At 37.5% G+C, this 1,153,433-nt stretch overlaps 1 protein-coding gene across 4 annotated transcripts; it reads right to left on the reverse strand.

The window, feature by feature from the left end:
- Positions 1-4,629: 4,629 nt before the first annotated feature.
- On the reverse strand, positions 4,630-971,268 carry ERBB4 (erb-b2 receptor tyrosine kinase 4). Of its 4 annotated transcripts, none has more exons than XM_080671023.1 (28): positions 970,436-971,268; positions 590,201-590,352; positions 429,732-429,918; positions 313,162-313,296; positions 287,933-287,998; positions 268,324-268,442; positions 265,392-265,533; positions 261,158-261,271; positions 259,676-259,802; positions 254,741-254,814; positions 253,727-253,817; positions 251,699-251,898; positions 243,483-243,615; positions 238,064-238,157; positions 232,183-232,337; positions 225,112-225,156; positions 200,042-200,174; positions 195,241-195,363; positions 191,096-191,194; positions 153,938-154,123; positions 52,153-52,308; positions 49,807-49,882; positions 48,508-48,654; positions 45,815-45,912; positions 43,004-43,174; positions 11,460-11,507; positions 10,350-10,647; positions 4,630-6,996 (listed from the first exon to the last, which is right to left on the reverse strand). In XM_080671023.1, exons 1-28 carry the CDS (start codon positions 970,515-970,517, stop codon positions 6,551-6,553), a joined length of 3,897 nt encoding a protein of 1,298 aa, XP_080527149.1. In that variant the 5' UTR covers positions 970,518-971,268; the 3' UTR covers positions 4,630-6,550. The 4 variants fall into 4 exon arrangements, with proteins under 4 accessions (XP_080527149.1, XP_080527148.1, XP_080527150.1 ...); XM_080671022.1 differs by lacking the exon at positions 225,112-225,156 and adding an exon at positions 224,917-224,991 and having other exon boundaries at positions 970,436-971,267; XM_080671024.1 differs by lacking the exons at positions 11,460-11,507; positions 225,112-225,156 and adding an exon at positions 224,917-224,991 and having other exon boundaries at positions 970,436-971,267.
- Between the last annotated feature and the right edge of the window lie 182,165 nt (positions 971,269-1,153,433).

Below are 1,153,433 nucleotides of genomic sequence, written 5' to 3' on the forward strand. Positions count from 1 at the left end.
CAAAGTACCTTACTTTAAAAGAACAGCTCACATATCTACATTTAGAAAATAACTTTCGTAGCTGATTACTGTAGTAATCCCAAAAGGGTTCTTGGAGTGCTATGGTGCAGTCCTTTCACTCCCTCCTCCCAGCCCCTGAGAGATCCAGAAATATACAGGAAAATGACTTCCACACGAGGGGAACAGTACAACCCTTCATTAACTGAAAAGTCTGGAAATGAGAGCCAAAAATTGGGTTATTTCAATATATAGGATTTGCTTTCCTTCAAAAGGCTACAGGCTGGGGCAAACTTTACACATCAGGGATAAAAATAGCAGTAAAGGCAAAGTGGCTTGGACCAGTTAGACTATTGCCTACAGGTATGAAACTTTGTTTTCTTATATTTGTATATTTGTACAAATATAACCATGCTCATGATATGGGTCAAACTCATTAGAGTCTTGAAAGAAAAATGTCCTTAGAGAGCATAAGCAGAGAAAGAATGGCAACCTCGCAGACAACATGAATTTCCATTACAGTGAAACTGCACTCATTACATATTTCTTAGATGGATGAATGAACTAACAAAAGATTACAGGAGATTCTCAAAGCTGAATAGCCTTTACCTTTTAGGATACTAAGACTCTTCATTTGTGGGGGGAAAAATATAGCAGCTATACAATATTTGCCATCAGGAATAAAATAAGATAAAGTAAATAAGTTAATGTGCTGGCAAAACTAACTTCTCAGTGATATGTAAGGTTTTCATGAAAAGATTAAATCTAAGACCCTACCAAGGGCATGTGCCCCTATGTGAGTTTCAAGATTCATCACGGGGGTCACTCATCTCAAATCCTACAGAGAAGGACATAGTAAAGGAATCAATCTTCATGGAAAAACATGAAGCAAAAATTAATATCACAAAGCATAGTATGTGCAGTAATTTATTTGTACATGGTTCAAATAATGTCCAAATTGCTGGGATCTTTTATGAAAAAGTCAGGCATGTGAGAGCAGAGGCTAAGTCTATTTCACAAAGCAGGTGTGGGACCTCAGAGATCCGCTATGGCTTAAGAGAGGTACAGCATCGAGAGGACCACTCCAAACTAGAGTGGGGGAGAAGTGAAGACAATGGAGGTGGTTGTGCCAATGGGAAAGGAAAGAGGATGGTATTTTCCTCTAAGGTCCAGAGAGAAATGAGCATTTCTGTAATACCCACCAAGACAATCACTTCTAAAACTGAGGGTCAAAGGGTACTTTCCAGGGAAAGCATGAGACCACCCATGAAATTGGGGCTTAGAGTCTTTTCAGCTCATGACCAGAGAAGCATTTTCTTCTGCCTAAAATATCACCTGGCTGGGAAGAGGTGAGGCAGGGGTCCGCCAACGTGGCACATCCTACATTTTTGCAAAATCAGGGGGATTTGAACAGAGTGTCTAAATTTTCTACTTTTTTTTTATGGGGACTTTTCTGTTAATGAACATAACAAAGCAGCCCATGGTGTTAAAAGCCACTTGTCCACACAAAGACAAGGTTTTCCTGACCCAACAAGGTGCCCACAACAGCTTCATGGTTGTAACAGTAGAGACAACTGCTCTGCAAAGGCATCCCTGGGATTAGAATATTGTATTAATTCTACCCAGAAATATAAAACCTGGCCCCACTGCAATATCTGTTATATTAAGGTCTCCACTGATCTCAGTATTTTAAATTATACACAATCTATCTCTCTAATGCTATTCTTTCTTAAGCAAATGGCAATTAGAAGACATGAGTCTGCCTTTATGTATCGACATGGGTACAAGGCTATTCTTCAAAATTCCATATACACCAGAGGCACAGCAGAATTCTCTGTCCATAGCATATACAGGAGTGAATTTATTTGATTTTTTTAAACAACTGGCAGCATACACACCTGGATTTCTTATTTGCTGTATTACAAATCATCAGTCTAATAACTGGAGTCCAAAATAATGGAGATACAGCAGTTTGAAATGCTGGTTTTAGCATTTCTTTATCAGAATATTGTTAACTAATTCCTGTTTGTTTTGGGAAACCGGAGGTATCAAGGAAAAAGAAAGGACATGTCACAAATTAAATGTTTTGTTTGCTTAGTAAATGGCACCACTCATTCTTTGTCTCTGCATAAGGTAATAGAACATTTACATTTCCCAGACTTCATTTGGAGACCTCTCACTTCAAGTCATAATCAGCATATTTGCCTGTTAAACACTTCAAGGTGGTGCTTGTAAAACAAATTCTAAAAATTTCTCTTTACACTTAGTATATTTTTAAAAAGGTAAAGAGTAAGAGTATGAGAAAAAAAATTAATTGTAGTTCTTTAAAGCAAAGTTTCACAAGCTCTCTACATGCCTACTTTCAGATATTCCTAACATATAGCAATTTTAAAGGGTAAACTTATTTTTTACTTTGCAAAATCCATCCTACACTCTCATATCCTGCGTTTTATTTTGTTACATTATATTTTGTGGTTAGTTTTCTATCTTAATTTATTTAATAATATTAAAATCATTTAATGTCTGATGACCTAACTAAATCTACACCTTACAGCATTTTCATGGTCTGCCCAGTTATATACATGCTTCCGTGATCACCCTTTCTAGTACCTTATGAACTACATACACTAGTTAAATAATCAACATTTATAGATGGATGGATAATTCAAGTTTTGAAATAAAGGTTAGATAGCTAGAAAAAACTTCTATTTACATCCTTCCCTGTCGGGCTTAAAGAATTAAATTTTTCTTTTCACTTTCGACACTTCTAGAAGCACACCGATAGTCCCTCTCACTTCATATATAGCAGCAGACCCTCACAGTCCTTTTAGGGTCTGTCCTTGGCATTGGGGATATTCCTGATCTTCATGCCATGTCCTGCCTTTAGAAGCTATTTGCACACATTATAACACGTCTTAGAAGAATACTCTTTCTTCTCCGAAGCTACAGATAATCATTTTTCTTGATATACTAAGAAAGAGTCCCATATTTTTACTTTGCATCTTTTAATATAATTTGAGTATTTCATTTTTTTATGCTATTTCAAAATTATTACTTGAGAAAGAGCTCTCATCCTAACCTGTGCCACTAACATTTGGAAAACCAACCGCTGCTCAGCAGCCCAAGCACCTCAGCATGGTGCAGGATGCTTTGTGGTTCTGGGTCTACCCTGGTTTACAGAACATCTTTCCTCACCTGTCTAAGAAGTACTTCTTTAAACAACCTTTCCATTATACCGTTTTCCATACTTGAAAATAGGATTCCCTAAAGTAGGTATAAACTACAAAATTTGGTGATTTAAAAAATATAGTTTGTGCAACTTTAATAGTAATTTTCTTCAAATTTACTGAATTGATTCTGCATATTAGCACGGATACATCTAGCCTCAGGAACATGATATTCCAATGCACCTTTCAGGCTTTGATTGGCATTTGAACATTATGCTCCACTGGGCTGACCAAGTTATTCTTTGGAACAAATGGAATTTTTTTTCTCCTTCTCATCCACTCTGAAATATGTTTTCCAAGGGGAACAAATATCTAACAAAAGGGAAACCCTAAAACAACTGAAATCAAGTATGTACTACAAAAAGCACTCAAAAGGAACAAGGACGTGGAGCCCTCGTGAAACATTTTGGGTCATTTTAGATTATACTCACATCTATCTCCAGTTATTAGTGGAAGATTACCTGATGTCCAAGGGTCTCATGTTCTTAGGATGAAGGAGATTACATTCACTGGATACATTTCTATCATCTTAAGAGTAAAAAAAATATTGTTCTATCCTTCTACAAAATAAATGATTGTGCTTTCCATATCACAAAAAAAATATGAATACTGTAAACCAAAAGAAAAAAAATCAAGCTCTAGTATTCAACAAGCGTGCTGTCAATGCTGAGTTGGTACAGATTTATCCAGAAGTTGGAGGCTTATATTTAAATGTTGATAAGTACTGAAGTGAGGTCCCCTTTTCCTGGAGGCTCCTCTGAATGGGTGAGAGTGCTCTAAGCTGTCAGGCTGTGGCACCTGAATTATTCTTGGGAAATTTATGGTTGAACTTTACTAGAAAGGATCTCAGAAATTCCTTCCTTGCTTTTCCTCACTCTTTTAGCTTACCACCCTTTTCAAAACCTAGAATGAAACTGATCTTAATGCCTCCAAGGTTCTTGGCCAAAGACCAACATCGACTGCTGATTTAATGGTCAAGTTAGAATCCAGGCAGGCCAATAGGCCAGTGATGCAACACCTTTCTAGACCGGTTTGTGCTTAGATGATAGCATTGAAACTATCCTATTTGTATATTTCAGTAACTTGTAGGATCTTTCATTTGTGTCTCAAATGAGTTCACTAGAGATCTTTTAACTAACAGCTGATTTTATGATGACTACTCACAAAAAGTTCATGCAATCTTATTCTTTAAATTTATGAAGAAATTCAAGTGTCATCCCAAATAAATCTAGACTAAAATGTTTAAGTTAGGAATAATATTACATTTATCTCAGTATTTCCCACATAACACAGTGCTTTTAATAGACTCTAAATAAATATTAATTGAAAAAAATAAGTTGAAGGTATTAATGGATTTACATTTTCAAAATAAGCAGAAACTTAGTTTTTTTTTTTTTTTTCTTTTGCATCCCCCACTCCCCTCCAAACTCTCTGTTTTACCATTTGGAGATTTTTAGTCTAATTGCTTCTTATAATAGAGTCAAATTTGATCCCACAATGTCAACATTAGAAAAAAAATTTTTAAATTCAAATGACTTGGGATGGATTTTCCTAGAAAAGAGAGACATATCCAATTCTCCTGATAACTGACCTGAGGTTCCCTTTTTTTGGAGACTCATTCCTACCAATTGTTCCCATTACTCATCTTAAGTCAGCAGGTATTCTCTTGAAACAATACATAATAAAGATGGTCCTAGAACTAGGATGCTGTGTTTGAGGAAAGGAGTTATTATATAAAGTATCAAAAGATTAGTATGTGGGATATTAAAATAATTACATGAGAATATTTTTCAGGTTTATTTACAAGTTTTGACCCAAGGACCTATCTATAAGCTGTGAATGCTTGTATTTCTTTTTTGTTATACCAACTTATGTGCAAAGTGTTACCTTCCCCTTATCATAAATAGAGTCTCCTACTAGAAATTCCATGGAATTCAAGCCCATCCTTGCTTGCATTTCTTAATTTTCAATATACAAACTGGACAATTTTCCTTGCGTAGCAAATGTGATATCACATGTACATAACGTGCTGTCCCTGTCATCATAATCCCTGGATACTGTTCCAAAGTCCTAATTTGCTTGGTTTGGTATTTCCAGTCTTTCTTTCTTTAAGCACTTTTAAAAAAATGTACTTAAATTCGCTATTTTGCTGGTTGCTTCCATATTGCTTCGTTCAAAATCCAAAATGGAGTTCAGAAAGAGAACAAATAAAATTATAGTTTAAGTGCAAACTACATTTCTGAGTATCTGCCAGGTAGACATACCCAATCCAGTGTGTTTCTTCCAGTTCAATGGATTCCCCATTGGATCACCCCTGAAAATATCAGTAGTTTTCATGAACCACACAGAACTGTCTCTTAGTTTCCCTTCTTTTTTTTTTTTTTTAACAATTACCAACTGCTTATCAAGTACTGTCATTTATAGAGGAGAAGAAAGCATTGAAAGATGAAAATGAATGGGGGTGGTGGTACATGTTCAATAGTGTAAAACTCAACAGTGAGATTTGATGCTATATTGGACTAACATCTTGGCCTCCCTTCCTAATTTTAAAGACAATATATTTTAAATAGTGGCCATTCCACTTCCTTTTTTAAATTCTGCCAATTTATAGCAATGCATAAAAAAATCTTTGCAATTAGAAATTAAAGCCAAAAATAGGGGAGAAAGTAGTAATATGAAGGACTAGAGCAAAGCATAAACAAAAAGGAAAATAATAAATAAAAGCACAAGAAAGCCCTCCAAACATAATTACGTTATAACTCTGATGTAGATTCAGAAATGAAAGCTGAGTTAGCCACTCTTGCTTGTCAGGATAGAAACAGTGGGAGAAAGAAATTTTGATTCTCCATCTGTTATATTCCATGTTATAGAAAAGGTTATCTTTTTTCTTATTCTAATGGAAAGGTTATTAGGGCTTTCAGGGATGCTGAAACTGTACACATCAGTTCCTGTAGACAGGAACAGATAGCATGGGTCTGTCAAGACTCTGCGTTTAAAAAAAAAAATAGAAAGAAATTTGAAAAAAGAAAAAATTGGAAAACTAGTTTGACAGCAGGCAGTATTGCCTTACATTTGCTGGTTCTGTCTCCTGACCAACCCATGCAGAGAAATGAAGAAACAGTGTGGTTTTTCCTGTCTTTCTCTTTCAGTCCTTCCTTCTCATGTTCAAGTTAAATAAGCATATAACTCTCATCGCATCTCTATAGCTTCCCCTGGGAAGTTTCCAAACTACTGGCCTTGGGGGCAGAAGGGAGACCGTAAGAGAAAGAGTGGTGGCAGGGAAATTGGAGTGGGCATGTCTTTCCACCTTAAAACCACTGTTGAGTCTACACCACAGTATTCCGGTGTCTGTAGGGTGGAGGAGGCAGCACAGTGCCTGGCTTCAACGAGAACTCAGAGAGGTATTCGGGATTCTCTGCCACGATAGGCCGGATCCGTCCATTTTGTTTATAAAAATATTTTGTGCTGTACTCCTGCAGGTAGTCTGGGTGCTGGAGGGTGCTCCGGGGGGGCAGGCTGTGGTTCCAGTAGTCAGGGTTGTCGAACGCTTTCTTGGCCTTCTCTGGCACACACAGTACGGTGTTCTTCAGGGACTCGGCATTCCCCAACGTGTTGGCAAAGGCGTTGAGGTACAGTGGCTCATTCACATACTCATCCTCCGCCTTGGGTGGGCCAGTGGAAGCATTGTGATATTCGGGATTATCCAAAGCTTGAAGGTCTCCGTTTTTTCTCCGAGAAACAAAAGGGTTCTCCTCTACAGGGTTCAGATATTCTGACGGAACACGAAAATATCAGTTAACATCTACTACCTGGGAAATGTTACTCAGAGCAAGGTTACACAGAACGGTTAGCTTCTTTGTTCAGAACAGTAAAGCCATGAATTCTCACAAAACTATTTTGTTGATTAGTACTGTCATTAAAAAAAAAAAAAAAAGAGTAAATGGATCAAAAAATGATAAGGACAAAACAAGACACCTGCAGGGCTGGTGTCAGTGTTTCTGGAGCCTAGATTGTTCTTTTTCTGTCTAATTGCATTTGTCTCTCCCACATATGGGGCCAGTTATCCAAACTTATGTTGGAAGATAAGACAACCTATAAGGGTTAAATAGCCTTTAATATGGAGAAATCAGAATTTTTTAAATGATATTGAAAAATCAAAATATCTATAGCCGAATTCTACTCCAAGATCAATAGATGAAGTGAACGAATAGTATTTTTAGCAAGTGAGGTTTACTGTGGTGCCTGTATAGTAACAAGGATTTGATTATAGATGTTCTCCAGAAAGCTTTATTCATAGGAAGAGAAACATCTAAGAAAAAAACCTCAACTCCTGAAACAAATCTGGTAGACATCAAACATGCTTTTAAAGCGACTTGCTTGCCAATACCTATGCTTAACAATAAAGTATAACATTTTCCTGTGGCTAACGATAATCACAAAATAGCATTAGTTTGAATCATATAAAATGTCTCTATTTTGTAGGTTGGAAATGATCCATTAGTGGCTATTTTGTGTGATTTAATCTAATAAATTGATCTAAAATAGGTACTGGCCCAGAATTTTTTTTAAATGCTGCTAATTAATGTTGTTCTCCTCAAGTTTAATTCCTCTATATTATGACTATATATATATATATATATATATATATATATATATATATAGAGAGAGAGAGAGAGAGAGAGAGACATGTATCCAAATCTACAGACCATATTTTTGTCTTATCTTTTAGTATATACATAAAATGACACTTTAGCTATTCTTACTTTGCTAAAATGTGAACATTCTGAAATAAACTTTCTATCCCCCATACTTAGTTTGACATGTAGAGAAAAAAGTCTCATCAACTCAGGGTTATTTTCCCCTGGATATAGGCCTACTGGATGTACTTAAGTATTTAGCATCATGTGCAAGTTAAAAGATGGTAATGAATATCTCATCATCATATACTACATGAATTACAGTTCAATAACGTACAAGGTACTCTCATTTCATCCTGCATCAACCCTGTGAAAAAGGAGGTGCAAGCTGTATTTTTCCAGCTTTATAGGCAGAAAACAGAGATTCAATAATGTATGAAGGGTACAATTAGCAATGAACTAGACTTCAGGTCTCCTAACTCCTGAGTAATCACCTTGTTCTTCTGCACTGTTTTCATTATTGCCCCTACAGGAGTGGGGCAAACTTTACCTTTGATAAAATGTTTTAATTTGAAAGGGGCTCAAAACTACTGTCATTTAAAGAAAAAAATATATGAATAAACTTAAAAGGGAGCCAGAAATTGTCCCCCTCCCGCCAGATTTCTGAACTTCTTCATTAAGAGTATAGGAATGTCTATACTAAAATGCTCTAGTTTTTGAGAACTACTAGTAAGCATTCCTTCTACAGAAACCTGGTCTCATAGTATTCAGAGGCAGAATCTGGGGATGCACTACAGTGAGTCTATACCTTTGCCTTTCTCTTTGAAGATTTTTGTTACCCTTTCTCCATACAAACTACTTATTATCCTAATGCAAGCCATGTAACTAACCGTGTGGTTATACATAGAGGAGTAACTCTGTGGCAGAGTTGAGAATCTTCCCAGAGAGTATTTTACTTTCAGGGGGATCTGCCAAAGCCTCCGAAAGCCTACATTTGTGTCACTACTGGGTTACTATAAACTTCATATATTACAACATCAACATTATGTAAAAGAAATACTTCTATAGATCTAGGTACATATATAATATATATATATATATATATATATATATATATATATATATGTATATATGTATATTTTAATAGGCTATTTACAACGTGTATTTCACATTTTATAAAAGTGAATATAGCCATATATTACAGGACATAATGGGCCTTCATGTAGAGTCTTAAAAGACAGTTTACTGTTGACACTGAAGATGCTGAGACAGGATCATCAGTTTCGAATAACAATCATCTATTTTCTTTTTGTGATGCTTCTAATGTAGAAGGAAAGAGGCTTTTGCAAAATGGAAATGTTGCTTGATTTGGGTGTTTAACATTTCCGCCACTAACACTGTATACTAGTCCCCCCTCATCCATGGGAGATACGTCAGTGGATGCCTGAAAGTGTGGGTAGTATAGATGAAAGTGTGAATAGTACGAAACCCTGTATGTACTGATTTTCACCTATAGATACATAACTTCTCACTTACAGAAAGCATTTTATGGCTTTTCGTTTGCATCCAAATTGCCAGCCTTCCTACTCTCGCACTTTGTAGAAATTATTAAGTAAATAAGGATTTACTTGAGCACCATCACTGTGATTCAGTTGATCCATCTGAAAACTTAGATGGCCACTAAGTGACCAAGGAGCCGAGGGTGTACACAACATGGACACACATCCTGGGTGGGTCAGAGCAGGGTGGCCTGAGACTTCATCACACTGCTCAGAACAGCACACACTTTAAAACATAAACTGTTTATTTCCGTCATTCTCCATTTGATCTTTTCAGACTGTGGTTCACCATGGGTAACTAAAAGCATGGAAAGCAAAATAGTAGATAAGAGGGAACCAGTACGGTGCTTTATGAAACCACAAAGTATGGATATTTTTAAGATGGAACGGTATATGTGTAAGTATATGCAGGGCTAGGACTTTAACTTTTGAAATGTGTCAGAAGAAATCATAATTTTCTGTAATAAACTGGGTCATTTAAATAGCACCATTTTAAAGAATCCACCAAATCTTTTACTGGTGCCATTAAAATCTTTGGACACCTTTGCCAACAATCCCAATCTTTACTATCTCCACAATAAGTCCAATAAAACAATGGTTCTGAAATCTCGTGATATGCTACCTCATTCAAATATTTCAATAACGGTATGTTTCGGTTAGTGTTTCCCAGGCTTGACCATGTTAAAAGATACCTTGGGATCTTGTTAAAATTCAGGCTCTTATCCAGGCAGGGCCTGAGACTCTGATTCCTAAAAAGCCATCACTGCCTCGGGTGCTGCTGGTTCAGACAATACAGCAGCAGCCAAGGTCTGTTTCTGGGTCACACACCTCGCACAGCCCAGTGCTTTGGCCACACCCCTTCCATACTTTGCTTATTTTGATGGATGTGAATGTAGAACGGCCATCATTTCCTAACAGCCTGTTTGTACCTTGTTTGGGTTTGTCTCGCATAGGGGTCATGTAGCCTTCTTCATCCAGCTCCCCTCGTGGGCTCCGTTCCAGGGCAAACACGGTGGGGTCGGCACTGTACCTCTGGGTGCTGCTCTCTTCTTGGACATGGGGTGCCGCTGGCTTGCGTAGGGTGCCATTGCAGCAGGCATCATCAAAAATCTCGGCTGTGGCCCCCTGAGCAACGGGAGCTTCTGGGATGGTGCTGGTCGTGGCTCTGTAGGGCACGGGCACTCCCTGTTCGGCAGCAAAACCCCCATCTCCGTACACAAATTGGTTCTGTTAACAGCAGAGACACATTTGGACAACAGTCATGGTTAGGAATAGTTGTAAAAAATGAATGTTAAAAGCTAAAGGATATGGAAGCCCATCTTTCAGAAAAATGTCAGGTTTTTTTGTTTGTTTGTTTGTTTTAATTTACCTTATATTTCCCCTAGTGGCTAATGGCTTTGAGTGACAGACTAATCACACCTAAAATTCCAATTTTCCTTACAACTTAAGTCATGGAAAACAATCTGGAACTATATACAGTCTTTTAATATGACTAAGCACCTACCACCACATGATCTAATAAAACATATTCCACATTTTCCCCCCACAATTGCCCATTTTTGATAGAAAATCCGAAGTGAATTTTCATGACATATAGCAACATAGTTAGTTATAGACAGTTGCCATTAAGAACAGAAGCACATTGGGGCCATTTGAATGGTGATGTTTCCTTACTGCATTCTACTCTGTGGTTACTGTGACTGTGAGTCTCCAGTACCTAACTGGAGAATCACCACTGAGATTCTGACTTTTTAGCACACAACCTAACATCGTGGTAGTCAAGATAAACTCCTCACTAGAGATATAACTTATGAGCCCAGCTAAAAATCAAAAGCTACTGTTGATGCATAATATCTCCATTTTGGGTTATCTACTGAAATAATAGATATCTAAAAAGGCTGCTTCACAAGCTATAGCAAATTCTTAACTTAGTGTTGGCAAAGGCAAAATGAGGAAATTATGGGGAGACAAGGGAGAGGAAACATAGTAAGCAAAGACCAAAAATCCTAAAAGATGAAGGTTGATTGTGAGATACTTACTCCTGACATGGGGGTGTAGGCGGGAGGAGGGCTGTGTCCAATTTCACTCTAATAGGAAAGAAAAATGGAATGATGGATATAATAAGAGGTGATATGAATGAAAAAAAAAAGAAAGAAAAAGAAAAGCCACACGAGTCGTATGAATCAGAGAGGAAACCACGCCCAACAGTGAAGTTTGCTAAAGGGTAAAATTCTACGCACTTTGACTACAAGCAAGTTTATTGATGTGTTTTGAGGAGATTAAATATTTTAACTCAGTCCCTAAATAGGAAAATTATGTAGAAAAAGTAAAATTTTTAAATGGATTAAAAATTAAGTGGACAATGATTACTCCTCTGATTAGGGCTAGGAGAAAGGGAAAAACAGAAAATGGTTAACTGTATTTTTAAACAAGGAAGATTTTCTTTACTAATGTTAAATAACTGTAATGGCCTCATAGCATAGCATTAACTTTTCTCTTATAAAAAGACAATTCTCTCAAAGAAGATAGAAGTGGATTTCGATTTGCCGGGAATATTGTTTTTTTCTAACAACTTACATATATTTTTCACCATTTCGGCAACGGGTTAATTTCTTTTTTTTTTTAAGTTACTGTTTAACTTTTATTTTATTTATTTATTTACTTTTAAAATACATTTTCATTGATATCAGAGAGGAAGGGAGAAGGAGAGAGAGATAGGAACATCAATGATGAGAGAGAATCATTAATCTGCTGCCCCCTGCACGCCCCCTACTGGGGATCTAGCCCACAACCGGGTCATGTGCCCTTGACTGGAATCGAACCTGGGACCCTTCAGTCCACAGGTTGATGCTCTATCCACTGAGCCAAAACGGCTAGGGCAAAGAGTTAATTTCTTAACCTCTCCTTATGAAAAGGTACATGATCTTTCTCTTCACTCTTATTTTTTGTTTTAATGTGAGACTTCGTTTTATTTTATTTTATTTTATTTTTTTCATTGATTTCAGCAAGGAAGGGAGAGAGATAGAAACATCAATGATGAGCGAGAATCATTGATTGGCTGCCTCCTGCACACTCCCTATGGGGAGGGGGATCGAGCCCGCAACTTGGGCATGTGCCCTTAGCTGGAATCGAACCTGGGACCCTTTAGTCCGCAGGCTGATGCTCTATCCACTGAGCCAAACCATCTAGGGCTCAGTCTTTTTTTTTTTTTTAATTTAGAATCAGTAAAATCACATTGCAATTAAAAAACAACAACATAAAACAAGCCCTGGCCAGTGGGGCTCAGTTGCCTAAGCATCCTCCCATGCACGCCCCAGGAGGTTGCTGGTTTGATTCCTGGTCAGAGCACAAGCCTGGGTTGTGAGCTCCATCCCCAGTAAGGGATGCAGGAGGCAACCAATCAATGTTTCTCTCTCATTGATGTTTCTATCTCTCTTTCCCTTCCTCTCTCTCTAAAATCAATAAAAACATTTTTAAAAGGAATAGCAAAAATATCTATTTTCTTATAGTTCAATACACCATCCAGACTATGGGCTAAGTAAAAGTAGATATAAAAATAAAATAAAACATTAAAGACAATGTTCCTTAGGGTAAATAGAGGGGGTTGTATAAACACCGACTCTGTTTCTTAACAAAAAATTACATATAGAAATGTATTCATTAAACACATTGTTGAGAACCTACTGTCTATGTGGCCAGGCATGTTTCTAGGCACTGGACTTAACCGAGAAAATAAAAATAGTTGATTGTTAAAACTTGTATTCTCTACAATTTGTCTTTGCATGAATAGAGACAACTAAACTAAACCTCAAAGACAAAAACATCTTGAAACATCAATGAAATATAGCTAACTATTATTCCAGGTCATTTTTTTTTGGTACCATTTAGAGATTCATAAAACAATCTAAAAAGAATATGGTCTCATGGAAGTGAACTGTTTAATGTAAATTAGTAACTACCGGATAGTAAAATTCCTTTAACTTAGTCCATTGGGCTAAAGGGGCAAGTTATAAACCTGTGAGATATGAACAGTGAGTTTACCTTTGAACTTCCCCACAACTGAGTCACTTACATGATGGCATAGAAAATATTTATTTCTTCCCTTCTCTGATAACAAAACTTAAGGACACATTAAAGATTCAGACATGGGAAGTTAGCGATATAATTAAAATGTAATGCCTAGAAGGTGGTGTTCCACATTAAATAGACAGATTGCCTTATGATTTGCTAGAAGCTCTGAGTTCTAGTCCCAATTACAGGTAATGTGGCCAGTCATGAAACACTTCAGATCCTCATTTTCATTCTTGGCCTTTCTACCTCATTCTTAGTGCAGACAAAGCAAGTTAATGTTTATAACTGAACTTTGAAAGCTCTGCATATATGTAGAGAATATATAAAATTTAAATATTCACATCTGCTAAATCGATTTTTAAAGTCAAGCAATTAAAATGCCAAAACTACTCATCAAAAAGGCATTTAAAAAATGCTTACCTGTTCTACATTACTTTAAATATAGGTATTTTTTGCTAACTTTTAGAAAGACATGAAATCAGATATATTGTTCACATAATTTGAGAAAGGAATTTTGTATATATTTCAGTGATACACAAAATAGATAGATGGTATGAGAAATACAACAATTGCCTGGTGGAACTTTATTGTATTACAACCCTTGGTTTTACCCTAACATGAAACCCTCATCATTTAGTAAGCATTTAACAAAAATTTATTAATTCTCTAAAATAAAAGCACAGGAATGGTGGGAGATGCTGGAGGTGTCACGATGCACTAAGGAACACATGGTCACTGGCCTTTTTCAATTTACACTGTACTATCAAACATTACCTGAGATGATTAGAAGAAAAGGCGAGAAGGAAATGAGGCAGCAGTGGATTTATTTCAATTACATGATTATATATTGGAAGATAAGGTATAACAAAATATTAGGAATTACCAGTGTCCCTTTCACCTCTTACTTTGCAAGAGTTGCTGTACTAGGCAATGTCTGATTGGAATCATGCTGAGGAAACAGCCTTGATTCTTCATCAGGAAATACTTTCATATCTATATTCATGATCTGGGCCTGACCATCTTCAGTTGTGAAGGCATCATATTAACAACTAGAGGCCTGTTGCATGAAGATTCGTGCAATAGGCCTTCCTTCCCCTGGTTGCCGGCTCTGGTTTTCCTCGGGCACCCAGGACCCAGGCCTTCGCTCTGGTTGCCGCCTTCCATCCTTGCTCCGGCAGAGTCTTCAGTGTTTGCTCTGGCCGGAGCACCGCTCCTGTAACTCCCTCCGCCGCCCGCCCTCCCCCTCATAGCAAGCATCCCACCCTGCCAGGCTGCTCCGAGCCTGCATATGCAAATTAACCTTCCATCTTTGTTGGGTTAATTTGCATACTCACTGCTGATTGGCTGTTGGGCATCACAGACGTACGGTCAAGTTGCATATTTCTCTTTTATTAGTGTAGATAAGTAGCCCTCATGCATAGTCTGTTCAGACACAGGAAGTGAGGTGCTGTCCTGTTAGAATGCACCCACTGTCCCTGCCCTGACAAGTCTTTCTGTGAGCAACTTGCCAACTCTATCTGGATAGACTGCCAGATACCATCACAGGAATAGGAGCGTCTTCACGCTTTTGCTACTTTTAAATGCTTTTTGTTACATTAAAATAGAAAAAATGCTAAGCAAAGCCACTTTAGCATTCATTGTTTATTAGGGTTATTGGCTGCTTTTTATGTTTGTGCTTCCATTTTTTCCCTTTTTTCTCTTTTCTCTTTACCATTATGAAAAGCACCTCATTCATTTCCCCCTGGAAGGGCAGTGCAGCTACAAGGGAACATCTGTGAGGCCAATTAGCTGGGCTGGGAATGTGATATAATTGTTGTTTAAATATATTTAAATTACATGTTAATCACTATGTCATAATTTATGGGCTTTGAAAATAACTTCTTGTATTTGAGAGCCAAGCCAGATTTTACTTGGTTTTTTTTTTTTTTTTTTTTTTTTTTTTTTTTTTTTTTTTTTTTTTTTTTTTGCTGTTTTTAGTTTTTGCAGCAAGCTCTTCTCATTGCCTGCCACCTCCCGCCCCCCAATTCCCCACACTTGAAGAGCTGAACTTTAATAGTGGAAAGAATGACAGCTGCAAGTAAATTGGTTGAGTAGAAATTAAGATCCCCCCAGTCAGAATGAGCTGAAGTGACCTTAACATTCTACCCAGAACAAAGCAGGGCCCTCCCTGAAAGGCTTTTGTTTTTCCATTGTGCCACTTTCCGCTGTCCGTCAAAGCCAGCCTTGCAGACCTTCAGGAAGCAGCCTGGGTGCATCTGTTCAATCAGCTGGTGAGGGGAGTTGCTGTCAGCAGTGTGGAGGTAGTGGAGGTGGGTTATAAGCTGGCAGGTGATAGGGAGAATTGTTTTCCTGGTGGGGCATTTGTAAGGGTGATGGAGAGAGTTAAATTTGATTTTGTTGCCATAACACTGGGACATTGTATGATGAACTTGGATTCAAATGCCAGAGGGTATAGAGAAGGCAAATGTCAGCATATATCAAATCCAGTGTGAAAAGCACTTTTACATACATCATGTCCTAAAATTTACTTTTTAGTTGAATGATCAAGATTTGAACCTGTCTTATTACATTCACTGTGTTTCTCATATTTATTGTTTTAATTAAAATGTTGTCTTATTTAATATTGTTCTTGGGAAACTTTGAATTGTTAACCAGATGAACTGTGTCTTATGATTTTTTAAAAAAATATCATACAAATCTATCTACTCATGAAACAAACAAAAACACAAGCTTAATGCCTGTCTTCCATCTAAATTAAGCATGTTCTTAATGAGAGCCAGTTTTTTTTTTAAATCTTCAGATAATTATTTCTATCTATATTAACCATAGGATTAAAGTTTCTAGGGCCAAGAAACACTCCAATCCTTTTAACTAAAATACAATGTGTCTCTGTAAGATGTTGCTAATGCATCACTACTAACTTATTACATAGACACTTCCCATATAGTAACTTTTAAGGGTTCTCTATTTTACCCTCTCCGACATATATTCTTAACACGTTGGTGGGCATTTTTTACATTTTCTTAGGCCAGGTAGCTGATGGATTTAATGTTTTTTGCATTATGTACAATTTCTGATTCTGGGCTCTATCTTTTTCCCTACTGAGTTCAACATATGAGTGTTTGAGACATCTAGATTTAGAATCTTCATTTTTCATAAAACAATCAGAAGAAAAAACCCCAAAATGTGGCCATATACAAAACACCAGTAAGGACTGGAGTAAGCTCATTGAATCTAGGCATCTGGCTTACACACACACACACACACATACACACACACACACACACACACACATACTATACAAACGCATATATTTCACAAATGTCTTTTATCTATTTGTGTTTATTTATTAATGTACTTATTTATCTATTTGGTTTAATTATGCAGAACACTGATTTTTTTTTACAGAAACTAGGTTTTACTCTATAGACAAAAATAAGTAAATTAATATTAATGATATATAAAATATAATAATGATATAATATTGCAAAAAATAAACAAGAGGATAATAATGACCTAATGATCCAGCTGAAGAAATATTAACTTGGGCTCTTATCTTTTTTCATTTTTCACTAACCCTAAAACATTTAATTTTTCTCAGATGTCTCATCCATCCTATTCCTGAAAATTATTTTTAATAAAGGAAAGGTATGAGAGGCATCAGTAAATATAAATGGGAGTCAATGGATTTTACAAGTTATGTTGACATGGTGCCTTTTATAAACATTAATAATTCCACTTTAAGTCTGTTCTTGAAGTTTCCTGAGTTATAATGTCCATTCTGTTTCATAGATGGATATATAACTTCTCTTAAGAAAACTGACAAGCAGGAAGGGAAACTAACACATATCATGTACCTACCATATGCTACAGACAATTTTAGGTTTTATTAATGTTTATAAAGTTTTAAGGGAACTATCATGATGAAAATGTATGACTCCCCTTTTACAGATGAGAAGAATGAGGATCAGGGAAGTTAAAAGTTCTTCCCATGTGCACACAGCTACAGGTGGCTAAGTGAATCTATTACCCTTTCATTATTTCCCATGTAGATTTTGACTTTTCTATTTTCTCCTTGCCTTCGCTTTGTCCCTGAATAGTACCTGAATTCTTCTGTCAGGTAAGTTGTCATGGTATTTTTTTTGGGGGAAAAATAATCTCAAGGAAAAATTTAAAAAACTCACTAGCCTTAACTATAATATACTGATAATGCTTTATAGCCTGGCCCCTCGAGCTTATATGTATTTTAACTAACTATAGGATTTAGGCTGAAAAGGAAATGATAAGTAGAATGTTAAGTGCTAAGAGGAGACATATATTAAAATTTATATATATGAAAAATATTCTTTCCTAATAGTTTTTACTTATTGATCTAAAATCATAGTGATATCTACACTAATAAAAGAGAAATATGCAAATTGACCATCCCTCCGCTACGCCCCACCAGCCAATCAGGAGTGAGTATGCAAATTAACCCAACAAAGATGGTGGTTAATTTGCATATGCAGACACGGAGCAAAGACTGAAGACAGCGTGGAAGGAAGCCAAGTGCTGCAGAAGGGAGCGAGGCAGCAGAGACGGGAGGGAGCGAGGCAGCGGAGACACAGGAAGCCCTATTCTTGCAGGAATCTTCCTGCAACAGGCCTCTAGTATATATATATTCCCAAAAAATGTACACACACACTTTGAATAATTACAAATGCAGTGTTTATTAAAATACATTTCATTTACAAAATTGAGCTATCAGCTATTAAAATGTATATACATTTTTTGGACACTCTGTATATATGTGTGTACACACACACACACACACACACACACACACACACATTTACCCACCTTGCCAGAGCAAAACTAACCCTGAAGCAGGAGGAAATTTTTTTTTTATCCTCATCCAAGGATATGTTTATTGATTTTAGAGAGAGGAAGGGACAGAGGGAGAAAGAGAGAGAGAGAGAGAGAAATTGCTGTTTAAGAGAAACATCGTGACAGGTTGCCTCCTGTATGTGCCCCAACTGGGGATCCAACCTGCAACCTAGGTATGTGCTCTGACCAGGAATTGAACCCGGAACCTTTTGGTGTAAGGAAAATGCTCCAACCTATTAAGCCACCCATCCAGAGAGGGAAATGGTTTGAAATAACTGGAGAGCACAAATATTTTCTATGGCAGCATTCTTGCTTATGAATTTATAGTTCCTAGTCCAGGGCTTAGTCAATAAATTCCTTTTCCTGCTTCACCAAAAATAAGTAAGCTATTGTGTCCCCAGGCAGCCATTCCTATACCCTTTCCTAATATTATAGAACAAGAGCATATTCCCTTTTAAAGCATTCATGGCTAAATGAGTCAACAAAATGAAGGCGAAAATTCCTCACTTTATACTTCTGCTTTAAATCCGTGCTCTTATTATTTGATGAATTTTAAAAAAAGCATAGTCAAAATAGAAAAGGTATAAAAATATGATTTCATATTAGTGCCAACATTCCTTAGCCTCATTCAAGATAAGCAATAAGAATTTTGTCACCATTCTTGAGATTAGTAACACATGGAATTTATATCTCTTAACCCTGGTGTGAGTTTGAAACATTTTTTGTTTGCTGGTTTCTGGCAACTTTCTTTTGCCTGTTACATTTCTTTTCACAGCCTGTTGTGATATTTGAACCTTTTCTTAATCATTGCTTACCTGCTAATTAACACATTCAGCTAGAACTTTAAGGAGGAATTATAAGCACTTCTGGAAGGTTTTCTTAAAGACCTCCCAGCAGTTCTTTTCAATTAAAGATAGAATGGCTTTTTTCCCTAAAATTTAAACTTATTCTTAAGAATGTCTAGTTCAATTGCAGTATCTTTTTTAAAAGTCAAAATAAAATTATTTAGCCTTTACTGTGTCCAAATTCTTGGGTAGGTTGGTTATGGCTTCAGTGAAGATTGAGGTTGTCTGTCATTCTGCTTGAGTGCTTTTTTTTTTTTTATCCAACATCATGAACATTATTTTTGCAGATTTCTTAGTACATGAATAATACATTGAGGTTGGGAAACTTTTGAAGACAAAAATTCCATAGACCTGGAACAAGTGATCACATGAGGTCCTTCTACTTCTAGGATTGTATTCTGAAACTTTTTGCCACGAAACTAAGTGGCCATTAACAAATTCCTTAATCTCTTGGGCCCTCGGTTTATTTAACTCTGCAAAGAGGAATGGGGCAATAGAAAAGGTAATGAGGAAATTCACTTCCAACTATCAAATTGTTTGTATGTAAAATGAATATTTTGCCTTAAGCCCACAAAACTGATTGTTAAATACTATAAAATGCTATTGGGATTAAAGCAAAGACATCTACATTTTTTTTTTTTGCATTAATGTACTTTCCAAAGTACAGTAATCACTCCCCCGCCTCTTTTTCTAAATGGAATATCTATAAAGTATCTTAGCCTATATGCAACATATAGTTGTATGTTTTGGAAGGCAAGATTATGTTCGGCTGGTGACTTGTAAAAATACAATTTTTAAATAAAATGATTGAATTTAAAGTTTTAATTTGAGAGATGGAAATACTGATGCTCTAAGAGGGCAGGTTAATTTTCAAGGCACAGGAATGACCATACTAGAGACAGGATTCCCTGAGTCCCCACCTTGTGTGCATCTCATTATACTTTACAGCCTCCAAATGGCATTTAATAAATGATAAAAAGTCAGTTTTGGAGTTTCTGAGGCACATTTTTTATGTTTTTAAGAAATTTTTTTTTTTACTATACCTGAAAGGATTGGCTTTAACCACTATGGTATTTGTTATTAATTAAAAAACACATTGATATATTTTTATAGTGAATTCAATGGAGCTTCTTTTTAAGACAGATATCACTTTTTCTTATTCAATAGGTTATAAGTTTATTAGATGAAAGTAATACCTTAATAATACTAAATATTATACATTAAATCTATCTATACACAGATTAATTAAAAGCAGAATTTGTTAAAATACTTTATTTATAAAACAGATTGCCTTCCATAGAGAGGGAGTATGTTATTTAAATATCTATATATATAAAAGCCTAAGCGACCGTTTTGACGGAACAACTGGGACGACCGGTCACTATGACCCACACTGAGCAGGTGAGTGGGTAGGAGTGAGCAGTCCCGATTGCGAGAGGGATGTCCGACTATCGGATGTCTGACTGCAGGGATCGGGCCTAAACTAGCAGTTGGATATCCCCTGAGGGGTCCCAGATTGCAGGGGGCACAAGCTGGGCTGAGGGACCTCCTCCTGTGCATGAATTTTGTGCACTGGGCCTCTAGTTCTACCTATAAAAGCCAGTTATTAAAAAAAATTAGATATATGCATTTTTACCTTAATGGTGAATGGTGTTTATGTCTATTTAAAACTATAAAATGAGAGGAGGTATGGGGATTACAGAAATAGTTTTAAAAATTAAGGAATTTATAGGGCAGGTTTAAAAAGAGAAACAGGAAAACAAAAACATTCTGAATTTGAATGACATTACTTTAGAATTTAAAATGCTATGCCTTGGCTTGAGTATAATACAGGGTGGGCAAAAATAGATTTATAGTTGTTCATATGGAAAATAATACAATGATTAATAAATAATTAACAGCTTAAAACCAGATAGCAAAGATATATTTAACCTACTCAAACTAAGACATTTTCTTTTATAGGCTGTTAGCTCATTTGTGAGCTTGTATTTGCTTTGTATTTCCATTCTTCACATGTGGATATTATTTATCAGCAAATGACTCTTGTTCACTAAAACACTATGTATAAGAGTGTTCAACTTGGAAGCATTTCTTTAGTGGTTATTTGTAGTCATTTTATTTACTTGCAAGTAATAAGGCAATAGTAAAATTGCCTTTTAAGGGGCAATTTTAAAAATTCCATATTTTAACCTCCCCCTTAGCAATAATCTAAGCTCGAGAAGTTTTATTGTATTTTCAAAATAACAATGACAGTTTTTATACTAACCTAAATTAAGAGAATGTAAAAATTATGAGAAGCATAGTTTGTGTAGTGAGAGATAGAAAACAAATAATATAGAAAATAGAATTGCAAATTTTATAAAACAAAATTTGGCATTTAAATTGATTCTGTGTCTTATATGATAGGTGTTGGCAACAAGCAAACAATTTAACATAATACAGATAAGGTTTTCAGTGTTCATGTCATTTCAGTATGGACCAGACTGGAAATATCTTCAGTTATGATAGTTTTATGCAAATTGTTTACTGGATAAAAAGTTAATTTATAACAATGGCTGATTCATCTAACTACTGCTCTTTAAGCTACCAGGTGGCACAGCTGTTGATGTAAGTAGCAAGACTTCTAACAGTCCACCTGGAATTAGGACAGCTGGTTGGAGTGAGCTGATCTGAATAATATACTGTGGATACTTGGGTACAGCTACTGACAGAGCAAACAGCACATGGCTGTCCCATCAGCCCAGAGCAAACACCAGTTACATTTCACAGAAACAGGCTGGTATTTACAACTGATTTGAGCCAAAATGAATATCGGATTGAAGGAAGCAGCCCAAGAGAAAAAAGCTCTTCCCAAAGCCCCCAAATATCATTCTGCTGCATATAAAAAGGAAAAAGAAAAGACACAAAGAACTCCTTCATCTATTTGTAAAACACTTCGGAATTTTCTAAAATAAAAAGTGACCAATACTTCCTTAGTTTTCTATTTATATTCTAGATTAGCCAAGACCACGGTCATAATAATTTCCCTTTAAGTTCTAAAATGGCTAAAACTTTAATAAAGAAATATAAAGGAGGCAACCTATAAAATAGACCTGAAACAAGAGAATCCAGTTTAAATCTAACATGGAGGCCAAAAATCATTGAATCACATTCTATTTTCAGCTAAGGTAGTAGAGATGACAAGTGGTGTTTTTCTCAAGATCACACAGAAATCAATAGGCTTAATTAGAAAAACATTTTATGGTTTATTATGGCTAGGGGAAAAAATCTACTTGATATAACTAGATTAGGTTTTCAACCCAGGTGAAACTCTAAAGCAGGTGAAGTCTGATCTCAACATTTCCTCTCCATGGTTGACTTCTCAGTGGCAGCCCCATGAGTCTTGACTTATCCCTAACAGACTCCAGAGCCCACTGATTGCTGCCATAGTTCTACAGGAAATGTGACTGTATCTATTATTGTCTTCCCACCAAAGATGGAACATTTTGAGTCAGTAACTCACTTCAAAACGGTCCTCGCTTACTACACTCTTATCCTTCAGGGATTTGCCTCTAGCTGGCCACAGGGCATCCATTTAGTCTGATTAATTTGGGAAATATTTCTCATATTGGTGTTAGTAGATCATAATGGCCCTGCATCAGGTAACGCTGAAAAACTGAATATCAGTTTTTACCCATGTAATTAACTGTTGGCCTGACTTCTCAATTGGAATGTTCCATAGCATTTCAAGTGTCACATTTCCAAAACTAACATGAACATCTCTTTTCCCTACACCAAATCTAATTCTCTTATCTTTCTTGGCTTGGTGAATGGTATCAACCACTTATCTACTTGTACTAGTCAAATATCTTAGTTTCATCTTTGACTCCTCCATTTCACTCTTCCTTTCTAAGCATCCAAGGTCTACCCCTTCAAACGTCTTAACACCTTGAGAACCCAGCCATTCTTCCCATCTACATTCACACTATCTCAGTTGTGGCTAAAGTGTTATATAATTTATTATTATAACAGTAATAATTTGGGTGTAAAAAAGTGCTATTAACGATTAAACCAGGATAATAGGAGCAAACCAGGACTCTCTAGCAACAACAAGCACATGTGATAAACTTAATTATGACATAATTTCTTAACTATAGTATTTTAATAGCTGCTCAACGGGTCTCCTCAACCTTGCTCTTTCTCTTCATTCTATTCTAATACTCACACTTCGTTCTCCTGCTTTAAAAACTGTAATCCTTTACTGCCTCAGGCTAAATCAGGTCTCAGTTTCTTATGGCATTGAAGGCATTTAGTAGCTAGTGTGTTCCTCAGTTTCTCCAGCCTCACCTTGGGCTCCTTCAATTTCCTCTATGGTCCATTACCTCTTTCACCTCCGGGCCTCTACCCAAGATGGTTTCCCCAATGCTTTTTCTAGCTTGTCTGCCTTCATTATAGGTTTATGCCACAGAAAATTATCATTGCAGTGATTACATTTCACTATTGCTTCAAAAATATTCATCAAGAACTTATGTGCCCCATATAAATAATGTATCAACTATATTTGAATTGTTCATTTACTTCATTAGTATGTCTTTTTTTCCTTAGACTCTAAACCTTCTTAGAAGAGGACTTTCTCTAATTTGTCATCATATCCTTCCTTGATACTTAGCACAGGCCAGAGACATGGGCATGGTGAATGTTCAGTAAAGGTCTCTGAATCAAAGGGTGGACACATAGGAAGATACATTAAACCCAAGAGTGTCTCTATTGATGTGAATCTCAGGGATTCAATTGAGCCATTCAGATATGTTTTAAAAAATATAGTATTTTAGCACTCCTTAAATTATATATTACACAGGTCTTACTCTTCAGACAATTCAGGGGAGTCCTAAGTTGAAATTGAACCCCAAAACAATGATCTGAATATTACATCTCATCTAGTATACTCACTCTTCCTATCAACTGGTATCTAAGCACTGTTTGAAATATTAATTCTAATAGCAAAAAAAATAAAAATAAAGTATTCCTACAAACAGTGAATTTTTCCAAATACAACGGACACTTCACATCCAGTTATAAAACTTCAGGATTCTATCACGAGCATGACAGTACTCCCTTGAGACATCTGTGTGTATTCTACTGCTTTGGAGGTCTAGAAAGCTCAGGCTTCAGCCCGAAGAACATAAATTGTTAACTACAGACAAAAGGAAAGACAGACCTTGAGGATAAATTGCCTGTAGGCAGATGGAAAATGTAGTTTGGGCTCATAAAATTAAACACAAATCCCTACAAGTATCTTTTTAAAGTGGTACATACCACCCACCTATATTTCTACACCAAGGAGAATTACACAGACACCTATAGGGAAGAATCACTTAAACTTTTTCAAAAAGCATTTTTAAGGTAATCGTGGCTAAAGAGTATGGTTATAAGTAATTGAAGTTCTAAATCAAAATTAGAGTGCGAGTCTCTAGAAAGAGAAGCAGCTGCGCTTGTGGGAAAAGCGCGGCCTCCCAACAGCTCTGCTGCTGTAGGTAAGTTTTCTCATCTGTAAAAAGCATAGTGTTCTCATCTGTAAAATGGGCACAATGTCTGTCCTGCCTGCTTTATGAGTGTCATAGGTTCATGTTCTTGTTAAATAACATAAAATAATGTATTATATGCATATGCCACGTGGTACTATTTCTAGTCAAAGAAAATACAGCTGGATGCTAACTTGTCCAACATTCAGACAAACCATACTGAATGCTGCAAACCAAATAAGCATACATTTTTTAAATACCAGAATAAAAGTGTTCATTCAGCTACATATTTATGTGTAATGATAGAGGTTTTTGAAAATTTAGAATCGCATTTCATTTGAAACAAATGTCAGAAGTGTTTGGTATTATGGAAGTAAATAAAATAATGGGAAATAATTTACAAGTTTTATTTGAACGTGTATTAATTACTACATCAAAAAGACATTGTAAAACATTCCTTTGAAAATGAAAAATAATGATATGCTTTTCTTTGTGCATCAGTAAATCAAAGCAAGACCCTTTAGAACTCTTTTTACACTTTGTCTCAGAAAGGTACATATTAAATGTCCAATGATAAAATCCTTAACCAACTAAAATAAATTAACTGAACAACCTAACAGCAGAGATTATGATAAACTGCAATGAAATCTTCATGACTTTTGTTTTCTTTAGAAGATGATGGTGAGGGTCAATGAAACACAAACATTAGAAATTCATATTTCTGCAGAGTATGTGTTGGCCTTGATTTTCTTGAATCACTTCTACTGAACACTTGAATGCATCCAGACAGACTCCTAATAAGAAATGTCTCAGAATTCATGCTGAGGCATTGTCAACAGGCTAAGGAGAAATCCTCAGTGCTGAACATGTGCTTAGATGAAATTTTTTCTTCTCTGGGATGGCTGATTTTTTTTTTTTTTTTTCAGGGAAAACTGGCACATTAAGAGAGACAAATAGTAATGCAGGAAATGTTTGAACTCTCTTACCCTGTTTGGTGGAAAGAGAATTTTTCTGTCACCTCTTTAATAAATTAATATTGGAAGCATTTTATATATTTTATGAGCATATTAAAGACTTGTAAGAAAAACCTGCCTCCAAAAGAAAGTAGCTAAGTTACAATAAAGTGCTTAGATTTGCAACCTGAAAAAAAACCACTTGATAAATGATTTGGAGTTGGGAAAAATAAAATAGATTAGACTTTCCTACATATTATAAATCCCAGGCTTTCTTCCAAGGACTACCCTACCAAACAAACAAAAAATGTACTAGATGGGTAAGACAGGCCTCTGGTATATTTCCTAGGCCACCTTGTCCTTTATTACACACTAGCACAGATTATTACTTATTATTTTAAAGGAAGGTTTTAAGCCAAGGTGAAGCTATGTTCTGACAACAGAAAATATTAATACTTGATCTTATTAATACAATCACAATGAAAATAATGGCTGTCTTTCTTGCCATATGTCTTTAATGTTAGGTTCCCCAGGCTTTGTTAGGAACCTTTACTGTTTTTATCATTTATACACATATCCAAGAGTTTTAGAAACTGTTTTTAATTCATCTGAAACATCTTTTAGGACAACAAGCTTCTGAAATATATAACCAACCAATTGTATTAGTGTCTTGTCTCTTATTTCTCCCAAATTTTCTTATCTAAGTATTTCAAATATAACCTAGTAGTCCAGTTTTGCAAAAAACAGCGAGAAGTGGACATTTTGATAAGTCCTAGGCTTGATCTCTTAAAGTCTTATTGAAAGGTCTGGCACTCAACAAAGTTCGGGTAAGAACCATTGATAGGGCAGAAATAGAATACTGGGAACAAGCTAGAATTGTAAGAAAAATTAATCATGCTCTGTTAACTGTTATTGTTTTATTCTAATTAAAAAAGGCACATTCTAACCAGGCTGGCAGTTGCCTCTGGGACCTGGGAACTCTCCTGGAAATGCAGCCCTTCCTCCCCATCTGGAGCTGCCTATTATCACAGAAAGATTAACAATCTTGTTGCCCTTTGAAGACCCCAGCTTTTGCATATCACTAAGCCCTCTGAAGACCCCAGCCCTTTTGCATATCTGTAAACTGTCCATTTGCCCTTTTTGCCTACTTCCATTGTAATCTTGTCCTTTTACCCAATATAAGCAGCTGGCTAATGGTGGAGTGCAGAGCAGATTTTTATTTTTTTTATTTTTTAAAAATATATTTCATTGATTTTTTACAGAGAGGAAGGGAGAGGGATAGAGAGCTAGAAACATCGATGAGAGAGAAACATCGATCAGCTGCCTCCTGCACACACTCTACTGGGGATGTGCCCGCAACCAAGGTACATGCCCTTCAGTCTGCAGGCCAACGCTCTATCCACTGAGCCAAACCAGCTAGGGCCAGAGCAGATTTTTAAAGATGATCTGGTGCTCTCCTGTACTGCCTGCAGTACTGGAATAAATGCTCATATATGATTCAACCCTGTCTCTGCTTAATTGCCTCAAGTAGTGACAAGCAGCACGAACCCATGGACTGTCCAGTTACATAATTAGAGGTAATATTTGCACACAGACAGCACTTATAGGATTTTTATCCAGTCGGTTGCCATACAAATGCATACTGCATGTGCATGATGCAGGAGGAGAAGATATTTCCAGCACAGCTTGATTCAAGCCCAAGTTGTGAATTCTTTGCTTTGAAATACCTTCACATTCTCCTGCTTGAAAATTCTGGTCAAGAGAAGAGCAAAAACAAGCGGTAAGCTCATCCTAAGCATATAGTCAGGTGGACATTCATGAAATGTTTACCAGCCCACAAATGAAATTTTAAAAAATGCTCGAATGCCCTCCTTCACAAGGGAGGAAGGAAGCACAATAAATAAAGGGTTCTTTGTTATATTAAATTTTGGCCTACACCATCATCTTGACTTTCTAAATAGAGAAGGCCCAAAGGAAGCTTTTCACTAACATGCTATTTGAAACCTAGAACAAGTTCATTCCCCTTAGCCATTTCATCTACACGTGTTCTCACCTCTACCAAGGGGGAATTTACCTTAAAGCACGAAGCTTAAAACTTTAGGCCCTCAATTGCATAGCCTGGAAAAAGCTCAATTCATAGGTTCATGTGATTTGGTAAATTTGCGAAGGTTTTTTATTTTTATATTCATTTTCTTGGAGGCTCCAACCCTACTCCCAATGATGTATCTGGCTCCACAAAAACCTCATTCCATCAATACTCTATCCCCCCATTTTAGGGAATGTTTCCTACAGTTTACCCTTGACCAGAAATCTGGCACTCACCAACAGCCATCCTGCCCATCCAGAGGCTTAATGTCCTTTCTTGTGGGGAATGTTCATTCCATGATTCAGTTTAGGCATTGGAGCCAGGGTTAATATGCTGTAAGCTTCCACAGCTTCAAATAACTTTTCGAAATTCATTCAAACCCCTCCTCTTCTTGAGGTTCATGCTGAGTAATTACTCTATAGGCCCTTATCCTTGTGGTTATTATTACAGGCACTTTCCCACACTCAGATTGATCATTGGTATCACTCAGATTGCTCAGCGATATCTGACTCATTTCTAACCCCTTTCGCCATGAATGACACTGGATATCTAAGCACCATAGTTTCCTTCTGGTCTATAATCTTATCTCTACTTCAGTTTATCTACCAGATAGCCATATCTTGACATCACCGGGAAAAACATCCTGTTGTAGAGTTTTAAAAAACAGCTTTTTCTCTGGCCATAACCACCTATTCATTCACTTAGTTGATTTTCTTTTTCTAATTCAATCATTTCTGCCTCCCCCCACCCCCCTTGAGGGCTCTTCAATTAATTCCTTGACACTTTTATTTTATTTTATGTACCCGCATGAGGTTTGAAGTAAGCTAAACATGGGTCTGAATCCTCATCTTTTTGTTAATGTTATACTTTATAAGAATGTATATACTCCTAGCTGGTTTAGTTCAGTGGATAGAGAGGCAGCCCGTGGACTGAAGGGTTCTGGTTTGCTTCTTGACAAGGGCATGCACCTGAGGTGTACCTCGGTTGCTGGCAAAATCCCCCGCCCTGACTGGCACGTGTGGGAGGCAACCAGTCGATGTGTCACTCTTACATCAATGTTTCTCTCTCTGCTTCTCCCCCTCCCTTCTACTCTCTCTAAAAACTCAATGGAAAAATATCATCAATTGAGGATTAACAACAACAACAAAAGGATGTATATAAAGGGAAGCCTATTTAACACTCAGTTCAGATTAGGGACATGATTATATGTAAGTATGTAGATAAGAAGGTAATTAGAAGGGTGGACAGATGAGAGATAGATTAAAAAAAAAAAACTTACCTATGCTATATGGTTAAGTACTTCATTGATCCTCAATACAATCTTCAATTAGTTCCTTCAATTTCTATATTGCTTGGTACAGCTGTCTTACCAGCTCTCAACTCTTGATATGTCAAATAATTTTTCTCTCCCTTGCTCATATTTCCCTTTGTACAATGAACAATGATGCATCAAAGCAGAGAGGTGCCTCTAAAAAGCTACATTTCTACCTTTAGTGAGTCTGAAGATTTACTGGCCCCTAATTAGTCTTTGTTCATATGCCTTACTACTGCATTTTCAAAACTATATATTTTTCTTGATTTCAGAGAGGAAGGGAGAGGGAGAGAGAGAGAGAGAGAAACATCAATGATGAGAGAGAATCATTGATCAGCTGCTTCTCGACTGCCCACACTGGGGATCCAGCCCGCAATCCGGGCATGTGCCCTGACCTGGAATCGAACTATGACCTCCTGTTCATAGTTTGATGCTCAACCACTGAGCCATGCTGGCTTGGATTACCACTGCATTTTTTTTTTTCTGCAAGCCTTCACCAATTTTTTTAAGCTTCAAAACGCATCTCTGTTCATCTCCCTCTCTGAAAACAACCTTGCTCTCTGTATAGTAGAATATAATCTAAACATTGCAATGTTTGGTGCCCCTCAGTTTAATCTCTAATTTATAACAAAATGGAAAAGTTATTACTTGTTATGACTTGTTACTACAACTGGTCTGAATATCTCATGGGAGACATCTACCTGAGTTTGTTAACAGTTACCAAAAAATGTTGAAGTGTTTGGTGTAGAAGGCAAATCAACCATGAGCTGAGTGTCGAGGCTTCTGATGGGAGGAAAAATTATACTATAAGACAAAGAAAAGAAAATGTGGGTCCCCATATCATTGTGGTAAAGTGTGCAGCCTCTTGGGACACTAGCACCAGGCTGCCTGGTTCTGTCACTCAATAGCTGTGCTTCAGTTTTCTTTTCTTTTCTTTTTTTTTTTTTAAATATATTTTATTGATTTCTTAAAGAGAGGAAGAGAGAGAGATAGAGAGTTAGAAACATCGATGAGAGAGAAACATTGATCAGCTGATTCCTGCACACCCCCCACTGGGGATGTGCCTGCAACCAAGGTACATGGCCCTGACTGGAATCGAACTTCAATATCTCTACTATGCTAAAGAATTTTAAAAATTATTATTTTCTTTCAGAGACAAAAAAACTATTAAGTATGGATGTTACTAAACAATGCATACGGTTATTGTTGAAAAAAGCAACCAAATTTGTTGTGAGTTAAACATCCAAATTCTTTCCCTCTCTGATTTACAGGACTTTTTTCATCACAATGTAGAAAACATTCTACAGCAAATATATATGAAAATTTTATCATGGTGGTCTACCTACCCCTTAATTCAGCCTTTGCTCAAGTGTAATGACAGGCTGGTCCACAGAGCACAATTTAGCCTCCCTTTAGAACATGCTGGTGTGCCAGAATTCCAAACAAAAAGAAGAACTTTTCATTTGGGCAGGTGAGGGAGGAAAGAAACCAAGACGCAAGATGCTTGTGATTAGGGGATGTTCAACAGCGGGGAGTGCACAAAGGAAAGCTGATGAGCAAGCCCAGCCCCCACTATGCACAACTATCTTCTCCATTCTGTTTCACGGAGTAATCACAGGATATTCTGAACCTCTCAAAATGCCATCAGTCCTTATTGAGAATGAAATAGAGCATCTCTCCCTCACATCTTTGCAGAAATAATCATGGTCGCAAGCTGGCCTGAACAGGGAGCTCTGGCAGACAAAGATGGATTTGTACAAATAAATAAATAAATACATAAATAAATACATAAATTAACTTCCTCACACTATGAATGGGAAGTTGATGATAATCTCCCACTTCTATTGTGTAAAGGCTAAAGAAACTCACAATTATCCTCTTCAGGTCTAGTGCAGTAAAGAATAGACTTCCTGATGAGATTGCTTCCAATAACGTACAGTCAGAGCTGGGAGTCCTGTGTCAATAATACTAAAAAATAACCATCTCAATGACTTAGATAAAACGTTCATTAACATTCGAAATCTAAGTATCATCTCTAGTTGCCCCTTCCTCCTCTTTGTTTCCTTTCCTAGATCTGATTTTTTTCATTTCCACTTTTGAAGAGAATAAAAGCCTCTTTTGGTTGTTCAAAAAAGCTTCTTATGCTAGCTGACAATTGCTCAAGAGTAAAATAATTTCATAAAGATCACTGAAAGACTTTCCTTAAACAAGCAGCATTTCTATGGTCGTGCTGTCTCAGTGTTTGTGGGAACCTGTTTGCAGTGTCTAACTCTAGTACTGATAAGAATCTACAGTGATGCCTGCAGGGTGTTCTTTAAGAGGAATCATTATTGGTAGGCCACTCAGTTTGCAGTTAGAAGACCTGACCCAGGTTTGGTTCTCGAGTTACCAACCTTTTAACCAAGTTACCAGTCATTTACTAGGTCAGGGATTTTGATTACTGTGTTATTGGGATTCTGGTGTGAAAATAAAATGCCACATGTATCAGAGTTCTTTGTAAACTTTGAAGCATTATTTAGCTCTTACCTATTTTTGCAAATGGTCCAAGAATGAAAATTTCTCTCTTATTTTATAACTAGTGGCCCAGTGCATGGATTCATGCACATTGAAAGAAAATTAATTAGAAGAAATATTTTAATATTGCTATTCACCATTTCTCTATAATAGAAGTGTTAACCAAATTCATGATTGACAATGACAGATCAAAACACACATGTGCGATTGGCACCAGCAAAAGCTTTATATGTATTGCGCATGTGCGAGTCAACTTAACCATTAATAGATATAAAATAAACTTGCTTAATTAGACCTGCTTTCTGATTTAGCAAAACTTTTTCCAGCCCAGCGAAGCACCCCAACTTCTCTTTCAGGTAATTGTCAGCAACACAGCAGTAAATATCAACACGAAACAGATTATTATTGTAGATCATGCAGGGAGAACAAAGGGTAAAATATTTAACTGCAGCAGTGTTTGACTATATTCTGCACAGTGAGAAAAACTGAAATTATTTTCAAGGTCCACCATTTCTTACTTCTTTTCAGTCAGGTCAAGTTTCTAAGCTTTCTAAATCTCTATTTTTTGACAAGTGAAAAGAAAATAGGATTCAACTAAGTCTCCTATCAGCCTACTCCAGGACTTATGTGAGGATCAAATGAGATGAGGCATGGAAAAACACTTCACAGACATTTGGTTAAAGTGTAAAATGATTGCACCTGGCTATAAAGCAAGTCATGTTCTTGGGCTGAAGAAACTCCAAAGAGGCTAGTCACTAGAACAGGTGTCCTCAAACTACGGCCCGCGGGCCACATGCGGCCCGCCGAGGACATTTATCCGGCCCGCCGGGGGCGATGCCTGTCCTGCTTAGCAGTCGACGCATCCGGGCCCGCAGTGTGCATAGGAATTTGTTCATAGTTTTTTTTTAAACTATAGTCCGGCCCTCCAATGGTCTGAGGGACAGTGAACTGGCCCCCTGTTTAAAAAGTTTTAGGACCCCTGCACTAGAAAGAGGAAGCCAGGCTTTGCTACATGACGTCATTACCTGGTGCCCGCAGCGACCCTTTCTGGACTGGGAGGGGCTGTGGGCTACATTTTGCACCATGGGGTCTCAGCAGCGTTGGCTGCAATTTGGTGGGCTGTCACTCAGGGGTGGTCGTGGGGCCTGTGTCCCACTTGGGGGAAGCCTAGTGTTGCTTTGTTGGTGCCAGGTTCACTGTGCTGTTTCTCTGTAAATGTCCAGTGGGCATCAGGGCAGCTCCTGCATTGAGCATCTGCCCCCTAGTGGTCAGTGCACATCATAGTGACCAGTCGGATGGACACTTAGCATATTAGCCTTTTATATATATACTAGAGGCCCGGTGCACGAAATTCGTGCACGGGGGGGGGGGGTCCCTCAGCCCAGCCTGCACCCTCTCCAATCTGGGACCCCTTGAAGGATGTCCGACTGCCCATTTAGGCCCGATCCCAGTGGGGTCGGGCCTAAATGGGAAGTTAAACATCCCTCTCACAATCCAGGACTGCTGGCTCCCAACTGCTCGCCTGTTTGCCTTCCTGATTGCCCCTAACCACTTCTGCCTGCCAGCCTGATCACCCCCTAACCACTCCCCTGCCAGCTTGATTGATGCCTAATTGCTCCCCTGCCAGCCTGTTTGCCCCTAACTGCCTTCACCTGCAGGCCTGGTCACTCCTAACTTCCCTCCCCTGCAGGTCTGGTCACCCCTAACTGCCCTCCCCTGCAGGCCTGGTATCCCCCAACTGCCCTCCCCTGCAGGCCTGGGTCCCCCCCAACTGCCCTTCCCTGTCACCCCCAACTTCCCTCCTCTGCCAGCTGGGTCACCCCTAACTGCCCTCCCCTGCAGGCCTGGTGGCCATCTTGTGTCCACATGGGGGCAGGATCTTTGACCACATGGGGGCAGCCATCTTGTGTGTTGGAGTGATGGTCAATCTTCATATTTCTCTTCTATTAGATAGGATAGCCTGGTGCAATGGGTGGGAGCTGGCTAGCTTGCCCTGAAGGGTGTCCTGGATCAGGGTGGGGGTTCCCTTGGGGCATGGGGCAGCCTGGGTGAGGGGCCTGTGGTGGTTTGCAGGCTGGCCATGCCCCCTGGTGACCCAAGTGGAGGCCCTGGGATTTGGGATTTATTTGCCTTCTACAATTGAAACTTTGTAGCCTAGAGTGGAGCCAAGCCTTCTGCTCGCTCCGTGTGGCAGCCATTTCTGTTGGGATTTATGTATCTTCTATAATTGAAACTTTGTAGCTTTAAGCAGAGGCCAAAGCAGGCCAGGGCTGCAGAAGCTTGGCTTCCTCCATCGCCACGGCAACCCTCCCCTCCTGCTCTCTCCAGCTCCATGGCTGCGTCCATTTCTGTTGGGATTTATTTATCTTCTATAATTGAAACTTTGCAGCATTGAGTGGAAGCCTGGGCCGGCAAGGGCAGGTTGAAAGCTTGGCTTCCTCCATTGCCAGGGAAACCCAAGCCTCCCTCCTGCTCTCTGTGGCTGCAGCCATCTTGGTTGGGTTTATTTGCATATTCCCTCCTGATTGGCTGGTAGGCGTGACTGGTGGGCATGGCTGGTGTGTGTAGCGGAGGTACAGTCAATTTGCATATTACTCTTTTATTAGATAGGAGGATAGATTATATTGCTTGTAGTGGACTTTGAATCCTCAAAGGATTCAAGGGAGAGTGAAGGTAATTTTCAAAATATTGCTTTGTAGGCTAGAATCAAAGAAGAAAATTTCATAAAGATTGTCCCAAATACTTTAAAAAGAAATTAAAGAAATTAGAAATCTGTACCACCTATTTTAATGAACTTCATTTGAATGATTATATAAGTTTATATTTATATTTTGTTTGATTATTATTTATTGAAGATGCTATATTGATTTGGCATGTTCTTTAACCAGATGAAAATTGAAATTTAAAAGCATAAATTTCAGACCAGACAGATCTGAGTTCAAATCTCACACAAGCTGGAAGTTTCAACAAAAGACGTTGGCTGTCAATGTTTCAGTTTTTATCTGTAAAATGAAAACAGTGATGTTTTCCACTCACCCAAATAAATGTAAAAGCTCAGAGCAGAACCTAATACATAAATACATGATCAATACATGGCAGCTATATTTAAGTTCATGTTTGAAGACTTTGAGACATTTGTGAAACTTACAAGGATCATTTTATTTTCAAGCATGTTATTACAGGGTCCCAAAGCAGAGATTCTTCTCTCTGTGTTTTTGTTTTGAATTTTTGGCTCTGTCAATTCCATTTGATCTTTCTACACCATTAACTCTTGGCTACAGGGAATCTCACAGAAGAATAAGCAGAGGAGGCAAAACAGGAGCAAGGTCTGTGGCTTCTCCTTGCACTCTCAGCAGGAGCCTTTTAAACCAATTGATGCTAAACCTCATTAGACTTGAAGTCAAAGTTAAGATTTCTATAGTTTTGACCAGAAAAACAAACAAACAAACAAACAAACAAACAAACAAACAAACAAAAAACAGACAGTACCAATAGAGAATTGGATTGATGCTAGACCTATGAATGCCAAACTTAGGAGAGATTGGAACATGGCTTCCCACCTTTTCTTTAGAAGCAAAGGACACTGAGTTTTATCTTCTGAAGCATTAGTTTACACATCTGTAAAATGAGAGCATTTGTACTAGAAGGTCTTTAGGATGCCCTCCAGTCCTGTAATTACTTACACACCCACTTCATACTACCATGGGACATCTCAGTCCCATTACTATATTTAGAGTTGATCTACATAGTTAGGCCAAGGACAAACCACATGCCATTCAGGGATAATCTAGTTGGAACAGTGTCCAGAGGACATAGATACTAGGGGAAAGGAAGGAAAAGGAAGCAGCAGATGAGAGGGAAAAGGTTATGCTGTTATTATGGTAAGGAGTGCCCAGTGTCTGTGCATAAATGGGAGTGTGGAAATTTATGTACAGGAAATAACTTTTTTGGGGGTGTATATTTCCTGCCAACCTCTCCTGCTTCCTCAGCTTTGAAGCTGGGAAGTTCTTAATATCTTGTTGCACTTTAGCCTGGGGCAGGTGGGTGGAAGGGGGTCACTGATTTACCATGCTGTAAGAAATATCCCGCCTCTATTACATGCACAAGCATGCATTTATAGGTATTAATATTTAGTTTTAAACATATGGTGGGCTAGAATTCGTTTATAGATAGAAGGGAGACAGGATAAGTAATATTTATTGTAAGGAAAAATGTTAAAAGGAATGTAGGCAGTCATTTTCCAACAGAAAAGGCAGACTCTCTAAAGAATAAAATAACTATAGAGGAAAGCATAAAATCCTATAATGAGGAGGTGCTTCCCAAAGTCCAAATCTGTTAGAAGTGATTTTTATGATACCTGGAGATACAATTTAAAAAAGAAGTCTAAAAATGGTCTCTCTATTACTTAAGAAATTAAAGAAAAGTTTAATTTTGTTTGTAATTCCTAAACACTTGGTTAAGTGAAGAATCCACTTGTACTGTAGAGGGTTTATCATTATCTTTAACAAGATGTTATGGCCAAAACTTAATGAAAATCCTTATAGAGTCAGAGTAAAATGAAAGGTAAGTACTGGGTAAAAAATATTTTGTTAAAGAAAAAAAAAAAGCTTAGGAAGAGTAGTATAACTAAAGCAATATAGGCAGATATTAAGATAGTCACTGGTAGAGAGAACATTATGCAAAAAGATACTGATATTTTGTTACATATAAAGTAATGATTCAAGAGGGTGAGGGATACTCTCAAATTAGTAGAAAATTAGAGAGATCAGTACTTTTTAAAAAATATCTTTGTAATTTTCAAGAACTTGGAATAATAAACAAATGCTATTTGACACTATGTTCTTATTTAGGAAATAAAAAGACAAATTCATAATGCAAAAGTATAGACAACTCTTTGTTAAAATAAATCAGCTACCACCCACACCTTCAATCTAAAACAGAAAGCACCAACATGATCTATATTTTGAAAGAGATCAATGTTGGAATAATGCTTACAGCTCTGGGTATTTGTGTGGTGTGAGCTAGAGAGTAGTAAAAAATAAATTGCAGGGGACTGGTCAACTGGAATGACCCAGGCATTTCCTGGGATAAATGTTCAAAAGTCCTTCAACTGTTTGCGATAATAGGATTATATATCATATAAAGAGAGATCTAATAAAATATATATCACTCAAATGTATCCCAGTGATGAAAATTATACTAGTAGGTGTATTCAAAATAGACAAGGATAAAAATATAAAAGGAAGCAGTGCTGATAAATGATCAGGTGCTTGAAATAGTCACTCATATTGTTCTTCATCTAGTAAAATGTAAACACTATATTTAGAAATTGAGTACATTTTTAAAAAAACTGGATGTCAGGGGGATATTGTAGTAATTCCTGTGAAGTGGTGAGGGCCTGAATTAGAGGCACTGTAGGAGAAAGAGAAGTTAGGAATTTCAGAGTTGTTTTTCAAGAAGGCCAAAATGCATTTTGTTTTTAATTGGGTGATTTTAATGAGAAGCAAGAGATTCCAAACCTTCATAACACTGACCAAAAATCAGAAAATTGGAAGAAGGCCCATTCTACTTCCTTAGATAACTTACAAGAATTTTCAAGCATGTACAGTATAGAAATATTTTCATTTTAATACTAGGTTTTCAAATAGATAATAGCCAGTATTAGCATAGCTTTAAGGCTTTGAATTAAAGACACACAAAACAAAACAAAATACTAGAATATTACATGTAAACTTAAAAATGCATTTTTTTGCCTTTGTTCCTCTTGGATTTTTGTTGTTGTTTGTTTGCCTTCCGACAAATTTCAGACCTGCTCTATCAAAACTCTACCTCTGTTTCAAGCTACATGTTTAGATTCATTCTGCAATAATAACACAGCTAAAATAACTTCCTATAGCCTCTTTAGTTGATTTGATTCCCTTTGTATTTTTCTTGTAATACCTGGCATACTGCTCTTAGAATATCATTTCCTCAACTAGAATATAAATTCTTTGCAGGCACAAACCTTTGTCTTGCAACTCTGCACCCTTATGTCCGACATAGTTCCTAGAAGGTCATGATAAACATTCAATATATAACTAATTTAATTCTTCATCATAATAAATTGGACAGTTTAAGGCATTACCACTTAAATGAGAAACATATTGTGACAAAAAATACCCAGTGATATAGAATGTCTTAATAGGAAGAGCTCCTTCTTCAGGCTTAATAGATAAGGTATGAAACAAAAACAATCCCAAGCATCATACTAAGGATATTTTGCAGGAATCCTTGACGTATTTTGGAAGAAATGTAAAACCAATATCCTGAGTCTACAATCATTTATCATCAAGTAGCATCTGCAGTTAGAACTGATATTGATCCTTGGTAAATTTCAACCAGAGTAACCTTGTAACATCATCACAAAGTTCTCCCACTACATCACTTAGCTACCTTAACGATGGGGTTTTTCTCTTCTATATTTAGCCACATAAGAAAAAAGGTTGTGTAGAGGAGCAGCGCAACATGCTTTCAGTCATTTTCCAAATAATACTCTTCACAAGTAAATCAATGCATAAATATAATCTTCATTTTGAAAAGTCATTCTATAGTAAGGTATTTTTAAAATTAGAAAAATCTTACAGGTGATTTATTTCCATTTTCTCATCATTGACATGAAAAAACTGAGTCTGATTAAATGATGCCACCGAGACTAAAGGATCAAAGCACTGGTTCTAGAATGTGAAATTCTTGACATCTAACCTTGTTACTGTTGGCCAGTTACCACTGAATGAAACAAAAGTGTTTGTTCCATAAACAGCAAGAAATTTAATAGTAAGTTGCTATGTCAAGAATAGGACTCCATGTGGGATTGTTGAAAGCTGGATGTTCTAGCTCTGCTTTTTATCATTTGTAAGTTACCTAAACTTTTCACAGCTCAATTTTCTTAACTCTTGAAATCAGACAAATATTAGCACCTACTTCATAGAGCTTTGTGAAATAGTTAATATTAAGCACCTAGCATAGTACCTGGGTTATAGTAAATACTCAGTAAGTTTTAGCTCATATCATTGTCATTATTTTTATTATTTCATAAAATAAAGGTCATGGTTTTGATTTATTGGACTGCAAAGACAAACTCAAATGAAATTCTCATATTTTCAAATGTCATTATTAAGAATAACGTCATTGTTTTTGCATCATCATTTTGCTTGAATTTCCACTAGTTTATTCATTACTAGAAACATCAATATTATAAATCTTACAAGGAGACCAATGTTTTATTTCTATTTTTTAAGTGATGAATTGGTAAGAACATCAAAGATAACTACAATGTGTGTGGTAACCTTACTAAAATATGTTTATCAAAGTTATGAAATCTTATCTGAAGGCAATGTGATAGTGGTACAAAATAAAGTATTACATAGAAGTCACATATTTTGAGATGTCAGATATTTAGCCTATACTCAATTATTGAGAAACTGATAAAAATTTGAGGTACCAAACTCTTATTTTACTCATCCTTTACTTCTTCTGACTACATTTAGCCACATTTCAACTCATTTATATACCCATCCTTGGGAGAGTGAGGGCAAACAGGAACGATAAAGTACAAATCTGTTAATACAGTTATTCCTTAACAAATCAAAAAGAAGTGGAGAATGTTTCAACTGTAACGATAAATCCACGGTGGGTCTTTGGCTTCACTGTGTGCAGCAGCTACGCCTCCCCTGTCTCCACTGGCCTGGGTAATTTGGAATTAGCTGATGTGTTTTCAAAGAGGTGGGGCACTTAATCTTTAAAGCTACTCATCACAAATGACTGAACGGTTCTGTAACAATTGAAATCATGTCATCCTCTATGAAAAATGCACTGAATCTTTTACACTAAACTTTCTACTATTATTAAAACTAAAATATATTTAGCCACATTCATTTATTACTTATCCATTGCTGTTGCATTTAATGTACAGTTCATTTTACCAAACAAACACAAATCTAGGTAACTTGAAAGACAAAAAATCTTCATTAACAGAAAATAAATGTACTCAGAAATTTCAAAACTGTACTGAACATTTAATTGAAATGTTGGGCAAAATGTATTTAAGTAAATATATCAAGAAAGAAAAAAAGGTAGCAATAGAACCTAAAACCTATTGATAGATTGATTATACAAACAGACAATGACCAGATCACCTATAAAAATAGAGATCTAACCCACAACTGACAGCAGCTTTCCCAGGAAACCGTATGTGCCATACATGGCCCAGAAAGCCAGTTGGCTATGTCAGATTTGTAAGAAGCCAGGTTACTATCTCTAAGAACAGTTCAGGAAGCTAAACGATAACTTGTGTAACAGTTGGTTCAAAATTACCAAGACTTAAAAAATATTTTTTAAAATATGTTTTTATTGATTTCCGAAAATAACAAGGGAGAGGGAGAGAGAGACAGAAACATCAATGACAGAGAAGCATTGATTGTCTGCCTCCTGCACTCCCCTGACTGAGGATTGAGCCCACAACCCGGGCATATGCCCTGACTGGAATCAAACTGTGACCTCCTGGTTCATGGGTCAACACTCAACCACTGAGTCACAATGGCCAGGCACCAAGACTTGTTTAATAACTAACAGCTTCCTTCATCTTTGTCCCCACTTTCAAATTAGGAACAATCAGAAAAAGCAAAATATGTACCCCTAATGAGTAACATAAGATGCCCTACTTCTACTCCGCTCACATTCAGCTTCCTCAGGACAACAGCCTCCAAGCAGAACATACCCAAAGCCTTTCTTTTTCTCCCTATAAAGTTTTCTCTCTCCTCTGTCTGCCTTAGAGTCTCTGCCAAAATATTAGCGATGGTGGCTGATGCCTTTGCTATAGCACTCTCTGAATAAATAGACTTTGCTTTTCTTATTTAGTTGGTTGGTCTTCAACCAAATATCTTTGGGTGATTCTAAAAAGAAGGTAAGAAGTGTTTACTTGCTGGGCACTTCAGATACTCTGCAATTTTTCAGTCATATGCCTAATAACCATCTTAGATAAATATTAATGTGTTTATTTTACAAATGAGGAAAAAAAAGTCATAAAGTTATTCAGAACATTACCTAAAGCTACTTGGCTAGTGAGCAGTCACTAGCCAAGAAAACTGAATTATCTTATGATTTCAAAGTCCAAAGACTATCCTTAAGAAACATCAGATTAAAATTCACTTAAAGATGTTTCTTTACCACCTAAGTTGTCCACAGATCCTAAAATTGAAGTAACCTATTTTTTAAGTATAACATAACTTAGCTTTATAGAAAAGAAGGGGGTGGGAGAATTTTCACATGTTAGAAATTACCGTAAATTTACATAAAGCCCTATTGGAAAAAAATAGAATAACAGATGAGTAGTAAAGCTTTTTAATGCCTGAAAATGAAAGTGATATTTAAGCATAATTCCTTTAACAATGACCAGAAAAAGTAAAAAAAAATACTACAGATAATACTGTTTAAATAATAATGTAGAATAAGAAATGATGGCTGAAGACCGAGTAATTCCTCCTGTGGGTTCTACTTTTTTCTCATTAATTCCATTTAGTTACCTCAAATCTTTATTAAACATTCCTTGCATTGAGCATAAATTAAAATGAACAGAAATTTGGAATTTGAGAATTCTTATGAGAAGAGAAAGATTTAAGCTTTTGGACTTTGTAGCATTTCATGTTAAGGAAGGAAAACAATTTCCTTGAAATTTCCCTATTTTAATAAAAAGCTATAAAGTTGTCATATAGAATTATAAGTACTGAAGGCATAATTTGGCCATTTTGCTAGATGTACAGAGGAAAAGAAAGGTGCCTCTTTCATACATCTAACGACTGTTCCTTCCCATTAGAGACTGATTGTCAATATCTATTAGTTGATTTAACTTTTAAATCTTTTAGTTATATCCCCTCCCCACTGGGATGCAAGACATATTTTTCATAGAAAAGAAAAATTAATTGAGGTCTCCACCACTGACTCTTTCTATATCAGACATTCTAGGCTGGGCAAAAGGTGTGGAGCAGGTTGGGGATGCATTTTATACAAAAATCACCTGGGAATTAGCAAATAACATGTTGAGGTTGATGTCAATAAGAACAACCATATCATGAAAATAACATTCTATTAACTGTGAAGCAATAGCTTGTGTAGTAGAGACAGACTGCATGCATTAGAAACCTGCTCTTCCAATGGCTAACTGTGTGACACTAGTCAAATAACATCACTTTGTGACAATTTTACGATGGGAACAATAATAATAGGATCTCATGGGACTGCTGGGAGGATTAGGAGACACTATATGTGTGTTGACACATAAGAAATACGAGACATTACTTTATTATTGCTGTCAACTTTATTTTAGAGAATGAGCAGCAAAGTGAACACTTTGTTATGCCCATGGTCAAGACAAATAGAATGCTCCTTGTTCCGCAAGTTCTAATGTTCTTAGATGGAGGAGGAGACTTAGAGAAAAGAATCGCTCTTTAGAAAAAAAAAACAAAAAACTAAGCATCATATTTATGCCTTTTCAATGAAAAAAAAAAAAGATTACAGGTATTATTTTATTGCTTCTCCTTGCTATAAAATGGCCAGTTCTTGGTAACAACACTTATACTGTTGTACTCTGTCTCTATAGTTGTGTGTCTCTTTCATTTACTGGGCACTGTTGAAGGCAGGAGGTATGTCAAAATTCTTTCCATCTCCAGTGTCTAATAATGCCTCACATGCAGAGATACTCAATACATGCTGAATGAATTATGAATAACATTTTAAAATAAACATATAAATGAATACATGGATTAACAGTTTTCAGAAAAAGAATGGTATTCATAGAGAATGAGCTTAATATGATAACTGAAATGCAAATTCTTTTCAGAAGTTTCTTTCAAAACTTAAATCTACATCTTCAAAATGAATAAGCAGTCTTCCTAATATTATTAATTTCATTCAAAGGATTGAACAATTTTCTCTTTCTGCTTCAACTTGACAAAATATTTAATGTCTCTGAGTGAAAGAGAATTGTATTGGTATTACCTCTTGACTAATAAGTTATATCATCTTACTAAGAAAGAAAAGTAGAAAGCCCATCTTGATAAAAAATTCATTTATTTATACATGTGCAGTTTTATTTATTTGAATTGGTTTTAGAATTTTAAAAATAATATTTGTTTTAACTTAAGATAAAGAAAACCTTTCTCATTCTGAAATCTTGAAGATATTTCAAAGAGCATATTGTATTGCTATACTTTTCTTCCAAAATTAACTACCTATGACAAGTTTACTGTAGCTGTTTTTGGTATGGTATATGGTATGTTTTTAAGCTAGCAATCACACTGACTTGGGGTATAAAATTGTTTTGTAATTTTAGCCTTTAAATATATTTACATAATTTCATTTCTCAGTAATAATATGATACTTGATATATAATTACTTCTTACCCTATTTGAGTCAATTCTTGCTCTGGACGTATAGATGGGAGGTGGGATGTTGAAAGCCTGAGGGACCAAGTATTCCTCAGCATCCATCATGTCTTCTAAATCTTCTTCATCCAAGAGATTCTGAAAGAACTTGCTGTCATTTGGACTGGGAAGCTTCATACGATCGTCACCCTAAAGGATTGCCCATGAGAAACACAAAAATTGATTCTTCCTTTTATCTTAAATACGTGGCCTTTGCAGTAAATTTATGTAATATCAAAACCAATGTTTGAAAATTCATGTACTCATGTAAAAAAATAGTTCTTTAGCATAATTGCCAGCCATAAAGGAGCCTGTAATATGCTCAGATATGACAAGGAAAACACATTTAATACAAAAAGAATACACAAAATGCCATTAGAGATAAATAAAGCAAAATGCTATGTTTTGAGGAAGGCAAAACACATTTCAGATCTGAGAGGAGTGGTCAGCTTTACTGCCAACATGGTGTCGAGGGTTTGACTTTAAGAATAAATAATAAAGGGCAATTGATTTATCAATCTTTGTTTTTAGGGTGGTTTGTTTAATAGTGTAGAGTTATCAGGATGCACAGGCTCCATATTTGTCCTACAGCACACAACATTGTTGAAGTGAGCGCATTCAAAATCACAGCCCACGTGGCATGTAACATAAATAGGAGTGGGAGAGACACCCAAACCCTTGTTAGACTCTTTCTTAGCTCATCTATTTCATAGATATATTCAAAGTTATGTGATTTTTCTTTTGGTAAGTAGTTTTCTTATGAAAGTTAATTTGAGATAGATAGTTGGAGATCATTATCTTGTAATACCTAGCTTTTATCTTCATGTCAGACTATATATATGAAGATAATCACTACCTTGTTTTATTGAGCGTAAGCCTGTGGCCAGCCGGCACGGCCATGGCATACTTAGCCCCAGGGGGCCTGATGTGCCACACCAGCTCAGCCAGGTTCAGTGACCCTGAGAGGGGGCAGTGAGGGATTGAGAAAAGACAGACAAGAGAATGAAAGCTGGGTCTGGGTGGGACGCTGCTTCTCTGATGGAGAGACAGCGCCACAGACTACAAGCTGTGTCTTTATTTTATAGCCAGATGCCACGAGGCAAAGTAAGGTCATGGTCAAGATGTTTACAACATTCTCGTGGGTTTCTATCCTACTCAATTACATGCACCTGATCAAGCTTTGTTTATTTGCAGCCTGTATCACTTAGGCATGTGGGGCCACATGTTCGGGCCATAGGTTCAAGCTTACAACTATAGCTGTTGGCTATAATTGTGCTGGGAGGGCTCTGCCCTCCAAGCTGGGACTTGCACGTGGCTGTGAGAGGACTGTGCCCTCTCATTAGTCCGAGGCTTGAACCTGTCCAAACACTGTAGCCACTCTCCACATAAGCCAAGGTCTATTTGTTTATGGTTTAGGTAAAAATTATCACAGAAAAATACTTTATACTTTTTTTAATTTACCCAATCCATTTCTTAAAATATATTTTATTGAATTCAGAGAGTAAGGGAGAGGGAGAGAGAGATAGAAACATCAATGATGAGAATCATTGATTGGCTACCTCCTGCACACCCCCTACTGGGGATTGAGCCCACAACCCAGGCATGTGCCCTTGTCCAGAATCGAACTCAGACCTTTCAGCCCATAGTCCAATGCTCTATCCACTGAGCCAAACCAGCTAATGCTCCCAATCCATTTTTTTTCCTAGTGTTAAACATGAAATCTTTTGGCTTGTTATTTAATTTACTAGAGTCCTGGTGCATGAAATTCATGCACGCGGGTGTGTGTCCCTCAGCCCAGTCTGCACCCTCTCCAATCTGGGACCTCTAGAGGGATGTCCGACTGCCCATTTAGGCCCGATCAGACATCTGTCTCACTGGCTCCCAACTGCTTGCCTGCCTGTCTTCCTGATTGCCCCTAACCGCTTATGCCTGCCAGCCTGATCACCCCCTAACCACTCCCCTGCCAGCCTGATTGATGCCTAACTGCTCCCCTGCCAGCCCAATTGCCCCTAACTGCCCTCCCTTGCCAGGCTGGTTACCCCTAACTGCTCTCCCCTGCTGGTCTGGTCCCCCCTCCAACTGCCCTCCCCTGCAGGCCCGGTTGCTCCCAAGTTCCCTCCTCTGCCAGCCTGGTCACCCCTAATAGCCCTCTGCTGCAGGCTTGATTGCCCCCAACTGCCCTCCCCTGCTGGCCATCTTGTGACAGTCATCTTGTGTCCACATGGGGGCAGCCATCTTGTGTGTTGGAGTGAGAGTCAATTTGCATATTACTCTTTTATTAGATAGGATATGTATATCAATTCATTTGAATCTGAGTTATGCTTAGATACTACATATCTCCCCAAACAAATTTAAAAATAGTTTTCTATGAAATGAAATATCAATATATTGAAGCTTTAATTCATTGTCTTCAATCATGGACAAGATTAAGATAAAAATCAATCCTTTTTTGATCTGAAAAGAGATTATAATGATGAACATGACACACATAATGCTAACAAAAAGCAGAGTGCTGGAAGGCTAGTCTGGGGATACAGGCTTTTTGTGTAGATGGATAATCATAATTATCTGGCTTTTCAATAGCAGAGGCACTTGAATACTAAGGGAAGGTGCTTAGAAGAATTCTGACATCAGGTAAAGCTTTTTTCCATAAGTCATTTCACATGATATTCTGCTTAGTTAATTTATTTGTGAGGGTGATTTCCACAGTTTCAAAGCCCAGATATCACTCATATTTGTAGTGAGTTTGCCATTGGGAAATTCTTAAAAATCTAAGACATATGTACTAACCTGAATAACTAAATATCTTTGAGGGTCCCGAGCCATCCTCGAAAATTCAGCAGCCAGTTCCTTAAATTTAGGTCTACTATCAGCATCAATCATCCAACCTAGAAATTCATATGCAATAAAAGTCATAATCAGGAAGAAATGGGACATGGAATTTATGAAAATATAGGCTAAAAATGTTTTCTTACAATAATGTTTTGAAAAACAAAGGAAGTTAATGAAAGAAACAACCCAAAAGGCAAGGGCTTTACTTCAATCAGTTTGTTGACACAACTAAATGTAATATATTGTAGAATAACATAAATTTTTATTTTCATGATCTAAATTAAAATTGTTTTCTTCCTAAAATATATATATATATAACCTAGTTTAACTATACTAAGTTACAGAGTTTCAGATCATTTTTTCTTAGGTATAGAGAGAATTCTCTTTTAAAACTTTCCTTTGGTGGTTATAGAAGAGGTGATTTGAATATAATTTATTATTCTGTATCAGGAGAGCCATGGAATAAAAGCTTTGGTTATAATGTGGTACAATAGCACAAAGGGTAAAAAAAAAAAAGGGGGAATAGAAAGCAACTTTTTAATGGTACCTTTTTCCTGGTTGGGGGAAATAAAAACCACAACAAACTACTGTACAGTGATTGGTAACGTTTGTTCAGCAATCACCATTGGCTTATTTTAGTGCTAGCCTTTTCAGAATAAAAATTCTCTCAGCAATTTTCAAGGTTTGCATTATTATTTAGCTGGGAGTCTAGCTAAAGTGGGTCTCATCTCCCCAGGCTCTGTGTAGCTGATGCGATGACGAAAATAAAAGTTCCAAGCTTTCCTTGATTTTCTTGCCAAATGACCCTTTTCTTAGGTATTACAACTCCTAAAAGCAAGGTAAAACTCCCTATTGGGCAAAGTTTTCTTAATTTTTCATTATTTTATTAGAGTATCTAAATGAAGTATCTAAATCATCCTGTATGCTAGGTATGAGATCAAATGATGTAATGAGTGCATGTTTTTAAACATTCTTCCATAGATGACTTCTGGTCAGTCTTGATCCAATAGAGCCACACAGCGCCTTTCTCTTTTGTCTAGGAGTTCAATTTTTATTCTTGTTCTGGAAAGTATTTGGGTGTCATTTTGTATATCATTAATTACACGTAAATTTTATTTCTTCTAACAAAGTTGAAATGCTCTGTATTCTACATGCAACCACTGGGGGAAAAAAAGTAGTACTTTTGATGCCAAGATGCTAATAAGAAGATAGTGTTTCTGGAACACATTGGAACAAAAAAAGGTTAACTTCACAGCAAGGTTTCAATTTCTTTCTAACTAAATATTGAGTAAATAGAACTATGCTTAGAGAAAAGGGCATGCTGACCTGCACTGGAAAGCACATTTTTTATTTCTTCCCTCACTGTCAGAATGTATCACACATGTCATGAATATAAATAGGGTAGACCTGGGTCCAAAGTCTCTTATTAATAAGATGCTTATTCACCTTCACCAGTTTGTTTCTTTGCTAATCCTGTGCAAATCAAAAGGGGAAAACCCCAGATTACAGAAGAAAGATTGCTGAATGTTAATCTCACTTAAATTAAGTCAAAAACTCCAGAGACTTTTCTAATTCTATTTAAATTAAGAGCCTCGGCTTCTAAAACACATGCCTAGGCATAGAAAGGAGAAAGAAAAATAAGAGTTAGACAAAAACAAATGATCAAATTGAAATAAGTAAACATGCGTAATCTTTTTAGTTCAATGTAGATTCATGTCTACCCACTTCCCCTCTGCCTGGCTCATTTCCTGTGGCCAAAAACCCATTTCCATGTCATTCATTTTTAAGCTATCAATTTCAAGCTTTCTTTCTTTATATTTAGACTAGAGGCCTGGTGCATGAAATTTGTGCATGGGGGGTGGGGTGAGGGGTCCCTCAGCCCAGCCTGCACCCTCTCCAATCTGGGACATCCCTCTCACAATCCAGGACTGCTGGCTCCCAACTGCTTGCCTGCCTGCCAGCCTGATCGCCCCCTAAACACTCCCTTGCCAGCCTGATCGATGCCTAACTGCTCCCCTGCTGGCTCAATTGCTCCTAACTGCCCTCCCCTACAGGCCTGGTCACCCCTAACTGCCCTCCCCTGCAGGCCATCTTATGGCCACCATCTTGTGTCCACATGGGGGTGGCCATCTTTGACCACATGGGGGCGGCCATCTTGTGTGTTGGAGTTATTGTCAATTTGCATATTACCTCTTTATCAGATAGGATCATTTATTTAGCCTGGTTTCTATAACAATAAACGCATAATATGCTAAATAGACTGGATGTCCTTCCAGGTGTTCTTCCTTCCAGACAAAGCTGCAGTCGGCACGGGCCCGGGCCAAGGCCCTTTCAGAATTTCGTGCATCGGCCCTCTAGTTTTCCTATAAAATTACTAATATTCTGACTTTTTACATCTCTTTATGTAAGACAATTTGATTGTCATGGAAATGATAAAAATCATATAATTTGACTTCATACCACAGAGGCATGATATAGCTTCATTTTAATAATAATCACAAAAAAACACAGGTGTTTACATGCTGCTTCCATAATTATTTTTGAACTTTTGTATTTATCAATATACAAAAACATTATGCAGGTAGATTAATCTGTGCTATCACTTTACTAAGAATGATGATGGTGGTGATGAAATTATTTTGCTGTCTTACATTTGACCATGACCATGTAAACGTCAATAGTGCAGATAGGAGGCTGGGGCAAACGTTCTCCTTTCTCTAATAAATCAGGGATTTCTCGGGTTGGAATTCCATCATAGGGTTTTCCTCCAAATGTCATCAGTTCCCATATGGTGACTCCTAAATTGGAGATCAAATTCTTATGTAAGCATATTAACAATGTATTTTGAACAATTGAGCAATACACAAGTGGCAAAGGAATGCTCCCCAGAGGGCAATCGAAAATAGATTTAAAAAAGGCTCTTCTGATTCCTCTACTCATTTTTAGACACCCAATGACAAAATCTTTGAAATTTAATTATTATTATCTTGAAATTTTTAATGGGTGGCAAAGACAATTCAGGATGGATATCAGAATAAAAAGTCTGCTCCCCATTTATTATAAGTAACGCTAATGTTTGCTGACCCACGTTAGGTTTCACTCTACCACATTAGAGCAGACAAAACAATCTATTTACTATATACATGTGTATTCAGCACCAAGTAAATATGATTGAAGGTAAAATCTGATATTGACTAAATTCAAGATTAACATATTTGCTATTAAAAGTTCTAAAGGCTAAGCTGGTGTTCCTGAATGATTAGCTTTTGTTAGGGTAAATAATTACGGCTCCCTTTTTAACTAACACAAAGATAACAAGTTGAATAAAAATAGATTCATTTCTTTAGGACATATGAGAACCTGAGTGAGGAATAATCCATATCTAAGATATTATACATGTGAAGAGGGGATTACAAAATTGAAAGAAATTAATAATCATTTTTCCTTTAGATAATAAAATCACATTCTTGAATCACCAGAACATTGATTTTCTTGGTAAAAGCAAACACCTAAAATATTAGCATGCAGATAGCCAGCTTTGATAATAATAATTATTTTGATTTGAGCAATAATACATACATTACAGATCTCTTCTTCATTATGATGTATAATTAAAATATATAGTTTTCCTGAGGATAAAGACTCTAAATTCAGAAATAGGTATCCAGGCACAATAGTATTACCAAGAGAAGTGTCACTGATGCATATATTCAGTATCTTTTCATGTAAAACCTATTAATTAAGGCTATGTTTTCTTTTCCACTGCCATCTGTAATAAATTATTTATTCAAACTGAAGTATTTTTTAAGCTCATAACACTTCTATGAATGAAAAAAGGTGTTCTATGGAAAGTAACCTCACAGGTAGATCTGATCATAAATTTCTAATTGGGCTGCTCATGGTGGGTAGTCATGTCCTAGGCATATAGATTTTTAGTATCATTTATTTACCATAGCTCCAAACATCACTCTGATGGGTGAATTTCCTATAGTGGATACATTCCAGAGCCATCCATTTAATTGGCATCTATAGAGAAATAGAAAAGTAAAAGTTTTATAGTTATATAAAATATTTTCTATATTGATTTCTTAAATGTGAGTCTTGAATTCAATTATATTTTTGACTGTGTGTATTGCAAATGTAAATATGTTGTTTTTCAATACAGAGAACAAATAAATTGACATTTATAAATTCTTAAAATGAGTTAAATTAAAGATACATTTATTTTTTTAAATCTTCATAAACAGAGAAAACTAAAATAACAAAATAAGCATCATTTTTTATAATTCTTAATTTATGTAGTAATTAAATTTAGCTAATATTGTTTTACAATTCTAAACACCAACACATGTACTTCTATAAAATGGGATCATATTATATCTCCTCCAAAATCAGATTCCTTGAATTCTCACTTATCCCTTCTCACCCTCAGACAAATGTCAGCCCACCAGTAAAAGAGACTCTCCACACTTGCCCCCCTCCCTCTCCTTTCATATAATTTGGTCACTAAAAGACCTAATAAAATAAAATCCAAAGTTAGTCTTGCTCTGGTCCTCAACCCCAAATGATCTCCCTCATCTTGATTAGCTAGTATTGAAAATTTGTACCATTTTCAGTACAGAAATTATATAAAAGAATGTGAGGGAATCAGTACAAACCCACCATCACTATAAGCAAAACAACTCAACTCACATACCCTGCTGCTGATGGGTCAGCAGAATCAGTTTCACTACGAAGAGCAGCATTATATAGCTGAAAATATAACCAGATTCTATGGAATAAAGATAAACACTGCTACTTGGCAGTTGAAAGCTTAAAACTAAATAGGCCTTTGAAAGCATGAGGTTGGCTGCTCACCAAGGTGATACCAAGGTAACTCCATGACAGAATCATGGCATTCAGTGAAAGGGAACAGAAGACACATTGAAAATAATTTCCCTATGGGCAAGGAGTTAGCTGACTTTATGGATTGCGGACATTGTGTTGAAGAAGTAAGTTTAAATCACAGGTGGCTTGATAAAGACTTAATGGTTACTAGGCATTTAAAGCTATAATGAATCTTGCTTTAGACGAATCTTACAGCTGTATGTTCTCAAGACAAGTGAAGTCATGTGATTTATAGACTTTTGCTTCTGTGCAATCTTGCAGTGAATTTCAAAGCTGTGGTCTCAAACTGCTGTGATTGGGTAATAAACAGGCAAAATAGGCTAATAAAATCAAGTAAAAAGCCAGATAATACTATAAAACTGCAGTTGTATTTTTAAAAATTAATTTTGTATTCTTGATAATATTTGAATACATATGGTTATGTAAGAACTGAATATAAAAATCAATGATAAACATTTGGAAGCCTATCACTTCAAAAATATTTATAAAATGTATTTGGAAGGTCTATGTTGAATAAAGCATATAATAAACATATTATTTATATAATATATGAATGGCAATATTTTTGTTAGTATTAGCTTTGGGTCACCAGAAGTTAAGAATGCATTTTTGTTTTTTCATTTGGCTTCTCCTTATCTAAGTTTCCCCAAGGCCAGCTAGAAGGACCTCCACAAGAAAACTATACTGGTTGGTTAGCCAAGAATGGAAAAAGACAAAACATAAGCCATGAACAGCTGGTGGATTAGAGAGGCAGGACCACAGGTGTCAGGCAGAGCCTGGGGATGGAGGGTCAGAAAAGTCAGGAGAAAGTGTAGCTATTCAGACCCCTTGGGATATAGCAAGTTACATTTTAGAGGAAAGAGTCAGGTAATAAATAAAGTAAATTGGTAACGCCTACACTATGATAAAAGCTAAAAACAAATAAGTCAGATAAGAGGAATCAGTTTTATCTGTTATAAGAGGATTAGAAGTTAAATAGGATGGTCAATCTTCCTATGGTTCTAGGTAAGCAGCCAAGCTTCTCGCCAGCCTATGAGAGAGAAATTGTATCCTCTGTAAGAGTCAGTTCTATGCTTTTAGGACCAATGCAACAATTTCTATAGCCCTGGATTAAAGCTTAATTTCTGGAGTCCCTAAGGACCCACCCACTTTCCCACACTGGACCTGACATAAGGACTGCCTGGGTCCAGACATGCATTGTTTTATTTGAGGTGCTTTTGAGAAAGAGAAGTTGGCAATATATTCTCTCTGTATGTTTTTACCCTGGCAAGAGAAAATATAAATGGTAGAATTGGGAATATGTAATCTCTTAAACCTCAGGCTTATTGGCTTCTTCCTATAAAATATAAGTAGATTAATGGATACCATAATATGCTTACAAGCAACATTACTCTCAAAAAGATACTCACCTTTCCTCCATCAGCATTATACTCCTTTTCATCTCCTTCCAAGAGTCTGGCTAGTCCAAAATCTGTGATTTTCACATGGTTTGGAGATTTCACTAAGACATTACGGGCTGCCAAATCGCGATGAACAAGCCGTCTTTCTTCCAGATACATCATTCCCTGAAAAACACCAAGTTCCCCAATGACAGTCAGTTAATGCCTCATCTTTTCTGTTTACTAAAAGGGAATTTTTAGCATTTAGTTTAAAATGCTTAACTTTTCTAAGTGAAGCAGATTCCTCGAATATTTTCAAAATTAGGGAAAACCTGGGATAAAAAAGTGAACAACAAATAGCTTTATGCCTTTTCTCCCTGGATTCCTTTAAAGAAGAATAAATTACCTGCACACAAGCTAAATGTTAGATCATTTTTCCCCTAGAGACTTGATGTTCTTTTGCAAACACTCTCATTACTGAGGTGTGCAGGTGTCTTCGTAGATAAGCTAACATATATTTGGAATGATCCACATATTCTTAATTGTTTTCTTCTCAATAACTCCTGTGTCATGTCATCATCCCCATACATGCCCGCTCCAAACAAATACAACTATCCATAATTTTGAAAGGTATTTCATATAAAGATTTGATGGTGCCAAAATCACCATCATAGATTCTATCAAGGTTGCAGAATTAGATTATTCTTATTAATTACACAAAAAGTGAATACCCTGCAGTCATTAAAAGCCTATAATTTAAAAAAGGCTTCAATGGCATTTGTAGTGTTTATAAGAACAAACGAATGAAATTACATAATTTTAATGACCCTCAAATTAGCTTTTAATATGTTGTCTTCATAAAACATATAGGGTAATTAAAAATAAAATGTATTGCTGATTGCCAACAAGAGATATAGCTGGCTCACCCTACAATATAACATGTATGTATGTGTATATATACATATGTATACAGATATGTATATATGTTATATCTATGTCACTTATGTATAGATAACATATATTAGTATTTACAGAGATGGTTAAAATTTCATAGAAGCAATAATTATTATTGGTTACCTTAGCAGCAGGGGAACTAAGAGTCATTATACACTAGCTTTAATGAAAAGGTTGCTATAAAGCCAAGGAAATGAATTCAGAGGCTTAGAGTGAATATATTTTGTTTAAGTAAATATATTTTTATTCAAGAGTTAGAGGGTATTCTTTATTGGAAGACTTCAGTGGTAAAAAGAAAAGGTTGTCATTCCAAAGCAAATCAGAATTTTTGTAAATGGTTAAAGCATACTCTCATGCCAATTGCAAATCAATGCTGTTGGCAGTTCACATTACAACTTCAGGACTTTGAAGGATTAATGGTTTCTGATATCAAAACAAAAGCTGTGGAAAACAGACACATAAATCACACAGGTCAGAAAATTATGAACTGTATGCCCAGTGTAGTGTAAAGAGAAGATTGCTTCAAACAACATCATGAGCCAAACTCTATATAAATGTCCATTAAACACAACCAGTGGAGATAGTGCCTGAGATGGTCCAATCAGTCAGCAGTTGGTGACACCACATGTATTAGTGTTTTCTGAAATCAATCCATGACTGGGATTTATGGGGGGTTTGCCCTCTTTTTTATACAGTGCTTCTATTTGATTATGCCAAATTGGACATTCCTAGAATAAAGTGAATCTGAAAACTTAGGTGACTTGAAAGATCAAAAACAATAACATCATATTGCCTAAGAGATAATCATCACTAATTTTTGTCATTCTAAGAAATGTCTACAATAATATTCATTATTTTCTTTCTTACCACACTCATATCAGATTATGAAAAGTGTGTAGGCAACTTAATATTCATATCCACACACAATTACAGGACACAAATACTATGTGCCTAGCACTGTGCTAGACACCAGAGAGACAAGGAGTCAAAGTCTTTGCATTAAAGGAGGACAGAGCTAAGTTAATAAAGTGGGCAGATGTGGAATACAAACTCCAGTGGATCGGCGTGATGCAAGTAAGGCATGTAAGCAGAGCTGTATCTTAAGGACTGTTTGTAGTACAGGCTAGCAAGCCTATATGAGAGAGAGGCTTTAAAGAGATACTGAGTGATAAGTAAGATTTGAATAATAGTTGGACAAGATGAAGGCAAAACTGCAGATAGAGAGAACAAGAACAGGGGAATCAATAACATGGCATACTAAGACAAAGGCATGTAATTCTGTATTTCTGATGAATAATATATAAGATAAAGGTGAGTGGTGAAACAGAAAAATTAAGGAGAAACTAGATCCAAGAAGGGTCCCTTCTATGTCATGGCAGAGAATTTGGCCTTGCATTTTGTGCAGCATTCAATGTAGTGATGCTGAAGTTGTTTGAAAAAGGAGAATGAGACAGTTATCGGTGTCCTGAGGATAGATTGGACACAAATATAGCTGAAGTCAGGAGCCACTGCCACAGCCCAGAAGAAAAGAGATGAGAGTGTAAAATAAAGGTTGCATACTGGCAGTCTATGTGCTACACCCATTTTTCATACATATTTTCAGTTCCCATACCAGGCAAGTTTCAAACATTCTCTTTAGCTAATTATTAGACGTAACCCATTGAGAGCATCTGGCCTTCTGTTTCAGGATCCCACTATTTTGCTAGTATCCTTTATGATACTCATCCAGCTTCTACATACATGAGTGGGTGAATCTTCAACTAAACTAGGCCAGAAAGAATATTAGGAAATAGATTTCAAGGTACATTTTAAAAATAAAATAATTATCCTTGTTAACTGACTGAATAATAAAGGATAATAACTTGAGAATAATTTTGGTTTTGTGTGCGTGTGTGCGTGCGTGTGTGTGTGTGTGTGTGTGTGTTCTATAATTTGGGTAGATAATGATTCCTTTAAGTAAATATCATCCTAATGGAAATGCCATGTATATATTTCTTAAACATGTGCAGGAATAATGATATATGCTATACCAATGGGGAACTAACATTCACCAAGGCTCTACTGACATATTCTACGTTACAAGCAAAATTTCAAAAACTCTAAAGGTCTTTGAAACTCCATACACAAAGCCTCAGCAGGTGACACAATATCTTGAACCTCAATAATATTTATCCAGAAAATGTATTTTCTTCAAAATAATGAAAAGTCAACTCAGGAAAACAGATGACAACCTGTATACGATTTTCAGCACCCACCCGACCACCATTAAAAGAAATAATGGAAGCATCTATGTTATCACCAAGCCATCAAAATACATTTGTATGGTTGCTTTGTAACTTGAAACATCATTGTACAGATGCACACTTTAAATCCTTAATTCTGAATGCCACCTTAGTTCTACCTTCACACCCTGAAGTAGAGTGTTGAATCGCCTATGGATTGCTAACAACAGGTTTCTGCACATCACAGCCATTAAGATAGGATTTCTTTACTTGAAGTTCTCATTAGAGTCATATTCTCTGCTAGATTCATTCAAAATGAAATCACTCCTTAAATCAGAACGTGATGCAATTATCGAGGTAAGTAGCTATCAGAAACAGACAAAAATAAACTGATATCCCTTAAAGTTCAAAGACGGTTAAAGAACAATCACTCATTGTGATAGAGGGATGCAGTATTGGTTGAAAAGAAACCTTTCACTCTGCCCTGTAGCAACTCTCATGTCCTTACCATGCCAGTTCAGGTGGAGTACATTATGGGAACAGTGACACAATCACAGTTAACACTGACTGAGTACCTAGAACATGGCACACATTAAACACGTCTACATCTGTAGGTTAACTTATCCCTATGAGATGCATACTGATTTCATCCCAATTTAAATAGGAGAAAACTGATGCCAAGAGGTCCAGGCACCTGGATTTTATCCCTTGCTGTGGCCCCTAAATCTGCACGTTTAAGCCTACTCCCTCTCTCCATAGGTCACAGGGTCATGTGGGCATACAAAAATCTATGTACACAGTGCAGTCATATAACTATAAAATATTCTAGTACTTTTGAGAAAAAAATTAGATATTTCTGTGAATTTCAGGGCATAATGCAGGCGATTGAGTTATTTGCATTTATATTTAAAATACAGCTAAATAATAGAACCTTTTATAATATAGCAGGGATATGAATTGTGTAAATTGGAAACTCAGTTCTTGCTTTGGCCCCAGGGCATGCAGGATGTGTTGTGGGTTTGAGTGCAGATTCTGGAGTCAACTGCCTGAATCAAACTTGAGCGCTGCCATGTTCCAGCTGTGTGACTCTGGCCAGTTAATTAAAATCTCTGTCACTCACCTTCCTCCTCTTGAAACAGCCATAATAGCACCTATCACACAGGTGGTGGTAAAGATTAGATAGATTAATATATGTAAAGCATTTAAATAGTAACTGGCATATAGTAAGTACAGAACAAGCATGTTTCTATTATTGTTCCATATTTAGATATAAATAGTTCTAGTGTGCATAAGAATCACCTACCCTCATTAACTTGAATTGCCTACTGCAGAAAATCTGTGAACCTCAACTAATATATGTCACAGTAGGTATTCAATACATGTTTGAAAATGATGATACATATACCCATAACCTACTTGTTATTAATGTGTAGATAGAAATTTGAGAACCATTATTGTTCAAAGTATTATTTTAATATAATTCACCTGAAGATGCTGTCATCTAAAGAGAACAAAATATTAGGGAATCTATTAAAAGATTTGGTGCCCTCCATAACTACATCACAAATTCAGGAATTTAGTGAAGATAAAGTTCAGAACAAGATAGGTCGAAATTTTCGATGCTAGAAAATATTATTTATGAGTAAATGACAATACCAAAGTCTCTGCCTTCTATCACTCAGCACTGAGGGGAGTTTTTTTGTAGACATGTTTTAGGGGCATTTAAAAAATATGTTTTTATTGATTTTAGAGAGAGATGAAGGAAGAGGGCGAAAGAGAGAGAGAGAGAGAGAGAGATGGGGAGAGAGAGAGAGAGAGACAGAGAGAGGAGAGGGAGAGAGAGACAGGGAGAGACAGGAGGGAGGGAGAGAAACAGGGAGAGGGAGAGAGAGAGACAGGGAGAGGGGGAGAGAGAGGGAAAAAGAGAGAGAGAGAGAGAGAGAGAGAGAGAGAGAGAGAGAGCTGAGAGAAACATGGATCGCATTTTGCATGCCCCCTAATGGGAATCAAGCTGGCAAACCAAGCATGTGCCCTGTTCAAAAACTGAACCAGTGACCTTTTGGTGCATGGGATGATGCTCAACCAACTGCGCCATATCAGCCAGTGGTTTGGGGGTATTTTGTCTATTTCTTTGGTGCTAAAAGTCTGATTTTATACAAACTATTCAGGATTTATCATTACCCAAACCATTAATAATTTTACCATTTTTCATACTTGCTCTGTATGCTATGAGTGTTCAAAGAATGCTTGTTTTCTTTTTTGCTCATACCTCTTAAAATGTGCATCAATAAATATGAACTAGCTAAGGAAAGACAATTTTTACTCTTGACTTTCAGAAACATACTTTCATACAAAATCCAAAGATAATTTTATTACAATTGAATTTAAAGTTTTCATCTCTGGTAAGAATTAACTCATATAAACTGTTCTATTAAAAAAAAGATCAATGACTTAATTTTAAAATATCAGTATTGAAGAGCACCTACCAATGACCTTCTTTTTAATCTTATGATATTTGAGTCAGAGCTGTCTAGCAAAACTGCATTATTATTGTTTCAATTCAATGTGAAAATGAATTCTGCCCAGCTGCAGGAAGCTAACGGAAGTCAAGAGAGACCAGACTATTTCTGACAATAAATATTTGCTTCCCATATATAGGCCATGCGACAATTTCATGAAACGTGTGGAGCTAAAAATCTCAAGCTGCAGTCAGCTCTCACAGGCATTAACCTCTGGAGTTAGCAAGAGTGCTTTTTTTTTTTCTTTTTAGTTTTCATTCTAATGACCCGAAGCTTTCTTAATAAAAGGAAGCTTCAGGAAAGGTAGCTTCAAATGAAAATAACCCCTCTTTTTTACCTTTCCTTCTGAAAGCAATTCTATCCCTGAGGGAAAAAAAAATCCAACTAGAATTCTCTCTACTGTTAGAGCTAAAGATATGAGCATGTTCCAGGGAAGAAAGGGACATCCTTTAATGAAGTAACTGACTTTATGCAAATAGTGAACAAGGGAAACTAAGGGGGCTCTGTAATTGAATCAACGGAGAAGTCTTTTCAATAAGCAAAAGCTGGCTCATGGAAGCGTAGAAAGAACACAGACCTGAATGTTATAAGATAGAAGTCCTGGCCATGTCGCTCGCTAGCTTTATGACCACAGATACTCATTTTACCTCTCCTATAAAAGTGACAGATTGGCCTAAATGATCTCTAACTTTAAATTTTTATTCCATGATAGAAGGGACTGTAAAATATACCCATCTAAAATATTAAATTGTGGTCTAATAATAGACACAGAGCGTAGTAAAGAATGGGGTAGACCAGATGCCTCCCCCTTTCAATGTTCAGTGAGAGCCATGAATATGTTTTAATAGGGGACAGTTCAGTGCATCCAATGTTTAAGGTGACAGACTAGAAATAAACCTGGCTACTTACTAGCTATATGACCTTGGTCAATTTATTTGTGGTTCACATTCCTTATCCATGAAATGGGGATAATGATAGCATCTACCCTGAGGATTTCCTTGTAGAGTCAATGCCATCATGTTTGTAAAAAACTTCGATATTCTAAGATACCATTGTTTTCTAAATAAACAAATAACCTCCACATTTCACCCCTCTTATTAAAAATACTATTTGACCACTATAAAGCAAAAGAACAGTCAGCCAACTAAAACAGCTACTGGTTACTCAGTAGATACACTGAACTAAACTAAACTAAACTAAACACTTGGATGTGATCTGTTTCTCATTATCTTTGTCCCTGAATGTTCTTCCTATCATTCTTCTCAGAGGAAGAATGCAGATTCACATGACTGTCCTAAACTGGCTTGGAGTTAACAATGCTTAATTCTCACATCTTCCAATTACACCTATGATCTTCAAGAGACTTAGCCAGGTTATAGTTCTTGAGATTTTGAAATATTGAAGACAACTGAATTTCTGTCATTTGAATAATGTACAATGAAAATATTTTTGTTGCAATTTGAAACATGTTTTTCACAGAGTCCCAATAATATTTTTGAATGTGTTCATGATGCTGTGGTGTGCCACCCAGAAACCTCTGCGGTACCAAACTATTGATAAGCTCAGCTCTCGAATGTGTTGGCTGCTGATGGCTCTCATTAAAGTTGCATTAGTTTTGAGATATTGAAACCCCCAACCCAACTGTAAAGGGAGCCATGATGCAGGGGTTTCACCCTTTCACAGGAGGTAGCTACATTCAGCAATCAGTTGACACAGACTTACAAAGGCCATGCCCTGTTGGACAATTATGACAGGCTATCTGGTTCCAGGGTACTATATAGGATCAGATGAGACCTCAGTTGTAATTTAATGATAGCCCAGAATTTCCCTCTATGTAATACTGCTTTTCACTGCCTTATAGATGTTGTTCCTGAGAACACTTGCCAGATGATATCCTGCATGCAAGTCAGTCTCAGAGACTGTTTTCTGGGAGCCAACCTAAGGCAATGTGTGTGAATTTCTTCTTTGTTTTCTTTTGTAATCTCAGGTACACATCATTTTGAGCTAACCCTACTCTATAATTCATGTGTGTTATTATTGCTGTTCCCTTCCATTCTCCACCCAAATCCCATTTTTCTATCCATTATAAACATCCACAGCATCATCCTTTTCCAATCCATCATCCATAATTTATTTATTTTGTCTATATATTTTTAAAAAGTGTATTTGCTATTTCTAATACATAAATAGTATTATGTCTTAAACTAGGGACCCAGTGCACGAATTCATGCACCTTAAAAGGAACTGTGGGCCATGAGGCTGTGGTAGGCAGAGGGGTGGGTCTCAGCCCATCCTCCGCACCCCTGCCCTGCCCCTTCCACCATGGCCCCCAGTCCTCTGTCTGCTTGCAGTTCTGCTCCCGCTGCCGCTCCCACATGCTGATGAAGCCGAGCAATTGGGGCCAGTGCCATCAGTGGGTGCGAGCAGCAGCTGCTGCCCTGATTGCCTCTCAGGAGTAAGGGGAAGCCTTCAGGGACAATCAGGACCAGCAGCCACTGCTCACATCTGCTTATGGCGTTGAGTGATCGGGACCAGTGCCAGCAACCAGCAGCAGGTATGAGTGGCGGCTCCGGTGCCAGCTGTGGGTGCAAATGGGACTGGTGCCGGCAGCAGGTGTGAGCACTGGGCGGGACTGCAGCGTGCCAGAGCAAAGAATTTTCAGTAACCACCAGAGGCTCACTCCGATGACAGCGACCGGCGCCCTGCCTTAGTCTGGCACCCCCTCTCACCTGCTCCACCATACCACCACGGCCAACGCCTGCCATGTTCCGCACATGCTCCCTGGAGGTCAGCACACATCATAGCGACCAGTTGTTTGGTTGTTCCGCCATTCTGTCTATTTGCACATTAGCCTTTTATTATATAGGATAGGTCATGTTTTGCTCATTATGCTTTCTTTAGATTCGAATATGTTGCTATATGCAATCCAGTTTATTGCTTATCATTGTTGCATTAAATTTTACACACAAACTCAGACATATACACATATATCACACAGGCATGCACTGTCAATTTATTGTCTATTTCCCTACTGATGGGCACCAAGCTTATCTCCAGGTCTTTGACACTAAACAAACTGAATTGAGCACTAACACTATTTGTGCAATCCTATAAATTTGCTTAACAATATAAATAATGTGCTATTTCGTACTAATTTTAGCATAGGAGAATCTGGACACATAATAATAGCAATGGTTACAATGGAAAATACTACATGGTGATGTTTATTATTTGTGAACACTGAAATCACATGGGGAGGACAAAATAGAATTATGTAGGGTATTATTATGAATGTTTGTATATATAAAAATTAATAGTTACTTAAGCACTTTGTGCCATAGCACTCTTTTAAGTGCTTTGTATATAGGAACTCAGAAGAACCCAAAGAGGTTTGTACTGCTGTTATTCCCATTTTAAGATATGGAAACTGAGGACCAGGGAACTAAGATACTTGACCAAGGGTCATAGCTAGTGGAGGACAAAGCTTAGAACAAATGAGACTTGACTGCAGGCAGCTTGACTCCAGAGGCAGTGATTTTTCCATTATAGCCCATAGACTATGAAATCATATATGAAACTATTAAAGGACAGCTTATGTAACTGAATGATTATTGTACAGACAAGGGGTGCTCTGAGAATTCAATGAAATAAAAACCCTTGTGCATAATAAACATTTGAGGCTTATAAACAGACCTGTTGAGTTTCGCTGGGTTCTCCTAGTATGGTGCCTCTGGAGGCACTTTACAAACTGTTTGTGAATTGAACGATGTATTTTTGACAATTTTTAGATTGCCTGTCATTTAACTACATGTTTGTAGTTGGATTAAATGAATGATAAAACCAAAATGTGTAAGGTTGTCTAAGCAGTAGCGACTTTTTTCTTTTAGTGCTGGTGGAGCAAATTTAAAAGTTTACAGTATTTGTGATGGGATGGAGAAAAGCAAACCCTGCAGCACTTAGGCCCAAACCCCGGAAGGCGATATTAGAATATCAGCATGAGTTCTGTGGACGTTGTTTACAGATTTCTGAAGCTGGCAGTGATAATAGTATTTTTTTTCCTTCTTGTCCCGACATTTCTCCAAATATTCCTCTAAAATTGTATGTGCTACCCTACCCAAACTTCTGAACATGTTCATTGGAAGAATTTGTAGGTCATCACCTTGGAACTCAAACTTCTCTTAAAGAACAAGAAAATAACAATAATAAAACAAACAAGTAAACAAAGGAAGATTAAAAAGCAGAGGTGAGAGGCCACTGCTTTCCTACTAAATAAATTGCAGGAAAAAGCTTACTGGCCTGGATCAAGGGAATATAAACACAGCACAGTTTTTCCCTCTCCCTGACCTCTTGCCAATATAATTACAATGGGAGGAGTGAATTGTAGAGTGTCCACACTCTCAGAGAAGTATACTTAAAATGGATTACTTCTGCTCCTTAGGCAGCTGATCAATAAAGACGTGGGTTGCATTGAGAACAAAGATATCTGTGGGATGCAGTAGTTACCCTCTGCGTCTCTTAAGAAATTAATTAGAAATCAATGAAGTGTGCAACCTATTAATACAGCAACCTCTAGATTAAGAGATAGAAGCCGAGCCTTTCTCTGAGCATACATATTGTGCAAATACATTCAAACGCTATAGGGAAGAGGTTGAGGATCTGACACCTTAGCTATAATTGAGCAGAAACAGATCATTCCTAATATTCTGTACTTCCACAGAATTGCATGCTGTGGATTGAAAGCCATGCAGTTCAATAAGTGGGAATATGTCTATACTATTTTCTTACAACAGTGGTATCAATTTTTCTGAAATATTCTTGTTACAAAGCAAAACTTCAGCCATCATGCAAAATTGAAGAGTTTCAATGAGTGTTTTCTTGAGTGTAGTTTACTCACTTATGAGTTCAGGCAGTTGAATTTCATTATAAGCACTGGATATTTTTAAATAAGTACCTTCTCCAGAAGAGAAAGTGGAATTCCTCGAACACGAAGTGCTCTCCTGGGCCTACTGTGCCAATGCTTACCCAGCACATGTAAAACTCACAGGGTGGTACCCACATACTTCCCACTGGAAGTCAACTAGCTACTTCCCGATCATCTGCTCTGACCCATGCTCCGCTGCAAAGTCCTCAAAAGGATCTGAACCTGAGCTTTCCGTTTTCCTCTCAATCCCTTACAGCTGATTTGGAAGCGCAGTGTGATGCATTTCCTTTGTTTTAATCTTGGCACGCTCCCTCTGACAGAATCCCAGGGCTTTCTCTCTAACCCCTGCAAAGGGACATAAGATAAAAAGATTCTTGCTTTATATTTTCACTCATTTTCTAGCTCAGCATCATCACAGGAGAATCAAATATCACATAATTACGAAAGGAGGACGGCCTATTCCTATTTTAACTGGTAAGAAGTTGTCTTCTGGGTTTCTGTTGTATTTATAGGCTTCAGGATACACACTGTGTCATAGGAATAACACAGATTTCACTTTTTCTTGGCTCAACCTGCTTGCCCCTTAGAAATATTTTCTAGGTATTTCTGGGGTTCCCCAGAGAGCCTCACAGATGTGCATAAATACTTTATTGATTCTTTATCTCAGGACTCTTTACTGACATCCGTAGTCATTAAACCCTCAGGTTGAACTCCCATGAAAATGCTGGTATCTTTGTCCCCATGTACTTTCTGTCATTTCATCATCTCCCACCCCCCTCTAACACATGTGTATACACATGCACACACACATGCACATGCACAAGCACTGAATCACCTCTTCTCTCCTGTAGCCAAAGAAAACCCTTAAGCAACGTGACTCTGCTTGTCACCCTAGCTTCTTTTCTTGAAACTCCTCAGCTAGAACTCTGCAGGCCCAAGCTAACCTGAAAATTATCGTGGCTTTCTTGTCTTTGATCCTATTCCCTTTACCTGAAACACCCCCTCACCGTACATTACTACACTCCTCCTACCATGCTTTAAACAGATGCTCTATCCACTGAGCGAAACTGGCTAGGGCTGTGTTCTTTTTTAATGTAAATGAATCAATAGTTACTGCTTTCTCTGAATCTATCCCCTACCCTAGTGCTGACCAATCAATAGAGATCATGACTTTGACAATGACCCTAGCTCCCTTAGTCACCAGGATTAATGACTTTTCCTCTGTATAACTCATCCCCTAGAAGCCATCAGGGAGCCAGGTCTCTGAGCATGAGCTACTTGTGACTCTGGCCATGGTTCTATCTCCTTAATAAATCCTTACTTTCTTTGTTGCAAACTCCTCTTTGTGTCTTATTGAGCCTTGATGCATGCAGGCAAATGAACCCCTCAATCCAGTAACACTAACTTTAAGAAACTCTAGACCCTTACAATGAAGTAACACACACAAGCCAAGGAACTAAATATATGGATTTAATGAAACTGGTGACCTTGGATTATAAAAATCAGTGGGTTTATTTTGCTGTCAGGGAGAATTTATTTGAATCATAACTTCTATATTTCTTTACAATTGTAATAATATTTGGCAAAGTTGGACTACCTTTATATGGCTTCACAGTATTCAGTTTCATTTTAAAAACATCTAATGCAAATTTAATACTTTTGTCTTTTATGAGAAGACTTAGCTCAGTCTGCAATAATCACTGTATTAACATTTTTACCCATTCAAATAGTCCAATTCATTATTACAAAACAGCAAGCTTCCCCAGCCTGTCATTAATTCCTACTGTTTTAATTACAAGAAAAAAAAATACTCCATGGAAGGCTTTTGTGGATAATGACACTGTAAACACAATCTTATGCAAGGAAATGAAAATAAAGTGAAATAGTATTTTTTTTTCTAGATCAGTATTCTGGTAGCAATACCATATTTTTGCCAAAATAATCTGTTAAAATACAATGGTACTTTCTTTAAATTTAGTCACAAAAGGGATCCTTGAAACTATATGTTAATTTTGACTATTTGTAAACCCATAAAAGCTACATTCAATACCAATATTTTTATAAAACAGTTTTGCATCCATTAGGATTAGACAGATTATTTTTCTTACTGTACTCCAACCAAACTTAATTTCTGCTCTGTATATTGTGACTGAATGTAAATGACTTCAGTATCAGGAGAGTCAAGCTATTCAAACCTTAAAATAAAGTGCTATCTTAGCTTTACCAAGGAACAAAATCCAATTTTTGACATCTGTGATAGTAGAATATTTAAATAAGAGTTTTTACAAAACTGAGTACTTCATTTAGAATGTATGTTTCAAGGACTCTGGCTGAGGTTTTGACAAGTGAGGAGAAACTCCATGGTATATATTTGTTTAGCCTTCTTATTTTCATTATTATGTTGAACTTAAATCAGAATATATCACTGAGGGAGACTCTTCTGAATTTTACATCCCAGAGAAGTTGAGTTTTAATCCAAGTACTCTTGGAGGATACATAATGGGCAAAATACTCTAGCAGACACGTAGAATATTCTAGAGCCAATGGGCAACTGTGCATGTGCACATCCTCTCAAATCTATGCAACAACACATACAGAGATAGAATGCATGGCAGATTGTGATAAATACTATAATGGAGGTACAAAGACGTATGCATACCTGGGGATGAAAAGTGAAATGTGAATGGAGCATTTAGCAATGTTTGCTAACAAAAGTGAGACTTAAAATACATTTTGAAAGACCAGTAAAGTTTAGGAAATTTTTTTTGTAGAGATATACTGCATTAAAAAATATACTTATATACTCTTTGAAGATTAAACACAAGAATAGGTAAAATATTTTTTGATAAAATGTTTAAAATATGTAGAATGAAAATACAAAAAATAAAATTGTAAAAAATAAAATATGTATGTAGATCTACAGTAGATGTCTGCTAGCACAGGGGTCATATATCATAGTAGAGGCCCAGTGCATGAAATTCTGCACTGGAAGGGTCCTTAGAGGCTGCCAGCTGCTAGCCAGGGCCTCCCTCCCTTCCCCCAGCCGGCCCTGCCCCCTGGTCAAACTCCCTGACGAACTCCCAGTCGAAGGCACAATTTGCAAACTACACTTTTATTATATAGGATATCTCCTTCTGAGAGCTTCACTAAAAGATATGCAGAACTAAGAATTGTGAGAGATTAAAATAACTAAAGGCACCTTTCCTATTCTTATAATATTCAAAATATCTTTGGGAAAGCTATAATATTCAAGGATACATATTTAATGTCTTTCAGTGTTCTCAGTTAAAAAGACCAATCACTAAATTTATTAACCACTCTTCTATTTACACATCTAGCATCAAATTTAGTTACCCATATGAACTAAAATTATTTAAGTCTAGATAATCATATCCACTAACACCTAATAGTGCACCTAACACATAGAGTTTGATAAATAATGTTTAAATAAATTATTGGTGATAGCATCTCTGAATTTCTATCAGAATCATCTGGCAGAACTAGACAGAATTTAACTTACAAAGAAGCTGCATTTTCATGTTATTACAGCATTTTCCTAAAATGCTTTAGGTGGTATAGTATTACTAGCAGAATATTGAAAAGTGTATGAAAATAAGATGTTTCCTCAGGGGTTTAACTATTTTATAAAATCTAATATTTTAAATTTGATAGCCCAAACTTCAACTACTATTTTCATCTATTAACATTTGCAGTTGAAGCATAGTTTATTAAATTATAAAGTGGTTATTCATTATAATGTAAACATAAATTGAGCTACTACTCATGAATGTGTTCATTGTTCTTTTCTGTTGAGGACAGGAGTTTATATCCCCTTATATTTCTATTTATTTATTTATTCATGCATTTATTTTGCTTATGCCCACTTTTTAAAATAAACAAATCATTCATGTGCAATCTAGAGTAAATCTAAGCATGAAACAGAAAGCTCAAATACCATCTGTGAAGAAATAGCTTCACCCCTAATTAATGTGTATCAGGTATTACAACCCATTTCGTTACTAAAGACAATATTGGGTTTAATAAAATAAAACTCATTTAATGGAAATGAGAAATTACCTACAGGAATATTGTACATATTGGCTACAATATTCTTGGGCTAAAGAAGGATAACTTGATTCCCATGCAAGTTGGAAGTCTAGATGTATTTGTCCTCAAAGATGATAGAAAGGAGCCCTAGGGAATCGTTTATGATTCTAGAAGTGTTTACAGAGAATCTACTATATTCTAAGCACTGTGACATATCAGCAAGAATTTCCATAATGATAAACTCCCTGTCGTACACACTACTATTATTTCCATCTTACAGATAATAAAACTGAGGCATGGCAATGTTAAGTGACTTTGCAAAAGACACACAGTAAACAATATAGTTGCATTTTAACTAGGCAATTTGGCTTTAGGTCTCGGGAATAGCATGTGCAAAACTGAGGTTAGAGGAATTATGAAATTTGGCAAGTCTATAAAAAATCCAATGTAGCTGGACAGAAATAATGAGATGGGATCTTGGTGTGAGATGAGGCCTATATGCAGCTCAGTAATCCACTTTAGGGATTTTGACTTTTATCTTAAGGGCAATAAAAGTCATGGTTTTAATTGGGAAGTCAGGGAAGCAAAACAACTAAATTTTATTTTGAGAAAATATCATTGGCTACAGTGTGTATTAGGACTGATTAAAGAGAGAAGATAAAAATGAAAATTAGAGCTAAGAGGCTATTTTATAGTTCAAATGAGAATTGATGACAGTCTGCACTGGGGTGGTGGTCATAATGGTGGTAGAGATGAAGAGAAGTGGTTTGATTTGTAAGATAATTTAAGAGCTAATATCAACAATAGTTAATATCACATAGAATATGAACATGAGAGGGAGGAAGTGCCAAAGATAACTTCATATTTTGAGTTAGTGCTACTGGCTAGATGATGATATATGCAGGACTAGCTTTGACATTATTCAGGTTTCTGCTTAAATTTCCTCAAGAAGCCTTCTCAAACGATTTGAACTAAAATATCACACTCCCCTCTGTAATTCTCTAAATCCTTATCCTCTTTATTTTTCTTCATAGTCCTTATGATTACCTGACAATAGATAAGCATATTATTTATTTACCTGTTTACTGTCTGTTCCACCAACTGTAATCAAAGTACCATGAGGTCACTCATATGTAAGTTTTACTCTCTACCCTTTAGAACAGTGCTTTACATATCACAGATGGGCAATCAATTTTTATTGAATAAACACATGAATGGAAGGAAGAGTCACCAGAATATGTAGAATGATTAAAGTTGTGGATATGGATGAGATTCCTCCAAAGAGAGGAAACATATATGAGCTGTAGGCAAAAAGAAGAAACACTGGGGAAGAATACTGAGATGACAAATTGGGGGATGGGAGAGGATATAACAAAGAGTAATGCTGGGAAATCTAACAAACAAAATAAATTGATGAGCAAAATAGATCCAGAGGCATAGATGTATGGAACAGAATGACAGATCTCAGTGGGGGTGGGGATGGAAGGGTCCGGAAGAAATTAAGCAAATAATATATATGCATATATGCACAACCCTGGACACAGATAATAGTGTGGGAAAGGCCCGGGTTGGGGAGGGGGGAGGATGGGTGACATCTGTAATACTGACAACAATAAATAAATTTTAAAAAATTAAATAATTGACAATGTCAAATCCAGAATGTCAATATAAGAGGAGTGAAGAAATGCTATTGGAATTGAAATAGGCACTTAGAAAGTTATTTGTAGTGTTGTTTTTTAAAAATATATTTTTATTGATTTCAGAGAGGAAGGGAGAGGGAGAGAGAGATAGAAACATCAATGATGAGAGAGAATCATTCATCAGCTGCCTCCTACACCCCACACTGGGGATCAAGCCTGCCACCCAGGCATGTGCCCTGACTAGGAATCGAACTGTGACCTCCTGGTTCATAGGTCGAAGCTCAACCACTGAGCCAAGCTGGCTGGTCATTAGTGTTATTGAAAAAAGTTTTGCTTAAGTGTAAGGAACAGAAGACAGACTAATGGTTTGAAGAGGGAACTAGAGATGAAAATGGGAAGATAGCAAGTTTAATCTATTCTTTCAAGAGGTGTGGCTGTGAGGAAATGAAGGGAGGCAGGGCACTAGAGAGAGGTGAAGAGAGAAGGGATGATGCAAGAAGGAACAGTAAGTATATAAAGTATATAGAAATTGATGCAAGCCTTAGAGAATGGTGGTCATGAGAATTTGATCGAAAGCATAGCCAAAGCATAACTATTCTTAGCCAGGTAAGAGGGTAGTAAGAGCAGAGCAAAGGTAGGTAGAGGGACATATAGAACCTAGCATATGGACTAAGCTATACTAAACTGGTTTAAGCAACAAAATCAAACTAAACTCCAACTCTTACAAAGCTTCTAGGTCAGCAAAATTATTCATTTCCCATAGCTATATAATAATATATTCTAGAATCATGCTACACAACTTAATGCTATATAAAAGTATCCTGTCTCAAAACAAGATTTAGAAAGAACTATTTTTTAATAGTTTCAAGTAGTAGTTGTTAGTGTCTAACTTAAGTGCTGGACATAGAGTTTGGACTCAAAAGTTATTAGATATTGGAAGTGTCAAGTTAGCAGGAGTAAACTTCTACTATCTGTAAACTTGGCTTGTTTTCTCATACTATAGTCATTATATTTCACTAGAAGCAGTACTCTTGGGAAATTTATTTTTTATTTGTACTTCTTTTAAGTGACATTCATCCCAAGAAACAGCTCTAATATTTGCCATCTATTCAGAACTCAAGCATACACAATTATATCTGAGTTAAAGATGAACACACATATTTTTGCTTAAGAAGAAATTAAATTTTTGGTTCGTGTTTCAGGTAATGACATTTTAAATCAAAATATATGAATAGATTTTATGTATTCCCATTTTTATGTATTGGAAAATAAGTATTGTCCCATATGATTTTAATGGATCAACTAAATATTAATACCCATGAAGAATAAAAACAATGAAGTAGCTCTGTAACCAACAACCTCAGTTTACAGCAAATTATCTATATAAATATGGCACTGGCCAAATTAAGTCATGTAGGTAAATATTACCAGATACTTCCTTCAAAACCATCTTCATGCACTATGTATTTCATAGTTTAAGACCCTAATTACATTTCTATGATATCAAAATGGTAGAAAATATTGACATCACTGAGCTTTATCTAAAATAATGTTATCAGTATTCACATTAAATAATTTGATATTCCTAATAGTTTATAAATAAAGCACAACCTATATAATAAAATTATATTGTGCAGCAAAATGTGTATAATACTAGCTGAAAAAAATAACAAATAATTAAATATGTCTGTCACTGTGTTTGAATGACAAGACACTGAAAATTTAATTTAAATCTTTTTCTTTTAAGCTTTTATGGTACATTAAATTCATGCAATACATCTTTAATTTCTTTTCCCCAATACTAAACTTTGAGGAGAAAATGTTTAGCCTAGCTTCCCAGTGATTTGCTATTGCTTTATTAATTGTCATATGTGTCTTTTCATTCGAGGTACTAGATGATGGTTTCAACAATGAGATGGTAACACTTCAAGAAATGGTCAAATTAACATTTGATTAAATAAAATAATTATACTCATCTCATTTTGTAGGAGTATAATTAAATTCATATCTTTAAAGTTTAAGGTCTCTGAAGTCCTGAGCTCATTTTAAAAGTGTGTTAAAGGTACCAAAAGTAGCTAATACTTGGGGCCATGGCACATTACAACTCTAAGGACTACTCACGTACCAGATTTTGGTTTATTTCATTTTACCATGTTTATTCTTTCTCTTGAAATTTCCCTCATGTTCCCTGTTTCATAGTCTGGTACTCTTTAATACTTTCACTAATGAATTATCATTTAGCAAAAAGAAGAAAACAAGCAAAATGGAAAAGCACAAGAGAATTAATAGTGTACAAGGTGTTTTTTACTACATTTACTAGACGTATTTTCAAATGAAAAGCTATAACGTTTTCTTAAATTCATGAAAATTGAAGCACACATTGCATTAGTATACTTTGGGTCTTAACTTCATAGACATATTATAAATCAAACTACTATCTCATCCACAAGGAAATAGCAGAAAAATAGACATGGATCCTGGTACAGTAACTGTTTTGTGTGGCATCGGACTAACTAACATTAAAAATGTATCTATGGCAACTAAACCATCTGTCTGCTTGCTGTTTTGTAGAGAGTTGTTTATCTGCTTTAATGTACCTGTACATCCCATTTTACAAAATGCACTAGCACTGCTTCAGAGAATTGTCTAGGAAAGGAACTCCTAACCTACTAAAGTTCAATATTAGTTGTAGGAACAGTAAACATATGAAAACTCCACATATCCTCACAAGAGGAGAAATTATCTACAATTGTACTGTGTAGTTTTTCCCACCATTTTTATCTAGTAAAATATACCCATTCACTTTTTTAAATAGGGTTAATACCATGGATTAATATTAGAGTAAATCTAGCCTTTTATTGTTGCATTAATATATTTTGTTTAAAATTATGTATTGATTACATATGTGCAATATCCTCCTTTAAGCATATTATAAGCTGAAAATATTTATGCAGAGAATATAAATTATGACCTATTAAGCTTTAAGAGCTTATGAATAAAAGCTTAGAAGGCATCAAAGAGTAGAATATTTTAGTTATATCTAAGACATTACAAAGTTGAAAATCCAGTTTATTGGAAATCCATGTATTTGCTCACTTCGTGTTTCACATGCTTAGGTCATATTTTGCATGTAGTAGATGTGGTACATATTTTGAAAATCAGGTACCCGATCCACTGATGCTAGAAGACCATTAAGATTCCTAGAGCAGATGCATTTGTACCCTGACTTATTTTAGCAATTTAAAGATTTTTAAGGTGATGTCAGTTAATGCAGGAAACCAGATTTTTAGAGTACATGTGACAAGAGAAACTTACAGAGGATGTCAGTCAAGGGGTTATTGTATTAATTTTGAACGTCACATCTCCTACTCCCTGTTTTAATTGGGATCATTGTAATTGATGTTACTTAGTGTCTGGAAAGAGACACCCATGATAGCTCCATTAGATAACAAGCAAAGGTAATAACTTTTCATTTTAAGCAAACAAAGACCATTACCAACTCTCATTCGGGTTGTCAGGGAGCCTTCCCGCCAGGATGGTTCTGCCCCCTCCCTTTTGTAAGGAGGTGGTTGGCTGATCAGTACACAGGATATGCTCTCCATATCACCTGGTGAGTTTTGAAACAATTTCCTAAATAAAACTCTAATAGTCTATGAACCATTCTTTTACTAATGTATCAGTCTTTGGTTCTTAGAATGCGTTTTATCCTTAATGATGCTCCTTCAGCGTCCTTTTTATTTCTGCCTCCACTAAACTTCCTTAGCGCAATGAAACAGAAATTACCCTGTCTAATATGACCATCTGTTTCAATAGAAAATACTCATACACACAGACAGCTTACATTTTTTGAGTGTGTGAAACATAATTCAGTGTTATATAATCTACTATTGACTGCAAGCTGAAATTTTTTAAAGGGATTATAATAATGATTTCCTACCAGATGATTTGAGAAATTATTTCTGAAGGTAATTCAATGGACTTGTCATTTGAATGCCATCATAGGCACTGCAGGGGACAATGGATTCACAGGAGTGCTTGACAGCTCTCTGAGCAGTAAGTAGGTGGCAGCACTGTTCAGCTGTCTTTTGCGTGTATGTTTTTGTTTGTTGATTGATTTGTTTGTTTGGTAAGTTCGTTGGTTGGATTTTTTGCCAAATGAAATCAGTTTATTTACCATCAGAACTAAAAAAAAAAAAAGGGGGGGGAAGATTCAAATGTCCATATGTGTACTTATAAAGCCCATATAGATTTCTCATAACTTGGGAGTACAAGTTAAAATGGTTACCTAAGGATCAAAATCACACACACACACACACACACACACACACACACACACACGTTCATATTATACTTTTTTTCTTAGGTTGTTCATATGTGATTGATTCCTTTTTTATTCTGCCCTATTTTACTATTTGGAGTAAAAAAAAATGACAATAGTGAAATCTGTCCCCAAGTGCAGTGCTCTGAAATTAGTGCTTCTGTAAGCTTTCATTTTTGCCAGTTTCAAGATAGATTTATTTTTTGTGTTTCCTCAGATTCTTCACAATTCACACACGCCTAACTTTACCAATTTCAATAGTAATGATCTGCCTTTGAGTGACTTTTAAAAGGGTAGCCGTAAGTTTCAGCCAGTTCACAGAATAAAGTTTCAATTTTTTGAAGGTTCAGGCATTTAAACATATGGTGGGTGATTTGCTAGTTTGTTTTACTCAGTATCACGCATCCACATATGTATACACTTAAACATGTGCAATTCAAGTGTACAAACTTATTGTTTATAAATTCATGAGGATTAGGCATTTGGGAAGCCACCTATGATAACTGAGGAATTTGAGGTCAGACACTTCTTTCAAATTTAATATTTTTCCATTTGTTAAGTGGGTGATAGCAACAGCCACCTCACAGGTTTGATGAGAGAACAGAATGACATACAGTATATAAAACATTCTGTAATTAGAATTACTCTGTTTTAAAAATCATTTTATGCCTGTCTTCTCATTAGGCAATAATCCAGTCAAACTATGTAAGAATATCAAATGTGATTTTGTATTATAAGGACTTAACACAGCACATAAGGACTTAACACAGCACATGCTTTAGGCACATAAAAAATAAATATATTTTGTATCAATAAATACTTGACTTTGTAATGTAAAAAAAGCTGACTTGGACTTAACTCCTAACCTTCTTAAATAGAGATTATAGCAACTACCATCACAGCCTTTCCTGCCATTGCTGGATACCAAATCACTGGTGAGAGTGGCCACTGGTCCAGGCTAGGTCTCCTGTTCATATACTAAATTTCACACCACTTATATGCTACTTCAGATCCTTTTGCCTTGTCTCCTGGCCCTTTGGCATTTTTTCATTTTGGCTGCCACTGAGTCACTAATTCTATGTGGATTCAAGTCAGGTTAATGTGGGACAATCATCAGCAGGTGCTTTGTTTCATTCTCACTCAAAATACCCCTCCCTTACTCATCACCCACCCGGTGATTGCCTGTTGACAGTGAGGCTGTGAGACTTGATCAGCTACCACACATGCACAGCCAGGAGAGTAGAGGAGCTAGCCGACTGGAGGGTGAGCCTTTGGCCAACGGGAGGCAGGACACTATACTAATAAATAAACTTCCCCTCAGGGGACTTTTCCTGCGATGGAATCATTCCCATGACAGCTTGCCCCAGGAAGTGAGCAGAGATTTGCCTGACTCCATCTTTTCTGAGACTGTGCTCCTGAAAAAGGAAATAGAACATAAGCTTTTGCTTCAAGCTTTACTTAAAGGAGAACCCAGGCTAGAATACACACTGCGAACAAAATAGAAAATCCAAATCAAACACACAAATGAAATCCCTCAACCATTACCGGTACTTGCAGAATCTCCTGCAAACATTGAAATGAGCAATATCACAGTTTTCTGCTGCTCTAAGAAAGGTGCACAGAGGTGTTATTGACTCAACCAAATGTTCTGGAATCTGACAGTTTTCTTTATTCTTTTCACCTACGTAGTGACAAAATGATCAAAATTAGAATCTTCTGAATTCAATTGAGAATTTGATTTCACTTACCATAAGTTTTATTCATAAAAGCACAAACTAGACTTTAGAGAAACACCTAAATTGTGTTTTTCTTAAAAAAAATACTAAGATTATTTGCCTCACATCATCCCAAATAATTAGTTATATCTTACATTCCAAGCCAACATTTGTCAGTGTTCAGAAAATCTTGAAATAAAAGCCATTTATTTCTTTAGTAACTTGTAGCACAAATTGTTTTAAGAAAAAAAGGAGGAGGAGGACAACTGGAATTGTGGAACAGGAACATGACATTGTGGTCAATGAATTATTTCTTTGGAGTGGGGATACTCTTTTTATCTGAACAGTCTGCTTTCCTTGATATTTTTTTTCCATCAAAGATGGTAATTCGCCAAAACCGGTTTGGCTCAGTGGATAGAGCATCAGCCTGCAGACTGAAAGGTCCCAGGTTCGATTCCGGTCAAGGGCACGTAACTTGGTTGCGGTCACATCCCCAGTGGGAGGTGTGCAAGAGGCAGCTGATCGATGTTTCTCTCTCATCGATGTTTCTAACTCTCTATCCCTCTTCCTTCCTCTCTGTAAAAAATCAATAAAATATATTAAAAAAATAAAAGTACATACCAAATTGAATTATTAAAAAAAAAAAAAAAAAGATGGTAATCCAACCATGCTCCTTCTGGGAAAATGGAACAACATCCAGGAAAAAATAACCCACACACATTTGTCCCTGAGAAGGAAAAAAATTATAATTTTAGATTATCTCATAGTTGTTCATCTTTAGAATGAACACTGACTTGAATCACTACAAGTCAGCCAACTTTTGAACCTTCCTGTGTACCCTCTGTAGTAACATCTTTATTGTACACACATGCACAGACTCTTGGTAAATGGTTAATAGGCAATATCAGGTCACTAAGGTTGGAAGAGAGGAACTAAAGAAATGTAAAGTTTAATTAGGGTCAGAATGGAAGCTGAGGGAAAGAAAATGAATATAAAGTAAAGATCTCCACCTATTTTTTTTTTCTTCAGAAGTCCTGTAGTTTCCAAAACCCCTGTAATAGCTAACTCTTCATTACCTCCTCACCCAATTCCAGATCAGAATTCTAGGACTGCTAGAAAATGTCAACACTACTATTATAAATAATCATTTTTCAAAATTTTGGATTAATTTTGTTATCAATAAAAATTGTAGTGTAAGCCCCACTGTCTCTTTCATCAGTCCGTATCCCTCTTAAGTCAAATACTTTCTCTATTGCTGATAATTATCTTCTAATTTCCATAGAACTGCAATTACCTCAAAAGACTTGTCTAACAGATTTATGTTTGTAAAACTTTAGTGTTCCACATAGTCCCTTGCACATAAGAGATCAATAACTATTTCCTGAATAAATGGATGCATTTTTGTTGAACCTTAACCAGTCTATGAATTACTAGAACATTAATTTCTTAGAGTGAGTTAATGACCATTGTTAACTCAAAGTTGCACATCTCCATAATATATTCACTATAATACAACTGCAAGTAGATCTTGCAAATTTTAAGCATAATCATTGTTTAAAAATCAGGTCAATTCAGTTTCCAAATCTGCATAATTTGTCCATAGAATCTTCTTTCTGGCAAAAATCTGATAAACCAAATTCTAGCCATGCACTTGTATTATGTATTATCAATAATTCATTATATTATTGAAGATTACTGCCAAGACCTGGGTTCCTATGTAATTGATGTAATCCAGATTCAAGGGAATTATTTCTGCCTCTTTTTTTTATATTTCCTGCTCTTTTTTTCATTTTAATATTATGTGAATCTTCAAATTTTTGGTATAAAATAAAAGTTTGTACCTAGATCACATTAGAGGCTGTCTAGTCTAGTCCCAATTTAAGAACTGCAAAACTTTCTTTCAAAAACTAAAGAAAACATGATTCTGAATTTATGTTATTGAAGTTCTGCACTGACTTCCTTGACCAGGTATCCTGTCATTCTCCTTGCTAACTCCTTCTCTTCTCTACGCCATCACAGAACATAGAAAATGAAGTACAGAAGGCTCTGATCTGATAATATGGCTTATATTAGAGAGCTGCTGGTATTCTTGTTGTCTCCTTGTATAATTCCTAGAGATTGCAGGACATCTTGCTCTTGATTATATCATCTTGCTTCACGGTTAATTTAAAAGGTATTTGGCTGCTCATATGTGTCATTTCAAGTGAAAAAAAATTGTATTATTCTATTTTTTTTTAAAAATCAATTTAAGACAAAATAAGTCACTTGTTTCTAAAAACAGAAAAATTTTATTAGATGAATAAAATCAAAGATGATCACAGTGTAGTAGAAATAAGGTGGAAGAAAACACAAATACACTTCAGTGTCATTTTTACTGGTTAAAGAAGTAGAGACAAGAAAAATTATCAGAGCAGTCAGAGGAACTCATTAGGGTAATTTCTTTTTCTTCACTTTTTCTTTTTTTGTAGTATCCAGTCTTCTCAATATCTGGCCTGTAGGAAAATATTTTTCCTAATGACTTTAAAATGAGCATAAAGACACATATACTGATCAAATAAACCACTGCTTATATTTGGCATGAAAAAATGTGTTTATGGTTGGGGAATGGGGAAAAGTGCAAGCAATAATAACCACAGACATGAAAGCATAGACAGAGAGAGAGATGCACAGTATGAAAATGTGGGCAGCCAGGCTGAAAAATAAAGACACCAACTAAGCAGAGGTTATCTAGAAGAATGTATTAAAAATAAAATAATAATAAAACCTTAAAGAGAAAAAGGAAAATGGTAATGTACTTTTAAGATACTCTGGGACAGCCATTTTCCAAATGATTACATATTATTTCTGACTTGCAAGTGGAAATACAAGTGTAGATACAAAGCAACTGGAGGTAAGGTATAATAAGTGAGCAAGAGCTTCCAATGATATTCACTAGGAAAACCCAGAAAGTGTCAGCTCACAGAAAGCAAGTTTCATATGGTCTAGAAGGTGGAAGAAGAAAAGGGTTGTTTTTATTTTTTAAGGAAATGATTGATGCATTGAGACTCAAAAAATAGAGTTTATTGTTTAATTTGGCTTGCTCCAATTTAAAAAAAAAAATATATATATATATATATATATTTGTTTTGTTGTTGTTATTGATTTTACAGAGAGGAAGGGAGAGGGATAAAAAGTTAGAAACATGATCAGCTGCCTCCTGTACCGCCCTCCCCCTTACCCCCCCCCCGCCCCGCCCTTACTGGGGATCGAGCTTGCAACCATGGTACATGCCTTTGACCAGAATCAAACCTGGGACCCTTCAGTCTCGGGCCAACACTCTATCCACTGAGCCAAAAATGGTTAGGGCTGGCTTGTTCCAATTTGTATTGGGATGTTAGGCTTCTTAGCATTCTTGGAAAAATCAGCTTTCCCAAAACATACAACTGATATCCCTTTCTAAAAGTCAAAACTTTGGAACAAACTATTAATTGAAGGGGAAAATATTTTATCAAATTTCCATACATTTCACTTTAGTCTATTTTTAAAAAGTTTGGATTTCTAACCTGAAATTATGCTTCTAAAGTTCAAAACCAATAATGATTTTTGTTTTTCTTCAATCCAATTCCAAATTATATTTTCTAGTTTCCCTTTTCTACTTAAATAGAAAAAAAAAAAATCTAAGAGCACACCAGAGTTACATCTGATAGAAAACAATTTGTTGCTCCTTAGGGATAAACTGCCATAGAAGTATCTTGTGACTGCATGGCTGGTTTCAGAGTAATTTGCCTAAAATTATCCTGGATCAAGGAGCTTCTGGGGACTCGAGGGCTCCGATGGAACATGCTCTTCCGCTGCCTGCTGCGATACCTCTGCTTCATAATGATTCCAGACCCGAGGAAGGAACTCAGAAGCTCTGTGCTTATCTGTGTACTTGGTAATTCTCCTTCATCTACAAAAAGCACAGCTATAGTTTCTAGTTCCAAGGTTCCTGGCTCAAATTCCAGCAGGGGTTGTTCATGTACAAATTGCAAAGCCACTCATTTAAGAAGGCTAATTTAATGCTGCTGCGTGGATTCTACACATGCACCTCAGAGATTTTGCAAATATCCCTTCCTGGGGACTCACAGGTGCTAGATCAGCTCTGATTTGCAGAAGCATGTAGTCCCTTGGAGCTAAGTGAGCCTCATTTAGCATTACCCAGATGGCAACATGGAGGTTGATTATCGGCTCTCTGGAAGCTGAAATGGGATAATGGGTCAGGCAGTACTTCACAAAGTTTAGTGGACATAGGATGCAGCTGAGAGCAATTTAAGATACAGATTATATAACCCTATGCCCAAACATTCTCACTCCCCAGATCCGAGTTAGAATCAACATTTTTACCAAGTATCCTCCAACCTCCTCTGGCAGGCCTTTTGTGGAAGTTGAAGAGTAGATCAAATGGCTCCTCAAATGGTGGCTTCCCATCTCATTCATAGCAATGGAGGGAGAGCCCCCCAATGACCTTCAGAACCCTACCTGATCTAGGCCTCTTGAGCACTCTGACCCCCTCTTTGTCTCCATGTTTCCCCATCACTCACTTTGCTCCAGCCACACTGACCTCCTTGCTGTTCCCCCAACACACCAGGCATGTCCCCTACTTCCTTCTGTTTTCAGTATTCTTTCCCAAATATCTGCATGTGTAGGCTCCTCATTTCCTTTGTCTTATCTCACATGTCAACACAATCTAAAACTGTAACCCCCTCCACACTTCTTTCCCCTTTCTTTGCTTTATTTTTTTCTTGGGCATATATGCTGTTATTTTCTGATTTCACTAATAGAAGATAGGATCCTCAAAAGCAGGACTTTTTGCTCTTTTTTTTTGTTGTTGTTCACGTCTGTAACCCCAGTGTCCAAGACAGTGCCTGGAACATATATAATAGGCACTTACTAAATACTGATTGAGCATATGAATTAAGAATGAGACACTGCATGGGGTTATGCAATATTGTAGCCTTACAAGCAACTGGAGGATATCTACATAAGCCTTTTGTCCAAAAAAAAAAAAAAAAAAAAAGATCTTTGCAGGTATAATGGCATTCTTAATTTTTGGCCATCTCAACAGGACCTAATCAAAAGCTCATAAGGCAGTATCTAAATGTCAGTATGCATTTTAGGGGACAGTTAGATCAGGGGAGACTGATACTTTGCCAGTTTGCTGGGGGATATATATATATTGTGATTCCTCCATCAGAGTAGAAACAAAACCATTGTTAAAGTCAGAAAGGCTTGGTCCCAGCTCCGTCATTTATTATCTATTTGGTCTTGGTCAAATTACTTAAAGGTTCGATTTAGATAATATATTACTAAAGTCACTGATGCATATTCTCTTATCTATAAAAAGACAACAATAACAAATGCTTCTCTTACCCTACAGAATCTTTCAAACTAATGTGAGAAAGGCATTTTTATGAAATAATGTGTTATATTGCATGAATATTTTATGCAATTGATGTGACAGTGGTGGCTCTTAATGAACCATGCCTCACTATCTATGAAGTCCCACACTGACTCATTCAAACCAATGAGATATTAGCATTAGGAAGCAGGAGGCAAAGAGACATGATCAGGACCTACACCTTGGAACTTATACTCCTGACAGTCAGCTGCCATGCTGTAAAGAGGTTTGTGTTAGCCTCTCCAAAAGGGATAAACTGCATGGAGGATATACTGCTGGTGAGAGGTTATCTTAGATATTTTGGCCCCAGATGAATTCCCAGTTGAAAGTGTGAGGGGCCTCAGACACTCCAGGGGAGCAGAGGCACTTCCCAACTGAGCCCAGCCAACCAAGGAGTCAATAAAAATGATAAACTATTGTTTGACTCCGTTAAGTTTGGGGATGGGTTATAATGCAGCAACATATCATTGAAATCCCTCGTTTTTTTTGAGAAAGACACAACAGCCCAAAAGAGTGACTTCAATGGCAGAAATTCTATACATGCTGGAAGCCAATTCCAGCATGTCATAATTGCAAGAGTTTCATCAAAAGGCTGATGGAACTTGGGGATTCATCAAGGGCTGAGTCACATATGTTATCGCCTGTTGGGAGTGGCTAAAGGCATTTCCCCAAACCTGAAAAAGATGCATTAAATTGATTGTTTGCTGCCAGACAGCTTAAGGCATCTCAATCTACATGTTTTTGTCTCCTGTTGGGCAAATACCTGAAAAGCCGAAGGCTATTCCCCAATCTGACAATGGATTCTGTAGGAAACCCTACCCTTTGATGTGTATATCTACCTTGCCTTAGGACAAATTGTGTTAATAAGGGGTCCTGAGACAAGAAGAACTTGGTTTCTTCAGCCAAGCTCTTCTGCCCACCCCCCAAATGCCTTTCAAAATTATGTTTCGTCTCTGGACTCTTATTTAATTTATGCACAGCCCCTTCTCCAGATTGCTGAACCCTTCTAGATGCCGGATCAAGACCACTGGCGTTATATACACTGTGTGAAGTAGGAAACAGGCCATGGGAGGAATCAGACATTGACCTATTTCACTTATGTTTGAAGTCTAAATGACAGCTAGTACTTAAGATATCACTTTTTCCTAGAAGAAAAGAAAATGGAGTCATTTATGCAAGTCCCTGTGAATTAAAATCCATATTGAGCAAAACAAAACAATAAAATATAGAACATAAAAACGTACTATCTGATTTTTCCAAGACTTGTCAATTGAGAGTAGCCAAGCCACTGCTGGGCCATGTTGAATTTTTCTACTGTAACTTAAGAGTAGTCCACCCTTTGGAGGGAGTCTATTGTCAATGATTAGCACTTCTCAAAGGGAGCAAAATCTCAGCCACTTCCAGATTTACCAGTGGGGATCTGCACCTTGATGAATAAGGCGCATTGCTGTAATTTCAACCTGGGTCTTAATCGGCTCTGAAGCTAAATTCAGGTAATCACAGGTCAACCCTTTTGGGCTGTGACTCTTGCTTTTATAAGTAAGGTCCTGTTTCAAAGCATTTTGTAGAGCAATTGGCAAAAGGGTAGAAGCCAGGAAGTGAAGTTGTTGTGAAAGTGCAGGCAGTCACAGGGCATTTTATTATCATTTTGTGAAAAGTATTATTAACTCAGAAAGAGCCCTGACATTTTACAAGAGACACTGCTAAGCCTTTACTTGAAACCTGTGTCCTCTGTGTTGGCATTGTTGTTCCGCACAATAGCTTTTCCTTTCTAAGCACCAAGGTTGGGGAACTTTTCAATGTGAGGTAAAAGGTGTCTTCCTACTACAAGTAACATGTTTTCATCTCTTTTGTAGCTTTCTTTTTTAACCAAGAAACACATTCATGATGCAGTGAAATATGGATGAGTTTCCTTTCTCAAATTTGTGGTTAACATCCTTGTTATTGTCGAGAAACTCAAGACTCAGAGGAGTAAATTTTTGTTGAATCTAGGACAGGCTGCCAAACTGGATTCTTTGGTTCTTACTTATATATGACAGCACTGATATTCAGCAAAATTTCAAATGTAACAGTAAACGGAGTGCGCTAATCCTGAAACATTTACTGGTTACAAAAAAAGGCACACCTATGACTAGCTAGTGCTTTTAATTTCTAATATAAGCACAATGAATTAAACAAATAGAAGAAAAAAGTGACAGCAACATGCTAGGTCTTAAAGGTTTTTGCAGTAATTTGAAGGGCAGCAGAATATGCCATGTCAATACATTGCACTTCGGCATATCGGTTATTTTGAGCTGTAGGCACTTGTAGAAAAGCAAATGCGGGTAGAAGCTTTCTCTGAATTCCCCTTATCTGCCTCTAAAAAGGAACCCAATAATCATAAATCCTCTCTCCAAGAGTTTCATCAAAAGCAGGGAAGATGAACTTCTTTCACAGGAGAGGAGAGAAGCCAACACCACACCCAGACAAATGTCACACATTGCCCTACATCACATTTATTCTTCCAAGGACCCTGCTATCTTTCCTAAAGGTCATTTACTCTCCCCTAAGAGTCCTACACCTCCCTACCCCTTTTCTTTCTAAGGTGGTATTTAATCCTGAATTCTAAGCCACCTCAGGGGAATTACTCATTTTCCCCTGGGTCTTTCTCACAAATCCATGAGGTTTACATGTGAATAAACTGCTGTTTTGTTATTGTTGTTGTCAATCTGTCTTTTATTTCAGGTGTCTCAGCTAATAACTCAGAAGGGTAGAGACACATTATATTACAGACTTATTCCACACAAAGTCATTGAAAGAAGATATGCCAATGATCTGAAATCCTGGAGCCTCCATATTAAAATGCTCCAATGTAAGTACCTTGCTGTATTGGGGAATCTCTTCACTTATAAATGAGAATACAGGCTGGGGCAAATGTTGGTTTACAGTTGTTCATATGGGAAATAATATAATAATTTATAAATAAATACAAGAAGAAACTCTTTCATAAACTCACAATTATAAACCTACTTATGCCCCACCCTGTATACCCCTTTCCCCATCTCTATCTTTCTCTCTCTCTCTCTCTCTCTCTCTCTCTCTCAACAGCATTTAACTATATATAGATTGCTTTCCCTTATGAAATATGTAATAAGTGGCAGTGTTGTAAAGTACTTCTTTCCTGATTTAAAAATATTTTTCAGGCGTGATATAGGTATGTTTTACTGGGATTTCACACGTGCCACTGACTGGACTCCAATGTCCATGTCAGCAATTATTCTAAGAATCCTTCCTTTAGAGTAACTGGGTTGTTGTGAGGCTTCAGTTACATGATGTTTATTAACACAATTTGAAAGAGTAGAATAACATATAGGCTTACAATTAGATGTGTTGCTTTTAGGACAAATCAATCTAATTCTTTTTATTCTCAATCTTAAACAATACCTTCTGGTCTGCATGCTCAGAATGCCTCTACCTGTTCAGGTAGTAACCTTTATCCGTGGGGAGACTTCTATGGAAAAACTGCCCATGGCAAATGGAAATCAACAAAAAGCACTCTGAATGCCTACCTGATAGGGACTCCTTGACGGCAGTGAATGCAGGCTAGCATGGAAGGATGCCTGTAATCAACCTTAAAGTCCTCCTGGCTTACAGGACTAGACACAGCAGGTAGAGGCTTGGCCATATTGGAGGAGAGAGGCTAAATTCCCATGGAACCCGGGCACTCACTCCTCCTTCACCCTGTATACCCAAAAAGGTGATTTCTAGATAAAACAAGTGATTTTAACCCTCGATCAGCAGTCAGGAGGTACAGCGATTCCCAAAATATCTCTGACACTGTGCTAATTGGGCTCTTAGCTTGAGTAGGAAAGTCATAAACTATACTGTACCTTTTTTGGGAAACCTGAAGGGGCAGTCTAAGGGCACTTTGACACCCAAATTTGAAGCAGTTGCTAACAGAGGCCCTAGAGAAGAGAGTTGGGTAAAGAATGCAGCTCTAAATGGATGCATTATAGCCAGCGCAAGGCATGTATTTATAGGCAAGAAGATTTTTTGGACACACACATAATTATCATCTATCGTCTTTATGCAAACATCATTTTGGGGATCCTAAAGAGGAGGGAAGAAGAGGAAAAAGAGAAGAAAAGAAAGAGCAAAGGTCCAGTAATGAAAAACTACCTATAGGCCACGATGTGCTAACACACAGAAACCAGAACGCGTTGGCAGAGAGAACAAAGGGAAGGGAAACACAACCCTGCCAGGGTATATTCTGCTAGGGAAGACCAGATCCAATGCTCACCTTTGTGAAAGTGAGGCGCACAGCAAAGGGGCTGCCCATGCCAAGGCATGTGGGGGATCGGGGTGAGATATGTGGGACAGACAAGAGCATGTTCGTTCCAAGGATGAGGGCAGTTGACAGAGAATGGCACTGTGCTTCTAGGAAACCTATATGAAACTCTTAAAGTTACAGCCATGGAGGAGTTTGGTTGCCAGAAAGTGTACTTCTTGTGACCTAGGGCGTGGGAGAAATGGCCACATACCAACTCAGACAAGCTCATTAGTCTTCGAACTTCAAGCACATGAGGGTGATGAAGAATAGCAGCCATATTTGATGATTAAGAAGAAGGATTTATAAACAGAAAAAATATTCAAGTGGCATTAATATTTTACATGCCCCAAATGTAAAATAGCAGAAGAATAACACAGCAGTGTTTTTATTATTAGCCTCAGGACAGAACTGTCCCTGGGTAATTCAGCTCCTGTACAAAAACAACAGCAAAACAACAACAAAAACACAGCATACGCTTTTAAAAATACAATATATGTACATTTTCTTCTGTAAAGAACAACAATAACAACGACCCTTAAAAGTGGTGAGTCCTATGTTCCATGTACAGTGTTGTCAGCTCATCGGACAGAAATGAGAGAGCTGACAGCCCTCTGGAGAGCTTGAGCCAGGGCTGCGTGCAGAAGGCTGGGAGAGCAGAGACCCCATTCTGCATGTAATGAGACCAAACAGAGCCGGGAGGGAAACTCTGCTTGCAAACCTCCTCAGACAAAGGATCAAGCGGCCAGCTGCCTGCCTGTCATGCTTCACCTTCCTCTTCAGTGGCCTTTTTTTTTTTTTTTTTTTTTTTTTTTTTTTTCAATCCTCCGGACAACATCAAAAGGCTGCAGTATCTTACAGTTCGGTCAACAGCCATGAGGGACACAGTGTAAACATATTCATTTATTTATCCACTTATCCAACATTTATCAAAAGTTTTCCAAATGCCTGGTGCTGGCAAAGTGTTTGGGATGCAGTGATAAATGAGATATGCTCTCTACTAGGGAACCTTCATATTTACAATATCACAAAGTAGAGGGGGGTAGTGGTGGGGGAAGTGGAGATGTAAACACGTGCCCGTGTACGTCAGATATGCATGTACATTTCAAGCCAGCAAAAACCTCTTTCCACAAGTATGTCAATGCAAACAATAAGCTATTCAATTAAAGAAACATATCTTTACTAACAAAGAAACATATCTTTACTAATAAAGAGACATATCTTTACTAAGGTTTTTTTATCCTTAAATCTCAAAAAAAAACCACAAACACTAATGGAAGGATTTTGATCTTATGCATACCATTGGTTAGGAACTAAAGTATTTTTAAATTAAAAAGTTGTAAAATTTGATTTGACTAGGTGTTAATTAGAATATTTATCATATCTAAACCACATCTTTGTCATATATAAGTTTTTGTCATGCAGTTATAACTAAGGCACCTAGCTATGTACCTGGGTCGGGAGTGTAAAGCTTACCTACTCCTTTCTTTTTAAGAATAGGAAAATGTTTACTAGAACAAAGATGTTGCTCTAGCAGCTTCCCAGTGGGAAACTGTCAACCTTAAGTATATTTAAGTGGACTTGGAGGGAGGCTCAAGTGTTAAATCATATAATTTTTTGAAGTCAGACACCTGAGGAACTGGGGAGTTCTAGCAATAATCTTACACTTGTAAACATGAGGAACAAAGCACAGCACTTCCCCTCCTTTTATTTAAAATAAAAAACATTTATAATTAACAATTAATCCCTCCTAAAAGCACTTAGTGATTTCTTAAAAAAAAAAAAACCCACTTCACTCATTGTGATATCCTGCAGCAATCAAAAAGTTCATGTTCAAATGGAAAGAAGTACTTATCTCACTACTGTAAATGGTAGTAGAGATGAAATTTGAAAATTGAGTTCCTAATTAACATTGCAGATTTTAAGAGGAATGAAGGAGAGAAGGTGGCATTAGCACTCTGGGCTGTGTCCAGACTGGACCCTCTTCTGTCTCTGACTCCCTACACATTATAGTATCAATTTGGACAATATTACAAAGTAGAGAGGGGTAGTTTTTCTTCATAAGCACATAAATAAAGAAGAAATGAATGAATTAGAATATCGCTATTTTCAACCCTTAAGGAATCAATTGATTTGATCACCAATGGTTGCTAATATCACTAAATGATAAGCAATAAGCTACTTTATTGAGCAATGGAAGAATACAATATCATCTATCAACTTGGCTTGGGGAAAAAAAAAGGAAACTAAATCTGATTGAGTTTTGAGACTAACACTACTTTAGAAGAACTACATAAAGCAAAACATGTTAAAATGCTCAATAATGAGTTAAACAATCTATAAATTAAACAACCCAGTTTCTTCAACAAATAAATTACATTGGCAGGAAAAGTATTGGAAGAGGTAAACCTATATGTAATGGTTAATTTTATTTGTCAATTTTCCTGGGCCATGGTTGATAGATATTGGTTAAACATTATTCTTGATGTCTTTGTACAATGTGTTTTTAGAATGAGATTAACATTTAGATTGTTGGACTTTGAATAAAGCAGATTACCCTCCATTATGTTGGTGGGCCTAATTCAATCAGTAGAAGTCCTTAATAGAACAAAGACTGACTTCCTCCAAGCAAGAAGGAATTCTGCCAGCAGACTGTGTTTGGACTTGAACTGAAACTTTTCTCTGCGTCTCCACCACGTTGGCTTACCCCACAGATTTAGAATATACCAAGCTGCCACAATTATGAGCCAAGTGAGCCAATTCTCTCTCTCTCTCTCTCTCTCTCTCCCCTTCCCTTTCTCCCTCCCTCTCTCCTATATAATAGAAATAAAAGCATGATATGCAAATCGACCAAATGGCTGAACAGCAGAATGACCATCTGGACAACCATCCTGAGAACCATCTGGAACCACCCTATGACACCCACTGGTGCCAGGCCAGCCAAGGTGGGTGCGATGCGATTGGTCGGGGGCCCAGCCATCGCCCCATGATTGCCCCGTAGAGGGAGGCCCAGGCCACCAGCCGGTGGGGTGATCAACCAGGGGGGCTCCACGATTGCCCCAAAGAGGGAGGCCCAGGCCAGCAGCCAGAGGGAAGCCCAGGTCCCAGGTGCTGGAGGGAAGCTGGTGCTGGCAGCCGGAGGAAGGAAGGCCTACCCTTGCACGAATTTCGTGCATTGAGCCTCTAATCTATAATAATAAAAGCATAATATGCTAATCAGACCAGTTGTCCTTCCAGACAACCTTCCAGATGAAGCGGGGCCTGCGAGGGAAGCCTGGTCCCGGGTGCCAGAGGAAGCTGGTGCTGGCAGCAGGGGGAAGGAAGGCCTACTTTTGCATGAATTTCATGCATTGGGCCCCTAGTGTGTGTGTGTGTGTGTATATATATATATATATATATATATATATATATATATATATACATACACACACACACTCACATAGTAGATAAAAAGAGATTTAAAATATATACCAAATGGAAAAAGCAAACCTAAAAACATAAATTATTCACTTGTGCTATAAAATTATAAAGGAAAACAAAGTGGTGATCATAAAAGTCAAGTGCGTGGTTGCCTATGGGATGAAGGACCCAGCTGTGACTGAGACAGGGCAACGGAAAAGGGCTTCTAGGGTGTGTGGAAAAATGTTGTTTCCTGATCTGGCTGAAGGTAACAGGGGTATCCTATCTAATAAAAGAGTAATATGCAAATTGACCATCACTCCAACACACAAGATGGCTGCCCCCATGTGGTCAAAGATGGCTGCCCCCATGTGGACACAAGATGGCCACCATAAGATGGCCAGCAGGGGAGGGCACTTGGGAGGGATCAGGCCTACAGGGGAGGGCAGTTGTGGGTGACCAGGCCAGCAGGGGAGGGCAGTTGGGAGGGACCAGGCCTGCAGGGGCGGGCAGTTAGGCATCAATCAGGCTGGCAGGGGAGTGGTTAGGGGGTGTTCAGGCTGGCAGGCAGAAGAGGTTAGGGGCAATCAGGAAGGCAGGCAGGTGAGCAGTTGGGAGCCAGCAGTCCTGGATTGTGAGAGGGATGCCCGACTGCCCATTTAGGCCTGATCCTACTGGGATCGGGCCTAAACGGGCAGTCAGTCATCCCTTGAGGGGTCCCAGATTGGAGAGAGTGCAGGCTGGGCTGAGGGATACACCCCACCCCGCCCCATGCACGAATTTCATGCACCGGGCCTCTAGTTTATACTATAAAAATATATTAATGTCTATATAGGTTTTATGTTATTTTTCTATATTTGTTTTAGATTTTATCTAAAAAGCATAAGAAACTATAGGAAAAGGATTATACTATAAATTTGCTATGGCCTTTAAGTATTAATGTTGATTATTAATGTTAAGTATTAACATTCTAAAGAAGAGATTTCCAATCTTTTTCATTTCATGGCACACATAAACTAATTACTAAGATTCTGCAGCACATGAAAATATATTTTTGGTCAATGTGACTAAAAAAATAAGTATGATTTTGATTCATTCACACTGAATGGCTATTGTTGTGTTGGCTGTTGTCACTTTTTAAAAAATTTGACAATCTAAGGGAAAAGAGGTCAGTGCTCCTGACCAGGTCAGGTATTACATGTTTCAAAAATTCTTGTGACACCCAGGTTGAAAACTGCTGTTCTAAAGCAATATTTATTGCATAACATTTCTCTTTGCCTCTGTGGAACAGCTGACTTATTATTTACTAGAATAAAAGAATGATACTATAACAGCCAAATAACATTTTGTATAGTAGTTGTAAATGAATAAATTCAAAAGACTATTTGGAAGTATGAGAAAGCAGCTCACCTTTTGTGAGTTAGAAGAAGTAAATGAGCTAAGAAGAGGTCCCTCTGAGCTGTTCATGCTGCAACACCTACAACACCCCTTGGCTCATGTATTCTTAGCACTTATGGCCAACAGGAAGCCAGATCTGCTGTCCAGTTTCTGCAGGTGCATACTCAGCCAAATAAATAGACGCCAATTCCATTCATGGGGTCATTAGAAAACAGTATACAAAGGATACAGGGTAAAAACTGGAGATGGAGTTGGGAAAATTACATTATCTATACCAGCATTAGCTAACAGCTTACAATGAAGAGAAATAACTTACTGAACCTCTAAGGATTCCTAAATTAATATTTGAATAGCTGGGAGGTTGGTATCAAGCAAAGATTAATAATATATCTTGGTGTTCTAATATTAAAGAAAAGAGGTGAATTTCCAGATGTATGTTGGCTATTTCTACTTGAATGATCATGACCACCTAAAAGTGTGGTTCAAAGACATCTAAGATTCCTCCAAAAACATCTCTTCCTAACATCCCTATTTTTATTCTTGGTACAATCTCATCTGAATTTCTGGAAACAAATTTATCTTCCTCCCTTCTCCCTCTTCATCTCCAAAAGAGACCAAATACTTTGGATTCTGAAGAACTTGAAACACCTCTTGCATCGTTTCATTTAACAGAGAAAACACCACTTGACTCTATTCACTGCTATTCATTTTTGCTTTCAACATCATAATTCAAGCTCTTATACTTCTTGTATGAACTACTATGAGTTTCCTAACACTTTACAACACAATTTTATCTTTTTAAATTCCTTGTGTAAAGTATTACATTAATATTTTTCATATGTACTAATGATAACATCTGTTTTTCACAAATAAAACCAAAACCAAGGGGAAAAAATCTTCATATGTACATTATGTATAGCATAATGTTAAAATTCCTCCATTTGTGAATTTAAGACTTTCTCATGCTTCCCCAACTGCGTGTCTGGTTTTGTCTAATTTCCTTTCCCTATTGTTCAGTTATTCACTTGGGCTTCCTTCCATACATATTTGTCATCTTGTCCTTTTGTTCCAATTGCCTCCTCTAACTCAGTGCTTCTCAAACTTGAGCCTGCATCACACTCACTTGGGGGACCCATTGAAGCATGATGGGTAGGCACCAGCCTTAGTTTCTGATTCAGGGCGTCTGGGGTGGGGTCGGGAAATGTACATTTCTAATACTTTTCCAGTGCTGCTGCTATTGGTCTGTGGATCACATTTTTAGAACCACAGCTGAATGAAATATGTTCTCTCTATTTCTGTAAGAAACCTATCACTTAAGTCTTCATTCGTTATCATCTCCTCCTATATCTGGGCAAATGCCCCTAGTCCAAAGGCATGGACACATTCTCTGAAAGCCTATAGTGTCATATTTCTATCTTTCTTGCAACACTTAAGAAGACCCATTTTTCAAACAGCAACATGGAAGAATTTAATTTTCCTTATAGACTGTAAACTTTTTGAGGCTAGTATCTATGTTTGAAAAGACTAAATCACAGATCCACGGTACACAGTACAATGTCTTATCAGTGAGACATAAAAGAAATGTTTTCCGAGTGGTAAGAACACATTTGAAAGAGGATATAATGAGGCTGCCACGAACATCGCCTGGCGGGTAAACTGGCTAAGGTAATATACTAGTAAAGCTGTCTTTTGGTGGAAAGCTTCCTTTTCACTTCAAATGTGTCCAATAAATCTGGGACTCCTGCTGTGCTCCCATCTGTTGGAACCAATTACAATGTTTTGGGGCAAAATATTGGGGGGAAATACTGAAGCAGTTCAAGTCAAGTATTTTGTCATCTGAAGACAAGAAAAAGAGAAGGCAGTATTTGCCACTCAAATATCATATATTTAACTCACTCTGTTTTCTCCTTTCCTTCAGAGGCAGGGTAAGTTTCAGAGCACAGTGATCTTGAATCAAAAGTCTCATGGCCTCACGGGAACAAGGTGGGAGGCAATGGCATGCTGACGTGTGGCATAAGGTGTCTCTGCCAAAAAACGCTTGAACAGCTATCTGATCGTCTGCCATCATTGGAGCTGATTTAATCCTTTATTTCTTTTTCCTTCCTTTTTTAAGTCATACTCAACGTAGCATTTTTAGTCTTTTGTTTTTCTTTTTGCTCTCTTCAGGGAGGTGACATGGTGTCCTAGATGGGTCCAGGAATGAGGAATCCTGTGTTCTAGTTTTGCTGCTGCCCCTAGGTAGCTGGTGAAATACTTTATCTCATTAGGCTTCACACTCTATCCGTTAAAGGATAGGGAAGGATATGTTCTGTTTATGTCTGGCATTTCATAAATCTATTTCTCTCTTGAGAGGAGAAACCTCTATGGTACTATAAGGTAATATATCATTGTCTTGAAAGCTTTAATGAAGCCTTTGGAACTAGTTTTTATTTGAGTTGGGAATAGCATGCTCATTATTTACATTATAACTTAGTATATTTAGTTCATAAACTGCCAGTTCTATTATTCAATCAATTCCATACATCAGCATGACATAACTGCTCAATATCGTTAAGTGGGACTCACAACCTCCAGTCAATTGACTTGCCAATTACACACCTACATCTACATCTACATCTCTTTTATTCTAAATAGCATTGCTTTCTTTGTCAGGATTCCATTAAGGGGTTATAGGAACCCGGGTGAAATGTAATTGAATAACACTTTGAACTTAGATCAAAGCACAGTGGCATATTTCAAAAGTACTACTGAAGTAATAAGAAAAAGAGAATTGATATGAAGTAATGAAACTACAAAGTGGAAAAAAGTTACATAGTGCATATACATGTGTGAATGGTAAGATATCAATGCTATTCTATTAGTTTCAACTTCTAATTGAAACTTCAGTATATCCTCCTGCTATCCTGCATTCATTTCTTAATCTTTTACAGCCTTCTGAGGGTAGGACAGAGTTAATATAGCACTTGTGCTTAAAATATTCTTAAACAATGCGACTGAAGTTCAGAAATGCTGAACGCTTTGTTTAAGATCACTCATAAGGTGACAGAACTGTGGCTGGAAATCACTTTTTTTTTCCTTACAAACCAACATTATATATATATATATATATGTGTGTGTGTGTGTGTGTGTGTGTGTGTGTGTGTGTATGTGTGTGTGTGTGAATATATACACATATATATTCATGGATACATATTTCATGGGGAAAGATGTTTATTAAGTAATTTTGTGTCTCTCACAATCTTCAATATAGCACCTATCATAATATATTTAGGAAAAAGATGTTGAATAAATGTTACTTCAGGGTTTCATTTGTTCTGAAAAATTGTCACATGATTGGTGATGGCCTTCTAACATAGTGGTGAAACCTAGGTATTATCAATATTTAAAATTCTTCTCAGTTTTTTTAAAATATATTTTTTATTGATATCAGAGAGGAAGAGACAGAAATATCAATGATACAGGGCATCACTGATTGGCTGCCTCCTGCATGCACCCTACTGTGGACCAAGCCCGCAACCCAGGCATGTGTCCTTGACCGGAACTGAACCAGGAAGCCTTCAGTCCGCAGGCCAACGCTCTTTCCACTGAGCCAAACCGGCTAGGGCTCACCGCAGTTTTATGTTTATGGTCAAGATGGACAAATAGGGACAGGATTTTTTTTTAAATATATTTTATTGATATTTTACAGAGAGGAAGGGAGAAGGATAGAGAGCTAGAAACATCGATGAGAGAGAAACATCGATCAGCTGCCTCCTGCACACCTCCCACTGGAGATGTGCCCGCAACCCAGGTACATGCCCTTGACCGGAATCGAACCCGGGACCCTTCAGTCCGCAGGCCGACGCTCTATCCACTGAGCCAAACCGGTTTCGGCTAGGGACAGGATTTTTCCTCTCACTTGAAACAAATAAAAAAATCAAACAAAATATTAAACAATGTTACTTAGGACTCTGAGTACCAGGCATTGAAGGAAAAATGATCCCCAAGAGATGGGTAACAAAGAAACTGAGCCCTCAGATTGCTCCAGCCTACTATTTGGAGTAAGTTTCCGGGTCATGGTGCAGGGGGAGGAAACCCAGATCCAGACTATTATTCTCCCTGGGGCGTGGAGATGATGCTGGGAGCTCCAGGATGACAAGGAGGCAAGAGTCCACAGGGCAGCATAGGCAGAGAGGCTAGAGCTGCATACAGAGAATCCCGTAGAACTGCAATATTCCTCCTTGAGGATTCACTGAATTCTTGATCAGGTCATGGGTGTGGAGAAACTACTCAAGGCCAGGTTAAGAATCTCCAAAATGATAACAGAGGACAGTGTTTGAATTTCACATCAACCCTCAATAGTTCTTGTTCCTTATAACTGGAGTAGAAAACTTTTCAATTCGGGAAACACTAAAGACCTATGAAGGATCATACCTCAGGAAATGGGAAAAATTAACCTGAGACTAAATGTAGTTTTAGTCTGACCTAACAAAGCTTAAAGCAAATCTGAATGGACCAAAGGTTGTCCAATAATTCAGCACCATTCCAGAACAAAGCCCAAGAATATTTACGTGAATAAAAATAATCTAGCTCTAAAAATATCTTAAAGTTTCTATTCTAGTTTGTGATCAAATATCACATTGTAGACATAAAAAGGCTGGAAAGATACATTTAGGCTGAGGGGAAAAATAATCAAAACTCACCCAGATATAATACAAATGATACTATGGCTGTATTCCATACATTTAAGAAGCAAGAGACATAGATATAAAAAAGAAACAAACAAACTCCTAGAGGGAAACCCAAAAGATCAGGGTTAGAACATCTATGGGATGAAACTAAAAGCAGATTAAAATTGCAGAAGAAAGAAATTAATGACTTGAAGACATAGAAATAAAAACTACTAAAATGAAGACTGAAAGAAAAATAAACATAGTGCCAGTATGATGAACAAATTTGAAGCAGTTAAATGATGTTTAATTGGAGTCCTTGAAGGAAAGTAAAAGGGGGAGGGGGCAACTGAAACCTTTTAAAGAAATAATGGCCAAAATTTTTTAAATTTGAGGAAAACTATAAGCCCATTGGTCTCATGATTATAATGAGTTCCTAGCCCCCCAAAACATGAATTAAACTATTCTAATAATAATTTAATTGCTTTAAATAAATCTTAAAGAGAAAAATCATAAAAACAGCCAGAGTAAAAACAAAACTTTATATATACATATATATATATATATATATATATATATATATATATATATGGATAACAGCACATTTCTTATTGTTAACAATGCAAGTGTGAAGACATAGGACAATATCTCTAAATTACTGAAAGAAAGAAAAATATGTCAACCTAGAATTCTTTACCCAGAGTAAATCTTTCAAAAATAAAGATGAGGCAGACTTTTTAAACAAATCAAAAGCTAAAAGAATTTTAAGCCAGCAGGCCTGCACTTCAATAAATATTAAAGAAAGTCCTATGAACAGATAGAAAATTACAGCAAACTATGGATCTACATAAGGGAATTAATAACACCAGCAATAGTTAACTACATGAGTAATACGCATGCTTGTTTTGCTCATTATTAATATTTCTTTCAAAGAAAATCAAGTATTCAAAGCAAAAATAATAGCTGTATTGTGCATTTTATATGGAATTAAAAATAACAATAGCACAAATGATTGGTAGGAGAAAGAACGTATATTCTTATAGGGTTCTCATACTGCATGTGAAGTAGTCAATGAACACTGAAGCTAAATATGATAAAGATATATACTGCAAACCCTAAAGATACCACTAAATTAAGGCAGCAAAGAATTATAGTTAATGATTAAACAAAGGAGATAAGTAGAGTTATAAAAATATTCAGTTAATTTTAAAAAGAGAATATAGGGACAAAAAAGAATAAAGAACAAATGGGGCAAATATAATTAAAATAGCAAGATAGTAGGTCTAAACTCAGTCATACCAATTATTACATTACATTGTCTAAACACCCTAATATATAGGCATTTTTTCAAATTTAATAACACCTCTATATCTTGCCTATAGAAAACCCAATTTAAATATTAAGCCACAAATAATTAGAAGTGAAAGGATGATAAATGTTATGCTTTACTAATAATAACTTTAGAAGCATGGAATGAAAACATCAATATGAGACAGAGTAAATTTCTGAGTAAAGAATATGACTATGGATAAATAGTATCATTTAATAATGACAAATGGGTCAATTCTTCAAGAAAACATAACAATCCTAAATATTTAATAACAAAGTTCTAAAATATTTAAAGTAAAAACCAATAGACTACAAGGACAAAAAATCTGCAAGCATACTTGGAGATTTCAATATCCACATTTCAATAATTGTTATAGAACAAGTAAAAGAAGTTAGCCCGTATTAACACTAATTGGACAAGTGATCAGTTCAGTAGTGGGTGCCATACCTTGCTCTAACCGATATAATGAGAATTTTCAAATATTTTGAAATCATGACTGAGAGAGAACAGGCTCTTTCACGGCTGAAGCTAAAACATTAAAGTCATGAGCAGTCAGCCCTCATCTTTTCTACCAAGACCAGAGTATGAGGGGGCGGCATTATGAAGAGATAAACAAACAAGGAGAGAGAAGAGACTGAATGTGATGCTCCATGGCACTCTCGTTGCTGGTTCTCTTCCTGTTACCTGCCTGCATCTCCTTTTCTGTGTATGTCCGACTTTTTCAACTCTTAACTGATTTTGTGAGATATCACAGAACCTATTTCTGCTTCAGCACAAAAAGACACGCATAATGGGAACACAAAATCTGAATTTATTTGTCTGGTATCGAAGATCCTGCCCTGCTTCCCTATTATTATTCTTGCCCACTCACTCCTCATCCATATGAAAACTGTAGACCAGCAGAGACTATTTTTACTCTCATACTTCATCCTACTTGGAATAGACTTCTGTTTCTTCTACTTCCTCTTTCTGATCCAGTTCAAATTCTATCTCTTCAAACACGACTTCCTAGATCAAATTAATTTCAGGGATCATGCCCCCCCCCCCCCCAATTCCTAGGCCATGTTGTCTTTGCCACTATTATGATACTTAGCCAATTTTCTCTTATTGTTATATAACATCTTATGTAAATGTCTTGTCCTCCAATTCACGCTGTAAATTTAGAAGGCGATTGGGCTTTGTCTTGAATATTAAGACAAAACATCCTTCTCGCCAATCTTAGGAAGGAGCTTTAAATAACAGGTAAGGTATTGCATAACTAGTCCAATGAAAATAAATTATCAGGGATTTCTAGGTTGCTATTGGGACTGAGAATCAGTTTGTAATTTATTGTTTTATGAGAAAATTTATTCTGATTTCAAACTGGTTTTATCAACTTTCCCAACTCAATTCATTCTTAGATGTGTTTTCTGTATTAATTTTTAAATTTATTTATACATTAGAAACTTGACTCTATAGTTTTATTTATAACAAGTTATCATAACTAGGCACATTCTGTAACTGATAAAAAGTTTACAGCTATTAGCAAAAATTAATTCATCTTTCTTGAAACTTTGTATCTGCTGATAACTGTAGATTCAAGGAAAGAGAATACCTTGCTTTTTTCCCCTCTTAATTAATGTTGCTTAATGCTGCTTCAATCCCAGGTGCAAAAAAAAGACAGTTAATGAATGCTATTAATAAATGGGGAACAATATTAAATATTAATTTTCCACTTTTTCATCTCAACAGCAGAGAAGGATTTCCCTAAAGCATTCCTTTTAGTGACCCTGTTGTAAATGGATTCTTTAACTTAAAAAAGTCATTATAAATATCCTTAGTTTTTGAGCAACCTCAGCCAGAGCTCATCTCAAACAGAAACAAATGATAGTTGCAAAGTACCTAAGATAGTTTTCTATTAAAAATGTGGAAATGAGTCTAACCATATTTAAGCCACCTTACATCCAATATGTGAGAGCTGTGTGTAGATTAGGAGCTCAGGTTTTGATTTTAAATGAATTTGTGATCAAATCCCATCTCTGCTGTCACCCTACCTGACCCTGTGTAAGTACCACAATTTCTTCAAACCTCAATTTTCCTCCTGTGAAAATTGTGGATAATGTTAGTACCAAATCACAGATGAAGTTTAAATAAATCAAAATAGGTTCAGTGCCCACCACACGGTAATTGCTTAATGAACTTTAGATTCAAATATTTGCAAAAAAAGGTAACAGTTGTATTTTATTTGAATTGATGAGTAGATTTAGTACAGATTATCTTTATAGAGTATATACTAGCTTTATTAAAGAATGTATTTGCAAAATAATTTATGTTGAAAATATATATGGAGAAACCTTATTTTTTATATTAAAAAAGGTAAAGTTTTATGTTATCCAACTTTGAGACTGCTTATATACTGTGATAGCATAACTGGTAATAAAATCCTACATAATAAAAGGCTAATATGCAAATTGTCCAGGCCCCTCCCCGGCTGGCCCCACCCTCGATTGCCCCCATCAGGTGCGGGGCCAGCCAGCCAACCTCCCACATCCCCTCCCTCCGAGGGCCCGGCATGATTGGCCCTGATCGGGGCAGGCCGACCAGACCCCACCCATGCACAAATTCATGCACTGGGCCTTTGGTTTATAAATAAAAACAAATATAATCACTATATCATTGTTTTATAACCACAATTCCAACCTATTTGGACTAACTTTCTCTTTATTTCTCTCTTTCTTTCTTTCTTTCTTTCTTTCTTTCTTTCTTTCTTTCTTCTTTCTTCCTTTTTTCTTTCTTTCTTGTAACTGAGTTGATTATATACTTTGGCATTATATGGACGTATACTCAAAATGTCTCTTTCAGCATAGCAATATGACATTTAAAAAACAACTCTTTTCTATTTCATTAGAAAGGTCAGAATTCCTGGGACCACAGGAACAAGTGGCATTGTAATGTGTCCACTAATCTAGAGCTTGGATATCGCCCATTGATTAGGCAATTCAGAAGTTAAATATGATAAAAGGAGGCTGTGTCTTTACATATAACTAGGAGGAAAGCACAGTAGCTACAGAATATTATGTTCTTCCTGTAAATTACACTGACAGCAGAGGGCCGTGGGGTTAACGAAAAGGAGAGGAGCTACACAATAACCAGTGGCTGGAGTAATTAACTGGGGTAATGAAGAGAGAGGAAAAGTGTGTTGGACACTCAAGCCCTGTCCTGTCAGCATTATTGTTCTCCAAGGCTTTGGACGAACAATGCTCTGCTGAGCCGCCAGTAATTGTTATACATGACTACTCATGAAGAGAGTAATTAAGAAATGTCAGTGCTTCTCTGGAAAAAAAATTAGCACTCATACCACACAGAGTGTTTTCCCTGGAAGAATGCCAATATCCCCCCCCCCTCTCTTTTGTTCTAAAAATAATTATGCACTTCAAAAGAGTGAGCTATGAATAGCTAAAGAAACCCAACAATGCAATTGTTCCCTCCCTACCTCCATGCCTACCTCCCAGACTCAAAGAAAAGGCTGGGCACACATGAGCTGGTTGGAAACTATTCTGAGCTTTGTATCCCAAGTATCCCTCATCTTCCAGCCCCTCAGCTGCTCTATGTCACATCGCCCCGTTTGCCATGGCACTCATCACTATTGGAAATTGTCTTTATTAGTCATTTATGAATTTATTACTTCATTTAATTTTAAGTGCCCTGAGAATATAGTCATTGTCCTTCTTGTTCACCATTGAATTTCCAGTGCCTGAAAGATTATGTGGCAGTAGTGCATGCTGAGTATTTATTAAATTAATTCAATAACAGCATATATTTCAGGAGAGTCTACTATGGAGTCTGACCCATGCGTTAGGAGGCCAAGTCCTCCATTAAAAGCAACCATTTTTACTTAAAAATAAAAACTCCCAGGATAAGCAACACATGAAGTCCTATACAAATCACAATTTTTTTTTTTTGCCTTTAAAAAAACAAACGTATTTTTATCGATTTCAGGAAGGAAGGGAGAGGAAGAGAGAGATAGAAACATCAATAATGAGAAAGAGTCATTGATCAGCTGCCTCCTGCATGCCCCTACACAGGGGATCGAGACTGCAAGCCCGGCATATGCCCTGACTGGGGATGGAACCATGACCTCCTGGTTCATGGGCTGACACTCAACCACTGAGCACACTGGCCCAGCTTTTTTTGCCTTTTTACTTAATAGGCTAACTTTAAGGTATAAAACTTATTTGATAGTTATTGCTAAGTCAGTTTATCTAAGTAATTCAAAATATCTACCCAACAAAAGTCCATCCTCATCTGGCAAATGATGAGATGGCAGTAATTTTTCAAACATAAGCAGATTAAGGAAATGAAACCAAACACTACAGAGCAGAAAGATGAGAGCACTAATCCTGTACTAATAAGGCTAATCAAGTCAAACAGTGTTCTATTCCATTCCAACTTATTTACTCTGCACTCTGAATTAAGCATTTGTGTCTATATTGCTAATTGTAGCTTTGATTCTCCAATTTGCTCTTTAATCAGATTGCATTAGAAGTAAATATTTATCTCCCCAAAGTAGTAGACTTTATGGTAGTTAAGAAACAAAAGTTAATGTTTTGCATTTTCCAGGTAAGACCACATTTTAATTCAGGAAGAAAATAAGTTGAGCTCCAAGAATGAACAAGATGGTACGTTAATTTGAGAGAACTTTATCTGAAAACAGAATTGATCATAATTTCTAAATTTTCATCAAAGCTGACTGTTTACTGTTTTCTTAATTCTGAAATAAATAAATAGATAATAGAAATGTTTTCTAGTGGCTACAGTTCATTATCACTACCATAACACAGTATAATGTGGTGGTAATGAACTCAATGGGGGGAGCCAGAATGTCTAAATTTGATTCCTAGCTCTTTTTCTAGTACTTAATAGCTACATGACTCTGGGCATTAAAACCCTGTGACTCATCTTCCTCAGATGCAAATTTGGAATAATAAAATAATACAACTTCAAAGCATTGCGAAGAGGATTATAATGATTAAACATGCGATCATTATGTGAACAATAACACTACATGTTGTCTATTGATACTATTATAAAAATACTCATTAACTGGAAAAATGAAGAGAAATGTGTATATGAATAATTATTGATTTATATTTCAACATGTATTCAGAGTATTGAATCTGTGCTGGTCATTGGAGATACAATGAATGGAATAGAAGCAGCCCCAGGGTTTGTGGAACATACTGGCTAAGCAATAAGAATTTAAAAATACATATGCACACATACTCTATGACAAATAGCATAGGAAAGAAAGCTACACAGTACTGATTTATTCATCCATTCATTCTTATTCAGTAAAAATATTTTAAGGACCAACTATATGTCACATTGAGAAGATACAAATTGTGATCATGATATATAAGGTCTAGGTTTTTAAAAATTGTGAATGGAAAAACCAGGTACTACTAAGAGGTCATCTGGTACACTTTCTTCGAGTGTCTTCTAGAAATCAAATTTGGTGTGGTCTTTTATATAATTTCTGTTTTATAACCTGGAAAACCAGCATTGTTTTTTTTTGTATAAATATTTAATTGCTGGAGTAAGCTCCTAGGCTAATAGTTTTTAAAGCTGTAGAGACTATCAGCTCTCAGTAAAAAATGTTGAAGTCACTTGATGACTTAAGACAGTGGCAGACCCAGAGCAGGTAGTCAAAATTTAGTAGTAGAAATGGTAGCTGTTATAATGCAAATTATTTAATATAATTATCTATAATAATAAAAACATAATATGCTAATTAGACCAGACATCCTTCTGGACCACCTTCCGGATAAAGCCTGGTCTTCGAGGGAAGCCCGGGTCCCGGGTGCTAGAGGGAAGCTGGTGCTGGCAGCCAGGGGAAGGAAGGCCTACTCTTGCATGAATTTTGTGCATCGGGTCTAGTTATCATTATAAAAGTCAATCTTGGATCACTAAAGGATAGACCATTGTTATGATTTTTTTCCTTTCCAAATATTATAGTTCCTAGAAATTTCCATTAAAGGAAGTTCACATTAATTATCTTATTTTCAAATATGCTTTTCACTAAAAGTGAAATTGTTATGCACTTACAATATCACCTAAGGAATGCCAAGTCACCCAGGCAAATGGAAAAATAATTTTCCTTGACTACTTCAATGAAAGAGGATATTCTTAACATCACTTAAATGTATTTTTCTTTTTATTTTAATTGGGGCAAAGTTTCTATTCTCTAGAGAACTGCTTCCTCTTACTTGAATTGTCAATATCATATAATATAAATGACCACAGCTTCCTTGAACACTTTCTTTTACTTTCCTGGCTTTCCTCTGGCTTTTTCATTCCGTTTTCTTTGTAGACTTTAACGCCTGTCCTTGATTTCTTACTAGAGTCACTGTAGGTCAGTACTAGCCCACTTTATAACCAACTCTATGTGAGCTCATCTAGTCCCACAGATGCCGCCTCTATGGTGACAGATCTTCTATGAACATGTCTGAAGCTTGGAATGGTGCTATAAGACTATATATATATATATATATATATATATATATATATATATATATAGTGCCAGTTTGACATCTACATGGATGCTTCACAGCCATCTCAAATTTAATGTGTCCACTAGTGACTTTATTATCTCCCCAAATCCACTCAACTAGGTTTTTTTTTTCTAATTTCTATAAATGACAACTCTATCCAGCCATGTCAGAAATATGATACATTCTCTGTCATGTCAGAAACAGGGAATTTATTCTTCATTCCTTTTTTTCCATTATCTTCACATCTAATTTTGTCAATTTTAACTCCATAATATAGTTCCTGGATCCCTTGCCACCAATTTAGTCTAAGCTGCCCTCATCTTGTGTGGAATTTTTACTCCTTCTAATCCATTTTCCATAGAGTTATCAGAATAACCTTTATTTTAAAAAGGTGACATTAATTAAATCCCACAGGATTTAAGTTTGGTCCTTCAGTTCAAGAAATGAGCTGGCTCCTTCTTCCTTGCCTTCTGCCCACTTCTTAATTGCTCACTAAGTTCCACTCATGCTGGGTTTTCATCTCTTCCTCAAATGTGCCCATTTCTGGAATTGATATTCTCCTCACATTTTTTTTCTAACTGATACTTGTCCTTCAGACCCATCCATCAGAGAAAGCATTCTGAACCATATATTTAGGTCTTTGTATTACACTCTCTCATGAAACTTATTATTTCTTCCTTCAGAGCTTTTAACATAAATAACAACTACATATGTACCCATTTATTCCTTCATAACCTATCTCTGCCACCAGACTATGAGTTCCATGAAGGCAGGGTGGTTATTAGTTCCTTGCTGAACCCAGCATCAGTGAAGGCATTTCACCTATAGTAGAACTTGGTAAATGAATGCTTAATAAATTAGCGGTTGAGTTAAAAGTAAATTGATAATTAACTATCTCACTAACCTTTTGTAAATCACGGGTAGCCCAGAGAAAGACCTTCAGGAGGTACAAAGGAATGAAAAGGTGCGCCTAGGTTGGAGAACTGACACCAACTCACAGAGGTGAATAATTGAGGTGCCTGTGGCTAGTGAGATGAGGGTGTATGGGAAAACTGAACAGGGACACGTATTGAAGGTAATGTGCTTTTTCTTGCTTTTGCCCCTATTGCCTTCCCGCTTTACCCCTCACTTACAATACAGCTTTATAAAGCACAGGGGAAGAAAGAGATTTTGATGTCAGTTGTTTGCTCTCCAGAAAGCCATTACATAACCCGCATTTATTTTCTGCTGCAGTTGTGCGTAGATTTAAAAATAAGAAACTGTAGGGTGTTTCAGTTATTGTTCATTTAATGTGTACTATCAGAAAGACCAAGCTCCTCATTGTTAAATCCATATTCCCCATACACCCTGCTTGGATTCTAATATGATGCTGACTATCTCGGGATCTCCTGTGGAATTTGTGAAGTCTCTGAAATCATCAGGTAATGATGTTTACACTTCTAGGGCATAAAGTGTTCACAGGAAAGGGAACAGTTATCAAAGACTGATTTAGCAGAAATGACTGTAACGGTATAGTAGCAATTTGTTGTGGAGGATATTTTTTTCTTTTAAATCTTTTAGAATAAAGCCAAATTTTAGAACTAGACCAAGCCTCAAAGAGGATTTAATTTGATTCTTTTATTTTATAGAAAAAGAAACGAGATCCAGAGAGAAAAATTGGCAGAATCAGGATGTGAATCAATATCTCCTGCCTAAAACTGATCATTGTTCAACCTTATAAAAGATACCAAAAGGGCATTACCACCATTTATTTAAATAAAACCAATATTCCTTGAAAATGCTCATAAGTGGTTAATAATTTTAATAAGTATCTAGGGTATTAATTTATTATGTCTTAGATCCCCACTCTAATTATAAATATATACATCATCAAATATTTATTGAACACCTACTATTCTTAAAAAATTGTGCTAGGTTTGGTAATTATGTCAGATTATAAATAATAAATCATAAAGGTCCTGGGAATGGTGATTATACTGTAAATTAATAATAGAATTAGAATATTTAAAAATAAACTGTTTTCAAATTGGAGTTTTAAAAATAAATCATGAAGGAGATCAATGAAAACATTTAAAATGTTAATTGGTTGCAGAAACATCTGTTTTGCTTTGTTTTGTTTTTATTCTGACACATTATTTCTAAATCTTTTAGTAATGCCTCATTTAGGTCATGTACACAGTAGGAACTTGATAAATATTTAATGATAATGATAATATTAAAGCCTGAGGAGTCAGGGCCTGAGGCATGGAGAATAGCAGACTATTTGTACTAATACATTGTTATTGCTGTGGGCACTTAGGGTCCTCCATCATGTGTCCAATCAAGAATATGAGGATGTCCATCATTCAGTGGCCAACTTAGGGCATAAGAAATCTTAGCAAGGATGGGAAAATGTGTCATAAGAAAGAAGAAAGACTTGTTTGTAACTGAAGACAATATATTGTAATAGCTAAAGAGTGTGTCATTCAGAAGGTTGAACTACTTTGAGAGCCTATAAAGAGAGTTCCAATAAAATATTGACAGTGTCCATTTAGGAAAAGAAGTCTTAGCTAATACATTCAGTTGACTCTACTGGGGCCACCCAATTTCAGAGTTATATAGAGCAAAGTTCAAATCCTGACTGGACAACTTCCAATAAAACCTTTGACAAAGTACCGCATTTGTGTTTTATTTCCTAAAATTAAGCTAATAATGGCTATAGTAATACAACTTATTGTGAAGATTAAATGAGATAATACAATAATAATAATAACCTACCTATCACTGAGGATTTATTGTGTGCCTGGCACTATTCTAAACACTTTACATGTATATTCTCATTTAATCCCTATAAAAAACCAAATGAGGTATATCCTACTGAAGTAGGGAAAAAAAATGGTGTTCAATAATTTTCTACACCAATCTAAGAAGTAGCAAACAAACAAACCCACATTGAAAAACAAATTATCAGACCTCAGACCTCAGAGCCCACTCTCTTTAAAAAAAAATGTTATTAATTTCAGAGGGGAAGGGAGAGGGAGAGAGAAATAGAAACATCAATGATGAGAGAGAATCATTGATCAGCTGCCTCCTGCATGGCCCCAATTGGGGATCCAGCCCACAACTGGGGCATGTGCCCTTGACTGGAATCAGGCTGCAGCTCTATCCACTGAGCCAAAACAGCCAGGACAGAACTCACTCTCTTAATCTCTATTCATACTGCCTATTTATAGCTTAAGTCACAGTAAGTGACATATGGGTAACATTTAATAACTAGTAACTAAGTACTCGTAATAATGATGATGTTATGATTAAAAAAAATACAAGCTATTTTAATTGGATCAACTATTTATTCAACACATCTAACTGGATTATTTGGTTCTGGCTCCTGCTCACCAAAGATGATTTAGTGACTAAAATTTAACTTTCCAAATAATGTATCTCCAGTGAGAGAAATGCTAATCATGACACACTAGCACTAAAGGCTGCTTGATATTATATTTTATAAATTAATAATTGGCATTCAAGCCTTATATATCATTAATGGCTTTGGTTAATTTAAGTCTTCCCAGAGAGGTGGAGTTCTGGGCTAGATTCGGAATAATAAATGTCAAACCATGAGGTTAATTGAGAGTTTATCAATCAACTTTCTCTTTTGGTCACTTTAAACATGTGGGTTTTTTTTTTCCCCTCCAATTTCCACAGTAATCAGAATTCCTCTTTCAATTATTTATAATACACTTTTCATATTTTTATACCTCCAACATCATTAAAGTAAATGCTAAATTTATTTTCTCTTTTAGATAGAAAGCTGATTGAAAGCAAATAATTTTCACAGTTTAATATATTGAATGAACACAATAATAAAATACATTCTTCCCATCATCATATTCCCTTGTTTAACTGAAAATCTCATTATATTCAAACTCTGAAGAAATAATTTTCCCACAGCATATAATAATAGAAAGTAATTTGGAATACTGGGTACCTAAAACAAAATGAGTAACCAAATGAAAAACAAACAAACATTATCTGACTTCAAAATAAAGAGGAACTGTTCTTAAAATTGTCTTTATTTACATGTGGCTGATTCCTTTTCTGACCCAGACTGTCTGGCCAGGCCCCTCCCGATTTTAGGAGCCTGAGCCTGCGCTTACTAAGGAACTCTCACCTATGAAATGGAGCCTCATTTGTAAATCTTTTTAAAAATATATTTTATCGATTTCAGAGCGGAAGGGAGAGGATGAGAGAGACAGAAACATCAATGATGAGAGAGAATCATTGATGGGCTGCCTCCTGCACACCCCTGACTGGGGATCCAGCCTGCAACCCGGGCATGTCCCCTGACCAGGAATCAAACTGTGACCTTTTGGTTCATAGGTCGAAGCTCAAACACTGAGCAACACTGGCTGGGCTGAAATATTACCTAGAACAGCAAATTTTCTTTAGATTAAATTTTAAGGCATTGTTGCTTGGAAAATATATAAAAATAATTTGTTAAAAATATACTAAATATAATCTAAAATATTGTTTCCTGTAATTACTTATATATGATAATGTAATAATCAGTCTTTTGTGAAGAATAACTACTTCTACTATGAAGGAGCTTTGAAAAATAAATGTGTGTGTATATATGTACATGGAAGAAAACTGTTTCATTTTTCTATTTGCAACACCAATGTTCCTTCACATACTCATTATTGTGACAACAGGTTGAATTTGCAATTCACCATCTGCCTAAATAGCATTAACCTTCCCGTAACCTCATAATATCATTGTTATGCTTTGTCTGATATTTGAATCTCTCTAATATAAGCTAGGAACAAAATATATTGTCCTGTCTATTAGGAACAAGTCAGTCCATTCTAGAAGCCAACAAAAACAAAGTATCACATGGAGATAGACATTAACAATCGAAATTCTTTCAATTAAAATGCATTAAAGAGTTCAAGAAATAATCAGAGAAAAATGAACTAGCTAGTAAATAATCTCAGCCAGAACGGATTTTAAATGATACACTGTAACAATGACAAATTTGTATAGCACCCTACAATTTACAAAATTATATTCACATGCTTCATTTATATCTCTGTTTAAAAAATATATTTTTATCAATTTCAGAGAGGAAAGGAGAGAGAGAGAGAGATAAAAACATCAATGATGCCAAAACCGGTTTGGCTCAGTGGATAGAGCGTCAGCCTGCGGACTGAAAGGTCCCAGGTTCGATTCCGGTCAAGGGCATGTACCTTGGTTGCGGGCACATCCCCAGTAGGAGGTGTGCAAGAGGCAGCTGATCGATGTTTCTCTCTCATCGATGTTTCTGACTATCTATCACTCTTCCTTCCTCTCTGTAAAAAATCAATAAAATATATATTTAAAAAAAAAGAATATTAAAAAAAAAAAACAACATCAATGATGAGAGAGAATCATTGATCGTCTGCCTCCTGCATACCCCACACTGAGGATCGAGCCTGCAACCCAGGCATGTGCCCTGACTGGGAATCGAACCATGACCTCCTGGTTCATAGGTTAATGCTCAGCCACTGAGCCACACTGGCCTGCCCTTCATTTATATCTTAAAGGGAAACCTATATAACATGCTAAAGATATAGCCTTATAATCTCCATACTGATACATTTATTGGTCACTTCTTAAGTCTCATTTTACTTGACTCATCAACAGCGCTCACAGAGTTGATCATTCTTTTCCTCCTGAAAAGTGTAATTAGCTGTTTTCTTCCTACCTTTCAGATGGCTCCTTCTTAGTCTCTTTAGCTGGTTCTTCTGTATCTCTCTTACCTCCTAATTTGGAGTTCTCTGGTGGTGAGAATTTGGATTTTTTTTTCTCTTTTCTACCTACTGACACTCCCTAGGTGATTTTATACTGTTTCATGATTTTAAATGCCACCTAAATACTGATGATTTCCAAATGTGTAGCCCCTGCTGGGATCACTCCCATTAACTCTATACCCCTATAGCCAACACCCTACTTGACATTTCTTACTTTGAAATGTATACATGTATCAAATGATATATGTCCAAATCGGGACTCCTCGTGATTTCCCTCAAACTGGGTTATGGACCACTCTTTTCCATCTGTTGCAGCAATACCCTTCTTCCAGTTGCTTGGTCATAATCATTGGTATCACACTTGAAAACTGTCTTTCTCTAACACTGTGCATCCTCTTGTTGAATTTGTCTTCAACAAATAATCAAATTATGATTACTTTTACATGCCTCTATTACTCCCACCATGACCCAAGGTATCATGTCACATCTCACCTAGATTATTTGTTTATCAGTGTTCCTATTTTAGTCTTATCATCTTCCTCTGTAGTCTGAACTCAACATAGATGCCAGACAAATCCTATTGAGATGATGGGCTATCTCATTTCCCTTCTCTGTATCAGACACTACAATAGCTGCTCCTCTAACTCAGAGTAAAATCCGAAGTTCTCGCTAATACCTAGAAAGTCCTAGATGAACAGGTCCCTTTTACCTTCTGACTTTATCTCTTGCTACTCAGTGCCTCATCATTCAGCACCTGCCACACAGGATTCTTTCGCTTTCTTCCAATCTGCCAGGAACATTTCTGCCTCAGGACCTTGGCTGGTATTTGTTGTTCCCTTGACCTGTGTTATCCTCCAATCACATGGTTAGCTCTGTCACTTCCTTCATGTTTTCTCTCAGGTATTCTCTTCAATGATGCCATCAGGGTTCCATTCAATCAAAAATTAGGCACACACATACACATATCCCTGACATGTCATATTCCTTTCTCCTGTTGTTTATGTTTTGACCTTCTGCCCTTGAACGCAAACTCCTAAAAGGCAGTATTTACCCTAATATGTCCCTAGCACCTAGAATAGTCCTAGTACATAGTAGGTACTTAACACATATTTATTGAACGCATACATGAGCAGAATTAGAGTTGTTTACATAATGTATATGTTGTTTCAAAAGTGCCAAAATCAGTTATAATGAAATATAATTGACCAATTTATTGGCATACAGTATTCTAATAATGTATCTTTATAGTTTAGTAATTCTTTAATAATACAGATACATTTTGGATGAGAAAAAAATGCAGGCCTGATTTAAAAAAAAAATGTTAAGAGATGAGCACAAGTGGTAAAGGGCAATTTTTTTTCTGGTATTTGCTTTTGCAGTCTCTCCCTTGATATTCTAAGTACTTTTGAGATGGCAATATGAACAGTATGGTCTCGGTGTCTCAGACTGTGTCTGACACATGGTAGATCTTCGATATTTGTTGAATTATGTATCGACTCATACTGGCATCCCATGAAAACATCACTGACAGGAAATGAGATTGTGAGAAGAAGTGAGGTCAGCACCTATTTCAACAGGGACACCCACAGGAATGAAGCCCATTATGGAAAAGTTTTCTAAGAGAGCACCACTATACGAAGGAAAGAGGGACATGTATTTAGTTGAAGGAAAGACAGGACTTGTGTTAAGTGATTGAATACAAGATAGGGAATAGAGATGAAAAATAGCATACTTAAAGGAGGGATGAGGCTCTTCTGAGAGAGATTACTTATTTCATGGAAAGTCCATATATTTGAAAAAGTAAATAAACTGTAACCTGCTACCTACGCTGCACAAATAGTCTGATTCTGAAAGGCAGAGGAGTGTAAAGGTATTTAATTTTTCACATGACATCTATTTTTGCCTACCCACCAAGAGGCAGTCAGGAAGAAACTTCAAACGCCAATATGTCCAAGTTGCTCAGCAGCAGGTGAAACAACCATGATGAAAGACATGTTATGGGCAAGGTTTTGCCGGGAGCTCACCCATGGGTGGCTGCATTGTGTCCCATCACCATGACGCCTGCATACTTTAACAAAGATGATGTTGGTACCCCATGTTGAGCACCATGTGAAACGCCCTCTTTCCCTTAGTGAGCAACGTGTGTGTGTCTGATTCCTCTCCACAGTTTGCCAAGGCTACCACGTCCTTCACAATATGGTCTGTTGCCTTCTGGCAACCTGGACACTCTTCATAGTGATGTGCGCTCTCATTGGTGGCAAAGTCTTCAGCATGCCTTTTCATCATGTGGAATTTGCAACCCATTCTTTGTATTTAAGTATCCCGAAGGACATCAGATTGGAAGTATTATACTCAAAGACATCCTTGTTTACTTTCTTTCTCTGTCATAAGACTAATTCTTAGTTCATTCAAATTTGGTACATTAATACCAACATATATGTGTGTGTATAATATTAAGATATACATATAATATGAATACATATGAATACGATTATCATTTGAACAGTGTGATTGTAATTATTTCTAAATACTACCACTGCTAGTATATTGTGCACATCTCACAATCACTAAAATCCTAAGACATTATTAAACACACATTATGTTACTTAAATGTTTTCCTAATAAACCATTATCTCAAGCATCATAAATGGTATCTGGTTGACTCCATAGAAGACATTTCAAATGTTTCATCAAATGGTTATTCACGTATTTTCTAACTTTTTCAGCAGGAGACTGAAAAAGTGATCTTTCCTGCAATAATCCTTCAGATGCCGTCATATTAAAATTACACTTGACAGAGAGACCTTCTGCATAGGACAGCCTTGAAAGAAGCTGGTCCTAAGCTGTTTATGAGTTCTGAGAGACGGAAGTTAGAAAGTTGTGTAAGATGAGCACAGGACAGTGGCTTTATCTGTGAGATTCTCCCTTGTAACTCCAGCACTGGCACAGAGCATGAGCAAGCATACAATCAGTTTACTCAATTGAGGAATGAATGAGCAAACACTTCTGCCTGTATCCTCATCATTTCTTCCATTTATTAATCCCCTATTATGTATTGGGCTCTGGGCCAGTTGCTTATGTACTTGAACTCATTTGGTATTTTTTTTTAATGAATGTAATACCCATTTCAGAGATGAGGAAACTGTGACTCAGAGCATAATTAACGTGCACAATCACTAAGCAGCAGAGCTGGGTGTGTTGGTTATTCCATGGATGGGAACAATGTCTCTGGGGCCTGGGGGTCACCTGAATGTGTAAATATAGAAGGGGAATCACGAAGATTTACTGACTGATTTCAGGGTACTTTTCTTTGATCTTTTTATGTAAACACATAAAAAATAGGTTCTGGTTTTGAGATGGTGCATAAACTCTCTCAAATTGAGGCAGGGCCATCATAAATTTGCAGTGGAGAAAAGTTTTATTGGTTTCAAACTCAGTATCTTATCTCAAGGACTATTGTAGAAACATGTGATATTTCTAAAGCATAGGCGCCTGGATGACAAGGGGACACTGAAATCATGCATAATGCTGTACCCTACAAGTACGTGGTGTGTAGAGAGCGCCTGGGAAGGCACATGGGCATTTCTTTAAATTGTCACTGAATCCAGGGCGGTCAGCAAAGCCACGCCCTGGAAACACGCTTTGCCAAAAGGCAGAAGTGTTCTCAGCTTAACCTTCAGACCAGGTGCCAGGGGGTGGGTTTTATTATGTAAATCCAGCCAAACACCAGGAATTAATACGACCCAGGCCCACCCCAGAATGATCTCCTTTGTCTTTACTTTTAGTAAAACTTCCTGGTATTTGGGGTATAAAATAAACACTCTGTATCTGCTCTGGGTCCCTGTCTCTCCATCAGGGGACAGTGGTCCCACCTGGTCCCAGCTTTCCCTACTGTATCTGTGTTTGTCTCTTTCTTTCATTTTTCTCAATCCCCCGTCACCCCTACTCAGGAACCGGATCGCCTTCTATCCGTGCTGGACGTGGAAAAGGGATCCCCCTCTACAGTGGTGTTAACTTCTACCTACTGTAGCTGGACAATGGCATCTTCACCACATGGAACTAGGAAACATATGAAAAGGTAAAGTGAGATTGATGGAAGTGAAGTGAGACTCTGAAAATATTTAGTGTTTATTTTCTGTCTGCTCATGGTACAGTCTGCCCTGACCTTTTTTAAGTTCTACTGGAGGCCCAGTGCACGAAATTTGTGCATGGGAGGGGGGTTCCTCAGCCCAGCCTGCACCCTCTTGAATCCAGGACATCCCTCTCACAATCTGGGACCGCTGGCTCCTAACCGCTCACCTGCCTGCCTGCCTGATCACCCCTAACCTCTCTGCCTGCCTCATAGCCCCTAACCACCTCTGCCTGCCTGCCTGATCACCCCTAACCTCCCTCCCCTGCTGGCCTGATTGCCCCTAACTGCCCTCCCCTGCTGGCCTGATCACCCCTAACTGCCCTCCCCTGACAGCATGATCACTCCTAACCGCCTCTGCCTCGGCCCCCGCCACCATGGTTTTGTCGGTAAGGAGGACCGGATGACCAGAAGATGTCCGGTTGAACCGGTCTAATTAGCATATTACTCTTTTATTAGTATAGATAATGACAGATTCATAATTCCATTCATAGTTTCTCTCTTACATACAGCCATTTAAAAGGGGAGAATTTAAAGCACGTTACTTAGTCAAATATTTGACACAATATTTCCACAGGTATATGAAGAGTAACAGATATTTTTAAAATTCTCACTGCTTTATACCTAGAATAGAAACTTAGCAGAACTCTAGATAATTGTCTGAAGCTTATTTACTAAAAAAACCCAAAACTTTAAAAATAAAGTATTTGATTGAAAACTGAGTTATTTACCACAATAAAGACAGTTTATTTAAATTTTAATCCATTAATAGGTCTGATTCTGTAAAAATATGAATCCAGTTCATTAAAAGTACCTCAATTCCCTTTTCATTCCAGCCAAAGGACCAAAGTGCTTCCTCACTATTATTAGCTTATCATTAAATTCCTAGAGGCCCAATGCATGAAATTCCTGCAAGGGGCTTGGCCTGCAGCCGCCCCAGTGGCTGCCTCTGACTCGGCCCCCACCCACTACAGTGGCTGCCCTGGCTCTCCCAGCCCCAGCTTCATCCAAAAGGTCATTCGGTCTAATTAGCATATTATGCTTTTATTATTATATATTGAGAATTTGCTCCTTGTAGGTCATATTAAAGAAATGGAAATAAACATCCAAAGAGTCACAGTTGCCAGGAATAATAAAAGAGAAGAATCTTTTTTGTTTTAATATTCTGTAAGCATATTATGGTTAACATTTCTAAATTAGCTTTGTGTGGTTTAGTGCTTTTTCCACGGTTTTTTGAAAGCTAACGTTTGGAAATGGTGTTTGTACACATCTCCCACTGTGAACACTGGTTTGTTAAGTCATTCTAATTATTTCATTTTTTAGAGACTGACTCCTGGTATAATAGGTTTGGCATTAATGAAATGAAAGGTTGAGACTAAACAACTTTAATGGTCTAACATTTAAAAAGTAAACATTTTTCTTTTGTCTCCAAGTTTATTTTCTCTCATTACTTTAGCTAAGGTTTGAAACACATATTTCACTGGAAGACCATTATCTGTTCATAATTTGCAATTCCATTAAGAACACTACCTAGTTAATTTATACAAGGCCACCTGTAAAATATAAATAAAAAGATAAGCATCTAATAGAAGCTAGAAGGGAAGGAAACATTTATGTATCACATTTGAAATAGAGTTTATTAAAAAATATTTCCTCAAAGAAAGATTTATTAAATAGCATGCCAAGACATTTGACTTGTTTCTTTTGCTTTTTAAAAAACATAATAAGATATTGTTTTATAATTCTCCCTTTACTTTCTGAGTGTATATACAGACATACTTGAGTACATATGTATATATGTAGCAATATTCTATTCATCTAATGATAACTGCCATGATAATTCACATAACCATAGTTCTCCTAAAAAGAATCATTCATTTCACTTGCTTCCATTTTAATCATGCTACTAACATTTTTCTAAAATGTGTTACACTCCTTTAATTATTAAATAGAATATACAAAATGTAACCTAAACATCCTATGTTGCTAATTCAGGGCCATCTTATGGACATCAATTACTTTCCACTGCTGTAGAGCAATGCCTTCAGAAGCTTGAGTGGTGTAGGGCCACATTGAGTGTCTCTGAGCATTCATTAACTATTTGTTTTCATTTCTTGTTCTTCCAGATTCTCCCGTTACGTGAAGCTATTATTTTTCAGTACAACTACCTTTAATATCTTTACAGAAATATTTAGGAATCAGAAGTACAAACTATTTCTACATGGTCAAACTCTATCAAATGAATTATCTGTGCTCAACAAAGGCACAAAATGTAAGTCCATATGGCAAAGAGATTGGGAGAATGACAATAAGTAATAAAGTTAATTCCAAACAATAGTTATGTAATTGTGTGTGTGCGCACACACACAATATGTAGATATATATCTACAACTGTAGCTATAGATTATATACTTATATTTAATTTTGAAATAAAATTTATTTTTATTTCAATGTGAATAATCCTATCTAATAAAAGAGTAATATGCAAATTAACCATCACTCCGCTATACCCACAAGCCACACCCACCAGCCAATCAAGAGCAAATATGCAAATAAACCCAACCAAGATGGCTATGGCCACAGAGAGCAGGAGGGAGGCTTGGTTTCCCCGGCGATGGAGGAAGCCCAGCTTTCCGCACACCCTGACTGGCCCAGGCCTCTGTTTAAGGATACAAAGTTTCAATTATAGAAGATACATAAATCCCCCCAAAATGGCTGCCGCCACAGAGCAAGCAGAAGGCTTGGCTCCGCTCCAGGCTACAAAGTTTCAATTGTAGAAGATAAATAAACCCCAGATACCAGGGCCTCCACTTGAGTCGCCAGGGGACATGGCCAGCCTGCAAACCACCACAGGCCCCTCGCCCAGGCCGCCTCACACCCCAAGGGAACCCCCACCCTGATCCGGGACATCCTTCAGGGCAAACCAGCTGGCCCTATCCCGTGCACCAGGCCTCTATCCTATCTAATAAAAGAGTAATAGCAGATTGACCATCATTCCAACACACAACATGGCTGCCCCCATGTGGTCAAAGATCCTGCCCCCATGTGGACACAAGATGGCCACCACAAGATGGCCAGCAGGGGAGGGCAGTTGGGAGGGACCAGGCCTGCAAGGAAGGGCAGTTGTGGGCGATCAGGCCAGCAGGGGAGGGCAGTTGGGAGGGACCAGGCCGCAAGGGAGGGTAGTTGGGGGTGATCAAGCCAGCAGAGGAGGGAAGTTGGGGGCGACCAGGCCTGCAGGGAAAGGCAGTTGGGAGGGACCCAGGCCTGCAGGGGAGAGCAGTTGGGGGGGACCAGGCCTGCAGGGGAGAGCAGTTGGGGGGGACCAGGCCTGCAGGGGAGGGCAGTTAGGGGTGACCAGGCCTGCAGGGGAGGGCAGTTAGGGGTGACCAGGCCTGCAGGGGAGGGCAGTTAGGGGCAAACAGGCTGTCAGGGGAGCAGTTAGGCATCAATCAGGCGTCAGGGGAATGGTTAGGGGTTGATTAGGCTGGCAGGCAGAAGCAGTTAGGGGCAATCAGGAAGGCAGGCAGGCGAGCAGTTGGGAGCCAGCAGTCCTGGATTGTGAGAGGGGTCCCAGATTGGAGAGGGTGCAGGCTGGGCTGAGGGATACCCCTCTCCCCCGTGCACAAATTTCGTGCACCGGGCCTCTAGTATTCTATAAGCCTTCTAGTCCTAACATAGATAACTATTTAAATATTTAAATACATATAAGGTAACTATATTCATATAATAGGTTTTTTAAGAAAACCAGGTTGTGAGAGAAATTGGAAAGCTGATATTATACTAATTTTCCCCCTTGACTAGAATGATTTAATTCTACCTTTTTTCATGTGAAGAGACAGTATTATTATATATTATATAAAATAAATGCATATGTATGTAAAAAAACATAGTATCACTTTTTAGAATTATGCAGAAAAACATCCCTGAAAAGCTGTTTTCCACATCTTTCTATGATTAACACCTTCACAGATTATACCAAACAATACCTCTTCTTCCTGCCTCAAAAAAAGAGCATTTTAGCTGAATTAGTGAAAAAACATTGTTTTCATCACTCCTGTATCATCAGTGCCTCAAAAATGTCCCTGTTCTTAATGAACACTCAAAAATCAATCTAAAAATGATAAAACCCCAATAACTATTGTTAGTAATGACAATAGCTAGATATTTTATTTGTTTTGGCTCCCTGCTTAAAGCCAAAGAAATTAGTTAATGGTGGAACTTTCAGATATTGTAGCAAGCTGATGAGAAAGATTTTTAGGGACAGTGGAGTCATTTCTATGCTCTTTATTTCAGCCATTATAGCTTCAAATTTTACCTGTGTATAAAGCCTACAATAGCAATAGCCTTGAGGGCTTGAATATCTCACAACACATTTGCATGGCTTCTTACAAAGAAATTTGTTTGCCAAAGGTTAAATAATTTTATAGTGCAGAGTAAAATTGCTTGATGTTTTGTATACTCAAATTAGGAGAATATAACAGAAAATGAATATGTTGAGTGGAAAATATGTTCTATTACTGTCTCCAGGTTATTAATCTCTATATACAAAAGGCAATATGCCAAGTGTCCCTCCAACCGGTCGCTGTGACATTCACTGACCACCAGGGGGCAGACACTCAATGGAGGAGCTGCTGTGATACACACAAGCCATTTACAGAGAAATTGCACCATGAACCTGGCACCCACAAAGCAACACTTGGCTTCCCCCAAGTGGGACACAGGCCCTGCCACCACCCCGGAGTGACAGCCCACCAAATCACAGCCACTGCTGCTGAGACACCATGGCACAAAATGCAAACCACAGCCCAGCCCAGCCTATAAATGGTCTTTGTGGGCACCAGGTAATGACTTCACATAGCAACACCTGGCTTCCTCTCCCTAGAGACGACTAGCCTCTTTGCAGTTTCGTCAGCCCAGGAACAGGACTTGCTTTATAGCCAGGTGCAATCATTTTACACTTTAACCAAATGTCTGTGAAATGTTTTCCCATGACTTATCTCATTTGATCCTCACAGAAGTCCTGGAGTAGGTAGATGAGAGACTCAGTGGAATTCTATTTTCTTTTCATTTGCCAGAAAATGGAGATTTAGAAAGCTTAGAAATTTGACCCGACTGAAAAGAAGTAAGAAATGGTGGACCTTCAAAATGACTTCAGGTTTTCTCACTGTGCAGAATATAGTCAAACACTGCTGCAGTTAAATATTTTACCCTTTGTTCTCCCTGCATGATCTACAATAATAATCTGCTTTGTGCTGATATTTACTGCTGTGTTGCTGACAATTATCTGAAAGAGAAGTTGGGGTGCTTCATTGGGCTGGAAAAAGTTTAGCTAAATCAGAAAGCAGGTCTAAAAAAGCAAGTTTATTCTATATCTATAAAAGGCTAAGTTGACTTGCACATGCACGATACATATAAACCTCTCACTGGCACCAATTGCACAAGAGTGTTTCAACCTGTCATTGTCAATTGTGAATTTGGTTGACACTTCTATTATAGAGAAAGGCTGAATAGTGATATTAAAATATTTCTTCTAATTAATTTCCTTTCACTGCACATGAATTTGTGCACTGGGCCACTAGTCCTATATAATAAAGAGGTAATATGCAAATTGACCCTCACACCCTCACAAGATGGCTGCCTATGACCAGGCCAGCAGGGTGGTTAGTGAGGGACGACCAAACGACTGAACAAGCAGGCTGTGTGGTGCAACCAGGCCAGCAGGGAGTGAGAGATGACACCAAACAACTGAACAAGCAGGCTGCATGGGGCAACCAGGCTGGCAGGGGTGTTAGTAAGGGATGACCAAATGACCTAACAGCAAGCTGCGTGGGGTGACCAGGCCAGCAGAGGGGGGCAGTTGGGGGTGACCAGGCCGGCAGGGGGGGCAGTAAGAGGCGACCAGGTCAGTTGAGGGGGCAGTTAGGGGCGACCAGGCCAGCAGGGGGAGTGCAGTTGGGGTGACCAGGCCAGCGGGGGGCGGGGCAATAAGGGATAGCCAGGCTGGCACACAGAGGCAGTGAGGGGCGATCAGGCTGGCAAGGGGGGGGCAGTTAGGGATAGCCAGGTAGGCAGGCAGGTGAGCAATTAGGAGCTAGCGGTCTAGGGTTGTGAGAGGGATGTCATACATCCCCCAAGGGGTCCCTGATTGGAGAGGGTACAGGCTGGGCTGAGGGGACCCCCCCATGCATGAATTTCATGCACCAGGCTTCTAGTCCTATCTAATAAAGAGGGAATATGCTAATTGACCATCACACCCTCACAAAGATGGTGCCCACAGCCAATAAGGAGGGAATGTGCTAATTTACTGCCACGCCCTCAAAGATGACGTGCCCACAGCCACAAAATATCGGCACCCAGTCCCCTCATCAGGCCTGGCCATTTCGCATGCCTGCCTCCAGAGTCCACAGTCCCCTTAGCCCCCCAGCTGCCCAGAGCTGGCCCGAGGGGCAGGCAAGCCTTGGATGGCAGCTGCCCAGCCGCCCAGCTGCCCAGGGCCACCTGAGGCTCAGTTAACCAGGAAAGGCTTGCACTGCTGGCAGTGGCAAAAGGAGAGGTGTGATGGGGGCGTCGCCTTCCCCTGATCTCCGGGTTGCCTCCAACCCCTGAGTGCTCCCAGACTGTGAGAGCAAGGCAGGCTGGGCTGAGGAACCACCCCCTCCAGTGCATGAATTTTCATGCACCGGGCCTCTAGTTTATAATAATTATCCTTTACTTCTTCTGAAGTACAGGGGCATTAGTTTGATATAAGCCCACCTAATTTATAAAACTACATCTAAGGCATTTCAAACTTTTAAGGTTGCATCACAATGGAATTAAGCAAGACCCTCATTTACATGAGTTTACTACAGAACTTGTACCTCTCACCGTAAAATGGAAAGTTGGAAGCCAGCAAACATAAAACAGAGTTCTACTGTATTATCTGATGATCCCTAATATAGGATCCACAATTATATTTTCATGAAATGGTAAAATATGATGTTGTGATGCTGATGGGAGCAATTTTTGATGGTTCATTTACAGATCTATAACGTATAAAGAATTTTTGGCTTCATAGATATCTTGCCTAGAATATCTTGAATTTTCTTAGGCATATTTTTCAGATTCTTAGTTATTAAGAGGTGCATAGCTATATCTATTGTGGCATTTGCTATTGACTTTAAATAGTTCATACCAAAATGTTGCTCTACAATGAACTCTGGCTCTATATTTATTTTTTTAAAATAATTCAAAATACCTAAGAAATTCTTGGATTTCTTTCATATCTTTTTAAAAATATATATTTTATTAATTTTTTACAGAGAGGAAGGGAGAGGGATAGAGAGTTAGAAACATCGATGAGAGAGAAACATCGATCAGCTTCCTCCTGCACATACTGGGGATGTGCCCGCAACCAGGGTACATGCCCTTGACTGGAATCGAATCTGGGACCCTTCAGTCTGTAGGCTGATGCTCTATCCACTGAGCCAAACCGGTTAGGGTAGATTTCTTTCATATCTTGAAATTGAAAAAGGTTTAACTATATCACAGCTCTGCTAGGCATTGTGACTATTAAAGGTAACCTCATGGTTATCTACTCACTTCATCATTTCAGTATCACGTTATTTGTTCAATAAATGTCTATTGCTTCAGTAGCTTATCATTTTTTTCTGAGAAATTTCCAAGATCAGAAATGTTAATAACATCTTCTTCTTTAAGTGAAAATGACAATCTATTTATCTTCCAATTTTATTCTGATATATTTTTATATATTGTATAATACATTTATATCTTGAACCAACATTCAAGAATTATTTTAATTAGCCTGGCCAGTGTGGCTCAGTAGTTGAGCATCAACCTATGAACCAGGAGGTCATGGTTTGATTCGTGATCAGGACACGAGCCTGGGTTTCAGGCTCAATCCCCAGTGTAGGGTGTGTAGGAGGCAGCCAATCAATGATCCTCTTTCATCATTGATGTTTCTATCTCTCTCCCTCTCCCTTCCTGTCTGAAATCAATCAAAACATATTTTTAAAAAAATAATTATTTTAATTATAAGGTAACACAGAATAAACTATATAAAACAATAAATAAAATTTATACTTTAAACTTTAAACCTTATGTTACAGCAATAAATTGTTATAAACAAAACAGAGGTGCAAGAATCTGAATGAATTAATTTCCATGAATTTAGTGAACTCAAAGATAATTATGAAATCAATGTTTTATTAGACTAAAAATGCCTAGTCTAGTTTTTTTAGACTAAAACATGCCAAAATAAAATACACGATAATTTACACAAGACATTTAAAAATATCTGAAATGCTGAGCATGTATATAATCCTTTTTATATTATCAGCATTGTTTTTTGCACATGCTAGGAGCTTGAAAAAATATATTAAGCTAATTATAGGTGATGGGATCTGCTAGCAATGTCAGAGTTTTTAGTTATTTTTATTGTGTTTTAGAGCATGAGAATGTGCATGTACTTGCATACAGAAAGAAATATTACACAATAGCAACAGTGATATTATAAGAAGTGACACTAAAATGAAAATGGACCATGAGTATTACTGAAAGAGAATAATTTAATGGAAAATTCCTGTGATGTTATACCCTGAAAAAGCCAAACTTGAGCCATATCGGCCATAATAAGAAATGACAAACCTTGAAAAGCTATCTATACATTTTCTTGAAAGCAGTATGCTTTTCAGATAAGCAAAACTGTTTTACATTGTTACCAACTTCTATAAATGCCAGTTCAATTTCAGAATCCATTGTTAAATTGTGATCATATCAAAGAAAAATCCTTTCTAGAGAGCAAAAGCAATAAAAAATGGAAAAAGATTATGTTAATAAAGCAATTTATCTTGTTACCATGGTAACTTTGAAATTAAAATATTCAGGAAAGTATTTTTCCCCCTTATGCTATTGTTTTTCTAGGGGCTAGTTAGTTGATTACCAGCTCATGGAACCATAATCCTTTTAAAATGTGTCATTTGAAAGGCAGAATATGAGACTTATATGGAACAATAAGATCATATTCCCATGCTTCTGGGGGAAAAAAATGAAGGAGACATAGCATGTCAGAGGGTACCATAACCTAAACTATTGGGTGGATGTGAACAGATTTTTTTAAAGTATTGGTTTAAATTTGAAATTACTCTATAAAAGCATTTTAATGATAAAGCATATTATAAACTTTAAATACAAAATTCAAAGATATCCTTTGAGGAAAAAAATCTGGAAACACCTAATTTGGAATGTTGGCTGACTCTGTGGTCTCCAACCCCAGGCACCAGAGTATACAAATGTGTCTTCTACTTTAAGGTATAAATTTTGGAACTCTGAGTATGAATTAAATGTCACATGCCCCATTTGGAAATTATAGACATACAGTTCTTCCTTCCACCATTAATGTCATCTTAAATCTTGTTTTATAATACTTGGAGATCTGTTGTAATATGAATAAATTTCAAAAGTAAGATCCTTTCAATAGAGCATTAATTTCAGATCTGAAGAGTTCTCTTGGTTTATTCTACGTAAAAAATGTTCAATACTTTTCTATAGAAGGAAATTTGATGACAACATTCAGACATTTGTAGGCCTATTAGAAGTCACTACTGCCTCTGAGAAGTGAACAAACCCAATGATATTTTTAAAAAGTAGTTTTTACTTTCAGAAATACCCCTAAACATACATACAATTTTTCCTTCTAATCAACAAAAATTTGCCATTTCCTTAACAGTAAGAAAAACACATTTGCTGTTTGTTTCCAAAGAATATTATGCCTTTACATGTTAACAAAAACAGTTCATCTCAAAGTACAATTCTTTAAAAAGGCATTTTGTTTGGGTAGGAACATTCTCAGCAGGTCACCCACTGCCATGTTTTGAGATTTGCATAATAACACAACTAAATACCTGACCCATCTCTGCATGTAGAAATTAATAACAAAGACCTTTCTTCCTTCTAGGTGTCCATTGCCATAGTTACCTCACAAGTTTCTGAAAATACGCTTAAATAAAGGAAGTCGTAGGCACTGGGGTAGAAATTAATCATGGACTAGAAAATAAGTTTTCATGATGAGGTCAGGCTTTTGTTTCTGGGTCAGACTGAAACCATTAGACAGTATTCTGATTTGAGCAGAACTGATTGCCTCTGGTTGGAGATCTGGTTCTTAGGGTCTCACACAAAACACTGGCCTACTGGAGTGGTCAGGGATGGTTGCTTTATGCAGTTATTCTCTCAAGCCCTATAAAAGACACTTTCAACCACTCCCCTTGGCATGGTGAGCCCTGACAGCAAATCTGTAGTGGGAGTGCAGTGAAAAGATCAAAACAAGGACCGGTCTCACGGGAACAATGACTGGTCTAGATTCTCTAGTGATGGGCCACCCCTTTGCAAGGCTCTTTCATGAATAAAGGAATTTGGAATATTTTTGTGGAGATGACAATGACTCAAGCTATGAAACTTAATATTAGGAAAAATCAGGAACAGGAGGAGCAAACTCAAAGCTATCCAATGAGAAGAAGAAAACCTTAGAGAAGAATAGGCATAGTTTAAATCCCATAGAGTGTGCAAAGGGATAGGCATTCCCATGTATGCGTGGCAGGAATGCAAAATGGTACAAACCTTCTGTTAAACAATTTTATGATGTCATCAAAAACTTTGAAATATTAAAATATGCTGATGCAACAATTTCATTACAAAGAATATTTCCCAAGGAAATGAGATGCTTGTCCCAGCATTATTCATGCTAGTAAAAAATTAAAAGGATGGTTCCTTAGTATGTTACACGTAAGTAATTATGCCATGTCCAAATGTGGAATGTTAAAATTATGATAATTATAATATTCAGTTAAGAAGCAGAAATATATGTAATATTTTATGATATAATATCTATTTAAGAATATTCTTGCTTTATATCAAGACAGGTTGTGGATCTTATTGAAGTTTCTTAGAAATTTCCTCTCAGGTATCTTGAATTTCCTGGACACCAATTATGTAGTATTTTCCATTCATGAAAGGAAAGTCTATTAGTGTCTTAATACTGTTCCTAGAAGAGATTATCTATAGGGTCACTAAATCTTTTTCATGTGAAGTTTTTGTAAATTCGATCCTAGATATTTTATTTAGGGGTTTTTCTCCCTCTCTCTATAAAAATCCTTAATTATTTATATATGTGAGTCAGGTACTTATGATTCAGGTGTATTAAGATTGCCTGGGGAGATCTCTGCCCTGTAAAGTCTAAAAGTATTTATATTGGAGATGGGAAGAAGAATGGGAAAATCTTTTTATTTTTTAATCAAAATTTTTCTTTTAAACCCTAGGAAAAGAAGCCTTGAAAGCCCTTTCAGTTGTTGAGCAATAGATCTTTGGCAGCTCCTTCCCTCTTCATCTTGTTTTTTTCACCCCAAAAGGACTGAGTACTACAAAATAGGCTCAGGGCTCAAGACCACTGAAACAAGTGATGATGCTAATGGCTGAGTGTTGCTTGGGCAGTGCATCTGAACATGAAACCTATCTCAGCTCCTTAGCGTCCCGAAACACACAGGTTTCATTACAATGGAGAAGATCAAAATGTGGTCAGTTGAGCAGAGCTGATCACCTCTAATTCTGCCTAAAGCCATCGTGCAATGAATGATTAGTGTTTCATGCCTTTCACCATTTCCAACATTTCTATATTGAGCACATAATAAAAAAAAAAATGAGTGAAAAAAAAGTTGAAAATTTCCCACATGACTCCATCAATGGCTTATGGAAACCATCACTACATGCTGACTAACCCAGTTGTTTATTTACTCATTCAGCAAACATTTACTTCCTATTTGAATTTTTCCCTCTCAGGCGCAGGTAGAAAAACTGGATTTGCTCATTCAATGAAGCCAACTGTCTTCCATCATCTAGTTGTAGATCGCACCACTTTCTTCACTGTGCTTTTGTGGACAAACATTTTAGGATGATGCTCCTACATTGGGAAAAGCCATTAACTTACAGATAAGAAAGCAGCAAATGAATCAGAATTTCTCTGCTTTACCCTTTTAAAATTCTGTTTACATTTTTCTTTAAGTTTTTGAAGATACAATGCATTAGAATGAAAGCCTGTTGTACAAGTAGCCAAAAAACTTGGGTTCTAGCAAGAAATCTATACTTTCCTATCATAAAAATGAGAGTAAATATCCTTATCGGTGAAATAGGGATAATAAAATCTTCTCAGCCAATTTTTATAAAATTATTAATGAAATAATAAGTGCTACTTTTAAAATATATATATATTTTTATTGATTTCAGAGAGGAAAGGAGAGGGAGAGAGAGATAGAAACATCAATGATGAGAGAGAATTATCTACTGACTGCCTCTAGCATGCCCCATACTGGGGATTGAGCCTGAAATCTGGGCATATACCCTGACCAGGAATCTAAACATGACACCCTGATTCATAGGTCAATGCTCAACCACTGAGCCATGCCAACTGGGCATAAGGGCTATCTTTTAATTTTGTGCCTTAAGGAAGTGGCTATAGTGAGATAGAAATTTGGTTACTTAGGGTTCCCATATTGCCATCTAAAAACAAAGGTTTTTTTTTTTTTTTTCAAGATTCTTATATCTTCAAAATCTGGCAATCTTCAATGTTACAAAATGGAAAGAGAACATTTTATGGGTGATTGCTGATGGTTAGATAGCTTCTTCTTTTTTTTTTTTTTTTTGCATTTTGTCCCCCTTTGCCTTTGGTCCTTGTAAAATGTAAGCACACCTTGCTTAAAGAGAGCTCTGCCTATGACATTTATGTCATTTCCTGCCTAGGAAAACATTAAATTTGTATAAATTACAAGAAAGCAAATCACTATCCTATATAATAAAAGCCTAAAATGCTAAGTGTCTGGTCGTCCAGTCATTCGTTCAACCAAAAAGTAATATGCTAATGATATGCTAAGGCCACTCAACCGCTCGCTATGATGTGCACTGACCACCAGAGGGCAGACAGTCGACTGGTCAACCAGTCACTATGACATGCACTGACCACCAGGGGGCAGACGCTCTGACCAGTAGGTTAGCTTGCTGCTGGGGTCTGGCCAATCAGGACTGAGCGAGAGGGGCCAGACACACCCTAGAGCCCTCCCACGGTCCCTCCCCAGCTGGCCAACCTCCCACATCCCTCCCCGGCCCCCATTGTGCACCAGTGGGGTCCCTTGGTCTGGCCTGCACCCTCTCACAATCTGGGCTAAGCCCCCCCCCCCGAGTGCACAAATTTCATGCACCAGGCCTGTAGTACTTACATAAATTAAATAAAAAGCCAAGACATGTGTTATAGAGCATTTGCAAGTTGTCTGTACTTTTGCCATGCAGAAAATTAATTGCCAGGCCCACCAAGATAAATAATGATACAAAATAGAGGAGGTGAATTTTATTTTTGATGTCTTCCCTGTTGATAATCATAAAAATAAGAAATTAGAGCTTTCTTTCATATTAAGCAGCCTCACAAGTCTGCCTTCTCCAAGTAGTATTATCTTAGCTACTCATCATTTCACCACCACACATTTCTTCATTTCTGCCTGGTCTGGTTGTACCTATCTAATTATTTGCCCTTGCTAGTAATTATACAATGGATGTATCTACTTGTATTGCCTGTGATTTTCTATGATTTGTGTGCTTCTCTTAAGACTTCTTTTATTGCATAGTATTTGAATCTGGGCTAAGGGCAAGGTCTAGAATGAAATTTAAAAAAAATTCTAGTTGTCTCAGTTTTACACATCTATAAAATGGGCATAAAATCCTACCTACCTCACAGGGCTGATAGAAGAATTAATTAAAATAGTCCATAGGAAGTGATGTATTCAGTGAGAGCTCCATAAGTGTTAACTAGTTATTAATCTATACCAGAGATAAGATTGATTCATTAAGTCTGTCATTGAATTTGCATTTTCTATGCATATTAATGCAAATATACATGTCTATAACATTGGTTGCTAGTTATTTTATACAAATGGGAATATATTATGTAGATCTTTTATTAGTAACTTACTTTTTTCATTTTGTATGTTATATTGTTCCAAGTTCTTACAGATTGGGAACATATAGGTATACTGCATTATTTCTAATTGATTTATAAATTTCCCTAGGCATGTACCATAATTAATTTCTTCTCTTTTAGATAGTACCTCTCTTTTAAACATATAGATAATTCACTACTTTTGTATTATGAACAATGTACACTCTTTTACCCATGTCTTATATACTTTAAAATTTTCCTCTCATTTTACTTCAGGCTCAGCTGTCAATTTCAAATGACTGTTTGCATATATAATTTTATCATTATTCTTAAGCACTTTTTCTAAAAGAGCTCTTATCTTTTTTAAAAAAATTATTATTATAATCCTTACATTATTTTAAAGTTGGACTTTGGAAAGAAAATAAAATTTGGCAAGTATTGAGTAACCTGTTTAAATATAGATATGGGTATTGATAAACAAAGATCCAGAATTTATCCAAGTACATGATCTTCTGCCAAAGAAAATGGTGATATCATTGTCACTAGAAATATCTAAATATGGACCAGATAACCTACTTTCAGAGTCATTTCAGAGGATAAAGAACTCCATGAGTGATAAGTCTAGATTACTTTTATAAACTTTCCAACTTTGAGATATTAAAAACTTTGTAAAGAAGTTGGGGCTAGCCCTGGCTTGTTTGGCTCAATGGATAGAGTGTCAGTTTGAGGACTGATGGGTCCTGGGTTCGATTTCAGCCAAGGGCAAGTACCTCTGTTGCAGGCCCTGGTCAGGGCATATAGAGAGGCAACCAATCAATGTGTCTCTCTCACATTGATGTTCCTTTCTCTGTCTCTCCCCCTCCCTTCCACTCCCTCTAAAAACAAAACAAACAAACAAAACACCAATGGAAAAAATATCCTTGGGTGAGAATTAACAACAAAATTTGGGGCTAATTATTTATAGCACATGACTTTGAACTTTATTTTAAATTCATTCATATGTGATAAAATGACAATGGGCTAAGTAAGAAACATGAGCTGACATCTTTGGTCAAATATGCGCTAATTTGACAAATGCTGTAAAATCTGGCTTAAACAACTTGGTGCTCATGAATAGCAAAAAGTAAAAATTTCTCAGATTTACTTTTCTGTGATTTCAGGTAAACTGAAATGAGATATCAATAGTATACTCCCATAACTATTGCCCCAACATGACTGATTGATTATTCATCATTATTGATGCAGCTGCAGAATTATTCACTATGATTTATTCTTATCTGTCCTTAGCAAATAATTCTTTTAGTTTTCAGTCCTTCTCAAAGTGGAATTCCTTGCTATTAGTTGCTGTCAAATAAATAATTATTTACCCTTAATCCTGTTGTGCAGTATAGGTGCTGGTGGAGTAATGTAGGCTAAGCCTCTTACCTTTCCTCGTAGCATAGAGACATAATTCATACATATACTTATGACTTTGAATAATAGAGAAGTGGGCATTCTGCATATTAATACGTGGCAGGGTCAACTCAGTAAAAAGCCACTTTTATTTTCGCTAAAAGGTCTTGCTATTTTAAAACTAGTAATAGCACTCTCTTCAATAATATCTTTTGGTTATTAACTTTGGAAATTACATAAACTCTCCATGCTCTTACAGGGCATCATTACATTTAGGCCTCTGATGATAATCGTGATTTGAAATGGCCATGGCAACTATGACTTTGACATTTATTATACTATCTTTCGTGGGCTTTTTACCATACTCACAAGGGATGCTGCTTTGTAACCGTCATAATATTAATTGCTACCATTATCTTGCCTCTCATGCTAACTTTTGGGTCAAGTGATTGGTATACGTCTAAATGAGCAGTCGGGGATGAAAAGGACAAAGGAGTAGGAGGAATGCGTGGCTAGTTTGAGTCCTGCTGCATACTGAGAGGTAATTTACACAAACAGGCTGGACGAAAACAGATGGGAAGAGGGAGAGGGGGAGAGAGTTGACTAATGACACCTGACTGCCAAATGACCCTGTGGGTTGGAATGCTGGCAGGACACCCAAAACCCTGCCAGCAGCCACTTGGAACTGCCCAGTGCTCACTCACATTTCATTTAACAGCTCACCTTGGTCTTTCTATTGTTTCCATGGCCAGGGAAATTCATAGAGTCTCTAATCACCATCCAGAAAATACACTTTCTAGCTGGGCTCTCTCTTCTCTCAGAAGCTGTGTGTTACTGAACTGTTAAGGCGTTTATTGTTATCATAGCCTTTGTTTCCAACAGGGAAAATGCGATGTATTTGTTCTTTTAAGAGCCTCTTTTGTAAACCAATAGAGTATGTGGCACTTTTTGTAGCTTAATAAGAGCTATGGTGAAAAAGAAGTAATTATTTATTCTGAGAACATGACTATATTATTAAAGACATGGTTCATGGTAAAATACCTTTCATTCTGACAAGTGAGAAGTTCCTAAAACTATACATTAGAGACTTCTACCCATCTCTTATTCTCTTTTTCACTTTTGACTCTCAATCTCTTTGAAACTACCAAATTAATGTCTTTGGATGTATACTGAAATGCACCCTGGGCTTGGATTAAGAATTTTAGGTAACAGTACATATTATACTACCAACTAGCTTAGTGAGCTAAAACTTAATTTGGCATTCTTGTGCTTAAGTTTTCCTGTATCCAAAAGAGAATAACATATTTTCTCTAGTGCTATTGTAAAAACCATAATAAGAAAAAAATACGTGTGTATATATAAAGTGTAAAATCTAGATTATTATGCTTACTGAATCTGTGTAGAATTTATTTCCTTTGAAAATATAGAACTTCATAGCCAACTGAAAAATTAATAGCAAAGAATGAAATTCTTCTATATTGGCTAAGAAACCTTAGAATGCAGATAGTAATTATGCTATTATATGCATTTATAAGCAGCATTTGTGGATCTTAAAAGAATTACACATATTCTTGAAGAAAAATCATCCTTTTTTTATCTTTAAGGAACAGCAAAGTTAAACAGGAAAGATAAACTGGGAATAAAGACTGAAGTCTAGGCCATATTTAATATTTCTAAATTACACCCTGTTAAATGATCATTACTATTGTAATTTGAAAAGGCATTCTGCTCGCCTACCCTCTTCTGACTTGAAAAAGGGATTACATTTGAACACCAAGAAAAAAATGAACTGCATTGTATAATTTTATAACTTTCAAGTTGAAAGGAAAATTTTAGGTACCAATTAGTTCAACATGATAATGAAATTATTTCCCTTTCCACAGCCCTATCATTTCCTATTCCTGCATCTAAAATGGACTCTAAGTTTAATATGTTATTTCATCTTAGCTGATGGATAGAGGCCACTGGGTATGGAAGCAAATAAAGTCTAGATTGGGACAACTGAGGCGCCATATAATCAGGCAGTGAACATTTCATGTGCTAGCAACTGAGAAAGAGGCAGATCTCAGACATGATGAACATGACCTGGAAGGTAAGCCTTGGCAAAGACTCACTCTCTGGGCCCTGGAGCCCAGAGATGCTTGAGGAAATGGTTGGGAAGTGTGGGAAGATGGAAAGACCCAGGGACAGTCAGAATGAGAATCCAGAAGAAAAGAGAGAAAAAAGATATATGATCAGTGAAGATGGTTGTAGAACAAACTGATGCTTGCAAGATGGTAGTTGGGTTGGAGGTAGGGTGAAAAAGGTAAAGGGATTAAGAAGTACAAGTTGGTAGTTACAGAATAGTCATGGGGATGTTAAGTACAGCATTGGGAATACAGTCAATAATATTGTAGTAACGTTGTATGGTGCCAAGTATCACTTTGTAAATTACATAAATGTCTAACCACTATGCTGCACACTTGAAGCTAATATAAAATAATATTGAATTTCAACTGTAATTAAAACTTCTAAAAAGGCACAGTTTTTCTTTATTCTTTGGTTTTAGCAATGCTAATTTCATAAATTCTAAAGATGGAATACTGTAAAAGGTACACACTTAAAGAGTAAAACATTTTACAGTTATTTTATAAAGTTACACTGAAAATAGTGTAAAATTAAAATTAAGGATATATCCACTTTCCTCATGATTGTACCTGCCACTGTTCATTAGGAGGCTGATATTCTCAAGGCTTCATCATTTTATCAATTAGCCCAATGGTATAGATTATATCTACTTTTCCAGTGAATACAATGGTTTATAATGATATTTATAAACAGAACAAAGGGTACGATATGTAATTTCAGTAAAATGCCAATTCAATTTTTCAGAAAGTTCTTTAATTTTTTGAAATTTCTCAAGAGTTAAAAGGCTTTTCTTTAAAAAAAAATGTAAAGAAGTGTATAGTTTTGCAATGAGTGAAGCAGGAATACAAGATAATTTGGAAAGCATTTCTCAGAGGTATAAAATGTTAAATTGTACCCTTTCTTAAGTCAGGCCCCTCATGTTAAAAGACATTTTCCTTTTAAAGGAAAGCTTTATATTTTTGGGTGCTTTTATGTTACTGTGACTGCTTGTCAGGGAAAAGAGATGGTGGCTGAAGAAAGTATGTTTTGTTAAAGTACATTCTTTTATATAAAGATAAATATAGCTTCCAAATATAACATTATGTCCAATTCAACATTAAAAATACTTTAGTGAATTTAAACTTTATACTTGTGTCACATAAAATCCAAGCTGAATTGAGTTTAAGTTCATAGTAAAAGTAATGAAACAAAAGTCAAAATTGAAGTTTATTTTGTATTTTATCAATTTGTAATGAGTTATGATACAAAGGCTGTGTAAATTTCTCTATTTTCTTTTTCTCCAATCATCTTAAGTACTATTTTCTTAAAATCTCCTTTAAAAATTTATTATTGTTATTTTTTTTAACCCTCACATGAGGATATTTTCCATTGATTTTTAGAGAGAGTGGAAGAGAGAGGGAAAGACAGAAGCATCAATGTGAGAGAAACACATCAGTTGGTTGCCTCCTGCATGCCCCTGCCAGCTCGGTTGCCCCCAACTGCCCTCCCCTGCAGGCCTGGTCACTCCCAACTACCCTCCCCTGCCAGCCTGGTCCCCCCAACTGCCCTCCCCTGCTGGCCCGGTCTCCCTTAACTGCCCTCCCCTACCAGTCTGGTCGCCCCCAACTGCCCTCCCCTGCAGGCCTGGTCCCCCCAACTGCCTTCCCCTGCCAGCCTGGTTGCCCCCAACTACCCTCCCCTGCAGGCCTGGTCTCTCCCAACTGCCCTCCCCTGCCAACCTGGTCGCCCATAACTGCCCTCCTCTGCAGGCCTGGTCTCCCCCAACTGCCCTCCCCTGCCAACCTGGTTGCCCACAACTGCCCTCCCCTGCCAGCCATCTTGTGGTGGCCATCTTTGACCACATGGGGGTGGCCATCTTGTGTGAGAGCTGAGGATCAATTTGCATATTACCTCTTTGTTATATAGGATAACACTACTAGTGTTATAATACAGTTAGCCTTGAATCCTGAATCTATTTCATCAAAGTATTTCTATATAACATCTTATATAAATTATAATTTTATCTTATAAAATTATATGTATATATATAAATTCTGATATATATATTTATTAGTTTCTGAAAGCAGAGGTCAATTTTCTCTTTTACTTTGTGATTATGTATAAGAAACGTTTCACCTGCATTTCCCTTTTTGGGGGGCAATGGGTGGGTATAATGTGCTATTGCTCTATTTCTCTAAAGGCTCTTTGATAGGATTCTCCAGTCAAATATATTTTTCTTGATTTGCAAGAGGTGTATGCTGTTTCCTCAGCAAGACCCCAGAATTTTGTTAAGCCGTGAAAGAAAAACAATAAAATTCTACTCTTGGATATCATCTACATTGTTAGTTGTTTGTTCACTTCTAAAGGCCTCCATTCTTTTCAAAGTAAACTAAGACGAAGAAATCAAACTGCCTCTTGTGTTTCTATAGACTATCTTTTCTTCCCTATTCGCAGCCGTCCAAGTTTTGGGATATAATTTTGCTATATTAATAGCATTGTTTGCTTCACCAGGATGTGCAACTAAATTTGGTTGGTTTGGGCGATCTCTTAGATTCCCAGAAAGACAGCCTGCCTCTGAATATTCTTGTCAGATCATGTCGCTGCCTCCCTTTTCTCTAGAAAGGGTTAGGTCATTACCAAAGCTCAATCTTGGGTAAGACGTCTTTGAAATTGGTTATGTGAGTTGTTTTATTTCTCTATGTCATAGAAGGTCTTCATCAGGCCTTTAGCCAATGGAATAAGTATAGATGCTTACATCTGTTACAATTTCCGATGGGTATTTTCTTCTTTTTCTTTATGGTACTAGTTTGCTTTAATTGTTAAATAGATCATTTTCATCACTACTATCATTTATGAAGCTCATCAAGTTTTCACTATGCATGAGGCATCATTAAACTCTTACTATCCAGCAGGCACTGTGCTAAATGATAATACTTAGTTACTTACATATGTTCACTGACATGTGAGTTATGTTAACACTCACAATTATAGTAGGTAAGTACTTCTATTATTACCATTTTCCAAAGGATGATCCTGAGTTTTAGGAAGATTAACCAGATCAAAGCCAAAGAAGTGATTCATGGTGGGGGAAGGCCCATATGTTTAATATTTATACTGATACTATTACTTAGGTTCTTTTGATTTTCTAGGTTTCTTATTGGATTATTATTTTCTTTCTACCGGGGAAGTCTTCATCCTCTTTAATAACCTGGAGCCTAGAAAGCATTCCGCAAGTCCTCTCCTTGCATCTCTGGAATGATGATCAGCTTACATTTCGAGCACACAGAACTGAGGAGTGCCTATGGCCTGCAGGTGCTAGAATACTTCCCTCAGTCCCACACTGCTTGGGCATCAGAACGAAGCAGTCTTTTGTGGCTTCCCTGGACATTCTTTCTCTAAAACAGTGAAGGAAAAATATATTTTTGTTGTGGGCTCCTGGCTGTAACACTATAGAATAAAAGAGAAGGAAAAGGAACCGGGATCCCTGACTTCACCCCAACCTTTCCATTCCCCACTCCTTCCCTGTTAGTCTGATCGCATCCCATGTAACTGTGGCTTGTAGGACTTATGAAGCTCTTTTCTATGGTTCTGTCATACTTCTGTGCCTTTGGGAACAAACAGTAGCTAGAAGCTTTGTACTAATTTGTGTGATAATACCTGTAAGTATTCAACATGATAAGTGAGCCAAGGTAGGAGGGCTGAATAAACTCTGAACTGGATGCCTCTAATGAGAGGGAGAGGGAGGGAAGGAGGGAGAGAGAGAAAGAGAGAGAGAGAGAGAGAGAGAGATGGAAAGAGAGAGAGAGAGATTATTATACCAAGGGATATAGTTTACCAAAAAGACCAAATCAAAACTGTATGGGAAAGAAAGGCCAAATAAATTTTGTCAGAGTCTTTTAATTTGGGAATCTGCTAAACTCAGAATGAGAGGTAGGCGAGCCTATTTGACATGTGTTTTAGGGGCAGTAGTGTACAAAGCATTTCACTAAACATAAGCATTCATCCATGACCACGTAACTGTAGGAGCCCCTTTTCCTCCTGTTCTTCTCGCCCTTTGTGAGATCATCATTTATCTCTCATGCAAACTGCTCGATAGCCTCCTCAGGGGTCTCCCTGCTCCCTGTATTTAGATGTTTGCAGTTTGGGCAACTGGTCAAAAAGAAACTAGTAAAAGATATTAGATGCCAATATCTCATGGGTAAGTGTCCTCTGATACCTGTGTGTATTTTGACTAATACCTTTCATCTGCTTTCATAATATCAAAATTTGTTCAGTAATTTGAAATCAGGTTTTAGGCCTACCAGTGATGCATATGTAAATTCACTTTATCAGGACCAGTGTAAGAAGTCTTAAGGATTCTACACCTTTCTTCCCTACCCCCAGGCCATGTTCATGCTAAGATATATATACAGCAGGTCCTAAGTAACCTTGTTCCATTCAACACGCCTTTGTTAAACACTGAAAAGATGCCTCAGGAACGTAACTCTTATTTACAGCAATTACTCTGTAGTAAAATTGATTTTATTCATGTGTCCTTTCACTTTAAGTCTCAGAGCCAATTGGCGATATTAAGTGAGGCCTTATTGTATAACTTTAATAAAATACCACTGCTGCTTTTATATACTGGGTGTCCCCAAAGATGTATACACATTTTAATAGCTGATAGCTCAATTTTGAAAATGAAATGTATTTTCATAAACACTGCCTTCATAGTTATTCAAAATGTGTGAACATATTTTTGGGGCACTCTTATATTTGTGAAAAGAGGAGGCAAGTCAGAGATTGTCTTAAAAATTTGTGTTTTAAATTTTATTCCACCCACTTTAGGGAATTAGGAATATTAGTTGATGGCTTTGACTAAGACTAGCTAAGGTAGTAAAACCTCTTCTTTCCAGTTTTCCCCCTCATTACAGTACTTACATACAGATCCCCCTTTCCTTACATAAGAATGTGTTTTCAAGTTTTCAAAATTACTAATGACCAGAACTCTATCAGGAGTGATTACTCTTAAGTCCTGAAATCACAATTCATTGAGAACATAAATGTAGCTTCTGCCTCATCTGACCCAAAACAGAGGTTTTTAAATTCATTCAATAACCAGGTAGTGTTTTCTTGTTAATTATTTTTAGTTAGAGAGGTACAAGAGTGAGCTGTCAGAATAAGGAATCCTATTTTCACTGCCTGTATAGTATGTGTTTGGGAGATAGGAAAACTGAGAACTTCCCACGCTGCAGTGTCTGTTGACAAGAAATTCAATTAGGTTGTAATGGCAGTTGCTTTGCTGATAAAACTCCTGATTTGAGTAGTCCATTCAATGTTGTAACCATTCATAAATTTTCTATCCGTCTTTCTTAGGCTTACCAGTAAGGAGGGGGGGTGGGTATACTATTTTGGATTGCACCAACATCAGTAGCTTTGAAGATACTATTTCTGTGGGTTGCATTTCCAGTCTTTATTTGTTATTCTCCCGTGCCTACAATCCAATTTCTTTTAGACTTTAGACCCACATGGTGCCAATTTCTTGAAAGCTTATGGTAGGAATATTAAAAATCTCAATCTCAATATCAAATTAGCCTCCAAATCATAAGAAAATAAATCCATGTGGGCTCACAAAATTTCCCCTCAGGCCTTGGGATTCTAGTTATTTGTTTCTTATGAGGAACGAATTGTTTTTAATGTTGCATTTTAAAAAGGACTTAAAATATGTTGCTGTCTCCCAAAGTATTTGACTTTAGTGACATTAAAAAAAAACAACAACAAAAAACCAACAACCATAACTTGGAAAATCTCAATATTTGAGCGATGATAATAAAAATTGCTTTGGGCTGCAATTCTGTATTCTTCATCACAGTCCACAGGAAAATTTTACAGCTAAGAAATAAGCCTGGAAAATATGGGTTTATAATGAAAATGTTGACAGACTCTAGCAGACATTGCTGTAATATCTTGAATCTGATTTAGAAGAAGTTTTCAATATTTTTCCAAGCCAGTCTTTTGGGGAATGCAAGTTTAAAGAAAAACAGTTTTCCACTACCTCAATGATTGATGAAAATGTGAGGAATTTGTGGCCAGACACCTCAGGACACCTGCGAATAAGATCATAGGCACTTGTAACAAGAGAGTAAGCATGGAGAGCTACTGTTCTCCAGGTTGAAGTTAAAGTCACCCATTTAAAGTTTTACTGCACAGGGACATTTTGACTTAATGTTAGTTCATACAGCCTATGGATGATACTGGTTTGTTCTCAGATAAAGGTAGTAATGGAATAACTATCAGTCCACTTAGCTATGTTTTTTTAAAAATATATATTGTTATTGATTTTAGAGAGGAAGAGAGAGATAGAAACATCAATGATGAGAGAGAATCATTGATTGGCTGCTTCCTGCATGCCCCCCACTGGGGATCGAGCCTGCAACCCAGTATATGCCCTTGACCAGAATTGAACTTGGGACCCTTCAGTCCGCAGGCCGCTTTATCCACTGAGCCAAACCGGCTAGGGCTACTGGTAGCTATGTTTTAATAAAGAATTATGTGAGGATCATAAAAGTGGCTGGGACTAGGTGATTCTAGAAGTAATCAAATTATTACATATGTGTGTGTGTGTGTGTGTGTGTGTGTATATATATATCTTACCTAATAATAGACAAACATGTAAATTGACTGTACCTCCACTATGCCCACAGCCAATCAGGAGTGAGTATGTAAATTAACCTGACAAAGATGGTGGGTTAATTTGCATATGCAGGCGCGGAGCAGCTGGGTGGGGTGCAATGCTGTTATGAGGGGGAGGGGGGACGGAGGGAGCTATAGGATCAGTTCTCCAGCCGGGAGCGAGGACTTGCAGGTTCCCAGGTGGCCCAGGAGTGAAACCAGGGGAAGGAAGGCCTATTCTTGCATGAATCTTCATGCAACGGGCCTCTAGTGTATATATATATACACTTTCCCACATTATGGTACAAGCTACTTGGGTAAACTTTTAAACTTTAAATTTTACTGATTATGGTAAGAAATATAAGATATATTTTCTTCAGTTATTTAATTAAGAGGGAAAGATAACTAGTTAGGCATGGGTACTATTAACTTGAGATTGCTACCTTGCCGTGTCCATAGACTTGTACAATATAAGGTCTTAAGAGAGGCAATGTGTGAAAATGCTTAGGTTAAGCTAAGGAGCAGATCATCTGTGACTGAATCACACCACCATGCTTATTAGCTATGTGCCTTTGGACAGTTTACATAACCTCTCTACGTCTCAGTGTTCTTCTCTGAAATGGGAATAATATGAACAATAATAAGAGGGATATTAAGAATAGCTAATGCTATTAAGTGCTGGTATATACCAGGCATTGTGCAAGGTACTCATTTAAATATACAATAGTATATATCTTATAGTTTGTTGTAAGAAGTAAAAGAGGTATCCCATGTAAAGCCCTTAGCCCAGTGACAAGCATAACCTCACGGCAAGTGTTAGCTGCTTTTGTTACTCCAGGATTGATCTTGTTTCATGAACACTTAGGGTAAAGAGACATAAGGTTCATTACCTTCTGTCATTTTTACTGGAATAAACTGTCACTGTCGGGCTGTATAAAACCAAACTATGACACAACAACTTATTCCATAAAAATCTTTGATTGACACCAGTCAAGATTAGCTGCATACCAGGGACTGGGAGGAATTCACAAAATTTTATCGAGCCATTATGAAGGACCACTGGTATACACACTTGGCATAAGGATTACCATACATTCTTCTACTCTACAGGAGAAACTGAGTCATTTCAGGCTGATGTTCTGACTTGATGTGCCAACGTTTAAAGAAATAACCATTTAAAAATGTAAAGTATACTACATACAACTAGACTCAAACTTTTTAAAACAATACTTTTTTTTTTCACAAGCTGAGTACCAGTACCCAGATTAAAAACAGTACTGTTATCACGGAAGATACTCTAACTCTTATTAGCTATATTTTATGGAATTCTTTAACCTTTAAGCTAAAGAAATTAGCTTAAGAATATGATTTTATTTAGCATTGAATGTATTCTTGGTGAAATCTTTATTAATTCCAGTTCATGTTGGCGCAATAACTTTGGCAATTCTTAATACATAGCAGAAAGAATATGAAAATATAGTCATTCATTTTATTTTTAAAATAAAATAATTTAAGTTTTTAAAGTTCAGCTCAGTCTGACATCTAACCTACAAGAGACTTTATAATAGAAGTCTTAAACCTTATATACTACAGATTCTAATCGAACAGCCCATTAATAAACTGGATTCATGCTAATGTGATAGCTTGGGGCAATGATCATCAGAGTCCTTCCTTCTAGTCCTTGCCAGTGAAAGTGCACTAGGAGTGGGTGATGTAGTGTTGTAATTATATAATTAGCCTTGTCAGGGCATGGGGCATTGGGAATAGAAGGATCCTGCAGCTTTAAATGTGGCTACCTGATAGATGACTGTCATTAAGCTCATCCTTGGTTCACTCTGTGATGGAATAGACACAGCTTAGGAAGAGGATTCGTAATGAAGAAAAAAATCTTTGACCCATAGCCACTCTTGTTCATGGGCTCATCACCACTCAGCTCTCCTTCCTTTCCACAGCTACATCTATATCCTGTTCATCTCTCACCTTAGCCTGATGAAAAAGAACATCTGCCAAAAACTCTTCATAATCAATCAAATTCAAATTATTGGAAGTGAAATTTTATACAGATATTGTCTAGCTGAGGACTTCCAATCATGACAACAATGGCTCTCCCCATCCTACACTTCTTTTCATAAATACTTCCTAGCTTGCTTGTTGTGTAATGTCAGCTGCATAGACTATTATATATTTAAGACATACATTTTCCTTAATAATTATATTAAAGATATATAAAAGCACTGATACAGATACATATATGTTAATGCATATATGGATGTTTGTATGCACAGGCATATATACATATCATGTAAGCCGTGTTTATTTTATTTCATCGTGCATGATACTTAATAAAATTATCCTAAAAGTTTGAACTTGCTGAGAAGATAGGAGATAGGTATACAGCCTTAACTGCTGCTTTCTCTCGTTCATTTTCACCTTGTCTTCATTATTAACCTAAATTTCCTCCCTGCTGGCTCCAGGCCCTCCTGGGTGTGGTTGGGCTCTCTCTCTTCCGCAGCAGTGACCTTTAAACCACTTCTCGATGATAATTAGAAGGTGCAGAAGTAGGCGTGCAGATGTTCCCATTAAGTAATTGCAAGAGGACCTGGTACTGCATTTGGATGTTGCATCCCTCCTATGTCACATAACTAGGCACAAGCAAGTTCCCCTTTTTCATAGCCACTGTTCTAAAACACGCTTGTGAAAATCTATAGGGGATGTCCCTTGGAATAAGACAATGTCAAATTAACTAATGCTAGAATAAAACAGAGTTCAGAATACTATATGTCCATTGTAATGTTTGAAACAAATTAAGTTCAGAAGTTATTACAAAATAGGTCGTTATTACAAATATTGATCATGGTAGGATCCAAGTACAATTAACAATAAAAAACTAGGAGGTGTGTGTGTGTGATTATAAAGGGATGGTACGAGCTCATAGAAATAGTTCTATATCTTGATTGTGGTGATAGTTGTATGAATCAACATATGATAAAATTGCATAGAACCACACACACACACACACAAACATGATTTTATGTTCTTGATGCACATATTTGCCTTCAAATGTACAATTGATTATTTATCCAATGCATTGAATGTCTAACCTCAAATGTTCTAGCCTGACAGTGACTGAGTGTAGACCTAGGAACCAGGAGATCACAGTTCAATTCCCGGTCAGGGCACTTGCTGGGGTTGTGAACTCAATCCCCAGTAGGGGGTGTACAGGAGGCAGCTAATCAAAGATTCTCTTTCATCATTGATGTTTCTATCTCTCTCTCCCTCTTTGAAATCAATAAAAATATATTTTAAAAATACTCGATATATGTATCTATGAATTATAAACAAACAAAAATATGCCAAGAAATAACCCTAAAGTATTTGAAAATCACTAGTTCATCTGAAGCGTATTGCAATTTAACAAAAACAGAGATGTTTCTTTTTGCAGTTACACCTCTATCAATGCCCAATGCCTGAGTGCAGTATTGTATTACAATTATTCAAGATGTTATCAGTGGAAAAAATGGGTGAAGGACAAGGAAATCTCTCTTTAAAATTTTTGTAAACTTCCTGCAAATCTACAATTATTTCAAAACCAAAAAGTTTTTAAAAAGAGCTATCTGGAGAAAGAATTGGGAAGATCTAAAATCTGTTTTGCCTTCAGTTCCACTTCCTATTTCCAGTCAAATCTCTTGATCTCCTTATCCTTTTTTTTTTCTCCTATGTGTAGCAAAATGCAAGTCCTATCTCTCTGAGTTACTGTAAACATTTTAAATCTGTGGGAAAATGACATTGCTCGCATACATCTGAAAGATCATGAATATATACCACAAGTGCCCGAGAGCAATACTGCAACACCCACCTACCTCTACAGTTTTAGAAACAAAAGCCATAAGGGAGCCATAAACTAGATGAGTCAGTCTTGAGACTTTGATTCTGCATTGCAGTAAATCACTGTGTTCCTAAAATCTGCTACAATACCAAGCTTCACATCGTCAGGACTAATAGATGTCATTGTGAGCACTTTACACACCTAAAGTACAATTTAGTCCATTTAGATTGGATGGCTCTCAGTTTTCTTTCAAAAAAGTACATTAAAAGTACTAGCTAAAGTATGAACTTACAGGGAAGAAATTAAGCTCTTTATTTTTTGAATGCGTGTGGTAGGTGAATGAAAACCTGCCATTTGTAAAGTAACTTCCTGAGTGAATTAGAGCTGCTCAGCATGCCAAAGTCACAAAGCAAAGCAAGAGGGAAGCTTGCTATTCTATAGGTTAGATGAGAAACCAACTAAATGACTTCTTCTCTGAGAGAGAGGCCTTCGTATTTCATGCAAACCCCAGGAAATAATTAAGGTTTCAGTGCAATTCTGGACCTATGCTCTAGAAACTGCCACAATAAACTTTATTCTCATCCGATGCAATTGAGATTCTCTTTTATCCCTCACTACCCCTTATATACTGTTCTCCTTTAAGGCAATGAGAACTCGGCACATGAATAAAAAAGCATGTGGTTGTTTCAGGGATGGGATAAACATGATTCAAATTCAGCCAGGTGCTTTACCACCAATTTGGGAGGACGCAACGTTATTAGACATTATGATATAAAGATGGAGAGGAAAAACTATTGGTGGAAATGCGATATCCTATATCATAAAAGCCTAATATGCTCAGTGTCCGGTCATCCAGTAGTCCGTTCAACCAATCAAAGCATAATATGCTAATAATATGCTAAGGCTGCTCAACCAGTTGCTATGACGAGCACTGACCACCAGGGGGCAGATGCTCTGACTGGTAGGTTAGCTTGCTGCTGGGGTCTGGCCTATTGGGACTGAGAGAGATGGGCCGGACATGCCCTGGAGCCCTCCTGCATCCCTCCCCAGCCCCAATCGTGCACCGGTGGGGTCCCTCAGGCTGGCCTGCACCCTCTTACAATCCGGGACCCCTTGGGGGATGTTGGAGAGCCAGTTTTGGCCCAATCCTGCTCAATGCAAGAGCTGCCCCCTGGGGGTCAGTGCGTTCCCACAGGGGGAATGCTGCTCAGCCAGAAGCCGGGCTCACAGATGGTGAGCACAGCGGCAGTGGTGGGAGCTTCTCCTGCCTCCACAGCAGTGCTAACCATGTCCAACTGCCGGCTTAGGCCTGCTCTCGCTGGGCAGCGGGCCTAAGCCAGCAGTCAGACATCCCCTGCGGGCTCCCAGACTAGGAGAGGGCACAGGCTGGGCAGAGGGCCCCAACCCCCTGCGAATACATGAATTTTGTGCACCAGGCCTTTAGTTCAAAAATAAAACACCTTGGAAGCTAAACCAAAAACACTAAAGTACTAACATAAGTTAGCTGCCTTTCACTTAATATTCTATAACTGAAAAAGTTCATTAGGTTATTTAAACATTATTACAAGAAGTATAGACTGATTCTCTCTTGTACTACAGCAGTCATTTCCTCTAATTTACAGATGAGGGACCCACAAATCTTGTGGAGTTGAGGTAGGAGATGTTGACTATCCTTCAGTTGATCTAGGCTGAGCACCTGGGTTGCCAGGGTCCTCTATGAATTCAGACCCTGGTTTTGTCACTGAGAACCAATGTGGTCTACATGGACTCTGTCACCCGTTAAGCTGTCATCAGTTTCTGGTCTCCAACTCTGGTACACCAAGTCGTAAAGCTGGTCTCTGGGAGAACCTAGGGAACTCTCAGATTCCATGAAGGCCTCTCAACACCCTCGTGCTGCTGCACTTCTGGCTCAGTTTTATTTATTGAGGTTTTCAAGTAAGATTTCACTTGACAAAACAATTTCATGCCTTCATTATTTTTTATTTTAAATCACAGAACTAGATAACCTCTTGGGGCTCTTTGCTTTGAAAAAATTTTAACAAGTGTGATATTTTTTTTCAAAGATTCCCCACCTCCAAAACACACACACACACACACACACACACACACAAAACAAACAAACAAACAAACAAAAAAACCTGCTCTGGACTGGGTTCTTCCCATGTGATTTTTCTATTGCTTTCCTTTCTTTTTATATACACAGCAACATATTTTTTTAAGATATCAATTTGTGTTTTGTGCTTGCCTCTTCAGAGTAAATAGGATAATCTGTGTGTTTCTGTCCCAGCTCTCTATCTTAAAAAGGTTTTTAAGGGTTTTTGTGCTTGTAAGGCCTAAAATTGTAATTCCAAGGCACAAGCCTCACTTGGGTTTTGTTTGATAAATTGCCTTATTTTTATCGAGAAGTAGAGGTGAGGGTGGGACATGAAAGAGGCTGAACTCAACGACCTGAAGAAAAAAGGCTAGGTTCTCCAAGATTAGAGATGGAAGGGGATCACTGGTCCCACAGGGGGCTGGCAGTGGGGAGGACCTCTGGCCCTACTCTCATTCTGTACCCACAAAGGTCCAAGCCCCCCATGGTGTGGTGTGTGGATCGCTGTGCAAGCCCTGAGGGACTGCATATCATGAGGCAGAGTTTGTGGGAACATTCTCAGGCTGGCTTGCAGGAGGAGGAGAGTTATGTGACTCAGAGCCCAATTCTCCAGTCATCCCAGTCAGCTCAGCCTAGATCAACTGACAGCCAGTGGTCTCCTGACGTGTGAATGAGCATAGCCAGGGTCCCAGAGCCACTCACTCGTGAGCAGTAAACTGCTATGTTATATGCCAACTACCAAAAGAGAGAGGGGTGATGATATGGAAGCTGTAATGATTGCCCATACCTGACAGATTACAGAGCTCTGCTTCCATGGAGCTGAATAGAAGCGCCTTTATGTGTCAATTCTAAAGGTCAGCAAGCTAGAGATCCTGCCCCTGTTCGCTAAGCCCCAAGTATTCCTCATCAGACTCTTCACATCCCTAGAAGAAACCTTGTAGGAACCTTCCAATAAATGATGAAAATAGAGTTTTTGACTTTTATAGGTTAGCCCTAAGCTGGAACACTCTTAATTTAGAAAAAAAAAAAAAAAAGTACTGTGATATTTCTCTAATCTAGTATATCAGACCATGAAGGAATTTAAAAGTTAGTTCAGATCAGTAAAGAAATATGCATATTCCTGTTTTGTAGAAACCTTTGTCTTACTTTTAAGATTGGTATCAGTTGCTCCTGTTTATTTATTAATTCCGATTTGATAAACATAGGTTATTCAAGCATAAGTATTCTCATTTGATGAAAGAGAAAAGGGCTCTCCAAGGTCTCAAAACTATGATTCAGAATTCAAACCAGGATTATATTTCCCTGTATTCATATTTCTTCTGCTACACTATGCTGTCTTTCTATAGAATTCTTCTCTGAATTAATTTTGATGATAATAAACATTAGATCACATATTATCATTTTACGTAATATTATATTACAATCTATTAGGCACTGCAGCTTTGGTAGTAAATGTGCAGAGCTGATGCATGATGTATTAAACCATCACCACAGATGGACCAGTGGAGGCTACTGGCCATTTTATAGGTAAAGAAATCGGTTCGGAGACAGTAAGTAATTTCCCTAAGCCATCCAGATGATAAGTGGTACAGCTGAAACTGGGACACTGTAGTGCTTCCGTCTCAATCCTGCTCTAAAAACTGTTAAACAGTACCATTTCATCTTCACCACATGAGGCAATATTTCTTTTTACTTGTTTTTTGTGTGTCTGTCTTCCCCAGTGGGACATAAAACAGTGATAGAGAGACTTCTTGTTGTTCTTTCTTGAATTCTCAGATCTTGGGATCATAAATGTTACATCATAACTTAATATTTTTTTAAGTTAATAAACAAACTGCTCCTGGTTAAAAAAAAAAAAAAGACCACAGATGTTCTCTTTGGTATTCAAATCTCAATTATTGAATTAAGGCATGGGTGTAAGACGAGATAGAGATTCTGAAAAATTCACCCACCAGATTGCCTCTTTAGAAAGAAATTGAAAGAAAGAAAAAGAAAGAAAGAAAGAAAGAAAGAAAGAAAGAAAGAAAGAAAGAAAGAAAGAAAGAAAAAAAAAAAAGAAAGAAAGAAAGAAAAGAAAGGAAGCATCTTCATGGAGTAATCAATGACCTGTCCATGATCCTGAGTTCAGTTCATTCTTGGACGAGTTCATATCATGGCTCTGGGAAAGTCACTGAAGATATTATTCTGAATATAATTTTACTACTGAGTCAGATTTATGGCACTGAATTTTCCTAAAGATATCATAGCAATTCATGAGAATATATAATGCATTCAAAGTTAAATAATAGAAGTAAAAATGTAAACATTAAGCAACCTTATGTCATTATCTCTCCCAAAAAGTAGTTATGATAAGAAAAATTAATCTCTCTATTTTAATTTAAATTAGTGAAATGTCATTAAATGGAGTTTAGCTATGTCACTAATACTATGGCTTGCAATTCCAATATTCTTCTTCTATTTCACCTTTATAAATTATAAAAATTTCTCTATGTCAAAACATAGAATGTATTCAGTATACTAATATTGGTATTCATAAACTCCTAAACATATTAAATATCATTATTATATTATTAAACTAGAGGCCAGGTGCACAATATTCGTGCATGGGGGTGTGTGTCCCTCAGCCCAGCCTGCACCCTCTCCAATCTGGGACCCCTCCAGGGATGTCTGACTGCCCATTTAGGCCCCATCCAGGTAGGAGCGGGCCTAAACGGGCAGTCGGATATCCCTCTCACAATCCAGGTCTGCTGGCTCCCAACTGCTCACCTGCCTGCCTTCCTGATTGCCCCTAACCGCTTCTGCCTGCCAGCCTGATCACCCCCTAACCACTCCCCTGCCAGCTTGATTGATGCCTAACTGCTCTCCTGCCAGCCTGATTGTCCCTAACTGCCCTCCCCTGCAGGCCTGATCACCCCAACTGCCCTCCCCTGCAGGCTTGATCACCCCCAACTGCCCTCCCTCGCAGGCCTGGTCCCTCCCAACTGCCCTCCCCTGCTGGCCATCTTGTTGTGGCCATCTTGTGTCCACATGGGGACAGCCATCTTGTGTGTTGGAGTGACAGTCAATTTGCATATTACTCTTTTATTAGATAGTAAAAAGCCTAGGGCGCGGGTGGGGGCCAGCTGGTTTGCCCTGAAGGGTGTCCCGGATCAGGGTGGGGGTTCCATTGGGGCATGGGGCAGACTGGGCGGGGACTATGGTCGTTTGCAGGCCGGCCACGCCCACTGGCAACCCAAGCGGAGGCCCTGGTATCTGGGGTTTATTTATCTTCTATAATTGAAACTTTGTAGCCTTGAGCAGAGGCCAGAGCAGGCCGGGGATGCGGAAGCTTGGCTTCCCCCATTGCTGGGGCCAACTCAAGCCTCCTACTCTCTCCAGCTTCATGGCTGTCACCATTTTTGTTGGGATTTATTTATCTTCTATAATTGAAACTTTGTAGCCTTTAGCGGAGGCCAGGGCAGGCCAGGTCGGGCGGAAAGCTTGGCTTCCTCCATTGCCGGGGAAACCCAAGCCTCCTGCTCACTCTGTGGCCACAGCCATCTTGGTTGGGTTAATTTGCATTCTTGCTCCTGATTGGCTGGTGGGCATGGCTTGTGGCCATAGCGAAGGTAAGGTCAATTTGCATGTTTCTCTTTTATTAGTGTAGATGTGATAAAGGCCAATTTTGTCTTTTTGAGAATGTTAGTACTGTTCTCCCTTTTCTCTAGAGTATGTATTATTTTAAAATTGGATACATTAATTTTACATATATCATAGACTTATATGAATATAACTGAGGTGACATCTACATATAGAGTCTGGTCTTGACCACAGACAATAATTCAGTGCTCAGTTCATGAGTTTAATTGGCATAAGATACTCAGATTTTAATTTAATTTTATTTGTGCAGAAAAGAATGGCTGGATCAAAAGGGAAATTACATTTTCCTGTCACTGAATAGCTGCTGCTAGAGAAAAATGGAAAAGAAGAACGAAGGTAAATGAAGCCTTTGCTCATGTTACACATTCAGGCCTTAAGGAAAACGCTGCATCTGTTCATAGAAGAATGCATTTTTTGACACAGGAATCTGCTCTTCTTCCAATCACTGAGAACTATAGTGCTGAACTGAGAAATCTTCTCTCTTCACCTCTCCACTAACTCCCACTGTTGCCAATAGTTAAAATAAAACAAGTTTCATAGACACCTCCCAATGGCCACAAAATATCAGGTTTCACAACAGAATTCTTATTAGTGCCAAAAGTAATTTGGGAACAAACATAGCAGAATGTAAAATTTAAAAAAAATAATAAAAGTTTGAGGAAATCTATTAAACTGACCTAAAAGTCACACTAACCTTTGAGTAATACTGTTTTTAGAAATCATAAATGCTATAATCAATCTATTAATAAAATTATGACTGAGAGTCTTTTATTTATAGGCAGAATCTAAATTATTCTAGTTAAACATATTAGACTAGTTTTTGTTCTTTAAAATATGGAATGGTTTTTATTTTCATTTCTTTTTGGAAGGATTTTAAGATTGGGTTAATTTATGACTTAATCAGGCAATGAATCATCTTGAAGTATACCATGGACCACTGACATATGTTTTTAGAATTATCTTTTTAACTAGTTTCAATGGTAAACTACTGAGAAAGAAAGCCATTGGGACCCTACATCTGAATTAAACTGCAAATCAATTAGAGCTCCCGAGGAAATCTGACAGTAAAGTAAAATAGGCCAGCAAAGCCCTCAGGAAGGTTGCAAGATTTTGAAAAATAGTAGCTTATATTCAGTATTCAGACTTTACAAATACAGTAACAACAGAAAAAAAAGGCTGCAAGTAATATTTTCCTTAGAAAGGAGTCAGGAGCTTATAGTACAGTAATAGGAAGTCAACCCAATATTAACTTTTTCTAGCTTGCTATTGAAAAGCTAGAATTTACTTTTTGCTCTCTTCAGTAATAGACTATCTTAGTCAAAGAATTACAACTGACCTCAGATCTTTGCCAGGTCACTGATGGTTTCACATATTTTTAATATTACAAATAATACAACAAGAAAATTAGAGGGCATGATAATGGCATCTGTAGAACAGCATCTTAAATAAATGTGTAGGAGATCACATGAGGATGGAAGGCTCAAGTCCTTTCTTCTAAAAATCAGAAATATTAAATATTAAACAGAAGATTATGTCCTCCTACCTCAAGTATGGTCTAAGAACAAATGCTTGATCTTTTATATTTGAGATTTAAAAATTGAGTATTTTTTAAATGATATCATTAGAGTGTTGCAACTATAAATGTGTATCTTTCCTGTTTTCATCTTAGATATTATCCAAAATAACACATAGTGTACATGCCTACTCTTTGCTAAGCAGTATTTTTACTAGGTTACAAATATTATCTTATTCTCATAATTACTCTATATAGTAAGTATTATTACTGTATCAATTTTTAGGGGGCACAGAGAGACTAACTAACTTGTCTAAGACCACACAGCTGATAAGTGGTGGAGGTGGGATTTGAACTTATTCAGTCTGGTTCTAGAGTCTGTATGCTTAATGGAAACTAGTGCCAAACTACAAATTTTAAATTCTTAATGTAGAGTGTCACTTGTTATCATATTTGTACTACATAATAATTCACAGAACACTTTTGAGCTTCCTTTATTATAATATTTTATTAAAAAAATCAGAGGTTGAAAAAATTCCCATATGAATGAATATCCAGCATGTTTTCTTTAAAATGTGACACAGATGCTAATAATAAGGCAGTGAAAATTTTCATGAAGACAAGTATTATTTATGATAGAATCTTTAATTTTATGAAATTAGTGCTGTCACAACTACAGGTAGGATCGGGCCTAAATGGGCAGTCGGACATCCCTCTCACATTCCAGGACTGCTAGCTCCCAACTGCTTGCCTGCTTGCCTTCCTGATTTCCCCTAACCGCTTCTGCCTGCCAGCCTGATCACCCCCTAACCACTCCCCTGCCAGCCTGATTGATGCCTAACTGCCCTCCCCTGCCAACCTGTTTGCCCCTAACTGCTCTCCCCTGCAGGCCTGGGTCCCCTCCAACTGCCCTTCTCTGAAGGCCCGGTTGCCCCCAACTTCCCTCCTCTGCCAGCCTGGTCACCCCTAACTGCCCTCCCGTGCAGGCTTGATTGCCCCCAACTGCCCTCCCTTGCAGGCGTGGTCCCTCCCAACTGCCTTCCCCTGCTGGCCATCTTGTGGAGCCATCTTGTGTCCACATGGGGGCAGCCATCTTTGACCACATGGGGGCAGCCATCTTGTGTGTTGGAGTGATGGTCAATTTGCATATTACTCTTTTATTAGATAGGATAGAGGTCTGGTGCACAGGTGGGGGCCAGCTGGTTTGCCCTGAAGGGTGTCCCAGATCAGGGTGGGGATTCCCTTGGGGCATGGGGCGGCCTGGGTGAGGGGCCTGTGGTGGTTTGCAGGCTGGCCACGCCCCCCGGTGACCCAAGTGGAGGCCCTGGTATCTGGGGTTTATTTATCTTCTACAATTGAAACTTTGTAGCCTTGAGCGGAGCCAAGCCTCCTGCTTGCTCCGTGGCCACAGCCATTTTTGTTGGGATTTATTTATCTTCTATAATTGAAACTTTGTAGCCTTGAGCAGAGGCCAAGGCAGGCCAGGGTTGCGGGAGCTTGGCTTTCTCCATCGCCGGGGGCAAGCCTAGCCTCCTGCTCTCTCCAGCTCCGTGGCTGCTGCCATTTTTGTTGGGATTTATTTATCTTCTATAATTGAAACTTTGTAGCCTTGAGTGTAGGCTGGGGAAATCCAAGCCTCCTGCTTGCTGCAGCTCTGTGGCTGCAGCCATGTTGGTTGGGTTAATTTGCATTCTTGCTTCTGATTGGCTGGTGGACATGGCTTTTTGGTGTAGTGGAGATACGGTCAATTTGCATATTACTCTTTTATTAGATAGGATAATTAGAGTTTCATTAAATATTATATAACAGAGTATATAGACAGTACTGAACAGATGCCATGAGTGAAAGACATGCTTTATCTACATGGATTCAATCAGTATCAGTGTTATTCACCATGAAGCTTTTCCACTGTAAACTCAAATATACTTTTCAGAATCTGTGAAGCTGTCTTGTAAAAAGCTGTTTGCACAACTTGTTAGCAATGACTGTGAAAGAAGGAATTGTCACTATTATATGTCTGGCTTCATAAAGCACTTGGAAGGCATTGTTAAATAATATGTTCTGCTCTGCTTACCAAGTTAAAGCAAGTTTCAAATGAAGCATGTGCAGAGAAAATTTGGCTGCATATAAGAAGCAAGCACAAAATGTTGGTGTTTAAATTTGTGATTTCTATTGCATAACCTTTTTTAAAAATTTATTTTCTATTGATTTCAGAGAGGAAGGGAGAGAGAGAGACAGAAACATCAAAGAGAGAATCATTGATCGGCTGCCTCCTGCATGCTCCACATTGGAGATTGAGCCTGCAACCCGGGCATGTGCCCTGATTGGGAATTGAACCATGACCTCCTGGTTCATAGGTCAATGTTCAACCACTGAGCAACACCAGCCAGGCTATTGCATAACCTTTTGTAGAATAATGAACCAAGGGAAGAATGGAAAAAGCCTTGAAATATGGATGATATATTTAAAATACTTTCTTAAATGTAAAAACAGATTGGTGATTCTACTGTTCATTTATTAGTGTGAATTTAATCAAGTTACTTAAATTCCCTGTGACTCTATCTGTGAAATAGACATAATGATCCCTAACCTGATAGATCTGTGATGAGACTAATTAATTAATAACATATACAGCTGTCCTCACAGAAAGTGCTTAATATTAGCTATAATTCATATTTCTTCCACAAACTGTTAAACTTTCCACTGGGAGGTTATAACACAAATATCAATTGGTTATTTCACAGCACCATCTCCCCTCCTCCCAGCTTTGTCAACCAAAAAAAAAAAGGGTGGGGTGGGGATGCAGCCCAAATGGAAGTGGGTATTGGAGTAAATAGGCTGATATTTCTCTTACTTTCATAGTGTCTCTTGGTGAGAATTGAAAGTAAAGAAAAAGAAGCCACTAAGTTATTGAAATAGCTATTTATAAAATACTCATCTTTACTCAGACTATGCTACTCATATTTTACAGACATTTCTAAAACAGCTCTCTGCTTCATGGTTTTCAGGCTATAACTAATACAGAGCATTGTTTTTAAACACTTTATGTTCTAGGAGTTGAGCCAGGGAGCTTCAGTAGGCTATTTTATTTAATCTTTGGAAATCATTATGAGGAAGCATATTTGTTTTTTATTGCTGTAAATAATAACCACAATTTTAGTGGCTTGAAACAAAACAAATTTATTTTCTTACAGCCCTGGAGATCAGAAGTCCAAAATCAGTTTCACTGAACTATAAAGAACGTGTTGGTAGGCCTGGGTTTCTTCTGAGGGTCTAGGGGTTAATTGGTTTCCTGTCTTTTTTGGCTTCTAGAAATAGAATAAATTCTTCCATTTGTGGCCCTGTCCTTCATCTTCAAACTCATCATCCAAAACTGTTTCCAATTCGATATCTTCTCTCTCTTACTCTGGCCCTTCTACCTCCCATGTACGTACAAGGTTCCCTGGATTACACTGGGCCCACCTGGAGACTCCAGGATAATCTCCCCATTTTAAAATCCTGATTTTAATCACATCTCTGCAGTCCCTTTTAACATGTCAAGAAACATTAATAGATTCTGGGATAGTGCATAACATCTTTGGGGATAAGGGGTTGATTTTCAGTCTACTGCAGGTAAACACTATTCTGCTTATTTTGCAGATGAGAAAAATATAATTATTAACTCCATTTGAGAAATACAATTCAAAGAGACTGAATAATTTACCCAAACTCACCAAACTAAAAGTGGTCATTGACATATTAATGTAGGTCCTTCTGACCCTAATGCTGTTTCTACTATACAATCTGTCCCCAAAGTAGAAAAAAAAAAAAGATCAAGGAAAGGTTCCTTCCTTAAGAGTATATTTTAAGTTGTTTTATTGGTTAAAATATTTGTTAAATATTTTTATTGAATGGCTACTATATACTAGTATAAAAGACTCAATTTTAGATGCCGAGAGGATATATGAATCAGATCTAGTTAGCCCTAGTAATCCCCTATTTTAGCCATTTATTTCAATGTCTATAACTCCTAATTCTACATCTACAGTCCTGGACAAATTCAACTACCTAACTGATAACTCCAGTTTTGTGTTCTATACAGTTTTTCAATTAGCCATGTCTGGAACTGAACTTCGGAATCCTTTCCCTGCAAATAAGTTTAATCTCTCAGCCTTCTCCACTTCAGGAAAGAGCATTGCCCTCCTTCTCTCCCTCATAGCCCACAGCTAACAAATAATCAAATGCCTGAAATTCGTCTTAAAAATATATCCTGATTCTATTTATCTCTCATTATTTTCATTACCCCCAGACTTCTATCTGGTATCTTCATTTCCATTCTTGTATTGCCTCAATCTATTTTCCATACATAAACTCCTCTGAACATAAATTGGATTATGTCAATTCCACAGTAAAATACTTCAATAACTACCTACTACATTTCAGGCATACCTTGTTCTGTTTAGGACATTTGTGTGCCTGTTGTCCTGGAGTAACTAGTAATAGAGCCTCCATTCACTTCTAACATTCTTCCATTTAGATAATAATCTACATAGCCACCATATATTAGGGCTTTGTGTAATCTTTTCTCTGCTTACAATTTCTTCCCAGAGCCAAAGCCTTTTTCCCTTAGGACTCATTGGGGCCTTCCCTGGATTCTCCCCCATAATTACTTTTCTTCAAAAGCTGAACCACAGTGTTTAATCCTATACTTAATTGTTCTGTTTGTTGAATGTCTGTTCATGCTATTAGGGTATACAGAGAGAAGCAGACCCATGCTGATGTTGTTTACCCCTAGACACTTCAGTCAGCATAGAACCTGGCACATGGTGGGTATCCACAAAATATGGATATTGAAGGATTAATGACTAAGTAAACTTGCCATACAGTCAGGGAGTTATGTAAACACACAGTATGCCATTTAAATAATAAAAATGTGTTCAAGACACCAATGACCAAAACTAATACAGAAGAAGAAGAATTACTTCTGTTTAAAGAGAGAAGTTGACTAGGGAAGGCACCATAAGGGGAGGAAGCCCAATCGGTGCTGATGAATGAAAAAGAAACTGTGAGAAAAGATTTCCAAGTAGAAGAGATGGCGTTTGCAAAGGCAAGAAGGTTTAAAACAGTGATTATTCAGGGAACTCAAAGCAGTTTCTTTTATTAGAGTATACAGTCTTGCATAAATGATATATTAATGCCATGTATCCCTAAGGACAAAACCTAAATTATGGAAAACACTGCAGGAAATATAGAGAAGCACTAAGAAATTTGAAACTTAGCTTTGTTTTCATGTACAGTGCTAGGATGCTTTGAGAATTCTTATTGTATATTTAGCCCACCTTATGAATTATAGACATTCTTAGATAAGCAAATCACTTTTTGAAGAGTTATATTTGAAACTTCATTACCATAAAGAATCCTCCCAGTAGTGAGTTTGTCATGCAATATTCACAAAATGATAATACATAATCCATAAGAAGATATATTGAGATTTATGGTATATAAAACTAAACTGGAATTTTCCTTCAAATAATTCTTTTAGTTTTCATTTTAAGAGTTATCTCAAATTTCTTCTTTGAGATATGTATTCCTATTCATTCTTTGATTGCAAAAAAAAACAGGCTAAGACTACTAAATTAACACTTTCACATTTATATTATACAATTGCAACGATGACTATAACTGTACAATTTATAGAATATTGGGTCATATTTTAAAATACATTTTTTTATTGATTTCAGAGAGGAAAGGAGAAGTAGAGAAAATCATTGATTGCTGTCTCCTGCATGCCCCACACTGGGGATGGAGCCTGCAACCCGGGCATGTGCCCTGACCAAGAATCAAACCATGACCTCCTGGTTCATAGGTAGATGCTCAACCACTGAGCCATATGGGAAATCAAGTCATATTTTGATGTAAGAGTTGAAACAGTGAATTAAAACTCAACTCAGGGGTATATATCTAGAAGGAGAAATTTCTCAAGAAATATCCTTGGTATAGATAACCATAAATGGTTTCCTAAACATAAAAAATATATACCAGAAATTGAATACTGGTGGACTGCAGGACATGAATGCTTTATTTGGCTCTCAGAGCAGTTCAAAGTTTGAGTCAAGATTTAAGTTTGGAGAAGTCACATAAACCATCTAATCCCTCTTTAAAAAATTGAAAACTGAGAATACTGGTGGGAAAACCAGTCTCCTACAGGGGAGTAGTTGTTCTTAAGTTCATCAGAATCACCTACCCCATCAGCCCAGGTTCTGAAATCCCGACCACTTCCCTCATGTATGTTACATACCTGAAACCTTGTGCCAGACCAATAAAACCCCCAACCATTAAAGACCGATTAGCATTATCAAAATGTCTAGGAAAGTCTTAAACATTTCACATTTTGTAATACTGAAAATAGCATGTACATGCTATTTTCAAAAATCATCTAAAGATGGGACAATTAAGACATTTAATCTCTTCTTCTTTGGGTTTTGTTTGTTCACTAAATGGCACCAAAACAAATAAAAAGCCAAACCATTTCAGGATATATCTTTAACACAGGATGTATCCTAAAGCCCATTTCTGTGAAGACCTAGGGACCATGAAGCCCTCTCAACGCCCGCCTGCAGCTGAACCTATGACTTGGTTTTATATTTTCAGATTTTCAAGAAAAATTTCACTTCACACAATAATTTCATGCCTTACATTTTTTATTTTTAAATCATGGAACTATATAATGTTCTGGAGCTTTTTAATGCACCAAAAATGTTAACAAGTTGCTATACTCATTTTTAAAAAAAGATTCACCACTCCACAAACAAACTTTTCTGGACTGGGTCCTTTCCATGTCATTTTTATATTGCTTTCCTTTCCTTTTATATGCACAGCAAAATGTTTTATTAAGATATCAATTTGTATTTTATGCTTGCCTCTTCAGAATAAATTGAAAAATCTGTGTGTTTCTGTCTGAGCTCTCTTTGAAAGGGTTTTTAAGGGCTTTTGTGCAGTAGGACCTGAAATTGCAATTCCAAGGCACAAGCCTCACTTAGGTTTTGTTTGAGAAATTCACATATTTCTCTGGCAGTGGAGGTGAGGGTGGAACGTGATTTCCTTTTCCTTTTCCTTATCAAACACAGGTATATGTATTTTCCTCCTCGCTGGTGAGCTATTTCTTTTGTCATCTGGTCACTATAACAATCCAAAAATATATAAGTATATCATGCCTTTGATCTGTGGTTTGAAATAAATAGTTCCCTATACTATATCTTTTAATTGCAAGCATAATATATTTAAATAGATCAAAAATTTGACACGTTTTCAATATTGAAACAGTTCAAGGTCATGAAATATAAAGCTAGAAAGGTCATTTCCACAGGAAGGGATGGGCACATACCTTAGCTATCTGGACACACCAGTTAAGCAGCAGCTGTGAACCAATGTTATCCTTGTGTTCATGGACGTAATCCAACAGGCAGCCATGAGGCATGAGCTGTGTCACCAGCTGAATGGTGGGGCTCAGACACACCCCCAATAACCGGACTAAATGTGGATGGTCCATACTTGCCATGATCAGAGCTTCCTGCAAGAGAACATATAACACCATCATTGCAATTCAAAGTTCTTTACAAATATAGTTAGTTGCACTGCACTAGTGGTGTTGATAAGGGTTTTGAAATGCATTCTCACTTAAGAAGTCAATTAAAAATGTTGCTGTTATATTCTTAGTGATTTAATTCAAGTAAAATTAAATAAAAAATAAACACTACACGTGTATCAAAGTAGAAAATATTTTAGAATAAGTGAATATGAATTGAATAGCAGTATTTTCTCTTTTGTAATACAAGTATATCAATTGTTATTTACTGCCAAATAAGTTGAAATGGAATCCTGCCTTATACCATGGATTTTTCACCTTTGGTCTTTGGTTCTAGAGTACAGTAATTTATACAAATACAGTTATTTACATTTATAATAAGGTGATCCAAACTTGTCACCCATTATTCATAAGCAATATACCTATTGTATATTTATGTGAAAGAATAAACATTTTAATAAACATTTTCTACTAAGTTTGCCTTAACTCAAATTTATTTTATTTTCAAAATTATGTGACATCTTATTCATAGAATTATAAAATTTGAGGGCTAGCTTGAGACTAAAAATATTGTCTATTCCAAATTCATTGAATAGGAAACATTTCTATTTTTTATCATAATTATCAAGGCACTTTTGCTTAATGGATATAGATTTTAGCGCATACTAAAGTGAGTTTCCAATGAAAAGTTATTGAAAATGTCTTTATATGAATTTGAAACAGATATGACATTTCACACACATACCACATACCACCCCACACACACGCAGGGGTGTGATACATATATGATAATTATTATCATCAGTTTACCTATATGAAGGTTTGTTCATTGTACTTGAACAATTTCTGTAGCTTTAAAATTTTTTCAAACCAAAAAAACGAGGACAGAAAGCTATATTGAACTTCTTTTTAAGATAGCATAGCATATTGAATACACACATTTACTTCCATTTGCTCTCAATTCCAATTTAGTAACAATAAATGAATTAATAAAAAGCCAGAAACCAAATATCATAGAGATGAAGCAATAAGGAAAGAATACTAGAAGTAGGAACTGGCTTGGCAAACATAAGAAATCTGAAGCCTAACTTGGCAAGGGGGAAACTGAGAAGAAATCCGATTTACATCACAGGTATACACAGGCGTACACCATCAAAGGCTCAAGGAGTGTTAGCACCATAAACCTCTGTAAGCCGAGCAGGGGGGTATGCATGACTTCTGCAAGATTGTGTCCAAGTATATTTAGGAACAACTTGGACTACAGATCTATTTTTTCCCTCCATCCTTAGGAGAGACTAACAAAAAGGACTGTGAACTGTACTATTAGGCACAACAGAAAGAGAAGGACTCTGACAAAAATACTAGACTTATGTAAATTAACACATGTTGAAAATTGGGAGCACTCTCTAGTTCCTTCTTCCAGATGGAGCTGTGGCTTCAAAATTTTGAGTTTTGTTTAAACCTTGAATTCTATACCCAGGAAAACGTTAACAAGGTGAGTGGATATACAGACATGTTCAGACATATCTGTTCTTAAAAAATGTTATCTAAGGTGCTTCATCTCTCTGTTAGATGTGTGTATGAAATAAAGAGTACATTAAATTGAGGAAACAAGGAAATAGCAGTGATGGAATATTTCAGAATAAAGGATGTGCAGCAGAATGAGATAACAATGTTCAGTCTGGAGTAGAACATTCACTCTGAAAAGGTGATCCTAGAAGATGGGATTGATAGAATACCTAATGAGATTAAAGTACATTAAGAGTGCCCGGCTGGTGTAGCCCAGTGGTTGAGCATAGACCTATGAACCAGGAGGTCATGGTTCAATTCCCAGTCAGGGCACATGCCTGGGTTGTAGCTCAATCTCCAATGTGGGCATGGAAGGCAGTCTATCAATTATTCATCATTGATGTTTCTATATATTTTTCCCTCTCCCTTCCTATCTGAAATCAATAAAATATATATATATTTAAAGTACATTAAAAGCATATCTACTTTTCTAGCAAAGAGGAAAATCAAAATCAAATTAATGATAGATATATAGAAAAATAAGCAAAAGTAAAAAAATAATTAATTTGATGTGAAACCAGAATTCCACAAGAAAATAATTTTATTTACTACAGAACACAGCTGGAAACAGTTATATAATCATAACATAAACAAAAATGCTGAAATAAGCAAACATCATATGACTAAATTGGAATATTAGGAGCAGGGAGGTACACTTTAGCAAGGTGGTGATGGAAAGCGTGTAAAAGGTATATTCCTATTGTTTTAGTGAAAAGTTAATACTAGATGATGCATAAAACCGAAAAAACAAGAGTTGATAGTATAAACATATTATTTAGATATATGGAGTTAAGCTATAGGAGAAATTGCCAAAAAGTTGAAAGTGATTGCTTTGGTCCATGGAAAATGGGGTCGGAGAAGGGAGAGGTAGGTAGCTAGAGACTGCTGTTTTTCATCTTTAGCCTTGAAGAAGTGCTTGGCTTTTACTGTTATTATCTTAAAGCTATTTCTGAGGCTATTATTCACTTTTAACCTCCACTACTATTTTAGTGGTATTGAGTTCAGTTGAGTTTAAAGGTTATTCACAGTTATGGGGTATGTCTGGTGGAGTATATATAAATTTACTGAATCTAGCCAGAGTCTTAGGTGAGGTGTAACATTTTATAGTTTTTGAGTAAGGGTGGGACAGTATGGGCACATGCCTGAAGAAAGGAGTGATTCAGGTCCACACAGAAGCAATAAGCTGGTAGGATGTCATCAGCTTTACTCAAAGAACTTTGTTTTAGAGTCAGTTTTGCAGAAGCTGAAATAGTCATTTCCCAGATGCTTCCAAGTACATTAGGTACTCCAATCCCCCTTCCCTGAGACACCCCATGAACCAGGTGAGTCATAGAACAGGGGAGAGCACCAGCTTCTATGTTTCCTGGCTGAGACCACCACCACCACAGCACCTTGAAGAGGGAAGCCCAGAGCGGCATCACCTCTGGCAAGGGCACTGGCATTCTCAGGTGGTGCCAGTCAACAGTATGAGGGGTAGGACCTCTCAGCGGCTCCACCTGGGGGCAAGAACTGGTAAGAAAGGACAAGGACTCTGTAGATACCACAGAGTGACTGAACTGGGAGACTGGTTTCTGAGTGTGTATGAGACCCCCAGGAACTTCCCACACTATTTGGGAAAGGTTCAGTGGGGACTGGAGTTTCTGCAGAATCAGCAAAGCCAGAAATTTGAGTTATTACTATTGATATGGCCCCATCTAGATCAACATTTTGGTTTTACTTACTGTATATTTCAGTAAACATGTGAAGTAAAGCAAATGACTACGGTTATAGGAGAGTACAAAGAAGAATGACAGCCGAGTTAAATGACCTGTTATGCAATCCAGTACTAAGATTAGTTGATTAATTCAACATTAATTAATATTAAAAGTGTAAGTCAGAGGGTTCCTGTGCTGAACTGTGATATGCACACATAGAAATATGCACACACACTAACAAATAAGCAAAACATGCCATGAAATGAATATCTAACTTAGTCAAGTACCAAATTAAATATTTAATTAGCCATTAAACATTAGCTATCTCGTTAACTTGAATGTATTCTGATTGTATTCTCTCTATTTTTCTTCCCTGGTAGCTCTCAGACTTTCGTGTGCATAAGGGTCATCTAAGTTTATTCCAAGTGTAGCTTTCTTGATCCCACTCCCAGAAAGTCAGGTGTAGAAATGGATCAGAAGTCTGCACTTATAACAAGCTCCCTAGATGAAGCCACTGTAGGAAATAGGAAACTCTAGAACACCTCCATTAAATCTGTGTCCCTGTAATCTATTTCAAAAACAGTAACATGCAACAGTGTTTTGATCCTTATTATAACCCTATAAAACAGTCAAAAAAGGTAGTAATTCTCTACTGTAAAATGAGGCACCGGGGTGAGTAGGATTGCTGCCTCAGGTCGGCTCCCAAGGCAGGATCAGTCTTAAGACTCCAGCATTCTGATTCTTAGCACAGTGCTATTTATTATGATAGTGAAAATATAATTATTTTTACTTCGGTTCTGTCAGCACTCCGCATTGTAGATGCTTGTCTTGTTCAGCCTCAGACGCCTGAATTAGCCAGACCTGTATAAATGGGGTCTACTTCTACTTTAGTTCCTGAGAAGCAACTAAAGTCAAACAACAAATTTGTGCTTACAGTTAAACTGCTATCACTTATAATATGCTTTCAGAAAAAGAAAAAAAAAATCTCTCTGATTTCCTAAGAGTGTTATCTGGTACAGACCACTTTTTAAGGTAAGGAAAATAATAAAATTCCAGATAAAAGAGAGATTTTGAGTTTATTTTTAGCATGAAACATATAAACAATAGGTGTGTTTTTTTCTTTCCAACTCAAGGAGTAATGATAATTCTATTCTAAATATGCATTTGAAAAGTTTACATCAGCAGAACGTGAAGAAATCACTTGAAAGTTCTCTCTTAAAAAATCTATTAGTAAGTCCTGGCAAGAAAGCTGGGTTGTATTAAGGAAAAGTGCTCATTACACCACAAAGAGTATTTGAAACAAAATTGCAGAGTATTTGCATAATAGTTCTCTCTCTCTTTTTTTTTTTTTTTGAGAAAGAAAAGATGAACAAGACACTAATTGTAGGTTTTATTTTTTCATAAAGAAAATAGCAGATGGCTTTTTTGAGGGATAGGGAAATAGATAAAGAAATGAGAATATGGATTCATTTAGAGTGACGAGTGTGATGAAAAAGAAAAAAAATCCAGTATTTTAATAATAGAGTGTTGGGTTTCAATAAATCAGTCTGTGTTAAAACTAATAATGTGTGCTGCTCCATATTTCATGTGGCCCATGGAAAGAATTTTGGAATCTTTGCTGCTGTCACTAAAAAAATATCACCAAGGCCACTGGAATAAGTACAATTTGACAGGCGCATTATCAATTTTTCCAGAAATAAAATTATTAACTGTCTTTGTTTTCCCTTTCATACATTTTCTTCTTGGAGGTGAATTAAAGGATTTTCTCATTGGAAAGGGGGGAAGATGTAACAGGTACTACACTGGAAACTAAAGCATGAACATTTTTCTTTATAATGAGGTCTGCTTTGTATAAGAACATTTTTTTTTAAAAAACCACCAAGGGACGACCAAAATCTCTGAAGCGTGTATACCATTTTTTCTCTAGCCTATGCTATTTGTTTCTCTATTTTGGTCTGAAGGGAAGACGTTTCTCTACAATAATAAAACTGAGCAATGCCATTTGTCACATTAAGGCATCATTTTGCCCAGCCTTCAGATGTTTATACCTTGCCACTTAAACGTGTTTTCTCACTCATGTTGGTTAACAGTTTCACAAAAAGAAAATAAACACACACATATGGCCAGTGAAAACTTATGGGCTATTCTGTTTGTTTGTTTTTAATGTTAACTTCAGCCAAACTTTTACTGTTTCATTATATCTATGGGCCATTAATTCAATACCCTCCAGCCAAAAACAAAGAAGAAATATCATTGTAGCAGGGAAAAGGAAGATAAAAAGGGAGATAAAGAAGAAAAGATACACAATTAATGTAGACATATCAAACTGGGCTTAATGCAAGAGTCAGCACTTATGAAGGCTCCCAAGGAATGTTCCTAAAGACAGTGATGGTGATGAAGAAAACAAAGAAGATAATGGTGATGGCACTGATGAAAATGAAATAAAATCATTGGTCCATAATAATGTTTTACAAACCTGTTTTGCTACAGATGCTACCCAGATAATAAAATAAATGAAATCTCCATTTCTTCCCTCATGTCTAGAATAAATAATAATTTACTTGTGCAAGTAGTGGACAAGTAGGCTGAATCAATGCCAACAATTTAAGTCTGTCCACATTGCTCAGTGGTCTTAGTATTCCTTCCAATCTTTGGTACATTTTTTTGTGGCTCGAACAATCCAGATTAGGATCTTCCCAACTTTTAGAACTATCCTTTTCTTCCATTTCCATTCCACATCACTCATCCATTGGGAGGTTGAAAATTAGATTTAGATAATTCTTAGACATGCTACATGATGAAGAATTCTGAGATAATTTCACACAAGGTATAATTCTACTTTCTCACTATGTTTTCTACATTTCTCTTACTCCTCATTAGACTGAATTTCCCCTCATTCTCGTTTTATTTTCTTATCCTTCTGTTACATAGTCATTCACTTAAAACATTTATTGAAGACCTGGCACTGATAAAAATTGGATCTAAAATATCATCTCTATCCTCATGAAGCTTTCTTTCAACCAAAAGAGCTGACAAATAAACAGAAAAACCAAATAAATATAAAATAGATGTGTAAATAATTATAAATTATATTAAGGATTGTGGAGAGAATAAAGAAGGCATTGTAATAAAGTAATAAAATGGTATTGAAGAGCTACTTTAGAAAGGGTTAGTCAGGAAATGTGTTCTGAGATCTGAATTATGAGAAGAAGCCAGATAGACAGATGCAAGGAATGAGCCTAAGAACTTGGCAAATTTTGGAGTCTGAGAAAGCTAATGTGCCTGGTGGGGGCCCGATCGTGAAAGGCCTCGCAGTCATGGGAAGAAGGCTGAAATTATTCGTAATTGTTAAATGCTCACTTTCTGTTATGCTTCTTTTCTCTCCATTATTAACGATTTCAATGAAAGCATTTACCATCATCATATGATCTTTTCCCATTGATTTTCCCATTTTGCCAGTTTTTGGCCAAAGGGTATTGCCACCACCTGAATATTCAAACTTTCAAATGTTGTTAGAGAAAGGTATAGATTCATGGGGATTTGTCCTAAATCTTCTGATCTGTTCCTCCTAAAATAGCCCTCTATTTCCATTTTTAATTTCTTATTGACTCTTTATCACATTGTTATCTGTATCGATGAACAGAAAAATAAAAAAAAAACCTTCCTACCTTTCTACCTTTCACAATATTTACTCTGTAAAATGTACTCCTGACATTCCATTTTGTTTTCTTTAATCATTTTACCAGTGTTTCCTTCTAGTACAAGTTCAAGCTCACTCTATATTGTCACCTTTAAGGTATATTTAGATGCTCCATATTCTAAAAATGAAATTTCCTTCAATTTTATCATTTCTCTACTTTGGGAATATTTGCTATTCTTACTTTGGCTATTTGTTTATTTTATAATCGTTCACTCCTTAGAGCTTTAGTTTTCTGCAACTTTGCTGCACTTTTACTATTCAAATTAGTCTTGAAAAAGTCACCAAAACCTCCTTTTCACTGGTCAACAGGTTTATTCTCTCATTCATACATTTTCCTGGCATTCTACACTACTTTAATTCATTGAACACCCTTCATTTTGAAACTCCCTCTCTGTCTGATGTTACTCTTTTGTTCTAAACTAATTTTTCAGTTTTTCTGGGTATTCTTATTATAATCATTGACACCTGCTTTTCCCTCTCATACCTTAAATGCAGAAATGCTACAATGGCTTTTAGGAAATATAATTAGCAAACACCTGGAATCAACTGAAAAAAATTGTAGTTTTTCAGAATTTGATTTTGTTTGAAGCTATTTAAATAACATTCTTATTTACAAAGTCAGAAAACAAAATCCATTAGCATTACATCCAAAATATCTGTCCAAAATATCCCAAATATAAGAATTATGCTGTGCCTTTATTCAAAGCATTTTTTGAGGGCCATTTGTTTGATTTCAACTTCATCTCTGAGCAGGAACTAACAGGTTTATTTATGTATACCTTCCATATTATAACACCTATCAGAGTCTTATTAGATTGTTAATGTAAGTGTCTGCCAACTCTAATGATTTTTCTGAAAGAAGTAGTATTAGTTGATCATTAGTCTATGACTAAATTCTTGTTGAGTATATGGTTCACAGTAAACAAAATCAATATTTTATTAATAAATGAACAGTATCTTTATTATATTCCCTACTTCCCATCCCACCTCATCTTTATTTCAAATGCCTCATATTGACATAGCTATCCTGTTGAACTTCAAATTTAAGATTCAAAATAAAATCCTCCATAAGAGATCGTCTGCTAACTCTATTAATTTTGTAAGTTTCAGAAACATTTTCTAATTTGGTTTTAAAATCTTAGATTCATATTTGGCACTCTCATTTTTATTGTTTTCCATTCCATCCCACATGCAATATTTTGCCAAGTCCTAATAAATGCTTATTCCAATGTGGCTCAAACATGTATCTAACTATGTATTTTGATTCTGATTTCTACTTAAGTTCAGACTCACATGAGTACGCTAAAAAGAATGCTGACTTTATCATTAACTCTAGTCTGTTTTTGCTATAACCTACAAAAGTATCTGGATTTTTTTGGAGTATTACACAGGGAGCCTTAACATTGCATACGCTCAATAAACATTGGTTCTATTAAACTGGATATGTTGAAAATTGCAATACATTTTGTAATGAAGAAGCTTAGACTGTGCTCCCAGCTATGACTCTAACGATCTGTGGGACTGACCTGCATATTTGTCCTTGTCCTGCCAGGTTCAGTCTCCATCCTCCTCTCCTCTGCCACGTGCCCAGTGAAACTGACCCAAATGCATGATCAGAGGCTAGCTGTCCCTGGCTTTCACTGGGTTCAGCCAATGAAAAGCAACAGCAGAAGATAAGATTGATGAGTTTGGTTTTACCCCTGAGCCTCCACTTTCCTGCAGACCACAGCTGCTGTCAGGTCAGGGTAAACTCCCCCTTGCTCAGTCAGGCCTGGTAATTCTGTGACGCATCTTGAGTTACTTCAACAATCCCAGTTGCTGCTCCTCAACCCTGCCCATACCTTTATAAAACCTCCTTTGCTAAACTCTCTTCCATTACTCTAACTTTGTACGCCATGCATTTCCTGCAGGGATTTTCCTGATACATTAATTTTGGACAAGTCATTTAACCTAATACTTACTTGTAAAATGATAAACTAGGTCACGGATGGCAAAACATAGCATGCATAATATGCCAACACCCCCTCAACTAATTGATCCATGGTGAATATTACTAAAAGCAATCGCTGCGGTAGGTCTATAATGAATCCCCAAAAGGACTGCATCCTAATCACAGGAACCCGTGAATGTTACTTTGTTTGGGAAAAGAGTCTGTAGAGGTATGATTAAGTTAGGGATTTTGAGGTGAGATCATACTGTATCCTGGTAACAGGGAGCAGAGGGAGATTAGTACAGACACAGAGAAGGCAGTGTGAAGGAGGAGGCAGAGATGGGAGTGATGCAGCCACAAGCCAAGGAACACCGGAAGCTGGAGGTGGCAAGGAACAGATTTTCCCTTAGAGCTTCTGGAAGGCAAGGGGCCATATCAACACCTTTATTTCAGAAATCTGGCCCCCAGAAATGTGACGTAATATATTTCTGTTGTTTTAAGTCACCAAGTTTGTGGTAATTTGTTACAACAACCTCAGGAAACTAATACCATCACTGTATTCTTTCCTGCCTGGACTGGATGAGGGATCAAAATCTTTCTCAACTTAATGCTTTAGGCAACAAAAACCAATTTACTAGGAGGTAAAGGTGAGGTTAAACATTGTTGCCCTGATTTTATACATATTTTAAAAATTAATATTGCTACCATACCTTATTTAGTTTGGATGTACTATATGAGTCTAACCTAAATGACCCAGGTACTATTTAATTCCTTAAAATATTAACATATAGATCTAACAGCTACATGATATAGTAGAGGCAAAGAGCTTATCACAGAGGCTAGTACACTCTTAAAATGGTATTTATTACTACGTTTGTATTAAACCGATTACATCTCAAGGGAATGAGATTGTTGAATACCAAAGGCATGGCCAAGAGTCCAGAAAAAAAGCTGCAACTGCAGGGTAAGTGGCCAATTCGACCTTTTACAGTCCAGTGGGGATATCTGGGATGCGAGGCAGGAAACCTTACCAAGAAAAACAGGCAAATAGGTTTTTGGTTTTTTGGTTTTTTTGTCAGCATTTTAGAAGCTATTCTTTTTCTATTTCAGTCCAAGGAGAGGTGCAGCTCTCTCCTCCCACATTCGATATAAAATAGTCATGAAGAGTTAGAAGATTATGGGGTTGCAAGAGAACGTTGAGGGCTACATAAGTAACAACAGTAATAACACTGGCTAGCAATCTGGGTTAAAGTAGATAACAGACACCAAAGGGTACTGGCGAATGCTTGTACAGTACTCCCCCCTATCTGTAGCTTTGCTTTCTGCAGTTTCTCTTACCCACGGCTAACCACAGTGCGTGGCATTTTGAGCAGTGTGATGAAATCTCAGGTCATCTCTCCTGCCCCACCCAGATAATACCTACTTAGTAGCCATCTCAGTTATCAGATTGACTCTTGGGGTATCATAGTGCTTGTGTTCAAGTCACCCTTATTTTACTTAATAATGGCCCCAAAGTGTTAAGAGTAGCGATGCTGGCAATTCAGGTATGCCAAAGAGAAGCCATAAAGTGTATGTATGCATAGGACAAAATAGTAAATATGTACACACATGTATCTATAATAATGAAAGCGTAATATGCTAATTAGACTGGACAGCCAAACGACCTTCCGGATGTCCTTCCAGACGAAGTCAGGGCTGTGAGGGCTGAGGCAAGGCTCCACGGCTGCGAGGGCCGAGCCCTTGCACACATTTCGTGCAAAGGGCTCTAGTGTATACATATGGTTCTGCACTATCTGCTGTTTTAGGTATCCACTGGGGTCCTTGGAAAGTATCTTCCATAGATAAGGGGGGACTGGGGGGGGGCTATTGTAACTATGTTTATAGCTTACTGAGTAATCATAGCAAAGCTCTAGAAAGAGAAACACAGAGGTGTCTGCTATGAACGTTTCAGGACTGATACAGAAGAACAAACTCAGCAAGGTCCAACATGAGTCTTTTCCAGAGGACACCACAGTATGCCATAAAGAATAAAGACTCAAACACACCAGAACTAGGATAATTCCTCTGAGACTATATTCTACCACCAAGGAGGAAGAAATAATTATTAACTTCCAAATAATGTCTTTTTTTCATTTTGTTCTCTCTCCATAAGTGTCAATTTCTTTAAGGGTTATTTAATCTGTTGGGTAATTCCTGTATTTAGTTCATCTATATAGTTTACCAGTTCTTAGTAAGCATATTTATGGTCCCTTTACAATCACCTATTAAATAATTTCTCCAGATCATAATACCTTTTGTTGAATTATGCCTGGCACAACACTACTTGTTTTACATACTAAAACTCAGTTTTCAGGCAATCTTGTCTTGTCTAACAGATATTATTCTATCAATTAAATGATAAGGAGACAAGTTTGAGAAGGATAAGCAATTTACCAATATCATCAAGTTAGTAAGTTGTCAACCTGGGATTTGAACCTGATTCTCATCGTGTCTCTGGCCAAGGCTCTTTCTAAAATGCTGCCTCCTCAGGAGTTACTGTCAGGAAGGTAACCAGGTGGACCCAGCTGATTATGTGGTAATTATCCTAGAGTCCTCACAGGAATGGTCACAGTAAAATTAACCCATTAATGGAATCTGAATAATATGACATTCTAACAAATACTGTCCTTTTTTAAAATATGTAAACCACAATTTATCCAAATTATGAGTACAATTTATCCTCAACTACTTAAAATTAATCCTCCAATAATAAATTGCTAAATTGCCTTGTGGAAGGGGACTAAGACTAATTTGTGTCTTTATTCTCATTTCTGCATAGGAGAACTTGATTCTAGGAGTACTTAATCAATAATTTTAAAAATTCAATTTGACTTAAGGTAGATAAGAATCTAGCAATTTTGGTAGTAGCTCTTATTTAATCACTTAGAACTGTATGATTTGCTGTTTTGTATATTTTATGGAAATAATTCTGTTTTGCTAGATACTACATCTTCTTTAAAGGAAGACAATTTACTGTGTTCTACTTGGCAAGAAAAATCTGTTAATTAATGACACTTATATCAAAGGCATGAAATGACAAACAAATAAAATTAGAGAAATCCTCCCTTAACATCTAATAAAATATCCCACATACACTGCTGGCAAAAGAGCAGTCTGAATGGTGTTTTTTTTATGATTCATTCAAGATTAAATAGTGAGTGACATTAATTACTTACCAGTCGCATGCTCACATGGGATAATTCATATAAAGAAATAATTTGTCCTATCATTTATTTTATTCTTATCTCCTCTACTTTTTATAATGAATTTAATTATTACCATCAGATATATTAAATTTGAAACCATGATTCATATGCAAGTTCTTATATTAAATATTCATGCCAATGTTATTTTAATATTCTACACCTACCCTGATGTCAAGGGCATACTGTTAGAGGCAATAACTAGTGAAAATCTACATTAATGTTATTTATGCTTTTATGTTTTTAATATAGGAGTAGTAAATATGATTACTACCCACAGAAGCCAAATAAGTTATGATAAACCCTTAATGAAAATTATATGATGTGACAAAGATCCCTACTGCTAAAATCTTTATTTCAGGCAGGTATGAGACAGAGGAGTGTGTGGATTTGTGGCTAGACACACACCATGAGGGGGTTAGAAAGTGACAGTGAAACAAAGAGTATCTCATAAAAAAAATATCTGCAAGAAGACATTGGATCCTGATCTGGCATTTGAAATGAGCCATTAAAAAATAACTAATAGTTTTATTTATTTACATATTTTTTAAATCCTACCTGAGAATATTTTCCCATTGATTTTAGAGAGAGTGGAAGAGAGAGGGAAAGACAGAGAGAAACATCAATGTGAAAGAAACACATCGATTGGTTGCCTCCTGCACACGCCCTGACTAGGGCCCAGGCCGGGGAGGAGCCCATAATGGAGGTATGTGCCCTTGACCAAAATTGAACCTGGGATCCTTTGGTCCACAGGCTGATGCTCTATCCACTGAGCAAAGCCAGCTAGGGCTTAACTATTATTTTAGAAATGAAATGGTATCTTAGATTTAATTAACCTAGGAACAGTTTATTCATCATAATTATATTCATCACCAGCAATCTCAAACATACTGCAGGGCACTATAGTGGTTTTTGTGTGATATATTACTTTATTAATAACTGTATAGAGTTAAGGAGTATTTATTAGGAATACCTAGTCATTTTTTTTTATTCATTCAAGCTCAATATTGACTGGAAGATTGTTCTATATATTTCCTGAGAGCCCCCAAATTAAAAAGATATTTATTTTAAATAGCTAATATTCTAGTAGAAGTCTTTTAAATACACTAAAAGTAGGTTATAAATATTAATAATGGTTGTGACAAATATTTATGATGCAACTTTTCTATAATAATTCACCAAAGACAGAGATTACCGTCTAACTGAATAAAAGAATAATCGGATACTGGGGTGTGGGGGGGGAAGTTTTGTTGAGCAGAAAAATCTGAGTGCAGATACTAGGATGTGGAAAGAACATTTTACAAAAGAATAACTGACATGGGTGGGTGGTGTGATGAGGAGAAAGAGAAATGGACACTGATTCACACCAGTTCTCTCCGGAGTCTGCTCTGTCTTTTACCGGCTATGTCATAAGAAGCAAGTCATTCTCACTGTCAAACCCTCAGGTTCCTTGTGTGCAGCAGAGGATCAATAATGCCCATCCTGTGAAATAACAATTTCACAAAATACACATGAAGGATCTAGGACAGGGATTCCACATTACAATTATCCCATATAATTAGTTTCCTTTTCTCCTAAAATTAAGAAATTGGAGAAGTGTCACATGCTTGGGGAATATGAATAGATCCACTAACGTATATGCAGCATCCACTACATGACAGAGCATGTAAGGGAAGATAGGTTGAGACTGGTGCTTGGAGGAGCGTAAATAATAGGCTGATATTTGAATTTTATTCTAAGCAAACTGGGGATCAACTGAATGTTCTTGACCAAAAAGTCACCTAATTTGGCAGCACTGGCCTGGTATAAATCATAGGGAAAGGGTCTGCTGTCCATGAATGAGGTAATGGGATCCCAGCACAGACAGTATATTCTGAAGAATCTGAAATGTATGTCTAGCTTGCTAAAGGCAGATACGTTTTTAAAGGGCCTTGTGTCATGTCTGGAGTTACCTACTTTGACTTCTTTTTAAAAATCCTTCAATATAGAACAGATACTTTTGAGAAATTTCTCTTGTGGGTGATGACACTACAAGTCAAGATAAAACTTTTTCCTGTTCTTTCTGGACAGGGATGCCCTCTTTGAATCTTTCTTCCATGCAGAGGGAAATGATGTGCATGTAATATAAGTAGAATTTTGCTTCTCAGAATCTTTCTTCCCATCATTCTTACAAATGGCTGAGCTTTCTTAAAACTAATGGGTGCATTTACTCCCTCCATCCAATTTCATGTATGTGCTGGTCAGTCAGACCTATTGCCTTGTTCACACATATCCTCTGCTTAATATGGGCATACAAATTACTCCTTGACCATTCTGCTAAGCAATTCTGAAAAGGGCAAAAGAAGTTACAGTATCCAAGCCCATGTAACATCTAATAATGTCTTGGTTCTTCATACATATATTCAGAGACAGCTCTTCCAAGTGCAGTACAGCGACTTCTGTCTGTGGTCTCTATTCATTGTTTCTGTTATTGTTCTATCCCTACAAGTGAGGATAGACCAAACTCTGAAGCTATCCCACTAACCTTTTACCCATATTTTACAGTATTATACCTTCCAGAATTTCTGACTTCCCTGTGTAAATATTATATAATGTTAAGGTTCTGATGATGGCCATGACAACAACAGTGTGGTGATGTCCAAACGGAAGGGGGTGCAAGGGTGGGGGAGGAGGGGTGGGTAAGGAGGGAGAGGATATGGACATCTGTAATAGTATAAACAATAGAAATAAAGTAAAAAAATAAAAGTAAAACAAACTTAACTAAGATGAAACGGTTCTAGAAGCCTAAATACTAGTATAAGATCATTTTGAGAGTTAAACATAAAAATTGTGAAGTTAGTATTTATGATTATGAAAATTTCGGACTATTAGGAAATGTTTCTGTGGCACTTCAACTCTCAAGATATTTTGCTTCATTTTGTTTCATCAAAGGAACCAGAAAAGTATTATTTATGATAACACATAATTTACTTAGATTAAAGGTAAAATAATTCATATATTCAGAGTAATTATTCATCAAATCTTCTAATGGTATGCAAAATCCACTCATAAGAAATAAATTCTTCACTTTTCAGGCATTTTAATTGTAATTTATATAAGTTAATATTCACGGATGTGTTAAAACATGTACTGGAACATCATAACCTAAAATTTATTTCTATTTTTAAAATCATAGTATAGAGAAAGCAAGTATTTGAAGGCTCTTCTAAACCAATTTCAGTGATTTTTAAGTGAAAACTATGCAATTAAATGTTAAGTGTGATTAAAGAAGCAATGAACTTGAGAATATTTGAATTATCAGTAGAGTTATGGTGCTCTTTAACATTAAGGCATTTTTGCAACTCTAATGTATTTCTTTTGAAAATGTGATTAATATTTCATTTAGTAGTTGTAACATGATATTAGATAGCTTTGAAAATAAATATCTACATATATTCTGTTTCTGAACTAAGAGTTTCTAATGGAATAGTGTACTTTTTAGAGAAAAACATAAACAATGGAATTAATCTGATCAATAAACATAAAGATTTACTTACATTTAATATATATCCAGCCATATTCTAAAAATGAGAATAAATTGCATATCACTTGATATTAATAAACAGTTTCATGTTATAATTTTCATGTTTTTAGTCTCAACACTGATTTAAAATTTGTTATTTAGTGATTATGATGTTACAAATATTTTCAAATAATACTAGTGGGTGGTGGAAGAGTTGAGAAAAATGAATTTTGATCCTTTTTTAAAATTTCAGAATAAGCATTGGTGAGTAAAAACTAGAGTTAAAGCCCTGACCGGTTTGGCTCAGTGGATAGAGCGTCGGCCTGCAGACTGAAAGGTCCGAGGTTCGATTCCGGTTAAGGGCATGTACCTTGGTTGCGGGCACATCCCCAGTAGGGGGTGTGCAGGAGGCAGCTGATCGATGTTTCTCTCTCATCGATGTTTCTGGCTCTCTATCCCTCTCCCTTCCTCTCTGTAAAAAATCAATAAAAAAAAATAAAAAAATAAAAAAAAACTAGAGGTAAAAACATAAAAAAATAATAAACATTAATTGAAATATTCTTTGGAAACTATTTCTAAACTTTATGTTTTCATGATTTTCAAAGTTGAGTACAATGAATTATCTTCCCTGGGTAAATTATGTTTTTATATTTTAAGAGTTATATTTTCTAAAACAAATTCAAAATAAACTATATTAAACAATGTACACATTTTAAAAAATTAGGATATAGTGATTACCTGTAATAAATAAATACTTGTATAATTGTATTTTATATCTTTTAAATAAAAAAAGAAAGAGGAATGAAATTTAGAAAAATATTCCTGTAGATATGACATGTTAATTAATACAAGCACTGCAATTGTTGAGCAGAAAAAATACAGAAGGGCCACAGAGGTTACTTCTTGTCAATTATACTAATTAACAGTATTTTCTATTTGTATGTTCTAAAAATGTCTACTGGAAATAAAAAATTATTCTTTGCCTTTGTCCCTCAGTTTCCTTTAATAATGCATTCCAAACAATTTAAAAGTCACCAAATACAGTGCTTGCCACTTATTTTTTGATGAGCTGAAAACTCCTAGAAGTAAGAATCAAATACTTTAGACCCTAGTGTGAATTCTTGAAATACATAAGCTGTGTAACTTCAGCTGGGTTGATGATTTAACTGAATCACCATTGCCCCACTTTTTTTTTCTTTTTTCTTAATCCTCACCTGAGGATATTTTTCCATTGATTTCTAGAGAGAGTGGAAGGGAAGGAGAAAGACAGAGAGAGTGAAACATTGATGTGAGAGAGACACATTGATTGATTGCCTTCTGCGCGTCCCCCAATGGGGGCCAGGGGTCGAGCCTGCAACTGGGGTATATGACCTTGGCTGGATTGAACCCAAGAACCTTCAGTCCATGGGCCGATGCTCTATCCACTGAGCCAAATTGGCTAAGGCACCATTGGTTCACTTTTAAGATGGGCACTATAATACCGACCTTGTTGAGGTTCTGTAGGATGTGAGTTCTTAGTAACCTGAAGCATAATGCCTGACATGTTGCAAGCACCCAGTGAATTACTTCTGTAAAAGGATGCATAGAGATTGGAAGTGAGAGATGAGGATGACTGCAGGCTTCTGAAACTTATAAAGGATTCAAAGAGGTCAACGTACATGGTGAGAAAGGGAACCTCACTGGAAGAAGCACAGGAGGAGGTTCAGAGCAGTTCCAGGGCTAGAAGACATGCAGGGATCCTAAGAGTGGAAAAAAGGTTTTTGGCACAATAATGAGGGCTTTCTCCATGTTGACACTAGTAGAGGGGAGAATCCCCCTTGTGTGGAGCCTGGATGGAAGCTGGCAAGGTGATTTTAACAGAAAGTCAAGAATGGTGGTGGTAAAAATCAGAGCTGTAACAGACCATATAGTGGGGATAAAAAGTAGGTGAAGAAGTTGAAGTGATGGATGATGGGTCGTGAATACAAGGCAGGCTTTGGCAGCTAACATACTTAAACGAGAGAGGATGCTTAGGGGCTCTGAGTAGGGCCAAGAAAATATTTAATGAAGTGTGGGAGCAAGATAAATGCTAGAAAAGGTCATTGTGGTCAAAAGCTGAAAGTCTAAGAGTTTGATTTCTCAGAGGTAGAACCGTTTTTATGAAATACAAGACAAATCTATCTTACCGAAGGGGAGTGCAGCATGTTCCCTGTCCCTACGCCTAGCCAAACCAAATTCAAATGAACTCACATCTTAGCCTTTCTGCTTCTCCCTAACGTTGAAAAATTTATTAAACTTTCTGTTCACTGAAGCACAAAATATAATACTTTATAGTATTTCATCTTGCATTCTTCCAAGCACATTAAAATCCCCCTTTACATATACTAGTAGAGTTCGATGGTCATGTTAAGTCAGATTTGTGTCTTATGTCATACAGAGATAATCTAGTACTTGACCCCCTGTTTGCAAACTTTATGCTGCCCAGAAATAGATTTATTCGTTCATATGTGGTGGTTCAAGAGGACCACTGTCCTGATCCCCCTTCAAGAAAGGACTGGTTTACCCAGCATCCGAGATTGCCACTGGCCAACTGCCTTCTACAGACATACCCTGCATAAAACCACTTCATACAAGTCTATACTCCTTCCCAGGGTGACCCACACCTAATAGCTACTGGACAACTTAGGTGGCTCATTTTACCTCCTAGCTACCAATGAGATCAGGTGAGACTGTTGTCAAGCCTGATTTATGTGTCCAATCCTACATCCCCCATCCCAGCTCCCTAAGAGCCCAAGGCACTTCCAAAGAATGCTTTGCATATTAAATTCTATCTTTCCTGGGGAATTCAACCTGAAACAAATCATTTAAAAGTGAACTAAACAATAGTTTTAGCAAAAATGTGTAGACATTTTAGAAATAGCTACTAGTATATGATATATAGATTGTCTACCAATGGAGCTAAGAAATTTTGTTTATTTATCTTCATTACGGTCTCCTCCTCGTTATGCCAGGAACTAAAGTCATGACCAAAACATACATGAAACCTTACATAAGAAATCTATTGTATTTATAGAAATAGCTAAAACCATGTAAAAATAAAGATAATGATAACGTAGGTAAAGGGTTTGTTACTTTTTAATGGGCAAATTACTTAAAGAAGGGGTTTCACTCCCACATAATCTCAAGCTTCATGAAGTGAGTGGAAGCAAAAACAATACAATCCAAGACTGAAATACAATAGGTATTATAACAAATGTGGCAGTCATCTAATCTGCTTAAACTTATCCAGTTTAAGAATAATTTATTGCCAAACAATTTGTAGTTTCTCTTACTGTTTTTTGTTTGTTTGTTTGTTTGTTTGTTTGTTTGTTTTTGAGGAGGATTTCCTTTTTTTTTATATATGTACCTAGAAAGTAGTTTAGGTTATAGCCTGAGGAAATCTAGTTTATCATAAATTTGTCTGAGAATAAGAATAATTCAAATAAAGTAGGCATTTAAAAAGCGTAATATATTTTCCGGTGGAACTTTTCATAAAATAAGGTAAAAACCTGTCTAAACGCTGTAGGCAATGGTGTGCCTAGAAAAGACAATTAATGGAACCACTTGGAGAATCTGCACTGAGAAGCTTGCTGACTGCTAAAGATTATTCAGTAAAACCATGGTAAATTGTAAAAGGTAAGATTACTGGCAAGCCTGTAAGTCTAAAATAAGTAGAGAAACAACCAAAGGCATATTAGAAAGAAAAAAGTCACTAAATTTTTAGAAATGAAAAATTACTTTAAAAAGTGTTAAATGAAAATAGAAAAAACTTAAACTATAGTCAAGATATCACAATAATAAAATCGGAATCCCTAATAAGGAATGGAAAATACAAATCTAAAACATTAAGAATAAGAAAAAAAGATAAAACTATAGGGGACATAGAAACAAGATAAAAACATAGTTACTAGAACGATTTGCAATAGTAGGAAAACACTACTATTGTTTAACATTTCTCTAAAGGCTCCAGACTTAGATATAATATAAGTATGCAAAATCAGAAATGTTCTTTTGTGTCAACAATATCCAATTAAAAATATAAATGAGAAATAATATTATAATTATAATGAGACCTAAAACTACAAAATACCTAAAAATAATCTCAGTAAGAAAAATACAATCATAATTTAAGAAAATTATAAAATATACCTGAAAGAAAAATTTTAATATTGTACAGATTCAACTTCCCTAAAATTAAACTACATATTTAATTCAATATTAAATAAGATACCACTTGGGAAAAAAGAGATATTAATGCATCAATTACAAATTTTATCAGAGAAGGGAAAATTGTCTTGATGCTTTCACTAGTAATGACAGCAAAGACAGTATGCTTACTGTTTCAAATATCGCAATAAAGAGAAAGTAAAACAAATGGTGTTTTATTTCATTTTATGAAATAGAAATAGACAAGTCAACAGAACAGGGGTTTCAAAATAAGATAAATATTTTCTGGTCCAGCCAGCGTGGCTCAGTGGTTGGGCATTGACCTATGAACCAGGAGGTCAGGGTTTGATTCCTGGTCAGGGCACATGCCCAGGGTTGTGGGCTCTATCCCCAGTGTGGGGTGGGCCGGAGGCAGCTGATCAATGATTCTCTCTCATCATTGATGTTTCTATCTCTCTCTCCCTCTCCTTACCTCTCTGAAATAAATAAAAATATACTAAAAGAAAGATAAATATTTTCTGATAATTTATACTGGTGGCTTGGATCTAAATTTTTTTCCTTCTAAGAAAAAAAATAGAAATATTTATATTAACTCTGACTTGTCTCAAAGTTTCAAATGGTGCCAATATGTAATGTGTAGAAACTCCTAATCAATTCCCATCTTCTCTTCTCTGTTCTAGCCCCTGGGGCCCCTGGAGTCTCTTGCCTACCTGTGAATAACTTTCTCTACTTCTAGTTTTGCATTCTTGCTCTTCTGATATTTGTTTGTCTCTAAGCTATCACCTCTTGAAAGCCCTTTCTCCTATACATGCAGTAACTAGAGGATGCATTTTTGAATACTTATTCATTTATAGTCAGAATATAGTAAAATAAATGATTTATTTGTATGGAATATGTTAATTTTCTTTTTCAATCCCCCTACATACAACTATTTGATGAGTGATGTTTTCCTTCATTGCAACTCAGCTACCCATTCCTGTATCAAGTAAATTTTAAGGGTTAAATAATTTTTGTAATATAGTAAAATGATTTCAAAGTAAAATAATTATAGAGTATGGCTAAATTCTCATTTTCAAAGCAAATTGACTGTATTATACAACATTTTAGAATAAATTCACAATTTAAATGTATCTTTTACATATTCATTTTCATTAGAGCTATACTTAAGAATTAAAGCATCAAAATGGTCATAACTTTGCAAATCATCATTTAAATTTTTATTTTTTTCAACTTTTGAGTCATAATAAAACTATCACTTAAAATGATCAGTTGCTAAATGAACTTCATCAATGGATTTTACAATTCAGAGGCCATTTTAGGATGAAATGGAATTTATCCAAATAATAGAAAATTTATGGCCGAAACCGGTTTGGCTCAGTGGATAGAGCGTCGGCCTGCGGACTGAAGGGTCCCGGGTTCGATTCCGGTCAAGGGCATGTACCTTGGTTGCGGGCACATCCCCAGTGGGGAGTGTGCAGGAGGCGGCTGATCGATGTTTCTCTCTCATCGATGTTTCTAACTCTCTATCCCTCTCCCTTCCTCTCTGTAAAAAATCAATAAAATATATTAAAAAAAAAAAAGAAAATTTATGTGTTCTTATAATGGTATTGTTTGATGAGAAGATCTTGTATTTCATTAATATTAGATCATAATCAGAATGTTGTGAAAACATGGGAAAGGATAATTCATCTAAAGTAGCAGTGTTGGATGCCTGTGGGGAATCGGAGGAAACATTAGCTAGGCGCTCTGATGGCTCTTGGCAGCCTCTCCCATTTGTAGGTACAAGGCATTAGAGCGGCTGGTATACTCTCTGTGAGCCTTTACATTATGCATACCAACTCTGAGAAAGACTAGAGAGTTCTGGGTCATGAATCTCTCAATGTTCCTCTCCTGCCACCACTTCCAAACCCTCCTTGTCCCCATCCCTGTCTCTGACACTAAGATTAATGTTTCTAAGCTCCCTCATACAAAAATTCTAAACAAATACTCTGCAGTTAAATCATTGGCATTTTGCTTCAAGGACCTTTGTGGCAGGCTTGCAAAGCTTGGACTAGAAAAGATTAAGCCTGGAAATATGAAGATCAGGGATAGTTCACATGGGAAGTTTCTTTACAATTTGGTGTTGGAGAGAAATACAAGAAAGCTGGAGGTGCTTGGCTCATGGCGTATGGCGTCCACATTCACTAGGGCAGGAGCACAGGAACAAGGAAAGTCAGGTCTAGGAGTGAAGAATAGGTCAGTTTGGGGCATGGTGAAATGAGGGCCTATGAATCCTCCGTGTTGTTTTAACGAGTAAGCAGTTACATGTTCAGATCTAAATTTCAGAAGTAAAGTCTGGGGCAAACATCTGGGAAATCTATTCTTCATCTTAGCCTGAAATATTTTTACCACTTAAATATCTAATTTATTTTCCTTGTGTAACCTCTACGTTATTTTACCTATTTCTTCAATTATTTTTAAAAAATCTCCTAGTCCAGGGAAAGTTCACACTTATATAAATAGAAAAATACATCATGTACTAGTAAAAAGAGAATTTGGACATTCTTTTCCACCCAGTTGGTGTTACTACTATTTTTTTTTTTTTTTAGGTTTCCCCATATTCTCCAAGGCTGAATGATATTCCCACTATCCAAATATCTTATGGTAACACATATAATATATTATAAGGCCCAAACTTTATTATTTCTCACAAAAGGTATTCAACAGCATGACATGATAACCTGGCTAAAGGAGATATTTTTTGATCCAAGTTATGAATTTGAATACAGCCTTCTCACTTACTAGTGAATATGTGAGCCAATTATCCACCCCTCTCAGAATTTCAGTTTCTTCATAGTAGAAATGTATTTTCCAAATTGTTGTGAGATTAAACAAGGTTAGATACACAAAGGCCCTGGCAATTTTCCTAATATGCTGTCATCGTTGAAACACCAATGACTTAGAATAGTTTCTTGGGCAGTCCAAGTACAGATATTGACCACTTAAACCTCCCTCTCATTGGCTCTAGGGATAAGCATGCTCCCCAGAGAGGCTGGTGAGAATTTTTTCCCCTAGATTATTATATGGAGGAAATTAGAGGGTACATATGGTATCCTCCTCTCTAAACTCAGAGCTAGTGGGGCACTTTACACAAGCTTCGTAGAAGCTGAGATGAGAGAATTATCTGTGGCTACTCGAAGCCTTTCATTTTCAATGTCCAGATCATTCCTGGGCCACAGCAGTATTTCTGTGTTCTACCAGATCACTATTATTGTTCAAGTGGGTGTATTTAATTTACTTTTCTGATCATAAAACCCCACATTTATAGAAAAACTCTTTCCATTCTCTCAAACTATCTGTTAGTTTATAACATTTTATGTTTTCTCGGTGACAAACTACAGACTGAGTTTTCATAGTCCAACACATAGGTCAACAGATGTTGCAATGGCAAATTGAAAATGCCAGTCATCAGGGATAAAATGGAAATATATTATTATTCTCTGGAAAGTGTTATATAGTAATCAACACCCTGAGAGAAAGAAACATGATTTGAAGAGTCAACATACATGCTCATGCGGGTCATGGTCTTTTTCTAAATCTTATTTGAGCTTCTACCTATTCTTTTGTTTCATATGACTTTTTAAATGGGGAGGCTAATTTTATTCTTACTTACAATTATTTCACCTTGGAATTCAGCCACTATTCCCTATCAAACACTGACATGTTCCCAAATTTAAGCACTTTCGAGAATGAGAAATCCAAATGATAAATATCACTTTGTAATCCTCCAGGGCCCCTTGTCCCTGAATATTTTATGCTCTAATGCTGATTTGTAAGTCAACGAGTTGAGGTGGATGCCAGTGTTCCCATTCAGTCTTATCAAACTCACAGCACAGAGACCTTGTCGTGTAATATCTCCTCACCAAAAGGACAGTGAGATAACACAGGATCATGCTTCAACAATGGCTTAGCTGGCAAGTACATATTCTCAAGCAGACTGCGTGGTTGACTTGCATATCAGAACTGTCTTTCATCAAGTTTTGATTGACTGGACTGTTAACCTTGAACTAACAGTGGCCTGTTTGGAATACATTTCATTTAAGGCGTTGAAAATAATATCTTCTATTATTAACAGAGATTCCTTAAAACCTTCATTTACTATCCACATAATAACAATCTGGCATCTACATTACCCTTTAGAAATTGAAACATCGCTGTATCTATTTGAATTGCTAATGGGAAAAGGAGACATGCAGAGAAAATTCTTAAGTAATAGGAAGTTCCTAAGCACAGGCTTTCATTTTCTTATTGTGAAGAGTTGGCATTAATAATTCAGGTCTCCGTGCTAAAGTATACTTTAAAGCCGGCTCGTCTTTGATGCTTTATTACCATTTTAAATGGGAGAAAACCTGGTCAACACACATGATCACAGTTAACAGATTTTACACCAATTGTTTCTTTTTTGCTTTTTGATATTGTTTTAAGAAGTTCAAAGTAGTTAGTGCCTAAAATCTAAAAGGGAGAAAATAATTTATTGATTCAAATGGCAATGACATGGGCCTTTTGATGAGATAAATATTAAATTTACATCATCTTCATTCAGACTAGGAAATGGCATATTGTTCTTCCTAGGAAAAAAGGACTTTGGAAAAAATACCTGGAGATGGAGTTCCTTTCAGGATTAACAGCAATATCTGCTGGACCACATTAGGGAAATATAAGCATTCTCAGCCACTGCCCATCTCACTATAACATATGCCCTGTTGTATTTCTAAGTTCCTGAAGTCAACCTAAGTCATGGAACATGACCTAGAATTGATTTCCTTTTAAGAGAGCTAAGCGTTATTGGAATTGATTTAGTCATTCCCAGCTTATTCTCAGTTCTAAAGTGTGCCATCTGAAGGGAATACCACTCAAAAGATTGGAAATGAATGGATGTTACTTTCCCATAAAGAAAAACACTATTTCATATTTATATCATACCTTATAGATGGTAAAATAATTTTAACATATTCAACAACACTTGATCATCTTTCTTTAGTTTGCTTTGCAAAATAAAAGAGATTATCTGAGTTGCCTATTAAGCTTCTACCTTATAGGAAGTAGAACTAGAATTTAGACAAAGATCTGGGCTTAATCACAAGGAACAACAACAGCCTGTAATTATTGGAATCGAGAGTCTAGGTCAGTGGTCCGCAGAGTGGCAAACTGTGGCTCGCGAGCCGCAGTTTGCCAACCACTGTTCTTAACCAAGAGTCTAAATTATGTAACCTCTTCATAAGAGTTCTCCTACTTCGTATTTACAACATTCTCATTTAAATATTAAAATAAAAAAATAGAATTGTTCTCTTTAAAAAAGTTTTAATAAAGTCACCTGTAAATTTACACAGATTAACTTTCGATGCAGCTGGTGGGTTCCTCTGGATACTAGATATGGCATTACTTGGACAACAGTTCTGTTTACTTCAGGAGCAGTGGAGAGACTTTATGCCTTATTAGGAAAGGGCTTTCATTTATTTTCAGTTAGAAAACTTTGCTAGCATAATTACATACAAACTATTTTTAAATATCTTAATCTCCATTGTAAATAGGAATGCTATTTCTCTAACAGCTACAAATGTATATGAAGTATTGAAGTACAGATTTTGGCATCTACATTTGTACACAAAAAAGATTACTAAAGAGATATGTAGATATTATAAGACAATATAACCCAGTTGAGGGAAAACAACTCTTATGAAATGGCACTATTTTTTTCTATAGGCAGCTACTTTCTCCTTTTTTTGTTTTGTTTTGTTTTGTTTTGTTAATCCTCACCTGAGCATATTTTTCCATTGATCTTTGGAGAGTAGAAGGAAGGGGGAGAGACAGAGAGAACCATGGATGTGAGAGATACACATCCATTGATTGCCTGCTGCATGCACCCCAACCAGGACTGGGAAACCAGCATCCAAGGTACTTGCCCTTGACTGGAATCACACCCAGGACCCTTCAGTCCATAGGTTGACACTCCATCCACCAAGCTAAACAGGCTAGGGCTGGGCAGCTACTTTCAATGACCATTAGCTTTCCAAGCAGAAAAGTTGATTTATCTTAATGAACCAGTTGATATTAATCATAGCTCTCAAAAATTAAAGATAAACAAAAAATACTGTCACAAACAGTATTTGAGAATTTTGTGTTTACAGTATATAAAAGGTTGTTCTTTACCTTTTCAAAATATGTTCATACCTACAACCCAATAATATGTCACTCCTTTGGGTGAGCATTTATGGCCAGCAATTTTTAATAGATTTTAATGCGTAATAATTACATTTAAATGGAAACCAACTAGTTTTTGCCTTTAAATAAAATAGAATATGTACTAAAATTTTAAAATAAACATGTTAAAACAATAAGTTTCAGCGTTTAAATTAAGAAATCAGCACCTATATCTTAGAACTGTATTAAACTTTAATATCATATGAGGATATTAGTGTTAAATGAGCTGCATAAAAATATTTGCATATTCCTTTATCCTCTCCTTACTTAAAGTGGTTTCCAAAAAATAAACCAATGAAAACCACACACACATAAGATGGTTAGAAAATACAGACAGTGTATGTGTATATATACACACACATATATGGCAAAAATAAAATCAGGATAAACAAATAAACTAAAACAAGTTTCTATTTATTTCATAAATGCATGCATTTTAGATAAATGCATCCAAATAAATTGGAAGGCCAAAAAATGTTGGCATTCCTGCACTGCTGAAGAGTTTAAAAGATCTCTAAAGCCAACATTAATGATACTATTCTCTCCTACTAATCTCCGATCTTACTTTCTCTGTACCAACCTGATGAAATATTCTCTTTTGTTATCAATTTAATGATACTAGACAAATTTCATTAAAGTTAAGCCTATGCATACTCCATCTTTACAATCTTTAGAGTACATAGATAGCATGGGTCTCTGCACATAGTAAGCACTCCATAAAAGTCTAATGAAAAATAAATAAAGTAAATATATCTTACCCATCCTTCCAAACTAAAAATAAATATGTACGGAACACTTACTATTCAGGATATGGAAATTGTGGGAGCTACAATGTATGAAGTAGCTATTAAGCAAAGACACTGATGACCTTGTTGGAGATGCAAAACAACACACAGGTTTTAGGCGTAGTTCTTTAGCACTTATATAACATATTTATAAAATATTAGAGGAAAGGGAGTAATGTAGGATGAAAGTCACTCTTTCACAATCAACATTAGGTGAACAACTAGTCAATTTGTATTTTAAAATATCTCTGCAAAAGAATGAAATACTTTCCTTTAATGAGAGTATAGTAACACTTTCCTTAAGTGAATTAGTGTTCCAGATTTTGAAATTAATTTGTTTTTAATTTTAAGGGAACTTAACTCATTGCTTTAAAGAAAAAAAAAAAAAAAAGATATTCTGGCTTTATAATCAAAGCTATTGTGCTTGGAATCCTCCCAAAAAGCTCACGTTTCCTATGGTTCATTTGCCACATGCTTGCTAGAGCTGACAATTTTTAATTAATTTTTTAATTAATAGGAGTATTGTTTATAGGCATTATACAAAATATAATCCTGATTCACTAAAATTTCATTGTGGAAAAACAAGGAAATTACAGTGACTATGACTGACATCAAGTGGGCCTTGGATCTTAATTATAAATTGTCAAAATATAATAATAATAACTGGCTCCCTTGGCTATTTTCTTACCAGGAAACAAATGAAAAAGGGAAATTTATTTCTGACCCCAAATCCCAAATGTTTCATTTTCATTTTCCCCAAGTTAACTTTCTCACCTAGCTAAGCAGCATTTCCCGCTATTATTAGCTGCTGGTCCAATATCACTGAAAGGCAGCCATCCACCCCCTCGCTTCAATGAGCTTAGGGACTCCCAAGGAAACCCCTGTATGCAGACTTCTGCTTACAGCTCCTAATTATTTTCTCAGAGATAATGGCGCATTTAGAGGTTAGATTAAATTTGTAAGTGGATCAAAACCCTAGATAAAATTGCAGTATCAAGTATCACTGTAGAAAATCCTAAGCTTTTTAGTTTTGAGATAAAGAGCCCTTGCTGATTGCCTATTTTCTCTGACAAACTGGTCCCATAAATTGACTACCTCAGAGGTGCTCATTCTTACGTCTAATCACACTGTGCCGAGCTATGGGTAAAGTTTAAGCTCTGAGCAACAAAAACGGCTTCTTAGGAGCTACAGCAGCAGTTACAAATGTTCCAAAGACTGTCTTGATATTTTTGTGGAAAAACAAACAAACCAACAATTGAGCTGTTTGTATAGCATGCATATTACAACTTATTGTCTTAACAGGCTAAAAGAAGTATGGATATGGTAATCCTGTTATGCAAACTGGTAATTATGAGCTTAACATGTTTATACAATACAATGCATTACAATTCTTTTTGTTTGTATAAATCAGAGGATTTGTCTGGAATTTTGTCTGGTAGAAAGTCAGACAGAGTCAGTTTGATTTCCTAGTCTGAGGGCAAGAATGAGTGACATAAAATGTCATATGAAGCCATAATAAATAAGAAGAAAATGATGAGGTCATCGACAGGGCTTCAAAGAGCAAGAAAACCTCTTGAGGCAACCTTCAATTCAATGAATGCGACAGGTCACCTCAGAAACTCAGAAGAAAAAACTCAGAAAAAATAAAAGTATAAAGGAACTGCTACTTGTTTTATCCTTGTGACAACTGTCTCTCACTTAGATACTGTGATTTTTGGAGAAGACAGAGTAATGTATGAGAAACCAATAGACTTTGGAGCTGGAAAGATTTCTGTTGAAATCCAGGTTCTGTCTTCCCTTACTGGCTTTGGAATGAGAAAAATGATTTAAATGCTATTTGTTCTCCTCACAAAAGAGACATATTAATATCCATCTTCAGACTTTGCTTTTGCTTAATCCAGATGTAAAAAATAATAATAATAATTTCCTTTGTCACTTTCTAATCTGTAATTTTGATCTCGATTTTACATATTCGATTCTAGAAAATATAGTTAAAAACCGCTGCTATTTATAGTTAATTCGTGGTAAACATGATCAAGGACACACTAGATAGATCTCTTCTCATTCAGATTTTGCTTCATCGAGTTGCAGTTTTCGTCCAAATCCACTGTAGCATATTGCACAGATCAGCTTCTGCAGCTTAATAAAGGGAGGGAGAACTGAGTGCAAACAAAACAGTACCCGGATTCATCCTTGCTTACATAGTATCTTAATCTAAATGGAAATCACTCCACGTGTGATCCACGATTACTGACTCGTTTTTCTAAATGTGGGCTTAAACTAAACATGAAGATCTCCAGCAATCTTAGTTGAATCTCTGTCCATGTCCATGTCAGAACATCCTTGTATTATAACTTAAGGATGATGATGACATGGAGGCAATGCTCACAGAGTTTCTATTTGCAAATATTTTGATGCAACCGGACTCTGTCAATTTGTTAAGTTCTGGACAGTCTATGCTTTGCAAATTGTACATACAAACCTATTACTAACATAGCATTGGTGAGAGGTTCAAATGTGAAATACATTTGATCATTTTGAGAAAACTATTATATGAAAAAGTTTGAGACATTCTTGTGAAGTAGTCACTTTTGTATTATCATTTTTAGCAATACCAACTATTTGCTAATTGTAATAGATGATTACCCAGTGGTGAAATTATATTTGCAAAGGCATATTAAAGTATGGTGGAGAGTATGTTTGCCATTTATCCCTGCACCACAGTGCAGTGAATATATATACATCATGGCTGCAGTGGTGGAGTTAAGAGACAATCCCTGTTATCAGGGATCCTGTAATCTCGTGGTGGAGAGTGGGACTCTACCATAAAAACTAGGATGCATAAACATATCACAACCTATCATGATAGATGCACTAAGGAAAATTTCTGAGCGCTGTTAGTAGGATACAATTTAAATTAAAGGGGTCAGCAGAGGGATCTTCGAGGAAGTACAGTTAGGCTGAGAAAATAAGGATAACAAAGAGCTCATCATGTGGCACTGGGAGAAGGACACTCCTGGCCAGGGGTGGGCAAACTTTTTGACTTGAGGGCCACAATGGGTTCTTAAACTGGACCGGAGGGCCGGAACAAAAGCATGGATGGAGTGTTTGTGTGAACTAATATAAATTCAAAGTAAGGAGCGGAGGGGAGAGCAAGAGAACCGGATAGAACAGCCAGATCCGGCCCGCGGGCCGTAGTTTGCCCAAGGCTGCTCCAGGCAAAATCATTGCTTGGCTTGGTTGGCTTGGAAGAGGAGTGGTAAGAAAGTCAGGGAAGAGAAAGAAGACGTGGAAAGTAAGTAGGAGCTTTAGGAGCCAAAGATCTAGTATTTTATTTTACTTCATAAAGACACTAAGAGGTTTTATTCATGCTTAGTATTGACAATTGGAAGCTATTCTCATAATTCAAACTGAAGACACTGGTGGCTTTGATTAAGGTGGTGCCAATGGAATATAAAAAAATAGAAGCTGCTCTCCCAATGTATTTTTGGCACAGAATCAAAGTGTTTGCTTTTGATTTGGAAGTGGATATTGAAAGTTTGAGAGGTCGTCACATTCAAGAATAAATCCTAAATTTCTGAAAGAGACAAACAGTGTGGATGGACATACATATTACATAAATAGGTAAAATTGGATGCAGAAGAGATTTAGAAGAGAAGATGAAGGGGTACATTCTGAACATGTTATACTTGAGATGCCCCTGAGATATCAACATGGCCATATCAAGGACAGAGATGAGGTTAGTTTTATAAAATACACTAGAGGTGGAATTTGATAATCTTGTGAGATGATCTAGGGAAATTGTATAGATTGAAAGGAGATATAGAACAAGGCACTGAGAAATAATATTTCTGGGATTGCGTACTGCCAGCTTAATACTGAAAAGTGAGAGAGTTGGAGATTTTTGTAAGAATGTCATTATAATGCTGGGCCATGAATGTAAGTTGGCTGTGGAGGGATGTGAGAATAGGTGGCAGCTGAGGGACAGTGAGAAACGGGAGAGAGTCAATGACTGGGAGATATCTAAGAGGATAAAGCATTCCTCACCTAAGTACCGTAGAAAATAACTAGAGGAGCTGGACAATGTGGTCAGGGAAGGGGGTGTTTGAAATAGTGATTTCAGCTGTGATATCATTTCCAGCCAAGTTCTATACACTAACAGGTTGGGTACAAAGGATAATGAAATAAACTATAACAGAAACAGTTTACTTTAGTCACTAGGAAATTTTTCTTTTCATTTTAGTAGAGCTTTGACTTTAAATTCTGTCTCTAATGGAGTTTATAGATTCTTTTCTGAAGATATTATTTTTACGAGTAAAGTAACTATCTAAAACTTTTAACTACTTTACCTTACTTTTTTTAAAGGAAAAAAGGATTTAACTAACTTTCATGATCATACAAGCAGTATAGAATCCTATGACATCCAAGTAATGGGCCTTAAAAAAAGAATTGTGCATTTCTTTTTACGTTTAAAATTGATGAATTGTATTCATATATGTAAATGAGAAAAATCTATCAGGTCTAAAAATATGATTGGATTAAATTATATGAATTTTTTTAGAATCCACTATTACTATGACATGGAGTCTAGCTAAGAATTAGAGTTAAATGCATGAAGCTATATGCATTTAATGTAGAAATAGGGTTGTAGAACAAAATATCTTTTCAAATCATTTTGTGATAGGTCTGCTATAATCTGAGAGGATATACAAATTCTGGCAACAAATTATATTTGTTCAACCCACTAATATGACATCCATTAGTGTTGGAACAATTCCCGTCAAGACATTGACTGTTATAAAGATGATATATAAAAGAGAAACGTATAAACAAAATTCACATTAAAATTTCTTCCAAAAAATAGCAACATGACAGTAGCATAATATAAACAGAATGTCCTATTGTATAGGGTAAGGGAAAGACATAAATCTTCTTTTAATAAGAAAATCACCATTTACAAAATAAGGTTGGGTGATTTGAAATGTATTTCCTGAGGCACCTGACTGTGAACTCTGTAGTTGATATGGTGGTGAAACTGAAGCCAAGGAGATTCAGCTAAATTTAACTATTATTGATAAGGCACTAGAATTTAGGATAATTATAGAACTTCTATTTATCCAAATATTAATTTTTAAGAAAACAAATTAATTTAAAATAATTAAAAATATATGCCCTTCCTAGGCAAATATAATTATGTCAAGTGATAGTGAATTTAAATATCAGGAAAAAAAGACAATAATGGTGGAAACTTAGGAAAACTTAAAAACCTGCTTGATTTAAATGGACCACGGACTCCAATTCCAAGAATCCTGTTCAACAGCCTCATTTTTAGGTATGTGTTCTACACCACATAAAATAAAAGACAAAACAAAACGAAGCGTTTCCCCAATGAAACAGTATTATTTGAAATAACAAGGAAAAGATGTAAGCATTCTTCTGATAAGGTGGACCTTTAGAATAATATTCCAAATGTTGCTCAATGTGATCTTCCTTTATGGGAATGAAGAATGTCCTGGCCATTCACTAGCAGTATGTTATTACTGTCATTATGAATCCATTAGACATATTCAGGTGAGCTGAGTAACAACAGCCTTGTGACCAAATTCTCCTTCTCTAGCTTTTAATGTAGCATTTAATAGAACACAAATTGCTTCTTATTTATTTTTTCCTATAGTAAATAGTCTAAGGAAATGTAAAAGTCCTCTCCTTTGCCCTCGGATAGCAATAGAAATGTTAAATGCAGTGAAGTTTCAGTATTAAGTTGCTGCATTTGTATTGTTTATTATAGTAACCAATAAAGCATAGCTAAAGCTGATAAAACTAGTAGCAGAGGCTATTAAATCTGGAATACTCGATCCTAAGTGTAAAGTTTTGGGAGTGGTGGGAGCGATGTCTAATGCTTAATAAGAGTATGCAGTTTCCATTGTTTTTGGAATCTTTATTTCCCTTCTATAAAAATGGTATAAAACACATGCACACATGTACAGATAATACAAATACACACGTGCATTTGTTTGTGAAAGAGACGGGTAGCATGGTTGCAGGAGACCTTATCTGAGTTTGAAAGTTATGCTTGGGACACTCTAGTCTAGTTCTGTACTAGCTGATTTCTACCTGCCTTTTCTTTGCCCAGTGGCTCTTTCTACGAAGCCTGTTTTACCACCCCTGGCAGGTAGGACATGCAAGAGCGTTCAGCCAGTGACTGGCAGCTGGAGCCTTTACATTAGCTTCCTTAACCCTCGAGTAGGATAACCCTGAAGTTTGTGTCCTGTACTGGCTGCCAGAGTCTCTCCACTGAAAAAAGGAAGGTCCAGTCACTCACCATGGCAGCTGGCGTTAATGACTCCCCTGTCTCTTTCCCATAGTCTGCTCCTGATAGTCCTTTACCTCCCAAATAAACTACTGTCCCTCAAATCCTTGTCTTACCTTCAGCGTCTGCTTCTAGAAGAATCTAGACCAGTGGTTCTCAACCTTCCTAATGCCGCGACCCTTTAATACAGTTCCTCATGTTGTGGTGACCCCCCAACCATAAAATTATTTTCGTTGCTACTTCATAACTATAATTTTGCTACTGTTAATGCATCGTAATGTAAATATCTGTGTTTTCCGATGGACTTAGGCAACCCTGCTAGCGGTACTCAACCTGTGTATCATGACCCACAGGTTGATAACTGCTGCTGTAGAGCCTAAGACCATCAGAAAACACAGGTATTTACATTATGATGCATTAACAGTAGCAAAATCATAGTTATAAAGTAGCAACGAAAATAATTTTATGGTTGGGGGGTCACCACACCTGAGGAACTGTATTAAAGGGTCGCAGCATTAGGACGGTTGAGAACCACTGATCTAGACTAAGACATATGCCTACCATATGAATTTTAATTTAATAACCCAGGAAATATTTGAAATTTCAACTTAATACTTAGGTACAAATTACAAATAATTTTGCTTACACAAACCTTTTTATTGTGATAATACATTGTTCAAGTTTTTATAATGATCTCCACACATAATAGATGAGCTGAAAATGTAGGTATGAGATGTAGGCATATGTTTGCCTTAAAATTATACCAGGCTATTTAAAATACTATTTTAAATTCACCATGAATTTTGCCAGTTCAGCTGTGTTTTACTAATCCTCATCTGAGGATATATTTTCCCCCAATATTTTTAGAGAGAGTGGAAGGGAGGGGGAAAGACAGAAAGAGAAACATTGATGTGAGAGAGATACATCCATTGGTTGCCTTCTACATGCCCTGACCAGGCCAGAGCCAGGGATTCCAGCCTGCAACTAAGGTATGTGCCCTAGACTGGAATCGCACCCAGGATCCTTCAGTCTACAGGCTGATGCTCTTTAAGTGGCTCGGGCTAAACTGTGTTTTAATCATTGTGTTAGCCTTATAATGTTCTTAAATGTCATAAAAATAGTAAGAAGTGTTTCTGCTTGTTATTTATTGATATTCTGCCAATAGCAATTGATCAATCTGTTAATCTTATAGCATTTATCCACAAGGAACAATGGGAACAGTTAAAATATTATCCTTAACTTTTAAAAAACTTAAAAAACAAAACAAAAAACAGATCACCATCCATCAACCATCTAGGAAAATTACTCACTTTCATCACTCCATCACAGCTTCATTTCAAATACAGCAGAAAGCTAAGACTTAAAGCTGCCACCTCACTCATGTTTCCAGGGTAATAGACCTCAGATCAGGGAAAAAGAAATGGATGGGGTTAGGAGCTCTCAAATAATCATTCAAAATCATGATGAGGGTTTTAGAGCTTCTTTCTTAGGTGATGATTTTGTAGCCTCTTAACCCCTTTTTGCCGGTCTGTTTCCATGGAAATATGACAAAAATGGCTGTACAAGCTTCCTGCAGAGACCATTAGTGTTCTTGTGAATTTCAGCTTCCGCTGCAGTCTAGGCTAGGCATGATCTTTTTTCTATCAGTTTTACATATTAACCTGCACCAGTGGTCGGCAAACTTTGGCTTGCAAGCCACATGCGGCTCTTTGGCCCCTTGAGTGTGGCTCTTCCACAAAATACCATGGCCTGGGCGAGTCTATTTTGAAGAAGTGGCATTAGAAGAAGTTTAAGTTTTAAAAATTTGACTCTCAAAAGAAATTTCAATCGTTGTACTGTTGATATTTGGCTCTGTTGACTAATGAGTTTGCCGACCACTGACCTACACTTTGGCATTTCCTTTCTAATTTCTGCTTTCTTTGAAAATTGTCTTCACAAAGTTATAGCAAGATCAAATTGATTTGTGATATCACTGAGAAAGGCTTCAGTTTTACATTTTAATATATGAACCAGGACATATAGCCACAGAGTGTCAGAACTTTTAGAGACCTACAGAAGGAAACATTATTCAGTTACTAGACTCAAAGTCTGATAGATAGGTTTGGTGTTATTATCATAATTAGCTAGTTAATGTTAATAATAGGAAGAAAGCAAAGGGGAGGCCAGACATTGTAAGCATGACCACCTGGCAGCTTCACTAGGAAGCTACAGCTTCACACTCCCCGGGGAACCACCAGTCCATTCCCTGCAGATCAATGGGGGAAGGAATCTGATCAAACAAAGGGATGGACATGCGCAGTGAAATCAGTGACAAAGGGGAGGTGCTTGTCTGTCAGTCTAGCCTGGAAAAAGGGATCATTGGCTAGGAGGGTGGGAGCCACTACAAGGTGGAAAATCTTGGAAGGGAAAAAATACTTAGATAAAGAGTCTTCTTACTCCTTTTTCCCTCTCGCCCTCTTGCTCTGTGACCCACACTCACCATGTGCTCACCTGTTCTCTCTCCATAGCCATATGGCCTTAAGCAGCTGCATGGCCCATGGCCATGAGGACCCCACACACAAAGGACTACAGCTGGAAACACAAGCTAAACTAGCCAGAGGCGGACTAGACTAGACTGTATTTTAATTTGGAGCAGATATTCTGAATAGTGGCCTTAATCCTGGCCCTGCTGAAGACAAGACTGAGCTTTTTCAATGGCAAAATGGGATTTTGGAGGGAAACCCCCTTTATTTTACATCATCAAGCTTTCTATGAAACCCTGTCCTCCCATGGGGGCCTCTGGAAATTACTTTCCTCATGGCACCCCAAGAATTCCAATTCCACTGATAACATTGATAGATATGTAACAGGGGTGCTTAACTTATTTAGTAATTGATAAGGCATGACACCAACTGATCAGAGCAGCAGGTTTGTATTAGCTCATTATCAGCCCCATTACTACCAACAATAATTTAAACTAAAAGTAGTTCTACATAAGATGGTTAGCATCGTACCCAGATAAAATTTCTAAGGTCACAAACTGAGTTCCTATAAAATTTACAAAAGAGTTTATAACAGAAATTGGGTAGAAATAACAGCATGCTATGTGTATAGCTTCATCTCTCCTACCTACTGAAATTTGCTGAACAGCTCAATCCACAATTTTTGCCAGGGGAAATCTTAAAAGTTCTGATTGACCTTATAAAGTACTTTTATTCTTCAGAACGCTCTTATTTTATAGTTACAGTTTCTACCTTTAAGATCTTGTCTTCTGAACTTGAATCGAATAAAAGTAAATTTCAATTGGGTAATTATCCGATTTAGCTAGATTCCTAATTTAAATTCAATACAAACTAAGTTACTACATTAATTACTCTCTATTGATGTTTTCAACTAAACAGGTCATAACAACAATAATATCCAGCAGTCTGAATAATTCTTCAAACCATCATCACTACTCCCAAATGCAGTTTGTCATACTAAACACATGGCCCCTGTGGCCAGGGTTTGGCCTGCAGGCCAAGTCTGTCCTTCAGATTGTCTGTGTAAATCAAGTTTCACTGGAACACAGTCACATCCACTTCTGTGTTTCCTCTCTCTGTGGCTGCATACTTACTGAAAAGACAGATTGAGTAGCTGCCGCAGAGACCATATTGCACAAACGCCTATTTATTCTCTGTGGTCTTTTAAGCAAAAGTTTGTGACCCCAGCACAAGCCTTTAATTTTAATAAGATTATAACAATTTTAGAGTCTTTTTCTTTATTCTAAAAGCAGTATCTTAAGAATAAACAAAAACGAGATTGCCTATGTCTGTACTTACATCCATGAATTCCACGTTGGCTTTGGGACCAGTTGTTTCATTAAGAATCTTAATAGCCACAGGAATCTTCACTGTTTCTCCTTCAGGTACCCAGATACCCTTCGAGGGAAAAAATTTTCACATTAAATCTTTATTAAGACATATACAATATTCAATCTAGGAACAAAATTTGATTTAACCCTCAACCTATTAATTCCTTAAACATAATTTGCAAGTTCTATATTCTTTCATGTAATCAACAAATATTTATCAAGCACCTGTTATATGTTACAAGTTACTCCGCAACTTTGTTTGTCTGCTTTTGTTATCTGAGGATGAACTGTACATGTGTTCTGCTTTCAGGGTGTTTACACTCATAAAATTCCATTTGTGTGCATAAAAAGGCGGTGAATAGTGAAAAATCATTGAAACAAGATATAATAATATATTTGATGTGAATTATATCATTAACTTTCCAAGACTTTGAGAAGACTGTTCCAATTTTTGAACTTCAGTTGTCTCCTTTGTAATTTAGAAGGTTGGACTAAGTAATATTGGAGGTTCTTTGCAGCTTTAATATTATCTAATTAATTCTGAAACCAGAAAAGGAAAAAAAAATGTTCTCATGTTCCTGAAGTTTGATTTACAAATTAACTTTCTAAGGTGATTATTTAAGAATTAGTTTTCAAAGGCAAATACTAGGGAGTATTAAGCACATATTAATTTGTCTATATTATTAAATAGTGTTGTGTATCAAGGATTTTTATCTCCAAAGTAATATAAAATATTTAGTTTGGCCATTGCCAGTTCTTTCTTCTTATGGAAATGTAATTATAATATCTGAGTAGGATCTGTATATTGGAAAAGTATACAGAGTTTAAGTAAAGTACAACATTAAACTAAATAACAGCATTTCTGCATAAACAAGTAACTCATTTGAATAAGGACCATGATTTTGGTAAGGCTTAGTTGGATGCATGTATTACACAAGAATTTTTTTTTCATTCTCAAGTTATATTGAAAGAATATTCAACTATCAGGTGTCAGACTGCTGGCTGAGGAAAAATTGATCATCCTTTAACAGGTGGCAAGGATTATAATAATTAATATTAATTGAGATCTTTTGTGTACCACGCAATTTATTGGATTTCTCACAATACTCTGAGGTGGGTGCTTTTTAAAAAATTATGTTTATTGTTTAAAGTATTACAGATGTCCCTTGCTTCCCCCATTGACCCGCTCCACGCTGCACCACTCCCCCCAGGCCTACCCTATTGTCTGTCTCCATGGGTTATGTATCTAAATTCTCTGGATAGTTTCTTCCCACCCCCTACTCCCCTTCCCTCTGAGATTCGTCCATGCTCTGGATCTATTTTGTTTGTCAGTTTATGTTGTTCATTAGATTCCACATATGAGTGAGATCATGTGATACTTGTCTTTCTCTGACTGGCTTCTTTCGCTTAGCATAATACTCTCCAGGTCCCTCCATCTGTCTCAAAGAGTAAGAGATGCTTCTTTTTACAGCTGCATAGTATTCCATGGTGTATATGTATATTTACACAATATACAAGAATATTTATGAAGTATATTGTCTCAAATGAACACATAAGCAAATATGAGGTTATATTTTAAAAATCTTAATTTTTTTTATTTGTTAGCCCTGAAATTGAAAGAATCTTCTTAGATCAGTTTTAACATTAAAATGAAAGAAAGAAAAAAACAGTCTGTGATTACTGAACAGATCATCTCTACTTAATGTCTTTCTTAAAGTTAGCAGGTTGTAGCCATAAAGAAGAGATTAAACTTTTTTCTACATTGTACTTTTTGCAAAATATGTATTTGTGATACCCAAAGTTGTAATAAGGTAAGGGGAGGTCTAAATAAGAATTATTAAAGAGTCAAAATAATAAAGAAAAAAATGGACATTAACCTTTAGAAGGTGAATATAAAGGTTATATTCTTTTTAGAATGAAAAGGGAAATCTGTATGTCAAGTGCAAAAAAACAAGTTCCCTGTTGTATAACAATTTTCAAAAATTATTAATGCTTAAATGGGAGCAGTGGGTGGGTGGGGGGGGCAAAAGCCCATTACCCATAGGCTACATTTTTCTCACTGATGGTACCTAGGGTAGAGAATAGACTTACCATTTTTCAATAAGGTAACATCAGAGAGATTAACCTATAAAGCTATGGCATCAATATTAAAATATTCCAAAAGCATACTTTGAAGTAAAAGTATGAATTCAGTGTTAACTAATTTGCAATGCTTTTTAAATAAGTATAGTCATTAATTTCTAGGTCCCACCAGACAAAGATTCTCATAATATTGGTTCAAATCTTTTATGTTTAAACAGAGAATATATCCAACCAGGAGAAATAATTAACCAAATAATTGCCTAAGTCAATTTGCACTTGTGTAGTCAAAAATAATTCTTTATAGTTTAAACAGTATGTCCTTGTAAGAATTAACATATTATTTGAGACATAGGATTAATGATAGACACACTACAGTTATGACTCAAACATACTTATGGAACATTCAATAACCTTTCAATGCAAGTAATTTTCGTAAAGGTACAATATCATGGTCAATAGAAAAATATTTGTTCTTAGTGAAAATAATAAAAAAGCTTTCTAAAAATCCCTAAATGGGTAATATTTTCCCTGTTGAGATCACAAGATCATATATAGTATTGAGTCATATGGTACTCATGATTTAAAATAATATTCAATTTCCAAATCATATCATTTTTGAAAAAAATATAAGGGTGATAGTCTGCTGGAAACAATTAATGATTGAGTTATCTTTAAAATGGAAGTTCATGTTTTTTCTACCATAATAAAAATAAACAGGATAAATTGTGTTTCTCTGAACATACAAAGAAATGATATGAAGAAGGCATCAAGTAAGCCTGGAGTGATTTCTATTCAATTACATGTTTAGTTAATAATTTCATTAACCAATGTTACCCCAATAATTCAATAAAAATCAAGGAAATGAAAATAATGATAATAATAGTAATTTTGAATTTAATTGAATAAAACATGTATACTAAAATATTAAGAAACTTAACCTTAGAATAAAATAATTTTATTTTAAAGAAATTCTATTGCTTTTGAAAAATTCAGTATGGAATATTAAAATTTATATTTTAATTGTTAAAATGTTCTGTTTAAAAATTTTGTCTTAAACAGAAAAAATTAAACATTTAAAAATGCAAAATTTCTAAGATCCCATCTACTTTAACAGTTAGGTTTATAAAAATGTAGGCTTGCATGTAGCTTTAAGAAATATATAAAACTGGCAAAGTAAATTTGGAAATTGGAAGAATGAATATTACAAGAACTATTTAGCACTGACCAAGCAGAATTTCTTCTTCTTGTTAATTACCATTAAAAATAAATTTCACCACTGTTAATCGTGGACCTGGACTCTGAATTGATTTTGTGATTAAGCTAAATAAGTAAATATGCAAATGCCACCATTTAAAGTCTCCCTTTCCAGAAATGCTTCTCCTATTGAAAATGCATGATGTCATCCTCTCCTTCTGTCTGACCTGAATTTCACAAATATACTCACTTTTTTAGTTTGCATACAATGGTGAGGACATCAAAACTGGACATTTTCCTATTAAATCATACATATTACCAGAAAGACAAAAAGTGGTTTAGGTACTAGTCCTGTCCTACTAAGGAGCCAGCACATTTTGTGGATTCTAAAGAGATTAGCTAAATGGAGAGACGTTTGAATGAAAGAGAAGAAAAGAAGAGGGAGCGATTGAAACACATACCTGGCCTGTCTGGGATTTTGTAGAGCTCTGTGTAGGGGAAAGAAAAATGGGTTGGGAGCTGGATATTTTGGATGAGGATAAAATTTGTCAGAGGGGAGATGATATCAAAAGGGGCTCCAAAGGGTGTTGAGAGAAAGAACTAAACTTAGGCTTTGTACCAATGTTTTCTGTTCTCTCACATTTGTACCCGTTCCCAACTTGATTAATAAAAACTAATGAATTCATTTGTGCATCAACATCTCCATACTATAAAGGTTCTCCTCTCTGGATATTAAAAGGGAATTAAGTTGATTAGATCAATAACCCTGGCTATTAATTAAAACACGTATGGGAAAAACTTAAAATAACTGATGGTATATACTAATTTTTTACTTACTTTATACACGGTTCCAAAAGCTCCTGAACCAAGTACTTTTACTCTTTTGAGTTCAGTTTCTTTCAGAATGCGAAGTTGAGCTTGATTGGGCGCTGTGCCACTTGGAGTTAAGGGTTCTACCAACTAAAAAATAAATAAATAAACAGTTACAACTTCCAGTCCAACAATCAGTGCTTCTCTTTCTTTCTCTATCCCTCGCTGGTTCCCATTCTCACACATACAAAAACACACAAGCACACTTTTTTCTTGAAACACGATATTTTTGTAATATGGATGTCAGCATTCCTTCAGACCCTATCCTTTCTCTTCTCATGCTCTTTGACTTGGTGAGCTCAAGTAACAAATGTGTATCTACCTGGAGTTATACTGGGCTAGGAGATTCCCATCCCCCATTTTTAGAAAAACTTAGAGACTAATTAGAGGCTGTTCATTCTACTTTTTCAAGCCCCTTTCTTTTTTGCATTTTCAGCTAAGACTTGGATGCCTGTGTAACTCTAGTGAAGTTTTATTTCTCATTTAAGATGGGTTAGCACAGAAAAACATGAAATGGTGCCTTCTTGACACTTAATAGCCAGGGTAAACATGTCAGAAGAGAAAAAAAAAAAAAAGCACAATGCCAATACTCCTGGACAGTGCTTCTAAAACTTCCATGTACATATCAATTACTTGAAGCCCTTGCTAAATGGCAGATTCTGGTTCAGTAGGTCTGCAGTTGGGGCTGAAATTTGCGTTTTACAGAACTCCCAAGTGATTCCTCTGTATGATGATGGTCCCTAAACATATTTTAAGTAGCAGGACCCAGATATCTTCTAGATCAAAAATTCTGTGAAACGATTCTAGATCATGAGTGAATGCTAGGAAATGCAAAGGAATAAAACTACACCAAGAAGTGAGATTCATGAGGTTTGGTTTCCTGAAGGAAGAACACTAAAACTGTTCTTGAGATGATAAAAAAGGTTGTCATGAAAGATGACACTGCCACCATGAACAGTTTAGACACAGCATCGAGGAGAAGGAAGATACCACAGGGAGTGGAACAGGTCTGAAGGGTGGGGACCACCAGAACATGATGTGGCCGAAGGAGGTAAAATTAGGCTAGTACTGCTAGATGTCATAGTTTAGGTGCCATTCAGTCAGAGAGGGTGAATAAGAAGGGGAAATGGATGTGAATGTGTGCCAATGTCTTGCTTATGTGAGAAAAAAAAATGTAGACAAGGAAGAGACCCTGGCACTACAACTTCTGTATCCTATGTTCAAATTTTAGGTGTTTAATTATGCTTAAGGAAAAGGCAAGTGAAATGGAAGTTGCTTTTTTTTTAAGTTAAATAAAGGAGCTAAATTTTAAACACAGACAAATAGCTTGTTCTTTATCAGCATAAGGGAGTAATTAAGGGCTACACCTACTCAAATTATCTTGAAAACCAGCACAATATTTCAAGATGTCTGTTTATAGGGGTAAGTACACCGTGGCCCTCCAGCGTAGTTATTATTATGCTTCTTGAACATCATGGTTCAGTGAACTAGCTGCACAGTGTTGGATGTAGGTAAGCTTAGCCATGGCAAGAATTTTGGGGAGAAGATGATAAGAATTATCAATAAACTTACATTGTTTCCTAACAGTCTGACAACTAATACACTTTTATTTCATCTTCAAATTTACATTGTTAAAACACATAACTGCATTTAAGTCACATAAAAGAAATCTTAGAAACAATCATAAAATTCTCTGTTAAATCTGAAAAAAGGGTCTCCTGAAGAGATTCCCCTTGATTTGAATTCACCTCTGTTGTGTAGCATTTGGTTGGTACATTTTGATAAACACACAATGAGTAAGTTTTATGAATTATTTTTAAAAACCCTGTACAAAAGTCAAATAAAATCATCTGCAAGATTAGAGACTAGATTTTCTACTTTAGGCTAGCTTTATTTAAATATATACACTGAGTGGCCAGATTATTATGATCTCTGAATCCATAATAATCTGGCCACTCAGTGTGTGTGTGTGTGTGTGTGTGTGTGTGTGTGTGTGTGTGTGTATGTGTGTGTATATATATATATATAGGGCCCGGTGCATGAATTCGTGCATGGGTGGGGTCCGACCAGCCTGGCCAGGGGGAGGGGACATGGGCAGTTGGCCAGCCTGCCTGCTGGTCAAGGGGACAATTTGCATATTAGCCTTTTATTATATAGGATATACACTGAGTGGCCAGATTATTATGTGTTCAGAGATCATAATAATCTGGCCACTCAGTGTATATTTAAAGGAATATTCTACACCATATTATTCCTAATTATGCTTAAGGAATAATTACAATTGTAATGTATATTGTATCTATGCTTTGGCATATACAATGCAATAATTTCGTATTTTGAAAGCTTCACAATTCTACCTGAAATGTTTAGTCTCTTATAATTTCCTGGGGTATCATTTAAAATTGTCTTAAAACATGTTGTTTTTTTCCCCCAGGAATTTGAGCATTATACCTTTAAATTAAGCACAGTTTCATTTTGTGAGCCAAAATGGTGGAAAGAGAATTAAGTTTACAGTCATAGGTTTGTATACCAGGGCTACCATTCACAGGCTTAGAAAGCAACTTACACTTCATGCCCCCTCATTCCACATCAATGAAACAGATATACCTTAGAAGATTGCTAAAGAAGGCAATGGTATATAATATAGAGTGAAAACCTTGGAACATTGCCTGTGATATGTAGGCACTGAAACTGTCACTCTTCCAGGGGTAGGATCAGCTGTCATTAATACATTACAGCATCTATCAAAGCGTCAAGCTTACTGTGCATCTCAGTAAGTATGTGTTGAAAAAATATACATTTTCTACTTTTATTTTGTAACAGAAGAAAGACAAAATCTAAAGCAAAAGTTTTGGAAAAGTATGTCAACTTGAAATACATTCTAATATACCATGCTTTAACAAACTGTTCACTGGCGAGTCAAATTTCCAGCTTCAATATTAAGGATTTAAGTCAATCCTCTTAAAATTCCTCTTCTATTGCCCAACCAGCATGGCTCAGTGGTTGAGCATCGACCTATGAACCAGAAGGTCATGGTTCAATACCTGATCAAGGCACATATCCAGGTTGCAGGCTTGATCCCTAATGTGAGGTGTGTAGGAGCAGCCGATCAATGATTCTCTTTCATTATTGATGTTTCTCTCTCTCTCTCTCTCTCTCTCTCTCTCTCTCTCTCTAAAGTAATAAAAATACATGTTTTTAAAAAGTCCCTCTTATATTTAGATGGTAAAAAATCATAGGTATTTACTTTTACTGAGAGAAAGATAGGAATGAATTCGACAATTATCTAATTTAGTCCACATAACTTTCTACATAAATAGAATTTGCTTTTGGAACCAATCAGTATGAGTTTATTTAATAATAAAAATTGCCCATTTGAAGGACATTCTTAGAAAGCACCATATTAACAAAACAAAACAACTCTTCATCACAATGAGTTTTTCTGCACCTGGTTAAGAGACATAATTTCTCTCCTATATATTCAATCACCTAAATGTCTACTGCTGTCCCATGCCTTCATTTCCCCTCCAAATCTTATTTATTCGCTTTCCAGAATTCTCTCATTGACTGCCCCAAGCTAAACACGAGGGAAATTCTATCTGCCTCCGGCATCCTACCTAAGCTGAAAATATACACAGCACATGCACTGTGCTCAAACTTATTCACATGTGTGAGCGTGAAACCAAGTTGCTCTGTAAACATCCAACTCAACTAGAAATCACTACTATGTTGTCCCATGTATACAACTAACTACCTTTTTAAAGTTTACACATGTCTATTGATGGGACAGCCCATTCTAATTTTAGGTAACTCTAATCCTTAGGAAGCATTTTAATATATGTAACTATAAAGCAGCTTCTTCTATCTAATTATGATTTCTTGAGAATAAAAGCTAAAATTTAATTCATTATCAGTGTGTAAAATTTATGAATGAATGAATATTTCCATTTCTGTTATTGTTAAGAGGAAAAATCAAGACTGGCACACTGACAATTAGAAAAAACAACAACAAAACCCAAGGAAGGCTGTGTCTCAGAACAGATTAGCTCTGAATAGCTCAGCCTGGCAGGAGTGTGTGTATCAGGAGGAAGCAACAGTATGCTAGTTAGGATGAATCTAGTAATACATATTCCTCTGTAATTGTTTTTTTCCCTATAACCAGTACAGTGAAAGCTATCAGCTTTCTTGCTAGGGAACTCAGTGTAGCAATATAAAAGAAATTGTAATAATATATGGTGATTTACATATTCACAATAACTAACATGCACAATATTAAATGCATCTCACAAACTGTGTGGTAAGGTCTGTGTGATTACAACACTAAGCTTTCTCCTGTAAGCTCAGCCGTTCACTGCTGGAATAACGACCCCAATAAAAGCATAAACTGCTTGCCTATACGGCTTTATTTTGAACCAGAAAAATTCTATCCCTAACATTTTTCTAGATCTGCTACCAAGATATCCTCTATCCAGATAATTTCTAGATATACTAGAGCTTGATAATGGGACCCCTCCCACAAAGAAACATCTGTCTTTTCCTCACTAAGGTCATTTCCTTGACCTCTGCTTTTTATCCTCTTTAAGCCATGAACATGCCTTGACTACTTTTGCTATATACTCCGATTTTTTCATCAATTTTATATAACATACTATAAAATATAAACCCTCTGAACAAAATTTTCGCTTGGATTAAAAATTGAGTATTTTATAAAACCTCCGAACCTACTGAAAATCCCTAAACACATGAAGAGAAGAAGTAAACAGGTCACCTCTGTTTCCAGGAATCTTCTCAAGGCTCTTTTCTTCTTGATGCTCTTTCTTCTCGCATAAACTGCAAACGTTAGGGCCACGATGACCAGGATAAAGAGCCCTCCAATGACTCCGGCTGCAATTAGAGGAGTTCTGCCAACCAGAATGGAGAAGAAGAAAAAAGTATGAAGAGAGAAAAGACAGAGGAAGAGCAAAGAACAGTTGTACATATCCACATATCACAAATCTAGTCAGTTAGATGTAATAAAAATAAAAATGCTTTAGGGCTATAACAAAACTTTTGTGGTAAAATAGGTAGCTGTTTTCTCAAGTAACGATTCATGCACGTACAACTAATCTTGGGATATGAGCAGGCACAACATGCGATTTCATAAAAGAAATATAAAACATGGTAACAATGAAAAACTCAGGCCAAAATGTTAATATAGGAGCATTCTAAATTATTTTAATGTAACTTCTATCTATAAGTGAATGGAAAATACTTCTTAATTCGGTTGTGGTATTCTGTAATATTACTTTCAACATTTTCTCTAACATAGGCTTTCTCAACAACAGTGGCACATTTGGCATTTTGGGCTTGATACTATATTTGTTGTGGGGGATTGCCTTGTGCTTTTTAGGATGGTTAGGCGCATCCTTGGCCTCCACCCACTAGATGTCAGTAGCACCTCTGTCTTCCAGTCATGACACTCTCTATTGTAAAATGTCTACACAAATCACCCCTTGTTGAACCCCACTCCTCCGAAATATGAGGGTACCAATAAGAGAGATGTATTGGCAGAAGTGCTATTTCAAACTCTAGCAAAGGCAACGCTGTTGACAGGAGAAAGATAAAAATTTGGATCAGACAGAGTTATGATGACGGGAGTACATATTATTATCAAAAGTGTGCCTAAGCATCATTTGGCCATAAAACAGGTTTACAAATTAGGTATTATATAAAAAGGTGTTAATAGAATCAAAAAGGGATTAGAAAGAGACTGAGAAGAGATTTTTACTCTTAACATAGTTAGCTAAGATATAGTTTTGTTTTGAAATATATTTTCATTGATTTCAGAGAGGGAGAGAGAGAGATAGAAATGTCAATGATGAAAGAGAATTATTGATTAGCCTCCTCCTGCATGCCCCACACTGGGTATGGAGCCCGCAACCTGGGCATGTGCCCTGACTGGGAATTAAACCGTGACCTCCTGGTTCATAGGTCAATGCTCAGAACTGAGCCATGCTGGCTGGCAAGATGTAGTTTTAAAGTGGATTTTTATTGTTTTTTAAGATAAAATATTAAAATATAATTTAAAAATATTTCTTTAAAAGTAATATTTGTGGTTTTAACTTCTTGTTCTAGAGTAGAGTAGTATCTAGTAGTATATATGTATTTCAGAAAATATTTTAAATTTTCAACTCAAGGCATAATTTTTAGTTCAAGTGCTTAGCATATCCCTGAAAAGCCACTATTCTAAAAAGGGGTGTATTTTTATTTTCTTGGCCCAATTTTTAATTGCAAAGGATTTAAGTATGATTTAGAATAATGCCCAACATTTTGTTAGGCACTCATCCTGTTTATTTTGCAAAGAATAAGTGATATGTATTTATAAAAATATATATCAATATCATTGTAAATGATAAGAAATTATCTATTTGGTATTTATTTTTTGTGTGTGTGTTAAGAAGGATCACAAACTATGGACCTGAAATTGGAAATATTGGGTTACAAAACAGTAGGATTACAAGTAAGAAAAATTGAGACTGTGTGTGTGTGTATGCACAGATGCATGTAAAAAGATCTGGAATAATCCTATATAATAAAGATGTAATATGCAAATGGTTGTTTTGCTGTGAAGTGCAACGACCGACCGCATAACAACCGGATCACAGATCAGCAGGAGGGTGGGGCAGAGAGCTACAAGTAGGCAGCAGAGAGCTACAGGAGGGGGCAGGGCAGCAAGCTATGAGGGGGAGTGGGGGGGAGGTGGGTGGGAGGAGCTACAGGAGGGTGGGGCAGTGGGAGGAGAGCTACTGGAGGGCAGTAGCAAGCTACTGGTGAGCTACTGGTGCATGGATTCGTGTGCAGGGCTACTAGTATACAATAAGACACTAATCAGTAGTTGTCTCTGAATAGTATGACTATGGTGCTCTTATTTTTGTGTATTCACTGGTGGGAATTTTCTAATTTTCTACAATGTATTTATTTCTTTTTTGAAATAAAAGTTTATTAAATTAAAAAAAAACACAAAAAACAAATAATTGTCTAAAACAAGCATGTCAAACTCGCGGCCCACGGGCCACATGTCTCGTTTATTTGGCCTGTGTTAGCCTTCGAGTTTGACAAGCTTGGTCTAAAAGTTTATTTTTATAATCCTGACTTTGGTTTCTTTTCTTTCTTGAATGTTTACTTGGTTATTTTATTTTTTAAATATGTTTTTATTGATTTCAGAGAGGAAGGGAGGAGAGAGGAACATCAATGATGAGAGAGAATCATTGATTGGCTGCTCCCACATGCCCCCTACTGGGGACTGAGCCCACAACCTGAACACTCCCCTAGGACTAATGCTGGCTATTGCCAACTAATCTATATTTCTGAAAGTGTTTCCTCTTATATATGTGAGCAATAAATGTTTATCCATCTAATTGTTAGTCCAATTTAGAAAATTAAAGAGAGCTCAAGCTAACAAGTCTTTATACAGTGTGTGTGTGTGTGAATGAATGGTTCATAAATTAAGGTCAGATGAGATGATCCTCTGTAATCTTATATATATTTTTAAAAGATATAATTAGGTAACATTGCTATCATTCTATACTTTAGCTTCCTTCTGACAAATTTATAGTGACCATCAGACAAAAGCATGAGTCTAGCATAAACCAGAGGTTAAATGTATTTTCAGCAATGTACTCCATGTTTCTTAATTTGCTCTTGCTATCAGAAAACATATAGTTAATCAAAAATATGTTGCTACTTTATTTAAAGAAAATTCTTTCAAGCACTTGTCAACTGAGATAGAAAACACAACTCTGAAAATAACATTTTCAATATTGTATTAACTATGTAAGCAATTTAAAAATAGCAAGTTTATATAAGAGAAACATAAGATTTGACTAACATCAAAGTCAAGGTACTGATGGGTTTTATAAAACATGTAGTGTCACTAACAATTGACTTCATTTTCAATGGGAAGTCATCTAATAGAAATGAAAATGTCAAAGACTTTCTACCCAGATATAGAAAACATTCACTTCCATAGAGGTAAACCAGACATTTATTTTGTCCTATACACTACCCTTAAATTCAAATAATTTACATAGATTAAATATAAACTTCCAAGTCTAATAATACTTGTATATTTTTCATGAATATTTCTTTTTATAAGCATTGTCTGCTTTTACAATAATATGTAATGTAGATCATATAACCTCCACACTTAATAAGAAATAGACTCTCACATAGTTACTATACCTAGATAAGTTCAAACATAAATAATAATGCTAACATTTTACATCTTAGAATCTCAAGTCCATTAATTTTTTTAGCTATGTCATGTTGTCTCTCTTTCTACATATGATTCAATAGAATTGTTTTTTAAAGTAACTAAATATGATTCAATCCCTATATTTGCTAGTAGAGAATAAAAATGCACTTGTGTTTATTTAGGGGTTCTAATAAACTCTTTGATTTTACATTTACTTACATCTTACTACTGTGATTCTCATCAGATTTTTGTTTCATCTGCATTGCTATGTTCATTGTGGTTTAAATTTAATAAATACTTTATGCTCTTATTGGAGTTGGTAAGTGACATTATTCTTTACTTAGATTCACTTCATTTGTTTTCTCAGTTAAGAGGGTGTTTTGGGGAAGGGGGGCTTTAAAAATTGCATTTCCTTTAAGGAAGGCAGCTACAAGCAGTGTCTATTACCCTCCTGACAGTGCCTCTGCATTGCTACTCTGTTCATCCTTCCCCAAAGTAGCTCGGATTTGAAACAGGAGACCTTGAAGCACTGCAATTCCACAGAAGACATTTTAAGGGTTACTGCCTAGGGCAAGGAGAGCCGCATTAACACGATTTTTTTTCCTCCTGCAAATTGTGCTTATTTTGACCCAGAATTCCACCTGCTCTATAAATATGACACATATTTTCATTTTGAGGAAATGAATGTGATCTTGGTCAGAATCTGATGTAGGCCACAGTTGACAGTTACAGTATTTGTGTGTCTCTATGCTTTGATTACAATTTGAGATTCCTCTGTTATGTCTTAAATATGACCAGGATATACGTTAAGTGCTGAAACAAATGACTTTCAGCATATTCTCCCTCTTCCTAAGCAGATTTGATTGTTTTGTGTTTTTTCTTCATGTGTTAAAATAATTTTTTTCAATAATATTTCAATATGTAAATATTACATATTATTTAATACAGAATTTCAAAGCATTTCATTGGAAATATCATCAATATGTAATATCATCTGGGTTTTTTATTTCTAGGATTAATAACAGAAAAATGTCTAACAGTTTCACAGTAATTCCTTCCTTCTTTTTATAGGCAATGTTTACACATATCCATAATTTTTTTTGTTTGTTTACAAGTCATAGGAAAGTATACAACTTGTACATTTGATTTTTGAAGCAATCATTCTATGATTAAAGACACCATCCTGAGAATATCTATAACTCACCTATGAATTTTACACCTCTGAATTTTTTCCAGATTAATTGAGGCATAATTGACAAATAATTGAATTGGTATAAATAAAACAGTGAATGGGAATTTGACCTGGTGAAATTCAACTATTTTTACCAACAAAATAAACATAATTTTATATGGTAAAACATAAAATAAAATAAAAGGTCTTTGTATGAGTTCAGATCAATTTTGGTAGAGCAGGTTTATCAATGTACACATAGTTCAAATATATAAATATGTTTAATGCCACAAACAAAACATTGTCAACTTTTAATTAAAAATATATTATCTACTAAGTACTACTCCATCCTATTATGTACTCATTACATAGACATGGTAATCTGAAGCAATTTGCCAAAAGATTAAAAAATTGAGGATAAAGCTCTTAACTTCAGTTGTATTATCTGCCAAAATGGTTCAACATGTTATGGAATCTATTAGTTTCACATAAGGCAATAAATATTTTTTCATAAACTCTGTTTTATGAAAGAAGTGGAGGAGGTTAAATCATTACAGGCACCATTCTTTGTTCTCATATGCTAAATTTTCTTTAACCTCAAAATTGTCATTCATTGTAAGGACTGTAATTTCAGATACCTGTGTTATCAACTGAGATTATATCCTATTGCAAAATGCATCTCTCTATATCTACCAAAGCATTAAGCCACACATCTGTGCAATGTTTACTGCGCACAATAAATTACAAAAGTAAGTAGTCTCATTTTCTGAGAATTTACAACCTAATTTTTAAAGTAATAGTTCCATTTCTCTTTAAATTCTGTATATAAACATCTTTGAATAGTTTAGTGTACTTTTTATACATCCCAATCTTCGCCTTAGAATAAAAACATTTTTTAAATAAAATGCTTTCACAAAAGTATTAAGGAAGTGTCATCCTTTAGAAGTATCATTCTTTTCACTCAGGTAAGTTTTCTACTTATTTTGCCTGCTGGTAGCCTCCTTTCCTTCTGAGAGGACCTCTGAGTGGTCACTGAGGAGTTGATAGCCTTTAAGAATTCTTAAGATTTGGAGGAAGTATGATGGGAGAAGAGTTTCAGAGGCAGGTAAATTGTGGGAGCAAATGCCAGGATTTTAGATATCCATGCAGGCTCACTGAACATTTCTTGCAAGATTAAAGAATGAAGCTACTTTTACTAGGTGTTTTATATATGTGATGCCAAGTAATTCTTCCAACATAATTAATTATGTATGATGAATCTGTGGTGGGTTACATACAACGTGCCCAAGGTCACAAGCATTCTATGTGAATGGGCAAGACTTGAATCTTGGCAGCTTTAGCTACAAAGCCTTCCACTTCCATTAAAATATGATTATAAGCTTATATGAGAAATATTATTCTGGTTGCAAGTCACAAAGAGAAGCCAGGAAACCAAGATATTTTTAAGAAGACTAGTTAGCTGACTATTTTAATAGTCCTCATCAGTGCCAATGAGGGACAGACTCGGGAAGTATAGGGGATGAGGCAGAAAAGCATTACAGTAACAGAAAAGATTTGTTTTTTTTTTAAAGTATAAACTCAAGGTGAGGACATATAAAAGAGTCATCAAAGATGGCTGAACCCCTCCCTATGCCTGGGTGAGTGGAAGGCTAATGAGGCCATTCATTCACTCTTACAAATAAATAAAGGAAACCTCATTTAAACCGGAGGGAAGCCCTGAAGAGGGCGCTCTCACACACTGCCATCCAAATCCCAAACAGGAAGACTACACAGCAGAAGAATTCCTCCTTGCCAGGCAAAACACCTACCTGAGCCTCTTTATTTGGATGCTTCAGGTTTGTGGTGGGATTTACAGCCCAGCCAATGAGAAACTGCCACACTCAGCCAATGAGAAGCCGTTACCACGCTCACTTTTCCAAATCTCCCAGCTTCCTCTTTTCCTTTGTGAAAGCAAGCCTTTTTCCTCTGTTCTCCAGACTTGCCTATGGTTTGCCATACTTTTTTTTTGTCCCAAATTGCTATTCCTCTACTATGCCCAAATAAACCCATTTTGCTGGTAAAATGCCTGGCTTTTTTTTTTTTTTAAGGGCAACAATGGACACAGGAAAATCAGAAGGAAGACAACATTTTGAAGGGAGAGGTTTTTAGTTATTTTGAATGTGTAATTTAGAGGCACTGAGGCATATATGGCTATCTCATTATTGTTTTTATCTGCTTTTAAATGTCTGTGTCCACTTGTTTCTCCTGTAATTTTGAAACTTGTGTTTATTTTACTAGTAGCACTACATTTTTAATTAAAGAGAGCTACAGATAACAATGTCTTTCCCTTTGAATTTTCCCCCTACTTTACCCCTCCACCCCACCCCAGTGCTAAAAATGCAGAGAGAAAGCATAGTTCAAGGGTGTGTTTTTGTTTTGTTTTGTTTTTTCTTACCTATTTCCTCCCCCAGCTTTTCCTTTTGTTTTCTGGATACACTGTTACTGTATGTGATTTGATTTCTCTCATTAAGGTGCATTCTGCTGTTTCAATCAGTTTTTGTTCTTATCTCTTACTGACCTTTTGAGAGCAATCACTTGCAAGCATAACACACTGTTAAAATACATATTGAATACATTCAAAATCCTGTTCATGCTGTTGTACGTGGAGCTGCTCTTCACCTCAGGTAGCACATGCTGGAGCCAGATGCCTTAGGAAACCTACATGGATTCCTGTTCATTTTGAGCGCTCATGGCAGCCCCTTTTTGGAGAATGTAAAGTTTGGCATTAAATACTAAAATTCATAAAGGAAGTTCTTTAATTGAAAAAGATAGTTAAACATATCTATTCTATAAAAGGCTGTTTCACTTTTTATTTTATTTTAATTTGGTAGTTTTAATAGGAACAACCTTATGTTCAAGATATAAACTACTAAAGGCTAATAAACAGCCTCAATTTTATTGCCATCCCTGTGACCCAATTCATTACATTTTGCTATCATATTACATGAAAATCTCTCCCTAGCACTCTGGGTCTTTCTTATATACTCTCAGACTAACGTTGATTTAGTTATTTGCAATTACTCTCCATGGATCCTTTTATTTCCAGGTAAATTATAAACACCATGAGATTAGTGACCATTATTTCCAACTTTTTATTGCTCTATACGTCTTAATAACATTCTCTAAGATTCTCAATAATTATCACTAAATAAATCAAATAGCAAATGGGATATTTTGGGTAATAATTTGTTTAAGAAAATACAATTACTCTATTTGATGAGATATTTTGGTATTTGGAACAATTGTGAAAATAGCAAAATATGTTCTTTGCATTTATCTTCTTAATAGTTGTCTGTAATTACTCACTTCACTTCCACTCTCTTGATTCTTGAATTAACTCCTATCACATTTTTAATCTCTGTCTCTCCACCACATCAGCTCTCGTCAAAGTCACCAGTGGTTTCCTTATTGTCTGTCAATTTAACAGTGGTTTCTTAGACATCATATTTTGTTTTTTAATCCTCAACGGAGGATATGCTTTCATTTATTTATTTTATTTTTTAGAGTGAGAGAAACATTTATTAGTTGCCTATATCCCCCAACCATGGATCAAACGGGAAACCCAGGTATGTGCCCTAACCAGGAATGGAACCTGCGATCTTTTGGTGCACAGGACGAAGCTCCAACCAACTTGAGCTACCCAGCCAGGGCATCTTAGAAATAACCTTAACCAATCAGGTAGCAACATTTCATAAGAGTGACTATTTTCCCTTTCTCAAAGCAGTGTCTTCCTTAGAAGTTCCATCAGAGCACTTCCTGTGTTTCTCCTCTACCTGGTCAGTCCTTTGTAGTACTTTTTGCAGCTTTCTCCTAATCTCCCTGACCTTTAAATGTAGGAGTTGCCAGGACTTGATCATTGCATTTCTCTTCTCTACTTACATTTTCTCTCTAGATATGACATCACCCAACTCTTTATCTATGTAATGATAAGCAAATATGTAGCTTCTGTCCAGACCTGTCTTCTGAATTCATATTCAGTTGCCTTCTTGATGTCTCTACTCAGATATTTATATATCATCCTTATTAATTCTAAAATAATCTTTAATTCCAACACTCCCTCTCTTCCCCAAAAGTATTGCCTGCTCCTCTCTAAATCTCTCCTATTTTGGTAAAGGGCAATTTTATCTTTCTGTTTTCTTTCACATGCCACATCTATTAAAGCTAGCCCAAAATTTATAAACATATAATCAAATGCTTGCCTCTTGTTAATCCTTTCCTCTTTCTATTTAGGTACAATCTATCCCTTTGAGGGCAAAAATTCTTTCAAATCTGTATCATTTACCTCTAACATATCTCATGGCATCTGCTGATTTCTAGTTTAATTTATCTCAACTAGAAGTTCTAGAATAAAATTGCCATTTAAGGGTTTTATTTTCATGAATTATGTTTAAATTTCAAATGATTTTAAATTTCAAATAATTTATTTTCATGAATTATGTTTAAATTTCAAATAATTTCAGTGCTAAAGGGTAAAATAATGGTGTTTCTATTTTTTAAAGTACACATGTAAGTCCTTTAAAGTGGTGGAGTTGTCACAGATATCTTTATATTTCTTTGAAGGCAAAGTTATTGTCTCATGAAAAGAGACGATAACTATTTAATAAAAATTAATATTATTAATAAATTTTTTTTTACAACAAAATTAATATTATTATTAAATAATCTATAATAATAAAAGCATAATATACTAATTAGACCAGATGTCCTTCCGGATGAAGTTGTGGTGGCAGGGGCCAAGGCAGTTGCCACGGGCGGTGGGGGCCGAGCTCCTTGCATAAATTTTATGCATCGGGCCTCTCGTTGTTACATAAATAAATAACCAAATGAATGGTTTTCTTCAATAATTATTTACATACTATTTATCTTAAATAAACCCTTAAAAGCACATATTTACTTCAACAGTTTCAGAACTTCCTATCTATTTTTAAACTTAAAAGCACAATTTTAAATATCTATAATGAAAAGACAACGGTATGAGTTATTTATTTAATACTTCTCTGAACATGTTTAATATTTGCTTATTCCTGATTTCATGCTGATTGGCAAAGTAATATATTCTTATAAAAGCACTGGACATAATCCTGAAACCAGTTATTATTTTGTTTGCTGCAGAAGCTAATTCCAGCAGGTCATAAATGCAAGAAGTTCATCAAAAGGTTGGTGGACCTTAAGCCTTCAGCAAGGGCTGGAAAATACATATTATTGCCTGTTGGAAATGGCTAAGGGCATTTCCCCAAACCTGAAAAGGATGCATAAATGATTGCTTGCTGCCAGACAGTTGAGGGCATTTCAATCTACATGTTATTGCCTCCTACTGGCCAAATACTTGAACAGCCATAGGCAGTTCCCCCAATCAGACAATTGATTCTGTATACTAAACCTTGCCTTTGATCTGTATATCTACTTTGCCTTAGGATAATTTGTGTTAATAAAAAGAAAGGGGTCCTGAGACAAGCAGAACTTGGTTCCTACAGCCAAGCTGCTCTGGCTGCCCAAAATGCCTTCCAAAATTATGTTTCATCTCTGGACTCTTTAATCATTTACAGCAGCCCCTTCTCCAGAGTCCTGAACCCTTCTAGATGCTGGACAAGACTCCCGGAAGTTTGCCTGTTGTAGTTTAGTTGATCTCTCACACCACCACACTGTGTCCAAGTCCCTGGTTGACTAAACCAACAGTCATTCCTATTCACCTGCTCCCTAATATCTTCTAATTTAGTAATTTTTAAAAAGTTAAGTAACTTTCCCAGTCTCTCTGCATCTTGGTGTGAACACATTTCTGACCAATGAGAGGAAAGCAAGAGTTGGAGAAAGGATTTCTGGGAAAGGACAGGTACAGCTGATGGAGCTTATCCTTCCACTCTGTCCTTACAGTTACAGCCATCTTCTTCTACCAAAACAGAAAGATAAGAAAATTACATAAATTCTGGCACAGATGTTAGTGATCCAGGAATCAATGGCAGCAATTCCCTTACTTCTAGCCTTTTATTATATTAAACGAACAACACAGAAAACTATTTATTGAAGTCAACTAATATCTGGCTTTATTTTACTTTTAGCCAACTAAGGTCCTAGCTGGAAAAAGAACTATATCCAGATTTTCCACCATTTTCTTCTTTCCTTGTATTTAAACTGCCAGATGAATTATCTCAAGATAATCAGATTTATAAAACTAAAACATGAAACCAATGGTCATTCCTTTCCAGATAACAGTTAATAACCCTGGTGCATCTTTATGTCTGCTTAATTTTCACACCCTCCTGGTCATTCATTAGGCTTTACCTACATCATTCTTGACTGAACACTTTTTTTGGGGGGGGTGGGAGAGGGTGCCCTATACTTTTACAAGTACACTAAATAGAAGCTTGTAAAGCTTCCTCCAGGATATAGTTTCTGTATTTTGGAATTCAAATATGTTGTAATGGAGAGCATGTTCATTGTCATCTGTTTTCAAGTTGTGATAAAATTCAAAAGTAATAAGATGCTTTCCTAACTTATGAACCTCAAGGAAATATTATACTAGCAGACCAATAAAAACAAACAAACAACAACAACAAAAGAGTTCTTAATTAGCATTTAACTTGGCTAACATGAATATCCAATTTTTCTAATTTCTGGTTCCCTAGTAAGTTGGAAGTAACTGAAGGAAAAAAAAATGAGAGGGTGAGGCTGTTTCTGTCTATCTCTTTTAAAATATTCCACAGAGGACTCAGGGAAAAGACAAACAAACCTTTTTTGCAAAGACTGTTGGTCAATGCATCTTGCTTTAAGTAATGATTTTAACATAGAATAGATTGCTTTATATACTAAGGGGAGGTTGACTGTGACCAAACTCATAGAAACACATTTAAAATCCTATATAATAAAAGCCTAATATGCTAAGTGTCTGGTCGTCTGATGGGCCATTCAAACAATCAGAGAGTAATATGCTAATGATATGCTAAGGCTGCTCAACTGCTCGCTATGATGTGCACTGACCACCAGGGGGCAGACACTCTGACCAGTAGGTTAGTTTGCTGCTGAAGTCTGGCTGATCGGGACTGAGATGGGCTGGACACACCCTGGAGCCCTCCCGTGGTCCCTCCCCAGCAGGCCAACCTCCCGTGTCCCTCCCCAGCTCCAACTGTGTACTGATGGGGCCCCTCGACCTGGCCTGCACCCTCTCGCAATCCAGGCTGAGGGACCCCCCCAACCCCTGAGTGCATGAATTTCGTGCACCAGGCCTCTAGTAATTTAATACTAATGGTTAGCCATATAACTCTTTTTTAAACTTAAATAAATGTCCAATCCCTAATTAAAACACATTTTAATTATGGATAAACACATTTTTTACTGAAGTGATTGCTTAGAAAACATTAGAATTCTGAAGATGTTCTGAATATAGACTTAGACCTACCAGATAATGTAAGCAAAGAAAAAAATGGAATCTATGTCAATTCAAACATTGAAATTATATAAATGGTTTCAGACAAAGGTCAAGACAACTTTACACTTTGCCTGAAACCATTTCATTTGTATGCAAAAGAAATCATTACTACTACAGTAAAAACATAACAAAATAAAACAAAAAACATCTATATGAACCAGATTCTCTTCCTAGCTGTAATATTATTTTTTCAATATGTTCTTTGCCTATTATTTTTCTATTATTGGAATTAGTTATACTATTTATATTAGGCCACATTTGATGGTATGAATTGCTTTGGACATCCAAGAGATAATATTTTAAAATCTCTTTGTTTTGTACAGGATCATTCAGTAAATAATCTAAAAGTAGTAAGGAATCTCTCAATAGGGGATTGGTAGTACAGCAATAGAAAATAAATGCAACTATAAAAAAAAAGTTATAGTGATCCAAAAGGTTGTCCATAATGTACTATTCAGTGAGTAAAGAAAGTTGCTGATAATGTGTGGAATATGTTTCCATATATTTTCCATAAACAAAATCCTTTATTATTGTATATATCTTAGTATACAAATACTGCTGGAAACCAAGATCAACAGCAATTAATATAAATGCGAGAAGTCCCTCAGAAGGCTGACCTGGGCTCCTGAGATATTCACAGGGTTAATTTGCATTTTATTACCTACTGCTGACTCAATGGCCTAAAGCAGTGGGCAGCAAACTCATTAGTCAACAGAGCCAAATATCAACAGTACAATGATTGAAATTTCTTTTGAGAGCCAAATTTTTTAAACTTAAACTTCTTCTAATGCCACTTCTTCAAAATAGACTCGCCCAGGCCATGGTATTTTGTGGAAGAGCCACACTCAAGGGGCCAAAGAGCCGCATGTGGCTCTCGAGCCGCAGTTTGCCGACCACTGGCCTAAAGTAAACTCCCCACTAACCTGATAATCTTACTGTTTACTAAACAATCACCATTGATATGTCTGTTTGCATTCCTAAAAGGCAATTGTGTATTCTAGTAAATAAAAGCAGATGGGAACAGAGACTCAGTGGAATTTGACTACTACAGTTAAGTTTTCCCTGGCTTGCCCCCATAATTTAAAAATTATTATTTCTTGTCTTGTGTTTTAATTTGTGTGTCAGTTCTTTCTCCAAGCCTCTGAACCCAAAAGCCACGCTGGCCATGGCCTTTCATAAGATATATGTGTGGAAGGAAAAACAAACATATAAACACATACATCCATATTTAAAACACTAAGTATGTATTACTTTTATCATTTTAAATTTTATTTTAAAATATATTAAAGAAAACAATATTTTAAAAAGGAAGAAAAGATACCTAATTTATGGCTGGTGAGCTTTACCCATCAGGGTAATGAAGTCTACCTTTACTTGCTTTAGATTTCAAAAGGAGGTGTATAGCACTAATTGCTAAGACAGTAATCATTGCTTGAGGATAAATTTGGTTACATCAGTACAATCAGAAGCCAAAGATACTTCATTTATGAGGTATTCTTCATCATATTTCCTTACTTAAGAGTATTTCCAAAAAACATTTCAGTATGATTTCCTGATATACTAATGCTCTATTCCTGCAAAATTACACAATTGTTGATGTTTGTAGTAATGGTGTAATTTGGAATCATTTTTATGTATCAGCATTTGCAATTATCATTACAGGTATTGAAATCTGTTACTTTCTCATAATGCATACAGGATGCTGTTAGATACTGATTAAATATTCAATGATCTTCTAATTTAATGAGTCCAGAACCACTGATAGCAAATCATAACCTGTCATTTTCCATTCAAAAATAAAATATGTTGACATTTGATTTGATACGTGTAAAGTAACACATTGAGAATTATTGATGATTTATGAATTAGTGACAGAATATTTTAAATGCGAAAATTAGCAGTTTCTATTGGAATTTAATATTCAAGACCATCACCTCTTTAACACATGCAGAGACACCAAAACCCTCCTTCTTTTTGGCAAGATAACTTCATCTACAACTTCAGAGAGAATGTAGAACATTCAACAGAAACTCCCTCAGCCTTTGTCAATTCATCTATCTACACCTTTCTGTATCCTCTACTTATTCTCTCCTGATGACCGGATGATGGTTGTTTTTTTAAAATTTCCAAATCTAATATCTAATCTTTTCACATTTCCTCTGGCTCTTAATCTAGGTTTTTTTTGTTTTGTTTTGTTTTTCAGGAGACTACCAAGATTGATAACCTCTTTTCTCCTCTGTATCTCCAACCTTTCATTCTCTAAAGATCTTCCAAATTAGACTCAAATTTCATACATCTTTCAATGTTTTTCTTTTGCTATAATTTACTATTTCCCTATGTCTCCTTTCCTTCATGTGCAAATTTCTCAAAATACATCAACACTCGATTCTCTGTATTTCCACATTTCATACTCATTTTTAATTCATGTGTGCATATAGAAAGACTTTCATATCTGTATATTAAAATTCCCATTTAACATTACTTGGATTTGTTCAAATCACCACAAATTCAACACATCATTTCATAATGAGTTTAGTACCCCTCTATGGTGCCAAATCTCAGTTATATTAACAATATCCATCTAATTTTGAAAGTTAGAAGCCCACGAGTAATTATTAACCATTTCTTCTCTTAATTATGTCATATACAGCTAATCATCAAGCTCAGGAATGAATATTAAATTCTAAATATTTCTTACATCTTCCCACTTCTCTCCATCTCCATTCAACTTTCTGGTTTCCAATTCCCTACTTATTCATTTCCAATAGTTTCAGCCACCCACTTCGATTCATTATCCCAAATATAGGGTGTCACCAAAAATGTATACATACCATAACAGCTGATAGCTCAATTTTGAAAATAAAAAGTATTTTAATAAACACTGCCTTTATAATTATTCAAAGTGTGTGTATAGATTTTTTGGGACAGCCTATATTTATATTCCCAGTAACTCCACCTCCTTCAGAATCTTTAGTTCAAGTACCCTACTCTAAGAGCAGCAGTTCTGTTCTTTTGAGTTCATCTGCTGTAGTATCTCCTTTGAAAAAGAATATGGTATGTTTAATTGTATCAATCATGGGAAGAATATTTCTTAGCATAAATAACTTTTCACCTTATCAAACACAAAGAACAAAATGATGCATAATCTGGGATTCATACTCTACCACCTGAACTCATTACTACTCTCAGTCAACTTCACCCCATCTCATAAATCCTACAGTAAGAACAGGGGAGAAAAATCATCAACAATCAGTTAGTATCAGGTCTTATGGAAGTGGTTCTCATACATAACACAGTAATTTTACCATATTTTTCCAGAATTTATAAATAAGTGACATTTTAGAAAAGAAAAAAAAAACTGAGCCAATTTTCTCATAAATGTTTTAGATTAGTCACAGATATATTAAGAATATATAAATATAAATATAAATATAAATATAAATATATATATACATATATATATATACATATATATATATATATATATTTACATTATGTTCCAATATACAGGAGTATATGCTTAGATCATGGGAAGTATTGCCAGATGTATTATTAGACTAAAAGATGTTGTGTGGAAACAAGCAAAATACTAGACATTGGAGGAAGGCTCAATAGGTAAAATAAGTTTAGGGCTAAGAGAAAGACAAAGAGTGACATTGTTTAAGTAGACTATAAAATATTCAGTCATCCTCATCATAGAAATAGCTCTTAACTGTTCTTCTAGTTGGGAATCAGTCTGTTAGGAAAAAAATAATAATATGCGGTCTTTAGAATCAGACACACTGGAACGCAGATCTTTGTTCTGCCTCATACTAGCTAAGTGATTATTATAAACTAGAGGCCCTATGCATGAAAATTTGTGCAAGAGGCCTTCCTTCCCCCGGCTGCCAGCACTGGCTTCCCTCCAGCACCCAGGACCCAGGCTTCACTCCTCCGGCCACCAGCAGGCACCCAGGACCCCGGCTTCCAGCCTCTGGGCCACCCAAAGTAATCTCCAGGAAGGACGTCCGGAATGACGCCTGGAAGACGTCCAGTCTAATTAACATATTACCCTCTTATTATTATAGATTGCTTAATTCTCTGAACCTCTTCCTCCATTAGTAAAATGGTAATGGTGATGACTATTTTCATATATTTTTCATAAAAATTAAGTATAATAATTTAGTGCAACTGAGATATATTAGGATATTTTTTAAAGAATGGTGAAAACAAGCCTCTAAATCTGAGAATGTTTTGGAAAAATGTTGAGATTTTCCCACTGGTCCTTTATTTCTTGGTTGTAGAATAATTTAGCTATCCATTCTGTGATTTGAACTGGGATCTGAAGTCTAGGATTTGGGATCTAGAGGTTCAAGGGGAAAAAGTAGCTTTGGGTGTAGATTTTGCTTTGTTCATTTAAAGAAAGAATTTATTTTCCCCTCTACAAGTAAACTTTTTATGGAAAGATATTTTTGTATTATTGTTTATTTTTACTCTACTAAAAGTAACTATAATTTTTCTATAAATGACTTAAGCATATGGAATTCTTTACTCTGGGCAAAGTAGCAAAATGCCATAAAAATTGCAATGGCTACAAGCATTTGGAGTTTATTAGAGGTGTATTTTGCTTCCCTTATTATTCATTCTTTACTACTGAGTTATTGTAAAATTACAATGAAATTATATCACTTTGGGTTTGAAGGTGGATGGTAGCAGAGAATGAAATCACTGAGAGGAATTTTGTTGGTAAATCAAAGTGCTCTCCATTAATTAGCTCCTGCCTACATGCATAGTATGTAAAAATAATTGTATGTTTATGAAAGAATGATTACTTAGGAAATGTGCTGTGGTAATAAGAAAAAAGCATGAAGAGAGCAATCTGAGTTAATATGTACACATCATTTTGTGTAACAACATCACAGAAGGGGCTCCAGTTAATTAGATTCCTGGAAATACGAAAAAAAGCTACTTAGGGTCTACTACAATGTATGTTTAAGATATGTGGGGAAATAACTTTGATTCTTTTATGAATATATATATGTAGAAAACTAACAAAAGAAACTTTGACCTATATTTAAGAAATATTGCTGTATAGTGTTTTTTATAACATATAAAAACTGAAACAATATTTTAATAGAAATATTGGCTACAAAATGCAATTTTAAGAGAGTCTGTACAATATAATTCCAAATCTTTAAGTAATTTTTAATTTAAACTGTAGACAAAGCCAGAAATTCTAAATGCAGACTCAAATTATTATATTTTAGTATTCTCTTGTGAAAAATCCATGTGGACATAAAAATGTACAGGTATAGACAATGAGTTTAGGCAAACAGATTTTTTTCCTTAGCTGCGTCTGACTCATTCCATCTGTCACCTATTGAAGATGCAAAATTAACACCCTTCTATGAATATGCAAAAAGCATTTCCTCCACCATTCTTGTGTGTAAAACCATTGCCAAAATATCATTCATAGGGAAAGGGCCTACTACCTCTCCATCCAGATATGACATTCTAGAATCAAAATCTGAGACCTCCTAGGTGGGGAAGCAAAAAAAAAAAAATAAGTATTGTAATTTATATTTACATTAAATTTGTATTTCATACTTTTAAATATCTATCATCAATTCTACTTATGTAATTACATAGATGTGTGTGATGAAAAGATTTTCATTAGAAAGAGTATTCAAAGTTCCATGATGACCACTCTAGAGCAATGCTGTTTAATAGAGACATGATGCAAACCAGTATGTTATTTAAGATATTCTAGTAGGTATATTTTAAAAAGATAAAATCATGAACATAAAATGTTACTTAACCTAATATTTCCATAATTTTGACATGTAATCAATACAACAAAAGTTTAATGACATATTTTGTATTCCCTTTTTCATACTATGTCTTCAAAATCCAGAGTACCTTTTACAATTACAGCACCTGTCAATTTGCTTTCACCAAGATAAAGTGCTCCATGATCACATGTGGCTAATGGTCACCACATTGAACAGGGCAGGTTTGGAGCACTCTTGGGGAAGACTCACTATACTGATAAATACATAGAAAGGCTATAAGTTTGGTGTTAACATTGGGGCAGTTTTATCATACTTGTCTATTTATAGCTTACTGCTCACAAGTAACTGCTTACTGAGTGAGCACCTTAAGTCACTGTGTATATTACGACCTTACCTTACATAGTTATATAAAACAAAGGGCTCCTGCCTGCCGGTTTGCTCAGGGGATAGAGCGTTGGCTCACACACTGAAGGGTCCCGGGATTGATTCCACACAAGGGCATGTACCTGGGTTGCAGTCTCAGTCCCCACTGGGGGGCGTGTGGGAGATAGCGGATCAATGATTCTCTCTCATCATTGATATCACTATAAGGACCACGTGCACAACTCTGTGCCACTAAATACTTTTGTTGAAAGTAACTACTTTAACTGTATGAAGAGTAATTAGCAACTGAGCTGAGATATTTTACTCTTGCCTTATAATTCTTTGATAATTTTGTATTTTATGAGTACTGAAAATGTGGAACACAAAACAGCTGAAAAGAAGAAACTCACACCTTCCTTTACCTCTTCAAACTCTAATTAAAAAGTGAATTTAATATACAGAATGTGGTGGGATGAGGATAGACTTATAATAAAAAGCCTGTGTGCTTTTATTTATTGGAGTTAGGGATCATAACACAACTGCCGCTCATCTAGGCTAACCATCTATAGGCCATTTTGGCCATTTGATTTGGACATAAGTTATGAGGCCAAAACAAACAAAGGAAACAGATTATGCCATTTGTCTCTCTCATATATCACACAAGGGTCACACTGCTAAAAGATAAACTGTTATATGACCTCTTAGGTAATAACCACTCTACCATAAAGTAAAAATGTCACAAAGGCATTAAAATGCGACAGGAATATAAAACGTTTCAAATATCTGCCCATGTGAGATTTAGAGAGTTAAACTGAATTCAGTGACCTCTTTCATATTGCAAAACATCTAGATTAATTGACTTGGAGCTGATAAGCCAGATAAAAATACTTGAACATATACCTAGTAGTTTTCATAATTTCTGTAATGAATTCAAAAAGTTATTAGTTTAAATTTTGGATTGCTAACAAAGAATAGTTTCCCAATAGAGCCTTTGCTTGTTGAGATAAATAAATTTAGGCCCTAATGAAATAAGAGATGAAGATTATAAAAATCTTTGGATATACACTGAGTGGCCAGATTATTATGATCTCTGAACGCATAACAATCTGGCCACTCAGTGTATATCCTATATAATAAAAGGCTAATATGCAAATTGTCCCCTAGACCAGGAGTTCGACCAGCAGGCAGGCCGGCCAACCACCCATGTCCCCTCGCACTGGCCAGGCTTGCCGGACCCCACCCATGCACAAATTCATGCACCAGGCTTCTAATATATATACATATATACACTGAGTGGCCAGATTATTATACATTCAGAGATCATAATAATCTGGCCACTCAGTGTATATTTGCCAAAGAAACTAAATTAGAATAGAATCTAATGTGTTTTTTTCTAAATGCTTTGTTCTATCAGAATCTATATGAAAAGAGCATTGTACAAGCTAAAATAGATGGCGCCTAAACATAATAAAAAGGACTTGTTGAACACATTTCTTCATAAGATTCTTGATGGAAAAGGAAGCACATCAAAGAAGCACATCAAATATAAATTCTATTTCTCAGGCTTATAATTCAGATAAGGAAAGCATGGAGAAGTTCTAAAATATCAAGTATTATTTTCACTGCAAGCAGTATATTCTTGGAGGCTACATGCAAAGAAACAACCACATTCTATTCTCTACTATCCAATCTTTCTGGAAGAAATTCCAGCAGCAGCCTGGAAAGTAAATGGAGTGTGGAAAACCAATTCACAAATTGCAAGCTTGGAAAAGAATAACACTGCTTAGAAAATGAAAGTCAATCAAGATTGGAAACATTTCACCTGTTTTCATTTAAATCTTCACTCTTTTTTTCCTGCTGGTTTAAGAAACAGCATCCAGCATAGAGTGGCAGGTGGGAGTATGAACTCAGTATTTCAAAACAGCCACATTGACACACTCAAGGATATTTCCTGTGACTAAAATTTTTATTTGACTAAGAAGACAACCAGGCATTTGGATAATCTCCCAGTCACAACATCGTTTATGACACTTAAAGCTATTATTTTCTATCATGCTTTTTGTCCTCCCTATATATAAGATCCACTTTAATTAATTAAGACAAAAGCTTTTAAAAAAAAAAACCATCATGGAATTTATAAAAAGTTAAATTACCTGAAATATTACTTGATTAGTCCCCTGCTTTCAATTAAATGTATACCCACCCCATTTCAGAGCAGTAAACATTTACTGCAATATTAAAGACCTGAAAAGGCGATGGTTGTTACTTTCACTTTTCATTCAACCTGTGCCAAAATTCCCCACGGTCATAAACACTCTACAAAGTGCACAATCCAAACCTTTCCTATAAATTCCAAAACTGCCTCTGACAAGTCAATGCTGACAAGTCAGTGGAATCAAAGAACAGAGTCACATTGCTTAAATTTAAGTCTAAACCAGGTATTACATTTTAAGACACGTATTAATTAAATATATCCAAAGTTTTCTAAAAGGAACTGTTGGTCCCCTATTATGAATTCTTTGAAATCATTATATTTAAAAGTCACATACAAAATTGAAATGCTTAAAATCTAAGAAATTTAACATGTCAATTCTGTAGCCACTAAACTATTGAATTAATGCCATACTGATATCCTATATAATAAGCCCTAATATGCATATCGACCAAACGGCGGAACGACCGGTCGCTATGATGCAGAAGCTGCCCCCTGGTGGTCAGTGTGCTCCCACAGGGGGCTCATGGCTGGTGAGCGCAGCGGAGGTGGCGGGAGCCTCTCCCGCCTCTGCTACAGGCGGGCGGTAAGGAGCAAGGGGTCCCGGACTGCAAGAACCCCAGACTGCAAGAGGGATATCTGCCTGCCGACAGGCGGACATTCCCTGAGGGGTCCTGGACTGCGAGAGGGTGCAGGCCGGGCTGAGGGACAACCTCCCCCCACCCCCGGGCATGAACATTGTGCACCAGGCCTCTAGTGTGTGTGTGTGTATATATATATATATATATATATATATATATATATATATATACACACATATACATATACATATATATATGTATATATATATATAAATTAATAGAACACAACTTCATAAAATTTTCAAAAATATTTATTTTTCCAGTATTTCAATTAGAGACTTAACTATCATGAGGGCCCATGTACTAGTTAATGGATCCTGTGCATCATCTCAAGTAATCTTCACACCAATCTTACTAGGTTTAACAATTCCCAATTTAAAAATTACCATTATCATCTAATTTTACAGATATAAACACGGCAGAGCCAATACTGGGACCCAGTCTTTCATGTTCAAGAACCCCTGCTCTTTATCTGCACAGAGGTGTACAGGTGATTTTTCACAGGAATGATAGATGAACTGTACTATCTAGTCTCTGTTGCTGGCCTCGATTATCTATTTTTGTCAAAGCTAATCTGAATTAATTGCATTAATCTGAGACTATAGGGAATGGCCTGGAATCCCAGGCAAGTAATAGGATTAAAAATTACCAAATCCATTTTGTTTAAATGTTGGAAATACTAAGTCAATAATAAGATATTTTGAAAAAAAATGTGGCTCTGTAATAATTCTGACCAAAAGTAACCTTACAAGTTGATTTGATCATAAATTCTTAATGGTGCAGGTCATGGGAGGTCGTGCCCCAAGCCTATACAAGTTTTATCTTAGCCTTAAGCAAGCCCTGACCATTGTGCTTGTGCATGTAGGGTAACTCACCACTGAAATGCCAGAGTAAACCTTTTTCAGACCCCTGGAAGGCTTAACCACCCTTAGGGGAACAGACAATCTTGTTAACTATCCTATAACTTGCTTTCTCCCATCTTCATGTAATCTTCCTTATGTTCCCTCCTTAAATCCAGATGTATAAGAGGGCATGAGAGGGGTGGGTGGGGGGCATTGGGGGGATAAGGACACATATATAATACCATAATCAATAAAGAAAAAAAGAAAAGAAAAGAAAAGGCACTGTAAAACTGTCATTCTCCAGAGCATTTGAGGTTTTGCTTCCTGACATGTCACCAGTTTGGCATAAATAAACCCAAGTACACTTTTATAAATATTCTCTAAAGATTTTATGTTTTGTATGTTGATAATACACAATGATTTTGAGTTATACAACCTCATATGATGTTGAAAACCACTAGTGATCAATCACTATGGTTTTAGACTTTCTCAGTCTCTGTAGATGCCTCTGCCTATGACCTACTGCCGTTGGTACCTGTAGCTCTCATGTCAGTGAGAAAGAAATCACTTCCCTTCCTTCAAAGGACTATTAGAGGCATAGAGGTACATAGGAAAGCTACCTGGTTTACTTTGAGTGACTTCCCTCCTCTCCCTAGGAGGTGTTTTCCCCATCCCCAAAATTAAAAATCCTTGATCTATAGAGAAATAATAAATAACACATATTGAGTGATTTATCTGAGCCAGGCACTCTTCTATGAACTTATTCAGTCTTCACAACCAATTTATGAACTATATTAATATTACCATTTTATATATGAAGAAAGTGAGGCTCAGATAAATTAAGGAACTTACCCAAGGTCATACATCTAAAAAATGGTGAGCCTGGCTTTGATCTCCAAAAGTCTGATCCCAAAGACACCACACTTAATCACCATACTACACTGCCTCTCACTAGATGGTTGAAATAATTATTTTAAAAAGAATTAAAACAAATATGAAAGAAATCACCCTTTAAAGGTACAGTAAAGAGACTCAAAGACTCAAGGAGGAAAAATTATTTCATGAATATAGGTCCATTCCAATCTAAAACAAACCTTGACTTATAAAACTTTAATTTGGACCTGGGGGTGGGAGGTTCTCTCTCTCTCTCTCTCTCTCTCTCTCTCTCTCTCTCTCTCTCTCTCTCTCTCTTCTCTCTCTCTCTCTCTCTCCCCCCTCTCTCTCTCCCTCTCCCTCCCTCTCTCTTTCTCTCTCTCATGTGTGTTGACTTTTGTTTCTTCATAATTTTGGCCTTGCTCTAAACAACTGTTACAAACTAGTCTTGATTGTGCCCAAGTGCCAAAGTGCCACTATTGTATAAATCGCCAAAGTCTACCATATACATTCTTTTTAGGACTTAATTGTCTATTTACTTCATTTAAAAATAACACTATTGACATATCACTTATTTGATTGTTTTAAAAATACTTAAAGGCAAATATCATATAAATCTAAACACTATGACTAAATTTAATGACAAATGAATCTCATGAATATAATATGTAGAAAAAGAAGCCAGATGTAAAGGGTACAAACAATGATTCAATTTATATAAGTTATATAAAGTACAGAAACAGGGAAACTGACCTACAGTGCTAATGTTCAGGAGAGCAGTTATCTTTGCAATGGGGCACAAAAGGGTTTCTGGTTCTGATACTATTGTGTTTTTTCTTGATCTGCCTGACGGTTATACCAATGTTGATTTGAAGAAATTCACTGAGATTTACACTGATCTTGTACTTTTACACTACATACGCTATATTTCAACACGATGGTTTGCATTAAAATCATTAAGTCATCCAAAACTCTCATTTTGCTACTTATAATTTAGCACTACTTTTTCTCTTCCAAAAAATACAATAAATGCTTCATAAAGAAAGCAAACAATATTTCTACATAACGTTGTAAAATTACTATTTTCCTATATATGAGTTTTAAATGTCAAACTTATCAAGTTATCATTTATATACAGTAAAAGTCATCCTTTTTAATGTACTGGACTATGACTTTTGACAAGCACATATATTCGTGCAACCATCACTGCTATCACGATGCAGAACAGTTTCATTATCCCCCCAGATTTCCTCATGCCCTTTTGTAGTCAACCTTATGCCTCGTTGCCCCAGCCTGCTGGCCGATTTTCTGTCCTACAATTTGCCTTTTTCAGAATGCCATATAAATAGAATCATACAATATGTATTCTTAAGTATAGCTTCTTTCACTTAGAGTAATGTTTTTGAGATCCATCCATGTTTGGTGTATGTCAGCAGTTACATCCTTTCTATTGCTGAGTAGAGTTACAATGTATGGATATACCATAACTGAAGAACATGTGAGTAATTTCCAGTTTGGGGCGATTCTGAATTAAGCAACTACATTCATACTTAGGTTTTTGTATGTGCGTGAGTGACACATTTCATTTTTAAATTCCAATTTGTACTTTTACCTTCACAAAATATTTTCTTTAGTGCCTTTAATCTGTGGTAATTCTGATACCAAGAGCATATACCAACCAGTTCAAAAAAATATAAAATCAGAAACTGACTCGAATAGCGAACATCTTATAAAACTACATCAACTTTTGCAAATTCCTCCCTTAAAATATTTCTTTTTTAAATCATCTACAGAATTTAAAATGAACTATTTTATAAAAGTGCTAGCTTAATTCAAAATTAGTTAATTTTGTTTAATTGTATAAAATTTAAAATAATTATATTACTAATTTGGATTTGAAGTCATAATCAATGAAGTGAGAAGAGGTAAGAAATGTGGCTTAAAAAGTAAAGTGTAATATGTCTTTCTAATTCCCTAATTTAACATATTATAAATTTCACCCAACTGGTTAGTACTTTTCATCCATGATAACTGGGATAATTTGAGTGACAAAATGGAAACATGGTAGATGTTACCTAGCATGTTGTGGTAAAGTGGAATGGCCCGTCCAAGGGTAGTAAATGCAGTCATGACTAGTGGGACCGCTACACCTGCAGGCAATTACAGAACAGAAAACATCATTCTCCATTCACAGTGACATGCACACACATGCACCAGTGCTCACACATGGAGCCTCCAGGAAGAACATGGGAAGCAAGCACACCAAGTACCTATCCATCAGGCCGATGCAGTCTTCAATACTTGAGCCTATGCACCTGCAGAAGATCCAAATTTTAAAAATACAAGGAAAAAATTAGTCATTTAAAAAAATCAATGAGATAAATACCAATTGTGTGAAATTCTTAATTATAGTTATTAGACAATTTTGGAACACCATGAACTTAAAGGCAATGAGGAGATTATTGCTGCATGAATACACAGGAATAAATTGCAAACACCACCCAAGTGGAATGCAAAGAAATATATCCACAGAAAAGGACATTTTGCTGTATTTTGTGGGTAGTTTCCAGACACATATTGTTCATTTCTAATACTTTCTATTCATTTGCATCATTCATGATTATATGACTTGATGAATAACTTGTTATTTCCATGGCTATAATTGGTTTTATGCATACCGTTTCTTCTAAAAGCTCTTCAATTTAAGTAAACACAAAATCAATAAAAAAAGGAAACATATACTATTGAATATAATATAATAACTTGATGCTTAATACCCATTAGAGATTGATTTTGGCAGAAAGTGAGTTAACATTCTTTAATGCTAGTCTCATAGATACTTTACATAATCACATTATTCCATTCCTTGGCTGTGACTGTCTTTATAACATACTTATCTTTAAACATGAATTCATTTAAAAAGCAAATTAACTGGTTTCACCATACTGCAGTTTATCTTGACACTCTTTTAAAAGAGCAGTGCCATAACAGGCAAACAAAAACTGGTTTTAAACTGCCAAAATATTTAACATAAACAATAACAAATAAATTAATCCTCTCCAAGGAAACGGATACGTTTAGACTCAGGTAACTAAAAGTCCACTGAGATTAACATTTACTAGTAAGTGAAATAATATAAGTACACAAAATTCAGATGTTCAGCCCTTATAATTTCATTTTGATGTATTCTAGCAATATTCTTTTTCCAACTTCCAATGTACTTGAATTGCTTTTCTTTCTGTTTTCCCACATCAAAGACATATAGCTCCAGTGCATCAAGATTCCTCATACAGCTATGATTTATAGAACTGTCTAATTCAGTGGTAATGAAAATGACTTTTTCCAAACTAAAGTTTCTTAAACAGAAAAAGAAGTTATATTAAAATCACTACATAATGAATAAAAATGTATCATGCATAAGGCCAGACTACCCATTATTTTTTAAACAATTAAACATTGGTGAACTATTATCACTATGCCCAAAAATAATTATGTCACTATGTTCCTGTTTCAAAACTATGTTATAACATTCAGACTAGGTAAAAATTGGAATTGGTTTGTTTTTGTTTTGAAGATTGTTTTTGAGAGGTCAGGCATTTTTTAACATACAGATATATGGGAAATACAGTATAAAAATTTTTTTAATATGCAAATAAATAACTAGAGCACATAGTTTTGAATTGATACCATAATCTGTAATTAAACCTTTTCTGAAAATGGAAAATTAACTACTTTAAAGTTTCCAAATTGTCTTATTATGGTTTCTTTTTATTCAATTCTGAAGAACTTATTTTTTCTAGGTACATTTTCTTCAAAATGTTATTTTTAAATATACACTATTGCCATTTGGGAAAATTAATAGCCTACTTATTTCCAAGTGAGAATTTGAAAGCTATGGTTAGTTTGTAATCCATGTCTTTTTTTTAAATCCTCATCCGAGGATATTTTTCATCGAATTTTTTTAGAGAGAGTGGGAGAGAGAGGGAAAGGCAGAGAAAAATATAAATGTGAGAGAAACACATTTATTGGTTGCCTCCTGCACATACCCTGGCCAGGGCCCAGGCCTGGGAGGAGCCTGCAACGGAGGTAGGTGTCCTTGACTGGAATTGAACCCAGGACCCTTTGATCCACAGGCCAGTGTTCTATCCACTGAGCCAAACCAGCTAGGGCTGTAATCTGTATCTTTATAATAATCTTTGGAAAATATTTCCAAGTGAAATTAAATTTGAGGAGAAAGTGTGAATATGAAAAATCATTCACTCATTAAAAACAAAACAAAATTGTGTTGCATGCCTACTCAGCATTCCTACCATTTTAGGACCTGGAGGTGAAACAAGAAAAGACATTTGTCTATTTTTAATGAGCTCACAATTTAATGAAGGAGACAGCTGAGGCAATAGGGACAGGGAAAAGTAGAACCTAGAGCATGAGACAGCAACCAGAATTTGAAGACTATTTGTTCAGGCACAAACATAATAAAAAACCACCAGAGGGTTTCACAGAGGTAGCGAAATTGCTGGCTTGTGTTTTTCATAGATCTCTTTGTGGAGACTGGTCAGCTGGGAGCCAGGAAGACATGTTTGTTACAGAGACTCTTTTAGTCTATTCAAAAGACGATGGACAGCCGAAACCGGTTTGGCTCAGTGGATAGAGCGTCGGCCTTCGGACTGAAGGGTCCCGGGTTCGATTCCGGTCAAGGGCATTTACCTTGGTTGCGGGCACATCCTCAGTGGGAGGTGTGCAGGAGGCAGCTGATCGATGTTTCTCTCTCATCAATGTTTCTAGCTTTCTATCCCTCTCCTTTCCTCTCTGTAAAATATCAATAAAATATATTAAAAAAAAAAAAAAAAAGACGATGGACTAAACTAGGAAAATGGTACCTAGGATAGAGGCAAAAGGACAGATTAAAAAAAATCTCAGAAGGTATGGGGGGAAAAAAGAGAAGTTAATGGCTGATTTGATGATGAGAGGGGAAGAAAGAGTTAAGAATGACTTATATTTCTAATTTTGAGACTAGTGTTACTGTTAGTGAGAGAATGCAAGAAGAGGATCATCGTTTTCTTGGGCGTGTTGGGGCAGGAGGAGTTGCTATTTTCAGTTTTGTGTATGAGCTTAGTGTGGCTCTTCCATAATCCAGCAGGAAACGTTCCTGAGCAGCTAGAAAATGAATCTGTCACTGGAGGGTGGGGGTAGAGGCAGACGGCACAGTGTAATAATCAATTTTGAAATAGCATACAGGAGAAAATTGAAATCATGTAAGTGAATGAGATGGCCGGAGAAGAACCTATAAAGTGAAAAAAGTATAGATTGAGACTGAAACCCAAGGAACTCCAATAACTAGTGAGTAAATGACATGCGATGAGCTCATGACACAAGCATGGGGGAAAATACTAAAGTATAATGAATTAATTACAGCATCCTTGAAGCCCAATCTGAAGTGAACTTCAGGAAACAGGGTGATCATCAGTGTCAAATGCAAGGAGAGGTCTAGTAAAATAAGAACCACTGAGAGTATTTCAGTTGTCATTGTTGAGCTCACTAGAATTTAGGTTGTTGTGAATTGAGAAGCTAATTGAAGATAGAGGCAAGGGAAAAGGAAGGAGAGGGAGAGAGGGGACAGGACATGTGCTAAAGAAAATTTGTTGAGAGACTTGTGTAGGATATTTGAGATTTAAACATATTTATGAGCTGAGGGTACAAGAAACAATGGAAGACAAAGAAGAATGAGGGTATGGCTGAAGTGGTACTATCCTTTCTCAATACAAGTCAAGGTGTATTTAAAGATGTATATTGTATTTCAACTCTGTACTTTATATAAACAATTATTTAGCACATACAATTTATATTGATTCAGAAAGATCACATAATAATGAAAACAAACTTTTGAAGAGTCAAAAATCTCAAGAGGCTGAATAAGGATATGGAATAATATGACTTTCAACAAAATTAGGGTTCTAAAGTAGAACATACATGGAAATATCAGAAAGAGAAATTATGATATATCAGTGTAACATTATAAAATATCTGGAATTTCAAATATTAAGCTGTTTAATATTTGCCAGTAACATAGTTGAGATTTTTTTAAAAAATCTTTATCAGTTAATATATTTTCACAAAATCTCCAAATTCTTAAATGAAAATGGAGGAATATTTAAAAATTAAAATAGTGTAGACAATAATTCCACAACAGCCTGTCTTTCCTCCTCTCTATCAACAGAAATTATTTCACTAAATAGATTTTAAACTATAAAAAAGAATTGACAATAAAGAGTAAGACAGAAGAAATTTAATAATATAAAATCATGTTTCTAATATTAACAGACATTTAATAAAGTTTTTAAAAAATGCCCTTATGAAAAATAAATATCCCAGTCCATGTCTAAAAACCAAATTAAATTGACATTTATCCTGGAATAGCGGCGCTAGTGAGGAAACTATAATCCCTGTCCTTATGGTCATTTAATTACATAGTAAATTTACAAGTCCTTCTTAAAGATCTCTATCTGGCTGATTTCAAATATGAAAATCGTCCCTAAGATTTAAATTCTTGCTCATCATTTCAAAATGTGGGCAAGGGTCTCTAAAAGACAGATTTAAATTGTTAAGAATAAAAATTCACTGCGCTGTGACTTCCTAGTGGTCCAGAGCTGTCTTGCCTATTTCTGAAGTTGGCTATCATTCACTATATCTGATGCCCAGCAGGTGTTCAATGAGAAAAGACTGCTAAACTACAGTCCTTTAGTCAAAACAAAAAGAGACAACATTATTATTTTCTTTTCTCTAGGAATATTAGTGAGAATCTCCTGACAGGTGCTAAATGGATAACCTACTTTTTAAAAAGTATCTAAAGAACTTATTAGAGCCAATTTATCTAATGCACTTTTAGAGTAGTAAATGTGCTTTCAAGGTATTAAACAGATAATTTCATTTTCAGAAAATCATTAAACAGTATTCAAATTCAGAAGTTTCCTTCTTAAAAAATAAGTGATTTGAAAGACTATGTCCATTAACTTCGTTCTTGAATGATCTAGCGGACATAATATTGGCAGATAAAAGAAAAGCTGTTTTCTAAAGTGGAGCTGGCCTGGTGAGCTCACACTTCCTAACAGGGTAGTAATTACATGTGTTTTGAAATAAAAATAGTCACTCGTCCCATCATGCCACACTGCCCTTGCAATCTATCAGGGCTGTGCAGAGCACTCCACTGCTTCAGCGACAGATCTCCAAGCACAGTGCTTCTCAGCAGTGCTGTACAGAGGGGGTTCAGGAAACAATGACATTTCTAAAGTCTGTTGTGTGGCCGGGGCCACAGAACTTGCATGAAGTGAGTGAACCCAGACCGTATGGAGGCTATCAGGAAAACAAACAAAAGGGAACTAAACCAAATAAAAGCAAAATCAGAAATCCTTCAGTCGCTCATTACAGAATCCATGTACCTTGGAAAATGCCAGGGAGTATACTATTCAAAATCTGTCTCCCCATCATTCTGTAGCCGTGAATTTAAAAACATCTTTCTATTTACTGGGCAGTCCTCAATGATCTGGTCAGATTTGTTCCCTATTACACCTGCCTACTCCCTTTTGGCTGACATCCACCTTTTGTTGTTGTAGTAAATTGATATCTTCATTGTCTCTCCTTCTACTTCCCCCCATGATATATGTTTTCTTTTACTGTGTAATCACGATTTAAAAGGGCTGAGGGGAAGACACACCAGTGACACATGCAGACTGGGGCTCTGTGATCTCACTTTCATTTCCCTAATGGCTTCCTTGTAATTAGATTCGCAAAAACAGCAAAAGGCCTCCTTTTGAATGGCAACAGCTGTTGACATCAACATTATATTAAATAATTTACTGGTTTAATTTTAGCCGCAAAACAATAAAACCCTCTTGTGGATGATTATTTTAGCAGCAAAGTTTTCCCTTTCAGTTGCTGGTGCTTCTGCTCCAGCAGTACCAGTAGTTTCTTCATGAAATACTCTTAACCCAAGCATGCCAGAAACTCACAAGGGAAGCTGTTTATTCCCTCTAGTTTCCCGGAAGTACAGGACTGTGTGACTGCTTCAGTGCCCTCAACCTGTGTGCTTATATCTAAACCAGTGAGTGGCATTAGCTCTTCCAAGCTGAATTTGAATTTGAATGGCACAATATGGCTTTACCTTTGAGGACCTGCCATTTCACAGAGCGACTTAAACTGATTTCTTGACCTGCAGGAAACTGTAGCAGCATCTGCAAATCGATGCCCTCTTGGCAGAAGATAATGTTGCTTGCTTCACTTCTCCAATATCCCCCAACAGCTAGCCCTTAATTTGGCAGAAAATCTCTTTACGGAATCTCCTGCTTTCCTGCCAGAAATAAAGTAACCAAGATGATTCTCAACAAGTGGATGTGTTTGTACATGTGTGTGCACATGGGTATGGGCACTCACAAGAGAGATGAGGTTTTATGGACCGAAAGGAGATAGACCCTGTGAAACTGCTCTTGATTCTAAAATTATCCACATTCTGGAGGAAAGAAAAAGAACAGAAAATACCTTACTAGCATAGATTTGTTGAAAAAAATAGTTGTTGGGATTTGTTAGGTAACTGACATTATTTCCATTATAGTGTAATACTTTTCTTCTTTCTGTAAAATGTCTTTGTTATTCAACTGTTATCAGTATCAAAGTTGAATCTACTTTTTACTTTATGACATCTTTTTGAAAAACAGAAAAATGTGTGTCCATCTTTGAATTGTCCTACATCAAACAAAAAATAATTTCTCAGTTATAGGTTAACCTGTAACAAAATTATTTTCAAAAAAAGCACTCATAATTCTATTAAAACACACATTACTAGGGTCCCCTCTTTTCTGCCACTACTGCTTTTGCTTATATTTTGTTGATGGGGTAATCCAAGGCAGTATTTACCAAAGAGGGCTAGCCTTACCTTAAACTGGTTGTAACAACAAAGACACAGAAACAGAAAACCTTTGCTAAAGATTTACTAAGCACACATCTTAAAAGTATGATTACTATCTTGTCTTTTCTGATAACTTCAATCTCCTGTAAGTGTGAAAGAATTTTCACACTCCATACCAAGTATACCCGACACCAGCTTCATGAAGACGGCAATAAAACAGTTCTGGTTAAATGGAAATATTTCAAAGGGTATACATTTGCTTCCCTAAACCATTCTCTTAGAAAGGACTTTTCTTAAAGTCAACATGTCAAATATTAAGATGAACAGAATTTTGTATGAGAACACTATACACTTTATAGCCTGTGTCAGGGATGCAGGCATGGGCGTGGGCCTTTGGATAAGCAATACACGCAAGCCTGAGACCCTGTCAGCCGATGCTCACCCTTGCGTGCAGTTTGGATGGCATGGGTGGCACTCCCGATCCTGATCAGCATACTTGAAAATGAAACTGTTCGCCCCCTGTAAGCCATCTGGACATTTTTCCACACAGTTTGGGCCATCCTTAAAATGGGAGCACTTTGTACAGTTGTCAGGTCCCTGAAACGTGAAAAACAAAATAAATTAAACAAAGAAAAATAGATGCCATGTGCACTGAAATGTATTTGGTTGGCTTAGATACCAAGACTTGAGTGAGTGGTCAATACACCTCGATGAAATTGGGGAACACTTTCAGTAATAAAAATGGGGATGTAGCTCTTGTAGCTTTTTGATCAATAACATTTTCCAAGGACTTTCCAGAACACCAGTATTTTATTTCTGTCATTTATTAATGGTGATATTAAAGATCAACCACATTTGATAACAACACGTTTCCCCCAGAAATATGAGAGATTTCTCACTAAGTAGTTAATTAGGAAAAGAAAATGGTAGGAATTACACAACACCGAATTTCATATAAAGGTAAGATGTTAACTCTCCTTTAGTTGTCCAGTGACAATTTGAACATTAAATATTAAAAATCAATGTGGCTGAATTATCAGAAATTAGGCAGTGTAGGCCAATAACAGTTCATTTCTAAGTTAAACCAGCTTGTGATAATGCTAAAAACCATATCATGATGATTTTTAGGGATTTTACTAAATCACACAACAGTACTAAGAGCCATAGAAAGATATACTCTGATGGTCAAATATCCAAAGCTTTATAATAATAAAATAAATACATACAAAAATTAATGGAGAAACGTATCTAAAAGTGAAATTAATATAAATATGAGCATGATAAATTTAAATACAACTAATGTTATACATTTATGTTTATAATATATAATAATTTTATAATATGTAGGATGTTAGTAAGCACTAATAATATGCATTAAATATATTACAAATACCTAAATATCATAGCAAAAGTAAAAATTTAAAACTATATTAAACTTCTAATGATTTTACAAAAATCTAATTTGCATTTGGTGCTGGAGGAAACCTGCAAGAAATAAAGTAATATATCCTCTCATCATTTTGAGAATATTTTGATTAAAAATGCTATTTTCTTAAAACAGGCCCATGTGTTCACGTTCAGCTCTTTGAAATAATGATATCATTTGCTTGAAATCCACTTTTAGGTGTTCTTTTTGAATAGCATATTGTCTTAGGATTCCTCTTCGCTGTGACCACCTCCCTGGAACTTCTTTCCCCTACCCATTTCTCCACAAAATCTGTCTATATCCATAGGACTCAACAATTAGGACAGATCACACTGAACATCATTTGGAGAAATAAGATACTGTAAGTAAAGAGGGAGAAAATTCATTTTATTAGGGTTATAATTACTGACAGTGTGAATTTGGGAGCCAAGAGCAAGCAGACTATACAGAGCTATGTGTTATGTAAGGGAGTGCGGGAATCAGTCCATTCACGAGAGTTATTTCATGTAAATGTTAACCCAAAAGCAGTAAGGCCTTGAAAACTGGTAACATAGGCATGCAGAAATCAAGAAATATGAAATTTTAAAATTTAAAGAGAGAGGCTGCTGATGAAGAATAGTAGTGCCAAGAAGTCAAAAGTGATCTGGAAGACTTTTCAGGAAATCATGACTGTTGAGGTTTAATCAAACACCTGTCTATATCTCTATTTTGATGTGAGACTTAGAACTTTGAAAAAAATAAATTATCCTATGATACCTAATCCCTATTCAACCTGAAGAGTTTGCTATTGGAAACTTCTTATTTCCTTCCAGAAAAGAATACTTCACATGCTTCCAATTTTAACACTTGCTCATGGGTACTTAGGCACGTAATGCCTTCTATTATACATAATCATTTACTGTGCAAGTATGCTCAGTGGCATGACTTATTGTACAAGACAAGATACATGCTGATGTCTGCTTGCAGAACACAAGAATATAACTTACTATGAGTAAATTAGGCAGCTACAAGTGGCAACTAGAAATTATTTTTCTATAAAATTGTAATGCAAAATAATGTCCAGGTAAATAAGAAGATATAAAAATTATGAAGCTAAAATTAAATTCACATTTAAACTTTAAGTACACTATAATAAAATAAATTGTTTTTGTTTGCTTATTTTTTTTCCAAGTATCTTAACTATTTCATTGTGTTATCATTATATAAAACTTGATATCCTAAGCTGAAATAACTAAAAAATGTCATGGCAAATCTCAAAAGAAATGAAATGTACTGTCTCTCCACCTCATTTCAATAATAAAGAGATATATGTGTGTCTAATGCTTATTCTTTTATTATTATACTAGAGGCCCAGTGCACAGTGGGATCAGGCCTAAATGGGCAGTCGGACATCCCTCTCACAATCCAGGACTGCTGGCTCCCAACTGCTCACCTGCTGCCTTCCTGATTGCCCCTAACCGCTTCTGCCTGCCAGCCTGATCACCCCCTAACCACTCCTCTGACAGCCTGATTGATGCCTAACTGCTCCCCTGCCAGCCTGTTTGCCCCTAACTGCCCTCCCCTGCAGGCCTGGTCACCCCTAACTGCCCTCCCCTGCAGGCCTGGTCACCCCTAACTGCCCTCCCCTGCAGGCCTGGTCACCCCTAACTTCCCTCCCTTGCAGGCCTAGTACCCCCCAACTGCTCTCCCCTGCAGGCCTGGGTCCCTCCCAACTGCCCTCCCCTGCTGGCCTGATCACCCACAACTGCCTGCCCTTGCAGGCCTGGTCCCTCCCAACTGCCCTCCCCTGCTGGCCATCTTGTGGTGGCCATCTGGTATCCACATAGGGGCAGCCATCTTTGACCACATGGGGGCAGCCATTTTGTGTGTTGGAGTGATGGTCAATCTGCATATTACTCTTTTATTAGATAGGATAGAGGCCTGGTGCACGGGTGGGGGCCAGCTGGTTTGCCCTGAAGGGTGTGCCGGATCAGGGTGGGGGTTCCCTTGGTGTGTGGGGCAGCCTGGGTGAGGGACCTGTGGTGGTTTGCAGGCTGGCCACGCCCCCCAGCGACCCAATCGGAGGCCCTGGGATCTGGGATTTATTTACCTTCTATAATAGAAACTTTGTAGCCAAGGCAAGCCAGGGCTGCAGAAGCTTGGCTTCCTTCATTGCTAGGGGCAACCCAAGCCTCCTGCTCTCTCCAGCTCTGTGGCTGCCACCATTTTTGTTAGGATATATTTATCTTCTATAATTGAAACTTTGTAGCCTTGAGTGGAGGCCTGGGCTGGTCAGGGTGTGCGGAAAGCATGGCTTCCTCCATTGCCAGGAAAACCCAAGCCTCCTGCTCACTCCATGGTCGCAGCCATCTTGGTTGTGTTCATTTGCATACTCGCTCCTGATTGGCTGGTGAGCGTGACTTGTGGGTGTAGGGGAGTGATGGTTAATTTGCATTACTCTTTTATTAGATAGGATTCCCAAAGCTTTTAAGAACCTAGGTTCAGTGAATAAACTAATAAATGCAATAATAGAAAACATAGGTGAAGGCAATATTCTTCCTTATCTCTGATTTTAAGCTACCCTTGGACTCAATAAATTAGACAGACAACTATTAGATAGACCACATTCTGATGGAAACAATGCATTTTTTTCTCAGTGACAATGTTTTTCCCAAGTAGCAATTGTAAGAGACAAAACTGCTTTTCACCAGTAACCAATTCTCTTCCACTTCCAATTACATGGAATCTTGAAATTCTCTTCTCACCAGAGGTGAGGCATATCTTGCTTTGGACAATGAAATTAAATAGCAGGCATTTATAGAACTGTCAATGCTAAACTGTTCAATCTTCTCTTTTCCTGCTTCTGTGATGCAGGGACACCATGTAATAAAATAAACTAATAAACTAATTATTTATTAGAATAATTTATGCCATAGGAGCCAGCATGAGGAATATAAAGAACATGGATTTCTCTAGCAGTCTGACATGGTCAGAGGAGATGGCAAATTCTTGATTATGCTAAATATACATTTCCAAAGTGTCAGTCTCTCTAAAAGAGATTTTATTATTCTATGACTTATGGTCAAGAAGGTGTCTAAATATGTTAGTTTTAAAAGAGGTTTTATATCAATATCTCTTTAATAATCCATTATGAAACTTTATTTCCCTATGTTGTTTCATGACATTCTTTACAAAATCTCTATTTCTCATGCTGTGGGTAAATTGTATTTTCCATTACTCTCCTTAGAGGCAAAAGAAAATGGCTGCATATGCCCTTTACATACATACTTGGAGATCATTAAGTATTAAACTGTCTTTTAGACTGGTTCTTCAGGCTAAATCACACCACTTCTTTTTCTCGGAGGTCTGATTTTCCAAATTTTCCACATCCTTCTTTAGATGAAGTTCCAGTACAGCTCACTGGGGCATAGTGGAAGTTTGGAGGGCTCAATGATTTTTTTTTCTATGTTAATTAAGTGCTGAATGATCACTGTGGCAGAAAAATTAAAAATATTTAATTTTAAAATAAATTCTTACGGAGAAATGTTGAGGCCTTGGCTACACCCAAATGTTGGTTCCTAAGTCATCTACTGAGAGATGACTCAATACATGAATGAACTGGAAATTTGTCTAAAAAAGGGTGAATATGACACTTTGAAATGACAAACACATACCAATTTCATTATTAAGAAAAAGCCTGAATGATGGTACTCAAAGGGAAGACTGAAAAATAATGATCATTTTCTCTGTAAGGCTAACTTCAAACTCTATAAATGTCAACTTATCCATGAAGACCTTCCTGATCCCACACCCTCTACCACACCCTCTCTTAAAATTTCCATAGCTCAGTTTTCCTCTTTGCCATAGTACTTATCACACTGCTCAAGACTTTAGTTTGTATTTGCCTTCCTCCTTCTTTAAATGGACCTTTATAACTACTATGTTAACAATGACATAATAGTTAAATAATTAAACACAGAATGTTATAGTTTACCTCAAAACAACACCAACTTTCACATTTTCATATCTTTGCATATTTCTGCATTTCAGATTCTTATTCAAAGCATAGCTCAAACATCACTTCTCTATGGCCTGCTTTGATGGCCTACTTTCCATCCCAAAGACAGATTTAGTTTCTCCCTCAACTATGTTCCTGTAACAATCCTATATAATAAAAAGCCTAATATGCTAAGTGTCCAGTCTACTGGTTAGCTGTTCAACCAATCAAAGCATAATATGCTAATGATATGCTAAGGCCACTCAACTGCTCACTATGATGTGCACTGACCACCGGGGGGCAGACACTCCAACTGGTAGGTTAGTTTGCTGTGGGGTCTGGCCAATTGGGACTGAGTGAGATGGGCCAGACACACCCTGGAGCCCTCCCGCGGTCCCTCCCCAGCAGGCTAACCTCCCCTGTCCCTCCCCAGCTCTGATTGTGCATTGGTGGGGTCCCTTGGCCTGGCCTGTGCCCTCTCGCAATCCAGGACCCCTCAGGGGATGCTGGAGAGCCAGTTTCAGCCCAATCCCGCAGGCCTGGCTGAGGGATCCCACTGGTGCACAAATTTGTGCACCAGGCCTCTAGTTTATACATATTTTAGTTTATCAATTATTTTGCTTCAAGTTAATTATTTGTTCATCTCTGTTTTCTTTTCAACACTGTGCAATCTTCAGGGTCAAATCCATATCTCCTTTTTAAATACATAATCTGGGACTTAAATATTTAAGAAATTAAATTTTTACATATTTTACCTCCATTACCAAACTTAAAAGTCTCTTGAGGGTGAAATATCAAACATGATCCCCCATTACATCCTATAAATACCTATAGAATGAATGGATAAGCAATACAGCAATGACAAACACTCATACATGAAACTCAATAAGGCAACACAAGCACAGATGTCCTCAGGCTTACCGGTCCATGGCACGTGAGGATGCCATCTTCCATCTTCTCACACTGGGGGTCACACTCCACACAGATGGAGCTGTTCGCAAACTCCCGAAATTCTCTGTGAAAACATCAGCTGCATGAGGTGGTGTAAGCAAACAAGCTGTCAACTTAACAAATGAAGTAACATCTGCTAAAAGTCCTATTGGCAGAGTAAATTCTAGAGTTTGTTTCTCTCGGTGCCAGGAGCATCAGAATCATTTCCCTGTACATTAAGGAGTAAGTTCTCCATTAGGAGAGAAGATAAACTGCAGCCAGATGGCTCTTCCTGCCCTCCACTGGGTTCAACTATAGACTCATTCAGGAAACCTCTCACTTGTGAGAGATACTGTAGCCCTCTCAAAAAAAAAAAAAAAAAAAAAGTATAACTCTTCTGATGACACAGCAGAACCGTTTTAACTTTCGAAGTAAGGCTATCTCTATAAAATTTTACTCTTGGTGGAAGCTTTGTTTTTTTAAACTCTGAAAGGACGATTGTATTTTTCTTGTTGCTAAGTTGCATAAATGTTCTCCATCCTTGTCCTTCAAATCCCAAGACTCTTTCATTTATTTTTGGTGAAACTTCAAAAAATGCTTTGATTTCTTTTCTTCTTTTAAAATATCTGCCTTAGAGAATTAGAGAAAAGATCTTTTTATGGTAGATTTTATTTTCTCAGATTATTGATCTAATAACATTTTTTCAGTTTAAATTCCTTTTGAAGTAATTCTATATGGCATACAATAAAAAATAGTTTAATGGTAACATTCTAAACTTTCTAATTAAAATCTGGAATGATGATCATACCTCCTCACACCATTACATATTGTGACTATTTGAATATTAAATGTTATCCATATAAGTTTGATAATCCATAGCTACTCTAAAATTTTCATTTTAATAATTGGTTGTCAGTCATGTCCAACATGTTTAAACGATTCCATTCCTACTACTGTGTGAGTGGGTGTGGTACTGGGCAAAGGTAACTTAAGATGTCATTAACAAAACTTGAGCCCTAGCCAGTTTGGCTCAGTGGATAGAGTGTCGGCCTGCGGACTCAAGGGTCCCAAGTTCGATTGCGGTCAAGGGCATGTACCTTGGTTGTGGGCACATCCCCAGTAGGGGGTGTGCAGGAGGCAGCTGATTGATGTTTCTCTCTCAATGATGTTTCTAACTCTCTCTCTCCCTCTCCTCTCTGTAAAAAAATCAATAAAATATATATTAAAAAAAACTTGACTAAATATTTATAGCTACTGTATTGTTTTGTGCCTTTGTACTATGAGCTACCATTCCAACCTAATAGCATTGCAAATATAGCAATTATGGATTAATTAGGTGATAAATTCAAATTTAATTTTCCCGTGAGTGAAATATTTCCTTTTTTTTTTTCATAGTAAACTATCTCATTTGGTTACTGTAAAGCCTTAAAAAATGACAGAATTCCAAAGCATGGGCTCTATTTCCTATTGGATAGATTAAGACAACAACTACTCCAAGGCAAAATAATTACATTTGGTTTTCAAAATGAATAGCATAAATCGATGGTTTAGTTATGTGTAAATGCGAATATTTAATTACATGGATTTAACATTTTCAAAGTGCTAGTTTGCTATGGATTAAGTGTTTTATGATTTTTCTTATGTTTAAAATTGCAATGAATCAAAACAGATTTTTTTCTTGCATGTTTCATCAATATGAGTGATATAAAATACTTAACTAGGAAATCTGCAGAATATAAAGGGGACAATGGCCTCCTATTGGGAGGAGTACCTAAATTGTAAAGAGAATCAGAAACATTATTTATTTAATGATAGTGCATGACCGTTACAACAAAGCTTGTGTCATCAGCAAATTATTTATTTTGCAAACAGGTTTCTGGTGTGACTAAAGGGTTATGGTACTAAATGAAGGTCATAATTTTTGTGATACTAGAACATAGGTCATGATTATCTCTCTCTTCTCTAAAATCTCCTTTCTGGCACACAGAGTTGACGTAAAGTGAATATATGATTAAAAATTACTACAGCCCTAGCCAGTTTGACTCAGTGGATAGAGTGTCAGCCTGAGGACCAAAGGGTTGCGGGTTCGATTCTGGTCAAGGGCATGTACCTCGGTTGCAGGCTCCTCTTGGCCTGAGCCCTGGTCAGGAGTGATGTGTTTCTCTCACATTGCTATTTCTGTCTTTCTTTCTCTCTCCCACTCTCTCTGAATCCAATGGAAAAATATCCTTGGGTGTGGATTTAAAAAAAAAAAAATTACTAGAGACAATCTAGCTGCCTTTTCTTCTATGGACTACATTTCCATTTGTAGGGCTCCTGGCTTTCTTCCTTTCTGTTCTCAGAACAGATACTTCTTACAGTTTCTATGACTCCTGCTCTATATTGTTACTGCCTCCATCAGTGTTCTTTTTCTTCCTGGTCCACCTTGCCAGAGATTCCCTTTCACTGGAATCCGACCTAAGAAATCAGTCTACTGAGCATGTGCACTGCATCCAGAGTGATTCATTCCTTGTTTTTGATGCTCTACATTTTTCAGTTTGTTGTGTGTCTGCTACCTTAGCCAATCCTATGATCAATAAAAAATACTTTGAAGTCACACCCTTCTCAAATTTAAATCCCAGGATCCAGGCTAATATTTCTAGGAGTTAAATCCCTCAACTTCTCAAAGCTTCCATTTTTAAGTATCCTCTGTAAAAGGGAAAAAAATGTTTCAATGAGAAGTTGTGATTATTAATGTAAAAATGCCTACAAAGAGCTTAGACAGGCACTCTTTTTGATGTTTCTACGTTCTTAAAGTTTCAGAAGTGTTTAATCACAGTGCCAGATAAGAAAAATGTAAGATTCCATTGCAATTAGCTTTCTCTTTCATTTTAAAAGCTTGTGCATTGTAGTTAAGGGTTGCCAAAATATAGTGACTCAAATGATTTGAATTTTGAGTGTTAATAGCCAGAAATTGGCTGATTTTCTTTTAACCTTTTTCAAAAGTCCTCTATTTAGGATTTCTTCTCTTATGATAATAAATCTCTTTTATAAATATTAATAAGATTTTGGTAAATGTCATACTGTATTTGTATTTATTTTTAGCAGTTTCTAAGGTGACTTTTCTACCTAACCATTTGATCAGCTCCTATTAATAGACACAGAAAGAAAATAATGAGTTTTAATGGTCAGAACGCTAATAAAATTTTATTATCTAGTTCTCATTTAATAATCACAACTATTTTATGAAGTTGGCACCGTTACTATTCCCACTGCCATATAAGAAAATAGAGTTTACAATGATTAGGTTATTTGTCCAAGGTTGGACATTCCAACTAGAAAGTGATGGTTAGCTTTGAATTCATTTTTCCTCAAATGCTGTTTTAACTATGAGGCAATGTTGGGAGAAATTATCCACTCCCACAAAACTGGAGATGGGGAAATATATCCTTGCTTGGGCAGACAAGAATTACATCCGATTCTTGTAAGATATTGTTATTTATTTTTCAAATTAACCCTGTGAGTATGATTTTCTAGGGCCCTATTACTTTTTCAAAGTACATAAAAAGTTTTATATTTCTTTAATACATTTCATTTAATAACATGGAAAATGGTAAGTTTTCAAAAACAATCTGGTAATCACTGTTTACTTAGGAAACTGGTAATTTTCCTTTACTTAGTTTTCATTGTTTTGCACAATTGAGAGAGAGGGTAATGTATACATCCACATATTTATCAATTTCATACTTCCGATAAGTTTAAAATGAAATATTTTTTTAAAAAGCTATGGCATCTGAAAAGGAAAGAGAATGAACATGATGCTCTGGGTTGTAGTAATGGCTTCGGCCCCCTACAGTGTTATGACCTTGGCCAGTACTAATTCTACCAGTTCTCAGTGATTATAAGATGCTGCTGTAAAAAACATGAATCCCAGAATTCATTACTTCTTTAGAACTGCACATATATATTCAATAAACTTTTACTGTAACATTCACTTAATGGAATTAAAGTCTATTAGTTTCATTTTAGGGGTATTGATTGCCACCCACAAACAAGCATATTTTAATCTAAGCTACTTTATGTACAGAAAATATATTACTTTCATAAAAATAAACAACCATGAATACATTTCACTGAGACAAACAGCACATAATTTGTTATTCATTATCAAATTTATGAGCTGATTGTACCTTGCAAAAATAAGCTGAAATTTTCCTGAAAAACTATTAAATTTTAATTTAAAAATTTTATACTTAATTTTCTAATTTGAATCCTTTTCCTCTAAATTGCATGGACAGAATTGAATTTGGTCATCTTTCAAAGAAGAGACATATCATTATTACTATGATTCAAAATAGTAGACTTGGGAGGGGTTTAGGGTAGAGGGGACCAATGGGGGAAAAAAGGGAAATCTCCGTAATACCTCCAACAATAAGATAAATTAAAAAATATATATTACTATGATTCAGACATTTTAATTTTTCTTTTATAAAATACAAAATTATAATGTTATCTGAGATCATGAAAACAGTTGCTAAAAATTGGACAATTCATGAGGCAGAAGAAGAAATGAAATAAAGAAATTCAAAACTTCAATTTTACAAAACTGTTGAAAGTACTCACTGTGAGCAATATAAAAAAATTTGACTCAGGGACATTACTAAAAAATGTGTTATCACACTAATGAAGGACAACTATGATGCATGAAATGGCATGTTATGATAAAGTGATTTTATGAGCATGTGAGATCTCATGCAGCAAGGTATATACTAGGTTTTATTATAGTAATAGAAGAAATGTGAAAATTTTAGTAATAGAAGAAATGTAAATTTTATTTAAATTATTGCTTAGGTTATCTTTAGAAAGTGGCAGAACACTTAGAAAAACCTATCCAACTAGAAATTATGAAGGTAGTTTTTCTATAAGGCTAAGCAGTTTTCAGAGACATAGAAATGTGTGTCATTCCTAAAATAAAATAAAATAGACATGCAACCTAATTGGACAACATAAATAAAAGTTATGTATAATTAAAGGTGAACATTAGTAGAAAGTATGAGAAAAAAGACTATTGGGACATATAAAAGGAAAGAGTTCTTGTAACAATCCTTTTTATAAGGAGAGTAGAAATATATTTTTCAATTTTACTTAAAATAAATTTCAATAATTTGTTAATAATTATCTATTTTGTTACATGTTTTAAAATGTGAATAATAGTCAATATATATTTGGACTTGATATTTCCAATAATATTATTTCCTCTTTAAATGATTCTTCTATAAGTTGTCTACTTTATGCAACTAAAGCTCTCCTTAGTAAAAATCTTGGCCTGTATACCCATACTAAAATTTTACAATAGTCTTATCATTTTTAAATCTGAATCAACCAGTACCTCAAAAGTCAAGAGGTAAAGGTGACATGTAAGATGCCTTACCCATCGTAGAGGTTACAAGAGTCTATGCAGGTCCTGCCCCTGCTGAAGCGACGGCAGGACAGGCACTGGTCTGGTCCGGGTCCCCAACAGCCATTGCTTGAGCACAGATGGTTACACACCATTCCTTCAGCAGCTGAAAAACACACCAAAATCAAGAGGAAATAAACAGAAGCTTGTGTCACAACTTACAATCCTATATAATAAAGAGGTAATATGCAAATTGACCCTCATGCCCTCACACAAGATGACCGCCCCCATGTGGTCAAAGATGGCTGCCACAAGATGGCTGGCAGGGGAGAGTAGTTGTGGGCGATCAGGCCAGCAGGGGGGGGGGGGGGAAGTTAGGGGTGGCCAGGCTGGCAGCGGAGGGCAGTTGGGGGTGACAGGGCCTGAAGGGGAGGGAGGGCAGTTGAGGGGGACCAGGCCTGCAGGGGCGGGCAGTTGGGGGTAACCAGGCCTGTAGGGGAGGGAGGAAAGTTGGGGGTGACCGGGCCTGTAGGGGAGGGAGGGAAGTTGGGGGCGACCAGGCCTGCAGGGGAGGATAGTTAGGGGTTGCCGAGCCAGCAGGGGAGGTCAGTTGGGGGCAATCAGGCCAGCAGGAAAGGGTAGTTGGGGGCAATCGGGCCGGCAGGGGAGCAGTTAGGCATTGATCAGGCTGGCAGGGGAGTGGTTATGGGGTGATCAGGCTGGCAGGCAGGCAAGCGGTTGGGAGCCAGCAGTCCCAGATTGTGAGAGGGACATCCCCCATGGGGTCCATGGGGTCCCAGATTGGAGAGGGTGCAGGCTGGGCTGAGGGACACCCCCCCCCCCAGTGCATGAATTTTGTGCACTGGGCCTCTAGTTTTAATATAAATCTTTCAAAGTAAAGCTATTTCTGTAGGAGTTTGTTTGAAAGAGATCTATGGCAGACCACTTTGGTGGCCTCTCTAGTCACCATTATTCACACTATCCCCAACTTTTTCCATATTGCAGAGCTCAGTCACTGTGGTTGTGTAGCGACATTGCGTTTTTAATAAAAATGAACAAATGCCAATTGTTTATAGCCTAACTGTAGGGAGAAGGTGTGATAGAAATTGACCTTCCAGTTAAGGTAAGGGAAAAAAACCACATCTTTCTCAAGCCAACCCTTTTTTCCACAATTACACCAAACTTTTGGCTTCAATTCCATAGGACAGCATCATTAAGATAACAAATGATACTTGTTATAAAACAAAAATAATATTAAAGGAGCAAATGAGCACAGCTGGTGTGGCTCAGTGGTTGAGAGTTGACCCATGAACAAGGAGGTTGCAGTTCGATTCCCGGTTAGGGTACATGCCTGGATTTCAGGTTCTACCCCCAGTAGGGGCGTGCAGGAGGTAGCAATCAATGATTCTCTCAACATAAATATTTGTCTCTCTCCCTCTCCCTTCTTCTCTGAAATCAATAAAAATATATATATATTTTAAAAAGAGCAAATGAAAGAAAAAAGAATATATGAAAGATAAGGGGAGAAAGGAATAGAAATAAGATACAAGTTTAAAGGTGTCTGCTGTAGTCTCAGTGTTTGGATTTGGATTTCCCAAATGATTAAAGATGTTGAGACTCTTTTAATGTGCTTATTCCATATCCATATGTCTTGTTTGGTGAAGTGTCAACAGCCTTATGTCCATTTTGTATTGGAATGGTTGTTTTCTTACTATGGATATTGAGAGTTTGTTATTAAATTCTGTAAGTATTTTCTCCCAAGTCCTAGCCTTGACTTTTCCTGCTTTAATATTGTCTTTTTAAAAGAACTTTTAACTTTGGTAAATCCAATTTATCAATTTGTTCTTTTGTGAATTGTGCTCTGGGTATCATATCTAAGAAGTCTTTGTCTAACCGAAAGTAACAAAGATTTGCTCTGATGTTTTCTTTTAGAAGCTTTTAGGAGTTGTGGTGTTACATTTATGTATACATCCATTTTGAGTCAGTTTGTGTGTATGGTATTGTATTAGTCAGGGTTCTAAGAGAAACAGAACATGATTCTAAAATACTGAATCAGCTTTGTATCCCTGGAATAAACCCCGTTTGATTATGCTGTATATTAGTTTTACATACTGTTGAGTGCTATTTGCTACTACTTTGTTAAGGATTTTTGCTTCCATATTTTTGAGAGCTATAATGGTTCATACTTTAAATTTTTTCATGGGTGTGGGGCACTTTTTGTTGATATATGTGTGCTAATCTTCAACTCTATCATGCAAAGTAGGAATGCTTATTCATTTGACAAATGGGCAGAGGTTCGGAGAGGCTAAACTGCTCAAGGCCACAGGTGTCAGATTAGGGGTTCAAACCCAGTCCTGCCTGGGCTCTTTACTGCCCAGGGGGGATGAAAGCCCCAGCTCCCTTCTCTGCCTTCTCTGACACCACCTTGTGGGGGTTGGGGCATTTTTGTACAGCCTGGTGAAGGTGGAAAGCCTGCACTCCTATTCTTTTGATGCACAGGTGAAGTTGGGGCTACAGATTTTTTCTGTGACGTTTGGCTGGGGCTGAACAGTTATTGTCTAAAAGGTTTTTGTCTTGCTCCTCTGCACCTTTCCAGGCCCTTTGGAAGAGAAAACAGACTTTTGTTGGGGGCTTTTTTGGTCTGCACCTGTTTATGTCTCTGAGTTGCCAGTTTCTACACCTCCAAATCTGGGATATACGAGATAAAGATAAAATCTAGGGAACTCACATCTGTGTGCTTCTTGGATTTCGGGGTGCCAAACCTGTCTTCCTTCTTCTCTCTTCCTTCCAAAAATGTTTATGTTTCTTTTATATATATAATACTCATTGTTCTTAGTTGTACTCAGCAAAAGGACTAGAGAAAAGTGTATCTACTTCATCTTCCCAGGAGCAGAAATGTAGTATATCTCTTTAAGTGACTGCAGTCTATCTTGAAGTTATATTTTCCTACTTCATGCAAACACTAAGGACCTGAAAATAGGATACTTCCATTTCTCCATTCCTAACCTTTGAGCTATTGTCATACAATTTACTTTTCCATATGCTATTCACTGCACACTCACAATTTTAAACATTAGGTTGTCTTTGGACATGATTTAAATAATAAGATAATCTATAATAATAAAAGCCTACATGACCATCGCAACCGAATGGATGACCGAACAGGCTGTGTGGGGCAACTAGGCCAGCAGAGGGGTTAGTAAGGGATGACCAAGTGACTGAGCAGCAGGCTATGTAGGGTGACCAGGCCCGCATGGGGCCAGTAAGGGGCAACCAGGCCGGCAGCAGGGGGGCAGTTAGGGGTGATCAGGCAGGCAGGCAGGTGAGCAGTTAGGAGCCAGTGGTCCTGGATTGTGAGAGGGATGTCTGACTGCCAGTTTAGGCCCAATCCTAACAGTCAGACATCCCCTGAGGGGTCCCAGATTGGAGAGGGTGCAGGCTAGGCTGAGGGGACCCCTCCCCCATGCACAAATTTAGTGCACCGAACCTCTAGCTTTATATATTTATCCATGGAGTGCTCTTAATCCCATGTATAGAATCATATATTCATCTGGCATTGTTTCCTCCTGACTACAACCTTCCTTTACTATTTCTAGGAGTGTGGTTTTCCCCCCTGTGCTGCTCTCTTCTGTCTGGCACTGTCTGCAGACTTGACCCTCTTTGGGCTATCAGCTCCGCCTCCTCAACTCAAGGAGTCTTTGGGATTCTACCTGGGTCTCTCCAGACTGTACTATGGCTCAAAAATTCTCTCAAGGTAGTTAGCCAGAGCAATCACAAGGCTCGCCTCATTTGTTTCCTCTCTCTGCTTCATTATCTGATAGCTACTCCCTTGCAAACTGTCATTTCATATATTTTGTCCATATTTTGGTTGTTTCATGAGGAACTGTAAATATAACCCCTTTTATTCTATTTTGTAGAAGTAGAATCTGATATTTATTTCTAAAAATCCAAAGTAAGATGACTTGCTGTTTCTTGCTCCTTGTGTATAAACACAATTTTTATATAGAATTTCTCCAAAATGCCCATAGCTTCTAAACATCCATAAACTTTATTGAAAATTATAGTTCCTTCTACTCTATTTTAACTTATTTAATTTTTAACATTATTATAAATAACATAAAGGTGAATTTAAAAAATAACCTGAAAGAACAGAGATCAAATAAAGTGTTTTCCTGTGTACATAGGATTGTCCCTCTTCTCAAATAGATTTTCACTTTTTAGGTAACTCATCAGTTTTGCAGACCAAAGCGGCACTCTCCATTTTTAAAGATTTATTAAATTGAAATAACATATATTATAACTATTTTTCTCTTCTTATGTGGAGACATTTCTTTTCAAAAGTTGAATGATTTGTTGTTCTACTTGGGAAATTCTGACAGTTTATCTCCTATATTGATTTTAAACTAATTGAAAGAATTCTTTCCTTCTGACTCATTCAGTTCTCTCACCGTGCAAAAGAAATGTCAGTAGAAATGGAATCTTAATATAGGTCTCATATCACTGATTCCCTAGGAGTATAAGTGACTTCCCACTGATTTATGAAGATGTAAGAAGTAAGAAAGTTCAATCAAGCTGATGGAATATAAATGTTTAAGAACAAAATCTATATAATAGCTTAAGAGTTAAAAAGGAGCAAAGATAAATTATATTAATGGATATAAAGCTATAATACCCATTTTTATAAACAGTCAGCCATTTTAAGGTGTTTTTTTTATGAACTATTTCATAGTCTGAAACATATGTGAATTTAAATATAATTCTCATATATCCTTGCTTATGGAATAAACATGATCATCAGAGGGACCCTTGAAGAGGGAAAACAAAAACACACCATAAATTACATTGCAAATGCATCTTGTGAAGACAAATAGAGTATATTCAAAATCATGTTGCTCAGTGTTATGAATCTCTGGCTCTTCGTATTAATCACCTTCATATTGGTATAGAAGATATAATCAATGCCTCAAATTCTTAGTTTCCCTACTTGTCTAAGGCCAAAAAATATATTTTAAGATTCTGCCTTCAGGCTGTTGATAAAGGTATCAGTACCTCTTTGTTACTGCCCATTTCCTGATAATCCATCAACTCCCTGATCTACTTATTTCTACATATTATTTTTTGGGGGAAAATGGACAAATGACTATTTTTGAAAGGAGGTAGGATAGTATAATATTGGGTTTTAGAATCTGCAAATAGTTAACTTAATGTGAAGCCTGGTTATTTTTCATGTTCTTCTTTGAATTTATCTATATTTTATAACACTTTTGGTAATAAACAAATATTCCTTTTATAATAAGAACAATAATATAGAGACTTATTACAAAACAAAATCGCTTTTTTTTTTTTTTTTTTTTTTTGTAGTTTGAAAACCTCTCACTCTTGTCCTTTCACCCTCTCTCTCCCTAAGCTGGTAGGACTCTATAACAAGTGGAACTGTTTTGTCATATGGTAGTATTTTTTAAATTTTTTGAGGATCCTCCATACTGTTTTCCATAGTGGCTGTACCAAATTACACCCCTTTTCCCCACATCTCACCAGCACTTTTCTCTTCTCTTTTGAAAACAGCCATTCTAACAGGTGTGAAATGATATCTCACTGTGGTTTCAATTTGAATTTCCCTGGTGATTGGTGATGTTGAGCACATTTTCATACATTTGTTAATCATTTGTATGTCTTCTTTGGAGAAATGTTCATTCAAATCCTCTGCCCATATTTATTCAGATTTGTTTTGTTGTTGTTGTTTTTGTTATTGAGTTGTATGAGTTCTTTATATCGTTTGGATATTAACACCTTATCAAATACATAATTTGCAAATATTTTATCCCATTCTGTAGGTTCCCTATTCACTTTGTTGATTGCTTCTTTTGCTTTGAAAAATGTTTTAGTTTTATATAGTTCCACTTGTTTATTTTTGCTTTGTTGTTTCTGCTTTTGGTATTGTGTCCATAAAATCATTGCCAAAACCAATATCAAGAGGCTTATCTCCTATGTTTTATTTTAGGAGTATTATGGTTTATGTCTTACATTTAAGTCCTTAATCCATTTTGAGTTAATTTTTCCAGCTTTCAGAGGCCACTTTGGCATTCCTCTGCTTGTAAATTCATCATTCCAACCTCCGTTTCCATGGTCACATCACCTTCACCTCTGTTAAAATCAAATCTCCCTTTTTCTCCTTCCTATAAGGTCACATGTGATTACATTTAGGGCCCACCCAGATCATCCAGATTCATCTTCCCATCTTAAAATACACAGCTTGATTACATATGCAAAGTCCCTTTTGCCATATAAAGTAGCATTCACAGATTCTGAGGATTAGGATGTGGGCGTCCTTGGGGTGGGGATTATAAAACTCTATTGCAATAAGCTCTTTATGTAGGGAAGGTTAGACATATATAAGTGGGAATGACTTATGGGTCTTTGGAAAATGTTAGAATAAGTTAAAGCCATAAAATTTAGGAAAAGGTAGGAGTGAAGAATAAGACATACCCATTCACCATACTGAATAGGTGAAACATATGTTACTGAAAGTTTGTTCACTCTTAACTGTTCGAGGTACTATATCTCTGACTTGAGTGGGACCTGGGGAGAAAATGCTGGTAGAGGGATATATGACAGGCAGCTGTGACAGCAGTGATAAAATATTGAAAAGTCCTTGCATATTCTTAGAACAATGAGCACATTATAAAGTACTTCTCAGAAGGCACATTAACTTAAAAAAAGTAAAATAAGTTCATAAGTGTGTTGTTGAAGTTCTGAAGTAAATAAAATATAATAGTAAAATATATATTGTACTATAATTAGTCAATGTGTAAATAAGCATTAAATATCCCCTTTATTGTCTTGAGTGTGTTAGATTAGTAAAAGGATAAAACAGAACACTATTGATAAAATGCTTTTTTGGTCCATTCTTTCTCTTTGTCTCCCAAAACTGTTATTAAATATTCAGTGTTAAGTCGCCCAACTGAAAATTTCCTACAATAGGGCCTTTTTGAGAGAACAAATCCTCAAAAGATGAAATGAGTTACCAGGACAACATGTTTTTAAAATATATTTCTGACTACAGAATAAAAGGGAGAATATTGGGGGGTATTATAAAGTACAATAGAGTTTCTAAAAGGATTTTCCTCAGAATTATCTGGTATCAAAAATGCAGAACCCTGGGTCCTTGCGATCTATGTTAGTTTTCACTGTTATACCACTGTCTGTATTAGTTTATCAGGTCTGGTATAACAAAATGCCACAAAATGATAGCTTAAAATGACAGAAATTCATTTTATCACAGTTCTGTATTTCAAAATCAAGGTGTTGGCTGGCTGGATCTTTCCTGTGGGCTCTCTCCTAGCTTCTGGTGGTTGCTGGCAATCCTTGGTTTTCCTGACTTATGGCTGCGTAACTCCATTCTCTGACCCTGTCTTCATTGGTTGTCTTTCCTTTACGTGTGTATGTCCTTACATTGTGTTCTCTTCTGTGTGCCTGTCTGTCTCTGTATCTCTTCTCCTATTCTCACAAGTTATAGTGGATTAAGGGCCCATTCTAATCTAGTATAAACTCATCTATGTTTTAATTACATTTACAAAGAATCTCTCTCTACATAAGATCACATTCATGGTGTCAGGAGTTAAAACTTCAACACACACACACACACACATATATATATTTTTAATCCTCACCCAAGGATATTTTTCCATTGAATTTTAGAGAGAGTGGAAGTGAGAGGGAAAGACAGAAAGAACTATCGATGTGAGAGAAACACATTGATTGGTTGCCTCCTGCATGAGCTCTGGGAGGAGCCTGCAATGGATGTACATGCCCTTGACCAGAATCTAACCTGGAACCTCAGGCTGACACTCTATCCACTGAGCCAAACTGGCTAGGGCTCAACACATGTGTGTGTGTGTGTGTGTGTGTGTGTGTGTGTGTGTGTGTGTGTGTGTGTGTTGGGGGTTGGCAACACAATACTATCTAAAAAACAATCATTGAAAATTGGAAACCAGACTTAAAAGTTTTTGCTTTAAAATATCTCAAAAACTGACCTACAGGCAAGTTATTAAAATGTTGCCCTTTGTAATAAAAACTGAAGCCTGCAGTAATCCTGGCTATTATTGTTGAGAGGCCCTTCATTCTTTTAGAGTTTCCAGATTACAAATGGAAGGGAGGCCATTTCTAAATTTGTAACTGCTTATTAACCTTTTGATAGGAACACTGGCTGGGCTAAAACTTCTGTTTTAATGTCTGAGTAATGTACTTACTACAGTTTTCAGCCTTCCTATTGTCCCGAATCACTATTCTTTGGTTGATGGTGCTGAAGAGCGTCGTCCAGTTGATGGTGTGATAGTAGCACAGGTTGCTGTTGTCAGTAATATAGATGTTTCCTGCACTGATTTCCTTCAGAGACTGGAACTGCAGGGAAGTGATGCCTTGTTGTTTGAGGATAAGCAAGGAGAGGCCACTAAGAAAGGGGAGAGGGAATATGAAACAATAATAAATATTTTTTGGCCAGGACATTCATTTCTGAAGTAAAATACCAGATGTCACATCTTACTCCAAAAGAAGATTAACAGACCACAGAGAGAGGTTGAGTCAATAAATCTGAGCTCAGAATATTAATCTTCACATGCTATATACTGGAGGTTTTAAAAGTAATACCCAAAAGAAACATGTTCACTTTTAGAAGTATGAATATTAATGTCTTTGTGTACTTATTTACCACTGACGTATCTACTCACTGACTTCACTCCTTCCCTCACATCTCCAGTTCCTCAAGGATGAAATCCTATGTTAAGACTAAATAATTAAATAAATGTATGTGGAATGACTTGCATATACCCTAAGTAAGATAGTAATTATATTCTATTTAATAGATGCAGAATGCTTTCCAAGGATAAATATTGCAGAGAATGTCTTTGATATTAGGCTTTAATTTATTTAGGAACAAAAGAATAATTGTAATAGCTGAGGAATGTATAAGCAATGGTAGGAGATATAAAAATCTACAGAGATGAATGAAATTAAACTTCAATTTTACAAAATACTCAGAAGGCTTGGACAACTGGGGAAAGAATCTCTAAATGTTAAGTAACAACTACACCATAGAAACAATCATTTCAAGGAAATTGTTTTTATTTCAAAATAGTCCACATTTTGTAATTAAGTTCCTTTTGCATTCTCTCAAGAATAACTGTGTTTCCCACATTTCAACTAATGGACATGATTTTACATTTTGGAGATCTAAACTGTCCCCTTTTATTTTACTTCTAAATCTAAAAATAGTTTGCTGACATATATATCAGCAAAATATGCATGTGTATGTGTGTATTCAACTGAGCTGTAATTCATTTTCTCAAATCCTGGCTCCCATTATAAATACTTTGATTTGTAGATTATAATATGAGTATAATGATGCCTTGATATATTTATAATATTTTATTCAGTAGATAGTAAAATTCGTTGCATATAACACTTGACTAAGTTGTATCTCTAAACTATCCTTTTATATTAATACTTTCCCATTTACCTTTTAAAACCTCTTATAGATATATCTGTTTTAATAGCAAAATTCAATGAATTTTCTGTGAAATACCATCATATAATATTTGACGACAATATTGATTTCAGGAAGCATTTAGATTTAAGCAATAAACATTAAAATATCCTTATGTACATCAGTTTTTAACTCTTCATAAACAAGATTTTCATAAAGATAAAAATCTGAAATAAAATAAAAGCAGTGGCTTAATAAATATTAACTCTACTTTTATTATATGAATAAAACTATTGACATCGGAACAGCATCCTTTTGAACCCTGATCGTTCTGTTTATTACAACTAGCACTGCACACAGGGAGGTGGACTAATTCCTGAAACATCAGCTCTATGATGCTTGGTTCAAATGAAAGCACCAGAGGCAAAACAAGAACTTCCAGTATGGCTCTTGTATCCCCTATGTCTGAGCCATTTCTAAGCCATCCAACTCTCTCTTTTAATTATAATAAAATATTACAAAAAGAGGGCTTAATTTTATGCTTCATATCATGAATTCCATAACTGCAAAACATTACTATTACTTTAATGATATGTGGTCGGAAAATACAGCTGTGTAGTCTGTATACTTTAAGCACAACTGGGGTATTTTTTGTTGAGCATACATTGGAATTAAAAGAAGAAACCCAATATTTATAGAATCAGTAAATTCATGAGGCTAATAGTTTTGATATAGTATACACATGATGCTACTCTTGAAATCTGAGAGACCTGCATCTTTGAACATATAAACCTACCTGTAGAGTACTCTTCCACCAATGGTCACCAGGTTAGAAAAAACACTGAAGTCAGTCATGTTTGGGGGCCATGACTGTATGTTCAAGAAACCTATAAAAGAAGAGGACAGCAGAAAAATTCATTACATCATTGTCTGAGCAATAGTGTTTAACACTGATTATTCTTGAAATATGATGAAAACGTGTTGAAAGATAAGAAAAGGGAAGTGAATATTCCTACTTTTGAACCATTCTGTCTCATATTTCTTCTTCCAAAATGGAGTGTCTTAGCCAAAGTTTCATGGATCCAACACTCCAAAGAATATCAAAGGAGGGGGATAAAGAGGGAGAAATGGGGGACATCTGTAATACTGTCAATAAATATAATGATAATAATAACAATGAGCACCAAAAATCCCTATACATATGGAATCATATAATTGTAAATGTTAAATTACATAAATCTTAATTTAATGTATTCTTCTAAAAGCAAAAATATTTAGTCTAATTAGATAAAGAGAAAAATTCAATTTTAATTTCTCTGAAATCCTTTACCACTATATCTATATACTTACTAGTAGACCTCAGGTGCCCATCTTGCATTTAAGACATAGACATATATATACTTACCCCTCCTCATTTGACTTTATACTCTTTAATAACAAATCATGTTTAATTCACGTCTATAAACCCATATCATCTAGTGTAACAGCACTAAATGTATTACATGTTCCATAAACATGTGCTAAATGAATGATATGCATTACCCACACTAAATAGTACTTCTTATGAAAGGTAAAAAACAGACAAACATGCTTTCAAAGATCAATTGACACTTGCAAAACAGTAACATCAAAATTTCAAGGATATTTTACTATTTAAATTCCATGGGCTTTCAAAATGTGCACACATGCTAAGGAGTAGATTTGAATTTACTTTGAAATTGAGTTTCTGGTTCCAATATTATGTAATATTTTAAAGAAAATGTTAAAATTCACATGGTTAATAACACAACAATTGTACTTGAAAAATTACCTGTTATCTCTCGAACTGTCCGAAATACATTCAGTTTCTCTGGGTCTATAGCTTCAATCGCATTGTAAGGGTCCCTAGAAAACCCAGGAGAGAAGCAGTCAGATTCAAAATTAAATAAAGGAATAAAAATATAAAAATGTGACATTATTTTATTTAAGTTGAATGGTCATTATCAAGAGGAAGGTTAACAATGTCTGTCCAAATTTTCCTGTCTTGGATATGGAGTAAAATTTAAATTTGCTTTGAGAACCATTTTGATGACAGAGAATCTGAGTTCATCAAAGGCAAGTCTAGATTTAGAGAAATGATTCAGTTTGATTATACTGAAGAAACCTCCAAATATAGCAAGTCCATTTATTAACCATGCTTTATATTTTGCTTTAAATGTTTATTCTTAACTGAGAAAATAAAACCTGCAAATAAATTATGTTATAGTAAGGACATTGCCTTCCAGGCTCCTCAGAGCACTCAAAATTGTGAATAACACTTGTAATTTCTTAAGAAGCATAAAAACAAACACATGAAGTCACCATTTTTGCTGTATCTCCACATTTATCTATTAGTGATTTTTCATAATATTTATAACATTATATAAAAGTTACTCTTCATATGAATTATTTAGAGCAATTCTGTTCCTAACTGGTATTTATATTCATTTTTATAACAGACCTATTTGCTTCCATCTATATAAATCATACTAATATTTAAACACACAATTTATAACAAATTTAATAACATTCAAAAGGTGTTATAAATTTGAAGATCTAATGCATACATATATTTTTGTTAAAAAAGTTTTTGATATATATATATATATATATATACAGAGTGAGATGCTCTGTCTTTTCAAAAAATGAACATAAATATCTTTTAAAATTAAATGTTTAATAGGGTTTTTTTTCAGAGGTTTTCATCTTAAGAACATTTTTTTAGGTATAATATACTGATCACATAAAATAATTGCACACTTGAATATTAAGCAAAACATAAAGATAATAATACCAAACATTTCTCAGTAATTCAAGGAAAATATTCAATGTTTAAGGAATACATAGTATTTTTTTAAATGTTTGATTACTTTAAAATTATTCTGTGCTATCCTGAGCAAGTAGAGACCCAATATTAATATGTACTCTTCAGAGAAAAACTGAATTCTCTTCATTGGCCACTTCTCCAAGAGAGATCAAACCTTCTAAGGACAATGAACGTAGACTTTTTTAGAAGCATACTCACTGGTAGTAATAAATTGAGTTTTATTCTTGCTGTGAACATCTGCCAATTTTTTGCACCTTATACATACATACAATCTTTATTTGTTTTTTTACATTGCTTCTTTTTATTTTTAATTAAATATATTGGTGTGACATTGGTTAATAAAATTATATAGGTGCAAATGTACAATTTTATGTTATATCACCTGTATATTGCACTGTGTTGCTCACCACCCAAAGTCAAATCTTCTTCTGTCACCATATATTTGACCCCCTTTACCTTTTACTACTCCCACCACCTCTCTTCTCTCTGGTAACCACCTACTGTTGTCTGTGTCTAAGTTAATACATCTGTTGTTTTACCAATCTTTAGGAACCTTCTTTAGTGTCCAGGGAATAAACATTAGGATACAGTGGTCCACTGGATGTAAGTTTAACAGGGTTATCAATCCAGGTGTTCCATAGTCCCCTGACAAATTGCATATGGCCTGTTTGGGGAGAATCTGAGTGTGAATATACTGGCATTTATTTATCTTAGAGCCTCTTATAGACTCTATTAGTTCCAGCAACCATGATATATGGAACTACCTTTAGTGTAGCTCTCTCCACGTGATTCATTGGCATATTCTTCTACATTGTGAATATCCCATATTGTCACAGTGAAAAAAAAAGCTTGATTAAATGACTGTTTCAAACTAAGAAGTGCGGTCCATTTACTGTACAACTAGTTTAACATGGAGAGTTATGGAGAGCTTGGAGAAACACTACAAATGAGTTTCCCTATAATTCACACATAAACAATGAATATTTTCCTCAGTGTGACATGAAGAGCCCTCAAAGGCTTCAAGACTAAATTAAATGTCCTGGCAAACTTGCTCTATTTATAACTGAAGATGCATAGAATGAATGACTATGCTTTGTGTGAAAAGAAAGCAAAAAAATTAAGCTCACTATGTGGTAAAATTCTTGTGGTTATCCTATTTTATGGGCAAAGACTTTTGTATGCAGAAGAAATGTCAGCACCACAGTAGCAGAATGAACTTTCAACATTTGATTTTTGATGAAAAGCAGTGTCTAGAAAAGCTCTGGTCATACAATAAAATATTCTGAATTTATTGAGAAACACTCAAAACCCAGGGCAAGTACACAATAATGGGGTCACTTCAGTCCTATATTGAGTACGTGTCCAGCTTGTGGGGGATTAAGTGAATTCTGGACTGTTCACATGAGGCCCAATGGACCACAGAAATTTCATATATTTAATTTTAGAGATCTGGGACTCTCATAAAATAAGTTGACAGAATCCCACTTACCAACTTCAGAGTACCTGTAGGGAGTTTCATTCTACAGGTACTTGAAATCCATAGAACTATAAAATTGAGAAATTTACTAGCTAAATTCAGAACTGTGAGTAAGAACATTACATCCACTCTGTCACTGTTGTTGGTGATCCAATGTAAAGCTCAGGATACAGACAGAGCAACATATTTTCACAATTGCATCACAATATATTTCTTCATTCAACCTATTATCACATGTCCATTGTCCTTCATCGGTGCAGTGTGTCATCTGAATACTTTGTCAGTGTCTCATTGTGACACAGCATGGACATGTTGATCTGGTGAGCATTTTGTTGCTTCAAGCACATGTGCATAAACCATGTCAAACATGACAAGATTAAAGTGGGATCATCCCCATGGATAACCCTAAACACTGAGTTTGGCCTGTGGTTCCCATTCTAAATAAGGACACAAGAGTACCTAGTCTATTTCTGGCAATGGCACTATTGTTCTGGAAACTAAACATTTTCTCTTATTTCTTCTCTAAATAGATCCAGAGACATAGAAGCATGGAACAGAGTGTCTAATCTCAGAGAAAAGGTAGAGGTGGGTGGGTGGGAAACGATTAACCAAAGAATGTATATGCATATATGCATAACCCATGGACACAGACAATAGAGTGGTGAAGGCCAGGGATGGGGGGGTGGGTGTGGCCTAGAAGGGGTCAATGGGGAAGAAAAGGGATTATCTGTAATACTTTCAACAATAAATATAAATTTAAAAAATAAATTACAACTGAAAAATTAAAATCACTTTATAAAATTATATATATATATATATATATATATATATATATATGGAAGCTTTCTTATCTATGACTTTTAATTCAGAATTGAAAAGGAAGTATTAAAATGCTGAATATATAAGAGATGGATATTGGACTGATTGAGATGAAAACCACTTGTGTCATGCAATTAATGTGTCTATTTTCCACATTGATGGACTTCATGCCAATTCATTTATTATATCCAGGTGAAATCAGGCACTATGAATCAAGTGGCTTATGTCTTATTTCTCAGAAGATACTGTTAACATGATACGATCTGTCATTCCTGGTGATATTTGGTATTCAGTATAGTTAAAATATGAATATGTTGTCTTACTAAGTGTCACATATGCATTGAATTATATGGAAGCATCTAAATATCAACACAGGTCTTCTACCCAAAGGCGAGGGAGGCATTGATAACAATGAAAAATGCATACAAAGAGCCAGTGGGGACTATAGTGAATTCGACTGAATGTGTCCCATCTAAAACAGCTAGTACTGCCTCGCTTGAAGCGATTGTTGCTATGTAAAAATGTGGGCTAAGAAGAGCCAAGTGCGTACATTTTTAAAAAAAACTTAGAAATCTTGACATTTAAAGAAAATACTTCATGGGCCAATATATCATACCTGGGGTAGAAAGTATATACATATTATTAGAGTATCTGGCATAGACCCATATTCAAAGTTACATTCTAAAGTAAAGAAATGCTTATGTAATAAGACCAAGAGTAATTTATTTAAATAGAAAAAACAAACTACTCTGTTCTATTTCTCTTGCTGTTTCTATTAGGCCATATTTATTCTAAATGTGTTAAATTATGTTCCTTCTAGAAATGATGTGATACATGTTTAGAGTAAGATTTTGAACTGAAATATTTTTTATCCATAGCCTGTAGCACTAATATTTAGGGGTTAGGTAGTAATGTAGACAAATAGGTAAAATATAAAGTAAGAATATTGACATTTTTATTGCAATTGAAAGACTACAAACTGGGTTGTTTTCCTAGTTAAAACCAGCAGGTGGTTCTGTAATGAAGGAGCCCAGAAAATGTTACGATCTTTACTGCTAAAATGAAATTCATTTTATAGATCTCTTAGAGCAGTACTAACTTTCCAGTCTTAGAAAAAAGAAAAATACACGTAAGGACAAAGAGATGTTCTGAAAGCTCAGGACAATTTTAATTTCCTCATTTGCTTTTTGTGAGATACTTTTTTAAAAAAGAAATATTAACTTATATTGCTTTAAACTAATTTTTTTAGAAATTTGAATGAAATTCCCCACTTCACCCATTGATATTGTTTTCCTAATCATATCTAAAGATATGCCAAGCTTGCTGAAATCTAAGCATTTAATGAGAATGTTCTGCAAATACATTTTAGCTTGTATATAAATTTATATTTTTAAATCCAACCAGTCATTAATCTCATAATCTGATGCATCCCAAACTTTGGTTTACTATCACTGCTGGTGACGCCTGGCATCCGATTTTGTTGGAGAAGAGCATTAACACGGGTAGAATTCTTCTGGTCAAAAGATCAAACAGACAAAGCAAAAGACTGTTTTAAGCTTTGTCTACACTTATACAATGATTTTCTGCAAACGTTTAATACTAACCCATGAATACCAGTGACAAGGAAGATCAAATTCCCATTGATTTTGGTGCAGTTTATGAATTTGTCGACGTTGCTGGAATCCACGGTCTGCGCTGACATCAGTGATCCCGTGCCAATGCCATCACAAGCTGGAGAAACAAGAGTCACAGTCGGGAAATTGAGAAACTCTTTCCAGTCAATAAATCATTGCATTTTCATGAAAAAAATAACAGTATGTTTTCATTATAAAATAAAAATATTTATCATAAGAAATACATTGCTTTCTAACAAATAAAATAATAATCCATTCATGCAACATTTACTACTTGGCCTGCTTATAAATATTATCCCAATTTTATGGTCTAGTGACCATGACTGATAAGAATTATATTTTATATCAAGACCCTGTATATATGCATAACAGATACAAAACTCAAACAAAGCTTCCCACAATAAGTACTTCCTCTTACTACAAAAAATCACCTCATTTCTAATCCATCCTAAAATATTTCTTTAAAATACTTTTTAAACGCTGGTCACTTAAATAATTTCATAGCCTAATGAGAGTCTACAATCTGCAGTTTTAAAAACACTGGCCCAGTTAAGAATATATATTAAACAGAGTACTAATGATGTGAGTTGAGTTAAATTAAGTATTACCTGTGGCTTCTGAAGGCTGTACCTAAAAAAAAAAAAGAAAAAACCAACACAAAACACTTGTATGTTTGTGTGTGTGTGTGTGTGTGTGTGTGTGTAAGAGAGAGAGAGAGAGAGAGAGAGAGAGAGAGAGAGAGAGAGAGAGAGAGAGAGAGAGAAAGAGAATGTAGTCTAATAGTAAGTCTTAAGCAGTTTGTCCTTTTAAGACTTTAAGGCATTCCTGCTACTTTGAAAAACTCAAAAATATTAGAAATTTTTGAACTGCACGTTTGTCCTGCTTAACTTAAGTTTAATTCTGGTGAGGAATTTGAGCATCATAGCTGGAAGGTATTTCTTTCTCCACTAAAATTATAGAACATAAATTATGTGTGTTTATTTAACACTTATGGTAAACATCTTTGTCATTTTATATATTTTATCTTTCAAAATATTTTTTAAGACCTGGAGAATAAATGTCACATTGCATTTCTCTTTGTGCCCCTTTTTATGCATAGCAGATCATTTTGCATACATTGGCAAGCAACTAATATGTGTTCATGATGCTAAAATAATTGTGTGAATACTTGTTTTGCTCCTAATTTCTAAGATTTGCTGCATATAGAAGAAAATGCAACTTTTTTTTCTGAGTTGCTATCAAACTTAACTCTGAGTTTTATCTGGACCATTTTGGCTTATATCATTCAAAATCAGTAATAGACACTGTTACAGTAATAGATACTTTGGGGAACTCTTCAAAGTTATGGAAAAGTGTGTGGGGCAAGGTTTGGTTGTGGGAGTGGTGTGTTGTGAGAGGCCCCATTAAAACGTAAATGAAAACTTTTTGTAGGCCCCCTCAGCTATCACTCACCTTTTGGGCAAATATCAGTGCAAGGTTTGCACATTTTAATCCCATTTTCTTCCACTTCCATCTTGGAACTAGGGCAGGCACGCACACAAGAACTGGAATCGACCACAAAGTTATCTGATAAAAAAGGTAAAATTAGCATAATGTGAATGGTCTGCAAACAAGTTTACAAGGAGCTATTTTTGTGTGAAAATAATTAGCATTTTTGATAGTTTAAATGTCTATTTCCCTAAAACGCCTGTTTAAATATCTCAACCTGAAATAGCATCCAGGACCATCCACATTCGAATCTGAGGCCCGTGTGTATTAGCAACACCTAGCACTTGCTTGACTGAGCTCCACAGCCCGAACTGCCCCTAAAATAGAGCACATTTCCTTTATAGACTTAGGAAACTACATGACATTTAGTTTGTGTTTTTCAATAGTTCCACTTCATTTCAGGTCATGATGCAAGTCTGAAGTCTAAAATACTTCAAGTCACAGGAAGCACAAATAAAGCTGAAGTTAAACTGCCTTGGATCAAGAGAGTGCACTTCACATCCAGGAAGAAATGTTTAAAATGTGTTTGATCTTTCAGTGGAGTGCCACAGAAACTGTCCCGTAGCTGGATATGATGAAACAAAATGAAAGCTAAAAGGGCTCGACTTAAGAAAGGTATACAAAATAGACCAAGAAGATCTAATGGCCTGAAACATGGATAAATTGTCTGGGGGTCCAGGGATATGGAATATGCCAGGACATTCTCCCTCAAGGAAAGGTCACAGTATTGCATTTTGAGTTTGTTGTTTTTAAATATATTTTTATTGATTTCAGAGAGGAAGGGAGAGGGAAAGGGAGAGAGAGATAGAAACATCAATGATGAAAGAGAATCATTGATTGGTTGCCTCTTGCAAGCACCCAGTGGGGATCGAGCCCGTAACCTGGTCATATGCCCTTGACCGGAATCGAACCTGGGACCCTTCAGTCCGCAAGCCGACACTCTATCCACTGAGCCAAACCAGCGAGGGCTTGAGTTTGGGTTTTAAAGGCAGCGTCCTTCCATGTCTATGAATACTGCTTCTGGCTCAGTGGTCAGTGATATGGAAGGTTTCTGGCCTTCAGGGGGACCCAGAGCACACAAGGCATATGGTGTAGGTCCAGGCTGGGGTGTAAGTAACACTGCTACTTGGGTAAAACCCAAGAGGAAGTATGATATTAGAAGTACCTATAGATGCCATGTGGAGTTATGGCAGTTCATAATTGGGAAATCACGAGAGACCTCTAGGATTCTAGAACTCAGGCACACCATCTACAGCGTAAAATTATATGCCACTTAACAAAGAGCACCTGGGTCAGGGTAGAGACAGAGTACCTAACCATGGATCACTAATTGACCTGGTAGCCAGACTTTCCCTTAATAAACTGAGTTTGTTAGAATCATGATGTCATCATGTTTGACAGGCCCCACAGAAATCCACGGGGAGATGGAGTCAGTAGACTTGGGATTGGATGTAACCTCCAGCAGACACACAAGTAAAGTACGTAAGCAGTTGGTCCAGACCTCCACATCGTCCCCCATTGTGCTGGCACTGCCCATTCCACTCACACCTACGACTGAGTGAGGAGGAAGACAGACTCCTACGACAAGCTTATGGAGGAGGACAAACACTAGCTTGGGATGCGTGTGCAAGCAGATGAAAATAGGTAGCAGCTGCCCTGTGGCCTCACTAAGGAGTGGACTTGAAAGGTAGTCAAATGATCATTTTCTTTATGTGGAAGCGACCTAAGCTTAGAATAAACATGAACTCATGAGTAGTGGCTTGCCCTGGGAAAAGAAATCCTGGAAATTTTGGAAGTGAAGGGAGTCTGGGGTAGATAGATATATATATATGAATCCATGAGAGTGGGCAGAATGCCGAAAGACACTTGTATTCCAAGTTACCACCCACTGGAGGGCACCCATCACAAAAGGAGGCACTCAGGTGGCTGCATCACAGCCTGATGACACTTGCCTTCCTTCCCCACAGGACTCGGTTCTGAGAACACGCCTTAACAACCTAAACTCTGTCTCAGGGCAACCCAACCTGCCGCCGGTGCATGTCCTGTATAATATGCACCCATCCTTACTGCAAGGTCTTTAGGAATATCCTTTATTCCACATTTTTGCATCAATTTATGCCACGAAGAATAAATAAAGATTATAAATAGCTTGGTGTCAAATTCAGGTTCAGGTTCTTCAGCCAAATGTGTTTGTTATTTGGAATTTTTGGGTTTCAGAACTCTGGATTAGGGATTGTAGAGCAGTATTTAGAAGCTATACATCGCTCCCTTCCCCGACCCCACCTTCTCCAGTTTAGCAACCATGCCTTATGAGCAAAGTCCACCAAAGATTTGAATTTTAAATAAATGCTGAAGTGTGTTTTTTTTAAATATATTTTTATTGACTTCAGAGAGGAAGGAAGAGGGAGAAAGAATCTTTGATTGGCTGCCTCCTGCATGCCCCCTACTGGGGATTGAGCCTGCAACCCCAGGCATGTACCCTTGACCAAAATCAAACCCGGGACCCTGCAGTCTGCAGGCCCACACTCTATCCACTGAGTCAAACCGGCTCGGGCTGAAGTGTTAAATTAGTCTGTAATTGGTAGATCTAAGCTAATCTGAAAAAGGAAGTGTCTGAGATACCGTATCTAAGGTAGCTGGGCATGTAATTCCACCAAATAGTTCTCAGCATTTAGCCACTTGCCAAAATTTATAAGTTAAGAGCCTTCAGATGAGCCTCTGTAAATGATATAAGTAAGGGAATTCCAGAGCCCAGATTTTCATTGTATTTCTACCACCCCAGCCCATCCCCTGGGCCTCAAACTCAGGATTGAATAAAAGGTAATGTATCAAAAATCACCCCAAAAGCATTAGTTTTGACTGTCTTTGGGCAAAGGCATTATCATTTGAAGGCAGTAGAATAGGAAAACATTTGTCTAAGAAAAGGAAAAAGTTCATCATCTAGCCCCATCATCTTATAATACTTTCAAGCCCCCTATTTTGCAGGGATACTAGATGGTGAGATACAGAGTAACTTTAAATAAGAGGTTATTAGATCAAGAACATAAGTTTGAATATTAAAGTACTTAAAATGGAAAAATCTCTACTGTCCTAGAGTTAGTGTGTCTGTTACTTTAAAATCCTAATTCAGAGGCATACTATATATATATATATATACACATATATATATATATATGTATATATATATATGCATAATGATTCATTTAATTAATATAAAATAGTTAATAATAACTAGAATTGTCATTGTATTCAAAACTAGTTTTTATATACTATCTCTCTGATCCTTATTCCCTCTCCTTTTGATACTTATAATGACTCTGAGAATGAGAGGGAAGATATGGTTATTACCATCAGCATCTTAGAGAGGAGGAACTAAAAAAAACACACACAAAAAACCTAAGTTCACTTAGAATCACATGGCGAAAAGTGGGCAAAGCCAGAAGCCATAGCCACTCTGACCCCATGTCACACTCCCTGTACCACCACATGCACAAAGCCAAGAAAACCATAATGTCTCAATGGTGTGGACTGTAAAGCCTTCTTCTAAATGAATGTGAACAAATGTGGTGATTTTTCAACTTTTCCATCAAATAAAACATTGGAGAAATATCCCATTTGTTCACTCCAAGCAAAGAAACATACTCAAGCAGATATCAGGACACGTTTTAGTGAATTATTGATGAAAGTTAAGTTGGTCACCTTACATCCCCAGAATGAATTATCTATTTGGTGAAGATCTCTTAGTGCGCCTTTCTTATCTTCTGTTATTGTTTACTATGATTTGATATTAAAACTATAATGCTATATATTCTATTGCAAATAAGTAATCAGAAATAATTTTAGGTAAAAAATCATTGGTATTAGAAGCATACTCCATTCATTACATAGCTTGCTGCCCTAAAACTAATCACGCCTCTGAGAAACAGCATCATGTGTAAAAGCAATGCTATACAGTGAAATTAATGAGTTTGGAGTCAATGAGACCGCACTCTTCTTACCTCAAACATACCACTTCTGTTCTGAGACTTTGGACCGATCACTTTAATTTAAATTTCTTTAGTTTTGAAATGGTAGCAATAGTCCCCATACCCAAGTAATTCATGATATGACAAATTTTAAGTTACAATAAATTTACATGAAATTATTTTGTTTTTAAATAATGATGTAATTGATTTGGCTATTCTTATCCTCTACTTACGTGGGCATTTCTTGACACAAAATGCTCCATATGTGTATTTTGCATTGAAGTTATGCTCCAGTTGAAAGGTGGTTGGATTGTAGACAAAAGTTTGGGGACACTGAGTCACACAAGCTCCACTGTCATTGAAATTCATGCAGGCCTGCAACATAGCAAGTATTAATTTCATTTAAAAATAATCTTAATTATACTTATTAAAGGAACAGTTTTTAGAGAAGTTTGTGTACTTTACTAAGTATATATCAATTTCATGAAAACTGTAAATTTTGAAAATGTCATAGTCATTAGTGCTTAATTTTAAGTTCAAATTTGCTTAGGACTTCTATAATTCCACAAAACTGTTTTCCCAATGTCAGTAAATATACCATCTATAGTTTATTGATGTTCAAATTGTTTATCATCTATCCACTAATTTATAAATTGTCATTTACTTTAAATTATTAAAATTAGCTAATAGTGAAAAATTATTAAGCTTGCACTGATTCAAAGGGTTTATGTTGAGTCTTAGAGTCTAGCACTAATAACAAAATTCCCAGTTCTACAAGGAATTTAGTTATTAGTGCTAGACTAAGTGCTAGACTCTTTTTAAAAAATAATTTTATTGTTTTCAGAGAGGAAGAGCGAGACAGAAACATCAATGATGAGAATCATTAATTGGCTGCCTCCCGCACTTCCCCTACTGGGGATCAAGCCCACAACCCAGGCATGTGCTCTTGGCCTGGTACCCTTCAGTCCGCAGTCTGACTCTCTATCCACTGAGTCAAACCAGCTAGGTCTAGGTTAGACTATTCTTAAAGCTAGTATTTGGAGAGTTCAGTGCCTTAAGTGACATTCATTTTCACTGTGTAGTAAGAAAACACATGATAGCTAATTACACTGAACTCAAAAAAGGCTCTCGCAGGTAACTGGTCAAAGAGTAAATGGAGGGGTATTTAATGCCAAATTAAATAATATGATGCTATTTCCTGCATGATCTTTTTCACAATGCCACACAACTTGGTACAAGCTACCAATTCAAGTAAAACAATTAATTTCCACTGGCATATATTTGTATTAAAATCTCAATTTGTTAAATTGTTCAAATGCCTTTAAGAATAATTAAAAATAAATTTACTACCCAAAAGTGAGGTATTTATTACAAAAATGGAATATAATGACATAAAAACATGTGATTAACAAAGAGTGGATGAACTAAATCTCTTAATTAAAATACATTAAATCTTCTTAGGGATAATTTAGGCCTTGCAAAGCAGGCTAATGTGAACTCAAATAGTATTTTACAGTCATCATAAATTGTATGTATGATTATTAATAAGCACTAATTTATTCTGTTTCCTCAAAACATTTTCTTCATCAATTGTTGTTCTAGCAAGCACTTTATCACCAACATGACAATTCCCTGATGATGGTCTACTAGATGCATAATCAGAACAAGAATCACTGATGATACATTATTCACTAAGCTGACACTTTCCAGGAAGAATCTATTAAAAACCAATCTAGAAAACTCAGTAAGTTTTAATTTATGGCTATAAAACTTCATGTGTCCTCATAATTGCTTTACTAACATACTTTATGAGATGTTGTGCACAGATTGCTTAGCAACAAAGGAACATAAGCCAGAGGAGCGCGAAAAACACAACAACATCGCTTACACCCAGGCCTTGATCTGGCATTCCTGAGCATTCTGTAGCCAATGCCAAAGTGGAATCACGGGGCCATTCCATAAAAAAATGCAATAAAAATTCCGAAGCTCTCTTGGCACTCTGCTTATCATGGCAATGGGACCATGAACAAAACAGAGTGAAAGCTATGACTATTGGTGTTTTACTGTCGTTACTGTTTTGGAATTGTGAACCCAATGCTTTTTTAGCGTCCTCCAGATCCCGTTTCCAGCCATGTCCGGAGACAAGCAAATGAAAAGGGTCTCAATGCAAGACCTGCTGAGGAGCTGATCTAAATTTTTACATTTTAATATTCTCTTCTTCCTCGTGTCTCACTTCCTCTGCAATACATACTTTTGTTCACTGTAGAATAAGGGTAGACAAGTTAAATTTTTTTGTGACATTAAAAAAAATTCACAAGTGACCATAGCATAAGAGCTGCAGTTTCTACTCTGCTTATTTTTCAGAATTAAGTGCCAATTTGAAAAAAAAAACACACACACACACAAAAAAAACTTATTTCTAAATATATATGTGTGTTCTCTGAATATTTGAGAAGGGGTAACAAGAAAATAAATTCCTGTGTTTATTTTTAACAACAAAAACAACTTATGAGTTAGCTTAAAGTGTTCTGTGAGTATATGAAATTGCATTAACTATAGCTCACAGAATTGCTTGTATGTATTCAAAAGAACAGAAAGAACTGTATCCGAGCTATCAAAATATAATTAAAAGTGTCCCCAACAAGTGGTACATGTTAATTTTAAGAATGTAAAAGTATCCTCTTCTAAAATAAAAATCACACAGATTAGCATGTAAATTGCTTCAAGTGTGTATTTGTAAATCTCATAAATTTTGAATAATATCCATTTGTAAACAACATAAACTAAAAATGCTTAAATTTATAAACGTATCTTCAACTCATATTTAAGAAATAAAATCCATGTGACCCCATTCAGAAACTCAATGATACAACATAAAGAGGTAATCACTGTAAATTTTGGAAAAATGCTATTAGTTTTTAAAAGATGTTTCAATATGCTTTCCTTCAATTCTCTAATAAATCTCACTGGTAATATAAATTGCAACAGAAAAACATAACGAACAATCCTAGTTCATCAACTGCCACCCAGTGAATGCATGACTTGTAGAAAGGTAGGTAATCTTTCTTAATCCTAAAGTGGTTAAATTAGATCTTTTTCAATAAGGCGTTATTCAATGTGCCTGAGTCAAACCAAGAAGGGAGGGGAAAGAGCACCCAGACTTACAAAGCAGTCGGTGTCCTTAGGACCTGAGCAGCCTCCGGCACACTCTCGATGACAGCAGTCACTGACATAGGGTCCGTAGCATCTGCCATCACATTGTTCTGCACACACGGTCCTTGTCACTGCAGAAGACAGATATGAAGCCTGGTCAAATCAGCCACCAAAGGAAGCGTCTAAGGGGACTTGGGGTAAGTAGCTGGGAAAAGCTGGCCTCTAGAATATCAATTGACCCACCATTGACTCAATTCAGCCAATGCGTGTTGAATGAAGTCTGCAACAGATCAAACTTACTGCACAAAAATCTTCAAAATTAACACATAAATTAATTTCTAAATTATTTCTTGTGCAAACAAATACTATTGTGATTTACTAAAACCATACAATTTAACAGGAGAGAATTGAGTTTGAAATAACTGAATGAGGCACTCTAGTAGGTTACGAAAGATGGAATCAATTCCCACTGGGCACAATTAGGTCCTGTTGGAAGCCACCCATTGCCTTCACTAGCAGAGAGGTGTGGACAAGGAACCCGGAAGGCTGGTCAACCTTGAAGCTCTGAAAGGTCAGAGCCAAGCACCCACTGTCTAGTTGAGACAATGGTAGCTGAAGCAACTTCCACCTTTTAGTTTTATGTAAATTCTTGCTGATTGGCTATTATTGGAATTGCCTGCCTAAAGGCTATGGGTGTATCCCATAGTCTTAATAAAAGGGATAGCAAGGCCAGAGAGGGGTGAAGTCCTTCCCCTTGAGTTGGGCTCCTGCCTGGTCCCCAATATTTCCAAATTAATATTTTCTAGTCTCTTTCATTTGTGTGCGGCCTCCTCCAGAGCCTGAACCCTGAACCTGAACCCTGAGCCATGCGGGACGTGGAGTGGGGAGGGACACTTGCAACTGGCAGCCCAACATAGGGTACTTGCAAGGTCCTATCGCAGGTGTCCCCAGAAATAAACCTAAGGTTTTTATCGGTCAGTGCAAAAAGAAAAATATAAATCTTTACATGATTCATATTATATCTTACATGATTCATATCAGATAGACAGATGGATATATAAATGAAATGAGAGAGGGAGAGAGAGAGCGGGGGAGAGAGAAACAGACAGGGAGGGAGAGGGAGAGAGAGAAAGAAAAAGAGAGAGAGAATTAAGCAGTAGTAGCACACCTCTTTCTATTCCTGAGATATCAGTGAAATTTCTACTGAGAGTCTTCAAAAAGAGGAACCCATGTAAGGAACAGAGCAATATTCTCGAGGAAGGGAAGGAGGGAAAGAAAGAAGGAGGAAAGAAAGAAAAATGGGAGTGAGGGAGTACAGGAGGAAGAAGACAGATTCACACTAAACACAACAAAAACTTCCACTGGTCTTTTCTTATAACACCCTTTAATACAAGCTGGCAGAATCCTATAGGTACACTTTAGTAGAATCAATGCTATAGACTGGGCTTCAACATTATGGTGTTGAGTAAAATAATTCTGCTTATCTCACTTATTAAAGAGATATTTTAAAGTATTTTGGAGAACTACATTTTATAGGATACTAGAGGCCCAGTGCATGAAATTAGTGCACGGGGCAGGGGTGTCCCTTAGCCCAGCCTGCACCCTCTCTAATCTGGGACCCCTTGAGGGATGTCCGACTGCCCGTATAGGCCCAATTCCACTATAGGCAGTCGTACATCCCTCTCACAATCCAGGACTGCTGGCTCCCAACCGATCACCTGCCTGCCTGCCTGATTGTCCCTAACTGCTTCTGCCTGCCAGCCTGATCACCCCCTAACCACTCCCCTGCCAGCCTGATAGATGCCTAACCACTTCCTTGCAAGCCATCTTGTGGTGGCCATCTTGTGTCCACATAGGGGTGGCCATCTTTGACCACATGGAGGCGGCCATCTTGTGTGTTGGAGTGATGGTCAATTTGCATATCACCTCTTTATTATACAGGATGTGTAGCATGTCACTTCTTGATTTCTGTATTTCCACTTCAGCCTTGTGTCTTCCTACCTCTTTGACTAGTTATTCAAAGCTTCCTTCACTGCTTCTATAGCAAAGCACAACTCATTAGTATTCCTCAGAATTGGTTGTGGTTGATCTTGGCAATTTTCTTGGGCTATGGGCTCATGCCTGAATGAAATCATTCATCTTTTACTTTTCATACTACCTGTAGGGAGATTACTTTCAGATTCAGATCTGAATTCTCTATTGAGCTACAGCATGCATCTCTCTCTTTTATTTCTCTTCCTCTCTCCATCCCTCCCCTCTGTCCCTTCCTTCTTTCCAGCATTTTTGTTATAGCATCATCACCATCTAATATATTTTACAACTCATTTGTTTGCTAGTGTATTCTAATGTCTACTTGGCATTCATGTACTTTTTATTTATATTTTATATACGTTATACACATACATGACTTCTACATTATACAGTATATGAAATATACACAAATAAATTATATTCACTTCATATTCATACATTATACATACATTAATGTTCCTACATTTTACCCAAGTGGTATATTTATTTAGATGTCCTAATTTGTAAACCATACCATATAAAGAAAACACTTATATTTCATATTACATTTAAATAACAGGTTTAAATATAATTCCTCTTTCTTATTTAAAAAGGTTTTTTTGATGTACCAAGAGCTGCTAATTAAAACAGCAGATAAATGTTAAGTAACAAAATTACTAGATTTGAAATGTTTTATCACAGGATTGTCTATTAATTTGCTTCTAGTGGAAAGGAATTGCTCAGCTGGAAAATAACATGAAGTGAGTCAGCAATCATATCCTATATTTTAATCCAAGTCATGTACATTGAAGTGTTAATCTTTATTTTTAACTCTATAGTGATTAAAGGCAACTTTACAAAATGTCTTTCTCTTTATTTATATGCTTTGCTTGGTCTCTCCCACAAAATGAGGAAATTAGTGTAGATAATATTTATAAAGATAATTAACCATAAATTTATTTTAAAGTTATTTATTAAATGTTTATATTAAGATTATTACATTGAGTACACTATTTAAATATGAAAATAATATGCTATGATTATAATCTAAGAGTACAATCTTATTTTCTATAATAATATTATACTGTGGAACTTTTAAAATATGTGTTTTAAATAATTACACCATATGTGTTGTTGAGTCAACTTTAAATTTTTCAAAACAGCTATTTATTTTATATAGTGGTCATATATCGCATATTTTTAGGACACTTTGATCTTAGATATGCCATTCCATTTGAGGGACATGCAAAGGAATATCTCTCTAAGTCATTACCTTTAAATGTGTGTGTTTTTTTTTAAATATATTTTATTGATTTTTTACAGAGAGGAAGGAAGAGGGATAGAGAGTTAGAAACATCGATGAGAGAGAAGCATCGATCAGCTGCCTCCTGCACACCTCCTACTGGGGATGTGCCCGCAACCAAGTTACGTGCCCTTGACCAGAATCGAACCTGGGACCTTTCAGTCCGCAGGCCGACGCTCTATCCACTGAGCCAAACCGGTTTTGGCACCTTTAAATGTTTTAACTTAAGCTATTAAAAGATAATTAAATTACAGGATTTGCTTCAAAACCAGTCTAGCATTGATTTTAAAAATGAAAGAGAGATACATTTAACATTAAAAATAGCACTTTTTGGCATCATGATTTTCACATGCCTTAATACCAATTGAAAATTCAGCCTGGCTAGTGTTGCTCAATGATTGAGCATAGATCTATGAACCAGGAAGGAGGTCACTATTTGATTTCAGGTCAGGGACATGCCCAAGTTGGGGGCTTGATTCCCAGTGTGGGATGTGCAGGAGGCAGCTGATATTTGAGTATCTTTCATCATTGTTGCTTCTATCTCTCTCTCCCTCTTCCTTCCTCTCTGAAATCAATAAAAATATATATATATTTTTAAAAGAAAGTTCAATAAACATGAAAGATATTTGGAAGTGTTTGCTTGACATATAATAATATAAATAAGCAAAAAGGACAAAATACGCTTAATCTCTAAACAGTGATGTGACATAGTTAAGAAACATTTCTTCACATTATGTGAGATTTGTTTTTAGAAAGAAAACATTCTCTCTGTAAAATCCATTTAAGGGCATTAGTTGATTAATAAACATTACTTACTATGAATTAAACACATCAAACTATACTCATATTTTATTATGACGGAAACAAAACAAAAATAGTTCCTGAAATCAATGAGATAACACACTTAGCCTCCGTGGGAACATTAACTTATAATTGCTTTGGTTATATTAATTTCTATTTTTGCTTGAATATTAATTCATTAGCGTTTTCCCTGTATTTACTAACATTTCAAAATGCTTCATCGGGTACATTAAAATATTTGGTCAAATATTAATGAGCTTATTCATTGGTGATACATCACTAACTATGATTGCTTACTACAAAGGATAAAACCTGGGAAGTTAAATGTTTATTATATTAGGGTGAGTGAACTTGAAATTGGGAATGGGGATTCATTCAAAATATCCATGAGAATCAGATGTGTAACATTTAAATACCAAATATCCCACAGTTAGGGGGTACTATTGAGAGACTATCATCTCAAACTGTTGCTACTTGTAGTCCCAAGGAGAATAACTGGACACCTCTGTGTATTCAGTGCCAAGGAGACACTAGGAAGATTTAAAGTAAAGATGCATGCCCTCCTCCTACATTCTGATTCAAGTCTGAGGAAGGGGCCAGAAAATTCAGTTTTTTTTTAAATTGGGAGCCCCATATTTTCAGAAGTAGACTTTATAAGCCAACATTTCAAAATCTTTAGTCTAAGACTCTTTCTTCTGATTCATGAGAAGACATCCATGAAGGGTAAAATATTTGTTTAGATGGAAATGGGTCTTGAACTGCATGGCTGCTTCCTATCTCAATTAGATTGCAGACTAACTAAACCAATAATTGTTGCCACACTCAGTAAGGTCTCAGGATATATAAGGCTATCTCCTGATTTGAATAAGAAAATAAATTTTTTACTGTAAGGATTTATCAATTATTTTAACCAGCAACATAAGGTCTAACATATTGGGGGGGGAAGGCTCTCAAAGAATTTATTTAATTCAAAATATTGAATTTAGCCAAGCAGAATTATAAAAAAAGTAATTGGGCCTTCCAAACTACCACAATCATACCTAGTTTCACACCGCAGAATAAAATATAGCTGCTTATCTTCTACACCTCATTCCTAATCAGTCTGGTGAAAGTGACATTAAAGAAATTGGCTACGGCATACCAGGAGGTATACACTTCCACAGGTAACATAAAGGTATGATCTCAAGAGCATTAACCACTATAGTTCAACTGAAAAAATGTGGCAAACATCTGCAAAGCCCTTATTGAAATTGACATTCAGAGTCAGTTAATAAAAGTATGCCCAGAATTTAGCAGCTACTAATCAGGTAAATTATTTGTCCCAGATAAATCCCTGACGATCTATGGGCTATGATATGATAATATTGTTAGTTGTGTCAAATAGGAAAGGAATCTTGCCTCATCTATTCCTCATTACCAGCTGCTTTATTCATCTATTTAATGAAGTTTTATTTAATATATTTTTTAAAGACATGTGAGTCAGGATTTTAAAAAAAATATTGCCTCTTATAATAACTTTAAAACTATTCTTGAATGTGAGTATACTTTTTTTACATGTCTCTCATAGGACCGTATATGCAGGTTTCTGGATAATAAAAGAAGTGCACAAATCTGAATAAGAAAATAGGGTGTTTTTAAAATATTTTTTACATGCGAATTGAAGACTACACCTTATAGTACACATATAAGTGATATGCTGGAGATAAAGTAATAAAAAAATGGAATCATCATATCATAGACCCATCACAAACCAAGAAATGAGAAAACATTGCATAGAAATGTTAACTTAGAGAGTAAAACTAATACCACTTCTAGGAATATATCCCAAGAAAACAGAAACACCAATCAGAAAGGATATATGCACCCCTATGTTCATAGCAGCACAATTTACAATAGCTAAGATGTGGAAAAAGCCTAAATGCCCATCAGCAGATAAGTGGATTAGAAAACTGTGGTACATCTAACACAATGGAATACTACACTGCTATAAAAAAGAAGGAATTCTTACCATTTGCAACAGCATGGATGGAACTGGAGAGCATTATGCTAAGTGAAATAAGCCAGTCAGTGAAAGAAAAATACCACATTATCTCACTCATTTATGGATAATAAAGGACATTATAAACTGATGAACAAAAATAGATACAGAGGCAGTAAAGCATCGAACAGACTGTCAAATGACAGCGTGGAGGCTGGGGAGGGTTGGGGGGCTGGAGGAGGTAAGAGATCAACCGAAGGACTTGTAATCTGATCTCCTTCTTTACTGAAGATTTCTTCACAGCCAAATTTCAAGACTCATTTTTTTAAAATTAAAAATGATTTCTCCCTTTATCTCATGCTCTTCATTACTTTCAGAGAGCCAAGCATTTTGTAAGAATTGTCTATACCAGTGGTCGGCAAACTCATTAGTCAACAGAGCGGCAAACCGCGGCTCACGAGCCACGGTTTGCCAACCACTGGCCTATACCATAGGTTTTCTGATATATCTCAAATATCTATCATCAGCCCCTTTCGGTATCCTTCAAAATTTCTCACCTTAGTTTCCAGTTAGTAACTGATTATTTACTGATTAGTTATACTTGGTTGAATGAGGGATATGTAAGACTCATTAGAGGCATAACTAAGCTCCCATATTACCATTCTCAATTCAGCCATAATACTATTCTCCTTCTATGTCCTGTTTCTGTGACAATATCTATCATTGATTTAATTGCTCCAACTTAAAACTTAGAATTCATCCCAAATTTCTCCTCTCTTTTTCTTCATAGCCAAATTAGTTGGTTACCAAGCCTTATTAAAAATTCCTTTGCCTATCTCCCTCTTATTCTGGTTCTTTATATGACACTAGAGGTCCAGTGATTCTTTCACCGGTGGGGTCCCTTGGCCTGGCCTGCGGGGATCAGGCCAAAACCGGCTATTTGACATCCCCCTAAGGGGTCCCGGCTTGTGAGAGAGCACAGGTTAGGCCAAGGGACCCCACCAGTGCAGGAGCAGGACTGGGGAGGGACTGCAGGAGGGCTCCAGGGCGTGTCTGGACTGTCTTGCCCAGTAACTATCAGCTGGACCCCAGCAGCAGGCTAACCTGCCTATCAGAGCATCTGTCCCCTGGTGGTTAGTGTGCATCATAGCGACTGGTTGAATGGTCGAACAGTCAGACACTTAGCATTTTAGGCTTTTATTACATAGGATTCTCTAGTCTAAACCCTTTCTCTGCATATCTAATGTCTATACATTCTTCAAGGGTCAACTCAATTAAAATCTCCTTTGTTAACCCTACACCAAATCACTTACTGGAACCCATTAGCCTGTATCTGCCTCCCACTGCCTTCTTTGTGATTTCACTTCATGTCATAGAGACATTTATTACAGTACTAGAGGCCTGGTGCACTAAGTTTGTATACGGGCGGGGGGGGGGGAGCCTGCACCCTCTCCAATCTGGGATCCCTCTCACAATCCAGGACTGCTGGCTCCCAATGGCTCGCTTGCCTGCCTTCCTGATTGCCCCTAACCACTTCTGCCTGCAAGCCTGATCACCCCCTAACCACTCCCCTGCCAGCCTGATTAATGCCTAACTGCTCCCTTGCCAGCCCAATTGCCCCTAACTGCCCTCCACTGCAGGCCTGGTCACCCCTAACTGCCCTCCCCTGCAGGCCTGGTCATCCCTAACTGCCCTCCCCTGCAGGCCTGGGCCCCCCCAATGGCTCTCCCCTGTAGGCCTGGGTCTCCCCCAATTGCCCTTCCCTGCAGGCCGGTTGCCCCCAAATTCCCTCCTCTGCCGGCCTGGTCACCCCTTACTGGCCTCCCCTGCTGGCTTGATTGCCCACAAATGCCCTCCCTTGCAGGCCCGGTCCCTCCCAACTGCCCTCCCCTGCTGGCCATCTTGTGTCCACATGGGGGCAGTCATCTTTGACCACATGGGGGCAGCCATCTTGTGTGTTGGAGTGATGGTCAATTGGCATATTACTCTTTTATTAGATAGGATAGAGGCCTGGTGCATGGGTGGGGGCCAGCTGGTTTGCCCTGAAGGGTTTCCCAGATCAGGGTGAGGGTTCCCTTGGGGCATGGGGTGGCCTGGGCGAGGGGCCTGTGGTGGTTTGCAGGCCAGCCACGCCCCCCAGCGACCCAAGCGGAGGCCCTGGTATCTGGGATTTATTTATCTTCTATAATTGAAACTTTGTAGCCTTGAGCAGAGGCCAGGGCAGGCCAGGCTGGGCAGGAAGTTTGGCTTCCTCCATCACCAGGGGCAATCCATTGCCAGAGAAACCCAAGCCTCCTGCTCGCTCTGTGGCCACAGCCATTTTGGTTAGGTTTATTTGCATACTCACTCCTGATTGGCTGGTGGGCATGGCTTGTGGGTGTAGCGGAGGTTGGTCAATTTGCATGTTTCTCTTTTATTAGTGTAGATGTACTCCATTGTATTGTAATTGAGTATTTCTATGACAGTCTATATATATGAAACCTTGAAGTCATAAACCCTTTGTATTCTTCTTTAATCTTTGAATCCTTACACAGTACCTGGCAATGTAATAACATTACTAAATGACGGAGAATAGTCACATACAAGCAAGTATGCCAATAAGCTATAATGAGGAAACATAGGAGTGTTTAAAAAACACTGTGCAGCCTTAGCCAGTTTGGCCCATTGGATAGAGCATCGGCATGTGGACTGAAGGGTCCCGAGTTTGATTCTGGTCAAGGGCGTGTACCTCAGTTGCAGGCTCCTGGCCCTGGTCAGGGGCATGAGGGAGGCAACCAATCAATTGATGTGTCTCTCTTACATCAGTGTTTCACTCTGTCTCTCCTTCTCCCTTCCACTGTCTCTAAAAAAACAATGGGAAAAAATCCTCAGGTAATGATTATAAAAAAAAAAAAAAAACACGCACAAAAAACATTGTGCATTGTTAACATTTACTAACACAATAATATAAAGCAACAACATACATACATATCCTATATCATAAAGGCCTAATATGCTGAGTGTCTGGTCATCTGTTCAACCAATCAAAGCATGATGTGCTAAGGCCGCTCAAATGCTCACTATGACATGCACTAACCAGGGCACACAGTCGACTGGTCAACCAGTCACTATGATGTGCACTGACCACCGGGGCAGATGTCCAGCCAGTAGGTTAGCTTGCTGCTGGGGTCCAGCTGATCGGGACTGAGCAGGAGAGATGCAGGAGGTTGGCCAACTGGGAAGGGACTATGGGAGGGCTCCAGAGTGTTCTGGCCCCACACAGGAGGGCTCCCTGGCCCCACACAGGAGCTGCCCCTGGTGGTCAGTGCTCTCCCCCAGAGGGAGCGCCACTTAGCCAGAAGCTGGGCTCATGGCTGATGAGCACAGCGAGCACAGTCAGTGCAGCGGTGGTGGTGGAAGCCTCTTCTGCCTCGGCTGCAGGCGGGTGGTAAGGAGCAAGGGATTTCAGGCTTTGACAGTCCCGGACTGCTAGAGGATTGTCTAACTGCTGGCTTAGGCCCAATTTGGGCCTAAGCCGGCAGGTGGACTCCCCCGAGAGGTTCCTGGACTGTGAGAGGGTGCAGGCCAGGTTGAGGGACCCACGACGGGTCGCCCCCGCAGAGGGAGGCCCAGGCTACCAGCTGCAGCGCTGCTGGCCGGGTAACCTGGGCCTCCCTCTTTGGGGTCATCCATTGCAGGGCTCTATAATCAATGACCCCAAAGAGGGAGGCCCTGCCCACCCGGCTGGGGCTCTGCGATGGATTGCCCCTACAGAGGGAGACCCCGCCTACCCGCCGCAGCCCGCTGGTTGGTGGCCTGGGCCTCCCACTGTGGGGTGATCATGGGACGATGTAGGGGCCCCAACCTATCACATAGTATCTGCCTTGGCTGGCCTGGTGCCAGTGGGTGTTATAATGTGGTCATCCAGATGGCCGTTCCACTATTCGGCCATTCAGTCAATTTGTATATTATGCTTTTATTGTTATACATAAGTATTTACAATGATTATGTCTAAAAAAAGTCTTACATAGCAAAATGCAGTAGAACAATTGAGCCAAGAATATGAATAGAAAATTTAAGAAAGATATTTAGAAAAGGTTAATGATTATGTAAAAAAACTTGTTGGACCTCAGTTATAATCCAGGAACTATGAATTAAAACAGGGAAATAAGGGTACTGTGTATATAATTCCTAAATACAAAAGAAATGATATCTAATTTTGATGTGGATAAAACATTGGGAAAACTACTGGTGTGTGTCTAAAAAGATACAAGATTTTTGAAGAGTAATTTGTCTCTATCAGATTCATGTATGTAAATTCATGTTGATCAAACACTTCTATTTCTAGGAACCTGACATAAAAAATGGGCACATATGGACAAATATCTCTCTCTATAAAAGGCTAATATGCTAAGTGTCCCTCCTACCATCCAATTGGTAGCTATGATGCACACTGACCACCAGAAGGCAGACATTCAATTCAGGAGCTGCTTAGCTGCAGTGATTCAGCAGGGGCAGTTCTCAGGTGACACACCACAAAACCATACAGGAGGGAGCCCGATTCCTTGTAGGGCCATGTGATTCCACCTTTGGCCGTGGGTTATGCTGTTGCTGGGGCACTGTTGGCCTCAAATCTGGTTTACTGCACACTTGCGTTTGCGTTCCACACCCTGTAAGACAGCAGCTTTGCAAGGTGCCCACTCACACTCTGGGACCCCTCAAGGGATGTCAGAGAGCTGCTTTCGGCCTGATCCCCACAGGCCAGGCCGAGGGGCCCCACCTGCTAGAGGGACCCCGCAGATGCCCTTGGAGCCATGGTGCCACCCCAGGTGCGGTCTGCCAGGGAGGGACTGCAGGAGGTTGGCTTCAGGGCATGTCCAGCCCTTCTTGCCCGCCCAGTCCCACCCCGCCGGCCACCTTCTAATTAGTTTCCTTTCAATGTGCACGAATCCATGCACTGGGTCACTAGTATATTTAAAATGTTCACTGGTTGTAACTAAGACTAATACAATGTAATCTAAATGTCCATTAATAAAGAACATTTATGTGAATAAATATACCCGTAAACACACACATAAATGCCAAACTTGTTACCATATAATAATCACTTTGTGGAAAAATACAGGGTGGGGTAAAGGTGTTCATTGATGGGAATACATTATTATATATCAAGTCTATATACTTGAGTTATATGGCCTTAAAAAATCTATAATATGAAATAAGCTATACACTTGACAGAGCAAATTAATTATCTCAGTGTTACAGATGAAGAAGTTAACATTTAAAAAATATTTAACTAGCTTATACTGGGTTGCATAACTTATCATAAAGTAGGGTTTTAAATTAATTTCCAGACTCCTATATATCTTCACTATTATGTTTACATTAAGAGCCACAAATAATAGGTATCTCAATTTAAAGACCAAATGGGGTGGGGGTGGGAGGAAGATAGTTTCAGAAACTATTTTAAATATAATATGGAAAAACTAAAATGATCTACACATCTCTGCTTTACATTCTTGAAACATAATTTGTTCTGGAGTATCTTTATGTACCAACACAATTATGAGTGATGAGTAATGAAAACTAAGATATTACTCAAACATACTTCAAATTAATGGTGAAAGCTACAAAAATAAGATTATATTATAATTAGCACTTTATCAAACCTCATATATGAGTGAGTTTAACCTATTGATTTTAGGGAGGACACTGAGACCCAGATGGGGCCAACATTCAAGTCCACAATCTCAGTAATAATAATCCTAAAGTGGAACCACCACAAACACACACTTCAAGTATTTGAGGAAGAATGATTTCAAACTATGACTTTTCTTCTCACAGAACAATTCCAATATTTCTGACAATTTTACTCATTGTCCTGTCAGTATTCTTTCCAATGTGCTGTATTCACTCTTCAATCTAGCTGATCAGGTAAGATTATCTCTCTGCACCAAACCACAGCTTGCATTTCTGTAGTTAAGTGCCTGATACTAAGCTTTTGAAAAAGCTAACCAAGGAGTTGTTTTTGAAGACATCTATCACAAATAAACATATGGTCAGCTATATGACACACTACAGTTAAAACACCTAGATAAGAAGCTAGGCCGCCACCACCGCCCCCCCCCCCCCCCCCCCCGCCACACACACACACACCAATACAATTCCCTTTTTAGAAAGCCCTGGTAACCTAGGTGACTGACAATTTAAGTGACCCTACCCCGTTCCACACACGAATTCCTGCTCTTATGTTTTAAATTGGCCAGGAAAGAGTGAACCCATGAAACTAGGCATCTAACCCTGGATTCCAATAGAAGCAGAGCCCCACGTTCACGTTCTCTCTCTCTCTCTCTCTCTCTCTCTCTCTCTCTCTCTCTCTCTCTCTCTCTCTCTCTCTCTCTCTCCCCGTCTTCGCCTCCCCAAGACCTTTTCGTGTGGCCATTGGGCTGTCCCCTCCGGGACCTGGGAATAATTAGCATTATCATTGTTTTATTGAAGTTCCCTGATGGTTGTTGCTGAGGTATGTCTTGCAATCATAATAAGAACCACAAAGTCTGGTCCAGCCACAATGTTGGCTCTGGTTCAAAAAAGTCTGTGGGGGTGGGCCACCAGTAGTACAGGCTGAGGGGAGGGCTCAGACATTCCCAGCGACTGTATCACTATCAGTAGGCTAAAAGGGACATAAATCAATCCCCCAAACTACCTGTATCTATGTCAGTGTCTACCTCTATGTGTATATGATTTATAGCTAATCAGTGAGTACTAATACAGGCACACAAAGGCAAATATCCTAACCATGTAAGAAGCAAGAACAGGTATCATTGTTTTCAATATTTTTATTGTGTTGATAAGGGAACTTGAGGAAACTGAGGGCCTTGACATTAAGTTTAGAGTTAGAACTACATCTCTAGTCTCCTGATGCCCTTAGTCCAGTATTGTTTTTTCTTTTTACCTTTTCAAACATTCCTCATCTTTGTCTTATACCTTAAGACATTTCCAGAGAACAGGCAAAACTTTATATATATATATTCTTTATATCCCTTGAGCCTTTAACATGGCATTAAGCAATCTCTCTTGAATTCAAATGTATTTTATAGAACTTTCAATATAACTATATATTTTGTAGTTAAAATGAAAAACATCCCATTCTTTTAAATCTTTAAAAAAGGTCACCAAATTACAACAAATATAATCAACTTATAGCAATATCAACAGCATAGTAGAAAAAAATATTTCTCTTATTTTCTACAAGCAAATTATTGGGTATCTTTTGGAAATGTTTTAGATGGGCATAATTTTAGAAATGTATGCAAGTAATCAGACCATTATAATGTTTCCATTAATTTTTACAATACCTCCAGAAACTACAAACACAAAAATGGAAATAGAAAATCGATAAGAAGGCTTATGGACATTTGAAGTTATTAGTAAAATACAAGAGTTTTAATTAAAGCTGTTGACTTTTCACAAAGGCTAGCTGTTATGCCGATTGATCGAGCCTGCTGGCTCAGCTCTTTCCTTTTCCCCATTGGTTCCCACTTGCCCTTTCTCTGCTCGGATTGGATATTTACCACACCAGCACCTTCTTTTTAAACAGCATTTGTCCCACTGAAAACAACTACATTTTAATTAAATTGTATGTGCATGCATTTATGTGGGTGTCATTTGTTTATTACTATATTTATAATTTCTCATTTTGGTATTACTACTAGTTTTGGAAATTTCATGAAGAAAAGTACATTTTCATTGTGAATTGCTACGTTTTCTTGCTTGCTGAAAATTTGAGGACCCAAAATATATAATTATCTTCTCAGATTTGTATCATTCTCTTCAAAGAAATTCCAGATATATTTAGAACAAGTAAAAGTATATATGTATCCTTCCTCTAAAGCTTGCCCTGGTAGTAAACAGTCTCCACAAGCCAGGCCATGGTGGTTTTGTTTTTGTTTTGTTCCTATTATTAAACTAAAAGTTTTCATATATTGCAACTACTGAAAGTAATTTTGTTTATACATAAATATAATTAATTATTGAGGAAAATGCTCAATACTTTTCTAAATTTGTCCTAGTGTGTTCTATAATATCTGCAGAGAAACAATAAATAACATGAAGTGTTGTTTGGCACTCGTTTCTATTTTGCCAATACAGTAAAGTGCTCCATTCACCATTATCTGCAACAGAATAAATACACTGCTTTTATTAATTTTAATGCTGTTCTATTTTTAATTTAAAAATGTTTTGAGATAATCTAGCTAGAAACAATATTGTAGAAGTAATGGGTGAATTTCACAATGTAGTTTTCCTTTGGTTAAAATGATGAATTAGCTTTAATCAATTTCATAGACATTTCAATGATCAGAGTATATCTATTCATTCCAGTAGTTGAAACATGCTATTGTCAAATGCACTTACATTTTTCAATTAGTTTCAAGGCAAGAAATATCATATGTAACACAACTTAGAAGACTGAAGTGTATAGCAAGTGGTAACCAGCAGAGAATATTTTAGTTAAATAACCTTCAGTTGAAGACAATTATAACTACTTTAATTCAAAATGTATGCAAAGATGAGGGGAATCGAACTCTAATGTTTTGATATATTCTCCTCCTTCTAAAAATAAAAATAAAATGCAGTGTCTTAAGGAGGTGACACCGGGTCTGGGAGGACAAAAGGAATGTATAAAATTATAATCCACACTGCCTACTAGGTGACTGGAGAGAACTGACCTGATACTGTGCTCAAAGAGAAAAAAGGGCTTGTGGTATCTACTTTAAGTGAGATAAGTGTGCCTTGTACATCTTGCCAGCACAGAGATAACATTGTTCTTTTCATCGTTATTATTTATTTCTTAAAGCTTAGTCTTTCTCACACCTAAACCTATGTAGCTCAGGACTCAGTTCTTATGACTAGAGAGTTGTCATTCTGACCAGTAAGCCTGCTAAATACAATTCTATAAGCTTCAGAATTGACATAGCAGATAACTTTGTCTCCCCTGACATGACTATATTAATCCACCAAATCAATTTACTTAAGGTTAAGCTGTGTTGTGGAGTAATGCGGCCACGGTTTAACTGAGCTTACAAGAACTTTCAAGTCTGAGTCACTTCTCCACATGTAATGCAGCTCTCAGTACTGAATCATGAGCTCTATGTTGACCTATTGCAACTATGTAAGAAACTATGTCTTGTTAGGTTTTTAGAGTCATGATGCTGTAACATCAGAAAGAATTTAAGGAGAATAAATTCAAGTCACTTTAGAAAATCATGAAGTAAAACAGTAACAACACTCGGCTAGATTCTATAAACACGATTTTCTTACTTTAATATTTATAAAACTCTTTCGATTGTCTAAAGTTTTTCCTTTAGGAATTTATTCATAAAAATAACATATTTTAGAGAAACGTTTAAAAATAGGTGCTGGCGCTGCAGTTAGTAGGCTGAGCATTATATAAAGCTATAGAACAATAACAGATTTAAATTATTCAACATGCAATGAAATCTAAATATAGCACACAAACCAGTATACAAAATAAGTCTCATAACGTTACTAAATTTAACAAAAACTTACAAAATTTTATTAAAATTTCTATAGGCATGTATAAGTTATTGTCCATAGTAAGTTGTCAATTTATTTATGCTCTCCTTCCATTTCACTAAATCTATTCTTTTTCATTCCTTCTTTTAAAACTTCTGGCCTTTTCACTATTTCACTTGGCATAATGCCCTCTAGATCCAGCCATATAATTTTACTTCTATGTGAAATGTAAAGAGCAAAACAAACAAACCAACAAATTCACAGACACAAAGAGCAGACAGACTGATGGTTGTCGAGGGGTGAGGTTTGGAAGACTTGCCGAAAAGGGTGAATGGATTAAAAAGTATAAATTGGTAGTCAAAAAATAGTCATGGGAATGTAAGGTACATTATGGGAAATATAGTCAATGGTATTGTAATGGCTATACCGGGTGCCAGTGGGTACTTGAGATATGGAAGGGGTGGAACTTTGTAACGTACATGATTGTCTATCCACTTTGCTGTACATTTTATTTTTTTTTAATTTCTTTATTGATTTCGGCATTACATGTGTCCTTATTCCCCCAAATCCCCCTCCTATACCCCTGCTCATGCCCTCACCCCTCTGTTGTCTGTGTCCCTTGGTTAGGCTTATATGCATGCATACAAGTCCTTTGGTTGATCTCTCCCCTTTACTCCCACCCTCCCCTACCTTCCCTTTGAGGTTTAATGATTTGATCGATGCTTCTCTGTCTCTGGATCTGTTTTTGTTCCTCAGTTTATGTTGTTCATTATATTCCATAAATGAGTGAGATCATGTGATATTTATCTTTCTCTGCCTGGCTTATTTCACTTAGCATAATGTTCTCCAATGCTGTACACTTTAAACTAATACACAGTAGTATTGAATATAAAGTGTAATTAAAAACTAACATTTAAACAAACTTCTGCCCCTTGCAGACTTTCCTTCAAGCTTACCATTGTTACCCACATTTTTACTTTCCCATATCTCTATTCAGAGATATCTCTTTCTGATCACCTCTCTTTGCTTTATTTCACCCTTATAAGCCATTCATTATCACAGATTAGTTCTTCCAGAGCCTGAATCATTCCTCTTTCCTCCCATTTCTCACTATTTAGTCTTACTGAGGATAATTCCTGGCACATTTGCTGTTTTAGGAGGAGACACCTGTGGGAAGATGTCAGCATTGATAAGATGTGGTCAATGAACACAATCCTTCACATTGGATTCCTTAGTGGAAGTGTGGAGATTTTAACTATCTTTATTGTTCTTTCCTAATGTATGAAGAATCTCAAAGAATACTTATCCATTAAAAAATAAGAAAATACTTGGCAAATCATGAAGTTGAATATCCCAGAGAAGCCCCTGAATGTATTTTGGTCATTAAGGAAAGAAATCATGCCCTAGCTGATTTGACTCAGTGGATAGAGCCTCGGCCTGCAGACCGAAGGGTCCCGGGTTCGATTCTGGATAAGGGCACGTACCTAGGTTGCAGGCTTCTCTCGGGCCTGGGCCCTGGTCAGGGCTCATGCAGGAGGCAACCAATTGTTGTGTTTCTCTCACATTGGTGTTTCTCTCTGTCTTTCCCTCTCTCTGAAAAATCAATGAAAAAAATATATATATCCTTGGGTGAGTATTAAAAAAAAGAAGAAAAGTCATTTTTGAATAATATAAGACTATGTCTTTCAGATCTTACAATGTACTTTTGTGTGGTCAATCAAGAAGAGCTCAATATTTCCAAAAATTATGTTTTCTAAGAGCATCTCCTTTAGTTTATGATAATATTAGCTATTCTTTATTAGGTCCTTAGCATATGCCAAAAATATTTAAGCATTTCAACTACATTACTGGATTGGATTTTATTCCAATAGAGCAAACTTCTTCTGAGCAAAGTGTAATTATTTCTATTTTATAGATTTGGTAACTGAGATATAAAAAGATTAAGTCACTTTTTCATGCTAGGAAGTGTAAACAACTGGGTTTTTTTTTCAACTGTTTGTCTTGAAATCTAATGTTCTCTCCCACTAACTTGTGCTATGCAATATGGTATACGGGAAACAGTGTTGTAAATTTAACATCTTGAATAATTTTTCTCAGCTTATATTTCCCCAATTGTTAAAAAGAGGTTAATGATAACTAAGCCTTTTTAGTTATAGAATGAGAATTTTTAGTTATAGTTTAAGAATATTGTGAAAACAAATTTTAGAATGAAAATGTTTTATAAGCTATACAGATTTATGTGAATGAAAACTAATCCAAAATTTAGACTTGCACATATCAAATACATGTAAATGTCTATTGAATTTAAATTTTATCAATTCTGCCTGGCTGGTGTGGCTCCATGGTTGAATGTTGACCTATGAACCAGGAGGTCACAGTTTTATTCCCAGTCTGGGCACATGCCCAGGTTGTAGGCTTCATCCCCAGTATGGGGCATGCAGGAGGCAGCCGATCAATGATTCTCTCTCATCATTAATGTTTCTATCTCTCTCTCCCTCTCTCGGTATGAAATCAATAAAAATATATTTAAATTTTTTTATTGATTCTGTGGAGTAGGCACAGTGACCATTAAACAAATTTTAGGTTATATAGTAAAGTTAATGTCTATGCTGAAAAAATAGGTGAATTAAATGACTTTTGGGCTGATGATTTAATATATGAGTTATGGTATGATGCTTTTCTTACAAGACTCATTCTCATCCCCACTTTGTGGAAAGTAACAAAACTCATTTAAATGTACTAGAAAAACACTGTTTCTTAAGGCATCAAGAATGGGGTGCAGCTGAACCACATGAAGGCCAGAGAAGTAGGAGGTAGGAACTGTCAAACTCTCCCTCTCTCTCTCTCTCCTCTCTCTCTGTCTCTCTTTCTCTCTCTCTCTCTCACACACACATCTCTGATTCCTGTTAGCTCCTGTATGGCTGATTTATTCTTCTGAGTCACTGAGGACTGGCCATTTCTGTTTCTCATTAACACATGGTTTAAGATGGAAACCTCTACTAGGTTTAACATCTATTCAAGTTCAAGTTTCTATGATTGTGCTACCAGCATCTGGATCCCAAGTCCAAATTCTCTAGGGAGAGAACCCTATTGGTCTAACCTGGGTCAATATCTACTCTTATTACAGGATCTCTTAACCTTCAGTTCTACTAACATTTTGTTCTGAATCATTACTCTTCGTTCTGTGAGAGTGGAACTCTCCTGTACCTTGGTAGGATGCTATTAAAACACTGCCTAAAATATTATAGCAAGTATACCTATTTCAAATAGTAATCTAATCAAAGTCCTGCTTAAAATTCTTGTCAACACTTTGCCCTAAAACAGTGGTCGGCAAACCGCAGCTCGCGAGCCACATGCGGCTCTTTGGCCCCTTGAGTGTGGCTCTTCCACAAAATTCCATGGCCTGGGAGAGTCTATTTTGAAGTGGCGTTAGAAGAAGTTTAAGTTTAAAAAATTTGGCTCTCAAAAGAAATTTCAATCATTGTACTGTTGATATTTGGCTCTGTTGACTAATGAGTTTGCCGACCACTGCCCTAAAACATTGTTTTTATGAAATAAGTTAATTTAAGTCTACTCTGATATACTATGATTCTTCTAACCTTTTTTCAAAGACCCAGATTTGATAATACACTCTTTTGCCCATGGAATAGAGAAACAAGCATGTACATGCATTGCTCTTGGCAGAGGAAATTGCTATAAACTTTATAGAGAACAACATCTCCATGTTGGTGATTTCTATCAAGCTTCTTATACACATATTCTTGACCCTGCAATGACCACTTCTAGGAATTATAACCACAAATAAATTCATGCACATATGCATGAAGTGAAAAAATCAAGTTGCATTGCAAAGCCTGCTAACCTTTGAGTGAAAGATGGGACAGATACATACTAGTACACCACAAGGAAGAAAAAACTCATTTTCATGTTTCTTATCCCCAGACATCTGAAAATCATCAATTATTAAAATGACGTCACCATTTCAAGCCTCTACTCTCTAATAGTTGAGCACTTACAAGTCTGGCAATGATTTTCTGTAGGTCCCCAGCATCGGCCAGTACAGGACTTATGGCAACGTCCACCTGCAGAAGAGGCAAAAACACATTCACATTATAAGCTTTCACTCTTTGACTTTATCTCCTCTAATGAAATATTCTTGCTCCTTTATGAGGATGTTTAAGTCATACTAGAGTTGAAGCATAGCTCATAAAATGCTTGCTTAAGTAACAAAACCTGAATGTCAAATGCATGTGATGTAAAAAACAATCTCTTCATATTCAGAATCTTCTCATCATTTTATAAAAAAAAGAAGGAGCCAAAACCGGTTTGGCTCAGTGGATAGAGCGTCGGCCTGCGGACTGAAAGGTCCCAGGTTCGATTCCGGTCAAGGGCATGTAACTTGGTTGCGGGCACATCCCCAGTGGGAGGTGTGCAAGAGGCAGCTGATCGATGTTTCTCTCTCATCGATGTTTCTGACTATCTATCACTCTTCCTTCCTCTCTGTAAAAAATCAATAAAATATATTTAAAAAAAAAAAAAAGAAGGAAATCAAGTTTGTGCATTTTACCAGCTAGTAAGAAGCAAATATTTACATTAAATACATTTTACTTTGATTACTGAACAGTTTTATGCTTATAACCTATTGTATTTGATATAATTTCTAAAGTGCATGGCTTACTGATACCAACAGTTATTAAGGATTAAGTCAACACTAAAGTTCAAGTCTATGAAAACAAGAATATGTTCCTATAAACACATAACAAACCATCAGAATAAAAGGTTTCATACATCATTTAGATTAACTTTAATTGTAGGAAATCATCAAGAGGACTTGACCATCACTTGAACCTTGAGCTGGACCTGGGCAATTGGAAGACCCTCACCTTGCCCTGTCCTTGGAATGTACATCCTGGTTGATGTTCCTAAACCAGCGGCTGTTTCAAGGGTATAGCCTAGAGAGAGTAGGTGTTGTTGAGACCATCTGGACTGAATACATGACTGAACCCATTAAGGCCTCTATATAAACTTTTAAGATTCTAGTGGGAGTGTGTGGACGTCTACTCATCTTGTGGCCATCAATGACAAGCTTCATATATCAATCCCCAGGCTTGCTAGTATTAAACCTGTCACCTACCAATCTGGAGTTGCCTGCCTCTTTCTTCCATCTCTCCTTGCCCTCAGTGTACAGGGTCAATGTGTGAACCAATATCTTAATATAAATTTTTAAAAATATATTTTTATTGATTTCAGAGAGGAAGGGAGAGGGAAAGAGAGATAGAAACATCAATGATGAGTGAGAATCATTGATCGGCTGCCTCCTGCATGCCCCCTACTAGGGATCAAGCCTGTGACCTGGATACATTCCCTGACTGGAAATCAAACTGGTGACCTCTTGGTTCTGGCTGGGCTTAATATAAAAATTTTAAGCATTTAAACAGCTATTTTTTTTTTTGGAAATCTTAATTTCATTATTTGATATCCTCCTCTAAAATTGTTATTGTTTCTACCTTCATTTTCAAATAGCAGCCTTTATCTCCTGCAGTGGCATCTGCCTCTTAAAGACTATGCTAGCATGGATATTTGCCTCAACAAATACAGTTGTCCCACAGAGAAAGTCCCATAAGGACTCAACAAAAGAACATTAGCTAAAGCAATTGTACATAATGACTTTCTTTGAAGTTTGTTTCTGAATTTTATAAGCTCACTCTACATTTTTGTTGGTACAAAGGTATGGAATGGGCTTATTTTTAGAATAAATAGTAGACATGAAAAATGATTAAAGATGAAAGCTTAAGCTCTGTTAATTTTCTAATATTGACTGCAAGTGGGTATATGACTAGTCAAGACACTAGAGGCCCAGTGCACGGATTCATGCACCAGTGGGGTCCCTTGGCCTGGCCTGCGGAATCAGGCTGAAACAGGCTCTCCGACATCCCCCAAGGGGTCCAGGATTGCGAAAGGGTGCAGCAGGCCAGGCTGACGGACCCCACTGGTGCACTATTGGGGCAGGGGAGGGACACGGGAGGTTGGCCAGCCGCAGGAGGGCTCCAGGGTGTGTCCGGCCTGTCTTACTCAATCCCAATCAGCTGGACCCCAGCAGCAAGCTAACTCACGGGACAGAGCATCTGCCCCCTGGTGGTCAGTGCACATCACAGCGACTGGTCAACCGGTGGACTGTCTGCCCCCTGGTGGTCAGTGCATGTCATAGCGAGTGGTTGAGCAACTTTAGCATATCATTAGCATATTACACTTTGATTGGTTGAACAGACGACCAGACAAACAGACACTTAGCATATTAGGCTTTTATTATATAGGATGCTGCAAAAATTATGGAATAGGGTTCTACCAAATGTTTCCATCTTTTCTTGATCCACAGTTTTTAATTCTTCAACTTGGAAGTTATTACACTTGGGCAGCGTCTCTCTCTTTCTCTCTCTCCTTATGGTACTGAGCATGTGTATTAAGTTAAATGCTTTTACAGTTAAGGAACAGGTTCAGCAGACACACTTTTTAGACTGAACCTCAGACCAGCCTCATGGTTGACCCTTCTGCAAGTAAACAGTACTAATCAAGTTAATACAACACGTAGGCTCAACTCCAGTCACCTTCTTAAAACTGTCAGGATCCAGAGTTTATTTAAAGCAATTCTGTTTGTGAAGCACTGCTGCTGACATCACCAGCGTATAATATCCTGTCACTGGGCCATCTGTTTATTTAGATCTAAACACATTATAACTACATAATCAAGCTCATTCTAGCTGACAGGAAAAGCACTCCATCTGGCTTGAACAATATAAGTTTAATCAGTGATAACGATAATTATTATTAAAAACCTACTGGAGTTCTTTTGTACAAAGCTAATAAATCCAAATAGATTTATACCAGCGGAAATTAGAAAGTTCTGTGAAATAAAATGGGAAGCAGTAAAAACTTTTTTTTTAAGTATAAACTTCTTTTATGAGAAAGCAGCTAATGTTAATGTATTTCTTCAGATGTGTTAAAATCCTTTGACCCATTAAGTGGTCTGTTAACCCATTCTTAAGCAGAGGATGATCTTCCATTTACTCTGTTACTTGACGAATTATATTTGGGGCTAACAAAATATATAACTTAATTCATTTTACCCAGAGTACTCTCTGTAGCTGGGGGGAAAAGCTTAGTAATATTAGACATTTTAATACTTTCAGTGTTCCTCTTTTATTAAATTACATATATTTAAAAATATTTTTTATTGATTTTGGAGAGGAAGAGAAAGATAGAAATATCAATTATGAGAGAGAATCATTGATCAGCTGCCTCCTGCACACTCCACACTGGGGATGGAGCCTGCAACCAGGGCATGTGCCCTGACTGGAAATCAAACTGTGACTCCTGGTTCATAGGTTGATATGCTCAACCCTTGAGCCATGCTGGCTGGGCAGGATTACATTTTTTTTAAAATTACTACCCCAAGACCTACTCCTAGATGCAAGAAGAAAAGGACTATGACTATACATTTTGAATTTGCTTATGATCCTTCAGAAAATATCATGCAATATCTACTTAATTGGAAACAAGTAATACAGTGTTTTTCCCCTGCCCCACCCCCCTCCCTCACTCCACCATCCACACACAAAGTTTAAATAGTGTAACCTTGACTGCCTACATGCCACTACACAATTTTGTTGGGCAGTTTTCATTTTTCATTCATATTTAAACATAAATATCTTTTACTGCTATAAAAGGAAGCTAACAATTGCTTCTCTTCTGTGATTTTACTCTATCTTATTTGTATTCTCTCCACCCCTTTGGCAAACCCAAAGGAGGTGATCACATCTCAGCATTCTATTTCCCCAAATGTGCTGCGGAACCATGAATTGAATATGCTTCTATAAATGGTTGCTCATTCTGCCCTGTCCTTCATGTCATTATCTCTAGAGCTTTGACCCTGTAGAATCTGCCCAGGCATTCAGTTCAGCATTCGTCTTCCAAACCGTGTGCTACATGGCACTTGTGCTAATACTATTTTCACTGAGCTTTTGCAATTAAGTAAATGTCAAAATATTTGATCAAAATCTCCAACTGGAAATATTTTTAAATTAATGCATTTGCCACACTTTCATGCCTGCAACCTTGGTTTGATTCTTGTATACAATTGGGTAGTGTAGTTTTATGGACTATTAAGTTTACTCTGTTTTAAATTCTGTTTGTAGCTTTTAGTTCCAAACATTTCTGCTACACGAAAGTGTCAAAAAATGAGGGGTTAAAAAAAAGCGTTTCCTTAGTAATTATCTAACATTAGGAAAAAACACCTATAAACTTTTTTTCTTACCTTCCTTCCATCCTTCTATCCATAAGTATTTCTTGAGTATTTTCCACATTTATATATTAAGAACTATGTTAAGAATTGAAATACTTAACATAGGCTGAAATGGTCATGGTTACTCCACTAATAGAGTTTAGAATTAATTCAGCATTAGTTTGAGGAGAAAAATTTTTGACTGCTCTGTATCCAATATTCACTATCTATGGGTTTAAGGAAAGAAGCCATTAAATCTGAATGCTTCACAGACCCCTAACTCTAAAAAGAAGAGAAGGACAAAGTCAGTTTGAGCCAGGGCATTTCCAATGTAATGTGTGGTGGCTCAGAAGTCTGGTACATTCCTTATACAATGATTTATCCATGTGGCATCTACAGTGACATCAGCTCAGAGCATTTCAGTGGAGAGGAAAGCACAGCCTCTGGAGCGTCCCTTGTGTGTCTCCTAACAAAAAGAGAAATACTTTCACCATTGCTGGATATCTTACGGATAGCTTGTCCTCTATTCTCAGATACACAGTGCTTCAGGAGGCCTGATTTCATGAGGGAAATAAATCATATACACCACTCATATTTTAATGTGAATCAGTTTTATAAACTACTTCTCCAATAATACTTTTTTTAAAAAAATATTTTTATTGATTTCAGAGAAAAAGGGAGAGGGAGAGAGAGAGACATCAATGACAGGAGAGAATCATTGATCAGGTGCCTTCAGTACCCTGACCGGGAATTGAATCGTGACCTCCTGATTCATAGGTCCATGCTCAACCACTGAGGTGCACTGGCCGGACTCTAGTAGTACATTTTTAAGATGAGGACAGCAAAAAAAGGGATTAGCCTCTGTAAATAGGAGAAATGCTTTGGGGCACTAACACTTTGCCAATGCTATACAAATCTGCCTACTTCAAGTCCACATCACATTATTTTCTATTGTTTATTGCAATGATTCCTTTAAAACTATGTGAGAAAATATGCCGATTAAAAATAAGAATCTGTCTAATACAGTTGTTAGTGATAGCAAACATTTAAATGAACATTTCCATATCCTGTGATTCTGGCTCAATTGGAGAGGTAAAATATAAAAGTTATAAACAAATATTTCTGCAACTTTAGCAAGCATTGAAATCTTTTAAAATAAGTGCTGTTTATTGCACATCAGCATTATTTTAATTCACAGCCAATCAGCTCTGCTTTGACAGTGCGTTATTCATCATAGAAGTTAGCAATATGACTAAAGTCATCTTTTATGCTTGTCCAGCAGATGTTACTAAAAATGTAGCCTTTGCATTCCTTTTTTAGGAACCAGAGTCCCTGAGCCACTTTGATATTTATAAGAGTCATAAACCCATGCTAGAAGTTTGGCTTGTTTGTGGAACTGACATCAGAGATGGGATTTAATTGTACCTCTGGATTGCTTTCTGCAAGTAATATGCCAGGACAGTTGAAGAGTTACAAAATATGAAGTCACTGGCCACCATAAAAGATTATAGCCTCCAACTGCCTCTAGCTAAAGACAATACAGTCACATCTCTGGATTCTTCCTTCAGTCCTTTTAAATTATGGCAAACTTGACCTCTTAAAACTACCTTTACTGGGGAATGAATGAGAGAATAATAATTTTTTTATGACCGTATAATTCAAAAGAGGGAAGCACAACATTTATTGAAAGTCTACACAAAACCAGTCCCTATCTTGGCCAGAGGCTAAAAAGGTGAATAGTTTTCTGTCTTACAGGAGCCTTTAAGGTGCAGCAAATAGACAGAAAAAAAATGGCAAATAATTTGGATAATAATTATATTTTCTATATGTATGGATAAAATAGACAGGAAGGATTTGAAAGAGGGGTGTACATTTCAACTGGGCTCGAATGTCTCCTTGGTCCGTTTTAAATAAATATGAGTTTATTGTGAGTTTTTATTTTTTTTGGAGGATTTACCTTCCATCATACAGACATACAATATTTTATTTAACCACTTTGTATTATGGAATACTTTGCTGGGGCATGTAGGAAATAAATAGATATTTTTAAATGGAAATACATATTAAATAGATATCACTAATTTTACATCCTATTTTTCTGAAGACTTGTAGCTCTTGGAGAAATGATTTGGATAGCAGAAATAAGTTCATCATGTCCTTTGTATACCCTTCTGTTAAGCAATAATGGGATCTGGAACAGGCGTGTGGATGACAGGCACATGTATCAGAACATTGATAGAAGAATTGATGTCAGTTCTGGCCTAGACTGATGCTCCGGTTCTAGCAGTGTGCCAAAGGCCTCCATCCTTATCTATCATATTTGGCCTTTTAATTACTAAGTTGGATCAAAAATATTGAAATAGGGATACAAGATTTGCAAAAGACACAGATTTAGAAGGGGTAGCAATTGCTCTACTTGAATAACTATTCAGAATTAAAAAGCAATTGGTAGATGAAGTTAATGAGCCAAAAAGTAATCCTATGAAATTTAATAGGATCATTGTAAGTTTCTGCAATTGTGATTTTTAAATCAGTATCTCATGTGCATATCAACACGCACACACACAAATACACAGAGTCTGTTTTGCAGGAGATGAATCAGAATTTCAGTGCTTATTCTGGTAATGGCTGGGTCTGTTTTTCATTTTGTATTTCAGTGTTTGTCTCATACATGGAAGTTCACACAATGCTCCATAATCCACTTTAGAAATCATCAACATCATTGACCTCACTACATCATCTATAGTTTATTGAGTGCTTTCTACATTCTAACTAGTAGACCAAGTGTTTTACACATAGTATGTCATTTAATTTACATAATAAATCATAGCATAAATACTATTATTTGTCTCATTTTATAGGTAAGAAAACAGAAACATCCTTAAAGTGGAACTAGAGACTTGTTCCATTGTATCATAGTAGCTCTTTTTTACATATCATATTTGCTTGTCAACATTTTTTGTACTTTTTTGTTTGTTTCTAAGTGACATTTACTTTGATTCTATTACTTGCTTATTAAGGTTCAGCAGTAATGGGGCTAAAATAAATGTCAGTTCAATAGAACACATTTTAGTAAATTGGCATTTATAATTATAGTAGGAAATTACAGCCCTAGTTTAGGGAAAATGAAATATTTGAAAATACTATTGAGTATGTAAGCAATTTATAATATTGCCATTTATTGGTCTAAGTATTCATTAAAGTGCTGGTAAAATGCAGAAAACACAACCTTTGAAATCATTTTAATCTGTATTCAGTTTCCAGTATTTTAGTTGGTGGGAGCTTAGGCAAGGAACTTTACCTTAGAGCTGACTTTCCTCATTATTAAAATATACATGATAATGTTTCCTGTATGTGTCAGAAATAACTAAGTGAAATAGCATGTGTAGTAAAATGCCTGGCATGTAATAAGCCTCAATTACTGTTAATGCCCTTCTCCTTCCCTCATAACATTGTATATAAAAATACTAGAGAACAACAAAGAGAGACAAAGAGTCAGAGAAAGTGATGTGGCAGACAAATCAAGTAATCTGAGACAGAAGTGTTTATGCAAATAGAGTTGACATTTTCAGTAGGTACCACAGTCAGGCAATAGGAAAGGGGTGTGTGTATGACACCTAGGCACTTTAACAGGCTTGGCAGACAGGGACAAGTGGGTTTCAGAGGTCTTTGCATGCCTTGGCAAAGTTTGAGACACCATAGCCTCAGCAGAAATGTTACTAACAATCCAAGCACAGTGACATCTCACTCTGCTCCTAGGATACCACACTCTTGTATATTTCAGACTAGTGTACATGGGAGGATGGAACGGGTGCTGATAATATTTCAAAGTATGTGTCAGAAACAGAGAGAAGAACCCAAGGGTGGAACTAATCTTTGGATAACTGCAGAGGATTAGATGTCATTGATGCTGGGATCTCTCCTGCTCCCTGATCCTCATCTGTGAGCTTGCTAATTAGAGGTGCAAATGGATCCCTTAGGAACTGCAACCACCCACATGTTCAGTTTGTGAGTGGTGTCATACTCGGGAAGCATGGTTCAACAACCAAAATTCAACCAAAAGAACTTCACTAAAAACAAACAAACAACAACAACAAAAACCTCGAAAACTTACTCCTCTCAAAGACCATTCATTGGATCCAAAGCATTGGCCACGGTTCTAAGTCTTTTCTCACGTTTCTCACTTGACTCTCACTTTCTGAGTCTTTCATTCCCCACAACCCCACCCCCAAGATCTCTCTCTTTTTGTGCCTTCTCCTTTCACAAAGCTTTCACTCTTCCATCCTCCTTCACTGAATCATCATGTCATTGGTCAACTTAGCCATCCTCCCTAAATACTTTATTCCATACAGCTTTATGGTTAAATAATTCTCTGTCCGTGTTTTATTATGTATCCTGAGTGTGCAACGTGATACTCTAGGAAGACTGCGTGTGTGTGTGTGTGTGTGTGTGTGTGTGTGTGGTGTGTGGAGGAGTGAGAAACATTTTGGTTTAGTGGGCTGGGAAGATCAGGCTTGCAGACACAGAATGTTTGACCAGGAGGGAAAGGAAAACCATGAACATTCCCATATTTGTCATTTTTATCCTGTCAGAGTAGATCTACTTGAGAAGCAACGTCCTGGACTCTTTCACCATAAAGAAGTTCCCATCATCTAGGTGTGGCATAGTTTCCATGAGCAGTCTGTCTCTGTTTTCATCTGTCTTCTACTTGACAGCTCTAAGAATAGATCTATCTCCTCTAGGAATTAATAAGAAGTGGGTATTGTCGTGGGAAAACGGAAATGGGTGAAATTATGACAAGCTCCTTAAGGAAAGATTCTAGCAGTACTCAAAGCACAGCAGGCTTCACAGATTGAATAACCCAACATTTCCTTTAGTAAGAGGCCAATATCTTCACGCTAGAGTGCTAACCCAGCTTCTTCCACCGTGAGTAAATAATGAAGGGTCTTATCATGTCTGTAGTTTGGGACTTTATAATTATAGCTGGAACCATTATTCTTGCAGCTTCTTTTTTTAAATTTTATCTGAGATTGAGACTGCTTTTTTGTTATAGATTGCTAGCCTGTAGCAGTCAGTTAGGAAGAAGAGACATCACTGAGACAGATAACAAAGAAAAATGGGTAACAAATTGAAAAAGATTATGTAGCTGCATGGCACTATATTAAACAAACTCCTCTGAGGTATAGCAGCCAGAAGTCTCAACTTGTGTTCCTACAATTCTTTTAGCTGCCAAAGGGACTTAACTATATGGGTAGATATATATTCACCCCTCCGAGTCCTCACACTTAAAATAAAAACTACCACATTAGCAAACAGGCACATTTCTAAAAGCCACCATAAGCCTAAGGAATGAAATGTGACTTTAAAATTGATGGAGGTTATAAGAAAGTGACCCAAAAGGCATTATAGGTAGTAATGAGCCTAAAATGTCTTGGTGTAAAATGTTTTCATTAATTTGCTTTGAAGTTCATACACAAAAATGAAAATTCAAGAATGGATTTATAATTTATTTTAAAAATAGGATTCCATCAACAGGCATTTCAATGGAGTTTCTTGTTGATGTACTAGTAGACAACGTGGAAACTGAGTTATTTACAAAAAAATCCTATATAATAAAGAGGTAATACGCAAATTGACCCTCACACCATAATGCTGTCACAAGATGGCGGCGCGCACAGTGGAGGCTGGGTTCCTGTAACACTAGATGGCTGTGCTCACAGCGGAGGCGGGGTTCCCATAACGAGCGATCAGCAGGGATCTGAGGTTGCATGGTGTCAGGCCAGGGTGGGGGACCTTAGGCTGCACCCCCCACCCACCCAGCAGGGCTTGATGGGGGGCCTCAGGCCGCGCCCCCCGCCCAGTGGGGCTTGACAGGGGACCTCAGGCCGCACCCCCTGCCTGGCAATGCTTGACAGGGAACCTGAGGCTGCACCCCCCACCCAGCACCGGGCCAGGGGATCTGAGGCTGTGCCCGCTGCGAGCCGGCCAGGGCCAGCCTGGTCTGGGTCTCACTCTATTTCGAGGTGTGCGCTGGTGGGTGGGGACTTGACTTTGGGTCCCACAGTGCACCCCAGACTCTGACAGGAGGAAGATTTCATATACATTTTACTAATTTTCTTTAATCTCTGACACTTCTATTATAGAGAAAGAGCAAATAGCGATATTAAAATATTTCCTCTAATTAATTCCCTTTTAATGTGCACGAATTTCATGCACCGAACCACTAGTATATATATAAATTACTTGCAAACCACTGCATATACACCGGTTGTATTCCATCACAATATGATTTAGGCCTAAATATCAGCCCTATTACCTATCATTCTGTCTTAGGGAACTGATTTCTGGAAAAAATAATATTGGTATTTATTGGTATTTAATAATATTTTATCTGAAATGCAAATCCTCCAGATAGAATCAAAGTCCCTATCAACTAGCACATTGAATATTTAGCAATAGCTTATATGTAATGTTATTTTATCACACAGCATGCATTGTTCTAGGTGATTTATTTCCTGTGACAACCTTAGGAGAAAAATAATACTACAGATGAGAAAACTGAAGCCAAGGGAAGTTTAATAATATGTCCAAACTCACACAGTAAGTGACAGACCTGAGGTTGCGTGGAAATTGGAGTGCAGAAATATTGGTTCCTGACTCCACATTCTTAATAAATACATAAGCAAGTATCTAATTTACATTAATATACACAATAATATAGAAAGTCATGCAGGACAAAGGAGGGTGGAGCACAGAAAATAGATTACTAACATCACTAGAGAGACAAACTTTAACTATATCACAATTGGCCTGGTTCTCATAGGATAAGTATAAATACCGAGCAAGTTCAATAATTTTAGGAGTTCAAAGAAACCATTAGACAAGCATGTTGCATGAGATCAATGATCCAGACATATTCAAAGTCACCTAAGGAATGACTGGCATGAAGTTAAAAATATGATTTTAGGTCACTTGCCAAGATCTTTGATTTGTATGTGGTGAATATAGAGCATTTAGAAGATGACTTCAAAGGGCACAGTGGAGGGCTCCATATGTGTATGTCAAGAGCTTTAAAAATGCTCTTCCCCACCCAACTTCCCATTCCCACAAAATTATAGCTGCATTAGGATTAAATTATGATGGGATGTCCCTGGTCACTGTGACTTAGTGGTTAGAACATCCACCTGTGCACTGAAGTGTCTCAGGTTCGATTCCCAGTCAAGGGCACATACCTGGGTTGTAGGTTCAATCTCTGGCAGGGAGGCAACCAATTGATGTGTCTCTCTCACATAGATGTTTCTCTCCCTCTCTCTCCCTTCCCCTCACTCCCTTCTAGAAATCGGTGGAAAAAATATCCTCCAGCCCGGCCAGCCTGGCTCAGTGGTTGAGTGTTGACCTATAAACCAGGAAGGTCACAGTTTCATTACCTGTCAGTGCACATGCTTGGGTTTCAGTCTTGATTCATAGTGGGGAGCGTGCAGGAGGCAGCCAATGGATGATTTTCTCTCATTGATGTTTCTATCCCTCTCCCTTTCTCTCTGAAATGAATAAAAATGTATTTAAAAAATATTCCCTGGAAAGAATTAACAACAAAAAATATTATGATGGGACACTAAGAGAAGGCTGATTACAATCCCAGCTTTAGCATAGGTTATAAGATACCAGGTGTCTCTATAGGAGGAGCAGATCTCTGCCTACAATCACTAGAAATGATGCCTAATATTTATGTACACTTAATGTGGAAGACACTGTTTTAAGAATTTTCATTCATTATCCCAATTCAGTTCAATGTGAAAAAATGAAGAATAAAGGGGCTAAATAATTAAGTTAGAAATTCCTGGATTCAAGATTGAAATTCTTATAGAAGCCTAGAGCTTGAGCTCAGTCGTTAGGCTACTCTTTAAGGCCAAGTGGTAGAAGAATAATTGTGCCAAAAGGATGAAGATTCGGTGGGGGAGATGGGATGCCCTAGAACAGGGCTAGGTAAAAGGTGTTAGTAGGGAGGAAAAGAAGAGGAGAGAAGAACAATGATGTAATTTTTCTTTCTTTATGATTATCCATTTAAATATTTTTAAAGTACCATGTATTACTCGCTTACTCTAAATGATTTTACTATTGATGAAACAATATTTTGGGTTTTTCCCCCCTCAGATAAAGTGCCCACAGTATGGATTAACAGAAATCATGTATGATTTCATAGGAGTCTTATGAAACTGTATAATATTTATTTACATTTCTCTACAAACTCAAACCAGGCAGGTATCTGTCAACTATACAAGATGCCCCGACACTTATTTGTTCCACTATAAATACACAGCAAATATTTTCATTAAAATATTTGATATATGAAATTATAAAACATAATGCAATTTAGAAATGAAGACGTGATGGTTACACAACATTCCATTGCTTTTAAAAACTTTTATAGTTTTATCATTGTAGTTTTCCTATAAAGCAAATTCTTTTACTCTGAAAAACACACTGGCTTATGGTAATTAGCAATAGCTAACTATTAACAAAGTAGCAACTGTGGCATATAGTTAACTAGTTTAATTTTGTATTCTACTTCTTGAGTACAGAGTTTGAATTGATTCTATAGAAAATATTTTTTAAAGGAACTACCCAGATCAAAATCTTTGTTTAATAAAGCATGAGGAAGTAGAAGAACAAAAGTGGCTGATCAAGGCACCTAATTTTGCGATGACTTTGCCTTTGCACATTTTTAAATCAGGCTCCCTCCCCCCTTTTATATATTTCTCTTACTTATTCTTAAAGGAGAACTTTAAAAGAAATGTCACTGCATAATTTCCATCCCATTTTTTCCTTCCCTGCTTAGAAAGAGCACCTACAATTGCCAAAAGAATCACCTCTAAATAGAACATAATTTGTTCTTGCCAGGCAGCAAAGAATTAAATAAAAGCTGCATAGGGTTGCTTGCAACAATCTAGGCTTGAAAGATTGTTAAGTGGGTTAGCAGCTTGATCTCCTTATTCATTTTTCTCCAGCTCCCTGGAGAGATGCCAGCCCCTCCTGCCCCAACCCTCCAGTGTAACTAGCAATCTCTCCTCTACTTCTGCTCCAAACTTGGAAATATAGTGAGAGGACACCAATAGAAGATGGACAGCACACGTATAACTTCATCTTGGTAAATGTTATGAAAAGAGGAACTTAAATGCACAATTTTCAGTTACTTGTAAACATCTTCCTTTTACTTCAAAGCTTTCTCTAAGTGATGGGAAATTAGAGAAGAAAAGGAAAATAGTAAGCTCTTTAAATTCTACTGAATTGTGCAACTGAGTTCCATGAAACCACTTTCATTAGTGAATGGGAATAGACATATGAGCAGTAATGAAATGTCTGAATGATGGTTGCAAAACAGGACCCAGGCAGACATAATCACTCTGAACCCATTACAGGGTAAACAGATCAGAGAGAAATAGAAGCTGGGTAATGCTGAATGGATTCAGTGTAATTTTCATTCAATTTTACAGTTGCTTTAAACTCCAACTACACAATTAGGGTTTTATGTTTTTAAAAACAAACTATGAAATTCTTTGTGAAACTTTGTTTAAGGCACTTGTTCCTGATCAATATAATTTTTTTTTGTTCTGGTGAGTATGTTTTTAAAAATTTAAGTCAGTTTTTTTTATCAATGTAGCATTTCAACCCCTATACCTAATTCCTTCAGGCTTAGAATTATTTGCAAATTCTCACATAGCAGGATGTCTTAAAACATTATATAGGGGTACATTTTTCAATTATAAAAAAGGAATTAAAATGTACCAGATGTGTCCTACTAATAATCCTTGATTTATATTTTTTTAAAATTGTTGTGAATAAATACACATAAAATTTACCATCTCAACCATTTCAGTGGTATTAAATGCATTCACATTGTTGTGCAACATATATGACCATGAGTCTTTTCACCTTACATAAATGAAATAATACACTGAACCATTCCCATCGTTACCTCCCCCCAGTCCCTCACAAGCAACAGTATATTTTCCGTCTTTATAATTTGGACTAGTCTAACTATTGTATGTAAGTGAAATCAGACAGTATTCATCATTTTTATAACTGGCTTACTTCACTTGGCATAATGTCCTCAAGGTTTACTCATGTTGTAGCATATGACAGAATTTGCTTTTTTAAGGCAAAATAATATCCCATTGTATGTAAATACCACATTTTGCTTATTCATCTATCGCTCCATAAACTTTGGAATGATTTATCATTTATTAAATTACTTTGATTAGATTTTTCTTGGTTGTCATAAAATTTAAACAGAGTGTGTAGTTCTTAATACTTTTTCCTTCCAATAAGATAAATGTCATTCGATTCCAAAAAACTTGAATTTTAAAAACTCACTATTTCAAGAAATGTTAGCAGTTACTAGTTAAAAAAAAAAACAAAACAAAACCTTGATAATTCTGATTGCTTCACCTTTATTCATCCTGTCTGAACAATGTAAAAGACTTTTTCACAATAACAGTGACTTTTAGTTAAGTAATGATGTTCTTTTTCAATCAATATTGAAAGGCTAAAATTTACTTTTAAGTAAATTTCCAAGAAACAATAAAATCTGAAGGCTGCCCCCCACTGGATAATTTGAATCTCAGAGATCTGTTATTTCATTAACTTTTCATCTTTTCAACCATTCACTGCAAGACAGCAAGTCCTTATTACTAAAAATTGAAAGTTGTCAAGGCTCTCAGCAACCACAAATGGGATTCTGAATACCTACCTTACAGAACTTCTATAAGATTTGGAAGTGGGGTTCTTTAAGTGCATGTGATACACCAGGCCCAGAAGGTCACAGGCACTTAAAACACTGTTATTGCTATGCTGAAATTAGTAACAGAAGTTTCATAAAACATCAGAGAGCTACATATTCTCAGAGGGGATTCATGTATTTGGTATTTGGCTCATTTGCAGCAAACCCATATTTTCTATGCCATTTTGAGTCAGCAGCAGGTCTGAAATATATTCATCATAATAAGCTTTGCTAATCATTTTAAGAGCATAGAAATCCTACACCAGGTCAAGGCTACTTATAGCTGTCATTAGAATCAATTGGAAAACTTGGTGATAAGTAGATTCCCATCCTTAAACCAAAATTACTCAGGGAGAAACTTGGGGAGTAGATTCTAATGCATGTCTAAGTTTGGAAACCATCAATCTACTTATCTCTAGACATAAATAACCTTGTCCTTTCACAATGTTAGACCATAATACACAACACCTCTGCTGTCACTTTACATAAAAATAATTTTCCTTCTAACAGGCCATGGTCATGGTGATTTATTTGAAGGTAGAAAATTTTAAGAGCTAGAACAGCATGCTTGTGGGGTACAGAGGAGTTTATATATTTGGGGCAGAAACTCAGTTTACTCTGAGAGGGAACACCTCTGTCATATTTTTATTCAAATAGAAGTAATGTCTAGCCGTTATTCTTGCAGAAATCATGTGTGCAAGAAGTCACATGAATGCAGAAGCTCAGTATACTGTTTAATATTTCAAATGAAAAATGTTAACAGAATATGACTCTGTAGAGTCAGATATTTTATGGCTGTAAATTTTTAGTTAACCTTCCCCATTCCTAAAGAGGTTATTTTTTCCTAAGTTGTTTGCCCATGTGTGTGTGTGTGTGTGTGTGTGTGTGTGTGTGTGTTGTGCCTTATTCAACATTTGCTCCACAGGAGACTAAGGACCACGATCTGTTCATATCATGCATGATGGGTAGGCTTAATTTTGTCTTTGCATCATCGCAGAGGTAAATGATAAACATTGGACAGGGTTTAGCCCCGCATTACCTCCCCATGGTAGTAGAGTATGCAGACTACCATCAGATTTTCTAAGTTTTGAGAGCTGGTTGTTAAGTACAGCTGTTATAAAATATTAAATTATATAATAACTAATTAAATTTTATTTAAACAAAGCAAATATATACTTAAAATTCATCATTTTCTGATTCATTTACTATTATTTTACTATATTATCTGTACAACTGAGTATATTTACATCTCTTGAATCTGTATGGTGGAAATACTATATAATGGCAAGCAAACCAGGCATATCTTCCAAAACCCACATTAGTTTCTAAAAAGGGACAATGATAGGAATGGTTAAACCATGGGAATAAGAAAGTTATAAAATTAGGGTGTTTCCCCCTAGTTTTGAAGAGTGCTATTTTACCAGCACACCGCTGACATGAGATATAATTTGCGACCGAAGAAAGAGTGCTTTGGGAAAAGCACTATTAAAACTTCTCTAAGGAGGCCATAATATATGCCATGCCTGCAAGGGGCATTTCCTTATGAAACAAATTGATTCCACTCATTCAGAAACAGAAGATGCAATGAGCCTTTACCTGGAGAAGAGGTAAAGAGCCCAGGAACAATAAAGGAGTTGGTGCTCCACGTTTGGAAATGATCAGAGGGTTATCCTCGCCTCAATTTTATGGAAATCCTCTTCTTATGATTCCAGTCTCACAGACTCTCATATATCAGTCAGGTTCAAGTTCTTACTCTCTCATTATGAATATTAAAAAGACAGCAGAGCTGCGGCCCATTTGACTCTGGTATCAGCATGTGGACTGAAGGGTTGCGGGTTCCATTGCTGGTCAAGAGCATGTACCTCCGCTGCAGGTTCAACCCCTGGCCCCTGTTGGGGGTGCTTACTGTGGGAGGTAATCAATAGTTAATCTCTCTCTCTCTCTCTCTCTCTCTCTCTCTCTCTCTCTCTCTCTCCCCCCCCCCTCTGGCCTCCCTTTCACACCACACTCTCTAAAAAAGAAAAAAAAGGGGAAAATATCCTCATGTGAGAATTCAAAAAAAAAAAAAATAATAACAGCAGAACTACACTTGAAATACATCCTAGATTCTATTAGTTTTATTTGCTAATATTTTGTTTAGAATAATTGCAACTCAATTCCTCCATAATCTTTTTTTAAATACATACATATATATATATATATATATATATATATATATATATATATATATATATATATATATTTCAGAGAGGAAGGGAGAGGAAGAGAATGATAGAAACATGATGAGAGAGAATCATTGATTGGCTGCCTCCTGCAGCGCCACACTAGGGATTGAGCCCATAACCTGGCCATGTGCCCTGACTGGAAATTGAACCGTGACCTCCTGGTTCATAGGAGGTCATGCTGGCCGGGCCCTATGTGATCTTTAGTTCATTTGTTTTTGTTTTATTATTGAGGCTCAAAAAGAATCTACTTCAATTTAATAGGTCTGTTCTAAAAGCTATTCTTTGAATTTATAAGGATTCATTTATTCTTTCTAATATATATATTTTATTTTTCTATTTCCTTAATTTAAGCTCTCATGTAAAAATCTTTTGAGAAGAGAATGCATGATTTGACTATGCTTGTATTTATGTGGAACTGGATATCTGCATATATAATACACTTAAATTTAAGCTGTATTGAAATACATTGTGGGCATATTTTCCTGCTACTTTTTTTTAAACTCTTCTACAAAAGTTCAAACTTAGAAGAGTGCTTCTATTTTATGTAAATATTTTAATGTTGAAGAAGTAACAATGTTGGTAAAAATATCAGTTTTAATTCTACTCTATTTTGAGACAATTATTTTCTAGTTCAAGAAAGTTATCTATATGGGATACAATATGCAATATTAGTAAAGAGTGAGCAATTATTAAGATATATATATGAGTCATTAAAAGAAAAATGTAGTTTTGCGTTTTCCTAATTAATTTAACTCAGACAGACCATCTGGTTTAAACAAATAATTACTCCAGGAATTATATTTGTGAACTTAATGCTCTTTTATGTATCTGCAATTCCCACACACTGTCATTTCTATCATTAGCTGGTTTGGGTTTTAGAAAGCAATTCAGAATTAGTGGTGCATGTATCTCGGCCTGGCCTGTGCCCTCTCACAATCCAGGACCCCTCAAGGGATGTCAGAGACCTGGTTTGGGTCAGATCCCTCAGGCCAGGCCGAGGGACCCCACTGGTGTATGAATTCGTGCATCAGGCCTCTAGTTGTGAATAAAGCTACTATGCATATATGTGTGTAAATACCTCTTTGAGACCCTGCTTTCAAAATTTTTGGATATATAAGAAGAAATGGGACTGGTAGATGATATGGTAGTTCTATTTTAAAATTTATAGGAACCACCATACTATTTTCCATAGCACTATTTAGCAATTTCATCAAAACTGCACAGGTGTGTAAATTTCTCCACATCTTCACCAAAACTTACTTTTTTCCTAGTATTTTGATAATAGTCATTCTAATAGGTGTGAAGTAATATTTCATGGTGTTCATTTGCATTTCTCTAATAACTAGTGATGTTGACTATCTTTTTGTATGCTTATTGCTATTTGTATGTCATCTTTGGAGAAATATCTATTGAGATCTTTTGCCAGTTCTTGCATCAGGTTATTTTATTTTATTTTTTTAAATGTATTTTATTGATATTTCACAGAGAGGAAGGGAGAGGGATAGAGAGCTAGAAACATCGATGAGAGAGAAACATCGATCAGCTGCCTCCTGCACACCTCCCACCGAGGATGTGCCCGCAACCAAGGTACATGCCCTTGACCGGAATCGAACCCGGGACCTTTCAGTCCGCAGGCCGACGCTCTATCCACTGAGCCAAACCGGTTTCGGCTGCATCAGGTTATTTTGTTGTTATTGTTGAGTTGTAGGATATTAACTCCTTATCAGATATATGATTTATAAATATCTCCCTCCCATTCTGTAAGTTGTATTTTCACTCTTTGATTGTATCCCTTGATGAACATAGTTTTAAGTTGAATGTAGACCCATTTTTCTATTTTTGCTTTTGTTGCCTAGGCTTTTAATGTCATCTTCTATAATCATTGGCAAATCTAATGTCATGAGCTTTTCCTCCATGTTTTCTTCTAAAAGTCTTATAGTTTGGGGTCTTATATTTAGGTCTTTAATCCATTTTGAGTTGTCTTTATATATAATGTAAGATAAAAGTCTAACATTAAACTTGTGGCTATCTAGTTTTCTCAACACTATTTGTTAAAGAAATTGTTTTTTAAAAATAGTATTTATTTCACTTAGCCAATTTAAATTAGTCTGAGAACTTGACTACTATTTTACTGTCAAATTTAATACTCTAACAACAATCTTATTTTACCCTGTAAATATTAGTGGAAAGAATTATTTGCCTTCTTGAGTAGGCCCTGAGCATTCCTGGTGCTAGGTTGGATGTAGATATCAAAAACCCACTTCCCCACACCATGGGTACAAGACAACTCAAACAAGTCTTGTTGCAGTGAGAGGGCAGCTGCTGTCGGCCAAGTCTCTGTCCGTTACCTGGGTCCTGATTTGAGCTGGGCATGGGAAGTGAAGCATCCATGGGGGCAGGAGACCTCCCTCAGAAGGGTTGAGGGTTCAGGCCCCTGAAAAGTTGGGGGGGAGAGGGTCTGTGCCCCACCTCTGTTGACCCCCAAGTTCTCTCCTGATGGCACTTCTGCTACTGTGCGTGTCTTAGGTTGTTCCTTCCCTGAGGAATCTTACCTGTCTCTGACTAACCAGCCATCCTCCGGGGCCAAGCAGCGTGATGTGAGGTTCAGTTCTGTCTCCTTGGTAGCCTATGCCCCATGGCCTCCACACCCAGCACCTGCCTTGGGATCCCCTCGCCTGCTGGCGGGACCCCGGCACTAATCACATATCTTGGGGAACCCAGGTTTCTTCTCCAGGGAGGGCCCAGCTCACCCCACTGGGCGGGAGACAGATCCATGGTACCAGCCACCACGAGCCTTCAACCTCAGCATGAACAGAAAGCTCAGGCAACAGCTGTGGGCAATTGGATTGTGAGAAGAGGGTCCCTCTTGGCCAAAAGGGCAAGAGGGGCCAAAATAGAATGCTCAGGTGCTTTCCCAGAGGGCCCTCTACACAGTGGAAGGGATTAAATCCTTTCATGTCCTTTTTAAATTGCTGCCAGACATTCAAAGAATTAGTTTGTATGTTTGTTTGGGATAATTGTACATTATGCTTCTAGAGAAATTAATGGTACTGGACAAAAAGCTGTTCCTAAAGTGTTAACTAAAATTTTTATTGGTAGTTCATCTCATGGTAAAACTGCATAACATGTAATGAACCTATAGCAGTCATATTTTAGTGCAAAAAATTAAAATTTAAAAGCTATCAAGACTACATTATAAAATTTCCAAAATACTCCTAATATTTAAATCAAAAAAAGGGGGATAGTAGAAGAATATCATGTAAGGAAAAATATCCTGTAAGTAAATTACATCTAGAAAGTGATTACTTTATAAAATTAACTTTCATTTGTAATGTTAACAGCAAGACACCCATGAAAAACACACATGGTGTCAAAACAAGCCAAAGGAAAATAATTTGGGCAAAAAATGAAAAAGGATCCCAAGTCAAATTTATAGAAAAGATTCCTTTATTAACTTTTGGTTGAGAATATGTTTGTATATTTTCAGAAAACAACTCCATGACCATGTGGATTCCTGCAACAGAGAGGAATTGACAGGACTGCTCCAGCCATGAAGACAGAAGAGAAACAGTCCAGAGATGGAAGACACTGACAACACCTTGCCATAGTAGCAGTCAGCAGCTGTGCGTCACTGCTGGTTGCCCAGGACCAAACCAGAGAAGGTCGGACCTGCATTACAACCATTTGTCCACCATCCAGAACTGAAATATCATTGCTGACATGTACACATAAGGAACTGTTTGACATTGAAATTGGGACTCAAAAGAACTGTTGGCCCAGAAAGAAACTCACTACAGACTGATTCAGTTGCCTCTCAGCATAACCATTATTGCTTGTCTCATTTTTGGTTCTTATAAGTGTATTTCTAGTATCACATGATCTCACTCATCTAGGGGAAATGATGAACAACATAAACAGATGAACAAGGACAGACCCGGAGACAGGGAAGCATCAATCAGACTGTCAAACCTCAGAGGGAAGGTAGGGGAGGGTGGGGGTAAGAGGGAGAGATCAACCAAAGGACTTGTATGCATGCATATAAGCCTAACCAGTGGACACGGACAACAGGGGGGTTGGGGCATGCGTGGGGAGGGGTTTGGGATGGGAATGGGGGGATGAGGACAAATATGTGATACCTTAATCAATAAAGAAATTAATTTTAAAAATAGTATTTATGCCTATCACCGCTTCAAAACTCTACTACATATTAATTATACTATTAGAATTTTTCATTTAATGTACAACTAAAGAAGCATTTACTATATCATATATTTATTTTTTAAGTATGATGATACATGTATTTAATATAATTTTTATTGCAATCCTTTGTAATATATTTCATAAATGTATTAATTTTTATGAATTTAAAATATAACATCTTTATTTTTGTGCTTTTTTATTTATTTAAAACATATTACGACAAGGGGACTATGGGTTTCACTATACTGCCACAGGGTCCGTGGTCTCAAAAATATTAAGAATTCAGAGAACTTTTTTTTTTTCAGTAACTCTGGCAACAGATGAAGTCTTGAGCTAGAGTAATGGAAATAAGAACTATCCTATCTAATAAAAGAGTAATATGCAAATTGATTGTACCTCCATTGCACCCACAAGCCACACCCACCAACCAATCAGGAGCAAGTATGCAAATTAACCCAACCAAGATGGCTGCGGCCACAGAGAGAGCAGGAAGCTTGGGTTTCCCCGGTAATGGAGGAATCCAAGCTTTCTGCACACCCTGGCGGGCCCAGGCCTCCACTCAAGGCTATAGTTTTAATTATAGAAGATAAATAAATCCCAACAAAAATGGCGGCAGCCACGGAGCTGGAGAGAGCAGGAGGCTTGAGTTGTCCCCGGCGATGGAGGAAGCCAAGCTCCCGCAACCCTGGCCTGCCTTGGCCTCTGCTTAAGGCTACAAAGTTTCAATTATAGAAGATACATAAATCCCAACAGAAATGGCTGCGGCCATGGAGCGAGCAGGAGGCTTGGCTCCGCTCAAGGCTACAAAGTTTCAATTATAGAAGATAAATAAATCCCAGATACCAGGCCCTCTGCTTGGGTCACCGGGGGGCATGGCCGGCCTGCAAATCACCACAGGCCCCTCGCCCAGAGTGCCCCACGCCCCAAGAGAACCCCCACCCTGATCCGGGACACCCTTCAGGGCAAACCAGCTGGCCCCCACCCATGAACTAGGCCTCTATCCTATCTAATCCTCCTATCTAATAAAAGAATAATATGCAAATTGACCGTCACTCCAACATACAAGATGGCTGCTCCCATGTGGTCAAAGATGACTGCCCCCATGTGGACACAAGATAGCCGCCACAAGATGGCCAGCAAGGGAGGACAGTTGGGAGGGACCAGGCCTGCAAGGGAGGGCAGTGGGGGGGATCAAGCCTGCAGGTGAGGGCAGTTTGGGGTGACCAGGCCGGCAGAGGAGGGAAGTTGGGGCGACCAGGCCTGCAGCGAAGAGCAGTTGTGGGGGGACCCAGGCCTGCAAGGGAGGGCAGTTGTGGGTGATCAGGCCAGCAGGGGAAGGCAGTTGGGAGGGACCAGGCCTGCAAGGGAGGGCAGTGGGGACGATCAAGCCTGCAGGTGAGGGCAGTTTGGGGTGACCAGGCCGGCAGAGGAGGGAAGTTGGGGGTGACCAGGCCTGCAGGGAAGAGCAATTGGGGTGGGGGGAGGATCCAGGCCTGCAGGGGAGAGCAGGTGGGGTGGGGGCCAGGCCTGCAGGGGAGGGCAGTTAGGGCTGACCAGGCCGGCAGGGGAGGGCAGTTAGGGGCAATCAGGCTGGCAGGGTAGTGGTTAGGGGGTGATCAGGCTGGCAGACAGAAGCAGTTAGGGGCAATCAGGAAGGCAGGCAGGCGAGCAGTTGGCAGCCAGAAGCCCTAGATTCTGAGAGGGATGTCCGACTGCCCGTTAAGGCCCGATCCTACTGGGATCGGGCCTAAACGGGCAGTCGGACATCCCTCGAGGGGTCCCAGATTGGAGAGGGTGCAGGCTGGGCTGAAGGACACTCCTGCCCCTGTACATGAATTTCGTGCACCGGGCCTCTAGTATAAAATAAAGAAATAAGCAAATTTACCATGATTTAATGGTTAAATAAATGCCAAGACTAAAGAAAACGTGAAGTCAATGATGACTATCCTGTTTTAAACTTAGGTGACTGAGTGGTTGGTGGTGTGTGGCTCTGGCCTAAGCAGTGTAAAAGCTGCATTTAAAACCATGAGAGTATCTGTGATCACTCATGGGAAGAAAGTCAAGGAAGAAACTAACTAAGGATAAGAACATAGGTGATCAATATTCAAAGACCAACCAATTCATTATCATCAATTATGGTGAAATGCACTACATGTAATGAGTCAGCAAATAGAACTAGTATATAAAGATTAAAACTTTGATAAGCAATTGGTGATTAATTAGCAAAGTACCATTCATTATGACACTATTTTGCATTTATAATTTTTGTGCTTGCAGTTACTTGCAGGCAAAAAGAAATGCAGCTCTAGTTGCCTAATTATAGGCACAACCATCCAAATTCACTCTGAAAAGAACAGCACAAAGAGATACCATCTGTGAAAGTGCAGCAAGCCCCTCAGACCTTTTTTCTTCCATATTCTATATGGCTGCTGGACACACTTCCTTCTGCCTTCTGTCTTGGCTTTATTCTTGTCTGATCTTATTCATGCATTACAGGCTAGTCCCTCTAACAAGCTGACAGTCAGTGGGCCATTCCTCTTATCAAGCCATTATGCATTTTCTATACATAATGTACCATAGTCTGAGCAGACTGAAAATGGAAGCCATTTCTGAAACACATCATTTGCCTTGTTAGTGTGAACGGATTCAATCTTTTATTCTCATATAATTTTATGAGGTAGGCAACTTGAACACTGTAAAAATGAAATTACATACAAATTTCTGCTCAAAAGCGAGAAGAAAATTATGTTACTCTACTTAAGAAAAAGTTGCCATCATTTATTGAAACACAGCTGTCAGTTTGAATCAAATATATTCATATTTCCCCATTAAAGTCTTAAAACTGTAATGAAACTTAATACTTGTCCCTTGGAGTTTGATTTCCTATAAAGCATCATAACACAATCAGTACAATTTCAAATAATTGTTGAACTGTGTGATGATAGTTATGATTTCAGGTGGGAAATATATAATAGATGAGAAATATAAAATCCAGGTTAACACTTAATAAAGATTCTATTCTCATACAAACATCAGTAATAATAAATATGGGGACAACATAGCCTCCTTTATGAAAATGACACTGATTCTTGACAGAATAATTTTCCAAGGTTTTAATGATTGAATATTACTAATAGCTAAAACTAATAATTATAATTTAATTAAATTGAACACTTTGAATATGATAAATCCTCTATGGTAGAAATAATACATTTTAAGATTGGTAAATTGGGTTGTTTATTTGCACACTAAAACCAGAATATAACATATATTTCTTCTATATAAAGTATATATTTTTACACTCTACTTATTGTGTTTGCGATTGTCATGAGGGTTTTAGGGGCAAATGAAGGCTTATGAATTTTAAAATGTTCAAGAGTTTTTAATTTTTTAAATTTATAATAAATAGGAAAGCACATTGTTGTTCTACTACCTTAATCTCAGTGGTGAAGCAGTCGTTAGACATCAGCCTTAAGTTTATGGACAACGGGGCACATATTTATAAGTTGAAAATATGGTAACATAATTTTGATTTATTGAAAAACTTCATGTTAAGAAAATAGTAATTTGTAAAGGGGAAGTATCATTCCAAAAAAATAGAGTAAATTTCAAGTAAAAAATTGTTCTGTTGTATAAAACAGCACAGTTCAAAGGATATGCAATCAAAATTCAAAATATTATCAGTGGCATGACAAACAAAAGCTGTTCATTTTCACAAGAAGTAGAAGAACATTTTCAGACATTAAAGAGGGTAATGCTACTCACATCCTGAGCTACCATTTGTTGACACCAGAGTCAAGTTGGAAGGCCATGGATTCCGAACAATATCTTGCCAATGAATTGTGTTTGCGTAACAAAGAAATTTGTTCTGGTCTACATAGACTCCACCATTTAGGATTTCTGTATTAAAACAAACAAACAGATTTGTTGTCAAAACTTTGGTTGATGAAAAAGTAGTCAATAAAAATGAATTACCCTTAAAATATTTTCAATGTTAGAATTACTTCGTTAATAGCCAGTATATCTTTAAACATATTTTTTCTGAGTCATATAAATTAAATGGCAGAAATTGAAAAGATAAAAAATACAAAAACAAACAAACAAACACTCATAACCTATATATTCAGAGAGAAAACATTCTTAACATTTTGGCATAGACGCTACTAATCTCTTTTCCTGTTCTTTTTTTTTTTTTTTCTGAAATTGGGGTAATATTACATATAATATTGCATAGCCTGCTAATTTTAATAGTAAATGGTGAGTAGTTATTGGTAATCAAATAACATTCTACATTATTCTAGTGAAAATACAATATGCCAAAGAATAAATTAAATAGTACTTATTTGACGAATGCCCTCTTTTTGGTCATTTAACTTGTTTATCTCAGATTAGTTCTTTAAAATAAATTTCCACAAATTACATTATAAAATCATACATTTTTAAGACTTTTGGTACAAGTTGTCAAATTTCCCTTACAAAAAAATTGTTTCAAGCAATGTGACATTGACTAGAGTCAGTGGGTAAATAATTAGTCCCGAATGGAAGCTAAAACTAATTAAGGCTCCAATCTTAAAAAAATGTTCTTTGTCTTGGTTGGAATCAATAGAACTGCCAATCATTCCTTGAGAACAACACAATGCAAGATAGAAGAAAAACACTATGGTTCATTGGAAGAATGGTATAACCATGGGATAAAATACACTAATGCCAATTTTTACTTGTTTCTCTTTTTCACACTTGCTTTGATCAGATAACTTGTCTCCCTGAACAATCGTTGATCATATACATCGATTCTCTTTAAGTTATCCAGAAATAAAGTTAATATTATTCTGCAAATACTATTGTTATTTTCTGAAGAAGTTGGTTAGAAATATACATAGCATCTTCCTGCTCAATATCTACCACATTTTCTCCTCTTTAATAAAAATAACAACTTGATAAAGTCATATATTAGTCTATAAAGCATTCAGTTACAAGTACAAAAACTGAACTAATAGTAGCTAAGGGATGGTTTTTCTCACATAATAATAAGAAACCTGTAGAAGGCAGTTGCAGAGATTATTAGTTTGGCTGCTCTACAGTACAAACAACCTGTTCTGTGTGTTGGCTTTCTTCTCTCCAGGCACAAGAGGGCTTCTGCATCTCAAGGTGTTAGTCTGAAGTCAAAGCATGTGAGGAAAGGAGAAGCAAGATACTTCCTCCTGGTAAGGCTCTAACTATCTCTTTGGGAAGAGATGCTCTCCTCAGGGATTAAATATGTATTCATTGGCCAGTACGATCTCCCATGGCCATTGTTCTGCAAGAGAGGCTGAGGAAGCAAATATTTAGGTGAACCTATTGCTACTTGAACAAAATCTAAACAAGCACTAGTGTTAATGAGGAAGAAGAGGATATTGGGAAGGCAAATGACTCTGTCTCCCATGGAAGCCCTGAGAGACTCATCTCTCCTGGACAGTACCACATGCTAAATTTTTATGAGTCAGCTAAAAAAAATGAGGGAGATAAAATACAAAAGGAATAAGTGACACCAGAAAAGGGGTATTTGTGAAAGTGAGACTGCTGGGCACATCTAAATTTCCATACTGTGTTGCATGTATAAAATCCTCCAGATTTATTTTGATACTGCATGGCTTTCCACATTTAAAATCACTCGTATTTCCATCATCAATCCTTTCACTGATGATGGGCTCCATTTTCTCAAGTGAGAAAAAATAAAGAAACAATAAGGAATTAGATAATCTTTCTACTTCTAAAACTCAGCTCATTATTTTTCACAACCTACCCATATAACCTTCATCAAAGCAGAAGGGAGATGTAAGATGCAAGAACGATTGTGAAAATGAATGTCTACATTAATGTTTGGCATTACGTTTCTATCTAAGAAATGTGACACTCTCATACTAATAGCTTTCTCATGAAACATAAGGGGATGCTCTTCTTCTACAGAAATAATTCTTCATTAGGTGACAAAGAAAGGAGATTTTGACTGCTATCCAAGAAATAAAGGTTATTTTTCAGTCTACATTTGGAAAGTTCTACTTAAAAAAAAAAAAAGTGAAGAGGAAAGTAATAGCTCACACATTGTAGAAAGAGCCTGCATTTTTCAGGAGTCACATTTTAATTCAAATAGTTTATACTGAAGGAACACAGTAACCATATCTAACTTCCTATCTAGAAATATTCAAATGGAATCAGATTACATTATATTGAATAATAATCTCATCAAATCCCTTTCTTCAACAATATTAATCTGCTACCAATGTTTACATTTATTTCTTAGGAATATTCTGTTGGAGAGCTTGGTTTATACTTTGAAAAGGATTTCGAAAGGAGGCAATAATAATGCCAGTATAATCTTACATGTTAAAATTTCAAATTAATACTACAATCATAAGTCTGAATACTTTTGTCATCCTAAATTCAAAACCCAGCATCTCCTAGCAGTTTTGACCAGGAGGATTTATTAATTTTTTGTATTTAATGATGGATAGTTTATTCATGTATGTGTGCATTTTCTCTGAAAATAGTTTTTTTCCTTTATGTTTGGCTTAGAACTATTCTTTGTTGAATGTCAAACCCCACAATCAGAAAATGTGCATTTTATTGATAATTACAGGATAATTTAAATGTATATTATATCTTACATTTTCTTTTTATCAACTTGATTAGCTAGTTATGTCAGGATATAATTTAAAAATTGCATTTATTTGTATAGTTTACAATGATTTCATAATGTTACATGATTTTAAATATTAATTAAATATGTTTTATGGGGAATATTTAGTTAGGTTTATTTCTGGAATAAGAAAATTCTAGGAAAGGTATTGACCTATAAGGGAGTTGTTAAGCTACTGATTATTAACTGGACAAAAGTTATAACTAATGTTTCTGCCTTGGTTAACTATAGAGACAAGATTACTTTTTTTTCTTTTATTAGAAAGAGGGATAAGAACTAGAAAAATAGAACAGCTTGATAAGATATTTGCCTAAGAAGATACAAAAAAAAAGTCTGGCTATACTTTAGATCTATCTTTGCTAACACAAGAACAGCAGAACTTTCCATCAGTATTATTAATGATTTATTGGAAGGTACCATCTCTGTTACACCAAGAGTTTCCTTCATGCTATCATGAAATAAAATGATAATTAAATTTTAAAACCATGACAAAAAAAGACAAATTCTAATTCTAAGCAGGATAAGCAAATGAGGTATAAATTTAATGGATATTCAAACAAAGATACATGCAGTCTAGAAGAGTTAAAAATCTCAAAAAATGATGAATAAGTAAATAAACTCAAGGCCATCTCATCCCATTGCAATTCACTTCCATTGTAGTTAATATATTGGAGTAAATTGAGTGGAACACAATTAGATTCTTGGCCATTGGAATAATTGGTAGAAAAAAGCTACTATGAATTTTCTTTTATTATATAAAAATATTTCCAGCAAGTTCAGAAAACAGTACTGTGTCTTCTTAATAAATGTCATGGTTAAATATAGTAAGATATATTAAATATGACATTCTATGAAAAAAGCATTTCATTACTGAAAAATTCCAGTAAATACTTAAATATGTTTGTGTCTCAAACATTTTCTACTAGATTAATACAAGTCAAGTAAAAATATTATGAATCATTTTGTATTTTAAGTAAATTGTAAACCACACTGTTTTTTAATATGTTGAATTTTTAATATATATATATATATATATATATATATATCACAATATTAACTGAAATATTAGATTAAACTCCATGAAGGCAGGGGATATTTTTCAGTGCAGCATCTACAGCATCAAACCTAGAACAATGAATATTTTTTAAATTGAGCTGAAAAATAAAAGTACCATGGAAGTTGCTACAAACATTGATAAGTTAACTTCCATTGTTTTTCTTAAGTTTAATTTATAGTCTGGTGAAAATAGATTAAGAATAAAAGTTGTCTTTTTTCATAAACACTTAATAGCTCATCTCATCTGGTTCTACATTTCATTAAGTCTGTTTTATTCAAAACTGTGTCTAATATGCAAGGCATAAGTAAGATACACAATAACTATTCCTTCATTAAAGAAAATCTAATATGTTGAATATAGGAAAAATTAAATATATATATATAATTTTGAGGTTAGATCTTTTATAAGCTGAAAGAGAAATATCATTGTAATAGAAAATTATTTTAATTGATAATGTACAAAATTATTGCAGGCAGGTGTTTGATATTTACAATGCACATTCAGACATGTTCTTTGTTATCCCTAAACCTATTTTGTGAACCAAATTCAATTATTTATCAAGTGAATAATAATGACTTTGTGCTACCCCCAGACATACCAAATTTTCCCATATCTTGCAAATTATTTAGCATATGCTACACAGACGTCTACAATCATGTTTTTATATTGAACCATATATCTACCATATATTGTTCCTTAGATTATCTTTTAGAAAGTTCTAAAGTGCCAATATGACATTTTAAAGAGGGTATATTGTACTAGTGTCATAGCCTTCTAATTCAAAAAGGTTGTCAATTTAACCATTTTCCCCCGTTGATTCAAATTCACCTAAGTCTAATGAAGAAAGAAATGTTTGCATTATTTGAATAAGTTCTTTTGTGCTCTTTATTTCTTTGCAAATGCTAGTTATTATAGTGAATTTGGGGATGAGTGACCATTAAGAGAATCATTGACATTTTGCAAATATATTCTCTGAAAAGAAAATGTGATAAAACACTGAATCATGGCTTTTTCTCCTGCTCTGTATGAAATAGCCTAATTGTGATGTAGATCCCTGCTGAAAATACAGATTAATCTGACCTCCTTACTACACTTCGGAAGTCAACAAAATTGCTTTGACCCCATGCACAATTGGTAACCATTTCATAAAGAAGATGGAATGTCCTTTCTTTTTTAGAAAATAAATATTATAATGTTAAAAGCAGTTAGCCATATTCCACTTCAGTCTATATGACTGGCATCAAGAGTAAACATTTTATTTCTGCTCACAAAGCTACCAACTACAATTATATAAGAAAGACCTAAGAAGCAAGAATTAAATACTTCACCTCAATTCCTGATAGTGTATCTAAATGTCTTGTTTTGCATGGGTGTATCTACAGGTCAACCTCACAATTATAATGATAATAAAAATAAAGAATAGAAATATTGCCCTTGTCTAATTACAGTGGGAATGTTTTAATAGTGCATATATCACAGTTACATTGCCTTTCCAAACCAAAGGTCAAGAAGTCAAAATCCAAAGTGGCAAAGCCCATTTTCAAGATGAAGATGCAGGAGGAAGCAGTTACTAGATTTTCTCAGACATAAAGAAATTCATTTTTCTCACTGTCATCACCGAAAGCCACACAAGTCTGTTGTCTGATAGGGATACAAAAATAATATAGCTGACATCACCTACCTGTGATACTTAATAGATCATCTCTGGAATGGACTTGGTCCAGAGATTCCTGCATCTTTCCCAAACCCAGACCTTTCAGCTGGGAGCACAATGAATAGTTGCTACCCCACTGGGTCAGCCCTCAAGGTTCATTATTAATAAGCTGAGACTCTAAAGGCTAATGAGAACCGGGTGCTTGAGGAGACAATGGCTCATTCATCATCAATCAAGCTTTGAAGTTTTTATACAGATGATTTAAGGAGAGTTGAAGTGTGCAAAATTGAAATGTCACATTTGTATTGCGAGTGGGGAGAGTGTGATAATGTAAATGAGTGATGTAACATTTTGTATTTCAGCTCAATGGTCAGAGTCAAAAGCTCATGGATGCAGATACCAAATGTTAGGAAATAAGAGTAGACAGTTTTTCGATCAGAGCAAGGCAATTTCTAGAGAAATTTTTAGATTCATTGGATAAAAATAAGTTTAAAATAGAAAATAATAGCAAAACTCTTGGTTTGAACTAATGGACCTCAATAATGTCCTCCATAATGTTTCCAAAGCATTAATATATACTTTAGGGTCCTCTACAATACTTAGCTTTCATTATGTTTTCAACTTGAGTCCCAGCTCCTCTGAGAAGTCTACCATGACCACCTACTTTTTAGAGGTTAACTGACTCTGACTCATACAACACATTATCTGAGGCACTCATCTAACAGAGCAAATGCTACATCACCTTCTTTACTCTTTTGTGTAATTGTCTCCCCTATAATATTGTAGGTCTCTAGAGGATAAAAACCATGACATACATCTTTTTGTGGCCCTAGTGACAAAGAAAGAGTCAAGCATATAATAGAAATTCAAATTTTTGAGTGATAACTATGGTAATAATATCTTCAGAACATGACTAACATTTGTAAAGAAGTTGTTAGTGGCTTAATTGACAACACAATGTTGTGTTCTTCTTATGCACTAGATAATGTTTACATTACAAATCACATAAATATTGATTAAAATTAGTGTGATGTTAATGTATTAATTATTTCTATAGATTAGGGGAGTCGTAATCCACTTAAATTCATTGATATTTTCTGGAAAACTTTAAAAATAAATTGCATCTTATAACTGTCTTTAAATGATAAAGACAGGATTTTCTTCCTCAAATTGTTCTCTAACCTCATTTATAATTCTATGTGTGTGTGTCAACATGTTTACTATTTTTCCTGTAATGCTTTACCCCAAACTTTTACTCTCCCTATACTTTCTATTTCAGGTAAAATAAGAATAATATGCTGAAAAAGTCAATTACAGTTGAACCTTAAACAACACAGGTTTGAACTGTGTGGGTCAAATTATACAGGTGTTGTTGTTGTTTTTTTTCCAATAAATACTGTGACTGTATTTTTCCTATGATTATCTTTACATGTTCCTTCTCTATCTTACATTATTATAAAAATATAGTATATAACACATAAACATACAAAATATGTGTTAATTTACCGTGTTATTGGTAAGGCTTTAAGTCAATAGTAGGTATATAAGTTTGGGGGGAGTCAAAAGTTATATGCAGATATTTGACTGTGCAGAGGTGTCATCACCCCTAACCTTCACGTTGTTTAAGGGTACACTGTAGAATCAAAACTCAAGATTTATCATGAATTCCTCCACCTCTAATCAATCACAACATCCTAAATAAAATTTCTCATGATGTCTATTTTAATTTATCCCATTCTTTTTATATCCATTACTATTCCTTAATTAAGGTTCTGTTATATCATACCAGATTCAACTCTTTGCTTTTTGATAGATAGATAGATGATGATAGATAGATAGATAGATAGATAGATAGATAGATAGATAGATAGATATAGATAGATGATAGATAGATAGATGATAGATGATAGATAGATATATAGATAGATAGAGAGATAGATAGATAGATGATAGATAGACAGATATAGAGACAGATCTGCTTTGAGTGTGAAGACTATAATACTGAATCTAGGCTACTGGGGAAAACTAAGTTTGAAATCTAATTTTCCACTTCCTAGATGTGTGACTTTGTATACCTTTATGAAATTCAATTGGTTAGCCTCTATGAGAGTATTGTGCTCACAGTATTTGTCACACAGTTGTTGATATTACATTTCATACTCACTAATTACTTAAGTAGTTGTGTACTAATTGGTATAAACAAGAGTAATGTTTTTTTTCCATGGATTCATTTAATTTTGTAATACTTAGATTACCATTTAAAAGATAGATTTTTATTTTTGTTTCATATAAAAGTTTGGTTAGGTGATTTCAAGCTATTATGGAAAATTCACAGTCATCAGGGTCAGAATTCCATTTCATCTTGTTTCTCCACCCTCTTCATTACAAGAGGAGATTTTATCTAGTAACATCAGTGCATAAGATAGAGGAAAGCAGGAAGAACAGCGGAGGAGTGCAGGTTGTCTCTTAATGAAGGTCCCTGAAAACAGCCACAGGAAATTATACTTACATCTCATTGGTCTGAATTCAGTTGAGGAGCCACAGCTAGATACAGAGAACAGAGGGAAACATGGCCTTTGCTTTGGGTGGCCATATGATTAGTTAAACTTTATATACTATTTAAAAGTTACACAGTAGTAATGGATATTGGGAGACAACAAGTTATCTCTGTCACACTAACTCTAAAGAAATCTTGCATCTCCTAGATATTTATAAAACATAAATCTTATGACTTAAACAAATGCAAATTTTTCTAACTTTTTCATTGAAGTATAATATCCATACATAGATGTGCATATATCATATGCAATGTATTTTTCCAAACTAAACACACTGATGTAACCAGCACCCTGACCAAGAAATAGAACACTCCATTACCACAGAAGCCTTTATCTCCCTATCAGAACCTTTCTCCTGATTTTGAACAAGATCACTTTTATCTATATTTGTATTTTACATACATGGAATGTTACCATATGCTTTCTTTCTTGTTTGGCTTCCTTTTGCCCAACGCTATGTTTGGGAATTCATTCATAGTGTTCATTTTCATTGCTGTATGGCATTCTTGTTTTGTTTGTCCATTCTACACTGATGGGCATTTGGGTACTTTCACATATGTGTTTTTACAAATAGTGCTACCACACGAAAACTTGAATATGTCTTTAAGTGACCAGATAGATATATAGATTTATGTTGCTTACATACCTAGAAGTAGAATTTCTGGTCCTTAGTGCAATCAGTTTTCCAAAGTGCCTTTACCAATTTATACTCCCATTTGTGTTGTATGAAAAATATACTTGCTTCTTAGCCTTGTTAACCCTGTTTTTTTCTCTATATATATTTAATTGTAGCCACTACGGTTGGTGTGACGTCGTATCATTTTATTTTGCACTTATCCAAGGATTAATAAAGTTGGGCCTCTTAAATACTATTTTTCAAGTATAATTTATAAAGTCAAGAGGTTTATTTCTGTTTACTTGAGGAAGAGTCTCCCTATGTGTGAAACAAAACACTGTGGAAAACCTAATCTCTATTTCAGGCTACTAGTAAACAACTTAATAAATTAATGTGCCAGGTATTACACTCCTGACTTTTAATTTTTTTGTGAGACACTAAGTCAATATTTTGAAAGTGACATTTTAAAATGTTGAAATATATTTAAACTATATCAACAATTATAAAAGTAAAGAGCAAAGAATTCATTCTGGAAGATAAATGAGAAATGCATATTAAGTAAATATGTCTCTAATAAGAAAGATGAGCAAAATTAAAGGTATATCAAAAGAAAAGAATGAGAAATTCAATATATTCTTGCTATTAAAGTAGAACACTCCTTTAAATAATGATCAAATATGTTTTATTCCCCTATCTACCAGAAAGCCCTCATTACAGACAACAATCCTCTTAGATAACTGCTCCAAGTTTCCAGAAAAATGTAATTGCTTCAGTAGAACAAATCAGTAGAGTATAATGTTTTCATTACCAATAAGGGGAATGTCATACATATACCCAGAAATGATTTGTCCCTTTAATCTACAATAAGCCTGGGATATACTGCAAGGTCACTTTCAAATATCTCACCTATGATATTAGTTTTTATAGTTTAATAACTAACTCTTCTCATAGTGTGATTTCTTTACTACTTCTTCCTTAGAGTAGATAGTTCAGAAAAGTATGATTTCTCCTGATGACATTAATAATAAATAATACTGCTATGTATGTCTGTTGCTGGCAAGCTAAGACTTGCAAATAAAAGATAAAGCAAATGAAAGAGAAATGATTTAATCTTGTAAGATGATTACAGTACAATTTCAAACATAATTTTTTAAAGTTTTGCTTGTGTATTAAGTTTATAGAAATGGAATGATACAGCATATATTCTCTTTTCTTGATTTTTCTTACTCAAAATAATGTGTTTGAGATTTTTTATGCTGTTGCCTGCATTAATAATTTGTTCACTTTTATTGTGTAAAATTCCATTATATGAATGTGATACAATTAGTGTACTGATTAGCTCAGATTTGAAGCACATCTTTGCTATTTTTTCTTGTGTGATTTCCAGAAAGTTAAAGTTTCTTTTCTATCTAGATGGCATGTAAACTTTCACCTATTTAAAATTTGCATGTGACTTCAGTGGTGGGAATGTGATATGTTGTAGGGATATTTCAGCAGCACACATTCCAAACCTCATTATATTACCAGAGGCTTATGCCACCTCCCTGACCACTAATGGGGATCATAAGAATGAAGCCAAAGTATAGAAGCCATGGCCTTCTAGAATCTGTTCTTCATGTAATTGTAGGAACTTCTGCACTATTCTTTACTATCTCATCCTATATAATAAAGAAGTAATATGCAAATTGACTGTCACACCCTTGCACAAGATGGCCGCCCCCATGTGGTCACAAGATGGCCGGCTCCATGTGGTCACAAGATGGCCACCACAAGATGGCCGACAGGGGAGGGCAGTTGTGGGCAATCTGGCTAGCAGAGGAGGGCAGTTAGGGGTGATCAGGCCTGCAGGAGAGGCCAGTTAGGGGTGACCTGGCTGGCAGGGGGAGGGCAGTTGGGGGGAACCAGGCTTGCAGGGAGGGCAGTTGGGGGGGGCAGGCCTGCATGGGAGGACAGTTGGGGGCAACCAGGCAGGTAGGGGAGGGCAGTTGAAGGCAATAGGGCTGGCAGGGGAGTGGTTAAGGAGTGATCAGGCTGGCAGGTAGAATGGTTAGGAGCAATCAGGAAGGCAGGCAGGCGAGTGGTTGGGAGCCAGCAGTCCTGGATGGTGAGGGGGATGTCCAACTGCTGGCAGTCTGACATCCCTTAAGGGGTCCCAGATTGGAGAGGGTGAAGGCTGGGCTGAGAGACTCCCCCCCCCACCCCGCAGTGCACGAATTTCATGCACCAGGCCTCTAGTTAATTATAATACTGCCTCAGCTTCCCTTACCACTTTCTATCAGTAGTTAGAGGAGCTGATAAGACTTGACCAATAAGATCCCATTTCAATGTGGTGATTGATGTAAAGACTGGTTAATTATTGAAGAATCCCCAGATTTAGTTATTTAATAAACCAGATGTGTTAGTCAAAGATCATAACTGTACCTTAGACATGCTTCTCACAGGCAGTATAGAAAAAATTTGGTTATTTACCAATAAATTATGGGTTTCTGGCCCCTGTGAACAAAACTGAATTCTGGCAACCCTGGGTCCGCACTGTCTTCTGGTAACACTTTTCTGGATCTGGGCAGTCACTGCACTTTTTTAATTGCAACACTTGCTCTCCAGTTTGTAATAGTTCACCCACTGCCTTAAATATCCCTTGTCTTACCCATTAAGGCCATGCTCCAGGAGACGTTTGAATTTAAAATAGGATATTGTTTTTATGTATGAGAGCCTTTAAAAGAGGAGGTGTTATAGAATTCATTATACTGCCTTTTCCATAATAACTTAATATGCACTATATAGATAAAATTATAGAAAGTTTATGAATTTTGTTTTTATGTTATCTAAACCCATTTATTTTATTAGAATGCAGTCCTTTTTTAAAAAAGCCATTCAAGTAATGATGCACTTTGGATTGACTTCTCTTTGATTACCTCTGAAAAGAAATGAAGGTTTAGATAAAAAATTGAACTTGATACATTGTCCTATAATTAATATGCTTTTGCTACCTATCAGCCAACTAGATTCAAAACTGCTTATTAGCAAAGCTGAGCGAATAAATGGATAAAATGTATAAATAAATGAACTTCTGCACTTTATCGCTTTAGGATGGAACTGTGTGAAAGGAGTTTCCTCGAAAACGTGCCAACTTTTTGTCAACTTTTGGATCACATCTTATTATCCCAGCTGTAATCAGAAATCTTGTGAAATTAAGAACGATTAAATTCAATGAATTTTCAGCATCAGAAATTTACCCAGAGGCATCCAACCGATGTGTCTGCCTAAAATTGGGTTTTCAGACTTCTCCCTCCTCTCCTCCCATTCACTCTAAAAGGGAGTTTCTTTTCCATGAGCTAATTAATTACACCTGCTGGCAAGCAGATGGGTCTGTAGGCTTTGAAGCAAGAAAATAGCTAGGTGCAGATCAGCTAGCTGGAGCTTTCTTCAGTTGCAATTTAGATTATAACTCTTGAAGCTCCGGACAAAAATAAAATATTAAATGATTACAAAGAAAACAACATCTTAAGATCATTTTTATTTCAAAAATGTATTTTAAGTTATAAGATGACATTCCTTTATTCTGATCTCAGCACGTTCTTTTAAATAATCTTATTTAGCACCTAGCTTGGAACAATCCTTGCCAGAATTCGCCATCTAATTGCTTTGAGTTCTGAAGTATGTTGAGAATGGAGGACCAGGGCCACTTAGAAAAATGTTAACAATTTTCAAAACATTATAGCTTTTTAGTAAATACTGTTATTGTGGTATTATTTGTTTCTTTGTTTGTTTTTAGCTATAAGGAAAGGTGTGTCACAATGGTGAAATTAGGAATGCTAACACCACCACTTCTATTGTAGAATTTTATGCTAATCTGGCTCTCCCTCCATCTCCTTCTCTCCCTTTCCTTCTCCCTCTCCTCCTCCTTCTTCTTAGATATTATCACTGGAGCTTAATTTTCTGAGTGAATTATTTAAATATGACATAGCTATATAAACACATGTCCTACAAAAGTAAATTAGACATAGACTATAAATGCATACAAGATAATCTATGTAATATTATCTTTAGCAAGGTCATATTAAATTATCTAGTTGAAATCTTTTTGAATTTATAACTAAATGTTTAATTTCATAAAATTTCTAAAAATACTGGTATATTTCCTAATTCTACTTTATATGTGAAAAAAATATAAGGACTTTATAATTTAAAACACAATGAAGTCTATCCTATCCTTTTGGTAGTAGAATAAAAATTCTTCTCCATATAATATATTATATACTTATCTGTGTTCTCAGTACATTTATGAAGTTAATATAAATAAAGTTAATGAAGTATCCTCACCTCCCATATAAAATCACTTCCCTCATTTACCACTCTTTTAAATAAAAGTTATCTGACAGGCATATCTAAAGATGAATATATTTAATTATATCAACCAAAGGTAGGAGGATCATTTTAAAGATTTATGCCCCAAGAAGGCACTTCTGTCTTCTAACAATATTGAGTGCTGTGTTATTCAATCCAATAAGTTTACCCGCAGAGAAGATGCTCTGGTAAAGCTATATTTAACCATGTGTTTCAATTTTGAATTCTTTTTCCTTCTATCTTATGAGCTTTACCTCATTTGACTTTAAAATGGTTGGAATATTAAGCTTCATATTAGAATAAACTTTCATTAATTTGATTTCACCAATTTGAATGCTTTGCTCTTTTGATCTCTTTGAATTAACTGCTCAACAGTAATTAATAGGAAAAAAACACACATTATAAGGAGAATGGCAACTTGACCAGGATCAGAACCAAATACCCTGCACATTTAAACTGCCCATCTTCGTGTTTTTAAAAACACAGTTGCAAAGAACATAGAGGCAGATTCTACCTAGGCTATGATTTGGGATAAGGTAATTACAAATCAGTTTACTCTAATCATTCAAAAGAGCTCCCACGGACTAAGCACCGAGTTCCCACAGCACTTGAATATAAAATTGCACTTTTCTTTTTTTAAAAATTTAGTCATTTTACTTAACTGAAGGGCATTTTTGTAATTAGGCTGAGTTTTTGAAGTTTTATTGTGCTTCATTTTCCTCTGTGTCGACTTTCAACAGAGGCAGAAGGAATAAACCTCCAATGAGGAGGTTGGGATACAGTCCAGACATCTAATGGAGCCAAGATTCTTGTTTCAGTGTACAGCTTTTCATGCAGAAAATTTACCTTAAAAGCATAATTTTACCTTTCAAATCAATAAAATATTTTCAAAAAGTGCTTCAGGGAAATTATGTGAGTTCTTAATTATACTTTGAAATAGATTACATAAATAGAATGGTGCCTCAGCTCTGCTTAAAGTTTTGTCATCCTTTAAATTTCTCAGTCTTTCCTTCTGTTAGGAAAGTAGTATAGAATTAAAAAGCTTAAAAGCAGGATTTCAATTCAGCAGTTACAATGAGTTGGAATCATAGTTCTCTAGAACTCTTACCAGCTATTTACCTCTTTAAACTTGTTTTCTCAACTGTAAAATAGGACAAGTAATGCTTATCACCCAGGACTTCAGTAAGAATTAAGAGAAATATTGCATTATAAATATGTTCAAATGGTGGCAGTGTGACCAAGAGCCAGTGTGACTGGCATGAGCCAGTCAACATGGACTTTGGAGCCTGATAAGCAGGCTTGTGACTCCTAGCTTGACCCCTGTGTATGTGTGAGGCATTTGGCACCTTACTTCATCATTCTGTGTCACATTTGTTATGCCTTTGAGGTACAGAAATTCCACCCAAAGAAAGACAATTCTGAATTTAAAGATCTTAAATAATTTTAAGGGCATCCAGAAACCATAATACACTCCTAAAAGGGTACCTGAAACTCATATATGTAAGTTAAAAACACTTTTTTTTTTTAATGAGCAAACATAAACCCACATATTCTAACTTGGCCTAATAATGTTGCCCCAGGTTCAGCTCTCCCAAAGGTGTATTTGAGAAGTAGCAGAGAAAATTGTTAAGCGAGATAGACAAAATCTGCTTACCAGAGAACTTTTAGCATCTTTCCTTTAATAAGAATAACAACAGTGCATCAGCTGAACATCTGCTGTATGGCAGACACTGGTGAGCATAAACATATATCAAACTCATTTTCTCCTTATAATTGCCCAGAGAAAGAGGCATTCATATTATCTGTATCCCATTTCATAGATAAAGAAACTGAGACTTGGAGAAGATAACGAATGTGGCTGTCTCTGTAGTAGAGTCATGGTTACCCGGTCTGACCCCATAGCATGTGAAGTTATTTACATTCCTACAGTTTCTGCTTCTTGAATATTGGTATCTTGAGTTGATTGAACCCTCTGACATTGGCAGGCATTGTAGTTTTGGGGTCATTTCTTCATGTCTAGCCTCAAACAGCAGCCAAATATCTCAAATTATTTTTAAAACATACTTATTGACCCTGGGAAAGTGGGATCATTCTAAGATAAAAGGGTATTTTCATATTGAAGACATGATAACATAGGTTACAGAACTATACCATTGAATAGTGAGTATATTCCATTATGACATCAAATTGTACAATATAAAAAAATAATTTTTAATAGAGAAAATGTGATTGGTAGTGGTAGGAGCCATAGAATATAATGATTCATTAAAAATAATGTAATTATTATAGATATTTAATGCCATTTTTCTTTTGAATACTTTAAATATATAGCTTTAACTATGAAAATCTCTGAGCAGCCTGGCTACTAATGGCTCAGTGGTTGAGCATCGACCTATGAACCAGGAGGTTGAGGTTTGATTCCTGGTCAGAACACATACCCTGGTTGCAGGCTTGGTTCCCAGTGGGGGACCTGCAGGAGACAGCCAATGATTTTCTCTCATATTTGATGTTCCTCTCTCTTCCTCCCTCTCCCTTCCTTTCTGAAATCTACAAAAAAAAAATATTTAATAATGTTTTAATGTCTAAAACTGACAAAACAATAAATATTCATATTCAAGACATAGATATAATATCCTGATAACCAAACAGCTTAATGAGCCAGAGTATAAGCAAAACAGGAGGTCGCTGATTTTCACTATGTTAATGTATTATTATTATTTGTTTAGTAAATAGAGAAATAACAAGCTGTCACAATTCAGTAATGGCTGTGTATACTGGAGATAGAGCTCCGAGGCCAGGGTTACACGCTGTCAAGTGTCTTGAGTTGCAATATTGTGTTGTTTTGAAACCCATGAAGCATTGAATCTTGAAAAAAAAAAATTCTTACAGGGATCATTTTTATGGCACATTCCATGCCTATGTCATAGTTTGTAACAGAAGATATCCAATGTTCTTTCTATATCATATATTGCCTTTCTTTACAGGAATTCTGTGTTCTTCCCTATGTATTCCATTTATCTTTTCATCCAGTGAATGTTTTTAGTAACAGCAAAATTTTCAGAAATATTTTTGGGATATTCCCACTTTGTCCTAAAACTGTGACTTCCAAAACAGGTAGATGCTTATTGACTTAGCTCTATGAGAAAGGACAGTACACTAGGTCTCCTGAATTCCTTCAACAAAACTTGCAACTTGAGTCTCCTATTTCTAAAAATCTGAATGTTAATGTTAAAACTACTCTCAAAATTAATCTATAATAATAAAAGTAATATGCTAATTAGACCAGACGTCCCTCCGGATAACCTTCCGGACGAAGCTGCGGCAGTGAGGACCGAGCCCCTTGCACGAATTTTGTGCATTGGGCCTCTAGTTTATTGATAAGCATGAAAAAAAAACTTAAGTTAGTAATTTCCTTCTAATCAGAGAATTAGATAAAATATCATAATAAATTAATACTTGTATTATATATAAATGAAACTATTAGAAACTTACCAAATGTCAATAAAATTTCTGGCAACCAAAAGCAACTTTTCTTTGAAAATTAGAATAATAGCAATCTCCATGAATTTGATTTAACATATAAGTTTAAAAATATAAACTGCTATAATTATTAAATTATTTTTACAACACCAAATATATTTTTCATAAAATAACTTTGTTATAGAAAGAAAAGTGTTTGACTTTTCTCAGGTGTTGTATTTTCCTGTTTTGGGAAAAAAATCAGCAATTTGCTTTTTCTCAAAGGAATGAGGTAAGGAAGCAATCTATCACATTTCTAGAGATTGTCAAAAATGTTAAGAACTAATAACAAAATAAGAGAAATATTTCCTTCAGGAATTTCAAATACTATTTTTAAGACTCCACTTTTGTGACAAATCCTATAAAAATATTTGATTCAGTGCATATAGCACACATCTATATTTCTATATTTTTGTTTATGGTGTGTAATGCTGAAAAAATGTAAAAATTCTATTTAATTCAATAAAATATTAGTTAATACATAATATATATTATGATGTTTTATTTATGAAGAAACATTGATAAACTTTTTTAAAACAAAAAGTTGAACATTTGTGATGGAAAAAACAGTCACATACCTCAGCAAGTTTTAAATAAAATAGTTAAATTACACTAAACAACCATCACCAACAAGCACCACCACCCTTAAAATACACAAACTCTCTGAACAAATAATCAATACATGAATTCACAGAAAAAAATATTGTGATCAGTACTTAATATTTACTTCCTCTACTTATAGAAACATTGTCAGTAGTTATTAAGCAATAGAACTTGAAATGCTATGCTACTGAGGTGTAGCTGTCATATCTATACTAATAAAAGCATAGGTGGCCCTTGCACCCTCGCATCATCACAAGATGGCTACCCCCACATCGTCACAAGAAGGCTGCCACAAGATGGCTGCCCCAACGTCATCACAAGATGGCTGCCACATGATGGCCAGCAGGGGAGGGCAGTTGTGGGTAATCAGGCCTGCAGGGGAGGGCACTTGGGGGCAACCAGGCCAGTAGGGGAGGGCAGTTGGGGGTGACCAGGATGGAGGGGAGGGCAGTTGGGGGAGACCAGGCCAGCAGGGGAGGGCAGTTGGGGGAGACCTGGCTGGCAAGGGAGGGCGGTTGGGGGCCATCAGGCCAGCAGAGGAGGGCAGTTGGAGGAAAGATCAGGCCAGCAGGGAGGGCAGGTGGGGGTGATTGGGCCAGCAGAGGAGGTCAGTTGGGGGCAATCAGGCTGGCAGGGGAGGGCAGCTGGGGGCAATCAGGCCAGCAGGGGAGAAGTTAGGCATCAGTTAGGCTGGCAGGGGAGTGGTTAGGTGGCGATCAGGCTGGCAGGCAGAAGCAGTTAGGGGCAATCAGGCAGGCAAGCAGGCAAGTGGTTGGGAGCCAGCAGTTCCGGATTGTGAGAGGGATGTCTGACTGCCGGTTTAGGCCCGATCCCAGAGCCAAATTCCAGGCTTGAACATAAGTGGCCATTAAACTGGCAGTCGGACAACCCCGAGGCGTCCCAGATTGGAGAGTGTGCAGGCTGGGCTGAGGGACAAATTTCATGCACCAGGCCTCTAGTCCTGTATAATAAAAGCTTAATATGCTAAGTGTTCCACTATTCCTCCCACCTTTCAACCAGTTGCTATAACATACACTGACCACCAGGGGGCAGACACTCCAACTGGTAGGTTAGTTTGCTGCTGGGTTCCAGCTGATCAGGCCAGGGTGAGATGAGCCAGACTCACCTTGGAGCCCTCCCGCAGTCCCTCCCGGCCCTGCTTGTGTACCAGTGGGGTCCCTTGGCCTGACCTGTGTCCTCTCACAATCTGGAACCCCTCAGAGAGCTGGTTTCAGCCTGATCCCTGCAGGCCAGGCCAAGGGACCCCACCAGTGCATGAACCTGTGCACTGGGCCTCTAGTATCATTATATTATTTTTACATGTATAACATAATGATTCAATATTAGCATACACTGCCAAATGATCACTACAGTAAATATAGTTACTATCTGATGATATATAAAGCTACATTTTCTTTGTGATGAGAACTTTTAAGATTTACTCTTTTATCAACTTTAACATATGCGACACAATATCATCGACTATAGTACCCATGCTGTACATTACATCTCCATGAGTTATTTATATTAAGGGGGCAGTTTGCCACTGGAATTTTGATACAGATTACAGTGAACCTATAGATCAGTTTGGGCAATATGAACATTGTAAGAATAATAATGCTATAATTTTATAGACAGTAAACCCTCAAGACTCCACAAAAAAAAACCTGTTAGAACTAAGAAACAAATTCAGTCAAGTTTCAAGGTAAAAAATCATCACTATATTAAAATTGGTTGCATTTCTAGACACTAACACTAAACTATCAGAAAGAGAAATTAGGAAAACAATGCTACTTACAATTGCATGAAAAAGAATAAAATTCCTCGGAGTAAATTTAACCAAGGAGATGAAAAGTCTGAACATTAAAAACTCTAAGACAGTGGTCGGCAAACTGCGGCTCATGAGCCACATGCGGCTCTTTGGCCCCTTGAGTGTGGCTCTTCCACAAAATACCACGTGCGGGTACGCACATACAGTGCGACTGAAACTTCATGGCCCATGCGCAGTAGTTTGTTTTCGGCTCTCAAAAGAAATTTCAATCATTGTATTGTTGATGTTTGGCTCTGTTGACTAATGGGTTTGCCAACCACTGTTCTAAGACATTGATGAAATAAACTGAAGGAGATACAAATAAATGGAAAGATATTCTGTGCTCATGGACCAGAGGTACAATTTTCTAGACAAGATGCAAAATTCCAGGCTTGAACGTAAGTGGCCATTAAAACTCTCAAGAGACCTTTCAGGGAAAGTGGAAGTGTTTGACTCAATGTACTGGCTTGATTTCAACTATTTACAACCAGCCCACATGGATAATTGTAGATTGTTTAATGTGAAAATGTTGTTTCTTTGTTTGGTTTTGGTGCCTGGGTCTTCCTCTGAAAAGTGCTTCTCACAAAGATAGAGGGGGATTTCTTATAGCTGATCATTCTTTTATTTGCATTTATTTTATTTTAAAAATCTTTATTGTTGAAATAATTACATACATCCCCCTTTTCCCCACTTCTAGCCCACTCCCCACCCCATCCCAGGCTTGATCATTTATTCACTCAACCACTGAGTCATGCCAGCTGGGCTTGATCATTTCTTTTAAATAAAAATGAAAACCTAAGCCTGCTTAGCACCAATCTCAAAGGCTTCAAATAATTAGAGTCCTGAAACTGAATCGATACTGAAATTTGAATATGCCTATATATTTAGATTTCGATAGAAGGAAAGCATGGAGAACCTCTCCAATTTGGAGCCTTAAAAGAGCAGAGTACCTACTTGTCAAAGGAGGTAGGGTGAATTTGGCAGAGGTGAGCAGTTCTAATGCCTTCATTGAATCTCTCTTAGGTATAATTGTGATATATCTGATTATTACTCTACCCAGTTACAAATAGCAAATATATACATATAGGGTTTCCCAAAAAATATACACACACTTTAACAGCTGATAACTCACTTAATTTTCACTCCTTTCCTAGTTTAACTGATTTGAAATAATGGGTGAAGCCAGATTAAGCTTTGAACACAGAAGCTAAAGTGCCACTATCCTTTTTTATGGGGATACATAAAAGATGACGTTCATGGAACAAAATCTGCAACAGCAGATTGTTTGAGGGCACACAAATACCGAATGAAATGATTCTTGATGTTTGTGATTCCATTGTTTCGTGTTATCAGCTGTGCCTGGACCAGAACAGTCATCAGTTTGACAATAGGCATTGAAAAAAGTTATTCATTCCTATAGATTCTTTTAAATTTTGAAAATGAACTGTATGTTAGTAAACACTGACTTTATAATCATTCCAAGTGTATATACATTTTTGGAGACACCTTGTATATATCAACCATGCAAAAAACACCCAGCTTTTATTTTCCAGAGCAAACATTGGACACTATCATAAACTTACTCTTTACCTCTGATGTTGTAGCAGAGATTGCTATTGTCACCCCAAATTCTTTCCTTTCCTTTCCTCCATAGTATTAAGAGATTTGCTGGTCATATTCCCCAAACTAAAAATGATCTTCCGCCGTGTTCCTGGCAGCTAAGTGTGGCCATATGATGAAGTCCTGACCAATGTAGTGATGTGGGCAGTAGTGAAGTGTGCCCCTTTTGGATCTAGCCTTTAAAGTTAAGGTGTGAGCACTTCTGCTCCCTTCTTCAACAGCACATACTTGAGAACCATTGTTTAATTGTACACATGAGAGCAACATCTAATGGATGGTGGTGCCATGAGGTAGCTAGAAAGGCTATGAGTCCTCAACAACGTGGAAACAACATATGAGCTTTCGACTCTTATAGAATTAATGTATTTAGGCTGCTGTAGGAGAGAGAGAAAAAAACTTGTATCTTGTCTAAGTTACCATTCTTAATGTGGTTCATTATTTCTTAGTTGAGTCTGTATCTTAACAAGTGAAGAACATTACACGATACCTCCCTCTTCCTATCTCTTCCATTAAAGAATGTTTTATAATGGCTTCTTTGCTGTGGAAAATTCTTTATGCCACAATCAAATGAAAACTGAGATCTTGATAAATATATACTATTTTAAGGATATGCCAGGTACTCTGTTAAGTACTTCTATTATGGTTATTCATTTAATCTACACAATCTTTCCATTAACAGAATGCTGTTGTTACCCCAATTTCATGGATGAAGAAATGGAGAAATCATGTGGGCCAAGGTCACAGTCTCTTAGTTGACAGAGCTCTTAATGGACAGGTCTGAGACACAGCCTCATGCAGTCTGTCTGTAGGAGCCTTGAATTCACATCATTTGGGGAGTCAGGTAATGCAAATGATAAACATATGTGCACAGGGACTGTGGCAAATTGGACACCACATGCCTAATTTCTAAGTCAAAGTTGTTTCTTAGTTCTAGCCACCTTATCAGAAGTGTAGAATGCGATGGAATGATCCTCAGATTCTATTTTCTTAAAAAAAAACCTGGAAATTTTTATGTCTAATTATTAGGGGGACAAATTGAGATGGTTAGCAGATACTGTGCAGAACAAAACAACTTTGGCTTATCAGTAGAGAAGTTGCAATGCATATGATATGATAAACACAGTCTCTACTAGGCATCTGTCTAATGGCGGAGTTCGATACAGCATGGTAAGAGCTAAAATAGGATACCCAGAGAACACAAAGAAGAGCCACCTTTTGTCGGAGAGTCTTCCTGAGCCAGGAGATGTCTCGGCTGAGTTCTGAATTACTAGTATTTGCCACTTAGATAAATATGGGGGTTTGGGCAGAAGGGTATTCCAATAAAAAAAAATACTGATTAACAATGGTCTCTACAGGAGGAAATGCTTATCTACTTATTTTTAACTACTTTGAATTGGGCATGAAATAAAGATAATCTTTCACTTTCAAAAAAGGATAATATATATATGTGACTTCTGAAAAAATGAAAATTACGGCATTAGTTCTTAGAATAAATATACTAAGGCTAAAATATATATATTTGCATTAACTTGAAGATTTCAGTATTGATGAAAAGAAACAGTGGATATATTTTTAAAAATATATTTCTCAGGCCCATAATGAACACAAATTATGTGAGGAAGTTATGTACTCAGTTCTCTTATAGGTCAGTGGGCGTGTCGGGCCACTAAGAAGAGAACACAAAAGTGGAGAATATAATTCTTGTTTTTAGTTAAATATTTTTCCACATGTATTTACAAAATGTCTGCTCTAAAATGTGGTACATTTTATATTTCTAAAAGTACTATTTAAGTATGATTTTTAAGTATGATTTTTCTCAGTTTTCTATCAAGTTTTAAAGATTCATTTTGGAAATCTAATTTTGAGTGTTATTTATTTCTAGATTCTAGATACAAGATAAAACTCAAATACTAGTAATATGATTTAAACCTTGCCTAAATTTTTCATTACAATGATTCACCTGTGGCCCAGAATACATATATGATTATTTAGAAAAAATAATTTTCACTCATGTATTCAATTATTACTTATTTATTTGCTAACTGGGGACATGCTTAATAATTACCACTGTGTGACAGACCTTGTGTTAAGAGCTAGAGACACAAAAATAGAATGACATAGTCTCTCATTACAAGGAAAACATTCTCTAGATAAAGAGAAAGACATAAAAGTAAATTGTCAATGAAAGAGGCCCATGCTATGATGAAGATAACTAGAGGCCCGGTGCCCAAAATTCATGCACGAGGGGGTGTGTCCTTCATCCCAGCCTGTACCCTCTCCAATCTGGGACCCCTCAAGGAATGTCTGACTGCCCATTTAGGCCCGATCCTGATAGGATCCTGATAGGATTGGGCCTAAATGGACAGTCGGGCATCCCTCTCACAATCCAGGACTGCTGGTTCCCAACTGCTCATCTGCCTGCCTTCCTGATTGCCCCTAACCACTTCTGCCTCCCAGACTGATCCCACTTAACCACTCCCCTGAAAGCCTGATTGATGCCTAACTGCCCCCCAGCCAGCCTGGTCACCCCTAACTGCCCTCCTCTGCCGACCTGGTCACCCCTAACTGCCCTCCCCTGCCAGCCTCATCGCCCCTAACTGCTCTCCTCTGCAGGCCTGGTCCCTCCAACGGCCCTCCCTTGCAGGCCTGGTCCCTCCCAACTGCCCTCCCCTGCTGTCCTGATCATCCACAACTGTCCTCCCTTGCAGGCCTGGTTCCTCCCAACTGCCCTCCCTGCTGGCATGATAACCCACAACTGTCCTCCCTTGCAGGCCTGGTCCCTCCCAACTGCCCTCCCTGCTGGCATGATAACCCACAACTGCCCTCCCTTGCAGGCCTGGTCCCCCCCAACTGCCCTCCCTTGGCAGGCCTGGTCCCTCCCAACTGCCCTCCCCTGCTGGCCTGATCGCCCACAACTGCCCTCCCTTGCAGGCCAGGTCCCTCCCAACTGCCCTCCCCTGCTGGCCATCTTGTGGCAGCCATCTTGTGTCCACATGGGGGCAGCCATCTTGTGTGTTGGAATGATAGTCAATTTTCAAATTACTCTTTTATTAGATAGATAGAGGCCTGGTGCATGGGTGGGGGCTAGCTGGTTTGCCCTGAAGGGTGTACCGGATCCGGGTGGGGGTTCCCTTGGGGCGTGGGGCAGCCTGGGTGAGGGGCCTGTGGTGGTTTGCAGGCCGGCCACGCCCCCGGGCAACCCAAGCAGAGGCCCTGGTATCTGGGATTTATTTATCTTCTACAATTGAAACTTTGTAGCCTGGAGCAGAGGCCAGGGCAGGCCAGAGGGCGGGCAGCTTGGCTTCCTCCATCGCCAGGGGCAACCCAAGCCTCCGGCTGGCTCCAGCTCTGTGGTCGCCGCCACCTTGGTTTGGGTTAATTTGTATACTCGCTCCTGATTGGCTGGTGGGAGTGGCTGATGGGTGTAGTGGAGGTACGGACAATTTGCATGTTTCTCTTTTATTAGATAGGATAAGCAGAATGCAGGAGGGAAAGAATCATGGAATCTTCCAGAGAGAGACTTTACTCTGAAGCTTATAGAATTAACAGGAATTTGGCACAGGGATTGCTGGAAAGTGAGTGTTCTAGGAAGATGCCCAATATCTGTAGGAAACAGAGATGTAAAAAGTGGTAATAACTAGTAACTGCTAAAGTAATTCTGTGAAATCATATGGTAAGAACCGCATTTTACTTCAGATGACCAGGGTCTTCATGTTGTTCTCTAGCTGCCCATAACCTTCCACTGAAACATTTTAAAATGGTTGCTAAAAAAATATTTTTTATTGATGGTTTCTTCCACTCCTCCTTTTAAAGTTTAAGCTGCCTTGATTCTCACTCTCTTTCAGCTAATTGATTTAGAAAAACAGCATCTGCTAAACTAGTGCCCTCAAAGGACTAGACTACTTTATGTGATATCTGGTCCAGGAATATTTATTATTTAGTAAAGGGTACCTACACAGGCTGCACGAATGAATGCAATTGTGCTGTTGAGACGCTCTGACAATATGAAGGCCGGGCAAGGAAATAATTTAGGTAAATAAAAGCTTTGTAGTATGTTTCAGATTGTAACATTTTTACAATTATCTGTTTCATTTATACATGATCTGCTCTGGGGTCAAATTACCTCTTGTTAAATTAAGTTTAACCCATAATACTAATTTCCTTGAAAAGATGAAATGCTTCTTCAAATAAATGCTCATATATTTATAAGTAGAATTAAGAAGTTCTTTAAATAAATTATACCAGAAAAACCTGTTTGTTTGTTTTTAAAGTGTTTTTATTGACTTTTTGGAAATAGAGGAGCATCAGTTGGCTAACTCCCACATGCTCAAAACCTGGGCATGTCCCCTGACCAGGGAATTGAACTGGTGACCTTTTGGTGCGCGCTCAACCAACTGAGTCACACTGGCCAGGGCCAGAAATACCTGATTTTGAAATATATGTTTCTATAGGAAATAAATAAAAATTTTAAAATAATTATTCGATGGTTAAACTTAAGATCTAAGAATAGAAAAGAAGGATCATGGAGTGCACATTATTACAAACTATTATTATGTATTATTTTTCCTACTTCCAAAGATTTCTGTAATAGTTAATTCATTTGCAAGACATGTATTTGACTTCACCTTCGTTAATATTGCTATATTCTACATCAGTGTATTGTAATACTTTCATATATTACCTTCTATGTCATAATACTGTTTTAAAGCTTATTATGATTGCATTAGAAATGACTGATTTAAATAAAGTTAATAAATCAAAAGAGAGGAACAAACGTATTGCAGCATGACAGAGCAGAAATAAATGTTGGCAAGGAAGGAAAAGGACAGGCTATACTTTCATATCACAGATCACTGTATGTTTTATTTAGCAGAAAAATCAAGCATGTTTTAAACTGTGAGGTTTACTGAATAGTTTGAATAAAATTAAAACATGTAGACTTATCATCATCATCATCATCGTAATGATACTAAGTGGATAACAGTGATGAACGTACTTGTGTTTATTTCCAAAGCTTTTATGAGGCTACACAATTGAGAGCATATACTTATGAGCCCTTATTATTTCCTTAATGGAGCAACTCTGAACAGGCTCCATGAAAAGATCCGCAGATGACACTGTATAAATAGCAAAATGAATGTGATCTTTTGTTTTGTCTCTCCTGTCTTCTGTAACTTTGCCACAACAGATTAAATATTATATCCTGATTTTCTGTAACACTATTATGAAATTTTCTACTTAACAAAATGGATTCTAGTCCCCAGCTTCTGATCTAATTGTTCTGAGCATTTAGAAATTCAGGCAACTTCATTAAATCCTGCAATGTGTTGTATGCTTTGAAGACACAGAGCTTAATGGGAGTCAGTCCCTGACCTCCAGGAGCCTGTAATATGTTGGGAAAAGAACATTTTAAAAAATATTGTCTAAAATAAAGCTGAATGTTTAAAGCAATCCAGGTAGAAATAGAACATATTTGTTATATATACTTATATTCATGCATCATAATTCATTTAATATTTATGAAATATTCCTGCTAATTTAGGAGCTTTGGCTTAGAGAAAGATCCCTAAGATCTTTCTTATTAGAATTCTCAAGTCAGACTAATGTTACGAATAGTAACTGCCTACATTTGAGTTTCCTAAAATGTACTTATTTGAAAGATAACATGGCGATAATTTGTGGTAAGCTTTTGGGCTTTCAATGAACACTAAGAAAATGGACTAAAATATATTCAACATAAACACACTCTGCACTTTAATATTTCAAATATATTTTATAATGTGCTAGTTTAATATAAGGAGAATTTCATAAATAATTATATAATCAAGAATCATGAAATACATAATATCCCCTCATTCATTTATTTTTTTTACCCAACACATATGAATGAATATCTACTGCATTTCAGCACTGTGCTATGGATTAGGGTTATAATTATAAGCACACATATATATATTTCTCCTGCCTTAATGGAATATAACTTACAAAAAGATTTTCAAAATGTTAACAATGAGTTTTGGGGGAAAAAAATCCCTGTTTTTTCATAGCTGTTATCAACCTCTCATAGTATTTACTTATTATGTTTATTACTGAATTTTTGTCTCCCCTTGAGAACAAATCAGCTCCACAAGGTCATGAATCTGTCTGCTTTATTCCATGGTGCAGGCGAAGCATTCAGAGCAGTGTCTGCCATTCGGTAAATATTTGTTAGATGAATGGATAAGCCTGACTTTGCTTAATAACAATATTATGTAGAATGAGAACTAGAAACTGAAATTTAGAAAACAGGCATTACTCTGAGACTATATGCCACCTTAGTCACCTATTCAGAACATTTACTATGAAAACCAGTGTATAGACCTTAGAGATTCTTCTAGCCCTTCAACTTTTGCTACTGATTTGTCAATATATCTCCCTGCAGCAATTTGCCAGCACATCAGTTTGCTCCAAGATGTCTTTGCTTAAGCTGCACATATTTATGATAGGACAATGGATGACACAAAGATATCAAATTACCATATAACATAATTGAAATAGGTTCATTGTAAGGAAAATGAAAAGCAAACCTAAACAAACAAAAAAAAAACCCAAAACAAAACAAAACAAAAAAAACAACAAAACAAAAGAAAACCACAACAAAATCATTGTAAGTTTACCCTAAAGTTAACACTGGAAGCAGATGGCCCTCAAGTTAACACTGCTCATTTCTTCTAATTCCCATCTCCAGAGGTATGATTTTTGAACTTGTACCTTTTAGAAGGTCCTGCTAAAGATAAAATTTTAAATAAGATGCATTTTAAGAAATATTCAGCATCTTGGAGCCGGTCTTGATCATATTAAAAGAGAATCCAAGCACATATTAACCCAGGCAACAATAAAGGTACAAAGACACTGGAAACTTGACCTGCAAGGAAGGTGAAAGTGTGTGTCTGAGGGACAGACAGCACTGAGTTCCTTGGAGTTGGTGAGGAAGCTCTCTAGAACTGAAATTGGGAAGAACACAAAAGACAAGAAAAAATTGTAATATTGCATATGTCTAGTCCTGCTTAAAAGAACAAAGAAATGTTAAATGCAAATAGAATAAGGTCAACACTTTCATGGATGATCTTTATGCCTATTTATTCATATAAAAAGTTGGTTGTTTGCTCTGGGTGGTTTTGCTCAGTGGTTAGAGAGTTGACCCTCGGAAAGAAGGGTCTAGGGTTTGATTCCTGGTCAAGGGCATGTCCCTTGGTTGCAGGCTCGATCCCTGGTTGACCAGAGGCAACCAATTGTCTCTCTCTCACATAGATATTTCTCTGTCTCTGCTTCCCTCCTCTCTCCTCTCCATTCTCTCTTAAAAAAAAATTCAGTGGGAAAAATATCCTCAGGCGAGGATTTAAAAAAAATTAAAAAGTTGGTTGTTAATAAATATTTAGCCTTCTTCGTGGGGATTTATGAAGAAGTTGGAAGAATCAAGTGAGTTCATGCAAATATACTTTGTAAATGATGGCTGTGTGGGAGATACCTAAGATTCCCTAATGGAGGAACTCATGAAACCCATATATAGTTGTATTTATTATTAAAATTGATTACAGGAAACATAGTAAGGATATATAGCCAGATAAAAAGGAAAACACAGGCAGAATCTGGAAGAATCCAGGTGCAGGCTTCTACACAGATAGCATTCTTCCTGCAGCAATAAACATACAGCAACATGTGTGCAATGTTTCTTCAAGAGAATCCCATTAGATTTTTGGTACCAAAGCTTTTATTGGAGGTTGATCACATAGTAGGTACCCTCTGCCTAGCATTTATTAAACTTCCAGACCCAAGTATGCAGCAAACCACATTGTTTGTACAGACAATGGAGGAAGAGTAAAGCATTCTTACAAATTGGGAAATGGTTGAAACACTCCAAAAACCCAAGTTCTCAAGGGCCAACCTAGCAAGTAGGACTCTCTATGAACATCATTTTCATGGCTGTTAGGCTTACTCTTTTCTGAATATTAGCAGTTACACAATAGCTTGCCATATACTATTATGTTATGCTAATCTATGTCTATCTTTATATCTATCTATCTACATAGATAGATAGATGATAAATAGATAGATAGATAGATAGATAGATAGATCGATGATAGATAGATAGATAGATAGATAGATAGATAGATAGATAGATAGATAAAGGTCTAAGCGACTGTTACAACTAGACAACCGGATGACCGGCCAGTAGCTATGATGCACACTGACCACCAGGGGGCAGACGCTCAACACAGGAGCTGCCCCTTGGTGGTCAGTGCACTCCCACAGCCAACTTCCCACTGTCAGCCAACCTTTCGCAGTCCCTCCCCCTGGCTGGCCAGTCCTCTTGGGCCCTGATCGCCAGCCAGGCTGAGGTACTCCACCCATGCACGATTTCATGCATCAGGCCTCTACTAAATTAATAAAATAGTAAATAATAAAACATTATAAAAAAGTTTTAGTAAAGAGTAATGTGTAAAATTGTTCTTTTTTCATTGCCTTTCCCATTTCGACCCTCAAAAATGAATAAAGGGGAACCAAAATGGCAGCATAGGTAAATGCCTGTATTCATTACCTCCCACAACCACATCAAAATTACCTCTAAAATACAGAACAACCATTATCCAGAACCACCGGAAAGCTGGCTGAATGGAAGTCCTACAACTGGACAAGTAAAGAAGAAAGCACAACGAGACTGATAGGAGGTGCAGAGGTGCGGAATGGGCTGGTCCAGCACCCACGTGGGCCACTTTTTTAATTGGGAGGGAGATTTCCTCTGCGGAAGCCACTTGGAGGAGCAAGGGGTCCCAGCCCCACACCAGATGCCCAGCCCAGGATCCCAGAGCTGGGAAAAGAAGTCCCTATGGGCAGCAAGAACGGGCTGTAAAAACCAGTGCGGATTGGGGCTGAGTGACACACAGGCTACTAGAGACCCAGCTGCTCTTCTTAAAAGGCCGGCACCATGAACTGAATTTACAAGCTCCCACTTCCTTTGAGCTCCAGCACCAGGGCGAGGCTCTGGGGGACCCAGACACAGATGAGCAGAAACTGGACTGTCTGGCATTGAGGCAGGAATTTGGGGGTGGCTTTCCCCAGATGGAGGTGCTTGCAGAGATCATTGTTCCCATGCTGGGACCTCCCCGGTCACAGGGCTGAATGGCAGCATCTCAGTTTGCTCTGCCTAGTGATTCCTTGACACCCTGCCCCACCTAATTTACAACCCCACCCAGGTTGTGTGCAGCAGCTTTTGCATATGAATGGCCTGTCCTTTCTCAGGCTAAAACCTGTCAAACAAACTGCACCTGGGTCAGGGAGCCCCAAACCTATCAATAAAAGGCCCAAGACCAGGCACCAGCACCAGCCTGCCTTGCTTCACAGCTGGGCCTCGTCTGGCCACTTCCAAAGCCAATACAAAGAGGAGGAATCTGCAGATCTCTCTGTAGCTCCTGCTGGATTGCCCCAATCAGTGGCTGACATTGCACTCCCTGGAGACCCAAGAGCCAGTATACCTAGTGGTCAGTGTGAGACCATACCAGATTATAACTCTTCATATCCATAAGCAACACACTCAAGGGGCAGACTGAGTGAGCCCCGAAACCCACTGAAGCAAGTCCTGATCCATAAAGGTGTCTCCTGCACAGCAGCTCTCCCACTATAGTCGCAGCTGGTCCCCAGGGCCAATTGTCCTGGAGGTCAATTCCTCCCAGTGACACCAACAGCAATCAAGGCTCAACTACAACAAGACTGTGCCCACAGCCCACAAAAAGGTGCACCAAAAGTGTCCACCTCATGTGATTGGGGAGGCTGAGCCACTGGGCCCTATAGGACACCTACTACACAAGGCCACTCTATCAACTCAAGGAGACTTAGCAACTCTACTCAATACATAGAAATAAACACAAGGAAGCAGTCAAAATGTGGAGACAAAGAAACATATCACAAATGAAAGAAATGGCAGAAAGCAAACTACTAGACATAGAGTTCAAAAGCACAGTTATAAGGTTACTCAAGAATCTTATAGAAACCTCCAAGGAACTTAGTGGGACTTTCAAGGATCTTAGGGAGAATGCCAAAAAAATGGAAAAGGACCAGTCAGAAATTCAGCATACACTGAGTAAAATAAAGAATAATATTTGAAATATGAGGAAGCAAAAAACACCCAACCAGAAGAGCAAAAAGAAAAAAGAATCCAAAAATATGAAGATAGTGTAAGAAGCCTCTGGGACAACCTCAAGCGTACCAACATCCAAATTATGGGGGTGCCAGAGGAAGAGAGAGAGCAAGATATTGAAAACCTATTTAAAGAAATAATGACAGAAAACTTCCCCTACCTGGTGAAAGAAATAGACTTACAAGTCCAGGAAGCTCAGAGAACCCCAACCAAGAGGAACCCAAAGAGGACCACACCAAGACACATCATAATTAAAATGCCAAGAGCAAAAGACAGAGAATCTTAAAAGCAGCAAGAGAAAAATAGTTAGTTACCTACAAGGGAGTGCCCATACGACTGTCAGCTGATTTCTCAACAGAAACTATGCAGGCCAGATGGGAATGGCAAGAAATATTCAAAGTGATGAATAGCAAGAACCTACAACCAAGACTACTCTACCCTGCAAAGCTATCATTTAGAATTGAAGGTCAGATAAAGAGCTTCACAGATAAGAACAAGCTAAAGGAGTTTCATCACCATCAAGCCAGTATTATATGAAATGCTGAAGGGTGTTCTTTAAGAAGAGGAAGAAGAAGAAAAAGGTAAAGATAAAATATATGAACAACAAAGTGGCAACAAATACATATCTATCAACAACTGAATCTAAAATTCAAATGAATAAAAAATCTGATGAACAGAATAAAGTGGTGAATGGAATATAACCAGGGGCACAGAAATGGAACAGACTCAGGATTCTCAGAGGGAAGGGGGTGTGGGGGGTGCGGGAAGAGATTAGACAAATATCTTATATGCATGTATGCATTACCTATGGACACAGACAATAGGGTGGCCAGGGCCTGGGGTGGGGTGAGAACTGGGTGGAGGGGATCTATGGGGGGAAAAAAGGGACATTTGTAATAATCTCAACAATAAAGATTAGTTTTAAAAAATGAATAAAAACCATACCCAAGCATTTTTTATTATGTACACAATTAGCATTGCATCACATGTAAATAATATTTAATAATGTTATAAAATTCCTTAGTTAAAAAATGTATTGTTTGAAAATATACTAGAAATAAAAAAGTAATTCCAGAAATACACCAGTGAGTCTGTGATTTGGAGATAACTGCACTGAAGATTATTTCCTGTTTTAAGGTACAGTGTAAACTATATCACCTTCAGAGATGTTGATAGAACTGAAACTAGTGAAATCTGATTTTTCGCCCAAGGAAAAGCTATTTTCTAAGCATTCTACTGTGAAATTTGCTTACAGCAAGGAAAAAGAAAAGCAAAAATGATTTACCAACTGAATAAGCCAAGGCAAATTTACTGTGTGTACATTCTTAGTGCTTAATACAACTATGGACCACCTCTTTGTACTGGAGTATAAGATGGCTTTTTACATAATGCATCACCACAATCAAAGGCAAGATATGGAAATATTTTTTTAAAAAGAAAATTTAATTGTTACCCTTTACTCTCATATATCTTCTCTATGCCTTGAGCTGTAGTTCACTTAAAAAGTAGCTTTTCGTAGAGAACAGATATGCAAGGTTTTATAAGAAATAAAACTCAACCTTTAGGGGGTATATAGCACTTATACGATGAATACAGAACAAACTGTATTGTAAGCATTAAGGTAACCAGATTCAAAATATAGTCTGGCTGCTTCCCAAAACAATTCTTAACTAGGTTTTTCCAGATGCTTCTATTTTCATAGTAGAATGTACATCCATACCACAAAACGAAAGTCATGGGTCATCATTCATCATCACCATCCTCATAACAATAAAAATAATAACTGTATGTCTCTGACTTTATTCTGCAACAGAATCATTGATATAAAGTTCCGATAATTCAAATCTCTCTCTAAATATATTGAGACATTTCTATGCATTGGTACAAAAAGTAAAATCCTTAAAACACTAGTGTAAATTAAAAACCTGTCTTGATCTAAGAATTACTGGACCCAATGCTAATGTTTTAATTTCATAGTCTATGTAGGTCTCTAGAGCAATGGTCTCAAAAAAAAAAGAGGGGGGTTATATGCACTCTTGAGTGTGCACACGGTATCCATTGAATTAAAGAAATAAAGTATTAGAAGTTCTATTTTTATTTATTATTTCAGCAAAAATAAGCAGAAATAAACCCAAGCTTTGCTAATAATACATAATGTGTGGACTGATGCTGGGCCCCTACTCATTAGCTGTGACAAAGTCCTGAGTCTACAGTTTGCAAAGGAATCCCAAGGGGAAAGTAGAAGCTGCAGAGAGTAGACGATGGCAATGAAGCTGTGCCGCACCCTCATTTGACATGTTTGCTTTCAGCATATTTCTGCTTGCTGTAGTTTTCATGCATGAGCCTGCCTAAGGAAGTTCATAAATTATATTACCCAGGTTTAATTACACTAACCCTCATGAAAAGTACAATGACTTTTCAAAGTTTCTTCAAAACTACGGAGGAAAAGAACGTAAGAGTGGCTTCCTCTTAATAAGGCAAGGAAAGAAAGACCATAAGAGTGGCTGAGCTGGTACTTCCCGTATGCAAGTTCTTAACCACATTATGCAGTAGAAACCATGATGATCTAATTAGATCTGACATGTAGTAGGCAAAAAATACAACAATATGAAGCAAACTATGCAATATGGATTTATGTCCACTATCATTAATGACAAACTGTCTCAGCAAGGTGTTGTGCTTGGAATTTTAATAAATAATAGAAGTGCACTTTTATGCAATTAAAAAAAAGAAAAAAAAAGAAAAAGAAAAAGAAGACCTTAACTTTTTAACAATGGTGAATCCTATTTAAAGTGTGGAGATCATTATTCAAGTGAGCAACTGGCCAACTGCCTTTGACTAAGTTAGACATTTTAACAATGTTAAGTAATACATTTTATTTTTTCTACTTTCCATACTGGCATACCCCAATATTTGCTTAGATTGGTCAATTCCATTATAATGAAAAATATGATTCAAATACACATGGTCAAATTTGATACAAATATGAGCATTAAGAAATTGAAATAATATGACATAATTTACTTTATGTGAAAAACTTCAGAAAATTCTATTCTCAAAAAGAAATAAGATTCAAAACAGGCAAACTAAATAAGTTGTTACTATGTTTAAGCAAATGACACTTGTATGGGTTTTGAGTGCACCAGCCTTTTGTTTACAGAAGAGGGCACTTCTCTGAGTGACTTTCATGACTATTAGGCTATTACAACGTTACCAGTTTTCATAATCAAAATGATGTTTACAACAATAACAATGGGATATGTTATTATTATAAAAGGATTCATATACATGAAAACACTATCATGGAGTAGGCAACATTACTCTTCTCTATGATGCAATTTTGAATATGTTTTTAATGATATAACTCTATTTTCATATTTTCTTCCTGACCTTCACTATCCTGCTTCCCCTAGAAATTTTAGATGCATTCCTAAATATATTAGTCTAAATAAATAGATTAGTACTATAACTCTCCTTAGCTATACTCTATCCTATCTAATAAAAGAGTAATATGCAAATTGACTGTCACTCCAACACACAAGATGGCTGCCCCTATGTGGTCAAAGATGGCTGCCCCCATGTGGACACAAGATGGCCACCACAAGATGGCCAGCAGGGGAGGGCAGTTGGGAGGGACCAGGCCTGCAGGGGAGGGCAGTTTGGGGGACCCAGGCCTGCAGGGGAGGGCAGTTAGGGGTGACCAGGCCTGCAGGGGAGGGCAGTTAGGGGCAATCAGGCTGGCAGGGGAGCAGTTAGGCATCAATCAGGCTGACAGGGGAGTGGTTAGGAGCAATCAAGAAGGCAGGCAGGCGAGCAGTTGTCAGCCAGCAGTCCTGGATTGTGAGAGGGATGTCCGACTGCCCGTTTAGGCCCGATCCCAGTAGGGGTGTGTGTGGCAGTCAGACATCCTTCAAGGGGTCCGAGATTGGAGAGGGTGCAGGCTTGGCTGAGGGACACACCCCCCACCCATGCACAAATTTCGTGCACCGGGCCTCTATTTAATATATAAACACACACACACACACACACACACAGAAAACCAGCTTCAAAGTATGACAGTTTTGCATAATGACGCCATACGCAATCCTATACCACCAATAGAGATCAGTATTTTTTTTTAAATTATTGTCTTACCTGGCTTGAGTGGCTCGGTGATTGAGTATCGAGCCATGAACCAGGCGGTCACCAGTTCCATTCTTGGTCAAGGCACATGCCTGGGTTGAAGGCTCAGTCCCTGATCAATGTTTCTTTCTCAGCAGTGTTTCTATCTCTCTATCCCTCTCCCTTCCCCTCTCTCTAAAAATCTCAATGAAAACATATTTTTTAAAATATTGCCTTATGAAACTTTAAAGGAAAAAATTTAAAAGATGGCTATGCTTCTAAATGTTATCAGATGGCAGCAAATAACATTTTTTAAAAAATGTTTTTCTCTGAGCTAGGTTGATGCCTGTTGTTTATTTAGTTTTATTCTACTTTTATTTTAATGCTATGTGAAGTCTTGACTATCATAAATATTATCTTTAATATGCTTCATTTTTTTTTACCTACTAAGAAAAAGGCTATTTGTTCTGTATAAATATCACAATTGAACATGCCCCATCTGTAACTCTATGGTGCATTTCCCTCATACTTGATAAATGTGGGACATGTAAAATCTAAGCAGGGTTGACAACATTTCTAAGGAAACATGTAAATGTCTTAATAATAGTATTTAAATTAATGGTGATGGTTTCACAAATGAAGAAAATGAGACTCATGAATTGCTAACTTTCCACAGAGAAAAGGAGTCTGAAGTGGGGTTTGAATCCAGTCTATCACCTAAGCCAATGTTTTGTTTATTTAAACTACAGTGCCTCACACTGAGTGTTGTATTTTGTCAAGTACAATCCCTGAACATAGCCCTGGCAGTTTCAAGTCCTATGTTAGCCTGACACATGGAAACACTACTGTTTTTATTACTAAATAGTATTTGGATAGTATTTACATAGTAGTACATATTTTTCTCATTTATCTTAATAACCATTCAAATATGTTGTTCATTTTAAAATAATATTAAATGAATAAAGTAATTTTAAGGGCAGTTAAGTGATTCCTTAATACTCCAAATCTAATAAGTATCAGAGCTTCATCTCTTGATCTAGAGCTTTATTTCTCTCCCATTGAAGAAGTAAGTTTTAATCCAAGAGTCTGAAATTGTGAGTATAATTCTGGGTGTATTGCTGAAGGATAGGCTTTATCACTCTACAAAATCTCAATAGGCTAGATACTTCAAAACTCTTAAGAACCTGATGGCTCTTTCATAAAGTAACAAATAATTTTTCACATTTCTGTTGTTGATTGTTCAGTTTGTTTACATTCACAATAATGACTGGTATATTACTGTAGTATTTTAATACTTCAGTATTCCTGATAGACACTGAACTCCAAATACAATCTATTGAAGTCGTAAGCCTCCATAGAACACGAATGAACCATGGATATAATGAACACCCCGCCCACTTTCACAGAGTGCCGTTACTGTTGGGGTCCTCCAGCAATGTGAGCTGAGGCATGGGATGGGCAAGGGCAGGCACTGCACTGGGAGAAAGGAGTGCTATTCTAGAGGCAATGATGCTGTTCTTGGGAAACACTCTGGGTGGCCTAGGTAGGCACTCTGCTCTGAACTGAATGAAACGCCATCAGCAGCCTCCTCACTGACAGTGGGCTCTGTTCTCATGTCCAGCCCATTCCCTACTTCTGAGCATCACGTGAAAATTTCCCCCAAAGCTTCTGCTGCACACCAGCTCCCGAGGAAGCTAAAGCATTTGTTCTCAAAAAGACCAACATCCCAGACAAATTAAATCAGAATCCTCCCCATATCTCTTTCTCCCTGACCCCATTACCTTCCCCCTCAAAAAATCCCTCCCATCAGAATCTGTGCAACTCTTCCCTAGGTTATTCTAATGAGGAGCCAAGGTTAAGAATCACAGGTATAGCACTTCTCTGTTCAGTAAAGCCTTCTTCGGTGAGTAAAACCCCACAGGAGGTCATTAACACAGAGAGAGAACACTGGCTGAGTATCATTCCCAAAAGGGAAATTTAAAAAGCCTTTGTCTCCCCCATCTCTGTTGTGGGTGCCAGCAGCCAGCTCACCTGGCTACCAGCGGCCCCCTCCCTCTCAGGGAATCTGTAACGCTCTCATCATTTCACTAGATTACCTTGATCACAGGTTGCAGGGCCTGTGTGGACCATGATTAGGGATTTAGGAAACATGTATCACTTTTAGCTCTTTGTGAGGGGGAACCCCCATTTGACTTTAGCCCATTCAACTTTGGTAAAAGATGGAGAAATACCTTTCTGAACAAAAAAGGAGACTCCCTATATTTTGTGCTGGGCCACTTGTTTAAAAAGTTAAGTACTGTACCGAACATACTGATCTATTGCAAACTTGTCTTATTTTACCGGAGTTTTGTCAAAGTGACATAAGCCTCTCCTCTTCCAAGGTAAAATAGCTGTGATGCTTTGTTATCCCTTTTGTTGTCTGGTTATCAAAGGACATGAATGACACTTAGAATTTGAGACCATGCAATTTATTTCTTAATCTTTATGCATTTCCTGACTTGTCAATTAGCCTAAGAGATGAAAAGGGAGGTAAAGTATTCCTAACAAATCAGCACTGGCAATAAACGCTTTTTCAATTACAACACTGTTTGGGGTCCCCCCCCCCTTTATAGTGACTATCATTCCTGCTGTCCACTATAGAAATGCCTTATCCCTAGGGCATGTCCCTCTAACTGCATAGTTTTAGCCATATCACTCACTAACGGCTGAGATTAGTGCAGCTTTCCGACCATCTCTAAGTAAGAATATTCAGATGCTTTAGCAGCTGCCCTGCTTCTTAAAAAACTCACTAATCCTTTAATCTCCAGACACTTTTTTTTTTCATGAAAGATTCACAAGCAAAACAAATGCAATATGGATCAAAAAATTTAATCAGAGTGCTTAAAATGCAATTACATTCATCAGGGTGTTCTGTTAGGCTGGGTATTAAATCTGGGCTTTATTCAATATCCTCCTTTTATTATAAAGCAATATTTTTCCACTCTGTAAACCATCTGATCCCTAGGCTAATGTCCTCTCTGCTAAATATTAAAAATAGAGAGCGCTATGAAAAATGAGCTGAAGAAATATTACTCTTATTTCAATGAAAAAAGTTCAAACCAGACTCTTCCTGAAATCCTGTTGTACAATTGACCAGATAATTTGATCACCTGGAATTCTAAAGTTACACTTTCAAACAGTAGGGACTGGATCCGCTATCCTGTTTTACATGTCTAGTGTATATCCTCCTCCACACCTCCTCAATGGTGTTAAACATGTCGACCATTTAAATGTGAAAATAATAGCCTATTCCGAATTCAGTATTTTCAAAGTGAAAAGGAAACGCTGGTTTCTTCACGCAATCAGAATAGCCCTACAAGTTTTCTTTTTAAAAAATCCATCTTGGTTATATTTCTCCTCTTCTCTATTTCACATCTAATGGCATTCAACTGTAACAATAGCTTTGAAATAAGGAGCCGTCCAGGACAGCATGCTTTGAAACAGCCGGGTGCTTCTGTTAAGGCTATACCCTTGCTGTAACACCATGGTGGCCGGAGTTTTGTAAGACATATGGAAGCTAAGTGAAGCAGTGAGAGTTCAGGGATTTCCCCTGACAAATGCCATCCTTGGAGTAAGGGAAATGTACTCAAAGATGCAGATGCTCTAAAACCTTAAGTTTTGGTTAATATTTAATGGACTGGTTGCACTTTTTTTAAAAAAATTCTCCCAATTATGTATTAAGCCAGTTTGCCCTATTTTTCTTCCAAAATGAGCTTCTGCAATGAAAAAACAAACCAAAACCTGTTTCAATTCCAATTTTCCCCCAGTAGATGAAAACAGAAACAATTGGTTGATGTATTATCGTAATCCTTTACATAGTAATCACGCACTTATTGGAATAATGCTAAAATCTATTATATATCATTAATTCCGTTTCCATTTATCATGCTCCCAACTGAGCCCATATGAAGACACTACATGGACCACCAAGGAGATCTGACTTTTCAGTTGGCTCAATGCCCAACAGCCTGTACATTCTGTACGAGCTAGGAAGCTGCCGCAGGCGAAGACACTGCCACACACTGTGTTTGCTAGTGATAGCTCTCCATTTCTGAGGCCATCCCATGCGCCAGGCCTAACATGTATTTCTTATTAAGTCTCCATGATAGCATGATGATTTTGTTCAGCGTGTATTATAAACTTGCCTCACCTAGGTCCCTTCAGTCTAACTTACATATACATGGTTATTACAATACTCATGTTATAGGGGAGAAAACGAAGAACTAGAGAGGTTATGTACCTTGAGCTGGGTTTCAAACCCAGTTTGTATGACTTAAGAGGCCATGCTCTTATTTTCCAGAGGAATGCTACCTTCCAATGTCAGCCTATACCCTGAATTTAAGTCTCTGTCTGGACCTATTGGTCACGAGGCATTTTGAACTTTGCGATGGTGTCTCCCTGATAATAGGAACAACAAGCAAAACATTTGAAAACCTGAGTCTGGCTAAAGTGGATCCATTTCTGTTTGTAGAGGGTGTATCCCTCTGTGTCATGTGCAGGATGGGCCAAGGCCTGCCATGGTGTAGCCAAGGTTAACAGGAAGACCTAGAATGGGATAGTCTGCAAGTAGCATGGTGGGACAAGAATTCTACTTTATATGGAGATTTAAATGGAACCGTGAATCTTGACATAGTCTTTAATCTAGCCACGGGGGTAGCATGCCATAAGTTCACTGCTTTCCCACCTCATGGGGTTCTCAAGTCTCTGCAGGCTGCATGGACCACCTAACCATGGGAGTGTCTCTTTAGAAACTGAAAAGCATTTAGGGAGCAATATCTATTAGTTAGTGTCCATGCTTGTCATTCCTCTGCTTCTAGGTCAGTCCAGAGGTGAATGAAAAGAGAGCAATCATGAAGCTGGTCTAAGCTGTAAGTCTTGCAATAATATGAACATGCATTGGTCTTTGTGGTCAGCCAGGCACAGAAAAGTTTGCAAGCAAGAATCCAAGTTATTCAGCAGAATGTAGTATAGTCTGTAAACTCTTTCTAGAGATTCCAAATAAGAGGGGCCGGAAAGACTACTACATAAGTAACAAATAGAAATGTGTTAAAGTAAACCAGTAATTTATCAGCTGGAATGCTACAAGTAGATGCTCAGCTGAACGTGACAATGTCAACCTTTAGTCTTTATAGCACTTAGATTGACTTCCAAAGAAATGATTGGTATGGTATTGAGCAAACCACATACAAAATGATTTTTCTCAGCAGATAATGGTTCCAATTTTCCGCTTAACCTAATAATTCTCACATTCATCTATTTCTAAACATTTCTGATCATTCTTAGACTGTGGAAAACTCACTGGTGATATGTAAGCAATAAGCATAGTTATCTTTTTCTCTGAAGAATATGGTCAACATATTTCCCCCTATACATTTCAGCATGGAAAATTTGTGACTAGTTATTTATGCTTTATAAATGTATATATATATATTTTTTTTTTATTACCCAGTCCAGGACAATTTTGATAGTGAAAGTACACATTAATAACTAACTTTGGGAAAACAGATGGGAGTATTCCAGGCAAACTGGAACATATGGTCACAATATTTATAACGTACTGCAGAGAAATTTGCACTATTATTGTGTATAATTCAAAGTTTGAAATAAAATTTGCACTTTTTTTATTACAATGGATGAAGACAATTTCAATGAAATAATGCAAGTATTGAATTATTATAGTTATAATAAAGAATAATTACATTTTTATCCAATGTGTAATTATCAAATTTGACATAGATCTTGAGCAATATTTCTTTAAAATAGGCATATGGTGCTAGCTACCTCTTCAAACATTTAAATATTCCTTTACAGACATATTTAAAGTTACTTATTGTTTTAAAAGTGTGCAGCAGCCAAGTCATTATTTTTATGTTCCCTTTAAAAAATAACAACATTTCATTTTAATTTTTATTATCAATATACAAAGTTACTAAGATTTTTTTAACAAATACAAAAACATACATAGTCTGAAATGACACTTTTATTAAGGTCATCATTCTACACTGGCATTCCAAAGTAAAGAACCCCAAATATACTGTCCTATGGCATAACAAAGTACAATTATAAAGAAGGTAAGAATAGCAGCTTATGTACAATAGCACATATTGTTTTTAAGAATGACTGTGAGGCAAAGCCATAAAACAGTCTAATAAAAGTTTCTCCATGGATCTCAGCCTATTCATTAAGCTCTTATTATGTTGTTCCATAATATATCCAGAGGTGACCAAATTGTCTCACAGGTCTTGCCTGCAGTCATGATATTCATGTTACTAACATTTCTATCTTTCACCTAAGCTTTAAGCTTCCATCACATTCTCATAGAATTATGTATTTATTTACCAATAGTTTCCAGTTTTAAATGACTTTCCTTCCCATTTAAGCTACAATGGAAAGCAGCAACTTGTTATATTAGCAACTATCCTATGGGAATTCTGAAAATGCTTTGTTTAACCCTGTGTGCTGAGATTTTGTTACATATCGAGGCTGTGTTTTTTAGCTCTTCCAGTGTAAATTCATGTTCACTTATTCTCCAACTAAGCGGTAATCAAAATATTTATTCAAAAAGGTGAGAAATTGCACCAAGGGTTACAGAGGACACCATCATGAATAAGGTTTAGTCATACTTTCAATTAACATATAAGCAAGCAGAAGAGAAAAATTATTAAAGATAACCACAGAAATTAAATAATATATGAAAGAAGTAGCACTTTCTACAGGCATTCAGAAATCAGAAAGGATATCTGCTTGGAGTAACTAGAGAAGACTTATCAATGAATTCATTGTCATTTTAGATTACAGAGTTGCCATGGATGAGTGGTAGAAAGAATACAGTGTTGGAAGAATGGCATGTCTTAATATTTATATGGGCCAGTTCATAGCTCTTTAATCAAGAATTCAATATTCTTCACAGATAGAAAGGACAGCACTACCTAAAATTATTTTTCTTTTTCTTAGAACTGCAGGATATCTAAAAATAAATAACAATAAGCAATTGCTAAGATCCTGAAGGATGCTGATTTGTTCACAATTATGTCTGTTATGTTTAAGGCAGGCCATTTGGACCTTGCCATCTGACTCAAAGGTTGATTTGACCCTGCTTTGCCTATTATTCACTACAGTTACAGAACTGCAGCTCATCTTAAATTGTTTCAGAGACTCCATATTTAAAATAAATTATTTCTTTTAGAATTAACATGCCTAAAGCAAAACTAATAACACATAAAATGGAATACAAAAGTTTTATTTTGAATAAAAATTAACAGAGCATGGCCCTGGCCACATAGCTCAGCTGGTTAGAGCATCATCCTGATACACCAAAGTTCTGGTTTGATTCTGGGTCAAGGGACATACAGGAATCAACCAAAGAATGCACAAAACAACAAATCTCTCTCTCTCTCTCTCTCTCTCTCTCTCTCTCTCTCTCTCTCTCTCTCTCTGTCTCTCCACCCCTGCCTTTCTTACTCAAATGAATAATAAATAAAAATTTAAAAATAAATTGACAGAGAATATATGGAATTTGACCCGAGAAAATGTAAATCAGTAAGAAATAAAGGCTGTAAAATTCACAAATGAGGAAATGCATCTGATAATATTAACTAATGGAGCAAATCATTACTTTAAGATCTACAAAGAAATTATTTAGCCAATAAAAATAAATTTGGTTAAAAAAATGAAAAAATATGTATGTCAAAAGTATGTTCAGAAATTAAATTGCCTTCATGCAGTTAAAATGAGAAAATAATTTAAAAAGCTGTACTAGGTCAAAATAGAAGGGGCAAAACATCTACTGGGTCAAAAAAAAATAGGGTCCAATTATTTGGAATCCATTATAGCTTTCTCCTTTGCTAAAGTAGTTCTTTTTTCATGTTTATATTCAAAAGATTTACCACATGTTCTAAAATATGATCAATAACAAATGCATATGAGTTGAATAACATGGTTACTGTAAAACTGAACCTTGTGCATGATCATATTTATCAGAATCACATAGTATAACCTGGGAATAAAAAGGGCATGAAATGGTCCTTGCTTTCAAGATGTTTTTGATCTTATTGTGATAACAGGATGGATGAAAAAGTAAACACGAGATACATGCACAAAATGATTAAAATATAGCAATTTCAAGACCAGTTTCTTAAAAAATCATTTCTCAAAAACTTTTATTTTTTATCAAAAGCAAAAATGAGATGACCAAAGGCTAAGCATTCTACATTTTACTGTTATGAAACACTGAAATATATCTACCTTGGTAGATGCTTGTGTTAAGCTCAATAAGGTCTGTGTTGATATTCTCTGCTATACGGATATTTTGCAAAATAGTCACACAAAAGAATTGAAAACATTAGTAAGCCTCAACATGCATTATTTTATCCCTCTCATTATTTATAACTTCCATTCAGTTTCCACTGCTTACACTCTAGTCTTGGCCCCCATCATTCTATGTCAGTTTCTTGTGGGTCTTGAATGCTTCCAATATCTCAGATTTTCATCCACTACTAGCAGATTAATCATCCAAAACCTTTCATTTCCATATATCACCTCATGCTCAAGCCACAGGGAACAAATCTGACTTTAGTCAAAGGACAGTAAATGAGAAATATATTTAAACTTTCTCTTAATGACCAAGGGACAGTATTATATATTTTAACAGAGAGAAGATGATAGCTATTATCCTGAATCCATACTGACACTGACCTACATAAAATCTTTAACATCACATCTGATGGGGAGAGTTCAGTGACAATGATCTCTAGCCCACACCAGCACATAGTGCAGAGCCAACCTTTCTGTCATTGCCATCACTAAGTGCTCTAGCTACACTTCAATGGGCATTTGTTTGTCTAAATAAATGAAAAAAAATGTATTTTACTCTTTTTTATGATCCTACTATTTCCTGCAAGAGGTTATGCTTTTCTTAGCTCAATGCTATCTAAGGAGAAGTGAGTTGCATGGTTCCCTCTCTGGTGCTGCTAATGGTGACTAGAATTTAGAGAGATGCCCCATAAAAAAATAAATAAACTAAAATAAAAAAAGAGACCACCCCACTTGCATACCATGTTAACTTCCTAAATTCTTAATGTCACTGCTGCTGGCCTCACAGTTCTGTCACCACACTTACTGTGGGTCTAGTAACACCACTTTCTGCTCCCCTTCTACTGACATGATTTCCTCCTCTTGGGGAGACAGTGATAGGAAGGGTAGTATTAACACATTGTGGACGGATCACGAGAATTCTCGTGTTTCCTGTTATTACACAGTGTTTTATGAAGTATCATACTTTAAAAAGATATTAGCTTGTAAGAATATGTAATAAATAACTTCAAAATGCAATGGGTATTTAGTTTTAAAGTGTATCTTCGACTTTTATGTAAAACGTTTTTTGTACTCGTTCAATAGAAACTTACCTGGCCACTGGGTAAAGTTGGCAATAAAACTACTGGTCTGCAATTTAAGTAGACCAGCCTCTGAGACTCCAGAACTTTCTAATATGTATATAGTTTGGGGCTGAAAATGCAAACTAGATCTTCACATAGTTGTTTGAAAAAAGACGGAATCACCAACACATTTTGCTCTCCCCCCACCCCCTATCTGTAATCTTGCAATAAGTTGATAGGTTCAGAGTGAGAAGTTTACATTGCCTTCCTTTTTAATTAGGAATCTATTATCTATCTATTTTAGGACAAGGGCTTTATTCTACAGTGACAACTTCAGTCATATAATTCTACTATATACATATTAGAAAGTTCTGGATTCTGGGAAGTGTTTCTATAAAGAACCCTTTTATGTTTATGATTTGTTGTTGTTGTTGTTAATACTTGTCCGAGGACATTTTTCCATTGATTTTTAGAGACAGTGGAAGGGAGGAGGAGAGATGCAGAGAGAGAAACATTGATGTGAGAGAGACACATCTATTATTGGTTGCTTCCTGCACATGCCCTGACCAGGGATGAGGATTGAGCCTGCAACCAAGGTATGTGCCCATGACCAGAATCGAACCCAGGATTCTTCAGTTCTTGGGCCGACTTTCTATCTACTTAGCCAAACTGGGTAGGGCTATTTTATTTTTTAAAATATATTTTTATTGATTTCAGAGAGGAAGGGGGAGGGAAAGAGAGAGAGATAGAATCCTCAATGATGAGAGGGAATCATTGATTGGCTGCCTCTTGCATGTTCTCCACTGGGGAGCCCATAATCTAGGGTATGCCAGTGACCTCCTAATTCCTAGGTCAATGCTCAACCACTTGAGCCCCACCGGCTGGGGCTAAAGAACCCTTTTAATCTATGTATGTAGCCTATGTTTCTGCTCCTAAAAACTTTATCACCCTATGATCTCCTCACAGCAGACTAAAAGTGGCAGCACTAAAATGCATTTTATATGGCATAACCTCCTGAGAGAATAACGTGAAACTTACTTTTCCCCCTCCTCTCCTCTAGCTTTTCTTTCACATAGTTTCTGAATTTTAATAAAAACATAAAAAAGAACAAAAAGAAAAACAGAAAATCTAACTTGGAATAAAAACAAAGGACAATTTTATAAGCCTCAGCATATTCTGAGAAATTAGATAAAATCATATTGTCAAATACATGAGTTACCAAATAGTAATACGATAAATCTACCTGAAACTGTTTTACTTGGGTAAAATCTTTTACAAAGGCATGTTTTACACATTATAAGTAGCTCAAGTGGCAAATTTATTATCTAAAAAGAGGGAATTTGAAGCTTCTGAACACTCCCCTAAGAGAAAATACATGTATTCATTACTGTAGGATTAAAGTGCGTGGGTAAGGAATCTGCCACCTGCCTATGGAAAAAGGTGAGTGCCTGGAGGATCTGCGAAGATGCAGTTAGTGAAGGGCATGGCCAACCTAAGTGTGCTGATAGTTCTGTAGTTTGAAAGCGTGCATGTGTTTCTCAATGTAACACACACACACACACACACACACACACACATAACTGCAATTAGGTTTGCGTACATATGCCTTGCTATTAGGGAAAAAAATGACTGAGAGGGGTAGGTGAAAGTGAGAAGAGAAAAGGAAAGAGAAAAAGAAACAAAACACACAGTCATATAGAGACCAACAGACTGAGGGATGGTCAGTGAAGATGAGTTGGCTGAAGTACACAGAGAGGAACAGCAAGAAGTCATTCCAAGGGTCAGGGGAGTAACCCCTCCCTCTTCCGGTATCATGACTAATTGCATAACTAAGGTTATCTGCTTTGATTATCCAAGGCTGTTATCATACGAGAGTATGTCCAATAAACCTACTTTCCTAAATGTGATATTCAGAGTTTATGAAATTAAAAGTCAAAACAAATTTTTAGAGACTAATAAAGAAAAGTCCTTAATAGAATTTGGTTTAGATCATTTTGTGTGAGCTTAGTAAGGTTCTACCCCATGTTAAATGAGTAACATAAAAAACAAAACTGGGAGTGAAGGGATAACACAATCATACTTCACAAAGGATATTTTTTTTTTCTACTGGCCACAAGAACCTTTGCTAGCATTTTCACTGTTAGCGATAACAAAAACCTAGCTGTATATAAGAAGTAAAATTCTGAGGTAGATGTTAGATAGACCATAGAAATAGACTTTCTATTATAACCTGGTATATTATGATTTTCTCATTCCAAATAGACAATGTATGTTTCAATGTGATCATGCTACCCACCACCTCTCTCACAGATGTATTGTTAAAAATCATTCAATTTTAATCATCAAAACTGTAAAGACATTGAGTTATTCAGCAAGAAATGAAATAAAAATGAACAGTCTTTGTTGTTACCTATTCCTCATTTCATCCCTTGAAATCTTTTGCTCTAGAAAAAGAAATCTTTTGATAGATGCAGTTCACAAATATATAGCAACCATTACTTTTATGAGATAACGCGATCACCATCCTGTCTGGTTCACATACATTATCTGACACTTGTCAAATTATAAAAATATTTTTATATGATTCAGGTAAATGCCTATTTTTATAACATCATGCTATGTGTGATTAAGTTTAATATTAAAATTTCCCAAAATTAATTTTAGATTCACTTTATAGTTATAGAGCAATGTCTTCTGGTTATATAAACAATTATATAACTTTATATGGGAATATTCCCTTTGTTTTGTTATAGAACTACTTTGGGTTGATGGCTCATTTTGTGAATTGAATTGCTCACATTGGATGTAAAAGCTGAAAGTAAGAATGGCAGACACGTGCAATTAGTAGTTTTTACATTCAGAAGTGATCAATTCTGTAAAACTCACTTCTATGTATAATATGCAGAAATAGTTAACAACAATGAGGAATGCGATATTTTTTTCTACCATCTTTTTGTCCTATCTGTAGTAGACATATCACAAATTAGTAATTTCCTTAAAACTTATAGTGGCAATGCTAAAATAAAATAAAGCTGCTGATGTGATGACTAAACTGTCACACATTCCTATAATTGCATAAAAACATAAATCTCTTGGCATTCATCCTAATTATCTGTCAAAAAGCAATTTGATTCTAGAAGCTTTTGTAAGTAGAACCACAAGCCCATTGCTACAGTAAGTCACGAAGTCTAAAGAGCTCAGTAATGAATGATAAGGAAAGTATACTGTGGTTGAATGATGTTGGACACAATTAAAAAATATATATTGCCTTTCACTCTTTATTATTTGACTCAAGTTGTGCTTTTGAATTACTCCAATTATTTCTTCATCGTTCAACATTATTCTGATTAATTTCCATCTAAAGGTTCTTCAAAAGATTGTTATAAACCCACCGCTCTTAAATTGCTGCTTTCTTTGTTTCGGCAAGCATCAAGAAACTCACAAAACAAGTTTATACATGTCAACTTTTAGATTAAAAAGAGATTGCTCCTTTTATGTGATAACAGATTGGAAGCAAGATGAAGTCACCTCAATTATCAGTGTCCCTGGGTTTTATTGTGCACTACCCATCTAGATAAAGAATTACCTAGGCTTTCTAACTTGCAAGCAATTCACACATTTTTAAAAAGTCTGTAATTTTCCTCATTTCTGTCCTTTGCTGGCACATGAAGTTTACTGAGAGTAAATATTATAAATGTCTATATTTTCATAGACATACTTGCTGCTATGTAACTGATATAGAAATCTTTCAAAATTATATTTAAATATCAAAAAAGAATAATACTCATGGCTACACAAACACTACCATGAAGTCAGGTTCCTTAAATAATCACTGTCTGGCCGGTGTTGCTCAGTGGTTGAGCACCAACCTATGACTCAGGAGGTTGAGGTTTGATTCCTGGTCAGGGCATAAATAAATAAACACTAAAAATACTTTGGTATACAAATAAATTATCCTTAAATATATTGTTTTGGAAATACAGGAAAAATTTTTCAAAAAGAATTAGGAAAAATCCAAAGACAACATTATGTATTTAAAAAAAATCTTACCTATATTAGCTAGAGACTGACAATGAAATGTTTTTATAATTTTCCTCATCTATCACAGGTAATATATGTGCTATACACATACACATACATACACACTCCTTGTGTGTAAATACACCATATTTTATATTCTAAATATTGCAGGAGGAAATTATATACAATCAAAATATACATTGAGAAGGAAGTATCTTTAGAAATACACTAAGCCATTCATATTAAATCCAGATATGTATGGCACATTTAAATGGTTAGCTTTATGACAGGTTCTGCAGAAGATATAAATTAATTCTCTATAAACCTGTTTGATGCAGGGTTCATTTTACCTCATTGATATCATAGTGTATCGATGTGATGCAACTTGCCATTATTTGACTAGAGCCATAATCAGTCAGTCAAAATAATTTGAGTTCTGAGAAGAAAGTTAATTAGAGAAAAATAAAGTAGGTTATCTTTTAGATTAAAATAGTTATAAAAAACAATGAAAAATCATATTATTTTAGAAGAGATGGGTTATGAGGATTGAAGACACAAGGAAAAAACTAAAACAATTCAGTAGGTGGGATAAGTGTTTGTGATCAATAAACAATAAGAAAACTAATAAACTAGAGCAGAGGATCTGTAATACTGACTAATGGGATAATAAAACTATCATATTAAATTTTTACTGCTCTCAAAGCCAATGAAAATATTTTTTAAAAATTTAAAGCATAAATAGATAATGTCATTTGATTAAAAAGAGCAATTCCTTTTCTATTTCTACCTTTAACATTTTACATTACATGTTATTTGTATTTTGGTCATTATAAAACATGAATAGCCAGTAAACTTTTAATTGTCCTTGTTGCTCCTCAAATATTTTAAGGCACTGATAAAAAGAAGAGCTGGCCCGGTAGGTGTGGGTCACTCGTTGAGTGTCCACCTATGATGAGGAGGCCAGGGTTCGATTCTTGGTTAGGTCACATGCCTGGGTTGCTGGCTTGATTCCTAGGGGGTATCAGGAGGCAGCTGATCAATGATTCTCTCTCATCATTGGTGTTTCAATCTCTCTCTCCCTCTCCTTTCCTCTCTGAAATTTAAAAAAAAAAGTATTTTAATAGAAAAAATAAATGTGTAAAAAAAATAAGAGCTATGTCTCACAGGAAAATTTCATTCAATATTCTGGTTACATGGCATATAGAACAATCATTAGATGTAGAAAGTGTTCATTTTAAGAGAGAACTTTGAACTTTTGGGGCAATAGATAATGAATGACCCAGAACTTAAGTTGAAATGTCTAAACATGAATATATCGAATCAAAATATTAAGATCTGTACCACAGAGAATCCATCTGAGACTAGATAAATAATTTTCCTTTGTCTTCACAAGTATTTAATTACATTTATTCAACAATTCACTTATTTTTAACATATTGACATTATTTTAATCTCTCTCTCTACCCTATATTTTTAATTTTCTTATTTTTATTCTTGAAATCATTATATTGTCAGTGGTTCTTTGCTCTCAACTCTATGTCATAGCGTTAAGTTATGATTGACTAAATATCTATACTAAAAAAGTTAAAATGTGGAGAGTTAAAAGTTGGAAGAGAGAGAATCTGAAGGACAAAGAAGGTAGAGAGGGAGAGAGGGAGAAGCAGACAGAGAAATAGAGTGTCAAAAAAAGGTTTTCTTTCATGTATTTTAAATAAAGCATTGGTTTTTCTTTGGCTCTTTAAGTAATCAGAATAGTCCTGAAACATAGAAATGCTCAGTATACATTTGTTAAAGAAAAAATATGGTAAGTATTTTAGGAAGATACATATTATAAAATAGTTTTAAATTAAAGAGGAGAAATACTAAAATCAAAATAACCAGGTAGAAAACCAGTGCCATGTTTCTGTATTTATACTTCAATGGCTTCAACTATGACAATAAATACAATAGACATTTCTGTCTAAGCATACCTAGGCAATGGAGACCTCAATAAACATTTTCTAGAACCTAGTATCACAAACCCAAGGGGTCATGCCTGAAGATTCCTAAATTGTTTCGTCGAAGCTCTATAATATTGTATTACTGTAGAAGTATAAGCACAGGCCTTCAGAGAGATTGCTAGGGTTTTACAATCAAAGCGAACATCCCTTCACAAGGTGAACACTGTTCTGATCAGAATTTGACACTTACAGACTGTAAATGATTTTCAATCCTATAAGTCAAGTGTGAATTATATAATGAAGGGCACATGTACAGACTTTCATAGGTATTTAAAAAGTAAGCCAGGAAAATAGTATTAGTTGACTCTGTGACTAATATGTACATTGATTTAAAAGTATTATATAAGCTTGTCTTCCTGGAAATTTCTTCAATCACTTGGTAATGAAAGCAAATATAAATTTAAAAAATATATCAGCAGAACTATGACAACAGACACACTGACCTAGATTACCCAAGGTTTTTATTTTGCTTTTCAAGTGTTCTGAAATTCTAATGTGATCTGAAGAATACAAGTAGCCAGAATTGTCACAAAGTATAAAATGTGTAAAATGGCAACTAAGTCTACACATTTTTTCAGATACTTGTTAATTCTGTCCTCTGTGGATGAAGAATGGCATAGTATAGTTAATGTTATTATATCTGCTTTTTAAATATATTCTTTAAGGATTTTGATTTACCTGTGCAAAAACAACCATCCAGGCACAAAATTGGCAAATGGGCCTGAAATTCATATTTTCTCTAGTGAAACCATCTTATAATAATTTGCAAGAATTGAAAATTTCTGTAAATACACAGATCTGCATAGGGAAGAATTTAAAATTATATAAATACATGCATCATCGAGGACTTAAGTGATAAAAAAAGATAACATTAATACAGAAAAATGGTAAAATAAGTTGTAAAAATTAAAGTTTAAAAACATATAAAAGAGGCATGATAACAGAAACAGTAAGACTTTTAACATAGCTTTAAAAATCACATGGAATGCCATTTATTATGAATATAGAATTCTTATAAAACACTCTCTTTTTATCAAATCAACTGTTAAATTAAATCTTTGTGAAACAAATGAACCCCTATGTTTGTTGTTTTGTATAATAAATGTTCAGATTAGAATTATGTTTTCCAGCTTTTGCACGTGTGCCCATTCCATCCCATAATAATTAATCCCTGTGACTGAGGACTTTAACAGCTCAGCTCTCAAAATCACTAGCACTCTTTTTCTAAGAAAAGTATTATTTACAATCATGGCATCTGCTCAGGAATGAGATAAAATGCACAAAACTCCTTCAAGTTATCAGACCTTACTATGACATTATAGTAGGGTTATCCTGGGTAGCAGCTGTCCTCTGACCGACACCCATCCTTTCAGATTTCAGGTCAGACTTTGTTAGAAAAGAGAGAACCTGGGATGTTTAGAGATGGGGGAAATGTGCCTATGGATAGCATTGGGGGTCTGTCCTGGAAAGCAGTGGAACAGTAAGTTACAGAGGGAGATAAATATAAATAAGTAGCTCTTAGTCTCATAAAAATGAAGCTCTGCTAACTTCTAACAATGTTTGTCTCTTTCGGTTTTGTGAACTCAAATCATTCTTGTTCCCTTAAGTGGATATTGCTAAATATAGTTTTATGGTTAATCTACAGGATTTTCCTAATGTCTGATCCTCTGAAATGAAACATAAATGGTTCATGCAAATCTTTTGACTATATGGCAGAGGGGAGATAAACATGTTGAACATGTTAAGTGTGAATAAAGAGTACAGGATTATCTTTGAAAACCAATTGTAGCATTCATAAGTGTTACTTTTTAATTGAATTTATATGTCCTGTTGCTCAGCTATTTGATTGTTCTTTGGTTAAAAAAGCTCTAATTTATTATTTTTATTTTCATTAACTGTGGTTATGTTGGTGCTTGCTAATCTAGGTTAAATATTGTAGAGTGTATTGAATGAATGAATGAATTAATTAATTCTTTTAAAATTACTATTTAGTGTCATGGTTGATGACTTTCCATGACATTTCTCTATGTTTTCTGACCAATTTCTGAAATAATGCCTCAAGTTCATAACCTTCACCATGTTTAAATTCCAAATTTCCTCACCTCTCATAAAGTCTATTGTAACAGCCTCTTTATAAGATCCTTGTCTTGTGTGTTTTTTTCCCTAAAATATAAATATCATTATGTTTCTCCCTACATGAAAATGTGTGATGCCTTACCATTTCCTCTAAGATAGTCTAAATATCACCAGCACAGCAGATAAGCCCCTTATAATCTTGTCTCTACAATTTTTCATTTGATTTTTAATCATTCCAAGACATGAACCCTTTGACCCAATCCAACAGAATGGCTTCAATTCTGCCAGAACACACTATATTATAATGAAACACAGTTTAGCACAGTGGTTAAGAGTATAAACATTGAAGCCAGATATTACACATATATAATCTTACAAGAATAGCTGGCACATGGTTGACTGTTCTAATAATATGAAAGCTACTCCTGTATAGATTCACTCTCTCCTCCCAATGTCTGCTTAACCTGCCTCTCTCCTGCTGTATGCCATGCCTTCTCATCCCTGTCAAATTTAGCATAAATCTCAGCCTATCTAGCATGGCTTCTCCTACTTCCCATTTGAATCCTATAATTATTACTGCATCTTTATTACAGCATTTTATCACCTAGGAACACTTTGGTCTATGTACATTCTTTCTCTACCACTGCATATTTGATTTATTGGACTATGGAGGCCAATTTGTTATTTTAGTAATCCTAGTACTTAGCATATTACTTAGCCCATAGGAGAATTTTCAATAAATGTTTGTTTATACTAAGTTAAGTAAAGTAATGCAAAACTTAAATCACATTGCTTAAAATGCAACATTGTACAAAAACTCAGCTCCAACATGTATCGAACGGGTATTTTCATATTCTGTTAGAGTATACTTATTGCATTTTTTCCTAGCAGAGTATTATCAATATGTCCATTATATTAATAAATTTAGTATTTTTCATGAAAACTTGCTTTATTGACCTTTAAATGTCCATGGAGGCAAATGACTTATCTAGATGGACTGTTTGTTATAATTCTCCTAAGAAGTGATATGACTTCTAACAGCATCGTGACTCAGAGTGAGTTGTATTCAGTGAGAGTCCACCACCCTCCGCTGTCCTCCGGGGTCCTCTCAGAGGTCTGACTTTTCTAGCATTCCTCTTGGTTCCCGTCATCTTGCTTTGCTTCCTCCAGCTTATTTCCTTCTTCTTCCTGTTTCTAACATTATTCTTTATAGTTATGTATACAGTTCTAATAAGATTTCTAAAATTTTAACTTAAAAATATATCACTCAGCATTCCATAGATTGGGGAATGCAACTTAATATATTTCATTGTTCCTGCCAATTATCTATAAAACATTGTTGCTGTTTTTACTTCCCAAGTACCAATGACCATAAAAATACCATTTTCCTTAGAGTTACATCAAATTTATAAACACTCATATGTTTTCTTTTTTTATATAATTGTGGCATTATATTGAAATACTTTGTTCCAATAATTCATATTACATATATTTGTTAATAATGGATTTCCATACTGAAATATTATAGACATTTTGCAAATGTTATGGCCTATATTTTGTAGCTTAGCTAGATGCCTTTTATAGAGTTATTTATATTATTTTGAAAATAGAATTATGAGATATATACAACTTCCATTTGCAAAGGGGTACTTCAAAATGGGTCACTAATTTTTATTACAAACAGTACTGCTTTATCCAGATAAACCAAAACAATTGAAACGTATTCTCAGTGCCCACTTTTGTGAACTTAGAGCCATCAATGAGAATCCCCACTTCTGTGGTTTATGAAATAAAGAATATTGGATTTTGATAAATGTTCTTCTTATGTTGATTTCTTATTATCTGGGGCAGTATTAGGGAGTTCAATTATCCACTCAATAAGCAACTATTACATTTCTGTCACCTAACAGACATGGTGCTCATTCCTGACATAAATGTACTTAAGACCTGAACTGACTTTTAAGAATTCACAGTTTAGTGTGGGAATATAATTCTAAATATCATGCCATAGTGTGATTAGTGCTGTATTCAATGTTGCATAATATTTTAATAGCATTGTCAGGAAGTGACTTCTCCTGAAAAAGTGGTGGAAAAGCAGACTACCAACAAGCATAAAGTCTGGAAAGAGAAAAAAAAACACACAAAAAAAACAACCTTGAATGGGGAGGTAGAAGGTGTCAGTTCAAAATCCTTTAACCTATTAAAAGATATTCACATTAACTCCACTAGGAACATGTTTTCTGGTAACTAATCAAATAATTTGATCTGTGCCAATAGATTAATTGATTATACAATACTTTACTATGTGCCTATAAAAGGCCTTTATTAAAAGCAGTATATTGACAGCAAGGATAAACTTTAATAATGGGTCATTCAGACTCTATTGTGGACAAATTTCAGAGCACAGAGCCATATATATATTAACGCAGTCGTACATTGCTGGGGTTGACCAGCAGACCCTGAGCCACGGATGAATGATTACTCCGACACACGTTTCTATGAAAGAGAGGGCTAAGGGACTGCCTAGCTAGAGAAACCAAACAGCCTGTTCGCCCAATTCCTTAGGTTTTTATTATAACAACAGCTCGAAGTAAAATGAACCATTAGACACTGTCAGCAGCGTAAACATCTTTGAGAAGACACGTGCGTCTGCAGTGTCCTTTAACCAAGGACGTCTGAAGACTAAGCATAAAGATTCAAGTCGAGACCCAGGGGCTCACACTTGTTTGGAAAAGTCAAGGCAGGGGTTGTTGCCTTCAGCCAACTCCCCCAGGAGGTTCCAACCTTTCAGAATTCCCTCTTTATAAACTTTCCAACGAAGTTCTGTGCTTCCCCACAGTACACCTATATATTTCTGAGCAATAAGTATAAGAATACACTTTAAACCTTATTTCAAAAATGAATAAAGGAAATTTAAATTCAGCAAAGTATGTCTAACCTGTGTTTTCAGTCATAAACAAAAGATAAAAATGTCTCTTAAAAATAACTTTTAAAATTATATCTAAAAAGTTTCATTATGGTGACGATAATGTCAATTAACAGCTATGGCTATTATGTTTCTTGCTAATTGCACAACACTAAAGAATACTAAATAGCCCCGCCAGTCTGGCTCAGTGGTTGAGCATCTACCTATGAACTAGGAGGTCACTGATAGATTCCCAATCAGAGCACATGCCTGGTTTGTGGGCTCAATCCCCAGCAGGGGCATATAGGAGGCAGCCAATGAATGGTTCTCTCTCATTGATGTTTTATCTCCCTCTCCCTCGCCCTTTCTCTATAAATCAATAAAATATATTAATAAAATAATATTAAATAACACTAAACAAAAAGAATACTAAAGACTAATAAAATACTAATATAATCCTATCTAATAAAAGAGTAATATGCAAATTAACAGTCACTCCACGACAAAAATGGCTGCCCCCATGTGGTCAAAAGATGGCCGCCACAAGATGGCTGGCAGGGGAGGGCAATTGGGGGCTATCAGGCTGGCAGGGAGCAGTTAGGTGTTGATCAGACTGGCAGGGGAGTGTTAGGGGGTGATCAGGCTGGCAACCAGAAGCAGTTAGGGGCAATCAGACAAGGCAGGTGAGCGGTTAGGAGCCAACAGTTCTGGATTGTGAGAGGGATGTCCGACTGCCAGTTTAGGCCCGATCCCACAGGCCTAAACCAGCAGTCAGACATCCCCCAAGGGGTCCCAGACTGGAGAGGGTGCAGGCTGGGCTGAGGGACACCCCTCCCCCTCACCCAGTGCACCAATTTCATGCACCAGGTCTCTAGTTACTATAATAATTATATTACAAATCATTAATATTAAATACTAAAGAATACTAAAGAATACTAAACCTAGTTAACACAGATTCATAAGACTATATGTGGTCACTGTAATATAAATGAATGGATAGAGAATAAGAAAAGAGATATCCAAAGCTGAAGGAATGTACAAAGAGAGGCAGAGGGTACAAGGAGCAGGACTGCAAATAAAAAACAGCAGGTTAAATAAGTATGCATTTTAATATTATGCCTGTGAAGTCAGACATACATGTTAATAATTTCCTTTAATGATTATTCATAAATTATTAATTCTCTGAATTAAAAATAACATTGCATACTTGCTAAATAACATTCCCTCAAATGAAAAACTATATATGAAAGGGCTAAAACCTTTTACATCAATAGTACTTTTGTAAAGTCTTAGTGTTTGATCTTGTTATAATTAGTGTTTGGTTTGTTAGAACATTTACATATGAGAAATTACAATATTCAGGTTCATATATGGATATAGTATGCACAGAAAAATATTGTCAATGAATTAATATTCAGTGAAGTTATAATAAAATTTTGTGTGTACTAATATATGACTCTGCATGGTAATCTCTGCAAATGTCAGGTAAAACATTTTTAAAAGACTTATTTTCAATATCTCTTGAGAATATTAATTATTTGAAAATCTAGGGCTTTGTTAACATGTTTTGCGTTAGGACTATAAAAATCCCCCAGTCTGTAGAGAAAATAGATTCTGAAATGATGGAAAAAATTCTTTCTTTTTCTGTTTTTACTTAGAAAATAATAGAAGTAGTCATGCTGGAAAATGTATAATTAAACAGCAGGTCAACATATTTAAAGGTTAATATGCTATAGTAATTTCCCACCAAAAAAAATTATCCAAACCCAGTTAGAAATAATTGTTGTGTGTTTATTTCTATAGTTTCCCCATAATAAATGTACTTATATACAAATAAATGTACAAATTTATCATGTGTGTGTTGCTTCACTAGACTTTACTGATTTTCCTGATAAACTTCTATTGTAAAGGGAAATTAGATCCACTGTGGTCATTGACCTACAATGTAGAAAATATTTCTTGATTAGTTAACAAGATGAAGTATACAATTTATTTTAATGATAGCATGTATTCTCATGCTTAAAATACAAATACAAATGAAAAGTAAATAAAATGTTTTTAATGTAAAGAGCATGCAGGTTATGTCTCTTCCAAAGCAGACAGATCTGCATTCATTGGGTTGTTGGTTATTAATATTTCATTAATTTCCAAGCTATTGCAAACTCCCACTGATATATAATTAAAAAATACATCTGAATCAGTAAGATTAGAGTCAAAGTAGCCAAACTATAGAGCCCATTTAATTACCTAGAAATTTTAAGAGTGCTGAGCTCTTGTTTTAATTTAAAGAACTGAATAATGCTATGCTCTTATGATTATAAAGAGCTTTAGCTTTCTCTCTTTGGTTGGTAATTATATTATTTCTCATATTTTCCCCACCTAAATGCACTCTTTTAGTTGCCATTTTAAAGTAATAATGAGTAAATTTTAAGGGAAATAGATGAGTACATATATTTCTGAAACAAAATGGAGAATTGACAAATATGCAAGCAGTTAGCATTTACAATATCAGTCTTTTTCTCCTCAGTTTCCAAAGTGATTCATAACATTTTTAATCAAGGAATATGCTCAACAAATTAATTGCATTAAAATCACCAAAATATTCAAATTTTCAGAATTGCTTTAATCTTGTACTAACTCTAAGGATACCAAATTTGCTGATTCTAAGTGAAATGAGTGACAAAAATGACTACTTAAAATCACAAATTTTTGTATGGAAATGGGACAGAATAAAAAGTGAAATTCCACCAAGAAAAAAATATTTGCAACATATATGATAGATTAATCTTAAGAAGCTTTTATAATTCCATAAAAAAATAATTAACAATAAATACCCTTTAGAATAGGCAAAAACATAAAAAGCAGTTCTCAATGAAAGCAATATAAATGAACAACAATCAGCCCTAGCTGGTTTGGCTCAGTGGATAGAGCATCGGCCTGCAGACTGAAGGGCCCCAGATTTGATTCTGGTCAAGGGCACATGCCCGGGTTGCAGGCTAGATCCCCATTAAGGGGTGTGCAGGAGGTAGCTGATCAATGTATCTCTCTCATCACTGACGTTTCTATCACTCTCTCCCTCTCCCTTCCTCTATGAAATCAATAAAATATATTTTTAAAAATAAATAAATGAACAATAACCAAATAAAATCATGTTTAACTTAACTGATAATCAAATATTCCCAAGGTTGACCATATTAAGTTACGCTACTTTTCATATATTATATTGGTAAGTGTTCAAATGGTTGTTATTGCTATTTTGGCCAGGGTGTGGCAACGCAGGCATACTCATGTACTGTGTTAGAAGAACTTATTTATGAAAGTTTTTAAAATGTAAGATATGTACCCATGTTTAGAATGTGCAATAACCCTTTTGTGGTGAGACCACCCATTTAATAATTTAGCCTAATGAAATAAAAAGGAAATGTAGTTGATATAGTCATATCTGTAAAAGTGAAAAATTAGAAACTAGTAAAATGTGTATCTATTAGAGATTGGTTAATCAAATGATAGTACATTTCCACAATTGAATATCACCTGATAATATAAAAGTGAACATATAAACAAATAATCCTAATATGTGAAGATGTCCCTGGTAAACTATTAAACAAAACAAAAAATTGTTACACAATGCAATAAATTGAAGGGCACTATTTATGTTAATAAATATATTTCACATGTACTTTTTAAAGCCAGGAAGACTTTACAAAAAAATCTTATCACTGATTGGCTTAGAGTGGGTTAGAATGGGAGGGGATGGGTATGAGAGTGGGAAGAAAGATTCCAGAGAAGAGTTATATTTCTGCTTACTAATGACTATATGGTTTTATATTAACATAATTATTTAAATACTAGAGGCCCGGTGCATGAAATTCGTGCATGGGGGTGTGTGTGTCCCTCAGCCCAGCCTGCACCCTCTCCAATATGGGACCCCTCGAGGGATGTCCGACTGCCCGTTTAGGCCCGATACCACTGGGCCTCAGAATCCAGGACGGCTGGCTCCCAACTGCTCGCCGGCATACCTTCCTGATTGCTCCTAACCGCTTCTGCCTGCCAGCCTGATCACCCCCTAACCACTCCCCTGCCAGCCTGATTGATGCTTAACTGCTCCCCTGCCAGCCTGGTCACCTCTAACTGCCCTCCCCTGCAGGCCTGGTCACCCCTAACTGCCCTCCCCTGCAGGCCTGGTCACCCCTAACTGCCCTCCCCTGCAGGCCTGGTCACCCCTAACTGCTCTCCCCTGCAGGCCTGGGTCCCTCCTAACTGCCTTTCCCTGCAGGCTTGATCACCCCCAACTACCCTCCCTTGCAGGCTTGGTCCCTCCCAACTTCCCTCCCCTGCTGGCCTGATCACCCACAACTGCCCTCCCTTTAAGGCCTGGTCCCTCGCAACTGCCCTCCCTTGCTGGCCATCTTGTGGTGGCCATCTTGTATCCACATGGGGGCAGGATCTTTGACCACATGGGGGCAGCCATCTTGTGTGTTGGAGTGATGGTCAATCTGCATATTACTCTTTTATTAGATAGGATAGAGGCCTGGTGCATGGGTGGGAGCCAGCTGGTTTGCCCTGAAGGGTGTCCCGGATCAGGGTGAGGGTTCCCTTGGGGCGTGGGGCGGCCTGGGCGAGGGGCCTGTGGTGGTTTGCAGGCCGGCCACGCCCCCCGGCGACCCAATCGAAGGCCCTGGTATCTGGGGTTTATTTATCTTCTACAATTGAAACTTTGTAGCCTTAAGCGGAGGCCTGGGCCGGCCAGGGCTGCAGAAGCTTGGCTTCCTCCATCGCCGGGGGCAACCCTAGCCTCCTGCTCTTTCCAGCTCCGTGGCTGCCGCCATTTCTGTTTGGGTTTATGTATCTTCTATCATTGAAACTTTGTAGCCTTGAGTGGAGGCCTGGGCCGACAAGGGCAGGCGGAAAGCTTGGCTTCCTCCATTGCCGGGGAAACCCAAGCCTCCCTCCTGCTCTCTGCGGCCGTAGCCATCTTGGTTGGGATTATTTGCATATTCTCTCTGATTGGCTGGTGGGCGTGGCTGGTGGGCATGGCTTGTGGGTGTAGTGGAGTGAGGGTTAATTTGCATATTACTCCTTTATTATATAGGATTTTACAAAAGACAGTAAAGAATATTTATATCTTGAAATAAAATCCTTTGCATTCTATAATACTCTATCTGCCTCCTGTCTTCCAATCATTACACTCAGCAGCTAAATCTGATTCTTAGGAAGGTTCTCACCAGAATGAATGCCCTTTTTTTTTGGATCACGACTTTATTCTCATACCCAAGACAATGCTTGTTTTCTTCTCTTCCTAGAATGTTCTCCTCTTTCCATTTCTACCTGTCAATAACTCTTTAATAGTAGGTACTTTTCAAAATGCTACTTACACCTTGGAACTTTCTGTGCTATATCTTCTCTCCTGTTTTTTATTAAAAACAACAGAAATAACAATTCTTAGAGGACTTACCACAATATGGTGTTTATTATGTAACCTGTGTATGTTTCTCTTCTCTAGGAACCTGTAGGCTCCTCAGTGCCAGTGCCTTCTATATGTTTTGGCCTTCTACCATGCCTAGCCCTCAAGCATGTAGATGCCCCTAAACGTTCACTGAATTGCTTAATTAAATCTATATTTAATTACATATAGAGAACTTAAAAATATAATGTGATTGTGTTGTCAATTGCTGAAATAAGGGATTTGCAGGGGTGGGCAAACTTTTTGACTCGAGGGCCACAATGGGTTCTTAAACTGGACCAGAGGGCCGGAACAAAAGCATGGATGGAGTGTTTGTGTGAACTAATATAAATTCAAAGTAAAGGAGCGGAGGGGAGAGCAAGAGAACCGGATAGAACAGCCGGATCCGGCCCGCGGGCCGTCGTTTGCCCAAGGCTGAAGTGAGGCTGGCTTTCACTGCCTTGAGAAAATGGATATTAAAATTATTCACATAACAACAAGAGGCGCAGCAATGTTCTTAATACGTAAGGGATTTTAAGATAAGTGATGCCCGGGGGAAACTTTTCCAGTGTTAATGCAGGAGCATGATGGTCTTTATTAAAATTGTAGTATAAGTAAAATCCTTGTCATGCTAACAAGGTTGAGAATCTGAAGTTCTTAAAACTCTTCAAGTGAAGTCACCTGACTCCAGGTAAGGGCCTGTAATTCCTACACTCGGTACCAGTTCTAACAATTGAGGGGACTGGCAGAAAACTGTGAATCAGCATTAAGCCAATCCTTGTGCAATTTACCTTCATTTCACTTAAATCACATCTATTACCTTCTACCTTTTCTCGGTGTTGGGTTGTAATAGCTGCTGTTTTCTCACCTTGTTCTGTCTGAGCCCCCTCGCCCCCCCCCCCAAAAAAAAAACAAAAAACACAAACAACAAAACACTACAGTTTTTTTTTACAACTTGGAAATTTTTGAGATATAATTGCCTTGTACCTTCTATACAGTACAGAAAATCTCAAATGCTGCTCTCCACCTAGCAAATGATATTTCAGACAATTCACATAATTCTATGGATGGGGGATTTACTCCATAGTAAAGTCTCTAATTTAAACTGTCTTAGTATTAAAGGAAATCAGTTTGAAATTAAAATGAAAATATATCTCCTTATAATTTCTATCTATTGGTTCTATATTCTGCCTTTGAAACAGCAAAATAGAAAATAAACATGGTTGCTTTTCAGTATTCAACCTGAGTGTTTTTCAAGTTTCTCAGTTCCCTTCCACTCTATCTTTATACTAAGCACTCATACCCAATAGCAGCAACTCTGGATACTTGATCCCAGTAACCTTCCTTTTCATTTCCTGTGCTCTCACATTCTTCCTATTTTACCCTCTGTCCAAGACATTAAGACAGTCTTATTGTCCCTATTTTTCAAGTCCCTTCATTTTCTCTCAGGCTTTAATATTGTACTAGTAAGCTACCCTGCACTCTGAAACTTGACATGTTGAGTTGTCCCTCCAAAATCTAGTACTCCTGCCTACCTTTCCTGGAACTCTGTGAAAGTCTGTCCTGAGACTCTATTTTCTACTTTTACTCTGTCATCATATATGAATTTCCTATTTTTTATTCCTTGTCCAATCTGTTTCTGAAAGCTAAATCTAGATTGTATATACAGAAGGGTCATCTTGCACCGATGGAACCCCAGATATTAGTAAAGTCTTCCTAACTAAAATTTTCTAAATGTGTCCATTTTCAACATGCATAATATATAAAGGAATATTATATTTTTCTACCAGTCACACCTGCAGATCATGGAGTTTTACCATGCCACATTCAAAATTCATTGAGATAATAGCTCCTATTCATTTTTAATATATATATTTTAATGATTTCAGAGAGAAAGGGAGAAGGACAGAGAGATACAAACATCAATGATGAGAGAGAATCATTGATCAGCTGCCTCTTGCACACCCCACACCAGGCAATGAGCCTGCAAACCCTGTATGTGCCCTGACCGTGACCTTCTGGTTCATAGATCTATGCTCAACCACTGAACTATGCTGGCCCGGCATAATAGCGCCTACCTTTAATCTAAGTCCATCAACACAGACTTGCAACCAACAATTAATACCTACATATCTTATAGTGAAGGCTGTAATTTTCCAATTAGATTAAGCTCAAAAAAAATTTGACCATAGCACTATATCTCACTTTTTTCTGCTATGTAGAGCCAACTCTGAGAAAAAAATTATACAAAATTATAATAAAATTAGAATAAGAAAAATAATGCTATCCTATTACCCATTTTATTCTGAATAATAAAACAACAGTGCTATCTTATTTATCCTTTTATTCTGATAAATAAAAATATTTTATTTCTAGAAACAATATAAGAAAAATAGATTAATTCTACTTAAGATATATGTATCAATTCAGATAATGGGTTGAATATATACATATATATTTAAATGTATTTACTTCCCTTTAATTAACCATTTAAAAATGATGACTATATATATAGCTTTTTTATCAAAGAGATATTTAAAGTTAAAATGCTTTAAAAGGTAATGACACCTTCACCATCTCTTCAATTTCAATCTGGCTGAAACCTTCCAATGAAGCCTTACCACAAATTACAATTTGTTGTGACAAATCAAAGAAAAACAATAAGCACGTATTATAACAGAGAGAGGCCAAACGGTTAACCTTTTCTCTCCCAGGCCTGAAAGAAAATCAATACATGCATCTCTGAAGCTTTTGCCAGAAAAGCTGCACCTTTAGTGATAGTGAAGAAAATCTACTCAGAAATTGTACCTTTTAGAGAAAAGAGATGGAACAAAGAATAAAAAGTTCTCTAGAGAAAATAAAGAAACAGTTGCTACGGTCTTTTAAAAGTTCAAGTGAGTGTCATCATCTTCAGTCAACCTCACACAGGATTCAACATTAGTTCAAATGGATCTCTTTTTTTTTTAATAGATTTTTATTGATTTCAGAAAGGAAGGGAGAGGGACATAGAGAAACATCAATGATGAGAGAAAATCACTGAATGGCTGCCTCCTGCACGCCCCACACTGGGGATCCAGCTCGAAACCCAAGCATATGCCCTGACTAGGAATTGAACTGTGACCTCCTGGTTCATAGGGTGACGCTCAACCACTCAGCCATGCCAGTTGGGCTCAAAATGGTTCTTGATGAAATATATCTTTAAAGTTAATGTCATTATTTTAATGTTGAAATTTATCTTTCAGTATTTCAGAGAAAGGTAAATTAGAGAACAAATCATGTGCCAGGTTGAAGAAACAAATGATGGTGAAAATTAAATATGATTAATAAAATTTCTTTCATTTTTTATTAGTTCAAGTTACATAAAGCATAGAAGGCAAACAGGTGAAAACATGTTTCTAATTTTATTGCAAAAGATGACGATTTTTTTTTTGGATTGTGTATTATTGGGCATTTGTACTTTCTGTTCCCTCAGCCTGGATCTTACTGCTCACATGTATCTGTATGTCCTCTCTCTTGCTGTTTTAGGTATTAATTCAAATACACCCTTTTAATCACACTTTCCTTGTCCATTCTATCCAAAATTGTAAATCCCACACAACCAGTTCCTATTCTTTCCTTGGCATTTTCCTCAGCTTTGATATATATCTTCCCACTAAAATGCTCCACAAGAGCAGAAAATTTTAAACATTTATTAATATATTGATATTTATTAAAAATTTATTAATATATTCTCAGCAACAAGCATAATGTGCAGCACATGGAAGGCCCGCAATAGGCATTGGTTGAAATAAAAATGAATGAGGAAGGAAACCTAGAAAATACTCATATAGTAAGCCTATTAATTTTTAACTAGGAATTCAAAAAAGTTCAGAAGAAAAAATAAACATATAATCATTGATTTAAAGGGCTAAAAGAAATGTGTAAGGCAGAAAAAAACAGAAGTCATAGAAATAGAAAAAAAATAGTAAGCACCTTTCATGTTTCACATAGCATCTTGGGGAAGGCTCTACTATAATTTAATTTTATCAGAGCATGTACACAAATAAAATAAGCACTTTTCATGTTAAATTAAGAAGTCTCAATTTAACCCATATTCTTATCTTAATCTCATATCAGCTATTCAGTCAGACCATCTCATTATTTTTATGGGCTCAACACCTGCCAACACTTATGCTTAGCCTGCCTAGCCTCTGCACTAGAAAGGCCATTGAACTGTCGTTCAGTTACAACTGACATACTTGAAATGGAGATTCAGTGAAATTGGTTCAGACACAATTGTTGAAGACTTTAATTTGTTCCATACAATTTCCAACTTCATTACCATCATTGTGCATCTTTACATGCTGAATTCTTGGCTTTTATTCTTTAAGTTATTCTTTGGACATAGTTTTTTGGTTTCAAGACATCAATATTTCTTAATAGGTTCAGACATAATGTATCATTTTCTTCTTCCTTGTAATGGGACCACTCTCCTAAGTCAAGATCTGTGTACCACTTAGAACTCTACTGCAATGGCAATAAAGATATAATGTATAGGTTGGCCGCTGTGGCTCAGTGCTTGAGCATCAACCCATGAACCAGGAGATCACAGTTCAATGCCCAGTCAGGGCACATTCCCAGGGTTGTGGGCTTGATCCCCAGTAGAGGGCACGAAGGAGGTAGCCAACAATGATTCTCTCTCATCATTGATCTTTCTATCCCTCTCTTTCTCTCACTTCTTCTCTCTGAAATCAATAAAAATATGTATAGTAAAAAAAAAAGATAAGAGTAAAAAAGAAAGGAGATAATGTACAGCATTCTACTCTAGAATTAGTGAACATTGTAACTGGAAAATTATAGGGGGTTCTTCCATACACACCCACACACAAATGGAAAACAAAGGAAAGAAAGTAGGTTTACTGAATGATTCCTTTAAACCTAGATAATTACATAGAAAGGCTATATTATGTGTTGGAATCAAGATTTCATGGACTTAACCTACACTATGCTGTTCAGCACCTGTATCTCTCAAATGCCAGATTTATCATTTTATTTATATAATTAAAATGCAGCAGGATTCTAATTACCTCAAAAAGATAATGCGATTCATAGTCCTCTTTGATATTATTCTAATTCATCCTTTCAATATTTTTCCTAGCATTACTTGGTAAACAAATCTACCTAATCATGTCTCTTCAGATGCCTACACTTTCCCTCCTAAATTGTTCATAGTCTGATATTTAATAATTTTATCATATTCCTCCAATGTTGTTTTTCTATTTAATTATTTCTTAATTATCACACAAATTTGTTGATCCATCAATGCCGGTCCATTTTGTTCACTGATATATCCCAAGCACTTGGAATATTGCTCTATAAATTATTTTAAAATATTTTCTATTTCCAAAATGACCCTGAATCATTGTTTCCTCTTTGTATGTCTTATTTAAATTATGCTCTCATGAACACTTTCCAGGAAAATTATAACTCTTCTAGCTAAATGCATTCCCAATATTTCTCCGGGCCAATGAATCCTCTCCTCAGAAATGTCTACTAAAACAAAAATCTGATCAGATCATTTTTCTCTTAAAAATTAGTCATTTGTAAGAAACTTTGTTTTATAGTCTTACCTAAGTCTACTTATTCAATTTCTTCAACTACCATTCCACAACCAGACAACTTCTCCTTGAGTAACTCTACTGAAGAAAATATATTTTTTTTTATAATTACAAAACACAGACCAGTGAGGTTTTATTGGAAATAATGGAAACTCAAGGTTAGTGAAAATATGGCAAAAGATGGTGACAGAACATAAAGCCCTCTCAAACAATTTTGGTTTATTCACCATTACTTTGCCTCTTAGGTATATACTACATAAGAAAGTATGTGTATATCTAAATTTATATATGCATTACCAAGTTCAATGGGATATTTGTCATTACTAAATGCAATCCCTATTTTTCTTTTTATCCTATTACTAGAGGCCCAGTGCATGAAATCTGTGCACTGGTAGTGTCCCTAGTGGCTGCTGGCCGGTGCCTCCCTTCCCCTGGCTTCCTGCCACCTCCTCTGGCCAGGGCAGGGCCGGTCAGGGGGAGGGGCCACAGGCAATTGGCCAGCCAGCCCTACCCCCTGGCCAAACTCCTGGTTGAGGGGACAATTTACATATTAGGCTTTTATTACATAGGATGTTCAATTTTTGCAGGTACAATTCACTAAAATAATTTTATAAACCACTACTGAGCTGTGATGCACATTTTGAAGACAGACAAATCTGCTAAAGGAGTTTGAATCTTTTCACATGGTTGAATTATAGCCCAGGTTACAGAAAGCATTATTCAATGAAACAGAGCTTCTGTTGCTGATTCTGCAACAGTCATAGAAAATTGCATTGATCTGTAATACTGAGTGAGTAAATGCTACTTCAATTTTCAAAAAGAACAGGGAAAAGTCATAGTTCATAAACTACATCAATGGTAATAGTCTAAGATGGATAATTTAAGAACCATTTGAGAACATAAAGAAAAAGAATTTGTAATCACTAGTGCCCAACATAACTTCTGTAAAAATTAATCAGACTAAACTCAGCTGCCTAGTTGCTATGCTAGTATATTAAATAAAGGTAGTTTAATTTTCAAAAGCATAACATAATAAAGGTTCCTTTCATTACTATGATAGAGATAACATGGTATGGTCACTATCCCTGTTTCCTTCTTCGACTGTATGTACAACTAGACTTCATTTCCCAGTCTCCCTTAGGTTAGAAGGAACCATTGACTGAGTTCTGGCCAACTGATTGTGAGCTGGGAGTGATACACACTGCTCTCAGGTGGAATCCTCTTCCATGTTATGGCAACACTTCCTGTCTCATTCCCCTCACACCTATCCTACTAGTCAATAATTTTGATTCCTTTAATGTTCACACCTCATTTCTCCACTCTTGGCATGTCCAAGATCAGTCATTAAATTCCTTCTCTCTGCCTAAACTCATTTACTTAGAGAAGCTTTCACAAGTTTCATGCCTTTAAATACCAATTACACACAGATGACTGACATAATATATGTCTAGCTCAGACCTTTTTCTTATTGATTTTTTTTTTTACAGAGAGGAAGGGAGAAGGATAGAGAGCTAGAAGCATCGATGAGAGAGAAACATCGCTCAGCCACCTCTTGCACACCTCCTACTGGGGATGTGCCCGCAACCAAGGTACATGCCCTTGACCGGAATCGAACCTGGGACCTTCCAGTCAGAAGGCCAATGCTCTATCCACTGTAGCTCAGACCTTTTAATTGAACATTAGACCTGCATATCCAACTGCTTTCTGAGTAATTTTATCTAATGAGCATTTCAGAGTTAACAAGTCCAAAACTAAACTCCTCTCCAAACCTAGACGTCACCAATCTTCCTTATTTGGTAATTGATAAATCCATTCTTCTACCTTTAAGCAAAAAAAAAAAAAAGCCTCAAAATCATTCTTGAGTACTGTCTTCTATACTCCACACTCAGTCCATCAGTAAATCCTTTCCCTTTAAAATCTAGCACAAGCAGAACAATTTTCATCAGTGTTCCCACTGCTATTATCCTGGTCCAAGTTTTCCTCACCTCCTATATCTTGTTATTACAATATTTTTCTAACTTGTGTCCTATTTTTACCCTTTTTTCAACCTAAAGTCTGTCATCCGTACAGAAGGCTGGGTGATCTATTTAAAAAATTTATAGTCTTAAGAATATTGGTATAATAACAATATCCAGGATGATCCTTTTATTTATTTATTTTTAAAAATATTTTTATTTATTTCAGAAAGGAAAGGAGAGGGAGGGAGAGAGATAGAAAATCAATGATGAAAGAAAACCATTGATTGGCAGCCTCCTGCATACCCACTACTGAGGATTGAGCCTGCAACCTGGGCATGTGCTCTGACTGGGAATCAAACGGTGACCTTCTGGTTCATAGGTCAATGTTCAACCACTGAACCATGCTGGCATGGCCAGAATGATCCTTTTAAAATGACAGTTGGATCATATCACTTTTCTGAACTTCATACATATGTTTACAATCCTACTTATTTGGCCTTGTGAACAAAATATATAGAATTAATTTGCTTAACCTAATCTGCCAACCTGCTAGAGCACTACTTGGGGGATTTAGCATTAATTTAAATGGTCATCATTCTTCAGTAATATGCATCACATGCACTGTAATTATATTCTCTTAATATTCTATATGTTAATATATATAGAATATATACATACAAAATATACTTGAAATTATACAAACATTATCTAAGTTTGAAGCTCTTGATTATGCTAATAAATATCAGTAAGACTGTATTAATAAAATGAAGAATATATATAAGAGAAAAATTACGTAAGCACACACTCTAACTGTATACCTTATTTTACTATAGTCTTACATACATACATAACATAACTTTTTAATCAAGTATAGACATAACTTTATGAAAGTATGTGCATATTAGCTCATGTTAAACAGGTCTGAAATGAATTTTTGCTAGTTGCTACTAGAGGTTTATAGATATTTAGCTAAGTAGGAATATAAATAAATTAAGCAATAGCACTTTACCTTTATAATGATGCATAGGAAGGGCTGTTTTCATCTGGTATAATATCACAAAGCATAATTTGTTTTAAATTTATAATTGCAGTCCTCCACACAAATTGAAAAATCAAGAATATGGAATCAGACCTTTACAATTTGGCTCATAAATCCTCCCCCATCCCCCCGCTGCGCTAGCTCTTCTGAATTAGACTCAGAAGGATTCCTTTCCTTGCCTCCGCCAACCTGAAGATAATCGATGCTAAGGAATCCTTTTTACTTGTCTGATCCAACTCTGTTCCTTAAAAAGAACTTTTATCTATGAGTCTTCTTTCTAACAATAGTAAACTTTAAAATGGAAAGGTCATATTAACACCTTTGAATATATAATATCTTTCAAAAGAGAAAAGAATAATACTGTAAAGTTAACATATATTTTCCTTTAAACTAAATTATTTATTTATATTTTAAATGTAATATTGCCAGTGTGCATTATCCCAAGCCTCTGGAAGAAGGTTTTTATCTAGTTGTTTTAATCATTTTGACATAAACACTATATAAAGAGGATGTCTCATGACTGGATTAAACATGTTATTTCATTGTCATTTCTTTTAAACTTAATTGGTGCCTTTAGCACAGAAGAATTAGAACATTACCTAGAGTTCACTGCCACAAGTGATATTATGGAGGCGTAATAGATTTTCTTCGAGTGCCTATCCATTATACATGTAAGTTACTACGTATCTGACAAAAGTAATTTGTAAAAGAGTGTTTCTAAACTATATTACATCTATTTATAAAGCATCTTCTGCATTTAAATTAGAATGACTATAGAAATTTGCTAACCTTTTAGGACACAGTGATTTAAAAATCCATTAAATGTTTAAGAAATGTACTACTTGACTCCTTTGTAATTCTAAGAGCAAATAGCTATTTAACATTTTCAGGGTCATTAAATGAAAAATGATAAGGAGAGAAAATCATTACCTAATTTGTATTTCTCTTCTAATGGGAACAGAATTAGTAATTACCTTTGCTGACGAAACTTCCTATAGTCAGTCACTTGTGTCGACATCATATGCCTATCATTCAAGGTATGGGACCTACTGACCTTCAATTTCAAAAGCTCACAGTTGTATTTATAGACCATATCAAAATAAGTGAAATGGAATCTTCAAGCTTATGCATCTCATCTGTTATCCTAAAATTTCCTTTTCCTATAATGCATTTACTTTTTTATTTTTTGTAGACTTTAATCATGTTTGTCCCAGTACCTTACTTATTGTAACATTGAATAAATATCTACTAAATTAATGTGTTGGTCAGCTGGGCATTTAGGAAGAAAAAAGAGAGAGAGAGAGAAGTTGCCCTGCCCAACTGTTGCTCAGTTGGTTGAGTGTTGTCCAATGTACTGACAGGTCACAGGTTCAATTCTGATCAGGACATATGCCTGGTGCTGGCTCAATCCCCAGTAGGGGCTGTGCAGGAGGCAGCTGATCAATGCTTCTCTCTCACTGAGGTCTCTCTCTCTCCCTGACCCTCTCTAAAATCAATAAAAACATGTATATTTTTAAAAAAGATTACAAGCAAGGCAAAAATTGTATATTCAAGACTTTCTTTCAAATATTATAAAATTCACAGAAGTTATAATGATTAGCCATCACAACTTCAAGTTTTACTTACTTCATAGAATAACTTGTAAGCACACAAGGAATTAATTCCTTTTGCTTTTCACCTGCTGTCCTTGCTAAAATGATTATAGAATCTCTGGTTTGAAATTTTTGAAGCTATCTTCACTTTGTCCACCTATTTCCTTGACAGCTTAAGTGATCTAACTGGTCATATTTTATTTCAGTTCTAAAACCCTATTTTATATTCAGACAGTGCATCTATCAGTAGCATTTGATATATTTTTTTTTCAAAAAAATTAAAATGAAGGGCAAGTTAATAGGTTGTCACTCTTAAATAAAAATTATGAAACCAACAATAAAACATTTTACAAAATTTTTGAAATGATATACCCTTGCCAAAACAATAAATGTGATTTAAATATTGTATCTCCACTGGTATGAGTTGTTGTAATTTAAATGTCTTAAAATACATTTTTATTTTTTTGGTTTTGTTTTTTTTAATTTCTTTATTGATTAAGGTGTTACATATGTGTCCTTATTCCCCCATTACCCCCACCCCCCCAACTCATGCCCTCACCCCCCTGTTGTCTATGTCCATTGGTTAGGCTTATATGCATGTATGCAAGGCCTTTGGTTGATCTCTCCCCCTTACCCTCACCCTCCCCTACCTTAGCACTGAGGTTTGATGGTCTGATCGATGTTTCTCTGTCTCTGGATCTGTTTTTGTTAGGGTCTTATATTAAAACTCCATAGAAGTCCTATAGGATTCCTTAATGAAACAAGGCCATATCTCTGGTAACTTGAGTTTAGCACTAATAATCTTATATTTTCTTAATTATAGATTGCTATAACGCTAGGGATAATAATATCATACAATGAAAATGGTATGATATATAACATTGTCAAGCTGATGTCTTTTCCTTGTTTTGGCAATCAATCAAATGCTATATTATTGGCAAAAAAAATACTCTCTAGAATTAGGCAAAGAGAAATGTGAACTTAACCAAACTTATAGACTTATATTGTAATCCTCAAATAAATTTAATAGGTCCTCCTGTTGCAAACAGTATAATTTTAATACCTCTTTCAATCAGCAGACAAGGTGTCCTACGCCCAGTCTTACAGAAGGGGCTGCTCTGCACACACTAACCGAGGTCTCAGCCTCCCATTGCAGGCAGCACTCCAAATATACACACCCAGAAACTCCCTGAACTATAACATGATCCCTACACACAAGGCTTGTTTAACAAGGAGAACTTCAAAAAAGTTAGTGGCTCTTGGATGCTCAATTAGAAATTCTCCTCATACTAACCGGGATTTCAGGGTACATCAACACAGAGAAAGCAGTTGTTCCCACATCTTAAAATAGCACAGACTGAACATTTAACCTTTCTGTTGTCCAGTCAGGGTCTAATTGCTATTTTATGTTTAAAAACATACACACACGATTTCCATTTTGCATTTCTCATAATGGACTAGGACATAGATGGAAGTAAAACAAACTCATTGATCTTTAAAAGTTGGAAATTGGAAACAGTTATTTGCAAGAATTTTAAAAAATGATGTCACACAAATTTTCTATTACAACGTTGGTCCTTCAAAATAACTCTATTTTAAGTAATTAGCCTTTAACTGAAGGATTGGGTGACTCTTTAGATTATTCATGATGACGGGTAATTATATTTTCTAATCCTGGTGTTATATTTAGCAACTTACTAAGGCTTTATAGAGGACATGAACTCTCAGGGCACTTAGAAGAAACTGTGTCTGCCCAAGATTTGTCACATGTTCACTGTTTATAAGTAACCTAGTTTATTTATTAGATACTGTCAATGCCTCCTCCTAGCAACCTAGATTCCCGTTACTGACTTTTAGTCAGCAGGATTGCCCTAAATGTATTGCCATTTTCTATTTTCCTTAGGAATATTTATAGGCCTACTTTTTTCTTCCATTTTAAAGTTATATATTAAATTTAAGAACATCTCCTAAGCCAACATCTCAAATCTGAATCAGAATGGCTAAACAATAAATTTTCAAGTTTTTATGTTTAATGTAATCATATTGAAGAAACAATTGGGTATTAAAATCAATTAAATGACTGTTTGGTTTTATAGATATATACTATATAATATTTTTATCTTGAAATACATTTGAATTTATTTCCTATTTTTCTTTCATTAGCTCAAGCAAATGGGTGGTAACATGGACGATATAGTAATTGCTCCAACAAAATAGAAGCAACAAAATTTTTATGACAAAACCCAGAGTATGTGCCTTAGCTCTTCTCCTTCCTGCGCCTTGTGCTTGGGTAAGTCACTTAGCTACTCGGAAACCCACCTTCTTCACATCTACTAGTTTTTGCTCTCTTAACCCATTTTCTTCACATCTACTAGTTTTTGCTCTCTTAACCCACCTTCTTCACATCTACTAGTTTTTGCTCTCTCACTTTATAGAGATTAAAGCAGCAAATGGGAATTTTTCTGTGACAGAGAAAAGATTGTCTGGTAATAGATACATCCGATCCCTTCTGGGAGTGTGACAGGTACATGGCGCTACTCTGTGTGCGGGCACTGATCCTGGCAGGAATAGTGACTGACTTGCTGTCCGAGCCCACGGAGGTAATTAGAAGGACTGCTCCAAATGTCCTTCTAAAAGCATTATCTACCTGGGGAAATTCCTCATCCAATGACTGCTGTGAGATAGCTCTGTCATAGCTGTACTTTTCGCTGTGGCCTCCTCACCCCTTGCACAATGTCTACCCCGTTTGAAGATGACATCTGTGGTGTTTTCCCACATCATCACCCCAGAGGCTGAAGGCATCACGCATAACGGGGATAATTATTACTATGAACACATCTGGCACTTTTGGAATTGTCAAAGAAAACTGACAGATCTTCTGGCCTAATAACTTTTTTCTACATTGCATCATCCTTGATATTAAAACTCTCAGTTGATGTCCTCACTTGTGAGTTGGATAAAGGATGCTGTATCTGCAAGTATAATTTGAAAAAAGCAAAGAGAATGGGAAATTTGGCTTTTACATAATCATGATAGTAAGAGTACTTAGTTTGTAATGCTTTCTTTCTTTATAGAAATGCAGTTCTTCAGATATGCATGTATAGGTACAGAATATTGGGTGGCTCTGCTAGAAATCATGCCCCACTTTTGTTTGATTTATTTTTATTATGACTTTTGTCCGTTTTTTGGATTTACAAAATATATTTTTTTTAGTTATAAAGCTTCATAACTCTACCAGTTCATATGCACTCAACTCCCTCACTCCTTTCCAGTATTGTTTTACTCATTTATGGGATTGGTTTAAATCTGTGATTTCCTTGTGGGATGATATATGCTTTTTTTGAGGGCAGAGGTCACTATGCATTCATCTCTGCGCTCCCACAGTGACTTCTCCCTTGTTTGCAAAAAAGAGTCAATTAAAATTTTAGTAAATTATAAAGAAGTAGAAATTGTTTGTAATGAAGAAGTCTAATAACATTTTAAGAGGAATATTTTTTTCCTTTTTTAAAATCAAATTTATTGGAGTGACATTGGTTGACATAATCATACAGGTTTCAGGTGTGGATTTCTATGTTACAAGATCTGTATATTGCATTGTGTGCCCACCACCCAAAGTCAGATCTTCAGTCACCATATATTAGGGCACCCTTCTCCCCCAACCCCCTTCCCTCTGGAAACCACCACACTGCTGTTTGTGTTCCTACATATGAGTGAAATCATATGGTTCTTAGCTTTTTCTGACTGACTTATTTCACTTAGCATAATATTCTCAAGGTTAAAAGTAGTCAATGAAATTTTTATTAAATTATAAAGAAGTAGAAATTATTTGTAATGAAGAGGTCTAATGACATTTTAAGAGATATTTTTTTCCAACACTAAACATTTAAACAAAACAACAAACATTTCTAACATCTGTAACATGTAATGGTGGAAGATTTTTAGTCCTATTTCACACCAGATAATATGCACAGAGTATTTATTGACATCTAAGAGCTGACATATAATAAAGTGACTAAAATAAAACTAAAACAACTGTTTTATCTATATTTATAAAAGCCTAAGCGACTGTTCAACCATTCGACTGGTAGCTATGACACACACTGACCACCAGGGGTCAGACACTCCAACCAGTAGGTTAGCTTGCTGCTGTGGTCCAGCCGATCGGGACTGGGTGAGACGGGCTGGACATGCCCTGGAGCCCTCCCATGGTTCCTTCCTGGCCCGATTGTTCACCAATGGGGTCCCTTAGCCTGGCCTGTGCCCTCTCGCAATCCGGGACCCCTCAGAGGATGTCAGAGAGCCAATTTCAGCCCGATCCCCATAGGCCAGGCTGAGGGACCGCACCGGTGCGCAGGCCTCTAGTTTATACATAAGAGAGACAAAAGCTATTCAAAACTAATCAAATTTCTAGAAAGAGTTTGAGTACTTCTTTCCCTTTGTTTCAGCAAATATTTTTTTTAATACCTGTTGCAAAGCAGATTTAGTGAACTAATAAATAGTCTCAAAATTTAATAAATTTCCTTCTATATATTATTAAACTATTGTGGACTATTAAAATCATACATTACTGAGTTAGATATTTTAATCAATGTTATTACAACTACAAAAAGAACAAGAAAGAGAAATAACTCTAAAAATAATTCAGAAAGTTTGATTTTAAACTTTATTTAAAACCAATTATTTTTTTATTATTTAAAATACTAAAGGCCCGGTACACGGATTCGTGCACTCATGGGATCCCTAGGCCTGGCCTTCAGGGATCGGGCCAGAACTGGCTCTCCGATATCCCCTGAGGGGTCCAGGATTGCGAGTCCCCTCCTGCAGGCCCAGCTCCCAGGACCTGGATGCCCACCAGCTCCCTCCTCCCTCCTCTCTGGGTCCAGGGTGTGGGTGAAGCAGATTCGGGGCCAACAGTGCCCCAGCAGCAACCTAACCCACAGCTGATTCGGCGAGGAATTGGACTCCCTCCTCTACCGGTCAGAGCATCTGCCCCCTGGTGGTTATTGTGCATCAAAGCTACCGGGCGAATGGTCGTATGGTCACTTAGGTTTTTATATATATAGATACAGTAAGTAATTTTTTTTAAACTACTATATTTTAGAAAACTAAGAGAATTCATTCAGTGATACTAATTATCTCTATAACCTCAATCTGTGTACTGTATTTCATTGAAATATATTAAAACTTAATTCTGTTGCACTTTTCTCCAGAATATCTCATATATAGCCCTGATATTGCATTTTTCTTCTCTCCTCTTTCACTACTTATTACAATAATTTACAAGTATGTTTCCTTCCAAATCCCCCACAATTTCCCTTTCTCTCATTTTAATCAATCAGAACTTGAGAACAATATAAATGTTATCACTCATAGTTCCACAAGTATTGTTTAAAAAGACTCTTGTTAATCAATAATTATGTGATTAATGAAAAAAAACTTTGTATTTACACCTTTATTTTAGAATAAAAATAAACACCATATAGAATAAAGGTATACCTTAATGTCCCATAGTGTTTTACCAAATTTGGTCAGCTTGACTTAATCCCTGAAATGTGATCTAAAGATAAAAAAAATACAGAAAAGAAATCTAAACAAAATGTAAAAAATCCAAATAAACAAGTTGCAATGGAAATCTCACTTTGAGTTTAAGTGTGATTCCCATTGCAACTTGTTTATTTGGATTTTCTGACCAATTAATTGGAGTTAGGTTCATGAAATTTCAAATCCTGTATCATCATTCCTGTATGGAAACATGGTTGCTTTTGTAAGTTGCCTTTATATATTTGAATAAACAATTTAAATTTCATACATGGTTCCTATTGAAAAAGGTACTAAATAAATATGTAGGTGACTGACCATCTTTCAATGGAGAAATTCAGCAAGGAACCATAATATTTAATTCCTTTGTTTAATTTTTCTCCTAGACAATATACTAATCAGATAAAAAAAGATTCGTGTTAAATGCTTTTCTTTTGCTCTGCAGTATTGATTGCACAAAATGAAAAAAAGAAAATGCCATCTATACTTTAAGCTCATCTTCTTGCTTGTAGGATGAATGGCCAAGTTTCACAAGAAAGAAACACAACTTCAAAATATATGCTAGAAACGTGTCCTTACATGTTTTTCCCATTATATCAAACAGATTTTAAATTGCTAAAACTCAAAACTAGTTAAAGAAGAAAGTAATAACACATCAAATTATTAACTAAATATAGTGCTATAGAAAGAATATTCTGAAAGGAATATTGGCTGTTTAAAGATAAAGGAACATTAGGGTCAGCCATTAATGTCAAAGGCAAGCAAATACCATTCAAAGTATCCCAGATAATATGCACTAATAGTGGGTTTTAGCTGGATTCAGGCTGTGGCAGGTGCATGATTAGCAGCTGCAGAGGCAACACACACACACACACACACACACACACAGACATGCAAACAGAGCATAATATAAACAGGCTCTCTTGAAATGCAGAAACAAGAAAACTGTAAACAGAGAAACCTCAAAAAGTAATGAGCTCATATAAATGCATAAACACTAGCTCTCCATCTCCTTTTGATAGTTTAACCCATAACAGTCCAAGATTGTACTAGCTTTTTAAAAAATTTATTTTATTTATATTTATTTGTTTTGAGAGAATGAGAGAGAGAGAGAGAGAGAGAGAGAGAGAGAGAGAGAGAGAGAGAGATCTGTTCTTCCACTTATTTATGCATTCATTGATTGATACTTTTATATGCCCTGACCTGGGATTAAGCCTACAGCATTGGTGTTATCAGGATGATGCTCTAATCAATTGATACCTGGCCCCTGCCAGTCCACGATTTTAAAGCACACAATGGACACATACTTAGGAGAAAATTCTTTCTCCAAAATACTTACTTGCTGGTGGACCCAGAGCAATTCATCTAATTTTCCTTTACCCCAGTTTTCTCATTCTATAAAATACCTTAACAGTTGAATTTATAATGAAGTCTCATTTATAGGATTATGTATAGGCATAGTATCTCCATATAAAGTAGTGCAATGCCTGGTTCATAGTGCTAAATAAGTTTTAATTATTACTTCATTAATATTATTCACTAGTCAATTAATAGTTGGGTGAAGTAATAAACAAAATTATCTGTTTTATTATCAGACCATGTTACTTGAATTCATAAACGCATTCTTTTCTACTAATTTTCCAGTTATTCAATATATGTGTTTTACTAGACTTTTAAATAACGCTAAATACAATGGTTATTAATTTGTAAAAGAATGGTGGCTCTCAATCCTACTTTTTCTATGTTAGACCAAAAAGAGACTTGGTAGTCACTGACAAACTTAAAACAATTACACTCCCTCACAAATACACAATTAGCATTTCTGAAAACACGGGTACTATTTTAGGTTAGACAGAAAGAAAAGGAGGCAATATTTTTGGTTTCCTGTTTTTGTTTATTATCAGAAGTAAACAAAGGTATCCTCATAGATGTTGTAAAAAATCGCCACCTTAAGCACATACCTTGCCTTAGTTAAGAGAATACCCAAATTATATTAACAGCATCACGGTTGCGGGGCATAAATAGACTGTGGCAAGGCAAGGTTGGAGGCAGAAAGACCAGCTTGCAGGCTTTTCTAACAATCCAGGTGAGAAATAACATATATTGGACCAGGATGAAAGCCAAGAAGGTAAAGAAACATGCAGTATTTGGGTATATTTAGAATGAAGGGGTGACACATTTTCATGGTGAATAGAAAGTAAATTTTTTAAAAAAGAAAAGTATCCTGTACAGCCCCCAAATTTCTATCCTGAGCCAATGGAAGAATATAGGTAATTTATAGAATTGGGCCAAACTATAGGGAAAGCATGTTTACAAAGAGCAAGCAAGAGCTCTGTTTGGACACATTAAGCTCATAGATACCAATGGGATTCTGCTGTCGGATACTAATAGTAATCCATACATATTCATCCTTGCCTCTTTAATAACAGAACTCTGGAGATGAAGACAGGCACATTTCTTAGACTCTCTTCAAGCTTGCTGTGGCTATGTGACTTAATAATGGCCACTAGCATATAAGATAAAGTGATGTGTGCCAACTCTGGGCTGTGCCTGTAAAAGAATTCTATGTGTATTTCCCTGACTTTCTCCATTCCTGCTACTAAATGTTGGAAAATCACAGAGTTGTCCTACCAACCTTGGTCTTCTGCATGAGAGACGCATTGCTAAAGTCAATTATTTGGAGTGTTTTACAGCATCTTAGCTAGTGCTTGATTAAATATAACATATAAGTAAAGATATTGATTAGAATGCTGACTCCTGCACTATATGACTTCCCTGCTCAGGGGACAGTTCAAGGACAGAAAAATGCAAGTGGGACTCTTTAGCATCCAGATGATATCTGAAGCTGGGGATTGGACAAACTGCTCATGTCCAGCATTTTCTTTAGACAAAAAATCAATATTATCCACATTCATGGATCCAATCTACTGGGATGAAATAGGCACTGGATAGTATGGCTTTTGCCTTTATTTTTTCCCTCCATTTGATTACCACTCCACAGACTCATAGTACTACAGACTAGACATCCATCCATCAAGCCCATAGTAGAAAAGTGGCATTTTGTCTTGGAATAAGAGCACATTGTCTTATTCATTATTTTACTACACAGACTCAAGACTTTTTATATCTTCTACTTGGATATTTAAGATTATGTTCTTGGTCCTAAATAATATGGGTTTCTTCCTATCAGAGGTCATATACTGAAGAATACAGAGGGCAGAGATGTGCTGTTTGATCAAGCAATACCTACTTTTTAAATTAAATCTAAGTGCCTTAGGTAAAACTTTATCTTTCTAGAACCCATCAAACCCCACAACTGTCCATGGTAATCATCATCTGATCCACACAATAATACAAATTGTTACTGCTAAGGATATAAGTTTGGGAGTTCAAGCTAAAACTCATTCTTCTTGAGGGATTGAATCCTTATGCAAAAGTAATACAACATGTTTTATCTTGCAAACTTATTTACCTTGTACACATCAGCTACTGAAACATCATAGTGAAACATTATAGCCTAAATCCATATATCTTCCATTCTCTCTCATAGAAATTTTACTGAAGAGCTGGAAAAACATACTCCGGTATCTCCTTCACATTCATGGCATATTGCTTTATACAGATAGCACAAGACAGGGAAGAGATTAGAGTTTCATCAGACTGGGAGCCAGGACTTGAGCTCTGAAAGTCTCAATGGACCATGAAGGGTTAAGGACGATAGGCGTAAACATTTCAGAATATCACAGTGATAGCCACACTTTTGCCTTCAAATTTGTGTTATGCAATAAGCTAAATTTTCCTGACATTAATGTACTTTCAAAAAAACTTATTTTAAGTTGGAATTGCAAACAGAGCATAAGACTGGTTCCTTTTTCTCCTATAGTAATGAACTCTAGAAATAAGAACCTTTAAATAGATTTTCTTATTATTATACTCTTGATTTCAAATCTATGAGCAATTTTGGCTCACAAAATCTTACTTAATAAAGTTCTTCAATGGGAAAAAAATCTTTATAACTAAATAAAATCACAGACATAACTGAATATATATAAATGTGTGTATAACAATTGTATATGAATAAATTTAATTGGGCCACGAATCTGAACATGAAGTGAATCAGTTTGTTCCCGGATTCAGCCAGCATTTTATGAAACCTATTATTCTTATCTGGCATTACCGCACAATAATAGAGCATAGTGACATTTGATTACACTCTGTTTTATTATTGCTTTGTAGCAAATTGTTCTCACCAATAAGTGATAAAAATACAGAGGCGATTATAGTACACTGTGAAGACATCTATTAACCTTTTTGCGTAGTGTGTCCAGAAGTACATGAACAGCATGTACCTGGCCTCTTTATTTAGCCCATCTTGAAATAATTGTGTCACAGATAGAGAATTCATATACTTCTAAGCCAATAAAAATAAAAACAATGCATAGGTTTAAATATTTTATCTATAACTTAAAACTGACCCAAAATGTAAGATATTAGCTACAAATATATGTTTATATCCATGAAACGTATTAGAATATTGTAAAAGAATAAGCAATTCACTCTAAATGCTTATAGCCTATTTGTTACAATACCAATCAGTCTTTTTATAGTGGAGGAATATTTGCTGCAATAAACATCCTCAAGTTATTTGAATACCATACATTTTCCCACTATTCTTTTTGACAAATATCTCCTGGGAATGAGGAAGTGCAACAGTGTAGATTTGATTTATGTGTCCAATTCCTTTAATATCTTTATTTTTCCAGATTGTCATAAGGTTATGATTATATATCCATATATAACTCTGTGTGTGTCTGTATTGATTACTTTTCCATTTAATACCAGATATGAGGACAAGATAACCAATCTAAACTAACAAGAAAGTCTTAATTTAACTTAATACAATTCCCAAAGTCTAAACATTTTTATACAAATTAACTTTAATAAATGTAAATGGTCATATCTTATCAATGATTGGCTTATATTTTCAACATGATTTTCCATTCAGTGATAACATTTTTACCCCTTTGCCATGCCACAAAACGTTATATTGATTTGCATTATTCTCTTCAAGCTTATTTCCCATTGTCTATATGGTAACAGCATTGGACACAAATAAACTGCATTTAAAATTATAAGGTAGGTAACCACAGGTCTAGATGATCACATCTCATGTCCTTCTAAAAGAAAACTCTTTTACTAAGAATTAAAAGACTATGTTATTTTAGTCATACTAGACAAAACCAAGCACAAGTGCCAACCAAATTGAACCATTTCTAAGTAATAACCAATATCCCTGCTTGGGAACATCATGGCCTGCAGCACCAGTGTGTATGAGAACAAAATACACTTATTTTGTTACAGATTTCCCACTATTTTCACTAGAAAATGACTCCACAATTTATGTAAGTAAGAAATATGTGCAGCTTGCTGCATGCATTTTGGAAACATGTGTATAAGATGAAAATAAAGGTCAATTTGAAGAACCCCATAGATATTTATTTTTTCCTTTCATCACCTAAACATAAGAGCTGAAACAATAAATTACATAGAAGAAAATATAGGTGCTAAACTCATGGACGTTGGTCTTAGACAGGATTTTATGAATTTGACCCCAAAGGCAAGAGAAGTAAAAGCAAAAATAAATGAATGGGTCAATATTAAACTAAAAAGCTCTGCCCAGCAAAAGAAACCAGCAACGGAACAAAAAGGCAACCAATCAAATGGGAGAAGATATTTGCAAAAAACAACTCTTACAAGGCATCTACACTAATAAAAGAGAAATATGCAAATTGACTGTACCTCCACGACACCCACAAACCAATCAGGAGTGTGTATGCAAATTAACCCAACAAAGACTGTGGGTTAATTTGCATATGCAGGCACTGCTATGAGGGGGCGGGGGGGGCGAAGAAGACTGAAGGCTCTGGCCAGAGCGAAGATGGAAGGTGGCAGCCAGAGTGAAGGCCTGGGTCCCGGGTGCTGGAGGAAAACCCGTGCTGGCAGCCAAGGGAAGGAAGGCCTATTGCACGAATCTTCGTGCAACAGGCCTCTAGTTAATATACAAAATATATAAAGAACTTACAAAACTTAACAACAACAAAAACAACTCATAGTCATTGCTTAAGGTAGTTAATTTCTCTGATAAAAGAATGGACATCTTCATTTAGCCATTATTAATAAATTTAGCATGCCAGCATTTTATTAACTATTTTAATGTTACTATCTGCTTAAATAGATTGCAAAAGCCTATGTAAAATCAAAACAAGAAATAAGGTGGAAAATAAAATGGACCTAAACGTTTGCAGTAATAACAAACAAACAAAAAAAGAAACTAGAAATCACTTTGTAATATTGTTTCATCCACTGACTCCAGCTTTCCCTTTTGCATTCACAAAATCGAGATACAATATGATCTCATAAGGCTGTCGTGAGGAATAAAGAAGGAAATCTATGTAAAATATACAACTTAGGATGGGACCTTCTGTAAATAATAGATGCTTTTAAAAATATCTAAATGCAATAAAATATTGCATGGTATAATAAAAGTGGAATAAAAATGGGTAACTACTTGTTACCCATTTCAACTAGCTATTTGGTAAAGTGCCTATCACAAATGGACCTTTTCTCTTATTTAGTCTCTGGAAGTGTGCTGATTACTTTTAAAATAATAAGATTCTTGAATGTTTAGAAGGTGTTTTTGTGCATGTTTGTTTGTTTGTTTTTAAAGCAAGAGCCTGAACAAATTATATACAAGACTAGAGGCCCAGCGCATGACATTCTATGTGGGTAGGGTACCTAGGCCTAGCCTGTGATCAGGGCCATCTTCTGCCTGCTCGCCAGTCCCCAGTCCCACCCTGCCTCCACCCCCCAGTTTGCTGTGGTTCCAATCGCAGCATGGCTCCGTTCCCCAGAGCCTGCAGACCAGTGGGGAGGGACCAAGAGGCCAGTCCGATGGCAGCGTGGCTCCGTTCCCCAGAGCCTGCGGGCCCGGGGGGGAGGGACCAAGAGGCCAGTCCAATCGCAGCATGGCTCCGTTCCCCAGAGTCTGCGGGCAGTGGGGAGGGACCAAGAGGCCAGTCCGATGGCAGCATGGCTCCGTTCCCCAGAGCCTGCAGGCCAGAGGGGAGGGACCAAGAGGCCAGTCCGATGGCAGCATGGCTCCGTTCCCCAGAGCCTGCAGGCCAGAGGGGAGGGACCAATAGGCCAGTCCGATGGCAGCATGGCTCCGTTCCCCAGAGCCTGCGGGCAGTGGGGAGGGACCAAGAGGCCAGTCCGATGGCAGCATGAGCCTGTGGGCCAGGGAAGGGACCAAGAGGCTCGGTCTGCCGTGGTTCCCCTTTCACCATGCTGTGAACAGAGCCTATAGGCTGAGGCAGAGAGACCGAGAGGTGGTCAATGCACCGCATGGCGACTAGTCGAGCGGTTGTTCCGATCCTTATGCTTATGGTTCCTGGCCTTTTATTATATAGGATATTTAGTAGTAAACTACATTTATACTGTATGACTTGCTTTTATTTATTTTATATTCTTTTATTGATTTGACATTGAGAAAGAGAGAGAAACATCATTGTGACAGTGAATATCTATCAGTTGCCTCCATCACGCACCCTGACTGGGGACGGGAACGTAATCTGGGTATGTGCTGTAGGAACCCCTTTCACGTCCCACGTGGTTCAGGGTTCCGGTTCAGGGCTCAGGTTCTGGAGAAGGCCACACACAAATGAAAAAAGACTAGAAAAGTATTAATTTGGGAATATTGGGGGCCAGGCGGGAGCCCATCTCTAGTGGGAGGACTACACCCTGCTCTGGCCTTGCTATCCCTTTTATTGAGACTATGGGATACGCCCATAGCCTTTAGGCAGGAAATTCCAATAACAGAAATTTACATAAGACAAATAGCGGTGGAGGCTGCTTCAGCTAACAATGTCTCAGCTAAACAGTGAGCGATTAGCTCTGACCTTTCAGAGCAATGAAGGTTGTTGACCAGCCTTCCGGGTTTCCTGCCTCATCTTTCTATTAGTGAGACAATGGTCGGTTTCCGGCAATGCGCCCTGACAGGGAATAAAACCTGCCACATTTTGGTGTACGGGACAACACTCTCACCCACTGAGCCACACTGGGCAGGGCTTATTTGCTTTTATAATTTTATGTATTAAAATATTCAAATATAATCAAATTTAAATATTATTTTATATAATTTATACTAAATTAAAATACCTAAGGTGCTAGGCAATTCAATTAGTGAAAATAAGGAAATTTATGCCATTAGATGAAATTCTTTTTAAATAGTGAGGTTCAAGAAAATACGTATTAATCTACAGGTTTTATATAAGCAGACAAAATAATGCAAAAGTGTTGTACTATGTTATATAAAATTATAATCATGGATTTAAAAACAAAAACAAGCCTGGCTGGCATGGCTCAGTGGTTGAGTGTCTACCTATGAAATAGTTCAATTCCCGGTCAGGGCCCATGCCAGGGTTGCAGGCCTTATCCCCAATATGGGGGTTTGCAAGAGGCAGCCAATCAATGATTCTCATAATTGACATTTCTATCTTTCTCTCCCTCTATGTTCCTCTCTCAAACCAATACAAATACTTTTTTAAAAAGCCAAAAACAAAACAAAAACAAGATGTTATATTTTCACTCAACCAATTGGATAAAAGTGTTGAGGTTTGATCTAAATTAAATATTAGAAAAGTAAGTAAATGAATGGATATAAAAGACCTTGGAATAAAAAGAAACAGAAAATTATATGATGAGGAAATGTGTTATCGCATTCATTTTGTGTTTGTATGTAAATTTGTTTATCCATTTTGCAAGACAGTTTGAAAATAGCTATTAAAATTTAAAATGCCTATATACCAATTTTTACTGGTATTACAGAGAAATATCCACATATGTGCATAAGGAGGCATGTTTAATAATGTTTAAGAAATGACATTGAAAATAAATATTTTGTTGATGAGAATATTAATAATATACTCATACCCTGGCATATAAATACTATGAAATATAGACTAGTACCAGGTATAGTAAATCTATATGTGTTAAGAGTTAAGAATTCTTAAGACTTATTTATGAAAATGAAAAAGAAAACCATATAGATATTGATAATGGATGATACCTTGGGGTTGGGTGAGGGGTAGTCAAGGTTGGCATGAGGATCATAAAGCCAACATCCTCTGCAAGCCCATTGGGGACACATCAGGATATAAGAAAAATAAACTGAGTTGAAATGTTCTCAGAGGGTTTGGTGCTTATGGATGGCTCATCTCCTTAGACTGGCCCTACATTTTTATATATTTTTCTGAATGTAATTTTAATGCTTCTCCCCCCACATCCCATGGAGAGCCATCTTATTTCCTAGTTCTTCCCAAAGCTGTTCTTTCCCCAACCATGAATCCACAAGTAGGAAGGGCTCTGGCTAGTTCTGTGAATTACTGTTTTTAAGAACTGGTTTTTCATATGGCAATTTCCAAAGTAATAAAAATGTTTACCTGTCTATCAACAATAGGAAATTATAAATTCCCCCTGAAGATTTCCAAGCTCCTTCCAAATGAGGTAAAGGTTAAACTTGGGAGCAAGTGGCTAATAGGATCACCCAAGCTGAGAATCCAGCTGATCCACTATCTAAAATCACCTCCCACTCTTTGAAGGAAGAGAGAAAAATAAAAGAAATTCCCCCATGTCCACTTGCCCATGCCATTCATCTTCCATTCTCACTCTTCTATTGAACAACCACTAGATATGAAATACTAAGATAAAAAACTAATTACTTACAAACATTTTTTATTCAGATACTCTTACACTAGGAGCCTAAGCATCTACTCATTCTGGAGCCAGACTGCAGGGGTGTGAAATCTGAATGAACCACTAAGAGCCATGGTGGGCATGCCACTTAACCTCTGTACGTAGACTGTGACTGCTTGAAATGTCCTAATGTTTTTATCAGTTTTATTTAAACCTCCCCTGAGGATATTTTTTTCATTGATTTTTAGAGAGAGTGGAAGGGATGGGGAGAAACAGAGAAACATGGAGGTGAGAGAGACACATCGATTGATTGCCTTCCGCAGAAGCCCCATCCAGGGCTGGGGGTTGAGCCTGCAACCTAGGTACATGCCCTTGACTGGAATTGAACCTGGGACCCTTCAGTACTTGGGCCAATGCTTTATCCACTGAGCCAAACTGGTTTGGGCTTTATCAGTTTTATTTAAATTGAATAAAATTTCTAATATTCTTGGCCCAATGGCTGGCTATTTAGACTAAATTAAGTCTTAAAAATAAACTTCTGCCCTAGCCGGTTTGGCTCAGTGGTTAGCAGGGGTCCTCAAACTTTTTAAACAGGGGGCCAGTTCACTGTCCCTCAGACCGTTGGAGGGCCGGACTATAGTTTAAAAAAAAAAAAAAAAAAAAAAAAAAAAAAACTATGAACAAATTCCTATGTGCACTGCGGGCCAGGGACGAGTCGGCAGCTAAGAAGGACAGGCAGCGGCACCCGGTGGGCCGGATAAATGTCCTCGGCGGGCCGCATGTGGCCCGCGGGCCGTAGTTTAAGGACGCCTGGTAGAGCATCAGCCTGCGGACCAAAGGGTCCCAGGTTCGATTCCGGTTAAGAGCATGTATCGTAGTTGCAGGGTCCTGCCCGGCCTAAGCCCGGGTCCAGGCATGTACAGGAGGCAACCAGTCCATGTGTTTCTCTCAGATGGATGCTTCTCTCTGTCTTTCCCTCTCTCTTCCTCTTTCTCTAAAAATCAACGGAAAAATATCCTCAGATAAGGATTAAAATAAATAAATAAATAAATAAATAAATAAATAAATAAATAACACACTTCTAAGACCATTAGCCTTTTAAATGGAGTCATGTTATTTTATAAAGCTTCATAAACTACATGTAATATTCAATATAAATAGTATCTGAAAATTATAGAGTTACATGCTATCCTTACAGGGATAAACCCAAAATTGGCCAGGAAAATGGACATTTATGTCATTTAATGGCACCATAGTCATGTAAATAAAAATTAAATGTAATAAAAAGTGAGTAGAGCAAATAAAAAATAACAATAAACTGCATAAACAAGATCTTATTTAATCTCATAAGGTCTCGTGGTATTTATTCTTTGGAGATTTTGAAATGGGACAGTTTAAAATGGTCACTGACCACTGGAAGGGTTAGCACTTTTTAATGTCTTTAATTCACAACATTTAATGTTCAGATGTTATCAGGCGTTGATATAAAAGTGATTACATAGTGTTAAAAGTGTTCTAGTCCTCAGAAGTGAGAAGTTGTTTATGGCTCCATTTCCATGCATGGTCTGTGATAAACAGACCCCAGAGAATTGCGGAAATAGTGCCAAGGCAGGCAGTTCAATATGCAGACATACCTTCATATGATGCAAAGAAAAATTCCATTCCATGAACTCTGCCAAATCTATTGATCAAAATGATGAAAAATACTCTCTATTCTGCAAAATCATCATATCAAATATATAACATTATGAACAACCACTAGTCTTTTTGGATTGTACAGAGAATAATTCCATTTCACTTAAGGACGTACGTGTGTGTGTGTGTGTGTGTGTGTGTGTGTGTGTGTGTGTAATAAATCATAATTTGTCTTAAACTTCATTTTAAATTAATTCAAAGTGAATTAATTTAAAATGAAAAAATCTGGTAAAAATTACTATGATTTTAAAAATGCAATTGACTGCCCTGGCCGGTGTGACTCAGTTGGTTGGAATGTCAACCTGTGCCCCAAAAGGTGGCTGGTTTGATTCCAGTCAAGGCCCATACCTAGGTTGCAGGTTTCATCTCTGGGTGGGGCATGTGTGGGAGGAAAACAATCAGTGTTTTTCTCTCTCTTTTTCTCTATCCCTCGCCCTTCCTCTCTCTCCAAAAACATCAATAAAAACATATTTTAAAAATACAGTAAAAAATGCAACTGACATAAGCACAGACATGAAAACATCGTTTGATTTAATGTACAGGCAATTATAAAATGAAGAATGTAGTCAAACATGTCCAGTTTCAAAACAGCCCTTTATTCTTATTGCAATTCAGAAAGGGTAATGGATTTGTCACTAAACTCTTACATTATACTACAGCTTTCACCTTTAATAGATATGCAAGTCAAGCTTATCTTTATTGAATATTTTTATTTTCATTCCTAAAATTGAACAAATGTGCATCATCCTTCCTCCTACCATACATGATAGATCTCATGAGTCTTAACAATAGTATCTACTCATGCAGAGAAATGATGAAAGGTGGTACATTTCACTCTGAACTGTTTATTACTCTCAGCATACAGTCAAGTATTTATTGTAATCAAAAAATTAAAAAATGTCTAACTCCAACATGAATGCTTTAGCTTGGCACATTTCAACCTTGACCACAGCACTACAAGATGAGGGTGCCAATATCCAACACAAAATCCCTCATCTGTACATGGAAAACACTTTTAAATCACCTCCAAAACAAAAACTCCAGTAGCTGCTATTAGCAAGCTGTTGATATTCTTGGAGCTATGACTTCCTTTAGAGTGCTCTGGCTATAATTTTGAACTGTCTCAAGACTATGAGCTTTTATATGCCTACAGATCGTGTTTTCTTTCCTACTTATAGGGTGATAAGTAATTAAAGAGTCTTTTTATCACCTCTTTTAGGGATCCCTTTCAATAACAGAGTATGATGCAGTACAGAGTTACTGAAGCACACCTATTTTAACTAGTTTCTTAATATTGAAATCGTTTTATATGACACATTACATTCAACCCAAATATATATTTTAAGCACAAATGAATAAGACATTCAAATACAAGTATGTTTTTAAGGTAACCAATATTTTTGCCTATGTGAGAAATAAGTGAAACTTGGTGTCAAACTTGTTGAATCACCTTGCTGCATCTGTTGTCGTATTTATTTCCTGATAAATATTATCATTTCTCATACACCTTACTAGAATTGGTTCTTTTCCTTCTATCATAACAAGCACATCTTTAGATTGAATTTCAGTTGAATCTCAAATTCCTTTTATTCAGAGATTTCTTTTTTCCCTCCCTTTCTTGTCATTAATCCTCTTAATATATCTGAGAAAATAGCCTCTCTTACCAGCTAGTATGATCCCTTCATTCCACGAAAGTAACAGCTTGTACCCTAGACCCCAGGTACACAAAGAATATGAGCTGATTGTAAAGATAGCGTAAGATTTGTTTTTGAGATAGAAAGTAAATAAAAAGGATCAAACTAAAAAACAAAAGCAAACAGACTGCCCAATTGTGTGAATCTAAAAATCAAGTTAGAAAACCATCCATCTCACTATTCAACAAAGTTATATTATATCAGTGGATGAGAGGGAAAGATTCCTGTTCTCTTCAAACAAATATTCTAGAAGGAAGAGACAATAGGTTAAAACAATAAATGTTACTCCTTAATTTAAAAATAAATAAATCCATAAATAAACATACAAGAAAGCATAAGATGCAGTTAAGGGCAATGAAGAAAAATCAAACAGATAATTTTATAGAGTGACTGGTATAGGGCAGGGGAAGAAATGCTGGATTACACTGGGTAAGACAATGGGCAATGGAAACAAAAGAGAAAATAAACAAGTGGGACTACATCAAATCAAAAGCTTTTGCACAGCAAAAGAAACCATCAACAAAACAAGAAAGCCCACTGCATGGGAGATCATATTTGCCAATGTTATCACCGATAAGGGTTTAATCTCCAACATTTACAGGGAACTCATATAACTTAACAAAAAGAAGATAAAAAACTCATTCAAAAAATGGGCAACAGACCTAAATAAATACTTTTTGAAAGAATACAGAAGGCCAAGAGACATATGAAAACATGGTCAAAGTCACTAATTATCTGAGAGATGCAAATCAAAACGACAATGCGGTACCATCTCACACCTGTCAGAATGGCAATCATCAAAAAATTAACAAATGGCAAGTGCTGGCGAGGATGCAGAGAAAAAGGAACCCTCGTGCACTGCTGGTGGGAATGCAGACTGGTGCAGCCACTGTGGAGAACAGTATGGAGTTTCCTCCAAAAACTAAAAATGGAACTCCCATTTGACCCAATGATCCCACTTCTAGGAATATATCCCAAGAAACTAGAAACACCAATCAGAAAGGATATATGCACCCCTATGTTCATAGCACCACAATTCACCATAGCTAAGATTTGGAAACAGCCTAAATGCCCATCAGCAGATGAGTGGATTAGAAAACTGTGGTACATCTACACAATGGAATACTACGCTGCTATAAAAAAGAAGGCATTCTTACCATTTGCAACAGCATGGATGGAACTGGAGAGCATTATGCTAAGCGAAATAAGCCAGTCAGAGAAAGATAAATATCACATGATCTCATTCATTATGGAATATAATGAACAACATTAACTGATGAACAAAAACAGATCCAGAGACAGAGAAGCATCGATCAGACTGTCAAACCTCAGAGGGAAGGTAGGGGAGGGTGCGGGTAAAGGGGAGAGATCAACCAAAGGACTTGTATGCATGCATATAAGCCTAACCAATGGACACAGACAACAGGGGCAGGGGTGAGGGCATGCATAAGAGTGCAGGGGGAGCTGTGGGGGGATAAGGACACATATGTAATATCTTAATAAAGAAATTAAAAAAAAGACTGTCAGGGAAAGCTTCTGTGGGTTCATAACTTTTGAAATGAAAATTGAATGATGAGAAGGAACCAGCCATGGGAAGAGTTGGGGGAAGACAGAAGTAGAAAAAAACCCATTGTGGACAGTAGTGAGAGATACAAGCAGGAATATGTTAGTGATATCTCTTCGGTCATGATCATATAGAGAAGAGTGACATATTTATAGCAATAAAAATAACATAACTGATATCTAGCTCTTTTAATGTAAAGAAAGTGAAACAATCATGATCTTAACAAAGGTGGTAAAAGAGCCAAGATAAGGACTCACCTTTATCCCCCATTCATCCATTTCCCTCTCCAAACTGCCATTACTTCTAAATATTTTCTTTCATGGCAATAGTGTCTGAGCTTAAGAAGGTGGTTAAAGAAAACTGATAAGTAATAACAGCTTAGAGACAGAACTTTGTGAAAAGTTTCTTTTAATCGTCTAATCAATGAGTTTCCAAGTCAGAGGCAGTAATAAAGCTTCAAAATTCAAGTCTAGTTGGAGACAATTTGCTATACACACAGTGAGAAAATACTGACTGTAGTTAAGAGCCATCTAGTTGGTAGAATATTTCATAGAAACTTCCATACTAAAATGATACTGAGTTTCATGAGATTTTATCAACACATAAACTTTCAGAAGATTAATTTATTATAAAAATAACAAATGTAGTCATATATAAAGTCAGAGATGCAAATACTGCCAACTTATCCCCACTCCTATCATTTTTGAAAGATGGAATAAGACCACATCAGAATCAAAGTAAGGCTGCTTCTTAAAATTATATATATAAGTCCATAGTGATATTTAGTATTATGTGAGATTATAATATTTTTTTATTTTAGTAATATGTATAATCTTTATACATATCCTAACAAATAGAGAAGGGTGAAGTAGGAAGGCATTTCTATTCATACATCTTTTTCTCTTTTTCTTTTGCACTCTTTTGAGTGTAGAACATAATAACCTTATTTTTAATTGGAGGAAGTGACCTTGCAATATTCTGCATTTAACCTTAAACTCCACTCCTCCCCTCAGTGAAGTAGAACTAGATAAAATTGAAATAAGCACTAAGGAATTTCAAGCTTCACAGCCAGCTGAGAAGGCAAAGGCCAAAGAAAACTGTGATCTATTGTGGAGAGAAAGACAAAGGATTGCTGAAGGGAGGCAGTTAAAAGTCACTCAGCTATGAGGAGGAATGGCTGAAGGCCGCATAAGTGCATGCCTTGACAAGACCAATATCATGGCTGTATAGTCAGCAGGACATACAACTACACACACACACACACACACCCCTTGTTTCTTTCTCCATCTTGCTATGCATTAGATAACTACTCAGTTCTTCATTAAGTTCTACCATTAGCTGCTGGACATTATTTAAAATATTGTATCAGCTGAAACTAAGTACTTATAAAATAAGACCCATTTTCACAAAGCGTAAATATTTACAGAGAAAAATACTAGAGTTTGAATTTCAAATCACTGACATACAGATTAGAAAACCATTTTTGCTTTACTGAACAATATATTGCTTTGTATATGATAAGTTCTGGGGTTTTTTAACTATCATGATCTTAAATAATCCTAATAATTCAAATATATATATAATTAAATTAATGTTTTTAAACTGCAATAAGATATCACCTCACACCTGTCAGAACGGCTATCATCAATACATCAACAAACAAGTGCTGGAAAGGATACTATCTATCTATCTACCTATCTATCTACAAATATATATTTTTTTTCATTAATTAGGAAAAATAAGCTCTAAACTTTTTGGAAGATCAAGCTATAATACCATGATCAAAGCAATGGAAAGGACATTTGTTTTTACTTCTGGCTTCTGAAATAATAAAAATGATTCATTTACTGTTCTATTTATGTAAATAGTGAGAACTTCAAATAAATAGAGATAATTATCAGGCTCCACACCAACAGAAGCCCTTCAAGCAAAAGAGCATGATGACCATATAGGCTTTAGATTCTGGGAAACACCAACGTAGAATGAGGAAAATAAAACCATTACACAAAGTTCAAAATAAGTGGGTTCTACACACAACACTAGCTAACTCAGTATCTTCTGGAAAGTCATTTTTCCTCTCTATGTCTCATTTTATTGGTTGTTTGACTGGTTACTAATTTGTAAATTATGGGAGTTAGTCCCCTTCATCACTAGAATATTATACTTACAAGGAGTATAAATACTATTTAACCAGCATAACTATTGGCAAAATACAATAATATTTTATTGTGCATTCATAAGTATTTGCACAGTAAATATGCATTTTCTAGCAGTATTACTATTTTTAATACTTACTATGTAGTATTTTCTATTAAAGTAGTTCAATCTTCTTTTATGATGCATATGGTAGTAAATCTCTGATAACTACCTATCATATAATTCAAAGACACTCAGAGAGAGAAGGGAATATTTAAGCATTTTCTCTCCTTCTGAAATTCAGGAACAGTTCTGCCCCAAAACAACACCATTTAACACCTAGGTATTCACAGGATCCCTGTAACAGCAAGAACTGTTCCCTAAGGACAGAGGTAGGCCCTGATGATTTGTTCAATCTCAGTGAGACCTTTGTGGGAGTGAAAAGGTCTTGTCAAATGTCACGTCTTGAATTTCATCTGTATGTAGAATTTTATTTTTGACTTCTTCCTAAGAATAATAATTGCAACCTTTCATCAAGAGTGGGCTTGTTCTCAGCACAGCCAGCCCTTCCACCACCCACTCCAGAGAACAAAACTACCATTGTCCTGTGGAGAAGCCAGCAATGTGAAAAATGGGAGGATGGCACCTGTTAGTTCACTGTTATCAAATGCCAGCCCAGGGGCCACCCCTGGGAAGAGAGCTCTGACTTCTAAACCACAGAGCAACATAAACTCTTCTGAAAAAAATCTTTTGTGTGCAAACAGAAGTTTAGATGCATGCTTTCTTCCTGGGAGGAAAAGAACATGCCTCTTATCATCAAGCCCTGAAAATATATTCATTCTGTGTAAGCTCAGTCTTATACTGAGTATAAGTAAAGTTATGTTAAGCTTCCCAATGATTGTCAAGCTTTAACGTAAGAGATAAAAGTAAAGGACTCAGGATCAGAAATTGATATTAGTATATCACCAAGCTTATGTTTGTCTTCTAAAAAATGTAACTACTTGAAATACTCATAAAAATCTTGAATTTTGGGTCATGTTTTTAAAATAAAAATTAGCTTCACGTGGCATATTTAAAAAGACATTTACCAGGACACTTTCTTCTAATTTATAGCTTCCTAAACAATGTCCTATGTGTACATGACTAGAAGCATGGTTTCAACCTGTGATCACTTAGGTTAAGAGTACATTAAAATATGTTTTTAATTGTCCCCTTTAGTGGGAGAAGTATAAAGCAAATAGTTTTAAAGAAATAAATATACAGCCCTAACCAGTTTGGCTCAGTAGATAGAGCGTCGGCTTGTGAACTCAAGGGTCCCAGGTTCGATTCCAGTCGAGGGCATATGACTTGGTTGCGGGCACATCCCCAGTGAGGGGTGTGCAGGAGGCAGCTGATCGATGTTTCTCTCTCATCGATGGTTCTAACCCTCTATCCCTCTCCCTTCCTCTCTGTAAAAAATCAATAAAATATATTTTAAAAATACATTTAAATAAATAAATAAATATACAAACCAATAAGCAAACAGAAAGAAAACTTAGGTACCTGTAATAGGTATTCCCTTCATTGCCATCTTTCTTGATTCTGTACTCAGTTAATACTGTTTGTGATCTCAAGTTCTGGAAATGCTATTTCACAAATCCTGACTGTTGACTCTGGCAGCTATCTCTGTAGAGACACCGACACAGGTTGAATGCTTATCTTGGGAGTGTGTGTGTGTGTGTGTGTGTGTGTGTGTGTGTGTGTGTGTGTGAGAGAGAGAGAGAGAGAGAGAGAGAGAGAGAGAGAGAGAGAGAGAATATGAACACACAGTTCATTTGTAATTTACTCTTCTTCTTGGCAGTATGTTTCAAAAGAAACCCATGCGTTTTTAAAACATAAAAAAGAAAAGAAAACCAAAAGGGTTCTTGCAAGACAGACCCTAGAGCAGTCTGACAACATCAAATAAAACCCCTCCAGCATGTTCTTCCCATGTGATGCCTTTGTACATTCTTTTCAGCCTACGGGCACATTTCCCCTGACACTCCAAAGGTTTTGGTGCCATGTGGGTAGATATAGACACATATGGATTACTCATTTCCCATGCTGTCTGGTAAGTTCCATACTGCTTTCTATAAAAATAATTTTATATGAAAATGAGTCCTCGGAAGCCCATAACATTTCACGTGATTAGAAAAATAGGCTTATACTTAGTTGGTTATGCTGATTTTCAGATATGTGTCAAAGAAAATTTGCATAGATATGCATCATAGTCAGAAACTATATAAACACATCAACATATGCATATATCTGAATACGTGTGTATATTTACATATATGCATATTACATTTCCATGAAGAAATATCATATATGCATGTATGTATATATATGTGTGTGTGTATGTGTATATATATACATATATGTATATTATATTTCTATATACACACCAACATATAACTTCTTTTTCTATTATCTATGTATAAGCCCATTTTTTCTATGTCTCTCTTTGGTATTCTTATATGTCTTTTGCTTAATTTTAGGTATGTGTTGGTACTTTTTTTAAGCGTTGAAATACATATGATCTGTTCACCAGTATGGCTTTATTATTACAATTATTTCATAAAAAACTGATTCTATAATCTAACATAAATAGTAATGTTTTATTTACCATAATTTTTCTCTTAAGTTTCATTATTTAAAAAGTTTAAACAAAGATATAGAAATAGTTGTTAAATATGCTTTTATGCCATGCAAACAATTAAGCCATGGTAATTATTTGCTTACATTATAAAAGCTTTTTTGTTGTGCATATACATTTTAAAAATGATATTAGTACTCTATAGTGGTTCTGTATGATCTAAACTTTTGATTACCATATTATAGGGTAAGATAATATATTCAAACATATGAAGTAGGTCTGTGAACATATGAGAAATGCCACTATGAAGGTTTCCCTGAGTCTTTATCTTCGGAGTAAAGCAGCTAATTTTAGAATGCAACCCCAAAGCTTCAGGCAGTCCAGAGTCTGGAAACCAAGCTGACTCTGCAGGTGCCTTGCATTTCCACTGTTTTGACAGCACACGGTTCACCTCTCTTTCACACACTGACAGAGACCCAGCCATGCTATAGCAAGTAGCTACCAAAACACTAGCAGCAGTGCCCTGCCCTTTCTTAGAAGTTCAAGTTGAGAAACAGATAATATTTTTAATCATTTCTAAATGCCTCAGAAGATATTTTTCAAATAGATTTAGCTATCTATAATAATAAAAGCATCGTATGCTAATTAGATGGGATGTCCTTCCATACAACCTTCTGGACGAAGCTGCAACTGCGAGGGAAGCCCTGGTTCCGGGTGCCTGCAGGAAGCCAGAGGGAAGCCTGGGTCCCGGGTGCCAAAAAGAAGCTGGTGCTGGCAGCCGGGGAAAGGAAGGCCTACTCTTGTAGGAATTTTGTGCATTGGGCCTCTAGTTCTATATACTAAAAGGGTAATATGCAAATTGACTGAACGGCAGAATGACCGGTCATTATGGTGCACATTGACCACCAGGGGGCTGCCATGCGGAGCGAGCCTAAGCTATCAGTCGGACATCCCCTGAGGGCTCCCTTAATGTGAAAGGGCACAGGCTGGACTGAGGGACCTCCCGCCCTCTCTGAGTGCACGAATGTCGAGCACTGGGACTCTAGTTTAAAATAAGTCATCAAAATATCCTTATTGTAAATTCAGCAAATGGGGAGAGCTGAAAATAGACTTTGCATTACTTCTGCTTATTTAGAACCAGGTATGAAGTATCTAGGCATTCAAATCGCATTCTTTCCTGTATAATGAGGATTTAAAAGGAAGCAATGATTAATGAGTTTCAGATACTGTATAAAAGTAATCTCTGGGGAAACGAATTCTCAGCAGAATTGGTAGCTTTACCCAGCAGGGGCATTTGAATACTGGAGAGGAACTAATAAATTAAGAAATGAGAAACAATGAATAGGATTTGCTTGGCACCACTGGGAAAATCTGGCTTAAACTCGGTATTTAAAACCAACTGAAATATTTTTGTTGCTCAACTTATGTTCCTCTTTGCTTTCTCCCTAAATGTCATCCAACGGTGTGCTTTTCCCCCGAGGTTTCACAATCTTACCTGGAAAATAAATGTACACACATGTGGATATTATTACTGTGGCACGTTGTTACCTCTATGTTAGGAAATAAATGCACACTGAACAATTAAACCCTAATAGAAGTTCCTACCCACATAGAGTTGCATTTTTTTCATTAAAGGCTTGAACTTAAGTTGCCAAGAGTTCAGAGAGCAAAAATTTGGTATCATAATAAATTTAGTATTATTTGAAAGGTTTAATATCATGTCCTCAGTTGTCCTAAAAAAAGAAGTTAAGCACTAAGATGTATACATCTTTTTTAAAAATATATTTTAATTGATTTCAGAGAGGAAGGGAGAGGGAGAGAATCATTAATTGGCTGCCTCCTGCATACCCCCTAGTGGCAATAGAGCTCTCAATCTGGGCATGTGCCATGCATGACTAGGAATGGAACCCTGTCCTTGTGATTCATAGGTTGACACTCAACCACTGAGCCATACTGGGCAGGTGCAGACATTTTTCATTCAATTCTCATTTTCGGGTGAGAAAACTGAGACACGGCACTTAAATGGTTTTGACATTTGCCTTGTAAGTTGCAGTACTAGTATAAACTTTCAAATTGATCAGGTTTCAAAACTCATGTTCTTTCTCCTATTCCATGCTGCTGAGATTAGAATAGAGTATGTTGAAACTATTGCTTTCATAATCTAGAAACATACTTTTTCATCTAGAACAAATGAACTGGTTTTGAACTGTGGGTTATAAATCAACATTCTAAGGCAAAATTTATATTTCTGTGTCAAGAATCTTTCAATCATTTTACCTCTGAGCTCGATTTTGACCATTTTCTCCTCCCCCAAACTATCCCTGACTTTATGCCCAAGTCATAGAGTATACCTTTCACACAATAAAAGCTATTTAATTCTCTGTGACTGTTTTACATTTTTTTCACGAATGAAGTGACAATCAGAGAACTATAAATGGCAACAATCAGTGTTGGCTCTTAGTTATACGTACAAAGGTTATAGACACCTATGGATTTTCAACTGTCCTTTACACCTTACTAATTTTATTGCATTTATTTCAAATGACTTTTTCTACTTTACAAACTACTTGGTTTAAGTAGTCTTTTGCAATTGTAATAAGAAATGTTTTTCAAAGAGAAACCACCTTGTGGAACACCATTTTATGTTTATTTGTACATGCAAAATTTAGTTACGTAGTTTGCAGCTTTAACTTCTATTAACTTGAGTTTTATATATTATCATTTATTCCTTCTTTTAAATGTAAGATTTTGTGATGCAGAAGGAAAATGTTTCAAAATCTTCTCTGATACTGAATATCTCTAAGTCACATTTTAATGGATTAAAATATAAATGAAGTAAAAAGCTACATTAAATCTCTCACTAATTTAAATATAAATCAGGCACCATATTGACATAAAATGGTTCAATAAGTACTATTGAGTTTTAAATATTCTTCAATATTTTGTATTTAATAATCAACCAAATGTAACATGAGAAGTCACTGACCTAGTAATACATATTAAATACATAAAATAATTGAATAGCTACCTAAATTATGCAGATAATCCTCACTAATGTCACAAAGGAGAAGATCTCTGATGTATTCATGTTACACAAAAGATAGTAGGATTTTTCTTAATTTTTAAGAGGTACTTGAGCCAAGACACTAATTGTTGATTCACCCCTTTTCCCTGAGCACTACAGGCCTGCATCTGAAGCATGATGCAATTTTAATTGCAAAGATTTATCATTATGACATTTAATTTCTAACTACATGATATGACAATGTAATTCATATGTGTGAAATTCAGCATCATATTCACTATGGAAAAGTGATAGCAATGATGTGGGCTGCTTCTCTGCTTCATTTCATTTTTCTGCCTTTACTATAGAAAATATATATCTGTACATATGGCAAGTATCATTATCTTCTCTATCTTTGCCTTGCAATACATGCTAAATGGTATTCTTTGAGTGATACTATAAAGCTCGTGTCAAATTTTACAGTGTTTTGTATATAAACTAGAGGCCTGGTGCACAAAGATTCATGGAAGAATGGGCTTTCCTTCCCCTGGCTGCTGGCACTGCCTTCGCTCTGGCCCGGAGCCACCTTTCCACCTTCCCACACTGCCCAGAGGCCCAGAGCAGCTGGGGTGGTGCTAAATGCCTGCATCATTGCCATGGCAACAATGGAAGCATTCCACCCCACCCCCAGCCGCTCGGTGCCCACATATGCAAGTTAACCCACCATCTTTGTTGGGTTAATTTGCATACTCACTCCTGACTGGCTGGTGGGCGTCGTGAAAGTACGGTCAATTAGCATGTTACTCTTTTATTAGGTAGACTAGAGGCCTGGTGCATGAAATTCATGCACGGGGGTGTGTTTCCCTCAGCCCAGTCTGCACCCTCTCCAATCTGGGACCGCTCAAGGAATGTCTGATTGCCCGTTTAGGCTCGATCCCAGTAGAATCGGGCCTAAACGGGCAGTCGGACATCCCTCTCACAATCCAGGACTGCTGGCTCCCAACTACTCCCCCTGCCTGCCTTCCTGATTGCCCCTAACCGCTTCTGCCTGCCAGCTTGATCACCCCCTAACCACTCCCCTGCCAGCCTGATTGATGCCTAACTGCTCCCCTGCCAGTATTATAGCCCCTAACTGCCCTCCCCTGCCAGCCTGGTCACCCCTAACTGCCCTCCCCTGCCAGCCTGGTCGCCCCCAAATGCCCTCACCTGCAGGCCTGGTCCACCCAACTGCCCTCCCAAGCTGACCCAGTCACCCCTAACTGTCCTGCCCTGCCAGCCTCATCAACCCTCACTGCCCTCCCTTGCTGGTCTGGTCCCCTCCCAACTGCCCTCCCCTGCAGGCCTGGGTCCCCCAAACTGCCCTGTCCACAGGCCTGGTCCCTCCCAAGTGCCCTCCCTTGCAGGCCTGGTCCCCCCCAACTGCTCTCCCCTGCAGGCCTGGGTGCCCCCAACTGCCCTTCCCTGCAGGCTTGATCACCCCCAACTGCCCTCCCTTGCAGGCCTGGTCCCTCCCAACTGCCCTCCCCTGCTGGCCATCTTGTGGCAGCCATCTTGTGTCCACATGGGTGCAACGATCTTGTGTGTTGGAGTGACAGTCAATTTTCATATTACTTTTTTATTATATAGGATAGAGGCCTGGTGTACGGGTGGAGGCTGGCTGGTTTGCCCTAAAGGGTGTGCCGGATCAGGGTGGGGGTTCCCTTGGGGCATGGGTGTCCTGAGAGAGGGGCCTGTGGTGGTTTGAAGGCTGGCCACACCTCCCCAGTGACCCAAACATATGCTGGAACCAGGTATCTGGGATTTATTTATCTTCTATAATTAAAACTTTGTAGCCTTGAACAGAGGCCAGGGCAGGCCAGGGCAGCAGGAAACTTGGCTTCCTCCATCGCCGGGGGCAACCCAAGCCTCTGGCTGGCTCCAACTCCGTGGCAGCGGCCATCTTTGTTGGGATTTATTTATCTTCTATAATTGAAACTTTGTAGCCTTGAGCAGAGGCCAGGACAGGCCAGGACGGGTGGGAAGCTTGGCTTCCATCATCATCAACCCAAGCCTCCTGCTTGCTCCAGCTCATGGCCGCCGCCATCTTGGTTGAGTTAATTTGCATACTCTCTCCTGATTGGCTGGTGGGCGTGGCTTGTGGGCGTAGCAGAGGTACGATCAATTTGCATGTTTCTCTTTTATTGGATAGGATGATGCATTTGGATTACAATTGGGTCATGTCCCAGGGGAAGGGGAGATGGGAACTGGCTGAAAGAATGTGAAGGTATTAGCCAAAGAACATATATGTATGACCCATAGACATAGACAATAGTGTGGTGATGGCCAGAAGGAAGGGAGGATGGGAGCCGGATGGAGGCAGGCAAAGGGGGGGAAATGGGGACAACTATAATAGTGTCAAGAATTAATAAGTTAAATAAAAACAAAGGTACAACAACTAATAAAATTCTGGTAATATGAACAGTTTAAAAACTAGCAGTCTGGGTGCAGTGGCTAAGTGGTTGAGCCTAGACTTATGAACCAGGAAGTCATGGTTGGATTTGTGGTCAGGGCACATGCCCAGGTTGCTGGCTCAATCCCCAGTGGGGGCCCTGCCAGAGGCAGCCAATCAATGATTCTCTCTCATCATTGATGTTTCTCTCTCTCTCTCTCTCTCTCTCTCTCTCTCTCTCTCTCTCCCTCTCTGAAATCAATAAAAATATATTTTTAAAAACTAGCGGAATTTATAATAGGATTCTTGATGGGATATCAGCAGATGTAGAATTATACATAATATAGAGCCACCTGCTAAATATTAAAGTAGCAAGTTTTGAGAATTGGGGGAACAATTACATTTAAAGATATTATTTACTTTGTAAATAGTTGGCAGAATTATGCTCATTATATGTCACTAAACACCTTTAATTAAAGTTTGAGGCCTTTTATTTCATAGTGGATAGAAAATGAAAAATGACCTTTCTGATATAAGCTTTTCTCAATATTACTGATACTATAAAATCAAACTTCTAATTTGTATCACAGAACAAATGAGATTGAGTAAATTGAATTATCTTAGAAGGAAGAGTTAGGCTATGGATCACCCTCTTTCTTACTTTTCCCTGTAAATACTTTTGAAAATTGTAATGATTATTATGATTCAAAACAATTTGACTTAGCCTACAATACAATTTTAGCTAGGAGGTATAAAATGTATTGCACAGAATGGGTCATAAAGTATTAAGGACGGGGAAAGGGAAAATATTATGGGAACTACCATAGAGCAACATAGAAAAGCATGTATTGAATTTCTGGGTAGACTGGTATTACATGGGTTAAGAAATTACAAGTGAAAAGATCCTCTTTTCTCTCTGATATTCTATCATGAATTCTAGCTCATATGTATCACTAAGAGGGCAAAGTTTAAGAAACTTCCTAGTGTAAATAACTTTTCTCCTTTGAACAATAGTTTCATCTCTTTCACCTGTAGTATCAATAAATCAGCTATATCTCAGGAAAAAACAACCACAATAATTCAAATTTCCTGGCTAGTAATGTTTATTACATCAAAAGGTATTGAGCCATGCAAATTCTCATTTATCTATTCCCTGATAGATATAGATAAATGGAAAATTCATCATTTATGAAATATTGGCCACTTCAATTGCAACTTCTTTTATATACTTCTACAGTGAACAGTTTCACCATTATAATAGCAGTTATCTTGCTATAATTCTAGGAAATTAATGAGGTTTGTTGTACCTCTTTTTTTTAACATATTACTATATTTAGATTTAATGATATATAGTAGATATCTATTTCAGAAAATATTTTATGGAGGAATTTCTTTTGTGCTTTATTTGTTGTTAAATAAATGTTATATTATGATGATGAACTTTGAATATGGACTTGGGAATCCTAAAGATATAGGCAATGACTATGCCAGAAATAATTCTCAACACTTTTCAACATTTTCTCTGTAATAAAATAATTATAATCTCCTAGGCCTTACTTGTCTCTATTTAGTCATTAAGAAACAGAATATGGGAACTATTTATAACTATCCTATCTAATAAAGAGGAAATATGCTAATTGACCCTCATGCCGTTGCAAAGATGGCGGCACCCACAGCCAATAAGGAGGGAATATGCTAATTGACTGTCCCACCCTCAAACATGATGGCACCCACAGCCACAAGATGGTGGCGCCCAGTCCCGTCAGCCCTGCCGGGGTGGCAGGCGTGTGGCAAGGCCAGGCCCGCCCCCAGGCAGGCCTAGCCACTTGACGTGCCTGCCTCTGGAGTCCCCCAGTCCCCTCAGCCCCTCAGCCCCCCAGGGATGGCCCAAGGTGCAGGCAAGCCTCGTATGGCGTCTTCCCAGCCACCGAGGGCCGCCTGAGGCTCAGGTAACCAGGGCCGGCTGAGGCTTGTGCTGCCGGCAGTGGCAGCAGCAGAGGCATGATGGGGTGTCACCTTCCCATGATCGCCTGGTTGCCTCCCTCCCCTGAGGGCTCCCAGACTGTGAGAGGGGGCAGGCTGTGCTGAGGGACCCTGCCTCCAGTGCATGAATTTTCATGCACCGGGCCTCTAGTATACTTATATTGTGGAAACTGAATGTGAGAGTAAAAAAACCTTATTTTAAAAAAGTCACATTTCTGACAAACAAGAAAACCTAAGTTACAACATCTAGCAGCTTAAAGCACTTTAAGAAGCAATACCTGGACAGAACCCAGCTGACTCAAATACAAAATGTGGTTAGATCCTAAATCATAAATGACACATTTTATATTTTATAATTTAATTACATCAGCCTAACATGCTTTCAATTATTATAAAAATAGACTGTTTCTATTACCTTTTACCAAAAGCCAACTTTTTTCTCAAATAAGGCATAACATTTATTGCAGGAACTACATTTAATGCTGTATGTGAAATTTATAATTCCACTTTCACAACCATCTTACCAACTGTCGATTCTCATTATACTCCTTTGAAGATGAGAATACGGAGGCTTAGAAAGGTGAATTTCTTGCCTCAGAAGAGAGTGTGAACAGAGGGAGTCTGGATCCAGAGCCTGCGCTCCGATTAGCCATGCTTGGTAATAAAGCCCTCACCTCCTGACTGGGTTCGGTAAAGCGTGGTGTCCATTCAGTGCTGCACTGACATGATCACCTCTAGAACATGAGGCTATCTAAATTTAACTGAATTAGCATTAGATAAAATTAAAGTTTAATGTCCTTCATCTCACTAGCCGTATTTGAGGTTTTGAGCAGCTACATCTTGGCTACTGGCTACTCAAGTGTGCAGCAGATACAGTCTCCATCATCACAGAAAGTTCTATTGGGCAGTAGTGCTTTAGAAGGTAAAACATGAAAATGGCAGTGCTTGACTCTTAAGTAATAATAGTAGTAGTGGGGAAAATACTTTCAATACGTTCACACAGTGGCTGGTGGGTAAATATTTGTGAGAAATTCAGTATTTACTGAGAGGAGACAGATGTGTAGAGATAATTTGGAAGGGTTCGTATCTCAGTGTGTCTTGAATATACAAGTAGAACAAAACAAAGCTAACAAATATTTGAACTGGCATCACATTCCAAAGAATCCTAAACGTTTCCCATTAAAACTAACTATTAACAAATATTTGTCAGTTAGTGGCTAAGAGTATAGTAACTTTGATTTTCGACAGCCACTGTTGAATGGCAGTGGTTATAAAATGAGTTAATTGATGTTTTAAATCAAATCTAGTGTTTATAATATTATCATTTTGTGTATTTATTTATGTATTTTTGTCAACTTACTGCCATTTTCCATACATACACCCATGATGTATTCAAATATCATGCCACAATTAAAGTCAAAGTACTTTAAAAAAATATAACCTTAAGTTCTTCTGCTTAATTTTGAAATGTTTATGTTTAAAGAAAGTTTATTATTTCGCTGACTGTGGTCTTATCCTGAGACATTGTCCTAAGCATTGTTATGAATGGCACAATATGAAGAGATGGGAACTTACCTAGATTTCACACAAGTTAGTCCTATTAGCCACAAGACCTTGGGTCTGGCGTCCTTATATGCAAAATAACAATTAAAATACTTTCCCAGTCAGCATTCTTGGACTGTGTGTGTGAAAATATTTTAAAAAGGAACAGGAAAGCATTTTTTAAAATGTATAAAACTATAACAATATAAGAATTATAATAATTGTGCCTTCGATAAACATTGGAAGACAGCAACATGAAGCCTCACTTCTTATCTAAGACTGAGAAAGTTTACTAGATGATACATTTACATATATTTTAAATTGCATTAGAGACTTGTCAAAGATCGCATACATTCTTTATTCCTTCTAAAATACAAATTCATGTTATTCCCAAACATGACTCACACTGCCTCCAGAGCTCTGGTTTGATTCTAGCAATTCAAAAGGTGCAAAATGCTAATGACTCTGGCCCCAACACTGGTTGGTGACTGGGAATGGATGCAGAAAGTTTGCCAACTCTCCGCCCCCCCCCTTTTACTAAATTTATTGGGGTGACACTAGTTAACAAAATTATACAGGTTTCAGGAGCACAATTTCACACACAGCATCTCTACACTGTGTTATGTGCTCACCACCCCAAGTCAAGTCTCCTTCAGTCATCGTTGGTGTCTGCAGGCCCAACAAAGCTAATGTCCTGCTCTAAAGGCGAGGAAGCAGGTATTCTGATATTTTTACTGCTTTCCTCAGAATGAAATCATAGATTCATGGTGATATCTAGTTAGTTTCTATTATTGCATTTGGGACCCTGCAGAGCCAAGACTCTCTTCCATTTTCTGAATGCCATAAGCAAACAAGCATACTCTCTCAACAAATGAGCTTTCATAACAGAGTATTTTTACCTTAATATGCTTTCTCTCCTAGGGAAGGGTACATACAGATGTTAGTGTATCTTAGGGACAACAAACTGGTTCTCTAAATATAAGAACACATTCTAGAAATTTGCTGAAATGATCACTCTATCTGATCCCATATTTATAACATTTCCTTTCAAATATATGTTTCTGTTTTACCTGTACACAAAAACTCATTGCTTATTGTTTTCCTTCTTTTAGTCACTATACATCATCTGGCATGACAAGCAAACAATGTTCTTTAAAAACATTGATTAGAATATCATTTTTTTTAAGAAATTGTAGACCTGATCTTAAAATTGACACCTTCATAAGAATGTACCACTCTTCACGGATTCCATCTGACTCAGAGGATTTTCAGTATGTCAGTTTTGATCAAATAATGTTTCCAAGTAACTTTTCCTTAAGTTAGGAGTATCCTTGGAATCAATTATTTTCTTCAGATTTCAGAATATGCTGTGTAGCTCTCTTAATGTAAATATTAGCAATCCCTTTGTCAAACATTGTATCTGACAGCGATCTGAACTAGGCTAGTTGAACCCACTCAAACATTAGTCAGACCTTACACAGAGCAACTGAAGAATGTTTAGCAACTTTAATGTCAGAAAAAGAACTCAGAATGAATATGTCTGTTGTTTAGGTCAAGACAAATGTCAGGGTAAATGAAAGATGAAACACGATGATGGAGATTTGAAATGAAGGGCTGGGGCAACAGGTGCTTGACCCGAGCCACTGAACAACAGAACAGTACTGGGGAGTACCTAAGACAGCAGTAGTACTGAGAGTAGACAAAAATAAATAAATAAAAAGCCTCAGGCTTTTCACTTCCAGAGAAATGATCTTATACTTAAAGCAGTTTCGAAGTGGTATCAGAAGAGGCTACGAAATTCGGTGCCACTTTTTGTCTAAACAAGTCACCTTTCAAAACCTCAAAGAAGCAACAGGAAGGATTTGAATATGCAGAACATATACGGTTGTTTCATCAGTGTGCTGACACAAAGGAAAGCTAAAAAGCTAAAAACAAAACAATACAGAGAAGGAAAACTAAGGTTCCCTAAAAATCCTCTATGTGAAAGGGCCGTGATTGACAAGTTCCCTGCCTTATTTCATGAATGCCTAAAACAACACCGTAAGGTGGAATTTTCAGTTTTAAAGAAGAAAAGGGAGACAGACTATAAGTAGGAATCTCACTTGAATAGAGAATTTTCTCATTCCACAGCCATACTTATTAAAAATACATTGAGTCAATTACAAATGGCCTGTCCATTTCCATATCAGGTTATTTATTTGAACGTTACTGAATAATGTAAAGGGGGTTGAGAAACTTAAACTTTAAAAGGTACTGTGTTACTTGTATTATTTTAATTACTAGCTTATGCATATTTGAAGACAGACATTCAAATGTAATGGTCAGAAGTTACATTCTTCAAATGCAACATCATTCAGATGCATCTCCTGGACTAAGCATTTTATTTTATTTTTAGTTGACCAGAATTCAGTAAATTTAATATATTTTTTACTTTTTTATTGAGGCCTCCCCAAAATATTTTAGCATTTCACTTTTTGTTTAAAATGTGTTTTTGTCCACATCTCAAAAATAATCTAATCAGGATAACCTAACATGCAGTTAACCAATTAGAATATTTACAAAATATTAAATAAAGGCACTAGTACATAAATATGTTGGTTTTAAAAAAGGAGAGGATTTAGCCAACTTTTTAAAAACATAAATTATATATTTATAGATCCCAAATTTCACATACTCAAATAGATATCCTTATAATTTATAAAATACAAATTCAAATGTTTAATGTAAAGTATGGTGAGAAAAATGTACATATTCATGTATTAAATTTGTACCTATGTATGAAAAAAGTCTATAAATATCACATATTATAAAATAATAATATAATTCAAGAATTATAAAAATTTCAAAACCATTATTCATTTCTTCTTTGATTTAATCATAGAAAAATTGTGAAGAAAACACAATGCTTCCTATGCAACTTTTAACGGAACTATATTATTTTTAGAGTCCTAATCTCAATCATGCAATTTTCTCTATCCGTTCCATTTCCAAGTTCTTCCTCCTATCATTATTTCCATGCAAGTAGTAATTTAGTAAAAAAAAAACAAAAACAAAAACAAAAACACTTCCTTTTTTTGTAAGATAACTACCTTTGAAACAAAATAAAAATGTTGATGAAGTAATCTATACATTCCAAAAATTTTCCAGTTATCATCATGCATTCAATTCTATGGCAATCATGTCCAAAGTCAATAACATAATCAGTATTCCTTTCTTCATCCAAAATATTCCAATTTTAGCTCTCATGTCTGGCTAATTATGAAACTACTTCTAACTTAAAATGATATATTTTACATTCACTATAAATAAAATAAACCAGTAATTTAAATATCCTGTTAATAATAATCATATATTTCTTAATATTTTAAAGTAATATTTCTAAGGTATTTTATTTTTCAATATCAAGAAACATTAATGGTGAATGAACTCAAATACATAGAAAGGCACTATATATTTTGATGCAAAATATACAGATATTTATTTTTTTGTAGTTGTTTATTTTATTTATTTTTATTTATTTTTTAATATTTTTTATTGTTTAAAGTATTACATGTAGTAGTACATATATCTCCTTTTTTTCCCCCCTTGACCTTCCCCCAGCCTCCCCTAACCCTTGTCGCATGCCCTCATCCCACCCCTCCAGTGTCTTGTGTCCACTGGTTGTGCTTATATGCATGCATACAAGTCATTTGGTTGATCTCTTTCCCCTCCTCCCCAACACTCCCCTGCTTTCCCACTGTAATTTGACAATCTGTTCGGTGCTTTATTGACTCCGTAGCTATCTTTTTGTTTATCAGGTTATAATGTTCTTTATTTTCCATAAATGAGTGAGATCATGTGGTATTTTTCTTTCACTGACTGGCTTATTTCACTTAGCATAATGCTCTCCAGGTCCATCCATTCTGCTGCAAACGGTAAGAATTCCTTCTTTTTTATAGCAGCGTGGTATTCCATTGTATAGATGTACCATAGTTTTCTAATCCACTCAACTGCTGATGGGCATTTGGGCTGATTCCAAATCTTAGCTATGGTGAATTGTGGTGCTATGAACATAGGGGTGCATATATCCTTTCTGATTGGTGTTTCTAGTTTCTTGGGATATATTCCTAGAAGTGGGATCATTGGGTCAAATGGGAGTTCCATTTTTAGTTTTTTGAGGAAACTCCATACTGTTCTCCACAGTGGCTGCACTAGTCTGCATTCCCACAAGCAGTGCACGAGGGTTCTTTTTCTCCGCATCCTCGACAGCATTTGCCATTTGTTGATTTGTTGATGATTGCCATTCTTTCTAACAGGTGTGAGATAGTATTCATTGTCGTTTTGATTTGCATCTCTCAGATAATCAGTGACTTTGATCATGTTTTCATATGCTTCTTTGGCCTTCCTTCTGTCTTCTTTTGAAAAGATTCTATTTTGGTCTGTTGCCCATTTTTTTATTGGATCATTTATCTTCCTTTTATTAAGTTGTATAAGTTCCCTGTAGATGTTGGAAATTAAACCTGTATCAGTGATAACATTTGCAAATATGTTCTCCCATACAGTGGGCTTTCTTGTTGTTTTGTTGATGGTTTCTTTGGCTGTACAAAAGCTTTTTATTTTGATGTAGTCCCATTTGTTTATTTTCTCTTTAGTTTCTATTACCCTAGGAGCAGTATAGGTAAAGAAATTGCTTTGGCATATGTCTGAGATTTTTCTGGCTGTGGATTCCTCTAGTATTTTTATGGTTTCCCATCTTATGTTTAAGTCCTGTATCCATTTTGAGTTAATTTTTGTGTATGGTGTAAGTTGGTGGTCTAGTTTCATTTTTTTGCATGTATCTGTCCAATTTTCCCAACACCATTTATTGAAGAGACTGTCTGGACTCCATTGTATGTTCATGCCTCCTCTGTCAAATATTAATTGAGCATAGTGGTTTGGGTAGATATCTGGGTTCTCTATTCTATTCCATTGGTCTATATGTCTGTTCTTGTGCCAATACCAGGCTGTTTTGAGAACAGTGGCTTTATAATACAGCTTTAAATCTGGTATTGAGATCCCATCAACTTTGTTCTTATTTCTCAGGATTGCTGCAGCTATTCGGGGTCTTTTTTTTATTCCAGATGAATTTTTGGAGAGTTCTTTCTAGGTCTGTGAAATATGCCATTGGTATTTTAATGGGGAGAGCATTGAATATACAGATTGCTTTGGATAGTATGGACATTTTAATGATGTTGATTCTACCAATCCATGAACGGGGTATGTTCTTCCATCTGTTTACGTCTTCCTCTATCTCTTTTTTCAGTATCCTGTAGTTTTCTGTGTATAGGTCTTTTATCTCCTTAGTTAAGTTTATTCCTAGGTATCTTAATTTTTTTGGTGTGATGGTAAATGGGATTGCTTTTTTAGTCTCTCTTTCTGTAAGTTCACTATTGGTGTATAGAAATGCCATAGATTTCTTGGCATTAATTTTGTATCCTGCTACATTGCCAAATTCATTTATTAAGTCTAAAAATTTTTTGATGGAGTCTTTCAGGTATTTTATGTACAATACCATGTCATCTACAAATAAGGACAGTTTTACTTCTTTTCCAATTTGGATGCCTTTTATTTCTTCTTATCTAATTGCAATGGCTAATACTTCCAGTACTATGTCGAACAGGAGTGGTGAGAGTGGGCATTCCTGTCTAGTTCCTGTTCTTAGGAGAAATGGTTTTAGATTTTGCCCATTGAGTATAATGTTGGCTATGGGTTTATCATATATGGCTTTTATTATGTTGAGGTATGATCTTTCTATTCCCACCTTATTGAGAGTTTTTATCAAGAAAGGGTGTTGGATTTTGTCAAATGCTTTTTCTGCATCAATTGATATGACTATGTGATTTTTATCTCTCAATTTGTTTATGTGATGTATCATATTTTTTGATTTGCAGATATTGTACCATCCTTGCATTCCTGGGATAAATCCTACTTGGTCATGGTGTGTGATCTTTCTGATGTACTGCTAGATCTGATTTGCTAGAATTTTGTTGAGGATTTTGGCATCTATGTTCATGAGGGATATTGGCCTGTAATTCTCTTTCATTGTGTTGTCTTTTCTGGTTTTGGTGTTAGGGTAATGCTGGCTTCATAGAAGGAGCTTGGAAGTATTCCTTCCTCTTGAAATTTTTGGAATAGTCTGAGGAGGATATGTTTTAGTTCTTCCTTGAATGTTTGGTAAAACTCCCCTGTGAAGCCATCTGGCCCTGGGCTTTTGTTTGCTGGAAGCTTTTTGATGACTGCTTCAATTTATTCCATAGTTATTGGCCTATTGAGATGTTTAGATTCTTCCTGATTGAGTTTTGGAAGGTTATCTTTTTCTAGGAATATTTTCATTTCCTCCAGGTTGTCCAGTTTGTTGGAATAGAGTTGTTCATAGTATTTTTTAACAATCCTTTGTATTTCGGTGGGGTCTGTTGTTATTTCTCCTCTTACATTTCTGATTTTGTTTATTTGGGTCCTCTCTCTTTGCTTCGTGGTGAGCCTAACTAGAGGTTCATCAATCTTGTTTATCCTTTCAAAGAACCAGCTCTTGGTTTTGTTGATCTTTTGTATTGTTTTTTTTTTTTTTTTTTTTTTTGGTCTCTATGTCGTTTATCTCTGCTCTGATCTTTATTATTTCCTTCCTTCTGCTTACACTGGGCTTTTATTGTTGCTCTTTTTATAACTCTTTGAGTTGTAGAGTTAGGTAATTTATTACCATTGTTTCTTATTTTTTGCAATAGGCTTGTAGAGCAATGAACTTCCCTCTCAAGACTGCTTTCACTGTGTCTCATAGATTTTGGATTGTTGTGTTTTCATTGTCATTTGTTACCATGATGTTTTTTACTTCTTCTTTGATCTCTCTTGTAACCCAGTAATTGTTTAATAGCATGCTATTTAGTCTCCATGTGTTTGATTTTTTTGGATTGTTTTTATTGTAGTTGATTTCCAGTTTTATGCCACTGTGATTTGAGAAGATGTTTGATATGATTTCTATCTTCTTGAATTTGAAGAGACTTTGCCTATGACCCAATATATGGTCTATCTTTGAAAATGACCCATGTGCACTTGAGAAGAATGTATATTCTGTGGCTTTGGGGTGAAATGTTCTGAAGATGTCAATTAATTCCATCTGGTCTAGTGAGTCATTTAGGATTGATGTTTCTTTGCTGATTTTTTGTTTAGAGGATTTGTCCAATGGTGATAGTGGGGTATTAAAGTCTCCTACTATGATTGTATTGCTGTCAATCTCTCTGTTGATATCCTCCAGGAGTTTTTTTTTATGTATTTGGGTGCTCCTGTATTGGGTGCATATATGTTTACCAGAGTTAACTTCTTGTTGGATTGCTCCCTTTAGTATTATGAAGTGGCCTTCCTTATCTCTTGTTATGTCCTTCACTTTGAGATCTAATTTGTCAGATATAAGTATTGCTACCCAGCTTTTTCTTCATTTTTATTTGCCTGAAAAAACCTTTTTCATCCCTTCACCCTCAATCTGTGTGCGTCTTTTTTTCTGAGGTGGGTTTCTTGTAGACAGCAGATATATGGGTCGTGTTTTCTTATCCAGTCCATTACCCTATGTCTTTTGATTGGAGTATTTAATCCATTTACATTTAAAGTTATTATTGATAGGTACTTATTTGTCGCCATTTTTATTCTTTACCCCTGTGTTCCTTCTTCAGTTCCTATTTCTTTTTTTTTACAGCAGGCCCTTTAGCATTTCTTGCATTGCTGGTTTGGTGGTAATAAATTTCCTTAGTCCTTATTTTCTGTGAAGCTCCTGATTTCACCTTCAATTTTGATTGATAGCCTTGCTGGGTACAGTATTCTTGGATTCAGACCCTTCCTTTGCATGACTTTGTATATTTCATTCCATTCCCTTCTGGCCTGATGAGTTTCTGTAGAGAAATCAGTCGCTAGTCTGATGGGGTTTCTTTGTAGGTAACTTTCTGTCTCTCTCTGGCCGCTTTTAAGATTCTTACTTTGTCATTGGTGTTTGCCAATTTTATTATAATGTGCCTTGGCATCGGTCTTTTGGGGTTCATTTTGCTTGGGACTCTGTGAGCTTCTTGGATTTGTGTGGGTTTTTTCTTCCCTATATCAGGGAAGTTTTCTGTCATTATTTCTTTAAATAGGTTTTCTATTCCTTGCTCAGTTTCCTCTCCTTCTGGAACCCCTATTATGCAGATGTTGTTTTGTTTCGTGGTGTCCCAAATTTCCCTTAAGCTTTCCTCCTGCTTTCTAATTGTTTTTTCTAGAAGCTGCTCTACTTGGATATTTTTTTCCTACCTTGTCTTCTAATTCACTGATGTGGTCCTCAGCTTCTTCTAGTCTACTCTTGATGCTTTCTATTGAGTTCTTTACAGCAGCGATGTCATTTTTCATTTCTTCTTGGTTCTTCTTCATTTCCTCTTGGTTCTTACACATGTTGTCGAATTTGTCTTCCATTCCTTTCAGCCACCTTATGATCATTTCTCTGAATTCTTTCTCTGACAGGTTGCTTGCCTCCATTTTGTTTACTTCCTTTTCTGGTGATGCCTTATTTTCTTTCATATGCGGGCTGTTTCTTTGTCTCCTATGGTCTTTCTTTTCTGGGTGTCTGATTATGTAGTTCTTTCTCTCCTGTGTTGATTTAAAGGCACAAAATACAATACAACCAGGTACAACACACAAGGCACTGAACAGAAATGTATTCACGATATTAATAACCCCAAATAAAGGTGACCACCAGAGAAAGGCAAATTAGAGAATAGGAGAGAAAGAATAAGAGAGGAAAAAAAAGAAAGGAGTGCAAAAATGAAATTGGGAAAAAAAAAAGTAAGAGAGAAATGAAAGAGAATAAGAAAGAAGAGGGGAACAAACTATATATATGGGGAGAAAACTCCAATAGAACAGCCACTAATCCGAACAAATGCCAGCAAAAAGTACCTGAAGATGAATACAAACTACAAACAACAACTAATATCAAGCAAGGTGAGGGAAAACAGAAGCAAATAAAAACAAACAAAAACAAAACAAACAAACAAAAAAGAATAAGCAAAACAATCTCACAAACAAGCATAAAAAATTGATATAATCAACAATCAAGCAAACAACAACAAAAGGACAGAGAGAAAAAAATTTTTTTTGGATAATGAAGACAGAGAAGAGAGAGGTGTGTGTGAACTTGGAGCAGGGGATTGGAAATTAGATATATAAGTAGCGTGAAATTTTAACAGAGGGTAAAAAGAAGGAATAGGGAAATCTAAAGCAGGAAAAGGCTACAAGAAACAGGACAACAAAAGGGGAAAAGTTAGGAAGAGAGTGATGGCATAAAAGTAAAGTTGAGGTAGAGTAAAATGATGCTAAAGGAAAGACGAAAATAGAATGTAGAACACTAATCCCAAAGTAAAATAAAGAGAAAATAAAATGACACTTTAAAAAAAAAAAGGTAAAATAATAGTAGTGATAATACTGATTGAAAATAAAAATGTAATAATTAAAAAGGTAAAATCAAGTGAGGAAAAAAGAAAAAAAATAGTTTCTTAAATAAAAGATGAAAAAAATAAAAATAAATAAAAATAAAATGTGGAGTAGTGAAGGTCATTCACTTCCTCTACTGTTCTGTTTGACACACCTGTTTCCTAGTCAGGACAGTATTGCAGTTCCCTGCATTCCACTGCTCCTCAGTGTTGTAAGCCAGTCCTGATTTTTAAGCAGGCAGTGTGTCTTAATTTCTTGTATTCCTTTATTTGTGTTTACACAAGAGTCAATTTGTGATTCAACCCCTGGGTGGCAGTGTTTCTGGATTGACCTCTGAGTCTATGGGTCCTCTCTAGCCAGTGCTTGGATCCTGCTTTCCCTGTGGCACTCAATACCAGCTTGTGGGAGTGGGTTGCCCCATAGCTGGGTCTCTGATGGTTATTCTCCGCTCTGATGCCCAGGTTCCAGAAAAACAACTTTCCCCTGCAGTCTCTTAGGGTGTCCCCAATTGGGTGAGCCTATGTATTGGGCTTAGTAATCAGAAGCAAGGATTTAAAGATGAAAAGAGAAAAAAAAAAGAAGAAAAAAAAAAGAGCCAGTATAAGTTTGTGAACTCCGGGGCTGCACGCAAGTCTGTGCAGTCTTTTTTTCTGCCTTGGGTCTAAGCAGCCAGCACACTTTTAAAATTTTTAGGCTGTCTTTTTGTGTCAGATCAAAATGGGTTGCTTTTTAAATTCCCTTCTGTTAACAGCTCTGAGGACCCCCTTCCACATTCACAGATCACGCCAGCCCCAACAGCCATGGATTTTCCTAGGCGCAGACTTCCCCAGGTCTCCAGCTCCCGCTGTGCACGCATTTTTCTCTCCTGCCAGGACCAGAGACCTCACCTTATCCCAGGCGAAATCTGACCTTTCTGTGGTGGAGTGTAGAGCTCCTCTGAATCCGCGTGTTTGTGCCAATTGGGGACCAATGTTCTCGGGTTCGCAGCTGTTTGGTAGGTGCTGTAGTTGTTGATTTTCAGGCTTCCGATAACATCCACTTTTCCCTTCAAAATGGCACGGTCTCCATGTCTGAGCGGGTCGCTCAGGGAAGGAACTCAGCAGCAGTGGGGGCTGCCCGGTCAGGGGAGCCCTGTCCAGCAATTCCCCACCTTCTCCTGGAATATAGCTGTCCCTCAACTCACCAACAAACACTCCCCGTGAGACCACACACTCTCCCTTTGTTTTCTCACTCACACAGTATCTTGCAGTTTTCCTTCCCGTCGGCAGCCATCTTCCTTTTCCAGATATTAATTTAGATTAAATTAATAGCTTAGACTTCTTTATCCCACTGTGGGATGATAATTCATTACTAATTAGCACATTTTGATTACAGGCACACATGGCAAAATTTATGATTAGAAACCCTACCACAAAAAGCCTTCCACTGCAGCCTTTATGAACTATGAACTGTGTAAACTATGAAGTGTCTGAACTAAGAAGATATCAGTGGGTTGCAAAGATCAGTTTAAAAACAAATTCCTACCAAGTGTGGTTTTTTGTAGTAAGATGATAACATTAGGTTGTTAGCAGACTGTCTCCTTGATTAGTGGGGGAAATCACTGATGATATGAAATTAAAGTGCTCTGAGAAAGAATCACAGGGGCATTTAGTGAGTTATTAAATAAGAGAAATCAAAACTGAATTAATAAATTAGATATGTTTTCCAAAAATATGGAATTGTACAAAATTCTAGATACAACAATTCTAAATACAAATTCTTATGTATTTACTGAGCTTTAACGAGACAGTTGCTTCACTGCAGCTTTGATGATATGGTCGGCCATTCACCTGAGACCCCCAAACACAGCCTTCTTAAACCTGCTTCCTATCTCAGTTTTCAGTCACTGAACATTTCCTGAACAGTGTACTTCTGTTCAGCTGAGATAACAGTATTAAGGTCTCCCTCAGACTGCACTCACAATATCTGTACATAAAACAAGGGAATCATAGGGAATACTTTCTCATAAAATGAATAAGTAGTAGATATTAAATGCCTTATAGTGTTCCTCAATGTAACACATACTGCAGTAACCACACACACACAGGTTTGTGTCTATATCGTTATATTGATGAGAGTATATTTACTATTTTATATATTTTCCTTACCTGTCAAGTTCTTCAATCCAAGTTCTTGAAGCCCAAAGTTGCCATCTTTTCTGTAGTTTAAAAATATTGCCAAGGCATATCGATCCTCATACAGTTTTGTCCCACGAATAATGCGTAAATTCTCCAGAGGCAGGTAACGAAACTGGTTAAGAGCCACTAACACGTAGCCTGTGACTTCTCGAATAGACTGAAAAGATATAAATAAATTCCCGTGTTAAAATATTAAAGATTATTTATCAGTATATTTATGTAGTCATTTACATAAAAATAAGTCACTTAAGTCTATTTTTCAGAATTAATAATATACCCATTTCCACACCATGTTGTAAACAATTGCCTTGATAATACAAGATCACAAAGAGTTAAAATCTCATTTGAAATACGAGTTGTATTTTTTTAAAGTCATGTATGTGCCTACAGTAAAATAATGGATTTTGTTTTAGGAAGCATTCTTTATACTTGAGAGTTGAATATAATTCAAGGCATGAAGATCTCATTTATTTTTATTTTTTTAAAATATATTTTTATTAATTTTTGAGAGGAAGGGAGAGGGAGAGAGATAGAAACATCAATGACAAGAGAGAATCATTCATTGGCTGCCTCTTGCAAGCCCCCCACTGGGGATCTAGCTCACAATCCAGGCATATGCCCTTGACCAGAATCGAACGTGGGACCCTTCAGTCCACAGGCCAACATTCTATATACTGAGCCAAACCAGTGAGGGCAAAATCCTGTTTATTGACAGACTGAAATGAGTAAGAATACATAACCATCAATCAGATTTCATATAAAAATGCAATTGGTAAGCTTATCACAAATAAAACAAAGCTGCATCAGTTTGTAAATTGTGGGACAGATTTCAAACTTCAAATTTGGTGTTGAATGCTATATTATTGAAGAACAGTGGCCTCATCTGTCTCTGGGGAACACATATATAAAAATATGCATTAAAGACATTATGGTCAATAATTTGATTATGAACACAATTTTTATTTTTACTGTCTACTTTTTAATATAGTTATATATAATATAAATTAATTAATTAAAGGTTTGTGAGACATTTTAAAGCAAAAAAAGTCACAAAAAAAGGCTTTAGGTTTCATTTAAAGAGACTTCGCTTGGAGCAATGGGTGCAGGATGCGGTGGGCAAATGATGTTTTATTGAGTTGTACACTTGAAACCCTATATGGTTTAGTGAACCAATATCACCCCAATAAATTCAATTTAAAAAATAAAGGTATAGTTTTTCAGTAAAAAGAACAAGATCATAATAACAGTTATGAACATGTGTGACATTTTTATAAAAAATTAAATACACTGCAAAAGTACTAAAATGTTTTATATTTTTAATGTCAATTTCATGTTATTTTAGACCTCTTAATTCAGATGTCCCAGTCTTTGGTATTCTCTTCTCCTTCCACTTTTATTTCCTTGGTGATCTCATCCTGGTTCAAGTTTGCCAATCTCCAAACTTTACCTCCAAAATCTCCCCTAAACTCCACACTCATGTCCAACTCCCTTCTCTACATCTTCAGTTGAATATCTAATACACTTCTCAGACATACAACTCTAAAACTGACCCAGCATCTTCCTTCCCCCATCCCTCCAACAGCCTTCCCCATCTCAGCTGAAGTCAATCTATCCTTCCTATTGTTCAGGCCGAAGTCCTGAGATCATTCTTGACTCTCCTCTCACACACCTTCCTATATGTCCCATATTTAAAATGATCAGGGATCCAAACACTTCTTACTATGTCAGCCACTGCTGTCATCTGAGCCACCATCACTCCTCATCAAGATTACTGCAATAAATCTCTCTGTTTCTACTCTTGATCGCTTACGGTGTTTTCTCGGTTAAGGCTACCCCTGATTTTTAAACAAAAATCATATCATGACACTTAAATTCTTAAAATGCTGAATCTTCTCCCAAGTCACTCAGAGTAATGCAAAATTTTTTCAATGATGAATCAAAACCTCTATCTGGTCTGCCTGGTGCAGTAAGCACTAGCCATATTCGGCTATTAAGCACTTGCAATGTAGCTAGTAAAGATTGAGAGATGTGTTGTAAGTGCAAAATACACTCTGGACTTCAGAGATTAAGCATTAAAATTACATTTTAGATATATTGCATTATATAAACTGGATTATGAAAGTTAAGTTGACCTGGCTCTATTTAACTTTTTATTGTGGCTACACAAAAATTTAAATTACATTTTATAGGTATCATTATAATTCTGTGCTATGTAATCTGGCCATCAGTGTTTTTATTCTGACTTCTCTCTCTCTCTCTCTCTCTTTTTTTTTTTTTAACTCTCCACCTTGTTCATTCTCTTTGTTGTTCCCACATGACAACTGTGGTCCTATCCCTAGGTGCTCACACCACTCTCAAAGGCTTGATTTTCTCTCCCTCTTGTTATCTTCTTGGCTAATTTCCTCACTGCCTTCAAGTTTCTACACAAATCTCAACTTCTCAGTAGAGGCCAACCCTGCCACATTCCCTGCTCTAACTTTCATTGCTTCTACACTACTTCTCACTATCTGATGCACTTTAGAGTTTATATATTTATTAAATTTAGCAATAACAGTCCATCTCTCCTATTCCAAGAATATAAGCTCTACAAGGACAGAACATTGATTCATCCAATCATGTGTCCCATGTGACCAGAACAGTGATGGTACATAGTGAGAAACCAACAAGTATTTGTTGAGCACTCCGGCTGTTCTCTGGCCACACCTTACCACTAAGCAAAGTCTGTGGAGTCAAGAAAAGTGCCCCTCTGGAGTCAGCACTCATTTTTTCTTGACTATGCTCCAAACCACTGTGATTCCAGAACTCCATTTCCAGATATCCCTGAGGTGTCATTCAGGGCCTGTGATACCATCTTTCTCAGCTCGGTCCCCCACACAGCAGACTCTGCCACCAATGTCCATGCACCTGGGAAGAATGGGTAGACCAGGCACAAATGTCCGAGTGGTGAGGGCATGGATTTTGGATGTGTGGGATACAGTGTCCATTCAATTGTGTACACTTGTGCTCAATGGTTGAGAGTCAATGTGAACTGGGAGGTCACGTTTCCATTCCATGTCAGGGCACATGCTTAGCATGTAGGGCTTGCAGGAGGCAGCCAATCTATGATTCTCTCTCTCATCATTGATGTTTCTATCTCTCTCTCCCTCCTTCTTCCTTCATCCCTGAAGTCAATAAAAATATATATTTAAAAAAGAAACTTATGAGTGAAGAAGTGAAGTCAGCAGCAATTTTATAGTTTATTAGGGAGATGAACTATTTTTAGCTATCCTATATAACAAAAGCCTAATATGCTAAGTGTCCAGTTGTCTGCTCATCCTTTCAACCAATCAAAGCGTAATATGCTAATGATATAGTAAGGCTGCTCAACTGCTCGCTATGACATGCACTGACCACCAGGGGGCAGACACTCTGACTGGTAGGTTAGCTTGCTGCTGGGTCCAGCCAATCGGGACTGAGCAAAACAGGCCGGACATGCCCTGCAGCCCTCCCGCAGTCCCTCCCTGGCTGGCCAACCTCCCACATCCGTCCCAGGCCCCGATCGTGCACTGGTGGGGTCCCTTGGCCTGGCCTGCCCCCTCTCTCAATTTAGGACCCCTCAGGGAATGTCAGAGAGCCGGTTTCAGCCCAATCCCATAGGCCAAGCCGAGGTACCCCACTGGTGCACATATTTGTGCACTGGGCCTCTAGTTAATTAATAAAGATGTGCTATTTAGCATGGCTTTTAAAACACACATTAGCAGAAGCTACAAATAATGAGCAAATAATAAGGGCTCTGATATAAGAAGTATTCTAGGTATGAGCCAAAAACAATGCTGAACACATAGAGAAGAATCAAATCAACATAGAAGAGGAAGATCCAAATGCCTTCAGTTATAAGAGAAAGTAAATAATAACTCTGAACATATCTGCATCTGCATATTATTTCATGTTTTTATATTTGAATTATTTACATTGTAAAATGTATGAATTTCTAATTCTAGGGTAATCGTTAAATTATTCTTTGAAACAATTCTGTTTTCTTCATAGAAGTCCAGGTTAAAGCAACAGCTACTCCTTTGTTGAGATTCAGGGACTGGAAGAATTGTTTATTATAATAGATTCTGGGGTTGAAAATGAGTCTCTTTTATTGTACATTCTGCTTGTTATTCTCTTGTCTGGCAAAATAGTGTGTGCAATTTAAACATCGGCTTAACCAATATCCTTGTGCTATGTGAACTCTGGACATCATTATATGTCAATGCTGAGGATGCATCTGTTTAACCCACTTTGAACAAAGCCACCAAAAGTAGGTAATATGTAATTCACTGAGAGTGAATTATTTGATGATAATGATGGTGAAGGTTCTACTCACCTTATTCCACATATTCCCTTCTCCTATCCAGACAAACAATGTAAATAATAGGGGGAAAAAGATAACACAAATCTCTCAACCCAAGATTTATTGCTGTAACATTTTATGTCTGGAGGGGCTCACAGAACCAATAGCTTTTTAACAAATTTTGGAGGATAAATTTAAAATTCTTATATTGTAATGCAATCAATTAGGCCTTAATTTCTATCACCTAATTCTTCTATTTTTCTGGTATTCATAGTCACATCCTTTCAGGTACTCTTAAGACCTCTCTGTGAACAAATATCTTTAAATATCTCAGTAAGAAGCTCCACTGCAGATAACATGAGCTACAATGCATACTGATTGCAAATAAAATCACAGGAAACCACTTAGTAATGGTCAGATTACTTTCAGCTTAATGCTGAGAAAGATATAACAGTCTGATCATCACTGCGATAAATATGTCTTTTTAAAAAGGTGCTGTGTAAAGTTAGTCGACTCTGAAGCCAGAATTAGAATTCTTCCGAGTGATGCCAAGTTCCTTTTGAAAGTTATTTACAACCTGCCTGGGTGCAGAGGCCATTGTCTTCCAAAACCTTGTTGTAGTTGACTTGACAGTCACTGTGTGGTGACCTGGAGTACACCATTTAAAGTTTATGTCATTATTAATGATTGCTGGCACGTTCTATACAATAAATATATCTACACTGAATTATGGTACCAGAAAAAATTATAGAAGGGAAGAAGCTTGTCTAGCATCTCTTACCAGGAGTAATCAACAAACGATTTAATATTATCTTTAAAAAAAGAGTCAGTAACATGGTTATATGTTAATTTTGGCAGCTCACTTACCAATCCTGGTAAAAGTCAAGAGCTATCCGAAAGTGACAATTAACTTTTACAATGCCTGATAAGGTCACACAATCATGCCAGTTACCCATTGTTCTTTTCTTTTCAAGCATCAGAATCTTAGTAGCACAATTTGTTTAACTACCTAAGAACTTTTTATGAAAATAAAACAACTCTTAAACAAAGGACTTATCTAAGGAAATTATAATAGGAAGAAACGAAGGCTCAACTGCCTAGCAAAGCTAGGCTCAAATCCAGCCTTTGTGCTCCATGGCTTCATGATCTTCATCAAATTGTTTATTCTAATAAACCTCAGCTTCTTTATTATTATAAAAGTTTTATAAAGATTAAAAGATATAATAAAAATGTCTGACAAATAATCAGTGTTCATAGATGCTAGCTATTACAAATATTATCTCTAATAATAGCCAAAATGAGCTCTCTGTGAAGAACTGCATTTGAAAACAAAACTGATTATAACATCATTGCATAAGAACTGTTGCTTTTAATTCCTTTGTTATGTAACTTTGGTATGTTTATGTCTTGCCTCTTCCAGTTGCAATGTATTCCTAAATGAAAGGCCTGGTTCCTTATACTTTTTTTCTGTGTACGTTACAGCCCTTAGTACAGACTCTGGCACTGAGCAAACATTCACTAATGGCTGTTGAATGGGATGGAATTGGAAAGTAAGAAGTGATGCTTAAGGTCTTTTGAAATATCGTTTTCCATGGAAAATGTTTCATAAACGTTCTGCTAACAAAATCATTGTTCGAACAACATAATCATGATTTGTGCCCAAGAACCACAATGGTGAGTAGACCTCGCCAGAATGCCTCAGCAAAGAGAAAACCCTGACTCTGGTGCTGGCTGAATAAGTTTTAGTCTCAGGAAATTGCCTATTTTGTCAACCAAAGAGTGAATACTCACCTGAAGATATCTCTCTCCTTGTGGTGTAAGCTTCTGCTGACTATAACTGATTAATTTCCATTGTCAAAGCTTCTACATCTTTGTTCAAGGAGTGAATACAGCTGAAGATCATTAAAGCTTTAAATGCTTCAAAACTCTAAGCCAAGGGGCAAATTTGTTTTGCTTAGGGCACTTGATGATGAAAATCAAAATAAATGGCAAAACAAAATAAATTTTACTAACTTCCCATACCATACTAATGATCAATCTAAAAAAAAAAAATACATGGTTTGTTCTAAAGGACAAAAATTTGTAAGTATTCTTCTCATATAATATTTTTTTATTTTTTAAAAATATATTTTATTGATTTTACAGATAGAAAGGGAGAGGGATAGAGAGTTAGAAACATCTATGAGAGAGAAACATTGATCAGCTGCCTCCTGCACACCTCCTACTGGGGATGTGCCTGCAACCAAGGTACATGCCCTTGACCAGAATCGAACCTGGGACCTTTCAGTCCGCACGCCGATGCTCTATCCACTGAGCCAAACCGGTTAGGGCCTCATATAATATTTTTAATGTGACATCTGCAGTTATAAACTTCCTAAGATTCCCAGTGGATACTAGTGTAATCAAAGATTAGCAAGATTTCATTGCTTCAGTGGGCTTTCCATTTATCTGCAAATCATTCCAGGAAAAAAAAAAATCAGTATTATTTTTAAAACTCTATTTCATTTCACAACTAACTGTAATTTTTTTGTATATGGCACAATTCCTTTCTTCTTTTTTAAATGTTTTTATTGAATTTCAGAGCGAGAGGAAGGGATAGGGATAGAGAGATAGAAACATCAATGATGAGAGAGAATCATTGATCAGCTGGCTGCCTCTTGCATGCCCCCTACTGGGAATTGAGCCAGCAACCCAGGCCTGTGCCCTGATCTCAGTAAAACCTGTGACCTCTTGGTTGGGTCAGTGCTCAGTCCCAGAGCCACACCCACCAGGCTTTTATTCTTTCGTTTTAGTTTTAGCAGTTTTCCCTGTCTTTGTCCTTAGTAGGAGTAGTAAATAGTTCCTTCAATGATTCTTTGTCTACCTTAAGATTTAAGTGATTGCAGAACCTCAGGATTCCTGAAAATTTAATCAGTGTTTAGGACAAATTTATGTACATTAAAAGCAATTATACATTTTTTACTAAGTGTGTAAAACTCTTTCCTAGATTTTCTCCTACTCAAATTATGCAGCAAATCTACTTTTGTTGGTTATTTTTCTTTAATATAAGCCTCATTTGAAAATGTACCTTTTTACTTTTGTTAGAGACCTCCTGCAGCGAGTTGAACTAGTTCTGAATTCTTAAATTCTACTCCAGTTTCTTGTGTACTCATATCCAATTATATATCATTCAGAAATAATCCTATACAATAAAGAGGAAATATGCTAATTGACTGTCACATCCTCACAAAGACGGTGGCACCCACAGCCAATAAGGAGGGAATATGCTAATTGACTGCCACACCCTCAAATATGGCAGCACCCACAGCCACAAGATGGTGGCGCCCAGTCCCCTCAGCCCTGCCAGGATGGCAGGCACATGGCCTGGTGGCTCCGCGCGCCTGCCTCCAGAGTTTCCCAGTCCCCTCAGCCCCCCAGCTGCCCAGGGCCAGCCCGAGGTGTAGGCAAGCCTTGGATATCAGCTGCCCAGCCAACGCCCGAGGCGCAGGCAACCCTCGGATGTTGGCTGCCCAGTGCCTGGGGCCGGCCTGAGGCATAGGCAAGCCTCGGATGTGGCTGCCCAGCCAATGCCCGAGGTGCAAGCAAGCCTCGGGCATTGGCTGCCCAGCCGCCCAGGGCTGGCCAAGGCTCAGATAACTAGGGACAGCCAAGGCTTGCACTGCTGACAGTGGCAGCAGCAGAGGTGTGATGGGGGGTCGCCTTCCACTGATCGCCGGGTCACCTCCCACCCCTGAGGGCTCTCGGACTGTGAGACAGGGCAGGCCAGGCTGAGGGACCCCCTTCCAGTGCATGAATTTTCATGCACTGGGCCTCTAGTACAAATATAATAGTGAATACTATGATCCCTAGATTTGAAACTAAATAATCTGTAGTATCCCAGAAAAGAGTAAGGAGTAGAGAACTATGGGGGTGGGAGGCAGGGGAGAAAGCCCCTCTCCTGGCAATGACTGTAGAATGTATGTGTTCTCTGACAGTGACAAATGTTGCAGTAAATTATAACCTCTCTATCAGTATGGCTTTCCATTAAGTTTCCCTAGGCAATTAATTTCTATCTCTGCCCCTTAGAGCAAGTCTGGGAATTTCTAAAGCAGAGAACATTCATAACTGTGGCATAGTATTTAGAAATTTACCAGGAAAAATATTAGTAAGGATATAGCAAACGTTACATATTCCTGCTGCATGTGGAGAGAGAAAGTGACTGACTATATACCTCATTCCTCATTCCCATGTAAAACCTCTGCATGTGATGGTGCATTTGGCTTTGGCATCTTGCTTTCAGTTTTCTCACTTTCCTTAAAGCTCCGATGATTTCACCACACTAGCGAGCAGGGACTCAACGTCTGTTCTAATTAGATTTGGAAACATGGAGTAATATGAGATGTCATGTACCCTGTGGCAGGGTTGAATCCACACTCATTTTACACAGCATGAAGCAATACTGTATAGAGACAGAGAATCACATCCAATTCTTCCCTGCAAAACTGCTAGCACTCAGCGACTATGAGCCAGGCTCTCTGGGGCTACTGCTGCTACCATCCCCGCTTTCTAAGAATGTACACGCCATTCATTCATCACTGGCCACTCAGCCAGCTCTCAACCATAACTTCCTGGCAGGGTATACCTTAGTTCCACTGAAAAGAGGACTTAACTCCCCTCTTTCAAAGTAATCATCTTTTTCATTGTCCTCTATATCTTTCTTAGGTAGCCAGAGAGTTCTTTTTTTTTTTTTTTAATTTAATAAATCTTTATTGTTCAGATTATTACAATTGTTCCTCTTTTTTCCCCCCATAACTTCCCTCCACCCGGTTCCCACCCCACCCTCTGCCCTTAACTCTTCCCCACTGTCCTCATCCATAGGTGTACGCTTTTGGTCCAGTCTCTTCCCGCACCCCCCACAGCTGTTTCCCCCAGAGAATTGTCCGTCCACTCCCTTTCTATGCCCCTGATTCTATTATATTCACTGGTTTATTCTGTTCATCAGATTTTTTATTCACTTGATTTTTAGATTCACTTGTTGATAGATATGTATTTGTTGTTCATAATTTTTATCTTTACCTTTTTCTTCTTCCTCTTCTTAAAGAATACCTTTCAGCATTTCCTATAATACTGGCTTGATGGTGATGAACTCCTTTAGCTTTTTCTTATCTGTGAAGCTCTTTATCTGACCTTCAATTCTGAATGATAGCTTTGCTGGGTAGAGTAATCTTGGTTGTAGGTTCTTGATATTCATCACTTTGAATATTTCTTGCCACTCCCGTCTGGCCTGCAGAGTTTCTGTTGAGAAATCAGCTGACAGTCGTATGGGTGCTCCCTTGTAGGTAACTAACAGTTTTTCTCTTGCTGCTTTTGATTCTCTCTTTGTCTTTTGCTCTTGGCATTTTAATTATGATGTGTTTGGTGTGGTCCTCTTTGGATTCCTCTTGTTTGGGGTTCTCTGTGCTTCCTAGACTTGTAAGTCTATTTCTTTCACCAGGTGGGGGAAGTTTTCTGTCATTATTTCTTCAAATAGGTTTTCAGTATCTTGCTCTCTCTCTTCTTCTGGCACCCCCATAATTTGAATGTTGGTATGCTTGAGGTTGTCCCAGAGGCTCCTTACACTATCTTCAAATTTTTGGATTCTTTTTTCTTTTCCAGTTGAGTGTTCTTTGCTTCTTTGTATTTCAAATCTTTGACTTGATTCTTGCGGTCCTCTAGTCTGCTGTTGGGTCTCTGTATAATATTTTTTTTATTTCAGTCAGTGTATGTTTAATTTCTAGTTGGTCCTTTTTCGTATCCTCGAGGGTCTCGCTAAATTTATCGGCCTTTTCTAGGAAATTCTTGAAAAACCTTATAACCGTGGTTATTTTTTTTTAACTCTATATCCAGTCGTTTGCTTTCCTCCATTTCTTTCATTTGTGATCTGTTTGTCTCTGCATTTTTGCTGCTTCCCTGAGTTGGTAGAGTAGCTTTGTGTGGTAGGTGTCCTATAGGGCCCAGTGGCTCAGCCTCCCTAGTTACCTGAGGTGGACACTCTGGTGCACCCCTTTGTGGACTGTGTGTACAGCCTTGTTGTAGTGAAGTCTTGATTGTTGTTGGTATCACTGGGAGGAATTGACCTCCAGGCCAATTGGCTGTGAGGATCAGCTGTGTCTACACTGGGAGAACTTCTGTGCTGGAGACACCCTTATGGGACAAGACTTGCAAAATTGCAAAAGCCTCTGTGCTCAGCTTGGATGGGGCAGAGTCTCAGGGCAGAGCAGACAGCCTTGGCTTCCCATCAGCCCTGCCCTATGAGGCCCCTGGGTCTCAGTGTCCCTCGGTAATCACTGCAAGCACCTCTGAGAGAAAGCCGCCCTCGAGTTTCGCCCACTGCCAGACAGTCCAGTTTCTCCCCAAATGAGCCTGGGTTCCCAGAAACTTGCCCGGAACTGGAGTTCAGTGCAGTCGGGAGCTTCTGTCTCCCTCCCGCTTTAGAAAGCCAGCTGCGCACTCAGCCGCCCGTGCATTCAGCAGTCAGTCCTCTCTGCGCGCGCGTGCCTCTGGACCTCTGCCTTCCACAGCTCCTGAGTCTCAGTGTGCTTTCTCTTTTCCTAACAGTCCAGATTCTACCCAAATCAATCTGGTTTCCCAAAGTCTCGCCCAGGACTGGAGTTCAGGGCAGTCGGGAGCTTCCGTCTCCCTCCTGCTTTAGAAAGCCAGTTGCGCACTCAGCCACCCGTGCATTCAGCCGCCCGTCCTCTCCGCACACGCGTCTCCATATCTCAGCCTTTTGCAGCTTCTCTGAGTTTCAATGTGCTTTCCTCTTTCCTTCTAGTTGTAGTATTTCCACTCAGCCAGCTTTCCTGCGGTTCTGGATGGTGTCCATTTTGTCTTTTAGTTGTAGTTTTGAAATTGTTGTGTGAGGCAATGGTTTAGGTGTTTACCTATGCCGCCATCTTGGTTTCTGAGAGAGTTCTTAATAGTTGTGCTTCAGGTCTACATTCCCAAATGGTTGTTCATCTCCTGACCTCATCTCAGGAATATCCCTGTATCATAGACTTGCTACACTAGAGTTAGGTTACACAAATTAAATTGGGAGCTTTGGTAGATCCATTTATATAATCATACACAAATCTCAATTTCATGTGTCTATATTACCTAAAATCTATACTGCAAAAACTCAAACATCTCTAAAAATGTATATGTATAGACATATGTGTTTACATACATGTGTTTATATAGGTACAATTAAATTTTTAAACCTAAATTAACAAAGTACCACACACTGAGTGATTTAAACAGAAATTTACTTTCTTTCAATTCTGAAAGCTAGAAGCTAATGATCAAATGATCAATGTTCAGTCCTAACAAACTAATACACTGCCTGAGTTCAAAGTCTAGCATTTAGCTACATTATAATCGGTATATTATTTATCTTTTCATATCCGAGTTTCTTCATCTGCAAAATGAAGATACTAAGGTCCCAGATTCCTAGGATTGTTTTGAGAAATAAATCCCTGTAAATTGTTTACATGCACAACATTTTTATCCACTCATCTACTGATGGGCACTTGAGCAGCTTCCAATGGGATACTACTCAGCCACAAAAAAGAAGGAAATCTTACATTTTGTGACAGCATGAATGGACTGGAGAGTATTATGCTATGTAAATGAAATAAGCCAGTCAGCAAAAGACAAATACCATATGATTTCATTTATATGTGGAATCTATGAAAAAAAAAAAAAACTAACAAAGAGGAGACAGATTCATGGATATAGCGAAGAGACTGAAAGTTTTAAGAAGAAAGGGTTTGGGGGCTGGGTGAGAAGGCTAAAGGGATTAAGCAAAGAAAAAATGAAGATTCATGGGCACAGACAACAGTATGGTGATTGCCAGAGGGAAGTGGGTGGGGGAAGTAGAAGAGGGTAAAAGGGGGATAAATGGTGATAGAAGGAGACTTGACTTGGGTGGTGAGCACACAATCCTATCTAATAAAGAGGGAATATGCTAATTGACCATCACACCTCACAAAGATGACAGTGCTCACAGCCAATAAGGAGGGAATATGCTAATTGACTGCCACGCCCTCAAAGATGGTGGCGCCCAGTCCCCTCAGCCCTGCTGGGGCCACAGGCATGTGACATGGGTGGCCCAGCATGGGTGGGCCTGCCCCACGCACCTGCCTCCAGAGTCACCCAGTCCCCTCAGACCCCCAGCCAGGCAAGCCTCAGATGGTAGCTGCCCAGCCATCCAGGGCTGGCCTGACCAAACAATTGAACAAGCAGGCTGCGTGGGGCGACCAGGCTGGCAGGGGGGTTAGTGAGGGATGACCAAATGACTGAACAAGCAGGCTGCGTGGGGCAACCAGGCCGACGGGGGGGGCGGGGGGGGCATGAGGGGCAACCAGGATGGCAGGGGGAGCAGTTGGGGGTGACCAGGCCAGCAGGGGGAGACAGTAAGAGGCAACCAGGCTCGTGGGGGGGTGTGCAGTTGTGGGCAACCAGGCTAGCAGGGGGTCAGTTAGGGGTGACCAGGCTGGCAGAGGCAGGTAGTTGGAGGCAACCAGGCTGGTGGGGGGGGGCAGTTAGGGGTGATCATGTTGGTGGGGGGGTGCAGTTAGGAGGGACCAGGCTGGCAGGGAGGGGGCAGTTGGGAGTGACCTGGCTGGCAGCAGGGGGCAGTTAGGGACAACCAGGCCAGCACACAGAGGCAGTGAGGGGCAACCAGCGGGGGGGACAGTTAGGGGAGACCAGGCAGGCAGGCAGGTGAGCGATTAGGAGCCAGCAGTCCAGGATTGTGAGAATGATGTCCGACTGCCGGTCTAGACTGGCAGTCGGACATCCCCCGAGGGGTCCCAGATTGGAGAGGGTGAGGGCTGGGCTGAGGGGACCCCGCCCCCCCCCAATGCACGAATTTCGTGCACCAGGCCTCTAGTACAATATAAAGATGATATATACTAGTACGATATAGCTGAAATCTATATAATTTTATTAACCAATGTCACCTCAATAAATTCAATTAAAATAAATAAATAGGTAAATCCCTGTAAGTTGGTTTAAAAAAAGGGGGGGGGGCTAACTTATTACTGGCTCTCAGTATTAGATGTTATTTTTGTGTGTGAATCCCGAATTTTGACTCTTGTTCAACATGCTACCTCTGTAGCCTAGCATCTATAAAACCGTATTTCTCTCTTTCTAAGTGAATAACTACACATCGCTAAATTTATATGAGAAAACTGCTTGATACCACTTCAATTTCAATTGAGAGTGACAGTTTCAAGTCTGAGGTATTTTATAAATGTGATTTTTTTGCCCTCTGAAAATTTAAAGGAGGAAAATGGTCCTTCATGAAATGATGTGTGACAACAGCCGCCTCTTTTGAAAAGCATATGGGAAAGGGCCTTTGAGCATTCAGGAGATAGAGGAGACTGCTTTTGTGACTAGTCTGCTGCAATTTTTAAATGAAAAGGGTGAGCAATTTCAGAAATAGTAGAGCCAAAGCATCAGCACTGGATATGACAAGGCTGCCAGGAAACACTTTAATATCTGTGTAAATATTTGTTTGTCAAAACAGAAAACAAACGTCTTAATTATTTTTTTAAAGAATAAATACTTGAGTCATCTTTTCCAGTGATGAGGTCTTATGTTATGATGTTCTTATTATTCAAGTCAAACAAATGCAGCAGATATTCTATAGATATCTATGGATACAGTCAACACTGCAGACATAACATAAATTGAGATCAGGGTTTTGGAGGTTAGATATTAAAATGCTTTTCATATTTAAGTATCTTTGTGCAAGTCAATTTGGTAGTAAAAGCAAGTTTTTAAATTTGGAGAAATACTTTTTAACTGTATGACCTATGTCAATATGTCATAGTACTTGGCTAAAACTGTGCTTTATTATCAGTAGCAGTAGTAATAGTGGTTAGGCAATCATTTACTTTACAAAGTGTTCCCCTCATACTTCCCGTTCCCACCATACATAGTGAAGCTGTGCTTTCTTAATCAAATTTTTGCATTAGAAAATGAAAGACTTATGCTTTTTTAAATTTAGAAACTAGATTTATATCTAAAATCAACTGGCACATTCTAGTGATTTAATAAAATTCACTTGACTTCCATTCCTCATAAAATTCATTAAATCTCTATGCTTTCCACCTCATCCATCCATCCATCCATCCATCCATCCATCCAATCACTTACTCCACAAATTACTTATTGTCCCCCTACTATGTAAAAAGCGCTGTTCTAGGTGCTGGAGGCACAGTGGCACACAAAATAGACCTGGTTCTCCCTCTCATGGTGCTTACCACCCTTCATCCCTTCCAATCTCAAGAAGATAAAAGCTCAGCCAAGAAAGATAAACAGTGTCTTGAAAGCTTTCTCTCGTATCTTTGTTTCTTTAAGCATAAAGTTTTATTTTAGAATTTCATGCATTGAACATCTCTTCATCTTGTATAAAGTTATCCCACATTCTGTTACACATCGCCACCTTCCATTTCTGAGAAAAATTTGCATTTTTCTTTTAATATGATATCTTACCAAGATATGTACTTGTGTATGTGTCTGTATGCCTGTGTGTGTGTGTGTGTGTGTGTGTGTGTTTTCAGCATCCTCAAATAAACAAATTCACCCTCAAATGTTTTCCACCCTGTTTCCCCTTTACAGAGTTCTAAAGTGTGGAAATCACACAGTGTCTTCTAAGATAGCTAATATATTATTTACAAGGTACAGGTATATTGATTTTAAAATATTTTCTAAATGTCAAGGCTTTCTTTTGCCTATTTTGGTTTCATTCATTCAACAAACTGTATAGTGTGTTAGAAGTTATGCTTTGCTTTAGGTTATTAAATACCTAGGGACCTAGCATCTCGCTTATGGTTTTGAAATGTGCTTTCATGAAATACACTTTGAAATACACTTTTTGTTGTTGTTGGAGAAATCTCAAAGCCTGAGTCTGGGGCAGTAAATGTACAAGATGGGCCTAAACATCTCCTAATACCAGATAGTGAGGACACTATCACAAATGACTGTGGTCATGTCAAAAGGGCCCTAAAGCCGGTTGGAAGAGACCCTTCTGTGTCAATGATGGGGCAATTTGAATTACAGAAAGGATGATAATAACAATTATGGAGTCCTACGACATATATTTTAATCTATGAGTTTATAATAATATTAAATGAATTTAAATAGTCAAACTAGGACAAGAATATAGAACCAATTTGTTTTCTTAATAACTAGTAAATAAAAGAAAATAAGCATTTATTCTTTTTTTTCTAAATGAGCTAAAACACTGGGTCAGCAAATAATAGGTTAAATACAGCATGTCTTTATAGAGTATTCTAACTAATAAATAAGAAAAAAGTTAAAATGAGTGTTAATCAATACTGTTTTTTAATTGGAACAAATTAATATGAACAGTAAAGGAAACTGAATGTGGCTATATAGGAACAGTCTGTACTTCACAATTTCCCTATTTACCTAAAACTTTTCTAATAATGTTTATTTTAAAAATTAGAGCTATATCATTCTAAAATTTCTTCTGAATGAATAGTTCTAGATATTCAACATCAATGACTGATCATTACAAATCATCTATAATAATAAAAGCATAATATGCAAATTGACCAAACGACCAAACAACAGAACTATCATCCGGATGACCATGCTATGACGTGCACTGGTGCCAGGTCAGCCAAGGCAGGTGTGATGCGTTGGTTGGGGGGCCCCACCATTGCCCCATGATCACCCCGCAGAGGGAGGCTCAGGCCACCTGGTTGGTGGTGCTGCGGTAGGTGGGTGGGGCCTCCCTCTGCAGGGAAATCGACCTGGGGGCCCTGCGATCAGTTGCCCCACAGAGGGAGGCCCAGGCCACTGGCCAGAGATGCTGTGGCAGGTGTGCAGGGTTGGCCAGCCATCGCCCTGCATAGGGAGGCCTAGGCCAGCCAAGCAATCGTACCCCATGCCTGTTGCCTGCAGAGGGAGGTGACTGTGGGGGGAGGGGAGGGAGTGCTGGACAGATGGCAAGCTGTGGCAGTGGCAGGGGCAGGGCCAGCTGCCAGCAGCCAGAGGAAGGAAAGCCCTGATAGGCCCTGATCACCAGCCAGGCCTAGGGACCCTACCCGAGGGGTCCAGGATTGTGAGAGGGCACAGGCCAGGCTGAGGGACACTGCACAACTCGTGCAAGAATTCCATGCACCGGGCCTCTAGTACCCCAATAATAGGGAAAATTGATGGGAGACAATTCTGTATGGCATTTCTGCATTGCTTGTGACAGCTTTTGTTCTGGACTATGTTTTCAGGGATGTGTGTATAGCAAACAACACTGGAATATAATAATAGTTTCTCCCTGCAAGGCAGAGGGTTAATTTTCTGTCAGTCCTCGTTAGAAGACTGGGATTTCCTAAATTCAGAGTTTTTCAACTGTGACAGGAAGTTTGTTTGTTTTTCTTAGGATCCACTTGTGCCTGCTTCCCAATGACCCCATGGAAATTGCCCAGGGGATAGATACAACATAAACACGAAGCTCATTGTTGTGCCAGAGAATCTCATGTCTTCTGCCAACCCAAGTGCCAGGCTAAATTATTAGCTTGCAATCAGGCTAAAATTCTCAGACCTTAGGCAATTCTCAACAACAACTAGCCGCTATGTGCTTCTGGCTCACCTCACCACCGCCCTCGCTTTTACCAAAGGAACTGAGCATGAATATGATAAAGGTTCTGGATCCAGCCACCAGTTCAGAGGAACTCCAGAAGACAGAGGAACATGTTAACCTCTATCATGAGTAAGCCATAAACAAAGCGCAAGCTCAGGAAGACGCTACAGAAAAATGTCCTAGGCTTGAAGGGATAACATTATAAGGAACTTGTAATTAAAAGTCTTATTAAATCTCTCTATATAAAAACCCGGCAACCGGACGGCAGAACTGCCCATGGCTCCTCCCCCTGCTGGCCGTCCCCGATTGTCCCCACTAGCCGGCCAACCTCCTGCATCCCCTCCCTCCTGCTGGCCTGACCTGACCCCAGATAGCTCCCATCAGAGTGGGCCAGCCGGACCCCACCAGTGCACGAATTCATACACTGGGCCTCTAGTATGTGTGTGTGTGTGTGTGTGTGTATATATATATATATATATATATATATATATATATATATATTTACAAAAAACAAACTATGGATTCTGAGGAAGCATTATTTAGTTATTATAAAATTATAAACAAACTCAAGAAAGCAATTTCTGTAAAAGTAAAGATAGTGCTATTTGTTGAGGTACATTGGTAGTTATAAGAGTGTATGTCTTTATATACTCCTTAAGCTATGTATTTGTTTTATGAAGTTTTCAGTATTTGTCTTATATTTTCAATATAAAGGTTATAAAAATAGTTATTAGGTGGAAAAAAACAAGCAAACGCATAAAGGTGTCACATATTACCATTTGATATCTGAAATTTTGGACTCAATCAATTTCAGATTGCATGGTATTCCTCTTTCTAAAATCTTCTCTATTCAAACTCAGGAAATGAATGTGTTAGAAGGGCAAATCTGTGCAATCTAGGCTGAGCCGATGACATGTCTATTGGCAGAGTGTCTTGAGAGAGCCTGACGTGTTCACAGGTCTAAAAGTCCTGAATAAAAATGAGTCTAGAGGACAGCAGACCCAATCTGAAAAAAGGTAGAGTGGAAATTCAGATTTTTATCTTTCAGGAAATGGGGATTTAATGGTGCTCTATACAGGAAAATTAAGCTGTAGTTTGTTTTGTAGAATTATCTGCCTGGTTGCAATGTAAAAATGAAGTAGGGTGACAAAAAGCTGGTAGAGAAAGAAAAAAGTTAGGAAAATTTTGCCAGGTAGGAGAAGATGTGAGTACAGAAGAGCTAGGCTGATATTCAAGCTACCTATCCTAGGTGGAATAACAAATACTTTTGTGACTTACTGGATATGGTAATTAAAGAAGAAGAAAAAAAAGCAGTAAATGACTGCAGTCTTTAGCTTTTGAGACAGAAATGTCATTGACTGGGATAAAGAACAATTTGTGGACAGAATTTTCCCAAATACTACATGAACTTTGGGTCATCTGAAGCTAAACTAACATTTTCTTCTTTGTAAATACATTTTAATGACATTATATATATATGTATGTTAAATGTGATAACAGGCACATGTATCTGGATATATTTTTCAGTGTGCTGGACCTGTTTTTAACTTAAATTGTTATTTCATATCTACTTATAGCTGCCCATTTACATTATCCTTTACATATTATAATAAAAGGCTAATATGCAAATGACTGAATGGTGGAATGACCAGTCACTATGATGTGCGTTGACCACCAGGGGCAGACACTCAATGCAGGAGCTGCCCCCTGGTGGTCAGTGCACTCCCATAGGAAGAGGGCCTCTCAGCCAGAAGCCAGGCTCACAGCTGGCGAGCACAGCAGCAGTGGTGGGAGCCTTTCCTGTCCATGGCAATGTTAAGGATGTCCGAATGATGGCTTAGGCCCACTAAGCCGTCAGTCAAACATCCCCCCAGGACTCCCGGACTGCAAGAAGGCACAGGCCAGGCTGAGGGACCACCCCCGAAGTGCACGAATTTCGTGCACCAGGCCTCTAGAATATTATAAAACAGTGTTTCTCAAACGGGGTATCTTTTACTTTTAAGGGGACATTTGGCAATGTCTGGAGACATCTACTACAGTGGTCACTTTTGGGGATGGCTAGCATCTTGTGGGTAGAGATATGGTATGCTAGTCTTACCTAATAATAGAGAAACATATAAATTGACCATACCTCCGCTACGCCCACAGCCAATCAGAGTGAGTATGCAAATTAACCCAACAAAGATGGAGGTTAATTTGCATATATACCTGGGTCCCGGGAACCTCCTTTGCACCCAGGTCACTCCCAGCTGGCCATCAGAGAGGTGGCGGGGGTGGGGGGGCCTTCCCAAGCCTAAAACCTTGGGCAGAGGCTTTAGGCTTGGGAAGGGGCCAAGCTTGCGATCAGAGGGAAGGGGGAAAAAAATCAATGGAAACATATCCTCAGGTGAGGATAAAAAGAAAAATAAAGAAAGAAATGTCATATCCTATAAAAGACACATCTTGAAAATGCCTAAAGAAAGTTGTCATTTTTTCATGGTGAAGGGACTGGAGTCCATGTTGATGAAAACACCTTGGTGGCTGCGGTGACTGGCAGTGGCTGCAGCAGCGTGGTGATGGGGCTGGCGCCTTTTCCTGATCAGCCCGGTCACCTCCCGCAAAGGGAGGCCAGACTGCGGCCTAAGCCATCAGTAGGATATCCCCTGAGGGCTCCCAGTATGTGAGAGGGGGCAGGCTGGCTGAGGGACCCCTCCCCAGTGCACAAATTTTGTGCACCGGGCCCCTAGTAAACATTATACATGCACAGACAGACATTGCTCACCCCCAACAAAGAATTTTCAGGTCCAAAGTGCCAATAGTAAAAAAGTTGAGAAACCCTGGTATAGACTTTTCAGTTTGGGGCAACTGTGTAATTTTATTGCTTGTAGAGATGCTTGTGGAGATGCAGTGAAAATTAATGGTGTCTACTCACGTATTTTTAACACAATCCATACATATATGTATATATATAATTTAAATTAACAATCTTATATTAATGACAATTTCCATAAACTAAATTTATCATTATACATATCCAAAAACATAAGCAGGTAGAGAAATAGATAATTATATAGACAGACTGACAGAGATGGCTGTGTGAATGGTGAATGGATAAATAATTTCATATATGTAAATTACAGAAAAATAAGCACTCTCTTCCTTTTCTCTTTTTTCACTTTGTAAGCTAATTTTGCAGTAGCAAAACTTTATACATTGACTTTTCTTTTCATTCACTGTTAAAAAAGCTTGCCTAATGGAATGCAGGGACATTAAGACTAACATGTTATATTTATAAACAGCACATAGATGAAGTCAGACTTAATTGACATAATTCTCTTTTCTTTCTGAGGTTTTTTATACTTGAAATATGATATTTTATAGTCTCCAAGCTATACCCAGTAATTAAACTTGGTTAAATATATATAAAAGAGTCAATATCTCCTTGATAGGAACAAATGATAAAATGAACAGTCTCCTCTTAACTTTTCACACATGCTTATGATCAATTTTTTAGTTATTCTCTTTTACTGAATTCCCTTTAAGCCAACCAACAAAGATATCTGATTGTTTCTCTCTCCTGAATCAACACCTTCCTCTTGAGGATGGATTTATTAATCACACCAGGCTTCCGTGTGGTAGACAACACAGGATTGCATTCCTAACAGTGGCTACTTGGTTCATTATGTGTTCATTAAGACCAGAGACATTAATATCCTAGACAATGAATGAGGGTACTGCCTTATTCTAATTCCAATCACTATCTTCATCATCTTCATCAATATTATCACAGCTCTCGGGTCTTTGTACATCACAATTTATAAAGCCTTCACATAAATAACACATTTAACTTCTAATCACAACTTAATAATTCAATGTATTTCAATAGATTATTCAGAATATGTTAAACTATAAAATACACCATACCTTTACGTTAATGAATTTACAATAATCTTAGAAAGCAACTGATATTAATAAAATTATGACAAAGGCAACATTTGTTTTAACACTCTTGAATTGCACTACTGGAAGACATTTCACCTACCTTTCCTAGAACTTGCTCTTTTAATCCTATATTAATTTCCTGAAGCAGTCCCCAATCCTAGGATCTGATGCCATCTCTACTGGTTGGCACACTGATATAAAATTTATAAAATAATTCAGACTATGTTCTGTTTAGCTGACACAGTTACCTCAAATCCCTTGTAGAAAGAGTTCATATACAAAAAGATATATGAAACAAATTAGGTCATAGGGATTAAGTTTCTGCAGATGATGTTTCCTACTGCTCAGCTCCACTTCCTGTGCTGCTGTTCACAACACTGCGACTACCATTATTACTCTTACTACCGTTTCTTCCCCTTTTATAACTGACTACTTTTATGACCACCTACTCCATAACAGTTACTGTGCTTGAGGCTTTTATATAAGACATCAAAGCTACTTCTGGCTGGGTAGTTTGGTTGGTTAGAGCTGTGGTCGGCAAACTGCGGCTCGCGAGCCACATGTGGTTTGCCGCTCTGTTGACTAATGAGTTTGCCGACCACTGACCTAGACTCTCAATTCCAATAATTACAGGCTGTTGTTCCTTGTGATTAAGCCCTAGAGCATCTTCCTAAGGTTGAGGATTCAATCTCTGGTCAGGGCATATACAAGAAACAACAATGGATGCATAAATAAGTGGAAAAACAGATCAATTCTGTCTGTCTCTCTCTCCCTTCCTCTCTCTAAAGTCAATCAATAAATATTTAAAAATAAATAAATAAAATACGGAATTTAATTATCATTATCCCCATCTTACATTTCTTTTAAAGACATGCCTAGTTTGTTCAATTATACCACAATTCTTCTCTTATAGTCCACAGAATAAACTGTCATCTATCCTGCCTCAACACAAAGTCATGGCTGATTACCCAATTTTTATAAATAATTGGTCTCCATTACTAGAAAACAATTTATTGACATTGACATGCCACGAAAGAGGAAAAGATAATAGGGACAATATATAAAAACATTTTGTGCATCGTGGATTCTGTTGAGAAAATTATGTTTTCTGACGTAACAGTACTTTACAAAAAAAAAAAAAAAAAAAAAAAAAAAACTACTACAGATGTTAGAATTCTTACTATTCCCACTATAATAGTAACAAAAAGTAAATATCTTATTTGAAAAAGGAAAAAATATTGTTTAAAATTGATTTAAATATTAGATATAAAGGATCAATATAATGTTTTCTTGCTGGTTTTTAATTACCATTAAAGATATAAATATGCCTTCTTCAAAAATATTTGTCAGAAATAACCAGATGAATGCTCTGCTGTTGAAAGACATTTCCTTAGTAACAGCTCTACACTTTTATTTTACTTCCGAGACTGTAGTACAAGACAGCAAAAATCAATCAAGTTGTCAGATACATACTTTTTTTTAAGTAATAAGGTAATACACAGCAAAAAATAAAAGTCAATATTATTTCAAGAGGAAATGGAAACTCCAGAATTTGAGATTCTGAATAATTGTGCTAATATTAGAACTTGAAAAGATAACCCCTTCCACAAAACATAATTAAGAAAGTCATTGGTTTCTATACATATTTCTCTAAACTTAGTTATATAGATGCACTTACTTTTATCACTATATAAAAAAATTTAGTCATATTTAAAGAAGGGCAAATATTTATCTTTAGCATCACATTTTTAAAAATTACCTCGATTTTAAAAATCTTTCAAAATCAAATTAAAAAAACAAACAGTAAAATGAGCCTGGCTGATGTGGCTCAGTGGTTGAGCATCAACCCATGCAACAAGAGGTCACGCTGATGTTTCTATCTCTCTCTCCCTCTCTGAAATCAATAAAAATACATTTAAAAAAAGCTAGAGTATGACAAAGTATAAATTTTTATTGAAATTGAATTTAGTCTACACAGTTATTACATTAAATTATATTAATTATACTTGTCAAATTTCCCATAATCTATGAGGGATATGCATATTTATTTTCATACTAAAGTAATGTAATAAAAATGTCAAACTGTTTTTGCAGTCATTTTCTCCTGCTTTTTCCTTCAAACTGAATATTCTTTCTTTTTTTTTTTTCATCTCATAAACTTGTGATTTCAAACTCCTTTATACATCATTGGTTTTTCCAATGTACAGCACAAGCTTCAGTGAAAACACCCTCAAGTTTAACTGAATGGTTTGTGGACACAGTTCATGAAAATAGTATCTCTAGTGCTTGATAGTAAAACAAATGGAGCATCACTTCAAGAATCACTCTGCCAGTTACCCACAATTTTACAATGAAAAATATTAAGAACATAAGTTTTAATGCATATTTTAGTTAGGTCCAAAATGTCTATGATTAAGATGAGGGCATTTTTTATGAATTAGAGTAGAATATGTTTTTTATTGATTTCAGAGAGAGGAAGGGAGAAGGAGAAATAGAAACATCAATGACGAGCGAGAATAATCCATCAGCTGCCTCCTGAACGCCTCTACTTGGGATTGAGCTAGCAATCCAGGCATGTGCCCTGACCAGGAATCGAACCATGACCTCCTGTTCATGAGTTGGCACTCAACCACTGAACTGCACCAGCTGGGCCTACACTATTCTTTAATCAGTGTTGTAGATATGTTTCATTTATTGTTGTGATATACTTTTGTCAGCTGTCTAAATGGGTTGAACATTTTCAAATCATAAGCTGAAAATGACTGTTGGATTGGATAAAGTAATAAAGCCATAGAGGGTTTCTAAATTTCCAGATCACAACACCAATAAGAGTACATAAAATTAGTAACTTCTTTTTAAGTTATATATTTATTTCTTTTTTGTTTCTTCAATTTTTTTATTTTATGGGCCAACTGGTTATACTTACATGTAACATGAACAGTTGCCCAATGATTTAGTAATGATTTCTTTTTATTTTCTACCTCTCATCCCTTCAACTTGCTCTCTCCAATTCACAAAATAAATGTCATTTCTACCCACTGAGAATCCATTCAAATTAAAGTCAAACCCAAATTAGTAATATGCATTTACTGCAAAACAAGAGTTTAAAGCCTCCTTTTTTCCCTCTTGTTATGCCACTGAGAGTATATAACAAATGAAGAAGCAGCATGAAAACAGATGCTTTTTTTTTTTCTCACCGTCCTCATAAAATCCTCAAATCAAAACAGAGATGCAGATAAACTTCACATCACTTAGCCATGCTAAGACAGGAAGTAAAACAACACAATTAATTTCAAAAGTGTATTAAAGCATGCCTTTTTATGAATTAAAATATAGTTGGCATACACTATTATATTAGTTTCAGGTACACAGCATAGCAATTTGACATTTATGGATCTTTTGATGTGATCATCACACTAAGTCCAGTAAGCATCTGTCACTGTGAGCATGTCTTCTTTAGCAAGGCAGTGACAAAAATTAAGACAAGTGAAAATGATACTAATAGCTGCAATAAAATACTTTATAAAAGATATCCTTTTACATGTAGAGTTGGATGCACAGTTGAGTTTGAACATTATGTTAGATAATACAAGTTCATGTCGGTCTGAAAAAAAAAAAAAAAGTATCTTTTTACCTAAAAAATTTCAATTTCTTTCATGAGAAGCCTGAACTACTGCACATAATTTGTGGTTATTGTATGTAAGTATATTGATGCTAATTGAATACTAAACTATATATACATGTTTTCTTCTAAGCACAGATTAGGTCTTTCCCAATATAATTAACGTTTTATCGTATTCATAAAGTTGAGAGTTGCGGAAGCCATCGGAAGCCATCTAGGTATGGTTGAGGGAAGATCTGAATTGGATACCAAGGCAATTCTTATCTTATTGCACAGAGTGACTATAAGGGGACTCCTAGAGAGCATTTGTGAACTAGACTACTGTCTGAGTTCAGTCTCTCTTGCACTTTTACTATCAGTGGCTACAACCAGACCAGTCTCTTTATCTTGGTAACACCAATGCCCACCATAGCTCATAGTAAAACCTCTGTGAATATGGAAAGAAAGAAATTTAAAAAAGCAATAAAGTAGGGAAAGAGGGGAAATAGAATGATAAAAGAAAATAACATGGTGAAAAGCTCTTGATTGTTGTCCAAATTTTGCCAACTAGCAATATAACCTTAGGTAAATTACCTAACCCTTGTCTTTCATCTCTAAAATAAAGAATGTCTATTAAAGCATCTCTAAGATTCCTTCCAGCTTATATTTTACTTATATACTTTTTCTCATTATAGAAATATTACTTCAGCAATTTAATGTATATTCCCCTAAATATGTTCACTAAGCAGAATATAAATATTCAAGCACTACGTTGAAATGCATAGATTCATGGAATCCCCATTAGAAACTAGTATAATCAGTGATTTTAAGTTCTTACATAATCTTCATAATGTTCATAAAACTTAAATAAAGAAATATAACCCCACTCTTAAATAACTGAGCCCAAGGGGAAAAAATTAGACCATTAAAATCTCTTCCAATTTTGTCCAATGGATCCTGAATTCACTGATTCCAAGATATTAAAATGAATTATAGAGCACACTGAAGAATCTGTTAAAGGCTGAAACTGAAGCTAGCCACACTGTTAACACTCATTGCCTCATGGACTGAATATTGGAGCTTCATTTTGCTCTTAACAGAACAATCTCACTTGGAAAAGACAAATGGTCAAAGGAAGAATTAGTAGCAACTCTATCATAAAAACAGTTTACAAATAAACTACAAGTTTTCCTCTACTTCCTTAGTTTGTATTGTTTGCTTCAAATTATGTCTTTTGAAGGATAAGGTCATTGGTCCCTAAGGAGAATATTCTTCCATCATCTATCAATATTAAGAGGTCTTACTCAAATGTGTTCCTGATTTACCTTCATTTCACTTACCTCTTATACAAAATTTTTCAATATATCATTAGTAACAGAATTCACAGGATGGATGATCTTGTAAATGCCTATGAATTTACTATCAGTAACCATGCTAGCCCCTGCAAAAAGTCAATGTTTTCTATCTATGAAATAAACACTATTTTATTTGCAACCAAAACATCCTCTCAAAAAGCAAGTGTTAAGAAAAATAGTCTCCTTCCAACCAATTCTTCACTAATAGTATTCTATTTAAATTTTACTCTGCAAATCTCTTCTCTGCCAACCTGTGAGTCCCTAAGAATATTTAGGATTCATCTAGCATAAGAAAAGTCTTGATAATATAAATTATTGTAGTCCATTTCATTTGTATTATATTGCATTAACATGTGCAGAACAGTCAGACAAGATATGTACTCATCTTTAGTTGAAATTGAAGATAACACCTGGGAGGTTTACATATTAACATAATATATCATTTGCATCAGCTATTCCATTGAAGTTTTATAATCAAAGCTAAATCAATTAAAATAGATAAATCTCTAATAAAGTTTAACTCTAAACCAAATGTAAGCATCCCTCATTGCCTGGGGAATGAGCAAGGATACATGAGGCCAAATTTACTTAATTGTTTCAGGATAAAGCCCTGGGTTTAATTACATACTTCTTCAAAGGAATTACAGACAGTTTTAATTAATTAGCTTCCTTCCTCAGTCATTGATATAACTGAAAATATTTTATATCCTTTATCAGAGGTCAGTGGTCGGCAAAATCATTAGTCAACAGAGCTAAATATCAACAGTACAACGATTGCAATTTCTTTTGAGAGCCAAATTTTTTAAACTTAAACTTCTTCTAATGCCACTTCTTCAAAATAGACTCGCCCAGGCCGTGGCATTTTGTGGAAGAGCCACACTCAAGGGGCCAAAGAGCCGCATGTGGCTCGCGAGCCGCAGTTTGCCAACCACTGTCATAGGTGAAAAGCTTATTTATTTATCTATTTATTTATTTGTTTGTTTATTTACAAACTGCAGGCTATCTTGGACAGTTTCCACCACTGGGAATAGAAGGTGAATCAAGAAGGCTAGTACATTCGTACTCCCTTATGTTCAAGGCCCCCAAGTGCCTGAAACTGATAGTACCAAACCCTACACACTGTGCTTTTCCCTACACGTACATACCTATGATAAAGTTTAAGTTATAACTTAGGCACAGTAAGATTAACAATAATAAGTATTATCTAATTGAAAAGAAATTGTAAAATTTACTTCAGCTAAAATAAACAAACTGCCTATAACAATTTGTACATCAAGTTTATATATTTTGTCTGTTTTTACCCACCTTATTACTTGAAGAGTAATATCAGTTCAAAAGCTTTTGAAACTGCACTAAAATGTCTGATTCTTCGATTTTATTTGCTGGGCAACTGCAGACTTTAGATTACTTGGGACAAAATTATACTTTGGCAATTTTGAAAATTATTTAAGATTATTTTAATTTTAAAAGAACATTTATTTTAAAAGATAGCTCTTGTTTTCCTTTCTGACTGTCTCTTAGTTCACTTTGTCAGACTGAGACAGCCAAGAAGTGAAAAGCAGAAGCTGGTTATTTGATTACAAGAATTAGTGGAGTGTGAAGTATTACAATACAAATGTTTACAATAAAAGTCTATTTCAAATTTAGAATTAACATTCTAATAATTACTAAGAACTATTGAGAGGCTTTCAAAGCCTGATTTACATAAACAGCTCACTTGATAGAAGTAATGATAATGTGAGTGGTTGAAAATTTTTTCTGCACTTTATGCTCCATTGAACCATTTCTTCTCAAAATATGACCATTAATCAGCACCATTTACATTATCGCATGTATTTACTTACAGGCCCAGGAAAGATGCTACTTCTGTCCTAGAGGCTTTTGTTTGAGTCTTTATTTGTGTATTTGTTTTAAACAATGTTAGTATATAAGGGGCTGTTTATCTGGTGGGAAAATGAAAGCACTAACATCACAAATCTCCCTTCTTAATAAACTAATTTATACGAATGGCAAATTATTCAAATTAGAACAGCATGGAAACTGGTCTTCCTCAGTGTTCCAAGTAGTAAATTGCTGTTCCTTTTGTAGCTTTTGTTGACAGGGAGGAACTGGGGTGACAGCATTTCATTGCAAAGAAGAAAGAGTAAATTTCACATATTCTGTCTAATCCAGGGGTGGACAAACCTTTTGACTCGAGGGCCACAATGGGTTCTTAAATTGGACCGGAGGGCTGGAACAAAAGCATGGATGGAGTGTTTGTGTGAACTAATATAAATTCAAAGTAAAGGAGCGGAGGGGAGAGCAAGAGAACCCTCCGCTCTTTTGGCTCCGCAGGCCGGATAGAACAGCCAAACGGGCTGGATCCGGCCCGCGGGCCGTAGTTTGCCCACGGCTGGTCTAATCCAAAAAGAACTGAACTTGCTAGCTTAACTGCTTGTATTTGTGTATCCTCACTTGAAGATATTTTTTCCATTGCTTTTCAGAGAGAGTGGAAAGCAGGGTGAGGAGAGGGAGAGGGAGAGGGGGAGGGAGAGGGAGGAGAGGGGGGAGAGGGGGGAGAGGGGGGAGAGGGGGGAGAGGGGGGAGAGGGGGGAGAGGGGGGAGAGGGGGGAGAGGGGGGAGAGGGGGGAGAGGGAGAGGGAGAGGGGGGAGAGGGAGAGGGAGAGGGGGGAGAGGGAGAGGGAGAGGGAGAGGGAGAGGGAGAGGGAGGGGGGAGGGGGGAGAGGGAGAGGGAGAGGGAGAGGGAGAGGGAGAGGGAGAGGGAGAGGGAGAGGGAGAGGGAGAGGGAGAGGGAGAGGGAGAGGGAGAGGGAGAGGGAGAGGGAGAGGGAGAGGGAGAGGGAGAGGGAGAGGGAGAGGGAGAGGGAGAGGGAGAGGGAGAGGGAGAGGGAGAGGGAGAGGGAGAGGGAGAGGGAGAGGGAGAGGGAGACATCAACTGGCTGCCTCCCACTCTTGCCCTAATCAGGGACATGGAGCAAACCCACAACCCACGTACATGCCCTTGATCAGGAATTGAACCCACAACCCTTTGGCACATGGGCCAACACTCTAACCACAGAGATACACCAGCCAGGGCTAACTTTCCTTTTTAATTGTATTTTCAAATTAACTTTGTTTATATTCAACACAAGAACAATATGCAGTCTTTTGAACCAACATATATTTTTATACTGTAATAGTTTGATCTCTCTCCTTTGGTGACAAATGCAGTAGATAATTGCAAATTCCAAAAGAGTACAGAAGCATATAGAAAATTCTGAGTATCAAAGTGAATTATATTTAGATTCAGGTTCTCCATGGCAACATTGAATTAAGTTCAGAGTAGCACTGTCCCAAAGATGGCGGCGCCCACAGCCAATAAGGAGGGAATATGCTAAATGACTGCCACACCCTCAAAGATGGCGGTGCCCACAGCCACAAGATGGTGGCGCCCATACCCTTCAGCCCCGCCGGGGTGGCAGGCATGCAGTAAGGCTGGGCCCGCCTCCAGGTGGGCCTGGCCGCTCCATGTGCCTGCCTCCAGAGTCCCCCAGTCCCCTCAGCCGCCCAGCTGCCCAGGGCCAGCCCAAGGTGTAGGCAAGCCTCAGATGTCAGCTGCCCAGCCACCCAGAGGCACAGGCAAGTGTTGGATGGCAGCTGCCCAGCCGCCCAGGGCCACCCAAGGCTCAGGTAACCATGGCTGGCATAGACTTGCACTGCCGGCAGTAGCAGCAGCAGAGGTGTGACAGGGCGTCACCTTCCCCTGATCACTGGGTCGCCTCCCACCCCTGAGGGCTCCCAGACTGTGTGAGGGCGGAGGCCAGGCTGAGGGACCCCCCTCTAGTGCATAAATTTTCATTTTCATGCACCAGGCCTCTAGTAGTTTTAATAACTCCTGTAATATCCTGATACTTGATTTCTACTGTTAATAAGTCAGTAATTTATCAACAAACCATTTTACTCAATTCAAAGTACTTCCATTAAGTACCTATGATGTAAAACATTAGCCTCTTTGGAGGCTAAAATATAAAATTAATATAAACTCTTATCTCCAAGAAAGTTTACTTTCTAGTAAATGAGATAAAACATTAACAATGATAAACACAATAAATGTAGTGAGGTGAGTTTTGTGGGAACCTGGAGGAAGATAATTTTTTTCCAGTTAAGATTGACCGAGACAGATATGAAAAAGGTTGTGAAAAAAAAGCAATAATGAACTACTAAAAAAATCACTCAGTAGTACATCATAAATTTTATATTCCCTAGGTTAGAACTGCCTTATCTTTACAGAATTTAATCAGATGATCATTTCTTACAAGTTATTCAATTCACTCTTTCATTAGCAAATGCTAACTTATAATAGGACTGTCATACTTTAAGTTCATTTTTTTTTTCCTTATGCTAGTGGACTTATTTAACTTGGCAAGCCTGTGTAAGTTTCTCCTATATGAATATATCAGCAGAAAAAACTTGAGTCTTGAAATAGCCTGATAAAACAACAGTTGTTCATCAACCACCCACTACATGTGACTACACCAATTTATCTCCTAATAAATGAAAGCCTTGCTATAAAATGTGTGGTTCAGATCTTTTCTCTATTTCAGCTATTTATTAAGAGTGTTTTCAGTCAAGCTACTTTTATATATTTCATAGCCAAATATATTGCTATGCAAATAGACCAAAAGATAAAATGTGCTCTCAATCACTTAACAAAAAATATTCTAATGAGATTCCTTCTCTTTGTACCTGTCCCATTGATCCATTTACTAAACAAAGTTCAACTATCTGAAAATTACACATTTCTTTCACATTGAAGATTTTCAAACATGCCTCCTTAATATGAGTATATGCTATTTACACATTTTATGATATGCTACTTTACTGACATAATAAGAAACCTCAAAAGAAACTTATAAACAGTCACTATTAAAGGCCATTAGTAAAACAATAAGTCTAGTATTATAAACCTTTAAACATTGCCAAAAATATATACATTTGTCTTCATATTATTGATGTTTTATATAAAAATGTCAAGGAAATGTTGAAAGCCATATACTGACACTAGCTCATATCTCAATATATATTATGCACTAGGTCAAAGTTCTTCATTAAAGATAGTATATGGAAATCCATATTTCATACAGTCTTTTTTTAAAAACATATTTTATTGATTTCAGAGAGGAAGGGAGAGGGAGAGAGAGATAGAAACATCAATGATGAGCATCACTGATCGGCTGCCTCCTGCATGCCTCCCACTGGGCATCGAGCCTGCAACCCGGGCATATGCCCTTGGCTGGAATCGAACCTGGGATCCTTCAGTCTGAAGGCCGATGCTCTATCCACTGAGCCAAACCAGCTATGGCCATTAATCATTTCAATTTCTTGCTGCTTCCTTGTCAGATTTTATTAGATCATCGATAATTGTAATAATGTAAGCTTGTAGGGCAGCTGAAGAACAGCTTAGAAATGTCCTGTTGGCTCTACTTCTCCCCATCCCACTTGTATTTATATCATCATTTCTCTTCAACCCAAACCTTTTTGAAAGAACTTTATATTTTGTGAAGTGTCATTTTCATTAAAAGTCAATAATATTATCCAGAAAACCCACTTAATCAGGAATACAATCTGCAATACACAAAAATATGCTAAAAGCAAAGTTACAGCTGAGAGAGGGCACCACTGTGTACCCCTTTGCATGATGGGACCCCACTCTTCACTAAGAGCAATTCCTGTAAGCGCCTTGTATGGGACTGCTAACATGCACATAAAGCCAGGACACCAGTGCCAATCACATATTAGGAAAACTTACTGAATTTTCTTATTATCCTATCTAATAAAAGAGAAACATGCAAATTGACCGTACCTCCACTAGGCCCACAAGCCACGCCCACCAATCAGGAGCGAGTATGCAAATTAACCCAACAAATATGGTGGCGGCCACGGAGCTGGAACAAGCAGGAGGCTTGGGTTGCCACCAGCAATGGAGGAAGCCAAGCTTCCTGCCCACTCTGGCCTGCCCTGGCCTCTGCTCAAGGCTACAAAGTTTCAATTATAGAAGATAAATAAATCCCAGATACCAGGGCCTCCGCTTGGGTCGCCGGGGGGTGTGGCCAGCCTGCAAACCACCACAGGCCCCTCGCCCAGGCCACCCCATGCACCAAGGGAACCCCCATCCTGATCCAGGACACCATTCAGGGTAAACCAGCTGGCCCCCACCTGTGCACCAGGCCTCTATCCTATCTAATAAAAGAGTAATATGCAGATTGACCATCACTCCAACACACAAGATGGCTTCCCCCATGTGGTCAAAGATGGCTGCCCCCATGTGGACACAAGATGGCCGCCACAAGATGGTCAGCAGAGGAGGGCAGTTGGGAGGGACCAAGCCTGCAAGGCAGGGCAGTTGTGGGCAATCAGGCCAGCAGGAGAGGGCAGTTAGAGGTGACCAGGCCTGCAGGGGAGGGCAGTTAGGGGCAAACAGGCTGGCAGGGGAGCAGTTAGGCATCAATCAGGCTGGCAGAGGAGTGGTTAGGGGGTGATCAGGCTGGCAGGCAGAAGCGGTTAGGGGCAATCAGGAAGGCAGGCAGGTGAGAAGTTGGGAGCCAGCAGTCCTGGATTGTGAGAGGGATGTCTGACTGCCCATTTAGGCCCGATCCTACTGGGATCAGGCCTAAATGGGCAGTTGGACATCCCTCGAGGGGTCCCAGATTGGAGAGGTTGCAGGCTGGGCTGAGGGACACACACCCTCGTGCACGAGTTTTGTGCACCCGGCCTCTAGTTTTAAAATAAAAAGATATATAAAGATCAAAATTCCAATATATGATCTTGCCATGAAGAACAGGTTGGAAACTGCTCCCCTACATTCTAAAAGAGTGACTTTCTAAAACCAAACCTACTTAAAACTCTAGTGGCTTGCATTTGATAACTGTTTTGTCTAAATTCTTTTTTTTTTTTTTTTTATGGTATTCGAGCCATTCAGATCCCCTCTGGCCTCTACCTTAAATGCAAGCTTTGCTGCAATGCCATTTTCCTAAAACACTTGGTGCTACCATGGTTCATTCTTGCTGTTTCCTCCACGTGGAATGGCCTCCTTTACATTCCATTGTGCTTGAAACACTCAAGTCACTTCTTGCAATTTTCCCCTTTGAACACTTATGCAACACGCCCAAGCATACTAATATACTTACTGATACACTTTTCAGTTTTGGCAAAGAAGGGTCTAGCAATTTTCAGAAACTAATTTATAATGTTAAACCAGAATATGTATGTTTTAAAAATTATGCAGATTTGTGTGCTGACAGTGATAGATTAATAGTTGTCTGAATGTTATAGAGTGAAGACAGAAATATAGAAAATGAAAAGGAGGAAGGAAGGGAAGGAGGAGAGAAGGGAGGAAGAAGGAAGGAAAAGGAAAAGAGGAGGACTGAGTGAGGGAAGACAAGGAAGGAAAGGAATTAAATCCATTGTAAAAGGATTTTTTTTCTACTCTCATTTCACTGCTGGATCTATAGGTTGTCAGTGTTTTCATACTGTCTAATAAGTACAGCAAATTCAATCATAAACATAGGAATATGTCTAAATTACTTTCCTGAACAACTCCAGCAGAACAACTTCAAAGTCTACCTCACTGACCAAATCACCCAGCAGTAACAGGGTTCACAGGTGACAACAGGAGCAAAACTTACTTAGTCATCATGCAGACCCCGGTGGAATTAAAAGCAAATGATATTTTATATGTAACAAGTTTTTTAACCAAAAAGACATACAATATCAATAGTATTTGAAATATAAAACATAAAAGTATAAATACAAATGCAAGATACTAGTTCCAGCCAAAAATGTAAATAGTTCTGTCACTCATGATTATTTTCTCCTATTTATCAAGGGATTATGTCACTAAATGCTTTAGTAGGTAAGATGATATTTTTTTGTTAACAAATAATAATTACAACTAGATTCGGAAGGACTACATTGCACCTAGTTTATTAACATAATCAAAAACCGATTTAGATGAAGGCTTTCTCATTTTCTTATATCTTACCTAATTCTTCTTATACATCTTTATCTCATTAGGCTACAGAGGATGAGATTAGGATGGAAAAAACACACAACTGTGTTTCATTTCCAATAACCCATAACTTACAATTCCTAAGTACATAGTCAATACCTTAGAGATTTTAAAGTCTTAAATTATTTATATTACTTTCAACCAAAACTAAACTTTAAAGTTTGAAAAATCATTTAAAAAATAATAAAAATATCTTGGGCATTTTAAAATAAATTTTACTTAAAGTAATGAACCAGGTTATAAGCTACCATTAAAGTTTAGATTTTTTTAAGGAACCATACCTTCTGTGACTTCATGTTTCTCAAAGGGAGTATTCTTAGTGACATTATAGATTTCTGTTTTTCATAACTTTAAAATTGTTCTTGATATGAAAATAATAGTGTATTTGTAATATTCTTTGCAAATTTTAATTAGGTCTTTTTGATGATAAAATGAAGCTTAATTAAAAAAGATAATTTACTAGATAGAAGAGATTTTATAGAGTACAAATATGTATACTATTAATTTATACCTATGAGCTTACTTATGCTAAATTAATTTTCACAGTTGTTATTATTAATGTACTAGAAGCCTGGTGCATGAAATTCATGCACTGGGGGGTGTCCCTCAGCCCAGCCTGCACCCTCTCCAATCTGGGACTCCTTGGGGAATGTCTGACTGCCAGTTTAGGCCTGATCCCTGTGGGACATCCCTCTCACAATCTGGGACTTATGGCTCCTAACCACTCGCCTGCCTGCCTGCCTGATTGCCCCTAACCGCTTCTGCCTGCCAACCTGATCACCCCCTAACTGCTCCCCTGCTGGCCTGATCTCGCCCCCTACTGCCCTCCCCCTGCTGGCCTGATGGCCCCCAACTACCCTCCCCTGCCTGCCTGGTTTCCCCAAACTGCCCTCCTCTGCAGGCCAATTTGGTTCTGATTGGTCAGTTTCTATGCCAATCAGCATCAAAAGCTCCACCTCCTAGGCAGCCATTGGCTCCTCACAGTTGACCCAGATTTGGTTCTGATTGGTTGGTTTTTATGCCAGTCAGCATCTCTGGGCCTATCAATGGGGCCTGATCAGAAAGATGGGGCTGATCAGCAGCCCTGGTGGAGGCCTGGAGAGAAATGGAGGTGAGGTTGCTGACCAGGCTAGGAAAGAAAGAGAGAGGCAAGTGCTGATCAACAGCTGCCACAGAGGCTACGGATCAGACCCTGCTTCTCTCTTCAGGCCTTTCTCTGTGCCTAATTAGCACAGCTCCTTCAGCAGTAAGTACTGGGTCACCGTGCCTGCAGCCACAGCAGTCAGTGCTGGGTCGCACGGCAACCCAGGGCTGACTGCTGCAATGACTGGTTGGTTGAGCTTCCCAGTCGTTGCAGATGTGACAGATCCAGGGTTTTTATATATTAGGATAGTGTTTAAGTGTGAGTTCAAACTATCACTACTTAATTTCTGATTCATACAATTCACTATTTTCTAATCTTGAGCAACTTGGTTTCTCTCCAAGCCTCATTCTCCTCATCTGTAAAATAGGGATACAAATCCTAGTTATAGCAAAGTGGAACTTACAGTTCCATATCACATTGACCATGCAGACAATTGACCTGGCCTATTTAAAATTTACTTTTCTAAAATAAAAAAAAATAAAAACATGCATAAAATGAACCATTATTTTCTTCTTTCATTAATATAAACTATAAGATGGCATTGCCATTTTTCCAAGTTTCTTTTTTAATCAATATCCCCATTTATTTCTTTTTTTAAATATATTTTATTGATTTTTTTTACAGAGAGGAAGGGAGAGGGATAGAGAGTTAGAAACATCGATGAGAGAGAAACATCAATCAGCTGCCTCCTGCACGCCCCCTACTGGGGATGTGCCCACAACCAAGGTACATGCCCCTGACCGGAATTGAACCTGGGACCCTTCAGTCTGCAGGCTGACGCTCTATCCACCGAGCCAAACCGACCATGGCCACATTTATTTCTTGTTTTTAATAGAACCATGACCATAGTAGAGATCCCTAAAGGTCATTTTTCTGCTTTGGAACAATAAAATCACAGGAAGATAAGACAACTGTTTATCAGATGACTCGCATTAATTAGAATGGGTCTTTAGAAATATGTTTACACTAGAGGCCTGGTCACAAAATTCAGCATGGGTAGGGTCCCTAGGCTTGGCTGGTGATTAGGGCCCATCAGGGACTTCCAGCTGCCAGCCAGGGCCTTTCTTCATTCCACGCCGCCTCCGGGTGGTCAGTGCACATCCTAGCGAGCGATCAAACTCCCAGTCTCCTGGTCAAACTCCCAAGGGGACACTTTGCATATTAGCCTGTTATATATATAGATGGGTGGAGTCCCTGTAAGCCTTCTCTAGGTTTTCTTGCAAGAAAGATTGAGCAAAGTCTTAAATTTTACCAATTACTATGCAGTATGTTCCCCCAGCAAAGCATTTGTTTTGTTTGTTTTTTCTAACTTTAGCCACTTATTTGATTGAAAAGCTTTCCCAATACCAAATGAATTGGTCATTTGAATTCTACAACTGTAATTGATTTAGACAACTGCTGCCTAATGTCATTCTTTATAATGATCCTATGTTCCAATGTTTCTATTTGTTTCTTTATAGTATCCCTAAAATATAGTTTATGGTTGTACAATATTTCTTCTTGATTCAATTTAAAATAGTAAGAGAAAAATGTACTTTTCTTATCCTCTCCCTCAATTATGCTAAGCATTGAAATTCCTCCATCAAGACCACCATCTTATATTTTTTTCTACTTTTCAGCTGTTAGTAGAGACCAATAATTGGGATTAGCCAGTGGGTGATTTGCTATGCTATAAAACATATTGATAATCCTGGCAAAGGACCATTTTAATGGAATTCCCTAGTTACTTTATGCACAAAACAAATGTCTTTGGTGAATGTGGTTAATAATATATTAAAATAGTACTGCATTCACTTTTATAACTCCATCCATGTTTTATGTGAATTTTTTCCTCAGAAACAGAGCTCTCGTTCATTTTAGTAGTATGAATTTGGTATATGAAATTAGGGTACAATAGAATCATTTATCTCTTAGCTTGTATTTACTACCATATTTATTGTACAAATTAGTAACATCAATAAAAATGTTATAAGTAAAGAAAATCAGTTTAATTAATTTAGGGGAAAATACATACAATATTCATATTAATGCTTATTAAATCCGCTTAAAGTTCTTTATAAAATAAAAGAAAGAATTTATCATACCATTTCCAATCATGAATATGCCAGGCAGTAAACAATTCTTAGTGGGCATTTGAATAAATGTCTAGTCAGGCAATGTGAAAGTGGATTATTGTGTGGGCAGTGAATTGTATAATGCTTTAGAAATTTATATTGCGTTATTATAATGAAAAGCCATAAAAATGTCTTTGGGTTTAACACAGGGCTGTAGAACTTCCTGCAACTTCAATATATTTGTGTATGTTGTAGGCATCCTACTTCTTTTTTTTACAAAAAACTATAAATGTTTCTATAAGGTTATCTTAATATTCACACTATTTTGAAATGACTGTATTTTCTACAAGATTTTTCTGAGTGCTTACTATGGGCATAGCATTGCACCGAGCTGTGAAGGCAGTACAAAAATAATGATAATATAAAAGGACTATTCAGACAATTCCCAATTTAGAATAATTCAATGTCTAACAATTTGTCAAATATAAAATACCCAGCCTGTTACGGCCATGTTATTTGAAGCAGGCAGGACGTTCACAAATAAATTTAGAATCAGTATCACTCAATCTGCTTCTTGGGTGCTCAAGTGAAAAATCCAGCCTGAACATGCAAATGGAACCTTGGACAAGCCTCTCTTAAGGATGTCAGATGCTGCAAAGTTTAAAAGATAAAAATATAAGAAGCCACTAATGAGAATAAGGCATAATTCAATATGAGTGTCAGGAAAGAAGTTAGTAAATCCAGATTTTTTTATGGGACTGGAACATTTTAACATTATACAAAAATATGTTAAATGGTGATATTATTTTAATTATATAAAGACTTAAAATGAGAAAATTTATTTGAAATGCAAAGTCTCACATATAGATTTTTAAATAGTTTTAAGAATTCACTACCAAAATGCTTACTATCTTAAACTAAGTATAATTTTCTTCTAGTATATATAGGGTGTTATTTTTATATTTAACTTCTAAATATCATTGGGAATACATAGATGTTTACTTTCTTTCACCAAATAATTGTTTGGTGGTTTGTTTGTTTTTTTTAAATTATCTATACAGGTATGTGTAACTTGTCAGTCTAGAAACTACTTTCTTTTAGACACAAGAATTACACCTATAAAACTCTCTTTAATTCAAAGCACAGTTCAAAGAGTCTTGGATAGCACACTGAAGGAAGGAATAGAATTTAGCCAAAGTGAACAACAGCAAAAACAATGTAATTAACAGAGAAGGCACTCCTAGGAAACAGATAGAAGTCATTTTTCAAAGAATACACTGAATTCCTAATGATTCATGAAGCTCTGCACAGTAACATGACTAACCAAAACTGCAGAGTCTAAGATGACTACATACCAATCCATTAAGGCCTTTGACTTTCTGAGAATCTGCTGATGTGGACATTAAAAGCTCTCAATGACCACAGCCATCATTCCAACAGCGAACAGTGGGCAACATGGAACACAGAACAGAAATTCTGAGGAGAATTTAGCCATTCCCTTTAGACACGCCTATAAAAGGGATTTACTAATTTTTTGTTATTTTCTAGACACTTTATGTCAGACCAGAATGAGAATGCTTTGTAATCAGCTGTATTTAATAACTAGAGGCCTGGTGCATGGATTTGTGCACATTGAAAGGAAATTAATTAGAAGAAATATCTTAGAGGCAAGGAAGGGACTGTGGGAGGTTGGCTCCAGGGCAAGTCCAGCCCGTCTTGCCCAGTCCCAATCTGCCAGACCCCAGCAGCAAGCTAAACTACTGGTTGTCTCTCCTCTGGTGGTCAGTGCACATCATAGCGACTAGTGGCACGGTCGAATGGTCGGACACTTACCATATTAGGCTTTTATATATATAGATGTTTGTCAATCAAATGCAATTTTCGTTCCATTGTTTGATTTATAAAATTTTCTGGTCTAAAATTTTTGAGTTAACTCACTTAAAAACTTGTAAAATAGATATCCAATCCTTTTAAAATATATCTATCCAGGTGAACTCTGATACATGATTAATAATAATTCTTAAGTATAAATTTGGTTGAAATCTCAGTAGCTTCCCATTGCCTCTAAGACTAAAATCCAAGTTCAACATTGTTTTTCAGGCCCTTGCCATTTTATCCATGCTTCTAAAAATTTTACTCCTCAAAATTATGCAGAAAAACTTAATTCCTCATGGTTATTTCATGTGCTGTGCTTCCCCAGAGCCCCTGCACATTACTGCCCATGTCTCAGACACTGCACCTATTACACATGGCCTCTCTGCAACCTCTAAACCCCTTTATACTGTATTTCCTTCAGGTCTCGGTGCAATGTTACTTCACCCACATGTCTTCTCAGCTGCCAAGACTGCACTAAGAGACTGCACTGTATTGTGTACTCCCATATCCTTTCCATCACAGTGCAAATATACACCCGGGATTCAGGGAATACCTTTGAATAAATTAGCAATGAAGGAAGCTAAAAAGGCATTTGATATCCATAGTGGTCAATTGAATAGGCCCTAGGAGAACAGCACCAAACAGTATTCTTCTTTGGTACATTTTATTCTTGAGTGTACACCTGATTCAATATGTTCTTTGCCTTGCCACCCTAACAGAAGGGTTGGTTCTGCAGAAAACATCCATTTTTGCTTCGGAGACCAGGAAGGTACACACTAATTAGTATCATTCTTTCTGTCTAATATTATAAAAATAATTTAAAATAATTTTACCAGGTAGGCCTTATCTTTTTTTGTTTTGTTATTCATATGCAAGACTTCATATATTTTTATAAAGTTAAAATTGTTGTTTATCATTATATTTTTATATGGCAAAAACATCAAATTAAGTTTAGATATTATACTTAGTTTTATTATTTATCAGCCTCTGGTAACTATTGATAATAGGATATATTCCTGTATTGGGCATCATTCAAACCTGACAACATTTTTGGAGCCTCCCTTTTCCTAATTTAAGAATGAAAGCCGCCTGGCCAGGGGTGCTCAGTAGTGTGGCTCACTGGCTGAGCATGGGTCTATGAACCAAGAAGTCACAGTTCAATTTCCAGTGGGGCCCAGCCTGTGGACTTGATCTCCAGTGTGGAGTGTGCAGGAGGCAGCTGATCAATGATTCTCTCTCATCATTCATGTGTCTATCTCTCTCTCCCTCCCGCTTCCTCTCTGAAATCAATAAAAAAATATTTTTAAAAAAGAATGAAAGCTGGTAGAGTATTTATAACAAGTCATTGCCTAGTTATGCCTACAGGGAGTGATTATCACATGTATTTAACCAGAGGAACCCCATTAGAAATTGAAAGCACCCACTGTTAAAATCTAATTAAGGTTTTTCCCCAAGCTGTACATTGACTTGCTCAGTAAGAAAAAAACGTTAAAAAATATTTGTTTAAGACTGCATGTTTTTTAAAAAAAATATTTTCTAGATAATTTGCACAATCTTTTATGTGCAAATCCTGATTATTCAGACCTTTGGTTTGTTCCCTTAGTTTGCAGTACGAGTTGTTTGCATAGCAAAAGGAGCTTGCACATGGTCAGTTCACTCCTAAATAGTTTCCCTGTATGTGTCAATGCATAAGAGAAGGCTCTCCCTGGGACTGGCTCCCTAGATAGCCATACATGTTCAATTTAATCAACCACCATAAAAAACATAAATGTCTTGCTGAAACTAAGATGGACTCTGAATGCCAAAAAAAAAAAAAAGACCAAAAGGAGGTTTCCACTGGGTTTGTAACATGGACGGTCACTCTTGGTTAAGGCCAAACATCACTGAGGCTTAGACCCATCCCTGGCCTTCGTTTAGCCATGAAACAGAGGTTGGAAGAACTAGAAAGAGAAAATCTTCAATGTACAGTCAACCAACTGAAGAAATAAGGGGAAAAGAGTATCGGCCAAGTGTCTAGCTGCCCTGACTGCAAATTTAGATGAGGTCTTTGTCCTCTAATCTATCAAAGAAGTGATGGACCAAAATTCCTTCCTGGTCAAGCATTCCAAAATTCAAGGCAGCATCAAGAACACTGATCCACTCTGTAACAGACAAATTTATTCAATCTACTACTGTTACCTCTTTAAAAATTCTCCAGGCCCTCTGGTAGGTTGTGCTACAATATACTATATAGGATGTTCCAAAAAAATGAATACACACTTTTAACAGCTGATAACTCACTTAACTTTCATTCCTTTTCAGGTTTAACTGATATGAAATAATGGGTGAAGCCAGACTAAGCATTGAATAAAGAAAATTTACCCACTAGACTTTTTATGGGGATACATAAAAGATAAACTTTATGGTACAAAACCAGCCAACAGTTGACAAATTGAGGAGGCACAAATACTGAATGAAATGATTCTCCATGTTTGTAATTCCACTGCTTCGGGATACCAGCCGTTTCTGGACCAGAATAGACATCAGTTTGAAAACAGGTATTGATAAAAAAATTAATTTCTATAGATGATTTTAAATTTTGAAAATGAACTTAAGTTAATAAACGCTGACTTTATAATCAAAGTGTGAATAAAATTTTGGGACACCCTATATATAGCATTTACTGTAGCAAGTAACCTACCCAAAATCTAACTCCTGATTTCTCAAAAAAAATTCAAACAATCAAAAGTACTTAAATTGAAACCATCTGTAAAAGTTTACACAAGGAAAAAGATGTATCTTAATAAATACTTGGCAATACTGCTAAGTATTAAAATCAAAGTGAACTACTTGTATATTGGTGAGAAATCTTCAACCCATTTGCAAACAAGCATGCACTAATAAGGATTTTTTCTTTAAGATTTGTCAAAATCATTTCTATTTGTAAATTATTTCTTTATAAATTGGCCAAAATAAGGTATGCTTGTATTTATTTTTTGGTATAAAACTTGGCAAATTTCTTGATGAAATAATACACTAACATGGATTAAACCCTGTGTGAAGAAAGTAAACTAATATATCCCATTGGATTGTTCCCAAATTTACCTTTTCAAATATTCAGGTCAATGTATTATAGAAAGAAGATTTATTGAAATTGAGATGTATTAGTAAACATTCAAATAATAATGTAGTCAACATTTTATAACTTCAAGAGTTCCATCACATCCAAATGTGTGGTGGTAGTGCTGGTTTTGGTGTTGTTGTTGTAGTAATGTATGTGTGTGTACCCAATGCATATGAACATATTTGTGTGTATGCTAAATCATTTTCAAAGGATTTCATGCAGGAGGAATATTTACATATAATACAATTAGTGGGCATAGGTTTATACCAATATAATATCTAAAGTAAGCAGAATACTTCTAATAAGTAACATTATAGTTGAATTTATATAAAATATAGTTTTAATGTCAAATACTATATAAAATTTTTGATGTTGTAGACACAATACATGATATCTATGTATCTGTATTAAATTATAAATTCCTCATATCAAACATGTTTATAAACATTATTATCAAACATTCCTTAAAAATGCTATACCATTGGTGCAATGTTAACTTTCTTCATTTGTTATAAGTAAAGTAGGTATCTATTCTCTCTCTTTCTTGTTCTTTCTTCCTCTCTCTCTCCCCATGCCTTCCTCCCTTTCTCCTACTAAATCTAAGTATAAGCTAATGAATTTATTGAGTACCAGAAACACCACGTTGGCAATCTTTGCCTACATTATCTCATTTAATGCTCGGTATAACATAAAATTGATACATATTTAATCTATTTATCTCTCCATTACCACCTAAAATGTATACATTATGGACTGTGTCAATCTTGAGATTATTCTACACACACACACACACACACACACACACACACACACACACACACACAATTACCTGAGTTTAGATAGAACACATTATGTATTAAGTTCAAATATACCTAAGCATTGCAAATATGCTTTCTATTAGAAATCACTAATGACTGAAAAATCAGTACAGACTTTGTTAGATAATCACTTTTTTAAAAATTTGTAAGAGAAGCTTTTGTTTTCTTGCTTAGGGTACAAAATGGCACTAGTCCGTTGAAGGAAGATCTCTCTAACTAATGTCAGTGGTCAATCTAATGCCTCTGTGTTAATAAACAAATTAGAATTCTAACTTTGTTATTTCTTAAAAAATAATTTCATAACCATTATATTTTGGAGTTGTGAGGATTAAGTGAGATATAAATATATTACCTTTTATAATGTGATATACTACATAACCTATTGTTATGTAGTGTGTGTGTGTATATAGAATAATCTCAAGATGGACACAATATATTTTTAGGTGGTAATGGAGAGATAAATAGATTAAATATTTATCATTTTTATGTTATCTATTGTTATTAATAAGAAAACATTATAAGTCACTACTGTGATTACACTAATATTGATTTTTCTTTACTGGGGAGTAAAATAATAAAAATTTCAAGTATTATTCATGTTGATTTTTAAGCATTTAACAAAAATCTTTTATAATGAAAATGTTTGGCCATATCCCAGGCTCTATGTTTTTCATTTCTTAGGGTGTTTTATTTTTAATTAAACTAGCAAAAATCTTTCCATAGAGACATAATTAGATTTTATGAGTATTTAATAACTGATAGTATATTCTTTTCTGAACTACAGCAGACTTTATTATATAGGAAAATTAGTTTTCTCATATAACTCTATGCTTCTCATTTATCTGATTTTATTGACTGCCTTAATTAAAGTGACAAAATATATTAGTAATTGATTTTGTGATAAAGTAATTGTAATTAATTAGTTTTTAAATTATTAGCATAAATCAATTTTCTACTAGCTTTCCTTTTTGTTGTTTTAGAATTCATACACTTGGATCATGATATATAAAACAGTGATTCAACTCCCCTTGGACAGATGACTGTACAAAATATCCCTTTTTTCCCTATTTTTTTAAAAAGTCAGCAACGGTCTCTTGATAAGTCTTGAACACTTCACAATAGTTCACACTTCTTAACTCTACTTAATGTCAATAGCTGCAGGTGCCTTGAACTAAGAGCAATGTGAAGTTAAACAATTGAATATAGAAGAAGAATTAGGAAAAAAGGATAAAATCCCTGCAAAATAGCATATGCACAGGGACCCCCAACTTTTACTGCTTTGTGAATAATCATGTTCATTTATACCCTGAAATAAATGTCACTACAAATAAATCACTTCCCTTTAATTTCTTTTGCTACTACTTATAAACTATATTTTCATTTGGAATTGATTTCTGTGTTTTTAAATTTGCTAATATTTTGGGGTTAGAACCATCTTACTTGCATATTTTACTGTAGACTCTGACTCTAGGAAGTTTAGTTTGATGGTTAGTAACACATCAATCATTGCTTCAATTTTGTTATTTAAAAAATCTTTCTTCATATTAGAACACATAATATGGCCCTAAGGAAATTAAATGTCATATGTTGTCTCTAGCTACAGTACAGTAGTATCTAATAGAACATTTGAGGGACTTTGTAATTCCATTCTAAAATATATGTTACTAATCTTATGAATTGTTTGTCTGAGAAGGAAGACTTCATAACCTCACTTGTAAAAATTAATAAAGAAATTGTTTCTAGCATTTACCCTTCATGTTTTTCATGTCAATAAGAAAGAAAAAAAATGCATCAGATAGACTCTACTTTGATATCTGTCAATGTTTTTGACATCCTCATATCATATGGCCCAGGAATTATTACACTGACATTAAGTTTAAATGGCCAACTGTGTAACATTGATCTTAGAGAAATGAGGGGAGAGAAACAATACATTTTCTTGCATGGGATGGATATTCACAAAGTCAAAAAATGGTTTTACAATATTTATTGGCTGCCTCTTCAGCAGATTTCTGTTATTGATAATCAAGGGAGATCTTGTGGTTGAAACAATACGTAAAGGCCAGGTGAGGGCTGAGAGAAGGAAGAAGTGAAGTTATACTTTCCCTTCTTCAGTAATCATTTACTCTCCACACTGTAGCAAATAACAGTCAGCATCACAACTAGTTCTCACTTAAGAACATGTGAGCAAAATAGAGTGAATGTTGCAATACGGCATAGGAGCATGGTCAATCTTTCTAAAGTTGAATTCTGAATTGACTCAAATTCAAAAGTTGACAATAGTGCAAAGCCATGACAATATGGTTAATGAGGTCAGAAAAAACCATCTACCAAAATCTATATATAAATAAAATTACATATACAACTATATTTCATAACATGCGCTTAGTTATATAAAACTACAAGGAGATAAGCATTATGCAATATTGACTCTGAACATTCAAAAAGGTTGTAAAAGTTATGTTTGTACTAAATGTAAGGAAAAAGATAAATTATATCCAACAATGAGCACCAATTCACATTTTAGGTAGAGAGAATATTTTGGCATTTCTCATTGTTATATTGTATATTTCAGTGGAACATAAGTATTTTTTCAAACACAAACTTTTAAAGATGGGTTTTTAAAGAATGATGTTTCAAACATAAATGTTATTTAAATAATTCCTATGCTATTAGGTTCTTGTAAATTTTATTATATGAATATTAATTTAAATCTTTCTATCAATTAATTACATTTAAGCCCTGGTTTTTTTCAGGCTATCATGTGAATTTCCAGATATGGACAGTGGTTATTTAAGAAAAGGATCACTGCTTCACTTCATACCAATAAGACATAACTAAACTTTTTTATTTATTTTAAGTTCAGTTATTTCTTTTTATTGCTCATATGTCCTGAGGTTACTATATCTTTCCCAAATATGTGAGAATTCTATATTTTCTGCCTTCAATTTGAATGGTTTCATAGATTGTTATGTTTGTTCCCTCGGAACATTATTTATTTCCCATGGCCATTAATCAGTGTCACTTGTGCTAAGAGGCTATGCAGGGATTTCTGCCTAATGACCAAGGAAACTGAATTTATTGGTAGGGAAATCTTCAGCTACAGCTACTAAACTGCTATTAGTACAATCTTTAACAGCTCATTACCACAGGGATATGTGCATGTACAGCGTGGTTTAAATGGGAACCACATTTAAAGAAGAAAAACAGTTATTTGTTTATCCTTCCCTGACAGAGCTCAGCCAGCAGAATAAACTTCCAACATGACAAGAAAAAAAAAAATCTGACAAGATGAAATAGCATCTCTTTCTTGTTAAGAAGTGTTATGAAGCATTCAAACTAATACGTACAAATTGCTTCATCCAAAATTACCAATATCGTGTGAGGCAACAGACTGTCCATTTCCAGGCTCAGATAGAAATGTACATAAAAAAGATCCAGTAAAGAAGCAAATAAGAAAAACGTAGCCTCATGTTAAGCAGTGTGAACGTTAAAAATGGCATACTTGGTAGTATCTCGGAATTTACACCTTGTAATCTGGGTAAAAATTTATAGATCAGTTCCTAAAGAAATAAAGATTTTTTTACTGTTATATGGGTACTATTAAAAGAACAAACAAACAAAAAAGCATGATCAAGAATAATCCTGTATCAACAGGGTAGGCTGGGCACATGGTCTCCTCTCGCCCCACTGACAGCTTTAGTTATATGACCAAAAGATGATGCTAAGGTAAATAAATAAGTCCAAGATACGACTGATATTAAAGCAAAATATATTAAAAGGTTCTAGAAACTAGAAAGCAGACGAATCAACTCTAGTGATAGACCTAAAGAAGCAAGAACCTAAAATTCATGCAGGAGAGGGTTCCATGCATCACAGTGGTTCAAGGTCACTACAGAATGGATCAGCTGATACAAAGTACAGAGGTCAGTACAAGAAGTTTCTCCAGAGGGATGACATGTAGTACTCTATTTGAAGCCAGTTAGAACTTCACTATTATCACCCCATCCCTAAACCTATATGCTTGTGATAAGCAGAGGACAACAGCCAATCTTGTTCTGAGGTAAACTGAAACCCAATGGCAAATCATAACAAAAATAAAGTATAAAGATAAGATGATCATACAACAAGGCAGATATTTGAGAAAAAAGTGGCCTTTATAAAATAGGCAACCTACACACAGAATTAACATCAAAGAAAAAAAGAAAAAGTTGAAAATAAACATAATGAACATTTCAGGGAGTGAAGAGATTGATACATTTCCATAAAGCAATAGCAGTGTGTTATGAAGAAAAAAATAGAAGTCTTGGAGATTTGAAAAAAGATTGTCAAAACAAAAAATCTCAGTTGGCCAGCTAAATGGCAACAATAAGGTGTAATGGTAAGGCAAATAGAGATTTGGAAGACTGAACCAAAGCATCCCCCCATAAATGAAGAAAAAAATTAAACATCTGTTTAGGTCAAATAAGTGCCAATGCAAATGTTAAACAAAATCTAACATTAAAGTCCTAAAGGGAAGGGAGATGGGATTAAGAAGATTGGGAAAGGAAATGTTCACCTTTTCCTCTATCTTGAAATATAGGTTGTCCCCAAAAATGTATACACATACTTTAAATAATTATAAAGGCAGTGTTTATTAAAATGCATTTTATTGTCAAAACTGAACTAATTTAAAAATTGCTTAAGAGACTATATCACTGCAGCAAAAATTTTAAATATATTTTTATTGATTTCAGAGAGGAAGGGGGGAGAGAGAGAAAGAGAGAGAGAGAGAGAGAGAGAGAGCGAAAGAGAGAGAATCAGTGATGAGAAACATCATTGATAGGCTGCCTACTGCTCGCCCCCAGGTTGCGGGATTCTAGCCTGCAACCAGGGATGCGCCCTGACCAGGAATCGAACCATGATCATAGGTGGATCATAGGTGGATGCTTAACCACTGAGCCATGCTGGTTAGGCAGCAAACATTTTTTAAAATGCGATATTTCATAATTAAAACCAGGCTTTAGAATAAATAAATCACAATGTTAAAAAAACACTGTAGTACCTTGTTTTAATTGAAAGAAGTGAAATTCACACTCATCAAAAACCTTAACTACTACTTAAATGCAATTCTTCCTTCAAACAAACAAATAAAAATATTGCCATTAAAAATCAGTGTGTTTGAGCATCATCTCAATAACCCAAGGTTGCAGGTTCAATGCCTGGTCAGGGTACATACAAGAATCAACCAATGAATGCATAAATAAGTGGAAAACAAATCGATGTTTCTCATTCTCACTTCCTCTCTCTCTAAAAATCAATCAATAATTAAAAAAAAAAAACAATAAAGACTATAAAGAAGGAAGAATATGAAGGGCTAGGGAAAGAATAAAAATGTTGTATATTTATTTCATTTCTCATATACATTGATTACTGCCAATCCTATATAATAGAGCTAATATGCTAATTAGACCAAACAGCAGAACACCTGTCTGGACGACCTTCTGGATGACCATCCGGATGACCTTCTAGAAGCCGGGGCTGCGAGGGCTGAGCCCCCTGCACAACTGTCATGCATCGGGCCTCAGGTATTATATAATTTGACAAACCACCAATGGTAAAGTATTAAAATAAGTCTGAGGAATTTTTTTAAATTTAAAAAAAACAACAACACGGAAGTTATGAAATTCAACCATAAAATATTAGCATAACATAGAGTTGGAAAAATGGGTTTGGGGTGAATTGTGGAGGACATTGAAAGTCATCTTAAAGAACCCTGGGCTATATCATCATGCTGTTCACAATGATTCAGTGCAGGGGTTTGAGGACTGGAGTGACAAAACAATTATTTTAGGAACAATGATCTTAAAGTTTGTAGACTATCTTTTCGGGAGAAGATAGACAGTTTACAAATCAAAACAGGAATTCAACCCAGCCAGCGTGGCTCAGTGGTTGAGCACTGACCTATGAAACAGAAGGTCATGGGTTCGATTCCTAGTCAGGGCACATGCCTGGCTTATGGGCTCCATCCCCAATGGGGGACATGTAGGAGGCAGCCGATCAATGATTCTCTCTCGTCATTGATGTTTCTATGTCTCTCTCCCTCACTCTTCCTCTCTGAAATCAATAAATATATTTTTTAACAAATACAGGAATTCAGTAATGAAGCAGTAAGACTCAACAAAAGAAAATGAGATCAAGAAACGGAGAAAGGGGAATATTGAGAGATGAGATGTTTTGAAAGTAAGTAATTAGAAGTGAATTAGAGGAATAGTGAAAAGGCAAGAAAAAATAAATAATGTTTCTATATTGATTAGCTAGGAGAATGGTAATACCATAAAAAGTGACAGAGAGAAATTAGAAGCATGAATCAAAGAATTCCAAAAAGATAAATTGTTCAAGGAATCCAAAGAAATTTAGTTGAAGTGATTCAAAATCTTAGACATGAAAAACTCAAGGTACCACTGACATTGTAATTTTTTTTCAAGTTGAAATCCAATCCCAACAAGTGTCTGTAATTACCATCATTCTGTTACAACCACTAATGACTAAATCCATATCTTGTTTCTATCAAATTGCTTAAATCTCTGCAATCAGATACTTAAATTCTTGGTTCATTGGTGAACAGTGACTGGAAGTACTTTATTGCCTTTCTATTTTTAATTCTGGCATAATTTGTGATGAATAAGGACATTAGAATCAATGAACCATAATGCTTGGCAGATTTATGATAATTTCCTCCCCTCACTCTGTTTCTAGGTTTCCTATCTTAGAGGCACTAAATGAAGACAAAGACAAAAAAGAGAAAAGGGATCCTTTGCTACATCGAAGTCAATCTTTAACACATCAAGTCAATTAGCATCATTATAACTTAACCACAAACATAGAAAGAGCAGTAGTAAATTATAGAGATCAATAATTTACTTTTACACATTCAAAGAGCTGCATGTTAAAGATCGGGTTATTCATTTTCCTTGTCCACATCTTAATCTAGAGTGCTCTCGTAATAGGACAGAATGGTCCAATATTCAGGGTTCAGAACCAAAAAGACCAGGATTCTTATTCCAACTATTACCGAATGGCCAAGTAACTTGGATAGAGTGCACACACACTTTCTAAGCCTCAGTTCCCTCAATAGAGATGACAATAGAAGTCTGTACATCTGAGGTTGTTGTAAAAGAGATAATCTTTGTAAAGCAGGTGGTAACTGCACTGTAGGCTTTCATTGCTAGATAAATGTTAACTACTGCTATGACTACTAGTGGCAAAATTATTCATAGTATTGCTTAATAATCTGCATATAAGTGATCTGTAGTGGCATTTGGTATTATAGTAAGGTAAACTTTTGAAAATGGAAAATTATACGAGAGAGATATTTGTAGAGCAAAAAAAGCAAAAGACTAAGAGGAAACAATTCAAAAAGTTTCCTACATATGAATAAAACAGACTTTGAATATTTGCCTTTCAGGCAGTATTTTTAGTTACTGAACTAAATCCCCTTTTTTGCAAACTGTGACCCTACTTTTAGAAACATACCATCCATCACCGAATAAGACACACCTAAAATCCTAGAAAGAAATTTCATTTTTGCCTCTCTGGAAGTGAGTAAACATGTTAGCTTGAACTAGATACCATATGCATCCCAACTCTAGTTGACACTTACAGTCCTTTAAGTCTTGAGCCATAATATTATCTCTGACCTTGAAATTATTCCCTATTCATGTCAATCGGGTTTTCAGTGTCTGCCAATTCTTGTCCAAGGAACTATTGCTAAACCAGTCTTTTAAATGTACTGATTTTAAACTTGACTGATTAATCCGAAAACTTTGATATTACTATTACTTGGCACTGGATTAAAAGGCAACTAACATGAGTCCTGTCTAGGTATCTCAGTTGGTTAGAGCATCATCCCAATATGCCAAATTGTGAGTTCGTTCTCCAGCCAGGGCACATATAAGAAGCCAACAAGGAATGCATCAATAAGTGGAACAACAAAATCTGCCTGTCTCTCTCTCATAAAAATTAGAAGGAAAAAATGGAAAACAACATGAAATCTTTGAGGTAAACTCCTAACACCTGCAAAACCAAATAAGTGATGAGAGATTAGCTACAGAAAGACCCATTTCAATCACACTACAGAGAAGTGTCAATCAATTTCATTTATATTTAAGATGCTATAGACCCCAAAATAGGTAATAAAATGTAACGTGTATTTTAAGATTATTACCTTTGGAGCCACCAGATATTCCACATATACAGGGTGTTCTAAAAATATATATACAAAATTTAACAGCTGATAGTTGTTAAATAAAAACAAAATGTAGTTTAACAAACATTGCCGTTATAACTATTCAAAGTGTGTGTAAAAATAAAATGTAGTTTAACAAACATTGCCGTTATAACTATTCAAAGTGTGTGTATATATTTTTGGGGACACCCTATATTTATCTTTCCTTTCAAGATTGAATTATTTAAAAAAACCATATTTAATTATTTTAGTAAGGTAAAAGTCTGGAACATCTTTTCACTAATTTTATTTTCCCCTATGTTTCATACGACCTTATTTAATGTTTCATTTGCATATTGCCAAATTGTTGTTTCTCTAATATATGCTATCTCAATATTGACTATGTAATTGAATTAACTTCAATAAATATATATATTAAATTATCAACTACAGAAAATCTATTGCTTTCAACTCTGTAATTAAAATACAGCAAACACCAACACATTTAGTTCTTTTGGGTCAACATTAAGATAAAGAAAAATAGTTAGAAAGTATGAAATCCTTTTGAACAAGAGTCAAAGTCATGCCCTGCTAACTGGAGTTAGCTATAAAGCAGAATTTAAAACCTTGTAACCATGACCTCTAGAGGGTGGACCTGGAACATCTAAATGACCACCTTTTAGAGCACAGTAATGGAGAACTGGGGACTGCAACCATTTACTTCTGCATTCAAATACATGTTTATTGGACATCTACAAAGTTCTAGTCAGAAATAATACGAAAGATTCTGTATAACCAGTAATTGTAAATAGGAAATTACATATAATACAATGTGCTGCTATAGCATTTGGGTATGGAGGATACATTACAGATGTCTTGGAAGATCAAGTTGAGGCTTCCTTGAGGAGGTTATCACCTAAGCTGAACATAAATGGGACAAGGAACTTAGGGACAATGTTCCAAACCATGAGAGCAGAAAATACATAAGGCTGGAGATGGAAGATTTTGTAGGAATACCATATGAAGTTCAGAAGACCCTCTTACAGGGTAGAGCCAATATCTGATGGATTTACCTGGTAAAATGTATAAAAATAGCTCTTAAAATAAGCATAAAAGAATATTTTCCAATATTGGGCCAACTTTGTTTTTATACATTTTGACATATATTAACAATAACCTAAACTTACAAATTAGGATGGGGGGAAACGTGTTGCTGTGAAATTATGACCTGACTCTGAAAAAAAAATTAAATAAAAATGCCAAGTTCATTTAAACTAATGCAAGTATTATAAACTGACTCAAGTTGGAAAATAAATGATCAAAAAGCATTACTTAACCAATGGCCCATAGGGAATATTACTTGAATGTATTGTGATTGGAGCAATCACTCACTGGTCAATTGTGTTCTGATTTCCATTATGTTAGGCTCTGAGGATATAAAGATGAACAAAATGTGTGTTTTTTTCATTCTTGAGAAGCTAATAGTAACTGTTTAATATTTGTCTGTTGAAAGACTGAATGAATAAATATGAACATTTGAAAGCACTGTACATTCAATCATTGTATGCACAAATACACAGAAGTGAAAAGGCAGTGACTACATTAATTTTTAACAGTTCATAACACTGTCCTCTATTCATAAAACCACATATCTTAAAATGACTGTCAGGCTCTTATAACCTGCTTTCTAAATTGGATTAATTTCATAGGAGTACATTTAGTGGCATCTACAATACTAGAACTTTCATAGGGGGCGAACATTACTTCTAAGTTGTCAAGAACTTGAATAGAATCATTTCCCGAGAGAAAGTTAGGAAACTGACAGCATTTTAAGATCTGTATTTGCCCCTAGAATGCACCTATTCAGTGATACGTACGTAAGTCAGCAGCTGCTCCCACCCACTCAGAGGACAAGATCCACCCTTGACATGACATCTGTCTTAGCCCTTGCAGACAGAGCTCGCATGATTAAATCTATACTGGCAACAGCTCTTTTTAGAGATTTGGAAGGGGGCAACTATAAAACAAAACAAAAAACTTAGAAGTTCTTCTGAATAGAAAAAAAAAGTTTCTCAATAGAAATTGTAGTGACATATTCATCAAAACAAAAAGAATTATAATATTCTATTACAGCTAACATAATGTGTTGAATGTTGACTCTTTAAAAAGATATTTCAAAATAATGTAGCATCATTTGGAAAGGTTTATTGCAGATGTAATTAAATTAAAAATATCAACCATAAGAAAAAATGAAATATTGACATTTGCAACAACTTGGGTGGAACTTGAGAATATTGTGCTAAGCAAAATAAGTCAGACAGAAAAAGTTAAGAACCAGTTGAGTTCACTCATAGTGGTTATAGAAGTGAAAGCAACAGATATATAAGAAAAACAAACAAACAAAACAAACCCTCACAGATACAAATAGTAATATGGTGGTTCCCAGAGAGAAGGCAGGTGGGGGGTAGTAAAGAGTAAAGGAGATCAAATACATGGTGAGGAAAGATGATTTGACTTTGGGTGGTGGGCACACAATACAATATACAGAGCATTTATCATAGAAATGTGTACTTGAAACCTATATAACCTTATTAACCAACGCCATCCTAATAAGTTTAATTAAAAATAAAAAGTATTTAAAGGTTAGATCATCCTCGAATATCCTAAATTCATCCTGGAAGATCCCAAGTTGAAGACAAGTGTCTCTATGGGAGAAAATGAGAGAGATTTGAGCCATGTAGAGGAGAAAGCCATCTGGAGATGAAGGCAGACACTGGAGTTATGCAGCCATAAGCCCAGGAATAGCTTGGGTACTGGATGCTGAAGGAGCAAGAAAAGCTTTCCTTCTAGAAGGCACATCACCTTGATTTTGGCCTCTGGCACCCAGAAATGTGAGAGTATTAATTTACGTTGTTTAAAGCCATCCAAGTTTTTGGCTCTTTGTTACAACAGCCACAGGAAACTAATACAGTTGCCGAAGTAAAACCATTTTCAAAACAGTTATTTTCATTGGCAGAGGAGAGTTAAAGGCTGGTAGTAACAGTATTACTTCCATAGGATTAGTAGGTTGTGTTTAGGAGTAGAATTAAACCTGAAGATGTGACAATACATTGAGCTCACCATTCTTTCCAATCTACCCCCCCCACCCCCCCACTCTTTTATTTACTATCCCAGTGAGCGGCTTCATCGTATAAGTAATATTCCAAAGATGAAATGTGGGAGTTTTGCTGAGACACCTTCCTACCTCCATCTCTTTGACTTCCTGTTGCTCCTAAATGTTTTTGAAACCATCCTCCTCCCATCCTCCTTTATTCCTACTAGATATATGATATCTCGTGTTGTATGTTCCTTTCCTTCTTGTGGTCGTGGTAATTCCCCTGTCACTCAGACAGCAGAATAATCATTCTATTGTATCTATTTACTCCCTTTTTAAAATCCTTATCCCATTATCCTTGCCTAATGATGTATTTTACCTGCATTGGAGTCTCTTCAAGATGTAGTCCTGATATCTGTCTGGCCTCTTTTTGGATCATACCAACACAGAATTTCCTGGGCATGGTTAAACACCTCCCTTGTGGCTCACTGAGTACCTGAGACTTCTTTGTGACAGCACTTTCCACATTGCTATATACCCTCTGGCTTCCCTACTAGCTATGTCTCCCTTGAAGCCAGGGATTAGGTGTTATTTGCCTTTAATCCTCAGAAACAAGTACTGTGGCAGGAGTCTCAAATCTAATTGGGATTCCATTGTTCTGACAACACTCGGTAGATGTGTTCATTTGTAGGAAAAGATAGGTAATTATTTTTGTTGTTATTATTACTATTATTTCAACTTTCCAGAAGAAAGATTGTGTATCTTTGAGAATGGCTAAGGAATGCAGTAATGATTAGTCCCAACCAGGCATATAATATTAAAAGAGAGCTCCATAGATGAAGTAGAAAGATTTATCATAAGCCACTCTAAAGTGAGGACCTGAGAAAGTATATTCGGGTTTGAATAGTCATCCCCCCCACAAATTCATGCCCATAGGAACCTGTGAATATGATATTTGAAAATAGAATTTTTGTAGATGTAAACAAGTTAAAATGAGGTCAGTAGATTAGAACAAGTCCCAAACCCAACATGACTGCCTCTTTATAAAAAGAGGGGAATTTGGACAGAGACACAAGTACACAGAGAAAAAGACTGTGTAAAGGTGGGAGCAGAGATTGAAGTGATGCATCTATAAGCCAAAGAATGTCCACAATTACCAGCAACCACCAAACGTTAGAAGAGGAAAGGAAGGATTCTTCTCTAGAGCCTTTGAAGGGACCAGGGCCAACACATCGATCTTATACTTTTAGCCTCCAGAACCACCAGAGAAAAAAGTTGTCTTGCTTTGAGCCATTCCGCATAGTGTACTTTGTTTCAGTCATCCTGGGAGATGAACACAGTAACTGAACATGATACCCAGCGTGGGGAAGAGCATTTTTCCAATTTCTATGTGGAACACAACTTGGATTTAATGCTCACAGGCTTTGGAATTTGTAACTTTGGAAATATTGGGGGAAAAAAAAGTCTCTTGACCCATACTTAGCATTGTCACTGTGGATGCTGGCCAAAATAGCACTTGTGAGATGCCATTCTCAAGTGGCGTTAAGTACAGCCAACATTAACAAGGAAAGGTCAAAGTGAAAGATTATGGAATAACGTTAACATACACAGCCTATGTGACACATCTCTGGAGCCTCCCAGATATAAGTAGACAATTTGAGAAAAGCTATACATCCTTATTAAGCAGACCATGGTAAGAACCAGAGTTCATCACTGTCAACAGCATTATATTAATACTCTTAGTCTAGTAAAAGTCAGATTTAGTACATTTCTAGCCTCCAATAAATGCCTGAATTATTTGTTTCATCCTTTGCAGAATGGAAGACAATAGGAAATAGTTGCCAATGCAAAAGGAAGAGACTATTTTTAAAGAAAAACTCTTATTTTATGATAAGAATGCTATTAGTTAATTCAACAAATATTTTATGAGAATTCACTCATGCTACAATTATGGGAGAAGGGGAGAAGCTGAGGGGGAGAAGCAGAAAGAAAGGAAATGTGTTCCGTTGCCAGAGTGTCCATTGTCTAGTTAGTTAAGCAGACATAAAAGCAAATGATGATGAAATTTGATTAAGAGATATACACTAAGCACTTTGGAAATAGAGGAGACAGTCTATGTCTGTTAAGGAAGACTTCTCAGAGCTGATGTGTGAGCTGCTTTCTGAAAATTCAGGATGTATGAATTTTCTATGACTAAAGCATGACAGAGTTTGCTACGGTCTAGAAGTATGAGAAACCATGGCACATGCAGGAAATGTTACATTATTTTTATGGTACTAACCCTAAGGGCTAGTGAAAGAAGTATGTGTGAGAGGTTGGATGAAAGGCAGAGAGAAATTGAAAGACTATCCTATATAATAAAACCCTAATATGCAAATAGACTGAACAGCAGAATGACTGGTCGCTATGAAGCTCACTGACCACCAAGGGGCAGATGTTCAATGCAGGAGCTGCCCCCTGGTGGTCAGTGCGCTCCCACAGGGGGAGCGCTGCTCAGCCAGAAGCTGGGCTCATAGCTGGTGAGGGCAGTGGCAGTGGCGAGAGCCTCTCCTGCCTCCACTGCATGCGGGCTGTAAGGAGCAAGGGGTTCCGAACTGCGAGAGAGATGTCTGACTGCCAGCTCAGGCCCGATCCTCCCAGGAGATCAGGCCTGAGTTGGCAGGTGGACATACTCCAAGGGGTCCCGGGCTGCGAGAGGGCGCAGGCTGGGCTGAGGAACCCATCCCCCCTCTCCCAGTGCACGAATTTCATGCCCTGGGCCTCTAGTTTCACTATATCAAGGCAAAAGAGTTAATGGCTTAATTAAAGTCATTTGTTCCTTATTCATAATTGAAAATTTTTCTTCTATGTAACAAATAATTATATGTATAAATGGATCTGCAGTCCTTTCTCACCCATTGCCCCTTCTCAATTCTAAGTGAAAACACCAAACAGATTTAGTTGAATATTATGGGTGTGGAAACTAATGTGTGATATCTTGGATGAAGTACCTCTCTTATAAAAGTGAGTCAAAAAAATGAAAGTGAGAGCTTGATTTTCCATGTTTCCATCTCTTAGAATTATATAAGCTTCATTGAAAACCCAGCTGCAGAGCCAGCTGTTTACATTAAAGATGGAGGTCCTGAGGTAAGTGATGTCAATACTGGTTAAGACTTCTGGGCCCAAGGCTTAACTCTGGGAAGGAAAATGGAGCAACTGGTCAATCTTCATTCATAATTCATGACTTGGTCCCTAAGTACTTTAGGAATAAAATGAGTATTTAGATTGGAAGAATCAGGAAGGCTTCTTGGAGTAGTCATTATTTCATATAGGTCTTCAACAGGCTCACTGTCCTGATTTTGTGAAAAGAAAAAAATATACAAGGAAAAATTGTAACATTGTGTCATCAGCCACCTAACTCAATCCCAATAAATGATTCTCTCTGTAAACAGACTGCTAAATTTTTAACTGAGAATTCACTAGGAAATTTGTCTTAAAGTCTAATTTCAATCCTTAAAGACAATACTAGAATAGACAGAATTCATGGTTCTAATTCTGAAAATTTTACCCTACTAGATCAAGCCAAGTGTAGATGTTTTACTTTTTAAACAACATATTTATGTATGTTATATACTTTAAGTAGTAAAAGCGGTTTTGCTTTCATGAGCAACGAAGCATAACTGATGATAGAGGGAAAATAAACCTTTTCAAAAAAAACCCCAACAACATTCAACAGTAGCAAAGGGCATTTAGAAATTGAATAGGAAAACTTGCTTTTATATGAAACATTATTCTTTTTGAAACTATCTCCCATGTAAAAGCTCCTTTTGAGAAACTAGGTTTTCATCATCTCTCACAAGCAAGCTATAATGCCAAGGATGGGTTTTAAACCATCAGAATGGTTCCTTACAGCAAAATACTGAAAATGCAGCCAGCCATTCCTGCTGAACTGATTTTAATGAGCTTGGGTTATCTTGTAACAAACCTAAAACTGTTATAATATTGGCTCCTGCTACTGCTGCTCAAGTTTTAAGTACAAATCTATTGCAAATTCAACTCTTAGATGCTTGGAATGCAGTTCAAAACATCTTGCTTTCAAATAAAACTATTTGTGCAAATGGCCATCTTCAAATAAAAATAGGCTCTGTAAAAATTACTTAAAGTGAAATTGGACAATTAAATCTGTATTGTTCCAGCACAACACAGAGATCCACATACAGATGCCAGATAAAACAGGAGAGGATATGTACTTTATACTATTGTAAACAGGGTCAATGACAAATATTTAGACATATACTATCTTTAAAGCATGATTGCCTTGATCAAATCTGGGCATTGTTTTTGAAAAGTACTAAGTCCCAGTGAATGAGAGAGAAGCTTTGAACTGGAATCTTTTTTTCACCCCTCACCCCTGCTCTCCCACTTCAAAGAATCTAAAGAGTACACGTACTTACGGTGTGTGCAGTTCAGACAATTCAAATGTAAAAAAAAATTACCTGAGGAAATCTAACACTCAGCTTGAAGGTCACAGAAAACACATCTTTATTTATTTTTTATAATTTTTATTAAAATTAACCCATGTTTGTAAAAATTACAAAGAAAGCAGATAGATGCAAAGCTTATATATATTTTCCTAATCATAAATGTGAAAATAAGTTATTATATCTCTAAAAATTAGCATGCCTTTTTTTTTTTTCTTTCCATACCTTGCACTTTATATTCCCTTAGGACAGTGGTCGGCAAACTGCGGCGCTGCGGTTTGCCGCTCTGTTGACTAATGGGTTTGCCGACCACTGTCTAGGGAATATAAACAGAATCCCCCCCACTTCTCTTCTTCACCTAATAACTTACTCTCATCCACTTATACTTCCAGAGTATACTCAAAACCTGTTTCCATTAACATTTACATTCCATATATCCCTTTAAATACTTTCATCATACTTGTATTTGTTAGCAATAAATCTTTAAATATATGTTCTCTAGTAATTATAGTATTAATAATATTTAATGGATAAAATGTTATGATTTATTCAACACCCACATAGGCACAATATAATCTTTATATATAATGGATTTTATATAAATGTATACATATCATATATATAATTTCTTTTAATCAAATTTGAAAACAGATCTCAGCATTTAAGTAATGTACTTAAAGACACACAGCTTATAAGAATGTATTTCTGTATTTATCCCCTTCATGAAATTGTGGACTCTCAGAAGTAAGAGATTGTATCTCAATCTTTTTAAACCCTGGTAGGCTCTCAGTAGATGTCTGTTAAATAATATACATTTTATAAATGAAAAATGAGAACCTATATCTTTTAGAAAAGTCAATTTAACTGAGAGTATTTCTTGATCTTTTAAGATTTTAAATATCAAATTTTTTCATGTTCCTCACACAAATGAGCATGTATTATTATTTACATTCCTTTGTTGAGATTATAGAATATAATTAAATGACGTCTACTAGTAAATGTGATAATCTTTCCATCACCTCAGAAGCTTATAAAATGTTCTCAGTATATTAGGGTCCTAAGGACAAATATGATACTTAACATTTCATGATAAACCAAAAAAGGATAGTTATCTGTGTTCAAAACTAATCTGTTATTTCTGGCAATATGTGATAAATATGAATGATACTTTTGAAGAAAACTTCTTTCTTGCCTGCTCAATAATGACTAACATTTTTATAAACCAACTAGAGGCCCATTGCAAGAAAATCGTGCGTGGGAGAGGGGGATGTCCCTCAGCCCAGCCTGCACCCTCTCCAATCTGGGATCCCTCTCACAATCCAGGACTGCTGGCTCCCAACAGCTCACTTGCCTGCCAGCCTGATCAACCCCTAACCACTCCCCTGCCAGCCTGATTGACGCCTAACTGCTCCCCTGCCAGCCCAATTGCCCCTAATTGTCCTCCCCTGCCGACCTGGTCGCCCCCAACTGCCCTCCCCTGCAGGCCTGGGTCCCCCCCAAACTGCTCTCCCCTGCAGGCCTGGTCCCCCCAACTGCCCTTCCTGCTGGCCTGGTCATCCCTAACTGCCTTCCCCTGCAGGCCTGATCGCCCCCAACTGCCCTCCCTTGCAGGCCTGGTCCCTCCTAACTGCCCTCCCCTGCTGGCCTGATCTTCCACAACTGCCCTCCCCTGCTGGCCATCTTGTGGCGGCTATCTTGTGTCCACATGGGGGCAGCCATTTTTGACCACATGGGAGAAGCCATCCTGTGTGTTGGAGTGATGGTCAATTTGCATATTACTCTTTTATTAGATAGGATTAATATGGCTCTTGTAGAGTTTGAGCATCCAAAATGCATTAACTTAATTTTTAAAAGAGCTTTGAGATAGGTAGCATTATTATCACCATCTGACTAAGGTAGAAATTAAGGCACAGGAAAGGTAAGTAATTTGTCCGAGGACATACAACTGGTAAAACGCAAAGTCAAGATCAAAACACAACCCAGCACTAGAGTGCCTATCTCTACCACCATTTCCTACTGCTTCCACACCCATCTTCCATTTGAACATGAAGACATTGTGTTTTGTCTCACTAAATAAATCCATGCCTTCCAACTATTATTCTTCCTGATTTAAAATACATAATCAATAATAAATGTAATTCTTAAATACATAATTGAAATGGACTTAGTTCTTAAACATGTAGCTTGCTTTTAATAAATCATGACTGAAAGTTGAGTAAATAAATGGCCACACCATTGTTCTTTTATACCCTTTATTGATATCAAGCTTGTACCTTGTAACTTATTCTCCCCTTTAAATATTTTTCTTCCTCTTCACTCCACTACCAAGGGAGATATTTTTCTAAAATGCAAGTGTTTCTTATCATCTGCCTTGAATGATTGTTCATTACCTTAGGGATACAGTCTGAACCCATATCAGGGATTTCAAGGTAAACAAGAAACGTCTTACAAAATCAGATGAATGACTAAGTCCCATACAAACATACTCAAAATTTTGTGTCTGGGGCCCCTTGTCCTGAATTGATCTTGGCTCTATTCCTTTCCCAAAGTTCTTACTCAAGAGTTCTTCCATTTATCATTGACAAATGATGGCAATACTTTTCAACATTTTTGGTAATTATTTGTGTCTTTCTTCCCCACATAATTTAAATCTCCCTGAATATCTCTCAATTCACCTAATCAAATGAGGGGAGTGCCTACAACCATCAATATAACACTCATTCCAGCTCTCTCCTTATCTCCACTCCAGTGTCTAACAAATCCTTCTGAATTCCACACATCTAAGGTCAACACAACCCATTTGTAAATAGTTGACTATTTCTATGTTCTATAAAAATACAGAGCATTCCCTAAATAAAGATAAATATCTATGTTTAGATTTTTAAATCCTAGAACCACTGAACTAGTAATTCATCTTCTAACACAACCCCCAAATATACAAAACTCTCAAATGTATTGCCTGCCAGGAATGATGTACAGAAAAAACACAACTTTAATTTCCATAGTTGCTAAATAGTTTTTCCCTTTCAACAATGGTTTGAGGGTATTTTTTTAACTTTTTTTTTTTTTTTTATCAATTTGTATACCCCTTACTTGGTTTTCATCAGCTTCACACCAGGGGAACCATGGGATAATCAGATAGAAACAGGTTCAGCAGAGGAACAGCTCAATAACCAGTGGGAAGCAGACGCAAATCTTTAATGACCAATGAAAAGCTGACTCAAATAAAAATAAATCAACTCTAAAATATTTAAAAGAACAAAAAAGAGTAGAACCGGAAAACAATGAAAGATAATCACTTTTAAGTACAGACCAGTAAATTCACACTAAAAACTTACATTCAATTATTCTGAAAAATATTCACATGCAATGCTTTAGTTTTAGTTAAATTTATGAAGAATAATCCAATAGCATATTCCATACATTTAAAAATCTAGTATCAAATAGTAGTTAACAAGTTAATATTTTCCTCAAAATCGGATTTATTATCTCCATAGGTTTTTTTCTGATTTCAAAATTGGAGGTGAGTGAAAAAGTCTTTATTTAATATGCACAATAAAATCTTCTAGAAAAATAGGGAATGTGATTTATATTTTCAACTAACAAGGTATTTACACAGCAGTATAATCCACACGTTCTTATTTACAAAGAAATAAGGATTAGAAATATATATATTTTTTGGTTAATCCTCACCCAAGGATATTCTTCCACTAATTGTTAGAGAGAGTATAAGGGAAGGAAGGGGAAAGACAGAGAGAAAGAAACATCAATGTAAGAAAGACACATCAATTGGTGCCTCCCCGACTCTCCCCAAACAGGGCCAGGGATCAAGCCTGCAACCAAGATAATATGCCCTTGACAGGAATCGAACCCGGTACCCTTTAGTCCACATGCCGACACTCTATCCACTGAGTCAAACAAGCTAGGACAGCGTTAGAAATATTTTCATAGAAAAGTTAATTGTATTTTATTTCAGCGTAGTCACCTCAATGGTTTTCATTCTAGTATCTTTGGGGACCAATGGAACAGTCTGAGTTACATTGGAATGGTGTCTGTGTGTGAGACCTAAAGTAGCTTACAAAAAATGTGCAGCTTTATGCTTTATAAATAATATTTGTGTACCTTTTTTACTATGCTCCATACCACTTATTTTTAAGCATAAAAATAATATATTTTCCCAATAAATTATTTAAGGATAAGGTATACTAAAAGGAGATGCATTTTATTACCTGCATTGGAACTGCAAAACCACACTTATTATGTTCTTTATAATATTGATAAAAATTAATCTTGTGTGTGCTCTTTTTTCCTAAAGTAAATCAAATTTCAGATATGCTGGGTATTTAATTATTTTAGAGACATTAGTGGATTTTTTAAATTGTAGATGATGATCACTCCTCGTAGAAGATCCCCATGCTTCTGGAGCTTTATAATAGTGATAAGAATGAGAACTTTGACCCACTGCTTCATATCTGTCCTTCCATAACCCTTAAAAACATGCCGTAAGGCTCAGAAAATTCACCTTATTCAGAGATAGTATACAAATTAAGATAAATTCCAACTCACTTCTGATGCAAAAGCTATGCTCTTTTCAAAAAACAATTTTGTCACATATATAAATTTATTTTTATCTATATCTTCTGTGTCTCAGGCATTTTAGGGAAACATTTATGAAGTTTTACATATCAGCCAAGATTCTTAGCACCTGGAAGCAACCATTACATATACATCTCCCTGATTTTCAGTTATTTCACAACACTCTAAGCAATACTTAAAAGAGATAGGCAGCATACTCAAACTGGGTAATTTAAGGGTAGTTTAATAAAATGATTATTTACAAAGGCATATCTAGGGTTTAGCGGAAGCAACAAGAAATAATTCAGAACCCACTGGTTATGTGAAGCAGTAGTCCGGGGAGTCCAAAGGGGCCTGACCTCACTTTGTTACTGTCCTGCTATCCCCAGCTATTGGCTTACTAGTACACCAAACAGCAGCCAGGGGCAAGAAGCTCAGGTGATGCAGTCCATAGCGGTCAGCCTCCAGAGGCCCAGAATATTAAGGAGCAGGGAGAATTGTTCTGGAGGGACAAGGTGGATATCCAGCACAGAAGATTCCTTCACAAAATTTATGCAATCCCTATAGAAAGTGTTTAGAGAAATGCTGGGCCTTTGATGAATGTATGTATGATGCAGGTGTGTTTTATACAGCCGTCTTTAAATAAAAGCAACAACAAAACTTCTAAATCCTAGTGGAAAATAAGCTTTATTTTTCCCATGTTTGTTTATTCATAATCTGCCCTTTTCCAGAAAGCTTTTAGGTCTATTCACAAAAATGCAAGCATACATACAGGAAGATAATATGAAATGGTACATAGAAAAAAACAACTCAAAGGAACGTAAGAATAGAAAGATAATATGAGGCCAGGGATAAATCTTGTATTTTGAGGTCCAAAATAAGCGAGACATGGAGCCCATATTTAATGCTACATGTTCTAGCAATCAGAGCAAAGAATGTACTTAATCACATTTATAACTCATAAAATAATTTAAAAACTGTAAAGAACCATCTCCTTGCTCAAGAAAGCATGATTTCTAAGAGAAAGATGATTTTTACATATGTCCTCATGAAGAAAAATTTACATTGATGTCTCGTACTTGTGTGTATAATTGCCTAAATGATGCCTAGGCCTTAATAGATCATTCTAATGGCATTCAAAAAAAGACATGTTAAATGTGCGCTTTGTTTTGTATTGTTATATCATATTATATCAAGATTTTGTTATATGACAAATGGTTACGTAGTAAATAATTAAATTCTTTAGATTAACAGCAGTCTTTTGAAAGATAAATTCTCTGCCTGTGCTAACATATTCTTACCTTAGTGTAAATGTATACAATTAGATGAGAATCTTAATAATTCCTTGTTAGATAGTAAGAAGGCTATCTTAATGGAAGTGCAGAGATATAGAAGTCTGGGTCCTTTCTACATATTTTTTACATGTTTTCATTCACACATAATTTAGTGCTGAGGAAATTTCACAAGAAACATCTCTGACATGGAATATATGCCTAGACAGCACAGTAAAAAGTAAAAAATACTAAAGAGAGAGTCTAATCTGGAGCCTTCCAGTCTGGAAATGGGGCATCGGACAACTCAATATTCAAATCACAGCTTAGGTTCTAAACTTTGAAATTATTTTACTACTTAAGTTTTCTGTCCAATTTAGCTCAATTTAAAATTTGATCACCAATGTTTTGCCTATTCTGAAATTCTGTGATTTATGACCTTCTTAGATTGGTTAGTCTTTTTTTTTTCTCTTTCTCATACATGTATGAGACACTATTTCTAGACATTTATCTCTTAAAAATGCATTAGCCAAGAATCTTCAAAAGACAAGTGAAGATTTCTCAAGTATAGAAAAAATTTTGTTGAAGATCAGTTCAATAAAAGTATTTATAAGTGTTAACTCAAAATTAATATATATAAATCAATAAAAAGCTCTAAAATGATAAAAAGCAAGGTAATTGATCTGTAATTCTTTATTGATAAATTAAATGTATGCAAACATAAACTAAATAAGTATGCAAAAATTTTCTGAAGTGGAGAAGATCAGTATAAAGTTTTTGCTAACTCCAAGTTTCTTATTTAATGAAAGAAAAAAAATATACTTTATTGCTCTGGTAAGGAGAGTCAATTAAGTCAAATCACTCCATAGGTGTCCAAATAGCAGTGACACCTAAATTGGGAAAGAAATATAGCTTCTTAAAAATGTGAAGGGAATAAAGATGTGTTTGTAATGATTTTTAGGGCAAAATGTAAAATATACAACAAAACCAGACACATACAAATTCTGGCTATTTTTATTTTATTTATTTTTTTTTTGGTAAACCACATCTATTATAATATTTGGAAAGTTATCAAATAAAATATAATAACTGACTTCTTGTACTGTAAAATTAGCTTTCACTTTTCTTTCATTCCTAACATTCTAATTAGATAGGGTTCCATTCTGTCTCTTTCTGTCTCCTCTGCTCTTGTCTCTGAACACATACACATACTCTACTCAAGATACTTGAGGTGTGAGCCATTTAACTCTTTGTATTTAAAACTGCACTATTAAGAATAAATGCATATAGAATGTTCCATTATTTTTATGAATATGTTGTCTCAAATCAAATAACTGCAAACAAAATATCTATAGTTATATTTGTAGCTCTTTTTTTCTACATCCTTTTTCTTCTTCTGGTTATGTTTTTATTTACAAAATAGATTGTGGTTATTCAAAATAATTTTGCAAAGTATACTAAAAGCAAAAAGAATTTTGTTTAACTTTACATTTAACATTATTGCCAGTAATAACATCTCCCTCATTAATGAGACCTCCCAGAAAAACAATCATAATATTCAATGAACACCAAAATAAATACTTTATTTAATCATGACTTATGTTCACACACACATTCTAAGATAGAAATGGGCTTTAGTTGCTCCTCAGATCTTCATACTTCTAAGAATCCCTTGCCAAATTCCTTGTAAGTCATTTTGACATTTAAAAAGGAACCGGATCAAAAAAGTTCTGTTTCTGTTTCCAAAATCACTTTTTATTTTTCTTTTACCAACAGTGCAACAACATGTATTAGTTCCTACTCACCTCTAACTCTTTTTTATTCCTAGATTATTTTATTGAATTTACTGGGGCGACATTGGTTCACAAAACCATACAGGTTTTGTGAGTTGGCCCCCATACCTGTGGAAAAATCAAGTGACAATCATCTGCATAAAAAGGGAAAAAAAATAAAGCATTCAGACAGGATCTATTGGTCATCTGGCCTAACACCAGTCCTAAAATCTTCACTCTAAAGAGAAAAAACTCTAGTTGTAGTCTAATGTAATATGAATAGTGAAAGGTACAGAACTATCAAACTATAACAGTGAATAAAGACCTTGAATTCAAGGCAATGTAAGTTAAAATCCCCTGTGATGTTAAATAAAACTGTTGAGATTCCTTGAATTGTCCTCACTATAATAAAGAGCTATTGATACATTCTTTAAAGAGTTATCCATTAATATAACATTAATTATATAGTAGATACCTAACACATGGCATCTAATATTATCTATATTAAAGGTAACAATTTAAAGAAAGGGGAGGTGGAATAGGATTTCTAGAGAAAAAATAAAGAGGGCATTTACTATCAATTGGTGCACAGAAGAGATTATAATCATCCATTTCTAACATCAGCCAATTAAGAGAAGAAATTTGATAAGTCCTCTGATTGACATTCAATTTACAGACCACTATCAGAGAGTATCACCAAAATATATTTCATAGTATTGTCCCTTTCTTAACAGCCTAGAAATAAACTTAGAAAATGCTTTTAGTCACATTGTGTGTGTCTGCATTTGTAGAGAATAAGAGATGTAGAAAATCTTATCCAAAGAGGAATTATTTTTTTAAAATGCTGATCCTCAAAGTACACTCCTAATAAATGCAGATAATTTTTCTTGCCCATTATGTCAATAGAAAAAAAATGAATAGTTCATTTGAGCCTATAAGATTGTTTTCTTTTCTCACTAACACAATATCATTCAATTATATTCTTAGCCCTAACCGGTTTGGCTCAGTGGATAGAGCGTCGGCCTGCGGACTGAAAGGTCCCAGGTTCGATTCTGGTCAAGGGCATGTACCTTAGTTGCGGTCACATCCCCAGTAGGGGGTGTGCAGGAGGCAGCTGATCGATGTTTCTCTCTCATCGATGTTTCTAACTCTCTATCCCTCTCCCTTCCTCTCTGTAAAAAAATCAATAAAATATATTTAAAAATATATATATTCTTAAATATGTTGCCTTAATTACAATATATGCCTTAATATATTAGCTTATCAAGAACTTCTCCATTTAGGCAATCAAAGTTTCCATTAAAAACATTCATTCAAGCCGACAACTAGTAAATATGCTAATATTCCTCTCTATTTTCTAGCATTGATGATGGGTAATCCATAAAAGAATCCTTAAGGTAAGCGAATGAGCCAAAATTTATAGAAACTCTTAGTCAAAACATAATTAGATCTATTTTATTCTGAAATGCCCCTGGAAAATAACGTATGTTCAATTATCTCCCTTTTGTGTGATTGAGGGTGAATCTCTGAACCTCTCTGAACTTTAATCCATTCTCTTGTTCATAAGAGTGGAATACAAATAACTGTTATGAACAAGAGTTATTTATAAAGTTTCATCCCCATTGAAATTTTATCGCCCATAAAGTTTCCATAGGGATGAAAATGAATAGCAAATGTGTAAATGTTTTGGAATCTACATAGCACTATATTAATACTATTATTGGGATTGATATAAAATGGTATGTAAGCCAGAGCAAGTAATAGTCCTAAGGTAAAATCCTACATAATAAAAGGCTAGCTGCCCCCTGGTGGTCAGTGCACTCCGACAGGGGGAGTGCCACTCAGCTAGAAGCCCTCAGCCAGGCTCACAGCTGGGGAGTACAGCAGCTTAGGCCCGCTCCCCAGGGGCCTAAGCTGTCAGTCGGACATCCCTCAAGGGCTCCCAGACTGTGAGATGGCACAGGCCAGGCTGAGGGACCCCCCCACCCCCAGTGCTGAATTTCGTGCACTGGACCTCTTCCGTAACGATAAAAAAAAAAAAAAAAAAAAAAAAAAAAAACATTAAGGACAAGCAAAAAATAGGCCTTAAAAAATAGTCACTTAACACATGCTTAATAAATATGTATTAAATAAAAGAATTAATGGATGTGAGTACATGAATCAGCATAAAACATATCTGAATGAAAAAAATCACAATATCCAGTAATAACAATAGATCCTGCACTATTTAATATTCTGAGCCTCAGTTTATTCATCAGTAAATTGAGGTTAATTAGGCACAACACTGGAGATAGATGCATACTTTAGATACCTTAATTCTAACTCTTTGGCTTTACTTTCCATCATTCTCGGCCACTCAGTTTCCATTTATTAATTATCTGAAAATAGACCGCACTTCCATGGTGACAGTTACAGACACTGTCCAGAAATTTGGGCATAAAAATTTGGGTAGAACTGAGATTTGCATAACTGTCCTATGGTTTGCAGTGATTTTCTGGTGTTTTTTGTTTTTGTTTTGAGTTTTTTGTTGTTGTTTGCTGCACATAGTCCACTTTTCTGCTCTGTCTTTCTACCTTTGTCTGTTTGTCTCTCCTCCTCTCCCCCTCATTCTCTTTCATTTTAATTTTCTTGCATCTGAGTCATGTGGATTGAGCCCAGACATCCATAACTGTGGAACACCCTGAGTATTGTACTCTTTAGGGCAGGCATAGGGACTGGTGCAGGACCCAGAGTCTTTGAAATCTAGGAAAGCACTGAACATCTTCAAAATCTGTGACTGTACGGAGCTCAGGGAAGTTCAGCCCAAGAAAATGAGGACATTGCAAGTTCCTGTCTCACATCTAGAGCAGGCAGCAATTCCAGAATCTGTCTGTGAATACCAGCCTTCCTTCAACTAATCAGCACTGCCCTTATTTTTCAGCTTCAAGTGCTGTGTGCCCTGTGATGCCCTGTCATGTCAGTAGGAAAAGTACAATCTTGTGACACACCAGGGGTCTGACAAGTTTGGTCCCTCTGAATTCCTTAATTCCCCAAACCCTTGATCCGAGAAAGTGTCTTATCCAAACCCTTCCCAAGTGTGTCCATAATTTAACCACTCCCTATATTAGAGAAAATGAAGTTGCCATACTGGGCTTCACCTTCTTGAAACTATCTCTGATGGACAATGGTTGGTGTCACACATATGACTATGATTTCTTTCTCCTATATTTTGAGAAAAGATGCCTGACATTTAAATTTCAAAAACAAACTTTCTCATAAGTGATGATGCAATGGAAACTGGACAAAAGCCTTCTCTGTGGATTTTAATAAATTACAACAATTTTTGTTTTGTTTGCCATTCTAAGCAGGGGAACTCAGCTGGTTCAAAACGTTGGACTCCACTATGTGAAGAGCTACTGTGTATTAAGCTGAAAGGCCACATACAGGGAGAGTGTGAGCAAAATTGTGAGTTTCCCTTTAGTCTCTTCATTGTGCCCTTTCCTCCCTGTTCTACCTTTAAAATCACAACACACTTCAATTCTGTACACTCTTCTTTCAATGGTGTGTTTCCTTTATGGAGGTGACAACTCTTAAGAGCATTCACTTTTATGCGGTGCCAAGCAGACTTAACCCAAAGAAATTTATGTCTAAACGTAAAATGTGATTGCAAAAAGTAAGTAATTCTAGAATGGAATCATACTGGCAGATTTCTACACTCAGATTTAATAGCAGTTTTGAATCACACCCAAACATAACTAAGCAGGCCCTGTTTAAATTACAAAGGGCTTGCTATCTGTGTAAGGTTTCAAAGCATCACATTTAAAAATTGATTCAAGATTGTATTTAGGACTTAACTTTCTAAGGCAATCAGCATATACAAAGAGATGGATTCTGAATATTCATGATATCATGCTTTCTACAATTTGCAAATCTAGGTTATAGACTTTAAAAGATAAGAATGCTGGATTCATTTAGATGCATTTATCTCTGATAGTCTTCAAAATACCACTTATAATCTTTTATTTTATTTGTATTCATATTTCTGAAGTTCCATTAATGTGTCTAAACATTTTCTCAAGTTTGCCTATGTATTTAATGCTCAGGGTAATATAGTGTTTACTCTATATAATATCTGAAATGATGTAACAAAATTTTAAATCAAATTCTACAGCTCCCCCTCCAACCCTTCTCATTTGCCCCCTGTAATCCCTATCTTAATCTGAATTTCTCTGGCACATAGCATTTTGCAGGCTGTGCCCTGTACTTTCAAGCAATGCCATTTATGGATTTAAATAGCATTTGTTGAGGTTGTACAGAAAACCAGTGTCATGGCTATAGGTAGTAAGTAGCACTGGATGCTATACTCCCTGATTGCCAAACTCAAAAAAATTTTTTTGTTGTTGTTAGTCCTCACCTGAGGATATTTTTTCAATGATTTTTGGAGAGAGTGGAAGGGAGAGGGAGAGACAGAGAGAGAGAAACATGGATGTGAGAGAGACACCACATAGATCAGTTGCCTCCCGACATGTGCCCAGACCAGGTTCCTTGGTTAAAGCCTGCAACCAAGTTCCGTGCCCTTGACCAGAATCAAAGCTGGGACCCTTCAATCTGCAGGCCAATGCTCTATCCACTGAGCAAAACGGGCTAAGGCAAACAAAACTTTTTGTTCATTATTTCATGAAAATAATTTCTCTCTTCACCCCATAGCCAATCAATCACTTAACCCTATCAAACCTACTTCAAATGCAACTTCCTATTTAGCTCTTTCTTAGTTCTCTGTGCTTGTCTAGGTCTCTTCCAACACAATTTTGCAACTCTCTTTTAACCAGTCTGTCAATCTCCCACCACTCTAACCCCTATCTAATCTCCCCTCCTTACTGCTGCTAGTTTTCCTGCTGGAATAAAAGAGTGTCTCCATCTTCAGGTTAAACATATCTTTAGTGGCCTTCTTTAATAAACAACTAAATAACATCCAAATTATTTTCTCAGGAGACAGTGTTTTCTTAGTTTGGGTTCTTCTAGAAACCAACTCTGAATCAAAGATTCAAGCACAAACATTTTTTTTTTTTTTTATGAAGTTACTCCAGGAAAGAAGAGGAAGGAGAAATAAAACAGGGATGAAAAAACAGTAACCAAAGGTATTTTATCAATGGAGTTACTTTTGTTGAATCCTGCTGGGACTTTCTGGGGGCTTATAAAGAATACATACCTCACAGTTATTTAGCATAGTAGGTGAGGGAACTGGTTTTGAATTCACCAAATTTGGCAACTGGTATGAACTATTCCTTAAGGGATGCTAACTCTACAGCATTTCTGGCTGCCCCAACTATAGGCAGAGCAGGTCCCAGGGGACAAACCAATGGGCAAGAATTACATGCCCTAGCCGGCTTGGCTCAGTGGGTAGAGCGTCAGCCTGCAGACTGAAGGGTCCCAGGTTCGATTCCGGCCATGGGCACATGCCTGGGTTGTGGGCTCAATCTCCAGTGGGGGGCATGCAGGAGGCAGCTGATCAATGATTCTCTCTAATCATTGATGTTTCTATCTCTCTCTCCTTCTCCCTTCTTCTCTGAAATCAATAAAGAAATATATATTTTTAAAAAAAAAAGAATTACAGGAGGAGGAAGTTTGAAATCTGGCCAGCAGTACACAATTGTAAGTACTAAGAAGATATGAGAGTGTGATCAGGAGGACATATCCAGCAGCACCTGTAATTCTTTAACTTTTCACACCAGGCCACCATTTCGAACTTATCATGCTCTGACCAGCCACCCAACTCCTGACACATAAAGCCGCCTTCTTTTCTCAGACATGATAGATATTTTTTATGATTGCACTAAGGGGCTATCACTTTTTGCCCTTTCTCTCGCAGCGTCAAGCCCCCGCCGGCACCTACAGGGACACAGCATCAAGCCCCGGCCAGTGCTGCGCGAGATTCCCTGGAATACCAGAGTCCTGCTCCGTGGTCCAGCGCCGCGCAAGACTCCCCCCATAGGCCTCCTGGTCCAGTCCCCACCAGCGCCCACCCGTGGGGACACAGCATCAAGTCCCCGCCCACCCGCGCGCGCCTTGCTACACACGCAGCCCCGCCCACCTGCTGTGCAAGCAGCCTCCTAGTGATGGTCCTTATGGCATGACGACCACAGGCTTTCTATGATATAGGATGATTATACCCACCCTATTCCTTCTGGCCTCATTCTTGGCCCCCCAAAGTCTTTGATATTAAGAAGCTGCTGAAGTTTTGCTTTTTCATTGAGGCCTTTCTTCTCAAGTTTTTAATTGTTATTCAAATTTGCAGATTACCAAGTTATTGTGTGTCCTTCTTGGTGCCAAAATGCTTGGTAAAATGTAGATTTTTTTTTATAAATCAATCATCCAAAAAGCCCCATTTCTGAGGAATGAGCCTTTCCTACTTGAATGATTCATATATCACTCTATCATTCTACAGCTATGGTTGCAAGGATTAAAGGAACAACATATGAGACATTAGAAGAGTACCTGGTACATGGTAATCATTATATATGTATACTATTATTTGCTTAGTATACTTAAAAATCACGCAGAAAGCATGCAAAAAATGCAAATCCCAGACTATACCCATATATTCTAATTCAGTAGTTGAGCTCTAAGAATACAGATTTGTGAATCACACCAAATGATCCTCTTATAGGCAGTCTATGGTCAGGTGACATGGCCAGATCTCTGGGCATGTTGGGGCTGCCTCCATTTATACTTTTTTCATGCTGTAATTATTAATAGTAACTCCTTTTGCTTTCAAAAGTCCCACAGTTTGAAAAAATGCATGGTTATCCTATTTATGGACCATATTCTGATATCACTGTGCAACAGAAAAGACAATGGCTAGATGCATATCTCACATTTTCAGAGACATTACTGTCTGACACTTTACATTAAATCACATAGCAGAGGAGACTCCAAGAAGGGAACAGAAGTGATGATGGAGATTATTATGGCACTTTCCCTGTTCACTCACCTGTCTCCTGCTACATCCCTGCTGAGTGCAGAGTAGGTATTAGAGTGGAAGGGAAAGGAACTTTGTTGTCTTTGGTGCCTCCTTTGAGCCTGAACACAAACAACACTGCTAAGTATATTAATATTGCTAACTGTCATTCTAGAAAATAGACCATTAATCTGTAAATCAAGATTCATACCATTAATGAGAGTTGGGAATGTTCAAACATGCCATTTCATATGCAGTGTTGATGCATGCCTTCTCAGATAAATCCAAGAAGATAATGAGTCACGGCTGGTTTTGCGGTGAGCTACAGCTATTTACAGTGATATGGTAATTGGAAGTGACACTGTAGGTCTGCGTGTTTATTCCAAATTGCCATGTGGTGGTTATAGTGCAAAACTGAGAAATACTAAAAAACATCAAATATGTATGTCAAGTTAATTTCACACTCCTTTTGCCTCCAGCTGATTAAATTTCCCAATAATAAACTCAAGATGTTAGAAAGCAATATGGAAATGCCATATATGGATTCTGCTGATTATGATTTTGAAAATACAAGCTCTTTGCACAATTAGTTAATGTACAACAATTACTTTATTCTACAACTACTAAAAGTTTGAAAAGAGGAGTATTGCAAGGCAGTAATTTTTTTTCTAACTTCAAGACTGAGATTGTTTACTTTGATATATTATTGTAAAAACTGGAAATAAAAAAAAATGTATATTCAGTAGAAGTATACCTTTAATGGAACAGTTTAGCAGGCTATTTTACTAGGAGTTGAAAATACACCAACATATGTTTGCAATCAGTTACAAAAAGATGAATAGCTTCATATTCAAGCAAATATCAACTGATGGAGACCTGTTCACTATGGTACCTTCACTACTTTTTATAAGTATATGTTTAAACATCATTTTTCTACCACATGGGATATTTTAGACATAGACATAATTTTCAGAAAATAGTCTGTAGAGAAAAGCATATTTTTCTTTATTCAAAATAAATAAGGATAGCAGAGAAAATACTTGTTTAGTAGCATATTATTTTGGGGGAGGAAGGGTATTATTACTATCCTACAGATTTCTATAGGCACTGATTCTTGAGTTTAGAGATAAGGAAGTGGATGGGCAATAAAATGGTTCCTGGAATAAGAAATGCCAGGAAGAAATATGTATATGTGACTCAGAATATAATAAGAGAGAAGCGAGTTCAGTTTGCTTTATATTTTTCTTAGGAAAGGAAAGGAGTAACAAAGAAGAAATGAAGGAGCGACTAGTGACAAAACAAACAAATAAAACCCTCAAAGCAAGAGTGAAATACTTCATTTCCATTGAGAACTGATAGGAGATGGGGAAGGACATTGAGGGTTGAGTAACCTTGAGTCTGTTCACTTACTGTCCTACCTGTAGCAGTTTAAAACTAAATAAATGGGGGTGTGGGGGGAATGGTGCTCATTACAAATATAAAAATGTTCCATTTCAGTCTATTTTAAAACATATGATAATGCTGGGGACTGGTTTCTATTCCCAAATCTTCTATTTATTATTTGTGCATTTAGATAGATCATCAAAAAATAAATTAGTGATACCAAAAACATTTGTCTAATGAGGGTGCTGGGATCTGGGAGAAGCTGGGTATGTAGCCAACCATTTGGATTATTAAATACTTTTTCATTAAATTTAGTGATTCAGCTCAAGGCATCCAAAACAATATCATGTCAGAGTATTAAAATCAATGACAAACAATTAAGGACTAATTTTTATTCACTTTTCAAAGAGCCTACATATTAAAAGTGTAAGCCTTCTCTAAGATTTATATTTAAACACACAAGAAAATTATGTAACCTTCACAATATGGTTTTTAAAATTTATAACTAAATATTTTAAAAATAAATTGTGTCATATTAATTTAGGTCCATAAAGGGTAAAAAATTACATGCAAAGGAATAACATTTACAACATGGGAATTAACAGCAATAATAAGAAAAAAGAAACATGAAAGCTGTATTAGGTGGTAGTTAAAAATACAGGCTCTAAGGTCATGAGATTTTAATATAATCTCTGAGACTTATTAGCTACTTGATCTTTGGTAAATTATTTAACATCTCTGAGCTTGAGTTTACTCATGTGTAAAATGGGGATATTAATACCAAATGAGGTTGTGAAGATTCTATAATGAAACGATATAAGAAAAGCACTCTGTCACCAAACGTGTAAAAATAAATCTGAATAAGTCATAAGCAATAATGAATCATTATATGCCCCCATTTAACTACAGAAGAAAGCAAAAACCTTTAAACAACTGTAGATTTAATGAAATGTAATAAAATAAAAAAAAACTCTTATTTCTTGCCTCTTACTAGTAAGTTCAGTAGGGGTTATGAGGAAATAAGCTACTGCCCTAGTCTGAAGATGGCATGCTCCCCACTGGGTGTACACATAATAAAGATAATTATTCACACATTAAAGAAGCTATTATGACAAGCTACTAATCTCTCTTCTCACTTTTATATGCCTCTCCAGAGAGACTTCTCTGTAGAAAATATCAATTATTCATTTTCCCTACCTTTACCGATACTTGCTTTTCTCTGTTTTCTACTTTATGATGGCTAAGGAGGCAGGCAGACAATTAACTTGGCTTTTGACTATTAGGCTATTTTTACATAAAATACAAATAAATAAATAAATAAATAAATATCTAGTAAGTAAAATGGCTTCCTTAACTGACATTTTGATATAAATTTTCTCTAGTTTCTTATCCTACAAATGATAAGAAAGAGTTAATGGTTATGATTCTTTTTTGTTTTGTTTTGTTTTAAATAAAATTTATTTTTTTTAATTTTTTTTTAGTATTTAAAGTATTACTCTTTAACTGACAAAGGAAAGCTATCCTGTAGAGATAATGATTGATGGGGAAATTAAACCTAAGTGATAGTATAATGTAATTTACTTATATCCTTCAGAAAAAGGCACTAAGCTACTGAGTAAAATAATAAGCAAATATTTATTTAGAGGAGTAGTTAATGGGAATGTATAAATTTGAAAGTATATCAAGTTAAAGTAAGTATAGAGATTGATAAATGAAAGCATTTGGGGAAAAATTGATCAATTGCTAACTTTTTTATCAACATAGTCAAGATGTTATAAACTTTTTCTTTTATTTCACAATCATAACTGAAGTTATAGGAACATAAATAACTTGGAAAGATCTAATCATTTTTCCTCCATGCATGTGACTCTAAGAAATAGACATGAAGCAAATGAAAAAAAAAAATGCTCAGCCAAAAGGACAATTTTATTTGAACAAAGTGAATTTACACCTTTTTCAAAATTCCATTTTGTGCTTATATTTTTAGGACCTAACTCCTTAAAAACCAGGTTATTTCATATTTTTCCCATTTAATAATTGCCCACTGAAAAACAATAGAAAACTATCTTAGATAATAGCTTAAAGACATTATCTAAAAGGTAAATCATATGCTACTACTTTAATAACAGAATATACATTAGGTCAATCCTCCTCTTTGAGAAACACTGATAAAAAGTGATCTTTCTATAATTCATACCTAGCCACATTAATCTTTCATTTAAAATTGTAAATGGCTTCCCAGTCCCTACTTCTTAGCATAATTGGATTCTACCTATGTAAAGGTTCTTATCTCTCCCAACTCACTCCCCCTTTAATGTGCATTAATGTCAAATAGTTTGTAGTTGCTTGAACATACTATGCTGCCTTAGAAGGCCATGACTTTGCATCCTGAGATGTCTCCTCACAAGGAGCCTCATCCATTTAAAAAAATGTCGTATTTTTTAAGACCCAGTTCAAGGGTCATCCATTACCATACAAAGCCTTTACTGATGTCACCAGATAGGATCAACCTTCTCTCCCCACCCTGTAATAATGTCCTAACATAAATATATTCCACTCACTGCCCATATCAAACAAAATAGATCCAGAGACATAGAAGCATGGTACAGTCTGTCGAATCTCAGAGGGAAGGTGGAGATGGGTAGGTGGGAAAAGATCAACCAAAGAACTTATATGCATATATGCATAACCCATGGACACAGACAATAGGGTGGTGAAGGCCTGGGCTGGGGGTGGGGTCAGGCCAGAAGAGGTCAATGTGGGGAAAAGGGATATAGGTAGTACTTTCAACAATAAAGATGAAAAAAAAAAACACACACATTGTGTTGTTTCTGTTTGCAAATTGATAGTATTCTCTATTAGACCATAAACTCTTTGAGAGCAGGTTTTTGATTGCTGTCTCTTTGGAATCTAATAGTTCCTGGAATGTAGTATGTGCTCAGTAAATAGAATAAATACTTCACTGCATAAGTGAATAAATGAGTTCAGCTTATTTCCATTTTCTAGTAGAGTACCCCACCCAAACAGGCATAAAGTAAAAAAAAAAAAAAAAAAGAAAAAGAAAAAGAAAAGTTCCCAAGTTGAAATGGTTTTAAAAAGAAGTTTCTTTGTTATTATTTTTTAGTATATTTTTATTGATTTCAGAGAGGAAAGGAGAGGTAAAGAGAGATTAGAAACATCAATGATGAGAGAGAATCATTGATTGGCTGCCTCCTGCGTGCCCCACACTGAGAATCAAGCCCGTAATCTGGGCATGTGCCCTGACCAGAAATCAAACCATGACCTCCTGGTTTATAAGTTGATGCTCAACCACTGAGCCACACTGGCCAGGCTGATTATTTGGTTTCTTGGTGATCTGGGTCACATATGCATAAACATTTTATGGATGTAGTCCCAATTCCTCAGTTATTACTTAAGTAAAATTTCTATATATTACATATCAACAATTAATTAATATTCTAAATAATCATATGAGTCACAAACCAGACAAAAGCAATATAAGTTCCCTGTATCAAAGTCATCACTATCTACTTGAGGTACATGTAGAAAAGAAAGCCTAAAGACCCCAATGTATGTAACCAGTCACAATTAGATTTAAACAAAAACACTAAATCCTAGTTCAATTTCTTGACAAGTTATGGCAACATGAAAGCTTTAGTTGTCTCTGATGAGGCAATACAGAGTGCATTTTTTAACCCGGCTTTATTTTGGAAGCATATATTAGCAAACCTTATACACACAGCATTCAACCAGACCATGTAGGACATTAGATAAATACAAATCATGAAAAAATAAATGTTCTGATATTATGCTTATAAAGCCCATCAATTTAGACCCCATATTTCAAAAATATGACTTACCACCCCTTGATTGAAGGTTATAATTCTCTAAAAGAAACATCAATGATGAGAGAGAATCATTGATCAGCTATCTCCTGCACATCCCACACTGGGGATCAAGCTGTAACCTGGGCATGTACCCTGAATGGAAATCAAGCTGTGACCTCCTGGTTCATAGATCAATGCTCGACCACTGAGCATCACTGGCCGGGCTTTAGAAATTCTGTAAGTTTAGTGAAATATGGCCCTGCATTTAGACTCTCCCTAGACCTTTTACAATCTCTGGGATCCAGCTCAGCCTTACCTTTACCAGGTCCCTAGGGTGGCTAGCAAAGCTTGTGACTGCAACAAAAATAATTAGGGTTCACAAATATGTCTGTCTAAAATACATGTTCCTGAGAAATGTCTTATTTATCCACTTTGAACATTCCAACTCTCAAAACTGTATAGGTTGCTCATTCATTCCCCCCCCCCTTTTTTTCTTCATTTTTTCCTCCTCCATAAGGAAAAAAAGACTTTCTAGCCCTTTTTCTTCCTCTCTAAGGGAGCAATTGGATTGGTAAAGTTCTTTCCACTTTAACACATCAAGAAATTATGATGTTAAATTTATAGAGAGGAAGGTGCATTTTATAATATTTATGGGTAATACTGCTCAGTTAAATGCTGTACTGAGATAAAAAATTATAGCTACAGAAAATACATTGTTTTCAGTTACTTAAAAAAGTGATCAAATACACTCTTTTTAAATCATGTTCCTCATTGTTCCCTGGATATAAACATTGCCTTTAGGGAATGGCAGGCAAGGGAGGAGAAGTAAATGAAATATAATATAAATATGTGTGTTTATTATCATTGTGATACATACATATTTTGTTTGGAGAATGAAACATACCTTCTGGAAAATTGGTAGTTCATGAATTATAGTGAATTTATAGGATCAACATCCTTCTTAACCCTAATTCTGTCTCCAAACCTGATAAAAGTTCACTCATTTGCTTACTACTTATTAAGTATATATGCCAAGTGCTATGCTAGTTTTTGGAAGGCGTAAAAATGAAAGAAACAACTTCTATCTTTATCATACCCAGAGTCTAACAGAGGAAACCCCTAACAAAATTAGTGAGTGTTCAGTATGTCTTTAAGGTAAGTAAATGTCCTATCTAATAAAAGAGTAATATGCAAATTGACTATCACTCCAACACACAAGATGGCCACCCCATGTGGTCAAAGATGGCTTCCCCCATGTAGACACAAGATGGCTGCCACAAGATGGCTGGCAGGGGAGGGCAGTTGTGGGTGATCAGGCCAGCAGGGGAGGGCAGTTGGGAAGGACCAGGTCTGCAAGGGAGGACTGTTGGGGGGCAATCAAGCCTACAGGGGAGTGCAGCTGGGGGCGACCATGCCAGCAGAGGAGAGCAGTTGGGAGTGACCAGGCCTGCAGGGAAGGGCAGTAGGGGGTGACCAGGCTGGCAAGGGAGGGCAGTTAGGGGTTACCAGGCCAGCAGGGGAAGGCAGTTAGGCATTGATCAGGCTGGCAAGGGAGTGGTTAGGGATGATCAGACTGGCAGACAGAAGCGATTAAAGGCAATCAGGCAGGCAGGCGAGCAGTTGGGAGCCAGTAGTCCTGGATTGTGAGAGGGATGTCCGACTGCCCATTTAGGCCCTGTAGGATCAGCCCTAAATGGGCAGCCAGGTATCCCTCGAGGGGTCCCAGATTGGAGAGGGTGCAGGCTGGGCTGAGGGACACACACCCCCCCACCCCACCGTGCATGAATTTCATGCATTGGGCCTCTAGTGTAATTATAATGTGATATGCTCTGTAAGCCCTGTGTGGGGTGTGTTTTCTAAGGACTTAAAATGTGCTGTAAAGAATACTGATTATATGCCTTATAATGATTCCAAGATATGTTCATTATCTTGGAATCATTACCAACAAAACCTTTTGTCATCCAGTTAGAAATAGCATTAGTTTCCTTATTTTGTTAAGCTCACCTTTTGTGAAGCATCTTGAAGTGAGAAGAGTACATGACTACACTTAGTTTTTTTAATGCTCAATACCTTTTCTAAAAATATTTTATTTATTGATTTCAGAGAGGGAGATAGAAACATCAATGGTGAGAGATAATCATTGATTGGCTGGCCCCTGCACGCACCCTACTGGGGATTGAGCCTGCAACCTGGGCATGTGCCCTTGACCTGAATGGAACCAGGACCCTTCAGTCCACAGGCTGATGTACTGTCCACTGAGCCAAACCGGCTAAGGCACCTTTTTTACATTACAGATTGAGAACAACTATAATTAACATATTAAAAGAAAGTCTTAATTTCATGGATTTGTTATACACTTTTAATAACATCTTATTAAATAGTGCTAAGCATTGTTCAGTAACTCAGGCTGAATAGCAACAATCATAACCAGTTTTAACTGAGAAATTACATGTGCCAGCTTCTGTGAAAACCATTTTAATATGGATTTTTAATTTCCCAACAAGCCTGCAAGACAAAATTTATTATTACCTCTATCACAAGAGAAAATAAGGTTCAGAGAGGTTAATTGAGTCAGTTCCTGGGAACATTCTGGCTCTAAAGCCTTTGTTCCTTCTACATTAGAGGTGACACCTCACAAATCCCCTAAAAGAGTTCGTGTCATCCCAACCACAGCTTCCTGATTGTGTTTTCAGCTGCACACCTCACTACAAAACATGCTCATCCACCTTCTCCCTCTGATAGAATTATGTGGCTTAAATATGCATTTCCCCAAATTTAAGGTAGCTACTTTGTTCATCGTTAGGGTATTTTCCTTCTAAATTTTAAGTAGCTCAATAGAACATAGAGATAAGAAAGTAGACATCTTCAAAGCACCTGCAGGTTTAATGGATATATGTCTTAATTTAAGAATCTAATGTTTAAATGTTATTTTTTAAGTTTGAACTATCCTAGATCATAAGTATTTTTCTATAAAATGTGTGTTGCTTTTATAATAGTTTATGTTAAAGTTCAATTTTTGCTGATGGGAAATAATATACCATTATTTGATCAATTAAAAGAATGTAGCAGTGTTGTTATTTTTCCCTAATGATTTAAAAAGAAAATTGCCAGAAACCGATCATTCTCCCACTAATAGAGAGATGTGGAAAGGGAATCTGGAAGGCTGGTTAACCTTAATTGCTCTGAAAGGTCGGAGCTAATCACTCATTGTTTAGTTAAGATATTGGTAGTTGAAGCAGCCTCCACCTGTTACTCTTATGTAAATTCTTGCTGATTGGCTATTATTGGAATTTCCTGCCTAAAGGATATGGGTGTATCCCATAACCTTAATTAAAGGGATAGCAAAGCCAGAGCGGGTAGTAGTCCTCCCCCTAGAGGTGGACTCCCGCCTGGCCCCCAATATTCCCAAATTAATGCTTTTCTAGTCTCTTTTCATTTGTGTGCGGCCTTCTCCAGAACCCGAACCCTGAACTGGAACCCTGAACCATGCAGGACCTGATAAGGATTCCCACAGAAAATGCTTATATATTTTTCTCAGTTTTCTGGCTTATCTTCCCAATAATACAAGCTGATGTGAACACTGGTACAAAGAGAGGTAAAAAGTATAGTTCCTTATACAGAATATTTGAAATTATTAATATTGATGATTTTATAAAACAACACAATACAATTTCAGCAGAATTAGAGTCTCAGAATTATAGTCCCTTTTTGTTAGTTTGAAAACAACTTAAAGTAGTAGTTTGAAATTCTACTTTCATTTGGGGGAGTGAGGTTCTTGGGCATCACTGAGAGAAACATTTTCAGAAGCCCCCATGAGAGGATGGAATGTGGAAGAAGGCTTTATTGGCATGGAGTTACATTTCTCGGGTTCTAAAATCCCCTGCCCCTTAAACCAATCCTGAAAGAAGGTTAGCTGGGAGTCCAGTAGATCAGAAAGAGGGCCAGTGTCTGGAGTTTCTGTTCCATGCCGTATTGAGTGTGGTTCAGTATTCAGGCCAGATTCAAGTCCATTAGGCCATGTGTGGAGCTCCATATGGCCATGAGCCAAGTGGATACAGGGGACCGTGCCCCTACAGCAGGAGTCCCAAGAGGGCTGGGTGCCCTGGATCCCAGAGCCATGAGAGAGAAGAAGGGCCGAACTTCCTTTGTTTGGAAGTTTATATATTTAGATTTTGTGGGCTTGTAGTGGCCACACCCACCCTGGCCCATTACCCATTTCCAGGTGTTATTGTCACTTAGACCTTATTGGACATGCATCCAGTCCTTTCCCCATCAATCAGCGGGGAACAGACCTGGAGAATGTTAAATGTAGCCTTTTCACAAAGCTGTGTTAATGTCATGCCTATACTGTATTTAATTTTCCCTTTCACTCCTTTTCTGTTAAATAATAACCAGGTTATTACAGGAGGGCATTACTATTTCTGAATCCTCTGCTAAGTGTCCTACATTCACCCCCATATCTAGCATCATTGCTCCTATATGTGTTCATCATAAGCATTTGGGAAATCCATATATACCGGATAGTACAAGTTAATGAGCTTCTCTGTGACTTTCTCATTTGGCCTTCAGGCTGTTTGTGATTGGACTCTAAACTAAGTCTGTAATCTTTCCTCCTGGGGGGGTCTCTTTATAGACTTTCCAGTGCAACCAAATTGATCTCTCTTTGCCATCTTCAATGTTCGAATATTTAATTGCTGCTTTCTTCTCCTCTACCTTCATGGGCTATTTTATCTTTCACTATCAGTTCATTAAATCTTGCTTAACTACTCTGTTGCAGTGGAATATAAAAACCTCTCAGGAATTCTTCCAACAAACTTCTGCATAGACAGCTGGGAGAAGTGTAGAATTAGCAGAGTATGACACTAGACCACTTGGGCTCAAATCCCAGTTCTACCATTAGGAGATATGTTATCTTAGCCAACATATTTAATTTCTGCTCTGGTATAATATGTATGGGTAGCAATAGAATTGAAGTAGAAATAATTAATATATATAAAATCTTCAGAACAGTGTGGCATATACATGGCCACTCAGCTAGTACTATTGGCAAATGGATATGAAATTGTAGCTGCCTACCACATGTTGCCCTGTTTACTTGTTGCTGTTTTTCTTTTTAATCCGTTCAAAGGCTTTACAGTAAGTAGATATTTCTCAGCTAACAACTTTTGAAAAAAAAAATCATGTTACCCATTGATATAAAAATAAAGGGGTAACTGCCAAATATTTCTCAGAAGGAACAGCTCAGGTATATTAAAAAATAAATATGACCACCTTCAGCTTATAGAATTGTTCACATATATTATTTCACTTTGAGCTTGTTTAACTTTTAGTTTTTAGTTTATTTAATGACCTGGGGAATACAAAATGAGTCAACACTGAAAAAGAAATAGCAGCAACATGGATCATGCTATATAAAAAATTTAACCATCACTAGCATGTCACTCTCAAATCACTGGGCTCTTTCATAGCATATGCAACTGAAAGATAATAAATTATGGAAAAGGAAACCAGAAAATAACTATATCAGCATAGAATACCCTATTTTCTGCAAAGGCTCATCTGGAATGTCAAAGGCATGTCCTTCAATATTTAACTTTTTCACTCTTTGTTCCTGATCTCAAGTTGAACAATACCTTAATTACCTGATGAAGCATTATAATTACTTTAACTGCTCCACTCTTACTTATAATTACTGCATCAACACTTTCTTTTTCATATGCTTCAATCTATACCTATTACATTGTCATGATGAAGACACATTAACATTATAATGCCGTATAATTAGCTGATGAGCAATTAAATTATTCCACTGCTCTTGTTCCTCTTTGCCAAAAGGTTGCTTCCAAGCTCTATTATCTCCTCTTTCTCTTCACTTTGCTTTAGTGGTTCTTTCCCCCCAAAACAAAGAGGCTCATATGCTGTATTCAAAGCATTTTGATTTCAAATTCAGAATGGGTTAAGTGCTAAAGTTGGTGTTGGTGGAAGAAATAAATTGGCACTATAGTCATGTTTAAAATTATTCTCATTTTTTTTCCTATGATAAAGAAAAATGCAAATCTATGGAACAATAAAACATTGTAGAACCATTCTTTCTAAATACTGACTTTTTTTTTAGAAATTAAAATTTTCCATAAAGTAAAATTGTTTAAACTACGTTAGATTATGTCTGAAATACAGCCCTCATGAATTATTTTACAAGTACTTCAAATTAAGCTGTTCCAGAAACATCAAAGATTTGAAGATTGTGAACATAAAATAAAATTATGTACTGATTGCCCAGCTGGGTGTGGCTCAGCAGTTGAGCATCAACCCAGAAACCAAGAGGTCACTGGTTTGATTCCTGGTCAGGACATACGCCAGAAGTGCAGGCTCTATTCCAAGTAGGGGGTGCACAGGAGGCAGCCAATCAATGATTCTCTCTTATCATTGATGTTTCTATATCTCTTTCCCTCTCCCTTCCTCTCTGAAATCAATAAAAATATATAATTTTTAAAAATTATGTACTGATTGTATAATTAACTAAGACAGTACGCTGCCCAATGTCTTCAAGATATTCTTTTCCTTTGTTTTTCTTTGTTATATATCAAAGAATATGCCCTGTATCTGATTGTCCAGCTGGCATGAAACAAGCTTTCTTTAAGTGCCCCTGCTCTTGCTTTGTAATTTTAGTCTCTGCTTTTAGGAAGCTTTCTCTAAGAAAATGGATCTCTCTCCTGGGATAAAGACTTACTTTAGCCCAAATAAACTTTAGAACTAATTGAAATACATTTTTAATGACTGCAAAATACTTGGTCTCCATAAGGTTCATCAGCATTATCATCTGTTGCATCTATATTGCAAACTAGCTCAGTTGTTGCTCAGTTAATGTTTTATGAGAACTAAATCTTTCTTAGACATTTTACATATGAGCTATGAAAGAAAAGCAGAAGTCATTTACAAGCAAGGCTTATTTTAATAAGGTAACTTTAAATATATTTTATTGAATTTACAGGGGTGACATTGATAGATATAAAAAGCCAGCAACGGGAATGCCGGAACTACCAACCAGGCGCTATGACACCCACTGCAGCCAGTGATCTGGCCTGATCGGGGGTGGGGCCAGCCGGCCAACCTCCCTGGGACCCTCCCCCCAGCTGGCCCTGCCCCGATTGCCCCCCCACACCAATAGGGGGCGGGGATGGCCAGCCAACCTCCTGCAGCCCCTCCTCCTGCCCAGCCCCACCCCAGATCAGCCCCCCCCAACCCTATCAGGGGCAGGACTAGTAGGCCAACTGCCTGTGGCCCCTCCCCCTGGCTGGCCCACCCCCAATCAGCCCCCCCACTCCAATCAGGGACGGGGCCCACCATCTAATCAGCCTCGGCCCTTCCCCCTCAGCCGGCTGGGCCCTGATTCGGCCCTGATCTAGGTGGGCCAGCCAACCTCCTGCTGTCTCCTCCTCCCAACAGGCCCAGCCTCAATTCACCCCATTGGGGCCAGGCCAGCCGGACCCCACCCATGCATGAATTCATGCACTGGGCCTCTAGTTAGTTAATAAAATTATAGAGTTTTCAGGTGTACAATTCTATAATACATCTTCTGGTTTTCTGTGTTTGTTGCCCATTGGAGTTACCTCTTGGGACCTTGATTCTTTTCATCGACACAGAAAATATTTTTTAGGTCAACAAAAATGAAAGTAAAGCAAAATGGGGTTTACTGAAGATACATTCCAAACAAGGAGTGGGCCAGGAGAGAGAGAGAGACAGAGACAGAGACAGAGACAGAGACAGAGAGCCCCAGAATTCCTGGGTTTAAAAGAGGGATTTTCTGAGTGGAGCCTTTCATTTGTATTCAGGGATGATTGACAGAAACTATATATCTTCTGGGTATGCCCTTTCCCATAATGTCATAATGCATACAGAAAAACCCACAGGGGGTGGGGTCAAAACCAAAATGCAAATGTTATTATGATTAGTCCACAGCCCCAGTAAGGTTGCATTGGCATTGAGGTCATGGTTTTTCCTCTGAGCTTGTGCCAAGAACCAGCTGTCTCTGAACCTGCCTGCTGGCAGTCTGCTGTCCTGCCCATAGAAAGGCGGTCTGAAGGCAGTGTTGGTCCACCCCAGCTCAGGAGCCCAGGGCAGGCCCCACCACAGCTGTTCAAGTCTAACTTCCTACCTAACATGTTCACCACCCCAAGTCAAGTCTCCTTCCATCACCATTTATGCTCCCTTTATCCTCTTCTACCTGTGTCTGTGAGTGTTTCTGTTGTTTGTTTTTTGCTTAACCCCTTCATCTTTTCAACCAGTCCTCAAACTCCCCCTTCTAAAATCAGTCAGTCTATTTTCTGTATCGATGAGTCTGTTTCTACTTTGTTTATTTTGTTCACTAGATTCCACATATAAGTGAAATCATATGGTATTTTTCTTTCTCTGACTGGCTTATTTCACTTAGCATACTTTCCAGGTCCATCCATGCCATCACAGAAGGTAAAATTTCCTTTTTTATGGCCAACTATTATTCCATTGTGTAAATGTACCATGGCTTTTTATCCACTCATCTACTGATGGGCACTTGGGTTGCTTCCAAATCTTGACTTTTGTAAATAATGCTGCAATGAACATAGGGGTGCATACATTCTTTCTAATCAGTGTTTCAGGTTTCTTCAGATAAATGCCCAGAAGTAGAATCACTAGGTCATAAAGTAGTTTCTTTCTTTCTTTTTTTTTTTTTTTTTTTTGAGGAAACTCCATACTCTTTTCTATAGTGGCTGCACCAACCTGCATCCCCACCAGTAATACACGAAGGTTTTCTTTTCTCTACATTCTCACCAACACTTGTTATTTGTTGACTTATTGATGATATCCATTCTGACAGGTGTGAGGTGATGTCTCATTGTGGTTTTAATTTGCTTTACTCTGATGATTAGTGATGTTGAACATCCTTTCATATGTCTGTTGGTCCAAACTTATCCTCTTTGGAGAAATTTCTATTCAGGTACATTTCCCATTTTTAAATTGGATTTTTGTGGGTTTTTTGTTTTGTTTTTTTGGTATTGGGTTTTATCAGTTCTTTATAGATTTTGGATATTAACCCCTTATCAGATGTATCATTGGTGAATACTTTCTCCCAAATATATTTAACCAAGATTGTAAAATACCCATACTCAGAAAATTACAAGACACTGAAGAAAATACAAATAAATGGAGGCATATATTATGTTCATGGATAGGAAGAATTAATATTATTTAAATGTCCAAACTACCCAAAACAATCTATATTTTCAACATAATTCCTATCAAGATACCAATGACATATTTCACAGAACAAGAACAAATATTCCCAAAACTTATATGGAACCACAAAAGACCCTGAATAGCCACAACAATCTTGAGAAAGAAGAACAAAGTTGGAGGAATCACACTACATGTCAAACTATACTACAAGGCCATAGTAATCAAAACTGCCTGGTAACAGAGAAACATCAATCAGACCATCAAACCTTAGAGGGAAGGTAGGGGAGGTTAGGGGTAAGGGGGAGAGATCAACCAAAGAACTTGTATGCATGGATATAAGCCTAACCAATGGACACAGACAACAGGGGGGTTGAGGGCATGAGTAGGGGGGATGAGGGGTAATGGGGGGATAAGGACACATATGTAATACCTTAATCAATAAAGAAATTTAAAAAAAACCTGCATGGTAATGGCATAAAAATAGACATATAGATCAATGGGACAGAATAGAGAGTCCATAAATAAACCCACACCTTTATGGTTAATTGATGTTAGACAAAGGAGGCAAGAACATACAATGGGGCAAAAATATCTAATCAATAAATGGTATTGGTAAAATTGGACAGATACTATGCAAAAAAAAAAAAAATGAAATTAGACCACATTCTTACATTATACACAAGAATAAATCCAAACTGGATTATAGACTTAAATGTCAGACTCTAAACCAGCCTTGGGCAAACTACGGCCTGCGGGCCGGATCCGGCCAGTTCCGCTGTTCTATCCGGCCCGTGGAGCTGAAAGAGCAGAGGGTTCTCTTGCTCTCCCCTCCGCTCCTTCACCAGCAGCAGTGTTAACATGGCAACGTCGGGAAACAGGGCTGCAGCTCCTTCTTCTGATATAAATCCGCCCATTCAGTAGAAGGAACAACCTCTCAATCTTCCAGAGGCTCCTTGTAATGCCCGCGGACGTGTCTCCCGACATCACCCTGGGAATGCGGAGACACGTTATCGTGGTGATGTAGGGAGACACGCCCCTGGAGAGCACAGTATCAGAGCCTTTCTGAGGTAAGATTAAGAGCTCTACTCAAACACAATTTTTTCCTGTTCCCACATTCTGTACATCAAAATGACTTAATAAAACCACAAAGACTTTCAGCTTTTAGGGCTTGTATCCACTGCAGTTTTTTTTTCCCACTGCGGACACGCGCAGCAGAGAAAAATACACACAGAGGACATGTCACACTAGCCATGCTGCGGCTGCATTTTTTTGCTGATACGGATGCGGTATCAGTAACGCTACCGTGGCCACTAACCACATGTGTTAGCGGCAAAACAAATGCATTTTGCGCTGTGTTTGCTTCTCCCCCTTGCGCCTGTAAAAATGCGTGCTACAGGGCATTTGTGTTAACATGCACCACTGCACATTAGCATCAACGCAAACATGATGGAAACCGGTGTACCCTGCATTAACCCTAGCTGCGCTGCATTGCAGTACTGCACCACATTGCAAAGGCAGCACGGCTAGTGTGAACGAACCCTAATTCAGTGGGTTGAACAAAAAGATTGTATAGAAATGTGATGAACTAAAGATTTTATTACAAAATCGCTTAATTTCAGGGTTTCAGAAGTAATTGGACAAATGAAAAACTGAAAATCAAATGTTCATATCTAATACTTGGATGAAACCCTTTCCTGGTAATGACAGCCTGAAGTCTTATACTTATGGACATCACCAGATGCTGGGTTTTCTCCTTTGTAATGCTCTGCCAGGCTATCACAGTAGGGGTATATATATAAATATCCTGCCATTTCCAGCTTTTAATAAGAAAAACTGTTGCAATGGGCATTTAAAAGTGGCACTTGGTTGTTTTTATATAGTCCAGTGGATGCAATCTGACATTGATAATGGGCTCTTTCACACTATGTGCACTGCGACTGTTTTTTGCCAGTAACAGAAGTGCTAGTGGTAACTATTGGTTACCCATGTTTTGCACTGCCCTAGCACCTCCCATACAAGTGTGTCTGGAAGACACAGCAATGTGCAGCTATGTGTGTTACCATAAACAAAGGGCCAGGTTTCCTATGGAGGAAAGGGGTTGTTCTCTATGGTCAGGGTGTGCCTCTGTCCCATGTCTGAACTTTTTCAGATGATTTTGTTATATATATATATATTTTTAGAAGACCAAAAATGTTATAGTAGAGCAAATTTAATCACTTGTTTTTATACTTTACTGTCTTATTTTAGTAAAGAATTTAATAAGAGAACGGTACTGTTGGTTTTAGCCCAATATTAAACATGAGTGGACCAAAGAAAAGGAAAGTGGACAGTGAGTGCCGAGTGTTTAAGAGGGAGTGGACAACAAAATATTTTTTCACCGAAGTCTGATCAATACCGGTATGTCTGATATGCCAGGAAACACTTGCAGTCTTCAAAGAGTACAATCTCAGCCATCACTTTGCCACAAAGCATGGCAACTATGCTAGCAAGCAGTCACCTCAAGAACGGGAGGCTACTGCACAGAGGTTGATGGCTAAATTACAGGCTCAGCAAAATGTCTTTCACAGACAAACTGCAATTCAAGAGACAACTACCAAAGCAAGTTTTATGCTATCATTCAAATTAGCAAAAGCTAGCAAACCTCTCTCTGAAGGCAAGTTTTTGAAAGAATGTATGATAGAGACAGCAGGTCTCTTGTGTCCAGAGAGCAAAGGCAAGTTTGAAAAACTCACCTTATCGCGCAGGACAGTGACTCGTTGAGTGGAACTGATTAATGAAGACTTAGCCAGCAAGTTAAATAATAAGGCAGAGTTCTTTAAGTTTTATTCACCAGCATTGGATGAAAGTAATGACGTAAAGGACACTGCTCAGCTCTTAATTTTTATCTGAGGGATTAGTGACAATTTTGAAATTACAGAGGAGTTTTTAGCCATGGAGTCACTGAAAGGAAAAACACGGGGAGAGAACTTGTATGACCGAGTGTCTACTGTCATTGAGAAAATGAAGCTACCATGGAGTAAACTTGCTAATGTCACGACAGATGGATCTCCAAATTTAACTGGAAAAAATGTTGGACTGCTAAAAAGAATTCAGGATAAAGTGAAAGAGGAGAACCCTAACCAAGATGTTATTTTTCTTCACTGTATTATTCACCAGGAATCATTGTGCAAGTCTATTATTACAACTTAATCATGTTGTTAATCCAGTCATAAAGCTTGTTAATTTCATTCGAGCAAAGGGACTTCAGCACCATCAGTTTATTAAGTTTCTGGAGGAAACTGATGCGGATCAGCACAACTTACTTTACCACTCTCGTGTCCGCTGGTTGAGTTTGGGCAAAGTTTTCCAACGAGTGTGGGAGCTCAAAGAATAGATTGGTGCATTTTTGAAATTAAACGGGAAGTCTGACGAATTTACTGAGCTGAGTGACAAGAATTGCCTGTGTGACTCTGAATTTGCTGTAGATAGATTTTCATATTTGAATGAGCTAAATGTGAAGCTACAGGGAAAAGATCGGTATGTACATGACATGTACACTAATGTGAAAGCCTTTAAATCGAAGCTGATTTTCTTTTCCAGACAAATTTCAGACAAAGTCTTCACTCATTTTGCCACACTAGCCACACAGAAGGAGACCATCCAAAACGTGAAGAAATACAGCAAATCACTGGATGACCTGCATGCAGAATTCTGTCATCGGTTTTCTGATGTTGAAAAACTTGACCAGTCACTTCAACTGGTGGCCTGTCCTTTGTCACAAAACCCTGAAACAGCACCAGAAGAGGTGCAACTGGAACTCATCGATCTTCAGTCTGACTTTGTCCTAAAGGAGAAATTCAGCTCTCTTGAACTAAGAGACTTTTATGCTTCACTTAATGAAGCCACTTTTCCAAATATCCGAAGGATGACACAGAAGATACTGGTGCTGTTTGGGTCAACCTATGTATGTGAGCAGACATTTAGCGTCATGAACATCAACAAAGCCCCTCACAGATCCAGCTTAACTGACAAACACCTCAGATCTATCCTGAGAATAGCCACAACAAAACTAACTCCAGACTTTGATGCATTAGCTAAAAAAGGAGACCAACAACACTGTTCCCACTGAAGTTGATGTTTTAAAGACCAAAAACCTTTCAACCCAGTCTACATTGCCATCTACATCTACGTCCCGGGCATAATTTGGAAGTTGCACTAAAGAAAATGTTTAATTTACTGTTTACACATTTTGTTCTTTTCTATTTGTTTTAGTTTTAAATTATTTTATTATATTTAAGTTTAATTTGAAAGGCTTTTGTACCTTTCCTTTGTTAGGCAATTTTATTTTGCCTTTGCCATCTTCAATATAAGGTATGTTATTGTGCTATGATTCCTCCATTTTTTGAAGTTTCAAATTATAATAGTGTTTACATTCTTCTTGTTAAAATGTTTGAAATGAATAAAACTATTGAAATAAAAAAAAAAAAGACCGTACCCTTTTATGTAATGATGTTTACTTTGAATTTATATTAGTTCACACAAACACTCCATCCATACTTTTGTTCCGGCCCTCCGGTCCAGTTTAAGAACCCACTGTGGCCCTCGAGTCAAAAAGTTTGCCCACCCCTGCTCTAAACCATAAGATTCCTAGGCCCTAGCTGGTTTGGTTCAGTAGATAGAGTGTCGGTATGGGGACTTAAGGGTCCTGGGTTCCATTCTGGTCAAGGGCACGTGTCCAGGTTGTGGACTGGATCCACATTCAGGGGCATGCAGGTGGCATACAATCAATGATTCTCTCTCATCATTGATGTTTCTACCTCTCTCTTCCTCTCCTTTCTTCTCTGAAATAAATTAAAAAATATATTTTTTAAAACTCCTAGAAGGAAATATTGGCAGTAAAATCCTGGACATTTCTTATAGCAGTATTTTTTTCTGTTATGTCTTCTCAGGCAAGGAAAACAAAATTAAAAAATCAACAAATGGGACTATATCAATAAGATTTTTGTTTGTTTGTTTTAGCTGAGTTTTCTTAGCTATGAGGTAGAAGAATATCCATTGAATACAATGGTTTCATATGCAGAAACTTGCTTCTTTGCTGAGAAAAGCTAGATGTGCCCTCCAACTTCAAAAAATCATTTAGGATTAATAGTATCAATATACTTGGGAAGTAATGACAAACAAGTAGCTCTGATTTGAGATATGAAAATGATTAAGTCGTTGCTTAAGTGACAATTACTTCAGCTATAATCCTGTGACTTTTGAAGTCCTTAACCATAATTTGATACTTCTACACTGAAAAAGACTCAGATATTCATTCATAGGAGTACTGTTGTGCATTTGCCTCAGGTCAAAGATAATCTCTCAACCTCTGAAAAATTGTGTTAGCACTGCCATTTGTTTTTTAATTTATTATAAAAAAAGTTTAGCGATTAATGAATGAGAATCTTTATGTATAACATATACTCTATATCAAATATAACTTGGTCTACTGATAGATATTAAAGTTTAAAAGGTATCAGAATCCAATCAAGATTCACACTCAGGATTTTAGGTAGAATGTTGGCTGGAATAACTTAAGATGCTCACTCCAAATTATTAATACATTGTAGAAAAGAATAATTTATTGATTTTAATTATTTATATATAGTTAAAATGACTACTATTTTCAGCTCTCTAGAGAAGGCTATAATCTATATAAAGGTTATAAGCAAAAGAGTGTAGAAAATAAGAGCCTGAAACTAGAATTAGGTCCCGCTTCAACACTTACTACCTGTATGACCTTGAACAAGGTATTTTATCTTCTTAAGCCTATTTTGCAGCTATAAAATAACAGCAGTACCTATCTTATAAGGTTACTAGAAGGATAAAATGAGAACTGTAATGTAAAGCACTTAGCACAGTGTCTAGAATAATGTGATCAATCAATAAATACTAAGTAGTATTATCATAAGCTTAAAGATTATTTTTCTTTCTGCTCTTTGAAAAACACATTATACAAAGTTCATAATCATCAGGTGCTATAATTTTTCATGACACATTTGATCTGGAAAATATTTTAATTTTTTCCTAATCCAAGTGCTTTATTTGCATTACCTAAGGATATAAAATTAATTAGTGTCCAAGTCAGTAGTACATGGCAATACCTCCATTCCCAGTAGTATGATTTTCCATTATACTATTTTTAAAGTTTTAAAATATACATATTTGAATTATAGTTTTATAAATTATATATTTATATATATTATTGAAAAGAAATCTAATTTGATCTCTTTTAAATTAGTTATTGCTGTGACATTGCTTAATCAGTTTCTACAAGGAAATACCACCTACAACCTATATATCCTAATATATAAAAACCCTGGGTCGTAATGACCAGTAATGACCGGAGGCTGACCAACAGGAAGTCAGTGCTGGCCCCGCCCCGAAGCAAGCGGTTAGGGGCAATCAGGCAGGCAGGCAAGTGGTTAGGGGAGATCAGGTAGGCAGACAGCCCCTCACCGGGATGGCCCTGCCCCCCCGGAAAGAAAAGAGGGAGGCCCAGGCCAGCCAAGCCATTGCACCCCAGCCTGTCACCTGCAGAGGAAGCTCACTGGTGGCAGGAGAGGGGGGCAGCGCTGCACAGATGGCAAGCAGTGGCAGCAGTGGGGGTGGGGCCAGCTGCCGGCAGCCTGGGGAAGGAAAGCTCCGATAGGCCCTGATCTCAGGCCAGGCCTAGGGACCCTACCCAAGGGATCCCGGGTTGTGAGAGGGTGCAGGCCAGACTGAGGGACCGCCCCCCCCCACGAATGCATGAATTTTTGTGCACCAGACCTCTAGTATAATATATACAATTTTAATCATATAAACAGAATACAGCATGAAAACAAAATCTGAATTTATAATCACCTGTAGCTCATTTTCATCTTGTCATTACTCAAGACATAAATGCAAGCACTTTATTTTATTCTATATAAGAAACCAAAATTGCTACTTTCAATGCTGATATCTTGCCAACTTTAAGTTGAAATATTGAGTTTCTGCCCTAGCTAGTTTGGCTCAATGGATAGAGCATTCTTCTGCAGACCGAAGGGTCCCATGTTCGGTTTCAGTCAAGGCCACATGCCTGGTTGCGGCCTTGATCCCCAGTGGGAGGCGTGCAGGAGGCAGCCAATCAATGATTCTCTCTCTCATTATTGATGTTTCTATCTCTCTCTCCCTTTTCTTCCTCTCTGAAATCAATATTGAGTTTCTGCTAGTCTATTTAACCATTCTACTTTTAAACAGACAGTACCAGAATTACTATATTTCTTACCCAATAAATTATTATATCTAATGGTTTCTGAAAATCTTACTTCTATATCCAGTATTGCTTTTCTTATATCACCATTAATTTTAACATCTACTGGCTTTTGGAAATTCTCTCCCACATTCTCTTGAAGACTACATAAATTTTCAACAGCTAATCATAAAACTTTTGATGGCTGTATTCAGTACTTTAGAGGAATAAAATATTTATGATTTGTTAATGCTACCTTCGCAAATCTTATCCTGATATCCCATGAAACTGATACCTTTATGATTGAGGGAACCTCATAGATCCCAAAATCCTAATAATAGAAAAAAAGGACCAAGATGACCTTGATTGAATCTCGGAAAACTTTTGCTTTTTACTTTTCTCTCTTTTTTTCCAGTACCAACTGTTATCTGCTGCTTTGATGGGAAGCTATGAGGAATAACAAGATTCTCGAATAGAGGTAGAAATTCAGTACCATCAGTATTTGACAGCAATGGGTGAACCTGATTCTAATAATAGGCCTTCCTCACTCTTACCAGGTGTGTAATGATAATAACCTAATAGCTATCAAAGCTTTAAATGCTCCATTCTCACCGTGAATTTTAAATTAATTATGTGATGTGAGTCTCACATAAAATTAGTGATAGTTAATTATGTTTTCTCAGCTGTCCTCAGGGACTTGGATTCCCACTTGATGTTTAAACATACTGTATGAAAATGAAACTGGCACTCTATTCTCATACTGTAGGGTAGTATGACTCTAATTCAGTTTCCAGATCCCATTCCCATAAAAGCATTTTAAGAAGATCCAAGCTACAATTGAAGCTGGGGTCTCAGACAAGGTTAAGTAAGAGTTGATAGTATCTGGAAATAAGACTTAGTTGCCAAGATGAAGGTCAATAAGAGTTAAGGCTGATAGATAAACATGAAACGGCTGCTTTCCCTGTTCTTACCAATGAGCCACAACTGTGTCCAAGAATAGCTTTTACAATAGAGCAGTCTGCTGACATAACCCAGAGTGACAATCATTTCTTAACTTCAAAAGGGAACTCTACATTCCCCAATGTTTCATCTACAAATGACCAGCGGTGTATCTCTGGCAGAGATGAGTATTTGTAGCCAATTACTAACCACAAGGATAGAGATATCAAGCTCTTCTATTCTATATCATCCATATAGTCTATAGAATGAATCATTGTAGGCAGTGGTACTCAGGGATTCTCTGACCCCAGCTATCATAATTGTCATCATCTACAGTCTGCCAGTGAAGAAGATAATTTGAATAAATGAATAAAGATGGGACACTCAATCCCCATGAACATTTTCCAGACACGTGAAATAGAGGAGGGAATCTGAGAAGTGTAGTTTTGAATAGAGATACAGAAAGTTTAAAAATGGAGAAACTTTTGATGAGACGTGCTGAAAAAGCCAAAAGAAACAGAATCACAGCAGGTCAGAGCTGCAGGAGACCTAAGAGAACAAACTCACATCTCACCTTTACAGATGAGGGAACTGAGGCCCACACAGGTGAATGCCATTAAGCAAGTTTGCCGCATGTAAATGGTAGGACAGCTGGGACTTGTTTTCTGACCCTAAAGCCTCTACAATAACAAAACTGGTGAGGGAGTTTGTACTGTTTATAATTTAAATGTGTGCAACTTTAGGGGGAAAAATTAAGAAAAATGTAAGATGGTTAAGATCCAATATCACTCCTAAATAAAATTTATTTTATGCATTTAATAATACCTAGCAATGCTGCCAAGTTATCATTTATCTTCATATTCATTAATTAATATGAAATAAAAAAGGAATTTGTATCACAGCCCAGTAATTCTTAATTTTCACCAAATTGCCTATTTGTCAATAAGCAGGAGAGGAAAATTACATAGCCTGGGGGTTGGGGGATCACTAATAGAAAAATTTATTCAAAGTGATATTTTATCTTAAAAGAGTCAGTAGCATTTTGTATTTGCTTGTTTGCTTGGGAAAATAATGTTTTCCCCAAAAAATTCAAGGTAAATTATTGTTCTAGATATGTACAAGGTTTTCTTTGCCTACCCTTTCAGAAATCTACATAATCTCAGGAGTTTGTATAACTTGCATATACCAATTATAAGCTATTTCCCTTTTCTTATTTGGAAGTCTATTATAATAATAAGCACAAAGAACTGAGTGCAAATATAATCAAAACGTGCTTTTTATCATTCTCTGATCCATGTAACAGCAATTCTTCTCCAAAAAGGAACATAATTTAAGTGAAGAGAAAATTCACATTGAATTTTAACTGCATAGGTCATACTGTTCTCCTAAGGTAAAATAGAAAATACATTCTGATTGCCTATCTCCAACATCCTTTACACCTAAACAAAAGACACATATACTTTACAAATTATTCAGCAATGTTAAAACATGTTTATTTTGAATAACATGTGAGTACCAACTGGTTAGTCAAACCTAAAGTTCCAAATTATTCTCTTTAGTCACAACGGTTCATCTAAAATGAATTTATATAGGACAAAAGCACAAAATATAGTTCATAATAATCATAGGATTTTTCAAGAATAGAAAGTACCTTAATGTTCTCATTCTGCCATCTGACCATGCTTAATGATTCTCCACAATATTAATTTTTTAATCAAATATTTATAGAATGCTTGGCATGTGTTGATCCTTAGACAGACATTGTCCCTATTTTCATGGAGCTTAGACTTTGTGATCAGATTGTAAACAAAGAAATAAAAAGCAAACTGCAATAGGTTCTTTGCAGAGAATTAAAACACTGTGGAGTGAGGGTTGCGTTTTATTGGATGCTCCTGAGAGGCCTGAGAGATGATATGGCAACTGGAGCCCCAAAATGACAAGAAAAACCACACATGCCAAATCAGAAAAGAAAACTTCAGGAAAATAAAATAGCTTTACAAAGTCCTTAGGGCAGAAATAGAAAGAGTGCCACAGAGCTGGAGCAACATGGTTAAGGATGATGAGGTAGTATCAGAAAGATGGGCAGAAGGATTTCATTATTTCACAAAAAAAAAGTACAGAATTTGGCCTTATTTTAAGTACACTGGGGGAAATGGGGTACTTAGGTAGACTATCATTTTAAAAAATACAATAAAGGTGGAATATTTAAAATGGCATTTAATGCTGTGCTGTTGATATCCCTTCTGGAATAAAGAATTAAGTAGAAACTAACCCCACGTTTCACTGTAAAATTAAATATTATTGTCTTCATTAAGTGAGCTAGTATGGAAAATACGTGGGCTGCAATTATTATTAGAGTGATTAGAAATACTGCACCTTTCTCACTTTGGGCCTTTTTCTTTTTTAATTTTTGCTTTCTGATAACTAAGAACGCCATAGTTGCTTTCTGTTGCTCTAAACATAAGATCCTTAAATAACGCAGGAAAAAAATCACTATAGCCACTCCCAAACCACCTCCATATTTCTGCTTTATTAACAAGAAAAGGTACATTCGCAAGCTTCCATAATAGACAACCAGAAAATGTAAAAGAGCGGCTTTCTGTAGCAAAGCAACACTGTAACTAGAATAGCAATCTTTCTCCCAGAGAACAAAGGCAGTGCCATAAGGAGTTCAAGTGTTTGCTCTATGCCAACATTCCCCCAGATCTGCAGACATGTTTAGAAAGAATGCCTACACCTCCTATTCAGCAATTCAAAGGGAGACCTTCTCAGCTTTGAAAGGTAATATTTGGGTTGTGTCAGAGCCTAGTATTTCATTTCTTTGTTCTGCTTCAGAGTTCATATTGACATACAGATCATTTAATTTCTTTAAGTATTTTAAAGCAATCTCTTTAAATTACTCTTTAAGTAATTTCTTTAAGTGCTCTAAATATTAAATGTATAAAATAGCTTTAGCTATAAAGATTAAAAGTGAGACGAGAGAAAATTGTAATCAAATGAGAGTTTTTATTTAACTAGCATGATGTCACATAGTATTCACTAAAGCTTTTTGTTTTGTAAGGTTTCCAAATACATTTAAAGAATATTTTCATAATGTATTTAAAACTGATGTGACTCTGCCTTCTCAGTGATATCATTTCTCAAATAAAAAAAACTATCAAATTTCTATATTGAGAAAGTGCTTTCCCTCCATAATCATGGAAACACAAGGATTTAGAGAACTATTACACTTGGTTGAAAGGACATATGAACATAAAACAACCCTCTCTTAATCTATAATGTGGTCACCTTTCCCTCACTTTTTTTCTACATTTTCTCCTATGAACTTTTATTATCTTTCACCTCTCATTGCCTCTTTATTTTTAAGATTAAGTTTTACAGTAGTCTACATTTTACTTCTGTTACCTATTATGGTTATTATAATTATACTAGAGGCCTGGTGCACGAAATACATGCACGGGGGGGGGCTGTCCCTCAGCTCAGCCTGCACCCTCTCCAATCTTGGATCCCTCTCACAATCCAGGACTGCTGGCTCCCAACTACTCACCTGCCTGCCTTCCTGATTGCCCCTAACCGCTTCTGCCTGCCAGCCTGATCACCCCCTAACCACTCCCCTGCCAGCCTGATTGATGCCTAACTGCTCCCCTGCCAGCCTGTTTGCCCCTAACTGTCCTCCCCTGCAGGGCTGGTCACTCCTAACTGTCCTCCCCTGCAGGGCTGGTCACTCCTAACTGCCCTCCCCTGCAGGCCTGGGTCCCCCCGAACTGCCCTCCCCTGCAGGCTTGATCTCCCCCAACTGCCTTCCCTTGCAGGCCTGGTTTTTCCCAACTGCCCTCCCTGCTGGCCTGATCACCCACAACTGCCCTCCCTTGAAGTCCTGGTCCCTCCCAACTACCCTTCCTGCTGGCCATCTTGTGTCTTGTGTCCATATGGGGGCAGCCATCTTTGATCACATGGGGGCAGCCATCTTGTGTGTTGGAATGATGGTCAATCTGCATATTACTCTTTTATTAGATAGGATAGAGGTCTGGTGCACGGGTGGGGGCCAGCTTGTTTGCCCTGAAGGGTGTCCTGGATCAGGGTGGGGGTTCCCTTGGGGTGTGGGGCGGCCTGGGTGAGGGGCCTGTGGTGGTTTGCAGGCCGGCCATGCCCCCTAGTGACCCAAGTGGAGGCCCTGGTATCTGGGGTTTATTTATCTTCTACAATTGAAACTTTGTAGCCTGGAGTGGAGCCAAGCCTTCTGCTCGCTCTGTGGCAGCAGCCATTTCTGTTGGGATTTATTTATCTTCTATAATTGTAACTTTGTAGCCTGGAGTGGAGGCCTGGGCCCACCAGGGTGTGTGGAAAGCTTGGCTTCCTCCGTCGCCGGGGGCAACCCTAGCCTCCCTCCTGCTGTCTGTGGCCACAGCCATCTTGGTTGGGTTTATTTGCATATTCGCTCCTGATTGGCTGGTGGGCGTGGCTGGTGGGTGTGGCAGAGGTACGGTCAATTTGCATATTACTCTTTTATTAGGTAGTACTAGAGGCCTGGTGCATGAAAATTTGTGCACTCGGCGGGGGGGGGGGGGGCGGGCTTCCCTTAGCCTGGCCTGCACCCTCTGGCAGTTTGGGAGCCCTTGGGGGATGTCCGACTTTGACTTAGGCCCTGGGGATACACCCTCCAGCCTTCAGCCTGGCTTTGGCTGAGCGGCACTCCTGCTGTGGGAGAGTACTGACCACCAGGGGGCAGCTCCGGCCACGCCCCCCATTGCTCCACCACCGTAGCTGCACCCTAATTGCCATCCCCTCCCTCTGCCCACTGGCACCCGCCTTGGCTGGCCTGGCTCTGCCTGCTGGCCAGCCCCACCCCATAGCAACTGGTTGTTCCACTGTTCAGTCGATTTGCCTATTAGGCTTTTATTACATAGGACTATTCTTCTTGGTTTTTAATATATATATTTATTTCAGAGCTGAAAGGAGAAGGAGAGAGAGACAGAAACATCAATGATGAGAGAGAATCTTTGATCCGTTGCTTCCTGCATGCTCCACAATGGGGATCTAGCCTGCAACTTGGGCATGTGCCCTGACTGGGAATTCAACCACTGACCCACCCAACCAGGCTATCCTTCTTGTTTTATATGTTTAATAATTACTCAAATACCATGATGATGGAATACCATAAAATAATACATAGACAAAATAATAACAACGATTTAGGCCAGAGAGTCAGACTTAGTTTCATATTCTGACCTTAACACTTACAAATTTGTGGCTTCAGTATTTTTATATGTAAAATCAGAATAATACCTAACAGGATTGTGGTGAATGTCTAAAAGTTACTGCAATCTTAGCTTTTTAAAAACAATATACATCATGTCTCTTTCCACATCTGTTACTTCTCCAAAATGAGTAATGCCCTAACCAGTTTGGCTCAGTGGATAGAGCATCGGCCTGCGGAATGAAGGGTCCCAGGTTTGATTCTGGTCAAGGGCATGTACTTTGGTTGCGGGCACATCCCCAGTAGGAGGTGTGCAGGAGGCAGCTAATCAATGTTTCTCTCTCATCGATGTTTCTGACTCTCTATCCCTCTCTCTTCCTATCTCTAAAAAATCAATAAAATATATTTAAAAAAATAAAAAATAAATAAATAAAAAGGGGCTGGTGACAGGAGAAGATATGACTTTCGGTGGTGAGCACATGGTGCAATGTACAGCTCTTGTAACATAGAAACCCACACCTGAAACCTATATGTTCATGCTGACCAATGTCACCCCAATCAATTTAATAAAAAAATACATAAAAATTTCCTTGAGTGAGGATAAAACACACACACACACATACACACACACAAAAAAAAAAAAAAAAACCACCAAAATTAAATAAATAAATATTTAATGCAATGCTTAATTATAATTTATGTTTTGAGGGGATGCTTGCTTTGGAACCAGACTGGCCTGTGCATGGGTGGTCTCCACCAATTAACAGCTTCATAAGCAAGTTAGGTAATTATCCTGAGTGTCTCTGTCCTGATATGTAAAACACAGGACTATAGAACCTACCTCAAGGAGTTACTGTGAAGATTAAATCAGACAAAGTATATAAAATGTTTAGCACAGAGAGAAAAATGGTGGCTGACAGGCAGACTGGTCCTGCGCCTTCTCATGGAGCAGATAGAAGGGACAACTAAATCTTCTAACATCCACCTGGAATTGGAGAATTAAATACAGCTGGTGAAGCAATCGCAGCTGGAAAGGGCACAGGGTGCCTGGAGAACGGAAGGATCAGGGATCTGGGCTGGAGAGGGTCAGAAGAAACTTGCGCGGCACCAAGTCTGCATCCCTTGGGGACACGTGTAACAACCGATTGTGGAAAGGAGGTCCCCAGGGCTGTTGGCGGCCAGGGAATCTAGATCTAAGTCCAAAGGCATGAGCGGCTATGCCCAGAAAGACAGCCTGAAGAGCTGCCCCAGGTGCACGGTGCCAGGGGGAGACAAACTCGCAGTGGTGTGGCTGTTTTGCCTCAATTTTGTCTTTATTCCCTAAACCCAGTTCCTAGGACCTTTGAATTACAAACACTCACCAAGGCTGCTGGTCAGGTGGAGGTGCAGTTTTGTGGACGCTAGAGAGAGGCTGCAGAGGGGAGCAGGACAGGGAGAGGGACCGGGAATCCAGAACTGATACATTCCGGACCCCCTAAACCTACCTAAGCAGCCATTTTTCTCCTGAAGAACCAGCCCCACCCAGCAGCCTCAGGGCAGTTAGTACAGCCCAACCCAGCCTTGAGCTTTCCAGAAGAAATACAGACTCTGAACAGCCCCAGGGAGCCCTTGGGGACTGGGCTGAGGGCCCATTCGGTTCCAGAAACAAATAGAGCAAGACCTCAACCTAAAGCCATTGCTTGGGTAAAAAGCAACAGTCAGACAGGCAAAGTGGGCAGATTGGTCCAGCCTGCTGCAACCAAAGCTGTGGAGACAGACACAGAGGAGCGGTGGATTGCTTGGATCTTCAACACCGTGCTGACTGCCTAACAGGACATTGAGAAGTGACAGATAAAACAGCAGAGTGGGGTCTTAAACGCCCCCCATGAGGCATTAAAACTCGGCTGAAGCGAATGACACTTCACTTTTTCCTTTTTTATCTTTTATTTTAAAATATATATATTTTCTTCTTTATTTTTTTTTTGTTTTGTTTTTTATCTTTTTTTGGTATTTTTCTTCATTCTATTTTATAATCATTATTTTATTTTATCTTATTTTTTTCCACCCTCTTCTTCCTCACTTTTCCCTTTTTCATCCTGTTTCTCTTCTCCTGTCCCCGCTTTAGCTTTTCTCTCTCCTTTCTTTTATTCCTTGTTAAAAATTGATCTTTATCTGCTGTATTGATGTGCTATTATTATTGTAATCTCTGTTGGCTTGCCAATATATCTAATTTCCTCTCCCCTGCTCTGAGTCCATGCACCATTCTCTTTTCTCTTTCTTTGCTAGCCAATTTTTTATGCTTTTGTTTTTCCTCTCCTCCCTTGCTCTCTTCTTCTCCTAATTTTTTAATTAGTTTCACTCATTAAGCTCAAGCCTGTCTGTTCTCACCTCTCCTTTTCTAAAACTAGATGAATAGACAGATAAATTAAAAATATTGTTTTATCTTTTTAGTTTTTATGTATTATATTGTGTTTTTTTCTTTTCTTCTTATCTACTCATTCTCTTTCTACCTCCTCTACACTGAACTGTGGTCCTTCCCTATTCATTCAACTTCTTAACCTTATGTTCTGTATATAAGCTCTACCTCTACAGATTCTACCCCCTCCCCCTTTTTCTAGGAGTTTGTTATTTTGCTTTGTTTGTTTTGTCGTGTTTTCTCCCCATATATATTTTTTCTTTTTTTCTTTTCTCTCTTACCTTTTTTCCTTTTCTCAATAACATTTCTACTCTCTTTTCTCTCTTCTAATTCTCTTTTCTCCGGTGCTCACTTACTGATATACTGGGGTTATTGGTGTCATGATTACATTCGTGTTTTGTTCCCTTTGTGTCGTGTCTTGTCAAGTTGTATTTTGTGCTGTTCAGTCAACATGGTAGAGAGTGAGCCACATAAATAGACACCCTGAGAGGCAACTCCATCCACGAATGGGACAATAACACTCAAAACCCAACTACACCAAGAGAACACAAATATCCCAAGTAGGGGCATCCCTAGAATGCCCAGCCCAGAAGACCTGAGAAATTGCACCACTGGGTTTGTCTACTATATAAGACAAACTCAAAAAAATCTGGGTGATATGGAAGTTTGATCTAATACATAGAAACAACCACAAATGAGCAGCAAAAATGGCCTAAATCATTGTTATTATTTTGTCTATGTATTATTTTATAGTATTACCATAATCCCAAAATCAGAAAAAGACACTACAAAGAAAGAGAATTACAGTCCAATATCCCTGATGTATGTAGATGCTAAAATCCTCAAGATAATACACCATGACCAAGTGGGATTTATTCCAGGGATGAAAGGCTGGTACAATATCTGCAAATCAATAAATGTGATACATCACATAAACAAATCGAGAGACAAAAATCACATAATAAAATAAATTGATGCAGAAAAAGCATTTGACAAAATCCAACACCCCTTCCTGATAAAAATCTCTCAGCAAAGTAGGAATAAAGGGATCATACCTCAACATAATAAAAGCATTATATGACAAACCTACAGCCAACATCATACTCAATGGACAAAAACTAAAACCATTTCCCCTAAGAAGAGGAACAATACAGGGCTGCCCACTTTCACCACTCCTGTTTGACATAGTACTTAAAGTGCTAGCCATAGCAATAGGACAAGAATAAGAAATAAAAGGCATCCAAATTGGAAAAGGAGAAATAAAACTCATTATCTGCAGATGATTTTTTATTGTACATAGAAAACCCTAAAGGATCCATCAAAAAAGCTACTAGACTTAATAAATAAATTTGGCAATGTAGCAGGATACAAAATTAATCTTTGGCTTTTTTACACACCAATCTACGGCTTTTTTATACACCAATAATGAACTCACAGAAAGAGAAACAAAACAAAACAAATCCCATTTACCACTGCAACAAAAAAATTAAGATACCAAGGGTAAACTTAACTAAGGAGGTAAAAGACCTTTACTCGGAAAACTACAGGATGTTGAAAAAAGAGATAGAGGAAGACATAAACAAATGGAAGAATATACCGTGTTCATGGATTGGTAGAATCAACTTCATTAAAATGTCCATACTACACAAAGCAATCTATAGATTCAATGCACCCCCCATTAAAATACCAATGGCATATTTCACAGACCTAGAGCAAACTCTCCAAAAATTCATATGGAATAAAAAAAAGACCCCAAATAGCCACAGCAATCCTGAGAAGGAACAAAGTTGGAGGGACCACAAACTAATATCAAGCTATATTACAAAGCCACTGTTCTCAAAACTGCCTGGTACTGGCACAAGAACAGACATATAACCAATGGAACAGAACAGAGAACCCAAAATTGATCCAAGCCATTTTGCTCAATTAATATTTGACAAAGGAGGCATGAACATACAATGGAGTCAAGAGAGTCTCTTCAATAAATGGTGTTGGGAAAATTGTACAGAAACATGCAAAAAAATGAAACTAGACCACCAACTTACACCATACACAAAAATAAACTCAAAGTGGGTAAAGGACTCAAATGTAAGACGGGAAACTATAAAAACCTTAGAAGAATCCATAGGCAGAAAAATATCAGATATATACCAAAGCAATATCTTTACAGTATGACGTTTCCACAAAAAATTAAAAATGGAACTTCCATTTGACCCAGTGATCCCACTTCTAGGAATATATCCCAAGAAACCAGAAACACTGATCAGAAAGGATATATGCACCCCTATGTTCATAGCAGCACCATTTACAATTGCTAAGATTCTGAAACAGCCTAAGTACCCATCAGAAGATGAGTAGATTAGAAAACTGTGGTACATCTACACAATGGAATACTACGCTGCTGAATAAAAGAAGGAACTCTTACCATTTGCAATAGCATGGCTGGAACTGGACAGCATTATGCTAAGAGAAATAAGCCAGTCAGAGAAAGATAAATATCACATGATCTCATTCATTTGTGAAATATAATGAACAACATAATCTGATGAACAAAAATAGATCCAGTGACATAGAAGCATCAAACCCACCGTCCAACTTCAGAGGGAAGGTGGGGGCAGGGGCATTTAAGAGAGAAACCAAAGGACTTGTATGCATGCATATAAGCATAACCCACGGACACAGACACTTGTGGTGTGAGGGCATGTGCTGGGGGTGGGAACAGCTGGGGGAAGTCAATGGGGGAAAAAGGAGACATATGTAATACTTTAAACAATAAAGAATTTAAAAAAAAAGTTTAGCACATTGCCTAACATAATGGAAGCTGTCTCATGCCTTCACATGAGACCTATTTAACAGTAAATTAATAACATAGCCTTGATACAGTATTTAAGGTTAAAATAAAATTGTGTTTCTTTTTCCATCCAAGTCAGGAAGCTTAGTATAAAGCATAATAATTTATTCACATTCTATTCCTATATAATAAAAGCCTAGGTGGCATGACATCATCACAAGATGGCTGCCACACGATGGCCGAACTCACATTGTCATGAGATGGCCGCCACAAGATGGCCGCCACAAGATGGCTGCCACAAGATGGCCACCACAAGATGGCCAGCAGGGGAGGGCAGGTGGGGGTGACCAGGCCTGCAGGGGAGGGCAGTTGAGGGAGACCAGGCCTGCAGGGGAGGGCAGTTGGGGGGGAACAGGCCTGCAGTCTGAGGGGTCCCAGATAGGAGAGGGTGCAGGCTGGGCTGAGGGACACCCTCTCCATGCACAAATTTTGTGCACTGGGCCTCTACTTTAACTATAAAAAGAGTAGAAAAAAAAAATCAATATGATTGATGTGTTCCACCAGAACTTAAATAGATGATTTAGAACATTAACAACAAAACTGTAAAGGTATTACTACTAACACAATAATAATTAGGTCTATTAATTTAAAAAGTGTTTGCATATATAAAAACATTATAAATGTGTTATCGAAAATATTTGAGGAACCAGTGAGATATTCAATAAATAACTGGATAACTGGATAGCCATTTGGGAGAAAGTCATGATTACTACTCCAGTATTTAAGCATAAAAACATTTCATATGTTAAAATGTAGCACATAAAAAGAGAAAACATTTAAGTACTAAAAAATGTAAATGCACATTTTTATAGACCTGAGATTTTATTACTACTTAAAGCATGATATTAAACCCAGTAACTATAGGGGGAAAATTATAGAATTGAGAACATAATAATTAAAAATTCATAGATTGCAAAACAATATCTAATAAAATCAGCCAACTAAATGAAAAAGCCACAAATAGGTTAAAGATAGAACCCCAAATAGAAAAAATATACATACATTACCCTTGCATAATCACAGTAGCTAGACATTAATTCAGAGTCGTTCCACTTCTGAATCAATTATGATTTGCCATCTACCAGGTACCACTATTTTGAATGGCATTTGAATGGCCTTCCTTAAGAGTAGCAGCTATGAAAGAACATTAAAGCTGGAGGTGACTTTAGAGATTATTCTGGTTTACCCTCTGCATTTTTACAGACAAGATAACTAAGACTTGATGAAGTGCATATAATAGATTTATGAACAAAATGCAGTAAGAACAAGAAAAAAACATACATCCTCCCTACATGGAGAACAATGAGGTCAAAGAGTCAAAGAAATCTTTGCTGAGGAAGTGACATTTCAGCTGAATTTAGACGGTTGAGTAATAATCCCCTTTAGGGCAAGAAGATTCCAGGCTAAAATACCCAACCAAACTAAAACAACAACAAAAAGGAAAACATATACAAAGGCACAACACAGAATGTAAGTCCAGCACATTGTAAACCATTAGGTATGACTGCATTATATAGGATATTAATGATGTTAAATAGGGTTTAAAATATGGGCTATGTGCTAAATATGTGTGTCATGTTAAATGATTTCAACCCAGTCCTATAGCTGATGGAAAACTCAGAACCATCATGAGGTTGGTATTTTAGAAAACAACAACAACTTTGGTGGCTGTTTGTGTAGCAGATCAGAGGAAAGAATTTAGGGATTTATAAATGCCTCCCTCTCCTTCAAGATCCTGCTGAAATATTCCATGGGGTCTTCCGGGTTCTATGTTGGTGAATAAGTAATCCTCCCCTATTTGCTCTTTGCACTTTGTGTAGGTTTTATTTTTTATGCACTTACTATGTAGACATATGAGACTAATATGAGATTCACAAGAAGGGATATGTTTCTTTGAAACCCTTCCTACAAAAAATATAACTCTCCATATAGCCAGCATTAAGACATTCATTCAAGCAACTCATAAGGCTGGGTTCTCTATGCGTTTCAAAAAGGAAGAACACCCTTATTCTATGCCAGTGAAGTTAATATATGTAAAATCCAGAATGTAAATAAGTACCTGTAGTCTCAGACTATATATGTGTACTATATACACATATGTAACTATAGCATTAGAAAAAAGACATGCAGGCAGGCAAATGAGTAAGAGTGGAGTGTTTATTTTCGCAAACTGGAGATCAAAAGAACACTCTGTAGAGAAGTTGCAATTTGAAATAGGCTTTGACACATAGGCAGGATTTGAGCACAAAGTGAGTTGATAGAAAAAGGGGAGAGAGAAGGAAGAGCATAAGCAAAGGCATTGAGAAAGACTAGGATGGAGGGAGGAAAGGAGCTAATGTTTGAATAACAATATCTTGTTAACATTGAAATATCCCCGATGTTTGTTGTTTCTGTGGTTGTTGTTAGCAGTTTGTTTGCTTGCTTGAATCAGATCTAAAGAAGCTACATAAACATTCTGATTGGCTGATATGTCAAATTAAGTATTATTTAAATGATATATTCCACCCACATAATATTTTTTTCTTTCAATTTGTTTTCTTTCACTGAATAGAAGATAGTTCACTCAATTATTGATGTTTTTACTAATTCTAGACAAAGCACTATAAAGTGGTTCCTCATTATAACTTTAAATATAAATATGTGTTTGCTAAGTTTATTCAAATATAGATTTAAGACTTTGCCACTATGATGCATGTAAAATTATGTACATTCGATGAATGAATGAATATTTTAAATGGCTAGTGTCTGAGCTTTAAGGGTTAATTTCATTTTACTACTATTTTCCTTTCTAAGCTGAGAAATTTTATTTTGTGTGTCTAAATTTCTTAATATATTAGCGAGAACCACATAAAACTGCCTGCAAAAAGAGCAATTCCCTTGTTTAAACATAATAGAAATGAAAGTGATTTTATTTTTCACCATTGTATATAATCAAGTTATTAGAAATGAAAGTGACTTTATTTCCTCATAATTTTATATAATCAAATTGTCAGTTATCTTACATATTTGATAGGGCATATTCCCATGCATTAATTAAGCAAATTTATAAACATCTACAGTAATGGCCAGATTACTTTTCAAAGACAGATTGCTGTTTTAGTTTCTATATAATTCTCTAATTCAGTGTCAACTTGTTCTTAAAAAGGCAACTCAAAATATTTGGAAAGTTGTGAGAGAGGGAAAGGAAGTGAAAATGGTGTGAAAAATGTCGATAATGATTTAAACAGATTATGTATTGGTATGCTCCCTTGGGGATGTCAAGGTCAAAATAAGTGAAAGTATTCACTGCTCATCAGTGAAAGTCTGAGAGCAGAGCACAGTCACTTTGTAAGAACTATTACCCAACCCCATAGAAACAGGAATAATTTACAGAATTTAATGCTTAGTTGAAATAAAAAAATGTGCTTGTTCTCGGTGAGTCGAGGATAAAGGTGCATGTAACAATCATAGGTCTGAACTGGAATTATTTAATAAGTAGTCTGGCTGGAAGCAATTGGTCTCCAGGGAATATTAGGCAATTTTCCCTCAATTTGAGTTAAACGTCATGCCAGAAAAAGAACTCTAATGACTGGCCACAGAGTGACTGCTGAACTGACTTTTTAAAAAGAATATTTGAGATGAAAGTAGTTGCTCTTACTTATTTAATTAGGTCTTAAAAGACTCTCTTTCTGGATGTAAAGCAACAAGAGCACATTTGAAGCCCTGTGGTTGGCTCTGACTTGTACCCTAAACTCCTGCTTAAGAATATAAAGATCAAGATGTTTTTCAGGAAAGTAGAGTGACCGCCCCAGAAAGCCACAACTACGCAAGTAGCTTCAGCCTTAATGGCCTTGCCTAGGAAAAACAAAAATGGTCTTGGTTTAATAGGGAGAACAGTTGTTAAATAAAGGGGAATGGTATCCATGTGTTATTGTCTAGGAAATTAAGCATGAATGTATGGAATTTGGATAACACCTATGTGGATTTAAAATTTCCAGCCAGAAAAAAAAAAATCATAACATCAGCAATGTGATATATCCTTAAAGTACAAGCCTGACTACCTTAACATACACAGTACAAGCCTGACTACCTTAACATACACAGTACAAGCCTGACTACCTTAACATACACAGTACAAGCCTGACTACCTTAACATACACAGTACAAGCCTGACTACCTTAACATACACAGTGCCCTTGGGAGTTATCCAGGAAGAAAGTTATTCCAAAGAAGAAACAACTTCCCTTAATATTTTCTGATTCTGATTGCAACACCCTCTGGTTAAAGGAGCCATTGAGAAAAATTCTGAACATCTGAATAAACAGATGCCTCAAACATTTTTTTTTGAAAGAAGCAAATTTTATCTGCTCTTAGTGTTATAAGGGAATTATATGAATAACTAACTAAATGCTCATAATTAGATAACTTAAATGAAAACGACAAAGTCATTCAAACACTCAAAAATACTAATAACTACTAGTGAAGAAATTTAAAAATATGAATAAACAAATAACAAAGGATTAAGTAATTTAAAAACTTCAACAAAAAATTTCCAGACTCAGCTGCTTTCACTGATAAATTCTATTAAATATTGACCAAAGAATTAATAACAACTCTTCATAAACCCTTGCAAAATATAAACAAGAATATAACACTTCTTGGCTATTCTTTGAGACCAGTATTAATCAGATGAGATATTATACACACACACAGCCACATACACGAGACTAACAAAAATAACTATAGCCCAATATATATTATGAATATTGATGCAAAAATCCTTAACCAAGTAGTAACAAGCCAAACCAGCAACATGAAATGTGATTAATCTCAGCAATACAAGGTTGGTTTAACATCCAAAATTAAATTAATCTAATACACAATATTACTGGAATAAAGGATAAAAAGACTCAATTGATGCAGAAAAAGCATTTGACAAAATCCAACACCCTGTTATGCTAACAATGCTAAATAAATTAGTTATAATAGAGCTAGCAACTTAGAGGATTTATGAAAAAACCCACAGCAAATATCATACTTAATAATCTGAATGGTTTCCCTCTACAGACAGGAGTTAGTCAAAAATGTCCACTCTTTCCACTTCCATTACATATTTTATAAGAGGTTCAAGTCAGGACAATTAGATTTTTTTTTAAGTCATTGATAATGGAATTGAAAAAGAAAACAAACTATCTCTAGTTATACATAATACATCATGAATATAGAGAATCCCAAGCAATATGCAGACATACAAAAGCACTCAACTATTGGAACAAATAAATATGCTTAGCAAAATTGTAAGATACAAGACAATATAACAAAACTAGTGGCCTGGTGCATGAATTCATGCACCAGTGGGGTCCCTCGGCTTGGCCTGCAGGATCAGGCTGAAACCTGCTCTCCAACATCCCCAGAGGGGTCCTGGATTGCAAGAGGTTGCAAGCCAGGCTGAGGGACCCCACGAGTGCATGATCAGGGCCAGGAAGGGAAGCAGGAGGTTGGCCAGCTGGGGAGGGACCTCAGGAGGGCCCAAAGGTGTGTCTAGCCTATCTTGTTCAGTCCCCATCAGCTGGACCCCAGCAGCAAGCTAACCTGTCATTCAGAGCATCTGTCCCTTGGTGGTCAGTGCATGTCATAGTGAGTGGTTGAGTGTCTTTAGCATATTATGCTTTGATTGACTGCAGGGATGACCAGGCTACTGGATGACAGGACACTTAGCATATTAGGCTTTTATTATATAGGATTAATTGTATTTCCTTCACAAGCAATGAAAGTATATAAAAATAGTTAAGACAATTTATTTATAATAGTATAAAAATACTAGGAGTAAATTCTTAAAAGGAAATTCAACACTTCTACACTAAAAATTATAATGCAGTGTTGAAAAAAATTAAAGATCTAAATAAATTGAGAGAGCTTATGTTCTTGAATAGGAAGTCTTAATATTGTTAAGGTTTCAATACTTTCTCAAATTGATCTATAGACTTAATACAATCCTTACCAAAATCCTAGATGACAGTCTTGTTGTACTGATATTAAAATTGATATAGAAATTCAAGGAACCCAGAATAATCTTTAAAAAGAACTAAGTTGAAAGACTCATATTTCTAGATTTTACCATTTGCCAAAAAGCTACAGTAATTAAGCTGTATACAAATTATTTTCATTATTATTACTTTTTAAATTTTTTCTCTCAAAATTACATTTAGTTCTACTTTGGCTTAGATGATAGACAAAGTAATAGCAATAAGAATTGAGAATGACAGTTCAACTGTGACATTAATAAAATAAGCAGCTTGGGTATATCATTTACCTCAACTTCTCTGTACACCATTGGAAAGATGTTGAAACAAAAAGACCCATTAGATATATTTTCTTCAGGAATCTGTAACTTTGTCTATCATGTTGACCATTTCTTAGCACATACAGAGAAAATTGCTATAAAAAATATTTGTTGAATAACGATTTCCATAAATTGATCTATACCTACATTTCTAAGCTATTGCTGGCCTTTGTTTGGATGAGAAACAACTTCAATTAAAGCAGACAGAAGAACTGAAAATAAAAGTCCAAAACACAGTTTAAATCAATATTCATTGATTCCTGGGGCCCATCTTAAAAGTAGTGGTCATACACACTAATCACTAATCAAAGAGATATTACATTTACAAGGTAATGGGGTCTCAAGTTCTTCAAAGACATTTGCATAATCAGGTGATAGCAGCTTCATGAATGCAATTTTTGAGTACAAAAGACAATAATCTTCCATCACTGTTGAAATCATTAAAAGCCATAAACTACTGCATTACAGTGTGTAGTCTGAGATAATGTTCAATCAAAATGTATTCATGAGGAAGAATACTTTAACCACAGATCGACAAAGTATGTCATTTATCTTTTTTGGTTTTGTTATGAAAGCTATTTGCTGTTGTTATAAGGTTATTATGATGAAACATATGAGATTTGAAGTAAATGTGACATTTGCTAAACATTCTTTTCCAAAATGATTCATTAGTGGGAAAGGCACTTCTAAGTTTGTAGTCCGGAGTGTTAATAAAGGCAATAGACATCTATTGAATGCTTACTATGTTCCATCCATGCCAGTTGTTTTTGCCAATTGTTAAGCTTTACCTTCCCAACAATATTATAAAGTCAGTCCTGGCATTTCAGTTTTACAAAAGGGGAACTGAGGTGCAAGGATATGAAATACCCTGCCCAAGTCACACAGATAGCAGAACAACAAGGCTTAGATACGAATTAGTTTGGACTCCAAATTTTGTTCTATTCATAGTGTTTTCCAATATAGTAACTTCCAGATGTTTGCATTCAGCCCAAAAGAATCTGAGTGAACAAGTACAGAATTTGAAACTCCAGTCTAATTCTGCTAAACTTGATGAATAACATCACCCTCACCTGGGACTCAGAGGATATTACTACTTCTACTTTTACGATGCTTGTTTTAAGGGAAATCTTGTGTTAATTCATTGAAACAGTCCAAGTCACCCTGCTCTAGATGTCATGGGTGGCAATCCAAGTGGTAGGACAGGTGATGGTACGTCTCCCTATCCAAATGTCTAAATGCACAGATTCTCAAAATGTAATCTTTCTGAATCCACAATGCATTCTCTCTCTGACAGTTCCATCTGTTGCAGCATCAAACAGAACTCAGTGTTAAAGGGTCAGAGGCAACAGTTCTGGAATGGGTTCCCTGGAGAAGGATGGTTCCTTGCCAAAGCAAGCAAGAGGGCTTGGCAGTGAGAACTCATTCACATATTGCAGAATTATTTTAGATCTGCTGGTCAAATCTCATTATAATAAACTGCAGAGCTTTTCATGAATGCTCACTGCTACTTAGTTTTGCCCCCATTCTGAGCTTCTGCCTGCCTTACCTGATTCATGTAGTCAGCCACTTAAGAGAAGAGATATGGAATAAGCGCCTACTTGGTGCCAATCTTTGGCTAGGCACGGACGACACAAAGGTGAAGAAAAAGAAAGCCCCTATTTTCATGGAGCTTGAGTTTATTAGGAAAAATCGGGCTTAACCACATTAGTAAGTATGCAAGTGTATATTTAGAAGTTGCATTAATACTAAGATGTATACCTGCATCTATATAGCATTTAATAGGTTACTAGATACTTTGTAAAATACCACCTTAGTGACTGTTCCCAAGAACCTGGGGAGGTAACAATTGCATCCGTTTTACAAGATGATTAATACTCACAGAATTAAGGACGTTATATTTGGGAGGGATATGATTCATTTGGTGTTAGGTTTCTCAAATTCATATTCTCTACAAAAAAAGACACCGATTTGTGGTTCTGGGAGGAATTTACATTTTTTAAGCAGTCCATAAGTAATTGATTCTAAAGGATTGCCTGTTCTGGGAATTCTGGACCCAGCCCCACCATCTACCTAGTGCTTAATTTCTTCTCTGTTCATCAAATTATGCTCTCAGCTTTGTATGAAATTTACTGGTCAATGGGTACTGGCGATTTCTAGAGGCATTCCACCACATCTTAGGACCATGCTAACTCACTGAAGTTTCTAGTTAAATACTTACCTAAGATTCAAACCCAAGCCTTAATTTCAATTAAAGGGGCTCTTTTCACCATAATATACCTATTTGTCTCTTCTACACATAATAAACATGAGCATAAAACAAGTTAAGAAATTTTCTTAAAATTAAAACACTTAAAATGTTAAAGTTCTATGCTTTACAACTATACTTTTTTTCTAAAGAAGTACTAATTAATGGCTTTGATTAATCCAATCTCATGCACAAGACAAGCTATATTTATTTTGTAAGAATGCTTTAGTGGGTAGGCTGTTGAAAACCTTATGCAGTAACTGCCTTGGGACACTGAAAAATAATGTTTAATATATGTAGTCTAGGGCACAGTATAACTTGGATGAAAACCTGAATAAAATTATGCAATCATTGAATTAATTATACATTAGGTATTTTTATTAAAAAGGCTTAAACATTTCTCAGAATGCCTGGGTCACATGAAGGAAACCATATTGGACTTCTCTCTATGGGTAGTATATCCCATTTTGGGTGGTTTACCTTAAAGCCAACAGGTCAGAAAAAATTCAAAGCAATTAATACTGTATAATTTGAGGTATCACTATAAAATCTGGGTTCTCTATGTTTTAAACAATTATAATTTATAAATTCCTTGATATACAGAAATACATCATTTTGGGTTTCTTATTTTTATTTTTTAATTGTTGACACTATTACAGATGTCACCCACCTCTCCCCCTTTGCCCACCTCCACCCAACACACACCACCCTTTCTCTGGCCTTCACCACAATATTGTCTGGGTCCATGGGTTACATATATATTTTCTTTGGCTAACCTCTTTGTCTTATTTTATCCAGTTATATATTGCTTATAAGAGCTAACTGAATTGAAGGGCAAAATATTGATGTGGCAGTCATGGTACTAAGACATTTCCAATGTGATATACTTTTGAATTTTATTGCAAAGATTTTTATTTATGAAAAGTTCTCTTCATTTCAAAATGGAAAACAGCACAAATAAATCTGTGATAGCTAAAAATTAATGTTTAACATATTTTTATTTCTTCTACTGTTACATTTACCATTACTTATCAAGTTAGAAGATAGTTGCTAGGGAAATGTCATAATTTGTTTATAATTCTGACTAAAAAGTTTTAAATTTATCCTATTAATATATTTAAGCAAAATCAGAATTTGGAATGAATGACTAAACATCTAAGAAAACAAAGCCAAAGGAATGAACATATTTTATATACACATCAATTGGTATATAAATGAATATGCTATCTAGTTTAAAGTTAAAATATTTCTGAAGAGCTATACTAATTAGTCCATATTAACCTAATTCAAATCACAGTTTACTTTTGAAATTAACAAAACTAATTATTTTAAAATATTCTGTATTCTAGACTTTTAATTACTTGAACTTTTTAGATAATTCATTAATTATTTATTTTCAAGTATCTTCCATATAAAAAGTAATGTGTTAGATCATAAAAGAGATGCAAGTGAATATAACAGATGCTTTGCCTTATTTGATTTTACCATATGATAAAGGAGATTGAATCAAATCAATTTGATCCATAGCATTCACTAAGTGTCCATTTTAAGTACTAACTAAACTGAACTAGATATCAGAAAATGAATAAATTGGCATTTCTTGACCACAAGTTACTTTGTGGTGTAGTGAGGGAAACAGAAAAGTAAACAAATAATTAGGACACAATATGATAACTGCTCTCGTCGACATATAAGATATTTTTAAAATAAAGTGGCAGGAGACACTGAGAGCATTATGATATTTGTCAGATTGGTCGAAAGACTAAAAAAGCAGTTTACTTTTGGAAAAAGGGACCACAATGTACAAAGTCACAGAAACCACATTGCTTATTGAGTAGTGGCTTGTGGAAAAGCACTCTGGTTCTAAGAAATAGGAATAATACGCACACTTCCAGAATGTCCATTTATCAAAAGGCAGTTTAAGAGCGAAAATGCAAGTCACAGAAAGGGGATATGTATTTGAAACACATGTAATGTGCAAAGAGCTTTCACTCAAAGTATTTAAATTAGTTTTATAGTTCAATAAGGAAGTGATGACCAATCCAATAAAAAATGGGCAAGAGATATAAATGAACATGTCAAAAAATAGGATATCCATATTGTCATTGAATAAATGAAAAAGTGTGCAATCAGATTAGAAATCTGAGAAACCCAAAATTAAACCGCAATTAGTTACCACTAAAAACCTACTATACTGTCTAAAATTGAAATTATCTACAAAAGCAAGTTAGCAAACATACACTTTTATGGTAAATAAATATTAGTAGAACCAATTAGGGGGAAAATGATCATTGTCTATAAATTTTAACTTATGCAACCCTATGACCCAGTTTACCTAACAATGCATACACATCACAAGACACATACAAATATAGTTAGGACAGTGTTAGTCATAATAAACAACATTTGGAAACAAATCAAATGTTCATCAACAGTAGAAATAAAAAATAGTAATATTCAAGTATAATAAAATACTAGATAGCACTAAAACTAACAAACTTAGTTTACATAAAGCAATATGAATTAAAATAAAAATATTGAGCAAAAAAAAGGCAGACACAAAGAATACATACAATATGATTCCATTTTTCTAAATTTCCACAATAGGAAAAATTAGACTACAGTGTTAGAAGTCAGGGTAGCGGTTACTTTTGGAGTGGGATTAGGACAATAATTGGGAATGGCTTGCATGAGACATAGAAAGTTAGCAATACTAACTTTCTTAATATGTGTAGGTGTCAAGAGAGTGTCTGTTTCTTGTAATTCCTGAATTGTACATTTATACTTTGTGCACATTTCATTATATTTCCTATATTTCACAGTTATTTTTAAAATGTAATACTTGAGACCTGTCTTCCCCACCCAAGTCCTCAACTTTCAATAATGATATTGTTTTCTTATTTCAGAAAATACTAAAATTCTGGGCATTCTCTGCTTTTTGACTTGGAATGAACCTATTATTCTGTTGACTCTCAGCAGTTACCAAATTAAAAAATCATAATGGCAATAATTCAATCATTGTGCTCTTGATTAAAGATAACGTAAGAAATAGTCTATCAAGAACTATAGTGAGCCAGTCAGAGAAAGACAAGTACCATATGATTTCAACAATATGTGGAATCCAATGAACAAAATAAACTAACAAGCAAAATAGTGACAGACTCATAGATTTCTATAGAGAAGGCTGACAGCTGTGGGTGATGGGGTTAGAGTCTGGGTGTGGGGGTGGAGGAATTGAGCAAAAAAGGGAAAAAAAAAGAAAAAGCTCTTGGACATGGACAAAGATATGGCAATTGCCAGGGGGGAGGGGAGAAGAGTTTAGGGGGGGGGGATAAATGGTGATAGAGAGATAAACACACAATACAGTGTACAGATGATGTGTTGTAGAATCCTGTACTTGAAATTTGTAAAATTTTGTTAACCAGTGTTACTCTAATAAGTTCAATTAAATATATAAAATTAAAAAGAGAGAACTAAAGTAATTCAAAAAGAAGTTACCAAATCTCTTGATAGTTACATAAAATAATTTTATAGGAAATATCATTATCAAATGTTTAATGTTTATTATATACAAATTTATTACAAATACTAGTGGCCTGGTGCACAAAATTCATGCATGGGGGAGGTTCCCTCAGCCCAGCCTGCACCCTCTCCAATCGGGAACCCCTTGGGGGAAGTCCCACATGGATCGGGCCTAAACCGGCAATCGGACATCCCTCTCACACTCTGGGACCGCTGGCTCCTAACCGTTCACCTGCCTGCCTGCCTGATTGCCCCTAACTGCCTCTGTCTGCCTGCCTGATTGCCCTTAACCCCTCTGCCTGCCTGCCTGCCTGATTGCCCCTAACTGCCTCTGTCTGCCTGCCTGATTGCCCTTAACCCCTCTGCCTGCCTGCCTGCCTGATCGCCCCTAACTGCCCTCCCCTGCTGGCCTGATCTCACCGCCAACTGCCCTCCCCTGCAGTCCTGATCTCGCCCCCAACTGCCCTTCCCTATTGGCCTGCTCACCCCCAACTCTCCTCCCCTGCTGGCCTGATCTCTCCACCGCAACCCGGCCAACTGGGGCCCACATTTCAGTTCCTGGCCCCCACAGGCCTTCCTTCCATCCAGGCCTCTTCAGGCCCAGTCTGTTTTGTTTTCATCTCTCCATCCCAGTCTCTCCCAGTCTCTGACTCTCTTTGTTTTTCTCAGCAGTTCTCCAGGCCCCCCTCAGTGCCCCCTCTCTCCCTCTTCCACTTCCCTGGCTGGGAGGGGGTGGGGCCAGTGGGGGCAGCTCCACTCTCTGCCCACCCTGGAGCCTAATTCTGAGAGAGGCTCTGAGAGCGAGCTGGGAGGGAGGGAAAGAAAGGGGAAAAAGGCTGTGAGCTGGTGGGCGCTGTGTGTGTCTGTGCATGTGTGGTTGTGAGTGAGTATGAGTGCCAGGCTCTGCCTCTCCTGGTGCTCCGGCAGAGGGGCCTGCGCCACAGGTGCCATGGTGACCCAGGACTCACTGCCACAGTGGTGTGGAGAGGAAGAAGGTCTTGGGACACCTTTGAGAGGCAGTTTGAAGATACTGGGAGTCTCCAGAGGGAAGGGCACCCTCCTCCATCCCTGTCTATGGCTTTGGCTCCCCTGCTCACTCCTGAGTACCACACGTGAATTGGGGAGGGGTCAGTGAAACATTTCAGTTCCTGGCCCCCACAGGCCTCCCTTCCGTCCAGGCCTCTTCAGGCCCAGTCTGTTTTGTTTCCATGTCTCCATCCCAGTCTCTCCCAGTCTCTATCTCTCGTTGTTTTTCTCAGCAGTCCTCCAGACCTCCCTGCCTCCCTCTCTCACTCCTTCCCTCCCTCCCTCTTCCTCTTCCCAGGCTGGGAGGGAGCGGGGCCAGTGGGGGCAGCTCTACCCTCTGCCCACCCTGGGGCCTCATTCTGAGAAGGGTCCAAGAGTGAGCTGGGAGGGTGGGAAAGAAAGGGAGAAAAGGCTATGAGCTGGTGGGCACTGTGTTTGTCTGTGCATGTGTGATTGTGAGTGTGAGTGCTGGCAGTCGGACATCCCTCTCGCAATCTGGGACCACTGGCTCCTAACTGTTCACCCACCTGCCTGCCTGATTGCCCGCCTCCCCTGGCCCCGTGCCCACTGCCACAAGTCTCCACCCACCGGAGCCTGCTGTGCACGCAGCCTGCTGTTCAGTTGAGCCTTCAGTCATTTTGGATGTTACGGACCCTGGATCTTTATACACACACACACACACACACACACACACACACTGTACTTTTCATCTCAGGCATGGCCCTGGGCTACCACCTTTTGATAAACTAAATTTCATTTCTGTTCATCTCATAAACTCTTTAACCTTGCTTTTTATTTTCTTTTAGTTTCAAAAATGTTACTTGAACCTGAGTTTAGTGACACATGATTGGCAAAATCAACCCTGAATTTAGTTTTCTTCAGTTTTATATATTATTTGCTTGAGAATAATGTGACATATATTTCAATATGACTAAGTTATCGATTTTAAATAGAGTTTTTAAACCTACTGGCAATTCCACATTTCTTCATTATTATTGCTGCACTGTAAGGCAACTTGTAAAAATATGATGTTCTTGTAGATAGTTATGAACATGAGAAGTCTACAGTATTTCACAAGCCATAAGGGCCTGGGTTTGTATTTTAGTTGTTCCCTCTAACCATTCTGAAGTCCCTCTTCTCCAGTCTCTTAGATTTTTCCAGCTATCTCCTTTGATCTCTTTTACTAAACTGTTTCATTTCTTTGAATGTTTATTCTCCTTGTTGCTATTCGGGTTTCAAGGGAATTTCAAGATTCTACAAAAATATATATTTTCCTCTCTTCTGGATTTATATTCAGCTTACTGGCTTGTTTGTTGATAGTGGTCTTTAACCTAGGTATTATATAATAGTTTTTTGCATCTCTTAATAAGTAATAACATTAATAAAATATTAATAATAACAATGATATTGCAACAATAAAATAATATTGATATTTAGAGAGTGTTTTCAATTAGGTACTATTCTATTTTGGACAGCTATGCAAATATATATTTAAATAGATACTTTTATGTAACCGTAACAATTAATATTAATGTTTTCATGTGCCACCTGATATTTTAAGTATTTTACATGTATTAATATCATAATTTTACCTAATAATAGACAAACATGTAAATTGACCATACCTCCACTACGCCCACAGCCAATCAGAGTGAGTATGCAAATTAGAAGGCCAAAGATGGCAGCCGCCCAGCTGCTCCAGGCTTGGAGTGGCCAGGCGGGATTGGACGCCTGCTATGAGGGGGACGGGGAGGGGGCATGCAAAGGGATCTACAGGAGCGAGTGTCGCAGTGAAGACAAGACTGCAGACTCCGGAGTTTGCAGCAAAGACAAAGATGACAGACTCCAGCTGGAGTCTGTAGCAAAGATGAAGATGGCAGTCTGCAGCAAAGATGGCAGACTCCGGCCAGAGACTGCAGCAAAGAGGAAGACGGCAGACTCCAGCCGGAGTCTGCAGCGAAGCAGCGAAGACGAAGATGGCAGATTCCGGCTGGAGTCTGCAGCAAAGACGAAGATGGCAGACTCTGGCCCAAGCAAAGGCATGGGTCCTGGGTGCTGGAGGAAAACCGGTGCTGGAAGCCAAGGGAAGGAAGGCCCATTGCACGAATCTCTTAATGCAAGGGGCCTCTAGTCTATATAATAAAGAGCCAGGGTCCTAATGATCCTTATGACCAAAGGCTCCTCCAGACCAGAAGGAAAAAGTAAACTTGACCTTGGTTCTACTGCCAATCTATACTGCTGCCGAGGGGGCTGCAGATCAGGCCCGGAGAGAGGCCTACAGAGAGAGAGGCAGGGTCTGGTCCGTAGCCTCTGTGGCAGCCATTGATCAGAACTTGCCTCTCTTTCTCTCCCGGCCTGGCCAACAGCCGGGCCTCCATTTCTCTCCAGGCCTCCACCAGGGCTGCTGATCAGCCCCACCTTTCTGATCAGGCCAGAGATGCTGACTGGCATAGAAACTGACCAATCAGAACCAAATCTGGGTCAGCTATGAGGAGCCAATTGCTGCCTAGGAGGTGGAGCTTTTGACACTGACTGGCACAAAAATTGACCAATCAGAACCAAATTGGCTGGCAGAGGAGGGCAGCTGGGGGCGAGATCAGGCCAGCAGGGGATGGCAGTTAGGGGCAACCAGGCAGGCAGAGGCAATTAGGGGCAATCAGGCTGGCAAGGGAGGGCCGTTGGGGGCAAGATCAGGCCGGCAGGAGAGGGCAGTTGGGGGCGAGAAAAGGACAGCAAGGAAAGGCACTTAGGGGTGAAAGGGCAGGCAGGCAGAAGCAGTTAGGAGCAATCAGGCAGACAGAGGCAGTTAGGGGTGATCAGGCAGGCAGGCAGAGAGGTTAGGTGCAATCAGGCAGGCAGGCAGAGACAGTTAGGGGTGATCGGGTAGGCAGGCAGAGAGGTTAGGGATAATCAGGCAAGCAGGCAGAGGTGTTAGGGGTGATCAGGCAGGCAGGCAGGTGAGTGGTTAGGAGCCAGTGGTCCCAGATTGTGAGAGGGCCTAAACCAGCAGTCAGACATCCCCCGAGGGGTCCCTGATTGTAGTGGGTGCAGGCTTAGCTGAGGGAACTTGTCCCTCCTCCATGCACGAATTTTGTGCACCGGGCCTTTGTATTTGTATAATCTCAATGACAGGAGTACTAATTCTTCTCATTTTTTCAGGTGAGGAGCCCAAACCCTAGAGATGTTAAATAATTTGTAGAAACTCAAATTATTTGAACATGACAAATTTTAAAAAGCTTGTAGGCTGGCTACCAGGCTAAGTTTCAAATCTCTATTGGTTGACACCAAACCTAAAGTGCTTAGGTACCACCTTCTGTCATTTTTAATGGTAAATCTAAATGATTCATATATCCTAAGGAAATTCTATAATTAGAAAAGGGTAGGCTTCCTGACTATTCAACGCAGAGGAAAAAATCCTCTAATAATTAAAGTTAGATGCCATACTTTGCACCCAATCTGACAAACTAGCAGCTGAACTTCATAGCTAAACAAATAAACAATGTAGAAGAAAGAAGGAAAAAAAGAAAGAAAGGGAGGAAGGCAGGGAGGGAGGGAGGGGAGAAGGATGGATGGAGGAGTGAGGGAGGGAGGGAAGAAGGGAGGGTGGAAGAAGGGAGGGAGAGAGGGGAGAAGGAAAAAGAAAACTTGACCTTGGTTCTACTGCCAATCTATACTTTTAGTTCTCAGATTTTTTTGGTGTTCTGTATTATCTTTCAAAATGATAGCAACTACACAAGTATCTTCAAAGTAACAGTGCAGATTATTCTCTATTTTTGGAAAAATAAATTTAAATGCATATTTTACACTAGATTAGTCATAACAGTGGTAATAAAAGAAAAGATCTATTGCACTAAAAATTGTCATTGCAAGGAAGGAAAGTCAGAAAGCATGTTAAACACAAATACACACAAACATATATATATATATATATATATATATATATATATATATATATATAAAATTGATGTGGTGGCCTTTTATTTTTTAGAAGGGTACTATGAGTTCATTGTATACATTTCAATCATATAAAAAATCAGAACATAAAACATAAAATTTCACTAAGATCACTCTCTCTAAAGATAATCACCCTACACTTATCTATCTGTGTAGGCTTTAATAGATCTACTCTATTCCTTTTCATTATTTCATTTTCCCCTATATATGCATAGCATAATTTATTTAACCATCTATGACTGATCAACCTTTGTATCCTTTTTAATATTAAATGTAATGCTATAATAAAAATGTGTATATATACACATTTATATACTATACACACAAATATAACTTTCTGGAAAGATCAAATTATTAAGAGATATTGCCAAATTCCACCCACCCAATTATATATATATATATATAATTCCCTTATGCTTGACTTCAGTAGCCATAATTATGTGCATTCTTAGTAACTCTCTCTCTATATATATATTTTTATTTTTACTGATTTCAGAGAGAAAGGGAGAGGGAGGGAGAAATAGAAATATCAATGATGAGACAGACTCACTGATCTGCTGCCTCCTGCACATCCCTACTGGGGATTGAGGACACAACCCTGGCATGTGCCCTGACCGGAAATCGAACCATGACCTCCTGGTTTATGAATTGATGCTCAACCATTGAGCCACTCTATATTTTTTATAGGCTGTGTCCTCACTAATACAATAAGCAAACCTAATGAATTAACTGGCTGAGACAAAAGAACAAAGACGCACCCAGCCAACACTGTCAATTGTTTCCTCAAAAAGCAACTGGAGGTGTCCATCTCTTTAATAACTGAGGTCTGTTCTGTACAGAATTTGTTAAATGACCAAGCCTGTATTTTATTTTTCTGTATAACAACCCCATAGTCTTTTAATAACATCCATTACAAAAAGTTAATTATAAGGAGATTATGAACAAATCTATATGGAGCTATTATATATTATCAAGCAATAAATACCTGATAACTTCAGGTTAGGCAGCACATCTTTTGTATTTGCTAAGTGCCTTTGTACAAAGTATACAAATAAGAGCAAGAGGTATACACACAGTAATATAACATTTTGCTACATTATCATAACTGGCTTCAGATTTCCTGAGTCTTGTCTCTTTAATAGTGCAATATATACATATATATATATATATATATATATATATATATATATATACACACACACACACACACACACACACACACACACACACACTAGTTCCAGTTCAATGGATATGAATCTGAGGATTATATAATGGACTTTTCATTAACTATTGTTTTAAATCATGTATATTTGTAAAACTATAATTACTTTCTAGTCAGCTCATCCAGCTCATCAATCATAGCATACCAGCTTCTCACATAATAGGAAATTAACACAGATCTGGTCTCTTTCAATTTAAATAAAAGAGGCAAGCAAGGATAACACATTTGATGAGGTTGCTTAATAAATCTTTTAAGGTTAAGGTCTATAATAAAATTGGTTCTCAAGTAATGGTTATTCAATCTTATATGTTTGTTGGACATTACAAATGTGTTTCTAGAGAAGACTATAATTTTTATGTTAATTTATATTCTGACTTTAAAAAGCACCACAGCCTGAGTTCACTGAATGTAAGACATTCTAGAAATTCTGCACATGTCAAAATTCATGAAATGAGACATCAATATGGTTTTGTCTCATTTTATGATATATGATAAACAGTAAAAATCCATTCTTTGCATTCAAAAGTTTTCTGAAACATTGCATTGCAAGTTTTTATACATTGCTTTCAACATTTTTAAAAAATTGTGAAACTATCATAGCCTCTCCACTGGTCTTCTCCCTATCACCTCTAAAATGACAAAATGTTGAAATATACTGTATGGAATATACCTCATCTAACATGTTTTTAAGCATCCTCTTAAATGGAATATTATTTCTAGATTCTTTATTGAGTAGTGGACATTTGGTCTTCTTCAAATTATCCACAGATACATTTGGTTCACACCAAGGTCTTTGAAAATTTGTCATGTTCAAAACACCCACGAGCATATTTGGTTCATGCCAAATATTCCTTGATATTTGGTCTTATAAAAAGCATCCACACTTAGAAAACATCCCTGGTTCAAATAACCTATAACTTTTATTTATACGTTTGATTTACATAACGAATACATAAAATATTCTACAATGATTTCTTGGTACAATTAATGTGCTGTGGCTGTCTTAGCAATAATAACCCTTCTTGTCTCAGTAGCCTAACTGGTCATGGCACATGGGGTGAGGTAGACTAGTTGGCATGGACCAAATGTCTCCATAAATATTTTGAACAGGACCAAAGATCCTGCAAGAGTTTTATCATCATTTGATAGGTCATTTAAAGGTGTTTCTAAATATATTCTTTGAAACATTCTTTATAGTCTGTCCTTCTGAGTTTCGAGCAAATGTATAAACTAACAGTCTAATGTCAGTATTGGACATTTTTGTCTATACTAACTTTTCATTTCTTTTCTTGCAATAGGATGAAAGTAATCACTCAAAGGTGTAAAATGTTTCTGACATTTTTGGCTTACAGAGTAAGAGTTTCAAAGAACTGAAAAAGGTTATTTTGATTAGCAGAAGCATTTTCTATAAATTGGCTGCTGAAACAAATAATAAAGGGATGTGATAAGGAAGGTAGGAGTTTGTTGTCAGTGATCAACTAAACTGCACTCAACCCGCAGGTTATAGGAGATGAAATGCAACTGAACATCTTGGGATGCAATGCTTTTCTGCAATGTTTTAGAATCTGCAGAATTGTTTGCCCACCAGAAAAAAAGGAGAAAGTGTGTTAACACATTGAGGCATTAAAGAAAAACAAACAAGGAAACAAACACAATAAAATTTTTTTAAAAAAGCTTTTTTTCTGGATGACACTATGTGACTAATCATAAAATGTCATCACACTATATCAAAGGTCCAAATCACATAATGTCCAGCAAAATCACCATGTTCCTTTTGGCCTGAGATCAGTGTTAATGTTAAGCATGCCAATGAGAACTCCTGTGCTTGTGCCTGAGCAATTTTATTGATTAAAATGATAAAAATCCTTACAAAGAGGTGCTTCCAAAAGCCACATACTTCTCCATATCCTACTGCTTTTAACACAAAGGATGTAGCTCTTTGGATAATTCTTTCTAAACCGTCATGACTGCCTCCGAGGAATCTGTAAACATCTGTATTCCTTGTGTGCTTCAAGCTGAACACAACATTCCATTTTCCGTGAAAATTTAAGGACATATGTATGAATCTGAGATTGTCAGATTCTGAGTTTTCCATATGTGAAATTAATTCTTACAGGCAGCAACCATCAGGCAATTATGAAGCAGTTCAAATGGCAAACTTCAGCCTTCATTAGACTTAAAAAGACAACTTGTCATTTATTTATGAGGCTTAAATTATGGCCAAAAATTGTATAATAACCATCCTGCCAAAGTTCCAAAAACAATTATAATATTAAAGAATTAATATCTAGAAGATAAAAAGCAAGGTGATTTTGTATATTAATGAAATAACTTTTTCAGTAGGTGACATTCTAAATGACCACTTGAAAGAAAATTCTATCATGTACGGAGGCCATGTTGACATTCATGTAGAAAAGCAGAAGTTTTTAACTTTTGGCACCAGACTTAGATTGTATATGTAACAATTAATGCACTTAGTTATAAATAAACATTTGTATAAAATACCTCCTCTTAAAATCTCATGTTTAATTTTTAAAAATTTTTATTGATTTCAGAGAGGAAGAGAAAGAGGGAGAGAGAGAAATATCAGTGATGAGAGAGAATCATTGATCAGTTGCCTCCTGCATGCCCCACATTAGAAATTGAGCCTGCAACTCAGGCATATGCTCTGACCAGGAATTGAACCATGACCTTTTGGTTCATGGGTTGATGCTGAACCACTGAGCCAGGCCAGCTGAGCTATATTCAATTTTTAAGGAAAAATGAGAAAATTCAAGGAGATTTCCATTTGCTTGTGAATGTGGCAATATTGTTCAAATGATGCCAAAATTAAACCCATAAATACAGATTTCAAGCAAAGAAATTGAAAAATAAAGATATAAAGTATTTTATGAGAGAACTTGTATATGCTGGCATATTTATTTTTTTCCAATTTTTTTAAATTAAGGTATTACATGTGTACATATCTTCCCATTGCCCCCCCCACTCCCATACATGCCCTCACCCCCCAATGTCTTGTGTCCATTGGTTATGCTTATATGCATGCATACAAGTCCTTGATCTCTTATCTCCCCAACCTCTCCCTAACCTTCCCGCTGTAATTTGACAGCCTGTTTGATGCTTTACTGCCTCTGTATCTATCTTTTTGTTCATCAGTTTATAATGTTCTTTATTATCCACAAATGAGTGAGATCATGTGGTATTTTTCTTTCATTGACTGACTTATTTCACTTAGCATAATGCTCTCCAGTTCCATCCAGGTTGCTGCAAATGGTAAGAATTCCTTCTTTTTTATGGCAGCATAGTATATTTAAATGGCATATGTAGTTATTAGAACAGGGCTTTTTTACTGAAGACTATTACTATGAAAGAAAATAGTTGTAGTTTTTCAAGGTATTTTTGACTTTCTATAAGAATAACTATTTTTCACAAAATAGATTCATATGCCATTCAGCCTTAAGAAGCTGAGACAACTTTCTTGACATTGATTTTAGGAAGAGTATAAAAAAATGTTGGTGTCCCTCATTCATATATAGGGAACTATATATGAAATAGTGTCCCAGGAAAAAGAAATAACATAACAAAAAAGTGAAAAAAATATGATTAAACAAATAGAGGCAGTAATAAATATCTATTGGCATTAGTGTCATATAGCAGAAACAGGAGACTGCATGTGAGAAATCCCCTGCTCTGGTCTTGACCAACTAAACCTGCATCAGTAAGTTTATGTGCTCACCTGTCACATGAAGATTTACAGTAGGGTCCTCAACAACTACTGATGAACAAATTAACGAGTCTAATATTTCTATGATTGATTGTGTAAGAACTAACCTAATCTGTTTTTTACTAAAAGAAGCCACTAAGATTAAGCATTGTACATAGACATGATAAGGGCAGTCCCATGAGTAATAAATGATCAGTATGAACATACAGAGAGCAAATCATGACAGACAAACCTGATTGTGGCTTCTGTTAGAATTACAACATTAATGGGGGAAGGTAGTGCAGTACAAGGAATATATTTGGGTTTTCATGAAGTACTTAATTCGATGTTTCATAAGCTCTGACTTGCAAAATTAATTCAAATTGGCTTGAAGATGATTATTCTCAGATGGTTTGAAAGCCACTTAAAAAGCTATAAACAAGAGGTAATGATAAATGGCAACAGGCAGAGCTGGGGGGGTGGGGAGCGGGTAGTGAGGTGCCACTGAGGTTGATCTGGGTCTTGAGTTTTAGTGTCTTAATTGCTAACGTGCAAAATGGAATAAACAACACACAATCAAAATTCAGAAATGACACCAAATTGGAAGGCATCTCAAACATAGGAGCAGTAAAATAACCAAGTAGATGTCAGCTGGAACATAAAGGGCACTACACAAAAGGCTGCCCACACTACAAAGGTGACTATGTTAAAGAGCAGTTTGGATTTATCACAAGCAAGCAAAGCCAAAAAACCTGGCCAAACAGGTTGACAAAACAGGCTAGCGCGACCCTCCCTCCCCCACGTAATGTATTACAGAAACCCCTTTAAATAAGTATGCACAGATTTTTATTCATGTCTCAATACTGGCAGATTGATAAATGCAAAGGAGTCTAAGGATTACAGTTTAATTCAACTTCTAACTTTTAATATGGTATTTGAGATAGGCTAATACATATCCTTATATGTGAGCTGACTTTATGCATTCAATTGTCTATTTTGCTCTATATGGATTATTCACAGAAGAAAAAATTGAACAACTTGGCTGTCCTTTGACATTGAGCACACGTACAGGCCTTCTCTTGCCTCATGAGTGCAGTTCAAGTGTATGTAGGAAATATCACCTACACAAAAGGTAATCATGAAGGTAAAACTTCAGTAAATGACTTTCGGATTATCCATGGCACAATGCTCCCTCTTCATCTGTGCAAATAATTGAGAGTCGATTGTACACACATATAAGGAGAGATAAATAGGAAGACAAATGACTTCCATGAGAAGATTATTATTTTCCGCCACTTTATCCCCTTCTATCGGACAACTCGACAAATTAGAGGGAATTGAGAGCACTGAGACAAAAATGATAAAGGCAGTGAAGTTATCCACTTATGAGACGAATTAGATGAGCTAACCCATAGAGTGTATCTGACAGCCACAAGCAAGCTATAATGGGCAACACCGAGCTATGGGCTGAAAATCCGCAAGAGGAAAGACATTCTTTTCATGGGATAAGGGCAATTTTCCTGTTGCTCAGATTCACAGAAAGAGAAAATTACAATTGAGAGAAAATTCTGTTGCCTAAATTATTGTCAACCAATTTGATTTGGACTTTTACAGCAGAAATATTTTTCAAGAACTAAAGAACCAACTATTGATTACCCATGAGTAAAGACATTAAAAGTTAGAAGATATTGGTAAAAATCACAGCAATTTTGAAGTTAGATAGAACAAAGGTTTGAATCGTGGCTCTGCCACATATTATGTATATGGGTGTGGTCAAATATCTTTATCTGAAATTTGAGATAGTAAATCTATAAATTTACAAATGTGTTAAATGAGAAAATAGGCACCCACAGAATGTCAAATATTAAATAGCGGAAAATGTCACATTTTGTTTTGAAATATATATATATATAAATAAAAATTTATATATATATAAAATCTATTTTACTTTTTTTTTTTTTACATATCTGATTTTTTATAACTACCATCTCTAATTGGGAGAAAAGATGATAGAAAGATCATGATATCTAAGATCCTGAAGTCTTAACTGTGACTGTTTCTTCCCCATTTACAAATTATATGGCCTGGGTAATTAATTTAAAATCTGAATTTCATATTTCTCATTTATAAAGCTATAAAAATGCTGTCCAGGTCAGTAGATTATCAGGCAGTGGGGTGGGCATAGAATGGATATGGAATAAGCATTTTACTTTCTTAACCCCCATCTCTATCTTTGCCTACTTACAATAGATACTGTTACTACTTGTTTGTTTTCTTTTCTTTTATATATACATCTTCTTGGTACATATATCGGTCTTGGCATCCGAACTAAATCTGGGGTAGGGAGAGCATCCTGAGTATGTTTATTTTTCCACATTCTAACAGTTTAAAAATTATAAAATAAGATAATATATTTGAAATTACTTAAGGTCAGAGTGTTACATTAATGAAAGATTATATATTATTAGCTTAAGCATGCCTACATGCGCTATCTTTGTTTTGTGAAATCTTCGCGATAAAAGGCTCTCTTTATAGAGCTCATTCTGTTCAGCAGTGAATACAAATGGGTGATAAATACAAACGTAGGCTTTTTGATAATGATGACAATCAGGCCTGTACTGAACCCCTTTCTGCTCTCCTGACCCTTTCCACTTGGCACTCGGTTCTGGAGCCTGACATGTGACCTGCAGCTGGGCTGAGGTCACCTTCTTTGCCTCTTTACTTTTGACAGCTGTAGGTCATCTTCATAGAAAAAAAAAACTATTAAGTAACATAAATATATTAAAACTGGGAACTTGAAGAGCTACGATTCCCTCTTTGCAGGAAATTTATTTTAATGTGTGTGTGTGTTTTTTTTTAAACTACATCATGCCTTCACATTGCTTCATTGTCCTTAATGATAGAAAGACACCTCTCCCCCAGTCTCCCAAAACCTAGTGTTTTCCAAATGAATACAGGTGGGCAATGGTAGAATGGTTTTCCAACTCCAGGAGTAAGCAAGCCATATTGTTGAGAGAACAGAATGCATCTTGAGGAAGAGAGTCTGCTTTGGGTGAGGGTAGATCGGTCCCCAAGAGTTTTCCACCACTAGGAACTTCTCAGAAGGAGAAAGAGGAACCTCCTCTATATTTCAGGAATATTTCTTAATTGAAAACAATTACTGAGCACCTATTATGTTCCAGTTAACTACTCCAAATTCTGGGAATACAAAGATAACCAACACGTGGTTTCTACCCTTCCGAATATTTTAACCTAGTGAGAGAGAAAAAAGGGGGGTTGCAGAAGAGATTGTAATAAGATGTAATAAGTGTAGTGAGGCAGGTGTGCACTGGAGTATTACCACTTGAAGCTATGGATGAGGTAACAGAGGTCCATAATAGCTCAATTATTTGCCCAGCATCATACAACTTTCAAGTGGCTGATGTGGAACTGAAAAAAATAAGATTAGTTTGAGTATATAACCACGTCTTAATTTTACAGGATCTACTACAGTCGCTGTCCTCTGTATCACACCAGGTAGGAAAAAGGGGGACAAGGCTAAAAAATTCAAGCAACAACTTGTCCTTCTCTCCCAAACCCAGAAATGTTGAGAAGAAAGATCATGGGTAGGAGAATACCTTTTCCAGAGATAAAACTTCTGGATTCCAAGAGCCAAACAAATTGTTTACATTCTAGGTAAGACTACTTGTAGGCTTCCAATAGTCTCAAATATAGCCTGCCAGAGACACGACCCTCCCCCATCATCTGTCTTGCCCAATCTTATCAACTTGTACACCCCAGGAAAGATGTGCAAATACCAGTGAACGTGCACCAGTGGTACAGAGCAATGGTTCCCTAAAAATACCATCTGTCAATTGTTAAGACCAAAGGCCTCTATATAGGAAATGTGTCTCAAAATAAAATACTGATATCTTAGGAGTTTAACACATTCACAAAAACCTCCTGTAAAGGGCATCCCTGAAATACATTTCACTCAATAATAAATGTGCAACATTTTTGTCCTATGCTGCTTAGAGACTGAAAACCATTTTCACGAACAAAGCAAATAAACCCAGAAATACAAATAATTTTACTGCCATGAATAGACTGTATCTATAAATTTATTCAAGCCAATGAAAAAAATTTTATAACAGTACTAATGTCACCAATTTCTAAACTGCCTTCTATAGCTATACTCTTGTCATCAGTCTTTGTTTCCAAACCACATCATCATGGTTTCTGGCACATAGTAAATGTTTAACAAAGGTTTGGTGAATTAATAAAATTTATTAACAATCCTCACCCTGTGGGTTTCTCTGTGAACCTTCTAGCAGCCTGACACTCCACACAGTGCACACGGCTTTAGAGGTGGAAATGTGCACTCCAGTGGAGTGCTAAATGGGGGCCAGGGGGTGAGGCTCTTAGCCTTAGCCCTGTCTAAACACTTGCATTGGCTTTCCTCATCTTAAGTCATGTTGCTGCACAAAATATTTTTAAGAGCTAATTCTAACAACAGTCTAATAACAGTCTTCCTTTTTCAAGGACAAGGAAGATATCATGGATACATTTCAAAATCAGAAAAGGGTTAAAATACTAGCTTTACCATTTACTAGTGACCTCGGGCAATTTATTTAAGCTTTCTAAACTTCTGTTTCCTCTTTTGTGAAATAGGAATAATAATACTTCATAGAACTGTTACCAGAGTCAAGTGAAATAATGTATGTAAAGCTCTCAGTACAGTGCCTAGTACTAAGAGCTCAGAAATCATTATTCGGTACTATTGTTCTTACTAGTATTCTTTGTTTGTTCTTGTTACATATACGCTCTTTTCCCCGAGCCAGGAACAAGTAGAGATTTCTTCATCTAATTAGAATCTTGGGGGAAAAGCCATCAAGGAGCCTAAACCCTGCAGCTTTTATATATAAAGAACAAATCAAGTAACGACATCAAAGCGTTATTGAGCTGTGTGGTCTTTGAACACTTTAATAAATAGAAGTTTCCTATTACAGGCATCATCTTATTTTGTACCAGGGCGCAAATGAAATTCTAAATCACATTAAAGGAGGCCTGGGATGATTATGTTTATCAAAGAAAGGAATGGATTTTAAAGATTCAACAGCAGTACTAGCACTACTGTGGATGGAGGGCCAGATCGCAAAGGGTATAGTCATCTACATCCTATCACAAGAATTCTGGTACTAACCATCACAAGAACTTGAACAATCCCACAAGATTACCACAATCTGCTATTGTACATCCAGCCCCCTCTTTTAGAGCTTCTTTCTTTCCTATGGACACAATAATAGAGCTTTTCTTTTTTTCTGATAGGGTTGGTCAGAAAAGGATAAGAGGGAGTCGGGATGAAGGATTTGTTTCATAAACAAAAAAATAATTTCGAGTTTCTTACAAACATTTCAAAGCTCAAATAAGTCTCAGTTTTTCAGAAAGTCTTCTCTGATTTCCCCATACTGTACAGATTTTTCTCTTTTTTTTGTATTTGAATTTTTATTGCAGTTGTCTGGTTTACAGAACAGGAGATAATCTTGGAGGTCATCTAATAATGTAAGATTTTACGTTTACATATGAGGAAACTGAGGTAACTAATATTCCCCAGTATTTTTTTTCTATTTATACATTTATTATGTCGTTCATTTGCTACAAAGTTCTAGATATGTAAGAGAGAACATGCAAAAATGACTACAATGTCAACAAAGTAGTAGGAGGGTTTCCTGGAACATTTTAGAATTATGCTTCTGTGGTTCCATACCTGCTTAACCAGATTTCTTATATAATTATAATTTCATGCATATGAACCCCCTGCCATCTTTCTCCACAACTGTTATAATGGCTCCATGTTCCGCTCCTACCCCTCTTCAGCACATTATCAGCAGCCAGAATTATCTTGTTAAAGCATAAATCCAACTCTAGGGTGTTCTGTCATTTGGGTTATAAATTCCACACTCAAATCAATTCTGTCCTTTCCTCCCTACCACTTCAGCCCAAGCCAGGCTAGGTCCTGGTTCAGGGCTATGACCTGCGCTATTATGTTAAGTAACATTCCTTTGTGTGAATGTTCTGGTTTTCAAACAGCTTACTCCTTCTTGTCATTCAGGTTGCTTCTTAAATACCACCTTCTCCCAGAGCCCTCCCCTGACCCCTCAAACTAATTAGCTAGACCCATTAAACCCCTATCAGTTACATTTTAATTCTTTGCATAGTAATTGTGGCTATAAAACTTTTTCCTGTTTAAATATGTGCTTTTGTTTCTGTATTTTCTGACCTCCATCTACTTATCCTAGATTTTGAGTTTCCCCATAAGCAGGATCTGAGCATTTTTTACCACTTCTGTAACTTGATTGTCTAATAGCATGCCTTGTAGTCCAGCTGGTGTGGCTGCCAGGGGTGGGCAAACTTTTTGACTCGAGGGCCACATGGGTTCTTAAACTGGACCGGAGAGCCGGAACAAAAGCATGGATGGAGTGTTTGTGTGAACTAATATAAATTCAAAGTAAAGGAGCGGAGGGGAGAGCAAGAGAACCCTCTGCTCTTTCGGCTCCGTGGGCCGGATAGAACAGCTGAACGGGCCGGATCCGGCCCACGGGCCATAGTTTGCCCATGGCTGGCTTAGACCTATGAACCAGGAGGTTACGGTTCAATCCCTGGTTAGGGCACATGCCTGGGTTGTGGGCTCCATCCCCAGTGTGGGGAGTGTAGGAGGCAGTCAATCAACGATTCTCTCTCATCACCGATGTTTCTAGCTCTCTCTCCCTCTCCCTTCCTCTCTGAAGTCAATAAAAACATATTTAAAAAATAATAGCATACCTTATAGATAGTAAGTGCTTAACAAATAACTGTTGCATGAAACAATGGATAAACCATATTCATTTTTACATATTATACATATCTGGGGTTAAAAATAGAAACAATGAATTGTATATCAAATATATTAAATAACAAGATGCCAGTTCATTTATTATATCAGATTAACTCATTTTTTATGGAAACCATGGAATAAAGCATTACTCAATTTTACATGTAAAATTGTTTACTACCACCACCCACTTTAATGCAAAGGACTGCACAGTATTGGTCAATACTGCACTGATAAATATGTAACAGGCAATGCTCTGATAACATAATATATTGTGTATTTAAGTTGGATGCTTTTTGTCTGACTTTTATTCTATGAGCAATCACAACCATTGTTACATCCTATATAATAAAGAGCTAATATGCAAATTGTCCCCTCTGACCAGGAGTTCAACCAGGGGGCAGGGCCTGCCTGCCAACTGCCCACGGCCCCTCCTCCTGGCAGGCCCCACCCCTGATCAACCCCCCCACCCTGATCGGGGCCGGGGGCAGCCGGCCAACCACCCGTGTCCCCTCTCCCCAGCTGGCCAGACCCCACCAGTGCACGAATTCGTGCACCGGGCCTCTAGTATTACATAAGAGGTGAATTTTACATAACTTGTGCTTATTAAGTATTTAAACTTTTTAAAATGTCTTTCCTTGGGGACACATTGCTTAGAGCAACCTAGTATGAGGTCAGCTTATCAATATAGAACTTATCAAGGCCTTTACTATTAAAGGTTTCTGATTGTTACTGTATAGTGCAGGGGTCCTCAAACTTTTTAAACAGGGGGCCAGTTCACTGTCCCTCAGACCATTGGAGGGCCGGACTATAGTTTAAAAAAAAACAACTATGAACAAATTCCTATGTGCACTGCGGGACTGGGACGAGTCGGTTGCTAAGCAGGACAGGCAGCGGCACCCTGCGGGCTGGATAAATGTCTTTGGCGGGCCGTAGTTTGAGGACCCCTGGTAGTGTGATCACTGGGCCCATACCCTTCCTGCTCAGATGTGTTGGCTCTATTTCAACTGCCAGGCTTTCAGAAACCTGCACCAGATTAACAATGCCATGAGAACACAGGGCTGGTCAACAGCCTCTCAATCCAGAATTTGTAGCATCCTAATCGACCCCTCTGCAAATAAACTCTATGAAGTCTTCACTAAAGAATATCCAAGATCACACCCTTCAGAAACGTCAACAAAATGAGATGCAACTTAAAAGAATATATTAAAATATTAATTAAGCTCATTAGTTATAATCACTGCTGTCCCATCAGTTATTAATGTCCATAGTATATTTCTTGAAATCTCTTCAACTCCTAACAATTTTAATAATCCCTTCCTTGCACCCAAGTTAGAAGCTTCTGCTCTACTTAACCCTAGCATTTCAGCATAAAAAATGCCTCTGTCACACCCTGGAGCTCCAGTGACAGTGACCTTAAGCTGGTCTAACTAGAGATGCCTTTAATCTTGGAAACCGGTCCCAGGGCCCGGACACCTGGAAATGGACTCTCTTTATCTCTCATTGAGAGCTGGTAACTGGCTGCTCACTGCGATGTGTTCCCTGTGCTTCTCAACCTAAGATGTATATTATAATCATGTTCAGAGCTTAAAAACAAAACAAAATTCTAATGCACAGGCCATAACTCCAGGTTCTGATTTAATTCTTCTGGTGTCTATACAACCCATATGTTTTACAAAAAGTGTCACATGAGTGCAACGTCTTCACCAGCACCTCAAGGGACTGGTAATGAAAACAATGCTTTATTAGCAGGCAACACTGACTCAAGGGGTTCTGCCAGTTTCTTCTGTTCCTTCTTTCTACATATTTGATGACTTTCTCTAGCTGTTAAATTAATATGGGGCACATGCAATGTTTATTTTATTTCACAATCCCCCCACCCCAAATAAATCTGATGTCTATTTTATGTTGTCTTTTGATATGATTACTTCACCTGACTCTACAAGCAGCTCCTGGGTTCCCAGCATGAGGTCATAACTAACACTTCCCCCCAAATCGACAAAAACATTTGTATCCAAAACATTATATGTGTCTAAAATAAGGATAAACAGAATATAAACATAAATTGCATTTCTTTTGGGGTAAGAGAGAGGAAAGATGAAGTGGAAGAGCAAGCGAGAGGAAATGAAGGTGTAGAGAGAAGGTGATTAATGTTGATTGATGTGACAGGTACAGATTCTTTCGAATACTCAAGTATGAAGACATAAACTTCATTTTTTGCAATCAACAGAAGTCATCTTAGCCTAAATTTAAGTTCCATTTTGGGCCCTTGTCCCACCAGGCAGGATAACTAAAATCTCATTTGATTAAGCAATTACCCACACCCCCACTTCATGGTCTTTTCCTTAGAGATTCATCTAATTTCCATTCAGCTTGAAGGAACTATCATTAATTCAGGTAGGTAGGTTAAATTTACTTACAATACTGTAACCATGCTGCTCCAACCACCAGCACAAATACTCCCCTATATTTTTACACGCCCCCTGTAGAGTGAAAGACTATCCCAGATTAAGAACCATTAGACTAGCTGAAAGAGAATAGGCAAGAAAATGGTTAAAATTTCAAAAGTATTATCCTATCTTTTAGTATATGCACAGAAAAAAAGAATAAAAAAGATAAAACAAAATGTTAACAGTGACTAATAAAAATATAAAACAAAATGTTAACTGACTAATTTTAGATTGGCAGATCATGTGTGTTTTTTAAAATGATTTTTGTCATCTTGCTTGCCCATATTTGTTAAATAAACTTGATTTACTTTAAAATAAGAAACCAATTTTCAAGGCATATTTTAAAAGTTAATGAAGCGAAGCAAAACTTATTGAATGATTAATTCAGCATGCAGGACAGCGGTCCCCCCTTTAGATTAGTAAGAGCATATTGGCAAGCAAAGGCTGATTCCCCCATGTGACATTCTTCACAGTTCCACTTCACTTAAGGAACCTCTGTGACCTTGGAAAAAATATTACAACTCTAGGTCATAGGTGGAGAGTTATTAATGATGCCTAATGGGAAACAAATTTCTTTCCTAAATCTGTCTGATTATGATCATTGTGTATATGTAATTTTCACATATTTTGTGAAAAACATGTTCAATGGTTCAATTTAAATGCCATTAGAGAATTATACACAGTTATTAGAGTTGTAGAACAAGGATGGAGAGACTTTTCACATAAAATTAAAGTCTTATTTCTACATGAGCTATTGCATTGCATTGGTTTAATACCACTTTTGCTCAGTACTCAGAAAGTAAAATTTAGAGACTTAAAAAAGAAATACTTTCTGCTCCCTGGAGATTGAAATTGTACTAGCGTTTATATCTCTATTATGTGACAATCAAGTTCACATTAGCAAAAGCAGGCCAGGCAAGGAGTGGGAGAGCCTTTTTCTTTTAAAAAAATGTTTTTAATATGTTTTTTATTGATTTCAGAGAGAGGAAGGGAAAGGAAGAGAGAGAGAGAGAAACATCAATTATGAGGGAGAATCATCCATCAGCTGCCTCTTGCATGCCCCCGACTGGGAATTGAGCCTAGAACTTAGGTAGTGCCCTGACTGGGAATGGAAACATGACCTCCTAGTTCATGGGTCAACGCTCAACCACTGAACTACACTGGCCGGGCAGTGTATATCTCTTAATAGATCAGAAAGTAAAGATACATAAGACTGGGAAAAACTAGGTTGTCTCCAGGAGGATAATTTTAAAATATATGTAGAGATTTAACACCAATCTTGTCTGATTACTATAGGGTCCTTCTATGACTAACATAATAGATTATAAAAGCTGAATTACACTCCCTCATTAGTGAAAATAACTTTAAGATATCATTGTACAATAAAGTTGGCCATTAAAGAAACACTGGTAAACTATATTAAGACAAATTCTGTCTTACTTAACATGTTTGGTTGGCGTCAGTGCTGTACTCTGAACTAGCGAATAAGGAGTTAGGTATTCCTTTTCCTCTCTTCTTCTGTATGGAAGATCCCTCCATTCCTTATTCTGTTCCAGAAAGCAGGTTCAACTTGATTTTATTTAAATGTGTGTGTTTTTTATTTATTTCAGAGAAAGGAATGGAGACCGCGAAAGGGAAACATCGATGATAAGAGAGAATAATTGATTGGCTGCCTCCTGCACGCCCCCTACTGGGGATTGAGCCCATAACCCAGGCATGAGCAGGCACAACTTAAGAATAGACCTTTTCAAAGGGTAAGTATATAAGAGAGTGATACCAAATGGAAAAGTATGTCTAGAGAAGGTCTTTTGTAATAATGAAATAAAAAGATAACACTTTGGATTTCACTTATCAAGTACTTACCACTATACTTAGGGCTTTTAAATATAGCAAGTCATTAAAACTTCGTGAAAGTCCTATGAGGTAGATAGTATTACTCTTTTTTTTTTTTTTTTTTTTTTTTTTGTTAATAGATGACAATAATGAGAGAATAACTATTCTTCAAACTTGTGGCGAAAGGTAACAAGAAAGAAAACTCAGAACATCCTAACCCTATTCCTGGGTCACATCTAAAGAGTGAAGACAATAAAGTCATTTTGCCTGGGTTTGGATCTTGACTCTTCCATTAAAAAGCTCAGTCTTCTCCTGTGCAAAAAGGAGAAATTGCTAATTCTCACTGTGTACTGTAATTAGTATAGAGTGTTTAGAACTGTGGCGAATCCAGCAGTGAGTATCCTATATAATAAAAGGCTAATATGCAAATTGTCCCTTCGACCAGGAGTTCGACCAGGGGGAGGGGCTGGCTGGCCAACCGCCCACAGCCCCTTCCCCCTGGCTGGCCCAGCCCCATCAGCCCCGATTGGGGTGGGCTGGCCAGACCCCACCCATGCACGAATTCGTGCACCGGGCCTCTAGTAGCATTATAAATATTAAAGTATTTGTTCTTATTACAATGCCATTTTATTTCTTTTAGGTAAGAAATGTGTAGCTATTAGTGATCACTGATGAAAAAAAAATAGACACTTTAATTCTCTAATACATCAGAAAAAAATGTATATGTATTTCCAGAGAAAAAGACTATGCAAGCTTTAGCACTGCAACAAAATCGTGAAATAACATTGTCCGATTACAAATTAGCAGCTTAAAAAGAAGACTTTAATCCATACATAAAACTTCCATGTTTATGAGACTAGAGGCATATATGTCACCAAAGCTAATCATTTAATTCAAATTTTTATGAATTGAATGCATTGTGTGTATTTTACTTTCATGAAAAGAAATCACAACAGAGGGTGTAAAGCTCTCTAGAAAATCTTCAGGACAATTACTAAGATTCCAAAACAGATCTGTTTCTTTCCTACATAAGCATGAACAGTCGCACTGCTAGGCAGAAAGACTGCCTTTGCCCCAGAGCACTCCCAACACCTCGCTGCATATGTTGCCCGATGGCCGCATTTATAAGAATTAGCCTGAAGAAACACAGTGGTGAGGCATTCTCTGAGTTCTGATTTGAGACATTTTTTAAGGTACTGAAGAAACTGGCGTTTGGCTTTGTGGTACTCTAGACACCAGAGGCATGCCTTTATTAAAACAACTCTTGTGCTATGTTCCCCCTCCTTATTGAATTGATTTTATTAAACTCCTTCCTGGCTGATTTGCTATATGCCTGCCACACTTTCTCTGGGATCCATTTCTAAAACAATTCACAATGGAGGTGATCATTTTGGATGGGTACATCTCAGCAAATCCTCACATTCTAACAAAATCGCCAAAGTTTGCATGAAACCCTAGGGAAAACATCCAAGTGGTATAAATGTTTTGGAATGAAGTGTTAGGGAGACATAAAAAGCAACAGAATATTAACTGTGTTGTAGGAGAGTCTTGTGAGTCAATTAGGGAGTTTTCATTTGAATCACTGTGTCAGAATACAGAGGATTTATAACTAAATTTCTTAAAAGGAAGCAAGTTTGATACACAATGGGCAGACTTTCACAACGAGACGCGAGAGCTATTTCCTACATGTCCAAATATTTTGACAAATCTGGAAATATGCAAGGAGAAAGAAAAGAGCCTGCTCCAACTGCAAATGATCTTTGATTTGATTTCTTTTTAATTTTAAAAAAGAAAATGAGAATTGTGCTTCAGAGGGAGAAGTCCATGTTTGGGCATGAATTGAAGAGAAAGGGTTTAAAGAGGTCAGATAACAAATTAGTATAGAGAAGGCAAAATCTGAGACACCAGTGGTAAGAAAACCCTAGATTTAAAACTTGAGCAGACTGATAGCAGTGTAGCCTTTATGTGAGTCAAGCCACAAGTTTAAGGATAAAATAGGAAAGGAAAGAAAACAAATGCCATAGTAACCACAGAACATCCTCAGAGAATTTGGTGAAAATGTTAAATAACATAACTCATATGTTATTTATTAGAAAGCATCTGTTGTTCTCCTCCGAGTGATGAAAACAAAGCTAAAGGCTCATTTTGTTCTTCAAAGTGAAGGAAAAGTGGTGGATTACTCTAGGTTTCAGATTTCTGGAAGTTTGTTTCAGTAAGCCGTTGATATTCACACAGTACACATTTCATTCATTCTCTAAACACACTGACCTTTTCACATTAAACATTTTATTGTTGCTATTTGCCAGCTCATAATTTTAGCATTATGCAAAGTACATATCTGCCTTGAATTATCTGCTCAGCCCTTAGAAAAGTAGGGCAACAAAAAGGCCAAAAAAGGTCAAGTAATGTAGGCTGAAGATGCTTAGATAAACCGGACAGCCAGACAATGGGCATTGGCAGGATTCTATTCAGCAGGATTCTTGAATACTTTGCTATCCAAAAGCAACCTACTGTTTTACCTGCCTCTCCTACACTGATCCTTCCAACTCCCATTTCTCCATTATTGTTACATCTAATATCTACTTGTTCCTTTAGCTATTAAGTTGATGTTTAAGGAAAAATATGTAAACCAATATACAATAAGTTGTGCTTGAGGTTTGGGCAGTGACCTCCCATTTAGACACAGCTTTATGAAGTAATTCAACAAATGTTTATTTAGTGCCTACTGACAAGGCCCCTGAATTAAGCACCAGGGATACAGGGATGAAAGACAAATGTTGTCTCCACAAGAAAATCACAGTTTAGAGACTGGAGTTGGGGTATAGATAGACAAACAGAAGAATCAACAGTCATAATTTGATTATTGTTATAATAGTGCACCCAGGATGCTACAGAAGAGAAAGAGGAAAAGTATGTCACTTAAATTTAAGAAGACAAGGGATATCTCTGAGTTGGAGACACTGGAGTTGAGTCACTTGCTGTGGATCTAAAGGAAGACTTTTCTTCCAGCTCTGAAAGAAAGATTCTGGATAGAGACAATTTGTGGGGGAAAGGCAATGTAGGCCAGACCTAAGAAAAACGCTGCCTTCTGTGCTTTACTAAATTTAAGAAACACCAATGGGAGAAAAGTGAATGCGTGTCTAAGGCTTATCAATGTGCTGCAGTGTAAAAGTATGTAGTCAAGTCTTTGACAGACTTTGATGAAAGAAAATCTCCACACAGACAATAGTGTGGTGATTGCCAGAGGGAAGGGTGGTGAGGGGAGGTAGGAGAGGGTAAAGGGGGCATAAATGATGATGGAAGGAGACTTGACATGGGGTGTAAAGCACACAAAACAACATACAGATGATGTATTGTGGAATTGTACACATGAAACCTATATGATTTTTATTAACCAATGGAAGAAGACCTCCTCTTTGATGAGAGTGGATTATTTAAGAGGCAATTGGACATGGGGTGTTTGTTTTTAAAGAACTGTCAGACCCTTGGGAGATGTTTTGAAAAAAATAGATTTTTATTTGTTTTCCAGTGTCTTAGGGATATTACAAAATATTATTTTACAATGTGATGTGCAGATATACCCAAAAGATATTCAATACAGTAGAATAAATGTTAATATTTATATAAAAATTAGTCTTTGAATTTGAATAAAATCAGCCTTATAAGATTTATATCTTATGAGTTTTCGAATGCACAATTAATGACTCCTAGGTTTATCCAAAAATGATGCAAGGAATAACAGACAAACCCAGGGAGGGGCAAGAAATCACTTTCTAACATCTGTGCTACTCCTGTAACTGCCTGCATGTACTTAAGCATTTGAATGTGCATATTAAGAGGCCACTGCTCAAAGAAATTCTGAGTCACGAAATTCCTCTGAGGTATAATAATATAATTTATAGTTTATGGTATTAAAGAGCAAGTCATATGCTATCTAGTTACACAAAAAATTATAAGAATAAAAAGGTATTTATCAAGACCTTCTCTTCAGCAGTAAAATAACAGCTATCCTTCTCTGTTTACAATAGCTACAGTGCACTGTGATAAGTTGCACTGTGATAAGTGTGCCTTCATACAGTCCAGGTATGCCTTGCTATAGTTTTAATTTGATGGCCTTGGTAGCAAGGTACAATTAATGACACATCTCCAATCCATATGTAACAGGCCTGGCTATGAAATGGTGATTTCTCTTGAGGTACAAAAATACATTGTCCTTTCTTTCTTACAAGCTCTACATTATCTGAAAGCTTTAGTTTAGCTCTAGGATAATGCCAATATATAATTCCATTAGTCTATTTCAGAAGTCTGCTCTATATACCTTTACTTAGGATTTTTTTTTTTTCCAGAATGACTTTATCTAATTGCATTCTTTAAATTCCCCTCTTCCTGTTTTTCCCCTGCCATGAAGTTATCAGTATTGGGGAATGTGGGGATTAGAAAGGGCTATCTACAGTTAGTGAGTTATCTGAAGCCTGCTAATTCTATTTTAAAGATAACACTGATCACAAATCTGTGCATGCAGGTGAGAAGATAAATGATAGATATGCTCTAGATTTAAAACAGCTGCTCCATTGAGATAGGGTGATTATTTCCATATTGAAATGAACTGCTGGCAAGGGATTGTTTATCAAGGGTCTTACAGTCCTTGCTGAACATCAGGATCCTGTTCAGTGTGTGCATGTGTGTGTGCGTGTGCGTGTGCGTGTGTGTGTGTGTGTGTGTGTGTGTGTGTGTGTGTGTTGTTTTTGAACCCTAGGATAAATCGACAGCCTGCAATAGATCTAATTGACAGGGTGACTGTTTGCAGCTAATGATTTGTTACATCGATGGACCTTATCCTGACCTCAATTATAGACACCAGCATATACTGCAAAAGAAAGCCGCATCTAAATGTGGAGGGTAAGGTGATGAAGAGTGGGTGGGGGCAAAGAGCTAAGTAGGTTTCCATCCCTAGTACTGAGCCCAAGATGCTGCTGTAAGTTTTGAAGCCAAGTGTGCTCATGTAAATATTTATAGGAGTGCTCTTTTTACACAATTAGAGTAAATCAGTTTCAAAACCACAAATGCTCACTATGTGCTAGGCAAGATGCTAAGTTGCAGGATACAAATACATGTAAGTCACAGTTCACAATCCATACCCTCAAGGGAACAGCCAAGTAAACATATAGCTACAATATGGTGTCATAAATGAAATAACTGGCGTGGATACTGGGGGCAGTGGGAGTGAAAGGAAGAAGAATCATTTTGTTTGAGTGGGTGTGTGGAGGGCTTTACAGAAAAGAAAAATCCTGATTAAATGTAAAGAACCTTTTAAGCACTTAGATAACTGGGTCTTGAACCCTTTAGCATTATTAAAGCAAAGTACTGGAGGGGGGCTATTCTCCAAAGACGCGGTTTTTGTTTGTTCTGCTTATTGTAAGCCATAGGTAAGTAGTTACATTTGCATTGCTAATCATCTTATTGCAAAATCTGCTGACATTTTAGTGTTGTGTATGAGCTGTGTAGGTTAGTCAATTTTTAATGACTCTTTATCTAGACCTGGGTCGAGCCAAGGGACCAGCCCTTGATTGGTGAAACTGTTAGGGAATAAGCATTTTTCCACATATGAAATTTAAATATGGAGTGCTAACTTACAAGTTTTCATTAATGGCATGAATAAACAGATATGCAATCTACAAAAAAAAAAAAAGAGTATCCCAGTCTGTGGTTCCTAGTAAGCACTCCAAATACAATGATTGAAGGAATCAATTAGGAATAAGATTACAAATGGCAACTCTGAAATGTGCTATTCATTTGTGTCAAGATAAAAACATATTTTATATTAATTTACTTTTAATTTAGAAAAGACAAAACTTTTCTTTGGAGTAAAGTATTTCTCTTCCACTCTTTTAGGTTAAACATTTCGACCTTCTTGAGGGACAAAGTATTAGGCTATGTAAAATTAGTGATGCAATATTCATACCACAGAAATAATCAGGCTATATCTAGAGGAACCATATCCTAATTAGCTCAGAGCTATAAGAATTAAAGTTAGAAACATAGGAAGTTGAAAAGGCTTCTCTCCACTGGAACTGAAAATGTTATAGGGCAAATGAAAATTGTTAGAAATTTGTTATAACAGACCCCTAAATACTATGCATTGCCCATATTTCTCATTTAATTTATTACCATAAAATATTACTAGGTGGTCTTTCATAAATAAGACTGTGTCAATTACAAAAATATCTTCTTGTGTAAATAGCTTCCTCTCCTAGTAGCTTATTTTGTGGCTTTGCTTTGATCTATGCTCACCACACTCCTATGGTTCCCATTATTCCCTTTTGAAGGGCAAGGTTTACCTCACATTTTTAGTTTTTTTATCACACAGTTCTTTGTTTCCTTCAGTATTTATTCCAGATTAGTTTTTCCAGTATATGATAATATCTTGCTCAAATTAATTGTATAGGACTCTGAACTTTGAACTTGCCCTTCCCTATTCCTTGCCTTCTTGGAGAAAATAGATTTTGGAAATAGAAAAAAATCAGGTCAGATCAACTTGTTTTATTAATTCTGGCTTTCTCCAAAAATGTATCTCCACTCTTTACTATGGATCATTTTCATAATTTTTTTTAAAAGGGGTGACTTTTAAAATATATATATATATTTTTTTCTTTAATTTCAGAGAGCAGGGGAGAGGGAGAGAGAGATAGAAACATCAATGATGAGAGAGAATCATCATTTGGCTGCCTCCTGCATGCCTCCTACTGGGGATCGAGCCCACAATCTGGGCATGTGCCCTTGACCAGAATGGAACCCAGGATCCACAGGTCGATGCTCTATCCACTGATCCAAACTGGCTAGGGCCATTATCATAATTTTATTTCATCTATTTTTAGTATTTGAATCTTTTTCCTTTTTGGAAACTCATTTATTTTTTAAAGGTTTTCATTTGTACTAATGAAAATCTGATCAATTTGCTTCTAAAATGAAATTGTTAGATTTTAATAAATTGAATAAAAATTTAACCATTTTATTTCATTCATCTTTTTTACTCTAAGGTGTTGATAACTTCAAAAAACAATTTTGGTGTTGTAATTTCTCTTATTGTTTTTATATTTAGGGATAATTTAGTCTATTACAAAAATAGTATTTTTCAAAGGGAGGGTTTTCCTCTTGTTTCTCTTATGTTTACACACTTTTCTAAAAAATCATGGGATTGTTTAGGCAATTAATAAACATTTACTGATAACCCTGTACAGAAGGGCATACCATTAGGCATGATATGAACATTTTAAGGGATAATACCAAAAACCTACTTTTTATAATCTTACCGTGAAAGTATAGCATTTCTTATTTCTCAAATATAGCATTTCCTAAGTTGACCTACAGATCTCTGCCATGTACTCTAACTCAGTATCAGTGGAACTCTTCCACCAAATTGGCCTTCTATTTTATTCTTCATTCTTAACCACAGAAATCCATACTTGATAGCAATTACTATTAATTCTATCTACCAACCATGTTTCAAATCTGTCCACTCCTTTCAAATGACAATGACTTCCATTATCCAAGCCACTATTTTCCTGTGCTTAGACTTCTGCAATGAACAAACCAGTATTTACACTTAAGCTTTTGTACCTCTCTACTTCTATATTCTGTGCATGTACAGCACTGTTATGTCTGCCTCTCCATCCATCCATCCATCCATCCATCCATCCATCCATCCATCCATCCATTTCAGTACATTATAGGTAGAAGTGCTAGGCCCTTTTCTCTTCCAGAAATTTATCAACACTGAATATTCAATTCCTTTCAGTTATTTACAATTGTCTAGCTTCTTCTAGCCTTGAGGCTTTACACATTCTGCTACTTCTGCCTTGGATGTGTTCAGTCCACTATTCTTCAGGTAAGCTGCAAGGGCACTCATTTTGAGAATTCTTTCTGCACCTTCTAGGCCAGCACTCTGCAATGAATGTAATATAAATCAATACTACCAGCTGCATATGTAACTTAAAGATTTTCATGCCTATATTTAAACTAGAGGTCCGGTGCATGGATTCATGCACCAGTGGGGTCCCTCAGCTTGGCCGGCACCCTCTCACAATCTGGGACCCCTCGAGGATGTTGGACTGCCGGTTTCAGCCCAATCCCCACAGGCCAGGCCGAGGGACCCCACCAGTGCACGAATCTGTGCACCAGGCCTCTAGTATGCATATAAGATCTTTGGTTAATCTCTTCCCACCCTCCCCCTTCCCTCTGAGAGTCATCAGTCTGTTCCATGTTTCCATGCCTGTGCATTGAGCATCGGCCCCCTGGTGGTCAGTGCACATCATAGCTACCAGTCAAAAGGTTGCTTAGGCTTTTATATATATGCTAGAGGCCCGGTGCACAAAATTCATGCACGGGAGTGGGGGGGGGGGGGCAGGTGGGTCCCTCAGCCCAGCCTGCACCCTCTCCAATCTGGGACCCCGCGAGGGATGTCCAACTGCCTGTTTAGACCTGATCCCAGTGGGATCGGGCCTAAACAGGCAGTCGGACATCCCTCTCACAATCCAGGACTGCTGGTTCTCAACTGCTCGCCTGCCTGCCTTCCTGATTGCCCCTAACCACTTCTGCCTGCCAGCCTGATCACCCCCTAACCACTCCCCTGCCAGCCTGATTGATGTCTAACTGCTCCCCTGCCAGCCTGTTTGCCCCAACTTCCCTCCTCTGCCGGCCTGTTAAGCCCTAACTGCCCTCCCTTGCAGGCCGGGTCCCTCCCAACTGCCCTCCCCTGCTGGCCTGATCACCCACAACTGCCCTCCCTTGAAGGCCTGGTCCCTCCCAAATGCCCTCCCCTGCTGGCCATCTTGTGGTGGCCATCTTGTGTCCAAATGGGGGCAGGATCTTTGACCACATGGGGGCAGCCATCTTGTGTGTTGGAGTGATGGTCAATCTGCATATTACTCTTTTATTAGATAGGACTAGAGGCTCGGTGCACAAAATTCGTGCATGGGGGTGTGTGTCCCTCAGCCCAGCCTGAACCCTCTCCAATCTGGGACCCCGCGAGGGATGTCTGACTGCCCGTTTAGGCCCGATCCCGGTAGAAAAGGGCTGTAACGGGTAGTTGGACACCCTTCTCACAATCCAGGACTGCTGGCTCCCAACTGCTCGCTTGCCTACCTGCCTTCCTGATTGCCCCTAACCGCTTCTGCCTGGCAGCCTGATCACCCCTAACCACTCTGATTGTGCCAGCCTGATTGATGCCTAACTGCTCCCTTGTCAACCTGTTTGCCCCTAACTGCCCTCCCCTGCAGGCCTAGTCACCCCTAACTGCCCTCCCCTGAAGGCCTGGTCACACCTAACTGCCCTCCTCTGCAGGCCTGGTTCCCCCCAACTGCCCTTCCCTGCAGGCCTGGTCGTCCCCAACCTATTTCCTCTGCCGGCCTGGTCACTCCTAACTGCCCTCCCCTGCAGGCTTGATCGCCCCCAACTGCCCTCCCTTGCAGGCCTGATCCCTCTCACCTACCCTCCCCTGCTGGCCATCTTGTGGCAGCCATCTTGTGTCCACATGGGGGCAGCCATCTTTGACCACATGGGGGCAGCCATCTTATGTGTTGGAGTGATGGTCAATTTGCATATTACTCTTTTATTAGATAGGATAGAGGCCTGGTGCATGGGTGGGGGCCGGCTGGTTTGCCCGGAAGGGTGTCCCGGATCAGGGTGGGGGTTCCCTTGGTGTGTGGGGCAGCCTGGGCGAGGGGCCTGTGGTGGTTTGCAGGCTGGCCATGTCCCCCGGTGACCCAAGTGGAGGCCCTGCTATCTGGGATTTATTTATCTTCTATAATTGAAACTTTGTAGCCTTGAGTGGAGGGCAGGGCTGGCCAGTGTGGGCGGGAAGCTTGGCTTCCTCCATCGCTGGGGTCAACCCAAGCCTCCTGCTTGCTCCAGCTCCGTGGCCGCTGCCATATTTATTGGGTTAATTTGCATAATCGCTCCTGATTGGCTGGTGGGCATGGCTTGTGGGTGTTGCAGAGGTATGGTCAATTTGCATGTTTCTCTTTTATTAGATAGGATATAGATAAGTAAAAAGAAACAGGTAGACTTAATTTTAATAATGTGTGATTTCAAAATCATATATCAAAAGTCTCTTAAATATGCAATTGATATGTTATAAATGAGATATTTTATATATTTTATTTATTAAGTCTGCAAATATCTGTGCATAACTACATTTTGACTTTTCTCTTGTGATAAAAACATAATACTTCTGAGTGGGTATATACCAAATTTAAAATTATTTTTAAGTTGCATAGGGAAGGAGAGTGCTTATTAGAGAAAGGTAAGGCTGCCTTTCCTATCAAGCACAATTTGGTGTTTGACTTTTTTCTTACAATGTAGCTCTTCTATGTCTTACATGAAAAAGACCTTACCATTTTGGACATAATAACTATACATGATTTAAAAGGGAAACTTTCCAAAAGTTAAAGACCTATGATGTATTATAAATTTGGTGTCATTTGTGAAAATGTTTTATAGTTTGAAATAGTACAGTGGTTAAATACATGTTTCTTTCTTGTATAACACAATATAGAGCCATGTAATCATTCTTAAAGGCTATTCATGGTTCATTTTTCAGCACTGAGTGGTTCTTAAGAACGGGGAAGGAATTAGTTGATCAAACAGTTTTAAAAGAGTGGTTCCATTGACCTAGAAAACCACGTGTGAACTATACCATCATTTATTACATCAGTTCAGATCTGACTATCGTTCCTATCGCTATTTCACGCTGCCCAGGCATTTCGTTCTCACCTCTATATGATCAATATTGTTTCACATTGTGAGAATTTGATTTTTGTCTCTCCCCTTGCATTTTGAGCTCTCAAGTTCAAAGAATTGATCCTGTTCATCCTGGTGTCCCTAGCATCTAACACAGTATCTGGCCCATAAAGGATATATTGTTCAAAGTTAACCTAATTTGGAGCATGTTTCCATGGGATATATTTTATGATTTTGAAGACAAAACCTAAAATTTAGCAGTTTCACCTGAAATTCATCTTATCTGTTTGTTATAAAAAGGTAATACAATACTTGCATATGGATACATAATAATTGTTTAGCACCCTATAGACTTATACTGATCTATGTTTGAAACACAATTAAAAATTTTTAAAATTTCCACTTTATTTAATAAACTGAGAAAACAGTAAAGAATAGAGAGTCTCCTCATTTTCCTTTGTTTATTTTGCTTTTGTTTGATGTAAACTTTAAATTACATTTTCTTCCCTAAAAGCTGACAGATTCATAGACTGGATGAATATATCTCTGCCATGAGGGTTGAAAATTTTAATTTATTAAATGTGTCTAAATTAGAAATCATGAATGATGAATATACATGTATCTTTATTATCCTATGATATTATTGAATTTGGAAAGCGCATTTAAAGTGAGACATTGTCATAATTTTGTGGTATTGCAGTATGAAATTATCAAGCTATTAATCCTACTAGAAGGGACTGACTGATTCCCAGAGCTTGAATCTGACCATCAACCTACAAAATTATGTAATCCTGCTTAGGTCATGGAATATAAGATGCTGATACCCAGTCTCTTTCTCTTCTTTCCCTTCCTCAAGCTCTTGTCCAAGGAGGAAAGATTCAAAATAGCTTGATATGTGAGCAATTTGTTCTGTAGCCCCTGGAGTTTCAACCAAACAAAGTGTTCACACATTCTTCTAACACTGGTTGCTAAAGACCAATGTGGGTTGAGAGTGTCCCCAAGTTCAAACTGTGCGCTGAGGTCCATGACTGAGACTTGTGCAGATACATCCCCGCTGACGCTGACTGTGGGGGATGCGGTAGTGAATTGTTGGAGAAGCCTTTCACCACCATGACCCAAATGTCCAGCCAACAAAGCCTACCAACTCGGAGCTGCTGACAAAAATCTTGGAAGTTTGCATGTTTTAATTGCAGGGATCTCCTTTTCAAATCAAACCTTCAAATTTCTTCAAGGTCAAATCAATAGGATTTATCAGACACTGAAATCCTTTTTCTCTACAAGGTATCATTTCTCAAAATAAATGGGAACTGGAGCAATGCATTGGGGAACTTTCTAAGAAATAAGATTAGAAGACTTCTGTAAATTCCACTGGCCCCCCGAATAGCTCCTTCAGAATTCCATAAAACTTAAAATTCATAAGAAAAATCTATCATGTCTACCTGTTAGAATCATATGATAAATTAGTTTGCCAGGTCATGGTCTCTGGGATTTAAGACTACTGCAGACAAATGAGTCCAGTGTTTCCCAAAGGGTAGTAAACAAGATAATTCCAGGCTTATAGAGTACATCACGGAGTACTGAACCACATTGTATGGATGTTTTTACTTCTGATTACATCAAAGAGAAAGTCTCAGTATATCTTTAACAACTCTCTAACTCTGGCCATTCTCCTTTTCTAAAGAAGAGAGAAAGAAAGCCTGAGGCTGAGTCTTTGGCAGCCATGCTTTTTCTTCGCATTAATGTTTTATTATTTTATATTTATGTTGCAGATATTGGAGTTTCATTTTTGGTAGTAATCATGAACTTAACTTCAAAATATATTTATTTATGTATGTGACAATAAAAAATTAAAAGAGGAGTACAGTTTCACATCGGTAGCAAAGAAAAATTATAAAGGGAGTTTAATAATGACTAAAGCTGTAAAATTCCGTCCTAGTCTAATATTTTCATTTTACAAAAGAAGAACTGAACACTCAGAGAGTTAAATAATTTACACTATATCACACCACTAGTTGAAGAGTTTAGAATCTAGGTTTTCTATTTTTCCATTAACTATTTGAAATAAGCACTGTGCGGAAATGAATCATGAATGTGCATGTTTTAGGGAGGAAAGAATAAAGAAAAAGCAAGGGCAAGAGTAACATGAGACTCATATGAAGGGGACCCACAAAAGCAGCTCAGGGAGTAGATTGAGATTCTTTCTGTGACATCATTCAATAAGCAAAACTGTTAGTCAAGAAAGATCAGTGAAATGTCAAGTAGCTTCAGTCAAAATAAAATCTAATAGCTGAGATGGTGGCTAATAAGTTTTAACCCTCCAAAGGCAAACCACCCAAGCATATTAACATTTTAATAAAATACTCTGAGAAGTAAAAAGCACTCAAGACCCAAGGAATGAAGTTTTAAAGAATGAAAGATAAGCATTGTGTTCAGGGGCCATGCTAGTATTGTCTATAAACTCAATACTCTCCAAATCCCTGTTTGATGCAACCTGGGTAAGAAATGTCATACATGAAAAAAGTTATAATGAAAAAATCAGAAGGAGTTTTTGGATAAAGCTGTGATTCTAGAAGTGTATCAGCTAAGAGACCAGATACCTTGCTAAACCCATCATTGGGAGGTTAGAAATATTACTATCTGCCTTTTGAGAAGTGCAAATATAACTGAATAGCACAGAGTATCTGCTGGGGTAGTAGGGACGTTCTCCTGAAAAATGGAAGAGTCCAAAAGAATAAAAAAGACTTTAGCAGTTTTCTACCAAATGCACAAAATCCTGTCCCTCCTTTGCTGATCACCCTTGATTGAGCATCTGCAGTAAAAAGAGAGTTGAATTGTATGGCAGAAAAGGCAGTGATATTGACAATGGATGTGAGGTACAAAGATCTGGATTCAAGACCTAGCTACACCCCCTTTCTTGCTGTTTAACTTTGACAGACATTGTCCTTCTGTGCAAAATGTTGATAATCGTGACAATGTCATTGGATCATTGTGAATATACCCAGGAACACTTAGGGAAGTCAAGAGAACGAACTAACTAACTAACTAACTAACTAACTAACTAACTAACTAACATTAACTGGGTGCCTATAATATGCCAGGCTCTTTAAATTCATCTTTTCTTTCTTGTGTTTTATGATGTCGATGGCCAGAGCCTAGAATATAAAAGGTGGTCAATTAAGAGTTCCTGTCCCTTTTCCCCATATAACAAGGCACCCCATTATATTGGTAGAATGCTCTAATTGTAAGCAAATTTTTATTTTAAGCCAAACTCTGACTCTTTTTAACTTCTGCCTAATTCTGTCTTCTGGAACAACTCAAAACTCGTCCACTCCCTTTTCTATGAGAGCCCTTCAAATATCTGAAAACAATTACTGTGCTCACTTTAGTACTCTCCTCTCCAGGGTCAACACACCCACTTCTTTCAACAGTTCCTTTGGAGACAGGCCTTTCTAGAAACATATTGTCCCAATTGCCTATTAGAGACACAATCTAAGCCAGTCCTTAACTATAGGGTCTTTATCCGAACATAATAGGCCAAATGTAATCTGAGAAAAGATGTTGAATATGTGCTAAGTGGTTTTACTAACCAATGAATTAGACAGTGATTGTCAGCCTTTTTCATCTCATGGTACACATAAGCTAATCACTAAAATTCGGTGGCACACCAAAACATATATATTTTCCCCATATGCCAAAAAAAGGTATAATTTTGATTCATTCACACCACATGGCTATTGTTGTGTTGGCTGTTGTCATTTTTTTATTTGACAATCTAAGGAAAAAGAGGTCAGTGCCCTGACTAAACAGTTAGGTATTGCATGATTTAAAAATTCTTGTAGCACACCAGCTGAAAATCACTGAATTAGACTATCATTGTAGCTGCATTCATGCTGGCAGGACACATGATTATTTTACACGTATATTTGGGGGTGAGGGAAGGCTTTTACACAAGACATGATTCAACAATTCAACATCAATACCGACCAGACTTGTTTCTGTTTGAAAACATATTGCAGCAATTGGCTGCGAGGTTTCCCTTTCAGTTAGTTAGCCACAGATACAATAAGAATCCTGTAATGAAGATATAGAGGACATTAATTGGCTTAATTAGCTGTAAACTTACACTTTCTGGTAAGTTCTTCAGTGAGTCTTTTCAGAATGTTCTGAGTTAAAGTTCTGCCAGCCACTGATGCATGACCCTAGGCAAGTCCGTTAACCTCTCTGGGCCTCAGTGCCTCATCAGAAACATGAAATCATCCCATGATTTCACAGGGATGGTGAGAATTGGTGAGAATCGCTTAATTAAAAAGACAAATTGTGCACCAAAAGACAAATTGAAGACACTGAGGCAAAAGGTGCCTTATAAATCATGAATAGAGAAGTCAACGGTTTTGGAGGCGAAGTTATCTCACTCAAAAGATTAAAAACCTGAGCCATTCGGGGAGCACCATGGAGTTCATCTGACACATGCTTTCTTTATTAGCACTTTCCTACACTGTAGGCTTCCTCTCAGGTAATCAAAATCCACCCAGGCCTCAGACTTTTATTGCCTGTCTTTCTTTTCTTCTCATCATTAACCTGGCCTATCCCTTTGTAAAGGCCTCAACTTCTTTCCTTTTACCGTATTCCTCTTTATTTGCATCACGTGAGTTAATGTAATGTGTGGCTCCACTTCCTTAGGAAGGATATTGGATTGCTGACCCCACGAATGCTAACACCTTCCCCACAACCTGCTTCATGGGGAGTAACAGGTTGAGGGGGTTCCTCTGTATTCCTAGTTTACTAATAGATTTTGCCATGAATGGGTGTTACATTTTGTCAAATGCTTTTTCTGAATCTATTGATACAATCATTTTTATTGTCTTTTTTAGTCTGTTAACATGACAGATTACATTAACTGAATTTCAGATGTAGAACCAGCCTTCCATACCTGTGATAAATCCTACGTGGTTATGATGTATAAATCGTTTCATACCAGTTTTGTTTTTGACTTGCTAATATATTGTTGAGAATTGTTGACATCTATGTTCATGAGAAAATGGTCTGCAGTTTTCTGGTAAGAGCTTTGTCCGGTTTTGGTATTAGAGTAATACAGAATGAGTTGGGAAGTATTCCCTCTGCTTCTATACTTTGAAGGATATTGTAGAAAATTGGTGTAATTTCTTCCTTAAATGTTTGGTAGGATTCATCAAGGAATCCACCTGAGCCAGGTGCATTTTTTTTGGAAGATTATTAATTTCTGATTCAATTTCTTTAGATATAGACTGAATTAAGCATAAATCCAGCACAGTGCCTTGCACCTATCTCAACAAATAGTATGATTCAAGCCCTGACCAGTTTGGCTCAGTGGATTGAGCGTTGGCCTGCGGACTGAAGGGTCCCTGGTTCGATTCCAGTCAAGGGCATGTACCTTGGTTGTGGGCACATCCCCAGTAGGGGGTGTGCAGGAGGCAGCTGATCGATGTTTTTCTCTCATTGATGTTTCTAACTCTCTATCCCTCTTCCTTCCTCTCTAAAAAAAATCAATAAAAATATATTTTAAAAAATAGTATGTTTCAGGTGTTAGTCCATGAGAACCCAAAAGGTGTAACTCTAAGAATGCCTGTAAATACTGTGTTTCTTATTACAGAGAATACAGTTTCTGTATAACAATATTCACTGGGAGAAACCCACTTAACCCAGCTCATCTGCTCAAAGAACCAAAGTTGACTGAAGAGTTATTCTCATTTACTTTACACATTGTTTATATAAACTGATGAAAATGCAAAGTACATCTCACAGTCCAACACAGGGTGCTACGAATGTAATAATGGGAGGAACTCGGTGAGGCACAGTAAGGATTTTGGCCATTGTCCTCAGAGGAAAAGTTTTAAGAAAGAAATATAGTCTAGCATGTAGTTCATATTTGCCTGTACTTTCCTGTTTTTCTTAAAGGGACTCTTCCCAATGCTTCATTCATCTCTCATTGATTTCTAGGATGAATGCTTCCCAATGCTTCCATGTGATGATGTCTTATAGATTAGTGAAACAAACCTTACTCATTAGGTAGAGCATCTGTATTTTTTTTTTTTAGCTATTGATCGCCTCTTAATAAACAACCAAGTATTTGCCTTGCAATTTCACCTCTCTGAAAATACAAAATCAGTACCACCCAAAAGCTGAACCTCTAAAAAGCTTTGTAAAAATGTATTGTCAAGATGTCAGAGCCTTGCTCAATAGTGACTGCCTTGGGGGTCAAAGAAGGAAAAAAAACCAATGGCGTTTATAAAGCCAGATTTTACTAAGGTACCACGAAGTGCCAGGAACCCTGATAAAAACTTTCATTTTCGGAAACAAGTGTGGCACTGAATTGTTTAAGAGGATTTACTTCAACATTCAAGTAGATATTTTGATTTCTATGTAGAGATTTAAAAGAAATTATTTCAAAGAGGGCTTATATTTACTAAAACAAATAACTTATTTTTATCACTCTCATTATATACTTAAATAAAATATTTTATAGTTAAGTGGGTTCAAATTAGGGACCAGGATAAATAATTGCAGTGTTTCTAAATGCAACAGTTTTCACATTTTATTTTTCCACTCTTGAACTTTAAATTATACTCTTTGTGATTGAAGAGAGACCTTTAAAACTGATTTGATCTCGCCAAAACCGGTTTGGCTCAGTGGATAGAGCGTCAGCCTGCAGACTGAAAGGTCCCAGGTTCGATTCCGGTCAAGGGCACGTAACTTGGTTGCGGGCACATCCCCAGTAGGAGGTGTGCAGGAGGCAGCTGATCGATGTTTCTCTCTCATCGATGTTTCTAGCTCTCTATCCCTCTTCCTTCTTCTCTGTAAAAAATCAATAAAATATATTTAAAAAAAAAAAAAAAAAAAAAAAAAAAAAAACTGATTTGATCTCATATAAAACTGTTCATCAAGTTTGTCTGTCCTTTTTTAAAAGAAAAGAAAAGAGAATGTTTCATTTAAGACAGAAAAATAGAGCTAATAAAAATGTACATAACTGTGATTTTTATGAAAGGTTTTATTTAATTATATTCCAGTATGTGGATTTTAGAAGTAAATGGTAACCCATTGTCCAAATGCTTCTATTTAGTCTTAAAGTCTCTTATCACTTGTTCTCTCTCTTTGAACCAAAGTCTTTGCTACTTACATATAAAAGAGGTGAAGAAATAACCATTATATACCCAATTCCCCAGATCAGAGTATCGAAGAATCATGGAGTGAAGTGGGCTTGTTACCTGCATTTTTCTCTAATTAAGGTTAATGAAAGCCTATAAAATCATTACACTCAACATTTAAGCCAAATTTAAATAATACAACCCCCAGAGGTATAAAGGAGCACTTTGCATCTGTTCAGCATCCTAATAAATTCATTTCTAATTTAAGTACATTTGCAACAAGGGCATTATCTGGGAAGTACATTACAATTTAGGGACTTAAAAAACTTCTATTAAGCAATTTTACTTTTATTAATATTCTCTTAGAAACATTATATATGTTTATAATAATTTGACTCAATCCTAGAAAAATATAGCTAATTAATATTTACATATATAAGTATATATGGTCACTAATTTATATTTATATTACATGCTTGCATATTTATATATGTTAAAATTATAAATTATATTGATATGTTTCTTATAACTATTCTTTCCAATGCTTCCTCAAATATTTGTTTTCTAATAAATGTACATATTTTTGTAGGTACTACTGAATTTGCTATATATTTAATATTTTTAATAATGAGAGAAATTGAATACACATTAAGATTTCATTTCAATGGTTAAGAATAAAGTCCTTTTGAAATATGTTTATATTACTAAAGATCAATAATACAGACATTTAAATTTTATTTTATTGTTATCGATTTCAGAGACAGGAAGGGAGAGGAAGAGAGAGATAGAAACATCAATGCTGAGAGAATCATTGATCAGCTGCCTCCAGCACGTCGCACATTGGGGATTGAGCCTGCATCTCGGACATAGACTGGGAATGAACCTAGATCTCCTGGTTCATGCGTTGATGCTCAACCACTGAGCACCACTGGCTGGGCAGAATATAGACTTTTTAATGTTTTTATTGATTAAAAAGAGGGAACATTGATGAGAATCATTGATCGGCTACCTCTTGCACGCCCCACACTGGGCAGTGAGCCCCCAACCTTGGTATGTGCCCTGACCAGGAATCCAACTATGACCTCCTGGTTTAAGCTAAACCACTGATCCACACCGGCTGGGCAACATTTTCATCCTTTGGTTTATCATGTAGGATTGCTGCAGAGCATCAGAATTTTTAATCAATGTATATTTACAGATGAAATGGTATTTAACCTCTGAGGAAAAATATATTTCCCTAGAATAAGTGTAAATTGCATAGCTTTTTCAAATGTAACACAAGTTCTATGATTAGATTTAGTACAAAAAAAACAAGTTTCAATTTAAAAGCCAGCTGTAAATACGTACATACAAAATTGCATGTGTATTTGTCTAACAGTCTTAGGAACAACTTTCAGAAACTATCAAAGCTTTGAAAATTCCATTTAACTCAGAATGTCTGCTTTGGCTCAACAGACATATTTAAATAGTATCCTCTCTACTTCCTTTTTTAATATTCTCTATTGCACCTAGCTAAAATTTTGTCATCTAAATACAGCAAATATGTTCTACTTCAGCACAAATGTAGTTTACATGAAATTCCAACAAAAAAAGAGAAATTACATATAAATTGGAATACCCTATCTGCTCTCATGCTGTTTACCTGACTGATGTATTTCTTTTAGGTGAAGTTTCTTTGAACATAATGAAGATTAGGTCTAAGGATTTTGAATGTTAATCTTCATAGTCCTTTCTTAACATCTGTTCCAATTGGTAACTATTGTGCTTAATGAGTAATTAGTAAGATAATACAAATACTTGAAATAGGAATCTTATCTCCTTGCCAGCCATTTAACAGAGTTAGGAATATACCACTTATTTATCTCACAAAGCTATTCAGGAAAATTTTAAATTCAGGCTTGCTCTCCCAATGAAAATATGTGCACAGCTGAAAGAGACATGCTATATAAGAAAATGTTGCACTTACATTATCTATATTATCTTTTAGGTAAGTGTGAGAATATAATACATGTGGACCCACCTTATTATGCCACAGATCTTTCATTTAAGTGGTGTTTTCCTCTCCGATTTTTAATGACTCTAAAATATGACAACCTTTCTCATCCTGCTTTCTGTCCATCTTTCCAACAAAATCTCTCCACACCAGTCATTCCCTCTGGTATTTAATGAGCTAAAAACAGTCACAGATAGGCAGTGGTAGCTGGTGTTTACACAAACTATTCAATACATCATTTTCCAACCCAAAGGAATGAAGTATTTTGCAAATTACCTATTTTCTTTTAAATATAAATTCTCCAAGATAGGGTTTTGCTAAATCATGCTATGCAGCATAAAGCTTAGCCCAGGCATAGATATAAATGTGAGCAAGAAGGATAAGGGAAACAAACACAAATATAAAACCACCCCCTATGCTGTTGGATTTAATTTTAGTCAGATGCTTTGATGTAGGCTAAAATGGAAATATTTCAGAATTTTATATTAAAGCTGACTGGCTGCTCATCCTTACTGAAAACAGCCAAGGAATAGGCAAAAGCAGGGTTACTTGTTGCAACTTGAAACTCATTATTGCCATGTACCATCCCTGATTTTACTGTAAGAAAACCATGCTAATGAAGCCAAGGTCTTAGGTGACAGTGAGCCAATCAGCATCTTATAATCTCTGAGATACAGCTTTATCTGCTTTCTTTGAAATATCTATCCTTAGAAGAGAAACTATGTGTGAGTATGAAATAGTGTCTGTCTATTACCAGCACATTCCATAATGAAGATTAGTTCTAAGGAAAAGCAATGCACATTCCATGTCTTATGGAGAATTATTGAAAAGCAGCATCGCCTCATTACAGTAATATAAAATAATCTAAAATTTCCAACATGAAAGAGAAAGGGGCAGGAAAGGATATTGCAAGCTAAAGTTACCAAGTAATATCTGATTAGTCCCGGGATTCTCCTAGTTTTCCTCTCTCCTGCAATTCAGAACAGAGACAGACTTGCTAGATGGCATGCCCTACACCCTTGGCAGAATCTTGATCAGTCTTAGGGCAACAGTAACTGCTCTGAACTCAGACTGCCAGTCACCATGGCAGTGCTACTCTTGTTCTCCCTCTGCGTGTGTCTTGGTATCTCTTATCTCTGCCCACAGACATGGTCCCTGCTGGCCAGAAGAGCATTGCCATCAGATGCAAGCATAGTAGTATGCATTGGGACACCGCTGTTCGCTTGCAAAGAAGAGATAGAAGGAGATAACTGTACCCGCATAAAGGAGAGGTCCCGGTTGTGCTCGATGCTGGTTATCTCCAGGTTGCCCATGACTACCTCACAGTTCTCATAGTACTTGCGCAAGGCTCGGTACTGCTGCTCCAGGTCCGAGAGAGAGCTCAGCTTATTCTCTGTTCCTGCACACACTGCCAAGACAAGAAGATACACGGGGAGTTATATAACCTTCATATGACATGTACGGTACCATCTCCCTCAACTCTGTATTCCACACACCACTGCAATGCCCCCAATTAAAATATTAAAATGTCATTAAGACCCATAACCCACACACTGATGTCTGTATTTGTATTTTTCCAGCTTTATTGAGATACAACATTGTGTAAGTATAAGGTGTACAGCATGTTGATTTATTTATAGATACCTTGCAAATTTATTATCAATAGTTAGCTAACACCTCCATCACCTCGCACAGTTACTATGTCTTTCTTGTGGTGAGAGCATTTAAAATTTACTCTTAGCAACTTTTAAGTAGATAATATGATATTATTATTTATAATCACCATGCTGCACATTAGATGCCCAGAACAGATTCATCTCATAACTGGGAGTGTATACTCTAACATATCCCCCACTTCCTCTACCCCAAAGGCCCTGGAAACCACCATTCTTCTTTCTGTTTTTATGAATCAGCTTTCTTTCATTCCACATATAAGTAATATTACATATTTTCATTCATAAATTGCATGTGTTAATGACAGAGAGTAAGATGCCATAGGTTTCACAGAAATACGTAGCAAGGAGATAAATTTAAATAATCACACTTCTAATGAGCACATAAAGCATGTATATACATTTAATTTCATTTAAACAAGAATTTCTTTGGGACTTATAATTCACCCTATTTTCTAACAAGGTACATCCTATAAATGAAAATGAAAAGATGGTGAAAATAACATTTTTTCCAATTTTAACTTATCTTTATTGTTGAAAGTATTACAGATGTCTCCTTTTTTCCCCATTGACCCACTCCAACCCCAATCCACCCCTCCCAGGCCTTCATCACACTATTATCTGTGACCATGGGTTATGATATTCCCTATTGCAAAATAAGCTGAATACAATTTTTACCTAATTAACAATTGGGTTTTTAAATCCTCAAATACTACTCTTTAAAATACAAATAATAAACAGCTTGGATTGAAACACTTAAAAGCATATACTACAAAAAAGATTGTATAATAAAATTTAACCTTTTATATATAAGCAGGGTCATTACTACATATATCCATCAATGTGCTGAGACATAATGGACTGCTAATAAATGAACTTTGTTTGCCATATTTGGGGGCACGGTTATTGAATCTGTTCAAATGTGAGCACATGAGTGTACAAACATGTTTTTGGTTGTGTGTGTGTTGATATCTTTTCTGTCCTCTAGAAGTCAGAGTTTTAGTGATGACTTCTCATGGCTTATATACTTGCCTGAACAAAATCTATACCACTGAATGTGCCAATTTGAATCTTTAATGAACTGAAAAACTCTATTATGGATCTTATAATAATAATATGTAAAGTTTAAAAAATAGATAGTGAATAAATCTTCTTTAACTAAGTTACATAACACTAGAGGCCTGGTGCACAGATTCTTGCACCGGTGGGGTCTCTCAGCGTGGCCTGTGGGGACTGGCCCAAAACCAGCAGTCCAGCACTGCTTGCTGCTCCTGCCTGTCACTCCTGCTCATCCTGCCCCCCCCTGCACCTGCCGTGGACTTGCACCCAGTCAGTCCTGATTGGGAGAGGCTCGAGCCGCCGCAGCAGCACTCTCCAGCCATGAGCCCTGCGTCTGGCACCTTTGGTCAGCTGAGTGGAGATCCCACTGTGGGAGCACACTGACCACCAGGGGGCAGCTCCTGAGCTGAGCGTCTGCCCCCTGGTGGTCAGTGCACATCATAGCGACTGGTCGAACAGTCATTCAGTAACTTAGGCTTTTATATATATAGACACACAAAATTTAAGGCAAGATATAAAGTGTAAACTTTGAAGACACTGGAAACAGAACCTGGTAATCATATCATATACACATTTGTGTGTCATGTACACAGAAATGACAAAATAGTCATGATCCCATGTGGTGTTCAATGGAATGGGATTTAGTACAGAAAGGGAAAAATTCTAGGTGGGCATATTTTAATAATTAGGGCCATCTTAAAGCCTGCTTTTGCCTACTGACACATTTAAAATAACCAAAGTTAGATCCAAAATTTGAAAAGTAATGCAGATCTTTAATCACATTATAAAAACAAAACACAACCTTTTCTTGTTTGGATTTCTAAAGCTCACCAAACAGTACATTTTCTAGAAATACTCTTTTAATAGTGGAATTGGGCCCCTCTAAAAGATTTATTGAAGTCCTAACTCCTGGTACCTGTGAATGTGACCTTATATTGAAATAGGGCCTTTGTAGATGTAATCAAGTTAAAATAATGATATTAGTGTGGACCCTAATCCAATATGATTCATGTCATTCTAAGAAGAGCAAAACAATGTTAATACATAGGGACAAAGCCATGAGGTCACAGAAGCAAAGATGGGGGTGATGCAGCTACAATCTAAGAATGTCAAGAATTAATGGTTATCACCAGAAGCAAGGAAAAGGCAAAGACAGATTCCACTCTGAGTCTCAGAGGGAGCAAGACCCTCCTGCTACCTTGCTATTGGACTACTGGCCTCTTGAACTGTGAAAGAATAAATGACTTGTTTTAAGCCACTTAAATTATAATCCATGATTTTCATTTTATTACCCTCAGCACTTTGTTATAGTAGCCCGAGAAAACCAATACATAACCTTTAGACTATTTCTCATTGAAATCTCACATTTAAAGAAATTGTAAAGATCACCTCCTCTCTCCAGGGTCCTATAGCTTATCACCTCCTAGCTAGCCATTCTCCCTTTCTCCCTTCTGAATGCCAAGTCCCTCATACAGCATGATGGGATTCATTTGTTGTTTTTGAGAATGTAGTTTTTGTAGAGTGATAAGAATGGATGCAAAGACATCTAGAATCCTCAACATCCATTCTCCTCTTTCTTCACAGTAACAGACTGAACAATATTAGCCACCCATGTTGCCACTCCAAATAAATATTACATTTCTTTGCTCATCTTGAAGGTAAGATTAGCAAGGGACTAAGTTAGGACATAGTCTATGATACCTTCCTAGAACTTTATTTAAAACTTGGTTGGAGCCTGACACTGCCTCCTTTCTTCTTCACATCTTTCTCCAATTTGCTGGCTGAAATAGAAATGTAGAAGCTTAAACATGAACCATCATCTTGGATTATAAGGATGAGAGATGCCTTAGAGCATGGATGGGAACCTTTCTTCTGCCAAGAGCCATTTGGATATTTCTAACATCAGTCAATTAATATAAATGTATGTTGTTATGAAAAAAGCTCCTAGATTTATTAAATTTCAAGTCCCACCTGCAATACCTTGGCATGGTCACACCAAATGACTTCTTGAGCTTTTTATGGCATTTGGGCCAGACATTCCCCACCGCTGCCTTAGAGAGACTGAGAAATGAGCTTAAAATAATCAGGGTTTTCATCAAATGGAGATTTTACATTGCTTTATTATCATTAACATCAGGATAATGGTGAATTTTGGTCCTAGCTGCTGCAATAGTATACAAAGAAATGATTAAAGTCTAGTTACATTCTATTGTTTAGAGCTTAAGAAATGTTAGCAATTCTGTCTGGTTGTTTGACTGAATTTATTCAAATCATAATGAAACAAAAATCATTGTGAAAGTTTTCATTGTTATTAAAACCAACACCAAAAAATGAATTTCTATTGATAACTACAATAATATTCAATGGAAGGTGGAGAACAAAAAACAACTGATTTGTGTACCTGATCTTTGTGATCAAGATCAAAGTCCAGCTTTTTCCCCCCAATTCATTCTAGAGACTAAGAAGCATAATAATCCATGATTTTCATTTTATTACTCTCAGCAAATTTATAACAAAATATTTGTAAACTTGTTAAATGGCTGTTGAAAAAAAGCTACTATTATATAGTTTATGAAATATAGATTTTAATTATTTCAAATGTACCTGAAGACAAGCTTATATTTAAATGCAGTTACTGATGGGAGTAATTAAGCATCACTTAATTAACTTGCTGTGCCATTTCTAAACTGTATACAATGACACATTGCAATTTATGTACAACCTGTGTTCTACAAGTTTCTTTCAATTGGAAATAAAACCCCTACTTTAATATTAACATATTAAAAAATCAATATGTAAACATCTAAATGAAAAAGTTTCTAAAATATTCAGTGTATTCCTTTCTATGAAATCTTAAACAAATTTTGAGAGAAAGATCTATTAATATAATAATAATGTATTTTTGCATGTGTCTCATCCTGCATAATGAGGTACTTAATAAGTTATTATTAATTTGTATTACAAAAATATGCTTATTTAAGAACTCCTCAAAATCTGTAAACTCTTTTAAGACAGGTGTAATATTTTAATCATTATTTTGAATGTGTTGAGCTTTGCAAAAAATTACCTTTTCATAATATCCATTTAATTGCTATAAAAACAATTATAACTCATATTCAGATAATAACCCTCAATTCAGAACAGTGTCCATTGTTCATTCAATGATCAGTTGTGTTTTGTATATGCAATATAATAAATATTTTTCAACAACAAAGTAATCCTCCAATAAACAGAAAATCTGATTTATCAGAATATTCTATTTTCCAAACATTATGGTCTTTGGAACTTTCACTACACACAGTTCCATTTTGGAAATACTTTTGTCTTAGTGAGAATCTCCTTTATATTTGTTTGACTGAAGCTACATAATCATTTATATATTCCTCTAAACTTTTATCTTGAAAGACAGACTTGATTTTAAAAGAACTAGTTTGGGTAGATGTGTAAAAATTGTTTGTATGTGTCTTCATGATACCTTCACTGAATGCCTCACAACTTCCATTTGTCAATCGATTTTACAATCAAGCAATGTGTACAAGACAATGCTAAAGCCATCAAGTTTCATTGATTTCACACAGCTGTTTATCAAACAGAATTGAAAATTCTTTTCACCAGCCAAAACAAGTTTAACAAAATTCAGCCCCCTTTGCAACACTATTATGAAGTCCTTAAACTATAAGCTTACAATAGTTCAAGCTTCAAATGCCCTGAATTTACATATGCTCCTCAGAGTTTCCTTTCCAACTGTAACTCCAGGAGTAAAGCTATATATGAGGCCTTGATAAAATTTCCAATTATTGTATTTGGTCTTATTCCATTGTAAATGTAGCTATAGTTGCAAACATGGCTTTTTATTCTTCTTGACTTACAATTTACATCCAATAGTGAGTGAATTACATAATCTTCATTCAGTAAAAAAAAAAAAAAATTAAGACTATAATTGGGATTTTGAAGCAATATAAAAAGGTTGATTAACAAAATTATTCACTTGGTTCATGGGGAAAATATATTAGAAGCAAAATGAAAAAAAACACAATAATGATGCCTATATTAATACTAAAAATCAGTATTGCTTCCAGGCTTATTATGACTATGGAAACCAGTATTCCATTCACTAACACAAGAAAGACAAGAAGAGAAATAATATATATAATTAAATCTAATTTTTGCCTAACTTTCCAAATGAATGCTTACATGAGCTATGTATTAAGAAATGAATAATTATTTAGCATCTACTGTTGAACTAGTATCATGACTGAATGTATATTGATAAAAATGCCATGGTCTTTTGTAAGAGCTCATGCAGTTTTAAAAAGCACATAAGAAGGAAACTATGCATAAACTATGTGCATATTGTGTGTGCATCATTCATAGACTACCTGCATAAAAATACTTAGTAACCACCCTGGATGGTGTGGCTGAATGCATAGAGCATCAGCCCATGCACTGAAGGGTGGTGAGTTTGATTCCCAGTCAAGGGCACATCCCTGAGTTGCAGGTTCCAATCCAGGCCCTGGTCTGGGTGTGCAGAGCAGGCAACCAATTGATGTGTCTCTCTACCATTGAGCTTACTCTCTCTCTCTCTCTCTCTCTCTTCCCCATCTCTCCCTCCCCCTTCCACTCTCTCTAAAAATTAATGGAAAAAATATCTTCAGTGAGGATAACAACAACAACAAAAAATGTAGTAACCTGCTAAAAATTATCTAAATTTTCTATCTGATTTAACACTAATAAGTACTTACTCTTAAATAAATGTTAGCATAAAAAGTATGCTTTCATTTAATGCACTGTGTTGAGCATTTAGAAAGCTGGAGCTCTAGTAAACCTCAAAATATAAAATATTTAAAGAGAATGTGAGAAATAGCAAATATTTTCAATGACTATCATTGAGTGCTATTATAGTTACACTAGTAGCCCTGTGCACGAATCCGTGCACCAGTAGCTCTCTGTGGGGCCTGGCTGCTCTGCACCTGCTGCCCAGAGGCTCTCTGCGGCCCAGAGGCCCATCGACAAAGCGAGCATTCTGCCAGGCCACTCACACTGCCTACTCTCAGCGGCCGCCCCCCTGGGACTGGGGGACTCCAGCAGTGGGGCTGAGAGGACTGGGCGCTGCCATCTTGTGGCTATGGGTGCCACCATCTTTGTGACGGAGTGACGGTTAATTTGCATATTATCCTTTACTTAGATAGGATGGACATGGCAAGATTTGGCAACTTTGTGCTCAAAATGCATCTGAAATGGGGCCAAACTTACCACTTCCACTACAACAGTTATTCAATCCAAACTACCCCCAGCTATCTCTCCAATGGACTTCAATGGTGTCCTCCTAACTGACTTCCTGGAATTCCTACTTCTCCCTGTTAATGAGTTCCACACACAGAAATCAGAATGATCTTTTAAAAAACATAAATCATTCATATTACTTCCTTCCTTATGGTCCAAACTTTGCACCACAGCCTGTAAAAATGTATATTCAGATCTTTGCTCACTCTTTCAAAAGAGCCTTCTCTAACCACATTATCTAAATAGGTCTGAGGTGCCCATACACCACGCTCTGTCTTCTTTGCCCTTATTTTGGTTTTTACTGCTTTATGAAATTGCTTTATACATGTGCTTGCTTATTATATGTCTCTATATTAGGATTGAAGCTCCACAGTTAGCAGGTCCTTTCTCTTTTTAACACCTAGAAGAGCTGACACATAGTAGACTCTCAGTCAATATTTCTTGAATAAATAAAAAGACTTTGAAGTCATTGAGGACCATAAAGTAACCAGAATCAAATGCTGATTCATCCATTTTCATTATATATAATTGATTTCAGAGAGGAAGGAAGAGAGAGAGAGAGAGAGAGAAACATCAATGATGAGAGTAAATCACTGATTGGCTGCCTCCTGTATGCTCCCCACTGGGAAATGAGCCCGCAACTCAAGCATGTGCCCTGACCATTGAGATCAAACCATGACCTCCTGGCTCATGGGTCCACGCTCAACCACTGAGCAACACTGGCTAGGCTCATTCCTCCATTTTCAAAAGCTGATTGAACTTGAACAACTCACTTCACCACCTGGAGTCTCTGTGTCTGTATCTATAAAGTGGAATTTTGTGATGAGTGCTCTTATCAATAGAACCCAGCTATAGAGGTTAAAAACACAGGGCCTAAAGCTCAAAGTCTAGCATTAAAATCTTGCTCAATCGCTGACCTGCAATGTGATATTGGGCAAGTTACCTAGACTCTCCAACATTCTATTTCCTCATCTGCACAGGGACATAATAACAAAACCACCTCATAAGTCTGCTGTAACAAATAACTCAATGCTTGTAATTTGCTTTGCATAATGTCTGACTCACTGATAGAGTTAACTATTGTAACTCACTTAAATGTATAGGGCATGGTGTGTACATTATGCAATATTTTAAGTCAAATTAAAGTACAATGCTTGAAATCAGTCGACAAAAAGGAAGGAGCACTCAGCAATGACACTAGATGTCAGGACCCCTTAGCTCCAACACTTTCTAGCTGTGTAAACTTGAAAATTATTTTCTTCTTATTAGGTCCAATTTTCTCTTTTCTTTCCAGCTTATAAGTTCTGAGATTACATTTATTTCTAAAATACTTATTTAAAACACTAGAGGACCATTGCACGAATATATTCGTGCAATAGGCCTTCCTTCCCCTGGCTGCTGGCACCAGTTTTCCTCCGGCACCCAGGACCCAGGCCTTCCCTCTGGCTGCCGCCTTCAGTCTTTGCTGCAGGTGGAGTGCCGCTCCTGTAGCTCCCTCTGCCCCCCTCCCTCTGCCCCCGGTCCTCCCCTTCATAGCAGGCATCCCGCCCTGCCCGGCCACTCCGTGCCTGCATGCGTGCTACCCAGAGGCCTGGAGCAGCTGGGGGACAGGGCCATCGCCATCTTTGTTGGGTTAATTTGCATACTCACTCCCGATTGCCTGGTGGGCGTAGAGAAGTGATGGTCAATTTGCATGTTTCTCTTTTATTAGTGTGGATACTCCACCCTATGTAATAGGCTGCATGCAATGGATGTTCTTGAGGAGCTTACAATGTGACAATATCATCCTATATAATAAAAGCCCAGCAACCGAATGGCAGAATGACCAGAATGACCTGTTGACCAGTCACTATGACATGCACTGACAACCAGGGGACAGACACTCAACTCAGGAGCTGCCCCCTGGTGGTCAGTGCCCTCCCACAGTGGGAGCACCACTCTGCTGACTGGGATGAGTGGTGCTCCCACAGTGGGCTGATCCCCACAGGCCACACCCCCAACCAGTGCACAAATCCCAAGTACCAGGCTTCTAGTATAGTTATAAAGTTAAACATACATGTATCAAATGACCCAGTAATCCCATTTATAAATATATCCCTAGATAATGAAAGTTATGTTCACATACAAACATCTACATGAATTTTATAGCAGCTCTACTCAAATTAGCCAAAAATTTGCATGGGGGAGAGGGGCAATAAATGTCCTTTTATGGATGAATGATAAACAAGCTATGATATATCCATTCCATGAATATCAATAAAAATGAACAGAAGAGTGACATGTCAACATGGAAAATTCCCAAAGGCATCATGCTGACTGAAATAATCCAGGCTCAAAAGGCTGCATCCTATATGATTCCACTGATACGGTGTTTTGGAGAAGACCAAACTACAAGGATGGAGCACAGATCAGAGGTTGCTAGGAGCTGGAGTGAGTGAGGGTTTGATTGAAAGATAATGAGGGAAATTTGGGAGATGGCTGAACTTTTCTGTATACAAATCATGATAGTGATTATTAAGTCCATACAAGGGTTAAAACTCAGAGAACTATACCCCAAAATGTCAATTTCACTGCATGTAAATTAAAACACACATTCACATTGGCTTGTATGTATGTGTAACCAAGTTAAATATGTCCCTTTTTGTAAATCACAAAACATTCTCAATCTGTTTGTTTCTGTGTAGTGTATGCTTTTATCCCCTTAGGAATAATTTTGTTCCATTTTGAGTTGGATAATATTGTTATACTAGTATATATATATTTTAAATCCTGATGATTTTTGTATGATTTTTGCTAAATTCTTGTAATTTATAATTAGTTCTTATTTGATTTCCTTAACTTATTCAGTCTTCAATCATATCATTTTACTTTGCTTTCTTGGCTGAGGAAGTCAGTCTTTCTAGGATAATTGCTTTTAATTAATAGGCATAGCAGTCATGCCTCTTTTTCCTAACCTTCATGAAATGCTTTCCTTGGCCCAGAATTTATTGTATCATTTTAGATGTTCCAAATCTGGCTTTTCTAGGTTTTTATTTCAGATTTGAATGTTGAAGTTTATCATGTACTTTTAGCTACTTTTGGGGAAAAAAAACAAACACGTTTTAATTTATTAGAGTGAATTATAAATGTATTCCAAATACTGAACCATTCTTATATTCCTGGAATGATCTATACTTAGTACTCACTCATTATTCCATTAATATACCTCTAGGTTTATTGCTTTTATTTAATTTGTACTTTTTTGAATATTAAAAATACCTAATAATGATTTTAAAATATTTGTATCAGATGACATTACACATAAAAAGATAAATAATGGAAATTGATTTAAACAGGGTGGGGCAAAAGTAGGTTTATAGTTGTGAGTATGCAAAACACAGTTTATTCTAGCATTATTATTTACTAATTATTGTATTATTTTCCATATAAACAGCCATAAAGCTATTTTTGCCCCACCCGGTACTTCGGAAATTTTGCATTTTATATAATTAACTTGAAAAGTATTAAAGAAAAAAATTTGCACCAAAATAGTAAATTTTTTCTAATTTACATTACATAAAACTGGATACAAAATAGTTTTCAATGCTAAAAATAAGTATCCTTTAAAAAAAAAATGTGACCCTATAGTGTATTCTTTGAATCTTTATCTTTTACCACTGTTTTTATTGACCCCCAAAGTAACAAGACAGGATATTAAGTAAAACACTTTCTAAATGATTCTTGAGCCAAAAGAAAAGGGCATTTGGCATCATAGATCTTCACTAATAGATCTGTAGCTAGAGAAGACACTGGAATTCTGTACCACAGACTGATGAAAGCTAGTGTATAGACTACACTGCTATGTGCTGATCCATTTAAAATCCAATTGATCTCTATTTTACCTCTTTTGTTTATTTATGCTAGTCTCTAGATGTCCTCAAAGTTGCTTAAACTGCTAAACCATATTGCAAGGGAGAGCAAGCTCATCGTTGGAGGTTATAAAAAATATGATAGATTTAAAAATTATACATGATTGTCTTCATTTACAAATGATATCTTTGTGAGTAGTCTCCTCTAATTTAGCTTTCCCATATAATAGGTTATTCTTGTAATTATTTTTTCATTTTGTATTTCAAAGATTAGTTTAGTAAAATTAAAATAACTGCAAATAAATTTAAAAGACCATCAAAACTGAGTTGTAACTACTCGCATATAAATTTTCATTCCTGTTACTTACTAGTTTCCTGCCTTTACATATTTTATTGGATTTATTTCTTAAACTATGTCTCCTAAAATCCATATGATGAAAGCTTAAAAACATAATAGAAACACTTCACAGATTTAGAAATTATATTTCTGTCATCTACCCTCGGAAGAAATAATATATCCCCCTTACCCACTATCGCCAAAATTCCCTCCCTGCCTGTTTTGTTTTCTTTTTTAATCATCTTTCACACCCCCTTTCCCTCCCAAACCCAAAGAGCACTTCTTATTTACTTTGTAGTACTTTGTTTATTGTGAATGTGCTAGGTCCTTAACTTTAATGTAGGTACTGGACTTGACAAGCAATTAAAGCAAACAATTTCCACTCATCAAGGCTGCCAAATTAGTCATCCGCCATCTGCCCCATCATCTGGCCCTCCTTGAAGTCTTGCTGTGAATCTGGACGCACTCACTCAGATTAAGAGGGACCATGCAAACCTCCAAACTGGTGAAATGCCACTGGGAGCTGAGTGTGTATACATTAGCAACCATCTTTCTTCTCCAGATTATCACGCCTTCAACCATCCCCTTGTGCGTGATAAAAACCAGCCTGCCGGTGATGCCTTACCACTGCAAGACCTTTGCCATGCACTGCAACGGAGGTGGCAGTTTGTGGGATATTTCCCCCCTGTTAGAAGTATTTAAAGGAAGAAATTAGACTAGATCAGTGGTCGGCAAACTCATTACTCAACAGAGCGGCAAACCGCGGCTCGCGAGCCGCATGTGCCTCGCGAGCCGCAGTTTGCCGACCACTGGACTAGATGTTCTTAATGTGATGCTGGCTCTTACATCTCAAGGCTGGTTTCTAAAACAGTGATAAATATGTAACTTAAGAGAAGGACCAGGGCCTTTCTACTGCCTTGGTTTGAGGATGAAGCGTTCTTTTTTATTCTTCCCATCAGCAAATGTTCATTAGGTTGATAACATGCAATTTAATGAGTGCTTTCTAGGGACATTCAAACAAACTATATCACAACTGAGAAACAGCAAGGGGAAGTGGGCCTGTTGTCACCCACATGCTCTTTTCCATGGGTCCTCTTTCCTTAAAGCATTCTCCAACCTAAGGCTGCTCTGGGGCGATGGGTGCCCTGGCGCAGACGCAATAAGATGCCAGTCTTCTGGGTGAGATAAATGTCATGTGAGGTGGGGCACGTGGTTTGGCCATCTCAATGTAGGCTGCATTTTTTCCCATATGTACCCTGGTTCTTAGCCGTTTTGCAGTGATTAACCTATGAAACTGTAAGCAGAGGCCTTGGTGCACTGTCCAGGACCAGTCATCCAAACTGGCTCATTCAGGTAAAGTTGTGTCTCAATAACTAAAAAACCCTTAAAATTAAAAAACAAACCAGAAAACAACAACAATGCTTGCTATTGCTAGACTTGGGCTACAAGGAAGGGGTGCAGAGGGCAACACGCTGACTGAAGATCCTTTACTGTATCTTCAGTTAAAGTGCACGTAAATCCTAATCTGAGACCACCCTCTAACAAGATTTTTGGAGGATTTTATTTGGAAGTCTTAGTCACATAATCTTCTTGGATAACAACAACAACAACAAAAACACTCATCTAATAGTGATATAGACTATATAATAAAATATGTCAGGTTGTAATTTATTTTAAATGGTTTTCTCATAATGCAAAGTCTGTTATTCTGGAGATCAGATTCTATAATCTCCAGTAGTTTGGTCCCTTTAAAAAAAAAAAAAATAGATGAGCTAGAGCTGTGGGTATTTATTTTCACAATGTTATCATCTGTAAATTGTAATTAGGTGTTTGTTAGGAGACAGAAATCTCTAGGTTAATCTCTGTCACTCATTCATTCTTTCTGTCATGCATTTATTCAACAAAAGTTAATTGGGTAACCACAATAAGTGTGGCTTCAGGCTAGGTGTGAAAGAAACAATAAATAAGATCCATGTCTCAAATTTATAACATCCTATCTAATAAAAGAGTAATATGCAAATTGACTGTCACTCCAACACACAAGATGGCTGCCCCCATGTGGTCAAAGATGGATGCTCCCATGTGGACACAAGATGGCCACCACAAGATGGCCAGCAGGGGAGGGCAGTTGGGAGGGACCAGGCCTGTAAGGGAAGGCAGTTGGGGGCGATAAAGCCTACAGGGAAGGGCAGTTGGGGGGGACCGAGGCCTGCAGGGGAGAGCAGTTGGGGGGGACCAGGCCTGCAGGACAGGGCAGTTGGGGGAGACACAGACCAGCAGGGGAAAGCAGTTAGGGATATTGAGGCTGGCAGGGGAGAGCAGTTAGGGATGACCACGCTGGCAGGGGAGAGCAGTTTGGGGTGACCAGGCCGGCAGAGGAGGGCAGTTAGGGGCAATCGGGCTGGCAGGGGAGCAGTTAGGCATCAATCAGGCTGGCAGGGGAGTGGTAGGATCGGGCCTAAACGGGCAGTTGGACATCCCTCAAGGGGTCCCAAATTGGAGAGGGTGCAGGCTGGGCTGAGGGACACACTTCCCGTGCATAAATTTTGTGCGCCGGGCATCTAGTTTTCTGAAAAAATTCTTATAAATAATAATAGTATACACATTTAGTTAAGCTGCTAGTAAAGATAACTTTTCCTGACTTTGATTCACTGTCAATAAAGAAGATTCACAATGTCAAAATTCATCTTATCTGCAATAAAATATGAATCAGAAAAGATATAAGTTGTTTTGTGTAATAAAAGGTGGACATCACTTGTGAGAAGCAATTTTCCAGGAGGCCTTTCTCTATAACAGTAGTAAATGATGTTACAAATATATCCAACATCATCTATGTCTGAAGAAACACCACACCTTACAAATGTTTTGTTCAGTTAGCCAGGTTCGTTCTTATCTTTGACTGGGTTCTCATTCACTTGTCAAAGAAGACAAAAGGAAATTTGTCTGATACAGACAGACTTATTTTGCATAACCATATATTCTATTGTATACTTTTAAAAATATATTTCTTTATTGATTTCAGAGAGGAAGGAAGAGGTAGAGAGAGACAGAAACATAAATGATGAGAAAGGATCATTGATCGGCTGCCTCCTGCATGCCCCCCTACTGGCAATCGTGCCCACAACCCAGGCATGTGCCCTTAGCCAGAATCGAACCTGGGACCCTTCAGTCCGCAGGCCGATGCTCTATCCACTGAGCCAAACTGGCTAGGGCTCCATTGTATACTTAACTGTATGACACAACAAGTGAGTTTTTCTTTTTGGATTTATTTCTTTCATTTTATTTAATTCAGATGTAAGATATTATAGTTTTGAGATATTGCCAAGACATGCCACTACTAATCTGGCCAGCAACTTCCCTACTCATTCCACAATCTTAAGGGTTAGTTAATGGGGCATATGATAATACTTAGACAGTCACTTAATTTGGACTTATCCCCGTCTCATTTTCTATTCCATATTGAATAAAGAAAAGAGGTGCAAAGGTAGCCAGTTACCCAGATAAAAATCTAGTCAGCTTACTCCTCTCTTTTCTAAAACCACTAATCTAAGTCACACACAATTCCCATAAACTCTATCTTTAGAATGTCTAGGCAGGGGTCCTCAAACTTTTTAAACAGGGGGTCAGTTCACTGTCCCTCAGACCGTTGGAGGGCCGGATTATAGTTTGAAAAAAAAACTATGAACAAATTCCTATGCGCACTGCGGGCCCAGGACGAGTTGGCTGCTAAGCAGGACAGGCAGCAGCACCCGGCGGGCCAGATAAATGTCCTCGGCGGGCCACATGTGGCCCACGGGCCGTAGTTTGAGGACTCCTGGTCTAGGGGACCTGCCAGGCATTCTGTCAGCCCCATATGACTAATACATCTGTCCTTCAAGTCACCACAGCTTCTATATGATATTGCAATATGCTTCCATCTGATGTTCCTGCCGGCCTTCTTGTCTTCTTAGTCTATTGTATATCAAATATATTTTATATGTTTTAACCCTTAAACCAAATCACTTATCTCCTTTGTCCAAATATACCCCAATGGTTTCTCATGTTAATCAGAATGTAAAAGTCTTTATGTTGATCTATAAGAACCTCATGCAATCTGAAGTCCCGCTCCTTTCCTGATGTCATTTCCCGATGTCATTTCCCATGATATCTGACAACAGGACAATCTTGCTTATTACTGAACATTTCTATAAGTTTCCAAATATTTATTATCAATATATGAATTTGTCTCCTGGAAGAGTAAACAGACTGGCATTGGTCTGCATATGGCACTCTGAATAACACTTTTCTAAAACATTATACTTTATACTTATCACTACTGGCCATATTATATCTTTACTTAGAATATAAGCTCTATGAGGATAGGAAATCTATTTTTTTCACTTATATCTATAATAATAAAAGCTTAATATGCTAATTAGACCAGACATCCTTCCGGACAAAGCCGGGGCTGCGAGGGAAGCCCAAGTCCCGGGGGTCTGCCGGCAGCCAGAGGGAAGCCAACCTGGGTCCCGGGTGCCAGAGGGAAGCTGGCGCCAGCAGCCGGGGGGAAGGAAGGCCTACTCTTGCACGAATTTTGTGCATCAGGCCTCTAGTCCTATCTAATGCAAATTAACCGTCACTCTGTCACAAATGTGGCGGCGTCCATAGCCACAAGATGGCGGCACCCAGTCCTCTCAGATCCACCGGAGTCCCCAGGGGGGCAGCCGCGGAGAGTGGGCAACATGAGCGGCCTGGCGGAATGCTTGCTTCCTCACCGCAGCAATGAGGCAAGCGGTCTGCGCCTGGCTGCGGATGGTCCGTGCCGGGGTGCGGATGGGCCTGTGGACCGAGGAGAACCTCTGGGCAGCGGGCGTAGAGCGGCCAGGCCCCGCAGAGAGCTACTAGCACGTGGATTCGTGCACAGGGCTACTAGTATATATATAATTTCTAACTACTTGTCCCATAATAGGCATCTGATAAATATTTAATGATTGGATAAATGGATGGATAAACGGATGGATGGCTATTGAAGTGTTAAGAATTCCTAGCTCATATGTAAACTAAATGTTATTTATCAGAATGTTATACGTTAAACAATCTTTAAAGATCATCGAGTCCAGTTTATGCATATAGATGAGACAGCAAAGATAAGATATGTTAAAGTGCTCAACAAAGGTTAAATAGCTAGTCAGGGGCAGAAAGAGAATAGACCCTTCATTCCGGGTTAAGTGAACATGCAGAGTGCCTCGTGTTACACTGAGGGCTTCATGAAACTGTCCTGCTGTATGAAAAAGGTTCCCAAGCATACTATTGTGCAGATGGTAGAAAAACAATGCCATGAAATTTGGCAAGGGTGCTTCAGAACATTTGTCTAAATAGCACTAGTCGATTATATAATTAGAAAATGGGTCCTTAGCAATATCTTTTTATTTCAATTCCTGGTTAAATAAAGTTAAATGTAGCTTTTAAAAAGGAAACTTTGTTTTCATAAAGAGTCTGTTTAATAAAAGCATGCATTACATGTATACAGAAACTAATATTACATAGTTAACATAATGTTGTAAAAATTCCAATCGAATTATGTACTTCAAGCATATTTTTAATATACTACTGAAATTTAAAGAAACTTGTGAAGATTATTTTGTAAACAAGGAATCTTTCTGTAATGCAAATAATCCCCTCTTAATTTGACTGTTTAGTAAATTCCAATTTCAAAGATCATGTTTACTTAAATATATGCACACCTGCAGTTGCGCTTAACAATTATATGATAGTTTAATGTCAGTGGATTTGATTATCAAATTTTTCTTTTGGCTATTATTATAGTTAATAGCATTTATAAAGTGTTGTATAATTTATAAGGGAGTTTTATTCATATTGACTTTTTTGATCCTAAATATACTTAAGAGATGATTTTGTAAGAGCCAAAATTATTAGATTAAGTGGCAGGAATTTAAACTTTGGGTATCCTGGAAAACATTAACTTCTGGGAAAGATGTTCTGAACTTTTTAAAATCTAGAAATGATAAACATTTCCACCAATACCATTACCTTGATATTATAAATGAATTACTGAGAAGAAATAGCACAAATGGCATTAAGTAAAAATCGGCTGATTAAACTTTTCTGTACTCATGAAAAAGTGAGAGGGGACAATAAGACCAACTGACTGAATTACAAGCCTGTTTTCCTCTTCTTTGCACATTGTTCAAACAGAAGTTAATTAGAAACAGGAAAATTAAACTAGAAATCAATCAAGGATAGAAAACAGCTTTGAGCACCATTGCAACTCTGGTCATCAGGGGCTTCTGTTGGATATGGACCAATTTTTTTTTCTAAAACCATAACTTTACTTCAGCATGAATTCTCAAATACATGTTTCACTACCATTTATACACAGGAGGTCGTCTTCTTTGGAGATTATGTTAAATATTACTAATTCTCCATTACCTGTGGAATCAAATCCTAGTCACCTTTTGTTATTCAAGATTTTCCATGAATTGAGATCCTGCTACAATATCCATTCAACCTAATCTAAAGTTATTTTTCCAAACAACTCTTCAAAATAATCAAAAGACGCTTTAATTGTCATCCATCATTCAACTCAGACACAACTGCTCCTTTATTTTTTAATTTGCTCCTTTCACCTCACCGTGAATACTCCCAAAGTCTTTAATAAAATTCACTATCTCCAACACCAGCCTAAATCATTTTTATGTCTTTTAAAGGTCTGAACTATTCACTCAATTTACATTTCCCTAAAATTTATATACCAAATTTATTTTATTTTTATATTTTCTATGTTCTATTATTACTAGTTAGGGAAACCAGACACAGTACAAAGATTTGTAGGTTTTAACCTAAACTAGTTTACTGCAACCCAAACAGGGCAGATAATATCAAAATTAACAGATGCAAGAATACAAAGTAAGACACTGGACTTAATATTGCTTAAATCTAGAATATATATTTTTAATTCTAGTCTTAGTGTTTATCTTACTTAACAGTTGATGTCTCACATTTATACACCACTTTTGTGGAATTAAAAAAAAAGTCTTTTAATTGAATGTTTACCTCAGCAGCCTTCTATAAATTTAAGAATACTTGTTTTTGTTTTTGTTTCTTTTGTAAGCATATGTCAACATTTTCTGAGTTCTTTTAAAAAATATGAGTGCATAAATAAATGCATTTTCATTGTCCATGTATATCATTGTTTAAAAACTGTGGTAGTAACAGCAGAAAAGATTTAGCAGGTTTCTCAAGCCACAGGCCTCTGACTCGTAAAGTTTGAATGGTATTTTCATTTCCCAGAGATAGATAACACTAGTGATTGCAAAATTACTATTCATTCATCTGCTATTAGAGCCTCCTTGTACCTCATGAATATACCATCATATTCCTCAGGAAATAGTATTTGGTACCAATTATATTAAATTTCAGGATTGTTTAGCATAAAATTAACTTTCTTTCAGTATCAAAAGTGTTTCTTATGCCATCATAAAATTGCTTCACCTCTATAGGGACTAAAGATAAGGGGGGAAGACCATCTGTAATAATAAAAGTGTAGACTGAACGACCGAACAGCAGAAAGACCATCAGGACGACCTTCCGGACTACCAAGTTATGACACCACTAGCGCCAGGTCAGCCAAGGCAGGTGCGATGCGATTGGTCAGGGGCCCAGTCATCACCCCATGATCGCCCTACAGAGGGAGGCCCAGGCTACCTGGCCAGTGGCACTGTGGCGGGTAGCCTGGGCCTCCCTCTGCGGGGGCGATCCATCATGGAGCCCCCGCCATGTGGGCAGGGCCTACCTTTTTGGGGTGATCCATTGAGGAGCCCCAGCTGGGTGGGCGGGGCCTACCTCTTTGGGGCAATCAATCACAGTGTTCTCAGACTATGAGAGGGCACAGGCCGGGCTGAGGGACACCTCCCCCCCTGGAGTGCACGAATTTCATGCACCAGGCCTCTAGTTGCTTATAAACCCCTCTGAGGGCTTTGCTACACATTGCTATCCAGTCTTCCTGTGACAAAACAAAACAAAACAAAACAAAACAGAAAGCTAACTTTAGAGATGCCCAGTCCACTTAATAACTTGCTACCTACTGCAGCCAACTCTACAGACAAGTGTACAAGCTTGGCTCTGCCCACGCGGCCTTGAGCCCTGCAGCCAGCACACAATAAGCACAATTGCCTGGACTCTGTCTCTGGTACCTTCTAACTCCTATGTTCTTACATCTTCACTTTGCTGACCTGTTTTAGAACTCTCAGCCTCCTGATTATCTCTCCTCTTCCCTTGCATCCTTTAAAACTGCCCCCACTCCCCATATTAATCCAGTTCCCCTTCTCAGCACTGCTCTGGAAACCTCTGCTTGAACTGGCCCTACCCTAATTCAGGCCCAATGAGCCTGCTCCTAACCTACACGCATGGGGACCCCAAGAGGAGAGCCCGCGTATGCTTCCCAGTGTGTCTCCACTGGGGGGCCAGGTTATTGCTTCCTTTCTGACGGAAACCTGAAGTTTCATTGAGCTTCACCTTATCCTGGCACATAGATAGCATGGCTTGACTTGGCTCTGGCCAATATCTCCAGCTTTGGACCTAAAAATTTAGCTGAAGCAAGTAATTAATTATTCATTCTAGTGCCAGCTCTATTTTTAGACTGGGCTCCTTAATAGCAAAGTGCACACCTTGTCTGTTATCCTGAATAATCACTGACTGGGAACTGCTTTGCTAGTTTTTATTCAGTTTTCTGCCTTCTGTTGATATCACCCTGTTTTCAACCTCAAAATTTAAAAAAAAAAAATAGGCAAATGCCAAAAATGGTTGACAACAGAAATCTAGAAGCATATGGCACTAAGTTCGTAGAAAACACAATCCTTAGCTAAATAATACTCTTCATTTGAAAATATGTACTATTGCTTCTCTTTCTTCTTTGAAAAGTCAGCCCACTCAAGGGCCAAGCGTCGCCTGGGGACTTTCACTTGCAGAACGCATTGTGTTGGCTCAGAAGCAGTGAAATTCCATAGCAACAGGAGCAACACTTAAACTTCTCCAGGACTCCTCCATTATTTATCTCTGAACAGCCAGGGGGCTTTTTGCAGAGAGGCCCCTAACTACTGCAAGCATTCACTCTAGTTAATGCTCCTTAATTAACATTGCACAAACACCGATTCTGTGTGTGCAGTGAAGTCTTTGTACGCCCTGGATTTGCTTTCTCAATAGATGTGGAAATGTGTGTGCCAGAATGGTGTGCCAGACTTCCCTTCCCCACCCCAATTCTCCCTCAACACCCGAGGATTGCAGTTCAAAAAGACATTGGTTAAAAGAGAATAAAACTGGTATGGGGACTAGGTAAAGGAAAGGAATATCTGGGTTTTATTTTTTTAACAAAAAAAAGCCTTTGCTTGTTATTATTTGCACACTTTTAAAGTAAGAGTTATAATAGTTTTGTAATACTTGGATTTTTCCATAATACAATATGTGGACCTAACCTAGATTCCCTTAAACATTAGATAAGATGATCTCTAAGGTCACTTCCAGTTCTAAAATTCTATCTGGGGAGCCTCTAGGTTGCATTCTCTAATGGGACATCAACTGAGGATTATTATTCCAAAGCACACAGGATAAAACTCAAAGAATGCAACTGAGATACAAATGACGCATCCACAAATGCTAACTACTCTAATGCCCAAGTCTAAAAATCTCTCTGTAAACGTATGAAAAAGAAAGAAAAGACACATCTACTCAAGCAGAATTGAATAAATCGGGGGTGTATATGTTGACAATCTCCTTCAGGGTATGACTTCTCAGAAAGAAAATTATATCTACTAGAATAAAATCCTGTTCATCTGAGAAACTTTGTAAAGATTTGTTTTGCTATCATTTTCTGTTTGAAGCTTAATGGTAACCTTTGATTGGGAAAATGATTTCCTAAAGCACAGTAACATTGAGTTTCTTCACATTTGCAATAGTGTGAAGGCACATGCCTTAATCTTCTCAGGCCAACTGCCTCTCCTGTGATCTGGCTTTTTTTTTTTTTATTCTAAGATATGACAAATAATTGCTGTAATGTCATACAACTAAGTTGTGGCATTCACACTGTTTATTTTATTACCTTTCTGCAGACTTTGTGTTGGAATTTGCATTCATTATTCATGAATAATACCTATTACCAAACTTAAAGGTTCTACTCTATTACTACTCTTATCACCAGGGGGCAGCACAGTTCCCAAAGAACATTCTTTGGACTCAGAGAAAAGTTACCATGGAAAAACTGGTACAAAACACCGGAGCAGTTTTAGGCATACACGGAATTATTCCATTTTTCTTCTGTAGAGTAAAAACTAGCTGGATTCCGGAAATCATATCTACAAAGAGCAGTATGAATGTTAGCAGGTCCCTCAAGCGACACCTAGCATAACTCAGAAGGGGAGAAAGTATCATTCAGTGTGTGTATGTGCGTGGGGGGGGGGGGGTGTATTATCTCTGTGAAGTACAAGAAGAATGAAATTATTATCATTTTCAGGATTCCATTTCAGTTTGAAAATAAATCTGACAGCAACGCATATCAAATGGCATAATGTTTCCCTGATACCAAGGGAAAGAAACATGAGAAATACAAGTGCACCAGGTACCTTACAAAGTACTGGGATGAAGGAGGAGTGGAGAGGCAAAGAAAAAGGGAGACCTCCAAGATTTAAAAAAATGCTTGATATCCTTAAAGAATTTATAGACCAAACATACCACAATTTGGTCAAGTCAATAAACTGTTATATTTTATCTTTAATTTTGATTTGCTAAATTTATATGAATGATATATAGAAAGGGTGATTTGCCATTAGTTTGTTTTTTAATCCTTACATATTTTCTCTTTCTTTTTTTAAAAACATATTTTATTTACTTTTTTACAGAGAAGAAGGGAGAGGGATAGAGTTAGAAACATCAATGAGAGAGAAACATCGATCAGCTGCAAGGTACATGCCCTTGACCGGAATCGAACCCGGGATCCTTTTTTTTTTTTTTTTTTTTTAATATATTTTATTGGTATTTCACAGAGAGGAAGGGAGAGGGATAGAGAGCTAGAAACATTGCTGAGAGAGAAACATCGATCAGCTGCCTCCTGCACACCTCCCACTGGGGATGTGCCCACAACCAAGGTACATGCCCTTGACCGGAATCGAACCCGGGACCCTTCAGTCCGCAGGCCAACGCTCTATCCACTGAGCCAAACCGGTCAGGGCAGCCTTACATATTTTCAAAACCTAATTGCTGCCTAAAGCATCATCTTTAAAAGTTTACATACATTCACACACAACTTTTATTTATGTTAATTTTTTTTTTTTTTTAATTTTAGAGAGGAAGCAAGAGGGATAGAGAACTAGAAACATCAATGAGAAACATTGATCGGCTTCCTCCTATATGCTCCCCTACTGGGGATCAAGCCCACAACCCAGGCATGTGCCCTGATGGGGAATCAAACTAGTGAACTCGTGGTTCATAGGGTCGATGCTCAACCACTGATGCATACCGGCCGGGCCACACACAACTTTTAAACCATCAGGTTCATTTCTTGAATTCGTTTTACTTTTTTCTAAATTACTTATTATTTTTATGGATTCATAAAATGAAATAATACAAAGCTAAAAGGCATTATTATAAGTTTCACATGAAAATAAACAACTTACAAAATCTAATCGCATCTGAAGACAACAAAGCCTACAATATCACCAAAGGAGAAAAAAATATATTTTGCTCACCTACACAGCAAGATAGAAACAGCAGCACAATAGTATATGCAGTTGAAAATGTTTCACATGTTCTTACTCATTTACAAGAGACGTCGAAATGTTCTTATATTTAAAAAAAAAAACACACATACGAACACATACATACCCTATGTCCCTGCTTCTTCAATAAACAATAAAATGGCTTTCTTTTTTTCACCCCCAAGTAGAATTCATTCATTCTGCTTTATTCAGAAGCATTTTTTTATGCTAAAGAAATGTCGGCAAGCAGAAAGCACTAAAATAATACTACTCTAGCAGAAGGCATGCAGCAAGTATTTGTTCATGTATGAAATACCCCGGATCACTCAGAATCAGAGCTGGAGATGCAACTTGAAAAACGGGAGTCTTACTTTCCTCAGGCTGCCATCATAAAGTCCCACAAAATTAGTGGCTTAGAAAAATAAAGGCAGCCTTTCAGTTCCAGGAGCTAGGATTTTGAAATCAAGGTGCTGACAAGTCCACACCCCCTTCAGATACTTCAGGCAGGATCCTTCCTTGACTCTTCCAGCTCCGCTAACCCCTGTCATCTTGGCTGTGGCAACACAAGTCTACCTTCCACCCCCGTGTCCACAAGCTGTTCTCCCTGTGTCGCCATCTTCACATGACTGCCTTCTTATAAGGACACCCGTCATATTGGATCAGGGTCTACTCACGTCAGTATGAACTCGTTTTAGCTAACTACATTTGCAATAACCAAGTTCCAAAGAAGGTCGCTCTGAGGCGTTGGGACTCAGGACCTCAACATATCTTTCTAGGCGACACAAGACAGACCACAACTAGTGACAGTAACTTTCTCCTCTTCTGCACTTTCATGGTTCCCTCAACCCGCCTTTGCCTACATTCCTACCTCTAGATTGATATCATTTTGAGACTGTGCTGTGGAACACAGACTCCCCTCATACCTCTCCCCCCTGAGATTAGCCATGATTTTGCTAGACCCTCTAGGGGTCTAGACTCATTCTGCGTGTGCTCGGTTTGGCTGTGCTAGTCATACAAATTAGCATCATTTGCAAGAACTGCTTACATTCATGCCTAATTATCATGCAGTGGAATAACAATTATGCATATCGTTAAATTCATGTGAGATAACCTTCAGTGTAAGTTTTATTTGATTATAGCACTAAACTCCGTTCACGCATGCTTGAACTTCATAGTGGGTTGCTCAGGAAGAATGACTGTCTCTGCCACTTAAAAATAATGACAGTGATATTGGCCATAACCCTTGCCTCCAACAGAAATATTGCTTCCATAGCGTGGTACCCACCTTGGGAAAGGTTGCTGCAATCAGTTGTGTGTTAAATAAAATCAATATTTTACCCATTAGGTATGAATGAAAATGTTATATTTTATTCAACATTCTTAAGCTTTCTAATTTGCATTTGTTTTTTTCTGACTGGAAAGATACATAGTTTCACAGCATTAAAGCATATGATATTGTGGTTGAACAAATATATTCTAATCTCCTCATTAAACTTTCTAGCTGTGGAATTTTTTTAAAATGCTGCCATATAGCAATGCATAAGTGCTCTATGTTCTGTTTTCACACATTTTTGAAGATACTTTTTTATTTTTAAATCATATGATGTAGCAATGTGACATAAAAGCAGTGATGTCACTGTATTCAACATCAGTATCTTGGCATTCATTTCATATACACCAACTCATTTTAATTTCCCCAGGAATATAATTAAGTGGGCATTTAAAATTACATTTATTTCTTTAAATTATAAAAATAATAATAATTTTAGAATACTTAGAAATATAAAGCGGTACAAATAAGAATGATCCATAATCACACCATCCCAAACTGGCTACTTTTAACATTTCTGAATATTAGTGCTACTAAATTTGAAAGTCCCTAGTTCCACTCCTATTCCAGGCAATCTTGGTCATTTTATTCCAATTTATCTGAATGCGGATCCTAATTTACATAAAAATATGTAACACGGCTTTAATTTAAAGTATATCACAAACATTTATTCATAAAAATAAGCAATAGGTCATATGGCTGTATTTGGTTTTTGAAAATTTTAAATTTAAGTCTATTTGGAATTCTCCATTTTTTTCAAAACATAGTTAAGAGGGCTGGCTCTAGATAGTTTTCTTGTGGTCAATTCTGTTCCATTATCTACTACTTTTTTGACCTTGAACTAATTTTTAAATTTTTTCCCCTGGCTCAGTTTCCTCTATAAAAAGTAGTTAAGAATATCTTCTAGAGTTATTGTGATGATGAAATAAACCATCTACATAAAATATTCAGCATACGTAGTACCTAGTGCATCCAAGGGCTCAAATAAATGACCTTGTCAATAATCACGTTTACAGAATGTATTTCTTTCTATTGCACCCATTTGTTGACTCTCATGGTTTTCTTCTTTCTCTCTGGACTTCCCTTCTTTGTAACTGACTCTCCCTTTGCCTTTCAATTTAAATGTTTTTCTGTAGAGCCTAGGCCCTCTTCTACATTCTCTCCCTTCACTCCCTGGACAATCTCATTACTCTCATCTATATACTGATGGTGCCTGTATTTCTATCTTCCGGCCACATCACTCCTTCTGAACTTTAGCCTGTATATCTAATTGCATATTACACATTTCCACTCCAAAGTCTAAAAGTGCTTCAAAACCAACAGGCCCAAAACTGATCCTTGGGTCAAAATGAGCCTTTCCTCCTTTGTGCTTTCTCATTCAGTGAATGACCACCAGTAGCACTCAGCTAGTCCTGGCTGAATGCTTATCTACTCAGCACTTTCCTTCACCCCACAGCAAAGGCATCACCAAGTCACTGTGACTTTATAACTAAAATAGCATTAATTACATTTATTTCTCTGCAACCCGACTGTCCCTTCCTATTCTGCACCTTTCTAGCTTTGTCCAGATTGCTTTAGCACTGATCTAAACAGGATTCATCCAAACCATTTTGCATACATCCATGAGAATTTTTTAAAACATGAATTAAAAAACAATGAAATCTGGTAATGTAGCAGACTCTACTTAAAATATCTCAATAGTTTTCTTGAGCTTCTATGATGAAAGACTTTAAAGTCATGTATCACGTGATCTCTCCTTTACCTGTCTAGCCTTACAGTTCACCCACCCCAAATCCCTCCTTGCACAATCAGCATTCTTCACACAACCATCCTGAACTTCTCTCAATTGCAGGTGTTTACACACTTCTTACTGCAGGGAACACTATTATTTCTACTCTTTCTTTATTAACTAACTTTTCAATCAATCTTCAGGTCTCAGCTGATGGACAAAATATTTTTAAAAGGCAAAATCTACTGCTATAGTTCCTGGGTTCCAGTGAGCACACTAACAGCCACAGTAATGATTAGTTGTACAGAAAATGTTTTTAAGAATTATTATATATTGAAACTCAATGGAATGAATGATCTACACTATCCAAATTCCACATGAAATAAATATATCTGATTATATATAATAAAATTCAGATAAAATTCAGATTTACCTGGCAAGTTAGAGTTTGTAGAAGGAAGTAATATCAGGTGCAAAAATGCACACGTTAATTTCAAAAAGGAGACACATCATACCATGTTTCAACACATTCCGCCGCTTTGTAAAATGAAGTCAGGCATAAGCTGATGAACATTCTTAGTCTCCACCACAATGAGAACTGCAGGAAACAGCCATCTCTACAACAGATATATGTATTAGGGGGAAACCCCTAAGGCTTGAGTTTCCAGCTAACATCGAGTAGGTTCTTAATTTTTATTCCTCCAAAACTAAGAAGACTTTTACAGTATTTTTCCACCCCTAGAACATCTTAACATATGCTATATTCAGCAACTTCATTTCCTGCCAGGGATAAGAAATATATAGATCATTAGCAAATTTATTTTTGCTTAAATACACTTGAAAGTCTACTCTCAAGAAGTGAACATTAAAAGGGAGATTTCAACCTTTTAACAATGAGGTTAAACCTCCTTTTCTTTAGGTTTTGGGGCCAAAGTAATCCTAGAACAAATGCAGTCTTTGTATACTCTAACCTTCCCACACCTGACCCTGTGGAATGACAGTCACACTCTGCTTTTGACCTCGAGGACAGCAGATAGGAAATAAGGCACAGCTCAACCACTATGTCCTCTGCTTCCCACTCCCAGATTCCCGATTCCTCCAGTCCTGGCTCTTAGCTGAGGGGTATTTGCATTTTTGTTCCCAATTCCTCTGTTCTGACCCCAAACTGCTGCTTGTCCCTCCCACCAAATCAGGGGTGGGAGTTGTTGATGTCCTTTGCCGCTTGACTTTGCACTTCCTCTCACTAAGGCAGGCTGTGTTTCCACACCAAATTGATACTGGATGTGGTCTTGTGACAGACATGATTTGGCCAACAGAATGTGTGCAGAAGTGAGAGTGCTAATTCTAGGCCAGGGCACTAAGAGATATTGCATGTTCCCTTTCCCTTGATATATTTTTTAATATATATTTTTATTGATTTCAGAGAAGAAGAGAGAGGGAGAGAAAGACAGAAAAATCAATGATGAAAGAGAATCATTGATTGGCTGCCTCCTACATGCCCCACCCTGGGGATTGAGCCTACAACTCAGGCATGTGCCCTGATTGAGAATTGAACCCTGATCTCCTGGTTCATAGGTAGATGCCCAACCACTGAGCTACACTGGCCGGGCTGTCCCCATATTTTGCTTCTATCAATCCCATGAGAATAACAGGTCCCAAGACACTGGAACAAGCCCAGATTAGATCAGCTAAGCCATGCACATATTATTAAGAATCAAAGAACTGTTTCAATCCAATGAGATTTGAGACTCTTTGCTACTATGTAAAGTGTTAACTGATGGAGTATTCTACCAAAAATCTTAAACTTTATTTGCCTATTTCCTACAAATACATCTTACCAAAACCCCAATTGTTTTTCTTCTGGGTTCCCTATACATTATTCCCATGTTAACTTTCCATAGCCCCCAAGCCCTCTGTCCAAGGTTGAAGGCACCTGCTTCCCAAAATGAGAGGGAACACCTGGCTGCCAAAAAACAAAGGCCTCCTTGCACCCTGACAGAGACCCCGAAACATCCTTCAGAGGCTACGTACTGACCTTCCATAGAATCCATGCTCTTTGAAAAGCACAGAATCTATGAAGACCTATGAAAAGGAAAATACAATGTGCTATGACCAACCTCATATTATGTTTATTTTTTTCCTTTTAAATCACACTATTATAATCTGTGCTCATAAATCACATTCCAGTTCACAAAGTATTGTCACTCGATTGTTGTATATGAAATAATCTATTCATTTTCCTGATAAAGAAAATAAATGTCAAATAACTTTTTTTCTTTTTTTTTTCCTTTCTTTTTTATTTTTATTATGGTATTATATGTGTACATATCTTACCAATGCCCCCCCCACCCCACTCCCATACATGCCCTCACCCCCCAGTGTTTTGCCTCCATTGGTTATTCCTATATGCATGCATATAAGTCCTTCGGTTGATCTCTTATTTCCCCCACCTCTCATATAACTTTTAAAGTAGCAACAATAGGTAACATTTATTGCGTTCTTATGGGTGCCCAACTCATGGCCAAGCACTTTACAGAAAATGTTTCATTTAATCATTACTAAATGGAAGAGTACTATTATTATCCCCATTTTTTAGATGAGAAAATATAACTAAGAAACTAGCAGAGGCCACATTACTACTAAGTGTTGTAGGCAGGTTTTGTGCTGCTCAGACTTTTGTATACATTTATGCAAAAAATATTTAATAAATCTTTACAACATGAAAAGTAGTGAGATCCAAAACCTAGACTCTTAACAGCAAAATCATACTAATTATAAAGCTGAGATTTCTGTGTAACTTCCAAAGTGGTTCTCAAAACTGGTATGCAAAAGTATCACTTAAAATGTGTATTGAAAAGTCAATGATTCATTGGATCTTAAAGGGGCTTGTGTTTTTAGCAACCTCAAAGTTATTTGGATGGATGTAGCCAATTGAGACCACAGTGACCCCAAAATGTACCCCTGATGATGCTGGGAAAAAGAAAAATAAAGACAATACAATTAGTTTTTCATAAAGCCATATATGTATGTATGTGGGTGTGTGTTAATATATAATTTTGCAGAAGACAATGCGAGTGATCTCATGTTAGTTATACATCATAGTGATAAAGAGTTTGGACAAAGAAACTCATAAAACTTAGAATTTTTGGTTTAGGGCTTCTTTCAGTGTACCATTCTTGAATACGATAATAACTGTCCATTAAATACAGGGGCTCATTTTCTATACCCTCCCATAGTCTTCTACAGGGGCAGTTGGGGTTGGGTTACATTGTCATAACCTGAAATTTGTAGAATCACCATCAGAACAAACAATTAAATGACTTGGAGAGAAAAAATAAGAAATGCATTAGAACAGAGAGAGTGTCAGAGATGATCTCTCTTCTGGGTGGGTATAGAAAAGGGATTATAAAATGGAGGAAAGCTAGAGTAGAACACGTGATTCAATCTCAGTAAAGTTAGGCAGATTGCAGAACTGTAACTATTCACCTTAATTTAAGAATGTAAGAATATGTATAGAACGATTCATTTTAATATATATAATTTAATACTCAAGAACTATTAATGACTTGATGCTTTGAACATCTAGCATAATACCTACTATGTAACCTCTTCCCTATACAATTGTCAGAAAGGGGACACATTGTTTTAGGACATATTTCTAGAACACTGTTCCAGGCATTTTAGCCCCAGAAAACTATTTGCTGGATAAATGAGTGAGTGAATGAATGAATTGCTCAGCCATAGCCATTCTACCAGGGATATTATCTTCTGTCCTAACATTGAGATAAAAAGGATATAACTTGGAAATAGAGTGGGAAGAAAGTGATCTCCATATTTTTTTAACTGATCCACAAACTCTGACCATGCCAGCTCTACGTGAATGTATACAGAAGCCATTGATTTCTTCTATAAATTAAGGAAGCTGTGGATTTCACATAGAAATGCTCATTGTGTGTGTGTGTGTGCATGTATTCTGTGAGTGTCCCGTGGATTACAATTTATTTCAAAAATAAATAATCATGTGCATAGATTTCTGTATACATTGCCCACTTAAACCTATGCAGCATAGTATTGAATATGCTACAAGTTTAAAAGCCTGCATGTTAACAGAGCTCAAAGGTACGTGTAGGCTAGTTCCAGTTGAGTGGCACTTAGCATGGATTTACTCACTGCAAACCGTCCTTGATATGTTGCCTGTCTCTTCCTGGTAAATGGAAGTGAAGGTCAGTGAATCTAATTTGACAATAATGAGTCTGCTCTGCAATGTGTTACAATATTGTGCCTCTACTTTTTTTTTAAAGATATCACCCAATCAAAATGGCTGTTCAGTGACACTAGGGAAACCCCAGGAGACCCGGGGAGAGTAACAGAACAGTACTCTCTTACTTTCCTCTTTCCAGTAATGGAGACAGCAGAGGTTATGAACATGTTCAATATGCATTAGAACAAAACACAGCCTGATCGGAATGTTTTAATTAATAACAATTATCTTCTGCTGCATTGTGATTCCAGCCAGGTCTCCGAGCATGAAGGAGAAACTTGACACTCCTTCTTCTTTGTGGACAGAGAGATTTTAAGCAAAGTTAATGGAAACTCAGCGGATGAGTGGTGCCGCAATTCAAATGTACTGTAAAATTACTGAAATGATTTCAATGTCACAGGACCACACTGCATTGCATTTATGATTATTACCTCTTGCTATGCTTTAGAGATATTTTGTTAGATATCTGAAAGTTTGTCTTTGAAAAAAAATTGTATCTTTCAGAGAAAAAGGATAATATAATAAATAATAAATCGTTACTTCTATAAAAATTTCTATATAAAACATATTATACACATACCCTAAATATTATCTGTATATGTAATTTCTGCATATAAAAATTTCTATACTAAGTAACAATAATTATTATAGAAAAGATACAAAACCTGGAATGTTGACAAAGGATAGGGACCTCCTAGTAGCCACACCAGGCCCCAATGTCTGCCAATCTTGTTCTACATCCTAAACGTTTATTTCTTTTTTAAAAATATGTTTTGATTGATTTTTAGAGAGAGAGGAAGGGAAACAGAGATGAGAAAGAATCATCATTTGGCTGCTGCCTGCACGGCCCCTACTGGGGATCGAGCCTGCCACCCAAGCATGTGCCCTGGCCAAGAATCGAACTGGTGACCTCTCAGTGCACAGGACAATGCCCAACCAACTGAGCCACAGCAGCCAGGGTTCCTAAGTGTTTATTTCACAAAGGATAATTCTGGAACCTAATATGTGAGAATCACATTTAGTACATGTTTAAAATATATATTCTTGGGCCCCGCCCCCAGACGTTTAGAGTCAGCATCACCCAAGAAAGAGCCCATAAGTCTGTGTTTTAACAATCTCTCCAAATAATTCTCATGTACACTAACACTTGAGAAGCATTGTTCTTTACCAGAGGTTCTTAAGCGGGTGGCCACAGAATTCAGGATCCATGAACTTAGGATGGAAAAAAAAAATGGTCCTTAATTTTCATTGGACTCTAACTGAAATTTAGCATCCCCTTCAATTATGAATGTAGTCAACAAATCATAGTGGTGTTAAAGTGTCTGAGACTTGTCACCAATAGATATAAGAGACATTTTATCCTATCGTATTATAGTTTTTAATGATAGCTCCAAATTTTATTGACATTAATTGCTACTTTGAAATCAAGTTAGTTATGAGTTCCTAATGTAATGAATTCTGAGCACATACGTTACAATATAAAAATTTTAATAATATTTTGATATCTGCATTTCAATATGACTGGCTTATTTTGTAATCCTATGTGTTTTATTTGATGTGTTTGACATTGTATTTCTGAACAGAGTGCACTGGCTTCACACAACTAGCATAAGCGTCCCTGACACACAGGAAGGTCAAGAACCCTGTCCTGTTTCTCCTGGGCCTTATATTGATGCAGAGGGAGGAGGAAAGGGTAGAGAGAGCTAAATGCAAACCATGTCTCTGACTCAAACAAACGCTCCCTGGCATTTCCTCTGAGCGGACATAGATGTGGGAGCACAAAGGAAGGTGACATAAAATTCCAGTGTGTGTAAGAGTGGTGGGAAAAAACAGCAAAGGGAAGCAGGAACACCTGTCAGTCAGGAATGGCTTATTGGCTGAGTTCATCAGCAGGGGAGCTGAATTTGATCAGTTCTGCCATGATTAGTGTCACTACAGTCAAGTGTAATTTCTGTGTAAATAGAAATGGTGGATAGGAAAATAATTCAGTCCATCCCTCTAGATTGTCTTAGTGCAGACATCAAAATCGTCAGCCCAAGGAGGGGAAAGCACACATATCCAACCAAGCCTGTAATTGTATTCAGCATCAAATATTTCAAACCGTAGAATATTATTTTCAACATAAAACCAAAGGAAAATCAACCTTGATTGTGTAGTTTAGCTCATTGTGAAAACATCATTTGTTTATTTTTCATTGTCTTCTTTGGTAAAAGTAAGCAAATAAGCTTTATGTTTTATCACTTTCACTAGTAGAATATTTTCTTTAAATATGCCTCTATTCTAATTCCTTAGCTTAATGAGGGATCAGTCTTCCAAGCAGTCATCCAAGACAGAAACCTGAAGACATCCTTTTTCTCTTTCATGAAAGAGATCACTTAAGTCCTACCTCTTAATTTTATCTCCCTAATATTCCTGAAAAGAATACACTTCCTTTAGGCCCTCTGTCACTAGGTTAGTTCAGACCATCATTGTTCTGCTTGTCTTCAGTCTTTCCCCCACATGTACATTAAAACAATGTTTTCAAATGCAAGTCTTGACATCCTTCTCCTGCAAAAACACACATGGAATCCCTCTGCTCTCAGGGCACATGCCAGACTACTTAATGTGGCGTGGCAGGTGCCTCATGATCTGGTCCCAGGCTTTCATGTGCAGCCATGCACTTGGCACGGTAACACACAGGAAAACAGCACAGCAGGACTATATCACTGTTTGCTCATATGATAACACAAGTTCTGTTCCCAACGATGACCCTGTATGACATGACAAGTCAATCATTGGTGAATTGTGGTCACTAGTTTTTTTTTAAATATATTTTATTGATATTTTACAGAGAGGAAGGGAGAGGGATAGAGAGCTAGAAACATCGATGAGAGAGAAACATCGATCAGCTGCCTCCTGCACACCTCCCACTGGGGATGTGCCCACAACCAAGGTACATGCCCTTGACCGGAATCGAACCCGGGACCCTTCAGTCCGCAGGCCGACGCTCTATCCACTGAGCCAAACCGGTTTCGGCGTGGTCACTAGTTTTTGTTAGTTTGTTTATGAGGCCAAGAAGAAGAATGCATCTTGGGAGTTTTTACTTCTCCTATGGTCAGGACCAATTTGTCATTTAGATGGTCAGTTATTCAACATTTTTGCACAGCAGACGCCTGTTTACAAACAGGCACATAAGACACACCTTTCAAAGAGCAGGCAGTCAGGAGACTGGCTCTCTCTCACATGTCTCTTTGTCTTTGCCCCAGTCACATTTCACTAGGTTTTGATTGTCTCGCTTGTGAAATACATAGAAGAAATGCATGCCTGTCTTTAAAATCCCAAGCCCATATGGTAATTTAAATGATATTTCCGCATAATCTTTCGTACTTCTGCCATTAGGAACTGCAGCTCAATTCCCCCCCATTTGAGTGTGGGCTGAACTTCATGATTATGTTCTAACAAATGGAATATGGTAGAAATGATAATATGTCACGCCTATGGTTAGGATGTAAAAAAGACAGAAACATCAGGTTCCCACAAGGGGTACATGCTTGCTCTCTCTCTCTCACTCTTTCAGACCACTTACTCTGGGGAGCAAGCTGCCAGGCCATGAAGATACTAAGGTGATCTCTGGAGATGCCCAAATGGTGCAGGTGTCCAGCCAATAGCTGGCAGAAAACTAAGGTCTGCCAAGGATGTAAGGAGCTCAGAAGCTCATTCTCTGGCCCTGGTCAAGCCTGGGAGTGACTACAGCCCTAGCCCCTAGCTTGACTGTCACTTCCCCAGAGTCACTGAGAATGGCTGCTAAGCCACGCTCCTAATTTGACCCTCAGATCTGTGAGATAACAGGTGTTTGCTGTTTTAAGGAGATTTAACTTAGGGTAATTTTCTTATTCAGAAATAGATAATTAATATAGGCCAGAATCCTATCTATATGTAATTCTAGGATATCATTATCTTTCAAGTATTTCCATTTTCTTAATCCCTACACTTTTCCTAATGTCTAAGATGGCAAAATTACCGCAACTGTAGATTTCATTCTTAACTAAAATTACTGAGGTTAGAAAACAGATTGTACATTTGTACAATGTAGATTTACACATGTATTACTTATATTCTTAAAAGATTAGAGTTAATATATTTTCAATGGAAAGGACCTCATGTAAATGCCAGATGAGTTGCATAATGTGGACCCCATGCTGTGGGACTTGCTTCTTTCCCAAATTGTGCATGACAGGCTAGTTGCAATTACAGCAATGAATTATTTTCTATCATTCTCACCGGTGCATTAATGAAAGGCTGCACAATTAAAGAAAAGATCACACTGCTTCGGAAGAAGGCAAGGCAACCAGTTTAAACAAGCAGATGAAATTAAAATGATTGCACCAGCACTACTAGTATTTTCCAATCCAGTAATTGTTGAAGCTGCTCTGAAATGCTCTGCACATCCATATTCAAGGATCTTAATATACTCAGAACCAGAGTTACCACTGAAAATGCAATGATTGGCTAATGTACTTTGCTTAATTACTCTATTTAAACTGGCAAACTGAGAATTTACAAAATAATAAAGGGAAAAAAAACATGATTTTCAGGTTTACTCTATGTTAAAGGCTTAACTCACACTCTGGCTTTCTACAACAGGCTTCCCCAACCTAAATCCATGTTAGGCCCAAATGCATTGTCTTCATATTTCTCCACCTCCTGCTTTCATCAAATATCCTTTCTCTAGCTGAATCTCTACACCTGATTCTAGCATCACCCTGTTTTCAGCAGGGTAGCTACTTCTTATACACTTTGGCTTCAAATAATTCAAATGAGACAGGAACCAGTTAGTGTCATGTCAAACAAAGCAATTCTGGGCTGGAAATTTCAGACTCATACCCATGGTTTCAAGAGCCATGGATAGCAATAAACACAGAGAGGGAGCCAGAAGGAAGATGGAGAGGTGGACAACTGCTATTCAAAATTAATAATATAAAAATGTTTATAATCAAGGGGCTCATAACTGCACCTCTCTTCCATTCACTTTTCATATCCCCTAGTAAAGTGGGTACAACCTTACTACATGAGTCCTCTAAGAAATGAAATATTTTTTAAAAAATCTGTATTTGTCACATACACAGAAGTCTTATAAATGTATATAAAAGTTAGTGAAAAACTAAAAAATAAAATAACTTTTCTATAGCCCCTTAGTTCACATTTTTGTTCTATTATAATCATGGTGTGGTTACACTTCAGCATTCTACATTTTCCTCTTAAGGGAAGAGAGATATGCCACATCCTAAATGCCCTTAGAAATTCTTAGGTCTAGGCATAAGGGGTGTTCTTTCTTCAGAGACTTGGAGAGAGCATTCATGGATGTCCTTAATCAAGTTACTCAGCTATTTTCCTACTGAGACCTAGGACATCTGACACCCTGATCACCTCTTCTTAATTGATACCTCAATCTTTGTGAGGCAGCCACACAAACTTAGCCCTGGCTGGGAGTAGGCCTAAGAGGGGGAAGCACTTGATTTCAACAGCAATTACTCCTAAAAGTACAAACTCAAAAGAGATACTGCAAATGCTAACAAAGTCGAGGGTGAAATAAAATTAGAAAGAGAAAAAACATGTATGACAGAAAAGCAATATGTTTAATATTGCAAAATTATTCATACATATGGTGCATCCAGGAGACTGTAATAAAATGTTAGCATTAAAAGACTGAGGGCTGCTTAAACTAAGAACCAAAATAATAATACTAACTCAAAATGTCTTATATGCAAATCTTCATATGCAACACAATTAAAATCTTATCAAAATATATCTGTAGCTTCTCCTTCATTCATCTATCTTTATATTTAATATTCACTGAGTATAAAAAGACAGTTTGATGATATTTTCTTTATTAATACTTTCCCATGAATGATCTTCAGACTAACATAATTAACTTTTCTAGAAATTACCACCACACCAATTTGCCTGGATTTTCAATTATCTTTGCCTCCAGACAGAAGTAGCCATCTTGTGAAATACTATCAGGATAATTCTCCTATATCCATAATGCCTCTGTTTCTACTACAGTTCGATAATGTCATTAGAGATTAAAAATTAAGACTAGAAAAAGTGTTCTGCCAAATTCTAAACTCTTTCGTATTAGGGGTTTGTGTCTTGAGTATTTCTTCCTCTAAGGTTTCATGTTGTTAAAAATCTATAGTTCTTACCATCTTCTTAATATTTGTTTTCAACTGCCTTTTAGATAAGAAGGAAAAATCATATGCGTTCAAAGTAAATTTTGAATGAAAAGATAAGGAAAATGCTTATTATTAATCTAGCCCTAGTGCTCTAGTCCTTTGAGTTATATGACCATAAATGGTTTTAAAATGCAAAATACGGGAACTGAATCACCACAAAACATTCACATTCAATAAACAGTGCAATTAGTGGTAAAAACATTCTGCTATAAATATGTTCTAGTTCCTATAGTAACTGATATGTGACCTATACATTTCTCTTCAGTTTATGCTTCCACTTTCCATCATAGCATAAATAATTCCAAATGTTAGTGAAAATAAAAAGCAACTAGAATGCTTACATATTATTTGTGGAAATATGAAATAATACAATCACTATGAGAAAATAAAAAGCCTAGAATTTTCATATAAAACCAAACATTAAATCTAATCGATTGGCCATCAGTTCTACTGCTAGGTGTTTACCAAAGAAATAAAAACCGAATACATAAGAAGACTGTAAGGAATATTTATAGCAGCCTATTTATAATAACCCAGGTGTTCATGAAAGGGAAAACATAAATGAATTATGAAATACTCATATAATGGAATACTACTCAGCAATGAAAACATGAAACGACTCTTACATGCAGCAACATGAATGAACTTTTAAAAAATCACCTGAACAAAAAGCCTTACACGAGAGCACATAGTGTATGATTTGAATACAAATTAAATTCCAGAAGGAGCAAAACTAATCTGTTACGGAAAGAAATAGAAACAGTGTTTACCTTTGGAGATGGGGGTGGGATTCATTGGGAAGAGACATGAGGGGACTTTTTAGAGTGATCGTAATGTCTATATTTTTATATGGGTTTGCATTACAAAATTGCATGCATTTGATAAAACACAGTGAATGCACATTTAAGATTTGTACAGTTCACTGAATATATATTTTGCATCAAGAGAATAAACACTGATGTGTTTAGGTGGCAGTGTATTGATTCTGCAATTCATTTTGGAATGCGATAGTTAGAAATGTGATAATGGAAGTATACTAAAATGTTAGTGATAAAATCTAGGTGGTGGGTATACTCTTTCAAATTTACTCTGTTATAATTTTCATAATAATATGTTAGGGAAAATAACAATGCTTTTATCTTCTGAACATACAAATTAAGGAATTGATACTTTAAAAGCAATTTTATAGTAAAAGCACTAAAACTCTTTGGAAATCCCCTTGGATTTCTCAAAAGACTTCTGTTTTGTTCCAGCCTGTATAGCTCAGTGGTTGAGGGTTGATCTATGAACCAGGAGGTCACCATTTGATTCCTGCCCAGGTTGCTGGCTGGATCCCCAGTGTGGGGCATGCAGAAGACAGTCAATCAATGATACTCTCTCATCATTGATGTTTCTATCTCTCTCTCCCTCTCCCTCTCTGAAATCGATGAAAATATACATATTTTTAAAAACAAACAACTTTGCTTAAAAAATATTTCTGTTTTGTTTCCTTTCCTTGGCATTTGAGGACAGAGATATCACATCTTTTTACTGACATCAGCATCCTTTGGTAAACAATTTGCAAAATAGGCAATAATTCAGTTTATTTCCATCTTTCGGAATTTCAGAATAAGAATCTCTTATCTATAAGAAAAAAACCAAAACCAATTTTATGGAACCTTTTCTGTTTTGTTTTCTCTTTTCCTACAAATTTAACATCAGCATGCTGAGAAACAAATTTAGCCTTAAATGCTATAACAATATTTTCATTTAATTTTCCTTTTCTTTTAGTTACTCCATGATTCCATGACTGTTTTTCAGGTTTTACTTTTTATAGACCATGACAATCAAAACAGGATGAGTGATATAAGAGCACTATTCATCATAAAGGAGAAAAGCTAAACAAAACATGGTTAAATTAATTTGGTAACTGCTGCCACCCCTATAGATTTTCCTGGTTTTAAATAATTTTGGAATTCAACTCTTGATCTAAAATATGTATAAAAGATAGACTTTTCACCCAGAGTGGCTCAGTGGTTGAGTGTCAATCTATGAACCAGGCAGTCATGGCTCAATTCCAGGTCAGGGTACATGCCAGCATTGCAGGCTTTATCCCCAGCAGTAGGGAGTGTGCAGGCGGCCAATCAATGACTCTCTCTCATCATTGATGTTTCTATATCTCCCTCTCCCATCCTCTCTGAAATCAATTATATATATAGAGAGATTGACTTTTATTTTTAATCTTAAACCAAGTGATGATTAGAATTTTACATATGACTACTGATCAGTCTACAATAAACTGATGATGACCCAAAGAATAATAGTTTCAAGTGAATTATAACTGGAGGTGGCTCAGAGGAAAAAACACTCAAAGCAACAGTAATTTAGCATTGTACCTATCTTGGCACTGAATTTCTACCATTAAAAATCAGTCACACAATTGATATGATTGGGCTTTTGTATAACTCGAGGCTTTCCAGCTCAGGATTAATGCCATGTTTGAAGAGAAGACCTTTTGTACATGAAAAACTGAACAACATTTTGTTATCAAATAGACTAATATTACATATTCCCCAAGGGAAAAAGCTGGATGAATATAAAGCTACACTGTCCAATACAGTAGCCACTATCCACATGTGACTACTGAGCATTTGGCATTAGGCTAGTCTCAATTCATATATACTGTTAAGTGTAAAAGTCATACCAGATTTTGAAGCTGTAGTATGTAAAAAGTGTAAAATATCTCATTAATAACTTCACTTTGATTGTATGCTGAAATGGTAATATTTGGCTATATTTAATTAAATAAAATATATTATTAAATGAGTTTAACCTGAGTATTATTATTATTTTTTAATTCGGCTGCATTAAAAATTTTAAAATTATACCTGGAGAATATTATGCTAAGTGATGTAAGCCAGTTAGAGAAAGACAAGTACCATATAATTCCACTTCTATGTGGAATCTAATGAATAAAATTAACTGAAAAACAAAATAGAAACAGACTCATAAAGAAAAGACTGACAGCTGTCAGAGGGGAGGGGGGGTTGAGAGATGGAGTAAAAATGGTGAAGGGACAAAGCAAAAAGACAAACCACATAGACACAGACAACAGTATGGTGATTACAAAAGGGGAAGAGGGTGAGGGGAGGTAGAAGAGGTAAAGGGATAAATGATGATGGAAGGAGACGTGCCTTGGGGTGGTCAAAACACAAGAAAGAGGATGCATATAATTACTCACCTGAAACCTGTATAATTTTGTCAACCAATGTCACCTCAATTCAATGTTTTTTAAAAGCAATCAAAGCTCTGCATTTTGTTCTACTCTCCAGTTATATGCTTTCCATGAACGTGTGCCCCTTTCTTACAAGAACCCTAGCTTTGTGAAAAAGGAATTTAAATTTTATGTGTGGCTAACACACTTTTAATGGAATTGCTGAGATAGAGATTTGACCCATGGCAGAAATAATTTTATATTTAAATAAGAGAAGGCAATTTCTTGATTTTGAAATACTGTAAAAGGAAAAATGGAGGAATATGATGTGGTGAAACATGACTCACATAAGTACCTGATTTCATATTTATCAATATTTATTATATATATGTGTGCATTTTCTGTTTCCTAACTCAATAGAGAATTCAACTCACAAATTATGATATGTCTAGATAATAATATTCAGATATTTTTAAAATAGGCCTATTATTACTAATACACTATGTCATGGTTAATATGTAGAAAAGGTCAGTTGTAGAATTGTTTGTGTAGTATTGATCCATTTGTGTAAATTAAAAAAAAAACAAGTTGCCCTGGCCAGTGTGGCTCAGTTGTTTGGAGCACTGTCACATGCACTAGAGGGTCAAGGGTTCAATTTCTGGTCAGGGCATATACCCAGGTTGTGGGTTCAATCCCCAGTCAGGGTGCGTAGGAAAGGCAACCTGCATTCCTGAAATTAATATTGCAGACAAAAAATTACATAAATAACTAGATTATAGCAAACTAGAATTAACCATAATGACAGAGAGCTAATCAGCCCTAAGCTAAATAAGGTGTACAGGTAGGCTACTCTGAAATGGTAACTCTTAGCAGAGACAAGAATGAGGTAACTCGAGAGGTCACTTGTAGAATTGTGTGTGTAGAGAATAGCTCAGGTTAGAATACCCAAACTGAGGGAATAGTGAGGGCAAAGGCCCTGTATCATTATGGAGGAACGAAAATAAGGTCATGGTGAAGGAACAGTAAAGCTGGGGAAAGGTGATAGGAAATCACAGTAGGATATTGACAAAAACATATATGGATTGTGGCTGTAGTTGCCTAAAACAATAGAACACTTCTTGTATGTATCAATGGATACTATGTTAACAGGGGCTTCCATTGAATGCACACACACAAAAGTATCTTTCCATATTGCCAGGAAATGAATCTACAAACAACCTGAACTCTAGCTGACTGTTGGTTTTATTTTGATTCACGTAAGGCAAATCCTAAGAAGAGATTCAGTCTCCTGGGGCCACCTGAAAGGAGGCGGGAAGGGGTGCAGGGACAGAATAATGCCGGTTGCACATGGACAAGTTCTTTTGAAAGCTCTTCCAGGTAGTCAAATAGATAAAAGACAAGGACTACAAAGTACTAAGCCAGTACAATGAAGGTTAAATATGAGCTCCTACTGCCATGATTTATCCACTGAAACAGCTGGGAAACTTCCGAAGGAGTTCATATATCACAGGAGTGGAGCAAGTGAGTCTGACTGTATAAACACACCTCAGGGCTGCTACTGTTCCCATTAACTGTCTGTCTCAGTAAAGGTCTGCCATTAAACAGGTTCCTGCTGCAGCTGAACTGATAGAAAACTGCAGGCACAGAGAAAAATTAGAGGGAGACATATGTCAAGCACACTCATGAGAAATTTTTCAGAGCAAAGGAGGAAAAGGAGTTATATGATATGGCTATCGTAAAAACTGACATTTTTGGATTTCCATACTGTCCACACTTACTATGTTTCCATTTAATGCCATATCCCTGGCTTTCATCAGTTATGAAAGATGTTCATTATTAAGTATGTGCAGTCTATCATTTCTATAATATATCCAATGTGTTTTTTGTGAACGTTCCTTCAATTTTCTTATAATTAATAGGCATGAGGAATGATGCATACAAATGAAAATAAATAAAGATTTCAAAACAGGATCAAGCTTCCAGGGACCAACTTTATATAAAACTAGAGGCCTGGTGCACAAAATCCATGCCCGGGGGGGGAGGGGTGTTCCTCAGCCCAGCCTGCACCCTCTCCAATCTGGGATCCCTCCCACAATCCAGGACTGCTGGCTCCCAACTGCTCACCTGCCTGCCTTCTTGATTGCCCCTAACCGCTTTTTCCTGCAAGCTTGATCACCCCCTAACCACTCCCCTGCCAGCCTGATTGATGCCTAACTGCTCCCCTGCCAGCCTGTTTGCCCCTAACTGTCCTCCCCTGCAGGCCTGGTCACTCCTAACTGCCCTCCCCTGCAGGCCTGGTCACCCCTAACTGCCTTCCCCTATAGGCCTGGTCCCCCCCAACTGCTCTCCCCTGCAGGCCCGGTCACCCCAACTGCCCTCCCCTGCAGGCTTGATCACCCCCAAATGCCCTCCTTTGTAGGCCTGGTCCCTCCAAACTGCCCTCCCCTGCTGGCCATCTTTTGGTGGCCATATTGTGTCCACATGGGGGCAGCCATCTTTGACCACATGGGGGCAGCCATCTTGTGTGTTGGAGTGATGGTCAATTTGCATATTACTCTTTTATTAGATAGGATGGCATCTGCTTTCCATGAAACCAGCATTCACTTGCACTTTCTTTCTGCTGACAAAACAAAAGTATGACACTCTCAAAAGCCTAATGATACCTTGGAAACTCTTATCTGTTATAAATCATTTCTCTTAAAAGATCCATGCTAACCATTCTATCTGATGAAAGTAGGATTAAAAGATCATATTTGTGGGCATACTCCTGCTTGAACCAGTTCATCTTTGCACAGGGACTAGGTTAAGCTGAGTTGTCCTGAGTCCTTTTCAAATACTGCCCTGAAAATAGTTTGGTCACAGGCAGCACTGTCTTGGGAGGTGTGACATCACAGGTGGTTTTACTATATAAACATCAGCTGCCTTTCCCGTTCTACTGCTGATCAATTCTGTCCTGGAAATCTATTTTCTTTTTTCTCAGAGAAAATGCTCTCCTGGTTCCAGCAACCTGACTCACCTCCTACTCCTCCCTTCCATGTCCGTTCCCTTAATCATTAAGCCCTCAGAACAATGAGGTTCTGGTTGTCACCAAATACTCTTAGGAACAAAGCTTCTTCTGGTCTGTTGACCACAGAGACAGAGCTTCAGTCAAACTAGAGATAACATCAGGCCTCAGTTGTGTTTCGGCTCCAGACCTAAAAAAGCACAACAACTCCGTGGACCACACCCTTGTGATACTAGATGGAGCAAGGCCATGCTGACATCAAGACCAGATGCTATGGTCAGCTGACCACTACCCCCACTACTGGCCAATAAGTACATATCATGACCCTAACTCCCCTCCTGTGATTAATGATTTCCCCCTATATAACCTAGAAGCCATTGGGGATCTAGATTTTTGTGCATTAGCTCACCTGTGACTCTGGCATGAACCACTTCCTTAACTAACAATCCCTAACTTTCTTTGCTTCAAGCTCCTGTTCATATCTTTTTGGGCTTTGACTTGTGAAGGCAAATGGACCCCTTTAGTTGTGTAATATATACAATACCAAAGATCCTTAAGATGCAGCTGAATCTTGATGACATTTGAGGAGTAAATTGGTGTTATTATATTTTTTCTCATTTTAGAATCCCTGTTGCATATACAGCCCAACCCAACAAACATTAGGAGGGTTGGGTTTTTGTTTGGGCTGTTTTGTTTTGTTTTGTTTTGTTTTGTTTTGTTTTGTTTTTTTGCATGCAATTTGCTAAGCATTAAGGATGCCCCCAAACTAAAAAATAAAAAGAGTGGGCTATAGTTCGGGTTTAAGAACATTATATTCTAAAATCACTAAGAGAGAATAAACAAGGATAGACTAAAAGGGCAGGGTAAACAAATTCTATGAGAAAGGAATAGCAAAGAAATATATTAACACAGAAGTGGAAAAGATTACCTTGGGCTGATGGGATTGGGAATTAGAGATCAAGTTGCTGGCCCTTGAGCTGCATTTGTGCCTGGATTCATTTCCTCAAAAGTGAATGATGTCTTATGTTAATTTGTGAGATGCCATTTACAAGTGCTAATATGGATGTAAGTGTGAATTATTTTAAGTCAAGTTGCTATAAATCAAAGATGTTAGATATTTGAGCTAGACAGCTTCTCTCCATGGAAAATGCACCAATTATAAACAACATTCTGATGGCATATTTCATTAGGTTGATCCATTTGCATTAAGGAGAATGGTCTCTTAAATCTATATACATTTCTCAAAACATTTATTTTTCATGATGTTGAGAAAATCCTTTATAAAGTGATGTGAAAGGTATAACTGTGATGAGAAAGCAAATGTTCGAATATAAGAAATAAATCTCAGTGAATGACACCTAGAAAATTGGCCCATTGGAGTAAATATGATTTTATGTACACTCCTATAAAAATTTATACCTAAAAATGGTTATATAAATCCATGCAGCTCCCTTTGAAAGAGAATGGTGTTGAAAATCACCAGTGCACACCAAAAGAATTGGTTTTGCTGATCAAAAATGTTCCTGTTAGATTCTAAAATGTAACATCTGCCTCTGATATAATGGAACAATAATTGAAGTATATCTTATATCCTCACGGGGTCTGCACTGCTGTTTTATTTATTCTTGCCCAACTGTGAAGGTAAACTTCACTAAATACATGTGATTTCCTGTCAATGCAGGAGAAGCACATTTTTCCTTGGACAGATGGCTGGCAGGTGAAACACCTGGATCATCCCAGGCCCACAAATTATAATCATACTGGATACATGATCTCAGAAACATGTCCACATATACCGAAAACATTCTCTTCAAGAATTTGAATGGGCAATAACCCCCCCTTTTCCAGCTCAGCAGTAAGCTAACTACCACCTCATTTGCCTTTAAAACCATTATATTCCATATGAAAGGTTTATATTCATAGATTTCTCTTTCACAGATTTCTTACTCCCTCTCTCAAAACTTAATAATCAGAAACAAAATATTATGTTGTCTATGATATTTGCAATGGGACATTCATTTTTAAATAAAATTTTGGGGTGACATTGGTTAATAAGATTACATAGGTTTCAAGTGTACATTTCTATGACACATGACCCATATATTGCATTGTGTGACCACCACCCAAAGTCAAATCATCTTCCATTACCAAATATCTGACCCCTTTTACTCTTTACTAAACCTCTTCCCTCTGGCAACCACCAAGCGAAAGAAACTGCCAACAAAACAAGAAGGTGACCAACGGAATGGGACATTCATCTTAAAAGACAGGATAAACTCCTAACTTCTAGAATATTTTCTCTAATGTTACCAATTGTTTCACTCATGATGAACACATTTTCCATTTATCATTTCCTAATAGCACATTATCCATTTAGAAATGTGTATTTCTAATCACATCCTCTTCTGCCTCATTTGTACCTTCAACTGCATATTGCCTCAGATTCTTTCATGGTACTCCCGGAAGCAGTTAGTATATGTTTCCTGACACGTGTTTATGGTCAACAGAATAAGTATGCCCTCGATGATTGCACCCCATCCATAACTTCATTATACTCACCACTAATATTTATTGAGTGTGTTTATTTTATGAACTAGACTCTGTTCTAGGTGCTTCACATGTAATAAATCACTTAATACTCACAATAACCCTATGAGGTCAGAACTACTATTTAACTTCTACAGGGGATTACAGTAAATCCAGTGGTCAGACAACTTGCCCAAGGCCATGCATCCACTACAGTACAGCCAGAATTGGAATCCAGGGAATCTTTCTCCAGATCACCTGTCTCTGATCAAACTTTGTACTGTTCTCCTATAAGTTGGCATGATTCATGGTAAAGTTTAAATTTAATTTTATATGCATTTTCCTTTTTATTTTTCAAGTGTTTAGCTCTGCCCATATCAAATAGCTGCCACAAATATATTCTTTTCTATCAGGCTGCTGGTAGATGTTAGATATGAGATATATAAAATCTGACACAAAATTATATAACATACAGTATGATAAAAACACAGCCCTCTGTTGTTTACTTGGGGAAACTACAAAAAATGTATTTTATTAAAATCATTGGACTGAATAATATCATACTGTTACTACTAATAAAAATACACATATGATTACCACCCAGAATTTTAACTTATACTACCCAGTTCTACATTCATTCAGCAGAAATCTGGTTTTGCTCCAATGTACAGCAGTTATGTTTCATGGCTGACAATTATCTCATAATGAAAAACAAGTCACAATTAATAAAAATCAAAACTCAACCTGCTACATTCATTTAATGATTTAATGAACTAGGAGAGTTTTATGAAAAGACCTATAAAAGGAAGGCACTCAATTTCCAATTAGAATCAAAATTCATGAATATTCTCTGATGGGTAAAGAGAAATCTATTGAGCTCTTCCTTCTTCACATTTCTTTCCACCTGGAAGGGACATTTCCTTTCAAAGAAAATCATGGTTAAAACCTCTGTCTACCTGGGATAGAAATATTTTTATGAGATTTTTTGAGATAACCAATATACTATGAAAAACACTATGGTGATGTAAGATTAGAAATTATTTATGTGGCCTGCTTACCACATTTTGGTATCTGGCTTATAATTATAGATATATGTGTAAAATTATCTTAATAACTTAAATAATCCTTAAATGAATAGATATACCTGATAACAATAATAGTTAGAATTCATAATAGTTAGCATTCCCTAAATACTCTCTACAAGCCAGAAATATTCTAAATCCCTATCAACTAGTAACTAATTTATTATAACACGATGACATCAGCAGTAGCATTTTCCCACTTTAATGATGAGGAAGTATGCACGGAGAAGTTAAATAACTTGTCTGAAGTCATATAGGAACTGCCGGGGTCACAGGAGAACCCCAGTGATGTGTCTCCAGAGCTTTTCTCCTTGACCACGCTTCTAGACTGCTTTTAGATTCATCCTCTTTTTATAAACCTTTAGTTTATTTCCAATTTTGTAGGATTACAAATAAGGTTATAATATTAGAGCAGGCCAGTACCCACATGTTTTTGAGCTTGTGCTGTTATTTTCTTAGGATAAACTTTGTAGAGGTGTATATGCAGGAGGGATAAAGGGCAAGCACATTCATCTTTGTTAGACTTTCAGGTGAAAAATTATGTTTTATTTTGCATTTTTTATTCATGAGGATAAGCATGCTTCATTTTTTAAAATATATATATATATATATATATATATATATATATATATATATATATATATATGTATTTTTTATTTCAGAGAGTAAGGGAGAGGGAGAGAGAGATAGAAGCATCAATGATGAGAGAGAATCATTGATCTGCTGCCTCCTGCAGGGCCCCCACTGGAGATCTAGCCCATAACCCCGGGCATGTGCCCTGACTGGGAATCAAACCGTGACCTCCTGGTTCCTAGGTTGATGCTCAACCTCTGAGCCACATCAGCTAGGCAGAGGATAAGCATATGTTAGCTCAGTGGTGTGCCAGCTTATAGAGGTTTTGAGTAACTCTTTCCAACTCCACCTTCAGTGACATCAAGTTGTTAGCTTAAAAATGAGCATGGGTAAGCATGTTCACACCTTGGCGATCAGCACATGATATGAACCAGGTTTGTTTGTTTTCGGAGAGTCTCTTAAAGCCCACCTCCAGGTATAATGACCATTTGTGTTCCTGTTTTGAATAGACTACTATTATTATTTGTCCAGGTAAAAAGTTCTGCTTTGTTTGATTCTTATGGATCTGTAAGATAAATGTTTTTGTCCAGTAAATTTTAAGGGGAGAAAAAGATTTGTGTTAACTCTGGTAACTGTTATTTGTAAACTTGACCACAGAACTTACCCATTTGTTCAAAAATTACATAGAAAAAGATCTAAAGTGGAAAATATTATCAGTTTCAATTTAGAATCTACTGCAAATTTTAAATGAATTATTAGACATACCTATGTGAAACTAATATTTTATATTTTATTTAAGTTGTTTTATAATAAAAGCATGAGCACAATATATACCTTTTAGAAATGCTATAGTATCAAAGGTGGTAAAGAAATATTTGGATATTAAAAATATTTTTAGTTCTTCCTTTAAAACACATATACTTAGGATATGAAAGGCAAAGGATTGCAATTTTATTGTCATAACTGTTTAAACGTTGGTAGATTTTATATATTTTAAGTCCTCACCTGAGGATATGTTTTTATTGATTTTTAGAGAGGAAGGGGCAGATAGAGAGAGGGAGAGAAAGAGAGAGAGAGACATTGATGTGAGAGATAAACTTTGATACTGGTTGTGTCACATATGCTCCCTGAACCTAGGATCAAACCTGCAACCTAGGTATGTGTCCTGACCAGGAATCCAGCCTGCACTCTTTTGGTGTATGCATGGTGGGGCCATGGTGGTAGATTTTATATCTTAATGCTAATGTTGCAGTATTAAAAATAAGTTTGAGTTATGGGTAGCCTGGAGAACAAGCCACATAACTTTGAAGGAGCAGGGGACATCATACTGGTTTTCAAAGAAGAATATTCTGGAAGATACATATATCTAGCAAAGCATTTCAGTTATAATATCAAAGATAAGATATGATTATATTAGCTGACATAAAACATACACATACTAGATTTGAACTTCCTTCTTCAAACAAAACTTCCTTGGCGTTTTTAAAGGAATTTAATTGCTACCATCATTTTTTCAGATAACTTTGTACTTTCTATTCAAATTCATTGAAATACTGTACTATGAAGCAAATTTTTTTGCTAGATTTTCAGTTACTTTATAAAAGTAGAATATACAAGATTCTACCACTCCATTATACCAAAATAGAAGACCATTCTTTCAGGACAAAGAAATTAAAGTTCTTTCAGTACGAAAATCCCCAAACCAATTGACCATGAAATTCATTTACACATAATTTTACTATTACTGGTCAAGAACAATCAGAATATCCTTATTCTTCCAAAGGTATTTTTACAGATTAACCATAGAAGAAAAGCCTATTCTTTTTCATATTTGATTTATGATTTAAGAACCTGACCCTTTCAAAAAATGCCTTATTACTGCTTTCAGCATGCTCTGTTTCTACTGTCTGTTTTCAAAATCATTAAATCATATTTATGAAGTGACCACACACATCACTAGCAATTTTGATAACTGCTTTTCTCCTGCCTTAGATCATTAGTGCACTGAACATTTTAAAATGAAATGAAACATTTTATGCGTCACAGAGGGAGAAATGGACTGAAGCAAGGGGCATGGTACTTGGTGTTCTCTGCTATTGCCTAGGGCTAATTCTCATTTCTAGAACTTTGCTTAAAACTTGATCCTTTCCTGAAATGAACGGGTCTGCTTTCTCCACCACATCTGAACTTCACCACTTTCTAAGGCCCGGCTGAAGATTTGATCTTCTTAATTATTTCAACAACCATCACGAATCACCCTCTTCCCCCCTTCACTGCAAACGCTCAGAGCCATACCACACACTATCATATCAATTAATATGAGGTTTTGAATTGGTTAATGTTGTTTGAATTATATTAATGTAATTTACCTAAGAAGTTATCAATTCCAATAGGCAAGGATTATGCCTTATAACAGCGATTTTCAGCCGGTGTGGCACACACACTGGTGTGCCGCAAGAATTTTTAAGACATGCAATGCCTGACTAGTCAGGGGCACTGACCTCTTTTCCCTTAAATGGTCAAATAAAAAGATAACAACAACCAACACAACAATAGACATCCTGTGTGAATAAATCAAAATTATGTGTATTTTTTCAGACCAGCAAAATATATATTTTTGGTGTGCTGTACAACTTAGTAATCCGTTTATCAGTGCCATGAGATGAAAAAGGTTGAAAACTGATTTCTTATAATGTTTTGAATTCCCTACTCCTGACAATCTCCCTGACACTTGCAAGTATAGTCCAAGACTTCACATCTCTCCTATCACAGTTCAGAGCACCTAGTAAATGCTCACAGTTTAATAGATTGCATACAATCTATTCAGATTTGTGTTTGCTTGCTTGCCTGTTTTTATCTAATTTACACAATCTTACTGCAATGAATTTCACATAAGTTTGGAAGTAACAGGAAAAAACATAGCAATGAAATTTTAAGAAGTGATATTTCAAGTCCAAAACAGTTTCATATGGGCCTCCAAATTAGTTCTATCTTAATTCAACATCAGTCCCAACCATCCATTTATCTGGCTTCCTTAAGGACAGGTCAGGTTAATTGGCAATTTTCTTAGGAACTAGTTGCCTATCTTTATAAGTTAACAAAATGTATGGATTTAACAAGGACAACCCAAGGTAGGCTGTTTTTGTTTGTTTGTTTTTATATAGTTTATTGATTTTTTTTTTTTTTTGAAGAGAGTTAGAAACATCGATGAGAGAGAAACATTGATTCAACTGCCTCCTGCACACTCCCTACTGGGGATGTGCCCGCAACCAAGGTACATGCCCTTGACCGGAATCAAACCTTCAGTCTGCAGGCTGACGCTCTATCCACTGAGCCAAACCGGTTAGGGCAATAGGTAGGCTGGGTTTTTTAACAATAGACACACACAGCAAATCACAGTTACTTGTTGTTTAGGTGGGTGCTTGTTAACACTCAGATAAAAAGATTGCCTCACCAACCTGAAATCACTTAATATAATGTGAACTGAGGTTTTCAATTTTTTGGCTATTTGGAACTCATCTTCAATTGAAGGATGTATATACCTCAAAGATAAAGACAAATACATATATATTTATACATATTTATCTGCTAACACATTGTAATTACTTCAGATCTGTAAGAGTGACAGCCAGTCTGAATCTTATAATAACCCTGGTCATCATGAGGGTAGGATGCTTAGGGAGGAGAAAGGATATTAAATAGGATCCACAGTCTAAATTGCTGGGGAAACAGGACCAGTCTGGTACCTGAGTGAATGGAGGAAAACAAGCAATGACAGAATTAGGGAAGGATCTGGCTAAAAGAGGATAGAAGACAACCTGAAAATCTGGCAAATGTTTTCTCAGCTGTAAAGTAAGTAGGTGTGGGCGACAGAGAGGGAAGAAAAGAGTTTGCAAATTATACGCATATTTTGGGAAAGTTTTATTTCTCTCCATGCATATAAAGTACATATTTTAATACTTTATAAATATGTTTCATTGTTCTAAAATGCAAATAAATACATTAAGATTTCTCAGGCAGTTGTCTAATGAATGTTTAAACAGTAAAGTTAATTTACAAGTTAAAGTAATTAGTGTTTGATCAAAACAGTTATGTTACCATTGAATTCAAATGTTTACTTACAAGAAATACATTCCTCTTCATTGTCTTCACCTCACTAAAGCCAAAGCATTTTGAAATAAAATAGGTTTGTATTCTCCATATATATATAAGTTAGATTCAAATAGAAACACAGCACTGGAGAGTGGCTCCTGAGGTCATTTAGTCCATTTCTGCTTCTGGCAAGTTTCACCTAAATCACTTCAAACATATGGCTAACTACTTGGACCACGTTTGTTAAGCAATTCTTTCTTGGGTGCCTGCAGTAATGGTGTGTCTGTGTACAAACTGGTTGAACCACACTGTCTAATTTAGCTAGTCAAGGGTGTCAGTTAATCCATCTACTCAGATCAGTCAAACTGCATATGTGTTCATCTGGCTTAGCTCATTTCTGGTTTTATTTCATTGGTAAAGGCAATTAAAACATTCAAACAAGTGTGGATGTGAAGAAACTATGAGTCAGGTCGTCCTTAATATCACTATATTGTTCCCGACCCCATTTTAATCAAATTTTACTCAACCTTCCCACCTGGAGTAAGAGACTGTCTAATTATCTTTCTATTCTGAAAGGTCTTGAATAAGTCTCCTTTTTCCCGCTATTTCTTTTTTTTAAATGTTTTTATTGATTTCAGATAGGACAGGAGAATGAGAGAGAGATAGAAACATCAATGATGAGGGAGAATCATTGATTAGCTGCCTCCTGCACGCCCCACACTGGGGATCAACCCCACAACCCACGCATGTGCCCTGACTAGGAATCGAACCACAACCTCCTGGTTCATAGGTAAAGCCTCAACCACTGAGCCATACCAGCTGGGCCCTGCTATTTCTTTAGGTAAAGTAAACTTAAGAGTCAAAGAATAAAGCAGGGATCATAATGATTGAACAAAAATTTATAAGAAAATCCAAGAAGAAATTTGTTATAGAATTTTTCTAAATCAACACAATGATATTGTAATGAACAATACTGAAAAATGGGGGTTTGCAACTAAACAACACACCTCAAAATTTTGCTACATCTTTTCATTACAGTGGTGCTTTCAAGAAATAAACATTTCAGACTTGTTTTTGCCTTTATTTCCTTTTCACATTTCTGGGAAAGCTGTGAAAAATGTTTTAAATGTGTCTATTCTTTTAAATAGCATTTCTACCTTAAAGTCAAATTTAAATATATAATCATAAGACTTGCATAATTTTCTTTTCTTTAGCCAGAGATAGGATTTTTAGGTATTGATCAGAGACTAAACCCTAAGACCAAACATATTTGGAGTTTACTTCACACTACTATTTAAAGGGGAAGCAGAGGAACATCGTCTATGATGGTATCATCTAAAGAACAAACACAGAATCACAATAGTGCTGTGCTTTAACAGTGTATGGAACATCTGATAATTAGTGATAACATGGAAGCTGTTATTTAAGATATTGTACAACAATTACTGGCATGTGAGATGGCAACACTTCAATTAAAGATTTCAACAATAAATCATTATTCTTTCTTTGTAATATGTGTTATCAATAAATACTCCACAATATGAAGTCATTGATGTAGCTTATGTTCAAAAATATCCAAATAAATTTGACAGCCAGAATATCAGTCCAAACCCTGTTAAAAATTTAAGAGATGGGATCATAAACTATACAATGTTCAATCGGTTACTATTTTGTGAAATTAATGGCATATAATTCCAAAGGAGAAGACACATTTAAGTGACTCTAACTTGAGATAACATAATGAGCTCCCTTCAAAGGCTGTAGCTCGTGTTGTGAAGGCAAGAAAATAATAATGCAAAGGCAGATAACAAATTACTCTCAGAGGCCTGAGTGATCTTCAAGGTGAAATATTAGAAGTGACGTTATGAAATACAAATAATTGGACTGAGAGCTCCTAATGCTCTGATATATGGCAATATGTTCTCACTCATTAAAGTCTAATTTCAGTGCATTGACAGTTAACAACCTCAAGAAATAAGACATCTAATTTCCGTCTTAGAATACACTTTGGTGAGATACCCTTGCAACTGCTCACATACACTACAAAGAAAAATATTCAAATCTGAATTTACCGCCCTCCCCCCCCCCCCCCCCCAGTTCTATAGTGGTATCTGTATCTTCCTGAATAGAGCCATAAGCAACTCAAATGCTCAGGCTGGTCAGAGATGAGTGGCTCTCCATGTCAGCCCCATATTCTGTGAATTCTCCCCTTGCAAATGCAAATATGACTCAGTTCTCTCTCTCTCCCTCTCTCTATTTCTCTCTCACTATTTCTCTCTTCTCTCTTCTCTCTCTCTCTCTCTCTCTCTCTCTCTCTCTCTCTCTCTCTCTCTCTCTCTCTCTCCCTTCCTCTTCCCCTCCCTATTGTTTCAACCCCTTTCTAAGCTATTATCTTTAGCCTACCTGGACTATAAAACCCTCTTAAATGGCTAAATGATCAGCATGAACACCTCCACCACTACCTCCTTATTCTATACCAGTCTGTTCTTTTCACTGTAGTCACAATGCTTTCTGCAGATTGAAAAGCTAATAGTGGCACTCGCCTAGATAAACTTCGTCAAGGGCTTCCCATTGTTTTAGCAAAGTTGGCCTTGTTCACAAGACAATTAGGCCTCTGCCTACATCCTCAGTTTCATCTAGTGCTACTCCTTTCCTTGCTCAGTGGATTTTATTTCTTTATTTAGTTCATTTATTTATTTCATTTTTAAAGTTCATCTTCATTGTTAAAAGTATTACAGATGCCCCCCTTTTCCCTTTCCACCCCACTACCTCTCCCCTCCCCGCCTTCAAGGCACTACTGTCTGTATCCATGGATTATGCATATATGCATATAAATTCTTTGGTTAATCTCTCCAGCCAAGCACATTTGAACTAGGTTTATTTGGCCAGCTACACATTTCCCTAAATTTAATTGCCCCTCCTTAAAGATCAGAATACTGATTAGAGTAGAACTGAGGACATTTTTTTTAATTAAGTTAAAATATAGCCCTCTATAACTACCAATTTTACTATTAAGTATATAATTTCACTACTAAATAAAGCACCACAAAACAAAGGTGCAAGGAAGTAATTATCAAACATTGGACTACATTAGAATCATATAGAGGACTTGTAGTACAAATTGCTGATACACTCTGGGATTTGTAGTATTTGCACTTCTAACAATTTCACAATCATGCTGATGCTTCTGGGCTGGGGACCACACTTTGAGAACCACTGGTTTAAGGAATCATCCAGGGTTTCTGTCACTGCAAATTAGTTTTGTCTTTATTTTTTAAATATACACTATATGGAGAAATAGAAAATTTTACAATTTACTTATAGATATATGTATTCTTTTTAATTTCTTTCTATAATTCTGTCCCCCTAATTAAGTCTTTAAAACTAAGACAGACTAGCTGTATGAGACACTATTCCTAATTGAAATAAAACTTAGTTAATCCTTCATATTGATTTGAGCACTAGGAGCTATATAACTCCTTGATATTCATAATTATTTATTTCAATTTTTTCCTAAATATTGTAATCGTACTATCATTCCAGGCATGTGGAGGTTATATTTCATTTTGTATTTATTTTATGTGTTTTTCCCAAGTATATTTTTCCAGGTTTTCTTTATTTTTTTTCCAAATACTTGATAAGAGCCATTGGACAAATTGTAAAAAATACTGTAAAAGAGAACAAGTAAAAGGATGCTTCTGGTCTTAAGCCTTTTCTTGTCTTTCATGATCTTATCATAGACTCAGGGCATGTCTTTTACAGAAGGATTCATACTGAGAGACACGGGTGGCCTCTCTGGAGCCACATACTATGTTCACTAATAGAGTGCCTTTAATTGTGTTCCCAGCTAGTCCACCTGATACCTGAAAATTTTTCACAGTTGCACTGTAGACCAATCAATAATGTGATTTGATATCCATGGAGGGGGAGGGGGACCCCCTCTGATACTTCCTATTTTTAAACAACTAAAGTTGTTTTGTATTCCCTAAACCATATTGATCCATGGAGCTAATGATAGTGTCACTAAGCTCCCTTTTGTAAAATCCGTCACAGAGGAAACCTTAGAAAATCACAATTAAGGGCAGGGAGAATGCTGGAAAACTATTTTACCATATAACTTTACTGCCAGCTCCTGCTATGTATAAAATAAAGCAAGACCCACATGCTCTTCCCCCTGGGTTTGGATATGGCTGGCCTAATGCAGTGAATGAAGATGGCTTATATTATACCAGGGGGCTTTAACTCCCTCCCAAATAACTTGCTATCTTGTCCATTATGAGAATGAGCAGTAACAGCTGAATTGGCATTGTCCCCACTTTTCCATTTCAGCAGAAATTTTAAAAGGAGGTTGTTACTAGATAGGCTCAAGTGATGCCATCTGCTTTTCCATTTGGGGAAATGTACATAAAAATGGAAGGGGATGTGTTGGCATTTAATTAGAGGTGGAATGTCTGTTTCCCCAATCTTCTCTAACCTGACACCTGCTGGGTCACACCCTGAATACAAATAAGAATGCAGAAAAGGACTCATGAGCTCTGGTGGAGGAAATACTAAAACCAGGTTGGCCAATAACAAACACATATTTCACAATTACAATGGAGCAAAGACAAAAGTCTTCAGAAATGCATAAGAATTCTTAGAATAGTACAATTCGAGGTCTCAAGAAAGTAATCCTATTGCTCATATGTGAATCTAGATTTATAAACAGATACATTTCTGAAATTACATAATTAAAATTCATATTTAAAATGGAATTTAAGAATCATCATCAATAATAGATGTCTTATTTTACCTACCAATACAATCTCCTACCTATGGAGGTACACATATGCATAATCCTTTATTTGTAGTGTTAAAAGTTATGTCATTACTATTATAATTTCATTGGGCGAGTAATGTTTCTAGTAGACTTTAGTAGACTTTCAAGAAGGTTGAGTGTGTAGTTTATCCAAATACTAGAGTTATTTTCCCCTTACAACTTGAGATCTGCACTGATGTTTTGACTAGGGCCCATTTCAGCACATTTCAATAAAACAGTATGGTTGGGAATTCACAGGCTAATAAAAAGGACTTTAAAAGTGCATTAAATTGGAATTTAAGATGTCTCCTGCATTTGCAGCATAAATGCTAATAAAAATATAAATCTGTTATTAACTTTTTATAGCCATGCAAAGTCATAATAGCTAAAAAATCTTGAAGATTTATTAGCACATATCTCTAAAATGGACAGAATAGAACAAAGTTAGGTTGTGAAACAAAGCTGTTTTGAGAAGAAGGAGACATTTTTAGGGGAGAGGAAAAGAGAAGTTACACACACATGCACACACATTGTTTTCTTTAAAAAATAATCAGTGTTCTTTTGGTCTGGAGGCAACCTGCAATTGATCTATTATGATGATAAATGCAAATAAAAGATTTTTCCATCCTTCCAGGCAGCGTGTCCCAATGGTTGAGCATCAACCTATGAACCAGGAGGTCACGGTTCAATTCCCGGTCATGGCATATGCCCAGATTGCGGGCTCAGTCCCCAGTGTGGGGCATGCAGGAGGCAGCCAATCAATGATTCTCTCTCATCATTGATGTTTCTATCTCTCTCTCCCTCTCCCTTCCTCTCTGAAATCAATAAAAATATATTGAAAAATAAAAGATTTTCTATCCTTTAAATGACTGGAGCTTTAGGCTAGGAGATTCTGTTTGAGGGACAACACTGTAACATGTTACTATTTCCCTAACATAACAATATATGGATTGACAATACAACCAGTCTAGTTTATTAGGATCATACAACCTGTTAGCTGTGGCTTTGTAATACATCACCTATTCAGAATGCCCATGTTTTAGCCATAATTGCACAGATCTAATTATTACATGCAGCTGGGAAATTTAAACTTTGATCCTTGGAGATAGTCAGTTCTATTTCAAAATTAATATAATAATTAATATCAGAGGTATTCTAAAGACTTCATATTCAGATTTTAAAGTAAAAGTTATGGTTCTCAAAAAGAACATCAAAATGGCATACTTCCATCTACTTAGCCATATGGATAAGAAAAAAATTAGGTTTCTTGGAAAATAAAAATGTTAAATTAAGATGAAAAAAAAACCACAATTGTTTACTTTTCACCCACGTAAGTCATATTTATTTGGGATATATTACAATAAAATGCATTAAAATGTAATATAGGACGCCCAGGGCATAGTGTGCTAAGTTGCAGTAAAATCCAAATAACATTTTAAAAATCTTATATAGCGGTGGTTATAATAGATGATAAAACTTTTCTGGGGCATAATTTTTGATGTGACATAAGCAAAATTTATAGGTTTATTAATGTTTCAACAAACATTATCTTTATAATAATGCTGGTATGAACATTAATACACAAATACCTGTTCAAATCCTTGCTTCCAGTTCCTTTGGGTACCTACCCAAAAGTGGAATTGGTAGATCATATGGTGATTCTATGTTTAATTTTTTGAGGAACTACCATGCTATTTCATACAGGGGCTATACATTTTACATTCCTATAAAAATGCACAAGTTTTCCAATTTCTCCATATCCTCACCAATATGTGTTAGAAATATTTGATTTTTATAATTTCACATTACCCAGAAAACCCAAAATAATTACAGCTATTAACTCATTACTAATCACAGGTAAGTACTTTAATTTTCTGTTTCCTTTCTTACATATTTTTCTTTTTAAAAAAATATTTTATTAATTTTTTACAGAGATTAAGGGAGAGGGATAGAGAGTTAGAAACATCGATGAGAGAGAAACATGGATCAGCTGCCTCCTGCACACCCCCTACTGGGTATGTGCCTGCAACCAAGGTACATGCCCTTGACCAGAATCGAACCTGGGACCCTTGAGTCTGCAGGCCAACACTCTATCCACTGAGCCAAACCGGTTAGGGCCCTTTCTTACATATTTCTCCAGTCACCACTTCTTTAACTTCTAATGTACTGCAATGTCTATTACATTAAGGCAATGGAAGCAGCTCCTTAAAAGTTGAATGAATGAATGCACCTCAGATGTGACTATATATATTCCTTGGACAAACCTAAGTAATTTACCTAGACTCCCATAACTATTTAATGGGATGTGAATTGGGTACATAACAAACTTTGGAGACTAGTGCTCATGAGCCTCACCCTATGGTCACAGAGAAAGAAAGAACATATAAAGCAAACTTATTCAGACTGAAATGCTTTCTAAGCTACCTGCCAGTACATGCACAGATAATTTTTAAGGTCACAAAGCATTATAGAGAGCTTGGTTTACCTTCTTGAGACTAGTGCCATTCCAATAAACAACTATACTTCAGACTTGTAGGCTTCCTCAACACTATTCTTGATAATGCTAACCAGAAACCTTAAAATTTTAAATGATTACTTAAACCTTAAGACGTAAAATCTTTACTGGTCTTCTGGTCCGAGAGGCTCTGGAGACAGACAACAAACCAATGAGAATTCACTGACTGCCAGTCTGACCTGCATGCCCAGCATGGAGACAGTCCAGTGAAGTAAGAAAGGATGTGTTGACATAAACACAGCTAAATTGTAATTCATACAGTTAAACTATTTGCAGACCTAGGCAGTAGGTAACAGAAACTGAAGCACTTTTAGTAAAACAAAAAGTTTAAGATCCTTGGTACCCTGGAATCTCCTTATTTAAACGTCTATAAAAGGCCATGGCAGCTAGTAACTATAGAACATTAATTGCACCTCAGAAATTGGTGATGGTCTCAGTTTGATGAAAATCTCCTCTTCCAGATAACATAAAATAGGAAAGACCTATTCAATTTCATTCCACCTTGGGGAGCTTAACCTACTTATATATACTCAGTGGTAAACCAACCAATCACATTAAGGGACATGAGGGGAAAAAAATCTGTAGACAAATAGAAAAAGTCACATATGTAGACTGTTATCCCAATAATAGACTGCATGAAAGTGTTTCCTATCGTTTGGATCTAAATATATATTTAGAGAAGAGTTTCAAGTTTTTCAACTTTAAGTTTCTGTGAATAGTTTCAGAAAGTTAAAATGGGGAAACTATGAAGACAACTGGTTATTTTGTTTACAATATGAATATATTTCAGTGTTACTTAATTAGAAAGTTTTATTAAGTAAAGTTAATTATAGTACCGATATCAGAATTATTATAAGGCTTAGACACTAATATTTGAAAAGATTTGGGGACATTGGCTTAAAAATGTTCTGCCAAAGAAATATATTAACAGTGCTAATGAGGCCAATTAGCTAACAACTTTGCAATACTTAGTGGTCAAAAATATGTTGGAGTTAGAAGCAACTCAGATTCAAAACTGATTATGAATTACTGACATTCTCTTCCTAAAATAGAGTATTTTCTCCACATTTCCTCTGTAGGCAAATGCTAGCAAAAATATTTTCACTAAAGAAAACTGAGGGATGATAACAAATTAGTATCACATGACTAACTAATTAGCATTCCACATACCTATAATTAGAAATTGTTTAATATGGTCTGCACCAGAGTGATTTTATAATCCTGGACTGAGGAATCAATCAGTCAGTAGGGTAATATTTGTTTTTGAGTTTGAAAATAGCAGTTGTCAAATGTGTTTCCAGGAAAAATTTGCAAGAATGTCAACTCCACTGAGCTCAAGTTAGAAGAAAACCAAGAACAATTCAGATGCATAAGCATTACCTTTTTTTTCCCCCTCAGAATTAGTCAATTCGATATTGAGGAAGGTCATTTAAAATTTAACTCTCCAAGTTTTCCTTCTTTTATAATTTACCCTGATATTTAATTACCCTATATTTGTTTATTATTTTCCCTCTTTCCTATGAACATATTAGCATGCAACCATAACTATGTTAAATTATCTTTAAAAACACATAAAAATCAGTGGAGCATGCTGTTTTCCTTTTCACAGTACATGAAATTGGCTCTAAACATATTAGAATATTTTAAAAGGTTAAGGGAGTTTTTATTTTAGCTCTGATTCTAACCCAGCTCGGGCTGAGTGAACCTGTGGAGTGGTGCTTGTGGTTCTCTGCATGGTATGCTGGACTGTTATAATAAAGTGCATCCAGGATGGCTTTAATCATTTCCACTCTTGATTTAATCAACAAGCACTTTCAGAGTGGTACCAAAAATATTAGACTCTTACTGGCTAAACTTAGATTTTTATCTCTAATGTTCTTACAAAATATTGCTCCATTGAGAAGATAACTTTATCAAAATATTTCCTTCATTAAAAAGTACATTAGAATTACTGAATCATACTCTCCTTTTTTAAAGTTCATCTAAAGGGAATTATTCATTTTATCTTTTCTTCATTTACCCTTCCTGGTTTATCAACAGTTAGTCAAACATAAATCTCTAAAATTATAATAATTGTTAGCATAAAGCATCAAATCATTTAATTTTAATAGAAGCAATCTGTAAAATCTAGTCAGATCTTTTTTTTCAATTTTTATAGAATTAGTAGCTGATTTTACAAAAATTATATCTCATCTTTGGAGCATTTTGCCCTCTAATTACTAAGAATTATATTACTGCTACAGCAAATTATTTCTCATATCAATAATTGGAAATTGGCCTTTTACAGGGGACCTGAATACATTCTCCAAAGAGGACATACAAATGGCCAAGAGACATACAAAAAAATGCTCAACATCACTAATTATTAGAGAGATGCAAATTGAAATGACAGTGAGGTACCACCTCACACCATCTAGAATGGCTACCATTAATAAATCAACAAACAAGTGCTGGAGATGATGTGGAGAAAAAAGAACCCTGGTACACTGTTGGTGGAAATGCAGAATGGTACAACCACTATTGAAAATAGTGTGGCGTTTCCTCAAAAAATAAAAAATGGAACTGCCATTTCTAGGAATATATCCCAACATGCAAAAACACTAATCAGGAAGAACATATGCACCCCTATGTTCATAGCAGCATTATTTACAATAGCTAAGATCTGGAAACAGCCCATGTGCCCATAAGTACACTAACGGATAAAAAAATCTGTGAAACACGATCTCACTCATATGTGGGATATAATGATCAACATAATTTGATGAATTAGAATAGATCCAGAGATAAATGGTAGGGGAGGGGGTATTAGAGAGCAATCAAAGGACTTGTATGCATGCATATTAGCATAACCAATGGACACAGACATTGGGGCAGTGGGGGCTTGCCCGGAGTGGGAATGGCTGAGGGGGGGGGGGGGGGGCGGGGAGGGTCAATTGGGGAAAAAGGAGACATATGTAAAATGTTAGACAATAAATAAATAAATAAAATAATAAAAAAAAGCTGTCGGACATTTACACAATGGAATATTATGCAGCTGTAAAAAAAGAGTATATTTTACCCTTTGAGACAGCATGGAGGGACCTGGAGAGTATTATGCTATTAGTAAGTGAAATAAGCCAGTCAGAGAAAGACAAGTATCAAGGATCTTGCTTATATGTGGAATCTAATGAACAAAATAAACTGATGGACAAAAGAGATCCAGAAACATTGAAGCATGCAACAGACTGGTGTATTTTAGAGGGAATGGGGTGGGGGAGAGAGAACTTACATGCATATATGTATAGCCCATGGATAGACAATAGTGTGGTGAAGGCCTGGGGAAGGGACAGGAGAGGGGAGGAGGGGGGGTTTGTGGGGGTTTAAGAGGGGACATCTGTAATATTTTCAACAATAAAGATAAGTTTGTAAAAATTAAAAAATAATAAAATATCATTTTATTCTGTTAAATTGTGTCATTTACCTTCTGAATTCAAAAACACCTACACATATTGAAATTTAAGTTAATTCCTGAAAACTAACTCCATTCAATATTAAATAACATATCCTTATTTGCCATAAGCATTGTTACATGTCAATAATACAATGTCTTCTCTCTCTGATAGGGTCTTAGAGATAGAAGGAGATCAATCAATAGCAACAGATATCAGAAAGATAAACTAGGAATGGCCAATAACTCACAAGATATCACTATTCACTTTTTTAAAATATCACATGTGGTTAGAAGTTTTAGAAACTGACTTGGTTATTTAGCATTTAAATCTGATGTCAGAACTTTATTACAGAACTTTCTGAGTCATATTCCTGAAGCCCAAGAAAAAACACTAATCGGGTTTCTTCAAGTGTCCTAACGTATAGGAAGGACTTTCCTCTGAGTGTCAGTCCTTACAGTACCCCAAATAATGTTGGTAATATTTTATAACCAGTGGCTCTTATTTATCATAATTTTGATGGTTATGGCACTGAACTAATAAAGATTTTCAAGCTTCTCCATTCTTCAGCTGGCCCTGATTCCAATGGCCTATCATATTCGGGTAAGACTGTCAGGCCAGTTATCTCACAGCTATCCTGAACACCACTGTAACCTCAGAGCCCAGCTCAGGCTCTGACACAAGCCAGGGAGGGGGTTTGTGGAGGCAGACAAAAAGTGCTTGAGAGAGAGATATCACTAGATAAAACTGACTTGGTTCAAAACCTAGAATTGCCTTTTCAACTCTGTGACTTTAAACAAATTACTTAAATACACTTATAAAATCTTTTCATGTTTGTAAATATTACATGGGATTAAATGAAGTAATACATGCATTTAGCAGTGAGTTCTTTATGTAAAAGCTTATTCTCATTATTCATTAAAATTCAAAAAGAAAACAAAAAACTGGGGATGCTTTAGGTCTAATTATGCTCTGTTTTAGACACATGCACTAAGAACTATCTCAGTCTATTCTATCATTAAATGTTCTCTTTTATCTTAAGTTTAAGGAACCATAAGCAGTGTGATAATGAATTCTGATGAGTATTGAAAAAAATGATTTTCGTAAGTTTTCATAAATACAATTAAGTAAAGCAATGTTTACAAATGTCTATTCTACAGTCATCTCTAAACTGGTATTAGATATAAACATATTCTAGAAAAATTATCTCCTTAAATTCCTTTATTTTGTTCCTATTGAAATGATCCGTGATGCCATGATCAAACTTTTTGACAAGAATAAAAGACTGTAATGTAAAAACAAACAAACAAACAAAAAAGCAACAACAAAAACCTCCTTCTGATAAGAGCTAGAAAAAGAGAAATGTTGCTGGTCCAGTAACATTAAAGAAAGAAATGAAAGTGGAGTCAATGTGTAAAACGGCAGTAGATCATGATTTATATTAAAAAGATTTTTCAGCTAATGGAATTATCTGTTTGTTTTCTAGTGAATAATGCTATGCACTCAGCAGCAGTAGCAACTGTTCTTATATAATATACTAGAGGCCTGGTGCACAGAATTCGTGCACGGGGGGTGTGTGTCCCTCAGCCCAGCCTGCACCCTCTCCAATCTGGGACCCCTCGAGGGATGTCCGACTGCCTGTTGGACATCCCTCCCACAATCCAGGACTGCTGGTTCCCAACTGCTCGCCTGCCTGCCTTCTTGATTGCCCCTAACCGCTTCTGCCTGCCAGCCTGATCACCCCCTAACCACTCCCCTGACAGCCTGATTGATGCCTAACTGCTCCCCTGCCAGCCTGTTTGCCCCTAAATGCCCTCCCCTGCAGGCCTGGTCACCCCTAACTGCCCTCCCCTGCAGGCTTGATCACCCCCAACTGCCCTCCCTTGCAGGCCTGGTCCCTCCCAACTGCCCTCCCCTGCTGGCCATCTTGTGGCAGCCATCTTGTGTCCTCATGGGGGCAGCCATCTTTGACCACATGGGGGCAGCCATCTTGTGTATTGGAGTGACAGTCAATTTGCATATTACTCTTTTATTATATAGGATGATAGAAGGGGAACTAATTTGTCTTTCACCATGTGCTATGAAACATATTAATTGTGAACTCAAAGAATAATGAAATATTATTCCAACTGAAGTGAAATCAGACCTAAGATTATTAATGTGATCCAATGCTGCATTAAATATAGGCTATTAATAAGAAGAATAAGAACTGAAACATTTTTTAGGGATTAATTGGGATAAGATTTCGTACAAATAATGTCATAAACAAATTACATAGTTAGGAAACAGCACAGACTTTTTAAAATTACAGACTTAGGTTTGAGGTTTATTTCTTTTCTGATTTGGGACAAGATACTTGAACTCACTACATCAAATCTCTTCTATAAATTGGATTGAATTTTACTACTAGAGGAGGTCATCTTCTTAAAGTGTTTAAGAACGAACTGTATGTCATAAAATGAAGTGTAATTTCTTTCTTTCATCCCGCTCTTCTATTCTAAAAGGCATATGTGTTTATGAGTAGTTTTTCTTTATTATGACATGTAAACAATGAGACAAAAGACTAAATTGGACTATACTAAAGTCCTATGCTTCTTTAAAATTTACTTTTAGAGGTCAATGCATATTATTACAAACAATATTACATAGTAAGCAACTGATTGCACAAAGGATTTAAATACTTGCATATTTTATTTCTATATGATCTCTTTATCTTGGGATTTATATCCCCTTTATTTAAGAACTATTTATGAAGCTTGAAAACAAGAAAAAGAACTTAGTAATGATCAGTCTCTTGTACATTTGCTGTCTCACAGTCCATTCACTGTCCCATCTGCCTGGCTTGTGCTTCCCTTTCACACTTGCAAGACTAATTTCTTCTCCTACTTTCAATTTTTATTCAAAGGCCACTTTCCCAGTGAAGTTCCCACATGCTAATGCATCTAAAATTTCAACCCATATCCTTCTCTCATTGTTTTTTTTTCCCTCTTAATACATACTACCCTAATATACTACATAATATGTTCACTTATCTTGGAGGAAGATTTGATAGGAAAAAAAAGAGACCTTGATAAAGGAGAGACACATTTTGAATTACATAAAAATGGATAAGGCAAGTGCTTATATTGAAATAGGATACAATTGAGATTTAGAACCACAGGAAGAGAATTATGATAAGAAAATTCACCAGTCTTAAAATGCAACATAAGAATTATGATTTAATAGGAAGATCTTGAGGATGTTAATGGATGTTTGGTGGTAGTGAGAAATCAAAACACTAAGAACACAAGTTTTACTGCTTACTGAATTTACTATCAGGAGATGAGGTAGACACTTTAAAAGAGAAACTGTCAAAATATGCCAATAATATGGCATCACTTTTAAAAATCCTGTAACACTTCTGGCAGTAAACAAATTACTGCTCAACTAAAGGAAAAAAAAACTTAACCTCACTATCTCATAATTTCTCAATCACAAGTAAATGTTTACAAAATTATTAATCAGAGAGACAGTTAGCCAAAAGTTGATTCACTGGATAGAGGCAGACAACAGGGTTAAGTGGAGTGGAACTTAAAGTAGAAAAATTATTACAAGTTATTATTAATTAGTAGAATTTTCATGTCTTTATAATGCTTGCTTTTCTAGGAAACAAGAGCACTGAGAGTCAGGTAATGAATACTCAGATTAAAAAGCTTTTATCTGTCACCTACTCCTCAATATCTTACTCTATGTCCCATTTTCTATTTGTCCTGTAAACAGTCCCAGAGTGACCTCATGTTTTCAATTATTTTCTGTGCTGAAAACTCCCTAATCCATAACTCCAAACTAGGTCACATTGATGAACTCAAAACTCCTATATCCCAGGCTATAGGATGTTTGCACATGGCACCTCTATTTCATCATGTCCAAACAAACATCACCCACCCTCTTTATCTTTGAACCTATTTATTTTTCTTCGCATGTTTTCCTTTTTTTCATCTACATCCATTCAGTTTTGCAACCTAAGAATCCAGCCTTCATCCCTTACTCCCCTCTGTTCCCCAAATCTAATTACTCACTATGTACTGTAAATTCTACACTTTAAATATCGCTGTATCCACTTCTTTATTCTACCATCGCAATGTCACTCCAAGCCACGATCCACTAATGCTTGCACCACTTTAGCTTCCACGAGTATCTAGGCCACTCATTTTTATTGAACTTCCACTACCGCCCCAAAAATTTTTGGTCAAAGCATTTCTTGAAGAAAACACGCACAGAGAAACAATAAATATGTGAGGTGATGGCGATGGTTGTGTTAACTAGATGAGGGGTATTTTTTCACAATGCATACACGTATTAAGTCACCATGATGTCAACTTTACATCTTAGAATTTTACCCCACTTTCACCTCAATAAAGCTAAAATTTAAAAAGAAACATAAAAAAAGAGATGCTGAATATGATGGGATGATATAATTTCATTAGTAAATCACTTTTATTTCTGTATTATATATGGCAATGGTGTCAGTAAGTCAGCAAAAAAATAATTTACATCATTGAAAGGCCTCAGTTCAATTAAGATCTGAGATATACCAAAACCACCAATTTCATTATTTTTTAATTAAGAAGTAATATCTTTAAAATGCATATAAGTGAATCTGGCCCTGACCTAATTGAACCAGGATCTCCTGGTTCATAGGTCTATGCTCAACCATTGAGCTACACCGGCCAGGCTGGAGAGACAATATTTTTGTTGAAATGTGCAAAGTTGAGATCACCATTAGTTTAAAGTATGGATTTATGTCAAAATAAATTATTTCATGCTTTTGATATCTTTATTGGGCATTTTTAAAGGTGTAAAAATGAAATATCTGAAAGAAGCAACTTATAATATTTCAACAGTGTTGTTTTAATTTGAAGAAGAATGCTTCTTTCTTCCTAAAAACCCTGCTATGCTATCTTTAAGACTTGATGAATTCTGTCCTTAATCTCATAGTATTTTCTATTAAATGCATGGGTCCCTTAAATTATCTTCATGCTGTCACCAAATTAGATATGAGGCTGTACTTTTAAAAATCAGATTTATTTTAGTGTTTTTAGTTTAACCTATTTGTTGTATGAAAGGTAAGACTAAATTTGATTGACAGTGAGGATTTCCTTAAATCACAAAGCCAATGTAAAGATAGATCTAAGATGAGAACTGAGGTTTTTCTGACCCAAGAACAATCTTTCAATGACACTGAATTTTAATTCTTAATTATTATACTTAAATACATGATAAATTATATCTAGTTCCAATAAATAACAGGCTGTTATGAATGAAATATTCCAATAACACATAAATTTGTTATAGGCAATAATATTTAAGCTATAGAATAGTTTTAATGAATATATATCTCTGTAATAATAAAAGTATCGATCTATCTATATATATAAGGCTAAGTGACTGACCCTATGTCCTTCCAACCATCCGACCGACCAGCTGGTACATATGACATGCACTGGCAATTTAAAAATAAACACTGACTTGAACATGCATGATACATATCAAGCTCCCGCTGGCGGCAATCACATGCGTGTGTTTCGATCTGTCATTGTCGATTGTGAACTTGGTTGTTTTTGTTGACATTCTGAAGCTGAAGAAAAGTGGAGATTTTCACACCTATTTGAGTAATGATTCCATCCATTCAAGGGATGATGCTGAAAAGGAAAATTTTCCCATCGAATTTCTTAATAGTATTACTCCTTCGGGAATGCTGTGTTATAAATTAAAGTTGAAAGTAGGTGCAATCATCATGCTACTGAGAAATCTTAATAGTAAATTAGTAAATGGGGTCTGTGTAATGGTACTACATTTATTATCATAAGATTGCAAACTAACATAGTTGGAGCTGAAGTATTAACAGGATCTGCAGAAGGTAAGGTTGTTCTGATTCCAAGACTTGATTTGTCCCCGTCTGACATTGGCATCCCATTTAAATTAATTCGAAGACAGTTTCCCGTGATGCCAGCATTTGTGATGACTGTTAATAAATCACAAGCACAAACTCTAGACAGAGTAGGAATATTCCCACCTGAACCCGTTTTCGGACATGGTCAGTTATACATTGCTTTCTCTCGAGTTTGAAGAGCATGTGATGTTAAAGTTAAAGTTGTAATACTTCCATCACAAGGGAAATTAGTCAAGTACTCTGAAAGTGTTTTTACTCTTAATGTGGTATACAGGGAAATATTAGAATAAGTTTAATCAATTTATCAGTCATTGTTTTTATCAATGTTGTTTTTATATCATGTTTTTATTGTTTTTATATGTTTTTGTTGTCTTTATATCATGTCTTTGTTGTTCTTATATCATGTTGTTATTGTTTATTTATTCATCAATTTATATATTATTTTCATATATATTCTACTAATTTTCTTGCATCTCTGCCACTTCTATTATAGAGAAAGGGCAAATAGCAATATTAAAATATTTCTTCTAATTAATTTCCTTTCAATGTGCACGAATCCATGCAGTGGGCCACTAGTTTTATGTATGTGCTGCCAGTATAGTAACCAAAATCCACGTGTTTATTGAGCATATGCACTATGTCTAATACAACTAAGAAACTTAACTTTTAATTTAATTTAACTCAAATAAACTTAAATAATTGCATGTGGTTAATGGATACTATATTGAACAGCAAAATTTTTAAACAAAATTAGAAGTATGCATTAAAGTACCTTGAATAGCTATGTTTCATGACATTATTATAATATTGCTATTTGAGATTTACACTAAGATAATATTAAGGAATAAAGTTTATTTCTATAAGTCCATTTGTTCATATTTCAACTTGCATGAAAGAATACTAAGAAAATTAGTTAAATAAACTTGCTATTTGTTTCAAGAATATTGTTGAGAATGTTGTTTAGTATCACCTGTATGAAAATCCAAGGAAAAAATCTTTCATAGAACTTTGTACCAGGAAAAGTCATGAAATCAATAATTTATTTTACATCTCTCATTTTTTCTTCATGCTAGGAAACTTAATCCAAATGTGCACCCCATCTTAAAATTGAGTAGCCATTGGTAACATATTTCTAAATAATAAATTTACCAAATTTATTGTTTTGAATGAGGTTTCCTATTCCTTTTATTCACCTGGCTTATTTTAGAGAATTTATTGTGTAAAGTGAGTTATGATTTCTTAACATTTTAAACATAAGTCTGGCCGAAACCGGTTTGGCTCAGTGGATAGAGCGTCAGCCTGCGGACTGAAAGGTCCCAGGTTTGATTCCGGTCAAGGGCATGTACCTTGGTTGCGGGCACATTTCCAGTGGGAGGTGTGCAGGAGGCAGCTGATCGATGTTTCTCTCTCATAGATGTTTCTAACTCTCTATCCCTCTCCCTTCTTCTCTGTAAAAAAATAAATAAATAATATATTAAAAAAAAATAAATAAACATAAGTCTGATCTATCATATATATTATGGAATAGAAATAAGAGCATGAGAAATAATAATTTCCAAAATTCAATTCAGGAAACATTAGCTTTTATGTTTGCATAGGAGTTTTTTACCTTGAAGGTTAAAAGGAAAAATCAAGCCTCAAAATATTACTTATCTTCATGCTGCTAAGTCACCAACAAGGACAATACTTGGTTAGTAAAAAAAAAAAAATCCTGTGAAGCAAACCTTCATTAGCAATTTAATATGGGTAGTTTGCATACATTATAATTACCCAATATTTAAAACCTCTAGAGTGAGTTTTTACTTTTCGTTTGGCTATATGCCCACTTTCTTAAGTTGATTTATTAATGTCCAAGGTTGCTTTGCAGTTTTATCCCTTTAGCAATAATAGATGCAATATATCACAAAAACAAATTTTTAAGAGAACATCATTAGAGTGATGTAGCACTAGTAATAAACCCCTTCACACTTGGATGAACTTAAATCAGTTTCTCTTTATTGATTTTTGGTCATAACATAATTTTAAAGTTCAACTCAGTTAATAAAAAAAGATTTCCTCTGGTGTTATGGACAAAATTCTTGTGTTCTAAGTTTCCACTTCATTTGTGGAAGACTGTTACACCTGTATCATATGTGGATCTTGAGGAGATAGAGCAATGAGAATATTATTTTGTGATAATTTTTATGTATAACATATTTTCCTCCCCTTTTCTTGATGTGAATTCTTCAATTCATCCTTATCATGATAGGATTCAATAATTCCATGAGTGAAAATTTACTAGGACATAATTGCCTCCAGTTTATGCGTATCTGTGTGTGTGCGTGGTGGTGATGGGGGGTTAAAATGTAAAAATTCAGTATCTATCAAACACAAATAAACTGTTTAAATGATGTAGTCTACACATTTTATGAGAGCATTTTAATTATTTTTGCTATTCATGTGATCATTTTCTTTAGATTGCTACTTTTTTTAAAAAAACACACATGGGATTAAAAGCCCTACATGAAAAGTGGGTGATTTTCTGGTTTTGTATTTTGTTCACTAAACTAGACTTAAAGTTAATCTAACTTGTTTTAAACATTATGAATCAAAGACTCTATGAAGGGTCTATTCTATCAGGAGAATTCATTTCTTCATCCAGAATTAAGTAATTAAATGCATCTGAAAAGGTTAAAAATGCTAGGTTGTATATGAACTCAAGTAAGGATGTTAAACTTCAATTTACTGCTATTGTTCCTGTAAAACTATGTCTATAATAGTAATTCTCTTTTTCCACCACTGCAATATAACACATTACATGTAATTCATGATTCCCTGGGCTCAGTCAAATATAGTCCACAGCATTTATAAAATTCCCAGCTCTATCAATATTTCTTGGCCTTTAGTTTTTTACACAGGAAACTAAACAATGCATGAGAGCAAAAGTTCACACTATTATAACCTAACATCCACTTTATTTTTTTAAAAAAGCAAATTATTAACAAATTAATTTGCTTTATTTTTAAACATCATAATATAATAATCACACACTACAGAGAAAAGTAGCATCAGACAATTAGCAATCAATGGTTTGAAGAACATTTAAGGATAATTGTATTATTAGCTTGGATGACAATATATTTTCACTGACTCTTGATTTTGACAGAAAGGCAATGGATATATGCTCCATTATGCATCAGCTTAAAAAAGATGAGATCTATATTTATTAATTTATCTGGAATAAAACAGCCCTCTATGAAGTTGACCAGAGCAAAAATCCAAACTATACATCTCCAATATCTCTCCATCACCTATTATCAAAACATCTTGATGTCTTCGCAAGTTAAAATGTTATCTAACTTTTGAAATTCACTTAAAATGTGTTCACTCACTCACCAAATATTTATTTAGTGAGGCATTCTATATTAAGAACATAGGGGGAAATTTAAGATAGAGAATTCCCTCCTCAAATAAAAGGTCAGACAATCTAAGTGAAGCAGACATGGAATCACTTGTCAGTATACCAAAACATGTAGATAGGGGGTAGCCAGGATAAGTTAAGCAGACAATAGACATTGGAGCATAAATTCCCAATGAAAAAAGAAGGAAACTATCCCATTTCTCACAGTGACAGCCAGGCTGCCATCAGAACACATCAAATACATTTGGAGGTAGTTTAACAGAGCCATTCAAACAGAGGTTTCAGAATCATAAAGAACTGTTTCAAATTCAATTTAAGACACTAGCCAGGCTGCAGAGTCTAGACACTTTCCTTATACTTATGCTTAACATACTTAACCTATAAAATGAGACCACTAGAATTTTTTTGAAGATTGAATGAAATAATTTGTGTAAAACTCCTAGGTTCTAGAACAGCCTTGGGCAAACTACGGCCCGCGGGCCGGATCCGGCTGTTCTATCCAGTTCTCTTGCTCTCCCCTCTGCTCCTTTACTTTGAATTTATATTAGTTCACACAAACACTCCATCCATGCTTTTGTTCCGGCCCTCCGGTCCAGTTTAAGAACCCATTGTGGCCCTCGAGTCAAAAAGTTTGCCCACCCCTGTTCTAGAACATAGCACATGATCAATAAAGTGTAGGTTTCACCTGCGCCATCTATAACAAGACAATTTTTTGAGCCAATGGGCAGAATGACCACAATCAAGATTATTATTTATTAGAGGCCCAGTGCACAAATTCGTGCACAGGTGGGGTCTGGCTGGCCCAGCCCCAATCGGAGCAGATCGGGACCAGGCTTGACAGGAGGAGAAGATGGTGGGAGGTTGGCTGGCCAGCCCACCCTGATCGGGGCCCAATCAGGGCTGGGTGGGAGGGGCCTCAGGTGATTGGCCAGTGGGCCCTCCCCCTGATTATGATGGAGGGACTGATTGGGGTGGGACTGGCTGTGGGGAGGGGCTGTGGGCAGTGGGCTGGCCGGCCAGCCCTGCTGCCAATTGGTGGCGGAGGGGGGAATTGGGGTTGGGGCCAGTGGGGGAAGGGGCCATGGGCGGTAGCCACCTGCCTTGTCCCTGGTCAGTGTGGGGGGCTGATCGGGAAAGGGGCTGCGGGCTGATGGGGGCTGGGGGCCTATCAGGGGTGGGGCCGGCCAGAGGGAGGGGCTGAAGAGGTTGACCGCCACCCACAATCGGGCCAATTCACTGGCCTCAGTGGGCGTCATAGGGACCCGTCGTGCGACCCGTTGCTCTGGTCGTTACAGTGTTCCAGTCGCTGGCTTTTTCTATATATAGATTTGTAAATAAGCTAAGAACATTTAAAAATATTTTTTTTTTTACTGAATGTCCAATACCATCAACATGGCTCTATGACATCATGTAACATAATGATCTTCAAAATGAACATTAGAGAAATGATAGAGCTGTTTTGCTGATGAGAACTGCCTTAGAAATATTGGCACAGAATCTTTTTTAGGTTGCACATAATTACAGGACCTATTTTGAATTTCAGTTGGTAAGAATTTCAGTCCTGTGTGGCTTTATTTAATAACATTTGTTGTACAAATTAAATTGTTCTAAGGAAGTCTTATTTAAAAAATTATAGGCAATTTAATCCTCCCATAATATATCAGATAAAAAAAAATTTTTTTCAAAACCTTAACTCTATTCTTCAAAGACTAAAACATTATTATTCGGGCTATGGCAACCATCCTTTTGTTTCGTCTGTTTGTTTGCTTGTTCATTTATAAGAATTCTGAGATGGTAAGACAATAAGAAAATAGAGGGCAGAGTCAGGCCATGTTCTCATGAGACTTAACCCTATGAGAGAACATCCAGAATTAATAACATCTGAACCTGTAACTAGTCAACCAGCTAATTGCTTTCAAGACTGGTCATCATTAATCCAGATATTGCCATTACATTTTAGTTAAATAAGGAATCTTGCACTGGCAAGAGAGTCTACAGTACTCATATCTTGCTCAAGGTTGACTGCTTCTTTCATAGTAAGCCGATGGCTCATGCTTGCATGTACTAGCATTGTGGTATTTACCCTGGTAATGTAGGTTCCTGCATTTGGAAGAAATGGGAGATCCACACAAATCCTCAATTTACATTAATTATATAGAATGAGATCATCAAAACTCCAAATATAATCATGTTTACTATTTTTTAAAATTTCATCATATTTCAATGAACATTTATTTTGCAATATATGCCGCTTTGTTAACCACTCAAATGTACTTATTTAAAACGCACACACACACACACACACACACATACACACACACTGTGGAGTACTTAGAACACAGTGTGATTCCTGCTAGAATCCTTTCTTTTTGTGATATTGAAAACTATATATAATTGTATTATTTTCTGGTTTTAAGAAAAGGGAGACTGTACAATCACAACATCATGAAGTGGCAGATTTTAAGATTCGAGTCCAACCCCCTAAATTTAGAAACTAAATAAATGAGATTTAAATAAATTATGACTTTAACCAGTAAATGATGAGCTAAGCCCATTTCTTAATTTGCCCTCTAAACATTATATTTCTGTAAAGTATAGACATATAAAGTAAGTGGTAAAGTAGTGTTTCCACAAAGTTGTTTTCATAGTAATCAATAAAGAGGTATTATTCTACCTTTATACTGTAATTCTCAGATGATACTTTAAAACTGTTAAACAAGCATGTAGAAAGTCCCCAAATTAAAACATTACTCAAAATTCTTCAATAGATATTCTTCAACAAAAAACAAACAAACACAAGAATATTTAAACAATTCCCTCAGCTTCAGACTGACAAGATATATTGTGATTCCAAATAGTCCACTTTGATAACCTTCTTCCACTTGTGTTGGTTAAATTCAGAACAGCTATCTTGGAGGGAAAGAGTGAAAATATAAATGCATTATTCACACTGGCTCCATCTGCAGCATCCCTCCACTGCTTGCTGAGCCTCCCTGGATGCTAAAAAGAGCCAATGGACAACTATATCACATCTCTCCCATGTCCTGACCATCCACCCCTGAAATTATGCATGGTTTACTCCTATCCCTTATAAACAGTGATATAAATTGTGAGGGTAGCCAAACTTATAATATGAAACACTTATAATATGAACCAAACTTATAATATGAACCAAAATAGAAGCCTGCACAAACCCTCTGGTTTTGTCAATGAAAACAGTCTTTTAATATAAAGTAACAGTTTCATAACTTCCTAAATGAGCTTTCACTTTTAAAGAATCTTTAATTCAGAAATGAAACATATTTTTTTAATCAATTTTTTAAAAAAAAGGATTTTTCATCAGTATTGCCAGAGGTGAAGAAACCTTCTAGGGTGAAAACCTATTTCAACCACTGCAGTACCTTCGGGATAAAGAAAATAGTTTTAATTTTGGATAATAAATCACCTTTGCAGCATTTCAAAGATCAAGAAACTTGCTTATCACAACAGAATTTTGTTATCACAATGTAAACTCCTCAGGCAATGAGGACTGCACAAAATCTTTCTTCTTCTATAACTGGATCAATATTTTTGAGTATATAAATATATGTATTCATTGAGTCTCTTTCACCTACTATATTTCATATTTGCTATAAATTCTTCAATGTCACAGGAGACTGGAAGACCTAAATTAAATCTGACACGCAAATACACTATGAAGTAGCCATAAACACACACACACACACACACACACACACACACACACACACACACACACAGTTTTTACTCACTATTCTGAATACTCAGCATTGTATTGCCCTAGTTATAAAACCAGAAATTTGGCTTTGTTTCCCAGCATAAGAGTCTATTGAGAGGAATGATAGCAGAAGATAATAAATAGGGTATACTGTTCCCTAGGACCTCTTGATTCTGGAATAATACACACCAAGTGCCCTCTGAATCACCTAGTGTATCTTTAGTTCCCATCTTGTTTGAGATGACAACAAAGAGCATGTTGATAATGATCAACCCATCATGCCAAAAGGTATTTGCATATACTTTTCTCTCTGGCTGGAAGGTCCTTCTCTCCCAATCTAATCCAATTAATTATTTTGTATTCTTCCTTTTTTAGAGAAATAATACATTTGGAGGGGTGTTTTCTGACTTGCTTTACCAGGCTAGATCCCCCAAATATATAGTCTGTACTTCTATGCTTATCATCCTATTATTACTGGCATGATTGATCAATATTTCAGGACACCATCACTGTGATGTAAGCTGAGGACAAAGATCATGCTTATTTCTGACAATTATGTGTCTCTGGTTTCTAACAAAGAATTTGATAGTTTTCCATATATTTGTCTTGAAAAATATTAATGATCCAATTCAAGAACTTTCTGTTTTCTAGTGGACTTCAACATTACCTCCCTACTTGTTAATAAACAAAGTCACCATTGTATCTCATGCTATGATTGAAACGTGTATCTGAAAACAGAAGCCATATTTGAGTGGCAGTCTCTAGTCTGTAAATATATATACAATTGAGTATAAAAATGAAACTTCTTTGAGTTAATAACATCAGTAACAGCAATTTGGATGTCAGCTGCTGAAATCAAAAGAGTGTATGCTTATGAGATTCAGGTAATTATTACAGAGTAAATGAACATGTAACTTCAATTGATATGCAAGGCATTCATTTTCTAACAGGGGTATCTTTGGTTAAAATTTACCAATGATCAGATCCTCAACAGATTGAGGAAATGGTCCAGTATATAATTAAGAAGCCATGATTCTAAGTGCCATAATTACTTCAAATTTGTCTCAATTTTATATTTTTCTAGTTTTTATCTTTAAAGTAACTCAGTACTTTAATTTTTTGTTATTGATTTAGTCTCTTCTTAGAAAATTATTTTTAAATTACTATTGCATAAGTAAATCACTATTATTTGATGTCCAAGCTTTTAGCATCCAATGAAACAATATCACACTTTTAATTCTTCCATTGAATCATTAGTGCTTGAACTTACTCAAATTAAAGCCAGTTTCAATGAACTTTTTTTGTTAATTGCTTTCCAGCCAATATAACAGATATTAGGCTAGTAGTAACCTAAAGCATCTATAAGAAGCTGTCAAATTTCTGTTTTTAATTCATCCATAAATATTAAAATCCTATACAATATTTATTTATATGCATATTAACAGTATTTGATATTATTATCAAACATGTTTAGTAGTAGAATCAATAATTTTATTCCCTAAAATTATGTACTTTAATGCTATAATTTTTGCTATTTAACCACATATTTACAGCAAATATAAAGTCAATTCAAGAATCATATTCAACCCTTCTCCTGTTCTCAATCTACATGAACTTCATTGTTCAAAGATGTATGAAATTGAAAATAAAGGTCACAAGTCAAGCAAAGTCAGTGTTCCGTGACTTCATGTATGCTATTCTGCAGTTATCAAATAGATTTTCATGTGGCTCATGAGCTTGACACTTAGAAATAATTTGGGGTGGTGATCAACAGAGCTATGCTATGTCTGTTTCAGATGGGAGGTAGAGATAATGAAGTCGAGTTTTCCAGTATAAATAAAAATGAAACCCAGTTAACTTGTATTCCAGCTAAGAAAAAATAGGAAAGAAAAGGACACATGTATATGACTCTTCTGCTTATCCATTTATCCTTCACAAATTAAAATACACACACAAACAAAAAAGAACAACAAAGGTTGACCATCGCTAAATAAACAATTAACTTCCCTACTAAGTGGAAGAACCAAGCACCATGGCAGGCAGAGGCAACATGCAGGGTAAAATGCATAAACTAAGTAATGAAGAAGTAATGCATTTATTGTCACTACACCATTTTAATGGGACTTTGGGTAAGATTGCCAAAAAATGGGGTAGCAAAATGTTGCAACTGAAAGTTTCCTGAAAGGAAACAAGTCTTTTAATATTGGAAAATGTGTTCTGAATTTGCATTTTAATTTTAAGAAAATATGTTACCATGCCCGTGTTCTTTGTAACATTGAAATAATTCTAACTACCACACTAATCAATCTCAGTCAAAATTCATATTTTTCTAAGCCATTTTTACTATATTAAATTCTGAATTTATTATATGCCAATCCATTCATATTTTAGGTCTGTTTTAGAAATCATGTGAAAACTTTTGTAGCCCTTTTATTCATAGAATTTTAAGACATTTTACTGTCTAAGAACTTTTAACTTCAAACAATTTTCAAAGCTTTTATATTGAAAAAATTATAATAACTCCATTATTAACTAATATTATAGTAACCTATTACTAGTATCAAGTTACAAATTTAATTGAAATATTTGTTATTAGTTAAGAATGTGTTAATTCTCTGAGAATACAAAACTAAGATGATAATAAATTTTTAAAAATAACAGCTTCCCAGAATTTGGAAAGGTAATTTCTCATTGCTAACATTTACATGAGCTTGAAATAGATCACTGGGCTATAATCTGAAAAGATCAATCTATCATCACTATGCATGATCTGTTAAAATATGGAACAAGCAAAGCAAAGTCACTGTAATATTTTGCCACATGATATAAAAAGCTTCAATCCTATATAGTGATTAGGACTTACTTAAAACAATGTATTTAATGTATAGTCCCATAAAAAAGTCTGAATTAATCCATCTGCATTATCCATTTACATTCAGTTTTTTCCTCTAGAATACTTTTATTTCTTTATCCCTCTCTCTCTCTCTCTCTCTCTCTCTCCCTTCCTCCCTCCCTCCCTCCTATTTCTTTCTCTGTGGCTTCAAACTATTCCCAAAGTCACATGGTCTTTTTGGTAGGCAGAATTCTAAAATGGCCCTCAAGAATACTGCCCCATGGTGTAACCTTAAATTTGCCTTAGTCATAGGAATATGATATAATTTCACTCTCATAATTGAGTTGATATTTTTTTGCTGATTGTAAAGAAATTTTGCTTTTGTAATTAACAACATCAGTCAGTTGACTTTGAGTTAATAAAAAAGGGAGATTATCATGGGTGGGCATGACCTAATTGGGTGAGCACTATAAACTATAAACATCAGAGCAATTCAACTCAGCGAAAATGCTCTCCCGCTGGCCTGGAGCAAAGCAAAGGGTCCTATTGCAACCTGAGTATGGACGAAGTCATGTGGTTAGGACCTGAGAGTGGCCTGGAGGGTCTGAGAGGAACCCTAGGCTGATGGCCATAAGAAAACGACCCTAGTCCTGAGCTACAAAGAGCTAAGTTCTTCCAACAACCTTAATGGTCTTGGAAGAGGACCTCAGTCTTCACATGAGAAATCAGCACGGAATGACATGTTGGTTTCTGCCTTTTAAGGCTCTGAGGAAGAAGCCCAGCCATGCCGTGCCTGTATTTCTACCCCCACAGAATTGACATAATTAAATGTATGTTGTTTTGAGCAATTACTAGTAAGTGGCTGATAATTTTTACATAACAATAGAAAACAAAGTCTTAGTGCTTTATCTGAGTCAAAGGAATCTTCTTCTTTAATAAAGCAAACGATACTATAAGGTTTTAGGAAAATTTAATAAATTTAACCTATCTCAAACCAATGTAAAACATAATCACTGATAACCTTATTTGCTGAATGGCATGCTATAACTTCACACTACTGCTTTATATCAGTCTATTCAGACTTCTTCAGCAATGTACCTCATTAGTCTATGTTCTGCAGAACATAAAGTTATTTTTATTGTCTACTTTAGGTCACAGGTGTTATCAGAGTACTGTCATACTTAAAACAATGAATGAAATACCAAAAAAAAAGTTTACTTGAAAAAAAGTCCAGCTTGTAAGGCCAAAGAGGTTGGAATTCCGATCAGGATTCAAACATGTGCAGCAATGACAGGAACCTAACTTACCTCCTTTAAGTCACACTGAAATCTCCATTCATATGAGGGAAACTGGTTCCCACATGGGACCTGGAAATAGCTTCTAAGAAAATATGTCTACATAGAAAAATGGAGATTACTAGCAGCAGTATGAACTCTGATGCAGCTGTAGAAGTAATCTAAGTAAATGGAAAGTTGGCTCAGGACCATAAAAATAGTGATTCCGACATTGTTTCTGTTGTTGAGAAAAGAGTATATATGATGATCCCTTCTATACACGTGAGGTTAATCTCCCCTGAATGAAGTTTTGCTAAATACATATCCATCTCAGTATTTCTCTCAGCTCATAGACAGTGATTAATTTGAATAGTTGCTTGATATACTGAGAACCAATTCCTTCAAAATAGCAGCTTTATCTTAGTCATTTTTCTCCTCATAATCAATGACCATTTTATTGAGCATTCAGAGTTGGCAGAGCACCATAAATTAAAGAAACACATTATAAGTAATTAAGTCTTTGAATGGTGCTCTTTCCTTACCTTTAGTTGTAAAAACCAACAACAAATAGCTTTATATCAACTTGAATTCTTATATGAGGAAAGCCATAGGAACTTAAATTTTAGAGGGAGAATTTAAATGAAACCCAATGCATTACTGTCCAGTATTAAAAAAACAACAACACCCACAACAGACAAACAACAACAACAAAAATAAGTCTTATGGGAACTTGCTCTGGATGAAAATCAATGCACATTCACTTGGCATAAATAATAATGAGATTTCTAGTGATGAGACAGTGTGCTTTGGCATCTCGCTGTCAGAGACCGGGCGAATTCGTGGCTTTCTGCCAATCAAACTGAGCTTAAAGGGCATGTCACCATGTAGAGATCATGTTACACAAATGAAAAGATTACACAAGAGAGAAACTGATATCCCTAACTTGCTTTAAGATTCTGTCAAATAGAAAACATTCCCTTTCACGCCCACCTCTCTGATTTATGTGAGGCCCCTTCTGATGGTTTCCCTGTTATAAAATCAGAAATCCCCATGAGGATTTTAAAATAATCAGCTTTAGTAAATAATCCCATTTATTTAAAAAGCAAGAAGCACAGACCATCAGCTAAAAACTCGTGATGTGCAATTTTGGAATAAGACAACAAAAACGATGTATAAATATCTGTTGAGGATTTCAAACACGAAAGTATATTTGGAGGATCTGTGTATCATCCGGTGGTGAGGCCTCCTCAGAAACGCTTCTGTATTTGCATATTTACTTATGATATATGTTAGAGTACAATGTAATAGAGGAGGGGAAATAATTTCTCATTAGAAGCACATATTTCCAGTAGACTAAATGAGCCTTCAAGATCTTCACTGGATACTTTAATTCACATATCCATTCAGCAAGAACATTTTTATGGGGCTATTGTACTCCTATTGGTGCCTAGAAATATAATACTGAAGGAAGGAAGAAGCAGAGAACAGAATTTCTCTCTTCAGAGCCTATCATTATGTGATTGGTAGGTAAATAAAAGCAAAGACCCCAATACCCTTCCCTAGGTGCTACAGTACAGTGGCAAGTAACTGAGGTATAAGAGTCTGACACCTGGAAAAATAAATAAAAATTCAGACAACCAACCAGATGGTGATATATGCAACAGCAAATTGCCACATGTACTAAACCTTTCAAATAGCTCATTTTTATGTAAAGTTTAGAATCTAGACAATAAATGTCAACAAATTGTATCAACTAGGTGAAAATTTATGTACATGTGAGGTATGCTGGCAAGTTTGTAATGCTTGTCTAAAAGACTCAGGATCTCTAGAATTGGACAAATGCTCAAGGAGGAAATGATATAACAAGAACTGAAAATATTAGTATGAATTCATGGAGAGGTGGAGAGGTGCAGAGAGAGAGAGAGACAGAATGAGAGACAAAGAGAAAGGGGGGATTATAAGTATACAAAACTAAAATGAATAATGTACAGTGTTGCAATTATAGGAAAAAAACATAGTCTAAGCAGAAAATATGTGAGAAAAACTAGCTAATAATAATACAGGGTAATAAAATAAGGAGGGCAGAAAAAAAAATTCTATGTAAACATATCAGAGCGACTAAACAAGAAAAAGGTGTAAGAGGGGCTCAGGAATACCTTCAAATAAAAAAAAAATGCATTGGTGGAGTCTGGGTGGATTAAATGCAGAGCTGAGAAAGGTTGGAGATAGTTTGCTAGTGATGTGCAAGCTGCCCAGTATGAGGAACCCCATAAGAAAAAGCACGTGGTTAAGTGAAACCATGGCCTGTTCCATTTGGAACGCTGTAGAATGGGCTCCTGGTGTCACAAGAACCAAGAACAGAGAGATTTCTGGGGCCAGTAAATCAAGCTCAGTGTTTGGATTTTACAGTGAAGGCAAAGGAGGTCATGAGAATACTGTACCAGGGGACTGTCACAGTCAAGTTCATTTTAGAGAGCTCTCTCTGTTTTAGAAGGAGTTAAGATTAAGAGCAAGAAGGTATATTTTAGGGTTGTTACAGTTATCCAGGTGATAAATAATGAGGGTCTAAGAAAATAGTGGTTCTGGAATAGAGAGGAGAGGAGAAGCCTAATATATATATGGTAAATTCATGGGATTTAGAATTTGTTTCCATGTGGGGGTGAAAGAAAAAGAGCTGAAAATAATGACCATAGGCCTGGTTCAAGTCATTGGTTTGATGGTATCTCCTTAAAAGAATATGATATGTAAAGAAGGAAATAAAGATTATAGAAAGAGGAAGACTATGATGCTAGAACAGAGTTTACCAAGATACCTTCTTTGGCGATTTGGTCTTCCAAACTACCTTTCTGTTTCTGCAATTTTTTCATATGGTTTTACAGAAAACCAGAAATAACTGAGCATTATTATAAACAGGTTTTGAAGGAATGATTTCATGGTAAGAATGAAGAAAAAATATTCAGGCATTACTCACAAAACCTTAGGGTGTCCCAGAGAACAACTTTTAAAGCCTTTCACTTTGGCCTTCAATGAGTCATTTGCCTGGACTCCTGATGGGCTTATACCTAGAGAGGCTTGGAACTTAAAAAAGAGCATCTTTTCCTTCCCTCTTTCATCATTTCAGATTGAAATGGCAAAGCGCCTGGATACCACAGGTAAGTGCCAGAAACAGCATTAAAAATGTGGCTCTTGTTAAATGCCTTCGAAGAAACCTCTGTTTTCATCAGGAAATGACAATTACAAGGATAATATGGCCTGCCAAGGTGCATTCTGGAGAAAGGCGGTAGTCCATAGTGTGGCTCTTTCCCTTACATTTGTTTACAGTTTCTACATATTACGTTTCCTGGAAGCATATGATAAAAAATAAGTAGCTACAATTCAGCAGTGTGTATACTATTTATTCTCCTTATAGTTTTAGTCCTCCAGTACCAACACAGGTAACTCTTGCATGCATTTATGTATTTGGACAAAATCTTGCAATCAACTAGGATAAAAAATATGTTGGTTCATTTTTCTATTTAATTTTCTCTTCATTATTTATTTAAAATTTAGCTCCTTCTTCAATCTCCTTTTTAAGAGAATTTTAAATAAGGATTTAATCATTTTAATGTTAAATCATACAATTATCAGTAACAATGTTATATTTGCAGTAGGGTTTTTTGTTTTTTGTTTAGATTTCTAGTCTTCCTATAACTCATGTGAAAAGCAATAGCTTAAAGAAGCCAAATGTATTATTACAATCTCCTATAGATACAGGAGTGCTACATACAATCACTCTCCAAAATATTCATAGTAAGAACAATGGAAAGAAAACTGAATTTGGGGCAGGGGCTTCTAAGTGCTTTATCAGTTCTGGTACTCTCTCATATTTGGTATTTATTAAATCATTTAACCTCACTGAGATTTAAAATTTCTTCACAGGTAAATAGGAACAACACACAAATGTATTTCTGACAGGATTATATGAGGGCTACATGCTACAACTTACATCAGAGTGCTCTGTGGGGAGTAAATCACCTCCCAAAATATTATCAAGATAGTTATTTCCAACCTCCATTGAGGTCCTGAAACTACTTCCGAAGGTAAATTTCATCATCTCCACCTTAAGTAGTCAGATGTCGTAAATGCCTGTCCCGTCCCTCTGCTGCTTGTTATTTCAGGCGACATGGCTGAGTTACACCCCACTCAAAGTATTTCCTTGCCGAGGAGGTTTGCTTTTACTCATCACCTGGGTTTTTTCCTCCATTTGAAACACAATTCAAGCATCAAGAGGTATGAAAATGAAAACTTTTGCTAATAGATAACTACAAGAACACAAGTGAAAGACAAAAAATTTGTATTTGCCATACTACATGGATTGGATAAGAAGCTTTTCGGAGGAGGGAAATCAAGTTAAATTGAAAATATTGTTACACATTCATGAAAAAAGTAACACACAAAGAAGTGAAATGGAAAAGCAGCAAAATCACCTACCGAGAGTTTGTAAAATCCAAAGTTTATATTAAAATGGCCATCTTGTTGGCTTTGTAGCCATGGTAGGAAAACATTCATCTTTCTGAAGTGCTTATTATGAAATCTTGAATTGATGCCGTTGGCAAATGGAACATCTTATTTGATCTCTCATGGACATGGGGTAAGAATAAATAAGAACAAGGCATAAATGTTTTCTTTACACTGTGAGTACTCATTAAGAAAATTGGCATAGGGATTTGAATGCTTTCTTTAAATCATATATGAAAATGTAATTTTACTTCCAGGAAATGACTAGCTATTAAATTTATTTCCAGATAATTAATAAAGTGGAAGTATTCAAGTAGGGGACAGAAAACCTAGTGATTTCATAATGCTATCAAAGAGTAGCAATATATTTGAAAAAAATATAAACATTTATATTTTTCACTGTTAATGACAAATACACAGACTGATATACCATTTTTAGAAGGTAAAAAACAACAACACTGATTCTAGGATTGCCAGGGGGAGTCATCTATCTCACTTACAAATGGCCTAACAAGGGGTCAGCCCACCTTTGTACAATCACCTTCAATGATGAGAAATTCACCACTCTTCTAGAGAGGCCATTTGATTTTGTCAGCTGTAATTAATATTGAATCCTCCCTATTACTAGAAAATATCTTTTTCCCTGCAACTTCCACCATTACCACCCCTTAAATTTTCACAGAACTTTCCCTTCCCTCCTGCATGTGATAGCCTTTGTATATATTTAATATATTTTTATTGATTTCATAGAGGAAGGAGAGGGAGAGAGAGATAGAAACATCCTATATAATAAAAGCCTAATATGCAAATTGTTCAACTGGGAGTTTGACAGCTCACTATGATGTGCGCTTATCACCAGGGGGCAGCGTGGAACATGGCAGGCATTGGAGATGTGGCCCTGCTAGCCCCGATGGGCCCCGACAAAAGCAAGACCAGTAGAGCAGGTGAACGGGTGACACCAGGCCAAGGTGGGTGTGAGTGGGGGCCTGATTACCCCACAGATCACCATGCAGATGCCGACCAGTGGTGGCTCTGACACTTCCATTATAGAGAAAGGCCAAATAGCAATATTAAAATATTTCTTATAATTATTTTTCTTTCAATGTGCACGAATCCGTGCACCGGGCCACTAGTCAATGATAAGAGAGAATCATTGATCAGCTGCCTCCTACATATCCCACACTGGGGATTGAGCCGGAAACACGGGCATGTGCACTGACAGGGAATTGAACCATGACCTCCTGGTTCAAAGGTTGATGCTCAACCACTGAGTCACACTGGCAGAGCTATAAAACCTTTTTTAGTTACTACAGTCTGAATTAATTACTCTTTAGGGCTTCTACAGTCTTTTTTTTTTAAATCCTCACCCAAGGATATTTTTTTCCATTGATTTTCAGAGAGAGTGAAAGGAAGGGAAGAGGAGGGAAGAGAAAGAGAGAAACATCAATGTGAGAGAGATAGGGAGCGAACCAGCAACAGAGGTATGTGCCCTTGACTGGGGATTGAACCCGCAACCTTTAAGTCTGAGGGCCAACGCTCTAACCACTCAGCAAACCGGCAGGACCAGCCTTTGTATTTTTGAAGATAGTTTCTTCTCCTTGAATTTTCTCTCTCAAACTAAATATTTCACTCTTTAAAATTTATTCTTCTTATGACTTTATATCAGGTGCCTACACCATCCCAGATCTTTTTTTTAAAATACTCCAGTTTCAAACCATCTCTTAAGACACAATGTCCAGACGTCAGAACACATCAAGAACATAAAATCAGAAACCATAAGACTCCTAGAAAAGAAAAAAAAAAAACATGCTTCTTGCTATTGGCCTTGGCGATAATTTATTGGATATGACACCAAAAGCAAAGGCACGGAAAGCAAACATCAACAAGTGGGACTACATCAGACTAAAAAGCTTCTGAACAGCAAAAGAAACTGGAGAACATATCCGTAAGCCATACGTCTGATAAGAAATTACTCTCTGAAATATAAAAGGAACTCATACAACTTGACAACAACAGCAACAAAACCAAGTAGTCCAATTTAAAATGAGCAAAATAACCAAACAGGTATTTTTACAAAGGAGACAAAGAAATGAACATGTATATATGAAAATATCACTAATATTATTAATTATCAGGAATATGCAAATCCAAAACCAAAATGGAATGTCATCTCACACCTGCTAGGATGGCTATTATCAAAATAACCAAAGATAACAAGGATACTTTTTTATTGAATTTATTGGGGTGACATTGGTTAATTAATTATATAGGTTTCAAGTGCACAATTTTATAATACCTCATTTGTATATTGTATTGTGTGTTTATAACCCAAAGTCAAGTTTCCTTTACCCTGTTTTACCACCCCCACCCCCTTTCCCTCTGATAATCACCACACTGTTATCTGTGTCTATATGTTTGTGCTTTTTGTTTTGGCTTAATCCCTCACCTTTATCACCCAGCCCTCCAAGCCCCCTCCCCCTCAGAACAAGGATTCTTTACAAGGATGTGGAGAAAAGGAAACCCTTGTGCACTTTGGGGAGGAACATTAATTGGTACAGTCACTATGGGAAACAGTATGAAGGTTCCTCAATAAATTAAAAATAGAACTACCACAGGAGTCAGGAATTCCACTTCTAGGTCTATATCCAAAGGAACTGAAATCAGGGTCACAGAGGGATATCAGCACTCGCATGGTTACAGCAGTATTATTCATGGGAGGCAAGACACAGAAGCAACCTAGGTGACCATTAATAGATAAATGGCTAAAGAAAATGTGGTAAGTACATAACATGGAATATTTTTCAGCCTTAGAAAATAACAGAATCTTGGCATTTGAAACAAAATGGTTAAATCCAGAGGTCAATTTCCTAAGTGAAATCAGCTAGACACAGACGGGCAAATGCTACATAATATTACTTAAATGAGGAATCTAAAAGAGTCAAACTCATAGAAGTAGAGTAGAATAGTGATTGCCAGGGGTAGGGAGATAGAGGGAGGTGTTAAAGGTATAACATTTCAGTTATACAAGATAAAAATTCCTAGAGATCTACTGTATAGCATACAACCTACTGTTAATAATAATTCTATTGTACACTTAAATATTTGCTAAGAGAAAAGAGCTTATGCGAAGTGCTCTTATCACAAAGTAATAATAATGGTGATGGTTAAATAAATAGTTATTTAGTCCTTACGAAAGGAACTTTGGAGTCACAACAATTATGATAATATTAATGATAATAGTGATGATGATAATGCATGATCTATCATCTCATCTTAGAGGTAGTTTCCCCATAAATCAATAAAGACAATTAGCCTGGTAGAAATTTCTAGTGAGAAGACAGATTAATTTTAGCAGAGTAAAATAAATAAACTTGTATTTATAAGTTTTGTAAATTTAAAACAATAGGTAATTCTCATTCAGTTATAAAGTATAACTTTTCAAATTGAGTGTTTTACACTGAACTTTAAAATTATTAGTAAAGGTGGCATAGCAAGTTATAAATTTTAACAGAAGTTGGTATTGAATGATTTTATTTTATTTGCTTTTTATCGTTTACATTGTGGCACTACAATTTGGAGGCTGTAAGGCTTGTTACTCTAAGACAAATCTCACCTAAGAGGATATGGCAGCGTTCCACACTGCAGTCTGATTGCATTAGACCAAATACGGTGAAAGAAAGAAATATTTTGACAGGGGAGATTGCACTTGAACACATCAAAGTGTCAGTTCAGATATGTGGCATCTGAAAAGCACCCTCTCTTCTTCCCCGTTGCATGAAATTTGCCACCTCTCATTGTCTTCCCAGATGGTGTGCTGAGTTCTCTTCAGCTTTATTCCTAGAGAGCTCTAGTCGACATCAATCTGTTATGCCATTTTCTTGTAATACTAATGTGGCTTATTTATCAATGCCAATTAATCAATGGCACAGAACAGGTTCTTCCTTAACAGCTAATGTAGTTTCTTTTTTTAACATTAAAAAAAATGTTTAAAGAGCAGTGACCAGATTGGCAAGCCATGAATCTGGCAGACTGTGGCCTCTTAGGAGGCATTCGAATGATGTAAAAGTGAAAGTGTTTTCAAATAATGACCAGCAACCATATTTGGATGGTATGATCTCCAGCTGCAGAGTGAGGATAATTCTATGAGTTCAGAGGGAAATTAATATTCTTGTCATAGCACAGTCACCTCTGCCTTCATGGCCTCATATCGCATATAAGGAAGAAAAAAACCCTACCACATTTGTGAATTTTTAGCTTTCTGTTAGTCTTAAGGGCACCAATGTCATTATACAAAAGATACATGAAAGGAACCAAATCTACTACAGTTGTAATTTATAATTGGATGACTTGTTTTATTTTATTTTTTTTTTAAATATATTTTATTGATTTTCACAGAGAGGAAGGGAGAGGGATAGAGAGCCAGAAACATCGATGAGAGAGAAACATCGATCAGCTGCCTCCTGCACACCTCCTACTGGGGATGTGCCCGCAACCAAGGTACATGCCCTTGACTGGGAATCGAACCTGGGACCTTTCAGTCCGCAGGCCGACGCTCTATCCACTGAGCCAAACCGGTTTCGGCAGGATGACTTGTTTTAGAGTAAATATACTGTAGAACAGACTTGCATGGTAAAGTAACAAGTCATGATAGTGACAACAAATACTCATAAATATCATATTTTCAAATTTTGTTTTTAAAAATAAAAATGAAGTGATGGTTAGATGCAAGCTAAAAACCTGAAATAGATTAAATTGTATCCACCAGACTCAGTTCATAGAATGAACTAGAGGGACTTCATGTCTCTTCAAGTCCCACCATAATAAAAATATTTCTAAAATTATTATGTTTCTGGTGCATAGTATGATAGTTTTCAGGCAACCAGGGACAACTATGCTAGTCATTCTATGACTTTTAGTTCTGGTGAGTAAGTAGTCATACACAAATCAATTACTTCAGAGCTCTGAATTGAGGCAAATTTCCTCTAGCTATTGAATGATGCCCCTACCTCTGGAATGAAATAATAGCTATAGAACCAGAAAGCCTACGTGTAAGCAAGAAAAAAGAAGAAATAGGGGGAGAAAATAAGATTTCTCATTAGTAATTGGGATTCAATAAGCGATTATAGCAATGGACTTAATGGTCTCTAGTTTCTTCAAGTAGCTTTTATCAACCTCCTTATACTCGTAGTTAATAAAGCCATGTATGTGTAATGAGAGGTGTGCTTTGAGAATATTAGAATGGACTGTGTAATTCAAGTTAATTTAGTGTAAGTGCTCAAAAAACAGTCTTTTGCACTATGTACTTAATATTGACTGCGTACACACCTGCAGGGAGGTGTTCACAGGGTAAAAAGCTTATGGTTCTAATAACATAATAAAAAATATAAAAGGAGAAAGGAGAATGGTGAAGTGCAACTCATGAATGCTTAGCACATTAATAAAAATAATTTTGCACTACACAGAAAAAGTTCATGAGGTATGTGAAAGAAAGTGGCTAAATCATACTATACCCTTTTTCCCATTGTATATTAAATCACAAAAAAATCATCTTTTCAATAGTGTCCAAAGGCAACATAGAATAAGTTCAACCAAAAGACTGGGTACTACATAAAATGAAACTCAGAGGTTATGTCTGGAGCATTCTAACAAGACCTACAACAGTGATCTGGCCTTTGAAAACTCCACAAGGCAGAATTTAAGATCAAAATTTACTAAAAAGATGAAAAGTGGTAGAAGGGTCAATGAGAAATTAATTTTTATTAATTCTGCTTTACAGCAACCACACTCACCCAAACCTGTTTCCACTTTCAAGCTCTGAAAAATGAAAGAACTAGGAAAAAAGATGAGTCCCTGGCAGTGTTATTTTTCACCCTAATGTCTTTTATTTAACCCTGGTGATTTTCCTTTCCCTGAGGTTTTACCACTCCTATCATCTTCAAAGTCAGAGAAAATACCTTTCAAATGTTATCTATCTTTTACAATGTGGATCAAGTGTTAACTCTTCTAAAATCTTCTCCGAGGATCTCAATGACCTGAACTCCTACCCCTCCACCACTGTTTATTGGTACTGTTTCATCATTTGTAAGCTTGCATTGCTATAAGAGTGCTTCAATTATCTGTACTCTGTCTCTCTCCTCTATAATACAATAATTAATATGTGCTGGCTGACATTAATTAAGCACCTGCTATGTATCAGGCACTCACTCCTACAAGTGATTTACATATTTTTCCTCATTTCAACCTCACAACAACGCAATATAGTTGGTTTGTTATCACCTTCCTTTTATAGATGTTCAGGTATTTGCCCAAGGTTAAACAAGTGCTGAAGACAGAAACTGAACTGAGGTCATTTGACTCCTGAGCCATCACAAAGCTTATCCTACGCTGCAAAGGGGTGCAAAATGTCCCACCAAAACAATATGTCCCATCTTAAAAATGGCCTTAAAAATACAAAAACAAGGAAGGAGCTCAGCAAAGTTCTTTGGAATTCCATTGCAAATCTTAGTCTGGAGTTTAAAAAACTGGGGCAGCTTCTATTCAAGTCAGTCTCCAAGACTTGATAACTCAAGGAACTTAAGCTACATGCATAAAAATGTTTTACTTTATTAAAGAAAATTCACAACCCTGGTACAAAGGAACCACTTGACTTTCATATGCTCAACTTTCATACAACTTTTGTACCTTGGACATTAACATCCCTACCACTTTCATACTCCAAAATTATATTTTCCTACCTTAGTGGGCAAATCAACATTTGGAACTCTCCTATGAAGTTGCGGCCTGCCTGTTAACAGTTCAGTTTGGGGAGTTAAACATACTTTTCTATACAGAAATGGTTAAACTATTTGAACATTACTGTTTTCTATTTTGATAAAATAGCGTGAGACTTGGAAATCTAAAGTTTACATAGAAGGATACAGATGAACATTATTAGGGTGGCTAAAACGACAGCCTTAGCCAAATAGTTGCTCTATTTAAATTCAATAGAGAAGGGAAAAAGAAAATTGAAAGAACATGAATAAATTCTTGAAAAACAGAAAAATCTTAAATTAGAGATTTAAAAATACTTATTAGATCTTGAGGAATCAAAGTTTATATGTAACTACAAGCCCAGGTTTTGTGACCAGAAAGAGGAAAACGTATTGCTGAGCAGGAAAGACAGAATCTAGACTGACTTGTGTTGACTAATTTACTTTGAATAGAGAATTTGTCAAGTGCCCTAACTTCTCTGAAACTCAGTTGCTTACTCCCTGTCCCTTCCTTACTGCCTGATGTTAGTCTTGTAAGGATAAAAAGTGAAAGACATTGAGTTGTAAGGCATTCTATCTATGCACATTTGTGTATGCTAGTATTAAATATATTATAATGGCTCAAATTGCTCAGTGAGTATTGCCACCCTCATGATATACAAAACATCCCCTGCCTTCAGAAGTTTGTAAGTTATTTCAGTAAAAGTGTGACTTGAAAACAGTCACACTTACTATTGTTTAAAATAACATTTTCCTGTTATAAATACATACATGCTTATAAAAAATGTTGTCTACATAAAAATTTTGAATAGATATTGTTTATAAATCATTCCACTAGTATTATACCAGTATTTTCCTTTGTATGTTTTTTGTATGTGCCAAAGTTTTTTTAATGTTGATTGCATTGAATACATAAATTACTATCTGGCATTTCCTATCAATATTATCTCATTCCTTGCTTTTGAATCATTTAAGAAAATATTTTAAATAATTGCATGAAGTTAACCTATGATAATGGTAAATGAATAATCAAAAATCTCTACAATTTCATACCAGTATGACTGAAAAATATTGGTATAGTTCCCTACCACATCCGTAATAATAAAGTCCATATCTGGCATAACTTCTTATAATTTATAATATATGAAAACAGAAATTAGAAAGAACTCTCTCTAGCCTGAGATTTAAAAATACACCTTCAGATAACTATACCTGGTAGTATTATTTCCACCTCTTCTCTTAGAATTTTTACCTTAGATTTAATTCCACTGTAAAACATGAAATTATAGAAATGCAAGTAAGTTTCCTATTATGCGAAAACTTCCTGAGGATGTCAGGAAGCCTGACATTGGTTGTTGTTTCCAAGTGTTTATGTAAACAACCATCACTGCTCCTATCCAGAGTCAAATCTGGATAATACTGCCAATCTTATAACTAGGCCCTCACCTTCTACCCCACTTCAGCTTCATAACACCAGCTTATCAGGCAAAGAGAGAGCCTCAGAAATCCTTCTCCTATTCTTCTTATACTCTCTGAGATGCTTTCTCTTTTTTTTTCTGACCAGTTACAACAGGGAGGAAGGAGAAAAATTCAAGGGTAGATAATATATTAAACATTTTCCATGGCTGAGCTAATTGTTGTATGGCTGTAACTTTCATAATACATAGGCATCCTGAGTCAACAGCTTTGCATTTGTCAGTGCCCTTTGCAAACCTCAGGAGAGCCTTAAGATGGGATAGATAATCCTCTATCAGAGCTGGCTCGGGTATGTGCTGCCCCAAAGAGTCTGTAAATATAGATTAACTGACCTCTGGGTCCATCTCTAAATCCCATGCTCCGAATAAAGAAATGACAGTTCATATGTGTCTGCAATATACTACTCTAAGTAGTAGAACATACAAGAACTAATTCATGCTAATAAGACCATTTAAACAAAGAAGAAAACTGCAAAATGTTTTGTTTTAAATGCTCAAATTAAGTGAGTTAATATTTCGTTTTAAGCAGCCTGAATGTGGCTCCATGACAAAGAAATGTGTGTAAGGTAAAATATACTCATTGAATGGACTATTTATCCTTAGGGGGTAAAATAATAGGGGTGTTATCTGCACTGTAAAAACAAATCTATATTGCATTCAAGTCACTTATCCAACAAATATGTATTGAATGCATTTAAATGAAAGACTCAGTTGAACTTGTAGGAGATAAAATGATAAATGAGATATAATCACTGCCTTCAAGTAGTTGAGGTTAGTGTGAGACCATAGAGAATATAGATAAAATACAAAATATAAAGATGCCATAAGAGATGTAGCTAAAAAAGTTAGTTTATGCAAAGAGTAAGAAATGGTAGCAGAGAGTGAGAAATAATTGACACCTCTGCCATTAGAAAGGGCATTCTTTGATGTATATTTGAGCTGGGTCTTGAATGGAATTAGAAATGTGAAGAAGAGAAAATAACTCAAGAGAAAATTATGGAAGGAAAAGCACTAGGGAACGAAATCTTCAGCGTAAATGTAGACAGCAGCCCAGTTTATTTACTTTCTATGTGACTAGATTTCTACTGGAGCTCAGTAGATTCTCACAGGATTTACAGTCTAAAATTCTTAAGCCTCAGTTTCCTCAACTAAAACAACACCTATAGGATTAGATGAGATGGATATAAAATTTCTTATGGCTCAAAACTTTGAAAATCTAAGCCATTTCAAAATCACTTTGACTGAATTGTCTAGCAAATACTTATTTTAAGAATTTTATATATCAACTAGAGGCCTGGTGCATGAAATTCGTGCACGGGGTGGGGGTGTCCCTCAGCCCAGCCTGCGCCCTCTCCAATCTGGGACCCCTCAAGGGATGTCCGACTGCCCTCTCACAATCCAGGACTTCTGGCTCCCAACTGCTCACCTGCTTGCCTTCCTGATTGCCCCTAACCGCTTCTGCCTGCCAGCCTGATCACCCCCTAAACACTCCCCTACCAGCCTGATTGATGCCTAACTGCTCCCCTGCCAGCCTGTTTGCCCCTAACTGCCTTCCCCTGCAGGCCTGGTTACCCCTAACTGCCCTCCCCTGCAGGCCTGGTAGCCCCCAAATGCTCTTTCCTGCAGGCCTGGGTCCCCCCCAACTGCCCTGCCCTGCAGACCCAGTCACCCACAACTTCCCTCCTCTGCCAGCCAGGTCACCCCTAACTGCCCTCCTCAGCAGGCTTGATCACCTCCAACTGCCCTCCCTTGCAGGCCTGGTCCCTCCCAGCTGTCCTCCCCTGCTGGCCTGATTGCCCACAACTGCCCTCCCTTGCAGGCCTGGCTCCTCCCAACTGCCCTCCTTTGTTGGCCATCTTGTGGTGGCCATCTTGTGTCCACATGGGGGCAGGATCTTTGACCACATGGGGGCAGCCATCTTGTGTGTTGGAGTGATGGTCAATCTGCATATTACTCTTTTATTAGATAGGTTAGAGGCCTGGTGCACAGGTGGGGGCTAGCTGGTTTGCCCTGAAGGGTGTCCCAGATCAGGGTGGGGGTTCCTTTGGGGCGTGGGGCGGCCTGGGCTAGGGGCCTGTGGTTGTTTGCAGGCCGGCCATGCCCCCCGGCAACCCAAGTGGAGGCCCTGGTATCTGGGGTTTATTTATCTTCTACAATTGAAACTTTGTAGCCTGGAGTGAAGCCAAACATTCTGCTCGCTCTGTGGCGGCAGCCATTTCTGTTGGGATTTATCTATCTTCTATAATTGAAACTTTGTAGCCTTAAGCGGAGCCAAAGCAGGCCAGGGCTGCAGAAGCTTGGCTTCCTCCATCACTGCAGGCAACCCTAGCCTCCTGCTCTCTCCAGCTCCGTGGTTGCTGCCATTTCTGTTGGGATTTATTTATCTTCTATAATTGAAACTTTGTAGCATTGAGTGGAGGCCTGGGCCGGCAAGGGCAGGCAGAAAGTTTGGCTTCCTCCATTGCTAGGGAAACCCAAGCCTTCCTCCTGCTCTCTGTGGCTGCAGCCATCTTGGTTGGGTTTATTTGCATATTCCCTCCTAATTGGCTGGTGGGCATGGCTGATGGGTGTAGCGGAGGTATGGTCGATTTGCACATTACTCTTTTATTAGATAGGATAAATTCCTTGAAGTAAAATTATCCATATTTTGAGGAAAGACAAAATAAACATTAGTTTCAGAAAACATGCGACAAATGTAAAATGATAAATCTGAATTGATAATATTCAAATAACATTCAATCTAAACTCATGCATTTCTTGATTCTTCATTAAAAGACAAGCATTATCTGAATGAATGAAGTCAATGATTTTCCTTTCATGTTCTAGTTAAAGCACACAAAAGCAACCCTGTTGTTTTGTTTACATTTTTTATTCAAAAGAATAATAACCTTATAGTGTTTAAAAAACCTATAAATTCAGAAGAGTTTGAAGCAAAAGAGGAAAATTCCTACACCCCTGCTCTCTCATTTCCATTTCTCAAAATTAATTATAGTTAGCACAAACATTTCTTAAAAGATGTTGACAAATTGCATAACTCTCAGATATTGACTCATATATTTTTTAAAAAATATTTTATTGATTTTTTTACAGAGAGGAAGGGAGAGGGAGAGGGATAGAGAGTTAGAAACATCGATGAGAGAGAAACATCGATCAGCTGCCTCCTGCACACTCCCTACTGGGGATGTGCCTGCTACCAATGTACATGCCCTTGACCAGAATCGAACCTGGGACCCTTCATTCTGCAGGCTGACACTCTATCCACTGAGCCAAACCGGCTAGGGCATATTCTGAAACATGAAGAGGTTTTTAAATCATTGGTCCACAATTATGAAGTTAATTTATCAAATATAGTCTATGACTGGAGATAGCAGCTCAGTTCCAACTTGGTGGGTATGAAGTTCTTCCAAATTTTCTAAGTTCCAGTGTTGTTATTCTGTAGAGAGTATATGTGACTGAATTTTAAATTTCTTGGTATTTTAAATTCCAATAAGAACTCAATTCATCTTTTAAAAGAATTACATATAGAGTTTGTTGAGTGGGGGGTGGGGGGCCATGGTGGGTTAAGGGCACATATGTAATACCTTAATCAATAAAGAAAAAAAAGTTATTTCAGTAGAAGTTTATTGAAAACAAACATGCTAACCTATGAAGCTAAAAGCTTTATTCGTTCACCCACTTATTCATTTATAAATATTTACTGTGTACTTGATATGCATTTTTCCAAGCACTTGAAAACAGCAGGAAATAGCCAAAATAAAATTTCTGCACTCAAATACCTCATAGTGTAGTGGGAAGAGAAAATAGAAAAGATAAGCAAGTAAAATATATAATATGTTTGACAGTAGTAAGGGATACAGAAAAACGAAATACAAAAAGGATAAGCTGTGTCAGGAAAGTTGCAGTTTTGACTGGATAGTCAAAATAAGCACTTGTCTGGAGAAACTATATGAAGAAAGTGAGACAGGGAGCTGTTCAGATGAACAGGAAAATCCTGTACAGCAGAAGGAATAGCTAAGGCAGCAGTCCTGAGGCAGGAGTATGCCTGATATGTTCTAGGTATAAGGAGAAGGTCAGTGCTACAGGAGAGAAGCAGCAGGGAACAATGGTAAGAAGTGAGGTTGGAAAGTATGGTAATCAGACTACGAAGGGCAAGGGTTAAAAAAAAAAAAAAAGGAGAACAGATTGAACGCCATTGCAATAATCCAAGGATGAGAGAAGGGTGACTCTTATTTGGGTAGCAACAGTGAAGGTGTTGGGATATGGTTGGATTCTAAACATATTTTGAAGATTGAACTTCAAAATGTTTGACATTAGAATGTGGACTGTGACAGAAACAAGTTAAGAGTAACTCTCAGATGTTTTGTTTTGAGCAACGGGGAGAATTTAACACCTATTTAGAAAAAGATATAAATTTGTGAGTTAGCAACATAAGCATTAAATAAATGAGGCTAATTATGATCATAGAAAAAATGTGTCTTAAAACTCAACTCTATGGTGCACTTGAACATTGTGAAGTAGAGGAGACGAAAACTCATGAACAAAAGAGACTGAGAAGACCAAAAAGGTAGACGGAATATTGGTATCCTAAAAGCCATGTATAAAATGGTTTCAAGAAGAGAATTACTCGTTATGAAAAATGCTGCTGATAGACTAAGTCAGATGAAAATAAAGTTTAAGTCTGCAATATGGAGGTCGTCTTTTATCTTGATAAGAGCTGCCTGGTGAGACAGTAAAGTCGAATGTCTGACTGGGGTAGTTTCAAGAAAAGATAAAGGAGAAAATGTGAAGATAGAAAAACTTAGTCATAGTTCTAGGAAGCTTTGCTTTTCTTATAAAGGAAAGAGAAACCAGGGGGGTAGTCAAAGGATACAGTAGGGTGCAAGGCAAGCTTTTTAAAGACAGGAGAAATAACAGTATCCTTGCACATTGATGATATGTCAGAGAGGAGAAAATGTGTAGGCCAGTGTCTTTGAGAAAGTGATGGTAGATGGTATTAGACTGCTAGAGGGCGAGACTTAAAAGCATAGACATTTTATCTATAATAACAGGAGACAAGACAGCATGCAGGGACATGGATGGCAGTAACTGTGTAGGTGTGATGGTGAAAATGTCTATTCCAATATAGATATATGTATCGTAAAAACTAAAAAGTTGAAAATGCCACATTTCCTTAGCGTATCATTTAAAGAGACTAGGATCTCAGATACGTAATCAAAAACACATTAATAAAAATGAGTATCTTATGACAAAATTTGTGTAAGATCATCTACATTTCTTACAATATGACAGGTTGACATCTATATTCTGTTTTCATTGGAAAAATACTTCAATTATATATTGCATACTTCAATAGCTTACACATCTCAGAATCGAAATATCTGTACATTAACTCTATTTAATTTGAATAAACATCATGTAGTGGGGGTGATACTAAATAATCTAGCACAGTTCCAGGGCTCATGAACTAAAATGTTAAATTAAAACTACATACCATCTTCCTGTATATCCTCTTATTTTCTGTCTTGATCCAAGAAAACAATAGAAGTGAGGCAAGACAGAAGTTATAATCTCCCAAATTTAAATATTTAACAATGCTGAAGTAAATAAAAATTTAAATGAAAATCTTCAAATTCTGCTCAGGTAACTATGATATATATGATTGTGGATTCTATTGTATTTTTCATCTCAGTTCTTCCATTTACATACATTTAAAAAGAACAGAATAAGTAAAAACAATACTTTTCAGATTTTCAAGTACATAGAGATTATCTGGGATCTTGTGAAAATCCAGATTCTGAAACAGTAGGTCTAGAGTGGGACTTTTATAATTCCTCATTTCCTAACAAGGTCTCAGGTCGTGGCCACGCTGCAGGTCAGCAGAGCACGTGTGAAGTGACCAGGGTCTTCTAATCCAAACCACTGTGACTCTGGCATTGTCACATAAGTTAATAAATTAGTTATTTCATGTCTAATTGCCTGGGTGCCCTTTTATAATATTAGAGTTAAGTATTTTAGTTAAAAAGTTTAGTTGATCACAAATATGTATATTCCTGGAAGAGTATATAAATATATGAATACAATTTAGCCTCTAATTATAAAAACAAAACAAGTAAAATTCACAAGTCCTCAATGCAAAAGGACTTATTCCTTATTTTATTTACATGATTACTGTCTGAAGCATGAAGCCTAATTCCACACCAATCCACTCATTAAGTAACAAAACCAAAGGAATAGAGTTGAAGTTAAAATACAGACATCTAGGCTGGATCTGACGCACTGATCACACTACAGAGGGAACACACAGAAAAAAATAGCATTATTTAAAACTGCAGTCCTCTAAGCGGCAATAAAGGTTCTGCTATGACTCGGCTGTGCTGTGTTTCTCACACCTGCTCCCACTTGCCAGGTTAGACTGGCTCAATCCTCTCTGCTAGGGCAGTGGTCGGCAAACCGCAGCTCGTGAGCCACATGCGGCTCGTGAGCCGTGGTTTGCCGCTCTGTTGACTAATGAGTTTGCCGACCACTGACCTAGACTCTCGATTTCAATAATTACAGGCTGTTGTTGTTCCTTGTGATTAAGCCCCTATCCCAATGGTAGGCAAACTCATTAGTTAACAGAGAGGCAAACCATGGCTCGCGAGCCGCCGTTTGCCGACCACTGTACTAGGGGATTACAAGCATTTGAACAAACCCCCTCAGGGCAGCACTACCCAGGCAGCTAGCCCTGTTTCAGAAGAGCTCCTGACACAATTCCCCATGAATTCCTAATTGTGTTTACGTATAGTGAAAGCATGTCACAGGAAAAATACAGCATACTACCGACGGGAAAACTTTCTAAACTGTTTCCATAAAGCAATAAGCTCTCTCTGAAATATTGCAAAAATTAAGGACTCACATTGCTTGTGTATTAAAGGAGGATAAAGGACAGGCCATAAAGGTCTAGTTTTAGAGAAACTGTCATTCAAGAAGGCTGGTTCCTACAAACCACCCTCACAGTTTAAGACTCAAATAATAGATTGTACAGTAAATATTTTGTCAGACTGAGTGAGTAAGAGAGGTACTCTCTGAGAAAATATAATTTTATTAGCACACTCCGTATCTACTTAAGACCATACAAAGAGAAATTCATCCTTAGATTATTTAATGATTAAAGCGCTATACCTTAATCTACCTTTACATACACATACATATATCCACCTATCCATGTATACATATATATATTATAGCATGAAATGGGGTAAGGAGCTCACCATTTGATAAAATACTTTATATCAATACATTCTTATTGTTTAACTAGAGGCCCAATGCACTAAATTAGTGCAAGGGTAGGCCTTCACAGCCCAGATGCTGGGGCCCTCACAGCCCCAGCTGCCTCCCGGCCGCTGCTTCGCAGCCCCGCTCCCCACCCAGGCTGGCCTTGGCCTGGCGTCGCCCGTGTCCACCACCACACCCTCGGTTCCCTGATTCCACAGAGCCCCCCCCCCCCCCCGCCCCGATCAATCACCTGCAGCAGAGGAAGGCCCCACCCACCTGCGCAGCCTGCCAGTCGGTGGCCTGGGCCTCCCTCTTTGGGGTGATCATGGAGCATCCCCCATTGATCACCCCACCGGCCAGTGGCTGGGCCTCCCTCTGCGGGGCGATCATGGGACGATGGCCGGCCCCCTGACCAATCACATCACACCAGTGGGTGTCATAGCGTGGTCCTCCAGACAGCCGTTCCGCTGTTTGGCCGTTGGGTCAATTTGCATATTACGCTTTTATTATTACAGATACTACTCATGAAAATAATGATATCCTTAGTTAAAATAATTAAGATGAGAAGATATAAGTATGTTTTACTACAATGAACAAAAATGGCCACTTTCCAGAAGATTAAAAATATATATACATAAAAGTTGATCATTCTGCTGGCTGAAGGAAAGAGCCAGTCATTTCTTATTTACGTAGCATATTCAACAAATTTTCATTTTTAACTAATACATCTCCAGTTTTCCCCAAAAATATTATGCTACAAAGGTCACAGTTCACTTAATATGGCAATTATTTTTTTGTACAAATAAGAAACTTTGGGCACATGTGAATAAAATACTTTTGTACTACTGTTACGTCAAAATACACTACCACCTCTTGGTTGCATGAATTATTTAAGAGCATATTAATTCTTCCAAGTCACCATATATGTATATTTAGTATATTTTGTGCCATTTAAAATAGTGTTTACTTTGCTAAAGAGAGCATTGATTTTTCTCCCACACATTATCTCATTTGATTCTCAATACAGCCTTCATAAAATAAACAAAAATTACTTTGTTAACTAGCAATTTTTTAAGATATAAAGCATCATTAACTTTGGCTTGCTGCCTCAAATATTTTACCTTGTCATCTTTATCATCATCATCATCATCATCATCATTATTTTATTAAGGGATGATATCAGTTGCCTCTTGTTGGGCGGTAGTAAGTTAGGTCACGGGAAAAATATTTTGATGGTCAGAAATAAAGATTGTAGGTGAGGATGTCAACAATTGGATTAGAAAAAGCAGAATGTCAGGTGCATTTCTTTGGGAATCTTTCCAGAGATGAAAGAGTGAGTTTTTATTGAACATTTATTGAGGACCTACATGTATTAGCACAATGTTATATATTTCACTTAGTTTACTTAATCATGCCCTTAGGTAGATATTGTTAGCCTCACATTGAAGGTAAAAAGAGACAGATAGTAAGTCGGCAGCCTAATATCTCTGGGCTAGTAATTGGCAGAATCAGAACTCAAACCTGGATCCTCATGACTCCAAAACTTAAGCATTTCCCGCAACGGATGAAATGAACAATCTAATAAAGTTATCAAATTTCCCAGATAAAATTTTGTCATAGCCTAAACAAATATCACAAAATATTAAAATATTTGCGAGTAGAACAAAGGGTATCTGTAGTAACCAGTGTTCTATAACTTATGCCCAAAACTGTAGATTCCAGAAAGACTAAAACAGTATTTTATTTCTAGTTAGCTAAAGATCTGAATCAATATTTTTTCTTTTCTTTTTTTAATCCTCCCCCAAGAATGTTTACTGATTTTTAGAGAGAAAGAGGGGGAGAGGGAGAGGAAGAGGGAGAGAGAGAGGAAAAAAAAAAAAAAGACATCGATGTGAGAGAGAAGTATCAATCCATTGCCTCCTGTACACACTCAGACCTACTGAACCTACAACCTAGGTATGTGCCCTGACGGGGAATCAAACCTGCAACCTTTTGTTCTATGGGAAAAATAATCTGAGTTCATAAAGATCCATTAAAATCTCAAATTTTTTTACCTAAACGAAACTATATCATACACTCTTAACAACAATAACAAACAAATACCACTCACAGTCTTAGGAACAATGACACATCAAATGACAAATTGCTTAGGGTAAAAATAAATATTAATTTATCATCTAAGTTACAATTCCTGAAGATCTCCGTATTGCCCATGTTTGTAGATTATTTAATAACTGAAAAACCATAGTCCACAATTCCCTTAATATCTTTTATTTTTACCCTTGAATCATGCCACTTTTTCTAAAATTTTGAAACAAAAAAAATTTATAAATATAATCCAAACTATACATAAAATTAAATTGCAGCCCCCAAAAGAGCTATGCTGAAATACTGTGTGTGTGTGTGCGTGTGTGTGTGTGTTTGCGTGTGCACCCGTATGTGTGTAAAAGTTAACTTTTAAAAATTATTCCAGGGAAAGAACTCATCATTTTCTATGCAAAAGTAATTATATTTGAATAGAACATTGGGGCTATCTAGTTAAAATCGCCTAAGTAATAAAATGTGGTTTAAGAAATGGGTTTCTGGAAATTATTATCTGGTACATAAATAATGCTACAACTTGTATTTCTCCCACCCTTTTATTGATTGCATATAAAACTTATAAATTGGTGTATACAATTTGGGGTAATACTAAAAGCTTTTATAACTGCCATTTAATTTATTATATACCTCGCCTATGTCTCAAACAAAGATTATCTGAGAGGAACGTCATACAAAAAGTCACCAACAAAATCAAGGAACAAAATAAGACTCAAGCCTACTGATAACTTCACCTAACTGAAAAATGCCTCAAAAATTATTTATGGGTGAATAGTAAAATGTAGTTGTACCATTTAGGAAGTGGGTAGATGGGCATTTACTGTAAAATTACTTCAACTTTTATTTACATTAAAATTTTCATAATAAAATGTTAAAAACAAAAGAAACGAGTTAATGAACTTTATCAGATCATTTTTTATGTAATATAAGGATATCAATATTATCTTTAGTGTTTCTCACTTCTTTTTAAACATGAGATGTTAAAATAATAAACGATGAAAATCTTTCAACCAACACGTCCTCTTTCTACCTCATAAATTATACTTAAGAATCTATTCTGAGACAAGTTCTTGGAAAACCAAGGAGAGCCCTTCCAACACACACACACACACACACACACACACACACACACACACACACACTTTAAGTTGAGAAATTCCAGGTATAGCCCATTAAATGCTCTGACCCAAATCTAAAAAAGCAAAACTTGTTTAAACAATGACTGTTTTTATTGCTGAAAATTAATGAGTCAACCATGTGAATATATTTACTGGAAAAATACAGTAATGTTACTTTTGAAAATACACTATATACTCTATCCCTAAACTAAAAGACATTCACTTAAAACTGTTTTCATTGATGAACAATCTAAATATTTAGTGAGTTCCAATTTTTAGAAATTGCAAGAAAAGTAAGATGATATGCCATAAGTTTTTTTTTAATTTAAGCACCTTTTATTGAATTGTGCAAAGTTAATAGTACTTTTCCTAATTTTAAATAGTTATTTTTAAATGTCATGCTTGAATAATGGGAGGACTAACAGAATAGATTAAGAAATCTATTTATTATACAGATATATGAAAAACTGTGCCTTATAGAATATACACCTTAAAAGAGATAAGAGAAAATTAAACTTTTACTTGTTTTTAGTGAAACTGTCTCATGAATGTCCTGTGGGAATATTGCATGGTAGGGAATACTAGAATATTAAGAGTCCAACAGGATACTTGTAAAGCTGGAAACAAGAAACAAAAGAGAGAGAATTAGAGAAAATAAAAGATAGGCTTAACTTGACCCTGCTATTTGAAATTAATAAGATTTTACACCTGAAAGACTATAGATTACTGGGGTAAGAAAAAAATTGTGATCAAAGTTTGAATCAGAGTTTTCTACCAATTTATAGAGGACAAAAACTTAGTCAGTAGCACTAGTTTACTTTAGATATTCATAATGCCATCAACAGTTTGGTACAGAATGGTGGCAGTATTAAGAAACAGGCTCTTTTCAGAGAAATAAGAAATTATTACTTTTTTGAAAAATAAATTTGTGATTTAAGTACTAGATATAGAGATGAATAATCTCCAAGAATATATTATGAAAAGTAAAGTGGACTCAATTTGAACCTAGAATGAGAAAACCTGAGTTCTAATTTTGGCTTAGCCTTGGACAAAGTACATCTCCTCTTTGTAGCTACTTCTACTTTTTACAAAATAAGTCATTCTGTCTGAATGGTCTCAAAAAGTATTTCTGCATATAAAATTTCAGGTTTCTATGGTACCAAAATACCTGCGGCTCTTATAATGTATGACCAAGATGCTGCTTAATTATACACAGAAAGTATATAAAGGGATAGAGTTGATAATAGGAAAAATAAAGGACAGGAATCAAATGGAGGGAAAATGGGATATTCCTGATATGTTAAAATCCAGGTGACAATGAGCTATTAATAAAAATCATTCTTGGGTATTTTTAAGTAAAGGAAATTTAAACAGAAATAAAAGAACAAAAAAAGTTAACATCTGTGTCATCGCTATATATTTTTTAAATCAGTCTATAAAAATATGAGGATTCAGGGAGTAAGTAGATATTGCCTTTGAAAAAAGATATCCCCAAATAGAATCTATACTAATGTTTTCTTTTTTATAAAAGAAATTAAAACACTCTCCAATAATTCTACTCACAGACTCTCCAAGAAAAAGGAGACATGAAAGTGAGGCAAATACAATCACATGTGAGGACTGAATTTGTGAGTAAAAGGTTATTCAATGTTCAGATGTTTTAATGACTTACAGAAGTTAAAAGGGTAGTAATAAAAGCACAGCTTTGTAAGATCTGTGTTTTAACCTTATTTTGCAATAGACAAAGTTATTAAAACTTGTATTATGTAAGTAGAACTTTTTATTTCTTTATTGAAGAAAAGATAAAAATAGAAATGGATTCTGTTTTTGTGAAATTGAAAGCTTATAAATGTCTGGGTACACTTTATTAAGAAAAAGAATATAATATTAATTGTGCAAAATTAGTTACAAATACAAATATTTATTTTTAATAAGAATGTAAATTACAACACATCACTGATATTGTATAACTCTGACAAATACCAAAACATCATATATTGCACCAAAAATAGCATAATATATTTATTGAGTTATATTTTTTTCCTTTATTTTTATTTTTTGGCTGAGTATAGAGAGATAATTGATTTTCCTTTCTCATGGAAATAGTTATTGCAAGTTTCTTTCAACTCCACAACCTGTAAGTAGTAATGCCATGTAAATTGTTAGGATTGCTGTTAAACTTGGGAAAACAGCTCTCAAGCTTTTATTCTAGAGGAGCTGTTATTATTCAGATGAATTTTCCACAGAGTAGCTCTGGCTCCACACATTTCAATCCCTGTTTCTCCTCTACTACCCACATATATTCATAGCCAGGCACCACTGTGCATATGAATAACCCTCTACCACCTTTGGCCCTGAACTTTTGTATTATGAAGGAAAATGATCTGGAGGGGAAATCAGAATGGAAAGTGAGGCCAGTGTTAACTAATTGTGGTTAAAATATCTTCCTATTGCAAATTTTACAAAATTATAAGGTTAAGTGAATCCATTGCTAGGGTTCCTCCCAAGTATTTGAAATAAAGTAGTCTCTACATTTTAGTCTCAAAATCAGCCTGCCTCTTGAGACTAGTGGCTTTAGGTAGGTAAAAAAAATTAGAAAGAATAAAAAACTAATTAGTGCCAGAGAAAGGTAAATCTGAAGGGCATTGGGTTTGCTCAGCTGGATCCATAATTATATATTTTGGCATTCTATTTTCTCTCTGTAACTCTAAGGAACACAAATAACAAAAGAAAAAATAAGTTAAGCATTACTTATATTTAAAGGTATATTTGGGACCAGCTGGCATGGTTCAGTGATTGAGCATTGACCTATGAACCAGGAGATCATGGTTCAATTCCTGGTCAGGGCACATGTCCAGGTTGCGGGCTCAATCCTAGTGCGGGGTGTGCAGAAGGCAGCCAGTCAACGATTCTCTGTCATCACTGGTGTTTCCATCTCTTTCTCTCTCTCCCTTCTCCTCTGGGAAAAAAAAAGGTATATTTGGAACTGTATATTCTCATCAAACAAGAAAAAATGAATACTCCAAGAATCTCTGGGTTTATCATGCCTAATTTGCAATTACTATCGATAGTGGGATGCATAGAACCCCAACCCCCATTAAAGTGACCTTACGGCCCTAATGGGTTTGGCTCAGTGGATAGATCGGCGGCCTGCGGACTATGGGGTCCCGGGTTCAATTCTGGTCAAGGGCATGTACCTTGGTTGCAGGCACATCCCCAGTAGGGGGTGTGCAGGAGGCAGCTGATCAATGTTTCTCTCTTATCGATATTTCTAACTCTCTATCCCTTTCCCTTCCTCTCTGTAAAAAGTCAATAAAATATATTAAAATAAATAAAATGACCTTATGGAATAAGGATTTTTGTGATTTTATTAAGGCAAGGCTCAAGATAAGACCATGGTGGATAAAGGTGGACTCTTAATCCAATGAGTGTGTCCTTATAAGAAAGAAAAAAGTAGACACACAGACATAGAGAATAAGATGATGTGAAGATGTCATCAGAGATTGGAGTGAATTGTCTACAAGCCAGTTATGCCAATGATTGCAAGCAACCAACAGAAAGAAGAAGAAAAGCATGAGGCAATTTATACCTGATAGTTTCCAGAGTAGCCAATCCTTCTAACACCCAGATGTGGGACTTCTGGCTCCCAGAACTGTGAGAGAATACATTTCTGTTGTGTTAAGCCACCTAGTTTGTGGTGATTTATTATGGCAGCACCAGAAAGCTAATATAGTATCTCTACATGGAAACATACCCAAAATGGTTACCATGGCATTGGATTTGTGATTTGTATGTTTATATGTATACCTAAAGACCCATGCCTTAAAGGGGATCCTATCCAATTACTGCAAAAACATTTTCACAGAGGACTGCCATGCCCCAGATTGAGTTTCTGCCGTCACTCTAAAGCCTAGAGTAGGTTAAATGTTCAAGCGACTGAGATATCAAAAGGGAAAATAAATGATGTGTTATTTCTGGGAAAAGCTAATAATTCTACACAGTAAGTTCCTTTTCTGTGAGCAATACTATAAAAACATTATAACAAAATGTTATGCCTGATTTGATATATTCTCTAATTTTCAAAATATTTTAATGTCCCCATCCTGAGAAGGAAACCAATAAATGTAGTACTTAACTACCTGAATCATCTCTTCATCTTTCTTTTACATATATATACATATATATGTAAATATATATATATGTAAATATATATGTATATGTATATGTATATGTGTATATATATATATATATATAATTGTATTTCCTCACATTCTTTGTGTTTATTTTGTGTTTCACTATGTGAACTGTATCTTGATAATCACTTCTGAGTTGGCCCTGTAATTGTTAAATCCTTTTATAGGTTAATAAATAGCTATGGCTTGTCCACACTGCTAAATGTCAAGGTCCTACAATGCAGCATGCATATTTTGTGCAACTTTTTCTTTGCTCACAATGCCTGGCCCAGTGCTTGCTATGTCTTAGATTATGTTAGATGCTTATTATCTTGAAGTGTATTTGTTACCAACGATGTTGATCTCACCACAGAAAGGCATTCAGTATCAGAATCCCTTCAATTGTAAATATCTACAGAGCAATCTATTTGAGAATATGTGCATTTATGTTAGTTTAAAATTAAACTCAAATGCAGTTTGTTCATATAGGGTTCTGTAACTGTGCTGGTGGCTTTCTATTCCGCGAGAGAAAGCTCTAGTTGGCCATATTTAATGGTGCTGGAGGAAGGCCAAGAAATAGCTCTTCATTAACATATACTCAGTAATTACCAAAGGCACATAGACACATCTCATTTCTACCCTGCCATTATGCTCACTGGCCTGGAAAATGGGATTGGGCCAAGTGGAACTGACCCAAGCACATGCCCTGTATATTCCTGGAAGGAGAGTCACACATTTGCTTTATAGACAAGGAGTCTATGTACCTTAGCAACTCTCCCACGGACAATTTTCAAAGCCCCGTGTCAAAATGACCAAGACAGGTTTACCACTATGCATTGTCATTCCTCTCAAAATATCATGATCATATTAATAACGTCATTATAACAGAAGAATGTGTTTAAGTTATTATACCCATAAATATCCTAAAAAAAAGGAATCAGCTTTCTTTCATGCTACATATTATGCATGAATGAGGTAAATAAAAGAACTGAATGTTATGTATAAAACTTTTCACTCAAATCTTTATTAAATAAAAATAATACGTAACAGAAAAGCAGCCACAGTAAATCACCTTGTGATTGAACAATAAAAAGGTGTCTACAGGCTCCTTATAAACTTTTTGTCTCAAATAAACTAAGTCCGGGTGGCTCCTGGTGGTATGGTCCCTTCATCATGTTTCCACTTAGTGAGACAAGTGGGACTGGACTATTTTGGCTATCCCCTGCTGGTCTCGCTTTCCCTGAGTAGCCCCCACATAGTTTGATTCTAGCATGAAGTACAACAGGCACAGGGAAAATCGGTGTTCTCACTTGTTCATTCTGTCAACACATAGTCAGTGCTCAGCACAGTCAATTTAAGTCAGGAAAACAAATCAACAGGACCAGACCACTGCCCTTCAAACACTCACAATTTAAAGGACAAGACCTGCTATACACTGAGTGGCCAGATTATTATGATCTCTGAACGCATAATAATCTGGCCACTCAGTGTATATCCTAAATAATAAAAGGCTAATATGCAAATTGTCCCCTTGACCAGAAGTCCGACCAGCAGGCAGGACGGCCAACCGCCCATGTCCCCTCCCCCTGGCCAGGCTGGCCAGACCCCACCCATGCACAAATTCATGCACCGGGTCTCTAATATATACACACAGAGATATATATTATATACTCACACACATACACACACACACATATACACACACACACACACACACTCTGATTGGCCAGATTATTATGCGTTCAGAGATCATAATAATCTGGCCACTCAGTGCATATTACAGATATTTTCTGTGGACCTCAGCGCCATACATGAATATGCATGCATCACAGAAACATGGCAGAGATGAATAAACAAACAAAAAAAAAAAACAATCATTTACACCATTGGAAAGATCACTGTCTTCAAGGAGGGGAACTACAGGTGGCTTTTCAGCAAAGAGTGGGAGAAACAGGGACCATCCACAAAGTCAAAAATCTGCACATAACTTAAGTTGGCCCTGGGCATATGCAAATTCTCAGTTTCAGGTTAAAAATACTATTATATACTACAGGCCTGGTGCACGAAAATTCGTGCACTTGGGAAGGGGGTCCCTCAGCCCAGCCCTCTCCAGTCCAGGACTCCTTGGGGGATGTCCACCTGCCGGCTTAGGCCCACTCCCCGGGGGATCAGGCCTAAGCTAGCAATCAGACATCCCTCTGGCAGCCCAGGAGCCCTCAGGGGGAGCAGGTCTAAGCCATCAGTCAGACATCCTTAGTACTGCCGAGGAGGCAGGAGAAGCTCCCACCACCGCAGTTGCACTCGCAGCCATCAGCCCGGCTTGTGGCTGAGTGGAGACCCCCCTTGTGAGAGCCCACTGACCACCAGGAGGCAGCTCCTGCTTTGAGTGTCTGTCCCCTGGTGGTCAGTGCACATCATAGCAACTGGTCGTTCCTGGTCATTCAGCATTAGGGTCAATTTGCATATTGCCCTTATATTATATAGTCTAGCTATCTGATATGATATATCCAAAGCTCACTTTTATTTTTTTATTTTTTTATTTTTGGGGACACATATATTTTTAATAAACTTTATATTTAAGTGCACTTTTAGGTTTATAGCAAATTGAGAATACAGTCCAGAGAGTTCTCACACATTCCCTGCCCCCACATATGGACACCTTTCCCACAATCAACTTGCCACACAGATTGGTATATTTGTTACAATTGATGAACCTACAATGACACATAATCACCAGATTCATAGTTTACATTATGGCTTACTCTGGTTTTGTACATTCAATGCATTTGATAAAGTACAATGACATGTACGCACCATATTGCATAATTCAGAATATTTTCACTGCTCTAAAACACCTAAAGTCATCTAGATTTTTTCTTTACTGATTAAGGTATTACATATGTGTCCTTATCACCCCATTGCCTCCCTACCCCCCCACTCATGCCCTCACACCCCTGGTGTCTGGGTCCATTGGTTAGGCTTATATGCATGCATACAAGTCCTTTGGTTGATCTCCCCCACTTACCCTCACCCTACCCTACCTTCCTTCTGAGGTTTGATGGTCTGATCAATGCTTCTCTGTCTCTGGACCTGTTTTTGTTCATCAGTTTATTTTGTTCATTATATTCCATAAATGAGTGATATCATGTGATAATTATATTTCTCTGACTGGCTTATTTCACTTAGCATAATGCTCTCCAGGTCCATCCATGCTGTTGCAAGTGGTAAGAATTCATTTTTTTTTTTTACCACAGTGTAGTATTCCATTGTGTAGATGTACCAGTTTTCTAATCCACTCATCTGATGATGGGCACTTAGGCTGTTTCCAAATCTTAGCTATGGTGAATTGTGCCACTATGAACATAGGGGTGCATATATCCTCTATGATTGGTGTTTCTAGTTTCTTGGGATATATTCCTAGAAGTGGGATCACTGGGTCAAATGGGAGTTCCATTTTTAGTTTTTTGAGGAAACACCATACTCTTTTCCACCATGGCTGCACCAGTCTGCATTCCCACCAGCAGTGCACGAGGGTTCCTTTTTCTCTGTATCCTTGCCAGCACTTGTTGTTTGTTGATTTGTTGATGATAGCCATTCTGACAGGTGTGAGATTGTACCGCATTGTCATTTTGATTTGAATCTCTTGGATGATTAGTGACTATGAATATGTTTTCATATTTCTCTTGGCCTTTCTTATATCCTCTTTCGAAAATTATATATTTAGGTCCTTTGCCCATTTTTTGATTGGGTTGTTTATCTTACTTTTGTTAAGTTGTATGAGTTCACTGTAAATGTTGAAGATTAAACCCTTATCAGTGATAACATTGGCAAATATGTTCTCCCATGCAGTGGGCTTTCTTGTTGTTTTGTTGATGGTTTCTTTGGCTGTACAAAAGCTTTTTATTTTGATGTAGTCCCATTTGTTTATTTTCTCTTTAGTTTCCATTGCTCTAGGAGCTGTATTGGTGAAGATATTGCTTCGGCTTATGTCTGATACTTTGCTGCCTGTGGATCCCTCTAGTATTTTTATGGTTTCCCATCTTATGTTTAAGTCCTTTATCCACTTTGAGTTTATTTTTGTGTATGGTGTAAGTTGGTGATCTAGTTTCATTTTTTTTGCATGTATCTGTCCAATTTTCCCAACACCATTTATTGAAGAGACTGTCTTGACTCCATTGTATGTTCATGCCTCCTTTGTCAAATATTAATTGAGCATAGTGGTTTGGGTCGATTTCTGGGTTCTCTCTCTGTTCTATTCCACTGACCTATAGGTCTGTTCTTGTGCCAGTACCAGGCTGTTTTGAGAACAGTGGCTTTGTAATACAGCTTTATACCTGGTATTGAGATTCCCACCTACTTTGTTCTTCTTTCTCAGGATTGCTGCAGCTATTTGGGGTCTTTTTTATTCCAGATGAATTTTTGGAGAGTTCATTCTAGGTCTGTGAAATATGCTGTTGGTATTTTAATGGGGGGTGCATTGAATCTATAGATTGCTTTGTGTAGTATGGGCATTTTAATGATGTTGATTCTACCAATCCATGAACACAGTACATTCTTCCATCTGTCTATGTCTTCCTCTATCACTTTTTTCAGTGTCCTGTAGTTTTCCAAGTACAGGTCTGTTACCTCCTTAGTTAAGTTTATTCCTAGGTATCTTATTTTTTTTGGTGCGAAGATAAATGGGATTTTTTTAGTCTCTCTTTCTGTAAGTTCACTATTGGTATATAGAAATGCCATAGATTTCTTGGTGTTTATTTTGTACCCTGCTACATTGCCGAATTCATTTATTAGGTCTAATAATTTTTTGATGGAGTCTTTAGGGTTTTCTATGTACAGTATCATGCCATCTGTGAATAATGACAGTTTTACATCTTCTTTTCCTATTTTGATACCTTTTATTTCTTCTTCTTGTCTAACTGCAATGCTCACTTTTAAAACATTGCTTTCTGCAATAACATTCAAATTAATAGGTACAAACCTGTTGATAACATCATTTTTTAGGAAATGTAACTAGAAAAGCTCTGTGACCTAGTACTCTAGCATATTCACATCAATTTACTCTTGTAAGATTACAGGGTCCAGATTTTAAAGAGAAATTGTTACCATAGAATGTCACGGAGCTCCGGGGAGTGTCCCCATTGCCCAGATTGAGCAGGGGGAGGTTCTTACACTGAGCACTCCAAAGCTAGAATGATGAATGAAGCCCTTCCCTCCCTACCCCTATAAGAACCACGTAGGAAGTGGGGATGGACTTTGAGACAAGCCCACCATTCTCGCAGCGCTCAGCACCTGCAGAAACCTCTTTAATTTTGCACCAGAAAAAAAACAAACAAACAAAAAACACTTTTATTATATTTCAAAGTATATGCAGTGAAGCATGGCTTTTCCTTGCTTTCACATTTTAAGCACCAGAATATAGTAAGACATAAAGAGTTGGTTTCAGCATGTTCATTTTTAGGTAGGAAATTCAAGCAGTAAAGCTGGCTTCACTCTCTCTCGAGTTAGCTTGGATGATCAAGCATGGGTTTCCCACTATCTATTTATGCCAAAAGATCTATGTGCTGAAAGCTCAACCCAGTGTTCTTGTATAATGAAAATGCTTTTGATGTTCCAAGCAGAGGATCCCATCACAAGAGTTAGCCAATTGAAACAGTTCCCCCTCATACAGTTTTTATATATATTTTTAAAAGACTATGACAGATGCTTTAGCTTTCAAAATAGTTTAATAATTTGTTTCCTTATTCTCAATTTAAAAACCTACTCCATATCAAGTGTGAATTCAGATCTGCAAGAGTAGTGACTTTTCTTCTAGGAAGTCTAGTGCCCAGTGACAATATAAATAAATCAACAATAATCATAGAGCCCTAACCGGTTTGGCTCCGTGGATGGAGCGTCAGCCTGCGGACTGAAGGGTCCCAGGTTCGATTCCGGTCAAGGGCATGTACCTTGGTTGCGGGCACATCCCCAGTGGGAGGTGTGCAGGAGGCAGCTGATCGATGATTCTCTCTCATCGATGTTTCTGACTCTCTGTCCCTCTCCCTTCCTCTCTGTAGAAAAATCAATAAAATATATTTAAAAAAACAAAAAACAATAATCATAGAAATTCTAAAGAAAATAATCTGAGTTGGTAGCAGAATATCAACTATTAATGTTTAAATTTGATCATGGTAAAGCAGAGCATGAGTGTCCTAAGAAACATATCTGCGGGTCCTGTCCTAAGCAGCATACCTGCCAGGCACAGGGAGGGAAATGTGGAGTCTACGCAGCAGGCTGAAGGGCCTCTAATGTTTCTTTAATGTATACGTATGAATTTCAGCTCCTCTCTTCACTGCTCAAAGATAACACCATCCTCTGAGTCTCATTCAGCACAAAAATTGTAACGCGTAGATCCCAAAGCTTATTAATATAATTTAATAAAAAACAGGAAAGGGAGACTGGAAAATGAATTTGCAAAATATACCCCGTGATGCAGGAAAACGCTTCTCTGCCGAAACTTCAAACCAACAGACTGTATCTAATCCATCAATTACTTTGTCTCTGTGAATTAGTTTAAAAGGAGGTGGTAAATGATCAAACACACGTTAAATATAAAGCCAGCCGAGAGTCACATGGCGTTCTTTCCTGAATCAAAGTTTTCACTTCTCCATGTCCTACGTGTTACTGTAACCACTGAAGCGACCTATAGTATATAGGACACACAAAGCCACTCTGCTAAAGGGTCCCCACAGGCCTGGTCTTGCCCTCCGCTGCAAAAGCAATTTCATCGTGAACTCCAATAACCTTTAAGAGAATGCCAGAGCTTCCAAAATAATCAGAGCCGGGTTTGAGAGACTTAGAGCCCCTGTTATTGCATACACCCCTTGTCCTACTCTCTCTTTCCTCCTTTCTCTGCCCTTATCCTTAGGCCTCCCATGGAATTTCTTTCTTTCTTTCTTTCTTTTTTTCCTAAAATGGATACTAGGAAGAACAGTATTGTTATATGAGACCTTAAAGAAGATGTTTGGTCAATTACCTTTTCTTTAAGACTCGGAGATAACCATCCAAAGTGGATGACTTTCAATCAGAGTTCTGTCTTGAGGAAGAAAAGCTTTCCTTTTAAATGGAAACTAAATCTATGAGGAACGTCTCCACCAAAAATCAAACCAGAACCCTTATCACCAAAGACAGCCTTGGCAGCCGTTTCCGGGGGAACTTGCTGGTTCTTTCCTGGACCTTTCTTAGTGGGCTCTCACTTCTGATTTCTTAAAGTGAGATCTGAAGGCAAAAGTCACCTATGGAGACTACGGGTCTCTCACCGCTGCTGCTGAAATCAGTGCTTCCAGGTGAACTGCGTGGCCTCGCTCACTAGGAGATCATCCTATCCATGAATGAAGTGCCGAGAAGAAAAGGAAAAAACCCTCATATTTCAACTGAGGAGTAAAACCGGTGACAGGATTATTATTATTAGTTGAATATTTCTTCAGGCTAACAAAGTATTTAAAAATAAGACTATGCCTGCCAACTAAGTTTCAAATTACAACTGCAGCTAAAGTCAACCTTTGTAAAAACTGGACTTTTAGATTTAAAAAGGTAAAAACAAACAAAGAATGAATGAGAGGGAAGAGGGGGTTGGGGCTGGGTGGAGGTGGGCAAAGTGGGGGAGGATGGAGACATCTATAATACTGTCAACAATAAAAGTAAAGTTAAAAAAATTAATTGATCTAGGCATCCCATGGACGGGTATGGATCTCAAGAGGATTATGATATATGTAAATTATCAGGTGTAAACCATTAATCAGAGCAAATGCATAGTAAATATCCTTAAATTAAAAAACAATAAAACAAATAGGCCCCAATAATTCCCAAATAGTTTCTTTAGTTTTAATTGTCAAAAGTTGTATTTCTTTAAACATTACATATCTCTATTTTCATAATGGAAAAGTGTCCTTATTAAAAACAAAAGTATGGAAGATCCTATTTAATTTTGCTCACATAGTAGCAGATATTATCCCCACGATGTTATTAATTTTGAATTATTTCTGTCAAACACAATGAAAAGAACCTACACTAATATATAATTTTGTACCTAATATTAACCTGAAATTCGGGGCATTTAAATCTAGATTTAGCAGATAAACAAATGTCTAAATATTCATTGTAGATAATTAAATGTAGATAATTCTAAATGATAGCTGTATGCACACAGAGTATAAAAAAGCCAAAACATTACGCACCACCAAATTTGGTTGCCTTCTGTTCAACAAGCCTTAATCAAATGGGAAAAGCTAAGAAGAAGAGCTGCTTTGTGAACATGCATTTCCATAAACCATGATGTTTGTGAAACCACAACATGGAAACAGAGAATATCAATAAAAAGAAAATAATCCCCCATGAAAATTACCCACTTACAATTTCTCAAGTGCAAGTTTAGGGAATATTACTGCATAGGGATGAATAATAACAGAAGCAAGCTCATAGGTAAAAAAGATCTCAGATTTTATATACATGTTAAAACAAAAACAAAACCTCAGTAACACATTTGAATACGTATAGGTTGCTGGTTTACCTTAGCTTATTTCAATGTATACATTTCAGGTGACTGCCTTAGTAGACAAATTTAGTAGATTTGAATGTTTTCAGTAATGATGCCAAAAAATGCACTCCTCCCTCCAAAGAAAACACAGCATTTTCATTTCTAAAACTTGCACCATTAGATCTGGCACAAGGGAATAATTATATAGTCCACTAGCAATTTAATTGTCATTTTATGGAATTGTTAGTAAATCAGGGATATATTTTAGGATAACCATGTTAAAATACAGAGTAATCATTATTTACAATCATCTGAATATCAACAGTGTGATATGCCCAATTTAAACAAATCATTGCCTCAGAGAGGGCTTAACTATCACTATCATACTGTCAAATGCAATTTCCAGTTAGCATGCTCTAGACGAGAATGGGATCCATAAATTTTTATCTCACATGAATATTTAGAGTTAACATTTCTGCCTATGGGCAGCAGAAAAGTGCGCCCAAGTTTATCACTCAGCCAAGGAATTTCACTGTAATTCTCAGTGCAGTTTCCTGAAATTTGCAATAAAAGAAATTGTTTTGATTGCACTTCCATTTTTGACCCTCTGATTTAACAGGATGAAGAATATATATTTTCAGAAAAATTGGATGAAACCTAGTATCAGAAAAATTAAGATCTCATTGGGAATAAAAGTCCTGCAAAACTCTTGTTGCTTTTTGAGACATTAGTTTTACTAAGTGATGTAACCACATACATTGGTACCTTACAACTCCATATTTATACATAAATAGCCATGCATTACTATAAAAACAGTGAGGGAATTAGACTTGCAGCATTATTAAAATGCCTGACAAGTTAATACCTGTTTAAGGAACTAAAAGATGGAGGTGAGGTGATCTGATTATTAGCAATACCTGCTCTTTTTCATTGCTCCTTGTTACCATGCTTACATACACAAGTAACATTCATGTTGGTAGGAAATAAAGTATTATTTTTTCTATTTGGTATTTTTCTAAATTGAATACAGTAATTTAATCTACAACTTTCAGAATGTCTTTTTGAAAATGATTCCAAAAGTTAACAAAATTATATTTTATGGTTAAAAATTTAAAGATTTCTCAAAATATCTTTAATATTACTTGCATATTAAAATTAATTTTCCAAAATCATAAAGCACACTCATACTTACAGTGCTGAAAAATATCACTATGAGATCTGCATTCCTTCTAGAATGTACTTTTAAAATTGTCAGTACATCTTTCTTATCTTTAGTGCTCTCTTGTTCTAATAAGCAAGTGGAAATCAATGAGTCATTTCCCATATACTTTTTCAGGTGAATCTTCTCATTATTCTTCATATAGTAAAACTGAGGTCATCTGGCAAACTTAAAAAGTCCAGTTCTTTTCTAACGATTGAGATCAATTAAATCCCCATTAACTTTTTTAAATACCTATGCCTGAGGCAGAAATTTTGAATGTGAAAAGTACAACCTCACCTAGGTTTTATCATATTTAACCTCAGTATTCTCCAATACCCTTGATTTATCTACCTGTTCCTAAGGCAAATCTCAAGAGTGTGACAGTGATCCATACTCTGTCATACTCTGAGATTTGCCTTATACACAGGCAGATAAAACTTGGTTTGACATTTGGGAAATATATCCATGATTGACCACAGCCAACTTTTGTGATACATATCTGTCATCACTATGATTCCCACATGGCATTTTTCAAAAAGCTGAAGATACGTAACCATTCTTGGTAGAAAGGAAATACCTGGATACCTTTAAGCCTTTGACCATAGTATTTTTTTATTCAAAAATGTTCTTCATGTCAAATTATACCCATCATTTGATATATATCATGCTTCCTTTCCCGCAAAGCTTTGTCTCATTACCTCATTGAGAAGTATTCTGTCCATTTTCAGAACTCTGGCAATATTTTATCTATATTATTGTCACACTTATCAAGAGTCTGTTTTATTATAATTAATTAAAAAACACCTTATTTTCCGAGAAAATGATAAACTCCTTGAGCAAAGGATCTTTTTTCACGTTTGTGTTTTTCCTAATACATAGTACAAGATGTATGCAAGAAGAGATAGGGAAAAGCAAATACACACAGTGCTTTGTGAACTAGTGGCTTAAGGAGAGTCCATATAGTAATGGCAAACACCTTCTAGCATTTACTATGAGTTAGCTAGTGATCCATGGGCTTTTACATTCTTCAAATGCTCTTAAAACAACTTTAACAACGCTAGCAGCAACTGCTGTAAGGGTGTGGAAATGAAACACGAAAAAGGAAATTAGCTTGTTGGAGCTCATATACCTAGTAAATGGGAGAAGCATATTTAAATCTAAGAAATGTGGTATCATGGTCACTATCGTTAATTAAAACATTATTTTCTCTATTTCATCACAATCAAAATATTATCCCAAATGTCTTGAGCTTGGCTGATTTTATCCATCTATTTTCCATGGTGGAGTAGAGCCCCCTAGAACATAATAGTCATTCAAAAAGAAATTTTTATTTGAATTAAGAAAGGAAAGATGTTACTGAAGATATGTTTCCTCATAAAAAGCATATTAATATCCAGAAAGCAGAATAAAAAAAATCATCACAAATTTGAAATCTAGCTTAGTAAACTGTTTTTATTTCCAAATTCAACAAGAGACTACGCTGGCATGCCTGTGGAAAGTAGATGGGGACTTTAGGCAAAAATAGATGAGGTAATTAAACACCCATGTAGGACATATGGCCTAGAGATAGCTTCCCTCTGGAAACTAGTCATTCACCAAGGGAAGGGACGAAGGGAAGAAAGATCTCTGAGACTGTGCCCATGGATTATGGCCAATCGCATAAATTAGGAGCCTTGATTCTTAAAAGTAAAGGGACCTCATAATTTTTCATACCTGTGATCATCCAGAGCCAAAATTTTCCCTGTGATAAGTAACTCCTTGGTCAGAGGAAAATCATTATAAAACTTAGAGGATTTCACCCCCATCTGATTATAATTTGAATTCTTTTTCAGGCATTTTACCCCTAATTTTTGTTTTCACTATTTGTTTAATTTAATTTCTTAGAAAAGCTATGTCATAAGCCATCTGATGACTTTGTAAATGCAAAGAGCCAATGTTGTGGAACAGACAGTCTAATGACATAGTGTTTAGTGTTCCCTAAAGCAGGAGACAGATGAAGAGAAACGGTGAACTGGCAACCTTAGCATAATTAAGACAAGGCTGAGTGCTTGCCATGGTGCCATTACATTAATCTCACATCAGTGGCACCTGGCGAAAATTTATGAGATATGTAAAAGGGGCCTTTCCAACTGACCTTGATAAGGCAGGGTTATTTATCACGTGAGAGAATAGTCAGCAAGCTGGGGGAATGAGGTATATTAGAAATAAGTTGGCAGAGAGATTTAAGGGCAGTGGGACGCAATACACTTCCACTGAAAAGATCAAGAGAAATATTTCCAGTACTATGAACCTTAAGAAACCTTGATAAGTAAAACATAAAATCATCCATCATGTTAATAAGCAATATATATGGGAAGGGGTACTTGTAAATGCCACGTTTTAAACTGATGCCAGTTTATTGAACGAATGGGATTTTGTGACCATAATGAATTCCCAATTATTTCCCCAAATAAGTAAGCAAAACATATTCACTGTGAGTTCCTGAAGGGTACTATCTCATTTTATTCATCACTGTATTTCTGGGTAGAACCTGGAATGTTTTGGTCACAATAGATCACCAAATATCACAGCTGGCTGCTTCCTGTTCTTCAATTCTCAATTCACACATCCCCTCTACAGAGAGTTCTTTCTCAGTCATACCATCAAAAGACTTACCAGTACATGGAAGTATCTTTTGTATTGTCTCTATCAGGAGTCCTCAAACTACGGCCCACGGGCCACATGCGGCCCGCCGAGGACATTTATCCGGCCCGCTGGGTGCCGCTGCCTGTCCTGCTTAGCAACTGACTCATCCCGGGCCCACAGTATGCATAGGAATTTGTTCATAGTTTTTTGTGTTTTTTTTTTAAATTATAGTCCGGCCCTCCAATGGTCTGAGGGACAGTGAACTGGCCCCCTGTTTAAAAAGTTTGAGGACCCCTGGTCTATATGCTCATCACTTGCTTTTCCTCCCTAGACTCAAGGTCCCCTGTCTTTCCTGTTCACCTTTTAGGCCAACATAGATGTAATACCTAGCACAGGACATGGTAGGTGCTTAATAAATATACTAGAGGCCCAATGCACGAAGATTCGTGCAAGAATGGGCCTTCCTTCTTCTAGCTGCCGGCACAGCCTTCGCTCTGGCCCGAGCCACCTTTCCACCTTCCCACACTGCCCAGAGGCCTGGAGAGGATAGGACATGGCAACGACGCAAGCATCCCACCCCCCGGCCTCTCAGCACCTGTGTATGCAAATTAACCCGTCATCTTTGTTGGTTAATTTGCATACTCACTCCTGATTGGCTGGTGGGCGTCATGAAGGTATGGTCAATTTGCATCTTTCTCTTTCATTAGTGTAGATGTCAAATGAATGAAAGAAGGGGTGCTTATTAAATAAATCTTGGAGATTAATAAACAGCAAAGTATGATTATTATAATCCAAAATATATTTTGAAAAATATATATTTTTCTTTTCAACCACTGCATTATCAGTAGTAACAATCTGATAAAGCTGATAATGGCAATTCTTCACCAAGGACTATGTGATAGAATTAGTCTCACAGGAATCCATTTTCAATTGTTTATATATTTTCTAAAATTACAGACCCTTACAGCAGTTGCTGCTAGCGTTGTTAAATATGACAAACCTTCTTAGGCTGTATAACCCCACTTTGTACTTGCAATATTTCAACAAGAAATATGGAGGGAAACAAAGAGGTCTGTCCTTTTGCGGGAATTTTGTTTATGCTACTAACATAAAAGGCACCACATAAAACAGTGGTAGCTGCAATCCTTAGACACTGCGATAATGTAAGTGACAATTGGTTTCTGTTCCTGGGCCAAGTGGGCAGCACAATGGTCCTTTATGTTTATTTTGTAAAATGGACAATCTGAAATTTCTCTTTAACTTTATAACATGTAATTGAATTTATACTTCTCCTAAAATGGAGACAAATGGATAAAATCTATCCTTATACAATGAAATCCTTTTTTTTTTTCCCCAGTGAGGAGGAACACAGCACAGCCGGGGATTTCACACAGAAAACTCACATTGGCTCTAGCAGACCCGACTGGATTTTAGGCCACACCACCACCAAATGGCTTTATACGTTTATTTTTATTTGTTTTATTTTGTTTAGTTTTATTAGTTTTATTAGATGGGTGGTTCATTGGCTTTGTACATTTAAATTCTTCTTCTCTATCATTTCATATTTGATAATACTTCTATGCAAAAGTTCAGATGAGCTGAAATCAGCTAATCAGGAAAGACAATTTTTCTGGTCTTTCACTATTAAAACTACAATATTAAACTTACCTACCTTTAACAGCTGCTATTTTAGAAAGAAATTAGAAAAGCAATCTTTACTTTTAATAATGCCTAAATTAATACAATCAACATATCTATATTTGAACAAATATATTGATTTGCCTCACTTCCTTATATAATTGGTCACTTAAAACACCCAATTAACATTCATCCCCACACAGAAAATTAATCCCTTATAATATTTGTTTGGATTCTGAAGCACCACTCTGGATCTATGTCAGAGGCACAGGTTATAAGGATACTTAGTGGATTATAGAGTTGTGGACAGTTTCCTTCGCCTGTACATTGGAGATTATGAAATACACACCTTTGTGAGCAAAGGGTTTTAAAATTAAGTATATCAAAATAATTAAACATTGCTCATTTAATTTAAATGTGTGTATATTTGAATACAACACAACTTGATTGATTATAAAATAAGTATTTTATAAATAAGTTGTGAAGGTAGAAGAGAATGGGAAAAAATAATGGAATTTCTCTTCACTATACCTGTCTCTAATAGAAATTAATTTCTTTTTCTTTCTGGAATTTCTGCATATAATAACCAAAAGATCTATAAAAAATCAGATTTAATGTTTGCCACTGCTCTTATCTAAATGTCATCTCTCCATTTAAATTTACTTATTTGAATTATTAATATTCCATAGTAAATTACTGAAACTTCAAGTAACTAGTAGAATGTTGCTGATTTCTACTTGCAATGGGAATGTTTTGAGAGGGTAAAAAGGGAGATACAGTTTATATTCAAAATTGAGTCACCTGATCCTATTTTATTTTTAAAAAATTAGCCTGTACCCTTATCTCATAATAATCACCATCACAACAATAAGTGTTCATAATAAGAAGCTAATTCTTTGACCAGCATATCTTATTTCTGCTCATCCTCATCCTATAAATTGTTTTCTAACTATGTCTTTACATTAATTTTATGAGATAACTGGAGGCCCAATGCACAAAATTCATGCAAGAGTAGGCCTTCCTTCCCCCGGCTGCCGGCACCGGCTTCCCTCTCACACCCAGGACCCGGGCTTCCCTCGCAGCTCCCACTTTGTCCAGACGGACATCCGGTCTAATTAGCATATTATGCTTTTATTATTATAACTGTTTGCTTTCCCAGTTAGTCAGAGAACCTTTGGGATCATCCTCCTTCAAAATATATGCCAACCTAAGAGGCATATTTTTCACTTGAAAATTGGTGAAACTTGATTATTTTTATTGCTTGTATTGAAATGCTGTTTTCCCTTTAAAATTAAAATTGGAATATCCTAAATGTATAGGTCTTTAGTTTTCTAAAGAGAGTACTTAAAGACAATATTTTAAGAAAGGGTACAAAAAGTTATTGCATAAATAAGCTGAAAATGCTTAATTGTAAGAGAATATGACTATAGTCTAAAGTTTTAGAAAATAATTATATCTCCTAATAAAACTATTCATTTTTTTTAACAAAGATCAAACATTTAGAATAATTTTGGTCTCTGTAACTGAATTACAATAAAAAAATTCCTTAAAAAAAAACAAAAACACTTGAAAATCTGACTCAGAAGTTGAAAAAAAAATTCTTTGGAAATAAAACAAAATCCTAAATCACAATTTCATGCAAACACAGACTGAATAGATAATGAGAAGTGTTACCTCATTTCTTGTTTGAACTTTAGCCACCCAGTTTGCTCTCACAAAGGTAGGAGTTGTTAGATAAATAGGCAATTTTTACTAGTAGCATGCTCATTAATTTGTTCTTATGGCAACCAAGCCATTTTTAAAATAAGACATAAAAATCAGTTCTGTCAAAAGCAGGGGCCTTTCCTGAACAGTACCTGGAGTCTCCTTGGAATGATCAATAAATATATGAGAGAAAGAAACCACAAAGCTTTCCCATGTGCTGTAAGATTAATGAACATTGAAGTGACACATAAATAAGGTTTCCTCATGATATGTGAAAAATTAATGTTAAATACCTTAAATTTTCAATAATAAGTTGGGTTAAAGTTTAACCAATCACCTTTTAATCTTAAAAGCATTTTCTCATAATCCAAAGAATCAGAACTGGATTAGTGCATGTGACACACTCTGTTCTGTGCTCTCTGTATTCTTTCTGTCAGTCAAACAATAGAATTCAAGGGGGAGTGGTAAGAAAAAAATGGGAGGCGGGGTGGTGGGGGGATCACATACTTCCAGGAATTATTTACTAAAACTGTTCTTCCCATTCCTGCTAAGTGGTATCAATAAACTCTCATTTTTTTCTTTTTATAAAAAACATAGCTGCTATTTTGAAAGGCACTTGAAAGGGTTATAGATACCACTTTTCTTTTCTCTCTACTTCCATTAGTTATTAACATAACTGATTTTCCTTAAAAGAGCCCAATGAATGTGCCTCCCTCTTTCTATAATATTGAAAGCAGTATGTGACTTTCTTTATTTGTAAAATGTAATAGTGAGATGCAGAAGTAAGTATAAAGTTTAAAAGGCATGCCAAAACATGAAATTTTATTTCTGTATATGTAAAATAGTGTCAGACTGAAGGACTTCCTTCTAAAATAATGCTACCTCCAGTCAAATATAGATATTTGGGAAATGGAAATCATCTATCTCACCATATGTTTTTCCATAAGCATGCATTTAAAAAAAAAATAAATACAGTATTATGCTAAGCAAAATAAGCCAGTCAGAGAAAGACAAGTATCACATGATCTCACTCATATATAGAAGCTGATGAACCAAATAGATTCAGAGACATAGAAGCATGGAAGAGTCTGTGGAATTTCAGAGGGAAGGCAGGGGTGGGTGGGAAGACATCAACCAAAGAATTTGTATGCATATATCCATAACCCATGGACACAGACAATAGGGTGGTGAAGGCCTGGCCCGAAGGCCGGGGGCAGACTAGAAGGGATTATTGGCGGGGACAGGGGGGGAGGAGGAGGGAAGGGGAGTATATGTAATACTTTCAACAGTAAAGACTAAAAACAATAAAAATAAATAAAAATTATATACAGGGTGTCCCAAAAATGTCACTTTAACAGCTGATAGCTCAATTGATCTTTCTTTCTTTTCAGCTCTAACCCAGTGGAATTATTAAAGCAGCCTAAGTGTGTACACATTTTTGGGGGACACCCTGTATATATGTTTATATTAGTCAGGCTTACCCATATCATTTGTATCACTTGCTCCAGCTCCCCATGTTCAGCTATTTGGGTCACTCTGTTCTGTTTTGTTTTTCAGTTCTTTGCCAGTTCTCTCCTTATAAGGCAGTCCACTATTTCTGGAAAAATTCTGCACTTAAAGCCCTAGAGTCTCTGTGGCACATTATGTGGTTCATTAAATACCAAGGAGTTTAAATTAGTATATCATTTTTCCATCATTTTCCAAACATCATCTTTCCGTCCATTTAAATTATGTGCCTGTAGGTGTAACATAGTACAATTTTAGGCCTATTAACCTTCAAAAGAGTGACAAGGTTAACTTGAACAACTCTACTTCAATGTATTGGAACGTGTTATATTAAAATCAATTGTCGACCCTACGACTACATATCTTATGCCATTAAGTACATGATGAATTTATAAAACTAAATAAATGCAGTGTGTGCCTGGGTGTGTGTGTGTGTGTGTGTGTGTGTGTGTGTGTATATATATATATATATATATATATATATATATATATATATATACAATTTAACGTCATACCTGACATTGCAATGTGATCATATAGATATTATTTTTAGGAAAATGCCCAAACTCTCAGGTTATTATAATGTTCTCTGACAGTCAATGAATACTTCTGAAGTGGACAATTCTACTATTAGGACTATGTCACATAATGTAATGATGTCCATATGAACGATTATCCTGGCAGGACCTTAGCAGCGATTTTTCCCAACCCCCTCATTTTATAGGTAAGGAAAATGAAATCCAGAAAGCTAAAGTGATTGTAAACTGGGTTACAAAGTTACTCAGTTGCAGAGCTGGGACTAAAACCAAATACCAGTCACAGCTGTTAATCACAATCAGGCAAAAACAGCTCTTTGAACTCTTGAAAACACTATTTTCCCCAATCTCTCTCTTTATCATCACCACATCCTGTGGTGTGGCATTATCACCCTAACTTATTAGGGGAGGACACAGGCTCTGGGAGATGCTGTGACTGGTATGAAGGTACATACATACCTGGAATCTGTTTATCACATTTACTTCAGAAACATTTCAAGCAAGTAAGAGGGAATTACATATTTGTTATTCACTATGGACAAAAGTAATGCAATATATTGTGTGCCACTCCATCTGTGTTTTCCCAACTTGGCTAACTTCTCTAATCATTAGAGTCACTTGAGATTTTTCTGGCTCTGCCCCAGACCCACTGAATCAGAATCTCCGGGGAAGGCGCCTGGGAATTGGTATTTTTAAGTGGCTCTCTAGGTGATTTTGGTAATTAGCCAACTTTTAGAAACCCTGGCAATAGCATTGAAAGTTAAGAATGTTTCAAAACAACATACACCTATTGTAAGTTTAGAATGCTTCAAAACAGCATACACCTATTGTAAAATTGTCCCGTTCTAGTTTCTCTCTTTTATAAACAAGCAAGATAGATGTCTTTGTCACAAGTGGGTAGACAAATTGCCAAGGACCACCTATATTTCTGGGTCAAAGACAGATTGGAACTCCACCAAAGAGAGACTTGGCATTGGTACTTGGTCTATTTCCATGGCAGGGACAAAACAATCCTAATCTTACTGATCTTTTCATTACAGAATAAAGCAATCTTAGAGCATTAACTGCTGACAGTAGATTTCACGGATTAACCAAACCACAAACAATCTAGAACGTGTCCACAGAACAATGATTTGATTGGGTAGCAGGGAATACAAAAAAAAGCACTCAGTCTGACTTAACTGTTGGGTTTAATTACTCAATATAACATTTGCCACATAAAATTCCATATGCCGATAGCATAGCAACAGTGTCTCACAAATGCTTCGAGATTCTCTGTTATATCATATAACGTGAACAGTGCTCAACCGATTCCACAGCACTTGCACATACATTAGTCTACTTTATCTTTACAATAGAGCTGTGAAGTAGATAGGAATTTTCAACACTTTGAAAGGATCATTATAATTAAAATGTATTCTTAGCAGAATGCAGATATTCTGAAGTGTATCTGATTTACTTTGGGTTTCATGCAAAACAAAATCTATATCCCCCCTTACACTGTGAAAGCAATTTTAAGTTCTAAACTATTCATTAAATTCCTTTTTTAATGAAAAATGATTTATGCAATGCTGATTTAAATGCTGAATTTAAGATTTAAAAAGTAAGTGCATCAAGTAATCAAGCTTTACTACTTTAAATCTCAGGCTTATAGACCCTGGTTTATTTCATCAAAAAGAGTTTGTCGGCTATACCAAAGTCTATGCTTTCCCCCTATATGACAACACTGCTGAAAAAAATGGTGACTGTAATAAGATAGGACAATGAAGAGCTTATTTGTGAAAAACTGAATTTCTAAACTAACATTATATTTGTCCACATGCAAATTAAAACTCAAATCCAAAGTTGTTCTTTATTTTTATAGTTTATAGGTAATTTGACACTTCATCCTTCCTTACTAAAGCCTCAAAGTTTTAACGTCGTCTCAGCATTATTATTCTATTAGAAGGACTTCAAAGATAACCTTCAGCAAACTTTTTCCAGATAAAGTGAGCAGAGCTAGGAACATTACCATGAGAAGAGAATTCTGGTAAATCAAAATATTCAGAGACCAATTACAACAAAGAACTATTTAGACACACAATCATTTATCAATGTTATTTTCTAACTTAATATTATCAACAGGTTCAGATAACAATATAAGTTTTTTTCTCATGGGAGAAACTCCATCTGAGTTTCTAATTAAATAACTTTTGTATGGTTCCTTTTCTTCCCTGCACAAAAGGTCTTTTTTCCCCATCCATTCTTGCTCTCTTTCTTTCTTTGTGATACTGTTTACTTCCAAGCCTGCCTCTGAACTCTCTGCCTAATTAGCTCTTGATAGATCCGCTGCCCTGTTTCCACAAACATTTAATTCTGCCGCCAGCCCCATTTACATTACAGCATGTTGCATTGCCTTTTACCAGGCTAATTTTGTTTGAGTGAATGTAAATCCCATTAAACAGTCACCTGTTGGACTGTGGCATCTAATCTCCAAAAACCTCTTTATTACAGGAGGCCCAAATGATAAAAGATTTCTGAGGCATTTCAATTTGTGGTCTACTTCAAATATTCTGTCTGCTTGAAGCTTAGGCAGCGCACTTTTCCAACGTGTTTGACAAAGTATTTGAGGATATTTCGACCTGTATATTCCATAGCATGAAATACATAAACATCATTTGCTCGTTGTCTTTGGGGGAAATTTTTGCTTATACCTAAAACACATGTTAAATGTGTATTCTGCCCGCTTTGTTGCCCCCCGCCTTGGTGCCCTGACTGCATTACTTACAAAAGATTGCATTTAAGGCGTTTACAAATATCAGGATGGCTTGCAGAGAGATCCCCCTGGAGAGAGCACTTCTGGAATACTAAGTAACTGTGCAGAATTCCAATAAGCATCTCTGTTTGCTGATGAGTGTAAGTCAGCATCCTGAGATACAACCCAGACAATATGAGCAGATATTGGATTCAGAGACAAACAGGTTCCTCTTATAACTTGAATGTCATTTGATAGCCCCAAACCAAAGAAGCAAGATGTAAGAGACCATTAGGGTTACTCACATTTATATCAACATACTCAATAAGAGCTGTGCCAGGTACTGGTATCTCTCTACGTGAGGATTCAGTGGAGGCTTTCCCCAAAGCTGAGAGAATCTTCAACTCTATGGTCACATAATTGTGTGGTTTAAGGTAAGAGTGAGAATGGCTTTCTTTCCATTTCCTCCTGGTAATAAACTCAGAAAGACACCCATGAAGTGCAAACCCTCACACACAAAATTATTTCTCACCCCTGCAGGCTTGTCAAAGCCAATATTTCAGTAAAGCACAGGTTGCTGAAGGGGACTGTGATTTTTTTTTCCTGCTGTGAGTCTCTAAGGACAACAAACATTCCAAAAGAGACTGGAGCCAAAATTGTTAATAACTTCACACAGTTTTTTTGCCATGACGAAAAAATCCAGGAGAAGACTGAATAGGTGATGGGTTAGGCATTAAGCCACAGCTATTCGTGGAGGAATGAAATATGTATGGTTTCAAATACTAGTTATAGAGTCAATCTGAATAAAAAATAAAAAAATCAGAAGTGATCTTGACAAATACATTGAATGTAAAGTGAATCATTCTTAACAGACTTAAAGCTTGCTGCGATGAACATATATAGAAAAATCAGTTAAGTATTTAAACTACATGGCTTATGTTATTTTAAGAACATAAAACAATTACAGAATGATTATCAGAAATGGGTTTATACTCTAAAAGTTTGCACCAATACCCACCCATACTTGCGATACACAACTTTTTAAGTAGATATTACATAAATCTAAACTCGAATAACCAGGTTCCAAAGTAGCCAGGAAGGTGGGTAAAAACAATTTTCTTGGATGGTAGGATCATTCTTTCTCTCTCCATAGGTTTACATTTGGGTGAATGGGTTTGATTAGAGATTACATATATGTGTTTGACATGATTGCTTCTTTTGCCCATTACATAGAATTAAGAATATTTTTATTCAGCTTCGATAGAGGGAACTAATTCCTAATGGCTAACATGGGTTTCAGCTGATCCTTTTGGATGCTCCCTCATGGTCACTCCAGATTTAACTGAGACCAAATTTCAGAGAGAAAGACGCATGGTGGCTCGGTGGTTCTTGTTCCCAAGGGGGGCAACGAGGAGTATTACCTTGGTTCTTCTTGCTTACTAAAGTTTTTCTAAAATATTAACATTATTATTGTCCAACATGACTAACTTAAAAAAGTTATTTTTAAAAGCTGTGAAAATATTTTAAGTGGACCTAGGGAAAACATAGGTGATTCACAATAAGTATATTGAAGGAAGTTGAAAGTCACTGAACATGAAAGTGTCTACATCCTTATAGGTTTCTGTACAACCTATAACATTTACATGAGTAACTTTAGGAGTTTTTCTGTAATAGTTGTATAACAGCTCAAAACAATCTGTATGTCTAGATGGGCTACATGACCTCTCTGAGCCTTAGCTTCCTCTTTTAAAACAGAGAAACTAACTATTTAAATTGTTAAGATTAAAGGAGACAATTAAATAAACAAATAGTTGATGACTTATTAATACAAAGCATACACTATAATATCTTCAAACCTGATAAGCAGAGTATCTTTGGATATAGTAGTGAATAATCCCTAATTATACAGAGCTGTAGTGAAGGCAGCCAAAAACCTGCATATAATTATAAGTTTAATATGTATATATATATATATATATATATATATATATATATATGTGTGTGTGTGTGTGTGTGTGTGCGTGTGTGTGTATATATATATATATATATATATATATATATATATATATATATATTATTAATTCCAGAGAGGAAGGGAGAGGGAGAGAAATAGAAACATCAGTGATGAGAGAGAATCATTGATCAGCTGCCTCCTGCATGCCCCCCACTGGGGATTGAGCCTGCAACCCAGGCATGTGCCCTGACCTGGAATTGAACCAGGTCAGGACACATGCCTTCTGGTTCATAGGTCAATGCTTAACCACTGAGCAACACTGGTTGGGTTATAAGTATAACTTTCAATAAGCTCTATCATGAACACATAGTTTTGGCTCTTCAACATGATCTTTCCTGTCCCACTTCTCCTATTAAAGGAATGTTTTACTTTTTCCATAAGAACAAAACCATGAAGATAATATGAGAACAGAACTGTGTTGAGCCCTTTTTGTCACAATTTGGGAAAAGTCTTGCTAAGAATGAAGCCCAGAGAGCTCAGATATTAGGAAAGTGAGACAATGGATCACCCCTGGATCTACGTGTTCTTAAAGCCCAAAACATTCCTGGACTTACCATTTTTGTTAGCCAGCAAAATCCCTATGCCTATGCTAGTTTAGTCTCAGTTTTAATAATCTACAAATGAATGGCCTATTATGAAAAGTTACAGATGACCATAGTCGGGTAAAGTGAGGATAGGCTAGTCCTTCAAGCTGAGGACATGTCACGAAGGCTCTGTAGAAGATAAGGAAGATGCGAGTGTGCTTGAGGAACCACAAACATATTAGCATTATCACTGTCACCATAACTATAACCCTTTATGGCTTTTTCTAGGTCTATATTTGAGGCCCTGGGAATGATACTCCTACCTAAGAGGAGGCTTCCAGACAACCTTTCATTTGCAATTTGTAATTCATTTATTCTACCGGGCTATCAAATGAAAGGACATTTTCTAGATGCAGATGCTATATAGAAAGTTAGGAAAGAGCCCAGCCAGTGCTGCTCTGTTAAGTGTTGACCTATAAACCAGGAGGTCACAGTTCAATTCCCGGTCAGGGTACATGCCTGGGCTGCAGGCTCAATTCCCTGATGTGTGGTGTGCAGGAGGCAACTGATCGATGATTCTCTCCCATCACTGATGTTTCAATCTCTCTCTCTCTCTCACCCCCTTTCTCTCTGCAATCAATAAAAATATGTTTTTTTTAAAGTAAAGTTAAGAAAGAGAAAGGCTTAGATATGGAAAGAAGAGAGGGGAGGCCTTAGTGAGCCACGAAACTGAGAGCCTTGGGAAACCAGGAGCCTTTGTCACTGCTGACCAGATAATGGAAAGAAACAAAACTAAAGACAAAAACTACCTAATCCCCAATGTTGCCTAAGGCCAGCTCTGGCTATACAGTTCATATACACACTTTAAATGAAATAAGGGTGGTTTGAAGTATTGCTTTCCACCACTATTAATTTGGAAATCCTAGTGTTTTAAAAATAAATTTAGTACATCTGAAATCTGTCTTCCCTTGTTCATTCTGATTGTTTCAAAGTAAATGATCAGAAGACAATCTGATAGATGGTACTCTTTCTAAATAAAGAACTGCACTGAGAAAGCGGGATAGCTAGAGTATCTTGGATACTTGACAGTTAGTTTGACTAATAGAAGTTACATTCGGCAGAACAGAAAGAATTCATGAGAAATTCTATGAGTCAGTAGATATCCAATGGATAATTTATAATTGCCAAAGTTCTTTATCGATTATTTGGTGCAATACGGTAAGATCCTGAGTCGACCATGCTTACACAAACACACTCCCCTTTACTGCCTTTCTTCATGTATCTATGGTGCTTATTAATATAGTACCTAAGTGAGACTGCTTACATTCAAAGAGAGTTTAGCCTGAAGGAGGAAACAGAATTGGGCCCAATGGGAGTTCTGCCTGAGTATCTGAGGGCAGAATTTAGTCTACTGGAAGGGCAGTTCCTCGCAAGGGATTTAACTACAAGAACAAAGTTTTCAGGAAGAAAGAAAGCAACAATTATAGGAGCCTTTTTGTTCCCACAATTTTCCTAAGTCAAATTATTTTGATAAAGGAAAAACCTTAATTAGAGAAACTGGCTTTAAGTTATAATATTCTGCAATTAGAGTTTCAATCTATGAGTCTTGAATATCATTCAGATTCTGTATCACACAACATCTACAGAAGATTAAACTGAAACCAAACCTGTCAGTTTTCCAAAAGGCAATATGAAAAAATACAGTAAATATATCCCCTATCACTAGCATGTACATAAATCCTTAACTATAAAAATGTCACATGTAAGTTTAACAGCCAGTAATTCATATAACCCAATTAGCAATCTAGATTATAAAAAGAAATATAACAAACATCTAATTTCCCCTGCATCATAATAGCATAGGTTTCAACCTTTTTATCCTCATATTTTTAATTTTTAAAATAACACAAATCAAATATTTATACATATATATATGTACTTATAATAGGGTAATATGCAAATTGGTCAGGACGCTGTCACGTAACGACTGATCAGCAGGAGGGTGGGGCAGCAAGCTACATGCGGCGGAAAGCTATGAGCGGCAGTGGGCAGGGCGGCCAGCTGAGGCAAGTGGCAGTGAGCTACTTGTACACGAATTCGTGCGCAGGGCCATGCGCAGGGCCACTAGTGTGTGTGTGTGTGTGTGTGTGTGTGTGTGTGTGTGTGTGTCTTAAATATATATTTAAGGCAAGAAAGAGACAAATAAAACAACGTCCTTTTGACTTCCACATGTAGTTTTACTTCCCTCTTCTCCCATCCCCAAAGTCACCACTGCAATTCTGACCAGTACCCTTCCAGCAACTCTTATATGTACAGATACACACATATATGTATAACAACACAGCTTTGTTTGATATGAGTGTAGTAGTTTTAACCCATCGATAAGGGGGAGGCATGTCAATTTAAAATCCAGAATGTAAATTAAAAATTTTAGTTTTCAGTGGGCATGGATCCTAGAAATCACCTCTTTTATTTAATAACTATGGATTCCGTGCCCAGGGAAGGAGAGGCTCCTCAGGGCACACAACTAATTAGTGGACGGGTCCCCATGAAGCAAGATCTCTTATTTTCTAGTGAGATGCTTTTGCATAATGATAGGCCAGCAATTGTTAACAGTCACACCTCACATGCTCTGCTGTATTTCTCTGTGTGTGTGTGTGTGTGTGTGTGTGCGCACGGAGTGAAGGCAATTAATGTACTAACCAAGTTGACAAAGTGAAAACATCAGTGACATTCTCTACTGTGTGACAAATATTCAATATGTACGCTGTAGTTGGTATCATGCCAATCAGTGTAAGCACAAAGAACAAGGAAAAACTATCTTTATTGACAAGCTTACAGTTTAATAGAGCACAACTGAAATCACAATAGCAATGATTATGCGATTGAGTGTGACTGTGCATGAGTGTGCAAAAATGATTCTTCAGAGGGTATAAGAGTACCCAGAGAACAGGCAACTGCTTTCAGACCTTTGGGTGTTTTCTGTGGCTACTTCTTCAAATATTACATCTACCATCCCACACTGCCAGGAGAAGCAGGAAACCTGGTTTGTGAACGAGAGCTTGCTTCAGTCATTTAGACCCAGGTATTTAGACTCATAATGTGTATCTCCAAGGACATGCAATACTGAAACAGCTTTCACATGGCCCATGACAATGTCCTATAGACTGTACTAATTAATAAAAGAGAACACAGAATTACATATGATTCTAAGGAATACTTATGAACATAAATTAATAGTCCTACATATATTGTAATCAGCTTCAGCATAATCCAATCATGCATTTTAAAAAGGTCTCCGTCCCCCCTCATGGGAAGTGAAAATTCTGCATTGGAAGAAACATTTTATTTGAAATAGAAAACGATTATGTGAGAGAAAACTAAAAGTACAGTGAAAGTGAGAAATGTGTGTCTCTATCCTTACCCAATCTAAAATATATCCAAGAATGATGTGTTTTTCAGTAGACTTTTCCCCATCATCTCACTTGCTCTCATATAATTTATAATCCTGTCTTAAAATCATAGTAACCCTTACTTCAAAAAATATATGCATGTACATTTATTTCAACCTGTAAATTATAATACACACTAGCTATTATTATTGTGCCCAATCACCTAATTAAAAGTTGTGACTTGGAAATTTGTCAGAAACATCTCCTTTTATAACTATTTATATGGATTCTATCAAAACTGTACTTAGGATATTTAAAACAATTTAAAAACACTTTTATTATTTTCAAAACATTTACTACTGCCTAGCTTTTTAAATTACTGTCTTGAATTTAGTAAAATAATTGAAAGGTGAGAAATAAGGATAAGGGTAGAACAACGAAACCAACCTTTAAAACTCTATGTATAAATAATATAGCTCTCTGTGCCTACTTTAAACAGCTTCACTCGTGGAGTCAGGATAGGGAATGACTACAGGGAGCTTGATAAATTTCATTCAGGTTCAGTTCCATATGCCCTGAGGGCAAATCCAGGCATGAAGCCTTCATGTGTTACCTACTGAACTGGGTCATACGTGGCAAAACTTGCTGTTTGGTCCTGTGATGAGGCAGCATGGGGAGAACCAGCTGGCCAAGGCTAATGCACCATCTGGGCTGAAAAAATATTGCCAATTTCATTGGCAGAGTGGAAATAGTGAGTTTGTAATCGAGCTATAAATCACAAGCAGGTCTTGCAAGTTGTCAATTAAAAGTCTGACATATTGATGTCCTCAGTGCATGAGTAACTTCTTGCTTTTTAAATATCATTATTTACATAATAAAACCCTTTTAAATATCAATCTCTACCTAATAAAAAATTACTAGAAGCATCCACAAGGAACAAATCAGCACCTTATAAAATGTGACCTATAACCTTTTAAAAAATGAAGGTAAGACAGATTGGTTGCTCATACAGCTGTGGTGGCATTCTGCATTTCCAAGGCATATCAATTTTAACTTAAAATAAATTTAAATTGAGAGAATTTTCACTGACTATATTATCTCCATGTGTTTCTATGCCCCAGATGAGAAAAAAAAACAACACCAGCACTTATTTTTTTCATATATAAATAAATTATTGTCTACCACAATATCATGATCTAGTTATAGTAGAAAGAATATGGGTTTGGGGATCTGGTAAACTTGAGCTCAAATCCTTGCCTTGTTTCTTATTAGTTCTATGGAATTGTGCAAATGAATCACAGAGATACTGCAGTGATATGGAAGGGTTAACAGTGGTGTATATAAAGTAACTGGAACATAATAGTTATGCTGTAAATGATAGCTGTGTTACTGTGATGTAGGCAAATGATACATTTGCACAGTTTGATTTAAATGTGTGTTGTTTCTAATCAGAGCAAGTACATGAATTTTAGTCAGAAAGCAGAGAACATAAAACTCAAACTGATTAGCCCTAAAATTTTTGCCAGCCATTCCTCAAATTCATCACCAGATTTTATGCAGTCAACTCTTACTGTTTTCATTTTTTTAAAAATTTCATTTTTGAGACTATCTCAAGCAGATAACTCTAGGATTGATCAAGCTCTGTTGCCAGTTGTTAAAACTTCTGGGATAATCAATGGACAAAAGAACTCAATCAAGAGCTACCATTCACTGAGCACTCAATATGTGAACAGGTCTATATTAGGTACTTTATAAATGTTATTTCCAACTTAAGCTATAATAATATATTAGCAACCCAGGGGATCACCATGGTAGTCAGCTTTCAGACTCTGATTAGATTTGATCAAGGCTGCGACATCAGGGACGGCCAGACAGATATTATAGACTCTTTGCAGATTTCTACCAATTTCTACTCATCAATATATATCCCTGGAACAATGCAGGATAATTATAGAATGGAACAAGGAAAGTGATCAAAGAGAATGCTGAAGACTGGTGCTTTCCAATACGGAATTTTAGGTACTTCTAATCCAGAAAAAGACATTGACCTATTTGATTTGAAATGCCATATTTAACAGTTCTTGAGTAATCTGCAACAATATTTCAAGGTCATACATTAGAATCTGAGGAATATCTATATAAGTATAGTCAGAAGAACATAATTAATTTAGTATACTCTCTTCATCCTCCTTCCTCTCTGCCTCTAAATGATCTGCACACCCCAATCCATTCTCTACCCTACTCTGCCTTGGAAGGATGAGAGTGCCTCCTGTGTGCCACTGGCTTCCACTCACGTGTGAACAATCTGAAGAAATTTCAGGTGTTTGAAGAGTAAGAGGGCAGAGACTACAAGTATTCACTGGAGCTGGGGCCAGGGTGAGACAGGAGAGGAACTCACTCTCATCAGGTACTAACCACGTTAACCCACCCTGATTTTGTTTCCAAGTCTGCATCCCTCAACAAATACAGCTCCCTTCAGATAGATTATTCTTGATGGTTCCAACTGTCATTGGAATCCCTAACTGGTCAACCCTAAGGGTGGTAATCATTCACTAATGTTGCTAATCTTTGTCTCACCAGCCCTGTTTTACACTCCCTGGTCTATCTCCTATATCTAGGATACTATCATCTTAAACTTGCTCATGATACTCACTGACACCCTTCCATATTCAAGACAGTTACTAGGAGCTTCAAAAAAGAAATTAAAGAATATAGTCTTTTGCAGAGCTGTCTATAATATACAGCGAAGTCAGATATACAGCAAAATGATGATTTTGTTGGTATGAGAACTAGGTGAAGGGCACATGAGGGATATAGAGATGTCAGATCAAGCAATGCTTAATGAAGTCCTAGAAATTAGGATGCCAAGTCCTAAATGATTTGTTCAAATGGATATATGTCTTTTTTTTTTCATCCTGAAAACACCGTATTGATTCTATGTATTCCGTAGTAAATCTCCCTTTCATTGTGAAGTACTTTTCAACACATGGTAATAATTATCATAAGAATAGGTAACATTTTTTATGAGCTCACTTTTCCAAGTGCCAGCTATGGGGTTAAAGGCTTTACATAGATTATCTCTTTGATTCCACATAACAAACTGTGAGGTAGGTATTACAATTGTTCCCATTTTATGCAATCTGGGAAGTGAGGCATAATTAACAACATATCCCAGAAAATACACAGCTAATAATAAAAAAAAAATACACCTAACAAGTCAAATCACTAGGCTACCCTGTTTTCATATATTACAAAGAAGGTGGGAGGTGATTACTCATAATGACATAAATTACTTTTTGCCATAAATGCAAGAAACATTCATGAACCACTAAAACCTAATAATGACACTAATGCTAGCTAATGCTATACAGAAGGATGCAATGGATACCTTCTTAATTTTAAGATATGGAATTTATTGGAAAAGTCTGTTGTTTAGAAATATTCAATAAAAATAATTTATGAGCCGAAACCGGTTTGGCTCAGTGGATAGAGCGTCGGCCTGCGGACTGAAAGGTCCCGGGTTCGATTCCGGTCAAGGGCATGTACCTTGGTTGTGGGCACATCCTCAGTGGGAGGTGTGCAGGAGGCAGCTGATCGATGTTTCTCTCTCATCGATGTTTCTAGCTCTCTATCCCTCTCCCTTCCTCTCTGTGAAATATCAATAAAATATATTTAAAAAAAATAATTTAGAAATATCTTCATAGTTTTAGAAAACATGTAAAACAAACATTTTAAGTGCACTTTTCCCCTCTGCTACTATTTATTCAGTGCCAGTAGTTAATATGATACTGACCTAGGTATTATGAAATCATGAATAACTTCCCCTGATATTTTACTTTGAGTCTCATAACAATGGCAGGGACACAAAGGTAATTATATAGCATTATCTATAACTAGAGGCCTGGTGCACGAAATTCGTGCATTGGCGGGGGGGGGGGGGTGTGACCCTCAGCCCAGCCTGCACTCTCTCCAATCTGGGACAACTAGAGGGATGTCCAACTGGGATCGGGCCTAAACGGGCAGTCAGACATCCCTCTCACAATCCAGGACTGCTGGCTCCCTACTGCTCGCCTGCCAGCCTTCCTGATTGCCCCTAACCGCTTCTGCCTACCAGCCTGATCACCCCCTAACCACTCCCCTACCAGCCTGATTGATGCCTAACTGCTCCCGTGCCAGCCTGATTGCCCTTAACTGCCCTCCCCTGCAGGCCTGGGTCCCCCCCAACTGCCCTCCCCTTTAGGCCTGGTCCTGCTCAACTGCTCTTCCCTGCAGACCCGGTCGCCCCCAACTTCCCTCTTCTGCAGGCCTGGTCACCCCTAACTGCCCTCCCCTGCAGGCTTGATCGCCCCCAACTGCCCTCCCTTGCAGGCCTGGTCCCTCCCAACTGCCCTCCCCTGCTGGCCTGATCGCCCACAACTGCCCTCCCTTGCAGGCCTGGTCCCTCCCAACTGCCCTCCCCTGCTAGCCATCTTGTGGTGGCCATCTTGTGTCCACAAGGGGGCAGCCATCTTTGACCACATGGGGGCAGCCATCTTGTGTGTTGGAGTGATGGTCAATTTGCATACTACTCTTGTATTAGATTGGATAATAAAAGCATAATATGCAAATTGACTGAATGGCCAAAAAGTGAAACAATCATCCGGATAACCTTCTGGACAAAGCCAGGGCTGTGAGGGCCAAGGCAGCGGGGCTGCAAGGGCTGAGCCCCTTGCACGAATTTTGTGCATCAGGCTTCTAGTTTATAAATAATAGCCCCAGTAATGCCAGCATAGTATCACCATCCTAGGCATCAGCATAAGCAGCAGGACCCTGGAAATTTAGATTTTAAGCATTAATGAGTATTGATAGTCAACAGAACAGCAATCTATTGTTTGAAAAGATGAGTGAATCTTTATAATATTTTTACAAATGATCTTTCAATTCAGTTTGTTTTATTCACAGCACTGTGGCATGGCATGGTGGACATTTTGTGTGTTTTCAGTTTGATATTTTAACTACATTAGTTCAGTTGGAGATGGTCTTGAAATGTGACTTGCAGAACAGAGCAGTTTAACATTCTTTACAGTAAGATATAAACTTATGGCCCTATATTTTAATTTCTCTCCTTTTCTTACCTAAGTTATTGGAGCAGAAGTGAGAAAAGTCATTACATCAGCAAATTAGTTCACCCAAGCAGTTGCCTCAAACTATAGGTTAATTTGAACTGTTCAAATATAATTACTTTAAAAAGGAAAGGATTCATTACTTTTGTGGTATTTGCTGGTTCATTGCACCATTGTCAGAGATTGTCAATAAACAAATTACAACTAGCACTGTGCCCTTCTGCTGAGCAGGCCTCCTGAGAATACCTATTTGTAGATCATGCTTTGTTTCAGAGTGTGTGTGTGTGTGTGTGTGTGTGTGTGTGTGTGGCCCATATTCACATGCTCTTGGCTTTAACATTTTAAAACATTCTCAATTTTATCCAACAATTACATAAATGCATTGCAAGGCATTTATATATATAAAAGCCTAAGCGACCAAATGACCAATAGACTGAATGACCGGTCAACCAGTCGCTATGACACGCACTGACCACCAGGAGACAGATGCTCAATCCACAGTATTGGGCTCCCTCCTGTCTGGATCAGGCCTACGGGGATTGGGCCAAAATAGCTATCCTACATCCCCTGAGGGGTGCCGGATTGCAAGAGGGTGCAGGCCAGGCCAAGGGACCCCACTGGTGCACGAATCTGTGCACCTGGCCTCTAGTCTAATATAAATAGGAATGCTAAATAAAAACATATGATGTTATGTAGAGTTTGCATATTTTGTGTGTGTGCGGTTTTGTTTTTTTGACCAGGAGCTTCATGAAATTGATAGAAAACATTTAGTTTGCTAGTATGTCTGCATTTTACTTTCAAGAGTGACCATAGCTTCCTATCTAATAAAGAGGGACTATGCTAATTGACCATCACGCCCTCACAAAGATGGCGACACCCACAGCCAATAAGGAGGGAATATGCTAATTGACTGCCACACCTTCAAAGATGGTGGCTAAAACAGTCACAAAATGGCGGCACCCAGTCCCCTCAACCCTGCTGGGGCGGCAGGCTCGCAGCACGGCTGGGCCCACCCCCAGGGGGTCTGGCCACTCCGCATGCCTGCCTCCAGAGTTCCCCAGTCCCCTCACCCCCCAACCCCCCAGGGCCGGCCCGAGGTGCAGGCAAGCTGCCGATGGCAGCTGCCCAGCCACCCAGGGCCGGCCCAAGGCACAGGCAAGCCTCAGATGGTGGCTGCCCTGCTGCCCAGGGCCACCCAAGGTTCAGGTAACCAGGGCCTGCCGAGGCTTGCGCTGCTGGCAGTGGCAGCAGCAGAGGTGTGATGGGGGCGTCGCCTTCCACTGATCACTGGGTCGCCTCCTGCCCCTGAGGGCTCCCGGATTGTGAGAGGGGGCAGGCGGGGCTGGGGACCCCCAGCTCCAGTGCATGAATTTTCATGCACTGGGCCTCTAGTTGATTTATAAAGGATCTAGTCCACCAACAAAAGTATTACTTTAGAAAACTGTTTTTAATTGTGACTAATAACTTAGATGTAAATTGAAATAGGTCAAAGTTGCTCTGACCGGTTTGGCTCAGTGGATGGAGCGTCGGCCTGCGGACTCAAGGGTCCCGGGTTCGATTCCAGTCAAGGGCATGTGCCTTGGTTGCGGGCACATCCCTAGTGGGGGGTGTGCAGGAGGCAGCTGGTCGATGTTCTCTCTCATTGATGTTTCTGACTCTCTATCCCTCTCCCTTCCTCTCTGTAACAAATCAATAAAATATATTTAAAAAAAAAAGAAAAAGAAAAAAAGAAATAGGTCAAAGGGTTGTACCTAAAAGAAACCACTTAATAATTGCAAAGTAGGTGCCAAAGTTATGCAACAGACCTATTTGTTATCTTATGAGAAGCACAAAAATACAGGAAATATAATTACCTACATTTTTTCAGATGAACCACTTACAAATGGACTCAGACAGCCTGAGTTCCAATCTTAGTTATGCTTTTAACCCATAGAAACATATTCCTCCAATGTGCAAATGTCACTATTTCTGTCTGTTTCACTGAGACATTATAAGGATAAAATTTATAAAGATGTACATGCACTTAATTCAGATCTCTACAAAATAAAACCCCTTAATTTCCAATATAACAGTTTTGATTCAAAGGCTGGAAAATATAGCAGGTTTCCTCTCTGATATTTTTAAAGACAGGAGTATTATACCATTAAAATGTTTCCTATAAATTGTGCTTAAATATTTGGAGAGTTGCATAGTTAATCTCTGGCTAGATCAATATTATTAGATGGCCTATGCCAGTATGTTATTATAATACTCTCAAAATATTATAAACCTTTTCTTTCCTGAGTGTGTCTTATCCTTTTCTTACTATAGCTTCCTCTAGCAAAACCATACCCTCATATCAAAAAATCCCCAGATATTTTACTACCATTCCTATTTTTATTTAGCCTATATTTTTTACAATATTAAATTAAGGCAAGCTTAAACATCACATCTTCATTAGCTGCCATACCAATTCCCTATAATGTATAGTCTGAAAAGCTTGAAATGAGGTAAAGTAAATTGCTTTCAAAATCAGTGACCAATGTTATCCATCTAAACAAATATGAATATTTTTAAACTTATTCTAAAAAATAAGTTTGTGAGGTATGTACTGTATCATCTACAAACTTGTCTTAGTCTATACTATATTATGTGTCTCAGGAATGATTCATTCATACAACTTACATTAACTAAACATCCATTTTTACCAGCACCATGGTAAGTGTTTGACATAACTCAGTAAACGCCACAAATTTGGCACTCCTGCCAGTAGAGTAACTTTTGAAGTTGAAATTACCATATCCTCAGGGATAATGAGAATGAGTTCAAAGGTAGTTCCTTCCCCATCCTGGCAATACCATTCGCACAAACAATATCAAAGCCTCTCCCTGTACAACTTCCTTCAAAAACCCTAATACTATATGTTGTCATAACTATTTGCTTCTTAAATATAGATACTGTGGGCCAGGAATCATTCGAAATCACAGGGGAGGCACCATTTTGAGGTTTGGTAAATGATATCACATCCTATTTTATTTAGATAAAAACATACAATTAGTAATTCACATACAACTCAAGATAAAATATAAACTGCAATAAAATATAATGCTCCTGGCAGGGATTCTATCCTGTGGACATATATGAGCATAAACGTATCTTGTTGCTTTTGAAAACTCTCCCATTATTACCAGACTAGAGGCCCAGGGGATGTCCCTCAGCCCAGCCTGCACCCTCTCCAATCTGGGACCCCTCGAGGAATGTCTGACTGCCCGTTTAGACCCGATCCCGGGATCGGGTCTAAACGGGCAGTCGGACATCCCTCTCACAATCCAGGACTGCTGGCTCCCAACTGCTTGCCTGCCTGCCTGCCATCCTGATTGCCCCTAACCACTTCTGCCTGCCAGCCTGATCACCCCCTAACCACTCCCCTGCCAGCCTGATTGATGCTTAACTGCTCCCCTGCCAGCCTGTTTGCCCCCAACTTCCCTCGTCTGCAGGCCTGGTCACCCCTAACTGCCATCCCCTGCAGGCTTGATCGCCCCCAACTGCCCTCCCTTGCAGGCCTGGTCCCTCCCAACTGCCCTCCCTTGCTGGCCATCTTGTGGTGCCATCTTGTGTCCACATGGGGGCAGGATCTTTGACCACATGGGGGCAGCCATCTTGTGTGTTGGAGTGATGGTCAATCTGCATATTACTCTTTTATTAGATAGGATAGAGTAGAGGCCTGGTGCACGGGTGGGGGCCAGCTGGTTTGCCCTGAAGGGTGTCCCGGATCAGGGTGGGGTTCCCTTGGGGCGTGGGGCGGCCTGGGCGAGGGGCCTGTGGTGGTTTGCAGGCCGGCCATGCCCCACAGCGACCCAAGTGGAGGCCCTGGTATATGGGATTTATTTATCTTCTACAATTGAAACTTTGTAGCCTGGAGCGGAGCCAAACCTTCTGCTCGCTCCATGGGGGCAGCCATTTCTGTTGGGATTTATGTATCTTCTATAATTGAAACTTTGTAGCCTTAAGTGGAGGCCAAAGCAGGCCAGGGCTGCGTAACTTGGCTTCCTCCATCGCCGGGGGCAACCCTAGCCTCCTGCTCTCTCCAGCTCTGTGGCTACTGCCATTTTTGTTGGGATTAATTTATCTTCTATCATTGAAACTTTGTAGCCTTAAGTGGAGGCCTGGGTCGGCCAGAGTGTGCGGAAAGCTTGGCTTCCTCCATCGCCCGGGAAACCCAAGCCTCCCACCTGCTCTCTCTGTGGCCGCAGCCATCTGGGTTGGGTTAATTTTCATACTCGCTCCTGATTGGCTGGTGGGTGTGGCTGGTGGGTGTGACTTGTGAGGTGTAGCAGAGTGATGGTTAATTTGCATATCACTCTTTTATTAGATAGGAAGCTGAGCACCTGACTTCATTTAGACTCCTTGATCCCACCACTTAGTAGACATATGATCTCAGTAGACAAATTACTTAAATGCAATGAACCTCAATTTCCCCATTTCTCATCGGATGCCATCACCACCGACTTCAAGGGATTGTTCACTGGGCTATAATATACTAGTATAAATCACCTGGCAGACAGAAAATTGAAAAGCTATCAGTTCTTTTTCACCTTCCCATGGAGTTATGTGCTGACTAGAAGATAATATACTTAAACACATATTTACTAATATACTTTCTTCAAATAGATGTATTCTATTTGTACAAAATCCCCCCATTTCAGAAAACTTTCTATAGCTCTATTAAGTATAATAGAATCAACATGGCAACATAACAGCTTTTATTCCACAACTCCACATGTTTGAATATATGAATAAAAATAAAAAAATAATTAGATTCCATTTTCTTATTCCATATACTGTAATTACAATACAAAAAGAACTATCAAATATGAGTTTCAGGATTTCTAAGCAATCACCTTCTATCCTATCTAATAAAAGAGTAATATGCAAATTGACCATCACTCCAACACACAAGATGGCTGCCCCCATGTAGACACAAGATGGCCACCACAAGATGGCCAGCAGGGGAGGGCAGTTGGGAGGGCCCAGGCCTGCAAGGGAGGGCAGTTGGGGGCAATCAAGCCTGCAGGGGAGGGCAGTTAGGGGTGACCAGGCCGGCAGAGGAGGGAAGTTGGGGGTGACCGGGCCTGCAGGGAAGGGCAGTTGGGGGGACCCAGGCCTGCAGGGGAGGGCAGTTGGGGGGGACCAGGCCTGCAGGGGAGGGCAGTTAGGGGCAATCAGGCTGGCAGGAGATCAGTTAGGCATCAATCAGGCTGGCAGGGGAGTGGTTAGAGAGTGATCAGGCTGGCAGGCAGAAGCGGTTAGGGGCAATCAGGAAGGCAGGCAGGCGAGCAGTTGGGAGCCAGCAGTCCTGGATTGTGAGAGGAATGTCTGACATTCCTCTAGGGGTCCCAGATTGGAGAGGTGCAGGCTGGGCTGAGGGACACCCCCCTCCCCATGTACAAATTTCATGCACCGCACCTCTAGTATTTCTATAAGGGGTATCTCAAAAGTCAAATAATGTATGTAACTAAGGCAAGAGATAAATGGCTCTTGTGAATTTCCAAAAGGATAAAATATGACCTCATATAGAATGTAAATACATATGTTAGCATTGTCTAAGTAATTAGTGTGATTTTGTGGGTTTTTTTAAGATGGCATTTTTTTTTTAAGAAAACAGAATTGAAAATATTTTATTTCTATGTAAATAAATAACCTTGCCTTGCTTTTGAAGCTATGCTCTCCTTACATGGTCATAAACCTATGGTCGGCAAAGTGTGGCTTGCAAGCCACGTGCAGCTCTTTGGCCCCTTGAGTGTGGCTCTTCCACAAAATACCACGGCCTGGGCGAGTCTATTTTAAAGAAATGGTGTTAGAAGCAGTTTAAAAAATTTGGCTCAAAAGATATTTCAATCGTTGTACTGTTGATATTTGGCTCTGTTGACTAAAGAGTTTGCCTACCACTGTCATAAACCATTGTTTATGCAAAGAATAATAAAGGAAATTCACTCCTCAAAGGAATGTATGAAGAAACAAAGGGAGGGAGGAGAGAGAGAAATAAAGGAGGCAGAAAGGAGACGGGACAGAGAAATGGGGAGGAGGAGAAAGGAGAGATGAGGAAGAAAAGGGGGACGGATGAGTGTGAGGGGAGGAAGACATCCAAATTTTTATTTTCCTTCTCTGTCAAGAGGAAGATTTATATTTCAAATCCAAGATGTACTTGGACCAAAAGGAGGCAGATGACCACAATGAATTATCTAACCCGTTATCCCTTAACAGGGACTGCTAGAATGAGCAGACAAGCAGCGCCTTTCAGTAAAACTGAGCATTTGTCCATATTACCATCTCCAGTGCTTCAGGGATTACAAAGCTTCAGACAGGAGAAAAAGTCAGGATGTCCCCCTGTTTCACCTTATTGACAAAACACTACAATGACATGCATTTATATCTGATTATACCCTCTGCCTAATCACGTAAGTATAGTTATGTTTCTTTAACCACAGCTATTAAGATGTTTATTTCTTCCAACCGGGCTAAAGTTCACACATTTGGAGCCACTGACATTGATTTTTGTAAATCATGAGGACAGGTTTTGTTTACCTAGCACAGGTTTAATATTGCTTAAGCCCCGACGGTTGTAGAGAAGAAAATTAATCTCAGAAATCTTCTTGAATAGCATCTATACGTTTGAATTCCAGTTTAATTTTGTAATAGGCTCCAGAGTTAGGCCATGCTTTTTAATATATGACTACATTTCCCAAAAGTGGCATTTGTTTTGATGAGTTCAAAGAAAATATTGATCAGTAACTTTAAATTCAACTGAGTAACTTTAAAATAAAGACAAATGCTTGAAATCAGTGCCATGGTCTTGTTTCAGGCAGCCATGCTTTCTTGAGACAACTAGCTCATCTTATAAATGTTCATTTAGGGTAGGAATGCATGGAAAAGAATTATCTGAGGAAAAATACTCTTTGGAAACAGGAAAAGTAGAGACAGAGGAAAAGTAGTATACAAAATGATTTTAAAATAGATAACTTTCCTAACTTCCCAATATAAAGAAAAAAAGTACATGATTTCCTTTCTTTCTATCATTATGATCTGGTCTTTAAAGAGTTGAGAGCAATACCATATACTGGAGATTTCAAATCGTGCATGTACTAGCCATGCAGTAGTGACTGCTTTTCCACAGTTTTGCTTTCCATGGTTTCAGTTACCTGTGGTCCACCGTGAGACGAAACACTAATGGGGAGTTCCAGAGATGAACCATTCCTAAAGTTTCAATTGTATGCTGCTCTGAGTAGCATGAAGAAATCTCTACCCCCCTTCATTCTGCCAGGGACTTTAATCCTCTCTTTGTCCAGGGTCTCCACACTGTATATACTGCCATCCCTTAGTTACTTCTTAGTCATCTGGGTTTGGTATCAGACCTACTGCCATGGCATTGCGGTGTTTATGTACAAGTCACCCTTATTTTGCTTAATAATGGCTCCAAAGTGCACTAGTAGTGATGCTGGCAGTTTGGATATGCCAAAGAGAAGCTGCAACCTACTTCCTTTAGGTGAAAAGGTGAACATTCTAGATGTAACGAGGAAATAAATGGTATGCTGAGAATGCTAAGATCTACAGTAAGAATGAATCTTCTCTGTGAAATTGTGAAGAACTAAGCAATATGTGCTAGTTTGCTGAGAGACAGACAGACTACACTGAGTGGCCAGATTATTATGGTCTCTGAACGCATAATAATCTGGCCACTCAGTGTATATCCTATATTATAAAAGGCTAACATGCAAATTGTCCCCTCGACCAGGAGATTGACCAGCAGGTAGGCCAGCCAACCGCCCATGTCCCCTCCCCCAGCCAGGCTGGCTGGACTCCACCCATGTGTTCAGAGTTCATAATAATCTGGCCTCTCAGTGTATATATATATTTTTAATATATTTTATTGATATTTTACAGAGAGGAAGGGAGAGGGATAGAGAGCCAGAAACATCGATGAGAGAGAAACATCGATCAGCTGCCTCCTGCACACCCCCCACTGGGGATGTGCCCGCAACCAAGGTACATGCCCTTGACCAGAATCGAACCCGGGACCCTTCAGTCCGCAGGCCGATGCTCTATCCACTGAGCCAAACCGGTTTTGGCCACTCAGTGTATATTAACTAACTTTTATTATAGTACATAGTTATAATTGTTTTATTATTCTTATTCTTATTAATATGTTACTTGTTTAATTTATAAATTAAACTTTATCATAGGTAAGTATGCATAGAATATATAGTCTATATAGGAGTCAGTACTATCTGTGGTTTCAGGTATCAACTGTCATCTTAGAATGTTTTCCTCATGAATAAGGGGAGCAGAGGCAGGGGCTACATTGTAATTGAGAAATTGGCCAGCAGAATCAAAATGTGGGGATGATTAGAAATTCAAAAAGCTTCTATCTAGTATGAACACAAAATACTCAATACAGAAAAATGTCACAATGTACAATAACGGGAAGAGAACAGATTTGAAGAAGGCAAAAGTGGAAGTTTCTGAGAAGAAAATCTAGAGCAACTTATCAGAAACAGGTACTCTTAAATTAAAAATGTGTCCAAGAAATAAGAGAAAATGAATAAAAAGTTTGTGTAAATTAAACATTAGTAGCTGTGGGTACTTATTTAATAGAGCTTAGTAGAATTTGTATATGTGGGTCTTTTATTGATTTAGAGAGAGGAAGGGAGAGAGAGAGAGAGATAAACTCTGATTGGTTGTTCCACTTACTTATGCATTCACTCATTGAATTTTGTATGTGCCCTGACTGGGGATCGAACTTGCATATCAGGACACTTTGAACCCATCCCCTCCTATCCCTTGTTGGATCAAAATAGCATGCACCATAGGTTTACTCTCCAAAGTTCTCAAATCAGCTCTCCTAGCTCTATTTCCCACATCCTTAGAAGCATGCTACTTTTTTCCCATTAAAAACATAACCAATTTAATTACTGAATCACTCTAAAGTGAACACTCTTTGTTTCCATATCCTTCTTTCATAGACAGTCTTAATAGAATAATCTATCATTCTCTCTGCTGCCCTCCCCTACTCTTCTTAAATGCACACAGGGACACCAGCTGCCTCCCAGCCAATACACATGTATCTCTCAGTCCTTTTTCCTTCAGAACCACTGTCTCTCCTGAATTCTTCCACAAAGAGTCTGTTCTTCTGTTGCCTTCTTTCCAGACTGTTTTCCTCTGCCAACCCTTCAATGTTGAGGTCCCAGAATTCTGTGCTTGACTTACTTTTCATTCTTCCAGGGTATTCTTGCCGATTCTCAGAGTTCCATCATTCCAAGTATAAGCTGGCGATACTAAACGCTGTATTTTCTACCTAAATATTCTCCCTGAGCTCTAGACATGATTATATAGTATTTCCTCCACATGTTTCAAAGGCAACTGAAACTACATGTCCAAAACTGAATTATCTTCTCTCCTCAAACCGGTTCTTCTGCCTCTATCTCTTAGCTCCATATATAGCACCTCTATCAAACTGACCCGCAAGTGAGTGAGACAGAGGCATATGCATCTCGTACACTTATTCTCAGCACTCTTTCTTTTCACAAACTAGGCCTAAGCCCAGTATCCTGCAAATTCCATCATCAATGAACTACTTGCACTTCTCCAAATTCACCATGCTATTTCAAACATCCATGGCCTTGTCATATTAACTCTTCTTGCATTAAACTTAACTGATGTTTCACTTTAACTATACATTCCACTCTTGGAACCAAACCCCAGATAATACTGTCCATCCATTCATTGCGCCTCAATTGAGACTCCTACACATTTCTAGCATAATGCCTATTACATGTCATTGCAAATATATTTATTTCCACATAAGATACCGAGTGTTTTGATAGCAGAGATTTGTCTTATTATATTCTCAGCACATAACACAATAACAATACATAGAACATGCACAGTAAGCTTTCAAATTAAGGGAAGGATGTGGAAGGAGAAATTATAGAAGTTTTCTGTACAATTGTGGTAGGGGATTGTTTTGCAAATTACTTTTTAACTTAAGAATCAATCACATAAAGCCAATGAATCTCATTATCTTCCAACCCTCACTGCCATTCTAAACTATACCTGGATTTGGTAACTTTTTTCTAATAAACTCCTAACAAAAATATTTTGAATTTCCTTTGTCATATCCCCTGGAAAATTTCTTCCACACACTAAGGTCACTATGCATCTGGACCGTTAGGCTGATGTCCAGGCTGGTCAGAGAGCAGAGTGCTTAGTTTGATGTAAAGAATACATCTCCCCTATATACAGAAACATATTTCCACCAATAGATCTAGATGTCCAAATGTGTTGTGAGCCCCCACTGCAAAAAATGAATAAAATGTGCCAAATTATTGATCAATAACTTGATTCTTTCTACTAAATATAAATCAGAATTAGACCAGGATTATTCTTTGAACCAATATCACAGGAGTATAAAATTGAAGCAAAATTTTCATGGCCAGTTTCCTATGTTGTAAGGTTTCCAGATTCACTGCTTAAGAATCTAAGCCTTCCTAGAAATGAGAAAACCTTAAGTGGTGTACATCTTCAACAGAGAATAAATGACTATACAAATAGCATCATTTTTGTTTTGTTGTTTTACTATGATATTGATAAGAAGGAAAATAAGTATGGAGTTTGCACATTCTCCCTTTGTCTACGTGGGTTTTCTCTGAGGACTCTGGTTTCCTCCCACATCTCAAATATTGCAAGTGAGATGAATTACATGTCTGAGTGTGGGTGTAGGAGAGCATGCCCTGCAATGGAATGGCATCCTGCTCAGGACGGGGCCCCACCTGCCCTGAGCTGCTGGGAGAGGTTTCTGCCACCTTGACCCTGAACTGGAAACGTGGATTGGAAAATAATTACTTTACATGTTTTCATTCATCTTAAATATATGTAAAATTCTTATTTATTTCAATTTTTAATATTAGAAGTGTTTGGGATCTTTATTTAGAAGTTAGGGATATTTTTGTGACCTTAAATATGACTTAAGAACTTAACTTGTTCATTATCAATTGACCTTTGGTAAAAATATTTATTTGACACTTCACTTAAAGCTGCAGTTCCAAGAACCTATGGATAATGTTAAGTAAGGATGTACTGTGATAGCTTATGAATTAGGTTCATTGGAGTTCATAATATTAAAATAAGCAATCTGATACACAACTGATTTTTATAGAATCAGTGAAAGATAAGAACCTATGCAAATTATAAATTATGTGACTTCATCTTTGTGTTGTGTGTATATATCAGTACGTATGTGTGTATATACACATATATACATAATTGAGGCAATCAAGAGAAAAAATATAAGCTAAAATTAAAATATTACTGAGGCATTAAAAATGTTTTCTTCATATGAAAAAAGAAAACATACCCTCAAACTTATGAGTCCTCAACTTAGGAATGATCAATTAACATGTTCAATTTTTTTATAAAGGCTAAACCATTTTTTTTCTTTGAAACTAGATGAAGTAATAACTAATGTTTTTCCATTTTAGTATACTTAGTAGACAAAAATCTATTTCCTAAGGTATTACTAGTTTTGGTGTACCTGTACCAAAAAAGAACTAATATACAGTATATATACATATATACACACATACATATATATATTAGAGGCCCAGTGCACAAAATTCATGCACTGGAAGTGGGGGTGGGGAGGGTCCCTCAGCCTGGCCTGTGCCCTCTTTCAGGGAATCTGGCCTAAGCCAGCAGGCAGACATCCCTCTCGCAGTCTGGGGCTCTCACTGTCCAGGCCTCTCACAGCCCAGGATCCCTCGCTCCTGCCACCCCTGCTGTACCACCACTGTGCCCACCAGCCATGAGCCTGGCTTCTGGCTGAGCAGCACTCCCCCTGTGGGAGCACACTGACCACTAGGGGACAGCTACTGCATTGAACGTCTACCCCCTGGTGGTCAGTGCGTGTCATAGCGACCAGTCATTCCGTTGTTCGGCTAATTTGCATATTAGGGTTTGTTATATAGGATATACTAGGTATAGTCACCTAGTTTCAGTATTATCATATGCTATTTAGTGAGTGCTTAGCTTATTCTGAGCAAGATACTTTGTCAAATACTTTCTAGATATTATTTCATTTAATATATTTCATGGTTTTATCTACTTTTCATTAATATTATTTTATAAATAAATAGATTTTAATTGGTCAAGATTACATATATATGTGCTTCACAGTTTTAACTCATTTTATGCTATCTATATTTTTGTTGGCATTATTCCTCACATTCATAGTATAGTCATACTAGTGACCCGGTGCATGAAATTCGTGCACATTAAAAGGGAATTAATTAAAGGAAATATTTTAGTATTGCTATTTGCCCTTTCTCTATAATAGAAGTGTCAGAGATGAAAGAAAATTAGTAAAATGTATATGAAAATCTTCCTCCTGTCAGAGTCTGGGGTGTGCCACGGGAACCAGAGTCAAGTTCCTGCCCACCCACATGCACCTTGAAATTGCGCGAGACCCAGACTCAGCCAGCCCTACCCTACCCCCATTGGGCTAGATCCAGACCCGTCTGACTCCACCCCTGTCAAGCCCCTCCGGGTGGGGGGCACGGCCTCAGGTCACCTGGCCCAGCGCCGGGGCGGGGGGTGCGGCCTGAGGTCCCCCTGTCAAGCCCCGCCAGGTGGGGGGTGCGGCCTCAGGTCCCACGGCCAGGCATCAGAGCGTGGGGCACGGCCTCCGGTCCCCTGGCCCAGTGCCGGGGTGGGGGGCATGACCTGAGGTTCCCTGTCAAGCCCTGCCAGGCAGAGTACATGGCCTGGGGTTCCCCGTCAAGCCCTGCCAGGTGGGGGACGTGGCCTGAGGTCCCCCAGCCTGGCGCCAGGGCAAGGGGCGCAGCCTGAGGCTCCCTACCCTGGCCCAGCACCACGCAGCCTCAGGTCCCCTGCCCCGGCCCAGTGCCATGCAGCCTCAGGTCCCTGCTGATTGCTCGTTACGGGAACTCCGCCTCCGCTGTGGGCTCAGCCAGCTTGTGTTACAGGATCCCTGCCTCTGCTGTGGGTGTAGCCATCTTTGTTACAGTGTGATGGTCAATTGCATATTCCCTCTTTATTAGATAGGATATTTTCTCTCACAAGGGAATCTAATGATGAGATAAATCTAAACAAAATACAGCCCTAACCGGTTTGACTCAGTGGATAAAGCGTCAGCCTGTGGACTGCAGGGTCCCAGGTTCAATTCTGGTCAAGGGCATGTACCTTGATTGAGGTCACATCCCCCAGGAGGGGGTGTGCAGGAGGCAGCTGATTGATGTTTCTCTCTCATCGATGTTTTTAACTCTCTATCCCTCTCCCTTCCCTTCTGTAAAAAATCAATAAAATACATATTTAAAAATAAAAACTAATGTTACTTTAATATTTTTAAAACAATTTTAATGTGTCTCAGTATAGAAGAAAATTAAAGAAAAATATCATAACCTTATATGCTGCTTTTTATTAAAATACTTCCAAATATAACTCTATTCCAACATCTGATGTAAATAAACTTTAAAGTAAACAAAATAAAACATAGGCAACTTAATTGCATAATTATAGATTATGAACCTAATTATGTCCCTAAATATCAAGGAAAATATATCAAAATGGTATTCTGAAAGAAACATATATATGCTTGCTTAGTATATAGCCTGTATCTTCTTTTTGACATCCTAAAATATATCATTTGAATCTACTGATATTTTTATAAGTTAATATGTCAAACATGAAATATTTACCCTGGCTGCTTATATATAAACATCTAATTAAGTGGTAAGTGTATATTTTCATACCCTCACCTACATACAAAATATCAAACTCAGTACTCAATAGCATAAAATTCTTAAATATGTGCAATAGTAGCTAATATAGAGTAGCATTCTGCTTTTAATATTTATATCAAGAAGTAAACTCTTCCATATCTGCCACACACACACCCAAAATACACCATTTAATTGTCCTTGGCATTTTTAATCCAGCAAGATAATTGTTTCCCTTCCATTTGAGATACAATACTTCAAACAGGAAAAAGACTGTAAATAAAACTCTCCCTGAGTCTACATATACTGTATACAAACTCACAAATGAGCCCCTTCTCAGCACTGTGATGGCAGAAAGCCTGGGCATGATGGATGTCCGCTTTGCGGGAAAAGTCAGGCATGGATACCCCTTTGCTCCTCCACCCATTTCTTTATTTAATTACATGGCACTGAGAATACCAGGCAATAAAATTGCATTTTCATCCATACCTGATTTCCTTTTAGAGCTTGTCATGTTAATAGTGAAATAAATTGCTCTAATTGTCAGCAAACTTCATCAAATTCACATTTCCTCCTCATTTTATTCAATATTTATTAAACTCCATGCCTGGCAAGTAAAAGCAGTCCAGTCTGAATAAATTTATATCCTAATAGTCAGTGTGGTCACATTTTTTTAAAGTAACGTTCTAATTTTATATTTAAAGTTTAGATGCATTTGTTCATATCACTTTTGGAAAATCTATTATGAATAGTTGTTTATGAATTTACTTATCCAACAATTATGATTTTACACTTGGAAATAATAAAAATTTAAACATAACAAAAGTCAAATACAATTCTTTAAGTCTTCTATGAATATAAGATTTAATTTTACAGGTTTCTGGGTGGCATTTTCAATTGACTAAACAATATTTTGTATTCCATATTTAATCATTCATGAAGAGCACTGAAATAGTTTAAGAGAGAGACATAAATATCATCAAAGTATTAAAATGAATAAAAGAACAGACCTGACAATAAAATGTCAGGTCAAACTTGAAGGCAGAATTGCTGTACTCCAATCTGAGCTCAGTCCCTGTTATCGGTGTGTTTTGGCTCAGTTCCTTACTCTCCCAAAGCCTCAGTTTCCCCTTTTCCTAACCAAGAGTTATATCAGATGATTTTTCAGGTCCCCGTGAGTTCCAAAGTCTCTATTATTTTAGTGATAAAGAAATAGAAGGTGAGGAAATATATAGTTCAACTGTGAGCTAAGTAGCTTCTCTGATTAAATACAAATATTAGCTCTTAGAACCTCAGGCATAAAAAGAAACACTAAGATGTTCATGTTTCCCACTACTTCACTAAACAAAAAAATAAAATAAAATAAATATGCTGATTATTGGCAGAAACAAAGATTTTAAAAAAACTACTTCTTTGCAAATATATTACAAATAGAAGTTTGGATTACATAAAATCTATTCAGTACCAGTTATTTAAAAAAAAAAAAAAGCATGCCACCTTTTCTTATGTCCACTAAGAATACAATGTTAAACTGCTATTCTGAAAGATATTTCAGCAGGGGTTTAAGTAATACAGACCAAGTTTGTAATTTTCTGATCATTTGTCTAAAGAAGAGCATAAAGAATTGAGTAAAAAATGCTTGCAATAAATACTTAGTATTTTTCTAGCATTGCCCTTTCAAATAATAATTCCTTGGGATATTTTTATCACATACATAATATGAGATTGAGGTCACAGGCTAGTGTCTAAAATATAAGGGTTGTATGTAGTTGCTTTAAATAATGAGGTGATATGAGGCAAAGTTATTATAATATTATAATCTTTTGAAAATAAGATTTGATTTAACTTCTGACCTCAAAACAGGCCACCAACCACATCTTGATTAAAAGTGTACTCAAGAAGTAGTTGAAAGCTGGTTAAGATTTTGAACAGTAGCTTTACATTTTCTCAAATATTCAAAGAAATAATACATTGAAGTCCCCAAATCATGTGTCATAACCAAGAAAGACATAACTTTCTTTTTAATAAAGCAGTTGCTATTTTTTCTCTTTATCCTATCCAACACTCCCCCAAAAATCCTTTATAATTCCTGTAAAATAACTGATACAGACATGAATGGGTTCAGATGAGAGTTGCTTGATAAAAATACTTGATTGTTGACTTTCAGTTAAATTGCAATAGTTGAGAAAGCATAAGCATAATACTGGTAAAAAATACACATTAAGTTTTAACTGAATATCAATTGCTATGAAACTCCTCTTTCAGGATGTTACTCGCCAATTATAGCATATAATGAATTATTTCAGAAATAATGAAATAGTTACAAAGCATACCAGAGAAATTTTCTTTCCTCATTCATTTATTCATTCATTCAGTGCGGAAGATAGCAAGCCTCTTCAATATCTAAAACTACATCATATTTTAGGCACTAGCTACACATGAATGAGTCTGAGGAAGCAGCTTTGTTAATAACATTTAGAGTTGACATTTTCTCTGCCAAACATCTCATTCCTACCTGCATTCATTCTCCAACTAATAGTTCTATAAAAGGCTTGAAGAAGCATTAAAAGACCAAAAGGTAGTTTATATAGTTTGACCCGTAGACATCATCTGTGTAAAGTATCTAAGGGTGATCAATACTTACTAATCAAATATTTTACCTTTAACTCCCCCTCCCATCAATTAAAGAGAATAAAGGTTAACAATAATGAGTAGAAATAAAGTTGTGAACTCAATTCCTGCTATTTTTCTAATCAGGATATTGGGTCATGAATGTCAGGGTAAAGTTGATTAAGTGTGTTGAAGCAATGCCAACAGACTTATAGCTCTGTAATTTGGCCATACTAGAGGATGACCATTCACAGTCCAGGAAAACTGTAACTTGTAGACATGCTGGGAAAGTTATATTAGAAGTTAATTAGAGGAAATATTTTTTTGAGAATTTGGGTCTATAGTCCGTTATTGAGTATAAATCACTTCAGCAGAAAAATAATACGCATGAGGTCCTTTTCAATTTATCATATATGAAACTACAAAACATACTAAATCTGAGGGAGGATATGATGGCCTATCAAATTTAGAATGAGTATCGCAGAATCCTATATAATAAAAGGGTAATAGGCAAATTGACCCTAACGGTGGAACGATCATAACAACTGCTCGACCAGTCACTATGAGATGCACTGACCACCTCTTGGTCCCTTCCCCCGGCCAGCAGGCTCCCATCGCCCGATGGCGAGTGGGGAACTGTGGTGGTTGGCAGTGGGGAATGGGGCTGGCTGCTGGTAGCCGAGGAAGATGGCCCTGATCGCAGGCCAGGCCTAGGGACCGTACCTGTGCACGAATTTTGTGCACTGGGCCTCTAGTATTAAATAATAACAGAGCTCACCTAACCATCAGGGTAAATTTCAAATTTGAAAATAAAGCAATGGTTCATGAAGAAAGATGGGGAGAAAAAAAATGTGACTATTTTTAAAAATTCCCTAGTAACTTACTTAATGTCCTCTATTTTGAGAACTTAACTATTTTCAAGAGCCAAGGAAACATATAGCAAACAAACATTTTTAGTTTATTCTCATCTTTCCAATCATTTCAAACTGTAAACACATAAAAGATACAATCTTTAAGAAATGTACATTATACACACATTTGCATATTTATTTAATAAATATTTAGTGAATGCTTATTATGAATAAACTAGAGGCCCAGTGCATGAAAAACGTGCACGGGGGGTGGGGAGGTCCCTCAGCCCGGCCTGCACCATCTCCAATCAAGGACCCCTCTCGCAATCCAGAACCACTGGCTCCTAACCACTCTGCCTGCCTGATCACCCTTAACCCCTCTGCCTGACTGCCTGATATCCCTAACTGTTCCCCTGCCTATCTGATCACCCCTAACTGCCTCTGCCTACCTGCCTGATTGCTCCTAACTGCCTCTGCCTGTCTGCCTGATCGCCCCTAACCTCTCTGCCTGCCTGCCTAATTGCCCCTAACCACATCTGCCTGCCTGCCTGATTGACCCTAACCACCTCTGCCTGCCTGCCTGATCACCCCTAACCACATCTGCCTGCCTGCCTGATTGACCCTAACCACCTCTGCCTGCCTGCCTGATTGCCCCTAACCACCTCTGCCTGCCTTCTTGATCACCCCTAACTGCTGCCCCGCCAGCCTGATTGCCCCTAACTGCTCTCCCCTGCTGGCCCGATCGCCCCTAACCACTCTCCCCTGTGGCTGGATCATCCCTAACCACCTCTGCCTGCCTGCCTGCCTGATTGCCCCTAACCACCTCTGCCTCAGCCCCCGCCACTGTGGCTTTGTCTGGAAGGATGTCCGGAAGACATCTGGTCTATCTGGTCTAATTAGCATATTACCCTTCTATTAGTATAGATATTTGGCTAGGTACTTTAGCAAAGATGATAAGATAGTTTCAGTTGCAATTCTTTTTCACCTTTAAAATAAAGACAATGACAATTACTCGTGAGATTATCATAAGAGTAAAACACCAGAATGAGATATTTAAAAAGTATCTACCACAGTGACTGGTGCCTAGCAAGCACATTATAAACATGTATGACCATTACCTGGTATAGGAAATGAATGAATATTCTAAATAGAAATTTTAAAATGAGGTAACTATTCAATAACCAAAGAGCAATGAAAGACACTTCAGGTTACTACTTACATAATTGCAACTCATCATTTTTATTAAGTGGCAATCCATGTCACAACTTTCAATGCCTTTATAATCTTTGAGAGTATTTTGTCAAGGAATCAGAAACCTTTAGTTCTTCATTTTTCAGAATAAATTATGACATTTGTATTGTTATCAATGATAAGAAGTGAGAATTCTAAAAACTTGTATAGCACATTTAATTTCAGAAGATTTTATCACCATCCTATATAATAGAAGGATATTATGCAAATGGACCCTAACACTGAAAAACCAGGAATAACCTGTCACTATGACGTGCACTGACCACCAGGGGGCAGACGCTCAATGCAGCAGCTGCCCCCAAGTGGTCAGTGTGCTCCCACAGGGGGAGCTCCGCTCAGCCACACGCCAGGCTGAGGGCTGTGAGCGCAGGAGCAGTGGCAGAAACCTCTCCCGCCTCCTCCGCAATGCTCAGGATGTCCGACTGCGGCTTAGGCCCACTCCCCTGGGAAGCGGGCCCAAGCAGGCAGTTGGACGTCCCCCAAGGGGTCCCAGACTGCAAGAGGGTGCAGGCCAGGCTGAGGGAACCCTCCTCCCACCCCCGAGTGCACGAATTTTCATGCACCGGGCCTCTATTATGTAATAAAAAGAAAAAACATTTTTAAAATACTAAAATTGTACATCAATATGTTGGCCAATATTATTTTAATATTTTATGATTTTTTTTACAGAGAGGAAGGGAGAGGGAGAGGGACAGAGAGTTAGAAACATCGATGAGAGAGAAACATCGATCAGCTGCCTCCTGCACACTCCCCACTGGGGATGTGCCCGCAACCAAGGTACATGCCCTTGACCGGAATCGAACCTGGGACCCTTAAGTCCGTAGGCCGACACTCTGTTCACGGAGCCAAACCAGTTAGGGCTTGGCCAATATTTTTAATGTTAGAGTCCCATACTTGAAGTAAAAACTTAAGGATCTGACCCTTTAAATTTTTAGAGCTATTGTGACTGATTCCACAGAAATCAATACCTTTTTCCATGTCGACAAACTGGTTTCTATAGCAAATTTCCTCCCTGTTAAATGTTAGCTTATTGTCTTAAAGTCTCATATAGGGACTACTATAATCATTTCATCACATCCAAAATTAAAATTCACCAGTCTCCCTGTTACAGCCAAAATTATTAATATTGATACTATTTTTAATATATTTTCAATTTGCATTTCATTTATTCAAATATCAGTACATTGAACACTTTTAATTATACTCTATTGTTCAGGACTTCACATGGGTGCCAGTTAATAGTGGCATCAGCAGAGAAGACTGACATAAGCAATATCCGGCCTGTCTTTGTGGAAGGGTTTGGGGGAGGAAGCTAAAACATTCACCTAATTAACCTATGTTACTTCTCTGAAATCTTTAATAAATATTTGCTTTTATTTTTTTACACAGTCAGCTGTCACTCCTTCTGGATTGTTATACATAGGCATATATATGTATATGCTTAAAAGCCATGATATTTTAATGTATTTACTGTTTCTAACATCACTTTCCTAAGTAATCCTAAACGGTTTAATATCTCTGTGTTTGAATTCCTCCCTCAAAAAAAAAAAAAAAAAAAAACTTCAGAAGTTTCTTGCAAACTAAACTAAAAATTTGGAGAAAAAGAAGTGAAAATTACTTCATTTCCGAGAAAGAAATTAAATGATTCACTTAAAACCATGACAACCAGAGAGTACTTATTAGCTACTGAGATTACAGAGCAGCCCTTTCCAGTACAAATACAATATGAGCCACATGTATAACTTAAATTTTCTTGCAGCCACAATTAAAAAGCAGAAAGAAACAAGTGACATTTTAAAATCATATATTTTATTAACTTTAATATACACAAAACACTACATAAAACATGTAATCGATGTAAAAATTATTAAAGACATATTTTATATTCCTTTCTTTGCCCTAAGTCTTTTCAATCTGGTGTGTATTTTATACTTAACGTACATCTCATTTTGGACTAGCCACGTTTCAAGTGCTCAGTAGCTTCATGTGGCTGGTGGCTATGGTTTCATGGCAAGTGTAGAGAATGTAAGCTTCCTTGAGGCTAAGGCTTGACTTTGTATACTTTCCTATCTACGGGGCTTAGGATACTACCAGACATTTAGTATAAATCCAATAAATGTTCGTTAAATTAAACTTTCAAGTTAATAATTTAGCTTGAAGGTAAGGTCATCACACTATAGTTACAATCAGAGAGGCTAAAACAATGTATCTGGGTATTAGTGGCAGAATAAAGATTAAATAAATAGGGAAATTAAAAAAAACACACTAGAAAAAAATAATAAAAGTGTAATATGCAAATCAACCGAACAGCAGAACAGCAGAAAGACCTTCCAGACAACCTTCTGGACTAAGCTGGGGCTGCGAAGGCCAACTCTTGCACAAATTTTGTGCATTGGCCTCTAGTGAGACAATAAAAACAAAAGAAAGTGGGGTGTAAGGAAGTTTGAAGCAAAATGCTACCAACTATTAATGGCACTCATCTTTAATTTTTAAATAACTTATTATCATCGTGTTGCATTTTAGAGAACAGGCTCTCTATTGAATGTCCATTAAAGCTATAAATCACAATATCTCACTGTGTCTATCACTGGTCATTTTACTTTAAAAAACAAGTTTATTTCTTTAAACATCAACTTCCGAAGGACAGTTTTATCCACATTATCAATTTCAGAGCATCCTGTTCCACAAGAGTGTCCTAAATTCATCTATCTCACATGAGCAGTGCAAAGTGCCTTTGACAATCAATTAAAGAAAACTATAGGCACCAAAATTATAATCACAAGCAGTTACACTTGTCCTTTTCTTATCTCAAACAAACGCTCAGGTCTGTTTGTGCAGACTAGTCTGAACTTCTTAGAAAAGAAGGGAAAGATTACCAATTAGTAAACTCATCACATGCATACACATTGCCTCAAGTTCTAAACCTTTTAAAAACTAAGAACAGGACACTTTTTAAAGAATGTATCTCTATCAAATTTAGAAACAAAAAGGATTCCATAAATTGGCCAGAAACAGGGAGGAATTCCTTACTTGGGGAAATTAGACGGGACAAAACTGACAAATGCAGAGAAAGCTACATCCACATCCTAAAATGTGCACAGGCCAAAACTTTTGGGAAGATAAAAGCAAATCCAAAGGCTCATAAGATTAAGCTCCAGTAAACAAATAAGGAAAGACAGAGGACACCCTGGGACAGTCTGTTAACATCACTAAAGACTTTCAGTCCAACCCTGGAAACAATTCAATTCTTAACCCATCTTTCAGCAGATTGTTGCCTTGAGGTAAAACCACCTCCTTGGACCCTGAAAAAAGTGAAAACCCTTCCTGAATAGGCAGGCATAAGAGTGCCTAAGTCTCTCTCAAAAGCTTATATTTCTGATTTTAAGGGCAGATGGAGGTGGCTGGAGAGTAAGGGAAGTGGAGAGAGCCAAGTGAATTAAGACTCCTTTCATCTGTTACTCTTTTTTAAAAAAGATATTTTTATTAATTTCAGAGAGGAAGGGAGAGGGAAAGAGAGATAGAAACATCAATGATGAGAGAGAATCATTGATTGGCTGCCACCTGCATACGCCCCCTACTGGGGATGGAACTACAACAGGAATCAAATTGTGATCTCCTGGTTCCTGGAGATGTTGGGTTTTTTTTAATTGATTTCAGAGAGGAAGGGAGAGAGAGAAAAAAAAAAAACATCAATGATGAAAGAGAATCAGATCTGCTGCCTCCTGCACACTCTCCACCAGGGATTCTGCCCTGACCAGGAATTGAACTGTGACCTCTTGGTTCATAGGTCATCACTCAACCACTGAGCCACACCCCCCTGACTAACCCTTACTCTTCAAGGAACTACACTGCAGTGGAGCTGGTCAAAGACAGAATTTATTTATTTGTAAAACTGTGGTTCATAACTTGCCTGCCTTCTTAACATGAGCATTATAAAGTGAAGCAATTCTTGTTTTGCTGCCATATATTCTTAAATATATATATTTTTAATATTTAGTGGGAGCATTTGGTGGTAAAATTTCCAAGACTTATTGAATAAGAAAGTATGCATTTATATGCACATAAATTTATTTATTACCTGTGTCCCAACTGTATTATACACTCTATTAAAAATAAGAGTGTGTATTTTATCCATAAATTCACTAACTTAGTGCTCAATAACTATTTATTGGGAAAAATCACTCATTTTATGGTTGGCAGATACCACTTCTAAATTATATAAGATTAAATGAATTAAAATAGTAAACCTGCTCTAAATAAATGTTTAACTATGTAAGCAGTAAATGTAATACATTTAAAATTAAGATAAAACTCAGATATACACAGAAATAATTCATGTCTGTTCTATTGAAGTGATTAATTAAGATTGCAAACAGCAGAAATGTATGTGACTATTAAACTGAACAGCTCTAAAGTGAATAGGGATCCCAAACTGCTTTCTTCTCTTCCTCCCTTTTCTTCTCCCTTAGTATTGTATTTTCTTTGTTTCTATTCTTTTCTTCTCCCTACATTCCTTTCACCTTCCACCTTCTCTGTCTTTTATTTTTTAATTAAATCTTAGGTAGCAGATTATTTCTAAGGAAGAAGATAACACAAATTTCTTATGCATTCCACCCTCAATGCAGGAGCAAATATCTGACAATTGCTTAGATATAAATCTTTCCAACAAATGAATTAAAAACACTGCTTCTTTCACATTTCAACCCACCCTCCAATTAACTGAAATGTAACATGACAAAAGCCAAAGTAGATATGAAGTTTATAAGGAAAAAATATTAAAATCATTACTATTGTGAAATTACATAAAATTAATAGTTTTTAAAAGTTATTAGCTAGTAAATCTTATGTCTTGTAATTACAAAAACATCCATTAATGAAAAATTTGGTACCGACAAATAAACAATATCAAAATAGAGCTCTTAAAACTAACTTTTGAGAAGTCAATAAATTCATTCTGCCCTTCTGTGCTCATTTTGACACTTAGCTTTCTTCTTGTATAATGTGATTGTCATATATTTTATATACTTCAGTGAAGAAACATACTCTCACACCACGGTTTACTACTCCATTTTATTGACATCATGCTGATACTGTTGTAATTAGCTAGTTATCAATAACAGGAAAGGAAAACCAGACATTACTGGCATGTTTCCTGCAAAACACTGGGGAGGGGTCCAACACAGTTAAGACAAACAAATGCCCAGTAAAGCTGGGTGTCAAAGCTAAGGTACTTTCTTGTCAATCACACCTAGGCACAGAGACCTTTGGCCGGAATGGGTGTGACCACTGCAAGAGTGTGGACATTTGGGATATGAAATCCCTTGAACAAAGAATCACTCTCTTGGCACACATGGCTCATGCTTGGCTTACTGGCATTCTCCCAAGTGGCTCAAGGCCATGCAGACCCCCATACACAATGGACTAATGAACGGCAACAAGCTCGATGTTGGACTGGACCCGGCTCCAACATGGAATGAAAACTTTGGACGCTGGCTTTGATTTTAGCTCTACTGAAACCTCAGCTACACTTCTTCTATGACTGGACTAAAGGAATTATAACTCTGGAAATAGAGGGCTTTAACTCCATGCAAATAAAAATCACTCATTCTCCCATGCACGTCTCAGAAAATCCCTTTTATATGCATATCTCAAGGACTCCATTCCCAGCAACAAGCAGGGGAGATCAGGCATGTTTTTCCTCTGGTAGCAATGCAACATATACATTTAAATGCCTCAATTTAAAATAATAAATGAGAATGTGATTCAATGCATTCTATCCCACCTGTGTAGAAACAATAAACGTGTCATTTTATGAATATCATGAAATCTCTTAAAATGACACTTTTACCACCATCCCTACACATCACAATTTAGTTTTGTTTTCAGGGATTATTTATTTAGAGGATTTTCTAATTATCTTTCATAGCTTCTCATTTTGAAACATTTCTTTAATTCTTAATAAACTTGGGTAACATTTACCAATTTGGGTCTATTTGTAAATTTCATTGACTACTTTTTACTCTCTTCTACTAAAACATCAAGGTGGTAAATGAGACTGAACCTCTCATTTCTTGAGGCACTTTTGAGCATGACAATTTCCATTTCCCCCAAACCCAAACTTAAAGGATCCACAACTTTCAAATCTACTTCCATATACTTAGCTTAACAGTGAAAGGCGTAAATAAATTATAGGACCAGAGAGTCCTTTTCCTAAAAAAATGTGAAATTACATTTTATGATGAGTTGGCTAAATCAGATCATTTTTAAAATGCTGAATTTACTAAAACACTGAGTTAGGAAACCCTGTTATCAAGTTACTTTAAAATTTAACTGAGATCAGGTTTGTCAAGGATGTTTTTAAAAGCACTGGATTGAAAATACTGTACTCAGATTCATATGAATAAATAGTTTTTCAGGTTGTCTTTGTCTATCTTTGCATCAGTGGGGTGTTTTTTATGTTTTTTTTTATTTTTTATTCCATTATATTTTTTTTTTCTGAATACATTTTCAAGGACTCTCTTCAACCAATCATCTAGTGACTTACAACTTCCCAAAGTGGATGATTAGAGGTTTAAATCAAAGTTTGTGGGTAGATGGATATATTACATATGCTATAATTTGTTTGAATTTGTGGATATATAATATCCACATATTCATACATGTGTGTTTACAAATTAATTCATTGGAAAAATGTATTATTTTAAAACTTTACTTGCCCAGCCAACATAGCTAAGTGGTTGAGTGTCCACCTAATCGGAACACATGCCCAGGTTGCAGGCTCAATCCCCATAAGGGTAATGCAGGAGGAAGCCAATCCATGATTCTCTCTCATCATTGATGTTTCTATCTCTCCCTCTCCCTTCCTCTCTGAAATCAATAAAAATATATTTTTAAAAAGTTTACTTATACAGAATCAACCAATTTTCTATTGTATCAAACAGTATAGACAAAAGGAATATTAAAGGGAAAAAAGGAATATTAAAATTACCATGTTTTGGTGACCTCCTTTCAAGAAGGAGCAACTTTTAACACTTCTGAGAGCTATTTAGTATAAACAGTTGATTAGCATGTGAATTCAATTACTATTAAGTCATTAAAAATTAAAGGAAATTGTCAATTAAAAATGCAATATATTTGAGCCAACACCTTAATTGTGATCTCCACCCAGGTCTTTTAACCTAAAAATAGCCTTTTCCTTCCATTTGCTGTTTTACTATGGGCAAGTCATTATAAGTCATCATCAACATTATGTCTTTCACTATTTTCAATTGTTAACAGATTTAGAGAACATGAATTGAAATTCTAATTGTATAATGAAGTGAGAATGAATTAATTAACACCCCGATGTTTATGAAAGCCTTTAAGCTAATTTATTTTTTTCTTAAAATAAAAAGACCAGTCATACCTTGAGGTACCTCTATGTACTTTGAAATCATTCAAGTCATGAACAGGAATGTTCAGCATTATACAGTACATATTATAATCACACATCAAAATAATAAGCTCTCAGAACTATGGGCAAGAATTGCAAAAAAATGCTTGTTATTTACAAGCTTTTTAGTTCTCCTTTTAATATTTGATCCTACAGTATAGCTGTTACAAATAAGACTTTAAACAATTTAAAAAGTATATGTTATTATAATGCCCCTCTGACTGTCTCTACTTTCACATTAATCGTGAGGTAAAATAATGCAAGAAATAACACTTAGCAAGTTACACATCATTTTGAGTATTGGGGTTACAGATTTGGTTTCACTTAATTATATCAGTCTTAGCAAGACTAGCTATTCAAGAATGGGTATCCAACAGATGGTCCATAAGTGAATTCTAGATAATATACACAAAGGTATGTATACACAGATACACACACACACAAACACACACACACACATCACAAATGAAATTATTATATTTCATTTCCACTAAAGGTTTTAAAGGTACTTTAAAATGTCTATATAGCAACATAGCTTTGATTTGATACTGATTTTAGGTTGGCAACATCAATATTATCTCACAAGAACTCTAATGAATCTAATATGACAGCGTCATAGCCATGGCTTCTGTAACTTCTCCAGACTTATGCAAACAACCTCCCATGTGTGGTTAAAAAGCACAGTTGCTGTGATTTTCCAGATAGTCTTTGCCACTTTGGCAGGTCGAACAAAAAGTGATAATTAGCTTTCCTTAGTAACAAATACAACAGCCAGAATTCAGACATTTTGTTGAATAAGGATTTTCTTTTTGAATTTTGAGGCTATAGGAAGAAACATATCCTACCCTATATAATAAAAGGCTAGCCGAAACCGGTTTGGCTCAGTGGATAGAGCGTCGGCCTGCGGACTCAAGGGTCCCGGGTTCGATTCCGGTCAAGGGCATGTACCTTGGTTGCGGGCACATCCCCAGTGGGAGGTGCAGGAGGCAGCTGATCGATGTTTCTCTCTCATCGATGTTTCTAGCTCTCTATCCCTCTCCCTTCCTCTCTGTAAAATATCAATAAAATGTAAATTTAAAAAAAAAAAAAAGGCTAACATGAAAATTGTCCCCAAGGGTGGGAGTTCAACCCACGAGGAGTTAGACATGCGCTGACCACCAGGGGGCAGTGTGGAACATCATGGGCATTGGTGACGTGGCACTAGCAACGGGCAGCAGTGGAGGTACTGCCGGCCGCAATGGGCCTCGACGAGAGCGGGGCCATGGCGGGATGGTGGAGCAGGTAAGTGGGCGGTGCCAGGCCAAGGCGGGTGCGAAGGGAAACCCCAGCCAGAGGCAGGGGCAGGCAGCCAGGGGAAAGGAGGCACTGGCGAGGCCCTGGCTGGCAGCCGGCAGCCACTAGGGACCCTACCCATGCACGAATTTCCTGCACTAGGCCTCTAGTTATACAATAAGACAACATTCCTGACACTACACTGAGCTAAACGTTTTCTAAAAGTAATAATTGCATTTAGAGAGGACACACTTACAACATGGAGCTAAGTACAAACTTTCAGTCCCTCAAAAAGAATTAGTAGTAGAGCTGCACCATGAGCTTCATCTTAATCTTTTCATAAATACATCTCCAAATCTTAATTACATTAGGAAGAAGCCAAATATCGATTCCTACAGTACACATTAAAAAAGGTTCTAAAAATTTTTATGTACATGAATAACATGGCTTTAATGGCATGTCATGGCTTTAAATGACATTATCCTTTGAGGAAATTATTACAAAGCATCTTGTTTCCTGTGTACCTTTCATTATTTTCTACTAATGGTATCTTGGTAAATAACAAAAACCTTTGTGGTGATTTTTTTTTTCCTGTTCCATGAGTAGTATGATACACTATCAGGATCACACACACTCAGACCACACACACACACACACACACACACACACACACACACACACACAAGGATGTCCTTACGGACTATATTGAACTTTATGTTCCTGTTGTGGTGGTGGGAATCACTTGATAATCCAACATCAAAGAGCATCTAACCCCCCTAAAGTAGTATTTAATCAAATTTGATGGCTATGCCCTTGCAGCAAATTCATCTGAATCCACCCTCCCCAATGCCTCCTCTCCATTTTCTATCATCAATCTTCTCCAGCTTTGCATTCATCAAGCTGCATGGCAACACTCATTCTTACTAAATAAGCTTTCAGGTGAATTTACTTTGGAATCCCGAATGATCAGTGTAAGTTCAAAATCACTCTTTCACAGAATTGCACCTAGATAGCCCCTGGGATTCTGATAAAAGTGGTTTGTCAATAAAATGCTGAGTGAAATGGCTTGTTTGGAATGTATGGTGTCAGCTATGAGACTAGGAGCTGAGCCAGCATCTTCCTAAAAATGGAAAGACTTCTACCAGTAAGTGGTTAATAAACACTTGCTTGGGATGATTGAACAACTATGTGTATACAGACAGTCCTCGGGTTACGTCGGACTCGACATACGTCGTTTCATGGTTACGTCGCCATCTCCCATTTATTTATTAAAAAAAAAAGTCCCATCATTTTGACGTCTGTACATATGTGCTTTATGTTTTTTTATTATTTATTTACCACAAGTAAAGGTCAGGAATTGGTATCTTTCTTTTAAATTTTTTTACTGTTTCACTTCATTACTGCTGTGTATGTGCTCCATGTGAATGACGTAGGTGCTTATGTAGGTGGGTTCTGAGCTTACAGCGAAAATCGCGTTACGTCGCCATAGGAACAGAGCTCTGGTAACCCGAGGACCTACTATATACTGAAAACAACTGAAGGACGTGTACACTTTAAGTTGATGCATTTGTGGTATGAGAATTATATCTCAACTAGAGGCCTGGTGCATGAATTCATGCATGGGTGGGGTCCCTTGGCCAGGTTGGCAATCAGGGTGGTCTCGCCCAGTCCTGATCAGGACTGGCCAGGGGGTCAGGGGGGAAGGAACATGGGAGGTTGGCTGGACGCAGGAGGTTGGCTGTGGGAGTGCACTGACCACCAGTGGGCAGCTCCTGCGGTGAGCATCTGCCCCCTGGTGGTCAGTGCACGTCATAGCTACTGGCCGGTCATCCAGTCGTAACAGTCACTTAGGCTTTTATATATATATAGATAAAGCTTTTTTCAAAAAGAACCTACTTGTGTATTGTTCTTGTGAGAATAAGTGCTTTTTTATCTTCTGTATTTGACTCAGCTACAATTCCAGGGAGTATTTGAGAATGACTATAGTGAAGATAACTAGATTAAAATCCAGAGTGCTTTTGTTCTCTTATCCATTTGTAATATCTTCTTTACTCAATTATTTTCAAAATTTTGGAGCAAATGTCTGTTTGTTTTTAAATTTAGAGTGCCTGACAAAAGTTTTCCTTTATAAGTATTTTAATGTATAAAAATTACAAAGTATTTCAGTCATTTACATATATGTATACACACACACACATATATTCAAAACCATACATTAAAACAAAACTATTAGAAATTCCTTGATCGCATTATTTTCTTTACATTCTTGATTTTAAGTAGCAGAGTAAGACAGGAAAAAAAATTAATTCTTGTAAATCCACTCTTTTTGCTTTTCCATGCTACATAGAATTGTATTTCCTTAGCAGCATTGATCCTATTTTTTTAAGTTTTCTTATTTTGTATTGATATCATGATCGAATCACAATTTTAAAAAACTGAATACTTTTTCTTAAATGTGCATTGCTCCTCTGAAGGGTTCAGTCTTCCATTAATCCAAACATCCACATATTTACTTTGCAATGAACAGAATCTATCATTTTCTAGTGACTGTTTCCACTGCCCCATTCTGCTCTATTTTCCTTTAAAATTTTCAGTAAACAAAAATAAATTTTTAAAAATCTAAAAGGCAGTCGGGCTTTTCAAGCCCTGTACCTCTCTAGAAGAAAAGGGAAAAAAAAATCATCGCATTAAGTATTTCATGAAAAAAGAGCTTTAGCAAATATAATCCACAGTATCATTCAGAATAATGCTCACCACTTATCTTTCAAAACCCACACACAAAGAACTATCCAAAAAAGAGATATGAGTAAAACTATAGGATTTATCCTCCCTCAAGTTAAAATAATCACAAACTTTCACTGAATAGTTACCCTTGCTTCAGATAGCCCTAGGCCAGTGGTCGGCAAACTGCCGCGGTTTGCCGCTCTGTTGACTAATGAGTTTGCCGACCACTGACCTAGACTCTCGATTCCAATAATTACAGGCTGTTGAAGTCAACAGAGCAGCAAACCACGGCTCGTGAGCCGCACGTGGCTTGCGAGCCGCAGTTTGCCAACCACTACCCTAGGCTGTGTTTCATTTTCATTGTCATAAAATCCTCTAAAGTAGATATTTTTATATTCCTAGTTTACAAATTCGGTAAACTGAGGCTCAGAAGGATCACATAAATTGCTCAGAAATTAACGGTACAAGCAGCACACTATGTATAAGGTCTACATGAAAAAATATCTACCTAAAAAATGTCATTGAACTTAAGGGTTCAATATATAGTATAGTCCACCAACATACCTGCTTGGTTTCTCAGTTTAGGCTGTGTTTTTAAATTAGAATATTGTAATTTCTCTGATATAATTACTGTGGTAATCAGGCCTTTCTTTGATTTGCTTATTTTGCATAATTAGAAAGACAAATGGCATAATGAGAAAAAAAAACTTCTTCCTAGTCTAAAGTTTTATGCATTTAATTTCTTTCTCCTAAACCTAAAGGGATTGTTTTGAACTAGTTATTTCTTTTCGCAAAATAAATGTTGTAAGAAATAAATTGAGTTAGTCTCTGTAGAAAGTGAAAGAAAAATAACAAAAAATTCAGAAAGGGGAAAAGAAAGAAAACATAATAAGATATCTTTCTTGTAAATTTAATTTTACCTATAACATTTGGCAGGTGGGAACAAGACAAGAATTGTTTTTTGGTTTGTGGGAAAACTGAAACGGACTTCATTGAAGTTTTAAAAAGTTGCCTTAAGCCCTGGCTGGTTTGTCTCAATGATAGAGTGTAAGCCTGGGGACAGAAGGGTCCCAGGTTCAATTCCGGTCAAGGGCACATGCCTGAGTTTTGGGCTCCATCCTCTCTCATCATTGATGTTTCTATCTCTCTCTCCTTCTCTCTTCCTCTCTGAAGTCAATAAAGATATATATTTTTTTAATTCCAAAAAAAAAGTTGCCTTAAACCCGAGTAGATCGTTATTATATTACTAGAGGCTCAATGCACGAAATTCGTGTACTGGTAGGGTCCCTAGTGGCTGCCAGCTGCCAGCCAGGTACTCTCTCCCTTCCCCTGGCCGCCTGACCCTGCTGGGGCCTCCCTCTCTTCCCCCAGATGGCCCCACCCCCGGTCGAACTCCAGGTCAAACTCCTGGTTGAGGGGACTATTTGCATACTATGCTTTTATTATATAGGATAATAAATAAATCTATTGAATAGAAGCATGTTTTCTAAGGTTGTACTTAAAAGGCTTTTTTATTTATCATGTAATTCTCACCAAGATATTCTCTCCAAAAGCCGAAACCTCTGGCCTCCCTACCCCTAGCAGCATAGAATGAAGAAGGAGAAAGCTGAAGTAAAAGACTCTCACAGCTTTGCTGGTTGATGGCATTTTGCCACATGCCACAGCTAAACAAAGCCAAGGAAACTAATTTCTGTAATTCTTCAATGTTCTCTTTGTGTGAGGGTCATGAGATCATACTTATGTCACACTTCTGGCCCAAATACAATGATCCTTGCTCTAATATCACTGTGATCTGTGTTACAGCCAACACCTTGGGTGTTGAGCTCACCACCATTCCACGCAGTTTATTTTGTGGGACAAGTCTAATTGCTAGAAATTTCTTCCTCATTTAGGACCAAAAATGTATCAGCTTGTAATAAATTTTTCTTAATTCACCTTTCATACATCAGAGCCTTCAAAGGATTAAGAATAATAAACCAAGCCCAGCCAGTGTGGGTCAGTGGTTTAGCATTGACCTATAAACCAGGAGGTCCTGGTTAGATTCCTGGTCAGGGCACATGCCAAGATTGTGGGCTTGATCCCCAGTAGGGGGTGTGTAGGAGGCAGCTGAATGAATGATTCTCTCTCATCATTGATGTTTCTATCTCTCTCTTCCTCTCCCTTCCTCTCTGAAATCAATAAAATATAATTTAAAACAAAAAGAATAACAAACCAAGAGCCCTTCCTTCTTCAGATATCTCTATTTTCAACATCCCAGGCCCTTCAAATTCATTCTACCTTGGTTTCTTTTGTTCTGGTTTGTTTGTCTGTTATTACTGGCTGGCGGTGAGGGGGGGGGGGGGCGCGGAAGGGGGAGCAGTGTTGTGTGTGTGTGTGTGTTGCTTTTTGCTTTGTGATTAAACCTGTGTTTTCTTAAATACAAATATTTGCCCAGCTTTCTGAAAATTCCCAAACAAGTTTAAAATGCAGCCTTTCTTAACGATATCTCTGTAGCAAGTCCAAGCATTTAAATCTGTGTAAAAATTAAATCTAGCTATAAGTGAATATAAGTTGGCCAGTGGTGAGACAACTTTGAGTAAGTGGCTTATTACTTGTCCTAAGAAGCTGTGCATTTTAAATTTGAAGCATCTAAGTACATTTTATCCAACACTTTCAGTTTATGACTGAGAAGACTGAAGCTCAAAGCCTAGAAGTTATTACTCACATAATATGCCTCCTGTTTTCTCCCAAAGATCGATGTTCAGATCAATAAACAGTAAGTTAGAATTTATCTCTTTAGGTAAACAACACCAGCCCTTTTCTCAAAGCACAACGTATACTTGTCTGTAAGAGCTCTGAAGAGCTGCTTTACCTGATTAACTTTGTTTGGAGTTGCAAAGCTAGGAGTCAGGAACACAGAAAACTCTACCCTTTCCAATATCTGTTTAGAAATTCCAGGTTGTCAGTTTCCCCTTCAAACAGATGCAGTAGGGTTTTTCTCCAATGAGATCCCAAAGCAGCTGTCATGAATTCTAAGACAACACAGGTGAGCTGCCTGAGCAAGTCAAAGTGATGGAGTTGCTTAGTGAAGTGAGGGCAGAGTTAAGGAAGAGGCTTCAGGTGTGCGGGACAGACAAAGGCTGATCTTTCCCGAGTGGGTAACTCTGTGCGGCAGATTCCTGGTCACACATTATCTCTGTCTGTCTGTCTGTCTGTCTGTCTATCTATCTATCTACCATCTTTCTTTCTTTCTTTCTTTCTTTCTTTCTTTCTTTCTTTCTTTCTTTCTTTCTTTCTTTCTTTCTTCCTTCCTTCCTTCCTTCCTTCCTTCCTTCCTTCCTTCCTTCCTTTCTTTCTTTCTTTCTTTCTTTCTTTCTTTCTTTCTTTCATCTTTCTATCTATCTATCATCTATCTATCTATCTATCCATCTACCATCTTTCTTTCTTCTTTCTTTCTTTCTTTCATCTATCTTTCATCTATCTTTCTTTCTATCTATCTATCATCTATCTATCTATCTATCTATCTATCTATCTATCTATCTATCTATCATCATCTATCTAGTGGATGCCAGGGATTAACCAAATTCCATAGCTACTGTCTCAAGTTTGAACCTTTTATATTTCTTTAGTAAGAGGGAATACATAAGAAATGATGCATTTAAAGAATATAGGCACTCTGGTTCTCTAGTTCCTCCCCACATCTGTTGTTATACTTCCACAGGTGAAGAAAAAATAGTTAAGTAGGACTTTTACACTCAAAGGCCTAAAGGAAAGTGTATCTACATGTCAGAGGAAACAGATTTGGGTTATTCCTGAGTCCCATGAGTTTGAGGGGAGGACAGGTGAGCATTGTTGGGGGTAAGAGTAAAGGTAAGGGAAACGCTTTAGGGTGCTACAGGGCGACAAGCCTGGGCACACGGAACACCAGGGCTAATGACCAGGAGAGAAGGCAGGAGTCTTAGGCTTTCCTCCATTTCTCTTCAGCCTTTGCCAGCCCTGGGCCGGGTTCCTACTTAGTCACTGGTGGGTGATGTTTACCTTCCCTACATATCAGCCCAATGGTGTTGAGAATCAAATGTAATGATTAGTGACTTGAAATTTTACAGTGAAGTGACAATGTATTATTATTATTATTATTATTATTATTATTATTAGGCTTGAAATCTTGCTCAGTAACAAAACAAAATAAAGTCAGAAGAACTCATTTTGTTTTTATTGTATTTATATTTTATTTATTAAAACCAATTTGAAAAGCAGCAATTGCTCTGCTTCTAGAAACTAAATAAAAAACTCCCATACAAAATTTTAATATGAGATAATTAAAGGAGCAATATAGACTGATGTGATCAGCTTTGTTTCATATCATCTGTGGGCTACTAAAACATATGCTCTTTATTAATACCGGACCTATGCTATTTTATCATAATGTTTTCAGCTTAATGCCTTAATATTGTATAATCTGACATATTAGGACCTCACTTACATTTAAAGTAAAGAGCAAGTAAGTTAATTAACAGATTAGGTGAGGGACCAGAGATTCACTAAAGTAATAAAGCCAAGGAAATGCCTACCAACTAAATCTTGTTCTATGGAAGCTGACAAGGGCCTTGCTCAATCAAATTCCAATGACATTTGAGATCCTGAACTGTTTATTGAAAATAATTTAAAAGAAAAACAACAATAAAACCTCTGCTCTTGCTAACAGCTGGGCTTAAATTTCAGAACCTTTCAAATACAACAAAGTATTAGAAATACCCTGGAGTTATTCACAGTGAAGTTGATTTCTTGGTGGTAAAATTCCTTGGTGGTAATATTCATGGAATACTAAATAAGAAATGCATTCTTCATCATTCCTCCAAAGTGCTTATAGTCAGTTGACTGCACTTCTTTTAAAAATAGATATAAATATTGCCAAAACCGGTTTGGCTCAGAGCGTCGGCTTGCGGACTCAAGGGTCCCAGGTTCGATTCCGGTCAAGGGCATGTACCTTGGTTGCGGGCACGTCCCCAGTGGGGGGTGTGCAAGAGGCAGCTGATCGATGTTTCTCTCTCATCGATGTTTCTAACTCTCTATCCCTCCTCTCCCTTCCGCTCTGTAAAAAATCAATAAAATATATTTAAAAAAAAAATAGATATAAATATGGAGTTCTACCTTCTTGTGGTTGACAGTTTAAGAAGAACCATCTGATAGAGAATAATGTGATTTTGGATGTATGTTAAATGTCTATAGATGCCACAACATAGATACAACATCAGTGGTCCTCCTTTCCCCTTAGGAATTATTATCCAATATAATGCTGGACTTTAACACCTGAATCCTTATATATAAATGTAAAATGCTGGGATATAGTCCTAAAATTATAACCTCTTATGATGAGGCAGAAACTAAAGAATGGATTGGTTTAAAATCAGACAGACCTGATTGGGGGTCTACAGTTGTGACTTTGGGCAAATAACCTCCCTAATCTCAGTTCCCTTTTCCTTATCTGCATAACAAGGATAATAGGATCAATGTTGAATACAATGTTGATATGAGGATGACTTGTGACAACATGGGAAAGGCATTTATAGCATAATGTCAGTGACCTGATGGATACTCAACAAATTAACTGTCTTCCTCTAAAAATCCAGATCTCCTAATAAGCTGAAAAGGAAACACACACACACACACACACACACACACACACACACACACACTATTTTAAAAACATCTTTTTACAGTGATTACTAAGCATCTTCTAGAATGTCTAATCTTCAACAATCTCAATAGATATTTTAATGCATATACATTTTAGAACTCATATCACATTCATTACATGCCCGTTAACTACCGGGGCAGAGTTTATTAGATGAAAATAAGTCTGTTGTAAAAGATTTCCTTGCAATTACTTCACTGCCATTATCCTAGCCACATGCTTATGCAGCTTTTCAAATTAATATGCCTTGATTACTGAGCAAGTAATCAGAGCAGTGGAGTTCTATGAGGAACTCAATTACTAAAGAAAATGATCACTCAAGCATTTGAGAAATTGGGGCTACATCTAATTTTGACTACTGGGTCATTATTGACATTATGTTCAGTACAAACACTGGACATTTAGCACCAGAATGGTACACACTTTGTATACATGTGGTACTCAGAACTAGCTGCTTGCTAGTATCTCTGTTCAGTGTTATTCTGCCTAGCTAAAAAAAAGAAGACTATCAATCTTGGAATCAGTACTTTTAAAAAAAGGATCTGATTGCCTGATTGAATAAAAATTGGATTGCTAACTCACATTTAAAATAAACAATTATAACTTTTCTACCTGAAATAAGAGTAATCCTTTATAGCCTGGAAATATCCAAGGAATGCAAATTTAAAAATTGCTTTCTACACATTTCCATATAGAAAATATCGTAAATACTTTTTGACCATTTTATTTTAATTATGCCACCACCAAAAAGCCCTCTTTAACTAAGTGATCATGTGACCATGTTCCATGTTTTTACTCATTTAGTAATTCTTAGACTTTTATTTTTTCCAAAGTAACCATCATCCCAAGCCCAGTTTGATGAAAACTATATTTCTAATTCTGATTTTTTATCTAAGGTTTAAAGCAAAGACTATTTTAATAACTTAGCCTTATCTTTTAGAAAGCATATGAATTAGGAAAGATGGTCTAGAGGAAATAGGTTGAGATTGTTATGTTTATTGCTCTTTTCTACTCTCTACCGAGGTAAGCAGTAAAAAAAAGCCCATTCAACAGTGAATAATTCCTAATAAACCCAGCAGTCATCAGCAGTGTGGCCTTGGGATGTCTCCTCACCACTCCAAGTGCAATGATGGTGATGATGGCAACTAAAAACATCAGCAACACAAGAGGAGGTAGTATTGCTAAGGTACAAGTGTTGCAAGAGATTACTGTGATTATTCTGAGTTCTTTTTTCTTTTTTTTTTTAAAGGGTATTGATTCTGTTACATTCATGTATCACTTGAAAATATGCTGAAAGATTTGGTCCCTTTCCCCAAGAAAATAAATATAATCACAGATAAAAAATGTTAATAAATTTGAGGAAGCCATGGACTGTTTAAACATATTTATGGACTGCCCTGTTTAAGAATTTCATTGTTGTGAAAGGCATTGGTTGTCTTATCAGAATCTATCTCTTCACATGCCTCAGACCTTACTTGTACCTTCAAGTGTTTTCTTTCTTTTGTTTTTTTCAAATATATTTTTATTGATTTCAGAGAGGGAGAGAGAGAAACATCAATAATGAGAGAGAATCATTGATCAGCTGCCTCCTGTACGCCCCACACTGGGGATCCAGCCTGCAACCCAGGAATGTGCCCTGGCTGGGAATTGAACCATGACCTCTTGGTTTATAGGCGAATGCTCAACAACTGAGCCAGGCCAACGAGGTGAAATTCTGAAGTGGTTAAGTATCCATCAACCCATGTATATCTCCAGAATAGCACAGGCCAATGAGTGCATGACACTCCTCAGTACATAAATGAATTGTGACATTTTTTTCTCCTGCTGGACAAGAGAAAGGAAGCATGTTGCCACAGTTGCTTTTGGCAGCCTTCTCAGGACCCCAAGGCGAACCAGAGCTAAAGTGAAGTCAACACAGTGAAAGGTAGATGACATTACGAAGCAGGTGGAAAAATAACCTGAATTACTCTGAACTTCCTGTTATGCCAAATAATAATTTTTCTATACACATCCTTGAAGTCTCAATTTAGATAGTGTTTGCTTGGTGCTGTCACAGACTGAACCAAGCAGGACTGGTCCATCAGGCCCTCACTCTCTAAATATCTAATGTATGAACTAAATCACTGTGTTTAACAGCGTTACAACAAGATCTTCAACGGCGTAAGGCAGGTTTATTTGTTTTTTAATTTGTTTGGTTCATTAGAGTATCACAGCCACATAACAGTGCCTGCCACATAACAGAAATTCTACATGTTTTTGGTAAATTAATGAACAATAAGAGTACAACAAACTCTAAGATAGGAATTTTAAAGATAAGTGAATCTTGCTTACATTTTCCTGAATCCTATAATTAGAATTTTATTATTAACTCTATTTCCTTGTTATAAGAGGGAGACAGAATTCTTCATAAAAGCACAACAGCAAAGAATGTTCGTATGATATTTTCTAAAGGGATACGGGTTATGCATATGTGAATGGGTGCGGAATACTGAGTTCATTTTTTATACAATTTTTGAAGATGATCTTTGATAATTTGAGGAGAGGTGCAAGAAATGTGTTTTCCTCTTAAAATCTGGCATAATATTCATACAGAAAAGTGCACAATTGTAAAGCTTAATTAATAAACATAAAGTGACCACACCCATGTAACCATTGTCCAAGTCAAGAAGCTAAATTTGACTAAAACCCCCAAAGACCATCTTCTGTTCCAACCTTTAGATAATATAATAAAAACATTTGCAGTCTTTAGAATAATGTAGTTCCAAAGTACTGAAAGTAAATAATGAATAATCACTGAATATGTATTCTTTGTTAGAAACTCTATTCATTTGTGGAAGAACAGATGTTAATCATTCTAAATTTATTTTCTCTTGTCTAATCTCTTAGACCCTCTCAAATTCTAAGAGTAGAGTGAATGAATATAAAGGTAGTCCATAAAAAGAGATTTGTAGACTTTAAATCTGAAAAACATTCTCATATAAACTATATTCAAATTTCATCACTGATCAATTTGTCTTGCTCATCCCTATAGTGAATGAATTCTTTCTCTGAGGAGTGATAAAAGAAAACAAAAGTTTTTCCATTTAGAAGAATAAAACTGGAGAAAATGAGAACCATAATAAAACAGTGAGATGAAATACTTCAGAAATTGGTTGATTGATTGCCTGACAATTGTAACAGAAATGCTTTAAATCTGAAACCCATCAATCCCTGCCTCTGTTTTTATCTGTCTAGTTAATTAGAAAAAAAAATAAAACATAAATGTATTCTTGTTTAGCTGGAACTTTGAGGAAATACACAGGGAGTTGTAGTCAATAAAATACCAGCTGCTTCTTTGTTGCTAAGTTTACCAAAGTTAGCAGCAAATGTGTCTTTATAATTTATAATTCCTGTGCATTAAGGTTTAGCAACTAACTGCTTAGGAGAAGCTGTAAGCAAAAGCCATGTTACCAAAGCCACATTACCCAAACTGAGCTAAAATACAGCACAGAGATAAAGGTGTGAAATGTACTAGACCAATATTTATATGTACAAGAAATATTTTTTCCTATTACTTTCCAAATAAAATTGTTTCTCCATGATCTTATCAGCCTAATTATATGGGCAACAAACCACCTTTTACCAAGACATGTTAGATGAAGAGTATATTTTACACAAGATGAGAATGAGGAAGTCTGATATACCCTTGAGGAAAACAAAGCAACTAGTGACCCAAACCGCCAGGATTAATGTCTTGCTGATTGTATCCATAATAATATAGGGGTGGGGCAAAAATAGTTTATAGCTGTGAGTATGCAAAACAGAGTTTATTCTTGTATTTTATTTATTAACTAGAGGCCCAGTGCACAAAAATTCATGCACTTGGGGATGGGGGGCGTGTACCTCAGCCCGGCCTGCACCCTCTCACAGTCTGGGAACCCTCGGGGGATGTCCAACTGCCGGCTTAAGCCCGCTCCACGGGGGATCGGGCCTAAGCTGGCAGTCAGACATCCCTCTGGCGGCCTGGGAGCCCTCGGGGGATGTCTGACTGTGGCTTAAGCTCACTCCCCATCAGTCGGTCATCCTTAGCGCTGCCGAGGAGGTGGGAAAGGCTCCTGCCACCACCGCTGTGCTTGCAGCCATCAGTTCGGCTTGTGGCTGAGCAAAGTTCCCCCTGTGGGAGCGCACTGACCACCAGGGGACAGCTCCTGCATTGAGCGTCTGCCCCCTGGTGGTCAATGTGCATCATAGCAACCAGTCATTCCGCCATTAGGGTCAATTTGCATATTACCCTTTTATTATATAGGATTATTGTACTATTTTCCATATGAACAACTGTAAACCTACTTTTGCCCTACCCTGTAATTCAGGGACTGTGGTCTCTGAATTTTTATATTTTAGTACGCAAAATAGTCATTTGTATACATTTTAAGATAAATCCTGGTGAAGAAATCTGCCCATAGAACATTCCAAGGCAAAAAGTAAAAGTTTACATACATCCCATGATTCTTACTATCACATATTTATCATCCTGTATTTGTATTAAGATAACTATTACCTTTCTCTACCTAATCCTTCTAAAATATAATGCATTTTAAAGCTAAATGATGACTTTGAATTCTTTTTTCCTCAAGCACACATAAGACATTTTATAATAAACATCAATATTATGCTTATTTAATATGGTAGCTGAACATGACTGTGAACTGTCTCCTTGTAAAAATAATGCTGACTATGACCACTTATGGTCATACAGTTCCTAGACTGAACATGACATATGATGAGTTTTGCCCAAAAGAATCACGTTTAAATTACAATTACAAATGCCTTACTTTTATCCCTATTTTAGTAAACATTTTAGTGTGTGTGACACAAACCCATTATAATGAAAATTGGTTTAATTTAAAACCCCTTCAGTTCCTTATACATCAATCTCTGTTCCAACTAAGAAACCTTTCCAAAAAAGTGAGTTAGATCAAGAAAATTAAGAGATAGGGATGGAAAAGAACAATCAAACAAACACATACACACACAAACCAACCCACCAAACAAACAAAAAACATTTCAACAAAGGGGACAGAAAAACTGGGTTTAGGCTTTGATCTGGCCACTAACAACCATTGTGTGAACTTCCACAAGACACTTAAAGCTTGCTGGGTTCAGTTCTCATGGATGAAAGGAAGACTACGGCTGGATCTGTGGGGGTTTTGTTTGTTTGTTTTTGTGGTGCTGATGGTGCTGTGACTTTTAAACAGTAAAAAACAATTCCTAGCAAAATATATTAAAACTAAACAAACAAGATTGGAGTAATTCTGGGTGAGGTTATCTGGAGATCTACTCACAAAACCTTTCCTATTCACCAGTTCCTCCGCCCCTTAACCCTACCATGGAATCCTGTCTCTAAGACATAAAATTCGAAAGCCACTGGAGTATAGTCCCTAGCAGGGGTCCTCAAACTTTTTAAACAGGGGGCCAGTTCACTGTCCCTCAGACCGTTGGAGGGCTGGACTATAGTTTAAAAAAAACAAAAAAAAACTATGAACAAATTCCTATGCGCACTGCGGGCCGGGATGAGTCGGCTGCTAAGCAGGACAGGCAGCGGCATCCGGCGGGCTGCATGTGGCCCGCAGGCCGTAGTTTGCGGACCCTTGCGCCTAAAGGGTCCTTGAAGCACAAATATTCCTATGAACTATAAGAGTGCTTATTGGGTAAATTATTATAAAACAAATGTGATAACCATATGGGTAGGATCATGAATATACATATGTATTCATAAATATACCCATACCATTTAATCAATACATGAGTCTATGAAGTTGAGTTTGCACGTGAATATATAACTTTAGGTGTATAATAAAAACAACAACTACTGACTCAGAGACTACCTAATGACATTTAAAGATCATCTCCATCTCCAAGTAATCTTAAACTAGTTTCCTTCCCTTCATAGGAGGAAACATAGGTTTGGGATATGTGCTTTCCCCCCATCCTACTGAAATGGCTCCCATTGTATTGGTAGGCTTCTCATCTCTGTGAGAGGTTGCATCTAGGAGCAAGTAGATCAGGGCTTTCTCCTGCAGATTAGGTTGAGGTTACTCCCTGATTCTTAGCTGGGAATGGTGTCAAAACTAAGGATCAAGTGCCTGTTTCCAAGGAAATGGTACAGTGGAGAGTATTTAGGGAAAACGGGGATGGAAAGGTAAAGTTAGGCCTAAGCTTGCATCCTGCACCTCTCTTTTTTTTTCCTTTTTTCCTCTGGATTTGATGAAAAACCTCAATAAGTAGAAAGTATAGGGTTTCCCAAAAATGTATACACACACTTTTAATAATTAAAATGGCAGTATTTATTAAAATGCACTTCATTTTCAAAATTGAACTATCAGCTATTAAAGTATGTATACATTTCTTTGTGATACCCTGTGTATGTGGGGAAAATTACATATTTACACCCAATCACTTAGAGTGCCTTTGGTTATAAGATATTGATAGCTATAACTAATGACATACACACACACACACACACACACACACACACACGCGCGCGCACATGTAAACACAAACACATTCCTCTTTGTATGTCTAGTTTTACAAAATATTGTATGTGTCTGCTTGTATGTTTTTTCTAAAAATCTATCCTTCCATCTCTTTAGCCAATGAGTCTACTTAGTGAAAGCAGAAAATGACCTTATGTATCACCTGGATCAACACTTTCATCAACTCAGCTACAGTCAAATAGTCTATGGGCTGAACCCAGACTTCCTCGTGCTAACATTCTCTAGTAAAGGAAATCGTGAAAGGCAAAAGATTACACACACACAAATATGAATATGCTGCAATAGGAATTTTTAAAGTAATAAGAAACTTACAGGAAGCCTATTCCTACTCCTACATTTTTTAGATTATGAAACTAGAGCTCAGAGAAATGCTGGGGGGGTGGGGGGGAGGTGGGAAGCAGTATTTCAAAGTAAATAACAGATTCCAATCTAGAGCTTTCTCCCGTTATATATTGTAATTAGAGATAATGATCTTAAACAAAACCAAATTAGTGTGTAAGACTGATGAGTGCCTAACCCACTCAGAAAATAAAACTTTTTAAATATAACTCTCTTTCTGTTCATTATATATCCGTTGAGGACAGGTATTAAGTTCCACATATTTTAGGCATTTTTGCATAGTGACTTACCCCTAGTTAGTGCTAATCAGTTATTTGAGTAACAGCAACCTTAAACTTAATGACGGACACTAATCCAATATTTAAGCATAAATAAGTCTATATTCTGCCAGAAAACAGCTTCAGAAGACCTCCCCCCCAATCATGCATCCTATTGCCTCAGGTTACCCACAAATTAGGATTAGACTACTTATGGCATTTTCCAGACAAACTGACTAATAAACATAAGTATCATTTGTCTCTTTAGAAGAGGCTATTTTTATTATTCCAAAAATATGCCTCTATAAGCCTGAAGGCAAAAATACATACCACCCCTCTGCCTTCGCTCTTTTAAACCAAATATAGATTATTCTAAACTTATCTGTCCTATTTCTATCTATAATTAGTTAACATCATTAATGCCTTCATTATATTTTATTGTTCTTAGAACCTTTTCAAAATTTCTGGTATTGTTCCTGTGATATACACAGAAAGGGATTAAAAGAGTTTAATTTGGGGAACTTAAATGGCCTCCTCAGTTCCAAAAATTGGTGATTTTTTTTTTTTACCTTGACACTTCGTGGAATAATTTAAAGTTTAAAAGTTAGGCCAATAAAAGAATGCCTATTTGGACTTTTTGTGGTAAGGTCTAAAATAAAATTTGAGTTCTCCCTGCCAAAAATCACTGGAGCTGTTATAAGAACTATTGAAAATCAAGTGGTGATTTTTTTTTCCTTGTCAGGGATTCTGCAACTAAAGAGAACATGAGTCCAGAAAAAAAGGAATACAAAATGGGATATTGACCAATGTGGGATCATGACTCTAGCTTCCTTGGATGTAGAAATAATAACAAGTCTCAGAGATAATTCATGTTAGGTGATTAAAATGAACTTGTGTATACTTATACAGACACTGAAATTTAGTAGATCCATGGAAAATATAAAAGTACACTCATTCATTCAGCAAATATGTCATAAGTGCCTACCATATAATTATTAAGTACCAACCATTTACCAGGATATGCCTGAGAAAAAAAAACAAATATGATTAAGCCTGGCTGGAGGTGCTCAGTTGGTTGAGCATTGTCCTGTGCACCAAAGGGTTAGCAGTTCGAGTCCCAATCAGGGCACATACATGGGTTGTGGATTCAGTCCTGATTAGGGCACATGCAAATGGCATCTGATAGATGTTTGTCTCTCACTTCGATGTTTCTCTCTCCCCCCTCTCTCTTCCTTCATCTGGTGAGGATTAAAACAACAACAACAAAGCTGGTTAAGACATGGGTTCTGATTGCTAGATTTTAGAGTCCTACTCATTTCTTATTTGATCTAAAAATTCCTGAACCTGGGTAGTCATAACTAGTCCTCCAATAATAGCTCCAAAATCTGATCAGACAACAGTATAATCTGGGTAGCTTTTAAAATATATATTGCTTCCTAGGCCTACCCATACACCTATTGAACCAGAATCCCAGTTTGGGGGGGATGGGAAATTGCGCATGCACGTGTGTGTCTGTCTGTTGTATGTGTGTGCACACACTTGTATGTGTGTGAGGGGGATATGTGTTTTAAACCTCACCAGTCCTTTTCTTTTCTTTTTTTTTAATCAGTCATTTTGATGCAGCTTTTTTTGTAGATCAGAATTGTGGAACCACTAATCTTAGGTTCAAAATCCTTATTTCTAAGATGAAACTATTAACTAATTCAGTGAAGGCACCTATTACATAAACCCATTAGAGTTACTGTTCCAAAAGGGCTATTCCTATTCAGATAGTGGCATTGCTGTGTCTATTAAGATTACAAGCACACTGGGTTAGAGGCTTATTTTAGGGGAGAATCTTCTTTTTAAGTAGCTTAATATCATACTCATTTAAATGTATACCTTCTTCTAGCCATTGCTCTTAAAAACCTTAAAATGTGGATATCTGCAGATTTCCACATATAGGAAAAGACTGGACAATTTAACTTTTTCAGATTCTCTCAATAAATTGATAGTAAAGAGGCATATTTGAAATTTACTTACTGACATATCCTCAGTTCAAGGACAGTTCCTGGGACAAAGTAGATGTCCAGTAATTACTTGTTGGATAAGTGAATAAATGAATGAATGAATGAGCAAATAAAAATAACAGCAAGGTATTATTAGCCAAAATGTTCTTGGTCATTTATCAGTGGCTAATGGTAGTTAATATAACATTTATTTTAGCACTGGTTATGTTGCACGGTAATTATTTGGTTCCCTGACTGACTCAAACTAAGCCTTGTTTATGTAAGTTCCAGTCTCACTCTGGACAAGGCATATGATAGGCATTCAATAAAGGTCCCTTGAGTGAATGGTCCAATAGAACAAGCTATCTCTTAAAATTCATATTTAACTTGTTACAAATCTGATACCAATGACTTTAGATTATTTAGACATGATTCAAATAGAGTAATTTAAGTGCTCATTTCAATTCATGATAATATTCTTTATTGTTAGGGAAAACATAATCCCAAGGGGACATTATAAATATTTCAGTGCTCAGATTACAATATCAAGCAAGTAAACAGTACCTGAATAGATCACTTTATTACAGTTTATATTTGGATAAGTTCTTGTGCAATATCTTAAAGAAAACACTGTCTTTTAGTTTACCTTTTTATTTACCAGTGTTACCATTATATTTCTGAATCCTAAAAGAGACCTATTCAATAAGATATAGAATCTAAATACTGTCCATAGTTATGGTTCTATCTTTGTAACCTTTTTAAGGTATAAATTATTAATAACAGAGTAGAAGGGCATGTATAATTTGTAAAGGTTCTAAAAGTGTATAAAGAGGAATTACGTATTTAAAGTAAGGCATGAATAATTTAAAACCCATATTATGTAATGCACAAGATTATTTTTCACCATATTGAATTGATCAGTTTTTGTAAATCATTCATTTTTCTGATAGCTTAGTAATTTTACTTATGCAAGTGGATTAAGAACAAATGGAGGCATAAGTACATCAGTGAAACATGGCTTTACAAGTATAACCCATGATAATGATCATGGCGTGGTATTCCAGGTAGATTGGAAATTATCTGATTCATCATTGAAAAAAAAATTTATAAAATAAAAACAATAATGAAATTGTGGCAAATCAGCAAAGATGTCCACATATTAGAAGATGCCTATCATTTGGATCTATAAGTAAACTTTAGATACCATATACATTTATTGCTCAATAGTCAACCAAAAGTACATTATGCTTACCATTTAACAAAAATTAAAATTCTGAATAACTGGAGCAACAAAAATATGTTGTATGACTCCCAATACAATATAGAATAAGAAAACTATTGATTTGTAATTTTATAAAGAAAATTAGGTTGAAAATTTTGGCATTTATATCAAGTTCTTCAAGAAAAGTGAAAAGAAATAAACAAAAAAACCCCACAACTCTTCTTAAAATACCCATAAGAAGATGAAATTTGGATTGACTTCATCAATAATAGTTACAAGGAATACCACTAGATTGGTTGATATGGGGAATACAAGAAAAAAAAAAAAAAGGAAGTATTTACTTAGAATTGCTAAAGAGTCCTGGCTGGTGTGGCTCAGTTGGTTGAATGTCACCCTGTGTAGGTTTAATTCCTGGTCAGAGCACATGCCCAGGTTGCAGGTTCTGTCCCTGGTCCATTGTGTTCATTGCAATTTTGGCTTATCTCTGACCTCTTTCCATCAACTTCCCTTTAATTGGGGAGTTAACTACATTCTTAATTTACAATATTTCTATAATGTCTCTGCCTTCTTTTCATTATACTACTAGAGGCCCGGTGCACGAAATTCATGCACGAGGGGTGTGTGTCCCTCAGCCCAGCCTGCACCCTCTCCAATCTGGGACCCCTCGAGGGATGTCCAACTGCCCGTTTAGGCCCGATCCAGGTAGGATTGAGCCTAAACGGGCAGTCGGACATGCCTCTCACAATCCAGGACTGCTGGCTCTCAATTGCTTGCCTGCCTGCCTTCCTGATTGCCCCTAACCGCTTCTGCCTGCCAGTGTGATTACCCCCTAACCACTCCCCTGCCAGCCTGATTGATGCCTAACTGCTCCCTGCCAGCCCGACTGCCCCTAACTGCCCTCCCCTGCAGGCTTGGTCACCCCTAACTGCTCTCCCCAACCAGCTTGGTCACCCCAACTGCCCTCCCCTGCCAACCAGGTCACCCCTAACTTCCCTCCCCTGCCAGCCTCATTGCCCCTAACTGCTTTCCCCAGGTGGTCTGGTCCCCCCCAAGTGCCCTCCCCTGCAGGCCTGGGTCCCCCCAAACTGCCCTCCCCTGCAGGCCTGGTCCCCCCCAACTGCTCTCCCCTGCAGGCCTGGTCCCCCCCAACTGCTCTCCCCTGCAGGCCTGGTCCCCCCCAACTGCTCTCCCCTGCAGGCCTGGTCCCCCCAAACTGCCCTCCCCTGGGGCCTGGTCACCCCTAACTGCCCTGTCCTGCAGGCCTGGTACCCCCCAACTGCCCTCCCCTGCAGGCCTGGTCCCCCCCAACTGCTCTCCCCTGTAGGCCTGGGTCCCCCCACCAACTGCCCTTCCCTGCAGGCTTGATCGCCCCCAACTGCCTTCCCATGCAGGCCTGGTCCCTCTCAACTGCTCTCCCCTGCTGGCCATCTTGTGGTAGCCATCTTTGACCACATGGGGGCAGCCATCTTGTGTGTTGGAGTGATAGTCAATTTGCATATTACTCTTTTATTAGATAGGATAAGGTCATTAGTATAAATTGAAAACAACCTTATAAATGTACATATTTCTCCAAATTTAAGGAAATTTATCTCAATTTTTATTTGCCTTTTCTTTCAGCATTTATGTGAGTTATATGTTTTCCTTTTAAAAACATAACTCTGCCAAAGATCTCTTGAAAGCTCATAGACACAAAGTGCACTCTCAACCAATATTGGTGTGTAGACACTTGATGTCAATGATACACTTTTGCCTACTGCACTGAAAAGTCTTTTTTGACACAGAATTACATTTCTTTTTTTTTTTATTTTGATAGCCCCAAATCACAGGCAAAATTTCAGTCTTCTGTGAGGGCACCACGCTGCTCCGAACGACCTGAACCACCAGTGAGATGTTTTTGCTTTTGTAAGTGATGTTCTTACAAGGACTTCTGAATCATAGCAGGGATGGAATAAAAATGTTATTTGAATAATAACTAACTCTCCTCTTTTCCCTAGAGATTTCCCAAATACAAGCAACATTTTCATCATTTCAGGCAATTCTGCTTGTAGAGCAGTGCTTCTCAAAATGTTAGGCCTCTATGAATGCCTTGAGAATCTTACTAAAATACAGATTCTGATTGAATAGAGCTGGGGTGGGCCTGAGCATCTGCATTCTCATGTCTGTACTGCTGATTGTGAACCACCTTTACGTTACAAGGTCGAAATGCATAAAACGTCACTGTTGCCTTGGAAACAAATCCCCTCAGTTTCTATGAAAGTTATTGCCTAACATCCAGAATATTATAACTTAAACACTGAGTATGTTCATGCCCTTCTCCCCAAATAAATCAGTATAAAGATTAAACTTTTAAGGGTCAGATCTGTCAGATCTGGTCTAATGCTCTCAGAACTACAAATATCATGCATTACTCTATTTTTTCTGTTTGCGTTGCCATTTTCCCCCTACACATTATTCCTTTTATATCATTTGTTAAAGAAAACTTTTATATAGTAGTATATGGCCAACCAATAAACTTTGTTTTTTACCTATTATGTTTCACTTACCCTCAGGACATGAGAAACCAATTTATATAATGTAATGTAAAGATTATTAAAATCACCCAGAACTAATTAAGTCAGCTTTCAGATTCTTTAAGTTTACATATTTATTTGTATCTTATATTCAACCAAGGCACCTTCAGAACATTTTTGGATGGCATCTGTTTCTTTAAAACTGCTGGCTCTCTCTAATCTCTAATATTCTAATGCTTTAATGTAAATAGGTATCACCAGGAAGATTATTATTTTTTTAACTTAATAAATATTTATTGTTCAGATTATTACAATTGTTCCTCTTTTTTCCCCCATACCTCCCCTCTACCCGGTTCCCACCCCACCCTCTGCCCTTACCCCCCCCCCCCACCACTGTCCTCATCCATAGGTGTACAATTTTCACCAGGAAGATTATTGAAAATGCCAATTCCATGCCCACCTTAGGAAAGTCTCATTCTTCAGGTCTGGAGTGAGGCCAGGGAATCTGAATTTTAGCAAATGCCTCTTGCATGGTTAGTGTAATCAGAAAGTTTGATAAACACTTCCCTAGGTGCAATCTTGACCAAATTTCCAATATCAATCCCTGCAAGCTACTTAACATGTGACACTGTTCATTAGCTCTGAAACTAAGTTTTTGCACTGTTTCAAAGGCTGTATTTTCAAATACATACGCTCCTCATCCACAATTGTTTCATTTCTTTGAGTCACTCTTTTCATAATCTGCCTGGTGTTGCCATTTCTTCTTGGACTGAGGAGTTTAACCCTAAACCTTCCCAAGGAAGACAGTGTATCTTTCAAACCACTTTTGAAAATAATAGGAAGGGTTATTAGTAATTATGTCAGGATAATTGACATAAATTGGAACTGCCCAGAGCAGAGTTTATGTCATCTTGATCTTGAATCCCAACTCAAGAGAATTATTTGACCACGTTTAAAACTGATGGCCAATTGCTGGATTCTATTCTCAATAGAATCCTATTCTCCGACAGAAAACTCCTACATGACTTCTAGCAGTCACTTCTCTCCTTTACTACCTTTGTTGGCACACTCTTCAGGTATTCTGGTTTCCAGCAGATATGATACTTTTATGGCGGTCCCAGAGATTAGTCTATCTCTTCAGACCCAGCCACTGTGGCAGCAAATTTATTCCCAAATCATCCCATGGGATGCAATTAAGTGGGACATGAAGGACTATATTTATGTGAAACAACAAGAACTCAAGTGGCTGTTTTAATTTAGTCATCCATATTTGAAGGGCTAACACCTTTAAAGTGTCATGATGAAAAAAATAATAGGTAAAAATTGTAACATTTCATCAAGTGAATGATTTATATAGTTTTCATCATCTTTCTCTTAGTGTTTCCAAATGTGAAATAACTGTTGTAATTTAGAGGAAAGAGAGGAGCACTCAGATGCATATTGTGTGTGTACACATATCCCAACAACTCAATGACAGGCACAAACTCAAGCAACTGCTTAGGCATTGCATCAATATTGACTCATGTCACTCTCCTCAAAGTATTGATTTACCTAGTCAAACAAGGAAGGGCATTCAGAGAAATAATCCTTTTCAATTTTAAAAGGATTAAAGTATATTTAAATGGATGTTCCATGTCCATATAAAGAAACTGAGAATGTCTCATACAATGCAACATGAAATTAATTACATAAGACTGATTTATAAATTCTAAAGACTACTTCATTCTCCTGCTTCTTGTATCCAATTGGAATAGTTTAAGATAATTAAAAAGACCTTTAAGAAATGTTTCTAGTAGATTAGTTTTAAAGAAAGCAATAAAATAAGTAGAAAGTTTTACAATGTAGTATACTATTAGTAAATCATATACTCTAGGCCAGTGGTCGGCAAACTGCGGCTCAGGAGCCGCGGTTTTTGGCTCTGTTGACTAATGAGTTTGCTGACCACTGGGATAGGGGCTTAATCACAAGGAACAACAACAGCCTGTAATTATTGGAATCGAGAATCTAGGTCAGTAGTCGGCAAACTCATTAGTCAACAGAGTGGCAAACCACGGCTCGCGAGCCGCAGTTTGCCGACCACTGCTCTAGGCTAGCCTCACAGATATGCATTGTATTTATAAATTAACTAGAACTGGTTCAAACCTAGGGTCAGGTTCAAGTGGTGTACACCAGCAATCAGATTACAACTCGATGCAAATTTTGTCTCATTAAAAAAGTCACACATACCACCTTTTCATTTGCAAAATAATTGTGTACCTGGCCAAGGTCAAGGAATTTTCCTACTTGTTTTACTGAAAGAGCTCAGTTTCTTAAAATGCAGCCAGACTGTGGGAAAAGATTACCTAAATTATTTGCATTTAAGAAGATATCAGGGGAAAGCAAACTTAAATAAAACTTAGAAGTGGTGTTATAGGTTTTGCTGCTAATTTCTGATTTTTCATTTAAAAAATCATATATAAATATGCTTGTTTGATAGTTGGAGAGAGAATATACTATAATATCATTCTAGTCCAGAAAACTCTCATTCCATAATTCGTAGGGAGAAAAAAGAAAATTACTAATGACAAAATAGCTATAATTCCCATAGCTTGCTTATGATATAAATCTTAAAAATGTGTTTAAACTGTGTTCAAATATACAAAATGAGCTCCTAGTAGAAATGAAAGAATTATGGTTCTTTTAGGTCTTCAAGATGCATCAACACCTTAAGGCTCTTGGTTAAATTTATATTCTAATACTTGCTGGCCTCAGGATATTTTCAGTCACCTTCTTCTATAGTTAAATTCAATGATTTAAAAATATATATTTTATCTATTAGATGCTACTAAAATTTTTGTAGGTAAGCATTTATCATATATATTCTCTTAGTTAAGATTCTTAGATAATCACAGTTGATTTAACTCACAATATTTATATTAAAAATCATATATGAGGCTCTTTGCTTCATTTAAGAGATGAATCACTGCCTCACTATTACGCTTCCAAATGTGATAGCTAATGAAGTATTTCATTTCGTTTTGAATCTTTAAATTTTTCCACAAAGACAAATAGCTGATATGAAACAGAAATGTTTGGGGTCTCTTAAATAAAATAAAAGCTAATATTTGCAAAAATAGATTGAAAGGAGCATGGCAAAATACCAGATATTACATAAACATATATGATTACTATACAAGGTATTTCTTTGCAGTTATAGGAGAGTATACAAGTATTGTCTTAGAAGTAAAACTAATTTTAAACAAAGTTCTTTTAACAAACTAAGTCACTAACAATTTTGAATATAATCCAGAAATGTCTTACATTTTTGTTGGTACATATTTTTATTTGCATATATATATATCACTCATGAGGTGTTCAGATGTTCAATTTTTAACTACACTTTACTTTCATTACTATTTACAAAAGAGTAGTCAGATTAGTTGTTTCAGCATCAAATATTGCTCCCTTTGTAATTCTTCAACTTAAATTTTATTGATTATAAGAGCTATTGGCTGTTCAAGAATAAGGGCTTCTCATATTAAAAATTAGAGACCATCTCTATTTCACTATACGACACCGACTCTCTTTTTGACCAAACTGGAGTCAGGCTCCTCTGACCCCTCTTTTCTAAGCTGTGACTTGTCCTTGGCCAGCTCAGTCCAGAATTCTGCTGAGTCAGTTCAGCAAAGATTCCCCCATCCTTGCATCTGATCCCCCTGGATATCTGGTTAAATTCTATGCCCTCCACTTTTAATATCTTATCACTCTGTCCTGCCTTCAGCAAGAATCCTGTCCAGTAGATCTAGCGAGGATTCCCCTAGCCCAGTGGTCGGCAAACTGCGGCTCGCGAGCCACATGTGGTTTGCCGCTCTGTTGACTAATGAGTTTGGCGACCACTGCCCTAGCCTTAATGTTTCCTCTTATCAGTTTTCCATTCCTCGGGATCCCATCCCACTCCTTAGCTGTAAATTTCCACTTGTCCTAGTATTCAGAGTGGAGCCTGATTTCTATCCCCGACTGCAAAGCCCCTGCTGCAGTGGTCCCTTTCCCAAAAAAAAAGTGTTCCTCACTGCCTTAACAGGTTTTATAAAGCATTTTTGTTTAACAGAAAGACCCAATATATGTTCTATAAAAATATTTAAAATAAGGCATTTCTCTAGCCTTTATCTAGTTAACTCAAATTATATTTCAGCAGAGCATAGAGGACAGAGAAATCCCACTGGTCAGAGGTTATCCTCATTCCTATCAGTTTGGTGTTTGAGTTTCAAAGATAGCAGGGCACTACCTAGCAAGAAAACCAGTAGGAAATGGATAATCCAGAGAGGAATCTTCTTAAAAGAGCAATTACAGAATTACATTAAATAATTGAGACTTTACTTTTTAGAGTGAATACACTAAATACACAGAAATCTAAAGTAGCTTGATAGAACAAACCAGAGAAAGTTACCTAGTAAAACCAGAGTATTCTGTGGTCCAGAGAGATTGGTCATGGGAGAGTATGAAGTGCCTGTGGATCAGGAATGGGTACATTAATATCTGACAGGGCAAATGACTTCTGCTCTGTCAGTGACTCTGCAGAGCTTAAGTTGAAAGTCTTTGCTTCCTGTCCAATTTGAGGGCAGTCCTTACCATGCATCCCTGCTCCACAGAGCAGCCACAACACTCAAATGTACTCAGAGCCTGTGCACAGAGGAAGCGTAGGAACAGGCACCAAAGAAGGCCCACTCCTCAGGTAACTGGCAGGCATGTTTAGGGAAGCACATTCAAGTAAAACAAATACATGTATGACTCAACAGTGGCATGGGCTTGTGCAACATTAGAGTAGGATATCTAGAGTTACATGAATTAAGTTGCCATACAAGTTTTAAAATATGAACTTTGAGAAAATTACAGAGATTCTGAATCCTCTGCAACTGATAGACTAAAATTGAAGGAAAAAATGAGGGCAGGGCCTTTCTGCATCAAACCAATACAGAAAGGATAGGAGTAAGAAGCAGCTGCACAGATGTAGACCTTGGTCAGTGGGAAAAGATGACCTGCAAAAAACTTTACAGAAACATGTTCACGTTAAATTCAGATACTCGTGGTGCTTCGACATGTGAGAGATTTATTACGGTAAATGCCTATGAGGGGAATAAGTACTGCATGAGACCTGAGTGCCGGTCTCGACCTCATCAGGAAGAGGAAAAGAAGGATGACTGGGTTGGACAAGTCTGAATCTAAAACTGTTTTTGCCCTTCTAAGTTCCACTAGGCCAGTGGTCGGCAAACTCATTAGTCAACAGAGCCAAATATCAACAGGACAACGAATGAAATTTCTTTTGAGAGCCGAAAACCGACTTCTGCGCATGGGCCATGAAGTTTCAATCGCACTGTACGTGCGGGCCCGCACGTGGTATTTTGTGGAAGAGCCACACTCAAGGGTCCAAAGAGCCACATGTGGCTCACGAGCCGCAGTTTGCCGACCACTGCGCTAGGCCAAAGGTGAGCCCTCAAGCCAAAATTGCCAGAAATAGGAGCCCCATGTTTCTCAAGAATGCTTGGATTAGCATCCATGCCATGCTCAGTCATTTGCTGGAAGCTGTCCTGGCAAGTGTAGCTTCAGCATTTTAGTGCTTAGCAGTGACCAAAGTAGGAAACCTGAGAAGGGAATTTTCATGGCTGCCTCATAGGTATCACACTATGAAATTAATAGGCATCAGCTGCTACAATCATTTAAAATATTTTAGTATTATAAATTTTTATTCTTTAAACTCTGTGTATACTGACCTCAACTTTACATATAGCAGCTCATAAATGACAATTTCATGTTATCAATTTGTGGAAAATCCTAACAGTTGTCAATTTAATTTCTAGAACATCATCATCGTTCTGTGAGAACAGGTATACATTTTTAGTATTTAAAATGTAAAGGTTTTGTAATTAAAGAGATGCCTGAAGTTTGGGGAGGTCATCTGTCATTCTTCAACCCAAATGGCTTCCTTTTTATCTGTTATGCATATTCAATATCCAGGTGTAATTATGAGAAAGGGTTCTGTTTCTGTGTTTAACAAAAGACTGAAAACTTGTTATTACTGAATTTTGTCCTGATTATTTCATTAGAGTTATACAGAAAATTTAAAAATGAGTGTGCTTTTCCTAGTAATTAGAATCATGAGCCACATAAATTTAATAAAAGCAAGACAAAGGTGCTGAAATGGATTTTTAGCCTCACATTCATGAAATCAAAGCCATATCTCTGCCTTTTCAATTATGAGTGGGAAAGATTCATCAACAGTACTTACTCCTGCCTAATTGTAAAAAAAAATTATGTAACAAGAACTATGCTCCATTTTTTTACAAGATCATTAAACTTCCCATCTCTTTTATAAGTTATGAATGGATTATATTGTAGTTCCTAAATAATGACTTCCCATTATACAATACTGGAGTTTTATAAACATATTTTAAAAATACTCCTCTTCTTATTCATATTTAGCTTCCAGTCTATGAATAAAGAGGACCAAGCTTTCATATCCTCTATTTATAGGCCCACTTTTATTTATAACTAGTGGAACTATTCCATTAATCTTTTACCCACAAATTTCTTTTTTTAATTTATTCTATTTGTCAAGTAACTCTCAATTCAAATTATCAACAATAAACCCCACAGTACCAACCTAAAAATGTGATATTAAAATTTTATAGATTATGGTGTTTTATTTTTTTTTTCATTTCATCAGCTAGGTCACCAATCAACATGTCTAATGATTTTGTACATTTTTTAAACACCATTCAAAAAGCCCTTGACCTACAGCTGAAATTCAGGCTGACACTGAACCACTAATAATGCTCTTGGGGCTTTAATATTTTACTACAAATAAACATAAGTCTCAAGATATTTCTACACACACTACCAGAAAGAATACATCATGTGGAAATAGAGTCAGAGCTGAGAGAGAGAAGTAAAAACTATCTATTGCTTTATCTATGCTTGTTATTATGTCACAGTCCAGGGAATTCAGATAAAATTAAATTGTTATCTTTGTTCATTCATTTGATCCTAACGTGGTTGGATTAACACATGATTTCCTTGTGATAGTGAGAAGCATGTTTTAAATCACCATGCACTATCACATAAAATTCGTTGACTATAGCAAAAATGTATAAAGGCGTTTTACTGAATAGGGGAGAAGTTCAAGAGAGCATAGATTTCTGACTAGGAAGTAAAGGCCCTTGGGAAAGCAATCCTGTCATCCTATTCTAAGCACATCAGTGCAACAAAGTTCATTACAAAGCAACCCATACCATCAGTATTACACATAGCTACTTTCAAAATTATAATAACTTTGATGTGCTTCTGTTCATGTAAGTACAGAAGAAGTACCATGCTTGATTCTGCCAAAAGCTGCATACATTTCACTAGGGTATTTAAATGTTATGTATTAATTTTTCATGATTAAGTTTACATTTTATATTTCTACCTGTGTTTACATTGACCAAATATTCATACTGTTGTATATATCATTCATGTACTGCCATTCCTGAGAATGCATTTCTATAATAAGTGATATATAAGTAATAAAATCATTCCAATTCAAAATTATTTTCCATTTTTACATAATTACTTATCCTAAAACGAATTCTATTATTTTAGGGGATAAAAATTAACAAATCATCTTAAAATTCTTTTATAGAACTTGGTATTAGTGTGAAAAACTTAGCAAAGAAAGAAATTGTGCCTATACAGATGTGTCACCGATTAAACTATATCACAGAAGAGAGTATTATATACTATATCAGTAGGTATTAAATAATATACAAAAATAATATATTTAAGCTGAGTGCTCAAAAATGAATAGTTAGAGCAAATTTCTGAACCTCTGTACTGTGGCCATGTTGCGGGTTGGAGCTGTATAAATCTTTGTCAGGGGGTCTCTCCTGTGCACTATAGGACACTTAGAAGCATCCCTGGCTTCCAGCCACTAGATGCCAGTAGCATCTCTCCTCACACCACCCCCATTCCCCCAGAGTGCTGTCAACCAAGAATGTCTTTAACATAGGCAAATGTCTCCTGGGGGTAGAATTGCTCTCAGTTGAGAAACATGTGGTTAACGACATAAAAGAATGTATAACCCGGTGCAGAATAGCAATAATCACATAGCTAACTTGGATTACGCACTATATGCCAGGCAGTATGCTGAGGACTTTTATAAGCATTACTTCATTCGATTCTTGCAATCACCTGATGAGATTTCTACTGCCATGATTCCATTCTATGGATTAAAAAATAGGGTTTAAAATACATGCCCTAAATCCTACAACTAGTGATTGTCAAAACTGGATTCTTTCCTAGATCTTTCTGAATCCAGAGCCAGCACTCTTAGCTACTCTACTATAATAACTCTAATTGATCAGGGGACAGTAAATTAACTGATGCCATCAACCTTGACTGCATTATTATGTAGCATGAAATTAGGACTTTTTAGAGTTCAAATAAAGTGTGGTTTCTATTGCCTGATGCATTGGGAGAATAGGAAATAAAGTTATATTTTTATTATACAATCAACAAGATTTCAACGTCAGGACTCCTTGCAATTGCTTCTACTTCACTTTTTTTGTAGCTTAGTTGTCCTATCTGCATGGGTAGATAAGAAGTATACTTTCCTCTTGAGACCAGAACCAAGCTACCATAATTTCAACTCAAAACTATAACTACAGTTATAACTTTTGGCTGAATTATAAGACTGAATGTCACTTTGAAAGCTACGTATAATCATTGTGAATTTATATACCATCCTCACCCCTCATTTCCAAGGTCACATCCCTGATTTTCATTGTTACAAAAGAGAGAACATTGCCCTCTTCACAAGAAGAGGTTCTATAGAATACAATCAATGCTTTATTTTTGGCTAGGGTTTTTTCTTCTTATCTTCTTATCCACATTCAATAAACAGATGAGTACATAAACTTACTAATAAAACTAGAGTATCTTGGCAAGAGAAAGATCATTATCTGAGCTTGGAATTGTCACATGCACATGCAAATATCCTACTTCCTGCCTGCCTTATCCCCAGGGCTTAAAAAGATGGAAGAAGAGGAAAAGAACTGAATATCACCTATACTTAATAGGGTAAGTAATTCTTGATTTTAAAATAAAATTATTTTTATATAGGTTTCCCCCAAGGAGGCTTAGAAACATCATTGAATTATTGTAAGGAAGAAAGAAAACCATTAATGTTGGTGCAAAATTTTATGCAACCAGTAAACAAAATAGGTAGATATAAAGAGCCATAAGGTAGATCTCTTGTAGAGTTCATGGTACACTCCCATTCAGATTATGTTTTCAAGATCTATTTAGATTGCTTTTCTAATTGCACCTTTGTGTCTGACTGTTGCATGGTGGGCTGTATCCAGCACATACCACACATTGCAGTGGTATATACCACTTTGATGGTCCCCTTGGACGCTCCTAGGTCCTCACTACCACAAACTGCTTCAGTGAACAATTTCATATATAGCTCCTGATAAGACCTACATGAGAGCTTCCCTGGTTTATATGGAAGAGTGGGACACCTTAGTTGGATGATAGTGGCATATGTATTTTCACCAGGGTGTCTTTCTGAAGCTTCTTCAAAGGGGGAAAAAATCCATCAATTATGTAACTCACAGGATTCTTTGGATCAGCATTACCTGAAAACAGAGTCCCCAAGATGTTAACTGCCTTAGGAAAAAGGGTACCAAAAAACTACATGTGGGAAAAATGGTCTCTTAACTAAAGAGGCTGCTCTACTACAGAGCTGCTCAGTGCCTTTTATCACGCTAATGCAGCCTGTACATGATCAAGAGACAAGAAGGCAACACAATTTTCCCAAACAAGTCTGAGCCCAAACCATGTATTTTTCAGACTCTCTTACAAACATCTTCTGATACATTAGTGATTTATGGAACACGGTTTAGAAAACATTGCATGGCATTAGGCAAAAATTGCTTGGAATGAAGCACAATGAATGCTGGTACTAACACCTAAAAGAGGTGTTCCTCTGGAGCCTGTGTAGAAAAACAACGATTTAATGTAATGATCTATATCTTCAACAAACCTTAACATCATGTCATAAGGCTTTTCACTAATATTATCTTGGAAAAAAGGACTTAGTAAAAAGCAAAGTGATGGGTAGCTAACAAAATATAGCTCAGATGCATAGCTCTCTGATAGTGTGGCTTTTGGGCAAAGCATAATGCCTTATATAAATACTATATGTAAATTTAAAATGTAAATCCTAACTCATTATTTTGACAGTGGTACTGTATCTCAACCAACCTAGTAGATTCGGGCTTAAGAAAAATAATTGTTCAGTTCTGAGGGCAATGTAACTAGAAAGCAGAAGGAAGGATAACTTATTTTAAGTCTGAAAAAGATATAGAAGTACAATAAATATTTTCCACTCTCTGCCCGTTAAGAAATTAAAGATTGCACTTACATTTAAAGCTGTGTGTTCTTTCAGAAGTCCATGTTTTGGAGAGTTTATTTTAGCTGATAAGTGAAATTTTCTCTAATATTAGTTGTCTAGACAATTTCACTTCCATTTTAGACACACACTCTCGGGGCAGAGATAGGCAGTTCTTTGTCACTGCAGATAAAATAAGCTCACAGCCAAGAATACCAGAGCACTATTTTTGTCAGGTGCATATCAACATTTACGTTGTCACCCTAGACCAGCAGAACATTTAACAGATCTACTGTATCTACATTTCCTAATTACCTGATATCTATTTTTATATTTCCTCAATGCCTCTCCCCAAAAAGGCCATAAAGTAACACAGAATGTGAAATAAAAATGTTTTTTAAACCGAATACATAATGCCTAGATTTTGTATTTGTTGTTGTTTTTACAAAACCTAGTCTAAAGTGATTAAACTTCCAATTCACACTACATTTTGCTATCTTGCTTCATACCAAGCACTAAAACACATATTTGAATGAATGTTTATATAAATTCCTCCTAGGGGAAAAAAAAGGTACAAAACACAAACAAACATCAAGTGAAAACAAATTATCAAGCTATGTTTTGTGGTTTATTTTATAGCACTTTTTATGTGCCTCTGTTACAGCACCACCTTAACTAACTGGTCTCTGGATCTCTCCCACAATACATGTTGACATAGTTAAGAACAGGGAGGACCCTATTATTTCTAAGTATCAGGACCCAGGGACTTAGGAAAAAATGGAAAGCATCAAGGGCAGAAGGAAATTAACAGACAGCGCAATGATTACTACTTATAGGAATGCCAAACTCAACTTTTCTTTCCATTAAAACAAATATTTTTTCCAGACACTTTTGCAACACTCAGTTTTCTGTTTTGACTCATGCTTCTCATTAATAAAAGTAAATAAAATTGTTTTTGTCATGTAAATTAGCTTGGCTTTGGAGCAGACGGAATGTGAACTTGTCTGGCACAGGCTTATCTAAGCGTCCTATCGGATAAGCCTGAGAGCTAACACTGTAAGTCACAGCACTGGGAAACACACTTTGGCAAGTTTTCCAGAACCCTGAAGCTCCTCATGGAAATAGTAACAAATTTCATTTTCTAGAAGTTTAATATGCAAATGATATTTAAATACAAAGGGGAAATGTATTTAGTGCTTTGCATTTAATTTATAAAAAAAAACAACAAAACCCCCAAAAATGTAACACACAAATTACAACCAACACAATGATGACAATTATTGAGGAGTATCTATGTTTTCAAAGATTTCCATTATTGTCCTCTGATGTTTAATTTTTGGTAAATGAATACAACTTTAACTGATGCTTTAAAATCTTTCTTAATTTGGAGACTTAAAAAAAAAAATAACAGGGCATGAAAAATCATGACTGTCTCCAAACTGAATTCTGAGGGAATAAACAGGTATTGGAAAGCTTTATGGAATGGAATCAGTGTTCTCTTTTGTGATGATCAGCTTTCCTTTTATAATTCTTTCCTTGAAGACTTGAAGAACTAGTAAATGAAAGAAAGGACTGGTAATTTACCAATTTTAAAAATATAAGTAATTTGGGATATGATATTTAAATGTCTTAGTGGCCTTTTGGGGGTAAAGTTTGAGAATAACATTGTATAATATAATATGTTAAAATACAGTTTAAAGTGATTTCCAGTCTGTTTAGCTAGCTTTAGACATTATGGCATCTAATCCCCATTCAGAATTTCCTATTAGTATTTATTTCTGTATGGAAGAGTATTTTGTCAATCCCCTTATCAACCAATTAACTACAATACTTAGCATCAAGAAACATTTTAGGACCCACAAATGAAATGAAATAATTATTTCACAATCAAAGAATGCTCACCCAGAAAGGTCACAGGAAAAGAAAGAAATGGTGAAATCCTGTCATTGAAACTGGGTTCATTTATACCTTGAAATGAAACACTTGGGTGTTTCAGCATCAAATCAATATATTTATGACACAGAAAAACATGCTGAAGGAAACCTCACCTATTTTGTTAGGGTCCCTGCATAGAGAGCCACACAAGTCTCACATATTGCTGCTGAAAAGATTCCTCCAAATCATCATAGAAAAATGAGAACGAAGCTAAAAGCACACACTGACTTACAGAAGACTAGGAAGAAAAGAAGGGTCAGTGTTATTACTTACAACTAATAAGCCAGGAGGAGGACTGAATCTGATTATCCAAAAAGAATAAACCATCATTGTAATACTCAGGTTTTTAATACATCCCTTATAATAACAAACAAAGGGTATCTGTTACAGATTATGACTAAGTTATTCCTAAAAATAAAAATGTGAAAATAGAAGAAAGTAAACGTAAAACTCAGTGGAAAGGCTTGGCGGGAGACGGTTCAAAGCCCAGGGCCGTGTAGTACAGGAGTCCATGGGGACACGGTGGGTCTGTGTTCCTTCAGCTTGCTCAGTCTGCCAGTTTGACCACTCAGTACCAAGTCCTCGCCTCTTCTGAGAAAAAAAAAGCTTTTGAAAAAGGATTCAAAATACGTTCCCAATAACACTGACGACTGGCAAATGAACGTCCATAATCATAATCCCAGACGTAGGCAAAGAAATAGAGACTATAACTTGAATAATTAAAGAAGTTTTTAACCCCAAATCTGCTAAATTCACATGAAAAGAACAGGAGATTCTATGTGAAGGCCAGAAATATGCATGGTCCTATTTATGGGCCTATGCTTTCACAACAAGCAATGATTGCCCAGAATTTATCAGAGGAAGACAATGAGTTTCAAGACACAAATATAATCACCACTGGGTGAAATTTCATGGTCTTCAGTGGATGGAGACATTAATTTGAATTTTTTAATAACAAAATATTGAGTTAATTATTCTCCCTAAGTCTTAGACCTGTATTGTCCAATAGTTAGTCACTAATCACATGTGGCTATTTCAATTTGAATTTGTTCACTAAGATAAAATTAAGAATTCCATTTCCCAATTATACTAGCCCCCTTTAAAATGTTCATTAGCCCCGTGTGACTACCATACTATTAATTGCCATATTAGACAGTACACATATTGGACTTTTCCACATGGCAAAAACGTTTTATTGAAGAACAACTATTCTAGATTATATACAGTCTCTAACAGTTAAGAATACATGTGAGTAACAGAAAACTAACATAGTCAAACAGGAGTTTGCTTTTTTTTTCATAGTAAGAAGTCCAGGGTTAGGTACTTGCTCACATTAGTTTGAGTGCTAAAGGATGACAAAAAGAAAGGAGATGCTTTCTGTATTTATTTTCTATCACCCTATTTTTGAATCAATGATGAATAATTAACCTCACTTTTTCTTTGGCCACGTGAAAAAGTAAAGTTAAAAAACAACAACTTCCAATCTATTAGTGTAAGGCATTGCAAAAAAAGTGCTGAAAACATGTTTTTAACTTATTGTTTTGAGAGAGAGAAATATACATTATTCTTCCACTTAGTCATGCATTCATTGATTTGCTTCTTGTATGTGCCCTGAACAGGGATCAAACCTGAGACCTTGATGTATCTAGACGACACTCTAACCAACTGAGCTACCTGGCCGGGGCCCAAAGTGCTGAAATTTAATCAAAGCAGATTATTATTGCTAATATGTTCTTATTTTTGTGGTTTATCTTTTGTGTTATATTTCTTATATGGTATTGTTTAACATAAAAATTAATTTTCCTAATTTCTTGCCCAATTAAATAAAGCTAAGATTCTAAACATTTACTAAGGAATAAGTGTTATGTAAGATAAACTCTAGGAAAATAGGCAAATGCTTTGTTTTTTTAACCTAAAGAGGAAAGTCATGGCAGACATTATAGAAACCACTACACAAAAACTTAATTTAAAAGCCTGTGTTGCTTAAAAAGACGTTGAATGCTTCAAAAAGCAATAAGATAAAGAAACTAAAATTGTATTCTCTTCAAATCAGCTATTGCCCCTGGTAATATCAGAACATGTTGAAGAGATATTGAATGGTTCAAATCTGTCATGTGAGTTCTATAATCAGCAGGATTCAAATATTTATCTATTTCATGAGTTTTTAAAAATTGCAGACCATTCTCAGATACAAGTTTCCAATACGTGGAGAATCCTTATCAGAAGAAGACATTTGCAACCAAGAAGAGCCATCAAGGATGGGTGAGCACAAAGGAAAGAGGACCATGTGAGAACAAAGAAAGCAGGTGGCCATGCCAAGCCAAGGAGAGAGTGCTCAGAAGAAACCCACCCTGCTAACACTGATTCTGGACTTCTAGCCATCAGAACTGAGACATGAATTTCCATTGCTTAGACCATCAGTTTGTGATATTTTGCTATGCCAGACTTAGCAAACTAATACAGTAGAAATGATTGAATAGAGAGTGAATTTTTTAGCTATTCTATATAGTGTGTCTTCAGGGGTTTTATTTTTAATAATACAAAACTTGGGTTAATTATGATCTATAAGTTTTTGAAGCAGTGGTGACCAAAATTTAATTTAAAATTAATAAAATTAAAAATTTAGTTCCTCAGCCATGGCCAAAATAGCTATTGCATTTTCCTGATCTTTCCCCATTTGTTCCAATAATTGAACATATAACGAGAGCATGTATGAACAGCTGGGCTGCTATAGATTATACCAACAGAGATAATCATGTTGCTAAAATCACACAATAGCAAATTACCCTTACATAAATAGATTAGCACAGTATCAACTTTAAAAGAATGTATATTATTACGTAATGGAATGGATGTCCTAAATATGGATACAGAAAGAAATCAAGACAAAAGTCTTGACCAATAGACTAGAGGTTCTTCTTTGGGGGGAGGGGAGGAAAGTAATAATTTATAAGATGATATTAATCAAGGTAGGTAGTTGGTTGAAATACCAAGTTAAAACATCATAAAGAAAAGTTTGCTACTCTCCTAGATGCAATAAGTAAAATATATAAATGTATATGTGTAATACTATAAAAATAAAATAAACTGAAATTCACTTGTATAAAAACATATTTTTGTGTGCCAAATCAAACTACTCTAAACCGTGAAATAGAAGTAAAAATATACTTCATTAATAAAATACCTGTTGAAAATCTTATTTTTATGAGCCGCCTGGCTTTCTGGAAACTTTCATCTCCCACTACACAAATCTACTTTAATATGTTCTGTGCCAAACGCAAAATTCAGACCAGTCTTGGGGAATAACTGTTTTGTCACTTTTAAACTGTCTGGCAATGAATGTATGATCCTAAACTTTAGATAGGCGGCCCACTATCTAACAATAAAGGGTTGATATGGATTATTAGGGATAATTTTCTAGACAAAAACAATCTATACCAATATTTTGCTATTTTCATGTGTACCTCCAAAGATTTACACTTTAAAAATATATGACCATCAAACCTCAGAGGGAAGGTAGGGGAGGGTGGGGGGAAGGGGAAGAGATCAACCAAAGGACTGTATGCATGTATATAAGCATAACCAATGGACACAGGCACTGGGGTGGGGGGGTGAGGGCATGAGTGGGGGTGTGGGGGGCAATGGGGGATAAGGTCATATATGTAATACCTTAGTCAATAAAGAAAATAAACAAATATATAGTACTTCTGAAACTGCTCACTAGAATATAGTTCAGATAGATATTGGAAAAAAAATGGGGAAGTAAAGCACACTTAAAAACAAAATTTAGTAGAGCAGTGTGTTATAGGAGGTAGGGGGCAGAAATCTTGAAACAGCAGGCTGGAGAGTTAAGAACCTGATCATAAGGCCTCTGGCAGAGATTCAATAAACAATCCTTATTATATCAGGAATGCATTATTAAGTCTAGCCAATGGGCTGAGTGGAAGGATTTTTGTAACTGCTAGGCTAATGCAGTTAAGGACTAGTGTGCATCCTTCATTCCTCTTTTCTTTATATGGTAATTTGGGAGGCAACATGTGCTAGATGGAATAGCCACAGATGTACATGTGTAGCTGACTAATGCTAGTACATATCCACCCTATGAGAGAGAAATAAGTGTGCCCTCTATTAAGCTTTTGTTACTTTCTGAATATATCCATTACTAAAGGATTTATATATTACTTGCCTTATCCTAACCAATAAAGGCTTATTTTTGTTCCTACAGAAATACTTGTGATTAGTCTTTTTCCAAAGGCAGTGGACTAATCTAAAGAATATAATTATTGTAGAAATGAGGTTTAAAGCAGTTGTACCTAAGCAGCTTCACACATATAAATGTTGACAGTTAGGAGCAAGCAAAAGGTTTAAATCGAAGCCATGTGATATTTTTCAATAGTGAAGAGCCAAGAGATTCCTGAGGTGCTTTGTAACTTTAATAAGTCGTATGTAAAGAAGGCCAGAGCCTGGACATGAGAGGCCACAGGAGAGAAGCGTTAACACAGAAGTTTCAGATCAGATCAAGGTGTCCCACGAAATAGTCTCAAGTGTACACATAAGTCCACATTGACATACCCACATACATGCACACACATCCATGAATACACACACACACATACACACACACACAAAGTTTGGGTATTCCTGGGTTGTCATTTTTATACCAGCAATATCACAAGTGAAAAATATTTTTATCTTTAGACCTACCTCACTATCTGTTTATAGACAGAGAGCAAGGTGGGCAAGTGTCCCTGGAAACCAGAACTGCCTTTATAGGGTTATTTCTGGGTCCAAGAGACTCTTTCACAGTAACTTTCTTTTTCTTTTTTTTATTCTAATTTAATAAATCTTTATTGTTCAGATTATTACAATTGTTTCTCCTTTTTTCCCCCATAGCTCCCCTCCACCCAGTTCCCACCCCACCCTTTGCCCTTACCTCCCCCCACACTGTCCTCATCCATAGGTGTATGATTTTTGTCCAGTCTCTTCCTGTACCACCCATACCCCTTTCCCCCTGAGAATTATCAGTCCACTCCCTTTCTATGCCCCTGATTCTATTATATTCACCAGTTTATTCTGTTCCTCAGATTTTTAATTCACTTGATTTTTAGGTTCACTTGTTGATAGATATGTATTTGTTGTTCATAATTTTTCTCTTTACTTTTTTCTTCTTCTTCTTCTTAAAGAATACCTTTCAGCATTTCATATAATATTGGTTTGGTGGTGATGAACTCCTTTAGCTTTTTCTTATCTGTGAAGCTCTTTATCTGACCTTCCATACTGAATGATAGCTTTGCTGGGTAGAGTAGTCTTGGTTGTAGGTTCTTGCTATTCATTTCTTTGAATATTTCTTGCCACTCCCATCTGGCCTGCATAGTTTCTGTTGATAAATCAGCTGACAATCGTATGGGTGCTCCCTTGTAGGTAATTAACTGTTTTTCTCTTGCTGCTTTTAATATTCTCCCTTTGTCTTTTGCTCTTGGCATTTTAATTATGATGTGTCTTGGTGTGGTCCTCTTTGGATTCCTTTTGTTTGGGGTTCTGTGCGCTTCCTGGACTTGTAAGTCTATTTCTTTCACCAGGTGGGGGAAGTTTTCTGTCATTATTTCTTCCAATAGGTTTTCAGTATCTTGCTCTCTCTCTTGTTCTGGCACCCCCATAATTCTGATGTTGGTACACTTGAAGTTGTCCCAGAGGCTTCTTACACTATCTTCAACTTTTTGGATTCTTTTTTTCTTTTTTTTGCTTTTCCGGTTGAGTGTTTTTTGCTTCTTTGTATTTCAAATCTTTGACTTGATTCTTGCGTTCCTCTAGTCTGCTGTTGGGTCTCTGTATAATATTTTTTATTTCAGTCAGTGTATGTTTAATTCCTAGTTTGTCCTTTTTCATATCTTCGAGGATCTCATTATATTTATCAGCCTTTTCTAGGATATTCTTGAAAAGCCTTATAACCGTGGTTTTGAATTCTATATCCAGTCGTTTGTTTTCCTCCATTTCTTTCGTTTGTGATCTGTTTCTTCGTCTCCCCATTTTTCACTGTTTCCCTGAGTCGGTAGGGTGGCTTTGTGTGCTACGTTTCCTATATGGCCCAGTGGGTCTGCCTCCCCAGTTAACCTGAGGTGGACACTCTTGGTGCACCCCTTTGTGGACTGTGTGTACAGCCTTGTTGTACTTAAGTCTTGATTGTTGTTGGTATCACTGGGAGGAATTGACCTGCAGGCCAGTTGGCTGTAAAGATCAGCTGTGTCTATACTGGAAGAAGTTCGGTGCTGGAGACAGCCTTATAGGATTAGCCTTGCCAGATTGCAAAAGCCTCTGTGCTCAGCTTGGAAGGGGTGGAGTCTCAGGGCGGAGCAGACAGTCTTTGGCTTCCTGTCAGCCCTGCCCTTGCGCGCGCGAGTATCCAGACCTCTGCCTTCCGCGGTTCCCAAGTTTCCACCTGAAAGTCCAGATTTCCCCCAGAAGAGTGTGGGTCCCCAGGGGCTCGCTCGGAACTGCGGTTCAGTGCAGTCGGAACTGGGGTTCAGTGCAGTCAGGAGCTTCTGACTCCCTTCCACTAGGGATAGCCTGTGGTAACCTCTGCAGTCAGTCTTTGTGCACACTCACGCCTCCAGACCCCTGCCGCCATGGCTCCCCTGAGTTTACGAGTCTCCGTGTGCCTTTCTCTCTACCTGACAGTCCAAACTCCCCCTGTATGAGCCTGGGTCCACAGGGTTTCGCCCGGAACTGACGTTCAGTGCAGTCAGAACTGGGGTTCAGTGCAGTTGGGGGCTTCTTTCCCCCTCCCGCCAGAGAAAGCCAGCCAGGCACTCCGCCGCCCTTCCTCTCTGCGCAAGCGAGTCTCCGTACCTCAGCTCTTTGCCACTCCTTCTCTGTGAGCTTTCCTCTTTCCTTCTAGTTGTAGAATTTCCACTCAGCCAGCTTTCCTGTGGTTCTGGATGGTGTCCGTTCTGTCTTTTAGTTGCAGTTTTGAAATTGTTGTGCAGGGCAGCAGTTTAGGTGCTTACCTATGCCGCCATCTTGGTTTCTCTCCTCTTTCACAGTAACTTTCATTTTTAGGAAGAGAAGCAAGGGATGGTAGATTAGAAAAAGTTAGTAAGTATAAATCCCTTAATATTTCCAAGTGATTTTAACCAATTAGAGTTGGGCTTGGGAAGGCTTGTACATATGCCAGATTTCTTTTCTTTTGTTTTCGGGAAGACCTAGTTAACCTATGTTGAATGCAAAGATGTGTGCTATGCTAATGACTGCTCTAATGTGGAATAAGGCAGAAATCTCTGTCCTCAGGGAATAGTCTAATAAAGAAGATAAGACTTTGATATTTAATTTAAATTATGTATCTTAATATTATTATTTTTATATTTTTATTGATTTCAGAGAGAAAGGAAGAGAGAGATAGAAAAATCAATAATGAGAGAGACTCATTGATCAGCTGCCTCTTGCATGCCCCAAACTGGGAATCAAGCCTGCAACCCAGGCATACTAATATGCCTTTACTGGGAATCGAACCATGACCTTTTGGTTCATAGGTCAATGCTCAACCACTGAGCCATGCTGGCTGGGCTTAATATTATTGATTATTGTCTATTTAAAATTATCTTGATTAATTTTACAATAAAAAGTTACTAAGCAGTATCTTCCAGTTCAATCATTTATCATATCATAAATCACACTGCATTTTATTCATTGTATTATGTGTCATTTCAGGCAGTCTTATAATATATGAACAAGACTACTACATCTTTGCTAAAACTGTAAAGAACAATCCCAGTTTATTTTATGAATCATAGAATTCCATACTGTAGAATCCCAAGGAAACTATCATTAAATAAACTTTGAGTGAATCCATGGCTGGTATAAAAGTGGTCTGTAGTAAATTATGAATTTTGCTCCATTTGGAAAGAAAAAGGGCCCTGATCTACAAATACATTGAAATCCTTCAATTTAATCAGTGAAGGTGGGGTGTCATTTGCCAAGCTTTAGCTGAATAGCAATGGAAAAACCTGAGAGATAAATCAGCATGTTGAAGCTTTGAGGCACAGCCACTAGTCATTCTCATAATCATGAGTCCATTTTCCTAGCTTCTCAATAAAAAACATTTTAAAATCTTGTCTGTCATTGTAATATACTAACAGTCATCATGCCAGTATGGATTTATTATAGCATTTAAATAAAACCTAGCTTTTATAGGGTATATATTACATTATCTATTATGGGGTTAGAGATAGTGCAAGAAGTCCACATTTTATATTAATAAGCCTAGTGAAAACACTGTGAATCTACACCCATGTTCTCTGTCCCCACCTCCGCCTCCAACCTTTCCTAAGGAGGTGAATCATGTCAACTACAAGGGAAATGTGTAATGTGCATTTCAGTCCCACTGGGGTTAAGGAAAAAAGCACCAAATAACCTTAAATGAATTCTCTTTTAGGTGCAGTCACATGTTTCAAATAATTCCCAAAGGTAAAACAGTTGTTTATCCTTACATCTATATTCAGCTTTGAACATAAAAGCGATTTGACCTTTTGTATGAAAAACTGATTTCTGTTAACAAGCCCGGTAGCTTTAAAACACATTTACTGCTCTAAAGGACTCTGTGAAGACTGTTTCAGGCAGCCCTTTGGAGGAAGCAGGCAACCATTTTGCTGTACTGATCCCCACACAGCTACAACAATTACACATATGTTATCACGGGAGATGCAAGACCTCATTCATCAAGTTATACTCACTTCCATCAGCCATGGGCAGGGCCAGTTGGTCTGCCCCAGATGTCCCACCCTAAACTCTGTTTTCCTTGTTTTTCTAATTTGGTTTATGGAGAATAAAGTGTTTTGTGTTTTCTTTTGTTTTTAATCCAAAGGCTATACTGATGGCATAATTTGTTTCTAGCAGTTACTTCTCTTCTTTCCAATAGCAATGATATTTAAAGTAATCATAAAAAACTGATTTCAAACAAAGCATGCCAATGTATCACCTAAATTATATCTGAAAGAAAAGTGTTACTTTTTGCCATTTTACATGTTTATCTATAACAGCTTAATAATTTTACAAATTCGTTTTACAATTGCCTATACATGTTCCCTGGTTTTACATCATGATCTCACAGTACTCTTGCTTCACAGGTGGACAGAGGGACCCACGTAAGAACTTTCCTTTGTATGATAATTTGATGTCACCAAGTTTTCTCTTAGTAGTATGAGGGCTCATGTTGAAGCAAATTTCTTGAACATTTTGTACGTAATACCATTTTCAATCCTATCTAATAAAAGAGTAATATCCAAATTGACCGTACCTCCGCTACACCCGCAAGCCACGCCCACCAGCCAATCAGGAGTGAATATGCAAATAAACCCAACCAAGATGGCTGCAGCCACAGAGAGCAGGAGGGAGGCTTGGGTTTCCCCAGCAATGGAGGAAGCTAAGCTTTTGCCTGCCCTTGCTGGCCTAGGCCTCCACTCAAGGCTACAAAATTTCAATGATAGAAGATACATAAATCCCAACAGAAATGGCAGCAGCCACGGAGCTGGAGAGAGCAGGAGTCTAGGGTTGCCCGCGGCAATGGAGGAAGCCAAGCTTCTGCAGCCCTGGCTTGCTTTGGCCTCCGCTTAAGGCTACGAAGTTTCATTTATAGAAGATACATAAATCCCAGCAGAAATGGTTGCCGCCATGGATCGAGCAGAAGGCTTGGCTCCGCTCAAGGCTACAAAGTTTCAATTGTAGAAGATAAATAAATCCCAGATACCAGGGCCTCCGCTTGGGTCGCCGGGGGGTGTGGCCGGCCTGCAAACCACCACAGGCCCCTCACCCAGGCCGCCCCACTCCCCAAAAGAACCCCCACCCTGATCCGGGACACCCTTCAGGGCAAACCAGCTGGCCCCCACCCATGCACTAGGCCTCTATCCTATCTAATAAAAGAGTAATATGCAGATTGACCATCACTCCAACACACAAGATGGCTGCCCCCATGTGGTCAAAGATCCTGTCCCCATGTGGACACAAGATGGCCACCACAAGATGGCCAGCAGAGGAGGGCAGTTGGGAGGAACCAGGCCTGCAAGGGAGAGCAGTTGGGGGGGACCAGGCCTGCAGGGGAGGGCAGTTAGGGGTGACCAGGCCTGCAGGGGTGGGCAGTTGTGGGGGACCCAGGCCTACAGAGGAGAGCAGTTGGGGGGCACCAGGCCTGCAGGGAAGGGCAGTTAGGGGTGACCAGGCCTACAGGGGAGGACAGTTAGGGGCAAACAGGCTGGCAGGGGAGCAGTTAGGCATCAATCAGGCTGGCAGGGGAGTGGTTAGGGGGTGATCAGGCTGGCAGGCAGAAGCGGTTAGGGGCAATCAGGAAGGCAGGCAGGCAGGCGAGCAGTTGGGAGCCAGCAGTCCTGGATTGTGAGAGAGCATTTGGACATCCTTCGAGGCGTCCCAGATTGGAGAGGGTACAGGCTGGGCTGAGGGACAAACCTCCCCACCCCCGTGCACGAATTTCGTGTACCAGGCCTCTAGTGTGGAAATAAAATGAAAATGAATGTCTTTGTTTTGCTATTTTTGTAACTTGTTCATAGGAATACCTTATTAAGATATGTTGTTAAATGTTAGGTGTTAAGAATCAATCATGAATGTGTTTTGTTCTAATACTATTATTTCAAAGAAATTTGATGGCCTCACAAAAAGGCAATATTAAATATAATTTGCATTTTAATATATGCAAGTAAAATTTTTCATAAATATGATAGATAATGGATTATATCAGTGTCTTATCTTTCAAAAATTATATAGAGAGCTTTGATATTCCAGAAGATAATTTGTCTCTCAGCTTTTTCTTTTCCTCCCATTTACACTTTGTACAACACAGATACTTGCTAATGTTATTTCATTTGAACACTGAATTTTAAAATAAAAAGGATTCATTTCTTTATATATTATATGGTTACCTCTTTATTATGATAAATTATAAAGTTTCTTTGGATGGTGTCATCCCACTATTAAGAAAAATTAGTAGGACCAATATGTCAAATAAAGGGGTATGCTTACCCATCTTTCTGTGAAGCAAAAATGCTAGGAGAATATGACTTTAAAAATAGAGACTACGTACACACAGTTGTACAAAGCTATTAAAATATATGAACTTGTTATAGATAAGTTGTGGAGAATAGGCAAAAGATCATTTAGCAGAAATTTACAATAAATATTTTTAGATCTTTGTTTCATCAAGCTTAATCCTTTGAAATACTTCACCTTTTCTCTTTCCATCTTCATCACATGGAACTATACACCGCCCATAATAAAGCCCAGAAACTGACAATGGTCTCATAAACACTTCCCTTTGATCTGCCTCCTTACAATTGTTTAACACTGAATAGTACAGAAATGTAGCTTTCTATCAAAGGGACAGTGTGCTGCCCTGCACTGCGTGGGAGACCTGAAATTGTTCAGACTTAAGCACTTGGTTCCTACACCACACTGCAGGGATGTAGTAGGTAACCGCAGCATGTCCTCTGAGCTTGGGGGGCAGATAGTGGACACACAATGATGGATTTCACGGTGATGGATCCATGTGATTTCCTCTGGCCTCCTCCAGAATCTCCATTAGATTACTCTTGAACATAGTGTACTCATTCCTTTCCTATTTGTCAAAGTACATTTTCTAGGTCAAACCATGCCTTTTAGAGCATTTCTAAATGGCTTCCTATAGATGTGTGTAAGTGTTGCATACAAATTTGCTTGACACTAATACTATTCAAACATAGAAATTATTATTTCTATTTCCATTTCTAAAATAGTAAGAGGAGTCCTATTTTCCCAAATGTGAATTCATTAAAAAAAACACTAAGGACTATTGAAATCTTTCCAAAAGCGGAATTCATAAAATCCCTAAGTGACCTATGCTATTCATGTTATATTATTGCTTTTAGCTACTTTATATGCTTAAATATTTTACCTTAAGATTATTTCTTTTCATATACATTCAATATTTGATAGCCAACAATATTTGTTGTCAAAGAATACAGTCAATCCTTAGCATGATTGTGTTTGACAAAATTCTGGCTTATCTATGAAATATTGACAAGTAAAATGCACTTGTACACAGACAAACACTTTGTGTGCAGATTGTATCACTCAAATAGTGGAGGATTATAAATGTTCTTATGGAACAAATGTTTATTTCTTGAGTATGTAATTTATGTGTCATCTTAGCTCATTGTAATCTCGGTTTTCAATTAGAATATCTTGATTGTTAAGATTTTTTTTCATTATAGGAATTCTTGATTTTCATATTTATATTAATTGTCTGAATTTTGAATCATTAATTTAATATTGAAAAATGGTAGCATAGCATAGTCTTTAACTGAACTAAAGATCACTAAAGCTAAATGCTGCAATTACTGACACTTATTATGACAATTAAAGAACAGAAGAGCCCTGGCCAGTATTGCTCAATGGCTAGAAGCATCCCAGGTTTGCTTCCCAGTCAAGGGCATGTACCTGGGTTGCAGGTTCACTCCACACCCCTGGTAGGGGCACATGCAGGAGGCAACAAGTATATGTATCTCTCTCACATATACATTCATGTTCCTCTCTCTTTCTTCCCTTCCCTCCGTCTCTTCCACTCTTTCTGATAAAGGAATGGAAACAATATCCCCAGGTAAGGATTCATCAAAATAATAATAGCATTAAACAGAAGAGATATTCATTATTAAGAGTTTAATAATATCTTATCAATAACTCACCAGTATTAAATATTGGATTCAGAATCTAACTTCAATTATGAAAGCTTGGGGCCAAAATATGTTTACAATACATGAACAAAGAGAAAACACTTGCACTGAATATACAGTGAGTTCAAATAGTATATTATCCTCATTTGTGGCATGAGTAATTGGTATAAGTCATTCTATTTCAGCTCCATCCTAGTACAAAGTACTTAATATTGCTTATGAAAATTCCTCCTCTGGAGACCCAGAAGATGGGGGAAAATAAAGAGTCCAGCATCATATTTTGCCACACAATTTCACAATAACTCTAATTCTAAAAACAACAAGATCTTGAACAACAAGACTAGTTTCAACTCAGAATACAACGCCCTCTCTTATTGATACCACTGTATATAGTAAACTAGTTCTAAATTTGATATGTGGCAGCAAATCAAAGATATTTTATTTTTGTTAACTTGTAGATAATTAATATTTATAACATATTATTATAGATATATATTTTTCTCCTTTATAGAAAACGAGAGGCCCAGTGCACAAAAATTCATGCAAGAGTAGACCTTCCTTCCCCCGGCTGCCAGCACCGGCTTCCCTGCAGCACTGGGGATCCGGGCTGCTTCCCTCTAGCTGCTGCCGGCAGGCACCCAGGACCTGGGCTTCACTCCAGCCCCAGCTTCGTCCATCCGGATGGATGTCCGGAATGACGCCTGGAAGGACATTCGGTCTAATTAGCATATTACCCTTTTATTATTGTAGATTAGATGATCTGCATTAAGAGAGCAGTTTTCTGTTATACCTTAGGGATGGTTCCGATATGTATGTATCAGAGGAAACATTTAGAGGAAAGTCAACCAATAAAATCTATACCAAATTGCTAACCACAAATTGCCAGGGTTTTATTTTTGGCAAATGCATCCCGTTTTTCCTAGTTTCCAACCTCACAAAGGGGAAGAGCAGAGGCTGGCAAACACTGGCTTAATTATCCCCATCAGTCTCAGAGACAGGGCTCTTAAGAGTTTTAGCTGCTGTAAACACTCCCCTGATAGCAGATAAGAAATCTGCTGAAAGGAGGTTTTGTATGGGGAAAGCTCAGGGGCACAACAGTTAATCATCAGGGCAATATTGTATGTGCATTACTGCATCAAAGGAAACAGAACCCACTATTCTATTGTGAAGATTTTCTGTGTTTTCTTAAAGGTAAGAAAACTAAGGCCAACCAGAAAAAAAAAGGCTTTAAAAAATTACATTTGCTGCAGAAACAAAGCATGTTCTACTTTTCATTCGTTTTTTTTCCCCAAAAGAGAATGTCCTTGTTGTTTGGTTTTTTAATATGTGCCTGTAGAGCTATCCAAAGGTTCCACTGAAGTCAAAGATGCAACTGTTGTCTCAAGAAGAATTTGCACCTTTGTATCTAAACGCATTGATCAGAACCAGAGAATATCACATAACCTTATTTTAAAACAACACTAGAAGTAAACCAATGTTCTTCCATAGCAATGCTCTGTTTGTCTACGGGTCTATTTGTGGAAAACTGACACCTCACTGTCCCTAACAGAGAACCTTTCTATCACTTCACAATGAAGGCATCCCCAATGACCTTCTATTCTTTAAATGCAATAGACTTCTCATAGTCCCATATCAGAGAATCTTGGAGTGTCCCAATACCTTTCCAGAGTTAACTTCCCCTCGCTCCCTCAGCCCCTCTGCCACTCTGTGCTAGGAAAACAAACGTTTTGGTGTCATACACCGCTTACCCTTTCCCACACCCTGGCCTTAACACATGTGACTTCTGATTGGATGCCCATCCTCCAGCCCCATCTCTACTAGTTCACCTTCCCTGAAAATGCAAAGTCTCATTTCTGACTGCTTCACAAACCATCTCTGTTCTTGTTTCCCTCATTCAATTGAAAGCAATCTCTTTTTTCCTGGGAAGTCTTTCAGCAACTTTTTATCATAGAAATGTCTGTTCCAATATTTGATCATCATTAAGTGTTGCTAAATGACTGAACTTAGTAAAAACTGTCAGTTATTGTTCGTGATTGTTGTGTGGATATTTAGTGGAGTTTTAAAGAGGATAAGACAATTCTTTTCTGTGGTCCCTTTCAACATTTGCAGGTTTCTTAAAGGGGAAAGATTAACTACAATTTATAGAGGACTTATTGTGCAACAGGCACTATACTAAATGTTTTACATCTTAATAAATCTACATAAAGATTATTAACCTGTAATGCTGCCTTATCAGTACCTATCTAATAACATATAAATTGTCACTTTTCATTTTTGATGAAAGATTTGGTGGTATGCACTGATGTCTACTTAGCTAATAGCTTGTGAATTAGTCATGGTAAAACATAGGTATCTCATTAGGTATTTATAAGTTCAAACTTTGCTATTGACAACATCTGATACAGACTTATTTGTTAATAGATATTTCTCAGAGGAAATTTTTTGTTAACCCCTTAAATCATGGCCAAGTCGACCACAGATTCTATATGAGAGAGTTCAATATTTAAGCAAATACAAGATACTTAAAGGGATGAAGTTACTAAAGAGGTTAAATTTGTGTGTGTTTTTTAATTGTTATATTTCACAAATGTGTGGTCTCAGCGTTACCCCAACCAACTCCATCCTCAAAATCTATAAAGATTTTTTTTTTTCTATGGAAAAGTTTCAGTATAAACCAATTGTTTGAAATAAAATTTCAGTATGGTTCATACTGGTATGACTTAAGTGAGTAAAGCCTTAATTATCTTGATTTTAGGTCTTTGGGGAGATTCTACTCTATTTGTGTCAAATCATATGCATCCCATTACCTAGACACCACTAGGCAAATAACCTAGGGAATGTTTCAGACTGATTGAGCACTAATATACCTCTGAAGGCTGACACCAAGAGACAGTGGCACTTTCTAGAGTTGGCATATTCCAGAGGAGATGCTTTGAATATGGACACAATGTAAAGTAAATGATATCACAGTTGTGTGATTTTAGCCTTAATAAAAAGTAGATTGCACCGCAGAGTGCTATCATGAGTTAACTCTTTTGCTGGCAATCATCCTATCTAATAAAAGAGCACTATGCAAATTGACCGTACCTCCGCTACACCCACAAGCCATGCCCACAAGACATGCCTGCCAGCCAATCAGGAGCGAATATGCAAATAAACCCAACCAAGATGGCTGCAGCCACAGAGAGCAGAAGGGAGGCTTGGGTTTCCCCAGCAATGGAGGAAGCCAAGCTTTCCGCCTGCCCTTGCTGGCCCAGGCCTCCACTCCAGGCTACAAAGTTTCAATTGTAGAAGATAAATAAATCCCAGATCCCAGGGCTTCTGCTTGGGTCGCCAGGGGGCATGGCCAGCCTGCAAACCACCCCAGGCCCCTCACACAGGCCGCCGCACACCCCAAGGGAACCCCCACCCTGATCCGGGACACCGTTCAGGACAAACCAGCCGGCCCCCACGTGTGCACTAGGTCTCTATCCTATCTAATAGAGTAATATGCAAATTGACCATCACTCCAACACACAAGATGGCTGCCCCCATGTGGACACAAAATGGCCAACACAAGATGGCCAGCAGGGGAGGGCAGTTGGGAGGGACCAGGCCTGCAAGGGAGGGCAGTTGGGGGTGATCAAGCTTGCTGGGGAGGGCAGTTAGAGGTGACCAGGCTGGCAGAGGAGGGAAGTTGAGGGTGACCAGGCCTGCAGGGGAGAGCAGATAGCGCCAAACAGGCTGGCAGGGGAGCAGTTAGGCATCAATCAGGCTAGCAGGCAGAAGCAGTTAATGGCAATCAGGAAGGCAGGCAGGTGAGCAGTTGGGAGCCAGCAGTCCTGGATTGTGAGAGGGATGTCCGACTGCCTGTTTAGGCCCAATCCCTGGGCAGTCGGACATCCCTCGAGGGGTCCCAGATTGGAGAGGGTGCAGGCTTGGCTGAGGGACACCCCCCCCCCCATGCATGAATTTCATGCACCGGTCCTCTAGTCTATATATATAAAAGGCTAATATGCAAAGTGTCCCCTTGGGTGTTCGATAGGGAGAACTGGAGTTCGATCGTTCACTATGATGTGCGCTGACCAGTAGGGGTTGGTGCGGAACATGGCTCGCAGCCAGCTGTGGAGACTGGGTGCTAAGGGAACGAGGGAAGGAAGAGGCAGGGAGGTGGGCAGGTGGGGGTAGGGGTGGGACCACATCATGGTGATGCGCGGGTGATGAGGGAAGGAGGAGGTGGGGAGGTGGCAACCCTGATCGGCCCTGATTGCTGGCCAGGCCTAGGGACCCTTCCCATGCACAAATGCTATGCACTGGGCGTCTAGTAGTAAATAATAGTAATTTGGGCCAGACTTTCCATAGTTAGAAAATAAAATCCACAGTGCATTAGAATACATGGTTAGAAGAGAGCTTTTCCTTATAAATGTAGAATAATGAATAAGGCAAGGGATCTGTAGCTTTCTGGTCACCAATTTGAAATCCATTTCTGGTGTTGCTAGATATATTGCCTTAGGCAAATTATTTAACAGTCAAGGTCCTCAACTGGTTCATCTATGATAAAGGAGTAATTAATAATATCTACCCAGCAATGTCTGGCACATGGAAATCATGTTTCATTTGATAATAAAAAAGGCAGAAGTATGAACATTTCTCTATACATTCAAAAGGAAGAGTAGAACAAGATAACAAGCCTTTTCAACACTAGATATTGAAGCAGAGACAAAGAGATCAATTTAAATTATACTGGCTCTGGGGCCGGAATCACAACAAACTGCAGCTAGAATTCATTCCTTTTCTGATATACGAATAAAAGATTAAACAAAATTAAAATTGGGAAAAATAATATTAGTGAAATTTATTTTTTCAGGTGTATACTTTTTGGACCATTAAATTGATTATGTGTTGCAAAATTATAATACCAACATTTTACATATAAATGTATATTTTAAAAGTGAGTGTTTAATAATGTTATTTAAGTAATAACATTTTAATAGCAAGTATTTTTATAGATTAAATATTTATAATAAATTATAGCCATATAAAGCAATTACTTTTATATACATAACATTTAAAAATGCAGTTTCATGAGGGAAGCTTTTTCTAGGTTATAAAACATTTTGGAACACAATTTGAGCATTTCAAATAGTTGTAATAAATATCTCGTTTCAAGCTACGAATATTTTTCTACTCTGTTACAAAGTTTTGAATTCAATAACCACCTATTTGGTTTTCCTTACTAGTGAAAACTGGCAAAATCTTGACTTTCAAATGTTTAACTGAATACTTCCAACAATATGCTAAAATAAAGGCTTAATAACTTGAAATGAATTACAAATAAGTTAACTAAAGGAAAAGACAAATCAGCAGCTAATTTTAAAGACAGGGATTAAAGGCTCATAGTATATACTTTTAGATCATCTACTGTGTGCTTTATATTTTAAACATATACCCACACTTTTTAGCAACAAGTTATTTTCGATGTACTAAAAATTTAGTCCAACTCTTTAAAAAAAATAACTTTTCACTACAGTTATCTAATATGACTTTTTTCTACTGACACTGATTCCAAATAAGCTCACAGATGCTGAGTTATAAGGCACCAAGAATAATTGTTTTAACGATACATTACCTACCTATAAACACATGATTTAAAACATGAAAAAGTATCTCTATTCATTGACTGCATAACATATACATTGACAAAAAATTACTACCAGCAGATATTAGATTTAACATTTTGTTACATATCCTATTATACTTATAATACTAGAAGTTATGCATCAGATTCATGTTTATGTAATGTGATACACAATTTTTTAACTTAAATGTTGATGGATAATATAATTTTTAAAGGTATACATTGTTTAAAATTGTGATTAAGTAGCACATGCAGAAATATTTTGCAAATATGCAATATAAAATATTTTATTTTCATCATATCTTATTCACAAGACATTATTAAAGAAAAGACCATTTTGTACAACTAACGTTAGAATACAATAATAAAATGACCCTTGACTGATATTTATCCTACCTCATTATAATTGACAACAGAAATATATTGTATGTTCTTCATTAAAAAGTAAAATATACATGGATGCCTAAAAATAATGGAATAGGTTAATAAAATCACCACTTCACTAAATTGTTAAAATTTCAAAATATAATATTCACATTTACCCTGAAACAATTTCAAATCCTATAATACACTTAGATTATAATGAACCAAAGCCAACTATCTATGTAAAAAATAAATTAAAATAACTTACATTTGACAACAAATTCCCATTTGTTGCTTTCTTTAAAAAAATAAACACACATATTCATTAGGAAAACAGTTACATAAAATCATGTTAGGTGATTCAATTTCATATATGAATTTATACTGCAATTTTATTGTATTTTCCAACACAAGGGAACAAATGAAAATGTACCTTGTATCTACTTGACTAAACCAATAAATTCAATGAAATAATATAAACCATTTATCTGCAGAATAATTGATATTTTCCTGTTTAAATAGCTATGTTGGTGCCAAGTAAACACAGAAAGAGACTTTGAGGACTTAAAAATAAATATTTGATTTCTCAAGTCAAATGTTATAAAACACAGCTCTTGATATTTGTATTTTCTTTTCAACATATTGTGAAGTAATATCACAACTAAACCAACCTTTATAGATGCCTACATATACATTTACAAACTTTTTCAAGAACTACCAATTTAGTATCGCCAATAATTTCCACTGTAGATTTGAACTATGACTCACAGATACCAAACAGGTAATGGGAAGAAGATCAAGGTGAGGAACAATTGTGCTTACAGATGCTAACATGCCAAATGTTATAAGGGGAACCATGAAAATAATCTAATGACCACTGGTGGAATGGTAAAATTTCACCCATCTTTAAGAAGCTAGACATTTTATTAAGAATCTACACATAGAAAAAAATGTTCTTCAATTGTGGAATACTGCATATCTCATTACTTAGCTGCAACTTCTTGGCTACTTGAGTAGTTCTAATTTCTTCTGCAATTAGCCATTTTTTAAAAATCAACCCAGCATAGAGCTAGTTGATGGTTTAGGGCCGTGGTCGGCAAACTGCGGCTCGTGAGCCACATGCGGCTCTTTGGCCTCTTGAGTGTGGCTCTTCCACAAATACCATGGCCTGGGTGAGTCTATTTTGAAGAAGTGGCGTTAGAAGAAGTTTAAGTTTAAAAAATGTGGCTCTCAAGTGAGATTTCAATCGTTGTACTGTTGGTATTTGGCTCTGTTGACTAATGAGTTTGCCCACCACTGGTTTAGGGCGATGGGAGGAAAGAGACATGGGAGAACATTAGGGGAGGGATTCAGAGCATGTCCTGCCAAAATTTTTATACTGTGCACGTTATGCTTTTCCAAGTTGACCTGTGCCCAATTAGAACCTGATTTTTTTTCTTTAAAAAATGAATTTCTGTCTCAAGCCCCTTGACTCCTACCACTGCTAATAAAGAATTCTCAGTCAGCAATTTGCAGAGTAGGGAAGCCAGGAATAATGGAACTGGGCAGCCTTTACATGCAAGACAAAACACCAAAGAAAGGGAATAAAAAGGCTTACAAAGAATGTAAGCTCTCCCATAAGGCTTATCCTTATTTTTCTCCCTTTAAAATGTAGCATGAAAAAAGTTAAATCAGTTGTGACTGTAATGATGCAAATTTTTGATTATTATGACAAATTGTACCTTCGCTATTCAGGAGAAAGCAAAAAAGTTTTGTGGTTCATCAAAAGAAGCTGTGCATGAAAGCCAAGGCCACTGACATTTGTGGTGGCAGATTAAGCTGTGAGCAGACTCTAAATAAATCCCATTCTCCCTGATCCCAAAATACACTACTCTGACTATTAAGACTGACTTGCATTCTATGCATGCCAGTCCACTATCCATTCAGGATCACTTATTTCAGTGGGAGACAGGGAGGGCAGTCTTCTGAACTAGGAAGCTGTAACAGATTAGTCGTGTGTGTGTGTGTGTGTGTGTGTGTGTGTGTGTGTGTGTGTGTGTGTGTGTAACAGCCTGGGAACTATGAATGATTACAATCTCTGCTTCAAGTTTAAATAAATCACATATTTTATAAAATCATCAAAATCTTTTCAAGAAAAAGATTTACTTTTTGAACCAGTAATTAGCCTTTCTGTCACCTCGAACACCTAACTAACATCACTCTTTAAAGAACACAACATAAGTTCTGCAAGGACATGTAACAAAATCAGCCAAACCAAAATTTTCAAAAATATATAAGCTTATATAAGAATAAAAAGACAAATTATCTTGTGAAAATGTATTCCCATTTGGAACAAAATAAGAATATATAAATCATAAGACTTAGAGGGAAAACACAGAGCAAATGAATTGTAATAATGCAAAAAATCGTAACAATTCTCAATTAAACTATAGAAGATGAAATAATTAAGGACCATAAACCAAATGTCATTAAAAATATTTACAATCTATTTCAAATTCTGTATTATTGTTCAAATTGAATTAACCATAAGTACAGGAAAAATATCTCATAATCTCAAAAATATATCCTTCACTACAATTTTATAAATTAAAAAAATAAATGATAAGTGTATGGAGGAATAAGTCCATGATGGGTCAGTAAAATTTGTTTCTTCCATATTTAATAATCTTATAATATGTTTTCTATCTATTCATCTACAAATCAAGAGAACATATTCAAACTAGCACACAAAGAACAAAAACATGTTCAAATGTATAAGAACTCGTGAATAACTATAAATACATATCGATGAGAATAGCTTCCTATTGAGGAAAAATTTCTTTACTCAGTATCAGGAAGTATGTCTTGAAAGCAAAAGCCCTCCGAATCATATCAGCCAAATCTACACTGACAATTAAGCACATGGCAGACAAAACTGCTTCAAATCCAATGAAGTGCCCTAAACATCCTATCTAATAAAAGAGTAATATGCAAATTGACTGTACCTCCACTACACCCACAAGCAATGCACACCAGTCACGCCCACCAGCCAATCAGGAGCAAATATGCAAATAAACCCAACCAAGATGGCTGCAGCCACAGAGAGCAGGAGGGAGGCTTGGGTTTCCCTAGCAATGGAGGAAGCCAAGCTTTCCGCCTGCCCTTGCTGGCCCAGGCCTCCACTCCAGGCTACAAAGTTTGAATTATAGAAGATAAATAAATCCCAACAGAAATGGCGGCAGCGATGGAGCTGGAGAGAGCAGGAGGCTAGGGTTGCCCCTGGCGATGGAGGAAGCCAAGCTTTCTGCCTGCCCTGGCCAGTACAGGCCTCCATTCCAGGCTATAAAATTTCAATTATAGAAGATAAATAAATCCCAACAGAAAAGGCTGCCCCCATGGAGCGAGCAGAAGGCTTGGCTCCACTCCAGGCTACAAAGTTTCAATTGTAGAAGATAAATAAATCCCAGATCCCAGGGCCTCTGCTTGTGTTGCCAGGGGGTGTGGCCGGCCTGCAAACCACCACAGGCCCCTCACCCAGTCCGCCCCACGCCCCAAGAGAACCCCCACCCTGATCCAGGAAACCCTTCAGGGCAAACCAGCTGGCCCCCACCCATGCACCAGGCCTCTATCCTATCTAATAAAAGAGTAATATGCAGATTGACCATCACTCCAACACACAAGATGGCTGCACCCATGTGGTCAAAGATTCTGCCCCCATGTGGACACAAGATGGCCACCACAAGATGGCCAGCAGGGGAGGGCAGTAGGGATGGACCAGGCCTGCAAGGGAGGACAGTTGGGGCGATCAAGCCTGCAGGGGAAGGCAGTTAGGGGTGACCCAGCCAGCAGGGGAGGGCAGTTAGGGGTGACCAGGCCTGCAGGGGAAGGCAGTTAGGGGCAAACAGGCTGGCAGGGGAGCAGTTAGGCATCAATCCTGCTGGCAGGGGAGTGGTTAGGGGGTGATCAGGCTGGCAGGAAGAAGCAGTTACGGCAATCAGGAAGGCAAGCAGGCGAGCAGTTGGGAGCCAGCAGTCCTGGATTGTGAGAGGGATCCCAGATTGGAGAGGGTGAAGGTTGGGCTGAGGGACACCCCCACCCTTGCACGAATTTCATGCACCGGGCCCCTAGTATATCATGTCATTCAGTGATAGTGATGCAAGGAAGAGAGGTATCACCCTGTCCAGGTGTAAGCCTTCTAAGACATAAATATTATTGGCAACATCTGCTTGGAGATTATTTACATACTATTTACATAATAAGAATGAAGTATTAGAATGTTGTCTCTGGTGCTCACTATGGCCTATCTGATATACACTGTGATAATACTAATTATCTTGATAGTTTTCATTTTCTGACCTGGTTTGTGCAAGATAAGATTGCAAATATTGTTTTCTGAAAAAAAAAATAATAATGAATTAAAACAACAATTAAGTTATTATCCCAGCTTCATTGGACTGAATATGTATCACAGAGAATATACAAATTATTAAGCCACCCACCACGTGGTATTTTAGTACCATAGTCCTAGCACACTAACACTATCTGTGTAAGTACCAGTGTTTGTAATCTTACTACTTAACTATGGAAAGCTGAGGAAATCATTTAATTTCTCTGAACCTCACATTCTTTATTTGTAAAATGAGAGCCGTAGGCTAGCTAAGGGATGCTAAATATGACACTCTTTTTTTTTCCTTGTCCAAAGACACACTAGTCCAGGTAACCATAACTAATCAGTAGGACCTGGAGTCTGAGATAAGGCCTGTTCACCTTAGCCAAGTTGGAGATAAGATATGTTATAGCTGTAGCAATGTAGGTCCCTACTACTCACTGTGTGGCTCATGGACCAGCAACATCAGTATCACCTGGAAGCTTTTAAGAAATGCAGAATCTCAGACCTTACACCAACCTTTTGAATTAGACCTACCTTTTAACAATATGTGCAGTGCATGTTAATGTTTGAGAAGCACTAAGCGAGGATTCAGAAGTTTCTAAAGAAAGGATACAAAAACTGACAGGCAACAAGCAAGCAAAATCTGGTCCGCTCTATATTTTGTTTGTTTCTAAACATTGTTTAAAATCCTTGTCAAAAAATTTACTTTGATAACACATAAAATTAGTTGTCAAAAGAATAGAGTTCATATAAAAATATTAATTTTTAATAAATTGAAAGCTTATGTAAAACTGGGCTAACATTTCTGCATAAGCTGGATCTAGTGACAGCACCTCTTTTAGAAAGGAAAACACCTCTACCCTGTTACAGGGCTCATCAGTTCTCTTCATTTATTTATATTATGTACATGGTCTTGTTATGCATTTGACTTTGTAATCCCTGCTTTCACATTTCGTTCTTTTCCACGTATTTTAGGATTAAAAAAAAAGAGAAATATTTAACAGTAAGAGATTTTAAAATATATTAAGTATCTGTCCAAAATTAATATCCTAGTTTTCTATTTATGTTCAATATTAATTTGCTTTGATTTAAACCTTAACATTACTTCCTTTAATGAAAATAGGTGTAGTATGATCAGCCCTTAATTGTTTTAATCAATTAGTGATACATTGCTGACCTAAATTTCTAGCAGTCTAGGAAGAATTTCTTTTCTTGGAAGAAATACACTAATTTAGATGGTCTCTTCTACTTCATGTCTTGAAAATCTCTCATAATGAAATACTAGAGACCAGTGCACAAACTCGTGCAGAGGTGGGGTCCAGCTGGACTGCCCCAATCAGGGCCAATCAGGCTGGGTGGCCAGGGGGGCAGGGTAGGGGTTGTGGAAGATTGGCCGGCCAGTCCGCCCCCATGAGGGGTAGGCTATGGGGGGGGGGGGGGATGGCCAGGGGGAGGGGCCACAGGCGGTTGGCTGGCTGGCCCCGCCTCCTGGTCAAACTCCCAGATGAGAGGACAATTTGCATATTAGCTTTTTATCATATAGGATTTTTAAGAGTCTGGAAACATGTAAAAATGAGTAATTAAAGAAAGATGTAGATATAAATGAAAACAGTAAATAGATCAAATAATGTTTAGCTGACCAAAAACTAAATCCAGAAGAATATAGGAACTAGCTTAGAGAATGCCAAAAATCGAGTTATGGTAACTGCCTTGGATAGCTCCTTGGAAATATAAGGGAAATAATCATGATATACTGCCTCAAAGATATTTCTATGAAATTTTAAAAATGATGATACATTTTTACCTGCCTTAAATTTGAAACTTTCAGTGGTCATGATTTTAATTGAAAGTAATTAAAATTAAGAAAATAGGTAACATACTATTAATATTATTCTCATTTTCACTTCCCATTACATTAGAAATTTTATCCTCCTACCCTCAAACCTCAAATCTTACTAATATTTTAATGTTCAGAATCATGAAAGCCATTTATATTTCTATTTAAAAACACAACCCTTGGGTGCTGATTGCATTGAATACTGCATGTATTCACATAATTTCAACCTTAATATCATTAACAAGAAATCTTTATCAATAGTTCTATTGATCCAAGTTCTCATTCTTCACCTCTTATCAAACACCAAAAATTTCTACCTAATAAATTTAAGTCACCCCAATCTCAATATATCTATTACATAATTTTATTTCTCCCACATAACCATTTTTTTTCTTAACTGACTATTGATGTAACAAGCACTATAGAAATCACATTGTGACTGAATATAAACTAGATATAGAGCAAAACATGTCACCAAGTTCCCAGCACTTTTTCAATAACAGCTTCTTTCAATGAAACCTCTAGACTTCACTGACCAATCACAGTGGGAAAGATTATCATTGCTTTTCCCCATTTTATTGGTCTTACTGAGACCTGTCTTTTCCAATCCTCTCACCTACTTACTATCTTCAGATTCATCTTTACATGTCACTGCCAACTAAGAGTTCGCTTACTGTTTTTTTTTTATTTATCTTTATTGTTGAAAGTACTACGAATGTCCCTTTTGTTTGTTTTTTTGTTTCCCATTGACCCCCTTCACCCTGCACCTGCCCTCCCAGTCCCTTATTTTTTTTTAGAAAAATCAAATGTAAAATCTCTTGGTAGTGTAAGGTCTTTAAAAATCAGACTATATCCTTTCTAGCTCTCTAAACACATTCTCTACTTGGTACAACCCAATTTCTTTATTATCTCAAATACTTGCCAATGCTCAAAACTGTGTTTTTTTTTTCTTTGCATATTCATTTTCCATCACTTACACTCCGATTTCCTTCTACCTCATTTTAATTAAATAAATATGTATTTACTACTACTGTGTGCCTTCTTTTAATACCCAAGTTCCACTATTCATGACGTCTTTCCTAATTACACCAGCACTCACTCATTTTTGACCATCATTACTGATAATTTCAATAGCTACCCCATTTGGACAGCTTGCTGTTGCTACATGGCCAGTTAGACAATTTACATACATTATTTCTTTTGTTCCTCTCAACCCCTCTGTGAGGTAAATATTATAAGTCCCATTCCATAAATGAGTCTCAGAGCTCTCATAACACTTAGGCCAAACCACAGGAGTTACCACTAGATCTAGATTGCTTTGTATAGGTAACAATTACTTAGTGTCCCCAATTAGATTCTAAGTGCTTTGAGGACAGAGAACATGGCTTTTTTTCTGTATCCTTGTAGTAACTCAACCAGTGCTGAACAACTAAAAGATCAACAATAACATTTAGTTGACTAATAAATTAAATGTCCCAGGCTATACCTTCAAGTTGCCCAGGTCATACAAGTGAGACCTTTCCACTATAAAAAGTCAAATTTTGAGTTAAGAGGCTCATTATTCTCATTCCATTTAATGAAAAACAGAAAAATGCATGAAAGCAATAAAATGTTAGGTAGGCAAGAAAATGGGTTGTGTAAACAACTGGAAAATTGAAGATTAGTAGTAAGGTTGTTTTACTATACTTTTTTCTAATTTATAAACTAAAACAGCTATAGTATTAAAACATTTTAAAGTTATATTACATTTTCTCACTACAATCTTAAAAGTGGACTACTGGCACAGACAAGAAGACCTGGGCCTTCATTTACATCGTTGGGGGATCGGGAGCACACGCGACCCAGATAGCAACAGGCCGAGTTTGAACTGAGTCTCCCACCAACCAGTGTGTCCTTTCTCTTTGCTTAATAAATAACAGATTTGGTTAAAAACAGGGACCTCAGATATAAAGAATAGCTATTTTCTCTCTTTTTCTGTCAACAGTACCTCATGGCCCTCAGAGACTCATGGAAACAAACTGAATGTAAATTGATAAGCTAAACAGTTAGACTTTATCATAAAACAAAATATATGCACTTTGATTTGACTGAAAGTGTAGGACCTCTAATGACATAGAAGACATAGAAGAAAGAACCTCGAGTTGACTTTGAGTCCTTTAGGAATCTGTGTTCTTTGCTTGGCTTGAAAGGTCTGCTGTGATATAATAAGTGACTACTTCACTGATCATCAATAGGGCTATGCCCAGCTATTTGCCCTTCTTTGTACAATACATCTCATTTTCTAACCCCATGCTGTTCTAATGCTCATCCCTTGCCTGGAATAGCTTCTTCACCCAATCATCTCTCGAGACAAGTTTAACACTATACTAAATAGCAAGACAAAAACAACAAATCAGTAATAGATATTGAAAATAGCAGGAAAAAAAAACTTCAAAGTTAATTTTATTAAACAATATTTTTACATGCATAATTTTTATTTTTTTATTGTTTGAAGTATTACAAATAGTAGTACATATGTCTCCTTTTTTTTTCCCCATTGACCTCCCCCCCGGACTCCCCTAACCCCCACAATATTTTTGTTCTTGATAAGTAAAATGATATAAAAGATAATGATAATTGATGATAACAATACTAAATAATTTTTATTAAGTTTAAGTAAGTTGTCTAATATTATAGCTGGTGAATGCAACAGTTACAGCTAAATTGATGTGTTAGTCTGAAGAGAGCACCAACCAAAATAATATACTACTACATCTTTTGTTAAATTATTAATGAAATTATGGTAATGACTTTTTCATTAATCTTCACCTGAAGATATTTTTTCCATTGATTTTTTTAGACAAAGTGGAAGCGAGAGGGGGCAAAGAGAGACAGGGGGAGAGACATTGCTGTGAGAGAGACACATGGATTGGTTGCCTCATGCAATGCACTCAGAGTAGGGCTGGGGATCAAACCCAAGACCCTGCAGTCTGCAGGCCAACACATTAACCACTGAACCAAACCAACCAGGGTGGTAATGATGTTTTTAAGAAAACATTTTAATTATTTTGCAGTCAATGAAACTGGTAGTGAATCCATAATCAATAATAATAAAAACATAATATGCTAATTAGACTGGATAGCCAAATGACCTTCTGGACGAAGCCGGGCTGCAAGGGCCGAGGCAAGCTGCTGCGGCTGCTAGGGCCAAGCCCCTTGCACGAATTTTGTGCATCAGGCCTCTAGTCCTATATAATAAAAGCGTAATATGCAAATCAACTGGACAGCAGAACGACCAGTCAGTGGGCGGTGGGGCCAGCGAGCAGGCGGCACCAGTCCAGCCACGGTGCGTGCCAGTGGGCAGAGGGAGGGGACAGCAATAGGGGGGGCGGCGACCAGCAGCGGCGTCAGGGCAATGGGCGGGGGGCGGCACCATCCCCTGATCACCCATCCAGTCACCTCCCGCAGAGGGAGGCCGGGCGGCAGCGGTGGGCTGATGGGGCAATGCCGTCCTCTGATTAGCTGGCCCGGTTGCCTCCTGCAGAGGGACATATACTGAGGACTCCCGGACTGTGAGAGGATGCAGGCCAGGCTGAGGGACACCCCCTTGTGCATTAATTTTCATGCACTGGGCCTCTAGTAATAATAATAATACTAATAGTAATAGTTTTCATCACTATGTACTACTTTACTTATTCAAAGATCTTTCCAGGATTTTCACAGAGTTTATTACAGCTTGAGAAATAATAAAAAATAAAAGTACTAAGAATAATTTTATAGAGGTTTAAATAATTTTAAAAGCTAAAAATATTACAAAATAACAGAAATTGACATTGTTCTATTTTTACTATGAGATGGTTAAAGGTGACAAATCAATATATAAGATAACTATGAACTGATTTAAATCTATGTAATTACGCAAACACAGACGTTTATGCAAATAAGATACTTATATTTTTTCATTTCTAATTTTTAGAAAAACAATGTTAACCCTATATTACATTAAATATCTAGCTAAACCAATTCTAAGACCTTGACAGAGACTCTTCACTATGCAGAAATTCTGTGGTAACTATTATATGTATTAACAATCACTACATAAAATATAGAAATGATGAACAACAAAAAATTAAAGAGTATAGCCAACATGGCTATAATAAAATAAAATACCCAACACTCTAAAGGGTGTATAGACACCACTTTCTATTATCTCTCTGTGAAGACCTTACAGGTTTGAACTTGTGTAAATGCAAATAATGTAGTGTATGTGTGTCTTCTGTTTATTTATCTCAGAGTTACCATTTTTCATATTTCATTCAGGACTTCAAAAGGCTTCCATTTTATATATATGTAAATATATATATTATTGATTTTTTTACAAAGAGGAAGGGAGAGGGATAGAGAGTTAGAAACATCGATGAGAGAGAAACATCAATCAGCCGCCTCCTGCACACCTCCTACTGGGTTTGTGCCCACAACCAAGGTACATGCCCTTGACCAGAATCGAACCTGGGACCCTTCAAGTCCACAGGCCGATGCTCTATCCACTGAGCAAAACCAGTTAGGGCAAGGCTTCCATTTTTAAGAAGTCAACCTATTGGAAATGTTGTGAATGTAAAACATATGCACATATTTGTGAAGAGGAAGAGACCTATGCTCTACAGTATAAGTCAGATCAATGACAAGGATGGTGTACGGTATGTTTTTGACTTCCAGAGGTGCCTACTAATTTGTCTTTGTAGTCTGCTTGCAGAGACCAACAAGCAAAGGAAATTGTGTATGATTTGGGGCGATGTAATTCCCTTCAGTAACTGAATTGCTTTGTGACAAAACCACAGCAGCTAGTGCCCAAATTCACAGGAGAAAGTAAGAAAGTCTGTTATTTCAGATAGTTCCTGAGATCTTTAAATATGAGAGAAAAGTAGTAATGCTCTTCTCCAAGACTAAATTAATACAGGGATAAAATATGTTTGCTAACTATTATTTAATACATCCTAGCTAGAAGAGTATGTGGACCTGAAACATGAAACTAACTGGAGGTAAGATATCCTCTTATGGAACAACTAGAAGCCCGGTACACGAAATTCGTGCAAGGGGCTTGGGCCTCGCAGCCCCAGCTGCCTTGTCCGACCCCCACAACCCCCGCAGCCTCGGCAGGCCCTCGCAGCCCTCGCTTCCTCCAGAAGCTCATCCAGAAGGATGTCCAGAAGGTCGTTTGGCTGTTTGGTCTAATTAGCATATTAGCTTTTTATTACGTAGGATTATCCCAGGCTTAAACAGTTATACATGTGATTAAATAATGTGGAGTTTATCTGATAAAGAATAGTCACTTAATACCTAATGCTATCTGATCTTTTAAGAAATACAACTAGCACAAAGATTACACCATGTATACATCTTTTCTCACTAAGCCACTCATTAATATGTGGTTTGCACTTTGCAGTTTTATCAATAGCAAATTGCTGGGCAATTCTGTCTTTGAGAGAGCAAATGTAGATTATTACCTGATTCTTGATATCAAGGCTCTTCAAGGAAAGCAGCTTATATATTTTTATTTTATATGTTCAAAGAATATAAAAGAAGGACGCAAACCACTGTGAAAACACAACTTCTTCCCATCTGTCTTTATCTAGTTTCTGCACTGCAGAAACAATTGTTGAAGGAGATATGGAAGAACCTTTACTAAATCGTCCCCGCTGCCTAACTCATCGCAGGTGGGTGCAGCTTTGCTGACATTGCAGTGTCAGAGCTTAAGGCGTCCTGTAATTCTTCCATCCATCACAAAGACATGTGACAGTGCAACTGATAACAGAGTTGTTCCAATATTTAAATAATGCAAAAATATTACTTAATGTGTATGGGGGCTCTGTTAATAGATATTAAAAGTGTCAGATAATGAGCGTCATGGAACTTACCTTGACTTTTGATTCTAATTTTATACAAAATGTTTTCTTATGTCTTTGCACTTCAAATTGCATTATTTCTGGATTTTGCTGTATAGTGTGGACCTCACATTGTTGTCAGCATGGTGTAATGCATACAGATGATTTTTAAAAGTTTTAATGGCTTTGTATCTATTTTAAGTATAATATTAAAAACTAGCATATCAAATGTAAGACTTTAAATTATTATTACTTGATTATGTCCTTGAAAGAGGATACATATAAATATATATAAAATAAATATGTCTTATGTGATATTTCCAAATTATAAAGGTGGTAACTGAATGACTGGCGTTTGGGAAGTACTTATATATCCCTGGTAATTAAAAATGTATTTTGAAGCTGATATTATAACACTATCAAAATATAAAATTTCAAAAGTCTCAACAAAACCAATGAATGTTCCTTGTCCGTGTCAATGGTAAGGAAGAAAAAAAACTTGCATGAGTATTAAAATCTTTGCTAATCCTACTTCAAAGATGAAGACACAACTCACTATGAGAAAATTAAGCTATTTAGGAAATATTAACTGCAAGAGATACTTCTTTGTGTTTGACATGGATTTGGGAAATCAGTCTTGACAGACTTGCCTTCATTCATTTGAACACCATCATTCAAATCACTCATTTTTTTCTTTCCTTGGTCAAATTTTCTCTACTGTGAACATTTTCTTTAGTCATATTTATCTCCTTGATTGTCTTTGTGGATCCATGATTAAGACTTCTCCAAAGTTTTGACAATATTAACTGAATAGAGTAAAGTAATATGCTATACATTTAGACCATCCATTCTATACTGGATGGAAATTAGATGATTTTCTATGCACTACCAATGTATTAATTAACAAGGTACAAAGCTTTTTACAAAAATAAAATAATAAGTATTACCATTTGAGTATTTTTGACACTAGTATTTAGAAGTGAATATTTTTATCTGATTGTAAAATAAATTTAAATATTCTCAAATATTGTACTATATTCATTATTAAAACCCTGATTGTCTTTTATAGTTTTGAATATTTTATAACATTTATCATGACTAAAATCAAAGTCTGCATTTACCACTCAGAATCAGGATTGAAGTGTTCAATTTTTGTGAATTCACAGTTGAAAGCTTCTAACCTTAGCTGATGTTTTCTATCAAAATATTTTACTTGATTATCTAAAGAAGGGGGACATATTAAGTATAATAAAGCAGTAGTAAAAATATTTTATAACATTTATCATGAATAAAATCAAAGTCTGCATTTACCACTCAGAATCAGGATTGAAGTGTTCAATTTTTGTGAATTCACAGCTGAAACCTTAGCTGATGCTATCAAAATATTTTATTTGATTATCTAAAGAATAGGGACATACTTAGTGAAGTAAAGTAGTAGTAAATCTCAAAGTCATTAATGTTACCCTCTTTTGCTCATGTTTTAAAGATATTTTGCATTTCCACACAAAATCAAAGTAGTTGTCAATATGCCAGGAATGACATAATAAGAAACAACACACCTAGATGAAACTCAAAACACCTCTTTAATCAAATCTATATGGGTTAAGAAATGAGTGTAATGCACTCTATCTAAATGCACAACAATGAAAATGTACCTATAGAAACAAACAATATATAAAGAGACTCAATGTTTGTATAAACTACCTTTAGTAACATTTGGTTAGGAATGATCAATGAGAATTATCTTGAGCCTAAAATATTTTTTAAAAAGAATCTGTGTCAATATATTTCAAAGAAGGCCGTTTCCACAGCTCTTTTATCTCTAGTAAGCTATTTTTAGCAAAGGGAGAAAATGAAATGAAAAAAAATCAAATGGCCATTATTATAACAAGATAAAAATGACACAATGAGATAGAGTCTAAATTAATCCCTCTGCTCTGAGATTTTCAAAGATAAAGTTCAACTTTCCTATCATTACCTTTATATTTCTTTCATGTAACGCTTTACATTGTTTGTGTCTGTGTGCACATGCATGCACATGCTTGTTTACATACTGCCCAGTGACAGATTGAAAGGAGTGCAGGACAAAACAGGGCAATGCGCCATTAATATTTGACAAAGGAGGCAGGAGCATACAATGGAGTCAAGACAGTCTCTTCAATAAAAGGTGTTGGGATAATTGAACAGGTACACGCAAAAAAATGAAACTAGACCACCAACACACACCACTCTCAAGAATAAACTCAAAATGGATAAAAGACTTAAATGTAAGTCATGAAACCATAAAAATCCTGGAAGAAAACATAGGCAGCCAAATATCAGACATCTCACTTAGCAAAATTTTCACTGATAAACATCTAGGTCAAGAGAAACAAATGAAAAAAATAAACAAATGTGACTACATCAAAATATAAAGCTTTGCACAGGGGAAAAAAAAACAGTATCAAAATGAAAAGGGAACTCTTTGTATGGGAGAACACATTTGCCAATGGTACATCTGATAAGGGTTAGTTTCCAAAATACATTAAAGTACTCAGACAATTCAACAAAGGAAGACAAACAACCCATTTTAAAAATGGGCAGACCTGAATAGACACTTCTCTAAAGAAGACATACAAATGGCCAAGAGACATATGTAAAAATGCTCAACATCATGAATTATCAGATGCAAATTGAAACAACAGTGAGGTACCACCTCACACTTGCCAGAATGGCTACCATCAACAAATCAATAAACAACAAGTGCTGGTGAGGATGTGGAGAAAAAGCAACCCTAGTATCCTCCTGGTGGGAATGCAGACTGGTACACCACTATGGAAAACAGTGTGAGTTTCCTCAAAAAATTAAAAATGGAACTCCCATTTGACCCAGTGATCCCACTTGTAGGAATATATCCTAAGAAACATGAAACACCAATCAGAAAGAATATATGCACCCCTATGTTCATAGCAGCACAATTTACAATAGCTAAGATCTGGAAATAACCCAAGTGCCCATCAGCAAATGAATGGGTTAAAAACCTGTGATGTACAGACACTAGGGGGGTAAGGGCATGTGCCAGGGGGATGGAGGCCAGGGGAGGTCAATGGGGGGAAAAGGAGACACATGTACTACTATTTGTAATACTTTAAACAATTAAAAACAAACAAACAAAAAACCTGTGATGCATTTACATAATGGAATACTCTACAGCTCTAAAAAAAGAAGGATCTCTTACCCTTTGAGACAGCATTGAGGGACCTGGAGATCATTATGTTAAGTGAAATAAGCCCTTCAGAGAAAGACAAGTATCATAAGATCTCACTTACATTTGGAATCTAATGAACAAAATAAACTAATGAACAAAAAAGATCTAGAGACATTGAAGCATGCAACAGACTGAAGTATTTCAGAGAGAAGGGTGGGTTGAGGGGCAGGAAGATATTATGTAATGAATTTATATGCAAACTAGAGGCCTGGTGCATGAAAATTTGTGCACTGGGTGGGGGGTCCCTCAGCCCGGCCTGTGCCCTCTCGCAGTCCCGGAGCCCTCAGGGGATGTCTGACTGATGGCTTAGGCCCACTCCACTAGGGGAGCGGGCCTAAGCCATGGTCTGGTCTCCCTGTGCGGGAGGTGACTGGCCCGCCCCACCCTCCATTGCCTCGCACTGCCTCCAGTCGCTGCCGGCCCCTGATCACTGTCCCCTCCCTCTGCCTACTGGCACCTGCCTTGGCTGGCCTGGCGCCACCTGCTCACCGACCCTGCCACCCACCGACCAGTCGTTCCACCGTTCCGTCAATTTGCATATTAGGCTTTTATTATATAGGATATGCATAATCCATAGACAGACAATAGTACAGGGAAGGCCTGGGGAGGAAGTGAGAACAGGATGGAAGGGGTGCCTTCCCACTGAAGTTTGGCAGTCTGTTCAATGCTTCTTTGTCTCTGTGTGTATTTTTGTTCATCAGTTTACGATGTTCATTATATTCCTCAAATGAGTGAGATCCTAAACCATACATAGTTATTAAATTTTTATTAAATATATTTGTTATAAATATTTAAATGTTAAAATACTTTTCTCTCCAAAATTTCCAGTCCTTTGGAAATGCATACATCTTTACCATTTATAACTGTTACATGACATATGTTTTTATAATTGTTACAGTTACATTTTGCATATTACAGATATTGAAGACACTTGGATTTAATTAGGGATCAAATAGAACATATTTCTTTTATTAATTGTACATATATAATATTCTTACAGTTTAAAACAGGTCAATGCTCCATTTCATAACACACAGTATTATATTGGATGATCAGAACTGAATCAATATGAATATTCTAAGCAAATTATGGGCAGGAGATAGAGGGTTTCTTGTCTGTGGCCATTGTTTTGTTAAAAATGATTATTTTTCCATAATCCAAAAAATAATCATCTCAATAGCATTCCAAATAAAAAAGTGACAGTTGCATGTGCCCCTACATCAAATAAAATGAAAAGTTCAGATTAATTATTGCTCATTCATTTGCTTTTTAAAATGCTCACAAGCTGAAAGCATTATCTATATTTCATGAGAAAAGTAATACAAATTATTCTGAAATAGCAAACCAGACTCTTATAAAAGATAAGCCAGTTCAGAAGGTAGGTAGAATGTCAAAGGTTAAGTTCAGAAGAAGTAGTTGTGCCTTACATGACTAAGGAGCCACTTGTAGGGAGATCCTTTTCACTCTGCATAGGAGAAGTGCACAAAAGGTAATGTTAACACAAGCTTTCTCATCCATATAAAGGTTACCAGACAACCTTGTGTGCTAAATTGTGCTTCTGTGCTTGGAAAACCATATACAACCCAAGCAATCGTATTACATATTTATATATGTGATGTGAACAAAGCAGTGATGTTCCATGTTTTCTCTCCAACCTAAAGGACGGAGGGTTACTTAGCTCTCGGAGTAATTGTAGCATGCCTCCATATGCCACCCAACCAACCACTTTGAGTAAAACTGGGCTCTCTGACAAACAGTTGCCTCATTAGACCTACTTATAATAGAATCACATTATCACGCACAAAAGAAAAAAAAAAAAAAAAAAACAAAAACAACGGACCCTCAAAAAAATCCAGTTGAGCTGTCTAAGCATAGCCTAAAATTAAATCTAATAAAAATAAATTCAGTGAAGAAAATAAACTCATAGATACAGACATTAAATTGGTTGCCAGGGGCAGTGGGTGGGTGAAATGTATGTAAGGATCAAAGATACAAAAAAAAAGTTATAAAATACATAGGTCCTGGGGATGCAATGTACAGCATGGTGACTATCTATAATAATGAAATCATAATATGCTAATTAGACCAGACGTTCTTCTGGACAAAGCCGGGGCTGAGAAGCCCAGGTCCAGGGTGCCTGCTGGTGGCTGGAGGGAAGTCTGAATCCTGGGTGCCTGCTGGTGGCCAGACGGAAGCCCGGGTCCCAGGTGCCAGAGGGAAGGCGGTGCTGGCAGCAGGGGGAAGGAAGGCCTACTCTTGCAGGAATTTCGTGCATCGGGGTTCTAGTAATTAATATACTGTATTGTATATTCGAACATTGCTAAAATAGTAGATCTTGAAAGTTCTCATCACAAGAAGAAAATGTAATTCTGTGTGGTGTTAGATGTTAACTTCACTTACTATGGTGATCATTTTGCAAATTATACAAAAATCAAATCATTCTGCCATACAACTGAAACTAATACAATTTTATGTCAATAAAATAAATGAAAGAAATAAATTAAAGATAAATAAATTCACCCATGAATGTACTGCATACTCATAAACAACCCTTAATGAAGTCAAAGCTCAGAATTTTCTATTAATTTCTGCTATTTTAATAACAAATATATTCTATTCCCCAGAGCTAACCTATGTTAATTTTGTTCTAAACATTATCGTTTTGTGTGTGTGGTTTGTTTTTTTACTTAATATTAAAAATGCTGTTTCCCAAGCACTTAGGGCCTGTGTTATGTCCCGCATTCCCTCAGTCCTCAGACTGGTGCATGAACCAGAAGCAACAGCATCACCCAAGAACTTGTTAGAATCTCTGACCCCAACCCAGACCTACTGAATCAGAATCTGCAATTCGTAAGATTACACATACATAACCACACATTTACCTATGCATATACATGTATGTATATACACCTAATAAAACTATAAATGCATTTTCATAAACCGTATGTGAAAAATTATGCATTTTCCCTGCAACATAATAACTCTGCAATAGGACAATGTGAAGTGTGCAATTACATATACAATATGTATATCTAGGACAATCAGACATATAAAAAGTAATCATACATATAAAAAGTAACGGCAAATACAAAGCACTTCTTCAGTTATTTGTGTTACCTAAGAAAATTCTTTCTACATTTACTGGAATGACTTAAGTGCATGCCATGCTGCCCAACTAATCAGAGATTAATGCTGAAACCATAGTGAGACATGTTCAGTGTCCTAGGGAGCACTCAGCACAGCGGCTTTGCCTATTGCCATTGCTTAATCGATACTGGTTCAATTAATAGCTTTTGGTTTTATGTGCAAGTTTTTTTAAACATGTCCTACTCCTGAATTTCACCAGTGTCCCCAAGTTGTACTTTAGAATAAAGCTGCCCCCAAATTTATGAGAGGCACCACTTTCTGGCCCCAGTGTCTACTGACTCCTGATGAATACAGAAGCTTCTGCTTCTTCTTCCTTCAAGCGAAACCTCATAAAAAGTAAGAGACAGCAATCGTGACCCTATCTGTGGAAGTTTATGAGACTGATTTGCGGACCGATTGAGTTACAATGTTATTGTAACACCTCATCAAAATTCTTGTCCAGAATTTGAGCAGTGACTTAAGACAAGTGAATTGGCCTATAACTGCTGGGATCACTTCCAGCAACTTACCCAGAGCGCAAAATTACCCTTTTCAGTTAACCCCAGTTATTGCTCTCTCCTTGTTGTGGCTGAGGGAGTGTGTAAGGGAATGGGGACCTGTCAGTCTAGGACAGGGAGGCAAAGGGCTGGAACATCCCTGCTGTTCTGAAACGACCCTGACATTATATTAGCAGAGACATGGATGAAAAGGTCACGTCCGAAGACTTCATTTAGTTTTCTTTTATCAGCTTGAAGCCATTGAAGAGCTATATTTTAATTTTAGAACTATTTCAATAGAGCAGTATATATATATATATATATATATATATATATATATATATATATATATATGTGTGTGTGTGTGTGTGTGTGTGTGTAAGGACACATTAACTATATTTAAGTACAAAATGACAATAATTTGTGCTGGTACACAGACATGATTACAGCATCCCTTTTCACCATTCATTTCCAGCTGAAGTCAGTTTTCTAAAGGTAGTGGAAACCAGTATGGACTTCCCTAAGAAAACATCTGGCAGTTAAATTTCAGGAGTGACTTTCAACATAAGAGAATGTTGTAAAAGGAAAGAAATAAGCTAATTATTGTTCTTAAATTAATTTTTGTAGATTAAAACAAATATATATACATACTAGTAAACTACAAGATATTCTGTAATATATTATTTTTTAAAGAGAAAGAAAAAACTGTATAGCTTCACTTTTCATGTTTATGACAGAAAAATTCAACAATGTTTGCAAACTAAGTGAAATATTACACTTTCATGCAAATAAAAGCCTTAAGAAAACTAATTTGACTATGATTGATACAGGGGATGACAAGTTAACTTCAAAAATGGCACACACTGGCAGTAAAAAAACTTTTTTGCAAAAATATACTTTAGGATATAGAATTGATGCATTATATCTATTAGGCTTAATTCTACATTTAAAATAAATCATAGTTAGGGTAGTTAATCACAAATCAATCATGAGAGAAAAGATAGTATTTTAGTATTATTTTTTTCCAATACTCTACAATATTAGCATACATTCAAGTAAAAAGAGTGGAAGAAAAACCTCAGCATCTTAGATATAAGGGAAATAAAATTAATAACAGATAAAATTTACAAATAAAATTTATGTATTAAAAATTTTGTTTTTTAACTTATCCACAACCAAGATTTGACAATGTTATATAATAGACAGACCAATTGTTTTATATGCATTTTAAAAATGTGCTACTTATGTAATTTTTTTTATTAAAAATGGCATTTGCTTAAAACCCCTATTTTCCATATTTACTGAAATGTAAATAAGTTGGGCAACCAGTCACCTTCTCTGTGTATCTTTTTCTCCCCAAGTCCTTCCATCTTTCTGTCTCTCATCTCTTCTCCTGGTATCTTCTACTTAAGTGTTTCTATCAACTTCCATTGGATTCATCTTCTAGGTCAACACTTATTTCCATACTATATCTGATCCATACATCTCTCCTAAAATTCAAGTGTAGTTATACATGTAGTCATATCCCAGCTACTCTGATGTCTCATATACACATCACATAGTAACTGACCACAAACATCCCTGCACCTTTCTTCCTTCCCTTCTCAAGGTTTGAGGTGGGATATGTTGCAATGATCTATCCACATCCTCAGTACAGATATGAGAGTAACCACACAGATGAGACCTGTCAATTAAATCTACCACATCCGGCTTTCCCTACATGGGTAAGCAGAAAGGCTCTGCTCATTCCCCACCCCAACAGGAAAGTTCACCCTGATAAAAATCAAATGTACTTTTTTAATGAAAAATCTATTAATAAGTCTAATCACCTCCCTCCAAAGGCAATTCCTGAGCATGAAATGAATATATCTAGGCCCGACCATATATTATGTTCTACCATGTACTCTAACTTGTTTTGTTAATGTACACCATTACTCTCTAACTGGGATAGGCTCACTACTCTTCTTGTTCTTTTAGTATTGTCATCATTCTTTATTGAAATGTTTCATGGACACAGAACCAATAATAAATAAACCTTTAGCCTTTTTCTGAATTTTAGCTAATATCAAACATTGTTTAAAGTTGCCAGAAGCAAAAAAAATTAAATTAAAGTTGCCAGAAGCTACAACAAGCAGAAAGGAAGGATACAAACAATTGGCTATATTGAAGAATTCTGGTCCAGTGTCTAGAACACGATACAACAATAACATTTTATGCCTTGCTAGCCTCTATTCTTTCTGCCTTGGATGAGCCCTGACTACTTTGGAAAATCACCCTTTATGTACAGAACTTTTGTAAATAATCTGACTGTAAGCCATATATACAGTGAGTGATTTGTAATCTTGCATTGTAATAAAATGATAACATTGACAAATCTGGAAAACAAAAGGGATAAGACAAAACTTACAAAACTTATAAAATGAATATAGAAAAATTAACTAAAGGGGCCTTTCTAAATGCCTTGAAAAATAGAAGTATGTTAGCTAAGGCTTTAGTGTTTCCTATCTCAACTTAAGTCTTAATTTGATAAACCTTCCTCCTACATTTGGAAAAACTTTAATCTTTAACATTTTTAATGCATTTCATTCTAAAATTTCTATAAAAGAATTAAATGTAATATATCTGTTCATATGGATTGAGTTCTCAAGAGTACACTAGTTTTGGTTAAAGTGAACAAGTCAGCAAATAGGATGATTAGCAGCAAACAGTGGTCGTGTACATACTATAAGAAGGGTACTGTATAATTAAGTATCTATAGCAAACCAAGCTCACAACATGTTTTCTGATCTCTTGAGGCTCACAAGCTAAAAATAATATCAATATTAGAATATTATCAAAAATTACAACATATTGCAAACAAATACCTTATTGGAAATGCATTTAGAAGAAATACAACAATGCTACCTAGATTTCTTGGTATATCAAATGGGTTTTAAGTACTTGGTAGAGGATTAATTAATAAGCACATGGCTAATCTGATTGTACTAAATAGAATTTTATTAAAAGTTACCAAGAATGTAGTAAAGCAGGGAAGAAATGATTTTCTAATTCAGTTGGAACTAGCTAAACAGAACTACAAACTGGCTGCTGAGCATTTTGAAACAGAGAAAGTGGATGATAGGAAATTCTAAAGCATTTTGTTTGAAGTGGCCCAAATAGGATAAAAGCAGGTCCTTTTAAAAAGTCAGATTTGGAATTAAAAAGTGACTGCTACAAGTGAGGCTGTTGAAATAGGCAAATGCATACAGGTGAAATGGCTCCAGGATGCCTCCCAGAGCTCACCTGATGAGATAACCAGAACTCGGCACAGAGGGATTTTGAAGAGCCACAACTGGGAGGGTAAAAGGAAGGTGAGAGGTTATAATAATTTCCCTGCAGCGTAGAGCCAACAGTGCACTGGAGTGGATAAAGCCAGGCATCATCCAAAGAGGCTGGGCCCAAAGCCATAAGAAATATGATATCATTTCTCACGAAAGAAAGAGATCAAAATAACCCATTAAATGTGACAACTAAATGGAGGCAAGGATGTTTAATTTGCATTTTGGAGTCAGTACCATCTAAACCTGTGTTTTGATATGTTGATTTAAAAAAAATAGAAAGTTCAGAGTCAATGAACCATTTTCTTACAACGGAATGAATATATTTGGTTTCCTCAGCCATAAAACAGAGTATCACATTAGACAATTTTTAGGATGCCTTTCTGCTCTGTTTTATTGTGTGTACACAAAGTATAAGTGAGCTGATAGTGGGTACCACTTATTTTTTATCATTACCTGTTAGTTATTTATGAACATGTTACATTTCACATCTTGATTAAGTCTGTATTTCCCTTACCTAAAGTGAATCTATAATTTAATGTCCAAATAGGATCCCTTTTGTGTGAAAGTCTGTTTTATTAATAATTATGTACCCATAATAAGTATAAACTTGGTCAGTTCTCGACAAATTAGAGCTCATGATCTTCCCACTCCAAATCCATCACAGTATCTACTATGTAAAAGTGAGTAATCAAATATTATTATATAAACAAATATATGGAATAAACATGTTCCGGCCATCTATAGGTGAATAAAGTTCATGCACTAACATTTGTCTATTTCAAACAATTGTTGACATGTTTTCACTTGTAGCCTTTGGTATTATGAAACCTTACAGTGGTATTGGGACCTCAACATATTTTTTAGTAGATATGTGTTGATGGAAAGAGTTGTTTGTTTTTGTTAATCAAAAGTTGAGAAAGCGATTAGGTTTCTCTAGAAATGAACTAATATAATGGTTAAACAAGATATATCTAAATATTATTTAACTTCTAAGCTGAAATGTCTACCAGCTCTACAAAACAATAAGAAGATTTACAGGAATCAGCAAAACTAGTCTGAAAGTGTATATGTATGGACCACAGATTAGGCAGGTTGGTCAGAACTACCCTAGGCAAAGTTTCAAGTTTCAGGTGAAAGTGTGACAAGCTACATCAGGTAATCCTATATAATAAAAGCCCAGCTACTGAACGGTGGAACAACCAGAACGACCAGTAGCTATGATGCTCACTGACCACCAGGGGGCAGACTCTCAATGCAGGAGCTGCCCTCTGGTGGCCAGTGCGTTACCACAGTGGGAGCCCCGCTTGGCTGACTGGGATGAGTGGCTGCTCCCACTGTGAACCCTGGGCCACAGGCAGGAACCCAGGCTGTGATCGTCACCTCCTCGCTCCCTGCCACCTCCAATGGATGACCACAGGTCACACAGCACCGCCACCAGGCTCGCAGAGCTGACCCCAAAGGCTGGGAGGCAGGTTCCTGGCCGCCGCGGGACTGAGGCCTACTCTGCCACCTCTCAGTGCTATTGTTCCTGGGCTCGGCCCAACTGGGTGGCCTGGAGAGGCGAGTGCTCCAGCTCCACGGAAGATGCTGTGCCGGGGAGCAGCCGCTCAGAGGGCGGGTCCACAGCCTCTCGGCTGACAGAATGAGTGGTGCTCCCACAGCAGGCAGATCCCACAGGCCACGCCCCCACCAGAGCATGAATCCCGTGCACCGGGTCTCTAGTCTAGCATAATACAGGATGGGGTAAAAGTAGGTTTACAGTTTTAAGTACACAAAACACAGTTTATTCTTGTGTCATTATTCATTTGTTATTGTATCATTTTTCTGTACGAAGCCTATTTTTGCCACAGTTTGTATTAGCAACCTTTCTTACATTTTGTATTAGCAACCTTTCTTACAATTCTGTAACTACAAATGTGATGTAGTTACAGAATTATTAAACAAGATAAAAAGTGACACATAAGAGTGTGATTAAGAAAATAGATACATTTAAAATGCACAATCAATCAGATATTATTCTATAAATAAAACACACATGTATATAATTATATATACATACAAACATAGGCATGTTTTGTCAGAAATAGGGATCAATGTACAAAGTTTAGATTTTAAAGCTTAAAATATATACTTATAAAGCCTAAAACTGCAATTTCAAAAGCAAAACTACACCTAATATTTTCCTTATTTCCTAGTTGTACAAATGGTACTTGTAAGAAATTCTAAAAAAATCAGCTCTCTGGTCACTAATCTCCCAAGGCAGTAAAATAATCCACTCACTCATTTATTCAATCTTTTAGCAAATATATGTGTGGAACACATTCTATGGGCTAAGCGCTCTCCTGGGCAATGGGAATACAGCAGTGAACAAAACAGCAAAGTCTTCATGGAGCTCATGTTCTAGTGCACAGTAGAATAATAATAGTAAAAATTAGGTTAGTAACTATTTACTGGACATGTATTATTTTTCTAGGCATTGTACCAAAATGAATTTATCTTGTGTGCATATAACTCTGAATGCCATTCAGAGCTTTGTGAACTTTGAAAAGCATGCAATGAAGAAGTTTAGAGAAAAAAAAAACATACTAAAATTTAGAAAACATATTTAAAATGTCCCAATTACTGATATGCAAAGCCATGAGTCAAACCCAGGTATGCCTTATACTGAAAACCATGCTTTTGACTCTGCTATGCTGCCAATATCTAGAATAACAGAAATAGTGCAACTTACCAATGAGAATAGATCGGTACAGAGAGATTAAGTGATTCTCCTCCTTAGTAATGCAATGCCCATGTTAAAGAGGCTAGAAAGAGCAATTTGTAACTTTAAATGAGGAAAACCTGTTAATGAAGAATCTTAAATTACTAATCCATCTATCTGTAAGTTATATAAGATACCAGGAATTTTTGTTTAAAAGATACTTTACAATGTATCCAGATGGAAAAAGGAATTTTCACTGAATAAAGTTCATTAAGGATTTTGACACTGTAGTTCTTCAGGCCAGAGACCTCATTTATTAGTATCTTAAGTGTTATGCAGGATGATATGAATTCATCTAAGTAGGTTAAAATTTTTTAAATATCAAGTTTTACTTAATTCTGTTTTTGTTGTTGTTGCTTTAATATAAAGTAATTTACCACCTGTGGTCTCTGAGGAAATCTGTACCCAGAAAGAAAATAAAAAGAATCAATGTATAAAATATTTTTAAACTAGCAACTCTGCCAAAGTGATATGTACATAACATTTATTTTTTTCCCTTTGCTTCATTTATATTTTTCAAACACCATTGCTGACCTAAATTCTAGAAAGGAAAGCTATGCTGTGTCCTTCAATACATAATGAAGGATTACAGAATGTAATTCACTGAAATGGAAGAATGTCGTATCCAATACATATGCATTTTTCTTCAAATGAATTTATAAACTACAATACTGCTCAAAAACATTACATATTCTTAATTTTTTTCCTGGTACTGGATATTTACCACAAGTCTCCATTTCCCCCACCATTTACCAGTAGAAGAGGGGGTGGGTCAAATCTACATTAAGATCAGGTGTCCTCAAATGTCAACTTCCAAACCCAAGACTGATTATCAATGTGTGTAATATGAGTACCTCCACAAATGTGCTGCTAGGTTTTAAATATGTACAAGTTATTTATTGCTGTGACTGAGTCTACATTTTGAAATTGTAATGTCTGTTACATGCAGTTTCTTGGGTTATCCAATGCAGTATAGAATAGGATTCCTTGGATTCCTCATTAATTGATATGTAATCTAAGAAATAGTAAAGCCTCCAAATATTTAAATCAAAAAGGGGGGGGGGTAGTAGAAGAATATCATGTAAGGAAAAATATCCTGTAAGTAAATTATATCTAGAAAATTTTTACTTTAGAAAATTAACTTTCATTTGAAATGCTAACAGCAAGACACCCATGAAAAACACACATGGTGTCATAACAGCCAAAGGAAAATCGTTTGGGCAAAAAATGAAAAAGGATCCCAAGTCAAATTTATAGAAAAGATTCTTTAACTTTTGGTCGAGAATATGTTTGTATATTTTCAGAAAACAACTCCAAGACCATGTGGATTCCTGAAACAGAGAGGAATTGACAGGACTGCTCCAGCCATGAAGACAGAAGAGAAACAGTCCAGAGATGGAAGACGCTGACAACGCCTTGCCATACTAGCAGTCAGCAGCTGTGCATCACGGCAGGTTGCCCAGGACCAAACCAGAGAGGGTCGGACCTGCATTACCACCATTTGTCCACCATCCAGAACTGAAATATCATTGCTGACATGTACACATAAGGAACTGTTTGACATTGAAATTGGGACTCAAAGAACTGTTGGCCCAAAAGGAAACTCACTTCAGACTGATTCATTTGCCTCTCAGCATAACCATTATTGCTTGTCTCATTTTCAGTTCTTATAAGTGTATTTCTAGTATCACATGATCTCACTCATCTAGGGGAAATAATGAACAACATAAACTGATGAACAAAAACAGACAGGGAAGCATCGATGAGACTGTCAAACCTCAGAGGGAAGGTAGGGGAGGGTGAGGGTAAGGGGGAGAGATCAACCAAAGGACTTGTATGCATGCATATAAGCCTAACCAGTGGTCACAGACAAAAGGGGGGTGTGGGCATGTGTGGGAGGGGTTTGGGATGGGAATGGAGGGATGAGGACAAATATGTGATACCTTAATCAATAAAGAAATTAAAAAGAAATAAAATAAAAAATAAAAGGTTGGTCTAATTAAATAAATAAATCATAAAAAATACACAATTCTTGCACTGTTTTATTCTCTGTATATCACAAAGTATGAACAAAACTTCAAAACTATGGTTACATCTCATGGAGGACAGGAGAGAAAAACAGAAAAGGAGAGGCAGAAACAGTTAGCTTTATACACGTTATACTAATGTTTTAGCATTAGCTGCAGATTCATTGGCCTTCATTCTATTATAAAATAAATAAAAATAACGGAAGGTAGAGGTGAGATATGCAAAGAACCAATATTGATAATGGATCATGATGATAAATTCATTTTGTTCACCTAAGTTCCTTACTACCATCATCCTTACTTAGCAGCAAACCAAACTAAGCAGATAAAAAAAAAAAACAAAAAAAAAACGCAGCTTGTACAAAAGAAAGCTTGGCAACAGAAGCGCACACATTTGTTTTTTACTGGTACTCATGAGCATCTACTAGTATGACTTGGGAATATTTGTGAGAGTCAAGGAACAAGAGTAGAGCTTACTCTTTTCCTCAGCGTGAAGGTCAACCCAGTGGATAAACATGGAAGCTTTTATAGAAGCTCTGAGACAGTTAAACAGTAGTGGTGATCGTGTGATAATTACAGCAGACTTGTGGCCTGGGTCTTTTCATAACTTTAAATTAGGCTGCCAAAAATTTCACTATTTAAAAGCATGCTCAAAAAGAAAGAGTTGGCAAAGTACTTGTCTAGGAGTTTGGAAAGAAAGGAATAGTTTTCCAATATACTCTTTAAAAATGCTGTAATGAATTCCAGACTTCCTAAAAGATGTGGGACAAATTTGTATTTTGCTAGAGACTATTAGAAGTTCATCCCAATCTAAAATTCAGAATGAACCCAGAGATGATCCTCTAGAGTTACTCAGACTGATCAAGGTTTTTAATTCTTAACTAAAGAAACAGTATAGTTTAGTGACTTTTAAAAATATTGTTTTTATTGATTTTTTTAGAGAGAGAGGAAGGGAGAGGGAGAGAGGTAAAAACATTGATGATAGAGATACATTGAGCTCACTGCCTGTTGCATGCTCCTTACTGGGGATGGAGCCGCAACCAGGATATGTGCCCTGACCCGGAATTGAACCCTGACCTCCTGGTTCATAGGTGGACACTCAACCACTGAGGCACAGTGGCCAGGCAATGACTTTTAAAGCTGTATTGCCTGGATGCAAGTCCAAGCTCATCCACACACTAATTCTGTGACTGGAGCAGCCAAGGTACCAAGGCTGTCTCTGGCTTAGTTTCTTCCTTCGAAAAACAGACATAATCAAGATATCTGTATTATAGTGTCATTGTGAGACTTAATATATACAAAATCCATGAAATATGATTAATGCCTCATACACAGTAAGAATGCCTAAATGTTAGACATTATCACCTTAATTGTAACTTCAGGGCCTACACAGAAGTGAAAAGGTGTTTTCAAATATGTAATGTGGCAGGTATGTTTATGGAATTGGTCGACAATAGCTACGGTCCTGCCATAGCAGGGCCAAACTAATGACTCTATGTGCATTTTATTTTTTGCTTAATGACTATATAGTGTTTTTAGAAAATGACTTCCTGAAAAGAAATTTTAATCATCCCTAATTTGTGACTTATCTTCCTCAGTCCACAGAAAAAGAGAAAGTTTAAGAATTTTTTTTAAGTTCTTACCACAATAACCTCCTTTTAAATTTTAACCAAATAAGAATATGTTCATGCAGGTGATGTACAATAAAATTATGTTGTTTTGTAATCCATTTCCAACTGACAGTAATTTATTTCATTTTAATAATTAAATATGCCATTTAATTATATTGGTATAGAATTACTGTATAACCGGTTAATCCCATAATTTAGATTAAAAACTATTTACTGCCAAGTTTTATCCTATTATTTAAAAACAAAATATAATAACTGCCGTTTTTTAACAGATGTCAAAATATTTTCCTAGAATAAAATTCTAAAAATTAAAATGGCTTAGGACATTTTTTAACATATATTGTTACATTGTCTTTCAGATTAATTGGATTTTACTAGGTTGTTCTCATACTCATATTAGCCAATAGGAGCCTGTCTTCATTCCTATATCCTGTCAACACAATGTCTTTTTTTAATTCTGCCCATCTTAACTCCAAAAGAAATAGCAAAGTGTTGCCTCAATTTGGATGTATGTGATTAAATATTAATGTTTATCAAATTTTCAATTGTTTTTATGAACAGCACAACTCATTTATCAAGGCATTTTTCTTATTAGTTTTAGAAAGTTTTATTCAACCAAGAGTATTAGACATTTGTCAAATGTTTCAATTAAATTTTCTAGTGAGTCCTTTTTATTTTATTGTTGTTTATGATGCTTACCGTTTCATTTTGAAATGGAAAAAAAAACCTGGTAAAATTTTACTTACTAATATTTTGAATATGAAAAATCTCTATAATATTTGCTTCATATAGTGAAGCATTTTTGAAGTATGCTACATGACAAAGAAAAAATGTTCATGCTAATAATATGTGAAGTGAACAATAAATGACATATATATTATGACCTCTATGTTGAACAACAGAATATAGAATTAAGACAATAAGCTAAAAATATTGGCTGTTCTTATCTCTGGCTGAAAGGGTTGTGAGTGATTTTTGTTGTTCTTTGTGTTTTTTCTCTTGAGCACCCATGTGGTTTTTAAATTAAAAGAAAAATATATTAGTAAAACCAAACTTTATCACTGACAGTCTGAACCAAATGTCCAACATAAGAAAAGCTGATGCCACTTATGGATCTCTGCACCTGTCTGTAAACATAATAAATATCTACATCTATACAAGATACATACTTAATCCTAGCAAACACATTCATCCCAAATGCCGACATGATGATCATTGTATTATTAATTAAACTTTATTATAACAATAAGAGTGGCAAGACTGCAGGATGAAATGGTTTAATTATGGAGCTAAAGTGTTTTACTGAAAGGTTTGCTTGTAGACAGAACTAATTAATTCCATTACATTCATATTTTTTATTAAAAATAGAACTTTTAAAAGACAGTTCATTGAAACAAATAATTTTACATGTCTGAGCAATTTGATCACGTTATGACGATGGTATAAGGGAAGCATTTAATGAGGAAACTCATTGCAAAGAAAGTGATTCACCAATCCAATCATTCCAATTCAAGACTTGTAAAGGTTTCTAAAACCAAAGCACACTGAACATTGAGGTATTAGTGTATAAATATAAAGCTGGGTTTTTTTTTTCCTGAAAACATCTTTCATTTTAAGCTATATCTGAGAGTATTCATCTTGTTCATCCTAAATTTTCTATATAAAGATTGGCATTATTTACTAATTCTAAATATAGAAAGAAAAAAATATGAGTATACTTTCTAAGTATAGAAAGATATGAGGCAAATATTTAATTGTTCAATTATAATTGGCTCAGTCAAATGAATGTATATGTATATGCAAATACATGTATAAAGAGGTTATTTATTTAACACTTTTTATGATACAATATAATTTTTTATAATAGTGGCCAGTAGAAATTTTGTCAATATATAAACCTTCAATCTAAGTGCTGCTAATAATAAGGCATGCCTTTTCTGATTTATGACAAAGTGACAGAAAAGGTTATGGAAATGCAGTTTTTATTTCCTCACTTATTAATTTAGTAGTTATTTACTGAGCACTGATTGTTTCACTCCTTACGCTAGAATCAGCAATGGCAACACAAAACAGATCTGGTTCCTATCGAGGCTGCTTGCAGGACAGTGGGACGAGGACAGAAACACAGAGCATAACACAGTGTGATGAACGTTATGATGGAAGATTTTAGGATGCTTCAAAAGCCCACAATCCTCGGGGCAAAGAAACAATGGCAGTGAAGGCAATGGGACGTTGGCAGGCTGAAAGGACTGTGACCCAGGCAGAGGGAAGTGTCCATAAGAGGACATTGAAAAAGTCAGTTATGGCTGAAGATAAAGGTGGCAACATATGTTGCTGAAAAGATGAAAAAATACTTTACATCTGTGCATGAGTTTGGACTTTCTCCTAAGAGCAAAATAGGAAACTTCTAAAGATTTGAAGTAGGGAAGGGACATGATTATATTTGCATTTCAAATCACTCTTGCTACTATGGTGAAGAGCCTATAGATGGGAACCAGGAGCTGTAGTTGTGGGGTGGCCCAGAGAAGGTGGTGGCGCAGTACCTAGAGAGGGAGCTGAATGGGGAAACATTTAGGGAGAAAGTCACTAGGACTTGGTGATGGATTGAATGTGAGTGTGAAAGACAAGGAGGCTTCAAGAATGACAGACTGTCAGATCTGTGGCCCCAAATCTTTGTTTTTATAAAATATAGGTAAGCTCAATTCCATAGTCACTGAAGACAATATGATTCCCTAGGAGTTCTCTTCATTAAATATTATATCATTTCTTTTAGTCAGCAGGGCTAACAATTTATTGTCCAAATTTCACACTGAATTGATTTTTATTATATACTAGAGGCCCGGTGCACAAAATTCATGCACTCAGGGAGGTCCCTCAGCTCAGTCTGTACTCTCTCACAGTCCAGAGCCCCTCAGGGGATGTCCAACTGCCACCACTGCTGCTGTGCTCGCCAGCCGTGACCCTGGCTTGCCAGCTGTGATCCTGTGGGAGCGCACTGACCACCAGGGAGCAGCTCCTGCATTGAGCATCTGACCCCTGGTGGTCAGTGCACATCATAGCAACCAGTCATTCAGCTGTTTGGTCAATTTACATATTAGCCTTTTATTATATAGGAGGGTTTTTCCATATATTTAATTAGGTCATAAGTTACATAAAGAAAAAAATGCCTTAAAATAAAACACAATGGATGCACTGTTTCTATTTCTTATATAGTTTACTTTAAAAAATAATTAAATATAGCCCAGCCTGCGTGACTCAGTGGTTGAACATCGACCCGTTAACCAGGAGATCATAGTTCCACTCATAGTCAGGGCACATGCCTGGGGTTCTTTGTGGGCTTGATTCCCAGTAGGGGATGTGCAGGAGGCAGCCAATTAATGATTCTCTCTTATCATTGATGTTCATATCTCTCTCTCTCCCATCCTCTCTGAAATAAAATACAATTTTTAAAAATAAATGTAATTATTAAAGGCTATATCTGAGTTCCAATTATGTTATTTTTAAAAAGTCATAGGATTTAATCTCTGGAGCTCAAACTAAAGGACTGAGAATTGAACAACAACAACAAAAAAAAACTACAATTTTACAAATCTACTTTAACCTCATTACCTGTGTATGTACAAGACAGTTTAAATTGTCTTGCTATTTGAATAATAATTATCTACTTCTACCAAATATTGTCAAAAAATAGAACTTTTAAAAGATAAGCTGGCTATAATATATTTGGGTGTGGAGTAACGATTTTATGTTCATATTATTAGCAGAAGCTTTTCAAAATTAATTAACATTTGGATGTGTGAAATACAACCTAAAAGTGCACCTCTCCCAGTAGCTCAATAAATGCTAGCTAAATCTAAAGTATGTAATTGAGTAGCTAGAGAAAGCTATGTTTTGGTCCTCAAGTTATAGCATTTTCCATCAACTAGAAACTATTTATTAAAAAAGTGTTCATCTCATGAGGACTCATCTTAAAAATTAATCATGGACTTTATTATTCACCCAATGTCTTCATACTCATTCCTGCCTTTACTAGATAGAGCACCTTGGGATTAGACATGGATTCCAGTCATGCTCCTACCAGTGCTGGCTGTGCAATCTTGGACAAGACTTAACCAGCAATTTAGTCACAATTCTCATTTTTATAAAATACCATGCCTTCCTCATAGAGTTATTATAAGGACCAAGCAAAATAGTATATATGAAAAGATGAAACACAATATAAATATGTGATTAGTTCACTTCATGATTAGCTGTTATATGTGTCTTTATTATATATGCCCTTTCTATGAAAGCTGTCTTGAAAGTTCATATTGATTTGAAATACAAATGTTTTGTAAAATTTTTTGTAATTACCATTTGAACATACCTGAACATATTAAGGTCCCAAAAAATGACTGAACATATGCCAAAATAAGTAATATAGCTTATATTATGAATCATTCATAGTAATTGATTTCTCATCTCAGAGAAAGATCTCTTATGTTTATTCAAAGCTGAGACCTTTTTGTGCAGGAATCATGTTATTATACAATTGTTTCTTTCTCCTTTGGCAATCTGTTAGTGAAGCTTAAAGTGTGAAGTTAGGCTCTTTCACTAATAAAATTAAAAGTCATACATATATTTACTTAAAGACAGTGGCATTACTGCATACTTTCAGAATGGCTAAAGTGAAAAACGGTGACACCACCAAATACAGGCAAGGATATGGAATGTCTGAATCACTTGTATCTTACAAGTATAAAATGTAAAATGATACAACCACTCCAGAAATAGTTTGGAAGTTTCTGACATAATTAAGTATATATTATACAATTCAGGATTGTACTGTTGGCCATTTATTGCAGAGCTATAAGAACTTATGTTCACACAAAAGCCTGAACACTAAAATTCAAAGCAGCTTTTCTTGTAATAGCCAAAATCTGAAATCAGCCCAGCAAACATTAAACAGGTGAACGCTTATACAAATTGCAGTTCATCTATACCACAGAATACTACTCAGCATCAACAATTATGCATTGTTGCATGCAATAACCTGGATGAAACTCAAAGAGAATTATGAGGAGTGGGGAAAAAAAGCCAATCACAAAAGATTCCATATTTTATCATTCCATTTATATAAATTTAAAATGACAACATTTCATAAATGAAGGACAGATGAAGAAAACTGAATCCTAAAGATGTTGAGGGACAAGCCCAAAGCCATATGTTCAAATGGTAATTACAAAAAATTTTACAAAAATTTTTGGCCTGATGGACCCCAAAATTTACATTTTCCACAATATAAAATATTGGAGTTCAAAATAAATATATTTTATCAGTTTCTATCCAAGCTAATTCTGAACTTGTTCTAGGTCTTAGGTTTACTTAAAGTATCCCACCATATGCCTAATTTTATACTCGAACTATTGCCACCGACTATGTGCCTTATGGCTAAAGACTGAGATGTTTTTGCCTTCCAACACCTGCCTGCAGCAATACCTGGGGCCTGGTAAGTCACTATAAAAGAACTCCCCGAGAGTCAAAGGAAACTACAAAAGCAGGTTCACTTTGGACCTGGAACTAGCATGACCACTCAGTGTGGGAGGATGAAATGGCCAATTTCTTGGTGCAAATGGAAACAGTATATATGACTGAAAGCCATATTAGGAACAAAATTACGACTACTTATGTGCTGTTACAAACTGCAGATAAAAGAAGATTACACATATTATAGTTATCTAGTTTTCATTATAAGGACTAAATGATTGAAGATTATAGAAAAGCCAGACTGAATGAAGAGCACAGGGCAGGTACATTAACGAAACATTTACCTTTGTTGCTCACTGTTAAAAACCTTTCAGAGACTCGTCGTAGGCTAGGAACGGGCTCTGGTTTGTCATTTTGGATAATGTATTTGTGAGTGCATTGATTATTGGTTCTAAAAATACCAATACTTGCATTGTAAATCCTTCAGCCATTTCCATTACCAAGAAAAAGGCCAAACTCCTATGAGATACAAAGTTCTTCATGGTCTGGCTCTTCTCTCTCTCTACACACATTCTACACCCAACCACTCACACCTCTCTGCTGTTTTCTGAACATGCTATGCTTTCAACTCTATTAGCTTTGCATGTATTCCATTCTCTGCACAAATACTCTATCCCTCACCTGCCAATTGAGCAAATTCCCTTAAAATAGTTGCCTTCATTTGGAAACCTTCCCTGAACCCCACTACCCATTCCCCTAAATTAGCATCTCTTCCCCATCTAAATCCTATTACTGTTTTTGAAAGATTATTTATATACCTGTCTCTGTCACTAGACTAACACTTCTAAGGAAATTGTCTTGTTCAATTTGAAAAAGCAAAAATATTGAGCTGCAGAGCTGAATATAAAACAAAAGTAACAGTAACTAACATTTATTTAGTGCTAAATAACTGTCAGACACTCTTTCAAGGTTAGGAAACAGGCACAGAGAAATTAAGTAACATGTTCAAAATTAACAAAGCTAGTAACCGAAAAAGAAGGATTTGAACCCAACCACTGTGACTTTAAAGTCCATGTTCTTCATCACTATCCTACAAATACTTCTTGAATGTATGTAAACATTTATGTGGGATTTTTAAAATATATTTTTATTGATTTCAGAGAGGAAGGGAGAGGGAAAGAGAGATAGAAACATCAATGATGAGAGAAGATCATTGATTGGCTACCTCCCACATGCCCTACAAAGGGGACAGAGCCCACAACCTGGGCATGTGCCCTGACCGGGAATCAAACCGTGACTTCCTGGTTCATAGGTCAATGCTCCACCAGGAACCACACTGGCTGGGTCACATTTATGTTTTTAAGTAAGTAAACAGTCATATGTATGGATATGTACTATTCACAAGTATATATGTGTACATACTTATATATACACATAACAAACTTTCAGAATGAACTCTAAACAGCAGTATACAGTAAGTTCCTTCAATAAATTTGAAGTTTGAAAAAAGATCACCTAATACTCTAAAAATCAACTTCTTTCCAACAAATATATCATAGTAACCTACTTAATAATTTACAGAACGTTGTATCACTGTATGTAGATTGGTTTTTATTGAGCTGTGTATCAGGTAGACAACATCATGATAAGTGACATACTTATCACTAGGAGATAATTTAATAAACATTTGAAAATATATGCATAAGTTCCTCAGGACAAGATTATATCTGAAAAATAATTTTTCTTGTACAGACAATTACCTGATTTTTTTAGTTGAAGAAATATATATGCTTAAAAGATATTAAAAACTGTTTTTAAATCTTAGCTGTTGTAAATTGTGCTGCTATGAACATAGGGGTGCATATACCTTTCTGATTGGTGTTTCTGGTTTCTTAGGATATATTCCTAGGAGTGGGATTACTGGGTCAAATGGGAGTTCCATTTCTAATTTTTTGAGGAAACGCCATACTGTTCTCCACAGTGGCTGCACCAGTCTGCCTTCCCACCAGCAGTGCACAAGGGTTCCCTTTTCTCCACATCCTCGCCAGCACTTGTCCTTTGTTGATTTGTTGATGATAGCCATTCTGACAGGTATGAGATGGTACCTCACTCTCAGATGATGAGTGACTTTGAGCATGTTTTCATATGTCTCTTGGCCTTCTGTAGGTCCTCTTTCAAAAAGTGTCTATTAAGGTCCTTGGCCCATTTTTTTTTATTGGATTGTTTATCTTCCTTTTGTTAAGTTGTATGAGTTCCCTGTAAATGTTGGAGATTAAACCCTTATTGGAGATAACATTGGCAAATATGTTCTCCCATGCAGTGGGCTCTCTTTTTGTTTTATTGATGGTTTCTGTGCAGAAGCTTTTTATTTCGGTATTGTCCCATTTGTTTATTTTCTCCTTAGAATCCATTGTCTTGGAGCTGTATCGGTAAAGATATTGCTAGGACATATGTCTGATATTTTGCTGCCTATGGATTCTTCTAAGATTTTTATGGTTTCCCATATTACATTTAAGTCCTTTATCCATTTTGAGTTTCTTTTTGTGTATAGTGTAAGTTGGTGGTCTAGTTTCATTTTTTTGCATGTATCTGTCCAATTTTCTCAACATCATTTATTGAAGAGACTATCTTGACTCCACTGTATGTTCATGCCTCCTTTGTCAAATATTAATTGAGCATACATAATGGCTTGGGTTGATTTCTGGGTTCTCTGTTCTGTTCCATTGGTCTATATGTCTGTTCTTGTGCCAGTACCAGGCAGTTTTGAGAACAGTGGCTTTGTAATATAGCTTGATACCTGGTATTGTGATCTCTCCAACTTTGTTCTTCTTTCTCAGGATTACTGCAGTTATTCGGGGTCTTTTTATTCCATATGCATTTTTGGAGAGTTCATTCTAGGTCTGTGAAATAATCTGTTGGTATTTTAATGGGGGGTGCATTGAATCCATAGATTGCTTTAGGTAGTATGGACATTTTAATGAAGTTGATTTCTACCAATCCATGAACATGGTATATCCTTCCATTTGTTTATGTCTTCCTCTACCTCTTTTTTTCAACATCCTGAAGTTTTTCAAGAACAGGTCTTTTACCTCCTTAGATAAGTTTATTCCTAAGTATCTTAATTTTTTTGTTGCAATGGTAAATGGATTTTATTAGTTTCTCTTTCTGTGAGTTTGTTATTGGTGTGTAAAAAAGCCATAGATTTCTGGGTGTTGATTTTGTATCCTGCTACATTGACAAATTCATTTATTAAGTTTAGTAGGCTTTTTTAAGGAGTCTTTAGGGTTTTCTATGTACAAGATCATGTCATCTGTGAATAATGATAGTTTTATTTCTTCTTTCCCAGTTTGGATGCCTTTTATTTCTTCTTCTTCTCTGATCACTATGACTAGCACTTCCAGTACTATGTCACACAGGAGTGGTGAAAGTAGACATCCTTGTCTTATTCCTGTTCTTAGGGGAAATGTTTTTTTTTTGGAAACAGTCTAAGTGCCCATCAACAGATGAGTGTATTAGAAAACCATGGTACATCTACACAATAGAATACTACACTGCTGTAAAAAAGAAAAAAACTCTTACCATTCGCAACAGCATGGATGGACATGGAGAGCATTATGCTAAAATAAGCAAGACTGAGAAAGATAAATATCATATGATCTCACTCATTTGTGGAATATAATGAACAACATAAACTGATGAACAAAAATAGATCCAGAGACAGAGAAGCACTGAACAGGCAGTCAAACCTCAGAGGGAAGGCAGAAGGGGGGTGTGGGGTGGTAAGAGATCAACCAAAGGACTTGCATACATGCATGTAAGCATAACCAATGGGCACAGATAGTAAGGGGCTGAGGGCATGTTTTGGGGGTGGGAATCACCAGTGAGATGTCAATGGGGGGAAAAAGGAGACATATGTAATACTTTAAACAATAAATAATTTAAATTAAAAAAATGTTTTGATTCAGTAATATTATTTTATATTCCAAAGGAGTGTCTTTTAATTTAATATTTTATATACCAGCAGTTGCCAACCTTCGCCACACACTAGAATCAACTAAGGAGCTTTAAAAAAAAACTGATGGTTGGACCACGAACACTGTCCAGCTGCCTTAGCAAGAGGTTTGATACCTGAGCATTAGGATTATTTTAAAACTCACAGATTATTCCAATATGCAGCAAAGTTTGGGAACAAGAATTCTACTAAACTTTACCTGAATTTAACGTTATACTTAAATTGTCTCCATATCATTTAAAAGCAAATCTGACAAATGAAATCATTCTAAATAATCATCAACCCAAGAAAGCCAGAACTCAATTTATAATTTCTGGCACCAAATCATTACCTGACAATTTCATTCTTCAAATAGAACTTCTTTCCTTCTGGCTAATTCTCTTTACAGGTAATAAAAATAATTTATTTACTAAATCATATTTTCAAAGACATTATTACATTTTAATTTACTTACTAAATCATCTTTTCAAGGACATTATTAGATTTTTCTACCTAATTGCCAAATTTAAGTATGCAGGATTATTTATTTTCATGAATTATCAATTTCCATATGCTTAAAATTGACAAACATGTAGCTTGAACAGCAACAGGTTATTCAGAGGAAAAGAAGCTGGAATAATTGTAAAAATACATAGAAATACAAATTTATAGGACTGTATCACACCACACACCATTCCCCAATCTACCTGTCCATCCTAATCCCTATTTATAATCTCAAATGTTATCTCATGTTAAATAATGGTAAGGGAACAATAATAATGTTCCCGTTTACGTGAAGATATGGTTTTACAAACACCAACTCTTTACCTATTTAAATATAAATGCATTTACATCACACATATATATCAGTATTCTATATCTATTAGTCATTAACATTGTTCACAATATTTTTTCTCTTCTTTTGGACCTATGGTAAAACTGCACAAAACAACGAATTCACATGTGACCATGAGACTTGACTTGGTCAAAGAAGTGGAAGAATAAGTATCATGTGTCATGCCAAAGCAGAAACCTCAAGCGTCAGTAGAACTTCGACATGTTCTCTTTTCCTTCTGGCACAACAAATGACAAAGTTCTGCTGCTCCATCCGCTTAGGTCTAGAAGTAAAGAAAATGACAACATGGAGAAGAGCCCCCAGTCATGTCCCACTGGACCTTTTCCAGGAGTGAGAAATAAATCCTGATGCCTCAAAGTTCTTGAGGTATGTGGATTATATTTTACCGTAGTATAATCTAGCTTATCCTTAATAAAATTGTATATTTACATGTCAGTATGTATATAAACATACACCTATTTCAGAAAATGTACATCATATGCATAAACGAACTTGTTAGGAGTAAGAACTGGCCATGTCCCTCTCTTCTGCAGGTGAAATGATGATAAAAATATATCCTAAGTAAAAAAAGCAATGTCTAGTCTGCAAAGCATGATGTCCAAAGAGTTTTGTTTATCACATGTTCATGCTGAGAATTCATTAAGCATTTTCACTATGAAATTTGTAGAACAAGTTGTTGGCTCTACTGTGCCGACACCATGATTCACATTCATTAGTCTCCAATATGATGAAAAATCACCGAGTGATACAATGAAAATGTTGATCATTACGCTTCAGTAACAAATGTTTATCTAAGTCTGTGCTCTCACAAGACATCACGTCAGGCACAAATTCCAGAGAGAAATGATTCTTCAGACTAAACATCACAGCACTCTGAAGTTAAAATTCATGTGTTCCAGTCATAGACATACATACAAATAAATCCAGACTCCATCTGCAGAAAACAGCAAATCTAAAATAATAGCCTCAAATTGATAGATGTTGACGAAACCTCATGGTCTGGTTAGTTACAAAATCTGAAAGAAATAACTGTGTTTCATTTTAATTTTCTGTATTTTCAACTACTTTATAGGTATAGTAACTATAAATAGAATCAAGACATTTTATACATCCATACAATATCATAATCAACAAAAGACCATATCATTATGACTTTTTATTAAGAAATATATGGTAAGAATCACTGCGATTAATGATGAAAATCATGTAACATTTTTATTGATGCATTGGTTAGTTTTAGAGTCTGGGTTAGGGTTAGGCAGTCAAAAATTGTAAATACATTCTAGTGCACTAATTAATATATGTAAAATTTCATAGTTTGTGCAATTCATCACAAATGGGAAAGAGGTTGTTTCACTTTTTAAAGAAACTATAATTGAGAAGGTAAATTTAAATTAAGAAAATATGGAACATATATATGGATTTAGTTTGAGAAAATTATGTTTTCTTTTCTTACTTAAGTTTTATATGTTAGTTTGGAAAATCTGAAAGTAATTTAATGTTTGTTTTAAATTATGTATAAGACCTATCTACATCATGAAGTACATGTGTGGTCTCATTAATAATATTCTCCTCTGATTTTCTTCATCTAAGACTAAGAATTATTTAAGGCAAGCAAGCTGAATATTTTTTTGGAAAAATAGAAGAGTGGTACATACTACTTTAAAAGCAAAAAAAAATGTGAATTTAAATATAATTATGTATTATGAGCAATTATTTCATGTAAGATTATGAAACTGTTATTAAACTATTCTTGTATTGTCTTATACATCATATAAGTTTCTAATATATAAAAATATGCTTATCTACAGTTATATACACTATTTATATAGTTTCTCAAAGATAATATATTGAGTAATTTCTAGCCTCAAAATAATAAAATACAGCTATACTCTATAATGGTGGACTTTGTTAATCCTCACCTGAGGATATCCTTATTGATTTTAGAGATAGGGGAGGGGAGAGAGAAATATCAACGTGAGAGAGAACATTGATTGTTTGCCTTACATATGTACCCTGAACCTGGGGTCAAATCCACAACCTAGATATATGCCCTGACTGGGAATAGAACCCGTAACATTTCGGTATATGGGACAATGCTCCAACCAACTGAGCCACACCAGCCAGTGCTATGATGATTGACTTTTTAAGTTCTAAATTAGGCAAAAGTTTTACCTTTTTTTGTATTTAGACAAATTAGGACATTTCTGTTTAAAGTTATAATATAAAAAAGCAATTTAAGTAAAATTATATAAAGTATTTTATTATAAAGTTATAATTAAATGTTTCAAAGTTATATATTTCAGTGGCATAACCAATTAAGCTAGAAGTTAAAAGCAGTCTTTAAATGATGCCCCTTTACCAAATTCAACTATATCATCCATCTTTATAGTATAACTTTTTTCTACCCAGGGGATTCCCATAAATTTTAGAAATTACCAAGATAGATATTTGTGGAAACAAAACTTAGAAAGACATATGACATATATAAAGAAGAAAATTATATCAAAATAATCAATGATGGAAAAGATACATATTCATTATGATTCCTATTTTGATGACTAAATACTGCTGTGAGGGTCAGGGATATGATGGCTTATCTCTTACCCTGGCCTTTGCTCCTACCCCCTCTAACTCAGCTTGCTAATGCCAATTTCTAAAATCTTCCAGCTTTGGATCATAAAGTGAGGAATGGAAAAGTTCTTACTTGATCGGTAAAGGAGCTAGTATTGGAGCTCTCAGAACTTGCCAAGTGTTTGAAGTGATTCTTCTCTCTTAGGTACTGTCAAGAGCTCTTCTAGGAAGCCACACTCCCTCTTGTCACCTGTCCCTTTAGTCGAGATTCTCTTACCTAAAGTTCCTCCAACAACAGTTAGTCCCGAAATATCTTATAGTATCTGCAACTTCTATCCTTAAAGGTTTTCCTGATGCTATACCATCCTCTTGGATGGAACTAAAATGACACTACACCAGCTGTTTCCTATAGCCCTCATCTGGCCCACTGGAAAGATTTATTATTTTTCTTGAATCAGTGCCGGGAGTCCAACAATCATGTCTTGGTCACTCTAAAGTAAAGGTAACTAGTCAACTATCTCTCATATATCAATCCACTATATCCTTCAAACTGATAAACCTGCACTTTGGTTTTCTTAAAGGCAAAACTCATGGGGAGAAATATGCCCACACTGCTCCCCCTATGGAGGATGTGGGAACGGAAATCAGCACACCAGAATCTCTCTGTAAATCTTGAATCTCAACCTCAGTTTTGCGAAAGTGTTTAAAAACTCCAGTAGTAATTTTCCCTTTGCCTTCTCCTTTCCGGTTGATCATGGTCGTCTCCTACTTCAGAATGGTGTTCCTGTTGCCTTCAGGTCTCAGCTGAAACATCCATCCCAATGTATTCAAGAACATATATGGTTTAAAATGAGGTAACCTTTGTTTTGCAAAGCAGCTTAAATGTATTTCTGTACCATGCCTGGTGCATTTAAATAACATCACAAAATGTTCAGTCCCACATTGTCAAGTTTTTAATCAACATCAGTCTGATGAATAGGATAATTCCCTTTACATTATTTTGTGATATGTTGATTCACAGTGAAGTAAATAGTGTTTTTATGAGGCTTTACAGGAAGAAAAGTCCTTACACACCTACTCTTACATTTACCTATGATTTCACATGAGTGGGAAAGCTAATTACCCACATACACATCTGGTTATATCATTAAAATAACTCAGAATATTAAACAGTCTCCACTATTATACACTATTTACTCAACTGGATAAGCCATTTTTACCAAGTTTAATCTAATTAGAATGAATGTAATTAATGGTGGTTGGAAGGAATATAATTATAAAGCAGTCCTATAGTTTATATACCTTGTTTGTCTAATGCTTGCTAATGGAAAGCATCTGGTTAATTTTAAAAGCCAGTAACACAAACAGTATGGGTAAAGCATGGTAGAGCTCAAAGGGCCTTGTGCTTGAAATCATTATCCAGTTCAGGTCTGTATTCCCACTTCTCTTATTTAGACTATTTTATAGGCATTACCAAAGTTATTTTAACAAGCCCTTACTTTTATATGAACATGTATGCATGTGTGTGCATTCATAGGCAGCTATACAATATTTCAGTTATCTTATGATGCATTATCTACAGTGTCTCTGTTCTAGAAAAGATCTTCAAAAAAATAAAACAACAGTATATACCAGGACAATCTAGAGGAATCCAGTAAGCTCACATACATACATATACACACAGACACAAAAATTCAAAAATAAGCTCGCAGTATCTCATGGGACTTTCTGAATTTCCTGACTGCTCTTTGGGATTCTTTACATTTCAACAGTAACATGCCTTACCACTAGAAATCACCACTTAGTGTTTTATGTAGAGGAATGTTTTGTAAAACTTCTTGTTTGGCAGATTCATTGCACTATTAGGGAAAGGCTATAAAAATTATATTTTCATTCTATATTCTTTCAACTAAGAACTTTAAAAAAATCAAAATGATTTAATATTTGCAATTTAACAGGCTGAGTGTCTTTAGTAGGTAGAGGTGTCTTGCATACCAGAAGTTCATCTACAATTTGGAAGGTGATCTTCCTCCTAGAAATCTGAAATGCTATAAAAACTTTATGTGGCACTGAATTGCTTCATTCCAAAAATGCAGGGCTTTCTAATATGACAAGTTTAAAGAAATTTCAAGGCTCCAATCTGAGTATTTTAAACCAAATTGGTAAGTTAATACTTAAGTTTGAAATTTCTGATCCTAATAAAAATGGGAAGTTTAACAATTCCTTCCCAGTCCTGCAATGTGCAGAAATTTGAAATGGGAACAGCACTTTTTTTTTTCATCTTAGCTTTCATTCTGTTTCACAGAAATCTGAAATAGCATATTGAATTGATTTAAATCGGAACCCGCAGAAGGAAGCTCGCTAAAGACATCGAGCCTAACTCGTAGTTTGTAACCAGACTGGTTTGTCTAATGCTGTAGTTGTTGTCACAGTAAATGACAACACACAGATTTCTGTCTAGTTAGACATTTGGCTTGAAGTAAACATTCGGAGAACTGGATCCAACTGGACTAAAAGTAGCCTTAAACTCTGCCAACCTAATGTTAATTCAGCTAGGAGTAACATGCTTTTTTGTTTCACAACAAATGAGCCGTTGAATCTATTAAACTGAATCTGATGATGACTTCAGAAACAAGTCTGTTGCAAACATTATCCCCACTGCAATAGGTCTAGAACCCAATTTTTCTGTCAAATGTCACTTACCTACTTTGGTATTCTAGAAATGGAAGGAAAGATTGAAGAACGAGGAAAGGAAGTATTTCAGTTGTATAACTTGATTCAGAAAAAAAGGCTCTTGTTTAACCACAAACTTTATTTTGTTATACCTATTTTATAACTTAGTGTAGTTATTATATCTTTGTTAGCCCCAGCTCACCTTACTAAAACATCATTAAAAGCAAAACCAAGTTAATAAAAAAATAACAATATAGGTAAGAATTATGACATAGGGCCCCTCTTAGTGTTGTTTATGTTGGGAAGCTCTATATTTGCATTTCCAGATCTTTTTATGCCATACAGCTGAATAGAATGCCATCTAGAAAAGCGGGTAAAATATTAGTAAATAAAGGATGTAACAGAGTTATCTGGATGTAAATATATATACCAAACTGGAGACTTCCCAAATTTCTTGAAGACTAGAGGGGTATACTTGTCTAATCAACATTAGGTGTAATTACTAGGAAGACATTGATATGCTGTATATATCATTGATACACATTGATATTCTAGGACAACATCAAGAGAAAATACCTAGTTAAATACAAATAAGAATGCCTGGTTATAAAGCACCACAATGATACTTTCTAAATAGCATTTCTAATTGTGTTTATCTTCCTCTTTGAAATAATAAACTAGGTGTTAGTTTTCTGTGTTTATGTCAAATACAGATATGGCTCTTTATTTACAGACATGCAACAATTGGAGAATTTCTGTTTTCTATTCAACTTACGATATCATCCCTGGGACCACAGCAAGCTACAAAATTTGTGGGGCCCAGTTCAAAATAAAAATGCTGGGTCCATTATTCAAATTACAATTTCCAAGATGGCAATAACAAAGCATGGGTTCCTTCCAAGCCCAGGGCCCTGTGTAACTGCACAGGCTGCAGACTCATGAAGCCAGCCACACATGGGTCCACCACCCAAACTTGCATTTGTCTTGCTAATAGAATTGCAAAAGACATGGAGGGTAGTTACTAAAGCATCACTCCTTGTCAGCTCAATCAATGGAAAGTCACCCTCCCACTGGGTCCACCCATATCTATTTATCTGCCACATCAAAATGAACAGGCTGTTGAAAACATGGCAGCAAGGATAAGAAGGAGGGGAATTAAGACACACATCCAGCCCGCCAGTTTCCTGCCTTTGATGGAAAAGCACAATAGTGTACTGTTTACAACATCCTTTCATTCCTTTGCTAGAGAGGTCTGGCTCACACCACTGGAAACTTGTAAAAAGTTGCAACCCTGAAGAAAGGGATTTAAAACCATTTGCTCACTTTCAGGATCTTTCCTTCCTACATTCAAAAAGATAACAAATATCGATACTATCTGAATTAAAACGCTTGAACTTCAAACTGCCTTGTTCTTGAATGATTCAGACTCACATGATGCATTTACCTAAAATATGAATAAAGCCTTTAAGACCATGACAAGTATAAATGAACTGATCTATGTATATAAACTTTGTGAAAAACCCAAGATCAACCCTTACATTATTATTAACAATGAAGAATATTACTGACATATATATGTACTTTTGTCCTTGATTTCTTTCTAGGACAATGAGATCTGTTCAAGGTTTCCCAATCAACAAGTCGAAACATTGGATCAAATCCACATAGACCTCCATCTTTTCAGATAGGGTTTCTGCTTTTTCATTTTAAATATATCTTTTATTTTATTTTATTGTTTAAAGTATTACAAATAGGAGTACATATATCTCCTTTTTTCCCCATTGACTTTCCCCCAGCCTCCTCTAGCCCCTGTCGCATGCCCTCATCCCCCCGCCCCAGTGTCTTGTGTCCATTGGTTGTGCTTAAATGCATGAACACAAGTCCTTTGGTTGATCTCTTCCCCCTCCTCCCCAACACTCCCCAGCCTTCCCGCTGTAATTTGACAGTCTGTTCGATGCTTCACTGCCTCTGTATCTATCTTTTTGTTCACCAGGTTATAATTTCTTTATTTTCCATAAATGAGGTTCCTTTCTATCTCCCACTCAGAACAATGTCATCATTCCCAAAGTCCTGCTCTAGATTTCTAAATGAATCATCCTTCCATTGTTAAAAGAGCATGGCATGGTACCAAACAACCCTCTTCCATGGCATGCCTCACACTTCACATTATGTACACAATGGCTCTCTTTCCAGGCAGATGACACACATTATGAGGATAGGAGATGTTCTATTCTTAGACAGAGCACAGATACTGTATGCTGAAAGAATGGATAAATGGATGAGAGCAATGCTTTTATTGTATTGTTTTGTTTTTAGGGCTATTGGTTAATGCAAACTTGGAGATTTTACTCTGGAGTTTAAAGATTGTAATATGCTGTAAAGATGACTCATAGAATTGGTCATGTTTCCAAAACATGGTAGTTGATTTTATACCCTACTAGAGGCCTGGTGCATGAAATTCATGCATGGGGGTGTGTGTTCCTCAGCCCAGACTGCACCCTCTCCAATCTGGGACCCCTCGAGGGTTGTCCAGTAGGATCGGGCCTAAACGGGCAGTCAGACATCCCTCTCATAATCCAGGACTGCTGGCTCCCAACTGCTCGCCTGCCTGCCTTCCTGATTGCCCCTAACCGCTTCTGCCTGCCAGCCTGATCACCCCTTATCACTCCACTGCCAGTCTGATTGCTGCCTAACTGCTCCCCTGCCAACCTGTTTGCCCCTAACTGCCCTCCCCTGCAGGCCTGGGTCCCCCCTAACTGCCCTCCCCTGCAGGCCTGGGTCCCCCCCAACTGCCCTTCCCTGCAGGCCTGGTCACCCCAACTTCCCTCCTCTGCCGGCCTGGTCACCCCTAACTGCCCTCCCCTGCTGGCCTGATCGTCCACAACTGCCCTCCCTTGCAGACCTGGTCCCTGCCATCTGCTCTCCCCTGCTTGCCATCTTGTGGTGGCCATCTTGTGTACACATGGGGGCAGTCATCTTTGACCACATGGGGGCAGCCATCTTGTGTGTTGGAGTGATGGTCAATTTGCAAAATTTGCATATTATTCTTTGATTAGATAGGATAGAGGCCTGGTACACGGGTGGGGCCAGCTGGTTTGCCCTGAAGGGTGTCCCAGATCAGGGTGGGGGTTCCCTTGGGGCCTGGCGACCCAAGCGGAGGCCCTGGAATCTGGAACTTATTTATCTTCTACAATTGAAACTTTGTAGCCTTGAGCAGAGCCAAGCCTCCTGCTGGATCCGTGGCCGCAGCCATTTTTGTTGGGATTTATTTATCTTCTATAATTGAAACTTTGTAGGGGTGGCCAAGGCAGGCCAGGGTTGCGGGATCTTGGCTTCCTCCATCACTGGGGGCAACTCAAGCCTCCTGCTCTCTCCAGCTCCGTGGCTGCCTCCTTTTTTGTTGGGATTTATTTATCTCCTATAATTGAAAGTTTGTAGCCTTGAGCAGAGGCCTGGGCCCGCCAGGGCAGGCAGAAAGCTTTGTTTCCTCCATTGCCGGGGAAACCCAAGCCTCCTGCTCTCTCCATGGCCTCAGCCATCTTGGTTGGGTTAATTTGCATACTCTCTCCTAATTGGCTGGTGGGCATGGCTTGTGGATATAGCGGAGGTATGGTCAATTTGCATATTGCTCTTTTATTAGATAGGATAGCCAGAAAGGCAAATATTTTTAAAATCTATCTTTTATTGATTTTTTTAGAGAGAGAGGAATGGAAAAGAAAAGGGAAGGGAGAGGGAGAGAGAGAAGAGAAAGAGAAAAAGACGTGAGAGAGAAACACACACCCTGACCAAGAATCAAGTAGTAACCTGGACATGTGCCCTGACTGGGAATCAAACCGGCAACCTTTTGGTGTACAGGATAATGCTCAACACACCAGTCAGTGCAAAAGGCAAATATTTTTTAAGTCTATACAAAAACCACCAAGTAAATCACCTTAATAGATAAGATTGATTTCAAAGAATTTCAGTGGAAGTTGTTGGTTATGTATTAAGAGAATACTTACAAAATCAATATTAACTATCTCAGGACATGTTACATTTGTATAATCATAAGTTCTATACTCTTTTGCAGATTCTACTTCTACTTACTGACAAGAAATGGAATTGATACTTGCTGGTCAGTAATCACAATCTCTGTTTTGAAAAACTTCTTCAGGGTCATACTGACAACTGCCAGTTATCAAACTAAAGGTTGTTTATGCTAGTAGGTTGCATACAAGCATTTAAATAACAATTCCAAAATATCAATTGCCTCAACACTTTTCTTGTGTCACTTAGTCTTCTTTTCTACATCTAGTTTGCCAAGAAGGAGTGGAAAATAATGTTCATTCTAAATGAGAAACTACTTTCTTTGTAGGTTGTTATTTTGGGATACTGTCATAAAATGAGAATGTGGAATTTCACACCATGTTTGGTTTCTTGCATTGTAAAAGTGAAAACTGATGTTTTTCAATAGTTCCTTTAAGGACCATAAAGTGAAAGAAAGTAAGAGATTGTTGAAACTATCCACGTTATCATACTAGGAAAATTTAAAAACATGAGAAATATTGTGGTTTTCTTTAGGGTTCTCTGCTTGAGAGCACAGAATTTTGACCTGACTGCATAAATCTGTGGAATAATTAATTAGAGATATATTTGTAATCACAAGAGATTAAAAATGGAACCAGTAAAAAGAATAAACTTACTTAGGATATAATCAGAAAAGTCTGAAAAATTTAAAAATAAAAGTCTATTATCTATACAACTTTGCCTTCTCTGAGTTGGTCACTCCTTCCTACATGTTTGTGTCATACCTTCTGAGTTTATACTTTGAATCAAACATGACGGTATGGTGGCATAAATGGAAGCAAGCTGTTTTAAAGATGCTCCCAATGATAATGCACCATTAAAACTTACCACAGATTGTTAAATATCAGAGCTCAATGGGACAATCCTATCTAATAATAGAATAATATGCAAATTGACTGTCACTCAAACACACAAGATGGCTGCCCCCATGTGGTCAGAGATGGCTGCCCCCATGTGGACACAAGATGGCATCCACAAGATGGCCTGCAAGGGAGGGCAGTTGGGAGGGACCAGGCCTGCAAGGGAGGGCAGTTGGGGGCGATCAAGCCTGCAGGGGAGGGCAGTTAGGGGTGACCAGGCCAACAGAGGAGGGAAGTTGGGGGCTACCAAGCCAGCAGGGGAGGGCAGTTGGGGGGGGACCCAGGCCTGCAGGGGAGGGCAGTTAGGGGTGACCAGGCCTGCAGGGGAGGGCAGTTGGCGGGGGGGACCCAGGCCAGCAGGGGAAGGCAGTTAGGGGCAAACAGGCTGGCAGGGGAGCAGTTAGGCATCAATCAGGCTGGCAGGGAAGTGGTTAGGGGGTGATCAGGCTGGCATGCAGAAGCGGTTAGGGGCAATCAGGAAGGCAGGCAGGCGAGCAGTTGGGAGCCAGCAGTCCTGGATTGTGAGAGGGATGTCTGACTGCCCGTTTAGGCCCGATCCTACCAGACAACCCTCGAGGGGTCCCAGATTGGAGAGGGTGCAGGTAGGGCTGAGGGACAAACACCCCGCTCCGTGCATGAATTTCGTGCACCAGGCCTCTAGTATGTAATATGTGCTTATTATTTGCTGTATGCTGGTAAGCATGCGTTAGACATGGGGGAGAAATCTGCAACTTTGCAAAGTTAACAAAAAAAGAAACATGCATTAACAATTTGTCTTAAGTCATTTAGATGATACCAACTTTCACCAGGTGTATTCTATGCACAACCAAAACCTTTTGCTGTAATAGGAAATTTCTCATGGAGTCTAACTCACCAGTTTCTACATTCAGATAACAAAAAAAAAAAAAAAAAAAAAAAAAAGAATACTAGATTCTATTCAGAAAATTTTGGTATGAGAGAAGTTATCAAGTTAGACACAGTGTGGTCACAAGTTAAGATATTAAAAGAATTAACTAATACAAATGCAAATAGCTAAGTTAAAATTGTCAAAATTAATCCCTTCAGCTTTAACATCATTTCAGCAGAGTATCTGGCATTGTTGATAGAATGAACACTACTTTAAAAGCCATCTCTACATATAAAAGCTGAAGCAACCAGATGACTGGCCAGTAGCTATGACATGCCTTGGCCACCAGGGGACATATGCTCAATGCACGAGCTGCCCCCTGGTGGTCAGTGCACTCCCACAGCAGGAGTGCTGCTTAGCTGACCAGCAGACGCCAGACGCAGGGCTCACGGCTGGCAAGCTCAGCTGCAGCTGCAGGGGCCTCTGCGGCAGCTTTATGGAGTGGCGGTGGCAGGCATACCAGGGCCAGGGGTAGCATGGCCGGGAGTAGCAGGGCCGGGATGAGCAGGAGTGGAGCTGTGCCCGGCCCAGGCTCCGGCTTCTCCCCGGCCACCTACCGCTTCTCTCACTACTACATCTCACGGGGGATGTTGGACTGCCGGTTTCGATCCCCTGGCCTGCGGGGATCAGGCCAAAACCAGCAGTCCAACGTCCCACACGGGGTCCTGGATTGCGAGAGGGTGCAGGCCAGGCTGAGGGACCCCACCCATGCACGAATCTGTAGACCAGGCCTCTAGTAGACTATAATACCTTTAAAGAATTTTTGAAACTTAAAAATGCAGAATATCATACTATACGTTTTTTAGAATATAACAATACAAGTACCTAGGGTAGTAATAAAAAAAAAGATGTTAACATTTAGAATAATTTGAATAATCAAGAACTATGAATAGGCTAGTAAGACAACATTCATGACACTTAACGCCACAGGAATAAGTATAGAAGGAGGGCAAATAAAACACAATAGAACTACAAGTGAAGGCAAAACAATAAGCATGCTTAGAGAAACCATTAGCCATATTTGTGACTAACATTACAGTAATCACGGGCAGTAACCATCAAAGCTTTGGAGCTTAGCTACTATCTTAAAAAATGACACAGAAGGTTCCAAGAGCTGTCAGTGACAGAATAAGTCACAGAAAGGTGTCATCTTTGAGATAAAGGGAGAATACCATCGGTAGAGGTTCAGCTAACAATGTCAACAGTTGGTGACCATGGTAAAATTACATGCATCTACAGTAGGAAAATGTCATATGGATCAGTTCATACTGCAATTAGGAACAGCAACTTAGTATGACATGTATGTGCTTTATTTTTGTCTATATATGGGATGTCTGCTCTATAAAGCTTCTGGGTTCATGTATAAATACCTAGATGAAAATGATTAAATGATAATTAATTGTGCCCACACAGCATAGGAAAACTAACTATCATTATAATTCTGCATGCACATCTGTTTTTAACATTCTTTAATTACAGTCTGTGCATTTGAAGCTGTATCTTGTTAGCTTTGCATTTTGTGTGTTCAAATTTAAGGAGGGTAGTAACACAATGCAAAGAGAACCTTTAGTTAAGGTACACTTTCACTAGGTGAAGACAGATGGTTACTTAACATGGGATTTAAAATACTGAGCCAACAATGATAGGAAGATTTGTTTATGGTCCTGATTTTGCCATGAGTTTTTTCAAAAATCACCAAAAATATATTAAAACCTGAATAATATTTTGGAATTCTGTGTTTAATCATGTAAAGTCAAGCTTTTGAAAATAACAAATTTTGAAATCCAATCTACAATTCTTAATCATAACTATTGTTAATCATGGTTTAATAAAAACTTTATCATTATTAGATTTGGATGTTCTTTACTCACCTTGAAATTATTATTTTGCCTGAGTCTCCTTGGGGCTAATACAGCCATGCTACACATCAAGCCACCTATGATTAAAATATATACTTAGTGCCTGGCCAGTGTGGCTAGTGGTTGAGCATCAACCCATGAACCAAGAGATCACAGGTTCGAGTCCCAGTCAGAGCACATGCCTGGGTTGTGGGCTTGACCTCCAGTAGGGGGCGTGCAGGAGGATGTTCCTCTCTCATTGATGTTTTTAGCTCTCTGTCCCTCTCCCTTCCTTTCTAAAAAAATCAATTAAAAAACATATTTAAAATACATACTTAGCACCCTAACTGGTTTGGCTCAGTGGATAGAGCGTCGGCCTGCGGACACAAGGGTCCCAGGTTCGATTCCGGTCAAGGGCATGTACCTTGGTTGTGGGTACGTCCCCAGCGGGGGGTGTGCAGGAGGCAGCTGATCGATGTTTCTCTCTCATTGATGTTTCTAACTCTCTCTACCTCTCCCTTCCTCTCTGTGAAAAATCAATAAAATATATATTTTTAAAAATAAATACTTAGCTATTGGAACCCAAAGAACAAACTTTGTTTTACTTTCAAGCCTATAGATTGATTATTTAATTACTGATTATAGCATTTATCAAATACCTACTTACTCTATACCTGGCATTGCCTAGACCCTACAATGGTCACCTCCCTGCCACTATGGAGCCTAGAAAATCAGGGATAGTCTGTACTAGTCGTTGTGCTATTCCTGATGACTCTTCTAGTTACCCTCAATTCAGCTAAATCACTTAATCCGAAAGAAATGAGTATAATGCATCTATGAATATAAAAGCTCACTTATTTCTTTCCCAGTCAGAGAGGGAAAACTTTTCAAGTCTTTATTAAAAAAAAGACTGCCCTGCCATTTCCAACATTTCAACTAATGAAAGTAATATGTATCCTCAAACTCTGCTACACAAAATAAGTTGCTTTGTTACTAGACCACAGAGTTGCTGTCTAATAGCTGTAGCTCATCTACAGTTATTAGATAAAATTCATTGATTCTAGATTAGCATATGAATTGTTTTGATGTGGAAGGGAAGCTGTTGTGAACTGGGAAATTCAATATACATGTATATTCATAGAAATCCACACTTTGTTTACTTATGTTCATTTTCAAGAAGAAGAAGAAGAAGAAAAGCCTTTCACTGATCTTTAGGATGAAAATTGTAATTAGAAAAACAACTCATCAATTTGTCAATTGCGTTATTCTACCAGAGACAGTGACCCATGTTCACTTTATTCATGACATACAGAAAAATAATGGTATAAGTGATATCTGATGTTCACTATGTATTCATGAAGAAAAATATTCTCCAGAAATTTAAATATAGCTACTCATTGCCAAATCTATTTTTACACATGGCATTTTAAAGATGTAAGCAGATTGCTCTGGGCCTTTTTAAATGTCATTATAAAATTATATATATAAAGGGCTAAGTGACCATCTGACTGTCCAACCGGCTGGTACATATGACGCACACTGACCACCAGGGGGCAGATGCTCCATGCAGGAGCTGCCAAGCTGCGGTGACTTGGCAATGGCGGTTCTTGGGTGATGCACCCCAGAACCAGAGGAGGGGGCCTGATACCTCACAGGGACGTGCGAGTCCACCTTCGGCCGTGGGTTACTTGTTGCTGGGGCACTGCAGGCCCTGAACCTGGTTTACTGCCGAGCTGCAGGTATCATTCCATGTACCTTTATCATTTCGCTATCTATGAATTGATCAATCAATGAATGATACTTTTAAAAATCATTGTCTGCATTTCCTTCTATTCTCTTCTAGCATCTTTTTTACTAGCTGGTATACATCTTTTAAACCATAATTTGGAACAGGAAAGTTATGTATTTTTCATTTCTTTGTCCCTGTCCACAATGCTTTAGTAATAAAATTGCTGTTATGCAGGATAAGTCACTTAATACTGTGGATTATTACCTTCCCAGTTCAATTATAATAATAAAGTTTGCTTCTGAATCAATTCACATTTGAACCATTTATCTTCAGAAAGGTTTTCTTATATCAAAAATTACAATCTGAAGCTTCTCATCTCCTTTTTCATTTATAAAAAAGCTGAACTTCTTTGCAAAATATTTTTTTAAAAAATATTTTATTGATTTCTTACAGAGAGGAAAGGGAGGGGATAGATAGTTAGAAACATCGATGAGAGAGAAACGTCGATCAGCTGCCTCCTGCACACCTCCCACTGGGGATGTGCCTGCAACCCAGGTACATGCCCTTAACCGGAATCGAACCCGGGACCCTTCAGTCCGCAGGCCGACGCTCTATCCACTGAGCCAAACCGGTCAGGGCTCTTTGCAAAATATTTATTGTAGACTAACAACTTTGGAAGTATATTATTTGTTATTGTTCTTTTTAAGTTTTACTATGATATTCTTCATAGAAGCTTAAATCATACCTCTAAATAAAATTTCTGATGGCTTTATTAATTCTTAAATCATTTTATTGTGAAATGTATATTAAAATAATTATTTTAAAAGTCTGTGGTTATAACATACAAATTAGGCCCTTTTCCATTGTGCATTTTCTTCTAGACACAGATTTCAATATGTTTTAAAAATTTATTTCTGTGGATGAAACACATATTTTAATTGAAGTTTTTTTTTTTTTAAATCTCATCTTGGTCTCTCTGTCTGCACACACAGACAAGTGCATACACACATAAATTTGGGGGAACGTTTATATTAATAATGAGTATATAGACACTTGAATGCACGTGCCAGCATGTGTATAACACCACTTCTCTATAAAGCATGCAGTGAACTTTGGCGCAGTAATGATGACTTTGTACCACTATCCACATTCCTTCACGATCACCCCTTTGAAGTAAAATTTATATTTTAAAAGTAACTATTGCAGATTGTGAGTGTACGCTAGGATCACAGAATCAAGCTCAAAGCTAACTGGCCCACCATAGGAAACAAGAGACATAGGCCTCCAGCCAACAGGTGCTGACAGACTCCTACAGATATACTAACAAACGTCACACCCTTGTGCTTACACATGGAACTGTATTTTTCTCATAAATCTACACTTTTGATGCTTTGAGTTACAAGATGAAGTGTAAAAATGGTCTTGTGCACTTATCTGCATTATTTAATATTATCTACATGTAAGAGGTACCTGTTTTACACCATTTTCCTTGAGAATCAATTTATCATTCCATTCCATTTCCAATGCAGTAGTCCAACCCAACCCAGAATGCATTATTGATATGGAAATGAGTGTAATTAGCAGCGTAAATGATCTGTTATTTATGATACAAGTCAGGGCTGTAAATCACCATTGGTTCACTATCATTACTATGCAAATAGAAGAAGCCAGTTAATGGTCCATGTGTTAAAAAAAGGCCACTTGCATGCTCATTTGCAAATGAAAGGCAAGGGTGAGAGTTTAAGGTAGAGACGATAGTTTATCATATTGTCAGTCCTAGCAGTTGGACTTAAGGAAAACGAAAACACAAAAATAGTTGCACTAGTTTTAAAAGTCACCCTCCTTTCTCTATTGCATATTCTGCCTTGAGCGTATTCTAATGGCACCTTCATATTTATCTTTAGTTTCCTCCAATTTGCACAACAGGGATTGGGAATGCGTGTGAGTGCTTGTAAGTGTTTTGCAGTATAGAAGATATTTTTTATGTCCTATTGAGAAGACAGAAGCTAGGTAGGCAGAGATGGGACCATGGAGGAGGTGGGGGAGTAGAACAGGGGAACCCAGCTAGGCGGAGTTACTAAGACAACCCAGCTGGGCTGGGAAAGAAGGGCAGGCACAGAAGACTAAGCTTTAAAATGTATAGCTGTTACCAAGACAGGCAGCTTGCAGATAACCAATCACAAGGCAGTGTGGTGTATAACCAATCCAAAGAATGTTGTTACTAAAGCAGAATTATTTGAAAGGAACGATCAGAAGCTAGCAAGGCATGTACCTACCCCTAGATTAAAAAACGTGCACTTCCTCCCTCTCATCAGCCTCTGGATGAACCCAAACAGAACCCAAAAGCAGAGTCCACTGATAATTACCTACACACCTGCCTTCCACCAAGTGGAGTAGCAAAGCCAGGATTCCCAAGACAGAAGTGGAGCCTATGTCTTCAAGGGGTCATTTAGGTTTAGATAGGTGTGCATACCAGATGTGACTGTCAAGGACCAAAAAATTATAGTCCTCCCTCAAAATTTTATAGGGCATTTGACAACATGTTTCGGCTCTTAATACATCACATGGATTGTCCTGAGAACTTTACCTAAATGACTTTTTCAGTATTTTGAGATATGCCCTATTATTCTCACTTTATAGACCAGGAAACTGAGACACAGAAATGTAATTCTACATAATCAATTTAAATATTTGGTTTTTTATTTAATTACTTTCCTCCAATTGAAAATTTATCATCATATTTAAGTCAAACATTAGAAAACATTATATAGGCATCCCTTGGAGAAATTACAAGTACACTTCTAGAATACCACAATAAAGCAACTCAATAAAGCAAGGTGGGCTCTTCTTTCTGGTGGAGGATCTTTCCTTCAATTAATAAAAACTGCACCACCTGTGAAGCACAATAAAGCAAAGTACCAGGTATGCCTGTATGTGGTTATTCAGTGAACAGGCTCTAAAACCAGACCCAGACAGGTGTGAATCCAATTGCCATAATTTAATCATGTTCTTTAGCAAAATTATTGGGGTTTTTTATTCCTCTTTTTGTTTGTAATTCCACATCCTCAGTAATTCTCAGTAATTCCTGCAGTCTCCCTTTACATTTAAAATGCATCTAGAATCCCACTCCCTCTCACTACAACCACTGCTACTATTCCGAACTAAGTCACGCAGATTACTGCCCTTGGCCTTCATCAGTGTATTCTCAACCAAAGAACCAGGGTAATGCTTCAGTTAATAAAAACTGCACCACCTGTGAAGCACAAGTCAAATCAGGTCACTCCACTTCTCAGAACTCCCCAGTGGATATGCATATGTCTGAAAATAAAATCCAAGGGCATTATAGGCCTTTCTTCCCATGTTATTTCAATAGCCACATCTCTAATGATGCTCGTGTTTTCTTATCCCACCATACACATAGTAGTGCTTGCCATTTCCTCGAACAGAAGAACCACCACAGGGCCTCTGCACTTGCTGTTATAACACCCTGCACTACTCTTTTAACAGCTTCTTCACTTCCCTCTGATCTTTACTCAAATACCACTGTTCCAGTAGGTCTTTCCCTGACCACCCTGTGGAAAACTACAATTTTGACTTCCAACATTTGCTGCACTCTTTCTTGGTTTATTGCTCTCTGTAACACTGATCATCAGGCATTCGATATGTTTTAATTTTTTTGTTTCATTCTAAGACAGTATAAACTCTACCAGGTCAAGGATTTCATCAAGATTTTTAACTGCTCTGTCCATGACTGTTTTCCAATGACTAAAACATTTGTTGAATTGAATAAAAAGTCAGGGAAAGACAGGATCTTCTTGTAATTTAGGTAGCCTATTCTTTCTCTGTGAATATCATTCTGAGGGATGACTTTCCCTGAAAGGAGGTGGGATCAATGACTAATAGTGGTCATTAGATCAAAACTAGTGGTCATAATGAAATATTAGTAATGTTTATTAAGAAAGATCAACAGAGTTTTATAATTATCAAAGCCATTTTAGACTATAATTTTAGAATCCATTTATCCCAATGTGTAATCTTAAAAAAGAACCGATGGCTTTATGTTTCTGTACAATGAACTATTGGTTGCAATGTGCGTTCAGTTATCTTTAATATGCTTAAACTGTAAGCAACCAGGATCATGCTGCTATGAAACTTTTGCACCCAACTGTGAATCACCGGCTATCTCTAATAATTTAATGGTGCTCTCTCTAAATATAATGCTATCAGAGACGAACCCTACAAAGTGTTGAATAACTTGGCTTCTGTAAATATAGCCTTGGATTTTTAAATTTAAAAGTAAAAGTAGACTTCAACATGTCTAAATGTCGCCAACAGTAGTTAGCACTTACATTACTTATTAAGAATTAGTTGATAAGGATACAATTAGATTTTTAAATCATCATTGCAAATTACTGAGCTCTATTTTCAAGAAACATATTTTACATCACTAAGGACCCACAGAAGCTTTAGAGGGCAACATTTGTTTTAAAGAATGACCTCTGAGATACCTTCTTTTAGTGTGCCTGTTCAATGAAGAATCACTCATATAATTAGATTGCCTCATCTCTTTCTTGATTTATTCAGATGGGCAGAGAGGGAGGCAGCTACAAACTCCTGGAATCATCTCTAAGTCTAATAATAGAGCATTTTCCACATGTTATTCAGCCTTAATTATGTGGTAGAAATTCAATACTAAAATATAGAGTTACACATTGTATATTTTAAAGGCATAATATTTTAGAAACTTTATACTGAATTTAGCTAAATTACTTCTCTTATAGAGTAGCCTTCAAATGATAATTGATATTTTCTAAAATTCCTTTAACCAAATTTTCATAATGGATATTGTTATTCAAGTTCCAGTTTGCATCCATTATCACTGTGACAATTCATGCAGAAGCTATATAAAGTATAAAAAAACTTTCTTTTTACTTTTATATTAGTTGTGGAACATTTTTTCCAAAGATCAATAAATACTTCTTTTTAATTTTAGAAAGCAATGAGGTAAATGTAACAATATTCACTTCTGCTAGAAATTACATACGATTTCTGAAAACGCTAACATGGTCAACCACTTCCATTTTATAGACAGAAACATCTTCACATTTAAAAACAGACAAACTATAAAATGTTACAAATTGAATCTCCTCCTAATACAAGGTTCACTCTTTATTTATTCTTCACTACACACACCAGGTCCTCAACAAGAAGAATTGATTTAAGAAAAAATGGGTCCTCGACAGAAATCTTTCTTGGAAGAATTCTGATCTATGTATACCATTCACTGGCAGTGAAGAACACATATATATCTTGACATGTTAGAAAATATCATTTATTACTTCTTGGTTCTAAAGTAAGTCATTAGGAAGAGGCAACTACTCAACATAACAAATCAAACACACTGAAATTTCCACACTTAGATATGATGAATGAATTCTATGGGATGGCAGTGTGCTTTCTAAATTCAAAGCCTGTTTGTACAGATGATTTTGTCACACACTCACAAAGCCATTACTTGAAAGAGGCATGCCCAATGAGAGACTTTAAGTTGGAGAATTATTTTTCTCTGTTCAGCTGTTAAACTACCTCTCAGGAAACTGGTAATTCACCAAGTGAAATTAAGCAAGGTGACTCAGTTACGTAGCTTTATGTTCCAGTTCCCGTACATGCTTTAAAAAGGCATGTTAAAAATCATTTTACTCGCCGAAACCGGTTTGGCTCAGTGGATAGAGCGTCGGCTTGTGGACTGAAGGGTCCCGGGTTCGATTCCGGTCAAGGGCATGTACCTTGGTTGCGGGCACATCCCCAGTGGGAGGTGTGCAGGAGGCAGCTGATCGATGTTACTCTCTCATCGATGTTTCTAGCTCTCTATTCCCTCTCCCTTCCTCTCTGTAAAATATCAATAAAATATATTTTTTTAAAAAAATCATTTTACTCCTTAGTAGTCAGCAAGAAATCAACCAGTCCACAATGGAATTCCATGGTGTGATTCCATGGTTTTGTAATCTGAGCTGGGCCCTCTGCATTTCCAGGGACCGCTGACAGTTAAATCATGGTGGTTATGATGAATTCTGAAATCTCACGACTCCATGAGTAGGAATGTGATTTCATGTGTCCAGCAAGTCTTTGAATTTGAGAGGTGTTAGAAAGACAGAGTTACAATCAAATGATAATACCTGTCCCGCAAGTACCTACATGATGCTTAAGGGAACTACAGGTTCTCTTCTATACTTCTGAATATAGGCAATTGAGAAAGAATGCTAGAATTCATATTTTTAGTAAATTACATATTTGATACATTGCTTATTTGGAACATATATATAAGGGTTATAAGACAAAAATTTTCCTGACACCCCATTCTACTTTTACTACTCAAGATATTCCATCTTTCATCATTTTTCTGGGGGGAAAAAAAGCTTTCAGGGGAAAAAATGTTACTAAATTCAGATTTATCTGATCCAAATATGAACCCAAACTTTTTTCTACTTAAAAATGTACTCATCGAATAACTGGAATAGCTTCCTTTTTATTCATTCACATTTCTTTAGGAAACAAGCATTGTTGTTTCTATGTTTCGGGGGATTAAAAAGAAAAAACTAAGCCTGTAGAAGAGAACATTTAAAATCAAGACAGGACCAGACGAAATTATGAACAGGATTATGTTCAGGTTCCTCCCAGTGACCGCATGTTCTGTTACCATCGCCTACCATTCTGCTGGTGCCCACATAAAACCTCCAAAAGGTCCATTACACCACAAACCCCTGATCTCCATGTTTTTTGGTATTGTTGTTTGTTTGTTTGTTTGAATCATGAGTAACTTACATAGGAAAGGAATATTTTGCAGTGTAAGCACCTGCTAATTTTGAACATATAATGTTGCCTTTCCCTGGAATTCTAAATTGGTGACATCGAAAGACATCCTTCCACTGAGTCTAGAAAACTAACATAAATTCTTATTAATATTTCTATTATGGAAAAATATAATAAGTAAATGGTGAACATAATTGTAAAAAAAATCTATGCTTATAGAAATAAAAACATACATAAAGCTAATGAAAAAAGCTAACATCTATTGAGCACTTACTAAATTTCATGCTCTAGACAAAGTATCTCCATATATTTCCTAATTTATTTATATTGTCCCTGAGATATATATTAATATTATTTAAATTTCAAAACAAACATCGTCTTAAAATTATACCCGGCCCACTCTCTAGAGCTTGGACTTGACCCCATGGCTCTCTGATCCCAAAGTTCCAGCTCCTAACACTTCTACTTTAATATGAGTTCCACTGCTTTAGCACTTATAAATTTATATTTAAATATAGTGGATTGAAAAGAAATGATAGTCCTTTGGTATGTTACAGTAAGTTCCCAGATATGTCATGACATAGAAATGATTCTCTTTTGAGAATCTTGACCAATGAATTACAAAATCAATACATGATCCAAGACGAAAGTAATAGTAATCATAAATGTGGGGATAGGATATGCCATAAGTTTGTCAATCACAGTATATAATAAAGAGAAGACCAGAAATTGATAAATAAGTTAGTACATGCAATCTTGAGAAAAGGTTTCTAGTCTACACTGGCAACAAAATAAAATAAAATAAATAAAATAAAATAAAATAAAATAAATAAAATAAAATAAAACACAACATTACAATATGGTTACTTTGTAAGTGCTTGTTGAATTAATAAATAATTATCCATAAGTAAATACATAAATACATAAAAATACATAATTGGTATAGTATGTTTCTATATCTCAAGCTATTAAAATAAGCAATATTTCCCAATTAATTTTTGACTAGAAAAAAATGTTAAACAGTTCTGGTTGAAAGAAAGCCCAAAGACATGAATTAAATTAAACATCTTGCTTATACAGGATTTCCCAGAAACTCATCACTTGCATCTGTAGTCCTCATCCTACATTAATTGTTACAGCAAATAATATTTATGATCATGTCAGACCAAAAGGTCCCCCCGAACCTGTTTATTAAAAATGGATAAATGAAACAATCCTAAATAATAAAAGCCTAACATGCAAATTGTCCCCTTGACCAGGAATTCAACCAGGGGTCCAGGCCTGCCAGCCAACCACCTGCGGCCCCTCCCCCCAGATGGCCCTGCCCCAGCTGGCGACAGCAGGTGGCTGAAGGAAGGGTGGCCCCCACAGGCAGCCAGCAGCTGGCAGCCACTATGGACCCTACCCGTGCACAAATTTCATGCACTGGGCCTCTGGTTTTATAATAATCACCTAAAATTTCAACATCTTAGATTTTCTCTCCCTCAGGGGTGGGAAAAAGTAGGTTAAATTACCAGCCATAATTACCTAAAAGGTTAATCATAAATAAGGATAAAAAATAATAACAATAGTAACACCGTGGTTTCTTGCCCATGATGCACTTTTGTTGCATACTTCTCTGCTGTTTTAAAAACCAGTGTTGGCATAACCAGAATTCAGTGCGGAATTCATTAAAATTATTTGTTAACCACCCTATAACTTTTGTCATGTTTTAAAGCATAGTTAAACAACAAAAATTATGAGGGAAACATGCTATGATTTTCTATAGGATGCAATGATACATCTTTTTTGTAAATCACATACATGTGAAAGTAAATTCCAATAGATTTTTTTTAATTTAGTATAACTAGTAATTTTGTGAGTCATAGACAGTACTGTAAAATACTGAATACAGTTACCAAATTCCTATTTAGATGTCAGGTGTTTTACATTGATTATTACTAATGCTTAGCAAAGTCCGACAAGGTAGGTGACTCCCCTTTTATACATGCAGTTCAATTCTCCCTCCAAATAAATATAAATAAACAAATATTGGACATAAAGAAAAAAATCACTACTTATAGATATGATAATTATCTACAAGGAAAAATCTTAAAAATTAACTGGAAAACTATTAGGATTAATATGATTATTCAGTATATTTACCAGAAATAAATAAATATATAAAAATCAATAGGTTTTCATTTCCAAAGTAAGGAAGAAAAAAGCATATTCATATTAATATAAAAAGCTATAAACTTCCCAGCAATGAACTTAATGAAAGATTCAAAAGACTTACAAGTAAATCAATAAATTTTATTGAATGTAGGAAAATCTGAATCAATGGAATATAAAACTTTTAATGGCACTATTGTAATCATTTCAGTAATCCTCCTATTAATCTATACATTTAATGTAATTGCAATCAAAATAATAATGGTGGTGTGGTGGTTGTAGGAAGATAAAATTTGAGAAATTGATACTATTATCAAACCAGAGAAACTGTACTAATAGAGCCATTTACTTTATTGAAACGTTAAATAGTATTATACTGGCTCCAAAATAATTAGAATAAAGAAGCAGAACAGAAAATACAAAAACAGATTTGTTTCTGTATGAGATTTAAACATATTATATATATGGTATTACAAATCAGTGGGAAATGGTGGAATTTGCAGTAAATTGAGTTTTAAAAACTGGATGTATGTTTGATATTCAGAGAGACCAAGTAACTAACCCAAATCATAAGCTAGAAAGTAAGTAGTCATTAGACTTGAACTCTAAAGAACATACCTGAAACTCTGAAAGTCACTATTTCTCAAACTTGGCCTTACGGACCATACAGGAGTTCTTGCTGAGAAAGGAGGCCCATTTTCCATGTAAGTAAAATGATTCCTGCACAGGTAACACTGCCTCAGGTTCCCCTGCCTGTGGTGGTGGTAACAGAGCTGCCCCCTTAATTCCTAGCTCATCCACATTCAAAAGGAAATAGTCTGCCTCACTTCTAAATTTTCCATAAAATGGGTTTCCAGCTCTAATTCCCAGATGTTTCCATTAATTCAATCAAATGACTTAATCTTTTTTGAGAACTATTAATACACATACTCAGATGTGATCTAGATAAAATATGTCTAATATCTGTATCTACAAGGCATTTGTGGCACTGAATTCATAGATTCTGAGATGTGCCTTCCTCTATTTCAAAATAACTCATTGAGATCACTAAGGTATGGAATTTTTCCATAATAGCTTCAATCTTTAATTTAAATCCATTCCCCAGTGTTAAACTGCATTATTTGTGAAGGCATAAACTTTATACACTATTGATCAGGTATAACTATGAAGAAAACAGAATAATGTGATAGAGTGCTTCTGGTGGGAATGGAAGAAGAAAGTTTTTGGTCTCATAAAAATAATCAGGAAGGGCCTTCTTGAGGAAGAGACATTAGAGTTTATTCTAATGAGACTCAGCCAACCAAGGGTTGAAGAAAGAATGTTCTAGAACAACCACAAAAATACAAGTATAAAAAACCCAGGATTTCCATAGGTAAGCTTATTTCACATTTGATGGCCCAAAAAAAAGAAAACTAGTAAAATAGCATTGTAAATCGGGGGTGGGGAGTGGTACCAGATATGATACTATCAGAGAGCTAGTCAAGGGCTGGCACATTTGGTGCCCTGTAGGACATGATAACAAGTTTGCAACTCAAATAAAAGCCAAAGAAAACTCAAAAAGGCTCTGCAAGAGCCATGATTAGCAGAAATATAATAATAACACCACGCATAACTTTTCCAAAGAGAAGACGAAATCCTAAAGTAGACAGGGTAGGTGAAAAACCATCTTATCCTTCATTTTAAAGAATAAAAGTTGCCCAGCCAGCATGGTTTAGTTGTTGAGCATCAACCTATGAACCAAGAGGTCATGTTTTAATTCCTGATCAGGGCACATGCCTGGGTTGGGGGAGTGCAGGAAGCAGCCAATCAATGATTCTCTCTCATCACTAATCTCTCTCTCTCTCTCTCTCTCTCTCTCTCTCTCTCTCTCTCTCTCTCCCTTATCTCTGAAATCAATAAAAATATTTTTAAATTTAAAAAAAAGAATAATAAAAGTTCAGCCAATTAAAGCTTCATGTACTCCATTATTTTCTAAAATCTCATCATTTTTATATTGGAGTAAATATGATTTAAAGTTAGGTAAACCTGAAGAGCAAATATTGAATAAAACTTATAAATAATGTCTAATCCATATGTCTCTAACATATTTGAAAAGTGTCCATTGGGAGTTAATAGGAGGAAATAGCATGATCGATTATTTTATCAGGAAAGGGAGTCAATACAAAAAAATTCATTGGTATCAAATTTTTCAAAAGATAAACTAATACATCCCACCTCAAGTTTCTAGCTAATTCCTCTAAGTCATTCTTGACCTAATCTTTCTGTGTAAAAAATGGTGGCTAATTAAGCTAATGAAAACTAATCATTACATTTCCCTAGAAATAGTTTTAAAATAATTCCTTGTCTTTTATTACTTGCTAGACTATATATCAAGAAAAATTATTTCCATAAACATTATTTTGGGTTTCCTTAAAAATATCATCTGCATGTATTTAATTCAACTTTAAAGAAAAAAATAAACATATTAAGCTTTATGATAGAGATTTAAGAGTTATAAAAGTAGTAAGAAAATGTATAACTAATTGAATGAGCATTCTAGCAATGAAGAGTAAAAGCTCATTTTCTGTCACATAATACACTGAAAATCTAACTTCATAAAAAATGTGTAGATTTATTCAACATGGTATGTGCATTTTACAAAGACTATGTTTGTCGAAAACATTGCTTTATTCAACGTTGGTTTTCAAACTGCCCCAAACTTACACTATGTCTTAATTATTTTCATATTCTTATCTGAAATCTTTCACAGAAATATTAAGTGCTTCACAAATGGTTACTTAATTAAATGGAATGGAATATCACTATCATTTGTCATGAAGTAGATTCACTATCACACTGAGTCTGGTGTTAGGCTGTCTTGATTCAGACTCAAATTCAATGCCTTAAGAGGTATCGGTAACTGAATTTTTCAAAACACTCTCATTATGAGAAGGTTCAATTAAAATATTGATCTCTAAAATAATTAGAAGATCCCTAAGCTAATATCACCATGATGTTCCAGTTTGCAGTTCCACTTTTAACGGATACTTACATGCAAAAAAATAGTAATGATTTTAATGCATTTGTCAAGTCTAAAAGTTTGTTCCTGTTGTTCTGTGTACTCAACAGAGCCGACTTCTAAAAAAGAAGACTGGGAGAGATAAGCATGTAAACTCAGTATCAGAATGTATTACAAATACATATATATATAATTTTTAAAAATCAAACCATTTCTGAAAAACTGTTAAGATATTTAGTGACCTCACATTTACTAATCACTCACGATGTTACAGAATGCCACCATTTGTTATCTGCAAAGCAAAACCACAAATGAATAAACTGTATCCAGCCATGTGTATAATTTCCCTCAGTTGATCTTCAGGGCATTATACTATAGTGGGTGTGTGACTTTTTCTGCCTTTTCTATGTAACATAAAAAAAGGGTATTAACTTTCACTTAAAAAGAAATAATGAAGGAAAGAAAAGACAGCTTCTGTTTGTACATAAACACCGGGCATGGAGATTCTATACTACTTCCTAGGAGAAACCAGGGAGCCAAAATAATGAGCTTAAAACCTAAAAAGTCTGTGCCTGTGGTTCAATTATTTGAAAGCAGTTACTAAATAATCTCTTACATGACTCTAGCACATTTTCCCTTGTACAATCTGCTACTTTGTTTATCTACCCCAGAATTCTGTCTTTACTTTAATTGCTGTTAAGCTCTTTGCTCTAGATTTTATTTTCTTGTCACTTAGGTTACATTCAGTTTTCTACTTTTATGTTTAGCCTCATTGCCTCAATCTTTTCCTCCCACCTAATGCATATGAAGTCATTTAGCTTTTCATATTTCTATTCAGTCTAAGTTCTGATTCTGTGTATGTTTTCTTTTCTTTTAAAAAAAGTGTGGTTTCTCCCATTTCTCCTTAACTCATTAAAATGTCCAAGATTATTTTCCTAGTGCTTATATCTTCTTTATTACTGAATAGCACAAAGCATCAGCATTATGTATTAACTTGAAAGAGATTTACTCACCAATTTTATTGTGTCTTAGAAATGTATTACTAGTTTGCCATGAAATCAGATGCATATTAACCAACTGAAGTGTCAGTAGCAAAATTATTTTATTGCCAATGATAAATATCAGCTGACTTTTGAGATTTTTTTTATGGTGGGGAGTAGTACAAAAATATGGGACACAAGTCATTTTTAGTAATTTGTGATCAAAACACCACAATTTCTATAATAAGCAAAATTTTTCAAAAGAAAAGTAAATCAAAAGTACATTTGCCTTAAAAGAAAGAAGGCTATATTTAATTATATATAGCTTTCCCCAAAGAGATGATAATAACAAATATCAACCCAAATTCTATTTACTACCATCTATTTTCCAAATTGGGTTGAATATATTTCATGTGATTCTTTTTATTATTGCTCTTATTTAGTTACCATAATTTGCATTATTTACATTTTTATGACTATTTACTTAAGCTTTTGGTAGACACTATTCACAGTGCATTAACTTTTACACTATTCACACTACATTAACTTTTTGCCCTCAAGAGCAAAGCTATCAAAATCCTGTTCAGTGATCCCTGACCAATATAAAAAAAGACATTCACAGGTATAAAATATTCTCCCACTATCACATATTTAGTAATTACAATCCATAATTATAGTTAGTCACATATAATATATGCAAAATAGACACTGAGGATTTGGGATTATTTGCAAGTAGATCACCCACCTATTTTTCTCCCATTCAATAAATCATTAAGAGAAAAAGTTATGGGAATAGCTTTGCCTATACTCTAGTTTATTTGAAAAGAACTAAACAATTTTTTAAAAACTGGCACTTAACTAATCCTGGCCACAAATTAATAGGGACACACTTCGGAGGTGATCATGACGTCTCATGAGCCTGGCAACTGCTAACCTAGGGCTCCATTTCAAACCCAACATAAGGCAGGAGGCAATGGTAATAATCGTCTAAACTGCAAAAGTGCTGCTTGTGAGCATCTTTGTGGTAGGCAGAATAATTATTTTCAGAGACGCCCAGGCCCTAATCCCTGGGAGTTGTGAATGTGTTAAACATACATGGCAAAAGGGATTTTGGAGCATGATGAAAAATAAAAAGCTTGAGATGGGAGATTATAGTGGCTTATCTGGGTGAGCCCAAAGTGATCAAAGGGGTATTCATAAGGGAAAAAAGGAGGGCAGGAAGCACAGAGTTAGAGAAGATATGAGAAGGGAAGCAGATACAAGAGTGATGAGACTGCGGGATGAGGACCAAAACTGGGGAATGCAGGCAGCCGGGAGAGGAAGCTGGAAAGACCAAATGGATTCTTTACAAGGGTCTCTCGAAGGAATGTAATGCTGTTGACACCTTTGGTTTTAGCCTGGTGAAACCCATCTTAGACTACTCACTTCCGGCACTCTAAGATAATAAACTTGTGTTGATTTAAGTCACTGAGGGTAGTCACTTGTGGTAGCAATGACAAAAGTCTTCAGGCGGTGAAGAATGTTAGCATAGAGTGAGTATGTCTCCCAAAGCATCTGACTCACTGCCTAAAGAGAGTTTAGTTGACAGTGACTCAATGACAGCACGGACTCAGGGAGATATGGACACCTGTTTTGTACACCTCTTCCTTCATCAAATCAGAACCATCCATTGCTTTCATTCTTCCTGTTTTTCCTACTTTACCACATGAAGGGACAGTTAATAAAATCAAGGGTCCTATGACTTGGATTACATTTAGCTTTAAATCCTAGATCTAAAAATCGTATCTATCTGTCTATCTATCTATCTACCTAGCTAGCTAGCTATCCACCACAGAGACCTAGCAACCCCGAGAGAACAGAGGGCAAAAGCCGGGACTGACTAATGGTCACAAGGACCTGACTGACGCTCACAAGGTCTGGGTCACTGGCAGGCGAAAGATAACATCTTGACCTAAGTTATGTTTCACCTCCTGAGCCCTCAGGTGGAATTACCTTTCCCATGGAACCAGACAGAGGAACACTGAAACAGTTCTCAGAACTGTCCTCAAGACTTGAAGAAGTCACTTATTACCCTAAGCTCACCTCGGACCACTCCGCTCCCAGCACAACTCAAACCCACTAACCCACGGTATCTTATGACTTTGCCCTATATAGAATGTGTAACCTACCGGCCACTGGGAGTTCTAGCTTTTGAGCATTAGCTTTCTATTCTCCTTGATGGAGTCATTTGTAATAAAATAGACAATATTTCTTCACTGCAATTCTCAGTGTTAAGTGTTTGGCTCTAGTGATGGGTAGATGAACTCCTTCTGTTACATAACATTAAGGGATGAGAATACATAAAAAAAAATTAGGCAGTTTAGAAGAGAAAGTGAAAAGTTAAGAATATAAATAAATGATACTATTTGCTTTAAGAGTGAAACAAATTGCATTCTTAATTACATTAATTTTATTTAGTACTTTTAACGTAATTACATTCTTCTCCATAGTGATTACCACTTCTACAGAAAACCATATATTTTTAATGAAAATAACAATTTCCAAATTTTCAGATAAAGACCAATCTCATCATTCGATTCTTCCATTTTCAAAAGTATGGATTTTTGTACTTTTATTCTAAATTATGAATTCTTCATGTTATAATCATGCAGCTGAAATGTAAAGCAATATGGCACAGAAAATAAACACTCTTTCCAACCAGTTAGTAAGACATATAACATACCTTTACACTCAAAATGTATCACATTATATTCCTGTTATAGTTCTATGAAGAAAGTTTAATTTAAGAGACATGTTTTAAACAGAAAAAAATGTTGTTATACATAAAATCTAATATAGTGGCAGCACTTCATTCATGTCATACAAGGTATTTCTTAATTAACAAACTTATCCTTTTATGTGTTAAGGGAATCAAGGGGAAAAAAACTGTAGTAGCTACCTGGTCCCTATATATTTCAGGCTGATGAACAGAGGTTGAAACAGTAATCCTTCCCATGTGAGCCTAGATAAATTCTCAGAAAGCATAAAAACACTTTCGACTGCTGAGGGAATGAGCTACCTGAGGCCTGTTTCCCTACAGGCTAGCAGAAAGCTAGATGGAGTTGAGTGTTTAATGTTACATAGTGTTACACCTGATGTTCATATCTAAAATATGACTGAGGAATATGAGTCCACAGTAGTGTTGCTAAAACCTATGTCTACATTATGTTAAGCAGAAGGCAGTCATTGTATCTTTAAAACTATTGCATCCTAACACATTAAGTTTGTGAGTCAACCGACAAATATTCATTGGAGTGATTACTATATCCTAGGCCAGGGGTGGGCAAACTTTTTGACTCGAGGGCCACAATGGGTTCTTAAACTGTACCGGAGGGCCGGAACAAAAGCATGGATGGAGTGTTTGTGTGAACTAATATAAATTCAAAGTAAACGTCATTACATAAAAGGGTACGGTCTTTTTTTTATTTATTTCAATAGTTTTATTCATTTCAAACATTTTAACAAGAAGAATGTAAACACTAATTATTATAATTTGAAACTTCAAAAAATGGAGGAATCATAGCACAATAACATACCTTATATTGAAGATGGCAAAGGCAAAATAAAATTGCCTAACAAAGGAAAGGTACAAAAGCCTTTCAAATTAAGCTTAAATATAATAAAATAATTGAAAACTAAAACAAATAGAAAAGAACAAAATGTGTAAACAGTAAATTAAACATTTTCTTTAGTGCAACTTCCAAATTATGCCCGGGACGTAGATGTAGATGGCAATGTAGACTGGTTTGAAAGGTTTTTGGTCTTTAAAACATCAACTTCAGTGGGAACAGTGTTGTTGGTCTCCTTTTTAGCTATTGCTCTGATACTGTGCTCTCCAGGGGCGTGTCTCCCTACATCACCACGATAACGTGTTTTCGCATTCCCAGGGTGATGTCAGGGGACGCGTCCGCGGGCATTACAAGGAGCCTCTGGAAGATTGAGAGGTTGTTCCTTCTACTGAATGGGCGGATATAAATCCGCCCACTCAGAAGAAGGAGCTGCAGCCGTGTTTCCCGACATTGCCATGTTAACACTGCTGCTGGTGAAGGAGCGGAGGGGAGAGCAAGAGAACCCTGTGCTTTTTCGGCTCCGCAGGCCGGATAGAACACCCGAATGGGCCGGATCCGGCCTGTGGGCCGTAGTTTGCCCAAAGCTGTCCTAGGCACTCTAATAGGCAGTAGAAAGTTGCAAATGAGGAATGTTTTAAATAAAAGAGAATAAGGAGCTAGTCTTGTTATTTCGTAGTCCAGTTGTTGAGAAGGCCATGAATAAAACAGATCAATACAATTGTCAAGGGCTATGCTAAACATCTGGCACAGGAGTAAGCCACTCATATTCTGTGGTAAAGTTGGAAAACATTTCAAAAAAAGTTGATATTTGTGCTGTGTTTACAAAAGGATTAAAAAAAAAAGAATTTCTAATTGTGTCTCATAATGTTGAAAAAAGCATCTTGTTTAGAATACTTGATTTTATGTAAAATTAAGAGATTTAAAGTGTATCTCAATGGAATTGACTGAACTGACATAAATATGGCCTAGTCCTCCGTAAGGGCCTCCTTATCTTCACCGAACACCAACCATCATCACGTTTTCTGATACAGTACAAAGAAGATTACACAGTAATAACTATACTAGGAATTAAAGTACAGCAGTTATTTTTTCTCTTTTTATTAGTTCATTAGTTAATAAATTTTAACTTTATATTAAAATTAACCCACACCCAATAGTGATATTTTAATAGCCCAACTTAACTATGTAAAGAAGTTAAAGCAAAACTAGAAAATACATACTTAAGAAACATCACCACCCTCACCAAAAACCATTAACTCCAGCATCTGAAGCAATGGCCCAACATTTCCCCACACTTAGGTACAGCTGAACTCCAACAATGCAGTAAAATGCTATACTTCAGACTTGAGCATACATTCCTTTCATTTCTGTCTAGTTGCTACAGGGCACGGCTATTCATATCTACAAAGCCTGCTGGATTTACATGTAAGGGGAGAATGGGTTGAGATGAAGGTTGTATCACAAGAGAAAGCACGGAGCACAATAGAATAGAACAAGAGCATGATTGTCTGAGGCACCTCTTACGTACACTGCATGGATTGTGAGTGTCCAGTTCTTTTTCAGATATTTATCAGGGGCAGTTAACTATCATTCTTTTTGTTGTAGAAAATAAATGGGTAGGGGTGGGGAAAGATGTCATGAGTAGAGGAGAAAGTTATGTGTGGAATGAAGGGGGAGGATGATGGAGGGAATAATTTACCAAGGTTCTTTACATCATGCAAGCTTAATGACCCTGCACATTTTATTCACACATACACTTTGCACCCTCCAGGGAGACTTAAAGACTTGTGACAATGCCAGAGTCTCCTGAAAAGTTTAAAGTATAACGTCTTTGCAACTCAAAAGTTTAAAACCTGTAAAAGTGAAATGTAAGTGTCTTTTTATACCTTTGTAGAGGGGAGGGGGAAACATTTGTGTCTTTAATTTTTGGTTTCAAACTCACAAACGTTTTATAAACCAACATATCCTAGTATATCCTAATGTATAAGCAACTATGACCAAGAAACAGAGAATTTACTTAGGTCTCCTGACCAACAGATGTGGGTGACACTTAACAATAAATAGCTCAGGGCATCTTTATGGGAATGTATCGAAGGATGTTACTTGAGAAATGAATACTTCATTGGAGAGGTTAGTTAGAATCTGTTATCATTTAAACACATTCATGTAAATTTTAATATGTCTACATATACCAATTGTCTACAAATAAAGTTTAGAATCAACATTTGCAACTGCATTTTAGAATATAAATGTACCCTAAGTTTACAAACATTTGAGCAATTAATTTTTTTCTGTAAGACTGATCTACATACTAGAAATATTAAAACAATTGATATAAAAATTAAAAATGTTTTTAAACCTAAATATTTTGGGACAAATTGCAACTATTTGTATACAAGAAAATTTAAAAGCTAGCATTACTAACTTGGTTCTCAACACTACATAATTTGTAATAGAAAATTTTAATTTCTCACTACATTAGTTTAATTTACTTTATTGGAACAAACTCAGAATCTAGGATGAGGTAACACTGTTCAAGTTCTAGCTTTGACATTTTCTAGTTATGCAAATTGGGGTGAATCACTTAATATGTCAGAGCTAAGTAATTTCAACTATAAAACAAGAATGGTATTTACCTACCTATATCTCTGTGTGAGGATGATGTAAGTGCATAAAATGTTCTATGATAATACTAGAGGCCCGGTGCACGAAATTCATGCATGGGGGGGTGTGTCCCTCAGTCAGCCTGCACCCTTTCCAATCTGGGACCCCCTCGAGGGATGCTTGACTGCCCGTTTAGGCCCAATCCTCCTTAAACTGGCAGTTGGACATTCCTCTCACAATCCAGGACTGCTGGCTCCCAACTGCTCGCCTGCCTGCCTTCCTGATTGCCCCTAACTGCTTCTGCATGCCAGCCTGATCACCCCTTAACCACTCCCCTGCCAGCCTGATTGATGCCTAACTGCTCCCCTGCCAGCCTGTTTGCCCCTAACTGCCCTTCCCTGCAGGCCTGGTCACCCCTAACTGCCCTCCCCTGTAGGCTGGTACCCCCAACTGCTTTCCCCTGCAGGCCTGGGTCCCCCCCAACTGCCCTTCCCTGCAGGCCCGATCGCCCCCAACTTCCCTCATCTGTTGGCCTGGTCACCCCTAACTGCCCTCCCCTGCAGGCTTGATCGCCCCCAACTGCCCTCCCTTGCAGGCCTGGTCCCTCCCAACTGCCCTCCCCTGCTAGCCATCTTGTGGTGGCCATCTTTGTGTCCACATGGGGGCAGCCATATTGTGTGTTGGAGTGATGGTCAATTTGCATATTACTCTATTAGATAGGATAGAGGCCTAGTGCACACGTTGGGGCCAGCTGGTTTGCCCTGAAGGGTGTCCTGGATCAGGGTGGGGGTTTCCTTGGGGCATGGGGCGGCCTGGGCAAGGGGCCTGTAGTGGTTTGCAGTCCGGCCATGCCCCCTTGTGACCCAAGTGGAGGCCCTGGTATCTGGGATTTATTTATCTTCTATAATCGAAACTTTGTAGCCTTGAGTGGAGGCCTGGGCCGGCCAGGGTGTGCAGAAAGCTTGGCTTCCTCCATTGCCAGGGAAACCCAAGCCTCCTTCTCTCTCCGTGGCCACAGCCATCTTGGTTGGGTTAATTTGCATCCTTGCTCCTGATTGGCTGGTGAGCGTGGCTTGTGAGTATAGCAGAGTGATGGTTAATTTGCATATTACTCTTTCATTAGATAGGATAAAGTATCAAGCATATAACTCTATAGCTGTTAGTACTTACATCTCATCCTCACCCCCGCCCTCATATAGACTGTAACCCTGAAAAGTCTATTTTGAAAAGAGGGTCTATAATAATTCCCCATTTGTGGTCCAAGGGATAACAGGAGATGTGCCAAGGACTACAAGAGAAGACAAATTTAAACTCCTTCTGCTTTCAATAATTGAGATATTTTAAAAATGCAAATACCTACTAATTGTACTTATATTAGAGCAAGCAAGACACCTCCCAAAAGCAGACAATATATAACTAGTGTACTACTTAGGATCAGTGTGTTTTGTTTTTTAAATGGGGTTCATACTTGTCTTATATTTATTTCATTGATATCTACCACATGTTGATATTAGCCTATTTTTGTGAGATTCTTGAAAAATAATTTGTTCCCTCTTTGTAAAACAAATGAAGTATGCTTTTCAGTGTTCCATATAACTATTATAGCAAGGTTCTTTGTTGTTGCTATTATTATTTTTAATTTTTAATTCTTTATTGTTTATATTTTAAATTTTTAAAATGGCTTTACCTATCAGAAAAAATGTGTTTAAGTGTTGCAGAAAGAAATTGAGGAATGAGGATGTAAAAGGTCTAGTGGACTGGATTCACGTTTACGACATTTAAACCTAATTTTGTCGACCTCTTAGACATCTTTGACAGAGGCAGAGCAAGTATTTTCTCTCCAAATCACTGGATGCATCACATAATTGCAAAACTTTTATATGTCAACAGATACAATACTGAATTTCTTAGCCTCTCTAACTTACTGTGCTGAGGCACCAGAAGATGACAATTTGTCTTCTTATTCACTGAGAAGACAGACTAACTGAGGGTGATTTCTCTTTCACACAACCCAAAACATGCTGTCAAGCTGAAAGATGCAATGACAACTTGGCATGAAAATGCCAATTTGAAAAGCTAGCTAATATCTGAGAGTACCCCCGACACTGATATATTTCAGACAAAAATATATATGCATAAACCACACACATTTTTAGAATCTGCATAAGAATATGAAAACTTTTGAATTATGAGCTCTGGTAGAAAGGTGAAAATTGTTTCAGCAATAATTTACTGTTTCTAAAATAGCTTAAAGATTCCCTTGAGCCTATGAAAACTGTTCATTAGTCAAAACCTTTAACTTCCAGTAGAAATAAGCACTTTACATTTTGACCGGCACTAGCTTCTGGACCCAATCAGCAAACAGGAGCCAAGTAATTAGTACTTGCAGGAGCACACTAACAAACGGTGCAAACTTAGTAAGTCACTTGGACCTTCTTTCTGGGTTTGTCTCCATGTCAACAAAGTAAAGCAGTTGGACTCCATTTTTTGTTAAGATCTATTTTTTTAATTTCTTTATTGATTAAGGTGCTAGATATGTGTCCTTATTCCCCCATTACCCCCCCTACCCCCCCAACTCATGGGAGGTGAGGGCATGTTAAGATCTATTTTGATCAACCAAAGGACTTGTATGCATGCATATAAGCCTAACCAGTGGTCACGGACAACAGGAGGGCGGGGGCATGAATGGGGAGGGGTTTGGGATGGGAATGGGGAGATGAGGACAAATATGTGATACCTTAATCAATAAAGAAATTTTTAAAAAAAGATCTATTTTGATCATTACGTTCCACATATACGTGTGATCATGTGATATCTGTCTTTCTCTGACTATCTTATTTCACTTAGCATAATAATCTCTATCTAATAAACAAAAAAACTGACTAACAAAATAGGACCATAGACACTGAAGCATGGAACAGACTGACAGATCTCAGTGGGAAGGTGCGAGGGAGGGCCAGAAGAGATTAATGAGAGAATTTATATGCAAATATGCATAACCCATTGACACAGACAATAGAAAGGTAAAGAACTGGGGTGGGGCGAGAACCAGATGGAGGGAGTCAAAGGAGAGAAAATGGGGGACATCTGTAATATTCTCAACAATAAAATAATATTTAAAAATAAATTAGTTTTAATAAAAAACATCTATTTTGATTCTATAGTTCTCTGAGTTTTTCTTTTTTCTTCTTTTTCTGTTTGTAACATAAAACATTAGGAACAATGACCATCATCTCAGAACTCATTATAGAGGAGAATATGTGGTATATGTTTTAAAAAATAATGCAAAGTGTCAATATTAAGACACAGGAGCCCAAGCCTGTTTGCCTCAGTGGATAGAGCATCTGTCCTCGGACTGAAGGGTTGGTTACAGGTTCCATCCACGTCCATGAGCTGCAGGCTCTATTCCCAGCCCCAGGCAGGGCACCTGTGGGAAGCAACCAATCTCTGTTTCTCTCTCTCTGTCTCTCCACCTCCCTTCCACTCTCTCTGAAAATCAATGGGAAAATATCCTCAAGTGAGGACTGAAAACAACAACAAAAAGACACTAAGAAATAATGATAATTAGCATGGCAAATCTGATCTAAATTATAAAAAAATATTGATCCTCATTTATCAGTTAACTTAATGGATCTTGTTGCTGTATTTGACATTAAGGACCTCAGTATAATATTCCATTCATGAAAAAGTAAGAACATTAATTTACATGATATTATCTTTTCAATCTTTGCCCACATCTCTGACACTCTAACCAGTTTCAAGGGATTATTAACCAACACCCAGTTGTGTTGCCCTGAATGCGTTGCTTCAAGCAACCATTATGCTTCTCTCCATCCCTCCTTGGGTGATTTCATGTGTTCTCTTGGTTTTGATTATCAGCCATGTCCTGATGATCCCTAAATCTTTATCTCGGCCTCTGACTTTTCCCCTAAATTACAGACTCACATACCTCGCTGCTTATCCACATGAATTGACAAGTATCTCAAACTCAGCATAAAAAAATGTGTATCACCTTTCTAATCATACTCTCAATCTCGATAGACAGCAACCGTCCAGCCCCGAGGCTTCCACAGAAATTTCTGCAATAATGAAAATATCCTGTATCTGCAATGTCCCGTATGATAGCCAGTAGTCACATGTGGCTGTTGAGCACGTGAAATGTGGCAAGTGGAGAACTGAAGGACGAACTGAATATGTAATTTCGGCATTCCAAATTTCTTTACCATTAAAACATGTTTTGGTGTGTACTAACTTCCTGCTGGTTTCCATTACCAAAGATGGGAATAGGGAGAAAGATTGTGGATAGAACATAAACCACAGTAATGAGAAAATTCTAAATCTCAGATGCAACCTCAATTTATTTTCTATGGAATTGCATACAGAAATTAATGGAAAGAGGGGTTAGTTTTACGAATATTAGTCACAAAGCGATAGAAAATACTAATGTTAATTTATCCCATAAGAAGAAAACAAGTATTAAAACAATATGTTGTTAAAAATATCACACTTCCATTTAGCAACTTCACAAATATTTACTGAACACTTGCTATGCTCAAGGCACCATTCTAGGTGCTGGGCATTGTGCAAGGAAATAAACAGACATCAGTCATGACCTCAAACATCTTCTATACAGTGGCTTCTCTACCAAGCTGCCTTTCTTTTTGGGTTTCAAAATTCAAGTGTATTTCATACTTGAAGGAGAACTGGGAAAAATAAATCAGGAAAAAACAAACACAAACATTTGCCTCCTGAGGCAGTGCTTTATAAAGAAAACTGCCACACACCTTTATTTAAAGCAGTATTTTGTTTTTATTCGATCTAATCTTTCTATAGCAGCCTTTTGGAGAAAAAGAAAATGCAATTGCAAGAAACAGCTTCAAAAGAATTCTTCTAACTACCTAAATTAGATGGATTGGTGTAAAGAATGGCAATAAAATATACATTAACAACAACCTATGTAGATATATTTTCAGTCTTAAATCACTACAACAAAATTATATTGCAGTTGTCAGAAAACATGGCATGCCTTAAATAAGTGTAATAGTTTTGTAGTACAAATACTGATGAGATAAATAGGGTAAGAGATCAAGTGACAGGTAGAAGAAATAGAAATATGTAAGTACTGATTAATTATTATAGAATTTTACTCTCAACTGATTATTCTTAGGTATAAAAAGACTGAGTCTGCTGTTTATAAATACCATGGTGTTTCTTTCATTAGTCATCGTCTCTTAAAAAAAAGAATACTGGGTTGATTAATTGTGAAGGTTAAGAAACAAATATTCTGTGAGAAATATTTAAATGCAGAAATAACTCACAATTAAAACAACAAAAGGAGTGGCATGCTATTTACACTTGATAACATTTTGACACGGTTTTTAAAGACAAGATATATATTTTACGTTTATGTCAAAATATATGAAAACATCCTATCTAATAAAGAGGGAATATGCTAATTGACCCTCACACCATCGCAAAGAATCTTCCGATGGTCTTGGGCAACCCTGCTAGCGGTTCCGATGAATCTTACGATGGTCTTAGGCGACCCTGCTAGTGGTTCCAAAGAATCTTCCAATGGTCTTAGGTGACCCTGCTAGCGGTTCTCAACCTGTGGGTCACGACCCACAGGTTGAGAACAGCTGCTGTAGAGCCTAAGATCATCGGAAAACACAGATATTTACATTACGATTCATAACAGTAGCAAAATTACAGTTATGAAGTAGCAACGAAAATAATTTTATGGTTGGGGGTCACCACAACATGAGGAACTGTATTAAAGGGTCGCGGCATTAGAAAGGTTGAGAACCACTGTCTGGCAAAGATGGTGGTGCCCAATAAGGAGGGAATATGCTAATTGACTGCCACACCCTCAAAGATGGTGGCGCCCACAGCCAATAAGGAGGGAATATGCTAATTGACTGCCACACCCTCAAAGATGGTGGTGCCCACAGCCAATAAGAAGACAATATGCTAATTGACTGCCCCGCCCTCAAAGATGGCAGCACCCACAGCCAATAAGTAGGGAATATGCTAATTGTCTACCACATCCTCAAATATGGCGGTGCCCACAGCCAAAAGATGGCAGCACCCAGTCCCCTCAGCCCCGCTGGGGAGGCAGGTGCACTGAAGGCCAGGCCCACTCCCAGGCAGACCCGGCCGCTCCATGCACCTGCCTATGGCGTCCCCCAGTCTGCTCAGCTCCCCAGCCGCCATGGCCGGCCCGAATTGCAGGCAAGCCTCGGATGGCGGCTGGCTAGCTGCCCAGGGCTGCCTGAGGCTCAGGTAACCAGGGTTGGCTGACGCTTGCGCTGCCAGCGGTGGCAGCAGCAGAGGTGTGATGGGGCTTCGCCTTCCCCTGATCACCAGGTCACCTCCTGCCCCTGAGGGCTCCTGAACTGTGAGAGGGGGCAGGCTGGGCTGAAAGACCCCCCTCCAGTACATGAATTTTCATGCACCGTGCCTCTAGAAAGTTAACAAAATACTGTGAATATTGGAAAACACAACTTAATAAAACTTGGAAACATGAGAAAGACATGGAAAATAAAGTACAGCTTAAAACTTCCCAGTATAAACAACAGGTAACTGGGGTAGGAAAAACAAGAGAATAATTTTCACAAGCATCATAAAGAGTGAAAACATATCTCGTTCATTTTTATCCATTGTACAACACAGGCGCATTATAGGCATTTATATGCAGTGAACTAAGGAATAAATAACATTCATTTTTGCAATCAGTCATTTATTACCATCTCCATATTTTCACTCACAAATCTGCTAACAACCAAAGTAGAAAAGTATTTTAAGTGTAGTGGAATGTTTCATAGGTAAGTTGTACAGGATAAAGTTTGGGGCCAAATACCAGAATACATTGATCTTCACATGCTAGGACACCTTTAATTTGTGTTTTTTGAGTTACTTTTTCATGAACAGTACTAGATTTTCACAGAATGTCTCCATAGTCTCAAATCTAGGTAGTTCCTGTAAATTACTTAAAGAAAGTAAGAGTGAAAATCTTTGGTAACAAAACACATATATATGTTTATAAATAGGTATATGTACTATATGTGTGAGTGTGTGTGTGTATGTATATGTGTGTGTGTGTATATATATATATATATATATGGACTGATGCATGAAATTCGTGCTTGGGGCTCAGCCCTCACAGCCCTGACTTTGTACTGACGGTCGTTCTGCTGTTCAGTCTAATTAGCATATCAGCTCTTTATTATATAGGATATATATATACTAGTAAAACTGGACCACATACATCTGGTTATAAGCAGCAATTTATTTTATTTTACACAATTTCTAAATTATTTTTAAATACGTTTTTACTGATTTTAGAAAGAGGAAGGGAGAAACATCAATTGGTTGCCTCCTGCACAGCCCCCACTGGGATCAAGCCCACAACTTGGGCATATGCCCTGACCTGGAATCAAGCTGGCAACCTCTTGGTACATGGGATGACACTCAACCAACTCAAACACACCGCCTGGGCTCATTTTCAGATGGTAAACTTTGCACATGGATAGTCTTATTTTATTTAAAAGAACAATCTAAATATTATTCTCCACAAATGTTTTCCTATGAGAGGTACAAAGTAATTATTTTGTGTGAGTCTCCAGCCAGTTTTATTCAATTAGTGACTCAGTTCAATCAGTGACTTAATTCATGACTCAGTTCAAAAGGTGATAATTGGCCTCTGTTTCGTACTTTAGAGTTACCATCCTACCTATGGTATGTGCAAAGACATTGGAATTTTTTTTTACTTAATCACCTTGTCTAAATGTCTACACTAATAAAAGAGAAACATGCCAATTAACCATCACTCACTACACCAAGCCACGCCCACCAGCCAATCAGGAGCAAGTATGCAAATTAACCCAACCAAGCTGGCGGCCGGCCATGAGCTGGAGCAAGCAGGTGGCTTGGGTTGCCCCGGCAATGGAGGAAGTCAAGCTTCCCGCCCGCCCTGGCCTCCACTCAAGGCTACAAAGTTTCAATTATAGAAGATAAATAAATCCTAGATACTTGCTTCCAGCCGGCCCTGGCCTCTGCTCAAGGAGGCGCTGAAAAAAAAAAGACAAAAAAGAAGGGGCTGGGACCTTGGGTCACTGGGGTGTGATCAGGCCAGGATGGGATGGCAGGGACCATTGGGGGTAAGCAGACCAGCAGGGGGGCCAGTTGGGGGTGAGCAGGCCATCAGTGGGGTTCAGTTGGAGGTAATCAGGACAGCGGGGGGAGGCAGTTTCGAATGAGCAGGCCATCAGTGGGGTTCAGTTGGAGGTGATCAGGACCGCGGGGGGAGGCAGTTTGGAGTGAGCAGGCCAGCAGGGGGGCAGTTGGGGATGAACAGGCCGGTGGGGAGTGGAGGTGGGGGCAAGCAGGCCAGCAGGGGGGGCAGTTGGGGGTGAGCAGGCTGGCATGGGGGGCAGTTGGGAGTGATGAGGCTGGCGGGATGGGAGCATTTGGGGGCGAGCAGGCCAGCAGGCAGAATGATTAGGGGCAATCAGGCAGGCAGGCAGGCAGGTGAGCAGCTGGAGCCAGCAGTCCCGGATTGTGAGAGGGATGTCCGACTGCCGGTTTAGGCCTGATCCCTGTAAACTGGCAGTAGGACATCCTTCAAGGGGTCCCAGATTGGAGAGGGTGCAGGCTGGGCTAAGGAACACCCCCCCCCCAAACCCCCTGTGCATGAATTTCCTGCACCAGGCCACTAGTTAAATATAAAGAAATAAAGAGAAGGATAAATGACATTCAAACCTTCCCCTAGATAGAACAATTTCCCACTTGCTTTTACCCAATGATACATTCTGTACACAATAACTGCCTACCAGCAGTCAATACCTCTGGATGTGGAATACAGAAACTTCCTCCTCTGCTTAACTAGTTGGAGCGGTTAACAAGAATTAGTTTTGCATGAGAGGGTATCAGTAATCCGAGGAAGTAGAAAAAAAAAAAGACTCTACTTATCCTGCAATCCAATCATGTTACCTAGGAGTGACTGAAATGCTCAATTATTACTTTGAAATTAAGTAGGCTATTTTGTTCTACTTTTTTCACTATTGTGTTACATTTGAAAGTTAATTTTCTACAACTTCCACAAAAATATTGGTATATTTCTTATCTAAATTGATTTATTTCTTATACAAAAACCTCTCTTTCTCTTCTCGTGGGTGAGTGAATATTTCGAAGCCAAGTTCCTTTCCAGCAGAATTATTTTGCAGACAATTCTGGATTTGTTGTTGTTGTCCTATACGTTTGGAAACAGGGAACAACAGATTGTTTTCATAGCATTTCTGAGATTAATTCAACATGGAAGCATCAGTTTAGCAGCCTGAGGGTCAATGGGGGAATGTATAATTTCTTCTATTTATTTTACATTTTAAGGCATATAGTTTTAAGGTTCTGTTTGTAAAAGTAACACCTCTTGTCAAGTAGCAATTCATTCTGATACAGTTAGAAGTACTTTCTCTATTTTAGGCAACTATGTCCACTTCCTAGAAGGAAATTTTCAGTCCATTTGCCTAAAATAATTTTTTAGTTACCTCCAGAATTTTAAATGTTTCTTTCCTCCAAAAATAAGCAGTGGGCAATAATGATGTTTGCAAACAGCAATGTGTTACATATAGTAAGCACTCAAAACATTTGTTTAAATTAACCCATAAAAGAATCACTAAAGTATTACAATCTATTTAGAAAGGGAAATGTGATTACAAAAAAAAATTAGAGAGGAACATTTAAACTATTACAAATGGGAACTGAGCAGACGATTGGATATAATATTAGAATGACAGTCAAACTAGGTTGTTACCTAGTTCTGTCATTACCTAGCTCTGTGATATTATAAAGCCACATGCTTAAAATAAATCTTGCCGTGAAGCAGGCAATATTACAATGTTGAAGAATGAGCACAGGGAAGCCAGAAAATAAGATGCCTTGGTTTGCAATCCAGCATTTATGTGAACCTTTCTGGACATGTTTCCTCATTTTAAAATGAGAGAGTTGAATTAAATGACCTCCTGGTTCCTTTTCATCATAGAACATTATAATTACACTAGAGGCCTGGTACACTGCTGGCTCCTATCTGCTCACCTGCCTGTCCGATTGCCCCTAAGCACTCTGTGTGCCTGCCTGATCGCCCCTAACTGCTCGCCTTCCTGACTGATTGCCCCTAACTGCCTCTGCCTCAGGGCCCCGCCACCGTAAGACGTCCAGAATGACATCTGAAAGGTCATTCGGCTGTCTGGTCTAATTAGCATATTATGCTTTTATTATTATAGATGAAGGGGACAATAAGTAATCACATAATCCAAACTGCTAAGGTTAAGCCCTGAAAACTTCCTAAGTTTGGTTTTATTTAAAATTTGCTGGAGAAGGCAAATATGAATAAACTAATGGGAACACAAACAGCAACGGTCACAAAATACCTGTTTGTTGAAAGGATGGATGGATGGGTGGATGGATGGATGGATGGATGGATGGATGGATGGATGGATGGATGGATGGATGGATGGAACAGAAATAGAATGACTATAATAAGTAACATTTTACTCTATTATTTGCCAAGTGTCTTCCTACAAATTATGCATGTACCCATTTCATATTATAAGGAATCCTTTGAAGAAGTTAGTAAATTACTCAGACGCACTAAGACATATATAAAAGTTTGAGATATGCTTCAAAGCCAAGCAGTTGGAGTCCTCTGAATGGATCAGACAGTTACCGTGACTTTTTCTCCCCTTCCTATTTTCCTGCTTCTCCAGGCTTCAGCACCGCCTTATGCAATACGCTTTTGTGCTCTTCACCAATTACACCTTAATCAGTGTTCTCTGGCGATTTCAATTAGCCATACACATCCTTTTACCCCTCTTTTTCCTACTCTCTTTTCTAGCCAAGTTTGATATAGGGTTTTTTTCTATTTTAAATTCCATATCTCATTTAAAAATGATATAATAGTGTTAAAAATTAATCTAAAATAGAAACCAGGCTTGATAATTTCAAGAACAGACAAAACCATTTGAGCCACGTAAACAAAACTAAATCTAGCTTATTTTATGAACACAAGCGAAACTGAGGTTATTTCTTGTAAATGCCTCTGACAATCATAAAAGAAACTTGCCATCTTCCTAAAAATGGTATCAGATAATCAGGTTTAGCCAGCCTCCTCACCATCTGGAAACCCCCCACTGTAATAACCAATTGTAAAGGTTTACAACTTCCTCATTTTCACTTTATAAGCCATCCTGTTACTTCACACCCTTGAGTTTTTATTTTTGAGAGCTCTAAGTTTGTGAGCTATTCTTGTATGTACAATAAACTCAACAAATATGACCTATTGGTTTACTATTTTTGGATTTTTGAAAATAGGTAATAAAGTAAAACCAGTGCTATGTCTAACAAGAGCAAAAAAAAAATGATAACCATGAATTATAAGTAAAATTAAAACCAGAGTCACCAATTACTATAGATCCTGGAAGTATTTAAAGTACCCTAAAAGTTCTCAGAAGTCTTTATCCTGCTTTAAATAAAATATGTTTTATTACAATATTCAGTAAGCTATCATCCAATTTTACAAGTTTTAAAATATTATTACAATTTCAAAAATAGCAACTTTCTTTTTAGCCTTTGCAACTGTATATCATTTTATCTGCAATAAATATTAAATTGCCTTTTTTAAGGCCTAACTGAAAACTATCGGTTTCCTTTATAACTTATCTGCCATATTACCATTTAAAAAAATTACTCAATGGTTTCTTTTTAGGAAAATAATTATTTTTCTCTTTATTATATCAATTCACTAATGCTGATTTGTAAATTATTATAAGGATCAATCAAATCCACTTTTTCCAAAAATTTTAACTGCTTTAGTAGTCTACAAAATGATAAATCTAAAGAAACCAAACATACAACAAATAGATATCTTTCTCTATATCATTTAACTCAGTATGGAAATGCTTTTAAAAAATCTACATAAAATACAATGATGCAGCCTTCAAATAATAAATACCTCAGTACATATTCTGATTACTACAAATAGCATCTTATTATTCATAAATGTTCCATAAAATAAAGTTTTGAATGTTTAAGGTAAAAATACCTCAAAGTTTTCTCCCAAAATGAAACAATTGTGATCTCTGCATTTGAATATCTCAGGATAACATAGTTTCAGAAGATTAGGCACTTGGAAACACTAGGGGCAGAATTAAATGAAATTATATTTTATAATAATTGTACACTTCCTTTCAGCATGATTGGACAAAAGATATAATGTCATATATCTATACATGTATGTTTCTGTCACTCTTGGACTGTCATTGCCACTTCAGAGCCATGTGATGTAACTTATTACTTGCAGTTCTAAAAGACTTTAACATGTCTTGAGTTCCAAAAGTACTGAGCACTATAAAAAGCTATTCAGATTTTCATGTCCTGGGTTACTGCTTTCTAAAGACAATCGTTGAAGCTATTCATTACATATTAATGGTGTCAGTGTTTTTAGGTTAATGTTTTTGGAGAGTAAGACCTCAAATTTGAGACCAATGTATTGATTTATATATTTGTGTTTTTAATAATATACAACATTTCAGATTCTCAATGCCTTCAATAGTCTCTAGACTCTAGTCTCACCATATCTATTCAACCTTTTTATTTTTTTTCTCAACCTTTTTCAGTCCTACAAGGGACCAGTGTCATGACCTTTGGGACATCCAGTGCTTACTCCTGTTTCTAATATATTCCCTATGTTCTTCTTTTTGGACAGAGCACCAGCTTTCTTTAGCTCTACTTATTAATTAGTGAACTTTTCAGTATATTCCTAAGAATGTAGCACATACTGATCTTGACATTCTCTGAAATGCAATTGCACATATAATCTGCAATATCACATAAGTTCACAACAGGCTGTTCTTTGTTTTACATCTGGTCATTATACATCTACAAGTAGAATATAAATTTCTTGCAAAGAGAGTTGAAGTTTATTATTTCATGATTTGTTATTACCCACTCCAGAAAAAGATATAACCAGCTGTAAACACTTACATTGTTCCAAAGAAAGCAAAGGTATTTTTCTGACAACACACCTACGCAGGGAATAGAACCAGCTTCTCTGTGTTTTACCCAATCACAACCCATCATCATCAGCTCCAGCATGGAACAGTGTCTGCCTTATTTGGGGAACCTAGTATCATGGTGATTTTATATACATACCTACTATAAAAGGATTCCCACTATCTAGGTAATTAACACATCCATCTCTTTACATTTTTTATGTTTTATTTTTGTGAGAACACTTAAGTTCTACTCTCTTACAAACTTATATTATATAGTACAGTGTAACAATTATAGTCACCATGTTTTATATTAGATCCTTAGAAGTTATTTATGTTATAGCTGGAAGTTGGTACCATTTTTCAACCTCTCATACACACACACACACACACACACATGCGCGCACACCACCTTCTTCATTCACTGATGGACACTTAGGATGTTTCTGTTGTAAATAATGCTGCAGTGAATCAGGGAAGTGTGGTTATCTCTTCATTATTCTGTTTTTCATTTCCTTTGGGTATGAGGACCGGATTGTTTGTAAAATCTGTTATTATAAGATAAATGAAACATGAAGCCACATTCCAAATTGGCCTATTCCTTTTCCACCTATCACTGTTTTTGTTATTTTATCTGGGGCAGAAATCATAAAAGAAATTCAAAGTTCCATTGTGCATACATAGATTCATTTACTGGTAATTTATTAATGCTAATAACACCTGCTAGGGTATAGTTAGTACTATTATATATATATTTGAGCAGTGTTACTAGCATTAACAATTTACCAAGTATTATACCTATTTCATATTTTCATGATAGCCAATAGCAAATCTAAATCACATTTGCTCAATTACCCAGCTAAAAGAGAGATTTTAAACCCCCATTGACTGTAGCTTCCTCTGACTCAAATTAGAGACAAAGTAACTGGCACTTGAAGATCTACGGTAATACTGTAAGTGAGCAAAGTCTATTTCTGTTGCAAAAATCAGGAAATCCTTTTGTATATCAACTATCATTTATAACTATGTTTAATCTGTTAGATATTAAAAATGGAAAATGTAACATATGCCAATAAAGCTTATCAATTGTAGGTTTGTATAATTAATGGGCATAGTACATGACGAAAGGTAGATTCATAAATGTTTTGGTTTTATTTTTTTAATTTGAATCATCTACTAAGGGAAAAGGAAAGGGGAAAAGAGGGAGGTAAAATGCATTGAAATTAAAAATATATGTATTGGCACAACAACCCTTTGATGTAGATATTACTATCTCCATTGCACAATTAAGGAAAGAGAGCTCAGAAATGGCGAATAAATTGCACAGCTAGAAAGTGGTATATAGCTCATTTTTATCCAGATCTATGTGGCTCTGCAGTCTTTCTTTTTCCTTTGTACTGTTGCTTCTTTTTTTCTTAATTTATTTCTTGTCTAAAGTTTTACATATATATGTCCTTTTTCCCTGCTTGACCCGCTCTGCCCCAAGCCATTCCCACCCCAGGCAAGCCCCCACCACCCCAGTGTCTGTGTTCATTGGTTATGCTAATTGTACTGTTGCTTCTTCACTTCTTTTACTCCTTATAAACACATGGGCAGAAAATAAAAGTTACTAAGAATTTAATTTGAAAAGTCTGGAGTTCCATAAATAAAATCATCCACCTGAAGAAATTTTTAATGGCAATAGTAGCTGAGAGGTAAAAAGTGTATACATGGAAAGAGTAATGCTTCTCAAACTACCGATGCTAAAGAATAGGTTGGTTGTTTGGTTTCAACTGCCACTCTACAATATTTTTTAAAATATGTAGTTACTAGAAAAAATAAATTACTATAAAAATGATCATGTACTTGGATGTCACAGCAGTGTCGAATTACTATGAAAATTTCTAAATGCTTACTCTCAATTTTTTGTACTTGCCTATAGAGAAACAGCAGCAATCAGTGGACCGCATTTAGCAAAATTAAAATAAAAAGAAAGTAAGTTTAACACATGTTAGCTTATATATTACCAAATATATATATACCTAGCTTTTATTAATTTTTTAAAATCCCTATCCCCCAAACTATTTACTGTGAAGTCTTGTTACCTCATTAAGTTGCTTTTCAAGATAGGTTACTAAAAAGAAAATCAATGTCTACATAAGACTAAGAAAGTTGAAAATACAATAAAAAAATATACTGTCTTTCTAGACCAGACAGACAAAAAACATAGGCCTGTCAACCAAGTTAGCATTCATTTTGTTCTGTGTGCTTGTGTATATACATAAAATTATTAAGCATCAATAATACCAATAGTGTTAATTTTGAATATTATCATTATTATTTTTTCATCTTTTTTTCTGACAGGCTCAGGGGATATGTTTTGCTCTTACTGAATGTATTGATAATCATGGCAATGGAGAAAGAAGATGACTAATGTGTTTATCCTTTCTGTGGGATCTGGCACGTAAAGCAGGCTTCTGCACTTGCCATTTTCCAAAATGTGGCATCAGTTCATAATAAAGCGCTAAATGCATTTTGGGAAAATGAAAATTTATGTTATATCATGAGATCTGGGCGATGATTCCAAAAAAATTTTTGATAATTAAATTTAGAAAAACAGAAACAGGAAATGATTTTTTCCCATAGCATAGTAAGTACTCTGTATATATACTATATAATGACATTGTTATTTCATTTTTAATTTTCTCTTTCAAATGTTATTAACTATAGAGGCACTTACACACAATGGCTAGGGTAATAAGATTAGTATTTACTGATTGCTCTAAATAATTATCAAAATTTTTGTTATCTGGGAATAAAACTATCATATTAATTTTGGTATGTGAATAAAACTACAGCTAACTAATATTGGAATTTTCATTTATTTAGCATTTTCTTAGCCAGAATGCATAAAGAACACCTAATAACAGTTTATGGTAAAGTTTTGAATTAACCAAGCAGTATCTATTAAAATGTAGCATGGCTATTTCTATTATGAAAAAACAAATATTTCATGATATCATAAAATGTAAGTATATGCTTTAATATTTTCACTAATTCTGAACAGACCAAAAAAAGATAGCTTTGATAAGTACTTTATAATAGTTAATACAAGTCAGTAAGTTGTAGAAAATGCCTAAGTTATACTTTAAAACTTAATGAAATATAATATAAAAGACTGCTTGAAAATCATAAAATAAAAAATCAACCTATTTTGTTCAGTTATTTTTTTTTTTTGATGGAACTATTCCCATTTAGTTGCCCTAAATGAAGATGATAATAAATTAGCCTTGGGTGATGGAAAAGCCAATTAATAGCCCAATTTGCGTCTAAAAATACAAGCAAAATAGTGATTTATTACTGTGATATCACAAATCTGGTACATTTTCAAGTAGAAAGTCAGTAAATGATTGTTTGGTTAACACATGTTAATATATGAGGCATGCACGAGTAATAAGGTTCAAAGCAGCTAATTCCCTGGTTACTGAAAGGATACCAACCATGCCTGTCGCACATTGGTATTAACTTCATATTTTCTCGGTAGAGAAAAGCTTGCATTAATGTTGATATTCCTGGAATGGCCACCATGGTATGGTATTAGTATCTCTTAGCTGCAAAAGAAATAACTTGGGACAGCCCTAGCCAGTTTGGCTCAGTGTACAGAGCTTCGGCCTGACGACTGAAGGGTCCTGGATTCCATTCTGGTCAAGGGCACATACCTCTGTTGCAGGCTCCTCCGTGCCCCAGGCCCTGGTTGGGTACATGCAGGAGGCAACCAATCAATGTGTTTGTGTCTTGCCTTCTCTCTTCCACTCTCTCTAAAAATCAATGGAAAAATATCCTCTGGTGAGGGTTTAAAAAACACACAACAACAACAACAAAGAAATGACCTGGGACGTACCAAAAACTTACCAGGAGCCTCCAGGGGGCATGTGTGTTGCAGATTCATGCTATGTATTAAAGATTATGAATCAACTTTCTGAGAATGTTGGGGTTCCCAAGGGTTCTGCCCATGGCCTGCGCTCTTCTGTCTTCTTGATTAACATATCAACAAAATTCTCCAGCCCTGCCCTCTCCCAAGGAATTCAAGTTCTTATTTTCAGTTGCCTGCCAGTTAGGTATTTCCAATAGAACACTCCCTACACACCTTAAATGGAACTTGTGAAAACATAAACTAGTCACCTTTCCCTGACCCCTGGTCAGTGTCCTTCCCATAGCCCCTATTTCTGTTGGCGATGTCAACATCTCCCAAGCACTCAAACTACAAAGCTTGAAAATCTTCCCAAAGCTTGCTTCCCTTTGTTCTCCAGATTCCCAGCTTTCCTCTAGCACTTCCCATCATGGACATGCAACCTGCGCAGTTACACAGGACCACTTGCTTAGAGGGCCCCATGCTTCTCTAAGGTTCTGCTGTCACCATCTTGAAAGTGTGACTAATGTTTTAACAAGGAGCCCTGCATTTCTGCACTGGGCCCTGCAAATTGCATGGCCAGTCCTGCCTCCCATGCCCTTCATCCTCTGTAAAATCTGTGTTATATCCTCTAAACATATCATGAAATTTCTCACGTCCATGTCTTTGAACTCATTTTCCCTCTACTGAGAATGTCTCATTTCCTGACCAAATCCTCAAATACTCATTTCGGTAGGTACCAGCTCCCCCAGCAAGCCTTCCCTGTATAATTAAGCTAGATTAAGTACTCCCATAAAATAATACCATTATTATAACTCTATTATTTCAGTTACAAGACTGTACTTTTACCTGTTTTGGTATCTCATGTTCCATGAGCTCATACAAAGGAAGGAAATAGGAATTATTTTGCAACCAACATAGTATTACACGAAACACACAATCAACTTTTGTTCTATGAACCAAGACATGATGAAGCAAAGTGTAAGTAGTGCTTTTCACTCTCATGAATGTGTTTTCAGAACCAAAAGCTATTGGAGTTCAGTGTTTTAAGCAAATATATATATATATATATATATATTCATAATTCTACATCCCAAATGAATTTGGAAACTACCTACTTCTCCCTAGATTTTTCTTCACTCCCAGTCTGATAGCTTTCTTCTCCAGTCTGAACTATTTTAAGTGTTCTTGTGCCTTCCTTCAATTCATTCTCTGCAATGCAGTCAGAAGAATCTTTAAGATAACAATCAGACTGTGTATCCATAACAATTATTCCTTGCATACATCCTCCAAGTTTCAGCTCAAATATTACTTTGTTAGTGATGTCTAGAATAATTACTTGGCCCCATATATTAAAACAAGCCACTACACACACACACACACACACACACACACACACACACACACACACACACATAATGTCTCTCAATATACTTTTTCTTCTTAGCACTTAGCTGAGTTTATAATTTATAACTTTTGGTTATATAAGTTACTAAAGCTTGTCTTTCTCACTAGATTGAAAACTTTGATTTAGGGATGATGTCTACTTTGCTCCACATTCTATCTGCCACCTAATATGGCAGATATTAGGTGCCTAAAAAATAATTTTAAAAAGAACATGGGACTGCAAAGACTATCCTGATAGTAAATATTATTCTCCTTCTTCTCTGCCCACTTTAATACAATCATTTGTATTGGTTGGCCTGATTCATGGTTCTTCACATTGCACTTCATTAAACTGCAAATATGATGGGTATTTGAGGCACCCCAGAGTTCATTTGTTCAGTTTATACATCTGAGTCCTTCCCTGAAGACCCTGTTACACATCTGAGAACTCCTGGGAAATGATGCAGAAGGCCCACAACTTTCTGAACAATAAACACCACCTCCCTCACATATGCATTAACACAAGTTTGCACATTTTATAAATATGCAACTAGGGACTATAAAATACTTTTCTGGCCCTAGCCGGTTTGGCTCGGTGGATAGAGCATTCCCCTGCGGACTGAGGGGTCCCGGGTTCGATTCTGGTCGGGGGCACATGCCTGGGTTGTGGGCTCAATCCCCAGTGGGGGGCGGGCAGGAGGCAGCCAATCAATGATTCACTCTCATCATTGATGTTTCTCTCTCTCTCCCTCTTCCTTCCTCTCTGAGATCAATAAAAATATATTTTAAAAAATGCTTTTCTAACTCAAACCCACAGGGCTTCAAACTTATTTTAAATGCATCCTTTTAACACCGCCACATGCATAAAATGACTCCAAGAATGACTTCTCTGTGAAGCAAAACCTAAAGTCAATACCACTTTAGAAGCCTATATTCAATTATGAGGATCCTATTTAACTATTTCTCTGCCTCTCATTGTGCTTTCAGAATGGCTTTCAGAACATTGACTCTTACGTGTTCTAAATCCCATAGCCTCAGTTTCCTCATCTACAAAATGGTATAGTAATGGTACCTCCATTATAGGTTGCCTGTAAAGATTAAATGAGATGATGTACAATGTTTCTCAACTTATGACTACATAATAAATCCTAGCTAAAAATAATAACTTCTGGAAACCACAGAGAAATGAATAAAAGTGACAGCACTACAGAGTTCGAACTGAAAGGCAAAAACTAAAGCTGAAAGACTGTGTGTCTGTCTGTCAGGCAGTTTGGTCCTCATGAGCTCCTCTCTGGATCCTGCCATGTTGGTACCACTGTGCAAAAGGACACCTCCAATTCAATCCGATAAAGAATGCAAAAGGAACCGTTACAATTAATTTGACTGAGAACTAGGCGCAGAAGATAAACGTGCAGTACACCCTCAGGACCACAAACACTTTACATTTATCTCTATTTATCCACATGTCAATTAATGAACCAACTGGCCAGAAGTCTTTTAATAAGAAGTAATCATTTTCAGCTAAAGTTGCCAAGTTCCTATAAATCAAATCTGTATTCTGTGGTGACTTTTAAATGAAAAGAAAACATGTTTTTAAAAGCAATGTTCCCTCCTTGAATATTTCTACTTTATTGCTTTTGAATCGCCCAAGTTCAAATGAGATAATTAAATGCTGTCTTTTTTGTTGTTGTTGTTCAGAGGCGAGATGAAGGTAATTTGCTGCTTCGTGCATCTGTTTCCTCATCAACACAGTGAGGACTAGGCTAATTAGGGGATGAAAACAATATGGTCATATGGATAGGCCAGATTGCTTGTCACTAAGTTTTCCAATAAGTGGGCTCTGTTTTGAGGACAGGAAACAGATAGTGATTCTCTGGTGTCTCTCTTGCAATGCATGAAAAGGAAGAACTGGGAAGTGTTCTGATGTTTACCTGCTTATTTTTAGCACTATTCCTAGGAATGATCTTACTGGGCTGAGTCATTTGTTTTGTCTTTACAAGAGTATTCTTTATTGGAAAGCATCAACCTAGGCTATAACTTCCATCGAGAACACAGATATCCAACCAACCCACTATGAGTTCACTTGCAGTATTCTGAAATAGTCTATGGGCCAGAAAAACTAAATCCAAAGACAGGTAGATATGCCCCCATTTTCAAAAGTCTAATTTAACTAAATTGATTCAGTAGGGGGAAATTAGCACCTGAAAATATAAGATTAATTCTAGAGTTTGTACCAGGCATGTGTTTGGTGCCAGTTTGATCTCAGCCACTTTGCACGAGATGTAATTCAGGCACAGGGCGTCCATTCACAGACCTGGCTCGGAAATGTGAACGAGTACAATTAGATTCTCTCTCTTGGACATCTGAACTGAGAAAGTCCAAATGGAAGAGAGGAAAAGGAGTTGAAAACATGCATTAAGAGATTCACGAGTAAGCACAGACAAAAGTTATAAGTAAATGTAAAATAAGAGTGAGCAAGATTAACTAGATGGTAGAGATAGTAGTCTAGAAAAGTAATGAGGAAAGCAGAAATACTGAGAGAGAAAGAAAGGGAGAGATGCTTTCTATTCCTGACAGCCGCAAGATCCTCATCCTCTGAAAGTCCTTGATTTCTAGTGTCAGGTCCCAGTTCCAACAGAGCCTGACCATTCTGCTTGTCCTATTCTTGGATTTTCCCCAAGACCATCATCTCCCTTATTAATAATGTCATACGCTAAATGCCACTAACTACTCCAACTGGATTCAGTCAACAGTTTTCCAAGAGATAAGTACAAATTGGCTGAGGTACATTCATTTCAATTATCGTCAGAAACGCTGTATCTCTCTGAAAATCTCCAAAGACCAATTTTGGGTAGCAACAGTGACTTATTGTCTACTCTTCAGCCCTAGCTTTGGGTTCCCACTTCTACTATATTGTCTCTCTAAACCCTAGATTCTGCCTTTAGCATTGTTGTGCTTTTTCTGCATCATGACAGCCCAAATGGGAACTACCCGAACGCCGGTACTCTCCAAAGTGCCACACATTCAGAGGGGTTTGTATGGCCAACTTTATCAAAATTTGGAACCAGAAGGAGTGGTTTATTACAGCAAATAACTTAAGTACCAGACATCCCTATTCTCAAAGTCCCTCAGCCATTCTATCAGAGAGGAATTTATTCTCCTTCTCTACTCAAGTTCCGCTTCCTGCCATGTGGTTAGATTTGCTTTCATTCCCCTGATTTCTTGGAATCAAACCTTTGTAATCTCCTAGAGCTGCCTCATTCCCTCAGCTATCTTATCCCCATTACCTATTAAACATGCCAGTTACACCATTCTCGGAAAGATAACCCCTTCTCTCCCTAAGAGGAATTCTGATATGGCAATTTAAGAAAAGTAACTTTTTAAATGAAAACAGAGATATACTATGTCCCAAGAACTATGCTTAAAAGTCATTAACTCCTTTAATTCTTATATCTCCATTATGTTGAAGATTCCACTAATATCCCTATTTTAGTGACTAGGAAACTTGCTTAAGGCCCACAATGTTAGGAAGTACAGGACTGAGCATATAATAAAATCAGAACTGGAACCAGAACCTCCACGCACAACCACTGCAACTCTGCATCTGTCTGGATGTCCCATATGTAACGCTGCAATAAAGCTGATGTGCTGATGATAGAAAATGCAATGAACATTCTCTGGGATATGCTGTGTAGTGACCATAAGCTCTAGAACTGCTAAAAGACTAGAATAGAGACAGAACACAGAGGGTTTGATGAAAGTAAGTGTCATTTTAACAGAGCAACTTTATGATGATTCTTGCCTAATAGAAGGTCATGGTCTCACATAGCACATCTCCCATGAGGTTTCATGTTATTGAAAGACATTCCTGCATTTATGATAGTTCTATTTTTTTCTGTCCTGTTTAGAAACAAAGAAAAATTCTACAGGTATTTCTGCTTCCCAATAAAATAAAAGCAAAAGTAAATTCCCACTGTTAACTTTTATGGGGATTAATTATTACTTAGGTGAAGACCTATTTTCAGCTCTGCCTCTAGGCAAGTAGAAACCATCAAAGGCAGATAAAACATATAAAATACTTTCTAATAATTTTGAAAAAATAGTGTGCTTCCTGTATTCAATAAAACATGACATTTCATTGAATATTTATGTAAATCAGAGACTCCTCATGCTTGTGAAATTAGACCTTATTAAAATATATACTATCAAGGGCACTTTACAAAAAAGGCACAGTATGTAAAAGGGTTGGTATGTAGGAGAAAACAAAGGAAAGCCAGTGTGGTTGGAGCACAGAGAAGTGCAGCAAAAATATCGAGAAGAAAACAATGTATTATGCAGGGCTTTCTCTGCCATGGTGGAGAGTTTGGATTTTTTTAAAGGGAAATGAGAAATCTTTAAAGATAACTGGATGATATTCTCCATGAGTCTTCCAATAAGAACTAAGGAGCTCTATTTTTATTGCAACAATTTAAAGGTTGTGCCTTATTATATAAAGCATGTGTGTCATGAAGAATGTATGTAAACACCATGCTTGCGAACTGAACTGTGGTGCACTGTGGCACTTGCCAATGACAGGGAGACACCACCGAGAGGCAAGAAACAAGCCATATGTGCAGTTGGCATCACTGACACACTGTACAACTTGGGCATATGCCTTGAGTATCTTAAATTTATGTTGTTGCTAGTTTTACTGCTATATTTGATTATATATTTAAGTTTATTTGGAGGCTTTCAAAAAAGAAATGACTTCACACTACCAATCTTATGATTATGCAGTTAGCAACTAATGACAATGTGCTGTTTGCTCGAAAGAATACACATTTGGAGCCAAGTTTCCTGAAGCAGCCTTTGAATTTACATAAGCATAATTGTACTCTCAGTTTTTAAGAATTTAAAAATTTTTATTTTCTGAGCAAAACTGAATATGCTGATATGCAGTTAGACCTATAAAGTATATATATATATATATATGCTATCTAATAAAAGAGTAATATGCAAATTGACCATCCAACACACAAGATGACCGCCCCCATGTGGACACAAGATGGCCGCCAGAACATGGCCAGCAGGGAAGCGCAGTTAGGGGCGATCAGGCCAGCAGGGGAGGGCAGTTGGGAGGGAACAGGCCTGCAAGGGAGGGCAGTTGGGGGCAATCAGACCTGCAGGGGAGAGCAGTTAGGGGTGACTGGGCAGGCAGAGGAGGGCAGTTGGGGGCAACTGGCCTGTAGGGGAAGGCAGTCGGGGGGGGACCAGGCCTGCAGGGGAGGGCAGTTGGGGGAGACCAGGCCTGCAGGGGAGGGCAGTTGGGGGCAACCAGGCCTGCAGGGGAGGGCAGTTGTAGGGAACCCAGGCCAGCAGGGGAAGGCAGTTGGGAGGGACCAGGCCTGCAAGGGAGGACAGTTGGGGGTGATCAGGCCTGTAGGGGTGGGAAGTTAGGGGTGACCGGGCCAGCAGAGGAGGGCAGTTGGGGGGAACCAGGCCTGCAGGGGAGGGCAGTTGGGGCAGACCAGGCCTGCAGGGGAGGGCAGTTGGGAGAGACCAGGTTGGCAGGGGAGGGCAGTTTGGGGTTACCAGGCCTGCAGGGGAGGGCAGTTAGGGGCAGTCAGGCCAGCAGAGGAGCAGTTAGGCGTCGATCAGGCTGGCAGGGGAATGGTTAGGGGGTGATCAGGCTGGCAGGCAGAAGCAGTTAGGGGCAATCAGGCAGAGGCAGGCAAGCGGCTGGGAGCCATCAGTCCATGGATTGTGAGAGGGATGTCTGACTGCCTGTTTAGGCCCAATCCCAAACAGGCAGTCGGACATCCCTCGAGGGGTCCCAGATTGGAGAGGGTGCAGTCTGGGCTGAGGGACACCCCCCCGTGCATGAGTTTCGTGCACCAGACCTCTAGTATATATATATAGATAGATAGATAGATAGATAGATAGATAGATATAGATATAGATATAGATATATAGATATAGATATAGATATAGATATAGATATAGATATAGATATAGATATTACAAGTGACATGTTACATATGTAATTTATAAATCTTATAAAGTATATATATGTAAGTTATATATCATGCATGCATATGTGCATGCATATACACACATACATATAAGTTATTTTAAAGCAGATTTTAATGCATCAATACATAGAAACGTTCCAAAGATACAAATTGTTCATTATCTTATAATGAAAATAATTATATGCAAGTTTTATACTATACAAATTAGAAACTCAAATACAGAAAACTAGGAAAGTGGGATACTTTTTAATCCCAGCCTGGATAGGTTCTAGGTAAAACCTTTCTTTCTCCGACAAAGAGGACAAAAGAGAAACTAATAGAAGACACTGACCCTTGAATCAAATTCCACTTCCTCCAATATCAAGCATGCTAACAATGGGAAACATACCCCTTTAACCCCCAATCCTTTCAACTCTAAACTAGTAATACATTTTCCAAAGCTGCAACAAGATTAAAAGAGATAATATTTGATACCAAGAATAAACTCAATACCCATTTTCTTCCTATCTCTTTTGGAAAATTACATTAGCAGTCTGCCATGAAAAAAAAGAATTCACAGCAATGTTCCCCAAAGATGAAGCACCCACAAACAATTGCTGTGAACTGTTACAAAGCCAAGACGTGTTTAAGGAAAGCTGGAAAAATAACATTGTCATAAAAATATTTCCAGATTGAGATAACTTTAAAGGTGCCAAGCAGTGGTAAATTGCACTTGGGTGCTTAGTTTTTGGTTTGTAAGTCTTCTCCAAATAACAAGCCTAGGGATGGTAAGCATCAATCAAGACTTGTGAACTTACACATTATAGAACTGTACACCTGAAACCTACAGTATCCAATTTTATAAACCAATGTCACCCCAATAAATTCAATAATTTTTAAAAAACACACACCCACACACACACTAGTGAACCCAAAATGCAAATTTCAGTTAATATGGTAATAGTACACATCACGCTCCTCAGTAAATTTTCTGCAGACTTACTCTTCAGGTGAGACATAGCTGTTTGAACCTTTAGAGTTCACTTTAAACCTTGCTGACACTGACGACTACAGGGTTTCACATCTAACCACGTCAGTGAATACGGCAGGTTTCACTTGAGAAAGGATGCACATTGCCTGGTCTTAAGTTTAAAAACAAACTAAAAATCTCGCCAAGTCTGAATGAACGTGCTAAGGTCTGCAGAAATAACTCCACAACTGAGCTTTCTTACGAAAAGAAATACTTCTCTTTCAGCTAGTGGATGAATGTAAATAAAGGTTGGAAGTCATTGGGAATGTGGTGTAAAAATTAGTGATAACTTATATAATCTGTGTAGCAGATTAGAATTAAATTATTTTAAAATCCTTAATCAAATGTGATCTTACTAACATCCCAAGATAAATTTTTTATTTTAAAGATGAGAAAAATTTGAAACTCCAAAAGGTTTATAACATTGTGGGGTTCACATGAAGGCAGATAAACCTTAAGAGAAAGTGCAGTGATATACTTGTAACTATAAGGAAGTAAAACATTTAACTCAACTTCCTTGTTGATATTTTTGGAGAACTTAAAGATTTGATTAAGATCTGACAGTCAGGATCTCACAAGCACTGGAACGAATACCTTCTATTCCCTAGCCCAGTGGTCGGCAGACTCATTAGTCAACAGAGCCAAATATCAACAGTACAACGATTGAAATTTCTTTTGAGAGCCAAATTTTTTAAACTTAAACTTCTTCTAATGCCACTTCTTCAAAATAGACTCGCCCAGGCCGTGGTATTTTGTGGAAGAGCCACAATCAAGGGGCCAAAGAGCCGCATGTGGCTCGCGAGCCACAGTTTGCCGATCACTGCCCTAGCCTAATATTCTTGCCACCATACCATTCTGCCTCACTAGTAGATAAACAGGACAGGGTGAATGGCTGGGACCAATCATTTCACTGCTCTCAGTGAGCTTAAAACAAAAAGACAGGTACCCACGGAGTGACTATTTAAACCAAGCTACTCTCAGAGCAAAGGTTGTACCATCTGCTGAGTTTCCATCCCCATCTTCCTGTGAAATTAACTAGAACAGATGACTGACATGTTCTTCTCAGTGCTCATAATTTTTGCAGGAAGAAAATTAAAAAGGTAATTAAGTAAAGAACATTTGGGATTCCAAAGGATTATTGATTATGTCTTAAAGGTGAGTCCATGTCTATCAGATGTGATCCTCACTGAATTTCCTTTGTTAGACTGTTTCTGAACTGCAGAGTCTTCTGATAGTGTTTTGCTAATGCTAGTTTTTGTGTTTATTTGGACATTTTTAAAACCTCATGAGTAATAAACACATATTTTAAATTTATCTACCTGTAGCTAGTAATAAGCTCTTAGGCAAAGTGCTTTAAGGCCCATTAGCCAATTCTCGACATTTCTCCATAGAAATTATCTATAGTTCAGACACTAAATATTTTTTCTTCTCGTGGCTAAAGATACTGTCTAACTTTAGATCCTCATCTCCTCTTCTTACACTCCTGCTAAAATCTCTAGTCTCTTTCTATTTCTATTAATTTCAAAAGCACACAATCTAATCTTATTATTGTGTTCCTTAAACACTTCAGTTGCATCTGGAGTAGTATTAATGTTCAATTTCTTGACCTGGGTGCTGGTTATACAGGTATATTCAGTTTGTGAGAAAGTATTCTTCTCACACTAATGATTTCTGCATTTTTTTGTATGTGTGCTGTACTTCAATTTTTAAAAATCTAAAAATAAAAAAACCTCAGTGTCCTAAATACCAGTTGTAACTTCTACATTGCCACTTGAAATCTTCTGTATAATAAATGTTTCACTCAAATAAAAGAGGAACAGAATTGAAACTTGTGTCCTAAACTCAAAGCAAGATTTCTTGTGAAGAGCAGAGTAACAACCTCTTCATGATCCAGGTTTCTAGTGTTTTCTCTCATCTCTTTCTGAGTTGTCTGTCTATCTATTCATTGCAAGGTACATTTATAATTATCATAAAGCATTGATATTTTGAATTTACTAAGAGTTTTAATGAGAGGAACTTATTTTTTATTGCTATTTAGATTTTTATTCCACTTTCCACCTCTTCTTTCTGGTCTGTTAGTTGTTTTTTATGATTTCAGGGAAAATCATTTAAAAAGTAAAGAGGTTTAGAAAATAAGGTTGCAACTAATAATAAAAATTGTTTAAATTATAAAAAACAACTCTTTCATGTCTCGTCTAGAGGAAAAATTAAACTGTGTTGGCATTGCTTCAAAGGCCCTTCTAGATTAGGACTACCTTACCTTTCGCATCCTCATCTGCCTCCCCCCCACTCACACATTCCACCCACCTTATGCATTCTGCTTACACTTAGCCATTTGTTTCTAAAACTTCACTTTCACTCCTCCCAGCATCCATTTCTTTCACATGCTGCCCCTGCTACCTGGAATGATGTGGAGGCTGCTGCCTTTTCCCAGGGCTCCTTACACCCACAATTCCCAATCAAACATGACTACTTTGGACAAACTACAATGCTGTCCCATCTCTCTCTGGCCATACTGACTATCCCAGAAATGAACATATCAGCAAAGTGCAGCCATTTGAAGGCCTTCTCCAATATATTTCTTCGGGAGTAAATAGGAAAACAATGAAGATGTTATTTTATTAATGAAAAAGCCGGAGAAAATAGGGAGAAGACAGAAAGTAGCGGAGACAGGAGATAAAGAGCGTTTTGATGCTTTGATTCTAAGAACTCTGATTCCAATCACTGAAGTACAAAAAAAAAATCCCTTGTTTCTATAGTTCTTCATTGAATTCGATCAGGTCCATCACCTGCTCTGTGAAGCTCTCTCTAAAAGCCTCCATTTCGAGTTCTTTACAGAAGGAAAGTGAGTCTGTGCCTTCTCTGTATTGCTAAGCCTTTGTAATAAATAACACTAACCTGAAGTTGTTTTACTAGTCTGCATGCTCAACTAGAACTATAAACTCTTAGAAAGCATGAGTTTATATCAGGTGTAATGCCCCCTTTACGCTTAGCACACAAGAAAAAAAAATCAACACCTACTAAAGATTATAAAAATGAACTACCCAGAAAAGAATATAGAAACTGGATGAGCAAGTGAAAACAGCAAGGAATTTCAAGTACTCCAATATGAATATGTCAGTAATATAATGACGTATTAAAATTATATGCATATGAGCATAACCAATGGACACAAATGGGGGGGGGGGCAGTGAGGGCATGTGCTGGGGGTTGGGGATGGCCGGGGAGAGGTCAATGGGGGAAAAAGGAGACTTATGTAATACATTAAACAAAAAAAACTTAAATTTTTAAAAGATTATATGTTATAAAAAGTTATTAAATATGTTTTATTTTAAAAGCATATGATGTGTACTAACAGGCCAGTAGCATGCTAGTACTCAAGCAAGACTGGCCCTTAACACTGAACAATAGACCATCTGGCAGTCCAGAAATTTCACAGGGATAGTGGAAAAACAGAAGATAAATGCAAAAAGAAAAAATGCAAACAACATAAGAGAGGAACAAGGGAATGAAAGTAAGACCATAAGAATATTAAAGTAAGCAGGGATATATAACTTGAGAAATGAGTAGAGAATGAAGGATAACAATAATCATAAAACACTTAAAGCTACTTCAAAAGTGGAGGTAAATATGATGTTATCATTTTTATTAGAATTAAAGTACAATCTTATAATTTCCATGGATGTTAAACAGGTTACCCAATATATTATCAAATCAATATTTCCTAAACAAGACAGTTTATGATTTTTCAATAAAATAATTTTGTAGTCATTTTTATTCCCAGGACAATCTGAATGATCAATCTGAACATTATAATGACAACTTTGAATCAAGTTTTGTCCCACACTTCTGGGAATGAATTTGTATTGCCATTCCCTTGCCACCATGTGGTACTTGATTTACTGTAGTGGGCTAATAAGTAAAGAAAGCTGGGAAATTTAAGACATGAATGAATTAGCACCAAGTGAAAGCTGAGTGATGATGAAGGTGAGCGTTATGAAATGTGAATGACGGTGAAAGTGGTGGAAGAATGGAGTCATTAGGGCAGACAGAAGCATGAACATGGGGAACTACAAAGACTGTGCCTCTGGGAAGTGGGACCACATAAACTGTATCTAAAATAACATTATTGCTTTACAGTAACGATGCTCATTTAAAATTTTATTGGTTTTTTATTATGTTTGTTTTAATTCATTTTATTTTTTCAGTTTTATGGTTGAAACTAAGCTATAATACAATGAGTATATAATTCACTTTTTAGTTATACTATATTAAATATATATTTTTAAAAAACACCAGAATTTAAAGCAGCAGTACCTAGAGAAAGAGAAATATTCCCCACTCTGGCTTTCCACACTTTTATTCCCTTTGAAGTTTTCACTGGTATTCATATTTGCAAAAAAAAAAAAAATACTTTTAAAAAATGGTTTTTTTTATTTATTTCAGAGAGGAATGGAGAGAAAGAAATAGAAACATAAATGATGAGAGAAAATAATCAATTGGCTGCCTCCTGTGCGTCCCACACTGGGGATCAGTCCTGCAACCGGGGCATGTGCCCTGGCCAGGAATGAAACCGTGTACTCCTGGTTCATAGGTTGACCCTCAACCACTGAACCACTCCAGCCAGGTACAAAAAATTACTCTTAAGCATTGTTTTTAAATGTCATAGGCTAGAGGCAATTACTGAATTATATTGATATATCTTGTAATTCTCTAATTCTACAATAACAAAGATAGTAGCGTACCAGAAATATTTGATTTGCTTTGGGGAGAGAGAAGGGATTATAACAGCATTGAACATACTGTTTAAAGCTATAATTCAGTAACATAAAGCATATACTGTATATATATATATATATATATATATATATATATATATGCTTTTATGTGTTTATCTCATGGAAAAAACATTTTTGAATACTTATCAGAATATATAATTGACTTTGGTAAATTTTTCTTCTATAGGAAGGAAACAAAAAATGGGTGATGAGACAAATAAAAACTAATGTTTTAAATGGGATCTGTAAAGAACTGCAATGTTTTAGGGAAGGAGGAATTAATATTTACTACATGCCTACCAGGTTAAACATTTATTTGTTGTTGTTTTTTTAATTCAACAAAGGTATGTTGAGAATCTATATGTGGAAGCAATACTCCAAGAGCTGGAAATACAACTAGAAAATAACCCATATTACATTACATCAAAGTGACTAGAGTACAGAAGAGGAACTAGAGAAAAAGCAAATATCCACTGGCAGGATAGCATAAAAAAGACACCTAGAAAGTGCTGTCTAAGCACCACGCTCGGCTGACATTCTCTCTGTCTTCACAGACACTGTGTAATGTGGTTCCTGTTATTCCAGTTTTACTGATGAGAAAACTATGTAGGATTCCAAGAAATAATGTATCTCAACTCGTGACTTTGCTCCACTTACTTTCTAGCTTTCTTGAGTTTTGTCTACTTTGTGTCCCTAAGCAATGGTCTCCTTCTTTTTCAAACTGCATGATAACATATACTCTCCTCTTACCCTCTCAGCCAAGTTGATTAGAAAATTCTCCTGCATTCATTTTGTCACGTTGTCCACCTCCCAAGCAGGCCTCTGAAATGTGGCTTCTAACCCTATCATTTCACCTACGCGTTCAGTTCACTGGTAACATCGAACCCACCTCACCCTGCGGCTATCTTCTAACTTTAATTCTTCTTGACTTCTAGACACTTTGAGTCACTTCCTTTGACATGAAAGTCTTTCATCTCTTGGCTTCTGAAATACTACTCTGCCTAGCTTTTCCTGCTATTTCTTTTCACTTTTTACTCCATTTCCTCGCTGGGCTCTCTTTGCCAGTATGTTACAGGCCACCAAGGAGAACACCGGAGAGTACTCCTGAACTCTTTTCACTTCCTTACTCCTTCTGAAATAACTTCTAAAGGCTATGAATTCTTAAATCCCCTATTTATCTGCACTTCCTTTTATGAGTTTAGGCCCTCATTCTCTCCCACCTGAACAATTAGAAGTCTTTTAATTATATTCATCCCCATAGCTCTGACACTTATAGTCCATCATTCGTACGTATGTTGTCCAAGTTATTTTTCTAAATCACAAATCTGCTCTAGTTGCTTCTCTACTCATGCTCAGGAATAGCTTATGAGCTAAAAGAAATAATGTGTGGACAGAACATTTCAATCACCCTACCAAACTGTACAATAGGGACCTGGGTTACAAAGGACAGAAACTGACTAGTTAGCGTGAGGAGACAAGAACTGGAAATGGACCAGATATCTCACTGAATCAAGAATAAGTCCGGAGAAACTCCAATAAGAACCAAAGAAGGAAAGGCCCAAATTTCTACCACAGAAATAGTATGCTTACAATTCCCCTCACCATTGTAATGGCCACTGGACACTCCTAACTTGTAAATAGACATTCATTACCTCATATCCAAATTCTTGAATTCATTTCAAAAACCATAAAAAATCTCTACTGAACCTTCCCATTTGTGTTACTCCCTGAAAAACCTTAGTCCTGAGCAGAAGTATCTGCACAGTCACTCATAAGCCAGGGATGGCCACATCTTGCCACCATCTTTCTTAAATTCTTCTTTTGGGAGCATCGTATCTGCTAGACAATTGATAAGTGTCAAGTCATAACCCCATATGTCTCAAACAAAAAAAAATATCTAAAGCTAAATAAAAAAAAAAGTCATGATTAAATATATTTTTCTGAGGGTAGATGCAACTAGTAATGAATATCATATTAATAGCCCAACATGACTTACCTTTCCCTGGGAGCTCATTTTGTTTTTTTGTCCTAAGGTGACAAGTGTGATTTAAGGCTCAATATATGATTAAATTAGCAGGACACCCACCAAAACAAACCTACTGACCAAGACTCATACCCCGTACAATGCTCTCTTTATAGCCCTCTCTCCCAAATTTAGAGTCATAAAGATTAACCATCTATTGAATACATTTTCTCAAATCTATTAAGTCAGGAATCAGGTACAGGATGTTTATCTTTCTTGACTCATTAACTTTATCCAACAGGGAATATATGCCTATACTAGAGGCCCGGTGCACGAAATTCCTGCATGGGGGGCGGGGGGTATCCTTCACCCAGCCTGCACCCTCTCTAATCTGGGACCCCTTGAGGGATGTCTGTCTGCCTGTTTAAGCCCAATCCCGGTAGGATCGGGCCTAAATGGGCAGTCGGACATCCCTCTCACAATCCAGGACTGTTGGCTTCCAACTGCTCACCTGCCTGCCTCCCTGATTGCCCCTATCTGCTTCTGCCTGCCAGCCTGATCACCCCCTAACCCTCCCTTGCCAGCCTGTTTGCCCCTAACTGCCCTCCCCTGCAGGCCTGGTCCCCCCCCAACTGCTCTCCCCTGCAGGCCTGGGTCCGCCCACAACTGCCCATCCCTGCAGGCCCAGCCACCCCCAACTTCCCTCCTCTGCCGGCCTGGTCATTGATCGCCCTCAACTGCCCTTCCTTGCAGGCCCGGTCCCTCCCAACTGCCCTCCCCTGCTGGCCTGATCACCCACAACTGCCTTCCCTTGCAGGCCTGGTCCCTCCCAACTGCCCTCCCCTGCTGGCCATCTTGTGGTGGCCATCTTGTGTCTACATGGGGGCAGTCATCTTTGACGACATGGAGGCAGCCATCTTGTGTGTTGGAGTGATGGTCAATTTGCATATTATTCTTTTATTATATAGTATAGAGGCCTGGTGCATGGGTGGGGGCCAGCTGGTTTGCCCTGAAGGGTGTCCTGGATCAGGGTGAGGGTTCCCTTGGGGCGTGTGGGGGCCTGGGCGAGGGGCCTGTGGTGGTTTGCAGGCCGGCCACGCCCCCCTGCGACCCAAGCAGAGGCCCTGGTATCTGGGATTTATTTATTTTCTACAATTAAAACTTTGTAGCCTGGAGCAGAGCCTAGCCTTCTGCTCGCTCTGTGGCGGCAGCCATTTCTATTGGGATTTATTTATCTTCTATAATTGATACTTTGTAGCCTTAAGCGGAGGCCTGGGCCGGCAAGGGCAGGCGGAAAGCTTGGCTTCCTCCATTGCTGGGGAAACCCAAGCCTCCCTCCTGCTCTCTCTGTGGCTGCAGCCATCTTGGTTGGGTTTATTTGCATATTTGCTCCTGATTGGCTGGTGGGTGTGACTTGTGGGCATGGCTTATGGGTGAAGCGGAGGTACGGTCAATTTGCATATTACTCTTTTATTAGATAGGATCAGAAATCAAAATATTAATCTTGGCCCTAGCTGGTTTGGCTCAGTGGATAAAGCGTCGGCCTGCGGACTCAAGGGTCCCAGGTTCGATTCAGTCAAGGGCATGTACCTGGGTTGCGGGCACATCCCCAGTAGGGGGCATGCAGGAGGCAGCTGATCGATGTTTCTCTCTCATCGATGTTTCTAACTCTCTATCCCTCTCTCTTCCTCTCTGTAAAAAAATCAATAAAATATATTAAAAAAAATATTAATCTTGCTGGATCATGACTGCTAATAAAAATAACTCCATATCATTATGTATTTAAATAAAAACATAATTATTATCTAAAACTCAAACACCAGTATATATAGGATTTATCTATTTCAGAATAGAGGAAAAACACAAAGTAATGAATTTGTATAGTCTTCCCTGCAGCATATATATAGTTCAATTTACCTTTCCAAGGTTAGCTAATCAAAAACAGAACTTTAAGATAACTCTTCTACTATAATTTACAACTTCCTCTGCAACTTAAGACCAAGTCTCCCATTGCTTAAGAGTCATGCTCCTTTATGACGTCACAAAGGCCTTCTGGTCTACCATCCAGATTTTTCTTTTATCACTTTCCTCATTTTTCCTCCAATATCTTTCTAAGAACATTATCTTCTAACAATACTGAATTCCTTATAGTTTCCTAAAACCACTGTACTATTTCTACCCCCATTTCTTACCACTCCTTGGAATGATTTGGGTACATAAAACTTCTAACTCTTAAAATATTTTGCAAAAGCATTTTTGTGAAGTCTTCTCTTACCTATCCCCTAGCTAAGGAACATAACTAATCATTTTCTTCAATCTGTATTTCACATGCATACTTCTATCATCTATATACTACATTTGCCATAGTAATTAAAATCTATATTTTATTCACTGTTATATCCAAAAAAAGAGCAGTATCTGGCACATAGTGAACTATCAAATATATGACAACAAACAGATCAAATAACTATTTAACAGCATCTCTACTGTTTCTGCTTCCTTCTGCTTTTCATTCCTTTAGTTTCTCTTTGTTGTTCGCATGGGCCCACTATCTAGTTCTTTTTGCCTTCTATTCTACCCAAAAAATTACACCTAAAATTTCACATCTCTGTCTCTTATTAGTAAAGAACACTAGACAGAATGCTCTCTGTTTACCAACATTGGAAATGTAATTTCAATGCAAATTCAAAATGAATTTTTAAAAATACGGTACTCTGTACTATATGTATAATATACAAAAGATATCTTCCAAGAGCAAATTTGATTTGCAAATTTGATTTGCACATTTGATAGTGCTGTAAAACATAAAAAATACCTGAATATATGGTGAAGTTCAATAGTATTCAGAATTTTTATTAAACCTTTTCTTTTATAATAAACTTTGGGATTCAAATAGTCCTTTACATGTTTATGTTATCAAAGAGTCAAAAAGTAAAAAGTAACTCTTGTAGTTTTCAGTAATTAATTTTAAGACCTCCATGAAATAAAATGGCCCTCTATTGAAGTGGTGGGGTTGTGTGTTTTTTTAATGTTAGAAATCGTTGGTACCTTTGGAATTATTATTATTTTTGTCTTGAAATGGATATTTCTTTTTGTCCTAGGGTCAGTCTAAACCTGTTTTACTCTGATCCTCTTTTTTTTCCCATAGCTATTGCTGTACTATTTTCTTCCCTTTTAAAATTAAGACGGTCAGGCCTGGCTAGCATGGCTCAATGGTTGAGCATCAACCTATGAATCAAGAGATCACAGCTCGATTCCTGGTCAGGGCATATGCCCGAGTTGTGGGCTCAATCCCCAGTGTGGGGCATACAGGAAGCAGAGGATCAATGATTATCTCTCTTCATTAATTTTCTCTCCCTCCCTCTCCCTTCCTCTCTGAAATCAATAAAAATATATTTTTAATAAAAAAATAAAAAGATGGTCAAATTTTAAAGGGTGGTGATACAGAGTATTCTAGCATCTAACTGAGGCTGGCTCTATAATTAACTCAGATGGACAATCAAAAAGAAAAGATGCAAATGTCTGCGTTGTTTTAACCCTGGAGCATGTGAAGTTTGCAACTCAGTTTATTTCCAAGCACATCTAGAACCTATTCTATATGAATAGAAAATCTATTAGGTATAGATTTTCTGAAAAAATCAATGATAAGGACTCATTCTATTTCCTAGATTCATTTTGTTTTATTAATATTTAACTTTACAGAAATAAAGTTAGGAAAAGGACAAAGTTAGGGCCTTTATCACCCATATTTTAAAAAGGTAACAGGTTCGTTATTCTTCTTCAAGTTATAGTATTATGTTACTTAAGAATGTTTTACTATTTGTTTTCTTTCTGGTACCATAAAAAAATAAAAAGGAACTTATTCACAGAGGTTAAAAATGGAGTTTACTGCTTTAAAGTGGGTGAATTTTGAAAACCATTAAGCTTGGAATAGGACTATCTCGGTAGATAATAATTTCAGTGAAATTTACTCTAAAGAGTATATGCAGAAGTAGATGACTGCCTTTAACTGATTCACCTTGCAGAATTTTCTTCTTTTAAAATTATAGTCTACAAAGTTATTTTTATTACTACTAGGGCGGGTCTATTATTTTTGGCAAACCCATCCTTTAGTTTCTAAGATATATTCTGAAACGTAGATGCAATACTTTATTTCTTTATTCACCCTACCAGTATGAACATTCAAAACTACTGACATTCCAAATAACACATAAAATCTGGATTGTTTAAATTTCCTAACCCTGGTCTCCATTTCATAACATTTGTGAATACTATCCCTGTCGTGAGAACAAACATTCCTTGTTGTATATAAATGTTGCATACAAAGTCACTTGCATGCAAATTCTTGAAGTGCTACTTAAATATATATTTCAAATGTTTATTTTTAACATTTAATGCAAAAAAAAGGACAAGTTTAAAATTATTACATTATTTGGAAATAATTTTCATTTTATAAAGTTTTTGTTGTTTTTGTTAATTCTCACCCAATGATATTTCCCATTGATATTAGGGAGAGTGGAAGAGAGAGGGAAAGACAGAGAGAAACTTTGCATATGAGAGAAACACATTGACTATTTGCTCCTGCACTCGCCCAGACCAGGGCTTGAGCCTGGGAGATGCCTAATACCAAGGTATGTGCCCTTGACCAGAATCAAACCTGGGACCCTTTGGTCTGCAGGCTGACACTCTATCCACTGAGCCAAACTGCCTAGGGCTACAAAGTATTTTTTTATTTAAAACTACATCTGAAACTTCTAAATACATTAATTATTATGAGATGGTAAATTTTGTTAACATTGTATAAATAATCCAAAAATTATAAATATATTAATTAGTTCTATTAAACTGAAAATATAGTCAATATCATTCATATCTAGGTTAATTAGCAATTACTTTTCAGATACTTAGTTCAAATTTCATAGCAAATTTAACATTAGCATTTTAAAATTTATTTTTGTTGAAGACAGTCAAGGATTAGCATTAGAATTCACTAAAATCTAATCACATGCAATTATGGCAACAATAAAAATTTATAATAAAAATAAACAAATTTTAAATCTAATCAACATACTTCATTCTGTCATAACACTTGAAAGTTATGTGTTAACAGTCTTTAAATCAACACTCATTCCTGTAACTATGCCTTCTAGTTTATGTACTGTCTTCATTACAAAATGGAATTTTCAGTGGTAATCTTTGAATTTTTGTTGATCAGTTGTCCTTTTCAGACTGAAAAAAAAAACTTTTTAATTTTTTACTTTTCCAGTAAAGCAGTTATTAGTAATACATTAACAAAAATAAATAAGTTGGCATTATTAGTAGCATATAATACACCATTAAGAGAAACACAAGGGAAAAATTTAGTAAGAATATATACATCAAAAAAATAATGGTCAACAGAACCAATATATATGTATTGAATAAGAATAATATTCAGAGATGACTGATTTTTTTAAGGCAATCTTTTTACCAAGTTGAACCCGGGTAAAAAATAAATTCCTTCAATAGAATAAAAACAACAAGCTACTCTGATGAATTTTATTCTAATAATCATAGGTATAATCTCTACCGACTGAGTGTTTATATTAAAAAAGAGGTAACTTTGAAATGAATATACAGAAAGATTCCACAGATACCTACCATTATTGAATATGTTTCAGAAAAACAAAAATGCACTAGAATTAATATTAAAATAATTTAATGCATTTTTATTCTTACCACATAAAAATGACCTCAGTTAAAATAAATTCATAGAGCTTAGTGACCAACTGAGGTTAATGGTCTGAAACTATAGGTTAGGCCATTAACTCCACCTAGTCATTCATTAATCCCCAGAAAATAGCCAGGTCTACAATTGTTACTGCTCAATTATAACCCAAATGGAACCATGAGAGCAGCAATACGATTGGCTAATATACAAAAATTAAGTTCTCCATGAATGCCTTATACATATCAATTAAAAGTGCATCACACTTTTAAAAAAACTCACATGCCAATATTTCTTTTCCATTTTCAGATCATAATAGCAATAATGACTATGATGCTCGGCATTTTCTGGAATAATGGCAGCAGATGTTAATGGTCCTTGGCTGTACCTTAAGCCACCCACTCCTCCCTGTTAGTCATTAATCCCTATGAAATGCCCAGTTATTGCTTAATTAACTTTACAATGCAGTTAATGCAGATATGACATGATAGAATGAGTTTTACTTATAAACTTCAAAAAAAAACCAACAAAATCTTTAACTCAAAAACTCTTGCAAAGATCCACTTTAAGATTTCTGAAACGTACACTAAGCATAGGGAGGTGACATTAGCAAGATGGAGGGCGAGGGGATCCATAAGCTTATCTTCCAAAAGAAAACAAAAACCAACAACTACACACTGAAGAAATACGTGTAGAAAGCTCTGGACTACAACAAGGCAGCAGCAAAAACTCTGTGGAGCTCAAAAACAGAGGATAACCACTTAGAAAAGTACAGGAAGCCTATTACCTGTGTGACCCCATTCTCCTCTCCAAAGAATCTGGAAGCCAGGAGGAATAGACTCAGAGGAATTTTACCTCATGAAGAAAAGGAAAGCAGGCGAATCCCAGTAAGCCTTACTATTGTGGATGTCTATAGTCTTTGCTGTAGAGGCCTTCCACAATCTTCCCCAATGCTGCTCCCAGCTGATGGAGCTGCCTATAGTCCCTTCAAACCCACCAATCTTGGGCATTAAAGCTATTGCTATGGTTGCTCCTAGATGCTTTCTGGGGCCCCTGTAGCTTCTATGTTCCAATGTCCCAGAGAGAAATACCATACCACCTAGCCATATTTGGGACCAGAGTTGCCATTGCTCTGAACCCCACCCTTGGGTGCCAGGTTTTGGTTCTGAACCCTCACTGACAGGGCCACACTGTCATTGCTATGAGCCCCAATTCTTTCCCAGATAGGGGCTCTGATGGGTCATGGCCAGGAAATGCTACCTCTGTTCTAAGCTCAACTTTACTGTGAACAATTATTGGCCAACAAACAGAAAAACATAGAAGAGGATACATTCCTAGAAACTTACAAGACTATCAAGACTGAATCATGAAGAAATAGAAATATATCCCATGTTCTTGTGTTAGAAGAATTATTATTGTGAAAAAGCCTGTACTATCTAAAGATTCAATGCAATTTTCCCAAAAAATTCAAAAGACATTTTTCACAGAAATAGAAAATGTTATCCTATAATTTGTATATAATCACAAAAGATCCTGAATAGCCAAAGCAATCTTGAGATATGGAGGCATCACACAGGTTACAAGCTATATTACAAAGCTACAGTAATCAAAACAGTATGGTAATGACATAAAAACAGGGCCACAGACCAGTGGGACAGTATAGAGAGCCCAGGCATAAACCTATGCATATATAGTAAAATAATTTTTGACAAGGGTGCCAAGAACACATAATGGGGAATAGACAGCTTTTTCAATAAATGGGGTTGGGGAAACTGAATATCCACATGCAAAAGAATGAAGCTGGACCTGTACATTATACAACTCACAACAATTAACTAAAAATTGATTAAGGATTTGAACATAAGGCCAGAAACCATAATATCCTAAAAGAAAACATAGGGTGGAGGAAAACATTGACATTGGTCTCAGCAATATTTTTTTTATTCCCATTCTCCCACTTTCCTCCCCTTTGGCAACCATGAATCTCTTTCTGGGTTTTTTTATTCATTTGTTAGTTTTGTATTTTTTTTAGGTAATAATATGGTATTTCTCTTTCTCTTATTTCACTTAGCATAATACTTTCTAGTTCTACCCATGTTGTAACAAATGCCAAGATTTCAATGTTTTATAGCTGAATAATATCCCATATTGTGTGTGTGTGTGTGTGTGTGTGTGTCCAAAGTTGTGGGTTATTGTTAAGCTCTTAGGGTTTGGTGTGGTTTTTTGGGGGGTTTTTTGTTTGTTTGTTTGTTTTTACAATTGCTATACTTCATCTAAACTTTCCAAATGAACAGCCAAGTTTCTTGAAACTAATAATTTGTAGTCAAATTTGCTCTTTTGGAGAGAGTTTTTTAAGCTAGCTTTTAAAAATGACTGTAAAACTTATTTTTTTAATATATTTTATTGATTTTTTACAGAGAGGAAGGGAGAGGGATAGAGAGTTAGAAACATCGATGAGAGAGAAACATCGATCAGCTGCCTCCTGCACACCCCCCACTGGGGACGTGCCCGCAACCAAGGTACATGCCCTTGACCAGAATCGAACCTGGGACCCTTCAGTCCGCAGGCTGACGCTCTATCCACTGAGCCAAACCGGTTTTGGCAAACTTATTTTAATTTACACAGAATTTTAATAATCTAGAAAGCCTTTGATGTAGTTCCATTTGTTTATTTTCTCTTTAGCTTCCATTGCCCTAGGAATGGTATCGGTGAAGAAATTGCTTCAGCATATGTCTGAGATTTTGCTGCCTGTGTATTCTTCTAATATTTTTATGTTTTCCCATCTTATGTTTAAGTCCTTTATCCATTTTGAGTTTATTTTTGTGTATGGTGTAAATTGGTGGTCTAGTTTCACTTTTTTGCATGTATCTGTCCAATTTTCCCAACACCATTTGTTGAAGAGACTGTCTTGACTCCATTGTATGTTCATGCTTCCTTTGTCAAATATTAATTGAGCATAGTGGTTTGGGTCAATTTCTGGGCTCTCTATTCTATTCCATTAATCTATAGGTCTGTTATTACTCTAGTATCAGGCTGTTTTGAGAATAGCGGCTTTGTAATACAGCTTGATATCTGGTATTGAGATTCCACCTACTTTGTTCTTCTTTCTCAGGACTGCTGCAGCTATTCGGGGTCTTTTTTTATTCCAGATGAATTTTTGGAAAGTTCTTTCTAGGTCTGTGAAATATGCTGTTGGTATTTTAATGGGGAGTGCATTGAATCTATAGATTGCTTTGGGTAGTATGGACATTTTAATGGTGTTGATTCTACCAATCCATGAACACAGTATCTTCTTCCATCTGTTTATGTTTTCCTCTATCTCTTTTTTCAGTATCCTGTAGTTTTCCGCATATAGGTCTGTTACCTCCTTAGTTAGGTATCTTAATCAAAATAAAAAGCTTTTGCATATCAAAAGAAACCATCAACAAAACAACAAGAAAGCCCACTGCATGGGAGAACATATTTGCCAATGTTATCACTGGTAAGGGTTTAATCGCCAACATTAACAGGGAACTCATACAACTTAACAAAAGGAAGATATACAACCCAGTCAAAAAATTGGCAATGTACCTAAATAGATACTTTTCGAAAGAAGACAGAAGAAAGGCCAAGAGACATGAAAACATGCTCAAAGTCACTAATCATCCAAGAGATGCAAATCAAAACAACAATGCGGTACCATCTCACACCTGTCAGAATGGCTATCATCAACAAATCAACAAACAACAAGTGATGGGTAGGATGAGAAGAAAAAGGAACCCTGGTGCACTGCTGGTGGGAATGTGGACTGGTACAGCCACTGTGAAGAACAGTATGGAGTTTCCTCAGAAAACTAAAAAGAGAACTCCCATTTGACCCAGTGATCCCACTTCTAGGAATATATCCCAAGAAACTAGAAACACCAATCAGAAAGGATATATGTACCCCTATGTTCATAGTGGCACAATTCACCATAGCCAAGATTTGGAAACAGCCTAAATGCTCATCAACAGATGAGTAGGTTAAAAAACTGCAGTACATCTACACAATGGAATACTAACACTGTGGTAAAAAAGAAGGAATTCTTACCATTTGCAACAACATGGATGGAACTGGAGACCATTATGCTAAGTGAAATAAGCCAGTCAGAGAAAGATAAATATCACATGATCTCACTCATTTATGGAATATAATGAACAACATAAACTGATGGACAAAAACAGATCCAAAGACAAAGAAGCATCTACCAGACCATCAAACCTCAGAGGGAAGGTAGGGGAGGGTGGGGGAAAGGGGATAGATCAACCAAAGGACTTATTTTTATGCATATACGCCTAACCAATGGACACAGACACCAGGGGACTGAGGGCATGAGTGGGGTGGGGGTGGGAGGGCAATGGGGGAATAAGGACACATATGTAATACCTTAATCAATAAAGATATTTAAGAAAATAATTAAAAAAGCTGTGTGCAGGCTAAATAAAAAATAAAAATAATCTAGCAAGCCTTTTAAAGTTTTTTTCCCTACTTACTTTGTTTTTATGTACTCAGGACATTTTAGGAGAACCTAAGTAAGAAATGTGTTCAGGTTATTAAGCTATAATAATATGTGTTTTTCTGTTGATCTTATTCAAGCAGAAAATTGTACTAGTGACTAATAAATAATTTTCTCCTTGCAAATCTTAATGTTTTGTTTTTGTTTTACTTTGAATGTTTAAATTAATTAAACATAAGATTAATTTTTAAAAATAAATTTAAAGTTGGAAAGGATTGTGGGGAAATGATATCTTTCTTACTGCTCTTCAGATATAACCTAAAGCTATCTTCTAGTAAAATCTAGGGCATAATAAAGGATTATCCTGCTGCCCTCTCACTTATTCTAATGATTATTTAACATCATTATGTTTGTCAAATTTGTTTTTCTTCTTTAAAACCTTGATAAAATAAAAAGAAAGTCTTGTTTTTATGTTAGAAAAACCCCTTCTTCTCATCTATGTGATTTTCTCTGTTCTGCCTTTCAAAGTTTATAAACAGATTCCATGAATGGGAGTCACTTACTTGTGTCAGGGTAGTTAAAACTTGGTAAGTCTTAGGGCCCATTCTTCTTCAAGGGCAAACAAGAAATTGCATTAAATTGCAAATCTACTATTTTATTAGCCTATTAAGGGGGCATTTTTCAACCCTGCTAGCAGCTAATTAAAGAAACACAGTCTCTGTCTCAAACCATCTGGTCTACTAGATGTTGTTGAGAAGTGTATCTGTTTTCCTGCTGCATATAGTTAAACTTTTTAAGTTAATACCTAGCCATGGGAGAAAGCTACCTAGCTGATCATGTGCTTTGCCTCACCTGACAGCACTTGTGAGAGTACCACTGATGCCTAAAATTACTCTTGTAGCTTAATCACAGCCTTCAGGAAAGTTCAGATCCAGAATATATTAACTTCCTACAAAAATCAACATCTCTTAAATCACATAGATGAGTGCCACACATGTACATACTTAGAAATTTTGGATTCCATTTTTACTTATTAAGCATATGATTTGCAAATGTAACCATACAATATGTATTACTATTTATTGTTTATTAATTTTTATATATCTCAGTTTTATTTTGCTAATTCCACTCATAAAAATAACAACCATAGGTTTAAGTTACGACTTTTACAATTACATTGTAAATTTTTATTTAAAATCACATTTGTTCAGTTAAGAAACTGAACAAAATTAATGTTTCTATAAGTACATGTGTCTTGGAACATGAGATTCCAATGCTTATGATAGGGATAGAAAAAATGTTACCCCTAGCTGCTTTGGATGCAGCATCAGCCTGCAGACTGAAAGGTCCCTGGTTCGATTTCAGTCAAGGGCACATGCCTCGGTTGTGGACTCGATCCCCAGTGTGGCGCATGTAGGAGGCAGCCGATGGATGATTCTCTCTCATCATTGACGTTTCTATTTCTCTCTCCCTCTCCTTTACTCTCTGAAATCAATAAAAAAATATATTTTAAAAAATGTTAAATAGGCACAAAATGGATGGATTTATTTCACTCTATACATTTTAGGATGAGTGAAAAATTTTTGAACAGAAGTAGAGGTTAAGTCTAAAAGTGGGAACAACAAAATATATGTAATGTTTGGTTCCTCCAATCCAAAAAATGTGTATTGTGCAAATTATGTTCTATATAATGTACATGTGTACACACACACACACACACACCATCAACCAACTTAAGAGTAATTCTTGGGTCTTAAATGGATCATACCATTTCTTGCAAATATCCGTAAAAATATCAGAAAACCAGAGCCTGAGAAAAACTCATTAGTCTATATATTAAATGGAGAAAACTATCAACCCAAAATTTTTTTTAAATATATTTTATTGATTTTTTACAGAGAGGAAGGGAGAGGGATAGAGAGTTAGAAACATCGATGAGAGAGAGACATCGATCAGCTGCCTCCTGCATACCCCCTACTGGGGATGTGCCCCCAACCAAGGTACATGCCCTTGACCGGAATAGAACCCGGGACCCTTCAGTCCGCAGGCTGACGCTCTATCCACTGAGCCAAACTGGTTTCGGCAACCCAAAATTTTGATGAACCATTATTTACAATAATTAGATTTCCAAGTCTTTCAAACACATAATACTTAATAGGAGACTGTTAGAAAATGTTTTATTCTCATGTAACTTGATGATACATTCTTTTTATTTATTTTTTATTTTTTTTAAATATATTTTATTGATTTTTTACAGAGAGGAAGAGAGAGAAGGATAGAGTTAGAAACATCGATGAGAGAGAGACATCGATCAGCTGCCTCCTGCACGCCCCCTACTGGGTATGTGCCCACAACCCAGGTACATGCCCTTGACCGGAATCGAACCCGGAACCCTTCAGTCCACAGGCCGACGCTCTATCCACTGAGCCAAACCAGTTAGGGCGATACATTCTTTTTAAATGCAGGTAAGTTTTTTATATTCCAGTTTCATTTCCCCAATCACTGGGGGGGGGGGGGGGAAACCCACAAATATCAAGTCTATCTCCATGTTGACTTTATAAAGTTATTTAAATAAAAATGATTTGAATATTCTACAAAAATGTTTTCCAATTTGCTTAGATTCTATGTCCTACATATCCACTTTTTTTTCAGATAATGGATAAATAATTTGTATTTGTTTAATTGAATAACTACATTAGGTACATCTGCTTGAATATTACCTTTTATTATAAGTCCTAGTTTTCTTCCTTTATCACAATAAGAATCAATCCAATCTAAGAATTCTTAGATTTAAATCCATTCATTAACTGAGACATGAACTATTAATACATGAAAAGTATGAATATTTTAGTAAACCAACATATAAGCATATAAATATCACCGACAGATTCAAAATGTGGAAAATTTGACCAAATACCTTCTGGTTAAGGTTCTAGAAAGCCAACCACTTTTAATTTCAATATGCTTTTGGTATGTGTAAGCCCTACATACTAGCTCAATTTCATGAAGGAAATATTATTCTGCCATTCAGAATGTGCCTAAAGTATCAATCTGTTAAAAACAGAGAGATAATTACTATAAGATCTGTAAACAAAATAAAAAGATCTTCTTGATATTTTCACAATACCATAAATATCTAAGGTCATAATATAACAGATGGAAAATTAGAGGCCAGTGACTAAATTCAACAAGAAAACGGGCTAATTTTCCTACATAAGGAAAATTAATTAAGTTGTACACATTTTGAAGTTGGGGTTATTTACATAAATTTCACATTTCCAAATGTAGTATTTGTGTAATTTTATAACCAATGTCACCCAACAAATTCAATTTTAAAATGTATTCTTTTTTTTTAATTAATAAATCCACAACAGGTAATTGGAATAGTGTAGTCATTCCCTTTGATAGGAACTGCATTCTCCAGTCACTACTGCTCCCTACTATCTCATAATATATTACACCCAGCCAATCACTATTTACATTTCCATCCAACAGGGAAATAAATGGCTGCATCATTTTGGTGTGGATGTGTGTGCATGCGTGTGCGTGTGTCTGTGGAATCTCTGATGTATGTGAGGGTTTTATCTTCTCCTACCCGAGCTTCCTGCATACACCTTATTTGAACCCCAAGTCTTTCAAATGAAAATGAGCTCCTAGAATCAAATGAGCTATTGTTCTACTAAGGAAAGACAGGGGATTAATTTGCTTGCTTCTTTATTTTTTGAGAATGACTTATATTTCCAAATTGACTAATTTGACATTGTATTTCAGCTATTTAAATCCTAAAATCTATTACAATACTCTATAGCCAATATAAAATAAGTAAAAATAAATTCTTTTCTATCTCTAAGTGACTCTCCAAGGAACTCAGATATATTCCTTTTGCAAAAATAGTTCAATTATTTTCAGATGCTTTTTATTATTTTCATTATATATGTATTCCATTTTAGGTCCAGGTCACAGGGGTCCTCAAACTTTTTAAACAGGGGGCCAGTTCACTGTCCCTCAGACCGTTGGAGGGCTGGACTATAGTTTTAACAAAAAAAAAAACTATGAACAAATTCTTATGCGCACTGTGGGCCCGGGACGAGTCAGCTGCTAAGCAGGACAGGCAGCAGCAACCGGCAGGCCGGATAAATGTCCTCGGCGGGCCGCATGTGGCCCGAGGGCCGTAGTTTGAGGACGCCTGGTCCAGGAGTTTCACATGATTAATACCTGTATTCTAAGCAATTACGATTAATTATATTCTTTCATTTATGGAATCAACCAAAGTATAGTTAGTATTTCTATGATAATGCATTAATATTTTCATCTTCTTGGAAAACCATCAGGATAATGGAGAGTTCTATAAGAAATAAGTTTCTTAACCTTTAACCCTACCCATTTCACTATAAAAAAATCATTGTCTTTCTTTTCAGAGACTTTAATTTGTAGTGAAAGTTAATTAATAGTGGTGTGTAGAAGATCAAACACATAAGGTCATGGGTCTCTAAGTCAGCTGAGCCTCAAAAATCACCTAATCAATTGCAAAAATACATTCTGAAGCCCATATATATTGAGACTCTGATCAAGTGAATCTTAGTAAATCAATAAATCAGAACCTCTCAGAGCCCGGCTCTGGCAATAGAATTTTATTTAAAGCTCCTTATATGATTATACTTCTCAATATGGTTGAGAAGCACTGGCATAGGTAAAAGCAATAACATTAAAAAAATTATCTCCTGGACTATTAAGGTATTAATAAAACAAAAGTGCTTAGTTCAGTTAATCAACTATTAGTTGGCTCTGTTAAAACTGTGTTAAATGCCATAGTAGATTCCTATGAGGGGTCTACAATCTAACTGGAGAGTCAGGGGACTTAATAGGCAGTATTTGAAGTATTTACTAGGTGTACCGGTTAATAATGCAGATTTTTTTTCAATACATGGAGTTACACATGTTGATATGCGATTTGATATGTATGCTATTTTGTTGTATTGACAACAAGCTTCAAAACTTCATATGTCAAATTTGCTGAAGGTGTTAACATCATAGATATTTTTACACTTAAAAATGTCGAGTTTAGTGTCCAAAAAAAAAGAGCATTTGCGGGAAGTCTTAATTCATTATGTTTTTGTTTGTTGTTGTTTTTTTGCAGAAAAGCGCTGCTAAATACTTCGGGAACCTTATGGTGAACATGCTCCATTTCAAGATACTTCTGAACGCTGGTTTAAATGCTTTAAAAGTGATGATTTCCATGTGAAAGACAAAGAATGTCCATGTCAACCGAAAAAGTTTGAAGACCTACAATTACAAGCATTATTGGATGAAGATGTGTGTCAAACTCAAAAACAACTTGCAGAAATAGTAAACATTGCTCAGCAAACAATTTCTGATTATTTACAAGCAATGGGGAAGATTTTAAAGGAAGGAAAACGGGTGCCACATCAACTGAACAAAAGACAAATGGAAAACGGAAAAGTCATCAGTAAAATGTTGCTTCAATGGCACGAAAGAAAGTCTTTTTTGCATTGAATTGTGACTGGAGATGAAAAGTGGATTTATTTTGAGAATCCCAAACACACAAAAATCATGGGTTAATCCAGGTCAACCATCAACATCTACTGCAAGGCCAAATCGCTTCGGAAAGAAGACAATGCTCTGCCTTTGGTGGGATAAGGAAGGTGTGGTGTATTATGAGCTTCTAAAACCAGGTGAAACCATTAATAGTGATCGCTTCTGACAACAAATAATCAATTTGAACCATGCTTTGATTGTGAAACAACCAGAATGGGCCAGAAGATAGGACAAAGTAATTTTGCTTCATGATAACGCACCATCACACACTTCAAAACCAGTTAAAGACACGTTAAAAGATCTTGCCTGGGAAGTATTAACCCACCTGATGTAGTCACCCAACCTTGCTCCTTCAGATTACCACTTGTTCTGATCGATGGCACGCGCACTTTCTGAGCAGCACTTCAAAACATAGGAAGTGGAAAATTGGGTCTCTGAATGGTCTGCCTCAAACAAGAAAAGTTCTATTGGGATGGTATCCACAAATTACCTGAAAGATGGGGGAAATGTGTAGCTAGCGATGGACATTACTTTAAATAAAGCACTTTTGATGTTTCTCTTGAAATTATCTTGTTTTCTTTGATTACAAAATCTGCTATTATTAACCGGTACACCTAGTACACCAGCCCTTTTCAGTAATTTAGTACTAACTGATCCTTTCTTTCCTGTGAGAAAGGAAATACAAATTACTGAAGGCCTAGAAACTAATGCAAAATATTTCAGATATTTTATAGTGGATGCACTAGTCAACAGAATAGTTTTCTAAGTAGAAGAATTGTGACTATTCAAAGGATTATTTAGAGAAATGAGAATGTTTGGTCAGCAAAGGCTATTGCAGCTCCTCAGTTGTGGGCCTGTGGAAATCTGAACAGAAATGATAGCCCAAATGCAGATGAAGCAACTGGTCTAAGACATTTTCAAAGGATTAGTGACAAAAAAAGGAAGATGATAGTGTGGAATCAACACCTATAACCATTCATGTATGAAGGATTGCTAAATTAGTGGTTCCTTTGGCATTGACAAGAACACAGAAGTTTGAGAGAGAAAAACAACCTTATTTTTTGGAAAAAAAAATGTAATTGGTTTATATCTGTTGAAGTTCACAGGATGGGAAGTGAAGACACTTAATTGGAAACATGCAGAGGATACCTAGAGATTTAGAAAAGGAGCCTGAGTGAAAAAAAGCTGAAGATATAGACCAGAGAAAAATCCAGAATTTATTCATGCTATCTTTCTGCCTCACATCATATTTCAGGGGCAAAGGTCACTCTATAAGTGACTCCTCATATGAGATAACAACTTACCGAAACACGTTAAATACAAAACGTGTTGAACACCAGTTGGTAATGTATAAGCCCTTTCCTCTGATTTATTTTTTCTTAGAGAAACAATGTCTAATTCACGAGAAGTCTGCTTAGCATTTTAAACTCACTTTTTCTTGATCAAATGAGTAAAAGAATATGGACTGCCTCAGGTAAATTATTCACCATTTCACTGAAGTGTCTTTGAAGGGCATTTATTTATTTTATGGGCTCGCATTATGAGGATTCACACCCACAGCTTAGCTCTCCTTCCTCTAGGCTGGTTACCTAGCTGTCCTAATCACCCTGTAATTAAAATAAAAACCACTCCAGATAATTGGCAGTCTTTTCTAATTGAAAACGGGTAGATAATCATTGGCCCAAGGAAATGCCCCACTCTCTTCCTGTAATATGAACTACCATCTGTCTATTAAATTAGTCATTGTGAAATATTAACATATAAATGACTACCATAGAGGTATTTTAAAGTGGTCCCAGCATTTAATTAATTATTTTCCTCCATTTTGTTGACTCACTGATTTCTTTCTAGGGAATAATAAGGAAATTTATTCTAAGCTGATGGGGGTGGGGGCAATAACTTTTATCATACAACACAAACATGTTTAGAAGACTTATAACTACCTCTGCTATATAAAGTGTTTTCTCTCCAGTGAATCACATAAACATTAAAACCAGAAGTTAGAATAAACTACATAAAAATTTTCAATCCATTGATAGAGCTGATATATCCTAATTTACACATTTATTTCCAGGGGAAGTACAAGTAAAAGAGGAAAAGAAAGTAAGTTTAGAAAAAGAGAAGCAATGTGGAATCGTAGAAACTGTCCACTGAAGTAGAAAATGCCTGGAATACACCTGCATAAATTGAGGAACTAGCCTAACTCTGTCCTTCCTGAAAGGAAAAATTTTTTTGAATGAGAAAACAGGGGGGAAAATTAGTAAATGTCAACACACCCTGAAAAGAACACCAACAGGCATGATGAAGGGGTAACTTGATTCTGGCTTTGTGTAGACAATCTGCTACAACACTGTCTTTGTAGAAACAACAAATACCTGCAGCAGGATCTTCAAGTAGAGGATAAAGATGCATAGTTACATATCTAATGACACAAATTAGGCAAAGGCAGCATGAATAGATCCTCCTTTTCTAGTCAAAGTCAATCCTAGCACTAAAAGAATGCCCCTCCCCAAATTCTCTATGTTGACTTATAAGATGTTGGGCACCTGTGTTTTGTCTATTTGCTGGCATGAAATAGGCCTTGTGAAATGAATAACTAAATTTGAATGTGAAGTGATGAGGCTCCAGACAAGGTCAAACCCATTCATGTAAATATTCATCAACTGATTAGTCAGAAATTGCTCAAGATACTTGATAAGTCAAACTAGCTCAATAGATATCTAATGTAACACTGTAAATGAATGATCCAGAATAATGTGTGGCCAATGATCTGGAGTCTCTGAAAGTCAAATGTAAATATAAATTTTATTGTTATTAAAAGCTCATTTTTATATTTTTATACTTAGTTATAATATGTTCTTTTTCTCCTTTAGATTCTTTTATGTACAAAGCAGAGAAGCATTTAAATCACATTCTTGTTAATAAAAAGCTGTACTTTTTCTAAAAGTGGATTCTCGTGGATTATTTATACTAAGTGTCATGACAAAGTATGCAGCACATTGTTTCCTTTTTAAATGTATAACGAATTATATTAGATTTTAAATGACTTGAATAACTAAGATACAAAAATATTAGAATTACAAGAGATACATTACCATAAGGTAGATAGATACTAGAGGCCCGGTGCACGAAATTTGTGCACTCAGAGAGGGGGAACCCCTGCACCCTCTCGCAGTCCGGGAGCCCTCAGGGGATGTCCAAATGATGGCTATGGGGAGCGGGCCTAAGCCATCAGTCAGACATCCTTAGCACTGCTGCAGAGGCAGGAGAGGCTCCCACCACCACTCCTGTGCCAGCCTGCCATGAGCCCTGCTTCTGGCTGAGCGGCACTCCCCCTGTGGGAGCACAATGACCACCAGGGACAGCTCCTGCACTGAGCATCTGCCCCTTGTGGTCAGTGCATGTCATAGCGACTGGTTATTTTACTGTTTGGTCGATTTGCATATTAGTCTTTTATTATATAGGATGATAGAAAGTCTCTTTAGCGCTCTCTCTCTCTCTCTCTCTCTCTCTCTCTCTCTCTCTCTCTCCATATATATATCACACATACACACACAGACAGACACATACATACACAACCCCCAAATTCAAATGCTGAAATCTGTACCCCAATGTGATGGTATTAGGAGGTAGGGCCTCTGGGAGGTGATTAGATCATTAGAGTGGAGCCCTTATAATGGGGTTAGTGCCCTTATAAAAGACACCCCAGAGAGCTCCGAATGAGAAGATGACTATTTATGAACTAGTAAGTGGGCTCTCACCAGGCACCAAATCTTCTGGCATCTCAATTTTATCTAATCTCTCTCTGTCTGTCTGTCTCTCTCTCTGTCTCTGTCTCTCTCCCCACCCCTCATTTATTTTACTCGTTTAATTATTCTGAGTTTATAATTTGTTGCCTTAACAAATTCAACCATAAGGCAATGTTTTGTTGTTATTGTTATTAAAAGCTCAGTTTTATATTTTTATACTTAGCTGTAATATGTTCTTTTTCTCCTTTAGATTCTTTTATGCACAAAGCAGAAAAGCATTTAAATCACATTCTTGTTAATAAAAAGCTGTACTTTTTATATAGGATGATAGAAAGTCTCTTTAGCTCTCTCTCTCTCTCTCTCTCTCTCTCTCTCTCTCTCATATATATATCACATACACACACAGACACATACATACACTCACCCCCAAATTCAAATGCTGAAATCTGTACCCCAATGTGATGGTATTAGGAGGTAGGGCCTCTGGGAGGTGATTAGGTCATTAGAGTGGAGCCCTTATGAATGCTTTTAAAATTAGTCCCTACTGCCTAAAAAGAAAATCAAGTATATGTGGAGTTTGTATTCTAACTGCCCCCAAATATAGGTGTGCAGAGTAAATATTTCTGTCTTGATCTGCTTTGGACAGCTGCTAAATGCACTTTTTTTTCTGGATAGCTGTGTCTTTTCCTGCATTGTGCTAGGCACTCTCTACATATTATATCATTTTTCATAATAACGCTGTGAGGTAGGTGTAGTTTTCCCATTCTATAATTTAGTGTACTCTGACAAAGAGAAGATTAAAGATTAATAATTTGCCCAGGGTTACACAGCTTATAAATGGCTGAGCTACACTGTTTACCTTAAGGCTGACTGGCCTCTAATTTAAATCACTCTCCACTATAACACAGAATCTCCCCCATTAAGTTTCCTAGAGAAGATTCTGCTGGCTGTTTACCACACCCACTTCTAAGCATACAGCTTGAACATATTTCCCTTGGAGTTGGATATGTCAATGAATTAAATTCTAGCCACGAGAATACAGGCAAAAATACTGCATGCCACTTTCAGGCTTAGCTCACAGAAATTTCCCACATGCAACCTTCCATTCACTCTCCCCCATCTGACTGCAGATGTCCACGAGGGTCCACTGAGAACCATGGGACGACTGTAGAACCCCTGGCAGCAGTTCCATCAGAAACATCTGCATCGACTGTTATGCAATGGAAAATAAACCTTATTGGGCCACGCTGCTATAATAGAAGGGTTTTTATGTTCTACCAGCTGTCAATACTGTAATTTATAAAAGTTATGTCATCTTATAGTTACCAAATCAGTATATGGCTTTAACTAAAGTTTTTAATAAAAATATTTCAATTAAAAGTTAAATGTGCCCTAACCTGTTTGGCTCAGTGGATAGAGAGTCGGCCTGCGGACTGAAGGGTCCCGGGTTCGATTCCGGTCAAGGGCATGTACCTTGGTTGCAGGCACATCCCCAGTGGGGGGTGTGCAGGAGGCAGCTGATTGATGTTTCTCTCTCATCGGTGTTTCTAACTCTCTGTCCCTCTCCCTTCCTCTCTGTAAAAAATCAGTAAAATATATAAAAAATAAAAAAGTTAAAATGTATTTTCCTGACCATCAAAACCTTTCCCTGAGTGACAGGATGACCTCTTCTACTGGAAACACAGATATTAAGTAAAAATAGGAACTTCAAGACGGGAACTCCAAATGAACTGCGTTTTTATCACTTCAAACGCAAATAGCATCTAAATGCAGTTTTGAAGTGATGTCTAGACACTTTTTTAAAGCAAATTCAGGTGTCAGGGATAATAAATGAATCATGTATTTGATGCACATAATGCTTTAAAGAAATCAGTACAAGCCCCCAAGGGAAAAAGGCAACAGCACACTCAGAAGCATTTCATCAGTTGAAGTTGATATAACAATGCTGACAAGTACAAAAGACAACTACTTTATTCTATCATGCTGTGTCATGTTGTAGAAAACACTAAGGATTATGTGACCTTTAGAGGAACAGTCAAAAAGTAGCTTGCTCTGGGGTGTTTAACACAGGCATTTTTGAATTTTCAAATGTCCTGATTTTTGCCAGGTATGGCCAAAGCTGTGTCCTAAGGGATTTCAGGCATGAAGAGAAAAGAATGCTGATGCATTAAACAAATGCAAGGGGACAGAGTGGAAGGAAAATCCACTGCTGTGGAAAACAAATCTAGTTAAGTATCTGTACGTAGGCTCCTTGAAAATTTCCATCTAATAAATACTAGTGCTAAAATTGGTGCATATAGATACACAGATAGATAGATATGTGCATACATACTTAGAATAATCATAAAGGCAGTGTTCATTAAAATACATTTCATTTACAAAATGTAATAGAAATCAGCCCTTAAAGTATGTATTCATTTTGGGGGGGACTATATATATATATATGTATATGTATATGTATATGTATATGTATGCGCCATGGTTAGCATTAGACCATCTGGAGACTACCTGCTAATCCATTTATTTTTCAAACTCCTTTTTCAAGTATTGACTACTTTCATGCTCCCCTGACTAGAGACTCCTAGTGCAACTGCTCCAAATTCCAGTCCCACCAAACTTCAGGGTTCACACAGATTCAAAGGTGGTACTTATTATACATGACAGGTAGATACTGTCATATTTTTATTTATTCATTCAGTTAGTTAGTTCGTCTTTGCATGAGGAAATTTTTCCATAGATTTTTAGAGAAGAGTGGAGGGAGGGGGAGAGACAGAGAGAGAGAAACATCCACGTGAGAGACACATGAATTGGTTACCTCCCACATGTGCCTAGACCAGGGTTGGGGGACTAAGCCTGCAACTGAAGTACTTGCCCTGGACCGAACCAAACCTGCAGGCCAATGCTCTAATCATTGAGCCAAATGAGTTAGGGTGATATTGTCATATTTTTAGATATGTGTTACCACTTACAAGGAGCTGAGCTATAATTTTATTGGGCACCTCTTCTTCTAAGGTTAATTCCTGAAGTCAAAGATATCATTAAGAGAGGAAAAGTCAACCCTCAGGTTTGATTCCTTTAATGTATAGATATTATGCATTGGAATTCCCTTAAAATATATAATTTAATCTTTAGAGTATTAAAATAATATAAAAATATACAATGAAAAAGCCTACAGAGTAGATATATAAAAAAACTAGTACTAATAATATGACATGAGTAATGAAATCCTTTGTTTTGGACCCAAGAGTCTCATTTCTTCTAACACAATGTACATATGACACAGTAGCAAACTACTTATTAACATGTAAGAGGGTAAAATCAAATCTCAAACATGGATTACAGGAATCAGGTTTGGTTAACTTTGTTATCAAACTGGCCAATCCTATCTAATAAAAGAGTAATATGCAAATTGACTGTCACTCCAACACACAAGATGGCTGCCCCCATGTGGTCAAAGATGGATGCTCCCATGTGGACACAAGATGGCCGCCACAAGATGGCCAGCAGGGGAGGGCAGTTAGAAGGGACCAGGCCTGCAAGGGAGGGCAGTTGGGGGCAATCAAGCCTGCAGGGGAGGGCAGACAGGGGTGACCAGGCCGGCAGGGAGGGAAGTTGGGGGAGACCGGGCCTGCAGGGAAGGGCAGTTGGGGGGGACCAGGCCTACAGGGGAGGGCAATTAGGGGTGACCAGGCCTGCAGGGGAGGGCAGTTAGGGGTGACCAGGCCTGCAGGGGAGGGCAGTTGGGGGCAAACAGGCTGGCAGGGGAGCAGTTAGGCATCAATCAGGCTGGCAGGGGAGTGGTTAGGGGGTGATCAGGCTGGCAGGGGAGCAGTTAGGCATCAATCAGGCTGGCAGGGGAGTGGTTAGGGGGTGATCAGGCTGGCAGGCAGAAGCAGTTAGGGGCAATCAGGAAGGCAGGCAGGCAAGCAGTTGGGAGCCAGCAGTCCTGGATTGTGAGAGGGATGTCCGACTGCCCCTTTAGGCCCGATCCTACCCAGATCGGGCCTCAACAGATTGGAGAGGGTGCAGGCTGGGCTGAGGGACACACACCCCTCATGCACAAATTTCGTGCACCAGGCCTCTAGTAATATTTAAGGCCCAAATATTAAACATAATTTACTTATGGGCTCATGAACTGTATCATAATTTAGCAATCACATTTTATAGATCAACTAGAGACCCAGTGCATAAAATTTGTACATGGGTGCGGTCCCTAGGCCTGGCTAGAGATCAAAGCACAAGTGTCTGGTGTGGAAGGGCAAGTCCCAGCTGACCTCTGGGCCCTGGGGAGCACCTGGGCCCCTGGGCTCCTGCGCACCCCCCTCTCCCTCAGCACCTGGGAGCCAGACAGTGGCCCTGCCCATCGGGGCCACAGCACCTCCACTGCCGCCCGGCTACCAGCGCCACATCGCCTACACCCGCCATGTTCTGCGCCACCCACTGGTGGTCAGCCCATGTCATAGTGAGCGGTAGAAATCCCGGTGGAGGGGACAATTTGCATATTAGGCTTTTATAATATAGGAGGACTGTCCCAGAGAAAATTATTTTAAATTTCTAATTTCTCAGTCATATCCAAAGATATCTAAAAAGAAGTTAACTCCATAATATATGCATGTATCTAATCATATTGTATACCTTAAACCTATACAATATGGCATGTCAGTAATATCTTAGTAATGCTGGAAAATATAAAAGAAACTAAACTCACATTTAAAAGCATAAGATTCTTCATGTACTTTATCAAATAATCACAGAGTTAACATAGACAGCTGGAATGCTATTAGAGATCCAAGGCCATCATAAATATAATCTCTTAAATGATATATAAAGTTCAGGAGCTTTTAAATATATATGTTCACAGTATATGTGTGTGTGTGTGTGTGTGTGTGTGTGTGTGTGTGTGTGTGTACGTAACAATCATAGTGGGTAATGATGCTAATTTTAGCATTCTGGAACATTTTCTTTAGTAGTTTTTCTAAAAGGCTTTTAATATTCACAATGGCAATTATGCAGTCTTCCCTGAAGCATTTTTTGAGATTTAAAAGATGAGTATAGTTCTGAAATTTTTCCAGTATTGCTTTTATTGCATCTCCAAGTTTTCCTTCTTCATCATCTGCCAATTTCAATAATCAACTGCTTCTGCACTTTTGAGCCTGCCAAGAACCTCTGAAAATCCGTAAGTCTTTGAATTAATGTGACATTTATTTCCTTTGGCCTTGTATCATTTCTTGTTATACCTTTTCACATATGCTGAAATTCGAGTTCAGCTCCTCCTAATGTTTCTCTTTCCAGAATAACATCCTAAAAGTAGATGCTGGGAACAGCCTACATAAAACTTTGCTCATGGTATTCTGTCAGTGTCTTTAGGAATGATGAATAAGTAATTGTCTAAAAACCCTATTACCCAATCATGATGAGAACAAAGGAAATAACTACAATTTTTTTCAAATCTCAAAATAAAAATGTAAAGGGGAGAGTGAACTTTAGAAGGTTATCATACCATTTCATAACAGTTGCTACAATTTTTCTTTTGATTCTTGTTCATTTGCTATGTGCTATTCCTAATGTTGCTTTCTTAGATAAATAATGCTAATGTCTGAACTAATAGCAATAGAGTCAAATTATCTTTGTCAGGTTAGCATCAAAGAGATTAATAATGTTGACATGTTTCTTTAAATTCTTTATAAAAATTATTACAAGTGTTCTGTGGTCAATCATCATGAATGATCACTATTAAAATTACTTGTAAATAACTTACTTAAAATAAGTTTACACTACAAATATCTATGATAGAGTATCTAAACAGGAAGATCTATACCTAGCTCTGGAGTGAGACAAACATGAATTTAAATACTGACTCCACTGTTTACTAGCTATGTAAGCTTAGGAAAATTACTGTCCTCTAAACGTCCTCATTTCTTCATTGGTAATATGTGGATGAAAATCCCTACTTTGCAGGATGTTTTTCAGATTCTAATGAAATATTTTATGTAAGGCATCTGTGACAGAGCCTGGCACATAGTCTGTGTTCCAGAAATAACAGTAAAAACAATTATTGTTACTGATACTACATATTGATTATTAGATGAGTTAGAAATTGTTAAAATGTGCATATTCATTTTATTTTCGTTAGAATGTATCTGAATGAAATAATTTACTAAATTTGGTATCTTTACTCCAATAATTTGTTAGCAGACACCAGCATGTAGTGTGCACTTATAGAAACATTCCAAATGTAACACTAAAAAATAAAAACGTAACATTAAACACTCAACGTTTAATATTGAAAACATTATAAATCTGAAAAGACATGCCCCACTGTTACAGCTCACTTTGCTCTCAAAATGTATCTTCTTACTTCTGAGCCTTAAAGACCTGGGTTGGAACTGCACATGTCTACTTATACACTGTTTTTTTTCAGTAAATATACAGTCAGTTCTCCCTATTTCTAGGTTTCACATCCATGAATTCAACCAACTATGGCTCAAAAACAGTCATTTGGATTCATGTATGCGGAGGGATGACTGTACGGTATGCATTTACCTACCCCATTTTATATATAAGGAACTTGAGCATGGGCAAATTTTGGTATCTGCAGGGGGTCCTGGAACCAGTCCTCCCAGGGATAACAATGGATGGCTATAGTTAAGTTTGGGGAGAATCTAAAGTTATACACAGATTTTTGGTTGCACGGGATTGGTGCCCCTAACACCTTTCGTTGTTCAAGGGTCAACTGTAGTTACTTACCTAACACTTAACTACTAGACATTACAAAAAAGCATTATCATTTACCTATAGGTAAGGTGATTACATAGCTACTCTCATCTAATAGATTCATTCAATAATAACTTTGGATAACTTCCAGTATGACTATTGTGTAATGTAAATAAAACTGAAGTGTACAGAAGTCTACATTTATATAAACTAAAGAAGTAACAAACTGGTTTGACAGGTACAGAAGAAAGGAGAAAATTGTATAGGTAGCTTAAGCATTTTAAAACTTTATATGGACTCAGATCTTCGTGACCTTGTCAACTTGCATCTCATGGTTTTAAATCATAAATAGGATATGGTAAAGGGGTTTTTCATAATCAATGATACTATTTGTTAAGATATCTAAAAAATTACAGGAAAAACCAACTAATACAACATTAGGGCATAGTATACATGAAATTAATTATCAGACTACGAACTTCCTTAACTAATGGGAATTTCTACATAAATGCCTATACATAGAAGAGCAGGGCAATTCATATTTTATACATTACTAGAGGCCCGGTGCATGAAATTCGTGCACGGGCAGGGGGGCATCCCCTCAGCCCACCCAGCCTGCACCCTCTCCAATCTGGGACCCTCTAGGACCTCTCAGGGTATGTCCAAAGGCTGGTTTAGGCCTGATCCCAGGGATCGGGCCTAAACCAGCAGTCGAATATCCCTCTCACAATTCTGGACCACTGGCTCCTAATTGCTCACCTGCCTGCCTGCCTGGTTGCCCCTAACTGCCCGCCCCCCCCCCCCCCAACAGCCTGATCACCCCTCACTGCCTCTGCATGCCGGCCTGATCGCCCCTGCCTCTGCATGCCAGCCTAATCACCCCTAACTTCCCCCCGCTGCTGGCCAGGTTGTCCCCAACTGCCCCCTCTCTGCCAGCCTGGTCGCTTCTAACTGCTCCCCCTGCCGGCCTGGTCACCCCTTACTGCCCCCCCTGCCGGCCTGGTTGCCCCCAATTGCCCCCCTGCCAGCCTAGTCTCCCCTCACTGCCCCCCCTTCCAGCCTTATCACCTCCAACTGCCCCCCTGCTGGCCTGGTAACCCCCAACTGCCCCCCCCCGCAGGCCTGGTCACCCTTAACTGCTCCCCCTGCTGGCCTGGTCGCCCCTAACTGCCCCCCTGCCAGCCTAATCACCCCCAACAATCCCCCCTGCTGGCCTGATCGCCCCCAGCTGTCCCCCCCACTCCACTGACCTGGTCACCCCTCACAGCCCCACCGCCAGCCTGGTTGCTTCATGTGCCTTCCTTTTCAGTCGTTTGGTCATCCCTCACTAACCCCCCTGCTGGCCTGGTCACCCCACGCAGCCTGCTTGTTCAGTCATTTGGTCATCCCTCATTAACCCCCTGCTGGCCTGGTCATCCCATGCAGCCTGCTTGTTCAATCGTTTGGTTGTCCCACACTAACCCCCCTGCTGGCCTGGTTGTAGGCAGCCATCTTGTGAGGGTGTGATGGTCAATTTGCATATTACCTCTTTATTATATAGGATACTTATCTGATTGAAAAGCCTAAAATCATTATGTCAATCTTCAATATTTTAAGCAGGACATTTGCTTTTATAAACACTTCCTTCATATTCCACCAGTAAAATGTTTATCTGGAAAAGTTATATCTGGAAGAAGCTAATAGTCATTAGTCACAGCAGTTTAAATGCCCATTGATTAATAGAAAATTGAAGTAAGAGTATTATTTAAATATATATGGAATCACCTAGAGTATCAAATGACTTTATTATGACTATTTGATTTATAGCCAAATAAATCTTAACGAAATACTAAGAATTATTACTCCAAATATGCAATGCAATAAGTTATGTGTCAGTGATTAGTCCAGTTTCTGGTGTATGGTAGGAATCAATAAATATATATTTTAAGATGGGGGGAAAAACAGCTAGTGTTTCTCCAAATTGAGTATTTCTACCTGAAAACCTATTAAAAGTTTGACAATGTCGATGTATAGAACAAGCCCTGGCCCTTGTGGCTCCGTTGGGTGGGCATGATCCCAAGCAAGGAAAGGTTGCCAATTGATTCCTGGTCAGGGCACATGCCCAGGTTGCAGGCTCAATCCCTGGTAGGCAGCGTGGAGACAGCTGATGGATGTTTCTCACATTGATGTTTCTGTCTCTCTCTAAAAATCAATTAAACGTTTATTTTAAAAAGATGTATAGAACCAAAGATGCCACTTCAGTTTTTAACTTCCTTTTTGTCTTTTCTCCAACCATTTTAGGCCTTCTACAATCAGCATGCCTTTTCGCTGAAAGCTGATAAACATTCTATACAAGGCTTCCAAAGGCAAAGCTTAGTGGGAAGTAAAACATCTTCTATCTTAACCACAGAGCTTTCGTGACAATCAAATAACTGTACCTAAAATTCAAGTATATTGTCCAGGGATAATGGACACAAACATGTCCAAAATTAATTCACTTCTATCATTTCTCTTGTAACTATTACAAAATTTAGAACAAACTTAAAACAATAAAATTACACAACAAAGGTTTGGAATTTATAACCATTTTCTGTATAACTCTAAGCAAATTACCTGTTTAGTCTTTCATCTTCTTTCTCACATCTCTTTCAGATCTGGATTGTCTAACACTGATAGATACCTGATTTTTCCTTCACACTTCTCTCTTTCTTTCTCATGGCGACAAAGAGGGAGTGACCGTAAAGTGAAAAATCATATGTTTGAATGAAATTATTACATGGCTGAGCAAATAAATCAAATAGCATTTGAAAATTTAGGACTTAGTTAAAACAGTTTGGCTGAAAAGGTGGCTAAAAACATAAGGGGTTTAATTCCTTGACTGTATAGGGTCCAGAGAGATAGATATTCTAGAGTTGGTTCAGGGGCTCCAAAATGTCATAGAGAATCCAAGTGTCTTTCCACATTTGCCTTTCTTAGGTGGCCATCAATGTCTTCACCTGGCACCACAGGATGGGTTTCCACAATTCCAGGTGTCACATGATGACATGATGATGTCTAGTCAAAGGAAGGGAATGCTTTCCCTGTGTATCACTTTTCCCTAGAAGGAAACCCTTTCTCTTGAAGCCTGCCAAACTTATCCTGTCACTGACCAGTATTCTATCCATGTTCATAACTGAATCAAGCACTGGGATGGAAAATAAAATGATAATAATTGCTCTAGACAAATTATGATTCTCCCCACCAGAATGGGGAAAACTCAACCAAATTTAACTCTGAGAGCAAGAAGGGAAGTCACTGTTGAAATAACTACTAATAGTCTCCACCACATGCCTTTGGAGTCAAGGGAAATTGGACTTAAATTCCCACTTAGTATCTTAGGAACTTTTCAACTTCATGCGCTTTCTTAACCTCTATTAAAAGCTGTAGGTGTACATATAGAATAGATATAGATACAGAAAACATAGATTTTTAAAAAGTCTGTGTTGCATGCATATAAGCATAACCAATGAACACAAGACCCTGGGCGGGGGGGGGGGGGGGGGGGGGGGGGAGGGCGGTGAGGGCATGTGCCAAGGGGTAGGGGTGGCCGGGAGAAGGTCAATGGGGAAAAAAGGAGACATATGTACTACTATTTGTAATACTTTAAACAATAAAAAATTTTTTAAAAAAAACTCTTGCTAGTTCTGCCTCTAAAAAAAAATTAAAATAAATGAAGTAGTTTTGTGCCCTAAAAAAAAGTCTGTGTTGTAGGAAATACAGATATTTTTGTGTGGAAGTGCCCAGCACAAAGCCTGGAACATGGTAAAAGCCAATCATTATTATTTAATCTGTTTTCTTTCATCTATAGGCCTTCCTCAATTCCTTCCTTACCACAGAAAAGCCCAGTAACCAAGGAATATGGCATAAATTTCATTATGTCTCAAAAAAATTCAAGTCTAAAAATTCTTAGACATTGTAGCCTTTTTTACAGAGCCTTTTAGACTTTGTACTTCAATATTTTATTCTTAATATTCTACTACGCTAAATATAAGGGGTGTCAAATATTAATTTTAACTGTAGATCGTGTACCTGCTTACCCCCCCCCCACACACACACAAAGACAATAAATTCTGCAAGTCAAACCAGCATATAAAACCCATCAATTGCTTTCAGAAACAAACAAAACAAGCCCCTAGTTGCGTATCAGAGTTCCCTTGTCACCTATCTACATTTTCAGTCCCACCTTTTGCCCATCTCTGACATATTTAAGTTTTAACACTGAATTAACTGTCCACTATACTTTCCATGATAATGTCCATCTTCTTTAAGTCTGCTGTTGCAGGTTCTTCTGTTTGGAATATCCTCTCTACCACTCACTCTTCATTTGACCAATTCTTGTTCATCTTTATGATTCATTTCAAAAACCAACTCCCTTCAAATATCTCCAACCTCCAGATTGGTGTACCTCTTTTTCATTCCAGAGCACGTTTTGATTACCATTTATCATTAAATACTGAATGTGGCCATTTTTGCATTTGCCTTCTTCAAACAGAGTATTTATGTTAATTATATAAGACTAGAGGCCTGGTGCACAAAATTAGTGCACAGAGGGGGGGATGTCCCTCAGCCCAGCCTGCACCCTCTCCAATCTGGGACCCTTCGAGGGGTGGAATCAGGCCTAAATGGGCAGTCGGACATCCCTCTCACAATACAGGACTGCTGGCTCCCAACTGCTCACCTGCCTGCCTTCCTGATTGCCCCTAACCACTTCTGCCTGCCAGCCTGATCACCCCCTAACCCAGGGGTGGGCAAACTTTTTGACTCGAGGGCCACAATGGGTTCTTAAACTGGACCGGAGGGCCGGAACAAAAGCATGGATGGAGTGTTTGTGTGAACTAATATAAATTGAAAGTAAAGGAGCGGAGGGGAGAGCAAGGGAACCGGATAGAACAGCCGGATCCGGCCCGCGGGCCGTAGTTTGCCCAAGGCTGCCCTAACCACTCCCCTGCCAGCCTGATTGATGCCTAACTGCTCCCATGCCAGCCTGTTTGCCCCTAACTGCCCTCCCCTGCAGGCCTAGTACCCCCCAACTGCTCTCCCCTGCAGGTCTGGGTCCCCCCCAACTGCCCTTTCCTGCAAGCCCAGTCACCCACAACTTCCCTCCTCTGCCAGCCTGGTCACCCATAACTGCCCTCCCCTGCAGGCTTGACGGCCCCCAACTGCCCTCCCTTGCAGGCCTGGTCCCTCCCAACTGCCCTCCCCTGCTGGCCATCTTGTGGTGGCCATCTTGTGTCCACATGGGGGCAGGATCCTTGACCACATGTGGGGCAGCCATCTTGTGTGTTGGAGTGATGATCAATCTGCATATTACTCTTTTATTAGATAGGATAGAGGCCTGGTGCATGGGTGGGGGCCAGCTGGTTTGCCCTGAAGGGTGTCCCAGATCAAGGTGGGGGTTCCCTTGGGGTGTGGGGCAGCCTGGGTGAGGGGCCTGTGGTGGTTTGCAGGCTGGCCATGCCCCCTGGCGACCCAAGCAGAGGCCCTGGTATCTGGGATTTATTTATCTTCTATAATTGAAACTTTGTAGCCTTAAGCGGAGGCCTAGGCCAGCCAGAGCTGCAGAAGCTTGGCTTCCTCCATCGCTGGGGGCAACCCAGCCTCCTGCTCTCTCCAGCTCTGTAGCTGCCGCCATTTTTGTTGGGATTTATTTATCTTCTATCATTGAAACTTTGTAGCATTGAGTGGAGGCCTAGGTCGGCAAGGGCAGGCGGAAAGCTTGGCTTCCTCCATTGCCGGGGAAACCCAAGCCTCCCTCCTGCTCTCTCTGTGGCTGCAGCCATTTTGGTTGGGTTTATTTGCATATTCACTCCTGATTGGCTGGCAGGCATGGCTTGTGGGCATGGCTTATGGGTGTAGCTGAGGTATGGTCAATTTGCATATTAGTCTTTTATTAGATAGGCTATGTTTCCTGATGCAATCCCTGGTAGATATAGTGTAGACAAAGTTTCTTACATAAGTCCATGTAAAATTTTAAAGAGAGCATTAAAAATTATCACCTAAAACATTTTGATACAAAATTCAGGAATATTTCTCAAGTATTTGCCATGAGCCATATGTCCTGCTAAGTGCCTAATACACATTTTCCTCATTGTAAAGATGAGTATACCAAGGCACAGAGAAGTTATGAAGTTTTCCAAGACCACACAGCTAGCGTGTCCCAAACTTTGAAATTTAACTCAGATTGGCTGACCCTAAAGCTCATGTGTTAGCTATTATACTCTAGAAGAGAGAACATTCTTTTGTTACCTTATTTGTTATCTATTTTTAATTGCAAAGGGTCTCAGAAAGCTCCAAGACAATTAAATTTTATCGGAAAACAAACAAATAATCACTTCTACAGACATGAGAAAACAACAGAACATCTTATGCCAATTAACTTTTTTTTCTCCCTTTACTGAAATTCATGTTTATTCACCATTAACAGCACCTGTCCTAATATATTGCACTGAAATTGCTAAAACATGCTTTGCTATACTGTAGTAAACCTCCTAAAAGAAGTGTTGGCACATATTTCCTTAAACAAAATGACCAAATTTTACTATTTCATAATAGTACTATCCTCCTCCCTCTTGAAGTAGAATGTTAAGGATTACATTTGCTTTAAAGAAATTTAGTAAGGTGCTTTAAAGCAGTGATATACATGTGTGTTAAAGTTTAATTTTATTGTTTAAATATTATCCTGTGTTCACATAATTTTCAACATTATTCAAATGCAATAATTATCATATAGACCCAAATATTATATGCATGCAACAATTTTAGTGATAGCTGTTAAAGATAAATGTATTATGGCATGTAAAAGTAGACTGATACAAAAAGAAAAAAAACAGAACAATGGGAAAAAAATGTAAGTTTAGTTACCTAATTATATATTGCTGCAAATAGTTCCTTAATATGGGAAGATAGGGAACCAAAACTGTGGAAATATTTCCTAAAGGTTATAAATTGTTAATTTTAAGATACATTAGTAAACATTCACTGATTTATATATTTGAAAATATAAAATGATAAATAAGAAAGACTTCCATCGGAAGTATCAAAATAGAAGCCTGCATGAAGAAAAGGAAAACCAAAATGTTTTTGGATGTGTGCATATGTGCATGTAGCCCAGAGCTTTGAATCCACACTGAACACACAGGTTTCTTTTATGGCAAAAACACTAAGTGCTGTATACAAGAATATTTCCAGTATCAATTTATCACCACTCAGTATCTGATACAGATTAGGTACTCCATTTCTAGTCAAATAAATTATTAAAATTAGCACTATTATGTGAGATGATTAAAGGCTTTTAAAATATTTACTTTTCACACATTGAGGTTAAATAATTTGGGAGTAAAAGAAAAATATGTATTTTAATTTCTTTATGGACCTTAATTTTTAAAAAGTGACTAAAATTTAGAAAATATAAACAGATGTTTTAATAGATACTCATGAATTCATGTTGCTATATGTAATAATAAAGAACAGAGAGTTTCAAATTTAATGTCATTTTTAAATTTAAATTTAAGAGATTACATTATAATTAACAATATACATACTTTTAAGAATACTCAGGAGATATCTTACATATCTTAATATAAAGATAAAGACAAAATCTAAAGGTTTAATTAGTATATTGATATTCAAACTCTTCACTAACATCCATATTCATATTTAGGAATACTACTAAATACAGACAAATCTAAAATATTATAAAAGAAATCAATTTCTAAACGGTTAACAAGAGTAGATTAGTACAAACTTTCTTCAGCATAATGAACCAATGAATATATAAAGGTTACATTTTTCTTAATTTTTGACCTTGCATAAATTTATTCTGAAAAATAATCACAATTATGTGACTAAAGTATGCTCTCTTTTTTTTTTAACAAAGGAGAACAAGTAAAATTGAAAAAAATAAAGGCCAATATAAGGGAATTTAGTAGATAAATTGTTTCCAAATCATGAAAAAAATTGTACCACTAAATATATTGGTATAAATAAGAATTCCATATATAAAAATATGTACAAGATACACAATAAATACAAAACTTGCTTTGAAATAGAAGAGAAAATAAATGTTTGTAAAAATTACTATAGGTACACATAGACACATATATGAACTCACTTGCATATTAAAAGGCATTTATCACCATGCACAATACATTAGTGCAAAGCATCAGTAGTGGTTTTCCTGTGATAAGATTACAAATAATATTTTCCTTGCTTTTGTATATATTGATTTTGCTGAGTAAATATCTTATTTTAATAATATAGAAGTCGTATTTTAAACGTGCAAAATAAAATGCAGTCTAAAAACTGTCTAGTGATCTTTTTCTCCTCCAATTGTATAAAAAATAGTTGCAGGGGTAATACAAATATGTCAGATGATGTGGTTCCATTATTTTACCCTAATTGGCTGCCTATACTTAGGCAAATAACTTCTCTGAGTATTTCAATTATTTTCTGTAAAATAACTGGAGAAAATGCTCATTTTAAGAACTCTTTCTGCAAACAATTCAAAGTCTTATATATGTTAGAAAAGGGGTAAACATTAAAATGTATTAATATAGTAATCACCAAAATAAGCAGTAACCTCAGTAGACTGAACTGGATTTATGTTTATTTATAAAAATCACCCAAAACTTTTGAGTTTCTCAAGTGTTGTTGTTACTTATGTTTAAATACATTAAATCCTAATAGTCCCAGCTTTTTAAATAAATTAAAATAATCTAATAGTGGAGCCAGGTCCAAATTTCCTTGGTCTTTGTCTTTGTACATCAGACTGTCTGATCCCACTGCTATGCAATGCCCGTTCGGTGCTGGACAAATGAATGGCCAGGCAGAATGTATAAATAAGTACAATGGACTGAATCCCATTGAACTATGTTTGCATGACTTCCATAAATTTCAATGAGATCAGTCTGAGCAAAGACTTTAATTTCAGGCTGACAATCACTGTGAGAGTGTCTTAATTCTCTGTATCACATCTGTTGAAAGTCTTAGCAAAACAATATTTGTGAATCACAATGGAAAATTCAAAATGAAAGAATATTTTAATATTTTCATTGAGAAAGAATGTAAAGGTCTTAGTTTTAGTTTGTTCTATAGCATTTGGTTTCTTTTTTATTTATTAAACATGTCAATGTTTATAATTAACGGAATTTTTAGGGAAAGTACAGGACAGTATGAAGATAATATTGTCATGTCTCGCATTTAGAAAAGCTTTAAACATACCTTTCCAACTTGTCTAAAACTGTATTTACTTATAATCCCTGCATCATTATGCTCAACCAATAAAAATGTCTCAGTACAATACTTTACTTGTCGATAAAATGTTAACAGAAAATTATACAGAACTCGGGGAAATGGAAATAGACTGTTTATTATATATCCACCATACCATTATCATCAATGACTATCCGAATGCTTGGACTACAAGGGGTTATGTGCCATGTGTTGAGGGGTAAATTTGATGTAATAAAAATAGTCAGTGTAAACTCCCGCTTGTTGGCATGAGAGTGACTGCAATCCAAGATCGGTTCTTTTCTTTCATTCTCTTCTTTCTTCTCTCTCAGCCATGGAAAGAGCTCCGTTATTTCTGCATGGGTGCAAGGTGAATGAGGCTGTCACTTCTCCTTGCAGGGCCATTTATTACAGGTCACTGACATCATACAGCTATTTTTTAAATAAAAATAAGTTATCTGGCATCATCTCACTTACACTGGTATTTGAGAGAAATGTGCAATGTTATTTATTTATACATAAATCTGCCAAGCAAGAGGCATCCTCCTGCTTTGAGGGCCCTCCTACTGGGAAAGTGAGCAATCCTGTCATTCTAAGAATTAAAGCACTGCTCCGTGTAGGAGAGAAAACATAACACTATCTGACAGTTTGGAGCTCTTTTGATTTTCAACCTGCAAAATAAGTTATGCCAATAAGGATTAGAAAAGAAAACATCAAAGTGTATCACTGAGAATTTCTATGTAGTTTTAATTGTTCTCAGCTATGAGATATGCACATTATATATGTTTAATGCATAGTTTCTTGTGTCACAGACATACTTTGACCATAAAGCAGACTAATACACTAATAAATTAATTGATAAGGAATTGACTTTCTAGATAAGTACATCTCAGTTTGCATTTTTCAAGGGACAGAGAGTCCATCCCTAGAAAAATAGTCTTAGAAAAGGTAATTCTAATCATTGTCTTTGATTTCAACCACAGATATGACACCAAGTAGATTTTCCTCTGCAATGTCGTCACTGCAAACTACACTGAGTGGCCAAATTATGATGATCTCTGAATGCCTAATAATCTGGCCACTCAGTATATATATATATAGAAGCCTGGTGCATGAATTCGTACATGGGTGGGGTCCAGCCAACCTGGCCAGGGGGAGGGGACGTGGGCAGTTGGCTGGCCTGCCTGATGGTCGAACTCCTGGTCGAGGGGACAATTTGCATATTAGCCTTTTATTATATAGGATCTACACTTATGCATTCAGATATCATAATAATCTGGCCACTCAGTGTATATTCATGAATGAATTTTATTTCTCAATGATAAATCACATAATTTTATCTCAGAATTTCCCAAGTCCCACCTAAAAATCTTGGGAAATGACTAGACATTTAATAGTGTCAGGACTATTAAATATTCTTCCAACATTTGCATACTTGTGAAAACTACAGAGCATAACAAGATGCTCTAAGAGAACTGCAGCGATGCATGAAACCACTAAGAATCAAAATATTTGTGTACAACGAAACCGTTTTTGGCTCTGTTAGGCCCTGCTAGGTCCAATTTTGATCCTTGGTGTGAAGGGCAATGTTGGCAATCCACTTCCACTTAATAATTTCTAAATAGGTTAGGCCAGTGGTCGGCAAACTCATTAGTCAACAGAGCCAAATATCAACAGTACAACGATTGAAATTTCTTTTGAGAGTCAAATTTTTTAAACTTAAACTTCTTCTAACGCCACTTCTTCAAAATAGACTCACCCAGGCCGTGGTATTTTGTGGAAGAGCCACACTCAAGGAGCCAAAGAGCCGCATGTGGCTCGCGAGCCGCAGTTTGCCAACCATGGGGTTAGACAAACCAGAGCTCAAAGTAAAAGAACTTGTTCACAATTGAAGTATAGGCATGGGAGAGAGAACTGGCCAAAAGGAATGACTACAGTGCTGGGGTAATATCTGCTGGCCCAGCCTCCAACTCCACATCTGACTCTGCTGGAGAAACAGTGGGGGAGGAGGCAGAGGGAGGGGGGTGAATGTAAGGTCTCAGGACAGGAATAGTTGCATGTCAGAGTATAATCCTGGAGAAGATTTCTTTCACAAGCCCTGGGACTATTCCAAATAGGGATCACAGTCGAAAGGGACAGCTGCTTATAACCTCCTCTGAAATATTTATTTGGGACTCCCATTGCTACCATTCTTGTGTGTTCCCGGAATCACATGCACCGGTGTTCCTCATCAAGATTTCTAGTCAAGAAGAGTGAGAAACCCGTAAAACCCAAATTGCTTTTCTAAACTTTATTTCTTTAAGTGCAAATAAATCCAGATGAACTTGCTATCCTTCTTCTTAGCCATATAATGTAATGTAGATCATTCATCCCTGAATTTTTTTAAAAGTACAATAAATTCTACTCAGTTGGAATCATTTTAAATCTTATCATTATGAGAAAACATAAGAATTATCATTTAAACTGTAATTTGGAATTTTATGTAATACAGATATACCAAAATTTGATCAAACAATACACACAAGTTCCTTACTCTCTTTTTAGAAAAACTACAAATCATCATCATCTTTTCCAGGAATGTCTTGATGGTGATAGCGACCTTGGTGATATTAAAGCAACTGCATGAAAAGATAAAGGGTAAATAAAATGGCTATTGGAAATTGGCCTCACTAAAGGCTGAGGAAAATAATTCATTTTAAAAATCAATAAGTTTCTGCTTTAAAGCTATATTCATTTCAGGCAGATATTTTCACAGACAATCACTTTAGTACATTTGCAAAAACTAAATAAGGGTACAAAATGATTTGAAATAAAAGAAAAGAAAAGCAAAAAATACCAAGTGCTACACACAGATTATGGCTATAGAGCTAGACAATATTGAAGGAAACGAGCGACACATTTAGAATCATGACCAATTCCTCCAAATGTACAAGCAGAAAAGAGGAAAACTGCTTTGCTACTTGGCGGCAGGGGTTGGCGGAGGGTGTTAATTCATAAATACCTGAAACCTAACAAATTTCAAAGTACTTTTAAAGTCAAAATTCGTATCACAGCTGATCGAAATGGACTGTCCTTTTCTTATGGGAAAGGCACTCTCTCCACTGGTTTTTAAGTAGGATATTGACGGGCAGTGAAAGATTAACACTGCTTTGTAAGAACAGAATGCGTTGGTTCCTGATTCATGGATGTAATTAGAACCACTCAGGGGTGGAGAACAACTGGATCTAACACAAAAGCCAGCATGGAGTGAGATAAAGGCAGGGGAGACGAGCTGAAGTTATGCGATGGTCATTTCATCACTAGCGCTCTAATTTACCCTGTTCAATATCTCTGCTTTTCTCATAAACTCAGCATATCATCTTTCTTTAAATTCAAGCCTTGAATGTTAATCACTCTAATTTCCATTACCTCACCACCCTTATTGTAGAATAGGACTAATTCAAATTACACCACCAAGTACCTGGTAAAGGTTACCATAGTAACAACTATTGTCTTTCACAGAATGCATTCATGAAGTTTAATCTGCTCATGGCATCTTCATTTAAAATAAGTATATCAGGACACTGTAATTGGATATCTTTGTAAATGTCTTTGTATTCAAATATGCAGATAACACTTTGTCCTCTAAATTTGTGATCAGCCATAGGTTAAAGAGAATGTCCTATTAATGATAAATAATAACAAAATCAATGGGTGAAATCAGTGGTATTCACTTAGATTATGGTTTAATATTCTAGTTTGTTGGTTTGCATTTAAGTAAAAAAAGTATAGATATAACCACATAAAATCTTGATACCAAAGTCAACACCTACATATAAAAATACACATCTAGTATTTTTTAAAATGTTAGCATGTGATAATCATTTTGTTATGTTATTATCCTCACATGTGAAATTTTTAGTAATTCAACTGCTACAAGGTGTTTATTTCAAGGGTATAACTCATAGTTCATCCCAGAAACTGATAGAAGCCTAATCAAATATCCCTATGGCGGCCCATATTATTCTGAAGTGCCACCTTTCAGCTGAATAAGGTAATAACATGTGATGGAGCTGGTGAAGTAAATCTCTACCTGTCTCTCTGGCTAAAGATAACAGCCTAAATCTTTTTTCAAAAAATTATTTATTTAGCCCAAAATGGGCAATTCACAGCATCCTTTAAATTTCCAGATTTGCAAATTGGAGAAATAACTATTTTTTGATGTAACTCCCTATCTATGGGAAGTTTGAGCTTGTTGCAAGAAAGCAAACAGTTAACTTCTAAAGAGCAAAACTGCCCTTTTCCATAATTAATACTATTTCTAAACATGTACGGTTTTGAGGTATTCCAATGTAAATCGATAAGTGAGCACTAGTGACATAGCTCACTGGTATGAGGACATGAGTAGCTCTAGCCTGATACCTTGATTATCTAAACGAATGTGTAAAGGCCGTGATGTAGGAAAAGCATTTAATAATCACAATCATTTTCAGATTATTTTCCATGTGGCAAAATCTGTTCAGCATTTGTGTACAGGTCTTGAAGATTCTGCTCCTAGCATGCAAAAATGTTTCCAAAAATATTCAGTCATACTTTATATTCATTGTGCCCTATCTTGAAAAGTTTAAATGCCTATAAAAGGTAACATAAAAAAGTTATCCCATAAACTTGATTAAAAACCACTTTCACTTGAATGTGCTTTAAAAAACAATAAGGATGAAAGGACAGAGGGTTTGAGTTTGCCAGGTAAACATAAATCTTTGGAACAAAACTGTCTCTCTAAGCACTTTTTTTTAAATACCAAAACTATAAAAACAGAATATGAAGGAAAAATGATTTGAGAAAACTGCCCCTCAGAGAGAGCCAAATTCTTCCCTAAGTAGCCTACTTATAGTACTCACACCAGTCCATATATACAATAATTCTACAAACCAATATTGTATCACCTGTTTATAAACACAACTTAAATTCAAATTATGAGAAAGAGAAAGTCCATGGTCTTATCACATTTAACATTTTGTAACTTTAAATTTCTGATGCTTCGTTTTTGCTAACTGCCTTAGCTACCACACTGCTATAATAGCACTATAGTATACATATGGTAATTGACATTTATTGGGCATTTACTATGTGATTGACATTGTTTTACATACATATATCATTTAATCCTCACAAGTATAAAGTTCTCATTAATATTAGATCCCAGTTTTAAATGAAAAAAATTGAAGCTTAAAAAGATTAAATAATCCATCTTTAGATGGTTAGAATTCAGACTTTGGCTATTTAATTCTTAAATTCCTCTGTTTAACCTCTACTTCAATTCTTTGCAATATTTTACTTAATATTGGCAGTTTTTAAAAGTTACTAATCTGGTTCCTCTATTTGAAGTATCATAATGTACTTAAATTATAATGACAATAGAAAATTAGCATATATTGTTAATATACATGATCCTGTTTCCAAGTTTGGCATATTCATAAATTCACCTGGTTATTAATAATTATTGTGGACATCACATAAAATAATTGTTAATGGCAAAGAATAGTTAATCAACATAATCTATATTATTAACATACTTCTTAAATGTTTTAGCTTATTTTGATATATAAAATATCGACATTAATGTAAAATTAATAGTTAGAAGTTGAGGCATCACTGATCTGCCACCTGCACAGGCATGTGTCATTTGGTAAACTGTTTAATCTCTCTAAGCTTCTGTGTCCTGGCCTGTAAAATGTGGGCAGCAGTGTCCATGTTGTGAAGATTAGGTGAGATATCATATCACATGTGCTTCTCACCTTTCTTGACACAATAGGCCTTTAATAAATGTTAGATATTATGATTTCTTGTTATTTTTGTTACCAAATGCAGTTCATTTGTGTTGTTATAATAATGTATACCAATTAAGATAAGAAAAACACATTAAATTATGAAAAGAGAAAAGTAAAATGATGAACACACTGAAATGAAAACACTGGTATATCCAAGTAAAGAAATTTGGACAGCAGCGGTGACAAGGAGGCTGGGACTCTGGAGAGAGCTAGGAGCTCCGAGCAGTCTACACAGAAGTAACAGGGGAAGGTATCCAGAAACTAAAACAAAAGGGCCATGCATAGGACCAAGGCTCCGTAAACTTGAGAAAGACATTTTTTGTTTGCCTTGTCTTCACTCATTGTCTCTTTAGAGATAGGTAACCAAAATCTAAGTATAAGGTATATCCCAGGATAGCCAAGTATGTTATTAGAAGACCAGAGGCCCGGTACAAGAAATTCATAGGGGGGCGGGGGAGAATCCCTCAGCCCGGCCTGCGCCCTCTCCCAATCTGGGACCCCTCGGGGGATGTCCAACTTCCAGTTTAGGTCCAATCCCTGATCCCTGCAGTCAGACATCCAGCAGTCAGACATCCCTCTTGCAATCTGGGACCGCTCGCCCACTCACTGCTCGCCTGCCTGCCTGCCTGCTCAGTGCACGTCACAGCGACTGGTTGTTCTGGTCATTCCGGTTGTTCTGCTGTAACAGTCGCTTAGGCTTTTATATGGAGAGATGCCTTTGCTGAGATGTGGCTCTGTGATCTTGGCCAGTTATATAATTCTGCATCCTTGTTTCCTTATCTATAATGTGGAGTTAATATCAACTACCATTCAGATTTTAGGGAACAGTGGAGGTAATGTATAAAAGTCCCAGTGCTTGGCATAGAAGAGGCATTAAAATACATATAGACTGCATACAGTGGGGAGAGGCAGTAAATCAAAAAGACCCCTGGAAGGTATATATGACAGGACTGTGGTTTTCATACCAGGAGAACCTAATATAATGTGGTGGTGGTTTTTTTTCAAATGGCCACAAAAGAAAAATCTAAACATTGTATTTCATGTATCATACAGAATATATCTAAAAGAGACTGAAATGGCCCTGGCCAGGTTGCTCACTTGGTTGAGCATCAGCCCCTACACCAGTGGTCGGCAAACTGCGGCTCGCGAGCCGCGGTTTGCTGCTCTGTTAACTAATGAGTTTGTCGACCACTGCCTTAGGGAAAAACACTTAAAAAACATTTTAATAATGTACTAATGTCTTTAACCTGAAGTCAAAACTTCTGGGTAAGGGTAATGCTTACGCAGTGGTCGGCAAACTCATTAGTCAACAGAGCGGCAAACTGCCCTACACCGAAAGGTGCAGGCTCAATCACCGGGCAGGGAACATAGAGGTGGCAACCGACCAATGTTTCTTTCCTACATCACTGTTTTTGTCTCTCTCCCTCCCTTTTTCTCTCTCTCTCTAAAAATCAATAAAAACATATCCTCGGGTAAGGATTACAAAAAGAGAGAGGTGGAAATATCAAAGGCCTTGAAGTAAAATACTTCCAAAGCTAACTAATAACGAGCTACTTTATTTGTAAGTAAAACATACTAGTACATATGTGCCTTGGTGTTTTTTGTATCCTTTTGATGTTCAGTTGCACTCCTTTTTTCCTGTTTCTCTACAATTTACCCTACACTCACAACTGGAGGCCCAGATTTCTCATTTCCTGCTCCATACCCCCACCTGCTTATATATTTCTCCCTCTAGCTGCGATAGACCCAGCTTATAAATACCTGCTGAGATAACACAGGAGCACAATGAAATACATATTTTTTAAGCTTGTATATTTATTCTTATTTAATGTTGTCTGGTTTTTAAAATGGAGAATAATTTATCTGTGACAGTACATTAGAGATGTAAATGTCTAACCTAAAGACTGTTGCAAAAGAAATAATAACAAAATTCTATATATTTAAGAAAAACAGTCTTTAAAAGATCCTTCTGATCTATGAAGAGAAGGTATGATGGTGAAAAGCATTTGGATAGGAATCCTACCCGCAGAGAAATGGAGTTTGCATTCCATACCTCTGATTTTTGGAGCCCAGGAAGGGATATTTGTGCATGGTGTGCTTGTGACAGACTCTCAGGGTGGGAAGCGCCCTCGGAAGTCACGAACCCAATCCCCAGCCCCAACGTCACTGGCCAGTTGTCCCTCAGCTGCCTCATTCATTCCTTATCATCACAGAAGAGGTGAGATCAGAGCCTACCACCCCTCACACGAAGGAACTCACCACCTCCCAAGACAGACCAGGCCAACTTTGGAAAGCTCTGACTGTGAGAAACTCCTTGATGGTGTTCAGCCGAAATCTGATGCCTTACAATTTCAAACAGCTGTTAATGTTTCTGTTCTCCAAGGCTACACAGAACAGTGCTAATCCCTCTTGTATGTAACAACCCTTCAACTTTTGAAGATAGCTATCATGTCCCCTTTCCAAGCCTCCTCTTTTCCATGCTTGGCATCTACTTCTCCTTCTTCAAATGAAGTGGTACTCCATTACTCTGATATAATACAGATTTGTTTGCAAAAAAAAAAAAAAGTAACAATAATCACAAATTTAAGTTGGCAAGAGTATCATAATTAAGCTGATGTTAACTCAATTTCTATTACAATATTGCATTTTAAGTGTGTAGAAAAAAAGCTTTTAATTGGATGTTTTCTTCGCTTTATCCATCATAAATGGAAAGAGTACATGTGGTGCCCTCCAGGGATAGTCCCCTGTCTTAAGTGGCTTAATACACACACATGAGACAGCTGACACCTTGCCAGATAACTGTTCATTCTGATTAATAATATAAGCATGCAGCATGGTTATTACTCACATATTATAGCAATCGCAAATTGAAATTCTGATTCTTCAGCAGCCCAATTAGTAGACATATGACCCACCAGTATCCACACCTACTTGCAAGAGAATTCATCCAATCTGCCTCACTGAAGTCCTTTGGCCTGCATCCCTCATGTGATTTTTCTCCTAGGCTAATCCAATCTGTTGACCAGACATTCTATCTTAAAACGATAATTTTTAAGCCATTTCTTTTCACAACTCAAGTTAAATAAAAAAGCACCTATGCTGTAATACACAATTTAGAAACATGCCTCCTTCAAAGTAACTAGTACTTCATTGTGGCAAAGTTAGTATAATACTATTCATATTCCTATTACTTTAAAATACACCAAGATTCTTATTATGTGTAAGAGTAACAAAGTCTTAAGTGACTATAATGGCAAAGACACATCAGAATGGATCACAAGCATATGCCTAAGCAGAGATCTGAAGGTCCATTATTATGCCAGGTATTAATGCTTTAGTTGTTTGATCGGCAAATGTCTGAGGAAGCAGAGCTAGGGAGGGATCTGGGAAAGCCAATCAGATGAGAATGTATTTTAATATTTTAACAATCAGTAACATAGCAAGAAACATAGGTTTTGAATATTTTTCCTGGTAAAAGAATATACTTTGTTGCTCATACCTTTACAAAAGGGCTTATAGGATTTTTAAAATACCAAACAAAAGTCTCCACATTCTTAATAGAAATAAAAAATAAACATTGAAGTTTTTTTTCACATATTTGAGTAGGAAGCATTGAAAAGCATTTGATCTTGACTCAGTATAAAATCAAAGATGTCGTTAGTTTAAAACCTTCGTGTGCTATATCAGCACATATACAATTACTATGAACTTTAATCAAGAGAGAAGCTGTCTGGAAAAAATTAACCTTGAACTAACCACTGGAAATGTGATGAGATGAACAATGCATGAATATGAGTATTATTCTCTATAGTGAGCTTGATTATGGGAATGTAGTCTTGAGCTCTAGCAGACATATGAATAATATTATAACTTTTCAGATGCCTTACAATTCACTATGCTACAAAATACTTTTAGGAATTCCCAAATGTGGATATTCTTGTACAAATTCCTGGCTTTTACTAGTATCACATTTCCATCAAATGTGACCATTTTTTCACACAAGTGAAAAAATGGTCACATTTAGAAATGTCTCCTTTAGAAATGTCTCTAAAATTCCTTTTGGATTCCTTTTTGGCACTTTTTTACGACTAAGGTCTGGGTTTTACGTGTTTTGTTTTGTTTTTCAGTCACTTCCTGATAATTACGGTGGATCTCATCCTGTTGATTTCTACATCCAATGAATGACTAGTTCCAGAATATAAGTCTAACTATACACCAGATTCAAATCACAAAATTATCATAAAATAATGGGACTTCTGATTCACTTACAAGTAATCAAAATCCTCCAATACCCAAAACCCACTGTCTATGTCCTTGAAAGAAAGATATTTTGAAATTTTTGACATATTTTATTTTCTGCAGGCCTGGAATAATTGAAATGTTTTTGTTTTTCCTTTTTTCAAATTAATAAATCTAACTTCACAGTGCTCATCCTGCCAGTGAGAAATATGGTACTTAGAGAAATTTATTTTTATATAGCCTATAAATATTGAGTGAAAGCTGTTAAACTGTGGAAGACCAACTTCATCGGCTCCTTTCAAAGAGTGACTGAGTCAGTTTGTCAGAGTGAAATCGCATGTATCAGATCTAAATTTGCTCAACAAAATTAGCTGCGTGCCATTCTATTTGTCTTATCTCTTTCTCTGGCTCATGGCGTGCTAATTCTGGCCACAAGCAATATAGTAAGTACAGAAAAAAATAATGAATGTCCCTTTCACCAACAGTTGCATAAAATGTTTTGTCTATTTCAATTTATCTCAAAGCTTTTTATACTTTCAAATTTCATCCTGTACTTAAAAGAAAAAGGCCACTAAAGAATTATATCTGAATACCAATCACTTGAGTTTCTATAAATTCCAAGTACACTTTTAGAGGTATCGATATATCACCAGAGACAATGGGGCTGCTAAATCTGAAGTTAAAACAACTGGGAAATATTATTAACTGTTTAGTTGATATTTTTACATAGTAAAATTGTGACTTACAATACTCCTCCTTTTATTATTACTTAAATGTGGCAATATATTAGTTAAAATATGAATATTGGAGCTGAGTACTGACACTAATTTAGATGCATTGTTTTATTCACAACTGGTAATAATGTTTATTGTAGTTAAAATGGTCACATTTAACTTAGCCAGAGGATAAAAGTCAAAGGTAGATTTTTATCTGTGCTAAATAATAAATGATTAAAAATTAAAAGTGCTCTATTTCAAGAGGTAGAACCTTAGGAATATAGCTTTTCTATATCCAAACGGGCAAGATCTTTTAAATCACACCCAATCATTATAAACTATACAACTGCGTAAGAGACAGCACATGACCCATTTTTAAAATATGATGTCAAGAAAATATATATCTACCTGTATTAGGCACATTTATATTTAGAGAGACAAATATTCTTAAAATTATCTCTATACAGTACATTATTTTATACGAAGATATACTGAAGTCCTTTACAGTGTGATTTTACTACATGTGACAAGTTTTGTGTGTTTTTCCCCTCAAACCAATGCATTGTTCTATATGAATAGCGGGCATAACTACATCCAGTAGAAAAAATAAACAATTACAACTATATAATTGTACCCGAAATTCACAGAAAAGGATAATATTCTTTTCTAAAATGTATAATTTTCAAACACAGGCAGATTTTAGATGATTTTTTAAAATATATATTTTATTGATTTTTTTTTGCAGAGGAAGGGAGAGGGATAGAGAGTTAGAAAACATCGATGAGAGAGAAACATCGATCAGCTGTCTCCTGCACACCCCCTCTACTGGGGATGTGCCTAAAACCAAGGTACATGCCCTTGGCGGGAATCGAACCTGGGACCCTTCAGCCTGCAGGCCGATACTCTATCCACTGAGCCAAACCAGTTAGGGTTAGATGTTGTTTTTTTAAGCCCAGGTTTAGAGCCCCTTTCTCAAATAGAAGCCTCCCAAGGCTCTGTACTTCATTTGATTTCCATTTCTGTATGGCTTTTAAAGGGGTTTCCCAAATTGTATAAATACAAGTCTCAAAACTTGGATATATCTCTGCTTTGAAGTTTTTCACAAAGACAATGCTTATTTGATGGTTTCCTTAACATATACAGCACAAAGAAAGAATTCTGGGGGATATAATGGAGGAGAAATACAGTCACCCAAAGGAAGACTCCTTAAAGGATAGATATATTGGACAAGGTCCTTTGGCTACAGGGAAAGCAAAAAGAGCTGCTGACCTGAAGGCAGAAGGATCTGGGTGTGCTAAGCATCCCTTTCTCACACAGTAGGGCAGGTAGAGGGGAGGAGCCACACCTGTCCTGGGAGAGGCATCAGAGCAGCTGAGAAGCAGAGGCAGAGCCAACTGGCTCTCAGGACAGGCAAACATGCAGCTTGGACCAGACTGGTGCACCATGCAAGCTTCACCCTTCCATACTACTTCATTGTATCTCTACACAAAGAAGGAGCAAGAATCTCTGACTCAAATGTTCTTCTCAGGTGTGTTCTTAAACAAAAACAATCAGGAATGTTCTAAAGGAATTTCAGGCAGAGGTCTAAATGTCTCCATTGCCCAGATCTATAATTAATAGATTGCTCTGCAGACTATTAGGGGAGTTTGAAAGCTATATTAACTCTTTCAGGCCATTGTAAATTAAGATACAAAGAGGGCACCATGGCGATCTAGAAAGACTGTTTCTCAGAATCTAGTAACCTGAGAAGAGATGTCTGGAAGAGCATTTTCACTGGTAGAATATGACTCAATGAAAACTAAATTCATCGTGAGCATGAATCGCATAAAAAAGCAGTCAAGAGAATCCCAGTCACCTCTCAGCTCAGTTATGTTGCAAGGGCTTCCTTTATAGGATCCTTTTGAAACAGTAAGCATAGGACTAGCTGTCTATTTTAAGACACCGAGAGGTCTTAGTTGTAAGAAAGCTGTATTATCACATACTTCTAGGAATAGAAAATGCCACATTCTGTTGGAACCCCCTTTTTTTCATAAAATGCTATTAACATTTCTCTTGGGGCAAATATCCCTCCCAAGAGTTTGGAAAATCACTTAGTGACATATTTTTTGTATTGTGCTTATTGCACTTGTCTAACCATCTTTAAAAGAAAGAGGAAAGTTGGCATCTTGAGTTTCTCATATGTCCTCCTCACTTCCTAACATGATCCTGAAATACATTGATGGATTAGTAAATGCATACTGCTTACACTTATTGGATGGTGAGCACATAAAGAAATTGCCCTAACCGGTTTGGCTCAGTGGCTAGAGCGTCGGCCTGGGGACTGAGGGGTTCCGGGTTCGATTCCGGTCAAGGGCATGTACCTTGGTTGCGGGCACATGCCCAGTGGAGGGTGTGCAGGAGGCAGCTGATCAATGTCTCTCTCTCATCGATGTTTCTAACTCCCTGTCCCTCTCCCTTCCTCTCTGTGAAAAATCAATAAAATATATTTTTTAAAAAAAGAAATATATAGGAGATGTGTTATAAAAACGCACATCTGATGTTATTAACTGATATTGCCAAATAAACTTAATTTTTTAAAATTTTTAAATAGGAGGTAAGAAATCACAATGTAATGGCCACATAAAAATAATGGACTACAAAACACATGTTTAAGAATAATATTCACAAATATTTAACTCACTAAAAATAAAACCAACAGAAATACTTTATACCATATTATGAGCAGACTCTAAAAATGGGAATGGGGACAAATGATAAACTCTTGGAAACACTCCATTGAAAGAAATACCCTAGGAAGCTCGAGAAAACAGCTAAAGAAATTCCCAGGGTAAACATGTCTAATATCTATTATTAAGAATTCTATAATTATGTTTTTAGAACAGCTTACTTTGTGCACTATATGGTTTAATTACAAATAATAACCATCTGTGAATGAGCTTAAAATTGTTTTGGTAAATGTATGTTATTTTTTCATTTAAAATATTTTTAAAGAGCTTGCTATGCATGTGGTATCACATTAATCTTTGCACGGAATAAAAACTCTTGCTTTTAAAAAGTTAAAAGTATAATATAGTTTGAGATTAAATTCCAGGCAAGTGGTATAGACAAGGATTATTTACACTGAGTGGCCAGATTATTATGATCTCTGAACACATAATAATCTGGCCACTCAGTGTATATCCTATATAATTAAAGGCTAATATGAAAATTGTCCCCTCAACCAGGAGTTCGACCAGCAGGCAGGCTGGTCAACACACACGTGTGTTCAGAGATCATCATAATCTGGCCACTCAGTGTATAGTCTAGGGCAGTGATCGGCAAACTCATTAGTCAACAGAGCAGCAAACTGCGGCTCGCGAGCCTCATGTGGCTCGCGAGCCACAGTTTGCAGACCCCTGGTCTAGGGTCATCAGTGAAGGAAGATGCAACGATGAGATGTGACTTAATGTCGATCTGAAAAGACTGAACAATTGGGACAGAAAGAGGCACCAGGTGACCCATAAATTTCAGGGAAAGGTGTGAGCAAAGGCAAAAACAAACAAACAAGCAAGGTACCATGATGGAATACTGACTACAAAAGCCCAGTTCTTGGAATACCTGGTAAGAAACTCATAAAACTAGATTAAAAGGGAAACTAAAAGACAATTTTAAGAGGCTTTGAATTTTACAAGGGGAATCCATTTGAAGGCTTCTAAGTAGGAAGTGGGTTGATAAAAGTATTAAATTCAAAATGTCATCTTGGCAGTGACAAGAGGGAAGACTTGGAGGCAAGAGGTCATTGAGCAAGGGAACCAGTAAAAGGGATCTTGCCATAAAACTGCTCTGAGGTTTTCGAGGACTGGAGGAGGTCAATAAAAATGTTAGGGAATGGATTTTAATAAGCCACACAATCATATGTCCTTTAAAAAACAAATAATTGTTTAACTGCTCTAATTCTAGAAAAAATTATCAGACAAAGGAAACTCTAAAAATGAAAATACATGTCTAAAAGAAATACTATTCTGTGTGTTTTTTTTTTGTTTGGCTTTCGTATGTCCTTATAGAAACAAATTCATATTGCCTAAACATACAGGGAAGAATAGAAAATGATGACAAAAATAATTTCAGTAAAAGGAGAGTTCATGTAAAGCAAAGTATTCACTGCCATCCATGACCTCAACTGCACACGGCCCTGCTAGTGGAGGGGACCATCCTGAAATACAGCTTTGCACAACTTATTACTAAAGCCACAGCCATGCTAGATACAGTCAAAGAAACCGGAGAATCCAGGGCCATTTTCTTTTCAGTCTTAACCAGACATGAGGTATCCTCAGAAGACCGGCATATGCATCTTTTGAAGGCAGGTTTAGAATCCCCACTTGTATCCTTAAGGCTTAAAACCTGGATGTCCACCTATACCAGATGCACCAGACATAAGTAAAAGTCAGAAGACTAGTAAAGATGTGGTAAGAGAAAGTGAGTATTTACAAGTCTGATCTGTTTGGAAAACAAACTAATGTTTATCACACCATTCATTTTCTTCTCTTTAAACACCTTTAGACTATGTTACAAAGGAAATATATACATTCATACAGCCTTGATTTCTATTACTTTAACGCTCTAGATTCAGACACTGAATCTTACATATTCTTACTGATGTTTAGTATGCTTCAGTAATACCTACAATATTGGAAATAACATGATAAACAATGATACTCACCTACCTCTCTCTCTCAAGGAAAAGTTTTAATGATGTTGCACAGTAAGTCACATAGTATCTATGTTAATGTTTTACAGGGTCCATTCTCATCTCAAATTCCTAACAGGAAGTGATTCTCCCTGCCAGAAGAAGTATCAACCCTCCTTTCTGTCACTATGACCCATGAGAATGCTGACCATCACTGAAAAAGGTCTGGAGCTTGAAGAAAGTCAGCGATCTTTATGATCTCTGAACGCACAATAATCTGGTCACTCAGTGTATATCCTATATAATAAAAGGCTAATATGCAAATTGTCCCCTCAACCAGGAGTTCGACCAGAGAGAGTTATAAGTCAACAACATTGCAAACTCGCTAAGCCTAGAGGCAGCATTTGCAGAAGCCAACTAGAAAGAGGCAAATGTGTAATAGAAATAAATGCATAAAGTCTCGGTAGTTAAAACTTAGCTTATGCACTTCTGCAAAGAACACAACTGTGATACTAGCAGGTGCCTGAAGAAAAAGGAAAGAGGACCCAACAAAGACAGTATAAAAGATACATAACTGGGATCTGAGGATGGATGTGGACAAATCTGAAGTCCTCCCATGGATTTGCTGATTAAGGGTCCCATCAACTAGTTGGTGCTGAGAAGCCCACTGTCCATCCTTCATACTCCATTTTGTTTAAGCATCCATACCACTTCATAAAGAAGCAAGAAATAATCATTCTGTACCTGTTGGTCATCATTATAAGTTTCACATAAAAGAAACTCTTGAAGGTGCTGTTAGACACACAAACTAGTGTAGGCAACGCTTATCTGACTTTTAGGGTCCAAATGCTATGTTGAGAAAAAAAACCTGCCAAGTAAACTGATCCTCTCACAAACTGTCTTAACAAATGTGCTTTATTTTTTTAATCTCCTTGTGCTGTAAATGATCAATACAATCAATGATTACCTCCTCAAATATAAATTAGAGATGTTGATGATCCCATTGTCTTCCACTTGAAAGGAACTTTATATCATTAGGCCCATGGTTCCAATCCATGTGTTTTCACTTCAATTTTACAATTTTCTTTTAAAGCAATACAGCCTTGTATTTATTTTGTAAGTGTCTGCAACTTCTCAAGTGCTTCTATGTATGTTCAGGAAAATGATATTGATATCAGGATAGGACAACTAATTTATATCACCTGACTTCCCTGTGCTCTCAGTTTCCTCAGTTAAAATAATGAGAGACAGAAGGCAGGCCGGGGTGGGTGGGAAGGGATCAACCAAAGAACTTGTATGCATAAACCATGGACACAGACAATAGGGTGGTGAAGGCCTTGGGCAGGGGGTGGGGGTGGGCTAGAAGGGGACAATGGAGGGAGGAGGACACATATGTAATACTTTCAACAATAAAGATTTTTTACAAAAATGAGAGGACTAGATCTGTGGTTCCTAAACAGTGCTAATTTTTACGAAGCCAGCACAGGAGACTAGAGAAAAGAGTGGAAGAACATTGGGGGAGTGCTCCAGCCAAGGCCACAAAGCTGGCTTCCTGCTGCAGCTGTAACAAACTCAGCTCTCTTTCCCCACATTACCTGTTTTAGATACCAGGGCTACACACATGAAAAAGAGACCCACTTGTAAAAATAACTGAAATGCAATCGATTTATTTTTCGTAAAAGTCTACACATCGTTTTTCTAATGAACTCATGTTTTAAAATCATGCTAATTGTGTAGGTATCACTTTTAGTTTCACTAATGGAGATGAAGAAATTGAGGCACACAGCAAGGAGTCTAACCCCGAGATCCCATAGAAAATGGCTGTATGGCCAGAATTCAGTTCTCCTAACTTTTGTTCTGGTGCTTTATTCTGTAGCTTCACACAACAGCAGGGCTGCTACTGCACTGCCCACAGCTCAGGCATGTATGTATCCATTCAATCCTACGTGGCTGCTGCCCTCTGGAGTTGTGCAAAGCAACATGCTTGCAGAATAATCACATTCAAAATGAAAACAATTGTAAAACAATTACTACATGTTCAAAAAGGCAGTTTAGAATTAGGCTTCAAAATATTCATATATTTCACCTCTATGCCATAAATATGAGGCAGTTCTCTTCCCTCCTGAAAAATTAGTACAAGTGGAAAGCACTAGTCTAGGTGTCAAATATAAAAACAAGGAAGTAGCTTTAAAGCTTTAATCAAAGCATTGGAAAATAGGTCAATTTCTTTAATAAACATGTCCGAATTATCAACAACTCAGGGAAAAAAAAAGTCATATACAATGAAATCTGATGAGAACATAGAGCAATTCTGAAAAGTAGTATTTTGGGGTAATGGCCTCAAAGACAAATATTTTAATGACCTCTTTATTTCACTTAGACAGGTGCACTTGTAACAGAGATGGTCTGCTAGAAACTTCACAGTATGTTTATTAGCATATGTGTACATGTTTTAAATATGTCAATTAACTTGTTACTGGAATGTACCTCAATATCACATTTTTCAAAAAACTGCTATACAGTGGAGAAATAGAGTACATGTTCCCCACACACCCCCTGCCCCGCCCCCTGGGACACACAGGCCAAGTGACAGACATGGAGTTGCTCAAGGTATTAAGAAGAAATAGAGGAACTGTCCCCCAATGTAGAAATCCTTATCTAAACCACGTGCTTATGTCCTGTGTCACACCCACAAAATTACTTGAAATCTTCAAATTATGCAGAAGAGCTACAGCTTCAGGAAACATTGATTTAGGATCTTTTCATTGTAAAAAAGACAAATTAAGAAATCATTTGTCATTATAAACTGTAAACTCCAATCAATAACTGTATTGGAAAGCAGAAAATTAAGGGTTTACTCCAACTGCCCAATAGTTATAATAATTTAGAAAATAAGTATTAGAGAAAAGATGCAATTTGTTTCCAAATGCTCAAATGTAACATAGTAGATCATTTCTAAAATGATGTAACCTGAATAAAAGTTTATAATTAGATTAATTTCTAGCCTGCACAACAGATTCAGTATATCATTATCAAAGATAACAATAGAATATAATTGATAATTAATTTCTATAGAATAGCTACAGGCTTAAACAAGTATAAGCTAATTTCAATGTAGGCATTAACATTTCTACAAAACTGTATTTCTCAAAAAGGATCAAATACAGTGTTATAGTGGTCATTTGTCGTGTTGATGTTTTAGGCACTTAAAAATTACACATGGCTATCCAACAGCAGCAGAACACTGTAAAATAAAGCAAAAACTTGCTGCTATTTTTAATATATGTTAATTTTTCTTAATAATTTGTTTGAAATAATGTAAAAGTGACACAGCTTTAAACATTGCAAAGTATAAGGCACCCTAATTCAATTTATTTTCTAAAAGTACACCTTACATAGTCATTAATTTTAAGAGGGCTCTAATCACCAAGTTTCAGAGAATATTTAACAATATCCCCAATTGCTTGCATCCCTAGCTTTTTTGTTCAATGGCAGTAGTCTACCTTCCTTCCTTGGTCAAGAAGAGAAAGAGGGAGAGAAAAAGGGACTTCTCTGTAGAAATATTTGGCCTTGGAGTCAGGACTTTTAAGATGTGCTAGTGATCTTGGATCGATGCCTTTTTATTTTCTTTCAGGAATAAATCTGAGCAATGGAATGGCTTGCGATCGTCTAGCCAACCAGCCATATCAGATTTATCAGAAAGGAAGAATGAAAACTGGCTCAGAGGACTCCTGCAGAGGCTGAGTGGCAGGCTGCTGGTAAACACACACACACACACACAAAAAAAAAAAAGAATATGCTTAGTGATGGAGGGGAAATATATATTCACATGTGTAAACTCAATAAACAATAAGATATAAAAAAAGAATCCACAGTGATGGAAAGGGTGAATGCATAAGACAGATGATAAATAGTACTTCTATTTAAGAACCAAAGGGATGAAAGCTCATGAATATTAAATATTTGAATCCACTTTAAGGAGGAAATATGATTTTCCCTCAAATGAATGCAAACTCTAAAATTCTGCCAGTGCAAACTTACTGTGTTCACATTAGAATAAAAAAAATGCAACTCTCCCACGAAAACACATGCCCTGGGAAATATTCTAATGTAATTTCTTAATTAAGACACATTTCAAGTGACTAAATGAAAAATATATATACAGCAGTAAGTGCCTTGATTTTCAGAAAAATTGACTTTTGATGCATGCATAATTAAAATAAATAAAAGCAGTTTCATTTGAGAAGAAAATCAGAAAACAGGAATCATGACACAACCAAGAATCTTCCAACTTTTATCACAACAGTCCATATTAGAGTGTTTTCAAGTGATGTGCAGTTATATTAATAAGCATGAATTTATTAAGCTTTCTGAAGAAATAAATAATACTTTCTAAAAGACCCCCTTTACATATAGAAGTTCAAAATCAAAAGGAAAAAAGGAACAGTGTACCCATGGGTGTGCTCACAGCAAACACATGTAGGAAGTATTGATGTGTGTGTTTTTAAATATCATTTTCATCTTTTAACTATTTTATTAACCTTTTCCTTCTAACTGCAAAAACAGCCCCTAATATTGGAGACATATCTTAAATATGTAGAAAAATGTATGTTCTTTTATAGAATGAAAAGCAGGACTGAGATACTTGCAAATAAGAAATAGGAACTGGACTGGTTAGTCACTTATCTGTTAAGGTATGTACGGCTATCACTTCAATACTACCACATAGTTCATTTCAATACAAAGGTAATGTTGATTATTTTTCAGGAAGACAGAAATTTGGGAATTATTCTTTTTAGTGGTAAAGGCTTTATAGTAGCCGTAGAAAGGGCCCTTGACTATAATATTTCTCGATAAAATAAATCACTGGAAAAAAACAATCTCCTTCTCTAAAGCTGGTATTTTTTCCAAGCAAAGAAGCAAAGGTCCTCATCAGTTACAATTATTTTAAGAAATATCTTAAATCCATACAAGAGAATCGTCTCCCCCCACCCCATATTTTTATTCTATTCACATAGAGCAGTAAATAAGGTGCATTCCTTCTGCTCCTTATGAAATTAGCATTTCAAAAATATGCCGCGTTCCCCTGAACTCCAAGTGTGTCTAATAATGCGAGAAGCAGATTGTCTTCCTCGTTTCCTTAATTTGTTTCATCTAAAAGCAATTCACTCAACATCTTGTCGCCCTCTGGCAGCTTAGTTTACTTATCCGCACTTAATTTCTCATTTGGACCAAAACAAACTCCTCCAAACTGCTACTGACTGCTAACCACGAGAGGGGAGATGCAATATGTATTTACTTGGGGACATGCAGCCACCACACATTGACAGCCACAAGCACGCAGATCTTCGCTAACATCCCAGACAGTCACTTGGTTTTCTAAAAGCGCCACATGAAAACCAGCTGAACTCTCCCTGCCAGGTGCAGCAGGGTGAGGGTGGGGTCGGCTGAAAAGCACACGTCCCCAGGGGCATTTACAGTTTCCAGTGGATCACCTTAGCCTGCGTGTCGCAATTATACCAGGGATGCACCCGACAGCTTTTCTTTGTGCGGCTCTTTCATCTAGATCACTTTGTGTTCGGAACAAGTGAGGCTCGCCTTTGTGTCCCCAGAATTTCAAGTACAGAGTCACACACGGAACAACAATGGCACGCTAATCCTCGCGCTCTAAATGGGCTCACTTGTGGGTCTGACAATTCGCGGGGGGGAGGGGGGGGGACGAGAGGAGACCAGCTGCAGAACTAATTTGGATTACATTCCTTGCAGAAATTCTGAAAAGGGCTTTTCGGCATAGCTCAACCCCAAGCCACACAGTTAATAGCGAATTGCTGCGGACTCGGAGCCGGGTCCCCCAGCGGCTGAAGCTGAACCAGACAGCCCCCAGTAGGTCGCCTCCTAGAAATTCCCCTCGGCTAAGTCTGCACGTCGGTCGCCACTGCTTTTGAATGGGTCCATGTGCATAATCAACCCATTGAGGGGAAATATGAAGGGGCTCGGAGGGAGAGGGAGATAAAAAGGGATGTAGCTAAGAGGCCGCTTGGAATCTCAAGTCCGCGCTGGTGTAATTCCGGAGGTGGCTGGAGCGCGGGACCTGGTATGCATGAAGAATTTCAGAGAAACTGGGACCCGTACAAGCGGCGCACATTGTGCCACTCGAAGGTCATTTTCAAAGGCTCAAGGATTGTAACTTGTTATTTACCGGGTAAAGCAAGGAGGGGGAGGCAGCGGCGGAGGTGGGGGCGGAGCGGGAAAACTAGGCACGCTGATTTCTCGGTGAGGTCACAAGGACGCCTCCCCCGGCCTAAAGCTTTCCCTGTCGCCACTCCCGGGGGCTCTATCTCCTGCGGCTGCCTCCCACGCTCGGTTGAGCAGCCCCGGATGGTTCCGGAAATCTCCCCGGCTCTCCTAAAGGGCCCCCCTTGGCCGCGTCGGACACCGACTCTCTTCAGTCCTTTCCTGTCCCACTTTCATCCTCAGGAAACTCAAGTGTCAGAAACTTTGAGTCCCTGGCACTGCAGGTGCTGTCAGGGGCCCCGCGGGCCGCGGCGCGCCAGCCCCACGGCGCGGCCTCTCGAGGTCACTGAGCCTTTGCCTGTCCAGGTGGCGGGGGCCCGGGCTGTCCAGCCAACGCTGGCCGCGCACCCGGCACGGACGCGCCCGCCTCGGACTCAATCAATTCGCAGGAGCAATCGGTTCGGTAGCCGCGCTGGGCTGTACACAGAGAAGTTGGAAGGACTCCGGCCAATAGCAAGTTTAACTTCAGGAAGAACTCTTCCTGGAGCCCAACCCAGCCACTGGCGGGAAGGCCAGGCGTCCGGGCTCCAGTATGTCAGCCTTTTTTTTTTTTTTTTTTTTTTTTAAGATGTCAGGCAGGCAGGCAGGCAGGCAAGCTCCCTTCAAGTCAATCCGGAGAGAGCGCAAGGAGGCCGGGAGTTCTGGACCCCCGGCCAGGGCGCGCCCGTCCGCCTGCAGCTGCCCAGCCTGGGTTCAGGTTGGGTCTGACCCAGCCGGGCTCCAGCGACGGGAGGCGCAGTGGCCGCCGGCAGCACACACAGGTGCAAAGCCCGTTCCTCCAGCTCCGCTCCCCACCGCCCTCCCGCTCAGAAGGGGCCGGCCCGCACCGCTCGGGACTCCAACTCTCCCGGGGCCCGGGCGGTGCGCGCTTCTCCCACGCTTCTTCCCTCAGGGTCCCTTCTCACTCGGGGTTTGGCGCGCCCATGTCCCGCACACCAGGCGTGACCAGAAGGGATCCCTCTCAGGCTCCCAGAAAACGTGCGAGAAAGAAGACAAGGGAGTTAAGGAGAGCGGAAAGGGAGATAGGGGTGCACAGTGGGTTGGTTTTTTTTTCCACGAGAAATAAAATGCATGCACACACACAGATGGTAAGTTTGGGGACAGAATGAGAGGCGACCAAGAGCCCAAGGAACAGGACCCAGTGGAGTGGTCCCTCCTCTCCGGAGAGCCAGAGGGCGTCCGGTTGGGCGAAGGGGAGAGAGAGCCACCCCAGCAGCCACGCCAGCCGCCGCAGGTTCAACCGCTGGCGCGCGAGGAGGAATCACAACCCACCTGACTGCGAAGCGCTGCGCTGGACGGTCCCCGCCGCCACCAGAAGGCTCACCCAGACGCACAGTCCTGTCGCCAGCTTCATTTTTTGCAAGTCTCAGATCCCGTGCTGACAGTTACATGTCCAAATGGCATATCCCCTTCCGGGCGCACTGAGGAGACCCGTCCGCCAGGCGCGCGTGGGGGCGCGAAGGGGGCCGGCGCGTCGCGCGCGCTGTGCACCGGCTCCGAGCGCTGCGGGCGAGGGAGTCCGCGACCGCGGGTCCGGGCCCGGGCCCCGGGACCGGAGAGTGTGCGCGGGAGTGCGCGCGGGTGAGAGGTGCTCGTGTGTGAGCGTGGAGCTCCTGGCCGGACTGCAGTGATATCCCCGCGCGATCGTCCGCTCTCTCCTTCCCTCCTCACTTTCTCTCTTCCTCTCTGGTCGGGCGACAATAAAAAGGAAGGGGGGTGGGGGAAGATTTCCCAAAAAAAAGTTGCTTGCGGAGAGGCGGTAGGTTTCCGGCCTCTCGCCCCAGCCGGGCTCCGTTCGGCTCCCTTTTTAGTTTCCAAGCACCTCCAGTCCAAATTGGGAAGAAAGTGGGGAGGGGGAGGCTTCTGGCTCCTTCTCCCGGTAGCCAGTCCTTTTCCCTGTCAGCGTTCCTCACACTTGTCCGGCGGCTGCGGTCATTAAAGCTCCAAGCGTCATTCCCAACGCTTCGCAGTCTCCAGCTGCAGCCCCACGGAGAAATTAATAATAAGACTCCCGGAGAGGGGAAAAAAAAGGTGCAGGGGGGCGGCGGATAAAACAGCCCTCCACACAGGAGCAGGCTGGCCGGAGCCGCGCTAGCTCCGCCCCCGCTCGGCCCCGCAGCCACGCCTTTTCTCCCGCCCTCTCCCCCAAAGGGAACTCTTATTGGCTCAGCCGCTCCCCAAAATCCTCGGCCTCAGGAGTTGGGAAAACACCTGTCAGGGCGGAGGAGCTTGGTCTTGTGGGTAGGGGAACCTGGATTTAAAGGGCTCACCCGAGGCCAGGGATTGAATGCAAGAGAGGCCCCACGACAGCTGGCCCGCGGAGTGCCAGACCCCTGGAGGGATGCTTATATATATATTTTTTTTTCACCCTTTCCCCCCCCCATTGCCCCACGGTGCTCATCTAAAGACCATACTTTTCCTAGAAATAGGAAAAATAAAACGTTGCCTCAGGCATAAAGCCTCCACACTTCGGTCCCCCATCACGCTCCACACTCAGAAATCTGTGAAAACTGGTTGTGTGCATCGGATAGCCTCTGCAGTGGAGGTAGTCCTAAGGATATGATCACCTGCCTTTCCTCTCTGCTCCCGTTCCCACCCTCCCAAACTGACCTACACCGAGTCAAACTACAAGTCCACAGTAGAATTACATACATCCTTAGCTTTTTAAGCCCACGTGTCTGTTCACTTTTCCCTTGGACTCTTGGACAGCTTGGTGTGGTGTTCATTCTAATCCAAAGCTACCCATTTGGTTATAAAGGGCCAGAAATTGTTCCAGATCTGAGTTATTCGGTCTGCAAGAAATTGAAATGTCCATCTCAGCATAGAACCAACCTCAAATGATAACCAGTATTCTACAATGGACCCAGCTTTAGGCTCCTCCATGTTCTCGCTCTGCAAGTTCACCCACCCCAACCCCCAGGTCATTGCTAGCTATGCCAGTGTCTGGGCTTTTCTTGATCTAAATGTCCTGGTATTGGGTCGTATCAGAGTACATATCACTTGCCTATTGCAGCTCAGAAACTGTACCCTGAGGAGCCAGAATCTCGTGTGAGTAGTAGTTTTATTGATTTGATATTTGCACAGGCATACTGTGAATTGTTTTCTTTTTTCAGTTTCTCCAGGAGCAGCAAATGCATAAATTAAAAGTATCCGGAGAACTTAAAACTCAAGCCACTCTGCCTCCTCACTCAACACTTGAGACCTTCCCACTCCTCCCCCACATCTTTTATCTATAGCCTTGTCCCCATACAATTTCCATGGAGCTGAGAACAGAGAGAAACAGCAGTTTCAACCCAGAAGCCTGAAGTCTTCCCTTTCTTAGGCCCAATCAAGTAACAGGCACAGAGAGGAGGCCAAACTCGCTGAGCACACTGTTTTACACAGAAGCAGCCTCGGGCCTGGAGACACCACGCCTAGAGCCCACAGTGGTGATGTGATGATGGCACTGATTTCAGAACTATGCACACTGCTCTTTCGGATTATCTTTGTTTTCTATTTTTATCTCCATCCACCCGCCCCCCTTTGTTTTCTTTCATTCATTCTCTTCTCAGTCCCCTTTCCTTAAATCCCTTTGGGCTTCCTATGATGATTCTCAGATACCTCTTTTCCATGAAAGCTACTTATTTTTAAATTCCCATTCTGTCCGAAGAAAAACAATTTAAGTGATTAAAACAACACAAAAACTTCCTGCTTTGGGAAAATTTTAAACATCTATGTGTGTTTATTTTTAAAGTCTTATTCATAATAATTGTAAGGAGTGAAGAAATAGATTGTGTATTTTAGCTTACATTGAGGGGAAAAATAAAAATACTTAATATTTGGGGTTTTTCCTACTTGTGTCCATTGTGATAATTTTTACTCCCTCATCAATTTTATAGTTCTTCTGTGGCAGGAACTCTCCAATATACCTTAGTCTCACTCTTAGATCTAAAATAATTATTGGTGCCCTAGCTGGTTTGGTTCAGTGATTAAAACAAAACAAAAACTTCTTGCTTTGGGAAAATGGTTATTCTGGGGACAGAATGGAAATTTAAAAATAAGCAGCTTTCAGTGGATAGAGCATTGGCCTGCAGACTGGAGAGTCCCAGGTTTGATTCCAGTCAAGGGCACATGCTGGGGTTGTGGGCTCGATCCCCAGTAGGGGGCGTGCAGAAGGCAGCCAATCAATGATTCTCTCTCATCATTGATGTTTCTATCTCTCTCTCCCCCTTCCTCTCTGAAATCAATAAAAATATATTTTTAAAAAGATTAAAAAATAAAATAATTATTGGCAAAATAATTTTAATAATATTCAGTGGTTAAAAAAAAAGTTATAGTCTATTTTTGGGGGATGCTACATAGCCCATACTAGGTATCCACCAATTAAATTACTTGGCACAACCATAATTGTTTATTTGTTCTGCCTTGACACCATTTTCCTGGTTCTAACTGTTAAAACAATAATTGATTCCTGGCCATAATCTGACCAGCAGCCTATAAAGTAAATTGGCATGAAGCTCTACCCAACAGCATATCCTACATTCTAAGGTGACTGGAATACCCAATCAGAGTCTAGCCCAAATAAGAAGGTGCTACCCTGGGTGGCCAAACCAGAAGAGTGGAAAAGCAGAGGCAATGAGCTAGAGTCAAGATTTAATCCTTTATGTGTCTGCTCTCATTGGCTTCCCATATAAACTGAGTCATCCTAAGGAAAGAACATCAGAGTACGAGACATTGGCTACCTGATGTGGAAATGACATGCTAACTGGATTGCTAGAGGATTTCTTCACTTTCCCATGTATCCTTATAATACATCTCTTCATGAATCTCTTCACTTTCCCATGTATCCTTATAATACATCTATATCAGTTAAATTAACTAAAATATGTTGTTCTTTATAATCTTGGGAAAAAAAAAAAAAACACAAGTGAATCCCAAGAATTATCTGTTCAATACTCCTTTTCTAGGAACTACCCTTCCCTCAGTTTGACATTTTTAATTTGGATCTGCCTCCATGGTAAAACAACCCCTACTTTCTTTGCTAAATTGGACCAATAAAATACTAAGTTGGACCAATCAAAATTATTGGTCACTGTTGATTGGTTGAGAGATGGTCATTCCCCCTGAGTGTCTTCTCTGGGAAGTTTGTGCATGGGAAGAAAAGAGTTAATACTCAGTCATTCACTGGTAGCTTTTGAGCTATAAATGGCCACTGCTGGTCTGTTGCCTTGTATGAAGAGACTAGAGGCCCGGTGCATGAATTTGTGTGTGTGTGTGGAGTCCGGCCACTCGCCCCAATGGGGACCCATCAGGCTAGGCCAGTGCGGGGAAAGGTCATGGGCAGTTGGCCAGCCATCCCCACCCCCAATCGGGGTGTTGGGGACCAATTGGGGTTGGGGCCAGCTGGGGAGAGGGGCTGCGGGCCATTGGCCAGCTGGCCCCTCCCCTGATCAGGGTGTTAGGGGCCGATCGGGGGCCAGGCCAGCAGGGGGGTGCCAATCAGGCCCAGATCAGGCTGGTTGGCTGCCACAGTGCGTGTCATAGCCACCAGTCATTCTGGTCATTCTGCTGGCCCAGTTGCTGGGCTTTTATATGTATATATAGATGATCAGGCTACAATGATGAAGAATGAAGCTGCCATTTTAAAGGAGCAATCCAGATTGGTCTGGAGAATGCTCGAAATCCTCTTTTGGCTTAGTTGTTCAAATCCCCTTTTTCCTTATGCTAGTTTAATTTTTTGTTTTTGTTACCTGAAACCCAAATAGCATGAAATGATAAAAGAACTTCTTCAACTTGAGTGCTATCATAAAGGCCAAAACACTCCTTGTGGAAGATATCTTGGTAATTAAATCTGTGTCACTTTTATGTCCATATTCTTTAGTTTCCCTTCTGAGTTTTCCTTGATTTCCCACGGCTGAAGCCATAACACCAATATAGAAATATCTTTAGCCTTTGCCCCTTCCCAATATTCCCTTCTTACCTTCATCTCTTCCATTAGTAATAGAATTTGAGGAGAGTCTTGACTTCATGAATGACAAAGCTGCTGGTGGAAGAAAAGAATACATTGATCTCTGAGTTCAATGTTACATTAGATATATTGTCCCAGTCTTATAGTTCACCCCAATATTCAGCTAGTTTCTAAAACTCCCCTAAAGGTAAGATTAGAGCTTGCTGCTTTAGACATTTGCATTGGCTTTGAATATAAATTTGGGACAAAAAATCACTAAGAAAGAAAACAAGACACTATGATAATTCAATTATATTCTACAGAACATTTAAATATATAGGATTCTTTTTTTAAAAAAAATATATTTTATTGATTTTTTACAGAGAGGAAGGGAGAGGGATAGAGAGCTAGAAACATCGATGAGAGAGAAACATCGATCAGCTGCCTCCTGCAAACCCCCTGCTGGGGATGTGCCCGCAACCAAGGTACATGCCCTTGACTGGAATCGAACCTGGGACCCCCTAGTCCGCAGGCCGACGCTCTATCCACTGAGCCAAACCAGTTAGGACAAAAATATATAGGATTCTAATTCGCCTCCCATCATCATCTTCTTCATCATCTACTAGTAAGTTATATTGTGTTCACAAGCAACTTCATATATATGAGTCCATTGCCTCTTCTTGAAAGGAAGAGACTGTTACATCCCAAATTTAAGACTTCATGAGTCTATTATTTGATCACCTACCAAGTGCAAGTCATAATTTTCACATACTTCAGTTATTTCTTATTATTTTTTCCTCTTTTTTCCCATTTGACCACATACAGCTCTTCTTATGGGACACCAATACAGCCACATCTTAAAATGCCTTAAGGAAATGTCAAAATAAGCTCACTACTATAATACTGTGAAGGTGTCAAGACTTTGGATCTTCACTATTCCATCAACCAAGAAGAAAATTTGGTAAATACAAATCAGGTTCAATATTATTATGATCTTTCAAATGAGGGACATGTGGTGGTTTTTGGTTGGTTTTGTTAATTAACTAGTACTTGAAATAACATTTTTGCTGTTAACCCTCAGAGTTCTGACATTCTCTGATATTTTGGTACTCTTCTGTTTCAAACATAAAAAATTTAAAAGTTCAAGCATTTTTAAGAATGCATCAATACACATTAATTAAATAAATAGTTTTGTCATCTTAGTTAATTTAATATCCAAAGTGGTAGACTTCAATTTTGACTAATAAATGTTGTTTTCTTTCTATGTGCATGGTTAAGCTTTAATTTTTAAAGTGCTAAGGAGGAGTGATTGAACATAAATAAATCAAATCTGTATCACTTTTATGTCCATTCCTCAGTGTCTGTCCAAGTTCTTACAGACATGTTTGGTTTGTGATTGAAACTCCAAACTAATTTCAGCTCCATGGACAGAGTATTCTTTTCCAAAGCTATGCAAAAATAATTTTCCTAGTAAAACCTTTTCCTATTGTGTATCTGCTTCATATATTTTTTTAACCTAAGTTCTTGTATCCCACAAAGCAATTTCTTCTACTGCTTTGTAATTTTAAAGATAAAGCAAATCTTTAATATCAGTTGTCAATTAAAAACTAAGAAGAAAAGAAACATTTCTACTTTTTTTTGTGTTTATATATTTATGGGTAAATTAACAAATGAGGTTACTTATTGAGGCTATGATTATACCTGGCCTGAAATCTGAACCACAATAAAGTTAGCTAGTTTCTTTTTCAGGTAGCCTCTTATGTTTCACTTCCTTCCTTCTGTATTCTTAACTTAGCCAAGAGTTTGATTGTGTTATGGTTAACACATAGATTTGTCAATAGAATCCGAAGTTACATTTGCAATGCACGCAAAAAATGGATGTTATTCTGAGGAAGGTCACAAAGAGTTTAGAATTTTTCTTGAACTCTTGACAAATAGTCAACTAAAGTAATCATTTAGAAACCATGTCTTTTCTTCTTACGTTTGTAGGGGCAAGGGGGAACCTTCACACTTGAGCAAACATCTTCTAATGGTTCAGAATGGGTCCGAAACTTGTTGAGTCTTCTTCTTTCAACACTTTCATAGCCTGGTACCTCCTTGCCTGATCAATTACTTCTCAGTATAATCTAGTTCCTTTTCTTTTATTGCAGTTCTCTAATTCTCATGGATTCTCTTGGTGCCCACCCTTACCAAGCCTCTCCTCACCTCTGAAAAATCTGTCAGTGAGGCCCAAGCCATCCAGTGGGTTCTCTTCTTGGTCCTGGGCCCAAATGAATCACAGTTTTCTACTTTCCCAGGTTAAGCATGTCAGAGAATATTCCATGTTCCAAAATATTTAATACTATATTTTATCAGTAGAGAAGGTCCAACATATCACCTACTGGAATTTTTTAATCTCACAAAGTAGTAGCAAAAATATTTTAATAGAGAAATGGCAAAAGTTAAACTTTTCATCATGTTTGATGACAAGGGAGAAATCTACACTAATAAAAGAGAAACATGCAAATTGACCATCCCTCCTCTACACCCACCAGCCAATCAGGAGTATGCAAATTAACCCAACAAAGATGGAGGTTAATTTGCATACACAGGCACAGAGCATAGACTGAAAACAGCATAGAAGGAAGCCAAGTGCTGCAGAAGGGAGTGAAGTGTCGGAGAAGGGAGCAAGGCTGCGGAGACGGGAGCGAAGCCCGCTCCGGCTGCAGGAAGCCCTATTCTTGCAGGAATCCTCCTGCAAAGGACCTCTAGTTACTAATAAAAGCATGTGTGGTGGTATCTATGTCTCTTTTAGAGAAGGGTGGTTATTAATTTATATTAATCTATAAAAGTTGTCCCTTTTGATGTGCCATAAAGGTCCTTAAAGACGCTACAAAAACAAAACAAACACTAGCTGTTATATCTTTGCTTTTGAGGTTTTAGTTTACCACTTAAGAAGTCCAAACATGAATATAATTTTATTCACATTTGAATGTTTAAACTGCAGATATAACAAACATATTACTAATGTACTACTATATCAAAGCAATATGACTTAAGAAAAATACAAATATCCCAACAGCTGAAAATATTGAGCTCAAAAATAACAGCATCAAATATAATTTTATTAAGATAGGAAAAGGTCGGGCTGGGCAATATTTTGAATTTGAGGTTAGAACTTCCACATTTATAAAAATAATTTTAGTAAGGAAAAAAATCTAAAGCTATATAAAGTTAGAGAAATATTTTTTGTTCAACAAAACTTTTACCTAACTCGAATTAGGAGCATTTTCTTAAAAATTTGTAAACAACACAGTTTTTTTTAAAATATAAAGTCCATTGAAAATAATTGCATTAATACTATATAATGCCATAATGTATACTGTCATTTCCAATTTTTTTAATCATGAGCCTAACTTACTTTTAAAATAAAACTAAGTCATAAGCAATTGATATTCTATATAAATTGAATTAAGAAACACTGCACCAGTCCTAGCTGGTTTGGCTCAGTGGTAGAGCATTGGCCTGCAGACTGAAGGTTTCCATTCTGGTCAAGGGCACAGGCCCTGGTTGGGGGCTTCACCCCAGTAGGAGGCGTGCAGGAGCCAGCAGATCATGATTATCTCTCATCATTGATGTTTCTCTCTCTCTCTCCCTCTCCCTTACTCTCTGAAATCAATAAAAATATATTAAAAAAGGAACACCAACCAGATTCTTCTTTGTAATATTTGCTTATATTGCATAAAGTATTGCTATTGACAAATTTGTGTATTTATGTATATTTTCAAGAAAAACATATTAACAATTATTATGATATAAGGTATTAATATTTATCTTAGCTAATAATACATGTACACTGACCCCACATTTTTTCTACGTAGACATTTTCAGTAAACATTGAAAGAAAAATGTTTTTATCTATCAAATACTGAAAGTATACAATTGTGATAATTTATTGTTGTCTATTAGATAGTATGAAGGATAGGAATAGTCTGCTTCATGCAGCTTAATGTGACTTAGTTAAATGAATACTGTTAGACAAATAGAATTACTACTCGTCTTACTGCATCTACTTATCACTCCGTTTAGGAACTCCCCAACACACTGGAGAAGATGTAATGCATTATACTGATAATCTAATGATCATTGTAGATGTTTTCTATCTTTCCAGTATTTCTTTTCAACATACTATTCTGAATACTGTCATTGTGTCCTTTGAATAATCAATCTCAGAGAATATTACTTAAAGATCATCAATCAGTGATATTTGTTACACTAAATTCAAAACTAATTAATATTTTGTCTTAACATGATTACATTTCAGCATAATATTATTTTCCAGCATTTGAAGTGAAATAAATATATATTAAAAACTAATATACATAATTATATGCATCTGTATGTATATGCATACATTGATAATTTCACCCAAATTTTTGCTATATGTAAAATGAAAAACATTATTTTCAACTATCTTTTACTACCTGAAATAAACAATTCATAAGCTTTAAAATTTTTTTCAAAGTAAAATCTCCAGAGGTCTACCTCTTCCCTTTACCTTTCCCTACATTTTTCTCCATGGAGCAATTGCTTTCTAAAGAAAATAATTCTACTTTTACTTGTAAATGAGGAATGAAAAAAATAAAAATGCATTGAGCACTGCATTACAATACCATTTGTGAGGCCAACAAATATCAATGACAGTGAAATGTTAATTACAAAGGCAATCAAAAGACAGACAATAAGGTATCATCTTTTAAAATAATAAGGACAAGGTGCATAACTTAGGTGATTGGAATATTTTATGCATACATGCAATGAGATTATACATTCAAACTTATTACTTGAAAAGGGTTAACATTCACTAATAATGAAAAATTGGCACTTTTATTTTTTTAACCACATAAATAATATCAACATCGTTGCCAAGATAAAAATAATTATTTCATCCCTTGCTGGTGTGGCTCAGTTGGTCGGAGAGTAGTTCCATTTCCATGCACCAGAAGGTTGCAGGTTCAATTTCAATCAGGGCACATACCCATGTTTCAGGTTTGGTCCAGTCTGGGTGCCTATGGGAAGCAACCAATGGATGTATCTCTCACATCTCTCTCTCTGTCTCTCTCTCTCTTTCTCTCTCTCTCTTTCTTTCCCTCCTTCCCTCCCTCCATCTGTATGACAATCAATAAAAAATAAACCTACACATTCAAGGAATAGAAGGCAGAGATCCTGAAAATATACTGAGGTTGGTTCTCAGTCCCATGGCCTCCCATGTACATTAATCAGAAGTGTTTGCTGATGCAAATCTTGTCATACAAAGCAATTATAGTTATTCCTAAACTGACCTCATGTTTATTACTTCAGCTTTTTAGTCCCAAACCTTGTCTAATCACAGGCAATTTTAATGCTGCTTTTTAAGGGTACACAATAGAGTGGTTTTACTGTATTTGCACCCGGTATAAATGGGGAAGCTGTGTAAATCCCTCAATCTGCAATGCAGTGCTTAGTGAGTCTGCATAGTATTCCAGTGACTGCTCGTGCAAAATATTTTCACCCAGGGTCTTTGTTAGGACAAAGAGGCCCTTCTAATAGCTTAAGGCCCTGATACCTTGTTTGGTCTTACTCTGCAACATTAGCTGATAACTAATGGATACTGTCAGCTACAGTACACTAAGCAGAATATAAAAAGCATTTTATAGCAAAGTGGTTAAAAGTAAAAAAAATATCAGAAAGTTCATGGCTAACCATTTATTTATATATTTCTCAAATGCACCTGCCCTCAGCCAGTGCAACTCCTGTAGAGGTTGAATTCATCAAGAAAAATAACTGGGAAGCATAAAGCCTCAGTCAATAGTTACAATAATGCTCTTTAACAAGCTAATATTATATTGCCACAGGAATTCCCATTTTGTGACTTCTGGTTGAGCAACAGTGGCATCCAGTGGCCAGATAATTGTTTCCACCATTAAAGTCTCCTGGACACTCCAGGTGAATGGTACTCAATGCTTCAGATGTATTTAGCCTAAGCAAAGGTATTTACTAGGAAAGCAAATCCAATGCCTCTGTTTCCAGAGCAACCCTGGATCAAGTCTAGGTCATGAAATTAGGCTCCAGTGACTACTCTACACTGACACTCTCTCCAACACCCCTTAATAGCATCAATTTAGGATACCTAGTTACTGTCTACTGTGTATGCTCATGTTGACTCCATTAACTATAACCTTGCTATACTAGAAAATTTCCCTGCAATCAACTAGACACCAATTCTATAAAAAAAAATCCCACAAAATCAAAGGCTATAAAGCTGATAACATGCCCTCAATGTGTTCATTTTGTACAAAAGTGTACGGATGTGTTAAATCTGATCCCTAATATTTACATGCAATCCATGGGTGAGATTTGGGTTCAAGTGAGTATTGCAGTGGTATAATCAGGAGTCCTGGACCTCAAAGGTGTTGGTCCCAGATCTTTTAACTACTGGCAGGTCCTATAAACCTCTGATCTCAATTATATCTACCTCCAGGGGTTTCTGAAGCTTAAATGTGATAAATAAAATGTGTCCAGCACAATCATTGACCCAGAGTAGGTACTCACTAATGAAGAGGCAAGGAATACACATTCTGCACCCAGGCTTCCTGCATTCAAATCCTGGCTCTGGCACCTACAAGCTGTGTGATCCAGGTAAGCTATTTTCACAGCCTGGACTCCTTGCCAATATATAAAACAGGGGATAATACTAGTACCTTCCTCCTAGGATTATAACATATTTAAATGAAATAGTCCATTCAAATTTTTAGAATAGTTTCTGGCATATAGAAAACATTCAATAAATACTCCCTATTCAAAGTTGCATTATTTACACACAAAAAAATATAGTTAATTAAGAGCAACAGTAAGAAATGCTCTGTAATTTTCCCCTAGTTCTGATTATACTTATCCCTGAACTGTTCACTGTCCACGTCATCTATAAGATTAATGACACACAGTTTTCAAGTGGGCAAGCCGTGATGAGAAGTGTAGTGTGTGTGTGGAGATAGAACTTGATCAAAGCAAATCGATTGCTTCTAAGCAGAACCTTAAGAACTGGGGAGGACTCTCATTCACTAAAAAGAAACAGCAATAGCCTGGGAGGAGAGGTGGAAATGTATAAAAGGTACCAGAAGAAGGGAGGGAGGGAGAGAGGAAGGGATGGAGAGATTCTGAATGTAAAATTCCAAAGACCCTAAGGAAGAGTCTTTGGAGCTTTAGCTGCTTAATTCCACCTGGATGAGCCTTTATGTCGTCGCCTCTGCTCTTTTTCACTCTCCTCCTCTTCTTCCTCCTCTTCTATCTTCAGGAGAGATTAATCTCTGCTTCCCTCCAGGATACAAATGAAACAAACATTAGAAAAAAGTAACTGTTAGAATAATTATGAAATGTGTTCCCACAGCATACCAGGTTGTCATATAGTCAAGCTTATTATTTGATCCTACCTTGGGTAATTATATTTCAACTAGAGGCCTGGTGCATGAAATTCATGCACTCGGGGCGGCAGGGTCCCCCTGCCCCGCCTGCGCACTTTCGCAGTCCGGGAGCCCTTGGGGGATGTCCTAAGCCTCAGTCAGACATCCTTAGCGCTGCCGCGGAGGTGGGCGAGGCCCCTGCCACCCCCGCTGCACTCACCACCCATGTGCCCGGCTTCTGGCTGAGCAGCGCTCACCCTGTGGGAGCGCACTGACCACCACGGGGGGCAGCTCCAGTGTTGAGCGTCGTCTTCCCCCTGGTGGTCAGTGCGCGTCATAGCGACTGGTTGTTTCGCTGTTCAGTCAATTTGCATATTAGCCTTTTATGCATGCAGGATTGGGTCAAAACCGGTTCCCCAACATCTCCTGAGGGGTCCCGGATTGCGAGAGGGTGCAGGCCAGGCCGAGGGACCCCACCAGTGCACGATCGGGGCCGGGGAGGGACACAGGAGGTTGGCTAGCCACGGAGGGACTGTGGAGGGCTCCAGGGTGTGTCTGGCCTGTCTTGCTCAGTCCCAATCGGCCAGACCCCACCAGCAAGTTAACCTACTGGTCAGAGCGTCTGCCCCCTGGTGGTCAGTGCATGTCATAGGAAGTGGTTGAGTGGCTTTAGCATATCATTAGCATATTACGCTTTGGTTGGTTGAATGGACAACCGGACGACTGAACACTTAGCATATTAGGCTTTTATTATATAGGATAAAATAATTGATTAAAAAAAACCTGAGAGTATCAAAATCCAAACCAGTTTGAACAAGAGGCATGTTTGGCTACAATAAAAGATGCTCAGGGGGAGACCAGTGAAGCTGGGAGAGCACTCATTCCTAGAACAAAGTGTAAGAATGACCAAGGAGGGAATGGTCCAGGAACAGCTGGCCATACATGGGTGAACCAAGGCACAGGGTCCAAAATGCTAAGCCAATTCTAAGAAGAATGACTGGCACCAGGGGGCCCAGTACAGAAAGCAGAGTAGCAATTGCCTAAGACATTCCATTCAGAAATCAAGCAAGGGGACAACCTTTGTCATGTTTCGTAGAAACACACGTTCTGATTTGGTAGAACCTAGTCCAAAAAAGGACTTCCCACCAGGACCAAGAAGCCCATTTTTAAATCTCAAAGTATACCACTGTTATTAAGACATTCTTTGTGTTACTCATTTCTACATTCCTTACCTATTCAAATGTAAATACCCTATAGAAATGAAAACATTAAGTCAATAATCCTTTAGTATAAATTTAATTCATCTCAAGCCTTTCCACACAGCAATAAAGAGGAGAAACTAGTGACATAAAAAAAATAAGTGGGAGTTGAAGAAAACAGGAAACAAGAAAATTAGTAACCACATCAGGCAAATGAAATTTTCTTATTCAAAAGAAGTCTCCAAAGCTATCAAACTAAGCATGTCACCAGGCCACTGACTGAGAACAAGTTAAACTCTTGGCCAACTTTTTTTTTTTTTTTTTCAGTTTTATTTATAGAAGCCCTCTTATAAGCACAGACATACGCAAACATTTATTAAGTGCTGACTCTGCATTTTTTTATTTTATTTTTTATTTTTTTTGACTCTGCATTGTTAATGCCATCATTAAAGAGCAGCATGAGAAATACAATGGGAAAATGGCCTTTGGTTGCAACTGAAGAACTCTAATTTCTTCATGTCACCTGTAGGGAAAATAGCCACCAACAGCGACTACTTTTCACCTAGAATGGAACTAAACCTTCAAAAATGTACACTACCTTGCCGAAACCAGTTTGGCTCAGTGGATAGAGCGTCGGCCTGCAGACTGAAGGGTCCCGGGTTCGATTCCGGTCAAGGGCATGTACCTTGGTTGCGGGCACATCCCCAGTGGGAGGTGTGCAGGAGGCAGCTAATTGATGTTTTTAGCTCTCTATCCCTCTCCCTTCCTCTGTGTAAAATATCAATAAAATATATTTTAAAAAAAATGTACTCTATCTTCTCTGTATTTCTTTTAAACTTCAGTTTCAGGAAGTAATATGAGCTTAAGGCATTTTATAACCGGCTAAAAACAAAAAACTCAAAGTAGAAATCCACTCCAGGGCCACGAGGTTTTTAAAAACACTGCACATATCATTCAGGATGGGTGTGCTGCTTCTGTGCCTCCCAAGGACAATGCAACCCTATGCCAGGCAACAAAGAGGCGAGTGATTGGCTAAATAAACAGGCCCTTGCCTTGTAGTCTCTCTTGAAGGGAAAGTGGTTGTTATTAAGTATGCACTATATTGAATCGCGCAGTTCAATTGAAGAGAGCTTTATGGTAAAGAAATTGTTTTTTGTTTTTTTGTGTTTTTCTTTAAAAAAAAACACACAAGTGTCTTCACTATTTAGAAATAGAACATATTTCCCAGAGCATCTTGATAACAGGTTGTGTGGGGGCTGTCAGCTGGCTCTGGCTGATTAAAACAAGCATGATTCAGCAGTCTTGGAAGAAAAACTGGGATGTAAAAATCCTCCATAAATATTTTCAAAACATGAGAAATACAGGAACAAATTCTGCTGTCGTTTTGTGAAAGAACTGGGGGAGAACGGCTATGCTTAAAATTATTAGTCTGGATGTTCCTTTTCTGTTCTCTTCCAAACAGCACAGAGAAAAGCCTTGATGTATAATTTGTTTCCCTGCATTCTCTGGTTACTAGAGAGGATCTACAATAGATACAGTGTTGATATCAGATGTATTTTCAGGGTTTAAGAGATGATGTCAGAATAAGAGGCAGGGCCGCATGAAGCAACAAGTTAATTGTGAAGTCAGCTTGTCCTCACAGCACCTATTGCCACTTGGTTTACAGAACAATGGATTGCCTATTTCAGGAACAAGAGTGTGTGTTTGTGTGTCTATGTACTTGTGTGTTTGTTATTTTATTAGTGTAGGGAAGATTTCCAAAACAGTGAGCTTCTTAGCTTATCATAAATTAACATATGTCATATATAGATATATGAGTGTGGCTGAAACAATATTAGGTAGGACTCTTATTCTACGAAATTATCAATCACTGAAAAAAATAATAGGGGAGAGAGCCCTTATGTTAAGGTAGATCCAGTAAAAGATGAGTGTTGTAAACTGATAGTCTTGGACAGTATCTTTTGGAGGCTATTTCTGAGGACAGGTGTAAAAGCTAATGATCATAGAGAAGAAGTAAGGGGGATGCTGACTGAATGCGAGTGGTGTGGTATTTGCCACTGAGGAAGTTGTCTTCAGCCAAAGGATAGTGAATTATAATCCAGAAGTGGTACATCCTAATCAAAGGGGTCTGAGATATAAGGCAGTGTCCTGAACAACTGGAAACCACACTCTCTAGAAACATGCCTGTTATTGAACTTGAGTTTCTATATTAGATATTAAGCAAGTGTATTTGTGTGTGTGTGTGTGTTTCTGATAGATAAATGGGAAGGAAGGAAGGAAGGAAGGAAGGAAGGAAGGAAGGAAGGAAGGAAGGAAGGGAGGGAGGGAGGGAGGGAGGGAGGGAGGGGAGGGAGGGAGGGAGGGAGGGAAGGGAGGGAGGGAAGGGAGGGAGGGAGGGAGGGAGGGAGGGAGGAAGGAAGGAAGGAAGGAAGGAAGGAAGGAAGGAAGGAAGGAAGGAAGGAAGGAAGGAAGGAAAGGAGGAAGGATTTGGGCTGTGTGGGCAATAGTTGACACTAGGAATTATAAGGCTAGGAAATGTCTCATCTGGAACATATATTGGACATTTCATAATCACTTTATCAAAATCCCTTTAAAAAATGAAGAAACCAAAATTAGGTGTGCTTCAGTAACTAGTCAGAGAGGGCAGAGCTAGTAAGAGTTGACTTGAACCCAACTCTTTAAAAAATAAAACCAGTGCTCTTTCTACTATGTCACAGGAACCTGTGCTCTTCTGTCCTCTAGTAGTTAAATGGTGTGGCTCTTTAGAGCCACTTTTAATTTTTTTTTTTTATTGATTTTAGAGAAAGGAAGAGAGAGGGAGAGAAATGAGAATCATGGATTTGCTGCCTCATGCATGCCCCTGCTGAGGATCAAGCCTGAAACCTGGGCATGTGCCCTGACCAGGAATCAAACTATGACCTCCTGGTTCATGGGTTCATGCTCAACCACTGAACCACACTGGCCAGGCAATTTACAGCCATTTTTGAGTCTCATACCCTCAAAGGAGGCTTTAAGTAAGAAAATCAGAAAAAAAAATATCCTAAAATATGTGTGAGGGAAGAGCTGATCTTTTTTTCTTTTCTTGCCAAATTCAACTACAAAAGCTGTAGGGACTCTTGTACAGACACAGGACACAATCATCAGGAGACAGAGCTGGGATGTTGTGGGAAATCCTGAATACATTCCTTAAGAAAAGAAAGTTAGGTGCTCAGCTATAGAGATAACATACTTTGTCTATAGCCAGTATTGTGGTATGTTGACTCACAAGTGTGTATGTTGGTGGAAAATACCACAGTATGGTTTGCCCTGGTCGATAACCAAGTCAGAATAGAGGCGAGTTCACTAAAAGTGATCTTGCCAAACTGCTTCTTACACCTTAGCTCCAAAGCAACCCATACCCACAGCTAATGCCCTCCAATCAACCAAACAACAAAACAACTCACCCACCATCCACTACACAAACAAAGCTATCCTAACCTTCATTCAAACTAGCCCACCAATCCACCCACTATCAGCATAAACAAAACAAAGCCACCACACCACACATGAAATGTCCCCCAACCAACCAACTAACCCAATACATTGCCCCTCCTCCCCAACCTGCCCAGCCCAGAAGGCAACTAAAACACTATCTGGAATGAACCAAACAAAGAACTAGATGACTTCCCAAGAATAACAGTCAAGAGAGAACAAATTACCAGTAAATCAACCTATTTAAAATTTAACAGTAGAGAATCAACAAAAAAAGTAAAAAAAAAAAAAAATCACAGTATGTGCTTTTAGGACCTGTGATTTTCTGGATTAACTTTGATTCTATCATCAAATAAATAATATGAAATGTGCCATATCAACTGGCTGGGAAGAAATCTGAAATCTTTACTATGTCAGATTTCTTATTGATCCTAACAAGGCTGTGAAGCTTTAAGATCTCCTGTACATCAGCTTTGACAATCTATAGGATACAGAAAGGCTCAGAATGAATAAATTAACATTTGTAAGTTTTGCTTCCTGCTTCAGCAAATAAGCTATAATATATAATGTAGAGGTTATAAAGGAAAAACATATATAAACATAGCTCAGGTATATCAAGGGTTCACTTCCAGAACACCACAATAAAGTGAACATTGCAATGAAGCAAGTCACAGAAATTTTTGGCTTCTCAGTGCATATAAAAGTTATGTTTACACAATAGTTGTCTATTAAGAGTGCATTAACATTATGTCTAAAAATGATGTATACCTTAATTTAAAAAAACCTTATTGCTAAAAAATGCTATCATCTGACCCTGTTGAAAAAATGGTGCCTATGGATTTGCTCTATACAGGGTTGTCACAACCCTTCAATTTGTAAAACACACGATATCTACAAAGCACAATAAAGCAAAGCACAATAAAACAAGATGTGCCTGCATAAGAACCATTTGCATGCATTATTTAACAAGCTTAATTTCTAAAGTACCCCCAATATTATTCTCGACACATGACTGAAAGTCTTAAAAAAGAAAATGACAAACATAGAGACTACTTGAATGGACATTCTTTTCCATTTAACCACCACATCAAAATCTGATGGCTCCTCACCTGAATCAATGGAGTAAATCACCTGGTAGCAATCTAAAAATCAAGCAAATTTCCAATTCAAAGCACAAGCCACACTTACTCATTCTTAGTGGGTAAATTACTAGTGGTTACTCCAGCTAAACATACAAAAAAACAAGTGAAATAATAAATGAAATTCACTTCCAACGTGAAGCACAATTTTTAAAAAATGTGCACACCATCACTGCATATGTTCCAATATTACACAAGGTTGACACTGCCAGAAGCATATACTGTATCTGTTCAAAATACATTTATGAGAAAAACTTCTTGGAATGGCCACTGAAATGTTTCCTACTTTCCAGACAGATGCCAAGATGCTTTCTTAAAAACCGAACGTTTCATTTGATTACATTGTTTTGTCCCTTTTCTTCTTTCCTTCTTTACCTAAATAAGAAATCTACCTTTGCTGTACAGCCAACGATTTAAGTATTTAGCGTTTCCACATGATGCCTCTGAAGAGAATACAGAGGTATCGTAATAGAATCACCAGCAACAATAACAAGACTCTGGTCATTTCATCTCTGAAACGGTTACCTTGGATGTTGAATCCCTCCATAATTTCTGATAGTTTTACAGATGGGAACGGTGGCATATCAAGGAGAAATTAAATTTCATCATTTTGGCTTTAACACGTACACTATAAAAGTGACAGCTTGGTGCACTGTAGCTGACAGTTCCCATTAACTAGAAGCTAATGTTGCAGAGTCAGTGCAAACACCCAGTCACGGCCTCTGGCTACAGGAAGGTCCCCTTCATACTAGGATTCTCCCCCACTCCCTCGCCCCATGGGAAACAAAGGCAATAAATATTTTCCACTAGTTTCCTCCTCAGAGTGATACAATGGATATTTACACATTGGGACCCTTTTTCCTACCCTAAATCTTCCTGGAAAAATACCTCCACAGACACGCGGTATTGGTCTGGGAAGGTGAGCCAAGCTGGCCCTCCTTCCCTTCGTAGGAAAGAACAGCATGTGCTGGGTTTCAGGTTCAGTGTTTGAATCACTGGTAAACAGCAGATAAAGGGGGAGAAAACATGTTTTGTAGGTGTGTGTGTTTTATAATGAATTGGTGGGAAATATTTTAAAAAGCAGCTAAAATATGAAAAACAAATGTTACAAATTGGATATGGCATGAGAAATAGTTTGAATGAGACTTCAAAAATAAATTAAATACTAAATAGACTTAAATATTTAAATGCAGGAGACTATTTAAAAATAAATCCATTTTTTTCGTATATTTATGTTCATTTAACAAGTTTTTTGAGTATGAGTTGTTGGCTATAGGTGCTGTGAGTTTGTACATGTAGGTGGTGGGAAGGGAGGGGAGGCAGATAATACAAAGAACCTGTCTCTGTTTACAAAGTGCTGACATTATAGTTTTAGAAACTTGCAAATCAAGTTTTCCAGAAGAGGTCACAGAGCACAGAAAGTGAGTGCAGAGACATGAGAGCTACACTGCCTAGGGCCAGTGTCAGCACTGCCACTTACCACGTGGACAACCCTGAGTAAGTTATTCAACTTCTCTGGGCTAGAGTTCCCTCCTCTGCAAAATGGGGATACTAATAGTACCCAGTTGAGTTTGAGAATTAAATCAGTTAACATTTGAAAAATGATTAGAGCAGTGAGCATAGTGAAATCATAGTATATTTAATAGGGTTATTAGTGACCCATATGAGAAAATCATGATAAATCAAAGATAGCTCTTGCCCTTCATGGAGCTCATTGCCTACTCAGGAAGAGACAGGTAAGTAATTAAAAAATCTCAAGAAAGTGGGTAATTGCAAAGTCCAAGATATGCATAAGGTACTCTGGGAATACAAAGGAGAGATCTACCCAACTAGAATAAACTGAGGGAATTGGGAAATGTCCATGAAGGGTTCACGGAGAAGTAACGCTTAGTAGGACACTTGGAGGATGAATATGAGTTTCAGATGCTGAGTGTTCCAGGGGACTGGTTTGAGAATTTTGAGCAGAGAGACCAGAATGTGCCACACCTAAGGGTGAAATACTTGGCATATTTGTGTCTTAGAAGGTATTTTGGTACATGTGGATTATAGAGTACACTGGACAGCAGCAAGATGGAAAGGTCATGAAGGGCCTTGTAAGAAGTCTGGATTTCAAAAAGCAATTAAATACTAGGTAGTGGGAAGAGAGGGGATGAGAGGAGAGTGGACTGAATGAGAGTGGACTCGAAGGGTTACAGGCAGGAGCGTTACAGTAATATTTACATTTTAGAAATATTACACGAGCAGCAGGGTTGAGAATGAATGGAGGGGGTGACAATAGTGATCTAGAGATCAGTTGGTTGTCATAATTACTAAGTGTAATACATAATCAGGGATGAAATCAAGGAAAGGAACCTACAGAGCCAATTCTATGGTTAGATTGGGGGTGGGGTTAAGGCAGGGGAAGAGTCAACGTTGACTAGCCAAGTCTGGCTTGAAAGACTGGGCTGATGAGATATCTTTCCCTAAGAAACAGAAGAGAAGAGAAAGCAACAGCTCTGTAGAAATATAACGAGTTTGACACTCATCTAAGGTTGATGTCTAGAATACATGTTTGCACTTAGAAAAGAATTCTAGTTTTGGATTTGTGTTCAAGACCCCAGTCCAGGCATCATCACCTCCAGGGTTCCTCCATGAAATCCCACATTGATTTAAATGTTGATTTTCTGTGTAGGACTCTATAACACACATAATTGTATCATTTATCACATTATACTGCAATTTTATGTTTAGACCTATATCCCTTCATTTATTTATCCCTTCATTTATTCATCCCATCATTTATTTATTTATAAAAATATTTTTAAAAATATATCCCATGCTACACACAGGCGAGATGCTGAGGATTCCCCGTGAACAGCACCATGTGATCCTTGCCCTCCTAGTACATTCATCCTAACAAGGAAAGCAAATACTCAGTCACTGCTTATTCAGTTGCATGAAATAGATTTGGGGATGATAAGTCTAAGTAGTATTCATGTGAACATGCATAAAATCTTTTCAGAAAATGAAAGGTAAAAAGAGACTCATACTGAATGAGAATGGGGAAACCCCAATATGGAAATGATGAATGAATTCATGAAGGGCAGAGTGTAAAGGAGAGTAAAAAAAAAGTAAAGCTGGCTCCTGTAGAGGAAAAAAACATAAAATTAGTTTTTAATCCAAGGAAGCAGAGCTTCAGTGAGTGAGTAATTTAGTGTCAAGTGCTGCAGAGAGGTCAGTGAAAAATAGCACCAGAGTGTTAGACCAGGTGTGGTGGACACAATTCCATCTCCATGACCTTCACCCCTGCTCTCACTCCTGTGAATTTATTAGGCTTCATAAGAGTAATATAATTAAGGTTATTAACCAAATAAACTTAAAAATGAGATATTATCTTGGATTATCTGTTTGGGTCTAATCTACTCACAATTACCCTGAAAAGCAGAGATCTTTCTTCAGCCGATAGCAGAAAGGGTGGCAGAGATGATGAAAGGGGTCACTTGCCAAAAAATAGGGGACCTCAGTCTTACAACAAGAAGTAACTGAATTGTTCCATTATCCTGAATGAACTTGGAAATGGAATCATCCCCAGCATTTCTAGACAAAAGGCCAGCACTGTTGACTCCTGGATTTCAACAAAGGACCCAACTAAGTCATGCTGTGCCTGGACTTCTGACCCACAAAACTGTGAGATAATAAATTGTGTTGTTTGAATCAGAAAGTTTTCAGTAATTTGTCAGGACAGCTGGTGGGAAGGCAGCTGTCATAAAACGTGGTGTGTCTCCCCAGTATTGCATAATTGGTGTCCGAGCCTGGAACATTCCCAAATATGGAAGGTGGGTGTTGGAGCTGTCGCTCGGCCCAAGATTCTTCTTCCTTCTTAGGAGAAATATTTCCATTGTTCTAGGTACACAGTGAACTTCCTTATATTGCTTACATGTGTGTTATAGGGCACCTGGCCAGCCCCACCAGTGTATCTTCCCTACTCTGACCACAAGGTAAAGAGGTCTTAGCTTGCGGCATAATAAGGGTACCTGCCTTCCCATTGCCCTCTTGTTGGCTATAAGGAGGGAACCACTAGTCAAGAAAGACTGGATTAAAGATGCTGATCTTACTAAATACCTTCTTTCGGTGAGTAAAGCATTGTTCCAACCCTTATGTTGAGGCCTCCTTGGTAACTCCAAATCCATAGAAGATGCAGTGGGCTGGGGTCTGTGGGTTCCTACTTCTACTGGTTGGCATTGTGATAATATTTGTCTTTCTCCATCTTGACCTGGGGTTAGTAGCTGGATCTTTCTGCTTTGCAACAGCAATACAAAGTTAATATAGCCAGTGTGGTGATTGATCTATGTGTCAGTTTGACTTGGCTAAGTGATGCCCAGATAGCTGGTAAAACATAATTTCCTGGTTTGTCTTTTTATTTTTTTATTTATTGCCTAAAGTTTTACATATGTCTCCTTTTTCCCCAATTGACCTCCCCCCCATCCCAGCCATTCACACTCCGGGCAAGCCCCCTCCGTCCCAGTGTCTGTGTCCATTGGTTAAGCTAATATGCATGCATACAAGTCCTTTGGTTGCTCTCTAACCCGCCCCACTCTTGGTTTGTCTTTGAGGGTGTCTCTGAAGAGATTTTTATATGAATCAATAGACTGATAAACATCACCCTCACCAATACAGGTGGGCATCACCCAATCCCTTTAGATTATGAATAAAATGAAAACACAGAGGAAGAGAGAACTCATTCTCCCTTGAGCTAAGACACCATCTTCTCCTGCCCTCAGACATCAGTGCTCCTGCTTGGGCCTCTGAACTAGGACTAAATTTCATCACCAGAGTTCTTGGTTCTCCAGCTTGCAGACAGCAGATCATTGTACTTCTCAGCCTCAATAATCCTGTGAGCCAATTCCCATAATAAACCCCATCATACATATGCCTATATATATTCCAATGGTTCTGTTTCTCTGGTGAACACTGACTAATACACCTGGAAACTATCTATGATAATAAAAGGGTAATGCGCTAATTAGACCGGACATCCTTCTGGACATCATTCCTTCTGGACAAAGCCACAATGGGTGGGGGCCACAGCAGAGGTGGCAGAGGTCACGGCAGTGGTGGGCGGAGGCCGGGGCCAAGGCTGTTGCACAAATTTCATGCATCAGGTCTCTAGTGAATCAATAAAAGAGTGATGCTGAGAGTATCTTCAGTTAAGTACTGGGCTGAAAAGCCACCTTGAGTTAGAAGGAGATGGAAGATGTGGAAGTAGAGGAGCTTTTCCCATCATAAATAATGTATTTATAGTGCTTTTCATTGTGTTCGATGCAATTTTTGTAAGATACTTTGTAAATGCAATTTATTGAATTTCACCTCTTTCCCTCCCTAAAATACAACCTAATTCAATGAGTTTAAAGCAATTTGCAAATTTTTAAAAAAATATATTTTATTGATATTTTACACAGAGGAAGGGAGAGGGATAGAGAGCTAGAAACATCGATGAGAGAGAAACATCGATCAGCTGCCTCCTGCACACCTCCCACTGGAGATGTGCCCGCAACCAAGGCACATGCCCTTGACCGGAATCGAACCCGGGACCCCTCAGTCCGCAGGCCGACGCTCTATCCACTGAGCCAAACCGGTTTCGGCACAATTTGCAAATTTGATATACATTTCCCTACTCTCTCTATAGATAATTAATAAAGAAATGAATCAAATAGAACATGCCAAGACCAACTTCAAGGGTCAAGATAAATTGAAAAATCTGCACTTACTGACTGCTTGCTAAATGTCAAAAGGTTTCAAAATATACCTCTTCAAAGCACCTTCCTCAATTCAATATATAGAAAAACACTATTGAAAGAACTCTTATGTTGCATTGTGAAGTAGATTTTTCTTTACTTGAATTCCCACTTTCCCTTTTCAAAATTATATTTACCTCCATGTGGGGTTGGGGGGACAAGAAGAGATAAACCAAAGAATTTATATACTTATATGCACAGCCCAAGGACACGGGCAATAGGGTAGTGAAGATCTGGTGGGGAATAGGGGCTGGAAGGAGGGTGGGAAGGGGGAAAGTGGAAGATATCTGTAATACTATCAACAATAAAAAATATATTTAGAAAATAATAAAAATAAATAAAAATTATAGTGTCAATTTTCATGAAAAACATAAAATATATAATTTCAAACAATGTTTAAAACTAAAAGTTAACTCCAAAAATTGTAAGAATGATGCTAATTCTGAAACATGTTTTCATGTCTATTTACAACATATACATGCCTATATATATATATATATATATATATATATATATATCCTATCTAACAAAAGAGTAATATGCAAATTGACCGTACCTCTGCTACACCCACAAGCCACGCCCACCAGCCAATCAGGAGCAAATATGCAAATAAACCCAACCAAGATGGCTGTGGCCACAGAGAGCAGGAGGGATGCTTGGGTTTCCCTGGCAATGGAGGAAGCCAAGATTTCCGCCTGCCCTTGCCGGCCCAGGCCTCCACTCCAGGCTACAAAGTTTCAATTATAGGAGATAAATAAATCCAAACAGAAATGGCGGCAGCCACAGAGCTGGAGAGAGTAGGAAGCTAGGGTTGCCCCCGGCGATGGAGGAAGCCAAGCTTCTGCAGCCCTGGCCTGCTTTGGCCTCCGCTTAAGGCTACAAAGTTTCAATAATAGACGATAGATAAATCCCAACAGAAATGGCTGCTGCCATGGAGCGAGCAGAAGGCTTGGCTCCTCTCCAGGCTACAAAGTTTCAATTGTAGAAGATAAATAAATCCCAGATACCAGGGCCTCTGCTTGGGTCGCTGGGGGGTGTGGCCGGCCTGCAAACCACCACAGGCCCCTCGCCCAGGCTACCCCATGCCCCAAGGAAACCCCCACCCTGATCCAGGACACCCTTCAGGACAAACCAGCTGGCCCCCACCTGAGCACCAGGCCTCTATCCTATCTAATAAAAGAGTAATATGCAGATTGACCATCACTCCAACACACAAGATGGCTGCCCCCATGTGGTCAAAGATCCTGCCCCCATGTGGACACAAGGTGGACACCACAAGATGGCCAGCAGGGGAGGGCAGTTGAGGGCGATCAAGCCTGCAGGGGAGGGCAGTTAGGGGTGACCAGGCCGGCAGAGGAGGGAAGTTGGGGGCAACCAGGCCTGCAGGGAAGGGCAGTTGGGGGTGGACCCAGGCCTGCAGGGGAGAGCAGTTGCGGGGGACCAGGCCTGCAGGGGAGGGCAGTTAGGGGCAATCAGGCTGGCAGGGGAGGGCAGTTAGGGGTCACCAGGCCTGTAGGGGAGGGAAGTTGGGGGTGACCAGGCCTGCAGGGAAGGGCAGTTCGGGGGTGACCAGGCCGGCAGGGGAGGGCAGTTAGGGGCAATCAGGCTGTCAGGGGAGCAGTTAGGCATCAATCAGGCTGGCAGGGGAGTGGTTAGGTGGTGATCAGGCTGGCAGGCAGAAGCAGTTAAGGGCAATCAGGAAGGGAGGCAGGCGAGCAGTTGGGAGCCAGCAGTCCTGGATTGTGAGAGGGCAGTCGGACATCCCTCATGGGGTCTCAGACTGGAGAGGGTGCAGGCTGGGCTGAGGGACACCCCCCCCCCCATGCACGAATTTTGTGCACCGGGCCTCTAGTAAAAGTGTAATATGTAAATTGACCATCAGTCCAACACACAAGATGGCTGCCCCCATGTGGACACAAGATGGCCGCCACAAGATGGCCAGCAGGGAAGGGCAGTTGGGAGGGACAAGAACACCCCCCCATGCACGAATTTCGTGCACTGGGCCTCTAGTATATATATAAGCATGGGTTATGTATATAGTTACAGTTCTATGTGTGCACGTGTATAATTCTTTGATAAAAATATGAAAACAATATTTTAGAAAACGTTTTTTATTTGTATTCATCAGATTTAATTCCAGCTTAACAGACATTTATTTAATTACTGCTATGGATGAACCTCTCTCTACTAGGCAATTTGAGGTGATGTTAAAATAAATAAAAGACAATCCTGCTCTCCAAACTCTAGATTTTAGATGAAAATCCAAACACATTTTGCAAATATATTCACAGAACTATCAGATGGATTTAATATATTTTTTAAAAAATATGTTTTTATTGATTTTAGAGAGTGAGGAAAGGAGAGGGGGGTGAGAGAGAGAGAGAGAAAAAGAGAGAAAGACATTGATGGTTGAAACATTGATTGGCTGCCTCCTGTACACCCCTACACTCCTATCAGGGATTGAGCCCGCAACCCAGGCTTGTGCCCTGACCTGAAATCTAGCCTGCAACCTCTAGATGTGTGGGAGGACACTCAACCACTTAGCAACACCGGCCATCGTGGATTTAATATAATTAATCGGGTTCATCCCATGTTTGCTAAGATGGCTCCAGAAAGAGTGAAACTGTTTCTAGCTCCCTTCTATGAAGCAATAAATCATTTATCTCTTTTTTATGTCGTTTAGTAGCTATTACAACCCTGTTTCTATGGGTTCAATTGAATCCAATAAATGTGCTATAGGCTAGGTGTTATGTTCAACCTAAAGTTATATGCACCCCTATATTCATAGCAGCACAATTTACAATAGCTAAGATTTGAAAACAGCCTACGTGCCCATGAGCAGATGAGTGGATTGGAAAACTGTGGTACATCTACACAATGGAATACTATGCTGCTGTGAAAAAGAAGGAATTCTTACCATTTGCAACAGCATGGATGGAATGGGAGAGCATTATGCTAAGCGAAATAAGCCAGTCAGAGAAAGATAAATATCACATGATCTCACTCATTTGTGGAATATAATGATCAACATAAACTGATGAATAAAAATAGAACCAGAGTCATAGAAGCATCAAACAGACTGTCCAACCTATGAGGGAAGGTGGGGGGTGAGGGGGTAAGGGATCAACCAAAGGACTTGTATGCATGCAATATGAGCACAACCAATGGACACAGATAGGGGAGGGTGTGTGGGCATGTGTTGGGCGTTGGGGGCGGCTAGGGAGAGGTCAATGGGGGAAAAAGGAGATCTATGTAATATATCAAACAATAAAGAATTTAAATTAAAAAAAAAGAATGGAATATACAGTACAAACCTAAAAAAAATAAATAAAAGCCTTGTCATAAGACAAGAGCTTGCCTTCAGGGAACTGAGTTTCAAATTCAATACTTCACTAATGCCAGACTGATAAATGAAGGAATATTTATGCGCAACCATTAAATCTTTGTATGTTTTTCTTTTTGTGTTTTCTAATTTTCTTATATAATTTTATTCTAATTATACCTAGATGGTGTGTAACTTAGAAGACTTTTGTCATCAATATATAAAATGGGCTTTAAAATATATTATAATTTCTTCATAAATTTGAATTCGCACTAGTTTATGTTTAACTGTATACCTACTTTAGTAATATAGAAATATATAAAGGATAATTGGTATGATGTATTCAGAGATGTGATATCATAATCTTAAAAAACACTTTTTGAGTCTGGAACCTGGCACATTATTTATATCTACTCCATGTAATTTATAAGATATTTTCTCATACCTATGTTATTATATAATTTAATCCAATTTATGGCAATTTAGAAATAATTTCCAGAAACAAATCTACTAAACTGGCATGTAAAAATCATAAGCATTTTCATCTACACCAATAGCTTAGACAAATACATTTTATTTTAAAAGTTTTATTTGTTATACCCTATCATTATGTGTTGTAAACATACTATTACTTTGACTATAAAGAACAAATCCAAGGAAAATCTTGCATTAAAAAAACATAGTTGAGGTTATTGCATTGTGTCATATACTTGATAAATTTAGTAACTTAAATTTTATGGTGGCAAAATCTTTAAAATGAAAAGCTATGATTTTCTGTCTTTTTAAATAATATACAAAGGTTCGAATAAACAACTTAATCTAAAACACAAAGAAGGCAAAAGCTGTTTCGATGCTCTGACCTGAAAGATTGCTGAAAATGACTCTGTGATGAAACAACCTTGGCTTTACAATAACTACTAGGTGTACCGGTTAATAATGGAGAATTTTGTAATCAAAGAAAACACGATAATTTCAAGAGAAACATCAATAGTGCTTTATTTAAAGTAATGTCTATCGCTAGCTACACATTTTCCACATCTTTCAGGTAATTTGTGGATACCGTCCCAATAGAACTTTTCTTGTTTGAGGCAAACCATTCAGAGACCCAATTTTCCACTTCTTCATATGTTTTGAAGTGCTGCTCAGAAAGTGCATGTGCCATCGATCAGAACAAGTGGTAATCTGAAGGAGCAAGGTCTGGTGAATACAGTGGGTTGGTTCATACTTCCCAGGCAAGATCTTTTAACGTGTCTTTAACTGGTTTTGAAGTGTGTGATTGTGTGTTATCATGAAGCAAAATTACTTTGCAGTGTCTTCTGGCCCATTCTGGTTGTTTCATCATCAAAGCTTGGTTCAAATTGATTATTTGTTGTCCATAGCGATCAGTATTAACAACTTCACCTGATTTTATAAGCTCACAATACACCGAACCTTCCTGATCCCACCAACGCAGAGCATTGTCTTCTTTCCAAAGTGATTTGGTCTTGCAGTAGATGTTGATGGTTGACCTGGATCAACCCATGATTTTGTGCATTTGGGATTCTCAAAATAAATCTACTTTTCACACATGATCTTAGCCAAAAGGCCGAGAAGTGATTAAATCCACTTTTCATCGCCAGTCACAATTCAATGCAAAAAACTTTTCTTTGTGTCATTGAAGCAACATTTTACTGATGACTTTTCGGTTTTCCATTTGTCTTTTGTTCAGTTGATGTGGCACCCATTTTCCTTCCTTTAAAATCTTTCCCATTGCTTGTAAATGATTGGAAATTGTTTGCTGAGCAATGCTTAATCTTTCTGCAAGTTGTTTTTGTGTTTGACATGCATCTTCATCCAATAATGCTTGTAATTGTTGCTCTTCAAACTTTTTCATTTGACCTGGACGTTCTTTGTCTTTCACATCGAAATAATCACTTTTAAAGCGTTTAAACCAGCGTTCACAAGTATCTTGAGATAGAGCATGTTCACCATAAGCTTCCCAAAGTATACGATGATTTTTTTCTTCAAAATAAAGTAATGAATTAAAACTTCCCACAAATGCTCTTTTTTAGGGGCATGAAATTTGACATTTTTAAGCGTAAAAATATCTATGATGTTAACACCTTCAGAAAATTTGACATATGAAGTTTTGAAGCTTGCTGTCAATAAACCAAAATAGCATACATATCAAATCGCATATATATCAACATATGTCTAACTCCATCTATTGAAAAAAATCCGCATTATTAACTGGTACACCTAGCATCTCTCTGCCTCTCCTTCTTTGCCTTTGATTCTTTTGTTTCTTTCCCTCCCTCCCTCCCTCCCTGCCTTTTCTTTTTTCTTTCTGTCTTCTTTTTTTGCCCTCACAATGGGATCATTGTAGAGAATTTATGAAAAGTATAATGTCTTTCATTTTCAACATACGGATATATTTTTGTCCTTTGAGGAAAATAGCAAAAATAATATATATAGATAGATAGATAGATAGATAGATAGATGCCTAAGCAACTGAACGACAGAACAACTGGTGGACCAGTAGACAGATCGCTATGACGCACACTGACCACCAGGGGGAAGACGCTCAATGCAGGAGCTTCCCCTGGTGGTCAGTATGCTCCCACAGCAGGAGTGCCGCTCAGCTGACTGACCCGTCCCGTGGTCCACCAGCCCTGTGGCGGCCACTCAGTCCCTCAGTAGTCCTGCAGGTCCAATCTCCAGGGAAGGAGCCAGGCACCAACAGACTGGCACTGCTGGCACAATCCCAACAATGCCACCAGCCTCCTGAAAGTTGGCCTCAGGCACTGCGGCCGCTTCCCCATTCCTAGATGCTCCACCAGGAAATGATATAAAAGCGACTGCCAGGTGGCTCCCAACAACCGGCACAAATGTCAGCGGGACAGATCTGGATCCCGGGGCGGCAAGGGTGTCCCACCGCCTGCCCCGAGGGCTGATCACGTCCCCCTCCCCCCGCCCCCTTGAGATGGGTGCCAGATGCAGGGTTCACGGCTGGTGAGCGCTGCTGTGGAGGCGTGAGCCTCTCCTGATCAGGACTGACTGGGCATGAGCCTGTGGCAGGTGCAGCGGGGCCAGGATGAGTGGGAGTGGCAGGTAGGAGCGGCAGGCGGTGTTAGACTGCCAGTTTTGGCCCAACCCCCACAGGCCACACCAAGGGATCCCACCTGTGCACGTATCTGTACACCGGGCCTCTAGTATGACATAAAACAAATACACTATGTTTCTTAAAAAATAATTTTGAGAGACACATTTGCCTAAACTCTTGTCTTTACAATCCATCTGAGTGACTTTTTCCTTCTTTGTATGCTTCTTATTAAAATACTAATTAAAAGTAAAGTATAAATTTTATAATATCAGTGAAAATCATGCTGCCATTATTTGTCAAACGTGTAAATTAAAAGGCTGGTTTTTTTTTTCCTTTTTACTTCATTCATGGCATTACATGGATTAATAATCCTCCACACAGAAAAGGACCCCGCTAAGGTTACTAATGGTCAGGTTACCTTTTTATATCTTACTTCCACAAGTCAGAAAAAGTTGATTTTATCTAGAAGTCCATCTGTCTCTCATATTTCTACCAAGAATAAAATGCAACCTAGCCAACTAATTTGCATTGTAATCTAATTTTGAAATTACTTTATCAGTGCAATAACACATTCAATAGAGCTTTTGTCTTATTGATGAAAAGAGAATCGACTTGGTTAGGGAGTACATAGCATTTTTTAATTAGATTTGTGTTATCATTGTCCTTACACTCAAAGGGCCTCGTGATGGCAATGTTCCATGGAGGAAAATAATATTGCTATAATAACAGCAATAGTCATGAAAATGTAATAACATTTTCACTGAGATATGATGACATAATATTATTATTTGCATACTTTGTAGGGAGGCTTTAAAGTAACTTCTTTAAGAATATTTACTAAAGACCCTTCTAGAAATTGGGGATACAGAGAAGGGATAAATATGACTCATTCCTGAAGTCTAATTGAAGAGATAGATCTTACATATGCAAAGTTAAATAACAACAAGGTGGCCAATTATGAGATGTTTGTAAGTCATAGTTTGGGGAACTATGTGAGGAGTGAGGAGACCTTGGAAAAGAGGGAAATGGGGCAGAGATTCCATCAGGAAAGGATACAGTTGTAGAAACATATGCACCTTGTTAATATGATCATAGGTGGACTGGAGAAATGATGCAGATGATTCCAGGGGAGGCCTGGGTGCACTTAGTTTGGAAAGATGGCCTGCGCCAGATCGTGGAGCGTTTTGAATGCCTTAACTTAGGAGAAAGGGGTAAGATGTCTAGGAATGTGGATACGACTGCCTAATTTCAGTGGGAACTTACAGGCATTGAAGGAGGCCAAGGTCATTTTTCTAAGAAGAACTTGTAGAATTTAGTGACTGAAGGGGACAATAATGGGATACAAAGAGTCAATAATGGCATCAAGGTTTTAAGTATGGGTGACTTGGAAGAAGAAAACATCGTTTCTCTGTAAAAAATTATTAAGAATGTTTCTCCCAGTGCACAGCTAGAAGGTTTCAATAGAAAAGCCACTTAAAATTTACAGTGAAACAAATTACGCTTGCCATTGCAGTGATTCTGTGAAAATCACCACTGTTCCTTTATAAGTACTGACAATGAGGAACATCAGAAACACAGTGACAGTATGTATGAATTGTTTCTGCGCGTGCATTTACTTAGCCCGCTTCTAAATGTTTTCAGAATTTCTACATGAAATGTTAAACAGCAGCACTTAAGTTATATTTTATATAATACATAAAAGTATCATAAGAATTCTATGCCTTTCTGATAGTTTACCTAATCATATCATTTTAACTACTTTTGAGCGCTTAATCAAAGATTTGATAGTTTTAAAAAGAATAAAGACTGCTGAACAATAATTAGATATTCTAAGAAACCTACAAGGAATGCTTATTAAACACTGAAAGAGAAATAAATCTAAAACTATGATCAAGAAGAGTAGAAAACATTAAAGAAAGGGAAGAACAAATTGGGATTTAAAGAGTGAAGTGCCCTAAAATCGATCAAATAGCAATACTCTTATGTGAACAATCACCAACCTCAAAGGAGAAAGAGCAGATCTCAGGAAATGAGTGATAAACCCATGAGCATTGCAAGATAAGGTCTTGGGGACAAGAGTTGAACATCCTATCTAACAAAAGAATAATATGCAGATTGACCATCACTCCAACACACAACATGGCTGCCCCCATGTAGTCAAAGATGACTGCCCCCATGTGGACACAAGATGGCCACCACAAGATGGCCAGCAGGGGAGGGCAGTTGGGAGGGACCAGGCCCGCAAGGGAGGGCAGTTGGGGGCAATCAAGCCTGCAGGGGAGGGCAGTTAGGGGTGACCAGGCCGGCAGAGGAGGGAAGTTTGATCAGGCTGGCAGGCAGAAGTGGTTAGGGGCAATCAGGAAGGCAGGCAGGCGAGCAGTTGGGAGCCAGCAGTCCTGGATTGTGAGAAGGATGTCCGACTGACTGTTTAGGCCCGATCCAGGTAGGATTGGGCCTAAACGGGCAGTCGGACATCCCTCGAGGGGTCCCAGATTGGAGAGGGTGCAGGCTGGGCTGAGGGACCCCCCCCCATGCACGAATTTCATGCACCGGGCCTCTAGTATCAAATAAAGGCAATCCTAATATATATAAACCCAGGGTCCATAACATCCAAAATGACCAAAGGCTCGACTCACTGGAAATCAGTGCCAGGTTGCCGTGGCACTGACTGCCACCACTGTGGGCACCACGACCCAGCACTGACTGCCGAGGGGGCTGCGGATCAGGCCCGAAGAGAAGCCTGGAGGGAGAAGCAGGTCTGATCCATAGCCTCCATGGCAGCTACTGATCAGACCTTGCCTCTCTGTCTCAGGGCCTGGCCAGCAGCTGCACCTCTCTCTCTCTCGGGCCTCTGCTGGGGCTGTTGATCAGCCCCACCTTTCTGATCAGGCCCGTTGATAGGCCCAGAGATGCTGACTGGCATAGAAACCAACCAATCAGAACCAAATCTGGGTGATGTGTGAAGAGCCAATGGCTGCCTAGGAGGCGGAGCTTTTGACGCTGACTGGCATAGAAACTGACCAATCAGAACCAAATCTGGGTGCACTGTGAGGAGCCAATGGCTGCCTAGGAGGTGAAGCTTTTGATGCTGACAGGCATAGAAACTGACCAATCAGAACCTAATCTGGGTGAACCGTGAAGGCAGAACCTAAGATGGGGGCTTAGAAGGGGTTTTAAGGGCAACAGCTGTTTGGTGTAAGGTGTAAGAAAGCAGTTCAATTTTTTAATGTATGATTTGGCAGTATAGTGCATATGGCTGGCTAGCAGTCAGATATAGGGATTATGTATTTTTGTCTGCCAAGGCAATCTCCTCCTGATGAAAAAGGCTTTTCTCCCTCATTTAAGCAATCCTATACTATATTATCTATCTTTACTACTAAAAGGGTAATATGCTAATTAGACCAGGTCGACCGGCCATCTTCCAGATGTCTGACTTCCTTCCAGACAAAGCCATGGTGGTGGGGGCCAAGGAATAGGCCATTAGGGGTGATCAGGCTGGCAGGGGAGGGCAGTTGGGGGCGAGATCAGGACAGCAGGGGAGGGCAGTTAGGGGTGATCAGGCAGGCAGAGGTAGTTGGGGGTGAGATCAGGCAAGCAGGGGAGAGCAGTTGGGGGCAAGATCAGACCATCAGGGGAGGGCAGTTAGGGGTGATCAGGCAGGCAGGCAGAGAGGTTAGGGGCGATCAGGCAGGCAGGCAGGCAGAGGGGTTAGGGCAGGGGTGGGCAAACTTTTTGACTCCAGGGCAACAATGGGTTCTTAAAATGGATCGGAGGGCCAGAACAAAAGCATGGATGGAGTGTTTGTGTGAACTAATATAAATTCAAAGTAAAGGAGCAGAGGGGAGAGCAAGAGAACCGGATAGAACAGCTGGATCCGGCCCGCGGGCCCTAGTTTGCCCAAGGCTGGGTTAGGGGCAATCAGACAGGCAGGCAGAGGCAGTTAGGGGTAATCAGACAGGCAGGCAGAGGCAGTTAGGGGAGATCAGGCAGGCAGGCAGGCAGGTGAGTGGTTAGGAGCCAGCTGTCCCACATTGTGAGAGGGATGTCCCCGATTGGAGAGGGTGAAGGCTGGGCTGAGGGAACCCTCCCCACCCCGTGCACAAATGTCATGCACCGGGCCACTAGTCTATATATATACTAGCCTAAGCGGCGGAACAACCGGAACAACCAGTCGCTACGATGCGCACTGACCACGAGGGTGCAGATGCTCAGCGCAGGAGCTGCCCCCTGGTGGTCAGTGCGCTCAGCCAGAAGCCGGGCTCATGGCTGGCGAGCGCAGCTGCCATGGCGGGAGCCTCTCCCAACTCCATTGCAGCATGACTGAGCTGTGGCAGCAGGCCCAACAGGCCAGGATAAGCATGAGCAGTGCAGCGCCCGGTCCCGGGTTTGGGCTCCTCCCTGGCCGCCTGACGCTTGGCACACTGCTACATCCCTCTGGGGTCCCGAACTGCGAGAGGGCACAGGCCAGGCTGAGAGACCCCCCTCCTTCCCCCAGTGCACTAATTTAGTGCACCGGGCCTCCAGTCAGATATAAATAACTACCAATAAGATATTCTAAAATAGCATATTTATCCCAAATGTAACTGGCTAAAACTGACCAGGCCATCCATCCAACCCTGAATAAAGATTAAATGGCTTTTCTTAGGCTATACTTTAAAAGATTATATATGAAAAACTACCATGGGGGAAAAATGAGTTTCATTTAAGAATTCTATATTCCTCTTTTGTGTGGAGAACAAGTCAATTATAATTAAAAACTCTTTTCAGTGGATTTCCTCAAGGCCCAAATTTATCCTGGATTGAGGTACAACACCTGAGATATTCTCTCTGCAGACAGAAATAAATGTCCTGCATTAATCTAAAGGTGCCAAAACTGAGTAATAAACCTACACAACACCATAAAATAACTTAGGCACTGGTTGTTAACCTGAGTAAAATACAGGGTGTACCCCCCAAAATGTATACACACTTTAACAGCTGATAGCTCAATTCTGAAAATGAAATGTATTTTAATAAACACTGCCTTTATAATGATTCACCCTATGTATGCAAAAAGAGAGGTTCAGACAGGCAGACTAAAGGCAGGTAAGCCTGGCTTTTGTAGAACTTGGTTTTACTCACTACCTATGCTCTTGATCACAGATTCCCTACCGAAATGTCTGCTATGAAAAAAGGTACCCAGTCAATGTTTACGAAGCAAATTAGTCTATTTGGGTTATCTGCAATTTGCAGAAGTAGTAAAGATAGTTGTTAACTTGGGAAGTAAAAGAAAAACTGTTTCAGAAACACTTACTTTTGCATTTGTAGTGTTACCTTTTTCTGAAGGGACTGACAACTTGCTGAGCCCTTGTAGCATTCAGAGGGAAATAACAAACGTTGTCACCCTTCTCTTTCCTGGCATATCTGAACTTACAAGGCTTCATAATTTCATTCTAATTCACACATCCTCAGGACAGCTCATTTTTCTTATGCCAACCATTCTCGAGTTCTTGCTTTAAGTCTCTATGACTAAAAGCTATCTTTATTGTGTTTTTTTTTTCTTCTTAAGCTTCCAACACAAAGAATTGAAAACCCAGTCTTAGCCATCTTCCTTTTTATTACTGTTTAAGTATAATGGACAAAATCGCTTAACATATACGTAATTGTACTGCATATTCATTTAGTATTTTACTAACAGGATGATGTATTTATTTTAATCCTCACTGAGGGTATGCTTATTGATTTGAGAGAGACAGAGAGAGAGAAACATCTATGCAAGACAGAACATCAATTGGTTGTCTATCGTACGTGCCCAGACCAAAGATCAAAATACCAACGTATGTGCCCTGAACCAGGAATCAAACCCTCAACCTTTCAGTGTAGAGGACAATGCTCCAACCAGCTGAGCCACACCAGCCAGGGCCAGGATCATGTTTTAACTTCAGAAAAGAAAAGAGAATGTTCTCTGTACCTGTAGAACCCATGACAATTGAAAGTGCATGCGTGTGTGTGTGTGTGTGTGCAGACATCGCCCGCTTTCATAACACACAACACACATTACAGACATATTTATGAAAGTAGAAAACTTTCCATGAGGAATGCCAGACATTCCACAGTATTTCAATGTTACACATTTAAATAAGTTTTATTGATCAAATCAACTGAAGGTAATTTTAAATTATATGTTTTGACCTCCCCTGGCCTATAATCAGGAGATCTCCGTGTGAAAATACAAACAGCCAGGTGAAGGGCCAGCAACAACCGTGCTATTGCCAGAATAAGGTACGTAGACATGGACCGCAATCACTTAAGCACTTCTATAGGCCAGCCCTATTTTAGTTTATTTTAAGCATCATTGCATAAAGATCTATGCAAGCATTTTTATTAGAAGTTTTCCATATGGAAGTAGTACAGAACTGAACCAATAATACTGTTGCCTTCTTCAAAGTCAGCTCTAGTGACCAGCACAAGGGGAAAAAAAAAGCTCACATTTTACCTAAGAAAGGAAACCAAGGGAACACAAGCTTTATAGGTTAATGCTATTGGCATTCTTAAAACAATCAGGTTAACTTAAATTAACTACATTTTTTTCCCCAAATGTGTTGCTTGCCAGAAAATTCCTTTTTGTGCTAAAACATCCTAAAATCAACTATGAAATAATTTTGTCTAACTTACCTTTTCAAATGTTCAATTAGTAAGATGTAAAAAATAATATAAGTAAAGGAAGTGTAACACACGTAAATGATATGTCAAATATCACGAGAAGATTTAGATCAGAAATACAGGTAAGGTGCATTTTCACTCTTTTACCATATGAAATACCTTTTACACTTTATATGTTAACCAGACCAGCTAAAACACATGTATATGTAGCAGAACACATCAGGAAAATTAAAATAAAATGTTTATAAAATTTACTAATGACATATTTCCTTGATGCATGCAGAAAAGCCAAGTATTAACTAGTATATTTATCAACTGTTCACAAACCAGAATTTTTGGTTATTTCTTATTTATACTCTAAAATTCAGCCTCTCCCTATTCGGTTTTGCTCAGTGGTTAGAGTGTCGGTCTATGGACTGAAGGGTCTCAGGTTTGATTCTGGTCAAGGGCATATACCTCGGTGGGCAACCAGTTGACGTGTCTTTCTCACATCAATGTTTCTCTCTGACTCTCACCCTCCCTTCCATTCTTTCTATAAAAATCAATGGAAGTTGCCCTAACCGGTTTGGCTCAGTGGATAGAGCGTCAGCCTGCGGACTGTAAGGGTCCCAGGTTTGATTCCGGTCAAGGGCATGTACCTGGGTTGCGAGCACATCCCCAGTAGGGGGCGTGCAGGAGGCAGCTGATCGATGTCTCTCTCATCGATGTTTCTAACTTTCTATCCCTCTCTCTTCCTCTCTGTAAAAAATCAATAAAACATATTTTTAAAAAATCAATGGAAGAAATATCCTCGAGTGAGGATTAATAGCAACAACAACAAACATCAGCCTAGATTTTCTACAGTATCATTTAAAATAGCTTGTGTGATTAAATTCACATTTCTTAATTATTTCTGTATTTTGCTATCATACTGAGAATTTAAATAATTATTAAGTCCCTCATACAAATTCATTTTACATGGTATACAATACAGTAAATACACTATATGTAGGGTTCCTGACTACAAAATAGGTTTTTGGAATATATTTGGTGACACAGATTAAAAATAATATAGATTGTAAATTAAATTTATAAGGTGACACAGTCAAGAGTTCAGGTATTCTTAATTTATATTTCTGTTTAGTCTTTCAATTGACTGATAAAAAAACAAAGTTAAGTCTTTTTTTAAATAAATTTTATTGATTTTAGAGAAGAAGGAAGAGGGAGAGAGAGATAGAAAGATCAATGATGAGAGAGAATCACTGATTGGCTGCCTCTTGCACGCCCCCTACTGGGGATTGAGCCCGCAACCCAGGCATGTGCCCTTGGCCAGAATCAAACTTGGGACCCTTCAGTCCGCAGGCTAATGCTCTATCCATTGAGCAAAACCAGCTAGGGCTAGAGTTAAGTCTTTTTGTAACGTGTCCTTTAAAAAAGTAAGAAATCCAATTTTCTTTTATCTTCAGTCTCTTTTTATTTTATTTTGTTGGTCATTTATTTCTAAACCAGGAAAAGCTATTTCTTTTTCCTCCCTTGCCCCCAACATCTAAGTAGAAAGAACTAGGGTTGCAAAGCTCCTAAGAAAGGGCAGCACTGACCCCTAGTGGACATATGACATACCAAAATAGTAGTGCGAAAGGGAAAAATACCATAAAGCTTTAAATAAAACCAATCAATAGCAGGAGTTGTAGTGTATTGATGTGTCAGGTTGCCATCGACTTTTCAAATAATAATTGTTTGCACATCAGGTTGGTAGTCAACCATGATGTGTTAAAGCAAATGAAATCAAAAGGCTGATGGATTTGCTTCAACTTTAGTAGATATAAAATATGTTACTGTTGTCATTGCTGTGCACACGGGAAATTCCGCTCACTTAGATTCCATGGCATACTGCTTTGTGATAATCATTTAAATGTAAACGCACATATCCCATCCCACACACCCCGACAGGTTAGGATTATGTCTTCCTCGTATACGTTCTTATAGCATTGTTACTTTCCCTTCATAGCACTTTTCACAATTTTTAATTATATTACTGTGACAATTTGCTGAAAACCTGTTTCACACACCAAATGTGTGAGGGCAAAAACGACCTCTTAATATTCACCACTATATCTACAGTACTTAGCTCTGTGTCTAGCACAAGGCAGTGACACCGGATATTCTGATGAATTAATAAATAAGCCAGAGAAGTAATTTACTTAAGAAAAGGGGTGGGGCCCTAGCCAGTGTGGCTCAGTTGGTTGGGTGTCATCTTGTGCACCAAAAGACTGCCAGTTCCATTCCTGGTCAGGGCACAAGCCCAGGTTTCAGGCTTAGTCCCCAGTAAGGGGCATACAGGAGGCAGCTGATGGATGTTTGCTTTCACATCAATGTTTCTCTCCCTCTCCTTCTCTCTCTCTAAATATCAATTTTAAAAATCTTTTAAAAATAATAGAGGTGGGATCAAGCTAAATTCTCACTGTTTCATGCTAATTTCCCATTTAATATGGTGCTCCTATAGCCATTCAACTCACAGTGAGGCACAAAAACAACCAACACTCTCAGTTCTCTCTGGATGTGCCCTTCCCGGTTTCAACATGCTTCTCCCTGCCTTAGTATCCTGTTCTTCTACAGGACAGTGTCATTTAGCTTTTGCTTTCCCTCTCTTTATTAGTCCTTGAAGCCTTGGTGAGGCCTCTAGTTATAGGTGGCTTGATTTTGTAAGTTAGAGTCTACCTCTTCCAGAGGGGATACATTCCCAAGTCCTTGCCATAGTCATTTCTCAGTATCCGTGATTACTTAAAATTCTGCATGACATTGAGAAGTTGACCCTTCCATGAAACAATTCAGCCTCTAGTAACTGACTCACAGTCATGAGTCATCGTCAGTGATGGTCAATTAACAGTATCTTGGGACTTTTAGGTAACCCTGACTTTCCTTATGACTCTAAGATGGCTTTGCACTAAGTTTGAACACTACAACACAATTTGCTCTCGGGAATATAATTAGAGGGTTAGTTCAAATGCAACTGATACATAGGAGGAGGATTTTGTATAGCACAGAAACCCCTTTGAATCTTAAATGACTTTCAGAGCACATTAAAGGTATAGGTCAAAAGACAAAATAGACAACACAGCTGAATACAGGAAGCAGTGGTGACATAAGTATTCCAGGCATGCCCTTTGATCCACCATTCTTTTTGTCCCATTGGCCCACATACTATGTGACTATTGGAAGTGCTTATTATAATATTTGCCTGTCTTCTGCATATTTTTCTTTGCCTTTATAACTCAGCAGCTCCACCCATTTCTGGGACCTGCTTCCATCAGGATACATCCCTCCCCAACCTGAGTTTTTAAAGTAAAATCCTATATTTAAAGTAGTATATATTTATTAGAAATCCAATAAGCCATTTAAACATATTTTTAGTACTGGTATTATTTCTGTTAATGTTTTAGTCAACTAAACTGCAAAGGTTTTGAGTTTCCTGTTCCAACCCTATATTTTTCCTACATGCCCTATTATTTTTGGAGTGTTATTTAACAGAGCATAGTTTTTCAGGAATGAACATATCCTATGGAATAGACTGTGGTAAACAGAATGTTGGTTCCCAAAGAGATCCATGCCCTAATCCCTAAAACTTGTAAATACGTTCTCTTTCATGGCAAAAGAGAATTTGGGTTGCAGATACAAGTACAATTACCTTGAGATGGGGAGATTACTCTGAATTATCTGCATGGGTCCAATCTAATTATTAAGTCCTAAAAATTAGAAGGCAGATCAGGAAGTGAAGAACTTGATCCACCACTGCTGGCTTTTAAGATAGAGGAGTCCCATGATCCCAGAGATGCAATCAGCCCCTAAAAGCTGGAAAAGGCAAGGAAAGTAATTCTCCCCTAATGCCTCTAGAGAAACAGAGTCCTGACAAAGTTTGAGTTCAGCCTAGAGAGAGCCACCCACGTCAGATTCTGACTTACAGAACTGCAAGATGATAAAGCTGTCTTGTTTAAGCCACCACATTTGTGGTAATTTGTTACAGCAGCAATAGGAAACTAATACATAGACACATCTTCAAATTCCTGCTTTTATCACCACTGGTATAAAATACCTAATATAGCACAATGCATCTGAACATTTTAAGTTAACATTGCTTTCATTAATTTAGTAGGAGACAGATATTTCAAAATCCCCTTTATATGTTTAGGTTGGTTCAGGAGTTACAAATAACAATTAGACCCACACTGCCATTTATTCAATACCAACACTCCTTTAGTGTAACCAGACGATTCAATGTGAAATGATTGTATGTATACAATTACACACACACACACACACACACACACACACACACACACACACACATTTGGAGACAGACCAAAGTCCCTTCTCTCCAAGCAAACAAGGAGCAGGAATATCCTCCCAATAACTTAATCACCACTAGCCCATAACCTGGTATCTACACTTCAAAGGGGCCCTACACAATTTGCCACCTACAGTTCTCTTTGAACATCATCTGATGTTCCATACTCCTCTTCATACCCCTCTTCTCTAAAAACTATTCCTGAATTCTAGTCCCTTTTCTCTAATTCCTGATAATGAATTAATTACTGTTAATTAATTAAGGGAGATTATACATTCCCCTTAAATTAAATAATTTAATTTTAATAGATCCTTCAGGGAATATTCACTTAACCTTTGGCTTTAACTGATATGACTTTCAGAAGATAATATTGAGCAGGTGGGATTTTTCATCCTTCAAACATGGGTGATCAGCCTTAATTGTAAGGCTGCAGCCCATGCATCTAGCAAACACACCTTTAACCCCAGCTAATTAGCAGCATTTTTCTCTGTCTCTAAAACAGGATTATTAATGGATGACTGATGAAGTTCATTATTCTTATAAGAAAGTACAAATCTCACAGTTTTTTTGTGAATGATTTAACATAAATATATATTTATTTATAATCTTAACTGCAGCTGTTTTACCGATAAACACTTAGAGGACAGATAGTATTTGTATTTTGATGCGCTTCTCTATAAAAGAGATATCAACAAAAGGCAGAGATAAAATCAATGGGAAAATTAGAAAAGAAGCAATTCTATTTTCAATATGATAAAATTTCTAACACACATTGATGCCGACAATGGCACTGGTTTCCTCACAAGGTTCAGTGTCACTACAGTGTGAAGTACTTAATCAAATATCAGATGACATTACACAGGAATAAATGTTGTAGAACATCTGTTTTCAGTGGACTTTATAGGTAGAACTCATAGAGCTCTATTCTGGGACTCAGACAGCCTCACCCAGCATTGCTCTCTTTCCAAATTTTTCTCTGCTTCCAAAGTGTTTGTTGGCTTTATTAGGGTAACCTTTCTCATACTGAGGTTGGCAAGATAGACAGTTCGAAGCTACCATCTAATCTTCACAGCTACTCCAGTTAAGATAGAGCTTCACTTTCCTGATAACAGCTCTGAAATTAAATCTGCTTTGCCTGCTATGTCTCATATGACCAGAATAGGTCAAGACCAGGAGAATTATTCTGATTAACCAGAACTATATTGAGGCAAGGGGTTGCAAGCATGATCTGTTATACCCAATCACAAGGACTGAGAGCACAGAGCAGAATAGTCCCTAAGAAAACCAGAGCATTGTTAGTACAGAGGAGAATGGATGCTGGGCAGCCAAAAGCAACAGATACTATTTATAGCAAGACTTTGGTTTCTGAAGTTTCTTTCAAAGATTCTATGGTTTATAAATTTATTTCTGTCTCAAAAAGCAATTGATATAAACGTATTCTCTAAGAACTTCAGATAAAATTTTAATTTAGAAAGAAAATACCCTTTTTTTTCAAAAGTACATTTTCATTGATATGAGATTTCTTATATATAAAGCACTCAATATTAGTAAGGATGAGAATTTAGATGCATCAACTTCAAAAGGAGGTACTCTGGTTAACATTATATAATCTTAATAAGCAATATTGCACTATGTATGATGATCTTGTACAAGATTATTCATATTTATCGAAATTTGTATTTATGGCTCTTTCATAGAAAGGATGAGTACTGCAAAAAATAAGTGATAATATTTGGGGTTTCTATTTGTCAAAATAAAATCCTTTCTCAAACACCTACGAGTAAGAACTTAAAAATATCCTTACAGTCCTAGCTGGTTTGGGTCAGTGGGTAGAGCTTCGGCCTGTGAACTGAAGGGTCTCAGGTTCGATTCTGGTCAAAGGCACATGCCTGGGTTGTGACTTGATCCCCAGTAGGGGGCGTGCAGGAGGGAGCCAATCAATGTTTCTCTCTCATCATTGATGTTCCCATTTCTCTCTCCCTCTCCCTTCCTCTCTGAAATCAATTAAAAAAATACTTTAAAGAAATCTTGTTACACTCAGTTACAGGGTTCAGTTGGGATGATATAATAAGGGATGTTGAACTAGATTCAGAACTGGTCTTCCTGAGGTCTCCAAATTTTATATTGCTTTTTGAAAGATCCTTTACCGAATGAAAAAACACATACATTAATACTGGGAAACTCAACACTCTCTATAACCTACTCTGGTCCCATACCCAAGTAATAATCCTGAACAAGTTGGTGTTTAATGCTAGAGAATTATTAATGCCCTTATAAACACTGCTGCTAACTTTAGAAGTCACTGAATTCCATTTTAGGCTAATATTCCACAGAGGGAGCATAGTGTGGGGATTAAGAGTCCAGAGTCTGGTGCCAACTATCTAGGGTCACAGCCCATCTCTAACACCTACCAGCCGGCTCACCTCCAGCTGAGGATAATGAATTACTATTCAAAAAAGGCTTTTAAAGTAGCATATATCACATCACACATGTGCAATAAAAATAGTTCATTCTTTTCTTTCCAACTCTGTGTTTGTGCTTTGCAAAGAAACAGAGAGCATTTATCTGACCAGTGATTAGCTCAATTTTGTCGTCTTTATGTCCCTTTAACAAATGACCACTTAATATAGAAGGTGGTCTTCTCTCTTTGGGGAGTAAGATGGTATGATATAACATGATATAATTTACGAAAAATATACAGCTCAAGAATTCTTTTTATTTCTTGTATTTTATTGCTTCTTCAAATAGATCTCTTTTGCAGATTAGATTATTCATTGAATACATTGTACTCAATGCTTTGAAGTATGAAAGTAAAATAATTCACCATATTTTATCTTGGCTCTTATTTTGTGACTCTGGTTTTATAAATAAGTATTCTGTCATCCAACAATGGGAAATGCAACACATTCAATTTCACAGCAAGAAAATGTTTTGAAAATTAGATGTCATTTTTAAATGAAGTACTTATCGTTTTCACCTACTTCTTTTTTCATATTAGCTGAGAAATTCTGGAAGTGAAAAAATTTTATTTGATATGCAATCACTTTATTTATTCTTATTTAAATAAAACCAAGTAAGTAGTTATCAGTATAGCTTTGTTGTAATTCTCTTGATCCTCATCAGTCTAATTGCACTGCAATCATTGGCCTAGTCTACATGGGTAACTTGGGAATAGAGGTTGGCATGAAACTGTGAGAAGGGGCAGAACCCATGCCAAGAATGTATTAATCAGATGAGCTGTAAAGTTAATTGCATTCATATTGTTTTATCAATTATTATACTCAGAATTATTATACGAAATCCTGGCTATTTTTTACTTATAAAAGCTGTAAACTCCTGCAAATCTTAAAATGTAGGATGCCTTTGCCATTCAACTTTAGGAAATAAACTAATAGAGCAGCCATATTTTTTGTCTGTTTTATAGTTGCTTGATTGACATTGGTTAGTCAGGTTCTCTATTGGATTCCATAGGTCATGCTTAAAATATAGGGAAGCCAATCCAATCCTACGTTCATAAAAGTCCTTAGAGGAATTTGGCTCCTGTAGAAACATAGACCATCTCAATGACAGAAAATAGAGCATATAACCCACAATTACATATTAAATACAACTGAGACCAAATAATACTTTAGATACAGTTTACATATTTTTCTTCTCTGAAACTCTTCTTACATTTAATATAGATATTGGCCTAACAATGCTTCTTTTAAATATTTCTGTGAAAATACTAGTATGTAGGCCACAAATGCTTGATTAGTTCAAATACTGAGCTAAATATGCTTTAGTTTCTAAGATGTAGATAATAACAATGACACGACAAGGGATAATCTTTGTGCACATGTCTTTTATTTTTAAAAATATATTCCCTTATTAATTTAAGAGAGGAAGGGAGAGGGAGAGAGAGAGAGAAACATCAATGATGAGAGAGAATCATTGATTGAGCACGTCCCCTACTGGGGATCTGAGCCCACAACCCAGGCATGTGCCCTTGGCCAGAATCGAACCTGGGACCCCTCAGTATGCAGGCCAATGCTCTATCCACTGAGCCAAATCACCTAGGGCATATACACAAATGTTTTAAAACGTATTTGATTATATACTTTGCACTGAACTGTATATGCTATACTTATAAGTTATAGTTTGATACTTACCTCTTTGCAAATAGGTGTCAATGCTTTGATATTAAAATTTATTTTACAGTGTAGTCTCAATGGTACAATCAAAAGCCTGATTTTTTAAAAAGCAGGTGAACACATTAATACACACAAGTAACAACAAAGAAACAAGAAACATGAAACTACAACTCACATATGAATATGTTCTAAAATATGATTTTACTGTGATATAAATAATTTTTAATAATGTAAGGTTAGTGATATTTATGAAAATTTCATAGTGTTTTCACTCTGACAAAGACTTCGTATACAAAAGTTCCAGTCTAGGAGAAAATTTTTATATCTGAATTACCATCCCCAAAATGAGAACTGAACCTGAAAAATGGAAGAAACTGCTTAACTATAGCATCACAAATAGTGACGAATTAGAGTTGAATGTACTATGTAATTATCTCAAATAGCCCTCCTGCTTTCTTAGTTTCTGTCAAGAGTAGGGCAACTGCTCAGAAAAACTGAGCTCAGCTAATTCTCAAGAATTCAGATGTATAAAACATTGCATTTCCTGTCTTGTGATCCAACCAATTTAGTATGTGTATTTTGGGCTGTAATTTCTTCTTTTGAAAAATAAACTGTTTTTCTGAAATTATTTATCATCTTCCAACATAGGGTAAAATAAGCTAAATTTTTTAAGAGAGATGAAAGAATTTAATCTCAATTAGCCACCAATATTCAGGAAACCAGGGCTTCAGAAAAAAATCATTTTATATTTTCATATTGCTATTAGATTAAAAATATGGTTTAGGTTTGGGCAATATATAGTTTAGGGAAAAATAAACTACAGAATCATTTGCTTGGGCTTAGAAATAATTATTTCTGTGTTATTTATGTATAAGTTCACTCCAATTAGGCTGCAAGATTTTGGAAGCGGAAACCACCTTAGGCACAGTTTTACTTCTACAATTAATAACCGCTGGTGACAATGGCCTTGGTGATGCTACCTACTCACTCCATCATTTGTGCAAGTTGTTTGTAGATGACTTCAATTTGTACTTTTGTTCTTTCATGATATCTTTGTAACAAATTTCATCTTTCTCTTACTTGTTTTCCTGAGCTGCCTGTATAGGGTTCAATTCTCATTTACATGTATCCCTTCTAATTTAGATATTATAATGAATAAATATTGATTTGTGCCCTCATAGACCCAAAATATGTATGACCTTCTTTGCTTTATCCCCGAAGTGCCATATTTCAGATTTATTGAAAAATCAGAATTAACAATAGAAGAATAAAAATTAAATTTAGCATTATAAATGTAGATTTTTTTTATATTGATGAAAAGTGCTGTTTTATTATTTATGGGTTGATATTTCATTTCTAGAAAAACTGTGTTAGAAGGCAGGGAATTGAATTTAATAAGTAATTTTCTTTGATAGGTCCAAAAGCTATCCTGGTACCTTTTTGTAACTTAGAACTAAATATAACTTTCTACACATTAAGTTTTCAAAATGACATGGCAAATTATTTTAAGTACAGAAAATTTGCTTTTAAAAATAAATGTGAGTCACATACTAAACTTGGCACTCTGACCAGCAATGTGCCACCTTCAAACACAGCAGAGGCATATTTGGAAATACCATTAAAAGAAGCAACATGGGATTTGGGATCTCAACATGCAAAGCTTTGTAACACTTAGAATTTCATCCTTAATGAAGCAGGAAATAGGGGCAATTGAAGAATTGTTATGGAGACACAAATGAAATTACTGTCTTAAGAAATGCTTAAGAAAGTGGAGTTTAGCAGCAGCATATGGACTGGATTGGAAGGCTCAAATGAAAGAAAAAAATCCATCAGGAGGCTGTTGGAATAGACTAACAAGAATGTGGTCCACGGTGACAGAAGGGGCAATGGACAAAAAGGACAGGGATGGTAGTTATAATGTAGAAATACAGGCAAAGTACATAGCATGCTACCTCTGCTATGCTAACTCTTTCTTCCTAACCTAATCCAATTTCACATGAAGCAAGCTAGCCATATAACTAAAAATATTCCTGGGCACATAGTAGATATTACAGTAAGCATCCAACTTTTTAAAACAATACCACTTTTTTTTTTTACAAATAGAGCATCTCCCCACAGACTTTCCTTAAGAATCCTACTCACCTCCCTCTTCAGAACTGCTCCACCAAAAAGTAAGACTTCAAGTTATATAGTGACAAATGTTTACACAGGAGCAGAGATATAATTCCAGAGAAGAGAGGATTTTCACCATCCTTTTGGTGGAACAATAACTTGGTGGAATAACTCCTCGGTCAGAATTACTTTCTCTTCTCTGCCCTTATAACTGCTACTTTATAGCTAACTTTTAGCCCTGATATAGTAAAGAGAAATATTCACATATCCTCTCCCTCTTAAATATGTATATGTATGTATACACACTAAAATATACTATAGATAAAATATGGCTACTTCTCTAAGGTCCGAGCTTTTTTTCATTTTGTTGATTTTATAGAACCAAGTAGAATGTATTTTTATAATCACCACTTAATAAATATCTGTTATATTAAATGTAATTTATAATATTCCAAGTAACCCCTTTACCCCACCACAGTATTTGAATAAAGGTGACTTTATTCAGAAATATGGGTGCAGGTGGGACAAAAAACTAAAATCTCACACCAAATTCCTTTTATTGCACTACTAGAGGCCTGGTGCACAAAATTCGTGCATGGGGGGAGGGGGTCTCCTCAACCCAGCCTGGACACTCTCCAATCCGGGACCCCTCGGGGGATGTCCAACTGCCAGTTTCGGCCTAATCCAGGTGTTCAGATGTTTCAGATGTTCGGGCCCAAACCGGCAGTCGGACATCCCTCTCACAATCCAGGACCGCTGGCTCCTAACTGCTCACCTGCCTGCCTGCTTGATCGTCCCTAACTGCCTCCCTGCCAGCCTGATCACCTCTAACCACCTCTGCCTGCCAGCCTGATTGCCCCTAACTGCCCCCCCCGCTGGCCTGGTCACAACCAACTACACCCCCTGCCGGCCTGGTCACCCCTAACTGTGCCCCCTGCCGTCCTGGTCACCCCACGCAGCCTGCTGGTCAGTCGTTTGGCTGTCCCTCGCTAACCCCCCTGCCAGCCTCGTCGTCCCACGCAGCCTGCTGTTTGGTTGTTACTGTGAGGGCATCATGACCAATTTGCATATTACCCTTTTATTAGTATAGATAAATGTGAAGCATCTAACTTTCTCCTCCCTCTGGTACTTGGAGCCCAAGAATAAAGCTTCAGGGTTGTATACTATGCAAACAAGGGCCCCCCTCCCTAAATCAGTGAGGATTTGCATCTCTATAGGTTTGATTAGGGATAGGGAAATCCTTCTTGCTTTTTCATTTAATTTCATCTGCATCTATCTGGTGTTCTTTCCTTCAAAGAGAACCTAGTACCTTGCCAGACACAGGAGTAACACGATTTTTTTTTTTTTTACTATAGCATAAAGAAGACAACTCTAAAAAATTTTAAGGACAGATTTTACGTGTTACAATTAGTAGTTTAGCCAAAGAATTGTGTTCCAAGAAGTCATTTGGACCGAGTCAAGAGGATAAAATGGCTAAAGAGATAGCTAAAAGTTGGTGAGGTAATTAACTGGTTTTCCTTTTCACCCAGAGGTTTTACTCATGTTGATTTCCATATGAAAGCTAAGACACTTGCCAAAAACAACTTTTGCTTTGACATAATTGTAGAGTTGCTTGGACAGGAACCAACTAACAAAACAACCAGCAGGTTCAGTTGCTTAGCTACTCCAGGTTAAAAGAAACCAGTGCATCCTTTATGAAACTTGGCTCAATGTGGCACTAATATCTGGATGCATCTTATCTCCTAACTTGCCACATCAATTTCACAGGTTATGTTTTATGCTAAATCAGGAATTTTCTTCATTTATTTGCTAGTTAAATTAGCTGTTGTGTCTTCAAAAATGCAAATTATACAATTCTAATCTAACAGTAATAAGTGGTCTAGAAGAAAAATCAACCAATGTTAATTACAGCAAAGAATTTGGATTGCATAGCCCATTCATTTTTCATTTAAGTTACTGGACCTTTGAACTCTGAAATCATATCTCTTTTAAGTAAGTAGCAGCTTTAAACATTTACAGTACAAGGAAATTTAGAGATCCAAATGTTGCAATTATTACCTTACAGAAGGTAGTTTCATTGTGAATCTATACTTTTGCAATTTTTTTTTCTCTGCTTCATGATGTTGTAATTTCCTATTATTTCCCAACATTCATGCTCTGCTTTTCTCAATAGAAAAATGGGAAATGTGTTAAGTATCTTCAAGTACACAGAGCACAAAACATTGAGTGGTACAGTGCAGTACATTATAAAGAGTACTAGAGGCCCGGTGCATGGATTTGTGCACTGGTGGGGTCCCTCAGTCTAGCACCAAGGATTGGGCAAGGATTGGGCAAAACCAGCTCTCCAACATACCCCGAGGGATCCCACATTGTGAGAGGGCACAGGCCAGGCCAAGGAACCCGACTGGTGCATGGATCCATGCACCGGGCCTCTAGTATTCATATATGATCTTTGTTTAATCTCTTCTTGCTCTCCCTCTTCTGCCCTTCCCTCTGAGATTCATCAGTCTGTTCCATGTTTCCATGCCTATGCATTGAATGTCTGCCCCCTGGTGGTCATTGTGTGTCATAGCTACTGGTCAAATGGTGAATGGTAGCTTAGGCTTTTATATATATATATTAGAGGCCTGGTGCACAAAATTCGTGCATGGGAGAGTGTCTCTCGGCTCAGCTTACACCCTCTCATAATCCAGGACCTCTCGGGGGATGTCCGAAGCTGGATATCCCTCTTGCAATCTCGGAATGCTGGGTCCTAACCTCTTACCTGCCTGACTGACTGATCACCCCTAACCACTCTGCCTGCCTGCCTGATTGCCCCTAACCACTCTGCCTGCCTGCCTGATTACCCCTAACTCCTCTGCCTGCCTGCCTGATTGCCCCTAACCACTCACCTGCCTGCCTGATCACCCCTAACCACTCTGTTTGCCTACCTTGATCACCCCTAACCACTCTATCTGCCTGCCTGATCACCCCTAACTGCTCAACTGCCTGCCTGATCGCCCCTAACCTCTCTGCCTGCCTGTCTGACTGCCCCAACCACCTCTACCTCAGCCCCTGCTGAGTTTAAGTTTATGTGTATTGTCATTATATAACTCATTCCCATAATAATTTTAAAGGTAGCAATACAATGTGGATATAATTCTGAACTCTGAGACTGAAGATTTCTGTTCTACTGCTATAACTCTGCTATTAGTGTATGATTTGGGGCTCATGATTGCCACAGTGGCTTCGTCTGGAAGGATGTCCGGAATGACGTCCAGAGGGTCGTTTGGCTGTCCAGGTCTAATTAGCATATTACGCTTTTATTATTATAGATTATTATAGATAATAGCCCAGCCGGTGTTGCTCAATGGTTAAGCGTTGGACCAGGAGCTCACAGTTTGATTTCCAGCTAGAGCACATGCCCAGGTTGTAGGCTTGATCCCAGTGTGGAGTATGCAGGAGGCAGCCAATCAATGATTCTCTCTCATCATCGATGTTTCTGTCTTTCCTTCTCACTTCTTTTCTGAAATCAATAAAAGAATATATTTTTAAAAAAAGTATAATATTGCCCTGACCAGTTTGGCTCAGTGGATAGAGCATCGGCCTATGGACTGGAAGGTCCCAGGTTTGATTCCAGTCTAGGACATGTACCTTGGCTGTGGGCACATTCCCAGTAGGAGGTGTGCAGGAAGCAGCTGATCGATGTTTCTCTCTCATCGATGTTTCTAACTCTCTTTCCCTCTCCCTTCCTCTCTGTACAAAATATCAATAAAATATATTTTTTTTAAAAAGTAAACTTCCAGCAAATTTCAGAGCCTAAAACGTTCTGTATTTGAAAAAAAAAAAAAAAGACTATAGTATTTACAAGGAGAAATTAAAGGAAATAATTAAGTAAAAACAATATTAGCTGATACCAAAACAAATGCTTGGTTTACAAGACAAATAATCTAAGGGAGAAATGGTAATATGGGGTAGTAATAGTAATGGTAATAATAGTAATATGGGCACAGAAGAATAAAAGAATTACCCCATAAAGCACAAATTTTTCTACTTAACAACCAGGAGAGTGTTGACTAAAACACAAATTCCATTTCTTGGGGAAAACAATAAGTTATTTCCAAATAAACATTGATATACTAGTTTAAATTTAAAATATAGTTTTATTGATTTCAGAGAGGAAGGGAGAGGGAGAAAGAGATAGAAACATCAAAGAGTAGAGAGAATCATTGACTGGCAGGCTGGTGATCAAGCCTGCAGTCTGGGCATGTATCTGAGTGGGAATCCAACCATGACGTCCTGGTTCTGGGTCAACCCTCAAACACTGAGCCACACCAGCCTGGGCACAGTTTAAATTTAAAAGTGATAAAGCTAAGTTACTTTTTGTGGCTATTCTGTTTCAGCAAATTAGTCAAATCATTTTCTGATGAGTAAGAGCTGTTCTTTTTAAGTCTATGTGTATTGTCATTATATAACTCATTCCCATAATAATTTCAAAAGTAGCAATACAATATAATTCTGAACTCTGAGACTGAAGATTTCTGTTCTACTGCTGTAACTCTGCCTATTAGTGTATGATTTGGGGCTCATGACTTAAACTTCAACTTCAGTTTCATATACTAGACCAAATGGAAAAAAATTTAAGAAAACTCTCGGGGAACCAAGATGGCGGCATAGGTAAACACCTGTACTTGCTGCCTCTAACAACCACATCAAAACTACAACTAAAAGACAAAACCACTATAATCTAGAACCATGGGAAAGCTGGCTGAGTGGAAGTTCTACAACTAGAAGGAAAGAAAAAAGCGCAATGAGACTGGTAGGAGGTGTGGAAGAGTGGAGGTGCGCCGGAACGGGCTGGCAACCGGGTGCGCTGTTGTTGTTTTTTTCAATCAGGAGGGAGATGCAAGCTCCTGATTGCTCTGAACTCCAGTTCTGGGCAAGACTCTGGGGACCCAGACTCATACAGGGAGAAACTAGATTGTCTGGAATCAGATTGGAATGCAAGGTGGCTTTCTCTCAGAGGTGCTCACAGCGATCATTGTTCCTGTGCGGGGGCGCCAGAGGCAGAGACATGGGGACCTCTCCGGTGCAGGGCTGACTGGTAGCCACTGCTGTTTGCTCTGCCCTGCTGATTCCCTGAGACCCCGCCCCACCCAATTTACAACGCCATCCAAGCTGTGCGCAGCAGCTTTTGCAAGTGAATGGCCTGTCCTTTCTCCGCTTAAAACCTGTCAAACTGCAGCTGGGTCAGAGAGCCCCAAAGCTTCCAAAAGAAGGCCCAAGGCCCGGCAGCAGCAGCCTGCCTTGCTTCACAGCTAGACCTCATCTGGGCACTTCCAAACCCCATACAAAGAGGAGGAATCGGCAGATCTCTCTGTAGCTCCTGCTGGGTGGCCTCAGGCAGTGGGTGACTTTGTACCTCTTTGGAGATCCAAGAGTCAGTGTACCCAATGGTCAGAGTGAGACCATACCGGATTACAACTCTTCACATCCATAAGCGATACACTGAAGGGGCAGACTCAGTGAGCACCAAAGCCCCACTGAAGCAAGTCCTGCCCCATAAGGGTGTCTCCTGCACAGCAGTCCTTCCAGTGTAGACACAGCTGGTCCTCACGGCCAATTGGCCTGGAGGTCAATTCCTCCCAGTGATACCAACAGCAATCAAGGCTTAGCTACAACAAGACTGTGCACACAGCCCACAAAGGGGTGTACCAAGAGTGTCCACCTCAGGTGATGGGGGAGGCTGAGCCATTGGGCCCTATAGCACACCTACCACTCAAGGCCACTCTATCAACACAAGGAAGCAGCCAAAATGCGTAGACAAAGAAACAGGTCACAAATGACAGAAATGGAGAAAAGCAAGCTACTGGATATAGAGTTCAAACCACATTTATAGGTTTACTCAAGAATCTTCTAAAAACTTCTGAGGATCTTAGTGAGACCTCTGAGGAACTTAGTGAGACCTTCAAGGAACTTAGTGAGAATGCCAAAAAAAAATGGAAAAGGACCAGTCAGAAATTAAGCATACACTGACTGAAATAAAGAGTAATATACAGAGATTCAACAGTAGACTAGAGGATCCTAAGAATCAAATCAAAGATTTGAAATACTAGGAAGCAAAATACACCCAACTGGAAGAACAAAAAGAGAAAAGAATCCAAAAATATGAGGATAGTGTAAGGACCCTCTGGGGCAACTTCAAGCATACCAACATCCGACTTATGGGGGTGCCAGAAGAAGAGAGAGAGCAAGATATTGAAAACCTATTTGAAGAAATAATGACAGAAAACTTCCCCCACCTGGTAAAAGAAATAGACTTACAAGTCCAGGAAGCACACAGAACCCCAAACAAAAGGAATCCAAAGAGGACCACACCAAGACACATCATAATTAAAATGCCAAGAGCAAAAGACAAAGAGAGAATCATAAAAGCAGCAAGAGAAAAACAGTTAGTTACCTACAAGGGAGCACCCATACGATTGTCAGCTGATTTCTCAACAGAAACTATGTAGGCCAGAAGGGAGTGGCAAGAAATATTCAAAGTGATGAATAGCAAGAACCGACAACCAAGATTACTCTACCCAGCAAAGCTATCATTTAGAATTGAAGGCAGATAAAGAACTTCACAGACAAGAAAAAGCTAAAAGAGTTCACCACCACCAAACCAGTATTATATGAAACTAGGGGCCTGGTGCATGAAATTCATGCACTGGGGAGGGGTCCCTCAGCCCAGCCTGCCCCCTCTCACATACTGGGAGCCCTCAGGGGATGTCCTACTGATGGCTTAGGCCCGCTCCCTGTTGGAGCAGTCTGTCCTCCCTTTACGGGAAGCGACCGGGCTGATCAGGGGAAGGTGCCAGCCCCATCACCCCGCTACAACAGCCATGGCCAGTCACTGCAGCCTCCAAGGTATTTTCATCAACATGGACTCCAGTCCCTTCACCATGAAAAAATGACAACTTTCTTTAGGCATTTTCAAGATGTTCCTTTCATAAGATATGACATTTCTTTATTTTTTTTTTTATCCTCACCTGAGGATGTGTTTCATTGATTTTTTCCCCTTCCCTCCGATTCCAGGCTTGGCCCCTGCCCAAGCCTACAGCCTCCACCCCAGGCTGTAGGCTTGGGAAGAGGGCACCCGCCTCTGCCCCCCCCCCAGCCCCCCGCCCCTCCAATGGCAGGCTCGGCCCCTTCCCAAGCCTACAGCCTCCGCCCCAGGCTATAGGCTTGGGAAGCGCGCACTCCCCACCCCTCTGATCACAGGCCCGGCTCCTTCCCAAGGCTACAGCCTCCGCCCCAGGCTATAGGCTTGGGAAGCGCGCACTCCCCACCCCTCTGATCACAGGCCCGGCTCCTTCCCAAGGCTACAGCCTATGCCTCAGGCTTTAGGCTTGGGAAGTGGGTACCCCCGTCCCCCAACCCTCCATGGGATGGCGGCTGGGAGTGACCTGGGTGCCGAGGAGGTTCCCGGAACCCAGGTATGTATGCAAATTAACCACCATCTTTATTGGGTTAATTTGCATACTCACTCTGATTGGCTGTGGGCGTAGCGGAGGTACGATCAATTTACATGTTTCTCTATTATTAGGAAAGATGCTGAAGGGTATTCTCTAAGAAGAGAAAGAGCCAAAACCGGTTTGGCTCAGTGGATAGAGCGTCGGCCTGCGGACTGAAGGGTCCCGGGTTCGATTCCGGTCAAGGGCATGTACCTTGGTTGCGGGCACATCCCCAGTGGGAGGTGTGCAGGAGGCAGCTGATCGATGTTTCTCTCTCATCGATGTTTCTAGCTCTCTATCCCTCTCCCTTCCTCTCTGTAAAATATCAATAAAATATATTTAAAAAAGAAGAAAAAGAAGAAAAAGGTAAAGATAAAAAATTATGAACAACGAAGTAACAATAAATACATATATATCAACAAGTGAATCTAAAAACCAAATGAATAAAAAATCTGAGGAACAGAATAAATTGGTGAATGTAATAGAATCAGAGGCATGGAAAGGGAGCAGACTGACAAGTCTCAGGGGGAAGAGGGTGTGCGGGGTGCAGGAAGAGATTGGACAAAAATCTTACACCTATGGATGAGGACAGTGGGGAGGGGTGAGGGCATGGGGTGAGGTGGGAATTGGGTGGAAGGAAGCTATGGGGGGAAAAAAGAGGAACATCTGTAATAATCTGAGCAATAAAGATTAAAAAAAACAAAAAACCCTCTCAAAGCTAGGAAACCAAGTGACACTCACTGTTTACCCCAGCACCTAACACAGTGGCAGATACATATGACTTTAAGAAGTATGTGTTAAAAAATAAATGTATATAATTGGAATAAAATTACTTACCGTGTGATTATTAAGATCACATAAGAACAATAATTTTAATCAGTAAATTATATGTAAATTATACATAAATATGAAGTATTTCATATCTCATGAGTGAAACATGTATTTAGTTTTGCATACAGTGTTTTAGCAGCCTTACTTCTTTTTCTTTAATATACTCTCAGTACATGTATATCTGATATATTTACATATATGTGTATATATAATTCAATTAATCTAGGCCTGTTTGTCCTTACCTATAAATTTAAAAAACTGAATTAATTATCTTCAATAATTTCTTCCACTTGTACCTTTTATGGGCAATCAATTTATAATTTAATTTTTAAAATATATTTTTATTGATTTCAGAGTGGAAGGGAGAGGGAGAGATAGAAACATCAATGATGAGAGAGAATCATCGATCGGCTGCCTCCTACTGGGGATCAAGCCCTAAACCTGGGCATGTGCCCTTGACCTTAATCGAACCCAGGACCCTCCAGTCTGCAGGCCGTCACTCTATCCACTGAGCCAAACCGGCTAGGGCTATAATTTAATATTTTGTGTGAATATTCGATGCACTTATATAAATATCAGATGAAACATTAAGTAAATTTAAAAATATCTCTTTCTAAATGATATTTTCAGTAAACATCAAAGTTATATGGCTTTTTTTTTTGCTTCATGGAATACTCTCTTTATTGTAATACATAAATCAAAATTACAATGAATCTACAAAATATTAAGATTAAAATTTTAAAAACTTAAAAATTTACCAAAATAAACTATCAAAGTTACATAAAATCAAAATTTCAAAAACATGCTCAAACAATTTGAAAAGATTGTTTAGAAGTATAGAAATTCCCTGAACTCAAGAAATTTACAATCTAAGCGATGAGACCAAACTATCCTATAAGGGACAAAAGCAATCAATTCAAGACAGATCATAACCAAAACCAGGAAGTAATGGAGAATCTAAATGCTATAGAAATGTAGATAAAAAGGGGTTTAGTAAGACAAGGGAAACAAAAGATATGTCAGGAAATAAAAACTTGAAAGGCAAATAAATTTGACAAAAGACAGTGAAAAGAACCTTTCAGGCAAAGGGAATATAAACCAAGTTGTGAAAGTAGAAATAACCCAATTTGTTTTTTGAAAGTGAAGAAATCAAGCCTGACAAAACTGAGCATGTTTTGGGGGAAATAAGAGTGTTAGGGAAATGTAGGCATTTCTTAAAATCTGTAAATTGAGGAGTAATACATTGACATGTGGTGAGTCCAGAAATAAGAACAGCTAAGAAGGAGATCACTAATGCGCACCAGGGGAATGAGGAGGAGGCAGTATATGGGACCAATCTCTGCAGGCAACCAATAAATGATCTTTAATTCATCTTCAAACCGTTGAAAAGTCTATCCTTATCTTCCTTTTGATCCAGTGACATAATTTTTCAGGCACTAGATGTCACTGTTCCACTTAAGCAAAATAAAATGTAGTCATTTTGAAGTCCCAATTGCATCTACCTAATTACATCTACCTGTATGCAGATCTGTGTCCACTTTACTTAGTTCAGGTCATTTCAAAATAAAGCACTAGGGATTTGTATCTGCACAGTCTGAAGAAAGAAACAGCTCTGAAGTTCTCTGACATACTCTAAAAATCTTTTTCGTAGAAGCCAAATAAAATAAGAAAATTTAAATTCAACAGAAAAATGAGAGAGGGATTAAGAAGTTATACCACTAAGAAATAGGAAAATTTCTACCATACATATATAGGTTTTGTTAATATTTATACAAACAAAAGAAAACAAAACTAACATCATTTCTTCAGATTAAGTCTGTTTTTAATTTGTCTTATGGAACTATCTATAAAGAATCCTATGTAATTTTCTTTTTTTTTTTTTGTAATTTTCTTTTATCTGCCCAGGATCCTTTTATCCTTTTTAGAATCCTTCATTGAGCCTAAACATGAAGGTATAGTCACACACACACACACACACACACACACACACACACACACACACACACCCCAAACAAATAAAAAACCCTAAGGAAATCAACTTTTGTCTGCTGATTTAGGTTTGATCGATTGGACACTCTGGGACTTTGAGTCTTGAGTGAGTGGTACAGGATCTGGGAACAGGTGGAGGTATTTTTTTAGGGTCAGTGGGGGTGCTATGCTAATGCTGGCAAGACTGTTCCTGCTAAGGGACTTCTTATGGCCAATCACTCTAGAGCCCCTGTGATTCCTGGGTGTCCCCAAGCCTTGACCTCCATCTTCTGGCTGAGTCCATGAGTCTTCCATCCCAATACCACCACAATCCTGACACACACTCACACACTTGCCTTACAACAAATTTCATTCCCCTTACAGTAGACGCGGTCAGTCACTGTTGCTTGCAATGAAACAAAACAAACATCTAAATCCACAGGTTGTAGAGCAACATAAATACTGAGCCATTATTAAGCTGTCAGCTTTGCCTTGTCAAGTTCATACTTGTTGAACTCGTAGGGTTAGAGAAACACAAAGAAAAAGGTTCTCAAGAAAGAAATCTTTTATGTTTCTAGTCAAGAAAAACCCCAAATCCCAACTCCAGCAGCTTTTTCTCCTGGAAGTGTCCAGGCACTTACTTATCCTTAACCTCTTAGGTTCTAGTTTTTGAACATCAGTCTTTGGACACCATACTTGCTTTTACCTGGGAGATCTGAAGGACCTGAAAGACAGAGCACCAGTATTTTGAAAATTACTGGCAATACAGTCAGCTATCAAAGCAGCCACAGAAACTGTAGGACTACAGCCTGCTATTTTATTTTTTTAAATAGAATTTTATTGATTTCAGAGAAGACAGGAGAGGTAGAGAGAGATATAAACATCAATGATGAGAGAGAATCACTGATCAACTGCCTCCTGCATGTCCCACACCTGGGATCAAGCCCATAACCCAGATGCCCTGACCAGGAATCGAACTATGACCTCCTGGTTCATAGGTCGACGCTCAACCACTGAGCCACGCCAGTTGGGCTGCAGGCTGCCATTTTAGAACCGAGACATAGCCAAGGAACAAGGAAAGAAAATTAGTTAGGAAGCTGTTTCCTGCCCCAACCTTTGATGTTATGATCTCTTTCTAAGAGATATCTGGGTGTGATAGAAAGGTCAGGGACTTAGAAAGAGGCATACCAGGGTTCCATTCCCAACTCAGCTCTTGGTTAGTCATACTAACTTTGATAACTTTCTAATTCCCTGAGTCTCAGATGTCTTCCTTCCAATGGGAAAATGCTGCTTCTCAGGTGGTTGTGAAGTAGATGTGAAGTTCCCTGCAAGGAGTACCCCAGAAGTGTAATTTCATTTCCTCTTCTCTGTGTCTCCCCCAATTCCCAATCACCCGAAGGAACTTTGTCTGGAGGCTTCAGATGTGGACACCCAGAAATAGATGGCTCATAGTAAATGGAGCAAAAAGCAGAATCACACCTCAAACAACTTTGGGTCAATCATAGAATTACTAACTTTTAGAGCTTCAGAGCATCTTATTGATTTACACATCTGAGGAAGAAAGTAATGCAGAGACTTTTGTGTTTTTTTCCCAAGGCCATAGCTAATTAATAACCAGAAGCACTTAGGTGTCTCATTTCACATAAATTTCCAATCAATATTTTTTACATTGCTAAAAACATGATATGAAAACAGGATCCATTAAAAGGTATCTGTGGCAAATTACCCTTGTCCAGGGCATTTGCATTTTAAAATACTGATAGAGAGATAAACATACAATATTATTCTAGTGGCTTTTTTTTTAGCACTGGATATTCCTACCTGTACTGAACATAATTCTGGTGTCCACCTATCTGAACAGGTGTAACTACTTGAGTCTGCAGAGACTACAAGGCCAGAAATGTCTGGAAGTTGATTTCTATTCTTTTTAAATATTGTTTTGGTTTAAAACATTACACAGAGCAATATAAAGAAGAAAATAAAATTATTTTAAATTCAACCACCTAGGGTAATAGCTGTTAAATCATTGCTTTCTCTTGGCCTCACATTCCCTCCCTCCCTCCCTTTCTTCCTCCCTCTCTCTCTCCCTCTCTGACATATGAATATTTGACAAAAAATGTGATTGCACAATGCATGTGTTTCACAATCTTTCATACTTAGTCCACACTTACAGAAGGCTTCATTTGAAATGAGTAATAGCCAGCAAACCCACAGCATCTCACAGTTTAAAAATACTTTCTTGTACATTATTTCATTTATATTTTGGGACCATAGGTCTTTGAAGAAGGAGGGACAGCAGATTATATTTAGAAAAAAAAAGATAGAGTTACATCAACAAGCACAAGTCGTTCTTTCTATCCAAAAGGATCACTGTAGAGAAGAAAATACTAACACAATGTAAAGAGTGACTGTTGGCTCACTATATGCCCTTCCCCAATAAAAACTGATTTCTCAACAACAACAAAAAATACACCTAGCCCATCCAGCATAGCTCAGTGGTTGAGCATCTACCTATGAACCAGGAGGTCATGGTTTGATTCCTGGTAGGGGAAAAGGCCTGAATTATGGGCTCGATCACCAGTGAGGGGCATGCAGGAGGCAGCCAATCAGATATTTTTCTATCTCTCGCTCCCTCTCCCTTCCTCTCTGAAATCAATAAAAATATATTTTAAAAAATACACCTATACTACATGTTCAGAAAAAGGACCACAAGTATTAAAACAGAATTACAATGTCATGTAGCCCTGATGTCTCACTATGCTGTACAAATAGGGTATTAAATCTCTATAGTAAAGTAACATTAATAGGTTGAGAAAGGCAAAGTAATTTTAAATCTTATGTACATACTGATTTAGAAATACGAAGATTTAAAAAAGAGACAGAGTAAAAGTCAAAGATACTAAAATTTAAGCATTAAAATAATGTGATTATTGGAGGGGGTTACTCTTTAGTGCTGTCTTATATTAATTTTTTTAAAATGTGGATATATTCCATGAGACCAGGAACCAGGACTTTCTTGTACATTGGTACCTCACTGTATCTATAGTTCCTAGCACATGCCTCCAATAAAGCAGATGCTTAATAAATAGCTGTTTAATGAAAATATTCAACTCAATATCCTCAGCAATTAAGATAAAAGCTCAAGAAACCGTATTCCAAAAATTAACGTCTTTAAGACTTTTGAAATTAATTTTAATGTATTATAAATATTCATTAATTAATGAATATACAATTAAAATATTTATTGATAGTTTACTTTCCTCAGTGCATAATAGCATAGACAAAGGAAAAACATGCACCATTCCTGCCATTGAAGAGTACCTCTAAGAAATGTGCCTGACATGCTGAAAAATGCATACTTTACAGTAAATAATGAAGCCACTTACTAAAGACGCAGTTTATAGTAATCGGCAGGCAAAATTTCTCATGTTGCTCCCCATTAATGCACCCTTCCCTGATCTTAACTTCATGCTAGAATTGCATGACTGTGCTTTCAGGTTGCTTAATGTATAATAGCTTTAAATTTATGTTAAAGAGATGCATCCAGGACTTCAAAGTAAATCTAGTTGAACTATGTTGCCAAATGGGCCTATGATAAGGAAAAGGTGGATTAAACACTAGGTGTCCTGGAGTGAGGACACCCAAGAGAGGCAGGAAACATAAAGAGAGAAGATCAATACTTATCTGATAATTTACCTGTAATTTTCCCTACTGGCCAATGTGGGTGGGTGGGAAGAGATCAACCAAAGAACTTGTATGCATATATGCATAACCCATAGACACAAACAAAAGTGTGGTGAAGGCCTGAGGCAAGGAGTGGGGGTGGGCTATAAGGGAGTCAATGGGAGAAAAAAGGGGACATATGTAATGCTTTCAACAATAAAGAATTTTTTTAAAAAAAGAAATGAGATAAAATGTCCAATATCCTTAACTCTTAGACAGTACCTAACAGGATAATGTTAACAAGATATTTGTTGTATTTCCTCATATGTATGTTATTTCATATAAATTGTGTTGAAACAGTTTTTACCAGGGATCATTTTTAAATGATCATTAAATCTATCCTGTTTTTCTCATCCATCAAATGAAATTTTTTCTTCTTTTCTGCTTTTATGAACTCATGGTAGATTATGTCATATTGAAGAACAAACAGAATATCTAACCTTTTTTGATTAATGACATAGAGACTAGTGGTTGTTACAGAAAATCATTTATTAATTGCTATACATAACAAGCTAAATATCGATTTTCAGGTACAGCAGCTTGTACTAACTGTAACCACAAGGAAGATAAAGCTGATGAAACACTGCAGAAAAAATGATCAATATTAACAATGTTAGGGCGTTCCTCGGCACATGGGTGGTACAAGGCCATATAGATTCTCAGCCAAAGCAGGAAATTATAAAATTTTCCTGACAGAGCAAAGCCAATACTTATTTTTTAAATTAAATATATAGTAATGCTGAAGACTTTTATATGTTCTGCCAATGGATGTATTTGTGGGTGTTTTGTAAAGATGAATATAGGCAACTACTTGGTTCTGTTTTCTCAGGTACCTTAAGCAGTTTTAAGTTTTTTGTTGTTTTTTTTTTTAATTAGTAGACACAGAATCTCTTAAAATCAAATTTCTTGGCCATGATCCCCAAAAATCCCTTGATGTTTTCTATGATCAATTTGTTTAAAAGATAAAAAATATCATTGCTTCCAGGCATAAAACTCAAATCCTTTAAAAAATATTAAAAGAGCAGTGGATTCTATGGAGGATAAAAAACATGATTCTGTTTTTCTCGAGATATTGTAAGGACTCCCCCCGTCCCCAGCACCCAGTAGGGAAGAGGACACCCCAATTTCTCCAATAACAGTTATACTACACCACATAAAATTGGGCCAGTAGAAACTAAAAAAATAAAATAAAATAAAGATTTTTGATAGATCAATCCCAAAGTAGCAAGGATCTTAGAGATCACTAAATCCAATGCTTTCATTTGCAGTTGGGGAAGCTAAAGCAGAGATTTTTTTATTTGCCCTAAGTCAAACAGAGAGCCAATAGAATGAATAAGATGAAGCATTATAGTTTATGAATTAATTCTGAAATGCAGATTATTTTTAAAGTAAAATTTTCCCTTTAAAGCTAATTTTTTTTTTCAATTTATTTGAAAAAGTCCTACAGAAATTGTGTTTTTGACTTGACTGGTTTTCATTCATTTTATGTATTTGTGTGTTCTGTGTGTCACTGAAGATCAGAAGTATCACCAAAAGATTTAAAAAAGCCACATATCAGAAAAGGTTCTCTTTTCAGTTTTATGTCTATTTTTGAACAGTAAAAAAAATCTATTGAAATTCTCCTTAAAAGATACATGCATTGGTCTACATACCAAAGACATATGGTATACTCTTTCTTGCCTACATAATACTGAGTTCATCAGCCATAAAGGAATATCAAATAAGGTATGGTTTATTTCCTTTATAACCAAATGGATAATTTTAAGGCTCATTAAAGTTATAATTTCATTTTGATGGCTGAATGAAGATGGTAGTAGTTTCCCCAGCTGGTTTCTTTCATTCTCATATTTGTTACCACAAAAGCTCTATTAATTATCTGCTGAGATTTTCATTCTGATATGACAATCAAGGAATAACAATTTTGTTTTTCAAAAAATACATAAAAACTATTAATTTGGCCAAGTAATTAAAATAAGACAGCAAGAAACTATAGTAATATGTATTCCCATATAAATAATTAAATGGAAGTTAGGGACTTTGAGATGACTGATAGACTAAAAAACCTTTTTGCCCTATTATTAATGAAAAGTTTAAAATATAGACATCAAATTATCAATCTATCTTAGACTTAATCTTATGAGAAAATATGAATATTGAGTTTGAGACTTTTAAAATATGTAATTAAATAATATTATAGGCATATGATGGTAAGCTCTAGAGTTGAGTTACCTAAATTAGTACTCTGGTCCCACCAGTTACTCAGTGTGCAACCTTAGGTAAGTTACCTGAGCTCTCCATACATGAGTCCTGAATATTATTAGTAACCATCTCATTTATCTGGAGTAATGATTAAAAGTAAAACATTTAGGCCCTAGCTGGTTTGGCTCAGTGCATGGAGCATCAGCCTGTGGACTGAAGGGTCCTGGGTTCTATTCTGGATAAGGGCACATGCCCAGGTTGAGGGCTAGATCCTTAGTAAGGGGTGTGCAGGAGGCAGCCAATCAATGGTTCTCTCTCATCATTGATGTTTCTATCTCTCTCTCCCTCTCCCTTACTCTCTGAAATCAATTTTTTTAAAAAAGTAAAACATATAGCGGGTGGAAGGGAGCGTGGAGGTAGAAGAGGGCATGGAGGGGATAAATGGTGATGGAAAAAATAAAATAAAAATAAATAAAAGTAAAACATTTAGAATAGTTACTGTAACACAGTAAGCTGTCAACAAATGCTGGCTGCAGTTACTATTATTAGAATATAGTCACTGGTACATACACTAATATATGCAAATCTTGTATAAATCATTTTACATAAATTAGAATAACTGGTGATCCATAAACCTAATGATGCTTACTTTTACTACAAGTGATCCTTAGTAAATAAATAAAAACTTAACTAAATCAAAATCAGCAAATAATCCAATTTGACTCATTTGTGACAACAACTTTTGCTAATGGCAGCACAAACATATTTTTCTTTTGAACTGGACAAAAGTTCCCAACCTCTAGGATCTTCATTGCAAGATTATTTTGCCCCTAAAATAGTTCTGTCATGTAAGCAAAGCAAATGGGACCATTGTGTCAATTAAAATTAGATTACTGTCACTCTTCTTCTAGATTAGCTGACCAAAAGTAACTCTTCTCTCTTGGTGAAATCACGCTTCTGCAGATTCGGTTGCTGACTGAAGTGTTGTGAGAAAACTTAAAAACAATTTAATCTCATTTTTTCCAGTCTTTCTAGTAACAGGTATATATATATTTTTCATTTACATGAAAGAATCACAATATTTAACTTCCATCAAAAGTTGGTTTTCAGACCTCTTCCATCTACAGTCTCCCCATCTCAGGGGATGGAAACTACATTCATTCAGCTTCTCAGGCAAAATCCTTACAGTCATCCTTAGCTCCCGAGTTCCACATCCATCCTACCTGTAAATTCAGTCAGATATACCTTTGAAACATATTCAGAATCAAGCCATTTCCTTCACCTCCAATGCTATAACTTGAGCCTAAGCCCTCAGTGTTTTTGCTGGGATTACCACAGTAGCTTCCCAAGTATTTTATTTTACCTTTACTCCTTCACATTCTATTCCCAATATGACAGCCAATTTTTCTTTAAAACACATAATTCAGATCCTATCATTCCTTGCTCAAAACCATTCAATGATTCTGCATTGCACTTCATCCTTTAAATGACCTCCGAGCCCCTATGTAATCGTATTGCTTGAATTCCTTGTTATCTCTCTGACCTCACTTGTTACTTCTCTCCACTTTATTCACCCTTCTCTGCTTTAGCCATTCTTTCTGTCCTTTGAATGGGACAAGTATAGTCTCGCCTTTGGACCATTACAGGCTAGTTCATGTGCCTGGAATGCACTTTCCGCAAATGGCTAACAACACCCTTGCCTCCTTCACATCTGTGTGCAAATGCCACCATCTAGTTAAGCCCTCCTGTGGCCACTCAAATACCTCAGGAAATCCTCCCTCAGCTACTGTGTTATTACTCTTTTAAAAAATATGCTTTTTAATGATTTCATAGAGAGGAGGGGAGAGGGAGAGAGAGTTAGAAATATTAATGATGAGAGAGAGTCATTGATCTGCTGCCTCCTGCACACCCCCTACTGTGGCTCAAGCCCATAACCCAGGCAAGTGCCCTGATTGGGAATTGAACCATGACCTCTTGGTTCATGGGTCCATGCTCAACCACTGAGACACACCAGCCAGGCTACTTTGTCATTCTTTTTTTTTTTTTTTTTTGTCAATCCTCACCTGAGGATATTTTTCCATTGATTTTCAGAGAGAGTGGAAAAAGAGGGAAAGACAGAGAGCAACATCAATGTGAGAGAAACATATGGATTGGTTGCCTCCTGCACATGCCCCAACCAGTGCCCAGGTCAGGGAATAGCCTGCAATTGAGGTACATGCCCTTGATTGGAATCGAACCCAGGACCCTTTGGTCTGCAGGCCCACACTCTATCTACTGAGCCAAACTGGCTAGGGCTACTCAGTCCCACTTGCTAATATGAAGTATAATTATGTTCATTATTCATTGTCTCTCTTTGCTGGAATGTTTGTTCTAGGAGAGCAGAGGTCTGAGCTTTGTTCATGGATGTATCCCAAGCACCTAGGGGAGTATATCAGTCAGCAACCATCTGGTGATTAAGGAGTGTACTATTGTGAAGATCATATCTACAGGACTTTCATGAGTGACTGAATGTAGTGTAGTGCAGAGAGCATGTAGAGACAGGGAGGAAGGGATGGAAATGGACAACTCCAAGGCTTGTAGCTTGCAATTCCCTATGAAAATAGTCCTTGTAGAAATGCACTGAAAACTCCCCTTTCAAGTTTGCATTTTATAACTCAACCAGTCAATGTTATGCCTACTAGTAATAGAAAAGTACCCAATAAAACTTGAACCTCATAGTTAAGCCAGTTAAGTGTACACATAAAAGAGACTGATAAATTTATCATGAGGAGTTAAAAATACATGGAGGAGATCACTGTAAAAAAGATATACAGGAATAGTATTTAACTCTTCTTTCCCCCAATTTATGCTCCACTTGGCCATGGAAGGAGGCGTAGAAATGGCACAGTATAGTTAATTTTTAAATAATAAAATACAATATCTTCTTCCCTCCCCATCCTTTCTCATCTCCAGAATGGACAGGTTGGCTGAGAAAAGGTAACGGATTAAGTCTGCTCATCTCATAACTCATTTACTACGGTATACAGGGGAAACATAAACAAGGTTTATTATTTTATATTTATTTTATTTGTAATCAGGTACATTCTTTAACTAGTATATTGAACTTCATTCTACACATAATACGGTTTGCTCATTATACTACCCACAGACAGGGATTAAAAACAAGAGTCTGAAAGACTCAGATAAGAGAGTAAACACCTTAAAGGCAGTAGCCATACCTTACACTGTCATACGCTTATCTGAATTAACCAGAGGGTGGCATACACAGGAAAAGTTTGGAAGATATTAGTGGATAGATTAAATAAGAGGCTAATTGATAACACTTTAAATACTAGCCATATTGTATACCTGGCTTCAAGGTCAGATGAGCTCAGAGATACTTTAAATGATAAGTCAAGAAAACTGCTGAGGTCCAGCTTTATTAGAGCACAGATATCTTTTTTATTAGTCACAGCAATTCTTCTTATAGCATAGTTTGAAATGAGCATTTTATTATCAGAGTGCTGGAAGGAAACAGAAAACATATTAAAACCTGCTAATTGAAGGCAGTTTAATGAAAAGGACTCAGTATGAAGGTGTGGATGGGGTTTATGCAAGAGATAGTTCTCCAGGGGAGCCGTTACCACCCCAAGGCCTGAAAAGTTTAAGGGTGGCAACAGTTACTGAAACCAAGATAGAATAATTTTACAAAGAAGGCTGCTTGACAAGAGTTTGGTAAATTGCCTAGAAAAAGAAATACCTTGAACTTTTCCCCAATGCTTCCCTCTCCTGCTGCCAGTGACTCCCACTGGAAAAAGCCAACCGAAGCCAAGGGCAGGAGAATGCATAGAAGTGATCTACAGAGGTCCAGCTCCCGGGGCACAGCACAGGGAGGATAATAAGGTGGACAGGAAATTGAATGGGCAAAGAGAAAACATCAAGCACAGCTAAAACCATCCCTTCCACTAAAGATGGCAAGAATCTATGTCAGAGCAATTCCTGAATCGCAGAATAAAGCAAATTAAAATGTTTCCTTGACATATGCAAATGACCACTGACTTCAATGGGAATTGTGTATAGAGTCTTTAGAAAATTTTACATACACAAAAAAAACACATTTTTACAACGATGATAAAAAGATTACAGAAATAGGTAAAAATGATCCATTTAGAAGTGAAATGAATAAATCTTTAAAAATATTTTATACTGGAAATTGATTATGAAAAACTTCCATAAATTGATTACCACTTTGTATTTCTATAAAAATACAATTTCCCATTAATATATTATTTTTTAGGGCTAATGTCACAACTGCATTTCCATGAATATGTTGCTTATAATTCTTTCCATTTGCAGAATTCATTTTTGTGAAATACATTAATCTATCTTAATTTGACTTTTTATAATATAACCCTTTTTATTTTCTTATAATCATCTACATTTTATCAACCTGTTAAATATCATTTAACTTGCCGGGCTGGTGTGGTTCAGTGGTTGAGTATTGACCTATGAACCAGGAGGTCACAGTTTGATTCCCAGTCAGGGCACATGCCTAGGTTGCAGGCTCAATCCCCAATGTGGGGCATGCAGGAGGCAGCTGATCAATGATTCTCTCTCATTATTGATGTTTCTATCTCTCTCTCCCTCTCCTTCCTCTCTAAAATCAATAAAAATATATATTTAAAATATACAATTTAACTCATTGATAGGTTTTATTACTCTTTTTATTTATTTTTAATTAAATTTATTGGGGTGAAACTGGTTCACAAAACCATATAGGTTTCAAGTGAACAACTCAATAAAACATCATCTGCACACTGCATTGTGTGCCCACTGTCCCAAGCAGAGTCTCTTTCCATCCCTATTTTCTCGCACCTTTGTCCACCTCCACCTACCCCCATCCTTCTTTTCCTTTGGCTATCACTACTCTGTTGTGTGTTTCTATGTGATATATATATAATCCCTTCACCTTCTTTGATCCGGTCTTCCAACTCCTCTCCCCTCTGACAGCTGTGAGTCTGTTCCAACTATCCATGCCTCTGTTCCTATTTTGTCAGTTTACTTTGTTCATTATATTCTACAGTTAGAGGCCCGGTGCACGAATTCCCTCAGCCTGGCCTGTAGGATTGGGCTGAAAATAGCTCTCTGACATCCCCTGAGGGGTCCCAGATTGCGAGAGGGTGCAGGCCAGGCTGAGGGACCCCACCTGTGCACAATCGGGTCCGGGAAGTGATGCAGGAGATTGGCCAGATGGGGAGGGACTGTGGGAGGGCTCCAGGGCATGTCTGGCCCATCTTGCTCAGTTTCAATCGGCTGGACCCCAGCAGCAAGCTAACCTACTGGTCAAGCATGTGGAGAAAAGAGAACCCTCATGCAGTGCAGTACTGGTGGGAATGCAGCTACTGTAGAAAATAGTATGGAGTGCACATCATAGTGACTGGTCGACCAGTGGACTGTCTGCCCCCTGGTGGTCAGTGCACATCATAGCAAGCAGATGAGTGGCCATAGCATATCATTAGCATATTACGCTTTGAGTGGTTGAACAGACAAACCAGACGACCAGACACTTAACATATTAGGCTTTTATTATATAGGATATAAGTGAGATCATGTGGTATTTGTCTTTCTCTGACAGGCTTTTTTCACTTAGCATGATGATCTCCAGGTCCATCCATGTTGTTACAAAAGGTAAGATTTCCTTCCTCTTTATGGCTGGGTACCATTCCACTATGTAAATGTACCACAACTTTTTTAAAAAAATATATTTTATTGATTTTTTTACAGAGAGGAAGGGAGAGGGATAGAGAGTTATAAACATCGATGAGAGAGAAACATCGATCAGCCGCCTCTTGCACACTCCCCACTGGGTATGTGCCCGCAACCAAGGTACATGCCCTTGACCGGAATCGAACTTGGGACCCTTGAGTCCGCAGGCTGATGCTCTATCCACTGAGCCAAACTGGTTAGGGTACCACAACTTTTTTACCAGTCATCTACTGATGGGCACTTGGACTGTTTCCAGATCCAGCTACTGTAAGTAACACTGTTATAAACATAGGGGTACATATATTCTTTTGAATTAGTGTTTCAGGTTTCTAAGGATATATTCCCAGGAGTACAATTGCTGGGTTAAAAGGCAGTTCCATTTTTAATTTTTTGAGGAAACTCCATACTATTTTCTACAGTAGCTGCATTCCCACCAGTACTGCACTGCATGAGGGTTCTCTTTTCTCCACAGCCTCGTCAGCACTTGTTGTTTGTTGATTTATTGATGATAGCCATTCTAGCAGGTGTGAGGTGGTACCTCATTGTCATTTTAATTTGCATCAGTTTGATGATTAGTGATGCTGAGCATTTTTAAATATGTCTATTGGCCATCTGTATGTCCTCTTTGGAGAAGTATCTATTCAGGTCCTTTGCCTTTTAATTGGGTTGCCTGTCTTCCTAGTGTTGAGTTGTATGAGTTCTTTATCTATTTGGGAGATTAACCCCTTATCATAGTTACTTCACATGCCTTTTTCTTTTTGCTGATTTTGCTTTGCATCCTTTCACTGTAATAAGTGATGGCCAGGTATGAGTGTATCCTGAGTCCCATCTGTCCTAGTAAACCACCTTAGCTGGCGGTGATCTTGGGGATCACCAACATAAATGGCATCAAGTTCCTCCCACGTTGTAGAATGGGGGTCTAATTAAGGCATTCTCCTCACTCCTATGGTGCAGTCTTCATGTAGCCTGCCCAGCTGAGACTGAATAATCACATTGGTCAGGTGCCAGTGACCGCTGCGTGCCTTGAATTCTTCTCTTTTCTAATGGGAGATTTACTGCAGTTATCCTGTGTCAGCTCTGCCATTAAAAACTGAGGGGGGGATGTATTGTCTATGGGCTTCTAATCCGCCTGCCTATATCTGTTTGGTGATGTCCTGAGACTATGAAAACCACATTTCTGCTTTGCCAGCTGGTTCCCTGTTAAGCTACAGGCTGGAAAAGAAAGATGACATGCCATACTTCATGTGTGCTTCTTATTTCTGCCTGTGCTGCTCCAGCCTCACATTTTCACATGGGAAGCGACAGTCCATTCCAGCAGCAGAAATTGAGTCCACTTTGCAGGTTTTCCAACCTCACAGAACCAGCTTCAGTGCAGCTCCCAGAGGCACCAAGGCCAGCTGAGCAATGTTCCTTTCTTAGAGATTGGACCCCCAGACCTCAGGCCCCCTTCTCCAGCAGCAACTGAAGGCATCTCTGCTTTGAATTCAGACCCTCTCCTCCAAGAGTCTCAATGTGACAATTCACACCTATTCCCTTTACTCCTTTGATCCTGGTGGGTAGTGTGGGCTGCTCTGGGAGCCACTGAGAGTTCTTATTTTGACTTCTGAGTGCTTCAAAGCCTAGTTATTAATAGTTTGCATCACATTCTCTCTTTTAAAATAGCTCATATGATTTCTGACTCCTGACTACTTCTGGTGGGAGAGGGCAGAAAGGCGAGGAAGGTGATACTTTTATAGTTGACTAGAGGGCCAGTACTTGACATACGTGCACTGGGTGGGGGAAGGGGGTTCCTCAGCCTGGCCTGTGCCCACTCACAGAGTGGGCCTAAGCAGGCAGGCGGATATCCCTCAAGGGGTCCTTAGTGCTGCTGCAGAAGCGGGAGAGACTCCCGCCACCGCCGCGGTGCTCACCAGCCATGAGCCCGGCTTCTGGCTGAGTGGTGCTCCCCCTGTGGGAACGCACTGACCACCAGTGGGCAGCTCCTGTGCTGAGCGTCTGCCCCTTGGTGGTCAGTGTGCATCATAGCGACCGGTCGTTCCACCATTCGGTCAATTTGCATGTTAGCCTTTTATTATATAGAATAGGCCTCACCTATGAAGAGCCTCACCCAGACTTAATCAAGAATATTGCATTGTTGAGAGGCCCCACTGTGGTGATTGGAAGGGACTTTCTGTTATCTCTCTTGAAGAGGGTATGAGTGGGTTCTGTATGTGGGAGGAAGGGTGAAAGGGCTATTAGGTGGCCAGGAGAGAACACTGTGGTAAACAGATTGCAGGTTCCAGGTTCCTTGCTTTTAGAAGTGGTCATGGGATGGTGATGGTTCCGGCTCCCACTGGGGAGCTTAACCAACAGCAATTCATTACCTCATAGTTCTAGAGGCTGGAAGATCAAGGTTGGCAGGATCGGTTTCTTCTGAGGGCTGTGAGGAAGAATCCAGTCCTTGCATCCTTGCTAGCTTCTGCTGGTGTGGCAATCTTTAGAATCCCTTGATGTGTAGAGGCATCACTCTGATCTCTGACCCCTTTAAATTCATGTTGGTATGGCATTCTCCCTATTTGCAAGTCTGTCTCCAAATATCCCCTTTTTAAAAGAACACCAGTCATGTTGGATTAGAAGCCCACCCTACTCCAGTATGACCTCAATTTAACTGATTACATCTACAATAACCTATTTCCAAAATATGTCACATTCTGAGGTACTGGGGGTAAAAATTCACCATGTGGATTTGGGGGGTCATGATTCAACCAATGACACTGACAACAGAACCTAGTGTAATGTAAACCCCTCCTGGGTCTGGCCCATAAGAACACCCATATTATGTTATTTTCCCCCATCTTCTACTTGTATACAAGAATCATGGACCTTGAAATCCACATGCTGAGGAAACCTGGGACCCTGATGATGTATGGATCAGAATTCTAAATGCCACCCCCTCCTTAGGCTAACTGAAGTCTGTAAGAAAGAAATATTTATTTTGTTGAGTCACTGGGATTTCTGCATCTATTTGTTATAGCATCTAGTAATAATTTAACTAATACAACTACTAAGTTGGAAGGAAAGATCATACACTTAAAAAGAGTATAATTATTTCACTTTAATAATATTATATATATATATGTGTGTGTGTGTGTGTGTGTGTGTGTGTATAATCACCATGTAAGCAAAGAACCAACAGAAAGTAAAATTTATGTTTCACCTTTTATCTCCTACACACTTAGCACAATGTAAGCACTCAAAAATACTTGTTCAATTGAATAAAGGAAAGGTCAAAGCCAAAAGGAAAATTATATTAATACAGAGTCGATATGCATTGATTCATTGTGACTGTCATAATTCTTAACTAACCAATTTAAAGAATTTTCTTTAAATTAAACCTATTAATTTTAATGAAATTTTCCATTCAAAAGAGTAAAGATGATTTATGCACAGAACTCCTAAGGAAAATGACTCTAAGTAACTTATTCTGGCCATAAGACCACAGAACTAATATATTCATTGACAATATTTAATACTAAAAGGACAATCATGCACAGAACCAAAAATCAAGAACATAATCCAAGGAATCAAATGACCATTTTCTTGAGTAAATATAAAGGTAAAAATTATAATGAACATTTAGAAATTTGTATAAAAGCACTGGTAAAGTTTCCTGAAGGAATGTAATGTCTAAACTGAAATTATTTCTAAACATAAAAACAAACTGTCAGTTCTTAATGAAAGTTTGATAATGAGAAGCGCAATATGAGTCACTAAAAGCACTCTTCTCTGAGAAAGGATAGGGTTAGACTTAAGAGCCATCTGAAAAGTAAAAAGTCCAAAAAATTTAGCAAAGAGAAAAATTGCACTGCCCCATAAATTAGTATATTAAAAACACCTTCAAGAATGTCTCAGCCAGTTTTAATTCTTGAATTTCTAGAGAATGCAGGTACACTATTCTAATAAACACTTATCAACCACTTACTGGTTTCAGGTCCTTAGACAGAGAAATGAAATTAAAGTCTTCAATAATATTGCCAATTTAAGACGATTTTTCCGTTTTCTGGTAAAAAGCAGTACAAACTGAAAGGCTTACATTAACCTTCCACTATGTAATCATGGTATGCAACACAAATCTAGGAAATTGAGTTTCTGAAAATAGGATGAATGATAAAGGAATACTGCCTTTTGTTCAGATATATAATAGGGACTGGAATGACCTTTCAAGTGACTATGTTGATGAAAATTATTGAATTTCTCCCAAAGAAAATAAGTGAAAAAGCAACAACAAAACTTAATTTGCCACAATATGAGGTGATATTATTTGTGATAATAAAACAAAAGTAAGGTAGATGAGGTACAAGATATCGTTGAGAATGTAAAACATTACCATGGACACTTTTGAAAGAGAGAAAACTGAATGGAAATTACAGAGATTTAAATGCACTAGATGTAATTTGGATAATGGAAAGACAATACTTTGTCTGGAAGGTAAAGATACCATTCTTTCTCTTAATCTGGGCAGAGTTACCCCCTTTTCTTCATTGGAATTGAAAGGAATCAGAAAGATTGAACACATAGTAGCTAGCAAGTATTTATTTATTCAGTATTCACAAGAAATGAAATGCTAGGAGTGACTTTGGAGAAAGATTATGAATAGAAGAAATTTAGCTGGGCTCTAGATTCTTGAAAATACCAAACAATAGCTAAATAAATAAACTTTAGTAAAATTCAATAAAAATACTTATGGGCACCTTTTGCATTTATGGGGACCTTTTATAAGTAACTTAAGCTCTCTGAACCTCAAGTTTCCTGTCTGAGAAAGGGGAAATTAATGGCAAATTGCTGGAACCTGTGAAAACTGCATGAGGATATGGGCACATCCTCCAGAATATCTTCCGGTTCTCCTTTATTTGTAGAAATTATTTTTTGTTTGCAGTACCCAAATGTACATATTTATCAAAATAATATGTGTGGCTAATGTTTATAAAGAAAAAGTGTAGGGGGAACCAAGATGGCAGCATAGGTAAACACCTAAACTGCTGCCTCGCACAACAATTTCAAAACTACAACTAAAAGACAAAACATCTATCACCCAGAACCACGGGAAAGCTGCCTGAGTGGAAGTTCTACAACTAGAAGGAAAGAGAAAAGAGCATTGAGACGTGCACAAGCGCTGAAAAGCTGAGGTACAGAGGCGCGCGAATTGGACTGGTGGCAGGCGACTGGGAGCGCTGCTTTTTTCAACCCGAAGGGAGACAAGCTCCTGATTACTCCGAACTCCAGTTTCTGGGGAGATGCTGGGGACCCAAACTCCTACGGGGAGAAGCTGGACTGTCTGCCATCAGGTCAGAAAGTGAGGGTGGCTTTCTTGCAGAGGTGCACGCAGCAATCATTGTTTACTGCGCTGGGGCACGGGGCACGGGGACTTGGAAACGCAGAGACGCGGAGATGCAGAGACGGCTGACTGGCAGCCATCGCTGTTTGCCACGCCCTAGCCTAGTGACTTCCTGAGACCCCGCCCCGCACAATCTACAAACCCACCCAAGCTCCACGCAGCGGCTTTTGCATATAAATAGTCTGCCCTATCGCAGCTTAACCTAACAAACTGCAGCTGTGGTCAGACAGCTCCAAAACCTCCAAACCCCAAGCAAAGAGGAGAAAACTGTAGTTCTCACTGTAGCTCCTGCTGGGTGGCCTCAGACAGTAGCTGACCTGCATCCCATTGGAGATCCAGAAGCTAGTGTATCTAGTAGTCAGTGTAAGATGACACCAGATTTCAACTCCTCACATCCATAAGTGACACATTCAAGAGGCAGACTCAGTGAGCACCAAAGCCCCACTGAAACAAGTCCTGCCCCATAAGTGTGTCTCCAGCACAGCAGTTCTTCCATTATAGACACAGCGGGTCCTCACAGCCAATTGGCCTGGAGATCAATTCCTCCCCGTGTACCAACAGCAATCAAGGCTTATCTACACCAAGACTTTGCACTCAGCCCACAAAAGGGTGCACCAAGAGTGTCCACCTTAGGTGATAGGCTGAACCACTGGTCACCTACCACAGAAAACCACTCCACTAACACAGGGAAGCAGCAAAATGCGGAGACAAAGAAACATGTCACAAATGAAAGAAATGGAGGAAAGCAAACTACTGGACATAGAGTTCAAAACCACATTTATAAGGTTACTCAAGAATATTCTAAAAACCACCGAGAAACTTGATGAGACCTCCAAGGAGCTTAGTGAGACCTTCAAGGACCTTAATGAGAATGCCAAAAAAATGGAAAAGGACCAGTCAGAAATTAAGCATACACTGTCTGAAATAAAGAATATACAGAAATTCAACTGTAGATCAAAGGACTCCAAGAATCAAACCAAAGATCTGAAATATGAGGAAACAAAAAACACCCAACCAGAAAAACAAAAAGAAAAAAGAATCCAAAAATATGAAGATAGTGTAACGAGCCTCTGGGACAACTTTAAGCGTACCAACATCCAAATTATTGGGGTGCCAGAAGAAGAGAAAGAGCAAAATATTGAAAACCTATTAGAAGAAATAATGACAAAAAAATTTCCCTACCTGGTGAAAGAAATAGACTTACAAGTCCAGGAAGCGCAGAGAACCCCAAACAAGAGGAATCCAAAGAGGACCACACCAAGACACATCATAATTAAAATGCCAAGGGAAAAAGACAAATAGAGAATCTTGAAAGCAGCAAGAGAAAAACAGTTAGTTACCTACAAGGGAGTACCCATATGACTGTCAGCTGATTTCTCAACAGAAACTATGCAGGCCAGAAGGGAGTGGCAAGAAATATTCAAAGTGATGAACAGCAAGAACCTACAACCAAGATTACTCTACCCAGCAAAGCTATCATTCAGAATTGAAGGTCAGATAAAGAGCTTCACAGACAAGAAAAAGCTAAAGGAGTTAGTTCATCACCACCAAACCAGGATTATATGAAATGCTGAAGGTTATTCTTTAAGAAGAGGAAGAAGAAGAAAAAGGTAAAGATAAAAATTATGAACAACAAAATGACAACAAATACATACCTACCAACAAGTGAATCTAAAAATCAAGTGAATAAAAAATCTGATGAACAGAATGGACTGATGAATATAATAGAATCAGGGACATAGAAAGGGAATGGACTGACAATTCTCAGGGGGAAGGGGGTGTGAGGGGTGCGGGAAAAGATTGGACAAAAATCTTACACCTATGGATGAAGACAGTGGCGGGGGGTAAGGGCATGGGGTGGGGTGGGGAATCAGGTGGAGGGGAGCTATGGGGGGAAAAAAAGAGGAACACCTGTAATAATCTGAACAATAAAGATTTATTTAAAAAAGAAAAAGAAAAAGTGTACATGCCCAAAACTCACTACATATCTGATGAAACAATTTGTGGGAAGGATCTTGAATTACCTTCCAAGTACAATTGTTAGACCATCAAAATCATATGTAGACGTTCTGAAAACCAGGTGTCAACAAAGGGAATACATACTATGTCCCCACGCATATGAACAGTTGTATGGGAACCATTATATTTATTGGTGATCAATATGTGATGATTCAATTATTTTACTTTCCAACATGATGGGTGTTACACATAGACAGTTTACTGTGCCTTATTCAGGAAATTGATTGGAGGCTTCGGGTAGACAAGTTACAGATGAAAATATTTCACTTTTAAAGAAATGGGCAGTCTACAATTCAGTATTATTGACCATTGCATCCAGTCTCCATGACATCCATCAGGTGATGCCTATATCCAAAATAACTGCCACTCAGCAGAGGATTGCACTATGTGTGCAATCTCATAGCAAGTCATGGTCAGAGAGTGAAAACATCCTTCATCACTGTTTTTTTTTTGTTGTTGTTGTTGTTTTTTGAGAATGAGGTTGCTAAACATAGTATAATCGAATATTCACCTCCCAGAACTGTCATTAAAAGAGGTCCATTTTATTGACAGCAAAGGAAACCATTGACAAAATGGACCTCTTGTAATGACAGTTCTGGGAGGTGAATATTCGATTATACTATGTTTAGCAATAACATTCTCAAAAACAGATAGTGATGAAGGGTGTTTTCTGTCTCTGATCATAGAGAGTAGGGTCACAGCTGTCAGGGGAGGGTTGGGTGGGGTAGGGTTGGAAGGATTGAGCAAAAAAGAAAAAAAAAAAAAACGGAGAACAAACTCATGGACTTGGACAGCAGTGTGGTGTTTGCCAGGGGGAAGGGAGGCAGTAGAGGAAGATAATGGGTGAGGAGGGGTAAATGGCCAAGGATGGATGGAAACTTGACTTGGGATGGTGAACACACAATACAATGTACAGATGATGTGTGTGGAATTGTGCACCTGAAACCTGTATAATTTTGTTCCAGTATCACTCCAATAAATTCAATAAAAAGGAAAAAAATAAAAAATGTAAATTTAAAAAATTCAAAATTCAAAAAAAGAAGTCCATGCTCAGAATTATAATACCATTTTTTATTTTATTTTTAATATGTTTTTATTTAGAGAGATAGGCAGAGGAATAGAGAGATAGAAACATTGATGAGAGAACAACACCAAGAGGCTGCCTCCTGCATGCACCCCACTGTGGATTGAGCCCACCACCTGGCATGTGCTCTGGTCAGGAATCTAACTGGCGACCTCTTGGTGCATGGGTCGGCACTCAACCACTGAGCAACACTAGCTGGGCTACCATTATCTTTAAATGAAATGCACATGCAGTTTACATTTCATTGTTAAAAAGTGTTATTTTGTCAAAATTATATTAAATTGCTTTTAATATAGTTTGATGGATGTGTATAAAATATAAACATGTGTGCTCTTTTAATCGGGAATAGTATATGTTCACATAGAGCTGCCACCTTTTCATGTAAGACTTTGCAATCTGTTGCCTAATTTTATTATTCTTGTGTGTCTGCTGTGATTGCCAAGCATCATATCTATAAACAGACTCTCTCTTAGGAAAAATCATATAATGCAAAGAATAACCAAACAAAGGCTCTAAAGATATAACTGTATGACAGTGTTTTGTTTTGTGTTTGAAAATGTTAAGGATCAATTTGTCATTTAGCTTATAATCCCATTCACTTATTTGTCATTGCCTTAAGAAGTATTTTGTGATGTTTAATCAATTTGTCATACTTAATGATATTGGTATTATGAAACTGTGGTTCAGTTTTGAGCTTTCCTATATATGAATAAATTTATGATTGTTTTTATTAAAAATCACATATTTTCCTTCCTATGAAATAATATTTTTACTTAGAAAAACCCCTAATGAAAGCAATGTGAAGAAACATAGCTTAAAAGATAGCCAATGAAAGAAGAGCAGAAACAGAAATGTGTCCTCAAGAGATAAAAATTTACAGTTAGCTGCAGTAAGAACTCCAATATTTTGTTAGGGCCCCACTATTCTGTAGTTTCCACACTCAAGTAATCTGTATTGTCTCTTTTGATGTAATTACTTTGCTCCAAATTGGCTATTTTGAAGTAATGGCAATACATGATAGAATTTTAGAAATGACATATTACTTAAAGACCATCGAAAGACGAGTTTTATATATACACGAGAGGCCCAGTACACGGATTCGTGCACAGGTGGGGTCCCTCGGCCTGGCTGGCGGGCCAGCTGGCCAGGGGGAGGGACCGCAGGAGGTTGGCTGGCTGCGGGAGGTTGGCTGTGGGAGTACACTGACCACCCAGCCGGCCCAGGGGAAGGCTCGTGGGAGGTGGGCTGTGGGAGCGCACTGATCACTAGGGGGCAGCTCCTGCATTGAGCGTCTGTACCCTGGTGGTCAGTGTGCATCATAGCGACTGACCAGTCAGCCAGTTGGCTGGTCATTTGGTCGTTCCGGTCACTTAGGCTTTTATATATATAGATTCCCATCTCTATATATTCAGGACAGATTCCCTGGTTCCCATAGTGGGCATTCAAAGCAAGATGTGGAAAAATACATTAACCAATCTAGTCCAGTGTTTCCAACCCTTTTCACATCATAGAACACATGGAAAAAAGATCATTTTGGATGGTATTCTTGGGTAAATGAAAGAGGCTACACGTGGCCAAAGGTCACTTGGTTCAAAGACTCTGACCAGTCTAGGCCTTGTCCTACTGCTTTGAGGCCTGAAGCCATCAATATCTTACACACCTATAACTCATTTTTGGCATGCCAAGTAGGAATCTCACAACTGACAATTTGTAAAAGACCAACACATATTAGTGGCATGTTGCTAGTCAGGGTAGCCTTGAGCAGGTGCAGTGGAAACAGAGAATGGTTTTTAATAGAGATTGTTAGAAAAATGTTCATGCAGTTCAAGATATACGAGGTAAGTGTCTAAACCCATTGTGTACATGCCCAGGCTAGGATTGGCCAAGGCATAAAAGTGTGGCCACTTCATGGGTTGGCTGGAAACCAGTTTCACCCTGATTCATGCTGAAAGGAAGAAAAAGTGATTCATGCAGATGTTCCATCACTTCCAGCAGGAGCACCACATTCCTCTCCTGCCAAGCAGTTCTCTATCTCAGATGGAAAGCCTGAGATAGGCTCTCGGGCGGCCATGGCTGTGGGCCTCTAACATGGGTCACGGCTACTTCTTCAATCTCACACAACCTATGTATTCCTTTCATTAACCACTGATTTTGTAAATGAGATCAAGATTGTCAACTATCTGTGTCTCTCTAATGCCATACACTCATTTTATAAATGAGAAAAAGGGTTTGGGAGGGATTAAATAATTTACCCAACCTCCAGCCATTTTTGCCAGAGGAGGGGCTGGAAGCCAGTATGACTGACCTCAGCTGCAGAGCTCCGTTGGAAGATACCAATCCCAGCTCTCTTGAAAGAAATATAACACCACTTCCAAAAGTGTTCAAAACTTCTAAAGCTTAGCTCTTAATTTTTTCCTGAAGAATACATAACCCAAAACACTGTAATACTTTTTTTAAAATAGCATTTTAACATTTACATATGGGGTGGAGCAAAAGTAGGTTTATAGTTGTTCCTATGAAAAATAATACAATCTTATATAATAAAAGGCTAATATGCCAATTGTCCCCTCGGGAGTTCGACCGACCAGGAGTTTGACTGCTCGCTATGATGTGCACTGACCACCAGGGGGCGACGCAGAATGAAGGAAGGCCCCAGCTGGCAGCCAGCAGCCGAGTCGGCCCTGATCGCTAGCCAGGCCTAGGGACCCTACCCGTGCATGAATTTCGTGCACCAGGCCTCTAGTAATTAATAATAATACAAGAATAAATTCTGTGTTTCCTATACTAACAACTGTCCTACCCTGTATTTGTTTTTTCCTGTGCAAATGAGTTTTAATTACGTATATAGGATATTAAGATATACATTGATATACACATGTATATACACCAGTAACATGAAATCAGAGCCATCTTGGGCATTTTCTTGGAGATGCATATTCCTTTGATATCTTAGAAACATATAGTGGGATCTGGCTGCCATTTGACTTTTGAGTATTTGATATACTACCTAGATGTCTGATGAGATTCTGCTTTCATACCCCAGGATCATTTTCAAGACCTTAAATACTTGACTGTATTAAGTCATTCATCCTGTGCTCCATGACTTTGTTAGCACTAAATTTTGTCCCCGCATTGATATATGAAGAAAAGAAAGACAATAAGTGAGTTGGGAAAGGAACACTGTTGGAATGTTGTGTGGCATGAATGATTTTATCTTCTGTTCTCTTTGCTGTATTAAGAATGAGACACCTCTTTAGGGCTATAACCTTGGGAAGAAATATTTCATGTTCTCCTTGGAATATTTTGTTCAATTCTCAGAAACATCACTTTATCAGCAAAATGAATATAAGTCCCCTTTGTTCACATTCATCCAACTTCACTCATGAATAAGGCATAAGTCATCATTACGCTGAAATGACTTTTGACACAAGGGTGTTCCCTTTATTATGTTAACATTTAAATAATGTGCTTCCTTCATGTAATCATCAAAGACAAGATCAACACCAAAAATGCTGTCAAGCTTGTTGAGCAATCGTGAAATTATGCATGCATGTATGGAGTGAAGCACTTACATAACAGGAGATACTCTATCAACCATCATATCAGAATATTGTGGCAGGGGTGGGAATGAAGTGAATTTCCACTGGCCTGTGAGGGGAAAATAAACTCATTAAGAAGGAACATCTTGGATCAGCAAAGTTCTGACTCATGTTATAAAAGAGAACTTCCTAATTCTCACACTACACCCTTCTCCCTGGATCAGTAGTAATCAAATAAGGGTAGATATTCCAAGGAGTTAATAGAGCATTTCATTTCTTTATTTAATAAACAGTGTCCAACACCTGTGCGTTTCAGAAACTACTAAATAAAATAGACAAAGTGTATGCCTTTGTGGAGTCTGCATTCTAAATATACAACCCGCCGGCTTTGATGATAAGCACTATGAAGAAAAATACAGCCAGGAGATCGAGGGATGGGGTGAAGGTGGACTTCCCCACGAGGTTGCTGAGGAAGATCTCCTCACAGGAGGAGGCTGAATGTAAAGGACCTGGTGTAGGTGGGGAGATGGACATGGAAGTGGGAATATGCGGCAGATTCTTTTTTCATTGCTGTATTTTATCAGGAAAAAAGCAACAGGATCAGCTGAGAGTGAGCAGGAGAGAGGGAATGTTGGAAGTTTGAGGATCAAGAAGAAGGTGTGAAAATCACTGTGTTGGGGACTGAATGACCTGGGAGAACCAGAAAGTTTGCTGGACCACCCTGAGGGACAGCCTCATATCTGTGATCATTCTAAACTATGACCAGTCAGTGTAGCCATGGGTTCTTCTCCAGTCACATCGAGCCACAACAGATTCAGGTGGAGAAGAGGCAGAAATATGGTGTTAGTCAGGGTTGGGGCTTGGTCTGGAGAGAATTCCAGGAGAGAGCAACAAGGAAGCTGAGGGTGATTGCAATGACTGATCACAGAATATGGGACAAAGAATGAGAGTAGGATGACAGGATAGGTGCTGGGAAGTGGTTTGATTGGGCAACAGATTGAAATCCTGGTGTGGCTGAAGTGAACGTGGAGTATTGCCTAGAGAGCTGGAAGAGAACGAGATATCTGTGCCAGAAAGCTAAGCAAAGGCCTTGAGAAGGTTGAAAACTCAGCCTAAATGCTGAGTAAACATAGCGATAAAGTCTTTCTCCTGAGTGCCCAGTAGAGCTCTCAGGAGAAATAAGCAAACAAATTAAATAAAACCAAAAGTAACTGCTTTATCCAAAGAAATAAAACCATGATCATTGTTTTTTGTCCCCAGGGACCAGTGTTGGTGAGTAAGAAAAAAAAAAAATCCCTGATGCTGCTAGGAATTAAAATCAGCATTTTATACTTTGATTGATTTCCTGGTGTAAATTCCTTTCAACACTGAACCAAACTGTAAAATATTCTCTTTATCTGAATTCTCGATACAAATAATTGTTCTAGGTGGATTACTTGCTTGTTAAAATCCTGATAGGTGGAACCCATTCTCCCAACTAAAAGATCATTATTTGATTTATATTATCTAGGAAAAAATTTTCTTTTTTTCCCTGTGATTATTGAGTCCCAATAGTGTTAGTTCACTTTCTCCTTTTCCTTCTTGCTTATTCTAAGCCTCTTCTTAAAACAGGTTTTGAAAGATAAATTTGACATCTAATTTTTCTTAGCAGGTGGGGGACTGAGTCTAAAACTAATGAATAAAAATTACATAGGCATTTTCTATCTTTAATATTGATTGTGGACATAAAGATTTATGTAAATATTCTCGAGTTGGGTGAGATATATACATTAACTACATTGGAATGACTGTGATGCCTCTAGTCACACACACCCTCCCCAACCCAAATAAAGTAATGCTGAAGTAAGATGCTTTTCTGAAAATTGAGGTAATGGTCTGCACATAATGGATGGAACGTAACTAAACATGTGAGTGCAGAAGACAGACTGTGTAACAGAGAGGTATAAGGTAGTCCCTTGGAAAAAGGAAGCAGATCCACAGCTGTGACTCTCACCCTCTCTTGCAACTATCAGTTAGTAAAATAGCGAAAACGTATCCTGAACTTTAAAGAGAACACTGGAACTAATGTATAAGACAAAAGAATCAAGGCTCCAATAACCTGCATACACAATTGCAATGATGATCTCTCACCTTTTATAAAAGGTGTCTGCACCTCCAGAGCCATGGAGCAGCCAGCTAGCATGAATACAGCCTTTTCTTTTTACAAAAGTAAACCTAGCATTATGTTTTTATAAAATATATTTTATTATGGAAAAAAAACAATGTATAAAAATAACAGAAAATCATACACTAGGCACTCAGGTATCCACCGATTAACATTACCTTTTGTGCACCTCCACTCCCTATCATTCTCTCTCTCCCTTTCTCTCCTTCTCTCTTAGCTTCACTCTTATTCCAGCCACTTCTGCAGAGACCATGTCTGTAACACAGGTGCAACCTGAGTACACCTCACATCAGGCTCAGATGAGAGCCTCTTGATTCCTGTGCATCCAGGTCTTTCTCTGACACCACACTGTGGGACCCCTGAGGACCCTGTCCCTCATGCATGCACTTACATCCTGGAGTGCCTAGGAGTTGATGCCTCACAACCCTTGACCAATGGGGATGGGATCCAAAGAATACATGCTTCTCCTTTTCTCTCCCAGGTGAACTGTGCTGATACATCCTATATAATAAAAACCTAATATGCTAAGTGTTCTTTCGTCCGTTGAACCAATCAAAGCGTAATATGCTAATGATATGCTAAGGCTGCTCAACTGCTTGCTATGATGTTCACTGACCACGAGGGGGCAGATGCTCTGACCATTAGGTTAGCTTGCTGCTGGGGTCTGGCCATCGGGACTGAGCGAGACGTGCCCTGGATCCCTCCCATGGACACACCCTGGAGCTCTCCCATGGTTCCTCCCTGGCTGTCCAACCTCCCACGTCCCTCCCCAGCTCTGATCGTGCACTGGTGGGGTCCCTCAGCCTGGCCTGTGCCCTCTCGCAATCCAGAACCCCTCAGGGGATGTTGGAGAGCTGGTTTCAGCCCGATCCCGCAGGCCTGGCCGAGGGACACCACTGGTGCATGAATTCGTGCACTGGGCCTCTAGTACTTTATTAGGATCCAGGAATCAGTCTGATATTTAAGGTTGATAAAATAAGGGGAATTCAGCAAAGCAGACTATGAAGGAGATGCAAGTAAGATCAGAAGCAAACCAGGAGAGGGAAAGAAATGAGTGGGAGCAAATTCTTAAGGGTGGGAGTGAGATGCAATATAGAAGTAGAGGGGGTAGCTACAGATTGGCACAGGGAGAGTGTAACCATTGTATCAAGATGAAACTTATGTGAATACTAGAGGCCTGGTGCACAAAATTTGTATACAGGATGGGTCCCCTTAGCCCAGCCTGCACCCTCTCCAATCTGGGACCCCTAGGAGGATGTCCGTCTGCCTGATCCCCAGATCAGGCCTAAATTGGCAGTCGGACATCCCTCTCAAAATCCTGGACCACTGGCTCCTAATCGTTCACCTGCCTTCCTGTCTGGTCGGCCCTAACTGCCCCCCCTCTGCTGGCCTGGTTGCCCCCAACTTCCCTCCCAAACCAGCCTGGTTGCCCCACACAGTCATTTGGTCGTCCCTCACTAACCCCCCTGCCAGCCTGGTCACCCCACGCAGCCTGCCGTTCAGTTGTTTGGTCGTCCCTCACTAACCCCCTGCCAGCCTGGTCACCCCATGCAGCCTGCCGTTCAGTCATTTGGTCGTCCCTCACTAACCCCCTGCCAGCCTGGTCACCCCACGCAGCCTGCCATTCAGTCGTTTGGTCGTCCCTCACTAACCCCCTGCCAGCCTGGTCACCCCACGCAGCCTGCCGTTCAGTCGTTTGGTCGTCCCTCACTAACCCCCTGCCAGCCTGGTTGCCCCACGCAGCCTGCCGTTCAGTCGTTTGGTCGTCCCTCACTAACCCCCTGCCAGCCTGGTCACCCCACGCAGCCTGCTGTTCAGTCATTTAGTCATCCCTCACTAACCCCCCTGCCGGCCTGCTTGCCCCATGCAGCCTGCTTGTTCAGTCATTTGGTCGTCCCTCACTAACCCCCCTGCCGGCCTGCTTGCCCCATGCAGCCTGCTTGTTCAGTCATTTGGTCGTCTCTCACTAACCCCCTGCCAGCCTGGTCGTAGGCAGTCATCTTGTGAGGGCGTGAGGGTCAATTTGCATATTAGCTCTTTGTTATATAGGACAAGGGTGAGCCAGCTGGCAATCAGGGTAGCAGGAGGATGCAGTTCTCTTCTGATTTCCTTCATTGATTCAGGTAAACTTAAAGCACTGTCATCAGCTAAGGGTGAGGAGAGTGGAGGGGTTTGGGGAGATTTGAGAAGAGATGTGACTAAGCACTAGAATTAGTGGCAATTCTAATCTTCTTTATGTCTTTCTCTAAGCACTATCCAATTTATAAAAGACCTTTCTATAATCATTACAACTTTAAACCCCCCATTCTTGGAACAGATTAATCTACTGCACTGATTCTCAAAGTGTGGCCCCTGGACCAACATCAGCATCACCTGGAAACATGTTAAAAATGAAAATACTGAGGCTTTCCTTGGACCTGCTGAGTTAGAAGCTGTGGGTGGGGCTGAGCAATCTGTGTTTTACAAAGCCCATCAGTTAATTCTTATGAGAATTAAAGGTACAGATCCAAGGAGCTACTGTATATTCTTACTAAATTTAACTTTACACAAGTTAGCTGCACATATTTGATTTATAAAATTATCCTTTTAAAATAGAAATGCTACAAGATGCACACAAGCTTTCATTTTAGAGTATGTTACTTCTAGAACTAGCCATTTTCTTTAAATTCTAAAATAAAAATATTTAATAAAATACCAATTACATATTTTTAAACCATATTCATTATAATTATTGTGATTTGAATTTAAGGTATGCAAATTTTCCTATAAAATGCAAAAAAGAGTATTTATATATGTAAACCAATGTACAATTTAATTTTGCTGTTGGATTTTTAAGAACTTACAGCTGTTGGTTCAAATTAGATCACAACATTGCAATTAATGCTGGGTGCTAATGAGACAGAAATTTGCTGATATTTCACAATGATATTTTAGACTGAGATTAAAATGAATTTACAACACTTAAATGAATATATTGAATATTTTCTTCCATAATTTGACTTTTAGATATGATAAATTACTAACCAAATTATATGAATTTTCAATGCCAATTACAAGACTAAGAACAGAAACACTTTTGACTATTTCAACACACTCAACAAAATAAAAGTAAAACTATAATGTAGATAGGATGTTTTTATCATTAAAATGCATGTTAAATCAAAACTTGATATTTAAAACCATAATGAAGTTACAGTTCTATTATCGATCATTATTGATGAAAAATACAAAAATATATAAATCCAAAATACTTCCTTTTATAAGTCTCAATAAAGCAGTTTCCATGTGGGAATCATTTGGATACCACAGAGATTATCTTGAATATAATATACTAGAGGCCCAATGCATGAAGATTCGTGCAAGAGTGGGCCTTCCTTCCCCTGGCTGCTGGCACCACCTTTGCTCTGGCCGGAGCCACCTTTCCACCTTCCCACGCTGCCCAGAGGCCCAGAGCGCCCCCGGCCACTCGGTGCCTGCATATGCAAATTAACCTTCCAGCTTTGTTGGGTTAATTTGCATACTCACTCCTGATTGGTTGGTGGGCATCCCAAAGGTATGGTCAATTAGCATGTTACTCTTTTATTAGTGTGATAGCATGTGAAAGAGTTCTCTTAAGAACATCTCCCTCAGTACACTATAGAAAAGGTCTACTTTGATGACCAGTAATTTAAAAACAGAATAGTGCTTGATATTACAAAGTCATTGGCGAGTCCCCATTCCCTAACCATCTGGGGATTACTATAATCTACCATAGCTCCCTCAGTGTGTAATGCCCACTCAGAAATTATTTGCTACACATTTTAGGAAAATCATCACCATCAAAAATATTAAATATTAATTTCTGTATAAGACAAATAAAAGAGATAAGGCTTCTGATTCCTTGGAGTAAAATAAAAATGAGTTTTCATTGCATTTGCTGGGTTTTGTGTTCTATCATTTCTGTGTTCCCTTTGTCTTCTTTCTCTGTCCATTTATTTATATGACATTCTAATTTAAAATGAAGTTTAGTCAGGATGATATGATATGACATCTGAAATTTACTCTAAAATACTCCTGTGGTGGGCATGAGGGAGGAGTGAGAGGATATAAGTGAAATAAGATATAATTTTTCTTGATAACTATTGAGCCTGGATCAATGGGTACATAAAGGTTCATTGCTCTTCTATTTTAAATAACTTAGAAATATTCCACAATAAAAAGTTAAAACAAAGTTTAATCTCATTTACTTTTGTTTGGAAATTAAGAATGCCATCGCAGTACCTGAAATAATTGGAGGCGTATTGGAATATTGCAAAACAGGCTGGAAAATAATATTGAAGCTTGTGGAACAAACTTTCATAGTAACAATTTTTAAAAAATACCTGGTAATGAAGAGATAGCATAATTACTTCCTAGAGAATGATAAGAAAATAGCACCAGTTTTCTCATCACTTTCAATTTGTGGTTATCATGAATAATTCCAAAGTCTCTCCAGGCTCTTTCTGGGGTGATTTGACATCTGAACTGAAGCCAGTTTCATTGATAGTTGGTTACCATGGACAACAGTGCAGTTTCAACCTGGATTTTTGCTGTATACACAGGAACCTGGTTGGACAAAGAGTGGTGGAAAGAGGTGAGGTTTTAGATTTTGAGCAAGAAATATACCAATGAGCTCAATAACTGGATGAAGTTATGAAGTTTTCACAGGTATCCTACCAAAACATAATGCTCACAACTTTAGAGCCAGCAGGTCTGTATTTGAATTCCTTGCCTGTCTCTAACTTTCTGTGTCACCAGGGATAACTTGATAATTTACTTTTCCTCTAAATTCTCATTTATTTGTTTGTTTCCTTTACAAAATGGGAATGATGATAATATCACAAATAGGTGTTGCAAGCGTTGAGTAATATGTGCACATAACATTTCTGGAATATACTAGATAATGCACCAGAAGGTAATGATGTATTCTAACATGTATTGCATGCCACTATACCCGAAATGGACTAAGTTCTGATTCCATGACATTATTGAATTCAAGTGATATGAAAAGGGACATGCTACTCCTCTAATGAATGGGTGCAAATTCTATCTCTTCAGCGCTGAGGGTTACCTTCAAACTCATTATTCAGATACCCATAAATGCTTCTGATGTGATTCTAGATTGATAGTCCACCTGATACTCCTGATAATAACAACAATAACAACAACATAGTTACAACAACACAATAGGACACTGCTGTTTGTTCAGTCAAGGTGCCCTAATGTTTCCATGGTAACTTTCTTCCCAGTTCCTATGCTCAACCTTTGCTACACAGAAATGGTTCAGTGAAACTCTTTAACTTATTAATGCCGCCCTGCCTTTCCTTATTTATTTTATTGTTTTCCTTCTTGCCCTCTCTCCTCCCCTGCCTTTCATGTTCTGACCTCATTTTGACATATCTCCTCTTCTACTTTGATATGTATCCATCTCCCTTCTCAGCCTCTGCTATTTCTTTTGTGTCTCTTTTCAAAACAGTGATCGTATTCCAACAGAGGTCCTGTCATCCTAAAACTAGTTTAAATGTCCAAGTAACCCCCTCACTCATAAAGTTAGATTGCTATCTTTCCAGGACAACTGCAAATATGATCAAGCTCAAACTCTTCCTCATGGAATACTAAACACGATGTCATGAAAACCTGTAAAAGCTGGCTTACGTGTCATTTCTATATGGAAGGCTTGCATATACTTTAGTTAAAATCAGAAACATTAGATAAATTTCCGCAAATTTTCACACTACAGATTCACTTCAAGCTTCAAAGCTAAAAGTAATCAAATTTAATAGCAGTATAAAACATGAGAATTTTGCCATCCTAGTGAAAAAAATATGGTTGATGCAGAAGATATATAGCAATGGAAGTTATTACTTATAAGTGATGTTTTAAAAGCTACTGGTAATTGTGGTCTACTTCTGCCTGATTAATATTTGAAATTTGGATATGTAATGATTACATCCTTACTATCGATAGAGATAGTAGTGGAATCAGTTCTGAATTTATGGCATTTATTTCTTAGATAAATCCAATAATCCTTCAAATAAATATTAAATGTTAAACCAAAGGAAGCCTTGATAAAAGTCCAATTTTATTACTGTTTTGATAATTTTATCTCTCTTTTCTGAAACATGTCAATGATTCATTGATTCAGAAGGGTTTATATGCCCTTTTATGATCTAAAAACCTCTTTTCACTATGTTCAATACTATGTTACTAATTTCTACACTGGATACTGAATTACTGACAGAATAAAGACTGCTTTGAAAATCTTCTTAAAAATAATGTCTTCTTTTCTATTCTTTGTCATATCTAGAATCTACCACACATCACACCGCTTTACAAATATCTTTAGTGTGGCTTTTTACTATACCTTTTCTTTTTTTCCTGTTTTATAAATTCCCAGTTGATCCCATCTCTGACCCCTTAGTATCATTTCTTTGGCATTAATGTGGGAGAATTGTGATTCAAATAATATCCAGTTGGCTTTCTAATTCAGTGATGTCCATACAGGGTTCTCCAGATTCCAATTACACAAATTTAGAGCAGAACTTCCGAGAGTTAATGTATGGGTTTCAGAGTGTCCAAAATTGCATGGCAACTTTCAAGTTTATGTTCACATATGCATTTTTACTAAGGAAAGAGCCCATAACTAGCAGCACACTAGCAAAGCAGACATTACCAAAAATTACCAAGGACGACTACTTTAGGTCATAATATGGCACTGCAAAGCATTCATACTGAGGTGGAAAAAGCTGATTTTGAGTCAGAAGAGCTGATTTTCAAACCCCAAGTTTTTCCTTCTAGGTTAACACATATGAGAAAATATACAGAGTGGAGCAAAAGTAGGTTTGCAGTTGTGAGTATGCAAAACAAATCATTTATTCTCATATTTATTAATTATTGTATTATTTTCCATACAAACAACTGTAAACTTACTTTTACCTCACCCTGTATAGGCATTACGTAGCTTACTATAAATTTTAAAATATAATAATGATTGATAATTCTGGAAAACAGTGAAGTCTATGATAGGAAATTAAAAACTAAATGTAGGGGCACATCATTAATAGTAACTGAATTTAGAATATGTCATTGCTGTGAATTAATTTCCACATAACATTCCTCTATGAACTGACAAGGCAAATGTTTTTTTAAAGGGCTGCATTATCTCTAAGAGAAATAATATGAAAATAAAAGAAATATATTCTAGAAAAAAATTGAGTCTTTGATACAGTTTATATTATAAATATTTGGATAAATCATTGCCCCTAGGTTATAAATTCCTTGAAATGGGAAAGTTTAACAAACATCTTTATAACTACAATGTGTGATTAGCATTGGTTCTCAATATATCAATAGACATATTTCCTAAGGACATATTTCAAAATCAAATTAGGAGTTGTCTCCCTTCACATGAACAACTTCTCCAATACAAATGAAGAACAACTGCTCTTTATGTAAAGACAGAAAATGAGTTTTAGGTAGAGAAAACTAAAGCAATTGAAAGTAATTGCTACCACAGTGCATTAAGAGACACCTAACCGACGGGAAAATATTCCTTAAACTCAAAGGGGTATCAGTGGATAACGTGAACTTCAAAGAAGCAACAGATCAGCTAGAGGGAAAAAGAATATGCCCAAGAAAATAATAAATCAAGAAGGAAAACATGTCAAGAAAATACTGCTCTTCTAAAATAAATACTCTTCTGAAATTTTATTTACTCTAAGATTAAGCTACTGTTGAATGCAATTAATGGAGCACTCAGCTTAGAACTCCACCCAAATAAGCGAGTTTGGAAGGAGAAAACTGTCTCAAGTCAGCTGAATTCCAGTTAACTACCTCGCAAACATGTGGGGATTTCAAACACAGATGAATGACTCCAATTATCTGGAGTTTGGTGGTGGGAGTCGAAGGTTTCCCTCACACTCTCCACACTGTTACTATAAGCATTTACTCTTGCCTCTAAAATGAACTGAATGCCTTCTACACATATAGCATTATGTTAGGTGCTGGCGACAGAAGCAACTGCCAGAAAGCTTCACGAAAACCAATGTGGGTCAGGGTTAGGGACAGAAGGAAAGTCAGAGCACTGAGAACACCATTTACTAAGCAGAGTTGGGCAAGGACATTGACTTAATGGCAGCCAGCACTTTCGGGGCACTTGACTCAGGAGCTGAGTCAGACGAAATCTGCTCTCAGCCTAGAAAGCCCTGACAAGAAGTGAAGACTGAGAAAGCCACAGTAATGGTGCCAGAGGGTTTCAGCTCCGTGCTGGCCACCCGAGCTAGCCTTGCCTGAGAAAGATAAACAGTCGGTCAAGTGGACTGTGGTTGGAAAACATCAGGGCAACCACAGGTCCAGGAACAAGAGCCGAAGGCAGTGGGGCAGGATCCATGACGACTAAATAGAGGAAGTAAGTTTTTGCAGTCAGGTTTGAGGTTAACTAACATTCAGTACAGTATTTTAATGGGGAACACCCATCAGCAATGAAAGCCCTCCTCCTTCACTTTGTAATGGTGAATGGGTCCTTTAGGTCAATTTCTAATAGGCATAAATCAATGTCCTTGCTATCATAAAACTGGTTCCAGAGACAATAAGATATCATGTCAAGCCTGATAGAGGATACAGGGATGAAGCTAACATGGCCACTGCCTTTAAAGTATTTATAGTCTAAGAAAAAGATAAACATGAAGACAAAGTTCATAAAAGTGCCAGGTACGTGGATGTGTGTAGCGTAGCCAGGTCAAAAATGACAGAATGGTGAACTTCTAGGTCACTACACTGGCACTTAGGTCCCAGTGGCAAACAGTACTTAAACACAGGGTTAATCATTTCAAACAAATGTTCCTGCAGGGAAAGAAAGGCCCTGCCAATAACAGATGGAGTCCTGAAAAGATTGTTCATTTAGTTACGCAGTAATGAGAGCCAGTGCTGTTGACATATCACTTCAGCCACACCTGCACCCAGAAAAATGACACCTGGGCACAAAGTGTGAGTGTATATATGTGCGTGTGTGCATGTGTGTGTGCTTGAGCATTCTTAAAAATTGAAAGTCTTCTTTAAATACTTTTATTCCTGTTCTTATTATTCAAGAGATTTTAGTAACCTGTAATTTTAAGATGTATATGTCATTTATTGTACATTTCCCCCCATTTACTTTCTTTTTTTTCTAGAATAAAAATTTACCTAGTTTTCTTTGCTACTTTTCTCCTTCTACAAGGAAACATCTTCATGTTCTTAGGTAACAAATACAAAATGCCAATAAAACTCAAATGGACCATGTGAAAATGAAAAAAATTGGGTCTAAATATCATGAGTTCTGAAGAGAAAATGTGCTTTCTCACTTGTTTTAAACTGTACTAGTCAACATACACTAAATAAAGAGTAGAAATTTGGTAAATGTGATTTTAGAAAAAAAATTCTTTAATGAAGTAGCTGAAAAATTGATTCTGAAGTGTGTCCTAAAGGAATTGGTTTTTATCATGGGATCTCTAAAGACTGAGTTCAGTTGCTCAAGACAGTCAATGCTCTCGCATGAATCAGAAACAAGGGGTGTGGTAATAGAGAATTATGAAAATTGGAGAGAAACAAAATTATTTCAGAAGACATAATTATACGGCTGAAAATACAAGCAAAGAGATTTTAAGGAGACACCATCACTGGAAAAAGAAAAAAAAAACTAAGAGGCTTACATAGGGGTAGAACTATTATAAGAAATACACACATATACACAGGTACTCACACACACAGAAGCACATATATATTAACATCTAGGGTGTACAACACTGAAATGGATTAATCATCACCCTTGTTTCATAAAAACATCATTGCCAGGCATGGGCTTCTCATTTAATTTATTACTCTATTTGTTGTTACTAATAAAATGAACACTCATATGCTCATGACCTAACCCAAGACCTAGAATATTACCAATTAGTTACTTACTAGTATGTGCTACTTCTCCATCCTTTCCTTTCACTTCTCTTGCACAGAGATAGTTGCCATTCTGAATTGGGGGTTTTTATTTTATTTATAGATTGGTACATAAGTAGATATGCCTAAGAATTGTTTAGTTTTATTTGTCTTGTGTACTTTTGACAAAGAGAATATTCTGGTTGCTTTAGGACTGAGCCTGATGTTACTAAGATTGACGCTCAAAGGTGCTGTGTATTCATTCATTTTCACTTTTATATAAAAAAAATGTACCACTATCTATTTATTCATTATCCACTGATGGGTATTTGGGTTATTTCCAGTTTTTGCTGTTTCCAACAGTGCTCCTATGCACATTCTTTCCCTTTTCTCCTGGTGCACAGCTGCCAGAGTTCCTCTTCAGTTCAGTCTGGTTCCTCTTGGGGACTGATGAGTCCAAATCATGGAGATATTCAAGTTAACAAAAAGAAAAAAAAGGCAAATTGTTCTCTGTTTAGTAAGAAATCTCATATATTTCAAAGTTGGGGTCAATTTTTGCCAAACAAAAGAGTGTACATAGGCATTTCAGTGACAGTTTGGGGTTCCTCAGAAGATATTAGAGCCTAAAAATATTTCATTTAGCATTAAAAATAGGTGCTGGATCTAGATGAATTTAATTGCTGCCTATCTTTCAAGAAACAGATGATTGTGAAAATATTCTACAACACAGAAACATTTTGAAAGTATCTCCACAGTTAACTGTGCACATCTCAGGACCTATATTTAATTTGAAACTACCAGAAAAAGAGAAGCTGGACTAGATTGATTTCACTCATGGGCACTAGTGAAAAATTCTGAATTGCTACTCCATCCGTGTATTGGATCCCGTGGTATATTAATGCAATCATGTATTATGACTAAGTGAGGTTTTCCTGGGGATATAGGAATATTTCACTATCAGGAAATCTATAACAGTGATTTATTTCATCAGAAAATTACAAAGCAAAACAAAATGAATACAACATTAGATATTGAACTTTGACAAAACACAGCAGGCTCCTATATTTAAGTAAAATAGAAATAGAATGAAACTACCCAAACATCAGACATATTCACACATCCATGAGTTGGGAAATTCCTTAAGGACAATTATAGTTGTTGTTCATTTTTATCCTTATTATCCAAAGTTTCATCTATCTGGTGCAAACTCAGAGAGGAAAAAATATGAACTCCAAATTTCTTCCAATTGAAAAAAACACACAGGTAAATTAAAACTATGGGGGAAGGTGTTGTAATCATGGAAACTATGGTGTAATAAAATAAAAGGAAAGACTAATGGAAGCCTGAGAATCCGTATTCTTCTCTTGTGATTGTTACAATCCAATCCAATGCTAAATAAATAACCTTGCACATAAGTATTCTCATAAATACATGAGAATAACCTTGGGTCTTTTCTAACATTTCCATCTAATTAACTTCTAAGAGTCTCCGGCATTAATGCAAATAAGAAGGACTGTCTCACACCCATGCCTGTCTGCAGTCATTGCACAAGTACATCCAGGAGGTCACAGAAACCTGGAAAGCACTTTATTAAACCACAGGCAAACCCTCTTGTCAATCCAATATGCTGCAACTGGCGCTTAATTTAACTCAATTTTTTTCTTGACTGACTTTGTTCTATACCATCTATATTTTTATGAACTTCTGGCATGTGCAATAATTGACACCTGAATTCTCAGCAAGCTCACAGTGAAGGCTTTTCACTTTTACACCTTTTTCCTTTGATACTGAACAACAAATCACTTCCTCAATTAAAATACCTATTTCCACACACACACACACACGTACACTCACACCCACACATAGTCTAGATTGAAAAACTTAGTGACCCAACCCATAAAAAATTGTGACATTCTTTTTCCTCCAAATATACTACATTTTCAAATCATGTTAGGTCAGTGGGAAGGCAAAACCATGTGACTGAATGCCACTAGTGAATTGCTAGGAAAACGGGAACTACTTCTGAGTTGTTGGCATTGAAATAGTGTATTTTCAACAACTGTTAAAAATAACAGCTAACTTGTGAATTCAAATGTCAAAGCTCAAAGAATGAAGCTGGGAGAGGAGATAGTAGCACTATTTTCATTACAGTGAATAGATTTTCTTGCACTCCAAGGAGAGACAAGTTTAGATACTTCAATTTTATGTAAGACCTAGAAAATTATTGCTTTTTGTTACAATAATTTATACCTGCCAGTTGGAAATAAAGTGTGTGAGTTATGGTTCAGAAAAATCACACGTTTTCCATCAAATGTTCATCTTATTGTAAACTGAAATCACTAAAAAAGTCTTGTATATATTCATTCATAAACCACAGAATCCTTTTGAAATAGGACAATAATAAAACTAGCTATAAACTTTCTGAATTAAATTAACCATTGTATCCCTAGTACAAAGTTTCTATTCTTTTGTTTTAATTTATTATTTTTATTGTTGAGGTTCTTAACAGATGTCCCAACCCCCTCCCCCCCCCTTTTTACCCCCTCTCTCTGGATCCTGCCCCACCCCAGGCCTTCACCACACTATTGTCTGTGCCCAGAGCCTATGTATATATGCATATGAATTCTTTGGTTAATCTATTCCCACCACCACACCCACTTCCCTCTGAGATTTGTCAGTCTGTTCCATGCTTCCATGATTCTGGCCCTATTTTGTTCTGCAGTTTATTTTGTTCATTAGATTCCACATATAAGTGAGATAATGTGATATGCTGACATGCAGATGGTAAATACCTATGTGAAACTGGGAAGTCTTTAAATACGTCTTGCCAACGATAACAACAACCACACACACACACACACACACACACACACACACACACACACACACATGAAAATAAATATTTAAATTCTATTAAAGAGATTTAAACTTTTATTTATTAACTTTATAGTGTTTGTCAATAGCTGCTGTACCTCCATATGATTACTTGAGAAAACAGACACTCTTATTATTCCCCTACAGAAAACAGAGGCCCAAAGAAGGTAGAAAACTTTTCCAGGCACACAGCTAGTAAGGTGCAGATTTAAATGCTCCAGCCGCTCACCTGCCTGCCTGCCTGATTGCCCCTAACCACTCTGCCTGCTGGCCTGCTTGCCCCCAAATGCCACCCCCCCCCCCGCCAGCCAGATCACCCTCAACTGCCCCCTGTGCCAGCCTGCTCATCCCAACTGCCCCCCCCTGCTGGCCTGCTTGCCCCCACCTCCCCTCCCCACTGGCCTGCTCACCCCCAACTGCCCCCTTGCTGGCCTGCTCACTCCAAACTGCCCCCCCACTGTCCTGATCGCCTACAACTGACCCCCACTGATGGCTCACCCCTAACTGGCCCCCCTGCTGGTCTGCTTACCCCCAACAGCCCCTGCCATCCCATCCTGGCCTGATCACCCCTGGCGACCCAAGGTCCCAGACCCTCCTTTTCTTTTTTTTTTTTTTTTTCAGCGCTTCCTTGAGCGGAGGCCAGGGCCGGCTGGAAGCAAGTATCTAGGATTTATTTATCTTCTATAATTAAAACTTCGTAGCCTTGAGGGGAGGCCAGGGCCAGCCAGGGCGGGAAGCTTGGCTTCCTCCATCACCGGGGTCAACCCAAGCCTCCTGCTCAGCTCCAGCTCCGAGGCAACCACCATTTTGTTGGAATTTATTTATCTTCTATAATTGAAATTTTGTAGCCTTGAGCAGAGTCCAGGGCTGGCCAGGGTGGGCGGGAAGCTTGGCTTCCTCCATTGCCGGGGCAACCCAAGCCTCCTGCTTGCTCCAGCTCTGAGATACTCAAGTTGGTTACTAAATGTCTTCTAAACAGTGCTCACCAAATACTGAAAAGCACAGATAGTTTTCCAAACGGAAGTATGAAAGCCACGTGGCCAGAGTATGGAGGAAAGCTCCATGTACCTGGACCTAAGGTAGGTCAAGAGAAGGAAAAAGGAAGGAGATGCAAATGGACAGTAAATCAGGGGAACAATGTCTTCCTAAGGATTATACACCTGATTCTGCCAGCCCAGGAGATCCAACAAAGGTATGGAAGTGAGGACAAACAGTGATGCAGCCTCCTGTGTGTTAAAGAGAAAGGACTCTGGCAGGCCCACCGATTGGAGGGGAAAACAGTGGAGGCACACCAATTTTGTGGTCCTTCGCCATCAAGGCAGGAAGTGCTGAGACCCAAACCACAGCAATGACTATGAAGATGGACAGGAGAGGATGTGATGATAGCTTTATATAGAATAAAAAGAGCTTAGCGGCAATGTTAGTTAGGTAGCTAGATATTAATAAAGGAAGGGAGCAAAGGAAATCGGACGTTATTAAGCATAATCAACTAGGGAGCATAGGCCTGAACTTACAGCTTCACCCACTCCCCACATAACCACTGGTCTGCTTCCTGCAGATCACTGGGGAGCGGACAGAACAATAACAAGGGGCGGTCAGCACGTGCACAGTAGAGCCAAAGCAGGGAGCAGAGAGGCCTGTCCTTCTGCCTGGGAAAAGGGAATGAAGTGGTTAGGAAGCCCAGAAAGCTTGAGACGTTGAAAGGACTCCTAGAGATAATATACTCAGTTCTACAAAGAAGTCCCTCTCTTCCAGGAACACATGCTGGCCCCTTTGGTGCGCCCCGTTCTCTCGGTAGCAGCCATGTAGTCTTAGTGCTGCCTGCGGCTCAGGACACTGTGTGAGCTCCAAGTGCAGGACACCGTGTGGGCTCCAAGCCCCGCTGGGAACACTAAGCTACCCAGAAGGCGAGAAAGGTTGGACTGGACTGGCCCTGGTGGGGCACAGAATCTCTGCACACTGGCCCAATTTCTAGGCTTGAGGAAGGCAAGATCGGAGTTTTTCCATGGCAGAACGGACAGAGATGGGACATTGGAAACCCAGGGGCACTGCTTTAATGTGCTACAAATAAGCCTTATCACACCACAACCTCCCATAGGTGAGCCCCTAGAACGCCTTTCTTGAGATCCCATGAAAGAACACGATTTCCACCAACAAGGACAAGAATAGAGGATACACTCTATGAGGACAGGAAGCAGGCGATTTTGCTTAATATTACCCCAGAGCCTATCCAAGTCCCTGAAATACAAATAGTGTTCAATATTTGTTGAATAAATAAATGACTGCTGAATGTGTAGGAGGGGAGGAGTAGGATGACCCCCATAATTTTCATATTTTCTAGGCTTGAAATAGTATCTTAAAATGGTAATGAAGATGGCAGAAGAGAGCAAAAGTGAAATGACAAATCTGATGGGACCACTGGGGTGGAAGTAGCTGAAAACAAGAAGCTGGTGAAAATATACCACATGCAACTTATTGGAAATATAGGACTGGAGTTCCAAAAAAAAAGGAGGGCTTGTGGCTATAGCTGTTAGGAGGACTTGAGCTAAATGTCAGCTAAAACTGTGTGTACCAATGAACTCAGATCAGTTCAGTCTTCAGTGAGAGGGAATGTCAGGAGTGGTAGTTTGGAAAGCTGAGGAAAAAGGAAGAGGAAGCAAGGCAGCCTGTAGATGAACATGCCCAGAATTAGTGATGGATGAGACTGGAAATTCTGAGAAGTGCTAACATTTCTGATCCTGAATGCAAAGTTAGGAATGTCTCCATATCTACTCAAAACCTACACGGTAAAAGAAAGATGGTGTCTTTGAGTTATCATAACATCCATCAGCAGCACCCTCAGCTAAAATGTTAGACTTTTTTCTCTTTCCAGACCACATGTTTTCTGACCTTATGTTAGAACTAGAGGCCCAGTGCATGAAATTCGTGCACTTGGGGGGGAGGTGTCCCTCAGCCTGGCCTGTGCCCTCTTGCAGTCCGGGAGCCCTAAGCTGTCAGTTGGACATCCTTAGCACTGCTGCAGAGGCTCCTACCACTGCTGCTGCACTCACCAGCCATGAGCCCTGCCTTCTGGCTGAGCGGCACTCCCCTTGTGGGAGCACTGACCACCAAGGGGCAGCTCCTGCATTGAGCATCTTCCCCCTGGTGATCAGTGAGCATCATAGCGACCGGTCATTCTGCTGTCGGGCCAAAACCAGCTCTTCAACATCACCCCAGGGGTCCCGGATTGTGAGAGGGTGCAGACCAGGCCGAGGGACCCCACCAGTGCATGATTGGGGCTGGGGAAGGACGCAGGAGGTTGGTCAGCTGAGGAGGAGGGACTGCTGGAGGGCTCCAGGACATGTCCAACCCGTCTCACTCAGTCCCCATTGGCTGGACGCCAGCAGCAAGCTAACCTACCGGTTGGAGCATCTGCCCCCTGGTGGTCAGTGCATGTCATAGCGACTGGTCGACTGGTTGACTGTCTGCCTCCTGGTGGTCAGTGCACGTCATAGCAAGCGGTTGAGCGGCCTTAGCATATCATTAGCATATTATGCTTTGGTTGAACAGCCGACTGGACAACTGGACACTTAGCACATTAGGCTTTTATTATATAGGATACTGCCTACCACAGACATGGTTTTTGAGATTTTTACATTAGAAAACAATTCGGTAAAAAGACTAGTCTCTTTGCAAATAAATCATGATGACCAGCATGTACCTACAGAAACAAGAGTCTGACTGAGATAAACACATTGCCGGTCATGATTTAACCGAATCAAATAAGGATGAGTTCAGGGAGTGGGATCTAGAAAATGAAGAACAAAGGACAGGGGAATTCCAGCTTCTCTCTAGCCCAAGCCTGGGGGGATGTACACTGACTCCAGGTATCCATTCTCACCCTATAGACAGAAATGGTTTTGAAGTAGGGAGGGGTAATTCATCACTATACCTACAATTACCTGAAGTAATATCTCTCAAGATCATGCAATTTCTTTTATTACTAATTTGATGGCCTCTAGCCAAGCACTTTACCTGTAATTGTTTCTGGAAGGACCTGCCCAAGTGTGGTAACCTTCTGATGAAATAGCCAGCCAGCAGCTCCTTCTCTACATAAACATCTTTCCCTAGGAACATATGGATGCCAAGAGCATCCGCATTTACTGTTCTCCCTGTTAGTTCCATAACTCATCCCTGTGCTGTCTTGAAGCTTCCTTTAAGATGTACACCGATGATGTTATCGGACTGAAGGGGTCCATTCACCCATGCACCTCATAGACCAATCAAAGACAAACAGGAGTTTACAGCAAAGAAAGTACAGGTGTTTTAGTTGAGGAAATGGCATCAAGCCTGGAGTCACAGGTAAGCTAAGTCTAAAAGACCTGGCTCCCCGATGGCTTCCACGGCACAGATACGCAGGGGGAACTAAAGGAGTTGGGTTCATAAGCTCTACTGACTGGATGGGGCCAGGTAACTAGTAGTTGTTCATTGTACTGGGCCCTGATGTCAGCCATGGCATTGTTCTGTCTGGTTTTGTGAGAATGTGGCCTGTGGGGTCCTTCAGTTTTCATGGGCCTGAGGCTGAAACACAACTGAAGTCAAGATGCTATCTTCAGCTTAATGGAAACTCTGTTTCTTGGTCAAAAGACTTGGGGCTTTGATACTGACCAGAATCTGATGTCCTAAGGGCTTAACGACTAAGGGAGGGAGCAGACGGACAGAAAGGAGAAAGGGTTAAAGAAGTGGAGTTTCTGCATGGTTACAATGTTATCTCAGGGAGAACTTTTCTTACCATATTACATAAAACTGTAGTTTTTACTCCCCGGCTTTCCATTCCATACCTTGCTTTATTTGTCTGCCTAGGACTTCCCACTTTCTATTATAGTATACAATCTAATTATTTTATTTTCTGTACTAGATTGTAGGCTTTGAAATTAGAGATAATTTGTCTGTTATAGTAATTGATTTATCCCATACCTAGAATAGTTCCTGGCACATAATTGATGCTTTCCTTTTACTTTAATCTTTACCCAAGGATGAGCTTGATTTCTTAGAGAGAGGAAGGGAGAGAGAGAGAAATATGGATGTGAGAGAGAAACTTCAATTGGTTGCCTCCTGATTCAACCTGGTGCTTCAATCGGTTTGCACCCGGACAGGGGATCAAACCCACAACCTAGGGATGTGCACTAACTGAGAAATGAACCCGCAACCTTTTGGTGTACGGGACGATGCGCCAACCAACTGAGCACCTGGCCAAGGCAAGACTATTTTAGATTTCGGGGGTGGTGGTTAGGGGAATTAAGAAGGCCTTGCTGCCGAAACAGGTTTGGCTCAGTGGATAGAGCGTCGGCCTGCGGACTGAGGGGTCCCGGGTTCGATTCCGGTCAAGGGCACGTGCCTTGGTTGCGGGCACATCCCCAGTGGGAGGTGTGCAGGAGGCAGCTGATCGATGTTTCTCTCTCATCGGTGTTTCTGGCTTTCTATCCCTCTCCTTTCCTCTCTGTGAAATATCAATAAAATATATTAAAAAAAAAAAAAAAAAAAAGAAGGCCTTGCTGAGGAATTGCTATAAGAAATGAAAAGATGCTAGCCTGGACAGGGAACACCAGTGGAGCTGAGAGTACTAGAAGCTAAGTTTAAGAAATGCTTTGGATATATAACTGACCACATTTGCTGATGGATTCTATTGAGGCATGAAGAAGAGTGTGGAATCAAGAAAGACTCCTAGCTTTCTAGCTTAAGAATCAGAGTTCAGCAACAACATCTAGGGATTCCAGCAAGAATATATTGCTACATCTGTACTACAAAATTAAAGGAACAGAAATGAGATAAAGCATTTGTTACATTTATTGAACGTCTCTGAAGTCTACTACCTAACTCCATTAAGTCTGAGTATAAATTAACCTGCACTTCTGCTTTAATCCAAAGGTTGCCTTGAGTTCAAGCTCGCAGCCTATACAGCCTAGTCTGTCAATGTCTTTTATTCTGTTGAAAGGGAAAATTAAATGCTTAATATAAGTTCCTTGCTTCCTCTTCTTTTTGTATGCACCCATTACTTTACTGATGCTATTCCACTCTTCCCTCTCAGCAATCCTGTTGTGTTTTTATTGCTATTACTTATGAGAAATCCAAGGTTCAAAGAGACTGAATATTTTGCCGAATATCACTTAGCCAGTAAGCGTTGGATCTAGCATTCAAACCCAGGAATGTTTATTCCCAAACTGCTCTTTCTTTAATGCCATGCTACTTCTGATGGTTTAAATTATTTGAAATTCAAAACAGCAAATTACTCCACACTCCTGCCAGTTTTACCTTACATGCATCATTTCAATATTTTTCACAGTTCCTTTAATTATATTTAGATGAATATTAAAATAGTTGTTGAGTTTTGCTGAGGGAACCTTACCTAGACATTGGGAAGAAGGATTAGGATTAACATACCCTGAGATTAAAGATTGACTATGACTCTAACAATCATAAAAACAAACAAACAAACAAGAAAACAGAACAGGTTGTAGCTTATTTATTAACCAAATCACATAGGAGAGTACCATCTTATTAAAAATTTTCCTCTTGTGATCTGCTTATAGAAGAGGAAGTCTCTATTGTCATTTAAATAGGGACACTTTAATTATAAGTAAATGACATTTTATCACCTCATTTTCATCTCCAAAGTCTAATGCCTATTAAAAAAATACCTAATTGTAATATATAATGGCTTTCAGACTCACCAGCAGTCACTGTTTATAGAGGCATTACAGCTCACAAAAACACAAAAAATTTTAAAAAGAAGAGTTATTTTCTTCATTTAATGTAGGATATAGTATAATCTGATTTTATCCCTTTAGGGTTAAATAAAATGAATGTTTCCAATTCAGAAAAACATGCCTGCATATGTAATTACTTACCTAAATCCTATGGATTTTTAGTCTGACCAAAATGAAACAAAATTAATAGGTAACTGTGGTTTGGGCTATTTTAAAGTTAAAGTTCCCTCAATCAGTTGACATTTTGTTTTCTTTTTACAATTTTCTATTATAAATGGTACACATAATCCTAATACAAGTACTTATTAATTTTTAAAATGCATATTAATATTAAAATGAAAAACTAAGTGGAACCCTGGATACTGATCACAATACGTATTATTCACTGAATGTGAAATATAATGCATGAAAAATTTATGTTTGTATGTGTAAGTGAAGAATAGGTCAGGAAAAATAATTTTTTATTAGTTTTAAAATAATAGATAGCATTTAAATCATCACACTAGAATAAGATATATAAGTATACTGTATAATATTGAATATTGCTTTGGGATATCATAAATATTCCTGTTATAATATAATAACTAAGGAAATAGATAATAGGCATCTAGTAGTTTAAAATTATATTGCTTTCATTCCATTCTTTGAAATATAACTTAAATATGTGAAAAATTGCTTCAGGTTCCTAAAAGAAGTGCAAGTATATATTATTCCACAAGGTGGCGAAAGCATACCATGTGTTGCTCTATTGTGTGGGTTCCAAGTGTGTTTTGCTATTTAATTCTCTTTATTCTGTGGTCATAGTGTTTCGTGTTATAAGGACTTACACTTCAAAGAGCCATGTTTTATCTTTTTCTCAGGCAGTGCTTGCTGGTACACAAGCTATGCATTTTACAATCAAAAGTACAATGAAATCAGGACAGTTCGCAGCAAATAAAATTTCAAACCTACTCAGTAACCTACTCTGAGAGACTAGTTACCACCTTGACTTTATTGTTCTGGATTCTCTCTGAATCCCAGTGCAGCGAAGGTTTTTGCATTTGCAGTTTTAAAACATATTTACAAATGTGTTAAGAAAATTCCCCTTTACCTGTGTCCCCACATAATCGCTTCCTAATAGTAAGTGCAAACCATAGGTCCTCAGAGGCGTGGTGATTTGAAGTGACCGGAAGAGGCTATTTTCCTTCACTGTCCAAAAATTCATCTTTGTCCTATCCAAGGGGGATAAAGTGCTTAAAATCCCACTTTTAGATAATTATTCTTTTAGGTAAAATATTACCTTCTGTACTTAGTCTTTTGAAAACGCAAACCCTTCTGCTTAGGTAACACTAAATCTTTAGCACCCCCTCTTACTGGCTGCATGGCATTGGGTAATTTACTTAAACTCTGTTTCAATTTCCCCATATGCAAAATGGAGGAAATAATAGAACCTACCTCATATAGCTGTTCCGAGAATTCATGTAGGTGAGATAATTCACATAAAACACCTTGCTCAGAACTTGGCAACCGCAACGACCCCACAAACAGTAGCTATTGTGATGATCACGACGAACACCTCAGCATGTTTCTCACGAGAATTTTTGTTCCGTGTTTGGACTAGGGCCATGGAAGAAGAGAGATGGGCAGCGAAGGATTTTAAAACAAATCCTGTGTGGCAGCTTTGTTTGGTGGTGACCATGTGCTATGATGTTCATGCACTGCTATGGCTTCCCAGCATTTCAGCTGAACCCCTCTAAGACTTTCACTGGGAGATATTTCATATGACTTCTCTTTATCCCACCTGCACCTTCTCAACAAGATGGCTGAACTCATCCAGAAGAAGAGCCTCTCTCTCCATCCTTTCTGTGGACCTTCTCCCCAATGCACAGTCTCACCAATATCCCCATGGTGTCTATCCACTCGGGGACCTCTATTCAACATCTATCAGTAGCTCAGAAGGCTTGTTGTCTCCCAGTATCTTCATATGTCTAGGCCAGTGGCACGGTCAGTGCCAGCAGGCAGTCTGCATTCCCACATCTCAGTATTAGTTTTATCGTGCTGGGTCATGTGAGCTTTACCAAATAGGAGCCATTGGTGAGCCTGACTGGGAAGCCAAATGTAACCTCCCAAACTACAATAGCTTGGAAACTTGGATTTCAGATACTGGTATTCTTTTCTAATAAGGGCAATGTGTTAAAGTAGCAAGGAAAGTGATTCTATTTTTATGTCTCTATAGTTTACATAACTAAGCTAACAAACAGAAGAAATAAACCTATGTGGGGTCCAACCTCCTGATGTTTGAATAAGAAAATACATTCATCGCTTCTATATTAATTTTGCCCAGTAGTTTAAAAATATGTAAGAGCCATGGTAGAAGGAATTTAACTGCTGACACTACATAATTAAGGTGGTGACAATATCATAATCCCAGGGCTGAACCTGCTGAGTGACATGGGGCCTGCACGTTACCTCCAGGCTCGGGATTGGGAATTAGTGCAGGAGAGTAAAACATTCACATTCCTCAAAGATGATCTGCAGTTTTCAAAGTATGACCCAGGGGCCCTTGGAGTCCCTAAGACTTTTAGGGGTCCAAGAGGTGAAAGATATTTTCATAACAATGTTCAGACGTGGTTTGCCCTTTTCATTCTCTGTCACAAATGTACTGTGACAGAGAATGTACTGTGACAGAATTTTCCAGAAGCTATGTGAAACATGACAATGTCATCATTCTAATAGCTCATGAATGTGTATATTCTCATCCTTTAAATAGTTCTCGGTTTTAATTTCTAATATAGTAAATATGGGTAGACCTAATCCACATAAACTACAAAAATCTACATATTCTTCATAAATTTATACAAAGGTTTTGAGGACTTCTGTAGTTTTTAAATAGTGAAGAATGTTCCTGAGACCAAGACCTTTGAGAACTGCCACTCTAGGCCCTGTTGAATTTTTTGGGAAATAAAGTTAAAAAATATATCTTGAAACACTTTGTGCTGATTCTTCTCCATCTGCCTGGGATCCACTCTCTGTCATCCCAGCCCTGCTCTGTGCCCTTGGAGGCTGACCTCTACAGAATTCATCCCATGCTCTCTCTTGCCCTCTGGCTTCTGGCTGGGTTTGGCCAATGAGGGTTGTAACAGGAGGTCAGAATACAGGAGGAGATGGACTGCAGCAGGTAGCCCTCTCACTCCTGTCCTGCTTTCACTCAGATCTGGCTTGGTTACTTTCCCTGCAGTTTCTGTTTAGCAGCTCCTCTTTCATAATCCCAATTCTCAGTTGGACTCAGGAACTATTGTTTATGCCCCCTGATCTGGGCTTACAGAAGTAACAGCTGCCTTTTGTTATTAGTCCAAATGTGCCTTAACCCCCCCTAGCTCTTTTAAATCTGGTTGCATTCCTATAAATAGTACCTTCATTAAAACATTTCTTCATCAGCCTCTACTGAATGTATTTGGTTCTTGCTAGAACCCTGATAGATATACTAATTAAATTCACAATTAGATTTCTGTTTAGGACTCTCTGATATTTGATTCATCAAAAAGATCTTATTCAATATTAACTGAGACTTCATTAACCCTTTTCTTAGCCTTCCTAACTTGGGAAGGATTTTGGTTTAAATATTAAAAACCCTTCACATTTTCCAATTTTCACAGCAGCAAATATGATGGCATTTAAAGCTCTCTCTAACCTACCTCTTCCGTATCTATCCCATCTGAGCCTCCAACTCCTCACCCCACACCCTCTGCCTCACAGAGACCAGCTCTGTTGACTGCATATGTCAGATTTCTTCCCCACCTTTGTCACTGCTCAGCAAGTTTCATTCACTTACTAGAACACTTTCATATTGTTTTCTTTTTTCTCCCTAAAACTAAGCTAATGTTTAAAATACAGGGTTGGGCAAAAATAGGTGTACAGTTGTTTGTATGGAAAATAATACAATAATTAATAAATAATAAATTCTGCTTCTCCTACTCACAACTCTAAGCCTTTTCAAGTTTGAACATACAGTGGTGGTTCTTCTGTATTTCTCATCCCTGTCATTAATCCGGGGCCCAAATCAAGTGCAGTAACAGGTTTCAAGCTTATATCTTGGGTGTCTTTGAAGTGAAATAATTTTTTTGTCATGATACTGAGCATACAGTAGTGCTCTCCACAGCTAATGCAGGAAAGGGCTTAGCTAACATATAAAACAATAAAATAGGAATAGAAACTGTTAACCTCTAAGAATAAATCAGTACTTAGAAGATAATTCAAGGGGGTAAATCCTGACTTAGTATAGCATATGAAGTATATGAGCTAATTTTAAAGACAGATGAGCTGGTACTTTGTTTGAAATAATGAATAAAAGGGGAGTTCTCCAGTCCTCAAATACAATGAGAACCACAGACATGTTGTTTATGTAGCTATTCATATGGAAATTGGCTAACAATCTGCAGGCTATTTAATAAAGTTACAATTTTGAGATTCATAATGAAAGTAGCTAAAATATCCTAAGAAACCTAGGCCTGAGTTTTTTCCTTCAAATGCCACAGCACACAGCTGTGTGTGTTCAGCACATGGAGGTGACAAGAGCCTCCCATTCACCACTGAGTCCTGACTCGGGCCAGGCTCACGCAGATCGCCACAGCCAGCAGCCTGGGCAGCTGCACAGTAAAGCGTTGGATTGCTCACAGGAAACACAGCTGTGCTCCCAGACACAGCTGTGCATCAGAAAACTGCTGGGTGGGGCTCGACTTAGCACATCCCGCCCACTGCTGTAGGCCCAGACTAATGGGACCTGGTAACTTGGTCTGAAAGAGCATAGTATCTTTGAGGTTAGGAGCAAAGGGCATAAATCCACCAAGCTGTATTATGAGCTGCTGCTCAGCTTCAGAATGAAAGAATTCAGTGCATTTTGTCCCTTTCCCACCACACACACACACACACACACACACACACACACACACGCTGTATTTTGTTTTGTTTCTTCTTTGTGGAGTTAAGCTCTCTGGATTATCACTTGAAATGACACTAGCTTGAGTTTGCATTGACCCTGAAGGAAGCTTTACAACCTGCTCAGCTAAACCAAAAAAAAAGGGGGGGGGGGGAGGGGAGGGGGGGAGGCAAGAAAAAAAAAAGAAAGCTCAATCTTTCCATGTATGTAGCCAAGAAAGCACACACTAAAATTGCACAAATTGTATAAATAATAACGACTAACTCAGCTCTTAAGCAACAACTAACTTTTCTGGATAACTAGTGAATCAACATTTATTCAACAAAATATTACTGTGTGTCTACAATGTGCACGGCACTTAAACACAGGTTTAGATTTTTTTCTAGATGCAGAGAAAGAGCTTTACAATGAATGCTGGTAAAATACTTTTCATGTTAGCGAACTTAAAAGCACAATCTGTGTAACTTTGAGAAAAGATACCTTCCAGATTCACTTTCATATGTTTTCAACAGAGTTATTTAGGCTCTAAGTTAACGAACTTTCAGTTCAGATCTGTGCTGCTACTAATGTGATATATATATATATATAGATAGATAGATAGATATAGATATAGATATAGATATAGATATAGATATAGATATAGATATAGATATATAGATACATAGATATATAGATATATAGATATATAGTATATATAATGTATGTTATGTGCATATATATGTATATATGTTATATATGTTATTATATATTAATATATATAAAATGTATGGTATTCCTGGCATTTTGGCAAGTTTAAAAAATTCTTGCAGGTCTAATTTATGCTGAAGCTTACATTTTTAAAAGCAATAACACAGCAGTATTTTACTTGAGTCTATTCTATTCTTGATGAAAGAGTACCAAACACATTACAAATTCTTTTCTCAATAGCTGTTCAAATTGATAAATTTAATAACTGTTTTAACGTATGGGTAAAATTATACAGATGATGCAATCATTGAAAAAGAAAGTGGAGATACTGAGTAAGTACGATTTGAAAATAAAAGCTAAATAATATTTGCCTTTTACTCTCTGGTAACTACTCCCCATTTTCCTAGAACGTTATTTGGCCCTTGATTGCCTAAAACTGGTGTCTTGACAATTACGGGATTTATCGTGGTTTTCCCTATTCCAAATGCCTCATTAGTTTTTTATTTGAGGTGTGTGAATAGTGCTGGGTAGGAGGCTGGCTATATCAAACTACAGAACAGGTTTATGTCAGAATCTACCTATCAATATCTGTGCAAAGAGTTATGCACAAAGTCTTACTTTAAAGTCAAATCAATTTTTATAAAGATTGATAGTAACTAGTCAAATATTCATTTATATACAGAGAAAGGAGGCATTCGTTTGACAATACCCACATTTTATATGTCTCAAATGACACTGGCATTTTTTCTCCGTTCTGTACACACATTTAGTCAGTGTTGTCATTATGAGTTCATCAGCCATTCCATTAACAAAAATGTTCTCTTTCCTGCTTTTTCCTGGCACAGGCTCCTTCCTCCTTTCTGCCCACATATGTCCTCTTCCAGTAACTAATCTCTATAATCCTGGCAGTAAGAATCTGAAGTGTTTAGAGTGAGATTTAAAAGGAAGATGGAAGCCTAAGTGCCGGTCCTTTCGCTCTAAGACACAGAATTAAAGTCATATATCATTCCTTCTTACAAAAGTCTTCCCTCATTAAATTTATTTTAAATATAACTACCTGTACTAGAAATAACCATGTAGTTACGCATCAGAATGCAGATGAGATTTGAAGAGCTGACTGGTGTAACTTTGGTAATAACTTAAGCTGCACACTGCTCTGTGAAGGAGAGCATGATGGGAATGACTATTGTGACTCAAGTAAAATAAAAACCCTTCCGTTTCTGTTCCTCTCTCAAATGGATGTTCATGCAATAGAAAATTATAATGAAGGTCAAAAGGGGAAAAGAAGTGTTTATAACTGGATATTCATTTAGACTGAAGGAAATGAAAACATCTACAACCAACAGTCTTCACACTAAAGCCTGGAGAACAGGCTTAATGAAATCATTGAATCCAGGGGAGAATCCATGTTTGGTTCCCATTGTCAGGTGCTTTCCTGTTACTATCACAGGATGCTCTGGGAGTGCTCCCGGTGGAAACCTAGGACTTTACTTCAGTTAAATTTCATTTTAAACACACGTAGTAACATAACTCGCAGAAAAGAGGAAGGGGATCACAAAGACAAAATTATTAGCAAATGAGGCAGGTGAAGGAAGGTACACCTGACACAAAGTATTTGGCCTACAAGAAAGGCGGCTTGAAAATTTTAATTAACATTTTCAATTAGACGGTGATTGTGAGCACGTATTCATCTGTCTAGAAATGAAAAAGAAACTTCCATATATCTAATATTGCACCATACAGGGTACATAGTTGTTCATATGGAAAATAATACAATAATTAGTAAATGATGATACAAGAATAAACTCTGTGTTTCACATACTCACAACTGTGAGCCTACCTCTGGCCCACCCTGTATGTACATACATACTCTATATAATGCTAAAAGAAAAACTTCCCTAAGTAGAAGGAATTACCATAGAGGGAAGTGAAAATAAATTTTTCAGTTTCTTATTTGCCTGAATAGATTTAGTTCCAAAGAGAGGAAGGAAGTTCCTAAATGTCAGTGTTTCTAATTAAATTATTAGGAATACGCTAATGTGAATTGTCAGGTCCTGAAGGTAAATCTTACCATGAGCCTCCAGTCAAGAGAGGAAAGCATGTGCTTTAGGTACACATTGGTCCAGATGACAATTTAACTCAAATGGCCTGGTCACTGAAGGACTTACTTTCCACACTGTTTATAAGGAACCTAGAATAAACTCAATTTAATTAGTAGACTGGTACCCAAAGGGACCCAAAACAACATACACAGATTCCCCACACTGTGTGTGTGTGTGTGTGTGTGTGTGTGTGTGTGTGTTTTAATAACTCTTCTAATGGTGAAGGGTAGCTTATAGGTCTAAAAGTTTCCAGCCAATTCTTTGTGTCCTGCACCCTAATTCATCACTAGTTTGCCAACCACTATTAAAACACTTTCACATCTAAATGTAAAGGCCCATATCCTGACATTGATCCAAGTGCGGAACTCCCATTGAAGTCGATGAGAGTGTTGTACAGAAATCAATGACAGGATATGGACCTCAACGCTGGACCATCTCTCCCCTGGAACCTTTTCTCATTGACACTAAGAAACTTGAGAGTATTACAAGAAACAAGGTACATGAAGCAGACAATTTGCAGATGCGCTCCATGGTCCTCTGCTCCTTATCTGGCAACAGTGATTGCAGGTTAGATGCCAACTGTATTTAAACGGGGAAGGCGGGAGAGGGCATGTAGAAGCACCAACTTTAGCAGCAGCGATGTGCTTGACTAGAGCTTCATCTCTCACTAGGCAGGTGACCAGGCCTTGTTTTAATTGCAACCTCTGTTTTGGCAAAGACACTGCCTTACAAACTGAATGAGTTCTTTTTCCAGCTATATTTTATGATTGTCTAAAATTGGCAGTCACAAAATAGTTGACAAAGTATACTTCTTGTTCAAAACTTGAATAATATGGAACATTTCCTAGTCTAATCTTATCTAATAAAAGAGTAATATTCAAATTAACCATCACCCTGCTATACCCACAAGCCATGCCCACCAGCCAATCAGGAGCGAGTATGCAAATTAACCCAACCAAGATGGCTGCGGCCATGGAGAGAGCAGGAGGCTTGGGTTTCCCCAGGAAAGGAGGAAGCCAAGCTTCCACAGCTCTGGCCTGCCTTGGCCTCCTCTGCTCAAGGCTACAAAGTTTCAATTATAGAAAATAAATAAACCCCAGATACCAGGGCCTCCACTTGGGTCACCAGGGGGCATGGCTGGCCTGCAAACCACCACAGGCTCCTAGCCCAGGCCACCCCATGCCCCAAGGGAACCCCCACCCTGATCCGGGACACCCTTCAAGGCAAACCAGCCAGCCCCCACCCGTGCACCAGGCCTCTATCCTATCTAATAAAAGAGTAATATGCAAATTGACCACCACTCCAACACACAAGATGGCTGCCCCCATGTGGTCAAAGATGGCTGCCCCCATGTGGACATAAGATGGCCACCACAAGATGGCCAGCAGGGGAAGGCAGTTGGGAGGGACCAGGCCTGCAAGGGAGGGCAGTTGGGGTGACCAAGCCTGCAGGGGAGGGCAGTTAGGGGTGACCAGGCCGGCAGAGGAGGGAAGTTGGGGGTGACCAGGCCTGCAGGGAAGGGCAGTTGGGGGGGACCCAGGCCTGCAGGGGAGAGCAGTTGGGGGGACCAGGCCTGCAGGGGAGGGCAGTTAGGGGTGACCAGGCCAGCAGGGGAGGGCAGTTAGGGGCAAACAGGCTGGCAAGGGAGCAGTTAGGCATCAATCAGGCTGGCATGGGAGTGGTTAGAGGGTGATCAGGCTGGCAGGCAGAAGCAGTTAGGGGAAATCAGGAAGGCAGGCAGGCGAGCAGTTAGGAGCCAGCAGTCCTGGATTGTGAGAGGGATGTCCGACTGTCCATTTAGGCCCGATCCCTCGAGGGGTCCCAGACTGGAGAGGGTGCAGGCTGGGCTTAGGGCAGCCGTGGGCAAAAGAGCGGAGGGTTCTCTTGCTCTCCCCTCTGCTCCTTTACTTTGAATTTATATTAGTTCACACAAACACTCCATCCATGCTTTTGTTCCAGCCCTCCGGTCCAGTTTAAGAACCCATTGTGGCCCTCGAGTCAAAAAGTTTGCCCACCCCTGGCTTAGGGGCACCTTCCCCTCGTGCATGAATTTCGTGCACCGGGACTCTAGTTTCTAATAACAAGCTATGTGATTTATTCTGCCATGAGAGAAAAGCTAGAAATAATCCTGTAGATTTAAATGGAGTCTTTCTTCTAGTGAATGCAAAGCATTCGATGCATATTAAAGGTAGCTTCATTTTGCAAACAGTCTTGAACACAGTTTTCAAAGACCTTTCAGAATGTGCAAACATCTTAAAATAAACTAAAAAATTCATTTCTTCCTTACCACCACTGTTAAATCTACAAATATAAGGGAAACAAAATTACTTCAAGTTTTAAATAAATCAAGGATTAGTTTTGTAAAAGGACTGCTTTGATTTATTTTGTTGTTCATAATATTAACCCATGTTTAAAGTGAACAGTCAATTACTACCTCAGCCTTGATTCATTTTAGGTCAAATGGGTGGGTTGTCTAGAATCAGTGGTTCTCAAATTTTAGCTTGCTTTGAATCACCTGCAGGGCTTGTTAAGGCACACGTTGGTGATCCCACCTCATAGTGTCTGACTGTACAGATCTGGGGTGGGGGAAACTGCAGCTAATTCTAATGGGTTTGAACTCAGAACACTCCCAGTAAAAGCTACCTCCTGAGTCCCTTCTAGCTATAAATACTATTATTCTTTTTTATAAGCCAAATCAGGAAGGCTAAGACAAATATCCTAGGGACAGAAAAGACACCAGACAGAGGTAATGAATGCCATAGCTGCCCTGTCTAGATTCTTTGTTTAATGGCAAAAACCAATTACCAGACCACCTTCCACCCTAAACTTATCCTTTGTGGCATTTTATGTATCTGTGATTACATAATTTCTTATTTGTAAAAACATGTATAATATCTATCTTTTTAATAGCAATAAAATGACCAGGGTCCATCAGTTTTTAAGTTTGCCATTATATCTGACTCTTCTGTCAGACGTGTTTTGATTTTTGGGTTGAGGTTACTTTCTTTGGTATAGCAACAGCAGATGCCCTCCTTCCTATTATATGGAGAAACCCTATAGACAGAAAGAAGTTGGCAGTATTTATAAAATTACTTTGGAGTATTTTGATTGTCTCCCTAGCAAGGTACATATAGTGCAGCTATATACTTCATTAGGAAAATTCTAGTTATGTGTTTAAATTATGGAATCCAATCTCCTAATTTGTTATTCATTACATTGAGAAAGGTTAATTCACATGGAAAATACTCACTTTGCCTCACTGAGAGCTCTTGTTTGAGACTAAAGAACCATCCAGCCGAAACCGGTTTGGCTCAGCGGATAGAGCGTCGGGCTGAGGACTGAAGGGTCCCGGGTTCGATTCCGGTCAAGGGCATGTACCTTGGTTGCAGGCACATCCCCAGTTGGGGGTGTGCAGGAGGCAGCTGATCGATGTTTCTCTCTCATCGATGTTTCTAGCTCTCTATCCTTCTCACTTCCTCTCTGTAAAATATCAATAAAATATATTTAAAAAAAAAAAAAGAACCATCCAACACCCATGGCCACTTGATTTCTTCACAAGAGTGCCATTTGTGAGGATCACAGAATTTGACTTACAAGTAAAATAAAGGGTTCCTTCCAAAGTCAGGGTACCTGTTCTTCCAGAAAGTCACCAAACACTGAAAAAAAATTGTGTGTTTCAGTTCTTTATTTGCAAAGGGAAAATGTTGTTGGATTAGCTGATTTCCAGGGAAGGCTTTTCCAATTCTAAATATTTTATGATTTCTGATTTAGAATTACAAAGTTCACCCAGTGTCTATCATATAAAAAATTCTGTAAGAATACATAGCTTATATTTTGAATTGCTAATATAAATCATTTCATTCTTAGTCTCCTAAATGCCTTCATATTTCTTTTTATCTGACAACAAAGTACTCTTCTCAGGGTAGATCTCATGTCAAGTGTTCTTACCACAAAACAAACAAACAAACAAACAAAATAAATAAAGAAATGTTTCAACTTGAAATCTGGAAAAAAAAAGTTTATTCTCCTGTTTTGACCGCTTATTAATATTCTTCACATTATGATTAGCTAGTAATTAGTTTTTTCATTATTAGAAGAATTGGGTATAGGAAATTACTTTCTCTGATTATTTGTATATTTTTATATACTACATAAGTCCCGGTAAGTGCTATAATTATAACTCTTTATAATTGGCAGACATTAATTACTGAAATTGTACTGGAATTTCCATATAATTTTAAACCAGAGCCACATGAATACTGAATACATTAATCATGTTTGGAATGCCAATGGAAGAAATTAATTTCCAACTATTAAAATATGCAAGAACTTGTATGAATATGATAAAAAGTCAATATGCAGATTCCTGAGTCCTATGTCACAAGTAATATGTCTGTATATGTTCAAGTGTATTAAGTCTAGAGCAGCTATTCTCTACTCACTGAAATTTATCCAGTCTCCTATTGATATTGGTTCAGAATAGTGGAAGCAGGCAGGAGCCTAATCATGGAAAAGCTCCCAGACATGGGGTGGAAAGTACAGAGCAAGAGATGATCACAAACATTCTCAATAAGCTCATCTTGCAGACACCCATATTTCTGCAGTTCTCCCAAACATCCAGGCTTATAGCCTAGAGGTACTTTAAACTCCCTACCCCATGACACACATTCTATAGACCAGCCGTGGGCAAACTACAGCCCGCGGGCCGGATCCGGCCCGTTTGGCTGTTCTATCCGGCCCAAGGAGCCGAAAGAGTGGAGGGTTCTCTTGCTCTCCCCTCCGCTCCTTCACCAGCAGCAGTGTTAACATGGCAACGTCGGGAAACACGGCCGCAGCTCCTTCTTCTGAGTGGGCGGATTTATATCCGCCCATTCAGTAGAAGGAACAACCTCTCAATCTTCCAGAGGCTCCTTGTAATGCCCGCGGACACGTCCCCCGACATCACCCTGGGAATGCATAGACACGTTATCGTGGTGATGTAGGGAGACACGCCCCTGGAGAGCACAGTATCAGAGCATTAGCTAAAAAGAAGACCAACAACACTGTTCCCACTGAAGTTGATGTTTTAAAGACCAAAAACCTTTCAACCCAGTCTACATTGCCATCTACATCTACGTCCCGGGCATAATTTGGAAGTTGCACTAAAGAAAATGTTTAATTTACTGTTCACACATTTTGTTCTTTTCTATTTGTTTTAGTTTTAAATTATTTTATTATATTTAAGTTTAATTTGAAAGGCTTTTGTACCTTTCCTTTGTTACGCAATTTTATTTTGCCTTTGCCATCTTCAATATAAGGTATGTTATTGTGCTATGATTCCTCCATTTTTTGAAGTTTCAAATTATAATAATTAGTGTTTACATTCTTGTTAAAATGTTTGAAATGAATAAAACTATTGAAATAAAAAAAAAAAGACCGTACCCTTTTATGTAATGACGTTTACTTTGAATTTATATTAGTTCACACAAACACTCCATCCATGCTTTTGTTCCGGCCCTCCGGTCCAGTTTAAGAACCCATTGTGGCCCTCGAGTCAAAAAGTTTGCCCACCCCTGCTATAGACTCAACCTTTACAATCTCTTTCTAGTTCAGAATTTCTTAACTTGATATCCACAAATGGTCGCATGATCTCTGTAAACCTACTGAAATTGCATGCAAAATTGCATACCCATGTATGAACATCCTTTCTGAGGGATGTCTATAGCTTTTATCAGATTCCCAAGGACTACCAGTCAAGAAGTTCAATCTCACTGCAACCAAGTAAACCAGGTTCAGTGCTCTCTCGCTTTTGTGTATCAGCATTTCTCCCCTCCAGGAGTTCCTGACTTCAGTTTCTTGTGTCTTCATCTCTTCCATGTGGTGCTGCCAAAGTCATCTTCCTTAAACTCATAATCAGCCATATTGATTTCTCCTGTTCACTAACTCTTAGGGCTCTCCCATTGCCCACTGAATGAAGTCCAAATTCCTGGGTGCAAACACCATATTTTACTCATCTCTATATCCTCAGTATCCAGCTAGCTCAAGGGATTCTTGCTTTTGAGTTCTTCTGAAGTCAGAAATCTTGTGTGTCACAACTCCAACCTATCCTTCCAGGGTTATCTGCCACCATTTTCAACTAAGTCTATTTTTCTTCCTATAGTTCTTGGAACATAATCTATATTTTCTCTCCACCCTTGCATCTTTTAACCTTGATCTTCTCCCTTTGCATGGGGTGCTTTCCTGACTTTTACATACCCAGGTCATTTCTACCTGATGATATATTATCCATCCTTCAAGGTTTTAAAAAAAATGTTCTGTCATGAAGCTGCTTGAAGTTCTGTCTGCCTGTGACAAAAAATCCCTTTCTTCTATAAACTCTTTGTACATTTCTTAGGACTTTTCATTTATTAAGCACACAGAATTCAAATGTTAATACTGAGTAATTTATATAATTTATATATTACACTAGAGGCCCGGTGCATGAAATTAGTGCACGAGGGGTGTGTGTCCCTCAGCCCAGCCTGCACCCTCTCCAATCTGGGACCCCTTGAGGGATGTCCCACTGGGATCTGGCCTAACTGGGCAGTTGGACATCCCTCTCACAATCCAGGACTGCTGGCTCCCAACCGCTCACCTGCCTACCTGCCTGATTGCCCCCTAACCACTCCCCTGCCAGCCTGATTGCCCCTAACTGCCTCCCCTGCCATCCTGGTCACCCCTAATTGACCTTGCCTACAGGCCTGGTTGCCCCTAACTGCCTTCCCCTGCTGGCCTTGTCGCCCCTAACTGCCCTCCCCTGCAGGCCTGGTCGCCCCCAACTGCCCTCCCCTGCAGGCCTAGTCCCCCCAACTGCCCTCCCCTGCAGGCTTGGTTTCCCCCAACTGCCCTCCCCTGAAGGCCTGGTCGCCCACAACTGCCCTCCTCTGCTGGCCCGGTCACCCCTAACTGCCCTCCCCTGCAGGCCTGGTCCCTCCCAACTGCCCTCCCCTGCTGGCCTGATCGCCCACAATGCCCTCCCCTGCCATCCATCTTGTGGTGGCCATCTTGTGTCCACATGGGGATGGCCATCTTGTGTTTGGAGTGATGGTCAATTTGCATATTACCTCTTTATTATATAGGATTACACCATACAGTCTTTAAAGGCAAGGGTTTTGCTTAATTTTTTTCTTTCCCGTAAAACACAGTAAACACTCACATATCATAATATCCAACAAATATTCACTGAAGAAGTGAATGAAAGAATAAATGAACATAAAACCACTGATTTTCAGATGTTTAAGATGAGGATACGAGGTCCGTATTGGTTTTCCTGATGAAAAGCATGAGGTTTGTAGACAGAGAGAGCATCACAAGATCACACAGTCAGTGGACGGGAACTCAGGCATCTGAACTTGACTCAGTCTGCCCACCACACAAGCATGACACTTTTTTGGATGCCCCCATAAAAATGTGCTTAGATGTGTTCCTTTTCAGTAACTATAATCGTGTTGCTTTTATAATTCTAAATATTGGTCTAACCATTTGTTATCTGTATGCCTATTTTTATTGAGTTTGCTCATTTGTTAACTGGGGGTCAGATCTGGATGCTTCCTTCCAGCTGTGAAGTTTGACTGGCTTCTGTCACATCATCCCTCTTTCTGTCCAGCAAAGGAGATAAGTTCCCCAGGTTTTCCCAAGTGTCCTGGTGTCATATCTCCTGATGGATAGTCTAAGTGAAGCCTGGTTACCAGTAGCTGGCAATTAATAGAGATGATAATCAAAGAATTCATAGGTAAAAAATCAGGCTGGATAAAGATAAGAACTTAAAGACATTTTAAGTAAAAGATCCCTTAAGACACTTAAAAATTCAAATAATTTAGGAGAAAAGTTGAATTCTACAGATCTGACACCTAACCTATGAAGTTCTATTATGGGAAGCTACTGTATGTTTCTTCATTGTGGCAAATACAGGGGTCAGCAAAAGTAGGTTTATAGTTGTCAGTACAGGAACATTTATTCTTGTATTACTATTTATTAATTATGTATTATTCATTATTATTTTAATCTACTTTTGCCCACCTTTGTATGTAAAGCAAAGTGGGGTTTTAATCCAAATGGCTTTGAGTTCTACCCCAACAATCAAAAGTGAAACTACTTATCTTTCATTATTAACATTCCAAATATGATCAGAAAATTGTTCTTCCCTCCTACCTTGGGGTACATGATGATAAATTCTAATTCTTAGTATCTCTTTCATGTATATATTTTCAGATATAGGAAATACCTGCTAACAAGTCAGGCACATAGCACATTGGTCCACCTTATTTCCACTTCCTTGCTTACATGCTCTTTGGGGTTTCTTCCAATTTATATATTCTACCCTAAAAGGTATTCTCACTCCACTCAATTCCAACACAAAATCCTGGCAAAGTAATGGCATTACTGAAGTTCCCTATCCTGTATAGTTCTTTCTTTAGTAAATCTTATGTGATACACGTACAGCTTAAATAGGCCCACATTAGTTCCTTGACAATAAACGTTTGTCATGGGCATAGTCTTCAAAGGAACACCCTTTTCCTCTTTAAGGGCAACATACACTAGAAGGGACAATAGGGTCTGAGTTCCAATAAGAGGGTAGCATAATCTGATAAGAAAAAGTATTGAGTGAGATGAGTACTACAAAGACACAAATTGGCCCACTACACTTATTAGTCAAGAGACCAAGTGAATCCCTTTAAGGTTTCCAGATTGAGCAGAGGAAACAAAATCTTGTGCTTTCTAAATGTGTTTCACAAATTTATTACTTTCTCTCAGGATACACTGATTTTCAACTGACTTGATATTAAGGTCTTTAAATCCAATCTAATTTATTATGTTTTTCTACCTGAGCAAAATAGAAACAGGTGATCATAAAGGAAATTAATCCTCAATGTCACTGTAAAATACAAACAACCTTATAACTCAAAAAGTTGCCCCATTCATAGTAGTTATTTGCTATTGTATTTTCCCCAAAGAGCAAACAATAATGAAATTAATGTGATAACTTAGTAAAGTATGGTTGTGCCCATGCGTACAGGTAGCTTATGGTGTTCTTCTTATACATATTTACAGATATAAATATATATCCACATATTTGTATTTTGGATTAATATTCCTTATCTTTTTAAAGCATATATATATATATATATATATATATATATACGCATATGTACATGGATGTATATGTACTATATTATTTATAAATTTGTGTGAAGACACATGTAAGAACAGAAGAGAATAACTATGTTTCAAACTGTTAGGAGCCCTACAGCAATTGATGGAGCCCAATTCTTGTTAAGCCTCATAACACAAGTTAACTCACTGTCACTCCCTTACAGTGGTGGTTACAGAGGTGCATGACTGCCACTCATTCTGACTTGTGCAAGAGATTGTATTAGAAATCAAGATGTTAGGGCCAGGTGCCATAATGCATTAAAGGTAGTTATGATAATCATATAAAGTAACTCCTAGAGTTCTGGGGTGACAATGTTGAGGCACAAGAAACTTCATAAGTCTCATATCGACTATACAAGACCTAGTAGGACCTCAGCCCAGACGGCAAAATGCTCTGCCACCACCTAAGCCCAGCTCCCTGAGGAAATGTCTGTATACTCTAAATTTTAATAAAAGTCAAAATCCCATCCAGCTAGTGTGGCTATGTGGTTGAGCGTCCACCCATGAACCAAGAGGTCAATGGTTCAATTATCGGTCAGGGGATATACCTGGGTTGTGAGCTCAATCCCCAGTGGGGGGCGTGCAGAAGGCAGCAGGTCAAGTATTCTCTCTCATCACCGATGTTTCTATCTTTTTCTCCCTCTCCCTAAAAAATCAACTAAAACGTATTAAAAAACCACTAAATACCCACCTAGTAACACAGATTTTTTTTTTCTACTTATGGCCCTCAACTCTGCCCACAGACCCAGATTGCTGCTTTTCTAAACTGTGCTGAAAAATGGCAGATTACTATACAATGCAAAAGTACTCTGAGGGTTGCCAGAAAATATCCATATTTGCACATGGCTAATTTGGAACTACATAGTTTTTCAGCATCAAAAGCCAAGGACTAGTCTTTGAATTAAAGTCATCGATTTCAGAACCTCTTGTTCCTACCACCTGGATGTCCCTCGGATCTCCCATCACCTAGGATTACCTATTTCTTCAATATTAAATAGAACACATGACCACCCATCTCCGATTCTGTGGGAAACCCAGGCTCTCTTCACTCTACTTCCAAATCTACAAAGATTGTCAGGGTGCTTTTGGTCTCCTCTTGGGCTGGTTTTCTTTTGCTTTCACTGAATTCAGACCTCTTCTCTTTTTATGTAAGGAAACAGCAGACATTTTGAAATTATCAGGTTATGCTTCTTTTGTACAACCATGGTAAAATTAGAGGCTGATAGAGCACAGCCTCGGACAAACTCAAGTTCCAAGATTTGCAGATCAACAACAAAAAGTAATTATAGAAGTGTTACAGCTTTTATTTCTGTCACTCAAAAGCCATCACTGTGAAGCTAACACATAACCCACAGTACAGTTTCACCAAACCAGTATTTTTCTTCTCTTCAAATCTGTTGTACCCCAGAGTTGTTTTGGGGTCCTTTCACAATTTAAACTTCAATATTTCTTTCGAAGTCCCATTCCTGGTGAATTTCCTGTCATTTTCTCCCCTACACTTTTTCCTGCTTCTCTAATTCTGCCCTCTACATCTTATTCCAACTGTGCATCACAATCTCAAAGGGACTTGGCAGGAACAAGAGAAAGAAGTTGACAACTGTATCCTCTCCTGAAACAGGTAGGCACTGGCTGGAAATATCTCCATAGAATTCTGATGGTACCAAGAACCACCTAAAAGTGACAGATCTATATAGGAAATCCTAGAGTGATCAGAAATCCACTGGTAAAGAGAAAATAATAGAGAACCATCCAAGAATCACTCATGGCCAGGAGACAGATCTGAGCAAACACATAAAACATATTAGCCCCAGGAATAGTCCAACTTTAAACTCCAAGAAAGCCAAAAGACAACAAACATAGCCAGAGTTTTGAACTATTGTCTAGTTCATGATGTTAGCTTTGGTAATCATAAAATCAAATAAACATAACAAATCTAAGAGGAGGCTGGGTGGGAATTTTCCTGTTGCTCAGGAATTGGCAAAGAACCAACAAGGGGTGAAGGGATTAAACAAAGAAAAACAGAGAAAGACTCATGGACACAGACAACAGTATGGTGACTGCCAGAGGGAAGGAGAGGTAGAGGGAGGTAGAAGAAGTTAAAGGGGGGATAAAAGGTGATGGGAAGAGACTTGACTCAGGGTGGTAAACACACAATACAATACACAGATGATGTATTCTAGAATTGCATACCTGAAACCTGTATAATTTTATTAATCAATGTCACTCCAATATGTTAAAAATAAACAAACAAACAATAGATTCTATATACCCACCATTCTAAAGATAGCAGTCACTAGTGGGCTGTTGTATCTAAGGCATTTCCACTGGAGCTTTAATGAAAATTAAGAATCAGTCCTACTACAATCAGTATGCCCTGCCCTCCACAATCCCACCAGTAACACATAAGGAGGAATGAAGAGGGGAACTGAGGAGTGATGCCTATGTGGGAGTTATTAGCCTTCTTCAAAATGCAGTGATCATGACTGGAGGCCAAGTGCGGTGGGAGCCTCCAAGAGAATCATTGTAGAGTCTTAGGGAATGGGACCTATAAGAATTAAAGAATGCTCTCAGAGTGTAAGGAGGGAGTTTCTGGAAGAGCCTGTCAGATTCCCAAACTTGGGAGGTGTACAATTCCATAGAAAAGTCTTCCCTGGAGAGTTCTAAAGAAAGCAGGCTTGCTGGAATACCTCAGGAGAAGGGCAGCAAGCGTTTTGACACTGGTCATCTGTGAATAAAATGGGGTAACCCTAAATGTCATTCCATTTTTCTACAACTCTCAGAGGCAGCAGTTTCAATGACTTCACATCACTTAGAGGAGCCAGAAGAATCAGAGCCAGCAGACCAAGCAACATTTACACCTACACCCTCAAATGCTTCTTTCGTACATTTTTCTAATATTCTCTATTTTTCTTCTTTATCTTTCATGTTGTGTCTGGTGCCACAGCTTAATGGTGCTATAGCCCAAGCTTTGATCACCTACAAGGTAATTCCAGCACGTCCTCCTTAGAATTTTGCTTCATGAGATTGCAGATATAAACTAGCCCACAAATGTGTCCAGTTGTAGTCAACTACACCTTAGCCTAGACCCATGGTCAGCAAACTACAGCTTGCAAGCCACATGCGGCTCTTTGGCCCCTTGAGTGTGGCTCTTCCACAAAATACCATGGCCTGGGCGAGTCTATTTTGAAGAAGTGGCATTAGAAGAAGTTTAAGTTTAAAAACTTTGGCTCTCAAAAGAAATTTCAATCGTTGTACTGTTGATATTTGGCTCTGTTGACTAATGAGTTTGCCAACCACTGGCCTAGACCATCACTATCTCTCACCTGAATTTCTGCAATGGTCTCCAGAGCAGTCTTTCTGCTTCTAGTCTTGCCCTCCTTCATCTACCTCCTCTCCACAATGCAGTAACAGTAATTTTCTTACAACATAAAATGGATCCTGACCTTGCTTTGGACGTAGAATAAAATCCAAACTCTTCACCTTGCCTTACAATACCAGCACGATGTGGCTTTTACCTTCCACTCTGAACTTACCTCTTTGACAAAATGCTTACTGGGTGACCTTCTAACTCTTCTGCCACTCTTCTCTCCAATCTATGCTGCACTCACAGTTTTCTTCTCTGAGCTTCTTTCCTACCTCAGCACCTTTAATCCATCTGTTTCTTCCATTTTCCTCTCTCAGGATGATTGATTCTTCTTTTGGAAGATCTTAGCTAAGGATCATCTCTTCTGAAAAGGTGTCTCTGACTACTCAATCTAAAGTAAGCTCCTCCTGCTATTTTCTGCCATAACATCATAAAAGTAGGCAGAGGGCAGTTGTTCATGTAATTGACCACAATTTTAATTGAATAATTGAATATATATATTCCTTAGGGATGAAAAATTAAATTTAAGATTGTTGGGAATTGCAAAGTACAGGAAAAACAGACTGTAATGGATTGACTGACAGATGGAGGAAGGTCTCAGAGAATGAGGTGAGAGCACTAGAAGAGTTCATGGACATGAGTAAAGGAAAAGGAAAAGGAAAAATAATGCTCTAGGTGTCAAAATGCCTCCCCATAACCCTACCTCTTCACTGAAGGGGGAAATGAATGGGCATCAAAATAGCAAAGTACTGTTATTCAAAAGGATGAAAACAGTCAAAAAACTGCTAAAGCAAATGGGAAAGAAAGCTGATTAGGGAAATTCAAAGTGGATTTGAAGTGCTCCCAAACCAAGTCTTCATTTAGTTATCCATTCTATAAATATGTATTGAGTTCCAACTCAGTACCAGCCAATATATTTGTTTCTAGAATCACAAAGACCAAGAGGCACCAATTTGTGGAAAGTCCCTGTGTTTGAATTAGAGGGTACCAACTGTGTAGCATCCAGTGTCCAAAGACCCAGCCACCTCCCTTGGTTCCCTTTGGCTCTGGTCAGAAATGAGGCCTAGGCCACTGACCTACCCTTGCTCAGAGTGGGCGCTTCTATCTCATAAAAGTATCATGCCAGAACTTATTGTAGGAAATTCACAAAGCCTTCGTTATATGACCTTGTGATACTTGAAGATTTTGCAAAATATCCCCATTTCTTCTTCATTGACTTTCCTCTCCCTCCATTTCCATGAGGCACAGGGGTGTTTAGGTACTTGTCATCCAAGGAAGAATAAAAACTTCTGTGAGATATGTACACTGAGTGGCCAGATTAGGATGATCTCTGAACGCATAATAATCTGGTCACTCAGTGTGTGTGTGTGTGTGTGTGTGTGTATGTGTATATGTATATATATATATATATATATATATATATATATATATATATATATATATATATTAGAGGCCCGGTGCACGAATTCGTGCATGGGTAGGGTCTGGCCAGCCTGGCCAGGGGTAGGGGACATGGGCAGTTGGCCGGCCTGCCTGCTGGTCGAACTCCTGGTCGAGGGGACAATTTGCATATTAGCCTTTTATTACATAGGATATATACTGAGTGGCCAGATTATTATGCGTTCAGAGATCATAATAATCTGGCCACTCAGTGTATAAACAAATTATAATAGCAAAACTCAATTCATAAAAGTAAAACATAATTATGTATATTATAGTTATATATATATATATTTAAAATGTATAACATTGATACAAGTCCTTCTGCAATCTGGCCACCACTTTGCCTATTAAACTGATCTTAGCTTTGCTGCAGGCCAGGTAAACTCCTCCTGGGCTCCTGAATAAGTCAAACCATCCCTATGTCTGAGGCCAAATGACAACAGCCTAGAATTTTCTCTTACCTCCTCTTTTCCTTGAAAAGCTTATCTTTTATTTAAGTTTCATCTCAAGCCCTAATAGTTCTAAATTATCTGAGAATTCTAGAATATCCAAAATTGATAACATCTCTTGTAATAATAAAATTTTAAATTGATGGTTTAAATTTTAAATTGATTTTAAACTGAATTTAAAAGATAAACCCCCTCAAACCCTCAAAATAATTAGCCCCACAAACACAATTAAAATGTACAATCCCTTAAAAATTCAAGGCTGCAGCTATCTGGGTAAATAGTCTCAGGTTCATATTAAAAACAAATATCAGAAGACTAAAAGCACCTAAAGTTAAAAAGGGGGGTGGGTTTAGATCTTCTGGCTAAAAATTAAATAAATGTTAGTATTATGTTATTAAATTTAATTAAAAAACTTATGAAAACTCATCAAAGGGCCACCCTAATGTTCTGAGATAGCTGGGGCTCTGTTGACTCAGATGGCTCACTCCATCTCTCAGGAATGCGAGTCGTTAAGGGCAGTTTGAGAGATGAGGTGATCTACCCATAAACACAGGGCTCTGAGTCAGCCTGAATGCCAGCGATTTCAATGCCAGACACATACACTTTCCGCTGGAGGGCATTTATTGAGAGCTGCCGTGGAGAATGCCCACACTTAGGAAAAAATGCACCCCCTTAGCAACCACTAATGAGTAAAATACAAACCCACCAATCAGGATTGGGAAATTGCAAAAAACATTATGACTTGGTATTTTGAAGTAATTCCAGGTATACAAACAAAAACAGATCTAGAAATACAGGTTGGATACTCCAGGTGTTACCCAAGCTACCCTTCCTTTCGGATCCTTGAAAATTTGGCCCAACTAAGCTCTGGAAGCCCAAATCTTATTTTTTTTAACATTCCCGGACTGTCTTCTTCACACTAAGTAAACAGCACTCAGAATTTCTTTGGGTTGGTGTGTTGGGACTGAAATCATGCCAACTGAAATGTGTCTGTGGAAAGACATCTCTCTCTCAGTGAGATCTATAGGAAAATGTGAAAACAGCCACAAGCTGGTCTTCTCCAATATTTCTGATCATTTCCACCTGCTCACTCACCCTCGATATTGGCCCAAATCACTATTTCATGGAAGTAATAGGGACTTAAGTTTTTTTTGTGTTTTTTTTTTAAAGTGCCCTGCTACTACCTTATAAAAAGAATTCCTGGCTTCCACTTCCATTTCCACTACTTATCCTGCCTATGACAAGGGGTGGGCAAACCAAGTAACCAATATGAGTCTCATTTTCCCAACTGGTAAAGCAGGGAGTCAAGCACTTGCTTTACTAGAACTTAATTCAATGTTTGCTGAGCACTAACTATGCTGGATACAGTCACTATTTTCAGGCAACTTACCAGTTATTTAGAGAGGAAGACGAGCGTCCAAACATACAAACAATATGTAACTAAATTTATAAAAACTGCCATGAAGAGAAAGTAAGGAGTACACATTGAAAACAAAAACCACCAACAGGGAGATGTAACTTAACCTGGGAGAACATCTCCTTAGGGAATAATATTTAAGCAAAGAGGGTGGGAAGGCAGGGGGTGGAGAGAACATTCCAAGACAAGGGGATAACATGTGCAAAAGCCCCAAGGCAAGGAGGAGCTTGACATGGTCCAAAAACAGCAAGAAACGGCTGTGGTTACACTGAGGGGGAGAGTGGCAGGAGATAAGGCTCCTGGTGTTATTACAAGAATCAAAGAGAAATGTGTGCGAACATGCTTTGCAGAGCACAAAGCCCTGTCCCACTGTGGGAATTCACACAGTCATCAGTGTTTCAGGAGTCCTGCCCTCAGCACCAGAAGCAGCTGGCCGAAGAGAAAAAAACAGAAAACAGTTGAACACACGTTTACCTCTTCTCCCATCCTTCCTAACTGATCATTTCTCTCCTCGCTGCCATAAACTGCTGTCATATTTTCAATTTACAATGATTTAAATGATATTAAAAGTCTTAAAACAAGACCTGATTATTTCTTCTTTGTACACCCAACGGGGCTTCTTTTAAAGGCAGAGGGAAAAAACACTGTCCAGGCAACCAAAAGCAGAGATCATTAAAAAGCCAGGATTCCTTTATGTTTACATTGTACCCCACTGTGCCACTCAAAAAATCAAAACAAAAACAAATGAGATCAACCAAAGGACTTGTGTGCATGATATAAGCCTAACCCAGTGGTCGGCAAACTCATTAGTCGACAGAGCGGCAAACCGCGGCTTGCGAGCCGCATGTGGCTCGCGAGCCTCAGTTTGCCGACCACTGGCCTAACCAATGGACACAGACAACAGGGGGGTGAGGGCATGAGTGGGGGGTGGGGGAAATGGGGTTATAAGGACACATATGTAATACCTTAATCAATACTTAATCAATAAAGAAAAAACAACAAAAAACAAATGGAGGAGTGCTGGACACGCCCTTGATCCACTGTCTACTTCCTGTGGAATTGAAAAAATGGAATGTGAAAAAATGGTGGGGCTGGGCTCATTTCCAACAAACTCATTCATTCATTCACTCCTTTATGCATTCAATCAGAAAATCTTTATTATCTACCCATCTCTGAGATGGTAAGCATGGGGGCTCAGAGGTAGATTTTAATTATACTGATTTAGTGTCACAATTATCCAGATAAATCAAGAACCTGGGGGCAGATTTCCATTTAAGTTACGTCCTTGTCTGTTTGATATAAACAGAGTGTTAGCCCTGAAGGATTATTTGAATTCCACTTCACTCTGGCATTAAGAAGGCTTAAAAGCCAAGGGTCAAGAATGGGAAGGAGGTGAGAGGGAGGGAGAGAAGAAAAAGAAAAAGAGGAGGGATAAGTGGAGGAGGGGGAAGGAAGAAGAAAGGGAGCAGGGAGGCCAGAAGGGGGGAAGAGGACCTTGGCGTGGGCATGGGAGTGGGGTGGGCATGGAGGAGCACACAGTGCGCTGATGACAGTGTGCATGGACAGTGTACTGGAATGTGAGCTCACTGCTCTTCTTTGAAGAGTGTATCAGGAGACAGCCTTGCTTGGAAGAGGTTCTTAAACCAAAGGCGTCAATAACGCTGTGCCTACTCCAGTAAGTGCTATCTCTGGATTGTTTTGTCTCCCACAGACCGAGTACCTTGGGAAAACTGTGTTGACCGTGATGCATAACAAAGTACTTGGCGAATGCTGCAATGAGAAACAGAAGGAAAGGATTGCTTCTGAAAAGGCCCACATAAGAAAGGATACAGGAAAAAGCAGAGAGGAAGCATCATTAACAGTGAGTGAGACTGGGAATGCGGTGCTATTCCTAGATGGCAAATATACAATCATTAGGGTATGTTTAGCTATAGATGGTAAAGCTGACTTTTCACTGAATTGCCCAGAAAGCAACAAGAAGCACCAAGATTTAGAATAATTTATAAATTATAGAAAAGCTTTTCAGAAACTTAGAAAAATCTCTTCCTCTAAGGCATCCTGGCACTTTATCAGCCAGTGTCTGCACATATATAGGACTGGAATTAATGAGGGGAGGATAGCTGCTAGATATAGAATCAGGTATTTTTTCTTGTTTGTTTTATTTTTCCAGAAAGAGAAACAAACAACAAGGGGAAACAGGGAAACATGGCAACTGAGGAAAACTGGGAAAGAGAAAAGTCAAGAGCTAAGCTAGTTGGAAGTTGGCTTTTAAAAGGGGGTTAGGCCGAAACCGGTTTGGCTCAGTGGATGGAGCATCGGCCTGCGGACTGAAGGGTCCCGGGTTCGATTCCGGTCAAGGGCATGTGCCTTGGTTGCGGGCACATCCCCAGTGGGAGGTGTGCAGGAGGCAGCTGATCGATGTTTCTAACTCTCTATCCCTCTCCCTTCCTCTCTGTAAAATATCAATAATATATATATATATATATATATATAAAGGGGGTTAGTCTCATATTCTGTACATTATCAGGAAATACAAGTTTAGATATAATAGAGAGTAAATTTTTAAAGGAGACACAAAAATCATACTGCCAATAAACACATCACATGTACTTTCAGAGCTCCTTTCCCCACCACAGTAGGAAGAACACAATAGGACATTGGGAAGAACAATAGCGCTCCCTGGATTCCTCCCTTGCTTTGCCTTTGTCGACATATCAATTATTAGTTACTCTCCCTTTAGTTATACAACTGAAATCCCCACAGGACTTCATCACAGTCATTTAACTATCTGTCCAAAGTATAACTTTGACTCTTTAAAGTGTAAAAAAATAAATTAAATGCCCCCTGAAAAATACCACCTGCCACTAACATACCATCACAGCCACCATTTGTCCCAACAATGTTTTCAGTAGAATCTACCAAGTCAGTGTTAAAATGACATTAAGTCACTGGAAAGAACCCACATCCTAGCCGCTAGCAGGGAACTGATACTGCCAGTCTCCTGTGAACACACATGAAGTATCTATCTAACTGGAAAAGCCATCTGTTGGGGGAAGAGATCCACCTGTATTAAAAAAAGGCAAACTGCTTCATCTTTTACAATTTTTACCTCCCCAGCTAACAGACTTGAGCAAACCCTGCCAGGCATGTCTACAGAACCGGTTCCAGTGCTAGTCTGGGTGGCCAGGGTCGTGGACAGAAGAAAAATCACTTACGAACATCTACATAAATGATGGCTTATACAAAGGCAGTCATGAGCATGCAGCTTTGCCAGAAGTATTTACCTACTGACCATACCTAGAGCACAGAAAGCAACTGTGTGACAATGTCCCCTGCCTTTGACCTGATTCAATTCAATCTCAAAATTGAAACAAAGTTTTTTTATTATCATTTGATAGCAATTTATTAACGATGAAATATAATCTTGGCTTCTTTCACCAAAAACTAACTTCTCCAATCAAAAGGCACATTATTATCCACTGATTCCAGTCTTTATTCTCTCTGATTTAAACAATTGAAATGACCTCTTAATTGGTCTCACTTCCACTAATCTTTCTCTTCTCAATCCATCCCCTAGAGTGCCAGGATATCTATCTTCCTATAAAACAAATCTAATTTAAGAGCTTTTGTTCCTTCCCTATTCATGCTAATCCAACTCCCCACCCTAACAGTCCTCCTACAAACCTGCCCAAGCAACCTCACCCTCCCACTACCATTTCCTGTCTCTGCTACTTAACTCTCTTGAACACCCCATTCATTTCCAAATGCTCGCACCTTCACTCTTGCAACCCCTCGGCCTTGAATACCCTCTCTTCACCTGCACCTGTCAAAACCATACCCTTTCAGGAACAAAACCTTGGGATCACTTCTCTCATCCTCAAAGCCTTTAAAATGCCATTCCGTTTTGTACACTACATATTGTCGAGTGAGATGAGTTCTTAGAATATGAGAACTCATCTATCTTATGGCCTTTCGGGGGAGGGGGGGTAGAAGGTATCTGATAACAGCCAGTCTCTAATATGCCTATTTTAAAATTTATTCTGGAAGGTGACTTGCTTAATGTAGTGCAGTATCCATGTGCCCAGTTCTGGAGTCAGATCACCTGAATTCATTTTTCCACAATACCACTTACTGGCTTACTTGGGCTCTCTTTTTCCCAGTCTCCTCATTTATAAAATGCAGCAAAATTGTACCTCCTAGGGTTCTGGTAAGTATACAATAATGTCAAATGGGTATGAGCTTAATAAAGCTACCATCTACGTGTTCAGTTAATACAGCGGGGTTTGTTAAGGTCCACGATGAGGAAGACAAATGGAGACTATCATGGGTACCACTGGCTGGAGTCAGAGCTTCTCAAATGAAAAACAGCGTTCCCATTGAGACGGTAAACATTTGCATGCTGCTTAAAGTTTGCAATGTCCACTAAGGTAAAATATCCAATACTAACTAATACAACATTTCAAAGCATGTCAGAGCACATGCATACTGTTTCCAATTGAGAAGTCCTGCCACGTAACAAGGCAGTTTCCCGAATGTTTCCTAAATGCTGCTGTCCCCAGCATGCAGATCCCCGCAGCTCTCGTAGGTAGGTGCAGCTGTTCTGCAGATTCCTGTGAGTATCTGTGCTGAGCGTCATCCCTCTACAAGCAGGTCCAGGAACTCCCTGGAGCAAAGTCTGCTGGGGAAAGGTCGGAATCTTAGAGAAGAACCTGAGCTGGACAGAAGAGCAAACCTTTCCAGGTGGTTAATCTGAAAATACAACATCCTGCTGATCTTATCCCTGTGAGGACAAATAAAGGGTTGTCTCAGAGCTTCCTATTAACTCGTTTCACTGGACTGGAAAAGCAGAGAGCGAACCTGCATCCTAATCAAAGGGAACCATCCGACGGTGGCCATGACCACACATTTGGACATTTGTTCAGGAGTCGGTTGGGTCGTCAGATGTTTCTGCCGTGATGATGTAAAGTCCTTTCTGCCTCCAATGGCCAGACTCACTGCAGCTCAGCACAGTCCAGCGTGCGTGCTGCCTGTCTCAGGTGTCTTGTGGGACCCAGATACTTGTGGATGACACTCAGAGTCAGAAAAAGGAAGTCTCTCTTCCAGCAGGAATTGAGAAAGGCTCACATCCAATCAGGAGAGCCCACAAACCAGGTGCTCTCAAGTTTACTAAGAATGGTACTACATATGGAGCTGAATGTCATCTGGATGAATGAGAGCCACCTCAAACCCACACACCTGCTTGCTCACAAAAATTTATCCAGGAACGGAGCTTGCTGCCCTGGTTACCAGGCCACTGTCCTTCAGTCAGATAAAGTAGAATGTCCCCAACCAGACTGCAATTTTCATTGCATCCTATTTTGAAATAGCTACACTTACAATACAAAGGACAGTTGGGAAACACTCAGGATTTTGTAGGCAGTCACTGGGAGTTCTGTGCACAGGAGCATGGCCAACTAATGGACAATGTCAAAGGCATCCATCCTCCACACCTGCTTAGCTGAGTAATGAGGTCAGAAACAGTTACGTCGACTTGTGAGTAAATGTGGACAATCCAGTCTCAATCACGAAAGAAGCATAATCTAGAAATTCAGACTTAGTAGATAGCTGCTGTCTTTAACAACCAAGTCACCCTGGAAAGGTATATAGAGTGTGTCTAAGGGTAGCTTGAACCTGAAATATCATAAAAAGTTCAGCAAAGGTCATCAAACCCACAGACTACATGCTAATTGTATGTTTCTGGGATTTCATCAGCACCCATATAGATTAGTGGTTGTGATGTCTACAAAGACAGAGGTATATTTGGAAACTACCCTTGTAAGAGAAGGGCATGTGTAAGGTAAATGTAAAATGGGTGTTATCCCAGAGCTCTCTGGAGACTAAGCAGGATAATGTTTTTATATGAACCAGGTCTCTTCAGAACAGAAATAGAATCGTTCTGATGGAAATAAACTTTTGTATCTAAAGGCCTTGGTGTTTTAAAAACCAACTTACACCTCAGTCTAACACAAGGCCTTGATCTTAAAAACAAAACACAAACAATTCCTTTGAAGATAGAGCTTATATTTTAGTATCATTTAAGAATGAAATATATTTTTTTCTAAATTTTAATTTCAGTAAACATGTATTCCTTTCTCAGACAAGTGTTTCCCTTAGGGGGAAAAAAAACCCATTTAAAAGCCTTTCCTGCATTATTCTAAATTAAGAGATGTCAAGCAAGAGTAGAAATTTTAGGAAATGCACAAAAGAAAAAGAAAATAATAATACTAACAAAAACAAACAAACAAAAACCACCCAGAAATCTCAGGAGAAGAAAGAGAAAAGTGAACACATAGGCTTATCTTATGAAACCACAGACACAACTGGTGACAAGAAAGCACCCTCTGGATCCTCTCTCCCAGGTGCATGCTGGCTCCCTGTGTCAGCCCCAGTCTCTCAGCCTGGTCTGTGTGGGACATGTGTGGGCAGCTCAGAGCTTACTGCCTACAAGCTTATAACCAGAGGAGATAAGAAGCCTTTACCTCTAACTCTGGTTAGAAAATACCAGGAAGGACCCTGGGCAACTCAGTATGGGCCACATACTTGTGACTGGACCAATCGCCATGGAACACCCAGTTTGGGACCAACAGAACCACAGCTCTTCCTGGGGCCGGGGCAGGGGTGACTCTGATCGTCAGCCACCATCAGAACCACATGATCAGGACTGAGCAGGAGTTTCTTCTGAGCAAACAAAACAATAAATTTACTCCCAAAAGCATTTACTAGTATAGTTAACCCTGTACTGGATTACTCCATATATGTCCCTTTTCTTTAAATCTACATACTTTTCTAAGAAGTACACTTTGTATTTCTGCACTTGTGAAATTAATTTTAAAAATGTACATATTTAATACAAAATGGGTTGTGAAATTTTTTTGTTTCACACACACACGCATGCACACACACACACAAAACACCACAACATGTTTTTGTTACAAAATGCTGTCTCAGTAATTCTCAAAGACACAATAGAAATATTTTCACATACACAGCATTTCCTTTGGGTACAGTCACTGAACTTTAAAATTCAGGATTTCATTCAAAGAGGCAGAATATGAATTTTGGGCACAGAAGTGATGCTACAACCATTGTCTTTGCAAACAATTGAGAAAAAAATATTTTTTACAAATAAGCAAGAGAATATTTTTAAAATCTGCGTTAATGTATTTTGGAAAAGATGATATTTTATATTATTCCAAATTGAATTCTAGGCTGAGGATTTAAAAACAACTGAGGGCTCGGTCAATCCAGTGAAGGCTGTGTTGAAAGAAGGCATTAAGAGATCATGCCCAAGCCCTCATGAGCTTCCAGGTAGGTCGGATTGCTCACAGCAGCTAGGTGGCCTCTGGCCAGCCATGCTCTGGAAAGCAAGCTTCTGACCTCCACAGGAGCTTATTCAGGCCAGAAGTAAGCATTGTAACTCATCTTTCAAAACCAAGGGTATACCTGGAAACTAAAGGGCAAGAAAGGGCACTGGATTAATGTCAAGTAAAGTACTTGGAGGTAGGGACGCAGCAGCCACGAGTGTAGAGCAGGCCTGGTACTTGAGAGCAAGAGCAGAGAGTTCCTTGCTTGGAATATCACTCAGACAATACAGCACTACAGATGAACAAGTTACCATATGGATTATGTAACCAAAGAGCTATTTATTAGAAACAAGTACAAACCTGATGTAAAATTTCCTTGAGTTGAAAAGCTAAAGAAACTTCTATGGGTTTTCTCATATCTTTTCTTCTGTGTTGTGATAGAATCCTTCTGTTTGTGTATGGACCAAGGCAACAGGGAAGCTGGGAAGGAAGGCAGGGCACCAAATGGCAAAGAAGGATTAAACAACAACAACAAAAATTCTGGCCTGTAGCCACTTGCACCTGGTAGAGAGTGTCAAGAAAAACCACAGGTTTATGCCTGGGGCTTTGCAAGTTTCAAAAAAAAATCTATTAATTCTTTCAACAAATATTTATTGAGTATCCATTACCTATCAGACAGTTGCTGGGAGGTAGGGATGCAAAGATGTAGAAAACACACAGAGGAGAGTGCAGTGTCAGGGTGAAGCCAGCAAGTAAAATTTTTTTTTTAAATATATTTTATTGATTTTTTACAGAGAGGAAGGAAGAGGGATAGAGAGTTAGAAACATCGATGAGAGAGAAACATCGATCAGCTGCCTCTTGCACACCCCCTACTGGGGATGTGCCCGCAACCAAGTTACGTGCCCTTGACCGGAATCGAACCTGGGACCCTTCAGTCCACAGGCCGACGCTCTATCCACTGAGCCAAACCGGTTTTGGCAGCCAGCAAGTAAAATTTACATTACAAATAAAAGTTTAATGGTGGTATATATTACTGTAAAAACCTAGATGAGGGAGCATTTCACTCTAACTGATCACAATGAGTGGAGGTCCAGAACCAAGCAATAAAAAAATGATACAATATACTATGCAAAACCAAGGCCAAATCAAAAGACTAGATTTGAATTTCGAAGCTACCAATGGGTAAGAAAATCATGCCCAAACAGATTTGTTATAAATATTGAGTACTTCCTGCTTTGGGATGGGCAAGAAATATTAAGATAACAAGTTAAATGCATTGTGCTGAAACCAGGAAGCAAAGAGGACCATGAAAACTAAACCTAAAAAATAATGAAAAGAATTATTCGAAGATTGAATGGATGAAAATGGTGGTGAATTCAGGAGACAGGAGATAGGTGTATTGTTCATTTTCCAGATAACAGTTCACCAACTCAATTTAAGGTTTGCTCCCTTCAATCTAGAAATCTTCCAAAGGAGTAACAAGAATCCTGAGTTGTCCCTTATTCAGTGTGACTTGTGATACAGAGGACTTAAAAAAGAAATTCCTACAGGCTCCCCCTTTTCTTATCTCCTGCCATGACCTCCTCTAAGTCTTTGATCAATTGAAAGGAATGTGTGGGTGGTGCTTAACCTTTAGAGACATCTCTCTGCCAATTTACTCTAGGGGAAGTTTTCTTTTTCTATTTTCCCCTCACCCTGAGTTCTACACAAAACCTCGGGCCTCGATGCATTGTTTAAAGCCGCTCAGAGGCGTCCTTGAAAGACTCCAGTGAAAACAGAAGGGAGATGAGGCTGTGAAACCAGACAGCTCCCCTTCAAAACCAGATTTTTGTGGGCCCAAACAATCCGGTCTCTTTGTGTGGGATGTCTAGTGGTTGGTGAGTCATGTTGCCGGGTGTATTTATAGACCATGAATTAAAAATAAACAAATAAAAGCAGTTATCACCTCTTAAGAGTCTCCAAATGAGCAAAGAGTGTAGCCAAAGCAGTTTGAAAATCACAAATGTTGCTATTTTGAGAGAGCAGACTAAATCCAACAGATCAGCCTAGGATAAAAGAGTTCCTTGAAAAGCCAGGGATTCTGGCTGAGTTCTCTGTGGACCACAAAATTCTTCTATATAGTGGCTTGCACTTAAACGATGATCCATAAAATGACTGTCAATGAACAAGTTGATCCTCATTTGTTTCATGCATCTATTTCACTTTGAAATATGCATGGTGTATAAGAATGGTATTCCTTTTCACTAAGTTTTCTTTGTATAATCACTGTATATTGAAGTTATTTTTATAAAATGTAATAATTGGACTCATGGTAACAATTACATTGGACAGAGAGAAGCTGGAAGTGGTAACTGAATCACAAATCCCGTCCCTCAAAAAATTACCTGTTGATCTGATAAACCAGAGTTACCAACTAGTACCCTGAGCTGGAAAGGTTTCCTTATTTCAAGAGCTCAGAACCACTCAAACACTTCTGACATGCTTCCCAGAGCAAGTTCCTCAGGAGGGAACAAGAATCAGTGAGACCCAAAAGGCAGTGTCAGTTTTGAAACAGGAAAAGTTAGACAGTGGTGGAAAGACGGACGTAAAGCATCATACACACTCCAAGACAAGACAGTGTCAACCATCAAGACCACTAGGTTTCTGTAGTCACTTAAAGGGGTCTCCAAAGTAGATGTACTTGGCCAAAGGATGTGCAAGGTCACCCCCTTTAATGAGGGACAGAAAAATCAGAACTTACACTTAAGTTTGTCGTAGAAAAGAGATTACACCTTACTCTTATTTAATATATAGATTCAAAATAGTATATATAATATATACATATATTTGTGGGTTTTGTGTTCAATTATGTTTCTCTGGTTGGCTTTTGTTATTCACTGACTTTTTATATCTTTCTGTCCATTTTGTTTATTGATGTTTCTCAAATTTTAGAAGAAGGCTGGGATAAGGAAGTATTCAAAATTTTACTTTGGAACAAACTGGAATACACTTTGGAAGAAAGATTGAACACTACTTGCTTAAAGTATAATAAAGGTAAGGTTTTTTTTAATGATTGAGACAGGTTCAAGCATCAAATCATGCTTATGTTTCTGTCAAACTATATAATATAGATAGATAAAAAAGACATCCCTCAATGGTTCCCATCAGATAGCATGTCATGTGCATAAGAAAAGGATTAAGCAAATGATTCAAGGCTCCTCTGTAGACCAGAGAGGAAGGCATCCTCTTTCCTAGAGCTGGACACAAAGGAGCCTGGCGGAAGCTGTGGTGAGGGGGAGGACCTGGGGCAGTCTGTGGGTCCTCAGAGGCCTGAGACCCACACATATTCCAACCACCCTCACCAAAAAGACACTAACCTACCTGGATTCCACCTGAAGTCAGACAGGAAAATTCCCCACATTTTCTCAGCGTAAAAGAAAACAGGGAAAGTATTAGACTTCCTTCAACGTCATGCATGATAATGGCACAAGAATCAAACAAATGTATAAAACTAAAATTTTCTTAGCATCTTGGAATCTATTTACCTTCTTTAGTCTAGAAATTATTTTTTGAAAGAAATGAATTACCACTGCTACTATAGTTAAAAGAGAAAATAATGTGAAAATAATTATTGAAAGGAAAAGGTGAATTGTGAGTAGGGATATATACCAATCCTGAGAGACAATGTTCACATAACTCCTGTCTTCCAATGAGACATGTAGCCTTTACAAGTCCCATATCTCCTGGGTTTGGCAGTACCAAGTACTTTTGCTAGGGTAAAAAGAACAGTTTAAGAGTAAAATAAGTAAATTGTAAAATAAGCCCCATGTGTGTAAGTATAGAGTCTAATATCTTATTATTTTTAACAAGTAGGGAAAATTCCTTTTTTATTTAGCAACTACCTCAATTTCATGATGAAAAGAATTATGGATTGTTCTATTAATAAGGGTGTTTCAATTTTCAATACCAGAAGTCTTATAAAATTTCCTTTTAAATAATAGTGTCCATGTGAACATATCAAACATCAAAAAAAGTAACAGAAATAACTAGATGATTAACAAACAAAAGCAGATAAAGGAAAATGTGAGCTCTTTAAAAGGTCAAAGAAAATTTTCAAGTAGCTCAAGTTCTCTGCATTTGGTCTCTGAGGCTTTCTTAAAACTCCTTTAGGGCAAAACACCTTCCCAAGTGAAGTCGTTTTGAAAGTAGTTTCAATTCTTCTGATGTGTTACTGTTTAAATCAAGAAAACACTTCCTTTGTCTACCCATCAGTAGGTGCTTGAGTATGCAGAAAGGATGAAGTTCCAAGTGGAAGGTACTTCCCCCGGTAGCTGGTAAGGTGTAGTTAGTTCTAAACGCTGGGCTATTTGCACATTGAAAAGGTAGTTTTTAAACAAGCACAGGCATTTTGAATTAAAAACAAATCCTGTGTGGTTTTTCTTTAGAATGGGAAGGTGGGGGGGGGGGGGGCAGGGGAGGGTGGAGATTATAAAATATACTTCATTATAAGCTGGGATCTTAGGTATAGGTAAGTTTGTTAGTGTTGCTGTTCTCTTAGAGCTTTTAATGCCAAATAATGAGTCTGTCCTAGATATGGACCCTAAATACGGGTTTTACATCCTTGTCTACGCTTGGTGTCATGTCCTAGAGTCATATGGATTAGTAAGTGTCAAGATAGACACATATTGAACATATCTGCCAGAATTTATTTTGAGGAAGCACCTCGGGGTGAATCTTAGAGTTCAATGCAGAAGTTTGAAAATATTAGCTTTTAATGATGTTCTTAACAGATAACAAAATTTGGACTTATATTTAAGCCTAGTTATCAGTTATTTTGTTTTAAGTTAGCATAACATGCAGTAATTTGGCAGGTGCCAAGAAATCCTGAATTACAGATGGATAGGAAAGTATGGGTACGTCCTTAATTACAAAAATTCCTAACTGGCATATATGCAAATTACCATATACTGGCGGTGTACACAACATTTATTTCTCACAGTTCTAAAGGCTGGAAAGTCTGGGATTGAGCCACTGGCAGACACTATTCTTACAGAAATTAATCTTCCTTTCCTTTCCTTTTTAAAATCTGTTTTATTTCCTTGTAGCTCATAGTATTTTTCCTTTCTGTAATCATTTTTACTTCTACACGTCAAATGAACGATAGTCACAGCAATCTTGACTTTTTGTTAGCTTCATTGTTGTGTCTCACACACACACACACACACACACACACACACACACACACACACAGAGGAGTGCTTAATGTGTTAATAACTCCACATGCTTGACTCTCTAATCATACAGTACCTACTCTTACACCATCTCATATTTATATTTAAAGTAATGAGAACATATTTTAGGGCAACTATTGCCATAAAATATATCATTTGAATGCAAATAAGTTGAGCTTATGTCTTATTAGCTAGTTTTTATTCATTTTAATCTAACCTTTATTGACTTATTTACTAATATTTGGTACCTAGGTAGAAATTATAAGGACTATTCAAAATGAGATTCTTCAATCTGTTACTCCTGAATAATCTGATCGAGAGAACTGCAGACATGCCCATGATAAGCAAAGAATATGGATGTATTTGAGATAATGCTGAGCAAGTGATGTATATGAAAGAACGTGAAGAAATGATCAGTGTACAGGGAACCAGGAAAACAAAGTCTTTAATTATAGCTCAGGAAGGGATGCATGAGCTTCAGGTGCCTTCACTTAACTCGTTTCTGGGACTTGGGCTACAGTACTTAAAAAATAAAAATAAAAAAACCCTAAATCAGAAGTCTTGGTAAGGTTGGTGTCTTAGTCAGTTCAGGCTCCTACAACAAATTACCATATACTGGTGGTGTACACAACAGACATTTATTTCTCACAGTTCTAAAGGCTGGAAAGTCTGGGATTGAGCCACTGGCAGACTCAGTGTCCACTGGGGGCCTGCTTCCTGGTATATATAGACGGCTACGTCTTCTCATGGCAGAAAAAGGACACAGGTCTCTGGGGTCTCTTTTATAAGGGCATTAATCCACTATCATGACCTATTCACCCCCCCACACAGGCTCCACCCCCTAATACATCACAATGGGGTTATGATTTCAACATATGAATAGAAGGGGACACAAATATTTATCATATTAACACCCGGTGACACAGTAATCTTGGCATGGGGCCCTGGGGTTTTAATTTAGGTCATGAAATAGTTATGTGCCCTATTAACCATAAAGGATGCCACAAAGAGGGTATCTTTTAAAAACTTGTTGAGGAAAACGGTAATACTAGTAACTTCTCCTGAGATTTCATGATAGGGGATCCTTTAGAAGTCCTGTTTAATTGACAGATAGGTCCTTTGGTGACATTTATTCCAGAGACTGGCTGATAAACTCATATCTGTGTGTGGGAGTGGGGGGGGCATAATTTAATAATTTGACTATGAATTTTAATTTAGTTCTACCAAAAGGTGCTATCAAAAGCATATCATAGTTTTATAAAATAAAGGCTGCATTGATGGATTCTCCCAGAATAGAACCTACTCTTTACTTTCTTCTCCATCCTCTGTAGGACCTGCTCTGATCGTTTGGGTGAGATAAGGTGACTTTATAGACTGAAACGATTTTGGTCATGGATTTTGTCATATGGAGCCAGAATTGTGTGAACATGAGGTGGCCGTGTTGCCCTGGCAGGCTTCTGAATTGTTCTCTAACTGGGAATATTGCTCTTCCTGGGCAGGAAACCATTACATGGGCCTGACTGATTTACCAGAAGCAGTAACTGTTTTATGTGAAGGTTGTCAAGTTTCATTTTCCTGGTGCTGCTGTACTTGCAGAAATGTGGCTGGTGAGTTAGACAAGAGGCCAAGGGGGAGAAGAAATCAATGCTCCGGGAGCCCCACCTCCCTGTCCCCAAGACGCCTCTTAAAATGCTCTGCTCCTTGCCTTCCCATCATTCTCTTTGACTCCCTTCCTCAGCTGTCTTGTACTTTACAGTCTTCAAAGTCCTGCTTGAATGTCCCCAAAATACGCAGGTACTTACCTTAACATTTCTTGATTCCTATTAGGTAATTCTACCTGCTGTCCCACCAGAATATCAATCTCAATATATCTAAATTTAGCCCTACCCCAGAGTGAATTAGTGGTTGAGCACTGACCTATGAACCAGGAGGTCACAATTTGATTCCCGGTCAGGGCACACGCCCTGGTTGCGGGCTCAATCCCAGTGTGGGGCATGAGGGAGGCAGCCAATCCATGATTCTCTCTCATCATTGATGTTTCTATCTCTCTCTCCCTCTCCCTTCCTCTCTGAAATCAATTATGTATAAATATATATATATATATTTATATTTGAATCAATTACCTACCCTGAGAAACCAGCCTCCTTTCCTGATTCCTATGCCCCTGTTAATTGCTGGACCATATATGGAGCCATTCAGGCATGAGCCTTCTAAATAACTTTTGACAGGATAAAGAGAACTAATTTAGTGCAAGTGTCTTGAAAGCCCCCAAAATGAAATGTGAAGTAGTAGAAATTAACATAAAACTTAGAAGCCTTTCTACATTTTACTCTGCCTAATTGAATAGAATGTAAATATTTTGCTCACACTAGACTGTGCCCGACATTTAGTTATGAAGTTCAAGGTAATTCTCAAAAATCTTTCGTTTCCTAAATATCTGAGTCATTTGCTGTGCTAATATAACAGAAGGCTGATAGAATAAAGAAACATTAAAAAAACACATAGACACAGACAACATTATGGTGAATAGCAGAGGGGAAAGATGGGGGGAGGTGGAAGAGGGCAAAAGGGGGATAAAGGTGATGGAAGGAGACTTGCCTTTGAGTGGTAAGCGCCACATGCAGTATGCTGATGATGTGTTACCGAGCTGCACACTTGAAACCTGTATGGTTTTATTAACCAATGTCACTCCAATAAATTCATTTTTTTTAAAAAAGAAGCATGAGTGTTAAAGAATAAGAATTGGCCAAAATTTTCTAATACTATTGATGGATGATGGTACCCTGAGAGTGAATGTTTGCTTTAAATATCTTGGCAGACATCCCCTGACAATAGGGAGGAATGCATTAATCTATCATGACTTTATTATACAAGCCATTTAGATAATCAAAACTTCTCCTCCAATTAGTCGGCCCTCTGATAATTATTTCCACATAGACTTGACACACCAGGCAGGCATCAAAACAAATGGAAATAATGCCATCTACTGCAGAATATCATGAACATTTCATCAGGGACCCTGGGTGAGTTGAGACTAAGAGTTGGATGTGTCTGGTGTGTGGCATAACCAGTGCATTGTAACCTCGCCACAACTAACATCTTCACCATGTCTGTTTGCCAATTCCACTATTGCTGTGGGGGCCTGGAGAACTGCCTGATATTGTCAGAAGGCAAGTAGTGCCACGTGTCTTTCACATTTCATCAGTACCAGCTTGAGACCTTAAAGTTCGTATCTCTACCACTGGATCCTTTAAGGACCCTGGGACCAAGGCAGTGCTAAAAGGTAGTCTGGCCCTAACCGGTTTGGCTCAGTGGATAGAGCGTCGGCCTGTGGACTGAGGGGTCCCAGGTTCTATTCTGGTCAAGGGCATGTACCTGGGTTACGGGCACATCCCCGGTGGGAGGTGTGCAGGAGGCAGCTCATCGATGTTTCTCTCTCATCGATGTTTCTAGCTCTCTGTCCCTCTCCCTTCCTCTCTGTAAAAAATCAATAATATATATTAAAAAATAAAAAAGGTAGTCTGGTACTTCCACTTTCAAGAAGGTGGGTTGCCTGGGATCACTAGTCTGCAGCTGCCAGCTATGCCATTGCACCTTCTGCCCCATGGGGCAGGGGTGGATGCTAGTGTTCCACTATCTGCCCGGAGCTGCCATTCTGAGACCAAGAAAAGCTGTGCCAGGCAAGCCTGGTCCTTCAAGAGAAGACTGTTATCCTGCATCTCTACTCTCCTTGGGCCAGGCTTAGCCACACGCTTCGATGCCCACGCTCCCCAGGCTACAGCTCAAGGCACCCTGTTCTCTGACCCCCACATACAGCCTTTCTCATCTCCGGTCCAGCACTCATCCAGCGTAGGTCCAGACCTCTGCCCTAGTGGAACCTGAGACCATTATCTCTCTTCCAAGTTCGTGTTTCCATCCCGTGGGCAGACTACTTTCCTTTTTGTCTACCTCTTCCCTTTCCGTGGTAATAGCTTTAGCTAACTATCAGAATCTCAAGATCTTAGACTTCAGAAACACGAAAGGGCCTAGACATCTTCCTGAGGAACAAAAGGACTCAGGTCCTAGGCCTAAGAAATTCTGTTCAGCTTCTCAAGTTGCATAATTTAATTCCTCCATAATACACAATCCCATCTCAGGAACAGATTGGAGGTCTTCTCGCTGCAGCAGGGAAAAAAACAACATACACTCAAGTTAATTTCTAAATGGGTTCACCCTGCTACATCGATATGAGTGTTTAATGTTCATTTCTAAGTGGGTCATACTGCCACTGAGATAAAAGGTGAGTGACAGATCTGGGGCAGGTAACAGGAGGCAAATTGCAGGGATCGAGGATAGGCATTCGGAGAAAATTCCCCAGGTGAAGGAGTCATGTAAACATCTGGACTTAGCGGAAGAGTCATAGGGCACTGGGTTAAGGTATAGTCTAAAGCTGGTCTGTGCCCGCCAGTATGTTTTGTGCCCTGGGGAAGGAAAAGTGCTGTGGCATGTGTGTGCCTATGTGTGTGTGTGTGTGTGCATGTGTTTGGTTGTCAGTTTCTCTGAACTATAGTACACCTGGCTCGACTGGTACAATTATTTGTTTCTGGAACCTCCAAGCCGAGAATCCAAATCTAGAACCATTGTAAACAAAGTGGCATTCATGTGGTGGACATGAGATATCCAGCAAATCTTCTTTCAAATTTCCTTTCAATTCATTTTCTCCATTTCTTATCGTTATAATCACACTAGAGGCCTGGTGCATGAAATTCGTGCACGGGGGTGTGTGTCCCTCAGCCCAGTCTGCACACTCTTCAATATGGGACCCCTCGAGAGATGCCAGACTGCCCATTGAGGCCCGATCCAGGTCGTACATCCCTCTCACAATCCAGAACTGCTGGCTCCCAACTGCACGCCTGCCTACCTTCCTGATTGCCCCTAACCGCTTCTGCCTACAGCCTGATCACTCCCTAACCACTCCCCTGCCAGCCTGATTGATGCCTAACTGCTTCCCTGCCAGCCTGTTTGCCCCTAACTGACCTCCCCTGGAGGCCTGGTCATCCCTAACTGCCCTCCCCTTCAGGCCTGGTTCCCCCCAACAGTTCTCCCTGAAGGCCTGGGTCCCCCCCAACTTCCCTCCCCTGCAGGCCTGGTCACCCCTAACTGGCCTCCCCTGCAGGCCTGGTCCCCCCCCAACTGCTCTCCCCTGCAGGCCTGGGTCCCCCCCAACTGCCCTTCCCTGCAGGCCCGGTCGCCCCCAACTTCTCTCCTCTGCCAGCCTGGTCACCACTAACTGCCCTCCCCTGCAGGATTGTTCGCCCCCAATTGCCCTCCCTTGCAGGCTTGGTCCCTCCCAACTGCCCTCCTCTGCTGGCCATCTTGTGGCGGCCATCTTGTGTCCACATGGGGGCAGTCATCTTTGACCACATAGGGACAGCCATCTTGTGTGTTGGAGTGATGGTCAATTTGCATATTATTCTTTTATTAGATAGGATAGAGGCCTGGTGCACGGGTGGGGGCCAGCTGGTTTGCCCTGAAGGGTATCCTGGATCAGGGTAGGGGTTCCCTTGGGGCGTGGGGCAGCCTGGGCGAAGGGCTTGTGGTGGTTTGCAGGCTGGCCATGCCCCCTGGTGACCCAAGCAGAGGCCCTGGTATCTGGGATTTATTCATCTTCTATAATTGAAACTTTGTAGCCTTGAGCGGAGCCAAGCCTCCTGCTTGCTCCGTGGCCATAGCCACTTTTGTTGGGATTTATTTATCTTCTATAATTGAAACTTTGTAGCCTTAAGTGGAGGCCAAGGCAGGCCAGGGCTGCGGAAGCTTGGCTTCCTCCATCGCCGGGGGCAACTCAAGCCTCCTGCTCTCTCCAGCTCCATGGCTGCCACCATTTTGTTGGGATTTATTTATCTTCTATAATTGAAACTTTGTAGCCTGGAGTGGAGGCCTGGGCCGGCCAGGGTGTGCGGAAAGCTTGGCTTCCTCCATTGCTGGGGAAACCTAAGCCTCCTGCTCTCTCCGTGGCCACAGCCATCTTGGTTGGGTTAATTTGCATACTCGCTCCTGATTGGCTGGTGGGCATGGCTTGTGGGTGTAGTGGAGGTATGGTTAATTTGCATATTACTATTTTATTAGATAGGATTCCAAGTCCCAATTAACTGTCCTTTCTCAATCCAATGAGTATTACATGCCTTTTCTAACTCCATCTACACTAATAAAAGAGAAAGATGCAAATTGACCATACCTTCACGATGCCCACCAGCCAATCAGGAGTGACTATGCAAATTAACCCAACAAAGATGGTGGGTTAATTTGCATACACAGGCGCCAAGCAGCCGGGGGAGAGATGCTTGTGTTCAGGCATTCTACACTGCCGCAGCCACTCCAGGCCTCTGGGGAGCATGGGAAGGCGGAAAGCTGGCTCTGGGTGGAACAAAGGCTGAAAGGTGGCTCCAGGCCAGAGCGAAGGCAGTGCCAGCAGCCAGGGGAGGGAAGGCCCATTCTTGCACGAATCTTCGTACATCGGGCCTCTAGTTACTTAAATAATATTTGATGAACACCACGTGAATGACTCACAAGCAGGTAATTCAGCATCAACTAAATGAATAAAGTCCAAGCTAAACGAGTCATGTTTTCACGCCAATGTTGCAAATTACACTGTGTCTAAAATTCCTTTCAGTACCAATTACTTGAGTTAGCTGTCACTTAAAGGTAAGCTTTAAGGAGGGTCAGTCTTCATGGTCTTTGAACAGGCAGCTGTGACTGTGCTACCAAGCATGCCATCGGTATTTGCACACATGAGGATTCTGTGAGGCCCCTGCAGTCTAGGCAAATGCAATTCTATAATTTAAGTGGACCAAAAAAATCAAATAAGTGAAACTGATACCACAAAAAGAAAATCTATCTCATAGACATAGGCTCTGGAATAAAATAATGTTCATTCAAGTGTCACTCATTCATGTTATCAGATATTTGATGCTGAGGCATGGAGTGGGGTTGATCTAAGCTGGACTCGCTCTTCTCTAAGCACCACGTATTATCAGGTGTGTGACACTGGTTGTACTATATTGTACTCTGGTTTCCTCATCTGGAAAAGGAAGATTAAAACTACTACCAGCCTCACAGAGTTCGTCTGAGAATTAAAATAATCCACACAAAGCTCAAACTCTCCAGGCCAGAGTTAGTGCTTAATCAATGTCAACTATTATTACTACGTGGCAACTCTTTTTTGTTGTTGTTGTTAATCCTCATTGAAGGATATTTTTCCATGGATTTTTAGAGAGAGTGGAAGGGAGGGGGAAGAGACAAAGAGAGAGAAGGAGTGATGTAAGAGAGACACATGGATTGGTTGCCTCCTACACGTACCCTGACCAGAGCCAGAGATCAAGCCTGACTGGAATCGAACCCAGGACCCTTCAGTGTGAAGGCTGACGCTCTATCCACTGAACCAAACCGGCTAGGGCTAGGGCTCACGTGGCAACTCTTATGCCAGTACCGTGTCTATGTACTACCAAAATAAAACGGATGAAAATGAAAATATCAACTCTACATTCTGTTCCAGAGACTAAGCTGCTGAAAACCAACTGACAAGCAAGCCTGGATCTAAAAAGCTGCAGTGATTTTCTGGGTCGCAAACATTTCATATTTCATATTTACTTATTTTGGGTTTAGAACATATGAACCTACTGCCCAAGAAAATCACTGGTGACTTTGAAAAAGAGTGGTGTGTAAACATTTGAAATTGCACCGCAAATAAAGCTGCAGCACGCTATCTCTCTGTACACCTGTGACAAATCGAGCTGAGGTGGGACAGCAGATTCAACGCCAAGTCAGAAATCTGATGGCCTTGTGCTCAGTTCTCTCTGCTACAAACATGAACCCCAGTTCAGCCCTTAGAGCCCCATTTTCAGAAACCAGCGGATGTGTGGATGATTCACTATTTTTTTTTCACTTTCTGTCTCAATATGTTGGTGTCATTTAGGGTAGGCACAGAGTAAAACTTCTAAATGACTTATTGCTGATGGGGATAATAAGCATTTAAATAAACAGTTTATATTCCTGATAGTCGCATTGATATCTTTTTAAAAGAGAGCTAGTCAAAACATTAAAAAACAAAACTCTCATTTCCTATTATTAATTGAAATGCTTTTCATTAATGGTGTTAGAAGAAATGAGTTTACTGGTTAGCCTGCTAGCTGTCCATTATAAGCCCCGAAGAGCTGCAAGAAACTGCCCTTCCCAGTGCAGTGTAACCCGAATGCTTTCTGCAGTTCCCTCAGAGCAGATAAGGTGCACCAAATTATCTTTCCAACTACAGTTGTGTCACCTGAATGCAATTAACACCTTATTAAGTGTTAAGGCATTTCTAGAGGTAATAAATTAGTCATGGCTCGGTACCTTGCAACACTTCTTCAGTACAGTACTTGATCCTCTCCCTGTAGGCTATGGAAAATGCTACAAACAATTAGCTAAATTCTTTAGAGCAATACAATTACATGGGTAGTTTTATATTTGTCTCAGTGATGCTGGTTGCATAAGCAGTCACAGGGTGGAAGGCAATAAATCAACGATGTCTCGATGTCTTGTGTGCCTGTAGAAAGAGGCTCTTTTGGTTTCAGGCAAAGTTTAGTGTCAGGAAGCTGATAATATATTCTGGGAATTTTTCATTAAATTTAAGTTACTAAGACATTCTTTTTGTAAGTTTCCCTCCCCACACTTTCAACCCTATGCTGAGCAGCTTAAGATACCTACCACAAGTTAACTATAATCATTTTCATTACAAAATTGCAAGATAAATGCTAAGCAGCTAAAAGCTTAATATACTTGGTATACATAAGTCATTTTAAAATTTAGAGCCATTTATATATCTAAAATATTTACCCTTTTGAAAATACCCCTCATCCATTTTTGTGCTACAAGGTAAAACCCTGATACAACTTGTTCCATAAAGAAGAATGAATGGATGAAATATCCTTATAAAAATATATATGCATATATGTATGTGCAAGTAAATAGGTTTATCCTACACTCCTTTCCTTCCCCTAAAGTCAGGCACAGAATTTAAAATTTGTAACATTGGTTCTTCCAAGGGAACTGGAGAACTTTGCCTAGGCTCACGTGATCGAAGTTATAAGATACTTGACTTTTCCACTAAATATGAGCTCAAGTTCTGCTGCTGTAGAAGTCGCGATCCATAGCGAAGAATTCAAAAGTTATTTACCAGTAAGTGTCTCTTTAGAATTTTCCTGCCTATATTTTTTAAATGTAAGTTATATGATTTTGTTTTCTTTCCTTCTCAGGAAACTAGGCACTAGTATTAAGTGCCACATAAATAGCTAATTGGGTGAAATGATCAAAAGATTACATAAACCACTTCTCAGGTAGGAACCTCTGAGAAAAGCTCTGAGGAATGTGGATCAAAGGTTTAATTGCCTTTTCCTATGCATATACAATTAGTATTTCTTAAAGAACTCATGAACTCGGTTGGCAGTTTTCAGCTTGCCCATTAAACTGCAAATCAGACCATGATAACAAATTCTATTAGAAAGTTAAGATCATCTTAGTCCATTTCCTCATATTACAGTTGAGAAACTAAAATCCAAAGAAGTTAAATGACCTGCTCAAGGTCATATAGTGAGAACCCAATCTTATGGTGCCTCATCTGGAGCTTCTATCAGTGTGTGTGTGTGTGTGTGTGTGTGTGTGTGTGTGTGTGCACGTGTGTGCTCCCAAAGAACCTGCGGCCTGGTCACCCCTAACTTCCTGCCCCCCGCCAGCCTGGTCACCCCCAACTGCCCCCCTCTGCTGGCCTGGTTGCCCTTAACTGCCTGCCCTGCCGGCCTGGTCACCCCAACTTCCCCCCTGCTGGCCTGGTCCCCCCAACTGCCTCCCCCCCGCCCCGCTGGCCTGGTCACCCCCAACTGCCCCCACTGCCGGCCTGGTCACCCGATGCAGCCTGCTGTTCAGTCATTTGGTTGTCCTCACTAACCCCCTGTCCAGCCTTATCGCCCCACGCAGCCTGCTGTTCGGTCATCTGTCCGGTTGTTTTGGTCGTGATGGCCTCTGGCTTTTTATATATTAGGATAGCATGCCCTAAGTTGAATATGAATTTGGGTGTGGATCCCATTAGAGTGACTATTTATACTAATGAAAGCCTACATGGCCCTCGTGCCCTTGCACAACGTCCTCACGTCATCACAAGATGGCCGCCGCCACGTTGTCACAAGATGGCCACCCCCAGGTCTTCACAAGATGGTCACCACAAGATGGCTGCCCAACGTCATCACAAGATTGCCACCCCCATGTCGTCACAAGATGGCCACCCTACGTCATCACAAGATGGCCACCCCCATGTCATCACAAGATGGCCGCCACAAAGATGGCTGGCAGGGGAGGGCAGTTGTGGGCGATCAGACTGGCAGGGGAGGGCAGTTGGGGGCAATCAGGCCAGTGGGGGGGCAGTTGGGGGTGATTGGGCTGGCAGGGAAGCAGTTAGGCATCAATAAGGCCAGCAGGAGAGTGGTTAGGGGGCGATCAGGCTGGCAGGCAGAAGCGGTTAGGGGCCAGCGGTCCCAGATTGTGAGAGGGATGTCTGACTGCCAGTTTAGGCCTGATCCATTTAGGCCAGTTGGACATCCCCCGAGGGGTCCCAGATTGAAGAGGGTGCAGGTGGGCTGAAGGACACCCCCCCCCCCATGCACGAATTTCATGCACCAGGCCTCTAGTAACAGTATAAAGTAACTTCTTTATATTCTAATATTTTTATCCTTGGAGATTTCAGAATATCTTTCCATCTTTTTGTGTTAAGGCAGTGGTTTTCAACCTTTCTCATGCCGCGACCCTTTAATACAGTTCCTCATGTTGTGGTGACCCCCAACCATAAAATTATTTTTGTTGCTACTTCATAACTGTAATTTTGCTACTATTAATGAATCATAATGTAAATATCTGTGTTTTCCAGTGGTCTTAGGCTCTACAGCAGCGGTTCTCAACCTGTGGGTCGCGATCCACAGGTTGAGAACCACTAGCAGGGTCGCCTAAGACCATCGGAAAACACAGATATTTACATTACGAGTCATTAACAGTAGCAAAATTACAGTTATGAAGTAACAACGAAAATAATTTTATGGTTGGGGGTCACCACAACATGAGGAACTGTATTAAAGGGTTGCGGCATGAGAAAGGTTGAGAACCACTGGTATAACATGACATGTGGTGGTGAGGTCTAAGCCCCTCCTTTGGAACCATGGCTGACATTTGTAAGCACCTCGACCAACAAGAGTACATGGAAACCAGAGTGCACTGAAATCTTTATGATTTCCAAGGTGAGGCCATAAAAATGCCATACATGTCTACCTTGGGTGTGTGTGTGTGTGTTATGTGTGTTTTGAGAATGTTCTTTCTTAAAACTGCCACTACACTGTGAGGAAATTCAATCTAATCAAAATAGAGATGTTACCACAGGCAGCAGTAAGGGAGTGCTGAGGACTCTCCCCCATTGGCCAAGAAGGTACTAGTCTTAAATATTCTATATAGTTTGCCTCAGGTATATTTCTACTGGTTTCAGAAGGAGAACCTATTTAATTACAGCAATCACACATGCATGGACATTTGAGATAAGCTGGGATTTTTATTATTTTTATGATGCCATTCAAAATATATTGTATTGAAAAAGTATTAAACAACAGAAACATTTTTCCTAAATTACTTCTGTAGTTATTATCACAATAACTTTAATATAATACTGATTAATTTGTCAGAAGTGTCTACTTTAAAAATAGGTAAGCTGAATTACAGAGCCATTTAATAACTTCCCAAGGTTTCTTAATGTATAAGAAATGGTCTTTGGGACAGAGACTCTTGCATTCTGATGCAGAATCCTATGTGCAAGGCTCTAAAAAACATACCGGCAAAGCAAACAGTCTTGTTAATTTTCTGTAGGACATTTTCTAATATCACATTGTCCGGCCATTATCATTTTTAAGTAGACATAAATAAGTTTAAAGTTTCATATAATTAAAAGTTTTGCACTTTGCATGCCATTCTTTAAAGCTTTCATCAGTTTGTCAATTAACAGATAAACTAGAAACCTCAATTATTCTAGTTATGCCTGGGAGCTGATGCTGCTAATAAAAAGGCTTCTTACATAAATAAAAGTTAATGCCTTAAAGAACTGACTTTCCCTAACTTCAAGAGTTATAAATCAGTTACTGCTGTTCTTGAGTACATTCAATGCTTTCTACGTGCAAAACAGAGAGGGAGTTTGTTAATCCCTTCTGCACTATAATATCTCTGTGTTTAACCACACCGATCTAAGTACTATATCAAACGATGGCTAACGTTGGTAGACACCCAAACCAAATTGACTCTCACAACTGCTGTGCATACTTGCTCTGTATTTGTCAAGGCTCGCTCACCACATCCAGCGGAAGATAAATCCAGGGCATGGTCAACAAAATGCACTCACAGGGAAGGTAGTTTTCATTGCTTAAAAGTTCAACATGTTTTATTCAAATGAAATATATAAATAAAATAAATTCATCATCCTAATATTAGTATAAGAGATGAGTAGGTGGCTGCACCAGGTAAGGCCACACCTCAGGATAATTCTTAAAAATCAACAACCACCCTCACCCTCAATGAAAAAGACAAGATACAGTGATAGTGATTTAAGGAATTATTACTTTTTATTAATTCAAATGATAGTTGCTGATTTTCTAACATTAATGCTAAGCACTAAAGAGGCATATATAAAAATGCCCTGGTCCACCGTTGAGAACGTCACAAGAATGCCAAGTGGGAGAACTGAATCACAAAGGGGGAAAGTTGAAAGGGCCTTGGCATAGTACAGTGTGTCAGGAGACACTACTAGCTGTCTATCAACAGCCATTGCCTTCAAATCTTCTCTCCTTTTCTCCCCAGATATCCAACTTCCAAACTCCAGCAATGACTTCAAAGGAGGTGAGCCTCAGACCCACTTCCAAACAATAAATTCTAATTATTAGAAGGCAATCATCTGTACTGATTCCCCCAGCCAGTGACTGGTCTCAACATGCTCATGTGATAAAATTTTATCCAATGAGGTAGGAGAATTCTGCTAGGGTATTTTAAAAAATGCTTCCTCAAAAATAATGAGAATTAGCCCTAACCAGTTTGGCTAGGTGGATAGAGCATCAGCCCATGGATTGAAGGGTCTCAGGTTTGATTCTGGTCAAGGGCATGTACCTGGCTTGCAGGTGAAATCCCCAGGCCTGATTGGGGTGTGTGCGGGAAGCAACCGATTGACGTGTGTCGTCTCAAGTCCATGTTTTTCTCTGTCTCTACCACTCTCTTCCACTCTCTGTAAAAATCAATGGCAAAATCTCATCCGTTGAGGATTAACAATAATAATAATAATAATAATAATAATAATAAGAAGAAGAAGAAGAAGAAGAAGAAGAAGAAGAAGAAGAAGAAGCAGCAGCAGCAGCAGCAGCAGAGGAAGCAGAAGAATAATTCTATGGGAAAGAACTATACACATTGCACTGATATTACTGTGTCATGATAGGAGGTCAGGTTCTATTGATGCCATTTTATGACTATGAAGGCTGCTAAGAACTAGCAAACATCCTAAGAATAGTAGGGAAAGGAAAACTACACAAACACACATGCACACCTGCTCTTGATGATGTCTTCAAACCACTAACTTCTTGTTATGGTAGATAATAAATTCTTCATGTTGTTTAAATTATATGAGTCAGACTTTTCTGCTTATTGCTGCCAAATGTATATTAACTAATACAAACATGCTCCAATTCACAAATGAGGTGTTAGGGACCCTGAGAGTTGAAGAGATCTGCCAGATGACAGACAACTAGTTGTATGCAGTATTCTTAGCAGCCGATCTCTTTTTAAATCTCATTTGAAATGGCTACTTTCCATCAATGCTAACCTGACCATGTTGAGTCAAGGAAATGCCCCTCCGTTCCTTATCTGTTGTCTTGGTTTAGAAAACACCTTTTCCACCTCCATTACTGTCTATCACAGGACTTTTCAATTATCCAGAAATGGTATGCTCATCATGTACTAATACCAAGACAGACGTTTCCATGAAATGAATTCTGATGCATGACACGTGTGATCAGGTGTAACCACATGGTGATCTTTATTACTGCAGCTAGCAAAGGTAACGCCTTGAACTTTTAATAATTTGAAAGTTAAAGCAATTTTTATTTTAAATTCCAAAATATAATGCTCATTCTTGATTTTGTCAATGTATAATTAGAGTTTAAAAAGACCATGTGCTGATTTATTTCTGGTATGATGTGATACACATCAATTGAATATAATTTTCCAATAGATGTAAATCCTAAAGCAAAATGTATTACATGGATGGACAAAAAAATAAGGAGCAGCTATAGATTTCAACCAGGTTTAGGAATACAGGGGAGACCCCAGCACTTACCTATCTCTATAAGATTCTTCCATTCTGGGGTGGACAGAGCAAAATAGAAACAAATGACTGCTCACTTGGGGTTTTTGTCTAGCAGAAAAGATAATAAACAATGGATAATATAATAATTACAAAAACATTAATAAAATAATGAATTTATAAATGATGAATAAATAGTGAAAATACAAAATAACGAAAATATCAAGTTTGTATATTTCTATTACCAAGAATAGTGCCTGTCATATATATGTTCACTACAAATTTTTAGAATGAATGAACAAGAGAAATGAGGTTGTATAATGTAGATATAGGATGTATAGAATGCAGAGTTAGGCTGAACTTGTTACTGAGATGAAGAAGGTCTCTGTATGTTGCTATCTGAAAGCAAAACCACCTGTACTTGTAGGTAATTGTAACAAAAACCAGAAGTAAAGCTTAACAAATACCCATAATCCTTGGGAAAGCTTCTGACCATAGATATTTGCTATCCAATATGGCAGGCTTTAGGCACATGTAGCTATTTAAATTGAAATTGTATTAAATTAAAAAACCAGTTTCTCAGTTGCACTCGCCATGTATCAAGTGCTCAGTAACCACAGCTAACTAGTGCCTATAGTACGGACATTTTCATCACTATGGAAAGTTCTATTGAATAGCACTGTTATAGATTAACACATGCTTTTGTCACACATAAAGCTTACAATTACTTAGCTTTGTTCCTCCCTCACAACTGGCAAAATGTCAGTAAGTCTACTGTTTAGGTATTTCAGTGTTTTATTGTTGGAGCTATCACAAGGAAATCCCTTTCAAGGGTTTCACTTCCATAAGACTGAATGTATGTATACACAGAAACACACGAATACTTAATTTGTATAATGTTTTTTCCTCAGAGGAAATGATTTTGCTCACCTCAGTCTTTTGTTACTGTATATCCTATAAAATTTTATATCACTGAACTTCCAAATATTTATTGAATGCCTCCTATATTAAGATCCCCATGTTTGTTCCTCAAGGGATGAAGAATGTACAAGTAATGATTAAGTGAGCAATGTAACTTGAAGAAGGGAATGAATGAAGATGTTGAAGTGTGTTATATGATATCTAGTGACCTGAACTAAAACACTGGCTTGGGCAAAGAATCGAAGAACCTTGGCACAAATTAAAAACAACATAAAGAAAAAGTGGACAAAATGTAAGGACTGACTGGACATGGACAAAAAGGAAGAATGAAAGTCAACTCTAACTCTTGAGTTGTGTGGTTCCTACTATGTGCACTATGTCAGCAATAGAAGCAGCCAAAGCTCAGTAGATTAAAGCATTATGGGACTAAACAGGCAAGTCAGGGTGAAAGGAAAGTTTTTAGGGGATTAAATAATATTATTTTTGAAACATTAATTATAAGATATACAAACTGGTGATATGCAGCTGAAGTGAAGAGCAAAGGTTTAAACATCATCTCTAAATATCTGTAGGACTACATGAAAAGGCCAAAGATAAGAAGGAAAGGATAAACATGAGTATTTTTCCTCTTCACAGGCATGAGAATCTTCAAATGTTTTTAGTCTATAATTATGTCCTCCTCACCAGCCACAAGTCAATGTGTTGCCAATTTTTACTAGGTCTGTGATCCAAGCTTTCACGGTAAACCAAACTTTCTATTCATAGCCTTATGGTATTGTACTCTAATGAATTCTCATAATTTGTCTAGTTCTTTGTACAATCTCCTAATTACCCCGATGAATAGAAAAGTATTTTTATACTGTGGAAATGTACATGCAAAGTTTGTATATTTTGGAACATAGCCCAGTTAAACTGTAGTAACATAACCCATTAATGTATAGTTGTTTACATGCATCTCAGGCAATTAATGGTGTCTTTCAGGTTTAACAAGTACTACAAAAGCAAGTGAGAGTTTGCAGTTTAAACTCTGTGAACTGATGGCTGCTTTTGATGTTGAACCTGAGAAACAGCATTTTTTAAAAAGTAAGAAGGGTAAAGGGTTCTATTTTTGCTAAAGACAATGATGTCTAAGTATTTCTGTGAGGTTGTGACCAAGCAATTTAAATTATTATATCTCTTCATGTTCAATGTATATTTATATGCACATTTTTTCATTTCATATAACTTCATTTGAAGAACCTAGCTCAATAGGACCATCAATGAACTACGATTTGAGTGACCATATATATCTATACTAATAAAAGGGTAATATGCTAACCAGGAGACCTTACAGACGTCCTTCTGGACAAAGCAATGGTGGCGGGGCTGAGGCAGAGGCAGTTAGGGGAGATCAGGCCAGCAGGGGAGGCAGCAGGGGAGGGCAGTTGGGGGTGAGCAGGCCGGCGGGGGGGTGGGGGGAGTTGGGGATGAGCAGGCTGGCAGGAGGGGGGGGGGCAGGTGGGGGCGATCAGGCCAGCAGGGGGGCAGTTGGGGGCGAGCAGGCCAGCAGGGGGGAAGTTGGGGGTGAACAGGCTTGTGAGGGCATTTGGGGGTGATCAGGCTGGCAGGCAGAGTGGTTAGGGGTGATCAGGCAGGTGAGCAGTTAGGAGCCAGTGGTCCCAGATTGCGAGAGGGATGCCCAACTGCCGGTTTAGGCCCTATCCCACAGGGGTCCCAGATTGAAGAGGGTGCAGGCTGGGCTGAGGGACACCCCCCCCCTCCACGCACGAATTTCGTGCACCGGGCCACTAGTGTGTGTGTGTGTGTGTGTGTGTGTGTGTGTATGTGTATATATATATGTATATATATGTATATATATGTACTACTATATATAAATAAAGTAAATGAAACTTCAGATAATTTAGATGCTATTTAGAAAGAGTACATCATTAAGATCATTCATTCATTGTTAAATGAATGAGTTATTTTTATGGCAAAAGTACAGGGTGCCAAGGAACTATACAAAAGGGAACTTAGCCTTGTCTGGTGTATCAGGAAATCTCCCTTAAGAGTTAAGTTTCATCTGAGTCCTGAAGGATGAGTAGGAGCAATCCAAAAGAAGAGGAAGATGGAATCCAGGCACAGGCAATAGATTATATTCCCATGACCTTCCATCCTTAAAAAAAATGTAATGAAGCCATATTGTAGCCATTCAGAAATTTATGTGCCACTTGAAAACTAAAATCATAAGTATGAAAATATGATTCTATTAAATACCATAATGTAAAATTTTAAATCTAATAATCTTAATGTGTAAGACACATGGGAATACAATACTACTACAAAAACTGCAGAAATTATTTTAGAAAGAAGAAAAAAACACTTTTTTTTCTGGTCCCTTGAAATGGCGCTAATCAATTGGAGTTTATTTTCTACACTTAGTCACATTTTCTACTCAGAGACTAAAAACTATCCCCCAGGGACAAGAAAAATACGATAAAAGTACTACCTTTTCCCAAGGAAGATATCGCCAGTGATTCCTAATACTTACAAACCCCAGCTGTGACTGTGAGAATTCTAGTTGCCCTACATTTTCCCTGACAGTATTAATTAAAAAAAAATTTTTTTTAATTTAGCCCATTTTGGTGGGTACATTAGAGGTATATCATTGTGATTTTTAAAAAATATATTTTTATTTATTTCAGAGAGGAAGGGAGAGGAAGAGAGCAACAGAAACATCAATGATGAGAGAGAGTCATTGACTGGCTGCCTCCTGCACACCCCCTACTGGGGATCAAATTCGCAACCGGGGCATGTGCCTTGACCAGAATCAAACCTGGGACCCATCAGTCAGCAGGCCGACTCTCTATCCACTGAACAAAACTGGCTAGGGCTATCACTGTGGCTTTATGTTCTTGTCCCTAATGACTATTTTTATATGTTTATTGGACCTTAGGATATCCTCTTGGGAATTATCTGTTCATATATTTTGCCTATTTAAAAATTATTCTGTCTATAATTTTGTTATTATTTTATAGGATCTTGTATATATTTAATTTTATTCTTATATGTAAGCATTGTGTGGCTCATCTTGTCTCTTTTAATTATGTCTTTCAATGATAAAAAAAATTCTCTACAAATTGGTTACAACTGGTTAATCAGACTACATTAAAATAATACCATTTATAATTACATCCAAAACTTAAAATGCCTAGGGATAAATCTAATGAAATCTATATACAACTTATTCTGAGAAAACCAAAAACCGCTATTGATAGAAATTTTAAAAGACCAAAATAAATGAAAGGATATACCATGGTCATAATAACAAAGACTCATTATTGTTAAGGTATCAATTCCCCACAGTTTATGCATAGATTCAATGCAGTCCAAATTTTAAAATGAGTAAGTTTTCCGTGTGAGACTGAAATCAACTGGTCATAAAATTTTTATGGAAATACAAAGAGCCAAGAATATCAAAGGTAAGCTTGAAGAAGTAGAGAGAAATTGATACTATATACCAAGACTTATTATAAAACTATTTAAGACAATGCATTGGCACAAAGATAGACAACTAGATGAATGGAACAGAAGTGTGAATCTGGAAATAGTCACATATACTGGTATGTTCAACCTTGATTTATGAAAAAACTGAGCATCTGGGGAAAGAATGCCGTTTCAATAAATGGTGCTGGATCAACTGATTATCTGAATGAGTATATGCTGCTCTGAACTTTCCTTCCTTCCTTAATAATATATTATAGCAGTATTTCCTTTATACACTTACACATCCAACTCATTTTTAATAGCTACATAATAGTTTATTGTGTAAATATATCTCAACCAACTCACCCATTCCCATCTTAATTGATGTGTAGCTTGTTTCCAGTTTTTTCTGTGGACACTTCTTTAAGTATATCTGCAGTTTAACATTCTAGAAACACAATGTTGAATCCAAGAGTGTGTGAATGTAAAGTTATTCACATATTTGTTTCTAAAGAGGCCACAGCTACATATACTCTTACCTAGAGCTTCTGAAAGTGCCCAGATTATAACATAAATGACAGATGCTCCTATTCGTTCCACTTTCACTGCTCATGACTCACAAAGGACTTTGCGAACAAATTTAATCATATTAACTACTGATAAGTTAGAATGAAAGTAATGCTGACTCTGCAGAGATTAAAGGGCTGGCAGAGCAAACAGGATGAACTAATGTGCTTGCAAAAGTGGCCTCAGAGCTTGGGTAGTGAGAGCAGAGAAGCATGCTTCTCTCAAAGAAGGCCAAGGACCAGCAGCCAGGCTTGGGCACAGTGGTGAAGGCTAAATCAAGGGACAATATGCTGACTGCAAGTAAAGTGTCCTCAATGCCTAGTCTGATTAAATGACACCCGATTGCCAGAAATGGAGTACACTGTCATGTCATCAAGGAATTCTGTAGCATTGAACACTGTGTGGTATTTAAATAAATGGGTCATCTGCTGGGGTGCAGAAATCTCATTAAAGCTTCTCATTGGCATGACATTTCTATAACTGGTTCAGACTTCTTTGCACCCAAGCAATTGAGTTAGTGCTGCCCTCCTTGAAAAAATGACTCCTTACTTTCAAATTAGACAAATTCCTCTCCCATCTTTCAAGGTTCATCTCAAGCCCTATTTTCTCCCTGAACATTTCCTCAAAACTCCATGCCGTATTGGCAGGATTTTCCCTGCAGTTTAGGGTTACACTGTATCAAGTGCAGTTTTGCAGTATTCTTCCCTTGTTTTGTGTCTAACTGCATCATCACACATACCCACCATTTTTCTAAAATTTACTCTCAGAGAAGGATGCGATGGGAACCTATCTTGCACTTTCCTTGTACCAGGTACTTTAGTGTGACATTTAATCATTGCAGCTATTCCCCAAGATATGTACTATTATCCTGGCTCTCAGGTGAGAAAATAGAACTCCACGGATATTGTATGCCTTGCTTGTTCACACACATACTTAAGTGGCACCTTCAGATTCAAACTCAAGCTAATTGTATTACCAAGTCACTCTCCACAGGATCTCTGCAGACTCTGCTCAGCATGCTTTTGGGGTTGTAGAAATTGTACCTAGTTTCTAGAGGCCTTTGAATCTGTGGGATAAGCACAACCACCACCACTAACGTGGAAAGGTCCTGGGTCTCAGGGACTGGAAACTGGGTTCCAGTCCTGACCACACTGCTCTGAAAAAAGTCTTCTCTTTTTGACTTAACATGTGAAACATATCGAACTTCCAAAATATGGAATTATGAAATCCGTCTGTATATAGCACATTTAATGTGCATTTTTTTCAGAAGTAGTGTACAAAAGTACTCAAATTGGGCTTTAGAATAAAAAAAATCTGGTTTTGAATCCAGTTATAGATCATTCTTGAACCATCCTAATTTCAGCAAGTTATTTAATTTCTCTTAGTAAAATTAGTTTAATAATCACGATGTCACTGGATCATTCAAAGGAGTGAAGGAGATTATATATGTAAATTCTTCAGCCCATAGGAAATGCTTCATAAAACTATCACTTGTACTCAGACCCACTGGATTAATAGAAAATAGGCATTTATGCTATAGTACACTAATAATTAGGCATAAACACAGGAACTAATGAAATAAAAAAAAATTGGGGGAAAAGGGAAAAATATTTAATTTCATTTAGTCTTGTGCCTGCCTTTTAATAAGTCCAAGGTCAAAGTACTAATTAGGCTATTGTATTAATTCATGGCTGTGCAAAATATTTTTGAAAACATACAAGACAAAAAAGTCATCTTTTCCTGAATTGACTGGAAAATAAGTTTATCACATAAGATTATCTCAGTCACTAGTTTTTGTTTTATCACAAAACTTAGTATAATGATGAGTAGTAAGAAACATTATGACTCAAGTCATAAAGGCACACACATTTCAAGAACTGACTCAGGTAAACATGGTGAACATCAACTCTAATTCTCTTTCTGAGAGTGTTTTTAAAATTCACCAGGAAAACACATTACTTTTAAATAAGGTGCCATGTCAATATGTGCTCTAACATTTCTACAGAGGTATGCAATTAAAGTTAGCAGAGCCTTTGTATGTGGACACATTTATAGGGTGGGAATCTATATATTTAAAAACCTAAGGGACCGTTTGACCGTTCGACTGGTAGCTATGACGCGCACTGTGGGGGCAGATGCTCTACACACAGGCATGAAAACATGGAACAGACTGATGAATCTCAGAGGGAAGGGGGGAGGGCGGGAAGAGATTAACCAAAGGTCTTATATACATACTAGAGGCCAGGTGCACGAAATTCAGGCACCGGAGGGGGAGTCCCCTCAGCCCAGCCTGCACCCTCTCCAATCCGGGACCCCTCGGAGGATGTCCGACTGCCGGTTTAGGCCCGATCCCTGGGATCGGGCCTAAACCGGCAGTCGGACATCCTTCTCACAATCTGGGACCACTGGATCCTAACTGCTCACCTACCTGCATGCTTGATCGCCCCTAACCGCCCCCCCCGCCAGCCTGGTCACCCCCAACCGCCCCCCCCCCCACCAGCCTGGTTGTTCCTAATTGCCCCCCCCACGGGCCTGGTCGCCCCCAACTGCCCCCCTTCCGGCCTGGTCACCCCCAACTGGCCCCCCTGCTAGCCTGGTCACCTCTCACTGTCCCCCCGCCTGCCGGTCAGGTCACCCCACACAGCCTGCTGTTCAGTCGTTTGGTCACCCCTCACTGCCCGCCCTGCCAGCCTGGTCACCCCATGCAGCCTGCTGTTCGGTCGTTTGGTCACCCCTCACTGCCCCCTGCAGGCCTGGTTGCCCCCAACTGCACCCCCCGCTGGCCTGTCACCCCCAACTGCCCCCCCCCCCGCCGGCCTGGTCGCCCCCAACTGCCCCCCCTGCTGGCCTGGTCACCCCACGCAGCTTGCTGTTCAGTTGTTTGGTCACCCCTCACTGCCCGCCCCGCCAGCCTGGTCACCCCATGCAGCCTGCTGTTCGGTCTTTTGGTCACCCCTCACTGCCCCCTGCAGGCCTGGTTGCCCCCAACTGCACCCCCCGCTGGCCTGGTCACCCCCAACTGCCCCCCCCCCCGCCGGCCTGGTCGCCCCCAACTGCCCCCCCTGCTGGCCTGGTCACCCCACGCAGCTTGCTGTTCAGTTGTTTGGTCACCCCTCATGGCCCCCCTGCCAGCCTGGTCTCCCCCAACTGCACCCCCTGCTGGCCTGTTTGCCCCTCACTTCCCCCACTACCGGCCTGGTTGCCCCTCACTGCCCCCACCTGCCAGCCTCATCACCCCTAACTGCCCCCCCGACCAGCCAGGTCGCCCCCAACTGCCCCCCCTGCCAGCCTGGTCACCCCTCACTTCCTCCCCTCCTGGCCTGGTCACCCCCAACTGCTCCCCCTGCCGGCCTGGTCGCCCCATGCAGCCTGCTGTTCAGTCGTTTGGTCATCCCTCATTAACTCCCCTGCTGGTCTTGTCACCCCCCACAGCCTGCTGTTCGGTCGTTACTGTGAGGGCGTCCTGACCAATTTGCATATTACCCTTTTATTAGTATAGATTAGAGGCCCGGTGCATTGATTCTTGCACTGGTGGGGTCCCTCGGCCTGGCCTACGGGGATCAGGCTGAAACCAGCAGTCTGACATCCCCCAGGGGTCCTGGATTGTGAGAGGGCACAGGCCAGGCCGAGGGACCCCACCTGTACACGAATCCATGCACTGGGCCTCTAGTATAACTATATAACTATATATATATGTATATTGCATTTTTTTATTGTTGACACTACTACAGATGCCCCCTACTTTCCACCTTTGCCCCCCTTTACCCAGCCCCCAGCACCTTCCCACCCCCAGACTTTACCACTCTATAGTCTATGTCCATGGACTATGCATACATGTTCTTTGGTTAATCTCTTCACCTTCTTTTATTCAGTTCCTCCCACCCAACTCCCCTCTGATAGCTCTCAGTGTGTTCCATGCACCCATGACTTTGGTTCTATTTTCTCTGTCAGTTTATTTTGTTTCTTAGATTCCACATATAAGTGACTTTTAAAGTTCTCTTATATGAAAAATATCGAAAGGATGCATACTAGTATACAACTGAGTCAAGCTTCACACCAAAATCTTGTACATTTCTTGGAAAGTACCTTGCTTGAATGCTGACCTTTCGAGTCAAGCACAGCTATTTTAGAAAGAAAAAAAAATGGACTGCAGGAGTTAAATTTGATATTCATTAACATAAAGGGAAATTTCTTGCCCCATTTAACTGATTTCTTAGTTGGTACATTGTGACAAACAAATATTAGTTGTTAAAATCTATTACACCTGCTTTAAATTGCATCTCCCTTTAGCCAGAGGCTCAATAGTTAGTTGAATTGAATTTGAGTCGCCAGGGGCTATTAATGGGTAGGCTTTTCTATTTACTCTCTTAATTATTCTCTATCTAAATTATCACTGATGATGAAATCTATGTGCACTACATTCCCACATAATCAGAAGGTCTAAATAATTTTTCCTCTTCAGGATAATGATATGGAACTAAAGGCTCATAAAAATCTTTAGGGATAGTTTTTTGTTGTTGCTATTGTTTTTATAACATGGCACATTTAATTTCAAAACCAACTGATTGTTTTAATGTGTGCTGATTGACTATCACAGTGCATTTCTAGCATTAGGGTGCCCTTCTAAACCTTTACAATGCAAATTGTTCTGTACTGAGAACAGCTTTATAATTAATGTGTTATGTGTATGACATGACATTGATATGTCAATTTTAATTAGTTACAGAGTTTATATTATAGTAGCTACAGTAAAACACAATGAATTGGAAAGCAAAATCTATACCAATCATTTCCAGCAGAGGTCTCTGGAGAGCAACTAAAGTTATGGAAATAAGGTATACATGTTTAGTAATTTAAACACAAAATTTAACTCTTCAGCTTTAGGTGAGCCCTTTCTTTTCACCCACGTCCCCTTTCTCTTTTGATGTCTGTGCTCCTTCATCAGATAAAAGGCTGTCTCAAAAATTGATCAGAAGTAGACACAAGAGAACAGGTTAATCCCAAGTGCACCGGTGTAATGTGTCACAAAACAGACAATGTAATTATCTCAGCAGCCTGTTTAACCAGCTAATTCGGCAGCTTTGCATACCAGGGGTGAGCTCATCTGTTCACTATATTACCAGCCAGGCCGTTTTTCACCAAGATCACTACAGTTTTACAAAGGCTTGTAAAAGCCTGAGGACTGTTTCCTTGAATGTGGTATAACAGCTTTTTGCAATCTTTTATTTATAGGGAAGGAACAGACTAACAAAGAGAAGAAAATGGAGATCAGTGTTGTTCAGTATCAAAAAACGCAGTCAATGACATAAATCTCCACGTGTTCATTTAAATTATGAAATACTCTCTCTTTACTGGGCATCCCTGGAGAAATGCTAAATGTTTTAACAGAAATGTGATTTTGATGGCAAAGATGTATAAATCTGGTTATGCTTTTCTTAGAAGTAAATTTATTGACCCCACACACATTTCCCATTTTGTTAGTACTAGCGCTGTTTAGAGTAATTGATGTGGGCTTTAGAGTCCCATTGACTTGGTCTTGAGTCCTGGTTCTTTGACTTTTTCATCTCTTGATCTTGAGCAAGTTAGCCCCACAGTTTCCTAACCTTGAAAACGTGAATAATACCTACATATTGCAGGGTTACTGAGGGATTTAAATCATATATTAGGGAAATACTTACCAAAAAGAGATAGGTAAGTAAATAGTAAATATTTTATTACATGATGCACACACGTATGTTACACACAAAATTTATATACAGGCACATATATGCATACATTAGATATACCTTTAACACTTGAACAATGCAGGGGTTGGGATGCCAACTCCCACAGAGTTGAAAATACTTGTATAACTTTGATTACCCCAAAACTTAACTATAGTTGCCCTTCCATGTCTGTAGGGTTTGGTTCTAGGACCCCCACAGATATCAAAACTTCAAGTTCCCCATATAAAATGACATGGATCAATGCATACAGTCAGCCCTCCACACCGACAGACTCCCAACCACAGATGAAAAACAGTACAGGTATTTATTGAAAAAAATCTGCTGCATGGGCCCATGAAGTTAAATCCACTGTTCAGAGTCAACTGTATATATAACATAGAAAAAAAATTAACCTAAACCTCAGGAAACATTCATGTTTAACCCAATTCTATTTCTTAAAATGCTATCACACTGACCACAGGTGACAATACCAGGTAACATGCAGGTCCAGTAACCAGCACAGTGCCTCATGGGTTCAATGATATCTGTTGAATAAAATAAACATGACAAACTAGAGGAAGAAAAATATTGCAGAATATATAATACTAGAGGCCCGGTGCACAAATCCACGCACGGGTGGAGTCCCTCAGCCTGGCCGGCGATCGGGGCCGATTGGGGCCGTGGGAGGCTGGCCAGGGGGAGGGGCCCAGGGAGGTTGGCTGGCAGGGGGAGGGTCCATGGGAGGTTGGCCAGCCAAGGGAGGTTGGTTGTGGGAGTGCACTGAACACCAGGGGGCAGCTCCTGAGTTGAGCATCTGCCCCTTGGTGCTTAGTGGGCATGATAGCGACCAGTCGACTGGTCGTTGGGTCGTTCAGTCGTTCAGTCACTTAGGTGACCCTGCTAGCGGTTCTCAACCTGTGGGTCATAACCCACAGGTTGAGAACCGCTAGCAGGGTCGCCTAAGACCATCGGGAAACACAGATATTTACATTATGATTCATTAACAGTAGCAAAATTACAGTTATGAAGTAGCAACGAAAATAATTTTATGGTTGGGGGTCACCACAACATGAGGAACTGTATTAAAGGGTCCCGGCATTAGAAAGGTTGAGAACCACTGGCTTAGGCTTTTATATATATAGATTAGTTAACAATATTGACAACGTTTTAGAGTGATGTGTTTTGCTGTTCATTATTTTCAACAAACTGAACTTTCACATCAAAAGACAGTAAATACTGTGTCTAACAGCTTAGATGTAGATTATACTTTTGATATCATGTTTCATTTGACATAGGAGAGCCAAAGTCTTAAACAATAATTAAAATAGTTTTAAGGTGAGGCAGGTATTTAAAAAAAAAAGATTCTGATTTATAGTGAAGTCTGTGCAAGTGTCTGTTACTACACTAACAAATAGGTTACAATTGAGGTGTGAAATGCCCAAGGAGATGACATGAGAAATCTCCACAGACAGGGAGGTGTCCAGGAAATAGAGGTAAGGGCCAGCCAATCACCATCTTTCAGTCTCAGATCTTCCAGATCAGGGGGGAAAGGAACCAGAAGGTCTCCCTGCCTGTGGCTTCCATTTGATTCTCCATAGAGACTTTTCTCCACACATCCACTGAAATGAAAACTGGGTTATACAGTTCCCATACCCTAAATTCTCTTGCAAATCCTATTATGACTGTACCATTTACCTCCCCTCAAGTCATTTCAAACCACTCTTATTTCAAATCACTCGACTGAGACCATATTGGCCTCATTGCCATTTTCGTTTACAACGGCCTGGGGCATTCTTATCTACCATTAACTGTCAGTACGTCTCTTCCTTCTGGCTTTTGCAAGGCTTCCTTCTCCACTCCACTTCCCCAAGTCCCTACTCAAATATCACCTCCTTCCAAAGGTCTTCACTGACTGCCCTTTCTAAAACAGCAGCTCTAGGCATTCTCTGCCTTTTAATGCTGCTTTACTTTTCTTCATAGCACATACCTGGACCTCATTATTTACATTATTTATTGGCTTGTGCATTTACCATCTCTCACCCCACTGGAATATTAGCCCAGGGAGACAAGGAATTTATTTCCTTCGTTGGTCTATCCCCAGTGCCTAGAGAGATGGCTAGCACACACACAGGGATCCCACTGCGAAGTATTGCTACTGAAAGAGCTTTCCCAAGCTCTTCCCTGCATGGTGGGTGCAGAAACTTGTCACATGGGCAAGGAGGGGGCACTGCTGAAGAACCTGAAGCCTGAAGCTGCACGTCCGTGTTGGCGAGGCCATTGGAAGAGAGGCATCGCCAGGAGTCCTTGGCTTGGATCTCTTCTTGAGTTGTACTCTTTGGTTTCACTCACCACCTGAGCTTTACCAGATGGAACTGTTTTCTACAGCAGCTTGGAAATTAGCAGATCACATTGGAAAAGACAAAACGACAGGCAAGCTTTTGGAGGTGTCGGCGCTCTTGGGCGCGTCAAATATTGCGGCTGCCTGGGAACCTGCGGTCCCTCACGGTTCTCATCGGGGCCTTCACTGTGAAGTTATTTATTGAATTTCTTTGAAGTAGCTGAATGTGTTCCCACCACATTTTGTTCATTCTAGTTTCGTGTTGCACAGTAATCATGCATTTCCATGTTCTACTGCTGTCATTAATCTGTCAGCTCCTAAACTGGGCAGGGCCTAGATCTTACTTCGACTTTGATTATGATGTCTGGCACACGTGGCACCTGAGAAAAAGTGGTCTAGTAAACAAAATTTTTACAAATGAACAAAAGGACCAAATAGTGAAGCTACTGAAGTATTTTTCAGATTGAGATTCATAGCATATTTCCAAAAGTAATTAAACATGTCAAGATAATATGTCTGTGATATGAAAAGTGATCTAGTAACAATATCTGTCTCAACCATCAATGAAAAGTACCAGACACTGATTTTATATGTAGAATTCTCTATATATCCCTGACAGGGTTCCATTATTACCATTCTTCACTTGCAGGTGGGGAAACTGAGACAAAAAATAGTTAAGCATCTTGCCGAGAATCACACAGCTAATAAGTGGCAGGATTTGTATCCTAACCATATTAATAGATCTCTTATAGCCAATTTCTACTTCTCTCTTCTAACAATCAAGTTAATATCACTAAAATTAAATGTTGCAAAACCTCAGTAAGTTTAATATCAAACTCTTAAAATGTTCTTAATAATAAATGTGTATCCCCTCAAAAAGGAACGGGATGAGTTAGCAAAGGCTAATGTTGTCCTTGGTGTAGTAGAATTAAATTTCATAAGCGTCTCCTAAGCCTATTTAACAAAGAAAAAAATGCTCCCATCTTTTTTGTAAAACCTGCATTTCAAGGCACTTCTATGATTTATGAATTTCTCTCACATCTCAAACGAGTGATATATAGCTAGAGTCTAATTCATTCCGACTCATCACATGTATTTTGTAACTCCATATCACCTTCCAAAATCGATAGGCAGTTAATACTACCGAGAAGATGTATTTAGGTTTGAAAGAAGATAAAAATTAGACTGTGAGTTATTCTTTGTATGGGATACTGTTAACATATTTTCATACACTATCAGGTCAAACACCTTAACTTGTTTTCTAGATTCATTGTCCAATATCTTCAACTCTTCTATAATTTACTCTTACACTGAGCTGTTGGGAAGTATTAATTTGCATGGATTAAAGAGGATCATTAGTTTATTAGTAAATATCTCTGGCAAAGATAAAATGTTATATAAGTAGTAACTATTAGTACCAAATTAATAGTCTCTTCTTCAGAACATTCATTTTAAATTTTCTTAAATTTTATTTTGTTATATCATTTATACAGTTCTGTTCATAAAACTCATCATTTTAAGCTATCTCTCCTTTAGTCACATGTTTATTTGTTAATTTACTCAACAAATATTTACTAAATGCCTATTATAATGGGCTCTATGATTGCCTATTAGACTGGCACACTATAGCATCCGAGAAGAGAAAATAGTTTTCTGGTAAACAAAAATAAAAAAAATGAATAAAAGGTGGGGAAATAGTAAAGAAAAACAGACACAAAGAGTAGAAAACAACATGCAAAGACATCTTTGAATGCCATTATTATTATAAAATTAAATGAAAAGTCACAATTTCTTGGCATATGTTACATACAGGACCAGGTCCTGTGACTGAGGAAAGTGATGCCACTCTTGCCCTCAGATCCTGTGGGGCTAGTCTTCATATTCTGGCCTGGCCTTCCTCACCTCCCTGGTGACTCAGCAGTAAAGTGACAGGAGACTTGGGGATGGAATTGGTTTGGGGAATGGAGTGTTAGAAAGAGAGGAAGGCCAGAGTTGTTCTGCAGCCTAAAGGAAAGAAGGCATAACCTGCCAAGAAATGTAACCAAATATATAGCATATTTACCTTATGTTGATAGTTTCCCCCCCAAATATGTGAGCGTCTCTGTATATAATTTCTGCTCTTTCAGAAATCAGTTATAATTTGTTAACTAAATAGTAATTATTTACTCTATAACAAAAATCTTTGTCTGGCTACATTTTTTTTTCCAAGTAATTAGTCATACAAGAAAATGTTAACTTCTGTCATCTGCCAAATCACATGTCTATTGTCTCACCTATTGGTGGACTCAGAAATTGGCAGATAAGGAGAATAAGAGAAAAGAAATTGTTGATCCAGTTCTGCACCACAGTTAGAGTGAAGAATGCAGATTTTTGTCCTCATCCTTGTCAGCACTGCTGCTGCCAAGTGGGTTGAACTGCCTTATTTCCTCTTTGACCCTATGTTGACTCTTCATGAACTACATACCATACAAGGGCTAACTGTGAAGTTGTAGGTAAGAAACATATGAAAAACATATCTATAAAAGCACAGCATATTATAATTAAGACAATTTCCACAGCCTTGAAATCCTTGAAAGGCCCCAGGCTTGGTTTGGTTTGGTGCCAGAATATATCAGGTTGACAGCCAACAATCATTGCTTATTTTATTTTATTTTTTTTAAGTAAAGAGAAGCCTTTTGGCATACTCCTCCTGCATGTTACATCACCACACTACCGCAGAACTCTGATGAGTTTCCATTGATTTAAGTCAGCACTCAATACAAAATGACAGATGCTGGACTGACGCGCGAGGACAGGACCGTCCGTTTTACCTTGGCAGACAGGTGCACTGTGCCGATGAATGAACAGAGAGGATCTGGACTTCAGATGAAAATGGGACTGAGGGCAATCAGGAAAATGACAGGGGGCAGTCAGAGAGAAAAATTCTAGTAAAACAAGGGCAAGAACAACTGTTTTTTAAGGTTGGAGAAAGGAGCATATTCATTGCCTCGTTGCCTAAATGGCTGGAGCCAGTAGAAGAAAACAGATTAAAGACATAGTTGAAAAAGCAGAGTGCCGGGTGCATTTTTAAGTCACCTATGTGTTCAGCTATCACCTAGATTCCAGGACTAATTCTTTGTCCAAAGAAAAGGCCATAAGCTCCAGGCTAGCATTTGATACTTAAGTCATCCTTGTTGATTTCTGCTAGTTTTCTGACTTTCTTATAGCTCCTAATTCCTGGATTCTGGCTTTATCCTTGGGTTCAAGCCCTTGAGTCCCTATTCACACACACCATTCTCCCATTCCACATTCCCACCTTGATTAATTTCCAAGAATCCTTGATCTTCTCTCTCTCTAAAAATGGGACTTTCACCTCATGTTCCACTTTTTTTCTCAGGTGTGGTGTATACGCTTTGTACTGCCTGTCTCACGGCCTTCTTCCTGGTAAATATAACCCTAATTCTGCACAAGTGGCAAGTGACCATGTATCAATGGAGGCTCAACCCTTTCCCACCCCAGGGGAAGGGGAATTTTATTTAGTCATAGCTAGTTATGGAAATTTTATGCCCTGGAAAGTGATGTCTTCAAAAGGGATATGTCAAAATTCTCATCCTCTCCTGGTCTTCTAGAAAAGAAGAAGCCTTAGAAGAAGGATTTCAACTTTTTCTACTTGACATGGCTGTGTTTCCACAGAATGCCCGGGATGTGGACACATCTAGTGACCGTGAAAGCAGAAAATAGGACTGCTAAGGAAGAAGAGGGAGGAATCTCCGATAAGGGTTTAATTGCTAACATTTACAGGGAACTCATACAACTTAACAAAAGGAAGATAAACAACCCAATCAAAAAATGGGCAATGGACCTAAATAGATACTTTTCGAAAGAAGACAGAAGGAAGGCCAAGGACATATGAAAACATGCTCAAAGTCACTAATCATCCAAAAGATGCAAATCAGAACGACAATGCAGTACCATCTCACACCTGTCAGAATGGCTATCATCAACAAATCAACAAATGACAAGTGCTGGCGAGGATGCGGAGAAAAAGGAACCCTTGTGCACTGCTGGTGAGAATGCAGACTGGTGCGGCCACTGTGGAGAACAGTATGGAGTTTCCTCAAAAAACTAAAAATGGAACTTCCATTTGACCCAGTAATCCCACTTCTAGGAATATATCCCAAGAAATTAGAAACACCAATCAGAAAGGTATATGCACCCCTATGTTCAAAGCACAATTTAAAATAGCTAAGATTTGGCCCTAACCGGTTTGGCTCAGTGGATAGAGCGTCGGCCTGCGGACTGAAAGGTCCCAGGTTCGATTCCGGTCAAGGGCATGTACCTTGGTTGCGGGCACATCCCCAGTAGGAGGTGTGCAGGAGGCAGCTGATCGATGTTTTTCTCTCATCGATGTTTCTAACTCTCTATCCCTCTCTCTTCCTCTCTGTAAAAAATCAATAAAATATATTAAAAAAATACATTTAAAATAGCTAAGATTTGGAAATAGCCTAAATGCCCATCAGCAGATGAGTGGATTAAAAAACTATGGTACATCTACACAATGGAATACTATGCTGCCGTAAAAAGGAAGGAACTCCTACCATTTGCAACAGCATGGATGGAGCTGGAGAGCATTATGCTAAGCGAAGTCAGTCAGTCAGAGAAAGATAAATATCACATGATCTCACTCATTTGTGGATTATAATGAATAACATAAACTGTTGAACAAAAACAGATCCAGAGACAGAGAAGCATTGATCAGGTGCTCAAACCTCAGAGGGAAGATAGAGGAGGGTGGGGGTAAGGGAGAGCGATCACCCAAAGGACTTGTAAGCATGCATATAAGCATAACCAATGGACACACACAACAGGGGGTGAGGGTGAGGGCATGATTGGGGGGAGTGGGGGACAATGGGAGGATAAGGACACATATGTAACACCTTAATCGATAATAATAAAAAAAAAAAAGAGGGAGAAACCTGGGTTAGTGGAATGCTGCTCAGCCCCAGAATTGCCTACCTTCAGTCTTCGTGTCATATGAGATCATTTGTTTACTTAGATACACTTATTGAGCTTTCTGATTCTTTAAACAAAAAGTATTCTAAGTGACATGGTGAAGAAATAAAGGCTAAGAAAAGCTGACTTATTGAAGTCATACTACATGTCAGATCTGTATATGTATTATTTGAGTTCATTTTTTAAATATCAGAAATAGTAGCTAATGTTTACTGAACATAGACCATATGCCAAAGTTTCCTAAATTTTTTACATGAACAAACTCATTTAATTTTAACCACAGCACTATAATGTAGGCACTGTTACCACAATTTACCAACACCTTATTTGTACAGTAGTAGAATAATATTTATCCTATAAGACTATTAAGAGAATGCATGAAACCATTGTTCTTTTTTTTTAATTTTTAAAATTGACTTCAGAGAGGAAGGGAGAGGGAGAGAGAGATAGAAACATCAATGATGAGAGAGAATCAGTGATTGGCTGCCTCCTGCACACCTCCTACAGGGGATGAGCAGAAACCTTGGCATGTGCCACAGGTTGAGAACGGCTAGCAGGGTCGCCTAAGACCATCGGAAAACACAGATATTTACATTACGATTCATTAACAGTAGCAAAATTACAGTTACGAAGTAGCAATGAAAATAATTTTATGGGTGGGGGTCACCACAACATGAGGAACTGTATTAAAGGGTTGCGGCATTAGAAAGGTTGAGAACCACTGCCTTAGATGGTCAAATAAAAAAAAAAATGACAACAGCTAACACAACAACAGCCCTCCAGTATGAATGAATCAAAATTATATTTATTTTTTGTCAGATTAGAAAAAAATATATTTTTTGGTGTGCTGCAGAATTTTAGTAATTAGTTTATGTGTGCCATGAGATGAAAAAGGTTGAAAATCGTGGAATTAGGTAATACTTGTATAACATATTGCAAATGTCAATACCAATTTAGATATGTAAAATGTATATCTTTTTTTTAATTTTGAAGCAGTCAATTTTATTTATTTTTATCTTTATTGTTGAAAGTACTACAGATGTCCCCTTTTTGTTGTTCCTTTTTCCCATTGACTGGTCCCCCACCCAAGTCTTTGCCACACTATTGTCTGTGTCCATGGGCTATGCATATATGCATATAAGTTCCCTGGTTATCCTCTCCACCCCGCAAACCCTCAACTCCTACCTTCCCTCTAAAATTCATCAGTCTGTTCCATGGTTCTATGTCTCTGGATCTATTTTGTTCACCAGTTTATTATGTTCATTAGATCATGTGATACTTGTCTTTTTGTGACTGGCTTATTTCCCTTAGCAAAATACTCTCCATGTCTATCGATGCTGTTGCAAATGGTAAGAATATATCTTTATTTGCATTAAAACTGCTACAGCAAAATACACACTCCATTTATTAAAACTGCATCATAAAATTTTAGGAATGTGAGAGACTGCAGAGAGGAAATTTTATGATATCTTTCTATCAAGAGGTAAATTTTATCTAATTATAAAACTAGCAGAGGTCAAAATATAAAATGACCCTATGAGTTACCTTTAAAAAGCTAAATACAATGAATTGATATCACTGTTATGATAATGATCATTTGAAATTAACGACCAGTTAACTGAACACTGCACCACAGTGACATGGAGGAAGAAAGAAGAGCATATCTCGTTAAAATTTCAGAACATAGTAATCTTCACTGCATTTTCTCATACCTGGCTGACAACTGTGCAGTGTGGCATAGTTGAAAGAACACTGAACTTGGAATCAAAAGATGTAGCTGGGATCAAGCCCCTTCTCCATTATTTATGAGGTCTGTAACTTTGTACAAGTCCTTTACTATCTCTAAATCTCAGCTTCTTTATTTTTAAAATAGGGGTGGTGATTTAGCCTTTTGCTTACAGGATGATTCTAATAATCAAAGTATATGCAGAATACTTTTATACAATGAAATATGCAGTATACTTGCAAGAAAATAATAAAAATTTCAGTAAAAACAAATGGTGAAAACTTTAGACTCTGCATTCTGTAGCATGTTATGTTCTCCCCGCCCCCCCGCCCCCCCAACACACACCCGCTACCCCTGGGGATATTTATTCATTACTTATTCTGAAGCATCAGCAGCCTTTCCAAAACCTCAAGATACTAACACAGCACAGTGCCATGGATGTTGCAGATTCAACCAGAGCCTTTTGATGATGATGATCTTTGAAGGTTTCCCATCTATAGAGCTGCCCCCATTTTGCTCACACTACAGGTGTAGCATGTGATAGCTGGTTTGAGTCAAGGTTGGAAATCACTCAATCAAGAAACCACTCAATCGCTCTGTCTAGAAAACAAAAAGACTAGAGAAGAAAAACTAAGATGACTCAGACCCAATTCTGAAAGTGTTTTTAATGGGCCATTGATTTAGCCTCTACTGAATATTTACTAAAAATAAAAAAATAATAATAATGTTGGCAATATTCTTTGTGGAGTGTCTTCCAGACAGCTGTGACATCTGAAAAACAATTGGAACACTGCCTATAAAAATTACATCAATAATAAGCTTCATCCTTATCTATGATTATTTTTCTCATTCCAAAACACATTGAATAAAATGAGCTACTTTTCCCCCAGGAATGTTCAGAAAGCTCTAGAAATTAGTAAATTGGACTTCCACCACTCACTAATCTACTATGGCAATTTTCTGTTTGTATAAAAGTCCAGAATCCCTTTTCCCCATAGGAACTATGTTTTAAATACTGGTTAGCTTTTCAGACTGGCCTACTGATTTTAGAGAAAGAGGAAGAGAGAGAAAGAAACATCTATGTGAGAAACAGTGACCAATTACCTTCCATATACACCCAGACTGGGGATCAAACTTACAACCTGGGTATGTGCCCTAACCTGGAATAGCTCACAGGACCCTCAGTGCATAGGACAACGCTCCAACCAACTGAGCCGCAGTGGCCAGGGCTGGCACAGTCTTGTTCTCATCATCAGCACTTTCATCATTATGGGTGTCAACGATGTTTACATAGACTACACATCTAAACCTTGGCTGCTCATTTCATGACCTAATCCCGAGTAACCTCCTACTTAACTCTGCTATGCTTCTCACTCTATATATCCTCCCTCTGAGCAATCTCATCCTGTCACATAGGTCTAAGCATTGTCTATATTACATTCCTACCAAAACTCTATCTCCAGCCAGACTCAGACCACCTTGAGCTCCAGATTTATATCTAACTCTTACTGGATATCTATCTCTATCTGAATGTCTTCTAAACTCAATGCACTCAAAACTGAATTCTTTATATGCATCTATCTTCACACCCCTTTCTCTTCCTCCATTACACTACATTTCAAAAACAGTACCACTATCTAGCCAGTTGCCAAAGGAGTCTTTATTTCCTATTTGTTCATACTCTGAGTTAAATCAATCATCAAGTCACCACCTCCTAAATATATCTCAGACCTCTTCCTTCTTTCATCCTCATGCCACCACCCTAAATCAAACAATTATACTTCTCTGCCTGATATAGCAACATCCTTCTGATGGGTTCCCCTTTCTCTAGCCTTTGTTTTAATACAGTTTCACATGGCTTGGCAGCAGGAGACATCTTCCAAAAATGCAAATCTCTTCATGTTCCCTGTTAAAATCCCTTGATAAACTTAGCACTTCTTCCCTGATGTGAAATGAAATGCGCGCGCGCGCGTGTGTGTGTGTGTGTGTGTGTGTGGGGGGGGGTTCAGTTAATGTTCCCAAATGTTCTTATTTTTCTGGGTCAAGACCACAAAAGGACTCTGGATGCCTGTATGAAACTATCATTTACTTCAGGCTAAAGTTGTAGTTACTGGTAAACATTAGAGCGTCTATGAGGGTGGTGTAGAAATTTGGTAGCCACACGTCCACACTATTCTGCTAACCTTCCCACCTTCCTCATGGCCAGCCTCAGAACTTTTAGCTCTTTTGAAATTTATGTCCTCTTTCCCTTTAATGAGTATTTTTATGCCTTCTCTATCTCATTCTCAGGGTCCTACTTCTTCTTGTGCAAGTTGACCATCAGTTTTGTTGACTTTCCTGCTAGGTGGGGATGGAGAATAGATACAAGGAAGGTTGGCTCTCCTCAGTGGTGAGCTCTCCTTGAGTGGCATCTGCAAGATCATCAGTATTTTCACATTGCTTAGCAATTTTATTATCTCTGGTTATATTAAAAGAGTTTCTGTCTTTCCTTTGTCGTACATAAAATATGCTTGACTCCAGAAACAGAAAGAGAAAACAATATTTTTTAAATGTAGTCATGTTTCTATAGTTTAGAATTGCCTTTGGTATAATTATTAAGGTATACATTTTCTGTCTCATCTCACCCCATGCTCCTACTGACAGCTGGTGCTTGCAGCAGCCGTGGGTTCTCCTTCCATGTCCGGCAGCACTCACCATTTCTGCATGTGCCGACAGCTTTGTTTGCAGGTGCCTGTGACTGCTTGATTATTTGCTCATTTATATGAGAAAGTAATATGTGTATGTCATGTATGTCATGTATGTCAGTGTGCCTGGTCAGTGTTTTGGGCAGGGCCGAACATTCTCATACTCAGGAGCAGCCCTCAACCAACTATGGATGAGAAATGGTGGAGAAGTCATAAGGAAAGCAGAACATTTGCTCTCAAGTGCACAGATCTAAAGAAACAGAGGTGCTTTTGTCCCATATTATAGCTGTTTTTTTACTCTGAAAAATAAGATTCTACAAATGTCAACAAGGAAGGAAGGAAGGAAAGAAGGAAGGGAGGGAGGGAGGGAGGGAGGGAGGGAGGGAGGGGAAGGGAAGGGAAGGGAAGGGAAGGGAAGGGAAGGGAAGGGAAGGGAAGGGAAGGGAAGGGAAGGGAAGGGAAGGGAAGGGAAGGGAAGGGAAGGGAAGGGAAGGGAAGGGAAGGGAAGGGAAGGGAAGGGAAGGGAAGGGAAGGGAAGGGAAAAAGGGAGGGAGGGAGGTTGGTTGTTGATTACAACTGCTGATGTGTGTACTGCCTTATATTTATTACAAAATACTGCTGTTGGCAGTCGTTAACAGTTTGATGTGTATCTGTACTTATTAATAGCAAGGGGCCTGGGATCTAGCTGCCTGGGTTCAAATACCAACTTTGCCTCCTAATAGTGGTGCAACCTTGTCTCATTAGCTGAGACCCTTCCTAGGATCCACATATTGGAGAGCCATAATATTGCTATTTAGTCTACCATGTGCATAGCGGGGGGGGGGGGGGGATGCTGGAAAAAGGGAAGTTTGGGAAACATGAGAAAGCATCAGGAACTTCTAAATTCTCCTTTTACTTTGCCAGAGCCTGCATGCCCCATAAAGAAATGTTAAACAACGATTCTCTAAAGCCCACACCTGAGGTTTGGTCTGGAAAAAGAACTACCTTTTCCAACTGTCCATATAATCCAGCACCAAGTCCACCAGCATCACCCCTCTCCTCCTCAGATAACGTGCCTAACTGCACAGGAGCTCTCTGCAGAAGCAGACCTCCGTTTTTCCTGACAGAGCCATTACATGGCATTGTATTCCTTGTTTCACCCTCATTTTTTACTCCTTTCAGTAATGTTTTGGGTTACATAAATCCAGGATTTAGAAAAAGAAATTGATACAGAGATTGAATGGACTCTCTCAAACAGGGGGCTCATTTTGAAATTCTCTACGGATATTAGTGCAAGAACTGGAATTCAACAATGAGATCTCTTAAAATTTTATAGATCTTATTGCATTTTTCTTGATCATTCTTTAAATACCAACTGCATAGAACACTAAAACCTCAATTAGTACAGAATTGTTCTCTCCCAAAAGCATGGAGACAAGTTGTAGCTCTAAAAGAACAACTCTATGAAGGTAATTGCACCTATTTGGAATTTCTAGGTGGAACTCTTAAGTGGTTTTATTTATAAGATATCCAAATTCATACAATAGCTTATTTCTGTGTTTACAGTCTCTACATTATATCATTTGTGCCATTTGTGTGTATATTAAAGGCTATGAATAGGAGGGACTTGTATTCTAAAAGGTAAACCCACTGGTTTAAATTGCCAGAACAATGACATATAAAAACTCAGCAATTCTCTTTGCCATGTAAGCTTTTCAATTGCTTTTTGTCTTTCTTATGGATAAAAAAAGAAAACTCTTTGGAGTCAAATAAACAAAAGATGGAATAATTGTGATTGACAGAAATGCCCCCCATATTGTTAATAAATACTAGAAGCCTGGTGCACGACATTCGTGCACTGCGTGTGTGTGTGTGTGTGTGTGTGTGTGTGTGTGTGTGTGTGTGTGTGTCGGGGGGCGTGGGGGAGGGGCGTCCCTCAGCCCAGCCTGCACCCTCTAGCAGTCCCGGAACCCTGAGAGGTCCTTAGTGCTGCTGTGGAGGTGGGAGAGTCCTGGTGAGTCACATCATTTGGGGTGTGGATGGTAGCATCTTGTCAGCTCATTGTCCTAATTGGCCATTACCTCTTGTATTCCACTGAATATTCCAGAGAAACCAGTATTGAAAATGTGATAGGATTGGCATGCTTCAGAAGGCAACCCATTTTTCAATGCTTTGTTTTGTTGTTGTTTTTTTTAAACAGAGAATGTGGTGTTTGCTAGAAATTGTGCTTTCTGAGTACAAGTTTGAAGAATCCCAGGAGTTTGGTGTCCAGTATATTTACTACAGCACCCCCCACCCCACCCCCCAGCCCAAACCTCAAAAGATCAAAAACTTGCCCTATTTATAAGTTATCTAAAGTGTCTACTGTACTGGGCTCAACTGTGATTCCTTTCTCTATGATCTCTGTCTTCCCAGAAAATGTTACAGGATAAATAATCTTCCTTTCATCTCATTTCCCTTGTACATGTTATGTGGTAGATGGTTAATGGCCTCAAATTCCTCCCATCCCGGCAGGCATCCATCTTTGTAATGTGACTTGGCTGCTTCTCCCATCTGCAGGTGGAGTATGTTTTTCTACTCCTTAGAATATGGGCTGGCCTTGTGACTTTCTTCGATAGAATGTGCCAGAAGTGATGTGTGAGTTCAGGTGTCTAGACCTTAAGAGGTCTTGAGGCTTCTGCCTTTGACCTCTTAGAATACTGCCCTGAAACTTTCAGGTAGGAAAGCCAGTCTCACCTGCTGAACAAACAGAAGCCACATGGAGACCTGCAGTGACCCAGCGGACAGCCAGCCCCACTGACGTGCAGTGACCTTCCAGCCACTCCCCTGGCAGAACGCAGTCACTTGAGTGATTCAAGGCGAAGCAACAGAGGAATCGCCTGGCCAACCCACAGAATTTTAAGAAATAATAAATCAGTTTGTTTTAATAAAGCTACTAAAATGGGAGTGGTTTGTATACAGACAGAGATAACTGGAACATCTCGTGTGAACGTCCCATTTTCTCCAGCTCATTCTGGTTTTCAGGTGTATCTAGATGGAATAGTAACAGTTTATGCTTCTCACATCTCCATCTCTGGAGAAAGTGAGAATATAAAAGTCTGAACCCAGATTGATTAGTGCTTTTCAACTCTTACTGGTTAAATATATGCTGCTAAATATGTACCCTGGGCTTAGAGTTTTGACTCTTGTTTGTGAATCATTATTGGTCATCAGAAAGGGCCAAAGGTTAAAGACAGTTTATTGTCTTCGTCATTAAAGAACAAATCTTCCAATTTTATTTACCTGTCATTTTATTCAAAATGAATACCCATGGGTTACTAGCAAACCATCTGAAGTGGGAATCAGGTTTAGGATTTTAGGACAATGAGTCCCAGTCTATTGCTTGAATCTAATGATAGCCTTGTGGTCGAATTCTCATGAGCTGCCCTTGCCTGGAAAGAAGGAGCCATCCTGGCAAAATGCCTTTGCAGCTTTTTGGAAGTGATACAATCTGAACGTGGCTATAAATGCAACCATGCAATATTAGGGTCTTGATATTATTTTACATCTTTTCCTCACCTTTCAGTGGTCATGATGTGTTTAAAAAATGAGGGGTAGGCCATCATGGTCAGTACTTAATGATGATTTTGTGATTTATTTGTTTTTTTCTGCCTAGAAACTGCTTCAAACAGAACAGGCCAGGACTTTGTAAGCATGTATGTGCTGTTTTGTTATAGTCGATTCAGAAAGGAAAGATAACGATGTGGTCTAGTGGTTTCCACATGTATTTGAGTGTCAGCAACTCTGGCTGTAATCTCATCCAACTGTCTTTCTGGCCGACTCAGATTACTTAAGAAAAATTACCTAACTTTTCTCTGTCTCATTTTTCCTATCTATAAATGGGAACAAATTGCTCTTATTGCACAAAGAGAATTTTTAAAACTAATTGATACCTATAAACACTCTGGAGATACAAACTATAATTATCCCAAACACACGCACATATAGACATGCACACATACAAAAAAAAATGTGTGCCTTCATTGGTTTTTTCCCATTATTTTTCCCCATCACCTCCTATAGCCCCTATAGCCTGTTCCACCTCCACCCCTTCTTCCCCACCCCACCCCCTACCCCTCCACCCCCACCTACAATCACCACACTGTTGTCATCAATATTTTTCCTTCATTCAAAATCTCAGGGAAAAATTAAGATGGGAGCAGGCAAATTAATGATTTTTCTTTTCCCATTTTAAAGGCATCTCACTCCTAGTTCAGCAGCATGGGGAGAGATTTGCTGTTAGCTCCTGTGCTGGGCAGTGATTCAAATTCCCCAGGTTAGTGGCAGCATCTCAAGAGACATTCTCAGAGCTTTTCAAAGCCCCATTTTCTTTTAATTAGCTCCCTCTCTGCCTCAGGCACCAAGTTCAGGGAATCAATAGGTGAGACTGAGTACAGACTTTGTAGGTATCAGGAGCTATGCTATGTTGGGACTTGTCAGACCCTGGATTCGGGTTTCAGGAGGTAAGCATCACTGGTCCAAGAATATTTAGAGAGGAGATTTCAAACAGAAGCAGCCCGCCAGTTTCTGGAGACTATCAGACAATGATTCCCAGACAGGGACTGCCATTCCTTTCAACCACATGTTGGACCGGCTCAAGTCACCAAAGCTCCAGGGCATGCCCTGAAGGCTTGCAAACCTCACCAGACCCTGGTTAAAAGTTAATATCAAGCTGGAGAGCAGCTACAATCATGGATTCTGCTGAGGTGTGAAAACACTTGTGGAGAGAGAGTCAACTCCACACACTACCTGTTCCCTCATTCTTATTATTTCTTCAGTCTTTATAAGGCTTCCTCTGCACCCCAAAGATATTTTGATTAACACTGGCTATATTCTTACTTTTTGAGACATATATTTGATTTGTGGCATTATTATTCTTTATCTATACTAATAAAAGGGTAATATGCTAATTAGACTGGACATCTTTCCGACAAAACCACAGTGGCGGGAGCTGAGGCAGAGGCAGTTAGGGGCGATCAGGCCGGCAGGGCAGAGCAGTTAGGGGTGATGAGGCCAGCAGCAGAGAGCAGTTAGGGGCGATCAGGCTGGCAGGGGAGAGCAGTTAGGGGCAATCAGGCCGGCAGGGAAGCAGTTAGGGGCATCAGGCAGGCAGGCAGAGTGGTTAGGGGCGATCAGGCAGGCAGGCATGTGAGCGGTTAGGGGCCAGCAGTCCTGGATTGTGAGAGGGATGTCCAAAGGCCAGTTTAGGACCGATCCCTGCAGGCCTAAACCGGCAGTCAGACATCCCCTGAAGGATCCCAAATTGGAGAGGGTGCAGGCCGGGCTGAGGGATACCGCCCCCCATGCACAAATTTCGTGCAGCGGGCCTCTAGTTTATTATAAACATGAATGGCACAGAGCCTGACAGCTCTACTAATTGAGACACCATGGATTTGCTTCCAGAGTTCAAACCTCCAGTCGACAATTCCTGCTGCTTGGGTGTTGCCATTGTTCTGGCCCAAACTGTACAAATGCAAGTGCAGAACATTTGGGATACTTTGTGAGCATTCATTATTTATGCTGGGAATGGAACACCAAAATCCCTTTTTGAAAAATCAGATTAAGAGACATGAAAAAAAGAAAAGAGACAAAGTTTTAGTAATGAGTCAGTCAGTGGCCAGTCTTCAGTGACAGTGAATACTAGTAGGCCTGTTCTGTGTGGAGGCGTCAGGCACTGTGACCCTGCGTGTTTGTCTTAAAGGACCATAACACACCGTATCTGAAAAGTTGGGAAATATAGGCAAACATTTAATTGCTTTTTTAAAAAATTTGCTTAAAATATTTTGAGGTGCAATACCTCTAAATTTCAAGCAGTGGTTTTAATTTTTAATCTAAAAAGTAGACTGGATATACACTTGAATATCCAAAACGTCTGGAAACACAGAGAAAGTAGTATATTACTTTTGTTCCCTTGTTTGTATGGTTTTTTACTTTCAGATTAACACTTGAACCCATTGCTTTGAGTTTCAAAACACTTCAGCTGAAAATGTGTCTAGTGGTTGAAGAAAAACACATTGAACCAATTATTTGAAAACTAGAGGCCCAGTGCACAACATCCGTGCACTGGGGAGGGGGGTCCCTCAGCCAGGTCTGTGCCCGTTAGCAGTCTGGGAGCCCTGGGGGATGTCCAACTGATGGCTTAGCGCTGCCGTGGAGGTGGGAGAAGCTCCAGCCACCGCCACTGCGCTCGCCAGCCATCAGCCCGGCTTGTGGCTGAGCGGCGCTCCCCCTGTGGGAGCGCACTGACCACCAGGGGGAAGCTCCTGCATTGAGTGTCTGCCCCCTTGTGGTCAGTGCACATCATAGTGACCAGTCATTTTGCCGTTTGGTCAATTTGCATATTACCCTTTTATTATATAGGATGTGACCAACACATGTTTAATGATGACTGCAAACATTTGTGGATGCCCTGTTCAATGATAAAAGATCCAACAATGCTCATGCTAAAAATCAAAAGAAAGGGCTTACCTAGAGTTAACCAACTATTTTAACAAAGCTGGAGAAGAGGGTGAGTGTGTGGAGAGAAACGAAGGTATGGTTGTAGAAAAGTAAGATGGTAATCAAGAAAGTTAAAAATTACTGCATGGAGCTTGAGAAATAAATATGAGGACAGGGATTCTGTTCATTTTAGGGCTATACTGGGTCAGGGGCATTTTATATGCCTCCAGGGGCTGAGATAAATCATCCCTCAAGGCTGACCATCTCCCTTTGCTTTAAGTTCTTGCTTTTGGGGAAATCTTCAGGATTGCTAATTCCTGCTTTCCACATATCTCCAGCCTGGGAAAGGGTCAACTTTGGTTCCATTTTAAGCCTGAAACACAAAATAATCTCTCAGTCCTATTCTAGTTTCAACTTTCTTTTTCAGATCTTAAAGCAGAGGGCCACGAATTGTGGTGCAGAGATCAAAATAATAAACACATCAATTCTTCTACCTTTCATCTTCACCTCAACCACAGACTTGGGCATTTCTTAAGCTTTGGGATGGGAGAGAATAAGAGGGCTGTGCCCATGTTTAGATTTAAGGCAAGTTAACTACACCAAGTCAACCTCTTCTCTGACCATTCCTATTCACCCAACAGATCTTGCAGAGCCCTAAACAGCCGTTTGATAGGTGGAGCATAAAAACTCAAGTCAGGTCTGACCTGGGGTCTCTGTAATGGTA

This window comes from Plecotus auritus (assembly GCF_963455305.1).
Source record: "Plecotus auritus genome assembly, chromosome: 5".
Classification (NCBI taxonomy): domain Eukaryota; kingdom Metazoa; phylum Chordata; class Mammalia; order Chiroptera; family Vespertilionidae; genus Plecotus; species Plecotus auritus.

Excerpts from the sequence above, each read along its gene's own strand:
- ERBB4 (XM_080671022.1), bottom strand. The coding sequence starts at position 970,517 with ATGAAGCTGGCGACAGGACTGTGCGTCTGGGTGAGCCTTCTGGTGGCG. Across the intron at positions 224,992-232,182 it reads CATCCAAACTGCACGCAAGG|GTGTAGCGGTCCCACTAGTC; the intron begins GTGAGCATCGGC and ends AATTGCCTGCAG. Across the intron at positions 48,655-49,806 it reads GAGTGATGTTTGGAGCTATG|GAGTCACCATATGGGAACTG; the intron begins GTAAATAAATGA and ends TCTCCAATTTAG.